Source organism: Heterocephalus glaber, unplaced genomic scaffold (genome assembly GCF_053883595.1).
Source record: "Heterocephalus glaber isolate CG9 unplaced genomic scaffold, H.glaber_assembly_v1.0 deba00000546, whole genome shotgun sequence".
NCBI classification, from domain to species: domain Eukaryota; kingdom Metazoa; phylum Chordata; class Mammalia; order Rodentia; family Bathyergidae; genus Heterocephalus; species Heterocephalus glaber.
Window position 1 is genome coordinate 12,528,701 of NW_028258147.1, and position 1,014,249 is coordinate 13,542,949.

Consider the following 1,014,249-nt stretch of genomic DNA (forward strand, 5'->3'; position numbering starts at 1 on the left):
CCTGGGTGTTTTATCAACAGTATGTGTTTTACCTTTTGTTGATTTTTCTCTAGTAAAAATATGTACTAAGTATACACAATTTTTATGTAAGTATGGATCCAGAATATTTGAAATGGAGCCAATATTCCCCATTGAAAAGTCACGTCTCTGTACAAACCTAAACACTGGATAAGCTCCTCTTGTAAATCATACTGCATAAACAATGAGACTAATTGGTTTTCTTTTATTTATAGTCCTATATAGAGAAACTATCTGTTAAGCATTTATTTGTACCCAGCACTTTGCTATGGATGTAGAGATGCAAAGGAAGTGAATGAATTGTCCCTGTAGTAAAATACTCAATAATTTTATTGAAGATTTAACATTTACATGCATTATTTAAAAAGTTAAAAATGTGATTCTGTTTTCAAGAAAAAATATATCTTACAGATACTAAGTCAATGATTGTCAAATTTTAGTGTACATAAAAATGTACATATATATCTAACTAAACAGGAAAATTCTTCAACCTCATTTTGATCTAATAGAGCAGGGTGTCTGGATTTTTGTGAACACTCTGTTATTCAGATGCAGTGGGCCCAAGGGTGAGTGCATGGAAAGTCAGGGACCAGGGACTTGGGCAAAGGCAGGAATTCCCAGGATCAACTTAGAGAGGGCAGCAGATTTGAGATGAATCTGTAAGAGCAAACTTTAAGGACAAATGGGATTTAAGGAGAGAGGGGGCCTTTATTCTTGGAAGAAGAAAAGGCTTGAAGAAAAGCACAAACTTAAGAGTGACTATAACATAGGTGGCAAGTGGAGAAGAATGTGGAATGGTTCCGTAAAAATTACTTTCCACTCCCCTCCCTTTGCTTGTCCAGCACCTTGGACAATTGAACTACTTTAATATAGATAGAGAAATATTCTCTCTTTCTGTGCTTGAACCTGATTTTCACATAATTTATGTCCATTCATAGTGATCAGTGGCAAACCACAGAGTTTACAACCCCCAGGTTTTCCAAACTAGGTGCCTATGTACAAAGTTCAGACTTGATGATTAGTATTTAGTGTCAAATGAAGTCACTATTGTAGACACATGACATGGTACAAAATATTGCCTTAGGATCCAGAAAGAATTGGATTCATTTTGCTGTTATATTGTTATGCCATTTAGTAACTAGAATATTTTACGTAGCTTTTTTGTACAAAAATGGCAATGTAAATATATGTAACTTATACTGGATTTTGAAGATTAACTGAGTTGGTGAATGTAAACTCCCTAGTACATAGTGGACAATAATAAATAACACTATTTGTCACTTAAAATTATTTGTAAAAACATGTTTTACATGGACTAATCTATGATCATGCAATGGTATGATTTAATCTAGATAAAACATAGAAAATGAAAATATATGAAAAGAGATTCGTTTTTCCATACAAAGAGGAAAATATGACTTTTGTGACTAATTTTTCTTTGACATGGAATTGTATAACATGAGGCAATTTGAAGATTCCTTAAGATATGTTCCTGAGAAGCCAGAAAGCCCCTTAGAGTATTATTCTCTGGTGACTTGTAAAGACATTAATCTCTTATTAATTATTCATGTCTAATATGAATTATTTTATGAGGTCTATTCTCTCTGTACAGTGACGGAGAAAACCAGTGAGGAACAGGAGAATTCCTGAATGTAGAGAAGGAGGAGCCATTTGTAATTATGAACATTCATGTAACATTGACCTTGTTTTAATTCCAGGTCCCAGTAGGAGGGCCCAAGGAGCCTTCAATCAGTGAGAAATGGGCACTAGAAGAGAGAAAAAAAGGCATGGAAAAGAGGTGCTGACAAGTATCAGGTGCTTTTGCTTTAGCCTCAATCTGGTTTAAATGCCACTGTTCCCTGCACATATGTATACTCCCTCATTTTTGTTAAATGTCACACAAATGCCTTTTTATTTTTGGTGTCATCTTACAAAGTAAAATCCTCTAAGATCAGAAAGTGAAGTTCAAAGATCTCACCAGGTGGCTTAGGAAAATCTGAGAACAGAAATGGTTTCTTCAAAAAATAGGGAGAAAAATACATGTGATGAATTGTACAGTGTTAATAGTCTTGGAATTATTTTAGAAACTCTGTTCCTTTAAGGTACTTTAAACACTACTTATTATTGCTCTCTGTTTATTTCAATTATTATTTATGCACCACTTGCCTTTTCTTTCATCTGGAGAAAACTGTGATAAAATGTGCCTTTCCAACTTAGAATTTTTTTTTAATTACAAGCCTGATTTTCCTGAATCACTACATGTAATTTGCCTAGAAATTTATATTTTTTAGAGGAAACAATCTTTCTCATTTACATTAATATAGTGAATGTTGCCAAAAGAAAATTTTTCCTTGTGACAGGAAGAGAAAGCAGAGTTACATTAGAATGGGGTTAGAAATAAGGTCTAAACACTAACAATAGGTTACATAAAAGTAAGATTATTTGTGTCAAGAGAAATTTACTATAAATTATAGTAGGATTGAGAATATATTTTATTTATATTTAGAACTGAGTGCATCGTGGTTACTTAATTGAGATTTATTGGATAATTCATAGATAAAATGGGAGCACACCAGAGAATCCCTAGCCCTAAGAAATTTCAAACTACAACCCTCACATCACTGATAGAAAGGATCCCATCTTCACACAAAGCCTTGTCTCACCCACACCCCCACACACAAGAGACTCTAGTGACTCATTTCTGTGCAGATTCTCTGCTAGCTATATAACAATATCAGCACAATAGTATCAATTCAAGCCTACAAAGGTCTTAAAGGAGAGGGTTGATATAAGACCTTACGCTTACCTTTGGTTTCCTATCAAAATAGGCAATAGGTTGTAAGAGATACATAAAACTTTGCTTTAAACCCATAGAGGAAATTTGTCATTAATTCTATAGAAGGCTACTTCCATACATGATCTGAAAAGACCCAGGAAAATCAACTAGCACTGAAAATTCTTTCTTTTTCTTATGTTCATACACGAAAACCCTAACTACTAAAGTTGCTATTTCAGTTTAGTCACTGATAAGATACTTTCCTGGACCACCCGTGAAGATATGTGCAAGGCACCACCACAGTTGTGGTGATGACTCCAGTACAAAATAAGAAAGAAAAGAACAGTTCTGCTTTTCAAAAACCACACGGGCAAATGGTCTTTGATTTCTAATAAACACTCTTGAGCTTATCTCTCTGTTTTAATTGTGATAGTGAAGCAATAAAAAAATTAGATTTAATTTTAACTAATGTTAGTCTGCATAAGGCAGTGAGTGAAGGCAATGTGCTGGACAAATATTAATCCAGGTTGGTTATTTAACATCTGCCTTACATCGAGGAGAACACCACCAAAGCCGCCTGTTTGAGACCATGAAAATTCTCAGTTGTGTCTTAGTTTATCGCCGGCTTCTCCTCATAGTTGTTAGTTTGTTGGGTTTATTACCACTTCCCCTCATCATCCGCACTAAGGTAGGTGAACTTGGAGGACAGACTGCTGGACTTCTTGATCTGTTTTAATGATCTTTTACAAGTGTTGTTTAATTAATTGCCTGGCTCAGAACTGAATGAATGCTAATTCTTTGTATTTGAAGTCATGGTGGTTATACACTATGTTTGGTCTACTTTCCTCCTTTTTAATGGTTAATGTTGGTCTATTCTTGGGATGACTACATAGAATAATTAAACATAATAGTCAGTTAGTATTGCTTTCTGCCTATATCCTAAATGAAAGGAAAAACAAATGAAGCATGAACCTCAAATCTCATTGTTCGGATTATTAACCTCCAGGAAGCATTATGGGTTAGCGCAGTCCTCTTCCTGGAGAATAGGCAGGTATGTGATACCAGGAGAAAGATCTAAAGGAACAATCAGGAGTCTCAGGGTCCAGAAAAGGCTCATTTACTTGTTAGCTCTGTGACTTGTTGCGGGCTATAGAACTTCCTAGAAATTTAGTTTCTTTGTGGGATAAGAAGACTGTGAAAGCATGAAGTAATTTTCTTAGGTTAATTGGAAAAATCTTATAAATCATTATAACATGTTCTGATTATTTCAGATTTTATTTCACTTTGGTGTACTTATAAACATTTTTCAGTCAGTTTGCTTTTAAAAGTAGTCAGCCTATTAAACCCAGAATAATAAGCTTAATGTATTTTTAATCTCTTGGGGAAAATTATTCAAATCAGCACTTAGTGAACACTTTCTCTTTGCCAGCTACAAGTGTCACCTGGTAGGAGAAAAGCAGACTCTGAACCCAGATACTGTACTCCAGGTCCTAGATTTGCTGCTTACAAGCCATATGACCTGGATAAGTTACATAAACCTCTTGTGCTTCTGTTTTCTCTATGTAAATGGAAATTGTAACAGGCTTGTTATGAGAAGTAACTGAGCAAATACTTACCAAGCACATACTTGGAGCAGTGCCTGGTATCCTGTAAATGGGGTGGTACAAGTCTCCCCAGTGACTGACTTAATATCTGGGGCAGTCACCACCATCCTAAAATGCATAATTCCTTTAGCAGATAAGAACCTAGCTGATGTTCTTCTCTAACAAGTACTACTCAATGTTGTAAAATAGAATCTCATTAATTATAATATTATGAGTACTCCAGCATCCCTCAGAAGTATTTGTCTTTTTGCTGGAAATTCATGTGAAACAACAAAAAGTTCTTTTGTATTCTGCCAAGAGCTCCCTCACCTACCAATCTGGGGAGGTTGGCCCCTGCTTCATGACTTTGGGGTGTCCCCTGCAGGATGACATCTTCCAGCTGCAGCAACCCAGGGTAGAGCCCTTCTTCTGAGCAATGGCAGTGATATGATACTAGCAGCCACGCCATGTGACAAAACCGAGTCACAGACATAGTGATCTTATCTGAATATTTACCCCAAAGTACTTCAAGGTCCTGTTGCTCCATCAAATATACATGATGACCTTTCCTTTCCAATTCTCCAGCTCCCAGAAGTCTCCTATACCTGGTTCTTATCTTGAGAATATTCTAGATTATGTCTCTACATCTGCCGTATTTTAATAATTCTACTCTCGGTATAGGTCCTTATAGCAGAGAAAACAGGAAATTAAACTAGTCAAGGCAAACTTAGATTTTACCATATTATCATCTGTGCTGCTCTTTGATATATAAATACATGACATTATCATTCATACTTTTCAGAGAAGATGAATATAAACTCTTTGAAAAAGGTGACATAAATAAAAAAGCAATGCTTTTAGTGCATGATTCATTAACTAGAGAGAAAATTATTGCTAAGAAATGCACCCAATGACTTTTTTCCAAGATAGTATGACAAAAAATACATTAGGTCTGTTGAAAGCCAGGCTCTTACCATCAAGTTGCATTTATAAATGTGTTCCTCTTTTCCTTCCTTCTAATCAACTCACTTGTGAATACTCAATCAATGTTAATGGGAGGAATTTTCCCTTCTTCAATAATATAATTTCATTTTTTGGACGCTTGAAATGCATATTTAATCATTCAATTAACTGCTAATTATGCTTAAAGAATATTGCTTTAACCCTTGCTTACAATGAAAGCAGGACATTTTTCATAGCAGTGTATCAGCCTTTGGAGGGCTTAATATTTAAACAGAACTTACTTTGACATGGATGCAAATCAATTTACTTTTAATTTTAGGTCCCTCAACTGAAGAATCCTATGCTTGTAAAGATGTATAAACTGGTTAAATAATTAATGCAAAACAAAAAGCTAAGTTTGTCTTTCAAAAGACAATAAATCTTCACAATGTAGAACCAACAACAAAAGTGAATTATTGACTGATATTTTCATTTTGTTGGTTTGTTTTTATATTCTGGTCCTAAATCCTACCTTAATTCTACCTCTAGTAAAAACAGAAGTGTCATCCATAAATAGAAACTCTAAGTATATTCTCAAAATAGTCTTAAAAGGAACGACAAAAGATTGACTTTTCAGAGCACTCTGCCATCTGCTTTCCCAAATCATTTTGTTTAACCTTCATTACAACCAACAAGTCACTACTTATGTGGTGTCATTCCCATTTTACATTTAGAGAAATGATGCTCAGAGACATGTAACTTTAACAAAGGCCCCTTAGCTGCTATAGAAACTGGTTTTGAACTTGAGTTTTGTCACAACTTAGAATGTGTTCTTTAACAGTGGTTTTGTTTTAGGATTTTCTACATTGTATTTGTACATGTTTGCAGTATATGAAGTTTACATTTATCTTAAGAAATACATACATGCATGTAATATAACTTGATTTTTTTCCCCTTCCCCTTCCTTCCCACCTCCCTCCATCCATCTGCCAATGCCCTTTCCTTATTTTCATTATTATTATTATTTTTACCTCATTTTAAGCAGCCATATAATGTTTACATTCATTGTAAGTATTTGATATAGCACATCTTAAAACATTTTATTTCCCTTTCAACTCCCTACATCCCCTCACACTCTGGCTTTTGGATCCCTTTACATTTACAAAAGATCTATCTCCCTATTTCCTTCTATTAATCTTTTATTGGGCTCTTTATTTGTACTTTGCATTATTGTGGCTTGCTAATCATTTATCAGCAAGTCAGACCTCTTCATTATCATATTTCAGAGACAGGTTTCATAGCGGAAGAGGTCAGTGTTACCCATCTCCTCAGTTACCTCAAGCTGTCTTCAGGTCAGGACATTTCAGAGACTCTAGCCACTGTGGATGGTGCTCTGAGATCTATCAGGGGACTAATGAGAAGTGTGTGATTTGCTGGGTGTCCCAGAGTCATAGGTATACAAGTGGTCATGTCAGCTTGTTAGGATTTGCTGCCCCTTGCCATGACAGCTGTGTCTGAACACTCACTTATGAATTATGGCATTGAGTTGATATCTTAATATCCACTAGTTGGAAGAAACCTTGAGACTGTGTTTCATAGTGTTTTCAGGAGAGTAATATTTTAAAACAGTGTCATCCTTGAAATTTACAGGTATAAGTCAAATAGAAGTTCAATTTAATTCTTTTAAATCCATCATCATTATTATTATTATTCAAACTTTGCAAATTAGAAATAGACACCAATATAAATAAATTAGCCAAATCTGGCTGACAGATGTTTCCAACCAATATCTGTTGGAGTCTAGAGTCAGTGATCTTAATTACAACCGAATCTTTATAGCTTCCATGAGGATAAGTATATTCCTAAAACATTGATGAAAATCAGCGTTTGCTAAAGACATTCTGTTTTCTTATTGATTCATGCTGAAGCATTTGATAAATCCCTTTTTTTGTTACCTAAATATAAAAATACTCTTAGTTCTTCCTCAATTAGTACTAAATGATCATTAAGCATATAACATAGTTGCTATTTATTTGGATGGAATAATGACACCATTTTTTTCTCATTTGAAGAGGAAATTCCTTAAATATTCACATTTAAAAACATTAAAACCGGCCTAGGCTACATGCCATAGTTCTAGTGATATCCTCTATGTGTAACTGTGTTCTTTTATGACTACCTCTAGCATTCTGTTACTTTTCACTCTTTTCAGTACATTTTAATACTATTTCCTTACTTATTTTCTTACCTGTTCTTTGTGTTTCTATTCATGAAGTGAAAAGATAAAAAGAATGCCAGGTTTGTTTGAGGAGTAGTAATAGGAAAAAAACATTGAACAATAGGTAATGATGTTAACTGAATGTATTTCTTTCAGGTAGGCCTCACTCCCTGTAGTTTTGCCACTAACTAGGAGTCATTTTTACAATAAGGAGACAAGGAAACAACCACACAGGTACTGAGAAAAGTTTTCTAGTTGATGGACTACTAAACCCAGAGTAGATTTCTATTTCCCAGACATACCCTAGCTTTCTGTAGAAACATAGCGACGGAGACTGGAAGGGAGAGGAGCTTGAGAGAGCTGACACAGAAGTGCAACTGTGCCCTGACAGAGTGCGCGTGCCTGGTGGAGGAGATCTGGCAAAAAGGGCCCGCTCTATTTCTGCAGCTGCTGTGTGCTGTCTGTTTTCCTTCACAGGATAGTCCCTGGAAGCGCCATGACTTTCAAAGTTATACTACAAATTAAAATGAAATAAAAATACATAATGATCAAAGAATATGGTGCTACATCAAAAATACAGATTAGAAAAATATAGTGATTGTGAGGAAATATAAACTTTAGAAATGTAAAAGACATAGTAGAAAGGGAAAGCCAGTAGGTGGAAAAGTCTGTCAAAGAAAATGAAAATGAGTGGGAGAGAATGTAAAAATAACTAAAAGTGAGAGAACAGGCAAGAGAGAAATTCAAAGAAAATATAAACAGCATTTTAAAAGCCAAACCAAATAATGAAATATAATAATAGAAATAATTGTTATTATTATTATTATTATTATTATTTTGGTACCGGGGATCGAACTTGGGTCCTTGTGCTTGCACAGCAGGTGGCGAAACCACTGAGCTAAATCCCTGGCCAATTGTTATTATTTTAATAATTATTATTTTAAATGTTAGTTTTTAAATATTGCAGAAATTTAATGTAAGGAAGAAAATGCTAGAAATACTGAACATTTCAGACACCAAACAGTGTAGAATAGTAGAGGCCAAGAAACAATTTTCAAAAGGGAAAAAAATAAAAATCAGCCAACTAATAATGTAGCAGACAAACAAAACAAGAAAATTCAAATGTGACACATTTTTATGGTACAGATATTTTATAAGAGCTTTCTGAGGCCAGTATTATGCTACGTAAACTTTGTGATATAAACAAAAGTTTAAATTAATATTTCTGCCTTCAAGAAACTTGTAGAATGCATACAATGACAAACATCAATCGTAAAATAAGCTTATATATAAATGCATGCCAAATGATTGAAGAAAATCATTTTTACTATGATATCTAATCAAAAGATGAGTAGACCATAAAATATTTAATAACCTCTGTTCCCCAACCACACAGAGTCCCATTTGCCTAGGACCTGCTTCTTCTTCTATTCTTTATCCTAGAGAAAACTACAACCCTTTAATGCTTTGACAGGCCTGAAAACTACGTGTCATTTCTGATGCTTCAAATATCCATCACCCCCATCACTCAGATGGTGTGTTTCCTCCATCTAAATCCTCCTAGATCTCCCCCGTTGTACCTCATCTACTTCCTTCTCTCTATTCCTTCTGGCCCTGCTTTCCTTGGTGTTTTCTTCATCTTTTATTTTTTTTTCATAGATCATTTTTACACTCCTCTGAAGTCTGCTGCCAGAGTAAAATTTTAAAACGCCAGCCTGCTCTTATTTTGTGTCCCTGGTCAAACTTCTTCAGTGATTCTCTTTTTTCCTACAGAAGGAAAAACACCTAAAGAAACCATGTATACACTGAAGGAAACTCAAGATGTTTTCATTTGTCCTAACAACATTCCACAAAGCCTGCAATTAATATCTATCTCCTACATTCATAATTTTCACTTTAGCAACATTTCACTATTTGCAATTTCTAGCACAAACATTCTTCTGTCCACATGCTATGTCCTCTTTTGTGGGACATCACCCTTCTTGGGAAGGGAGGTTCAGGCTGTGACACAAACTAAGATGTTCTCACTGCATCATGGATACATTGGCCTCCATTGTAGTATGCCTTCCATTGAGGGCTATCTTTTCCTCCCCTTCTAGACTATAAATACCTGAAGTGTATGAAGCATATTGATCAATTTCTGTCTCCTGCAGCACCAAACAATGCCTGCCACATATATAGTCATTAACTCTTCCAAATGGGTGGATATAAGACTTATACTAGATCTTGTAAAAAGGAAAGGATGTAGAAGAAAGAAGGTAATAAGAGGAAAGAACTTTAAATAGATGTAATGGGATGGTCTCTTTCACAAAGCTCATTTTTCCATACATGATAGGATTTTTACTTTGTTTCTTAACAATAATAAGTATGAATGCCACAGAGCCTTGTAATAATTTTAGGAACAGGCAGTGGTATCTGTTTTTCAGCCAAATCAACAAAGTCAGAAAGATTAAGAAATTTACCCCAAGTCACAGGAGTCCATAAAGGGAGAAGAGGATAGAACAGAAAATCTGTTTCTCAAGCCCATAATGACGTTGCTCTTTAACAGGATTTACATCCCAACTTTAGAAGCCATGCTCAGCTTGCCCAAGTCCCTTGCACCTACATTTGGGATCATAAAACACACTGGATTGCGGAGCAACCTTGACCCATGAAGGACAAATATTGAGTCCAAATCATGTGGTCAGTATTTTAAATTGCTGAGATTAGTGGAGACTTATGGAAGCACAACTTAGCCTATCTTGACCTATCTATCACATTCTGCAACGTTTTCCAAGTGTTTCTGGCATGCTACCCATAGCCCATTTTCTCATCTATAAAATAAGCAAGCTTTCCTTTGAAAAGTTCCAAATGTTGTCTATAGATCAGCTGCCCCAGATTTGCCTAAGGTACTCGTGTAGAATCCAAATCTCCAGTCTGGGAGGCACAGGAGGCTGTACCTGACTCCAAAGCTAACTCACAGTCTGCATTTTGATCACACCCTCATGCACAGTCAGATTGGAGAATTAGACAGTCCCTGTGGTTATTTCCAGTTCTACTGTGTGAGTGGGATGTGAAAACCATATACCTCAGGCACTGGCTGGGTGCAGAGGTTGAGTGAAAAAGGGGAATTTTTAAAGTTCCCATGGTAATTGGCATAGTGGGGCCAGAAATTGTATATACCTGCTACACATTTTCTCTGAAAGGTAACAAGAAATGTTAGTTATTTTTCCTAGGCTTTGTATTTGTGCTCCTTCATACTCTCCATCTTCCAAGATGAGGGCATTTCAAAGCACATTAAACTTTGTAATTAATATGGATTGAGAAATCACTACCACAATAGGGATAGTTATATCATAAACCATGCAAAGACCTTTACAGATCCTGTCAGATAATAAAAGTGTTTCTATTGTAGCACACAGATTTAGAATGTCTGATTTTTCTTATTTCTCAATTGCTTTGTGTTCTCTTTAGAAAATCAGTTGCAGTGATTTAGGCCTGTGATTGGTTCTGCTTTTATCACTTTGTGCCATGAGGAGATTGTACCCACATATGAACCAATTCATCAGCCAAATTACTCCCTAATATCAATCAATGTGTCATTACAAAAATGGGGAGACTGTACTTTTGAGAAGAATTTATACTTCAATTTCTTCTGGGCCTATAGTTTAAAAGAAAACCAAGGTGATTTTTAAATATAATCAGCCACATGTCCCAAGATAATTTGACAGGCAGAACTTTGTAAGGAGAGTCATTATTCAAACTGCCCAGTCCTGATAGTGGTTGGCTTCTTCACCTCCTTAGCAAGTTCCTGGTTGGATTTATGTACTTGAGGTTACTAAGACAGATACGACTATGATACAGTTAAGTGGGGCTGGGGGATGGAAAAATGTCAGCTGAGGAGAACTTGCCTCTGCAGATGAGGGCTCTGGAGAACATATAAAAACATTTGCCCATTGAGGTGCGGGCCAGGGTACCTGGTGCCAGGAAAATAGGGAAGAGAAAAAGAAGGAACAAAGGAAAGAAAAAAATTGCTAAGGAATCACATGTATAGGGTGGAGATTGTTTTATATATGGATCAACGTAAAAGACCAAGTGGAAAGAATATAGATGCAAAAATAAGAATCTGTGGTATGAATCTCTCACTCCAAAAAATCATTCTGAGATCAGAACCAGTTCAATACTAGAAACAAAGGGCTGAAGAGTGGTTTTCTTACAGCTGTAAAAGATAAACAGAGGTACACTGACCACTGCCTGTGGTGTTTTATCGGAAGCTGACACTGCCCAGTCTCCCAGCCAGGAAGGATCTCACCTCAGGCCCCCAACCCAGCCAGATGACTGTGTCTGGTGTCCTGGCAGAAAGAGAACCCCAGTTGCCAAAATAAGGACCATTCTCAACTAGGAACTAGGGACTGGCTGGGAACAACTATAAAACTGCCAAACAAGAAAGAATGAGTATAGAAGGAGAAAGCATGAGAATTTAACAACTACCACTCAGGATAAGTCAGAAAATAAAATTTCTAGATAAAACAGGACAATGAGGAAAGACTGAAAAAAATCAACAGAGCTGAAAACACTCTGAAGTGAATGAAAATGACAGGAAAATCAGCAAGTGTGCATAGGAAAGGATCCACAAAAAAAGTAAAACATTAGTTTTCAAAATAGAAGTATAAAGCAAGGACAGGTGAATATAAAAAATAACTAGTTGGATGTTCTAGAAATAAAAGGGTAGTCATGGAAATTAAAAAATCAATAAACAAATGTGTTGTATTTGTGGTTTCAAATGGTTGTAATAAACCAACGTCCCCAGAGGCAACCTTTCTCCTTTTGTTTCAGTTCTCATCACAGATGAGTCTTAGACATCAAGTAATACTCAAGCAGTTTACTGTAGCAGTGTTTATGCATGAACAAGATGAATAGCAGACGAAGGCCAATACTGTGGACTAGGCACAGTGAGACAGGCAGTGGATCAGGTGGATCTCTGTTAGGAGAACGTTCTTGGAGTCTGAGGGATTTATGCCCTTTCTTATACTTTTACTCAGCCTGAGAGACTTACCAAATGCTTCTAGGTCAGTTACCAGAAGTGTTTCTTTCATAAAGAGTGCTTAGGTTATTCTTATAAGGGTGAGTTTGTTTTCATCTGTGCTGGGGTGGCTTTTTCTCCTGAAAATCTGCATGCAGGTTGTTAACATACTACTGATGCTTAACATCAGCCCTGCAAAATGCATGAGTTGAACTTCTCTATAATAATAGACCTTCTTGGTCTGGGATTTGGCTCAGTAGTGCTACCACCTGCCTCACAAGTGCAAGGTCCCAAGTTCAATCCCTGGTGCAAAAAAAATAATAATAGACCTTCTATCTATAATTAATTACTTTTAGTGTCTATTGTATCATACTACATTTGACATCCTAACTGTGATGGGACTAATAATTGAGAGACTACTCGAGCTTGAAAATGTACCCCACTACTAGTCAAATATTCAGAAATAGCTCTTCTTTAGGAGCATAAGGAGTCACACCAAGAAGAATGCCTGGAAGAGAAGCCCTGAGCAACTGAGCATTCAATGTCCTGGGGGCCATGGATGCCAACAAAAGAATAAGTTAAAGGCAAATAGAGGCTTCTTGGATATAGGTAATGATCTGATGAATATTGGTCTGGATTAGTTTAAGGTTATAGACCACCTGTGATAGCTGGTGAACATCATTTACCTATCAACCCCAAGAGGTATTTACCATAGAACAAACTCACTGGAGAAGCCAATAGATTGCTGAGAGGTATGTATTGTCTAACACTGTGGACCCCTACACCCAAGGGGAGCCAATGAAGGTCTCAAGACCCCTGGTTCTCAGTTGTACCTGATAGGATATGTCCTTGGCTATGGCTAGAAGCTAGGCCTCCTGAAGCTGTTGTTGCCTTTCTCTGACATAAGAAACATCCATTGCTCCCAAAATTAGGGTGTCTAGAATGGCCATTACAAGTGTCCCTGCTTCACACTTGTGACACTGAAAGTGTAAACCTGGAAGACTGGTGGGATTTCCAGCCACACTAATGTATATGTCATGGAATCCAAGAAGGAGATAGGTGAAACTGTAGAAAGGGGGAAAGAGGAATTGCTAGAAAAGGACCTCCTTGATCCATTGGAGGTGGTTAGGTTAGAGGTACCCAACCAGCAAGTCTAGTTGCTCTAGTCAGTGTTATGGCATCCAGTAGAAAGGCATATTATAGTGATAGTAAGACAGAAATCAGTGCCATCCTCAGAGTGATCTAGTAGGAACTGGAACTGTGGGATTGGTAGAGAGGATAAAGTAGGTCCAGCGTCCAACTGAACAACTAAGAGAGATAACAACAGGGAGCTCAGCTGGATTTGGGGCAGATGTACCAATGGTGAAAGAAGATTGCTTAACAGTAACCAGGTGCTATGGTTTGGATATGGACTAAGTTTGTTCCTCACGGTGTCATGTGTTGGAAGCTCAGTCTCTAATACTATGGTATTAGATGGTGGTGGAACCTAGCAAGAGGTAATCAGGTCATTAAGAACACCACCCTCTGACAGCCAATGTAGTTCTTGTGAGACCCCAATTAGTTACCTTGAAAGTGGGTTGTTTTACAAATAGCAACACCGGCCCCTCTTTGGCCTGTTGCTTTCTGATCACCATGTGACTCCTCTTATATTCACTCTTTCTCTGTGATGCCATCCACCAAGAAGACCTCACCAGAACTCAAACAAAAAGACCCACCTGAAAGCCCCACTTTCAGCCTCCAAATCTGTGAACTCCGTAAGCCTCTTTCCTTTATACATTATCCAATTCGGGCATTTTGTTACAGCAATATAAAGCAGAGCAATAGAGCACGGCTCTACTATAAGGAAGAAAACAGTGACAGGATGTCAAGAAGACATGCTCAGCATTAAATTATGATTCTAAAAGACAGATTAACAGGCTTAAGGCTATCAAGCAAATTTTAGTAAAAATGGAAAAATGATGATAAGCAACTTTCCATGCAAATCACAAGCCTTATTGAAAACTCCAGAAATTTAAATAGTGATAACACTGCACGAAATGAATTTTTAAAAGGTGGCAGTAAGGGAATGAGAAGGATTGTTTCACATTTTTTGGTGCCTGTGTAAATTAGTACAGCTGAGGCCAGAGGTTCACAAGTTCAAGCCCAGCCTGAGTAACCTAGTAACTTAGTGAGACCCTGTCTCAAAGTAAAACAAAAACAAAAGCAAAAACACTAATAATAAAATAAAAGGGTAGGAATGTAGCTTGTTGGGAAGACCTTGGGCTCAATCCCCAGGACCAAAAAGAAAATTTTGTACAACCACCTTGGATGTAAAATGAGCAGTAATATAGTTCAAGGCACATATCCACTCAGTGATTTTGCCATTATTTTCTACAGTAACACAGAAAATCTCTTTTCTATATTCACATGGAGGTAGGTTATAAAAAAGGATGTTCACAGCCTTATAATATTGAAAATTGGGAAGGGGAAGCAAACAAGTATCAGTAGAAATACAGACAAATTCTAATATATTCATGAATAGGAATACTACATTCACTTAAAATGAATTAAGAACAGTCACACATGTATCAACATTAATACATTTGAAACATAATATATTGAGTGAAAAAACAAGTTATAATATATAAGGGGAACTTATTTAATTTTAAAACTACATCTTGTTTATTAGGATATTAAAGTTTGTGTGTGGCAAAACCACAAAAACATGGATAGAGAGAATGTAAATCACACTCTAGACCAGTGATGGCGAACCTTTTAGAGATGAGCGCCAAAACTACAACCCCAAGCCCACTTATTTATTGCAAAGTACCAACACTGCAATTAAACCTGAATACTGAAGTTTTGTTTTAGAAAATAACTCATACATTAACACTTTTGTCTTTTACAGAAAACAAATAGCTCACGTGCCATGGATTTGCCACCACTGCTGTAGACACTTGTTAATTTGGGGAATGTGCAAAGGGAAAGGACACGAAGAAATGATATTCATCAATATTTCACTAGAAAATTTTATTTTTTAAAAAATTAAGCAAATGTGTCAAAATGTCAACATTTGTTAAATATAAGGAATACAAATATGTTTTTATATTATTTTCTGTCCTAAATATTTCATAATTTTGAAAACTCTTTTAAACCTGTACTGCATTTAATCCTTTAATATCTTGCTTTGGGTATGTTGATATTTTTAATGTGTAGGGTATGCCAATAGTAGCTCCATTATCTGGTTAGTATGAGACCTCCTTCTTGCACTAGGAAGGATTGGTGTGGCTATATATGAGCCAAGGATACACAATGTACAAACCGGCAGACAGGTGGGGCTGAGCTAAACTTCAGGTGAGAGGATCTAATGCAACCTCTCACATTTTTGTCCTACTAATCTGCCTCTGCCTGAGTGAGTGTGGTTTGTTTGTTGAACTACATAATATATAATTTTGGAAGAGGTAGGGGTATAGAGATTTTAGAAGGACAACTTTGAGAAAGTTTTCTGAGCTATTGTTTTTCCTTTTCTTTTCTCCTACTCCTCTTCCTCCTCCTCTTCTTCCTTTTTTGCTTATTTCATGTACAGTATTTTGAGAAAGAATAATAATTTTAAAATGTTTTTGGTAAGGCCTATTTAGTCATAATTCCATTTTCTTTCATCATAAATAAGATAAAAACAGACACTACTTTTGTTTCTTCTATTCAGTTCAAGAATTCATAATATTAAAGTACTTTGCTATCTGTGGCAGAATTTCAAAAAAATACGTACTTGCTATGGTTGCAGAGTTAATTATAAAAAAGATATCAAATGTATCAGGCACTTTCACAAGACTTGAGTGTATTGATAGGGGGAAGAAGATTCAGTCACTCTGTTACTTGACAATTAGACATCATTTATTGCTCTCATCTTTTATCACTGCTTATATGTGGTAAGGTGATGGTGCTGACTGTGTACTTTGAGGTGATAGTGTGTGGCATTTCTGATTTAGTGGTAAGGAAACTATTAATAATGCAGAGGAAGAGAGAAGTAAAAAATATATAGAAGAGATCAATAGGAAAAAAGATGCTGTAGCTTGCAATGTTAGGTCACATTATAAATTTCTAGCGACAAAATGAACCTATGTGGTATGATAAAAGTATAAGTGAATGTTTAAATAAACTATTTTTTACAATGAAAACTACGTTGCCATTGATCCCCTCAAAAAAATACTCCCTTTTTTTCCAACACACATCCCGACATTATTGTTACTTTCTTTTTTTTTTGCTATTGGGAATCGAACTCAGGACCTTGCACTTACCAGGCAGATGAGGCACCACCAAGCTAAATCCCTAGCCCCTATTTTCACTTTCTGAAGCAATTCTAGAAGCCCTATTTTGTAAGTGTCCTTAGGAGGTGTGATCAAAACTACAGTGAATGCTAGTGCCAAGTGACCTCCAACAGAAAGGCAGGCTGGTATAAACATGATGGTGTGTTTTCACCCACTTCAGTCAACAGGTCTGGCATGGAGAGACTTCTGGCTCTTTCCAAAATCAAAATAGTCATGAGAGGTAAATATTTTGAATTGATTTAGGATATCAAGACAGCCACAAAAATGCAACTAAAGACATGAAAGAGGACTTTGAGAACAGTTTCAGAAAGTAGGAATAATGATGAAATAAGCATGTTGGAAGCAAGGGGAAGTACTATGAGGGGCATTAATGGTAATGTGTCTTTACTGTAATATTTTTGTCAATCTAAACATTTATCATATTTTTCAATCATGCCTTGTATTTTATTTTATATTGTATTTATTGGTACATGTTTACTGCCCATAATGATTACATTAATCATGTTGAGTTGGATAGGTATATAACAAATCTTAATTATTTTATTTTCCCTTGCTCTGTCTGCCATATCCCCTTGCTCCATCTGTAGTCCCCTTCCTATCTGCAGAAGTTTCCACCTAAAATCTGGTTCTAGAAATCAAATATCCAGCATCCTTCTTGAGTTGTTGCAAAGTTAGGAACTTCTGGATTTTCTTTTGTATCAGAGGCTACTCACCAAAAATCATTCACCTTCATATTAGTTTTCTGGAATGAATATAAATAAGAGGTGATTGTTTTCCTCTACCTTTTAACTTTTCTTTTTCTTAGTAAAGTTGTTCATAAATCCTTAACTTCAAAGCAATCAACTACTCCATATAATTTGATTTGCTATTCTGAAAAGAAAGTACTTTGAATTACGCCTGGATTAAACTTCTGTTATTGAATGTGTGCATAGTATTGAAAAGAAACAATGCTTTTCTGCCCACAATCTCAAGAGAGAAAAGAATCAAAAGAAGGAGGTATTCCTGTGTTGGATCTATCAGTGGGATGCATGTATAACTTATCAGCTAAAGAACAACACTTTTGATATTGAGAAGGGGCTGCTAATCAGTAAAAATACCTGTCCAACAACTTTAAACCAGCACTTTCCTGAGAAAAATGGGGAAGATGACCACCTTACCCATTAAAGAACACTAACAATCAAAAGAATTCATTGTATCCCAAAATACCCAAAAGGGCTAAAAATACTCTAGAGCAAAAAGAACAAAACTGAAGACTCCTTGAGAAGGAATAAGTTCAAGTGATTTATTGTACAACACGGTAACTACAGTTAACTGTATGTTTTATTTTTGAAAAAATTTAGAACAGTATATGAAAAGTGTTCTCCCCACAAAAATGACAACTGTGATAACTACATGAAGTAATATATATATAAGCTATATTTAGTCATATCACATTTAAGAATTAACATTAAAAAGCCCAATTACAGGGAGCTCATTTTCCTCCTTTTCTAAACATTTGGTATCTTGCACATATGAAAAAGTTGAAATAATAAAGTTGGAATGAAGTCCCACAAATGCTGGGAAGCTAGTTATCAGTTACCCTTATTGTTTAGATGTAAAATGTCTCCCCTCAAAGTCTCATGTGTTCAGATGTGGCCTTTTGGAAGGTGATTGGGTCTGGAAACATAATACTACTTAGTGGATTAATCCATAGATCAGTTCATAGCTGAATGTATTATTAGGTGAGACCTCACTGAAGGACGTGATCACTGGAAGTGTGAGCTGGAACAGTGTATTCTTGAGACCTTGTTTGGAGGTTCTAGCAGGGAAATGCAGCTACTAGTATACCCTTGATTGAAGAAATGGTCTTCCTCTGTGGGGAACTTCTTCTACCAAGCAGGCAGCTTCAGGAGGGATGCACATGGAGCAGTGAGGGAGGAAGGGACATTCACCTAGCCAGCCAGATCAGCTGAATCAACCCTGGCAATCAATGGCATGACTTATATTGCAGCCAGATTGCCCTCACATCCAGAAGGGTGTATTCTTGTCCCCAGCTGCTCCCCCCCCACCACCACCTCTCTCACCTAGCTGCCATGGGTTGAGCAGGTTACCTCTGCTATGCCCTTCCATAATTCTACTTCTGTTTGGAGTCAACTGATGGTAGGCTGTACTTTCTGAAACTGAGCTAAAATAAACCCCTCCTCCTTTAAGTTGTAGATGTATTTTGTTCCAGTGATTGGAAAGTGACTAATCCAGAAAATTGGTACCAAAAGTGAGGTCATTGGTTTGACTATATGTAACCATGTGGTTGAGAAACCTTTGGAACTGGTGTGTAGGAGGACTCTGGAAAAGTTTGGAGATGTTGGGTAAGGAGTACTTATAGTGCTATAAACAGAGCTTGATGGGTAATTGTGGTCATGTTAAAAAAAAAAAAAACTGGAATAGTATTAGGAATGCAGACAATTACAGCCAGAATCATGAAGTTTTAGTTGGGAATGAGGACGCTATTGAAAACTTGACTAGAGAACATGTGTATTCTATTCTGGCAAATAATTTGATTGCATTTTGTCCATGTCATAAGACTTTAAATAAGGCTGAATTTAAAAGTGGTAGACTACTTTATCTTGCAGAGACATTTCCAAGGCAGCTCAGTGTTCAGGTTGTAGGATGGGTACTGTTGGTTGCCTTTACCCAGCTCTACAGTGAGAATCAAAAACAAAAAATAGAGCTGAAAGATGTGAAAATTCTGCAGCTCAGCCAAAGTGGAAGCATTATAAAGCTGGGGATCAGGGACAAAAATGTTGTGGTTTAGATCTAAAATGTCCTCCCAAAAGTCTCATGTGTTCAGATGTGGGCTTTTTGAAGGTGATTGGATCATGAATGCACTATACTCACCAGTGGTTTAATCCATCAATGAGATCATAACTAATGTGATGTTAGGAGGTGATGCCTAATTGAAGGAGTTGGATCACTGGGGACATGACCTGGAAATGTATATTCTTGTCCCCAGCTCCTTCCTCACTCTGCTTCCTGGTTGCCATTGGAGTGAACAGCTTTTCTCTGTCATTCCCTTCCACCATTCATTTCCTGCTTTGGAGACAGCCAACCATGGACTAAATCCTCTGAAACTGTGAACCAAAATAAACATGTTTTCTTTAAGTTGTGGATATTGGGTATTTGTTCCCAGTGACAGAAAAGTGACTATTATGGAGATAATGCAGATATTGTGCTTGAGCCAGTGGCAATTGTAATGCTCTGAACTAATAGAAAAAATATGAACTACACATATATAACCTGGGCAGCTTCATGGACAAGACATGAATTTTAACTATATATTGAAATGTGGACAAGTTTTCCAAAAAGGTTATAAATCCCGGGAATCAGCTTGAGCAGAAAGCTGCTACCCAGAAGCAAGATTTTGCACCCAGCATTAAAGATGAGAGAAAAGGTCTGAATAAGCATGTATCCCTGGGCTTCTCAAATTTTGACCAAGATGAGAAACCCTTGGAAAGCTGGAAAATACTGACCTCAATTCATTGCATTTAGGAAAGGACCTGATAGCCTACATTTCTCATAAGCTCCAGATAGTACTAATATTGCTGGCTTATGGACCACATGGAGGGTAAAGCAAGAAACCCAATGAGCAATAAATGCTGATCCTGGGATGGAAAGCAAAGTTTGAAAGGCAAAATAGGTAGGCAGTATTTTTCTATCAAAGATTTCATTCAAGTGCTAACAAAATCCAAGAAGCCAAGAGAATGAGTGAAGTGGGGTGGCAATAGCATGTAGAACTGGGACATATGTAAGTTCTCTTTGAGTTTGGAAAATTGCTGCCATGGAAGAATATAATCTCACTATTACAAAATCTTTCAGTTTTTTAAAGAAAAGCCAGAAATTTACTTTATATTAAATACGAAATTTACTTGTTTGTAAATTCTGACTCAAATTAAACATTTACATATGCACATATCCACAAATAAGACATTGTAAGTCAAACAAATTGATTTTTCTTGCTAAACTTGCAAATCTTTCACCTAAATAGTCAAATAGGTTCAGTGGGTTCAAAATATGGGCATAATAAGACAGAAACCAGCCCTTAAACAAGGCTTACTGGTTTACTCCTGGATGAACGGTATGAATTAGAATTAAGTAAAACAGTTCACAATAAGGAGCAGAGATCAGAACCCAAAAGTCAAAAAGCTATGTAAAGAAGACTTTGGAAACAGAGAATTGATATGTTGGGAAGTAGTGAGGTAAATCTTATTATAGTTAGAATAAAAGTGACAAATACGAGAGGAAATTTTTAAATTGTTTTTTAAACACAATTGATTGTCACCCACTCTAGACTGTTTCTAGCCAGGGCTAGACTTGTTAAGGTAGAAAAGTAGTCCATGCAAGTTAATAATTCAATCCTTAGAATTTTGCTTTTTATTCTGTCACCAAAAGTGTCCCATCTGAGCAGATTAGATAAAGCTAAAGTAGCTATCTAGCTAAAGAAGACACATGTTGATATAAAATTCCAACCCTTAAGCTCATAAGGTTGTATGTAGTGACCTAGTGCATACCTAGTGCACACTCACCTAGTGCATACATTTTCTTTATTTCTCTGATGTTCTAGTAGACACTTCTAAATTGGTGCTCCATGTAGTTGTCCTGATGGCCAACCCTTTAATCTGCTTTACTCAAGGGAGTGACAAAGTCAAAATGGACTCTTGGGAAGTGATTTGGTTTCAGAACAGCTTTGCCTGGTACAGGAGTTGAGTGGGCTCAGGGAGAGAGTTAGAGGTAAAATTACAGGGGAAGAAGTAGGACCAGCAGACTGGTAGGTCGTAATTAGGGAGCCAGATAGGAAAAGGTTCATGTTTGTCTTTGAAACCCAGGTTCCTCAAAGTATGGTAGAAAACGAGAAATTGTAAGGAAGAAATTATGGGTTATCCATGGGTTCTCATTGCAGGGAAATACACAGCCTTTCTTCTACACTGACATTTTAAATTGAACTAGTATTCACAAATTCTCTCTAGAGCAGTTTAGGAAGACATAGTCAAGGCTCGGCTTCATTTTGCTGTTTTACTGTTTGTCGAGACTATAGAGGCAGACTCTGTAAAAAACTGTCAACATCAAAACAACTTTATTCTTTTTCCTTTAAAAACATAGCACAATAAAGATATGACACAGTCCTGACTTATTAAGGATCTCTTAGAAATCTACCAGAGATGTAGGGATGTTGGGAGAGTAAACACCAAGCACAAAGGACTCAGCCTGAGGTAAGTGAAGCAGACAGCAGAGCTGGAAATTGTATGAGGCTTAAACAAAAGACTTCATTAAACCCAACAGACAGCTTTTGTAAATTTTCAAATACAACTCAGAATTTGCAGAAAGTAAGCAGTGTGGGAGTAAAACAAAGTTATATAATAGATACTAATTTTATCGATCACAGTACATTCCAGGTGATTTTTATATCAAAATTATGTAAGTCACATAAAATAAGTCTTAATTACTTCTTATCAGTGACCTAAAACACAAGCCTACAGCTTTATACTAAACAGAGTAACAGGTTCTATTAAGAATCACCTTCCTATTGAGTCTCCCTGTGTCTCCCCAGTAACTCGGCAGTCTTTCTCAAAAAGCAAAGCAGAAGGTTCGGAACCTCCAGGTTCATGTCACTTAGAAGCTGGCTTTCCCATGGCACTTAATCTATCATTGCCCTTCCTGTGAGATAAAGTACAGCAAAACTTTTCTACCAGGTTGATTTCCCCCTTTTGGTTAGAAAGACAGGAAGGCAGGTCTGCCTGAGTCCCACCCAAGCTAGCACCAAGAAATTGGAAGGTAGGGCCCCTGCCCCAGGATGAAAGGCTGCAACTTGGCTTTTTTTTTTCTTTTTTTGTTTTTCAAGTTCATTAAATATTGTCTTTTGGAATCTCTAAAAGTGACTACTTGCTGGCAACTCAAAGATACAGAGAACTTCAGAGCTTCTTTCTTCCTCAACATGACATGGCTCCATTTAACCAATATAGTTGTGATTTGAACGATAATTTTCCCCATCCTCATTATTTGACCTTGTGTTTTGCCTTTGTTCTCTCTAGGAAGCAGAATGTGCCTACGTACTCTTTGTTGTTGCCATATTTTGGGTGACAGAGGCTTTGCCTCTGTCAGTAACAGCTTTGCTGCCAGCATTAATGTTCCCCATGTTTGGGATCCTGCCTTCTACGCATGTAAGTTCTCACACAAAAGTTATCAAAGTTAGATTCCTTGTTTTGTACTGTGATTTCCATTGAGAAAGTTGGTTTTTAAAGGAGCAGTAATCCTGCTGGTACAACTTCCCCAGAAGCCTGCCAAATTTCCAGTCATTCCTTCCCTCTGGGTTTCTGCATGTGTATCCCCTTCTGGAAAAAACACACAGGCTGTTATTTCTTGAGTAATGTGTTTCTGTGGAGAAATGTGTGTCCCATCTCCTCTTGTTGACATCTGTGACCGATGCCTCTCTCCCAACAAAAGAAACATCTCAATATCCCACATAACACTTTTCTATTCACCAGGCTTTAGTTTCACAGTGTTGGAAAAACAATTTTCATTTTTAATAAAGAAAAAGCTTCCCTGTTTTCTTTTCCAGAAACCTGCCATTTCAAAAGATAGAGCCAAATTAACTTCTGTGTGTACTTCTATTTTGTTCTTGCTGAGAGGAGTTTATTCATGCTGAGAGCTATTTCTTACCTTTATACAATCTAAGGGTACCCATCGGAAGAAAATGGATTCAGTTTCCCATTAAGAGCAAAAAATGGACTGAAACCAGAGTATCTATCTCCATGTAGCCTCCAGCCACCCAGCAAACAATGGCTGCCTGAACAACAAGCTGAAACATTCTCAGGAAAAATGACAACTTCAAGTTGCCAGTCAGGGCAATTTATCACCTTTGGACTTTTCTGCATAGATGCAACAGTGTTCTCTTGAGGTTTACCTATTTTTAACATGGGTGGAGAATTTTCTTAATTAACTCTTGATTACACTTCTTTCTGTGAGAGAAGCTGCTCCCTTCTTTATTGTCATGTCATTCTTCCCAGTTTTGAAACTCAAACCTTTTTGCCTTTCTGACCCCCTCTGCTCCTCTTTCTTGCTGCGTTTACCCTTGTCTCCTAATCTTGTCTCTAAATAACATGGATTTGGAAGAAAGCCTAGCCAGGGCTGTACTTTAGTTTCTGATACCTCCAGGCTGACATTCTATTGACATGGAATTTGTGATAAAGAATCTAAGTTTCCTAAATTCTCCAACACACTGCCTCTTTGTGGTACAGGGGTGCTTAACTGAAACAGCAAATCTGTAGATGACAATAGTGTTTGTATGATTGTTGCTGGAGATACCTGCCCAAGAAGCCTCTATCCCCAGAGGTACCAGCATCTGACTAATTTAATAGCCATAGACTCTTAACATTTGGGGGGCATCCTTTCAGATCAGTCCTCACCCGGGGCAGAATCTTCTCACAGTATCTCCCTAACAGATGCTATCATTGACCGTTTAAGTCCAACAAACCACAAAGAAAATCATGTCATTTTGAATAATTTATTCTTTCAATCAATTTAGCTTTACTGAACCCCATCTGAAATTCAATCACTTTGATCAATTAAAATTGTACCTAGCATGTAAGATTCTTCATTGTTCTTTTTCATGATGCTGTTGCTTGGATTTTAAAAATTAATATGATTTCCTTCTTATGTGTTCCATTTCCAGTCTTTATGATTTCTAGACCTCAATTTTCCATCCTCAACCCACAGACTCAAATCCATTACCTCCAATTCCATCACCAGCAACATCTTTTTTCCCTTTCCAGAACTAGCTAGTTTGTCAAAAATATTTAAGAATTAAGTGAGTTAATGAATGTAGATGCTGATACATTGTATAATCTTGATATATTTGAGCTAATAATATTATCATTTGTTGATAAGCATTCAGAATACTGAGAAGGTAAAAAAAAATTATCATTTTCACTCTAGTGTTTCAGCCAAAGTTTGTCTTGTACTTTATGTGAATTTCTGTACCTAGGGAGCTTAAGTGGACTTCATAGGACTTCAAAGCACTTAGATTAGGACTTTTAGTAGACAAAACTTTTCTTGTTTTTTCATCCTCTTCCCAAATAGGGCAACTAGACTTTAAAGCTCACAAATAGCTTGCCAAAGGTACAGCATATTTTGAAAAAAGCTAGATATTTAGTTCGAAGGTCTAAGCTTAAAATCCAGTATTTATCCTACCTACTTAGATGATTCTTACCATGTCACCTAATAACTTTTATCATCAAAAGGTGAGACTTGATAAAGCCACAAAACTCAAGAATTTTTGTCACAAATTAAATAATATAATGTGAAACATTGATATGAACAATAGTATAGCATTATTATGTGTTTTAATATTCACAATTTCGAGATTAAATCATTATTCTAACCTACTGCAGCATCTCTGAATAACAAACCTGTCATTGAATACTACAATGCATTATAAATACACTCATCTCAATTCAGGGTCCTAAGTACCTCTTTTTTTGGTCACAATAGTTCTAACCTTCCTTTACCTATTAATGAAGCCAAGGCAAAATGCTTATATTTTGCTGAACACATTACTGCACTTGAAGAATAACAACAATTGAAATTTTCCCATGTATGTTGAATTAAACTTGAAACACTAAGCATTTAGAATGTACCCAATTTGATATTTCAAATGATCAATATTATTATTATTCAACATTAATAATAAATGTTAATAACAAATGTTGGTAATCTATATTATTATCAAAAATGTTATTTATAAGTTATATATATGTGAAAATGTTCACACTTGTATATATATAGATCTTACTTTATGTACTTGTTCAGTCATTCAGTAAATATTTAATATGATAGGACCTGCTGCACATTTGGAAAAACATCAATGAATTAAAAAGACACAAAGATGTCCAATCTTCCTAAAGAAACCAAAACATTAAATAGTGAGTTAGAAAGGTGATTGATGCTATGCTATGAAAAAGGTTTAATGGGGATTGGGGAGGGTAGCTGTTGGTCAGGTTAGACCTCTTTGAGATGGTGATACCTGAACAAAGATTTACAGGAGAAGAGGAAGTTATCCATTTGAATATCTGGAAAGTGACATCTGCAGAAAGGGGAACACCCAGTGCAAAGGCCTTATGGCAGGTCCAGATCTGCAGTGTGACTGGAGCAGGGTGATAAATCAACGGTGACAGAAGATAATATCATGAAGGTAATGTAAGGGTGCATGGGCCATGTGGGGCCAAAATAGGCTCTTGCAAAATTTTTAGCTCTTAATGAAGTGGAACCCTTGGGAGAGTTTTGGGCAGAAGAGAGATGCAATTGATCTGACTTTGATTTTAAAAGAATAACTCGAGCTACTATATTGAGAAACTAGGTAGGAAAAAAGATAATTGCAATCCAAGTGAGAGACAGTGAAAATCCAGACCAGAACAGTAAAAAAGATACTGAATGTGTTGTTGATAAATTTTGAAGATAAAACCAATGAGCTTTCCTGACTGATTGGATGTGGCATATGACTGAGAAGATATTTGATGATGCTTCTTAGCCCTTTGATCTGCCAACTGGAAAAATGGAGTTGCCATCAATTAAAATACAAAAAAAATTATGGTCAGGGTAGGTTTATTGTAAGAGGAATGCTAACACCTAGAGTACAGTGCTGGACGAGTTTTAAAAACCTATTGGACAAGTGAAGATATTGACTAAGCAGGTAGATATACCTGATGGATAGTCCAGAGTTCAGGAGAGATGGCTGATCTGGAAATATTAGCTCTTGCAGACATCAGTACATTGATGGTGTTTAAAGCCTTGAGACCTGAAAACACTTGAGGAATGAGTGAAGATAGAGTACAAAGAACAGAGCTCTGGATAACTGCAACATTACTAAGTTAGTGAGAAGAGAAAGTACTAGCCAAGGAGATTAAGACGAGCAGGTTAATAAGGAAGGAGAAAAACTAGAAATGTGTAGGGCCCTGAAATCCATGTGAAGAAAATGTTTTATGGATGAAGCAAGATTGTAATTATTAAATCTGCTGATGAGTCAGTTAATGTAAAAACTAGAAACTTGGTAGTTAGATTTCACAAAACATCTGATGTAAAAACTTTGAAAGTGTTTTTATAATCATATGCATTATAAATTACAAATGACCTTTTCAGAAACTTTATCTCATTTAATTCACAAACTTAATGTAAGGTATACTCAAGTTTTACAACTTCTTATTGATTTGTACAAAGGTTACTCAACCGGTGAATTATATAACTAACCCCAGTGCTCTGATTTCAAAAGTCCATGTGTTTTGATGAAATCTCATTTGGAGACAGTAATATAAATATCTTGATCTTGCAGGTAGATTTCAAGTCTCATTATAAATTTTGTTTGATATATCAATATGTTTAAAAATAGTTATTTTTATCAGTGTCATTTACAACCAACAGCAGCACCTTCTTCCATTACCCCACTAGACAACTAGGCTATCCATTCGTTATTTCCATTGCTGGAACAAAGTATCTACATATCCAACATAAAAAAAAGGTTCATTTTAGTACTATTTCTAAGGTTTCAGTCAATGTTCAGCTGGCTCCAATTCCAAAATGTCATGGCAGAAGATCATAATGAAACATGATGGTCACTTCATGGCACCCAGGAAGTAGAAACAGGTAAAGGCAGAGAGGGAGGAACCTTGAACTAGATGTAATTCTCAAAGTACCACCCCCATGGCCCACCTAGACACACTCACAGATATACTTTACTAATCTAGGCTTCTCTCAGAATTGGGTGTGACAGAGACAATGCTGCTCGGAAAGTCTAGAATACTTATCCTCTGTACCCTTTGTACAAGGTCTAATTCCTCACATAACTTAAACAGATCATAGCAGGAACATCTAAAGACCCCGAATTATTTATTCCTGTATTTAAATAACTTACTAATATAGTAGATTCCTCTTACCTGCAAGGGGTATGTCCCAAGACTCTGGTCCACGCCTAGAGCTGCAGACAGTACTGGGCCTTATTTGAACTATGTTTTTTTCTCCTAGTTGCCCTGTATGTTACTATATAGTTCCACAGTTAATCTGTCCTTCCATGTTTTATGCCCTGGTACCTTTTTTTGAATTAGCACTCCTGTGGTTTGAGGCCACTATTAAGTAAACTAAGGATTACTTGAACACAAGTTCTATGACACTATAGCAGCTGATGTGGTAACTGAGAAAGCTGCTATGTAAGTGGTTAATATGCGGGTGGTGTATACACCATGGATACACTGGACAAAGGGACAGTTCACATCCTAAGCATGAGATTTTATCATGCCACACACAATGGCATGACATAATTAAATTGTTTACAACTATATTTTTCACTTAATATGTTTTGACCACAGTTGATTGTGGGTAACTGAAACCACAGAAAGTGAAACCCTTGATAAACATGGACTACTATAATAGCTTCTTTCTGAGTTGTTTGCAATTTTAAAGTAATTCTACATTTGAACTCATTTAATCTTCATAGTCTTGGTAAAATGAGGTCAGTGGCTTAGTCTACTCAGGCTATTAAAATGAATGTATTAAAATGGGTAATTTGCAAACAACAGAAATACAGTGTTCATAGTTCTTGGAAGTTCAAGATCAAGATACCAGTAGATATGGTGTTCATAAGAGCTCACTTTCTATGGTGTAGATATTACGCTGTTGCTGCATCTTCATGTGGCGAAAGAGGCAAAGGAGCTCCTTTAAGTTTCTTTTATAAGAGAGTGGAGACAGTATTAGGTTTGTGTTAGATTTCAAAGAATGAAGGGGGTTTTTTTTGGCAGCGGGGAGCACCATCATTCAGACCATAGCAGTCAGTGAGTTTTATTTCCATGGTCAAAATTGCAAAAGAAATAAGGTCAGAGGATAACTCAAATATCTATTTATCTTTTAAAAGTCAACTTGAATACTATATCTTGTAAAAAACAAATAAACAAATTACCTAGGAAAAAGCTGCTGCTTATTTCAATCCCACTTTGAAGGAGGTCTCTCTTATATATCTAAGATAATTTATAGGCTTCTTTATTTACTCAGTTTTCCTTGTCTAATAACTTCTAAGCTTCTCTAGTCAAGATCTATTAATTAAAAATCTATTGAATGCATATATGCTGAGCATGTATTAAGTCCATAAATGTAAGGATAAATGAGACACATCCTCCCTTCAAAATTTGATTCAGGACGTTGCCAAATCTGTTATTGCTACTCTGCCACAGACTATTAAAAATAACGTTAGTTTATGGATGGAGAAGTTAAGGCATAGCAGCACTTTCCTGAAGTTACTCAAATCCAGTATCCTGAGTACTCTTTTATTCCTGCCGTGAATAGTACTATTCCTGGATAAGAATATAGAACATATTTTCATTTGTATTCAGACACATCTACATGTTTCTCAACAAAATGGAAAGATAATGTAATCAAAGGTCAAAGGACAGTCTAATTATGACTTTCTCGTGCATCCCCCTCAACATGAATAATTATGGGTTTAATTGTGAATTCAGGTGGCATCTACTTATTTCAAAGATTTTCACCTGCTGTTGATTGGAGTTATCTGTTTAGCAACATCAACAGAAAAATGGAATTTGCACAAGAGGATTGCTCTCAGGATGGTGATGATGGTGGGTGTGAACCCAGCATGGTAAGTACTGTTTATTTCCTGCTTCCAGTTTACATTCTGAAGACCATTTTTGTTCAGAGAAAATAGCCAAATGAGTAATGCTGTCCAGGGAGTCACTTGTACACCAGCATAATTCACGACTTTTTCTTCTTCTGTAAATATGAAAGTGACATCAAGTATACTCAAGCTGTAGGATAAAACAATTTTCCTTTCACTGCATGTCTAATTACAGGGAGAGTAAAATAAATACACACAACTCTCTCACTTTTAATGTACCATTCCACTCAAAGATGAGAGAAGCCTTGAACCTCAACAGACAAAAATGATAGACTTCAGAGTAAATTTCATTCCTATCTTGTTTATTTGGTGATTACATATTCAAAAGTTGTTTGAGAACATCCTTTATCAACAAGGAGGATGCTATGAAATAAAGACAAAGGCATAACTGACAAAATACAAATGTGTGCAAAAAATTTCAAGGTGAACATTTTTCTTTTTAAATTAACTGTTGGAAAGTGAAACAATCAACTAAGAACTTTCATCTGTAGAATGCAAAATCATTCATTTGACTGATTGAAATAAATCCTTTTTTCATTAAATTCATGGAATATTTTGGTTTTATTCCAAATACTATTTAATAGCATGAATGTAAGCTAAAGAAAATTTCCAGTTTCATAATCATTTGCATAATATTTTGCTTTAAAGCCTTAGGTGGTTTTTCCCTTCTCATGTTTCTCTGGAAAATAAAAAAAAATTTATTGACTTCTATTGCATAATTCTAGGGCTTAGTCCCATCAGCACCTATCATTGATAGAAAAAATTATTTTGCTAAATTATACATAATATACATGACTCATCCTTGACAAATTCAGAAAAAAACATTACTTAAAAATTTTTATAATACATGTGTTTAAGGCACTTTACTCTTAAAATGAAACAGTACTCAGTGTCCCTCTGTGTTATAGAAATGTATACTTTCCTTGACCATAAGACCAGTGCCCCAGGGGAGGGAATAACACTGCACAGTAGAGGAGGAGTACTGTTCAGTATGCCACCAAATGGCTTGCCAGCTTTAGGCATTTTCACTAGACAGAAGCTGTATCTGATCCCACTTTTATGTTGTTTTGTTTTGTTTTGTTTTGCAGTATTGGAGATTGAGCCCAGGTCCTTAGCACTGAACTACATCTCCAGACTTTTTAATTTTTATTTATTTCTGAGACAAGTTACTAAAGTGCCCAAGCTGGGCTTTAACTTGTGATCTTCCTGCCTTAACCTCCCAAAATATGGGATTACAGGCATGTGCCACAATGCCCAGCTAATCCCACTCTTTTTAATAGGAAGATTTCACATTTTACAGATACAAGTTAAAATTATTTCTATCATTATTATTATTACTATACTATTGTTGAATCAATACTTGTTGAAATAGATCTCTAAGCATTTTCTTTTACTTTGTTTCACACAAAGGAAATATAAACTATACCTGAATTTGAAACATAGGGTGGAGTTATTCTTGAAAATTTATTTTAATAAAAGAGTTTGAGAATTTTATAAACAGGTCCTGAATGATTTTTTGGGGTCTGCTGCTCCAAAGAAATCATGCTTTTTACCAAGTGTTATTTTGAAAGTTTACAGACGTAGTTTAAAATCCTAAAATCTCATATATGCTATTTTTAAAGACAAAATACTCTACTATTAACAGAAGACAATGTAATAAATAAATACAATTCTTGACAAGAAGGAATGTCAGATTTAAGACAGTATAAATAGTAGAATCTACAGAAAATTTTGAAACTTCATTTTAGCAAGTGATTTTCATCACTTTCTTCACCCACCATATATTGGACCAGAAGAATAAAGGAGTAAAAAGAAGATTTATAAATTTTAATCTCTTCTTGTTCTCATGTCTTCTTGGTACACATCTAATACACAGATATAACCAAAAGGAAATAAAAATTAAGAGACTAAATTTAAAAGTTGTTTGAACCTTCATCTTACCTGTTTCTGAGGCTAGAGAGAATTCAAGTATTAGTGTAGTTTTATAAGCTGTTATACATCACTTTTCAGTTTGATATGCATTCATCCTTTTTCTGTTTTGGGAGAGACAATTCTTATGGTTCCTAGGAGACAGATCCCTTATTAACTCTACTTTTACATGTGTTACTTTGATTTCTACATGGCTATGTTTGTGCTCAGAGTTCACCATCTGGGCTGAACCTTAACCTTCTGTGTTTTGAAAAACTTAATTACCAAGTTACAGACAATATTTTTTACTACTAGATAATACAGAGCTTCCTAAGATAGAGAGTACCAAGTCTGCACTAAAGCCTCTCACATTTCAGGCTGACCTTGGGATTCATGAGCACTACTGCCTTCTTATCTATGTGGCTCAGCAACACCTCTACAGCTGCCATGGTGATGCCCATCGTGGAAGCTGTGTCACAGCAGATCATCAGTGCTGAAGCAGAGGTTGAGGCCAATCAGATGACTTATATCAATGAAGCTGCCAACGTCGGCCTGGATATTGATGGTATCATGTGTTGATATGACCACAGTATGGTCTAGCCCTTTGGACAATTAGGCATAAACTGTTCACATATGAATGATAAGAATTTGAACTTTCTATAGTTCCCAGTATCTACATAAAGGAATTATATTATACAAATGTGTTATCTTAAATTAACTCTTGAATTTATATTTCTGGTAAAAAGAAGAAGAATGTCTTTTCTACCCTCTAGCCAGTCTGATGGAACACTCTTGGGCCTTTATAAGTAGACTTCCAGGTTATTCTTTCTGTCCTAAAGTGACTTTCTTACATAATACTGGTAATCTTTAATTCCTACATTGTATTTGAATATAGCATCAGATTTCCCTATTTAATTCTGGTTGCTCTGATCCAATGAAAAGTGTTGGTGGGGAAGTTAGTACTTATAAAATACTTTGTGAGATGAAAGCTATATCAATACAAGTTGAATTTATTTTTAATTCCTAGAAATAGTTCCATTTCTCATACAAACATACACACAAGCAAAGTGCTAACCTCTTATTTAAATTGTTTTTATTTTATTTAATGTTTTGCAGAAACTTCTATGGGACAAGAAACAAAGGAGAAGAAAGAGAAAACAAAGCCAGTTCCAGGGTAAAGAATACTGACATTTTACTTAAAATTTCTCAAATTACATTTTAATAAAATTATAAACTGGATCAATTTATTTTGCAGGTACAGTAGTAATACAGGGGACATTTCAACCAAGATGGAGATCCAAAAGGTACATTAAGTTTGATTCTTTCTAAATAGTTATATGTGAAATCATATTAGAGCTGTAGTTGGATGCATCTGCATTTTAAGATATATTACTTGCTTTTTGTCTAAAAATGACTTTGCTGGAATAAGTCAAAGTGTAGTCTAATGGTTTGATGAGCCTTCATGAATGAGCTGAACTCTAGATAGGAACCATTTTAGGGTCTAAAAATTATTGTCCTTATTTTCTCCTTTTATTAGATCATGGTGATGGCAGTGAAGCAATGTAGCTTAAGAAATATAATTTTCATCTCTGAATACTTTTTCTTTTTTATCAAAACCTTGCTGACCTAATAGCCTAATTTTCATTAGGAGCATTTTCATTTCTTCCAGGTTATAAACTGAGAGCAACTCCTATCATATAATTATAAGTGATCATGTAACTTTATTGTTTCCACTGTCACTAAAAATTCAATATGAAATTCATGAGTTGCTTCTGTCAAATACAGGCAAAAAGTTGTTGTAGCCATCGAGATATTAAAGGAAGGAAGGGGACTTTTGTAAACTATCCTATATAATTTATTTCCCCAGAATAAATCAATATAAAAATACTATACCAGGTCACACTGGGAGAAATATATCTCAAGACCATTGAAAAATAATCCTGCATAGAAATAGTCCTCCAGTAACCATGACATTAAGGATATGAGAATAGAGCATATGTTCCTTCCTTAGGCTGTCAGGCATTAGCATACAACTCAATAGGCAAAAGAATATTTGTTGTTTACAGAAATCTTTGTAGCAAGAGCAATTTCTATGCAAAAGAAAATAAACACTAAGATAAATACTAAAATAGTTTAAGCCATTAACAACATATACAGTAAGAATTTTAAAAATTTTTTTTATATTTTATGTATGTACACATACATTTGATCTCTTTCAATTATCATTACGGATAAAAGTCATTCTCTTAAAACAATGAAAATCAACAGTAAGGCTGGGGATATTATGGAAAAATACATTAGAAATGAACTTTAAATACTGGTGAAAAATGGCATGCTTATACAGAAAGAATGCACACACACTCAGTACTTTCTTGTGGACATCTTTAGAAAGCTAGTCTTTCGTCACAATGCCTAAATTTTTAGTCAAGCCATTCAGATTGCTTTGATATCCAATTCTGTCTCAGCATAGTGGGAAGGTCTATTGAGGAAAAGACCTACTGTTTATTGGAAGCAGCATAGCATCTAGTAAGGAATGTAGACTTAAAAAATAAAAGAAGTCTGACACAAATACCCAAACAAAGGCATGAACCAAGGCCAACTCTTCCACAATCTAGAGCAATGAATGTGATCGGGGCAGATTGTTAGGAGGGAGTCTGATGTAGACACTGAGTCTGGAAAGAAGATAGTACATATGTGTAAGCAGAGGAGTGCAAACTCCATGAGTATGGGGGCATGTGTATTTTTGCTCTGTTGTAGACCCTAGCACATTCCCCTGTGTGACACAGATTAAGTTTGCAAAGGACATTAAACTTTATCAGTTAATAAATGAGTGAATGCAGAGAGTGAAAACAGCATAGAGAGGACAATTCACTCAAAGATCCAACTCTGTAAAGAGAAGGGCTTCAGGACACATCTTCCTCAGCATAGGTGCTAGTGGTGAGTGAAACGATGGCTAGATTAGGCCAGTTAGGGACAGCTCTTCACAAGAGGCAAAGGAACTCAGAGCCCATTTTGGGGAAATAGAGAGCCTTGAACCTGATGGGCAGCATGGTGAGTTCTGCCTGTGGGAAGCTTAGTGTGGTGACAACATGAAGGGCAAGAGGACCTGGATCTAACTGAGCTTTCTGATTAATCAGACATTGAGGATGAGAGAGAGAGAGAGAGAGAAGCACAGGAGGCAGTTGTACTGCTCTCAACTAGGTAAAGGTAGACTGGGGTACAATGGATTGAGGCAGAAAACACAAAGGGAAGAATAACTTTTCTAAGGAGAAAAGTAAAATAATTTGGGTGCATGTTAGATAGCAAAGATTAACACGTTAGTTTAGGAAAAAGAGATCAAGGCCTTGAGCATTGGTTCTATGGTCTTTCTAGAACACAACACTTAAAAATTTAGCTTTATATAAAGAAAAATGAAGAGATCTTTTTGCTGTAGAAAAATTTTTATGAGATGTCACGAAAGCCTTATTTTGTATGTTGTACACTTAAGATATATTTTGATTTTTAACAATTATATCTTATAGGAATAGATATGTACAGTTTATGTCATGATCTTAATGAACTGCACCTATTCTTTGCTAGTTGGCACTACATAATTTAACAATAACCAATTGCATGAAAGAATCTGTGTCTACCTTATCTGCCTGTATAAAACTGAAAGCAAATTTACATGCATAATGTTAGGTCTTTTTCTTTCTTCTTGAAGTACATAGGTTAAGCTATTAAATTAAAATAAATCCTGAGTAGTTTACCTTTGAATTCGACCTACAGGCCAAAAAATCTAAATATTTCTCCCATTTAAGGAAATGTGGCTTAAAGTAAATTTCAAGAAGAGAAGGAAAATTTAAAGGACTTGGATTTTTTTTGATAATTTACACCATTTTGCCATGTTCCTGCCCTCCAAATTGATTTCTAATGAAAATGACTACTCATCTATTCATTTGCATCACCATTTGTTTAGTACAAAGTTAAGGAATTTTCCTCATTCTAATTAAAATTTTCACTAATACAGTGAAACAGATGATCAATTAGCTTACTTCATTTTTATTACTAAGAAATTATAAAATTTGTTTCCAGAGGAAACATACACACTGTTCCATGTAAAGTTCATTGTGTAATAGGCAGAAAGTTCCCAAGAAATAGAAGAAAATTAAGAATTACTCATAAAATAAATTGTGAATTTATACTAGTAATACTGTTGGTTAAGACATAAACATTTACCCAGATATGGTATGCCTGTAACCCCAGATACTCTGTAGACTAAGGTGAGGTGATTGCAAGGATCAAGCTAGCCTGGTCAACTTAGCAAGACCATTTTTCAAAATATAATTTTATGTTTTTCCCTTTTTTAAATCAGTATGTGTTTGTGGTGCATAATACATACACTCATCGTGGGGAATCGGTACGTATACATACAGTATGTTGATCCTTTTAACTTCTTCCCCTCCCCTCTCTTGTCTTTCTCCATCTCCACATTCCCTTCCCATCTACACTTAGTTTAGTGTAGTTTCCTTTCACTAAAGGAAACTTCAGTTTAGTTTAGTGTCTGTTTCTTTCACTAAAATGTAAGATCTATCGAGGTTGAAATTTTTATCCGTTTACTACATATCTTAAATACCTGAAATGGTGACTATCATGTAATATTTATAAATATTTTGTAAGCAAATACTTTGTTAGTAAATTTTCTCAAATAATTAAGATCAGATTAAAATAATTCATGTAATATATAAATTATGATAAGAAGTGAAGCAAATAGATAAAAGTATAAAATGGTGGGTCAGATTAATTTCAGTTTGAGTGGAAAGATAAAAAAAAATCTTTTGGAGCTAAAATTTATCAGCCCTAAAATTCTTAATAGAACTACAAAGTTCTCATCTAGATGATAAGAATGATCATTTTGCTGCTGCAGCGGCTGCTTTTGCTCGAGTTTATAATCATATGCTGGTGTTGGAGACAGTGGATATTCAGCAGGGCCTCAGATTCCAGGAACTGATGTAGGAGTATTCATATCCAAGAGTCACATTCCTATGCTGCATACCTAAATAAACAGATGCTTTTGTGACTCACCAAGTTTGTCTCTCGTTCTAGGCCATGACCTAAATATTAATGGCTTCCTACCTGTACCTAGAGTAAAAGTGATTTGTAGGTGTGTAGCTCTTCAGTCCTACCCTATTCTCTGAACATAGCTGAAATATTTTTAGAGAAGAAAAAGAACTAGGAGAAAAAAAGAAATGACCCCCAAAAACATTGACAGTACATAGGGGAATTTATTTTGTCAGTGGGGCAGCTGGGAGACCAATTCTGAATCATACAGTTTCCATGATAAGTGAGTTCCAAATGTCCAAAATCAATTTGTAGATTCCAAAGGGGGAATCAAGTTGCTAGTTCTTTCCATCCATTCTCAGTATTGGTATTATTTAAAGAGACACCCCAGAGTCTTTTTTTTCCCCATTAAGTTTATTGGTACATTTTTGGTATAAAGTACAGTTACATTCATCATTGGGATCTTATACCATTACATGAGTATCTTGGTTCTTTTTTTTCCCCCTTCCCCTGCCCTCCCTTCAACCCCTCCACCCTTCCCTACTTGCAAAGATTTTGTTTCCATTTTTCCCTTTTGTAATATTTTTTCTTTTCCCTGTTTTCCTTTCCCCTACCCCTCCCACTTTCCCTGCTCCATTAGATCTTTACTTCCTGTTACACAATATCAATTATACATTTTTAAAATTACAATATCAAGATCTAGGAGACATTACCACAGATTTTACAGAATTTGAAAGGATGTAGAAAGCATATTTCAAAAATCCGATTTGAAATAAATTTGACAACTTCTAAGAAGTAACTTGGAAGACAAATTAATGAAACTAACTCTGGAAGAAATATAAAATTTGAATAGCACCTATTAAAGAAAGTATATTCCTAACTTGAAAACCTACCTATATGACAACAGCAGGCTCATATACATTTTAACTGATAAATTATATCAAACAATTAAAGCAGAAAAAAGAAGGAACACTTCTCCCCTCATTTTAGGAACTCAACATTGTGCTAATCCTAAAACTGGATAAAGATAATAGAAGAAAAAAGTATGAACATAGATAGAAATTTGTTTAACAAAACAAACTATTAGAAGTCAGATCTGGCAGTATGTAGAAAGTGGTTTTGTTATAGGGATGGCAGTGTTGGCTCAGCATTGGAAGATCCACCCCCAAAAGTCATCATTTTAAGAGAGGAAAGGAAAAAGCCATATGATCCTGTCACTAGTTGGAGAAAAAGTATTGGACTAAATTCTACAGCTGTTCATGGTAAAATCTGTCAGGAGGCCATAAGTAGAACAGAACCTTCTCAACAGATTAAAGACATGTACTCCATATTTCCAGTGAGAATGCCTTATATGAATGGAGAAGATACAATGCTTTCTCCTTAAAGTGGGGAACAAGGGCAGATATGCTTACTCTTTATCTGTCCATTAAACTTTGAAACCTAGTCCCCACCAAAATAGTCTGGCAATAAAATGACACAATTAGGATAGGATTGGCAAGGTAGAAGCAAAATCTTTATATGTAGATGAAATGATCATCTACAGAGAAAATATTAAGAAACCTCTAGGAGTCCCTAGAACTTGTATTTCAATTTCGCAGGATTAGAAAACACAAGGTATATATAAAAATTCAGGTCTGTGTATACTTGCTGTAAATGAAGAATTGCATACTGAAATTTAAAAGTTATGTAGGAGTACAAAGGACCTAGAAAAGTTAAAAAAAACAAAAACAAAAACAGTGTTGGAAGACTTTTAGTACCTAATTTTAAGACTTCTTCTAAAGCTACAGTAATCAAGGCAGTGTTGGTGTAAGGAAAGACATGTAGATCATTGGAATAAAACAGAAAATCTAGAAATAGAACCACACATATATGGTCCACTGAGTTTTGAAAGATTATTTAACATTAGCATTTTATAGAATATAAACTCAATCCAAGAGCCAAGGAAAAGATAGTGTTTTCAGAAAATGGCACTAGAACACTTGGTATCCGTATATAAAAAACTAACATCAACCCTTTATTTCCATACATAAAAATAACTTGAAGGGATCTATGAACTTAAATATGAAAGCCTAAAAGTATAAAACTTTAAGAAGAAATTATAAGGGAAAATGTTTATGAATTCAGGGTAGGCAAGAACTACCTAGTATACAAAAGATATGATGTATAAAAGAAAAAAAAATTGATAAATGAGATTCCATCAAAATTTAGAACTTTAAATGACATTATTAAAATGAAAAGTAGTCCTTAAACAGACCATTTTTACAATGCATATAACCTATGGGCAGAATATATAAAGAATTCTTAGAGCTCATTAATAGACAACCCAATTAAAATGTAGACATAAGAAGATGATAAATAGCCAGTACAGCACAAGGAAATGTGTGCAACTCTAGATCAGAAAAATACTAATCAGTACAATAACAAGATTGAATTATACACTCATTAGGGAGATGAAGTTCAAAGTTTTAAAAGCCTTGTCATGACTTTTTCTTTTTGTTGGATTCTCCCCCTTTGGGTTTAATTTGTCACACCCAATGGATTCATTCTGCTGGGCTTCCTGGGGTTGTGATCCTCATTGTCTTTTCCTAGGGTATTGTCTAAAATTTTTTGGAGTGCTGGTTTGGTATTCATGAAGTTCCTGAGGTGCTCTTTATCATGAAAGTATCTTATTTCTCCATCAATTTTGAAAGATAGTTTTGCAGGGTACATCAATCTGGGTTGGAGGCTGTTTTCCTTTAGGGCTTGAAATACATCACTCCAAGCTCTTCTTGCCTTGAGGGTTTGCCTTGAGAAGTCTGCTGTGATTCTGATGGGCTTTCCTTTGTATGTGATTTGTTTCTTTTCTCTAACTGCTTGTAGAATTTTCTTCTTCTGTTGGATTTCTGGAATCCTAACTATTATTTGCCTATGTGTAGATTTTTTTTTGATCAAGGCTATTTGGAATCCTATATGCCTCCCTTATCTGTATGTCAAGTTCTTTTCCCCTGCTTGGGAAGTTTTCTGCCATCACTTCTGTGAACAGGTTTTTTTTATGTCATCTGCACTCTCTCCTGTTTCTTCATTAACTCTAATCAGTCTTATGTTCTTTTTTGCATCGTCTAGCAACTGCTGGATTGATTTCTCGTGTTCCTTTACAATTTTAAAGCAATTTTTCTTTTCCTGGTCACTAATTGCCATCTTTTCTTCTATGTCTGAAATTCTGTCCTCACATTGGTTCATTCTGCTGCGCAGACTTTCAATGGAGTTTTTAATCTCTTTGAAATCTGTTTGCAGCTGTTTTATGGATTCCATTTGTTTCCTGTGTTGGGATTCCATCATGTTCCTCAGATCCTCTATTTTTTTATCTGTGTCCTCTCTAGATTTATTAGTCATGTCTTGCACCATGAGCAAAATCTTTGCTGTTATCTGAGTAATTATTTCTGATTTCGTTTTTCCAGATCCCCTTTTGTTGCCAGTTCAGAGAGTCCAGGTGGTTGAGTATCAGATTGTTCCATCTCATTTCCCTTTGGGGTTGCTGTAGGTGATCCAGAAGTCTATTTCTGGGACTTGTTTACAAGTCTTCTCATTTCCACGGGGGTGGGTGGTGCTTCTGGTGCCCGCGCGGCTCAGCTTCTCTGCCCTAGGAGCTTGGGATGATGGTGGGGGAGCTTCCTTCTGGGTTCTGGGACCGGCTCAGCTTCTCTGCCCTAGGAGCTTGGGATGGTGGCAGGGGAGCTTCCTTCCGGGTGCTGGGAAGGGCTCAGCTTCTCTGCCCTAGGAGCTTGGAATGGCAGCAGGGGAGCTTCCTTCTGGGTTCCCCCCAGAGTCTTATACTAGCTCAATTTCTAAGCCTTCAAGCACCTTTAAATGAAAGAAATTTAAAAATTGGCTCTTAATAAAAAATCTGAGATAATTGTTTTTCAGCCATTAAATATAATTTGTTGTTTCTTAGAAAAGTTCAAGGAAAAATATCCTTGAACAAATTGCATCTTGCTTTTTATTAAGTGTTTAGTTTATGCATGAAAATACTTACTGCCAAAAATAAAATTCTACATGACATTTTTTTCATATTCTCTAAAAATTCAAAAGTACTCTAAGTGCAGTAGTAAATATATTCTTAATATTAGGAAGTAGAAATATTAGTCCTGACAAATAAACAAATAGAAATTCTAGAATATTGCTATTCCAACCCCTAAAATATTGCAATTCTAGCCCCTAGACCAAATATGAAAAAGGTACAGAACTTCACATTGGATTTAGAGTTACTTTGAACAAAAGTTTCTTGTCCTTGATTTCTGTTCCCTTTCCCTAGACTGGGTGAAAATGGAAGCAAAAGGAATTACACTGCTTCTCAGCCATAACTCAGATTTCTCCTTTCACTCATGTACATTCTGTGGTTTATTGAAAATGTTTATAATAGTTGGGTATTAATAGTTGGGCATGTCAATATGACTTCACTTCTGATTTTTTATTTTGCTTGAAGTTCAAGTCCTAGCTCCATGCATGGATATACTTCATTAAGTTTCCACAAAACATTTTGTTATTAAAAAATACTGTATTGAACGTTGAAGATATCTTTTCTCCAACATATCTCTCATTTTATGATTTATACAAATCAGTTGTTCACATTCTATGTTATTAATATATTATCTCACAAATAGCATAGGCTCAGCTACATTAGAAGCATCCATACTTTAATCTAGCTGTTCCATAAACTTCCCATACTATGTAACTTAGTTGACTACTATATTTTGTTTCTTGCAAACCTCAGCAATGTTTTTTCTGTGCATCTTCCAGAGGTATTCCTTAAAACAAGAATACACTTATTTTGGCTTCAAATTGTTTTTCCTATATTTTGACCATGAAATATTTGAGATATATATATATATCTATATATACATATTATATATAGATATATATATACATATATATATGTATATATATATACACACAGATTAAAATGTAATTGAACATTTTGGAGTAATAAAATGAATAAAATGGTATATATTGCATCCTGACTTAAGAAACTGAACGTAACAGTTTCTAGAAATCTCTGTGAGTCTTAATCAGATTCTATTTCCTTCCTCCTAAGATCACTCCTATTCCTTTGCAAAGAAAGCCAGAGCCTAAAATTCTGTGTTGATCATTCTCTTGTTTTCTTTTCAGTTCTACCAACTGGACAGTTAGGGTATGGGTTTAACCATGACAAAAAATACCTAAAACAGCAAAAGCCTCAACAAGATAGAAATAGGCTGGTGTGATTGCTTCACAACCAGAATGACCCTGATTCTGTTTCTAATCTACCACTCTTAGCATTGAAACTTTTGGTTCAAGATGACTGCCTTACATACCCAATTTATACTTCAGCTAATAGGACTAGAGAAGAGGCAGAAGAAATATTGCTCAAAATTCATTTTATAACTCTCTTGACCTTAGGACTATTCAGATTCTCTATTTTTCTTTGAATTAGTTATAAATTTCTAAGAGTTAATGCAAAAAATCTATGGTTATTTATAATATCAACTTTCCTAACTTCTATAATATTTTAGGTCTTTTCATTTCTAATGTTTTTATTTATGTTAAAAAATTTTTTTACTACCTTTACTTTTTTTACCATATATTGTCACTTCAGGACATCTATAAAGTGTAGATGTTGTAGATTAAGAGTGTGAACCTTGTGCAAAATAAACTTAAGTGTTTTACAAAAATTGCAAGATAATATGGTTATAATCTAAAGCAATCTTCCAGATAGGGAGATATTAGCGAAGAGTCTTCCCCCAAGTCTCCCTTCTCCCTTATGACTGCAATGACTAAGTTCAGGATCATATCTAGCTCCACATGGTAACAAAAATAATAGAAGTCACTTCCAGAAGACAGCTCTTCCTAAAAATGAATAATCAGTGTCTTCAAGACATCCAGTTTAATAATTCATACAGTGCAACAATTCCTGTGAAATAACAAAAAATACTTAAAGGGCTTTACTTTAGCCCTCTACTTTTACCACATTCTGTACACTTTTAAACATCTAGAATGATTATATGTTTGCCATAAGAACTGAACTTTCACACTATACATATTGAATAAACTGCACATGTATATTTAACAAAGGGTGTAATGTGAAAAGGTCTCTGTATAGGAATATTCTGGCCTAGAATCCTTCCCTTTTTCATTTATATTAACCCTGGCACAGATGCAGCTACATATAACACTTAGAGGATAATTGAACAATTGTACTTCCTAAATGGTGTTTGTTTGTTTGTTTACTTGTTTTGGTACTAGGGATGGAACCGAGGCCTTCACATTGAGCTAACATACTAGCCTTTTTATTTTTATTATTTTTTTTAAATTTTGAGACAGTATTTTGCTATGTCCTTGAGTTGCCCAGGCTGGTCTCAAACTTCTAATCCTTCTGTTTCAACTAAGTAGTTTTATGAACAGTCTTTCCTTTTAATTTTAACACCGAGTGTACTCCATTTGTTAGTTAACTAACTCTGTTTTGTAATACACTGACAGCCTCTTTAACATCTAGAAAGACCACATGTTGTAAATTAGAACTATACAACTATACACGTAACAAAGTGAAATAAAATGCACAGGCATGAGGTACAATGGTCAATTTTGCTTCACCAGAAACACATTGGTTTAAAGCTCTTCATACTTTCTTTTCTCTCGTCCTCCTTGAACTAGCACAAATATTATAAATAATATGCACTGTTTAGAGGAGTGCTTTGATCATTTCATCTCATAAAGACAGCATTTCATTGTGGTTTATCAAAGGATATTCATAAAATGTGCTACTTCTTACCTTTACTTTTAACATATTTTATGCACTTGTAGACATCTAGAATGACTGGATGTTTCAAATGTGGATGCAAGTTTGTCCACGATAAACATAATCATCTTAAATAAACTACATAATGTACGCATGGTTATTTCTGAAAGTGTTTTCTAAATCAGAGCATTTTGTTCTAGAATTCTTCATTTCTTTCAATTCCTTCTCTCCTATCTATATCTCATAAAATAGAAGCACATGTGTTACTTTTACATTTTCACTTCCAAATGTCCTTTACAGAAGACAGCCTTTCTATGAATTTTAACATAAAGTGTACAAAATGTGTTAGTTTACTAACTCTAATTTTGTCATAAATTGGCAAACTCTTTAATAGCAAGAGACTAGATATTATAAAAGCTGGACTCATTTGTCCAGCATATACACAAAATATACACTACAAAGGTAAATAAAATACATATATCATTAAGAGCAATGGATAAGCTGAAATTTGCTAGCATACACTAACAAAACTCCATGTGCAATTTCGTTACCCCCACCTTCCTCAACCAAATGAATAAGTACAGAAAGCACTGTTCATAAAGATTATTAAATGATTCCATTTCTAAAGTTATTTTACATCAATTTTTAGAAACTTTTAAGAAAAGCATTATTCTACTTCTTCTTTCAAACACTTCCAAGTATCTATAACTACATTTTTCTTCTAAGAATTTGTCTGCTATGTGTGTAGCACTGATAAAATTATACATATAGTAATGGTCATCATCTGAGGTATCTTCTAAATTGTGCCATTTTTGCCTTGAACCAATCCCTCCTCACTTCCTTCTCCCTGCCTTCAGCCTAGGGGACAAGGACAGACATATGCAATACTTGGATGGTTGGTAAATTCATATCCAAAATTCATTTACAGAGGACAAGCTTTTCAATGACTTTTAACGCAAAATGTACAGATGTGTAAATTTTACTGTTTTTGTCATATACTGGCAACCTCTTTAAACTCTACCAAATTTGGGGTTGTTCCCACCCTGCCTCCAAACTACTGAACAAGTACAGGTAGGACTATATTTCTCACAGATGTGGTTTAACAATTCTACTCACAAAAACAATATTTCATATAAACTTTATCAAAAAGATATCTACAAAGGGATATTTTATAATCTCTACATTTAACCTATGTAGGGTATTTCTAAGTATCTAGATTAAGACTAGGTCTTTCTAGTAAGTACTCACTTTGTCCTCTATCTACACTGTAATCTTGAACCAATTCCATGCACATAACCATAGTTAAGACTTCAGAGTGTCTTCAAAATGTGAGTGTCTTGGCTCGGAACCCGTCCCTTCTCCATCAACCCAATGAATCAATGCTCAAATTTTCAGAAGACAAATTTTCCTAGGAATTTTAACAGAAAATGTACAAAATTTGTTAGTTGATCAATTCTACTTTTGTCATACACTGGTGACTCCTTTAACATCTAGGGAACCTAGATGTAAATTAGGACTCATTTGTCCTTGACACACACTACACACACAGGATAGTAAAAGAAAATCCACAGACGCAGGAGCAATGGCTACTCAGGCCTCACTGTGAGTGCACTGGCATTTTCTCCTCTTCTGCAGAAACAATGTGCAAACACAACTTGTGTGACTTGGGGGGCTGGCCATCCTCCAGAACACATCCTGTGAATTTTAACAAAAAGAAACTTACAAAGCACGTTAATTTGCTACTGTATCTCTATATATCTATTTATCTATCATCTATTTATCTTTCTATCTATCTGAGGAATGAAGTGCACACATAAAACAACAGTTATAATATGAAAAATGTCTGCTATGTGTTACTGTTTTGGTGCAGGTCCCTTGTTCTTGGTCCCTGCTCACCACAGGCCTGGCCCGAGTGGCTGGAGGGCCCAGGCCTCACTGAGCTTCTCACCTTGTTCTGTGGAGAAACTTGAACTGTTTTTTCATACTGAGCCCAGGCCTTCACTCTGAGCTACATATCCAGTCCCCTTTATTTTACTGGAGAGACAGTCTTGTCAAATTGCTAAGTTGCCTATACCCATTGTATAGAGAAACCGCATCTTTTTTATCCATTCATCAGTTGATGAGCATTTGGGTTGCTTCCAAAATTTCATTATAAACTGTGCTGCTGTAAGTATTGTGTGTGTATATATTACTGTGGTATGATGTTTCCAATTCTTTCAGGAAGATACCCAGAAGGGGAATAGCTGGGTCAAAAGGGACCTCTAATTCTAGGTTTTGAGGAATCTTTATACTGATTTGTATAGTGGTTGTACCAGTCTACACTCCCACCAACTGTGGAGAAGGGTTCCCATTTCCCTACAGCCCCATCAGCATTTGTTATTGGCTGATTTCTTTATAATAGCTGTTCTTTCTGGAATGAGATGGAATCTCAGCATTGTTCTAATTTTCATCTCTCAAATGACCCATGATGCTGAACATGTTTTCATATATTTATTTGCCATTTGTACTTCTTCATCTGAGAAATATGTATTCATCTCAGATGCCAATTTTTGCACTGGGTCTTTAAATTTGGAGGATCAGATTTTTTTCAATTTTTTATATGTTCTAGATATTAGACTTTTGTCTGAGGAACAGCTGGCTAAAATGTTTTCCAATTCTGTGGTTTGTCTTTTCACTCTAGTGGTGATTTCTTTCACTGTGCAAAAGCTTTTAAATAAGATGAGATCCCAGTTGTTGATTCTTGGTAGTATTTCCAATGCAGTCTGGGTTTTGTTCATGATGTCTTTGCCTACACCTATGTCTTCAAGAGTTCTACCTATTCTATCTTCCAACGGATTTAGTGTTTCTGTTTTAATATTTAGATCTTTGATCCATTTCAATTTTAGTTTAGTGCATGGTGAGAGTCATGGATCTAATTTCAGTTTTCAGTATGTGGAAAAGCAGTTTCCCCAGCACCATTTATTAAAGAGGCTATTTTTCTCCCAGTGAATGTGTTTGGCCCCCTTGTCAAACATAAAGTGACTGAGTGTGTTTGAGGTTGTTTCTGCATTTGCTAATCTGTTCCATTGATCATTAGGTCTGTTTTTTGTCAATACCATGTTGTTTTTATCACAGTAGCTCTGTAATATAATTTCAAGTCAGGGATTGACTACAGTCATTTTTACCACTATAGAAATAATAAGATTTAATAATAGATATCTAGGAAATTTCAAAGGAAGTTTCTAAATATTGAACATTTAGGGTAATACAATTTTGTAAGTGTATTCTAGATTTATTTATATTTTTTTAACACTGCTAAAAAAATTGCTTTAATGAACAGCTGTCATGCCCTGAATGCTAAATTATAAATACCTTTCTGCTCATCCCACTATTGCTATATGTGTTAGTTTATATCCCAATTCACAACAGGTAGTGCATTTATATATTAAGTATAGTGGATGTAAATGCTGTTTCAAAGAGTCTTCTTGGTTATTTCAATTTTACTCCACTGCACTTAGTTGTATGATTTATTACTGATTACATCTTCACTAGCTCTCCATGAAGAGTTCACATCAGGATATTGCTGTTCACTTAAGTAGTAGGTTTATTCTGTGATTTTTACAGAAATTGTTTCCTTGGAGAAATCATTTAAAACCATATACTCATTATGGGAAGGCTCATTTAATTAAAACTAGATAAAATAATCTGTCATTTACTTAGCTGATCACATAGAAACACTATGCAAACAATGTCCAATACCTCTAATGTCCAATACCTCCTCGTATAAGAGTCTCCCTGCCCTGCTTTCCTTATTACATAATGTCATCCACCACCGTATGGGCCATAAAGGCACAAGGCCAATCTATGCTTTATTAGGGTTAATTCATTTCTGTTTTTTAATATAAAAGATACATATCACATCTTCCATTTAGATGGTCAATTAAATAGGTCCATTTACCTCCACTCTATTCTGAATCTCCATTAAAACAGGAGCAAATAGACTTTTAAAGTCATAATCACAATTATATAAATATCAAGAAAAGAGAAGACAAAATCATTGTTGGAAGCTGTAAAGTTAAAGAATGGGTGGAAAATGACTCAGTTATCCATGGACAGTGAATCCTAAATCAGTACTGAGGAAAACCAATAAATAATCTAATTTACATAGCAGCAGTCCTCAAAGTTTTTAAAATGTTGAAAAGTGGGAGTAAGAAAAAAAGTGCTTATGAAGCAGTTAAATCTGGAAATGTCTTCCCAACCCTACATAAACTGCTTCTCCTCCGCTAAGCAGAATTATAATCTTTAGACATTGCCAAATGGGCCACAGGAGCAGCAGACACAGTTCAGGGTTAGATATCACAATGAAAATTGGAATACTGCATGCGAGCTTGGATGCTGTATGTCTAGAACCCTGCCTTCTACCCCAAGGGTCCCAGTAGCCAGAACTATGCTCTTCAGATGTCAACAGGCAGGAGACCAGGCTATTCTTTCTTGGAAATACAATCAGCACATGAAAAACAAGAAAAATGTACTGACCTTAGAGTTATTAAAAAAGAGTCCACGTGATACCGCGAATTTCATGGTCAACAATAAATTCCAAAACACATGGGCAGAGTTTCTAAGCAGCTTTTCACTGACGTAAATATGAGCAGAGAACCAGAAATTCCTGAGAATATGAAGAAAGCCTTGGGCACAAAAGAAAGAGTTCCAAACAAACCAAAAGAAAACATCTGCTTGCAGGAAACAAAGTCTATGCAAGAGGACAGAAACAGGAGCAAAGAAACTATCATTAATATGCTCAGGAGGTAGACAAAGAATTGCATTTATAAAGTACAAACAGTATCCTATAAAAGAAAAATAAGAAAATATAAAATATATAATATAAATAAATGTATAAATATAAATGTAAAATGTAAAAATATAAAATATATTGTAAATACAAAATTTGTTAGACAAAATAAGAAGGAAGAAAATTAACAGAATAATAGTTTCAGGAAAGGAATACAGAAAACAGAAGCAAAGAATACATTTTTTTAAAAAAAAACGTTTCCATAATGGGAAAATATAGCCCTTATCATTGAAGGCTCACTGGATATCGGTACAGTGGATGAAACACATCCACACAGGGCAGGCCTATTTTGGAACTTTTGAGATTTTAGAATACTGAGAATAGTGAGAGGACTGTAAAAGCTTCCAAAATGAGGAGGGGAGCTGATTCCTTAAAAAATGTAAAAAATATGAGTGCCTGAATTCCCTACATCAACATTGGAAACTCAGACGCAATAGAAAACATGCGTTCAAAATTCCAACTAACATTTATTTCCAACCTATAATCAGTAGACAGCTAAAATAGCAGCATAGGGCTCACTTAGGCCTAGTTAGCTCTTTGCAGATCTAAGGCAAACATGGCTAGATTTAGGACAGGAAGAGAGATCCTGGAAAAGACACTGCCCAGACAAAGAAATTGATAGACTATTTGATGTGGTTAAGGTATCCTATCAATTGATTTTTCTGAGAGAAGATTTCAACAATTAGGAAATATTTTGGAGTGATTTAGTGGTATGTACTTAAAAAAAAAAAACAACTAAAGAAATGAGAACAGGAAATATATATATATATATATATATATATATATATATATATATCACGTGCTTCAGTAAGGCTCAAGCATCACACTTAAACACTGTACTCTCTAAGAAACATGGTATTTTCATAATGTCACGATGCTGGAGACACAAAAAGCATGAATATGTTTAGTGAAGGAAGCTGTAAAAAATGTTAACTGCTCATCACCCACTATAAAAGAAATTTAGTAGTAATGTCTGTAACTGAGAAAACAAGACATTGCATTATGGGAACGTTATTAAGGTAAATGCTAATAAATATCCAATAACTTCTAGCAGATTTTAAACTGGCTTTTAGCCAACAAAATGGTTAGTAGGAACTAATATTTTTGGAATTATCCTTTCATAATTATTTAAATTTAAACAGGAACCTTAATATTTTTGTACCACAATCATTCCAGTGAATTATTTTTTATAGTCCTGAGAAGACCTTTCTTTGGTTTTGCCTGTGTACCCAAGGCTGGAGATGTGCAATTTGTCCCGAAGTTACAAACGCTGCCACCAGGTGGCAGGAGTGAGTTATAGCTGACCTGCGGATTTTCAGTTCTGCTTTGTCTGTAATGGTGTCACCAGATTCTGCGTTTGAGTCTGCCCTAGTCAAAATTTGTTCAGGTACTTCGAAGATGTGGAGGGCATACTCACCTCACAAGGTCCTAGATGTCACATGTGTATGGAAGAAACTAATGTATGACAGACAGAATTGGAATTGAATAAAAACACAGAAGTTCACTAATGTGGTAAAAGCGATATGAAATTTAAGTAAATGTAAAGTCTTGCATGTAGTTTCAAAACTTATGTGAGTAGAAGTCTTCCTGAAGGCAAGAAGATACCGGGGGAAGTCACTGACAGGAATTCAGATACATGGATTCTGACCTCAACTCTTTGGTGACCAGCTTTGTTACATTTAAAACTCCTCATGGTTGTAGAAGATTCAAAATTATCTTAAGAAGGTAAAAGATACCCCTAATTCCATGATCAAGAAATGCCCATTGGTAATATTTTGATATATGTATGCCATTTCTGCTTTATTTCTAGGCACATATGTATGAGGATATATTTTTAATTTTACATTATTCTGCATATTTAGTTCCTCAGAAGTTTCTTTGTAAGTTATGACATGAGCATTTTGCTATTCAGATCACAACACTATTTGCACACCCCAGCAAAACAGTTTTCCTGAATACCTCATCCCTGGAAGGCCCCAGCCTCATTTTTCTAAATACTTTGTTCCTAGTTTATTATTTGCTTTCCAATTTTTTTTTTTAAGGCAAGCTCTCTCCATGTAGTTCAGGCTGGCCTTGAACTAAGTACGTAGCCCATGCTGGCCTAGAACTCACAGCTATTCTCCTGCCTCAGCCTCCCACATCCTGGGATTATAGGTGTGCACCACCATGCCTCACTGCCTTGCAATTATTTTGTCTTTCACAAACTCAGGCTAAACACACGCACGCACACACAGAAAGACAACAAATTCCTCCCCTACTTATGGAAATATGTAGTAATTATTTTGTTGTCCTAGCATTTACAAACACATGTGTCACAGGAATAAGGATCTTAGTTTCTACTTCAAAAATCTTTTTCCAGCTCTAGGGATAGGGCCAAATACTTGGTCTTAGGTTGAAACCAAAATACAGGCAGAAGACTCAAGTAGTGGCTCATCTCAGACTTCTCTGAGAGCTGCACTTTTTGTCTCAGTACTTGTACTATCATTTTTAATCTCTAACCTCCACTTCAACCTTATCTTTTCAACTATCCAGGTCCAGCAGTCATACACCTTTGGGAAAGATAACAATAAATACAAATGTATGAGGCTCATGTTGACTCGCTACAGAACAAATTGTGGATCTCCCATTCTAGTTAAGTGAAAACACCTCCACTTAACTTTTAATTAGTATTATGATCTATTTGTGTTACCATTTTCTGGGAAATTTGAATGTACTCTAAACTTTTAATACCTGTCTAAAATATATATTTCATGGCCAGGGATTTAGCTCAGTGGTTCTGGCACCTGCCTCGCAAGCACAAAGTCCCAAGTTCAATCCCTGGTACTAAAAAAATTAAAATAAAAAAATAAAATAAAATATATAACTCATGCACATTTATGTATGGTAACATTAGTGTACATTTTAAAGGTCTTTATATAGAAAAAACCATAATAATTCAATAAAGATACTTATTTTCTGTTTTGATTTTTAAATTTTATATCTGCCAATACTCTTCAATCATAATTTTACAGGTATGCAAATATTCACAGCTATGCTTTTATATGAAATCCATTTTTATTTGTATTTTTGAAAGTTTTAATGTCAATGAGAAATTATATACACATATTTTAAATATCCATCCTTATTAATTTAATAATATCTACATTATGCCTCATTTTCTGGTTTGCATTTGATGTCTTCCCTACAGTAAACTTTTTAATATGTTTAATATGTTGTCACTTTGTATCACTTATAAGAAATTTTAAATTTATTTTGTCATTTTATTTAGATACAAATTTTACAAGTTTTTCATTTTTATCACATAAAAACTACATATCATTTCCATGTAAAAATATAAAATACATAAGACATCTGTAAATTTAATTCTTTTGGGTGAAAAATAGATACCTCTGAGGAGGACCTTTAAGTTAATTAAAAGGTAAAAACTAAATTCTAATCAAAAGCACATGAACCTGTCATGCTAAGTACCATTCCCACAGTCATGATGACTTTTAGGAAGTAGTAATTTTTTCCTTATCATTATTTTACCAATGCCTTGGCACAGTTATGCTGCATGCTTCTCTGAATTGAGCAGAGCAGCACTGCTATTTAATCATCCTCAAGAAAAAGGAGTACTTGTAGAGTGTCTTCAGCCATGTAACCTGATGCAGCCATCATGGAAAACACTATTAAGTTTCCTCAAAAAATTAAAAATAAGGGGCTGGGGACTTAGCTCAGTGGTTTTGCTGCCTGCTGCGCAAGCACAAGGACCCAAGTTCAATCCCTGGTACCAAAAAAAAAAAAAACCTTATGCAAAAAATTAAAAATAAGGCTACCACACAATTCAGCAGTTCCATTTCTGGATATATATGTGAAAGAAATGAAATCAATTTTGTAGAGAAATACCTGCACCTCTGTAGAGAAATACCTGCACCTCTGTGTTCATTGTAGCACTGTTCACAATGGCCAACATACAGAAACAACCTGTCTACTGGTGCACGAGTGGATGAAGAAAATGTGATCTGAGCTACTGTAGTAACCTCTTTATAAGTCCTCTTATAGCAGTTCTTATCTTTCAAACTTGTTCTATACACTGCAGCCTTTCAAAAAGTTCCAAATGCATTTAGAATATATATGGACACAAAAAGATAACACAAGTTAATATATTTCTTAAATACATTTGAATTTCTTTTTAAGGCTGTAGTGTGTAGGACAGGTCTGAAATAAGCAAGGCTTGATACCCAGAGTCCCATAGAGATGTTACTAGAGTAATCCAGGCCCAAGATAATGTTATCTTAGGCCCATGTGATGGCAGTGGAGATAAAGAACCCTGAATAGAAAACCTAAGCAGGTTTTTGTGGATAAAATTCACAGAAATCAGTGAGAAGGGGCAGAGAATATTTTTAAGGAGCACAAGGAATAGAACAGTGGCTGAGAGTGTGGACTGTAAAACATGAATACGAGGTTTCCAAACCCAAGTCTACCAATTTTAGGTTCTGTGACCCTGGGCAATTCGCTTGACTTTTCTGACTCATATCTTCCTAGAAAAACTTGGTATGATAATATTTCCACCTCGTTGTGTTGTAGAAATAAATAAATTAATGCTTATCAGATTTTAATTTAGACAGTATGCTTATGAAATACTAAGGACATTTAAAGTGCTTGTTATTATGGTGATATCATTAGAGAACTAGATTTGACAAAGGAAGTCAAGAGTTTGACTTTGAACATTTTTGTGTTAGAGGTTTATTGAAAACAGTGGATATATGGATCTAGGAGAAGGAATCTAAGCTATAGAAAGGAATTTTACAGTTTGGTATGTCTACAATCACTAAATCTACAAAAATACGAGTTTTTAAGGAGAAATACTGGAGTAAGAAGACACAAGTGCCCAAGATGGAGTTTCAAAGAAAATCCAGTTTTAAGGAAGGATTTAAAAAAAAAAAAAAAAGGAACTGGCAAGGAAGACAGGAGAACAGGAGAACAGTCAGAGATACAGGAAAAAGACCAAAAGAGTGAGATACAACAGAAACCCAAGACTTGCAATGAGAAGAAGTGATTGAGTCTTTTGGGTACTGATGAGAGATTTGCGAAGTTGAACCTGAAAAGTACCTATTATTGGGTGTAGAAATGTGGAGGTTGATAATCATAGGAAGTACCTTTTCGGTAAAATGGTGAGACAGAAGTCAGGCTGAATTAGTTAAGAAAATGGAGTCAGTGAATGTAGACCTGAGTAATTTGACTATGAAAATGGAGGTAAGATAGGACAGTAGTTAATTGAGAATAAAGTTAAGAAAGCCTTTCTGTTTTTTGTAAAGCTACCTTGGAAATGAGTACATGCTGATGACAACCATAATAGTCTATGATGGAAAGTTTCTGAGAGGGCCCCAAAGAATGGAGTCCAAAAACAAGAGATTGAGGAAGAGACTTTGACTCCACTCTGTCTGTGGAGAAGAAGAGTGGCAGATGCAGAGAGGTCTCTACACTTTATGGAGATACCATTGTCTGCTGGCTTCTACTCACTCTGTGAAGCAGGCACCATAGATACCTATGAAGAGTAAGGAGGAGCCATGGAGAAAATTACAATAATTTAGTCAGAGAAACATGGAAGGGAGGAGCAGCAACATAGTGTTTGTGATCATCAAAGTGGGGAAGCCAACTGCTCTGCTGTGCACATGATTTTCACCAACATCAGTTGGCTGTTCAGGAGCACACAGAGTATGGAGACAGCAAATGCCTGGGTGTATCAAAAGCTGTAATCTTAGCAAAAGCTGGATAGGACAATGGAAGTCTCTCACTTAATATTGTGAAATAGATATCGAGAAATCACCACTCAGAGACCTGACATCTGTCCTCTAGACTTGGACTAAAAAAGGTCAAGGGATTAGTATTTGACACTGTCTTGAAAAATTAGAAAGTTAAGTGTCATGGATGAATATCCTGACCCATGGAGTTTCAGTTCTATTTTCATGACAATGGTATTTGTTTCCAATGGAACAGATGTAGGGAACACGTGGGAAGAGTGGCATTTGTCACTGGGTTGACAACTTCTTCCATGAAAGCTCTGTGATAGAATAAGCTAATCATACCATAAAGAGATCAGGTTGACTATCACATACAGAAAACATGAGTGAGTCTAAAGCAAGCAGTTGAAAGAAATCCTTCACCTGCACAGAAGGAGCAACAACCTGATGTTCTTATCTGGTGATAGGAGCCCATAAAAAACCCATAACAGAGTTCACCAAATGACGAGATCTAAATTTAATAACCTCCCACATACCCTATCTTGGGAAACCAACACAACATTCTCACTGCTAGTTTTGACCACAAACACAGCTGTTTTCATAGTACATTTTCTTTCTGAACAGGACCCCATCACAGGGAAAAAGTACCGATCGAAGAAGGACCACATGCTGTGCAAACTTATGTGTCTCTGCATTGCTTACTCTTCCACCATTGGTGGCCTGACCACCATCACTGGCACCTCTACCAACTTGATCTTCAACGAGCACTTCAACACGTAAGTGAGATCACTAGACTTGTGACAACTCGACAGCACTTATAGGAGGAAAGTTATTCTTCCCTGATTCAGAGAGTACAAGGGCAGAGAGGCTCTGCTTGCTTAATTCATCCTTGCTTCCTTCAGCACATCCAGAGGTCTAGAGATTTTTCTTCAGAGTAAAGTTAAAAATGCAGGACCCATTGAATAAATGTGCCTGTTGATTCCACAGGCTGGCTGAGATGAAAACCCTCCTGGCTCACCCCTCTCATCAGAAGGGCAATACAAGTTTCATCACAAATAATTTTATAAATGACAGTTGGCTAGAGTGAAAAGGGATTATTTGCATTGGACAATTTATGTAAAGCTTAGGAACTAGACTTTGAACTTAAATAATGAAGGTAGAGCAGAGGCCCTTATTATAAAAGATTTGGTTTTGGAATTCAAAAAAATTTGAAAGATTGAGCAGTTACAAGAAATGGCAGTAGTAAAGTATTCTACAGACATATGTGACTCTAAATATAAGTTTGAAACTGTGATCCCAATCCATTACAAAAAAAAAAGAGAAATCTGTGGATTCAGCAAACATAGTACTTTGGTTAAAAATGACACAATTTATACTTTGTGAATTTGAACTAGAAAAAGTACATTTTTCTTGCAAGATATGATTTTTCATATCTAAAATAGTCATGGTTTGTAGGATTATTGTGACAAATGCATACATGATTTGAAAATATTTTTCATGATGTAAGAATTATTCAGAGAATTGTTTGAAAGTCTGTGTTTCTTTTGAGAATTTGGATGGATTCTGCAGCCAACATACGTTTCAAGCAATAAGAGGACACATAATTGTTAGTTTTAAGAAGGTGAACAACATTGAGAAAGCCCAGGAAGAGGAGTTAGTCTTTTTCTCTGAAAAATTAAGGTTCAGAAGGAGTAAAACTACATTCTAGGAAGCAGATTCACAGACTCTATGATCTTCCTGAAAAATTTACAAAGTGTTGTGTATGTATGCATCATTTCTTCAGGAAATCCAAGACTTAAAGAATGTCGATCCACAGTTTAAAATGAATGGGAATTTGTATACAAAAAACACAGATATGGAACTTTAGATACAGTGTCACTCCATATCTACTCACTGTTTCAATACATATGCATCTTTCATGTACACTGCAAAAAGCAATCAAGAAGAAACCCTTGAAAGACAGTTTGTCTACAAGTGTAAGTTTTCTGAAACTGTAAGTCTTAAAGTGAATATATTCAGTGTGTAGACTAATCCAAGATAGAAAACATACCTGACCCCTTTCTGAAAGCTAGACTCCTATCCTTGTTCATGAATCCCCCTTTAAAAGAGATTCCATGACTCAGTCTTCTCTACCTAACATTTAAACCAAATTCTTATTGTTTTATTCTTGTTAGAAAGTTGCTAGTTTAAATTATTCTAGTGAAATATCTTGATACAATTGAAGTAATCCATATTGAGTCTGTCTTTGGTCTTTGTGTTCCTGCACAAGGAATCAACCAATTTTTTTCTTTTAATTTTTTTCTTTAGTCTTTGAATGCATTAATCCATTTATAATGACAGATTGAGAGTATCATAGCACTTGAGATAATGAGGCAAAAACTCAGAGAATTAGGAAAAGCCTCAAAGAGTCCCTTTTTGGTAGAAAATTATATATAGAGAAATAATCTTAAGAAAAAAATATAATGTATATTAAACAATGCTTGATAAACTTTTTTCCTAAATGTTGACCTTACAAAATGCAATAGTACCCCAAAAGCAATTTAATTGGAAAAATATTACAGAAATTTAAAAGTATCGAAAAAAGTGACATTCTTTGTTCAGATGTTAGGAGTTGGGGAGATATTGTTCTTTATATACAAATCCACTATAATAATGCTACTTGATATAGCTTGTCATCTTTTTGAGTAATACAAATGATTATTTTGTACAATTTCATTTTTAGATTTCTCCCAGCTCCAAATGAAACCTAAGTGTCAATGACTTCCAACCACTGACATTTAAAGGAAGATGCCATCTTGGAAACATACTATTAGAGGAAGAGACTGGATGACATATTTTGAAATGTTGTCTAACTATCTACCTATCAACTATTTATATATCCATCCATGTATTTATATGTTCTTTTGTTAGATAGATAGTGGACAGTTTTTATAGCTGTTTGTATAAAAGAATGGCTATATATATTTAAATATATATATCTTTTATTATTCTTTTTACACAAAGAAAATAGGAACAACTCCAGAGGTTAAAATTTATTCTATGCAAATAAAAACAGGCTTTCAGTCAAAAAGTCAGTTAAGCAACTGTTCTTAAGGACAATGTGCAATGTGCAATGTGCAATGCACTGTTTTGAATTCTAATGAAGAGTGCAAAAAAAATAAATAAATAAAACCCTATCAGGAAGATTCCATCAAGTTGTCTAAAAAAACATACATATATGAAAATCAATAAATATTTTTAAACTTTTTTACATAAAGTTGAAAGTAATATGGCATTATTGAGCCTTGTCAGAGACTTTATATACATTATAGTGAACGTACATCCTATATAACCTTGCTGAAGAGGTATAGAACTGTGTAATAGTGGTTAAAGGCATAAACTCTGGAGTTAAAATGTCTGATTTCAAATACCAGTTCTTCCATTTACCAGCCAAGAAATTGGATACATTACGTAAGCTCTCTAAACTCATTACCTTTCTGGAAGTATAAGAAAAATAATATGAACTCTATCTTAGAAAGCTATTTTGGGTTTTGCATAAAATAAACAGCATTCAAAATGGTACTAACACAGAACATTTACATGTTCTCAATGAATGTTGGTTATTATTATCATTACAAAAACTGAGAAAAATTGAAAGGTAGTTTAGCAGTTTGAGGATCAAATGAAGGTCAGACTCCAAGAGCTGTTTCTTAAAAAAAATTCATTGCCTTAGAAACATTTGAAAGTGTGTGCTGAAAAAGAAAGTAACTACCTATGCCAACCTTGATCACTAGAGAAAACTTGTTCACGTGTTTTGAAACAATATTATAAGAAGTAAAACCAAATTCATGAAGAAAAGTAGTATAAATAATTCATAAAATCAAAATACTAAAAGACTGCAATAGGTTTTTTAGGAAAAGGTGTGGAGTACTGTGAATATTTTGCAGATTCAAGTATGCAGTAGCAGTATGCAGATGAATTGGCAGTCTAGAGACTGGAAATCAAGTAAGAGTCTATTACCTAAGTTCTGACAAATGATGAAAGGCTGATGGTGAAGAGACAGGTGCTGCACAGTCAGAAGATTGTCAGTAATTAAGAGTAAGGATTTTAGGGTAAGGATGGGTTAGGGCAGCCCTGGGAATGTTTGTCCATATCATGGCTACACAGTGATACCATGAACTTGTGGAGAGGACATGGGAAGATGCAGGTTCACTGGAGAAATTCACAAACTGAAGATGGACATATTGTCATGACCTACTGAGGCCCTATCCATAGGAGATCTTTAGCAAGCCTTTGAAATGCACTAGTTGAGTTAGTTGTTAATTGGGAAAGCAATCTATAAAAGCAAACATTAAATTCTTAAGCATGAAAATGGCCACATGGGGGAAAACGTTAAAAGAATCCAGCCACAGATAGACTCTTAGGAAATATTGGCAGGAAGAAGATGGGAAATGTTAGTCAAGGCAGGAGAATGAAAAGCATGTGATGTTTTGAAAGCCAAAAGAAAAGCACATCTTTAAAATGGATGATGAATCAGGGCACATAAGGGTAGAAGAGAGTCAAGTAGGACAAGAGCTGAGAAAGGTCTTCTGTTCTCCATCCTGTCCTAGAAGAGGCCAGATTTGGTAGAACTTGATCACACTTAACAGGACAAAGGAGGAGTATGTAGCGTGCAGGGCAAAATAATGAGTTCAAGTGATTCTTTCAAGTTTGACAAAGAAAAGAGGAAAAGAACAGGTAGGGTTTGACCAGAGGCAGCGTGTTCTTCTAGAACAAGGGTGAGATATCAGTTTGATTTTGCCTTAGGGAAAGGAAACAGTCAAAAGAGAGCTACATGAAGTTTTGATTAAGAAAAGAGAACATATTGATCAGAATAAAGAGTCAGCAATGAATGGAGAGGAATTCAAAGCAAAGGTAGAAATGTTAGTCTTGAAGAAGAAGGACATAGCCTTTTTGTTGATAGCAAGAGGAAGAAAAGAACAAGGGAAGATAAAAATGTCAAACCATGTCCCAGCACTCTTGTAAGTGGTGATTCTTAGTCTTCCAAGGAGCTTGGAGGTGGAGCCAGTTGGCCCGAGCCCTTCTGTAGCTTCTTCTCTGCCTCTCAGCTCTGCAACCAGAAGTGAGGGTGCTGTATGAGCAAAAGTCTTTCTGCGAGTAACAAGGAATGACTACAGAGGTACTCACATTGTCTTGTCGCATTTTCTTTTTATAAAATATAAACGTGTGTGTGCTGTATATAGATATTTGGGAAATCTGCAAAGCAGGATTTGTGGCTAACCCATTCCCTTATTGTCAGTCTCATGAGCAAATAGTATGCAGTAATATTGACAGATCTGAGCTAATTATCTACCTCATTAATAAATAGGAAATGTCTCTCATTCTTTTTAAGTGACATAAAATTGTGTGTATCTATAGAGTGTCATGTGATGTTTCCTATACATGTATATATTGTTTAATGTTCAGGGTAATCTGTATTTACTCAAAAACTTATTATTTCTTAGTTGTGGAAATATTCAAAGTACTTTCTTTTAGCTTTTTAAAAATATGTGCTAAGTTATTGTTACCTAATCTATGGTCATTCTTAATCTTAGAATGTAGTACCTATGCCATCTAAATTGTACACTCCCGTGATTATTTCACCAGTAGCCTTGTTAAATCCTTGAAATGGGGGTATGATGAAAATATTCTTTGTTCCACCATCTTCCAACACAATCTTAAAGAGTTGCCTTGTTTTTATTGGCTATTGCATTAGGAAACTGCTACTTGCTCAATCCTCGGTATCTTTGTCCATTTCTGCTCACTAATAGAATCTCCTATTCACCAATGTGTCCCCTCCTTTCTTTACACTGTTTTTAGTAAGGGCCACCCTGGAATTAACTGATTCCTTCCTATTCTTGGAAGACCAGCTTCTTCTCTCAACCTCTTTCTGTACTTGTGTGGCTACAATATCAACTGAAACTGCAGTTACGCCTTAGCCACTAGTCCCATCTCCTCTTATCATAACATGTATTAGCACTTCAGAAAACTTGTCTTATCCACATACAGGCACAACTAGCACCATTGATGATAGCAACCTTATGAAGGCTGAATCAATCACTGACTTCTCTGTTAATCTCAGAAAGGGTGAAGTAGGTGACCAATAAATATTGGTTGAGACGAATTTAAGACATACATGAAATTCATGAAGAGCTGGTTGGGAGAATTATCTAAACAACTGAAAAATCTTTTTATTTCACAATGAACAGAAATGTATTATTAGGAAAAATTATTACTTTTGTAGTAGAGAAGTTTTGACACATCAATACCATCTATCAATACAACAGTAGTTAACTGCACACAAATGGTCTACTTATGAAGGATGGAAGATTATTACAAGTAAGATTTCATAGCTTGCAGATTATCACAGTATATTAGTTTATAGATGTCAGTTGTGAAATCATGAGTATAGAAAACAGCTTGGAAGAAAAGACGCATTATAAATGATTAGCACAGTCAGTGTTACCAATTGTATGATAAAACTACAGTAGTCCCCTTATATCTGTAGAGATCTGTTCCAAGACCTCCATGATGCTTACAACCTCAGTGATACTAAACCGTACTGTTACTACTTTCTCCCTGCATATACATGCCTTCAGAAAAGTTTAATTTATAAATTAGGCATATTGAGAAATTAGTAACAGTAAATAATTAAAATAAAACAATACAATAATATAAAAATATTATTGTATTGTTATAATAATATATTATAATAAAAGTTGTATGAATATGGTTCATCTCTGTCTTGAAAGAATCAATATCCATCAACAGATGAATGAATAAAGAAAATCTGGCATTTATACACAAGGGAAGACTACTCTGCCATAAAGCAGGATAAATTTGAGGCATTTGTAGGGAAATGAATGCACTTCAAGACCATAATGTTAACTGAAATAAATCAGACATACACTAGATGTCACATGGTTTCTCTTACATGAGGAACTCAAAATATAAATAAAATGCAAAATAAAGGATAGATAATAGGAAGTAGGGAAATCTTTTTCAAATGGGAAGGAGAATAAGAGACAGAGGGTAGATAGGAAGAAAGAGAAAAAGAATTTTAAAAAGAGAATCAAAGAAAAATGAAAATAGAGTATTTTCAAATAGAAAGGGGATTATGAGTTGGAGGGACCAGGGAGAGATAGGAGTGGATGGGAACAAAAAGAATTAAAATGTGTTATGTACATGTACCAACTCCCCACAACAAACGTAATTATTATGTACTGCACAATGTGCACATTAATAAAATAAAGAAAACTAATATTAATATTTAAGATCATAGTTAATGGCAGGCTGTGGATAAGTGAGGGGCTACTGTTTCATGGGTTACAAACCAAAGACTGGTAAAAGGAAGGTGCTTATATTTGCCATTACTTCAAAACTCATCTGCCTACCATCTCATTTTTACAAATGAAATTGGAGAAGCAGGCCAATGATCTAACAATAACCACCTTCAAACATTATTATGATTACTCTCTTCCTAAATAAGCAATACACATTTCTCAGAAACAATTTCTCTGTCAGATATTATAGAAGGAATGTGTACACAAAGTTTGAACTCAGCTCTTGATTCAGATTTTTAAGCCTGCCTTATATTAGCTTAAATTCTGCAAACCCCAGGTTTGTTATCTGTAAAATGAGGGCAATACTAGAACTTATTACTGTAAGGACTAAAAGGCCCAGTGCACATGTGGCTCTGGCGGAGGCTGGCACATACCTCCTTGTCAACAATATTAGCTGTTGATATTGCTGCTGCTTCTAGTTTTGCTATCACAATTAGAAATCTAAGCCTGGCTCATGAATAACAAGTAGTTAATATTTTTGAACAGAAACCTCAGGAAATATACAAATCCAAAACTGAAAGTGGCTTTGTCTCAGAAATAATCAAAACAGTCATTAATCAAAAGGACTATAATCAGTGTGGACACTAGCTTATTATGATTCCTAATGACCAAAAACAGTTACAGTGTTGTAAATTTCCATGACTACAACTATTCTTGTGAAGACATTTCTGTGTATTCCACTGGTATTAAAGTTATTCATCTTTTTATAGTTGGTCATAAGAATCACAGTGACAGTTTTTTCCTCCTAAAGTGTCAATATTTAAGTACACATGACTTAGGTCAAGACCTGTCTCATATTGTGGTGCAATCATTTCTGTAACTGTTATAAAATGCCCATAGAACCTAAGGATCGTATTCTACCTTATAGATATTTCAATACATATAAACAAATATATATGGAATTTTCTATTTCAGTGGTAGCTGGTGTAAAGGTTGCAGTGGTTTAATAAAAAGAGGTTGTGTTTTAAACTAAAACTCCTCATCCATTTGAAAATCTTGTTTGACCACAAAATCTGTGACCTTGAGCAAGCCATCTAACTTCAGCTTCTTCCTGTGTAAAATGGAAATGTGATGCCCTCCTCACAGGGTCTTCACTAGAATTAAATGGACTTAGGTCATCTGCTCATTCCCACACCTCTCCCTGACTACTAAAACTTAGAGTGGCCTGGACCACCCTGCCAGTCTCTCTTTACATCTAAATCTCCATCTCCTACATTACCATACCCTTTACATGGCTTATGATGCCACATGTGGACTGATGACTATCAGCTTTTTATCACATCCTCTGAATTTTAGTCTCACTTACCTAGTTTCCGGTCCAACATTGCTACTTGGAAAACTAAGAGACACCTCAAGTTGACACACCCACGGAATCATTCTTTTCTTTTTCTTTTTGGTGCCTATTAATAGTATAGAAAATGTGATGCTTTATGCTATCTTGGTATAATCATATAACCTATTTTGATTATTTTCTTCCCTGTTACTCCTCTTTCCCTCTCCCCAAACCCCTCCTCGATCTCTGAAGACCTCCTCCTAGTTTCCACAAGAGGATTCTTGATCTCTCTCCATTCACTCATCTGTCTCTGGATGATCTGTCTTCCTGCAGATTCCACCATTTCAATTTATGGTATTTTAACACCAAGCAAGTTTTTCTTTAACAGAATTGACACATAAAAAATTGTGTATCATTAGAGTATACCAGGTGATGCTTCAATATGTGCTCAAATTAGGTTAAACTTCTGTATCTCTTCACCATTTAATCATTTCTCTGTAGTGAAATATTCAAAATCCTTTTCTAGCTTTCTTTTCAAATACAGAGTGCATTATCATTATCTATATTGACCGTACTGTGCAATGGAACAGCAGGATTTATTTCTCCTATCCAACTGTACCTTAGTCCCATTGATCAGCCTTTCTCCATCTCCCTCCCTCCCCTACTACTTTCTCCAGCCTATGGTAACCACTTTTCTACTGTTAGTTTTTCAGATTCTGTGTATGAGTAAGATCATGTGCTAGTTGTCTTTTTGTGTTGTACTAAAAACACCTCTCCACGTACACCCATTTCTTGCATGTTTAATGAATGTCAAGTAAATTGCTAGGTTTTGTCACAAGTATTTTCTTAGAGGTTGAACAAAGGGGACAAAAATTAAAACATACCCACTCTTGCTTTTGTGGGAGGCAAGAATAATGTGCACAGTTACTGACTCGAGACAAGAACTAAACTTAACTACTGTATTGAATGGTGAGACTATTCCAGGACTTTCTTCTTGGCCAGCAGCACAGGAGAGAAGAACAATGACCTTGACTGTTGGAAAGAATTCCACTTGTCCCTCCTCCCTAAACACTCCTTTGTGCTTTCACACAGACGCTACCCTGATTGTCAATGCCTCAACTTTGGATCGTGGTTTTTGTTTTCCTTCCCGGTTGCTGTTCTTATTCTATTGTTTTCCTGGATATGGCTTCAGTGGCTTTTCCTAGGATTCAAGTAAGTAAATACATTCATGTTTGTAGGATAAATGAAGGTCTCCAAATTCCAGGTTTTTAATTCTTTATCCAGTGCTTTTCTCCTTACACCATGCATGCAGCATTTGAAATTTTGTTTTTCTTGACCACCAGACAGACACACATGAACACAAATTCTTAAGATCAAGCTTGAATCTTAATTAAACAAGGTTGGCTATGGAAGTCAGTGTTTAAAAAGAAACCCATCCAGATGTCATTTGAATTTTAAGCCAATAAGATATAAAGTAGGAAGAGGGGCATAAGGAACTCACTATGATGAGCACACAGTCCACTGTGTGAAAGCGGAGTTTTTACAAGTTTGACCCTTTTACGTCATATAATGTTGGGATTTTCTTGGGTTATCAAGGTACTCTCATGCATGACATGCAAGTTTTCCTACTTTGTTCTAGCACCAAATTGATACCACCTTCATAATAAAAGATAAAATAAAGATCTGAGATTTTCTCTGTGGAAAGACTACTGGATTAGGTATCAAGACACCAAGAATATGATTGGGGCTTCTCACTGGCCAGATGAATGATCTTTGCAAGTCCTGACCTATTGTTACATATAGTGTCTTCATTGTAAAACAATAGAATTTACCCAAAAGATCACTATAATCACTTCCAACCCCAATTCCAGCACACCTGGATCCAAGTTGAACATATAGAAGCCAAAGTAAGAAACACAGGTCAATTAAGTGCTACTAATTCCAACAAAATGTCCAACGTGTTTTCAAAGGAGATTTCAAAGTATTACTCTGCCTAGGATTGAAGGTGGTGGTTCAGAAGCACCAATGAGTTATGAGGTTTAGGTAACAAACCAGTAGTGAATATTATAAAGAGCTCCACAGCAAAATCTAAAATGCTCTTTGCATTTTTCAGTTCATTTAATAATACTCCAATCAGTACACTTGATAATACTCCAAAAGAGAGTCGAAATAGCTATGTAGCAAATATTGAGGATTTTTCTTGAAAAATAAAATAATTCAAATTCATTTTTATACAGTTATATTTAAATAATTTCAAGGACCCATGAATAAAACAGCATATTATTCACCAAGCCAAGCTGAAGTCAGCGCTTTGTGTTTCTTTTGAAAAGCAAAACAGTATGGTCATGTGTGGGTCCCTGCCTGTTCTACATTTTCCAAGTTTTAGTAGCATAAAGACTGACCCTGTCCCCTCTTGATTCTCCTACCTGATTATTCTCCAGAACTGTCCAATTGTGTTGGTAGAGGAAAAATGGTGCTGATGATTAAAAAAATAATTCTATACAGATTGTGGGATCAGCGTGTGGCAGTTCTCCTGCTGGAGCAAATGTGTGGGATGTCACTGCCTTCGGCAGGTGGGCATTAGTGGGGAGAGGCCAACTGCATAACAAGTACCCCTCCCAGGAAATCTGAGCCTTTGGGGGCCTGTTCAGTGACACAGGTAGAAATGCCAGCTATGGGGAGTAGAATCCCGTCAGTGGAGAAGTATTCAGCCTCAGGCTCACAGTTGTTTCTGTTCTTTGTTGCTACATGTAACAACTTTATATAAAACATGTGCAATGACTGTTATTACTTTAAAACTGTCTACCACTTAGGAGAAATTAAGACGATAAAGGAAAGATGCATTAAAATATGTTCCATAGGAGGGAAAAATACTGTGAAGAGCATACATTATGCAAAGTGCATAAATCATGATCAGTGACATATTTCAACAGTTCCCTTGCTGTCCACTGATGGTTAGACACTGAACAGCTTCATGCTCCAGCTAATTTTTCAGTGTCCATTTCAGTCTGCCAGGGTGTTCACCTCCAGAGGTTTTAGATCGACAACTAGAAATTATCAGCCACTCCCCTGGCAGGGTACCATCCATTCTGATTAGTGTGTTGGCCATTAACACTGCTAGCTTGCCCATTATAAATGACCCCAACATACTTCAGAAGAGAAGCTCATCTATCAGTGCCACAGAACTTATTTAAATGGAGAGGCTGATGCATTGTCATATGCTTTGTCAGTTCCTTTGTAAAGGCATTAACCTTCCTTTGTAGCAATGTCAGTTTGTCTTTGACTTAACTGTTTACATACTGATCATATTGGGTGGAAGGAGAGTCTTATCTTTTTCTTTAGCAATACTTTTCTATAGATGGTTCTCAAGGTGGCCCATAGGTTAGATTCTTTTTTCTTTTAAAGAGTAACTGGTATTTATTGAGAGAAAGATAGCTTCTAAGAGAGATAGGAAGGGTCCAGTGGTGGGCCCAGTTTAGTTTCTTATAATAGTAGTATTTATGTTTTGTCAGGGGACAAAATTTTGAGACTGGAAAAATTACTAGTTAGGAATTCAATTGAGATTGCAAAATGTAATTATGGTCTCACTGATCATAAATTGAATAGTATCTAGTTATTTGTTGAGATACATGCATGAGGGTAATTATGAATGTATATGATAGATGGCTTAAGAAGTAAGGAAATATACTCCTTCAAATGAAATACACCCTAACAAGGTTTCATAGCCAAGTTATAGGGGTAAATCAAAACAAAGAAACAAACAAACAAAAATAAAAAAGAATAATCAAACCACAAAGTGTTTCTTTCTGAGATACCTACCATCTCACTATTCCACTCTTCCTTCTTACTCTCTTCTATACATGCATGTTTATCCCTGCAGTTTTACAAGACAAAATGTCCCTGGTTTCTATGTCTACACATAATGTAAACTGAACCACTCTGAATATTTCAAAAGATAATCTCTAAGAATCTAGCCATTTCTCCATTTTTTCCTGTCTCTGGAGGGTTTTTCTTTTTAATCTACATCTAGAGAAGCAACACACACACACACACACACACACACACACACACACACACAATTATTCAAGGTTTTAAAAACCCTGGACTTCAGAAGAGAAATATTAGTCACAGTGAAAAGAGTCATGAGAACAAGCAGCTAAAAGCTATAAAGAGAGGCACTTACTATTGGAAATAAACTAGAAGATATCGGGTGCTATTAGGACATAGGGTTAAAGAAACTTAGAGGAAAACATCATTTAATAAAGTTGGTTTTAAAGAATGGACCTTGTTTGGATTCTGACCAATATCAATATATGTGAATTCCCTGCCCCAGTGTATAATTTAAGCTAACTATCTTTGTGAAATGTAATGAATCTGATAGGAACTATCTTGTAAATTTGCCAAAGGCACTACTGAGTTGGTGAATTAACTATTTACTGTGCATACTAGTGTTAAGAGACAACAGGCCAAAGAAAACATCTATGATATTGTTACTGTCTTTTCCTCAGTTCATCTAACTACTGTGATAATACTTATATATGTGCAACAATTAGCAGCCAACATGCATAATAAATTTATTTTTAAATAATATGATAAAGTATGTAATAAAGTGTTAAATAGAGACAAGTGGTACATAGCAAATGCCAGTGGTACAAAAAGTATTTGGAAACAAACAGTAGATGTCATGGAAAATATACAACAATTAAGCACTGAAAAGTGAACAAAGCAGGCAAAGCAGAAGAGAAGTTAGAGAACATTCAAAGAAGGAAGGAGAAGTAAAAGCAGAATGCAGAGATATTTGGTTATTAGCAGGGAGATTCATATTTTATGAAGTTTTTATAAAATATCTTTCATCAAAGGGAGTAGTGATGGAATGTCCTTTGCTTAACAGACATAATTTTTTTTCAGTTTTAAGGAGATGTTCAAATGTGGCAAAAGCAAAACAGCTAGAGAAAAAGCTTGTGCTGCAGTGATTATGCAAGAATACCAAAAACTTGGGCCAATGAGGTAAAGTATGCATGTGTGTGGTGTGTGTGTACTCACATACACATACATCACACGCACACACACACTCAACCACTCCACAGATACTATATGTGCTTTAAGTAGTTGCTTAAAAGCCTATAAGCACATAACTGTCTTCAAGATATTTGTAACACTTAATTAGGGCTCTAAATTTGCTAAGCTTCGTGAATATAATTCAACTTGACAAGATATCTACTACTACCTAATTAAATTTGCCAGGTAGAATGTCAATACACTGTGAACCCCCCAGAAAGAAAGAAAGGCTTCCCAACTGCACTGATGTTCTCAAATTATTGACACATCCAGTACTTTTTTTTTCTTTTTGGCCTTTTCAATTTTTATTTTATTTTATTTTTTAAACTTTTATTTATTAAGTTATTTGGTACATGTTAGGCATGCATTATGATCACATTCATCATTGGGAATTTATACCTGTACATGATATATCTTGTTTTTTCTTTTTTTCCTATTCCCCTTCTCTCCTTTCCACCCACTCACCTCTCCTATTTATAAAAGTTCTGTTTCTGTTTTTTTCTTCTTTTCTCATATTTTTTTCTTTCCCTTCTTTCCTTTCCCAACCCCCTCCCTACTTCTCCTTTCCCTTTTAACTTTTTCTTCCTATTTCACATTATCTATTATACATTATACTGCAAAGCTGCTGTGATAAAAACAGCGTGGTACTGGCAAATAAACAGACCCAAGGATTAGTGGAACAGATCAGAAGATGCGGAAACAACTCCAGACACACTCAGCCATCACATTTTTGACAAAGGACTCAAACACCCTTACTGGAGGAAAGATAGCCTCTTTAATAAATGGTGCTGGAAAAGCTGGGCTTCAACTTGCCAAAGATTAAAACTAGAACTATATCTCTCACCATGAACTTAACTAACATCAAAATGAACTTAACTAAAATCAAAGTTCTAAATATTAAAACAAACACTAACCCTCCTAGAAAATAGGTTGGGTGGAACTCTTGAACACATTGGCATAGGAAAAAAATGCTATGGACATATCCAGTTCTTACAGTGTCTGGTACTCTACTAAGATTACTAGACAATAGCTCAGAGAGTTTCTACAAATATCCTGATAGAAAATGAATGACAGCATAGGAATTTCTCCACAGGTATCAAGAAACCATGACTTTGGTCCTCTTCATTATAATGGCCCTGCTATGGTTCAGCCGAGATCCAGGATTTGTTCCTGGTTGGTCAGAACTTTTTAGACAGTAAGTATTACGTGATATGCTTGTCCAACCTTCTTGTTTTATACTCTGCTTCTCTCCTTTGCTGTTCTGCAACTTTGAAAGTTCATAAAAAGATTTTCTTCTTTCTTATATAAATGTTTATTATGTGAAATAAATGCCACTCAACATTTCTTAATAGTCAGACAAATTCACATTCTGTGCTTTTTACCAATTTAAGGTTTAGTTTGTACTTCTATGGAGGACTATTTATTGGGCAAAATATCTTGTCTTTTGGAACATTTTTGTGCTAATTCACTACAAATTCTACCTAGGCTCCTTTTCATACATAAAGAATTCCTGAATAAGTAATAAGACCGATTTTTAAAACTAATGCTAGAAACCAGTCAGAACTAATTATATCTCTCAAGGTCTTTATACCAACAGTCATTGCTGAGTCATGTGAAGTGAGGGGGAAGATTGTAGCAAAATTTCCTAAATTAGAAGCCATCCTACACATCAATACAAGTAATTTGGTTTTGAAATTTGTGTTCCCAATCTATCTTTCACCAAAATACTCTAATTCCTAAATTCAGCAGATTTATGGCTTGGACTTGCTGTCTTACACTCTCCAGTAAAAATTCACACAGTCTGAGGGCAGAAACAAAATTGTTTGAGTCAGATGTATTCTAGCTATGTGGAATAAGGAAACTCCTCCCTTTCTGAATCAGAGCCTTCTGGTTTTGCAGGCCTTGACAGTATTTTTCAAATGTGCAAACTTGAATCCAAATTTCTAAGTCAAGCAATGCAAGGTGGTAGCAAGTTTTAGAAGATCAGCTTCAGCTTTAAAATCATTTTTGTGTCCCTTTGGATTAAAACTTTTCATTTTGAGATGTCTAACCCTCCAAAAATCATCTAATTCAAGGCAAGTTATTGTTTAATAGTTGATTAGCCTTTTGTGGTTTCATAATAGGATCTAGAGTAACATAAAAAAGTAATTCTCACTTTAAAAATCGAAATCCTACCATCCTAGGTAAGGAAAATCTTTCTCTAAACACTAGTGTGTAAGAGCTAAATGAAATCAGACAATAGCTAATCAAATCAGACAAAAATCCCAAAAGGAAATTTAACGTAATCGATTTCAAAGTTTTATTCCTCATGGGAAGATTATGTAATTCAGGAGCTGTTTTGTTTGTGGGAAACCAGTGTATTTGCTATGGGCAAGTGCTTTTGTCACCTAGCAATCTGAGAGGAAACAGTAGCAAAAGGAACAAAGATTTGACGATGGGACTTGAAGATAGAAATCTAATGACAAATCAAAAGCAAATAACATTTGTTTAAGCTTAATATTTTATAAAACTGAGACCACCTAATTGATAAAGAACTAAGAGATGGAGAGAGGGGAGGGAAAGGGGTTAGAAAAAGAATCAACATGTTGTGTACATGTACCAACTCATAACGACAAATGTAATCATATGTACTAAAAACATGTACCAATAGAACTAATACATTTTAAAGTGTTTTGAAAATATCCAATATTTATACCTTAATTTTATTTAATATATATACAGTCTATAGAACACATTTGTTGTGTAGAAGTTTTAGGCATTCAAAATTTCTAAAGTTAGCCTGATATATTAAGATTAATAGTTACCACCTGTTTTCATCCCATCTGTTTGAACCTGGACTGAATTCAATATGCCTTTTTGTATTAAAAAAATCCAGTTATATAATGCCTGGCCTAATTTGGCAAAAATTCAACCAAAAACTATAACTAAAATAAAGAATGAGGAAACAATACACTGATAAGTATTTTTCGAGTTTACAGAATAAAATATGCCACGATTGGGTTTTACTCAACAAAGAAAAAAATAATTCTCTATTTAGGAAAGTAGGCTTCTTTAAAAATTTGTGAAACTGAGAAATACAATGAATTTTCTTGATTAGTTAGGTTTTCCAGATAAATTATGCGTTGAGCACCTTCTGTAGCATATAAACTTTACTGAGTTTCAAAATAGAAAAATAATCCTTATGGAGTATGTATTTCTTCTCAGGTGATGAAAAATATACTTAGTTAATATTGCAGGCTTCTAAAACTGTAATCTTATTATTTATGCCTATTTTATTTATATCTTGTCTCCAGTTGCTTCTTAACTGTTGAAGCTTCTGGAAACCTACCTTACTTTTTGGAATGGCCCGGTGACTCTAAGACCCCATCTGTCCCTGAATCACTCTTAATTTGTACAGTGATAATTTATAAACATCTCATAACACATTCCATTAATTAATATTGGATTGTGTTTCATAGAGTACAAACCATTAAATGGGTTAATTTCATTTGTATAATATGCCTAGGACCTATAACTGCAGAAGCAGGTGTTAAATCTTAGAAAATAAATCAGTTATTTTTTGCAACTTATGAAACAGTTTGAGAAGACTCTAGCAACATAAGGCCTTCCCACAATTCAATAAAATGCTATAAATCAATTATATGGGGCTTTATCTGGTATAGCAATTGTTTCAAACTCAGTTCTTTCCAATAGAATTAAAGAAATAATTCAAAGAAGAAACTGATTAATATATCTGCCAGCTTACCTAAAAGAAAAATTTGCCTTCATGGCCTACTAAGTTAATGTCTCTACATGTATATTGAAAATAAGGAGAAATACATGAAAATAATGGGAATATGATCTGAGATGATCAATTCTAGTAAGTTATGTCATTTACTGGAAATCTATGTATTTTAGAGCAGATTATCCATAATTAATAACTTTTACCTCTATTACTAAAGTACACATAGTACAAGTGGAATCAATCCATTTAATGCTATGTACTCTATGAAATTAATTAAATGTTATTAGCATAATCAATGAATGTTTTTGCTTATGTAAGTTCTTAATGCCATTTTTTAATGTACATCTTTTTTTCAGGTACTCTGGTTTTGTAACAGATTCAACTGTTGCCTTAATTATAGGACTCCTTTTCTTCCTGATCCCAGCAAAGACGCTGACTAAAACTACATCTACAGGGGAAATTGGTTGAGTATCACTTATAGCTGATCAAATTTGACAGAAAAGCAAAAAACATGAAATGTCATCACTTTCCGTTAGCATTTAGAAGGAATAGCTTTGCTGACACAACCCTTTGCTTAGTAGGCCATATTTGTACACTGTACCCATTATTCATTCAGCACCTGTCCTCCACCCATAGGAGGAGTCATCTGGCTTTGCCGAAGGGAGGAGATTTCCTTATGCATTATAGATAGGAACCTACTACAAGTGTTACTATTTGACCTATGATAAACCCACTCCCACTGCCATAAGTAGAATTAATCTTACTGAAAAACCAAAACAAGAACTTGAAAAATCACTATTTCCTGATGAGGCCTTGTAGTGTATGCTAAGGATATACAAATGGTGATGTGAATTTCATGAGAAAGAGCATTTACAGCCTCAGAGTAGTCTTGGAAGAAAAGCAAATCAGTCCCACGTAGTCATAACCTACGGTCATGATAGAAAAATGGTGTTCAGTGGGAATATTCATTGTATTTACAATTTGTGGACAAAGAAGCATGCATACTTGCATGAGCATACACCTCCCACGTACACATGTTCTTAATCATAGGCTCCATTCATGTATATGTTTACAGTAGCCCAGCATGTTGTCAGTAGTCAGATTCCTAATTGCCAATGTGGGACAAAAGATTTATAGTAGTTTGGAAATAGACTAGTAAGAACAGAGCTGTGAAACTGTTTAAAAGCTGTGATGTGTATAGGACTCGTGCAGTTGGGTTAGCTCACCTTGCTCGAGTCACCGTCCATCAGTGACTAATATCTCAGATTTTCAAGGCATGATACGTATGAACAGCATAATATAAAAATAAATGTCTTTTATTCTTGAGATTGCAAGGTCTCATTGTGTGTTAAAGAAATATTGCAATATTTAGCACTGATTTTTATGAGACCCTGAAAACTAAACATTGCATCAAAACCCTTTGTGGGAACCAATGATTGGCTTCAGCTTCCCAGATTCCTACATCTGAATCTCTGCCTCAGAAAGAGTCTTAGTCCTATCCACCTTCCTACCCTCTGTCTTTAATGCTTTCCTCCCTGATAAACTTGTTCATATTGTGTTTAAAAATGACAAATGTGACATAACATGTTAAATTTTCAGTAGGAGGTACATTTCAGAAATATTTGTGCTTTGACAGGATATATAGTCTTAATCCAATTAAGAAACATTGTAGTAAAATTTTAATCATTTGCAAAGGTAGTTTTGAGAGTATTTGAGGGGAGTTGATTTGGGAGAAGGAGGTAGAAAGGAGGATTATTAATATATTATAATCTCTCTAAGTAGATGTTATAAATGTTAGATGGGAATAATGTGCTCATAAATGCATTTACTTGTCAACAAATCAATGGAAAGATCAGAACCCAAATATCTAGAGACATCTTTATAATAATTGCTTCATGAGCATTATTATTCTCAAAAATGATATTTTAATCTTTTAATCTGAACTTTTGAATTACCTTTAACTAGAATCCTGATAGATCTGTTATTCCCTTTATGATTTAAAAATAATAAAATATTCAAATAAATATTAATAAATAATAATTAAAATCATGCACTGATGCTACTGGAATCAATGTCATATTACAAACACTACTTAATAAAGGAATATGAAGTTCAGTGCACTGTGTTACTCAAGTAAGTGCAATGGAATTAATGAATGAATCGCATTATAAATGATGCTATAACTTACGTAAAATAAATTTCAAAATATCCAAACTATTTTCCAAGTCATAATTATTTTCTTTTTTATAATATAATGTTCCACTTAGGCTAAGTGGAAATTACTCAAAGTCCAGATCAAATCTCCTCTTTAGAAACAATGTAGGAATCTTGCAAACTTTCTGTGAGGTAACTTGTGATCCTAATTTTTTAAAATTAACATGTCATACTGTAATGTTTTAAGCAATGTTTAACTGTAGGACTTTTGTTTCACAGTTACTTTTGATTACTCTCCACTGATTACTTGGAAAGAATTCCAGTCATTCATGCCCTGGGATATAGCTATTCTTGTTGGCGGAGGGTTTGCTCTGGCAGATGGCTGTGAGGTAATACTCTGTGTGTAGGTTATTTAACAGTTAACTAGACGGTTAAAAAGAAAAACACAGAGACATTCAGTCTTCTGGCATATTCCAATTTATTCTATTAAATAATGCAGATTTCAATAGCTATGCTGTGAACATACTACATAGATGAGGTGAATTTAGAGTTCAAGAAGTTTTCCAAGTGGCAAGCAACAAGCATAATTTTTTATGGTGTTTAAAGGTATCAAAAGAAATAATGTGAAGGAGATTAAAATTGTTAGTCCACTAAATAGTGTTAGAAGACTAACATAGTAGGAAAAATTTTACATAAAAATAATATGTAAAGTAACTCCTCATGAAACATATTTCTTGTTTGTTTGTTTGTTTATACCTTTACCTTAGTTCATGATGAATTTGAGTGGCATTTGAATTTCAATATATTGTGGTCCTATTGTTTTCAGAAGAGGATGAGAAATAATATTAGCATTAAATGTACTTAATAAGTTCTTGTTGAATGAAGTCTGGGGAGAATTTCATACAACCATGTCTGATACCATGTCCATTCTTAAGAAGATATTAAAAAAACAGCATGAAGAATGCAGTTGGCTATTTTTTGATCTTTACATCCAGTTGATACAATACAGCAGTCTGGGGAAGCCCTTGTCCCTTATAATTGGCCTCCTCACTGTGTAGTGGTTGGAAGAAAAGTACCTGAAAGAATTCCATAAACATCCTATACTTTTAGGCTAGTTAAAAACCAGCTGCTTCTTGATTTCATACACTCTTATGAAGCACTCAAAGATTATGACTGTTCCATCTCCTTACTCATTCATCAAGTTGAAGAGAATGGTGAGAGAAGTGTTATGTCAAATCCTTTGCAAGGGGTTAAGTTTTTATACTTTTCAATATAAATATCTTCTCTCCTCTTCTTGGTAACCTATTGGGAGACTTCACTTCTAAGTTTATTGCCAATTTTCTGCATAGCATTTAGATACTGAGCTTTCAGCAAGAGGATTTTGTAATAGCTGAAAGTCTTGGAAATTGACTCAATTCTGAGTGCCTTTTACAAAATTGTTTTAGGTATGGATTTTGCTTGCCTCATTACCTGCCCATAGAAATACATGACATTTATACTTTCCTTTCCTACTACTGTACTTCAGCAGTAATAAGATGTGAATTAGACTAAATAACTTCCATTTGTGTGTCTACTAGTTTGTACTGTAAGGAAGTCAGAACCAAAATATCTGGCATTGATAGGAATTTTGTTCATTTCTCCTCCTGCAGAATGAGTAGACTGGACCCTAGACACTCAAAATGCCTTTGAAAACATCCACCAGACCCTAGAGCAGCAAAATCTGAGTAAATTAAAAGATGTGAACCAATCTGATGTACTAGATTCTCTCAGTGGAACAATTAGGTACACCATTGATGTAGGTCTAGTTTGTCAAAAAAATTCTATTATTCAGAATCAGATATCTTGAAGAATACTCACAGTAACCCTACTCCTAAGTGGTCAGCATTAAATCATGAACTTCAAAAACTATGGCTCTAGGCAAATGTGCCCACAGAAAATGTTTTTACAAAAGATTTTGAAACAGTTTATTTTTAAAACTTTTGCTTTTATTTTAATTAGCCTGACAAATTGTCCAGAATCAGATAACACTTCTAGTTGAGAACAGTAAGATAGCAGTACCTATAGTATTTACCTCATTGCGACTGCCTCTATCTTAAAAAGTCCTTGCCTTGCTTTAACATGGTAGAGCTTTTGCAAGCTGGTAGTCACATTTATATTCTTGTCAGTGAGTAACTGTTCCTCTTCTCTTTTCTCACATTCCTCGAAATTTTTGTCCTGAAGTAAACATGGAAGATTAAACATTTTTCTTATATCTCCACTAAATTGCAAGAACTAAAAAGTGTCAGTCTGCAAATTTAAAAACACAAAACTGTATGATAGGGTCAATAACAAGAAGATGTTGAAAAATTTTGAAGTGGAAGGAGGATATTTGAGAGGTAACTGACTTTGTACAGAAATAATGAGTGAAGAAAGAAGTAGGCTGGCAGATGGACAAGCCAATGAGAAACAAGGCGATTTATCTACAAGATCCTGGTATTGGAGGCAGCAGATTGTGCTGAAAGCAGGTGGGAAAGCCAGAGCTAAATAATGGAGAGTGGTTTAAAAAGTGCAGGTGTACTGTGGGCCCCCCAGAAGCTTTCCCCACCCCACAGTAGACTCTTTTCCCGGGTTTAAAAAAAGGTGAAGTTTACCAATGAGATCCTGGCTCATGGCTCAGTCCCATATAATGAAATCTACACTTCAACAACATTTGCTTAGCACAAAGAGCTTCCAATCATCATTTTGTTGTCTCTTTAATACTCAAGAATCCCCAGAAAGTTGGAGAAGATACTAATACAAAAAAGAGAGACAAAAAATAAACACAAAAACAAAAGAGGGCAGAAAAAAAGTGAGGAAAACACACGAAGACACATGAGTCAAGAGAAAACTTTAAAAAATTGTCATTGATGCCTTAAATTGATATTAAAAATATTAAGGACATAAAACTAAAATAGACTGGAATAGCACAAAAATGACATGGTGAATTTATATATATTTATATATATATATATATATATATATATATATATGCAGAAAATATATATATATATGCAGAAAATCAGAAAGAGCCCCTGAAGATTAGAATATAACAGAAGTTTTAAAACATTCAGCAGCAGTCTCAAATGATAAAGCTTGAACATAAGCCAGAAATAGTACAAAAATTTAAAAAAGGTAAAACAAAGTTTACTTTAAAATTTACAATTCAATTTAAAATAAGAAAACTAGCACATGGATCAAAAACATATAACACTTAACTAGGAGAAGTTTCTGGCCGTGAAGAAAAAATTAGAAAGGAAGGACATTTCAAAAAAAACACAAAATTTTAAAAGATCCCTCAGAAATGAAGATGTTGAGATTTTATTCTGAGAGAACTGCTCAGGGCCCAGACCCTAACCACTTCAGGTAGAATTTTGGAAACTTGGGGATAGAAATAGAGTCTGGGCCTCCTAAGAGAGAGCTATGATGAAGTGTACTCTAATCAGACATAGAACCCATTCTGGTTTTGTTTTATTTTTGTTTTTGTTTTGTAATACTGGAGATAAAAGCCAGGGGCTTAGCACTGAGCAATATCCCCAGACTGTTTTGTTTTTTTACATTTGAGGCAGAGTTTACCAAGTTGCATAGGCTGAGCTCGAACTTGCAATCCTCCTGCCTTGACTTCTCAGAGTGCTAAGATCATAGGCATACATCACCACTCCTGGTTAAAGCCATTTTTAAAGGACTGTTTATGTATTTCAGGATGAATTTGTGTAATTAAATAGGAGGGTTTTGCCATGTAAAAGTAATAGCCAAATAAACAAAAAAGACAAACAAACAAGCAAACAAAAGACCAAAACAAACAAAAAATGTAAGTCAAGACCACAAATAGCACAAACACATCTGGCACCCATTTCTGTGATGCTTGGGCCAATATTTGAACTGAGAGTGATTAAAGCTTTTCTAATGTCAGGGCTAGGGATTTAGCTGAGTGGTTCTGCCGCCTGCCTCACAAGCACAAGGACCCGAGTTTGATCTCCAGTACCAAAAAAAAAAAAAAAAAATCTAATGTTGACCCTAGTTTATCACAAGCATAAAGATTCACGAACACAGTCACTCATTGAAATAGTCTCACAAAAGGTAAAATTTCCCTTGCATTATAGAAAAAAAGCAAAAAACAAACAAACAAACAAAAATCCTGCTAATCTGAGTACAGCCAATTTTCTTGGACTATATACAATGAAGCAAATGTCATTATATGATCAGGCATGAGAAGCTCTGCTGGACGCCATAGGAGATGGATCAATGACTTAAAACCACTGAGTGACAATTACTTCAAATTCAGAATCCTACAAATGCTAAAGGGTTGAAGTTGAGAAAATAAAAAGTTTTCAGGCATACAAAGACTCAAATAACTAGGGGCCGGGGATTTGGCTCAGTGGTTTCACCACCTGCTGCACAAGCGCAAGGACCCGAGTTCGATCCCCGGTACCAAAAAAAAAAAAGACTCAAATAACTTACCTTCCATGTGACAATTTTCAGAAAGTTATAAAAAGATGGATTCCACACAACACAGTAAGTAAGAAAGGATTTCCATAAAGGGGAACTCATAACAAAGAAGGGCTCCAGAACAACAATTGAGTAGATTTAAAAAACATCTAGACCACATGAAGCAGGAGAAGAGAATATTCCAGAATAGACATCTCCATGAGGGAACATTAAAAAAAAAGAGATACCTGGTATGTTTGTCTATTCATGGGGAGTTTTCCAGTTTTATTTGAGCAAATGATGAATTGGTAAAAGACACTTAGAAAACTAAGCAAGCAAAAGAATGAGGCAGTTATTTCTTGGGGAAAAATAGCAAAGAAAGTTAATATAATTGTAGAATGTTAAGTGGTTCAGCTATGAGCAATATTTCTGTAACCACAGTGATAACCATTAAATACTGATTTAATCAAAATTGTCAATATATGACTGTAGAGTCGTATGTGTGGTGTGGGAAATATATGTAGGGTGGGTGGTGTAAGTAAACTAAATTCTCGTGTAACATGAAAGTCAGCAAATAATGTCTAAATTTGAAAAATTAGGAAAAATGCATGATTTTAATATTATTTCGAAAGATTGGTGTACCCAAACATAGCTATAATAGTTGATAAGAGTTTAAAGTTTTTGCTTCTGGAGATCAGAATTTAGGAGTAGGGAGAGGTGAACTACAAGGGCTGCTTTTGTCTTAAAGCCTGTAGTACTTCAGGGCTTATTATAATGTTCACAAATATTAATGATATAAAATTAAAGTTTAGTTGGGAAAAAGTGGAAAGAAATTTCAAACTTTTTACAGCATGCTAATAACATTGAAATAAGACTGATAGCTCATCTACATCAAAGCCACCTATTATATATATATATATATATATATATATATATATATATGAGAAACTGAGCTCTTAGAATAAAGAATGCTTATTCATTTAAATTGTGTTGGATTAAAATGAATTATTAATGAATAAAAAATACTTTAAATTTGTTTTTTAGGTGTCAGGACTATCTACATGGATAGGAAATAAATTGTCTCCCCTAGGTTCATTACCATTATGGCTAATAATTCTGATATCTTCTGTGATTGTCACATCTTTGACAGAGGTAGCCAGCAATCCAGCTACTGTTACCATACTTCTCCCAATATTATCTCCATTGGTGAGTATTTCATTCACAAATTCAGGTTCTCTTCATCCAAACAATAGTGTTCATTGGTCTTTGGGCTGCTAGTTCTCATACTGTGGTGCAGAATCTTTTATGGCTTAAATGGGCCTTCTATAAGAAATAAAAAGCAGCCTTTATTTGTTTTAAAGCATTTTAGGTAAATTTGACTAAAGAGAACTGTTTTCTATGTTCTTAAGTAAATGATTTACCTTCTCTCTAATCATGTTTTTTACTTTTTTTCATTTGTAAATATAGGACAGAGTCATGCTAAATCCATTCCAGCTCTAAGACTTTGGATTCAGCATTTCCTGACAAATTTAGATTTCTAACACACTTCTTTCTCCAGAACATTGTTCTAAATTTGTGAGCAGTGATTCATGGAAGTGTATGCAGATGAATGACAAGCTAGGCTTACCCTTGAACTTTAAACATCTTAGACCCAATTTTCTATGCCTAGAGAAGAATTTTTTAAAAACTAAGAGAGTAGCTTTGCTAGGAGAGAAGAAGCAAGACTATCTTCTTTTTTTTTTTTTTTTTTTTTTTGGTATCAGGAATCGAACTCAGGTCCTTCTGCTTGCAAGGCAGGTGGCAGAACCACTGAGCTAAATCCCCAACCTGAGCAAGACTTATCTTCTCTTCTCCACATTTAGTTACCAATTACAAGTAACAACTTTAGGCATGATGTTTTTCTTATCAGGATGGAATTATTTGATAAAAGCAAGCCCTTTTGTATTAAGAAAGTTTGTCTTATAAAAAACAGAAAAAGAGGAAGAGCAACTATCTTTCTGCAGTTATTCTACTTCCAGCTCATAGGCTATATGTTGAGGCTTTGAGCTACTCCTGGAAAATGTAGGGTGTTATTAACAAACAATTATTAGCAAAATATCTTTTTTCTCTTTCTTTATTTTTTTAAGATGGAATAGCAAGAAAATGATGTGATTAATTAAGAATACTAATATATCTTCTGTAATTGTTCCTAAGACAGTGTTAAATTGCATTTGTCATAGAAGCAATGAGGTTGGTGGTGTAAGTAGAAGCACTAGAGCCAGAGGGACCTAGAACCTTACCTGAGCTCTCCTGCTTGCCAGCTGTGTGCTTGGATAAGTTCCTTTAGCCTCTCTGGGCTTGTGTCTTCATCTATTTTTCTGAATTATCTCATGAGCCATCTCATGAGATTGTAGAACTCTAAAATATATATCATTAGTTATATTATTTTTTATATTATATATAAATGTTTGTATACATAAACACTTAGCGCTGCACCTGGCATGACAAACAATAAATGGTTGCTGTCCTTAGTTTCTGGAATAACTGAAACCTTATTTTGTAGATGAACTGAACTATAATGTTTAAATACCCAACAATACCCATGTAAACAAGAATAAGAGGAAGAAACCTTTCTAAACAATACTCTTCAAGTTATAACTTCATTTGTGTGCACAGTTTTATATAATTAGGTTTCAATCTACTTCAGGAAGTTTTTTTTAATTTCAGTATCTGGTGCCTACCTTCAAGATTTTATTTCCACTTCTTTTTCTTTTATAATAGGCTGAAGCCATTCATGTGAACCCTCTTCAAATTCTGCTGCCTTCTACTCTGTGTACCTCATTTGCATTTCTTCTCCCAGTAGCAAATCCACCCAATGCTATTGTTTTTTCATATGGTCATCTGAAAGTTATTGACATGGTGAGTTAGCTAAAAGACTATTATCAGAGACAATACACATTGTGTGTGTATGTGTGTGTGTTGTCTTGAATAGGTTCAACTTTTACACACTGATGTTCCTTGGGAAAGTATGTCCTGAATTCTGTTTTTGTAGTTATGTGCATGAATGGTCATAGAACTGGTTTTTAAGGGTGATACCAAGAAGTGAACATGATATTAGAATTTATAGTCACAAGGGCTGGGGATTTACCTCAGTGGTGCCGCTGCCTGCCTTGCAAGTGCAAAGTACCAAGTTCGATCCCTGGTACAAAAAAAAAAAAGAATTTATAGTCACAAATACGGAGATATCAAGTGCATTAGTAATGGCCTAGAAAAAGAAAAGTAAAAAATTGTTCAGCACAAAAGCTTAAATTTTTCATGTCAAGATCAGGATCCAACCGGATGTAGGCAAAAGGAAGAAACACTGATAACGAAATCCAGCAATTAAACAGCACTATGATTTGCTATCACAAATATTTTATGCAACGACATTTGCTTTGAACAAGAAATTAGGCTCAGTGCCTGACTGATGAAAAGGCACCTTTCTTGTTCTGATTCTAATATGGCACCTAAAAGCACAAGCCAGTAATAATGGAAAATTTAAGTGATAAAACATGCACATTTTCCCCAAATTTAAATTAGTGGTTGTTAGGAACTAATTTGAGAATACTCTAGTCTTAACCCAGTCTTCACCGACTTCCAAAGTAATTCAAATAAGAATATATCCAAAGTAAATTTGATGAGCTTGCTATGAAAATGTAGATCCAAGGCAAGTGCCAGCTTCCTCCCTTCCATTCAGATTGCCATCCATGAATCCCAACAACAACAACAAAAATCTGGAAATATTTCTACTGAGAAATCACATATTGTCTTTTCATTAAATAAATAAAATTTACTAATACTCATTTTGTTAAATAAAATGTATATATGCTATGATTATATATATATATATATATGTGTGTGTGTGTGTTAAAATGGATGAAAATACAATTCTGGAATAAATAAGTGGCCTGCATGGACAGGGAAGAAGGTGTCTATAATAATCATTGTTAAGTGTACCCCCTTTTACTTTTCAATTCTGTGCTTTAATTCAGGGAATTCACAAGCAGCCAAACATTGTCAGTAAAGGGCCAGACAGTTAATAGTTGAGGCTCCATGGGCCACAGTCTCTGTCACAAATACATGCTCAACCCTGTTATTGCACCATGAATGCAGCCAAAGACAATATTCAAATATACATGCATAGTTGTGGTCTAACAGCACTGTACGAGCAAAGAGATAAAGAGCAGAAGTTTGAACATCTCTATTTTAATGGACAGAAAGCAATTTTGAAATTGTTTAATGGGCACCAGCTAGAAAAATGGGAACACCTAGAGTTGAAGTGGCATTATAAAATTTTAGTAAGAGAATATTTCAGGGTGAATTAGTAATAAAGTTAAGTGAATATGAAGGATACAGTTATCATATGGTGTCCTGAAATTTATACATTGAAATATAAAAGCGTAAAACTTGAATTCTGACTTAATATACAAGAACAGATATTTATGAGGATTTTCTCTAATCAGAATGACTTAGGTATATTCTTAAGAAAAACTGTTCCAAGAGTGTCTAAGGAAGTGATATTTAATTGGGGATAGATTTTCTTTGGTAATTATGAGACAGAAACTCATTGCTTCATGAAATAACACAACAATGTAAACTAGTCATTTAGGATGTAGGCGACTATGTCATATCTTTCTGCAACCATATTTTATTTTTTCTATGGGTTTTCCTTTGGGGAGACTGACATTTATGCTCTTTCCTATTCAAGGTTAAAGCTGGACTTGGAGTTAATATTCTCGGTGTTGCTGTGGTGATGCTTGGCATGTTTACCTGGATTTCATCCATGTTTGACCTTCAAACTTACCCATCTTGGGCTCCTACAATTAGTAATGTGACCCTACCATGACAAGTACAGAATTTCTTACTGTCTCTTGATGACTTTGAGGGAACCATTAAGAATTCATTGGAATGTATGACTGAGTATAACTAATGACAAATTAAATCAGTCATAGTATAGCTGCTGAGATTCCAATGAACATCCAAAACCTGCTGTTATAACTTGGAGTCCATATTTCTATCGGGCCATGACTGCAGAGTATCTATGTGCCTTCATCAAGAAGCCTAGTTTTGAGATTTTGCTTATGGAGTGTCTGTATCTTGCTTCCTCATAAGAATAATTTATAATTTGACCTTCAAAGAGGTTAGACCATTGGCTTTACCTTAGAACTAGAGTTTAGTGTAACATTTCAAACATTAATTTATTAGTTCAGAAACTTACCATGAAATTAAAAACAGGAAACAGAATAGACACGTTAATTAGCTATGTGGAAAAATCATTTGTATAGTGTTGTTCAAAGAATTTTCTGAAAAACAAAGCCATGGTCATCTGGTGGTGCAGAAAAAAGTTTAATGAAATGTTCATTTCCTCACTTAAGTAAAATTCAACAGGATTACTCTTAATACACAAAGCATAAAATTGAATTGAATTAATACATAATTCTAAATTTATAATTGAACCATTGAATCACAGAAAACTCATAGGTTATGATGAATTTCTACTTGATCCAACTGGTAGATTAGTGTTCCATACTTTTCTTGTACCTGCACTGAGAAATGTATTTTCAGTAGCTATGAACAAGGCTTGATATGATTTGTGCAGTATAATTAGAACAGCTAAACATGAAACTGTTCATAAACTTACACATATGTACAACTTTATCTTATTTTAGAAATGTAGAATTTCATCTGTAAAAAGCAGACATAGAAATGTAAATGAATTATCAGTATGTACATAAAAATAAAAGTCTTCTGAGTCCTTATATCAAAATTGAAATGCAATATCAGTGGAAACATAAATAATAATAATAAATTAAAATTTTATATATTTACAAAGGAGAAAAATCATTGCTCATTTAAGCAAACCATAAAAAAGGAAAAAGAACTGAACATTAAACCAAAAAAAATAGATATGGAAAATGACAATGTTTGTTGGCATTCCACAATTAGAATAGAGTGAATAAAATGACAATTAAAAACAAAAGATGGAGATGTTAGATCACAGACTTCACATGTTCAAAACACAACAGAAGACAAGGTTAAAAAAAAAGTTATTTTTAATCTTCACACGTATCTTTCTATATGTTACAAATCTGGTGTTTTTTGCAAATAATATTATTTACAAAATTATTATTGGAACTAATTAAATAAATATTTCATAATTATAAATTATTTAAAATATTATATTTTAAAATTTATATGAGGAATTGTCATGTTCATTCGTTATGTACTAGTCATATAAAAATTAATCATTTTCAAAGAAAGGTTGGACATTTAAAGCTTACAATATAATACTGCTGCTTTGTGAAAACTAAGTTCATCCTATGCTCTTGTTCCTTTTCCCATTTTATGTTACACATTTATTTATGATCCATAATATTGATTATATCTCTCCTCTTCTATTCATTCAATATATCTCTGCTGAATTGGATTATATTCAGGTATATTTTCATTGTAAAAAAAACTAAAACGACTTTTCAAATTATAATGAATAAATTTGGGTTTCCAGAAAATAATGTAAACATTTCAGCTTCAATAATTTTAATGAATTATTTCCAACTGCTGCAAAACGGAGTAAAGGAAAAGTAACTTGTGGTGAAAATTTGTTTAATTGAGCCATACAGTTCTCTTGCTGCATCTTTATGCTTGGTAGATATATCAAACGTGACTTTTTAATTTCACATATGTCTCATTTATATGCCAGTTCTTTGGCTCTTTTAGTTTGAGGGTTTCATGATGTTTTTCAAAGTTTCTAAAAAACAACCTTAAACATATGATCAAACACATCTTGATCCTCCCACTCCATGGTAGATAGCGTTTTTGTTATTATCTTAAACATTACTTACAGGCTAACTAGAAATCTTTGTCACTTTCAATTCTAATATCTTACTTAAGAACGGATCTTTTCTTGTCTAGATAATAGTAGCAATTTCACTAACTGCCTATTTACTGTCTGCTCATGCAAGCACGTGGAAGGGTCCGCTGCCACATGTGTATCCTTTGCTCTCCCAGCTGCTGCTATGCATGTCTGTCCCTTCAGAATTCATACGTCCTTTCTCTCAAATGTGTGTTCTCCTTTTACCTAGTATTCAAGTATTTTTTCTCTCTTTCTTAGTCTGGGAAGCAGGGAAATAGATTTTTAGCCAATGCCACTAATTAACATTATTAGAGAAAATTGACAAAACAATAACTATCATGACACACTGATTGTAGCTTGACATGTGTACTATATATTAATATTAGATATATTTGTAAACTGCTGCCAGAGCTAAATATTTGATAAGAGCCTTTGTTATTTTAAAATTAATTTTATTGTTACATTTTAGGTATACAATACAATGACATTCATCGATGGAAATTTGCATCTTTACATAATTTCTCTTGGCTCTTATATTTTCCCCATTCCCCTGCCCTTACTTCAACCCCTCCACCTCTCCCTATTTACAAAGAATTTGTTTCCATTTTTTAATTTTCTCATATTAATTCCATTCCCTTCTTTCCTGTCCCCTACACCTCCCACTTCCCTTTCCCCTTACCTTCCTATTTACATTATCTATTGTACCTTTTAGTCCTTATCTACACTTTCAGTTTCTCATACTAGGGAAACTATTTGGTATTTACACATGTGTGTCCTATTTATTTCACTTAAGAGGATGGCCTCAATGTCCATCCATTTAGCTATAAATATCTCTAATTTCTCATTTTTTATGGCTGAATAGTACTCCATTAAAAATAAAACAATTTCTTTATACAATCTCCAGTTGATGGGTAATTGGGCTGCTTCCAAGTTTTAGCTATTACGAATTGTGCTGGGTGTGCATATACCATTGTGGTATGATTCTTTTAATTCTTTGGGAAAGATACCCAGCAGTGGAATAGCTGGATCAAATGGACTTCCAGTCCTAGTTCTTTGAGAAACCTCCATACTGATTTCCACAGTGGTTGCACCAGTCTACACTCCCACCAGCAGTGGAACAGGGTTCCTCTTTCCCCACAGCTCCACCAGCATTGTTATAGGTTGATTTCATGATAGCAGCCATTCTCTCTGGGGTGAGTCGGAATCTCAGCATTGTTTTCATTTGGGTCTCTCGAAGGACCAGTGGTGTTGAACATTTTTTCATATGTTTATTGGCTATTTCTACTTCTTTGTCTGAGAAATGTCTGTTCATTTCAGATGCCTATTTTTGGATTGGGTCTTTAAATTTGGGAGATCTGATTTTTTTAAGTTCTTTATAGATTCTAGATAGTAGACCATTGTGTGAGGAGAAGCAGGTGAAAACATTTTCCCACATTGCAGGATGTCTCTTCACACTATTGATGATTTCTCTTGTGTGCAGAAGCTTTTTAATAAGAAGAGATCCTCCTTGTTGATTGTTTGTGCTTGTTCATGGGCAACTGAGGTTTTGTTCCTAAAATCTTTTCCTACACCAATCAATTTCTTCAAGCGTTCTACCTAACCTCTGTTCCAGCTGGTTCAGCATTTCTGTTTTAATATTTAGATATTTAATCCATTTTGATTTTAGTTTAGTGCATGGTGAGAGATAAAGGTCTAGTTTTAATCTTTGGCAAGTTGAAAACCAATTTTTTAAGCACCATTTATTAAAGTGTCTATCTTTCCTCCAGTGAGGGTGTTTGGCTCCTTTGTCAAAGATGAGATGGCTGAGTATGTCTGGAGTTGTTTCTGCATCTTGTAATCTCTTCCGCTGATCCTCAGGTCTGTTTCTTTGACGGTAGCATGCTGTTTTTTTTTATCACAGTAGCTTTGTAGTATAGTTTCAAGTTGGGGGTTGTGATACCCCCTGCCATGTCTCTGTTACCTAGAATTGCTTTTGTTATTCTGTGTCTCTTCTTGTTCTAAATGAATTTTTTGGATTGTTTCTCTAGTTCTCTGAAATATAGTGTTGGAATTTCAATCGGCATTGCATTGAATTTATATACCAGTTTTGGAAGTATGGCCATTTCGCTATGTTGATCCTTCCTAACCAGGAGCAGGGGATGTCTTTCCATTTTCTGATATCATCTTCAATCTCTCTTTTCAGAGTGCTATAGTTTTCAGAGAAGAGGTCTTTGATTTCTTTCGTTAGTTTGATTCTTAGGTATATCAGTGTTTTGGGTGCTATTGTGAAAGGAATTGTTTGCTCTATTTCTCTCTCAGTGAGTCTGTTGTTCATGTAGAGGAAAGCTATTGATTTTTGTGTGTTGACCTTGTATTCAGCTACTTGACTGAATTTGGTTATTAAGTCTAGAAGACTTTTGGTGGAGTTCTTGGGGTCTTCTATAAAGAGTATCATGTCCTTTGCAAAAAATGACAATTTGACTTCATTTCCTGTCTTAATCCTTTTATTTCTTTCTCTTGTCTAATTGCTGTGGCTAATGTTTCCAAAGGTATATTGAACAGGAGTGGTGATGGTGGACATCCTTGTCTTGTTCCTGATTTTAGTGTGAAGAATTTCAGTTTTTGACCATTTAGTATGATATTGGCTGTTAGTTTTTCATAGATGGCTTTTATCAGATTGAAGTAGAGACCATCTATTCCAATTTTTTGTAGAGTTTTTATCATAAATTCATGTTACAATTTGTCAAATGCTTTTTCTGCATCTATTGAGATGATCATATGGTTTTTGTTCCTGCTCTATTGATACACTGTATAACATTTATTGATTTGCATATGTTGGACCATCCCTGCATCCCTGTAATGAATTCCACTTGGTCAGGATGTATGAGGTTCTTGATGATCTTCTGCATTCTATTTGCCAGTCCCTTGTTAAGGATTTTTGCATCTATGTTCATTAGTGAGATTGATCTATAATTCTCTTTTTCAGTTGGGTCTTTCTCTGCTTTGGCGATCAAGCTGATGCTTGCTTCCAGGAATGAATTCGGGAGTACTGCTTCCTTTTCCATTTCATTGAAGAGTTTAAACAGTAATGGCAGTAGTTCCTCTCTAAATGTCTTGTAGAATTCAGCAGTGAAGCCATCAGGACCTGGACTTTTCTTAGTTGGTAAGTTTTTAATTATGTTATCAATTTCATTGATTGATATTGGGTTGTTTAGAATTTTTAGGTCTTCTTCATTCAACTTTGGTAATTCATACATATCTGGGATTCTGTCCATTTCTTCTTATTTCCATCTTAATGACATATAAGTTCTCAAAATATGTATTGATGATCCTGTGGATTTCTGCTAGGTCTGTTGTAATTTCACCCTTTTCATTCCTAATTGCATGGATTGGGCCTTTTCTTTCCTTTTTCTGATAAGGTTGGCTAAGGGTTTGTCAATTTTGTTCATTCTTTCAAAGAACAAACTGGTGGCTTGATTAATTTTTTTGTATTGTTCTCTTAGTCTCCATTGCATTGATTTCTGCCCTGATCTTTATAATTTCCTCCCTTTTATGAGCTTTGGGTTTGTCCTGCTGTTCTTTTTCTAGAAGCTTGAGGTTCAGCATCAACTTGTTTAATTGGGCTCACTCTGTTTTCCTAATATGAGTACTCACTGCTATGAATTTCCCTCGTAAGATTGCTTTCATTGTGTCCCATAGATTCAGATACGTTTTATTGTTATTGTTATTTAATTGTAGGAAACATCTGATTTCTTGTTTAATTTCCTCTATGACCCATTGGTTATTCAGAAGTGTGTTGTTCAATATCCACGTGTTTATGGAATTTTTGTGATTTCTTTTGCTATTGATCTCCAATTTTATTACACTACGGTCTGATAATATACAAGGGATAATTTCAATTCCTTTGAATGTAAACATGTTCTATGAGCAAATTTGTGGTCTATTTTGGAGAACGACCAGTGTTCAGCTGAAAGGAATGTGTATTGTGATTTTATTGGGTGGAACACTCTGTAAACATCTGTTAAATTCACTTGTTCAAGAGTTTGAGTCCTAGTATTTTGTTGCTTATTTTTTGTCTAGTTGATCTATCTATTTGTAGCAGTGGTGTATTGAGGTCCCCCACTACTATTGTATTCGTGCGTATTTGATTTTTCATGTCTGTTAGTATTTGTTTTATATAGTTGGGTGCACTCGTGTTTGGTGCATATATATTTATGATTGTCATCTCTTCCTGTTGGATTGTTCCCTTTGCAAGGATGTAGTGTCCTTTTTTGTCTCTCTTTATTTTTAGTACTGGGGATCAAACTCAGGGCCTTGCACTTTCGAGGCAGGTGGCAGGACCACTGAGCTAAATCCCCAGCCTACAATTCTTTGTCTCTCTTAATCAGTGTTGGTTTAAAATCCATTTGACCTGCAAAAAGAATAGCTATTCCTGATTTTTTTCGGGTTCCTGTTGCATGGAGTATTGTTTTCCACCCTTTAACTTTCAGTCTATGTGTTTCTTTTTTAATTGTGTTTCCTGTATACAACATATTGTTATATCTTGCTTCTTGACCCATTCTGCCAGTCTATTTTTTTTTTTGATTGGTGAATTGAGACCATTAACATTGATGGTTATAAGTGATACGTATTGACTTATTATTGTCATGACTTTTTCTTTTTGTTTGATTCTCTTCCTTTGCATTTAATTTATTGTTGTGCCCAATGGATTCATTCTGTTGGACTTCCCAGGGTAGTGATCCTCATTGTATTTTCCAAGGATTTTGTCTAAAATTTTTTGGAGTGCTGGTTTGGTATTCATGAAGCTCCTAAGGTGCTCTTTGTCATGAAAGTACCTTATTTCTCCATCCATTTTGAAAGATAGTTTTGCAGGGTACATCAATCTGGGTTGGAGGCTGTTTTCCTTTAGGGCTTGAAATACATCACTCCAAACTCTTCTTGCCTTGAGGGTTTGCATTGAGAAGTCTGCTGTGACTTTGATGGGGTTTCCTTTGTATGTGATTTGTTTCTTTTCTCTAACTGCTTGTAGAACTTTGTTCTTTTGTTGGGTTTCTGGAATCTTAACTATTATATGCCTATGCATATATTTTTTTTAATCAAGGCTAGATGGAGTCCTATATGCCTACTTTATCTGTATGTCAAGTTCTTTTCCCCTGCTTGGGAGGTTTTCTGCCATCACTTCTGTGAAAAGTTTTTTTATGTCATCTGCACTCTCTCCAGTTTCTTCATTGATTCCAATCAGTCTTATGTTATTCTTCTTTGCATTTTCTAGCAGCTGCTGGATTGATTTCTAATGGTCCCTTATAATTTTAAAGCAATTTTTCTTTTCCTGGTCACTAATTACAGTCTTATCTTCTACATCTGAAATTCTGTCCTCACATTGGTTCATTCTGCTGCCTAAACTTTCAGTGGAGTTTTTAATTTCCTGGAAATCTGTTTGCATCTGTTTTATGGATTCCATTTGTTTCCTATGTTGGGATTCCATCATGTCCCTCAGGTCCTCTCTTTTTTCATCTGTGTCTTCTCTAGATTGATTAATCACATCTTACACTATGGGCACAACTTCTGGTGGTTTGTGAGAAATTATTTGATTTCATTTTTTCCAGATCCTCTTTTGTTGCCAGTTCAAGGAGTCCAGGTGGTTGTGTATCAGATTGTTCCATCTTTTTTCCCTTTGGGGTTGCTTTAGGTGATCTTGAAGTCTGTTTTTGAGACTTGCTTATGTGTCTTCTCATTTCAGCAGAAGGGAGGGAAGCATGTGTCCTGCTGGTGCCTGCCCGGCTCACCTCCACAGTGCTGGGGGTGGCTCTGCTCCTTGGCACTTTAGGCAGTTGTATGGCTAAGAGCCTTTGTGATTACACTTCTTTTACAAAGTTGTATTGGTTTCTTCAATGGATAGCTATTATCTTTTCTTGAATGTACAGATTTTACAAAATTGAATGTCTTGTTTTTCTTATTTGTAGTAGGGGTTGGTTGTGCTACCAGTGAGAGAGTAAAACCAAACAAACTTGGTTAGTTTTATTACTCTAACATAATCTGAAAAAGAAAATAGTTAAAATTATTACTCCAGAGTAGTATTAGTCATATTATTGCCAAATGAGGCTTTTTAGTTCAGTAAATATTTGCTGGAGAAGTCCTGGAAATGCAAATATCAAAATCATATGTCCCCTTTGCACAAGCTGGCCAGGCTAGTCCAGGAATAAACAATAAAATTGGTATGTAACTGAGGCAGAAATTAAAAAGTTATTTTCAAATATGAGAGCCTTCAATTGTTTAAAAGGGCTTTCATCACTGATAGTATAGTGGTGCAAACACCAGAGAAAAAAATATTCTTGAGCCTAATAATAAAAAATATATATGTAGTATAACAAACACCACTGTATCAGCAAGAAAATAATGGAAGTATAAAAAAGAATCTTGACATTTAAATGAGAATTAAAGTTGATAACTTCCAGTTCCCATAGATCTTGAACTTCTGTCTTAATAAAAACAGAAGAAACAAAGAATAAGAGACAAAGCTGGGAACCAATCATGTTAGGAATAGAATGGAGGAGTGGAGCTATGAGCTCAAAGAACTATATTCTCAGTGAAAGTGTGAGCTAGGAAGAAAATTACCCTAGAGTGGGAAATCATCAGAGAAACTTTTGTGTTATGGCCAGTGTAGTCATGAAAGGAGTCAAAATCTCCCTTGACAATTTATAACCACTCAAATTTAAATACTAGAATTAATACCAGTGTACAAAGGAAAAACTTAATCAGAAACTTTGTTTTAAAACCATTCTGAGTATGTATGATTCTCAAGCACCTAGAAAAACCAAGAATATCTCCTTCAAAATGGCACTCAAAAATCACTAACATTAAAGTTCATAAGATATTTTAATCAAAACTCACAAATTCCAAAACACAAAGTATAATGTACAAGAGCCAACATAAACAAAAGAAACAATCCCAAGTACAACAGATATAACTATCAAGTACAGACTATAATATGATTAAGTATAATGTTTCAAAATTTAGAGAAAGTGTTGGATACATAGTAAGTGCGGCAAGCAGGATGCTTAAATGTCCACTTAAGATTTATTTGTTGCATTTGTTCAGAGGGTCATGTAGGTATTGCTCTAAGGGATGTACATTACAGATGTAATTAAATGGCTAATCAGCTGAACTTAAAATAAGAAAACTGTGCTGTATTATCCAGATGAAACCATAAACCCCTAAAAACAGATGAGGGAGGCAGAAGGGCAGAGAGATGAAGGAAGATAGGAAGTCAGAAAGGGAAGAACTCAACTCATCATAGCTGGCCTTGAAGGTGAAAGACATCTCAAGGCAAGGAGTGTAGGAAGCCCTGAGAAGCTAAAAGTCATCACTCACTGAAACTCAGCAAAGAAACAGGACATTCAGTCCTGCAGCTGAGTGAAACTCAATTTTACCAACCACCTGCATAAGCCTAAGAGCAAGTTCTCCTTTCAGTAAGGAATGCAGCCTTGAAGATGCAGTGATTTTAGTTCTGTCAGCCTTGTTTTGGAATTGGAATCTAAACAGTCTTAGGATAATGATAAAACATTGTTTTTAGCCACTAAATTTGGGGTAATGTGCTAAAGTATCAATAGAAAACAAAACAGTAAGCAACAAGAAACTGAAAAGTGAGCAGAAAGATCTGAAAATGTATGAACTAGAAATTTTAGAAATAATAAAATAATAAAATAAATAGTATACTATATAAAATAGTACAATAAAATATAAAACTTAATAGATTAAATAGCACACTACACAAACCAGAAAATCAAAAGTGTGAACGTGAAGACAAGTTCCAAAAAAACTGAGTAGAATATAGCATAAGGAGAGCGAAAAAAATGGAACTCATATAGGGAGGTTAAGAAAATCCAAGTTAGAATAACAAATGTAGCATATGCTTAATCAGAATTCCAGGAGTAAATAATAAAAAAGAATAAGGGAGAAAAAGTCATTAAAATACAATGGCTAAAACATTTTTTAAATATATAAAAGAACCAATTATGATGTTCAGGAAGCAGGATAAATCAAAAGCAGGATTAGAAAATTAAAATATGAAATCCACATTTGCTTGCATGATAGTGAATCACAGAACATGAAAGAAGATATCTGAGTAAAAAGAAAGTGGAAAACATGCAAGAAACTATAATTGGAGTGAAGCAGCATCAGTTTAGAAAAGAGATGAGTATCTTCAAGTACTGAAACAAAGAACTGTCAAATCAGAATTATATAACCAGAGAGTATCTTTTAAGAATGAAAGGAAGAATGAAGATTTCATACCAACAAAATCTCAGTTCACCACCAAAATCTCACCCTTCTGAAAGACACAACAAACAAAGAAGTAAAATAAAACATAATTTAAGAAGAAAGACATGTGATAGAAGGAGAAAGGGTGAGGAAACAAATTGGTAAACATCTAGGTTGAAAAAGCCAGAATACTGGTGAATTGTACTGTATAAATTCAAAAGACACTTGAAAGTATTGTTTGTTTGCTTTTTCAGAAGATGGGCAGAAAAATACTTAATTGCAAAAGTTGTTAATTTACATGGTAACATTTTTGAACAGCAAAAGTGTTCCTTAAAAGAAATATTGAGTTTAATCCTCATACTGCATTAAGAAATATAACTAAAAATTAATGAGCCATGTATACATTGTAAATAAGTTTTAAAAATAACAATAAAGTATGTCAAAGAAATAAAGAAATTATTAAGGTGCATAGACTATAAAATAGAAAAGATACATCAAAAAAGATCAAGAATGTCACAGATTTATTGTTGAAAAGAATAATAAAATACTGGGAACCCCTGAAACATTACCAGAAACCTCTGCAGTAGGCTCCAGTCTCCTTCTCAGTGTACAACGTAGGCCTGTTGGGGGGGAAAATCCTAAAAGACAGAACTAAGAGAGACAGAAAACAGGGTGCAATGATGGCCAGTGCTACTTTAGCAAAAGGTGCTGGTCCATCCACACCACTCATTTTTATTAGTAAATCAATTGGAATAAAGCCAAGCTATGTGCAATGGCAGAACTATGTGTGAGGACGTGCAGTCATGCAGTTTCTATGGAAATTAATGTAAGCAAGCCTCATAAAGGACAAAAGAAAGCATTCTTGAATTAGAAACAGAATAGACAAAATATATGGTTGCAATTAGAAAAATGTCCTTCTAGTAAGAAGGTTTATTTGTAGGAACAGAATCTGGGTGTGAGTTACTCTGACCTCTGCATGTAGGTTTCAGCTGTACTCACTTCTATAAACAAACCGATTGTGGGGTTAACTCTTCACAGCCTACACTGGTTACAGCCTGCTTTGGGCATAATCAATATTGCAGTCCCCTGCAATAAAACTGAAAAACTCCTAGCAAGATCAATAAAGATAAGTTAGAAGAAAAGCAGAAATGAACATTGAAAATGAGAAATTGGCACATGTAAGAGAAACATATAAAAAAGATGCTATGAAAATATGGATAATTTCATTCTAATAAAAGAAAAAATAGGGCCAGGGATTTAGCTCAGTGATTCCACCACCTGTCTTGCAAGCACAAGATCCCAAGTTCAATCCCTGGTACCCAAAAGAAATACATAGGTGAAATAGACTGATTCCTAAAATACAACTTCCTGAACTTACTCAAGTATAGATGACAAGTGTTTTTGTTGTTGTTGTTATTCCAGGGACCAAACTCAGGACCTTGTGCTTGCAGGCAGGTGCAGCACACCAAGCTACATCCCTAGCCCTAAACAAATGGTCTTCTAAACATTAAAAAAATGTATAGAAGTGCTTAAAATTCTTTCTTCCAAACACTAAAAATTTCAAATAAGTATTTAAAATTCTTCTCACAAAGAAAATACTAAATTCAGACAACTGTACCAGCAAATTACTAAATCTTTTGAAACAGAATCTTAATTATATATAAACCGTTTCAGAAAATAAAAAAAATACTCCCTAATTAATTTGATGAGGCTAGTATAACATTGTTATCAAAACCAGATAGTACTGGTACAAAATAGAAAATATGGACAAAATTTTACTCAAAAATATATATATTTTTTAAATCTTTAAAACAGTAATTAATAAACTAACTGAAGAATGCAGCATATTTGGGTTTCTGGAGTTAATTCCAGTTTTAGTCTGATATTGTTGTATCTCAAATTTTACATATTATTAAATTAATCTAAAGTTTAATATAAAAATGAGTTAATGAGATTCATCACATTAACATGGTCAAGAAGAAAACTATACAATTGTCTCAATATTGACAAAAATTATTCAACTAATTTCAAAATCCATTTGTGATTAAAATTAATTCAATATATCAATAATTTAAGGAAATATCCATTAATAGTATTAACAAAAAAAAGAATATCAACAAAAAACATACAATAAACAACAAATTTAATAGTGTACTTACCAGTGGAATATCCAGTATCTAGTCTGGCATAAAGTAAGATTAGTATTTAGAATTTGTATTGAAGTTAAAGTTTTCTTTTTTTGATGAAAAGTAAAATAAAAATACTTGCCATCACCACATCCATAAATCAAACACCCTACATTATGGAATTAAGCAGAAAAGTAAATAAAGGCATAAGAATTGGAATGGAAACAAAATACTCTCATTATTAAATGTAATATGATTTTCTATGAGAAAATTAAAATTATTAATTTAACAAAGTTTCTGTATGCAAAGTCAACATGCATTTTTCTAAAAATAGTAGAAAATGAACTTTTAAAAAATCTGTCATATTTAAGAATAAATCTAACAAAATATCAACAAAAACTGTTATAATCATAGACAAGGAGACTCAATATTATAAAAATGTCAATTGCTTCTAAATTTATCTCCCAAAGCAACTTCAATCAAATTCCTAACTGATTTGGAAGGCAGATGTGTATATGAAAAGTTGATTTTAAAAATATTTATGAAAAGGAAGCCCTGGAGGGGCCAGGGATTTAATTCAGTGGTTCCGGCACCTGCCGCACAAGCACAAGGTCCCGAGTTTGATCCCCGGTACCAAAAAAATGAAAAAAAAAAAAGCCTGGAATAGCCCCAAAACTGCTGAAAAACAACTCTAAACTATTTTCTGTCTTTTTCTCTGGCCTAAAGATATAACACCTTGCATGTCCAATCATGAATCATAGTCTCCATTTAAAGTGGAATTTCTAATAAAATTTTTGTCATAAACTTTCCAATAGGCAGTACGTATTCTAACATCCTTTTAGATGACACATTCTCTGCTTCTATCTCTAGACATTTAGTTCATGTCCTTTGTCCACATTCTGTTGGAAAGTGGAAATAAAAATAAAGAATTATATGACTAGGTGTGGTTTTTTTCCCAGTTTGTCTTTATTTTTATACCACATAAAAATGGAGTAAGTCAAGAATAATTTTTGAAGTTCTGTTTTTCTTCTTTTTATCCAGTTACAAATTGAGGTGGTAACATTTCCTTCTGCAGCTCTATTTCCACACCCAAAATTACTAGAGGAGAGAGAAAAACTGAATGTGAGCAAAGGTGAAGCTAGCCTTATATTCAGTCTTAGCAGCAATTGCTCAAAAATCTGTGCATTTTTACTCAGCAAACTTGCCATCTGAACCATGATACTGATGAATTTGATCAACATAGAACCACAAATTCTTCTTTCAACCTGTCCAGGTATATACAACCAGACTTGCCAGGCTTTTTATTCAAAACATTAGGGTAACTTCAAAAAAATCCATGAAATCCAAAACAATGATCATGAAACAAAGCCCTTGGGTTATTTTCAGAGTCTCTGATAATAAGAAAGTTTCACATCTTTATAAAACTACTCCTCATTTTTTGAATGTTAATATGTGTTATGCTTCAGATTTAGGATGTCCCCCAAAAGTTTCAAGTGTTTAGATGTGAGGTTTTGAAAGGCGATTGGGTTTGGGGGCATTACACTCAACAGTAGGAGTAGCCATTCATGAGTTCAGAGCTAAATGTGCTGGTGGGAAGTGTGGCCTGGTTGGAAAAAGTGTACTACTGGGAATGTATCTTTGGAGGGTACACCTCCCTCCCCGACTCTCCTCTTCCCTCCTTGCTTTCTGGCTTCCATGAATTGAGCAGCTTTCCTCCATCATGCCCTTCTCTCATGATGTATCTGCCTTGGAACCAGCCAACCATGGACTGAGTTCCTAGAAGCTGTGAGCCAAGTTAAGCCTCTCTTCCTTTAAGTTGTGGGTATCAGTTTTCTGGCAGAGCAGTAGAATTAATACAACATATTATTAAATTAATAGCCCGCTTTCATATTTAGAGCAGAGACTATCTTTTTGTAATTGTTTTAATAGTGTTCATTATCACATAAATGGATTTAATGTAGCCCAAATGAAAAAAAGGCAGAATTTAGAATCATAGGACATAGATTCAACCTGCAATTTTACCATTTATTAACAGTGAAACCTTGTATTAGTCAGATAACCTCTCTGAGCCTTATTTATCTCATTTGTAATGTTGAATAATATGATTATATGTTCCCTGTACAATATGCCTCCCATCTCTCCTACCACAAAAAGGAAAAGACATTTTTAGAAGATCATGTTATTGTGTATTAAAACTAAAGTGTACAGTGTAATTTTACAGATGTATGTGTGCAAAAATAAAATTATCTTCTTGTTTTTCTATATCTTCAAATAATTTAACTCATGCTACAGTTTTCTTGTAAGCAGAACACTTATCTAAACAAATTTAGGTCAATTAAGCCATTTCAATGTTTAAACTGTGATTTCAGAATTTAACTTAATCAACTTAGTTTTTCATTTTCACATCCTCCCACTTGTTTCCTTATTCAAGTTTTAATCTAATTTCTGTGCACTTTACATTCAAAGTTCTCACTAGACTGGGAGGCATCTTGTTTGTGATTAGCAGTTGTTCATGATGGCTTCCAGGGGATGCCCATTTCCACTGGATCCTCCAAAATGTTTATTCCATTCACTTCAGATTCCTAGACCAACTCATGCTCCCTGGTGTATGCAACTCATGCCATCCCTGAATTCCACATCTTTATTACTACCACAGCTTTTCAGATCTACTACTTCAAGGCTTTAGTCGGACTTGGGACACTCAGCACCATTCTGAGGTCTGAACTCTGTTAGTAGGAAAGTGCACCTTGGGCTCACCTATTTGTAGATACAAATTAGCCTACACTACTACAGGCCTCTATGTTAAGTGCAAAAGGGAGGGAGATGGGGGTCTTGCATTTTAAACGCCAAAGAGTCAGCATATTAGTTACTTCATGGCAAAACAGTGGATGTAACCCATAGCCACAGAACAGAGTGAATCAGTTTAGTAAAATAAAGACCAAAATCACTGTTTTTCTAATGCAGTACTTATAAGCACAGAAACAGAATGCTGCCTGACAGGACTGAAGCCTTGATTCACCACTCACCACCCAGGTGCTCCCAGATGTATGATTTGATCTCTGTATGGTATAGTTTTCCTCATCCTAAAATGAACTATTATACAATAAAACCATTACTCTAGTTTCACAAAAATTAAATGAATCAGTAGACATAAAAACTGGGTATGGTGGCACACACTTGTAATCCTAGCACTTGAGAGAGTGAAGCAGAAGGATCACCATGAGTTCAAGGCCAGCCTGGGCTGCATAGTGACTTCAAGGCCAGCCTAAACTGTACAGTGAGAACTTGTCTCAAAACAAGACAAAAAAAATAGACATAGAAATCATAGAGCAATGACTAACCATAGTAAAACTGAAAATAAGATAGTGTTCTTGATACTGTCAAATTATTGTTGCTCCTAAGCACATCATACAGAAATAATTACCCATATACAATCACTAAGCTTGATAAAACTTCTTCAAAGGACTTTTAATTAGAATCTCGTTAAAACCCAACAGAAGTATACTTTCAGTCAAAAAGTTACTCATAGTTTGTGGTCTCTAAGCAGAAATTTCCAAAGAACTGTTCAGTTTTTATCCAAGTAATCCTTAGTTGAGAGAGAACACTGCAGATAAGAGTGAATGTGGTGTATAAAAAAGTGAATTTTCATTTACAGAATTCAGCACACAGAGAAAATACAGAAAAATTTAGATTCTGTTCGCAATACTAAAAATAAAGTCTATTGGTATACTGAAACAATGTGACATGTTGGTGTAGAATGACTTTTTATTCAATTAAATGATCTTTATCATTAGTTTTCACTTCATGAATTTTTAGAGAGTTCAAACTCTTCATGGTGTTTCTGGTCCCTGCATCATGGTCATCGATGAATCCAAGTCAACAAGTCTATGACAGGGGCACTGAGTCAGTCATTGTGCCTTTGTGCTTATTGCTCTATAAATAAATCTGTATTGAAGATTGCCAAAGAATCAGAAATGTCGTGAGCCTTCTTCTCTGTTCAAACAATGATGTGCTCTTGATTCCATATGTAATAATCAGCATTTTCCTCATTTTTCTGGTATTTGTAACTGATACAAAAACTTTTAGATATTAGTATCTTGCTGCCAAAGTGAGCACAAACTTTTACATATTAATGGTGTGCCATGTGATGTTTGATACACATATATATTGCATAATGTTTAAATCAGGTTGAATTCATTTATCCCTTTAAATAATTATTTTTCTTTATGATGATCTTTGAAAACCCTTTCTTCCAACTTTTCGTAACACACATACAAGGTTGTAATCTAGTTATCATACTGTGTGATACTGCATTAGCGCTTCTTGCTTCTACCTAACTGTAACTTAGTACCCATGGATCAGTTGCCATCCCACTTCCATTGTCTCTGGCCTCTGACAACCATTCTACTGTCAACTTCTATGGGATCAGCTTTGTTTTGTTTTGCTTTGCACCCCACATATAAATGAGATCACATGGTACATATCTTTTTTTGTCTGAATTATTTCTCTTAAAACAACGATCTCCAGTTCCATCAATGTTGTTGAAAATTACAGAATTTCATTCCTTTTGGTGATTGAATAAGATTCTATTGTATATGTATACCATATATTTTTTATTCATTCGTCAGCTGATGAACATGTACGTATGTTCCATTTCTTGGTTATTGTGACTATTGTTACAATGAATGTGGGAATATAGATGTCTCATCAACATATTAATTCAATTTATCTGGATACATACCCCATGGGATTACCCCATAGTGACAGTAATTGTATTTGCAACTTTTCAAACTCTCCATACTCATTTTTATGATGACTACACTAATTTCCCAACACTGTGCAAGTGTTCCCCTTTTCCATATTCTCACAAAACTTGTTCTCATTAGTCTTTTTTATGTTAGCCATTCTAACTGGGATACAGTAATATCTCATTGTGGTTTTGGTCTGCATTTCCTGATGATTAGTGATATTGAGCATTCTTTCATGTCCTTCTTGGCTATTTTTATGTCTTCTTTTGAGAAATGTCTATTTAGATCTACTGTACATTTTTATTCAGATGATTTGGATTTTTACTATTTAGTTACGGAGGTCCTTTATGTTCTTGTCAGATGTATGCATTTATTGTGCACTCTGTTCTTGCTGTGTAGAAGCTTTTTAGTTTTATGTAATCCTTTTTTTCTACTTTTGCTTCAATTTCCTCTGCTCTGGAGTCTTGTCCAAAAAAGCCTTTCCCATTCCAATGTCCTCAAAATTTACCTTGTTTTCTTCCAGAATTGCCTACATGTATGTATTACATTTATGTCTTTAATCCATTTTCAGTTGATCTTTCTATCTAGTAAGTGATAAGGGGTCTAATTTCATTTTTCTGCATGTGAATATCCCTTTCTTGAAAAGACTGCTCTTTCTCCAAGGTGTATTCTGAAGCAGCTTTCCTGAAAGTCAGTTTGTTGTAGATATCTAAGTTTACTTCCAAGCTCTCTATTCTGTTCCATTGGTCTACATGTCTGTTCTTATGCCAATACTAAGCTATTCTGATTATTACAGCTCTGTAGTATGTTTCAAAGGTAAGTTGCATAATGCCTAGTGTTTTGTGGTTCTATATATATTTGTGGCCTTTTGTGGTTGTATATATATTTTAGAATTTTTTACTTCTGTTAAGAATGCCAATGGAATTTTGATAGAGATTGCACTGTATCTCTAAGTTGTTTTGTATAGAATAGACACTTTACAAATATCAATTCTTTTAATCCATCAATGGGGAACGTATTTTTACCTTTTTGTGTCTTCTTCAATTTATTTCATCAATGTCTTACAATTTTAAATGTAGAGATCTTTCACTTCTTTGGTTAAATGTATTTCTAGGTATTTTATTTGATATTGTAGTTACTTCTAATGGAATTGTTTTCTTGATTTCTATTTAAGATAAGTCACAATCAGTGTACAGCAATACTACTGATTTTTTTATGTTGATTTCATATCCTGCAACTTAGTTAAATTCATTAGTTCAAATAGTTTTTCTTGTTGAGTTTTTTATATAAAAGTGTGTCATCTGCAAACTTCTTCCTTTCCAATTTAGATGCCTTTTATTTCATTCACTTGCCTAATTGCTCTTGCTTAAATTTTCAGCACTGTGCAGAATAAAAGTCATGAAAGTGGGTATCATTATCTTGTTCCATATCTTAGAAATCTTTCCAGTTTTCCTCTTTCAATATGTTACCTGTTCCTTACTGTAAATGATCTTTATTTTGTTGAGTTATAGTTCTTGTATGCCTAAATTGTTCAACATTTTTATCATGAAGGGATGTTAAATTTTATTAAATGCCTTTTCTGCATCAATTAATACAACACATGGATTTTTGTCCTTAATTCTACTGATATGATATGTCATATTTATTGACTTGTATATATTGAATTATTCTCTCATCCCAGGATGACTCCCACTTGATTATGGTGCATAATGTTTTTAATGCAGTGTGCTAGGATCAAGGATATTAGCCTTAGTTTTGTGTGTGTGTGTGTGTGTGTGTGTGTCCTTACATGGGTTTGGTATCAAGGTAATGCTGGTCTCATAGAAAGTGTTCGAGAGAATACCATCCTTTTCTATTTTGTGGAACAATGTAAGGAGAATTGGTATTAGTTCTTATTTAAATGATTGGTACAATTTAGCAAAATGCAATCTTCTCCTGAGCTTTTCTTTGATGAGAGGCTTATTATTACTGATTCATTCTCATTAAAAATTATCAGTCTGCTCCAGTGTTCTATGTCTTTATGATGCAGACTTGGTAAGATGTATGTGTCTAGAGCTTTGCTCATTTCTTTTAGTTTATCAAATTTACTAGCATGTAGTTGTCCACATTTCTAATGATCTTTCTGTATTTCTGTTGTGTCAGTTTTAATGTTTCCCTTTTCAGGTATGACATTGTCTTTTCCCTCTATCTAGCTCTGTCTCTCTCTGCCTCGCTGTCTCTCTCAGTCTAGCTAAGGGATTGTCTAGTTTATCTTTTAGAAGAATCAGCTGTTTGTTTTATTTACAGTAGACCATTGAGTTACAACTGGCCTGACATATGAACAACTTGAGTCATGACCAGAATTTTAGTTTTAACTTCTGAACAAAGTCTTGAGTTATGACCCAAATGCCAGTCACTTGTGCTTCCAGATGATCTCAGATACAGATTTAACCCTTAAAAAGTTCTGGAAGAGCTGGGGATTTAGTTCAGTCAGTTGTATCTTGCCTGCCTCGTAAGTGCAAGGTCCTGAGTTCAATCCCTGGTACCAAAAAAAAAAAAAAAAAAATAGGTCCAAAAAGTTCTGGTAGGAACATTATAACATCCTTTCCTGTGTAGGGTTAATTGAGAAATCCTGGGCCAGTGTCTCTCTAAGGACACTGAGATCTGCCTGGAAGAAAGTGTGGCCTAAAAGTTTATAGGAGAGAGACTTTGAAGGCAGTTGACCAACTTCAGTTACAACCACCCCTCAGGAACAAATTGAGTTCATAAGTCAAGGGTCTACTGCATTTTTGCATTGATATTTTCTTCTATTACATTTATTTCTGCTCTAATTTTTACTATTTCGATTCTTCCACTAATTTCAATTTTTTTTCATCTTTTTCTATATATTTATGATGCAGTGACAGGTTGATTCCCTGAGATCTTTCTACCTTTATGATGTGGCATTGCTCATCATAAATTGTCTTCTTAGTACTGCTTTTATTTTATCCCATAGGTTTTGGTATTATTATTGCATTTTCATTTTCACTTTTTAAGACTTTTTAATTTTTTTGAGATTTCTTCCTTGATAAATTGATTGTACAAAATGTAACTTGTTTAATTTCCATATATTTGGATAACTTTCAAAGTCTTCCTTGTTGTTGATTTTTAGTTATTGGATTGTGGTCAGAAAAGATATTCAATATTATTTCAGTTTTTTTCTAATTTGTTCAGACTTGTTTTGTGACCTATCATGTGATCTGTCTTGGAGAAAGTTTCATGTGCCATTGAGGAAAATGTCTTCAACAGGTGTTGGATACAAGTGTTAGGTCCATTTGATCTAAGGTGCATTTAACAAAGATATTTGTTGATTTTCTGTCTGAATCATATGTCCACTGCTGAAATTGGAGTGCTGAAGTTCCAAACTGTTATTATGTTACAGTATCACTCTCCCTTTATCCCTATTAATACTGTATCGATTTCGGTGCTCCAATATTGGATGTTATTTTCTCTTGCAGAATTGATCTCTTTATCACTACAAAATGACCTACTTTCTTTTTATTGTTTCTGGTTTAAATTTTACTCTACACCATACTGGTATGGCTACTCCTGCTTTCTTTCCCTTGCATTTATCATTGTGTGCAATATCTCACTCCATTCTTACACTTTTCTTTATTTGTGTCCTTGGCAGTAAAGTGAGTTTTTTGTAAACAACATATAGTTGAGTGTTGTTTTTATTTTTTTATTTTTTTTCCCATTCCTAGCCCTCCCTTCATGCCCTCCACCCTTTCCTATTTACAAAGACTTTATTTCCATTTTTTCCACTTCTCAGCATTTTTCCTTTCCCTTCTTTCCTTTCCCCTGCCCCTCCCATTACCCCTACCCCTTTGGACCTTTTCTTCCTATTTTACATTATCGATTATTCATTCTAATCATTGGTATATTTTAGACATACAATATAATGACATTCATCATTGGAAATTTGCACCTTTACATAGTCTCTCTTGGTTCTTATTCTTAACCCTTGCCCAGCCCTCCCTTCAACCCCTCCAGTCCTCCCTATTTGCAAAGATTTTGTTCCTAGTTTTCCATTTTCTCATACTAATCCCATTCCCTTCTATCCTGTCCCCTAGCCCTCCCACTTCCTTCCCCCTTTGCCCTTTTTCTTCCTGTTTCACATTACCTATTATACATTTAGTCCTTATTTACCCTTTCAGTTTCTCACACCAGAGAAACTATTCAGTATTTACACATGTGTGTCCAATTTATTTCACTTAAGAGTATCGCCTCACTGTGCATCCACTTAGCTAAAAATGTCTCTAATTTCTCATTTTTTATGGCTGAGTAGTACTCCATTTTATTGAAAAAACACATTTTCTTTATCCAGTCTCCAGTTGATGGGCATTTGGGCTGTTTCCAAGTTTCAGCTATTACAAACTGTGCTCCTATGAACATGGGCACACATATATCACTGTGGTATGATTCTTTTAATTCTTTGGGGAAGATCTTGAGCAGTGGAATAGCAGGGTCAAATGGGACTTCCAGTCCTAGTTCTTTGAGGTATCTCCATACTGATTTCCACAGTGGTTGCACCAGTCTACACTCCCACCAGCAGTGGAGCAGGGTTCCTCTTTCCCCACAACCCCACCAGCATTTGTTATTAGTTGATTTCATGATAGCAGCCATTCTTTCTGGAGTGAAGTGGAATCTCAGCGTTGATTTCATTTGCATCTCTCAAATGACCAGTGATGTTGAACATTTTTTCATGTATTTATTTGCTATTTCTACTTCTTTGTCTGAGAAATGTCTGTTCATTTCAGATGCCCATTTTTGGATTGGGTCTTTAAATTTGGGAGGTCTGATCTTTTTAAGTTCTTTATAGATTCGAGATAGTAGACCTTTGACTGAGGAAGAGCAGATGAAGATTTTTTCCCACATTGTGGGTTGTCTCTTCACACTGCTGGTGGTTTCTCTTGCTGTGCAAAAGCCTTTTAATAAGAAGAGATCCCACTTGTTGATTGTTTGTGCTAGTTTACGGGCAACTGAGATTTTGTTCATAAAATCTTTTCCTACACCGATGTCTTCAAGGGTTCTACCTAACCTCTATTCCAACTGGTTCAGTGTCTCTATTTTAATATTTAGATATTTAATCCATTTTGATTTTAGTTTAGTGCATGGTGAGAGATACAGGTCTAGTTTTAATCTTTGGCAAGTCGAAAACCAATTTTTTAAGCACCATTTATTAAAGTGTCTATCTTTCCTCCAGTGAGGGTGTTTGGCTGCTTTGTCGAAGATGAGATGGCTGAGTGTGTCTGGCGTTGTTTCTGCATCTTCTAATCTGTTCCACTGGTCCTCAAGTCTGTTTCTTTGCCAGTACCATGCTGTTTTTATCACAGTAGCTTTGTAGTATAGTTGCAGGTTGAGGATTGTGATACTCCCTACCATATCTCTGTTAGCTAGAATTGCTTTTGCTATTCTGGGTCTCTTCTTGTTCCAAATGAATTTTTGGATTGTATTCTCAAGGTCCATGAAGTATGCTGCTGGGATCTCAGTTAGAATTGCATTAAATCTATATAGTAGTTTTGGAAGTATGGCCATTTTCACTATATTGATCCTTCCTACCCAGGAGCAGGGGATGTCTGTCCATTTTCTGCTATCATCTTCAATCTCTCTTTTCAGAGTGCCATAGTTTTCAGAGAAGAGGTCTTTGATTTCTTTTGTTAGGATGATTCCTAGGCATTGCAGGTTTTTGGATGCTATTGTGAAAGGAATTATTTGCCCTATTTCTCTCTCAGTGAGTCTGTCATTGGTGTAGAGGAAAGCTATTGATTTTTGTGTGTTGACCTGGTAACCAGCTACTTGACTGAATTTGGTTATTAAGTCTAGAAGACTTTTGGTGGAGTTCTTGGGGTCTTCTATATAGAGTATCATGTCATCTGCAAATAATGACAATTTGACTTCTTCATTTCCTATCTTTATTCCTTTTATTTCTTTCTCTTGTCTAATTGCCATGGCTAATGTTTCCAGAAATATATTGAACAAGAGTGGTGATAGTGGACATCCTTGTCTTGTTCCTGATTTTAGTGTGAAGAATTTCAGTTTTTGACCATTTAGTATGATATTGGCTGTTGGTTTTTCATAGATGGCTTCTATCAGTTTGAGGTAGAAACCATCTATTCCAATTTTATTGTAGGGTTTTTATCATTAATGCATGTTGGATTTTGTCAAATGCTTTTTCTGTGTCTATGGAGATAATCATATGGTTTTTGTCCTTGGCTCTATTGATATAGTGTATTACATTGATTGATTTGCACATATTGAACCATCCTTGCATCCCTGGGATGAATCCCACTTGATCAGGGTGTATTATCTTCTTGATGATCTTCTACATTCTGTTTGCCATTATCTTATCAAGCATTTTTGCATCTATGTTCATTAGTGAGATTGGCCTATAGTTCTCTTTTTCAGTTGGGTCTTTCTCTGCTTTGGGTATCAAGGTGATGCTTGCTTCCAGGAATGAATTTGGGAGTATTGCTTCCCTTTCCATTTCATTGAAGAGTTTAAACAGTAGTGGCAGCAGTTCCTCTCTAAATGTCTTGTAGAATTCGGCAATGAAGCCATCAGGGCCCAGGCTTTCCTTAGTTTAAAAGTTTTCAATTACATTTTCTATTTCATTGGTTGATATTGGGTTGTTCAGAGTTTTTAGGTCTTCTTTGTTCAACTTTGGTAATTCATATGTATCTAGGAATCTGTCCATTTCTTCTGTGTTGTCCATCTTATTGGTGTATAGGTTCTGGAAGTAGGTATTGATGATCCTCTGGATTTCTGCTGGGTCTGTTGTGATTTCACCCTTTTCATTCCTAATTGCATGGATTTGGGCCTTTTCTTTCCTTTTTCTGACAAGGTTGCCTAAAGGTTTGTCAATTTTGTTGATTCTTTTGAAGAACCAACTCTTGGCTTCATTGATTTTTTGTATTGCTCTCTTAGTCTCCATTGCATTGATTTCTCCTCTGATCTTTATAATTTCCTCCCTTGTATGAGCTTTGGGGTTGTCCTGCTCTTCTTTTTCTAGAAGCTTGAGGTTCAGCATCAGTTGTTTAATTGGGCTCATTCTGTTTTCCTAATATGTGTATTCACTGCTATGAATTTCCTTCGTAAGACTGCTTTCATTGTGTCCCATAGATTCCGATATGTTGTATTGTCATTGTAATTTAATTGAAGGAACTGTCTGATTTCTTCTTTAATTTCCTCTGTGACCCATTGGTTATTCAGAAGTGTGTTGTTCAATTTCCACATGTTTATGAAATTTTTTGAGTTTCTTTTGCTATGGGTCTCCAATTTCATCACACTATGGTCTGATAATATACAGGGGATAACTTCAGTTCCTTTGCACTTACTTAAACATGTTCTATGTGTGAGATTGTGGTCTATTTTGGAGAATGACCCACGTGCAGCTGAGAAGAATGTGTATTCTGATTTTGTGGGGTGGAAGACTCTGTAAACATCTGTTAAGTTCATTTGTTCAAGAGTTTGATTGAGTTCTAGTATTTCATTACTTATTTTTAGTCTAGTTGATCTACCTATTTGTGACAGTGGGGTGTTGAGGTCCCCCACTTTATTGTATTAGTGCATATATGACTTTTCATGCCCTTTAGTATTTGTTTTATATAGTTGGGTGCACTAGTGTTTGGTGCATAGATATTTATGATTGTCATCTCTTCCTCTTGGATTCTTCCCTTTACAAGGATGTAGTGTCCCTCTTTGTCTCTCTTAATCAGTGTTGGTTTGAAATCTACTTGATCTGCCAAGAGGATAGCTACTCCTGCTTTTTTGGGGGTTCCTGTCGCATGCAGTATTGCTTTCCACCCTTTAACTTTCAGTCTATGAGTTTCCTTTTGAATTAAGTGTGTTTCTTGTATGCAGCATATTGTTGGATTTTGCTTCTTGACCCATTCTGCCAGTCTATTTCTTTTGATTGGTGAATTGAGACCATTAACATTGATGGTTATAACTGAAACATATTGACTTGTCATTGCCATGACTTTTTCTTTTTGTTGGGTTCTCCCCCTTTACATTTAATTTCTTGTCATGCCAGATGGGTTCATTCTGCTTTGCTTCCTGGGGTTGTGATCCTCAATGTCTGTTCCTAGGATATTGGGCAAAATTCTTTGAAGTGCTGGTTTGGTATTCATGAAGTTCCTAAGGTGCTCTTTGTCATGAAAGTATCTTATTTCTCCATCCATTTTGAAAGATAGTTTTGCAGAGTACATCAATCTGGGTTGGAGGCTGTTTTGTTTTAGGGCTTGGAATATGTCACTCCAAGCTCTTCTTGCCTTGATGGTTTGTGTTGAGAAGTCTGCTGTGATTCTGATGGGCTTTCCTTTGTATGTGATTTGTTTCTTTTCTCTGACTGCTTGGAGAACTTTGTTCTTCTGTTGTGTTTCTGGAATCTTAACAATTATATGGCTATGTGTAGATTTTTTTTTTGATCAAGGCTATTTGGAGTCCTATATGCCTCACTTATCTGTATGTCAAGCTCCTTTCCCCTGCTTGGGAAATTTTCTGCCATTATTTCTGTGAAGAGATTTTTTATGTCATCTGCACTCTCTCCTGTTTCTTTATTGACTCCAATCAGTCTTATGTTATTCTTCTTTGCATCATCTAACAGCTGCTGGACTGATTTCTCATGTTCCCTTATAATTTTGAAGCAGTTTTTCTTTTCCTGGTCACTAATTGCAATCTTATCTTCTATATCTGAAATTCTGTTCTCACTTTGGCTCTTTTTGCTGTGTAGACTTTCAATGGAGTTTTTCATGTCCTGGAAATCTATTTGCATCTGTTTTATGGATTCCATTTGTTTCTTATGTTGGGATTCCATCATGTTCCTGAGCTCCTCTCTAGATTTATTAATCATGTCTTGCACTAGGGGCACAATTTCTCCTGTTATCTGAGAAATTATTTCTGATTTCATTTTTTCCAGATCCCCTTTTGTTGCCAGTTCAGTGGGTCCAGGTTGTTGAGTATCAGAGTGTTCTATCTCATTTCCCTTTGGGGTTGCTGTAGGTGATCTGGAAGTCTGGTTTTGAGACTTATTTACGTGTTTTCTCATTTTGACTGGGGCAGGGGGCTGTTAGCACCTGCATGGATTACCTCCTCTGAGCTGGGTGAGGTGGGACAGGGGCCAGGAGCACCGGTAGGGATGGTGACCCAAAAGCCCTTTCCTGTGGGCTGGGAGCAGCCGGAGGGATGGTGGCCAGGAAACCTCTTCCTCTGGACCAGGAGCAGCTGGATGGTGGCTCAGAAGCCCCTCCCTCTGGGCCGGGAGTGGTGGGAGGGATGGTGACCTGGAAGCCCCTTCCTCTGGACCAGGAGCAGCAGGACAGAAGGTAGCCCAAAAGCCCTTTCCTCTGGGCTGGGAGCAGCAGGAGGGATGGTGACCAGGAAGTCCCTTCCTCTGGACCAGGAGCAGTAGGACAATGGCTCAGAAGCCCCTACCCCTGGGCTGGGAACAGCAGGATTCAGTACCTTGGTCTGGTGGTCTGGTGTCCTCTATGTCTTTGTAGTGTGGAACCAAGTGGCTGCCTGTCTGCAGCAGGGTGATTCAGTGTCTTCTGCGTTACTCAGGACCTCGGTAGGGCGTGCACAGACCTTCCTGTGTGCAGGGGGTTAATTCGGGGTATTCCACTTGACTGGGGACCTCGGTAGGGCGTGGGCAGACCTGTCTGTCTGCAGCGGGCCGATTCAGCATGTTCTGTTGGACTCAGGACCTCGACAGGGCATGTACAGACCTGCCTGTCTGCAGCGGGCTGATTCCGTGTGTTCTCTGTTTTTATTTTTTAATCCACAGAGTGACTTGATGTTTTGTAATTGGAGAATTTAATTCATTTACATTTATGGTAGTTATTGATAGGTAAGGACTTTCTCCAGCCATTATGTCACTTGTCCTCTAGTTTTATTGTAGTTTCTTTCTTTCTTCTTCTCTTATAGTCTTCTTCAGTGGAAAGTGAATTGCTCCAGTAGTGTGTTTTGATTTCTTACTTATTATTCTTTGTCTCTTATAGATTTTTGCTTTATGGGCACCATGAAGCTTACAAAACACTTATAGTAGACACTTATAAGTTATTTTAAATGATATCAATTTAATATCATCATAAAGATAAGAATTAACCAAATAACAAAAGAATGAGAGAAAATACATTTGTGTGAAAATGCTCCAGCTGGATTCAATTCCTCTCACATTTTGAACGTTTATATCCTCTTGTACATTTTTCTATATTGCCTGCTAATTAACATATTAATAAAGTTATTTTAAATTATTTTGTATTTTGGTCTGCATATTAAAGATAGGAATAACTTAACACATGCCTATAATACTAGAGAATTCTGAATTGGTGTGCATACTCTTAACAACAAGTTTTGTAGTTTTGTGTGTTTTCTTCTTATTCATTCATCTCACTTTTTAGCATTTCTTATAGATTGGGTCTGATGGAGACAAATTCTGTCAGCTTTTGTTTGTTTTGGGAAAGTATTTCTTCTTCACTTCTAACAGATAGTTTTGCTAGGTTCAGTATACTTGTTTAACATTTTCTTATTTTTGGTTCTATGAAAATATGCCACTCTTTCCTAGTCTGAATTGAACCAGGCTGAGAAGTCAGCTATTGGGTGAATTGAGGCATCCCTATGTGTTGTTTATTTTCTTTTGCAGCCTTGGAATCTTCCTTTTTTCTTTCACTTGTGAGAGTTTTATTATAAGATATCTTGGGGTAGATTTAGTTGAATTAAACTTTAGTGACTTTTGACCTTCTAATACACAAATACTTGTATTCTTCTCTAGGTTTTAGAAATTTTCTGTTATTACTATTTTAAATAAGCTTTCTACCCCTTTGACAGTCTCAAGTCTTCTTGAGCTTTAATAACCCAAATATTTGCTCTTTTATGTCCCAAACTTCATAAATGTTCTTTATTTCTCTTTATTCTTTTTTTTTTGTTTTTCACCTCTAAATGTGTACTTTCAAATGGCTATCTTTGAGCCAATTAATTTTTTCTGCCATTTAACCTATCCTGATATTGACATTTCTGTTGCATTTTTAGTTTTATTAAATGTATTTTTCAGCTCAAGACTGGTTTTTTTATTGCTTCCTTCTGTTTAATAAGTTTCCCTCTTAGAGCACTGAAACATGTCTTTTTCTTCAAGTACATTGAGTTTCCTTAAAACAAATGATTTAAATTCTCTGACAGTTCTCTCAGAGTGATTACTGCCTGATCAGTTTCTGGCACTTTGTTTTGAGCATTATGTAAGGTCATGGTATCCTGAAAGCTCTTGGTGCTTATTGATTTGGTCATTGAAAGATCAGGTGTTTATTCAAGTCTTCTTAAACTAATATTTTGTACCTGTTTTCCCAAAAATTCTAAGCAAGCTTCCTACTTTCTGTATTTATAGTCACTTCACTATTGCAACCTTACGTGGCATCCAGGTTCAGATTTTCCAAGTGTCTGCTACTGTGGAGTTGTCACTATTTCAGATCTAGAGGAAAATCCATGCCCAGATTTTCTCAAATACTTTATTGTTCAAAAAGAAACTGTATAGTAAGTAGGGAGATATTCTGCGCCCACAGTCCTCTACTTGGAGACAGGTTAGACCTAGATGCCTTGTTCCCAGGTACTGGTCTGTGACCAGGCAGTGCAGAATTCTTCCTGGCTCAGAGTAGAGTCACTATGGATCCAGCCCAGACTCCTATGTCATTAATTTAGCCACCAAAGCCTCCAAGCTATGTTACACCCTGAACCCACACTTCACCAAGACCAGCAAAACACTGAGTTAGGAAAAAGGTCATCACTACTATAGGCTGCCTATCCCTGAGGTAGATTCATGGCACAAGATTTCTATGACCAGCCACAGATGATAATAATTGTAATAGAAGTCCAAATGACTGGGGCTGCATGTCTTTCTCTGACATTGGAAGTATTCTAGATGCTCCATCAATAGACACATCTGAAGATGAGGTCATTACGATCTTCCCAGGGTTAGGTTTCATCAGCACAGCACTAAGTTCCAAAGCAACATCTTATATTTACTGCTCTTTTCCACCCTTAGTAAATGGAGTCTGGAAACATGGTGTTTCCCAAGTTTGAAATAGGATGGGTAAAAGTAGACACTTGGCTACCTAACCTGACTGGTATTAAGCTAGATTGAGCCTGAGTCTCATAGTCACAGGGACCTGCATGGTTTCAAGGGTACATTGAAGCCCATACTGCAGCTACCAATGATGCAGTCTGAAATGCAAATGTGTCTCATTGTGGCACAGGTCTGTGCCTGGCACTGTGGTGATTCTAGCTTATGAGTACTGGCCTGGTGATACCTGTGCTGCCTGAGGCTCATTGGTGTAGACAGACCCTTGAATCCAAGATTGATGCTAAGCTGAATCACTACGGAATCTCACAGCTTCCCAGGATTTCACAGCCTCAGATAGAGAGTAGGTATTCCCCAGCCCCATTCCAAGCCTGGAACTGGTGTAGCTAAAATTTGAATCTGTCCCACAGGCACACAGATCTTCCCCTTATTCTAGAGCTAGAGTTTGTAGGGCCTTCTGTCTCTACTGGTGCTTGATCTTATTGTGTCAGGCCTGGCAATCAGGTCTGACAACAAGCCCCATGCTAGCTTTCACACCTTCTTTCCCAGCAGTTCAGTCTTGCTTTCTATTCTGCCACCCAATGTTGGAAGAGGATGTGGTGGCAGGCTCTTTGATACCTGGCTTAATAGTTCCAGCAATTCAATCTACATGTAGTAGACTAACAGTAGGGGTCTTGGGTTTTTTCCTAGTACTTGGTTTCACTGTAGTAAGCCTGGTGCTGAGTCCCAGACTTAATTTTTTCTCCATTCCCTAAGTAGGGCATGCATCTCTCTTTACTGAACTGCTAGAAGCTGGAGAAAGGGTGATACAGCCAACTTTTCTCTCCTGGCTCCCTCATCAGGTTTTTGTGATTTTAGTTTGTTTACTTTGTTATACTAAAAAGAGGCACAATGTTTTCTCACTTGTTTTTCTTAGCCCTTGAGCTGTAGCTTAGTGCATGAATAGCTATTTAACTTGGTATGTCTGAAAGAGAGATGGCGGGAGGGTCTTAGTTGTCCATCACCTTGTTCTGTGTGTGCATTATTTTTCTTGCTTACTCTAACTGCTTTATTCTACCCTTTTTTAAAATTGAGCTCATCTTTTTCTTTACTGACACATGGTCTTTATCTTTAGAGCTGTAAATATGTTGAAATTTTTGGAATATTTAAATGCTGTGTTTATCAGTTTCTAAGAATAACTATTTCTTGTGTTTTTGTTTTTTGTTGTTGTTGTTGCAGTACCAGGGACCGAACTCAGGACCTTGTGCTTGCAAGGCAGGCACAGTGCCAGTGAGCTAAAGCCCCACCCCAGAATAACAACTTCTTACAACGCTCCTATACAAGCATATTACAGGGACATGTAACCAAAATAATTTATAGTCTTGGTCACGTTCTCCCCATTACTGAAATAACCTTTTATGTACTTTACCCTCCATTAATTTTGAGGATTTGTACTCTGGCAATTGAGAAAAGGAACTATTTTCAGCCTTTTGTGAGGCTTAGATTTGCTGCACAGGATAATTTTGTGTGGTTCTTTCTCAACTCTCAAGTTGTTCCCTGACAGATACATGTTGGTCAGTATTCAGCAGAATGTAGGATAGGAGGAGAGTAGGACTCCTTGGATCTGTCTCTACATGTCTCTTCTCTCTTGTTCTCCATCCTGAAAACTTAACTTCATCTTCTTCTGACTTCCAGCCCCAGGGTAAACACCATATCTACCTCACTGCCCTTTTTATGAACTGCTACCTAAAAACTGCCTCCATGCTGTAAAGTAGAACAATTATACAACTCACTTCCTGTGCAGAGATCTCTGTCCTCTCACCCGGCACTGTCCTGAAGTTCAAAATGTGTCCTGTTTTCTGGAGGTTTTAGGTGGAAAGGTATATCCTGTTCCTGGGCTGCATCTTGCTAAATGTTGAAGCATCTAGAAAAGTTTAATTTAATTATGATTCTTTTTATTTTTCTTGGTAAGCATGGAATCCAAACAAATTAATTTAATGGAGTGATTGTGAAATCTCCAAGAGAGTAACTTCTTGATGAGAAGCTTCATGGTGAAACTGCAATGTAAAGAGGGCTACTTCATGAGTATAATTTGATATTTGTTCAGTTTTATATTATTTACTACCTCTGCAGTAATCAGGAGGAAATAATATAAAGGTTTTAAATAATCCAAATGTAAAACTGAGAATCAGATATGCATTTCTAGTTTAAAACACACTTCTATGGGATGGGGATTTACCTCAGTGGTGACACCACCTGCCTCACAAGCACAAGGTCCTGAGTTCAACACCCTGACCACCAAAAAAAAAAAAAAAAACCACTTCTACAAGATAGAGTGTGTCTAGATGATCAAACCAAAATCCTGAAGGAACCCGTTTCCATTTTCTCATCAACTGCAATACTATTATAAATACCTAATATTTATGTCCAGGTTATTTTATTTGTTAGATGTTTTCAGATTTATGGAGGTATAATTGGTACACAAAAATTTTCTTATAGTGTATAAAATTTGATGAATTTAGACATATATATAATATATATACATATATATATATATTCTGGTGTTACCATCACCACAATCTAAGTAATAAACATATCCATCACCTCCACAAAAGTTTCCTTGTGGTTCCTGTGGTCTGTTGTTGTTGTCCTCATTGTTTGAATTTTTCCTCCATCTCAATGGAAAAGTAATTATTTGTAGTCAGGGCTGGGGGAAGTGAGAGTGATAGGTCCTGCCTTTCACTTGGATAGTTTTTTCAGGGATGTCTTCATATTCTTTCAAGTGAAACTGAGCCATTGGTCATCTTATACTTTGAACAGGGCCAATATATATTATCACACCTAGGTCTTAAAATACTGTTAAGGTTGTAACTATGATCAGGATTATATGTGAGATTTCATATGTCCAATAATTTATACTTTGGATTAAAGCCACTTTCCTAGATCATATATTTCTGAAGACTAGTTTACTTACATTTACTTTCCCCATTTTCCTTAAAGCCAGAACTATAACAATTACAAAGAACATTAGTCTTCCCATGGAGACAAAAGTTTGATTGACCACTGTGTATAATCCAGTTCCTATGTCTATTATCTTTTTCATAACATGTATGACTAACACATGGAAGCAGACAATATTATAAACCTTTCCATAAAAACTTTTTTGGCATTCCCAGTGGTGAAATTCTTTTTAAAATATGACATTGGTCAAACACTTCACAAAACATAAAGCAAGTCTCAAGAAAGAATATTTTTAACTAGTAATCTTACTGAAAATATTGTCTCCTGGAAAAACCTATATGAAATGCAGAGATTTTTACTACACATTCAAGTGCTAGTTACTCCAATGCACTATTGCATCTTATACAGTATTCTCAAAATCTGTTCTCTGAACATCAAAGATCCTTAAACAGTTAACCACATGGTTCTATATAGTTGATAAAAGCTCTTCCAGTTAAGTTGTAAGTAGACTTTAAATTGTAGATTTTTGAGTGCTAAGACAGAGCCAGAAATAAATATTCTACCCAACTTTAAGGCTATGTAATTAATCAAGACAGCATGGTTTGGGTGAAAGCATGGACACATATGTAAATGATACAGAATAGAGAACCTAGAAATAATCCCATATAAATATGCATAAATGATTTCCCACAAAGGACAAAAACAATTCAATGTAGATGCCCATGGCACTGGTCTGCTAAGCCCACCTGAGAGAAAGATCCCAGTCCACCAGGACCCCTGCTCCATTCAACCACCGCCATACACACCTGCCAGTGGGGACCATCCAGAAAGTGAGGACCTCTCGTCACTGGCCATGCCCACACCCCCACCTCTGGCCTCCTGACTGTACCTATAGTTTCACACTACAAAGACACAGGGGACACCAGAACCACCATACTTGGTAAGTTGGAGGGATCATCACCTCCCATCAGAACCTGGACTATCTTCAAGGGAAGGGCTGCTGGAACCTGCAGTACAACCCTGCAGAGTTCAACCCTACAGGAGGACAGGGAGCTCAACTTGGCACTTGACGTCAGAAATCTGCCTGAATCCCACAGGTCTGCAACTGGCTTTCTAAGACTCACTGACTTCTATCTGCACACTGCTGCCCACATTGTCTATTGTTACAGCAAAGACAAACTGTGAAGGAGGCACTTCATTTTCATTTTTATTTTTTGTTATTTTCAAAATTATTATTATTGGATTTTTTTGCTCTTCTCTTTAATTTCTTTCCTACTCTTTTCAAATTTTTATTTTTCTCTTCTTTTTTCTTTCTTTTCTCTTTCTTTTCTCTCTCTCTCTCTCTCTCTCTCACTCACTCTCTTGCTGTCCCACATTGTTCTTCATCTCCCTTTTTGTTCCTGTTAGGGCCCTAATTTGGGTTGCTTCTTTATTTTTCTCTTATTCTCTTTTTCCTTCTCTTGCCTGTATCTTCTGGCCTCACAGCTAACCTTCCCGTGTCCTTCTACTTATCTATCCCTTCCTCCCCAACTCCTTCTAACTCCCCATCCCAAAGGGTAAAGTTGCTATATTGAAGAGTTTATACACTAAAAACATATATTGGGTTGGTCCTTGATTTTGATTTAATTCACACAGTTAAACGTGATAGATTAATAACTTTCATAAATTGTCATGTCCTAAAATGTAATTGATGCTGTGGTGTAGCTGATTGTATCACTTGGGCTAAGGTGTTGTGATTGATCTAATCAGTATAATTGGTATAATGAAAATGAGACCATGAGACCGCCTCAGAGTCATTAGAGACTTAAAACCTAAAGGCCAGCTATATCTGGAAGACACCTCTGAGAAGTAATCATTCCATAAGGGTTCTAAATAGAAGCAACAAAGACACTTACAATAAGCAATTTCGAAGTATCAACTCAGGAATTAAACCAAAGACACTACCAAGAACAAAAATGAGAAGACATTTAAGCAAGGCACAAACTCAGGGTAAATTCTGGGGGAAACGAGGTGGAAAAGTCTGATAATCAACCACCTGGAGACCCTGAACTGATAGCACAGGAAGTAACAAAACAGATGAATGAGGCCCTAGAAAAATTCAAAACAAAAGTAATTTCCCAGATAACTACAGAGATGGTAAGCACAGTGAAAGACATGATTAGAGGCTCTAGAACAGAAACAGATAAAAAATAGATGCGCTCAGAACCATGCTGGAAGCCATGAATGCCCAGCATAAGAAAGAAATGGAAACCATGAAACAGATTCAAACAGATATTCAGGAGATTAAAAACACCATTGAAAGTGTTCACAGCAGATTGAGTGAATGTGAAGATAGAATATCAGATATAGAAGACAGGACTGTGGTTAGTGACCATGAAAACAGAGATTTCTTCAAAATAGTAAGAGACCATGAGAAATCAATCCAGCAGCTGCTAGATGATGCAAAGAAGAATAACATAAGACTGATAGGAGTCCACGAAGGACAGGAGAAAGTACAAATGACATTAAAAATTGATCAAAGAAGTAATAGTAGAAAACTTCCCAGACAGAGGTAGAGAATTGGACATACAAGTAAGTGGGGCATATAGAACTCCAACTAGCCATGATCAAAAAAAAAAAATCTATACCTAGACATGTAATAGTCAAGATCTCAGAAACCCAGTAGAAGAACAAAATCTTACAAGCAGTTAGAGAAAAGAAACAAATCACCTACAATGGAAACCCCATCAGAATCACAGCAGACTTCTCAACACAAATCCTCAAATCAAGGAGAGCCTGAACTATTGCAAGCCCTAAAAGAAAATAACTTCCAACCTAGACTGCTGTATCCTGCAAAATTATCTTTCAAAATCGATGGGGAAAATGGATACTTCCACGATAAAGAACACCTGAAAAATTTCATGAACACCAAACCAGCACTCCAAACAATTCTAAACAATATCCTAGAAAAAGGCAATGAAGGTCACAACTTCATGAGGCTCAACAGAGGGAAGCTAACAGGCAATGTAAGAAACTAAGGGAAAGTGGGAAAAATTAGAAATAAAAGCGACAATAACAGTAAAGCATCATGATAAAGACGAGTCAATATCTATCAATTATAACCATCAATGTTAATGGCCTCAATTCACCAATCAAAAGAAATAAACTGGCAGAATGGATTAAGGAGCAAAATCCAACAATATGCTGTATACAAGAAACACACCTAACTCAAAAAGAAATTCATAGACTGAAAGTAAAAGGATGGAAAACAGTTTTCCACACAACAGGTACCCAGAAAAAAAGCAAGGGTAGCAATCTTATTTGCAGACAAAGTAGATTTCAAACCAAAACTAATTAAGAGAGACAAAGATGGTCACTACATCCTCATGAAGGGAAAAATCCAAGAGGAATAGTTGACAATCATAAATATATATGCACCAAATATGAATCCCCCTAACTATACAAAACAAATATTAATGGCGATAAGAAACCAAATAAGCACTAATACAATTGTAGTGGGGGACCTCAATACCCCACTATAACAAAGAGATAGACCATCTAGACAAAATTTAACAACGAAATTCTAAAACTGAACCAAGATATTGAACAAATGAACATAATAGATGTTTACAGAGTGTTCCACCCACAAAATCAGTATACACATTCTTTTTGACTGCACATGGGTTATCTCTCCAAAATAGACCACATACTAGCTCATAGGACATGTGTAAGTAAGTGTAAAAAACTGAAGTTACCCCCTGTATATTATCAGACCATAGTGCAATAAAATTGGAGATCAATGACATAAGAAACTGCAAAACCCCCACAAACACACAGAAACTGAATAATGCCCTCTTGAACAAGCAATGGGTCACAGAGGAAATTAAAGAAGAAATCAGACAGTTTCTACAAGTAAATGATAATACCAGTACAACATACAGGAATCTATGGGACACAATGAAAGCAGTTCTATGCCGCAAATTCATAGTAGTGCCCATATTAGGAATACAAAGAGAACTTAAATAAATAACTTAATGCAGAACCTCAAGCTCCTAGAAAAAGAAGAACATAACAAACCCAAAGCTCATACAAGAGAGGAAATTATAAAGATCAGAGCAGAAATCAATGCAAAAAAAATCAATGAATCAAAGAGTTGGTTTTTCGAAAGAATAAGTAAAATCAATAAACCTTTAGCCAACCTTATCAAAACAAGGAAAAAAAAGGCTCAAATCCATGCAATTAAGAACAAAAAAGGTGAAGTCACAACAGACGCAGCAGAAATCCATAGAATCATCAATACCTACTTTTGAGAACCTGTATTCTAATAAAGTGGAAAACACAGAAGAAATGGGCAGATTCCTAGATATATATGAATTGCCAAAGTTAAATGATAAGATACAGAAATTCTAAACACCCCAATTACAATGAGTGAAATTGAAAATGTAATAAAAAAATATGTAATAAAAAATGTAATAAAAAATTTACCACCAAAGAAAAGCCCAGGTCCTGATGGCTTCACTGCTGAATTCTATAAGACATTTAAAGAAGAACTATCACTGTTACTCTTTATACTCATCAAGGAAATTGAAAGGGAAGCAAGGCTTCTAAATTCATTCCTGGAAGCAAGTGTTACTTTGATCCCCAAAACAGAGAAAGACCCAACTGAAAAAGAGAACTACAGGCCAATCTCCCTAATGAACATAGATGCAAAAATCCTCAACAAGACACTGGCAAACAGAATACAGAGGGTCATCAAGAAGATCATACACCCTGACCAAGTCGGATTTATCCCAGGGGTGCAAGGATGGTTCAACATCTGTAAATCAATAAATGTAATACACTATATTAACAGACTCAAGGACAAAAACCATATGATCATCTCAATAGATGCAGAAAAGGCATTTGACAAAATCCAACACACATTCATAATAAAAAAAAAAAGCCCTACAGAAAATTGGAATAGAAGGTCTTTATCTCAACCTGATTAAGGCTATCTATGAAAAACCAACAGCCAACAGCACACTAAACGGTCAAAAACTGAAAACTTTCACACTAAAATCAGGAACAAGACAAGGATGCCACTATCACCATTCCTGTTCAATATAGTTCTGGAAACATTAGCTACAGCAATTAGAAAAGAGAAAGAAACAAAGGGAATAAAGATAGGAAAGGAAGAAGTTAAACTGTCATTATTTGCTGATGATATGATACTTTACATAGAAGACCCAAAAGACTTCTAGACTTAATTGACTGATTTAGTAGAGTAGCTGGATACAAGGTCAAAACTGAAAAAACAATAGCCTTCTTATACACAAATAACAGACTCATGGAGAGAGAAATTAGGGAAACAATTCCTTTTACAATAGCATCCAAAAAAAATGAAATATCTCGGAATCAATCTAACAAAGGTGGCAAAAGACCTCTACACTGAAAACTACAGTACTCTGAAAAAGGAGATCAAGGAGGATATAAGAAAATGGAAAGACATCCCTTGTTCCTGGGTAGGAAGAACCAATATAGTGAAAATGGCCATATTTCCCAAACTACTACATAGATTTAATGGAATGCCAATTGAAATTTCAACAATATACTTCACAGAACTTGAGAGAACAATCCAAAAATTCATCTGGAACCAGAAGAGACCTAGAATAGCAAACACAACTCTAGGCAACAGAGACATGGCTGGGGGTATCACAATCCCCAACTTGAAACTATACTACAAAGCTACTGTGATTAAAAAAAAAAAAAAAAAAACCAGCATGGTACTGGCAAAGGAATAGACCTGAGGATCAGTGGAATAGATTAGAAGATGCAGAAACAACTCCAGACATAGTGAGCCACCTCATCTTTGACACAGGAGCCAACCACCCTCATTGGAGGAAAGAGCCTATTTAATAAATGATGTTGGAGAAAAAAGAAAAGAAGAAAAAAAATAAATGGTGTTGGAAAAACTGGATTTCAACCTGCCAAAGATTAAAACTAGACCCATACCTATTACCATGCACTAAACTAAGATTGTAGTAGATTAAAGATCTAACTATTAAGACAGAAACACTAAACTTGCAGGAAGATAAGTTAGGTAGAACTCTTGAAGACATTGGCATAGGAAAAGACTTTATGAACAAAACCTCGGTAGCATGGGAACTAGCACAAAAAATCAACAACTGGGATCTCATCTTATTAAAAAGCTTCTGCACTGCAAGAGAAACCACCAACAGAGCTAACAGACAACTTACAATGTGGGGGAAAAAGTTTTAGCAGCTGTACCTTACCCAAAGACTACTATCTAGAATAAAGAACTGAAAAAAATCAGACCCCCCAAATTCAAAGACCCAATCCAAAAAATGGGCATCTGAAATGAACAGATATTTCTCAGGCAAAGAAGTAAAAGCAGCAAATAAACATATGAAAAAATGTTCAACATCACTGGTCATTTGAGAGATGTTGATTAAAACAGCACTGAGATTACACCTCACCCCAGAAAGAATGGCTGCTGTCAAGACATCAACCAATAACAAATACTGACGGGGGTGTGGGAAGAAAGGAACCCTTCTCCATTGTTGGTGGGAGTGCAGACTGGTGCAACCACTGTGGAAATCAGTATGGAGATACCTCAGAGAACTAGGGCTAGGGGTCCCATTTGACCCAGCTATTCTCTTGCTGAGGATCTTCCCAAAGAATTAAAAGAATCATACAACAGCAATATATGTGAACCCATGTTTATAGCGGCAAAGTTTGTAATAGCTAAAGCTTGGAAACAGCCCAAGTGCCTATCAACTGGAAACTGGCTAAAGAAGATGTGGTTCTTTTATAAAATGGAGTACTACTCAGCCATAAAGAATGAGAAACTAGAGACATTTATAGCTCAATTGATGCATATTGAGGCCATACTCTTAAGTGAAATAAATAGGACACACGTGTAAATACTGAATAGTTTCTCTAGTGTGAGAAACTGAAAGTGTAAATAAGGATTAAAATGATTAAAACTAACATTTGATAATTTGAAATAGGAAGAAAAGTTCCAAAGGGGTAGGGATGGTGGGAGAGGAAGGGGAAAGGAAAGAAGGGAAAGGAAAAATTATGAGAAAAGAAAAAAATGGAAATGAAGTCTATGTAAATAGGGAAGGGTGGAGGGGGTGAAGGGCACACAGGTAATGGGGAAAAATTAAGAACCAAGATACATCATGTATAGGTACAAGCACCCAGTGATAAATGTAAAGGTATTGTATACCTAAAATGTACCAATAAAAGAATTTAAGGAAAAAGAAACAATTCAATGTAGTACAGATGTTTTTTTCAATAAATAATGCTGGATCAAGTGGACTTCTATAGGCAAAAAATGTAATAAAAGAACTTCAATTTACATCTCACATTTTATATAGAAATAATTCAAAATGTAATATAGACTTAAAGGTAAAATATAAAGTTGCACAACTTTTAGAAAATATTTAGAATAAAATTATCAATATCTAGGCATATTTAGCATTAGCAGAGTTCTTAGACTTGATACAAAGAGTACAGTCCCTGAAAGAAAAAATATTAAATTGGAATTTATCAAAATGTAAAAAGTTTCTTCTAATTAAGCTCTAATTAAGAGAATAAAAAGACAAACTGCAGGATGAGATAAAATATTTTCAAACCACATATTTATAAAAACTATTATCCAAAATATATAAAGAAAAAAATTTTTAAAAATATATAAAGAACTCTTAAATTTCAGAAAACAAACAATCCATATAAAAATGGGCAAAAGAGGTAAAGAAACATTTCACAGTAGAAGAAATAGATATCACATAACTCCTTGGAAAGATATTCAGCCTCAAAACCACTAAATTTACTAATTAAAACCACAATGAGATATTACTACATACTTGTTAGAATGATTAAAGTAAACAATATTGAAAGTAAACAATATTGAGAATGCTAAGTCTTGCTCCAGATGAGGATAAAAGTAATCAGTTAGTGCTGGTGGAAAAAGAAAAATTACAGTCATCCTGGAAAATATATTTGCAGTTTCTTAAGTATATGTTTATGGTACGTCATTGTGTTCATCTTGGTGAATCAGTACACAGACATACTGCATCTTGAATATTTTATTTTTCCTCCTCTACTCCCTGCCCTGCACATCCATACTCCTTTCCTGACTACCCTTTCCATCTCCACAGTCTGCCTCACTGTTTTCTATCATCTCTCTTTTATTTTTCTTTAAATTATTCATATTTGAGGTTCTTTGTGTAAGAGAAGCCATGCAATACTTAGCCTTCTGCATCTGATTTACTTCATTTAGAATTATGGTCTCAAGATTCATATATTTTCTTGTAAATGACTCAAATTTATCCTTCTATGTGACTGAATACAGAAACACTGAATCTACTGGAAGATATCTGTAGACTCTTCAAAGTGAAACCATCATTTGGTCTAATAATTAAAATCTTAAGAAATTAAAATTTCTTTTTATGCAAAAACCTATATGAATGTTTACTGAAGCTTATCAATAAAATTCAAAAATTTGAAATAATCTGGAATCTAAAAATATGTCAATAGCTATTCAAATTGTGGTATATGCATACCATGGAATAAGGTTCAGCATTTAAAAATAATGAAATATTAATACACATTTAAAAAAACTTCAATGAGACTCAAGAAAATTACAGTGAGTGAAAAAAAATGCATTCTCTCAAGTTTACATACTGTGTGATTCTAGCTATAGAAGATAAAAAGCAACTAGTGGTTGTCAGGAGGTGAGAATGAGATCCAGTGGCCAAAGACTAGAAACAGAGAATCTGTGGTGGCAGAACTGTCAATATCCTGTTTGTAATATTGTGTTAGATAGTTCTGCAAGATGTTACCCAGGGGAAAGTTGGTGAAAGATACAGATCTCCCTGTAGTATTTATTACAACTTCATGTGAATTTGAAATTATCCTGAACACTTAACTTAAAAATATTTTTTAATGTCAAGATAAGATACAGAAAGATAAATCATACCTAATTGCAAGTGCTTAAAATGTTATTTCCAAAAATGCATGGAGCAACAGGATGCCTAGTCTCCCCTTTAAAATCTCTTGAACTCTAAGTCTGAAAATAGCAATTGAAAAAAACTTAAAGGGAGTTGCAGAAGGTATTAAGGTTTGCAGAAATGTTCCTAGATGATCACTCTTAATTTTACTTATCTAACTGATAACCACAAATATCCCACTGTCTTTGCTTCTCACTGAGTAATGTTCTTTCAAGATCTTATTCTGGCTACACACACTGGCCAGGCATATTCTGAGACTCTCTCCAGGGTCAATGTTGTCTTGTAATATTGACTTAGCAGAAGTTTTATGAGAGTAGCTATGAATATGAATTCCTTATGTTACTCTAAAGCCTTGCACTACAAATTGCAAATTACAACAAAAAGATATGGTGATAGAGCCAGGAAGTATGTGAAAGGTGAAGGGTTATTGGTGAATGTACTCTTGGAGGTACAGTACAGAGACTCTTCGGGTACATTTGAAACCTTCGTGAATTGAAATGACAAATACGGCACTCTGGATATGCAGAAGTGCCTCGTTTTTGAGCCTCATTTTCCTCTTCTTTTATTCTGCATAATCCATCTGATTTTCATTCCTACTATCTGAATGGCTGATAGAGTGCCTTTTAAAATGCTCCGAGTGTCAGTATGAATTGAAAGATATATCATACCATAATCACATGTTCTCGAAGAATTTTCTTGTTGTTCATTTTTATTAGAATCTGATTAAGTGCCTCCTAAGAGACAAAGTGGCAGTATCTGAATTATCAAAGTAGGTATTTTCAGTATTGCTTATAAGTCTTCTCCATGAAGAAATGTCAGTTTGTGAATTAGGAGATTTTCCAAAAATTATTTCTTGATATTTTCTAATTCCTCTTTTCATTCTCTTAGGGAAAAAATTGATGATTTAATAGTGCTCTTGTTCGTTCAATTATTGTTCTGAATTTCTGCAAGAGAATGTGCAACAATTCTCAAGAGAGTTGGAAGATCAGCTGTTCTTCCTCATTCAGAGAATGGAATTAGTCATGGGCTAATTCAAGTCACCATGCAAAGAATTACTTAAAAATAAGACTTTAATATGTTCTAGTTCTTCACGAAAATGCCCCTCTGTAAAAAATGCTCCTATAATTCTAAGGAAAAATAAATTAGCAATGATCTTCTGGAGATGATTTACTCCACATTTTTACTTTGTGGATAAATGTGAATGCATTATGATCTTTGATTATGAAAAGCTCATTGATCAATTGACTGTAAAGAAAGTGTTAACAAGTTACGTTTAATGTTTCAGTGGGGTTACAAAAGCCTGCTGAAGGGAAGGACGAGGAAGAGAGATTTCTTAAAAGGATGTAGTAGGATGACTTTTGTACAGTGTTAGCTAATATTCTGTTATATCTAGGGTATTTTTCAGAGGTCTTTTGTCTAATTTAATGTTAGAAAAGTGAAAAAAAATACAATTCTGAGAGCCTGGTTCTTGGGTGAGAAATACCAAAACTTAGATTTTCTCGGTAAATTAACTTTGTCCCAGTTATTTAACTCTTAAAGCCTCAGTTACTATTGAAATAATAGTACATATCTTATGATTATTAATTTATTCCTAATGCATATATTCAATTTTTAAGAAGTACTTTAATATAATACTAGTTCTTATGTTGTTTATAAGATATGTTCTTGTTCACATGAGTCACTGCTTTGATGCAAGAGGATTAAAAAGCTTTTTGAATCTTCTTGATAATTTTCTTTTTCAATTTTTTAATGTTTAACAAAGGTTATATGCATTCAAGATTTACAACATTATTATTAATGTACAAATGCATTGTGTAATGATTATCACATCAAATTAATAAACACATTTATCAGCACCCATGCCTAATTGGCCCCCAAAATTATTCAACTTACAAATAAAAGTTTTTATCCTCTGACACATCTCCTTCATTTCTTCTGTCCTCAGTTCCTGGTAACCACTGTGTTAATGACTAATTTTTTGAGTTCAACTGTTTTGGATTCAGCATGTAAGTGAGACAACACATGTCTTTCTGGGTTTATATTATTTCCCTTAGCCTTGTGTCCTCCAGGTTCATACATGTTGCAAAGGGCAACATGTGGCTAAATAATATTGGTCCATCAATGGACAGATTGTTTTCCATCTTGGATATTGCGAATCATGCAGCAATGAAGATGGAGTTGCAGATATCCCTTCTCAAGATACCAATTTCATTTCCTTTGGATATATACACAGAAAAGTAATTTCTAAAACAGATGGTAATTCTCTTTTTAATTTTTTAAAGAACCTCCATACTTTTTTCCAAAATTGCTGTACCAATTTACAGTCCCATCAACAGAGTACAAGAGTTCCTTATTCTCTCATACTCTCCTCAACATTTGATTTCTCTTGTCTTTTTTTTACTAGCTCAACAGGTATGAAATAATATCTTACCATGGTTTAAATTTGCATTTCTCTGATCTTTAATGATATTGAGCATGTTTTTAAAAAATTGTTGTATGCTTTCTTTGAAAAAATTTCTGTCCATTTTAATCAGTTTTTTCATATTTTTGCTATTGAGTTGTGCAACTTCCTTATATAATTTGAATGTTAACTACTGAAACTACTTAACAGGTGTTTGGATACATATTAATATATTAAATGATAAAAATTACATTATTATTTCAATAGATGTAAAAAAGCATTTGATAAAATTCAATATCTGTTTATGATTTTTTAAAAACTTCCAAAAAATTAGGTCCAGAGTGATCATATGTCAATATAATAAAGTTTATGCATTACAAATCCGTGATTAATATCATACTCAATGGCAAAACCTAAAAGCTTATTAGGATGAGAACAAAGACAAGGATGCCCACTTTTGCCACTTGTATACAATGGTACTAGAAATCATAATCAGATCAATTACTCAAGAGAAATAAATAAAGGCATCCAAGTTGGAAAACAAGTTAAATTGTTCCTGTTTGCAGATGACATGATCTTGTATTTTTAAAAAACTCTAAAGACTTCACCAAAACTGATAAAACTACTGAGCAAATTGAGGAAAGTTTCAGAATACAAAATCAATACACAAAAACTAGTATTGTTTCTATAAACCATCAAGGAATTATCTGAAAAAGAAATTTTTAATGAATCCATTTATAGTAAGATCAAGAATAAAATGCTTACAAATAAATTTATTCAAGGAAGTAAAAGATTTCTACACTGAAAATTAGAAAATATTCATTAAAGAAATTGAAAAAGACACAAATAAATGGACAGATACCCTACATATATTGGAGGAACTAATACTATTAAAATGTCCATATACCCAAATTAATCTATGAGTTTTATACAATTGCAATCAAAATTTTATTTCTGTGAAACTAAAAATAGTTTTAAAATTTATATGGAACCACGGGTAGAGAAAACAATTTTGAAAAAGAACAAACTTGAAGGCATTACACTCCTGACTTCAAACAAACTACAAAGCTATAGTAACCAAAGTACGATGCTATATAGACTGGTGGAACAGAAGAGCCCAAAGGTGAATTTACGTGTATGTGGTCAACTAATCATTGACAGAGATGGCAAGAATAGTAGGGGAAAGTTTTCTTCTATAAATTGTGTTGGGGAAACTATATACCCATATGAAATTGGCCCCTCTATTATACTATATACAAAGAATATATACTTGAAATAGATTAAAGACAACCAAAAGTATAAAACTCCCAGAAGAAAACACTGGGTCCTTGTCATTGGTCTTGGAATAGAATATGAAGACAAAAGGACAGGCAACAAAAGTAAAAATAGACAAGTGGTTCTACATCAAACTAAAACCCTTCTGCACAGCAAAGGAAACAATGAACAAGTTTAAAGTCAAAATATAGAAAAGGAGAAAATAATTCTCTTCTCTTTTAAAAATAATGCTTTCTTTCAATTTATACATTTTAAACTTTTAACCTGGACCTCTTTCCAAGAAATTTTTCAATTGTACCGTAGATATTATGATCAAACAATATTTCTTAAAGAAAAAGTGTAGAAAAATACATACAGGAAAATCAGTTGATGCTACATGTAGTACTTTACATTAAAAAGCCTCTTTGGTGATGTAGAAGACTATATTTTTAATTACATTATTATAATAGTTAAGTTTCTAATCTGTTCTTTTAATTATCTGTAATAAAATTCCTAGAATAATGGCAAATCATCACTTAAACAAAGCAAGGCTTGTAAAGACCTAGAATAGAGGTAGGTTGAAGTGAACTGAGGGCCACAGATAGAGAACAAAATGTAGAACAAATATGATAATTCTCATCCAGGGTGTCTCGGGTCTGATGGTTTGACCCTACATATTATATGTAGAGAATGAACTCTATAGTATTCTAAATATGCGTCATAAATATAAGTTCTTTTGATATTTTAAATTGTGACATACTTGAAATATATAAAAATACAGAAAATTAATAGTGTGCATCCACCATCTTATGTACCCACAACACAGATTTAAAAATAATTTGTAATCACTATTCTGAATTTTATATATATTATTCCCATTCATCTATACATTTTCTTTTTCTTTTTTTTGGTACCAGGAATTGAACTTGGAACCTTGCCCTTGCAAGGCAGGTGCCAGAACCACTGAGCTAAATCTCCAGCCCCATCTGTACATTTTCTACATTTTTATGTATGTACAAGTAATTTACAGCTTTACTTTCTGTGTTGTAAGACTTTATATAACTCATTATTTTGTGGAAATTTTTTCATAGTTTATTATTCTTATTAACCATGTTAACATATGGCTAAACAAATACTAATTGACTTTGTTCATTTTAATTTTTCTATAGTATTAGATTTTATTTTAAAAGACCACTGGGCATGGTAGTGCACATAGGTATTCCCAGCACTCAAGAGGCTGAGGCAAGATTGTCATCCCAAATTCGAGGTGAATCTGGGATACATGGTGAGTTCAAAGCCTGCCTAAACTACATAGTGAAACCTTATCTCAAAAAACAAAGCAAAACAACATAACAACAACAAAAAACAGTTCTCCTAATAAAGGATAATTAGACATCTTTCCACTTTTCCTAGTAGCATCCTTGTGCAAGATTCCTTATGCATGTATATGTAAGTTTTTCTAAAGAAGATTAAGGAGATCAAAATTGCTAAGTTCTACTTAAAAGATGGATGCTTCCACTTTCTCAAAATATATGAAGTTGCTTTCAGGAGAATTTACATCCATTTCTACTCCTGACAGCAATGTATAATCATTTCCATTTGCTTATATCTTTCACAACACCTGCTAGATATTTTAACTCTTGGCATTCTCAAAATATTTACCTTGGTAAAGCTTTAACATTTTCCTGATTGGTCTTGAGCTGAACATTTTCCATATATTTATTAGCCATTAGAGTTTAATATTCTTTGAATTTTTTGTATTTATTTTCTTAATTTTTTACTATTTCTTTTCATTGCTATGGCATCCATCTGATTGGAAAATTGTTTTGTATTTTCCATATTTCCATAGTAGATTTTCTTTGAACCAAGTGTTTACCTTAATATAGCAAAACGTACAGCCTTTCCTTTAGTATTTATGTTTTTGCCCCTTTTCCCTTACAAAAATAATCTATACAACTTATTTAAGAACTGCTTCTTACCCTCCCACTTATTTCACATTATCTATTCTACATTTTAGTCCTTATTTACACTTTCAGTTTCTCATACCAGAGAAACTATTTGGTATTTATTCATGTGTGAAGGAAAGAAGGAAATGGAATTAATACGAGAAAATGGAAAAATGGAAACAAAATCTTTGTAAATAGGGAGGAATGGAGGGGTTGAAGGGAGGGCAGGGGAAGGGGGAAAAATACGAACCAAGAGAGATTATGTAAAGGTGCAAATTTCCAATGATGAATGTCATTATATTGTATCCCTAAAATGTACCAATGATTAGAATGAATAATCGATAATGCAAAATAGGAAGAAAAGGTCCAAAGGGGTAGGGGTAGTGGGAGGGGCAGAGGAAAGGAAAGAAGGGAAAGGAAAAATGATGAGAAATGGAAAAAATGGAAATAAAGTCTTTGTAAATAGGGAAGGGTGGAGGGGGTGAAGGGAGGGCTAGGAATGGGGAAAAAATAAGAACCAAGATGCATCATATAAAGGTACAAGTTCCCAATGAGAAATGTAAATGTGTTGCATACCTAAAATGTACCAATAAAAGAATTTTTAAAAAAAAGAAAAGAAAAAGAGAACTGCTTCTTGCCTCCAGCGTCATACAGCTTTTTCGGGCCTGGTTAGCAGTTTTTATGTATAAAGTTAGGCGTAATTTTTATTTTTTTGTCTATGTCCAGTTTCATTAAGGGTTTACCAGTATTATGCAGGTTGAGTATATTTCCTTCCCTTTTAACTTGAAAAAACCCACAAAATTTGTTACATGCCTATCCAGCTGCTTCTTTGATGTTAAAATACTATATGTTTCTTTATAAATCAATTCATTTTAAAATTTTTGTTTGAATAGCTTTTCACTCTAATTTTCAAATTTGGAGAATAAATGTTTTAATATGATCCTTGCTATATTAACTAGCTCTTATGTTTTTATCACTGTTTCATCTCTCTTTTTCTTTCTTTTTACAAATCGATCATAAACTAGTTCACAGACCAAACCTTAACAAATTAGCACCAATCAATGTTAGGCAATGTCTCCTGACTTCAAAACAATAAAAATAGCTATTAAAGGCAAAAAATATTTCAAAACAGCCCCATATGTTTGTAGATTTTACAAACATTTGAAATACATCTTAATGTCATGTGAACTATACATGTTGTATATGTAACATATATTGGATATGTTGCTTACCAGTAATAGCAACTGTGCTCATAGCACTTAATTGGTCTGTGGTTGTATTCAATATTCCTTTTTATTTTTTACTGTATTATTTCAAATTAATTTTGTTTCTAATAAGATGATAGAGTATTATTTTGATAGGTCCTATGTTTATTTTTCTTGACCAACATTCTCAGAAGAACAAATACTTCTCAACCAAAGCTACACTTTCTGTGGGATTCCATATAAAATTCAACTGATTCTCTATACTCAGAACATGTCTCCCTTCATTCGTTTCAACATGTCTAAAAACTGTCATACCATCTGTTCTTGCTGTGAGATGGCATGTGACATTGATTTTTATTACCCACATTTCTATTTCTATCCAGATTACTTGTTCCTTTTCTGACTCTGAAAAGGGGTACTTGAAGAGCATTTGGTGGACATATAGAATGGAAAGTGTGAAGTTTTGTAATTGGTGTAAGTATCACAGAATAATATATCCATCTTATAATTAGGTGGACTTTCTGCAGATATTTCCCCCTCACTGTTCAAAAATAGTAATATTTAGACTGAAAACATTGTACCTATACTTTCTTCATTTCATTAATCACAAGATGTTGGATTCAAAGCTGCTACACTGGGACCTAGCCTTACTAAAAACAGTAGCTCACACTTACCGGATGCTTGTTGTGTGACAGGCTTAGTTCTAGGGGATTTATGTGTTGGGTTCAGGCCAGTAAACCCTGATTAGAGAGACGAATGAAGACACAAGAGACTCAGAATATCTTTGTAGGGGTGTCAGAGGACTTCTACCGGAATGGAGTCCTAAACTGATTAAACTCTCAGTTTTACTGAAAAACAACCAAAGTTGTTGTGTTTTGCTGAACATGGGTGTAAATTTTGGGTTAGAAAGGCATGGCAACAATTATGCCAAATTGTTAACTTTATCAAATTGTTTCCAGGATGTTCCTCCTTGTTTTGTCAGCAAGGCTTGTCTCTGTCTGAGATTGGCAGAACAGCTCGCCTTCAAAATGTTCCAACTCCTCAGGGTCAGCAGGTTTCTGTGCCCTGAGTTAACTGGAACAAGTGTTAACCCACTGGGTGTCACAAAAACTCCACATTTATGGAGTTTGGATCCAAATATTCTGCTTCAAAGTAATTGTAAATAGGAAGTTAACCTTCTCTCTGCAGTGAAATGCACTTGATATTTGTCTTACTCACTTGTTTAAGGTGGAAAAAATTAATTTAGTTCAGATATGATATTAGCAAGCTTAGTAATAAACAGGTTTTCATCATTTTCCTGTAACTCTCATGGTTAAGATTAAGTTAAGATTACCACAACACATTAGATTAGCATAATTTCAGTTATTATGTGCATAGCTATGGGAAAATATGCAGTCAGTCATATATAATTTATTATTTGACCTTTAATATACTCTTCCTATTGTGTAATATTTCAAATAATTGTTGTAATTTCTTGTATTATTTTCCTTCTCCATTCACTTGACGCTGTTTAGAAAGGCTGTATGCACTGCTTTTGCATGTTTGTTTAATGTTTTTTTTTTACTAATATTTAAATAGATGAGAGAAAAGTGCATCCATACTCATACATTCTATGGAGACAGGATCTGGCTATATTATGTTTTTCTTCAATTTAAATATTAGTAGCTATGGACTTGAACTTCATTTTCTAGCTCCATAATAAATCTATAGATCAAAAAGCCAAGAGATTTAAGTTTTAATTCACTTTTGATTTGAATTATTTAAGCTTTCCCTTACTCTTCTCCACTCTGAGCAGTCACCTTTCTAATTACTACATAGATAAGTGTATGGGTTCAGCCAGGATCTGCTCTATTTTCCTCTATGAAAGTATGGTGAAAAGGGCAGAACTTCTACCAACTGTAACTGAAGGAAAGGATTAAATCAAGCAAAAAAAGGTACACATTTTTAATATGCACTGAAATCTCTTACTGCAGAGATTCTGACTTCTTTTACACATGCTCACTTTGAAAAACTAGCTTACAGGCAGATTTTTGGATATCATTTTCTCCCACCCTTCAGTTTAAATCAAGATTTTCCAAGAGTGGCACAGTGTCATTTTCATCCAGATAATTCTTCTCTGTGAGGATTCTGTCCTGTGAATTGTAGGACATTAAGCAGCATCCCTGATATCTACTCACTAAATGCCAGTCTTAACTCCCTGCAATTGTGAAAACAACAAACAAATCCAGAGACATTGCCAAATGTCTCTTTGGAAGCAAAAGTCCTCTCTAGTTGAAAACCATTACTATTATAGATAATACTATTCTAATATATAAAAAACTTCAGAAAGCAAAAGTACCCTATAACAAAATATTTTCAAATTTTATATTTAAAAATAAATGAAATATTTTTAAAATTTAATCAGATTTGCTAAAAATTCAATAATTCACAACATAAAAAATAATGTTTATATGACCAAAAATATTATGTTATGGCCATGATAATACAGAGCTAGGCATTCTTGTAGGCATTTTTGTATTATAGTGACCGATACGAACTATTTATTTTTTCATTAGCAATTTGGAAGTCATTATTTTGCTCTAGATACTGCACAGAGCTGGAAATGCAGAAATGAAAAAACAAAAGTATGTTCAGGTAAAGTGTTGTATGATAGACAAATAGCTTTCCTGAAGTTATAGCTTTCATAATCTTAAGGAATATAGACATAGTGGGAATAAAAGTGTAATTCTAAATTTTGTCATTATTTCATTTTTTGCCAAATTACTACATGCATTTGTAGTATAAAACAACAATTTTTACTAATTTTAGTTGGTAAATTACTGTGGTACATTATCAAAAATCACTTAGGAAACCCAGTTTTGCATTTTCTATTTTTAGTCAAACAAAAATAATATAAATTTTTCCAGTTAAATTTTAGAGATCTGTCCTTGTGACTATTTAATGATTTGAGGAAAAGTTTTGGTGATTAGAATTGAAACCAATCTTCATACATGCTAGGCAAGTGCTTTACTACTGAACTATACCCCCAACCCAATAATTTAAAATTGGTTTGCCATTTTCATTTTTGCCATTTTTTCACACATAGTTTTTCAACTTGTTTTTTTCTTAACGTTTCATTCATTCATAATGAATATAGCAGTTTCTCTGTAAGAATTTGCCATAGGCATTTACATTTCTTCAACTGCCTTACTGTACTTTGTGCTGCTATAATAGAATACCAGAGACTGGGTAATTTACAATGAGTAGATTTATTGGATTGGCTCATGGTTCAGGAGACTGGGAAGTCCAAGATCTATATCCTGGTGTCTGGTGAGGGGCTTCTTACTTGTCATCCCAGGGGAGCAGGTGAGATGGCAAAAGAGAAAGTGAAAAGGAGGCTGAACTTCCCTTCTATAGGAAACCCACTCTTGAAAAGATGAGTCCACTTAAGTGATAACAACATTAATGCATTCATGAAGGCAGAGCCCTCCTGTTTACCTGACATTAGCCTAAACCTCCCAGCACTGTTCATCAGAGCTTAAATTGCCAATGCATACTGTTTTGGATACACATTCAAGACCATAGCTCCCACTAATGTCCATTGAGATAACTCCCAATGTTTCCTTGATGCAAATGATATTATAATGAAAAGTCTTACCCATGATTTTTTGTGCATTCTTGAGAGAGTTTCTGAACAATAGATATTTAATGCTATTTTATATTTATCTTTCTTACCTATTTCCAAGTATCTCATGAAATCCAATATCCACTTCCATCAAAATCATTGATAATTTCCATTAGAGTTGATCTTTTACTAGAATTTTTTTTTTTTTTGTACCGGGGATCAAACCTGGGACCTTGCACTTGCAAGGCAGGTGGTGGAACCACTGAGCTAAATCCCCGGCTAGAGTTGATCTTTTTAATTTTCTCATAATCTTGGTTAATCTGATGGAGGGTGTATTAGTTACTTTTCTCTTTTTGCTGAGACAAAATACCTAACATCCAACGTTAGAGGGAAAAGGGTTTATTTGGCTTACGGTTCATAGAGGCTTCAGTCCATATTTAGCTGACTCCAAGGCAGGATGGGAGAGGGGCAACAGTGCATGGTGGTGGAAGATAGCAAAAGCAACAAGAGACCTTAACAGTGTCTTTCTTCCCCTTTCATGCCATCCAGACTACCAGGATTGGGGGGGGAGGGTGCCAAACCAATCACTCATGTGTAGTGGTTTAGTAATCATACACCCTTAATCTCACCATCACACATTCCAGATTCGGCCACCTCTGAAAAAGAAAGCTCCACTTCATCCTCCTAGGGCTTTGGGGGCCATCAAAACACAAGACATAACAGAGGCCTAATTTGTGTTTCACAGTTTAAGTGATATTTCTCTACCTACAGATACCCTGAACTGCAGAATTTTCTGTCTACACAATTCTAAGCCTATCTATGCACAATCTGCTTCCCCTGAGTGCAGACCATGTACTAATGGGCACATTTCCAAGTACAAGGATTAGCCAAGTGAAGCCTGTTTGAGGATGTATGCATAAAAGGACTTGGATATATAGACTATGGCTCTGGAATCCACACATCTGTGTGCATGAGAATATTGGGAATGAAAAGATAACCAGCTAAATCCTATGAGGGGAGCTTGGGGTTTAGCTTTCCTGTACCACCTCACACAGACCCCCATTTGCATGGCTGCCCCAGATCTCACAGCTGTTAATACTGTCTTGTACTCATGTTTCTACACTCTTTATTATGCTTCAATAGCCTGTTTTTATTCCTGTACAAATATTACACTGCCTTAATTAGTGTTAATAAAACACCTAATCAAAAGGATGAGTCCTTTCTTAATTTTGTTCAGGATTATCTTATATATTCTTGTTCTTTTTTCTTATAAAATTTTTAATTAGCTCATCAAGTTCCAAAAAGAAATACTGCCTTTAATCTATCACTTAAAAATTACTTCATTCTCTTTTTAATTTAAAAAATTTCCTTTGGCCTAATCTATGGATTTTCTTTCTCGTATACAAATTCCCTTACATAGGTTCTGCCTTGACATCTAAACCAGTGGCTCTAGACTGAGGGTGATTTTCCCCTCCAGGGGACATTTGGTTATGTCTGGAGATACTTTTATTTTCACAGCTGAGAGAGGGGTGCCACTGGAATGCAGTGGATCAAGACCAGGGATGCTGGTAAACATCCTACCATGCACAAGATAATCCACAGCAAAGAGTTGTCTGGCCTTAAATGCCAATAATGGTGAAGCTGAGAAATCCTGTTCCAGATGGCACACAGCATCCACGATGACTCAAGTGTACATAGGAGTATACCTGTCTTTGTGCACAGGTGCGGGTATATCATAATTGGTACCACTCAGTACTCTTTATCTGAGATTTTTTTTTTTTTTTTAGATAGGGTCTCTCTTTGTAGTGCATGCTGGCCTTGAACTCACTACGTAATCCAGGATGGCCTGGACCTCCCAGTGATCCTCCTGCCTCAGCCACACAACTGCTGAGATTTCAGGTATGAGCCATCACGCCATGCCATGATTATCTGAGATTCTTAAAGCAACTTGTTAATATTACCTTATTTTAATCCTGGCTCAATTCTCTACAAGTAGGTGAGAACATAATTGCCTTTGTTTTGTTAATTCAGAGACAGAGAAAGGTTAAGTGCTTTACCTGTGTTCTTTACAAAAGAAAAACTTGAAATACATCATGAAGTTTTCTGCTACAAACATTATGCGACAGTTGAGCCTCTTCCTTTCTTTTGCTTATAAAAAGTAGGTGACATTTTCTCAGGCGTAAGTGTGATTCCCCTTTTTTAATATGCTACTGAATCCCAGACTCCTAATTCTGAGTGTAGAAAAAAATCTTATTTTAATAGAAATCTTAAAATTTCACCTGGGTAGGTAAACATATTTTCCTTCTTGAAATAAAAAGATTGTAGTGATTTAGTGAATGAGAATCCCCTGAAAAACTAAATTTGCAAAAGAATTTACTAATTAAGACAAAACACCATTAAGTCCCAGACACAGTTCATTCTTGGACTTAATGTAGCAAAGCAAATTATTTTTGCAGTAATTCTGAAAAGATTATTACTAAGATCATTGATTTTTTTAAGGAATCATAAATATAGATGTAGTTAGAATACTTTGTGAGAGACCTCATTACAAGGGGAAGTCCATCTTCTTTTCTCTCAGAACTAACAGAGTTCAACTTTAGTATATAAAAAAATGTTTATTGATTATGTGTCAACAATATGTAGAAAGATGGATTGATGGACACAAACCTTTACCTAAGTGGGATTATATTCAATATTGAGAAGCCAGTTTCATTCAGTTTTGTTCAGACCTTTCGCTTTATACACATTTTTGTTTGTATTTTTAAATCATATAGGTGTCACAACTGTATTGGGATGAATACTATATACCCCATTGTCTTCTCCCAGTTAAATATATGGGAAATTCCTTTCCCCCTTGGATATATAACTCCTGGGAGTAGAGAGCCAGGCCCTCACGACTAATCTGCCAGAGAAATTGAGCAGAACTGATATATGTCATCTCAAGGCTTAGGCAGTGAAAACACCCTGCACCATTCTCCAGTCATTCTTTTTCCTTCTTGTAAAAAGCCCTATAATCTCCTGTTGTGATATCAGTTCCTCCTCTAACCAGGATCCTTGAGGGTCTCCGATATGCCCCACTTTGGACATGTAATGTGTTACTTAAATAAATCTTTATTGTATTAAACTACTGGAACTCACAGTTAATGTTTTACCACAACATAACTTAATTTACCTGAATAAAATATATGGAATTGCTTCTTTTCTGACATTACATAAATTCTGCAAGAAAAGTTGCTTGCAGCTATATCCTTAGGAAACATAGTTGTCTTCTCTAAAAGGATAAGTAGGGTACAAAATTAATATAAATGTTCTAATATTAACACTACCACTATTGTATACTTTGAATTCAAATTTATTTTGTCAGTTTGTGTGTACAGAAGTCATCCAAGTTACTTAAATTCCCTGTGCTACAATTTCCTTACCACAGTAAGGTTATAAAAATTAGAAGAATGACTAGTTTTAGAATATGGCAAGGTTTTCAGAAAAAGTACTTGAATACCAGCACACATTTTATCTGATTGCCCTTCCAGATTATAAACAAATCAATCAGTAGTGGTTATATAATTTTATGTCCATGAATGCATTATAAGGTGATATAAATTGGCATTATATCCCCAACCCAGTTCTTTCTTCTACTTCTTCTAGAAATTATGAAATACAGAGATAACACAGGATTTCTCTTGTTGGGTGAGCTAGTCTTCTCACTTACATGGAAAGGGATTTACTTCTCCAAGAATAAAGTAGGGAAAAAAATCTTTAAATCTTAAACTTTGCCACAGCAAAAAGAATTGGGTCCCTGTCATTCCCCTCTTCCAAATCTCAGAGTGATAAGGGATTTACTTACTGTCTAGGTAGAAATCATACATCAAAAAATTACACCTGGTGATGTTGAACACCTTAAAACTCCATTTTCATCAGTTTCATTGATCCAAAAATGCATTTATAACTATGTAATTCACATGTGTCTAGCACTTAATAATTACTCAGAATTACTTATTAAATAAATATAAGAATTGATGGGTGTGTAATAGCTATAAAACTAGACCAAAATAATGTTGGTGAAAATATTTTCAAATGAATAAATTCTATAGAGATATGAAATATTATCAATAAAGAGTATGGCTTGAAAGCATAATAATTTTAATGTTTTTTGATGTGTGTCTATAAACTGTGTGAGTTTACCACATAGAATAATTCTTATGGACCCATAAGCATTTAATAGACTACTCAGAAAATAGGAAAATCCCTTGCTAAACAAGTGAAGGGACCTTTCTATTCCCTGCCCTAACCTGTCCCTGGAGAAGTTTGTTCCCAACGTGCCTGAACTTCCTGATAGGTAGGGATTCTGTACTAGGAAAGTAAAGGTTGACCTTTTAAAAAATCGTGAATCTAAAGGTGCTTAAGAGAGAACAAATAAAAAGGGTACCTTTATACTTCAGCCTATATATTCATCCCTCAGAGGAAGGTGGCTGCCAGGAAAATATCCATTCCTCTCCTGTGCTCCTGGGGAAGATCTTCAACCAAAACAATGAACATATGTGAAAGACTTTTGACCCTGAAGTGGTGTAGATTGAATTTAATCTGTAATATAATTTAGGGCCTTGATACCATTGAACACTCCAAAAGTTGAAACAACTACTTTAAACCTGGTCACCAAATACTTCACAAACAGTTACAGAATCTGACCTCTTTAAGCTATGCAAAAGATCAGCTTACTTCTGATCCTTACTTCTGGTCTTCTGGATTTACTATTAGCTTAGAGAAAATATTTTATTTTTTCTTAGATATCTGCTAGAGATTGTGTCTAGATGTGCCCCTCAAAGTCTCATGTGGTCATGGGCTTTTACAGAGTTGGCTTGATCTAGAGTGTGTAATGCTGGAATTGTTTCATGATGCAATGCTAGACTCAATAGCACTAGTATAAAGGTGGGAGTGCTACTCACTCTGAGTAGTGTGTGAATACGAATACGATAAAAGGGGCAGAATGATGCTGTTAAGGTCCCTTGTTGCTTTTCCTGTCTTTTCCCCTAATAAATCATTGCCCCCTGCCACCTTGCCTTGGAGCCAGCCAATTATGGACTGAAACCTCTACGAACTGTAAGCTAAATAAACCTTTCCTCTTTTAACTTTGAAAATAGGGTATTTTACCTCAGCAACAAGAGAAAAGTAACTAACACAGTATCAGAGCTCAGTTTTGGAATAAACCAGTGTCCCATCTCTCACTGTCCTGATCCAAGCTCCAACTTCAGAGTCTCCTTCATTCTTCCAAGAATTCTGAAAAGATTTCATAACCAAAGCTGAATTTAATATTACTGAGAACTTGAGAGGCATAAGGCAGTTTACTGATACCTATCAAATTGATCTTCTGCTATTAAATTGTGCTATTACCATTTCTAAGAGAGAGGGGCAGTCCAAGCAGATAATGATTGATAATTAAAACCTTGCCACTTTCTCGTTATTTTATATTATTCCAAAACCTACTCCACCTTTCTCCACACCCCATCCCTGCCAGCCCCCACTAATACAACCAAAGTCTTACATTGTATTTAATGATGTCCTACTGGGGATGGTTTATAAGACAAAAGGCAATTTTCAAAAAGTCTCAAGAAAAAAAAACTTTGATTAATGATGTATTTAACATTTTCATATCTTTTTAATTTAGTTTTTATCAAAACATTTAAGGAGCTCAGTTCTAAAAGACAGGCACCAGACACTTCATAATGGACAGGCTCCAAATAGGTACAATATTTTCTCATTCTAATAACATTCCCAAAATAACACTCAGTAAAGTCACTACATTAAGTAAGAAACACTTAAGGTAAAGGTAAGAGGTTCCTTTCCTAGTGCTTTTTCCTTCTCCTCCTCTGTTCTTTCCCCTTCCCCTTCCCCTTCTCCCTTCTCCCTTCTCTCTCTCCCTCTCTCTCTCCCTCTCTGTCCTTATCTCTCACCTCAAAAATCAGTAGCCTACATTTCTCTCCAGAGAGTAGTGGCCTTGAAAGAAAACCAACCATAAGTCATTATTAACACCAAAATTGTCAAACTATTTATAATAAAATAGCTGCACAAATTATGGAATGTAATTCATAGTTTTATTCTGTTAATTTTGTTAACATTGAATACATGAACAAAGCAGCAGAGATCTATCACTACCTCTGAATAAATATTCCCTCACCCAGCCCAATTCTATCCACTACCAAAAACCTTCTACTCATCCAAATTCTAGGAGGTCCTATAGAATCATAGCACATACAAAGTCACATCATAGGCTTCCATGTTCACCACAGACATTCATATTTAAGTGTCTGTCTCTGCAGGGTTGTTGGGAGAACTCTCTTCCCATCTATCACATGGTTCCTTAGTGCACACATGGGCATAGGTGAATGAGGACCAAAGCCAGGTAGAACATTCTAGTCTCTTCTCCTTCTTATAAGGACACTACAGTACCCCATCTCAAAGCCTCCACCATCCTGACCCCATTTCAACCCAACATTCTCTCCTAGTAAAATCCTAGTAGAATCTCACTATGGGTTAGAGTTTCAACATATAATTTAGTGGAGGGACATAAACACACACTCCGTGAGCATTATAGATTAAATTTTTCTACCAGCCAAAGTTAAACAGGTAGGAAAGAATTCTTTCAGTGCTATTGCAATGGGCAAGAGAGATCAGAAGTGAGTTTGAGTTCAACTTCATGGAAACACAAGGTGGTAGGGTTTTATGCACTGGGAGAGCTGCTGGAGGAGTACTGGATGATGTTAGGGAGGAGGGAAAGTGACAGAAGGGATGGACCCTAGGGCCATTCTTAGCTTGTAAAAGTGGTAAAATGTTTTTAAAAATGTACATCTTAAGGGGCTGAGAAATAATTAACACATTTTTCTAATGTAAATGCCCTAAGGAAATGGCCATAAAGAACCTGCAGCTAGGAAAAAGGCTGCCTAATGTTAGAGAACCTCAGGGGACTGGTAAAGCTGTTTTGGTCAGGGGTCTGTTATAATTATTGCTGAACAAGAGCATTCCAGAATATAGCTTGCAGTAAAACAAATTTTGGTGGCAAATGGATTTATTCTATCTCCACACAGGAAGACTCACCAACAGAAGAGCTCAATGGGAGGTCTTCCCTGGTAGGCGGACCTCCACCCAGGCAAGCACTGAAGACTGTATGATGTCGATGTGGTCCTCTTGGCCTAAATGAGTGTTATGCTAAGGGCACAAATACCATTTTCAAATGAAATCAAGTCAGCATATGGCTTCCTGGGCACTTATGTATCCTCAGACATAGAGGAAGCATTGTTGGAAACTTGTTTTTGTCAAAACACACTGATGGAGCTCTTAGTTTGCTCTCCATTTCTGCACATCACAGAATATATTTTCTTTAGTTTTATTCCCAATCAAATCCTCCTCCCACTTGCAGCCTTGCTTCTTTGTTTCTTTGTTTCTTTTTCTTTTTTTTCTTTTTTTTAAGCCGAGAAGCTTATTTAACATTTTCTTTTAAAACATAGTTTAAGCTGTGTTTCTTTAGGTAGCAGAAGCCAGAAGCCAGAATCCATCACATAAATTAAATTTACTACATTTTGAACTGGCCTTCAAGCTGGCTAATAGAAACTGAGATGAATTGTTCTGAATGGAAATGACCTTTCACCCCTGTAATTGTACACCTGTCCTAACAAATAAAAGAACTGGTACTTGAAAAGCAGTTTTCTGTGGGTAAATTCCACTGTCTAATTCTACACCTATTTAGCATTGTATAAACAAAGAATAAATTAGAAAGATGCTCATTTTCCAATAGTGCAATCCTCATTTCCTAACAATCATCCTCCAAGCCTCAACTGGGATTCCCCACCCATACCTGTACAAATCGCTCCACTTAACATCTTGGTTCCTACTGCTAGGCATCAAAAGTTACCCAACCTTGAGGCTAAAATGTTGCTTTCATTGGCACTTTTCTATGGATTACTCAGTGCCAACCACCCACACAATGGCTTTTTTTCTTAGAGGTATAGTTTGTTAGAATTCCCATGTGTTTACTTAAGAGGAAATTCTATTCCTTAAATGTTTGTTGGCCTGCTCAGTTGAGCTCATGGGCACAGATTTCAATTTTCTAAAATCTCTAATTGTCCACATTCTCCCTTAATTCAAATTTTAACATTTATATAATAATTATCATCATGGCCATCTAATCAGAAATAAACATGTCAGTTTTACCTCTACAGGGCATATGTTTGGGGGCTGTTTGGTTTCCACCTGCAAGGTACAGGATTTTTCTATTTGTTTGCTTCTCACTGAACAATATTTTCCTCTCAAATTGTTGTCTTCATTTCTTTTGTCTATTGCTTGGTAAGTTTAAGAAGGCGTGTTCCTTTTATTTTGAGAACACAAAGCAGATATTTTCTAAATTTTCTCTCTGCTTCCTGCACATAAGTTCTCTTTTTCCTGGGAACACCTTTTGTCTGAATAATAAGGGTAATGTTGTGCTTGCCCTTATTTCCTTTGGGGTCTCTCAACAGGGTTTTTCTTCGATTACTTTCCCATGTCTTGTCCAATGTTAGCTTTCTGCTTGATATTACAAACACTCAAACTTTCTGTTTGGTAAAACCAAGCTTGAGCCTTTGGTTGAATATTCATGTTGAATTGACTATTTAGTGTTAAATGTGTCTAACCAGGGTCCAAATGGTGTCTGCTCCTCAGCAAGGGTGGGTGACTTCACATAAGACCCCGGTTAGCCTATACATCCCACACAATTTATTTGATGTTTCTGCCACATGGATGATACCTCTTCCAAGTTTTTAAGACCATTATACATTTTAATATAATTTTTTATCCCCTTGATCTTTTCAGTGTAAAGCTGAGAACATTTCTTTTTTAAAAACTTTTCTTATTTCTCCTATCCAAGTTTACATTTTAGTCTTAAAACTTTTTCCTTTCTAAAATAGAATTTAAAAGGCCACAAAACACCTTCATTGATCCATGAAAATAAGTAAATTATCATATATATCCTAGAGCAATTCAGATTCTAATACTATTTAGGTATTTTTGTTATAGATTGCTTTTTAACTTTATATACCTTCTTGAAACAATTTGTAAAATTTTTAGTAATTCAGCAGAAGATTTGAAGAGTCCTTTATAGACACGTGCAATGCTAGAAATAGATATATCCAAGACATGCTGTGGAGATGAAAACAAAGAATATTTCCACAAAAATTATTCATACATGTTTAGCCTAGTAAAAATATGGATTTGTCACCTTTGCCAGCAACAGCAAGACCTGCAACAGTGATTTCCTGAATACATCAGTTTGACTAACTCTTTGCCCTAAAAAAATCTTTTCATTTTGCCAAATGTCAGTATGAACCTTTAAGCCCCCGTCATTTACACTAGATTTCTTGGAGGAACCTCATTTTTATGACCCATCACACCATCCACAACCTTCTCAAGCTCCCTTGACCTTTGGACACCCTAACATGCAAACTCCCAACTGCATCTAAGAGTGGCAAAAGAAAAACTCAAAAAAAACCCCAAATATATAGAGGCCCAGAATTTAGCTCAGTGGTTTCACTGCCCGCCTAGCAAGCAAGGTCCTGAGTTCGATATCTGGTACCAAAATAAATAAATAAATAAATAGATAAATAAATAAAATAATGCTGTTAACTTTTTTTAAAGTGGAAATCTGTAAGATTGAAGAAAAGACTTTCACAGAACATTGGGAAGGAAAGACAACTCTGCAAATCAAATAGTTATGTACACAGGACAATTACTTCCTGGAGGGGAATAATCATATACATAGTATAAACTGTTCCGTTTCAATGCACAGCTTGGTGCATAGCGGGTACTCTAATGAATGAATAAATAACTTCGATATTTGATGTAATAGTTCACATTAAACCTATAGAATCCAACTCAATAAAATGTTGTATTTGAAAGAGTTCTTAAAGACTACAAGTGAAATGTTCTTCTCTTAATTTAATGTCTGCCAAATGGAAGTAAAAATGTTCAGGGTGAAAAATAACTCCACTTCAAAGGGTATATTACTCCACTTCAAGAGGTATATTAATACTCCACTTCAAGAGGTATATTAATAAGTTTCTACTGTACACATCTGAGTTGCCAAAACATTTTTTTAATGTTCTTCGTTACACATTCAAAATAACCAGCTAAATAAACAACCCAAGTCGTATTCCCTTTCACTGCTGTGGATCATGAGGGAGAAACTGATATAGTCCAGACTGATAATCTGAAAACCCCAAGTGTCTGACAATGAGTTCTGAATAGTTTATTGATAATTATGATGATAAATATTTTCTGATACCCACTATGTTCCTGATTCCTCTCCTGAAATATATAATTAAAACAAATTCAAATGAAATAAGAGAAAACAAAATTAGAGTAGTACTGGTGATTTTTTAAAAGATACAAGTAAAAAGTATATGAGCATACATTCCAAAATGCACCGAAAGTTTCAGATTTGGAAGCATTTTGAATTTCAGTTTTTTAACTAGGGATGATCAATCAGTAAAGTCCAGAAAAATATTGCAAAATCCCCAAACCTCTAAAATTTGAAACATCTTTGGCCCACACATTTCTGCTAAGTGCTACTCACCTATATTATGTTCTATAAACTTTGAGATATTTGGCTTCTGCAATTTCTTAAACTCCTTAATCTCTTATTCATTTCTTTCTCTCTAGAGACTTCTTTCAGTTTGTCAAAAAGGTTAAAGTCATTGCTACCACAGACGTTTTTTCACAATTATCTTGTCCTAAAAATGTCAGTAGTGGGGCTCTTTTTATTCATATTTCGGCAAAAATGTCTACAATATCTGGCCTACCCTGCCCAAGTTGACTTCAGGCATTCTCAATTACATTGCCCAGTTTTAATTATTTTAGTGATCATAGCAATTATTATTACCTGGAATTGGTTTATTTTGTTACATATTTATTTTGCATCTTTACAAACTTGAATAAGCATACCATGAATGGAAGAACTTTATCTGGTTTTTATTCCTAGCACTTAATACAGCATCAGACTTATTACCAGAGTTCAGTAAATATCTGTAATGATAAATAAATAAATGTTCTTCTCTTACTTTAAAAAGTTACTTATACTGCATTTATATATTATATAATACAATATCAAGATAGCAAAGTATATATTTATTATCATGCAAATCCACAACACATATATTTATATTGTGCATGAGTGTTTATGTGTGTGTTTAAAACCAACATGGAAATAAATCTAGCTTGAGACTAGAACACTGGTAACTATCAAAAAATTCACAGAGCAACATTAGAATTGAATTATCTGTCCCTGCTGTCCTACAGGACTTGTCTCCTTCCAATAGAGAAGAGTGGAATATTTACAATTTTTAAAATCCTCATACTGCACTCTGTCATCAAGTGTCTATCTTTACTTAAACTTAATCAGATTACAGGTGGGTTGAGGGATAATCCCATTACTAGATTCTGAATATTTGGAGATTTATTTCTTAACATCTCAACCATACAATGTTTCAGAGGACTCTTGTTAAAGCTCTAGCAACAATCTTGCTTAGAAAACATCTTGCTACTGAGAAATCAAGTTTGAAGGCATGATCTGAATGCCTTAATCCTTGGGGCTGCTGACTCAAGGTAAGAATCTACCACTCCCTGCACACCTTGAACTTGCTAATTAGAGATCAAGCTTCAAGTGTCTGACTTGTGCCTGTCTTACCTCTGGGTCTTCAAGTGTATCCTAAAGCTTTGGTCAAGATGTCTCTGTTTATTCTAAGTTACTCTTGTTTTATTTTTAGGCTACATGAGTAGCTTCATCCAACACCAAGAATTCAGGGGTTCTGGGAAATGTCTATGTTTTGTAGGAATGCCTGGTTATCTTTGAGATTTGCAATAGTTTGATGCAGATATTTGTTTCATTAAAGCACATTTAAAAGTACCTGGCTGATTAGGCCCCAAATCAATGCCCTCTAACTCCAAATACGTAGGTGGGGCATATGCTGACCTTTCTCTATACAAGCAGGTATTATTTTAACATGTGAATTTAGCAACTATAGAGCTTGTTTTATTTTTTTTTAATTAATGGGCTTTATTTCATAAAAATCGAGGAGGGCATAAATATCTCCTAATGCTGGACCTTGCCAAATATCCCATTAACCTAAGTGTCTGCTTCATCCCAAGGGTCTGCAAACTCTGCTACAATTCACTCATTTTGTAACCACGAAACAATGTTTTCCTCCCTCACCCTTAACACAATGACACTTGTGAAATTCCTCTAGGCAAGCAGTTTATAGCAGCGTTACTGAAACCTACTTGATCTTGACAGCTGAGCCTCCATGGGACCTGGTCTCAACTACTGTTAAGGCAGCAATCTAATTATGAGTGTCATAGACCTTGACTCCCTTTCCAGAAAGAACTCTAATTCTTAAATGCATTGGATGTCTGAGAAGGTAAGATAAAAACTCACTTCCACCCTACAAGTTTGAAGAATAATTTCTTATACTCTTTCCTTCTAGATATCTCAGAATATGTATTGCCCAACCCTAATTCCCTAAATCTGTTGGATAGAAAAAAATTAATAAAAATATAGACTAGAAAATTTAAAAAGTGCCTTTTACATGGGAGAAATGAAAATATCATCAGCCAAGATCTAGGAAGTGCCAAATTCCATTTCTTGATATCTGATAGTCTAGGTCAACTTCAAATTGACTCTCAGGAATTGCCTTAGAATCTACAGTGGAGCGCTAGCCTTTAACCAAAGGATGACATTCTTCATAAGGCTACTGCATTTCAAAAGAGATTCAAGCATACATTTGTAAAGAAAGAGAGTTAAGATAATCCAAATAACAAAGATGAGATTGACATTGAAGGTCTATGAAGAGGTTTTGATGATTATTCGATGGAGTAAACCATTAAGGATAATTTTAAATTGAGTTTTTAACTTTTAAAAAGTGTGACAATGTTCTACTGATTACAGGAGGGCTGATTTCCTTGCCTATCCTCTAATAGATCAATTCCAGGTGTTACATTTTCACAGCAGTTGTAGTTCCTATTTCAGACTAATTTATAATCCTTTTATGCTAAGATAATTGCCTTCCATCCATTTAAAGCCACAAATCTTGCATTCTGGAAAATGTCTCACAAGAGGGCAGCAACACAATTAGAATCACAGGTACACAACTCAGATTGTAAAATTCATTTTAGCATCGTTACAATAAAGCTAGACTTATTGGGCTGGGGACTTAGCTCAGTGGCACCGCACCTGCCTTGCAAGGCAATGTCCTGAGTTCGATCCCGATACCAAAAAAAAAAAAATTACATTTCTTGGGGACTCAAAATGATGTATCAGAAATCACACAGACACTTCAGAAAAGTGTTGAGGTACTTCTCTTTCTTCCTAAATGTCTACTCTTGGATGCACCTGGTCAAAAATTGTCTGGTGTCAGAAAAATATACAAATACTTCTGCAATCTGTTTAGATATTTTTCTTTGTGCTTAAATGTCTAGTCTTAAGATACACTTGATCAAAAATTGGACTAGGTTTTTCAAAACCAAACAAAATAAAAGCAGCCTCCTTGGAATTACTTGTCTTGAATGGTTAAAAAAAAAAAGTTTAGATTTTGGCCATCCTGAGTCAGCTGTCAAGGCCCTTCTTGCTTGTTTCTTACCATATGGAGAAACCCAATTGCTTCTTTTGGCTTCAGCCACAATGAATGGGAGACATTTTCTCCTCACTCAACTGGGTTTTATAACAGCATATTTATAAAGAAAGCAATTTCTCTTATTTGTCTTTCACTTTGTCACAATTAATAACTTCAAAGAATTTGATGAGTGGCTCAATAAATCAAAATGTACAAAATTCAATTCAACAATTTCATAGTTGGCATACACTGCACCTAAGTTAATGATGAAAGTCTCTTCCCAACTTGGGCTTCTCAGGCTCCATGTGGGCAATGGGGTATCTGGTTCTGTTCTGGTTCTCAGAGAAGCAGTGTATCCCAGTGGTCATAAGGGCAGGCTCTGATGCTCCCAACTGCATGCTTGCTGGCAGGTTATTTAGTCCCTCAGTGCCTCATTTCAGTGTGACAGATGATAATAAGCTGGAAGTACTGGAACCAGGGTGGTTGTTTCACTGTCTGTGAAGCTATCCTGTGATTCCATCCTTCCAGATGTCTGTAAGATTAAGGCTCATCACTGAATTTGCCATCACTGAATTGCACATTTCTTCCTTGTAGTTTAAAGATTCTAAGACACCATTGTTCATTTAAAAAAAAAATCTGGGGCACTCTCAATCTCTAGGTTTTTTTTTTTTAATTGTACAGAGCCATGTTAGTTTTATCCAAAACCATTCCAAGATAAATTAATTAAATGTAAATGAACTACACTCAAAATAATCCTGTTTCATAATGTGATTATTTTTTAAATTTAAGAATAAATACAGTGTAGATGTCTCTTAGAAAGCTAAGAAGTCATTTTCCCTCAGTTCCAACAGTTTTGAGTTTTGCTCTTTGAGGAGTCCTAGGCAAACTGAAAGAGCAAGTTACAAGTTTTTCATTTTAAGTTTACTTATTAGTTAAAAGGAGCTAATGTGACTTTCTTATTTCCTGGTTTTAAAATAAGTTATCCCTTTCTTATATGGAGACCTGGTAAAGAAAAACAAAAACCAAAATAGGTAGAAGCCAACTCACCTACTTCTCTCTCCACAGCATACATTTTTACTGTCTTGCACAATGTCTTTTATGTTCCAGATTATTTTTAGCCAAAGGTTTTTTCATGTGATGTATAATTCAAGATAGGCTTATAAAATATTTCCACCCTTAGATGCATATGTATAGACTTGTAAAAATATTAGTTTCCACAAATGATATTTAAATGGCCATTTTTCAACAATCAAATATAAGGCTATGATTTATAGACATTATTGAAATGTCAAAATGTGAAGCACTCTCTGTACATTCTGTAGTCTGTATTGGCTGATTTGGAGAAAAATGCATTTCTGATATGTTCTCTTTGATTTACACATTTTCCAAAGTTATTTGAAATAAGACTTGTTCCAACTACCTGTATCAGTGAAATTATCTCAGAAATTAGTTTAAATAAGATATCAGATGCTCATTTAGAATGGGCCTTTGCAATAGTAATGTCTGCTTAATGTGACTTTGAAATCAATCTAGTCAAGTGGTGTCATCTCCAGCCATATGTCAGAGTAATCTGGGAAGAGTTATTCGCTGTTTTAATATTAATGGAGGAAAAGTCTAGAAATTTTAACTTTATTGAGCTGTAGTGGGGCTTCTAAAAAGAGTGAGGTTTACCCCACTGATTCTCTCTACAAAGGGAAATTGTAATCAGGGGAATCTGTAAGACAAAGGAAGTTCATTTGGATATTGGCTTATACATTTTTTTATTTCATTAAGGATTTAAGGCTAATAAATGGTGCAAAAGTCTCTTATCTCCCTTCATATGTTTGCAATTCTTAAATATTTTTTGAATATTAGGTCTATACAAATTCATTCAGGATTATTATTTTTGAGCAAGTATATGGAGGAGACAAAGAAATTAAGAATCAGTGATTTCGCTTTTGATGGGAAGCTCACAAACAAGCTTCTGTATGTGGAGATATGTGTGAACTCTTTAGACAGTCAGCTCAGGATTTTGTCCAGGAGAGTAAGGGCAGAAAACTCTGTGCTTCTGATTCCAAAGTTCAGTCTGACGAGATCATATATGATCCTCTGCTGTTGGAGAAAATATATATATAATCTTGCAAAGGAAGAGTTCTTGACCATACCTGTGAATGTTGAAAGCCCAAGGAAAATACTGAAATCCATACTCCTGTTACCCAAAAAATTCAAGTTCAGTAGCATTTTGTTCATCAAAATGACACATTTCTGGAAACCTCCTCCTCACCAGCGTATAATAGATGTTCTGCAAATGTTTTGGGAATTGATTAGAAAAATGGCATTAACAAAATGCGTGAGCCACAAACAAAAACTCACAGATTTAAGACGATAAGGAATTTTTCAAATTTAATGAGCCCGATTATCTGTGTACCTAGATTACATAAAAAAGCATTTTAGAAAGACTAAAAGGGCTGTTGTGCTAAAAGCTGATGTTGAGAAAAAGCATCTGATAAAACATGCAGAGGTAGGAGAGATAAGGTCTCATTTTCCTCATAGTAAACCTGCAACAACTGACATTTATCATCAGGACCTGGCTGCATAAGAGAAGTTTACATTTTATTCAAAATAATGTACCTGAGATACATGAAAATGTCTAATGTACATTAAAAAGATAAGTTTAGATAACTAAATGTTTTACGAAATGAATTCTAGGTCTCAATTATTAAAAAATATTAATTTTGAGAAACAACTCATTTCCTGATAAAGCTAAAGAAATGAAATGAGTAATAGACCCCCTTTTTTATGAAATTAAATCTCATGTTCCTAAAGCAGACATACACTCTCCCTGTTCCCACTGAAACCGATACTTAATTGCCACTCTCCTTCCTGCTACAGCTCTAGCAATGGATTGCACACTAGTCAGTGTTAGCGAGTGACTCCTGGGGCTTCTGAAGCTTGCATGCTGACTCTGTAATTAAAAGCCTGTGCGAGGAAGCAACTGTCAGCTCAAGCCTTACCTCCTACAGTCAGGTGTCTGTCAACTCAAGGATTTATTTTTTTAATATGAGAAAATGTCAGTTGCCGTCTAAAATAAAGTTTTTGATGATTCAAGCAAACATTGAACTCCTGATGGTCAAATAAGAAAAATACAGCTTTGCTCCAAAAGGATTTTACCCAGGAACTCAGAATACATCATTAAAGTTACATTTGCCATTTTGAAGATGAAGGAATAGACACGCATATACATGCATAAATATAAGAAGGTATACATGTTCTAGGTTTAAAATTCTTTACCAGAAGAATCTAAAAAAGCTCAAGATTTTCTTATCACTACATCTATTCTCATAAGAATGAAAATAATTTTAGTAGGAAAATACCAGGAAGTTTATTTGCAAAGATGATATTTATTCATTGTAAATTTTAACACTTGATCAAATAATAGAAGGCCTATCCTGATTTCATGCTAAAGTAGCAGGGTAATATTTTTAGATTCAGAAAAAAATGCTAGCATAATATGAATATATATATATATTTACTACACAAATAAATATATATATATATATGGAAGATTGTATTCATTTGCTGAATTCACTAAAGTAAGATTGAGCACTCCTTATCTACATTATTTAGAAACACTCAGCCTATGTTATTGGTTGGGGCAGAGTAATGGTAATAGCCCATATCATTTCTTGTCCCACCTATCAGTTTAAACTTCAGCTTTTAAAGATTCCTATGAAGCTTTCTGGGGTCCCACGAGTTCCCATTATGTTCTTAAACAGTTTCTATTCTGCAAGATATTATTGGTGCTCCACTATAACATTTCCATTCCTTGGGGTCTTCCCTGGAAAGGACCACCAGGACCATGGGACACAGCATTTGCCCAGGGCTGTGGCTGCACCATTGCACATTGCACATGTCCTTCCTGAAAATGAGTCATCTTTCTTTCTTGCCCATCCATTGATCCCACAGGAAACTTGGCTGGAGATATACACCACACCATCTCCTCCACTTCTTCCTGTTCTCCTCTGTCTTATTTAAGTCATTCTGGCACTTATTCCTTCTTTCATAGTAAAAAGGCTACATACGACACCAGTCATGCAAATCAATCCCTTTCAAGGTGTACGCCAAAAGGGCTCATCTGAACCTTGTCAGAAGGAAAGGAAGCCCCTACACATTCATTCCTTCAATAAACACTTACAGAGACCTTCCAAAACTTCTACTGCATCACCAAAAATAGCTCTCCTGGATGAAGGGTAATGACAAGAAATTTAGAAAGATAAGCACACTAAGGTAAAAGGAACATTAAGATCGTTTCTCTCCCTAAACTAGATGAGCAGCAGGAGGGTGTGCATGTGTGATTATGTTCCATACCTGCTTTTATGAATGGCCTCTAGATGACTTTCATTCCAAACCTTAACAGCAACAACCACATCTTTACTTCATAGTGTTATGGATATATCTAGAGACCTATTTAAGGAGTACACTCAAAAAATCAAGTTAATAACTAATTACTCTCTACAATCACTCAGTTGCTAAAGAAGATAGCGCATGCTAAGTTTTTATTTGCAAGCACTAAAGTAAATTACTACATTTTGATTCTACACAGCTAGAGGTAGGAATTACTAAAGGTGCCAAACCCCATTACTAATTTCTTTCTTGCAAAATCAATGTGTTTTGGGCTTGCTGCCATAATTTAAAAACTTTTAGGTATTTTGACACATTAAAAAACCATACTCCCTCACCTAAAGATACTTATCAAGTAGTTTTAGTTTTTTGGGGGGAGGGATATATATATATCTCCAAATTAGTTGAACTGACAAAATTATGGAAACTTGGACTTTTAAAAATGTGCATCCTGCTTATACAAGAGCATACGTTCTGTGCTATAACAGTTCAAACATCAATTTTTTAGGCTTATTCTTTTGCCATAAAAATTGTATGTAGCTTCTCACCTAACATGGAATTGCTAGATTTAGCAAATATCCTTCTAAATACATTATTTCTCACTTAGCATGGAATTACTGGATTTAAGGGAGGTATATTTTAAATTTTGATAGATATTGAAAATTGTTCTTTAGTAATAAATTTATTTAATGACAAACAATTTATGAGAATAGCAAATACATGGAAAGTGTATTTCTCTTGAAATAATGAACCTTCTTATCTTGGGGTATAGAAAAATTCTTGTCTTAAGGAGAAGTGGCATTTAAGATATAACAGATTCATTGGAAATTATACAAATTCATGTGGGGAACAGGAAAAGTTCAATAGACAGATAGATGTCTCTATGACTCACTAAATTCTTGTTACTTTTACACTGATTCCAGAGTCATCATAGTTCTTGGGAGAGACTGAAGTCTTTAAAATACTGCCAAATGATTTTACAAAGTAATGCTTGGGGCGTTCAACAAACATTAAATACCATGTGAGAACTAGACATCTGCTTTCTCAAGGAAAAGCCAAGTGGTTTAAAGACTTACTAATTATTATACTATGAGGCTATATCTATAAGGAAGGAAGCAGATAAAAATTATTCAAGAACTGTTGGAAGTGTTACATTTTGTATCAAAAATTAGACACTGCCCATATGTACAATTGTCAGGGGACTAATTTGGAGAACATATTTTTGGGTTGTTGCTTTTATCTAGTGCTCTTACACAGAGTCAATTTGGAAATTTTCTGTTAGTAAGAAGTATAAATATGGACTAATAATTTTTTATTTTCCCAAGTGCTTTGTTTTTAAGTAAACAAACAATACTTTACAAATATTCATTGAGAATGCATCATGAGTCAAATATTACTGTGATATGTAGTGGGATTCAGTAATAAATGATGCACAGCCCCTGACTTTCAGTGGTCTGCAGCCTGCTACACAAATAGAAATCAGCTGTGAGTGCTAGAATTGTTCACAGGGTCAATGGATACATAAAAGGTAGAAAGCAATTCTTTCTCAGGAGAAGGAAAGACTGCATATCAGAGATAGCCCAATGAATCAAGATGAAGAAATGAGTTGATGCTGAACATGTACAATGCAGATGAGATGACACAAGGAAGTGAAGGCCAGAGGATGAAAAAAGTTCAACACATTTCATGAAAAAAAATTAGAGCAGCTAGAATGATAGATGATAGATGATAGATAGATAGATAGATAATGTTTTAGAAAAGAAAAAGTATACATGCAGACATATGTACATGTGTATACATATATATGAATGCCTATATTATACATGAATCATGTGAAATATACACATATGTGTATAGTCTGGATATTTGTGTCCCCTCAAAATGCATATGTTGAAACATAATCATTAATGTGGTAATATTTGCCCTTTAGGAATTAATTCTGTCCTGACAGCAGATTACTCATGAATGGAATTAGTTTCTTTACGAGAGAGTCTCCAGAGAAATTCCTTGTCTCTTCTGTGAAGATGCAGCTGGAAGGAACTATTTACGAAGCAGGGAGCCCTCACCAGGTACCACATCTGTTGGCACCTTCATCTTAGGCCTTCTAGCCTCAACTGTGAGCAATAATTTTCTGTTGTTTAAAAGCAAACTGGCTGTGGTATAATGGCTCAAACAGATTAAGATATGCACAGTCGTGCAATACAACAGTGGGGATACTTTCTGAGAAATGCCTTGCTCAGAGAATTAGTCAATGAGTGACCATCACAGAGAGTACTTACAGAAACTAAAGTGGCTATGATGTTATTAGGTAATATACTCTTGTAGGATGGCTATTGTATATGTATTCTTTCATTAACTAAAACATATTCATGTGGTGGATGAGTTCATATCCAAAATCCTGGTTTGGGGAGGGTGATGGAAGGAGCAGTAAAGGAATGCAGTTTGAGTTAAAGTTGGAAGGAAAGGTGATGACCAAGTCCTGAAAGAGCTTTGTATGGACCATTGAAATATTTTCACTTGGTATCTTCCAAGTTAAAGTTTTCTAAACAATGCACTGTGTCCAAATGTTATGCTAAATCTGTTAGAGGTATATATTCTACAAACGACTCATCTCTCTGGTGGATGAAGAGGCTATAAGACTTTCAGATTGGTCATTCTGGACAATGAGTCTCCTCCATTTACCCCAACACAAACATAATTTTCAACATGTGACGTGACAAGGGAGAAAGTAGAGATAAACTCCCTTAAGATAATAAGGAGCTTTCACATAAATCATATAGTTCTATATTGAATTTTATGTGGTTTTCAAGGGTCACTAAGAACTAAAAATTCTGTAAAGGCCTGCACAAAAGATAATGAATCTTCCAAGACCATGTACAAAGTTAAGAATTATTAACAAGAATGTAGGATCAATACCTCCAAAAAAGTTAAGAATTAATAACAAGAATGTAGGATCAATACCTCCAAAAAAGTTAAGAATTAATAACAAGAATGTAGGATCAATACCTCCAAAGAGGTAAAGGTTTAACACCCACATTTTTGCTGCCTTGACTAAGGGAACAATGATGCCTTTTGCTGAGGTTGTAAGAATAAAGGTAAGAGAGAACTATTGAGAGGATGCGCAGAATTTTAGAGTTCCTGCATGTGAAATGTCAGTGAGACATATATGACACATATAAGATGCCAATATAAATGGCAAATATTATTGGATATATGCAAACTTTAAATTAAAGTGTAGATATTATAGTTATCCTGGTCCAGTTAGGAACTACTCTGACAGTGTATATCAAATATGTGAAAAGTGAGTTAAATATTATAAGGGTTTTCTTTTCCATGTGACATGACAGATCTGAAGTTGGATATTTCAGAGCTTGAGACACCAGCTCCAGGATGTAACCAACAATCTGGGCACCTGTCTTAGTCACTTTCTCATCGTGGAACAAAATACCTAACATCCATAACTTAAAGGAAGAGAGGTTTATCATAGCTCACATTTTCAGTCTGTGGTCTGCTGGCTTCAAGGCAGAAGGCATGGCACAAAGGCCTGGGCAGATGTCAGCTGTTTGTGCATGACAATCAGAAAGCAGATGGGGAAGGGAGGACCTAAGGAAGGAAATAAACTTTTGCAGGTCACACACTCCAGTGACCAGCCTCCTCTAACCAAGCCCCACCTTCTAACAACACATTCAGCTATGAAGCCATCAGTGAATGAATCCACTGATGAGTATAGTGTGCCCATGACTAAATTGGCTTCCAAAACTTTAGATCTAAACCACAATAGCACCTTAGGCCTTTCCACTCTACTATTGTTTATGGTGTTTTCTAATTTTAAGGTTACCACAAGTCCATAAGATGGCTGTTGTAGTTCTAGGCGAAATATCCACATCACACAAAGAAATAAAGAGGAAGTGGGCAGGACAAAGCTCATATGCTAGTTGAGTTTGGTACTTTCTTTAATAAGATTCTCCAGAGATCCTACCCAATGACTTTTTATCTGTTCCTCACTGGCATAATCTACAAAAGAGCCTAGAAATGTCATATTTTTTGTTAAGAACATTGCTACTTGACTAAATCAAAGTCCTGTTAGAAAGTGAAGAGGGGAACTAGTTGTCCCTACTCGTTGTCCCTAGTCCTCAACCTACATAGATTATAAAATGGAAAAATCATTTTAAGACTTATTTTGAGGATATACTACTCCATAATTATGTAAAATTTGCACTTTTGAAAGCACTCTTTCTACATTATCTTATCTTCACAACAACCCAATTGTATCAGTAGAAGAAACAATAGCAAAACCAAAGAAATATGCAGTGAAAGTAAAACTAGAAGCCAAGTTTTGTAAGATCAAGGCTTTTGTCTTAGTAATAAGGAACAAGGCTGATTTTTAACTGAATTGACAGGATATTTTAATATCCTAGCTTCTAACCTGATTTCTCCACTTTTCAGAAAGTAGAAGAAATTGCACCAGTTTATCTTCATGTTGATAGCAAAAAAATCTGAATATATATAACTGAATGTGTATATTAGATGATCCATCCTGCTAAGACTGGGAAAAAAGAAGTGTTTTGCTTTAAAGGACAGTAAGAACTTGTTACACTTTGGCCATGGAAATTGTCAATAACCCTTATCTCCAGGACATTGAAACTTGTCTGTAGAACTGAGTTGGACTCTCTTAAGTGGCACAGAAATCTACAGGAGGATAAAAGGAGAATCTGCAAAAGGAGAAGAGCAGGAGACTAGAGAAAGATGTCCTCTAGGAAGCTGAACCTGTCTGAAGAGAAGGGCAACCCAATGTAAAAACTCAAGCTTACCAACCCAGGGGTAAACTTTTGAACTAACTCCTTGTAAATTTGTTTTCTTTCTCAATTATCATAATAAACCCAAATTCATTGCTAGATATTATGATCAGGAATAAATTTATCAACCAAAATAAAATCACATACTTTTTTTGAAAAAATACCTTCCAAATATGATTTAAGTCATAAAATTTGGACCAGTGGTTATCCCTGCTTATTAATGCCTACTTTTATAGTTCTGCATACCATAAGAAAATGCAAGTATTGATATAACCAAATGCACACAAGCATAAAAAGTGTTTTACAAGTACAAATTTCACTCAAAAGAGGAACAAGAACAAACTTGGAATGTTTCATCACCTTACAGGCCCCAAGACCTGAGCTCTATTTGGTTTGTCAAATATTGGCAATATTAACCTTCAGGTCTATGATTACAGCCACATTGCTATGTTACCTCTGAGATTAGAGGTCCTTCCCAGATGACAATTGGTTTAAATATCTTGTTGTATCTGGAAGAAATCTTCAAGCAAATTAAGAGTTGAAATCATAACAGCATAAGGATTCACAACATGAGAAACTAAACTTGGACATTTCCTACTCTTGGTTAGATTAGAGCAACAGTATTTTCTCCAAAAATTTTCAGAAGCTTGCCAGTCTATGGAAGAAAAGAGAGCATTAAGAGAAATGGAATAGAGAGGTATTGCTTAAAAGCCTTTTGATTTTAGGAAGAAAATGACTCCTTATGGATACAGTCTCTTTCCTAGTGATCCTCTTGCTTTCCTTCTTTCTGTTTTGCTGGTAAGTAAATTATCTTGGTTTATACTCTGACATTCTCACTGCCAAATGTTAGTGCAATGACAAAATTTGCTAAATATTGCACTTCATTACCAAAAACCTTTTATATTCTTTGCCTAAGTGATTACCCATTATATAAAAGCAATTTATCACGTTCATGATTATTATATAAACATATCAACTTTTGACATTCCTGCTTTTAAAACATCATTCCTACCAATCACTCTATTACTTTCAACATTTCTCCCTTTGTGACTCATATATTTCCTTTTCAATTACCATTCTATTTACCTTTTAAATTAATACATAGTGAAAATGTAAGTGTTATGACAATGTTATGAAAATAATCCCACATAAAACCTTCAAGAATTTTATTTTCCATTAACCTCCCTCATAAGAGTTGTTTTCATTTCTTATGAAAGGCAAATTTATCAACCAAGAATCACAGCAGTTTAAGAAATAAGTCGTTCCATGTACTTGTGTATGTTCCCTCAGCTGAGAGATAACATGACCCAGACTTTCCTGAGCTGAAAGCATCTCAGTGGTCAATAGAGTGGGTCACTTTCTGTGATTTTCTAGTTTTTAATAATGATGATTGCATTTTCTAGGTGGCAAACTTTTTTCATATATATAATATATATGTAATATATGTATGCAATATGTAATATATATTATATATATATATGCAGGACTTAGGTCATCCTTTTTGGATTTACCTATTCTTTCTGCCTTCTATTTTCTTCTCCTGCTTTCAACAGCCAGGAAATATAGAATGTATCTTTTACTTTCATTCTCAAACTTTCACACAAAGAGAAAAATGCCTGTAGTTACTGAAAGGCAATTTTTCGTTCAACCACTGGGGAAATTGAAAGTTTGACCTTTCCAAGAGACATATTGAGAGACAGCTTTAAGTGTGATAAAATTTATGTCAAATTAAGTGATCCCCCCCACCCTATAATTGCTCATCAAGTAAGTTAGTGCAGTTAGAATTACTCTGAGCTGGCCCATTTTGTGCAATTTGCAAATACTCCTTGCCTTGTCCCTATGAACTATACCTTGGTTTCAGCCTCATCATTTCTTTCTATCATTTTTCAACTTTTACCATTTTCCAATCAAATTATGCATCAGACATCAGTAACCTTGAATACCAATTTCAAGCACTATAAGTTGAAATGAATAGACTCATAGCAATGTTCCCTCTACCTGAACAGAGAATCTTCATTTCTATACTGAGAAGAAATCTGTGTCCTTTTCTGGGTTTAGGTATGACTGACAATTTAACCTGCAGTTAATCTCATTATAAATTGTAAAATAAGAATGAATAAACCTTTTACAGTGAATATGAGAATAGAGGCACTTCCTGTGAAATGATCAATAAAAGGAGTTATAATAAGAATACTAAGAATAAAAATCAATTATCTAGAACTTTAAATGATGTAAAATGTTTCACAAGCATATGCTGTTCTTCACATATGCTTTTCTATTTTGACATCACAAAGAATTCAAGAATGAGACAGTAATAAATTTTACAGTTGAGGAAACTTAAGTGACTTAACCAATTCATACACTTGGGAGGAATCAATGGACTCTGCTCTCCAAACTGTCATTTAAAAAATAAAATAAAAAACTTGTTAACTGTGTCTACCTCTATTGATAAAATACTATTGTTATGACGACTGAAAAACTTAAAATTAGCAAAGTCTTATACCACTCTCTACAAAGATCTTTTCTTCAATATACAGCCAGAGGGTGCTCTGCATTTCTCTTAGATACCAGTATCAGGTACCATGCTATCTTATATACACAGCCTGACCCACCATTTGTTTGGATTGGAATAGCTTCTGTGGAATCAATAATTTCCCCTCTTTTGTCTCAAACTACCTGTACATTCACCCTTCTGTATATGGCACCCAGCCTGATACTTGGTTATACTCCCCAGATCCCAACTTGCTGATGATTTTAAAACAGGTTTCTCTGATTGGACATTTAAAGTTTCAGTATTATCCATCAAGGGCTAAGGCAACTGAAACTCAGTGGGATTCAGACCAAAAAGTCATTGCACAGAACCCCTAGAGGGCTTCCAATAAACAATTTCCTATTATTGTCATTGTTCTAATGATTCTTCCTTCTTAAACCTGCATAAATGAAATGGAGAAAAGTCCCTAGAATGTTAATGACCACTGAAAGAATGCTTTCAGTTGATTCTGTAGTTAAAGTACATTTGTCATGATATGATGTGCCTATTTCTTGCGCCTAAACCCTGAAAAATGTCAGAGCTACCACAAAAGCAATTCTTGCTCACTGAGGAAAAACCACCCCAAACATCATTACAAATTTAGCACCCCACAAGTCTATATTATAGGTGAACTGAGATCATGCAGCCTCTACATCCAGGAAGAATAACTTCTAAGAGGATTGTTGCAACTTGACAGCCAATCTGTAAAATGACTTAAAATGTCTTGGATGTCCCACCATGACTAAAACTGGTCCATGTGGCCTACTGGGAAGGACAGTATTATGTGTTTACAGTGTATTTCTCAGGTCTTTGGAACAAAGAAGTGTTGAATACACAAACATGTATTTAATTCATATAATATATTGATTATCCCTCGCAAACTTTCTGTTGAGTTGAGCACTGACCACTTTTTGTAATAAAACTACTGGGGAAATACAAAGATTTGATACAGAAAATTTCTTTTGTGTATGTATAATTTCATGGTTTTATTTTTAAATAGTGTGTTTTTAGAAATATAGTAAATCTAAAAACTAAAACATAGCAACAATATAATCAACAACAATATTAATATAATTTTAAAAATTAATTAAGTAGCTACACGGGAAAAATAAATTCGCTAAATATCTCATTAGTAGAAAGCTTGAATAATTAGCCATCATATAAAAATTAAATCAATAAGAAGCCTAAGATGTTTCTGAGAAATAGGGAGATTTGAAAAGTATTTCTGATGGTTGCAATTAAAATGCTATAGTGTATACATCCTTGATTTATGATCCTAGAAGCCGTGATTAATCATCCAAGAAGTTATATGCATACAAATGTAGACCTCTTGGAGGCAGCATTCTATCAGGCCATGATTGACAAAGACCTGAATGCCTACCTGTTGGAATTATAGAGACAGTTGATGAAGGATCAAAGATTCAATGCCTGTTGGGAGAGACAAAAAGGCAGAGAAGGGTAATCACCTTGCAGCCATGGATTGGGCCATTGAGTTGGAAGACCAGCTTATTTGGGGCCCTCCAGACACTGTTTACTTTTGAATAGGGGCAAGGTCAAGGTGCCCATCTGACAGGGACCAACGAGGACCAGATGCCTCATGTGAAACTAGCAATTCACTGGTCCTAGACCAATGTTCAATGGGTTCTAGCTCTAGCAGGCATGGGGACTGAGTGCACCCTGTCCTTTAGGAACCCAGAGATATTCTAGGGACCCGCTTTGTACATAGATGTCTATGGGGGTCACTGCACCAAGTAATAGCAATCTGCATAAGTTTGGAGATAGTTCACCTGCCACCTAAGGAATATAAGGTGTGTGTGTCTCCAAAATTGGAGTACATCTTATGAGTTGAAATACTCAATGGACTATGGCTCCAAACCACCACAGGGAATTCTGCTTGTGAGTGAGGGCTGTGAAGCATCTCCCTTTGACATTGCCAGTGTCCAGAAAGGTTATGGCTGTGAAGCAGTACCATCAGCTGGGAAGACATGATGAAATCAGCACGATTATCCAGGAACTAGAGAAGATAGGAATCATCTGGCCACTGCATAGTCCTTATTATTTGCCTGTGTGGATGATTAAAAAAACATTATGGCTCCTAGAGGATGATGATGGAGTCCCAAGAGCCAAATAAGGTCATTCCCCTGCTGCATGCCACTGTGGCAGAGGTGACAGATTGCCTTAGTCAGGGGCTGGGTACTTTTCATTTTGTAGCAGATTTGGCTACTGCTTTTTTTCTATTGACATAGCTCTCACCAGCCAGAACTATGAGATAGCTGTTAATGGAATTTCGAGGTGCTCCCACAGGTGATATCTGTATAGCCCCACGTTGTGTCATGGTTTAGTGGCATTGGATTTGGCAGTACCTAAAGCCACTGCCTGTGCAAATGTACCATAATATTGATGATGCTCTGCCTACTTGTGACTCTCTCACAGACCTTGAGGTGGCTATACCAGTGCTCAATAAAAAAGAAACAGTTATCTTCAGTGTATGCTGCTCTAATAGCCTCTAAAAGCATTAACAAGATGTCTTCTGTGGTCATCAAGACCTCCTACCCAATTGTGGGATGCGTCTGAGACTGGACCACTAACACAGGAGCAGTACTTCCCAGATTCCTACATTGCTAAACCAGGAGACATACCTGCAGCAGCACACTACTCTGTCCAACAGCTCCCTGTGGACAGAGCTACAGGTGGTCCTGGGACCGATGACATATGTTTCACTGGTGCCCCAAGATTCCCCACCCTTGAAGGGGAAAGGGCCAGAGACAAGCTGCTACCAGAGAGCAGGTTGTTTATTAGTGGCTTGTTGCTATAGCTTGTATTGTTGTATATTATGGGTATAATATTCCATACTTCTTGCCAAGAGAACCACGTGCAAGTTTCACAGGTAGATTGTACATCAAAAATCCCTAATTGGGGTGGAGTGTGTGGCCAGGGTACCCAAGAGGGCTGAAGTCGGACTTTTGCCTAGGCCTTCTGCTTGCTAGTGCATCAGCATATGTTATGTAGCCCACACACACACAGTGAACATGTAAACAGTCTGTTATATAACTTTTGGGCAACTTGCCAGCTTTGTGTGATGTTGTTTACAAGGGTGTGGGATTTTTTTACCATCTCCCCCCATGCCACTGAATAATAAAGGCTTGTCAGACATTCTCACAACTTTACATTTTTATTTCAGGCTGCCCAAATCTCAAGTGAACCTTCTGGCCTTGACTGATAGCAAAAGAGTATGGACCATTACACAGGAGGTAGGGTTTTGGACAGATACAGTAATAGCTTTTAATGTGCAGCAGCATCTAGGGCACTCAGCCAATGATACTCCCTGTAGTAGGATATCTGCAGGTCATGTTTATGGGTTCCATGATGCCCAACACACAGCAAACATCTGTGGAAACCATGATGCAACTGCTTTACAGGAACACATGGCCTAGCCACAAGAGAGAAATGATAGGCAGTCACAAAGACCAATCAGATATCTATTTCCTCATTTGATACTGTGAGGGGCAGATTCAATGGCAGGTTATTTTCTCCTTTGTCCTCTTGACATGGGACTCTAAGCAGTAAGTGAACATAATTTACAAAAAAGGTGAGGATTTCAAAGGAGTTCAGCAAAATTACCTTGTCCCATTTTTAAATGTGTTACAACTTACCACTCCTCAGAAATGTGCACATATTTTGATATAGCTCCCTCAATTAACATATTTCTCAATTGCTAACTTTTTTAAAAAGGAAGGAAAAAAGCTACTAATTATGTGGTAAATATCAAAAATCTTTTAAGGTCTTTAAAAGGAAATTTTTCCAAGGATCTTCAAGAATACTCCCCAATCTCATAACCCATATTCCTCTATATTGCCCAAGACATCATCTGTAGAAATAGGAATGCCAGTTCTAAAACCCAACTCCATTCCACCATTTAAAAACTATGGGTAAAATTTGCCTATAACAGTTTATTTGCCAGTAGAATGGGGATACTAGTGATATTTCCCTGCTATAGGTGGACTAGAAAGTAAAATAATAAAGGTAACTCTAGCTAAGTAGTTGGTATATGCTTAACTCTCAATATATCAAGATGCATAAATATAACTTAGTTAAAAATGGGTTAAAAACAATTATTTCCCTGTTGAGATGAAGTATATGTAGTGACTGATGGCATAGATATTGGAAAATGTATACACTTTGCAATGCTAGAAATTAGAATCTGAATGACATTTCAGCCCCCTGAAGCTTACTGACATATAGCAAATTGATTAAATTATCTGGTACTTTCCTCTTCTATTAAATAAGAACAATGATAATACCTATATCACACGGTTATTTCAAGAGTTAAATGAGATAGTAAATGCCTACTCTGTGCCTAGCACATAGCAAGCACTCGATAAACATTAGTTATCAACAGTTTTTCTTTCTCATATAGGATATCTTCCTGGCTGAAGCAGGGGCGTCTCTTTCTAACATAAATACTGGCCAGTTATTTTCCACAGAGTTGTCTGCACTCTTCTGTAACATACATTGTTTCTTCAGCCTCTTTCCTTGTTATTCATGATTCATGTGCCCAGTAGTCACCAGTCAATGGACTTTTTACAAGTGGCTTCATTTCTTCTTAGCATTTGTTTCTAATCTACTTAATGTTTGATCACCAGAGATTCAAGTTTAACCCAATCATATATTCTTAAAAGAACAAATATTTTGTGAATGAGAGTCCAAGAGATTTTTCTTATCCAAATAAATGAGCATAAGTATCACACTTCTGTGAAGTGCATTTCACCACATGGGGCCTCTTTTTTTGCTTCCTAAATGCAGCCTGTCCCCATTGGAGAGCTGAGTCTCAGCTGGATCACATTTGCTAACTATAGGATCTACACCTATTTGGAAGAAATGGAAACAAGTTTTCTTTAGTAACCTTTTATCCCATCTCTTTTCAGTGTAATATAGACCAAATGGTCTATGAGTATCCATACATTTTATTCCTAGTAATCATTTCACATATCTTGTCATGTGTCTTTAGTAACTTTAATTTTTCATATTCCACACCGGCAGAAGGATGAAAAGTTTTACTCATCCTACTGCTTCCTCTGTTCCTAGAGGAAAACTTGTCTGACTAGCAAGTATTGGCATACGAGCCTGCCTTTAGTTGTGGCAAACATTCAATATCTCTCTGCTTATTTGGCTTTGAGGAGGTTTGTGAAGTATATGACTGGGTATTTTCAGCACTTCATTTTCCTTCTTGTCTGAGTGGCATTTAATACTAGACAAAAACTGATCAGATGTTTAGAATTATCCTTGGCGTATTGTGTTTCCATGGTTACAGGTCTGAGTTGTTCATCTTCTTAATTCAGCCTCGATGACTTACCCTGACTCTGTGACCTCTGCTTATTAAATCTTGATTACTATGTTCCATCTGTGTTGTCCTCTTCCTTACACACTGCAATCACTTCTAAAGGAGGCATTCTTTCTACATTGTGATTGAAGCTTCTGAACAAAACATCACTTTTCCAATATTTCTCACCTCTCATGATAAAGCCCACCCTAAAATAATTGGGCCTTTTTCCACCCATACTTTGAGGAAAGCCGCATTTTTAAACCCCTTTAATCAATGTTTTTCCTTTATCATTCTCTCCAGTGTATGATTAATCATCCACTTTTCTACCTTTCCATGTAGCAAAATTATGTTTTCTTTGGTTTTGTTTTATTACCAGGACAATGAATGGATAAATATAACAAAGCAATGAGGTAATTCTGTCAAATAAATAAAATATTATAGCACTAATTAATAGAAAATATTTTCAAAATTAAAACTACAACTTAACTCACTTGGAGTGTCTGTTGCCTTTTGTGAATAAATTTTGGAAAATCTTAGACAAATATATGAGTAAAAAATTGAAGTAAATTATCAAAAGAAGGTAATTGTGTCAGATAACACTAGGCAGAGCTGCATATAGCAATAGCAACAATAATAATCAAGAAAACAAATCTTAAGTAAAACAGTTTACTTTTCTTATAAAAAATAATGTAAATGTATGGAAAGGATGGCATCCACCGTCATCATGATTTTTGTAATTCACTGCACTCAAATTCTTAGTAGGCTGATTCATGATCCAGTGTGGTTGCTAGAATTTGAGCTTTCATATCCACATTCCAGGGAATGAGAGAAAGAGAGAACTCCTTGAAAGTCCATTTATTACATGTGCTTGCATCATTAGACAGAAAAAAAACTATATTGTCACATGTAGTTACAAAGAAATCTGGAAAATGGGGTCTCTTAAATGAGTTAAAAGGTGACCAATTAAAAGCCAAATTGTGTTACTACAGAAAAGAGAGAATATTGAGTGCTGCTAGCAAATTTTTAAATTAAAAAAAAATGAAATAAATTCCAAAAAAAATAAATAATGAAATGAATAATGAATACTACAGACATATAATATACCACCAGAAAACTATTTTAAATGTTTTCTACTTCAAACATATTCTATTTCAAATATCTCTTTGTATTAAGGGATATTCACAAGTTAAACCTTAGGCTCTTCCCTCCTCTTTTCTCTCGCAATATCACCTGTATTTTCTGTGGTCAATGTGATAACAAGATAATTGACATCTACTATGAGTTTAGTAAGTACAAAGCCATGAGTTAGTTATTTGAATTCATCTTTTAAAAACCTTCAAGGTAACCTTTTGAATAGTTGGATTCCCATATTACAGAAAACTCATTTATTGAGGTAAGCAATTCGCTATGGCTCAGATGTGACTTGTCTTACAAGTTTCATCTATAGAAACCTTGTTCCTAACTGTGGCAACATGAGAGCTGCCAGGCCTATACGAGGTAGAGCCTGGTGGGAGTTGGCTGGATCAGGGGAGCACTGCCCTCTAGAAGGGAAAGTAGTTTTCCTGGGATCCTGAGTTAGTTCTCACAAGCTGTCATGAAAGAGCCCCTCCACATCCTCTGGTTTCCTGGCTTGCCGTGCAATTGCTTACTCTTGAATGTGTTCCTTGCACGGTGATGCCATCGGCCATGTGACATTCCTATGAGAGGCTCCCATCACAGCCAGCGCCATGTTGTCTGAACTTCTCACCTCCACAAGTGTGAGCTAAGTCAACCTGTTTATAAGTTTCTCAGCCTTAGCTATGTCATATAGTAACACAAAGTGGACTCATAATACCTTTTTCAAATTAATTTTATTGATACATTTTGGGTGTACAATATAATGACATTCATTATTGGAAATCTGTACCTTTACGTAAAAAATCTTGGTTCTTATTTTTTCCCCATTTCCTTGCCCTCCCTTCAACCTCTCCACCCCTCCCTATTCACAAATACTTTATTTTCATTTTCTCGTATTAATTCCATTCCCTTCTTTCCTTTCTCCTACCCCCCTTCCCCTTTGGACCTTTTCTTCCTATTTCACATTATTTTTTATGCCTTTTGATCCTTATTTACACTTTCAGTTCTCACACCAGAGAAACTATGTCTGTCCTATTTATTTCACTTAAGAGTATCATCTCAATGTGCATCCATTTAGCTATAAATATCTCTAATTTCTTGTTCTAACAAAATGCGTTTTTTTATAAAATGGAGTACTCATGGAGGACTAATAAATATCTTGACCAAAGTCATAGAACTATTAAGTGGTGATGCCAGGATTCTAAGTCAATCTGATAAGGTATCTTTGGGGCCCATATAACACAGCATTCTTCACTTACTATATATTCATCACTTGTCTTTCATGCTACTTGTAGATATAATATTTAAGCACCTTACCATATGACTTTTATACCCAAATACATATTTTCTACTCATTTATCTAACCAACACTACATATATAATCTAGCCTTCCTATTTAGGAGCAATCTAGAGCTTGTGTATTCTTGGTTTTCTCTTTTCCCATACTGCCTAATGTATAAAGTAGATGATCCCTGAATACTTAGGGGAAGAGTAAAAAGAAGACTAGGAGAAGGTAATTGGTGTTATGCTGTAGAAGCAAAAGGTGGAGGAAGAAATAGTTTACATAGTATGAGTAGAAATAATAAGTATAAACAGTGGATGAGTTTTTGCTCCTGAGTCTTGCATTAAAAGCTTAGAGGTGGAAAAAATGTCATAAGAATTAATAGTTTTGTGTAATTTTGTCTCTGATTCTTTGGTTTTGTTTGTACCATCTGGAAATATGAGAGTATGTGAGAGTTTAAAAACCCTACAAAAATAGAGAGATAACGTTCATAGGGAAGAATACGAAATGTAAAAGTAATTCCAAAGGAAGTGGAGCAGGATAAGAAAAGAAGGCAAATGAAGAACAGAGCTTCAGCCAAGAAGACAAAATTCAATTTTCCTTAATTGCATGGAAAGACAGATATAGGAATAATTAATTTCCTTTATATAGTTCTGGGTAGGCAGTATTGTTAGTTAAGAAACTGAGAGTAGGAGAAGAAATATGAATGGAAGGAAAAAAGTTGGTGTCCATCTAAGTGACCCATGACCATGAGCTACGTATGAGAAATTAGGCACAGAAAAGCCATCAAAGATACTGCAGGGATGTGGCAAGTTGGAATGATAGGCAGAGTAACATTGAAGAAGCTAATTAAGAAGTCCCAAAGGGAAAAAGAGGTTACCAATATGAAAAGGAAGAAAGGAAATGAAGAAAGATGAAAAAGGTTAATGGGAGCAAGGTCAAAGTATCTGGAGGAGGAGACCCAAGTGAGTGGGGGAGTTGGGAAGCAAGTGGACTTCTCCTGTGATAAACATTCTTTAGTCATGTTCTTGCATTCCAAGGTAACTTGAACAAATGTACTATTTTAGCACATGCCAACAGAAAATGGAAAGAAGAACATCCTGTGTGAATTTAATCTTTGAAGATATTAAAAGCAACAGCATATTGTTTATTATCATATTTCATAATCAGAGAGTCATTGTACCTAACTGACATTTTTCTGAAATACTCCTATTTTCCTCACCACCATTACATGTTACTTTTGTGATACTTTGTACAAACTTAACTCTGGTTAAAGTAAATCTTGAACTATTGCTCCAAGAAAGAATGAATTAGTATATAGTGGAGACAGGAAGCCCAGCTGCCAGCAGTGGTGACTTTCTTTTTTTTTTTCTTTTTTTGTATATCCTTTTATTGGTACATTTTAGGTGTATAATATAATGACATTCATCATTGGAAATTTGCACCTTTCATACTCTCTTGGTTCTTATTTTTCCCCCTTCCCCTGCCCTCTTCAATGCCTCCATCCCTCCCTATTTACAAAGACTTTGCTTTTTTTCATTTTCTCATATTAATTCCATTCCCTTCTTTCCTTTCCCCTACCCCTCCCACTTCCACTTCCCTTTTGCATCTTTTCTTCCTATTTCACATTATCTATTATACATTTTGGTCCTTATTTACACTTTCAGTTTCTCACACCAGAGAAACTATTCAGTATTTAAGCGTGTGTCTTATTTATTTTACTTAGGAATATCACCTCAATGTGCATCCATTTAGCAAAAAGTGTCTCTAATTTCTTGTTTTTTATGGATGAGTAGTACTCCATTTTATTAAAAAAACACATATTCTTGATCCAGTCTCCAGGTGATGGGCATTTGGGCTGCTTCCAAGTTTTAGCTATCACAAAATGTGCTGCTATGAACATGGGTGCACATATATCACTGTGGTATGATTCTTTTAATTCTTGGGGCAAGATAGCCAGCAGGGGAATAGTTGGGTCAAATGGGACTTCCAGTCCTAGTTCTTTGAGGTATTGCCATACTGATTTCCACAGTGGTTGCACCAATCTACACTCCCATCAGCAATGGAGCAGTGTTACTCTTTCCCCATAGCCTGGCCAGCATTTGTTATTGGTTGATTTGATAGCAGCCATTCTTTCTAGAGTGAGGTGGAATCTCAGCATTGCTTTCATTGGCATCTCTCGAATGACAAGGGATGTTGAACACTTTTTCATATGTTTATTTGCCATTTCTACTTCTTTGTGTGAGAAATGTCTGTTCATTTCAGATGCCCATATTTGGATTGGGTCTTTGAATTTTGGAAGTCTGATTTTTTTAAGTTCTTTATAGATTCAAGATAGTAGACCTTTGTCTAAGGGACTGCTGGTGAAAATTTTTTCCCATACTGTGGGTTGCCTCTTCACACTGCTGGTGTTCTCTTGCTGTGCAGAAGCTATTTAGTAAGAAGAGATCTCACTTGTTGATTGTTTGTGCTAGTTCACGGGCAACTGAGGTTTTGTTCATAAAGCCTCTTCCTACCCCAATGTCTCCAAGAGTTCTACTTAACCTCTGTTCCAGCTGGTTCAGCATTCCTGTTTTAATATTTAGATCTTTAATCCACTTAGATTTTAGTTTAGTGCATGGTGAGAGATAATAGGTCAAGTTTTAGTCTTTGGCAAGTTGAAACCCAATTTTTGCAGCAACATTTATTAAAGAGGCTATCTTTCCTCCAGTGAGGGTGTTTGGGTCCTTTGTCAAAGATGAGGTGGCTGAGTGTGTCTGGAGTTGTTTCTGCCTCTTCTAATCTGTTCCACTGGTCCTTGGGTCTGTTTCTTTTCCAGTACCATGCTGTTTTTATCACAGTAGCTTTGTAGCATAGTTTTCAGTTGGGGGTTGTGATATCCCCTGCCATGTCTCTGTTACCTAGAATTGCTTTTGCTATTCTGGGTCTCTTCTTGTTTCAAATGAATTTTTGGATTATTTTCTCAAGGTCCATGAAGTATGCTGCTGGGATTTCAATTGGAATTGCATTGAATCTATATAGCAATTTTGGAAGCATGGCCATTTTCACTATGCTGATCCTTCCTAACCAGAAACAAGGGATGTCTTTCCATTTTCAGATATCCTCTTCAATTTCTTTTTTCAAAGTGCTATAGTTTTCAGAGAAGAGGTCTTTGATTTCTTTTGTTAGGTTGATTCCTAGGTATTTCAGTTTTTTGGATGCGATTGTTAAAGGAACTATTTGCCCCTATTTCTCTCTCAGTGAGTCTGTTGTTACTGTAGAGGAAACCTATTGATTTTGGTGTGTTGACCTTGTATCCAGCTACTTTACTGAATTTGGTTATTAAGTGTAGAGGACTTTTGGTGGAGTTCTTGGGGTCTTTGATATAGACCATCATGTCATCTGCAAATAATGACAATTTGACTTCTTCATTTCCTATCTTTATTCCTTTTATTTCTTTCTCTTGTCTAATAGCTGTGGCTAATTTTTCCAAAACTATATTGAACAAAAGTCTTGTCTTCTTCCTGATTTTAGTGTGAAGGATTTCAGTTTTTGACCATTTAGTATGATATTGGCTGTTGGTTTTTCATAGATGGCTTTTATCAGATTGAAGTAGAGACCATCTATTCCAATTTTTTGTGGGGTTTTTATCATAAATGCATGTTGGATTTTGTCAAATGCTTTTCCTGCACATCTATTGAGATGATCATATGGTTTTTGTCTTTGTCTCTATTGATATAGTGTATTACATTGTTTGCTTTGCATATGTTGAACCATCCCTGAATCCCTGGGATGAATCTCACTTCATCAGGGTGTATGATTTTTTTAATGAGCTTCTGCATTCTATTTCCCAGTATCTTCTTTTTTTTTTTTTGGTACCTGGTATCGAACTCGGGACCTTGCACTTGCTGGGCAGGCGGCAGAACCACTAAGCTAAATCCCAGGCCCCTAGTTGCCACTATCTTATTAAGGATTTTTGCATCTATGTTTATTAGTGAGATTGGCCTATAGTTCTCTTTTTTGGTTGGGTCTTTCTCTGCTTTGGGGATCAAGGTGATGCCTGCATCCAGGAATGAATTTGGGAGTATTGCTTCCCTTTCAATTTCATTGAAGAGTTTAAACAGTAGTGGAAGTAGTTCCTCTCTAAGTGTCTTACAGAGTTCTGCAGTGAAGCCATAAGGCCCTGGGCTTTTCTTGGTTGGTAAATTCTTAATTATGTTTTCAATTTCATTGAATGATATTGGGTTGTTCAGAATTTTTAGGTCTTCTTCATTCAACTTTGCTAATTCATACAGGTCTAGGAATCAGTCCATTTCTTCTGTGTTTTCCATCTAATTGGCAAATAGTTTCTGGAAGTAGGTATTGATGATCCTCTGAATTTCTGCTGGGTCTGTTGTAATTTCACCCTTTTCATTCCTAATTGCATGGATTTGGGCCTTTACTTTCCTTTTTCTGATAAGGTTGGCTAAGGGTTTGTCAATTATTTTTATTCTTTGAAAGAACCAACCCTTGGCTTCATTGATTTTTTTTTGTATTATTCTCTTAGTCTCCATTGAATTGATTTCTGCCCTGATCTTTATAACTTCCTCCTTTCTATGGGCTTTGGAGTTATCTTGCTCTTCTTTTTCTAGAAGCTTGAGGTTCAGCATCAGGTTGTTTAATTGGGCTCACTCCATTTTCCTAATATGAGTACTCACTGCTATGACTTTCCCTCGTAAGACTGCTTTCATTGTTTACCATACATTCTGATATGTTGTATTGTCACTGTCATTTAATTGAAGGAAATATCTGATTTCTTCTTTAGTTTCCTCTGTGACCCATTGGTTATTGAGAAGTGTGTTGTTCAATTTCCATGTGTTTATGAAGTTTTTGCGGTTTCTTTTGCTACTGATCTCCAATTTCATTGCACTATGGTCTGATAATATACAAGGGATAACTTCAATTCCTTTGCACTTAAATATGTTCTATGACCAAGTATGTGATCTATTTTGGAGTAAGACCTGTGTGCAGCTGAAAAGAAGGTGTATTCTGATTTTGTGGGGTGAAATACTCTGCAAACATCTGTTACGTTCATTTGTTCAAGAGTTTGATTTAATTCTGGTATATCATTGCTTGTTTTTTGTCTAGTTGATCTATCTATATGTGACAATGGGGTTTGAGGTCCCCTACTTTATTGTATTAGTGCTTATATGATTTTTCATGTCCATTAGTATTTGTTTTATATAGTTGGGTGCACTAGTGTTTGGTGCATAGATATTCATGATTGTCATCTCTTCCTCTTGGATTGTTCCCTTTACAAAGATACAGTGTACTTCTTTGTCTTTCTTAATCAATGTGTGTTTGAAATCCACTTCGTCTGCAAAGAGGATAGCTACTCCTGATTTTTGGGGGGTTCCTATCACATGGCGTATTGTTTTCCACCCTTTATCTTTAAGTCTATGAATTTCTTTTTGAATTAAGTGTGTTTCTTGTATGCAGCATATTGTTGGATCTTGCTTCTTGACCCATTCTGACAGTCTACTTCATTTTATTGGTGAGTTGAGACCATTACCATTGATGGTTATAACTGATACATATTGAGTTATCATTGTCATGACTTTTTCTTTTTTTTTTTTTTTTTGGTACAGGGGATCGAACTCAGGTCCTTCTGACTTTTTCTTTTTGTTTGATTCTCCCCCTTTGCTTTAAATTTCTTGTCGTGCCAGATGGATCCATTCTGCTGGTCTTCCTGGGCTTGTGATCCTCATTGTCTTTTCCAAGGATTTTGTCTAAAATTTTTTGGAGTGCTGTTCTGGTATTCATGAAGTTCCTAAGGTGCTCTTTGTCATGAAAGTATCTTATTTCTCCATCCATTTTGAAAGATAGTTTTGCAGGGTACGTCAATCTGGGTTGGAGGTTGTTTTCCTTTAGGGCTTGAAATGCATCACTCTAAACTCTTCTTGCCTTGAGTGTTTGCATTGAGAAGTCTGCTGTGATTCTGATGGGCTTTCCTTTGTATGTGATTTGTTTCTTTTCTCTAACTGCTTGTAGAACTTTTTTCTTCTGTTGGGTTTCTGGAATATTAACTATTACATGCCTATGTGTAGATTTTTTTTGATCAAGGCTAGTTGGAATCCTATATGCTTTGCTTATCTGTATGTCAAGTTCTTTTCCCCTGCTTGGGAAGTTTTCTGCCATCACTTCTGTGAACAGTTTTTTTATGTTATCTGCACTCTCTTCTGTTTCTTCATTGACTCCAATCAGTCTTGTATTATTCTTCTTTGCATTGTCTAGCAGCTGCTGAATTTATTTCTCATGATCTCTTACAATGTTAAAGCAGTTTTTCTTTTCCTGGTCATTAATTGCAATCTTATCTTCTATGTCTGAAATTCTCTCTCCACATTGGCTCATTCTGCTGCATAGACTTTAAATGGATTTTTTAATCTCCTAGAAATCTGTTTGCATCTGTTTTATGAATTCCATTTGTTTCCTATGTTGGGATTCCATCATGTTCCTCAGCTCCTCTATTTTTTTATCTATGTCCTCCCCTAGATTTATTAATCATGGTTTGCACAATGGGCATGGTCTCTGCTGTTATGTGAGAAATTATTTCTGATTTCATTTTTTCCAGATCCTCTTTCTTTGCTAGTTCAGGGAGTCCAGGTGGTTGTGTATCAGTTTGTTCCATCTCATTTTCCTTTGGGTTTGCTGTAGGTGATCTGGAAGTCTGGTTCTGAGGCTTGTTTACATGTCTTCTCATTTTGACAGGGACAGGGTGCTACTAGCCCCCACGCAGCTCACCTCCTCTGTGCTGGGAGCTGCTGCAGCATGCCTACCTAGAAGCCTCCTCCATGCTGGAAGCCATGGCAATCCTACCTGGAAACTTCCTCTGGGCTGGGAGCCTTGGCATGCTGACCCAGAAGCCTCCTCCATGCTGAGAGCTGTGGCCTGCCTACTCAGAAGCCTCCTCTGGGCTGGGAGTTGTGGTATGCTGACCTGGAAGCCTCCTCCATGCTGGGAGCTGTGGCACGCCTACCTCTGGTGACTTTCTGCTGTGTTAATGCAGATGCTGTGTTTTTCCAGGAAGAGATGCCTATGTTTTCAGTAGTATTCCATATTCATGGTGAATCAATTGCCAAAAAAGATGGACTTTTAATCATCTAACTATAGTGTCTTATCTGGTCCCCTGTGCATTAATAAGCAAATATTTTCAAAACCTTTAGAGTAGCATTTAAAAAACTTATGATACTATAACCAAACTTCAGTAAAATATTCAATGAAACATTCACTAAGCTCTTCTTTTGATCCAGATACTTTTGTGGGCACTTGGTATATCAGAGAACACACACCAAAAAATTCCTCCTGATACTTGTATTCTATTGCAGACAGTACACACTAAACAGAGTTTAGTATATGTTTTATGAAATGGTAATATGTATCATAAACAAAAGAGAAGGAAGGAAAGATAGGTCAAGTGAGGTGGACATGAAGAGAGAGAAAATGCAATCTTAAGGTAAAATAAAACCTCCTTTTGAAGGTTATATTTGAGCAAAGATCAGGAATTTGAGATAATAAACTAGTTATTTGATGGAAAGTGTTAAGTAGGACTGGGAATATCAAATGAAAAGAGTCTTGGAGGCCCTGAGGTTCAACTTGCTTGGTCAAAGTCAATGATGGGTTAGGGGAATAAACATTTTATAGGACCTTGTAGTATATGAGAAAATGAGAAACCATGAAGCTTATGTGGAGAAGAATGACATGATTGGAGTACATTTTAAAAGGATTACAGTGGACCCCCCAAATTTCTGGGGGTTACATTCCTAGAACACCTGCAAATTGTGAAAAAACACAGATATGGTCAGAAAAAATGCCTATAAATGCTTATTTTCATAGTTTAAACCCTAAATATGCTTTGTCTTCTGTAGTTATGTAATTTAATTTAATAATAATATTATATTAATAAAGCCTTAGAAGGTGCAAGGCATTTTGGCAGCATCTTAGGAATCTTAGAGTTTTAAGAAGAACAACACCAAGAACACTCGAGATAGACACACATGATGCCTGTTATGATGTGGGAATGCTGGTGCACCTGCCAGAGATGGGTTACAAGACAGCAGCCAATTGGCAGCAAGGAGAACTGAATAACACTCTTAGATTGGTTACTTGCAAACTTCCTGCCAAAAATAATATTGTGGAGGATATTACGGTTTCCCCAAAATTGTGGGGGTTTCTGTGAACAATTATTAGGTTCTAAGAAAAATTCTACAAATAACTGAGGCCTCAAACTGAACTGACTTCACAAGGCTATACTCTACTCTATACAGCATTTAGAACGCAGCAGATGGGCAAGAATGAAATCAGAGATTCAGTAGAAAGGCTACTGAAATTCTCTTGAGATTACAAATGATGAGAGCTTGCTCCAGGGTACTAAGAAGTAAGAAATGATAAATGTGAAGTATATTTTGATTATTCATATTTGTTAATGGATAAAGTGGGTATGAAAGAAAGAAGGAGACCATAGTTATGCTAATACTTGGGCAAAAGCAACTAAAAAGTTTGAGTTTCCACTTGCAGAAATAGAGATGATTGAAAGAAAAGAAAGACTTGCTTTTCTGTTGATAGAAAAATATGCTATAAAGTCTGGTAGGCTCAAAGATAATAAAGTGGAAAGTAAGAAACAAATTATCGGGTAATTTTTCTAGATGGCTTGAGTTAGCTAGAGTAATAAGCAGTTGAAAAAAGTTTATCCTACTCTGTATCAATATCTGAATATGTTGTTGGATGGAATATTCTGTATTTGTCTTTTCATAGCCTGGAAAATTTGCTGTTGTTAAGGTGTTAATACTACCCAAGATGATCTACAGATTCAATGCGATTTTTATCAATATACTAATTGTTTTTGCAGAAAAGAACACCATTCTAAAGTTCTTAAGAAGTCTCAAGGATCTAAATGATCAAAAAAATTTGAAAAAGAACAAAACTAAACAATAAAACAACCTGATTTCAAAACTTCATACAAGCTACATTAATCAAAACAGCGTGGTGCTAGCATAAAGGTAGACATATAATCCAAAGGAAGAGAATAGAGCCTAGAATCAAACCCTCTCATATACAGTTAAATGGCTTTTGACAAAAGTGCCAAGACTATTCAATGGGGAAAGGGCAATATTTTCAACAAACAGTGCTGGATAAACTGGAATTTCATGTGCAAAAGAATTAAGTTGGCCCTTATTATATATTATGAATTAACTAAAAGTAGATCAGAACACTAACTATAAGTCTTAAAACTATAAAATTCATAAAGAAAACATAAGGCATTGGACTTTATAATTTTTAAAAATATACTTCAAAAGACAGTATTAATAGTTAACAGGCAGCCCACAGAATGGGAGAAAATACCTGCAAATCTTATATCTGATAAGGTATTAATATCCAGAATATAGACAGAACTTGTAACTCACAACAAAATAAATACAAAACCCAAGTGATGAACAGGTAAAGGACTTAGTCCTTTCTACAGTGTGCACAGGGAAAACAAGCACATGAAACTAATCATTAGGGAAATCCAAATCAAAACTGAAATGAGATATCACCACGCACCCATTAGTATAGCAACTACCAAGATACGTACATACATCCACAAATGTTGACAAAGATGTGGAGAAATTGACACTGTTGTCCACTAGTGGTAGGAATTTAAAAATGATAGGGCCATTGTGGAAAATAATACGGCAATTCTTCAAAACTCTTAAAATGGGTTACCATATGATTGAGCAATTCCACTCCTGCATATCTACTCAAAAGAATTGAAAGGAGGGTTACAAAGAAATATTTGTACTCCCATGTTTACAGCAGCATTACTCATAATAGCTAAAATTTAGAAGTAAACTATGTTCACTCACTAATAATTGATAAACAATATATATATACATTTTGTATACATAAACACATGCACAAAGACACATGCAGAAGATAATATTATTTAGCCTTTAAAAAGGAAGTAAATTCTCATGTGCTCTGAAGCATGAGTAAACTGAGAAAATGATAATAAGTGAAATAAGCCAGTTACAAAATCAAATACTACTAAATTCCCTACAATTTTGGTGTAATTCCACTTACATGAGATACTTAGAGTACTCAAAATTATAGAGATAGAAAATGAAATCATGACATGCCAGTGTAAGGGGGTTGAGTATAAATTTTCAATTGTACAAGCTGAAAGAGCTATGGAGATGGGAATGGCTACACATTATCAATGTACTTAATACCACTGAACCATACCCTTAAAAATGAAGAAGGCAAATTCTACTTTGTGTGTATTTTGCCACAATAATTTGTTGACGTAAACCCAATGCTAAAGGATATTCTTTTCTTATCGGTTTAACTGACTTACCTAAGTAAGCAAAATTAAATGATTTTAAAATAAAACATCTGCCGCAGCATAAAACACATATGCACTTCTCTTTTTCCTGAATATTATCTTACTAACCTAAACATCTTTAACTTCCTCCTGATTATTATTTCTCTCTTTTTCAAGACAAGGAAAACCCTAAAATATTCTGTTAAAATTCCATTAGTTTGAAATCCTCACCCTTCATGTTCATTTTCTCTGTTTTGCTTCCTTTTTTCCTCACCCTTCCTTGGGTTGTGGATCACTGTAAAGGAAGGTACGATGGGTCAGGCAAGAACCTGAAGACCTTGGTCTGGATGTTAATTCTTCAGAAATCCTGTGTATACTAACATGGAAATAAAGATTTCATTTCTGAAAACCACTAAAGGACCAGTTAATTCATCTCAGTCATGGTTCCTTATTCCTCATTGTGTGAGAGAGAGGTTTGTTCAGTTTACTGAGAGCCAAAGCAGAGAACCTGATGAATCATACACAAAACAATAGATTACATCATAGAAAATTGCAAAGGGATATTGAAACTGGTATATTTTAATATAATGTGACTCATCACATATAGATGATATTTTAATTAATTGAAGTTTTATTGTACCCAATATTTTTCTCGAGAAAGAGATAAAATGAAGATATTAAAGATTATTAAAGATTGCAAATATACATGACAACAAGAAATGAAGATACTAAACAAAGATTTCAAATATACATATACATGACAGCAAAAAAGGATATGAAATAAACATTTTCTTTGTTTGATTTTATTGTTGTTGCTATTATTATATTTTATGTATACAGAGTAAAAAAGCTTTTTGTTTCTTCCAAACAAGTCAGATAGATAAGAGATAATCATGTTTGGGTTGGTCAGGGAATGGTTCTTCATCGAATGTATAAAACACTAAATATGTGCTCTTTTCTTAAATCTGAGTTGGGTTGCTAAAGTAGGCAACCACTTCTACACAAATAGCCTAGAAAAGGATACTATAGAGAACACCAAGACCTGTATGGCTAGATTTGCATGCAAAATAAGAAATACCTAAATCTATCACATGAATATATCCCAGGGGGAAAACCAAGAAGATATTTTTCTCAAGATGGGAAAAAAACTGAAATTTATGTGAACTATTAATGTAATTTTTTTTCAGTCCTGAGATCAAACACAAGACCTCATGCATGCTAAGTGCTTTACCATTGAGCTCATCCCCAGACCAATATTTTCAAATAATATTTTTTTAATATTTAACAAATCTACAAAATTCAAGGGAATACATGAATTCTATCCTTCTCTTATGTCCATTCTACTCAAGACTAAAAAGAAGAGCATTACATGCCTAAAAATATTTAAAAAGAAACTCATTTGTTACAAATAAACCTTGTTTAGTACAAAAGTTGTTAGTATGGCAACAAATAAAAGTTTTCTAGAATAATGAAACTGAGTGATAATTAGAAGAAAGTATTTCCTTTACTCTTCCTTAGATTAATGTAAGACCTAAGATAATGATTAATCAAATATCGTGTCTTTAGTGACAATGCTGTCCCTAAGAATTTAATTTATGAAGTAATTTTCCATCTCCCCTCAAAAAATGATTTGGCAACTTCAAATATATTTTTTAAATTTCTTATTCCTATTATGCTAACATGTGTGCTCATTTTAGATGTTTAATCACTTTTAGGAGTGTTAACCTGCAACTAGGATTCTCTACATATTCCCTCCACCCACACTGTATAAATTTAGCCTTACTTCATCTTGATATTCAGGGCCAGTTACCTTGGCCATGAAACGATGTCTCAGCTGTTGATTCTGAACTCAAGGAAAAGAGTACCTTGGTAGTAGCTGCATATTTTAATTCAGTGGGACCCTAACAGATCCTCTTGCAAGAACATGCTCCCACTGGGACCAAGACCTTAACTCTAAAGAACCAAGAGTTACATGTATATGAAGCATAAAATCCTCTGAAGGTTGTTCATAGTAATGTTGAATGAGATTATTTCTGCTTCAGTGATTGGCTTCCAGATCCATATAGTCTCCCTATTTGTGCAACAGTGTCTTACATAAATCTCTAACTTAATCTATATAATATATTTCAGAGAATGATATCCTATCCCTTCGAATTCCTTCTGCCTCTGAGCTGATACTGTAGCAATGAAGTCTACTGTTTCTAGAACGGGATCAAAAGATCCCATGGTCATGGATCTATTTTTGCACAACCATTTTCCCTGTCACTTGGTAAAATGCTGGGTCATGCAGGCTTGTATACATGTGGATAAGGCATGCTATTGTTCTTGAAAAGAAGTCTTCTGTCATTCTTGTCCTTCTATCCCTGGACCTTTATCCTCTGGCTATTTTTAAATCCACAAGTTACCACTCAGTGATGCTGCAGAGATGTTGCAAAGCTGAGTAGTAAGTGCTGGTCTATACAGGAAACAACCTCAGAAGCAGACACTCAGATACCCTCCAATCCTGTTTTAGTGTCTCAGTCAGGGCCCTAACTTTACCTTAACAGACCTGCATAAGTTAGACATGTGTATAGCTCAGGGTCTCTGAAACACTACTATCAAATATTCTTTTCACTGCTCGGTTGTATCTTCTCCTTACTCCTGCATTCTATGAGATATGGCTTATACTGCAGGCTAGGGAAGGTGCCTCTACCTCCTACACTTAGTCTTTGACTACCTGTCAATGGCTCTCAGTTTTATATTTCCCCGTAGGGCCTAGGGCATCAGTACAACTCAGTAGGGACAGCCAAAACCACTGTCTTACTAAATATTTTTCCCTTTGTATTTTTCAAATTACTGAATTATTGCAATGGTAAGGACAGTTACCTTAGATGGTTGACCAGGTAACATCTTGAGATGTTAAAATATTTAGGAAACAGACCACCATATCCCTGTCAAGAGATATTTATATACCAATCAACACTCAGATTGAGGTCCTCTTTGCCTACTGTAGGATATGAGTAAACCAGTTTCCAAACTCCATCTTATCATTTGTTTTTTCAGACCACTTCTGACACCATGTGTGTTAGTGCACATTTCCAAAATGTAGACATTCTAACAGTATTAGATATGTAAAAGACTTATTGGGGAAATGCATGAAAATGAAACAAAAAGTAGAAAAAAAACAGGAAGGCAGAGACAGGATCCAGACTAAGGCACAGATCTGTACTCTAGGAAAGAGAGGGAGGCAAAGGAACTAAGTAGGAAGATTCTGACTATAGCACAGTTCTAAGAAAATTTGGTGAGGCTGCTAAGAATCTTGTAGAGTCAAACCCACACAGTTGAGGAATCCCCTTTGTGGAATGGAAAGGCACTGCTTCCCCTCATTTTATCCTCTGTGCATAGTCCTTAGGTGTCAGCATCCCATAAGAAGCATGGCTCTTGGTGTCTGTGTGATAGTGAATCTAAAAGAGCAGAAGCTGGGGTGTTGTTAGTCAATGCTATTTCCCACAGCAGGAAATCTGACCAGCACAGTTTCCTAGGCACAGTTGCCACAGCTCTGTTGCTGACAAGTTCATATAAATGCTGCCCTGCAGAGCTCTGCAAGTCACAACCTGCAGACCTGTGTGATTTTTTTTTCTTAAATTATTTTACTGGTACATTTTAGGTATACAACACATTTACATTTCTCATTGGGAACTTGTACCTTTACATGATGCATCTTGGTTCTTATTTTTTCCCCATTCCTAGCCCACCCTTCCCTATTGACAAAGACTTTATTTCCATTTTTTCCATTTCTCATCATTTTTCCTTTCCCTTCTTTCCCCTGCCCCTTCCACTGCCCCTACCCCTTTGGACCTTTTCTTCCTATTTTGCATTATTGATTATTCATTCTAATCATTGGTACATTTTAGGGATACAATATAATGACATTCATTAGTGGAAATTTGCACCTTTACATAATCTCTCTTGGCTCTTATTTTTCACCCTTGCCCAGCCCTCCCTTCAACCCCTCCATTCCTCCATATTTACAAAGATTTTGGTCCTATTTTTCCATTTTCTCATATTAATTCCATTCCCTTCTTTCCTTTCCCCTACCCCTCCCACTTCCTTCCCCTTTGCCCCTTTTCTTCCTATTTCACATTACCTATTATACATTTTAGTCCTTATTTACACTTTCAGTTTCTCACACCAGAGAAACTATTCAGTATTTACACATGTGTGTCCAATTTATTTCACTTAAGAGTATTGCCTCAATGTGCATCCACTTAGCTATAAATGTCTCTAATTTCTCATTTTTTATGTCTGAGTAGTACTTTAATTTATTTAAAAAACTACATTTTCTTTATCCAGTCTCCAGTTGATGGGCATTTGGGCTGTTTCCAAGTTTTAGCTATCACAAACTGTGCTGCTATGAACATGGGCACACATATATCACTGTGGTATGATTCTTTTAATTCTTTGGGGAAGATCCCCAGCAGGGGAATAGCAGGGTCAAATGGGACTTCCAGTCCTAGTTCTTTGAGGTATCTCCATACTGATTTCCACAGTGGCCGCAACAGTCCACACTCCCACCAGCAGTGGAGCAGGGCCCCTCCCTCCCCACAGCCCCAGCAGCATTTGTTATTGGTTGATTCCATGATAGCAGCCACTCTCCCCAGAATGAGGTGAAACCCCAGCGATGACCTCACCAGCATCTCCTGAATGACCAGTGATGCCAAACACCCCTTCATGTATTCATTTGTTATTTTTACTTCTTTGTCTGATAAATGTCGTTTATTTCAGATGTCCATTCTTGGATTGGGTCTTCAAATTTGGGAGGTCTGATCCTTTTAAACTCTTCATAGATTCGAGATAGCAGACCCTTGTCCGAGGAAAAGCAGGTGAAGATGTTTTCCCACATTGTCGGCCGTCTCCCCACACTGCCTGTGGCCTCTCCGGCTGTGCAGAAGCTTTTCAACAAGAAGAGATCCCACCTGTTGACTGTCCGTGCTAGTTCATGGGCAACTGAGGTCCTGTTCATAAAATCCTTTCCTACACCGATGTCTTCAAGAGTTCCACCCAACCTCCATTCCAACTGGTCCAGAGTTTCCATTCCAATATTTAGATCTTCAATCCATTTCGACCTTAGTTCAGTGCATGGCGAGAGATACAGGTCCAGTCTCAATCCTTGGCAAGCTGAAGCCCAACCCTTCCAGCACCATTCATTAAAGAGGCTATCTTTCCTCCAGTGAGGGTGCCCGGCTCCTCCATCGAAGATGAGATGGCTGAGTGTGTCCGGCGCCGCCTCCGCATCCTCCAATCCGTTCCACTGGTCCTCAGGTCTGTCTCTTTGCCAGCGCCATGCCGTCTCCATCACAGTAGCTTTGCAGTATAGCCACAGGCTGGGGACCATAATACCCCCTGCCATGTCTCTGCCACCCAGAATTGCCCCTGCTATTCTGGGTCTCTTCCTGCTCCGAATGAATCTTTGGATTGTTTCCTCAAGGTCCATGAAGTATGCCGCTGGGATCTAAACTGGAAATGCATTGAATCTATGTAGCAGTTTTGGAAGTATGGCCATTTTCACTATATTAATCCTTTCTACTCAGGAGCACGGGACATCTGTCCATTTTCTGATATCATCTTCAATCTTTCTTTTCAGAGTGCTATAGTTTTCAGAAAAGAGGTCTTTGATTTCTTTTGTTAGGTTGATTCCTAGGTATTTCAGGTTTTTGGATGCTATTGTGAAAGGAATTCTTAGCCCTATTTCTCTCTCAGTGAGTCTGTCGTCCGTGCAGAGGAGAGCTATTGATTTTTGTGTGTTGACCCTGCAACCAGCCACTAGACCGAATTTGGTTATTAAGTCTAGAAGACTTTTGGATGAGTTCTTGGGGTCTTCTGTATACAGTATCATGTCATCTGCAAATAATGACAATTTGACTTCTTCATTTCCTATCTTTATTTCTTTTATTTCTTTCTCTTATCTAATTGCCGTGGCTAATGTTTCCAGAACTATATTAAACAAGAGTGGTGATAGTGGACATCCTTGTCTTGTTCCTGATTTCAGTGTGAAGGATTTCAGTTTTTGACCATTTAGTATGATGTTGGCTCTTGGTTTTTCATAGATGGCTTCTATCAGTTTGAGGTAGAGACCATCTATTCCAATTTTTTGTAGGGTTTTATCATAAATGCAGGTTGGATTTTGTCAAATGCTTTTTCTGTGTCTATGGAGATAATCATATGGTTTTTGTCCTTGGCTCTATTGATATAGTGTATTACATTGATTGATTTGCATATATTGAACCATCCCTGCATCCCTGGGATGAATCCTACTTGATCAGGGTGTATAATCTTCTTGATGATCTTCTGCATTCTATTTGCCAGAATCTTAGTAAGGATTTTTGCATATATGTTCACTAGTGAACATAGTATATTCATGTAGTTCTCCTTTTCAGTTGGGTTTTTCTCTGCTTTGGGGATCAAGGTGATGCTTGGTTCCAGGAATGAATTTGGGAGTATTGCTTCCCTTTCAATTTTATTGAAGAGTTTAAACAGTAGTGGCAGCAGTTCCTCTCTAAATGTCTTGTAGAATTCAGCAGTGAAGCCATCAGGGCCCGGGCTTTTCTTAGTTGATAAGTTTTTAATTTCATTTTTAATTTCATTGGTTGATATTGGGTTGTTTAGAATTTTTAGGTCTTCTTCATTCAACTTTGGTAATTCATATGTATCTAGGAATCTGTCCATTTCTTCTGTGTTGTCCATCTTATTGGCATATAGGTTCTGGAAGTAGGTATTCATGATCCTCTGGGTTTCTGCTGGGTCTGTTGTGATTTCAACCTTTTCATTGCTAATTGTATGGATTTGGGCCTTTTCTTTCCTTTTTCTGATAAGATTGGCTAAGGGTTTGTCAATTTTGTTGATTCTTTCAAAGAACCAACTCTTGGCTTCATTGATTTTTTGTATCGTTCTCTTAGTCTCCATTGCATTGATTTCTCCTCTGATCTTTAAAATTTCCTCCCTTGTATGAGTTTGGGTTTGTCCTGCTCTTCTTTTTCTAGAAGCTTGAGGTTCAGCATCAGTTGTTTAATTGGATTTGTTCTGTTTTGCTAATGTGCGTATTCACTGCTATGAATTTCCCTTGTAAGACTGCTTTCATTGTGTCCCATAGATTCCGATATGTTGTACTGTCATTGTCATTTAATTGAAGGAACTGTCTGATTTCTTCTTTAATTTCCTCTGTGACCCATTGGTTATTCAGAAGTGTGTTGTTCAATTTCCAAGTGTTTGTGAAATTTTCCCAGTTTCTTTTGCTGTGGATCTCCAATTTCATCGCACTATAGTCTGAATATACAAGGGATAACTTCAATTCCTTTGCACTTACTTAAACATGTTCTATGTGTGAGTATGTGGTCTATTTTGGAAAATGACCCATGTGCAGCTGAGAAGAATGTGTATTCTGATTTTGTGGGGTGGAAGACTCTGTAAATATCTCAAGTTCATTTGTTCAAGAGTTTGATTGAGTTCTAGTATTTCATTACTTATTTTTTGTCTAGTTGATCTATCTGTGACAGTGGGGTATTGAGGTCCCCTACTACAATTGTATTAGTGCATATATAACTTTTCATGTCCAATAGTATTTATTTAATATAGTTGGGTGCACTAGTGTTTGGTGCATAGATATTTATGATTTTCATCTCTTCCTCTTGGGTTGTTCCTTTTACAAGGATGTAGCATCCTTCTTTATCTCTTTTAATCAGTGGTGGTTTGAAATCTATTGGATCTGCAAAGAGGATAGCTACTCCTGCTTTTTTTTGGGTTTCCGTTGCATGGAGTATTGTTTTCCACCCTTTAACTTTCAGTCTATGAGCTTCATTTTGAATTAAGTGTGTTTCTTGTATGCAGCATATTGTTGGATTTTGCATCTTCACCCCTTCTGCCAGTCTATTTATTTTGATTGGTGAATTGAGACCATTAACATTGATGGTTATAACTGAAATGTATTGACTTGTCATTGTCATGACTTTTTCTTTTTGTTGGGTTCTCCCCCTTTCCATTTAATTTCTTGTCATGCCAGATGGGTTCATTCTGCTTTGCTTCCTGGGGTTGTGATCCTCAATGTCTGTTCCTAGGATATTGTATAAAATTTTTTGGAGTGCTGGTTTGGTATTCACAAAGTTCCTAAGGTGCTCTTTGTCAGGAAAGTATCTTATTTCTCCATCCATTTTGAAAGATAGTTTTGCAGGGTACATCAATCTGGGTTGGAGGCTGTTTTTTTTTAGGGCTTGGAATATGTCACTCCAAGCTCTTATTGCCTTGATGGTTTGTGTTGAAAAGTCTACTGTGATTCTGATGGGCTTTCCTTTGTATGTGATTTGTTTCTTTTCTCTGACTGCTTGGAGAACTTTGTTCTTTTGTTGAGTGTCTAGAATCTTACCAATTATATGCCTATGTATAGATTTTTTTTTTGATCAAGGCTATTTGGAGTCCTATATGCCTCATTTATCTGTATGACAAGTTCTTTTCCCCTGCTTGGGATGATTTCTGCCATTACTTCTGTGAAGAGATTTTTTATGTCATCTGCACTCTCTCCTGTTTCTTCATTGACTCCAATCAGTCTTATGTTATTCTTCTTTGCATCATCTAGCAGCTGCTGCATTGATTTCTCATGTTCCCTTATAATTTTGAAGCAATTTTTCTTTTCCTGGTCATTAATTGTAATCTTATCTTCTACATCTGAAATTCTGTCCTCACATTGGCTCATTCTGCTGTGTAGACTTTCAGTGGAGTTTTTCATGTCCTGGAAATCTATTTGCATCTGTTTTATGGATTCCATTTGTTTCCTATGTTGGGATTCCATCATGTCCCTCAGTTCCTCTCTAGATTTATTAATCATGTCTTGCTCTAGGAGCACAATTTCTTCTGTTATCTGAGAAATTATTTCTGATTTCATTTTTTCCAGATCCCCTTTTGTTGCCAGTTCAGTGGGTCCAGGTTGTTGAGTATCAGAGTGTTCCATCTCATTTCTCTTTGCATGATCTGGAAGTCTGGTTTTGAGACTTATTTATGTGTTTTCTCATTTCGACTGGGGGAGCAGAGGGGTGCTGTTGGCACCCACACAGCTCACCTCCTCTGAGCTGGTAGAGGTGGGACAGGGGCTGGGAGCAGTGGTAGAGATGGTGGCCTGGAAGCCCCTTCCTCTGCGCTGGGAGTTGAGGGAGGGATGGTGACCAGGAAGCCCTTTCCTCTGGACAAGGAGCAGTGGGACAGAGGCTCAGATGCCCCTACCTCTGGGCCAGGAGTGGTCGGATGGATGGCAGCCCAGAAGCCCCTTCCTCTGGGCTGGGAGTGGCAGGACTGAAGGCGGCCCAAAAGCCCTTTCCTCTGGGCCAGGAATAGCGGGATGGATGGTGGCCCAAAAGCCCTGTCCTCTGGGCTGGGAGTGGCTGGAGGGATGGTGGCTGGGAAGCCCCTTCCTCTGGACCAGGAGCAGTGGGATGGTGGCTCAGAAGGCCCTACCTTTGGGCCGGGAGTGGCAGGGTGTAAATAACATTCTTGATCAGCAGGTAGTATGAAGCAATCCAACAAATACATTTATTCCATTTTCTTCTGCTCCTTCTTCTTTGATATCACTGTTAAATTTTAATTGTTTGGGGCTGGGGATTTAGCCAGTGGTTCCATCATCTGCCTTGCAAGCACAAGGACCCAAGTTCAATCCCCAATACCAAAAAGAAAAAAAACAATTTAATTGTTTGTTTCTCCAAGATCTATTTCTTCTTGTTTCATCAATAATCACAAATGGACTTCAGACAGCCAAAGTCTATTGCCTTCTGTTTCAGCCAAGCCTTGACCTTGGATAAATAAACTTCAATATGAAGTTTACAGAGGAACTTTCTTAGCTTTTATGAAGCAAAAGGAAACAAGATTTCATTTTTAAAAATCATTAGTTTGAGAGTCAGAGGTCCTAAACATTATGTGTCTTTCTTCTTGAAGATAAATTTAAATTATCTTAACATCTCTGTCTCTGCAACTCATTTGACTAAATCTGTTTCTTAATATCTGTGTTTTCAATGAATTACATACTGAGTTATAGAATAACCTGGGGGAGCTTATGAAAAATTCCAATTCCTGGGCCCACAAGCCAAGCATTCTGATAAAGTAGGTGAGTGAGGACAAGGCCTTGTAATTCTGTGAAGTAGTCCAGCAGATTCATATGGAGGGATGCTGACACTCCACTGATCCCTTCCAGCTCTGACCATCCATGAACAGTTTTTACTTTCCTGGGGCAGCATTTGAAGGGAGCTAGTCTCCATTAATTTTCATAAGAAGATGATAAATTACATTCATAGGAAGAAGCTTATTGGTCTAGAAACTGGTGGCCATAAATATTGCTGTGTGACAGAAAAAAAATTCATGGCATCTCAAAGAAGGAAAAGCACCAAGTGTCCCATTGTTGCCAGTTTTCTCCGCATTTAAGTCTTTTAAAGTGGGTCTCTCAAGCTTGAAGGAGGCTGCCTGTCTGTCTAGGGGTTGGCACTGATCAGACCTGTGTGATTTAAATATAAGGGCACCTCTCTTCACAACACAATACTTCCATCCTCGGCTCATTCTCAACTAATGGGAACTTACCTTCTACTTTACTGAGAAGATTGGCACAAAAGAAAAGAACTTTCACATGCCATTACCATGTGTATACCTCTTTTCTTCAGTACTACGTGAAAACATTCATATAAAAAGGTCAACTCCTCTATTTGACTAGATCCCTCTTTCTCTTACCTACTCAAGGTCAAAATAAATCTCTCCCAACAAGCTGAATCAGCCTGCTGCAGACAGGCAGGTCTGGGCATGCCCTACCGAGGTCCTGAGTCATGCAGAAGACACCGAATTACCCTGCTGCAGACAGGCAGCCACCTGATTCCACACTACAAAGACGCAGAGGACACCAGGCCACCAGACCAAGGTACTGAGTCCCACTGTTCCCAGCCCAGAGGTAGGGGCTTCTGAGCCGTCATCCAACTGTTCCTGGTCCAGAGGAAGGGGCTTCCCGGTCACCATCCCTCCCGCTGCTCCCAGCCCACAGGAGAGGGCTTTTGGGTCAGCATCCCTACCACTGCTCCCAGTCCCTGTCCCACCTCACCAGCTCAGAGGAAGTAACCCGTGTAGGTGCTACCTGCCCCCCACCCCAGTTGAAATGAGAAAACATGTAAATAAGTCTCAAAACCAGACTTCCAGATCACCTACAGCAACCACAAAGGGAAATGAGATGGAACACTCTGATACTCAACCACCTAGACCCACTGAACTGGCAACAAAAAGGGATCTGGAAAACATGAAATCAGAAATAATTTCTCAGATAACAGGAGAAATTGTGCCCCTAGTGCAAGACATGATTAATAAATCTAGAGAGGAGATCAGGAACATGATGGAATTCCAACATAAGAAACAAATGGAATCCATAAAACAGATGCAAATAGATTTCCAGGACATGAAAAACTCCATTGAAAGTCTACACAGCAGAATGAGCCAATGTGAGGACAGAATTTCAGATATAGAAGATAAGATTACAATTAGTGACCAGGAAAAGAAAAATTGCTTCAAAATTATAAAGTAACATGAGAAATCAGTCCAGCAGCTGCTAGATGATGCAAAGAAGAGTAACATAAGAGTGATTGGAGTCAATGAAGAAACAGGAGAGAGTGCAGATGACATAAAAAATCTCTTCACAGAAATAATGGCAGAAAACTTCCCAAGCAGGGGAAAGGAGCTTGACATACAGATAAGTGAGGCAAATAGGACTCCAAATAGCCTTGATCAAAAAAAATCTATACATAGGCATATAATTGTTAAGATTCCAGAAACACAACAGAAGAACAAAGTTCTCCAAGCAGTCAGAGAAAAGAAACAAATCACATACAAAGGAAAGCCCATCAGAATCACAGCAGACTTCTCAACACAAACCATCAAGGCAAGAAGAGCTTGGAGTGACATATTCCAAGCCCTAAAAGAAAACAGCCTCCAACCCAGATTGATGTACCCTGCAAAACTATCTTTCAAAATGGATGGAGAAATAAGATACGTTCCTGACAAAGAGCACCTTAGGAACTTTGTGAATACCAAACCAGCACTCCAAAGAATTTTACACAATATCCTAGGAACAGGCATTGAGGATCACAACCCCAGGAAGCAAAGCAGAATGAACCCATCTGGCATGACAAGAAATTAAATGGAAAGGGGGAGAACCCAACAAAAAGAAAAAGTCATGACAATGACAAGTCAATACATTTCAGTTATAACCATCAATGTTAATGGTCTCAATTCACCAATCAAAATAAATAGACTGGCAGAAGGGGTGAAGATGCAAAACCCAACAATATGTTGCATACAAGAAACACACTTAATTCAAAAGGAAACTCATAGACTGAAAGTTAAAGGGTGGAAAACAAATCTGCATGTGACAGGAACCCGAAAAAAAGGACGAGTAGCTATCCTCTTTGCAGATCAAGTAGATTTCAAGCCAACATTGATTAAGGGAGACAAAGAAGGACACTACATCCTTGTAAAGGGAAGAATCCAACAGGAAGAGATGACAATCATAAATATCTATGCACCAAACACTAGTGCACCCAACTATATAAAACAAATACTAACGGGCATGAAAAGTCATATATGCACTAATACAATTGTAGTGGGGACCTCACCACCCCACTGTCACAAATAGATAGATCAACTAGACTAAAAATAAGTAATGAAATACTAGAACTCAATCGAACTCTTGAACAAATGAACTTAACAGATGTTTACAGAGTCTTCCACCCCACAAAATCAGAATACACATTCTTCTCAGCTGCACATGGGTCATTCTCCAAAACAGGCCACATACTCACACATAGAACATGTTTAAGTAAGTGCAAAGGAATTGAAGGTATCCCCTGTATATTATCACACCATAGTGCGATAAAATTGGAAATCCATACCAAAAGAAACAAAAAATTTCATAAACATGTGGAAATTGAACAACACACTTCTGAATAACCAATGGGTCACAGAGGAAATTAAAGAAGAAATCAGACAGTTCCTTCAATTAAATGACAATGACAGTACAACATATCGGAATCTATGGGACACAATGAAAGCAGTCTTACAAGGGAAATTCATAGCAGTGAATATGCATATTAGGAAAACAGAATGAGCCCAATTAAACAACTGATGCTGAACCTCAAGCTTCTAGAAAAAGAAGAGCAGGACAACCCCAAAGCTCATACAAGGGAGGAAATTTTAAAGATCAGAGGAGAAATCAATGCAATGGAGACTAAGAGAATGATACAAAAAATCAATGAAGCCAAGAGTTGGTTCTTCAAAAGAATCAACAAAATTGACAAACCTTTAGCCAACCTTATCAGAAAAAGGAAAGAAAAGGCCCAAATCCATGCAATTAGGAATGAAAAGGGTGAAATGACAACAGACCCAGCAGAAATCCAGAGGTTCATGAATACCTACTTCCAGAACCTATACGCCAATAAGATGGACAACACAGAAGAAATGGACAGATTCCTAGATACATATGAATTACCAAAGTTGAACGAAGAAGACCTAAAAATTCTGAACAACCCAATATCAACCAATGAAATTGAAAATGTAATTAAAAACTTATCAACTAAGAAAAGTCTGGGCCCTGATGGCTTCACTGCTGAATTCTACAAGACATTTAGAGAGAAACTGCTGCCACTGCTGTTTAAACTCTTCAACAAAATTGAAAGGAAAGCAATACTCCCAAATTCATTCCTGGAACCAAGCATCACCTTGACCCCAAAGCAGAGAAAGACCCACCTGAAAAAGAGAACTATAGGCCAATCTCACTAATGAACATAGATGTAAAAATCCTTAACAAGATACTGGCAAATAGAATGCAGAAGATCATCAAGAAGATCATACACCCTGATCAAGTAGGATTCATCCCAGGGATGCAGGGATGGTTCAATATATGCAAATCAATCAATGTAATACACTATATCAATAGAGCCAAGGACAAAAACCATATGATTATCTACATAGATGCAGAAAAACCATTTGACAAGATCCAACATGCATTTATGATAAAAACCCTACAAAAAATTGGAATAGATGGTCTCTACCTCAAACTGATAGGAGCCATCTATGAAAAACCAACAGCCAATATCATACTAAATGGTCAAAAACTGAAATCCTTCACACTAAAATCAGGAACAAGACAAGGATGTCCACTATCACCACTCTTGTTCAATATAGTTCTGGAAACATTAGCCATGGCAATTAGACAAGAGAAAGAAATAAAAGGAATAAAGATAGGAAATGAAGAAGTCAAATTGTCATTATTTGCAGATGACATGATACTCTATATAGAAGACCCCAAGAACTCCACCAAAAGTCTCCTAGACTTAATAACCAAATTCAGTCAAGTAGTTGGTTACAAGGTCAACACACAAAAATCAATAGCTTTCCTCTACACCAATGACAGACTCACTGAGAGAGAAATAGGGCAAATCATTCCTTTCACAATAGCATCCAAAAAACTGAAATACCTAGGAATCATCCTAAAGAAAGAAATCAAAGACCTCTTCTCTGAAAAGAGAGATTGAAGATGATACCAGAAAATGGACAGACATCCCCTGCTCCTGGGTAGGAAGGATTAATATAGTGGAAATGGCCATACTTCCAAAACTGCTATATAGATTCAATGCAATTCCAATTGAGATCCCAGCAGCATACTTCATAGACCTCAAGAAAACAATCCAAAAATTCATTTGGGACAAGAAGAGACCTAGAATAGCAAAAGCAATTCTACGTAACAGAGACATGGCAGGGGGGTATCACAATCCCAAACCTGCAACTCTACTACAAAGCTACTGTGATAAAAACAGCATGGTACTGGCAAAGAAACAGGCTTGAGGACCAGTGCAACAGATTAGAAGATGCATAAACAATGCCAGATACACTCAGCCATCTCATCTTCGATAGAGGAGCCAAACACCCTCACTGGAGGAAAGATAGCCTCTGTAATAAATGGTGCTGGAAAAATTGCGCTTCAATTTGCCAATGATTAAAACTAGACCTATATCTCTCACCATGCTCTAAACTAAAATCAAAATAATTAAAGATCTAAATAGTAAAATAGAAGCTCTGAACCAGTTGGAACAGAGGTTAGGTAGAACCCTTGAAGACATCGGTGTAGGAAAAGATTTTATGAACAAAACCTCAGTTGCCCATGAACTGGCACAAACAATCAACAAGTGGGATCTCTTCTTATTAAAAGGCTTCTGCACAGCAAGAGAAACTACCAGCAGTGTGAAGAGAAAACCCACAATGTGGGAAAAAATCTTCACCTGCTCTTCCTCAGACAAAGGTCTACTATCTCGAATCTATAAAGAACTTAAAAAGATCAGACCTCCCAAATTTAAAGACCCAATCCGAAAATGGGCATCTGAAATGAACAGACATTTCTCACACAAAGAAGTAGAAATAGCAAATAAATACATGAAAAAATGTTCAACATCACTGGTCATTCGAGAGATGCAAATGAAAACAATGCTGAGATTCCACTTCACTCCAGAAAGAATGGCTGCTATCATGAAATCAACCAATAACAAATGCTGGCGGAGCTGTGGGGAAAGAGGAACCCTGCTCCACTGCTGGTGGGAGTGTAGACTGGGCAACAACTGTGGAAATCAGTATGGAGATACCTCAAAGAACTAGGACTGGAAGTTCCATTTGACCCCACTATTCCACTGCTGGGGATCTTCTCCAAAGAATTAAAAGAATCATACCACAGTGATATATGTGCCCCCATGTTTATGGCAGCACAGTTTGTGATAGCTAAAACTTGGAAACAGCCCAAATGTCCACCAACTGGAGACTGGATAAAAAAAAATGTGGTATTTTTATAAAATGGAGTACTACTCAGCCATAAAAAATGAGAAATTAGAGACATTTATAGCTAAGTGGATGCACATTGAGGTGATACTCTTAAGAGAAATAAATAGGACACACATGTGTAAATACTGAATAGTTTCTCTGGTGTGAGAAACTGAAAGTGTAAATAAAGACTAAATGTATAATAGCTAATGTGAAATAGGAAGAAAAGGGGCAAAGGGAAAGGAAGTGGGAGGGCTAGGGGAAAGGACAGAAGGGAATGGGATTAATATGAGAAAATGGAAAAATAGGAACAAAATCTTTGTAAATAGGGAGGAATGGAGGGGTTGAAGGGAGGGCTGGGCAAGGGTGAAAAATAAGAACCAAGAGAGACTATGTAAAGGTGCAAATTTCCACTAAGAATGTCATTATATTGTATCCCTAAAATGTACCAATGATTAGAATGAATAATGGATAATGTAAAATAGGAAGAAAAGGTCCAAAAGGGTAGGGGTAGTGGGAAGGGCAGGGGAAAGGAAAGAAGGGAAAGGAAAAATGCTGAGAAGTGGAAAAAATGGAAATAAAGTCTTTGTAAATAGGGAAGGGTGGAGGGCGTGAAGGGAGGGCTATGAATGGGGACAAAATAAGAACCAAGATGCATTATGTAAAGGTACAATCCCCAATGAGAAATGTAATTGTGTTGTATACCTACAATGTACCAATAAAAGAATTTAATACAAAAAAAAATAAGTCTCTCCCCCTATATCATCATTTCTCTCTGCACATACTAGATCTGGATCATTCCTAACGTATGCAATTATGCTGTGGTTTATCTTTAAGAATGCTACATCACATAATATTGATATATGTCAACCCGCTTTATACCAGTACAATTCATAATAACTAAATCTTGGAAACTGGTTATATATTCATGAACCAATGAATAGATGAAGAAAATGTGGTACTTATACACAAGGGAGCACAAGTCTGCCATAGAGAAGGATCAAATGAAGTCATTTGTAGGAAAATCAATGTTAAGTGAAATCAGACACATTAAGTTCAAATATCGCATGGTTCCTCTTATATGAGAAACTCAACATATAAATAATGAGCAAAACAAAAGAAAGACAACAGGAAATAGGTAAATCTATTCCTCTGTTGATGGACATGTACTCTGCTTCTCTGACTTAATATACACAAACTCCTTTTTCTCATAGCAAGAAAGACAGCCTGTTTCAGAACTGATGCTTATGGAGGAAATTCTCTCATTGGTGACTTAAACTATACCTTGCTAGCTTGCTTCATTTCGTTAGTCTATAAAATTGGAATAATAATAAGTTACAAGTTCCTCTTTGTTTCCAGGAAGGTTGCTTTCATGGATACTTTGGTTAAACTTTGAAGTTAGACTTTTATAAAAAGAAATTCTTTAAAATCATGTCTTCTATTCATATTTTATAATTTTCTCACTATTGTTTTCAAAGAAATAATTATATAAGAATGTTATAAACCTTTTTACAGGCTTTTGTCAAATACACATTCACTTTTCAAAGCACTGGAGTGTTGCTTTTACTTCCTTTACACCATATAATGGATGAGGTGACTTGATTTAAAAACAGTGGGTCAAACTGGAAACTTACATGATAATTTCTAGCTTTAGAAATTTTGAAAAAAAAAAGAAGTGACCAACATTTGTCAGGTATTATTTGATGAGTCACAGTTTACACCTGTAGGACTTGCCCCATTGACAGATACCCTTTTTTCCTTTTGTGAAATTATTATTTCCCCTGTTCTTTCTGTGTTTGGATATTAAGTTTAAGGAGTGCAAGTTGGTTCTAGCAAGACAATGGCATAACATCCTTACCCTTGAAAAATGATTACTTCCTGGCTCCAGTATTTCCAGGAACACAGTTCCAGCAGAGCCTTCTTTTCCTCTGCAAAGAAGATTGAGGCAGCCTGTGAACAACTCTGAGTGCTGAAAGAGGACAAACTCAGAGGCCTGGAAACTCTTGTACTCTTTCCATTCCTCATTTTTTGTTCCTTTTCTTTTTTTTCATCTCCATGACTTTCCTTCTTGCTATTTTCATTCTCTCCATTTTTTCTCCATGAAAATCCTTCCCATACTACAGAGATATCCACAAATCATCCATTACCTGATGAATCATGGGCCTAATAGGTGAGAAAGATACAAAGAATAACCAAGTGGAAGTTGTTCACAACTCTTTAGTAGCCAGGTTACCTCTCATTTCCTGTTGCCACATAATGTTAAATAAGCATTTGTCACAAAACTTTTCTCTAAGCAAATTGATCACCAAAAACGTCATATTTCCTCAAAATAAGGACAAGGGCATTTTTACAGAGAGGCATCACTTATTTCTCTTGGGCCAAGTTTGCACCTTCCATTGGAGTGAGATATATGGATTTGTAAAGTTGGAGCATCCTGCGGAAGGTCATGACACGTCCTGAATGTCAAACCACTAGGAGGAGCTGGACATCACCTATCAATACCAATGGTTCTCTAACTTTATCAAACATCAAAATTACCAATAAGGCTAATTAAAAATCAAAGTGTTATGTTCCATTCTCAAACTATCTGATGCAGTAGGTCTGAGAAAGGGCCCAAAATTTCACATTTCTAACCATTTTCCAGCTAATTCCTATGCTGTTAATCCATGAGAATCACTGCTTTAGATACTACCAGATAGGGTAGGGTTATTGTTGTGCCCTAATTTCTCCCAGCTTCATGGACTTATATTAGGTCCTAGCAAAGAAAATACAATAAATAAAACATTCCGAAGCTATGCAGTATGTGTTTGGCCCTCGTAACCCTCATGCTGGATATAGCAGCAGAAGGAGAGGAGTCAGCCTCTGCCACACTCCCACAGACCACAAGCTCTGCACCTTGGTCAGAGGATCCAGGGCATCCAGAACAATGTATTGCCAGGTAACAATGGTGAAAGCAGTCAGATTCTAGTGTTTTTGATGGTGAATGCAGTGTTTAACTCCTTTTGACTAGGATTATATGTAAGGCCTCTGGGTAAATTCATTTTAGTATTAAATTCTAGTTCTTATATTGTCTATAATTTGTAATTTGCCAGTTGACTGGGTACATGCTTCCAGGGTTTCAATAATGTGTACATTTAATAAGATGCAGACTAAATAAATTACTACTCTGATTCCTAAAGAATGAGATAAAAACCAAAGAAAAAATTACTTCCTTCAGGCTACACAGGTCTGTGGCAGAATTAGAAATAGGAGAGAGAATGTGTTCTAGCACCATCCTTGTACTATCTTACATTTTATTTACTATCACTTATTTTACCAAAAGGCAGATTCTTTGGGTGCCATTATCACATAAAAAGATCATTTCTGATTGGTACTGAATGCTAGTAAGGCATGAAATAAAATGTTTGACTAATTGGGAAACATCTGGACACCCCCCCCCACCTTGAGATTGATTTAACAAGGGCCAAAGGCACAAAATGTCATGGAAGAACTGTGAAGCACTTCCAATTTTCAGAAAGGGGATTTATGAAAAGAAAAGCAGATAAACAATATGTACTGTTCATTCTGGGGTGAAGGTGAAAAAGCTTTTCCCACAGTCTTGAAGGATGGATGTAATCTTCTCCCACAGAACGAAATACATGCCAGGAAAAAGTTAGTCTGAGTCACAGACTGGAAAAAGGCCTCACCTACTATGTGTAGAAGCAAGAGTAGATTTAAGTTACCTCTAAACTTACCTCTCTCTGGACTTACATATCAGGTAGCTAAAGGAGATATATAGAGTGTCAGTTTTCACAGTATCTTCAGAGGGCAAGTCTTTATTTAGAACCCCAGAGCCCGTTGTTCATATATTGTGTGGGTTCTACTGCTGTAAATAATAAAATACACATGGAGTGGTAAATGACTTGAAATGATTGAAAAAGATGGGCATTAAACATTTCACTTGCGGTCATTGAAAACTTGCAGCTTTTCCAGTATAATAAATATAAGAAGTTTGAGTGATGCCAGAAGAACTTGATGCGTTGTCACAAAATTAGAAACTAAGAAAGATTACCCCAAGTGAAGGGACTCAGGAACAACCCTATATTTAAAGAGAGACACCTTCATAGTGTGGAGGAACACAAAATATTTCATGTGGAAATGGATACTCCTGTAATTCTTACAACTGCAAAAGTTTAATAAAATTATGAACTTCACATTACCCCAAAGCTTATTTGCAAGGTAAAAAAGATATATGTGGCCATTTTGTTATTCTTACTACACCTGCCAGGTATGGGTTTTCTCCAAAATAACTTCAAGGCCTGAATCTTAAACTGAACTACCCTTTAGAATCAGGTGGGGTGATTGTTAAATCCTGATACACAGCTGCACCCCATCAACCAGAATGCTAGCAATGAAACCCAGGCTTTGGTTATTGTTTTCAAAGTTCCCCAGGTGCCTCCAAAGTTCAGCGTCAATGGTTACAGGCTTTTCAGGTGACACTTGATTGGTAATGACAGTTCTGAAATAGCGTGCCTATCTCTTTTTGTAGTCTTAGTCTCTTCTACCTATTGATATTGTCCCTGTGCAAAAAATCATTCATTTTGTAGTTACTTAATATAGGTACCTATAAATTACAAATCAAGTTATCTAGAGTTACTTGATTCTCATAGTTGGTATTTATTTTGTTTTCCTGTTGCTGCTCTAACAGATTACTGTCAACTTAATGGCTTAAAAACAACATAAATTTATTATCTGTCAGCTCTATAGTCCCTCTTGCCACCCAAGTCAACATAGTCCCAGGTTTGGGGAATTAAGATGTGACCCTTTTGAGGGACTATTATTTCACTTACAGCACTGTAAGTATGCTAACAATGAGCTGTGGGCATGGCCTGAGCATTATGGAATTCAGACAGTATTCTCTTGCTGCCCATCTTTCCAGTCCCGTTGTTTGTCTTCACTAGTTGGTCGTGTGCATTGCACCTGTTGCAGGCTCAGATGGGCAGAGAACCCCCACAGTCCCAGGCCTGACTCTCCCAATGACTCAGAAAGTTGTGGAAGAATCAGATAGAGATCGAAAGCATAGAAGCAAAGCTGTACTTTTATTCAGCAAGCATGCAAAAGTACACCTCCCTTCTCTCAGCAAGACAGGCAGGGGTGCCCAAAATGGAGCCACTTTGAAGAGGGGCTCCAGGGGTTGATTTTATAGTGTCCCAGGGACCCTGTCTCTGGTCTGAGGGCACCCCTACTTGGTTGGCTAATTGGTTGATATGGCTCATTACTAGGGAAGGGTCGTTGGGGCTTTCACACCTTAGGGTCAAGTTTCTTTTTTCTTCTTGATCTTAGCAAACCAAGCTTTGCAGGGTACAGCACAGAGAGGAAGTGTGACCGCAGGCTGTCAGCTTTTCACAGATGGTTAAGCCTGTTCTGCCAGCTATCTAAAAACTCCTTGGGGGGGGCAGTTGGGGGAGGATATCCCTCATCTTTCCTTGCCTATGGGTCTCTATCCCTCCCTACGCAGCAGTGCAGGTCATGGGAACCCTTCTTCCCTCAATGTCTCATATGACTTACAAGGACTTATAATCACCATTTGCCTCCTTCCATTTTGATCCATTTGTTCAAATAAAATGTCCTAACACAAGGTTTTCCTAAAATATAGCTATCATTTTAGGCACATATATAATAGTGCATTTGCCAATTTAAGATTTTGGCATGACATAAGCATATAATCACATATGGTAACAGTGTTTATTGCTCTATCATATTAGAATACTGGCTATATGACTTTTCCAGGCCCTTCCACTTATAAAATAGTAGAACACATAATTCTATTCCCCTATTCTCACCATTCACTCAACAGATATTTTCTAATTACCTTCAGTGTGATACAGTGTTCTGTTGCTGAATCAGAGGACCTACAAATATGCATTTTATGTAACACATAATGAAACTCGAAACTTCAAAATAAACCGAATTGTTAGTGTCCCTAATGAAAGCCATTGTTCTCATCACTGGTTGAACTTAAACAAATATCTAAACTTTTATATATGTAAAGTAATAAGGCTAAATTTACCTGGGTGAAGAATTAAACTAGCTAAATAATGTGTGTGTGTGTTGTATTTTGTTTTGTTTCTTGCTAACCCCAAGGAACATTTTGCCTTTGTATATATAAAAACAATAATGGATTTAAATATGAGGAAAATCCCAAAGAGCAGTCATTCAAAGTATACCTGTCAGTTACTAATGTCAATACAGAATCTGAGAGCCAGGGACTATGTAACATTAGGAATCCAAAGACAATTGAGGAAATGGATGGATTTCCAAGCCTAAGGTTTTTTTTAGACCTTCTTCATTTATGAACCAACTTCTTTCCTAGGAATCTCATTCCTATCTACAAGAACATAACTTTTTCAGGAAGAGAACCCCCTCAATTCTGCCCTTCCTCTTGTGTTCTTTGCTCCTGAAAAAAAACTGAAATGATGTGTCCACTCATCTTATGGCTTATAAATATGAAAATGTTTATTACTCCAGATGATCACATACTTCCCGACCAAGTTCCCAGAATTTTCAGATTTGGGGAAAACAATTAGAAGGACATTTCTACTTCACAAATTCCATGCAGTCTTTAGTTGTTTCTGGAATCTTTCTCACACATCCTATGTTCCTCTTGATACTAGATAGTCAGTGTTCATCTGGATTCCTTATCTTTAAACAGAAAAAAAAATGTAGGGAATATAGACTTCCTCTTAGGCCTCTGGCTTGGTCTGAAGCCCCTTTTGTCAGAGGCATGGGCCACTTACTCCCTTGCCCTTGACTTCACTTGAGAATTCAGTCATGGGGCTGCGATGTTATGTCACTTTTAGTTCCCTGAGTCTGAACTAATGCTTCTCTTTCTAATTCTTTTCCTCTTTCTCATGTTTCTATTTTCTTTTTCCTCTTTTTCCTTCCCTATAGTAAGAACTGGACTTCGGTGAGTGGGAGAAATAAAGCTTAAAATCTATATTTGCAGAGTTTTGCTGGAAATTATTCTCCCTATGATTTGCTTGAACTAGCACTAATCTTTAATGTTTTTACACAATAACAATTTGTAGAGGTATTTTTAACTCTAAAACATGTTGATACATGTGTAGAAGAGAGCTCGTCTACCTGTTGTCAGGGTTTAGCCTATTTGTTATCAAATACCAGTAAGAATACCATGAGGTATTCACCTTTGGAGGCCATACAGGGAGACATTAATTGCTGTGAGACCACAGGTCACTAGACTTGCTCCTCCCATTTTGCTTCATTTCTGCCAATGCTTCTGATGCTTTTCAGTAGTGTGTCCTGTCACAACTTAGAATTTATCCTTCCCTGATCAATCAGTGGGTCATTCATTTCTAGAAGAGAAATGTGGCTCCTCTATGTGAAGCTCCATGGGCTTTAAAAACAGGCATGTAATTAGGAAGTACTTTAATACCAATGTTCTGATAAAGTCCCATAGACTTCTGGGTAAAAGAGGAGGCTTCATGCTATTGGTTGTTTGGTAAATTAGTACAGCCATTTTGGAAACAGTATGGCAGTTTCTCAAAAAATTAAAAATAACAGCTACTACCACGTGATCAAGCAATCCCACTGCTGGGAAATTAACATCTGTGTGTCAAAGGAATCTCTACATTCCCTTTTTCATTGTAGCAGTATTCACAATTGCCAAGATATGGAAATAACCAATGTGTCCATTAACTGATGAAAGGGGGTATGGAATAAATACACCATGAAATACTGTTCAGTTTTTAGAAAGAGGGCATTGTTTTATACTACACAACATAGATAAACCAAGAGGCCATTATGCTAAGTGAAATAAGCCAGGTATGTAGAAACAAATACCACATGGTCTCACTTATTTGTGGAATCTAATAAAAGTTGAACTCACAGAAGTAGAGAGAAGATTGGCGGTAACTAGGGGCTAAGGGGAAGTGAAGGCATTGATCAAAGGGTACCAAGTTCTGTTTAAATAGAAGATATAGGTTCTGGCAAGGTATTACTCGGCATGATGACCATAGTGGATAATAAATTAGTATGTATTTCAAAATAGCTAAAAGTATTGCATTTAAAAAATTCTCACCACAAAGAAACATAAGTATCCAACGTGATGAAGTTGTTAATATGTTAATTAATCTGACTTGCGCATTCCACACTATATTCTTGTATTGAAACAATGCACTGTATTCCATAAATATATACAATTATTATTGTGTCAATTATATTTAAGCAAAATTTGGGAAAAATCATGTATACTAAGTACATCCAACTTTAACATGTTCTAATAATCTCCTATAATGTTTCTAAGTCTACAATAATGACTCAGCAAGTCTGGCAGTTTCCTGCTACTTTGGAAACATTCAGGCATGGGGCAGCTTGACTTCCATTCCTCCCTACTATATTTTTCAGAGATCAGAAGTACTGAAGATAAAATTTTGGTTATTCTAGGATAAGGATTTAATTGAAGATTATGTGTTTGCCCTAGTAAGGAAACCTAAAAATGTAGTCAATCATCCCTTGAGTTTTGAGATCCAGGTAAAGCTTGAGAAAAATCCAATTCTAGATCTTTTTCCTCTCATGGAAACCAGAGTCCTTTCCTTTAAACACTAGTGAGAAATTGAGATGTCCTCACATTTACAATAGTCAGCATCTTTTCTGAAGATTCATTAGGGTCAACAGAAGGCACATAATGAAATAAATCACAGTTCCATCTCTTTCTGGCAAAACTTACTCCGGCCTCTCCACCCAAAATCCACGCAGTACCCTTTCTCAGATACCTTTTCTCTATGTACAGCTGTGTGAAGGGATGCCCTGTTCCTTGTTATGGCCACTTTGCTTGCCGGAAGAAACCACACCACACTGATCTGTTTTTCCTCTAAACCAATTAAACTGCTGGTGAATTCTGGAATTGTAGTAAGAAATACTCCTCAGTGGGAGAAAAAAATATTATCTGATCTCTCTCTCTCTCTCTCTCTCTCTCTCTCTCTCTCTCACACACACACACACACCAAGTTTTCTAGTGGATTATACTATCGTGTACGTTCTGCTCACAAAACTGTATCTCAGAGGGAATTCAGTCCTGTGCTGTTATTAAATATTCTACAATGTGAGGCTCTGTGTTTTTTATTTGCATTTCCCCTGATTTCCCTCTCCTCAAAGTCATCAAATGCTGCAGCAGTTCCCATCATCATGCCATAGTATAGAATAACATGCAAAACAGGATGAAAAGAAGAAAGAATTTCTCTTTGTGAATCTCTCTGATATTATCAGAGAGGGATATTTTTAACAAAAGATCTCAGCAGCCTTTTCCTTTGTTCCCAGTTCCCTGAATTGATTCCTATCTCCAAATTGAATGTGGAAGAGAGCCATTTAATGAAGAGCCTGGCATTTAAAACTTTTCTTGTGAGAGGCAAATTCTGTAGTAAAGTCATTTTGATAGGGCAAACAAATGCCTGTTTTATGCCATTGTGTGACTATACCACTTTTATCTATTCTCTAACTGAAGTCCATTTACGTGGTTTCCAGTTCTTTGGTATTATGATCACTTCTGAAATAACCAGGCTTGCCAATTTCCCCTTTCTTATAGATATGTAAGATTTTCTCTGCAATACACAATATATACATAGAATTAATAGCTTGATGTTAAGGTCTATAAATTTTAAAGAAGACCAAATTATTTTTTCAACATGACTGTATTAATTTACATTCCTTCCAGCAGTGCATAAAGCCTTCTATTTTTCCCATTTCTTGTCTAGATTTGATATTGTCCTCTTTTTACAATGTGAAGGATGAAAAAGGTTTCCTCAGTATTGTCTGTGTTTTAAAATTACTAGTGAGATTAAATACTGCTTTGTGAAATTATTAGTTAATATCATTTACCCTTTAATTTATTGCCTTTCTTAATTTTCCTGTTTTCAATATTTTATGAAATAGATATATGTATATGTATGTATACATACATATACACACATATAATATATATCACCAAAAAAGACTAGTATCTCAAATTATGTGTGTATAAAGTTTTCTTAGTAAAAGTAAAATCCATAATTAGACAAATAACTCCTATCAGATTTTCAAATAAGAAAAATTAGTGTGGCACCCCCAGGGGAAAGTAAATAAAGTAGTAGAAGAGACTAAGAATATGCTCAGGGACACCAGAAATGAGGAAGAGACTACTCCTCTAACAGTGAAGATAGTAACGTCCAAGAGGAGAGACTGATATTTCTGTTCCCAAGCAACCTTTGGGTTGGGAAATAAACATGGGGCCTTCACACCTGTCTGGTGCCTGGGAAGGAGAAAGAGAAATGGTGCAATGACAAAGTGAATATAGCACTCAGCCTGGACAGCCCACCCTCCCACCCTTTTGTCTGGCAAGAAAGCCTGGGTTCACCGTAGTTTTAAGTGTGCTCAGCATAAAGTAGCAGGGCTTCAGTCATCTTCCCAATGCCTGACCAGCCATCACTGGCTAATGGGTAACCATTTCCAGGCTGACAAGAGCAAAGGCTAGGGGTAGAAGCTGAAGAAGAGCAGAAAAGGGCAAGCCAGAATTGGGGTCACTTTGGGGGGAGTCTGCAGAGATGGCTCTGGAGGATTCAAAGGGACACACAATAGAAGAGATGTGCTTGAATTCCTAGCCTCAGAGAACACCCAGTCCCAGGCTCTAGGCTGATTTGTGCATCCCACATTCAAACTTCCTAAAAGAGTATCTGGGTTATTTAATGGCCACTGCCTTCCTGTATGTTGGAGTGGTGCCAGTTCATCTCTCCAGCTGTAGCCCAGCCTATGGGGAGCTGTTTGAGACAGACACTCATTCCTGGTCGAAGTGATGGCTAGCATCCAGTCCTGAGTTCACAGTCATTCCAAGTTTCCTCTGAATGAGACAGTCTTTGTAGTGTACACGGAACAGGAGGCAGACATTTATGCTATCACTGCATATTTTACTAAACAATATTTTATATTTCATTCCTTCTTATGTCTCGATAAATCTCAACCAATTAGTCTTTTGATCACAGACTACTATTTCATTGTCTCTTTTTTTTATTTTCTGTTTCTTGAATTTTATTAAGAATGCAAAGTAGATGCTTTCTAATTTTAATTCTGTTTCCGAGTGGAATTTTTAAAGCTATTGTTTTCTTTGCGCCATGGATTCAGAGGTTTTTTCAGTTTTATTTTTAAGAATTCTAATCTTCCTGTTAGATTGCCCCTATTTTTACCTCTTTGAATGATTAAATGTCCACACAGGATTGGAATTTATCATACATATGGTCGATATTTTTTACTTTGTCTCCCTCACCAGGTAATAATTACTAGAATTTACCTCTCATTTCTGAATCCACTAATTAGATATTTACTATTTGGAATAGTTGTCCTGAACCAAAGAAAAAGGTTCTTCTGTTCCTTCTCTAAACTGCCTGTATAGCTATGAAACAATGGCTACTGTTTAGAAGTAAAGTGTTTTACTAGTACTAAGAGGGCTCTCTTTCAATTCACCTGTGAGAAATGATAAAAGCAACCAAGCCATGAAAGGAGAGGAAAAAAACCAGTGATGCTGATAGAACAAAAACAATTTCCAAAAATATATAGAGCATATGCTCAAGGCATTTAAATTGGCAAAAAAATAGTATCTACGGACAGTTTGTCTTCAAGGAAGAGTGTTCAGTGATTTCTTTGGAGTTTGATTTCTCTAAATTGCAGAATTCAGTGGATGATTATTAGTGGGTTGTGTTGGATAAGGATACTTGTCTTAGATTCCAGCCCTTTTTTGTGTGGAATCTCAGAGGAAAGACTATTATCATTTTCATTTACCTTCACACTTCGGTCATAGCATCCACTAGCAGCTGCTGAGAAAGCTGGTTACACAGGGCTTTCTGAGGTTAGCATTCAGAAGTTTGGAAACATGCCCAGAACATGAACAGAAAGCGAAGGATTTGTCTTTACTGTGGCTCTAATTTTAGGTTAAATAAGAAAATATTATTTAAAGAAGATGGGGAAATAAACTAAGAGTACCTCAGACAGATAAAAAGGAAATACCCACCATGGTTATGACAGAAGTATGCCTTTATGAAAATAATCAAATTATCTTAGGAGTGAAAATCCACATTCAAAAAATATTTTTCTTCTTCCAGATGTAGCAACAAACCATCAAGCAAAGCATAACCAAATCCTATAGACAGGAAAATGAGAGTAAAAATTGAGCTGGAGAACATTTGCATCCAGAGGGATGAGCTTTCATTTACCAGACAGTGGTGGGAACAGAAACCTGTTTCCTACCTACAGATTGGTACAGAGCTTCTGATTCTTGTCCAGAAACATACTTTGGAATAGAAGCATGGTACTCAATCAACTCACTGTCTTTTTTATCATCATCTATGTGTTTGAGTCCTTGACAATAATTGCACAGAGCAGCTTTACTCTTGCAATTCTGGGCAGAGAGTGGGTGCTGGTCAAAAGATTGTCACCTGCAGAAATGATTCTCATCTGCCTGGGCATCTGTCGTTTCTGTCAACAGTGGTCATCAGTACTGTCCAATTTTTGCTTCTATTTTAAACTTAATTGTGTGCTATGGAACACAGAAATCATCTGGGAATTCACTAATGTCCTTACATTCTTGTTCGCCAGCTTGCTTGCTGTCTTCTACTGCGTCAAGGTCTCTTGCATCACCCATCCCATCTTCTTCTGGCTGAGGTGGAGAATTTTGAGGTTAGTTCCCTGGTTATTACTGAGTGCTGTGGTGATTTCTTGTGTGGCAGTTATCCCTTCAGCTATTAGGACTCACATCCAGTTAGAATTGACCATCATGGAGCATTCACCTACAAACAGCACTTTGATTGAGAAACTTAAAATGTTTGAGCAGAATTTTTCCAAGGCTCATAAAATAGTTGTGTTGACTATTCCCTTTCTCCTGTTCCTGGTTTCCACCATCATCCTGATGGCCTGTCTGATCCAGCACTGGAAGCAAATGCAACAGCATAACACTAGCCTCTCTAACTCCAGCCTGAAAGCTCACTCCAGTGCCCTGAGGTCTCTTGCTATCTTCTTTATCTTGTTCACTGCTTACTTTCTAATGATAGTACTCACCTTTGCAGACATGAAATCTAAGAAAGGACATTGGTGCTGGGCCTGGGAGGTCATCATCTATGCAATAGTGTCTATTCATTCCACTTCACTGACACTGAGCAGCCCTACACTGAAAAAGGCTCTAAAAATAAAGTTCTGGGGCCGAGAGTCTGCCTGAGGCACAAGTTACAACAAGACTCCTGGGAAAATAGAAGTTTGCACTGGTATAAATTAACACTAATAACCAGCATCGCTATGTAACAATGAAACATCATTAATGTGAGCCTTATTCCCTTTCATCCCCTCTGCTATCTATCTCTAAATGTTTAACCTGGTCTGTACTATGTTCCATTTATTTCTTTCCCTTCCACAAGCCCCGGGTTGGTCCTGGCTTTCTCTCTGTCTCCTTATTCTCCTTAGTGTTTACCAACTCTGGAATCTCACTTCCAATACATTCTGTACTTAACCGTCAAAATCATGGTGTCATGATTTTCACCCATTATTTTATCCTTGTCATGACTACTAATTATTTTATACTGTAATATGAATTCCTTTCCCACAAGAATTTATTGCCCATGTACTGAATACTCCCTGTGCTCACCCCTTAATTCACTTTTCCAGTTTTAGTCTTGCCATTGAGGTAGCATTCTCTCACACGCTTTCACATTTCTGGAACTTTATCCAATGACACAAATCCTGTATTTGTTTCTCTTCCAAATACTGTGACTTCATTTTTTAAAACTCAACTAAAATTTGTACTCTTCATTAATTTAATCTGCCAAGACATTATATTCTTCCTCCAAATCACAGACCATTTACCCAAGTTAGACTCATATTTAATAACTCTCCAAATATTTATGATTTGATTGTCAATAACATAATTTATAGTGGCTTGATAATTGACTATTTTACTATAGTTAGAGTAAAATTTCTAGAAAGATTCACTTTCCCATATTGAAACATAACTGCGGATTTTTGCCATACATAAAAAAGAGCTTCCCAATATCTGAATGACATTGGTTTAAATTTTCTATACTTTTTAATTTTGTGCTCTATGACTGTCCAAAGTCCTTCCCAAATGAATAAAAATATGAGAACTATGCAGTAATCAATTTTAAAATCACCAATAAAACATTACCATTTTTTAATGAATGCTTTCCATCTCCCCAGTCCAGCAGGTTCTTTCACACCTTTGCAATGTCTGGTCTCACCTTTTCCCCATAGCTTCTCTCCTTATTTCTTTCCCTTTCACCACCCTCACCTACTAGCAAGCAAATATCTTGATAAGGATCAATTTCCAGGTATTTCAGTCTCAGCTTCTATATACCTACCCCAGGCACTTATCAAGGTTATTTTTTTTTCTGAAGATAATTATCTCTTACAACATTCTGGTGCCAAAGGTGGAGAATGTAATTTTTCCACCTTTTATACATATTGAGTATGTCTGATAAAATGAACTTCTGGTTCTCCTGCTAGAGGACTGAAACATCTCCTCAAAGCAAACCACCATACAGAAAAAAAGATGCAGAAAAGTCAAGTTTGGTTGTGAAGAAAGTCTTGGTCCTTGCAAAGGGATGGATATTCTGATTTGACCTCAGTTTGATCACTCTTGATTTGTTTCCACATTCAACTCACAAAGGTTTTGCCAAAGACTGTGTGCCATCTGGCACATCTCTGCAGCAATCTACTATTGTATAGAAAGGAGCATGAGCTGTACAATCACACCTTACAGCAGCACTCTACAGTGTGACATCTCCTGAACTGCAGCAGCTGGACTGCAGTATAATGTGGCTTGGAAACTGATAGATGCTTTCATGTTTGGGAAGCGGAGTCCTAAGTGACCCTGAGCAAAAAGAATGGGAGACAAAGGTACATGTTGATATCATTTGACCTGACCAGGGACTCCTAGGAAAGAGAATGGTGGGGAAGTGCGTTGCATGGGTTTGGGATCCTGCTGGAAAAGTTTGGGCAAAAGCCAGTGAAATATGCATTGTTGCTACTTGTCATTAGTATCTATATCCAGAAGGGGTCTTGCAGTTTCTGAAGCCTCAGATAGTTGGGGAAAACAGGGACCATTATTTTCATATGTATGTAAATAGAGAACAGGAAAAAATAGAACCCCCTTTCCCCCGATATCACACACAGTGCATAGATACAATTCAGAAGCTGTTAAATATTTTTAATATTTTCATTGTCTTCTTTATAATAAAGTGCAATAGAAAACTTATGTATGATATGCATGAGGTGAGGGTGTTAGAAGCAGTTGAAAGGATCCAGAAATTAGAAAAAATTAAAGAAAGAAGCAGAAATAATTACCCTACATATTTGTGTCATCTACTAGTTCACAAAGCGATTTTACATACAATATCTCATTTTAAACAGAAACGCCTGGTCAAGATTGCCCAATCCAGACTAGATGGAAAACAAACTTAAGAAAGAAAGATTATTTACTGAAATTCACACCACTAAAAAGGAGAGAAAACCACATGGGATAAGTTTAAAGGAAGCAAAGAGTTTTAATTTGTAAAGATACAGGTGATAAAAAGGAGATTATTAAGAAAAAATGTCAGAGAGGTTGTAACTAAGAAGAAAGGGAATTCTTTTGATAGCTTCTGTTTGCTGATAAAAAAGTAAAACACCAAAGGGCTAATAGACCTGTTTTGTCCAAGTTATAGAGACACTACCCTATATAATACCCATTATGCCCAGCATAAAATATGTTGCCTGATAACTCACATCAGAGAGCAGAGAGATAGCAGTGAATTTAAGAGGAGCCCTATGAGTGTGGAGTCTATACACTGTATACACACACACACACACACACACACACACACATGCACGCATACCATGTATAACTCCAAATCATTGGCAACTGGAAAGTAGACCCTTAACCCTTTATATAACACTCCATGATCTTAAAACCTGTCTTGTGATGGAGGAGATGCACAGGCAACAATGGTAAATTCCTAGTGGCACCTGGCATGGGGGTCTGTTTCTAATCAGACACCACAGATTTGATTCACTGGGTGATACTCTCTTCCTCACCCCCACTCCTACAATGCAAAATACATGGGTTCAAAACTTCAGTTGCATCTTTTTGCCTCTTTCTGAGCCTGGTATTCAAGGTGTCAAGGCCTGACTCTGATCCATCTGCCCAGCTTTAAGTCCCCAAAATCTCCTATATAAATGACTGTTTGCATCAGATATATCTCTTCATTGTTTCCTGAATATCCATTCATACTCTAGTTACTCTTTAGGTCATATAAATCTTTCACCTTTTACTAAACATCCATGTATAGAATATTTAAATTTGCATAGGATATATCAATGCATAGGATAAGTGCTCCTCACATCTGCTGATGCCATTTCCTTTTATTTTTTCTGTATTCTCTCTTTAACCATATGCCTAAATTCCCTGCACCCTTCATGACTTGGTACCAACTCAGCTACTTGCACAAATCCCAAACACATCACTGACTTTTGCTCCTCCAGGTAACGTTTTTCTTCTAACATCAACTGCCTCAATTGCTTTCTCAACACCAAATTTAAGTTTTCTCATTATTAAATTTCTGCATCTCTTGCCTCTGCCTTTATAATATAGTTTTCTACACACAAGGATTCATTTACTATTGTTAGATGACAATGAGATAATGAGTAACATAACGGTATTCTGGCATTTGTAAATACAAAGCATCTTATTCATTCAGTAAATATTTACTGCCAGCCTACTGTATACTGCTGGAAATACAAAGATTATCTGGCAGCTTGATCGATGTGTGTTCCTCCTGGGAAGTGAGAGTTTTGCATGTGGGCTATTTTACCATCGTAGGTCCTGTTAGATCAGCCATGATCTAACTGATCAGTTCCAAGAATCCCGGGTAGAAAAAATAGCTATGGATGTTATACAGTGGGTTAAGAGCTGAGAGGTGTTTAGCAGTTAAGTGCTTTTCCCTTACAAAAGAATAAAGTGCAGATAACTTCCGGATTCTGGAAAACAAGAAACAGCCAATGTTTAGACTCCTTCTCTAACAAAGGTACTAATGACCAAATTACAACAGCACCAAACATGATGTTGGCCTTTTTCTTTTAATTTCTCCTGCCCCTTCAACTTAATGATCTTATAACACTAAAAAGAAAATGAGATGTGGTACGACATTGAAAGAATTGACCTCTACTTTCTTCCTTGCTGCTCCCAAACCTCTATATCAGCTCAGATAGAAGAAAGAAGCTTTTAACTGAATGTGAGATTTATGTTTTGATTTAGACTCTAAAACCTGAAAATGAGAACATTCTCGAAAATCTATGGGACCTAAAATGCCATTAAGGGTTGGGAAAGGGTGATCTTGGGAATTTGTTTAAAGACAGTGAGTCCAAGCTATTTAATCAATTTTTACCAGAGTCATAGGAGGCAGTAAGATATGAAAACCCTTTTCATTTTCTCTGATATTGTTTTTCCATAGTGTATATTTCTTTCTATTTATAAAAGTATCCCAAGATAATTTTGTTTCTCAAAGGATCTAAACCAAAGGCCAAAGCAAAGGCCTCCCTTGGTGATGATCTTAGTTTCTCTGACACCATGGCCATCATGACTACCTCCAGCTGAATTCAGACAAAGCAACATGAAATTTGGCTGCTTGATCATAAAACCAGTCCATGCCTAGAGGAGAACCCTTGACATAGGATTCCATTCTGGTGCTTATGTTTATATGGAAGCAATAGCATTTTTCCTCATTTTTCTTATATTCTTATTATAAATGATGGCAAATTCTTTTCAAAATTGGTCTTGTTGTTATAAAGAAGACAAAGAAAGAGTAAAAGAGGAAGGAAAAAAATGGGCCAAGGTTAATGCTATGGATAGCATTGGAGAAATAAAACATTCACAACATAACTATAATTATAAACTGATTTTTAAAAATTGTTCAGACCTATTTTTGTTCCAGAAATGCATATTTGGGGAGAGAATTTTGGGAATGTTTTCTTGTGAAGTCTAGAAGAGCATGTACTTACAATCAGTGTGACTTGGAATAATGCCAAATTGCTTTTTAGCAGGAGGGCTAAATACATCTTATTTGGCCCTTCTACGCAGAGCTTCTAATTTACCATCCATTTGCCATGTCTCAAATTTCCAAGGCAACATTTCTTCAAGACACTTTATTCTATTTGAACAAAACTTACAAAATTGACCCTAAATGTGAATTGGCTTCTTGCTAGTTTTGATTGCAAGAATACAGTTGGATAAACTTAATTTCAAGGTCAAGTCTCCCCAAATTATTTTTAGAGTAAAATTTATACAAATGACAGGTTGTATTGGTTGGCTAAAATAAATTCCTTCTCACGAATTAAGTTTTTTCTTTAAATTTCAATCTCTGAATTGAGTTCTAATAAATAAATTAATAAAATTCAATGTTAAAAATATGCTAGATGTAAGTAATTGAGACAGCCAAAATGAAGTCAAATGCGAATAAGTTGCTTGTATTTGCAGAGGAACATAGACCTTCAAATTTATGTTTAAAATTAGAGGAAAGATAAATTTCACAAGCTTTCATTCTTAAAGCCTAAAGATAGACTGTGTAGGTAGCTATTTCTTGAGGATATTGGCAGATCAGTGTAGTCAGTACTTGAGGGTTTGAATGAGGCTCATTCCAACAACTTGGAAATAAAATTGTCTTCTGAGGCATAAATCAAGAAATCAACTTCTCTCCCTACTAAGGCCCTAACTAGAACAATCTTAAGAATTACCAGAAAATAAGTGGCTTGTTGGGAACAATGCTACATAATTCTAGGGAAAAATCATTTGAGTAGGCCTAGTTCTCCAGCCTACAGCCCAGCTAGGACATTCCAGACATAATTGCATTTTGGCCTCTGCTCACAACTGAGACCTCAGTGATCCCCAGATGCTGTAATCTCCAGGACAAGACCACACCTGCGGGAGACACCAGAGAGGAACCAAATCTTCATCTGCATAATTCCTCATTGTTCTTAGATTTCCACTGCCCCCCAGCCTTTTGTTACACCTTATTTATCCCAATGTGAAGTACTGAACTGTATATTTCACTTGTTACTTTTGTTTCCCCATGTACTGAATAAAAGGTGCTGCAAGCTAGGGGGTGTTTGTCTTTGCTGCCCAGAGCAGCACTGATCAGACCCAAAGCTCAGCTTCTCCTCAGTCTCATTTGTCTACCTTTCCTGTAATTTGCCGTGTGCTGCCGTGTCTCCCAGGAGACCAGGACTCACTGCAGAGGTTCTGGTAACGTCCCCTTCCCCTGTCCCCTACATTTGGCGTGCAACGTGGATGTGAATCGGATCCAGGGGTGAACTTGCCTGTGAGACAAACTTGGAGTAAGAGAGACAGCACACGGATCTCCCAAGACGATTTCCGGACTAGGATGAGGGACACCGGTGGTAAGTGTGTCCAGCTGGGGGTAATTTTCTATCTTTGCTGAGTTACAACTATGGGTCAGTCTCCGTCAACAGAACAGTGTAACTTTGCCAAATTACTTAAGTCGCTGTTAAAGCAAGCTATGTACCCAGTACCTAAGGATGCTGTGATAGATTTGTTAAAAGACATACAAACGTACGTCCCATCTTTTCCCCAGGAAGGGACAACTAACTTAATAGCATGGGAACATGTAGGTACTGTTCTCCGTGAGGCCCAGCGTAGGGGTGATCGTCTCTCCCCCCAACGCTCCCCACTTGGGCCTTAGTCCACTCTGCTCTCAAATTCTCTCAGTCAGTTCAGGAGACCTCAGCTACCCCTCCCCCCACCAACCCTTCTGTCCAGGTTTCCCCTTGTTTGGCTTCTTCTCTGGTTTGCTTTCATCTCACTGCGGCTTCTGCTCCACTGCCACAGCATGCTGAGGAAGACCCTAACTCTCTAGCCCCTCAGCCATCTCGCAGAGGTCTAGCTGCCCCTCTTGTGAAGCCCTCTTCTGGGGCCACTCCCTGTCGCCATACCCTACAAAAGGCTGTGACATCAAGCAAGGCAGTGGGAGACCCTTTGTGCTTTCCTGTCTCAGTTTTGCCTGATCCTGACAACTCAGAGGTGGACATGTATGTTCATGCCTCATTTGATTTTAACATCCTAAAGGACCTCAGGCAGAGTGTGCTAACTAATGGTGTCCAAAGCCCCTATACAGTGGGTTTGTTGGACAATGTACTTCAGACTTATTCTCTGGTTCCTCATGATGTTTTTCACCTTGCAAAAACGTGCCTATCCCCAGCTCAGTATCTCCACTTTGAGGTGGAACTTCTTTCTTTAATCAGGGAACAGGCTCATAAAAATGCTCAGGGAGATGCTCAGTCGAGAGAAGTTACTATCGACATGTTATCGGGCACAGGTGACTTTTCGGATTTAAGCAGGCAGGCCTGTTGCCCAGCGTTGCTCTTCCACCAGCTAGAGGACCTCCTGTGGAGGGCTTGGGCTTCTGTGCCAGTTGAGGGTGCACCAACAAAATCTTTTACTCAAATCATGCAAGGGCCAGTGGAGACTTACACAGAATTTGTAGCAAGATTACAACAAACCGTTAGGAGACAGATTTCTAATTCCCAGGCAGCAGACATCCTGATCTTACAGCTAGCCTATGAAAATGCTAATATGGATTGCAAACAGGCAATAAATCCTGTTCGCTCCTCTAAAGATCTCGGAGCATATATTAAGGCATGCCAGAATATTGGGTCTCCTTTATACAATTCAGCTCTGATGGCTCAAGCCATCTCCCAACATTTACGTGGTACATACAGTGATTTAAAATGTTTTAATTGTGGAAAAATGGGGCATCTCAGAAAAAACTGCAAAATAAAAGTGGCTTTACAAGCTGACCCAGAGCCACTGAGTCAGGCATCCAGAGAAAATAAGTTACCGCCTGGCCTTTGCCCTTGATGCCGAAAAGGCACTCACTGGGCTAAAGATTGCCACTCCAAATATGATAGGGATGGTGCACTGCTGCCGGGAAATGGAAATCAAGCCCTTCCCCGGGCTCGGGAAACAATAGGGGATCAGGGCCAGGGGGCCCCAGTCCCCCTGAGTCAGTGGTACCCAGTTCAGACCCGTGCACAAGTACAAAATCAGACAGCATGGGTGTCCGGAGGGTCATTTCTTCCCTCGTCAGGGGAACACTGGGGAGCTCAGGAATAGATCTTTCTGCTGCTCAGAGAGTTCACCTGCTGGGAGGTGAGACTCTGGTATCTGTCCCCACAGGAATTCAAGGACCCCCACTCCCCGGAACCATTGGCTTGATACTTGGAAAATTCTCTCTAACTTTGAAAGGCATTACTGTTATTCCAGCTATTGTTGATTCTGATTGTACCTCGGAATTGTGTGTTCCTGTTAGCTCCACAGGACTTTGGGTAATAGAACAAGGAGATTATATTGCACAATTGTTGCTCTTGCCTAAACCACAATTAAATAATGTTAGCCTTAAAAATTCCCAAGAGGATCCTCAGCCAGAAATTCGATAAGAGATTTATTTCACCCAAGAGATTTCCAAAAACCGCCCCATGTGCAAAATTAAATTGAATGGCAAATTCTTTACAGGATTGATAGACACAGGCGCGGATGTGTCCATGATTGGCACATGTTTTTGGCCATCATCTTGGGGGAAAAAACCAACTAAAACATCTCTGGTAGGCCTTGGCACCCCCCAACAAGTTTTACAAAGCTCCATTCCTCTGCCTTATGAAGGACCTGATGGTCAATTGGGATATATTTGTCCTTACAAAGCTCCCATACCTGTAAACTTATGGGGCAGGGATTTGTTGGAACAATGGAGAGTTGTAGTGACTACTTTGGCCCCTGAAACTTCACTGGGCCAACAGATGATGTCTAAAATGGGATATGAACCAGGAAAAGGATTAGGCAAGCAACTTCAGGGAACAACACAGCCTATAGAACAGAAACAAAAAAATAATCGCTTTGGAATTGGATATGATCAAAATTTTTATTTGGGGCTATTGAAGAAGTTTCTCCATTCAAGGCAACCTTGCCTTTACAATGGAAATCAAATGATCCCATTTGGGTTAATCAATGGCCCCTACCACAGGAGAAACTAACCATTCTACAACAACTCATATTAGAGCAAGTTAACAAGGGGCATTTAGAACCATCTGTGAGCCCTTGGAACACACCTATCTTTGTTATTCCTAAAAGGTCAGGCAAATGGCATTTGCTTCAGGACTTATGTGCAGTTAATGCAAGCCTCATTCCAATGGGGACACTGCAACCTGGCTTACCAAACCCAGTGGCAATCCCCCAGAGTGGCCGCTTATAATTATAGATTTAAAAGTCTGCTTCTTTAACGTTCCTTTGTGGCCAAGTGACCGACCTTGATTTGCCTTTTCGGTACCTAGCACGAATTTTAAAGAACCATGAAGCACTTTCAGTGGACTGTGTTGCCTCAAGGAATGGCTAACAGCCCCACATTGTGTCAGCTTTTTGTAGCACAGGCTCTTCAAGCTACTCGTAAATTATTCCCTACTGTATATTTAACACATTATATGGATGACATACTAATCTCTGCAAATACACAACAGCTACTTTTACAGGCCTTTGCTCTTGCAGAGAAGGATTTAGTGCATTTTGGATTGTGCATAGCACCTGAAAAAGTTCAACTATCTGAGCCTTATATTTACCTGGGTACCTTGTTATCAGAACGATCGGTTAAGCCACAAAAGATACAATTTAGGACAGACAAATTAAAAACATTAAATGATTTTCAAAAATTATTAGGTGATATTAATTGGATTAGGCCTAAGATAGGGATAGCAAATTGTCAATTGCAGAATTTGTAGAAAATATTACGGGGAGATTCTGACCTTAATTCCCCTCGAAAATTAACTCTGGAGGCACAAAAGGAGTTACAATTAATAGAACAAAGCATACATAACCATCAGGTTTTTTGTATCAACTCTAATTATCCAGTTTATTTGTTTATGCTTAACACCCCCCACTCACCTACAGGCTTAATAGGGCAATGGTATGAGAAACGGGTCTTTCCCATGGAATGGTTGTTTTTATCTAACCAGTTAGTGAAATCTCTACAATTATATTATGTCAAAAAATTCCTCCTGCCTTAATAACTTGGGGGAGTGGTTTCGCTTGTGTCCTAACAGATAATGAGAAAAGCTTGTGGTTGCCCTCCCGGAATGTGAGACCATGGGTCACGCTGGTGGAACCGCAAACATCTCACAGAATGAGTGATAGCACCCTGGCTAAAAGCGATGAGCCAGCTGCACCTCAGGGACCCACCTCACCAGCGACAACCAACAAATCCATGGCAGGGTCCAGGACTGAGATGATGCCCCCAGAGGAATAATAATTATAGATTTATGGTAAAAAAATTTATAAAGGTGGGGGACAACTTCAAAATGCTCTTTTTATATTTACAGGTATAAAAGCGCTTTCATTCCTTCTGATTCTAATCTCAAGAGATCTCTGTTAATTGACTATTCCAAAGTTTCTGACCAGTCATACAATTATAAATCTAATAATCATAAAAAGGATATTATAATTCAATTTGGCCAAATATATTTGAGTGCACTTTAATTTTATAAATTGTCTTATATGTTTGTCTGTTGTCTGTGTTTGCAGAGTTGAGCTCAATTTTTTTTTCTCTTTGTTCACCTTTGGAAACAAAAATTTTTTTAAAAAGATATTCACCTATTATTAAATTGGCTTACAGATAAATGTTATTAAATTAAAGTCATGCCTTCCTTCCCAGGTTGCTAATTGATCAAAGTGCCACCGAGATTTATTTTATAAAAGTAATGTGTATTGTCATCTACATGGAATAATCAAATTTCAATAATCAGTTGTAAAATAAGAAGATATATATATTCATATTATTTGTTTGTCAAAGTAAATAGAGACGATGGGTTCTCCCTTTGGTGAATAAAGAAGTGGCCACCCAGAAAATAATCATTCTGGTCTTAATTCACTAAAGGGACCCCTTAGTAATTTTCATAATCTTATGGGAAACACACCACAACAAATATTGTCTCAATGTTATTATAAATTGATTACATTATCATTGAAGTTTAAATTCTAAATATGTTATAAATTGATTACATTGGTTATCATTGATGTTTAAACACTCAATATGTTATTGTGATATGTCTACATTGGTCATCTTCAAAAGATTAATTTCTGTGGTATAAACAAAAGACTGTTATTGGAAAGATGCTTTTGGTACCAAACTACATTGAAGAACATAATGTTTTATATAACTATAATATTTATTACCGCTCCTTTTCTGGTGTACAAAATGTATTCATTCCTTCTAATTGTATGGGTCTTCTAACATTGTTTATGGTAATAACCTTTTGATTCAGATATTTGCCCTTCTCTTATGCTCCAGCCACCTATGATAATAGGCACACTTACATGCTGATTTATTTTCCTTAGATGACATCCTATAAAAAGATAGCTACTCAGGGATCCAACCACAACAGCAACTATCATTGGCAATAATAACAGTTTAACTATATTTTTATTCCAAAATGCTTATATCCAGATAAAATTATAACAGTTGAGTTCACTACTCCTCTTACAATGCTAATGTTATTGATCTTCTCTTCTGGATGTTCAACAACCAAAGTTTAGAGACCAAAACTAAAGAGGTATCTGTGCTAAAAAGGCAGCCAATATTTTGGCCCTGGCCCTCCAAGGTCAACTACAACAGTAAGATCCAGGACATGAGGGAACCATCTCCAAGATCCTGCATTTTTGATGAGTCACCCAACCTCCTGAGCAGGGAGGTTGCTGAACACCAAAATAGTAAAGATCCAACAAAAAGTGTGCCAAAGGAATGTCACCTGGAGGAAAAAATCTCCCATGCTTTCACAGGAAGCAACATGGTCAAGCAAGGCCATGACATATCCTGATGGCTGACACTGACAGAGGAGCTAAGAGGCTCTATGCATGGTTCCAAGACAGTGCCTGTGGAGACTTAATTGACCTTGTTAGATAGCAAGAGATTGACTTTATTTAATATAGATCTCACTGTAATTTGGTCTTAAACATCCAGTAGAAAAGTATAACTATATAAGACAATAGCTATTTGAGTTCAGCAAAAGTTTTAAGATTTTTTTAGCCAACATTGTTTAAAAAAATAAATTTATTATTTGATTTTTCATCCTTTTACAGCCCCAATTAATAGAAATTATGCTTATAGACAGCTAAGCCAGTCAAACACACTATAGATCTTCACAATATATAGGGTCAAGCTATTGTTGGGTGTGCTCACTTTTCCTAAAAACACCTTCACATAAAACAAAAAGAAAAGAGATATGTTGGGAGCAATGCTACATAATTCTAGGGAAAAATCATTTGAGTAGGCCTAGTTCTCCGGCCTACAGCCCAGCTAGGACATTCCAGACATAATTGCATTTTGGCCTCTGCTCACAACTGAGACCTCAGTGATCCCCAGATGCTGTAATCTCCAGGACAAGACCACACCTGCGGGAGACACCAGAGAGGAACCAAATCTTCATCTGCATAATTCCTCATTGTTCTTAGATTTCCACTGCCCCCCAGCCTTTTGTTACACCTTATTTATCCCAATGTGAAGTACTGAACTGTATATTTCACTTGTTACTTTTGTTTCCCCATGTACTGAATAAAAGGTGCTGCAAGCTAGGGGGTGTTTGTCTTTGCTGCCCAGAGCAGCACTGATCAGACCCAAAGCTCAGCTTCTCCTCAGTCTCATTTGTCTACCTTTCCTGTAATTTGCTGTGTGCTGCCGTGGCCTGCAGGAGACCAGGACTCACTGCAGAGGTTCTGGTAATGTCCCCTTCCCCTGTTCCCTACAGTGGCTATAAGATTCTGTAATAGAATTTCAGGATTTAGGTCAAGGCAGAATCCAAACTATAACATATTACATAGACAAGAAGTAAAACAAGTCTCAAATAAAACACTTCCACAAATAGCAATAAAAAGGTAACAAGTTAGAACTTTATTATTTCATCCAGTTTTTCCTAGGGTGGAGGAATGTTTGGTCAAGCTTTCTTGTCCTGTTGACAAGTCTTCCAAGCTGTTACCTGAGGAAATTGGCATCAGGTTACATAAATTTCTTCAGTTTTTACTTTATGCTAATTCACTTATTCGATTATCATTTGGCTTTTTATGTTGTGATTGGCTATGTTCATCCCCCTAGAAGGAATCAGTGATAAATTCCTATGTCCTGAAATATGGGTACAAGTAAATCCTGGATGTATAACATAACAGATACATAAAGATGGCAGAGCAAGACTTTTTGGGCCCAAGATATTGGAACTAATCACTGGAACCCCACAAAGACTGCTCTAACACCTTTGCTGTAACCCATGAAAAACAAAAGCCACACCACACAGCTGTAGTTTATGCTGCTACCATTACCATGTTTTGGATCCATGGTGTGTGAGGTCCATTTCTGCCACCTTCACATGCAGGCTGTTTTCTTGACTGAGGTTTGAGATCACATAGCTCAAATTTAGGCAGAAACTTGCTCAAACTCTAATTGTATAATGAATCAATGGGTGTTCTCATCTCAGTCTCATATTTTCAGCTTCAGTTTTCTAGCCTCTACTGAAGCCTCTCAGGAAGGGTACAGAGTGAGACAAGGGACACCCTATCTGACATTCTTACACAAATGCATACAATCAGCAATTCCCAAACTCTAGAGTACCTCACAAATCTATCACCATTATTCAATAATACAAAGTAGTTATCAAAGAACTGTTTTTATACTTAAAAATAAATCATGAAAGTTTCCAAACTATTAAAACCCCTCAGACAATCCAAAAGAAACAAGGATAATTAAACACAGTTACCTTGGCATTTGTCAAAATCCAGGGTTCTGACCTCTGGTAATTTGAGGGCTGATAATATAGTTATGTAAAGTAGCTGTAAGACGTTGATAAGCTTCACAGGACAGGCTGTAATACCATCATCCTTGCACTCTATATCAGTGGGAGAAATGCTTAAATGTAACAGAAGAAGAAAAGAGGACTAGCTGTAGTAGATGGTCTTCATTTCCCTCACTGATCCACTTTACACAGTTCACAGATGCCTTCTTTTGGGAACAAAATGCTGGCAGGAAGAGCCAAAACTGGGAAATTATTCTTAGCCCACAATACTGCAGTTTGCAGCTAATGGCTAGATGATACAGAGGTATATTAAACACCAGCCTCTTCAGGCCAGACTAACTCTACAGTGCAATTTATGCTCAGCAGAACCCTTGAGCTCTGGCTGAAACTGTTCTCCAGCTGATACCACATTCCAGTCTAGCTTTTTTCCTTTCTGCCATATCCAGCGTCGTTCACTTATTTTCCCCAGAAGACATCCCCTCCATCTAGTAATTGAACAAGAATTTGATCATTTGTTTCATAAAGTATGAACTAATAAACTAGTTAATTTCAATCTTGTAATAGGAAACAAACAGAAACAAATGTGCATTGGTATGCCCCTGTCAAGGAAGGGGAGCATAATTCTTCACCTCTTCATTGTGGCAGTGCTTAGCGACTTTTCTCCATGGTACAGAATATGCAAGGTGGGGGGGAAATAATTTTACAATGCAGAGTCCTGGCAAATATTACCCAGGTAAGGAGGTCTCTGTCCCCTTAGCATAATGTGGGAAGGATGACATCTTTCTGTCATCTTTCTCCCAAACACACAGTCTAACTGCAAGCAAAACATCAGACAAAATCAAATTGAAGGACATTCTACAAAATATCTGACCAGTACCTCAAAAGTGTCCAGTGTATGGGAAACTGTGAAAAACCATTAGAGACAAGAAAAAGCTAAAATATGTTGACTAAATGAAATGTAATGCTTTGGGCAGAATCCTAGACCAGAAAAAGGATCTTAAGGAAAATTTAATAAAATCTAAATAAAAGTCTGTAATTATTTAAGAGTAGCATATCAATGTGGAATCCTTGGCTGTGACAAATGTTGTATACGTATTTTATGTGAAGAAAAATAGACACTAGTATTTTTGTATTATTTTTGCAACTCTTCTGTAAATCCAAAACTGTTCTAAAAATCAAACCCTTTTTTTAAATCCCCTAATACTTCCAATATATGGAGAATTTTCTTTGTCTCTAGAGGGTAACTTTATTTACTTCTATGTCACAATTTTTGGTTGAATGACAGGTACCTTATGTAGAATAATAGAGGCTGAGGTAAACATTTTTGTGCCTGAGGACAGGAGGACCATTTCTTCTGTCAGGAGGACCATTTCTTCTGTCTTAAGTACAGGGACTGACATCTCTTCCTCTTTTGCTCTACAATAGGTGATCAATTGCACAGAACTCTTCTCTTCTTAGAGGAGTTGGTTCTCTTCTGAATTTCATACTTTTCAGTTGCTCTGGGTTCTCAGTTCTCTGATAAGTTCAAGAAAAATGCTGACTTTGTTCATTTATCCTGCTCTTTCTCATGGAGAGATAGGAGCACATCCTTTTCAGCTTTCTACATCCTAGGAGTAAGCAGCACTCCAAGTGTTTTTTTTTTTCCTCCTTTTCCCCTTAATTCTGTATGTACAACTATCTAATGTGCATGTAAAAGAAAGGAAAACAGAGAAAACTGGTTATAATAATATATTTTAAAACAAAATTTTGAAAGCTTGAAAACACAGTATCTTAATGTTGGAGAAACATTAAACACAATGTTGGAGAAATAACTATAATGTTGGAGAAATCTGCATGCTCTATTCTGAAAAATAAATTTAACTATATTCCCTCCAGGGTAGACCACTTCTAATTAAAAATAATTGTGCCTGGCTGGGGATTTAGCTCAGTGGTTTTGCTGCCTACTGTGCAAGTGCAAGGACCTGAGTTTGATCCCTGGTAACAAATAATAATAATAATAATAATAATAATAATAACAACAACAATAATAATTAAGCCCTCTCATATTCCCACCAATGAAGAAATAACCTTTTCATAGGGTTTGTTTTTTACTGAAATGCTGAAAACATAAAAATAATTTTTCATTAGACAATTAAAAATTATACTATATCATTAAGAATACTTTCAAATAATATATCCCTTTTCAGATTCTGGTTAAAAACATCATACAGAATCATCTTCCTCTCCAGTTTGAAAATATTCTATCTACTTCAACATCCACTGGAGAGATATGCTTTTGTTATATATGAGCCTACTGAGGGAAGTTATTATATTTATTATACTTAAAAGTCTTTATAAAATTTATAAGTTCTCAGATGTTGTATATTAATATGGCAGTCACAAGGACTGAATTGCATAAAATGGGTGGAGTGTGAGTGTTAAGACTGAATCTGTTTTGCAAGGAGAAGGTTAAGAGATGGAGTATGGAAAACAGGCCTGGCTCCACTGAGAATTCAGGGCATCAAACATGGAAAGGACCCATCAGCCAGAGAACTGAAGTAATAGTGTGGATCTAAATCAAACATCTCTATTTTCTTACCAAAGGCAGAAATTTATGTGAAGAAGAAATAAGGAGCATCAATGACAGGATACCTGAAGAACACACCCACCTTGTTTTTCTGTAATTTTTAAATACCAGAGGGAAAAAACCTGCCATTGACTAATAAAATCTAATCTTGTAAATGCATTCCCTAAACTTTCCTTATCACAAGAATAATTTTAATTTTATTAAAAATACGGACTCCTGGGATCCATACTAGATTAACAAATTGGAATATCCAGGAGAAGTTCCTCAAAATGTGTATTTTCTTTTGGTTTTGTTTGTTTTTGTTTTGCTTTTGCAGTGCTGGGGATCAAATCCAGCACCTTGTTCCCTATGAGCCATACTCCTTTTCCAGAATGTGCACTTTTCAGCAAAGCCTATCATATTTTCTTAGCCAGAATTGTCTGAGGGAAATCTTGCCCTAAACAGCATTTTTTGATTACTAATCATTTCTGATTATCAAAGAACAATAATCCTGATGCTTAACACTAAGGCAATAAATATTGAGAGCTGCTCATTAAACCACAACAGCCTTTCAGGAGGCATAAGCAGAAGAAACTCTATTCTGAATTCACCTGATAGTAAGTAAATTGTATTGAGAAGCTGATAGCAAGCTAAGTATTTTATTTATTTTTCTACAACAATTTCCTTTAGAAAATTATTCAAAGATGAGAGTTATCTTTTAAAACAAATTATTCTAATGCATGTAAAATTATAGGAGCAGGAACAAATAAAAATGTATTCATAAGTGTATGACTGATAGATAGTAGAATCATTGCCCTAAACCACTTGAGATATACCTAACACCAAATCAGGTTTGAGATCCTCCTTGTGAAATTTCCAGGGCTACACTTCAGTGGAAATATATTTTTTTTCAGTAAAAGGGAGAGTTTTTAATGGGAAGAACTTTGTACTTTGCAGAGAAAAACAGAAGTACTGTGATTTGCTTTTAATTTGAAAGAAAAGGAAAAAATATGGCTCTTTGAATTTTCTTACAAAGTTCCTCTTGAGCTTTTGTTGATGGTTTTCAGGTAGTGCTTCTCAGTGTGTAACTCAAGAAAATCTGAGTCAGAATCACCATCCTCTTGGATGGAAACTAGGGGGAAGTGTCTGTTGTATCCTTAAAGTTTTTGTTTTGTTTCTATACATGTCTGAATAAAAATGCCAAAGTTTTTCAAAAAAAAATTTAAAATATAGTCAAGTCATTCTTTACAGAAACATTTACCACTTAAAGAGCTGATGCTCTTATGTGAAATTTTACATTACTACCACTAATGCAACGAAAGAGAAAATACCCACATGGATTGATCTCCATAGAAGAAATAGAAAATATATTTGTTCTACTAGCTCTGCAAACTCTATCCAAATCTTTAAGAATGTAAATGTGGGAGGCAGGTCTGCAGACCTGGTCTCAAGTTGTCAGTCGTACTGAAAACAATGAGTCAGCCTGGGCCCCAGCAGCAATCCACTGGAACCCCCCGCTCCTTTGGCCTCTTCTCTGTACAGCCACCTGGCTCCACACTACAAAGACACAGACGACACCAGACCACCAGACCACTCTACTGGAGCTAATCAAGTTCTCAGCATTTAAAGAATTCCTGCCCAGAAGTAGGGGCTTCTGAGCCACCGTCCCACTGCTCTTGGTCCAGAGGAAGGGGCTTTTGGGATGCCAAGCATCCCACTGCTCCTGGCCCAGAGGAAGTGGCTTTAGGGCCACCATCCCTACCACCGCTCCTGGCCCCTGGCCCACCTCTCCCAGCTCAGAGGAGGTGATCCGTGCAGGCACCAACAGCCCCCCCAACAATCAAAATGAGAAAACACATAAATAAGTCTCAAAACCAGACTTCCAGATCACCTACAGCAACCACAAAGGGAAATGAGATGGAACACTCTGATACTCAACCACCTGGACCCACTGAACTAGCAACAAAAGGGGATCTGGAAAAAAATGAAATCAGAAATAATTTCTCAGCTAACAGGAGAAATTGTGCTCCTAGTGCAAGACATGATAAATAAATCTAGAGAGGAACTCAGGAATATGACGGAATCCCAACATAGGAAACAAATGGAATCCATTAAATAGATGCAAATGGATTTCCAGGACATGAAAAACTCCATTGAAAGTCTACACAGCAGAATGAGCCAAGGTGAGGACAGAATTTCAGATATAGAAGATAAGATTACAAATAATGACCAAGAAAAGAAAAATTGCTTCAAAATTATAAGGCAACACAAGAAATCAATCCAGCAGCTGCTAGATGATGCAAAGAAGAATAAGATAAGACTGATCAGAGTCATTGAAGAAACAGGAGAGAATGCAGATGACATAAAAAATTCTTTGCAGAAGTAATGGTACAAAACTTCCCAAGCAGGGGAAAAGAACTTGACATACAGATAAGTGAGCCATATAGGACTCCAAATAGCCTTGATCAAAAAAAATCTACACATAGGCATATAATTGTTAAGATTCCAGAAACACAACAGAAGAACAAAGTTCTCCACGCAGTCAGAGAAAAGAAACAAATCACATACAAAGGAAACTCCATCAGAATCACAGCAGACTTCTCAACACAAACCATCAAGGCAAGAAGAGCTTGGAGTGACATATTCCAAACCCTAAAAGAAAATAGCCTCCAACCCAGATTGATGTACCCTGCAAAACTATCTTTAAAAATGGATGGAGAAATAAGATACTTTCCTGACAAAGAGCACCTTAGGAACTTCGTGAATACCAAACCAGCACTCCAAAAAATTTTACACAATATCCTAGGAACAGACATTGAGGATCACAACCCCAGGAAGCAAAGCAGAATGAACCCATCTGGCATGACAAGAAATTAAATGGAAAGGGGGGAGAACCCAACAAAAAGAAAAAGTCATGGCAATGACAAGTCAATATGTTTCACTTATAACCATCAATGTTAATGGTCTCAATTCACCAATCAAAAGAAATAGACTGGCAGAATGGGTCAAGAAGCAAGATCCAACAATATGCTGCATACAAGAAACACACTTAATTCAAAAGGAAACTCATAGACTGAAAGTTAAAGGGTGGAAAACAATACTCCATGTGACAGGAACCCGATAAAAAGCAGGAGTAGCTATCCTCTTTGCAGATCAAGTAGATTTCAAACCAAAACTGATTAAGAGAGATGAAGAAGGACACTACATCCTTGTAAAGGGAACAATCCAAGAGGAAGAGATGACAAACATACATATCTGTGCACCCAACTATATAAAACAAATACTAATGGACATGAAAAGTCATATATGCACAAATACAATTGTAGTGGGGGACCTCAACACCCCACTGTCACAAATAGATAGATCAACTAGACAAAAAATAAGTAATGAAATACTAGAACTCAATCGAACTCTTCAACAAATGAACTTAACAGATGTTTACAGAGTCTTCCACCCCACAAAATCAGAATACACATTCTTCTCAGCTGCACGTGGGTCATTCTCCAAAATAGACCACATACTCACACATAGAACGTGTTTAAGTAAGTGCAAAGGAACTGAAGTTATCCCCTGTATATTATCAGATCATAGTGCGATGAAATTGGAGATCCATAACAAAAGAAACTCGAAAAATTTCATAAACACGTAGAAATTGAACAACACACTTCTGAATAACCAATGGGTCACAGAGGAAATTAAATAAGAAATCAGACAGTTCCTTCAATTAAATGACAATGATAATACAACATATCAGAATCTATGGGACACAATGAAAACAGTCTTATGAGGGAAATTCATAGCAATGAATACGCATATTAGGAAAACAGAACCAGCCCAATTAAACAACCTGATGCTGAACCTCAAGCTTCTAGAAAAAGAAGAGCAGGACAACCTCAAAGCTCAGACAAGGGAGGAAATTATAAAGATCAGGGCAGAAATCAATGCAATGGAGACTAAGAGAAGGATACAAAAAATTAATGAAGCCATGAGTTGGTTCTTTGAAAGAATCAACAAAATTGACAAACCCTTAGCCAACCTTATCAGAAAAAGGGAGAAAAAGGCCCAAATCCATGCAATTAGGAATGAAAAGGGTGAAATTACAACAGATCCAGTAGAAATCCAGAGGATCATAATGACCTACTTCCAGAACCTATACACCAATAAGATGGACAACACAGAAGAAATGGACAGATTCCTAGATACATATGAATTACCAAAGTTGAATGAAGAAGAACTAAAAATTCTAAACAACCCAATATCAACCAATGAAATTGAAAACATAATTAAAAACTTATCAGCTAAGAAAAGCCCAGGCCCTGATGGCTTCATTGCTGAATTCTAAAAGACATTTAGAGAGGAACTACTGCCACTACTGTTTAAACTCTTCAATGAAATTGAAAGGGAAGCAATACTCTCAAATTCATTCCTGGAACCAAGCATCACCTGGATCCCCAAAACAGAGAAAGACCCAATTGAAAAAGAGAACTCTAAGCCAATCTCACTAATGAACATAGATGCAAAAGTCCTTAATAAGATACTGGCAAATAGAATGCAGAAAATCATCAAGAAGATCATACACCCTGATCAAGTGGGATTCATCCCAGAGATGCAGGGATGGCCCAACATACACAAATCAATCAATGTAATAAATACACTATATCAATAGAGCCAAGGACAAAAACCATACAATTTTCTCCATAGATGCAGAAAAAGCATTTGACAAAATCCAACACACATTCATGATAAAAACCTACCAAAAATTAGAATAGATGGTCTCTACCTCAAACTGATAGAAGCCATCTATGAAAAACTAACAGCCAATATCATACTAAATGGTCAAAAACTGAAATCTTTCACACTAAAATCAGGAACAAGACAAGGATGTCCACTATCACCACTCTTCTTCAATATAGTTCTGGAAACATTAGCCACAGCAATTAGACAAGAGAAAGAAATAAAAGAAATAAAGAGGAAATGAAGAAGTCAAATTGTCATTATATGCAGATGACATGATACTCTATGTAGAAGACCCCAAGAACTCCACCAAAAGTCTTCTACACTTAATAACCAAATTCAGTTAAGTAGCTGGTTACAAGTTCAACACACAAAAATCAGTAGCTTTCCTCTACATGAATGACAGACTCACTGAGACAGAAATAGAGCAAACAATTCCTTTCACAATAGCATCCAAAAAACTGAAATACCTAGGAATCAACCTAACAAAAGAAATCAAAGAACTATTCTCTGAAAACTATAGCACTCTGAAAAGAGAGATTGAAGATGATAGCAGAAAATGGACAGACATCCCCTCCTCCTGGGTAGCAAGGATTAATATAGTGAAAATGGCCATGCTTCCAAAACTGCTATATAGATTTAATGCAATTCCAATTGAGATCCTAGCAGCATACTTCATAGACCTTGAGAAAACAATCCAAAAATTCATTTGGAACAAGAAGAGACCTAGAATAGCAAAAGCAATTCTAGGTAACAGAGATGATGGCAGGAGGTATCACAATCCACAACCTGCAACTATACTACAAAGTTACTGTGATAAAAACAGCATGGTACTGGCAAGGAAACAGACCTGAGTACCAGGGCAACAGATTAGAAGATGCAGAAACAACACCAGACACACTCAGCCATCTCGTCTTTGACAAAGGTGCCAAACACCCTCGCTGGAGGAAAGATAGCCTCTTTAATAAATGGTGCTGGAAAATTGGGCTTCAACTTGCCAAAGATTAAAACTAGACCTATATCTCTCACCATGCACTAACGTATAATCAAAATGGATTAAAGATCTAAATATCAAAATAGAAACTCTGAACCAGTTGGAACAGAGGTTAGGTAGAACCCTTGAAGACATCAGTGTAGGAAAAGATTTTATGAACAAAACCTCAGTTCCCCGTGAACTAGCATAAACAATCAACAAGTGGGATCTCTTCTTATTAAAAGGCTTTTGCACAGCAAGAGAAACCACCAGCAGTGTGAAGAGACAACCCACAATGTGGGAGAAAAATCTTCACCTGCTTTTCCTCAGACAAAGGTCTACTATCTTGAATCTATAAAGAACTTAAAAAGATCAGACCTCCCAAATTTAAAGACTCAATTGAAAAATGGGCATCTGAAATGAACAGACATTTCTCAGACAAGGAAGTAGAAATAGCAAATAAATACATGAAAAACTGTTCGACATCACTGGTCATTCGAGAGATGCAAATGAAAACTCTGCTGAGATTACACCTCACCCCAGAAAGAATGGCTGCTATCATGAAATCAACCAATTACAAATGCTAGCGGGGCCGTGGGGAAAGAGGAGCCCTGCTCCACTGCTGGTGGGATTGTAGACTGGTGCAACCACTGTGGAAATCAGTATGGAGATACCTCAAAGAACTAGGACTGGAAATCCCATTTGACCCCACTATTCTCCTGCTGGGGATCTTCTCCAAAGAATTAAAAGAATCATACCACAGTGATATATGTGCACCCATGTTCATAGTAGCACAGTTTGTGATAGTTAAAACTTGGAAACAGCCCAAATGCCCATCAACTGGAGACTGGATAAAGAAAATGTGGTTTTTTAATAAAATGGAGTACTACTCAGCCGTAAAAAATGAGAAATTGGAGACATTTATAGCTAAATGGATGCACATTGAGGTGATACTCTTAAGTGAAACAAATAGGACACACATGTATAAATACTGAATAGTTTCTCTGGTGTGAGAAACTGAAAGTGTAAATGGGGACTAAAATGTATGGTCGATAATGTGAAATAGGAAGAAAGGGGGCAAAGGGGAAGGAGGTGGGAGGGGTAGGGGAAAGGAAAGAAGGGAATGGAATTAATATGAGAAAATGGAAAAATAGAAACAAAATCTTTGTAAATAGGGAGGAATGGAGGGGTTGAAGGGAAGGCTGGGCTAGGTTGGAAGATGGGAACCAAGAGAAATTATATAAAGGTGCAAATTTCCAATGATGAATGTCATTATATTTTATACCTAAAATGTACCAATGATTAGGATGAGTATTGATAATGCAAAATAGGAAGAAAATTTCCAAAGGGGTAGGGTCAGTGGGAGGGGCAGGGGAAAGGAAAGAAGGAAAAGGAAATGTGATGAGAAATGGAAAAAATGGAAATAAAGTCTTTGTGATTAGGGAAGGGTGGAGGGGGTGAAGGGAGGGCTATGAATGGGGAAAAAATAAGAACCAAGATGCATCACGTAAGGGTACGAGCTCCCAATGAGAAATGTAATTGTGTTGTATACCTAAAATGTACCAATTTAAGAAAAATGTACCAATTTAAGAAAAAATTTTAAAAAAGGGCCCAGGGGTTTAGCTCAGTGGTTTCACTGCCTGCTGTGCAAGCTCAAGGACCCTAGTTTGATCCCCCTGTACCAAAAAAAGAAAGAAAGAAAGAAAGAAAGAAAGAAAGAAAGAAAGAAAGAAAGAAAGAAAGAAAGAAAGAAAAGAATGTAAATGAGGGTATAGAAGGTAGGAAAAAATCATGTTATTATTTTTTTAATTTTATTTTTAATATTATTTTCAGGTGATATTACTGTAATTCTGAATGTTAACTAAAAATTATCATACATGATATGAGAATATCAGTGCCTGTGTGAAAAATATACAGATAAATGCCTTTTTTACAAATTTGCAATTTAACCTGCATAGAATAAGAACAATAAAGTTTAATATTTCTAGGAATAACTTTGACAAGAAATGTGCAATGTTAAGTGTGAGTAATCTATAAATGCTATAGAAACCCACAAATGACATGAATGAAGATAGTCATTTTTAATCTTGGACAAAATGATGCATACAATTCTCCTTGAATCATTAAGTGTAGTTCTTTTTCATCTTTAAAAAATTTTCAACATAGTTCAAACTATAGAAATGTTTTCTTAAATTAATATGGAAAAATAATAAACAAAAGTCAGTTTTAAAAAAATTTGGGGGGACTGTGAGAGAAGTAACAAGAAGACATAGTCCTCCAGGTAAGAATGCTTACTCTTGGCTGGCAGTGTAGCTCTGCTCTAGTGTGCTTGCCTAGCATGTGCAGAGCCCTAGGTTCGATCCTCAGCACTGCAAAAACAAAACAAAACCTAGTATAAAGCTTTCCTAATAAAAAGATGTGGTATTGATACATGAATATAAGAAATGATCTCCAAGATCATTTAAATAAAAAATCTACCTGAATGGATGCTTAGAATATATTGCCATGTGTTTAAAAATAAATTAAATCTTTATGATTCTATCTTTGATTATGCAGAAACTACCTCTAGAATATAGCATAGGATGATTCTGGCAAGGAAATAAAAGCTTAGGGAATTGCTGTGAAAGTGAGATGATATTTTTCACTATATATTTGTTTCTTTAAATTTTGTGTTATGACTGCACATTGGTTATTTTAAAACAAATTATAAAAAGTAAAATTATAAATTAAATTACAAAAAGTAAAATTATAATTATGTTCATTTTAGAAAACTAAAAATTTGAGATGTTAAAAATTAAAACCAAAATTAATTGTAATTCATCACCCAAAATATTTTCATTTGTTTCTCTTTATTCTTTTAATTATGTGTGTGTTAGTTACTAAAGAACCGTTTACTGTATATGAGTGTGCCCAAAAAGCAGGAGGGGAAAGATATTGAGAACGTGTATCCCTGTATAATAAACAGACAAGAAAGAGGGAAGATGAGAGGAGGGAAGAAAAGGTGTTCTGGTTGTGACCCAAGTTGAAATGTGAAGGCTTGGCATTCATGAGGCTTCAGAGTTGCTCTGGAATCCAGGATAACAAGATGAGGAATGATGAGGAGATGAGGAATTTATAAAAATTGTTGTTACCTATTGGACCAATTACAGACCCAAATAAGAGAGGGAAGAATTAGAGTTGCTTTTTGATTAGTTTTGAGAAGCCATTATTCTTTTTTTCCTTTTTTTAGTACATGTTTGCAGTTCATGAAGTTTATAATTGTTGTGAAGAGTGGTTACATGTACATACCATAGCTTGTTTCTTGTTTTTAACTCCTTCCCCTTCCCTCCCTCTCCCTCCCTCCTCCTCCAATTCTCCTATTCCATTTTTCATTCTTGTTAATATTATTAATCTTAGTTCCTGTTATGGCATATGTTTATATTTATTGAGGTTATTAGGTTCCTGTACATGGCATATCTTTATTTTATTTATTTCCCCTTCCCTTCCTTCTCATACCTTGCCCTTGTTCCCTTGGACCACTTCTCTATTGCAAGAGATCCATCTCTTTGTCCCCTTCTATCCCTCCTTTATAATTCTCTTTGTACTTTGCCTCACTCAAATGAAAGATATCATATGGTATTTAAGCTTTTATGTCTGGTTTATTTCACTCAATATTATATTTTCCAGGTGCATCCATTTTTCTACAAATATATCAAATTTGTCATTCTTTAGAGCCTAGTAGTATTCCATTATATTTAGATACCACATTTTCTTTATCCAATTGTCTGTTGATGGGCATACAGGCTGCTTCCAGGATTTAGCTATTATTAATTGTGCCACAATAAATATTAGTATGCTATACTGTAGTATAATGACTTTAGCTGTTTGGAGAAGAAACCTAGAAAGGGGTGGCTGGGTCATATGGAATTTCTGATATTAATTCTTTGAGAAATCTCCATACTGATTTCCATAATGGTTGTACTAGTTTACATTCCCATCAACAATGTGTGAGAGTTCCTTTTTCACCACAGCCATGCCAGCATTTTTTATTGTTTGATTTCTTAATGATTGTCATTTTTTCCAGAGTAAGAGGAAATCTTAGCATTGTTTTAATTTGCGTTTCTCTAACAGCCAGATAGGTTGAACATTTTTCATGTATTTATTGACCATTTGTATTTATTTCTCTTGTGAAGTGTCTGTTCATTTCTCTTGACCATTTCTTGACTGAGTCTTTAATTTTAGGTAGTTTAATTTTTTTTGAGTTCTTTGTATATTCTGGATATTAGTCTTCTGTCCAAGAAGTAGCTGGTAAAATATTTTTCCATTCTGTAGGTTGTTTCTTCATTCTACTAATTGATTATTTTGCTAAGAAGCTTTTAGTCTGATATAATATAACCCACTTGTTGGTTCTTTGTGCTATTTCTCCTGCAATTGAGATTCTGTTTAGAAAATCCTTTCTTATACCCATGTCTTCAAGTGTTTTACCTATTTTACCTTTCAGTAAGTTTAATGTTTTTGTTTTAGTGTTTAGGTCTTTGATCCTTTTGATTTTAATTTAGTATATGGTGAGATGAGCAAGCTACAAAATCATAAATTGGCTTTTCATGTTAAAAGTCTGAGTCTGCCTATTGGCCCACAATGACTTGGCTGAAGAGCCCACAGTTGGTGTGTGGGAATAGAAGTCCCCACACCACTGGTTACAGCAGAGGTCTCAGTGATCCATGATGCTGTGACATCTTGGATGACAAGACAATGATACAGCTAAGGGCAGCATGACTCATACAGAAAACTCCTATTGAGGCAAAAATTAATTCATGGGAAGAAGTAAATTTCCCTTTAATCTCTGAGCTGTTCCTGCTAGAATGTCTCGTTCCCTTGTTGCTAGGACCCTGCTCGCATCAGTACTTTTCACTCCACTGTTCCCTGCACCACCCCTTACCCTTTCTAAAAGCTATATGTTCAATAAATAGTGTCAAGCTCCAGGAGACAGTGTCTTAGCCTGGTAAGAGCTTTGATGGTGTCCCCCATTTATGTATTAGATTTTATCTTGTCTTATTTTAAATTCTGCCACCGTACCTTGGTCAGGTGATTGGGAGTTTGTGCAGCGTCTATTAGTGAGAAATAAAGGTTTATCGTCTGCAAAGAGATAACCAGTTTTCCCAGCACCACTTGTTGAATGGGCTGTCTTTCCTTCAACATCTGCTTTTGGCCCCTTTGTCAAAGATCAAATAGTTGAATGTGACTGAGGAAGTTTCTGTATCCACAATTCTGTTCCATTGATCCATGTATCTATTTTTGTTCCTGTACCATGCTATTTTTATCACTATTACTTTGTAGTATAGCTTGGAGTCAGGTATTGTTATGTCTCTTGTTTTGCTCTTGTTGCCCAAAATTGCTTTTGCTCTTCAGGGTCTCTAATGGTTCCATATGAATTTTCGTACTGTTTTCTCCACATCTATAAAGTATGTTGTTGGTATTTTAATTGGGACTGCATCTGTTTTGGGAGTATGGCCATTGTGACAATATTGGTTCTGCCTATCCAGGACCAGGGGACATCTTTACATTTTCTGATGTCCTCTTCAGTCTCCTTTTTCACAATACCATAGCTTTCTTTATAGAGGTTTTCACTTCCTTGGTTAGGTTAATTCCTAGGTATTTCATTTTTCTTGAAACTACTGTGAATGGTATTGTTTTCATAGTTCCTTCTCAGCTCATTCATTCTTGGTTTACACAAATGCTAATAATTTCGTGTGTTGATCTTCTATCCTGCTACATTGCTGAATCTGCTTATTAATTCCAAATATGTTTTGGTGGAGTTCTTTGGATCTTCTATGTAGAGTATCATGTCATCTGCAAATAATGATAATTTGAGCTTTTCCTTCCCTATATGTATCCCTTTTATGTCTTTCTCTTGGTGAGGCCATTATTGTTTAAAACTGAACTTCCTATGAAGACTAAGCTATGTGGAACTCTGCAATTCTCTGTTATTTAAGAAGTTGTGTATGCATGTGTGTGTGTGTGTGTGTGTTTGTGTTTCCACACAGGAATCTCTTAGTAAACATATATATCTTTTAAATATTTTAAATAATGCCTTAAAAGTATTTATGGCTTCACCCTTCCCAAAATTAAACATAATTTTACAAAATTATATGGAGATGAAAGCTTGGCAACCAGGCAAATATCCTTTCTCAGAGAAATACATGGAATTCCCCATCATACTCAGCAAAGTCAAGTGATGCTTTTGTTCCTCATATGAAGAAAATCTTTTTTGGGAGGTGCTACCAACACACATTCAAAATGCTCTTCACCTACTCTAGTCAGCAAACCACAGCCCTGCTCACCGCTCTGGTTTCTTAGACATTTACACAACTACACATCCAATAACTGTCCTTTGAGATTCAGAATAGTAGTGGAGGGAGGGGACAAAAAATGCATTTCAGGAATGTTAAAAATTCATCTCCTCTGCACTTCTTTCTCCTTTGCATTCTTCCTCACATTGTCAGGATAACTAATTATGTGTACATGTTTGTAGTACATAATGATTACATTCATTGTGGGCAGTTGGTACTTGTATCTAACACATCTTAATTCTTTTTACATCCCCTTCCTATTTTTCCCCTTTCCGTTTGTTAAAAATTTATCTCCCTATTTCCTATTACCTATCTTTTATTTTCCTCTTTATTTGTCGTTTGGGTTTATCCCTCTTTATAGCAAAGTAGTACTCCATTTTCTAGAAATACCACATTTTCTTGATCTATTCATCTGTTGATGGACATATAGGCCACTTCTAAGATTTAGCTATTATGAGTTGTGCTGCTATAAACATTGGTATGCATGTATCACTGTAATATGATGTCTAACTCTTTGGGGAAGATACCTAGAAAGGGAATAGCTGGGTGAAATGGAAATTCTACCTTTCTACTCTATCCATTCTCAACACACCACTCAATCTCTCAGAGAAGGCTAGGTGCAAGTTACCAAGTCTTAACTCTTGTACCTCTTGGTATTTTGGGTTTCTATGAAAATGTTAGGAAGAGCTAGTGAGAAATTGTTCAACCATTTTATTTTTTGCTGCCTTTTACAGCTAGAGAGAACGTACTTTTAGAATGCATTTTGCTAGAGGGATAAACAAAACTGTACTTTTATGCACAATATGTTTATGTTACATACCTTTAAAAAGCTTCATTACTCATTCTAATTACAATTTTAGTAAGAACACTCACTTAGAAACTATTTATAATTAAGTGCTTATTTTACTTTTAGTTTATTTAGAAAATGACTATGACTTTTGGTGTTCTGCTAACTAATTATAATATTCCCCATTAAAATTTCCACTGGTACCCTTTTGGCCTAATGTTTTACCTTATGATTTGAATGTTGTTAAGTGGAAAAAGAATGAAAGTATTTTTATGTTTTTGTGGGGTTTTTTCGTACCGGGAATTGAACTTGGGTTCTTGCGCTTGCACAAGTATTTTTATGTTTTAAAAACATTTATACCAAATACAAAGTTTTAGAGTCCTGAATGCTTTTTATTTGTCCTAATATTGTAAACTCTTTCTAATGCCATGAAAAAAATTAAAGATGATTATTTTTGATAATTACTATTACACTAAATGGGTTTTAGGACATACTCCACAGACAGATTGTATGGGTGAGGAAATAGGCTTTACTGAAGAAAGGAGAAATGTACACAGGCTGTGGGTTAGCAAGTAGAGAAAAGAAACACGGTGCCTGGTTCTCCATCAACCTCCAGAGGCTTCTGTTCAAGCCTGTATCTAGAGTGGGTTTGCATTCCTGTGGAGCCCACCCCACCCTGAAGTTCTTTCTCTAGAACAACTAGGAGAAAGCAGCTCTGTTAGTATAAGCATGAACAAGCTGTTTGCCAGGCATTCACAGGCACTGTCTGAGAATAATACTAGTCAGGCACTTTGAGACCTAAAGATCATGGGAAATTGCAGTTCTGGCTGAGAGTAAAAAGAACCTCCACCCAGTGCTGGGAGAACATGTGTTTGGTGCAGCCCCTCCATCTGGAAGATAGGAAATATCAGATACTAGCTGTTTGGTTGCCTAAACAACCCAGAGTGACTTTCTCAGGCTGTGTTCAATGATCCTGTTAATTATATTATAAAATAATAATAATGCAAAGCGTGTAACTACCATATGTTATTTAACCATTTCTCTGATTATTGAGGTTTTTTTCATTTTTGTAAAAAACTCATCTTGTGGAAGATGGACAGAATTAAGTTGCCATTCACCTAATTAAACAAACTTTTCTTTCCACCTATTAATTCTTCCTTGAGTTTGTTCTTCTGGATTACCTATTCCAAAGGAAGTCAGAGGGTTAATGATTTTCTACTGTGGAGATCAACAGAAATTCAAGTATCTATAATTCTCTATATCCCTTCTCAGAACCCTAGCATCAGCTTCATTTTCATTTCATGCTGAAAAAGCATCATGTCCAAGAAACCTAACTTGCTGTTGAAAGGCAAATTGTTTTCTACCAAAATCATTCCTAGACACCAAAGGTGCTGGAGCAGTGTATATTGTTTTCCTATTTGCTCTTCCTATGCACCGGCACAAATATACACACTCACGCTGGTAAACACTGCAATCCTCACCTTTTGCACAACACCCCTAAACATTGTTAACTGGACTTTGCCTGGTTACCAAACATCTGCAGAGAGAAAGTTTGACTGATGATAGCAGAGAAATTGGAAGAGAATGGGAAAATTGTTGTTTTGAGATAGCAAAGACTGAAGTAAACACATGAGAAAGGGAGGTGTATATTAATTTTGACCTTCATGATCTCGGAAGAATTTGAAGACAATGTAAATGTGTTAATAAAATTTAAGAGTTAAGGAGCTCTTTGAGTCGTCTACATCAAAGCCTTAATTAGCAGATTAAAACAAAATCTATAGCAGAGAGTAAGACTTCTTTCCAGAAGTTAGCTGTGAAACTAGAATAGGAAACATACGTGTTGGTTTTCACTTGAAATGCTACTTTTCCTATACATACAGCTTTTGTAGAGTTTCTTAACCCTAATTCATATCAGACAAGATGTATTTTCAGGATTCCTCTTCCAGGAACATTATCATAGTGGCAACCCATTCACTTCTACTCAGGGTTACAGGAAATTTGTTATGTTCTAATTGCACAAGGAACAGAGCTATGTTCAACTTATGTTAATTAATCTAAACTTGTTGGATGAATTTAAGGGAAATAAATAAAATAGTGAAGAGTATCAAATATTCCATTGTATCTTACAGAGAAATTCACTAGAATTTCTAGTGACCCAAGTTTTTCATTCCTAAAAAAAAAAGCAGTATTCCCTTGTTTCTTACTCGTGTTCCAATATGATGTTGACTCAGGTCATCTCTAAATTTAATGCTTTTGATTTTATCAATAATAGACTCTTTTCTCTTTCCATGTGTCTGAGTGTCTAATATCAAATCCCTTAGGAAACTGCAGTCAATATTCAATATGGAGAAGACCATACAAGACAGAGCACTTGTGTGTGGCCATTTCAGTGACCACCAATTAACCCACACCCTTGATTTCTTTGATGCTCATCCCCGCTTCAAAGAGCTGAGGCCAAGATGGTAGTATAAAGCACAGCATCATAAAATCTAAATATTATTTACTAGTAAGTATTAACTATGGTTCCCAGAAGGCTCATTTTAATGACAAGTGCTTCATATATCCTAGACTGAGCAGAAACAAACTTGGAAAAAAACATACATAATGAGTTAATGTCTAGTATATATGTGTGGTATGCATACAGCAGAAAGTTCTGGTTGAAATTGAATGTACCTAGTATATCACTACTTCTTTCTGAAAACACATTAAAATGATGAAAAAGAAAATGGGCTACAGGGAAGGAGCATACACTCATACAAAGAGAAAGAGAGAGGAGCCAGGAAAAAAAGGTTTTGAAAGCTAGAAAGTAGACATTTGGTACCTGATTCTGCATCACTGGAAAGCTAGATCCTAATTGGAGATAAAGCCAAGAAGTGAACCCATTGATATCACAAGAGATTTTGCTAAAGTGTGCTTAAACAATGTAGTTCACAGTTCTGCTTTTGTGGAATCTGCAGGGTGCTTGAGGTGGAGGTGCTGGCAGAGCTGCAATGGTGTACCATCCTGAAAACTGCCTCTTGTTGGGGCCAGCATAGACAGTCGCAGCAGCTGAACTTACATCTTCCGGGCAGGAAAGCAGTAATGCTTTCCTGGAGAATTTGACCATTAAGCACTTCTGAAACAAATGGCCTAGCCAGATCTCCCTGCAGTGAATCCCATATTTGACAAGCCCCAAACTGTGCACAGAGCTCCCAATCAACCTTCTAGTGCTGTATGCTTTATGCTATTGAACAGTGCCTCCAGATTTTTGAACCAAGCTTCTAACAGGAATAGAAAAGAAACAAGAACAGAAGACATAGTAACTTGGAAGAAAAAAAATTCAGAAGAATTTTGTGGTAGAAATTCCCTTAATAAATCAGAGGTGTTCTGGTAAGCATGTTTTTGCCATCAAAAGTTAGTACATTTCTCCAGAGCTGACTAATGCAGCACTTTGACCAATGGTGAAGTGGGAGTGTGATTAGGCCACCTGGTTGCTTCAGCTTTTGCCCTCCTAGAAACCAGGACCTCCTAGTCAGCTGTCAGAATCATAAACAATTACAAACTGAATTGTCAAACGACTAAGTTTGACATGTGTTCAATTTAACCTTGCATGAAAATCATGACACTATCTTTTTTTAAAACTACACTTTAGCATCAGCCAAATCATCATCTTTCTCAAGTCAAGCAATCATGTCTAAAACTAAAAAATTTTGAAAATGGAGAACAAAGATGTTGCTTACAATTTTAAGGGTTAAAATCAGAAGGATCTATTAAAATTTGTAAGTAACATTTTTCCTAACAAACTTTGCCAAATTCTTGCTCTCTTAAAGTATTGTACATATATAAACCAGATAAAAACTACAACCACATTTTAAGATATAAAAGCCAAAGAGAAAAGAATAAGAAGAAAATGCACCAAAATGTTTATCATGTTATTATTGTCCGAATGATAGAATGCAAATGATTTTACTTTTTCTTGTTATGCATTTCTCTACTTTCTAAATGTGCAACAATGAATATGTATTGATTATATAATAAAAAAGAAAGCAAAAAACTTTGAAAGATAGAGAAGAAAAGAAAAGCTTTTTTGAGCAGGTTTAATTTATAAATTTTTCTATGCTTTGTATCTCCTTCCATTCATCTTTAGTTCTTTGAATGTTTTTATTTATTTTGCTCTCAAACATAATGATACAGTACAATCAGCCCTTCTATAACAGTTCAATTCATTCTAGGCTTTTCCTTCTTTGTAAACAAAAGGTTTCTCTAAAAAATAAAATCCCCATCTTATTTCAGTTTTATTTGATTTCTAAAACTTCTATGTTTCTCCAAACTTCTTACCTCTACTTTGTCTTAATTTTTACATTTACCTGGCGATGTCTACTTGATCTAGCCTCCCCCTCAACCAAGAGATAGAAATAATATGCTCAACGTTCGCCATTTGAATAGTGGGTTAATAGTAATGCAAGATATTTGTGTGGGATTGAAATCCATTTTCCCAGGCTGTTTTCTCAACATACTTTGCTAATGTCAACTATAGGAGTGACAGAACTTTGATTCCTCCCTGGTTAAGAGGAGATGTGACATCAAATGTCATTGTTCATCCTGTAAGACCCCAGCTCAGGCCCTCTACTCCATTACCCAGGTTACAAGTTGATCTGCATGAAACTATAATCTCCAGCAAACTAAGGGTCCTGAACAACCAATCATTTCAGGAGAAAAACCATATGAAAAGTGAAAAAGTTTTGTAGAGTGTTAATTCTTTCATTCTTAGAAGAAAGGCTAATTTCACAAATAAACACTTGCAAAGACAAAGAAAGCAAGAAGAAAAGAGAAGATAAAGATTTGCTTTTCACTAAAATATAAATATTTTATGTATGAAAGCTGAGATCGGGTTCTGCTCTGCTGTTTGGATGTCCTTCTCCAGATAGAATTTGCTTTTTCAATTTGTACCTAGAATATTATTAATACAATAGCACATCCTGAAATTGCCTCCATACATCCCTCAAATGTCATGTTTCACCTCTTCAAAATTTGCTTCAGTTACATATGTCATGATTAATATTTCAAACATGTGCTTTACAAATTATTTTCTATATTTATATTCTTAGTAGAAGAAAATTCTTCCTAGTTTTCTTTCTCCATCTGTAAAAGGGAACAGTGTGGACAGGAGGGAGAAAATAATTATAAGCTAAGGCCAGGGTAGGAGTAAAGCATTCATTCCTATTTGAAACTAGATTTCAGTCAATTGTTCAGCTAAACAGCTCTAAGAGCATGAAAAGGTCCTTGTATGTATAAGGAACACAGCTTCTATTTAAATACAGTATAGGTCTTGATGTGTGAACCCTGGAAGTGATACAATCTCTCCTTTGGAAAACAACACCTCCTTTCTTTGTGCTGAGGGACTTGAGATCTCTATTGTATCAAAGAAAATCATCCAAGGGAAGAAAAGGGAAAGTATGAAAGGAAAGGGAAGAAAATGGAGAAGGAATGGGGACAGGGGAAGGAGGAGAGAGGGAGGGAAGGAGGAAGGGAGGGAGGGAGGGAGAAGGAAACAAGGGAAGGAGGGAAAGAAGAGGAAAGCAGGCAGGCAATTAATTTAAACTGAAACTCTGAACCACAAGGAAAATCTGAGAAATACTGACATATTTAGAAAAGCACTTTTAACTTACAATTCAGAGGGGGAATAGAAATATTAGATATCTAATTGCATCAAAAAAGTATGTTCTATCTTATAAAGCTATAAGCCTTAACTATCTATAGTTTAGACTTGTTTTAAAGGCTCAAAAGAGAATAAAAAGATTGAAAAGAAAACTAAGTTTATGTGCTACTACCTCATCTGTGCATACAGTCTCTGTGCAGGGCACAGGAGGGACCAACGTATGAGACTTGGACGCTACATACTTGGATTTAGAGAGCTTTTGGAGGAAGAATATCTGACTTGGGGGTTTTCTCCCATTATGATATTTTTAAAATTTATTTTGTTATAGTGCCTTAAAATTTTTCAGTTTTATAAAATAAAGAAAAAGTGATAGAGCCTGGGGATAAAGCCCAGTGACATAGCACTTGCCTGGTGTGCATGATGCCCTGAGTTTGATCCCCAGAATGGCAGAAAAAGAAAGAAAGAAAGAAAGAAAGAAAGAAAGAAAGAAAGAAAGAAAGAAAGAATTTTTTAAAGGTGAATAGGTGAATGTGATGGAGACAAAAAATATGAAAAGAAAATCTACAAAGACCAGGGGTGAGATAACATCATCATTACCAACATCTATTTTGATTTCTTCTATCCAAGGCTCTTGGATCTCACTTAAAACCCAAACATTGTCTATTTCCTATGAATCTATTACAATTTTTCCTTCTCTTCCTTCCAACTTTCCTTATTTACCCCTTCACTCATATTCATTTCACTTCTTTTCTTTTTTCTCCAGTTTCTATGTGTCTTTTCTGAATGGCAAAATATATACAGAGCATAGAACAAAATGGAGGAATTATTTTTAAATAAGATGGAAAAAGTTCACATAAACATAGCAAAACATCTGAGGTTTTATTCTGCTCCTACTTTCGTTTACAAAGACAGGACCAAAAAGAAGAAGATGGAGGAAGAAGAGGAGAGAAGGAGTTGGACAAAAATGAAATAAGGAGGAAAAGAGGAAGAAATGAAGGGAGAATGGGAGAAGGAAGAGAATGTCTACAAATAACAACCAGAGACCTTTGTGGGCAATCCAACCCCAAACTGAGGCATGAAGGAGTGGCCAAGCCAAAATGTGTGAAACCCACAGAGAAGCATTAGAGAGACTGACCACACTATTTCAAGTCAGAAAGGCAGGAAATACAAAACAAATGGGAATATAAAATAAATGGGAAAATGTGCAAATTGGATCATTAAAATATGTATTCAATTACTTTTAGTAGTGAAAGCACAAACATAAGAATCTTTATAAAGGGTTTTTTTCTCACAATATTATCAATGAGCATACTAGTTAGGAAGCAAAATCATAGCTAAGGGCACTGTTTTAGAAAAATGTTCTTAACATTTAAAGTTATTATACCATATATAAATTCTTAAATACTGCTCATCATGATTTTTAATAATTCAGTTCAATATGTAGCTGCTAGTTCAGATAAATGATTTTTTGCATAATTATTTATTTAATGATGAAAGACTTCATTAATTATAAAACTTGGATGTGGACTAAGACATTCAAGTTGGTTTCTTTTCATATATCTTTAGAGTGGATGTTAAAATCCTCTAAATTTAAGCAAATATGAAATTTGCAACCTATTGAAATATTAAAAACAGAGCATTGTAATACTGCCATTTATTTCCACTTAACATATGGCCTTATTTTTTTAATTTAAGGATTATATGCCCACAGATTATGATTGTAATATGTCCAATTGTCTTGTCGATTTTCTAAAGAAACTTTTTTAGAGAAGTAGGAATATGTTCGGGTATATTTTAGGATACACAGTAGTCTATCAGTACACTTAATTTATACTTGTAGTATAACTGTTATAGGGTAAACTAATTCAATGGTTTACAACAAATAAATCTCCTAAAAATATATTCTTTACTTGTCAAAATTACTGAACCTCTCTTTTTCAACACTCTGTATTAAGCACTAAAGTGAATCAAATATAATGAAAGAAAAACAAAAATACAAATAATTACAAAACCACACTCATGCTTATGCTTGAATAGTGTTGTAATGGGAGAATAGGTGTGTGATAGATAAAAATAATAATAGAAAAATCCCTCTGGAGAAGCAAAAATAATGCAATGGGTTCCATGGACAAGGAAAAAAGTTTCAAGAAGAAAAACAAGGGCAAAGGTCCATAACTGAGTCTGTTCTCAATTACAAAGTTTCTTTGCTGTATCAAGTTTACTTGTGTTCCCCTGTGACTTCAATCCATAACCCACTGATATTTCACCTCTCTCTGGGATCACAAACACTAACACTATTCCCTGTTTTAAAAGAACGCCTTTAATAATGGTTGAGTCTCAACTCTTCTGTAAGTACAGATCTTATGTTCCTTCTTAAATTATAATTTTAAGTGTTTCTTAACTGTCAAAATTTTCAAACACTTACCTAAAGTGTTTTCCTCTTAATCAGTTCCAGACTGATCATACTAGTCTAAGGGGATAATTAAAAGGTTTCTGTAAATATGGCAATACAAAACTGGATTGGAGGGTCTCATGTTGTCAAGTGCAAATTAAATGAACAAAAATTGTTAACTGGTATGTCTATAAAAACCAAAGAGAAAAATAGAAAATTCTGGGGCTTTTGTATATCACTATGAACTCTGAAGAACTATTACTGAACAACAAAAAAAAAAGGAACTGACAAAATTCCCAAAATTTTCACTAATACTAGTGATGTAGAAAGAAACTTATATGGTAACTAGGCAGGAGAAGAAAAAAATCCTTGAGAATAGAAGCCAGTAGGATGATTTCCAGCTCTCAGAAGCTCAGCAGAGGCAGGAAATGTTAAAAATTGCCATTGTCTAGGGCTTCATTATAAAATTTTTGCTTAAATTCTTTTATTGGTACATTTTAGGTATACAATATGTTTACATTTATCATTAGGTACTTGTACCTGTACAAGATGTATCTTGGTTCTTATTTTTTCCGTATTCCCTGTCCTCCCTTCACCACCTCTACCCTTCCCTATTTACAAAGACTTTGTTCCCATTTTTTCCTTTTCTCATAATTTTTTCCCCTTCCCCTCCCACTTCCCTTACCCATTTGGACCGTTCCTTCCTATTTCAAATTATCAAGTGTTTCTTTTAATCCTTATTTACACTTTCAGTTTCTCACACCAGAGAAACTATTTGGAATTTACATGTGTGCCCTATTTTTTGCATTTAAGACAATGGCCTCATTATGCATTCATTTAGCTATAAGTCTCTCTAGTTTTTCCTTCTTTATGGCTGAGTAGTAATCCATTTCATTAAAAAAACCACATCTTCTTTATCCAGTTTCCAGTTCATGGGCACTTGGGCTATTTCCAAGCTTTAGCTGTTACAAACTGTGCCACTATAAACATAGGTGCACATATATCACTGTGGTATGATTCTTTTAATTCTTTTGAGAAGATACCCAGCAGGGGAATAGCTGGGTCAAATGAGACCTCTAGCCCTAGTTCTTTGAGGTATCTCCATACTGATTTCCACAGTGGTTGCACCAGTCTGCACTCCCACCAACAACGGAAAAGGGTTCCTTTCTCCCCACACCCCTGCCAGCATTTGTTGTTGGTTGAGTTCTTGATAGCAGCCATTCGTTCTGGGGTGAGGTGAAATCTCAGTGTTGTTTTCATCTGCATCTCTCGAATGACCAGTGATGTTGAACATTTTTTCATATGTTTATTTGCTGTTTTTACTTCTTTGAGAAATGTCTCTTCATTTCAGATGCCCATATTTGAATTGGGTATTTAAATTTCGGGGGTCTGACTTTTTAAGTTCTTTATATATTCTAGATAATAGTCCTTTGTCTGAGACACAGCTGCTAAAAATTTTTTCCCACATTTGTAGGTTGTCTCTTAGCTCTGTTGGTGGTTTCTCTTGTAATGCAGAAGCTTTTTAATGAGATCCCAGTTGTTCATTCTTTGTGCTAGTTCCCGTGCTACCAAGGTTTTGTTCATAAAGTCTTTTCCTATGCCAATGTCTTCAAGTTCTATCTAACTTATCTTCCAGCAAGTTTAGTGTTTCTGTCTTAATATTTATATCTTTAATCCACTTCAATCTTAGTTTAGTGCATGGTGATAGATATGGATCTAGTTTTAATCTTTGGCTGTTTGAAATCAAGTTTTTCCAACACCATTTATTAAAGAGGCTATCTTTCTTCCAGTGAGGGTGGTTGGCTCCTTTGTCAAAGATGAAGTGGCTGAGTATGACTGGAGGTCTTTCTGAATCTTCTAATTTATTCCACTGATCCTCAGGTCTGTTTTTTTGCTGATACCATGCTGTTTTTATCACAGTAGCTTTGTAGTATAGTTTCAAGTTGGGTGTTGTGATACCCCCTGCCATGTCTCTGTTGCCTAGAATTGCTTTTGCTATTCTAGGTCTCTTCTGGTTCCAAATAATTTTTGGATTATTTTCTTTAGTATTGTGAAATATATTGTTGGAATTTCAATCGGCATTGCATTAAATCTATATAGCAGTTTTGGAAGTATAGCAATTTTCACTATTTTGGTTCTTCCTACCCAGGAACAAGGGATGTCTTTCCATTTTCTTATATCCTCTTTGATCTCTTTTTTCAGAGTCCTGCAGTTTTCTTTGTAGAAATCTTTTGCTTCCTTTATTAGATTGATTCCTAGATATTTCATTTACTTGGATGCTATTGTAAAAGGAATTGTTTCCCTAATTTCTCTCTCAGTGAGTCTGCTATTTGTGTACAAGAAGGTTATTGTTTTTTGAGTGTTGACCTTGTATCCAGCTACTCTACTTAGTCTATCAATTAAGTCTAGAAGTCTTTTGGCAGAGTATTTTGTGTCCTCCATGTAAAGTATCATATCATCAGCAAATAATGGCAGTTTAACTTCTTCTTTTCCTATCTTCATTCCTTTTATTTCTTTCTCTTGCCTAATTGCTGTGGCTAATGTTTCCAGGACTATATTGAACAGGAGTGGTGATAGTGGGCATCCTTGTCTTGTCCCTGATTTTAGTGTGAAAGTTTTCAGTTTTTGACCATTTAGTATGATGTTGGCTGTTGGTTTTTCATAGCTAGCCTTAATCAAGTTGAGATAAAGACTTTCTATTCCAATTTTTATAGGGTTTTTATCATGAATGTGTGTTGGATTTTGTCAAATGCTTTTCCTGCATCTATTGAGATGATTGTATGATTTTTGTCCTTAGCTCTGTTAATATAGTGTATTGCATTTATTGATCTACAAATGTTGAATCATCCTTGCATCCCTGGGACAAATCTGAGTTGGTCAGGATGTATGATCTTCTTGATGACCCTCTGTATTCTGTTTGCCAGTATCTTGTTGAGGATTTTTGCATCTATGTTCATTAGGGAGATTGGTCTATAGTTCTCTTTTTGGCTTGGATCTTTCCCTGGATTTGGAATCAAAGTAACATTTGATTCCAGGGATGAATTTGGAAGAGTTGTTTCCCTTTCAATTTCATTGATGAGTTTAAAGAGTAATAGCAATAGTTCTTCTCTAAATATCTTGTAGAATTCAACTGTGAAGCCATGTCTTTGTTGGTAAATTTTTAATTATGTTTTCAATTTCACTCATTGTAATTGGGGTGTTTAGAATTTTTATATCTTCTTCATTTAACTTTGGCAATTTGTATGTATCTGGGAATCTATCCTTCTCTTCTGTGTTTTCCATTTTCTTAGAGTACAGATTCTCAAAGTAGGTATTGATGATCCTCTGGATTTCAGCTGGGTCTGTTGTGACTTCACCTTTTTAGTTCTTAATTGCATGGATTTGAGCCCCTTTTTTTCCTTTTTTTGATAAGGCTGGCAAAAAGTTTTTCTATTTTATTTATTCTTTGGAAGAACCAACTCTTTGATTCACTGATTTTTGTATCATTCTCTTAGTTTCCATTGCATTGATTTCTGCTCTGATCTGTATAATTTCCTCCCTTGTATGAGCTTTGGGTTTGTCATGCTTTTCTTCTTCTAGAAGCTGGCAGTTCACCATTAGGTTGTTTATTTGAAGTCTCTCTGTTTTCCTAATATGGGAACTCACTGCTATGAATTTCCCTCATAGAACTGCTTTCATTGTGTCCCATAGATTCCTGTATGTTGTACTGGCATTATCATTTACTTGTATAAACTGTCTAATTTCTTCTTTAATTTCCTCTATGACCCATTCGTTGTTCAGGAGAGGGTTAGTCAATTTCCATGTGTTTGTTGGGGTTTTGCAGTTTCTTGTGCTACTGATCTCCAATTTTACTGCACTATGGTCTGATAATATACAGGGGGGTAACTTCAATTCTTTTACATTTACTTAAACATGTCCTATGAGCTAGTATGTGGTCTATTTTGGAGAATGACCCATGTGTAGCCACAAAGAATGTGTATTTTGATTTTGTGGTGTGGAATACTCTGTAAACATCTATTAAGTCCATTTGTTCAATAGCTTGGTTCAGTTCTAGAATTTTGTTGTTGATTTTTTGTCTAGATGATCTGTCTCTTTGTGATAGTGGGGTATTGAGGTCCCCCACTACAATTGTTTTTGTGCTTATTTGGTTTTTCATCTCCATTAATTTTTGTTTTGCATAGTTGGGGGCATTCATATTTCATGCATATATACTTATGATTGTCATCTCTTCCTCTTGGATTGTTCCCTTCACAAGGATGTAATGACCATCTTTGTCTCTCTTAATTAGTTTTGATTTGAAATCCACTTTGTCAGCAAATAAGATTGCTACCCCTGCTTTTTTCTGGTTTTCTGTCACATGGAGAACTGTTTTCCATCCTTTTACTTTCAGTCTATGAATTTCTTTTTGAGTTAGGTACATTTCTTGTATACAGCATACTGTTGGATTTTACTTCTTAATCCACTCTGCCAGTCTATTTCTTTTGATTGGTGAATTGAGGACATTAACATTAATGGCTATAATTGATAGATATTGACTCGTCCTTATCATGATGTTTTACTGTTGTTGGCTCATTCATTTTTTGTTTTTCCCCCTTTCCCTTTAGTTTCTTGCCTTTCCAGGTGACTTCGCTCTGTTGGGACTCATGGAATTGTGATCTTCACTGTCTTTTTCTAGGATGTTGTTTAGAATTGTTTGGAATGCTGGTTTGGTGTTCATGAAATTTCTCAGGCGTTCTTTGTTGTGCAGGTATCTAATTTCCCCATTGATTTTGAAAGATAATTTTGCAGGCCACAACAGTCTAGGTTGGAAGTTATTTTCTTTTAGGGCTTGCAATTATTCGCTCCAGGCTCGCCTTAATTTTAGTGTTTGTGTTGAGAAGTCTGCGTGATTCTGATGGGCTTTCACTGTATGTAATTTGTTTCTTTTCTCTAACTGCTTGTAGGATTTTGTTCTTCTTTTGGGCTTCTGGGATCTTGACTACTATATGTTTAGGTGTAGTCTTGTTTTGTTTTGTTTTTTCACCATGGCTAGTTGGAGTTCTATATGCCTCACTTATCTGTATGTTCAATTTTCTACCTCTGTCTGGGATGTTTTTTACTATTACTTCTGTGAACAGTTTTTAATATCATTTGTACTTTCTCCTGTCTTTTCGTGGACTCCTATCAGTCTTATGTTATTCTTCTTTGCATCATCTAGCAGCTGCTGGATTGATTTCTTGTGGTCCCTTACTATTTTTAAGAAGTCTCTGTTTTCATGGTCATTATCTGCAATCCTGTCTTCTATATCTGATATTCTATCTTTACATTTGCTCAATCTGCTGTGAATGCTTTGAATGGAGCTTTTTTTTTTTTTTTTTTGTACTGGGGATTGAACTCAGGACCTTGCACTTGCCAGGCAGGCGGCGGCACCACTGAGCTAAATTCCCGGCCCTTGAATGGAGCTTTTAATCTCCTGGATATCTGTTTGAATCTGTTGCATGGATTCCATTTCTTTCCTATGTTGGGCAATCATGGTTGCCATTTCTTTGTTATGCTGGGCATTCATGGCTTCTAGCATGATTCTGCGCTCATCTATTGTTTTTATCTGTTTCTGTTCTAGAGCTTCTAATCCTGTCTTTCACTCTGCTCACCATCCTTGTAGTTATTTGGGAAATTATTTCTGTTTTGAATTTTTCTAGAGCCTCGTTCATCTGTTTTGCTACTTCTCGTATTAATCAGTTTAGAGTATCCAGGTGGTTGATTTTCAGACTTTTCCACCTCGTTTCCCCCAGAATTTGCCTTTGGTGGGGTGGAAGTCTGGGTTTGTCGCTTGCTTAAATGCCTTCTCATTTTCTTTTTGGTTCTGTCCTTGGTTTAATTCCTGGGTTGATACTTTGAAATTGCTTATTGTAAGTATATTTGTTGCTTGCATTTAGAACCCTTATGGAATGATTACTTCTCAGAAGTGTCTTCCAGATATAGCTGGTCTTTAGGTTTTGAGTCTCTATTGAGTCTGAGGCTCTTATTTTCATTATACCAGGAAGGACAACTGATTAGATCAATCACAACACCTTAGCCCAAGTGATATAATCAGCAACACCATAGCATCAAGCACAGCTTAGAAAGTGATATTTTTTCCAGTGGTTTCACCACCTGCTGTGCAAGTGCAAGGATCCGAGTTCAATCCCCAGTACCAAAAAAAAAAAAAAAAGAAAGAAAGAAAGTGATAATTTTTGGTAGTTATTAACCTATTACCTTTAACTGTCTGAATTAAATCAAAATCGAGGACCAGCCCAACATATGTTTATAGTGAATAAACTCTTCAATATAGCAACTTTACCCTTCGTTATGGGGAGTTAGAAGGAGTTGGGGAAGGAGGGATAGATAAGTAGAACAATAGGGAAAGGTTAGCAGTGAGGCCAGAGGACACAGGAAGATCACACAAACTGTTGAAGAAACTGTTGAAGACAAGAGGAAAAGATAGATTGAAATAACAAAGACATGAGCAGAACACTCTAACAACAATAGGGAGGCTAGAAACTGTATTTACTTTCCTTTAAAACTAATAACAATCAAGAGAAGGAAAAAGAGAAGAAAAGAAAAATAAAGAAGAAATCCAAATTAGGGCCAGAACAGGAACAAAAAGGGTGCTGAAGATCAATGTGGGACACTGAGAGAGAGAGAGAGAGAGAGAGAGAGAGAGAGAGAGAGAGAGAGAGAGAGAGAGAGAGAAAAGAAAAAGAAGAAAAAAGAAAAATTTGAAAAGAGTGAAAAAAATTAAAAATTAAAAATAACAAAAGATCATAATTTTGAAAATATCAAATAAAAAATAAAAATGAATGGCTTCTTTTTGGGTATGTCTCTGCTGTCACAATAGACAATGTGGGCAGCAGTATGCAGATGTAAGTCAATGAGTCTCAGCAAGCCAGCAGCAGACCCATGAGATTCAGGCAGAGTTCTGGGTGCAAGTCCCAAGGGGGCTCCCTGATCTCCTGCAGGGTTGAACTCTGCCAGGTTCTACTGCAGGTTCCAGCTGCCCTTCCCCTGAAGATAATCCAGGTTCTGATGGGAGATGACCATCCCCCAACTTACTATGTACGGTGGGTGGTCTGGTATGCCTTTATTGCAGAGATTCTCTTCACTTTTCCAGCGGACTTCAGTCTTCATCAAGGAGGCTGAGAGAGTCCCTCTTTCTGTTGTTCACTTCTGCTCTATCTTGTGGAGCTCAGGACAATGGCCTTCATGATCCCCTGTGCCTCTGTAGCGTGGAACCAGGTAGCAGCAGAGCCAGGAGGCCGGGGGGGGGGGCTGCATGTGCTGGTGGGTGGGGTGTGGGGACAGAGTGGGGCTCCCTGTGGCCGAGATCCTCCATACAGAAACTTTTGAGACACACACGCACATACAGACACACACACATTATCCCTTCTTCAAACCCTTCAACCACTTCATTATAAATTACAGGAACAATCTAAAGCCTGAAATCATTGCTGCTTAAAAACGTCAACATACCTTAGATAAGATTATTGATTCTACAAAGAAGAGAATGGAACATTAACAAATATTAAACAAGAACTTGGAATTCAAGTCCTATGGAGAAGACAGCTGATGCTCCATTCTCACACATACTTCAAACTTCAGAAAGGATGATAAAACCTGATCATCAGTTTTCAAAGCTAAACCAGCTTTAGATAAAATATTAAGCCTGTCTTATGCCTTCTGTCTAGATGTCCCCCAAAACCTTATATGCTCATAGGTGGCCCTTTCCCAAACTGGCTGGATCCAGTGAATATAATACTGAGATTAAGAGTGTGGTACTAAATTAGCCTCTGATTGGAATTAGCATTTTTCTGGGTGTTGATGATGGAAGCTTCACTCAACAGTCAATAGGCTTGTAGCCTGGATGGGATAAAGGGACAGAAAAAAGGCAAGCTTGCTGCTGCCGCCTGCTCTTTTCTGCCTTCTGTGATTCCCCCCTGCCTTGGAGACAGCTGACTATGGACTGAAACTTCTACAAACTGTGAGCTAAAGTAAACCTTTCTTCCTTTAACTTGTGAGTATCAGGTATTTTATCTCAGCAATGAGAAAAACAACTAAGACAGGCTGCCATAAAGAATTGAACCACTTTAAACTAAGTCTTACATTAAGACTGTCTGATAAAACACCCCTCATTAAACATGAACAGGCAATTTGTGGTTTTCAGTGACTAAATTAGCTGCTTCATGGAGTTGAAAATGGCTTCACTCACATGTCTGACACATTGGCACAGACATCTTGAAAACAGGCTTTGCTAGAACAGTTGACTGGAGGTTCCACATACATACATTCTAGCTGACAGGCCCTGGCTAGCTATACTACTTAAATGGAAACTTTATTCATCAGGTTTTATTGTTGTTGTTTTGTCACTAAGACAAAATACCCAATACTCACAACTTAAAGGAGAGATTTCATTTGATTCATGATTTTGGTTTCAGAGATTTCCATCCATGTTTAGCTGACTCCAAGGCAGAAACATCATGGCAGAAGAGTGTGGCAGACCAAAGCTATTTACTTCATGGTATCTAGGAAGAAGAGCATGGGAATAGTGCCAGAGAAGAGATATACTCTCTAAAGACACACCCTCTAGTGAACCACCTCTAACTGGGCCCCACTTTGTAACAGCACACTCAGCTATCAAGATCAGTGGATTAATCCACTGATGAATATAACACCCCCATGATCCAATCAACTTTAATCTAGTCAAGTTGACAATTAAGAATAAATAGTACAAGTCCATCCCTTCTCAATTTGGCATTTAATCACATCTCCTTAAACCATATTTAACCCCCAAATGAACACAAAAACAAGATAATAATACTACCTACTATGATGTAACTATCCTGTGTAGAATCAAAAATGTACTATCCCTTCTCCAAAGTCTCAACAGTTGTAGCATTACTCTAAAGTTCAAGTCAAAGACTTCTTTGAGACTCATGTCAGTCTCTTAGCTGTGAACCCCTATAAATTCAAAAAACAAGTTACGTATCCTAATATAAAATGACACAGGATAAATATTCCCATTCCAAAAGGGAGGCATAGGGAGTTAGAAAAGAATAGGATCAAAGCAAAACTAAATCCCAGTAGGACAAATATTAAGTCTTATAACTTTAGGTCCAGCATCTAGGGCATATAGTGGTAAGATGTGATTCCAGTGGGCTTGGGTGACCCTCATCCTGATGGCCTTGTTGGTTGTAGCCTACATGACCTCTCTCTTGAGATCACTCCACTTGCTGCATGAGCTTGCCTTAATCCCTGTTCCTGGGATATTTGAATTCCTGGGTCCCCAGTGCACCTTTAGCTTCATTCCCACAGCTTTATGCATCTTCCTCTCACAGAAATATTGCCTGGTCTTCCAAGCCATTCTTTGAAATCTTAGTGGAAATCTCCATGACACCACAACTCCTATATTCTGTGTGCAAATAAAACCACCATCACATGAACAACACCAAGGTCTGCTGTCAAGGGGAACATTAGCCAGATCCCCTAGGTCCCTAGCTAGAGCAGACTCTTGAGTCCCTTGACAGCTGAGCAGAGTGAAATGAATCCCAGAGAACTAATTCCCTATGCAATCCTTCTCAAGCATGGAATTCAAGGGCTCTCTTCTAAAATAAAAGGTTTATACTTTTACACCTTTTTAAAAATTAATTTTATTGGTACATTTTAGGTATACAGTATAATGACATTCATCATTGGAAATTTGTAACTTTATATAATCTCTCTTGGTTTTATTTTTTTCCCCATTCCCCTGCCCTCCCTTCAACCCCTCAACCCCTCCCTGTTTACAAAGACTTTGTTTCCACTTTTTCCTTTTCTCATATTAATTCCATTCCCTTCTTTCCTTTCCCCTACCCCTCCCACTTCCCCTTCCCTCTTTGCCCCTTTTCTTTCTATTTCACGTTATCTATTATACCTTTTAGTCCTTATGTACACTTTCAGTTTCTCATAACAGAGAAACTATTCAGTATTTACACATGTGTGTCCTGTTTATTTCACTTCAGAGTATTCCTTCAATGTGCTTTTACAATTTTGAGGTTGCAATAGATGAGGTCCTACAAATTCCTGAGATGTTCTCAAGGCATCTTCCTTCTTGTCCTTGTTGAAAGTTTCTTTTTAATGCCACTGATCTCTTCAGCAACTATATCTCTTTAGGCCTCAGCTTTACATGTCGTTCTTTTCAGGTCAAAATTTAAGTTTTTAAAAAATCTTTCTTTCTTTTGCCTCTAATTCACTTTGTGGATCTGACTAAAAGCAGAAAGCAGTACCCATGCCATCACATGAATGTGGGTTCCCTTGAAATTTCTAGCACCAGATAAATTAGTCTGACACCCTTAAACTCAGGCTCCAGCAAAATCTCAGGACATGGACAACATGTGGACAAATTCTTTGCTAGAATGTAACATGATGGCCTCTAGTTCAATACCTGAAAGAATCCTCATTTCCAACTGAAAGTTCATGAGGCTGACATTTACTCTCTACGTTCCTATCAGCATTCTGGTCTCCTGAACCCTAACCAAAATCATCCACCAAGTTCTCCTTACAGCATTCTAGAGCATCTGTAGCTCACATCTCTAAACCTTTCCAAACTCCTTCTGAACCAAATGATCAGGCATAGTCACAGCAACAATTCCTGATTCTCTGGTACCAATTTTCTGTATTGGTCAATTATTCCATTGCTGGGACAAAATACCCAACTATCTCAACTTAAAGGAAGATATATTTAATTTGATCATGGTTTCAGAGATTTCAGTCCACAGTTGGCTGGCTCCAAGGCAGAAACCTTATGGTGCAAGGGTATGGCAGATCAAAATTGATTAGTTTATGGTGGCCAGGAAGCAGAGCAGGGGAACAGTGCCAACAAAGAGCTACACTTTCCAAAGTCATGTCTCAGTGACTCAGCTCCAACTGGGCTCACCCCTTAATAGCATATTCAGTTATAAACATAAGTGAATTAGTCTACTGATGAGTATATCACCTCCATTGATCCAATGACATTTTCAGAAATCTCTTATCCAATCAAGTTGGCAATTTAGATTAACTGGCACTTAGAGACTTAGAATTTCATAGGGAGTATTCCAAAACACCAAGGGAATCTTCCAGGATTTTTATGACATAAACTTAGACGTCCTCTCTGCTACCATGTGTTAGTCAAGCCACTCAAAGTGCTGACCCAAATCAAGGGGAAAACCTGTACTTCTCAATGGAAAAATATCTAAGAATTTGAGATCATTTTTAATCTACCATAGATATTGATTTGCCTATGGTCAGGAAGTAATTCCATGAACTTTATACTTTATAATTATCCTGGCATACTTCAGAATAGACCTGCTTCTAATGACCTATAAATATGAATGAACTGGACCATGAATTAGAGAACTTAGTTTAGACTCCTGATTTAATGATTATGTAAGTCAATAACATTAAACAAATATTTTAAATTTTCTAATTCTCAATATCTGTCATGTGTAAATAGATGTTAGAATCTTTTATTAAAAGATATTTGTGGTTTTTTAGCCTTGAAATTTTAAGCTGGAGAGAAGATATTAATCTTAAAGCAGGTCATGGAAAGGACAGGACTCTCCTTCCTGCTTGCTATGTTTAGCAGGAAGGTATTTGCACATTGCACAGGCTCCATGTAGATTAGTTAGGTAGATTCATGCTTTTGATCATCTCCAGTTCTGTTTCAGCTTTTAAAAGATCATCTCTCTTCTGACAGATTTCATCAAATCAAATTGCATTAGTTTTGGAACAACTCCAAAATATCAGCAAATTTAACAAAATATTAGTTTATTTGCTGATCACATGAAACCTAATCAGTGAAAGACAAGGGAGGATTTGCTCCACAAAGTCATTCAGGGGAAATAGGTTATTTACATTCCATAGCTCCACCATCTTCTAGAAAATTACAGTTATCAACTAAATTCTTCCAATCCACTTGGCTGACAGAGGAAGAGAGAAAAGCTGATCACTCAGTAGGCACTCATGAACTAGTGAGAGAGAGAAGTAGATAACTCTCTTCTGTATTCCAATGGTGAGAGTTCAGTTACATAGCAATAAGTAAGGTAGTGATAAGTTCTATCTATGAAGCAGGTACAAAAGGAAATAGATTATTGTAAATATACACCTGTCTGGCATATAGTCTAATCTTTGAAGCAGGGAAGTATCATGTTTTCCAAATCCAGGTGAATTTTAGAATGACGACAGGGAAGAGAATATTTTGAGTTTCCTATACAGGGCATGTATAATATCAAATGCTAAACTGAAAACTTGAACAAATGAAACTCACTTATATGGTAAGCACTATGGAAAACAGAACTTTTCTGAATGTGATACTTTCAATTGCAATTATAAGTATTCAAAAGATGTACTAAAGATATTAAAACACTTAAAACATGCTCAAGTTCCTGCTAATGATAAATCTATACCAATAAAACTATGAACCATTTCCTTATACCCAGTGTGTAAGAGAAGCCCTATTGGAAAGCGGCTATAAGATCTGCCCACAACAGGTTCTTTTTTCATAGACAGCACTCTTATGCCTCTACTTTTGTAGGCAACACATTTACACATCATTTCAGCAGAAGTACATCATTGTGTTCTCAGTTTCTAAACAAAAATTAATCAAAGGCTTAGGAAATGCACTGTAATCAGAAACCATTCAAATTAAACAAATCTGTATTTGCTTGTAAAATGATCCATTCTCTTTTCATCTTGTACTTTAATAATGCTTATTATTTTCAGGTCCAAGGTTAAATGTTCATTCAAGCTTAACCAGTTTGCTCCTGACACTCATTTCAGCCTCATACCACAATTACGTGATTTTACTTTGAGGATCACAAGTTTGTTAGTGAAGTTACTTTTTAAATTATTTAATGTCTAGTTCAAAAGCAAAAATTCAAGAAAAATTTAACAAATAACAAACCTGGTTCCTACTGAAGTAATTTGCTATCTTCTTATGTACTTTCAGAGTGATTCGTCCTCTACCCTAATCCCAACACTCCTTCTGATCATTACTATCTCTTATTTATAGAAAAAAAATCAAGGAGCAGCACTGTCTGAAATGCATAGTGGGAATTCCTGATTTATTGTAGGTTTTGTTCAGCATTAAATAAAATTTAATTACATGGAGATAAAGATTATTTTCTTTAAATTGTTTGTCAATTGATTACATCAAAAAAGAAAATCTCAACTTCTTGCTAGTATGTGTTAAATGCACCTCTAAATCAAACTGATCACTTCAAAGAAGTAGAGGTAAGGTTTCGGGTTCAAGGGTTTTGACGAGTAATGAAATTTTGCTATGATTTAATGTTTTGTGTGTTTTCAGTGCATTAAGTTTTGTAAGTTCTATCTGCTCTGTCCAAGACACATTAGTTTGTATTTAAATGTTTTAAAAAGTTTTGTAAAGTCAATTTAAAAAATATTGAATTAAAAAATTGAAAGTAGATATGGATATAGCAAGTATTGTAAAGGTAGAAAACTGAAGAGCTTTTGGAAACAGTATATGAAGAATTCATGCACCTTAGACACATTCACATCTGTGGTTATTTTCACCATAACTAACACACAGAAAAATGACAATACCATCAGAAGCCATTTTCTAACTATTGAATCTATTATTTGTATTGCTCTATAACATTCCATGCTTAAGAAAAGTCATTTACATGTATAAAGCCAGATTTACTTATAATATAGACTCAGCTATTATTAGTTGTACACAAATTTTAAAATGGCTCAAGCATGCTTAGTAGCTTTCCATTAGTTTAACAACTGCATGAGATAAAGAATAAAAACAAATATAAAAAGAAAGAATAATACTAGACAAATACCTCAGATAAATCAATATATAAAGAGGAATGTTTTATTCTGGATCACAATTTTGGAGGTTCCGTGGCTAGTTGGCTCCATTACTCATGGTCCTGTGGGAAAGCAGCACATTGTGGTGGGGAGTGCATGATGGAACAAAACTATCACCTCATAAGTATAATCACTTCGGTAATATTGATTAAATGGGGATCCAATGGGGAAACAAGTCACATAGCAAATGTACAAGTAATGAGCAAGTATTTTTGGTGGTAAGAGGTGGGTCAGGGATCTTTGTTGGAAGATCTTGGTCCCCTACCCAGGTGACTGATACCTATTTAGAATATCAATCATTGCTCTTCATCCTACATGGGGGTGGTAGTTTCTCTTCTTTTACAATGCTGGCTTTCAGCAAATGTGTCTTGATTGTCCTCCATGTTGGCTCCTCCTCATGTGCTAGCCCTGTCTAACTGCTTACAAGATGTCTAATTAACTTACCTATCGACAATATTCCCCTATCTGAAGAAGTACCCCTAACTGCTGTGAGAGGGTAAACAGTGAAGACCATTCTGGCTACTTCAAGCTGAAGAGGGTCACAGTTGTTATCAGCAGTCAGAGTTATTCTACCGAGGGTCTATCTAAAGTCCCTCAATAGGCACCAGGCTTTATTTCTTAAATATCCTAACTGACACTGAAACCTAGAAAAGTATTCTTATATTTTTAGCTCTGCTTAACCACCAGCAGGTCACAGAATGTAAATGTAAGACTCCCAAAGAAGAGGTTGATGCTGACAAATGAAAATGAGGTTAAATGGAGTCATTATAAAAATCCCTCTGGCAAAAGTTCAGAAAAACAGAAGTTAAACCTAGATGCTTCTGTTACCTAGCTCATCCAATTTAAGTTTACTCAATAATCAAGAAAGCTCATCCTGAGATTTCAGAGCAACTGCTCAAGATTTGAGGAGTGGCAGGAGGTTTTATTAGCATTTGCCAATGCTGCCACATTTTGTAGGCGGCCCTCAAAGCCATACAACCTGTATTATAAGAAGTCCTAGGAGCTGGGGATTTAGCTCAGTGGTTCTGCTGCCTGCCTTGCAAGCACAAGGTCCCAAGTTCAATCCCCAGTACCCAAAAAAAAAAAAAAAAATTCAAGAAGTCCTGGAATCTGTCCTAGTTTTAAGACAAATCATATTCATCAAGATGCTATCAATTAGAAAATAACTTCAGAACTCTCAATATCCTGGAAATGACTGTGACCTGTGATAAGCAGAAAGCTGAATGGGATCCCTTTCAGAAGTTAACATACATCTGATTCCAACATAGAAATGGAAATAGAGTGAAAACAATGATTAACAAAATAGAGTAACATAATTCCTATTACTCAAATAGCATTAAAATATAATAATTCACTTTTATTTCAGGAAAGAAAAAGTTTTATTTAAACATACATGACCTAGCATCATTTTTTAAGCTCATAGAATATTTTTTAAATGTGAAGAATTATTTTTATGTGTACTTAAAAACTAATGCTGGACATGAGGAGATCAGCTTAATTATTAGCTATAGCATTAAACAGAATTTCAGAACAAGCAAAGCCTCTTTCCCCGCTTCCAAGCTAGTTTTTCTGCAAACTCATTTCTTGTTGGTCTCATTTCCCAAGCTTCTCATTCAAGCACCTTATCTCCTTATCTTTTACCTATCCTTTCATCTCTTTCCTGTGTCTCAGCCTCTGACCCATTCTAATCTTATATTCAGAGAAAGATCTTAACAAATAAAGGCAATATTACATTTTATATTCCTCTTTGGAGAGAAAGGACTTATTACGAATAGGGTAACTGAATATTAGTTTTTGCTTTCATTCCACCTCTCTAGCATCAATAGTTACCTTATTTCTGTGTGTGTGTGAAATAATTTACTTCTCATCCATTCCATGTGATTTTGGTTGATGTGCAGTAAGATCGCTTTTTTTCATACGGACTCAAATGTTTATGGAAGGTCAAGTTTTTAATGAAAGTAAATAGTAGAAACACCATAGGGTTCATTTCTTGTTTCTAAGTATAGTTGCTTCTTGATTTACAATGGAATTACAACCTGGTAAGCCCAACCTATCAAACATCAAGTTTACCCTAGCCTGCTTTAAATATCTCAAAACACTAACATTAGCATACAATTGGCCACAATAATCCAACACAAAGCCTACTTCATATTAATGTATTGAATATGTCATGTAATTTGTTTGATATTGCACTGAAAGTAAAAACAGCAGTATGGGTATGTCTTTGAACCACGGTAAAGTTGTGGATCATTTGTACACTTAAAAAAAATGGAAAAACAAAAACTAGAGAAAGGAAAATTTAAACTCCCATTATTATGTCCAATACCTAAGCAATTGAAAATTTTAAAAAACCCAAAGTTCATACCTGCAGGTGGCTAAATTATACTGTGCATAGAATTCACAGACACAGACTCTTTAAAGTTACAGTTAGTAAATTTCTGAAAAGTGCAAACTATTCTCATTGCAATGAGAGCATTTGGGTAAGTTTCAGAGAAGTCAGAATCTTCAAATTTTACTGTCTTCTTTGCCACAGAAGGTGTCCATTCTTACTGGCTGAGGAGAGTATACTCCTCTTACCTGAAGAAACTGTAATAACCTTTTCCAAGAGTTGCCTTTCAGGAAACTCTTAATTTCCCATTCTCCAATCTTCCTCTTTTCATTATTCTTGGCCTATAAGTATATTAAGATCCAGGATGTTAAGCAGAAAATGTGACTTGGGAGATTGAACACAAACTAATCCCAAGATTTTGCCAATACACACTAACTAAAACTTAAGGATTTTACTGTAATGCATTCTAAGGATTTGAATCTGTTAGAAAGGTAATTCAAGGATGATGTATTGATATGGTGGAATTAACCAAAAATTCTTTATTTAATATATTGACTAAGGTAGGCTGAAGTGGATTGGTGGGTTTGATTGCTTGACTAAAATTTGGAACTAAAATGGTTCCAGCTAACTGAAATTGAGATGAAATAATTGCATTGGTATTCTATAGAGAAAGCTATCAAATAAGTAGGGAAATTTGTATATTGTCATGACTTTACTATATATGACCTCTTTACCATCTTCTAATATGTCCCCAAGGAGGTCCAGAGGACACTTCCTTTATAAAGGTTTTGAGAAGTACACTAGTGAGGGAGTTACCAACATCTTTGAAGGCCTCTATAATATCCATTCTCTGGCCAGGAGTAGCAGTAGGAAAAGCTACTACTATAAGTTATCTGAATTCACTGAAGGATAATGCAAACAACTACACTATGAGCAATGTTGCAGGTCTTAATTTCCAGAGTCAAAGTTGGTAGTTGTCATATTGAGAAACAGATAAGTTTGAACCTTAGTGATCATTGTTACTGGCTTATTGATTATGCTGACCCATATATGGGCAGCCTACAAAAGTTATATTTTACTTGATTAATCATAACTTCTGCCAGTATAATGAGAACAAATCCAACTTAAATTAGTAGAGAGAAATAGTCCCTCAAATTTCCAAACTTAATCCAATTTACAGACGAAAAGCACCTGAACAACAGGAGGACTGAGGTTCCTTGGGGAGGAATCTTCCTACATTACCAAAATTTATCTTACCATACATCTTCCCATCCTTCCTTGGAAGCAATATTTACCAAGGAAAAGGAAACATCCAGGCTTTGAGGAAATTATTAAATCCTGGATCTAAACTAAATCTATTTTAAGGAAAAATTCCCACCTATTGTCCACTGGTCAAGGCAAAGACCTGTGAAAACTAGGTAAGAGTATGTTGGTTCATATCTGTCTGACCATGACTCCAGAAGGTCCTCTATGAATTCTATAGTAATTTTTCCAGTCCAGAAAGCAGATTTGAAATAGACACATTAACAACTGGCAAAATCCCCACAGTAGTTCCCAGATCCATAAAACCAGGGCTATTAGAGCAAGAAAGAGACCATTTAGAAGCCTCTAGAAGTGGGAACAGGCTGAATTATGATAAATTTAATCACATGGTAACTCCCAACTTTAGAGACAATTCTAGACATGATTTCTTGACTAGAACAAATCAACATAATAGTTGGTGCCTAGTCTGTAGCTGTTCAGTGATGATTTTTCCCTTTTTATTTTCTAGGAAAGACCATCAAGAACAGTTCACTTTCTACTCTTCTTCTGTCAGTCATTGTATAATTTAGATCATAAGGATCTCCTAAAGGCCTATGTGTAAAAGGCTGTGTCCACAGTGTGACTATAGGGAATTAGTAAAACCCTTACGAGATGGGATCTTGTTGAAGTTTTCAGGTCACTGGGGGCATGTCCTTGAAAGAGATAACAAAATCCAATCCTGTTCCTCTTCCTTTTATTTCCCTATAGTCATAAGGTGAGTGTTTGCTACATCATGTTCTCCAGCCATATGGTCCTCTCATTCTACAGAGGCATAAAAGCAATGGATGCACCTAATCATGGAACAGAATCTCCAAAACTGTTTGCCAAAATAAACCTTCTCTCTTCTGGTTTAATATCTAATAAATTAAATTCAAAATCTAATAAAGTAGTTTTACAGTAGTTTTCATAAAGTAGTTTCTATAGTAACAGAAAGCTGACTAACATGGCCATGGTTAGTTTTCAAGCATTTTGATAACTTCTCCATTCATGGAACATGGAACTCGTCTTGTTACAATGACTTCACACTGCACCTTCCTGATGAGATGCAAGTAGAAATAGAAAACTTGATATAAAACAAATGAGGGGCAGGGGATTTAGCCTAGTGGTTCCGCTGCCTACCCCACAAGCACAAGAACCTGAGTTCCATTCCTGTACCAAAAAAAAAACCTACTTGCTGAAACACATGAAAGGCTGCAAGTTTTGAGTGCACCCAAAGCAAAACAAAGCTCTGAGGAAGCTTCAGGTTTCTGGGCAAGGTTTTCTGCCACTAGGTTCATGTGATCTAGCATGTACATATACATATACTACCATGTACACATACCAGAATATACACCAGTGTTTGAAATATCTGTGTCAGACAAATGACTCTTAGATCATCTCTTACAAGTAAAATACAACACAGATAATTCAGATGTTAAGGCAATGGTATTCTGTCCTTTAAAATGACTACTATTCCTTTGAAGGCAGCTATGGCTTACCAATGAAGACAAATAGATACTAAATGCTTGACTATTGACTCATACAGTATTTTCTGAGCTGCCCATGATGAACTGGGAGTTGTCTGATCCTCAAGCTGTAAAGTCGGTTAGCAAAGCAATACCCCCTCATCAGGAAAAAGCACTGTAGATGATATCAGGATTGACTAGGTCCTCAGGCACAAATACAAGTAAATGGCTTAGATTCCTACAGCTCCTACTAGAGATACATCTCAACCTACACTAATCATCTTATGACAAATTCACTATAACTAGTTGAATGAAGAAGCAAACATTCAAATGGCTCTGGACAATATTCTGGTACTACCTAAAAGTAAAGATCTACAGTACTACATCCCTGTATCAGGTTTGGCCATAAAGGACAATGGTGAAAGAAATCCATGCAATAGGCAGACTTTAAAACAGTGCTCCAGATTTCTCATTTTGTCTAAAAAATAAAAATTCCAATATATGAATCTACACTGATTCTAGATTGTTATGATTCTGACAAGGTTATGTTAAAAGTTTGGTTGCCAGCTCTTGGGCTTTTTGGAAGTGATTGGATCATGAAGGTTTTAACCTCAAGTCTCCTCATGAGATCATAATTTGATGGCATTATTGGGAGGTGATGGAAAAAGGAGGTTGGGCCTGTTTGTAGGGAGTGGATCTTTGGAGAATGACTCTAGGAACTATATCTAGTCCCCACCCCTTTCTCTCTGACTCTCTTCCTGTTTTCTTTGTCTCTTGGCTGCCAAGAGGTGAGCAAGTTCCTCTGTCATGCCCTTCTGTCATGATGTTTTTGCCTCCCCATAGGGCTAAAAGCAATGGGTCCAGATGACCATAAACTAAAACTTTTGAAACTATAAGCCAAAATAAGACTTCCCCCATTAAAGTTGTTTTTATCAGGTATTTAATCACATGGATGGGAAGCTGACTAACACAGAAAATAGGTATCAAAAAGTGGGGTCGTTGCTGTGACTGTACTTGTCCTAGTGGTTCAGAAGCTTTTGGAAGTGTTTTGGAGGAAGAATTTGAAAAACTCTGGAGAAGCAAGCTAGAGAAAGCTTAGAAAATTTTAAACTGAATTTAATGGGTGATTCTGGTGTGAGCACAGAAGGCCAGAATGCTGAAAGGAATGTAAAGACTGTGTTCATAAAGGCAAATGGAAATGAGGAGTCTATTGGGAATTGGGCTGGGGGCTACACATGTTAAATTCTTGTGAATAGCTTTTCTACATTTTGTCTATGTCCATTTTTCAGCAGGTAGAGTTGAAATATGATGGACTAGTTTGTCTGATGGAGGAAATTTCAAGGCAGTGTGGCCAGAAGAGAAACATGCTCAAGTCCCTGCCAAAAAAAGGGTAGTTGCTGAAGAGATTATCTCAGATGAAAAGAAGCCAAATACTTTGCACCAGGATAATAGGAAACAGCATCTCAGAAATTGGCCAGACTCCACCCAGCAGACTTTTAAGTGTGAACTCATTGGAAAGACTTTACTTTAAGGAAAGAGCTCCTTGCTCACTCAGGACCACCTAGTAAAGTATTTTTGGAGGTCAGCCACCCAGGCACTTAGAGAACACTGCAGTTATGGTCCATGTTAGCTCATCTACTGCTCAAGTAGTGACAGATCATGGAAGTGTCTATGTGATGCTGGTTTTGAAGCCATGCAGAAAGCAAAAGTTACTGTGTGGTAGAAGTTTCCCCCTGATGCTTCAACAGAAAACCTGGAAAGCCTGGCAGTTTGTGGTAGGGTCATATTTTCTCTCAGCAACCCCTGAAAAGGTGATGCATGAAGCTGTGAGAGTAAAGCCAAAACCACAATGGAGACCCCAAGAAGTTAGAGATGCTAGGAATATGGAACATCTGATAAGAAAATCACAGGCAGCGAGCAGAACCAATCAAAGAGATGTCATGTGGGCTGCAACTAACAAAGGGGTAGCCCAAGCCTCTTGGAACCCTATCACACCACCACATGGATGCTGAATATGGAGCTACAGGATTTAACGTTTGTCCTGCTGGGTTTTGGTTTTGCTTTTTCTCATCCATCCTTTCTATACTCATTCCTCCCTTTTCCAATGGGAATCTTTTATTCTGTGCCATTTAATGTTGGAAGGATGTAACCTATTTCTGATTTTTACAGAGACTCACAGCTAAGAATTTTCCTTGAGTCTCAGAGGAAACTTTGAACTTGGACTTTTAAGCAATGTTGGAAATGTTAAAACTTCAGAGACTTGAGATAGACTGCATACATTTGGCATTATGAAATGGAAATGAACTTTTGGGGGCCAGGTACAAAATGTTATGGTTTAGACATGGTGTCACCCAAACATTTTATTGAAGTCTTGGTTGTCAGCTGCTGGGCTTTAGGGAAGTGGCTGAATCATCAAGACCTTAACTTCATCATGTGCATTAATCCACTGCTGAGATTATAATTTAATGGCATCATAGGAAGTAATGGAAACAAGATGTGGAGCCTACTTGAAGGAAATGGATCATGGGGATGTGACCTTGGTAATTCTATCTGGTCTTTGCTGTCTTTATCTCTGCTTCTGTTCCTGCTTTCTCTACTTCATGGCTGCTATGAGGTGAGCAGCTTTCTTCTGCCATACACTGAATCATAATATTTCTGCATGGCACAAATGTAAAAGCAGTAGAGGTAGCTAACAATGAACTGAACTCTCTGAAATCATAAATCAAAATAAACTTTTCCTCTTTTTAAATAATTTTTAGGTATTTATTCACAGTAATAGAAAGCTAACTAATACAATGGACAATGATAATATTCTGAGTGTATGTCAAAAAGAAGGAACATAATTCAAAACTTTGTGACAAGAGAGACTAGGCATGACATATATAGCTTCTCTGAAAGGGCAAAGTATTTAAGCACATTTATATTATATATAAATGTTCACTAATCAGCAACTTCATCAGAAGAGAAAATAAGTAATCAAATGGATCAGATAACTCATTCTGTAAATAACAATCAGTCTCTATCCACAGCCACTCCATCCTTAGCAGCGAGTTTACATACAGAGTGAGGTAGCAGCAAGATAGCAGATTTTGTTCCAAACTAGTGTCATGAAGTTCACTACTTCTGAGTGCCTAGACTGCCAATAGCAGAAATCAATACTCATGCATACAAAAGGAAGTATTTTGTTCTCACTGGAATAGATAGTTATTCTGTATATGCATTTGCCTTCCTTGCTTGTAATACATTGAACAAAACCACCATCTTTAGATTTACAGAAAACCTATTAATCTTTAGGTTATGCCACATAGCACTATTATTCACCAAGGGACTCATTTCAGAACAAACCTCAACAATGAACTGATGCTAATGGAATTCACTGAGCTGGCCTGATACTATGGTATAAAGGTTTTTGAAGATTCAATTACAGCGCCACGTAGGTAAAAACACATTGTAGTGGTGGCTAATATTCTCCTGTATGTGATGTATGCTTTTAATCAGCAATTTATACATAGTTGTGATTTTCTAGTTGCAATGATTCCCTGGGCCAGGAGTCACTGAGTGAAAATGAGAGAGGTTCTTTCCACTGATACCCCTAATGGCCATGTTAAAAAAAGTTTTGCAATTCATCATTACAACTTTGGACTCTGTCAGTTCAATGATCTTAGTTTCTAAGAGCTGAATGCTTTCACAAGAGGACACAATTTTTCAATTAATTTGGAAACTGTGAGTGCCACTTGGCCATTTTGGACTATTTATAAAACTAAACCAACAGACAAAAGAAAAAAACAAGTTATAGGACCAACAAGGAGCTGCCAAGGAGAATTTGAGTTTTTATCCTATAAAAGAACAAGTAAGTGTGCAGATCTTTTGGAGTTAGGCCAGTTTTAATTATCCAGGAAGCAGATGCCAATGCAGAGTAGAAGTACAAAATGATAAATGAAGGTATTTTGTTATGGATTGTATATAATGTCCCCCCAAAGCTTCATGTGGTCTCAGGTAGGGCTTTTCAAAGGTGATTGGATTTAGGGTGTATGATATTAGGATTAAGGATGTGATTCTAGGATTAATGAAGGGCCCCACTGGGTGTGGGTGGCATCACCCAAAAGGCAAGTGTCCTGGAAAGGATAAAAGGAAGAAGCAGGCTGTTGCTCTTGCTGCTGCTTCTGCTGTTGCCATTGCTTGCTGCTTTCTGCCTTCTGCCTGCCATGCTTTGCCCTGGACTGTTTTTCCTCCTCGATGCCCCTCTGCCATGCCACCCTGCCTTGGAGCCAGCTGGCTATGGACTGAAACTTCTACAAATTGTGAGCCAAAATAAACCTTTCTTTCTTTAGCTGTGGGTGTTGGGTATTTTGTCTCATTAATGAGGAAAGTAACTAAGGCAGTATTGCTTAATAAAAATCAGATAGAAGAAGCAAAAATGGATTATAAATTACATTACACTAAATATTATAAATTCTTTTCACTATTAGCTATCATCCTGACAGGTCTTCCTATCTTATTTGGTAGTGTGACCCAAACCCTTATTCCTAAGTGGTTTGAACAAATAGTCATTTTCAGGCATGAATTGCTCCACTTGTCCATTCGTGATACAATTAGTCAAGAGGCACCCAAATGAATAGCCTGAGTCCCACAATTAATCTGACCTTTCCATATTGTTTAACTGCAGCTCTTGCTTCCTCCTTACCATTACTAAAACTATCCCTGTGAGGATGTTGACTACTCTTCTCTTCTACTTGTTCAGAGACACAAGAAATCCAAACTGTTCAGGTAATATCCAAGGATACACTTCAATGAGACCTTTGTTGCCTTTCCTATAAAAAATATCCTGTAGGGACCCAGAACTCTGATCTTGTAGAGCCCCGAGTTGTGGAGACAAGAGATACAAAGTACTCCAGCCTTCACTATGAGTGGTAGTAAGTGCAGCAAATTCCATTTCCATCCCTTGGCCTCAAGACCTGTGTATATATGTCACTGGACACCTATGAAACAATAGGACCTATGTCTAAAAACTTTACATGTCAGGTTCTTAATCTTCATAGAACTTATCTCTTACTCTCTGTAAAGTGTATGTCTTATTTAAGGCTTGAAATATACAAGCCTCTTAATGCTCAGCCTGTTCAACCAGCATGATGCCATCAATGTCAGAAATCAATGTGCTGTTCCGGAGGATACTATATGGTAAATATATCTCCCTGGGAGTGGTAGGAAAGCATTGTCACTGCTAATCACATGGTCTCCACTGACACTTTGAGAGGGGTAACTAATATCAAAGAGCCGTGCAAAGTCATTACTGTCCATTAGGCCTCCTCTGACACCATTCCAGCAGCGTAACAAAAGGATGATTATTTACTGCTGGATGGGGTAGAATCTATGCTACCAATATGGCCTCCCTTGGCACTATGGGTCAGAAGCTTCAATCCTCCCAGAAAGTGCTTGCTCCCTACTTGGCCTTCTCTGATGCTATCCCGAAGAGATGTCAGAACATCTTGCTACAAACTGTAGAAGTTGAAAGTGTAGGACTTCCAGCCTAGACTTCTGTGGGTGGGGATGAAAAGGCACCACATTTTTTTCTATAGGGTTTATAGAATTTGTCTAACAGTTTTCTATCTGTTAGGATACCCCTTTCTTGCCCTTTGGCTAGAGAAAGGAGTCTTTGATTGGGCTGTTTTGTGTGTACCTGTTGGCATATTCATGGTGCTAACTTCTTTAACTTTTGGATGTGTGAGGCAAATATTAATCCCAGAAAATTCATCACCATGTCCCAAGATCCCCATACAGCCAATCATCTCTCCATCTTTTAGAGTCTTCTTTTGTTTGCTTTTTACATAATTTCTAGGATTCTGTAAGCTCCATTCAGCTAGAAGAAAAGTATGTCTTTCTAGGGGAGGAAGTCCAATTTGTTTCCTTTTGAAATATAAATCTGACCATTGCACTCTATGTACTAATCACTCCAAAGACCTTCTGTGATATCAAAAGCCCAAAGTCTTGCCAATGGACAAGACCTATATGAATGTGCAACCTACTTCTTTGCCTAACATTTTGTTCCATAATCAACATCTAGTACTAAGCAGAAGCCTTGTACCAAATGGATAATGAATTAAATTAGTGAATTAAGTTATCTTTAGTATTGAAATTAATCATTCAAGCACCTATATATCTGTACTTGTTAATCTTTATTGTCAATAAGACTGGATTAAAAGACTCCTGAAGAGGCGATCAGTTTGGGAGGGCACTATCTCATCAATGGGTAAACCCATTGATGAGCTCATAGTAGAATGGGCATTTAGGAGGTGGAGCTAAGGTGGTGGAAGTGTTTCATAAAAGTATGACCTTGGGGACTATATATGATCCCTAAGCCCTTCCTCTTTGCTCTTCTGCTCAGTTTTCTAGACCCTTAAATAAAGCAGCTTTCCTCTGCCATGCCTTCCACCATGATGTTTTTGCCTTGAAACCAGCTGACCCTGTAACTGTGGGCTAAAATAAACCACTCCTCCTTTAAGTTGCAGATATTTTGTTCCATCTGACCGATATCATGTCCATATCGACAAGCCCTTTATCTCCCTCTTTGAGCTTCTATTTCCCTGAATTATCCAAAAATCTGAGACATTCCAAAGAGGCTATTGGAGCTAGCATTCTAAAAATCCCCCCAAGAGATTTATTTCCCTAATTCCAGGAATTGTGAGCATAGTGAAAAATCATACCCATGAATGTGTCCCACTGCATGTCACAGGGGAATTTTCAGGTGTAGTTAAGGCTATCAATTAATTGACCTTAGGTTAATACTGGAAGTATATATTTCTTTCAGATCATTCAGATAAAAGTCTCACCCTAGCCAACATCTTGATTTTATGCTTTTAAGATCCTAATCAGAAAGTCCAATCATGCCATATCCAGACATCTGCCATATTGAACTGTGAGGCAATAAACGAGTATTGCTCTGGGCCTCTGCATTTATGGGAACTTCTTAAACAGAAGCAGAAACTAATAGAGGATCCATTCTTCCAAACAATGCCAGACAGAGAAATTACAGGAAGGACAAATTGTTTATTTCCTCTATATATGATGTTGATTTTCTCCTGCCATTGCTTCTGTTAAGTTGTTGTAATGCTATTGCTTTAAGAACAATCCCTATTGTTTGGCTAACACATCCTTGCCCACCAGTGTGATGACACGTATACTTTGTTTAGCTCCAAGTTACCATTCTTTTTTTTTTGGTACCAGGGATTGAACTTGGGTCCTTGCTCTTTCGAGGCAGGCAGCAGAAACACTGAGCTAAATCCCTGGCCCTCCAAGTTACTATTCTTAAGGGAAACCTGGGCTCAAAAGCTTATAGTTAAAAAGTGAAAGTGATAGCTAAAGATTACACTTCCTCATTGGGTCAGTCATTGTTTTCAAAGCATATCATTATACCTTAAGTGGGCTTTATCTAAGAGTGCATTTTGTTGTAGCCACTAGCATACAGCCTTCCCCTAGTGCAGCCCTCCTCAAAAACACTGACCAATAATAAAAAACCATTGGTCACACAAAGTGCAGAATGTTTTTATTTGCCATAATACATAAACATTATTTAATAAGAATGGCAAGTGTTGATTTGGGTCTCTCCAAAATTTATTGGAAGTTTAAGTAGAATAAGTTCTCAGAATGAGACAATGTCTTACAAAGGTAATTGAGTTAAACTTAAATCCATAGTTTGTGCTGTAATGCAGAAACTGGTATCTTCATCAAAGGGAATATTTGGACCCAGAGATAAGTATAAAGTGAAGATGATATGAAGAAATATAGGGGGAAGATAGCTATCTCTAAGACATGAAGAGAGACCTAAATGATCCTTCCTTATATGGCTCAGAAAAAAAGAGAAGGAAAAACCAACCTACCTGACACTTTAATTTTTGACTTACAGTCTCTACAACCCTGCAGCAATAAATGTTTGTTTTTTAAACCACCTAGTCTGTGGTACTTTGTTAAGGCAGTCCTCACAAACTAAAACAGCAACTCTTTGCTTTCCATAGATCACACCATTTCCTTATATCTTATAACAAGCAATTGTACCTATTTATGTCACCTGCCTAGACCACTGAAGGGAATTTAACTTGTAGGCCACAGCAATGAATTTGGATCAGTAGTATAGATTCGCCCTTTCCCCAGTGACTATCCATGACAGTGTTATCAATTAATTCTGGTTTGCTGAAGACTTTCTGTGTTGGCACTGAATATTCTGCACCCTGGAAACCCTTCAGTCCCAGGCAAACCCAGATGTCTGGTCTCTCTATGTCCTTTCCTGCCCAGAAACCTCTATTGGAATATATCAGTCAATCAAAGCACTTCCAATAACATTGAACACACAAAGTCTAGGGTTGATATCTTGATTGTCTTGCTTCCAGGTGACACATTGACTCCTAATCATAATTTCTCACCTCCTCTCACATGGCCTACTCTCTGAAATCAGAGATCTTAGGAAACGACAATTATTTTAAGTCATTATTGTCACTTTCCCTCCAGAACAATGAGTTACTACTTAACGTTATGTCAATATGACCAACACAGGTTCCTTAAATTATTCTTTCTAGGACAAGTAAAAGCTGCTCCACGCAACTTACAATCTTCACCTAAACAGAGATGTACCTGGCATAATTTTTGTTTTATTTTGGTTTGTTTTGTAAACTGATACTTTTAACTTATACATAAAATCATATATGTATATATGGAATTGATATTTCAATACATTTGTGTAGATAGACATTCTATAAATTTCAATCAGGATAACTTTATCATGTCCTTGTCTTAGTTACTTTTCTTGATGCTGAGACAAAATACCGACACTTACAAGTTAAGGGAGGAAAGGTTTATTTAGCTCACAGATTATAGAGATTTCAGTACACAGTCAGCTGACTTCAAGGCAGGGTAGCATGGCAGAGAAGCCTGGCAAGGGAGAAACAGTCCATGATGTGGCAGGGCAAACAGAAGACAGCCAGCAGCGAAGTAGCAAAACAGCAGCAGCAAGCAAGCAAGTCTGCCTTTATATTTCCTCCAGGCTACTTGCCCTTTGAGAGGTGCACCCACATTCAGGGGCACTCTTAATCTCAGCATGACACATCCTAGATTCAGCCAGCTCTGAAAACCCCCACCTATGAGTGCATGAGACTTTGTGGGGCCATCTAGATACATGCCATAACAGACCTTAAAAATAAATTGAATCTTTCCGCCCTCAAAAAAATGTTTAAAGTTCTACTGCCTTCCCCACTGTTGGAAGAACTTCTTGACAGCAGAGACATGTTGTGTTCATCTTTTTATCTGAACTATTCAAACCAATTGCTATCAAATGTTAATAAATTTTTATTGAATGAGACCAAGTATGTATAATTGAGGTACACACAAGGAATGTGAAAATTATGGACAAATGAATGGATTAAACTAAACTAGCAGGATATGTTGTAGAAGGCTGAAAACAGTCTAGAAGTTATAGAATTGTAGAAAAAGCAAGCGGCATGGGAAGCATGGAAAATAAAAGTTAGTGTTCTGCTTTTTCGACTGAATTTGGAGTGGAAAATTAATTTTTACTGGAGGACATAAATGGAAATTTCATAAAGAGAGGTCAGAGTGATGCAATGCTTTAGGATGTATCTGAATACAAGATATGAGGAGCTCTGACAAACAATTAGTATCCCAAGGAAATAAGTAAGTCCTCCAGATATGATCATAACCACCTCAAAAGGAGTCAATGGAGGAAACAGCAAAAAAGAAACTTTAAGAGTGCATAAATTGATAGATGGAGAAAAACAAGAATAATATGACTGTGCCAAAGTGGACAGGTCTACAACATTGTCAAAGAAGGATAGAATATAAATAGCTGTGTATTTATATATTTTTCTTTCTTTCTTTCTTTCTTTTTTTGGTACCAGGGATCGAACTCGGGTGCTTGGTTTGTAAGGCAAGTGGCGGAACCACTGAGCTAAATCCCTGGCCCCAATATTTGGTCACCTTTTAATATGAATGATCTCAGTAAAATGGAAATAATGGAAACAACAGTAAAGAACACTTGAAAAAAAGTAGAAAAAGACAGACGAGACTGGTATTCTGTTTGGTAGAGATGAAACAGAGAAAGGAAAAGAACGCTTGCTTGACAGGATACACCTCTGCATGTTTGAATACAGCAGTAATATGGGTAGAAGTAATATGGGAAAAATAGAAAAATGAGACAGAGCCAGAAACGCAGGCATGGGGACAGGGCAGCTAAGGGCTGGCCTATGGGTGAGGAATAGGTGTCTGTGGAGAACTACTGGTTTGTGATTATGATGTTAGGAAAGAGAGGACAGTGGAAACACATTAGATGCCACAACCAGGGAATGTTTCCCCATTACGCTACCATATAGTACCTGGGAGGGAATCATAGATATTAGGAACAGATCTTCAAAACTGAAGTTAGTGGTAAGAGAAAAGGAATAAAGAGAAAGCTAACAATTGCAGAAAAATAGAGTGCTTCACCTTGATTTGCCTGTGAGTAATTGTATTCCAAACGTGCAGTACTGCACTTGAACATTTCACGCATTTTGGATTAGTGAAGATTTAACTATAATATAATTTAAATGTGAAGATCAATCTTAGGTTTGGAAGCAATAGAAAAATTTAAGAAATGCTATTTTCTCTTTCTTATTGAGGACTAAAAATTTAAATAAAGTTTTAGGCACATCCAAGTAAAGTTAGGGCCAGGAATTTAGCTCAGTGGCACCGCTCCTGCCTTGCAAGTGCAAGGTCCTGAATTTGATCCCAGGTACCCAAAAATCACCCAGGTGAAGTGAAACATATGTCTCTTAAAATTTTTCCTTCCACTTTATTATTCTTGCTTGCAATTCAAATGTTCAATATACCCTTAACATACTTTGAGTTTATTTATTTATTTACTAGCTTACTTACTTTTTTACTTATTTGAGGTACTGGAGAATGAACCCAGAGCCTTCACACTGAGATATAACCTCAGCCCTCTAAAAACATTTAATTTGGAAATGGGATCTTGTTAAGTCACTTAGTTACCCAGGCTGGACTGGCTGGCAATAAAGGATCTTGCTTTGAGAAATCTGTTTTAGAGAAAATTTTTTAATTAGTGGGTTTTTTTCACTCTGCTTTCATTGTCCAGAGTCACATGTAACTATTTAGAGCTTTGCCATAAAATCTTGCACTAAGGTTTTTAAGATTTGTTTCTATATAGGAAAAGGATATCCACAGAATGCAAATGGAAATAGAGATAAATGAGAGTTTTCGATGTTATGTATCATGTTAAAATAAGAAAAAAATCCTATGAGAGATGATACAACACTAAGCAGCTGTAATTCACTATTATCATCACTTGTATGCTGCTAGATGCTATTAGAATAAAGACACTGAAGACTTGACTCATTTGGACTTGGAAACCTGATGAGATTGTAGCCAATGTCAGATGGTAACAGGGAAAATAAAAGTAAAGCACCACTAAATGATACAGAAAATGAGGATTCATATTGAGAAGGACCACAGCATAATCCTTAACTAACCAATGAGAAATTAAGTTCAATTAATTTTGTCTAAGGTTTCATTGTGTACTCTGAGATTTTAGAAAGCTTCTCAGTTCTTCACCTTCCCTATCTATAAAGTAAGGATAATATATTTTACAGAACTATTTCAGAGTTATGGAGTTAATACAGATAAAGGGCTTAAGACAGTACCTGATACCCAGTAAATTCTAAATAGTTTTTAGCTCTTTTTCATTAACCATGGGAGGTCTATGGTACTCTAACACAGATCGGTTTAATTAATAAAACCTTCCCCATGTGTAAGATAAATTCCTTCTCTTCTTCAATTTAAACTTGCATGTTGTTACTCTCTCATTCATGGCAATAGAAGATAGTAGAACACTACTTTCTGCATGATGACTCTTCACATTCTGAATGATTTCATATAATTGGAAACATTTGTGGATGTAGAGCTCTTCAGGGAAAAGTGTGTCCCAATCTAATTTCACAAAGTAATGTCAGGAAAGAAATAATCGATATTACTCCAAAGTTACTCCAAACCAAAGCACTTTAGAAAAAGTCTTTTAATCCATGTTTAGCCAGCAAGTCATGTCATAGAGAGAATCAAGGGTGTCCAGAAGATATGCAAGAAATGGTGTCTTACATCTATACTTCTCACTACATATAGAGGAATACCTAATCTATTAAATCAGAATCATTTAGAGTTTATTTCTACAAAAAAAAAGGAAAGTGTTAGCCTAGGATACTTTTTACTTTTTCTCTGCTTGCCCACATTTTCCAAAATGTCTCATATAATTTAAAATAAATGCAATAAGCTCAGATATTATATTAGGCTGATCATAGCTGCAGGATTTTTGGTAAGCAACTAACAATTACAGAAGGGATAATTAAATAATTTTCATATTTCACCAGCTAAAAACTTTGGTTTTTTATCCACGCCTGAAAGTGATACCTATTCAGCTTTATCAATTAAAAAAAACAGAACTATGTTTCATAAGTAAAACATATTTGGAGCTTTACCAAAGCCAATAGTTCAAAATTTTATACCTAAGTAAAGTACTAAGAAAGTATTAAAAACAACATAAACATCAATGGTTTAAAAATGCTTCATAGTGCTTGCCTTTGATAAATCTGCTTCAAAGATACCATCTTTCTTTAATTAAAACATATTCTTAAAATTCTGGTACTGTACTCATATTAGGAAAACAGAGTGGGCTCAAATAAACAACTTTAAGCTTCTAGAAAAAGAAGTACAAGACAAACTCAAACCTCATACAAGGGAGGGAATTATAAAGATCAGAGCAGAAATCAATGCAATAGAGACCAAGAGAAGGATACAAAAAATGAATGACGTAAAGAGTTGGTTCTTTGAAAGAATAAACAAAAGTGACAAATTCTTAGCCAATCTTATCAAAAAAAGAAAAGGCCCAAATCCATGCAATCAGGAATGAAAAAGGGTGAAATTACAACAGACCCAGCAGAAATCCAGAGGATCATCAATACCTACTTTGAGAACCTACATACCAATAAAATGGAAAACACAGAAGAAATAGACAGAATTCTAGATACATATGAATTACCAAAGTAGAATGAAGAGGACCTAAAAACTCTAAACAACTCAATATCAATGAAATTGAAAATGTAATTAAAAATTTACCAACAAAGAAAAGCCCTGGTCCTGATGGCTTCACTGCTGAACTCTACAAGACATTTAGAGAAGATCTATGAACACTACTATTTAAACTCTTCCATGAAATTGAAAGGGAAGCAATACTCTCAAATAAATTCCTGGAAACAAGCATCACCTTGATCCCCAAACCAGAGAAAGACCTAACCAAAAAAGAGAATTATAGGCCAATCTCTCTAATGAATGTAGATGCAAAAATCCTCAATAAGATATTGGCAAATAGAATGCAGAAGATCATCAAGAAGATCATACACCCTAACCAAGTGGGATTCATCTCAGGGATGCAGGGATGTTTCAACATATGCAAATCAATAAATGTAATACACTATATTAACAGAGCTAAGGACAAAAACCATATGATCATCTCAATAGATGCAGAAAAAGCATTCGACAAAATCCAACACCCATTCATGATAAAAACCCTACAGAAAATTGAAACACATAGTCTTTATCTCAACCTGATAAAAGTCATCTATGAAAAACCAAGAGCCAACATCATACTAAATGGTCAAAAACTGAAATCCTTCATGCTAAAATCAGAAACAAGACAAGGATGTCCACTATCATCACTCCTGGAAACATTAGTTCTGGAAACATTAGCCACAACAATTAGACAAGAGTAAGAAATAAAAGGAATAAAGATAGGAAATGAAGTTAAATTGTCATTATTTGTAGATGAGATGATACTTTATATAGAAGACCCCAAAAACTCTGCCAAAAGACTTCTATACTTCATAACCAGATTCAGTAGAGTAGCTGGATACAAGGTCAAAATGCAAAAATCAATAGCCTTCTTGTACATGTACAATAGACTCATTGGGAGAGAAATTGGGGAAACAATTCCTTTCATAATAGCATCCCCCAAAATGAAATATCTAGTAATCACTCTAATGAAAGAAGTAAAAGACCTCTACTCTGGAAAATAAAGCACTCTGAAAAAAGAGATTGGAGAGGTTATCGGAAAATAGAAAGACATCCCTTGCTCCTGGGTAGGAAGAACCAATATAGTGAAAATGGCCATACTTCCAAAACTGCTATATAGATTCAATGCAATCCAATTGAAATTCCAACAGCATACTTCACAGAACTTGAGAAAACAATGCAAAAATTCATTTGGAACAAGAAGAGACCTAGAATAGCAAAAGCAATTCTAGGCAGCAAAGACAAGTTAGGGGGTATCACAATCCCCAACTTGAAACTATACTACAAAGCTACTGTGATTAAAAAAACAGCATGGTACTGGCAAAGAAACAGACCTGAGGATCAGTGGAGGAGATTACAAGATGCAGAAACAACTCCAGATACACTCAGCCATCTCATCTTCGATAGAGGAGCCAAACACCCTCACTGGAGGAAAGATAGCCTCTTTAATAAATGGTGCTGGAAAAACTGGATTTCAACTTGCCAAAGATTAAAATTAGGCCCCTATTTTTCACCATGCACTAAACTAAAATCAAAATAGATCAAAGATCTAAATATTAAAACAGAAACACTAAACTGTCTGGGAGAGAGGTTAGGTAGAACTCTTAAGGACATTGGTGTAGGAAAAGATTTCATGAAATAAACCTCATTTGCACGTGAACTAGCACAAAAAAACAACAGCTGGATCTCACCTTATTAAAAAGCTTCTGCACAGCAAGAGAAACCACCAACAGGGGAAAGAGACAACCCACAAAGTGGGAAAAATTTTCACCAGCTGTTCCTCTGAAAAAGGTTTACTATCTAGAATATATAAAGAACTTAAAAAAAAAAAATCAGACCTCCCAAATTTAAAGACCCAATCCGAAAATGGGCATCTGAAACAAACAGGCATTTGTCACACAAAGAAGTAGAAATATCCAATAAACATATGAAAAAATGTTGAACATCACGGTCATTCGAGAGATGCAAATGAAAACAAGGCTGAGATTCCACCTCACTCCAGAAAGAATGGCTGCTATCATGAAATCAACCAATAACAAATGCTGGCAGGGCTGTGGGGAAAGAGGAACCCTTCTCCGCTGTTGGTGGGAGTATAGACTGGTCCAACCAGTGTGGAAATCAGTGTGGAGATACCTCAAAACATTAGGATTAGAGGCCCCATTTGACACAGCTATTCCCGTGGTGCATCATACCACAGCAATATATGCACACCTATGTTTATAGCAGCACAGTTTGTAATAACTAAATCTTGGAAACAATCCAAATGCCCATCAACTGGTGACTGGATAAAGATATATATATATATAGATAGATAGATAGATATAGATATATAGATGTATAGATAGATAGAGATATAGTTATAGATATAGATATATATAGATATAGATATATGTAGATATAGATATATTACTCAGCTATAAAGAATTAAAAACTAGAGAAGAGACATTTATAGCTAAATAGATGCACACTGAGGCCATACTCTTAAGTGAAATAAATAGGACACACATCTGTAAATATTGAATAGTTTCTCTGGTGTAAGAAACTGAAAGTGTAAATGAGGACCAAAATGTCCAATAGATAATATGAAATAGGAAGAAAAGCTCCAAAGGGGGAGGGGAAGGGGAAGGGGGAAGGGGAAGGGGAAAAGGAAATGGGAGAGGTAGGGGAAAGAAAAGAAGGGAAAGGAAAAAACATGAGAAAAGGAAAAACTGGAAACAAAGTCTTTGTAAATAGGGAGGGGTGAAGGGGTTGAAGGGAGACCAGGGGAATGGGGAAAAAAGTAAGAACCAAGATACATCATGTAAAGGTATAAATTTCCAATGATGAATGTCATCATATTATATACCTAAAATGTACCAATAAACTTAATGAATAAAAATTCTAGTACTGTAGTTTTTTATATCATTAGAAAATTTAAATAAATATTTTTAAATTTTGAGATATGTCAATTTTTCCTTTCATTTTGACCAAGATAGAAAGGGCTTTCATTCCTGATGGTACGTTAAACAACTGAACCCATTCTTAAGTAAGACAGATTCCTGTCTACGTGAGAAGTGTACTTTGGTCCCTACATTTTACAGCCAGCTTTTCCACTGAACCATTGCCTTCTCCAGAAATGCCCAAACTTATTTTCATTCTCATTCGGTCCTGATGTTGTTTTATTAGAATATTTCAATCCCTGTGAGAACTAAGTAAGAGCTTTTGAAAATACAAAGCCAGAATTATTTATTTCAAGTAGTAACAAAATATACTTTGCATCTTAAACATTATGATGTGTGATTCTTTTGTTGTTTTCCACAAGACAGAATTGGATGATATACAACAAAAAAGAATCAGAATGTTTCAGGATGATATTTTCCTAAGAAACCTTGAACATTTTTCAGAGGATTTTTTCCTACTGTCTTGGCCATATATCCTTGCGAAATGGGTAAAGAATTTTATATTAATTGAGATATGCAGTGTGAAGACAAAAATTAGAATCCAAAGATGAGGAACTATTTTAATTACATCATTTCAATAATCTTCCAGTTATTGCGCAGACTTAAAGTGTTTCCCCTTAATCTTGAATTCCTTTAAATATAAGCTTATTTTCATACTTATATTTAAATATAAGCTTATTTTATATTTATGTTCTATAGGATTTTACTTTGGTTTTACTCATGGTTGTCTACAACACCCACATTTAAAATTGGCCAGGTTTTCACTGTATTTTTATCTCCTTGTGAGATGCCTGATGAAATTTGAACTGTGGAGAATATATATATGCCCCAAATTTTTCTTATTTGCATAAACGTTCTACACCTTAAATATTTAGTCTCTAGAAATTTCTCATTAAGTTTAAATGGGATATATTGAACAAATAATATCTGAAGCATTATCACTAACATATCTTGTAATCAACTTAGTTAATATGCATAGTTTATTGACTCTTAAGTAGATAAGATTCATTTTTTTCTCTGCATGCCCCATTTTTGACATAAAATTTATTTATTTAGTCTTTATCAAGTTAATTCTCATAAACACAGATTAACAGCCAGACTAACAAGCCAAAAACTTGTAAAGCACACAGGACAATTATACTAAATCAAGGTACACTTTTAGATACATTGGCCATGTTGGATTGCAATAACTTTTCTCTTTTTTTTCCTATTATCTTTCATTTGCACTTTATTTATGTTAAGTTTTTCATATAAGAGAAATAATGTGATATTTAAGCTTATGTGTTTGATATACTTAGCTTTTAAGTGGATAAGATTTACAACTAATTCAATTTCCCTGTTTATGGATGTATTATTTTTGAGGGCTACTTATTTAAAAAAGTTATATTTTAGCTTTTGGCCAGAGTTACAGCACAGAGGTTAAGTAGGATTCTTAACAAGGTCATGAACACTTATATCAGTTGATAAAACTGTTTCAAAACAAAATACAAGATTGTAATGAGAAGCCAATGAGCTTAAACTTCTATGTTAATTACAAAGTCAATATAATAGAGACAACTTAAAAAATTGATAGGTTCATGGATCAAACACTACCTTTAAAATGTAAATTGAATGTCTCCTCTTTGACTATTAGGAATTCCTCGGGAAAAGAACAACTCTATAGAAATGGGGAAACCAAAAAAGAAAAAATATGGCAAACAAATTTTTAAAATTTTTGACTAAGTATTTAAAACTAAAATATACATTAAAGTAATAATATAATGCCAGGGCTATTTATTTCCAAATTTTCATATGTTCAAATTTGATTTTAAAAAATTGTGTTGAAATCAACTAACAAACAAAAACTAGTAACTCCTTACATTGATGGAGAGACTCTTAGGATGGTCTATCTAGTGATCTAGCAATGTGTACACAAAATATGTAGCAATTAAAAACTATAGAAATATACATTTATATACTTAGAAATTCCTCTCAAAAATATTTTCTGAGGAATTGTACAAAAATTTAGTAGTGATATTAATGGCTAAAGACAGCCAATAATTTAGGATTGGTTGAATAATTGTTTCATAAATGACTGAGTAGTCTTTTAAAGATTATATTCTTAAAACATGTTGATTGACATGTAATGCTATTCAGAATATTTTCTAAGGGGAAAACACAATTTGGTAAAGAATTTTAATATGCACATTTAAGTATAAATTAACATAATTTGAGGGATATATACCAGTATGATGGGAGTTTGTGTTATATGTCTCTCTTTTTTTATTTTACTTTGGCTCATCTACATTCATGATTTTGTGCAGTGAACATGTAGGTAGCAGTTTGTTAAAGTAATCCAATAATTATTATATACAAATAGGGTATGCCTCAATTGTAGCCTTCAAAAATATCTTCTTAAGCTTTGATCTCTTTTAATGAAGGAAAATTAGGAAATGTATTAGAATTTCATTGAGACATAGAGTCAGTAAAAATTCTTCATCTCTTACAACTGTCCATCACCCCAGTGGTAGAGCCACTGCTGTATTTATAATGGCTAAAGCAGGTGGATTAGATGCAGACATTTGTGCAAACAAAGCACTCAGGGTCTCTTTCCCCTCAGGCACTAGAATGCTGATGGACTGGTGAACATCATTTGAACTAAAAATGAGTCCCCAGCTAGAGGTGTTATGATAGCAAGGTAGAAAATTGTTTAACTGAGAAAGACAGAGGGAAGGTGAGAAAGAATAAGAAAATGAGAGAGCACATAGTCCCAAAGAGACATTAGTTACAGATGTTTTACAAAAATAATAAAACTAGATTATAATCCCTATCTCAAGATTCCAGGAGAAATTTATAAGTCCTTATGATGCTTCATCATGATATGCTACTTGCCTTGATTAAAAACACCTAGCAGATAAGTAACATACACTTCTGGGTATGTCTATGGGATGATTCCAGGATGATTGGCACACAAGCCAGAAAACTGAGGGGAGAAGACCCACTCTGATAGTGAGTAGCACCATTCAATAGGCTTGTAGCTGGATGGAATGAAAGGGAAAGACATTAGGAAATTGGTCTTCATATGAAAGCTCCATTCTACTTGATTGGTGGGTCTTTTGCTACTGGGAGTGCTCAGCGATATCAGATTCCAGTTTCTTCAGCCTTTCAGTGGAGGCTCAGACCAGGGACTCTTCAAAGAATTTCCAGGCTCTTAGTTGCAGAGTTATTCTGTACCTTGATCCCTCCTCTAGCTTCTTGGACTGAGTAGCTACTGGATCCTCTGGCTCTCCAGCATGCAGATGGCCATTGTGAACTTTCCTGCCTCTGATCCTGTAAGCTTCCCTAATAAGATTGCTTGAAAAGTGGAAGGAAGGGAGGGAGGGAGGGAGGGAGGGAGGGAGAGAGGAACTGTTTCTCTAGAGAACCTTAAACCAATAGATTTTGATTTGGTACCAGGACCATGGTGGTCCTAGAGAAACAGAATTGTGTGGATGAATTTCTCTACTCAGTTTAGTGATTCCTGGAGTTGGCTGTCTAATTTGATGAGACCTAAAGTTGCCATAGTTATACCTTCTGCTAATGAAGAGAACACTGATAGCTCATGGTGTGAACTGTTTAAAGAAATGTGCAACATAAATCCACTTGATACTCCTAACTTAACACTGGTGTGATATATTGAATTTGGTGACTCTATACATGATACTTGGAACATTTTCAGAAGACAAAGAAATAGGTTGGCTGGCTGCTCTTAATATCTTCAGACAAAGTAATAAAGGAAAAGAATGATCTCAAAGATTCACTTTTCCAGCCCCAGACATACACAAATATCCTAAACATCCTTCTAAGTGTGTCCTGAAGGAGAATCTTCTCTCCTTGTTGTCATAGGACTGATGTTGCCAAAAACTAAACACAAGCCCTCATATAACAATTGGCTGAATCACAATGAAAGTTTAACTCTCATTATTGAAGGGCATCTGTAGTTGAAATGAGGGCATTGATCAGAAAAGAATTAGATCCTTTAAATTGGGATGAAAATGTTTGGAAGGAATCTGATGAGTCTTGGGATATAGAACTCCTAAATTCTGACAGTGGGTCTCTCCACTTCTACCTGAAGGAACTAACCCTGGATTGCCTATGAAAGCAGTAATGGAAACTTAAACCTGATGAATATAATGGGATCCTGGAGTGGCAGAGTCCGAATGGCAGTGGTCCAAGTGGCCAAGATAAGGTGGGTATATTTACCTTAATTGACAACAGAGACAAAGCAATGATTGGAATGGCCTGGCTCATGCAGACCTGTGGAGTTGGTTAACTGATCATGGTGTTCCCAGAAGTGAAATAGGTAGAGAGCCTGCTAAATTTTTACTAGATCTATATTAGCAGAAAAAATTCAGGGCAAATGAACAAAAAATCTGTCTCAAATTATGGCAAAGAATCTCAACCCTTCAACCAACTTCCAGACTTGACCCAGTATACAGAACTAGAACATCTTGAATGAAGAAAAGACCAAGACCCTTTGAGGAAGGACCCTGGTACATTTTCAAATGTTCTATTAATATTTCTCCCATTCTTCCCCAAAGGGACATATGGCCTTTTACCTGAGTAACCATATATTGGGGAAAATGAAATAATCAGACATTTTGAGGATAGTAAACACAGGTTCTAGACTAATACTGATTCCAGGAGACCTAAAACTTCATTGTGGTCCTCTAATGGGATTAGGGGCCTACAGAGGTCAGTTGAGCAGAATTCAAGGTCCAACTCATAATGGGTCCAGTGGGTCCCCAAATCTATCCTGTGGTCATTTCTTCAATTTCAGGATGCACAATAGGGATAAATGTATTTAATTCTTGGAAGAATGTCCAAATTGGTTCCCTAACTTGTGAAGTAAGAGCTACTAAGATTGGAAGGCCAAATGGAACCCATTAAAACAATATCGCATCCTGGGAGGGGTTGCAGAGATCAGTGCCACCACCAAGGACTTGGAAGATGCACGGATGATGTTCCAACCTCACCTCCATTTAACACTCCTACTTAGCCTGTGCAGAAGATGGATGAATCTTAGAGAATGACAGTGGATTAATATAAGCTTAACCAAGTGGTAACTCCAGTGTAGTGGATGTACCAGTTTCCTTGCTTGAGCAGATTAATATATCTCCTGATACATAGTGACAGTTATTGATTCAGAATATACCTTTTTCTTTATTTCTATCAAATAAGGCTCACAAGAAGCAGTTTGTTTGCACCTGGCAAGGGCAGCAATAAATGTTTATTGTCCTACTTCATGAGTGTAACAACTCTCCACCCATGTGTCACAACTCAATTCACAGGGATCTTGATCATCTTTCTTTTCCATTGGGAAGCCCAGTAACCCATTAGATTTGTGACATTATGCTGATTGGACCAAATGAGCCGAGGAAGTGATGACTCTGGACTTGTTAGTAAAGCATTTGTGTGTCAGAGGATGGGAAATAAATCTAATTAAAATTCAAGGTCTGGCAGGGTGTGGTGGTGCACACCTGTAATCCTAGCACTTGGGAGCCTGAGGCAGAAGGATCACTTTGAGTTCAAGGCCAGCCTAGGCTACATAGTGAGTTCAAGGCCAGTTTCATAGTAATATCCTATCTCAAAAAGCAAAACAAACAAACAAAAATTCAAGGTCCCTCTACCTCAATAAAACTTGTAGGAGTTCAGTGGTATGGTAACATGCAAAGATATCCCATCTGTGGTGAAAAATAAGTTGTTTCTGGCCACCTCTACAACCAAGAAAGAGGTATAATGCCTAGTAGGTCTATTTGGATTTTGGAGGCAACACATTTCTCACTATGGTGTGTTACTTGAGCCCATTTACCAAGTGCCTTGGAAAGTTGCCAGTTTTGAGTGGGATCCAAAACAAGAGAAGGCTCTGAAACAGATCCATGCTGCTTTACCACTTGGCCCGTATGCTCCAGCAGATTCAGTGGTACTTGCAACATCAGTGGTAGGTAGGGATGTTGGCTGGATCCACTAGCAGGCCCTTATAAATGAATCATACCAGCGGTCCTTAATATTTTAGAGAAAGACTCTGCCATCTTCTAAAGATAACTACTCTGCCTTTGAGAAACAGGTCCCAGTTTGATGGGCCTCAGTAGAAACTAAAAGCTTGAATCATGGGACATCAAATTACTATGTGAAATGAACTGCCCATCATGAACTGGGTATTACCTGACCTAGTGAGTTATAAAATCAGACATGCACAGCAAAAATCTATCATTAAATAGAAATAGATATAGATATATCTTTGCATGTCTCCATACCACTGAACTACAAATTGTATTGAGGTAGAAGGACCTTGAATTTTAATTGGAATTATTTCCCAATCTCTGACGCACAAATGTTTTTCTAAGAAGTCCAGAGTCATTGCTACCTCTGGCTCATTTGGAGAATGTATATATATATATTTATACAGGCCCCAAAGTCACAATTAAGTTACATGAAAAAGTGACACAAATGGCCATAGTTTGTATTATTATATTACTATATTACTTTATGTCTCCCACATGCAACTGTAGCCTCATGAATGTGACATAAAAGTGGATTGTGGACTTGATTGCCTTGGGAGCCACCCAGAGGATTATTGAAGCACGTTTCTAGATGTGTCTGGATAGATTATGATGGTATGTCCTTGGGGGTCTATATCTACCTTTGAGGTCCCTCACTCCTTCCCCTCTAGCACTGTTTCCCTGCTCTGCTTCCTGGTCACCATGAACTAAACCACTTTGCTATGCCACACCCTTCCACCATGATGGTCTTACCTTGGAGCCAGCTGATCATGGACTGGATCCTCTGAAACTGTGAACTAAATACATTTCTTCTTTAATTTGTAGGTGCTGGAATATTTTTTCCAACAATGGGAAAGTTGACTAATATAGAGAATTGGTACCATAAAAGTAGGAGAATTGCTGTGACTGTACCTGACCATGTGGTTCAGAAGCCTTTGGGCCAGGTTTATGGGAGGGTTTTGGAAAGTTTTGGAGATGTGGGCTAGAGAAATTATAGAATGCTATAAGCAAAATCTAATTGGTGATTATGATCAAAGCTCAGAAAACCAAAATGCTGATAGGAACATAAGTAATAAAGACCAGTTTCAGGAAGTTTCAGTTGTAAACAAGGACTCCATTGACAATTGAACTAGAAGTCATATGTGTTACACTCTGGAAAAAGAAAAGCAAGTCTATTTATATCCTAAAACTTTGTGAGAGACTGAGATTTAAAGCAATAGACCAATTGTTCTGATATAGGAACAACCCAAATTCAGTTTGTGGCATGGAGAAAGAGCAAAAATTTTACAAAACTTAAATTTTGGCTGAAAATGAACTATGTGCGAAGTTGGAGCCAAAGAAGGTATGGTTGCTGTGGTTTAAAAAGAAAACCCAGAATTCTGTACAGGGACAAAAAGAAAAATGCCTTGAAGGCATCTCAGGAATCAGCAAAATGACACCTCCTCTCAAAGCCTCAAAGGTAAAAGTATAAACTTTTCATGTGAAAAGGATACCCTGGCCTCCTTCTAAAGAAAGGCCTCAGCAATCCAGGCATTCAGAGGCCACTGCTCAAGAGGACAGGGCTGCTGCTCAAACTGGCAGCAGATATTGGCATCATCTATGTAATACTAGTGTTCCAGCATACAGGGTGTAAGCATTGTTGGGCCAGGGAGGGTTCTGTCCATGTTTTAAAAGAAGATCTGGGAGGACAGACAAGGATATCCTTAGAGGACAATGTGTGAACTTGTGGGAATTAAGCCAAAGGTACAGTAGATACCCTAGAAAGTCAGAGATAACAAGAATTTGAAATGTTTACAGAGGAAAGCTGTGGGCCATGACCAAAGCCAACCCAAGAGAGAGGCCATGGGGGCTGCAGCCAGCAAGGTCATGGAAACTCCTGTCTCACCACCATATCCCCACATACCAGATATATGGGTACAGGACTTAGGGTTGGCTTTTCTAGACTTCAGTCTTGATTTGGTGCTATATTTTTCTGTCCCCCCGATTCCTCTCTTTTAGGATGGGAATATTGTGACTGATCCAGAATCCTAAGAGGAAATTGAACTACTACTCCACAGAGATAATAAAGAGTACATTTGAAGTACAGAAGATCCCTTAGGGTGTCTCTACTATTACCATGTCCTATTATTAAGGTCAATGGGGAAACTACAATGACTCAACCAAGGCAGAATGACAAATGGCCCACACACTTCAGAAATGAAGGTATGGATCATCCTGACAGGTGAAAACCCAAGACCCTCTGAGGTGCTTGCTGAAGCCCAAGGGAATACAGAATGGGTAGTAGAAAAAGGTATTATAAATACCAGCTATGACAATGTGCCTAGTTACAGAAATAGAGATTATAATTGCAATGATTATTTCTTTCCTGTTTTGTTAATATGCTTATTCATATACACTCGTATATAAAGCAGATATCTCTGGTTTCTTTCTTTGTATTCTTACACTATGTAATACAATTTCAATTAATAACAGTACTTGTTAAATCTACATTATAATATTTAAGTTATGAAATGTCAGGAGAAGAGTCAGCATCACCCAGAGAAAAACTTTATCTCCTATTCTGAGAGGGAGTTATCGTGTTTCTCATTGTACCCAAGATAGTAGTTAGGTAGAATTATGAACTTGCTATTATCTTTATTCAGAGATTAAGAATGGTTTAAGGAGATGTGTCTGGTTATCAAGTTGACATGAGGTAGATTGCAACCATTAATCATGATATGTTGACTGCATTAAAACACCTAGATTAGAAATGCACACTTCTGGGTGTGTCTGTGGGGTGTTTCCAGAGATGACTGACAAACTGACCAGCCAGCTGGCAGGAAGACCCACCTTGATTGTGAGGGCCACCATGGAATGAAAGGCACAGGATAAAGCTGACCTGCATTTGAAAGCTACCTGATGCCTGTGGCTATCATACTCTGGTTTGTTTGTTTGTTTGTTTGGGGTTTTTTTCTTTTTTTAGACTTTCAGTGAGAACTCATACCAGGGACTCTCCAGGGGGGTTCTGTGCCTTCAGTTTCAGACAAGTGCTGCATCCTTGATTCCTCTTATTCTGAGGCTTCCAGATTCTTGGCTTGAGTAGCTACTGGATTCTCTGGCTCTTCAGCATGCAGATGGCCACTGTAGACTTTTCTGCCTTTCATCTTATAAGCCTACCTAGTAAATACACTTTAAACTGTGCCCTCATAAGAGAGGTAATGAAATTATCACAGTAGTGGGTTTGCTATATAAGAAAGTTAGGCCTCTACCCTTCTCCCCTCCCTGACATGATGCTTTCTTCTACATTATGATACAGCAATAAGTACTTCACTAGATGCAGCCCTTGATGTTGGCATTCTCAGCCTTCCAAATTATGAGCCAAATTAATTTTTTTATTATAAATAACCAATCTTAGATACTCTGTTATAGCAGCCTGATACAGATTAAGGTACAATAGTCTTACCATTATGATTAACTGTGTTTCCTTCTTAACCTAGAAAATATCTGTTACATATTTGTGAAGAAAAAGCATAAGTTATGAAATGCTGTATTATTAACAAAGGTAGAATTCATACTAGCTATTTTAACTACAGAATTAAGAAGCCAGGCACGATGTTTTAAACCAGGTATGGTGGCTCATGCCTATAATCCTAGCACTCAGGAGGCTGAGACAAGAGGATTATTGGGAGGCTGAGGCCATCCTGGGCTACATAATGAGTTCAAGGCCAACCTGGTCTACATAGCAAAACTATGACTTAGCCTTACTTCCTCCAAAATAGAAGGAGTTGATTTAATAGGTACAGGAGGATCAAACAAGCCACAAAGGGAACAATAAATTATTACAAAGTTAGCAACTATAGCGAGAGGCTTTCACCACAGGCCTGCAACAAAAAGAGGGTAGTGAAAACTAGAAGCTAGTAGTTGGAGGAGAGATGGCCTGGCTGGTACCACCTCAGAGGAGAGGAATCCAGGAGTTAGGACTCAGATATTTGAAGAGAGAATACAGCCAATAGGCATTGCTCTCTTTCTGAGAAGGCAAATGAGGCTAGTTTTCAGAGTTTGAGGAAAATAACCAGAAGCTAGAACCAGCTGTTACTGTTACCCACTGCCTTGCCAGGGTAAAAACACAAACAAAAACATTGTCCAGGTGATGCTGACAGTTGCTAAAGAAAACCAGGAAAAATCACGTCCAGTTTTCTCTCCCAAGCTTCTAGTATTCTTTTAGAACATTCCAGGGTCAAAGTGCAACAGGGAGGCAATTGGCAAAGCAAAATGTGATTTGTAGAGTCCCAACTGTGTAGTGCGAAGCTGATTACAAAAGTGTAGGTTTGGAACCGAGAGAAAATGGCTTAACAACCCACAAATATGATAGAAGTAAATTTTATTTTACTTAATTCCATGTTTTATGCCAAACACAGCAGTGTAAAAATCATTGCAAAATGAAGGAGTAACACTGTAGAAAAGCCATAGGAACCACTCAATGGATTACTTAGCAAATTCAAGGAAAATTTGTAATTTTGGCAGCCTGTGTTGCACTAAAAAAAAATCTTTCAATTAGTTCTGTTTAGTCTTAGATATAATTAACTTTGTGAATTTAGAAACAATTTTGTGTTTTAGTTGAAAAAAGTGAAAAATTGTTAGCGCATTTTTATTCAAACATAAGAATTTAAATGGTTGCCTGCTACCATCTTCTGTCCCCTGGTTTATATCAATTAGTTTTATTCCTTATCAAATTAAAAAAAAAACACTCAAATGCAGGTCTCCAAGCAATTTTTATTACAATAGCAGTTCCAGCTATTGTAGAAAGCAATAGATCAAAAAGTGACTAAAACTTCTAGCAGAAACCACAAGTGAATTACAGAAACACTATATGCATGTTTATATTTTTTATCTATTTGTTTGTTTGTTTGTTTGTGCAATGCTGGGGATCAAATCCAGGGCTTCATTCATGTTAGGTAAGTGCTATACTACTGAGCCACACTTTCAGCCCCCAAAATTAAACTTTTTAAAACACTGTGGAAGGAATGAAGAACAAACGAGTTAGCATATGAAAAAAGAAATTTTCCTTCTTTGGTAGGCTGTTGCTGACCAGATATTTTCTTCCCTGGAGGAATTTGCCAGGTTTGAGAATAAACTCGTTTGCATAAATAGTTATGATAATACCTATCAGTTACATGGATACTATATTTCTTTTGCAATGTGTTACTGACTCTCTTCCATCAAAAAGTAGACTATTTTCTCATCATCTAAATATAGGCTGGCTTTGTGACTTGTTTTGACAAACAAGCTATGGTAGAACTGAAGTTGGAGAGCATAAGACTCAGAGTCTTTTTTTCTTGAAACAATAACCCAAGACATACATATTGTGATGTCTAACCTAACTTACTAGATGACATTAGGTCAGGTAGAGGAGAATGGAGATGCCCACTCCATCACTAACACCATATACAAACATGTGTCTAAGGCCCTCTTGGATCATCCACTCCCACCTGAGACATCACTACAATGGTAAAAGGACCCCAGGTGAAGCCAGCCAATAAGTGACTCATCTGATTCCAGGGCAAATTGCTGCTCCACAGAATTATAATCAAACAAATGTTTGTCAGCTGCTTTTGAAACCATTAAACTTCATTAGGGTAGTTATATAGCAAGAAATAACTGACATAATTGTTCTAAAACACAGAAGACATCCAATCAGAAACCCAAAGAGAAAAAATTGGAAAGTACAGACTATATCATGCTAGATATACAGAAGACAAACTAGATCTGAGTAATTAGAACTCCAAGAGGAGAGCAGTGATAGAGGTGAAGTAATATTTGAGGACAAAATGGCTGAGAACTTCACAAAGCTGAGAAAGGATATGAGTCTATAATTAAAGATAATTTATAAATTGTATATATGATATTACAAAGAAAACCATACATAGGCACATAATGACTGAACTGTTAAAAATAATCAAAGAAGTGGAAACATAAAACTATGTAAGAAAAATATATTTCTTTCAAAACATCAAGAATCATAGTAGACTTTTCAACTGAATCAAAGGAAGTTAGTAGACAATGGAATGCCATCTTTAAACTGCTAAAACAAAACTTAAAAAATATAATCAATAGAACTTTGAAAGCAGAAAAAAAAAGATATAAAGTTAAAGTTTTAAAAGTTTATTTATTAGTTTTTTGAGACAAGGTCTTGCTTTGTGGTGCAGGCTGGACTGTAACTCACTATGTAGCCCAAGCTGGGCTCAAACTCTCCAGGATCATCCTGCTTTAATCTCCCAAGTGCTGGGGTTACAGGCATGCACCACCATGCCTGTCTCTTGAAAGTTTAACAGCAGATAAACACAGTCTAAACTATTAGTAAAGCCAAAAATGAAATCAAAGGTAAAACTCTAAAGTACAGATAAATAACATAACAGTAATTAAGGTCCCTGTATAAGTGGAGATAGAAAAAAGAAGCTATATAAGAAGATATAATAACCAAGAATTTAGCAACATAGAGAATAGTACTATAGATCCAAGAAGATTTGTTAAGCATCAAGCAGAATAAAATTAAAAGGTGGCTCATATAGACATTACACAAAAAGAAAAAAGAGAAAAGCTGAAAAGCTCCAGAGGGAAAAGACACATTACATTTAAGCCTACAATGAATGGTAAGGCTGACCGTGTGCTTAACAGAATAATAGAAACCAGATGACAATATTTACAGTTTGATGGGACAGGGAAGCTGCCAAATTAAAATTCTATATGCAACAGAAATACTGTCAAAAATGAAAATGAGGAGTCGCGCGAAACACGAAAAGCAGCCCGCTGCAGACAGGCAGGTCTGTGGAAGCTGTACCAAGGTTGCGAGTCACGCGGAACAGGTCTAATCAGCCCATGCCCTGGCAGCAATCCACTGGACACCCCACCCCCCCCACCCCCCCACTCCTCTGGCCTCTTCTCTGTACAGCCACCTGGTTCCACACTACAAAGTCGCAGAGGACACTGGACCACCAGACCACTGTACTGGGTAAGTTGGAGTCATCTTCACCTCCCATCAGGACTGGGACTACCTTCAGGGGAAGGGCAGCTGGAACCTGCAATACAACTCTCCAGAGGTCAACCCTATGGGAGGACAGGGAGCTCAACTTGGGACTTGCAGCCAGAAATCTGCCTGAATCTCACAGGTCTCCGACTAGCTTGCTGAGACTCATTGACTTATATCTGCACACTGCTACCCACGTTGTCTATTGTGACAGCAGAGACATACCCTGAAAGAGGCCCTTCATCTTCATTGTTATTTTTTATTCCCAAAATAAGTATTATTCATTTGTTTTTTTTCTCTTTTCTTTTCTTTTGCTCCTCTTATCTGTAATTTCTTTTCCTACTCGTTGCAAATATTTGTTTTTCTCTCCTTTTTTTCCTTCTCTTTTCTTCTTTCTTTTCTCTTTCCTTTCTTTCTCTCTGACACTCACTCTCTTGCTCTCCCACATTGTTAATCTTCCCTTTTTGTCCCTGTTTTGGTCCTCATTCAGAGTTCTTCCTTATTTTCTTATTACTCTCTTTTTCCTTCTCACTTGTGTCCTCTGGCCACACTGCTAACCTTCCCCTATCCTTCCTCCCATCTGTCCCTCCCTCCTCAACCCCTTCTAACTCCCCATCCCAAAGGGTAAAGTTGTTATATTGAAGAGTTTATTCACTATACGTTGGGTTGTCCCTTGATCTTGATTTAATTCACACAGCTAAAGGTGATAGATTAATAACTACCACAAAATGTCATTTTTGAAGATGTACTTGATGCAGTGGTGTTGCTGATTGTATCACTTGGGCTAAGGTGTTGTTATTGATCTAGTCAATGAACCTTCCTAGTATAAGGAAAATGAGATAGCCTTAGATCATTACAGACTCAAAACTTAAAGACCAGCTATATCTGGAAGACACCTCTGAGAAGCAATCATTCCATAAGGGTTCTAATTACAAGCAATAAAGATACCTACAATAAGCAATTTCAAACTATCAACCCAGGAGTTAAACCAAGGACAGTACCAAAAACAAAAATGAGAAGACATTTAAGCAAGGCACAAATTCAGAATTCCACCCCACCAAGGGTAAATCCTGGGAGAAATGAGATGGAAAAGTCCCACAACCAACCACCTGGATACCCTGAACTGATAGCACAGGAAGTAATGAAACAGATGAATGAGGCTCTAGAAAAGTTTAAAGCAGAAATAATCTTCCAGACATCTACAGAGATGGTGAGCAGAGTGAAAGACATGATTAGAGAATCTAGAACAGAAACAGATAAAAATATATATATATATATGAGCTCAGAAACATGCTGGAAGCCATGAATACCCAGCATAAGAAAGAAATGGAAAACATGAAACAGATTCAAACATATATTCAGGAGATCAAAAACTCCAATGAAAGTACCCACAGCAGATTAAGGGAATCTGAAAATAGAATATCATATATAGAAGACAGGGTCGTGGTTAGAGACTACGAAAATAGAGATTTCTTAAAAATAGTAAGGGATCATAAGAAATCAATCCAACAACTGCTAGACAATGCAAAGAAGAATAACACAAGACTGATAGGAGTCCATGAAAAGACAGGAGAAAGCACAATTGACATAAAAAAAAACTGTTCACAGAAGTAATAGTGGAAAACTTCCCAGACAGAGGTAGAGAATTGGATATACAGATAAGTGAGGCATATAGAACTCCAACTAGCCATGATCAAAAGACATCTACATCTAGACATATAATAGTCAAGATCCCAGGAACCCAACAGAAAAACAAAATCCTACAAGCAGTTAGAAAAAAGAAGAAAATCACCTACAAAGGAAAGCCCATCAGAATCACGGTAGACTTCTCAATAGAAACCCTCAAATCAAGGAGAGCCTGGAATGAAGTATCTCAAGCCCTAAAAGAAAATAACTTCCAACCTAGACTGTCATATCCTGCAAAACTATCTTTCAAAATCGATGGGGAAATTAGATATTTCCACAACAAAGAACACCTGAGAAATTTCATGAACACAAAACCAGCACTACAAGCAATTCTAAATAATATCCTAGAAAAAATCAATGAAGGCCACAATTCCATGAGGCCCAACAGAGGGAAGCCACCAGGCAAGGCAAGACACTAAAGGGAAAGGGGGAAAAAATAAGAAATAAAAGAGCCAACAAAAGTAAAACATCATGACAAGGATAAATCAATATCTATCAATTATAACCATCAATGTTAATGGCCTCAAATCACCAATCAAAAGAAATAGATTGGCAGAATGGATTAAAAAGGAAAATGCAACAATATGCTGTATACAAGAAACACACCAAACTCAAAAAGAAACTCACAGTCTGAATGGAAAAGAATGGAAAACAGCTCTCCATGCCACAGGAACCCAGAAGTAAGTAAGGGTAGCAATCTTATTTGCAGATAAAGTAGATTTCAAACCAAAACTAATTAAGAGAGACAAAGATGGTCACTACATCCTTGTGAAGGGAACAATCCAAGAGGAAGAGATGACAATCCTAAATATATATGCACCAAACACTAGTGTACCCAACTATACAAAACAAATATTAATAGACATGAAAAACCAAATAAACACTAACACAATTGTAGTGGGGTATCTCAATACCCCACTATCACAAATAAACAGATCATCTAGACAAAAAGTTAACAAGAAAATTCTAGAACTGAACCAAGCTACTGAAAAAATGGACTTAATAGACGTTTACAGAGTGTTCCACCCAACAAAATCAGAATACACACTCTTCTCAGCTGCACATGGGTTGTTCTCCAAAATAGAACACATACTCACACATAGAACATGTTTAAGTAAGTGCAAAGGAATTGAAGTTATCCCCTGTATATTATCAGACCATAGTGCAATGAAATTGGAGATCCATAGCAAATAAACTCGAAAAATTTCATAAACATTTGGAAATTGAACAACACACTTCTGAATAATCAATGGGTCATAGAGGAAATTAAAGAAGAAATCAGGCAGTTCCTTCAATTAAATGACAATGACAATACAACATCGGAATCTATGGGACACAATGAAAGCAGTCTAATGAGGGAAATTCATAGCAGTGAATATGCATATTAGGAAAACAGAATGAGCCCAATTAAACAACCTGATGCTGAAACTCAAGCTTCTAGAAAAAGAAGAGCAGGACAACCCCAAAGATCATACAAGGGAGGAAATTATAAAGATAAGAGGAGAAATCAATGCAATGGAGACTAAGAGAAAGATACAAAAAATCAATGAAGCCAAGAGTTGGTTCTTCAAAAGAATCAACAAAATTGACAAACCCTTAGCCAATCTTATCAGAAAAAGGAAAGAAAAGGCCCAAATCCATGCAATTAGGAATGAAAAGGGTGAAATAACAACAGACCCAGCAGAAATCCAGAGGATCATCAATACCTACTTCCAGAACCTATATGCCAATAAGATGGACAACACAGAAGAAATGGACAGATTCCTAGATACATATGAATTACCAAAATTGAGTGAAGAAGACCTAAGAATTCTAAACAACCCAATATCAACCAATGAAATTCAGAAGTTAATTAAAAACTTATCAACTAAGAAAAGCCCGGGCCCTGATGGCTTCACTGCAGAATTCTACAAGACATTTAGAGAGAAACTACTTCCACTACTCTTTAAACTCTTCAATGAAATTGAAAGGGAAGCAATACTCCCGAATTCATTCCTGGAAGCAAGCATCACCTTGATCCCCAAAGCAGAGAAAGACCCAACTGAAAAGGAGAACTATAGGCCAATCTCACTAATGAACATAGATGCAAAACTCCTTAATAAGATACTGGCAAACAAAATGCAGAAGATCATACACACTGATCAAGTGGGATTCATCCCAGAGATGCAAGGATGGTTCGATATATGCAAATCAATCAATGTAATACACTATATCAACAGAGCCAAGGACAAAAACCATATGATTATCTCCATAGATGCAGAAAAAGCATTTGACAAAATTCAACATGCATTTATGATAAACACCCTACAAAAAATTGGAATAGATGGTCTCTACTTCAAACACATAAAAGCCACCTATGAAAAACCAACAGCCAATATCATACTAAATGGTCAAAAACTGAAATCTTTCACACTAAAATCAGGAACAAGACAAGGATGTCCACTATCACCACTCTTGTTCAATATAGTTTTGGAAACATTAGCCATGGCAATTAGACAAGAGAAAGAAATAAAAGAAATAAAGAGGAAATGAAGAAGTCAAATTGTCATTATTTGCAGATGACATGATACTCTATATAGAGGACCCCAAGAACTCCACCAAAAGTCTTCCAGACTTAATAACCAAATTCAGTCAAGTAGCTGGTTACAAGGTCAACACACAAAAATCAATAGCTTTCCTCTACACCAATGACAGACTCACCAAGAGAGAAATAGGGCAAATAATTCCTTTCACAATAGCATCCACAAAACTGAAATACCTAGGAATCAACCTAACAAAAGAAATCAAAGACCTCTTCTCTGAAAACTATAGCACTCTGAAAAGAGAGATTGAAGATGATATCAGAAAATGGACAGACATCCCCTGCTCCTGGGTAGGAAGGATTAATATAGTGAAAATGGCCATACTTCCAAAACTGTTATATAGATTCCATGCAATTCCAATTGAGATCTCAGCAGCATACTTCATAGACCTTGAGAAAACAATCCAACAATTCATTTGGAACAAGAAGAGACCTAGAATAGCAAAAGCAATTCTAAGTAACAGAGACATGGCAGGGGATATCACAATCCCCAACCTGCAGCTACACTACAAAGCTACTGTGATAAAAACAGCATGGTACTGGCAAAGAAACAGACCTGAGGACCAGTGCGACAGATTAGAAGATGCAGAAACAATGCCAGACACACTCAAGCCATCTTATCTTTGATAAAGGTGCCAAACACCCTCACTGGAGGAAAGATAGCCTCTTTAATAAATGTTGTGGCAAAAATTGGGTTTCAACTTGCCAAAGATTAAAATTAGACCTATATCTCTCACCATCCACTAAACTAAAATCAACATGGATTAAAGATCTAAATATTAAAATAGAGACGCTGAACCAGTTGGAATAGAGGTTAGGTAGAACTCTTGAAGACATCGGTGTAGGAAAAGATTTTATGTAACAAAACCTCAGTTGCCCATGAACTAGCACAAACAATCAACAAGTGGGATCTCTTCTTATTAAATAGCTCCTGCACAGCAAGAGAACACCAGCAGTGTGAAGAGACAACCCACAATATGGGAAAAAATTTTCACCAGTGGTCCCTCAGACAAAGGTCTACTATCTTGAATCTATAAAGAACTTAAAAAAATCAGACTTTCAAAATTCAAATACCCAATCCAAACATGGGCATCTGAAATGAACAGACAATTCTCACACAAAGAGGTAGAAATAGCAAATAAACGTATGAAAAAATGTTCAACATCCCTAGTCATTCGAGAGATGCAAATGAAAGCAATGCTGAGATTCAACCTCACTCCAGAAAGAATGGCTGCTATCATGAAATCAACCAATAACAAATGCTGGCCAGGCTATGGGGAAAGAGGAACCCTGCTCCACTGCTGATGGGAGTGTAGATTGGTGCAACCACTGTGGAAATCAGTATGGAGATATCTCAAAGAACTAGGACTGGAAGTCGCATTTGACCCTGCTATTCCACTGCTGGGGATCTTCCCTAAAGAATTAAAAGAATCATACCCCAATGATATATGTGCACCCATGTTCATAGCAGCACAGTTTGTGATAGCTAAAACTTGAAAACACCCCAAATGCCCATCAACTGGAGACTTGATAAAGAAAATGTGGTTTTTTAATAAAATGGAGTACTACTCAACCATAAAAAATGAGAAATTAGAGATATTTATAGCTAAATGGATGCACATTGAGGTGATACTCTTAAGTGAAATAAATAGGTCACACATGTATAAATACTGAATAGTTTCTCTAGTGTGAGAAACTGAAAGTATAAATAAGGGCTAAAATATATAATAGGTAATGTGAAATAGGAAGAAAAGGGGCAAAGGGGAAGGAAGTGGGAGGGCTAGGGGAAAGGATAGAAGGGAATGGGATTAATATGAGAAAATGGAAAAATAGGAACAAAATCTTTGTAAATAGGGAGGAATGGAGGGGTTGAAGGGAGGGCTGGGCAAGGGTGAAAACTAAGAATCAAGAGAGACTACGTAAAGGTGCAAATTTCCAACGATGAATGTCATTATATTGTATACCTAAAATGTACCAATGATTAGAATGAATAATCGATAATGCAAAATAGGAAAAAAATATCCAAAGGGGTAGGGGTAGTGGGAGGGGCAGGGGAAAGGAAAGAAGGGAAAGGAAAAATGCTCAGAAATGGAAAAAATGGAAATAAAGTCTTTGCAAATAGGGAAGGGTGGAGGGGGTGAAGGGAGGGCTAGGTATGGGGAAAAAATAAGAACCAAGATGCATCATGTAAAGGCACAAGTTCCCAATGAGAAATGTAATTGTGTTGTATACCTAAAATGTACCAATAAAAGAATTTAGGAAAAAAATTAAAAGAAATTTTAGAACACAAAAATATAATATCTACCATTAAGAATTCACTGAACTGGATACAACAAATATTTTACATTTCACTTATTATATTTCAGTATTAAGATACCATTGTAAAAGCTATCAGCATCAGAAATAAGAATTCTTCTGGGATTTAAAACTTGAAGGAATATTAGAAACCATTTTAAATTAGTAGATTTCACAAGTAGAAGCAATTAGCAAACTCCTTGGAAAATACAATGTACCAAAATTAAACCCCCAAAATAAATAAGTACTCCTAAATGTACTGTAAAATTGAATCAATTCCTTAAAAAAAAAGTAAACCATATTCCTCAAAAGCATCAGTAATGAAAGATTTAAAATGTCTAAAGAGGATGTAATATCAATCTACACAAACCCATTCAAAGAAAAGAAGTGAGTACTTCTTGTATTATTTTATCCCATCACAGATTTTACAAAAAATAAATACCCACTTACAGTCACACTGGATAATCTGTGGGTAATGTTGCAACAGAAGCATGGTGGGCATGTTTTAGATGTTATCCACAATGAACATCTAATGTATCAACGATAGAGGACTTTCCCCAAAATGATGGAAAGGATCCAAAAGAAGGAACTTACCATAAGGTGGCTCACTGTCAAGGAGAACAACTCTCTGTTGACATTTAACACCTTGCACTCATCCTCATAGGTCACAGGAGCAAGACATGAGCTACAGCTAATCTGAGTCAGCAGAATGTATTATGATCTTCCTGAAATGTGAGGATTTGGGAAGATTGTGAAGAGCTGCTACGGGATCGTTTTTCTCGGTCATTTTTCTATCTACCATAGAGACTGTCTGGAGACAGTTCATCATCACTTCTGAATGAGAAATAAAGTTGTTTTTGAACTTGCAGCTTCAGTGTTTAGCTGCTGGGTATAAAACCCCTGGTTGCTGTCTACAATGTGTTGCTCGGTAATAGGGTATACCACACCTCAAATTTAAGTCATCTGTTCCCTCTTGTCTTAGTGCCAGCCACATCATTTGGATGGAACAGGACCATGGGTAGCTGGCAATTTTGGCTACTCTTCCTTTTTCTTATTTTTTCTTGTCCCTTGTACTTTCTTTTTTTCCCCCGGAAATTCTTCTATTTGTACATTTTAGGTAGACAATACATTTACATTTATCATTGGGTATTTGTACCTGTACATGATGTATCTTGGTTCTTATTTTTTTCCCATTCCCTGGCCTCCTTTTACCACCTCCACCCTTCCCTACTTACAAAGACTTTGTTTCCATTTTTTCCTTTTCTCTAATTTTTCCTTTCCCTTCTTTCCTTTCCATTTCCCCTCCCACGTCCCCTGCTCCTTTGGACCTTTTCTTCCTATTACAAATTATCAATTATTCATTTCAATCCTTATTAACACTCTCAGTTTCTCACAACAGAACAACTATTCAGTATTTATACATGTGTGTCCTATTTATTTCACTTAAGAATATGGCCTCAATATGCATCCATTTAGCTATAAATTTCTCTAGTTTCTAATTCTTTATGGCTGAGTAGTACTCCATTTTATTAAAAAAGCACATCTTGGGCTGGGGATTTAGCTCAGTGGTTCCCGCGCCTGCCTCACAAGCACAAGGTCTCAAGTTCGATCCCCGGTACCCCCCAAAAAGAAAAAAATCACATCTTTAACCAGTTTCCAGTTGATGGGCACTTGGGCTGTTTCCAAGCTTTCCCTATTACAAACTGTGTCACTATAAACATGGATGCACATATATGTCTGTGGTATGATTCTTTTAATTCTTTTGGGATGACACATAGCAAGGGAATAGCTGGGTCAAATGGGACCTCTAGCCCTAGTTCTTTGATGTATCTCCACACTGATTTCCACAGTGGTTGCAGCAGCCTGCACTGCCACCAACAATGAAGAAGGGTTCCTTTCTCCCCACACCCCCCGCCAGCATTTGTTATTGGTTGATTTCTTGATAGCAGACATTCTTTCTGGGGTGAGGTGAAATCTCAGTGTTGTTTTCATCTGCATCTCTCAAATGACCAGTGATGTTGAACATTTTTTCATATGTTTATTTGCTACTTTTACTTCTTTGTCTGGGAAATGTCTGTTCATTTCAGATGCCCATTTTTGAATTGGGTCTTTAAATTTGGGGAGTCTGATTTTTTTCAGTTCTTTATATATTCTAGATAGTAGTCCTTTGTCTGAGACACAGCTGCTAAAAAAATTTTCCCACATTGTAGGTTGTCTCTTGGCTCTGTTGGTGGTTTCTCTTGCAGTGCAGAAGCTTTTTAATAAGATGAGATCCCAGTTGTTGATTCTTTGTGCCAGTTCCCGTGCTAATGAGGTTTTCTTCTTGACATCTTTTCCTACACCAATATCTTCAAGAGTTCTACTTAACCTCTCTTCCAGCCGGTTTAATGTTTCTGTTTTAATATTTAGATCTTTGATCTGTTTGATTTCAGTTAGCATGGTGAAAGATAGGGATCTAATTTTAATCTTTCTCAAGTTGAAACCTAGTTTTTCCAGCGCCATTTATAAAAGAGGCTATCTTTCCACCAGTGAGGGTAGTTGGCTCCTTTGTCAAAGGTGAGGTAGTTGAGTATGTCTGGAGTTGTTTCTGCATCTTCTAATCTATTCCACTGATCCTTGGGTCTGTTTCTTTGCCAGTACCATGCTGTTCCTATCGGGGAAACTTCATAGTATAGTTTCAAGTTGGGGATTGTGATACTTGCTGCCATGTCTCTCTTGCCTAGAATTGCATTTGGTATTCTAGGTCTCTTCTGGTTCCAAATGAATTTTTGGATTGTTTTCTCTAGTTCTGTGAAACATATTTTTGGAATTTCAATTGGCATTGCATTAAATCTATATAGCAGTTTTGGAAGTATGGCCATTTTCACTATATTGGTTCTTCCTACCCAGGAACAAGAGATGTCTTTCCATTTTCTACTGTCCTCTGCCATCTCCTTTTTCAGAGTGCTGTAGTTTTCAGTGTTCAGTTCCTTAGCTTTCTTTGTTAGATTGATTCATAGATATTTCATTTTTTTTAGATGCTATTGTAAAAGGAATTGTTTCCCTAATTTCTCTCTCCGTGAGTCTGTCATTTATGTACAAGAAAGCTATTGTTTTTTGAGTGTTGACCTTGTATCCAGCTACTCTACTGAGTCTGTCAATTAAGTCTAGAAGTCTTTTGACCAAGTTTTTTGAGTCTTCTATGTAAAGTATCATATCATCAGCATATTATTCCTTTTATTTCTTTCTCTTTTCTAATTGCTGTGGCTAATGTTTCCAGAACTATATTGAACAGGAGTGGTGATAGTGGGCATCCTTGTCTTGTTCCTGAATTTAGCATGAAAGTTTTCAGGTTTTGACCGTTTAGTATGATGTTGGCTGTTAGTTTTTCATAGATAGCCTTAATCAGGTTGAGATAAAGACATCCTATTCCAATTTTCTGTAGGGTTTCTATCATGAATGGGTGCTGGATTTTGTCGAATGCTTTTTCTGCATCTATTGAGATGATCATATGGTTTTTGTCCTTGGCTCTGTTAATATACTGTACTACAGTTATTGATTTACATATATGTAGAACCATCCTTGCATCCCTGTCATAAATCCAAGTTGGTCAGGGTGTATGATCTTCTTGATGGCCCTCTGTATTCTGTTTGCCAGTATCTTGTTGAGGATTTTTGAATCTATGTTCATTAGAGAGATTGGCCTGTAGTTTTCATTTGGGGCTGGGTCTTTCCCTGGTTTTGAATTCAAAGTAATACTTGCTTCGAGGAATGAATTTGGAAGGCTTGCTTCCCTTTCAGTTTCACTGATGAGTTTAATGAGTAATGGCAATAGTTCTTTTCTAAATGTCTTGTAGAATTCAGCAGTGAAGTCATCAGGACCTGGGATTTTTTTGGTGGAAAATTTTTAATTTCATTTTCAATTTCACTCATTGTAATTGGGGTGTTTAGAATTTCTGTATCTTTTTCATTTAACTTTGGCAATTTTTATGTGTCTAGAAATCTGTCTATTTCTTCTGCGTTTTCTATTTTATTATAGTTCAGGTTCTCAAAGTAGGTATTGATGATCCTCTGGATTTCTGCTGGGTCTGTTGTGTCTTCACCTTTTACATTCTTAATTGCATGGATTTGAACCTTTTTTTCCTTTTTTTGATATGGTTGGTAAAAGGTTTATTGATTTTGTTTATTCTTTCAAAGAACCAGCTCTTTGATTCATTCATTTTTTTGTAGCGTTCACTTAGTCTCAATTGTAGATTTCTGCTCTGATCTTTATAATTTCCTCCTTTGTATGAGCTTGGGTTTGTCATGCTTTTCTTTTTCTAGGAGTTGGCAGTTCAGCATTAGGTTGTTTATTTACACTATCTCTATTTTCCTAATAAGGCCATTCGCTGCTAAGAATTTCCCTCTTATAACTGCTTTCATTGTGTCCCATGGATTCCTGTATGTTGTACTGGCATTATTATTTACTTCCAGAAACTGTCCAATTTCTTCTTTAATTTCCTCTGTGACCCATTGGTTGTTCAGGAGAGTGTTAGTCAATTTCCATGTGTTTGCTGGGGTTTTGCAGTATCTTATGCTATTGATCTCCAATTTTATTACACTATGATCTGATAATGTACAGAGGGTAACTTCAATTCTTTTACATTTACTTAAACATGTCCTATGAGCTAGTATGTGGTCTATTTTGGAGAATGACTCATGTGTAGCCACAAAGAATGTGTATTCTGATTTTGTGGGGTGGAATGCTCTGTAAATATCTATTAAGTCCATTTGTTCAATAGCTTGGTTCAGTTCTAGAATTTTGTGGTTGATTTTTTGTCTAGATGATCTGTCTCTTTGTGATCGTGGGGTATTGAGGTCCCCCACTACAATTGCTTTTTGTGCTTATTTGGTTTTTCACATCCATTAATATTTGTTTTGTATAGTTGGGGGCATTCGTATTTGGTGCATATATACTTATGATTGTCATCTCTTCCTCTTGGATTGTTCCCTTCACAAGGATGTAGTGACCATCTTTGTCTCTCTTAATTAGTTTTGGTTTGAAATCTACTTTGTCAGCAAATAAGATTGCTACCCCTGCTTTTTTCCAAGTTCCTGTTGCCTGAAGAACTGTTTTCCATCCTTTTACTTTCAGTCTATGAATTTCTTTTTGAGTTAAGTGTGTTTCTTGTATACAGCATATTGTTGGGTTTTGCTTCTTAATCCATTCTGCAGTCTATTTCTTTTGATTGGTGAATTGAGGCCATTAACGTTGATGGTTGTAATTGATAGATATTGACTCATCCTTGTCATGATGTTTTACTGTTGTTAGCTCTTTCATTTTTTATTTTCGTCCCTTTCCTTTTAGTTTCGTGCCTTGCCTGGTGGCTTCCCTCTGTTGGGCCTCATGGAGTTGTGACCTTCATTGCCTTTTTCTAGGATATTGTTAAGAATTGTTTGGAGTGCTGGTTTTGTGTTCATGAAATTTCTCAGGTGTTCTTTGCTGTGCATGTATCTAATTTCCCCATCGATTTTGAAAGATAATTTTGTAGGATACAACAGTCTAGGTTGGAAGTTATTTTCTTTTAGGGCTTGCAATACTTCTCTCCAGGCTCGCCTTAACTTGAGTGTTTGTGTTGAGAAGTCTGACGTGATTCTGATGGGCTTTCATTGTATGTAATTTGTTTCTTTTCTCTAAATGCTTGTAGGATTTTGTTCTTCTGTTGGGTTTCTGGGATCTTGACTATTATATGTCTAGGTGTAGAATTTTTTTTAATAGTGGCTAGTTGGAGTTCTATATGCCTCACTTCTCTGTATGTCCAATTTTCTACCTCTGTCTGGGAAGTTTTCTGCTATTACTTCTGTGAACAGCTTTTAATGTCATTTGTACTTTCTCTTGCTTTTTTGTGGGCTCCTATCAGTCTTATGTTATTCTTCTTTGCATCATCTAGTAGCTGCTGGATTGATTTCTTGTGGTCCCTTACTATTTTGAAGAAATCTCTGTTTTCATGGTCACTAACTGCAATCCTGTCTTCTTTATCTGCTATTCTATCTTCACATTTGCTCAGTGTGCTGTGAATACTTTCAGTGGAGTTTTTAATCTCCTGGATATCTGTTTGAATCTGTTTCATGGATTCCATTTCTTTCTCATGTTGGGCTGTCATGGTTTACATTTCTTTCTTATGCTGGGCATTCATGACTTCCAGCATGGTTCTGAGTTCATCTATTTTTTTTATCTGTTTCTGTTCTAGAGCCTCTAATCATGTTTTTCACTTTGCTCCCCATCTCTCTAGTTATCTGGGAAATTATTTCTGTTTTGAATTTTCCTAGAGCCTCATTCATCTGTTTTGCTCCTTCCTGTGCTATCAGTTCAGGGTGTCCAGGTGGTTATCAGACTTTTCCACCTCGTTTCCCCCAGAATTTGCCTTTGGTGGCGTGGAAGTCTGGGTTTGTACCTTGCTTAAATGTCTTCTCATTTTGTTTTTGGTACTGTCCTTGGTTTAATTCCTGGGTTGATACTTTGAAATTGCTTTTGGAAGTATCTTTGTTGCTTGTATTTAGAACCTTTTTTGAATGACTGCTTCTCAGAGCTGTCTTCCAGATATAGCTGATCTTTAGGTTTTGAGTCTCTATTGAGTCTGAGGCTCTCATTTTCATTGTACCAGGAAGGACAACTGATTAGATCAATCACGACACCTTAGCCCAAGTGATACAATCAGCAACACCATAGCATCAACCACAGCTTAGAAAATGACAATTTTTGGTAGTTCTTAATCTGTCACCTTTAACTGTGTGAATCAATCAAAATTGAGGACCAGCCCAACATATGTTCATTGTGAATAAACTCTTCAATATAGCAACTTTACCCTTCAGGATGGGGAGTTAGACAGAATTGGGGAGGGAGGGATAAATAGGTAGAATAATAGGGAAAGGTTAGCAGTGAGGCCAGAGGACACAGGATGATCATGCATACTCTAAGAAACTATTGAAGACAAGAGGAAAAGACAGAATGAAAGAACAAGGATGAGAACAGAACAACCTAACAGCAATATGGAGGCTAGAAACAGTATTTACTTTCCTTTAAAACTAATGATATTTGAGAGGAGGAAAAAGAGAAAAAAGAAAAATAAAGAAGAAATCTGACTTATAGCCAGAACAGGAACAAAAAGGGAGATGAAGAACAATGTGGGACAGTGAAAGAGTGAGAGTGAGAGAGAGAAAGAAAAGAGAAAGAAAAAAATAAAAAGAAGAAAAAGGAAAAATTTGAAAACAGCAGAAAAAAATTAAAAATAAAAGCAAAAAAATAATAATTTTGAATATAACAAATCAAAAATAAACATGAATGGTCCCCTTTTGGGTATGTCTCTGCTGTCACAATAGACAATGTGGGCAGCAGTGTGCAGATGTAAGTCAATGAGTCTCGGTAAGCCAGTAGCAGACCCGAGAAATTCAAGCAGATTTCTGCGTGCAAGTCCCAAGTTGAGCTCCCTGATCTCCTGCAGGATTGAACTCTGCCAGGTTCTACTGCAGGTTCCAGCTGTCCTTCCCTTGAAGATAGTCCAGGTTCCTATGGGAAGTGATGATCCCTCCAACTTACCAAGTACAGTGGGTGGTCTGATGTGCCTTTATTGCAGAGATTCTCTTCACTTTTCCAGTGGGCTTCAGTTTCATCAGGGAGCCTAAGAGAGGCCCTCTTTCTGTTGTTCACTTCTGCTCTATCTTCTGGAGCTCAGGATAATGGCCTTTATGACCCCCTGTGCCTCTGTAGTGTGGAACACTACAGGTACTGGAACAGCCACGAGGCCAGAGAGGGTAGAGGGAACCTGCAGGCGGCCACATGCTAAACTGTTAGCTGGGGAGTGGGGTGCAGGAGGGAGGGAGCCCCACTCTCTCCATTCTACCAAGGTCCTCACCATCTACTCTTCCTTTTTCTAAGTAATGACCTGTTTAAATATCAAAAGGGCTTATTATAATTATGCCAGACATATTTGTCAGTCCTGAGTTGGTTTTGCCTTGTGTGCTTGACACACCACAGCAGCTAACTCTGTGGATTGAAGGAAGAATGGCAGCACGAGAGTGGGCAGACTGGGAATGAAAACTATCTGTACCAGCCTTCCCTGTTCTTTCCCAACCTAGTTAATCACCTGTTCAATCACATTGCTAGACATACTAGATCAATAATTTGGTGAACAATAATGTGCAATTTTGGTCAGTACCTCAGGATACTTGATATTCTGGGCTCTGGAATGTATGGATCCCTGGGAAAGTATTTTTGCTTTTATAGGAATGCTATTTACATAAACAATGTGAAATATAACATTTGTGCGATAGCAAAGCAGAAGAGGCATTAGTACTTACTTGTTTATTTTTCAATCAGTAGTTTTAAAGCAATGTCTTTTGCTGTTCCAGCCTAGGAACAATTCCAAACCAGCCCTTTTCATTTTCATTGTCAAATTTGCCATCCCTGTCCAATATCACATCTCCCACCACATACTAAAAGTAGCAATACTTTATTTGTCATAAGGTCATAGGTTTTTAAAATGTATTATATTGAAATAATATTGATGTTCCTATCTCTGGAATTTCCTAGGATCTTTTTTCTCCAGTATGCAGGATGAAGCCAACACTTTGCATGTGCTAGGCAAATGCTCTACCACTGAGCTTCATCCTCATTTGCCCCTAATATCTCTTATTGAGGATCGTTACATGATGACACCGTGTTATTCATTTTGCTGCCCCTGAGTAACAGGCTCCCAACAATTGTTTTTGTGTTTCAGTGATAATGACCAAAAAGTCAACTCTTAACCAGAGAATATGGAAAAATATGACAGATAATTTGTTTTCTGATCATGTTAAATTTACTATGCAGGATTTTATAATCTAAACACATAGCAATACATCTTACAATTTCTTCCCTTGCTCTCCTTAGGCTATAATTGATGCATTACTAGATCATTTTGTTTTTCAATGTTGACCTCATGCCCACATTTCATAAAACATTAATGTTGGAGAAAATAAGGGAAAGGCACTGGGGCAGGATGAGGAGGATGTTCCTATCTTCACAAACACTGCCCACCTTTCATCTAGCATGGTTTAAGAGTGACCTCAGAGAGCACAACCCTACCCCATTGATTAGGGACAGAAAGAACATCAAATGAAAGGACCTATTAAAGGTGCAATAAAACAACACTAGAAAGTTTCAAAGGATATAGGTGCAGCCACCTGTGGACCATTACTTGACTACCAAACGTGTGATACCAAACACATGGATGAGTCAGAGGGACTGCCCCAGATCCCATTGTCAGGGACAGAGGAAAAGAGTATGTAAGATAACTACCACCATTCTCTCTGCCCTCAAGTGTAGAAAAGTGGCAGCAGCACCATCAGAGCATAATGAGAGGTGAGAGCTAATACTTGGGCTCAGACAGGAAGTTTAAGAGTAAACATAAAAATGTCAGTAGCCCAAACTTCTATACTTGACCTTTGTGCAAAATGAAGGTCACCTAGAATAAGCATGTCAGCGTTGTTGTTTCAAACCAACCGTCAGGCATATCATAAAAGAAATATTGCATTAGCTAGTAGGAATGATCTGCTCACAATGCTACCTTTCTGTAATCAGGGTGGGACTGTAGGACCATAATGTGAATTTGGAGCTCTGCAGTGCATCTGGTAGATGTAGAGCAGATGGCTGGAGAGCATACTACAAAACAGAGAAACAGGAACCGGCACCTACAAAGTCCCAGGACAGGGTCAGGGCAAACTGCCTGTAAAACACTGCAAGCCCTGGTTAGATACAGCCAACAGAGGAGCACACCTTGGAACTGTGTGACCTCCTAAGATCTGAGTCCTAACTCAGAGCAAGGCTTCTAGGATTTCTCTAGATATAGAGGTAGTGTGCTTCTAATTTTTAGATTCAAATTTGGCAAGTTGAGGGAGCAAAGGCAGCAATTCTAGGTGTTAAAAATGTATGTTTTGGGGAAAAATTAGCAAGTTTAGTAAAAACTCACAGGATTTTTCAAGGAAACCTCTAGGCCCATTAAGAGAGATGGCCGGACTAAATTGCCTTTATCACCTTATGCTTTGATGTCCCCCCAAACCTTCATGCACTCATAGGAGGCGCCCTGGGAAGATGACTGGATCATGGGTGTGTGAAACTGGATTAGTGCACTGATGGGTTTACAGCTGGGTGTCATGTTGGCGGGGGGTGGGGTGGGTGAAGCCTGGTAGAAAGAGTTGGGTCACTATGGGCGTGGACTGGAAAGGTCCTTCCTTCTCCCTGATGTTGCCCTGTTTCTTGCCTACCATGCCATAAACTGTTTCCCCTCTGCCATGTCCATCCACCATGCTGCTCTAGCTTGGAGCCAAAAGAAACCTCTACAAAATGAGAGCTAAAATAAACCTTTTCCCCTTTAATTTTTGGGTGTTGGTATTGTGTCCCTGTAGTGAGAAAGTAACTAGATATCACCCTATACCCTAGTTAATTCGAAAGACATTTCAGGTTTCTAAGAATTAGAACTGGCTCCTAGTATGTAATAAGCTCTCCCAGCAAAGTTCATGTATTTGTTTTTCCCAGTATATGGTTTATTTTAATAAGGGTCATTGATCCTATTGGAGAGACCTGGGGAAACTACCTAAGAGCTCATAATCAGATGAGGGATGAGGCTGGGATTGTGGTGAGGCACATGCCTAGAACATGAAATTTAAGGAGGCACTTATGGGTTTGTGCCAAGTACTTTTCCTTAAATTTTTATTTTAAATGCCTTACATAACTCATCCTAAGCTCAACCTTTTAAGGAAAAATGTTTGATATAGTCTAAACGTGTTCTCCCAAAATGCATATGCTGAAATCCTAAACACCAAGGTGATGGTCTAAAGAGGAAAAGCCTTTGGGAAATTATTAGGTCATAAGGGCTGAGCCCTTCTTAATGAGATTAGTGCCCTTATAAAAGAAACCTCAACCCTTCCACCATGTGAGGACACAGTGAAAAGTCACCATCTATGAACCAGGGAAAGGGTCCTCACCAGATACCTTGCTGGCTCCTTAATCTTGAATGTCCCAACCTTCAGAGCCGTAAGAAACTAATTTCTATTGTTTATAGGTCATACAGTCTATGGTGTTTTGTCATAGCAGCCTGAATGGACTAAGACAATTCTTTTCCTTGATGGCACAGGTTAGATCTCCTTTTGCTAGATTTAGAGTGTTATTTTTGTTGTTATATAGACAAAATAAAATCTTAATGACCTTCCCTTTCCATCTGATTCATTCCTAAAGACCTCATTATCAGTAACCCAATATGTTAAATAATTCTATCTTTATATTGTTGTCTTTGATTAGCAAAATACCAGGTCTCTTTCACATACAGTCTTAAAATATTCATATGAGAGATATTCTGAGGCTTAACTTCAAATGATAACTTTTATTGTCAGATTGTGTCTTTAATTTTTCTGCTATCAATTAAATGAAAAGAAATCCTTATAGAACAGTTACAGAAATTATCTGATTCTCTGACCAGACCTTAAATGTGACTTTGTTATTTAATTTTATTTTTTTCCCTTTCTCCCTCATAGTTAGAAGCACTCTTGTCTTCTCCCCACTTTATAATGATTGATGATCACAAACTCTTTATCTGCAAAGCCTTACCTTCAGTATACACTCTTTCTGTTGACCATGACTAATAACATAAGTAATCTCTCACCAGTGAAGGCCATGAACTAATCTCCTGGTTGCTGGAGCCTCACCATTTTAAAATGCAGCCAACTAAGACAAAACAGTCTTAACTTCATTTCCTTGAAAGCTAACTTCCTGAAATTACTCCTGTTACCAATAACAGTATCAGTCTGAGGACCTAGTCAAAGCAATACAATCTACTCTGATGAGATTAAGTAAAAAAATGAATTTACCAAAGGATAAAAGTAATGCATAGGCTCTCTGGAAAGGGCAAAAACCACACTTATGGAAACAAGGCCTATTCACACTGTGCAGGTGGTTCTAGACTCAGTGCATTTAAACCTCAGGAAGAGGTTCTGGAGGTGACAGCAGTTCCACCCTGTAAAATGATATAGTGCATAGTTCCCCTATACAAAGCCACGTCCTAACATTGTTCACATGGACACTTCTAATTGCAGCATTCAGTCAAAGTCAAAACCTTTGCATAGGAGTCTAAAATGATGAGGTTTGTACCTTTTATCTCAGGAAAACACAACCGATAATAGATAAAATTATCAAAAGTGAGGAAGAGAACTATAAGAAGTTGGACAATCATAACTAATAAACATCCAGGACAGTTTCAGAAACAAGTGATGAAAGAAACAGTTCATCCCAATATTCTGTACTTTTTCTAATTTCAAAAGATATTTCCCTTCTTTTTTGAAGGTATTTTGTCAATGTGTCTATAGATATATCTTATGCACTTCTTGAAAACAGAAAATATATTCTCTTTTGGTCTTCAACAGAACTCTAACTATAATACCTAACCCATAATACATCCTCAAAGCCATGTTGGTAGGAAGAATAATTGGATGTAACTATGTTAAATTCATCGCAGCCATTCTAAAACACAGGGATAATCTTTTCCTTATAATTATGTCATTTCCTATATCTGTAGTTATCCTATTACTATACTCTGCATTTTCTAGAAAATTATTTAAAATTTTACTCACAATAAAGAATCATTAGAGACATCTAAGTAATCAATAATAGACCATTTTAATGTTTTCATATTTTATTCTGTACAATTGAATACTATCTAATTATTAAAACTCTCTCAGTAGGTATTTCTCTTATTTTAACAACCTTGCATTAATCCATCCTTCTTTTAAGAGTTAAATCCCAATTTTTCTTCAGGATAATATGCCTACCGACACTGGACAAAATACTGATGTTGCCCACCTTTTCTTGGCTAATTGGCAAGCATATTAACATATGAGATCTTCTGAGCATGTAATATGAAAGGCAAAATTCTGACGTTGGAATTTATCTCTTTGTATTCTTTTCACTCAATTCATGGAGCAGGATGTTCTTAACTTCTTAAAATTGTTCTTTAGATTTCTTTGAATTTCGTGCTTTTTACTATATTATTTACGTAAATCCTTTTTTGGGGGGAGGATAACTAGAGTCTGTTTCTATTACTTAGAACCAAAAGTGATACAATTAGATTTTAGAACAATAGTTGTTGACCTGGAAAAAAGATTTACAATAAATTATTCTGTGAGAAAGCTAGCTTGCAAAGCCATGGGATATGTTCAACACAAATTAATACAATAATATTTTTATGTAAATGTATATATATATACACAAAATTTTCAGGACAAAAGTGTTATTTTTATTCTCTTTGCTAGCTCTCAATTTTTAAATATTTTACAATCCCCACGTATCTCTTTGTCAATAAGAGACAAATATATTTTGGAAATGAAAACTTTAAAGCAGATCTTCATTTTAAATTTCAATCATTTAATTCAAAAACTAATGAAGAACATTCAGTAAATTAAAAAACCAAGGGAAAGAACAAAGTTGAATTTGTTTTATCCATATAGAACCTGAATCTTCAACATGGAAAAACAAATTGATGACAGCCAGCATACATGATGTTTGTGACTTAGCCAGGCCAGAGGCAAGAGGGGCAGGTGACCAGATCTTTGAAAGATTTCATTCATTCTTGGCTTTGGTCTTGGCTGACCAAACAGGAACACTCCTCATAGTAGTTCCCTGAACTCTATTTCTTAAATTCTTCCCCTCATCCCTTTTCATATGAAATTTTGATATACCCAATTCAAATTGCCTTAACCCTAAAAAAGGGGAGATTTATTAATTCCACTAATAAAAAAGTTCCAAGATAGTGGTAACTCTACTTAATTAATGTCTTCAGGACTCAAAGACATTAAACTATATAAGCTTAATTAAGCCTATATAAGCTATATAAACTCTATATAAGAACTTACATAGCTCTATTCTCCCTATACAAGCTCTATATATAAGCTATATAAGCTTATTAAGCTCCATTTTCCCTATAGAAGCTCTATTTTCTCCCAAAATAAGCTCTATTTATAAAGTCCCTATATAAGCTCTATTTTCCTCTCTATTGGCTTTATTCTCAAAAAAGTCTCTCAGTGATTCTCCAGAAGACATCTCCAAATTGACATCTTTTCTGATGAAGTAGAATACAAAGAATATTTTTGTTTCCAACAATTCAATAATGAAGAAAATGACCAATATAATACAATGGAATGTCAGAAAATCTGGATTCTTCTCTTCACAATATTGAGACAAGATTTCTTATATTCGCAGTATATGTTCACAGTATGTAATGAATACTTCCATTGTGGGTAACTGATACATGTACAAGACACATCTTAAATCTTTTTACATCCCCATGCCCTCCACCTCTCCCCCCTCTCTCCATCTCCTAATAATGCCTCTGAATATCAGTTTCTTCATTTAAAAAATATGGGGAGAGGTGAGAGAGAAAAATTAAGGTGTGTTCTAAAAGTCCCTATCAGTACTAAAATTCTATGCTTTTTGACCTTTTAAGATTCTTGAACAGACAAAACCTCCTTTCACTTTTTCCTTTAGTGACTTATTCTTACTGATTTTGCTTCATGGTTATTATTCAGACATTTAGCATGGGAATAATCTTATTGTCTGTTACTAGATTTTGAGTGAAAAGAAAGCTGTACTATCTGTAGACAAACTTATAAAGAACATTTCAAAAAGAAGCATGGGTATATATTTTGATGGGATTCTTTTTCAGATCTGACTGATAAACACATGATTTGGATGCTTTTGCAGTAAAAAATAATGTGTTAGGAACAAATTATAGCTCATTATGAAAGCATGTTGCACTAATACCAGGTACAGAAATTATGCCATCTGAGTCTAGGAGAATAGTGCCAAGCAAATTATAATTGTCATTTTTCAGTGATCTCTGAATGGGATGCTATGTAATTTTTGGTAAGAAAATAATAACAGCTACCCTTTATCAAATATCTGCTATGTGTCAGCTGTTCTATGTGTTCTCCATACACTCTATTATAAGCCATATTACAGTGTTATATGTAGGGACTCTAAAGTAAAATACACATATGAGAAAATTAGGATCAAAGACATGAATAATTTACCCAAGCTCGCAGATATGATATAATTGTCAGAAAAAGATTTGTTCTCAGGTCTCTTGTACCTTATTAGTCTATTGACTTTGCAACCTTAAAAATGTACCTTATTGTGAGCTCCAAAGAGGGAGGGAATATCTTGCATTTTTACCTGATGTCTGAAAAATTTTCCCTATGAAACATAATTTGCTACATTTGAATCTCTGGCAAATTTATACCAAATGAGTCAAAGTCTACAGTAATGTAGGACTAATATTGAGGAGTTGTGACATTTTATAAATTGTTCTTTGTTATCTGGTGCAGAGTACAAAATCCTGACATAAAAAAGAACAAGTTGGCTCTTATTTCTAAATCCGTAAGTACAGTTGGTAGAGGTCTTGCAGGAACTGTTAACAGAATGTCTTGATATTTGGTTACTAATTTAGGATTTGTTTTGAAATGGCAGTATTAATTTATCTTTGTTTTTCATGTTATTAACAACAAAGGGTCTTATTTGGAGGCAGATGCCCCTGACAGGAGAAGCACAAACAACTTAGCTGCTGAAAGTGTCTTACTGTTAAGAATGGTGATTGTTGATTGTTCCTTATTTTAATCAGTGGACATAGATCAGCAGAGCTGCCTCCTAAGGTAATTTTGGATGAATCAAACCTTAAGGGAATCAAAGAAAGGTTTCCAAAGTGCATGTTAATTTGAGTGTGTCTCATGACGCCTAAGGCAGTAACAGAACCCACAGCAATGAGCATGCTAATAAAGTAGCTAGATGTACATACAGGGAAAGAGAAGCTAAATAGGTCCCTAGACCTAATTCAGCCACAAGATTTCTTTCTATTCTAAAATTTTGCAGCAAAATCATTATACAAGCTCAAGTAAATCTCAAGAGGATGAATAATGACTCACAAACCAATTGGAATGTTTCCGTTTTAGATGTAGTCATTATTTTGGTAATGTCATTGATTGTTTAATCTGCTAGTTTCTTTAACAGCAAAGGGAAATGGCAACCATTTCTGTAATTGCCAATATGCAGCTTTACACAGAAACCAGCTGAACTGGAATGAAGGCTATGCCCAGCTTTCAGTTAATGAGGTTTCTCAATCAATCAGCAATTGTTGTTGAGTTCCTGCTCTAGGGGTATGCTACTACAGGTAAATTCTGCTGTTAGATTTTTTTTTTTTTAATACAGAACTAGAAGGAGTGCCTCTTAGGAACTTAGAAAAGGGGGAAATGACTTTGCCTTAAGAGAAAAACACTGAAATCAGTGCATAAAGCAGCACTAAGCAAATTTGCCTCAAAGAGATTGAATGGCTCCCTTGGCTAATTGTAACCTGATTGAATAAAATAGCAATGTATTTAAAGGAAGAACTTTTAAATGAATGGAGAAGCAAGTTTGCTGGAGGAGGTGGATAGGGAGAGAGTGAAAAGCATAGGTAGGAAGTGAAAATGCAAGCGTCTAGAAAGAAATACAAACAAAGCAAATCTGGTATAGATAAAACACTGGAGTGTTTCCACTCTAAGAGCAAATACAAATTCAAAATAAACTCAGTTCTCCCCATTGAAAATAAGCGAAGAGATATTTCCCCTTTCTTTTCCCTTAAAACATTCCTTTTAGAAAACTTGTAAATTCTTAATCTTCTTTTTGAACTGTATGTAAATCTTTTTAAAAGTTAAATAAGCCTCTTTCCAGCTTAATGACCCAGGAATGTCTTTGTCAAGAAAGTGGAAACGTGTTTTTAAAAGTAAACACTGAGGAACATAGTGCACTCACCTCCCAGTTTCTGTGGGAGGATGGTAGCCTAACTTCAGTGGCAGCTTAATTCCAAGTTACAGAACTGCCTGATGTCATAAATTGTGAGTTTATTTTTCTTTGGGGTGAAGCTAATTAGGTAACACATATAGCCACCCGAGGATAAACTAGGTGCGACAAATAGTATTAAGTCCTCTTACTTGAAAACTAGTTATTCTTCATCTTGAGAACAAGTACTAAGTAGATTGTGTCTACTTGGCTGTAAAGAAGGGAGAGATCTCTTTTTGTCTGCAATCTCTTTGAATTTTCTTTGATGGACATTTCATTGCTGTTCAATGCTTCTTCAATAGTCAAATCGCTTTCTTCCTCTTTGAGTTTTCGGGTGAGATTCCTGGGTTGAGGAGAAGTTTCATTTCTAATAATGTTTTCCCAACACAACTCCCTTTACTCTGACCCATATTTTTTCCAAACTCCTCATTGTAAATGATTTTCTCTAAAAAGGCTGTGTGTCCAATGCATTAAATAGGTTAAAAAAATATTTACACAATTATCCTCATTGTAAAATAATCAGCATTTGATTATAAATATCATTCCCTGTAAGTTTGATACTGTTAGTACTTTTTCAAAGAAGATTTCATTCTTAATATGCTATCAAGTTTCTAAGTTTGTAAGTCTGAGAACCAAACTTTAGTCTCTGATAAATTTCCAAGGTAAACCTTTTCTATGAGGAGTTTTGATAAATGGTTAATAAGCTTTCCCTGGTGATTTCCTGTAGATTAACACAGTTTCATGGAAAATTCTTAACAAACAGGAAGATACTAGACTGAAAAAAATCTAGCTCCACATCAAGAATTGCTAAATGTTGAAACAAATATCTGTTCAGGTGTTGTCCTTAGCTTTGAACTGAAAAGAGCCAAGTATTAGGGGGCTCTCAAATTTCATTCTGTGATATTCTTCTGAAGGTATAAAGAAATAGTATCCTACTAAGAAATAAAGAAAAAAGAAAACCATTTTGTTACAGTGTCTCCTGCCTAACATCTTTCAGTCAGTGACTGGGCAGAAGACAGCACTTTATTTTAACCTCAGCATTAGTGTTCACTGTTCCCTCTGTACAACATTGAAGAGTTCTGTTGTTTTTGTTGCTACTGATGCTGCTGCTGTTGCCCATAATTTGACAATCATGTCATTGGCAGAACATGGTACTCTATCATTTATAGACATTATATTATACATAATTTTGAAAGTTTTACTTCCTAAAAATTATTCTTGGATATCCAGTTTCTTAGATAAAATTGAGAAAGAAACATCAATTTTCTGAAAAGTTTCAAGACATCATTGATTATCTGTAACTGACATTTTAACTCAGTAAAATACTTGGGTTCCTTCACTGAAAGGTCTAACAGAAAAGTTCTCATTTCTATTTACTCTGTCTGTTCATTTTGTTATCTGGCCTCTTAATATGCGACTTATCTTTTTCCAGAGCATTTCATATTTAATATATCAGTTTTTCTGTACACAATATATAACCTAAACCTACTGAAATTATTTCACTTAGCCACATCCAGGCTACTAACCTATGTATTGCTTAATATTCAAAGTCACTGAGACTTATGATCATCTGAAATATTTAATTTAGATTCTCAAGTATCTCACTCTTGTTTTTCAATTATTGTTTGCTTATTAAGAACTCTTTTATGAATTCTTGGCTTTGACATTAGGTTAAATTTTGGTTATGAAACAATTCAGCAATGTACCCTGGATAAAATTTTATTTTTCAAAATTATCATTGAACTCAATATAAACTGAAAACTGAAAGTATTTATGAATGCAGGGCTAGTTTCATTAAAGTCTCAACCCTAGTTTCCATGCCTTATAAGAAAAAAGATAACAGATGAGTGACCTAATAATTTCAAAAGCTTACCACTTCAGTCCCCACATACACAAAATATATAATCATTGTCCATTATAGTCATCAAAAGGAAAAATAAATATATAAAAATTAACAATGTGAAGAATAATTAGTTGTAGAATTTCTTCAAAGGCTTCACATATTTTCAAAAAGGAAATTAGGCAGGTAGAAAAGAGAATGGAAGAGAATAAAAATTTTAAAAAATCAATCCATATTTCCAGATCCAATTTAAACAATACTTACAATGTCAGTGTAGATCTATGTATAAATATGTATCTATATATACTTATGCACAAACACATACATAATTTATTTTCTGAATTCCCCATAGCATTTTGTACATCTCTTATGACTGAGATGCTTATTTGAAGTTTCTTTCCTTAAGTTTTTTTCAAATTTTTACTGATATTTTTTACTTCTTAAAAAATAATGTATTTCATCATTATGTTACACAGAGTTGGTTACTTAATGTAGCCTTTTGTTTCACCATAAAAGGTAAAAAATATCATTAAAAAAATATATATATATATCCCTGATTCCACTTGGAAACAAATCCACCTAATTTTTACCCTTTAATGATAGCATCTTTTAATACTAGCCTTAATCATTTTGTTTTACATTTTCCAATGCTAATCAAGCAAATTATACATGGAGAATGTGGCTATTACAGTCAAAATATGATCTTCACATTATCTCTTCCTAAAATGTCATTTCTTTTAAAGGTTTGATAAAATTTTGTGATTTGAATAAATTATATTTAGCAGTTAACATGTCATTTCATCTCATATTGTTCTAGACTGCTGGAGTACTATACTCAATCAAGATAAGAGAGAAATTTGATATTGAACTGAATTCTGATAAATACTAAAATTCAGTGGCATTCAGGAACAACTGAGGTGCCATAAAACTAAAAGGCCAAATTTTTATTTTATTGTGTACATGGAGCTCAGTTGCAAAGCATTCAAATAACCATGTCTGATTACTTCTTTGCTAGTATTAGAAAAAGTTCACTGAAACAATGTGAATTAATGTGTTGTCTTTCAGAGCCAGGACATATAGTTAGTTATGTTCAATTCTAGGGGATATTGTTCACATGTAAATTTGCCCTGGACTTGGGTATATATCACTGTCATCATCTCTCATATAGCTGTACATATCTTGAAGTAAAGAAGGGTCCCTCCTAAAGTGAACAAAAACACATCAGGCTATAGCAGGACTAGACTCTGTTGCTAGATATTCACGAAAGGTGGTAATACAACAAGCTGGAATTGCTATCTGATTAGAATACTGCTTCAAATAAACCCCCATCCTTTGCCAAAATATGTGGAAATTCAAATGTGATGCTTCTTCAAGAAAACTAGTAACATCAATAAGGATACAATATTCCGAAAGAAAATAATTTAAAATGCTTAGTTTTTGTAATAAAAATATGAATGTACATCAAATGAATTTATTATTATTTTTTATTCTGTCATAGTCTGTAATTCCAGTTTCTTTCAATCAAGGTATAGCCAGCAACTTTGAACGTGATGACAGTTAGTGGAATACAATTAAACAAAATAGAGTAAAGTAAAAAATAAAGTGAAAACAAAAGTACAATGAAAATAATAACAGTATATTAGATATAATGGTTAAGGTACAGTGTCAACTTCACTGTCTTTGTGATCTCTCCAGGGAACTAGTGGAGCACACTTCTGGTTATGTCTGGGTGAGTCACTGAGGTGTGGACTTGGGTCTACTCCAGTTCCCTTGCCCCTTTCTCCCTGCTTTGCTTCCCAGCCAAAAGAAATACAGTGGACCCTTGAGTTACGAACTCAATTAGCCCCCAAGGGCTGGCTGTAACTAAGTCAATACAGCTGAAATTTGGATGTTTACCTGGATACATGCTGAAGATACCAAGAGGCAGATGAATCGTCCATTAACCTAATTAACCCAAGTTGTTCGTATGTCAGGCCAGTCGCAACTTGAAGGTCCACTGTAAGCATCTTCACTCCACCACATGTTTCATCCATGTTATTTTTGCATTGGAGCCAGGCAGGAATCAAATTAAACCTCTTCATCTTTAAGTTGTTTGTGTCAGGACTGAATTACCTGATAACATGAGCCAAATTAAGCCCTTCCTCACTTAAGTTGTGGTTGCCAAGAACTGTCCCTAAGGGTTGAGAAATCTTACTGATACAATTAACCTTACTACAGAGAAAGAAATGGTTGTGATTAAAGATTGTCAAAATTATGGGCTGGGGATTTAGCTCAATGGTTTCGCCACATGCTGCACAAGTGCAAGGACCTGAGTTCGATCCCTGGTACCAAAAAAAAAGAAAGAAAAGATTGTCAAAATTACAGTGAAACAAATAGCATTAACTCAATAGCAGCATGTTAATATACAGCTATGAGAGAAGGTTAAATGTACGCATTAACTTTTGTTTCCTGATTTAGAAATATAGGAAAGATATACTTCATGTGAAGTAATTTATCCCAAACTGAAGGACAGTTATAAATGGAAGAACAGTTATAAATGCTTACAATATACAAAATTATATAGGTATAGAAGAGACCCTGAGTAATAGAAAACCAGTGGAAAACTGTACCATGTTCAAGACCACTGGGAAGCTCAACAACAAAGATGAGAAGAATGAAGACATCAAGAAGTAAGAGGAAACAAAAGAATTGGCCAAAAAATAAGAAGAGTAGCTCCTAAAGGAAGAAATATTGCATGAGTCTGTTAGTTTAGAGTAAGGACACAGCCACCAAAGCCTGATAGCCAGGGTTTATATCATAGTTCTGCTATTCAGTTGGTTATGTGATCTCTGGCAAGATACTATCCTAAGGATCGAAAGTATGTGTATATGTGTGTGTGTATCTTTAATGCATATAAAATTAAATATATAGAATTCATTATATGCACATATAAAATATTAATACATCACACAATATATCAAATATTAATATATTAATATCCATAATGTAATATATTATATTATCAGTAATGTTATATTAATGATATCAATATTAATATATTAAAATATATAATATATTTATTTTGTTTTATATAAAATATTATAATATGTCTTATTTATAAATATTATATATATATATATATATATATATATAACAGTGTGGAGGCAGAATAATGACCTTTCCAAAATGTCTGTATCCTAACTCTTGGAATGTATGCATAGGTTCTGTTATGACAAAAAGTCATTAAGTTAAGGTAGTCAAGGGAAAAGTTTGCTCCCAGATGATCCTAATATATGGAGATTTTCCCAGATCATTACATAAGTAGGCCCAATATAATAAAAAAAAAAGTTCCTAAAATGTGGAAGAAGGAAGCAGAATAGTGAGTGTCAAGTGATGTGATGTGAGAAAGATTCAACAACATATTGCTGACTTTTAAGAAGAAAAATGAAGGTTACAAAAAATGCAACCCCCTAGAGCCTCCAGAAAGGAATGCAGTCCTGTTAACAAGTTGATTTTAGTTCATTGAGACACACTTAGGACTTCTGACCTCCAAAGCCAGAATATAATAAATTTGTGTTGCTTCAAGCCACTAAGTTTGTGATCGTTTATTACAGCAGCAGTAGGAAACTAATACAACCATGTTGCAGTCAGTATGGGGTGGTAAATTGGAATTCTAAAAGGGCAGAGTAGAAGAATCATATATACTAACGTTTCCTTGTTATGAAGAGAGAAGACAGTGGCTAACCAATATAACTTATTTACTTACTACAGAGAACATTTACAGGGGGAAAAATTGCATCAGTTTAACACAGCTAGATGAAAATATTTAAAAGCCAAATTTTGTTTAATATCAATATATATTGGGAAAATTTATATTCATTTTATTTCCAATGTTGGTTTCACTATTAAGAAATCACCAAATGATCATCTTCCAGTTAATTTCTCTAGATCAAGTCTATAATTTAGCTCTATAGCTCAAGTATCAGTCTATCGGGAGTGCTTATTTGGTACACATTGATCCTTTGATATCCTCCGTCTTGCCTGAAAAAATGTTTCCTGAACCTATGAAAATGTTTCATGAAAGCAATAACTAAATTCTAAGGGTTATCCCTTCATACATGATTAGATGGATGGACAAAGTGCACATCATTACTGCAAACTCCAGAGGGAGAGAGAATAAATGTGAAAACCAGAAATAATATTCAGAAGAGTCTGACTTTGAGACTGCAAATTCTGAGATGCAGAGGAAGCAGAAAGGATAATAGACACCTCCTATTATACAATTAACAATATAATTAGTTGTGACTCTTTTCTGTCCCTATACAGTTTAGACAGGAAATCTTTCAGAGTTTTCTGTTGACTAACCTAACATTTTGCCTCCTTGGGAATTTCTTTTTTTCCACTAATTTCCTCAATATGCTGCTGAATATTTACCACAATGAATTGGCAGTTTCATGTTCAGTGTTTGTTTGCCTTCACCATGGGAGCAGCTTCAGGGAAAAGTCAACATTCAAAGAAGGCCTAAGACAGGAAACTGAAGAAACAGAACCCAAATTACTGAATTAAATGAACTCTCTAGCCTCTCAATTTCAGCTACACAAGCTAATAAATGCTTTTACTGTTCTAGCCACTGTGAATTGTATTTTGTGTGTTACTTGGTCTTACAAATCAAAAATCTTCCTATCATTCTTTGATGAGGATGCCATTGATCTGGTGTGGTTGTCTTCATAAAACAGTGTACTTTAGCCAGAGGGATTAACTGTCCTAAAATCTTGAGGGAACTGCAGTTTAATCACAGTCTTATAATGATGGATTCACAAATAGATTAAAGAATTTAAAAACATGTTAGAAGCTATTCTTTTAGAGAAATCTTCTGCTTGTTTGCATTAATTTTCCCTTCATTCCAAATTGTTAAATAAAACTACAGATTATTCCTCATACTTTCTTTTGCTAGCTCAAGTAGACATTGAATGCAGCCAAGAGATGTAGCCACTGACATATGAGCAAGAGATATGGTCACTGATTTCCTTGAGTTTGTCTTGCAGATTAGTGTATGGATAACTTGTATATTCAGAACTACCCTTTATAGAAATCAAGATGGTACAAATTCCCAGTGATGAATGTGATCATAACATATACCTAAAATGTACCAATAAAATTAATGAATAAAAGAAAAGAAATTAAGCTGGTAGGAGAGAAAAAGCAAATGATTCCCACTTAAGAAAGCTTTGCCTAAATTAAGAAAATAAATTAAAATTAAATTAAAATCAATTATACTTATTTGCAATGATACTTGAAAATATTAAATTTATTTGAATTATATTTGAAATTTATATTTAAAAGGAGATGTATACTTTATATCATATTAAATATCCTGCAATCATTACCACATTAATAATACAGAATATTTCAAGTTAATGAAATGTACACTACTGGGAAAATAAATCTTTTTTTTTTCAGGGTTAAATTTTATATCTGTTTATACTGACTAAACCTAGGGTATTTAGCTTTTATTATTTTTCTTTTTTTTTTCTTAAATTCTTTTATTGGTACATTTTAGATATACAACACAATTACATTTCTCATTAGGAACTTGTACCTTTACATGATGCATATTTTTCTTATTTTTTCCCCATTCCTAGCCCTCTGTTCACCCCTTCCACCCTTCCCTATTTACAAAGACTTCATTTCCATTTTTTCCATTTCTCAGCATTTTTCCTTTCCCTTCTTTCCTTTCCCCTGTCCCTCCCACTACCCCTACCCCTTTGGATCTTTTCTTCCTATTTTGCATTATCAATTATTCATTCTAATCATTGGTACATTTTAGGTATACAATATAATGACATTCATCGTTGGAAATTTGCACCTTTACATAATCTCTCTTGGTTCTTATTTTTCACCCTTGCCCAGCCCTCCCTTCAACCCCTCCATTCCTCCCTATTTACAAAGATTTTGTTCCTATTTTTCCATTTTCTCATATTAATTCCATATCCTTCTTTCCTTTCCCCTACCCCTCCCACTTCCTTCCCCTTTGCCCCTTTTCTTCCTATTTCACATTACAGAAAATGTGGGGTTTTTTAATAAAATGGAGTACTACTCAGCCATAAAAAATGAGAAATTGGAGACATTTATAGCTAAGTGGATGCACATTGAGGTGATACTCTTAAGTGAAATAAATAGGACATACATGTATAAATACCAAATAGTTTCTCTGGTGTGAGAAACTGAAAGTGTAAATAAGGACTAAAATAAATCTTTTTTGAAAAGTCACACACAAATTTTTTTACTTTGACTTAGGATCATTTTTCTTTCAAAATGTATTTGATTTATACTACACAAATAATAATCCATTTTTTTCAATTTGAGGGGCTTTTTTCTTTTTTGTCCATTTATTTTAGTGGGTTTTTTCCTTACTATTAGTTGTTACTCTCCAGAAATAAGCTTTAGAGGGAAATGTTAACAAATTTCAGGCTGCAAAAAATATACTCAGTTGCTGTTCCACTGGACCATGGGCTTGTTATTAGTACCAAAGACCTTGCTTCTGATAATCCTTTGGATCTTATCTTGATTCACAAGTACCTAGTCCTATTCTAAAAGTGATTTTCTAAGAAAATAATTCATTGATGAGTTCAGATAGTACCATCTCTGAAAAGGTTGTCCAAATTTTGCAAAGCCATTCAACTCTCGCCTCCTCTGTATTTCCCTACTACTCTTTTCATACTTCCATAATATAGCATTCATCTCATTATCTTTAACTTTTTGTACAACTATCTCCTTCATGAGCCTATGATATCCACAACAGTAGACCCCATTCTTATACAATTTGGACTTCAGCAGGTAGCACAAACCTAACACCGGTGACATCAAAGCAAGTTTCCCATAGCCCTGGTTAAATTAAGGTCTTCTAAAGTATACACCTACTCAATTCCATCTTTTACCTAAAGATTAGGCACAGTGACCTTTCATGTATTGCATATATTTATAATTTATAGTGATTAGGAGACTGCATTCTAGAGTTCAACTATCTGCATGGAAATTCTAACTCTTTTGCTTACTGGGTGAGCCACCCCTTGAAGAAGTTACTTACCATCATTCTACATCTCAATTTCTTAAGCTTTAAAACTGGTCTATGAGTAAGTCCTCCTTTTGGGTGTTTTCTAAGGATGGAGTGGAAAACTTTATGTAAAACTCTTAGAACAGTGCCTGGTACATAATAGGCATTTTCACCTTTATGTAAATGTCAGTATTTCTGAATTTAACTGCAGCTGTTCTTATTATCACTATTTTTCATATTAGCTGCTGAAATATTTTACTGTCAGTGTGCTTAGATATTAAATTTTGAGTAATAAAGAAAATGAAAGTATATTATAGAAAGGAGGACTTTGAATTTACGGTATCTTCAGAAAAATTCCAGGTAATTTTATTGTTGAAGAAGTCATGGCAAGATTCACTGGCTGCTAAGTTTTAAATTTCTGGTCAGTCTTCCACTCATCATTTGAATTCATTGGCGCCTATCTTCAACATGTTAGCATATAGATAATCTTCTCACGCAAACTCTGGAATTCAAATTATTGATAGTGATGGGAAGGAATGATAATAGTGTTTTCTTGTAGATTCAAGGTGCTGCAAACTTCATATTTCCATGCAAGATATATCACTGAGGAAAAGGCTGAACTGTAACCCTAACCCTACTCATTAAAATTATCTACTAAAAAGTACTAATTACTTAGTACCATCCACCTAAATCATTTTTTTCTTCATAATTCCAGTTCTTGAAAATTAGGGGCTTGAGGGACATAAATGCATATAGATGTCCATTAGAGAAAATTTTATTTATAAATATGATAATATTTCCCCAACTATATAGATTCTATTACAATGCCAAAAAATATGTGACTATGTTTGCAGTGATTCTTTAGCATTAGTCCTTTGATATAGATGTTGAAAAAGTTAGCTACAACTGCTAGAGACTGTTCGGACTTTGGTTGGACTACAGAAAAAAATTAGCTTAATTTGGAAGTAGATGCTTAAATTCTATTCTGCATAAATTTCTTAAGTAGGAAAGAAGGAAAAACAAATTTAAGATCAATTTGCAGATTCAAGTGTGCCAATTGTGAGGGAAAGCAACTAGAAACCAGCAAGGGTCTCCTCAGAGATGCTCTAAATTAGGTCTGAATTTCACGAGCTTTTTGTAAGCACTTATGTGTTACCATGACCTTGGGAGTGCTTTCTCTGAATTCTGGAGACTGTGTATGAAATGTTTAATTCATTTTTTAAATACAGTACTTCAGTTGCTTTAATGGAATTACATATACCACTTCTTTATTTTCAAAGTGCAAGTTCTTTCCCAAATTAAAAAGAAAAACAATGAACCTTTTTGTGTAATTAGCAGTGTCAAAAGAACAGATCTTTAGTTCAGTATGTTCAGGGGAGGGGAATAAGGAAGGAGAGAAAGGAGGAAGAGAAAGCACCATGTATCTCTTCACCCACAGAATAGAAGGAGGAGAGGTGTGGTAGGAGTAAGTTTAGTAGAACCACAAAGTAACGAGTAACAAAAAGTTATATTTGCTAATGCTGCTTTCCATCTTCTGTACAATGCTAACTTTTAACCACTAAAGTATATTTTTACAAGAGTTCAGCAATAACTTTTTTCCTATTTTATAATAAATATTATCTGACAATAAAATGTTCTCTCTAATCATTTCATTCATTATATGTCATTTGAAAACTACTTTTTAATAAATCAATTTTATTAGGGTATAATATACAAAAGGCATATAAGCTATATAATGTGTTGATTGTGTCAAATATATGCACCTGTGCAACTACTGCTGCAAATCAAGATGCAAATTATTTTCAAAATCCCAAGATATTCTTTACGGCCCCTGGTAATCCATCTCTTCCTGTGCTCCTAGCTTCAGACAAACACTGACCTATCTTTTGTCATGATAAACTAGTTAACAACTTTTACAATTTTATGTAAATAAACTTATGCATATATACTTTTGTGTCTATCTTCTTCCTTCATCATATGTTTGAGATTCATCCATCTTGCATGTATTATTCTGTCATCCTTTTCATTGCAGAATAGTACTCTGTTTTATGGATTTATTATATTTTTTAAATCCATTTTTCTTTGACAAACATTTGGATAGCTTCTAACATTGAGCTAATGTGAAGAGTGTTCAATTAAACACTCATATATAAGTCAGTATTTGGACAAAGGATTTATTTTCTTTTAGATAAATACTTAGGAATGGAGTTGCTTGGTCACATGATAATTATTTTTATAACTATATAAGAAACTGCCAAATAGTTTTGCAACATGGTTGTACCATTTTACATTCCAATCAACAGAGGACAAATTCCAGTTGCTCCACAGTTCAAAACCTTGATATTGTTAGTCTTTTTATCTGACTTTATTTTATTTTTGGATTTTTGGCATATGTCATTTGTGATCGTTAGTCTTTTTAAAATTTTATGTCAGTAGGCATGAGTACTATCTTATTCTACTTTTAATCTGTATTTTCTCTAATAATTAATAATATTGAACATCTTTTCATATGTACATTTCCCATTTGTTTATCATCTTTTGTGAGGTATCTTTTTCAATAAGTCTTTTGCCTATACCTAAATTGGGATATTTCACACCTTATTAATCAATTCTAATAGTTTATTATATATTTTTGGAATCAGAACCTTTGTCAGATGTATGGATTATTTTCTTGCTTTCTACAGGGTTTTCATTTTCTTAATTTAATAGTATATTTTAAGATAAAAATGTTTTAATCTTGATAATGTACAATGTGTTAATTTTTCTTTTGTTTTATATATTTGCATATTTCTAAGAAATCTTCGCATAACCCCAAATCAAAAAGATATTCTCCCATAGTTTTCCAGAAGTGTCATAAATGTATCTTTTGCCTTAAGCCTATTATCCATTTTATGTTAATTTTTGCATATGATATGAAATGATGATGGTTTGGTAGTTATTTTTATATGGGCATATAGTTCATCCAACACTATTTGTTGAAAAGACTATTTTATGCTGCTTTCCATATTCTGTATAATGTTGATTTTTAATAGTTTCTAAAGTTCTCAAAGTTTATTGTGCAAAATATTCAGTAATATTACTTTGTATTTATTTTGCAATAAATATTATTATCCATACAAAAAAGTAATACCCCATGGGGCATTTATCCTTTGCCCTTGGGAAACCACTTTTTACAAATCAATTTTATTAAGGTATAATTTACCAATAGTGTCATTTAGTGAATATCTTTTAGAAGTAGGGCAGAAGTGAAATCCTGTGATTTTTGCTAGCCTACTTCTTTCTTATTCCTAATTCTATCCAATGAATATTATTGATCAACTAGCTTGTGTCATATTCTGTGTTAGAAAAGGTATGAGTAACTAAATATTTCTTAGAATTTCTCATTTGGGAATGTAGTCTACTCACCACTATAATAAAGGTTTTGAAAAAATATGGACAATTACAGAAGAAGGAAGTTAACTTCCTAGGGAAGTTGAAGACAACTTCATAGAGGTGGTATCAATTGTATTAGAATATCTGTACTATAATTAATTTTTCTTTGCTTTTTTTCAATAAACACATTCATTACAAAAGAGTTAGAAAATATAAATAGACATTTACCTTAATAAGCTGCATTTTTGAGTGCATACCATCTCATCTGGACTAGAAAGTTCAGAGAAGAGATGTGCTTAAGTAAAAACAGGAAACTTGTGTGACTTACCTGTTAGACCTTCTCTATAGATCAGTCATTTTAAGGCTATGGTCACTTGAGGTAGCCTCATCTAAGTACAACCACATTGTCTTGGAGCAAAGAAATTTGCATCCTAGGAGAAATAAAATGGCCACAAAAGGAAACAGGATGAATACTGGAGCCCTGCAGGTGAAGATTGTAAGGTAGAAAGTTACACATTAATAGGTTTAGAAACAGGTGACTAGGGGATACTTAAAAGGAATGAAGACATGAATTTTCTTCCTTTTTTCCCTTCACTTTCTTAATCATTAGCTGTAGATAAAATCCTCACAAGTCTGTGGTTTTAAACTTTAGTTCAACAGAATATAATATCTGAGCATCTAATAAGGTCCAGAGCCTGTACAAAGTCCAGACCATGGAAGAGGGATTGAAAAACCTCAAGTTTTCAAAACAAAATACACAGAAAACATTGGTGTAGAGAGTAAACAGTGACTTAGTATAGGTTGACATAACCCATTTTTCCTGTAGAAGAACAATGACCTTAGAGGAAGAAAAAGATATTCCTTAAAGGACCCATTTAATCATATTAATGTAACCTGAGACCCCATTCAGTACAACTGCCATCTTGGTGCTTGCCCACCTTCATGCTTGGTGTTTTCTCTCTCTCACTCTGAAAATCTATCATTTTGCAATAAACTCTACCTATACTCTATATGACAGCCTATGTGTCATGCCTGAAATCTTTCATCAAAACACAAAGAGTTTAGGTATGTTGCTAGTTCCTCCTGATGGTAGCCCCTGGCTTTCCAGTGACATGGATTCCATCAAATGACCAGAGATATGTAGATATGTAGTGCCTATTTACCTAGCACTCACCAAAGTCTTAAGTACTTGAATTCTCAATGCAACCTTGACCAGGCTTTATACAGAGGGAACCTAAGAAAAGTGATATTAAGACCTCCATGATAGATTACTCTTCATAAATATTTACTCTCCTCCACCTTTGCTTCCCAACTTCACTAATGCTTAGTTTAGTCATGTGACTGGTTTGGGCCTTATGACAAACTGTATTTCCCTATCCCCTTTCTTAGAAGGACTTTTGACTTGGCCATGTAATTTGCTTTGAACTATCATCTACAAATGGTAAAGTACATCTATATAAACTATATAACCTACTGAGTTTTGAAAGGATATATGTACCTGTGAAACTACAACTACAAATCAATGTACAGAATGTCTTCAAAACTCTCAGAATATTCCTAGTGCCCCTTTGAAATTCTTCTCTTCCTTTGCTCCTGGCCCCAGGCAACCATTTCCACATTTGAAAGGAAGTGCTCACATACACTGTCATTTCTAATTTTCATCAAATTGGATATTTCAGAAGACTTTTAAAGACTACTGTTGACCTTTGAAACAAATCTCAATGGGATGTCAGCCAACATGACATAAAACAGAGGTTTAAAATATGCATGCAAGGATGGATTCTCCCCTTCTGAGAAGGACATGTTGTAGGTAACAACAAAGAGGATGAAAGACAGGTGGAGCAGATCTGGAGCCAACCTGTAACTTGGCCCAGAGCCTGGCCTGGATAAGGTCACACACAGGCAAGAGAGAATAATTGTGCTTGTTTAACAAAGTTTTTGGGTGGTTTATTTAGCCACCTAAGTGGCAGATAGGATTTAGACCTTGAAAATGTAGGTATGGATTCCATACACATTGCTACGTATAACAGAGGAAATTATGAGCTATTTTTAGATGTGAGGGTAAGAATAATCAGTTGTCAGATGAAGGAAAGGGCTCTTTTTGTAAGTACATGTTCATAGTACATAATGTTTACATTTATCTTGGGGAGTTGGCACATGTACACAATACATTTTAGTTCTTTTTTCTCGTCACCCCCTATCTCTTCTCTGTCTTCCCACTACCTCTAACTCTTGGTCCCCTTCCCATTTGCAAAAGCTCTATTTTCATCATCATTGTTTTCTTCAATTCATTTTTTTCAATTCACTTTCCCTTCCCTCTGTACCCCTCCCTCATCTCTTCTTCCTCCATCCATTTGAAAAAGATCTCTGTACTTCCTATTTATCAGTCTTCTATTTTGCCCTCACCCTCCATCCCCCCATATATATATGGATCATATCTACAGCTAATGATATATATTCTGTTAAATGTCCAGAGACATGTAGAAACATCAGTGAGGGGTTGTAAAAAACCTCAATTCTCAAAACAAAATACACAGCAAATATTCACCTGGGGAGTGAACAATGACCTAGCAGGTCTTTTCTTCTTTTTATATACACACAAGCACACAGAGAGTGATTTGTTTCTTCATGAATACTTTTGCTTGCAAACAATTTGGTTCACAAACAAAAGTGTTTGGCAAAATTTTGTCTTTCTTTGCAAACTCTGCATCAGTGACAAACACAACTGCAGCCATCTTTCCCACACAAATACAAAAATAAAAACGGCCCACTTTTCCAAAATCATAGAAAAAGTTAAGTTCATCATGAATCAAGGTAGAGTTTCTCATATAAGAGAAAACAGAATATTTGAGCTTGTGTGTCTGACTTATTTCACCTAATACTATATTTTCAAGTTGCATCCATTTGCCTACAAATGTCTTAAATGTATCTTTCTTTATTGCTGAGTAGTACTCCGTTGCGTATAAATACCACATTTTCTTGATCCATTCACCTGTTAATAGACATACAGGCTATTTCCAAGATTTAACTATCATAAATTGTGTTGGTATAAAAGTGGGTATAGGGCCCGGGATTTAGCTCAGTGATTTTGCCGCCTGCTGCACAAGCGCAAGGACCCGAGTTCAATCCCCGGTACAAAAAAAACAGAAGTGGGTATGCGGGTATGCTTGAATCCCTCTAATGACTTTAACTCTTTTGGGAAGATTCCTGGAAGGGGAATAGCTGGGTCAAATGGAATTCCTATTTTTGGTTTTTGGGGAATCTCCGTACTGATTTTCATAGTGGTTGTACTAGTTTACATTCCCACCAATAGTGTAGAATGGTTCCTTTTTTCGCTACATGCTCACCAGCATTTGTTATTATTTAATTCCCTGACGATAGCTATTCTTTCTGGAATAAGACATCTCAATGTAGCTTTGATTTGCATTTTTCTAATGGCCAACGATGTTGAACATTTTCCTGAATTTATTGGCCATTTGTATTTCTTATGTGAAGTGTCTATTCATTTCGGGTTGCCCATTCTGTCTTTTATTTTGGGGTATCTTTGTTTTAATTCTTTATGTAGTTTAGACGTTAGTCTTCTGCCCAAGGAATAGCTGGAAAATTTTTTTTCCCCATTTTTTTTTTTTTTTTGGTACCAGAGATCTAACTCAGGATCTTGCGCTTGAGAGGCAGGCACCGCAACCACTGAGCTAAGTCTCCGACCCCTTTTTCCCCATTTTGTAGTTTGTCTCTTCACTCTGTTGGTTGTTTCCTTTGTTGTGCTTATTTTTTAATTTGATGTGATCCCATGAGTTGATTTTCCATACTATTTCCTATAATCAGGCTTATGTTCAGAAAGTCCCAGGCCTGTAACTTCAAGAGTTTTACCTATTTTGTCTTCCAGCAGGTTTTTTCTGTTTTAACATTTAGATGTTTGATTCACTTTGATTTTATTTAATACATAGCAAGACCCAATCTTCTTCATGTGGATATCCAAATTTTCCCAGCATCATTTATTAAAGAGGCTATCTTTCCTTGAGTGTATGTTTTTGGTCACTTTGTCAAAGATCAAATAGCTAAATGTGGCTGGAGTTGTTTCTGCTTCCTCTATTCTGTTCCATTGATCCACATGCCTGTTTTTGTGATAGTATCATGCTAGTTTTTTCACTGTAGCTTTTTAGTATAACTTCAAATCTGTAAGTGTGATGCCTCCTGTTTCAAATTTGGTACTGAGGATTGCTTTGCTACTCTGGGTCTCTTCAGGTTCCATATGAATTTTATGATTGTTTTCTCTAGATCTTTGAGAAATATTGTTGATATTTTGATTGGGATTACATGAAATCTGTATATCGGTTTTTGGAAGTATAGACATTTTAATTATATTGGTTCTGTCTATCCAAGAACAAGGGATATCTCAATTTCTTGATGACCTGCTCAATTTCCTTTTTCAGAGTGATGTCATTTTCGTTGTAGAGGTCTTTTACTTTCTTGGTTATGTTAATTCCTTTTTCTTGATGCTATTGTGAATGGTATTGTTTTGCTAATTTCTTTCTCAGTGAGTTCATTATTAATGCATAGAAATGTTATTGATTTTTGGGTGTTGGTTTTGTATCCTGCTACTTTATTGAATTTCGCTACTAGTTCTAGGAGTCTTTTGGTGGAATTTTCTGAGTCTTGTAAGTAGAGTCAAAATAATGCAAATAATGTTGCCTGCAAACAGTTATAATTAGACTTTGTCCTTTCTTAATTTTCCTTTGTTCTTTCTTGCCTGATCCTGTGGTTATTTCTAGGACTATGTTGAACAGAAGTGGTGATAGTGAAAATTCTTGTCTTGTACCTGATTTTAGAGGAAAGCTTTCAGTTAGTTTTCCTCCATTTAATATGATGTTGGAGGATGTTGGTTGTTAATGGCTTTTAATAGACTGAGATAAGTTCCTTCTATATCTATTTCCTTACGGGTTTTTTTAAATCATTAATGGATGTTGGATTTTATCAAAGGCATTTTGTGCACCTATTGAGATGATCATGTGATTTTTGTCCTTGCTTCTGTTTATGTGATCAATTACATTTATTGAACTATTACATTTATTGCATAAATTACTAATTATTTATTACTAATTATTAATTTTATAAATTATATTTATTGAACTATCTTTGTATTCTTGGGGTGGAACCTACTCAGTACATGATCTTTTTGATAATTTGTTGCAGTCTGCTTGCCAGTATCTTGTTGAGGATTTTTGCACCTATGTTCATTAGAGAAATTCACCTGTAGTTTGCTCTTTTGGTTGAACCTGTCTGGTTTTGTGATAAAGTTAATACTGGCTTCCAAAAGTGGTTTTGGGAGCACACTTTCCTTCTTGGTTTCATTAAAGAGTTTGAGGAGGATTGGTGGTAGAGGTTCCCTGAAGTTCCCTTGATAATTGGTAGTTTTTATTACTGGTTCAATTTCATTGGTTGTTATTGATTATTCAAGATTTTTAACTCTTCTTGGTTCAGCTTTGGTAATTCATATGTATTTAGGAATCTCTCTATTTCTTTCTTTCTTATTTTTATTTTTTGGTACCAGGGATGGAACTCCAGACCATGCACTTGCAAGGCAGGCTACAGAACCACTGAGCTAAATCCCTGGTCTGTCCATTTCTTTTGAGTTCAATTTTTTGGCATACAGGTTTATGAAGCAGTTGCCAGTAATTTTCTGGATTTCAGTGATGTCTGTTGTGACTTTACCTCTCTCATTTCTAATTGCATTGATTTGTGTCTTTGCTTTCCTTTTTCATAGATTGGCCAAGAGTTTGTCTATTTTATTTATTCTTTGAAAGAACCAACTCTTCAGTTTGTCGATTCTTTGTATTGTTTTGTTGGTCTCAATTTCACTGATTTCTGCTCTGATTTTATAATTGCTTTCTTCCCACAAGCTCTGTAGTTGAATTGTTCTTGTTTTTCTAGGACTTTGAGGTGCATGATTAGGTTATTTATTTGCGCTCATTCTGTTTTTCTGATGTGGGCATTCACATCTAGAAACTTTCCTTGAAGGACTGTTTTCAGTGTGTCCCATAAGTTCTGGTGGTATTATCCTGGCATTACCATTTAATTCTGGGAAGTGTCTTATTTCTTTAGTTTCTCCTGTGATCCACTGATTATTCAAAATGTATTGTTTAGTTTCCATACATTTGCATAGTTTCTGTGATTTCCTTTGCCAATGATTTCTAGTTTCATTGTACTGTGATCTGATAATATGCATGGTAAATTATTAGCTAATATGTGATCTACTTTGCAGAAAGTATCATGTGCAGCCAAAAGGCATGCATATTCTGTTCTTGCTGGGTGGAACATTGTATATATTTTGCCTTATTTGAGAGAGGAGGTTGCAGTTGTTTTGGTCCAGTGCTTGCTTCTTCAGGTATGGGTGGCAGTATTATTTAGGATCCTCAGACAATCCAGACATTGGTATATAGAGAAAATCAATTGACAGCAACAACTGTGTCACCTTGGGTAGTATTAAAGTCAGCGAAAACAGCATCAAATACAAACTGGGTAATAACAAACCCAAAGAACTGCTCATGAACCACATTTAACCAAAATAAAGAGATCTATGATTTTAGTACAGACACTTAGGTAACCGAGATATTGACCTACATTTAATCAGACCATTGATTTATGCTGGATGTGAAGTAAAGTTTTATAACTCAGCAGAAAGTTATAAGGTCTAAAATTAAGTGCCTAAATTTTGGCAAATCATTTTAACCTATTTGCTTTCCTTATAAAACTACTATGAAAATATATAGTCTTCAAAGCTCTTTAGAATTTTTAAGAAAATACAATTTTTTAAAAGGTGCTTTGTTTCTTGCTGTACCGTTAGTACTTAGAACAGTATCTAGTGTGTGGTGTGTAGTAAATGAAATTGAATGAATATTTTTGGAACAGTTTCCTCAGCTCATAAATTGCAAAACCACAAAGTATACTCACAATTAAGAAAGTAGTTAATTTCTGGGAGCCCAAAGATGTGAGTAAGAAAGACTTGGATAAAGATATGGCAGCCAACTCTGTGGTTGTGGAGGACATCACGAAGGATAAGCAGGAGCAAAGGCCTGAAATAGTCGAACAGATTCCCTCTTCAGAAAGCAACTTAGAAAAGGTAACAGGGCCTACTGAGGCCCAGGCTAGTGATGTTGGAGAGCCCAACATAGATACCGGAGAGGCAGCAGCCAAAGAAACTGAATGAAAACAATCCATCGAAGTGGAAGACACCTTTAAGCACCAGCAGAGCAACACAGAAATTCCTCTCACACCTGAGTCTGGTCAAATGATAGCAGAAGGGAAAGATGAAGGAGAAGCAACAAGAGAAAAAGAACCCACCAAATCTCCAGAATCTCCCACCAGCCCAGTCACAAGCGAGACTACATCAACCTTCAAGGAATTCTTCACCCAAGATTGGGCCGGTTGGCGCAAAAAGACCAGTTTCAGGAAGCCAAAGAAGGATGAACTGGAAGCCTCTGAGAAGAAAAAGGAGCAAGAGCCAGCAAAGGCAGACACAGAGGAAAATGAGAAGGCAGAAGATACCCCTGAGCAGCTCACGGCTTCTGAGCAGCCCCAGAAGCCCGTGGAAGGCGGGGATGAGGCCAGATTATCGGCTGACTACGAGAAGGTGGAGTTGCCTTTGGAAGGTCAAGTCAGTGGTGTGCAGGGCTCTTCTGCAGAGAAATGTGCTCCGTTGGCCACGGAAGTATTTGATGAAAAAGTAGAAGCCCACCAAGAAGTTGTTGCCGAAGTCCACATCAGCAGTATGGAGAAGAAAACAGAGGAGCAAGAAGCAGGTGTGGGAGAAACAGTAGAATCCTTGCCACCTGAAAAACTGCTGGAAGCAAGTGCTCAGGAAATTCAGGAAGCTGAACTCGCTGAGGAGCTGGAAAAGACCCCAAAAGCCTGTGACTCTGGAGACCACGCCCGGCCAACAGAGCTGAGTCCTGATGGAAAGGTGTTGCCCAAACAGCCCGAGAGCATCGTGAGTGAGGTGGCCGTGCTGTCATCACAAGAGAGAACCAAGGTGCAGGGAAGCCCTCTGAAAAAACTGTTCTCCAGCACCGGCTTAAAGAAGCTTTCTGGAAAGAAACAGGAGGGGAGACGAGGAGGAGGAGGAGGAGGAGATGAGGACTCAGGGGAAAATAACCAAGGGGCAGCGGAGTCTCCGGATAGTGCTGATGAGAAGGGCGAGAGCTCCGCTTCCTCCCCTGAAGAACCCGAGGAGATCACGTGTCTGGAGAAGGGGATCACTGAGGGCCACCACGAAGGAAGGCGAGGCTGAAGAAGGAGCTACTTCCGATGGAGAGAAAAAGGGAGAAGGTGTTACTCCCTGGGCATCTTTCAAGAAGATAGTGACGCCCAAGAAGCGTGTTCGCAGGCCTTCTGAAAGCGATAAGGAGGACGAGTTGGACAAGCCGGACAGGGTCAAGAGCGCCACCTTGTCTTCCACAGAGAGCGCAGCCTCCGAAATGCAAGAAGAAATCAAAGGTGCTGGGGAAGAGCAAAAGCCCCAAGAGCCAAAGCGCAAGGTGGACACTTTGGTGTCTTGGGAGGTGTTGATTTGTGTGGGGTCATCCAAGAAAAGAGCAAGGAAAGCCTCCTCTTCTGATGAGGAGGGAGGACCAAAAACGATGGGAGGAGACGGCCGCAAAGCAGAGGAGGCTGCCAAAGACAAAGAAACCGGAAACGACTCTGTCCTTGCTGGCACCCAGGAACCTGACCAAGGGCAGGGAAGCTCCTCCCCTGAGCCAGCCGGCAGCCCCTCCGAAGGGGAGGGCGTTTCCACCTGGGAGTCATTTAAAAGATTGGTGACCCCAAGAAAAAAATCCAAGTCAAAACAGAAAGAGAAAAACGAAGAGTCCAGTGGTGTAGAGCATTCAGCTTCAGATGCTGAACCTGGGAAAGAAGAATCTTGGGTTTCAATTAAGAAATTTATCCCTGGATGGAGGAAGAAAAGGTCAGATGGGAAACAAGAACAAGTCACTGCTGGAGACACAGGGCCCGCAGAAATCAATGAAGAGGATTCTGATGTCCCGGCCGTAGTGCCTCTGTCCGAGTATGATGCCGTGGAAAGGGAGAAGATGGAAGCTCAGCAAGCCCCCCGAAGCGAAGCCACCCCTGAGCAACAGGTGGGTGTGGATGTGTCTGAGGAACTCGGCAAGAATCTGGTTCATTGTGCAGCAGTGGCTGTCATCAATGGGGCAAGGGCAGTTACCAGTGTGGAAGAGCGGTCTCCTTCTTGGATATCTGCCTCTGTGACAGAGCCTCTTGAACAAGCACAAGGTGAAGCCACACCATCAACTGAGGAAGGGACTGAAAGAGAAGTCATTGCAGAAGAATTCCTCACAGCCACCCGCACTCTCCCTGAGAGCAGAGGTGCCCCTGATGACACGATCACTAGTGAAGTGGCATTAACTTCTGAGGCAGTGACAGCTGCAGAGACCACGGAGGTGCTCTGTGCTGAAGAAGCCACGGAAGCATCAGCCGCAGAAGAGGCCACAGAGATGGTGTCCGCAATTTCCCAGCTAACCGAGTCCCCAGACACCACGGAGGAAGCCACCCCAGTCCAGGAGGTGGAAAGCGGAGGGCCAGATGCAGAAGAGCAGGAGCGGCAGACTCAGGCTGTCTTACAGGCAGTTGCAGAAAAAGTAAAAGAGAAGTCACAGGTGCCAGACAGCAGTGGGGCCGAAGGTGTGACTCTGATCATACAGAAAGCAGAGCCAAAAGCCCTTCAGAAGGTGGAGGAAGCAGAAGAAGACTCCGATGAACCAGATCTGAAGGAAGAGATGGATGTAGTGTGGAGAGTAAACATACAAGAAACTAAAACCGAACATTTTACGAGTGGGGAGGTTATAGCACAGGCTGCCCCTGAAGGCTTTGAGAAAGTTCCTCAAATCACAGCGAGGGTAGAGTCCAGGGAGCTGGTAACCACGTGCCAATCTGAGCCCTTAGCTGGGGTGCAGCCCCCAGAGCAGTCTGTTCTCCCTGACTCAGCAGATACCCCGACAGACAGCGAGACCAACGGAAGCACCCCCGTGGCAGATACTGACGAGCTAGGTACAATACAGCAAAATGAGGTCACAGAAGGGCAAGGAGACGGTGCAGGTGCATCTGACATTCAGCCACAGGTCACAGAAGTAGAGGCAGCTCCTGCCCAGAAAGAGGGGCCTTCAGCACCGCCAAGTTTTCAATCCCAGGAAGACTATACAGAACAATTAAAACTGGAAGACAGTCTAGAACATAAGGATCAAGAGCCATCAGTGGAAGGCGTACCCATAGTGTCCAAGACTGAGGTGATTTGAGAGGCCTGCCTGCTTGCTGATGGGGAAGCCAAAGACAGACCGTGTGTTGAAGTTGTCACATCTGCACACGTGGCCAGTCAGCAAAAGGCCACTGATGTTCCTCTTCCAGGTGAATTGACTGAAGGGGCAGACTGTCAAAAGGATGGTGGTAACACAGAACTCCAGAGTCCAGGCCGAGAAGAGGGAGAGAGGGTAGCTCAAGTAGAAAAGGAGAAAACTGATGCAAAGGCAGTACAAGACAGTGAAGAAAAAGTTGAGCAAAAATCAGCTGGTCCCAGAGCCGAAGAGCCCAGCCAGCAACTAGTCCAGATGGCTGACGTGTCCGTCACAGACAGGGAAAAGGAGGTAAGCAGTTTAGAAGGAAGCTCTCCTCCTTCAGATCCAGAGGAGGAAGCAGGATGTGTGGAGACTCAAGGTCAGAGCTCTGAGGTACTGTTGCACCTGTGGCAGCGGAGGAGGAGGTGTTAGGAGAAACTGGCAGGATTTCAGAAACAAGTGACGCCGTGGAGCCTGCACATTTAGAACCAGCAGAGAGGTCTCCAGGGAAGGTAGGGGACTGGACTCCTCAGCTGGGAGACGATGCTGTCCCTGTAGGGGCTGAGCCTCAGCTGGAATCAGAGCTAGTCATAGTGTCTGCCACTCCTGAGAAAGACCTGCACTCGGACCTGCAGGGAGAGAACCGTGCATCCCAGAAGCAGAAGGCAAGTCGGCTGTCTGGAAGGCACAGTGAGCCTGGCAGTAGAGGGCGGTCCCAAGGCTGAAAATCAGATCTTGGAACTTGAGACTGAGAGCAGTAAGCTTGTGCAAAACATAATCCAGACAGCTGTGGACCAGTTTTCCCGGCCGGAGGAAACAGCATCTGACATAGAGAAAGAGGCTCCCCAGGTGCCACCCGACAGCCAGGGAGCTGGACGGAAACCTGTGGAAGAAGCCAGTGGACAACAGGTGTCTGTGCAGGATGAAACACAAACTGTCGCCACCCGGGATGAGTCCGAGCTCGCTGCTGTGGCTCCCGAGCTTTCCAAAGATGTGAACGGAGCTTCAGAAGAGACCCCGACAGTTGAGGTTGGAGGCTCCGGTGTGAATGAGCAGCAGTCTAAAGAGGTGGTTGCCCCAGCCCAGGCAGAGAGCGATGAAATGGGCACAAAGCCTGCAGCAACTGATGATGGCTGTGGAGAGACAGGAGGAAGAATGGACAAGTCACCTCTTGAATCCAGAGAAGACAAGAAAGAGGATGCTGCCGAGGACCCAACCCTGGCAGATCCTGCCGCCCCAGGAGGCTTAACCAAAGAGTCCCCAGACACCAACGGACCAAAACTAACAGCAGGAGCTAAGGGAGGAAGGGCATACAGTGAGTCGGAGAAGGACATCAAACCGCAAACAGAAGAGGAGCAGCGGAAAGGAGGGAGAGAGCCGGCAGAATCCTAAGGCACTTTTTAATGTCATTGTATATTTGCAAGACCAGAATGTGAAGACAAGCCACGGAAGAAAATGCTGCTGCTGAGACTTAAACCAATATTTCAGAACTTGAGAACTAGAGAGTGGGCCCCCTACTGATCTCACGTCCAGAGCGCCCCCAACAATCCTGAGGCTTCATCAGGAGCTATAGCCATCTAACACTGCGTTGTTTTTCAAGACCACCTATTACTTTCCCGTGATATCATGATATTTCTGAATTGAAGCCCTAAATTCTTGACCTGGAACTGGAGTTGGCAATACCTAGTTCTACTTCTCAAACTGGAGTATCGTTCTTAATGTATTTATATGTGTTTTGAGTAAAAAAAAAAAAAAAAAAGTAATTTCTATTTTTGACAAAAATCAAGAAAGTCACCTTTCTTATCACAGATTTGTATGTGATATGCAGAAGTTTTTACTTCATTGCCTACATCTACTACACAAAAAACAATACCCAAATTAATTTTCTATAAAACCTAACATTAAGTCTAATGTTAGGATTTTTTTTTTTTTTGTACCGGGAATCAAACTCTGGACCTTGCGCTTGTGTGGCAGGCACCGGAACCACTGAGCTAAATCCCCTGTCTTAGGATGTTTATTGGTCTACAGAGTGTTTTATCAGTTGCAAAGTTATTTGAATTTAATATTTGTTCTGCAGTTAAAAAATAGCTTTACTTATACAATACTGATAGTTCAGAAAACAGCCAAATGAACATCAGAATTGGAAAATTAGGTCACTGTTAGAAAGAAAATGTCCATTTATCATTTTTCCTTTGTTGAGATAAAGTAAGATATAGTTTAATGATATGTCTCATTTTTAAGAATTTACATTTAATTCACTTAGCATTCAGGCCTATTGTAAGATTTTGGGGTTAGCTTAGATGAACAGATTGTTTCTTATGCCAAATCACAGAGAAATTCAAACTAGAAATATTATTTAACTTGTTCTAATTTCTATTATAATGTAAGCTGCCTTTTATATTAAAGCTTTCCTGATGCTATTGTTAAAGGGTTGCTTCCACTGTGAACTTTGTTAAAATATTAAACTGAAGCATCTAAATAGTACTGCATCACCAACAAGAAACCCACTAACAATCTGGAAGCAATAAATTTTACTTAGGTATCCTTCATTGCAATGAGTATCTCATTGGGATAGATATTTTTGTGAGGGTTTTGTATGAAACTGCTTCTGTCTCAACTAAAATCTTTTTAAAGCTCTTTCTAACCATGAACAATTTCTGACTTTCATTGAAATGTGCTAGCAATGTAATTTAATCTATCATTGATATTAGTATGTTAAGAATCATGGGTTAACCATGTATTGAAAGAAAAGAAGATCAATTTTCTAATTAGTTTTGGTATGGATTTTCATCATAATGATTTCTTAATTTTACTTCTTGAATATCTATTGTTTCTATCCAAAGGCTCTACACTTATAATTCAGAGTTGGAAAAATATTTACAATCATAGAAAGAACTGAATAATAGGAATATAAGTATAATTCATGTCCTGGATTCCTCAGTAGGATCCAGGATATTCAAGATAGTTTCATCCTATTCACCAAAGATTACCTAATTGTATGGCCCCCCAGACTCCATAGGAAAGCAAAGCTAACTGGGGAGACTATAGCACAATGGTAAGGACTTCTATCTTTTGAAAGAGAAAAGGAGTGAACTGCTTAAATTTCCATTGTATGAAGAAGCTACAGACTGAAGTGTGATTTTTTATAACAAATGAAAAAAAATTAAAATAATTTCTTATGTTCAAAGTTGCATGAACTAGAAAATGTGGGATAGAATCTTAACATTGCCCTCTCCTTGTTGCCTAATATCCATCTCTTCATCAAGGTATTTCAGTTATATATTCTATAGCCTTTCCAATAATTTCATTTCCTCCATTTCTATTGCTTTCACTTATTCTTGCCTCCTAATCTCTCCAGAATAGCCTGAGTGAACTTTATTATAAAAAATTAAATATATAAATATACTCTGATACTTCACATCCATCAGTGCTCTTAGGATAAAGGCCAAAACCTTGACTATGATCTACAAGGCTCTTCACTATCTAGCTTGGATTCCCTGTGCTCCAGCCACTCTGCCTTTCTTTTAGGAATGGAGAACTAACCAAATTTATGCTTGCCTCAGGGCCTTTAAACTATCCCACATTTTGCATCCTGGAAGTTTAACTTTATCACATTTATTTCAACATATATTATATTTTTATTTGTGTGGTTTTTGAATTAATAGTTGTCTTCTTCCCTAAACTTTGTTTCATGAGGGAAAAATTGTATCTATTTTGTTCATCATTCTATTTGAGAGTACCATGTAGTTATGTGATCAGCACTTGGTGCCTGCTTTGTTTATACTTATGTAAAAATTATTACCCTTCATGACTCCAAATATTTTCTTTCATGAACAATCTTTCCCTTGACACCTCCACTACAAAATCTTTCTATTCCTTTGATAAAAGATTATTCATTTCAAAAATAAAAGACTATAACCAGTTTTCAGACACTCTGCTTATTAAATTCTGACTACACTTAACATTATCCATGAGTAATAGTTAAGTGAAAATGAAATATCATATCTCTTGATTGCATCATACTAAAGTATAAATACCTTGCACAATTAACATATCTTAAATTACCTTTCCCTTACAGAGTAAATAATCTCACTAGGTATAGAAAATTATGGAGCTAATTCCTGCACAGTTCTTCAAGATTTAAAATAAGTGCTTGCATGCAATGTCATTTCTAATTTCCATCAAACTGGATAGTTCAAAGGACTTTTTAAGACTACATTGACATTGGTATAAATTGATAATGCATATAATTCAACTACTTCATTTGTTTCATGTGATATATACAAAGTGGCTATTCTTCAGAAAATTAAATAAGAATTTCATTTTTAAAAAACCTATTCCTGGCAACTAGATCTGGAACAAAGATATTTAGCATTATATGATATGTGAAAATTAAGTATCTTTAAAAATTCTGTTTACACTTACATTGTTAGCTGGGTAGCACATGACTTCCTAAACATAGAACTCTAACTCAGTCTTTTAATTCCATTTGTAGTAAATATATTTTAGCATTCAAGAATCTGACCAAATTAAAGACATAGCACCATCTTATGGATATTTCTATATTTGTAAAAATTGGAAATATAAAAATCTTTTTTTGAGTTTGAGAATGAAAAACTATATCAATAAAAAAAATTAGGTGAGAAGAATCTATTAATGTAGCAAGAAAAACTGATGTGTATATACAGGTGCATATTTGGGTACATATGTGCTTATGATAGCATGGTACATAGAGGCACAATGGGAATTTGTAATTCTTTCTTCTTCATTTCAAAATTTAGAGTTGTAATAAGAAAGAAAATAAATAGCTCTTATTATAATAAAAATTCCTACATTGTAAAGTAAAAAGACATTTGGTCCAGAATGCTGTCTCAGTATAGGACATGAGGACATTGAGCAACACCTTGCAAAGATGCTCTAAACCTAGAGAACTGATGAAAAGCAGACATGTACTTATTAGCCATGAGCCATAGTTCCTAAGCAGTGTTGAGAAATTTAGATATGATTGCTTTAACTATCTGCTGAAACTGTATAATTCCTCCTTTATCTAGCATTTGATTATTTTCATAAATGATTTATGCTCATTTTATTGTTCAGATTTTTAGATAAAAATATTTTAAAGTAAACACTTCCTAATGCCATTTTAACCATTTTAATGTGTAGCATATACCAAATTTAAGGAAGTTATGGAAAAATTGATGAACACAAATCTTCAGTGAATTCTTAAGGCATAATTTCATATGTATGGTTCATATCCTCAATCTTAGATATCAAATATGGACCTGAGCCATTACATGATTTATCCCTTCTATCCAAAACACAGATACAATGGTTTTTAACTTTTTGGAGTCTTATTTTCCATAATAAAAATTTTAAATCCTCTTTTTAGAAAACAGTTCATAGGTATAATTCATTTCATATGCAATTTTAGGAGTTTCTGGGTTCCCTAGAGTTTAAAATTTTCTTTAATATTTATACCTTTTGTTTGTAATTTTGAAAAGTAAAAACAAGGGACTTAATTATAAAGGCATGAGTAGTCTGTGGTGGAGAGAATAAGTAATTTTTGCACATAGATTCATTTTTCTCTCTCATTCATTCTCTCTCTCTCCCTCTCTCTCTGAAACACATACATACACACATCCATTCACCCACTCCTATTGGGGTTTGAGTCATCCCCCACTGGAACTAAATTATATAAAAAGAGCAGCAGGAATAAAATGATTCTTATGGATTTATTTTTATGTTACCTACTTTCAAGTAGCAACATGTTGGCTACAAACCATATAGAAATGTCAGCTTTATAGTCATAGAATAGCACAGGTTTTAGGGCCAGGGATTTAGCTCAGTGGTTCCATTGCTTGCCTAGCAAGCCCAAGGTCCTAAGTTTGATCCCTAGTACTGAAAAAAAAAATACAGGCTTTAATAATGTCTCATTAGGAATCACATTCTATAAAATGTAGATTCAATTCTGTTTCTAAATTTTGTTTCAAATATAAACTTGTTACAGTTTTAGTAAAATTAATTTCTTCTTATATTGTCCACATTAATAGAAAAGTAATGTCAAGTTGAAAAATTCCAACCATGCCATATACATTTTCCTATGTTCTCAGATGTGGGCAGGCACATTTCAGTTCAATAAATTAAAGGAAATTTCAGATTTATAATAATAACACAATATTTACATTCAGATCCAAGCCACTCTATTAGATGATATATGAAAGTTTTCAGGGTACCAAATGTAGAATTACCTTTAGGTAAAAAAATTAGATTTGCTTATTAATATTAGAACAAACTTGTTAGTTTAATACAATGCTTTTATTTTGAAGGGCAGATTATGAAACTATTCATGAAAAGTCAGATATCTAATCACTTAAACTGGGAAAGAAAGCATTTTTAAAAATCTACATTTTTATCCACTGAATATATTTGCTCAAGACAGTGTAATATCTACTTTATCTTTAAATTTGACTGAAAGATTAATATTTGAGATGAATATTTGCTGACTAATACCAATGTATTTGTTGGGCAATAGTAAAATTAAAGCCATAACTTAGAAACTAGGGGTTCTTAAAATGTAGTGCTCAAATCTTGGGGTCAAACCCATTGGGGTATTTACAAAGTTATTTTCATAAGCATGCTAGGCCATTGTTTGTCTTTTTTCCTTGTTTTTACCTCGCACTGATGTTGCAGAAGCTATGGTAGCAAAACTGTCAGGGACTTGTTATTAGTCAAGGTTGTGAACCAAAATATTCCTAGGAATCATGCATTCTTCAGTTGTAGACGGGGAGGGGTGGAGAGTGCGGTTCTTACTTAGCAATGAGTCAGGTTAAGTAATAATCATTATTAATTATGTTAACTTTTTTTTTTTGGTACAGGGGATCAAACTCCGGTCCTTGCACTTGCGCAGCAGGCAGTGAACCACTGAGCTAAATTCCCAGCCCTTAATTATGTTAACGTTTGATCATTAGGTGCAGTTTCAAAAATTGGGTGCATTTAAAATATTCCATGAGGTAACATTTGAAGTATTGCACAAATTACTTCTGATAATGAAGTATGATGGTTGTCTCACAGAGGAGCACGTTTGGAGTTGTAAGCTGTACTAGCTGGTGTTTCATGGAACCCTATGCTTACTTGAGTAAAGAACTGAGAAACAAAATATAATTACTGAGACCTGGATTTTTGGTCGACGACTTTTCAAAGGGGAATAAAGTAAGGTTGTCTTGTGAATGAAAACGACTGACAGTATTATTGCCAGAGATAAAATTCAAGTTCAAAATGAAAATTATAGTTTTGTAAAACTTGTATCTGCCACTCTGAGCTTGATAGTTTTCTTGTACTTAAAGACTCTTCTCATGAAATTGGTGGTTAGTGCAAATGTGATTTTTTGGTATTATATAATAAAATATGTCAACATTTGGAACATCTATATAATTCAGTGAAACAGTGTTTTCCAACTGAGCAGTAAATGACGTGACAAAATCATGTATATATAAAACCTTCATTCAAAGTACAAAATATAGTAAGATTTTTAAATATCTAATAACAGTTTATTGATAATTTCCATTTTACATTGTTGTACTTAACCTCTAAGGGACTACTATATGTTGGTTTTGGAGTAATATTAAAGAAGAATATCCATAATCATATAAAAAGTTATTAAAATACTCCCTGTTAAAACTACATACTCAAGTGAAGTTAGTTTTTTCATTTGCTTGAATCAAAGCACTGCACAGCAAGAGATTAAATGAAGAACCTGTTAAGAATCTATTAAATCAGACAGTAAAAAGATTTTTAGTGTAAAGTGGTGTACTCAATATTTCATCCTGGTATACAGTATCTTTAATAAAAATATGTGATTTATGTTATATAAGAGGTTTTAAAATTTCAGATAGGTATTTCAAAATTTTCTTAGTTTTGTTTCACTAATGTGAGAAACATCAATAAATATAATCTACACAAACAAAAGTTGTTTGGAGTCAATAACTTCCAAGGGTGAAAATAAATCTTGAAAGCAAAAAGTGTGAAGATAATTGCTGTAGACCAGAGTAATACTTTACTAGCTAGCAAAGACATAGCTTTACTTTTCCTACCTAATGTCACTTTTACTATCCTTATCATTTTCTCTGATAAAAACTCGACTTCAGTTTAGTTTTGTTTTCTTGAGCACCATCATTGAAATTGTATTTTTCACAGTAGTAGAACTCTCATCTCCTAAGTGAGACATTGGCTGAATTCCTAGTCAATCAATGTAATTCTCTCTTTACAGCAACCTAGTGTAGTGCTTAATATAAAACAGGCACTCAATACATATTATTGACTGGTAGAAAATGTGTTTAACAATAAGGTCGATAAGTACAAAAACTAAGAAAGCTGGAGGGGAAAAAAGGCTCTGGCTTTTTATTGCTTTATCTATTCATGAACATTATTCCTAGATTTCAACAGTTGCCACAAAAATCTCACATTGTTTGTGGCTCTATCAACATTTAACATACAAACATCCTCTCCAGGTTAAATATCTGCTTCTCTGAAGACCATAATAATCACATATGCAAACGTATCTTGAATTAATGCAGAACTTTCCTCAGGATGCTTTGAATACACAGGTCAAAATGTGCCCCTAAGTTTTCTTCTTCCTTGCACTTCACAATCCAACTTGCTTTTGATTATTTCCATCAAATTTCTCACACTATGGAAAATTAAAGAATAACAGATATAATCGAACACTAATGAATGTCCAATAAGTTACTAGTAGCTGAAGGATCATTGCTTTTTATTCAAAGTCAAGCCTTCTTATAAAAATGATAGAATATCTTTTTATAAAAATTATAGAATATAAAACTATATTTTATTAAATATAAAATATAATTAATAAAATATTATAACATTTATTTGGGAGTTACTTTAGTCTGTTTCAAGGTCAATAATCTATAAATATAAGTTCTGGTTCTTGTAAAAACCCAATAATAAACTCATAGAATCATTTGCAACTACATTTTGTTGTTACACTTCTATGGCTAAAAGTAAACTTAATAGTAAAGCAATGATAAAAACAGTAACATACTTGGCATTGAGAAATATTTACATATCGGATTGTCTTTTAAGTATTTCATTTAGATACTGTAAGCTTCACAGTAACTCTGAGAGTATTTTCACCCATTAGGTATAAAATGTTGGGTCTCAGAACAGTTCCTTTTGAGGACTCAGATTCTAACTGGACAGGAAAAAGATGTTGAGTAAAGACAGAAAAGGAATTTAAATGAAACTTTCAAGAGGATTATTACCTCAGAAGAGATGAATACTCATCTTAATGTTTCAAAAAGTTTTGTTTTTATCTTACTTTTCTAAATGCACACTAATTTGATGAATTGGGATTTGAACTGACCGGTTTCCTAAATATAAAACAGGTCCTTCCTTTAATATGAAAATGATTCCTCTCTGTTGTAAAATATTTTTGCTTACAACTACATAGTCTACTCCCAAAAGATAAAATACTGTCTATTTCCAAAACACATAAGGGATATTTTGAGAATTTTTTTTCTCTAACACCACAGGAACATATATTACTATAATTATTTCCTTTTGTGCTCACATCTGATTCATGTGTATCTTCTCAGGGGCTACATTTTATTGTTTCTATTCTATCAGAATAGTATGTAGCTTATAATGGATGCCCCAAACGCAGGGGCATCTTAATGAAAGAATGACTTTATTTATTACTTTAAAGAGTTAATACTTCCCTTGCAGGTCAAATGCACAAATCAATTCTCAAGTAGAAAATAGCCCAGACATAGGTATTCAGGTCACACACCTGTTTCCTTACACATCACTGCCAAAACACATTTTATATTTTATTACTGAGCATCCACCTTTACTTAGCATTATAGGTGTTTCATTAAAAAGCAGTATAACTTCAATTTGTTTTTAAGGTCACCTTAGCAAAAGTAAAAATGAATCATTGACTAGGCTCATGTATTGTATTTGTTATAAAATGGTACAAACTAATCAGTCTCTTGTTGGCATCATTTAATCAATTGTTCCAGACCTTCAACTAATGTTATAATGACTGAAAAATGGAATATGTAAGGGACACGTTTTGCAAGAACATCAGCATAAGCACAAAATTGAAAACATTAAAATTATTAGAGTACAGTTAATTGCTAACAAATGGGTCTTCATTTCAGTCTTATACAGACCATTCTTTAATTGGAGAAAAATCAAGAAGGGTTCTCCAGAGTCCCACCTTTGGCCTCTCTTCTCACTTTGAACATGTAACTTGTTGTGTGGACCTTATCATTCACACTTGTCACTTCAACTACTACCAATATGTTGATATCCTTATCCAGATTTGAGTAACAGGTTTCCATTCTGTCTAGGATTTTTCTGACATGTTGCATAAGCATCTCAATGATTTGATGCTTCTCTCAAATTGTTCTCTAGAAGTCCATATTCCCTCTACTATTAATCAAGTTACTATATTCTGGGAATCTTATTTTATCATTGACCTTTTCGCTCAGTTCACCATAAGTAGTCCATTTTTCTATTTGTCCATCTCAAGCTTTCCTCCTCCCATTTTCCCTTGTTTTAAATTTGGTTCCTCAGTAATGTCCTCTTGGTATCTTGCCTCCGGTCACTGGTCACACCACCCTTACATTGCTGCAGATAGTCTTTCAACACCTACGGATCATGGAATGTCTTACCTTACCTAAAACTCTTCTGTGTATTCCCATTTCCTGCAGGATATGGCTTAATCCAAAGCACAACACACAAGGCTCCGTCTTTGCCTGTTCTCCAGTCTCCCTTCCTATGTCTTCATATGCATCCTTCCTTGAGGCAGGCGAGTTTACTTGCAGTTTTCTAATATAGCAAACAATTTCCTGTCATTGTAAATGGTGCTACTCCTGTCTACACAGCCCTCAGCACCACAGCTCTGAATCACTCTTCAAGACATGCCGAGAATCCTGGAAGACTTTCCTTACTATTTCCTGAATGAAGTGTTTCTTCACAATATTACCATTTTGTTCCCAGCTATTGATTGAATTGTTGGATTTCAATAGTATCTTCTTTTCTGATAATACTTTTCTCATTTGTCATTCTTTAACGTGTAGCGTTTTAAAGAACTGTACCTTGTTTCTTCTAGGTACAGTAGTTCAGCTTCAATATATGTTAGTTTCTTAAGCAATGTATGTTTAATGAAAATTTTAAGCATTCTCTTTATTGTGTTTTGGATATTTAAACTATTTCTCTTAAACTATGTTCATCTTCATTAAGAAAACACTGCATATGCTATTTAAAAATTTATCACGTTTTCACATGGGGTTTCTATAGCTTGGAGATAGCATTGGTTGGAAAGAAAAGGAAAATAAAGGTACTATATTTAAATTGGACTCATGTCTCTAGGAATTAAATCCTTAGTTATCAGTTCAATAAACATCATATGTTTAGTATACTAATTTGTTATTAATGAATATTGCAGTAGAAAAGGCCACTATTTGAAAGTAGGACCTATGTTGAATTCTTATTCTATTAGTCACTAGTTCCATAACCACAGGTTTCTTATCTGTACAATGGAAATAACAATAAATAACTCAGATAAGATTTATAAAGAGCTTAGTGCAGAATCTGGTACAAAGGGCCATTATAATAATAGTATCACCTGCATTTGAAAATTACTTCGATGACGGTGTTAGGTAAATAATTTCATAGAATTCTGCAAACTATAAAGTGTTGCATAAGCATCAGGTATTAGAATTAATGAATAAAATTGCCACTTATTGTTTTCTTGTCTTTAAATAGACGGGTTTTTGCCATATCTTATTCCTTAGCAGTCGGCTTTCAGCATGCAGCTGGGCTCTTAGGGGAGATCTTTTATTATTATAGGACCAGTTAAGGACTGATAAATAAGCAAGGCTCCCTAGAAATAAATGCCTCCTTGTTTTTCCCCATCTAGGGAGAATGTCAGTAAATGCACAAGGAAAGTCTGTTTTGTATCTAACGGCGGAAGTGGCTTGAGTAAGCTACACCTGCTATTTGGCCGTTGGGTTGTGGAGCTCAGAGCTGGTGACTATTTAATTTCTTTCCGTGTTAATTTCTCTGAGCTCCACCTCCCTGCCAGCCTGGTCCTTGCACATTCTTACCTTGTTGAATGCACCGTTTTTCCTCTCTGTTGGAACTAAGGCCATAAGTAACAGAGGCACAAAAAAACCTGCTAGGTGGTTCTGGCACTGAGAAATCTGCTCAGATGAGGCAGGCTGCAGGTGCTGCTATGTGACGCCCACTGGAGGCCAGAAGCGACAGCGACCGTGTGTTGTCTGCCCCTATCCACCTCGGGCTCCGCCAAAGGCTAACAGTGCTGGCCGGACACCCGGCAGGCGCTCAAATATTTGCTGAATGTTTACATCAGACAACCTGTTTTCAGTCAATGGCATCCCAAGCCAGAAAATAATCAAGCTGTGTCTGAGCTGAATCAGAGTGTCATTTCGCAAACATAAACTATCTCGCTTATGCGTCTGCAGAAATAAAACTGTTTAAAAAGAAAGCCGCTCTTTTTTTCTCCCATGTACGTTCTGGGGACTTTTCTAATTTGGACTTCGACAGAGTGTCAAACAGCAGCGGAGAAAGGCGGGCGACTTTTCAAAGTCTCCTCCGAACAGTCTTTGGAGAGGAACGGCCCAGGTCCCACTTTTCAGCGCTCAGGCTTAATCTTGGGCATTACGTTCCGGTCGGGGCGATGTCCCTCACCTCCAGCTAAGGGACTGCCCTTCTCGTGCCCAACTTCCCTGCAAGCTGTGCAGGAAAAAAGGCTACCGCTGGTGGGGTCACAGCAGTTGGACTGCCGTAGGCGGGCGCCCCCAGCTCAGCCGCTCCCAGCCTTAGCAAACTGCGCGCCCGGGCACCCCGCCGCCCGGACCGGCGCGCGCACGCGCACTCGGCGGCCCCGCGCCCGCTCCTCAACATTCCATTCCACGTGTTGCTTGTTGTAGGCGCCACAGGTTCCCCACCTGCGCCCGGGCGCGCGGCCTCGCCGGGCAGGCTCTGAAGGACTCGGGCCGGGGGCTGGCCGAGCGGTTCCCGAGGCGTGGGGCTCCCCCCAGCGCTAACTCCGCCTATTCTATCCCGGCGCCCCCCCCTCCCCTCCCGCGCTCCTCTCGGCTCCTGCCCGCCCCCTGCGCCCTTGTGGTAGGAAACACTCCCAGCTCCAACTCGACGTGTCCGGAAAGCCCTGGCCACTTTCCCTTTCGCTCTGCGGCCGCTGCCCTCCGGCCGGCGGCGCCCTCAGACCCACGGGAACAGCCGCCGGGGGTGAGGCGCTCGGGGGCTCCCGTGCACCATGCTGGACCCGTCTTCCAGCGAAGAGGAGTCGGACGAGGGGCTGGAAGAGGAGAGCCGCGATGTACTGGTGGCGGCCACCGGCTCCCAGCGAGCGCCTCCGGCCGCGGCTCGGGAAGGGCGGCGGGACGCTCCGGGGCGCTCGGGCGGCAGCAGCAGCGCCGCCAGACCCGGGAGCCCTAGCCCCTCGGGGCTCAGCGAGGGCCGAGACGAGCCTGAGCGGCAGCTGGACAAGGAACAGGAGCGCAGGATCCGCCTGCAGCTCTACGTCTTCGTGGTGCGGTGCATCGCGTACCCCTTCAACGCCAAGCAGCCCACGGACATGGCCCGGAGGCAGCAGAAGGTGAGTGGCGGGACTGGGTGCTTCCTGCAGCCACTTCTCCCCTCGGCTTTCACCCGGGAGAGCTCGCAGGCACCGGCCAGCAGTTCCGCCGTGAAAGGCAGTGCACTGTAATTTTGGTAGTCTTTGGTGGCATGGGAATTTTGGGGGGGCAGCATGATGCTTTGGCCTTGCTGTAGCAGGGACGTCTTCTCCTCCGTCCTGTGCCCACGGGAGCTGTCAGCTTCCCCTTCCCGTAGAGCCAGCCCTGCAGTTGTAGTTTCACCTGCTCAGGCTCAGCTGTGGCCAAATTCGAATGCAACTCTATTAACTTTAATTTCTAACAGCGTGGGCTGCATTCCTGTCCTCCTAAGCCTTGCCTTGTGTTGCTTGGGTTGGGCTGGGTTTGCTGTGGGTCAGTGTGAAACAGAGCTCAAACACTTTTCTTCTGTTAGGTAAATATCTTCACTGGGGCAAAGGGGCAGATATTTTCCTTGGTGAATAAAAAATAAGTTAAATTGTAAGTTTTCTGTTTTGTCGTACAACAGGACATCAAATGTAAACACTGAAGAAGGTGTGCAGCTTTGTGGAGTGGCTGTGGGAAAATAATTCCTGGTCTGGACAGGCCTAAAGAAGCCTACTATTGATGGAAAACAATTATTGCTGCAAGTGCTGCCTTTGGCTCTTTCTCCAAGAGATAAGGAGTTTGTGTCAGATGAATTATCTCCCAACTTTAGTTTTAAAACAAGACCCCAGGGTTAGGATGTTCTGTAGCAGACAAAGGTAATGACTGAAATTGCCCTAGTTGGAGAAACTGTCTAGAAGATCTTTTTAATAGAATGCTGAACCTGCAAGGTTCTGTAGAAATCTGTAACAGTCCTTCTGGTTTGCGCTAACAGGTGGAGACCCAGTGAGGTTGTAGTTTGCTCAAGGCATACCTAGATGCAGGATCATATAGTTCTTTTCTGAAATAGCAACTTCAGCATGTGAGGATCTCTTTCAGAACTTTGGAGATCTTTTGTAGAGACTTTTGAAACATAACTGTGGTTCAAAATAAGTCTCCCTACCCCTTCCTTACACATTCCTACTCTCTCCCTAAACCCTCCTATCCCCACTTGTCCAAATTTTATTTTTGAGATATGATTGACATATAAAGAGCCATAAATGTGTATATATGATACAACTCATTAAGTTTGGGGATGAGTACACATCTGTAATACTATACTTAATATTGTATTATATACTTAAATTTTTCTGAGAGGATAAGTGTTCTTCCCAGTTTTTAAAAATGGTCACAAACTGAGCAGCTATTTTGGATTCATTTAATCTCTTGGAGTGCTTGGGGTTCCCTTACAGCTGAAGGCTAATCACACGGATTCTGTAGGTAATCCAGCCCTCAGGGGAGTTTCACAGAAAGTTAGAGTTGCAAGAAACTAACCTGGCTCCGTGCAGAGACCTCACGTTAGAGGAGGGTTAAGTCAGAGTAGCATTTCCTGGTACCATATCACTTGGCGTGATTAAAGCTACCATTTCTCAGGTCAGGGTTGAATGTTACAACAGTGGTGCCGAACCCATAGCATACGTGCTACGGTGGACTGTTTATCATTGAAAGCTCTAAAAGGTTCACCATCACTGCCTTATGGTGTTTTTGTGAGCCTGATCTTTTACTCCTTGATGAGACCATAAGTCTTTGTCTGTTGCTTGTGTTGTCTGTTCCCAGGCAGTCACCTGTTGTATTTTCTCAGCTCTGTAGGTCAAGCAACTTGGAACTTCAATAGTTGTTCTTAAAGTTTTCAGACCTATTTTGTGGTATAATTCTATACCAAGCATATGAATATCATCCAGTCTTACCTTTCATATCATACTTAACACTTATTTTTAGTATATCAAAGTGTAAAAATAAAGTGTGGTGAAAGAGCTATTTGTATTTGCAGTATTATCTTTGAAGCTGCTTTTGCAAAAAGACATTTACTAATACAGTTGATTTATACTGTGAATACTTGCTGCATTTTGTTAATGGAGACCCTCTTGGTTGTTCAAATAATGCAGCTCTGAGTCCTTTTTAAATGGAATGCCTGTTTCTCCAGATATTATTTGAATTGGCAAGCAGGTGCATTTACAATACTACTGAGCAGACTACTGATGATATAACTTTATCCAGACATTGCTAAAAATAATCCCACACTTTAAAAAAGAAGCAAAACTCTATGTATCATTAAAAATATTTGGAATGCTTATAAATTTTGTTTTTTAAATGCCGAGAGCTTCAAGCACAATGAAACAAACTTTTTTATTAACTATTTTTATTAAAAGGGAGACCATATAATCTTAGTATTTCTTGTTTAAAACTTATGCAGAAGGGCCCTCTATATTTTTCTTTTTAAAATACATGCTGCTTGCTAAAGGGAGCTGGAACATTCTTGGCAGCTAAGTTTCCTCCTAGGACAAAATGAAATGGGAATTTAACTATGTTCATGTGAATTTGATGTGCAAGCCAATAATTAATGCCAAAAACTTACTTTAAATCTTGAATTATACAGTTGGGTTATATAAAAGAAGTAACAGGATAATTGTAAAATCACTAATCCATTGTATATTTTTATTCTGTATCTTCAAATAGTCAGACATTCAGTTAAAAGATTTAATAGCTTAAATTGTTGTCATTGAAATGCATATTCCTGCTTACTCCTCTCAACTTTGAGAATTTAGAGACTTGGAAATTCAGATCTGAAAGGGTCTTTATTTTATAAATGAAGAAAATTAATCACAGAGATAAAGAGTTTTACACTGGAGGCCCGGACTCAGGTTTTTCATCAGTCAAGGCCTTTTCACTGTTGAGGGCTGCTTTTTATGAGTCGGAACTGAGCTGCAGGATTTTTTTTTCACTTAGCTTAAATGGTCCACAAAACTAATAAGAGGTTGTGTCCATGGACACAACAAGCAACAGGTAACTAAAATGTGTATTCTTTTGCTTTTTGCTAGATATTTCTACTCAAGAATAGTCAGCTTATGCTAGTCAGACCCTTTGATTGACTATTAGCATCTGGCTTTACAGAAAATCCAGGAGGTGAATGGGCTAGACACTATGACAGAGCACCTTACTGGTGGTCACAAGTAAACACTTCCAGGCCTGCCTATGATAGGAGCATAAAGTAACAAACAGCCATCACAAAATGATTTCAGTAGTGACTAATGCTTGGGTCTCTGATGGTTATTTACTTTATTACCTTTGCTCCATCACAATACTAAGAACAGTTATGGAGTCTGGGTGACTAGATAAGTGATGGTCAACCTTTTAGAGGTTGCAGTAATAACAATTAGCCCACCATGGGGCACATGCCATAGGTTTGCCACTACTGGTCATTAAAGGTGAGATCAGTGTAGAGACTAGAAAAATAATAACAGGTCAGGCATATAAGATATACATAGTAAAGGCAATTAATGTCAGACTCTGGAAATGTCAGACATTGAAAACCTAGAGGAAAACTAATGAATCCTTGGTGGTTAGAAGGTAGTGTGACTATGAAAAGGATAATGGCTAACAAAAGAGGTTAAGGATATTCTCTCATTGAGGTGCATTTACAGACTGAAAAGGATAATGGCTAACGAAAGAGGTTAAGTCTATTTGCTCATTGAGGTGCATTCACAGACTGCAGATCTAAGTTTATAACAATATTTATGTTGTGAATGACTTATAATGCTGATAGTTTGGGTTAACCAAGATAATGTAGGTTTGTAGTCAATGATTTCTTGGTTTATGATTTGTTTTTAATAAGTCAGATGTTGAAAAGGAGTCAACTATTACTTTTTTTAAACTAGAAATAATGAGGGAGTAAAGATTAAAGTGGTACCTAATAACTTTCCATATGGTTCATATACTCATGTTCTTTGCATTTCTATGTGCACTGCCATTTGTAATTATACTTAATATGCCTTGTTAAATAAACCTTTTTATATAATCAGTTCTACCACTTTCAGGTTTTCCTTGATAATGCTAAGTTTGAGAGAAGTATGCCAATGATGCTCTAAAACTGTAGAAATTTCTTAGGTAAAATTCATTTGTAGGGCACTGTTGTGCAAAAATAGTACTGGGTGAAGTAATATGTACATGGTTTTTGCTTCCAACTTTCATCTGAATGTGATTGTACAGGTTGAGCATCACTAATCTGAAAATCCAAAATCCTAAGCAACCCAAAATCTGAATCTTTTTGAGAGTTGACAAGTAGAAAATTTCACACGATTTCATGTTTAAAATAAAAGCACACTAAAAATATTGTGTAAAATTACCTTCAGCCTATATGTATAAATGAATTTGGAATTTAGACTTAGGTCTTATTCCAAAGATATGAAGACATGAAACAAAACAAAATAAAACCCCCCAAATCCTGAAAGACTCCTGGTCCCAAGCAGTTCACAAAAGGGATATTCAATCTATACAATAAAGTAGCCACTTTAATCTGCCTTTAAAATTTTTTTTTTTTTACCTCTGTTTAAATGTTTCCATTGTTTAGGTGGCCTCCAAGCTCAGCAAAAGAGCCAGCTATATAATAACAATGAGCTATAGATTTGCAGAGGCTGAAGCTGCCCTCCCTTTGGGGTTTAAGACACACCTGTGGCCAGATGCTGTATATTCTCAGCATAGTGCATAACATATTAACAACCTTGTAAATTTTTGTTGGATACAATATGAGTCTCAGATTTAGTTCATGTCTCAAATACTTACTGAAGTATAGGAGGAAGGAAATATAAAGGCAAAGTAAGAAGGTCTACTCTGTGGAAACTAGTGTTCCTAAATATGGATTGAGACCTCTTTTCTAAAGAAAGCCATAAAAATGGAAATACCTGTTGGTACAGAACAGACTTCAAAGAAACCGTCCCAGTGTCACTACCAAACCCCGGAAACAAGCAGCGTTGAAGACCCACAATTTGCCTTGCTTTTTTTGCCTGTAGGTTTCCAGCTGACTCAGTGAGTCTGAAAAAATATTAGGGAGCTAGGATCTTTTATCCTTTGTACTCCTCAGGCTTTGGTACAGTAGAATGCAAATGCAGAAGGGGTAGTTTACATTGTTTGCTGCACTTAATAATAGAGAATATCTTATCCTCTGGGGAGTGAGTTGGAAACCACACATTAAGGAAAAACTTGAGGCTGGTCTTTAAATGGTATCTCAGAGAAAAATGTTTCTTGCTTTAGCTGATTTTCCTACCCCCGCCCCGGGTGTCCTGAGATGACAGCACTTAATTTAAAGGAAAGTATTGTGCTAATGAGAACTAAAATGAATTAAGTGATACTGGTCTTCACTGCTTTTATCAAAAATGAAATCAGCTGTTATTTTGATATGACAACTGCTTATAAGGTGAAATAAAATATTTTACAGTTTTCCCTCTTTGGCTTTGTTTCTAATGGAAATAGCTTCATTTATTTGTACTCTCATAAGACAGTTTATAAGGTCATAGACTTTCAAAACAAAATCGAGAAAGCTTCCTGCCAGGTTATGAAGTATCAGATGTCCAAATGGAAAATGCTACCAGTTATCATTCCTTATAAGGCAAGCCACTTTTGAGTTATTGTGCTACGTTATGTGCATTTCAAACAGACTTTTTTGGTGGGGGGAGATGTGGGATGCTACTCATGATTTTACTGTTTTAGTCCTTAGGCTGGGAAAGACCTAATGATTGTAAATAGTGGGCATTATCAATGGGACTGACAACATTCTCCAGAGTTTGAGGATTTTCTGGCATGAAGCTGTGGAATTGTTGCCCCAAATCTCTGACATTTCATTTATGATCACTGTATTTAGTTACCTGAAGATCTTTTAATGATTTCTTTTAAGAAAAATCTGATTCTTATCATTGGCTGCACATTAGAATCACCTGGAGAGCTTTTAAAAATTCCATTATCCAGGTTATATCCCAGACTAATTACATCAGTCTCTGGGGTTGTAGTCTCAAAGCTTCCCCAGTGATTTCAACATGCAGCCAAGGTTGAGAACCACTGTTCTAAAGAGAAGCTAGTGGAAAACAGCTGGTTTTCACCTAGGCCAGGTGAAAGTCTTGTACAGTATTTGTAATGATGAGTGAGACTTCTGGGTTAGTAAATAAGGAAGGGGCAATCAGAACAGGTTTTTTTTTGGTTTTTTTTTTTTTTTTTTTTTTGGTACCAGGGATTGAACTCGAGTCCTTGCACGTACGCAACAGGGGCGAAACCACTGAGCTAAATCCTCGGCTATCAGAACAGTCTTAAGCAAGGACCAAAAGAGGACACTGAAAGAATATAGAGAGTTCTTGGGAGTCAGTACAGTGGGGAGGCCATTGTGTATTTCTTTAGACTTTATAAGGGTCTTTAATTGGATGATATGTTGGAGGCTATTCAGTTACAGTAGCAGTTATAATTTATTTGTTATAAAACCACAGATACATCACTACATAGCAACAACAGAAAATAAATGTTGAACTCTGAGGGTAAGCATGAGTGTTGCTTTCCAACCTACACTGAACTGGGAAGGGCACTAGAGTAAGATCTTGGTGTTTCAGTAATGCCTAGCTGCAGAGTCAAGTTTCACAAAGGTCTCCCAAGAGCTTTACTGGGCAGGGTTTTGCCTCTTTGTATGCAGTTGTAACGCATGCAGGTTTTTCAAAAAGTCAACTTGAGAAGACCTTCTCAAGTAATTTATCTTATGAAATAAAATCATTAAAACTATTTAAAGGAAGATTTGTCTAAGAGTTTTGATATTTTTCTGCCATCTCCAAGATTCTAACATTCATTAGGGGGGACAGTAAAGGAAAGCCTCTGGGAGCTTCAGGCTTTAGAAAGCGTTGTATTCTTTGCTTCTAGAAATTTTATCACATCGCTTTATGGCCTATTTTCATTTTATAACCTTCAAGTTGGTGATGAATTTTTATAATGGAAATGTTACTGGGCCAAAGGGTCTGAACGATTTAAAGGCTATCTTTACCAATATAATAACTGAGATGATATTTAATTCACTTCTTTCTGATTGGTTGTAAGGATGAATTTATGTGCCTGTGGTCTAATGTCTTTTTTCCATTTTTTGCTATTGAGATTTTGGCTTTGATTATTAATTGACAGTATATTAAGGATAGTATTCCTTTGTGGAGGATGTTTCTGCTTTCCATTTTGCATTTAGGTATAGGTTAGCTGCTCTTTTTCTTAATTTCTTATTTTTCATGTATGCACTTAGATAATTACCCATTTGGAAAAAATTTGAAGTAAGGAATTGAATTTTTCCTACAAACAATTAAGCAGTTGTTGCAGCCTAAATTTTGATTCCACTCTACTTCCATTGCTAAGTTTTATGACTAGATTTATCATATTGTTTCCTTCATTGTTTTGTCAGCTGTTGAGCCCCTACTATGTGGGTTTTATACTGTCCAGTGTTTTGAGGATATAGTAGAGAATAAAACAAACAGAAATCATCTTGTGAGCTGATTTTCAATAATTTGTATATAGTTTTTGTGTGTATATTTCTTTTTTCATCTGTTTTTTGGGTTATCTAAATATGTTAATCCTTTTTTTCTTATTAATAGTACCATGTAATTTTAATTTATAATAGTTATATATTTTAGATTCTGATGTGTTTAATCCCCCTTTTTATGTTGAAAATTCTTTCATCATTTTTCCCTCTTCCCTTTTAAAAACACTGTACTAAATACAGCACATTTGCCGGGCTTCTTTTCTTATACTCATTCACTGTGTGAATACATTTCATTTTGTGAGATCCTGGCTTCTCCATTTGTTAAATGAGGATAATGATCTCATAGAATTCTTATTATGATTAAATGAGATGATATGTGCATAGTGCCCACTACATGTACCTACTCCAATTTAAATTCTGTCATCTTTAGCTGTCAATTAATGAACCTTATTAAGGAAATGTTTTTTATTCTATGTAGTCTTCTAGGAGCACAGTATATCCCTACATTTCATCAAGCCTCTTGTCTAAGGCTTGTTTTGTGATGTTTTATAGTTTTTATTACATAGACCCCTTATAATTAGTGTTATTTTATATATTTCTTATTGTGGCTTACTTTTTCTATAATTATCTATTTGTGGATAAATGGGGTACTCTTTATAACTGGTCATATTGATTATACATGTTGTTGGCACACAGCTTATTGCATAATATTGATCTTTCTGGGTTATCTGGTTAGGTGTTTGAATGATGAGCTGAGAAGAATGACTTTTGTCTGGCCCTATCCAGTATGTGATGGCTTTATCTGGTCCTATACACACCACTGTTTTACATGTCCCTCTAGTCTTTAGGTTGTACTTGTTGCCATTACCCTTTTCTTGATAATAAGCTTTACTAGAAAGTGCTTTTGGTACTCTACCAGTGAATTGGTTAGGATTTTAGGATGGGTATTCTTTATTATTTATGTATTTATCCTTTTGTTTTTATTACATTTATATGATAAAAACATCAGGAGTTGGTGTTGAATGTTATCAGGTTCCCATTTCCATCTATGTATTGAGGTGGTTGACTGCCTCTTTTTGTTTTGCTAATGTGTCAGCTTGCTAGGTTTCCTAATATTAAACCATATCTTTGTATTTAGGGTAATTTCTGCCTGATTATGATTTTTTTATACATCTTTGATTTTGCATTCTCCATGGTCTGAAGAATTTTATGTTGAGATTCATAAGAGAACAGTCTTATTTTCTGTGTTGGACTGTCTTTAGGTTTGACTTTAAAGAATTGCAGGTTTGCCTTTAAAGAATAATGGTGCTAAATGAGAAACATTTTACCTTTATCTGTGTTCTAGAATGGTTATTTTTGTTGTTTTAATGTGTAAAATATTTGATACTTACATTTTTTTAAAAGTCCACTCACTTAATTATTACATCCAGAACTTATTTAAAATTTTTTCTTTAGTCTATTATAATTCTTTCTTATTCCAGATTAAAATATGATAATTGTATGATTTCAGAATATTCATCACTTATAGATTTTCAAGTATGTTAGCATAGTGTTAAACTGATTTTTCACTTATTTTTCAGTATCTTTTATGTTGGTTATAAGTCTTATTTTAGATTTTTTTCTCCCATCATAAAAAATGTTCATTGGATTTGCTAATTTTGTTACAAAAATACCTGTTGAATTTATAAGTTCTACTGTTTTATAAATAGTCAATGATTTCTGACCTTTATTCTTGGTGGTTTTTTTTGTGTGTGTGTGCCGGGGATCGAACTAGGGACCATGCGCTTGCCACACAGGTGGCAGAACCACTGAGCTAAAACCCCACATTCTTGTTTTACTTGTTTATTTTTTTATTGTTTTAAGGAGGCTGAGAGAAGAGGAAACAGAGAGTGATTCTTTCATCTGGCCTGTTGATTAGGATGCTTAGTTTTCTGTTTTGTACTGTGATAATGAAAATATACAAAACTATGAATTTACCAGTAACTACAGCTTGGCATAAGTCACTTTTCTACCCTGTGAAACTTGTTCTTATTTACAATTTAAAGCTTATCTCAGATTTTCTTTTTTCCCTTGACCCAGATAGTTAATTAGAAGAGTAATTTAAAAATTTCAACTGCTGAAGGATTTTTATTTTCTTTAGTAGATTTCTAATTTTATGTTGACAGAGAATGTGGTTTACTGAATTATCTTGGCATTGTAGTATGTAATTAACTTTAAGTCCTCCATCACAAATTAGCATATATTCTGACTTTGGATTCAAAAATTGCTATATATCTAATAAATGGGTTTGGCTTTATTATAGTAATCATTCCTATCTTCATCTGTCATTAATTAATCCTACGTGTTAATTTACCTTACATTTCTGACTCTATTTAACTCATAAATTTTAATGCCAGGCACTTAGTAGTGTACAGTCATAAGTACTGTATATACTTATAGCCTGTAAAAAGTAACTCCCTTTAACCCATTTAATGTGTATATTGGACAAGGATTTTACTTTGTTCAAACTCTGATAAGTATCCCTATTATTTATGCACTCACATTCATATATGTATATACACATTAACACATGAATCTATATGCCTGTGTGTGTGTACAAATGGAGTTCTGGATTACTTTGCATTGAATAAAATTACAAGGTGTGATAAGAAAATACGGTAAATATTACTGTGGTACCATCTAACGGAAAGGCAGGCATCTTCAGTATGAGAAGCAGCATGTCAAATCTTAGTAATGGTGTGTGATAAGTTTCAATTTAGAGAAGGAGTGTTTTACAGTGGGGAAAATCATGGTTATGAACAACATATTTCACTGGACTTATTCAGTTGTGTGATTGTGTTGGTTCAGAGTCCCGCTGTTTGAGAAATGTCATCACAGGAGATGAACTTGGGTCTAAGTGTTTATGATTCTGAGACCAAGGTTCAGAGTTCTCCTGTGAAAACAATGCATCAGTCAAGATCCAAAATCAAGGTGATATCGTGCTTTTTAACCTTGATGGAATTGTCCCAGTGAAGTTTGTATCCACAAACCCTGTGGGGACCTCTGAATATTATTACTTAAGAAACAATGTACATAGAAAATCGCCTAAGAAGTGGTTTCGTTCTTCATGGCAACACTCCATGTCATACATCACTTCTGGTTACAGCAACTTCATTCAAATAAAACCATTACAGTATATCCTCATGCACCTCAAACACTGAATCTGGTGACTTGTGACTTGTGACTTTTTCCCACAGACAAAATAATCATGAAAAATAAACATTTTGAATCAATTCAGGACATCTAGCCAGCAATCATAGCACAACCAAAGACACCCATGAAAGAGGATTTCCATGGGCTGGGGATTTAGCTCAGTGGTGCCACCACCTGCCTTGCAAGCGCAAGGTCCCGAGTTCGATTCCCGGTACCCCCCCAAAAAAGAAAGAGGACTTCCAGAACTGCTTCAGAAGTGGGGAGAATGATGGGATTGTTTGAAGCAAGGAGGAGTATTTTGACAGGGATTAATGGCAATGTGTCTTACTGTAATAACTAAAACAATTAAACATCCACTGTACTTTTCAATTAATGCTTCCCATATTATACAATAATTCTTGCCTGGCCTTTGCTTTAATAAGAGAGAAGCATTTTATTAGTCATCACTGATGTTTAATTTATTGATTTCCACTTTGTTTACTGTTTTCTATCTTATTTGGATTTTATTTTATTCCTTCTGTTATATAGACTTGATCTTTTTTGTTTTCTAATCTGTAGAAATGCGAGTATAGTGTGTGTGTTTTACTTTTTCTGGAGATCATTCTCATGGTGAATTTGACTTACTGAATTGCAGGGGATTTCAGCTCTGTCATCCTGGGGCCAGGGATAGACAGAGTAACACAACACAAATCTTCTCTCCTGATCCATGGTGTGATTACTGTTTTGATTTCAAGGGTAAAACACATTTTAAGAGGCAACATTTCCGATTTTGTTAATAGGTTATAAAGTTAGTGGATGTTTCTTTAGAAATTGGGTTATAGTTTTATCTTTAGTTTATGGTGATGTTGCCTTTATTAAAAACTATGTAGGAAAGAAGGGAAAGGAGTAAATATGAGATAAGGAAAAAATGGAAACAAACTCTTTGTAAATAGGGAAGGGTTGAGTGGTTGAAGGGAGGGCAGGGGAATGGGGAAAAAAAAATAAGAACCAAGATGTGTCATGTAAAGGTACAAATTCCCAATGATGAGTACCATCATATTGTATACCTAAAATGTACCGATAAACTTAATAAAAACATGTACATTTCTGGATCTGCATGAATTATTTAGTTGGAAGGTGGGAAAAAAGTTACTGTTACTGTTACTGTAAAGCCCTCATTCTTACTACTTCAAATTTAGGGAAATATATTCCAAATTTTATTTTAAAAGATGAGCCTTAATGTGGTTCTCCACAAAATAACTTAAAACTAGAAATACTGTGTTAGCTAAAGTGGTTTCAGAAGTGCAGAATATCATCAAAAGAATTCTGAAGTTTAACAAGACAGCTCTCTGTACATGTGTGAAATGCTTGTTTTCTTAATTAGATGGATTGCATGTTTCCCAGAGCAGTAGTAAGTAGGGAAATAAAGCCCATTCTTGTTCTCCCTATTTCAACCAGATCCAATCTATTTTTAGATGTTTTATATAAGGAGGATCTATTTAAAGGTTCCTCTGCAGAAATGAAGTTTCCTGTTAATTTAAATGAAGGCCATTGTACAATGTACCTATGAAGTGACTGAGTCCAAGATGTCCAAATATGAAAAATTAAAATTACGCAATTGAAGTAATAACATAACAATTTCTATAGTTTGATCATGACATCTTAGAATCTGAGACTTTGCACTTGACTCTTTTCCTTTCACTTTTATCTCCTTATACCTATATAAGAGATAAGTGATGTGAGGATATACAGTTTTATTCAAAACACATCTTACTATAAGAAGCTGAAATTAGATAGGGAGGTTGAGTTTGTGGTCCTGTGAGAAATACAGATCAAAAAGTCAGTTGTTTGGAACCAGGGAGAGATTCTGGCGCAAGAATTACATTTGAGAATTGTCACATGGATGGTAGTTGAAGCTTTGCCTTGGACAAAGTGGTCTATGACAATCTAGCAAGGAGATGTTTTTAAAGACTCACCTTAAATAACTGTAGGATTTGAGGCAGGAGAGAAAGGTGAGATGACAAAGGACATGGAGAAGAAATAGATATAAAAGAACGAGGATGGTCTATGTGATAGAAACTAAGAAAAGAACTACTCAACAGGGGAGAAAGCAAGGTAAGATGGGGATTGAAAATCTTAATTGTATTTAGCAATTTGGAGACGACCCAACATTGATGACCCTTGCAATTCATTTTAGGTTTAATTTCATAAAACCTAGTTTTTCATACATTAATATTTGTAAACTGTATATATTTTATGTGCTGAATTCAATTTTCCCTTAGTGTATGAACAGCTTGAGTCTTTACTTGGTAGATTTGCCATCAAATAATTATACTTCAATAGTGTTGCTCTTTCTAGAGATTTTTTTTGAGGGGGAAACTATATAAGTATGCATATATGTACACCTACTACATGTGTATTTGTTGTGCTTTTGTTTTTTAAAAAGAAGCATAGGTTTCAAATGTAGTACAGTTGAGACAAAGGTCATGTATACTGTCAGTAACAAGTCTTTGACAGTATTAGGTACTTAATAAATTTAATTGTTTTCATTTCACTTGTGAATGAATAAAGCAAACTTAAATTTACGCAAATGCCAGAACACTTACATTAAAAAGTGGAATGAAACTGGATTATATTTTAGTTCAGTGCCAAGGATCTGTGTTAGTTACTTTTCTCTCATTGTTGAGACAGAATACCTGACACCAAAAGTTGGAAGGGAAGGGGTTTATTTGGCTTACAGTTTGTAGAGGTTTCAGTCCATGATTGGCGGGCTCCAAGGCAGGAATGGTAAACAGGTATTGCAGAGGAGAAACAACATAGTGCATGCAAGGCAACAAGAGACTTTAACAGTCTCCCTGTCCCTTTTATCTTACTCAGACTACTTGGGTGGGTAGCACACACTCTTACTCCTAGTGCCCTTGAGCCTAGCATAGCATCATGAATCAATTGCAGCTTCACACACTCTAGATACAGCCCATGACCATATGGGGCTTTGAGGGGACATCTAGACCCAAACCATAACAGGATTTCTCCCCTTCTCCATTGTTTCCTCCCTTTCTTTGTTTGGATTTCACATTTTCCATGTTCTGTGTTGTTGGGAACCCTATCTGTGGGGTGGACAGTAGGACTCTGCCACTCCTTGTGCTTTCTAAATTGTTAATCCCCATCCTTAAAATGACCAATATTTGCTTCAGGGAGGTGGCTGTGGAGATTATGTAAAATAATTTGTGAAAATAAATGTTGTGAAAATAATTTGTGCTGGTATGGAGATTTTAAAAGAATTTCCTTTGAAATTTTTTCTGATACTTTACATTCAGAAAAGTTTTGTTTTTAATTTAGTCAACAAATACCGAGGCAGTATTTGAATAGCTGTTCTGTTGCAAGCATTATTTTAGGCACTGGAGTATAGGTGTGGACAAGACAGCCCCTTTGAAGATGAAATTCTGGTAGAAAAGAGGAATAATTAGCAAATACATATGTATACTTCCCTATTAAGGGATAATCAATATGGGAAGTTTTACCATCAGTAGTTAACTTAGCAGGACTTGAATTAAGAAAAGGATGGAGCTACTTCAAGATTGGAGGAGATGGCACTAACCCTCCAGAATGCCCAGATTTGGAATGAGAATGCTTTTTCCTAGGAAAAGTAGCAAAGAGATCCAGAATGGCTACAGTGATGTGTATAAGGGAAAGTAGGAAAAATGAGTCTGGAGGGGTAGACAGTGGCTATATTATGTAAGCACTTTAGGCTATCATAAAATGCTCAGGATATAATTATAACCATGGGAATGTTTTGAACAGGTTCAGGAAATGATCTGATTAAAATCCGAGAAAGGTCTGTCTGTCTGAGTGGGGAACAGATGGTGGTGCAACTTCGTGGAACTTAAGTCCTCCCTGTAGTGGGTGAGAGTGAAAGCAGGAAGAGCAGTTAGGCCTTTGGATAGGGTGGTAGCCTAAGAGGTCATAGAGAATATGGGCAGAGTGTTTACTCAACACTGTTGAGCTAAGTTTGTAAATATATCATGAGTGATAGGGGAAAACTGATATTTTAAGATTATACTGTGGCTATACATATTTAAGCTCTTTTATCAAAATGAATATATTCACATGGATAAAAGTCTGAGCCTTGCAGAATTTACCATAGAAAGCAGTGGTTTGCCACGCTCGTCATTTTAACTCTTAACTATTTATGTTTTTAATTCTTCTAGAAAATACATCAAAAATAGAAATGAGTTACTCATGCTACTTTTCTTCATTCTTTTTAGATGTTAGCCATTACTTCCTGCATAGAAGGTAAAGTAGGGTTTTTGGCTCATGCACACAAGCCTCTGGGTTCCTTTTGTTCTCCTTGGTGTATGGTTCATTACACAACTGGTTTCTATTAGTAGACTTCCAGTATGCCTTCCTCTTCTTGGGCATGTGGCTGTTTGACTAAAGACTGCATTTCTCCATCTTCCCCTCTCCCTCTTTCATTAGTGGTGGAACTAAGGATGATTATCCTTGAGGATGATTATCTTCAGAGTGTGGATAACATAGTCCTGGGAACACAGCCTGGCTTTGTTATTTCTCGCACATGAAAACAGGACCAAATGCCCTGAGATCATGTCTTAATGAGAAGATATAAAGTCAATGTCCTTGTTTTTATAGATTCAGAAGAGAGGTCAGAGACTTCTGAGATTTCTCTGAAGAGAATGGAAAGTGCATCTTGCCAGAATAGGAGCAAGAATGTGACTTACATGTCACTGACTGATGTGGGATTACTAGGACCGCACACTTCTCTCAGCTCTTGTTGCAGCTAGATATAACCAGAAGACTAAGTTTAGGCTAGTGGGGTATGGATGAAAGTGATGTGTGCAAACATATGGGCCATTGCCTGAAAGGGAAGAGCACACTTTCCTTGATCTTTTTTCTCACTGGCCAGAATATCTGTGTCTGTGGCAGGGATTAGAAGAGCCATCTAGACAAGTTGATGGGCTGTGCTTGTTGAGGACAGCAGAGTAGCAAGTTAGTCTGCAAGCCTGAAAGCTTTGAAGAGGAGTGTCACCACTTGTCTCACTTCTGTGTGAGAGAGAGGTGAACCTCTATCATGTTTAAGCTAATTTGTTTAAGTTAACTTATTTAATTTTAGATATTTGTTATGGTAGTTCTCTGTTATCTCCGTATCCTAATAATAGTTGGCTTTGTAATTTAAGTAATACACTGTTTATTACTCGTTTCTTCAGCTATAGACATGATGGTCATACTTTTATGGCTGACATTGTTAAGTACCAACCTGAGTTATTTTACACCTTCCATTTTTGCTGAAATGTTTCCAGCTCTAGGTAAGACATTTGCTGTTCTAGCTTTCCTTGCAGCTACATGTGGCCATACCACATACATTTTGGTAAAGGAGACCATCGTTGTTGGCATTGATCTCCCTCTCCCCCAACTCTAGAGCCGTAACAGTCATGTCTGGAGCCATAGCATAGTAACCATTTTGTTACTGAGAAAAATACTAAGGGAATTTCCAAGGTATGGGCTCAGACATGCATGAATCTGATGCCATTGCCATGAGCACCTGCCTCTAGAATTTTTGCCATTTAAGATCTCACACTTTAAGTTTTTAGTTCTACAGAATGAAAACTACTTAATGGTGTCAAGATTTAACTACTTTTCACTGTAAAACCTTATAGAATGCTTTGGTCACCTTTCTTTTAATTCACTTTTTCTTATAGTTTAAATTTTTTTCAAACTCTCACCTCCTTAAGTTGTTCTAAATTATAAATCAGTAGTTCTCAGTGTGGATAGTAGTACTCCATAGCAGACATTTAAGAAAATTGTGAGGATATTTTTGGTTTTCTTAGTGATTGGAAAGCACAATGAAGATTTGTACTTCCTCCCATGTGATATCTTCATATCCTATTAAGCATTTATTGTATGTATGTAAAAACCTGTATATAGTTATTTGAGCTTAGAGTGCACATCTTTATTTATCAAGTGGAGTATCATTTATATTTTTTTAATATGTAGTAGGTATTTTTAGATAATAGCTCCTGGGTAAATTTAGGGATATTGTACTTTATTTTGTTAGAAACTCTTCAGAACTGCTCACCATCTTATGAAATAATGTCACCAGCAGCAGTGATGCTTGTGATATTTGTTTTCCCAATACAGGATGCTTGTGTCAGCATTCATTTTCAGTTGTCACATTCCCCTTGATTTTATGGGTATATACAAAAACTATTTAGCCCTTATTTCAAAATGTCAAAAATAATAGTGTTGACAACATTTCATAAAATATTGCCTGACTTCCCTAAACCCAGACCTCTTCATTATATAAGTAGGTGTAGATATCTAGTTTATTTTGTCTTCTAGACTAGTTATGTCTCATTGCTTACATTGTGAAATACGTGTTCTTTCAGTTATTTTTACATTACCATTACTGTTTATTCCAGATAGGGTTAGTTATTTATATTTTTGAAAATGTCTTTGTGACATATAACTGCTCTAAATTTCATTTTTGGATAGCAAAAAGGGTTATTTCTGAATTTTTAAAGGGGGCTTATCAGTTAGGATTCATCAGGAAATAGCCGTCACACTTTGTGACAATTCCCATATCACAGAGTTGGGCAGTACTGAGGAAGCCCATGAGGGACAATGAAGCATTCAGGGACTAACTACAGCAGGAAGGGAACCCATAGACCTAAATTAGCAAAGGGAGGGAGCTGTGGCCAGAACTGAGTGGGTGGTGCCATGGTAGGAGAGAGGTTTACTGGTGGAGTTGTGGGCTCCAGTGAAAAATCCAGTCACTGTCAAGCTCTGTGTGGCAGGGAAAAAGCCAAGGGAGTAAAGCTCCTGTCATCTTTCTCCTGTCTTCCTCTGATTCTATGCTGAAAATTCCTCAAAAGAGAAACCCAGAAAAAAAGCCAGCACAAATGCCCAGTGGTCCTTGCTCATTAGCCTCCCAAGGTGCAGAGTGGGGTAGAGAACCTGGGAGAATAGATTTGGAGGGCACAGTGGGTGTATGCAAGACATGGGATGTGTGTCTGAGTAGATTTGAGTCAGTATTCCAAAAGATAGCAGTAATCTCTGTTGTTCTCCCAGGTATGTCCTTCCTGTAGCAGCCTCCTCTCATACTCTATCTGAACTGGTGTTTGGACAGAGGCTGAAAGTTGTCATTCTCTGAAGTTTTTTGGAATTGGAGGTTCATTGTTTTTTGATTCATTCTGTTTGAACCTTTTCACATGTACCTTTGTAAGAAAGGGTATGTGGTAAATTTTCTGCTATCTGCAGGTCTGAAGTCTTTATTTTGGTGGGGAAATTGGCTAGGCCTAGAGCTCTATTGGACTTATTCTCCCCCTGAACTTTGAAGGTATTACTCCGCTGTCTTTTAGCATCAGATGTTGCTAATTAAAAGTTCGAAGTGTGGGTTCATTCATTTTTAAATGACCTATTTCTTCTCTTCTCAAATACTTTTAGTGTTTTTGTTTTTCTCCTTGAGGATTCTAAAATGTTAAAATAATCATTTGAGCTTTTTTTTTTTTTTTTTTTTTTTTTTGGTACCCGGGATCAAACCCAGGACCTTCCACTTGTGAGGCAGGTGGCGGCACCTCTGAGCTAAATCCCCAGCCCATCATTTGAACTTTTAAAAAAATTGGGTGAGGCACTTGGTTACATTCTGGAGAAAGGAAGGAGCATGTCCTTCAATTCTTAGATGGTCTTCTACCTTAGGAGAACTTGGAAGGGGAGGATGGAAAGGAAAGGGTGGAATTTGCTATTCTTTAGGATAAAATAGTTCTTTGAAGTCAGTTTACTGTCTTTATTAGTACACATGCATAAGTCCCAGAATGTTCTGTTTTGATGAATTTTCTAATAACACTCCAAAGGTTGTTTATCATTAGTGATTTCACCTGCCTCTTGCCTTTACTTTAGGTACACAGAGTAATATAGATTACTTGAAAGAATCAAAGAATATTTTAATAGTATATTCACATGTTTAATTAAATATTTCTTATTTATCTCATGTTTTAATTTTCTGTGTGACTTGGAAGTTTATCTTGACTTCTCTGTGTAAGAATAGGGCTATTAACTGGAATAAGTCCCATATATTCCAAGTTGGCTTTAATATGCTGAAATATAAAAGACCTGGCTAGAGAATGGAATTTCATAGGAAACTTCTTGCTCTCTTCAGCAGTATGTTTTTTTCCTAAAGACATTAATCAGATATATTATGCATTAAGAATAAAAATTGGAACACTCTCATCTGATAAATTTTCCAATTCATTTAAATATACGAATCTCATGTTCCATCATTTAGAAACTTTGTAAGAGTCCATAGGGATGTTTTTCTTTCAAGTATTGCTACCATTGAATTAACCAAAATTCAAACTGAAAGTCTTGAGCAGTTTTAGGAGCAAAACAATACGAGAGGAAGAGTAAGGGGAATCAGAAGTATATTCTTCAAAACTACTAAGGTATGTGCAGAGAGAGACCTAAATTCCGTGAGAAGCTTCTGGGCAGAAGTACCCCGTTCTTGTATGTGCAAGGCCCTCAGGCTCTGCTCCCTGACCATCACAGTATGTGACATCTGCAGTACGTAATATCATCTGTGCTTTTCTCCCAAGAGGCAAATGCGTTACAATGAGAACATTTTAGCTTTTTATGAAGCAGCTTCATTTATTCTCATTAAAAACAGATCTCTTCAGCATATTTGCTTAAATACTACATTTTTTACATTTTTCCTCACCAGGGACCTCACTGAGCCGTTAGCATTTTTTTTTTTTGTCATTTCAGAATTACATATTGCTGTCCAGAGACCTCACAACAGAATAGTCTCAATATTGTCATGAAAATATATAGTTTAAAATGTCAGCCATACATAATGTGCCTGAAATATTAATGCTTATCAGTTTCTGCGATGTTGTTCTTTAGAGAATGAAGGTTACAAAGTAAGTGATAAAGCACATTTGGCTTCTAAAAGAAATGAATACGATTAAATGGCACTTTTAAGTCTTAGACGTGTGGGGTCATCTTATTGCTGTTTCTGAGTTTGCTCAGAGACAAGCAGTCTGACCAAGGTGATACAGTTTGCAAATGATGGTGTTTGAATTTGAACTCAGTTTTCTGTGTGTCCAAATTCTTGGGTTTTTGCTTTAGAGATTTCCCAAGGTGTTCTTCTCTTGTCTTGCAAATTAAGGACTATGTTTCTTTTGTAAAAGCTCTGCCTTAAAATTGTTTTATTAGATTACACTTAATGCTGGAGTGTGTGGGCATATTGCAGGACAAATGGTGTTCCCCTAAAGCATCACTCCGTTCAGCTGAATGTTTCTATCAGACAGTGGTTTTATGAAAGGAGTTATTTAGAATTGTTTGGGAAACTTTTTATAGGAAATCTTAAGATGTCAAGACTTTATAACTGAAATTATGACTTCTCATCAACTATAATAGAACCACAAACACTGTGGAGTGTATTGATTTCAGTCATCAGCCCCTGCCTCTTCTCAGGTTCCCACTCTTCTCCCCAGTAACATTGACTTTGGTTCGGGACAGTTATCATCATTGAACAAGTAATTTCATCCAGATGTCTCTTTTACTTCAGTTTTTACTGTCTTTAGTTTCTTTATTCCATAACTCCAAACTTGTTACCTATTTTTGTGAATATAGAAATAACTTAATGCTTGTAGTAAAGTATTTGGAAAATTCTGAAGCAGGAAAATATAGAGGAAAACACTTGCAATCTTCCCAATGATGAGTGCTAAAAAAATTTGCCTTCATCACTGCTGTTTCCATGCCTTTTCCCCCATTGATCATGGTATAAAAACAATTTTATATATTACTTTCTTCCCCTACCCCACTTAGTGTTTGAGGTGGTAGAAAATTAGAAGTTGTAGAACATCTTTATCACGCTGAATATTTTCCTACTCACAAAAGCTCTAATAGTTTTTTAATGGTTGTATATTCTTACCTCATATATACATGTCATAATTTACTTAACATTTGTACTGTTATAACCATCTGCATATGCCTTATGGGTAAGGAGGTGGATTTTACATTTCTGGACTGGGAATAGCAAGTTAAAGATTATGCACATTTTGAGACTTACGTATTGAATCATTTTCTGTAGAACAAGACTGCTGATATATGTAATACTGTGAATAGTTTGTAAGTATACTCATGTGGCTCTAATCATGTCAATTGGGCATTTTATTAAAATTATCTTTAGGGACCGAGGATTTAGCTCAGTAGTTTCGCCACGTGCTGCACAAGTGCAAGGACCTGAGTTTGATCCCCGGTACCAAAAAAAAAAAAAAAAAAAAAGAAAAGAAAAGAAAAAGAAAAAAAAATATATATATATTTAGTCTTTTTCTTTAACTTTTTAATGTAAAGGTTTTTTTGGTAGTACTGAGGATTGAAGCTAGGGACTTTCACAGACTAGGCAAGTATGCTACTACTGTGAGCCACAGCCTCTGGAGTTCTTTCATTATTTATTTACTTATTTTTTAACAAACATGTAGTAGCTACTGTGTTCCATAAAACATTTGTTAGACATCTTTTTGTATTTGATTAACACAAATAATGTCTTGTTTTATCTTGCATTTATTTGTTTTGTATGTAGTTTTAGTTAAAATGTGGGAGAAGTGCCCACTTTTCACATCATTTTTAGCCATGAGTGAGTCTCATTATTGTGAAAGCTCTTGTGAGGCCAGTGGGAGCCCTGACTTCACGGTTGGAGTGTGTGAGAAGCCTGGAAGTAGAGATTCAGGTTTGGGAAGGTTAACAGATTAGTGGCAGAGAGAGGAGTTTGGTGGCAGTCCACAGTGTAGTGAATAAGTGCACCGGTGAAATGCTGAAGGTAAAGATGGACAAGATGGAGAAGAGATATAATGGCCATAGGCGATATTTAAAAAACGGAGAGGCAAGCAGGGACTGAATGAGGAGGATTTATAGATTGTTCTTAAGAGCTTGCTGATGCCACTCTAGGATGGGGATACCATCACCAAGATCTGAAATAGAGGAGAAGCAAAGGATTTGAGTGTACTGGGGGGCTTTGTTGGCTCTGAGCTAAAAGCATATGTCATAGTGGCTTAAATCCATGAGTTTATTTTATAAGAGCACAGGGATTGGGACAGTGGCTCAGTGATGCCATTACATACAATTTCTCCAGTTTTGTGGTCTTCCATCCCCACAGGGGCTTTTGCCTTTCTGTTTGCAGCTGCCTGCAGGTGAGATGTTTGTGTTCCAGCTGAGGAAAGAGCAAGGGCCTGTGGACTCTGTCCTGGAGAGTGCATATTCTGGAAAGGAGGATTTCTCCCCACCTCAACTTCTTTCTACATTTATTGGCAAACCACAGCTGTAAGGAAGGGTAGGATATTAGTAATTTTCTCACCAGTCTCTGTACTGGAAGGAAAAAAAGAGAAGAGACTTGGAGGGAGAGTTAAGCTGCCAACAGCATGCCAACAAAGGCAGTGATGATGAATTTATTTTCGGCCATGTCTATGGAGGAAACTTTTGTGCAATGAAGAAGAGTGCTTAAATTCAGAAGAGGTTGTAGGGCTTGAAAGAAAGATGAAGATTCAGTCCACATTTGCTTCATGTTTAATCTTATATCTAAAGAACTTCGAAATTCCTGTTTCTAAGGTGTTTTTCCTCTTTCCATGGCCTTGTTTGTGCTATAAATTCTGTTTATTAGGTCTTGTGCCAACTTTCTTGTATCAGAACCACAGCCCACACCTCTGTCCACAGGGTCAACACCCCGTCATCTCATCACCCTGGCCTGCTTTGCCGCTGTTTGTTATTAATTGGCCTCAGGATTGTCTTGGGTATGCTGATAGTGTGAATCGAAGGGTCTTTATTCCTTGTTTGGAAATTAAATGCCAGTCTACAGTTTATTAGTTTATATGGCAGTAGCTACATATTTCAATCTTTTTCTCTCACTTTCCTTCCATACCTGAGGAAATGGATCACTCCTGGGACTAAATAAATTAATGTGTGAGTGGTACTTCTCATGCCAGTGGCTATGCCCTTCCCTGCTCACTCTCTGTATTACTGACCTAGTAAGAACTGGCTCTCAGGTGAAATACTGCTAAGGAATACTCCTGCTTATACCAGGGAAATGACCTCTCCCAGAAATTAACAGCCCCTTTTTCTGTAGTCTTTCTTTTTCTCTCATCAGTGCTCCTTTCCCATGCTATCTATAGCACATAGGGATCAAAGTCACATGTAAAAAGCTTTCAGACTCAACACAAACTGCTTTCTCCCCAGGCAGAAAGGCTTTTAAGTAATTTGAAGCCTTTTGTAGTTTATATTTGTATGTGTTATATTCTCACATGTAACAAGTCAGTAAACATTATTGATTTTGGGGGTGTTAGACAAAGATAATGATGTCCCTTTATACTGTGAATTTCAAGGACATGATTCCTTTTTGAATTAAACTAAGTGGTGTCTAACAGCTGTAGTAATATGGTAGTGTTTTCATGTCAGTGAGAGTACCTGTTCCCTGGGGTCACTTCAGCATTCCCTTCATGCCAGCCCTTATGCAGCACAATATAACTTTAAGTGTTTTTCTGTAGAACCTTTTGCTCCCTGCATATACTTGAAACTGAATTGTCTGTCATTGTTTATGCACACTGTTTATCTGGGATGATAATAAGCTTTAGCCTGGAGGATGCTCATGGAAATCTAGCTTGTCCTTGCATGTGTGTGACACGCTTTGTTCTAGCACAGGTAAGCAGCACGATGCCTAGTGTGGCGTTTGGTGATATTCTATAGCAGACATGGTTGGTATTTTCATTTTGACACCTTGGTGCCTCCAGTTTCTATTTACTTCTTTGCTCTTCTGATAGCTCCTGTCTTTTCACTTTTTCATTATCCAATGACCTGAGTAGAGGGCTAAGAAAAGCAAGACCAGCCCTCCTAGGGTGTGGCCCTGATACAGGAGTGGCCCTGGCCTGGAGCTGGTTTGTAGTGACTGATCAAAATTTGTTCTTTGAAGGGAGGCTGGGACTAGAGTTTTCTACCATTCCAGAGAGCGCACAGAGCCTCTGGGGCTGTGCCCTGGGCTCCAGATGAATGTTTGCAGAACCCCGAGACCATTGCTCACAACAGAGTCACCTCTACCTTTTAAGTTGCCCCCACTTTCTCCACATCCCCTTTCTCTTCTTGTCTGTCCTTTTTGTCTCCCATCCCCTCTGTCACAGCCCCATTCTGCTAGGAAGGATTTACTGTGAACAGTGTGGATCATACAAAAAATTTGTAGCTTTTCTGCATAACAATAATGAACTCCCTGAGAACTCAAGAAAGCAATCCCATTCACAATAATAACCTAAAACACTGCCTAGGAATAAACCTAACTAAGCTTGTGAAAGAATTAAAATTACAGGAAATGAAAGAAATCAAAGATATTAGTAGATAGAAACCCCCCCATGTTTATGGATTGAGAGAATTAATAGTTAAAATGGCCATACTGTCAAAGGTGACCTACAGATTAAGTACAATTCAGTGTAATCCCCATTAAAATACCAATGCTACTATTCCATTTTAAAATGTATATTGAAACATGGAAGACCTCAAATAACCAAAGCAGTGCTGAATGAAAACAGCAATGCTGGAGCCATCACAATACCTGATTTCAAATTATACTACAGAGCCCTAGTAATGAAAACTATTGTATTGTCATAAAACAGACATATAGACCAGCAGAATAGAATTGAGAACCCAGAAGCAAATCCATATATAAACAGCTAGTTGATTCTTGACAAAAGTGCAAAAAAAATATGTTGGAGAAAAGGTAGACTCTTACAAATGCTGCCAGGAAAACTGGATATTCACATGTAGAAGACTGAAACTAGACCTTTATCTCTCACGTGTACAAATATGTACTCAAAATGGATCAAAGACCTTAATGTAAGACCTGAAACTTTGAAACTAGTAGAAGAGGACATACGGAAAATACTTAAAGATATTGGCATAACAGCAATTTCCTGAATAGGGAGTCAGGAAACAACTGGAGATAAATATTTAGTGGAAATGAAGTCAGCATACAAAAGAGATACCTGTGTACCCATGTTTATTGTGGCACTTTTCATAATAGCCAAGATATGGATACAGCTGAGGTGCTCATAAACATGTGAATGGATAAAGAAAATTGATATATAAATATTATTTATCCCTAAGGAAGAACAAAATTATGTCACTTACATGAAAATGAATGGAACTGTAGATCATGTTAAATGAAATAAGACACAGATTGACAAGTATTACATGTTTTCTCTCTACATGGAAACAAAAATGAAAATGAAAACAAAAACAAAAAGATGACCAGAAAGTAAAGGAGGGCTATTAGGGAAGGGGAACAGACAGAAGGACAAGGCAGAAGATGATAAAATGTAGATGGAAAGGCAGACATGATCAAAGCATCATATATACACATACGGAAATGTCAAAGTGAAACCCATTGAATTATCTGATTTAAAAAGATGTTAAAAGTGCAGATGAAAAAAGCTGTTTCTGCTGATATTTTGGTTAAGCAGATTATAGTAAGAAAAGAAAAGATGCCCCCAGATATTTTACAGAATGCTCCACCGTTAGCAATTTAATAAACACAAATCAGTTAGGTATGTGCTATGAACAAAAGCAGGTGACTAATGTGCTTATTAAGTTAATCACTGATAGAAAAGCAAATTTGTGAGTTTTCTCTATATAGCTTAATAAGGAGTTTAAGTTTAGCCTCACTTTCTCTCTTAGCTTCCAAATGAAAACTGTAGATGTAAGTTGAAAGATTAGTGATTATTTGTTAAGTTGCCTGGAACTTTGGAAAGCAGGTTTCATGCACATGCATCAGAACTCTAAGTAGACCATAAAAAGCAATTGCAAGGTATTTCAGAAGCATTTTTTTCCTTTGTATGGTCTTCAGAAAGGTAACTTTTGTGTGCAAATCTCCAGACTTCCCTTTTCTACCATCCTTATCTCCTGGGAGTTGCTTGAAGCAGCTGGTTGCTTTCATGTCTGAAACTCTTGGGAGCAAAAGTCAGATCATTGCATTTTACACACAGGTACAAAATATTAATACAGTTTACTAACTTGGTAATTTAACCTGTGGTGGCCTGTGAATAAGAGTGTGAAATAAAATAATGGGAGAAAAATGTGGGCATTAGAGGAGAGGCTGTGTGTGGCCTCTGTTTGTTCCAGCAGTGACCTCTGATGGCTGTGTGAGGAGAGGATGGTCTTCTGGGAGCACTGCCTTAGTGAGTTTTTCTGTTATTCTTGCTGGTTACTGGGCTTGAGGAAGGGCACTGCTTTTTTCAGGGACAATTATAAAACTACAAAACCTTAGTTATAAGCAAAGTGTTGAGCATTCTAATGAGATCAGTATAGAACACTGATGGCAAACCTTTTAGAACTTTCAGTGATAACAAACAGCTGGCTACAGCATGCATGCCATAGGTTCACCACCACTGGTAGAGTCCTGACAGGTTACCATTTAGTAGCTCTTTATTCTGTTCTCACCTGGGCATGATGTTTTATTGGCTTTGTTAAATTGCTTTGAATCCTTTTCAATAATGAGTACTTTACTATCCTTACCATTGTAACCCTCACTACTATTTTGTGCCAGACTCATTTTTTCTTACTGCTTTTCCATATTATGAAACAAAATTTGCTTCAAGGAGATAACAGTCTAAGCAGGTCAGAGCAATAGCTGATGAGGCTATCCTGATTTGCATTGCAACTTATTTTCTATTATTTTGAGCTGATACAGACTTTTGAAAACTCAAAATTAAGGCAGTATAAGGTTCATATCTTTTCCATAGGGCTATTGTTAATGAATTTTTTTTTTACAGGGTCTCACTATGTAGCCCAGGTTGGCTTTGCAATCACAGTGATCCTCCTGGCTCAGCCTCCTGAGTGCTGGGATTACAGGTACACACTTAAAGATTAAATGAACACATATTCTGAATTAAATAGGTATAGCGAAGGTTTAGTATGTTTTAACCATTTTTCATTCAGCACGCAAGTGGAATGAAGAACAATTACTATAAGAAAATGGAAGAAAGATAGAGCTGCACATAGTATTGAAAGAAAGCGATAAAAGACCCTTCAGAGTCGAAAGGAGTTTATCACATGTGGCTTCTGCTAGGAGGCAAATATTGAATTAAGTTATATATGTTGAATTTAGGTCATTGGAGCAATGATTCCTGAACCCTAATGTGCATTAGAGTCACCTGAAAAATCCTATGTCTCCTGGTCCCTCTTGCTGCCAGGCATACTTGCTCGGTAGAGGTGATTTGAACACAGGAACCTGCATTTTAATAAGCACTACAGCTTTGATGACTGCCCACATTAAGACATTTTTTGGTAGAGGTTTGCTGCCAGTTTTGCATAGTGTGGCATACAGCTGTAGGGGTAGGAAGGCAATGGGTGGGTCATCTCAGGCAGAGAGCTTTCATGTCTTTGCCGCGCAATCAGCTTTAGTACTTTTTGTGTTTTGTTTTTTGGAGACTTATCTTTGACTATGCTTAGGCCTATTTCCTTCTAGTTTGTTCTTTTGAAGATATAAACAATTAGTCTGCTTTTTAATAAAATGATTGACTCCTTAATTTGGAGAGATACCAAAATCACAATTCCTTTATTTCAGTGTTCCTGTACTGATTCTGAGTATATATTTTTCATTTATATAGTCTGATTTTAAACACCTTATTCTTGGTTTTGTATTGCTGTGTCTGGCCAATTTTGTATCTAATTAAACTCAGCCAAAAGTTTACTTTTGAGAGTTACGAACATCCATCAAGATTCTCAATGTTTATAAAATATTTACGATGATTTTCTTGGTATTTCAGAGATTTATACTTTTTGCTTTAGGCTTCAATTTAGTATACTGTCTTTCCAACATATGAAGCAGTTTTTCTTACACAGTGTTGTTAAATCAGTTCTATGTCTTTTTTTATTTTTTGAAGTAGAGATGAATAACCTTTGCTTACTAGAGTTGATAGTACCTTTATCACTTAATATCTGAACATCTTCAGTATTTTAATTTTAATTTGGCTAAATGGAATTTGTAAGATGCAACACTTTCTTCTTCGTATCTTGCATTATGATAAATGTTTCAGAAATTTTAACTGTGAAATTCCTGCAGATAAATAGCTAGAACTCATCATGTTCCCTTACTGCTGAATATTTAGAATTGCTCCTGTTTTCTCCTTTGATATTATTTTAGCCATTGGGGGAGGGATCACATGGTGCTGTTTTACAACCATAATATGACTTTATGTTTTCCTGTCTCTTCAGATGCCTTCAATAGTGTATATAATTGTGTATGTGTCTCTCTGTGTTTCTGTGTGTACGTGCATATGTTTGCATGTGTGTAAAACCTTCCTTCTCTTGCCTATAATTCTTTGCAATCTCAGTTCAATAATTAATATCCAGTCCTGTGTTGTAGTCAAAACCCCCAACTACATTTCACATTGAAGATTCTCTCCTGGGCAAGTGAGCCTGCTCCAGGCTGAAGTCAGTAGCAGGAGAGTGATGCAGAGGGCTCTTCTGGGACCCAGCTAGCTGGCCTAGTGTCTGACTCTCATTGGGAAATTTGTTGAAAGGGCTGTGCTAGTCAGGAAAGTGTCAGTGTGGCTTCAGCATATCCTGGGCTTGGAAGAGTTTGAAGTTAACTCCAGAAGGGATGTTTTCTGATTTTCATCACCATTGTTTTAAGACTTCCTCCTGGGAGCATCCAGCTCTGGCTCTATTGCTAACACTGCTTCTCTTCTGGTTGGTTTGATGCTGTACCTTTACCCACTTTGTTTTGAGATCATCCCATGCCAGGCAGGAGGCTGCCCTGTGTGAGGTCACACTTCAGTGCCACATCTATTCCTAGCTCATGTCCACCCTGTCTCAGGAATGCGGGTGGTTCTACATGTCCAGGGGCAGGAGGCTCTCCCTGTCCTTCTGCACCAGTCAGCCAGCTTCACTCTCAGTTCTTCACTTTGAAGGTTCTCTCAGACTTGGATCTGTCTGCAGTGCCTTGTGATGTTCCTGAAGTCCACGGGGGTACAGAGCGGGCTGTTCCTGTGTTCCTCTTAAAACTCCTTTCCTTTAACTGGAGAATGGAAGGTAGTGGCAGAAGAGGAGAAGGTCACTGAATTTTAGTCACTCTCCCCAGTGACATTCTGTCTTGGCTTCTTTAGCTCAACTCATTTTATATCCTCAAATGTATTTGGCTAAGGCCCTCAAAAATGTTTGATTTCTTAAGTAAAAAGAAGTTTGCCACTTTCTTTAAATCTTGCACCGTAATTAGGGAAATAGCACTTATCACATACAGTTTTCCATCCCCATCTTCCTATTTCACTAGCTCAAACAACTGCTGCTGAGGTTTGGCCTGGCTGCTTTCCTCTGAGCCAGAGCCACACCCCAGGCTGTACTCTGGGGTGATTAGTCCAGTGCTGGATTTCAGCTGCCCCTGCTACTTCTGTTGAACACCTTTGTGCAAAACACAACCTGGGCAGTAGTATTTGAAGGCTTAGGCTTTTTTATTTTTGGTCCTTTGATGCTTCAACTAAAGCTGGTATCAAAAGAGTGCTGTTTTAATGTCCTGTTGCATTTCACTGTGGCAGAAGTAGCAAAGTTAAAGCCAGTCAACAGTACCTGAGTGCCCACTACACATTAGGAAATGTGACTTCAGTTGGAATTTTCTGTACCCTGAGGACATGGTAGATACCCAGCTAACTTTTGATTGATTTGGTTTGGTTGAGATTACAGTGTCATGGTGGTGAGTATATATATTTATGTATGTGTAACTTAGAAATAATTTATAATTAATATAGGTAAATAGTAAGAAAGCATGTGACATTTTTGCAAGGGGGTTAATTTTCACTGGGGTGATTCAAAAAAGGTACCAAGAAGGTGGTGGCATTTGAACTAGGTCTCAAGAAAGTAACACGTTAACAGAAATGTTCAAAGGAGGCACATTAAGTAACAGCAAAAGCCAAGACATAGGAGAGTGATGGGTAAGTTGGGAGGACTTTGTGTAATTTGGTGAGATTTGAAGTGCAGTGTGCATTGTTAGGGGAGGTAAATTAAAATTCAAAAGTCAAATGGTGGATGTCCCTAGGTATTGTGGCAAAGAAGTTGGGACTTTATGAAAGTAATACTTGAGTTGTAATATAGCACATATCTAACATTTGTAGAGGTCTGAGATTTAGTCTGATGACCTTTGAGGATAATATGGGATCCATAATGGTCTTACACAACCACCAATTCAAGAACCTGTGAGAAAGATATTATCATCTCAAGTCTTTTGTGTTTATTATCCTGTGTCAAACTTCTAATGATAATTCCTCTTTTCCTCATTCTTGGGATTTGTGGTAGAGAATGTAGGATATTTATTTGGCTTAGATTTTATCAGTGGAAAGCAGTGACTGGGAAGCCTTATTTAAAATATTAAATCTCTTTAAAGTACTTTGACCTTATCCCATTATGAGTTATGAGATGATAAAAAATAGAAAAAATAAAACAAAGCTTAGAATAGAATGATTGTTTTTAACCTCTTTTCATTTTGCTATTGTTGCCTTTAGCTTTATGTCTATCTTCTGAACTTTGCTCAGTCTCTTAAGCCTTAAGTGAATCCTCCCCACCTGCTATTCTTTCAGATATCTGTGTGACCTTTTAAGTCACATCCTGGATTCCCAATCCTTTATCTAATGTGATTTTGAGTAAACTCTTGCATGTATATCAGTGTCCCTGACCTCAAACTGGGTAACTTAGGATACTTTATGAGGGAAATAAAAAAGAAAGTTTTCTGTGTAATGTTAATCAATATTGTTTTCTATGCTTACATGTGAATGCCACTCTTGTAAAATGTTTCCTGTGTATAAATGTGGTAATGCAGGTTATACAGGACATTTTTAATCTCTCCTATAATATTGAGCATGGCTTTGGCTATATGTGCGTTATTGTTGTAGATGTTCTTTAAAAAAGAATCTCTTAGAAATAAAATGATTGAAAATATGTCCTTAGTATGTGTTTGTTAATCAGTGTATCAGTGAGGGTTCACTAGAGGAACAGATTTAATATATATGTAGTAGTTAAAATGGGCTTGCAGTGGTCATCTTCAGAGTCAGGAGTAGAATACAAAAGGGAGATCCAAGGGATCCTGTGTGCTGGAGATCAAAGGATCTAGACAAAAGTCAAAGGCCTGGAGCTCACTGCAGAGTCCCATGCAAGGTTGATCAGGAAGCTCAAAGGTCTGTACTGCAAGGCTAAAGAGTCTGTGCTAATAGCCTGGAGACTGACATCAGAGCTCCTCAGAAAGAGCAGAAATGAGACTTCTTTTTTCCATTTTTATTCTGATCAGACTACAAGCCTATTGGTTGGTACCACCCACACCCAGGGAGGGTCTTCTGTTTTCTGTAAATCCATTCTCCAGGCACACCCAGAACTGTGCTAAACCAATCAGCAAGGCCTTTTTTATTCAAATTGACACCAGTGTTAACTCAGTGGCACCGCCCTGCCTGGAAGGCACAAGGTCCTGAGTTCTGTCCCTGGTACCCTCCTGACTTTCAACATTAATTGAAAACAATCATTAATTAATTACCATTAATTTAAAAATGAATTCTCATATGAATATGAAATCCCTCCCAATCACATTTGAATTGTGTTCTTGCTCCCTTCATTCACTTGTTCTTGCCTTTGTGATACTTAACCTCAACTTGTTCTCAAGCTTCTCCCCCAGGAAAGGACTGTATAAAGAGTTTGAGCTTTGGATTGCATTGGTGTTCGATCCTGTATTCATCTTGGTGCCCCGTTGCCTGGAAACTGGATTTCTGCCTTCCTTCTTCATGAGCACTTCTCTGCTGGGCATCCCATTTTCCTGTGAGACTGAGTGTGTTCATCTTGATTTCTTTGCTTGCCTCTTTGTCAGGCCTCTGCTTGTACAATGCCTTTTATGCTTGGCAGTGGCCTCCTAATGACCCCCCACCTACTTTTTCATCTTGCAGATTCATCTTCCATTTTAGGTCTTCTCTTAGACCAAGGCCCTATTTATCATCTCTTCATTAACACATGCTCTTTTTTCTTGCTTTTGTATTCTTACCAGTGTGGAATTTTGAATTAAGCCTTCCCTAGTCTATCTTGTCAAACTACTCAATTTTATGGTGAAATTATCTCTGTCAAATGTCATAATCTGGTTTGATAACATCATAACTTCTCAAGGAACTGGACTGGTTGCTAAAGAAATAAAACATATATTATTTGCTGTGCATGTAAAAATATTACATTGTAGATCGTAATACCAAAATTATGTCTCCATTTGTTTCCCTCTCCAAAGAGTATCACATTTTTTCATCCAGATGTAATTTTATATATCAGGTCATAGTACAGCTGTATATGTGGCAGATCAACAACTGAAGAATTTAAAGCTCTTATATATTTTCATAGTTTAAGAACACACTGGAAAACCAAGGATGAAACTGAAACTATAAGTCTTTTCTCCTGCTAATCTTTGATTCACAACCATCTCTATGAAGAATATTTTAAAAAATAAAACTTTTGGGGAGATAGCTTTTGGTAATTGATGCTACCATATTAATGAATGCAAATCCATTACTCTGGGTTGGTGGTTAAGTCAAACTTCTTGATTCTTTAGCCTCTCATCTCTTGCAGGTCTCTATAGCTAGATAAGGTATGACTTGATGATCCAGATTTTTTCTTTCTGTGGCTGGGAAACCACTCTATAAGTCACTAGGCTGGTGTAGTTATTTGCAGACTTGCTGTGGCTGGGAAACCACTCTGTAAGTCACTGGGCTGGTGTAGTTATTTGCAGACTTGGGCCCTTGAGATGCAGAGGAATTCTTTGTATCATGAGAATAGAAGGATATAGCTTTCAACTATGAGAATGATTAAAACCTGTATCAACAAACTTAATGTTGTTGAACTAGTGTGAAAAGCTATTTTAAAACATACACATTTAGAATCAGAGTAGTGACCTTAAATCACTTTTATTCAATTCCATTAGGACCGATGCTTCTTTTTGTAAGATGACAAATAACTTATAATACTGGTTTTCTATTTTAAACTCATAGATAATGTAACTACACTTAAATATATACAATGCCCTATCTATAACATATGTAATAATAAGCTTAATAAAGTAAAATATGTCAATATGTATGCGCTTGTTTGCAATTGCCTTGGGAGATAAAATATAAGATGCACGTGTGCATATGTTTTTTTTTTCTTTTTTTTGGTACCAGGGATCAAACTTGGGTCCTTGTCCTTGCGAGGCAACCAGCAGAACCACTGAGCTAAATCACACTTAAATAAATACAATGCCCTATCTATAACATATGTAAAAATAAGCTTAATAAAGTAAAATATGTCAATATGTATGTGCTTGTTTGCAATTGCCTTGGAAGATAAAATATAAGATGCACGTGTGCATATTTTTTTTTTCTTTTTTTTGGTACCAGGGATCAAACTTGGGTCCTTGTCCTTGCGAGGCAGCCAGCAGAACCACTGAGCTAAATCCCCAGCCCATGTGTGCATATTTACATAAGATCACAAAGGATGGGCCAGGGATTTAGCTCAGTGGTTCCACCGCCTGCTTCGCAAGCTGCAAGGTCCCGAGTTTGACCCCCAGTACCAAAAAAAAAATCACAAAGGATACTAATCACCAATGCAGAATCATATGAGTGCATTCTAGTGGTAGTTTCAATACAATGGCCAGTAAACACTTTTCTAAACTGGCAAGTAACTGTTGGTAATTTTTCTTTTAAATCAGTCTTCCCTTGACTTACACAGAATTGTTTCTGAAAAATTGTATATATCTTAAAACATCGAAAATGTATTTATGTAAACTGGAGTTAGTGTTAGACTCAAATTATAAGTGTTTTTCCTTTTGTGTGGATGTCCTGTAGGACATTTGAAACCTAGAACCTATCTAACATTACTATCTCTTGCTCAGTTAATCCCAGGTATGCACCACATTGGGTTAACTATAACTGCAGGATGCCATTCAGCTAGCGAGGGATGTTGCCTTCCCTGAGGCCCTCTACTCTGGTCATTTGGCTAGGAGCACTTACCTGTGGAGGAATTTTCCTGAGGCAGAACAGAGAAGAGACATGCTTTATTCACCATCACTTGTTACTAGTTTTGGTTTTTTAGTGCTAAATCCTTATGATTCTTATGAGAGTATTCCTAAAACTGGATAGCACTGGAGTTCTGTCACTTGGACTTGTCCACTTCTGTAACATAAGCAGGTGTTCTTTAAAATGGTAGTTTTTCTCAAATATAGTGTTTTGTGGTAGAAACTTAAAATTAAACTTTCATCTTTAATATTTGAGCTAAAGTCTAGATAAGCTAGATTATTATTTGCTGCATTGGAAAGGTTCATTTTTAGACCTAAATGAAAATGAACAACTGCACTATATAGACTCTCACAGGTGACCATATGACCTATGTAAGGACATATGGAACTTCATAGTCAAGTTTTACTGTGGGACAGACATGCTACAGTATATAAGTTAAATATTAAATGAAGCCAGAATACTGGAGAATAAACTTCATGTTAATTACTAGCTGGGTCTTAGAGAAGTTTGTTTAAATTCTTCAAAATGTGTTTCTTCAGCTCCTCTCTTGCATTTTCATATTTGAAATCATTTGCTATTTCAATCTTTGGCTTCATTGACTACATTTAAAAACATGTCTTTTTTTTTTTTTTTGCTACCGGAGATTGAACTCAGGACCTTGCGCTTGCAAGGCAGGCGCAGTGCCGCTGAGCTAAATCCCTGACCCAAAAACATAAGTCTTTTATGCTTCTATCACTCTTTAACTTTGAATTTGAGATTCATAGATATACTGTAGTATGTATTTTAGATTAGTGTACTCTCTGATCTACTCTCGCCTGTGACCATTCATAATCTCTCCTTCATCCTGCCCAGTAGGGCACTCAGTGGATAAAGTTGGACTAAGCATGTCCTAGTCACGATTCTTTTAGCTGTGAGTAGTGGAACATACTTGAGGGACCTCAAGAATAAATAGGGATTTATTATAAGGGAATTTTCTCATGGTACTCAAGCGCAGGCTAAATAGCCAAGCCTCATGAGGGGCTTGACTTGGAAACTCTTAGGAACACAGGCAGTTAGACTTCATTTTCTTCTGTGGAATGGCACAGGCTTCCCCTTTTGTTCTCTCTGGTTATTTTTGTATTGGTTCTGAAGGCTCGTATGCTCTGCTTCTGCATGACTATGATTATTATACAGCATGTTATTACTTTGGCTACCAGCACACCACTTAGAATGAATTATCTGAAGTTTCTACAAGAGAAAGAAACTCTCATTGGCTTAGACTGGGTCCAGTGTTTGTGAGAGGGGAGATCAGGGTCACTTGTACTAATGGGTTGTTTTTGGCTGAAACAGGGATGCCCTCAGCCTATTAGTTTAAAATGCTAAGATGCGGTCAGTGTGAGAAATGGGTGGTGGCTTCCTCTGTCTCCTGCTCAAAGGCAGGAATGGAGAACAAGAGAAAGACCTTTTCTTCTGTGGTTCTGAGCCAAGATTTTTTTTTTATAAGAATCACCTTGGGAGCCAAGAAAAACTCCCATCTCAAACCAAGGAAATCAGGGCTCTGGGTGTGTGGCCCAAGTATAGATTTTTTAAATTTTTCTCCATTTCTTCCGATGATTCTAATATGCAGCTTGGGTTGGAGAGCAATACCCAATCCTTTTCTTGTTATTAGCCTGGTTGGTCCACTGGTTGTTGTGTTCTGGTAGATTTTTAGCTAATCTATGTATCTAAACATATGCTGATTTTATGGAAAAAAAAAAAGCTTTCATTTATTTGTTTAATGCTATGTACCTAAGACCTGAAGATTCAAAAGTGCTTGAAGAGGGCCAGGGATTTAGCTCAGTGGTGCCACCACCTGCCTCACAAGCGCAGGTCCTGAGTTTGATCCCTGGTACCAAAAAAACCCTAAATAAATAAAATAAAAAAGTGCTTGAAGAAGGACCTGTCCTGATATAAATAAACATGTACAGATGTTTTCATATATATAGGTGATATAGAGATACACGAAGGAGCCGTTTTTTTGTTTGTTTGTTTTTTTAGGAATGAGTGCCATCAGGATAGGCTTTGTGAAGGAAGTGAAGCTGGGCAATGTCCAATATGTGGATCAAGGTTGAGGAATAAATGGTGGTATGAATACAAAGCCAGGCAGCTAAGTAAAGGCATTAACACAAGGTGGGGATTTATGATGATTCCTAACTTTTTGAGTTGAGTCACGGAATGGATGATGATGTGTTTCTCCAAGACTGGGAATGCAGAAGGAGTAGCATTAATGAGTTTGAGGTGACCTGTGATCCAGGCACCTTTATTGCCCTTGAGGTTCTTGTCTAATTCAGACTGATCCTTTAGAAAGGGTCAGAATTCCGATAGTTTTGAAAGTGGAGATTTTGATCAGGATTCCAAAGAGAGTTATTAAAATCTATTCTTTCTTTCTTTTTTATTTTTTTAAATAGGATCCTATCCAATTAGTTTCAGGAGGCAATGCACTGGATCTGAACCAGCTTATGTGGCAGTTAGATGTCTTTGATACCTTCACTGGGGCTACCAGACATTAAGTACAAGTACATTTCAGTTTTGATCCTACTATGTGTGTCCTGTATCTTTTCACTCCAAAGTTTGGTTGTAGCTTTTTGGGCACTAGGAAGTGGTACCTTAAGGTCAAAATAGTGATGCAGTCCTTATAAGCTTATTTCTATAGCTTTTATCTACTGTGGCTGATATGTGTATAATTAAGTTCTACAGCTTTCCTTGTATCTTCTTCCTTATATTTTGTTCAGGATAAATGTCTTCTATATGTGTATGGTAGGAAGGAAAAATATCTCATGAAAAAAAAAACAAGTACAGACTTCTGTCTAGCCCTGTTTGACAAAACAGGTTATCTATTGTTCACAGAAAGGATTGCTCCTTTAATGAAGCCTTTTGTTTTTCCAAGTTAGATATCCTTAGCTAATTCTGAGCATAACACGATCTCCTAAGTACCTTAATCATATGAGATTAAAGCCCATTTTTCCCATGTGCCTTCTTCCCAGTCAAATACAATAGTTGTGTTTTGATTTCTACCCCTGATTATGTAGTTCTGTTTTTAAAATAGTTCCCTAGTATTGTGGTTACTGAAAGGCTTAGCAGGCTCTCTAGCTTATTTCCTTTAATTGTCTTTGGAACAAAATCCTGATTGTTCTTACCCTGACCATCGCCTGGGCCCTTATTGGATAGTGTAAACAAATGTTTCCTTTTCCTTCTGATTTGCTTCTTCTTCCTTCACACCTAGTCATATTTTTTGGAATAATCATTTTCAGATTTTATATTAAAGTATACCTTTTTAACATAATGAAGTTGCAATTTTAATCCATATTGTTCACATTCTTGTACTTTTAACATATTAAAAATGTGTCCTTTGTTTTTCATATACATATCTATGAGCACTTTCTAAATTTTGCTTTATAGTAATGAGCCTAATTTGTACTATATTGTCATGTAGTTGGTCATTTAGATTATTTTTAATATTTGTTTTTTTGATGTTAAGCACTGAAAGTTTCATTCAGCTTAAAGAGGAGTAGGACTCCTTCACTAGATTTAAGGGCAGAAACTACCAAGAACAAAACTCAAAGTAGAACTTGAAGCAGAGGGAAGGTTACAAGGATGGCTGTGCAGTGGACTTACTCTGCGGCCCAAGCTTTCTTTAATTTACTTTTCTGACCCCACCTCCACCCAGAGGTTGACCTGTGTGGATTCCTACTCTTTATTTTGGTTGGTTTTGGTCCCAGAAAATCTAGGTAGAAGTGAAAGGGAGTGAGGAAAGCGAAGTTAAAGTACTTATTCTCACCCTCTCCTGGTGAGGGCATCTGAAAAATACTTTCCCATAATGCAACTGACTGTGGGGCTATTCTCAAGGTTTCAGTAACTGATCCTGAACTCTTTGTTTCCAGCTTAGAGGGGAAAGAGTCCAGTTACTGCTACCCTGGGCCACCACAAGATTCCACATACACCTTGTAAATCACCCTTTTGAAGATAAACTCTCCATATTACACAATTTTAAATGTCCCCTCTTTTCTTTTTGGGCATGGAGTGTCATGCTGGATATTTTGATTAGAGTGAGATGTTCTGGATACTAGTAAGAATTAGGTTTTTAAGTATACTACTAAATTTGGATTGTTTTGATTTGTGCTGGAGTCAGTTATTTACCTCTCTTAGAATAATTTTGGAAGGAATAACTGAGAATCGAAGTCAGCTTTTCCTTTTCTTTGATAACTGAATGATGTGTAAAGAGTTTCTACCCATTCCCAGCCCCATAATCAGATTCTTGGAACTTTTCATTTTCAGCTTTGTGTTTTCTACTACTCTTGAGGCAGAGCTTCAGGAAAATGAATATCCCTACAGAGACCTAATACTCAAATTTTATTTCTGTCTCTTTTATGATAAATTGACTTTAAAATTTATTTATTGAATCTGTAGTATACATTATGGTATAAGGTGAGATTTAAATTAAAAGCCCTCTGTGGTATATGGTATCTGGTTATTTATTAGCAATTCTTCTCAATCCTTTGGCTTGGTGATATCTAATTTATCCTGTATTAAATATCAAACACTTAGATCTATTCAGGAACTTCCAATTTTTTGTATCAATGTGCTTTTCTAATTTTGTTGTATATTCAGTTTTAGTGACTGTTGTATAATAAATGAATCAAGTAAGACTAAAATGCTTTGTCTCTGCTTATGTTTTTCAGATTAAGCTTTAATTTATCAATGACTTTTTATTAATAGTTTGACTGATATCCCAGAAAATATAGGAATTAACTAAAAGAAGATCGATATACCTTTTTGATAATGGTATATGGATTCTTTCTCCATATGCTTGCTATTTCCTACATTGAGTTATTTCTAGCATTACAGTACTATTAATTATGTTTAGTCATATAAACTCTAGCTCAGTTTTACCATTTTATAAATTTTGTTGGTTTTGCAGGCTTTCTTGTATTAATTTCCATCTAGTTGCTAATATAAAACTGATTTTTATTTTCATGATTTCTTTAGTGAACATTGTTAACAGAGTTCTATAAATATTATCTAAAAAATAATAGTTGTTTATAGTGTTTATAACTCTGATGTCTGTTTTTGTAACACCATAGTAAGAATTTCTTATGCAATATTAATCATGGTCATGGACTTCTTTTTGGAACTGCTGTATTTGAAAAGAAGTACTTTAGTTTTCCTTGATCTATCATGTTTTGGGTCTTTGTTTAGAATGATATACTTTATTATATTTATCATATTTACACAGTTTTTATTTTTAAAATGTTTTAATTCAGAAAAATAATGGAATAATTCTTTTGTGATTTTTTTCAGATAACGTATAGTAACAAAACCCTTTTGTAAGTTGGAGGCTGCACTATTAGGCTTTCTTAGTGTGTGGTATGTGACCCTTGTTGGGTAACTTTTTGATGAGTATTGGTACACTAGTATTAGGCATTCATATTTGCTCTATTGTGAATGGATGCTGTTTACCAGTATCTCTCTTGAGGAGAGACTTGTGCACCCTGAGCCCACTCTCTCTCTGGTTTAGTATACTGTGACACAGAAGAGATGGTGCAAAACCCCAAAAAGACCCTGGCATTGACAGTGGATTTATTCTTATTTTCTTTAAGCACTATCATTCTTTTCAGTACTGTTTTGTAGAATGCTTTGATGGGTGTTATATGCGATGGTACAAGAGTATCTTTTGACTACTTTTATCCAGGGATAAAAAGTAGGAAATTCCATTTAATGCTTGCCTTATTGTTACTTTAAACCTGTGGTGGTGAACGTATGGCATGTATGCTGCAGCTGGCTCTTTGTTATACTGAAAGCTCTAACAGGTCCACCATCACTGCTTTAAACTCTGTTTTGTGGTGGTTGAAGACTCTGTATGGTGATGGTCATAGTATATTACACAAGACTAGAGTGTGGTTCCTGTATACCCATGTATACCTGTGATAAATATGTTTAACTCTCGGCTGACAAGTGTTGAAATCTTTTAAAAAACTAACTAGAAAACCAAGTATAAATAAGTTCAAATATTAATAAATTAGATGTTATTGGTACTTTTATGAACTATTCATTGCTTTTAATTATTTAACTTACAATTGAAAAATAGAATTCTATTCTATATAGAATTCTATTTTTCACTTAGTGAATATTCACTATGTGAATATGTAAGGAATATATAAAGAAGGAAGGGAAAAGGGAAAAGGAAAAAGCAAGAAAGGAAAAGGAAAAAAGACAATATAAGGAAAAATATGGAAATAAAGCTTTTTTAGATAAGGAAGGGAAGAACAGTTGAGGCGAGGAGAATGGGCAAAAAAGAAGAATCAAGATGTATTATGTACAGGTACAAATTCCTTATGGTGAAGTAATCATGTATATCAAAAGCATACCAATAAAATTTAAAAATATAAGGTTCTTTTTACATGCAATATTTACTACTTAAATATGATTTATAGTGAAAGCTACAATTGTTAGAACAGATAAGAAAATGGAGGCACCAAGAAATTATCACTTTTTGTAATTGCATGTAAAACTAAGCATCTAATGTAAGTTTTCAGTTGGTTTCATTTTGATTTCTGCTTTTGCTAAAATATAAAACCAAAGATAATTGCATTCCAACATTGAAAGGAGTCATTTTTCTATAATAATCTACGGCTTATGAAAATGATGTTTTTGTTCTTTTCCTACAAAATTACAACAAAAATTCTTAAATAATCAATTTTTACCTATATGTAGAAAATGCTTCCTGATATTTTCCATGTCATAGAACACTTAAGAGAAATAGTATTTGTGTAGCACCTTCAGGTAAGTGAGAAGGCTGACCTCTCATTTGGGATCAATAGTGCCAGGTGAGGACCTGTTGCGGTAGCCTATGTCTGTCCTTGCTGCTGAGCTCACGACAAAGCTAGCCAACACAATTGATGCAAGTTCATCAACACTGTTGCTGTTAAACACAGAAAACACTGTAGGAATAGCTTCAGTCATTGAATTATGTTCTTCTTTGGATAAAGATGCTGGCCAGGTAATTTTTCACTTTGCTGCAAAACTCCTGAGTGGCTTAGCATTCACTGAACAAAAAAGCTAATGTCCTCCATTATTTGTCTCTCAGGCCTCTGACTTCATGTCATACCTATTGTTGCTTAGCTGCTGCTTTCCCCCTCAGCGGTAACCTCTTACTTTCTCACACATTCCAGGCCTGCCCTTCTTGGTGCTCAGGCTCCTCCCTCTGCCTGGAATGCTTAGGCCCAGAGGGTTGTATGGCTTCACTGCTTTACTTCCTCCAAAGTCTGTCCTACCTGTGACATTCTGCATAACACCAACCATGACCACTGAGAAAATCTGATTTGTTGATTTTTCACTTTGTCTGTATGTTACCAAGTTATCTACTACAGGAACTTGGGTTTGTGCTGGTCTTTTATGGAAAGGGTAAACTGCAGATCTGTACACTGTCTCAGCCTGGCCTTCCTATTGAAACAATTTCTGAGGGTCCTTACCACCAAATCCATGACATTTTCCTACCTCTTTGGGGCTGGCATACTCCCTTGATTCTTGTCTGTCTCTCTGCTAAATTTTGTTTATTTCTGTCTACCCTAAAATATTTTTTTAGAGTTTTGATGGGTTTTTTCTGTTTTATTTTTTAGCTCTTCACATCTCTTCAATTCCTTGAGTAGAATAATTTACCAAGGATTAAACTTTGATTTTTAGTTATTTTTTGTTTAGCTTTTCTACTGTAACTGTCTTAACTGCGCCCATGATGTAAGTCCTAGTCTCTACCCTTTAGCCTGTCTTGGTTTTTATCTTCAAAGGCACTCCTTCATGAACAGATTCAAGTTTACTTTAACCAGTCCTGCGTATAATTTATTCCCTGGTTTCTTGATGTCTTTTTTCCCCCACAAGAGCTGAATCCTTGTTAAAGATCCAGCTCTAACTGGGAGTAGTGACACAATCTGTAATCCCAAGAGAATCACTGAATTTTGAGGCAGCCTGGGCTACAGAGTGAATTCAAGCCCGGCCTGAACTGCATAACAAGACCCTGTCTCAACAAAACAAGAAGCAACAACAAAATCGAGCTCAAATCTATTTCTCATCTGAAATCTTTTTTTTTGGTATTGGGGATCGAACTCAGGACCTTGTGCTTGAGAGGCAAGTGGTGGCACCACTGAGCTAAATCCCTGGCCCTCTCATCTGAAATCTTTCCAGTAACACCCCAATATGATGAAACAAATTTGAATTCTTATTATAATTTTTATAAAGGAATTGCTATCTAAATCAAGGATTTTATTGTTAACATTTAAACTGTGATTTCAAAACCTCTTTTAGCTCTTGAAGTGAATTTTGAAAAGGCACTTTTGTCTTTGAGTACAAGTTGAACTTTGAGGAGTTGAAATATAGTTTTCTCTCTTACCATTTAAGAATCTTTTGTTATTTAATTAACCATTTCTTTTTTCTCAATTTTAGTATTTAAATGTAAAACATGGTACATGTCAATTCCTTAATTATTTCTCACATTGATTCCCTAGAACATTTTAATTTTAGTATGGTGGAAAATAATTTCATTAGTGCTGAAAATAATACAACTAGATAAATATTTTCATTTATTAAAAATAGCAAAGGTTTTCAATGTTATAATGGCCTGTCATGTTGCCATTACAGTTTTATCTGATATGATCAGATAAGAATGATATAGACATAACAGGCTGGAAGAGAATATGAAAATATTAGTAGTTAGTTGTACATTGATGGCAGGTGAGCCTGTCTGTTTATGTCCCTAGATTGTTTCCCATATTTTAAAATAGGAAAGAGTGATCCAAATAGCATGTTGCCATTCTGCATTTAAAAAGGAGGCATGTAGGGGCTGGGGCTCAGTGGCACCATGAGTGCCTCGCAAGCTCAAGGTCCTGAGTTCGATCCCCTGTATGGCAGGGGAAGGAGAGCATGGATTCACAGAATCTGGAGAGGGGGAAAAGGTGAAGAGAAATGCATGTTTTATTATCTTTAAACTGTCTTTTAAAAAAGTCACACATTCTTAGTATCAAAATTACTTTATTTCACAGAAAAGAAGGATTTGGGTATTGCTTATGTGGATTTCATTTTCTTATGCCAGTTTCCATATTGTACCATGATTTCTTGAATGTCATAATTGTTCCAAACAAGCTTTTTTTATTATTTCAGTTTATATTTATATAGCAGCAATTAAAAACATTTCTGGATTGTTGTACATGTTAAGTTTACTTCAGTTGCTTTTAAATGGCAAAATCAGAACAGCAGTATTGTGGTTCCCTCCAACAGATATGCTGGGCGCATCTCTGGTAGCACAGGCAGAGGTCTGTTTATGTTTCACTAGCACTGACTAGACTCAGGGATATATGCCGTCATGTCTCCAAATGACTTCTGGACAGGGATGGCTGCATACAATTAATTTATAGATAAATAGGTTTTGACAGTAAGTATGCTACCAATTTTTTGTGAACAGTTGATATAAACAGAGGGCCACTGACAAGACTAGATTTCTGAATGCTGATGATTCAGGACTCTCATACCTTCCAGAAAAAAAACTTTGTTACTATGCCTGTACATATATATGAATTTTACAGTTTTTGTCTATCTTTGGTTTTTTTTTTTTTGTCTATCTTTGGTTTATTTCTAAAATTCTTTCTTCTGTTTCTAACATTCTATTTTCCTTAAAATTTTGATGTGGAAATCTGTCATTTTTAAGAAGTAACTTGCAGATAGTTTTAAGGGAACTGTATTATATATTTGCATGTCATTTTCCACTATGAGACTAGAATTCCATTAAGGGCAGAATTGATTTTTTTCACCTGTGTTTCTTAACATGCTTGGGACTGGTTATTAAATATTTTGTAATGAGAGTCAAATTAGAGTCAAACTATGTGCATGTGTATAATCATAGAAGAGTATCTTGTAGCATAATTTATGCTATATTCATATTTTCTAACAAGAATATGACCATTCCTATGTTTTTTTTTGACATATCGAATACAGTTTTTCTTTCTAAATTGGTATTTCCATTTTATAGACAGTTTTTTTTATTAGTTTTCAAAGGGAAAGGGTAATATAATTTCTTACAAACCTGTCTTTTTTTTATACTTCCAAATGGAGCTCTAGTAGTAATTACATTGTTTTCCTTCCATATAGTGCCTTCTTATTCACCTTTTCCTCCAGCATTCACAGTGAAAAGGGATCTATGATCTTCTGCAAGATTGCTTTAGTGTAAGAATGATGAGTTTCTTCACAAGTTTGGGCTTTGGTCTCCATTGAGATGGAAGTTAGAAGCAAAGATCATGAGATTGGAATCTATTGGCAGCTATTCTAGGAACTTAATGTAAAACAACCACCCTTTCCCTTACCCTAAGAGGAATTGTTAAAGTACTCCCTTTGTTTGGTATATCTTAGGTCTTTTTGCTTTAAAATTGGTTTTTATTTATATGTGTCTAATTGAAATACACACATAAGTTCTGATGAAAGTCTTTGCAGTTGACACTGTTTTGAAAGACTAGAAATGACATAGGGTTGCATTTCTGCTTTATTAGAAGGAAGAAGAAGAACTCAAATGATAACATCAGTAAGGAAACATCATTTGGTTGCTTGAAGTAAGGATGTAGTATAGTCCTGGCTGACTGTAATGTTATTTAGGGATGTATCATTGAACTTGGTTTCCCTGTTTCAAGAAAAGAAACTAAGTAGTAACAGTCCCAATTGGCCATATGCACAGGAATGAAGACAAAGAGGAAGGTGGCTTTTTAGTAGGTCATTGAGTTTTTCATCAGATAAATTCTGAAAGGAAACAAATCATATTATGTAATTGTACCCACTCCCCAAGATGAATGTAAACATCATTTACTGGAAACATATACTAATAAAAGAAAAATAAAGACAATAAATAGCCTAATAGGGCTCTAAACTATAATTTCTTCATTAAAAAACAGCTTTCTGATGTACTTTTCCTGTTTCCAATTAAATTGTCTCAATTTTTTTTTTAATCAAAGTTCTGTCCATTGAAAATCCTAATTGCTTTCTTTTTTTTTGGTACCAGGGATTGAACTCGGGACCTTGCGCTGGCGAGGCAGGTGGCTGCACCACTGAGCTAAATCCCTGGTCCGTAATTGCTTCCTTTTAATGGTGACATTTTATAGGTGCCTTGTTTTGAATTTCATGATTGTGTGATGGGAATTTACAAATGAATAATATCAGGTGATTTTTTAAAAAATTAAATAAAATGAGATTCTTTTAAAGTTGAAGGAGATAGTAATTGATCTTGGAACTATCTTTAACCCTTTATATTTCCATTCTATAAACTTTTCCTTGTGATCAATCTTTTTGTTTATTTTCTTAATAATCTACTTGAAAACAGCTTAAGTACATCCCAGTGTCGGATGTAGTTTTTACCAGTTTAAAAATGCAAATTATTGAACAATACCTATTAAGCCTATCTTTCTAACACATTGCATGTGGAAGCAATTACATTTCTTCTTAGTTTATTTTGGTACATACTGCTTGCTTATTTTAAAGTTGTTTCAGGATCACTGCACTTCATTGCAGAACTTGTTGAGATCAGTGGGGTTTGCATCTTTGATTTCACTGGTGTCAGAATAAAACGGTTTAATTGATTTCATGCTATTTCTATGAAGTGTTGGTGAAGGAAACGCTATTCATTTGTCCTTTATTTCACTTAGAATAGAAATACCATATTATAGATTTTCCATTTATTCTGCCTTTTTATCTTGCAGTAGATATTCACAAGCTCTGCAGTGTGATGTTTGGTTAAAACTAGAGACCCCACCCGTTTTCTAGGTTTGAATGATGGTTCTACCTCTTGCTAGCTGTGTCACTGTGGATATGCTAGTTAACCTTTTTGTTTCTAAGGTTTTTACGACCTAGGATGGGGATTATGGTCCCTACCTAAACTTTTTAATACAGTGACCACTGCTGTGATGTGTAAACAGTTGTTGTGTAGTATACCTTACTTTAAGAATATTTGTCCCTTGGGCCAGGGATTTAGCTCAGTGGTTCTGGCGCCTGCCTTGCAAGTGCAAGAATCCGAGTTAGATCCCTGGTACCAAAAAAAAAAAAAAGAATATTTGTCCCTCTTGTTTACTTCTTACTGGATGCCACAGTGTTTGGAAAGGTGGCTTTTCTTGTGATATTCTGAGTGATTTGGGCTTAAGTAAATTAGAATTGTTTAATTGATTGATGACTTGATTATTAAGCCATCCCTAAGGCCCCACAGAATAGTGTTGTTATTTAAGACTTTTGAAAACAACTTTTAAAATATATAGGTTTAATGTTTATTTTTGGTTTTGTTATTTTCTTTGAAGATTCCTTTCAAGTTATATGTTTACAATGATTTTAAAATACATTTAATACACAAAAATGATGGAGGCTGATGGGACACAGACTATTTATGTACCTGTTGAACTGTATTCCAAGCTTTTCCTATAAAATTTGCATAATGCCTGTTTCATATATGAAGTGATATGAAAGAAAGATAGCTGATACCAGTTTGTTCTAACATTTATCTTGTTCATTGGGGTAAACAGTTGACTAGTGTATGTGTGGCTTTTCCATGCAAAGGTAGGAATCTTGAAGGCTTGGCCTCATATTGCTCTTCACAAGAATTTTTTTCCATCATAAAATGTTTTTGCAAACAAAATTGGTGTCTTTCCTCTGCTTTAAAATTGTGAAGGGGAGAAAATTTCTGTGGGTTGAAGGAAAGATATAATAACACATTAGAATTCATTAGAGCCACTAATTAAATTTTATACATCCTGAAATGTTATGAGTAGGATTGACGGAGTTGGAGAGCAGAGGAGGGTGCTCAGTGATGACTGAGGGAATCCCTGTGGACTGTTACAGACCCCAAGTGGAGCACACATAGGTAACATGGGGTCCATTCTTGAGAAAGAACAAACTAGCAGTAGCATCATATTTTTGGTGTCTGACTTTAGAATGCTGGTTTAGAGAAGAAGAGACTTTTTAAAATATAACATTGCTTTTTAAATTATTTAAAATATCTGCACACTTTAGGACAGATGGCATAGGAGACCAACAAAAGATAACTATACTGTTTGGGAAGAAGGGGGCAAGGTAGTTTGGGACTGTAGGGGCAAGGTGTGTTATTTCTCCTCATTCAGCATCCACAAGTGTTTTTTATTTTATTTTATTTTATATTTTTTAGTTTTTATTATTTTTTTCACAAGTGTTTTATGCCTCACATCCTAGAATATTTTCAACTACTGAAAGAACAAAAAAATTGCAAACTTTATATCCAGTGTAACTGTTGGGAAAAAAAGGAAATGGCACAGTTGAAGGAAAACAAAGAACTTGTTCCTGACAAACTTTTGCTCAAAGGTTGGCCAAAGTTCTTCAAACAGAAAGGAATGATAAAGGAAATCCCGCAGAATCAATACGTAAGGAGGAGCAAAAAGCTTAAAGAAATATGAGTACATAGGGTAGACTAAATCTTTATGATTTTTTTATAAATTAAATTTAATTATTGAAACAAAAATGGTAACACCATGTAATACTCAAGGTAGTGATATTTAAAAGTGGGAAAGGTAAAGGTAAATCAGAAGAGGACAAGAGATAGGAGGGAAGGAAAGGAAATTTTTAAAAATAAAAGAATCGAAAAAAAGGAAATAGAGCTTTTATAAATGGGGAGAGAAGAACAGTTGGAGGGAAGGGAGGGAAAGGGAACAAAGAAAAAGAATTAAGATGTGTTATGTACATGTACAAATCCCCCATGATGAATGTGACTATTAGATACTGCAAGCATGTACAAATAACAAAAAAATAAAAAACGAAAAAGAAAGTGAAAATTTCCATACTTCACTTGAGGTGGTAAAATGTAGCTATCAGTGACTTTTATGTCATACATTCATATATATTACAGAAAATACAATATTACAAAAATTATACAGATATACTTTCAAACATTGAAGTAACTAAGATGGAATTCCGTAAAGATGTTAAAGTGACTTGAAGCAGGCAGTAAAAGGAAAATAGAGGAATGAGAGCGAGAGGCAAAAGACAAGTAACATGACACACTTGAATATTAACATATTGATACTTATTTTACAAATGAAAGTTCTAAATGCACCAACCAGAATACAGAGAATGGCAGAGTAGGTTTACAAAAAAACACCAATTATAGTTCCGCATAGGAAATAAATTTCAAATCTAATGATCTAGGTACATTCAAAGTAAAAGGTTGAGACATACCACACAAACATTAATCATATATGGTAGGAATAGCTATATCAATATTTGATCATTTAGACAAGAGCAGAGAGTATTATGGGAGACTAACAGCAACATTTTATAGTGATGACAGAGTAAATCTACTATAGAGACACGATGATCCTAATTGTGTATGTACCAAACAACAGTGCCTCAAAATGAAGCAAATATTGATAGAACTGAAAGGAATAACAGACATGCACAATTACAGTTGGGGATATTACCCCTCCCCCCAGCCTTACTCATTGTCAGAACTACTAGCTAGAAAATTAACAGGATTATGAAGATATAAACAACACAAGCTAACCCTGAATATTGAGCTAGCCTTACTGAATAAACTCCAGCTGATTATAAAAAGAAATCTTTTTATATATTGCTGAAAATTCCATTTGTTATATTTTGTTAAGGATATTTGAATTTATGGTCATGAGAGATACTGAGTCATAGGGTATTTTTGTTGTTTTTAATACTGTCTTTGATAGTGCTATCAGGGTAGCTTCATGATATGAATCACTAAGAATCTCCAACTCCCCTTTTTTCCCCTGAAAAAGATTATATAGAACTATGGTTAATTCTTCTTCAAAAGTGTATTAGAATTTTCCAGTGAAACTCTCTTGGCCTGGAGATTTTTTTTTTATGTTTTTAATTACATATTCAATTTCTTAAATAATTAGACTAAGCTATTTCATATTGAATGACATGTAGAGAAGGTTGACATATTTTTAATAAGCTGCCCAATTTGTGACATCAGGTTGTTCATGATATGCCCTCAGATTTTTAATGACTACAGGATTTATAGTGATGGTATAGCTATTTTATTCATGATATTGGTGACTTGTCTTTTCATTTTTATCTCTATCTTTTCCCTAGAGGCTTATCCATAGTACTGTTTTTCCTCAGAAATCCAGCTTTTGTTTCATTGATTTTCCTCAACTCTTTCTCTTTTCTATTTATTATTTCCTTCCTTCTGCTTGATATGCATTTTAGTTCTTTTTTTTTTTTTGGTTCTTAAAGTCAAAGCTTATATTATTTAAGACTATTCTTATGCATTTAGTGCATAAAATTTTCTCTCAGCAATACTTTTATTGTGTCCCATGAATTTTGATATGCACTTTATTAGTTTTTATTCAGTTTAACATTAAAAAAAAAACTTGAGACTTCCTCCTTGGTCTGCTGATTACTTAGAAGTGTATTACTTAGTTTTCAGATATTTGGATATTTTTCTGTTGGATATATTTTCTGTTGTCTTTCTGTTAACTGATTTCTAGTTTGATTCCACTGTGGTCAGAAAATATACTCTCTGTATCAACAATTCTTTATACATTTTGAAGGTGGTTTTGTATGATCTCTCTTGATACAAATTCTGATAATACTCCAAAGGAATATGTATACCACAATTGTTGTGTAGAGTATTCTTATTAGATTCTGTTGGTGGATGGTACTGTTGAGTTTTTCTATATCCTTGCTGATTTTATGTTTTAGGCTAGTAACTGTTGAGAAGGGTGTTAGAGTTTCTGACTATACTTGTGTATTTCTCTTTTCAATTTTATGGATTTTTAATTCATGTATTTTTAGCCCCACTTTTCAGTACCTACATTTTAGGCTGCCTGTCTCCTCTTGGTGAATTGTCTCTTCTATAATTATATCATGTCCTCTGAGACTCTAGTAGTGTTCTTTGCTCACAAGTTGATCTGGTATCAGTGTATTCACTCCTATTTTCCTTTGATTAATATTTTGTACAATGTTAATTTCAACTTTCCTATATTATTATATTTGAGGCGAATTTCTTGTAAACATCATATAATTGGGTAATGATATTTTTTAAGAGTAGGAAAAATTTATTGAGAGAAAGATAGTTTAAGAGAGACAGAAGTAGTACCACAAAGTGGTACTTTTCAAAGGTGTTTTATACAGCAAAGCCATGAGGTGAGGTGGGTACAAAGTGGGACAAAACTCTAAGACCCAATAGAAAATTACAAGGTAGGCATGAGGTGGGACAAAACCATGATCAACCAGTAAGATTACAAGAACAGTCACATAGGTAATATTGATTAAATGAGGATCAAATGGGGAAACAAGTCACATATAAGGAATTCCCAGAAAGGGAATGTACTAGGGAGATTGATGTCTATTTAGAATATCAATCACTGCTAGTCATCTCTAGGGGAAGTAGGTAAGTGTAGTAGCTCTTCTCTTTTTATAATATTAACCAATGAATGTGCCTCAATTATTTTTCTGTGCTGAGGGCCCAGCTTTGTCTAACTGCCTGATAATAATTTCTAACAAATTTATCTATCTTCAACATTCCTCCCTCTGAAGAAGTATCCTTATCTGCAGTTAGGGGAAAAAGGGTGTAGTTTTTTTGTTTGTTTTTTTAATCATCTAACTGCTTTGAGCTGAGAAGGGTCCACATCAGGGAGACTGCAGTTAGGGGCCCTCTCCAAAGAGCTAACTTAATAAGCCCCAGATAGAAGGCATATTGTAGTTTTGCAGTTATGAACTTTTTACAAGGTCTCTACCCATCTCTATCTTTAATTGGCACATTTAACATGTTCATGGCTGGGCCTTAATTTGTGTGTCTTACTGCTGGGCAGCTTGACTTTCCTATAGGGTGGGTTTTTATTTTATTAGTAAAATGACCAATAAAAGTGATTAGATCTGTTTGTACCATCAGTGGTACAAGCCTCCCTATGGGACAAACATGCATGTAGCTCCAGTGGTTGTAGCCCATGGGAATGTGTTAAACCATTTACACTTAATGTGATTATTATATGTTAAGATTTAAGGCACCATTTTACTTTTTGTTTTATTTTTTTCATTTTCATTTCTGTTTTCCTTTTTAACCCTCTTTGAACTACTTAAATATATTTTAGGGTTTTATTATATCTGTAGTGAGTATATATCTTTATAAAATTTTTCAGAGGTTGTGCAAGGTATCACCTAAATGTATATGTTATCAATCTAGTGGTATCACTGTTTGGTTTGACTAAAGTGTAGAAACCTTATCTCACTTTAGATCCTCTTACTTTCTCTGCTCAATTATTGTTTTAATTATCTCCCACATACCTATTTAGAAAAACATGATAGAATTAAATTTTTTGCCTCAAGTATTAAACAATTTAGAAGAGTCAAGAAAAAAATGGAAAACTTCTTACATTTACCTATATTTTAGCACATTGTATTCTTTCTTCCTGATGTTCTGGACTTCTTTTGAAAAATCATCCCTCCCCACTTTTTTTCTTCAAAGACCACTTACTTTAGCTACTTGTTTAGAGTGAATTTGCTAACAAATTGTCTTCTAGTTTTTCTTTATCTGAGAGTGTCTTTATTTTCTGAATATTTTATTGGATATGAAATTGTAGATTGATAGCACTTGACTGACATTTGTCACTTGTAGCCCTCATGATTTCTGATGGAAAAGCCACCATCATTCTAATTGTCATTTTTCTCATCTTTTTTAAAGAGCTTTATTTTTTGTCTTATATTTCAGAAATGTATGGATGTGTTTTGGAAAAGATTTTTTGGGGTTTGTGGTTATCTCTGGTTCTTGATTCTATAGATGTATGTGGGTTGAAAAATTCAGGTAGTTTTCAGCTATTATTTCTTTGAGTACCATTTCAGACCAACCCTATTTTTCCTCTCCTTTTTGACTCCAGTGGCATGAAATTCAGGTTATTTTTGATGGTCTCTCAGCCCCCTAAGGCTGTGTTCATTTTTGAGTTGTTTTTTCTCTGTTCTTCTCATTGAGTATTTTCAGCTATTCTGTTTTCCAGTTCACTGATCTTTTTCTCAGTTCCATTTATTCTGCCAATGAACCCAAATACTGAAATCTTATTTTTGGTTATTGTATACTTCATTCGTGAAATTTTATATATATTCTTTTTCTGAGTCTTTCCATATGTTTGCTAATGCTGTTTTTTAAATATGTGTTTTAGGCATATTCGTAATTGTTCTTTGAAACATTTTTTATGGCTGCTTTAAAACTTTGTCAGATTAAATTGAACACTTTGTCATTTCAGAGTTGGCATCTATTGATTGTTTCTTTTCATTTACTTTGAAATCTTTTCTGATTTTGGTTATGGTGAGTGATTTTCTATTAAAACTTGAATGTTTTTGTATTGTGAGATTATCAGTGTTATTTAAACCTTATGTTTTTACTTTGTTTTGTTGTTGTTTGTTTGGTACTGTTCTGGTACATTTTTCAGTAGAGATGGGGCACTGCCTTAATTGCCGGGAGGGAGGAAATAGAAGTCCAGGTTTCTCTCTCAGCATCAGTTGCATGGGGTGGAGGACTGTAGATAACTTTGGGGTGACAGTACAGTTTCTTCCTGTTGTTCTCTACAGACACTATAGTATTCCTATTGGGAGATAGTGAAAGTCATTACGGTCCACTGGGCCTCTTCTACCATGACCTCACTGGAGGAGAGGAATGCAGTCTTACTGTGTAGGGGCTGAAGCCAAGCTCCTCTTATTGTTTTCTCCACTGGCACAGGAGATGAGAGCCTCATTACCACCCAGTGGGCATGATGGGCCTGGCCTGTTAGTTGGTTTTTCCTTATTTTCCATCCAGGTGGGTGTGTTGAGTATCTTTTTACATTCTCTTCAGAGCAGAATTCCAGGTTCCCAGTTGACCTTTGCTGACATGGGTGTGGATGGGGCCAAATATGAATAAGTTAAGTGGATTGTATCAAATTCAGTAATATTACAGTATAGTTTTATAAAATGTTAACATTGGGGCAAACTCACAGTGTGTACTACAGGAGACTACTCTGTTGACTATGCCAAAAGCAGACTGTAAGCAGTGCAGGCTGTCAAAAGGAATTAACCCTACAATTGGCTTGTTTTAAGAAGTAAGTCTGGCCAAGGCCTATATAACTCTTGAAAGCACTGTGGCTGGTGCATGGGTTAGCATTATCTACCCCTCAGCCCAACGGCCAGAGCCGTGGGGCTCTGATACGAGGTAACGCGACAGCCAAGGTCAGAGTGACTCTTACCCGAATTCCGTTCCTAGAATTGAAACCTTCTTAAGTGAAAAGACAGGCTAATTTTTAACCACAACTTATATATGGTCTGTTTTGTTCTTAATGCAAGAATGCTTTGTCCCTCCTTTGACAAGCTTTGCCTGCATCAGCCAATGTAATTTGTAGCAACCACACATAGCCCCCTCACCCCAATTTAATGAATGATTGTGTAACCAACCATTCACCTGGAGTTCTGGCTGTTTCAGGGTCTTTGCTTGCTCAGCTTTGATCAGCCCAGTTCCCTGTTGCACTTTGATTCGGAGTCTTTCTTCTTGCCTTGCATCAGAACACCCAGGAGATCGGGATCCTCTGCAGGGGTCTCTGATAGTGTACATTTCATAGCTCTTATTTCTTACAACTGATTATGATTCTGTAATTATCCCAAAAATTTCAATTAAAAGTAAGTTACAGAATTTAAAGATAAAGTTTTCTTCAAAAGTCAGAACTATATAATAAGGATTATTCATAGAAATCTTTTTCCATCATATCCCCTCTTACTTTCTCTCTGTATGTAATCATGCAATAGTTTTTGATTTACCCTCCTATTATCATGTTTTTTTGCAATAGATTTTCTATCCATTTAAATTTTGTCCTGTCTCAGTCATGAAAAAGGTATTATTTTGAAATATATTCTGCACCATGCTTTTTAACTTATTAAGTAATTTTCCTTGAGATCTTTCTGTGTAAACATCATGGAGATCTTCCTCATTGCGCTGAATGGGTGAACCTTACTTTATTTGCTCTTACAATTAATAATGTGTTATCTTCATGTTTGGTTATTTCATATTTTTCCCACTGTGGGGGGAAGACCCTCACAGATGGGATTTCTGAATGAACAATAAACATATTTGCTATTTTGCCTTACTTTTTTATTGCAGAGACTTATAACATAACTTTATAACAGGGCTAGACAGCGTTCTCCCTCATCCAATTTTTGCAACTTTTTTCTGGCTATTCTTTTTGTTTTTCCACCTTGAAATTTTTAGTCAACCATTAAAGGACATTAGGAATGCTTTCAATTTTTGGCTATTAGTTATGTCTGTGTTATTTTTCTTCTTGTTTCATTGACCAAAAATGTTGTAATTGAGGAAAGATGATGTCTTAAATCAGTGAGAAAAACATGCATTTTAATAGTTTTGAAACAATATCGTAGCCATATGGGAAAAGACAAAATTAGATTTATTTCTCTCATAATACCCCAGAACAAATTCCAAATTCAGAATAAATTCTAAATATAAAAGATGAAATATTATAAGTACCTAGGAGTAGTGGAAACTTTATATGATTCAACACTAAGAAGCAATGAAAGAGAAACAGTAATATAGAGCAAAAACATAATAAGCAAGGTTAAAATATTCTGACCAGTTTGGGATGACTTCTGTAAGCTATTACAGGTAAAAGGACTAATAAATACTAATGTGTAAAGAGCCCCATAAAACTTAAAAGAAAAAAGATTAATAACAAAATAGAAAATAAGCCAAAAGATGTGGACAGTTCAGATAAATCATAAATATATGAAAATACATTCAATTTTCAATAACATTAAGCTATAATGAAATATCAAGTTGGCAAAAAATCCGGAACTTTATTGTCTTTATCGACAGAGGTTTAAGAAAACAAGTACAGTGGGCCTTCCTATATCTACAGGATTTAACCAACCTTATATCAAAAATATTTGGGAAAAAATTGTATCTGGATTAAACATACACAAATATTTACATTGTCATTATTTCCTGAATAATTCTCTGAATATTTCAGTATGGTAACTATTTTTGTAGTTTTTACATTGTATTAGATATAATAAGTACTCTTTCAAGAATTTAAAGTATGCAGGAGATAGGGGTAGATTATGAGCAACTACTGTATCATTTTATATAGGGGACTTGAGTATCTGAGTATGTGTGGGTGTCCTGAAGCCAGTTACTCAGAGATACTGAGGAACAACTGAACTCTTAAGATATTTTCCATGAGTTTAAATTCACCAGTGGCTCCATAATAAGTTATTTTATGATGCACTGTTTAGGAGCACACACACTGTAACTAGATGGGTCTTAGCTTTTATTAGCCATGTAACTCTTGCACAAGTTTTTATCTATGTTGTGATTTTTATGAGAATTAAATGATACAGGTAAACAGTTAATTACATCATTATCTGACTATTTTTTAATATTTCTTGTCAAATAATGTTTTGGGGATTAGGAAACTTTGTCAGCCATTCAGCTGCAAATCAAAGAGGCAAAATGATATCTTTTGAGTGTGAAAATGGACAATTACAAATCCCTTTTGCACATACAAGTTATTGTGCTTGAGGAAGTCAGAGTGGGAAGTGGGGCTCTCTACTGAGGGCTATGCAGCAGATCTCCAGAGAGCTGTTTTAAAAGCATAGAATGACTTTATATCAATTCCTACTTTGATAGTCACCTGCTGGAGTAGATGATGAGGAAACTGAACAGAACAGATATAAAGTGGGGAAGGGAGACTCTTTCTCAGAGACCAGGCTCAGACCTAACATCTATTAAAGGTCACATATTTTCTTAAGGCTATGGAGTGAATTCTTAGTCAGATTTCTTTTTATGCAAGAAAATATTTCTCTGGTTACAGGTGATCTCCAACCTTAGTTAATTATAAATGCCTGAATATGAGATAAATATGAGATTATCTAGCCCTGCACCCAGCCTCCTGAACTAGAATCTGCATATAAGCAAGAGCTCTAGGAGATTTGTATGCACATTAAAATATATGAAGTACTTTTTAGTCACCACTCCTGTAATAAAGCTCTTAGGGGTGTGAAGAATGAGGTAGGAAAGGGAGCAAGTGAAGGGTTAAATTCCGTACATGCATTCTGTCATGTAAAACTTCAGGAGATAAGTTCTAATATACCCATTTTATAGAAAAGGAAGCAGGAAAAGGAAAACCTTTTTTTCTCCCTTAGAATGACATTGTACAATTAAGAAATTACTATGAGATAACAGTCAGTTCCTTCTCTGATATGACTGAATTATGTGTAGCATATGCCTTGGTATAAAATATTTCCTTTGAAATTTAAATAAAACCTAAACTTTGAGAAAGACTTCTTTTATCCCTATGAACTCAGTTAACTCTTTATCAAACTAATTTAATTAGAACTATCTGAAAATAAATAGGAGATGACTGATCAGTGATTGCTAATTTAGAAGTAATCATTGATGTGATTTTATAATTCTGTGTGAAGTCATATGGGTTTATTTTGTATTAGATTTGTCAGGGCCTAATGGTTCTCTGGTTCTAATGGTTCTATGATTTGGTTTCATATTTTTAATTATTAGGCATGGATCTCTGTTCTTTGGTTTGCACTTGTTATGTCTTTTGAGATGGAAAACAACTTAGAATTCCTCATTTTCACTGACTTCTAAATGGGAGGGTTACTGTTTTGATCTTGTCTTACAGATTGTGGATGAACTTTTTGGGATTTGGCTTTGTAAGATTAGCTGTTCACCATTTTTTCCAGATGTTTGGTAAAAGTATAATCGTGTAAACAGCTTTGCAACTCTTGAGCATTATTTGGAACCTGGAGCACATTCGTGCCAGAAGCCAGTCAGGGAACATTTTGGTTAGCTTAGGAATGTATCTCCAGGGCAAGTTTTCAGATTGACTCTGTTAAGGAATTTGGACTAGAGAAAACAAGCCGTACAGTATGTGTAGAATGATTTTATGATCTGCAGTACTAAAACCATTTTGTTGTCGTTAAGTAGTTACGTTGCAAAGTTTACGCAGAACAAGATTTTCCAAGTGTCCTTTACATGGCCTTTGCCTATAAAACAACTTGCTTAACTTTTTTTCCTTTATGCTTCTAACTTAGGTTTTGAGCTTTGTCCAAAGTGTCTAAAGGAGATTTTTGGTTACACAAAATATATCATATTAAATGGAGGAACTTCAAGGTTGGCATCATAGTTTCTTGATTCATAGTCATATCTTTTATAAAAATAGTGAAATGCTGGTTATTTAAAAAAACCTCATAATGAAAACATAACAGATTCAATTTGATGTGTGTGTGAGAGTATGGGCCAGTGAATTCTTTCGGTACAAGGCCCATAGCAAATGTATTACACTATGTGGACCAGATCATCAGTGGCTCAGCCCCTCAACTCTGCCATTGTAGGCAGAAGCAATACTGGGTGGTACACAATGATGTATACAGCAGTGTTCCAATAAAACTTGGTTTGTGGACTCTGAAATGTTACTTTCATACATTTTGTCATTAAGAATAATATTATTTTCATTTTTTTCAACCATTTAAACATCTGAAGACCTTCTTAGCTTTCAGGATAAAACAGTCTTTGGTACTATTACCACCAAAAATAGACTTAGCTTGATTTTTTAATTTCTTTTTAAAATTGTAAGCAAGATGTCACTTGGGAACCAGAATAACTTGGTGTAGTTAAGGACTCTAAGTCAGATTCTACTTGCAGCTGAGTGGTCTGGGACAAATTATTAAAGTTTTGCTCAGCCTCAGTTTTCTTAGCTGTGAAGTGGGTATAGCATGAGTACTTTTGGCCCTAATGTCCCTATACAAACACTGATGAAGTAATATACTAAACAAAAAGCAGCATAGATAGTAAATATTACCTTTATAACTTCTACTCAGACACCATTTTTTTCCGGCTAACAATCTTATGAGACATACTCATTCCTTCAGCATTAATTTGAGGGAAGATGTCTAAAGAAAGTGGGAAGTTGGTACATAGTTTTAAAGAAACACTATTCAATAAGTTTATTCTAAGGTGAGTGTGATAGTTCATGCTTCTGATTTCAGCAGTTCTTCAGAATTGCAATTTACTCAGTAAATGGTCAGAATGCCTCTTTTCTTTGTAGCCCTATGCTTTTTCAGGTGTTTACTTAAGTCCAACTTGATTATGACAGAATTCGGTTTTAAGAATATTTCTGTGCTTGAGAGGCTCTTAATAAGCAAGGTAATTTACAAGTGACAGTGGTTTTTAATGTTTTTTGTCTGTGGAACAATAAACATTCCATTCATGGTAATAAACAGGCTGGAATGATCAGTTATATAATTTCAGGATAACATTTCAGCAAAAAGATTTAAATGTAATTATTACAAATTAGCATACTTAAGCAATATAATTACTGTAGGTGGTTCATATAATTAAACCTAAAAGTTGAACTTGTATAGAAAATTAAGAGTGTTTGTTCTTTTTTATGATTTCACATTAAGTATGTTTTTTAATTGGGAGTGGGAAGAGAAGAAAAATACAGAAATGCAGGTATTAACTTACATCTTGCAAGGAGGGTCAAAGAGGATTGGGACTGATAAAGACGTAATTAGTTTGTACTTTCTTCTAGAATGCTCATGTTGACTTTAAAACTTCTTCCTGCCTAGAATGCTTTGACATCTGATTTAGTGGTGTAGATCCTTTTATGTAGCTATTCCTGCTGCATTCCATATTGGATATACAGTAATATCAAAAGAATCTGATTCCTTACATTGTGGGATTCAAGGAACAGTTGCCAAGCGTCATAGAGAGAGCCAGCTGGAAATGTCTAATCTGTTTTCCCTATGTATAAACAAATGATAGCATTGATTCTATAAAGCAATCATAGGACACTGTACTTATTTTTAAAATGGTAGAAATAGACATTTTATTCTTAGCATCTAATCTATCATATTATAATACTTGGAAAATAGTGGGGACTTAAATATGTTTTGAATCAATAAATATTATATTCTCAGCACTGTGGGGAGAGTGAAGCTAAATAAGTCATTGGCTCTGTCATAAATTAAAAAACTCTCTACCTCAACCCCCACAAGATTATGAACTGTACCTTAACAAAGAGATTTTCTAAAATACTTTTCTTTTTGATTTTTTGCATTTATCATCTTGTAGATATCACCTTTTAGGATTTTATATTTCAAAGCTTTACAACATACATAGAACTAAATACTTTTTATATATTATCAATTCTTTATCAACATACAGTATATAACTTCATAGATACACTGTTTTCCCATCTTGTGGATGAAAAATTGATTTACCTTAGAAATCACCGACCAAGACGTTTGGACAGTGTTCACTAAGAATCTTTGGTCCGTTGGGACTTTTGTCCACCAAGTTCCATGAAAGCAAACATAGAGCAGACAAATAATAAGTGAAAGCTCAAATTAATTTAGCAATGAGAATGTTGGAATTTTAAATTTGGAAGAAGAAAAAGCAACAGTAGATGGTTTAAGTGATTGGATAAATGAGAAGAGACTACTCAGTTTTGCAAATTGTCTGATCAGTACTCTTGCTGAGCATATGGTGATGTAACAAAATGTCTTAGAAAAAACTGTTTTATCTTCATTATGAAAAGACATTTTTGATTTAGTGAAGATATCACACACATGATGGTTTCTTATCTAGGACATAGGAGAATTCCAACATAATTTTATCTAGTATATATTCAAAATCATTTAATTTTTGAAATTATAGAAAGCAGAATTTAGGGGCTGGGGATTTAGCTCAGTGGTTTTGGCGCCTGCTGCGCAAGCGCAAGGACCCGAGTTCGATCCCTGGTACCAAAAAAAAAAGAAAGCAGAATTTAAAAAACCATAATGAATATGTCTCTTTGTTTTGTTAAAAAATGTTTAGACTTAAGAGCTGTGTTATAGGTATATGGATTTTCAGATGAAAGAATAATGAACTAAACTTTCTGTGGGTAATCTTATTTTTAAAGTAAACCAATGCAAACAGTTTAAATTCCTTTGAAAATAAATGGTATTGTAACATGTAAAAACATGAAAAGTTGTTTTGGAGGTTCTCTCCTGTTGTTTACTAATAGCCACACTTTTGACTCTAGGAAATCATGCTTGATGTGAATCACAGTACCAAGGATAATTTTATGGCAGGTTATTTTGCTGATAAGGAAATGGGGCCAGAAAAGGGATTCAGTAACTTCAAAGGCAGAGGTATGCCATGTATTCGGTAAAGACTTTTGTACTTTGTCCTTAGTTTTCTCATCAGCCAAATAGGGGATAGCAAGCTTTTAGATGTAATTAGCAGCAGAGCTGAATATTATGTAAGTAGCACATAGCTTCTGCACACCATATATTTAGAGAAGGGAGGTTTGTTTACTCATCTTGTCAGAGTTAGAAACAGCTATCATTTATTAGATGATGCTTTTCCCCTCTCATCTTGTGCATTTATCAAAATGTGACACAGTCTGGCATCTTCCTAGTCCCACTTGTTAGGGAGTATAAGAACTTCAAGATAGGACAGACAGAAGAAATAATTTTTTCTTCTTTCTAAATTATTTCAAGAAGTGAAGCAAGATAATACCTTCACAGACCATTTTCCAAAACTATTTCCAAGGCAAAAATTTCTAGATGCAAATACATTTGGGTAAAAGCTACACTAAACAAATTTAACCAGGTTCCTCTACTGTGAGGTATAGAGAAGACCCCAGTGCTTTGATCTCCAAGCATAACATAGCATGCAATGTTTCTCAACTCATTTGAGGTAAAACTCACGCACAAGCATGTATGTGTGTATTCATGTGAGTGTGTGTATGTATGTTTAATACTTATTAACACTTGGCATCTCTGCGTTTTTCTCTAAGTTCTGGCTTAGAGGATGATAAGTGGGAGAACCAAACAAAAGGAAAGAATTTGATGATCTTTAGAGTTGTGTATATATAAGTGACAGGCTTTTCCCCTGTGAAAGTGGCCTTAGGCATTTACATAAAGTTATATATTGCAGGTTTCATATATTCTAAGAATAAGGAGACAGGATGATGCCTATTATTTTCCTAAGGATAGCTTGTTAGTATATATGGGTTGTTATAATTGGACTTTTCTTGGGCCATTATAAAATTGCCAAATTAAACCTTGATGTTTAACATCATTTTTAGCTCCTAGTATGAGGCAGTCCTTTAAATTGATGATTATGAAGTTTTAAAAATATCATATTTTAAAGTTCTTGTTTTATACTAAGTTGTATTGGAGAATATTTTGTCTTAGATTGATGCTTATTTCTAATTTTGAATTTTAAAGCTTGTAAAAATTAAACCATGTGTAGTGTATATTATTCAGTTATATATCCATACTACATATATATACACATGATACATACTGTATGTCTATCTCTCTGTATATATATATATACATAGAGAGAGAGAGAGAGAACATACAGAACATCAAATGAAAAATTCTCCATGAATTATTAATACCAAAGACCCATGTTTTGGTGGTAAGGTGTTACAGAGCATTGCCAAGTAACCCAGAAGTTCTCCAGGGTCTCCTTCTATTAAGAAGGTAAGAAAACATTAGTGCTAAATTTAAATTGGAATTATCACTGTGATAGCCTGAACTTTCATGTTTATACAAATATGCTTATATGTGTAAGTACCATATATACAGCATACATATAAACTATATACATATCTCATATATGTAATTACAGATAAGCCCATATTTCCTAGATCTTTCCTCTTAATAGAGTACCTGTATGTTATGGGCTAATTTGTGCCCCAACCCATGCTCATATTTTGGCGTCCTAATCTCCACCACCTATAATGGCAACCATGTTTGAAAATAAGGTCTTTTACAAAGTGATTAAGTTAAGTAAGGACTTTAGGATAAGATAGGCCCTAATTCAGTTTGACTCTGTCCTTTGAAGAGAAAATGTGGGACTTCCAAGAATGTATGAATACAGAAGGACCATAGTAAGATAATGGCCATTTCCGGAAGAAATTGAACCTGCTGAAATCTTGATCTTTTACTCTGGCATCTGGAACTACTGGATAGCTATCTGTTGTTGGAGCTACCCAGTCTGTAGTATTTTATTATGGCATTCCTAGAAAACTAAGGACCAACAAAGGAACAAACTTCAAAGGGAAGCATCTTCCTAAGGCTGAGATTCAGATGTCATTTCAGAATGTGTGGTTACAGTTTATTGGATATGATATCAGAGAGGTCTGCTGAGTTGACTATACCAAAGCAGGTTGTCATTTGCTGGATAAGTAGAAAACTCTATTCTAGATTACAGATCATATGAGAGTAGCAGGAGAGGATACTTGTTGGGGGTTCGGATGAAGCCAGGCTGGTGTATGGAGTTACAGAAGGCTTTGGGCAATGGAAACAGGCTCATAGACAAGTGGTACAAACCCTGGTGTGTATAGAATTCATGTTGGGAGAGCCATGTTGAAGTATTCATTGGGTCAGAGGCAGCTGAGAGCTCACTGAGGGTCAGTGTTTTGGAGCTTGCAGCTGGGGTGGAATACTACTGTGTGTCCCTTGAATACTGTGCGTGTAGCTAGGTGCCAGGATCAAGAAGTACCACATGCAGATACGTGGAAACCTGGGAAGAATTTTCCTTCTTGCAGCATTCCTCCAGTAATTTTTACTGACAAAACTTAACATACTGTGCTTACTGCAAAGAAGGAATTCTTATTTCAGTGTTCAGCATTCTTATCTAAAAGCAGGAAGTGAAAGATGAGTGGAGCCAAAAGACAATGGATTGATAGCTGTTGAGTATATTCTCTTTTATTCCCATAGATTGACAGAGTCTTTAAAACTTTCCCATCACTTATTTTGGTTTCAAAATCACCCTTCAGGTCTGGGGATTTAGCTCAGTGGTTCTGCTGCCTGCCTCGAAAGCTCAAGGTCCCAAGTTCAATCCCCAGTACCATAAAAAAAAAAAAAAAGTCACCCTTCAATAATCGGCTAAACTAAGAGATTCCTAGGCTTCAATACAATAAAATAATCATATTAGAATAGATGACATAAATGGTAGTTCTGGCCAAAAGAATTTAGCTCTACCCTACAGCACTCATGGTTTGGGCCGGGGATTTAGCTCAGTGGTTCCGGTGCCTGCCTTGCAAGTGCAAGGACCTGAGTTCGATCCCCGGTACCAAAAAAAAAAAAAAAAAGACAAAGCACTCATGGTTTAAATAATCTGTATTAAATTACTATAATACAGTATCTCACGGACAGAACATTAATGGTAAGCTGCAAGAGAAAGGTAAAATCATTAGGGTTGCCATTAATTGATGACAGGGCCCTGGTTGGTCACTTTGTTTTCCTAGACATCTTAAGGTATTTAAGTAATTGTTAAAGTACTATCCATGTTGTAAATTCTTTAACTGTCCTTGATAATGTGAAATTACTAGAGAAGCAATTAATTGAGCAATAAATTCCAGATTCCGGCCTTTATTTCCCACACAATATATTTTGTTAGATATGTTTTCTTTTTGTTTTGTGGATGCAATAGTAGGAAAAATCTGATATGTCAAATTATTTTTTATTGCCAATTCTGAGTGCTTTTGTTTCAGCACAGAAATGAGATTGTCATAAAACCCACTTATTCATTCAAAAGTATTAATCTTCTAAATCTACAGCATTAAGAAAATAGTTATGTAGTGCCACTTCCTGTCACCTTAATTCATAATTTTGTAGTACTTCACAAAATACCTTACAAATAGCTTCCGATAATGTAAGTCTCATCATATTGTGAGTCTGCCACAGAATATCCAATGAACTTGAAATAAATAGGGCTGGTATGTTTTATTTCTTTCAGAAATAATCATACATCAGAAGTTTAGAATACAAAACATCCATGAAAAGCTAGCATTATAGGTCATTGTGCCTCATTGTACTGCCGTAAGTTTTGGCACAATTCTTTTTGTTAGGAGCCTTCTGTGAGTTATAGGGCAAGTATTTCCTGCTTGCTGGTGCATGTGGAATGCTACCACTGTCAGTTCTGGTCTTAAACTAGACTTTTACAAGTCAGAGACCCTCAATCTGACTTCTCCTGGCACATGTTTTCAGTAGAGTTACTTGAATCATAACCAGGAAGGTTAGTTTATGGACAAGTCAGGGTAAAAGAGATACTAATTTTGGAAGGACTGCAATTTAGGTTGTCAGCTTATAAGTATAGAGGTTTTCAATCTTTGGCTACATGGTAAAAATATATAAAGTATTACTTATCTGCATTTAAATTATCTAAAATATGTTTAAAGGAAATAAACAGTAAAACCACATGAGAGTTCATTCAGCATTTTTCAGGGTCTTTTGCTGGGGCTTAGCTGTGGAAATATGCAGCAGATTCACATGTCTTTTTTACTTAAGAAACTTGTAGTTAATAAAAGAGGATAGGACACATTTACAAGTATTATAAAACAGTTAACATATTTGTAAATAGATATAGCAAAGTCTCCCCCTCGAAGAACAGTCATAGCTGATACCCCCTCACAGTCCCCAGAGTTGATTCTTTCACATACAGTTTGAATAAGCTTATTTAGGTTTTAAGTATATGATGTTAGATATAGCAAGTAGATGAGAATGAATTTTTATAGGCAGCATGGTAGAGTGAAAAATTATGCTCGACTTTAAGGCAGGACCTAAGAAATCCCCCCAAAAATGTAAGATGTAAAATTATGGCAATCTAGAGTCATTTATTATGGGGAAACTGAACCTTTATGATGAATTATTTTCTCAGGGCATCTCTCTATTACAGTCTACCATAATAATTGACATACACAATGATAATTAGCAGTTTAAGAATGGTTTAAATATTTTTGCTTTATTCCCTTAATACCACATACTCTGGGTCTACCAAAACCTTAGGCATTTTCTTAAAATGCCATTTAAGAAATATTCTGTAAAGTGGTAAATTAAATGAGCTTTTGTTTTTGAAAATTACCAGCTATTCATTTACACAGGATTTTCAAGAGCAGATGTTTAATTATGTTAACATATTTCTAAAAGACAAAAGATGATAATAATGTGTTTTAAACTCCTGGTTGTAAAACTGCAATTTGGTACTCTTCAGCACTTGTGAATGTTTGAATCATGGTTTACAGATATGCTTTGTTTGACTTTATAAAAAGTCACTTTAAAACAAATCAGTTGGCCCTCTTAGAGAGTTTCTGGTTTTGCCATTGCCCTGACCCTGATGTGGGAAAGGGAAACCATGGGGGTCACATTTAGATTTACCCATAGACTTTCTCAAACAAAGAAGGGCTGAGGTCCCAGCCTATCCTGTGAGGGACCAAAGTGGCAGGAGCAGCACAGTGGCTGGGATAAGTGACCACAAGTGGACTGGCCAAAGTGTAGCTCTCACTTTAAGCAGAAGCTTGGGTGTGAGCCTTGCAATCATTTAAAAAGAGAGGCAAGTGAGAGGTCAAAACTAAAGATCCTAAGTACAGGAATTCTCATTAAATAGTCCCAGTCCCAAGTAAATTTAAATCTAAAATGTATATTAGAAAAACTGGGATTTACATGTATCACTTTGGCTATTTAAAAAAATATTCTGAGAACTATCTGTGAATGAGCTTCCTAATGTATATTTATTTGCATTATGGATAATGGTTTTCTTAGTCTTTAAATTTTTAAGATGAATGAAGTGGGTCTGATTTCTCAAGTTTTTGATTGAAAAGACCCTGGACCTCAGAGACAGGGCCTGTGAAACCATACACTCACCATCTAGTGGTGAAAGGTTACTGTGATTTATAGTGCGTCACAATTTCATACACTATTCTGATAGGAATCACCATAGAAAAATGACAAGCTCTATGTCACTATGGCAGACGTATTTTCTCGACACTAATTGCATAGTAACAACATTATTTCTGTTGCTCTTCCTCGTACAATACCAACATGAGAAGTTATGGAGGTTTTAGTCTTGTTTCTACCTTGAAAGGGAGGAAAAAATGAGTTGTCTTGAATTGTGATTACTCTTTGAAAAAAATATTGGCCTTACATTTTTGTCATTCAATAATTTGTGTGTGTGTGTGGTACTGGGGACTGAACCCAAGGCCAACAAGATAAGGAGTTAAGTGGCTTTCTATAACAGCTTCTAGCCAAATTTCCAGAGTGTGGCTTGTTGAATTCAGTTGTCTGTAGTGGACCCTCAAGTTATGACTAGCCTGACACATAAACAACTTGGTTTAATTAGGTTAATGGAAGATTCATCTGTCTCTTATTGATGGCATGTACTCAGGTAAGCATCCAGATTTCAGCTATATTGACTTAGTTCCAGCCAGTGATCGGGAAAGGAGCCCATTGAGTTTGTAAGTCAAGGGTTCACTGTAGTTTTAATGTTTTTCTCCCCAAGTTTACATACATTGGGACAAACATAATAAGAGGAAGTGAAGAGGCCTATTTCCTTAACACAGGCACGGGGCCATAAAATTAAAACAAACCTAAAAAATTGATTTAAAATATTCATAGTTTTGATTTAAAAAATTCATAGGTTTAGAAAATATAGAAATAAAATCTTAAATATACATTTATAAAAATTACCAAACGTCTATTATCAATATAATTTGATTTGAGATTGTCATTGTGTTGTATATTTTGTTCAAATAAATTTGATTATAAAAGTGGGATTGTGCTCTACATTCTGTTTTATATTCTTTAAAATGTCTTTAATTATTCAACAACATTTTAATGGCTGTATCTCATTCTGTGCATTCATGTACAATTATCAAACCAGCCACATAAACTTTAGACTGTTGATAATAGTGAAAACCTAGACATACGTGTACTTAAATTTTTTTCAGAGCTGCAAGCCCATATGCCAGGTATTACTCCAAGTCCTTGGAGATGATGGGGGGATGGTGATTAAGCTGCTGCACTCATGGTCACATGGAAGCAACCAAAGATGAGCAGGTGGAGGTAGACAGGGTGAGGGATGGACGAGGCCTGTACCTAGGGTGTGTGAGGGCCTGTGTGTGCAGGTTCACTTGAGGTTAGGAAGTCACAAAAGAAGTTTTTTGGCTTTAAGGTCCAGTGAGACCAGCTAACCATCACAGAAGACTTAAAGTGTGGAACATCTGAGGCAGAGGGAACAGAATTCACAGAGACCCTGAGGCAAAAAAAGGGCTCAGGTAGGCCTAGAAGGAGAAAGACCGTTGAGTCTTTTCATCCCTGGTACTGTATTTCTTTTCTCATATTGAAAATAATGCATAGATGTACATTAGTTTTTTAAAACTATGCTTTTTTATTTATAGGTTAATCGAGGGCATGGTTCACATTTTCATAGTATAAATTTCTCCATAATAAAAATACAAAAACTGTCACTCCACTTATTCAGGTTCTTCTTGTTTTGTCCTTTAGCATTCTTTTGGTAAATTTTACACATGTGAAACTTTTTAGACATTTAAAAATTTTCCTATTAGAGGTTTTAAAAACTTTTTATTTATGTATTTGTATGTTGATTTTATATTTAGATCATCAACAGTTTTAATAATTCTAAATTTTTTTTGTCCCTTTTCTAAAGGGAGATTTCGTCTCAACTCCCTATCTTGGAAAAATTGAGTGGACAATCAGGTAGCTTTACCTAAATGTCTTTTGTGAACTCAGGAAACTTTAAACAAACATTCCTTCCATAGGGTATCTCTTGGAACAAGTACCTGATCAAGTTGATTTCGTATAAAACAGAAGGCTCTCCAGATTTCCAGTACATTGCATCTATCATGGTAGGTGATGGTAGCATCAGTGATTTCAGTAAGAAATCCTCATTAAGCAATGTCAGAAAGATTCTCGTACAGTACTAAGCTTCTGAATAATAACCTTGGGTTGGTTTTTCGGTGCCTGAGATTGTACAAGATATCTATCTATGGTATTGCAGCCTGAGGGACTGTAAACAGGTATCTTTGAGGGAGTTTTAGTTGCAGTTTTAATAGCAATTTAACATGATTTCAGCTAATACTGCACACTATAGTTGGCCTATGTAGTCTGTGGTGAAGTCTGTATGTGTATTTGACTGTTCATCGGAGTTGAAAGCATTTTATACTGGTCCAGGGACTAGGTGAGCTGAAGGCCTCAGCAAGCATTAGTGGTTGGGACAAAGGATAATGTATTTGGGGAGGGTCACAGTGTTTCTTTCTCTCCTGTTTCTTACTCTTCATAGTTAGAAAACCTCATTCTGATGCATTAGGTAAGGAAAGAAAAATCCCATTGGTTAGAGCTTTACTGTGGTGTTTAGAGTGCCTTAATATATATTTTAAAATATTACAATGATCAAATTCTGAGTGTGAAGTTCAGAAAAAAACCCAGTGTTTAAAGACAGGGGTTGGAGGCATGGGACAAGGAGTTTTAATCAATAGAAGTTGAAAGGAAAATGACAGCAAACTGGTAATGAAGGAGGGTTGAATATATATATATATATATTTTTTTTTTTTTCAAATTGACACAATCCATGTTTCTTTTAGGAAGACTTTTGGTACATATCATGATATGGCTAAAAGCTTTGCCTTATGTATTTCTTGCATTCAGTGTTTGTTGAACAGCAATCCAATATGAATGTCTTAATTTGTAAAATATATATAGTCTGTGGTGCATCCACTTAGAGTTGAAAAGATCCTATCCCTGGTGTTCTGAACTAGAAGTCACCAGGGTGTAGCGCTAATAGCTGAGCATTTCATCTGCAGAGACCAGATGTGTTGCTGGTAGTCATTTCTTGGTGTGCATTGAGCCATCTATCTTTGCTTGTTCACTCTATTTGTGTTTCACATTGAACATCTTGTAGTTGGTTCAGTGTCTTTGCTTGGCTTTGTAAAGAACATAGGCACTTTGAAAGACCAGCAAATATAATTTACTTGAAATCTGTAATGCCATAGCTCTAAATATTTTGGGACTCTTATGGGTCCTTCTCTAAAGTCTGTTGCATCTTTTAAAAGTTAGCATCTAAGTCTATTCTGATTGCAACAACAAAGTAGCATAAGCCAATTGGATTATAGAGAAGAAAAATTTTATTTCTGACAGCCATAAAGACTGACAAGTCCAGGATTTAACAACCACTTCCTGGTTGATAAACAAATGTGTTTTCATTATAACTTCACATGGCTGAAGGAGATGTGAAGTGAGGGCATATTTTCAAAGGGCATTAACCTCATTCGTGTTAAATTCATCACCTAATCACCTTTTATTTATTTTTATTTATTTATTTATTTTTAAATTTAAATTTGAATTTATGTTCTGAAATAAAAATGCAAATTTAAAAACTTTTACAAAATTGTCACACAAAAACCCACCTTAGGATATCATTACATGCTACATTTACCTAGAAAAAGTTAATAGATCTTATCAAAACAAATAGTTGTCAATTATAAATGTCAGTTCCTTTCTTTGAGCCAAAAGAAAGTTCTTGTGAAACGTTAGGTTGGTCTGAAAGCTGGTGAAGCACATGGGTGCAGTCAGCAGTGCTGAACACATCCATGAACCAAGGAAGCTTGGAGCCCAGCCTCCCTGGCTGGGGCTAAGCTCTGGCCTGTAGTTTCCCCACATGCACCAGAGAAGCTCTGATTGGATGCTTCTAAACTCCAATGTGCTGTGGTCCTTTCATTTCAGGTAACAGTACGAAATGTTACCACTATTTTCCCACTGATTGTAAACTTCAACAGAAAATAGCATGCTTACAATTTATACTACAATGAATATTACAATTTTTGTGACTCTTCAGGAAAGCTTCATTTTAGAAGTTTCTCACTTGGTTTACTTTCTCACATCCCTTGGGAGTTATCTTCTACACACACTGTGTGCACCTAAAGGAATCATCTGGCAATCATCTTTTTCTGAAGTGTCATCTGTAGCTCTGCCTGGTTTGGACAGAGCCACATCTTTGCTCAGGCTCAAACCATCTTCTCTCAAATTACAGCTTGCCCAGCTGGTCCATTTATTGTTTTTTCTTTACATTTCACTATGTTTTATGCAGATGATATTTTAGTATGTTCCTGTAGAATTTCTTCATATCATCCTAGTTAGTAATGGTTTGAAGTTTTTACATAGTAGATCTTCAGATATTTTGCTGGTGTGTAAATTTTACCTGACTTGCATAAGAACAAATGAGAAGAAACATGCTGGTAGATCTTAGCACCTTATAGTTATGACTCTGTCTCTCCACTTATATTTCATGTTAGCCTTAAAAGAATCAACTCAGTTTACTCATACTTTCTCTGAAATATTCTTTCTTTCTCAATAGTAAATATAACTATTTTTATAAGAAATACATTCTCAGAACAAACATCACAAAAATCATGAGCTGTAAGTGATTTTAAAATGCACTTGATTCCTTTTCATACATCAGTTCTAAAATAAAGCTTCAACCTTTGACCATGCCCATGGATCCTCAAGGTCTAAGACACATTAGTCCACATCATCACCTTTAAAGCCTTCACCTCCAAATATGATCAGGTAGGGGTTAGGATTTCATCATATGAACTTTAAGGAGTTAACAACAATTCAGACTATAGCAGGTACTTTAAAGTGGAATGTTTTCTGAGGCATTTTTTTTCCCCTCAAACACATTATGTTTGAGCCTAACGGTGATCTCTTCTGTTCGCCCTCCTCTGTTCGCCATACTGTGTTTCACAATACATTTTGCTTCCTTCAAGGTTTTAAGTTAATTGGCAGACACTACTGAGTTTATCTTTTGAGATTTCTTCATTTTTAGTGTTCAGCACAAGAAGTCAATAGTGGTATGTAGGAATTGGCCTGTTGATTACAGACTGAATTTACCATTTGATTTAGTTCTCTCAAGATATTAGACACTAAATTGTGTTTTCTTTATTCAATGAGTGATTTACAAAGTAATTAGATGTATATAAATCAGATTATTTGTAATGGTCATGTGAATGATATAACTGAGATAAAATACAATTGTTTGTAATTTAACATACTTTTTTGTTTGATTCCTTTCTTTCTTTTTTCTTTTTTGGTACCGGGGATCAAACTCAGGTCCTTCTGCTTGCAAGGCAGGCGGCAGAACCACTGAGCTAAATCCCTCGCCCATTGTTTGATTTCTGATGGTTAGGCCTTTAGTTCTGAACAAATATTTTATAATTAAATTGAATCCATTTTCAATTTAATAGTTTAATCTAAAATTGAAAAACTTCTAAGATAGGCTGCTTTATAAAACTTATTTCATCCTGTGTTACTTTGCTGAAAATAAATACCGATGAAATACATATGGATAGTCTTTCAACCTCAATGTACTTGTTAATGTTATGTTTTGTAGTCTTCCTCCAGATTGTTTCAAAAGCTGTTCTTAAGCTGGCAATTGCTATATTGTTATGCTGGTATACCTTACAGTGTGACTGACTTTCTGATCCTTTGCTCAATTTGGGACAAATTCAAGATTTAGTTCACATTAAGAGTCAAGAAAATGACCCAAGGAAAATTAATGTTTGAAAGAAGAGCCCAGAATAACAAGGTTTAAGAATTTATTCATGTTTGTGTGTGTGTGCGCGCGCGCGCGTGTCTGTGTCTGAAAAGAACTCTATCTCATCCCATCTGTAATTTCCTTAGTGTTTCTTTCTGTAGTTAAAATCTGAGAAAGCTAGATGATATTTTTTCATACTTAAGAGTAAGAATCATTTCTACATAAGACTGATATAAAAATAAGACCTGCAGCCTCTGAACCTCCTCTTTCTTTTGTACTCTTTCTCACCCCATTGGCACAGCCCCATACAACTTAATTTTGGCTGTGGTCAGTATGTTCTGTAGTGCTTAAGAATAGACATTCAGGGCCAGGGATTTAGCTCAGTGGTTTCGCCTCCTGCTGAGCAAGTGCAAGGACCCAAGTTTGATCCCTGGTACCAAAAAAAAAAAAGAAAAGAAAGAAAAAAAGAATCGACATTCAGACAGTGCGATGGAAGGGATCATTGTACCTGTGCATGTGTTGATCAAGCCATCTACTGAATTCAGAATTTTAAAAGGATTACACTTATTCTCTTTGCTTTCTTATTTTGGGTGCTACCATCTCCTTATGTATACACCTGCTTATATTTAATATTCCTAAATCCTTTAGTATTAAGAATTGGTGGCTAGAAAAAATTATGAAAATGTACGCTTGGGAGAGCTCAGCTATGTAGAAGTCTTGGATTTTATGCTTAAGCATCTTCAAGTGGTAGATCAATTAGGCAGAATTAGTCATGCATTGCATTATCTTTTAAGAGCTATCTTGGAACAAGTTTCAGTCTCAGATGATGTTCAGGAGCTTTAATTTGAAGAATGAGGGATATGAGTACTAGATTTAGGAACTAAATAAACAGTTTCATATGGATTAAGTTGGATGTTTTATTCATAAGAGCTAGTTTGATCTTTATAAGCCTTGATATTTTTAAACCCCGTAGTTCTGTGTCTTCATTCATTACTATAAACTCTTCATTTTCAGCAATTAAATTGGCAAGAAGAAGGGTAGTTTGCAGTATATTCCTTTGTTATGGAAACATTAATAAAATCTCATTTGAGGAAATACTCATGTACTCAGAATTTTTTCATTTTTATTTTTAATCTGTATCCTTACCTTTGCAAATTTTGATACATGGTCTTTTTTTATTCACCTTAAAAATACTTTCCCAGTGTGTGATTCCTTATTTTTATATTAACATGTAGAATTTCTTTCCTTTTACACTTTTCTTTTATAATTTGTTTTTCTGAGATGATAGACAAGAGTCATATTTCTTTCTTTTTCTCTGCATTGCTTATTCTTTACATTGCTGAGTCCTGTTCTGATGCATAGAAAACTTGTTCTGTATGGCAGATATTTCCTTAAATATTATTTTTGTTTTCTGATTGGTGTTTTATGGTTTGGTTTTTGTTTTCATCAACATGTTTTAAAGTTTTGTAATGTCAAATCATTAGACCAGTGTTTTCTTTTTCACCTCTGGACCACAAATAACTTTTGAAAGCATTTGCTGAATGTATAGTTTTGCATGTTATATTGATAATTACAGGTTGAATATAGACATTTTTAGCTGTAAATTAATTTCATAAATATTGTGATTATTGTTTTGAGTTGCTGTGGATGGGGAAAGATTTTCATTTATGTCCTCTAGGTTTGGAGATCAAAGATGTTTTGTATTAGGCTGTAATGTTGATATTAAATGGTTGAGTTTTTGTATTCCTTAGCAGATATTTCCTTCAACTCCCTTTTCCTTTTAGTGCTTTCAAAGCAAGATAAAGTGATTGAGGCAATTAAACAGGGGCTCTCACTATTAATTACTGGGCCTGAGCAGTAATGAGCCAATTAGAAGCTAAGCCTTCCTTGAAATGTAGTGGCCTTGGGGAAGATGGGCTGGTACAATGTATGATTACATTTCTGACAGATAAAGGGATTACCCTGAATATGCTACTCTGAGCTGTTCTGTTAGGCATTCTTCCAGTCAGAATGATTCCATTACCATTGCCTCTGAAATCTGACACTTTCAGTCATTGAGGCTTCTTGGGCTGTAGGCATCTTAAACTCTGGGATCAAGACCTTCTTCCTTTATAGTCAGCATCCAACAGAGCCAGTGTTTTCTGAGTGTTGATAGGGAAATAATGAGCTGTTTTAGTGCTGAAGCAGGCTTTTCCTTTATCCTGGTAACTGGTTGATAATTTAAGTCCCCCCAAAAGACAAGTCACTTAAGCCCAATTGAGCACAAAGGACAAAGTAAAGTTCCACCATATGACCTCCAGGAGACCAGTTTTATTGCATAAGGTTTTGCTTGAATCTAAATTTAATCAGGGAAAGGTGATTTCTAGAAGACTCCTTAACAGTCTTATCGTATGTAGCTCAAACAGCTGAAGACCATCAAAGATGGTAGTCCAAAACAACAGGTTTATTGACTTACTGTAATGAAGGACCTTATATACTAGAGCTTATGGCATGTGTTCAACAGTGGGCTGTTTGTATCCTTGAAAACTCTAAAAGGTTCACCATCACTGCACTGGAGGAACCACTCCTGGAGTTTTGCACCAAACAAAAAGAAAATTATTATAGGATTTTTGACAAGAATGGTATTTAGGTGAAACCCAAGTGAAGTAACTTTATTTTATAGGTTCAGAGCAAAGCAAGACTGTGTATAAATGGATCAGCATCACTATTAAGTGGTCCAACATCTTGTTTCTTTAAAAGTACAAAGTTCAGATGACGTGTAGTATCCTGCCAAAAATCCCTTTTCTGAAGCTCTGCACCTGGGCTGTAAATTGAGGCTACTTCTCTGTCAAGAGACTAGATCCTCTAGGCAAGAGTGGAATGTTTCATCTCACTACTATGATTTAACCAGCAATGTTTCTGATGGTCTGTGATTTTAGAGCCTAAGGTGTTTCAGTGCATAAGAGAACGGTAAACACTCAAAGAAGGGGATTACTAGGACACTATTGTAGCAAAATGTCCTGGAGAAAAATGTTTTTTGCATTATCTTTGAAGTTGGCTCTGTGGTGTCTACAGTTCCAGCCAGATGAGTGGCTGGGCAGCATTTTACTTATCTAAGTTAATTTTTACTTTTTTATAGCTGCCCTTGGTCTCCCAGCAGGATATTTATGCCATCTCCTCTTGAGTCCTGTGTTTTGGGGACTCTCCCTTCTCTCTAATTGGACCATGTGAATACTGCCTAAGTATCTTTCCAGCTTTTTATATTGGGTTGGGCCTTGGTTGGGTCTAGTGAGGATGAATGATCAAGTGTTTGAGAACTGCTTTGCTTTACTCCTTAAGTGAGGTGGATTTTTCTGGCTAAGCATTCTGATGGTTGCCTGACCTGTTACTTCCAGATATTCTAGAATGCCTCCCATTTTCTCCCACTGGGGATGTAGTTATGAGAAACACAAAGACATTTGTTAAAGTGAAACTAGTTTCTAGTGGAGCTGGGAAGATGGGATTATAAGCAGACTTGTTTCTACTTTCGTCAGTTTTTGAGTGTGAACTTCTTTAACTCTCTCTTTTCTAAAGGGTGGGTAAAACAGGTTTTAATTCTACTCTTATAGAAAAAAATAACAGGAATCTGGTGATACTTTACTGCTCTTTACACAATTCTTACATAATAGAGTTCTCAAAGTAGTACTTGGACTCAGATCTTAAATACAGAATTCACATTAGTAAAACATTTACATCTCAAAATTGGAAGACAAAATTAGCCACAGATTTGTGCCTTATATATTTATCGCACGAGTGGGTACCACACACTGTTAAATCCATAAATATAAAAATTCTTGATGAAATCTTTCAAGCAGAATTTCCTAAGGTTGACAAATACTAGTTAGAAGAGATTGACAGACATCATTCACTACTCACCCTCTTCCAGTTGAACTTTTTTGCACTTTTCTAATCTATAAAGGTACTGCTTATCTACTTGTCTGTGTCTGTAAATCGTTTTGACTTTGCTTCAGGCATTATCTAAATAGTCTTTTTCTCAGTGTCTTGACTGCTTAATTTTCCCTCTTCTCCCTCGAAATTGGTGTTGGCATTGTAGTTTTCACTATTAGGAGACATACCAGGATCCCTGACCTCTCACCTATCTCCCTAATGTTGAGAATTTACTACTGTGAATATTAGAAGCTTAAAAAAAGTCAAAATCCAAATGATCCCTTCCAAGAATTACAGTTTGAAGATCTGGATGTGATTTATTTCTCCTAGAACCATGTTATCTGAGTCTTCTGCGCCAGAAGGACCTGTGGGCAACTGACTGTTAAGGAAGATCTTGTGGTAGGTGGGGTTTCAGGGAGAGAAATGGTGAAGAGCTTTCTTTAATTGGTCTGAGTCTCCTTGAGAGAAGTGTTGCAATCCCAGAATAAAGAGTGTCAAAGAGGCAGATTCAACATCTATCTGATCTTCAAAGACATGAATATTCTTTAGGCTAGAGATATGCAAGTGTACTGGGTCTCCCTGACCTTCCCCCCAAAAACCCAAGAGGAAGCTGAAGGGATGGATCAGGTTATCTTTGCCCCTGATCCTGAGGGTAAGGGAGCCCCCAAGCAAAAAAGCTTTCTCCTATCTTTGCAGAGTCCCTGCAGATACACTAAAATATCAGAACAACCCAAAGGTTATGAATCTCATTAATAAATTGTCAGCTAAATTTGGAGGTCAAGTGTAATGCTTTTCTGACAAAGCTCTTGTTGAAGGAAAAGCAACTAATGGAAGTTATGATAATGACAGCTTCTTTTCTTAAAACAGGTGAGAATCAGATCATTTAGGCCTCTCTCAAGCTAGATATTTACCTGTGGACCTCAGGTACTGACATAGCCTAGGTCCCTCCTCCAGAGATGCTCATTGAATTAGTCCTAGACATTACAGTAAGTTTAAAAAACAAACAGCTCCCCAGGAGTATCTAATGTGCAGCCAAATTAGAGACTGACTTGAGGCTTGGCTAAGATAACAATCTACATAAGAGGACCTCCAAACAAGGAAAATCAGACAATCAGAACAAATGAGAAGTAGCAGTGTTGGAGGGGACATTTCATTATTTCTTTTAGATATCCAATTACACAATGAGATTAATTTATAGCACCTAAAAATTGTAAGCTTGATTCCCAATTAAACAATATAGTTCATGAGTAAAAAGAAAGGTGGATGGTGTCTGCTGAGACCTGATTTACTGTCCTGGAAGATCAAGTGCAAAATATTCTTTAAGTTACAGAAAAAAAATATGAAGGGTTGATTAAAGGATAGAAATTGTGAAGGGAAAAGAGCCTTGGAGAGCAGATCTGAGAGACATGAAATGAAAATAATTGAAGTTGAACTAGATGAACCAAAGGAACATAAATAGGGAAAGAAGACGACATTCCCAACTGTCTGAACTAAAGAAGGTCTGCATCTGCGTACTGGAAGGGTTTAGCAGGTTTTGGGCACCTCAGACAAAAGACCCATGTCTAGACATACTCTTGTAAAATTCTCAAATTTTCTACCAACATAGATGATCAGGGTTGGGGAGATCAAGTTACTTTAGGAAAAAGAGGGTAGCTTTGGTATTTTAAAAAGTTGACATTTCCTGAACTCTGTGTCTAGCACCCCCTGGGCAACCTAGGATCACTCCTACGGGTCTTGAGAGCAGAGAGCTAATGGGAATGTGAAGCCATTTCTGCCTCTGTGTTGTGAATAACACTCTTGAACATTCACTAGAATTCTCATGTCTTCTCCTTTTGTTCATAAAGCCATGGCAGGCTAATTTGTTAGCTTGCAGTTCATAGTTTTTGTGCTGGAATAAATGTTTTTCTTTAATATCACTCCTGAATAAAAGAGACTATATACCTTGAATGAAGATAATCATTAGAAAAAATTTTTATAATAGAAAAAACATAACCAAATATACAAAGCTAAACTTCTACAAGTAGATTATTTTGTATTTTTTTAAAGTAATAGTTGAGGGATTTCAACATAGTTCTTTTAAAATTGAACAGATTAAGTAAGTGAATAGTACTATCACCCTCAAACACATTATGTGTTGGATAGTTGGCATATAGATATATATACAAACATAATACCACCTTAAAGAGTCATATAGATTACTAAGTGCCCATGAAAAAGTTAAAAATTATTGAATATATATTGTAAACCTCAAAGGCAAATTCAACAAGTAATCAAGAGTAGAAGTGATTGTCTGTATTTGGTTGCCTAAATCTATTTAAACTAGAAATTTGAAACAATAAATATTCTAATCTAACAGAAATTAAACATTTTCCTGAATATTTTTGAGATAAAACAGAGATATCAAATGTGAAATTAAGCCGCAGGATTGTTTTTAAAAAAGTAATATTAAAGAATGCTGTACAGCAAAATATTGTGGTAAATGGATGTGTCATAAATAGTAGAAAATCCATAATATGTGCTTTTGTTAGACAAAATTAACTCAAAACAAATGAGAGAAGAATTCAGGGATAGAAACAAAAGAGGCTTACCTTTTCCTTGGAATGGTTCTGGTTCTTACTGCTAAACATAAGCATGTGTTAACACATCACTCCATTTTATTTTTTAATTTTTAAAAATTAATTTATTTTTTTTTTATCACTCCATTTTTACAAGAGAAAAAATATAACTCTTTACACATCAAAGGAAATAATTTGATTTTTTGTCAGTAAGTTTCCATGGTATATATTTTTGGTATTTGCAGCAAAGACTTCAATACATTTTAGCAAATTAATTTTTGAACTTCAAAATCAATTTTTAATAATTTATACTTATTTTTTGAAATTAATAGTGATTGAAATTTAAAAGGAAATTAGTTACTACTTGTTTTATTTTTAAAATGCTTACAAGATTTTAATTCAGTATTTCTGAACTACGTTGATTTTTCTTATCCCTTATTTTTGAACCCAATTTAATAAAATATTTGACTTATCAAAAGTTTGTGCAAGATAGAAAATTAAACGTACATAAATTTATAAACTGGCTAGTATAAAAACCAATAGGCTTATGGAAAATATGGAAACATCACTGAGCAAAATTATCTTCATTGGTTTAAAATGTGAAAGGTGACTTAAGGAAAGCCTTGGAAGAAAAGTGGAAAGAGAATTTGAAGTACAATTATAGAAGAGTTGTTTGCTTCAAGTAGAAAACATTTAAAGAAGTATTTTGTTTGCCAACCCTTTCTTGATATTACAGCAATGCCTGAAAAATTAATACTTGCTCATTGTATGACATATAAGATATATATAATATATAAAAATATTCCACATGAATTCTGCATTTCTTTTATGAAGGCTTTTCTGAATCTCCTTTCTACATGCTGTTACTACTTTTATGCCAAGGCCATCTCTCCATTCTTCTTTCATAGTGTTTAATACTCAATATTAAAGTTATCTACGTTTATTCTTTTTATTAGCCTAGGTATGGTTTAAATATCTTCATTATCAGCATCTTAGTTCTGATCATTTAATGCAGTAATTAATAGAACTAAGTGAACACTGATCTTCTGAATGATTTATTTTATTAGGATTAATTTATTATAGAAGAGAATTGCTTGCTTTTAAGGAGTATGAACAAATTTAGGCTTTAGGTCAGCTTAGCTTTCAGAAATACTTTACCAGTTTCTATACTTACCACTAATGCCTGAAAGTTTCATATCACTGTTGAATATCTAACATTGAACATAATTTCTGTTCATTTTTACTGTTGATTTTAGTCAATAAAACAATTTTACTTCTTTAATGTGCTTTCTTTTCATTTCTACGACAGTTGGATATTTAATAGTTTATCCTTTAAAATCTAGGTCTAATAAAGTATTAACTTTTTGTTCATTTTATATTGTGCAGTTTTCTTTTCGTTCGTTTGTTTTTTCATTTTCCCTGGGATCACTTTTGATATTCAGAAGTTTTGTGTATTTAAAATCATTGAATCTGTGTCATTCCCTTTGCCTATAAAGGCAAAAGCTCTTCCTTATCAAGAGTTTTATCTTTTTTTATAGCTTTATAAGGTTTAGATATCTTGTTTAGGTGTAAAGGAGTCTATTGTAACTATTGAATTTGCAGCATTTATATGTGGCTTTGGGATGAATTGTCATTTAGTTTCTTATCTAGAAACATGTTAATTTTCCTCCGACTTTTAAGCCAACTTTAAATCACTCAGTAAAGGTGTTTTCTTTGTATAGAATTCTGAGCCTTTTCTATATTTTAGTTTGCAATTGCTTTGACAATGGGTTTTTCTATTAGTTATTTTTACCATCTATGAAACTCTTGATGTTGTGGGTTAAATTTAGCTTGTATCTATTTTTCCATTTTCTCATATTAATCCCATTGGGAATTGTACCTTTACATAAGGCATCTTGGTTCTTATTTTTTCTCCATTCCTAGCCCTCCCTTCACCCCCTCCACCCTTCCCTATTTACAAAGACTTTCCATTTTTTCCATTTCTCATCATTTTTCCTTTCCCTTCTTTCCTTTCCCCTGCCCCTCCCACTACCCCTACCCCTTTGGACCTTTTCTTCCTATTTTGCATTATCGATTATTCATTCTAATCATTGGTACATTTTAGGTATACAATATAATCACATTCATTATTGGAAATTTGCACCTTTACATAATCTCCCTTGGTTCTTATTTTTCACTCTTGCCCAGCCCTCCCTTCAACCCCTCCATTCCTCCCTATTCCCAATGAAAAATGTAATTGTGTTGTATACCTACAATGTACCAATAAAAGAATTTAATAAAGTGAAAAAAAAATTTAGCTTGTATCTGTTGAATTTACTAGATTTCCTTATTTACCATTATTCAATTAATTCTTGTGATCTGGATAGAAAGTATAAAAGTAAACTGGCATTTTTATTTTGTTCTTGGTTTTAATGGGACCCTCATTTCTCACCCATTAAAAATGTTATTTTGAGATTTATCATGTGATAGTATTCCTTAGATTTATTTATTTAATTTTAAAATTCTGGAATGGATATTGAATTTGACAAATACCTTTTTGTCAGACAATTAAGATCTTTTTATGGTTTCCAAATGCTTGACCTATTGAAGTGATGTATTAATCAAATTTATATTATAAACCATTCCCAAATAAATATGAAGTAGTCTTGAAAGATAATTATTTTAATGTACCAAGTTTATTTCTTTTTTTCTCCTTAATATTTACCGTAATCACCGTTTTTTGGCGTTTTCATGGGCTTCTTACACCCTGTATTCTGCCTCTATTCTTCATAGTGGTTTCACCTTGGCACTCTGACTTGATTCCAGTCTTTTCTTTCACTCCTCCATATCAAATGCATCAGCTCAGAACTGGTTCTCTGCTAAACAGATGCTATCTCTTTCTCTACCTATTCTCTCCTGGTTCTCATTATTCTTAACCTGGTTTGCTGGAATGGCTTCCTACGAGATCTTTCTATTTGGCTGTCTTCATCTATCCTCTTCTGTCAGACTGATTTTATTTTCCTGAAACACAAATCTGCTGCTCATGTCAGTTCAAATTTTAAATGTGGTGTCCCCTTGTGAAATTGAAACTCTTTCTCTGAGTGATTTCTGGCTTTGACTGCCTTCAGGTCTCCAGTTTCCCTGTTCCAGCCTTGTGTCACTTACTTTTACAAAAATATGATGTGAGGTCCTCACAGCCTAGAGTGATCTCTGATGCCTTGTTGGCTTGGCTGCTCCTGCAGTTTTCCTCTTCAGCTCATAATCTGCTTCATGTTGTGTGTTTTCAGCTTGGCTGTTTAGAATAATTTGGTGTCTCTCTTTTCTACTCCCATTATATCCTTCACCTTTATATTCTTCTTATTGTGTAACATTTTACTTAATTTTTTTCTTTCTACCCTGTAGACTTCTTTGGAGGAAGGGTTTTGTGTCTTTCTCATCAGATTCCATTGTGCCTCCTAAATAAGAGAATCTCAAGTATTTATTGGGTGCATCAGTGACAGCACAAATAAACAAGTTACCCGTAGCCTACCTTAGAGAAGACCCTGGTCTTTTCCTCTGTCTTCACTGCAACCAGTGTTATTTCTGAAAGATAGATCTATTTTACAACAGTCATAAATTATTTAATGACTTTCAGCAACCATTTGATAAAGTACTTTCAGCAGTGTTTCTCAAGAGTTTAAAAGCCCAACATTGTGGCTGTCATTACTCTACTGCAGGATAGCATCCTATTGAGAGCTTTGAAAATTTCAGGATACCTAGGCCCTGTTCCAGACCAATTAAATCAGTCCCTGGGGCTGAGTCTCAGCATAGGTTTTTTTTTTTTTTTCAGCATAGGTATTTTTAAAAAAACTCCCTTGGTTCTAATGTGCAACATGGTAAAACTTGTCCTGTCCACAGCTTCACAGTTTCCAGCGGTATCCAGTCATTTAGTTTATCTGAAAGTGCCTGAGTCAAGGCTTATGGGGCACTGAGAATTCTTCTTGGCTTTCTGTTGAGACCTATTTCATGGCAGTGAGCTTGGGTCCTCAGGGCCTTTTACCCCAGTTGTCTGTGAACCTCCATGAATGACCTGCCCTTCGCTCCTGCTGTAGCTGCTGGTACAGCTGCTTCCTGCCATGGCCCAGGGGCTGTCTAGGATGGCCCTGTGGGAGACCTCCATACTAAGGCTGCTCAGTATGATGATACTGGGCCATGATCTGTAGACCCCTCTAGACAGTATTTGATTTCTGCACTTGATCTACCTAGGCTATATTGGGTGCTGGTTGAAGAGGGGAGGGTCTTGTCTCTTTTGTTATGCCTGTTAAATGGACATCGAAAAAAACAAAGGTACCCTGTGTACCAATATGTATTGGGTTGGGAGGAGTGGAGCCAATGGCCTCTGTGATCTGCTAATTCTGTGTTCCCTGTAGATTCCCCTCAGAAGTGGTTATTTAGTGGCTGCCTAAGGTGGAGGATGGTTTTATTTCTTTAAGTGAGTTTTAATTTTTTTTTTTAGTTTGGGAGATCTTCTTAGTTCCTTACATTTTTATAAACCTTTTTCTATAACAGTATTATATTCTTTCCCACCTAAGTTATTAAATTGGTTTCATGGTCTGTGTGATTTAGGGTAGTGTGGAGATGGAGTAGGAAGGAAGTGAAAGAAGCCAGTATTTGTGTGGCTGGTTCTGTGTGAGTGAACTTCTTACTAACAGCATTCTATTTCAGCAGGGTACGTATGAAAGGTTTAAGAGTCTTCAGGCAGACCTGAGTTCAGTTCTGCTTCCGTCAGTTATAGCTGGTGTCCTTGGGCAGCTGATCAACATTTTAAGCCTCAGTTTTTCTGTTTGTAAAGCAGAAATTCTAGTTTCTATCTCTTAGGTGCTTGGGTTGATAAGTGAGTTAATATATGTAAAGTGCTTAGAATAATATTTGGCATGTAGAAAGTGCTCAGTAGATGTTAGCTGTAATTATAGTAATGACATTGAAAATAATTTAACCTTCACAGCAGCCATTTGAGATTTCTGTTACCATTCATTTTTAGAAGAAGAAAATGAGTCTCAGAGAAGTCAAGTCACTTGTGCAAAGTTACATACTTGATGTTGGCAGAATCAAATTTATGTGTGCTTTACCCTGAAGCCCATGCATTTTAGGTTATCTCCTGTAGCTGCAAAAAGAGAAGGTATTTAAAGAACTAATAAGTATTTTAGTCTATACTTAGAAAAAATTTAAGATTTACTTTATCAGAGAGACCATTCCAAGAGACCATTTTGGCAAATAGATGAGTAGCACTTTAAGAAAATTATGTATAGAGTAAGCATTGGAGGGGGGCAGGATATGATGGGGTAAAGAATTGGAGCTATGAAGTGATGGGTTTTGAATGAACAAAACAAGTCAAGGAAAACACAGATACTCTGGCTTGGAATATTCAAGGAGACATCAGAATCCTGCTATGGTGAGGGTAGCTCTGCCCTGCTACGAATTTGGAGTGTACAGAAATGTTGTAAAATCTCCATCCAAGGGAGAAGATGAAATTTGGATTTTAATTTTTAGATATGGATTTTAAAACATATATTCTTCAGTGTAGGCAGGAGAGTAAAAACTGTTTCCTTATTCAGTAATCATAAAACTAAACTGAATTATCCTGAGGGTAGTGCTAATAAAAAAAAAGCAGAAAGTCACATTAGTTATAGTTATCTCACTTGGCTACTTGATCTCTGAAATTCTTGCAAGATGTATCTCACATTGATTTTAGACCCAAATTGACAGTGTAATTTGAGTGGCAGCCTTGTGATCTAGAAATAATATACTGAGGGTAGCTGTTACTTCTGGTGGTGGCACTTACCAGCATGTGCTGTCTTTGAGGTTTTCTGTGTTTTCTATCATAAGCTGTGTGCTTTGCAAGAGATTTGTCTTTCTTCATTTGTGTTTTCTTTTTAAAATGTCTTGTGTGCTCTCTTGTGACTTTATATGCATGAGATCTTTGGGCTGTTCTGTACTGCAGTACAAAACATAAAAGGGAAAATATTTGCTAATAAACCTAAACGTATGACTTCCAGAGGAACCGTTATTACTTATATAATTATCTAAAATATGATTTTCTTCACATAGAAGAAGAAATATAAAAATAGCATATGTTTTATTTCTCTACAAAATTGGAAACATTACTTTGTATCCTCCTTAGGAATTTTGTTTTCAGTTTTGTTTTTAATAGAAATCCACTATGTCTGATACAATCTGAAAGATCACTACTGAATGACCCGTGGGTTCAGTAACGTGGCATTTCTAAAAACCTTTTTGGTTCCTGTTTACTTGACCTTATGAGTAAACAGTCATTTTTCTGCTTCGAGTATTTGGTTTTAAAAAATGTCTTAAATCAGTTTTATAACAAGATAATATTTTTTAAATTCCTGTTTTCCCAACAGGATAATATTACTTATATTTGTATATGATTTTTGTATCTGTGCTATGTGAAACTAAATCTGTCTTACCTTCACCTTTACTGTCATAGCATTCTAGGGCAGTATCTAGGACATAAAAATTCTAACCCTGGATTTGGACCTGTCAATATCAACTGTTTTTCTGTGAGTAATATGTATCAGGTGTTTGTCTCACTGAGCCAAGTCAACAATTATAGAAATTTGAAGATGTCTGCTTGAAACTCTGCTTTGCCAGAGGAGAGGTTGGTTTTAATGATCACATTTCCCTTTGTTAATGTGTAATTGACAATTGGCTACAGACTAGGATAAAAGCCATATATAAGACGAGAAACTCATTTAAACCATCTCTGCCATTTTATCTTTGTTAATTTTATAGAAATGTGAACAAAAAGGAATGCTTCAGTGAAATAACAAAGGGAGAGGTACTTGATCAGTAACAGTAAGGAGCCCCAAAATACAAAAGCTTAATCTTTCAATATAGATTACCTGCGTTGTTTTATGAAATATTTTCTTCAAACTTTTCAACTCCGAAGTAAATAATTAGGCTGAAAATCTGAAAATTCTTCAAATCAGTGATAGCTGGTCATATTTTATTAAAGGTACTTGGATTTAGATGATGTGAAATGTCAATAAATGATTACATTTACTAAAATTATTTACTCAGTGTCTAGAGGTGGGTCAAGGGCAATAAGAGAAAGGCACAATGCATGTGCCAGCTGTGCAGAATTAAAGCCTTTGTTGGTCTAACTGCATGCTTTTGAATGCTTCTTTCAACTATTGACTTTTCCTTTTAGAAATAATCTTACAGTAATCCCTTTCCAACTGGGAAGCTTAACCTTCCTGAAAAACACTGTGGTTGGCATAACTAAGGTCTCCAACAAAATAAGGGGTTATAGTAGCATAACATTTCAAAGGATAGACTTTGGAGTCAAATATCTCAGTTTTGAATCCCAGCTCTATGATTTATCTGCTTGGGCAGTTTCCTTAATTTCTGAGTTCAAATTTTCTTGTTAATAAAATGGGGATAATAACATCAAATTGATAGAGTTGTAAGAATTAGACAAGAAAAATGTCTCTTGGTTTAGTGTCTAAAACCTAAGAAGCATTCTGTAAATGAAGATCTCTTAACTAAGGGAAAAATTAAAATAGCATTAAATGTTCATTTAAAAATACATCAAGTAAAATTTCTAAAAGTATCTGTTTCAAAACAATCTACATTTGATTGCACCAAAATCTACTTTGGAAGGTAACTTCCTCCTGAATTTTTTCAATTATTGTGGAATAATGATTTTATTATTAAATATTGTATAATAATGATTGTATTATTATGACATCTTTTATATTTATCTTTTGTTCTCTTTATGCATTAATTCATTTTTATGTCAGTCCTACCTAGTGAATCAATATTTTTATAATCTCTACTTTATAGGTATGAAATGGAGCTTTAGAGAATATAAGAAATAACTGTTACTTTCCCAGTACGTAATGAGTGGTAGATAGAGCTGGGATTTAACATCAGTTCTGCCAACAGAGACTGGATTGTTGCCTGTCACTCCTTATTCTGACAGCTAGGATGTCATGATGTGCTGATGCACATTTTCTAATAGCTCTATGTTCTACAGAGTTTTATTAAAAGCTTTTGAAATAGGCTTTATTTGCTTGAGATTTACCTTTTGCACTGGTGTGCATTCTTACTAGCACTCTTTCTAAGGTGTTAGGAAGATGGCTTTTTAAAACTATGTTGGTGTAAAACAGCGTGTTTTCCTGAGCTGAATCTGTCCGTATAATGAAAGACAAAGAAATAAACATTTGTTCTTCTTTCCCTACCATATGGTCCAATGAATGTAGTCTTTACAATTATTAGGTTTGTTTGTGGGGATTGAACTAAACGGCATATTGGCAGAATGTTTAAAGATGGAAAAATTGTCTTAAATCTGTATAAAATATTCATAAATTACAGATAGGAGATACCTTGTATTGTATCAATGTGATCATGGTTCATATAATTAAAAAAACTTTCTATATACAGTCTATTTACCTTCACAAGAGATAAAAGAACTGAGCCTAGAAATCAAACAGATCTGAGACTTGGCTGCTAGGTCCAGAATCAGCTAACTCTGTGTGACTTTGGGAATGTTACCTATCTGGAGTATGTCTCCTTAACTGTAAAATACAGATAAAAATTACCTGAGGTTTATTTTGATAATGAAATGAGTTTACACTGTAGCTAGCAATAGTATAGATATAGCTGTCAATTATTGGTAGCTGCTACTTCACCTATTATAATTTTTATTGTTACTCAATATGTTCCTGTACATGGAGGACATATCATGTACCTAACAAATAGAGTAAACTTTTAGTTAAAGAATACTCTAGACCAGTGGTTGCAAACCTGTGGAATGCATGCCGCATTGGGCTGTTTGTATCATTGAAAGCTCTAAAAGATCGCCATCACTGCTATGAATGCTTGAACACTTTATTTAGGAATTGTAGTAGCATTAGTGAAGTGGGTGGTATAGGAAGACCTGAAGGGCGGAAGGGGTTGATGCCCAGCTTTTTCAGATGTAGTCTGGGTATTTGTGATTCTTGAGTTCTTGTTTCTGCCATTTCCCAGTGACTAACTGGCCAGTCATTTATCCACACATTCATCAAGTATTTATGTTCTAGATACTGTTCTGGTTTATTGCTGTCCACACTTACCTTTCAGAATGTTTATTTATCATTTTTAGATATAGGTTGAATCAGATTCTCCATGGCCATTTTAATCAGTTGTCATCAAGAAAGATTATATAGAACTACATAGGCTTTCAGACTTGACCCTAAAGATCCGTGAATTAGAGACACTGATACACTAAGTATCTAAGTAATTATATGCTACATATAATTACTAAGTAAGTTATATACTACATATTTCATTGTAATTGTAATGTTAGCCCTGTATTTTGTCTGAAATTAAATACAATCGTGAGTCTTCTAAAAGAGTCGGATATGGGCAAAACATTTTGGAACACCAGAACTCTGTTACATACCCAAACATGTACAGACCTATTGGTATAATCCATCCCAGTATCGGATCAGCCTCTCTGTTTGGATTACATTCTCAGAATACAAGTTATGGGGTGACTCAGTGTTTCAGAAATTCAGCACACTTGGTGAACCGTGGCAGGAATTGAGGTTGTGGTAGGAAGTACAGAAGGAGTAAACTTAGAATTAGATGTGTGCACCATGCATATTTTAGTATATATACATAAGATTGTGTAGATGGGGAAAATAAGCCTTTACAGACGTGAAATAACTTTCTGGAAACTAACTAGTTAATGGTATTCCTGCCTTGAATGCACCCAGTGTGTTTCTTTCTCTGGGCCATGGAGTTTGACTATATCCTATCTAGATTTTTCTTTCCACTGATATTATTTACATTATATATTTTCTCAGTCATATCTCCAGTCTCACATTGCTAAAGATTTTCTTCATCAGCCTACCTTAAAAAGCACTCCATACTCTCCCTAGCTATTCCCTTATCCTGATTTACTCTGCTTTATAACTCTCTACACCATTTTGTGTTGTGTATATGGTGTTGTGTTTGTCTCTTTCTTTAGAATGTAAGCTTCACAAGGGCAGACTATTTGTTCTTTTTATGACTGTATTGTCAGTGCCTAGAAAGAATGCATGGTGCATTGCAGATGCTAAATAAATGCTACTTGAATTAATAAACAGATTCGTTTATTAGAGATTTATGTGCCAATGATTACTCTGTGTTATTGCTGGTTGCCAAGGATACAAATATAAATAGGATATAGTCACTGTATTAAGATTTTATTTTCAAGTGGAAGAAAGACAATTCCAACAGTTGAATGTGTTTTCTTCTGTGCCTGGGCTATGAATAGTGTGATGTGGGAACCCACAGAGGGTCTTCAGTTTTAGGGATCTGAGAAAGAATGTGATGCCCAAGCCCAGTGACAGAGCTTGATGGAAGCAACCATTTGCAGAGTTCAATAGGGAAGTGTACCAGGCAGAGGGACCCACAAATGTTTATGCCTGGAGGAGAGAGGAACCCAAAGCATTGTAGAAATTATAACTATATCCCCGACTGAGGAGATCTTAGAGTTTCTTGGTCAAGAAGGACATACATTATTGTTGTACTGATAAAATAAAATGTGATTAGTACTTAGTTGGCTACACTAAAATTTCACAATGATATATTAAAATACTGCTTTTTCTGCTTTTATAATTTAAAAATATCTAGAAAATATTTCATGTCTACCTTTTATGTCAGTCTTGTCATTAATAGAACCCCTTATTGTGTAGTCACTCAGTATTTCATGTAGTAATACACATTACAGAGCAACTCCTTTATGTCAGGCACAATGAATTAAAGTTGACAAAATATCTTATACTCTAGGGTGGAGCTTACATTTTTGACTATGATGTAGTACTTTTTGAATATGAGTATGTTGGTGTTAAAGATAGTACTATCCTCACATATATCAATTTGCACAGCACTAATCTACTTTTTCCTGTTTCTTCTGATAATTACATGTAGCCCCTGTTTCTAAATAATGTTCATGTATTGCCGGAACTGGATTTGTCACTTTTAGGCATTATCTACTGATTTCCTGTCATTGTGGATAGGGATCTAGCATCTCAGTCCACCATCCCTTTTGCTTGTCTTCTCTTCCCTTCCCTCAGCATTCTCATAGAGTTGTATTATTGTTTTTTCACTCAGACCACTATTCATTATAAGTACTTGCAACTTGGAATTGTTTTGCAGTATTATATTGCAATATTTCTTTTGTTTTTCTTGAAGCTGATGACTTGTTTGTTATCTTAATTTCTCTGTACTTATTGCTTGTTTTGCCATACTGTCCAAAAGCTTCTCTGCATAGCCCTCTAAACCCTACATGAAGTTGGTTGTGTTCATTCATACCCCTTCCCTCCCTGCTCCCGCCCTCCCCCTCCTCTCTCCTTACCTGCCCCCTCACTCTTTCATAGTTCAATCTCTTTAGAGATTGCCATTTACTATTTGGACACCGACCTTCCCTGTAGGTCACCTTTGTGGTCTTCCTGAAATGTCCCTTTGCTCTTATCCTGAGTATTTTCTTTGCCTTTTTTTGGGTGGGAGAAGGGGGGTCATTTTTCCTTTTACCAAGATCTTCCTACCATTCTCTTTCTTGGTCTCTTTCCCGTGTTTGGGTTGAACATGTTCTCTAATAGCTTCATTAGATTCGAAAAGGAAGGTGTAACAGCAGTGTGCCTTTGGTGTCTGCCTCTAACTAATCTACCCTTTGAGTCATGCTGCTCCAGTCTGGACAGGTTATCTTGTGGGGCCTGCATCCTAAGATCTCATCTTCTTGGGAATTAATTCTCTTTCCCTTTCTTCTTGGTTGACATTTCTGTTTTCTGTGACTTTCTCATTCTTGAGAAAGTATCTCATTTGATGAAACACATCCTTCCATAGCTACTTAAGAGATGGTGCATGGGAAATACATGTTTGAAATTCTTTTATTTCCCATTAAGTTTATTGGTACATTTTCAGTATAAAATACAGTTACATTCATCATTGGGATCTTGTACCATTACATGAGTATCTTGGTTCTTATTTTTCCCCCTTCCCTTGCTCTCCCTTCACCCCCTCCACCCTTCCCTATTTGCAAAGACTTTGTTTTCATTTTTTTCCTTTTCTCATGTTTTTTCTATTCCCTTTTTTCCTTTCCCCTACCCCTCCCACTTCCCCTGCACCTTTAGACCTTTTCTTCCTGTTACACAATATCAGTTATACATTTTTAAAATTACAATATCAAGATCTAGGAGACATTACCAAAGATTTTACAGAATTTAAAAGGATATAGAAAGCATATTTCAAAAATTTGTTTTGAAATAAATTTGACAACTTCTAAGAAGTACCCTGGAAGACAAATTAATGAAACTAACACTGGAGGAAATATAAAATTTGAATAGCACCTATTAAAGTATATTCTAGCTTGAAAACCTACCTATATGACAACAGCAGGCTCATATACATTTTAACTGATAAATTATATCAAACAATTAAAGCAGAAAAAAGAAGGAACACTTCTCCCCTCATTTTAGGAACTCAACATTGTGCTAATCCTAAAACTGGATAAAGATAATAGAAGAAAAAAGTATGAACATAGATAGAAATTTGTTTAACAAAACAAATTATTAGAAGTCAGATCTGGCAATATGTAGAAAGTGGTTTTGTTACAGAGATGGCAGTGTTGGTTCAGCATTGGGAGATCCACCCCCAAAAGTCATCATTTAAACAGAGGAAAGGAAAAAACCAAATGATCCTGTCACTAGTTGGAGAAAAAGTATTGGACTAAATTCTACAGCTGTTGATGGTAAAAAGCTATCAGGAGACTAGAAGTAGAACAGAAACTTCTCAACAGATTAAAGACATGAACTCAATACTTCCAGTGAGAACGCCTTATATGAATGGAGAAGATACAATGCTTTCTCCTTAAGGTGGGGAACAAGGGAAGATATGCTTACTCTTTATCTGTCCATTAAACTTTGAAACCTAGTCCCCACCAAAATAGTCTGGCAATAAAATTACACAATTAGGATAGGATTGTCAAGGTAGAAGCAAAATCTTTCTATGTAGATGAAATGATCATCTACAGAGAAAATACTAAGAAATCTCTAGGAGCCCCTAGAACTTGTACTTGAATTTAGCAGGATTAGAAAACACAAGGTATATATAAAAATTCAGGTCTGTGTATACTTGCTATAAATGAAGAATTGTATATTGAAATTTAAAAGTTATGTAGGAGTGCAAAGGACCTAGAACAGTTAAAAAAAAAACAGTATTGAAAGATGTTTAATACCTAATTTTAAGACTTCTTCTAAAGCTACAGTAATCAAGGCAGTGTCGGTGTAAGGAAAGACATATAGATCATTGGAATAAAACAGAGAATCTAGAAATAGAACCACACGTATATGGTCCACTGAGTTCTGAAAGATTATTTAACATTAGCATTTTATAGAATATAAACTCAATTCAAGAGCCGAGGAAGAGATAGTGTTTTCAGCAAACGGCACTCGAACACCTGGTATCTGTATTTAAAAATTAACCTCAACCCTTTATTTCCATACATGAAAATAACTTGAAGGGATCTATGAACCTAAATAAGAAAGCCTAAAAGTATAAAACTAAGAAGAAATTATAAGGGAAAATGTTTATGAATTTAGGGTAGGCAAGAACTACCTAGGATACAAAAGACATGATGTATAAAAGAAAAAAATTGATAAATGAGATTCCATCAAAATTTAAAACTTTAAATGATATCATTAAAGTGAAAAGTAGTACTTAAACAGACCATATTTACAATGCATATAACCTATGAGCAGAATATATAAAGAATTCTTAGAGCTCATTAATAGACAACCCAATTAAAATGTAGACATAAGAAGATGATAAATAGCCAGTACAGCAGAAGGAAAAGTGTGCAACTCTAGAATCAGAAAAATACTAATCAGTACAATAGCAAGATTGAATTATACCCTCATTAGGGAGATGAAGTTCAAAGTTTTAAAAGCCTTGTCATGACTTTTTCTTTTTGTTGGATTCTCCCCCTTTGCATTTATCACACCCAATGGATTCATTCTGCTGGGTTTCCTGGAGTTGTGATCCTCATTGTCTTTTCCTAGGGTATTGCCTAAAAGTTTTTGGAGTTCTGGTTTGGTATTCATGAAGTTCCTGAGGTGCTCTTTATTATGAAAGTATCTTATTTCTCCATCCATTTTGAGAGATAGTTTTGCAGGGTACATCAATCTGGGTTGGAAGCTGTTTTCCTTTAGGGCTTGAAATACATCATTCCAAGCTATTCTTGCCTTGAGGCCTTGTGTTGAGAATTCCACAGTGGTTCTGATGGGCTTTCCTTTGTATGTGATTTGTTTCTTTTCTCTCACTGCTTGTAGAATTTTGTTCTTCTGTTGGATTTCTGGAATCCTATTATATGCTTATGTGTAGATGTTTTTTGATCAAAGCTATTTGGAGTCCTATATGCCTCACTTATCTGTGTGTCAAGCTCTTTTCCCCTGCTTGGGAATTTTCTGCCATTATTTCTGTGAAGAGATTTTTTATGTCATCTGCACTCTCTCCTGTTTCTTCATTGACTCCAATCAGTCTTATGTTATTCTTCTTTGCATCATCTAGCAGCTGCTGGATTGATTTCTCATGTTCCCTTACATTTTTAAAGCAATTTTTCTTTTCCTGATCACTGATTGCAGTCTTTTCTTCTATATGTGAAATTCTATGCTCACATTGGTTCATTCTGCTGTGTAGACTTTCAATGGAGTTTTTAATCTCCTGGAAATCTGTTTGCATCTGTTTTATGGATTCCATTTGTTTCCTATGTTGGGAGTCCATCATGTTCCTCAGATCCTCTGTTTTTTTTATCTGTGTCCTCCCTAGTTTTATTAGTCATGTCTTGCACCATGAGCAAAATCTTTGCTGTTATCTGAGTAATTATTTCTGATTTCGTTTTTCCCAGATCCTCTTTTGTTGCCAGTTCAGAGAGTCCACGTGGTTGAGTATCAGATTGTTCCATCTCGTTTCCCTTTGGGGTTGCTGTAGGTGATCCAGAAGTCTGTTTTTGAGGCTTGTTTACGTGTCTTCTCATTTCCCCGGTTGGGGGGGGGGGTCGTTGCTTCTGGCTCCCGTGTGGCTCAGCTTCTCTGCCCTAGGAGCTTGGCATGGCTGTGGGGGAGCTTCCTTAGGGGTGCTGGGACTGGCTCAGCTTCTCTGCCCTAGGAGCTTGGGATGGTGGCAGGGATCTTCCTTCCGGGTGCTGGGACCGGCTCACCTTCGCCCTAGGAGCTTGGGTTGGTGGCGGGGGGTGAAATTCTTGATTTTGAAAGTGTCTCTTCTCACACACTCAGTTGATAGTTTGACTGGGTAAAGAATTTTAATTGGAAATCAGTTTCCTTCAAGTATTTGAAGGCATTGCTCCGTCATGTTACTTTCTGGTGAAGAGCTTGAAGCTATTCTAATTCCTCATCTTTTTATTACAATCTTGTGCTTTGACTTATCTTTTATCTTTTGTTTTGAGAATGCACCTTCTTAATTTGGAAACTCATGTGTTTCCATTATGGTAGATAAAATTATTGATGCCTTGCTTTTCTGTTGTCTGCTCTCCTGGAATTTTACTGAGCCTGGTGGTGGATCGCCTAGCTAGTTTTCTAACTTGCATGTCTTTTCACTTTTGTTCTTCACAACTTTGTCATTTTTCCCCTCTACTTTAGGGAGATTTCTTGAACTTTATCATCCAGTGTCTTTACTGAGTGCTTCATTTCTTTTGTCATAGTTTTATTTCCAAGATCTATTTTGTGGCTGTTATTTTCTGAATACTGTTTTATAGTTTCATATTCTTTTACTGTCATCCTTTTTCTTTCCCAGATAGTAAAAAGGATGATGTGGTGGTAGTAGTCATTTTTTCTGTCTTTCTGCTAGTCTTGTCTTTTTTCTATATTGCGTTTTTCTGTTTGTGTTCGATTTTAGCTTTTGTATTAGAGGCTTTTCTCACCTCTTAGGTAATCTTAGATTGTCTGTACATTTTTTTAAGGGCAAGAAAATTAAAAAAAATATTTGGAAGCCCTCAGCATACAGATGAGGCTCCTTGATTTGTAATGTGGCTGAATTATTTTTGGAGAAACCTTGATCATCAGCTGAAATTAATTTTCTCACCATTGCTTGATATAATTTTCAGAGAGAAGATTTGGCCTAGCTGCCAGTGTTCCAGAAGAAAGTGGAGGAAGAAACTTGTTTAATATTAATTATGTAAATATTCTCTTTATTTTTGCAGTTTCAGTATTACATTCTACCTTCAGTAATGCCAAAAGGGGCCTCCCAGGTTACAGACTCTGTCTTTCCTGGAGAAGAAATCTTTGGTCTTTTGTCAGAGTATAGGAGCAATTACCCAATGGTGTAGAGTTGGGCAGTAGATACAAGGATATGTGGCCTAGCAGCTTTCAATATTTTGTTGTACTCACTTACCACTCCACACAATTTGGAGCTGTTTGATACTGAGACCTGCTGTGTTTCAAAGATGTTTTAGTAGTGATCAAGGTTGACGATTAACTCTCACCATTACCAGTTTCAGATTTTTCTTTTTTGGGTCTACTACTTCAGTAAATAGTTGTCTGTTTCCCAGTTTTCAAAATTTTATTACTGTTGACCATTTTTTGTTCTTATTCTTGTAGTTTGTCTTAAAAATACCTGTTTCCTTTTAGCAAGATATCATAAAATAAATACAGTTTAATGCCATGTAAACAAATCTAAATAAGGAAACAAATTATTAGTTGAAATGTCTATAATTATATCTCTGTATATATGTACTGTATACAAATATTTACAACTGAAGATTGTTTACAACATATTTGCTTCCATTCTTTTGTTTTTCCTACAACTGATTATGAATTGTTTGACTAAGTACATAGTGATTAAGAATATATTTTATATATATAGCCGATTAAAGATAGTTTTCCTAGTAATTATATATTGTATATGTATTTATATATTTCAGTATATATAATATACATATCAATTCTTTATATTTTGTACATAAAATTATTCATGTGTACATATACTGTATATATGTGTATATATCTCTACCTAAATGCAAAATTATGACTGAATTAGTTTAACAGATATTCTAGGAGCCATAGTTGGATTCTGTTTTATATGCTCACTCAAGAAATTAATTCTATTTAGATTTTGATTCTTTACTAGCCAGCTTTAAAAGATTACCATATAATTTGAATAGAATTAGGTAATGTAATATTAAAATCAAATTATGATGATAAGTGGCTTCTTCAGAAATGGTGACAATTGGATTAATAGAGGTCTGGGCAAGAAGGAGTTCTGCATTTCTGTAGTCTCATTTCTAAGTGCTACTCAGTTATCCATTAAAATCATTAAATTCACTTACAAATCAGTATAATGACTATGTAATTAATGAAATGAAGCTCTTCTTCATGATTTCCCAAAGTTTCAAAAACTTTCTTTTCCTGTAGAACTCCAAATGAATTCTGAGACTTCAGAAGCACTACCTCCTCCATATACCTTTACTATATTTCTAAGGTTATTTTCATGTTGACTTGTACCAGGCTTTTTCTATTTGTACTTCTAAACAGTTAAAAAGAAGTATAACTTTATTAAAATAGTATTTCAATTTCTTTTCTAACCTTTGCATTTCAGTTCACACTCTCTGTTCTGTCTTTGTGTCTTTCTCCTGCTATCTCTTTCATTACTCTTAAGCGTATATGCCTTTTCAATAAAATAACCATTACTTAGGGCCATAATAATTTTATTATATTATTGGATTTTGATTTTCAGGCAGATGCCTAAGCAGAGCATACAGGTGAACAGGAAAAATTCTGCATTGATTTTTGTCAAAATTTCCTAAGAATATAGTCTGTGACTCTCCATTTAGGAGGAAAAATGAGGGTTTTTGTTTTTTTTGTTTTACTCAACTTTCTAGAAGTGTTGCTCTGAAACTATCTAAAGTTTTTTTGGCTAATTATTTTTCCCTTACGGACCTCTACATTTTTCACCCTGAAATGAAAACCTTAGACATTAATTTTAGTTTGTGCTAAGTAAATAAAAAGTCTGTTCAGTACAAATGCACTTATGAAATATGTTAAACTTGGTGCTTTTATTTATTTACCCCTAAATCAGTTGATTAGTTTCAGGAACATAGATGGTTTGCTAGTATCACCTTTTTTTAAAAAAATCCCAATGGCTTTCATTAATTCAGTTCTTCCCACTTCTGAAAAACAGTGCCTTAGCACAGTTCTGAAAACTAGAAAGGGAAAGGTCAGCAAACAGATGCAAATCATTTCTTCCTTGGGGATTAAGAGACCTTTGCCCTATCTCCCTGTGTGTGTCATTTCATATACTATTTTAAGAGAATACAAAGGATTTGCTGTGACAACCGAGGCATAAATACAGAAGCTCATGTAGATTATACCTACAGTAGGTTTTAAATTTTGGTACAGTAGACCTCTGACTTACGAACTCAGTTTGTTTGCGAAGGCTGGTTGTAACTCAAGTTGGTTGTAAGTGAAGACTTTTTCCCATAAGAAATAATGGAAATACCCGTAATGCATTCTGAACCTCCCAAAGGACCCATTAACCATTTCACAATAAAAGAGTTGTATAATGTGCATGACTTAACAGAAACACCAATAATTTTCCTAATGTATTCACCAAAAAGTTATAAAATGTGCCTGATTACGAGAAACAATAATTTCATACTGTACTCACAATTCAAGTTGACATCTTTGGCTTGCAGGAAGGAAGCCAAAATGGAAGCCAGAAATGGAAGGTGATTATTGTTTGGAGGGAGAGTCCCCTTACATAAAGACATCAGGAATCTAGCTCTATGGTGTCCTTTCTCTCTGTGAGGGAGTGTGTAGCCCACTAGGATCTGCTTCTGACTCACTAGGTGTCAACCATTTCAAAGCTAAAACTGGTCTAAAATTGTCTGTTTCTGTCTTTGTTTTAACACTGTTCTGCAGTATGAGATGACATTGTCATTAAGCAAGTGAATACAGCAATTGGCATTTTCCTTCTCTACAAATGTTTGTAGCTCTGTCCATTTTTTTCAGGGTTTCCTTTATTTCAGAAGGAGAACTTTGCTGCACTGATTGTTGGTACTCCTCTTCCTCTTCATAAAGCTCCTCAGCTGCCATTCTCTGTTGCTCAGCCAGAAGTTGCTGAAGTTCCTCTGAAGACAATTCCTCTGAGTGTTCCTCCACCAGTTCCTCAACATCACCCCTACCCGGAAGCCTATGGACTCTGCTGTAGTGACAGTGTCATCAACCACAGGGTCACTTGAAGGCTCAGGCTCCTCTTCGCAGCCTTCAGAGTCTCTCTCTTGTATAATTTTAGGCTACACCTTCTTCCAGGCAGATCTCAGTGTTCTTAGACATTTGTCCAGAATTTCTCAGTTAACCCCACACAGAAAAGACTGGCATTTGCATCATAACTCAAGACTTTGGTCATAAGTTAAAGCTAAAATTCCAGTCATAACCCAATTTGTTTATATGTGAGGCCGGTCATAATTTGAGGGTCCACTGTATTTGGAAAAATATCCCAAAATATTATTTTACACAGTCATTATCCTTTATAGTAAATATGTTTCAAATTAAGATGTGAGATTGCATTTGCTTTGTTTTCCTCTGTAGTTGTTGCCATATATATATGTATATATAAATATGGAATCAATATATATGGATTATCATAGATATAGATTCATATATGGACTCCCATACATATATATATATGAATTCTTAATAAACATTGTACATTTATATATAATGTTTATTCGAGTCTTAATATGAATGATGGCAACAAATTTTTTTCCTTTCACTTGAACTCATAAATTTGGTTTATTTTCAGCCTTACCCTTTCTTGTTCTGTTAGGCACATAACATCAAAAGAAGTAAGAAATTCATTTATTTGAGAACTTGCAAGCAATATGAAAATGAATAAGGCTTGGAAATTTTCAGCAAATAGAACTTAAAATTTTCTGGACATGGAATGGTGATAAAAATGTATGAATATATGAATAACTAAAATTTTTATTTGGAGATAATATCAAATTATAAGGAAATTAATAAAATGGAAGCAACTCAAATTTTCTTGATTCTATTTGCTTTTCATAATAGTATTTAGAAAAATTTAGGTTGTGAAGGGCATTTTATCAAATGATGTTGATTTTTTACACTTAAATTTAACATTTTAGCTAGGAAAAATATAATTGTTTTGGGAAATTACAGCTTTGATTTTATGATTACCTCATACCTCTGTCAATCTTAGGCTTTTTCTTCTCTGAACTGTATGAATATATTCAGGAAGCCATGCAGTCTCCTGGTCTCCTAGATAACCACTTTCTCTTTTAAAAAAATCCCAGTATTTGGGAGGCTGAGGCAGGAGAATTGCTTGGAGTTCTAGGCCAGCCTGGGCTACATAATGAGTTCAAGGGCAACCTAAATTACATAGCAAGACCCTGTGTCAAAAAAAAAAAGAGATTCTGTTATGCAGAAGCACTATTATGTAGTAATAAACACTTATGTTTTTAAAAATTGTTCAGTTAATTTATATTTTCATTTCTACTAATCTGCAAGTACAATATGTATAATTAATTACTAACAGCTGTATGTAGAAGAAACAATTCAACTAGTCACCTGTCAAGAGTTGGTACAGAAGGACTGGTCAATAATTTTTCATTCTCCAGCCAATTTTTTTCAGAACATATGAATCAGGGTTGCCTCAAACTGTAACATAAATTAACACAAAGCATCTTGACCAAGCATCTAGACTTCTGAATTTGGACTAGTGCCAAACTATGTTGTCACATAGGGGCTCAGGGAGTCTAAATTCATTAAAGCACTATTATTCACAATAGGCAAAAAATAGAAACAACCTAAGTATCCATCAACTGATAAATGGATAAACAAAATGCGGTAGATATACACAGATGCAATTCAGATATATAAAAGAAGGAAATCGCGCCATTTGGGACAGCCTAGATGGAAGTAGAAATTGTTGTTAAGCTGGGCACAGAAAGACAAAATACCCCATGATCTCACTTCTATATGCAATCTGGAAAAGTTAATCTCACAAAAGTTGAAAGCAGAACAGTTGTTACCAGGTGGCGGGGTGGGGTTGGTAGGGTAGGGTGAGAAAAAGCTAATCAGTGGATACTGAGTTTTAGTTAGGAGCAAGAAGTTCAGGTGGGCTGTTGCATGGTAGGGTGACTAGACAATGATAATGTACTGTACATATCCAGACGCTAAAAGAAATTTGAAAATGTTTACCATAAAAAAGATAAATGTTGAAAAAATAAATGTTTAACATAAACAATATGCAATGTATGTATATGTATGGAAAAGTGGCATGCTACTCCATTAATATGTATAGTTTTTTATGATTTTATGTATTGGTTAAAATTAAAAATTATTATAGCTCAGAGCACTTTGAAAAATATGCTTAACAGAAGCTAGTTAGCAGTGTCTCCTAATGTCTTTTGGCAGTGTTTCAGAGGCTTCTCTCCTGTATATACACAGAAGAACTATCACTGACATTTACTAGAGCTAAGAGGTGCATTTGGAGTTGTGGAGTGCTAGTGCCTCCTACCCTGCAACTCAAGGTGCAAACTGAGGGGATTGGGATCTGGAGGGAGTTTGAGGAGATAATCCATGGCTTTTTTTGTATATTACTATATGATTATGACATGGAAAAATACTTGAAGATTTAAAAATTCAACTATATATTAAGGATATAACTATTCCTTAAATCCATTATCTTTTTTTCTTTAAGTATAAATTATAGCTCTTCATTATTTTTTATAATTCTTGTTTTAGTGTAAGTTTTTCATAATGATTCTTCATCATGGTGAATTAGTACATGTACATGACACATCTTAATTTTTTCATCCCCTTTTCCTCTTTCTCTTCCCTACCTCCATCTCTAGGTCACTTTCCCTTTTGCAAAAGCTCTCTCTCCCTGTTTCCTATTACCATTCTTTTATTTTGCTCTTTAATTTATTTATATTTTGAGTTTCTCATATAAGACAAACTACATGATACTTAATCTTGTGTGTCTGATTTATTTCACTTAACATGGTCTCAAGGTGCATCTGTTTTACTACAGAGAACTCAAGTTTGTCCTTTATGGCACAGGAGTGCTCCATTGTGTGTAATAAATACCATGTTGATAGATATGTAGGCCACTTCCAAGATTTAGCTATTATGACCCAGCTATTCCCCTTCTGCGTATCTTTCTAAAAGAGTTAAGTCATCATGTTACAGTGATACAAATATTTACATATTTATAGCAGCATAACTCAGATATTCTTCTATACATCTATGATCTTGTCCTTTTTTAACAAATATGGTATTCACATTTCATTCAATAATACAAAAGTATTTAAAGCAAGTTGAATATTCTCATATCAAGAATGCTTCTTTATTGTATTTGCACATTTAGGTGTACTATAATACTGGGATATAACTGATGTCTAAACATCCTGTCTTATTTTCACCTCATTTTACCCAAGCTGAAGTTTTGTTTTGAATCGATAAAGCTTGTCTGAATGTGTTAATATATATTCATGCAGTCTGTAATATTCAAGTAGTTCATTTTGAACCTCCCATGTTAGTTGTTAGTCACTTTTTGAAGCTAGTAACTAACCGATGAATCTGAAAGGCAAAAATAAAGTATTTTCAGTACTATAAATTTTTCTTTTAGGTCATAAACTCCTGATTAAACATAAACTTTTCTGTACAGTTAGTGTGCAGTGGTAGGAAACAACACGTGATGATTCTTCATATGAAAACTAAAAAATTATGAGACAGAAGCAGCTTGTATTTTATTGTGACTATTAATAATTTAATGTGGAATTCAAACATCTACATAGGAAGGCTTCTTTGGAAGAGAGCTTTGTGTTATTTGAATTACAGTGTTTTTAGAATAAGCTCTTGATGTCAAAGCCTTTATGTATTCCTGTCAGGGAAGAACATAAACACAGGCTGTCTTTATACTGTGTCATCTTGATGCTTCCCAGTTTTCTTTTACCACTCTGAATTTTATCCCCAGTAATTGTTTCTGTGCAAAACAGATAATGTTACAAATATTTAAAAGCATTATTTTTCAAGGATTTTAATTTATATTTAAGAATATCATCTAACATCTGGGGACTCATTAATATATAATGTAAATTATTTTAATTTAATAGTCATTTGGGGTAGTATTATCTGTTATTGGATTTCTTTGTTTTTACCGTAAATTTTGAAAACTGATACCTTTTTAATATCTTTTGCTTCATTGGTCTCAAATACAATATAATGTTCATAAATATCACGTAACTGAAAAAAAGTGATTTTGCAGTTTATGTGTGGTATTTTATTTGTAGCTATTCATTTCACGACCTTGAGTTCTTGAGTTCATTCTGATACTGTTAAAGTAGTTCATAAATTGAAAAAACCTTAAACTTCTAATACGAACTGATTAGGGGGTAGTATGATTTGTTTGGAAACTTTGCTGAGCTTGGTGATTTTTATTTGCAAATAAGATTTAGGCTGCAGAAAAAAATTGGAGTATGCAAATTTAAATTTGTGTAATACTCAGTGTTCTCTAATGGCAAAACTTATGTGTTACTATTATCTGAAAACATTCTAGATTAAAAACAAAAAACATTTTAGTATTTAAAAATATGTTAAAAATTAAATCTATTTAGGTATAAAAGTTTGTGAATTCAGAAACTTGATTTAAAAAATATTAAGGTTATCTGTATTCTTAAGAATGTGCTTTAAAAGAAACCATTAAAAATTTTAAAATATAACATTTTTAGACACTGGGGTTTGAGTTTTCATTCAATTCAATAATTTAAATTTAGAAATTCACATCATGTAGGTATTAAACTTATAAGATGAAACATTTGAAAAATGTATCTTCTGAAATGTATATTCTGAAGCCTTCAAATAGCTTTAATAAATTTTAATTAATTTGCATTAATTGTTTTAGAGACAAACATTTTTCTAACATCAGATTTCCTTCAGGAGTCAGACTTTGGTTAACTAATAAAATAAAAAAAAATCATAGGTAGATTAAGAAATACAATTGATAAAATTCATATAATGAGTCAATTTAGGAATACTAATTTAAGAATTTAATAATAGCAATAACACAAAACATAGTAGTAATAGTACTAATGCTTACCAATACTACTTCCTGTATTAATAGGAAAAAAAAAATACAAAGAGCAAAACCAAGTTAATAGCAAAGAAACTAAATAATTTTCATGTGTGTGCAAAAACTTGGTAATAAACAAATTGTGACTAAACTAATCTTACCAGGTGATTCAGCTGAAGGTCAGGGAGCTGAGATTTTGTGTAGGATTGCATAGCTGCTTCTTGAGGGGGCGGGCGGCAGTGAGTGGGGAGTGCTCTGCATCTAGTCTTTTTTTTTCTTTTTTTTGCCACAATAACAGTGACCTAATTAAAATTATGGAGGCAGACATAGACGTTTAAATATGATTTAACTGCGTGAAATTTTGAATAGTTATCTAAAAAGGGTTAAATAATGTCCTTTTGGTGACTTAAGGCACATTGGCTGGGAAGCTGTGTTCTGTGAAATATTGCAATACCCACCCCAGGGGCGGGGAGGGGAGGGAGGGTATATGTGAGTGTCTGCAAGGGTGTCTGTCCAAACACTTGTCTGTCTATGTGTATATAACTGAGTTCGCTTAAAATAAGTCATCTGATTTTTGGCAGCTGTGGCTTTTGGCTAAAGTGTAATATTTTACAAACCAAGATCACAGGAAGAAAAAAAAAACCTCTGCTTTCTTCTATCATAACTGTATTTGAACACTCCTTTCAGATATTTCAGTTTATTTTACAGTGTGTTACAAAATGAGGATAGATTTTTCTCAAAATAGTGTATCACTAAACTATTATATAAAGTTAGACTTCTTATTTGTCTTTCTCATCTGTCAGTATTTGATGTGTACTAGGTCTTCAATAAATACTTGCTGAATTGTTGAATTACTGGGTACTTGAATAAATATTAAGTTATAGCATAGTTCTTATAAATAATAGTTGAGGAAGTAACTGCTTTAAGGTTTTTTGTTTATACACATTTAGAAAAATGTAGGACAATGTAATAGAGAAGTGATGCGTAAGGTTTAAAGTTTAAACAATATTGTATAGATAAGTTTTTATGCTTCATATGCATGTAACATAAAATGCATCTTTTCCTTAGAAAAGTTATCTTTGACTTAATTATAACCTACTAGATTTTAATTAAAATTGTACTTGTAACATAAAAGCATTATCAAGAAATGAATTTATAGGTACCATTTGCCATAAGTATTTTTTTTAACCTCAGTACTATTGAGTGACCCAGCCTGCTGCCAGAACCTCCATGGCTCACTTTCTTGGTTTATTTTCCCTTGGAGGATATAAATTTCAGTTTTCGTAATGAGGCATTCTCATCCATCTCCCCTCTTATTGCTTCCCTTGTTTCCTCAACCTTCTGGCTCCCTTCTCTCCTTTCTCTTTTCTTGTTCATTTGCTCTGCTTAATTGTCAACTAATGGGGAAAAATATTATTTGATGTGCCTTATGTTTTGAAGCAGGTTGGTGGCTTAGTGAACTAATATTATACTGCTATACATTTTAAGGTCCTGATGAGTTTATATATTAACCTACTGCAGGAATTTTTACAAGGAAGAATCCCTAAAAACCATAATCCAACAAGTTTGCCATTGTAGAATCCTAGCCATTATGAGAGGCAGAATTTGGCTAATGTTTAGGAAAATGTGATGAGTCACAAAATTCACCCAAGTTTTTGGATTATGTAGAATTTGCCTAAGTCTGGATATTTTATCTACTTCATGTAATTTCTTATAATACACAAACATTTTTGGTGCTAAATAATATTTGTAATAATGTATTTAATTTGTCTATTGAGGTTATAATTTTTTCACGCCTTAACTTGAAACCAAATTTCAGTGATACTCAGGTACATTTCAGGACATTTATAATACTAAAGATTTCAAATAGCTCTTCAAGAAAGCATGAGAATATATTATTTATTATTTGTTGCAAAATAATTGAGTTATTCTATGATTTAACAACATATATAGGTATCTTCATAGGATAAGTGGGCTTTGCTAGTAGAATTTTCATCAGGAGAATTTAAGAAAATAAGGCTAGAATAATGTCTTCTTAGTATGAAAAAATTCAGATCCAATTTAGCACAAAATATTTAAGTTTTTCTGTTCTATGTATTCACATAGTACTAGATTCTCTTTCAGTTTTTAGCTTCCTGAATTCCTTTTGAGCTTTTTTGGACATCTGTTTTGTGAATTTGAGTTTTCTCCCATGAAGTGGAGCACATCATACTTTTAAATCTAATGGAGGGTGAATAAGGACTTGTCCTCCTTCAAACTGACTTAGCCTTGTGCCAGCCAGTAAGTGGGAGCAGATGGGATAGAGCCAGAGGCATGCCTTCTATCAGTAATCTGGGGTTTAGGGCCAAAATACCTGTGCCATACCCTGAGATACACAGTATTTCACCATTTAGTAGTCTCATTCACATGGGTGGGGTAGAGTATAGACAATCTATTTAGACCAGTGTGGGTGGCAGTATGTGCAAAACCTGGTCACCATCAGTGACACTATGCAGCAATCCTTCTCTGTATCTGTGGTTTCTGTTGTCTTTAGAGAATTGTTTGTGCTGTGCCTGTAGTGAGAGCCTTCTCATATTTAATTGAATTAGTTTCTTATGACATAGCCAGTATTCTGTTTCAGAATGATTTTCTTGTAGGTTTGAGGAAAAGTCACCCCAAAATTGTACTGTCCACCTTCTGCAAGATTCAGGCAAGTTCATGTTGGGTTGGATGTGATATCTAGTTCTCTGGACATTGGCTAAAGGAAGATCAAGTTGCTGCTTTCCACCTTACTATGCTCAGTCTTCTGTGTGATGAAATAGATACATGAGCCTTGGGGACTCCTTAATTCAGTTCTCCATTCCATAGAAATGATAATCCTTTGTAATTATTTCTAATGAGAAATTTGCTTTGTATGTTAGCATTTTTAGGTTACATGTCTTCCAAGAAGACAAAACATTAAGACTTAAAAAGTGCTTTTTTTCTTAAAATATGACTCAAAATTATACAAACTAGAACATCAATCTGCTTATGTTTCTTTTTGTCATTAATAAAAGCCTGATTTAAAAATTGGCTTTAGGGGCCAGGGATTTAGCTCAGTGGTTCTGCTGCCTGCCTCACAAGCACAAAGATCCGAGTTTGATTCCCGGTACCAAAAAACAAACAAATAAACAATAAAAATTGTCTTTAGTGCTTCTGTAATCATGTGTATGTAACCATTTTAGGTTAATTAGAAAACAAATTGAGGAACTACAGCAATGTATTATGGTGTTTAAATCAATCTAGATTGGGTCTATTCATTGATTCTTCTTTAACTTTGATTTAGTTAGGTTGGATTTAATTCTTAAGTCTCAAGACGCCAGTGAATCTGAAACCTGTCAGAGTCCCTTAGGAACTATAAAACTGTATAGCTTTCCAGGATAATATATTCACATTTTTGAAATAGTAGGTATGGTGTAGGTTTTCAGTACTTGAACACTATTTTTATTTATGTTTTACCTTATTTTAAATTTTTTATTAATGCATGTTTTTAGTACATAATGATCACATTCCTTGTGGTGCTTTTGTGCATGTACATGACACATCTTAATTCTTTTTAAAAAATACCCTTCCCTGAGTGTCTTGGTACCTTTCCATTTGAGAAAGTTCTATCTCCTTATTTCCTATTAACTATCTTATATTTTGTTTTTTATTTATACCTTGGATTTCTGATATAAGAGAAACCATGCAATATTAAAGTTTGTGATTGTGATTTATTTTACTTAACATTATTGTATCAAGGTGCATCCATTTTCCTACAGAAGACTCAAGTTTATCCTTCTATAGAAGAGTAGTACTTCATTGGGCATAAACACCATATTTTCTCAATCCATTTATCTGTTGATTGACATACAGCTTGATACAAAAATTTAGTTATTGTGAATTGTGCTACTATAAATATGGGTGTACATGTGTCACTATAATGTGATGCCTTTCTTTCAGTATGATATGTAGCAGGGTAATAGCTGAGTCAAATGCAATTTACAGATTCAGCTTTTTGAGGATCCTTTTTCCCACAGCCTAACCAGCATTGTTATTATTTGATTTCTTGTCTATTGCCATTCTTTTTGGAGTAAGGTGGAGTCTCAGTATTACTTTAATTTTCATTTCTCTAATGGCCATAGAAGATGAACATTTTTTTCATGTATTTATTAGTCATTTGAATTTCTTCTTCTGAGAATTGTTTGTTCATTTCAGTTCCCCATTTTTTGATTGTGTCTTTTATTTTGGGGGTGTCTAATTTTTTGAGTTCTTTATATATTCTAGATACAGTATTGGTCCTCTGTCTAATAAATAGCCAGCAAAAAATTTTCTCATTTTGTAAGTTGTTTCTTCACTCTGCTAGTTGTTTCCTTGGAGAGAGTTCCATGTGATGCTGAGAATGTGTATTCTGTTCTTTAGGAAAAATCTCTGTAAATATTTATTAAGACCATTTGTTTGAAGGTTTGATTCAACTCTGATATTTCTGTTGATATTTTGTCTACTTGATATATTTGTGACATTGGGGTATTGAGGTCCCCCATTACAGTTGTGTTAATGTTTATCTCATTCTATGTGTCCAAGACAGTTTTATGATGTTGGGCATGTTGGTATTTGGTACATGTATGTTTATAATTGTTATTTCTGCCTGTTGAATTGTTCTCTTAATCAATATGTAATTATTGTCTTTTCCTCTTCTGATTTATTTTAGCTTTAGATCCACTTTGTCTGCAATTAGGATAAGTATTCTTGCTTTGTTCCAGGTTCCTCTTGCATGGAATTTTGCTTTCTATCCTTTGATTTTTAATCTGTGAATGTCTTTTTGGAATAAATATTTATCTTGTATACTGCATATTTTTGGGTTTTGTTTTTTGATTCATCCTGCCAGTTTGTGTCTTTTGACTGGAGAATTTAGAAAATGAGAATTATTATTGAAAAGTATTAAGTTACTTCTGTCATTGCATTATCTTTCTGTTACGGATTTCTTTTTTTTCCCCCCCTGCTTAACTGTGCAACTTGACTAGTATTCATTCTATTTGGCTTACTGACATTGTTGGCTTCTTTGTCTTTGCCTAGGAGATGAGATATTTTCTTTTAGGCCTTAAAACACTTCCCTCGAAGCTCTCTTGGCCTTTAAGACAGGTGCTGAGAAGCCTCCTGTATTTCTAATGGGTTTACCTTCACAGATGATTCATTGCTTTTCTCTAATTACTTTTAAGATTCTGTTCTTGTGTTTGACTTCAGGAATTTTGACTGTCTTGTGTTGTAGAGAAGTTCTTTTGTGATTGTGGCTATTCGGGGTTCTATATGCCTCACTTATGTGTATGTTTAATTCTTTTCCTATATTTGGAAAGTGTCTTGCTATTTCTGTAAAGAAATTTTTTATACCCTTTGTTCTGTCTTGATTTTTCACTTGAGTTCATTTTTAATCTCCTTTGTGTCATCTAGCAGCTATTGGATTCATTTTTCATGTTCTTTTATTGTTTTTAAGGTATTTATGAATAATTAGTGTCTTACAGCAGCCCTGTGTTCTAATTCTGACACACTCTCCTAACACTAATAAATTTCTCTTGCCCCTATTTTTAGTATAATTTTTAATCTCATGGCTTTGTATTTGGAACATTTTTTGGATTCTAATTCTTTGCTAAACTGGTTATATGTGTTTTATATTGTTTTTATTTAGTCTGCTAGCTTTTTATTAGCATCTTCTGTAAGCTCCTTGATTGTTTTATTACATCTATGATCTGTTTAATTATATATCTGCTGTGAGCCTACTGAGTGCTTTATTGATCTGTTTTTTAATCGCTTGTGTTATTCTTCAAAATAATTCAGCTGTGTGTCTTTTGCTTTCCTCCTGCATAATACCTCTAGAATCAGCCTTGGTGGAATTGGGAGTTTTGGGAAGCCATTTTGTTACCTTGTCTTCTCATGTTTCTGTTGTTTTTGTTTTGTGCTGGGTCTATGGACAGTTAGAGTGGAAAGACTGTGTTGTTGGATGGAGATCTCTTTAATTAGTGTCTGCTTTTCATTAATACCTCTAGACAAAGTTTACCTCTATTCCAGGGCATGACCACCTCTGTTAACTTGGCAGGGGCAGGGACTGTAGTATAATTGGCCCAGCAACCACTTCCCTGGGAATGGACTATAGCATTGTTAAGGACACAAAGTTAATCTGAATATTGGCCTGCTAGTAATAGTAGCAACAATGCAACCCTGGCAATAGCAATTAAATAACCAGTAATATCATCCAAGACAAATTGGATATTGACATACCATGAAAACCTATAATGTACCACCCTTAAACATCAAAAAGATATCTATAATTGCAGTGTAAATGCAAAAGCATATCAAATAGTGACATACAATCAATATCTACTAAATGTGACAGCTATGCTTCCAGTAACAACAAAAAAGAATTCAATAGTAATAACATATTTAACTATATAAAGATTAATAAATCTTAATGGTTATACTAGTAAAGTTATAGGGGGTTAGGAACAGGAGAATGTATGAAGAAAAATTTGAAAAATTTAACGAGAAATGAGGAAGCAAGAAAAGTGAGAAAAGGGATCTTATTATGGAGAAAAGAGATATTTATGTAAATAGATAAAGGTAACAGAAAAGAACAAGCAGAAAAAGGAAGATTATAGAAAAAAAGAAGAAAATACTATGCAGAGTGAAAAAAAAAGTTAATAGGAACAAATTAAAAGGAAAAAAGAAAAGGGAAAATTCCTAAACTCCAACAAACCAGTGAAGGAAAAAGGCTGGAAAAAAAGAGAGAAAAAGAAAATAAGTCCAAAAACACAAAAAAGGAAAATAATGATCTATATTTTTGAATGAATGATTTCTTTCCAAGTTCTGCAGTTTTGGCATCTAGCAAGTCACTGTTTTCTCCACCTAGCTTTATGTTGTTGTATAGGTTGGAGAGGTGCCTCCCTTCCAGAGGTCCCTCTCATTACCCCAGGTTGTAGCTAGCAACTGTGCAGTGTGCAGTCCACCATGTGACCTTGCTCACACTGGAATTCAACAGGGTAAGGGTTCAGGTACTTGAGGACAACACTCTTAGACCCAGTCATTTCTACTTGAAATACAAGCCTGGTCTGGCTTCTTGCGAGGGAGAGTTAGGCTTGTAGCCTTCCGAGCCTGAACTTCAACTTTGTAGGGATTCTTTGTGTGGCCTGCTGTCAATTCAGGACCATCTCCCTTGGCTATTTCTCACCCAGTCACTGTGGGAGGGTTATACTGGGAACCCTGAAGTGCAGTTGTTTTTCAGTTGTTCTGAGTCCCAGTCTGTAATAATCAACACCTTCTGAAATAGTGATCGATTAAGCACTTTCTGGCAGTGTGGCAGGCACCTTACTAGACTTCTTCTTTTGAAGGTATTACTGTGAGGCAAAACCCTGTGCTGCTTTTGCAGTTCACAACAGGTATGGGCTCCACCTGGGGCCCATGCCACTAGGCTGGTCTGTTGTTTCTCCCTGGAGACACTGGCCCTGGGTGGTTACTGTCCCTCTGAAGAGGGAGCTTCTCCTTCGCCAGAGTCAGGATGAACCTCCAGAACACTTCGTTCCTTTCTCTGTTTTGTGGTCTGTTTGGTCTCTGTAGCTTCTAATTTTCCTGTCAGTTTCTTCCTGATTCCCAGCAATGTACTTCTTTGCCTAGTTGTTATTTTCCAGGTGTCTGGATTCTGGGTCTCAAAGAGGTTGTACTTTGCTGCTGATCACTACTCCCCACACCCAACTCTGTTTTAAAAAAGCTTTTTGGACAATTGTAATTAGCTGGGTTTGGGTTTAGGTTAAGTGATCTAGGTTGCTTTTCTTTGAGGAAGGACTTTGTGAAGTGAGCTTTATGCTTGAACTCCAAATTTGGCTGACAATTTACTGATGAGATTCATAACCTTTGGATTACTCTGATATTTTGACATATTTGCAAGATTCTGGGCCACATCCTGAAAGGCCACCATAACTTCTGGATCTTGTAAGGCTGCAAGAACCTCTGCATGACTAAGAATCTCATGGAGCCCAGGGATTCATGCCATGCCTCCTAACATTCGAGGCAACCCTCCCAGAAAATTACCAGGCATTCCCCTGGGAAAGCCACCTGGAAAAGAGCCATACTGAGCTCCTGACTGTCATCTACCTTCTTCCTCCCTCTGGGCTCCCTCATGCTCTTCTTGAGCCTTCTTAACCCTTTATATTCTTTCTTTAATCTCTCATTCTTTATGGTTTTTGCTCTTTCTCTGATGTTGAGCAGTTTTCTGGGCTGACTTCTATCAGCATTGCACTCACATCCTCATAAAGATTCAGTATCATATCTAAAACAATGTTTTTTGTGCTAATGATGCTGTAAGGAGGAAAACGAAGAGGAGTTTTCTGCTTAAAAATATAGTTATTGGATATTTCTAGCTACATTAAAAATAAAATATGGTTTCAAACTGAAAAAAAGTAATCATATGTTCCTTTTTGTGGCATCTCATTATTTGTCTGGTTTTAGTATTACACAGAATGTTGAGTTTGGCTGTGGAAATTTCCTTTCAGCTTCCTTTTCACACAGCACTGAAGATAAGGAATTAGAGGTGACTGGAACAATGAGACTTTAAGTCCTAAGAGAAAAAGGAAACTGGGCAGAGAAAAATCAAGACAGTTCAAAGAAAAAAACGAAGTTGTCAGATACATAGAGTAAGGGTCAGAAAGCACAAAGCAAATACAAATATAGGGCACCCAGTTATAATAGCATTTTAGATAAATAATGAGGGTTTTTAATATATATCCCAAATTTGCATACTTCTGCTCAAAATTTATTTCATGTAATGATAAAATATATATAAACTAAAAATTATTGCTTACCTGACTTTAAATTCTTCTGGGAATCCTATGTTTATTTTGACAACCCTAGCAGATGTGAAAGGAGGGCATAACGTATTGCTTAGACTCAGTTGTATAGCATAGAAGAGCCATTCTATTAAACTAACCATAGAAGTATGCTTTAAAAAAATACCTTGTGGTTTGTTTTTTGTGTCCTTGTAAATTAGTTGATGCTCACTCTGTAGCTGACAAAATAAACTATTTGCTTGTCCCTCTTACTGAGAAAATTGTTACATATCCTTCTTTTTCTTTTACCATAATTGATGAACAAATTGATAAAAATTTACCTTTACTTATAAACATTATTCTATATATAAATTCAGAATTGCTTTTAAAGTAAGAAAATAAAATGCAAATATTTATGTTTCCCAAGTCAGGTGTTCTTTTAATTTTTAGTCTTGAAGATGATTTTTATCTTTCTAATCTTCATTAATCTTTGAGTTTGCAGTGAAGTCTTAGGAGTAACAAAGCATGTTTGCCAGCTAAATTTTGTAAAGTTAAAGGAAGAAATATATATAAAATGATGTCCATTTTAATGAAATAATGTGATACTTGCAATTTATGTTCTTAAATTTGTAGATATGAATTCATTAGTTAACATAATTTAATTTTTAAAAGTAAATTATTTTCAAAGTTGTTGCAGTTGAATTTTCTGTTTTGTGTACCAACCAGAATTTCATTATTTGTTAGAGAAATATTTAGTTAGGTGTTTGAAAATGGTAGTCTTGGTTTGCAGTTTTCCATGTCTTTCCTTCTTATAGGACAGGCCAGGACAGAGCGGTAGTGTTAGTTATTGGCTCAGTAGCTGTTCTTTAGTCTTCTTTAAGCCTTTTGACTTCCTCTTCTCCCTTCCCTTTGCAGATAGTCATTTCTCATCCATCATACACTGGGTCAGCATGTTTGAGCTTTTAGATAGGCACACAGTTATCAGCTGCCAGTCTTTCCGAATACTTTGTGATGAACAAAACATCACTGTTTCTTTCAAATACAGCTTCAGCATAGGAAACTTTGCCATGAAATAGCAGATGGTACTGAGGCACAGAGTTCTTCCTGCCCGAGAACAACATCATCTGCAAAAGAGAATTACTCATGCTGTAGCTCAACAAAGAAATCCTTTGCTATTTCTTCAGACCTCACTATGTCTGGCCATGAATGTATTATTTGGACAACAAGCAAGCTATCTTGGAATCCTCTTCTAAGATTGTGTCTGCTCCCTCCTCCTTACTCATATACTGCAAGAATCTTTGCTCCATGGTTATGACAAGTTACTGCTCAGGAAAATAATAGTGAATTGGTGAATTTTTTTCTACTATAGAGGAATTTCCAACCACAAACACTGTATTTAATGTGGCAGTGTAAAGATGACAGGTCACTGTTTAGAAATTTGCACTTGAGTCAGGAGAAAGCCACATAAACAAATGGTAGATGTATGTCTGAGGGGCACAGTGGCACAGAAGATAAGATTACTTAATCTGGAAAGCATCAGGAGAGAGAGTTCTTGGAGTTTTCATCTAAGTTAGGTTCTGAAGGGTGGAAGGGAATTCTAGGTAGAGACAACAGTTTGTGCAAAAGCCCAGTGGTATGAACCAGCATGATAGAAGTGTATTTTGAAGGTAAATGGGTAAAAGAGGGCATTTACTCACCTCTCAATCCTGACTTAATCATTTGTTGAGCTTTGCTAGGCTCTGGTGGTCCAGTATACTTATCTCCATGTACACAGTATGACTTCATGAGGTTAGGACAAGACCCCAAGTCTAGCAGATAAAAACATGTTGGATATATCAATCTGGCTCTGCTCCCAAATTTTGTGAACAGGACCAATATCATATTTGGGTATTAGGTTCTTCATTTGAAAGCAAAGACTCTATCTCACAGGAAGCTGATGACATTGGCATAATCCATATAAAGAGGTGCTTAATAAGGTAGTAAATGAGCTACATGTGCTAACTATTACTTATAGTTGCTATATTATTCATAGATTAAGGGTCGTCAAGGGAAAATAATATTTTTTTTAGTCCCCTCATTAACTATGTGGACATAGTCCACTAGAATTACTTGTAGAAAAGCAGTAGCTAGAATCTTTGTCTGGTGACAAATCATGATAGACCTTTGATATTTTGCAAGATCATAAGGTGGGACAGGATGTGTTGGTCTCCCGTTCCCTGCTTTATTCCATAGTTAACCTTCAAGGTTTGTTTGCAGTGCCTCTTGATTTTTCTCTGTCCTAGATGAGTGGCTGGGCAGGTAATGTATGTGTCTTAATTGTAATGTGAACTTCTCAGAATAGCTCAGGAGGTTTCTATTCTCTTTTAATTATTCCTCCAAAGTCGTCTCTGATTTGTGAGTTGTAGCAGAGACTGCTCAGGCTGCTATTCATGATAACTGGTTTGAATTTGCTTTTGATGTGCTTATATTATTGATGGGGTTAACAAAATGCTATTTTCATGGTTCCTTTTATTCTGAGTTGTGAGTGAAGCCTGTGCTGTCAATGAACAAGAAGGTCCTAAAGCAGATATTTGGAAGATAATGACTAATAGCCCTTCCAAGTTTTGTCTCTTAGGTACTTCTCACAGCATTCAGCGATACAAGAAAATTCTGTTGAATAACTCCATGGCACTTAACTTGATCTTCTTTTTAAAGATCCAGCTTAATGTAGGCATAGAGTAAATGATTTCTACCAATAGAATAGGAGGGATGTGGTGATAGAGCCCTAACTGTGGACTTGGATTGCGGAAACCTAGGTTAGGCTCTTAGTTACATGATCTCTCTGGTTTAATACCTTAACCTCGCAGTCTGTCTTCCAGTCCATAACATTGGGAAGGTTTGGTGGATAATAACACCCACTTCACTTTCTCACAATGAAAATCACTAGGCAAATACAGTTGTCCCTCTGTGACCCTGTGGGATTGACTCCAGGACCTCTTGTGTGTACCAAATCCACAGATGCTCAAGCTCCTAAAATATAATAGCTTAATATTTGCATATAAGCTACACATATCCTTTGGCCTACTTTAATTTATGTCTAGATTACTTATAATACTTAATACAATGTAAATGCTTAATAGTTGTTATATTGTATTGCTTAGAATAATCACAAAGAAAAGTCTGTCCATATTCACTACAGACACAATTTATTTTTCTGAGTATTTTCTGTTTGCACTTGGTTGACTGTGGGTGGGGAACCCACCGATAGGGAGGGCTGACTGTGCAAGGATTGCACATGGCTCTTGTTTACCGTCTCTCCCAATATACCACAGAACTTTGTTCCATATTTAAGTGCAGTGGAACCTGCAACCGTGAATGAGGCCTTACTGCTTTCCATGGTGAGGTATAGCCCTGTTCTTCTGTGACGTCCAGGCACATATGAATACCACAAACATGCCTATACCCGTGCTTTACAACTGAAATCTTATGCAAGTATCTGTGTAATCTAAAATTTTCCAGTAGCCCTATTTAAACACATAAAAAGAAACTGATGAAAATTATCTTAATGGATTATTCCACATATCCAAAACATAATGATATAAAATATTTAGCAGTATGTTTTGTTTTTGTTGTAGTGAGAATTTGAAACACAGATTATATTTTAAACTTGAACATTTGTCTTGGACTAGCCACATTTGAATGCTAAATAACCATTGTAGCTACTGACTACTATGTTAGAGAGCACAGTTCTGGATCCATCTCTTGATTTTTGTTCTTTGACAGCCATCTTAAGATTTGTTTTTGTCTATCTCTTTTGCAATTGTGTAAGTAAAATAACCATGTATTTCTAAAAGGAATTATAAAACATGTAATATGTATAAAAGCACTTTTATTCTAGCATCATGTTTAATACAGTGACCTCCATTGGCTGTGTATGATTATAATCATTGTATATATAAAGAATTTGAGACACTGAGATTAAAGGATCTGCTTGAGGAGGAGGGCATAAAAAAAGAATTAAGGTGTGTTATATACATGAACCAACTCCCCATGATGAATATAATTGTTATGTACTGCAAATATGTACTAATAAAAGAAAACTGTGATCACATAGCAAAAAAACCCAACAACCCCCCCCCCAAAACAAAAAACAAGATGTACAACCTGTAAGGGTGGGGGTCCTGGATAGTAACAGAAGTAGAATACTCACAGAGACCCTTTATTACTCCACTGCCACTTTACTAATTAATGAAATTGGCTATCTTTGATAGGCTGTTTTCTGATCCGTTGTGGATCAGATAATCTCATTTTGTAATTGCATAATACACTGTTTTTGTGAGGTGGTCAAAAATAGAGGGTATTAGAAAGTATATCCATCCTAGTAGAAATGGTTTTGTAACAGCTAACAAATGTTCCTTAGTTCATTTATGAATTCTTTTTTAAAAATCCAGAATATTCCAAGTGCTAAGCATTATTTCAGTGCAGGGTTAAAACAGCAAGCTAAAACTAAGTTCTTATACTAAAGCAGCTTTCATTCTAGTGGAGGGGCTTAAATAGTACATGCATATTTTAATTATGACTCACATCAGATAGGAATAGTAGATCTTGTGTTCTCACCACATATACACACCCCAGTACCTGAAGTGATGGATATGTTAATTAGGTTAATTTTGATGATCATGTCACAGTATATACACCTTTGTTAAAACATCACACTATTTTCTGATATATGCACAACTTTTGTCAGTTATGGTTCAATAAAAACAAAAAGGAAGGCAAATGAGATGTGTGGAATGTGCTACAATATGACAAGGAAACTCCCAGAAGTCACGTATTTGTCATTTGTGGCTGTAGAATTCATCAGCCCGTCACAAAAACAGTTCTGTAACATTATATATAGGTTGTTGAGGTTCAAATTCAACTGGGAGGCCAGTGAAAATGTGGATAAAAGTCATTCACTTAACAGCTGGGACCCATTTGTCCATAATGCAGTGGGATTTTGCTGTTCTGTAGTGTTACCAGTTTAAATATGAAGTATCCCACAAGACTCATGTATTGAGGGCTTGATACCCAAGGAAACAATATTCAGAGGTGGTACATAAAGAGGAATTTGTTCACAAGGGCACTAACTTCATGAATGGATTAATCTATTGATGTGTTCCTGGCTTAAGGGGCTTATTCGGGAGATAGGGCCTAATTAAATGAGGCATGTCTTGAGGGTGTGACTTTGTCCCTGGCCCATTCCTCTCTGGGTCTGTTCTCCTCTCTCTGCTAGCTGGCTGACATGAAATAAGCAACTTTACTCTGCCATGCCATTTCTGTGGTGGAGCCAGCTAACCATGGGCTGAAACCTCTGAAACAGTGGGAAAAAATAAACCTTTTCTCTTTTAAATTGTGTGTATCGGGTATTTTGTCTCAGAGATAGGAAGATGACAAATATACTCATCACTTAATTATATGTTTTATTATAAAATATGTTAAAACAGTATTGCACATTTGAGGCTTTTAAAATCTTCCTTACAATATTGTGGGGTAATAGGATTCAGTCTGCCAAAATAATGTTATTTTCAGTCTACCTCCAGCGCTTAGATGCAGGTGTTTATCCCCTCATTCAGATAGGTTCATTGAGTAAGGAATTTCCATGTGAAAAAACATATGGAAGGAATTTTTTTTGGAATAAATTAAAATAAACTTTACCAGCAGATACTATGCTGGCAGAGTACTATGGCATTTTCCCTCTGGTTGGGTACCTCATTGGGCTTTTTTGTGATTAAGATTTAGTACTATATTACTATTTATTAAATATGAATAATAAAGCCCAAATAAAAGTGTGTACATGTAGAGGTTATTTCTCACCTTACGGGAGAGATAGGTGGTCTAGATTGGCATTGTTGTTAGTGCTCCTCCAAAGTTCATAGTCTCAAGCTCTTTGCATCTCGCTGCTGCAGTGTCTTCATGATCAAGGTGACAGCTCCAGCCAATGCATCAAATTCCAGCCATCAGGAGAGGAAAGTGAGAGCCAGAAAATGTTCATTTCAGCGCCCTCCTATGTTTCCTGGAAGTTATGAATGTTTGCTCTTATTTTATCAGCCTTAACCTAGCCACTAGATTTTTTGGTCAAATAAATCATGGTATTTATAGCTTAAATGAGTATATTTACTGTCCCAAATACAGGATGAGTATGCTATCTAAAATGTTTGAGACCAGAAATGTTTCAGATTTCAGGGTTTAAAAAAAATATTGACATAGACTTTATAGGTTGAGCACCTCCAATCTGAATATTTGAAGCTCCCAGTTCTCCAAAATCTGAAAGATTTTGAGCTTGAGATTTTCAGGTTAAAGATCCTCACCCTGTGTCTGTACTTATGGAAGAGGTCAGGAAAGGATGTTTGCCCTGTAGCTTCCCACAGGATATATAATGTAGGAGAGATGGCTGGAGCCTCTCAGTAAGGGTTCTGTTATACAGTCTGGGGAGCTCTGTTGTTTCAGAAACATGTAAGGTGCTGCTGATTTTGCCCGAGTAATTGAGGTGGATGTTTCTGACTTGACGGAGTGTTGATAGGAGGAGAAAAAGAAAATAACATCTACCCTTTAGTCTTTCCCTGGTAATATCTTTTACTATATGTAATTAGCATTCATTAAAGTTATGCCTTTGAGCATTTGAAAAAGCATTTATGCCTAGAGGAATGCGTCTTACCTCATTGAAAAATCTTTCTGCTTTTCTCTGAGGAATGTAAGGAAAATGTACACCTGTTTTCCAGTCCTGGAGATACTCACCCACTAGTCACCTACTGCTTTGCTGTGGAGTCTGACTGGGACAACCGTGCAGCCCCTACCATGAGTGTTAAGCCTCATGAAGGAGACTGCAGGTCAGCGCAGGCTCTGTACAATGGGAGTTGCTGGGTTCCTGAGTAGCATATTGGCTGGTTTCCTTCCTGCTGTCATAAAAATCCCGGCATTCATTTTCAGTTGATATATTATTTAGAATGAAAAGACTAGAATCTAATTTGAATGTGAAAAAAACCTACAAACACCTCTGAACTCTGGAATTCAAGTGTTTTTCCAGTGGCATTTATTGTTATGGATAAGTTATCAATGCCATCCTATATTCATAAAATTTAGTTTTTACTGTTAGTATTTGAAGCATTCTTATTATAAGACTGATCTCTTGGGCTGGGGATTTAGCTTAGTGCTTCTGCCGCCTGCCTCTCAAGCACAAGGTCCTGAATTTGATCTTCGGTACCAAAAAAAAAAGACTGATCTCTTTGTTTGCTGTAATTGCAAGAATATGTGTATTCTAATTAAATTTCTAATGTTTAATTTTATATAAAATTATTTTTCAATTACCATTAGTTTCTACTTACCAGTTTTTATTTATATTAGAAAAATACTTTATGTATTCATTGGTAAGTATAGTAGTCTGAAGATAAATTTGTTGGCAAAATTAGCTGAAAAATAATAAAATTAATTGCCCCAAAGAATGTTAATTGATAAAGTATATCAAACTAAAAAGTATATGTCATGGCAGGAATCAGGATTATTTCCTTAATCATGAACTGATAAATATTTTCATATTGACTTGGATGAAGACTCTGGGTAATACATTACTACATTAGTGAATATTACAAAGTGAAAAGGGCTATGTGGATATGAGTTAAAGGACTTAGAATTAAAAACTCTTAAGCAACTAGAACAGTGGGCCGAATAAATTTAGGAAGATAAAACATGGCTTAATGAAGAACATGGAAGAACGTTGTAGAAGTTTTTGTTGGTTATAAACAGATGTGATTCAGTTGATGTGACTGCCAAGAAGAGTTAATTGGTTTTTAGGTTGAATTAATAGATATAGAGTGTTTAAAATGTGGGAAGTGATTCTCCCACTTGTTTGTGTTGGCCACAGAAGATGAGGAAAATTATGATCACTCCACTTTTACATTTTAGGGTACATTGCTGTTTGAGTTTTATTTGCTTAATCCTATTGATACCAACGTACTTTCAAGTAGTTTTATTTAACATGCTTATTTTATAGAGAGTGCCCAGGCCAGAGAGGGGAACTAGAAAATTTATCCTAGAAAAAAGAAGACTCATAAGTAAGCCAGTACTTGTGTTGAAATCCTTGAACTGCTATGTTGGATGATATGTTAAAGAAAGAAACTAACATTTAGTCTGTTTTGTCTTAGTACAGAACTAGGGATAAATAATACTATGATGCTGTAGGGAAGCACATTTCAATTTTTATAATGTCCCAAGTTAGAATAGGTTTCATTGAGGTAATAAGGGTGTGTGTGTGTGCATGTGTGTGTGTGTGTCTGTATGTTTTACTAGGCTTAAAAGGAGAAATAGACTCAGATAACTTGCTATACATTTTGTAAAGATTAATGCACTGATTAGAATGTTGAACAGGATGATTACCATGGTTCTTTTATGGCTCTTCATCTAAATTTCTTTGAAATCCTCATGGTTGAAATTTTACAAAAGGGGAATACAGTCAAGTTCAATTCTACCTGAAAGAAGAATTGAAAAGTCAATTGATCTGTTGTTCAGTTCCTATTCGGGATAGATTTGAACTATTTGTGATGGATAAAAATTGTTTTAAGTTTAAAAATGTGCTGTTTATAGCTTATTTTAATAAGCTATAATATAGATTAACAAGTTGTTATTGTAGGTTACTTTAAATCTAAATTAAAATTTGATTAGTTACTCTGATTTAAACTCACAGTGAATAAAGTGATATAGATTGAAAAACCGTTTACTCTTATATCCATCCTTTTCCCAAAGCCATCCTTCTTCCATAGTTTCTGTCTGCATATGGATGCAAACTCATATACATGTTTCCATTTTACCCATTTTATATATGTGTGATACCTTCTTTTACATGGTGTTCTCTAAATCACTTTCTTCTCCAAGGTATTTTGATAGTATTTTTATATCAGTGCATAGAGAACTTTTATATTCTTCTAATGAAACTAATAACATAGTATTGTTTGGATATTTAATTAGTCTTCTATTTATAAGTATTTAAGTTCCATTTTTTGCTACGAAAGTCTGTGATGAAGTAGATAACTTTATACATGTTATTTTGCATGTGTACAGGTATGTCTGTAGGATCGGTACCCAAGTGGAATTGCTGTTAACACACATATATGCATTTACTTCCCAGTTACCCATTATTTTTCTTGTACTAGTTTTATGTGCTTCTAATTATTAAAAATGGCCTCTGAGGTAGTTTTAGTTTGCATTTTGTTAGAATGAAGTTAGGCATGTTTTCTTGGCTTAAGAGTCACTGCTCTTAAAAAAAAAATCAGAACTACACGAGATTCCATCTCACCCCAGTTAGAATGGCTATTATCAAGAAAGCAAAAAATAATGTTGGCAAGGATGTGAGGAAAAAGGAACTATGATACCGTATACTGTTGGTGGTAATATATATTATAAACCACTATAGAAAACAGTACAGAGATTCTTCAAAAAAACAAAAAAATAAAACTACATATCATCCAGCCATATAGCTTCTAGGTTTATAACCCAAGGAATCAGTCAGTCTGTAGTAGCTATGCCTGCATACTTGGGTACCTATGTTACATGTTTATTGTGGCATTAGTCACAATAGCCAAGTTATGGAATCAGCCTAGATGGCCATAAGTGGATGAATGAACAAGGAACATATAGTATATATACACAGTGGAGTCTTTTTCAGCCACATGTAAGAACAAAATCACGTTGTTTGTAGGTAAATGGATGGAACTGGAGATCATCATGTTAAGTGGGATAAGACAAACTTAGAAAGACCAGTATGGCATATTTTCCCTCATATGTGAAATCTAGAGGGGAAAACAAGATGACATGATAGTAGAAAGGAAACTATTAGGGAAGGGAAAGGGGTCCAGTGGGACACTGGGTGGGTGAATATGATCGAAGCACTTTATATGCATGTATGGAAAAGCCATAATGACACACATTATTTTGTAAAATTAATGTATGAATAACTATAGTAAAATAACTATTGTTATAAACATCTTAAAAAGGAAAGAAAAATATCGTTTTCCTGAACATACCTCTTCTCATTTTCCTATTCGTTTATTGGTCAGGTTCTTAGCAATTTCTAGAAGCTCTCTATGTGGTTGAAGATTAGTTCTTTGGGATATGAACTACAAGTATTTTTTCTAATTAGTCTTTTTTATTTTGCTTATGCTATTTTTTTGCCATACAAAGTTTATTTTTAATATAATAGAGTTTATTTTAATAGAGTTTATTTTGTAAAAGTAGTTTGGGGTTTATAAGAATATTGACCTTGGTAGAGGGTAGAGATTTCCCATATAACTGTTTACTCTTACACATGCATAGCCTACAACATTGTCCATTACCCCACCAGAGTGACATGTTTGTTTAAATGGATATCCCTATATTAACATATCATTATCACCCAGAGTCCATTGTTTACATGAGGTTTCACTCTTCCTGCTGTACATTTGTTAGATTTACAAAAATTTATAATGGCATGTATCTATAATCATAGTGTCACTTGAATAGTTTCACTTCCCTAAGAATTCTTTGTACTCTGCCAATTCTTCCCTCCTTCCCTTTCCACAGGTGAGCCTTTTACAGCCTCTAAAGCTTTGATTTTTCCAGAATGTCATACAATATGTAGTATACAGTATGTAATCTTTCCAAATTGGCTACTTATACTCCATAATATGCTTTTAATCTCCCCCACCCATGCCTTTGCAGGGCATGGTACCTTATTTTTTTTCTCGGTGCTAAATATTTTATTGTCTGAATGTACCATGCTTTGTTTATAGATTCTCTTACTGAAGGACATCATAAAGCTGCTGCAGACATCCATAAACATCCATATTCATGTTTGGAAATAATTTTTCAGTTCTATTGGATAAATATCACTAAGTGTAATTTCTGTATTATATGATAAGACTGAGTTTAGCTGTGAAAGTTAACACCAACAATTCTGTAAAGTAGGGAAGCTGCTTATTTCAATTCATTTGATATGATGTTAACTATAGGGTTTTGTACATGTTCATTACCAAGTTGAAGATATCTATTCCTAGCTTACTGGAAGTTTTATCATAAATGAATGTTAGACTTTGTCAAATGCTTTTTCTATATCTACTGATATGACTGTAATTTTTATTTTTAACTAAATGATGTGATGGATTACATTAATTGAATTTTTAGTTTTGAACCAGCCTTGCACACCTGAGATAAATCTTACTTTGTTTTGGTGTTTGATTCATTATATACATTGTTAGGTTTCATTTTTTAATATTTTCTTGAGTTTTGTATCTATATTCATGAGAAATACTGATTTGCAGCTTTCTTGTGATGGACTTTTAGATTTTAATGTTAAGAAATTTTCTCATGTTTTCTTTCCCTTATGGTTCCGTCTTTATACCTTAAAAGTATTAAACCCTTTAATCCATGACATTGTGAGTTACGGTGTAATTTAATTTTTTTGTGTGTGGACAGCTATTTGGTGATTCTAATACTATTCTTTTAGTATGATGATCATTCACTACTGTTTTGAGATGTTATGCAGTATTTTGTACTACATTTCTGATTATCTGAGTCTATTTCTTGGGTCTGCTCCATTGACGTATCTGTTGGTATATAGTTTGTTTTCATAATGCAAATAGCTTTTAGGAAACTGATTTCTGTCAACTATCCTTAGTGTTGTATTTTAAGTTCATTATCTGTTTTCTCTTTCAATCTGGTATATGCAGAAATATAGATTACTTCTCTACACTAATAAAGCATCCATTTATTGACTGTGTATAATAGTAATATTTAATGCCATTTCATGTCTTAAATGTAATTACAGTATCTTTTATTTGTAAAAGATGAAGCATGATACTTACCTAGATGCCTCTGTTATGGTTTGTGAACTAAAGCAACTGTGTGAGAGTTTCTGAGATTACTCTAATTCCCTTTCTTTGATCCATATCCGTAAAATTTCCACACCATAATTACCAAAAAGTAATCGTTATAAAAGTTGAAAAAACTGGTATACTAGAAATTACAAAGATAATGTTTTAGAGGAATTTAAAAAATGCCTTCGATGAAGAAAAGACAATGAAAAAATACACAGGTTCTGGTTTGAAATAAATGATCATCAAGATCTCCTCGGGTTCATTGTAATTTTCACATACATTTCTATTTCCATTATTTTACCTGGATGCTTAGTTTATAAAGTGTAATGCCCTTCACATGGATTCACCTGGGTTGAGAACCAAAGTGCTCTCAGCTGCCTCACTGTCAGCAATTGTTGCCTCAGTTCCATCTGTCCCTTTTGTGAACTATCTTTAGAGAGCTAAAGTCATGGGTTTCATTTGCCTTGCTAGTACCATCCCTACAAAGGTCCCTGCTTTCATTTTCTTTGCATTATAGAGATGGAAATTGTAGTATACTTGGGATGTCCCTGCATTTCAGCTTGGTTTAGCTTCCCCTGAAATGGGGAGAACCTTAGGAAAGAAGTGGAATGAATAGTCTTCTCTCTTCTTTACTCGAGCCAAAGATTGCCTTTTTTAACACCTGGCTGCAATAGGACATTTCTTTAACAGTCCATTACAAATACCTTATTTGTTAGACTCTGTTCTCAATACTGCAAAAAATAAAAAATCCTAAATAAAACTCATTTTCAGAAAGAGCTTGTCTCCTTATAGTTAAATGGCATTTTATAAGCCTTTGAAGATATTTAAACATTTCACATCAGCCTTCTTATTGAAGCCAAACCATACCAGTTTTGTTTAGTTTCTCTAATCCTTTAATCATTTTATCCTCAGCATGTTCCAATGTTTCATATCTCTCTGTAGATTCCAGACCTGGACTGAGTTCTTTAATGAAATCTGATCATGATCAAATAAAATAGAAGGATCCCACCTTTGTTGTTCATTATCTATTTTAAGATGTTATTTCAAAAATTAAATCATTCCCTCTAACCATCAATATAATGCTTCTACATGATCTGATATGCTTCTAGTGACTGTATTTGTCCCCATAGTCAAGATGAACTTGAGGGACATGAGCCTGTGCAGCTGCAGCGACCAGTACTTAGAAGGGCCCCGTATTTGTTTAATGGCCCGTCCCTGCTGTCTTGAAATTCGTAATTAATAAGAGATTCCTTGCTTTCTTTTTACATTGTATTCTACAAACTAAGTAGCTGACCCTGCCTGTAGTTGATGACTAGAAAACTTGGTTAATAAGTCATAGCCTATTTCTAATCTACCATCAGTAATAATTATGGGAGCTAAACCTAGGGAAAGGAAATCTGGGTATAATTTTGCATTCTGCTCTCTGGTTCACAAGTCCTGTCCCAATCTGCTGCATGTACTCATGGCTCACCTCTTGCCTCTCTGTTTTAACTTTGGATTTATCTCCTTACATTTCTCTTTATTTCACCGCCAAACATTACTCTTCATTTCTTCTCAAACATAGATGTATTTTCATTTGTGGATTCCAAACTTTTGGTAACCAATAGTTGTTTTTTCCTGAAGATTCTTTTTCCGGGTACTTTCTGACCTTTATGGCCTTCTTTCTTATTTTTGTCCAAGGTGTTATTTACTCATTTGCAACAGTTCTTACCCTCTCAGCTTTCTTTGTCGCAAGATATCTGAGAATTTTGTACAGTAGTTAACTTCTCACCCAAAGTTTAGATTTTCCTGTCTCTGCAAAGAGAGTGTGATGCTTATCACAGGAATTCTCTCTCGGGTAGAAATTTGGACTCCATCTCCATAGCAGGATTCTGAGGTTCCTGGGGAGATAACTTAAAATATTTTTAAGTTAAGCCATAAGTATATGTAGTAGGATAATTTAGCTTTCTTTACCATAAAGCTAACTGTAGATGTCAAATCATATATATATATAATATATATATAATATATACGTTGACATATACATATAACTTTTATCTAATACATATCAAATATAACATCTAATATATATAAAATATAACTTTTAGTAATCTCTGTATTTCAGGCATCATTCATTTATCAGCTTATTTCATGTTTTCCTTGCAGCTTAACAAGCAACAGTTGCAGTTACTGAAAGAACGGTTCCAGGCCTTCCTCAATGGGGAAACCCAAATTGTAGCTGATGAAGCATTTTGCAATGCAGTTCGGAGTTACTATGAGGTAAGTTTAAAGAACTTCGTTTTCAGCATGTGGATACTTTTTTGTTTTTTGGAAGTGGAAGGTTTTTAATTTATTTTTTTATTAATTATATTGGTACATGTAAGGTATAAATATAATGACATTCATCATTGGAAATTTGAACCTTTACATAATCCATCTTGGTTCTTATTTTTTCCTCATTCCCCTGCCCTCCCTTCAACCCTCCACCCCTCCCTATCTACAAAGACTTTGTTTCCATTTTTTCTTTTTCTCATATTAATTCCATATGTGGATACTTTTAAAAATATTTTTAAATGACTTTCCCATTTAAAAAACTTCATGATATTACAGAAAGTCTGTGAGTTTGCAACCTTCTTCAAAGCATTATCAATTTCTAATTCCACAGCCTGGTTTTGAGAGATAAACAGAATTGGAAATTTTTCTCATCTTTTGAGAAGAAGTAAACAGTTTAGAAAAATCTTCTGGCAGTTATTGATATAGCTGAATATGGCTATCTTTAGGTCCACATGTTTAAATTATCCTTTTTAATCAGGATTTCAATAGTAAATTGCTATTTTATGCCATTTTGTTCCCTGAGCTTTATAATAATTATGGCCAGTAATAATTTCAAGAGGATAAATTGGATTTTCTTTTCTTAATGAAGGAATAATACTACCAATACCATCTTGCTGTTTCTTCTGATTTTAGCATATGACTCATGGGAAACTCTATGGATTTCCTATTAGCATAAGTTTTTACATATGATTATTAACTGCTTCAGTGAGTTGCCAATAGATATTAAGTTTATTGTTCCATTTTTTTCCTAAGCATTTCAGGGTCATTTGGGGAATGGGTTGCTTCTATTGTCCAAATAGTTGAGACTTTTTAGCTGAAGAAACACAACATACAAATTATATATTAAACTAGTAAAAAAAGAAAATGTGGAGTCACGATGGTCTGAACTTTTTTGAGGCAAGGGATATTTTTATAGAAAAAATAAAGTAACTGGATGTACAGATATTTGATTGGATTTGGAATTCATGAAAGGTATGCATCAGAGGTTATATAATGCAACTCTACAGAAGTTTATATTACCTCGAGTCTCTGCCTGTTGAATTAGATAAAAATATGGAAATCTTGCTTTCCAAGTATTCATATGATGTAAATATAGTGGCAAGAGTGGGTATATTGTGTAACTGGATCTTGATTCAGAATATCTTAACAAGTACAGGACCTTACCCTTCATTTTGTAACATTCAAGCCTGACTTGCATGATGAAATCTTGCTTTGGATATTAAAACATGAAATAAAAATAAGATCTTCTATTTGCATTGTGTGATGAAACAAATGAAAAGTAAAATGTCTCAAGATAATGTGCTCAGGAAAGCACAGTTTTTAAATATAAAAAGATACATGTTTAAAAAATAAAACAGCTCAAGGGAAACTTAAATTGAGCAAAGAAGTGGAGTTCACTGTATTACCTTTGTAAATTTTTGTAAATATAAAATCATTCCAAAATAAGTATTTTTAAAAAACTACAATATAATGTGGACATACTTTAGTAAAAGGCACAGTTAAGCTATTTTATTACAGATATTATAAAAAGAGAGTGAGTACTCTTATTGTATTCTCCCTGAGGATTTGTGCTCTTTTCTGGGGATACTGAGACTTGGATAAGTATAAGTTTAGCAGGTATTCAGTATATCACATGTAGGTTACTTGAAGAAACTGGAGATATTTCCTCCAGAGACAGATTTGGTTTGTGTTGTATGTACTCCCAAAAGTAAAACTACAACTAAGATGGAAACAGAAAATGAGGAAGGTTTCCTCTCTGTTTCATAAATGATATTTCTTAAGTGGTTTTATGAATAGCTGTTTCATTTTGATCATCGTTCTGTTAGATCAGATGAACTGTTAGACAGTTCAGGGTTATCTGCCCTTTCTTGGGACTAGAAGTATGCTCAATAATAAAGTGTTTTCCTCATATACAGGGGGTCTTGGGTTTGAACCCCTGGGTGGGGGAGGCATCTGTCTGTTCTTATGTTGGTGGTTCCCTTAGATACTTGGTCTATGTTACCTCTCTTTAACACTTAGGATCTTAGAATAAAACTCAACATATGTTTCATTTCCTTCACAATTTTTGACTGAAAACATTTTTTCATGGCACATTATTTAAGGTAAATAATTTCAAAGAGATCATGCTATAATTAGATTTTTCAGGATTTTGTACGTAATATTCCCTTACGTATATGTGATTATACCTTCTGTACCTGCATATTAGATTTAATATGCATTCACATCAGTGCTTTTCCATTTTCATGTTACATAAAAGTATTTACTTCTGTATGATTAATTTCTATTACAACTTTTAATGTCTTAAACACTATAAAGTAATGAAAATAATAAATCTGTTTTTTAAAAATTTATCAATATATTTCATTATAAAGCTTGCATAATTAGAAAAATGGCCTGAACCATCTAAACCATTTAACTAGGTGGATAAAATGGTAGTTAAGGACAAGAACAGGAAAGAAACAAGAAAAAAAGACGATTGGCATGTGTAACTTCTTAGTAGAAGTCAGTCGTCATAACGGATAATTTTATGGTACCTAATTGTTGATACTTTGTGCTGTATTTTCATTTTTTGTAGAATTTTTTCTTCAAGCATTTAACTGAATAGAAGAAGATATAAAATGGACATTAATTCTACAAGCGTTCAGTATTTTTTGGCCATATCATTTTTGTTTTTGTTTTTGTTAATCGGGGGAACATCATCTGCTTCTGCAAGTGGGCAAACATAGGTTTAGAGCAATTTGTTACTGTCCAAGCTGTTCTTCCCCTCAGATTGCTACTTTATTTCATGGGATGCAGGTGGACTTCATCTAAATGCACCAAATGACAGTGTGATTGATAACAGATACAGGGAAATATAGATGGCCTTTCTCAAGATTTCCAAAAGATAGTGTGTAATTGCTTACCAAAAGCTTTCAGCAAAAGAAAAACTTTTAAGCTCTGTTACTGTAAAATAATGGATATTAGAACTTTTTATTTTTTCATTTTGTGTTTGTTGGTGGGGAGCTTGGCTTTGTTTACAGCTTTGAAAACAGGATGTATAGTTTTCCTATTCTGTTTGCTTATCTTCTCTTATTGTTCCAAAGCATGGATGAGAATTACAGAACTATTTAACCTTTTTAAAATTATCAAAGAATTATTAAAATAAATCTTATAACCATAATTGCCATCACTGCTCTTAGCTGTTCAGGTTTCTTGCTTGTGTAATGAGACAAATGAGAATTACTTCCATAAGTTAAAAATATTTTCAGTATTTTCTTCGCTTACTATGAATCTCATAAATCATTGTTTCAATCTCAAAAAATGTAGCTCTAATTTTCGCCCTTTTGTTGAATATTTTTATGCAAAATATAGTCACTGTCTGCAAATTAGAGAAGTTTTCTGTTTGGGTATTATATTAAGGTATTACTTCTTAATTGAAGTAATATGTGTTTATGTTAAAAGTAAGACATTTTTTAAAATTTATTTTACTGGTACATTTTAGATATACATAATAATATCATTCATTATAGGGAATTTGTACCTGTACATGATGTGTCTTGCTTCTTTTTTTTGCATTCCCCTCCCCTCCCTTCAACGCCCTCCCCTCCTTATCTGCAAAAGCCTTGTTTCCATTTTTTCCCTTCCATTCTTTTTTTCCTTGTCCCCTCCTTCCTTTTTCCCTCCCCCTTCCCTCATTTCCCTTCTCATTTGAACATTTTCTTCCCATTTCCCAATATCTGTTATATATTTTAGTTCTTATTTACATTTTTGGTAAGAAATATTAAAAAGTGGAAAAGTGTATATAATTCTACAACAACTTTTAAAAAAGTCTATCAATTATAAAAAGATATGAGGGCTGGGGATTTAGCTCAGTGATGCCACTGCCTGCCTCGCAAATGCAAGGTCCCAAGTTCAATCCCTGGTACCAAAAAATAAAAATAAATAATAAAAAAATAAAAAGAAATGAAATGACTATTTTCTCTATAATGCCAGTGTCTACAGATAACTTCTTTTGATAGTTTAGTATTTCTGTTATATATGTTTGAAATTGAAATCCCTTCAAGTTTTTATATAGTATTATATCATGAGCATTCTCTAACGTGAAATGTTCTCCACACATATCATTTTAAGTAAACAAATAATAGATTATTAGGTTGTTATTTCTAAGCATTTGATTTTCTTTTTGTTAAACACTTAAGTTTTCTGCATTTTGGCTATTAAAAATGTTGAAAGGATCATTCATATTCTTCAATTTATGGCTGTCTCACAAATTTCCACAAGTGGGATAACTGGGTAATGGGTGATGAGCATTGTTTCAGTTCTTTTTGCAGATTATAAATTGCCCTCAAGAAAAGCAGTTACAATATATGCTGTCCTAACATTATAAAATGGTGCTTTTTTTGGTAAAATTGATATTATCAAGAAAATACATGACAAGTATTTGGGTTTACTCAATTTTATTTTCCTACTTGAGAAGCTCCACGTTAGTCTTATTTCTTTCTTTATAAAGCACTTGTGCATGTCCTTTGTCTATTTTTGCATTTGAACATTCATCCTGTAAGTATTTATTTACAGGTATTATTTACACACTAAACTATAACCCTCTGTTAGGCTGTAGTTACTTTCAATTTTTTTTTTGCCTTTTGCATTCATTTTTTTGTAAGTTTCCTTACCTCTGACATTTATTTATTTCTTGTTTCAGTCAAAATGAAAGGGGTTCACATTGCAGGCAGAGACTATGCTCCATTTGATTTCTTTGGGATTCTTTTTTTCTTGCTCATAAATCACTGGTGACAGTGATTTGCATCATATTTTCCCCTCCCCTCCTTATTCTAGCCACCACCTCTCTTGGATTAGTAGATCTGTGACTCAGTTTCACTCCAGAATCCTGCTGTGTTATCTGTTTCGTCATCTGCAGAAGAGGGAAGATTATCTCTAAAGCTTTCTCCAATTGCACATATCTCTGAGGGTTAAAATGTATTTCAGTGTACTTTCTCTTTTTCCTAGTCTGGAATGCTCTTCCATCTCCAGAGTGTTAAAAAAGAGACAGAGAGAGGGGAGGAGGAAGAGAAGAGGGAGGGAGTGAGGAAGGAGAGAGAAGGAGAAAGAAAGGGAAAGGGAGAGGGGGCAGGGGAGAGGGGAGAGAACAGCTACATACTATGGCTTCAATAAAAATCTCCAGCTTATGATTTTTGAGTCTTTATACATGTTCTTCTTGGTTCAGAATACTGAAGAACTTGACCTCAGTCAACTTCTCATGGAAATTACAGTTATTTGCTGTGCCTTCCTACTACCAGCAATCAGTTTATATTTTTCTTCTTATGTATCCATCCTCTTTCCCTGACACTGTATGCCCCAACCCAGTATTTATTTAAAAATTAAGTGAATTACTTAATGTTTGGCTTGTGAAAACTGAGAACCTTTTAAGGCATTTTTTGATTTGTTTATATAGTACCTTTCTTTAGAGCATATAATGTATTTCTTAGTCTTAAGTGTGCACACTAGAGAGAAAAGGGCTGATGAAGATTAGCATTTAAATATTTTGATGAAAATTTCTTGTTATTCTTTTACTCTGAAATGGAAAGATTTACTTTTCATATTCAAGGGGATGTTTGACTTGTCAAAAATCTCTTTTTAAACTTTGAAATAATGTCATGGAAGAGCCCTGCTTTTTTTGTAGTGAATTGATGATCGCTAAATAAACCAAGATTGGCAGCCTGTGACAGAAGTGGATAAAAGATGTCAATACATTCATAGATGAAATCCAGTAACCAGTAATGAGAAGTGAGATTTTTAATTTGCACTGAGCTCTGCAGATCACATTGTATTTATTATTTTTGGTCTTAGCTGTGTTGGTTCATATCATATTTTCTTGTATTCTAAAAGTGGCATTTGAAATTAACATTCTGTAAGAATCTAGATTCCTATTTCTATTTAAGGTAACTGAATTGATGTTGCTTGTCAATATGCTGTGTAGAATCACCTACATTCTTGATGACATCTACTTTGTTATGAAGACTAGGTAATGTGCATATTATAGAATTTTGTTGTTTGATGATAGTTAAGGAAATCACTTTTTGAGCATTTTTCTCCAGTTTCTTTGGCATTTTTAGAAAAATCTAAAGTATTGAAGTTTTCATGCCCACCTTGCAGATTTGTGGCAGAGGACAGGAGGTGATACCCATGGATAGGTCTGAGATACTTTTATACTATGCCATAGTCTTCCTGTAATTTGGGGGTCAACGTTTCAGGAATAGATTATACTACCTACTTATAATCTTTTTAAGAGAGTGTAGCTGAGTGGCTCTCAGCCTCTCAGTTCTATAACTAAACTCAGTGTTCCCAAAGCCATATCCTTCTTGATGGAAAATAACAAGTTGGTCTTTGAAGGGCTTCCAAGTAGTGGTACTGGCATATCTTTCTGATAAGGGAATCCATTTGTTCACAGTTTCCATCCACGATCACTCACTCCTTCATTAATTAGGGAAATACTCTTTAACTTTAAATGTTTTTCCTTTACAATTTGTTTAGTTTTCACTTATTTTCCTTATCTTCTATTTTAAGGTTAAAGAACAGTTCTTTGAACTTCTAAACTTAGTGATCTACCTCATTAGGCAAACACTATCTTTATGGGAAGATTTTTGTCTCAGAAACTTCTTCCTAGTTTTAGAACAAATATTTTCCTTTAGTACTCTAGTCACTGTTCCACTTTTAGGTGGTTTCAGGGACAAATAATCTCATTTCCCTGACTTTATGATCCCAAAATTTTGATGAAGTTTTGTGCTTTGTGCTCACATTCAAGTAAGTTGAATGCATTTCCTTTGCTCATCTACTGTCACATTCACTCAATAGTCCTTTTTTATCCTTAATTTCCTATTTTAAAATGCTTTTGTTTATTTGGTTTCACAGGTGAGATCATGAGAGATAACATATGTAACTTTGTCAGCACAAGGGTAACAATGAATACTGGTCGCACCTTGGTATGGTATAGGTAAAGCTTTTCCTTACTCAGAAAAATTGAGAGAATAAGCTCTTGGAAGGTATAAACATTAAAGTAGCAAAATATGTAAGACTTTATAGCTAAAAAAAGTCATTCATCATCTGTTTTCTAGTACATTATTAGATTAGCTTATAAAATTTAATTTTATATTGATTGCATTAAAATACTTAACTGCAAGGCCTGTTTTCATCTACCACAACAGAAAACACATTAAAAACATAATTTCATTGAATAATTGATAATGCAAAATAGGAAGAAAAGGTCCAAAGGGGTAGGGGTAGTGGGAGGGGCAGGGGAAAGGAAGGAAAGGAAAGGAAAAATGATGAGAAATGGAAAAATGGAAACAAAGTTTTTGTAAATAGGGAAAGGTGGAGGGGGTGAAGGGAGGGTTATGAATGGGGGAAAAATAAGAACCAAGAATACATCATGTAAAGGTACAAGTTCCCAATGAGAAATGTAAATGTTATATATCTAAAATGTACCAATAAAAGAATTTAAGTAATTAAAAAAACATAATTTCATATATATATATATATATATATATATATGTATGTATTTGGGGGGGGTACCTGGGATCAAACTCGGGTCCTTGCGCTTGCGCAGCAGGCGGCGAAACCACTGAGCTAAATCCCCTGCCATATATATATATATATTAATACCATCAAAGTTGTCCACCTGGACATTGAAAATTTGCCCCATTGTTTTGATAAATAGAAATGTGCTTCCCAGAAAAGGATTTTCTTTTACCCATACCTGACACCCTGCATTTTCCATCTGAACTTGTTCTGAGTCTCTCCGGATATCCATGAAGGTCACACCATCCGTGATCCTTACCTCAAGATTCCTTTCTGATCATCTCTTGACAGCCCTTGGGTAAATATGCCCTGTAGCATACTCAATCACTTTAATGCCACCTCTGTCACCGCCTGTACAAAGGACTGTTGGCCATGGTCACCTCTAACTGCACCCTTCCCTTGGTTTTAACGTCTCTACCCATCCTTGCTCCAGTGCCAACTTCTCAGGTCTTTGAGGTTGCCATGCACCCACACACGCACTGGCTTCTAGGTATTCATAATTTCCTGCTGCCACAGAGGGACAAATTCCTCCACCTTAGTTCAGCCAAGCAAAGACTAACATTTCTTGGAAAGAAACTCTGCTGAAAAATTTAAGGGAAAACAAATAACAACAAAAAGACTCCAGAAAGTTAAACTCCTTTAATTAATGAAGGAAGCACAATGGAAGTGTTGCATGGTGGAGATTTTACATGGAGCGTAAAAATACTCACTTTTGTTGTTGAAGGTTTCTGTAGGATGGTGAATCTTTTTTTCTTAAGATCATGGGAGGAGCATTCTTTTGCAAATGAATCTACATTTGTTATGGCAGTTTTATTTAGAGTAATGAACTGGAGGATAAGACTTCATTTCTTGAATAAGGACACTGATTTGAAAGAATTATCAAACTATTTAGCAGATGCTCACTATTTTTATGGACAAGGGGATAAATAAAATATTTTATGTATTTGCACCATAAAACAGGTATCCATTTTATTGGAGGTGTTGTGCAGGTGGCCTCCAGAGTACATAGGTTCCACCTTGCTCTGCATTACAATAAGAATTCACACAATCCCACTGTTCCCAGGCAAGGTGTGAGCAGGGCCTATTGGAAGGGGCTTCAAGGAAAAAACACATAGTTTCAGAGAGAAACTGGGGTTTTCATTTTGGCCTGAATACAGGAGTCTGTGAACTCAGGGAAAACATTAGATTTTCATTTTCACACACCTTTAATGGAAAATTAGCTTTCACTTACATTAGAAATGTAGACAACAAACCACACTAGTATTATTAGCCACTGTGTCTGTATCACCAATCGAAATAGATACATTTTTAAAAAATTAATTTTATTGGTACGTTTTAGGTATACACTATAATGACATTCATCATTGCAGATTTGCACCTTTACATAATCCATCTTGGTTCTTATTTTTTTCCTCATTCTCCTGCCCTCCCTTCAACCCCTCCATTCCTCCCTATCTACAGAGACTTTATTTCAATTTTTTTCTCATATTAATTCCATTCCCTTCTTTCCTTTCGCCTACCCCTCCTACTTACCCTTCCACTTTGCACCTTTTCTTCCCATTTCACATTATCTATTATACCTTTTAGTCCTTATTTACACTTTCAGTTTCTCACACTAGACAAACTATTCAGTATTTACATGTGTGTCCTATTTTACTTAAGAGGATTGCCTCAATGTGCATCCATTTAGCTATAAATATCTCTAATTTCTCATTTTTTATGGCTGAATAATACTCTATTTCATTGAAAAAACCACATTTTTTTAATCCGGTCTCCAGTTGATGGGGAGTTGGGCTGCTTCCAAGTTTTAGCCATCACAAATTGTGCTGCTATGAACATGGGTGCACATATATCACTGTGATATGATTGTTTCAGTTCTTTGGGGAAGATATCCAACAGGGGAATAGCTGGGTCAAATGGGACATCCAGTCCTAGTTCTTTGAGGTATCTCCATACTGATTTCCACAGTGGTTGGACCAGTCTACGTAGACTCCCACCATCAGTGGAGCAGTGTTTTTCTTTTGCTACAGCCCCTCCATCATTTATTATTGGTTGATTACATGATAGCAGCCATTCTTTCTGGGGTGACATGGAATCTCAGTGTTGTTTTCATTTGCATCTCTCGACTGAACAGTGATGTTGAACATTTTTTCATATGTTTATTTGCTATTTCTACTTCTTTATCTGATAAATGTCTGTTCATTTCAGATGCCCATTTTCGGATTGGGTCTTTAAATTTGAGAGGTCTGAATTTTTTAAGTTCTTTATATATTCTAGACTGTAGAGCTTTGTCTGAGGGACAGCAGGTGAAGATTTTTTCCAACATTGTGGGTTGTCTATTCACACTGTTGGAGGTTAATCTTACTGTGCAGAAGCTTTTTAATAAGAGATCTCACTTGTTGATTGTTTGTGCTAGTTCACAGGCAAATGAAGATTTGTTCATAAAATCTTTTTCTGCACCAATGTCTTCAAGAGATCTAACTAACCTCTCTTCCAGCCGGTTTAGTGTTTCTGTTTTAATATTTAGATCTTTAATCCATTTCGATTTTAGTTTAGTGCATTGTGAGAGATACAGGTCTAGTTTTAATCTTTGTCAAATTGAAACCCAGTTTTTCCAGCACCATTTATTGAAGAGGCTATCTTTCCTCCAGCAAGGGTGTTTGGCTCCTTTGTTGAAGATGGGGTGGCTGACTGTGTCTGGTGCTGTTTCTGTATCTTCTAATCTGTTCCACTGGTCCTCAGGTCTGTTTCTTTGCCAGTGCCATGCTGTTTTTATCACAGTAGCTTTGTAGTATAGTTTTTTCAAGTTGGGGATTGTGATACCCCCTATCATGTCTCTGTTACCTAGAACTGCTTTTGCTATTCTGGGTCTCTTCTTGTTCCCAATGAACTTTGGATTGTTTTCTCAAGGTCCATGAAGTATGCTGCTGGAATTTCAATTGAGATTGCATTAAATCCATATAGAAGTTTTGGAAGCATGGCCATTTTCACTATATTGATTCTTCCTACCCAGGAGCAGGGGATGCCTTTCCATTTTCTGATATCATCTTCAATCTCTCTTTTCAGAGAAGGGGTCTTTGAATTCTTTTGTTAGGTTGCTTCCTAGGTATTTCAGTTTTTTGAATGCTATTGTGAAAGGAATTGCTTGATTTATTTCTCTCTCAGTGAGTCTGTTGTTCATGAAGAGGAACGCTGTTGGTTTTTGTGGTTGATCTTGTATCCAGCTACTTTACTGAATTTGGTTATTAAGTCTAGAAGACTTTTGGTGGTGTTCTTGGGGTCTTCTATATAGTTTGTCATGTCATCTGCAAATAATGATGATTTGGCTTCTTCATTTCCTATCTTTATTCCTTTTATTTCTTTCTCTTGTCTAATTGCTGTGGCTACTCTTTCCAAAACTATATTGAACAGGAGTGGTGATAGTGGACATCCTTGTCTTGTTCCTGATTTTAGTGTGAAGGATTTCAGTTTTTGACCATTTAGTATGATGTTGGCTGTTGGTTTTTCATAGATGGCTTTTATGAGACTGAGGTAGAGACTGTGTTTACCAATTTTTTGTAGGGTTTTTATCATAAATGCATGTTAGATTCTGTTGAATGCTTTTTCTACATCTATTGAGATGATCATATGGTTTTTGTCCTTGCTTCTATTAATATAGTGTATTACATTGATTGATTTGCATATGTTGAACCATCCCTGCATCCCTGGGATGAATCCCACTTGGTCAGGGTGTATGATCTTCTTGATGATCTTCTGCATTCTATTTGCCAGTCTCTTGTTGAGGATTTTTGCATCTATGTTCATCAGTGAAATTGGCCTACAGTTCTCTTTTTTGGTTGGGTCTTTCTCTGCTTTGGGCATCAAGGTGATGCTTGCTTCCAAGAATGAATTTGTGGGTATTGCTTCCTTTTCAATTTCATTGAAGAGTTTAAACAGTAGTGACAGTAGTTCCTCTCTAAATGTCTTGTAGAATTCAGCAGTGAAGCTATCAGGACCCAGGTTTTCTTAGTTGGTAAGTTTTTAATTATATTTTCGATTTCATTGCTTGATATTGGGTTGTTTAGAATTTTTAGGTCTTCTTCGTTCAACTTTGGTAATTCATATGTATCTAGGAATCTATCCATTTCCTCTGTGTTTTCCATCTTATTGGCATATAGTTTCTCCAAGTAAGTATTGATGATCCTCTGGATTTCTGCTGGGTCTGTTGTAATTTCATCCTTTTCATTCCTAATTGCATGGATTTGTGCCTTTTCTTTCCTTTTTCTGATAAGGTTGGCTAAGGGTTTGTCAATTTTGTTGATTTTTTCAAAGAACCAACTCTTGTCTACACTGATTGTTTTGTATTATTCTCTTAGTCGCCATTGCATTGATTTCTGCTCTGATCTTTATAATTTCCTCCCTTGTATGACCTTTGGGATTGTCCTGCTCTTCTTTTTCTAGGAGCTTGAGGTTCAGCATCAGTTTGTATAATTGGGCTTGCTCTGTTTTCCTAATATGCATATTCACTGCTATGAATTTCCCTCATAAGACTGCTTTCATTGTGTCCCATAGATTCCGATATGTTGTACTGGCATTATCATTGTAGGAACTGTCTGATTTCTTAATTTCCTTTGTGACCCATTGGTTATTCAGAAGAGTGTTGTTCAGTTTATATGTGTTTATGAAATTTTTGTGGTTTCTTTTGCTATTGATCTCAAATTTCATCACACTATGGTCTGATAATATACAGGGGTTAACTCCAATTCCTTTGTACTTAAACATGTTCTGTGAGTGAGTATGTTGTCTCTTTTGGAGAATGACTGTGTGCAGCTGAAAAGAATTATGTATTCTGATTTTGTGGGGTGGAACACTCTGTAAATATCTGTTAAATTCATTTGTTGAATAGTTTGATTGAGTTCTAGTGTTTCATTGCTTATTTTTTGTCTAGTTGATATATGTATTTGTGACAGAAGGGTATTGAGGTTCCCCACTAGTATTGTATTAGTACTTAAATGATTTTTCATGTCCATTAGTATTTGTTTTATATAGTTGGTCACACTAGTGTTTGATGCATATATATATTTGTGATTGTCATCTCTTCCTGTTGTATTGTTCCCTTTACAAGGATGATGCTTTTTTGTCTCAGTCAGTGTTAGGTTGAAATCCACTTGATCTGCCAAGAGGCTAGCTACTCCTCCTTTTTTCGGGTTCCTGTCACATGGAGTATTGTTTTCCACTCTTTAACTTTCAGTCTGTATCTTTTTTGAATTAAGTGTGTTTCTTGTATGCAGCATATTGTTGGATCTTGCTTCTTGACCCATTCTGCCAGTCTATTTCTGAGTGAAACTGTTAACATTGATGGTTATAACTGATACAGATAATATTGACTTATCATCGTCTTGACTTTTTCTTTTTGTTGAATTCTCCCCCTTTGCATTTAAGTTCTTGTCATGCCTGATGGATTCACTCTGCTGATCTTCCCAGGGTTGTGATACTCATTGTCTTTTCCTAGGATATTATCTAAAAAATTTTTGGAGTGCTGGTTTGGTATTCATGAAGTTCCTAAGGTGCTCTTTGTCATGACAGTATCTTATTTCTCCATCAGTTTTGGAAGATAATTTTGCAGGGTGCATCAACCTGGATTGGAGGCTGTTTTCCTTTAGGGCTTGGAATACGTCACTCCAAGCTCTTCTTGACTTGAGGCTTTGCGTTGAGAAGTCTGCTGTGATTTTTTTTTTTTTTTGTACCGGGGATCAAACTCGGGTCCTTGTGCTTGTGAGGCAGGTGGCAGAACCACTGAGCTAAATCCCCAGCCTTAGTCTGCTGTGATTTTGATGGGCTTTCCTTTTTATGTGATTTGTTTCTTTTCTCTAACTGCTTGTACAATTTGGTTCTTCTGTTGGGTTTCTGGAGTCTTAACTATTACATGCCTGTGTGTAGATTTTTTTTCATCAAGGCTAGTTGCAGTCCTATATGCCTCACTTACCTGTATGTCAAGTCCTTTTCCACTGCTTGGGAAGTTTTGTGCCATCACTTCTGTGAACAGTTTTTTTATGTCATCTGAGCTCTCTCCTTTTCCTTCATTGACTCCAATCAGTCCTATGTTATTCTTTGCATCATCTAGAAGCTGCTAGATTGATTTCTTGTGGTCTCTTACAATTTTAAAGCAGTTTTTCTTTTCCTGGTCACTAATTGCAATCTTATCTTCTATATCTGAAATTTTGTCCTCACATTGGCTCATTCTGGTTTGTAAACTTTCAGTGGAGTTTTTAGTCTCCTAGAAATGTGTTTGCATCTGTTTTATGGATTCCATTTGTTTCTTATTTTGGAATTCCATCATGTTTCTCAGCTCCATTTTTGTATCTGTGTCCTCTCTAGATTTATTAATCATGTATTTCACTATGGACACAATTTCTGCTGTTATCTGAGAAATTATTTCTGATTTCATTTTTTCCAGATCCTCTTTTGTTGCCAGTTCAGAGAGTCCAGGTGGTTGAGTATGAGATTGTTCCATCTCTTTTCCCTTTTGGGTTGCTTTAGGTGATCTGGAAGTCCTGTTTTGAGACTTGTTTACGTGTCTTCTCATTTCAATTTCGGGTTGGGGGTAGGGATGTGTGTTGCTGGCGCTCACTTGACTCACCTTCTCGGCACTTGGGGCGGTGGTATGGCAGCCTGGAAGGCTCCTCCTGGGCACTAGGGGCAGCTCTGCTCCTCTGCGCTGGGGGCGGTGGTGGGGATGGTTGAGGATTAAATTAATTAGTGAATTTAAATTGCTGAGCAGAATGCCTGAGGTAAATATGTATGAGCCGCTATTTTTATTACTTGCAGTTTTGCTTTTTCACAAGCATTTATCATGGCTTTTCACAATTCCGGACTTAATTTATATTGTCGTGTGTGTTGCCTTCTCTTAACTATAGCAGTTTGAGAACAGGACATCATGGTTTATATAGTATTGATCATGTAGTGGATGCTAAAGTAGATTATCAATTTGTTTCAGTGAAGTAATTCATCTAATTAAATAAGCATTTATTCAACTGCTAGTTAGGTACTACCTCATGCTCTCAAAATATAAAGGTAAATAATATGAAATCATAGTTGGCTGGGTAAATCAGAAGTATAGGCAATTAGTTATTTAAAATGCCTGGCACCCTTTGCTAACATAAAGTGGGGGTACTAGCTGAGCCCAGATCTCTCTCTTAATGTTTTTCTTTCTGTGTTGAGCAAACTTAGAGGAGCCGAATGTGTTACCTACCTCAAAGTGAATATATTATCTACATAGAAATTGACATTATAGGAACTTCTCATGAAACTGTGGGAATTAAGATTAATCATGGTGGCATACTTAGCACAAACCTGGCATGTATGATGTGTCACATAACTTCTAGGATGAGCATAGGAAAGTGCTAACATTTGACCATGTCAGTAATAGTGCTTGAAATGGCAATGATAATTTATGTGGGCTTTTAGTTTTTTAAATTACAACAAATATTTGCAGAGAAGTAATTTTTCTCTCCTGAGTGGCCTTTATGCTACAGATTTTGATGAAGCAGTATGTGATGATTTTTTACTTTTATGATTTTTTTCAGTCACCTTGGAATGTATTTTATCCTGTACTGCTGAGATTTTAGCTTCCTGAGTTCACTGTTTAAAAATTTCTAGGTTACATAGAGGAATTTAGTTCCCATCCTAGCTGATCTACTTTTCTTATAAAATTGTATGCACATCTGATAGTGTAGCTTTGACAGAAGGTGTTAAAACAGTGATGATTATGCATGGATGTGAAAGACCCTTCAAGAGGAACGATATACTTAACCTTTGCTTATGTGTTTCGGTAAGGAAAACAACCCCCACACATACCCAGTATGCCTCTGTTTTTTAAATTGGCTTAATTGGATGCTCTAGTACACTCACAGGTGGTAGCCCTGGTGTGAACCTGACCCCCTACTTCTTTGAACAGAAGGATAGAAAAGCAAGTGGATGATTTAAGCAAGCTCATAGCATAGGAAGGGCTGTGTGGAGGTTTCCAGCTCGCTTTTCTCATACAGAGCTCCCTACTGCAGGCTAAGTGGCCCCCTCTCTTTCCCATACTTTTTCCCCCTCTTGCCTTCATTTTTTTCTTTATCTTCTCCTTTCTACTCTTTGCAGAGCTGTCTGTATCAGTGCAGAACCCTAGGTAGTAATAGGTAGGTCTAGATACCTCTTTCCACACCTAAAGATGCTGCCTTGCCCTTACCTATAAAGCAAATATTCAAAAAGGGCCAAGTCCCTACAGTACAGATGAGATTACACTTTAGCTTTTCCTTTACTTCTTCAAAATTGTGTACACTTTGTAATAGCATAGGAAAGTTTTGTTATTGAAGCATTAAGTGCCAAATTATTACCTTAAATGTAGCAGGTCCTACAAAAGCTATTGTGTTAGTCTGTTTTCCCTTACTATGATGAAATACCCGAGGCTGGTAATTTGTAAAGAAATTTATTTATCTCAGAGTTCTGGAGGTTCAAGGTTATAGTAATAGTGTTGGCTCTAGGGAGGACCCCATGACAGATGGCATCATGGCAAGAACAGATATGAGAGGCTGAGATCACATTCCATGACAGTAAGCCAGTGCCTACAGAGGAGCCTAGCTTGCTTTTCTAACCATAGCCCTCTCCTAGGACCTAACTTACTGGCCCATGAGCAGTACCTTAATTCCTTACAAAGTCAGACCCCTTCTGACATCCCACTAGGTTCCACCCCTCAAAGATCCACCACCTCCCAACATTGCCACATGTGGTACCAAGGTTCCAGTAATGGAACCCTTAGGGGAAATATTCAAACAATCTCCAAACCATACCAGAAGGTCTGGAGGAGAAAGAAGGATAAAGTCTACCATGACCATCGATTTTGGACAGATTCTCTATCTGTTTGAGAAACAGCTTTATTTGTTGTTTTTATACATTTCCATGCCAAACTAGCTGATGGTCAGGAGTCTGAGCCTCTTTTCCTTAAAATATGGTCAGTGGTCAGGGCTTCTGCTTCTCTGCTTTACAACATTTGGTTCTTTAAGTATTGTGTTGTAGTGCTTAGATTATAAAAGACTTACCTGTTTGGCCCTGTTTGATCAGTTCTCCGCCAACTTTAATACCCTCCTTTCACAAAACATCCTTATACAGACCTGACTTTTTAAAAAAAGCCTGAGGTTACCTAACTATACCATTTGCTTTTTATTGTTCTAGTCCCTATTTAGAAGACTGTAACCCTTATCTACCTGTCCACTTAGTCTGAATCTACTGATCACATCCTCTAGGCAACTAACCTGTCTTCTTCCCTCCTCTCTTTCTACACCCACCTTCTCTTTCCACTCTGCCTCTCTCTTTCCCCCTTTCCCATCACCTGCTTACCTTCTGCCTTCCCACTTCTGGTTTCCTTTTCCCATGATTTTTCTATGTTAAAAAACTTTCTGATGGGGGGAATATATTGGAAAATGCCAACATGAAATCGGATTATGGTATAATGGTTGACTTTGTATAATGATAGTTACTTATGTATATTACACATATAAAGTTTTTACCTTAGGAAACTGTGTTTTCTTGAGTGAAGAATGTGGGATAGATTGCTATTGTGCTAAGGTAATTAAGTAGCATTTGGGTATTTTCTGCCCAGTAATTTTACTACATCAGGAAAATTACTATGCCTGCTCCAAGGTACATTTGTAAATTTAAGGCCCATTAGCTAGAAGATGGAAGAGATGAAAAGATTTCAGTTGTAAGATATTATACAAGAAGACTTTCTACATTATTGCTTGCTCTCTGTTTCTTAAAGAGACTATATTTTTACTGTTTACTTGGGGTATGAAAATTAGTTTGTACCTTTTCAGTGCCCAGATAACTTCCAGATAGAAAAATCTAAGCAATATCATGTCAGTCTCCCTTGGGGAAAAAGGTCTTGCCAGTTTTTAAAATGCCAGTGTATCTTATGTTTGTAAAAAAATTTATGTAGTATTATCCATTTAATGTTCTTGTTTATTAAAACTTTTTAAATCTTGATGATTATAGTCTATTTTGTGTCTGTTTATACCCTCAATTTACACATTTTTGAAATTATCAGACTACTCAGGCATTGCTATTAAATATCTGTAATCTTTACTTGCTAGGTAGGACTAAACTGAGAAGAGGAGATAACTCCTTAATTGGGTTCTGACAAGGCTGTTTGAGAAAATAACTCAAGATGGTAAAGAGCAGTGGCTGATGTCAAAGTCATTGAAAATAAGCTGTGGAATCAGTCATATCCTAAATTCACAAGTATGAATGTTCAGATAAATATATTTTGAAGTCTTATGCATCCTACAAAGAGTCTCTGTTTAGCCATTTCGTTTATAATAAAGTTCCTTAAGTGACAATTTGAGGTGGCTATTAAAAATCATATATAATATATAAATGCTACAGAGATTGTCAGCTTTGGAAATTTTAGTGTGTGTTCCAGAACGATTAGAGACAGTTCATAGTACAAATGGAGACCAAACCCTGTTTTATTTGTTTGTAAGTTCAAGCAGAGAGCTTTCCAAGGCTTTTTCAGCCTTTGCTGGCTGTTGATAGTCTCTAGGTTCCATGGCTTGTGGCCGAAATTTTAGAGCTTCATCTACACACTGAGGGGACACCTGGGATGCAGGAAACCAAAATTGCAGCTAGGAAAAGATTCTTCCTCAGAGACTACACTAGGAACCACTGTTTCCAACACCTTGACTTTGGGTTTCTGGCCTCCAGAACTGTAAGAGATTAAATTCCTCTTGTTTCATACACACAGTCTATGGTAATTTGTTATAGCACTGCTAGGAAGTGAATCTGTATCCAGCATGTTAAGATCCATTAATGTTTTGTGATAAGTGCATGAGTGTTTAATTATTGATGTTTTCACTTTTTAATATTGCCTTTAAAAATATTTAAAAGCAAACCCCCACTAATTTCACTGTCTTCTACAATTACTTTTTATATGAACCTTATAAATAATGTGGATGTGTGCAAAATTGGCAAAATGAATAGTGCTTCACAATTTACACATAGAATCATAGCTAGTGCTTGTTGGAAAGCCCCTGTAGCATATTTATTTCCTGTAGTGAGTTAAGAGTTTTGAATACTTTTTTTTAATTAAATTCTTTTATTGGCACATTGTAGGTATACAACACAATTACATTTCTCATTGGGAATTGTACCTTTACATAATGCATCTTGGTTCTTATTTTGTCCCCATTCCTAGCCCTCTCTTCACCCCCTCCACCCTTCCCTATTTACAAAGACTTTATTTCCATTTTTTCCACTTCTCAGCATTTTTCCTTTCCCTTCTTTCCTTTCCCCTGCCCTTCCCACTACCCCTACACCTTTGGACCTTTTCTTCCTATTTTACATTATCGATTATTCATTCTAATCATTGGTACATTTCAGGTATACAATATAATGACATTCATCATTGGAAATTTGCACCTTTACATAGTCTCTCTTGGTTCTTATTTTTCAGCCTTGCCCAGCCCTTCCTTGAACCCCTGCATTCGTCCCTATTTACCAAGATTTTGTTCCTATTTTTCCATTTTCTCATATTAATCCCATTCCCTTCTATCCTTTCCCCTAGCCCTCCCACTTCCTTCCCCTTTGCCCCTTTTCTTCCTATTTCACATGACCTATTATACATTTAGTCCTTATTTACACTTTCAGTTTCTCACACCAGAGAAACTATTTGGTATTTACACATGTGTGTCCTATTTATTTCACTTAAGAGTATCACCTCAATGTGCATACACTTAGCTATAAATGTCTCTAATTTCTCATTTTTTGTGGCTGAGTAGTACTCCATTTTATAAAAATAGCACTTTTTCTTTATCCAGTCTCCAGTTGATGGGCATTTGGGCTGTTTCCAACTTTTAGCTATTACAAACTGTGCTGCTGTGAACACGGGTGCACATACATCACTGTGGTATGATTCTTTTAATTCTTTGGGGAAGATCCCCAGCAGTGGTATAGCAGGGTCAAATGAGACTTCCAGTCCTAGTTCTTTGAGGTAACTCCATACTGATTTCCACAGTGGTTGCACCAGTCTACACTCCCACCAGCAGTGGAGCAGGACTCCTCTTTCCCCACAGCCCCACCAGAATTTGTTATTAGTTGATTTCATGATAGCAGCCATTCTTTCTGGAGTGAGGTGGAATCTCAGCGTTGTTTTCATTTGCATCTCTTGGATGACCAGTGATGTTGAACATTTTTTCAAGTATTTATTTGCTATTTCTACTCCTTTGAGAAATGTCTATTCATTTCAGATGCCCATTTTCGGATTGGGTCTTTAAATTTGGGAGGTCTGATCTTTCTAAATTCTTTATAGATTCAAGATAGTAGACCTTTGTCTGAGGAAGAGCAGGTGAAGATTTTGTCCCACATTGTGGGTTGTCTCTTCACTCTGTTGGTGGTTTCTCTTGCTGAGCAGAAGCCTTTTAATAAGAAGAGATCCCACTTGTTCATTGTTTATGCTAGTTCACGGGCAATTGAGGTGTTGTTCATAAAATCTTTTCCTACACTGATGTCTTCAAGGGTTCTACCTAACCTCTGTTCCAACTGGTTCACAGTTTCTATTTTAATATTTAGATCTTTAATCCATTTTGGTTTTAGTTTAGTGCATGGTGAGAGCTATAGGTCTAGTTTTAATCTTTGACAAGTTGAAGCCCCATTTTTCCAGCACCATTTATTAAAGAGGCTATCTTTCCTCCAGTGAGGGTGTTTGGCTCCTTTGTCGAAGATGAGATGGCTGAGTGTGCCTGGCATTGTTTCTCCATCTTCTAATCTGTTGCACTGGTCCTCAGGTCTGTTTCTTTGCCAGTACCATGCTGTTTTTATCACAGTAGCTTTGTAGTGTAGTTGCAGGTTGGGGATTGTGATACCCCCTACCATGTCTCTGTTACGTAGAATTGCTTTTGCTATTCTAGGTCTCTTCTTGTTCCAAATGAATTTTTGGATTGTTTTCTCAAGGTCTATGAAGTATGCTGCTGGAATCTCAATTGGAATTGCATTAAATCTATATAGCAGTTTTGGAAGTATGGCCATTTTCACTATATCAATCCTTCCTACCCAGGAGCAGGGGATGTCTGTCCATTTTCTGATATCATCTTCAATCTCGCTTTTCAGAGTGCCATAGATTTCAGAGAAGAGGTCTTTGATTTCTTTTGTTAGGTTGATTCGTAGGTATTTCAGTTTTTTGGATGCTATTGTGAAAGGAATTCTTAGCCCTATTTCTCTCTCAGTGAGTCTGTAATTGGTGTAGAGGAAAGCTATTGATTTTGGTGTGTTGATCTTGTAACCAGCTACTTGACTGAATTTGATTATTAAGTCTAGAAGACTTTTGGTGGAGTTCTTGGGGTCTTCTATATAGAGTATCATGTCATCTGCAAATAATGACAATTTGACTTCTTCATTTCCTCTCTTTATTCCTTTTATTTCTTTCTCTTGTCTAATTGCCATGGCTAATGTTTCCAGAGCTATAATGAACAAGAGTTGTGATAGTGGACATCCTTGTCTTGTTCCTGATTTTAGTGTGAAGGATTTCAGTTTTTGACCATGTAGTATGATATTGGCTGTTGGTTTTTCATAGGTGGCTTTTATCTGTTTGAAGTAGAGACCATCTATTCCAATTTTTTGTAGGGTGTTTATCATAAATGCATGTTGGATTTTGTCAAATGCTTTTTCTGTGTCTATGGAGGCAATCATATGGTTTTTGTCCTTGGCTCTGTTGATATAGTGTATTACATTGATTGATTTGCGTATGTTGAACCATCCCTGCATCCCTGGGATGAATCCCCCTTGATCAGGGTGTATGATCTTCTTGATGATCTTCTGCATTCTGTTTGCCATTATCTTATTAAGGATTTTTGCATCTATGTTCATTAGTGAGATTGGCCTTTAGTTCTCCTTTTCACTTGGGTCTTTCTCTGCTTTGGGGATCAAGGTGATGCTTGCTTCCAGGAATGAATTTGGGAGTATTGCTTCCCTTTCAATTTCAGTGAAGAGTTTAAACAGTAGTGGCAGCAGTTCCTCACTAAATGTCTTGTAGAATTCAGCAGTGAAGCCATGAGGGTCCGGGCTTTTCTTAGTTGATATGTTTTTAATTATGTTCTGAATTTCATTGGTTGATATTGGGTTGTTCAGAATTTTTAGGTCTTCTTCGTTCAACTTTGGTAATTCATATGTATCTAGGAATCTGTCCATTTCTTCTGTGTTGTCCATCTTATTGGCGTATAGGTTCTGGAAGTGGGTATTGATGATCCTCTGGATTTCTGCTGTGTCTGTTGTGATTTCAACCTTTTCATTCCTAATTGCATGGATTTGGGCCTTTTCCTTCCTTTTTCTGACAAAGTTGGCTAAGGGTTTATCAATTTTATTGATTCATTTGAAGAACCAACTCTTGGCTTCATTGATTTTTTTGTATCATTCTCTTAGTCTCCATTGCATTGATTTCTCCTCTGATCTTTATAATTTCCTCCCTTGTGTGAGCTCTGTGGTTGTCCTGTTCTTCTTTTTCTAGAAGCTTGAGGCTCAGCATCAGGTTGTTTAATTGGGGTCGTTCTGTTTTCCTAATATGCATATTCACTGCTATGAATTTCCCTCATAAGACTGCTTTCATTGTGTCCCATAGATTCTGATATGTTGTATTGTCATTGTCATTTACTTGAAGGAACTGTCTGATTTCTTCTTTAATTTCCTCTGTGACCCATTGGTTATTCAGAAGTGTGTTGTTCAATTTCCACGTGTTTGTGAAATTTTTCGAGTTTTTTTGTTATGGATCTCCAATTTCATCGCACTATGATGTGATAATATACAGGGGATAACTTCAGTTCCTTTGCACTTACTTAAACATGTTCTATGTGCGAGTATGTGGTCTATTTTGGAGAATGACCCCTGTGCAGCTGAGAAGAATGTGTATTCTGATTTTGTGGGGTGGAAGACTCTGTAAACATCTGTTAAGTTCATTTGTTCAAGAGTTCGATTGAGTTCTAGTATTTCATTATTTATTTTTTGTCTATTTGATCTATCTCTTTGTGACAGTGGGGTGTTGAGGTCCCCCACTACAATTGTTTTAGTGCATATATGACTTTTCATGTCCGTTAATATTTGTTTTATATAGTTGGGTGCACTAGTGTTTGGTGCATAGATATTTATGATTGTCATCTCTTCCTGTTGGATTCTTCCCTTTACAAGGATGCAGTGTCCTTCTTCATCTCTCTTAATCAGTTTTGGTTTGAAATCTACTTGATCTGCCAAGAGGATAGCTACTCCTGCTTTTTTTCAGGTTCCTGTTGCATGGAGGATTGTTTTCCACCTTTTAACTTTCAGTCTATGAGTTTCCTTTTGAATGAAGTGTGTTTCTTGTATGCAACATATTGTTGGATTTTGCTCCTTGACCCATTCTGCCAGTCTTATTTTTTTTGATTGGTGAATTGAGACCATTAACTTTGATGTTTATAACTGAAACGTATTGACTTGTCATTGCCATGACTTTTTCTTTTTGTTGGGTTCTCCCCCTTTCCATTTAATTTCTTGTCATGCCAGATGGGTTCATTCTGCTTTGCTTCCTGGGGTTGTGATCCTCAATGTCTGTTCCTAGGCTATTGTGTAAAATTCTTTGGAGTGCTGGTGTGGTATTCATGAAGTTCTTAAGGTGCTCTTTGTCATGAAAGTATCTTATTTCTCCATCCATTTTGAAAGATAGTTTTGCAGGGTACATCAATCTGGTTGGAGGCTGTTTTCTTTTAGGGCTTGGAATATGTCACTCCAAGCTCTTCTTGCCTTGATGGTTTGTGTTGAGAAGTCTGCTGTGATTCTGATGGGGTTTCCTCTGTATGTGATTTGCTTCTTTTCTCTAACTGCTTATAGAACTTTGTTCTTCTGTTGAGTTTCTAGAATCTTAACAATTATATACCTATGTGTAGATTTTTTTTGATCAAGGCTATTTGGATTCCTATATGCCTCACTTATCTGTATGTCAAGCTCTTTTCCCTGCTTGGGAATTTTTCTGCCATTATTTCTGTGAAGAGATTTTTTATGTCATCTCCACTCCCTCCTGTTTCTTCATTGACTCCAATCAGTCTTATGTTATTCTTCTTTGCATTATCTAGCAGCTGCTGGATTGATTTCTCATGTTCCCTTATAATTTTGAAGCAATTTTTCTTTTCCTGGCCACTAATCGTAATCTTCTATATCTGAAATTCTGTCCTCGCATTGGCTCATTCTGCTGTGTAGACTTTCAATGGAGTTTTTCATGTCCTGGAAATCTATTTGCATCTGTTTTATGGATTCCGTTTGTTTCCTATGTTGGGATTCCATCATATTCCTGAGCTCCTCTCTATATTTATTAATCATGTCTTGCACTAGGAGCACAATTTCTCCTGTTGTCTGAGAAATTATTTCTGATTTCATTTTTTCCAGATCCCCTTTTGTTGCCAGTTCAGTGGGTCCAGGTGGTTGAGTATTAGAGTGTTCCATCTCATTTCCCTTTGAGGTTGCTGTAGGTGATCTGAGAGTCTCGTTTTGAGACTTATTTACGTATTTTCTCATTTTGACTGGTAGGGGGTGGTGCTGTTGGTGCCTGCGAGACTCATCTCTGAGCTGGGAGAGGTGGGACAGGGGCTGGGAGCAGTGGAAGGGATGGTGGCCCAAAAGCCCTTTCCTGTGGGCTGGGAGCAGTGAGAGGGATGGTGGCCAGGAAGCCCCTTCCTCTGGACCAGGAGCCGTGGGATGGTGGCTCAGAAGCCCCTACCTCTGGGCCGGGAACGGTGGGAGGGATGGTGGCCTGGAAACCCCTTCCTCTGGGCCAGTAGCGGTGGGACAGAAGGTGGCCCAAGAGCCCTTTCCTCTGGGCTGGTAGCAGCTGGAGGGATGGTGGTCGGGAAGCCCCTTCCTCTGGACCAGGAGCAGTGGGATGGTGGCTCAGAAGCCCCTACCTCTGGGCCCGGAGCAGCGGGACTCAGTACCATGGTCTGGTGGTCTGGTGTCCTCTGCATCTTTGTAGTGTGGAACCAGGTGGCTGTACAGAGGAACGGGGGCTGGGGGGTCCAGTAGATTGTTGCGGCTGATTCGGCGTCTTCCATGTGACCTTGAATACTTTTTAAAAGTGGGGGATTGACTGAGCATTAAAAATGTTGTTTTTGGCCAGTATCCAATATGCAAAATAATTATACATCTAGACTTAGTTATAAAAAACAAAGGTAACTGGGCTATGAGACATGTATATGAATATTAGGGTTAAATACTGGTTCATCTATATATATAGTTATAAAATTTTTTGTTCCTATATTTTTCATATAAGATTATAATGTTATCGACATGACTGCAGTATTGTGAATTTTAAAGTAGATAATACGCACAATGCTAAACACCAAGTAGTTAATAAAAACACAAATTGAAATATATATTGTTGTTATTGACAGCTTTGGCTTTGGTTACTATTATGTAATTAAACATAAGAGTGCTATACTTGAAATGTTAGCTAGTACAGTTTGTTGTAATGTTGTAGTAATCACCTCAGAAAAAAGATAATAAACAGACTTCTTCCTGTGTGTGGCAGTTGATTTTGTTCTGGCCTGTTCTCTATTCCTTGCCCCTCATAACCTATCTCATGTATGTGTCTTTCTGTTGAGATGTAAAGATGAAAAATCAAATTTTATGTAATTCAGTCCCTGTAGTTTGCCATGTATTCCTTCTATAATATTTTTACTTGTGACCCTATTTCTTGTTTGATTTTATTAAATGATTGATAAGAGTATTAAAGAAGTTTGCTAAAGAATTTAAAATGCACCTATAAATAAGGTCAGATATAGAAAATCAAGCTAAACACTTTTTTCAAGCTAAAAACCTATGACAATAGAAATAATTCACCAGTCCTAAAAAGGATAGAAATGAGTACTATATCCACTTTACCTGCTTTTATGTAGAACACTTATGTGTGTTTTTAAATTAAACAGCACTTTCTCTGTTTCCCTCCTACAGAATGTCTGTCATTATACCTTTCTCAGTTAAACAGACACCAATGAGAAGAGCATTAATTTAGTTCTGGGTCTTTCCTAGAAGTAGTTTTTCTTTTCTTTCTCTGTAATGTGGATTATATACACTTTTGCTTTCTCACAGGACAACCTTCCTTTCTCCTTAAATCCCAAATTAGGCTTTAAGTCATTGGTGACATGAATGTTCTTCTTATAATTTGCCATGGATTAGTAATATAACAATTAATTGGTGAAACAAGGCTCTTTGTCAAAATATTTGAAGAATATTATTCCAGGACATCTTACCAAAAGCTTTGTTTTTTGTTTTGCTTTTTTGCTTTTAGTGGGAGGTGTGTGGGTGTGAGGGAACAAAAAAAGATGTTTTGTTTGAAGTTGGCCTAGACCTTCATAATAAATGAGCTTTATTTTCATGTACCCTTTACAAAAACTGAAATCAATACTTTTTCCCCAATGGGCAGTTAAATATTAGCTGTTTAGCTAGGAAGTTAGCAGGCATTTATGTAAAGAGATCACTACCTTCCACAGTGAATGCTGTATGTACAAAAGTGATATCAATACTTTATATCAACACAGAAACTTCTTTAAAGTTGTAAGACTTATAAAGTCCCTTAAACACCTTGGCATCTTTAAAATAAATAACTGAATAGTAAATACTATGATGTCCAGATCATGATGGATGACATGGATGGTGGTGAACTTGTCAGTGTGTAGGAACAGCAGTGTTCTAAGTACCTTTAATACTGTTCGTTATTTCATTTATTATCCATACAGCCCTAAAAATTTGGTACTGGCAGTTATATGTAACCTGCCCAACGTTACAGAGCTACTGTAGATACAGAATTTAAACCCAAGCAGTCTAGTTTAAGAATAAATTAAACTTGTGAAATTTAAGCTTTTTAAGCAATGACAGATAATCTTACTTAGGTTCCTTTTCAGAATGAATGCATATAAGATTATATACAATAGACCAACTTCTAGAGACCAAGAGAGTTATATAAAAATAATTTAAGGCAAGCTTTTAAATAAGGCAAGTGAAATGTGGGCTCAATAGTAAATAAGATTTTCAATAAATTCCTTGTAATTATATAATAGGAGAATATGAATATCAAAATTTTTATTACAGTGTAAAACTGAAAGAAAATTCATTCAAACTACAAAATACCTTTAATACCATAATACTATTAGGTCTACAAAGTCTTTGGCAAGTTGTTTGATGGTATCCAAATCCTAGCACATTTTGTCATGTAAATTTTGGAATGTTCTCTGAGAAATTTAACAATTTTTCTTCTTGCTAAAACAACTATGCAAAATTGTACGAAGCAAAGATTTGTCTTTAAATATAAATTTTGAAAGCTACATCCGGTCTTAGTCAAGGAAGCTTTGACTGTGAACAAATGCTCTAGTTTCAGTTGCCTGAAATACACTAGGGAAAGGGCTCCCTTCAAGTCAAAACTGTGTGGTGAATAAACTGTCCCATCTGGGGGTGGTTTATATCTTTCTGAATCCTATGATCTGAAAGTTTGTTTCCCCTTTGGGATATTGAAATTCTAACCCCTGAGATGATGAATTAACAAGTGGAGCCTCTAGGAGGTGATTATGTCCTGGAGCAGAGCCCATATGAATGGATTAGTGCCTCAGAGATACACTTTACCCTTCCACCACATGAAGCCAGAGCAAGAGGGCACCATCTCTGTGCCACAAGTGGGTCCTTACCAGACACCAAATCTGCCTTCATTTGGACTTCCCATACTCTGTGAAACTGTGTGAAATCATTTTCTGTTGTTTAAAAACCACCTAGTTTAATATATTGTGTTACAGCAGTCTGAACAGACTAACGCAGTGTGCTTTTTTGGTAGTTAGTGTATTTATCACATCAGAATATCTGTCTCTTGAATAAAATTCAATCTCGATTTCATCTTGGAATCATTGGGTACAGTGAATGAAAGATTCATGAGGACAAGAGATTTTTGTTTTTGTTTTTGTTTTTGTTTTTGGTACCAGGGATCGAACTCGGGACCTTGTGCTTGCGAGGCAGGCGCCGGAACCACTGAGCTAAATCCCCAGCCTGAGATTGTTTTTGTTTTAATCCTTGCTCTAGCCTCAGCACCTAGAATTGTACACATATTGAACATATTAGGGTCTTGATAATAAGTTAAATGAATGAGTGAAGCAATTAATATTGTAGCTATTGAATGGATGCTTCTTATATTGTACTGGAGATGATATGAAAAACAGGAGCACATAGCAAGTCATTAGTCATGCCAGAGAAGCACCTTTGTTATATCCAATAACTAAATTATGTTATATGAATCACTATATGAGGCTCCATAGGAATACAAAGGAACATAGCAAAATCCTACCTTCAAAAATCTTATAATTTGAGAGAAGCACAATGTTTGTAAGAGGGGAAAAATAAACTTGTTTTAATATCTATAGAAAAAGATCACAAGGAAATATGCAAATAATTTGCTAAGGAATAGCAAAATGAAGAAATGCTTATTTCTTAGATGATACATGAATATTTTTATTTAAAAATGCATATGTTATACTATTTTAATGTAAAATATTTTAAAAATACAAAACTTATATTGTGATGGTTCATAGTATAAAGAGTTTAGTTTGGACTGGATTAACTAGGGAAGCTTTGTGTAAATTGCAGAATTTGACTGTATCTTGGAGTGTGAATAGAAGACACTCTGGGTTGGAGTCCCTTTGTTATGGTTAGAAAATTTGTTTTAAGTATTACTGCTGATATGATGTTAGAACTTTCTTTGAAGTTGTGAGGTCTACATAATCTGATAGAGTTTTCTCCTAATAATGACTATGTAGGTTTATTGACTGATATATAGATATAGGTCTATATAGATATCAGTATCTATAGGTCTATTTCTGTATATTTTCAGATGAATATAGATTACTTCATATAGAAAATAATTAAATAGCATTTTAACCCAGTAAAGGTTGCTTTTCTTATATATTAGAATTATTGTGGTTATATTTCATTCTGTATTTAATACAGATTTCTGAAAAGAGATGTGAATAGAATTTATTCTTGACTGTTAGAGAGAGAATGTAAGGCAGATGGCCTCTGATCCTATGATATTAAATAAGCCTTTTTCTGGACAACTGTTGTCATTGTAATTCTCTACTGAGGGAAGACTTGTCAAATCGTTACCTGTACTTTAAAAAAAAAAATCATGGTTGTACCAGAAAAAAATTGGAAAAGCTAGTGATATATCTTAATATTTTGAAAAGTAGGTGCTTAAAAAGTCAAACATTTGTCAGGGACCTCAAGCAGGTTTTACTTTGGTAGTATAGGGACGGAAGGAAAAAAACAGGACTTTGAAAAATAAGACAAGAGTACACCACCCAAGATATTTGAGTTCAAATGAAAACATAGACAGACAAACATCTACCAATATATAAAGCAAAATAGGCATAAAAACAAGGTGTCATTCATGTGTAAATACCAAATAGTTTCTCTAGTGTGAGAAACTGAAAGTGTAAATAAGGACTAAAAGGTATAATAGATAAAGTGAAATAGGAAGAAAAGGGGCAAAGGGGAGGGGGAAGTGGGAGGGGTAGGGGAAAGGAAAGAAGGGAATGGAATTAATATGAGAAAATGAAAAAAGGAAACAAGGTCTTTGTAAATAGGGAGGGATGGAGGGGTTGAAGGGAGGTCAGGGGAATGGGGAAAAAAATAAGAACCAAGAGAGATTTTGTAAAGGTGCAAATTTCCAATGATGAATATCATTATATTGTACACCTAAAATGTACCAATAAAAGGATTAAAAAAACACACAAGGTGTCATAGGAGCAGGTTGTTTTGACAAGAGAGACTGAGAAAGATGGGGCATGAAGGATGAGAAGACTTTTGTTAGGTGCAAAATGGACAAAAAAAAAAAAAAAAGCATTGCAGGATTATGAAGGGAGGAAAGCACCAGCCAAGCTACCAGTGTGCTTGGTGATTTGGAAGTAGATGTAAAATATGTTATCTGATGCTCTCATGGCTCCTAGAGACAGGCACTACTTCCCTATCCTGCAGATGAGAAACTGAGGAAGAAGATATCTCACCTCACACATAGCATACATAGCAGAGAGTGCTTTCCTCAGACTCTGTCACACAGCCTGGTGCTTCAATACACTGTTTCTGCTAGTGTGATGAGTCTAGACTTTCTTCTTCCCTAGTGCTTCCCAGGAGGAATTAAATTGCCTAATAAACGAGAACATTTTGTGACCTGTGAATTGGGAAAATGTAACAGATCTAAATGGGAAAATCTCCTTAATCACCTCTGCTCTGCTATTTCTGACTTTGAAGAGCTCATACCGAGTTCATTGGACTCATGAGACTTGTCTTAGGAAGCAAAGCTTATGCAAATCTTCAGTGAATGGTGACTTACAGAGGTCTAGAATCTGCATTAAGTTTCTAGAATCTGTTTCTAAGTTTCAGAACAATTTAAAAATGGCCGAACCTCCAAAGCAGCCTTCACACCCATTTGTTCCTTACCCTCCAATATCATTAAGAAGAGCTGAATAACCTGTTAATAGAATGAGACTTGTTTGGTGGTAATCCATTGGATTCCGTTTGGGTACATTTTTTTCCTTTTTTGAGTATTTTCTCAAGTCTCTACCCTCTCCAACAAAAATCCAATCTAAATGGTTGTTATCAAGATAGATTTTGATCTAGGTTCAAACAAGATACCAATTCTTAATTATTCTTCTTGTGTTTACTTAGGGTTATTCAATTCTTTCTCTTCCCTTAACACAAAGACTACAATGTGAACTTTCCCCCATTAACTCCTGAAGGCAATAATGAATGTCTAGTCCCTCTGATTAGTATCTTGTCATCTACTTGGTAAAGTAAGAGGGAAAAATATTGTTTTCAATTGTTATTTGTTTTGTTTTCTGATCTCACTGTGTTGTCCAGGCTGGCCTTGTACCAACTGTGTACCTTAAGGCTGGTCTCAAACTCATGATTCTCCTGTTTCAGCTTCCAAAGTGCTGAAATTATAGGCATGTGCCATCATGCCTAACATGTTGTTTAAAATTAATGTTTAAGTTACAGACACCTTGACTTCAGTTCAGAAAGAAGAAAAGGGTATAATTTATATTTGACTTATGCTCACTAAAACTTGAAGGGATTTGTCCAGCGGTGCATGACTTTGCACAACACAATCCAAAGACAATGCTCTTTATAGAATGTACCTGAGTAGCTATGACAACTTATGTAATGTGTCACCAAAGGAGCATAACAGACTCAGAAAGCCTTGCCAGAATTCTTTACTCTTCCCCCACTTCCACTGCTCTGCTTTGTGTAATCCTGTTTGCTGTATTCCCAGTGAAACTTCAATGGAATTAAGCTTCATAGATGTAAAAAGAGGTATATAGAGAAGCACAAACTTCTACTCAGGGCCCTTGAGACTAACAGGAGTCATTTGCTGAACCACCAGGATTGTTAAAAGCTACTTTTTGCTCCTATCTTCATGGGGGGGGGGGGCGGGTACCGGGGATCGTACTCAGGACCTTGCGCTTGCGAGGCAGGTGGCGGAACCACTGAGCTAAATCCCCGGCCCCTAACTCTTATCTTCGTTTTAAGTGTGGTCTGTCCCAGGACCCCACAGTTTCCTGGTTCATTTTAACTATTCTATATTCTTACTCAAATGATCACCTTCATGAAGAAAAACTAAATAGATGGATTTATTGTATGTGGAATATTACAGGTTAGAAAGTAATGATATTACTAATTTAACTCAGCATTCCTTGAGATCCTGTGATGTGCTAGATACTGCATTAGAATCTAGGTACTGACATGATGAGAATAAGATTAATCCCAGCCTTCAAAAATTAATAAAATAGATAAATTTATAGAGGAACCCATTTCAACTGCTGTTCCTGTATAATAAAAAACCCTAGGTGTTAGTGGCTATTTAAAAGAGTAAGCACCCATATTTCTCAGGAATCACTGGTTAGATTGGATTATTCTTCAGGTCTTGAACAGAACTACAGTACTCATGAGTCTGATTTCTTCAGGGTTGTTGTGCAACTGTGCTTATCTTTGGCTCTCATACAGATTGTCTCATTATAGATTGCCCCAGAAAGCTTCAGGTAGAACAGCTGGGCTTTTCTCTAGGGAGATGCTCATCCCCTGTCTGGCCATCTTTTTCACATCTCAGTAGAGGGTTCCAGGAAAGAAGAAAAGCTCAAGGCCTCCTGTGGTTGGTGGCACAGTCTTGGAGCTGGCAGACTTTCAGTTCTGCTAAAGTCTTTTTGCCAGCTTGTCACTAGCCTATGCAGATTCAAGGGGCCTGGAAATAAAGACCCTCATGGGAGGACGTTCTAAATTACTTTGCAAGGGGCTATCAAAGAGAGGGAAGTACTGGGCGCCATTTTACAGAGCATACAACAGAGACAAACAGATTTAAGTTTTGCAGAAGGAGAAAAGGCCCATGTAAGTTACTTCATGCTGATTCTTGTAGAAGGAGCACAAGAAATTCTAATCGGTTTGAATTGGAGAACCATAAGTTTCAGGTCTGATACTAATAGAAAATGAGGCTGTATTGAAGGAAAGAGGAGTGGAGTGGCTTATTTGTTATTCCTGGAACCTTGGGCTTATTCTTTGTTTAAAGGGAGCCATCTAAAGTTTTAAGCAAACAGGAATACCATTGTGAGTTTTGCTACTTTTTAGGAAGCATAGCGAATTTAAATTGTACTGAAGTGGGGAGGTTATATAAGGTGCTATTGCAAAATTCTAGACTATGAAAATGATTATGAAGATCACAACGAAGTAGTGAAAAGTATTACCCAAGTGTTGTAAACCTGGCCATCATAATCATTCAAACAAGCCTTTTGAGCCAGGCACTGTTAGGTATTTAAGAAACATCAGTATTTCTGTTCTTAAATGTAAGAGAGGTCTCTTGGAGCTTGGGAACCATTATTCAAATTCATCTTTCTCAATTATCCTACCTTTGAGCATTGTGGTAAATAGATAGAAATAGTAATACTGTATTGTGTAGCTAAGAAATCTCGGTTGGTATTTTGGTGGTTTACAGTGTACTGTGTCTGTTTTGACTGGGGTTTTTCTTCTAATGCACTTAATTATCAGAGCCTTTATAATATTGTTATCATATTGGTTAACTTAAATAATGTATTAAGTCAGTTTTCTCTTCTCTGAGACACAATACTTGGCACCCACAACTTAATAGAAGGAGAGGTTTAATTTGGCTCACATATTTGAAGAATTCAGTCCATGGTTTCCTGGCTCTAAGGCAGGAACATCATGGTGGAAGGGCATGGTGCAACAAAGCTGCTCAGTTCATGGTGGCTGCCCAGAAGCAGAGCAGGGGAACAGTGTCAGAGAGGAATGGGCAAAGAACCATTTATAGTATCCAATTCACACCTCCATAACTCACCCAGACACACTCGGGAGCATGCTTTTTAGTCTGCTAGGCCTTTCTTAGTCCAAGCTGACATGAGGATGCTGAATAAATTTTGTGATTTTCTCTCTGGAGAATGCCCTCCCCTGAAACTTACTGCCATTCTTTCCTCCTATCTTGGGGAACTGAACTTCCTTTTTCTAAATTTTAAGATCATCCTCCCTTGCACCTGATAGCAATGCCCAAATCTAGGTAGGAGAATTATTCAAGAACCTTCTCCTTGAAATCTCTGGATCCAGTTACCAAAGAAACCTGGCTGGCTCTGGTCCCACTTTGAAATGGTCTTTCAGGGCACCTGTCCTCCATTTCAGCTTTCTGCTAGTGAGCGCCACACCTGGAGGCTTCCTGAAACCATACTCCAAGCACTAGCCTTACCTTTGTAGTCCTCCTTTTGCCTGCATGTTGCTTGCTATTGACCCTCTCAGGATCTTAAGCTCAGTTGAGAGCTTTCAATGTCATGTGCCCTGTCTGTAGTTTCTCCCTTCTACACATAACATTATCTTCTTTCATACACATATGGTTGAAATCTGCTTTTAAAACTCAAATTCATGTATAGTTGTTATAAGATTAAAAGAGTTCTTCCCATGCTCCCTTATTCTTACAGTTTTATGCAGCTTTTTCAGGCATCTATACCTGGCCTGTTTCAGTGTGAGTATAAATGTAATTCAGAAGCTCATTCATTAAATTTTTAATTTACTTTGTTCTCTCTTTAGCATATTCAGAATTAAATTTCCTAGATTCAGAAAGTTTAAGAAGCAAAATGTACCTTAAAATATTTTTCTCTTATTGAATATATGTCAGAGCATATGTGGAGTAGTGATTAACTTATAGGAGAAATTCAGGAGTAAAAACTAACTATATTAATGTTCATGAGGATTTACCAATTTTTAAACAAAATATAATAAAATTTGAAAGTAAAATTTTACTATAAAAATAAAGCTTTCTGCTTTCAGAAAATATCTATTATTGACATTATTTGCTTTTTTGTTTCTTTCAGTAAACTACTTTGAATCACTTCACTGTTCTGTTGCCCTTAAATCCCATTATGATGCATTTAATTCCTAACAGAAAACCTATATAGTTATCACTTTTGAGCTTAAATGCAATATGTGTGTTTTGTGGGTTGCTAGAGATTTTTCAGAATGTTATAGCCCAGATACTGTGACTTTGGTAAATTGATGAAGCTCCTTCAGTTTTTCCTACCATTTAGAGATGATATCTAAGTGCACCAAGACCTTATTTAGTTATTTATTTCTTTATCAGAGTGGGGGTTTCTGGAAATACAAGCATTTTTACTAGTAGAAGTCAAAAAGAAGATAGAGATCATTGAAATTTTTTTCCTTACTTCACAGATAGTTAAAATGTTCTTGAGATTTTAAAAACAATCTGAAAATTACATACTATATACGTGTGTACTCTGAGTTTGTGTGTAACTCTTTTTCTCCTACCTAGGTAATTCTGTCCTTGAGAACAGGACTATGTTGTGCCTGATCCCTTAATATAGACTCTTACCCATGTCAGCATCTTGTGTATAGCACATATAACATGTGTGTTGTGTTTAATCATTAAGTATTCTTTTGATTATATCCCAGAAGTTCAGAGCTTGTATTTGTCATTTCATTTGCCTACTAATTTTCCAGTTCATATCTTTTTCCCTTGGTTGTAAGGCATTGATACTGTCACCTTTCCTTTGGTTGTGTGTTTAGTCAGAAAAAGTCTCCTCCCCAACATGGAAAACCATGATTAACTATAGTCATTGTACCCTGATTTCCAGAATCCCATTAAACATGGATTTGTGAAGTAATTCTAGCTAAAGACATGAAGGGAAGTGTGATAAGTTTCCAGAAAAATTTTCCTTCTTACCTCCTTTTTTCCTCACTTAATAATTCTGACCTTAAAGACTCTTGGACTTAGTTCTGATAAGACAGATGTAATTAGTAATCACATCCACTGGACTAATAGGTTGCCTCAATAGATCTCTGTTTCTATTCCAGGAAAACTTGGGAAATTTGGTCATGTTAAGGATGTCATTTTTGACAGATGTATTGATGATTATCAAAGTTTTGCACATGAGCAAACAGAGTCTTTCTTTTCATATCCTCAGAGCTTGCCACATGGCTGGTACACATGGATAGACATCCTGTACATCGTAGATAATCTTCTGAAAGAATGTTGTCAGTTTGTTGACTGTGTCACAGACTCCAGGTGAGGATTTAAAATAAAAGCTAAAAAACAGTTTGAAAGATATTTAAGTCACTTTCCAGGCTGAGAACCCTATAATGTGTTTCTCTTGTCCTAAGGACAACATGATCTAGAGGCCTCAGTCTAACATTTAGGATCCTGAATACTGTGATTAATCTTTGCCTTTCCTCCCTCATCATCTGTCCTCTCTTTGCTAAGCTCATTTTTTCAGATCCTTTGACTTGCCATGTTCCTTCTTATCAAAGATTCTTGGAGCTATTTCCTCTGTCTGAAATCTCCATTCTTTGTTTTGTAGTTGATTTATCTTGTGAGTCTTAGACTAGATAATACTTTCTTAGAGAGGTAGCTCCTGATTCCTCAAGCTAAGTTTATACCCCTTTCCATTTATTCTGCCTTTTGACATTCTGCGCTTTCTGTTCAGGGCCTCACACAATTTTGAGTGAAATGTGTGTTGATTTGTTTCAAATCTGCCCTCATATCATAAACTCCATAAGAGGTAGGATCATATCTTTTTTCTGTTCCAATATAAGCTCCACACTTAGTATTTGTAGCACATAGTAGTTCTCAGCAAGTACTTCAGTGAATAAAATTGCTTTTGCTTAAAGGTCCGACTTAAGAGTTTAAATATCTTTTTTTTGGTACAAGGTATTGAACTCAGGATTTTGCACTTGCCAGGCAGATGCTGAACCACTGAGCTACAGCCCCAGACTTATGAGTTTGTACTCCATTTTCACCATGTTGAATTTTTAGCCCTGGTGAGGCTACAAAGCTTATTTAATGTTGGAAGGGAGTGGGAATGATTTGTTCCCATTTCCTCCAGAATGACAGATTAGTCGATAAGAAACCATACGTTATACCTGGCACCTGGCCTGGTATAGCACTAATACACAAATTATTTCTGTCTTTGCTTAAGATGGGAAAAAATAGTGTAAAATGGTTAGGTGCTTTTTCAATTCATTCATATGTAAGAAAACTCGAGGGTTTTAAAAAAATGCTTACCTATTTGTTGCTTTAGAGTTCACATTTATGTATATGTATCTTGACTGGTTGCTTAACAGCTTATTGGTGAATAGGATTTCATTATGCAGTGCATTACTATAAACTCCTTGATTGGTTTAAGTACCTCTGATGTCACAATTTCTTCATTAAGAAGTCATAATTTTCTTGAATGTATTACAGTAACAATTCTTGCTCTCTTGTTTCATAATAAGAAAGATAATATACCAAAGACAGAAATGCCAGGAGGGCCAGAATATCTTTGATCACATGGACCTTTTCCATTTATGTGCTTTAGCAATCTCCTGCCAATAATTGAAGCTATCTAGCTTCTTTACTTTCTTTTACAACTGATGCCCTTTTGGTTTACACCTCTATCCATTTCTAGGCAGATGGAATGATGAACACATTTAAACTTAATACTTCAACTCCTTGTTCTGTTTCATCTTGGCTCTTGAGGCTTAGCGTCTTCCTGGTACTCAGCCTTCCTGACTCCAAAGGAAAAGCAATATGGACAGCTCATCTGAACATAACATTCCAGGCGGGAAATCGGATTATATCAGAATTAGGAGAAAGCGGAGTGTTCGGGAATCATTCTCCTTTGCAAAGAGTATCTGGTGCCGTGGTACTTCCTGAAGGTTGGAATCAGGATGCTTGTAATCCATTGACCAATTTCAGCAGACCTGAAGGAGCAGACTCTTGGCTGGCCCTCATTGAACGAGGAGGTTGTACTTTTACACATAAAATCAATGTGGCAACAGAGAAGGGAGCAAGTGGGGTGATCATTTATAACTATCCAGGTACTGGCAACAAAGTATTTCCTATGTCTCACCGGAGAACAGAAAATATAGTGGCAGTGATGATAGGCAACTTAAAAGGGATGGAACTATGGCACTTGATTCAGAAAGGAGTTTATGTGACCATCATCATTGAAGTTGGGAGAATCCACATGCCCTGGGTGAGCCAGTATGTTATGTTTTTCTTTACCTTCCTATCAGCCACAGTTGCTTACATCTTGTACTGTGCCTGGAGATCCAGCATGCCCAATTCTTTCACCAGGAGACGAAGACAGGTAAAGGCTGATGTGAAAAAAGCTATTGGTCAGCTTCAGCTTCGAGTGCTCAAAGAAGGGGATAAAGAGCTAGATCCAGATGAGGACAATTGTGTTGTTTGTTTTGACACATACAAACCACAAGATGTAGTACGTATTTTAACTTGCAAACATTTTTTCCATAAGACATGCATTGACCCCTGGCTTTTAGCCCATAGGACATGCCCCATGTGCAAGTGTGAAATTCTGAAAACTTAATCACAGAGAACCTTCTGAAGATGTAGCCAAACCTTTCTAAAGACTGAGATTAGATGAATTCTCTTATGGACAGAAAGTGTCATATAAGTTTCTCTACCCAAGAACTAAAGAAGATGAATTTCTGCTTTGTAAAAATAAAACTCCATTTCATTCCCAGATATTTGGACTGTTGTCTTTCTAATAAATTCTAATTGTTTGTGTTTTTGCCCTTCTTCAAATAAGGACATTAGTATGTTATAAACAATATCTTTATCGCCAAAGTACTGATTATGATATCATTTCAGTGGGGAATAATTTCTACTATTTTAAAGTTTTCTTTTGAAAATATTAATTTTTGTGCATTGTTTCCGTATTTTGCTTAATTTTTGGTCTTTTATAACATGTCTCTGCTCATTAAACTTCATTGCAATTAATTCACCTTGGTCAGTTAATTATTTTTAATATCCAGAAAGTCTGGTGTTCAAAGCTATTGACTGAGTGGATAATATGTTCTAAATAATAATTCTTTTATATGATATTTTGCTTAAGTAATTAAAACTTTTAAATTACTGTGGACCTCAGTTCAAGGAGCAATGCAAAAATTACCTCTGTTTGCCAAAACTCTTTAAATCCTAACATGAATCAGTTATGGTAGCAGATTTTCCTTCTAATAGTGTCCCTGATGGATGCTTTTTCCTTTCTTCTCCAAATGCCAATGAATATTTCTCAGCTTGGGATTTGTATAAGAAGCAAAGCTGAATTTTCCACAGTTGCCTTTCCATATTGTATTTTTTGTCATATTTTGCCTCTCTTTTCTAGTTGATAAATAAACACCTATATAACATTGAGAAGCTGAATGATTTGGGTTTTGTTTTGACGAAAATCACTCTTTCTGGTCAATATGCTAAGCCTTTGATGTCAGATTTAGATGTTGCTGTGCGAGGCTACACAGTATGTACTATGCCTTTTTTTTTTAAGTGACATATAGAAATGAAATAAAATCAGTGGCCTTAACAGAAAATTAACCATTGTAAGCTAAAGGATTCATATCAATATTCTTTCCTATTTGTGCCACATTGTTGGCTGTAGAGCTTTTGTTTTTTTCACCTTTTTTGCTTAAAGTGGCCATGTTGTTGGGTCACATTTCATAAAATTACTGGCTGTCTTATCCTGGTGAAGCCCAGCTAAAACTGCCTTCTAGCACAGAGGGCAGGGACATTTGTGTTCGAGGTAAAAGTTTTTGGTTTTTGTTTCAGACCTGCTGACAAAAAAACATTGAGATCTGTTACCAAGAAACTGTGTGGTAGCAGCTGTGGCTGACCATATTAATTTACAAACCATTCTTTAGCTTAACGCCACGTCATACATTGACATGAGGGTAGCAAAAATCTAAGGAGAACTGACAGTGTATGTTGGGCCTTCCATTAGGAATGTGGAGTTTGGCCAAAATTTTTGTTAAAATCAGTTTATGGCCCTTAACCATTGCTGCAGTCAGTGGTCAACTTTAAGTGTGAAACTTGGAATTTTTCTTTTTGAAATCAATGGCTCCATTTTTAAAAATGAATTTTACTCAACTAATACTACTATATTTAGTTTTTCCCCCTACACTCTGTCTCTCTGTCTCCTCTTTCCTCAAAATGTGATTACATTATATTGGTAACAGATGGCAGGGTCTGGACCAGAATGAGCTTCCCTTAGATATTAGTCTTTTTGTTTTCACTTGTGTCATCTGTACATATAGTGAGCAAAAGTGTAAGAAAGTGAAACAGAAGTAGATTGAGTAGGATACTCTTATTTAAAAAATCAAAACAGGACAAAACCAAACACTTCTAAGAAAGCTTGTATTAAACAAATATAGTACAATAGTTTACATGATAAAGAATTAACACTGTGATCACATGTGATGTAAAACTAGTATTACCACATTCATCACTTTTACCTCACTCTTGATCAAAATACTAGTTTTTAATTATCATTCATTTCTTTAAAAAATACTTGTCATTTGTTGGAATTTTCTATTTTTACTTTATAAAGAAAATAAGTTTATTTAACTCAAACTTTTTTTGCTTAAATTCTTTTATTGGTACATGTTAGCTATGCAATACATTTACATTTATATCTTCCCAAAAGAATTAAAAGAATCATACCACAGCGATATATGTGTACCCATGTTTATAGCGCTACAGGTCCTAATAGCTAAAGCTTAGAAACAGGCCAAGTGCCCATCAACTGGAAACTGGATATGGAATTATTTTCTTGTGAAGAACAATTACAATTCTACAGTATTCTTGTATATGCTTTCAGAGTTTTAAAGTATATACATTACATACATTTTATATTTTTTAGTAGCCATATTATGTAGTTCAGTGATCCAATCCATCTTTTAATAGCACAGAAACTACCTATAATAACATTGGAAACATTTAAGCCAATAAATTTACAGCTTAATCTAAGCTCTTATCTAATTGGCTGCTTGCTCTTTTATGTCACAATTACACCATGCAATAGTAAGTGGTATCTAAAGTTATAATGGGGAGACTGGAAATTTCTTTCAGTGTAAAGTTTCTCTCAAATAAAACATCTGACACGCAAGACATCTTTGAGAATTTCTTACAAAAGCATGCTGGAAGACAGTAGATCTTGTTTTCTTCCAAGAAGGACCTCCCATGGTCCTTTTTCCTTCTTGTTTTAAATTGATTGTCAACAGATGCAGAAGCCACATCTTTTGTTGGGGTAGTTCGTAAATTATTAAGCGAAGAGAGAGATGAAACTCCTTAAGATTGGCACTGGACAAAACACCTCATCTTCCTGGCTTATGAAATTCAGTTTTCTTTGGCTTTTTAGTCTGAACTGTTGCAAAGCCAGTGCAGTTTGGACTGCTTATATGAACATATCGTTTCCTGTTGGGAATCAAGTGTTGTCAGTATTGGAGGAAACTGGAGTATTTGGAAGAAGCTCCACTTTGAAGAGGGTAACAGGAGTTCTAGTGCCTCCAGATGGAAAAACTAAAAATGCTTGTAATCCCAATACCAATTTCAGCAGATCAAAGAACTTAGAGACATGGCTTGCGCTTATCGAACGAGGTGGTTGTAACTTCACACAGAAAATTAAGGTGGCAACTGAGAAGGGAGCCCATGGAGTGATCATCTATAACCTTCCAGGAAGTGGCAGTCAGGTTTTTCCTATATCTCATCAGCCATTTGAAGACACTCTTGTAGTTATGATTAGCAACTTAAAAGGAATGGAAATTTTGCATTTAATTCAGAAGGGAGTTCCTGTTACAGTCACAATTGAGGCGGGGAGAAAATATGTCATCTGGATGAATCACTACTTTGTCTCTTTCATGATTGTCACAACTGCTACGTTAACATATTTTGTCTTTTATCATATTCATAGACTTTGGGTAGCAAGGAGTCAGAACAGGAGATGGCAGCAGTTGGCCACAGACCTTAAAAAAGCTTTTGGCCACCTCCAAGTTCGGGTATTAAAGGAGGGAGATGAAGAATTAAATCCAAGTGGAGGTAGCTGCGTAGTTTGCTTTGAACCCTATAAGCTTAATGATACAGTTCGCATTCTGACTTGTAAACATGTTTTCCACAAGAATTGTATTGACCCTTGGATTCTAGCCCATGGCACTTGCCCCATATGCAAATATGACATTCTTAAACCTTTGGGGATTCAAGTCGACAATGAAGATGGAATAGAATCTTTAGAAGTTCTAATGGCGAATGAATTACCTGAAACCCTATCTCCTAGGCAAGAGGAGATAAATAATGAAGTTCCCTCTGCAAGACTGTCAGATGTGGAAGAACACCTTCTCTAAATAGTAACAGCAAGCCCAATTCAATAGGGGAAACCGTTTATCCTTCACCTTGACAGCTTGACCTTTGAGGAAGTAGATTAAACCTGTTTGTCAAATCAGGTCATAATAACTGACAAGCAGTTTGTTTGAAGCGTAGTCTATGTGTCCTTTTCTGTTACTGTGGTAATTTTCTGCATTCTTTGTTAAGGGTCAAAGTCAGAAAAAAAGGTCTAATGGGATTTTTTGGCTTAATTTTTGACATGTGCTAAACATAACTTTTTGCCAATGTATATTGCTCCTGTGAATATACATGAGGTTATTTCTGTGTACACATGCATGTTAAAGGCAAGAACACTTTTTTTCCTAAATATTTTTGTATATATACAGTATTGGGCTTTAATAAGAAAATATATTTGCATGTTCCTTCTAATATAGAAACTCTTAATTAACTCTAAAAACATAGTTTATTTTATGTGCTAAAAAGAGTAAAATTTATATTTTCACAATGTTTGTAGTACATTATATTAATTTTGATGCCATTATGCATTTTTCCCATTCTTGGCATGAAAATTTTGCTGTACAGAATTTTATCACTTATTCTTGATCAAGAATTCTCTTCATTTAATACATTTTATGTGATCTGTGTCTGCACAGTGAAAGCAGTTTTTAAGATGAAATATTAACTCTTTGTACGGCAAATATTTCAGTGCCCAAATATTTCAGATATTACTTATAATATCTATGTGATCATAATACATAGATTTAAATGATATAGAATTTCTGTGATATTTAGTCATGGCCTCATACATTTATTTCCCATGTTTTCCAACCCATTCCAAATTAATTTTTGGCCGTTCAAGAAAGTGTTTACAGTTCAGAATTTTTCATTATAGTTTAGCTTTACTAGCGTACCAGTTTAGCATAATGTTAATGAGAAACTTTGAAGTCTACTAGGCTAACACTAGTGATTGAATTTTTCTGTTGTCCTTGAGAGAAACCTAGTGAAGAGGGATTTTGTTAATTGCTCCAAGCTGCCTATCCAAGAATTCAGAGACAGGTAGAAAGGCAGGTGGTGGCTGCAACTGCAGCACCAAGGAAACTGTTCAGAAGTGGGACACTCACCAGAGGCCAGCTAGTGTAACGTCATGACAGCATATGAGCAGATGACCAGGTTGGAGTGATATCTTGCTTGGTACCCATAGGCTTTTTTATGCAGTGCTGGAGAGGTTAGACTGTTAGCTACAAGAGCTGGTTTTTGGGGCTACTGGGAGATGTAGAAGAACACTGCTTTGAGTGCCATTTTGTGTTCACTCAGACAGTAAGAGAAAGCATACTTGGAGCCATCTCTGGGAGAGCCAGCTCTGAGACTGGCCACTGTTGGAGTGCAGGAGGCTGACAGCTGAGAGGATGGCTTCAGGGATTTCCAGGTCGCCTAAGAGGATCACCAGAGCTTTAAAAATGAGTGTGTTCAATGGTGATGACAATCCTTGAATTCTTAAGTTCTTAGGTCATTGCAGCTCTTAGCAAATTCTAATGGGGTCTTTATTCCACGTTAGACTTAGTACTTGAGGAATTTGTCTTCAGTCTTAGTGTGAGTGTGCCATTATATTCTCTTTTCACTCTTTCTCTGTTCTCTTGTTGGTCTTTCCTTTCTTTTCTTTCCCTCCTTTTCCTTTCTTTTGTCCGTCATTGTCAAGTTGGACTCAACTCCATGTATAAGAAATGAGCACATCTTCACTTTTATAAAAGATATGTTTTCTTAAATACAATGTTTAACACAGTGTGCTTGTCTTTTTTTTTTTTTGAGAATTTTCAATGATTGTTCTTTAAAGGTTTTCAGGATCTGTTTTTGAAGTGGGTTGCAGGAGGCTCAAGTCCGTAAACTCAGGAACTTTTCTTGCTGAGTGCCTTGCATATACCAGAGAGTGGACTATGTACATTACATAGTTGTTTCTCATATGTCAGAACAAAACAGTAGTTTTAATCCTCTTCTGTAGAATGTTGTAAACAGATCAATACACCACTTTTATTCTGGGTTTAATAACCACGACCTGGAAATAGCAGTGCTATGTCAAATATTAGGTATCCACTCTGGTAGATTTTTACCTATCCTGTGGGTTGTTCCATTTTCTCTTCTACCTAGTGATGCAAATATATTTTGCCATAATGTCATGATAGTGATGTGAATTATTTTGCCCTTAATACTAGTATCATAATGGGTTTCCTTTGCATTTGGCTTTTTTATTTTTTGCATTCTCTGATTATTGAAGTTTTATTCCTTACCTCCTGATCAAGTAGAAGGTTGATATTCTTTATAAAAATCAAGTTTACTTTTTCCATCATTACTGGAATAAACTAGGTTTCATATTTTACTAAAATGAAAATATTCTAGAGTTCTTTACCTGGAATTGAGTGATACTGTAAGTAGATGAAATTACTCTGTCTATTGAGATGGCAATAGACACAATACAATGATGCCTTTTGCTGTAGAATTGTTATAATGTAATTGTCCTATAGATAAATGTTGGGTGGTAGTGTGGCCTTGCACTCTGTGTCTGGTCCCTGTCCCCCTCCTCTCTGGCACTGTTCCCTCTGCTTTTGGGTTACTCTAAACTAAGTATCTTTGCTCTGCCACACCTTTCCACAATGAGGTTTCTGCCTTCGAAACATCTGAGCATAGACCAAATCCCCTTAAAACATTAGCCAAATTAAACTCCCACCCCCCCCCCAAAAGAAAGATACCAAAAAGAAAAGGAAAGAAAAGAAAAAAAATGTCTCCATTAAGTTGTGGGTATCATGTATTGTGTCCCCAGCAATGGGAAAGCTAATAGTCTTGGTCAACTATTATTTGAAGTAATAAGAGCCCTGCAAAGGATTTAGTGAAACAGATCCGGGCTCTGGATCTGATGGAGTTAAGCTTAGTGTGTGCTTAAAGTGGTCTCTCCTCCTCCAGATTTACTGGTTTCTGAAACAGCAGGCAGGAATTAATTAGGTGAAAAGAATCAGGGTTTGGGGAATCATTGATGCCAGGGGGGAAGTCTTCATATGTTGATTCTACTAAGGGGTCATTTTAATGACAATTTCATCCTCTCATTCCATTGTTTACCATAAGCAACTGTTGTATTGTAAAAATTTATCGCTTTCTTTGGTTTAGCAGTTACAGAATTGCATTTTCATTTCATGTTTAGCTCTTAGTGATGAAAATAGCATTTTAGTTATTACATTTACCAGCACAAGAATATCTTAAAATATAGGTCTGGTTTTCAAGAACTTCTGGAGGGAGAAAAGTAAGGGACATTAGAGAATAAGCAGCTGGTCTGCTCTTCCTCACAAGTGTCAGTTATTCCCCAACAACCTGTCCCCCCAAACTTCCCCTTCTTGTGGTGACACTGCTATCCATAATTATGGTTTCTTCCCTTGGCATGGTTCCATGGTACTGTGTCTGTTGATTTTAGGTGCTGCCATGAATATTCTTCATCATTGTTGATGACTAAGTCACCCTGATTTCAAAATGTCTCTACTCTTGTGAGTTTCATCTCCAATTCAGCAACACACCATTGTTGCCACACATTAGATTCTGTCAGCTTTGAAAACCTGCCAGCTTAGAGCATCTTTTTCAGAATTCCCTCTCTGAATTCACTGGACCTCTCATCTCTGCCACTACAGCCAAGAACGAGCCTGAATGGTGGAGGTGAGATTACCTCTCATTTCAAGCATAGTTTCCTACCCCTTCTCATTTTCCAGCTTCAGCTCAGAACCAATTGTTCATTATTTTAGTGCTACTGAATTCTTTGCCTTCATGACTTTCTGCCTTATCATTTGCTTGCTGTTAACCATCCCTGCTGTCTACTTCCAATACTTATATTCCAGAGCAGCCACTTAATACTCAAGTTGTAGTGGCTGCTTATTATCAGATATCAAGCAGATCTTTGCTTCTGTTTAAAAATCTAATATTAATCTTTTACCTCTTTTATATATTCCCTGTAAAACAGTACTTCTAAGCCTTGGGTGTGCATCACAATCACATGGAGAATATCTACAAACCTTAGTGCCCAGGCTGCACTCAAGGCCCAGCCATGAATATTTACAGAGTTGTCCAGATGATCCCATTGCACATATGAGATTGAGAACCACTGCCAGAGGGCTCTTGCAAAAGAGCCTTTATACCACTAATCAAGTCCACAGTTTCATCCTGTTCCTTTCATTGTGTTCACTTTACTGCAAATATTTATATATTTATGTAGAAATTGCAGTATCTAGTTGGAAAGAGCTAGATTTCATGGAAAGGGATCGATGAAAGGCTCCTGGGGGTAAGAACGGATGAATTTTAGCTGAAGAAGTAAGAAATATTGAAGGAAATAACATTTGAAATGGACCTAGTGTCAGGTTGGGAAGAAGGTAATTCTGGTGGAGGTTAACAGTCTCAGCATTTTTTGTAAGGGAGTTTTGAGTTTTCTGTGAAATTTTGGTTGAGGAACTGGTAAAGGAAACACAAGAGACTTGGAATAAGGCAGTAGCAGTTAAATTGGGTAGCTCACATCGAAGATATTATGTTCCTTGATTACTTTATTTGCCTGTATGAATTTTCTACTTCACGTTTCAATGTCCAAGGTTACACTCACTTCAAAACTTTTTTATATCCATAACTTTTGCCTTCCTTTTGTCTCCAGTTTTGCAAAATACCATGAATTTAGAAGAGATAGGTTTGGGTCAGGAGGAATTGAGGAAGAATGAAGAGTAGGGATGATCCTTAAATTTCAAGCTTAGGCTGATTAGAATGACACCACTCAGGGAGATAGAAAGTAACAATTAGGTGAAGCAAGTTTGAGGTTAAGAATTCCAATTTTGAATATACCAAATTTGAGGAAATGATAGAACTTCCAGGAAATGTTCAATAAACAATTGAAAATGCAGGTCTCTATTTTTTTTTTTTTTGGTACCGGGGATCAAACTCAGGACCTTGCACTTGCGAGGCAGGCTCGGTGCCACTGAGCTAAATCCCCAGCCCCAGGACTATATTAATTTAATGAGATAAATGTAAAACTTTAGCAAAAGATTGTGACTTATTAAAAACATTCACCCACCCCTTCCATTTTTACTAGTGTTGCTTATACTATTGTATACACTGTTTCTATTTCAGGCCTTCTAAACCCATAGTGTTCATGTTTACAATGCCATATAACATTTTTTTCTCTCAAGAACACTTGGCAACCAATGTGAAACTAGTGATTGGGGATGGTGGGGTGGTAGTCACAATAACAGTTATAGTATTCCAGAGTACAGTTGATTTAATTATGTACTTAAGAGGTAGAAACTCATTTAATCATAACTAACTATAAGATAGACATACTAGTAGCTTCATTATTTAATCAAGAAACTAAGACCCATAGAGGCTGAGTAACTTGCCCAATATATGGCAAAACGTATACTTGAATTTACTGTTGTTCCTTAACTTGGTGTCTTAACCACTTATCTTAGTTATTTCCTCAAGGCTGGGACAAAATACCCAACACCAACAACTTCAAGAAGAATAGCTTTATTTTGGCTCACACTGTCAGTCCATGGTCAGCTAGCTTTAAGGCCAAACAGCGGCAGAAGTACGTTGCAGAAGAAAAGGTGCTCAATCTGTGGCTTCCAGGAAGGAGAAAGAAAAGAAAGTGAGGGAGGGAAATATACCCTTCCAAATCATGCCCGTCTCTTCTGCCCAGGCTCTGCCCCCTAGCAGCACATTCAGCACAGCAGCACCATGAGCCCGTTATTTTTCAAAAGCCCCATGTCTGGGCACATGAGACTTTTGTAGGATATTCTACATATAAACCACAAAACTGTACTGCAGTTACCATGACATACTACTTTTTAAATAAAAGTGAAAACATTAGGATAAGTCCAGTTTTCAGTACTTAAAAATGGGCCAAAGTAGGAAGATCCCAGCTAAATTTATTGGAAGTGCTGGTAAGAGCATAGTTGGAATGAGACCTTCTGAGGTCTCAGCGTAATTAGGAAAAATAAAAGAATGTGGGGATGTGAGGGGGAAAGTGTGTGCAGGCTGTATCAGATAGAATGAAAAATAAAAACTAAGTCCCTGGTACAGTACTCACTGGGGAGTTAGCAGCTCTCATGTGAAAGTGGTTATTTACCCAGAGGAGTTTTGATTTAGGCTGCCTTTTCCCTGAAGTTTGTAAGCGGTGTAAAGTAATTTTTGTAATTCTCTTACTAAGCAATTACTGATGAAAGGTACGTGTGCTTTTAACTTCAGATGACCTGCACTTACTTCTATCCCCAGGAACAAAGCAGCTCAAACAGTGACCCTCAGACCAGTAGCATCAAGAATACCTGGCAAATTCTCCTAGGGTCCACTGCAGAGTAGCAATTGGAAACTCTGGGGACCCCACGGTCATTTTCCACAACTCCTGCTGCTGATTCTGTTCATGCTCAAGTTTAAGAATCTGGTTTACATCAGAGGATCAGCTCATTTTTTTTTAATTAAATTCTTTTATTGCTACATTGTAGGTATACAACACAATTACATTTCTCATTGGGAATTGTACCTTTACATAAGGCATCTTGGTTCTTATTTTTTCTCCACTCCTAGCCCTCCCTTCACCCCCTCCAACCTTCCCTATTTACAAAGACTTTATTTCCATTTTTTCCACTTCTCAGCATTTTTCCTTTCCCTTCTTTCCTTTCCCCTGCCCTTCCCACTACCCCTACCCCTTTGGACCTTTTCTTCCTATTTTGCATTATCGATTATTCATTCTAATCATTGGTACATTTTGGGGATACAATATAATGACATTCATCATTGGAAATTTGCACCTTTACATAATCTCTCTTGGTTCTTATTTTTCACCCTTGCCCAGCCCTCCCTTCAACCCCTCCAGTCCTCCCTATTTATGAAGATTTTGTTCCTATTTTTCCATTTTCTCATATTAATCCCATTCCCTTCTATCTTTTCCCCTAGCCCTCCCACTTCCTTCCCCTTTGCCCCTTTTCTTCCTATTTCACATTACCTATTATACATTTTAGTCCTTATTTACACTTTCAGTTCCTCACACCAGAGAAACTATTCGGTATTTATTCATGTGTGACCTATTTATTTCACTTAAGAGTATCACCTCAATGTGCATCCACTTAGCTATAAATATCTCTAATTTCTCATTTTTTATGGCTGAGTAGTGCTCCATTTTATAAAAAAAACCACATTTTCTTTATCCAGTCTCCAGTTGATGGGCATTTGGGCTGTTTCCAAGTTTTAGCTATCACAAACTGTGCTGCCATAAACATGGGCGCACATATATCACTGTGGTATGATTCTTTTAATTCTTTGGGGAAGATCCCCAGCAGTGGAATAGCGGGGTCAAATGAGACTTTCAGTCCGAGTTCTTTGAGGTATCTCCATACAGATTTCCACAGTGGTTGCATCAGTCTACACTCCCACCAGCAGTGGAGCAGGGTTCCTCTTTCCCCACAACCCCACCAACATTTGTTATTGGCTGATTTCATGATAGCAGCCATTCTTTCTGGAGTGAAGTGGAATCTCAGCATTGTTTTCATTTGCATCTCTCGAATGACCAGTGATGCTGAACATTTTTTCATGTATTTATTTGCTATTTCTACTCCTTTGAGAAATGTCTGTTCATTTCAGATGCCCTTTTTCGGATTGGGTCTTTAAATTTAGGAGGTCTGATTTTTTTAAGTTCTTTATAGATTCGAGATAGTAGACCTTTGTCTGAGGAAGAGCAGGTGAAGAATTTTTCCCACACTGTGGGTTGTCTCTTCACATTGCTGGTGGTTTCTCTTGCTGTGCAGAAGCCTTTTAATAAGAAGAGATCCCACTTGTTGATTGTTTATGTTAGTTCATGAGCAACTGAGCTTTTGTTCATAAAATCTTTTCCTACACCGATGTCTTCCAGAGGTCTACCTAACCTCTGTTCCAACTGGTTCAGAGTTTCTATTTTAATATTTAGATCTTTAATCCATTTTGATTTAAGTTTAGTGCATGGTGAGAGATATAGGTCTAGTTTTAATCTTTGGCAAGTTGAAGCCCCATTTTTCCAGCACCATTTATTAAAGAGGCTATCTTTCCTCCAGTGAGGGTGTTTGGCTCCTTTGTCGAAGATGAGATGGCTGAGTGTGTCTGGTGTTGTTTCTCCATCTTCTAATCTGTTGCACTGGTCCTCAGGTCTGTTTCTTTGCCAGTACCATGATGTTTTTATCACAGTAGCTTTGTAGTAGAGTTGCAAGTTGGGGATTGTGATACCTCCTGCCATGTCTCTGTTACTTAGAATTGCTTTGCTATTCTGGGGTTCTTCTTGTTCCAAGTGAATTTTTGGATTGTTTTCTCAAGGTCCATGAAGTATGCTGCTGGGATATTAATTGGAATTGCATTAAATCTATATAGCAGTTTTGGAAGTGTGGCTATTTTCACTATACTGATCCTTCCTACCCAGGAGCAGGGGATGTCTGTCCATTTTCTGATATCATCTTCAATCTCGCTTTTCAGAGTGCCATAGTTTTCAGAGAAGAGGTCTTTGATTTCTTTTGTTAGGTTGATTCGTAGGTATTTCAGTTTTTTGGATGCTATTGTGAAAGGAATTCTTAGCCCTATTTCTCTCTCAGTGAGTCTGTAATTGGTGTAGAGGAAAGCTATTGATTTTGGTGTGTTGATCTTGTAACCAGCTACTTGACTGAATTTGGTTATTAAGTCTAGAAGACTTTTGGTGGAGTTCTTGGGGTCTTCTATATAGAGTATCATGTCATCTGCAAATAATGACAATTTGACTTCTTCATTTCCTCTCTTTATTCCTTTTATTTCTTTCTCTTGTCTAATTGCCATGGCTAATGTTTCCAGAACTATAATGAACAAGAGTTGTGATAGTGGACATCCTTGTCTTGTTCCTGATTTTAGTGTGAAGGATTTCAGTTTTTGACCATTTAGTATGATATTGGCTGTTGGTTTTTCATAGATGGCTTCTATCAGTTTGAGGTAGAGACCATCTATTCCAATTTTTTGTAGGGTTTTACCATAAATGTATGTTGGATTTTGTCGAATGCTTTTTCTGCATCTATGGAGATAATCATATGGTTTTTGTCCTTGGCTCTATTGATATAGTGTATTACCTTGATTGATTTGCGTATGTTGAACCATCCTTGCATCCCTGGGGTGAATCCCACTTGATCAGGATGTATGATCTTCTTGATGATCTTCTGCATTCTGTTTGCCATCATCTTATTAAGGATTTTTGCATCTATGTTCATTAGTGAGATTGGCCTTTAGTTCTCCTTTTCACTTGGGTCTTTCTCTGCTTTGGGGATCAAGGTGATGCTTGCTTCCAGGAATGAATTTGGGAGTATTGCTTCCCTTTCAATTTCATTGAAGAGTTTAAGCAGTAGTGGCAGCAGTTCCTCACTAAATGTCTTGTAGAATTCAGCAGTGAAGCCATCAGGGCCCAGGCTTTTCTTAGTTGATAAGTTTTTAATTAACTTCTCAATTTCATTGGTTGATATTGGGTTGTTCAGAATTTTTAGGTCTTCTTCATTCAACTTTGGTAATTCATATGTATCTAGGAATCTGTCCATTTCTTCTGTGTTGTCCATCTTATTGGCGTATAGGTTCTGGAAGTAGGTATTGATGATCTTCTGGATTTCTGCTGAGTCTGTTGTGATTTCACCCTTTTCATTCCTAATTGCATGGATTTGGGCCTTTTCTTTCCTTTTTCTGATAGGGTTGGCTAAGGATTTGTCAATTTTATTGATTCTTTTGAAGAACCAACTCTTGGCTTCTTTGATTTTTTGTATCATTCTCTTAGTCTCCATTGCATTGATTTCTCCTCTGATCTTTATAATTTCCTCCCTTCTGTGAGTGCTGCGGTTGTCCTGCTCTTCTTTTTCTAGAAGCTTGAGGTTCAGCATCAGGTTGTTTAATTGGGGTCATTCTGTTTTCCTAATGTGCATATTCACTGCCATGAATTTCTGTCATAAGACTGCTTTCATTGTGTCTCATAGATTCTGATATGTTGTACTGTCATTGTCATTTACTTGAAGGAACTGTCTGATTTCTTCTTTAATTTCCTCTGTGACCCATTGGTTATTCAGAAGTGTGTTGTTCCATTTCCACGTGTTTATGAAATTTTTCGAGTTTCTTTTGCTATGGATCTCCAATTTCATCACACTATGATGTGATAATATACAGGGGATAACTTCAATTCCTTTGCACTTACTTAAACGTGTTCTATGTGTGAGTATGTGGTCTATTGTGGAGAAGGACCCATGTGCAGCTGAGAAGAATGTGTATTCTGATTTTGTGGGGTGGAAGACTCTGTAAACATCTGTTAAGTTCATTTGTTCAAGAGTTTGATTGAGTTCTAGTATTTCATTACTTATTTTTTGTCTATTTGATCTATCTCTTTGTGACAGTGGGGTGTTGAGGTCCCCCACTACAATTGTTTTAGTGCATATATGACTTTTCATGTCCATTAGTATTTGTTTTATATAGTTGGATGCGCTAGTGTTTGGTGCCTAGATATGTATGTTTGTCATCTCTTCCTGTTGGATTCTTCCCTTTACAAGGATGTAGTGTCCTTCATCTCTCTTAATCAGTTTTGGTTTGAAATCTACTTGATCTGCAAAGAGGATAGCTACTCCTGTTTTTATCGGGTTTCTCTTGCATGAAGTATTGTTTTCCACCCTTTAACTTTCAGTCTGTGAGTTTCCTTTTGAATTTAGTGTGTTTCTTGTATGCAGCATATTGTTGGATCTTGCTTCTTGACCCATTCTGCCAGTCTATTTCTTTTGATTGGTGAATTGAGACCATTAACATTGATGGTTATAACTGAAACATATTGACTTGTCATTGCCATGACTTTTTCTTTTTGTTGGGTTCTCCCCCTTTCCATTTAATTTCTTGTCATGCCAGATGGGTTCATTCTGCTTTGCTTCCTGGGGTTGTGATCCTCAATGTCTGTTCCTAAGATATTGTGTAAAATTCTGTGGAGTGCTGGTTTGGTATTCACGAAGTTCCTACAGTGCTCTTTGTCATGAAAGTATCTTATTTCTCCATCCATTTTGAAAGATAGTTTTGCAGGGTACATCAATCTTGGTTGGAGGCTGTTTTCTTTTAGGGCTTGGAATATGTCACTCCAAGCTCTTCTTGCCTTGATGGTTTGTGTTGAGAAGTCTGCTGTGATTCTGGTGGGGTTTCCTCTGTATGTGATTTGCTTCTTTTCTCTAACTGCTTGTAGAACTTTGTTCTTCTGTTGAGTTTCTGGAATCTTAACAGTTATATACCTATGTATAGATTTTTTTTGATCAAGGCTATTTGGATTCCTATATGCCTCACTTATCTGTATGTCAAGCTCTTTTCCCCTGCTTGGGAATTTTTCTGCCATTATTTCTGTGAAGAGATTTTTTTATGTCATCTCCACTCCCTCCTTGTTCTTCATTGAATCCAGTCTTATGTTATTCTTCTTTGCATTGTCTAGCAGCTGCCACATTGATTTCTCATGTCTCCTTATAATTTTGAAGCAATTTTTCTTTTCCTGGTCACTAATTGCAATCTTATCTTCTATATCTGAAATTCTGCCCTCACATTGGCTCATTCTGCTGTGTAGAATTTCGATGGAGTTTTTCATGTCCTGGAAATCTATTTGCATCTGTTTTATGTATTCCGTTTGTTTCCTGTGTTGGGATTCCATCATGTTCCTGAGCTCCTCTCTATATTTATTAATCATGTCTTGTACTAGGGGCACAACTTCTCCTGTTATCTGAGAAATTATTTCTGATTTCATTTTTTCCAGATCCCCTTTTGTTGCCAGTTCAGTCGGTCCAGGTGTTTTGAGTATCAGAGTGTTTCTTCTCATTTCCCTTTGGGGTTGCTGTAGGTGATCTGGAAGTCTGGTTTTGAGACTTATTTACATGTTTTCTCATTTTCACTGGAGCGGGGCTCTTGGCGCCTGCACGGATTACCTCTTCTGAGCTGGGAGAGCTGGGACAGGGGCCAGAAGCCATGGTAGGGATTGTGGCCCAAAAGCCCTTCCTTTGGACTGGGAGCAGCGGGAGGGATGGTGGCTGGGAAGCCCCTTCCTCTGGACCAGGAGCAGTGGGATGGTGGCTCAGAAGCCCCTACCTCTGGGCCATTAGCAGCAGGACTCAGCACCGTGGTCTGGTGGTCTGGTGTCCTCTGCATCTTTGTAGTGTGGAACCAGGTGGCTGTACAGAGGAGCGGACTAGGGGGTTCAGTGTATTGTTGCTGGGGTATGGGCTGATTGGGTGTGTTCCGTGTGACTTGGGATCTCGGTAGGGCATGGGGAGACCTGCTTGTCTGCAGCAGGCTGGTTAGGCCTGTTATGCGTGACTCGTGACCTCGGTATGGTGTGCACAGACCTGTCTGTCTGCAGTGGGCCAGTGGGCTTGTTCGGTGTGTTCCGCGTGACCGGATCAGCTCATTTTTAGTTAGGAGGCACCACACAGTTGCAGTCATGGATAATAGTATTATAGGCAGCTAAGTTTGATAGACAGCAATATATAGTCAGAAAGGAACTGGGCTCTCAAGGAAGTCAGCAGAAAAATAAAGACAGACTTGTGGCTGGAGGGGCATCTGAAAAAGACCAGATGACAAAATAGAGTCATAATGGCCATACTTGCATACTTCTCTAAGATATAGGTAGAACTTCGGACTATACTATAATTAATACCACCTAGACCCATCCCTTCCCAAAATGTTCCTGTTTTAAAATTCTTAAGTGAAGGTTAATGATGTCAGCCATATACCCTTGCTACAATGTACCCCACTTCCCTGTTGGGTCAATATTAGCTAAGTAGCTATACTTGTAATCTTATTGGTTGATTATAGTTTGACCTACCTTGTACCGATTTTGTAACTTTGCTGTATAAATTAGCCCTGACAAAGGGCCTCAGTGGCAACCCCACTTGGGACCCTGCTTGTCTCTCAGGAGCTATCAGTCTTTCCTGTTCTTAACTTCCATTGTCCTTTGGAATTCATCAATTCCAGGGGACACAAACTCAGCACATCTGACATCTAACAGGTTGGAAGCTGTATTTCTCCTATATCAGTATTATGTTATCACCTGTATCAGTATTATGAATCTTTAGCACTATGAAAGTAGTAGTTGCTACAATACAGTTAAGTTGTTATGAGACATATTTAGGCATATTTCAAGAGTACAATTTATGCATGTAAATGCTTCTTTCCTCTCTCAGTTCCAGTACCTCTATGTTGGGTTAGGATGGTGTGCTCTTGAAGATTTGGGATTCTAAATTCTCCTCTCTCTCTCCTGCTGCCTTCTCCATCACAAATTCCTAACTGGTACATAAATTAAGACTCACAAATACTGGAAGAAGGCTGAGGCAAATTCTATACAGATAAAGTGAAAATAAATGGAAAAGGAGCTATGGGGTCCATAAATGAGCCAGCTGAAGGTGTATGGTGTCTTTTACTGCATTAATAAGAACATTATTTTGCTAAGTAGAATTAATAACTACCTTCTTCTTCTTGATTGTGAGATCTTACACAAATGGTAGTAATTGATTTATTGAATCAATACTAATAGCTCTTAAAATACGGTGTTAAACCATACATAATTTTTGCCTTCATAAAGATTCCATTTTAGTGGGAAGAAAAAATAACTGAAATGTGTTATATTAGATAATTATAAGTGCTATGGAGGAAAATGAAACAGAAAATAGAATAGAAGACAGAGTTGCAGTTTTAAATAGAGGAGATTTACTATGAATATAAATAATTAAACAAAAAACTGGAAGAAATACATGATATCTTATACAGACTAATTGAAGCCCTGCTAAGAACAGCCTTCATGTAATCTGAAGAATGGCTGAGACGTATTTAACCTAGAAGGCAGAGGATAGTATTTAGCTGCCATCTGACAGCTGAAAAATGACCTTGGGGAAAATATAGATTTTCTTCATTGTTACTATACTCAGGTTAGAACTAGATGAGAGAAGGACAGATACAGGAGAGTGGTGACTTCTAGAAATGGAACTTTTCCCTTGTCTTGCCCATAGACAGGCTATTCAGAAAGCAGTCTCTCTTCCTTAAAGGAGCTTTGTAATTGGATGTTATTTCAGTAGTGCTGGTGATGAGGGAATTCAAGCATTGTAAGGGTGATTGGATTTATACCTTTGAGATCCCTCACGGGCCTGAAAGTCAGATTCTGGGATTTAAAAAAAGAAAAAAAACAAAACAAACCAATAACCTTGTTATTCCATGCATAGTTGCCATCTGCTGGAAAAATAACTAACTACAAGATATAAACTATAAAATCCATTCCACAAATGTTGAAAGTTATGCCAGGGAAATTTAGTCAAAAGTTTTGTATTCATTTTTTTTTCACCTAACAAAATATTTGCTTTTAAGATTGATTTATAGGGATTTAGCTCAGTGGCACTGCGCCTGCCTCACAAGCACAAGATCCTGAGTTTGATTCCTAATACCACACACAAAAAATTGATTTACTTTCCAGAAGTTGTCTCTTTTCATTTTAATTTTGGATCTTCATTTCTCAGACATAGATCCTTGGGTTAGCAAGAGTAAATAACTTGCCATCCCCAGGATTCATACTTTACAAATTTAGGACTTGAGAGAGAAGTATCTCATTCTCTAGTGTCCTCCTAGTATTGTGGAAAATGTGATTTAGTTTTAGAAATATTCATTCTTCCAGCTTCTCTATCAACAGTGCTACATCACCCATCTTCTCAAAAGTTTCTTAAGACATTGAATCTGCAGTGAAGGACCAGTATTTATTGATTTCCAATGCATCTTGGAATATATTATAAAATACAATATCTTATACTGAAAAAATGCAACAAAAATGAATTGATGGCGGAATGGACAGATGTGTAAAAAAGTAGGGTAAGATGTTGATTATAGAATCACAGTTATTAGTATATTTGTGTTGAATACAAAGTTTAAAAAATTTTTGTATGTTTGAACTTTTCCATAATAAAGCTTTGGTGTAAAATGATTCTTTTGATTGCCATGGTATTATCACATGGGTTCAAAAGTTCCTAAAAGTTGATCTTCCTGTCATTTTTGATAGCTCGGTGACAGAGAACAAGTACTGGAGCAAGGTAACAACATTTTGAGTAGCACTGATTTAAAAATGTATTTCATTTTACAGTCAGCCCTTCCTCTGTGCATTCTGCATTCCTGGACTGAAATAACTATGGAAGAAAAATATTTGGAAAAACTTACATTTGTACCGACTATGTGCAGACAGGTTTTCTTGTCAGTGTTACCTAAAAATATGGTGTATCAACTATTTACATATCATTTGGATTGTGTTAGGCATTATATCTCTAGATATTTTTGGTTTTAAAACTTTTTTTTTCATACCGGGGACTGAACTCAGGACCTGTGCTTGCGAGGCAGGCGCAGTGCCATTGAGCTAAATCCCCCACCCTATCTAGATATTTTTAAAAGCATGCAGTAGAATGTGCATAGGTTACATGCAAATACTGTACCATACTACTTTATATAGGAGATTTGAGCATCTACAAATTTTGGTATTGCAGAGGATCCTAGAACCAGCCTCTGATGAATAATAAGGGATCTTGTATTACCTAGTACTACAATAATGATGATGACGATGACAATGATGAACCTGACTATGATGGTGTTGAAAAAAGTGATATCACCTCTGTTCCACCAATGAGGAAACTCTCCCACAGTCGTGGTTCATAGTCTCTTAGCTTGTGCCACACCATGAACTCTCATGTCTTCTCAGTCCCTGCAGGTTTCTGGTACATTGTTTCTAGTTTATTAGAAGGCAGTGGCATAGAAGCAGTAGTGAGGATAAGGTGAATGCACTTAAAATTGTAATAGGGCCTGGCTTCAAGATAGAGAAGATACCTATTTTATTTGTTGCATTTAATAAAGATAGATCATTTTAAGTATTTATTAAACAGTATGAAGTGCTACAAATAATACACTAGAGATTTTAAAAATCAATTTTCTATACCATTAGAATGAGAAAACAATAACTTTCCTTCACAGAAGAGGCAGAAGAAAATATTCAGCCTAGGAACTTTGACTTTCCATTCATACCATGAAATACTGGATGGAGTAAGGGAAGAATGAAGAGTGGCTCGAGAAAGGTGGAATCTTCTACCTGTGTCTGATGCACAGGTATTTACCATGTCCTTGGCCCCTTTTTCTTTTTCAGGGTCTCTGTGTTACACATTGTCAGATATATTGGAATCCCGGGTCGTACCTAGCTATCTTACTTCCTTGCTTGTAGTGAATGCCTTAGCAAATCCTTCTGTTGCAGTCTCTGTGGTTATGGAGTTAAGGAGAATTTGTTGTTGGGTTAGGGAAATTCAAGCTATTCGGTGAGTTGCAAAATACCTATAAAGGAAGACTAAAGGATCTGCTATTAACTGGTATTAATAGGAAAAAGCTTTAGAACAACTTCATAATATTTAGAAGATAATGAAAATACTATAATTTCTCTTTAAAAAATATACATTTCAAGTCACATTGATGTTCATTTGGATGTGGACTCATCCCAGTGCCTACAAAAGAATTTGAGAGTTTGGCAGTTTGGGGCTTAACACTTGCTCTGTGGGCTTCAGATTTGATATAAGGGATTTAGATTAGTTCTAAGGAAGGTCTTTTGAGATAGCTGTTTCCTAGGTTACCGATAAATATCTAGATGTATCCCTTACCTAAATTTATTTTTTTTAAATAAGAGATTACTTGCTGTCAATTTTAAGTGTGATTTTTTTTCTCAATGTGATAAGAAATGGGCATGATTAAAGTAATGATTTCCAAAACCTTTGGAATTCACAGATTAGTAAAAAAAGGCCACTTAAAGCCTTTTTATATATTTTGCTTTTTGTTCTACACAAAAATGATCATTTCTACAATCAGATCCCAGAATTTTCTATTGATAATTTTATATAACAAAGAAGAGACTTGTTGTACCTACAGTTTCAAATGTTAGAATATTAAGTAAATTTAGTTTTATTAAAATATACTTTGTAAAACTGGGTGTGGTGGCACATGCCTGTAATCCCAGCACTGAGGAAGCTGGATCGCTGAGAGTTCAAGGCCAACATGGACTACATAGTGAGTTCAGGATTAGCCTAGATTACATAGTGAGACCCTGTCTCAAAAAACCAATAAAAACCCCCTATATATTTATATTATATATATACACACATGCATACATACATACTTCGTAGTTCTTATATTTTTTTCACCTTGAATCCATGATAACTTTATTCCACACTGATCAAAACATCAGCCTTGGATTCAATAACTTTAGAAAGTCTATTATCACTACAAGGATCCAACAATTACCTTGGGCATTTGAATCTAATGGTACCAGACACTACAGAGGCTTCATGTTACAGCTTTCTTGAGGTTCACAATTGAAGCAGGAGACAGATACAGTGCTGATGTGTGACACAAGGACCATGTGTTTAATACCTTCAGAGAGTACAGGGAATGCCGAGGTGGCTCAAATAAGGGAATAATATCAAGCTATGGGGATGCTTCACAGAGGAGGTAGACAATATCAGGTACAAATTCTTCTCCTGATCCTCACCAATCTGTCTACTTCTTGCTTTCCTCAGCTCAGTTTAATGAGCCATAAATCAATAAATCTCCAAATTGGTTGCATAGTGGTAAAGCGGGGACCTCTAGAGCAAGACTGAGCTTAAATCCTGACTCCTTCATGCTGCGGTTATGTGACATTAGTCATGTGTCTTGTCTTCCTTATGGTTTTGTCTTTACCTTTAACATAGATACTAGCACCTGCTTTATGTGGTTATGAGGATAAATGCACCCTCCTTCACACCAATCTTATATTGGTCCCTCACTCCAGGCTCAGCACCATTCTTAAGGCTCAGACTGGCTGTGTTCCTTCCACTCACTGTTCCATGATCTCTCCCTCTTTCTATAGCTTTCTATAGAAAAGGTTTTTGTGTATTAGAAAATGAAAAAATCATGATTTCTAATGAGACTAAATTCACCATTGTTACAAAGCTTCATGAATAACAGCTGACATAGTTTTAAAATTTTGTATCCTTAATTCTCTAAGGACAGTGTAGATTATGAGAATCATGAGACAATATTTTATTTGGCATCATTAAGGAGAAGAATGTGTCTCTTATAAGTGGGATGCTTGTACTTTCTCAATGTTTTCCTGGCTGAACACATGCTGGCAGCCTTCCCAGAAGCCATCTCAAAGATAGCCACAATGATTTGGCAAGCAGATAATGTTTTTCTCGTCATTATAAAATCTTTTGAATCAAAGAAGCAATGCATGGTTCAGATCAACAGCAATGTGTGAACAGTAAGTGCTTCTGTGGAAATGAATATTTGAAATTTTATTTGGACAGCTGAGCAGACTTGGCCTTTACAGATAGAGTTTCTTGTTAGAGGCATCAGATTTCAATTTTATTATTCATTCACTATGACTTCAGAACAGTGATGGTGAACCTTTTAGAGCTTTCAGTGATAACAAAGCCCACTGCAGCACATGTACCACAGATTCGCTACCACTGCTTTAGGATATCCAGTGATCTCTTTATAGTGTATAAACTGAGCAAGTAAATGGGAAGAGTGGTAGTTGGTGTCAGAGAGAAGCCCATGTATGAGTTAAAATTCAATAAATTGTAACATATGGAATATGATTACAGTTTCCTGGAGTTCGGTTCTTAACACCCCCCCCCCCCACTGAATTGGTTCTATGTCCAGTGGCCTTTTCTCAAGAAGGTCATTGTTTCATAATCCCACAGGTGTTGGCTAGCACCCAGCAAGACCTTTGGGTAGCAGAGATGTATCTGTTATATAAGTATGTTGAATCTGTAAAAGGATGTTACTTTTGGAGACCAAAAGTCATGATTAAGTCCCTGTTCTCCCCAAAAAATCTGTGACTTTGGGTCAGTCATTTATTTCCTTAATTTCTTTAATCTGTGAAAAAAGCAATATTCTGTAAATCATGGGATAATCCTGTAGATTAAAGGAGGTAATGTCTTAAGAGCTCTAGAGAGACAGATTATTTGCCCATAAGTGGGTTTGTTAATGTACTTGGTTCCCATGGCAGCTTCTGCACCAACATGGCCCCCACCAGGTCTACCAGATGAAATTTCACAGAGCATCCTAGGGTTAGAGGAGAAAGCTGGTGTGAAGAGAAAGACTAGGGACCTAGGGCTACGCTGCACATATATCCACACTTGCCTACCTGTAACTCCATAACTTTTGTTGTGAAATGGTACAGGATTAAGATACTTGAGAGACTAAACCCATCATTGTTACATAGTCTCATAACTGATAATCTCCTGAGGTAAACCAATAAATACCCATTTTGATTTTGTAATAGTGAAGAGACCTCAAGAGCAAGACTATCATTTTGGCAGAACAGCACAAATTACGTAAATTATTAGATCTATTACAGTAACATAAATTTTATTTTCTTCACAAAATGCCTCTCACCCCCTTCCTTTGTGATATCACTCATTGTGCTTCCTTTCCTTGGGATGTCTTTCTGTTTACAGTTCAAATGAGCAAGGTCCATTTGGTCTTAAGACTTCTTTCCTCTAAGCATATTATAGAAAACTGATAATAATTACTGGGTCATTAATTATATAAGTTGTACAAGTAGATGGATGGATTTCACAGCTTTAAAATCTGTTCTAGGTTTTTGCCTCCGTATTCACTGCTCTGCTAAATAGTCTTCTAATATGTCACTTCCACGTTTCTCTATTGCTTCTGTCATGAGAGTGAATTCTTATACCTATTCCTCACTGTTTCATCCAATGATTGTTTCTCACTATACCTCACAGTGAACTCTGCCCTGAAGGCAGTTGATCAGTCTCTTCTCCTCACAAAACTAGGCTCCCCCTTACCTGAAACATCATTTATGATCATTTTTTTTCTTTCTGCAATATTGTTTTCTCATCAATTGGCCTGGCAGCATCCATGTTTTATACTTCTTTCCTTTATAAGCATAGAGTGGTCAATTGGTAAACCTTACATATTAATTGTTGAAATTATGAAAGGTCATGAATAGAAGACTTAAATCATTGCTTTCTCTGCCCATCCCACTCATTGACTGCTCATTTTCCCATTCCAGGGAAATTTTGTAAGTGCTTGCTATGTGTTTGGCTTGGTGCTTGGGTGCTACATATAGTGTGATGAATGAAGCAGTCTGTGGATTTATGGAATTTACTGTTTAGTAAGTGAAACAGTTATAAATCAGCAATTTTAGTTAATTTATTGCATGTAAAACGTACTTTAAAGGAAAAAGTAAAGGTTCTGTGGTAGTGTACACTACAAAATCTGGCTAACCCAGAGGGAGTGGGGAAGAAATCTTTGAGGAGGATCAACTGGTTGGGGATCTGTATTGGGCCCTGGATTCATTAGCAAACAAAACAAAGTCTGTTTTTTTGGTGATTTTCTCTCAGTTTCAGGAGAAAGGCAATGAATACCTGTCAGCTGCTAAAAAGAAAACCAGAGGAACGTAAGATGGTAAAGATGATAATTATATGATGATGAAATGGACATGAAGTTTTTGAAGGACCAGTGGAACTGGAACACAAAAATCAAGCAAGAGAGATAGTTTGGGACATTTAAATGTGGGCTTCAGATACCTTGTGGATTATTTTGATGGAAAACTTGAGCTTTGAAAGGACTAAATTTCAATATATTATATATATATATAATTATTATATATATATGTGTGTGTGTACATATATGTGAGGAGGGCTGACTGGTTGGGGATGTATATAATACGAATATTATATTTATATATATATATTATATATAAATAGATTTGATGCCAGTGAAGAGAATAAGGTGGGGAAAGTGATAGTGGGAATTGAGTAACTGCTAGAAAACGTTCTCAGCCAGTATAGTCTTTTGCCCTAATTCACTAGTCAGGAAGAACTGTGGGAAGATGAAGAAGTGTGGAAGAATTTGTGAAAAATTTAGGGGGTAGAATCAGCAGGGGATAGTGACAAGGCATATGCTGGAGAAAATAACATGGAGGAAACTGAGGAGAAAAGAATAGATGTCAAGTCTGTCAGGGGTGGAAATTGTATCTGACATTAACTGAGCCAGGTGGGAAGCAGAGTAAATATTGGAAAACATTGTTAACTCTGAGACTCATTAAATTTCATGTGCCACTGGGACCTGGGAGGATAGATGCTGGTTGATATTGGAGATCCAAGTATGGAGCTTGTGTGAGATAAAGATGTAGTGAATGGTGGATCACACTTTCTGGTAGTGGTGTGAGTATTTGCAAAGCAGAGAGCTCCAGATATAGCTGGTAGTTGACAGCATGACATCCTAGAGAGGTTGTTCATTCTTGCTTTCAGATCCAAAAACTCATTTTGACTTTCCAGATAGTACCACTTCCTGTTTTTCTTCAGTTACTCAATACTTCTCCATCTCCTGGTTTCTGTCTTACCGTCATCCCTATCTTGGGACCTATGGATACATGCCTATCTAATCTTTTTTGGCATTGGAGATTTTAGTGTCTTTGGGTAGTCATTACCGTCTCAAAAATTTTTATTGAATCCTTACTAAGGGACAGACTCTGTATTAGGCACTGGATTTATTAGTAAACAAACCAAAGTCTCTTTTGGTGCTTATCTTCTATTTTAGGGAGACAGTAAATACATGTCAAGTGGTACAATGTATTAAAAAGAAAAATAGCAAGATAGAAGCATAAGGATGATGGATGAAGTGAGAAAATAAAGCCTTCTATCCTAGGGGATGACTGTACTGAGACTGTACTGAAGTAAATCTTGTGTATATATGCGTGTATTATCTATTGCTTTGTAATAGATTTAGCAGCTCAAAAATTAGTATCATTTTAGTTTCTCAGGATTGTGACTCTGGGAGCAGTTCATCTGAGTGTTTCTGCTTAGGGTCTCTCATGAGATTACAATCAAGCTGTCAGCTGAAACTATAGCCATCTCAGGTCCATTTGTGACCGAAGACTTAGCTTTCCAACTCACTGACATGGTTCAGGGAAGACCACAGTTCATTGAAGCTTGTTACACTACAGCCTCAGTTCCTTGCCCTGTGGCAGCTTGTTTCCCACAGGGCAAGTAATAAGGGACAGAGAGGAAGTGAAAGTGCCATAATCTGTTATAATGTAATCTCTGAAGTGACATACAGTTACTTTTTTCCTAGGTCTTATGTGTCTTAAAGTACTTCTTTTTACTGACTTTGCTCCCTCATTGCTTGAATGTGATTTTTCCAAGTTTTACTACCTTCATTCACATTTTCTTTTTTCATTCAAGCTCCTTAAAAGAATAGCTTATATTTATTAACTGTCGCACCTTGTCTTTCCTTCTCCTTATTGAAGCTGGCTCTCGCTCCACCACTCCTATAAATTTCTGCCAAAGATGCCCTAGTGATGATAGTGCTAATCAAATCTAATGGTCTTGGGTATAGTTTTGTAGGGGAATCAAGAATGCAAAAACAAATTCATTTGTGTCCCTGCTTCTAAATTATGGTTTGATTATTTAATGCAATACAGTTCTCTTTAGGCAGAAGATGTTGGAAAATTAAAGTGCCTGCCAACTTAGAGTAATAATGAAAGATTTTCTGAAGTCAGTCTTAAGATACTTATGTTATACTTTGAAAACGTGTTGCTGGTCTTGCTTTATACACATTACTAAATTTGTAAAACTTGATTGTTTTAACCAGATAATTTCCTGTAGAAACAATGTTGCATGGAACACTTCAGTATTATTGTATCAATCAGGAGACAAATCACACAATAATTAAACAGGGTAAGTTTATAATATAAACAAAAAGGGCTGACTACTACGGATAAAAGCAACTCTAAAGAATATTAAAATAAAAAAATAGAACAGCATGCAAGAATGAAATCTGAAAGAAGGCCCTGCTCTTAACCAGCCCACCCCAGGGGTGGGATCCCGACCTCATTAAAGGTATGTCTTATAGTGAGGCAGAGAAAATTCACTGAAGTGCCACACTGGTGGGACTTGAGAATCTACATTCTGAGATTCTGGAGAGGGATCATCTTAGGGAATGCAGAATGTCCTGGGGAGTGGTACACTTGGATTCTGCCCTCAGGAATCTGGCTGTGCATGGATCACTGCCACTACCTGCAGGTGAGATGAGAACCAGGAGCCCCTCTCCCTCTAATGGGCTTCGTCTGGCACTCTGTACTGAATTGTTTAAAATTGCACTGACCGGCAAAGGCAAGGGGATGAAAGGGTGCATTTGGAGCTGAAAAACAGCAGACTGACAATTGACACAGTTTACCCCTTGGCTTCTGAGCTTTGCTATTAAGTTGGTGTTCTAAAATATGACTTGATTATCTGTCTCCTTCTGTCTGTTTCATTAGCATCTCTTTCTGTGGTTGTCATTTTCTTTTCTTAATTTCTTACCTCATATTAATGGACAATTAGAAGTATAACACAGGTGCAGTATATTGTTCATGGTATCTCTTCTTGCTACTAGGAGGAGAGTGTGAGAAGTTTGGGGAAAGTGTGATGAAATCAGTGATGAGGGCAAATGTACCCTAACCTCTGAGCTGTGGATCAGTTTGGTTTAGCAATTAATTATGATGGCTATTGACTTGTAACCTAAATATACCTGGCCTTCATATCCTCACTCAAATGTTAGTAGAAACTCTGTGTTAACCAGGTAGCCAGAACTGTCGAGTACAAGTAGGGAAATTGGTTCACGTCTCTGATTACTTTTTCAACTCTTTATTTTTTTTCTGTTTTATAAACAGATTTATTTCTCACAGGCTAGTAAGTTCAAGATCAAAATGCAGGCAGATTTGGTGCCTGGTGAGAGCCAAATTCCTAACTTATAGACAGCTGTCTTTCTGCTGTCTGCTCACATTGTTGAGGCACTGAAGGGGCTTTTGGGTTTCCTTTACAAGGGCACTACTCAGATGCGTGAAGACGCCATGCTAAGGGATCCAGATGCCCATTACCTTCAGATGACAGCATGCAGATCAAAAATCACATCATCTTGCAGGTTCCTCAGCACTACATACACTCTCTTGACATTTCATCATTTGAGAGTGATTTGGAGCTTCCATTTTGGCATGAATGACTATATATTAGAAAACATTTTTAATTATTATAGAATATTTTGTATTACTGGACAGGTGCAAGCCAAGTGGTGTATATATTCTTGCCTAATTAATAATGGATTTTGTTTTATCTTGTTTTTCAGGTTTTTCTAAAGAGTGACCGGGTGGCCAGAATGGTACAGAGTGGAGGATGTTCTGCCAATGACTTCAGGGAAGTGTTTAAGAAAAACATAGAGAAACGTGTACGCAGTTTGCCAGAAATAGATGGCTTGAGCAAAGAAACAGTGCTGAGCTCATGGATAGCCAAATATGATGCCATTTACAGGGGGGAAGAGGACTTGTGCAAACAACCAAACAGAATGACCCTAAGTGCTGTGTCTGAACTTATTCTGAGCAAGGAACAACTCTATGAAATGTTTCAGCAGATTCTCAGTATTAAAAAACTAGAACACCAGCTCCTCTATAATGCATGTCAGGTAAGAACTCTGGTATTTTGCATCCCTGTCTGACTCATAGAATGAGCATGAAGTGTTTACAAGCTGTGAAGATGTACTTTCTATAATCACTTTCTATGAAAAGTTGAGTGAAATTGAATTTTAATAAATAGAGGTACTTGAAAGAGATATTTGATAGAGAAGAATATCTGTGTCTTTATCCAGGAAATGATTTTTCCCATGTGCCCTATTTTGGCATATGAGATTTTTGCCAATTCAGTATATAAGGGGCATGACCTGAAGAGTAAAATAATAGTCATCTGTTACCTGAAGAGCCTTGGATGGTAATAAGTAGATTCTCTTCAGTGCAAAATAATTTTTCATAAAGATGTGCTGCTAGTCCTGAGTTTTATGGAAGTAATTGAAATTTTAAATTTTTCTTCAACTATGTCAGATTAAAATACTGATGATGATTATTAAAGCTATGTAATTTAAAGAGACAATAGGCTTAAAAATGTATTTCTGGTTAAGCTGTTCTCATCCATATGAAAAATCAAATAAAATCTCATGTTCCATGTTTTTCGTTTTTCAACATATGGTTTGTCTAATAATGTATTCCTTCTGTATTTTCAGGTTAGCCTGTTTTGAAGTCTAAATTATTTAATTCCACCTTAATATACAACTTAAATCAACAAAATATTGGCATTTTAAAATTCATTTGTTCATTAAAAGCTACCCTTTATAATATTCATGTTTATTTTTAACCTTTTTTGCAAATGTATTTCTCTTAATTTCTGAATTCCATCCATAGCCTTTATTTTGCATTACTGATTTGTGGTCAATTTCAGATGAATAAATTAACAGTTGATTAATGGCAAAGCAGTGTACAATCTTAACCCTGTGAACAATTCATATATTCACCATAATTGTTTCAGATCATGGTTTGATAATAGTGGAGGATGACTGTAAAACTAAAATATTTGACTTTAAAAGGTAAATACAGCAAAAAAAAAAAAAAAAAGATAAATACAGCTAGGGCTTTGCATTCTTTAATGGAAGTAGTTCCTTACTTGTATATTTTAATATTAACTGAACATAGCTTCATAGTACGATTCAGATTCAGACATTCAGTAGATATTTATAATTTATTCAAGCAAAACCTTCACTTATGTACTAGAGAAACCAAGCTGAGCAAAATAAGATATTTGTTCTCCGTGTTCCGAATTATAATAGAGCAGCTAGACCTCTAAGTGAATTAATACTTGTGCATTAGAATTCACACTGAATGTTATAGGGTGATAAAAAATATACTCCTGTGTACCCATGGGTTTATGTTTATTAACTCCGAATGGTTTTAAATTAATATTTTGCCAGATTTTTAAATCAGACCAGTCACTAAGTCTGGACCCATTATCTGTCTTCTGTGACTTGCAAAATGCAGTATTTCTAATTCAAATCAACAGCTATAATAGTGGATTTCTTTATTTTTTCTTGTAGTTTTATCAGTATTTGCCTTATTTATTTTGATACTGTCTTAGGAAAATAAATGTTTATTAGGATTGTGCTGTTTTCTTGTAGAATTGACTTCTTTATCACAATATATTCTTTATACCTGATAAACTCCCTTTCTCTAAAATGTACTTTATTTAAACTAATATAGCTATGGCAGCTTTCTCTTGATTAGGGTTAGCATGATGTATACTTTCTCCATTAGTTTAATTAGTTTTTTTTTTTTTCAGTACTGGGGATTGGGCTGGGGCCTCACTCATGCTAGGCAAGCAGTTTACCACTGAGCTACATGCCAGCCCCTTTTAAATTTTGAGCCAATGTCTCAGTAAGTTGCCTAGTCTGGCCTTTAACTTAGCAATCTTCCCTCCTCCATCCCTGAATTACTACAGGCATGGGCCGTCATACTTAGATTTCCATCTATTTACTTTTAAACTGTGTTTTTATTTTTAAAGTGAGTTTCTTGTAGACAGCACATAATTGGGTCTTGAGGGTTTTGTGTTTCCCTCAGCTGTGTTAGTTTTTGGCTTTTAATTACTATTTTTATTATTTGACTTTTTTGTAGACAAAGTCTAGATATGTATTTCAGGCTGGCTTGTGACTCACTAGTCCAGGATAGCCTCATCTTGAGGTGATCTTTCTGCCTTAGTCTCCTCAGTGTTGGATTATAGGCATGTACTACCATGCCCAGCAATGGCTGAGTTTACACCATTCATATGTAAAGTGATTACTTATATAATTGGAGTAAGTTGTTACAGTCTTTGTAACTATTGTCTGATAATTACAACAGCTGTGTCACATCTGAACTGGTTCAGATCCTTGCTTTTTCTCTCCATGCTGTGTTTCTTTTTCAAATTTTTATCATTCCTTTTAATTATTTTAATTGAAAGCCAGATAGGTCATTTCATATAATAGGAGTTGAAGTAACAGTGATTTAGTATGAGGATTTATGTTGATCTAAGTAGTAGTTGGGTTGTAGCTAGTAATTTCTTGTAGGAATAGCTATGAGAAGCTTCAGACTTGTCCAGTACCCTTGTATTCACCTATCCCCTTGACTTAGGGCTTCTGTAGAGAATGATTATATCTTGCAGCTCTTTTAGCTTGAACCATAGTGGGCTGGTGATTTAGTTCAGAGGCACCACTCCTGCCTTGAAAGCACAAGGTCCTGAGTTTGATTCCCAGAACCAAAAGAACTCAGAAGCTTGAACCACAGTTATACTGGAAGTATGTGCTGTTGTGGCAAGGTGTTGAAGAGGAAGGAGTATTCAATAATCTGATTAAATATTAGTCTTTAGTCTTTTAGTGGATCTATGTGTGAGAGAACCTTTACAAGTATATCTGTCTCTTTTTCATGGGTATCTTTCCCTCTTACCCCCATGTCCTTTAATTCCCTTTTCTGGCCGTATCATTACCAGGTGTTTTCTTGAAGTTCCGTACACCCAGATGCCCGTGTCTCTGTGTGTGTGTGTGTGTGTGTGTGTGTATGTGTGTGTGTGTCTGTGTCTGTGTCTGTGTCTGTGTGTGTTGTTTTTCCAGTAGACTAGATTGGAAGTAAGATGTCAATGTTTCCCTCTGGCAAAGTATTTCCCTTTCATTAGAGAGAAGCATCTGGGAGATTTAAGAAAAACTTTGATTTCCTTCTTCCTACCTGGCCTCATGGGTCACCTTCTTGGATCCACAGGGTGAGAGCTTGGTGGGCATGCTTGAAGGAAAGCTCAGTGTAGTATAATCTATACTGCCCCTTTATAATTGTCCCTAGAAGTTTCTTGGTCTTTTTACTCAGCTTGTAGTGACTTGTCAAAATTACTGAGTAAACAAGTTTTCCTGCCATGTATGGCATCCAGTGACTACTGCACCAAATAAGGCATCTTTTTAAATTTGTCTTTCTAGATTTTGAATTAGTAGTTTGTGCTGCACCATCAGGTCTCTGATAAGTCCAAGAAAAGTCATTGATTTTGGATTTGTCTAGCTTTTGTTTGTAAAAATGGGAATGATGGCTTCTGAACTCCTTCATTGTCTGAGCTAAGACTAAAACTTTCATCCATTCTGTGATTTGAAAGTAGAGCTTGAAAGTTATTGTTTCGAATGATCTTAAAACAAAAAGTAATCCTATAAATAAGTGGAGTGCTTTCCTATGGAATTGGAATAGTTTTTTTTTATTATGAAAATAAGTTAAGAAAACAAGTAGAATTCCTTCTTTCACTAGAGATATTTAAGTGTGTGTATATATTATTATATTTAAGTGTGTGTATATATTATTATATTTGTTAACCCTTGACAAAGGTTGAAAAGAAAGGGTTAAGGAAAGGCAGTAGAAATCACAGAAAATCCCTTAAAAAAATCTTTTAAGAAAATCCCTTAAAAAAAATAATAACCTAAGAAGGGAGTAGAGCAGGGCCTGGGAGTAGAGAGATCTAAAGCTGCCAAAGCTGCTGGAGCCTAGCGCCAGTTTTGTCTGATTCGTTCCAACTTCCCTGAATGTCAGGAAAAGCTTTGAGACTCCTGCTAACTAGAACAGTCCTGCCTTTGTATTTGTTTGCCCTTGCCTGGTCCCTCGTTCTTTTTAAAAATATATTTATATTCATGACTATTAATTTCATAAAATTCTGGGTTTCAATGTGGCATTTTCATATATGCATATACTGATCAGGAGTATGTGCTGTGGTACAGCATATACTGAGCAGGAGTGATCCCTGCCACTACATTAAACAAAAAGGGGAAAAAAATGGGATGGTCCCTTGTTTTTGGTAGTAGTAATCCCTTGGGAAATCTCAAAGATGTGGTTCTTGCTTTGGGAAGCTCAGGAGAAAGAGCAACTCTGGGGAGATGTGCAGGACTTCAGCAGCCAGGAAGCCCCTTGGAGCCTCAGGAAAGAAAGGACAAAAGTGAGAATGGAACCTTGCCAGGGCTGCACATGACTCAATGAGAGTGTCCTGTGGTTATATTCCTGTCCCAGAGCTATAGCATTAACATCGGGAACAGAAAATTAGGAAGCTACCTTGTGAAAAAGCATACTTGTTTACATTGTGCCTGGTCAGAACCAGTAACTAATTAATTAACAAAATTAAGGTGAGAAGGAAACTCCTAAAACACTAAGTTTGAAGATAGCACTACCACAATGAAGATATGGAAATCAGGGACACTGAAAAGAAAAATAGTTATTTACCATTATCAGAAAAACCTACAAATGATTTTAAAAAAGAATAAGTATAATCTAACCATGTCATGAATTGTGCTATGAAAACTGTCATATTTTGCAGTTGTTGGTTTAAGAATAGTTGTGTCTTCATTGCTGTACATCCTCAAACAATATTAAGGGAAAATACTTAGAAAAGAAGCTTAAAAGGCACAATTAAAAACAAACAGCACAGAAATGCAAGAGTCTGAAATTATTAGCCATGATTTAGTTGGATAGAAAATTACAAGTGCAGTAAATAAGAAGCAAGATTACTCTGTCAATGGAAAGTCAACTTTCAGAATAATATTAAGAAAATTAATGGATTTCAAATAACATTCTTTTAGAGGAATAATGTTAGATTATGTTAAGGTTTTACATTTTATAGTCTTAAATAAGCTCATAAATAATCATTTCACATATTTTAATGAAAATGGTGTTGCTAATTGGTACCAGTCAGCTGCTTTTCCTTACACAGAAATTAATGTTTATTAAAGATTATTTAAAAATATGACATAAGGTAGTACAGTATGTTCAAATTAGTCAATCCATTATCCATAAACATGCAGGGAATATAAAGCAAATAAATGCTGCATGCATTGTGTTATAATATAGGAGCATGCAGACAGGTAAGATTTAGATATTTCTTTGGTTTATTGAAAAAGTTAATATTGTCATAAGTGCCACAGTAGTGTGGTAAATGCCTGGCACTACCATTTTGAGGTTGTATAGGGCAATATAATCTTTGTCATGAAGAAATTTACCAAAATGAGAATTTTGCTCATTTGCTAAGGTGTTCTCAGCAGAGGTGTTCTCAGAGACCAGCATATCTAGCGTATGGAGCAGCATTGCTTTTTGGGAACTGAAGGTCTGGTATTACTGGAGTAAGAGTGAGCAAGTTTGAGAGGAAAATCACAGAGGTATTTAAGACTCATAAGCAGTAGAAAGAGTACAATCCAAAATGACCCGAGATTAAATAGGGGAGTTCATAAAGCCACATCGTTCTGTAATTCTCCTTTTTCTTCTGTTTAGATTTTAAGAGGATTAAGTAACTCAATTTTACAGCTATCTAGATCCTGATCTTTTCTGCCAGAAGCAACCTTCATCAATGTTTTATAATCTTTTTCTATTAAATGAAGAAAGTGACTCATCTAGATATATCCAAAAGTCAAACCAAAGTTAATTGAAATCTTCCTCTCTTAACACCCCCACCTCAATTTCCTTACGTACCAAAAATTGCATAAAGAACTAAGCAGTAACATAGAACTGTTTGGATATTTGTAAGGGATATGTAGTAGTATTTGTGAATGGTTAATATGTGTTCAGTTTTATAATTCCATTTCCCTAGAAGTTTCAGCTTTGGGCATTAGGGTTTAGAGAGAAGTTGGAATTTTACCTTTGGGCTGTAGGTTTAAAGAAATCCATAAATAGGCAAGTACTGTGTTTCTTAGCCCTTTCCCTGTGAAAAATTTCCACTGGAAATCTAGAAGCCATAAGACAGTAACATAATAAACACCTCCATTCACAATCTGTAAAGGAAAGACAGAGAGGAAGAAATGTGAAGTCCCCAAGGACATTGGGATCTTCACTCACCGTTTTCTTCTTTTTTTTAATTTAATAGCATGTGATTGATAGTGTTTCATTTAATCCAAAGTAATTTTCTTTTTCAGCAGAAATAAAATCATATTCTACGGAGATTTATATTTGTTAACTTTCAGGATGACTTTGAAAACAAAAATAAATATGGAAATGGTACTAGATAGGGATATATTTTTCATGTATACATAATTTCAAATCTCAAAATTCTTGAGGAAATATTCAAATAAATATTATAAAATGACTGTGGTTTTTGTTTAGTGATACATCCAGGAAGAAACTTAAAACCGTAAGAAGTATTACATTTTAGGGCCAGGAATTTAGCTCAGTGGTTCCAGCACCTGCCTTGAAAGCGCAAGGTCCTGAGTTTGATCCCCGGTACCAAAAAAAAAAAAAAAAAAAAAGAATTTTACTACATTTTATAAATTCCAATTTGTGAAATTCTCAATTTGTTAATTAGAATGACAGTAGTATTTATATATATTTTACTTATATAAATGTATCATTATATAAATTGGATGAATTTGATTCAGTTAAATGAATTTGAGTCTCTGGTTAGTAATACTGAGAAAATTTCCTATCTAAAAATTAGATTTTTGAAGTTGTCAGTGTAATGTTAATATAATCCTAATAAATAAAATTATAAGCTTTATTATTGTTGCTCCATTTAACTCTGCATTATTTTCTTTCTTACCTGTGGCCTCTGTATGGAAGCACTACATTACAGTATTCCTGAATAATATTTCTGCTAAAATGGTTTGTAAAATGTGTTTTTTCTTTCTCTGATATCTCATTAGATACAAATATAGGTTCCTTTGGATACTCCTTGTATTTACTTTTGTATTTTTCTTCTTTATCCAGATCTAGCCTATGGAAATTAGAAGGTTATTCCAGTTTTCCATTTTTTAAAGTAAGAAAACACATGTCTACAGAAAGTTTAGTCATCCCTGTAGTAGTAATACTAGGGAAGAAGTACTTTTGCTAGTCCCCTGATGGCCTTTTGTCAACAATGAATGAATTCAAAAGGATGATATTATTTACTGTTTCAGGTATAATTAGCAGTTTTATCTTTATTTTTCATGGTTGCTCACTATAAAAATATCCCATTAAAATTAAAATTACACATATGTATATGTGTGTGTGTGTGTGTGTGTGTATATATATATATATATATATATATGTTTATTTATTTATTTATTCATTCATTCGAAGTCTGATCCTCTTCTCAAGGCATTTGCCTGTGGTTGTCAGACAGCTATTTAACCAACATTCAGTTGGTCAGTATGCTACTAGAGGCATGTATAGATGCTGCAAAACATCACAGACACATGGATAACACTGTCTTAATGTTATATAGAATAGTTTGCTTGGATTTACTTAGAATTTCTCAACCCAGAATGCACTCTAGGAGAAATTAAGGGGCTTTACACTGGATGCCTGGGCTTTACCTCAGTGTAAGTGAAACAGTCTGTACCATGAGCGGGGGCCAGTATCTGTTGTTTAAAATCTTCCCAGGTAAAGCCGATGCACAGTGCGGGCTGAAGACCTCTGTGTTGATGTTTCATTTGGGGTTTTTGACGCATGGTCATGTTTAACTATAAGGGAAGCTGAGGAGAGTCCAGCTGTGTGCCTGGGGATGAGAGGTAATTCAGCAGTGTGGAACACTCATCTCTCTATTAGAGCTTTAATTAATTTAAGGGTTTTAAAAATCAGCAATTTTTGAGTTTTGCAAAATGAATGGATATTTAACTGGTAGGAAAATAATATTGACAAAGGACAGTGAATGGTTTAGAATCTGGTAGGGGGATATGCTGTGTGCTGCTAGAGTAGCAGGGGATGAGGCTAAAGAGATAGGAAAGGATTTCAATATTAAGGTCTTTATATGAGATGAGAGAGCTTGGAGAGGGACCACTGTTTGGGCAACAGCAAAGAATGGCAGAACACACTGGGGTTCTAAAATGATTCTTCTCTGTGTTCTGAGGAAAGATTGTAGATGGCCATACCCTGCTCTACCCCACCCATAGTCATGGGCTAGTGTGATGCTTTCATTATTTTTGTACTGGGAATTGAACTCAGGGCCTCAAGCGTGCTAGGCAAGTGCTACACTGCTGAGCTGCATCCCCAGCTATGCTTTCATGTTTTTAAGGGAAAAAAAACAAAACAGGATCTATATACTAATCTTCCAAGTAATCTTTCTTAGCTTGGCACTGCCCTGCTTTAGATCATTTGATTAATAGACTTGTTTTTACCTCTTACTGCCTATAAAGTTCTTGGGTTGCTGGTCTTCACCTAGGAATTTGTTTTCACATTCTCTTGGTTCTGTGCCCTGGGCTATGCTTAGGAATTTTACTGTGCTCCTGCAGTTCAGAACTTTGACCCAGATCAAAATACTGGACCACCTGTTTTCACAGAAAAGGATAAAATGGAAGTCCAAGAATTCTTTCAAAAGCTGAGGAGTGTCAGTGTTTATCTGATGGATGCTTTGTATTAACCATGGCATAATTGGGCAACTCCAGGTATTCTTTTCTTTTTGGTACCGGGGATTGAACTCGGGACTTTGCGCTTGCAAGGCAGGCACTGGAACCACTGAGCTAAATCCCTGGGCCCAGATATTCTTTTAATACAGTGCCCACTCTGATCAGAGTCTGTTTCAGGTTACCCACTTCTCATGAAGAAACACATTTCTAGTGGAATTCTGGGGATCAAGAGAGTTCTTTTATGCAACTGAAATTGAAACATTAGATGTCCTTGTTGAGATAATCGTGGTTGGATATACAGTGTATGTAATTTTAATGAGAGGTAAAGGGTTGGAAGTATAGATTTGGGAATCATTTAGATCTTTAGTATCTTAGGCTTTATTGTAAATCTTTGCTTTTGGCCAGAAAATAAAATGAAATGTTTTCATTTGCTGTAATCATCCTAGGTAGAACAGAGCAAACTGATCTTACTTATATAATGGGTGACTGGGATTAATTCTAGCTATTTGTTATAAACTGATAAAAGGCCTCTATATTGTTAAACCTTTTTAATACTGCCATTTTTGTGCAGATGTCTTCATGGCTCTGATATGAAGATCTTCAGAGGCTTACATCTTGGTCTGTAAATCATCACTAGAGGTTTTTAACCATTGTACAGTTGTTTCTTGAGTCATTGGTTCCAGGATTCCCTTTAGATACCAAGATCTGAGGACATCCAAGTCTCGCAGTATTTGCATAAAACCAATGTGCATCCTCCCATATACTTTGAATCATCTTCAGATTATTTATAATACATAATACAATATAAATGCTATGTAAATTTAGATGTTTAAATGTGATTTAAATAACATTTAATAAAAATTTTAGAGAGGAAGGGGCTTCCGAGCTGCTGTTCCACCGCTCCCACCCCAGAGGTAGGGGCTTAAAGGTGGCCTTTCCACCACTCCCAGCCTAGAGGAAGGGGCTTCCCGGCTGCCATTCCATGGCTCCCAGCCCAGAGGTAGGGGTTTCTGGGCTGCTGTTCCACTGCTCCCAGCCCAGAGGGAGGGGATTCTGGGCCACCATTCCACTGCTCCCAGCTCAGAGGAGGTGGGCCATGTGGGCACCAACAGCACCCTCCCACCCTCATCTAAATGAGAAGACATGTAAACAAGTCTCAAAACCAAACTTCCAGATCACCTACAGCAACCCCAAAGGGAAATGAGATGGAATACTCTGATACTCAACCACCTGGACTCCCTAAACTGGCAACAAAAGAGGATCTGGAAAAAATGGAATCAGAAATAAATTCTCAAATAACAGCAGAGATTGTACCCATAGTACAAGACATGATTAATCTAGAGAGGAGCAGAGGAACATGATGGAATGCCAACATAGGAAATAAATGGAATCCATAAAAGACATGCAAACAGATTTTCAGGAGATCAAAAACTCCATTTAAAGTCTACACAGGAGAATGAGCCAATGTGAGGATAGAATTTCAGATATAGAAGATAAGATTGCAATTAATGACCTGGAAAATAAAACATGCTTCAAAATTGTAAGGGACAATGAGAAATCAATCCAGCAGTTGCTAGAGGATGCAAAGAAGAATAACATAAGACTGGAGTCAGCAAAGAAACAAGAGAGAGTGCAGATGACATAAAAAAACTGTTCACAGGAGTCATGGTAGAAAAGTTCCCAAGTAGGGGAAAAGAACTTGACATACAGATAAGTGAGGCATATAGGACTCCAAATAGCCCTTGATCAAAAAAAAAAATGTACACATAGGCATATAATTGTTAAGATTCCAGAAACCCAACAGAAGAACAAAGTTCTACAAACAGTTAAAGAAAAGAAACAAATCACATACAAAGAAAAGCCCATCAGAATCAGAGCAGACTTCTCAGCGCAAACCCTCAAGGCATGAAGAGCTTGGTGTGACGTATTCCAAGCCCTCCAGAAAAACAGACCCCAACCCAGATTGAGGTACCCTGCAAAAATATCTTTCAAAATTGATGGAGAAATAAGGTACTTTTATGACAAAGAGCAACTTAGGAACTTTGTGAATACCAAACAAGCACTCAAAAAAGTTTAGACAATATCCTAGGAACAGACAATGAGAATCACAACCCCAGGAAGCACAGCAAAATGAACCCATCTGGCATGACAAGAAATTAAATGTAAAGGGGGAGAATTAAAACCAAAAAGTCATGACAATGATAAGTCAATACGTATCAGTTATAGCCATCAATTTTAATGGTGGCAATTCACCAGTCAAAAGAAATAGACTGGCAGAATGGGTCAAGAAGCAAACCCCAACAATATGCTGCATGTAAGAAACACACTTAATTAAAAATGAAACTCATAGACTGAGAGTTAAAGAATAGAAAACAATACTCCATGCAACAGGAACCTGAAAAAAAGCAGGAGTAGCTACCCTCTAGGCAGATCAAGTAAATTTCAAACCAACACTGATTAAGAGAGACAAAGAAGGACACTACATCCTTGTAAAGGGAACAGTGCAACAGGAAGAGATGACAAGCATAAATATCTATGCACCAAACACTAGTGTGCCCAACTATATAAAACAAGTATGAACGGACATGAAAAGTCATATATGCACTAATACAATTGTAGTGGGGTACTTCAATACCCCACTGTCACAAGCAGACAGATCAGCTAGACAAAAAATAAATAATGAAATAGTAAACCCAATCAAAATTTTGAACAAATGAACTTAACAAATGTTTGCAGAATGTTCCGCCCCACAAAATCAGAATACACATTCTTTTCAGCTACACACAGGTTCTCCACACACTCACAGAACATATTTAAGTAAGTGCAAAGGAATTGAAGTTATCCCCTGTATATTATCAGATCATAGTGTGATGAAATTGAAGATCCATAGCAAAAGAAACTGCAAAAATTTCCTAAACACATGGAAGTTGAACAACACACTTCTGAATAACCAGTGGGTCACAAAGGAAATTAAGAAATCAGACAGTTCCTTCAATTAAATGCAAAGACAGTACCACATATCAGTATCTATAGGATACAAGGAAAGCAGTCTTACAAGGAAAATTTGTAGCAGTGAGTACACATATTAGGAAACTGGAGCGAGCCCAATTAAACAACCTGATGCTGAACCTCAAGCTTCTAGAAAAAGAAGAGTAGGACAAACCCAAAGCTCATAGAAGGGAGGAAATTATAAAGAGCAGAGCAGAAATCAATTCAATGGAGGCTAAGAGAATGATAACAAAAAATTAATAAAGCCAAGAGTTGATTCTTCGAAAGAATCAACAAAATTGACAAACCCTTAGCCAACCTTATCAGAAAAAGGAAAGAAAAGGCCCAAATCCATGCAATTAGGAATGAAAAGGGTGAAATCACAACAGACCCAGCAGCAATCCAGAGGATCATCAATACCTACTTCCAGAACCTGTACGCCAATGAGATGGACAACACAGAAGAAATGGACAGATTCCTACATACATATGAATTACCAAAGTTGAACGAAGAAGACCTAAAAATTCTAAACAACCCAATATCAACCAATGAAATTGAAAATGTAATTAAAAACTTATCAACAAAGAAAAGCCTGGGCCCTGATGGCTTCAATGCTGAATTCTACAGGACATTTAGTGAGGAACTGCTGCCACTAATGTTTAAACTCTTCAATGAAATTGAAAGGGAAGCAATACTCCCAAATTCATTCCTGGAAGCAAGCATCACCTTGATCCCCAAAGCAGAGAAAGACCCACCTGAAAAAGAGAACTATAGGCCAATCTCACTAATGAACATAGATGCAAAAATCCTTAATAAGATACTGGCAGATAGAATGCAGAAGATCATCACAAAGACCAAACACTCTGAGCAAGTGGGATTCACCCCAGGGATGCAGGGATGGTTCAACATACACAAATCAATCAATGTAATACACTCTATCAATAGAGCCAAGGACAAACACCATACGTTTATCTCCATAGATGCAGACAAAGCATTTGACAAAATCCAACATGCATTTATGGTAAAAACCCTACAAAAAATTGGAATAGATGGTCTCTACCTCAAACTGTTAGAAGCCATCTATGAAAAACCAACAGCCAATATCATACTAAATGGTCAAAAACTGAAATCCTTCACACTAAAATCATGATCAAGACAAGGATGTCCACTATCACCGCTCTTGTTCAATATAGTTTTGGAAACATTAGCCACAGCAATTAGACAAGAGAAATAAAAGGAATAAAGATAGGAAATGAAGAAGTCAAATTGTCATTATTTGCAGATGACATGATACTGTATATAGAAGACCCCAAGAACTCCACCAAAAGTCTTCTAGACTTAATAACCAAATTCAGTCAAGTAGCTGGTTACAAGGTCAGCACACAAAAATCAGTAGCTTTCCTTGACACTAACAACAGAGTCACTGAGAGAGAAATAGGACAAATAATTCCTTTCACAATAGCATCCACAAAACTGAAATACCTAGGAATCCACCTAACAAAAGAAATCAAAGACCTCTTCTATGAAAACTATAGCAGTCTGAAAAGAGAAATTGAAGATGATATCAGAAAATGAAAAGACATCCTCTGCTTCTGGGTAGGAAGGATCAGTATAGTAAAAATGGCCATACTTCCAAAACTGCCATATTGATTCAATGCAAATCCACTTGACATCCCAACAGCACACTTCATAGACCTTGAGAAAACAATCCAAAAATTAATTTGGAACAAGAAGAGACCCAGAATAGCAAAAGCAATTCTAGGTAACAGAGACATGGCAGGGGGTATCACAATCCCCAACTTGAAAAACTATACTACAAAGCTACTGTGATCAAAAACAGTATGGTACTGGCAAAGACCTGAGGACCAGTGCAACAGATTAGAAGATGCAGAAACAACTCCAAACACACTCAGCCACCTCATCTTCAGTAAAGAAGGAAAACACCCTCACTGGAGGAAAGATAGCCTCTTTAATAAATGGTGCTGGAAAAATTGGGTTTCAACTTGCCAAAGACTAAAACTAGACCTGTATCACTCGCCATGCACTAAAGTAAAATCGAAATGGATTAAAGATCTAAATATTAAAATAGAAATGCTGAACCGGCTGGAACAGAGCTTAGGTAGAACTCTTGAAGGCATTGGGGTGGAAAATTTTTTATGAACAAAACCTCAGTTGCCTGTGAACTAGCACAAGCAGTCAACAAGTGGGATCTCTTCTCTTTAAAAAGCTTCTGCACAGCAAGAGAAACCATCAGCAGTGTGAAGAGACAACCCACAATGTTGGAAAAAATCTTCATCTGCTGTTCCTCAGACAAAGGCCTACTATCTCAAATCTATAAAGAACTTAAAAAGATAAGACCTCCCAAATTTAAAGAACTGATCTGAAAATGGGCATCTGAAATGAATAGACGTTTCTCAGACAAAGAAGTAGAAATAGCAAATAAACATATGAAAAAATGTTCAACATCACTGGTCATTCAAGAGATGCAAATGAAAACAACGCTAAGATTCCACCTCACTCCAGATAGAATGGGTGCTATCATGAAATTAACCAATAACGAATGCTGGTGGAGCTGTGGGGAAAGAGGAACCCTGCTCCACTGCTGGTGGGAGTGTAGACTGGTGCAAGCACTGTGGAAATCAGTATGGCGATACCTCAAAGAACTAGGACTGGAAGTCCCATTTGACCCAGCTATTCCCCTGCTGGGTATGTTTCCCAAAGAATCAAAAGTATCATACCACAGTGATATATGTGGACCCATGTTCATAGCAGCACAATTTGTAATAGTGAAAAGTTGGAAACAGCCCAAATGCCCATCAGCTGGAGACTGGATAAAGAAAATGTATTTTTAAAAAATAAAATGGAGTACTACTCAGCCATAAAAAATGAGAAATTAGAGACATTTATATCTAAGTGGATGCACATTGAGGTGATACTCTTAAGTGAAATAAATAGGACACACATGTGCAAATTCCAAATAGGTTCTGTAGTGTGAGAAACTGAAAGTGTACATAAGGACTAAAAGGTATAATAATGTGAAATAGGAAGAAAAGGTTCAAAGGGGAAGGGGAAGTGGGAGGGGTAGTGGAAAGTAAAGAACGGAATGGAATTAATATGAGAAAATGGAAAAATGGAAACAAAGTCTTTCTAAATAGGGAGGGGTTAAGGGGTTGAAGGGAGGGCAGGGGAACAGGGAAAAATAAGAACCAAGAGAGATTATGTAAAGGTGCAAATTTCCAATGACGAATGTCATTATATTGTCTACCTAAAATGTACCAATGATTAAAATGAATAATTGATAATGCAAAATATGAAGAAAAGGTCTAAAGAGGTAGGGGAATTGGGAGGGGTAGGGGAAAGGTAAGAAGGGAAAGGAAAAATTAGGAGAAATGGAAAAAATGGAAATAAAGTCTTTGTAAATAGGGAAGGGCAGAGGGGGTTAAGGGAGGGCTGGGAATGGGGAAAAAATAAGAGCCAAGATGCATCATGTAAAGGTACAAGTTCCCAGTGAGAAATGTAAATGTATACCTAAAATGTACCAATAAAAGAATTTAAGAAAAAAAAATTAAAAATAATTAAAAATTAAAAATACTAAAAAATTTAAAAAGTAAATAGAGACATACATTAGTCTGGTGATAAGAACTAAATACACATATTCATAAACACAGCTCTTTTCTGTTTTCAATCCATGTTTATTGAATATGCAGATGGGTGCAAAATTTGTGGTTGGAGAGAACTGACAGAACACATGGCCTAGTATAAGAACAATAGGATTTTTAAAACATAGATAGTTTTGCTACCCTGTTTAGTTTGAAAAATTAGATGCTATTGGGATTTTAATGCCACTTTAGATTCACTGAAAACTGCTTCAGTAATAAAACAAATTTATGAGGCTTAATTTGAACATTGCTGTTCCCCTCCTCTTTTCAGATAGATAGCTGCTCATTCCATTCTGTTACTTGATCCCATGGTAAACTGATGGGTATGAAACCCCTCAAATTCAGTACTCTTGGATTTCTTTCTTTTTTCTCATCAGAAAACTTGGTTCTCGTTTCCTTCTTATGGCTTCCTAACTCAAGTACCTGACATGGCTGCTTGCTCTATAATATTGTATTATCTGCAGTCCTTATCTGTCTGCCACAACCTTGCCACAGCTGTAGACTTCATTACCCTGACTTTAGGCAGGAAATACATCCCTTCTGTATCCTCCTTCCAATTCTACATGCATTTGCTGTAAGCCTCATCTTTGAAACACTGTCCTGGTCATGTCTTGACCCTACTTTGAAGAGAGAGGGGAAAATGGGTCTCTTGGTCAACAGAGTGAAATTCATACCACTTGACTAAACTTTCAGTAGCTGTGTCATTCAGTTTGGTCTGGTTTTCTAATGCTCTTTGCCATGTAGCAATTCTTTACCTATCCTGTGTGATAGGTGAACTGAATCACTCCCTGTTCTTTATCCACATACTGTATTTTCATTTTTATTTCATCTTTTTCTCTTCACTTAGAATTCCTACCCTTCTGTTCTTCAAGACCCAAGAGAAACTCCACTGACTCTACAAAGCCTTCTCTTTTCCTGCTTTTACATATTTTTCTTAAATATTGGGAGAGAGTAAAATTCATGAGGCATTACAATTCTTCATCATAACCCAAAGGCCTGTCATTCTCTGCTGTGTGTTATAGATACATATGCTTCTTTAACTGCATTTTAGCAGCTTGAACCTAGGATAAATATTTTGTTAGTATTTGTCCCATTAATTTTACAGTAATATTCAATGTGTTTCCTTTTTTCGACATTTCTATGTAGTAAATGACAAATTAATGAAGGTTGGTTGTGATGAATAGCTATAGAGGGAGGGATTACCTTGAACCCTGAAATCAAATTGCAAGATGCACCCACTGGGTCTACCAGTTTTCAACTAGATGACTATAGGAAACTTGCTTAAAACAATCCATGCTACTGACTTTTCATAACTAAGTAGGACCATGGTAAGACCTATTCCATATTTCATAGGTTTGCTTTGAAGCTTAAGTAGGATCATGTTGATAAAATTAGCACCGTACCTGATACATAGTAAGTGCTGGATACATTTAGCTCTTATTAGTCATGATAGAGCTAGAGTTCTAATCTGTTCTGGAAAGAGTCTGGGAGAGTGAAATTATCTGTTATTTTATTTAATGATAAAATTTCTTAATCTCACTGTTTTTTCACTATTAATGTGAATGTAGATTCAATTATTTAGGTAAGTATAGTTAGTAAATAGTTGCTATGTAGTGTGTTAATGTAGATAAATAGATGGAGATATGTGTATGTATATACCTAGAATATATGTGCATATACTATATGCTATAGAAGTCCCATGATTTTTATGTTTGAGGTTAAATTTCTTATGTTCTTTCCTTTGAAAATTTTGATCCATTTTAAAATATAGTTTAGTTCAGTTTGCATAGGGTAGTTTTATATCTAATTATCTCATTCATCTTTTTCCTGTTTTTAAGTATTCAAAAGAACATGTGGTTTGGAAATGAATTTTTAAGACTCTTTGAACTGTTCTACAAGAATCTGGCTGAACTGCTATTTCTGAGTCAGATTTTTATGCATAATTTAGAAGGTAGATATAGGAAATTTCTTTAAAAGTTGCATCTAGCAGACAGAATAGTACCTGATTTTTTCATATAGAACATTAGTCTGGAAATGTATACTCTCAAGAGTATGGAAGTAACTTCATTTCAAAATGTTCTTTTTGTTGTATGACATTACAAAAAGAACATTAGTTACCTTGTAGTTGTTCAGTAATTCTCAATGAGCTATAAAAAGGGAGGAATAGCTTTTTGTTTTTATTCTTAAAAGAGATTGCCTCATGGAAAAAGAGTCAACATTGAGGAAATTTTAGGGTTCAAGAGCCTTCCAAATACAGATGGAATTATTCTTTGAACTAAAATTGAATCTAGTTATTGTAATCTCATTGGAGATGGAATTGTTTCATTCCTGTTATTAAGGTAAAGTAAAGGTAAGGTAAAAAATTCACATACTGGCATTTGAGGAAGATGTCATAAATACTTGAGAAGTTTAACAGTAAGACAACTGTAAGTTATTATTTTTTATTTTATTTTTATTAATACGTGTTTGCAGTGCATAATGATTGCATTCATCATGGGGTGTTGGTACAGGTACATAACACATCTTACTTCTTTTTATGTCCTTTTCCCCTCCACTTCTTCTCCCCTCCCTCCTTGCATCTCTTGGTCCCCTGACAACTGTGAATTATATGTTGTCAGTTCCTGCTTTGTTGGTAAACAGTTTCCTCAGAAGGTATGAAGATTGCTTTGGACAATGAAAGTAGGATATTAGAGCATCCCTGGCAGGAGAAATGCAAGCAAAATATATGATTTGGAAAATTGATAGACAATGAGGAACTCAGTTTGTGTAGATTATGTAGTTATTTAAGATTTTAGAAAAGCTGATTGTGTAAAATGTGGGAGGCCTCAATACAAATCTAAGATTTGACTCCATCATTCTGTTATTCATAGTCATTTTTTTCATTTATGTGCTCTCTCTACCCTGAACCCTTCTCTCTTCCACCTCTCTCTACCCTCAGCCTTCACTTCCATCTCTGAGATTATAGTCTGATGTATGGTCTGATATAGTCTGATTATAGTCTGATATAGTAACCATATTGAGGAGTGGGTAGTGAAGAAGATCAAGTCCATTTTAGTTTGTGGTCACTGTAAGCTGCCTGAGAAGAAAAGCCTTCCTTCCTTTGGAAGTGCAGAGCTGAAACTCAAATGATCTGAGGCTGGGTGCTGACTTACAACTCTGCACTGAGGAACCGCCGCAGACACTGTGAAGTCACAGTCAGGGACCAGGCTCAGATAACTGTGGGCTGAGAGAGTGTAGGACTCACATAGAAAGCAGGGACAATCAGTCAGGTAGGCAGGGTAGGGCTCATCTTTATAATAAATAATTTGTAATTTGAGTAAGGGTGGAGAATAAATAGAATTATTGATGAGATAAATTAATTTGGTAAACATAAAGCTTTTTATCAGTGTTTTGAAGCCCTATTACAAAATCTATGTGTATTTGGCAATGACAAGCATTGAGTTGCTAGAAAACTATATGATTAAATAGTAAAATAGTAGGTAAAGTGTTCTTTGGGATCAGCGTTAGGTTTATCCCAATTATTTCTGATGATATATTATGTGTATAATGCTACATTTATAGATAATATTAATAAAATGAACCAATTATGATTTAGCCTTGGGAAAAATATCAAATATGCATAGCAGTATACATTCTGTTTAGATATTTTTATACTAAAGCATAAGGATAAATATTACAATAAAATAATATAATTTATTAAAATATGTCATAATTAGAGTAGGAATTCAGAAAAAAACTTTCTGTGGGAGGAAAAGGCACAATTGGTTAGGGTTGGCATATACAAAAACATCATTATGAAAAAAGCAGCTCTTATTCCCCCTTTTTACTGATAACAATATAACAATATCTTGGTTCTAGAAATATATTAATCATGGTGGTCACTGATAGTAAGCAGTGCTGTGAAAGACAGAAGTGTTCAGTTTTGAGCGACTGTAGTATGGATGGGTTTTCTTGTTCTGTTGATTGAGACTTAACAAGTAGTTCATGAAAGAAGTTGTTGGGCTCAGTGTTAGAGTAGAACAAATATCTTTTTAGTCTGGATTTCTGCCCTGCTTAGATTTTTTAAAAGTATAAGCATGAATTGCCAATTCCACTTGATGTAAATGAAACTTTTTATACTATATATATATATATATATATATATATATATATAACTTATTGTATGAATCCAGGTTCAGAAACGTGTGGTAGGCCAGTTCCAGATAGTTTATTTCACCTGTAAACTGTATCACTTTTACTGATAATTGTAATTTTCAAATGTATAATATGTTTATAGATGTGCCCTGCATTTAGTCTGCCTTGTTCCTATTTTGATTTTTGTTGTGTCTTCTGCCTGCTTGCCAAAAGCTAGGATGCTTCAGGCCCATGTACAGTTGAAAGCAGAGGCATCCTTGAGCTTTAAAGCATTGAACAAACTGGAAAATGCAACATGCCACATACTGAAGTGAAAAAGTCTGTGTTTTTTTAAAATAAAATTTTTCAAAAAAGTTGAAAAAAAAGATCATTTTTGCATTAAGAAATGAAAATGAATTCTGGTGTTTGATATGTAATCTGTTGAATGAAACTTAGGAAAGTTATTTTTATACTGTAATTCAGATTTTCTTAACTGTAAGTAAGATCCCATATGGGATCTTTGTCCTCCTTAGGACTTCAGCTAAGAGAAGTTTGCTGATCATCAAGAACAACTTCATTCCCAGAGCTGCTTCCATGGAATGGGAGAGAAATTAGGCAAGGAGAGCCTTCTGATTCACAAGTCCAGAGTCTACTTCTTTTTACTATTCCCACGTTTGCAAATCTGTCTTGATACCACTGGCAAAGAAGAATATTTTTTAATTGCTGAATACTTGGTCAGTTGTTTTCTTATGGTGATTGCATTCTATTTTACATATCACTTACACTGTTGTTTATAATATAAAGTGTGTACTCCTGATGGGCTAGAACTTTTGGAGCTGCTGAAAAGCAGGGCTGGCTTACATTAAGTGGGTAAAAATGTAAATAAATTTAATAAAGTGATTATATGCCCATTAGATCACCGTGGTTCATGGTTAGGAGCATATGTACTGATGTTCCCTTACAAGTAATTTAGCAAGCATATCGTAATGCTGCATAGGACTGAGATGGCCACTTTTTTCGTGGGTTTTGCCCCAAAAGCCTTACCTCTAGAAGAATGAAAGAATAGATATTTCTATATTCAGAAGATTTTTCCAGAGTTATGCTTCTTTTCTTCTTTTGAATTAACCACCCTTTGAAGATCATGAAATCGAACAGTTCTCTAAGGGGAAAAATTCATATCTGTACAAAATCTCACTTTTTAATTTTTTTTTTTTTGGTACTGGGAATCGAACTTGGGTCCTTGGGCTTGCATAGCAGGCGGCGAAACCACTGAGCTCAATGCCCGGCCCTATCTTACATTTTTTAGCAGGACCACGGTTGCCTAAAGGCTTGAGTTCAGAATTGCTTAGTCTAGAAAATACTGAATGTGAAAACACTAATCTCTGCATAATGAACAGAAGAAAAATAACAGTACATTTTCTGTACTACATTTCGTCAAGTCAGTGAAATATTTGATAGTTAAAGCGCTAAAATACTCCGTGTAATAGAAACTAGAGGTGATACAGAGACTGAAGATGCTTTGGGCATCTGTTAAGTCAGGGTTGAATGTTGCTCTTTAAGAGACCTGTGAAATGCTCTGTGCTAGGAAAAGACATCTGTGAGGTAAGTAATCTATTATCACATAAAATGTTGAAATTAAAACCTAAACGAGAAAGAGCTTACAACATGAAGTTCTCTCATGGAAAGAGGACTTGCCTTTAACCCCTGCCAAAAAACGAGAGTCCACATATCCTGTTGTGCATGTCCTATGCCCAACACCAGCGTTAGGGTCTGGTGTGTCAGCATCTTAAATTCGAATGCCTCAGTTCTGTAATTGATCCATTCAGGTCAGGCCTTTAGTTCTTCCTTCTTTCTATCCCACTCCCCTGTATTAATTTTTGTTTCATGTGTGTGTGCTAAATGTGTGTGAAATCACTTATTTAAGTTCCACAGAGGATTCAGAAAAGAAATGGAATTATTTTCACCTTAGTAATATACACCCATATTGGCAAAATGAGATGTGCTTCATGTGGCTAGAGAAACACTCTATCTAAAAAGAGACCTGATCAGGCATTCACAGTACCTCATCATGTGGTTCTACATTTCTCTTTCCACAATTGTAGATGTATTGGATTTGAATTGTGAACAGAGAGGTCAAAGGGGATACCTAGGTATGGGGCTTGAGCAACTAGGCAGAGGAGGTGCCATTTATGAATGGTATCACTCATGAGTGGTTTGGGGGGGCTAAAACTTTAGATTCTTTTAAGGCTTGTAAAGTTCAATGTGCCATTTCCTGTCAGTGGAATGGGCATGTAGGGATTTGGAAATGTAAGTCTGGAGCTCCAGGCAGAGGTTGGAGCTAGGGATCTACTTTGACAGTGGTCAGCAAGTTGTTGCTAGTTATGACCATGAGCATTGAGGAGAGCACAGAGCTAGTTACCCTTCAGATAGAGAGGAGGTCAGAGACCATGCCTGGAGCTCTCCGAGGCTTACAGATGTTGCCCTCTTCTGGGAGCACATCTCTAGTTTCACAACAGAAATTAAAATTCTGTTTGCCTTAGTAGCATTTATTTTTAATCATTCTGTAAAATGAGGTTAATCATTATTAAACCTAACCAACTGGAATGGAGGTAGGTAGATGTGTTTCTGAAAGGGGACCATGAGGTATCATTGCAATGTCAGGATCTCTCGGTGTCTTGATTGTAGTGGTGGACTCACAGACATGTATATCTGGGTAATGAATCATCCAGGACATAATACTGAGGAAATCTGAGTAAGATGAGTGATTTTTGTCAAAGTCACTGTCTGGTTGTGATATAACAGTTTAAGCTGTTACCACTGAGGAAACTGGAAAGTGTGTGCCAGAGCGTGTGTGTGTGTGTGTGCGTGTGTGTGTGTGTGTGTGTGTGTGTGTGTAGCAGGGAGGGAAACTACAAATCTTTTAGGTACAGGTAATCTTTGTATTATTTTTCTGTGGAAAAATATACTTCAGCATTTACTGACCAGAAGATATGGAATGTTACATTTACTGCATTTTGGAGTATTATTTTAGTTAGAATGTTCTGATTCATCATTTTGTTCTAAGAAGATTGTAATGAGAGATTTAAGTGACCTAGAATAGACACTTTTCACACTTTCTTTTTCTTTATAATTACACAAGTTTTAAAGTTTTCTTTATTTTGGTTTCAGCCACGGGGAAAGTAACTTTCTATTTGATTTTGAATCATATTAATTAGTTACAATTAACAGTTCATAAGTCTTTTGGAATGACAGATACTCCTTTATAAGGATTTACTTTTTAAAAAGTTAATGTTTAATTTCTTTTAAAATTAATTTTATTTTTAAAAAGTAACTTAGAAACATTTTAGAAAGGTAGCAACAGACTTTTTTTTCTTTATAAGAACAAGAAATACTCTGAAACCAAGAATAGAATTCCTTGTGTCCCTCTGACTTACAGTTTGTGGAAAGTGGAAACAGTGGTCTTTCCTTTCCAAAGCTTAGATCTAATCATGTCACTACCTTCACAAAAATTCTCAGTAAAGTCCTCTCCCATGGGAACTAACTCTAAGATCCCTGAAGGGGGGTTTGAAGAGGGATCTGTGATGCTGCCTGGCCTCTCTCTCCAGGGTCCCCTCCTTTCCCATCTTTCCTTGTACCCCACTTTTCAAACCACCATGTATGGCCAGTCTAACCTCCAGGATTTTATGGGCCTATTCTTCTATCTTCCCCCTTTTTTAACTCTTCATGTAAATTCTCATCCTGCCCTTTTGTCAAACTGGTGATTTCCTTCCAGTCATCTCTTTGAGGCCTCAGCCCCTCCAAGCTGGTTTTTAAATGCAGCATAGTCAGTGTGTGTTCTTCAGCAGAGGGCTGAGTTACTCTCCTGGGTGTTTAATGCTGTGCTCAATACTAATAGACTATTTCCATGCACCTTTACCAAAATCTGGTTTTGATGGGTAGGAGTAGGAAAGGGAAAAAAATTAAAGTCAAAAGAAATTTAACAATTTGACTCATTTTTTAAAAAAACTAATAAAGGAAGATGAGGTATATGGGATGGGAGAAAAGGAATTGTGAGGAAAGTTAAAGGAAATTATAGAAAAAGTTAAGGATTACAGTATTTCACTGAAGAAATGAAAATAATTTTCCATGTAAATGGGGAATTTCTAAGAAATGATAATAGCATGCTTTACTTTTACTCAAACTTAGAAGAAGAGAATGCACTTCTAGTGTGGTGCCCATATGTAAAAGAGTGGAGTCAGTCCTTGGCAGTGTGAGTCTATTGGTACTAGAATGAAGAGTTTATGAAGACTGAAATAGTAGAAAATTATATCATTCAATTCAAATAGTACTTTAATAGTTTAGCACCAATACAAACTTACTGTGAAAACGAAGGAATGGTTTTAAAGGTGCTCATAAAGGTGTAAAACATTACTCATTATCTCACTAAAAATACACAATGGGAATTTGAAAGATTGAAAAAAAAAGTTATCTATCTGAAACTATTCAAGATTGACCTCCTGGAGAGAGACGAATGGACTGAATAAACTTAATGATGACTTGTAATCCCAAGGAAGCAAGGACTTCCTGGTTTAGAGTTCTTGTGAACAAACTGGGCAAAGAATTATTATAATTACATTTCTTAGTAAACCAAGCAACTGAATCTGAGAGATTTATTAACATTTTTGTGAAAAAAAGCTAATGAAATAGTAATTTAATAGGACTACCAATGTAATTGAAATGTTTTCCGCATTCCTTTTTCAATAAATACCAGAGAAAATTTAGTAATGTTTTTGAGTCATTTAATCTTTATGTCATGACATTAGATAGTAACATATATACAAAGATATAATTATATAATTTTTGTTTTATTTTTAAGCTGGATAATGCAGATGAACAAGCAGCCCAGATCAGAAGGGAACTTGATGGCCGGCTACAATTGGCAGAGAAAATGGCAAAGGTAAATTATTTACATTAACATACTGTAAAGCATGTTTTATAACAGTTAAGATACCCAACATAATTCATCATTTTTTTCTCTACATGTACACCTCTTAATACCAAATACCTGAATGCATATTTTCTAAGTGAAACATACTCTCCATTTTGGATATCTGTCTTACATGTGTGAAATGTTTATATATTTATATTTGAGCAAAGTCTTGCTCTACATACGAGGCTGGCTTTGAACTCACTATGTAGCCCAGGCTAGCCTAAAATTCTTGATCTTTCTACCTCAGCTTCCTCAGTGCTAGAATTACTGGCATGTGCCACCATGATTCATTGATAATCTTTATGAATTTTTCTTAAAGCAATGCCTGAATTTCTCTTAACTACTATGGTAGAACTGGGATAGTTTTAATGTTGCACTGAGTAAAATATAATCAGGGAGAAAATCCCCATGTCAAATCATATGTTATATTCCAAAATATTCATCACAGTACTTGGTAATAATAGTACCAACTAATATTTGCATGATTAAATGTATGAAAAATGTAATTTGCAGTATCTAGTATAAAATGACAGGTAAAATATGTTCTATATAATCTAGCTATATTATTTGTGTAATCATTGTTTCTTAGAACAGAAATAGATTTCAAACAAAATTTATGAGTTTCTATTTAATAGTAATATTTTTAAGGAAAATGGACTTTAATCATCTAAACCCTCCTTTAGTGTGAATTGAGGGATTAATTTACTTCAGTGATACTGAGAGAGGTGACCACCCCTCCATATGGAATTGGGCAACTGTGAGTTAACTGTGTTATTAGGCAGTTATGGGTTAACTGAGTTATTTGGCAACTATTGGTTAATTAGGTAACTATGCTCTTTGTAGAATGTACCAGAGTAGCCATGACAGCTTCTGTAATCTGTCACCAAAGGAGCTCTGTCAACAAAAGAGCATAATGGACCCAGAAAGTCCTACCAGAATTCTTTGCTCTCCCCATCCCCTCTGCTTTGCTTACTCTATTACCAGGGAAACTCCAATAGAGTTAAGCTTTGTAGATGTAAAAAGAGGTATATAAGGAAGCACAAACTTCTATTCAGGGCTCTCGAGACTGATAGGAGTCTCTCGCTGAGCCACCAGCATCATTAAAAGCCACTTTTTGCTCCTATGTCCATGTTAAAGAGTTGTCTGTCCGGGGACCTCACTGTTTCCTACTTCAATACAAAATTTTAAACTTTTCCTAGTAGAAGTTCAGTTATATTGCCATGGATTGCTAGGATCATAAAACTTTTCCTTCTCTTCTGCTAAGCAAAACTCTGACTATTTAGAAGATAGGCTTCTCTCTCCCTTTTATACTGTATACATACACGACAGTGCACAAATGTTTTGCTTACAGCTTCCAGATTACAGTTCAGTGAATATATGTGTTTATATTTACCTACCTAACTAAGACAGTGGGCTTTTCCACTCCTTGAGGGGATACTTTATACCAGTTTTTACAATTAAATTTTTGTGTTTCTGTAAAGAAAATAGTTATTTATAAATGTATGACATGCTTTATCTAAATTAAGTAAAGTGTTTAAAATAAAAAGTAGTAGAAAAGATAAAGAAATAAAAAGTAATAGAAAAGATAAAGAAATAAAAAGAGTGAAAATTGGAGAGAAATTGAGCAATAAGGATGACACTAGATTCTGAGAAACAAGTCAGGGATAGAGGAGAAGAACATGAAGATAAGATAAGATATAGGAGATGGAATTAGTAGCTAAAGGATTACATTCAAACACAAAAAGCAGGTGGAACTACTTGCCTCATGCCTGTCCTCTGACTATTTAGAGAGGTATTGAATCATTCTAGATCATTCTTATGTGGAATTCATAGGGTAGAAATCAAGTAACTATTAGAAGCTTTAGAGAGAAACTTGCTTTACCTGAAACACTAGCCTGTACTGAACCAGGCTAGAAGAGTGTTTGGTTTTCCTAAAGGCTTGAGACTGAGAGAGAATCCAGAGAGATGTGACAGAAAGCATGGGGAGAGACACTGACCTATGCTCAGGCTTTGTATGTTCCTTCTTTTTATGTAGATTATATCTGAGATTGGTGCATAATTGTAAGTTAAATTTACTCTTCCAAGGGCCTGGCTGAACACGTGATGCTTTAGAAAACAGTTTAAGTAATATTCTGGATGGCTACCAGACCAAAGGGAAAGTGACACACTTAAGGAGGAAAGTGCTGGTTTTCCTAAGACCTGATCTAGATCAGAAGAAAGGATCAGTGATGAACACCTAAAGGTGTCTCTTTGGGGGGCTTCAGTGGTTTCATTGGAGTTGTTGATAAAGTGGGAGAGGTGGGGAGAAAGAAGTGAAGCAGATGTTGTTGGAAGGGGAAAAAATAATTTTAAAAACAAGATGCCTTTCAGTGAAAATATTGACATAGCAGATAGTTTATTTGTTCTTCACTTTAGCTTCACCAAATTGAAGTCATTTTAATAAGATACTTACAAGGCTAAATTACAGTTATTCACCTTATTGTAGTATATTCCTACAGTAATCCTATGAACCCAGAGGGACAGATGATGTTAAGTTTATAGATAAGGAGATTGAGGTTTAGGAAAGATCATGTACTTCATTAAGATTACATGACTATAATCAGTGACCAACATAGGCTTCAAACTCTGGCCCTGACTCCAGAATCTAGGTTCACTCTACCTCCTACTGCCTCTTCAGACTGATAAATCCAGAAGTGTGGTTTATTAATAGTTAACATTTTGATAATCAATAACACACCTTTCCACATATCACAAAAGAACACATTATAAGAACAGTCAAAGCTCAGGCAGAAATCTCTTTCAGGAATAGTGGTGGTGCACACCTGTTATCCCAGCACTCTGAGGGTGAGGCAGGAGGGTTGCATATATGGCAGCCTACCCTGGGCAATTTAGTAACTTAGCTAAACCCTGTCTCAAAATGAAAAGAGTGGGGAGTATAACTCAGTGCAAAGGCCCTGGGTACAGTTACCAGTACTCTGCCCCTCAAAAAAGATAGGGATATTGAATTTAGGATGTTAGCCAAGGGATAATTAGAAAGAAATGGGAAAAACACTAAGAGAGCTGGAAAGACCTATGGCTACAACCATGATTACTACTTCCTGTATATAAAGTAGGCAAGTTATTTAATGTTTTTCAGTCTCATCTTTTTTCTTTTCATAAATTAGTTGAACATTGTTTATTGAGCATCTGCTACTTTAGGCAGGCACTAAGTGTAATTGTATTGGGATAAAACAAGACAAAAATATTCCTGCCATGCTTGCCTAGAATTTACATTTTATTTGCAAGAGCCCCATGATAAGCAATAAACATGTCATCCGTGACATTAAATTATGAAAGGTGATCATTGTTATTCAGAAAATAGATCAGTAGGATCAGGAGTGTAGGAAGAAGAGGATAAGTAATCAGAATTTTTATCCAGAGGAAATAGGGACATCTTTTTCAAATGGATGAGGGAACAAGAGAAGGAAGGATGAAAAAGGAAAGGGGATAAAAAAAGTAATCGAAGGGGAAAAATGATAAAAGTAGAGCTTTTGTAAATGAAAAGGGTTGGGAGGAGCTGGGAGGGGGAAGAGAAAAGGAGGGAGTGAGAAACCAAAAAAAAAAAAAAGGTGTAAAAAGAAAGAATTAAGATGTATTTGTCCATGTACCAACTCTCCACAGTAGTGGTAATCATTATGTGCTGTAAGCATACATTAATAAAAAAAGAAAAGAAAAAACTTTTCTCCAACTGATCAGAGTAGGCCAGTTCTTGGAAACACTATCTTTCTGTTTATGCAAGCCAAAAAAACTTAGCATCATATTTGACTTCTTTCTTTTTCTCATCCTTCATGCGAAACTTATATGGAAATTCTTTTGCATCTATTTTTACATATTTCCAGAATGTGACAACTGTTAGCATCCTTTAGCTTCTACTGTGCTCCATTCAGTCATCATCTCCCACCTGAATCATTGCTCTGTCCTTTTAGCCCAGCTTCCACAGCTGCCCCAGTATCACAGCAGCCAGCGATTTTTGCATAAAACCTTGGGATAGGACTCATGTCACTAAGAGTAAAATTAAGTTTCTACAAAGACTTACAAAGTCCCGTGGGATTGTTTTATTGCCAAAATGACCAAAGTGAGCCCTCCTCCTTGCTCAATCCACTTCAGCTATGGTAGCCTCCTCCCTCAACTCTTCCTACTACCAGGTCTTTGCCCCAAGTATTCCTCCTACTAGCAGCAGTCTTCCACTGATATTGGCATGGCTTGTTCCCCTTATTAGTCAGGTTCTCTAGACAAACAGAACCAATAAGAGATTAGGTAGATGGGCAGACAGAATTTGTAGAAAGTGAGATGTGATAAAATAGATACATGTATGTATATCTTATACACACATATATACATACACATTTAGAAAGATATTTAGATTAAGTGATTTCAAAGAATTGGCTCATGGAGGCTATAGAAACCATCAAATCCAAAATTCATAGAAGAAGCTTGCAGGTTGGAAACTCAGGTAAGAATTGATATTGCCGTTTTCAATTGGAAATCTGCAGGGCAAGCCAGCAGGAGGGAAATGTAGGCAGGGTTTCTATTATTGGAGTCTTGAGACAGAGTCTCTGCTACTTCAGGAAACCTTGGTCTTTGCGTTTAAAGCCATGATCAGCTGATTGAATGAGGCTCACTTACATGTTGGAGTGCAATCTAATTTACCCAGATTTAACTGATCGTAAATATTAGTCACATCAAAAATATCTTAAGAGCAACACTTAAATTGGTGTCTGCCCAGAGAACTAGGCACAGTAGTAGCAAAATTGACATACCAAGTCATACTGCTTCATCTTCTTTTCTGCTCAAAAGTCATGTGTTCATTGAAAACTTCCCTGGCCCTCTATTTTGAATAGCAGTCCCTTGTCACTGTGGCTTTTTCTCCATAGCATTTACCACTTTTTACAACATGAAAGGAATTCTTATTTATTATACCTGTCTTACAGTAAAATGTAGGCTCCGTGACAGCAGATTGTTGTCCATTATGTTCATGGTTACTTTCCAAGGGCCTGGAGCAGAACCCAGAGCAGACACTGGCTATTTTTTGAGTAATTGAATCATTGCCTGTTGATATATTGTCCTTAAACTCAGGGTAAGGCAGAATTTCCTAATTATTTATAGAATTCCCTAATTATTTGTAGAATTCTTGCCCTTTTCTCCCACTTCAGAGCATGTTCAAATTCAAAGGGAGAAAGGATATCAATATAGTAAGAATAACTGTAAATCTTCTCAGATTTCTAACAAAAATGTAAACATTTCTTTATTTCTGTTGTGATTGGGACCAACTCTAAAATCAGTAATTCATTTGATGCCATTACCCTGAGTTTTGAACTTAAAGTCAATATAGATCAAGAGCCCTTACCAAAATGCTTGGAACCAGTTTTTCCAATTTTGTGTTTTTCAGAGTTTAGAATATTTGCATCTGTATAATAATAGTTCATGGGGATGGGACCCAATTGCAACCATCACTCATGTATCCTTCATGTACATTTTAAACATTTAGTCTATAATTTTATCTAGCACTTTAGTACACCTGTGTTTTGAGCATGACTCCTCCCGTGAGACTAGGTGTGAAATTTTCCACCGTGGTATCATGTTGGTACTCAAAAAGTTTGGATTTGTAGCATTTCAGATTTCAAATTAGGGTTGTTCAACCAGTATTGGCACAGAAAACCAAGTAGAGATCCAATTGCAGAAACTGTCCAGTGATCTGAACCTCAGAAATCATCTAATGCAGTGGTGGCAGACTTATATTAAGAGCACTTACAAAAAAGTGACTAAATTAAAATAATGGGTACATTTTTATGAAGGAAATAATGTTTTAATGTATACTATGTTTTAAAGCCATTAGTGTTCTCTGCCATTAGTGGGCAGAGAAGTGAATAAGAATATTGAAACCATGCTTTATGGGAGCAATTCGCAGTTAAATAAACAGAAAGTAAGGCTGTTTGTAATTCCATTCTAATTTAAAAGATCGAATATCATATATATATTGGTCTGATGACAGTTTTGTTGTTTGCATGAAAGATGCAGCATAGCAGGGCTAGGTAAAGGTGATGAATACTACTAATAAACCTTAAGGCTTTTAAAGAGAGTTGTGACAGTTTTTTAGAAGAAAAGGTAAAATTCCAGTAGAATCTATTCCCTGAAAAGCTTGAAAATACGAGTCAAATAATCAGTGTTGGTGATGCTTGCCAGTCACCTCGTTGACAGATGATAGTGAATGAAATATTTTTAGCTAAAGCTAAATACAAATAGATTTCTAAAGCTATACTCCTGCTGTGTTGTCTATAAAATAATACCTTTGAAAAGTTGAAAAAAATTAGTGCTTTCAGAACTTTCAAATATGTGATATGTTTGCTTTTTGATTTATTAAGATATAATTATTAAAAACAAAATTATGATTTTCATACAGATATAAAGTAAACACACAATAAAGATTTTATTCAGTATGTAATTAGTGAACAAACCAGCTAAATGTTAAAACCAATCCAAAGAGCATTTTAAAAAGTAGGTGTTTGGGGGCATTTTTAAGATTTATGGGTTAGACACAAAATTGGTTCATTTCTAAGACAGTTTAAACTGTAACTATCAGGTTATTTTACTCTCCAGACAAACATTATTTGCATTTTTTCCAGACAAAGTCTTACAAGGTAACATGTAGCTCCACTGTTTGGAACTGCTAATCAGTAAGAAGCAGTAAGTTGAACTCAGTGCATTTCCCCTAGTGATCATTGGTCAGCCTTTGCCCCATGTGATATCGAAAGGACAAGCACTCTCATCCTTATTTTTTTCCCAGTTTTGGATGCTTTTCCAGACAGCTTCGGAAGTTGATCCCAAAATATAAAACTATGTTTTTATGGCTTTTTTTCTTCTGTGCATGTATTGAAAAATCATTCCAAAGCAACTTTATTTTTTCAAAGGAAACCAAGATATTCTGTAGATAAATAGCTATGTGTTTTTCTTGAGAATTCAAACTTACTATTTTGTGATGTTGCTTCTAACTATAGAGGAGTATTAAAAGGATACTTAAGAATCTTCTTTAGGAAAGCTCATTATTAATTTATATATTCTTTCCAAAAATATGCAGTTTTAATATTGATTATATGCAGATGGTTTTTAAAAGAAATATGTGAAGGTCATGTTGGGAGTGCGGGAGAAAAACAGGTGGCTTGAGACCCTGGGACTGATTCACAAGGCAGTGCCAGATGCTCCATCCCATCCCAGGCACAGCATTATAGATGTCCCAGTTGTGCCAGGATGTGAATATCTTAGGTTAGGTTTGAATGATGCCAAGGGAAGCAAACTTTAAGTCAGTGATTTTCTGGAGCTTTAGGCCACCACTTGAAAGAAGGCCGTTGTCAGGTCTCATCCCCAGCCAGCTCTGTCCAGAGGGCAGCATGGTATCCTGGGATTGATGTAAAGGTGTCACCTCTGCTTTGAAGAGAGAAGAGCTAAGTAAGTGTCAGGTTGGCAAAGATTAAACTAAGACCAAGAGTCTGAGGGAAAACTGCTCTGATGTTCCATTTAGGGGAATATAAATTGGTATGATTTTCTCTAAGAGTAGTTTGGCAGTATCTAAATACCAATATTTGGAATGTCTTTTTAATTGAGTGAAAGATTCACAAGTCTGATTGCAGAGATAAAAGCATTGAATGGCAATGTTCATGCACTTCAGTAAGGAAATAGAATCTTCCAAATTAGTATTCTTATCTTTTTTACTTGACAGATTTTTATCATAAAATTACCTTTTGCACTAAACTTAAATTTTTATAAACCTTTAGTAAAAATAATTACTGAATTATGACCATAAGGAATCTTGGCACATTTGTGCGATGTGAAAATTAATTCTAGAAATATGTCCATGATATTGTTCAATAATAATGATATTTTTATTGAATGTTTAAGTATAAAATGCCTGTCCTCCCAGTGCACACCTGTGGTAAGAAGTATTGTTAAAATGTTTGTTTTCTAACTAGCATAACTATATAGTCTGAATATTTTCTTATAGACCAGTTACTCCAAGCATTTCAAAGATAATAGTGGTTAATTAAAACAAAAACAGAATATGCCTGTTTGTTATTTTTTTCTTTTTGCAGATCTTATCAAAAACAAAGTTAATGTGAAATATATATATATATTTTTTAAGAAATCAAAATTTCCTAAGCATGAGGTTTTAAAACCTAGAAATGAGAGTAGATAAATTATGAGTGTCATAACTTCTAAGAAAGTGCATTATATCCATCATATTATCTTTGATGATAAAATCGAAATATGGCTTGTTTAACATTGTCATTTTAAATGCTGTTTTTAGGAAAGAAGATTCCCCAAATTTATAGCCAAAGAAATGGAGAATATGTATATCGAAGAGTTGAGGTCTTCTGTGAATTTGCTAATGGCCAATTTGGAAAGTCTTCCAGTTTCAAAAGGTGGTCCAGAATTTAAATTACAAAAATTAAAACGTTCACAGAATTCTGCATTTTTGGACCTAGGAGATGAGAATGAGATTCAGCTATCCAAGTCAGACGTGGTACTGTCATTCACTTTGGAGGTAAGTGGCTTCATCCTGTGCTGGCCTCTGGCAGCAAAAATGAGACTTCACAGTAATTTCTGCTGACCTTTGGGGTAACATGTAGAATTTAAAGCAGGATAATATATTTTGAAGATGTCAAATTATTGTTCATTTGCTAGACAAATGGTTGTGTATACAAATGAATGCAGATTGTCTTTTGAACATAAAAGCAGTTTTAGGATAAAAGAATAAAATAATAAAAAATTTGAAACACATATTTATGCCAGCTAAACTAGGGTAAGTTCATTAATAAAGTAACCATCAAAACATAGTTGGATGGAAATGGAATTTTAAAATATTACTGAGTTTTCTCTAATTTGGGAACTCCTTTCTCGATTTTTTCTTACCTCATTTCTAAATTATTTCAGCTGTGGGGCCATCTTTCTAGAATTAAATCAAGTAAATCTCTGTAATGCACAATGTTAGATATGGTAGATGACAAGAAGTAGAGAATTCTTTCCAGGAGTTCCAGTTTCATGATAGGCATAGTCAATATTACAGAAACCAAGAACAAATGCCATGCACTTAAAATTATCAAATCATCAGTTTCCTCCCTTTTATACAAATGCATGGAAACAAAAGCCACTGATAATTCTCCTTAGTGCAGCTACTTGTTGGATGTGTATCATAATTAGATTTCTCCTTAGTCTATGTGTGGAAGTAATCTAGGTACATATCCACAGGTTTACACATCCCCAAGACACACACATGCAGAGAAGCATCTTTAATATCTAGGAGAAAGAATTTATATGAAGTATAAGATATGTAAAAGATTATGTCAAAGTAAACAGAAATATCCGGTCTCACTCAACTTAAACATCAACATTTTTCTTTCCACAATTTCTGTTCTGTAAATAAATACTAGCAATGTCAAGCTTAAATTTATAGCTCTCTCTCATCTTTTTCTGCTTGTGGCTCCTTCCTCATATTGTTATACTTTCTGTCTTCCTCTCTCTTCCCCTCTCTTCCTCTCCCCCACCCCTTGTTGATTCTATTTTAGGATTAAAAGTTATTACTGAGTTGCTTAGTTGTTGGTAGATAAAGCAGATGTCTGCTTTTGTTCTCTTGACTCCATTCAACTTCAAGCCTGAGGATATGAGCGCCGCCTTTCATTTTCTTAACTTCCAGCCTAATGATCTTTTAGTAGATTAATAGATTAAAATTAGTGTCAGAGTAGAACTACGTGGCTTTAACTCAAGACTTTCATTCTGGATTTACCTAATGGCTTTGCCAAATTGTGTTGCTACTGGGTTTCTTAGTCTCAGCGTCATCACATAAAGGTTTTTAATTTTTTACATGTGGAATTTCCTAGTTATTACCTGCTGCTTCTCTTTTGTGACTGATATAAAAGATGCTAACACTTTTGAAATATTTTGTACCAAAAAAATCAATCATTCACTTACACTGTGAATTATTCTAACAAGAATTTAGCATTTAAATTGATGAAAAAATATAATAAATTATAGAGCATATAATTTTTACTATGCATAAACCTTCCATTATATATGTAAAGATTTGGAAAACATTTTCTCTTTTTTATTATTCAAAAGTCTTCATCAATTATAACTTCCAGGAAATTGTTTTCTCTTATAAAAATGAAACTAGGCCAATAAGTTAATGTTTAAGTGAATCTGTGACTTGTTATTTTGTGTTTTATTCCTGAATGTTAAGGAGGACTGCTCAGTTAACAGTGTAATGGTGTTAGAAAAATATAAGCTAGAACTTACTTTTGCCTGGTCTGACAAACTTGCATATTTATAAAGCTGTCTGTACAGCCCCCTATTGCTGTGTTTAAGGAAGGTATTTTGCTTATTATGAGCTTCATATGAATCTGTTGTTCTTGGACGCTCATGGTATTTTATGTAGAAGTTATGTGTACAGCCACAGAGTGAAATCATATTCAGTGATGACTATCTAGCGTGTAGCTGCAGGACTCCTGAGAGAGAAAACTGCTACTCTTGGAGCCACTGGGCCTGTGACATCAGCCAAGCCTTCCTTTTAGAACCAGGATTTCAGCTAAGAAAGCTGAACAATGAGCAGTTAATCCAGTATAAAGCTCTAACCTTTCATTAGTTAGACTTAAAACTGGTCAAGTAGATGATGTGTTCACTAAGAACTGAATCCTAAGTCTAAGGAATAAAAGTGCAGATTTGAAAAACATTGTGCAAACGTCACCTTCTTTTAAACTGCTGCCAAACCCCTTCTCGCACCACACCTTGTTCACTTACTGAGCTCAATCTTTGGTACAGCACTTACTGTCTAACCCAGAGTTCAGTTATTTATTATGTTTGTTGTTATCTGGCTTTCTCTACTAGAATGTAAGCTGCAGAAAAGTAAATTTTCCCTCTTTTTTTTTTTTTTGATTAACTGAGGTATGGAAAGCACCTAACTGAGGCTTGGCACATAGTTCCCTCAACAAATATTTATTAAAGACTCTGATGATATCAAAAAGCAGTTAGGGCCGGGGATTTAGCTCAGTGGTTCTGGCGCCTGCCTCGCAAGCACAAGGTCCCGAGTTCGATCCCTGGTACCAAAAAAAAAAAAACAACAAAAAAACCCCAAAAAAACCAGTTAGACATACAGGATTATATTTAAGCCTTCCCATTCATGAAATGTTTAGGAGAAATCATGAAGCAAAACATAAACGACTTTCAAAACTCTAAGTCATACAATGATATGTTAAAGATAATATTCAATTAAAACGAGAAGAGCCGGGGATTTAGCTCAGTGGTTTCGCCACCTGCTGCGCCCGAGTTCAATCCCCAGTACCAAAAAAAAAAAAAAACCCGAGAAGAAACATGTATTTACCTAGAAAGTTATGAGTCTGTATGCTGTATGGAGTGTATGTGGCATGAATATAGTTGGATTGTCACATTGAGTTTTTTTTATTAACAGTAGACTACCAGGTCCTTTGACTTCTGTATCTATTTCCAAGTCTATATTCTGTTTCCAATTTCATTGCACTACCCAGAAGCATTTTCTCCGAAACCCCACGTTTGTTTCGTGTAACTGTGGGGTCCGTGTATTTCTCAGAGTGGGTTATCTAATGCGTAGATAACCTCCCTCCTTCTTTTTGGTACCAGGGACCAAACTCGGGACCTTGTGCAGCCTCCCTTCTTTTTGATTCTAAGACATCTCTGCCTGTATTGTCTCTATTACATCAGCCACAGACATTGAGAAGATGTATCTATCATAGATTCATTTTATTTTATGTGATTCAGTTTTCAAGTTTTGCTGTGAATTAGTTGAAGCAATTTCTTAAAATTAGGTCAGCTGATGGTCTGTGGAATTCTTTGATGTCTTTTCACTAATGATTGAAACTAGCTATGCTTATTTTTGCCCCTCTTGGGAATCAGATCTGTAAATTTGTGTTATTTATATGTTTCGAGTCATCGCAGAAGTTACATTTTTTTGAAAATGGCAGTTCTGCAGGATAAAACCTTCCTCGTACAGATGGGAGTATTGTTTTGAGGAGCAGAATGCTGTTTGTTGTATGTTTTAAGAGGTTCTGTTTACAGTAGCTTCTGGTAGAAGTGACAGAAATAATGTCAAACAGATGTTTCCTTTCTTCTCTTCTGCTCTTTGGCTATTAAATATGCTGCAGAAGAAGAAGCACTGTGTTAGCAGTTATCTGAAACATGAACCAATGCTTTTAAGATTTGTAGACCTACCTTATGGTACACAATTCTGTTGTTTTACATGTATTAAGTGATGATCAAAAACTTTTATTATTGGTTGAAAAAATTATTAGAGTCAGATGATAAGTCCAAATGAAGCTGGCTTTCAATTGGTACTATTTTTTACTTGTTTCTGGTTTTACTAAAAGTAACCAATTTCAATATTACTGAAAAGAAACTGTAGTCATTAAAATTACCTAACAAATTTTATTTTCCTTCCTTAATTAAGCAGTAGTGCTTCATTCCAATTTCCCTAGCCCTAGAGCAGCTTCTCTTAGTCTATTTTGACTCAAGGTTTGTATGTGTGTGTGCAGGGTGGGTGTCATTTAATAGAACTGAGTCCAGGGCCTTCCATCAGAGCTATGGGCTACATCTTGGCTCCTCCCACCCCGAGTTTTTTTTCTTTTTTTTATTCTAAGACTAGGTCCCACTGAGTTAGCCAGGGTTGGATCAAACCTGTGACTTCGCTACCTCAGCTTCCCAGGGTATGGGAATTACAAGCATGCACCATGATGCTGACTCAAGTCCCTGAGTGTGTCAGTATGAGTTTCACTGTGACTAAACAACAGCCCAGTTGAGGAAGGAGACATGTTCTGAGTTTGAGTTTTTGCATATTAGCGATCGGCTTCCATAGATTTGTTAAAAACAAATCTTTGGGTTTACAGACATACTTCTCTTTGTACTAGAGTTGAAATGGAAGCAGTTTAAGGGGATTTGTTCCTTTCAGACCTTTTGGATCAAGAGTCCTATCACAATTCCATGTAAAATCTGACTCTAATATGGTAGATTTGCCTACTCTGAATATTTCACATAAATAGAATCATAAGGTCTTATGACTGGCTTCTTTCGTTTAGCATGTTTACATCTTGTAGCAGATATCAAGATTTCATTTTTATAACTGGATGACATTCATATATATATTCCACACACCAGGCAATCAATAATGAAGCTAATTTACATATTAAAGTGCCTTCAAATGTATAAGATTTAGAAAATTTCATAAGGCAAATTCTTATATAAAATTACAGAAAACATATATTATGTATAAATTCAGTGAGACTATTGTTATAGTATTTTAGGATTGATAGCCTTTTAAACAAATATGGAAAACATGCTTGAAAAAATACGTATTCCTTCTTTCCTCCAGGAGTTATAGATAAGGCACTATAAATTTTTCTGCCCTTTTTCAGTGTCTAGTATTAAATTAGCACATGCATTTAATGGATCAAAACATTATTTTTTCCTTAGCAAATTAGTATTAAAAATATTCAGTGGCGAATTACAGTTTTCATTATATTTTTATATTAAGGTATATAGTGGCTGTAGAGAAAATTCTTTTATAAATAGTAACAGTCATAAAATCAGTGAATATAGAAAATATCTGATATCACATTTTGGTATCAGTGCACTGGTATGATAGTGACCATGCCTATGATAGTAAATACTATCATCTCTCCATAGAACTCACTGTGTGCTTGCATTGTATGAATTTTTATCTGTGATTCTGCTTTATTTCATGTAGACTTGCTTTAATTTTTAAGATCTGAGGTTCACTTAATTTCACAACTTATATTCAGAGACTTTAACCTTCCTTTCATTGAGTCGCTATCAGAAAATATGTCTTCAGAGCCCAGACTTCCCCAAAGAAGTTCTTTACTGTAGCTTCTATAAATAGAGATAGATTATAAAAACATAAAATGCTAGTGATGTTACCATATAAATGTATCAATGAGTCTTCCTCATTAAATTCGTGCTGATATTTCTCTGTATGCTAAATGCTATCTACTTGATGTATTATTTTAAAATCATTTTATCTGCAGATTGTCATAATGGAAGTGCAAGGTTTGAAGTCAGTCGCTCCCAATCGAATTGTTTACTGCACAATGGAAGTGGAAGGCGGAGAGAAACTGCAGACTGACCAAGCTGAAGCCTCAAGGCCACAGTAAGCTACTTGAAATAATACTTGACTTTTTTAAAAAGGAATATGCTTCATTTACTTGCAGGATTTCATGGTATTACATTCTGAAACTCTTATTTGGCCAGCTTTATCTAAACTATGTTTAGAATCACTATGCTCTCTTCTGAATAATGAGTTAGAATTAGAACTATGACAGAATCCTTGTATAGTACCAACAGAAAAGCCAGCACCCAGTTATGAAGCTGTTAGTAAAATGTTTGTGAGTCATTTATAATGAACACATGTGTTAACATGTGTTATTTAAAAGGTAACGTGAGATCCTGTTTCAGTGACTGGAGTTGTACTCTAGTAGCTTTCCCATTTCTATGCCACAGTTTTGTAGTGATGGACCGGTGGGTCCCTCAGTTCTGCACAATAATAGTTCAGTGCATAGATTAAGTCAGAGAACCAATTAATAACTGCCATCCAGTAATCGGAGATGATCAAGTTGTTCGTTGCTGACAGCTTATTATTTCAAATCCTGGGAATGAGTTTAATTAAATTTGAAAGATGTTCTTTTTAACTGATTTGAATGTGGTAAATGTCACAACCTCTGATAGAAATAATCTGTCTGGCCTAAGGATTTTAAATGCAAATTGTCTGCCCCTCATGTGTACCCTGCTCCTAGAAAACTGTTTTTTCCTTCTATTTTATCTTTATTTAAAATGTCTTACATTTTCAGATTTATGATTTTGCCCTCTCAGGGCATCATACATAGCCTGTGCTTCAGGAAACCTCTGTTGACATCTGGCTAGCACTGGTTAGACACTGAAGATAAACAATGAACAAGAAACTTGCATTTTTTTAGAGCAGACACTGTAACAGGATACAGAGGCTTGTGTGTAACAGGAGAGATGTCCACAGGATATTGTGATGTTGAGAAGAACCAAGTTAAAACTTCTTAACCCTGCCTCACAAACTCCTTCAGGTCTGACCCTCACAGGTCTGTCTTGCTTTTCCCTCTGCCTGCATTCTCCTTCCTTTTTTCTTTGAGTTGTTGGAGGCTTGCCTTTGAGAATCACAAACACCACTTCCTCAGAACAAACCTTTCATTTATCCCTAATTTGCTTGCTGTCCATGTAGATTTGCCTACTCGGGATATTTCACGTAAATAGAATCATAAGGTCTTATGACTGGCTTCTTTCATTTAGCACATTTACATCTCGTAGCAGGTATCAAGACTTCATTTTTATAACTGGATAACACTAAATATGTTCTTTGCACACTATTTGAAAACCAGATGGGCATTGGTACATGAATTATCTATTTCAATTTTATTTTATTGACTTACATATCTATCCTCCTGCTAATATCACACTGTCTTCTTTACTATTAATTTTTAGTACGTTTTAAAGTCCAGAGTACAAACCCTGCAATTAAGTCCTCTTCACAGATAGTTTTGGGTCTTCTGAATTTCTGTGTAAATTTTAGGATCAGCTTATCAGTCTTTTGATCAGTGGATGTGGGTGTCTGTCCATGTATTGAGATCTTTAATTTTGTTCAACACTCTTTTATAGTTTTCAAAGTATGAATTTTGTACTTCTTTTATTACATGCGTTCCTACTATATTTTTTTCCTTTTTGGTGCTAGAGTAATTGAAGCTATTTTCTTAATTTGGTTTTTGGATCATTCATTCCAAGTATATAGAAATACAGTTGATTTTTGTGCAGTGATCTTGCATAATGCAGCCTTGGTGAACTTTTTTATTCTAAGGTTTTAGTGGATTTCTCAGGCTTTTCCTGTATATAAGAGAATATCATTCAAATGTAGAAGTAGTTTTATTTCTTCCTGGCCAAGCTGGATGCTTATTTTGTTTTCTTGCCTAACTGACCTCTAATGTGATATTGAATAGAAATTGTAAGAAATGACATCATTGTGGTGTTCCTGATCATAGGAAACAAATGTATAGTCTTTTCAAAATTAATTAGGATGCTAGCTGAGGGCTTATCATAAAAGCCCTTATCAGGCTTACAAGCTTATTAAATGCTTATTGTAGGCTTACAGGGTTATTAAATGCTTTTAATCTACTGATAGATTTTTGTCAAATGTTTTTTCTGCATCTATTAAAATGATCATAATTTTTTTTTATTCTATCCATATGGCCTATAATGTGATCTTTTCAGGTTTTAAGCCAACCTTATATCCCTCATGCAATTCCTACTTGGTCATAAAATGTCATTATTTCTAGTTGTTACTAAATTTGATTTTCTATTATTTGTTGAAGATTTTTGCCTCTGTATTCATAGGAGATATTATTCTTTGATATCGTTTTATGATATCGCTATCTTATATTTTGTATCAGGATATAGTGGCCTTGTAGAATGAGTTTGGATATGGTCTCTCCCCTTCTGTTCTTTGGAAGAATATGGAGAACTTTTAGTAGTTTTACTTTCAGTCATGGAGTTCATTAGTCAATCTGTGTGCTTGAATTCTTTTGTAATTTTCTGATTTCTGATTGGATTGCACTCCTTGTTACACATTGTCCTTATTGTCTTTCTTCTTCAATCTATTGCAGTATTTTATGACTTTTAGGAACTTAATTCTTATAGCTTGTCTAATTTATTGTCATAGAATTTTATACTATTTATTTATAATTTTATTACTGTATGGTTGGTAGTAATGGTAATGTCCTCACTTTCATTTTTAATTCTAGTTTGAATTTTTCTTTTTTTTTTTTTTTTGCGGAACCAGGCATTGAACTCAGGACCTTGTGCTTGGCAGGTAGGCGCGGCGGCACCACTGAGCTATATCTCTGACCAGGATTGCTTTTTTTCTTTTTTTGGTACCGGGGATTGAACTCGGGTCCTTGCGCTTGCGCAGCAGGCGGCGAAACCACTGAGCTAAATCCTCGGCCCTACTTTTTTTTTTTTTTTTAATAAAATACATTAGGGATTTTATTGAAACCAAAACATTTACAAAGCCATTCATATGCCAGTGCACCCAACCTCAGTGAACTCTCTTCTGACAGCCACAGCCAGTCTCCATGAGCCTTCCATGCTCATTGCTAGCTTGCTGGGATCTGTTGCCAGGGTGTGCATAGTTGGTAATATATTACAGCTCTGTTCTCCTATGCCAGCCTATGCCCCAGCCTTTAAAATCATCTTTAGCTAATTTTACAAGCTGGAAAATAGCTTGATAGGTTACTAGTTTAGGACTGCAAGCTGGAAGCTTTATTTAATAGTCACTTACAAAACCATTTAGGCAGACATTGGATATTAAGTCTTCAGTGTGATGAGGCACACAGAGCCACTTGATCAAGGCTGCTTCGTAAAATTCAGGAGAATTGGAGTTCACAATATTTGGGCTGAAGGGGTTTCATCAGTTACACACAAGACAGGATCCAAACTGCTGTGGGATGGTTGGGAGTCCAGTGTGTTTTCTTTGGCAAGAAAGGGATTGCTCATTTTTAATTGACCTTTTAAAAAATTGATTTCATTGACTAGTTTTTTCTATTTCCTTTTTATTAATTTTCACTTCATATTATTTACTTCCTTCTATACCTTTAGGTTTAGTTTGCTTTATTTATGCATTTTATTGGTGTCTCTGGTGGAAAGTTTGACTTCTAATTGGCATTCCTCTTTCTTAATATATGCAATTATAGCTATAAATTGACCTCAATGTACTGCTTTAGATGCATCAATATATATTGCTGTAGTTTACTTTCATTTTCGTTAAGGTGTCTTTAATTACTAAAGTATATTATTTGCATAGTAAATAATTCAATGGAAAAAAGCATTTTAGCTGCAGAAAATACAAGCCCCAGGTCCCACTGTGCCATCCTCACAGTGAGGGAATTGAGTTTTTCTCCTCCATGATGCACTGAAAACACACCAGTGTACCTCCACATACTGGTAGGGAAGCTCCTTTACGACACTTAATTAGTTTCTTTAGTCTACTCTATTAATCTATGAGATTTTGATAAATTACAACTGCCCTAAAAACCTCAATGCATGTTTCATTCTACAGAATCTTTTTAACCTATTTTAGTTAAATATGATATATATGTATATATATGTATGTGTATGTATGATATATAAACCATAAAATTCACCCTTTATGAGTTAAATGTTGCAAAAAATTTTTCACTCATGCAGCTGTCTTCACAATTCAGTTTGAAAATGTATTTTGAAAAAATTTGTCGTACCCATTTGCATTCTATTCCTGCTCCCACTCAAGTTCCAGGAAAGCACTCACGCTCTGAGCAGTATAATTTTGCTTTTACTAGATCTTTCATAAAAATGGAATCTTGCAATATTTACTCTTTGTTTCTGACTTTTTTATTGTTGTTTAGTATAATTTCTGCAAACTCTTACATTTAATTGATACTTCAGTATTTGGTCAATGGAATGAATTGGCTTTTATCTTCCTAGTGATTTTTTTAACACTAACTTTTTTCACAAACACAACTGATAAAAATTTTTATAGAGTGTTGCTTATCACATTTCTAAAACACAATGTACTCATAAAATCTGATAATAGGGAACGTGTAAGCAAACAATTAAAAGGATTTAAACTACTTGAATATCAGAAAATATACAGGAACTACTATTTTTGGTTATTCTTTTCACAGAGAAATTTGAATAAAATAGCTCAGTATTTTTCCGTGAACACTGAATTAACTTTTAAAGTGAATTAAAATATTTGTATTGATGATTATTTCTGAGGAGCAGATTATTTTAAAAATGTATCTCCTTACTGCTGATCAACAGCAGCTTTTCTGTAGTGCAGCTACTTTCATCCCTAACTCATCTGGCACAACAGGAAAGAGATTCTTGTTCTCCATCATCATTGTGAATTATGGCTCAGACACGTTTTCTCAATTTTATTGCTTCAACAGTTTGTGCTTTGTTGGAGAGCAATTCATCCTTCTGTCTGATGCTAATTAAAGTGCCATATTTAGTCAGTATTTCCAATAAACTTAATCACAATTTCTAGCCTTTGCCTATTTCATTCCTGTAGTTTGGATTTCCTGCCAGCAATTAGGTCGGAACAGCATGGGCGGTTGATGAATAACTTAGAATATAGGACTTGGGGTCCAATAAACTGGTGTTGATAGACAAGTTTGATTTGTGAGGAGTGGTGGTGAGACAGTTTAATTTGGGAAAGTTTTGTTTTAATTTTATTTTTTAATATAGTGAAAGGAATGTGGAAAAATTATATTTTCCACATACAAAATAAACTCTGCTATTGATGAGTCTTTAAGTCATTGTTTTATAGTCTGTCCAACCAAAGAAAGTTTTATTTTCTATGAATGAAATATAGAATTGCTGCTATGCTTTTATAGCATTTTAACATTTCCAGCAATTTCATTCATTTTGGACTTAGTGATACCACCTGAAAGGAAATGGAAAGATAGTAAAAATGCAAGCCAGGTGTAGGAGTTATTTGTAGTAGTCACAAATTCCTTGATATGTACTGATTTTTAAGGCCCATTGCCTCAAGAGGTGAGCATCCTTTGAGTGCCTAAAAGTGCAGAGGAGTTAATACAATTCCTGTTGGAGATTCTAGATGGATCTTGGTGCCAGAGAAACAAAAGCAAGAAAATTGATTACTAAAAGCAAAGAGAGAAGAACATATAGATGAGATCTGAGTTGTTAAAAATTTAATCATACAGAACAATACTACAATAACAAAAATGCAGTCATAAAACAGTGAATTAAATATTAGTTTCATTAAAGAACAATCACCAATAAGCAACACTACACTTAAGCCACACCTTCTGTCTCTTCTTTGTCCCATAGAGCTGTTTTAGTAGCTTTATAGGGTCTCTGTTCCCTACCTACCTAAAAATTAATAAGACAAATAGGCAAGAAAGAATAAAATCAGAAGAGTTGCATCATTACAGAAATATGTTTATGGACAGAATATTCTTCTGCCTCATGAAAGTGATGGGAAACATATTCTGCAATTCTCATTTCTGGAAACTTTAAATCTTTCATCAGAATTGTAATAATCTGTTAAACTATTGAAAAAATACTGCAGCTACAAATGGAAAATTGTCAGAATGACAAAGTATTCGGACAAGCATTGGAGAGAGATTAAATATAAACCACATATAAGCCAAAAGAAGCTAACTCTTTTTCTTAAAAGGATTCTAGCTTTCATTTTAATTTATTAATATCAGAATTATTTTCAGGTATAATTCATTATTCAGCTGTTTTATAGACAGTAGATTAAGCATGCTAACTTTTTATATGATACATTAAAAAGTGTGCCTATTTGTAATCACCCAAAAAGAAATCACTCAAACTACATGCATATTTTTCTCTTCTTGTTTTCATTTTTAAAATCACGCAGATCATTTTTTGTTACTAAATTCGCTAGAAATAACAATTCTCTAAGATTAATACTTATGGTTCAGAACAAAAGGAAGCCTGAAGAGACAAACATTGGCCAAATACAGACGTAAAATTCATTGAGAATTTATAAATAAAGGAAGCTAATCTGGGAGTCCTTGCAATTTAAGACATCTAAAGTGATTAGGAAAAACAAGATGGATTAAGATTCCAGATGCTAGCTAAAGAGCACTCCTGAGCTCCAGTGAGAAAGAGAAATGAGAAATTTTTGAAGAAAATATGATTATTGACATTTTGTGATGGATTTACTGCTTGCAAATAACTTTCCATTACAGTTTGTGACTTTGTTTTTAGAGCAACCTCTTGTAGTTATTGTTGCCTTGTTTGATATTTGTGACCAATTACTGAATGAATTATTAATTTATCAGGGCATAAATAAACTCAATTTTTTTTCTTGTACTATAAACTCTAGGGTTTCCCTTCTGTAATCTTTAAACTCTACTTTTTGGTATTAAAAATATTTTTAAACTTCAGACCAGTTTACATAAAAACTGACACATTTTCAAAAATTTCTCTTTCCTTCCAACCCATCCAAAAGCCTGTAGTGGGGAAAGAGTGCTATAGTGTGTTCTTTTCACTCTTCTTGTTTTGTCTGCTCATCTCCTGCTACAACTTTTTATTAGGGTTGCAGTTGGGAAGAGAAGAAGAGGGAAAATGTCTTTGTATGTTGTTGTGGTTTAAATCTAGATGCTGCCCCTGTAGCCTTATGTGCTCATAGGTGTGGCTTTGAGGAGGTGATCGTGGAGGGATTATTCTACTGATGAGCTTATAGCTGAGTGTGATGCTGGGAGGTAATGCCTGGTGGGAAGAGGTAAATCACTGTGGACGTGGCCTGGAAGAGTATATATAGCCCTCCTGCTCCCTTGATCCTTCTCTGCTTCCTGCCTGCCATGCCATGAACTGTTTCTCTTCTGGCATGTCCCTCTGTCATGTAGCCTTGCCTTGGAAGCAGCCAGCTATGGACAGAAACCTCCACAAACTGTGAAACAAAGTAAACCTTTCCTCCTTTACATTGTGGGTATCAGGTTTTTTCTTCCAGCAACAAGGAAGTAACTTAGGCATGTATAAATGCTCATTGCATTTTCCTCTGGTTAGCAAATGCCCTCTATCTTGGCAAATGTCTACATATAATTTTTCTCTGGTGGAGATCTTAAGAGAAGCGCCACACACACTATGAAGGACTTCTGACATTATAGCATCCCTCACAGGATGAAGCATCCTATGGATGCCTTCTTTTGTAAACTGCTAGTTTAATAATATAACATATGTATCATTTTCCTACTTGAATTTCATTTCCTTAGCATATGACCCCTATAAGTTGGAAATTCCCTGAAGATAAGGTCTTCAGGATATTGGGTAGAAGTCTTCAGGAGGACAAGATATTATATATACTGTATTTTGATTCCCCCTATCACTCTCTACACTAATAGGGCTCAGTAGCTGCTCACTAATCAAATTAAAGTGCTTTTTCTATTATTTAGGGTATAAAAATAGCCTCTGACTTCTTTTTTCCACCCCATAGTGCCTGTTTTTCTAGAAATCCCATGGGAAACACATGAGATGTGAAACCACCTTGATAAACAGCACTTTTTGAGAAATGCATAGACACAAGGATAGTTTCAATACATTGACATGTGACTCCTCTGGTTCTGTAATTACTCCTTCTTAAAGCTCTTCTGTCTAGGAAAGAGCCTGCTATAAGCAAGTTCTCCTTCTCAGCTTCCCTTTCACAGTTGCCCTTCTCCCTCTTTATGAAAGAAAGGTGCACCTCTCACCAGACATACTCTTACTGTGGTGTTTCTTGTCCCAGAATGGAAATACCTTGAGAATATGATGCAAAAAGAAAATATCATTGTAAATTTTGAGACAGTAATTGATTGATGGTGAAATAAATCCTTTTGTGTGTTAGATGGTTTCTGCTTTGCTTTGAGCAAAGCTTATGAAGGGTTTATTCAAGTCTTCTAAATGACTGAAAAACAGTTTATATTTTTGAAAAATTTTGTATTAGTACTTACATGTGGTATACAGACCTTTTTTATATTATGAGCAGAGAAATAACAATTTTCATAAACATATATATTTGATATAGATTATTACAGTGTAATCAGTAAACCATGACCATTCATTAAAATATATTATGACAGAAGGTCGCAAGTTGTGCGGAACACGCCGAATCAGCCCGCTGCAGACAGGCAGGTCTGCAGATGCCGTACCAAGGTCACGAGTAGTGCGGAACACACCAAATCAGCCTGCTGCAGATAGGCAGGTCTGCGGACATCTTACCAAGGTTGCGAGTGGCCCTGGCAGCAATCCACTGGACACCCTCCCCACAACCTGCTCCTCTGGCCTCTTCTCTGTACAGCCACCTGGTTCCACACTACAAAGACGCAGAGGACACCGGACCACCAGATCTCTGTACTGGGTAAGTTGGAGTCATCTTCACCTCCCATCAGGACTGGGACTACCTTCAGGGGAAGGGCAGCTGGAACCTGCCATACAACTCTGCAGAGTTCAATCCTACAGGAGGACAGGGAGCTCAACTTGGGACTTGCAGCCAGAAATCTGCCTGAATCTCATGGGTCTGTGACTAGCTTGCTGAGACTCATTGACATATCTGCACACTGCTACCCACGTTGTCTATTGTGACAGCAGAGACATACCCTGAAAGAGGCCCTTCATCTTCATTGTTATTTTTTATTCCCAAAATAAGTATTATTCATTTGTTTTTTTTCTCTTTTCTTTTGCTCCTCTTATCTGTAATTTATTTTCCTAGTCTTTGCAAATATTTGTTTTTCTCTCCTTTTTTTTTCTTCCCGTTTCTTCTTTCTTTTCTCTTTCCTTTCTTTCTCTCTTACACTCACTTTCTTGCTCTCCCACATTGTTCGTCTTCCCTTTTAGTCCCTGTTTTGGTCCTCATTTGGAGTTCTTCTGTATTTTCCTATCATTCTCTTTTTCCTTCTCACTGTGTCCTCTGGCCACACTGCTAACCTTCTCCTACCCTTCCTCCCATCTGTCTGTCCCTCCCCAACCCCTTCTAACTCCTCATCCCAAAGGGTAAAGTTGTTATATTGAAGAGTTTATTCACTATATGTTGGGTTGTTTGTCGATCTTGATTTAATTTACACAGCTAAAGGTGATAGATTAATAACTACCACAAAATGTCATTTTTGAAGATGTACTTGATGCAGTGGTGTTGCTGATTGTATCACTTGGGCTAAGGTGTTGTTATTGATCTAGTCAATGAACCTTCCTAGTATAAGGAAAATGAGATAGCCTTAGAGTCATTAGAGACTCAAATCTTAAAGACCAGCTATATCTGGAAGACACCTCTGAGAAGCAATCATTCCATAAGGGTTCTAATTACAAGCAACAAAGAAACCTACAATAAGCAATTTCAAACTATCAACCCAGGAATTAAACCAAAGACAGTACCAAAAACAAAAATGAGAAGACATTTAAGCAAGGCACAAACTCAGGCTTCCACCCCACCAAGGGTAAATCCTGGGAGAAATGAGATGGAAAAGTCCCATAATCAACCACCTGGATACCCTGAACTGATAGCACAGGAAATAACAAAATAGATGAATGAGGCTCTAGAAAAATTCAAAACAGAAATAATCTCCCAGACATCTACAGAGATGGTGAGCAGAGTGAAAGACATGATTAGAGGATCTAGAAGAGAAACAGATAAAAAAAATAGATGAGCTCAGAAACATGCTGGAAGCCATGAATACCCAACATAAGAAAGAAATGGAAACCATGATCACCCAACATAAGAAAGAAATGGAATCCACGAAACAGATTCAAACAGATATTCAGGAGATCAAAAACTCCATTGAAAGTATCCACAGCAGATTAAGGGAATCTGAAGATAGAATATCAGATATAGAAGACAGGATTGCAGTTAGAGACCATGAAAATAGAGATTTCTTAAAAATAGTAAGGGACCATGAGAAATCAATCCAACAACTGCTAGACGATGCAAAGAAGAATAACGTAAGACTGATAGGAGTCCATGAAAAAACAGGAGAAAGTACAATTGACATAAAACAACTGTTCACAGAAGTAGTAGTGGAAAACTTCCCAGACAGAGGTAGAGAATTGGTCATACAGATAAGTGAGGCATATAGAATTCCAACTAGCCATGTTCAAAATATCTACATCTAGACATATAATAGTCAGTATCCCAGAAACCCAACAGAAAAACAAAATCCTACAAGCAGTTAGAGAAAAGAAACAAATCACCTACAAAGGAAAGCCCATCAGAATCACAGCAGACTTCTCAAGACAAACCCTCAAACCAAGGAGAGCTTGGAGTGAAGTATTTCAAGCCCTAAAAGAAAATAACTTCCAACCCAGACTGTTGTATCCTGCAAAATTATCTTTCAAAATTGATGGGGAAATTAGATACTTCCATGACAAAGAACACCTGAGAAATTTCATGAACACCAAACCAGCACTCCAAGCAATTCTAAACAATATCCTAGAAAAAAGCAATGAAGGGCACAACTCCATGAGGCCCAACAGAGGAAAGCCACCAGGCAAGGTAAGACACTAAAAGCAAAGAGGGAAAAAATAAAAGAGCCAACAAAAGTAAAACATGACAAGGATAAATCAATATCTATCAATTATAACCCTCAATGTTAATGGCCTCAATTCACCAATCAAAAGAAATAGATTGGCAGAATGGATTAAAAAGGAAAATGCAACAATATGCTGTATACAAGAAACACACCTATCTCAAAAAGAAACTCATAGACTGAAAGTAAAAGGATGGAGAACAGTTCTGTATGCCACAGGAACCCAGAAGAAAGCAGGGGTAGCAATCTTATTTGCAGACAAAGTAGATTTCAAACCAAAACTAATTAAGAGAGACAAAGATGGTCACTACATCCTTGTGAAGGGAACAATCCAAGAGGAAGAGATGACAATCCTAAATATATATGTACCAAATACAAATGCCCCCATTAGACATGAAAAACCAAATAAGCACTAACACAATTGTAGTGGGGGACCTCAATACCCCACTATCACAAATAGACAGATCATCTAGACAAAAAGTGAACAAGGAAATTCTAGAACTGAACCAAGCTACTGAACAAATGGACTTAATAGATGTTTACAGAGTGTTCTACCCCACAAAATTGGAATACACATTCTTTTCGGCTGCACATGGGTCATTCTCTAGAATAGACCACATGCCAGCTCATAGGACATGTCTAAGTAAATGTAAAAGAATTGAAGTTAACCCCTGTATATTATCAGACCATAGTGCAATAAAATTGGAGATCAATAACATAAGAAACCGCAAAACCCCAACAAACACATGGAAACTGAATAACACCCTCTTGAACAACCAATGGGTCACAGAAGTAATTAAAAAAGAAATTAAACAGTTTCTACAAGTAAATAAAAATGCCAGTACAACATACAGGAATCTATGGGACACAAGGAAAGCAGTTCTACATGGGAAATTCATAGCAGTGAATGCCCATATTAGGAAAACAGAGAAACACAGATAAATAACCTAATGCAGAACCTCAAGCTCCTAGAAGAAGAAGAGCATAACGAATCCAAAGCTCGTACAAGAGAGGAAATTATAAAGATCAGGGCAGAAATCAATGCAATGGAGACTAAGAGAACAATACAAAAAAATCAATGAATCAAAGAGTTGGTTTTTTGAAAGAACAAATATAATCGATAAACCTTTAGCCAGCCTTATCAAAAAAAGGAAAGAAAAGGCACAAATACATGCAATTAAGAATGAAAAAGGTGAAGTCACAACAGATCCAACAGAAATCCAGAGGATCATCAATACCTACTTTGAGATCCTCTACTCCAATAAAATGGAAAACACAGAAGAAATGGGCAGATTCCTAGATACATATGAATTGCCAAAGTTAAATGAAGAAGATATAGAAATTCCAAACACCCCAATTACAATGAGTGAAATTGAAAGTGTAATAAAATATTTACCAACAAAGAAAAGCCCAGGTCCGGATGGCTTCACTGCTGAATTTTACAAGACATTTAAAGAAGAACTAATGCCATTGCTCTTTAAACTCATCAAGGAAATTGAAAGGGAAGCAATACTTCCAAATTCGTTCCTAGAAGCAAGTATTACTTTGATTCCAAAACCAGGGAAAGACCCAACCCAAAAAGAGAACTACAGGCCAATCTCCCTAATGAACATAGATGCAAAAATCCTCAACAAGATACTGGAAACAGAATACAAAGGGTCATCAAGATCATATACCCTGACCAAGTTGGATTTATCCCAGGGATGCAAGGATGGTTCAACATTCGTAAATCAATAAATGTAATACACTATATTAACAGAGTCAAGGACAAAAACCATATGATCATCTCAATAGATGCAGAAAAAGCATTCGACAACATCTAGCACCCATTTATGATAAAAACTCTACAGAAAATTGGAATAGAAAGTCTTTATCTTAACTTGATTAAGGCTATCTATGAAAAACCAATAGCCAGCATCATACTAAATGGTCAAAAATTGAAAACTTTCATGCTAAAATCAGGAACAAGACAGGGATGCCCACTATCACCACTCCTGTTCAATATAGTTCTGGAAACAGCCACAGCAGTAAGAAAAGGAAAAGAAACAAAAGGAATAAAGATAGGAAAAGAAGAAGTTAAACTGTCATTATTTGCTGATGATATGATACTTTACATAGAAGACCCAAAAACTCCACCAGAAGAAGACTTCTAGACTTAATTGACAGACTCAGCAGAGTACCTGGATGCAAGGTCAACACTCAAAAAAAAAGTAGCCTTCTTATACACAAATAACAGAGTCACTGAGAGAGAAATTAGGGAAACAATTCCTTTTACAGTAGCATCCCCAAAAAATGAAATATCTAGGAATCAGCCTAACAAAGGAAGCAAAATACCTCTATACTGAAAACTACAGCACTCTGAAAAAGGAGATGACGGAGGATAGTAGAAAATGGAAAGACATCCCTTGTACCTGGGTAGGAAGAACCAATATAGTGGAAATGGCCATACTCCAACACTACTATATAGATTCAAAGCAATGCCGATTGAAATTCCAGTAATATACTTCACAGAACTAGAGAAACCAATCCAAAAATTCACTTGGAACCAGAAGAGACCTAGAATAGCAAAAGCAATTCTAGACAATGGAGACATGGCTGGGGTATCACAATCCCCAATTTGAAACTATGCTCCAAAGCTACTGTGATAAAAACAGCATGGTACTGGCAAAGAAACAGACCTGAGGATCAGTGAAATAGATTAGAAGATGCAGAAACAACTTCAGACATACTCAGCCACCTCATCTTTGACAAAGGAGCCAACCACCGTCATTGGAGGAAAGATAACCTTTTTCATAAATGGTGTTGGAAAAACTGGATTTCAACCTGCCACAGATTAAAACTTAAACCCATACCTATTATCATGCACTAAAGTAAGATCGAAGTGGATTAAAGATCTAAATATTAAGACAGAAACATTAAACTTGGTGGAAGATAAGTTAGGTAGAAATCTTGAAGACATTGGCATAGGAAAAGACTTCATGAACAAAACCTCAGTAGCACAGGAACTAGCAGACAGAATCAACGACTGGGATCTCATCTTATTAAAAAGCTTCTGCACTGCAAGAGAAACCTCCAACAGAGATAAGAGACAACCTACAATGTGAGAAAAAAGATTTAGCAGCTGTACCTTAGACAGAGGGTTACTATCTAGAATATATAAAGAACTCAAAAATATCAGACCCCTCAAATTCAAAGACCCAATTCAAAAATGGGCATCTGAAATGAACAGACATTTCTCACACAAAGAAGTAAAAGCAGCAAATAAACATATGAAAAAATGTTCAACATCACTGGTCATTCGAGAGATGCAGATGAAAACAACACTGAGATTCCATCTCACCCCAGAAAGAATGGTTGCTATCATGAAATCAACCAATAACAAATGCTGGCGGTTGTGTGGGGAGAAAGGAACATTTCTCCAGTGTTGGTGGGAGTGCAGACTGGTACAGCCACTATGGAAATCAGTATGGAGATACCTCAAAGAACTAGGGCTAGAGGTCCCATTAGACCCAGCTATTCCCCTGCTGGGTATCTTCCCCCCCAAAATTAAAAGAATCATACCACACAGCGATATATGTGATCCCATGTTTATAGTGGCACAGTTTGTAATAGCAGAAGCTTGGAACCAGCCCAAGTGCCCATCAAGTGGAAACTGGATAAAGAAGATGTAGGGCTTTTTATAAAATGGAGTACTACTCAGCCATAAAGAATGGAAAACTAGAGTCATTTATAGCTAAATGGATACATATTGAGGCCATACTCTTAAGTGAAATAAATAGGACACACATATGTCAATACCAAATAGTTTCTCTATTGTGAGAAACTGAAAGTGTAAATAAGGATTGAAATGATTAAAACGAATAATTGATAATTTGAAATAGGAGAAGTCCAAAGGGGTAGGGGTGGTCAGAGGGGAAGGGGAAAGGAAAGAAGGGAAAGGAAAAATTATGAGAAAAGCAAAAAAATGGAAACGAAGTCTTTGTAAATAGGGAAGGGGTGGAAGGGGTGAAGGACGCACAGGTAATGGGGAGAAAAATAAGAACCAAGATACATCATGTACAGGTACAAGCACCCAATGATAAATGTTAACGTACTGTACACCTAAAATGTATCAATGAAAGAATTTAAGGAAAAAAAAAATAAAGGATACTGGGAAAACTGGGTGTCTGCATGCTGATATATCGCCATGTTCTGAACAAAAATCATTATGCACCAGACATGTAAATGTTAAAACAAATGATCTGCTGGAAGATAAAATAGGTAAAATTCTTAGAAACATAGACACAGGCAAGGATTTTCCGAACAGAGCATCAGTTGCACAAGAAATAATACGCAGAGTCAACAAATAGGATCATACCAAATTAAAAAGCTTCTGCATGCCAAAAGAAACCACCGAGAGAGTGAAAAGAGAACCTGCCGAATGAGAAAAAGAATTTTCCCCAGCTATTCCTTACAGAGGACTAACATCTAGAATATATAAAGAATTCAAAATACTCCCCAAAATAAATGAACCAATAAAAACAAATGGGCAAGTGAAATGAATAGACACTTCTTGGAAGTACTGATGGCCAATAAATACATGAAAAAAATATTCAACATCACCAGCTTTTAGAGAAATTCAAATTAAAACAACACTGAAATGCCGTCTTACTCCGGAAAGAATGGCTATCATCAAGAAATCAAATAATAACCAATGCTGGGGAGGTTGTGAGAAAGGAACCCTTCTTCATTATTGATGGGAATAAAACTAGTATAACAACTATGGAGATCACGATGGAGATTTCTCAAAAAACTAAAAATAGAAATTCTACTTGACCCACCTATTCTCCTTCTAGGAATCTTCTTGAAGGAGTTAAAGTCATCATATTACAGCAATACATACATACCCAGCACAGTTTGTAATAGCTAAATCTTGGAGTACCCTATATGTACATCAAAAGATGAATGGATAAAGAAAAGGTACCTATACACAGTTCAGTAGAACTGTGCCATAATGAAAGATAAACTTGAGGCTTTTATAGGTAAATTCATGCACCTTGAGATCATAATATTGATTGAAATATATCAGACACAGAAGTTTAAATATTGCACGGTTTCTATTATATGAGAAAACTAAATTATAAATAAAGAGCAAAAAAAAGATAAAAGGAAGTAGGAGATGGGAATGAGATGAAAGAAGGGAAGAAAGGAAGGGGAAAACGATTTTGAAAAGATAATTGAAGAAAAAAATGGAACTAGAAGCTGGACATGTTGGTGCATGCCTGTAATCTCAGCCATCATGTGGCTGAGGCAGGAGAATTGCTGCGAGTTTGGGGCCAGACTGAATTACAGAGCTAGACTGTCTCAAAAAGAAACAAAATAGGAAATACTTTTTTTCAAATGAAGAGAGGATCAAGAATTGGAGGGTACAAAAAGGGATGGAAGGGAAAAGCAACATAAAGAATTAAGATGTGCTATATATAGGTACAAATGTCCCACAATAAGTATCATTATTTACTATAAGCATGTACTAATAAAAATATGTAATTATAAAACATTTCAAAATTTGAAAGTATTAATATCAGACTAATTATAGATAGTTATCAGGACACATGGATTTGAGGAAAATAATGAAACATACTAGAAAATAAATCCCATCCTTTTCACAGATTAGCTGTGTTATCATGGCTAGTTCTTAAATCTCATTGAGTTTGATTCCTTACTAGTAAAATGGAAACACTATTACCTACCGCATGGTTATTTTGTTGATTGAGGTAATATGTGTAGGAATATTCAACCACATTGTTCTGCACTTCTCCCTATATGCTCTTTTAACATTTGTTTAGTGTCCTCACATATATTTCTATATTTGTGTGTTCATTTTTCTACTTTAGGCATTCTATTTTTAAATCCGGACAGTTTCTAGGGGGAGACTCATTTAGGTGAAGGATTGAGTGCTTTCAACTACATGAAATAATATTATTTTATAAAGGGAAATAAGAATTTTGTCCCTAGCATCCTAAGATTTTTTTTATGTGAACACTTTTACTGTCATATAATATTTATTTGGTAAACAATTTTTCAAAGGTCTGAATTACTTTCAATCAAACAGAGGTGGTTTTCAGCATGAATAATGTCCTAATGTTAGTTATGAAGGAAAACATTCTTGTCATATATTTACTATTGACATTCATTTTGTTTCTCAGTTGATGTCATAGAAGATTTATATTTGCTTCGCTAAAATGCACCTGTCAAAAGATCTCTAGCTCTGTGCATCAGAGCACCCTACAGTTGTTAGTGGTAACTTTGCAGCCATGTCTTCTGTGTTGGCACCGTGTTAATACATTATGCACAGGACGCTCAGCCATTTCCTTTGGAGTTGAAAGGCAGATGAGGCCTCACACTGGGGTTTGTAGAACCACAGAGGAAAGGATGATACTAAATCAAATGCAGCCTTATATCGGGATTCTTTTAGATATTGGGAAATCTGAAAGAGTTTATGAAAGTATCTTGGAACCTATTATTAATCCATTATCTGCAGCTATAGTGAAATGACTGAGTCTGGGAAATCTATATAGAAAAGAGGTTTATTTATTCAGTTTGGGGACCTGAATATGCAAATAGTATGAAGCTTGTTCTAGTAAACCTTTACCCCAGCCTTACCCCCACTGTATCCCATCATGGGTACACAACATCATAGTGGGAGCATGTGCAAGAAGGAGAAGTCACATGGTAAGACATGAAACCAGAGAAGCTGGGTAAGTTCCAGGCTTGCTCCTTTATAATGACCCCCGCTCCTAAAAACTGACCATGTGTTAGGAGAACTACATCAGTTCCTGCAGCAGGCAATCAATGACCTAATGTCATTCAGTAGGCTCCACCCTTAAGGATTCCACCACACTTTGCAACACTTTTACAGTAAGGACCAACCTCTAAACACAGGAAACAAGCATGTAAATCTTTGAGAAACAAACAGCAACCAAAACATTACAAAACTCTTTACAGGCCATCAGTGGTAAGAAGAGAATACAGGAAGCTGTTTTTCTAAATCAGTGTATTCAGTGGGCCTTGGTAAGTTTGAGATCTAAGCAGAGTGGGAGCCCAAAATGCCATCCTTTCTCAGGCCTCTGTACTCATACACATGGTGTATGCCCTGGCTTTTCTCTGCATGTGAACTCTGATTAATGCCTTAAGACCAAATCGACTTTGTAAAGAAATTTTGTACTTTGTTGATCTCAGAACGCTTTTTTATTAGCACTTTTACTATAGTATAATATAATGTATTACATTCAGTGTTTGTATTCATTCTAGAAAAATGTTTATTTTTAAAATATCTGTAGTATATGCTTCCTCATATAAAATGTGTTTATTTTTAAAGATCTATAGTATGTATTTGTATACATATTATGTAATTTTTTCAGTTGAGTAATTGTATGAAAGTTGGTTGAAGTGGCCATAATAAGATACTGACATTCTTTGCAAGTGAAATTTATTTTAAATATATGCTACACATTTCTTATTCATTCAAATGGGATAATTCTCATTTTAAAAAACTGGATACTGTTTTTTCCTTCAGTTTGGTAAGGATTCTGATTTATGTACTATAGAATTATTTGATATATACATAAGTTGTAATTCATATATATGCAGAAACTTTTAGTTCAAACCATCTAAATGACACTTTTCTCTTACTAAGGGATTTTTATTACTATGTCCACAGTAGTAAATATATTTCCTGTATTTCATTTATATCATTGAGTTATTTAGTAAGGTTAGTGACCAGTTTATTATTTTTAGTACTTTTTTAAAAATTGCGAGCCTTCTTGCTTAGAAGGGAGTCTTAGATATTGTCACCTTATCAGGTAACTTTTGCAGAGTAAGACTCATTGTTCATGATTTCTCCTTTCTTGTGAAAGTTGAAGAAAAAATGTTTACATATAGGAAACCTTTTACCTAAAAGATTTAACAATATTTTCCTTAAATTTTGATTTGTTTTAAGGAAAGAATATGTTTATGTAAACTTAAGCGTATTTTTTTTGTACTTACATATCTTCCAAATTAAAACAGTAGGCTGTAGAAACATTGCAGCAAAGATATTGGCATGACATTAAGGAATTGGAAAAGCAAACCTCTTTTTCATGTTTTCTTCTCAGAAAGAACTTCATTAACTCAAGACTGCCAAACAAACCACAGAGATGTTAAGTGTGGTGAAAGAAATAAAAATTATTAATCAATTCTTAGACAAGTAATACTTTTGTATTACTGGCTCAGATTTTCTTATTATATAAAATGCAAAATGGATTTAGTTCGCAAAGATTAGAAGTCTTTTGGCTCATAAAATAGCAAAATTTTACCTGAAGCAAGCCTCTAAAATTCTCACTGTGTTCTAATGTTTAATTTTCCTCTTTTTGCTATAATATAGCTTTGCTGGCAGATGGCAACATTTGGATGATACTGAATTTGGCAAATTCTCATAAAAATCTTCAAAAATTTTAATAATTTCAAGTGGAAAATTTTTTTTAGATCTTATGTAGTTCTGCCAAAATGTTGGAGATGAAGTCTTCTGTTTTTTTTATTCTTATGCCCTGTGCTATTTCGATTTTAAATAGGGTAGATGTCTAGAAAAATAATGTGAAAAATATTTATTCGTTATGACTATAAGTTTATGGATATCAAAATGTGACATGTCATCTACTACATTTAAAAATTGTGCTCCAGGGCCGGGGATTTAGCTCAGTGGTTTCACCGCCTGCTGCTCAAGCACAAGGACCAGAGTTGGATCCCTGGTACCAAAAAAAAAAAAAAAAATGTGCTCCAAAAGTAGCATCCTGTGTCTTTATTAAAATAAGGTCATTAACTAAAGGTCAATATCTCCACGAACGTTAACAACATTACCTGTAAGTTCCCTCTGATAACTCAGAATGATTCTGTCCAGCTGTTTTGAGGTGGGCAGTGCTTTGAGTCACCTCAGTTTTACATTCTGTCACTGCAGATACTGAATTCTAGGCGAAGCCCACTGAATCACCCTCTGGACAGAGGCTCTTCAGGTCTTTATCAAATGACACCTTTGGTTAAGAAATAGGACCAAAACAGTCAGAAGTTATTCCAAGTTTAGCTCTGAACAAACACATGTCATAGCAAAGTTTCACTGGACATTACTGTTTATTTGAGCTCCCTGCTAAGCACATATGCTGCTAATACTGAGACTAGAATTAATTTATAATCTAGTTTAGATGAAGGGTCCTGATTTCTGCTGCTACAAACTCATTAAAATTGCAGAAGTAAGATTATTTCTGGCAAGCTGGGAGCAAGTTTGTGGAGTTCACATGATTAGTCACTTTTTTTGTGAGACTTACTAACAGATGGACTTGTTTCCCCCATAATCAGGCAGATTGGTGATTACATTAAAATTTTATCATTAATATTTTCTTGGGCATATCTGTGAATGTTTCATAGCTCAGATTTTCAGAAGTCTCCAACCTAGCCAGTGACCTTTGCTGTTTCCTCTCAGTTGGTGGGATCTTTAGAAAGAGAAAGCTTGATAATACCAAGCTGAGCTTAGCACTGTTGCTTTATTGTTTTTTATCATTAATTAAGTTTATTGGAAGAGTTTAGATATAAATAATGATCACATTCATTGTGTGGAATTTGTACCTGTACATGATATAACTTGAGTTTTATTTTTTCCCATTCCCTGCCCCTCCTACCTTGCTTCCACTTATTTATAAGAGCTTTGTTTCCATTTTATCCTTTTATTTCCTCATTTTTTCATTTTCCCTTCCTTCCTTTCCCTCTCCTTCCTCCCTTGTACCCCTTCTGATTTGAGCATTTTCTTCCATTTCAAAATATCTATTATATATTTCGGTCCTCATTTAAACTTCCAGTTTCTTACACCAGAGAAACAATGCAGTATTTACACGTGTCCGATTTATTTCACCTAAGAGTATATCCTCTAGGTACATTCATTTAGCTATTAATGTCTCATTTATCTTTTATGGCTGAATAGTACTCCATTGTATTAAAAAAAAACTACATCTTTATCCATTCATCAGTTGATAGGCATTTGGGTTGTTTCCAAGATTTAGCTATTACAAACTGTGCTGCTATGAACATGGGTGTGCATATAGCACTGTGGTATGCTTTTTTCAGGAAGATACCGAGAAGCTGAGTCAAATAGAACCTGTAGTCCTAGTTTTTTTTGAAGAATCTCCGCACTGATTTTCACAGTGGTTCCACCAGTCTGCACTCCCACCAACAGTGTAGAAGGGTTCCTTTTTTCCTCACAGCCCCGCCAGCATTTGATATTGGTTGATTTCTTCACAATAGTCATTCTTTCTGAAGTGAGATGGAATCTCAGTGTTGTTTTAATTTGCATCTCTCAAATGACTAGTGATGTTGAACATTTTTTCATATATTTATTTGCTGTTTCTACTTCTTCATCTGAGAAGTATTGTATTCATCTCAGATGCTCATTTTTGCATTGGGTCTTTAAATTTCAGGGGGGTTGAATTTTTTCAGTTTTTTTATATTCTAGATATTAGTCTTTTGTCTGAGGAACGGCTGGCAAAAATTGTTTCCCACTCTGTGGGTTGTCTTTTCACTCTGTTGGTGGTTGGTTTCTTTTGCTGTGCAAAAGCTTTTTAATAAAATGAGATCGCAGTTGTTGATTCTTTGTAATATTTTCCATGTGTTGGGGGTTTTGTTCACAAAGTCTTTGCCTCCACCTATGTCTTCAAGAGTTCTACCTATTCTGTCTTCCAGAAGATTTAGTGTTTCTGTTTTAATATTTAGATCTTTGATCCACTTTGATTTTAGTTTAGTGCATGGTGAAGAGACATGGGTCTAGTTTTAGCCTGCAGAATATGGAAAGCCAGTTTTTCCAGCACCATTTATTAAAGGGACTGCCTTTCTTCCAGTGAAAGTATTTGGCCCCTTTGTCGAAAATAAGGTGACTAAGTGTGTTTGGGGTTGTTTCTGCATCTTCTATTCTGCTGCATTGATCCTTGGGTCTATTTTTCTGTTAGTACCATGCTGTTTTATCACAGTAGCTCTGTAGTATGATTTTTAGTCACAGATTGTTTTGCTCCCTGCCTTACTTTTGTTGTCCAGAATTGATTTTGCTATTGTAGGTCTCTTTTGGTTCCAAATGAATTTCAGGAATGTTTTCTCTAGTTCTGTGAGGTATACTATTGGTATTTTGATTGGGATTGCGTTAAATCTGTGTAAGAATTTTGGGAGTATGGCCATTTTGACTATGCTAGTTCTTCTTAGCCATGAGCAAGGGATGTCTTTCCATTTTCTGATAGCCTCTTTGATCTCCTTTTTCAGAGTAGTTTTCAGTATAAAGATCTTTTACTTCCTTTGTTAGGTTGATTCCTAAGTATTTCATTTTTTTCAGTGGTATTGTGAAAGGTGTGATTTCCCTAATTTCTGTCTCACTAAGTTTGTTATTTGTGTACAGGAATGCTATTGATTTTTGAGTGTTGACTTTGTATTTTGCTATGCTACTGAATTTGGTTTTTAAATCTAGAACTCTCTTGGTGGAGTTTTGGGGACCATCTATGTAGAGTATCATGTCATCTGCAAACAAAGATAGTTCTTCCTTTTCTATCTTTATTCCTTGTCTTTCTCTTGTCTAATTCCTCTGGCTTATGTTTCTAGAACTATATTGAAGAGGAGTGGTGACAGTGGACATCCTTGTCTTATTCCTGATTTTGGAGTAAAAGCTTTCAGTTTTTGTCCATTTAATATAATGTTGGCTGTTGGTTTGTCATAGATGGCTTTTATCCGGTTGAGATAAAGATCATCTATTCCAATTTTCTGTAGTGTTTTTATCCTGAATGGGTGTTGGACTTTGTCAGGTGCTTTTTCTGCATCTATTGAGATGTTCATATGATTTTTGTCCTTGGCTGTGTTAATATGGTGAATTACATTTATTGATTTGCATGTGTTAGACCATCCTTCCATCACTGGTATGAATCCTACTTGGTCATGGTGCAGAATTTTCTCGCTGATTTGCTGCATTATGTTTGCCAGTGTCTTATTGAGGATTTTTGCATCTATGTTCATTAGAAAGATTGGCCTGAAGTTCTCTTTTTGGTTTGACCCTTCTGAGGTTTTGGTATCAGGGTAATACCTTGCTTCTAGGAATGACTTTGGGAGAGTTGCTTCCCTTTCAATTCCATATGCCCCCCCCCCCGCCAAAAAAAAACTGACAGAAAAAAAGAAAATGAAACAAACTAATAACCGAAGAGAAAAACAGGAAAAAAATTCTTTTGGTGCCCACAGTTCTGTGGTAGTGTTCAGGCCAGAGCCCAAATCTGTGCTAGGTAACCCTGCCATGACTGCAGTAATAATAGTGTGAATGCGGGGTTGATCTTGGCCTCCAGATGTGGGGGCTGGGGCCAGTTTTAGCCAGCAGCTTTTTGGATGACCCACCTACCTCTCCTCACCCTGTTTGTCTGTGCATTGCTGTCCCAGTTGCTGTGGCACCCTCAGACAGAGACAACCCGAGGCTTCTCTCAGCCTAGTGTACAGTTGGCACCTGACGGACCTTGCACAGTCTCTGCTTTTCCACACTGCTTGCTCTACTCTCGAGCTGCCCTCCTTGTCCTGCTGCTGAAGCCCAAGGCTGATCATGCTGCTTGTTGCAAGTCAGAAGAAGTGCTAACTTCTGGCCAAAGGGTGCTTGTGCAGCTGGTCACAGGGCAGGGGAGTGGTAATTTCCCACTCCTTGTCCCTACTACCCAAGGATGCTTGGGCCACTGGTCCCAGCCATGTCCATTGTCCAAGTTCTTCTCTCAGACCAGTCATAGGACAGGAAGGGTCTTCTTGTTCCACTCACAATCCTCAGCACTGCTGCCAGTCACTAACCTTTTTGTCACTAGAGGTACCAGCTAGCTTCTATGCTTTTAGTTGATTTTCTCTGAGTAGCTCCAGTGTGCTTCCTCCTCTGTTCAGCCATGTTGAATTGATCTCGTCTCTGTTGCTTTGACTTCGTAGGGATGCTCTTCCTGTTTATAAAGAGGCCAGTTCCTTTACTTAGCTACTATATGTGTTGCTTTGTTTTTTGGTTTTGTATTTTCTTTCTGCATCACATGTCTTCTGAAAGCCTGGACAAAAAGTGTCCATCCAATGCATAATTACCCTTTTTAAAAAGAAATCTAAAGATATGGTAATCAAAAAGCACATGAATGAAACAGCTCAGTTTTCATAACACCATTTTTGTACATTAAGATATATTACAAGGATGATAATCTGATCTAGAAATATTTATCCACATGGCATGGATGAAGAGTAATTTTCCAGTAATACATAATCATTCTCTCTTAGATAGATACAACATAATTCTGATTTATTTTACTGTACAATGAATATTATATATAATATTGTGCATTTCCAGACTGGGGATTTAGCTCAGTGGTTTCGCTGCCTGCCTTGCAAGCACAAGGTCTCAAGTTTAATCCGCAGTATCAAAAAAAAAAATATTGTGCATTTCTGAAAGAAATTTTCAGAAAGAACCAATACCTGTGAAAGAATACAAAGAAATAGCTTTCAGAGTGGGAAAGAAAGTTATTAATAAGAGAGATTTTATAGTCAACACAATCTACTTTTTAGTAGACAGATTTATATTTGATAAGCCTTCTGTCTGGATATTTTTACTTTGATATCTCATAGGCACTTCAAATTCAATACATTCAGAGTAGAAACATTCTTTGTATCTTTAAATGCACTCTTTTCCAGTGATAGTATTTCTTAATGTGTTTATTAGAGAAATGCAAATTAAACCAACATTGAGTTTCCAGAAAGAGTGGCCATCATCAAGAAATCAGATAGTAACAACTGCTCAAAGGGTGCAGGGGAAAAAAGGAACCCTTCTACATTGTTGCTAGGAATGTAAACTAGTACACCTAGAAAACTAAAACTACAAATTCCATTTGATGTAGGTATTCGCCTTCTAGTTATCTTTCTGAAAGAGTTAAAGACATCATTATGACAGTGATACATGCATACTCATGTTTATAGCAACACAATACATAATAGCTAAATCTTGGAAGCAGCCTTTGTGTCCACCAAAGGATAGATGGATAGAGAAAATATGGAATTTATATGCAGTGGAATACTACCCTGCCATAAAGATAAATTGAGTCATTTGTAGGAACATAGATGCAACTTGAGAACATAATGGCAAGTGAAATAGATTGGATATACAAGCTTAAATATTGCATGGTTTCTCTTTTATGATAAACTTGAATTATGAATAAAGAGCAAAATACTGTAAAAGATAATAGGAAGTAGGGAGATTGATCTTTCTCAGATGAGAAGGGGATTGAGGTGGAGTTTGGGAAAGTAGACAAAAATAGGAAGATGTGTTCTGTACATATGCTAACTCTACTGTAAACATTAAATACTGCAAACATGTATTAATAAAAAAAATTTTAAATATACTCCTTTAGTGTTTACCATCCTATAATGTGGTGTTTCTACCTACAGAAGTACCATAGCATAAAAAACCCTGGACATTTATAATTTCCTCCTTTTTCTGATCACCACATTTAAAGCCCACTAATTCTGTCTCTTTAATATCCAACAAATTTATCTATCTGTTGCAGCAATATAGTTGCCAAGGATCTTGGTTTGGGCCACGCTAGGCTCATTTTATTAGCCTTTACTTGAACTCTTTGCCTTCATGCTTGCTTCCATTTTAATTTCTAATACAGATCTGATTATATTATTTCTTTTCTTAATAGCAACTTCCCTTTGCCTTCAGGATGAAGCCAGGCCTGAAAGCTCAGCATGACTAGATTTTCTCCAACCTCTGTACTTCTTGTATCTTTCTAGCTTAGATTCTTACCCTCTGGGTTTTCAACCAAGAGAGATGGTGTGTTTTGATAGCAGTAGTTTTCAGTATGGTACTGTCCCCTGAATCACAGCCTACTTAGCGTTTCTGGCCTCTGGCCCCCACACACTTTTAAATGCCCTCAGCAGCAGAAGTTTCCATCCCTAGGAAGAATCACCTTCTGTCTTTGAATGTGGCCTGCCTTCCTTTAATTCTGGACCTAACCATGTACCCTTTACTTTTTTTGAAGCCTCAATTTAGATGGTCTTCTCTGTAAACTTTTTATTGAGCCTGTGATCTTTCACCCCCTGGCTTCTATAATATCTTGTACACTTTCAATCCCTGGAACTCACTGTGTGTTCTGTTTCTCTCTCAGTACCCCTCTATCTCCTGCTTTCCCTCTCCCTCTGCCCTGTCTCCTCTCACATTAAAATTGTGATCACCTTAAAGATAGAAGCATGATCTTTTTCAGCATTAAGTCCCCAGTATCTATGTCATCAATTCACCTCCATTTGATAAACCATTTGGTAACCAGTACATGACAACATCTATTATTGAAGTAGCAGAGTAATCCATCTACAGGGAGGCTATTTATTTAAAAAATTAAATGTGCACATAAAACTGTAGGTATGCTCTGACTAGCTGTCTATTATTTGTGCATGAGACAGTTAAACATGAGTCCAAATGGATTTAGTACCATCTAGGAGTTAACTGCCATCCTGATTTCCATCCATTACACAATCCAATACATTCTGCAAAGTGACAATGTACAGATTCCTTTCTGTGGGCCAATTTTTCCTTCACAAGCTACAAATAATAAAATATCAACATCCTGTCTTACACAGTTAGCATTTTTGCAGCAATAAAAATGGGGAATATTATCAAAATCACCTTTACAACTGACATGGAGTTTCTTGGGGAAAAAATATTCCTTAAATGTGAGTTGGAATTCTAATATTCCTAAAGCTATTATAATATTCTAATTTTAAAAGTATGGAATGTGTTTTTTAAAAATGACATCTTTGTAATAACGGTAAAGTTTTTATTTAACCAAATACACAGCTATGCTTATTTTTATTTAAAAAATCACCCACGTTGCTTGCCTCTAACTTTCACGTGTGTAAATAAAGACTAACAAACCAGTAGCTAAAAATGCATTCATACAGGCTAAGAAAAATGGAGTTGCAATTCTGAATATCCAATCAGGCCATTAAAGTCCATTTTTTGTTAACATTTTTCTGTGGTTAGGAGACCTAGGTAATGTTTCTTTAGAATAATGATTCATCTACATGTTTTTCTTTAAAAAAAGAGTTTTAAAACATACCAAGTCCTCTTCTGCCACAACTTCTGTAAACTTCCCTTGAAAAAATACCAATATATTTTACCCAATTAAATTAGAGTGCAAATCCGCAGTGAAATTTTCTGATTCATCCAGTTATAACCCTGTAATATGATCATATTATATTTTCTGGCCTCTGGCCCACACACACTTTTAAATGCCCGCAGCATTTAAAAGAAGGTTCCATCCTAGGAAGAGGCACCTTTCATCCTGAATGTGGTTGCCTGCCTTTAATTCTGGACCTAACCATGTATCCTTTACATTTTTAAAGCAAATATAAATATATTATTTAATTGATTAACTTAATGTTTGTGAGATATTGATATAGAAATTGGAGTAAACAATTTTCAAACTCTTAAGTAGCATTTGCTTTTACAGTATATATCAGTAGGCTTCACCTCAGTATGTAGTTTATTTCAGAGAAGAATTTTTAGTGAATAAAAAACTATCAGATTCATCTCAGAGAAGCATTGTGCCATAAGCAGACACATGACGCTCAATTCTTATGTGAAATATTTTCTAACAATTCTTTACTGAAAAAAAGCATAAACACAATGATGGCAGGGTAGGAAAAATACACCCTAAAAGACATGCAGAGGACACCGGACCTCCAGACCACAGTACTGGAGCTAATCAACTTCTCAGCATTTAAAGAATTCCTGCCCAGAAGTAGGGGATTCTGAGCTGCCGTCCCACTGCTCCTGGTCCAGAGGAAGAGGGTTCCCGGCCGCCAAATGTCCCGCTGCTCCCGGCCCAGAGGAAGGGGCTTTCAGGCCACCATCCCTACTGCCGCTCCCGGCCCCTGGCTCACCTCTCCCAGCTCAGAGGAGGTGAGCCGTGCAGATGCCAACAGCACCCCTCCTGCCCGCCCCCAGTCGAAATGAGAAGACACATAAGTCTCAAAACCAGACTTCCAGATCAAGTACAGCAACCCCAAAGGGAAATGAGATGGAACACTCTGATACTCAACCCCCTGGACCCACTGAACTGGCAACAAAAGAGGATCTGGAAAAAATGAAATCAGAAATAATTTCTCAGATAACAGGAGAAATTGTGCTCCTAGTGGAATACATGATTAATAAATATAGAGAGGAGCTGAGGAACATGATGGAATCTCAACACAGGAAACAAATGGAATCCATAAAACAGATACAAATAGATTTCCAGGACATGAGAAACTCCATTGAAAGTCTACACAGCAGAATGAGCCAATGAGAGGACAGAATTTCAGATATAGAAGTTGAGATTACAAATAATGACCAGGAAAAGAAAAATTGTTTCAAAATTATAAGGGAACACGAGAAATCAATCCAGCAGCTGCTAGATGATGCAAAGAAGAATAACATAAGACTGATTGGAGTCAACGAAGAAATAGGAGAGAGTGCAGATGACATAAAAAAAACTCTTTGCAGAAGTAATGGCAGAAAACTTCCCAAGCAGGGGAAAAGAACTTGACATACAGATAAATGAGGCATATAGGACTCTAAATAGCCTTGATCAAAAAAAATCTACACATAGGTATATAATTGTTAAGATTCCAGAAACTCAACAGAAGAACAAAGTTCTACAAGCAGTTAGAGAAAAGAAACAAATCACATACAAAGGAAAGCCCATCAGAATCACAGCAGACTTCTCAGCACAAACCATTAAGGCAAGAAGAGCTTGGAGTGACATATTCCAAGCCCTAAAAGAAAACAGCCTCCAACCCAGATTGATGTACCCTGCAAAACTATCTTTCAAAATGGATGAGAAATAAGATACTTTCCTGACAAAGAGCACCTTAGGAACTTCGTGAATACCAAACCAGCACTCCACAGAATTTTACACAATATCCTAGGAATAGACATTGAGGATCACAACCCCAGGAAGCAAAGCAGAATGAACCCATCTGGCATGACAAGAAATTAAATGGAAAGGGGGAGAACCCAACAAAAAGAAAAAGTCATGGCAATGACAAGTCAATATGTTTCAGTTATAACCATCAATGTTAATGGTCTCATTTCACCAATCAAAAGAAATAGACTGGCAGAATGGGTCAAGAAGCAAAATCCAACAATATGCTGCATAAAAGAAACACACTTAATTCAAAAGAAAACTCATAGACTGAAAGATAAAGGGCGGAAAACAATACTCCATGTGACAGGAACCTGAAAAAAAGCAGGAGTAGCTATCCTCTTTGCAGATCAAGTAGATTTCAAATCAACATTGATTAAGAGAGGTGAGGAAGGACAGTACATCCTTGTAAAGGGAAGAATCCAACAGGAAGAGATGACAATCATAAATATCTATGCACCAAACACTAGTGCACCCAACTATATAAAACAAATACTAATGGATATGAAAAGTCATATATGCACTGATACAATTGTAGTGGGGGACCTCAACACCCCACTGTCACAAATAGATCAACTAGACTAAAAATAAGTAATGAAATACTAGAACTCAATCGAACTCTTGAACAAATGAACTTAACAGATGTTTACAGAGTCTTCCACCCCACAAAATCAGGATACACATTCTTCTCAGCTGCACATGGGTCCTTCTCCAAAAGAGACCACATACTCACCCACAGAACATGTTTAAGTAAGTGCAAAGGAATTGAAGTTATCCCCTGTATATTATCAGACCATAGTGTGATGAAATTGGAGATCCATAGCAAAAGAAACTCAAAAAATTTCATAAACACGTGAAAATTGAACAACACACTTCTGAATAACCAATGGGTCACAGAAGAAATTAAAGAAGAAATCAGACAGTTCCTTCAAGTAAATGACAATGACAGTACAACATATCGGAATCTATGGGACACAATGAAAGCAGTCTTATGAGGAAAATTCATAGCAGTGAATATGCATATTAGGAAAACAGAACGAGCCCACTTAAACAACCTGATGCTGAACCTCAAGCTTCTAGAAAAAAAAGAGCAGGACAACCCCAAATCTCATACAAGGGAGGAAATTATAAAGATCAGAGGAGAAATCAATGCAGTGGAGACTAAGAGAAAGATACAAAAAAATCAATGAAGCCAAGAGTTGGTTCTTCAAAAGAATCAACAAAGTTGACAAACCTTTAGCCAACCTTATCAGAAAAAGAAAAGAAAAGGCCCAAATCCATGCAATTAGGAATGAAAAGGGTGAAATTACAACAGACCCAGCAGAAATCCAGAGGATTACCAATACCTACTTCCAGAACCTATACGCCAATAAGATGGACAACACAGAAGAAATGGACAGATTCCTAGATACATATGAATTACCAAAGTTGAACGAAGAAGACCTAAAAATTCTAAACAACCCAATATCAACCAGTGAAATTGAAAATGTAATTAAAAATTTAATAACTAAGAAAAGCGCAGGCCCTCATGTCTTCACTGCTGAATTCTACAAGACATTTAGAGAGGAACTACTGCCACTACTGTTTAAACTCTTCAATGAAATTGAAAGGGAAACAATACCCCCAAATTCATTCCTGGAAGCAAGCATCACCTTGATCCCCAAAGCAGAGAAAGACCCAACCGAAAAGGAGAACTGTAGGCCAATCTCACTAATGAACATAGATGCAAAAATCCTTAATAAGACACTGGCAGATAGAATGCAGAAGATCATCAAGAAGATAACACACCCTGATCAAGTGGGATTCATCCCAGGGATGCAGGGATTGTTCAAAATACACAAATCAATCAATGTAATACACTATATCAATAGAGCCAAGGACAAACACCATATGATTATCTCCATAGACACAGAAAAAGCATTTGACAGAATCCAACATGCATTTATGATAAAAACCCTACAAAAAATTGGAATAGATGGTCTCTACCTCAAACTGATAGAAGCCATCTATGAAAAACCAACAGCCAATATCATACTAAATGGTCAAAAACTGAAATCCTTCACACTAAAATCAGGAACAAGACAAGGATGTCCACTATCGCCACTCTTGTTCAATATAGTTTTGGAAACACTAGCCATGGCAATTAGGCAACAGAAAGAAATAAAAGAAATAAAGATAGGAAATGAAGAAGTCAAATTGTCATCATTTGCAGATGACATGATACTCTATATAGAAAACCCCAAGAACTCAACCAAAAGTCTTCTAGTCTTAATAGCCAAATTCAGTCAAGTAGCTGGTTACAAGGTCAACACACAAAAATCAATAGCTTTCCTATACATGAATGACTGACTCACTGAGAGAGAAATAGGGCAAACAAGTCCTTTCACAATAGCATCCACAAAGCTGAAATACCTAGGAATCAACCTAATGAAAGAAATCAAAGACCTCTTCCCCGAAAACTATAGCACTCTGAAAAGAGAGATTGAAGATGATATCAGAAAATGGACAGACATCTCCTTCTCCTGGGTAGGAATGATTAATATAGTGAAAATGGCCGTACTTCCAAACCTGCTATATAGATTCCATGCAATTCCAGTTGAGATCCCAGCAGCATACTTCATGGAGCTTGAGAAAATAATCCAAAAATTCATTTGGAACAAGAAGAGACCCAGAATAGCAAAAGCAATTCTAGGTAACAGAGACATGGCAGGGGGTATCACAAGCTCCAACCTGCAACTCTACTACAAAGCTACTGTGATAAAAAACAGTATGGTACTGGCAAAGAAACAGACCTGAGGACCAGTGGAACAGATTAGAAGATGCACAAACAATGCCAGACACACTCAGCCATCTTATCTTTGATAAAGGAGCCAAACACCCTCACTGGAGGAAAGATAGCCTCTTTAATATATGGTGCTGGAAAATTTGGGGTTCAACTTGCCAAAGATTAAAACTAGACCTATATCTCTCACCATGCACTAAACTAAAATCGAAATGAATTAAAGATCTAAATATTAAAATAGAAACTCTGAACCAGGTGGAACAGAGGTTAGGTAGAACTCTTGAAGACATCGGTGTAGGAAAAGATTTTATGAACAAAACCTCAAGTTTCCCGTGAACTAGCACAAACAGTCAGTAAGTGGGATCTCTTCTTATTAAAAAGCTTCTGCACTGCAAGAGAAACCACCAGCAGTGTGAAGAGACAACCCACAGTGTGGGAAAAAAATCTTCACCTGCTTTTCCTCAAACAGAGGTCTACTATCTCGACTCTATAAAGAACTTAAAAAGATCAGACCTCCCAAATTTAAAGACCCAATTGGAAAATGGGCATCTGAAATGAACAGACACATCTCAGTCAAGGAAGTAGGAATAGCAAATAAATACATGAAAAATTGTTCAACATCACTGGTCATTCAAGAGATGCAAATGAAAACAACACTGAGATTCCACCTCACTCCAGAAAGAATGGCTGCTATCATGAAATCAACCAATAACAAATGCTGGTGGGGCTGTGGGGAAAGAGGAACCCTGCTCCACTGCTGGTGGGAGTGTAGACTGGTGCAAGCACTGTGGAAATCAATATGGAGACACCTCAGAGAACTAGGACTGGAAGTCCCATTTGACCCCATTATTCCACTGCTGGGGATCTTCCCCAAAGAATTAAAAGACTCATACCACAGTGATATATGTGCACCCAGGCTCATAGCACCACAGTTTGTGGTAACTAAAAGTTGGAAACAGCCCAAATGCCCATCAACTGGAGATTGGATAAAGAAAATGTGCTTTTTTTAATAAAATGAAGTACTACTCAGCCATAAAAAATGAGAAATTAGAGACATTTATAGCTAAGTGGATGCACATTGAGGTGATACTCTTCAGTGAAATAAATAGGACACACATGTATAAATACTGAATAGTTTCCCTGGTGTGAGAAACTGAAAGTGTAAATAAGGACTAAATGTTTAATAGGTAATGTGAAATAGGAAGAAAAGGGTTAAAGGGGAAGGAAGCGGGAGGGGTAGGCGAAAGCAAACAAGGGTATGGAATTAATATGAGTAAATGGAAAAATAGGAACAAAATCTTTGTAAATAGGCGGGAATGGAGGGGTTGAAGGGAGGGCTGGGCAAGGGTGAAAAATAAGAACCAAGAGTGATTATGTAAAGGTGCAAATTTCCAACGATGAATGTCATTATATTGTATACCTAAAATGTACCAATGATTAGAATGAATAATCGATAATGCAAAATAGGAAAAAAATATCCAAAGGGGTAGGGGTAGTGGGAGGGGCAGGGGAAAGGAAAGAAGGAAAAGGGAAAAATGATGATAAATGGAAAAAATGGAAATTAAGTCTTTGTAAATAAGGAAGGATAGAGGGGGTGAAGGGAGAGCTAGGAATTGGGAAAAAATAAGAACCAAGATGCATCGTGTAAAGGTACAAGTTTCCAATGAGAAATTTAATTATGTTGTGTACCTAAAATGTACCAATAAAAGAATTTTTTTTTAATTTTCCTAAAGAAAACTTTCCCTTTATAGTTAACTGAAACAGAGATTGGATCAGAAATGAACGATTTCAGATATACACATTTAAATATTGTATGTACATATGATATTCATCCATATGTAGCAGTCCTGATATTTAGATATTCCCTTAAGTCATACTGTATTCATGAAGCAGCAATAAACATGCCAAAATCACTGATACTGTTTTAGTATTTATAATGTCATGTTCTAAAATATAGAATAGTTTTCAGAGTCCAGTTGTTAATATTGTTTAATAGCTTTCCCTCTCTTGTGTCGGTTGCGTTATCTACAGAGAACTCTTTTAAAGTATGAAATATCTTTCATGGTTTTGTGTTTATCAGTGGCAGTCATATCTGTATATCCAATTTGTGTAATTGTCCAACAGTAATTTAATGAGAATAGGTCCTGACCTCACACAGTTCCCTTACTGTGTTTAACACAGTAAAATATGTCAAGAAAACTTGAGCATCCACCTGCTGTGGCCCTCTTCATAGTCCATTAAGCATCGATTAGAATAAAATATTTGCTATCATTCATTCAGTGATTTATTCATTGAACAAGTAATTATTGATTCCTACACAGTGTCAAGCACGCTGGGTTCTGTAGTTGAAATGATAACTAAAGTCAGTGGTGATTATGATAAAGAGTGCTTGGTAATCTAAAATGAGCCATTAACAACTAAATACCAGGAGCACACAATTACAAAATCAGTAACTGCTTCGAAGCCAAAAATATGATTCCATACAAACATATAACAAAATAACATATTTGGGGCATCATGTAATGGAGCAGGTAGAAATGGTTATGGAAGACTTTCTGAGAACATAACTCTGGAGCTGTGAACAGAAAGACAAGGAGTGGTTAATGAGGCACTGGCAGGGCTGATTGATTAGTTACAGTGAGCATTACTAATGAATAGATCAAGCAGGTATAAATGTCCTGTGGCAGGAACCTTCTAGGTGAGAATGCTTGAAGGTTAGATAAGGCTGGATAATATAGATATATCCAGCCTTGAGAATTATGGCATGGATATTACTCTTGATTCTGCCCTGGTTTTCTGATAGTCTCTTCATTCACCTTTCCCCATAATAACAACCTCAGTGCAAATAAGAGGGTTTGGTTTAATTTATAGACATGATCTTTATAAGAATTTCTCAAAGCTGCAAAATGTTTTTAGAGGAAAGAAAAGAACTGCTTCGTGGTGAGGAAGAACCATTCGCAATTATATTTCATGGGAAAAACAATAGTTCTTTGCCTTTTCTCATTACAGCAGGCTGGTTATTTGTTCAGGATTGGTTATTCCAGTTTGCAGCTGGATAAAGAACCTCATAGATTTTCTAATTTTGCTTTTCAAGTTACCTTAGCCCTCTTTTCATGTATGTCTTTTCCTGGTTTGTTGTTTTCTGGTCATATTATCCTAAGCTGACTTTCTTGGGTTGTGCCTGTCTGTATAGTCTGCCTGTTCCCTCCTGCACTGTATGCTCTCTGGTACACCACCACATCTCTTTGATTTGGACTTTTGTTTGACTCTGGTCATTCTAGTAGGCACAAATCTGTACCCATTCTTTAGATTTTATTATTGTCTCCACCTTGTTAAAATAAGGCTTTTTTAGTAAGCATGGTAGCCTAAATGCAAAGTGAATAAAGAAAAAAAAGTACATGTACCAACAAAACAGGCAAAGTGAACTGAATCTTTAATCTTAAAACAGCTAAATGTGTCTCTAGACTTCTCACTGACATATTGACACAGGGATACCTTAGTCTGTTTGAGCTGCCATAACAAAATACCCTAGACCAAATAGCTTATAAACAACAGACATTGCTTTACCATTCCAGAGGCTGGAAGTTCTACAATTAGGGCAGTGGCACTTTTGTATTCAGACTCTGTGGGGTCTCAATTCCTGGCTCATCTACAACACCTTCTCACTATATTTATACATGGTAGAAGTGTCTCTCTGGAGTTGCTTTTATAAGGACAATAATGTCATTTGGTGGTCCCCACCTTCATGACCTAATCAGTTCCCAGATACCCTAATGCTACCTTACCTTTGGGTAAGGGAGTGGAAACATTTAGATCATAGTAGCTGTGATCAGGTGAACTGCAAAAAAAAAAAATTGTAGATGAGTTGATAGGTGTTTTACCTTTCCACTTCATTTGTTTTTTATAAGTAATTATGTGAGGTAGGACTTGTTAGTGTTCCTGTTGTGTAGATAAGAAACTAGGTCCTTAAAAAGTGTAAGTGGCATACCTAAGTAAACTGAGATTTTGAGCAAGAGGAACAGCATTCAAACCCATTTCTCTTAGATTACAGAGTATATATTCTTCCTGTGCATCACTGTATTCTCTCTTGAACATATGAGTCTATATTTATATCCACATCATAATGGTAGAGGCAGTTGGAATATAGCTATACCTGATAAGAGGAATCATAAACACACAAATGCTATGCGGCAGACTTCTGCCTTCAGATGAAGGCCACTGTCATCTGGTTCAGTGCTACCATACTGATTTACATGCTGTACCTGTCTCTTTTACCTTAAGCCTGAGTTTTTGGAAGCCAGTATATATTTTGCTTCTAAATATCATTCCAGAATTTTCCCAAAAGAGGACAAGAATTACAGAAAGCAGTTATTCAAATGTTCTTTCAAGTATTAGGCAAATGTTGGAGAAATACAGATCATATGAGTGATTTCCATCGCTTTAAAATCTTAATGGAACTCCCACTTATCTTTTGCTTGTCATGAAATTTTTCCAAAGAAAAATCAACTTAAATGTTCTTAAGCCTTAGAAGCATATCTGTGTAGCATGTGTCTTCCAAGGTATCTCAAAATTTTAGTTGTTACTGTCATGAGAAATCTACAACAAGTGAGGATTTCCTTTCCCAAATAATGGGTCCTTAGGTGTCACAACAAATTCCTTGAGAGCCTGCTGGCATCATATCACCTCTATGTAATGCACCTCTGAACTGGTTTCTCCACTGGGTACCCTTTGATGCTGATTTTGAGCTCCTACCACATACCTAAAGTCTGCTTGCCTCTGTGCTTTGTACTCTCTTCTTAGCCCCCATAGAAATAGGCTTAGGCAACTTGTCCCTCTCTGGCATCCAAGATATATGCAGAAAAACTTTTCCCTATTGCTTCCATACTACATCTGTGAAGTTGAAAACTGTTTCAAATATAGAAACTATCATTTGGAGAGAAAAATGATAGTTGTTTTATCTTCAGGGAGATCCCAAGAGGACCATTCCCAGGGGAAAGCAGTAAACCTATATAGATGATTCAGCCTCGTGTTCTCCTTTTAAAATCTTCCATATTGCTGCTCAAAGACAAGACTGAGAATCTTTTTATCCATGAAGCAGCTGAAGCAGCTGAGGAGCCTTTGCTTTTCTGTATAAGTCATTGAGACTAGACTGTACCAACATTATAGCATTTGGCAATCTCAAGAGCTTTAAATTGAGGAAATATAAAGCAAAACATTTTCACACTGTCCACTGACTGGCCCCAAAGAACATTAGCTCTCCTTAAAATTCCATCAAAAGAGACATTAATTGTTGGAGGATACCTGGCAAAGCAAGTACTAATAACTGATGGAGAGTACAACTTACTAATACTAATATGCTGCACTGCTTACTTAGTGATAATTATAATCAGCACTCAAAAGATAATTATATCTTTTAAGTTTTATAGTACTTTTTAATCTTTAAAGGATAACATATTAATTCTATTACATTTGAAGAGATTTTTTTTCTCCAGTTCATGTAATACAGCCAGCTTTCATTTTGGTGTCAAAAAAAAGGAATAACCAAGTTGATATAGTCAAATAAGTTTAAAGTTGAAGGTATAGGCACAGTATGAACATAGCATTAGTAAATTTTTGTAGAAGACCAAATATTAATATATGCAGCATAGTTGTTCTTAGTTCTACTTACATTTTATTAAGCTTCATTCTGGGGAATCCTGTGTGCATAACAAACTATGCTTTAAGATTAATTTACTTTGTATATTATTATTTCACTTTAAAATCTTGATTTCATTGTATAAAAAGTAGTGCTTTTTAGTACAGCCTTAACCATGCAAAATTGTAATGCAAGATGTGACAATTTTATTTTTCATTAGATACTTCAAGCTAATGCTTTTTGACTATCCTTCTATTAGGAAGAAAGGAAAATTCTTGTGAGAGGTTATGTCTTCTGTCGTCTTCTGAAGACTTACTTTTTGCTATGCTTGCTGGACTTTCTCGGAAGAAAATGATACACATTTGATATACTTTACCTACTCTAGATATGGAGATTTAATGGTATGAATTCTTCATAAAAGAGATTCAGATGTTAGAGGACAGTTTTACACTTCTACTCTTGAGGCTTTGGCAATCTTTAGTGCAGCCAAATGGGAGCTCTCTGGTTGAAAGGAAAAGGAAATATCTAAGTGACAATAAGTAAGAGGATGAAGGTGAATCCTCTTAGGAGTTTTTTCTTATTTTAAAGTTATCATTACCGACCCTGAACCATCCCCCCAATTTTTCTGCCTTCACAGAGTATGAGATGTCATACACATCCCAGAATTTCCTCTCTCCCTGCTATGTCTAAAGAAGAATATAAATGCATTGTCTTTCCATAACAACAGAAGGTTTTAGTCAGTGTACTTGATAGATCTTCCTAAAAGCCTAGAATGATAAAACGTAGACTTTCTCTGAAGAATATTTTCTAGTTCTTCTGTTAAAGTTGACATCATGTCATTTTATAGTGTTAATTATTTTAAAGGAATATTTTGAATATTACATGTAAATCTCCATTAAAATTAAAAATAATTCTCAGCTTATAATCTCCTTCCCTGTTCCAGAATGGTTTTGTATTACTTCTGCATGCTTTTTTTCCTCCTTTCTCCCTGCTCCTCTTCTGCCCTTCTTCCCACTTTCTCACTGTTTGGCGCTTTTTTTTTATCCTTTGCTGTGTTTTACTGTAGTTGTTCTCTCTTTCTCTTTGTAGTTTCTGATTTTACCTGGATTTTAGTGTCAAGTTTTATGGAACTGATTAAAAATTTGATGTTCAAATTTCTTTTTTTTTCAGGTAGGTATTTTCATAGACAGTAGAGCTAAAGTAATACTAATACCATGGATACTAATACAAACACTTAACATTCTGGATACTTTTGTATGAAAGGTTGCTGTGCTCTTTCCAGTATTACCATGAAGCATTTTCATTTCTGCCTCAAGAGTATTAGGAGGACAGTATTATTCAGTTACGGTTAAGTGCTGCCCAGAGTCCTTTTGCTTATTAGAGTTGGTACCTAAGCCCAGAAACTGTTGCCAACTCCCACACTATTTAACTTTATCTACTACCCTTGTAGTCTACTATAGAAAAGACTTCAAATACTGCATTTGATGTTTTCTTTCCTTTTTTTTCTTCAATTAATCGACCTTTTTTTTCAGTTTCATGTGAAACTGTTCAAAACAATATTGTGATGGTTATATCTTTAATCTCATTCAGGTGGCTATCTTTGATGTACAGATGTACATAATAATTCTTTTCATTTTACTGATAAAATAGAGGGGTATTGCTTTGATGTCTCAAATAACAATGTGATTTGAAGGACAAATGTCTTATGGCCTCCAAAGGGATGTCATAATTTCACTCATGGCCACAGCTATATTACTTTGGGTATATTACAAACCTCAATGTGGCTCAATTTAGGTATTTCAAATTGAAATTTCAAACACAGTACTTTTACAGTATGTGAACAACAGAAATAATAAGTATGGCAGTTTGTGTAAATACTGTTGACCATCCAGTTTAAATGGATTTGTTTACATGTACAGAAATTTTGTTTTAAAATGTACTCAATATAAGAAGTTTAAAACATATTCTGATTATTGCAGTTTATTTATTTATTTTATTTTTATTTTTATATTTTGTTTTTTTGAGGCAGGGTCTCAGTATGTAATTCAGGCTGGCCTTGAATTCACTGGGTAGCCCAAGGTGGCCTTGAACTTACAGTGCATAAAAGAATACAGCATAGAATAGTTTGAATATCCCACTTATTTTAAATGAATAAATGTACATTTAGGTACACATGCACTTTATTCAGAAGTGTACAGAGACTTGTGTAGGTCTGGGCTTGTAGTGTACAAATCCTTATTGTGACATGTGACTCGGCACCCTTCCTACACTCATTTTTTGTTTTGTTTTGTTTTGTTTTCATTGCTGCTACTACCATTTCTATGTTAATCACTCTTAAATCTCTATCTTCATTTACAAAGGCCCATTAGAATCAGAAACTTGAATTTACAAAATAAATTCCTTCATATCTTACAGATTGGATCATGGTAAATATTATATCACCAGCCATCCATGGTTCCATGAAAACTTAATCTTTGGCTTATATATAGATCAGTATTACATAATCTTTGAATGCTTAGTTCTGAGAAATAACATAGAAATGATGGACATTTTAAATATCAAAATTTGTTTAGAATTTTCCATGAAACTATCTTGATTGCTTTTATTAATCAAGAATGCTGTATCTGAAAGCATTTGTACTGTGCTTAACATTGTTTTCAAAATGCCTTCAGAGTTTTATTATTTCTATTTATGTGACTGATAATCACACCAGTAGTTCTTTTATTAAACCTAATTCCCAATTTTAAGAGATTATTACATTATTCAGTTAAGAAAAAAAGGTGGCCCTGTTTATTTGTATTAGGGAGGTATTGAATCTTGTTTATAATCTCTGTGAGTCCTAATAATGTACATATTTTACATTTACACATTTGCACTGGCTTCTTAATTTAAGAAAAGGCATTACTTTTCTCACCTCCAGTAGGAGCAGAATGATGACTAATATAAAGATAGCAGGTATAGGCAAAGGATCCAGGTTTCTTTATGTAGGTCAAGGGTACCTGGGACTGGGGATTTAGCTCAGTGGTTCTGCCACATACCTCGCAATCACAAGGTCCCGAGTTCGATCCCCAGTACCAAAAAAAAAAAAAAGGATACTTGAATAACAATAGCTGCACAGAGCATGGACACAGGTGCACATACACAACTGCAGATTTTATTGCTTCTCACCAAATATGAGCCACTGAATTCAAATTCAGTTTTCTCAGCAAGTCTCTCACAAGCCTGCAGAAAATAACCTACTTGAAGTCCAGTGCACAAAACTTTTGGTAAGATTTTCTGTCCCCCAAGAGAATATGTACATCAGTACTACCCAATATCAGGTGTTAAGTGTTTGAGTCACAAACCAAAACTTTTATTTAGGCAGATATTTTTGATCAGTATTATATCATTTTAATCCTAAAGTGCCTAAATTATAAAAATAATTTATCTATAGTTGAATTGTTTAAAAACCACCAATATAAAAAATATTTATGGTTATTTATAATTTTTAAAGACTCATTTGCATGTCTGTAATTGGATCTTTTTATATGTTGTGGTATAAAATTAGTAATGCATTTGGAGTTACATGTCATTATTGATCATTTTAATAACTCTAATAGATTTATGGTAATTTGGTGAAGAAGACATCATCTTGAAAAGGACTCATTAGGTTGAAAATAAAATTTTAAAAACTTAAGAATTTAACTATAACTTTTATATGTACAAACAATAATCAGGTAATATAAAGGAACTAGACCCCTTATGGCCCCCAAATACAAAATTCTATGAAATCATTTAACAAGAATGTATAGAACAGTGAATATGAAAGAAGTTTAAGACTTCACCAAGAAATATTACAGCCAATTTTCAAGAGAGATTTTCCTTTTTGCTGGAAGAAATATAAGTTGAAACTGTCTGTTTCCTTTATGTTCTAAGAGAAATCACATCTTCTAAAATTACAGTAAATAAAACAATATAACATAGTTCATAGACCTGTAAGTCATAAAGTTCAAAACCCACCCCAAGTTTATATAATTTTATAAATACATTTGACTTTTTAACCCAATGACATTAGAACAAGTGAAAAATGAGGTGAAACTGCCATCTTATACCATGATTAAATTTCATATAGCTTGAAAATTTAAATTAAAATTTCAAAAGAAATATGGGTTAATATTCATATAGTCTCTGGTTAAAGAATAAATATTTTAAATGGGATGTCAAAATCAAACTAAACCAGATAGAATTGGCTACATATTTAACTGTGTATTTTAAAAATTCATAAATAAAAGGAAATAATGGATAAATTTTGAAGCTTCCCTCTTGTTACCTTTGCTGCCTTGTGTGTACCATGTTGTTGCTGCTCTGCTATGCCTGTTTTTCATCTTTCTCTTGGAGGGCTGATTATGGACTGAAACCCCTATGAACTGTAAGCCAAATAAACCCCTTCCCCTTTAACTTTGGGTGTCTGGTATTTTGTCTCAGCAATGAGACAAAAGTAACTAACACAAATTTGGTACCAGAAAGGTGGGGTCGTTGCTGTGACATTACCTGGCCATGTGGCTCAAAAGCCTTTGGAACTCGCTTGTGGAAAAGGGAAGAGTTAGGAGAGATCCGAAGATGTTGGCTACAGAATCAGAACTGGAGTGCTTTAGACTGTTTTGTATGGGAGATTCTGGTCAGAGCTCAGAAGACCAGAAGGCTGGTAGAGACCAGGCTCCGGAGGTTTCTTCTGGGAAGGACTGCATTGGCTGCTGGACTCCAGAAGATGTTTGTTATGACTTGGCAGAAAGTTTGTCTGAATTTTGCTCATGTTCAGAGACTGCTGGAAGATTCAGAGCTACCAGCTGAAGAAGCAGGGCTACAATGCCTTAGGCTGTTCTGAGAGGGAGATTCTGGTCGGAGATCAGAAGACCAGAAAGCTTATAAAGACCAGGTTGGTAAGGTTTCTGCTAGAAAGGACTGCATTAGCTGTTGGACTCCGGATGATGTGTTTTATAGCTTGGCAGAAAGTTTGTCTGGATTTTGTTCATGTCCAGAGACTTTGCCTGAGACTGAGATTAAGGGTGGTGAACTAATTAATCTTGCAGAAGAAATTTCAAGGCAGTTGAATATTGAGGCAGTGGCATGGCTACTGTTGGGGACTTTTAGCCAGATCTATGTGGAGAATCAAGAGCAAAGAGACCAGCAGAATAATTTAAAACATTTTGAGTTGGGCCAGAAAGGAAGCTCCAGTAAAGCTACGGACTGCAAAGCAGATGTTGATTACTGAGAAGGAACAGGAAAATAGAAAAGGTGGTTTCAGAGCATCACAGGAAGCAGTAGGACTCCACACTTTGCAGCCTCAGATTAATAAAGGTGAAGGAATTTGCTTTGAGAAATAAGCCCCAGAAAACCAGGTTCCAAAATGGCAACAGCCACACCATGTTCCAGAATGGTGGCTGCCTAGGGAAGCTGTTCCAAAATGGCGGCAGCCTGGAGAATTTGTTCCTGGGATTGGGTTCAGAGTGCTCAACAATCCAGGCACTCAACCCCTACAACCAAGAGAGAAGGAAGACTGGCCACTCCACTCCAGCTGGTGGCAGACCTTGGCATCATCCATGTGGTGCTGGTTTTAGGTACATGCAGAATGCAAGAGTTGTGGGGTTAGGAAGGTTTCCACCCAGATTTCAGAAGAAGGCCCAGGAAGCCAGGCAATATGCCCCTGATAGGGCAATGTGTGAAGCTGAAGGTGCACTGGAGACCCCAGAAGTTTGGAGAAGCCAGGAGCATGGACTGCCTGAGGAAAGCTGCAAGGAGGGAGCAGAGTCAGCCCAATAGATTGCTGGGGATGCTGGAAATAGAACTGTGGGATTTAATGTTTGGCCTACTGGATTTTGGGCTTACTTTGGTCCCTTTCCATTGTATCCTCCTGTTTGTTCCTTTTGGAATGGTAATGTCTATCTTGTGCCATTGAATGTTGGAAGAGTTTGACTTTCTTTTCATTTGCACAGGTGCTTGCAGCTTAGAGTTTGCCTTAAATCTTAGAGGTGACTTTGGACTTAAACTTTTCAGCAATACTGAAACTGTTAGGACTTTGGCAACTTTTAGAGATGGACTAAATGCCTTTCATGTATAGGAATGTGCATGAGGCTTTGAGGGGCCAGGGGCAGAATGTTATGGTTTGGGTCTAGATGTCCCCTCAAAGCCTCATGTGATCATAGAATTGATTGAGAGTATGTGAAGCTGGAATTGATTGATGGTACAATGCTAGAGTCAAGGGCACTAGGATTAAGGGTGTGAGTACTACCTGCCCTAAGTAGTCTGAATAAAATAAAAGGGGCAGGGAGACACCAGTAATTCCCTCTTGTTACCTTTGCTGCCTCGTGTGTACCATGTTGTTTCTGCTCTGCCATACCTGTTTTTCATCCTTGCCTTGGAGTTGGCTGATTATGGACTGAAACCTCTGTGAACTGTAAGCCAAATAAACCCCTTCTCCTTGAAAAAAAAATGTTTTTGAAGTTTTATGTACCTTATTGAATTATGTGGTATTGCTCATAGATCAGGAACATAGGTTGAACGTACTCTTACTTAGCTGCTCTAATCAAGTATGTGTACTTTCTTCATAATATGGATTTTGCATTAATACATTCATGACGTAGCCATAAATTGTATGTCTTGCCGACAGGCAACTTGAACCATCAGTGATTCATGCATCACTGTCCCATTGGACAGCTTTTTAAATTAATTTTATTAGTACAAGACCCATGAAAGCGACTAGATCTGTCTGTACCACCAGTGGTACAAGCCGACCGATGACTGAGACATGTATGTCCCACCAGTAATTCAAGCCAGCGGGAATGTGTTAAGGGATTTGAACAGTTTATATATACTGTTTTACTGTTTTTGATTTTCGGTATATTTTAAAACACAGATGTTATTAGTTTTTGAGAATCTTCCAAGTCACAGTTGTAATCCAGTTCCATAGCTACCAGGAGACCATGGAAGGTATATAGCTGCTAAGAGTGCAGGGGAGGAAAGAGAGATATATGTTACAGAATATAATAGTAGAATTATTTGTTAGGTATAATTCATTAGAATATAAATTCCAAGGGGATAGATTGCTGACATTCTGTCTGCCATATACAGGTACTTGATAATTTTTAATATGAGCCAGTGGTATATTTTGTGCTTTTATCCCCTTTTTTGCTGTACTGATACTATATTTCTGTTTATACTGTCCTCAGTACTTAAAATTATTTGAATAGGAAAAATTTCTAGAAATAGTCTTACTGGATGAAAAGACAAGAACATGTATTTTGGCTCCTGATAGAAATTTTCAAGGGTTCATTTAATAGCAAATATGTAATAAATGTCAGTTATTTCAGTGGTATATGAACTATACTGTGTTTTGATAGCTGGGAAGTCCTGCTGCCCTGGTAAAGTTTCTTTCTAGATATTTTATTCATTTGAAAATTTACGCTGCAAGTCTGAATCCTGATAAATAATCCATTTACACAAGTACAGAAAGGCAGTACATTTTTATTCAAGCAAATTGACAGCAAAGGTATTGTGTTCTTTTTTTACTTAATACTGGAAAAATAGGGAGATAATGACTGGTATTAATTACTAAACCTGTCTAAACATGCCAGTTAAGTACAAAACAAGGAAATATCTAGGTGAATATTGAAGATAGGCCTATGATCTCCTGTCCTTCTTTGCCTTTTTTTTGGGGGGGGGACTCAGGTTTTTAATTTATTTTAGAATTTATAAGTATTTTCTAACTGTATCTTTTTAATATTTTAATTTTTAACAGGGGAAATTATCAAAGTGGTACCAATGTTTATCCTGGAATACGGGGATGTATAAGAATGATTAAATGCTGCCATATTTATCTTTATACATCCCTTTAAATTACATTGTTGACTGTCAATAAAACCGTTGTCTCCTGGCTTGTTACAGTAGGGATCTGCTGGTATCCTTGCAGCTCAGCTTCTCCCTGGCTGAAAGTTCCTTCCTAATTTCACAGAAACTGGCCATTAGCATTCCTTAGGTATATTCTTAGAGATAACCTACAGGTCCCTATAATAATAGTCTACAGATTGTCTACCAGGCCCTGCCTTAATTGACATACTGGTTTTGGAAATGGATATCTCAGACTTCTTTCCAGGTTCTAGATTTTCAATACCTTTCTTATATTGTAACAAACTCTTTTTTCTAGTATGTGATTGCTTGTACTGAAATACACTGATTAGGTACCTTGCCTAACTTCTATGTCTGCTACTTATCACTAACGTAGTGTTCTTTCTCCAATTTTAAACAAGCCTAATGGTTGAAAAGTAATCATGGTCTTGAGATTGTAAACTTCCTTTCCCAACATATTTATTTGTATTTATATGTACAGTCATGTGTTGCATAACAAATGGGAATGCATTCTATGAAATCCATAGTTAGGTAATTTCAGTGTTGTGTGAACATAATAGATTGCACTTACAGAAACGAAGATGATATGGTCTGTACATACCTTTGTGAGGAAACTATCACATGTAGTCAATTATTGATCAAAATGTTATGCACTCCATATCTTCATATACACACAAATATGTATATCCTCTACCATATAAATGATGTTATATAATGTATCATTGATATGTAGCATACATATACTCTTTGTATCATATATACAATGTACCTATGATATATATGATACATATACAGATATATGTATCCTAATTTATTTATATGTATATTTCTAATAAAGAATGTTTTTTAAACCAGTTAAAGGCTATGTACCAAAAATCTAGAGCAGTGATGACACTTAAAGTGACAAAAATATTCCCTTTAAGCAAAAATTCAACAGAAATATCAATATAAAATTCAGGACCTTGGCTACTTCAGCATAGCAGGCATTGGGCAAGAAAGGAACGTGTGACCAAGTCATGACACAGAGGGGCTCTCTTCTCAGGGTCTGGAGCATTCTTCATAGGAACTCAAGTAGTAGGAATGTTTGTTTTCTTGTATTGCTAATCTTTAATGGCATCTTATTTTATTAACACTTTTTATGTATGTTGTCATTCAGAATAAAATATTTTAATGAGTAAATAGATAGATTAGGGGATAGTTTCGAAGATGCTTGTTTGTTAAGGATTAATGGTAAAAGACGATTTTCTAGAAGTTATGGAATCACAAGTGAGCAGATTTCTTGTGTGTATATATTGTTGTCTTATTCTGTTTAACAAATAATTAGTACACATTTCCCTTTGTGTAGAATGACAAGAGGACAAAAAGATTCCTTATTACCTAATAAGGTCCATCAATAGTTTTCTCTTTGGAAAATGGTATACTAGAGTATGTTGGGAAGTTCCAAAGAGCATAGAAAGCGGTGTAAAAGTTTCCAAATTTTAAAATTAAAGAAAAAAATTCATCAATATAATACATTAAAATTTTTTATAAAAGTTTGGAATTCTGTGGAAGTTGCATACATGACAAACAGAAATATTTGATTCCAGTTATAGCAAAATGTCTCAAGGGTACCCTTGCAAATTCAACCATGACTCTGCTCCACAGTTGCTACCTGAATAGTCTGACTGTGTTCAAGGCTTAAGTGGCTACACATTAAATGGAGAATTTTGCTCTGGTCCCTCATTTTGATTCTGAGTCTATTTTTATTTTTATTCCTATTTTACATATGCTTTTCCTCAGACCACTGAAATTCTATGAAATGGCAAGAAGAAAAAAAACCTTTGCTAACACCTTTCTAGAAGTCTGAAATAGAAATTAAACTGCTTTTCCATCCTAATTGAAACTCTCTTTTCCGTCTGGCGTATGATTTGAGTTTCAAAAGCACAAACTCTATATAGATACTAATTTTTTTAACCATTGAAATGAACTTTTCTACTGTACAGATATTACAATATTATAAATGTATAGTAGAAGACAAAGACATAATCTCAATGACTCATTTTTTATTGTACTTGGTTTCCTCAGTTGCCTGGATTTCATAGACTTTCTGAATAAGATTTATAAAATAAAATATAGACCGCTCCATAAAAAGTTATAAAGTATTTTCTTTAAAAGAACATAAAACAACTGGCATGTATTATTTGGTGTTTTATGTTTTAATGTGAATTTTATTTTGTTAAATCTCTTATTTTTTGCTCAGTGGCATGTTCTTCATGCTGTGCTGAGTCTCATTGCCTGTGATCTCTCAGCGTTATAAGAAATATTGATAAGATTTTTTCATATCAAGTATGTGCCAGTTGAGTTTGTCAATAAGCTAAAATGAATTGGTGTGTGATAAAGACAAGATGCTATTAATTAAAAGATAAGCCAAGAAAGCATGTTATTTTGTTATGCTGATTTGAAAAGCCAGATGTCGACAGACTTATTTCATTCCTAAGAGAATGTATTGGGAAGTGAACTGCAAACCACTCATATTTTTATGATGCATCTTTCTTCCTGACAGGAGCTATAAAAAGTCATATAATGCAATAGACCTGAGATAATGACCCCCACTTAAAAAAAATAAAAATAGATGTTTTGTGAAGAAGACTTTTGCAAAGGAGGTGGAGTAAAGTCCTAGTAAAGGCTAGTTTTCTGAGAAACCATCTCTTACATAAACACATCCTTAGCAATTTTCCCAAATGTCTAGAACAATTATGTTTTAATTTATATCTGATTTAGGAAAATAATCGCTACATCTATAGTGCTTTACCTTAACCTAAATTTTTATCGCACTCTATGTTTCATAGTCAAACATGTTAATTTTTTGAACAGCTGAATAACGATAACAAGCTATAAGCCATATTGTTACTTTCCTCGCCATCTGTTGGAAACAAAAGCAAAGATAAAAATCTCATTGAGTCACAAAAGATTAGTTTTGCTTAAGGTGCCTTTTATGAAGACACATCTATCTGGGAAAAATTAATGCTGTGCTTTTGCTAAAAATCTGTTTTACTTCATTACAGATGGGGAACTCAAGGAGATTTCACCACCACCCACCCTCGGCCTGTGGTCAAAGTAAAGCTCTTCACAGAAAGCACAGGGGTGCTGGCCCTGGAAGACAAGGAGCTGGGAAGGGTGAGTTTGGGCAGCCTGTGCATCTCAGAGAGCACAGTGTTGATTTTTTTTGATTCAGATCTAGTAAGGTGGTGCAGTAAGCAATATGTGAACTTTCCACTCACAAATCACATAAAATTATTTATTTATAATTTCCCATGATCCCACTTTACAACTCCAGTATATTAAGTGAAACTAACATAGAAAGGATCTTGGTAGAATTTGGGTGTGTAAAGGTTACATAAAGCTCCTCCTCACCATCTCAATCATTCTTACACGTGTGCTTCTCTGAACACTAAATGTGAATAGTGCCAGGCATCTTGGGCTTCCTGGTGAAAGACAATTGTCATTCAACACATTTCTCCCCATAGGTTAGAAGGATCATCTTCATACCTGAAGTTACGTGTTCTTTATGTTCATTGGAGTTAGCCTAATTAGACAGTACCTCTCAAGGGATTTTTTTTCTTGTTCATCTCTTCTGTTTTCCTGTGAGAAGGTCTTCCTCACATACCTATTAATATTGAATTATTTTTTCCTAGTGTTGGCTCATAATGTAGAATATGATGTATGATCAAAAATTACAATTATATTTAAATTTTAATAAAGATACATTGCCATTATTCACTCTCAAAATACTTTTCCTCTCTTTGAACATACCTGTCTCATTGTTCTTGCCACTTTCCAAAGCAGTTCCGGAAGTTCTCTTTCATGTCTTTGGTTGAGCTGTCGTGGCTGCCTTGGTATCCTGAACTGGTTCAAAACCATAATCTTTCATGGTCATTTTGACATTGTTAAAATCCAGAAGTCACATGGTTCTGGACACAGTTTGTATGGTAGATGAGGACACATCATAACTTTGTTATGAGCCTGGCTTTTTATTGGATGGCACTCAGCACCAGCATTCACTGTATTTTTCGTCAAACCTCATCGGCAGGAAAAACATGCCTTTTGGTAGATTAGTGATCCAATCAGTGCCTCTCTGTGTGGAAGGTTTTCTGCTGTCTTATTTCTGAAAAATTGTAGTGTTCCAAGAAATAGGGTATAAAGCTGTTTTTTGCAGTGTGAATCAGTCTTACCCAGATCTGAGAGCTGTATTCATAGATGGGTTACAGAGAATAACCCCTTTAAATAGCTTTAAAAATTCTGGAAATAATGTATTGCTTTCACAGTGCTAGACATTGAAGGATAATGAAGGAAACATTCTGGCTATTGAAAGGGTTTTTTTCCTTAAAGTTAAGATTTCTATTCATTTCAATTCCTCTTCTCTTTTTTAACCTCTTATATATGTATAATTTTTTTTCCTAGAGATTTTGTAAATTTGCACTCAAATTCCAGATTTTCTCTTTTGTTTCCTTGGTATATGTGTTTCTTAATATGTAAGAGTTATGGTGTGCAGTTTATCTATGTGCTTTTGTATTCATACACTTGTTACCCATTCAGTTAAAGTGTATGTGTAGCATATTGTGACAGAAGAGTCTTGGAAACTTCATATGGTCTTTATGAATTTATGAATCAAGGTTTTTCATTTAAACAATCACTATATTAATTTTGCCTTATTTTCCTGTTATAACTTTTTCAATATCTGAGAAGCCATTTTAAATCTCATGCTATAAGTAATTCTTGAAATTGTTTTAATTTATTTTCTCAGCTGGCAAAATATAAAGCAAAATTGGATACATGAGTGGTATGTTTTCTGCACAACTGCATCTCTTAAGAAAGGTCTTATGCTCCCTTGCATCCTCTCTATCTCCTCCAGAGTTTTCCAGCCTTAGGAGTATTGATATTTGGGCAAAGTGCTTCTTTGTTATGGAGTGTTGTCCTGTTTATGATATTACTGGCAACCCTGACCTCTAGTCATTAGATTATCATAATTTCCTTGGGTCCCATCTCCCAGTCAAGATAATAGAAACTGTCTCTAGACACTGCCAGATGTTTCCTGGAGGAGAGGGTCACATACAAAATCACCCCTGTTTGAGAATCACTGATTTATACTAATGACTTCAGATAAATTCTAATATTATAATATCATTTATGCTTGGTTGAAATGTATGTAAGATCTATCTTAGCAACTTTTCTGTAAATAGTAAATTATTCAAAAGTATAAAGCTTAGTTATGAAAAGACTTATTTAAAATGATTTTAAATATTTGTTATTGGTAATAGTACTGATATGTTATTTCTGGGACTATTTTGTATATATTATGGGACAGAGGCTAAGTAAATTTATATATATATAGTACCACCACCATCAGACTCAAGGCCAGTATTTTTTTTGTCATCCTTTTTTGTCCATAGAATATATCCCTAATATTCTGTGCTATTCAGAAGTGTCCCAGTGCAATAGAAGATAATTTTTTTCTTTTCATCCTAATAGTGAAAACCATGAAGAAATTGCAGTTGTCATTAGGGAGACGTTGTCAACAAATCTATGAGATGATAGTACTCCCCTGAACAAGTAACTAAAAGCCTTATGTGAGCATATCTGCCAGACTTCAGAGGATGCACTCTATTTACATCTTATTAAGTGGCTGTATGATCTGGGATTGTGTACTCTGTAAATCTCAGACCCCTTGTCTGTAAACTGAGTGATGTGAATCAAAATGAAATGAATGCTCTCTGTTATCATTTCTAGTTTGAATTCTGTGTCATTTTGTTATTTGGCTGGTTCCTATTAATGCTTACTCTTCAGACATCCTCCCAGTTACTCTTTCTTGTGGATAGTAGTAATATTGTTTGTAGGTATGTAAGAATCAGACTAACTAAGACCACTCAGCAAGTGCAAAAGTGAGGATTTAAACTCGGGTTTTATGACCCCAGAGTCTGTTCCCTACCTGTTAATGATTGGCTACACCTGAGAGGATGAAGATATTTGAAAGTGATTTAAAGATTATGCTAGGAAACAAGTTCATGACTTAAGGTAGGAATCAAATAGTATTTAAAGTAGTCACTTTAATACTAACAATTTATACATAATATATCCTTTGTTATTTTTATGACTATACAATGACTTGAATCCTGTTAGGAAATCTTCTGGCTGCCTGTTTACTTTTGTGAATGAATTTTATAGTTTTGGTAGTTATTTAACTTACTGAGTGACATTCTTGATTACAACATATATTTTGGAGGTTTACCACAATCATTTGTCAATTTTGGAAATGTTACCAGGAAGAAAAACATTCTTTCTCGTAGTCATGAGAAGAGAGCTGCCTAAGGAAGATCCTGAAAAAGACTAACATTCTGGGGCCCAAGTTTAACTGGTTTGGAGTGGGCCCAGAGAGGAATATTTGAGCTGTTAACAGGCATTCTTGTGTGCATTTGTGTTGAGAGCTCTGCACAAATAATCCCATCGATCCTAATGTGTAGCCAGGGCTAGATCCTAATGACTAAGAGGGATAAGAAATAAAAATCGATGTTAGCATGTAGTGTGGTGAAGTGAGGGCTTAAAAACGTTGGGCAGTTGAAGGTTATGTTCTTTGGCAAGTGCCTCATGTGCAGATTTGTTTTGTAGATGGGAGATGCAAATACCTATTTATGGAAGTGGAGGTGGCATATGGAGATTTTTCATCTGAATTGACGGCCAACGTGCTACTAGGTGCTGAGGACATACCTGGAGGCAGACAGGGATTTTTGTGAGGAAACAATTATGAGTATTCCTAGTAGCTAAAAGAGCTGACTAGTCAAGCACCCAAACATACACAGTTTATCATAAAATGATTTTGTCCTGGAAAACTTAAATAGCAACTATTACCTCACATTGCTATTTGAAATCCAATAATTCTGTGGGACATCTATTAGCAGGCAGTGCAATTTCTATTAAGTCTTTCAGAATGAATTATTCTATGCTATACCTGTGGGTAATTATTTTACTTGCTGAATGATGTTCTTTGGTACAAAATTAAATGTTTGGAGGGTTTACCAAAATAATTTTTAGTTTTAAAAGTTGTTACAAAGCCGTTCTTTCTGCCAGGTGTTAGAAAAAATGTTATTCATAAACTCTGAGTTCATAGCTTTGGTGTCAGATCATCACTATATACAGGAGGATGCTGACTTGTCTACTTCCATGGAAACAGGAAAGCATACAAATCTATTTTCCTATTTAGTGTGAAAGAGTCAGAACATCTTGTTTCTAACTTGATTAAATAATATTCATAGTACCAAAAATGCTAAAAGTTTGCTCATCTCTTTGGTATGTGTTTTGAGAGTCATGATATTCTTGAAATGACTGTTTTCATTTTATGTATCTCTCATTTTTCTCTTTGTTTCAGAATCCTATATTTCTGTGTAATATTTTTTAAAATGGGTGTGTTCATACCTAATATGTTAAAGTGGCATTTATTATTCTTGTTTTATCAATGTGGATACTATGTAGAAATAGGTGGTAGTTAATTTCAAGTGTATTTTAAATATTAAGATAAATCAGCTTTGCTGAACTGATTATTCCATTGAAATGAGCTATTATCTTTCAAGAAGTTTGTTACCTCTTAATGTAGCAAGTAAAAATTAGCTTGTGCATTTCCTTTTTGTCAGACTGCTGCTTCTGTTTGCTTTATTAAGCGTCAGAGAACTCTCTGATGTATTATCAGATAATGCAAAATTTTGTTTCTGAAATTTGACAAGAGAGAAGCTGATATATTCATATAGCTGTATCCTTGGGAGAACAACCCTGTCTTAGGATCTCTAATTTACTGGTCAGTCTAATTCTCCTGTTTTTGTCCCTCTTATTTTCTCAGATATTTATTGTTGTTGTTTTCTTTGTAACTTACTAATTTACATTAAAATGTTAAGGAGTTACACTTTTTAAATCAAATATAGCATGTTTAGCTAGATATTCTATTCATATAGCTGGACCATAAAATTTTAAACACGTCCCTAACTTATCTATAGCTATTGTAGAACTTGTAATTTTAACATATAAAGTGATAGATCACAAATAGACTTAAAAGGGTTTATTGAATATTTAGTCTAATTTTTTTTGCAAATTAGTATACAGTTAAATTCATAAAAATAGCTTTAAGTCTTTGATTAACTCAAACAAACAACCCCTATTTTTAAAAAGTGTAGAAAGAATTTCCAACATTTTATATCTGCATACAAATGGGAAAAGCATTAGAGAATCTGTAGTAAAATCATAATCATAGTATTCTTTTTTATTTTAAAGCAAAATTTAATGTCCAATTTTATTGAAATAGCTCTAGACACCTGCTGCTTTACCTATTGAATTCATACTATTTGCTGCAATATAAAATGGATATTCTGTTACATTTTATGTAAGTCTTAATTCTTCTCCTCAGACGCAGGAGACTTTTGTGTTCTAGAAAAATGATACAACTTTTCTGAAACTGAAAAATCACAGAGAAGATCTCATTCTTAAAGTTTTTCATGCAGCAATTGCTCACAAGAATTTCTAGTCAAATCTCAGTAGCCATCTGGTGACAAAAAAGATGACCACAGACAGGTGAAGGACCAGAAATAATTCATATGTGGAACAAATTCTTTCTAAATATTTTTTCCTAGGAGTAGCTATGTCTGGCTCACAAAAATTGTGCTCTGAGATGTTACAGGCGATGACTTGTTCTGACTTTGAAGGAAAGGAGAGCCAATGACAGCCATCTTTCACTTGTTCACCAGCAAGGTTACTGCTATTCTCTGAGAAGTTAGCAGGGATGCTCAAGGCAGAGGCACTGGAAAATATTTCCTACCTTCTCAACACTGAAAGGGGCCGAGCAAGATATAAATAGCCATCCTCCTTGGGTGGTTCCCTGTAGGTGATTAATGTAGCAGAAGCTGACATTTCACTATTTCCTTGGAATAATAGAGGACTTCCTCTGTCCCAGATGGAACAAATGTTAGGTGTATACACTGCACTAATTCCTTATTTCTAATATAATGTTATTGTATTGTTGTTCTAATTTGCACTTTCCTAAAATTTAGATAATGATGTGGAACATCTTTTTATGTGCATACCTGCCATCTGTACCTATTTTTTGATGAATCTGTTCCAGTATTTTCCTCAGTTTTTAATTGAATTGCTTATTTTCTTATTTTTGAGTTTTCAAAGATCATAATTCAGTGTTTATACCTCCTTTGCCAGATTATATCATATAAATATTTTTCTCCCAGTCTTGGCTTGTCTTTTCATCATCTTCCCAGTGCATTTGAAAGAGCAGAAATTTATAATTTTGATAAAGTTCAGTTTATTGATTTTTCCTTTCATGGCTCTTGCTCTTGGTACTGTATCTAAGAAATCTTTTCCAAACTCAGAGTAGGAATTCTCCTGTTTACTTACAAATTTTTTGTATCAGATTTTATACTTAGGTTCTCTAATTTTTGTTTATTTTTGTGTGTAGAATTACATATCGATCAAAGCTCGTAAGTTTTGCATATTAATAAATTATTCTAGCACAGTTTGTTGAAAAGACTTTTTACAGTAAATTTCATTACCTTGTGTGTTGAAAAATCAAAACTGTCTCATCTATCTGTGATTCTTGAACACTTTATTCTGACGCATTGATCTATTTTCCTGTCTTGATGCCAATATCATACTGCCGGGATTACTTTAGTTTTATCTAAGTCTTGAAATCAGATAATGAGAGTGCCTCCCTTTTCCTGTCTCTCTCTTCTTTCCTTCTTTCCCTTCTTCCCTCCCTGCCTGTATTTGACATCCTTGCCTTGGTCTAATGAATTTTAGAATATGAGATCATGTATTTCTAAAAAAAGAAAGGGGACAGTAATGATTTTGATTTTGATTGAATTGAATCTGTAGTTCAGTTTGGAGTGTGATGGCAAATCTTGTCCACTTGATTGGCTTAAGAGTTTGGTAACGCGTAGTTCTGGGTATTTCTGGTTGGGCCATGGGGCATGAACTTCAGAGTTGTATCTGTCTCCGGCCCCTTTGTCTTCGCTATTCTTCCCCATGCTCTGCTTCCCCTTATGCAGTGAGACACTTTGCTCCACCCTGAACTTGTGTCATGATATTTCTGCCGTGGAGCCCGCTGACCATAGACGAAACCTCTGAAACCTTGAACTAAATTAAACCTCTCCTCTTTTGAGTTTGAGGTGTTAAGTATTCAGTCCTAGTAATATAAAACTGGCCAATACAGGGATAAATAGACATTTTAGCAAAATCGAGTCTTCTCAATGAACACAGTATAGCTCTTCACTTATTTAGGTCTTATTTAATTTTTCATATATATGTCTTATCAGGGTTTTTAGTGTACATGGCTTGCTTTTCTCTTAGCATATTTATCGTTGATTATTCTGTATTTTTTAAAATCTTTTAAACATTTTAATGCCTGAAACTCTTAGATTCTTAGAGTTTATTTTTATCTTGCCTTATTATTGTTTTGAACAAAATCAAAATTGATTTAGGAAAGAAAAATATGATATTGAGTACAAGGATAGTAATATTTTGCATATATGCATAAAAATAAGGTTAAAATTTGTAGCTTCTAGAGCCACCAAAACAAATGGCAGCCAGAGTAGTCACTGGGTTTCTTCTTGGGGAAATTAAAAGCTAAGGGGGAATAGTAGGTAGTTGGAAGTTATTTACTTCTAAAGATATTGATGGGACTGAATTAGCTGCAAAATCTGCTTCCTAAGTAAATGAAACAAATTTTGTATTCAGCTGAATTTTTAAGGAAATCTAGTAAATGGATTATTTTAATTTTTATATATCAATGTGATATTTTATCTATAACTACTTAGGAAACAATTGTTGCTTCCAGCCATTTTTGTTTATTAGTTACTGGAATTTGGAGTTAAAAAGATGCTGTTCTTATTTATCCAGTTTCATCATTTTCCAGATAAAGAAATGATGACACAGAGAGGGAAAATAAATTCTTTATGTTTATAGTGGCACTAAGTGTATTATCATCCCTCAGAGGAAGAGGCCTAGGACATATCATCCATTTTGGCAGTTGCATCTTTCTAGCAGTTTGTGACTCACAGATACCTATCCAGTGAATGTTAGAAGGATGGATGAACAAGTGAATGAATTTCCTAAAGTTTGTCTAATTCATTTTCATTTCTCCTATGCTCAGTTGTGGTAGAAAAGAATTGCTTTTTGCTTGAATGCCTAAAATCCCTATCAAGTTATAATGTAAAGCAGTGATTGTGGAGTGATGCTTAATTTGGATCCTAGTAATAGAGTGTAGTATGTTTCATCTGTATCCTACTTATAATAAAAGCAGGTTGGAACATCCTCAGGTTTCTTCTTCCTTTGGTTATTGCATTAATTAAAAAAAAAAAACTCTGCATCTTGAAATTATCCAAAGCCACTTTTTTAAGGAAAATCTCACTCATTTTATCCATTGATCTGTCGGGGGACAAGGCTCATTCTGTATCTTAGCTATTATGAATGCTGCAATGACTATGAGTCTGTAGATGTCTCTTGAACATACTAATTTCCTTCCCTTTGTGTATATACCTGGAAATGGGATTGCTGAATCACATGTAGTTCTGCTTTAACTTTTTGAGGAGCTGCTACATTGTTTTCCTTAATGGTTTACTAACTGCCTTCCTACCAACAAAGCACAGGAGTTCTTTCTCCAAAATCTTGCCAACATTTATCTTTTGTCTTTCTGATAATAGGCATTTTAACAGGTGTGACATGACAGAGATTGTGGTTTTAAATTGGATTTCTGTGATAATTAATGATGTTGAACATTTTTTTCATATGTAAAATGGAATGTTATTCATCCTTAAAAGACAAGGAAATCTTGTTATATTCAGCAACATTAATGAACCTGGACATTACTCTAAGTGAAATAAGCCATAAAAAACCTGAAAAATGGGCTGGGGATTTAGCTCAGTGGCACCGCACCTGGCTCTCAAGCACAAGGTCATGAGTTTGATCCCTGGTACCAAAAAAACAAAACAAAACAAAACAAAAAACCTGAAAAAGTCAAACTCACAGAAATACTGAATAGAATGATTACCAATGACTTGGGCTTGTAGGGAGTATGGAATAGGGAGAGATTGGTCAGAGGTTACAAAATTTCAGTTGGGATGAGTAAGTTCCAGAGATCTATTGACTAGCATGATGATTATTATTAATAAAAATTTATATTTGCAAAAATTTATTGTCTTTAAAAATTTTACTAAGATATGTCATAACAGATCATAGAGTCCTGACTTATGTGTAAAGTTTAATCATTTTTTTAATAAATGCAGATACTCAAGCATTACTGTAGCAAGTAGAAAGATACCTCAGTTCTACAGTGTTTTTCTCACCCCACATGTTCTTTCATGTGATTCTCCCTATATTAAATGTCCCAAAAAGGCATCTGGAAAGATAGAAATTAAATTAATGGTTATCTGGAGCTGGGAGTGGGAGAGGGTGATGACTAGAGAGGGTGTTAAGCAGGTTGCTACTGGATTAGAGCCACTGTGTCCACACATAGGCCTCTGACAGGAGATGCACCTTGTTCTACTTTTTTACTTAAATTTCCACCATTTTTTTTCTCCTTTCCCTCTTTTTTTTTTTTTTTTTTTGGTACCTGGGATCAAACTTGCGCCCTTGCGGGTTACACAGCAGGCGGCGAAACTGCTGAGCTAAATCCCCAGCCCACAAACTGTTCTTGGAGTTAACTCTAAAGAGAACTTGTCTCTCCTCTTTTTTTTTCTTCCAGTGCCGGAGATCAAACTCAGGACCTTGTGCTTGCGAGGCAGGCACGACAGCACCAATGAGCTAAGTCCCCGGACCCCTTTCCCTCTTTTTTTGAGACAGCTTCACTTGCAGCTGAGACTGACCTCCATCCTACATTTCTTCTAATACACTTGTATTTTTTTTGAAGACACCGTTCCTGTTACTAGTTAGTTTTTTTTTAATTCATTGATTTTATTCATACATTTTAGGTATACCATATGCTGACATTTATTATTGGGAATTTGTACCTTTACATAATCTCTCTTGGTTCTTATTTTTTCCCCATTCCCCTGCCCTCCCTTCAACCCCTCCATCCCTCCCTATTTGCAAAGACTTTATTCCCATTTTTTCCTTTTCTCATATTAATTCCATTCCCTTCTTTCCTTTCCCCTACCCCTCCCACTTCCCCTTCCCCTTCCCCTTTGCCCCTTTTCTTCCTATTTCATGTTATCTGTTATACCTTTTAGTCCTTATTTACACTTTCAGTTTCTCACACCAGAGAAACAATTCAGTATTTACACGTGTGTCCTATTTATTTTGCTTAGAGTATGGCCTCAATGTGCATCCATTTAGCTATAAATGTCTCTAATTTTTCATTTTTTATGGCTGAGTAGTACTCCATTTTATTTTCAAAAAACACATTTTCTTTATCCAGTATACAGTTGATGGGCAATTGGGCTGCTTCCAAGTTTTAGCTATTACAAATTGTGGTGCTCTGAACATGGGTGCACATATAACACTGTGGTATGATTCTTTTAATTCTTTCGGGAAGATACCCAGCAGGGGAATAGCTGGGTCAAATGAGACTTCCAGTCCTAGTTCTTTGAGGTATCTCCATACTGATTTCCACAGTGGCTGCACCAGTCTACACTCCCACCAGCAGTGGAGCAGGGTTCCTCTTTCCCCACAGCCCCGCCAGCATTTGTTATTGGTTGATTTCATGAGAGCAGCCATTCTTTCTGGGGTGAGGTAGAATCTCAGCATTGTTTTCATTTGCATCTCTCAAAGGACCAGTGATATTGAACATTTTTTCATATATTTATTTGCTATTTCTACTTCTTTGTCTGACAAATGTCTGTTCATTTCAGATGCCCATTTTCAGATCTGTTCTTTAAATTTAGGAGGTCTGATCTTTTAAAGTTTTTTATAGATTCGAGATAGTAGGCCTTTGTCTGAGGAACAGCAGGTGAAGATTTTTTCCCACATTGTGGGTTGTCTCTTCACACTGCTGATGGTTTCTCTTGCTGTGCAGAAGCTTTTTAATAAGAAGAGATCCCACTTGTTGATTGTTTGTGCTAGTTCATGAGCAACTGAGGTTTTGTTCATAAAATCTTTTCCTACACCAATGTCTTCAAGAGTTCTACCCAACCTCTCTTCCAGCCAGTTCAATGTTTCTGTTTTAATATTTAGATCTTTAATCCTTTTCAATTTTAGTTTAGTGCATGGTGAGAGATATAGGTCTAGTTTTAATCTTTGGCAAGTTGAAACCCAGTTTTTCCAGCACCATTTATTAAAGAGGCTATCTTTCCTCCAGTGAGGGTGTTTGGCTCCTTTGTCGAAGATGAGCTGGCCGACTGTGTCTGGCATTGTTTCTGCATCTTCTATTCTTTTCCCCTGGTCCTCAGATCTGGTTTTTTTTTGCCAGTACCATGATGTTTTTATCACAGTAGCTTTGTAGTATAGTTTCAAGATGGGGGTTGCGATACCCCCTACCATGTCTCTCTTGCCTAGAATTGCTTTTGCTATTCTAGGTCTCTTCTTGTTCCAAACGAATTTATGGATTGTTTACTCAAGGTCCTTGAAGTATGCTTCTGGGATTTCAATTGGGATTGCATTTGGAAGTATGGCCATTTTCACTATGTTGATTTTTCCTATCCAGGAGCAAGGAATGTCTTTCCATTTTCTGATATCGTTTTCAGTCTCTCTTTTCAGAGTGCTATAGTTTTCAGAGAAGAGGTCTTTGATTTCTTTTGTTACGTTGATTCCCAGGTATTTCAGTTTTTTGGATGCTGATGTGCAAGGAATTGTTTGCCCTATTTCTCTCTCAGTGAGTCTGTTGTTCATGTAGAGGAAAGCTATTGATTTTTGTGTGCAGACGTGTATCCAGCTACTCTACTAAATTTGGTTATTAAGCCTAGAAGACTTTTGGTGGCATTCTTGGAGTCTTCTATGTAGAGTATCATGTCATGTGCAAATAATGACAGTATGACTTCTTCATTTCCTATCTTTATTCCTTTTACCTCCTCTTCTCTCTTAAGATAATTTGTGAGTACAGATGGCCCAGCTTGATAATGTGGAACAGTCTCCTTAATCCTGCCTGATGTCTTAACTTCTCTTTGCCATTTAAGGTAACAGATTTACATGTGCTGGGAATTAGGACAAGAGTAACTTTGGGAGGGCAGTATTCTACCTATACATTACAGAAATGGAAGGATGAAACTTCTATAAATTTTTAAATAATGATAAATAAATGGCATGTAAATTCTTGAATTTATTATTGTCATTTTGTGTTATCAAATTTTGCCACTACTTTATTTGGTAAACCTCTTTTTAGTTTCAATAAAGCATCCATATTAGAAATTTATTTTTATTTTTAATTTTTTAAAGCATCCATCTATCCATTTATCTTTCCAAAGAACCAGGATTTGTTTTGAGTCTGTTCAACAGGGTATAAGGAGAATAAGGGTTAAGAATCTAGAAAACAATCCTAACATTCATATGCAACCAGAACAGACTGAGAATAGCAAAACCAGTCCTGGGTAACAACAGCAAAGTGGAGGGCATCACAATCTTGGATAAGAAGTAATATTACAAAGCACCAATTATAAAACAGCATAGTAGTGGGACAAAAACAGACGTGTAGATCAGTGGAACAGAATAGGGGATGTAGAAACAACCCAACACTTTCAGATACTTGAGATTTGAAAAAGGAGCCAAAAACATACAGTGGAGGAAAAATAGTGTCTTTAATAAATGGTGTTGGGAAAACTGGTTTTCCATATTCAGAAGATTGGATGTAGACCCGTATTTCTCATCATGTACTAAACTAAAATCAGATTATCAAATAACTAAATGTTAAACATTCAACATGCTGGAAGATAAAATAGGCTTAACTCTTGAGGTCACAGGAGTAGGCAGGAACTTTCTGAACAGAATCCCAGTTGTACAAGAAATAGTACCAAGAATCTACAAATGGGATCGTATCAAATTAAAAAGCTTCTTCATAGCAAAACAAACAACAGAATGAAAAGGCAAGCACAGAATGGGTAAAATTTATGCGAGCTTTTTCTCAGGCAAGACTAATATCCAGGATACATAAACAACTCAAAAAATTTTGACCCCCTCCAAAAATAAAAGAGAACTAATGTCTAGAATACATATACAACTCACTCCTCCAAATAAAAGACCCAATAAAAAAATGGACAAGTGAAATAGACTTTTCTTAGAAGAAGTAAAATGACCAATAAACACATGAAGAAATGCTCAACACCATCAGCCATTAGAGAAATGCAAATGAAAATAGCACTGAGATTCCATGTCACTCCAGAAGGATGCCCATCATCAAAAACTGAAACATCAGGAGGAGGATTCCGGGTTGGTGTGCCACAGCTCCCAGCCAAGAGGAGGCCTCTGGGTCAGCGTGCCATGGCTCCTGGCCAGGAAGAGGATTCTGGGTAGGCGTGCCATGACTCCCAGCTTAGAGGAGGCTTCTCAGTGGGTGTGCCATGGCTCCCACCATAGAGAAGGCCTCTGGGTAGGTGTGCTGCAGCTCTAGTCCAGAAGAGACTTCCAAGTAGGTGTGCTGTGGCTCCCAGCCCAGAGGAGACTTCCAGGTGGGCATGCTGCAGCTCCCAGGATCCCCCCACCCCACTGTCAAAGTGAGAAGACAGGTAAACAAGCCTCAAAACCAGATTTCCAGATCACCTACAGCAACCCCAAAGGGAAACGAGATGGGACACTCTGATACTCAACCACCTGGACTCCCTGAACTAGCAACGAAAGAGGATCTGGAAAAAATGAAGTAAGAAATAATTTCTCACATAACAGCAAAGATTTTGCCCATAGTGCAAGACATGATTAATAAATCTAGAGAGGATACAGATTTAAAAAAATACAGGAGCTGAGCAACATGAAGGAATGACAACATAGGAAAAAATTGAATCCATAAAATAGATGCAAACAGATTTCCAGGAGATTAAAAACTCCATTGAAAGTCTATGCATCAATGTGCCAGTGTGAAGACAGAATTTCAGATATAGAAGATAAGATTGCAATTAGTGACCAGGAAAAGAAAAAATTCTTTAAAGTTGTAAGGGACCACAAGAAATCAATCCAGCAGCTGCTAGATGATGCAAAGAAAAATAACGTAAGACTGATTGGAGTCAATGAAGAAACAGGTCAGAGTACAGATGACATTAAAAAAAGTGTTCTCAGAAGTGATGGGAGAAAACTTCCCAAGCAGGGGAAAAGAACTTGACATATAGATAAGTGAGGCATATAGGACTCCAACTAGCCTTGATCAAAAAACATCTACACATAGGCATATAAGATTCCAGAAAGCCAACAGAAGAACAAAATTCTACAAGTAGTTAGAGAAAAGAAACAAATCACATACAAAGGAAAGCCCATCAGAATCAAAGCAGACTTCTCAACACAAACCATCAAAGCAAGAAGAGCTTGGAGTGACATATTCTAAGCCCTAAAAGAAAACAGCCTCCAACCCAGATTGATGTACCCTGCAAAACTATCTTTCAAAATTGATGATGAAATCAGATATTTTCATGACAAAGAGCACCTTAGGAATTTCATGAATACTAAACCAGTACTCCAAAAAATTTTAGACAAAATCCTAGGAAAAGACAACAAGGATCACAACCCCTGGAAGCCCAGCAGAATAAATGCACTGGGCACAACAAGAAATTAAAAGCAAAGGGGAGGATCTAACAAAAAGAAAAAGTCATGACAATGATAACTCAATACATATCAGTTATAACCATTAATGCTAATGGTCTCAATTCACCAATCAAAAGAAATAGACTGGCAGAATGGGTCAAGAAGCTAGATCCAACAATATGCTGCATACAAGAAACACAATTCAAAAAGAAACTCATAGACTGAAAGGCAAAAGGTGGAAAACAATACTCCATGTGACAGGAACCCCAAAAAAAGCAGGGGTAGCTCTCTTCTTTGCAGACCAAGTGGATTTCAAGCCCACACAGATTAAGAGAGACAAAGAAGGATGCTATATCCTTGTACAGGGAACAATCCAAGAGGAAGAGATGACAATCATAATTATCTCTGCACCAAACACTAGTGCGCCCAACTATATAAAACAAATACTAATGGACATGAAAAACCATATAAGCACTAATATAATTGTAGTGGGGGACCTCAACACCCCACTGTCACAAATAGATCAACTAGACTAAAAATAAGTAATGAAATACTAGAACTCAATCGAACTCTTGAACAAATGAACTTAACAGATGTTTACAGAGTCTTCCACCCCACAAAATCAGAATACACATTCTTTTCAGCTGCACACTGGCCATTCTCCAAAATAGACCACATACTAGATCATAGAATATATTTAGGTAAGTGCAAAGGAATTGAAGTCATCCCCTGTATATTATCAGACCATAGTGTGATGAAATTGGAGGTCAACAGTAAAAGAAACTGCCAATACTTCATAAACACGTGGAAATTGAACAACACACTTCTGAATAACCAATGGATCACACAGGAAATTAAAGAAATCAGACAGTTCTTCAAATAAATGACAATGACAATACAACATATCAGAATCTATGGGACACAATGAAAGCAGTCTTACGAGGGAAATTCATAGCCGTGAATACTCATATTAGGAAAACAAAGGGAGCCCAATTAAACAACCTGATGCTGAACCTCAAGCTTCTAGAAAGAGAAGAGCAGGACAAACCCAAACTTCATAAAAGGGAGGAAATTATAAAGATCAGGGCAGAAATCAATGCAATGGAGACTAAGAAAACAATATAAAAAAACAATGAAGCCAAGAGTTGGTTCTTTGAAAGAATAAACAAAATTGACAAACCCTTAGCCAACCTTATCAGAAAAAAGAAAGAAAAGGCCCAAATCCATGCAATTAGGAAAGAAAAGGGTGAAATTATAACAGATCCAGCAGAAATCCAGAGAATCATCAATACCTCCTTCAAGAACCTATTCACCAATAAGATGGACAGCACAGAAGAAATGGACAGATTCCTAGATACATATGAATTACCCAAGTTGAACGAAGAAGACCTAAAAATTCTGAACAACCCAATATCAACCAATGAAATTGAAAATGTAATTAAAAACTTACCAACCAAGTGAAGCACGGGTCCTGATGGCTTCACCGGTGAATTCTACAAGACATTTAGAGAAAAACTACTGCTACTACTGTTTAAACTCTTCAACGAAATTGAAAGGGAAGCAATACTCTCAAATTCATTCCTGGAAGCAAGCATCACCTTGATCCCCAGAGCAGAGAAAGACCCACCTGAAAAAGAGAACTATAGGCCAATCTCACTAATGAACATAGATGCAAAAATCCTTAATAAGATACTGGCAAACAGAATGCAGAAGATCATCAAGAAGACCATACATCCTGATCAAGTGGGATTCATCTCAGGGATGCAGGGATGGTTCAACATATGCAAATCAATCAATGTAATACACTATATCAATAGAGCCAAGGACAAAAACCATATGATCATCTCAACAGATGCAGAAAAAGCATTTGACAAAATCCAACATGCATTTATGATAAAAACCCTACAAAAGATTCCAGTAGGTGGTCTCTTTCTCAATCTGATAAAAGCCATCTATGAAAAACCAACAGCCAGTGTCATACTAAATGGTCAAAAACTGAAATCCTTCACACTAAAATCAGGAACAAGACAAGGATGTCCACTGTCACCACTCCCGTTCAATATAGTTTTGGAAACATTAGCCACAGCCATGAGACAAGGGAAAGACATAAAGGAATAACGATAGGAAATGAAGTCAAATTGTCATTATTTGCAGATGACATGATACTGTACATAGAAGACCCCAAGAACTCAACCAAAAGTCTTCTAGACTTAATATCCAAATTCAGTAAAGTAACTGGATACAAGATCAACCACAAAAATCAATAGTTTTCCTCTACATGAACAACAGAGTCACTGAGAGAGAAATAGGGCAAACAATTCCTTTCACAATAGCATCCAAAAAACTGAAATGCCTAGGAATCAACCTAATGAAAGAAATCAAAGACCTCTTCTCGGAAAACTGTAGCACTTTGAAAAAAGATATTGAAGGGGATATCTGAAAATGGAAAGACATCCCTTGCTCCTGGGGAGGAAGGATCAACATAGTGAAAATGGCCATACTTCCAAAATTGCTATATAGATTCAGTGCAGTCCCAATTGAAATCCCAGCAGCATACTTCATGGACCTTGAGAAAACCATCCAAAAATTTGTTTGGAACAAGAAGAGACCTAAAATAGCAAAAGCAATTTTAGGTAACAGAGACATGGCAGGGGGTATCACAACCCCCTTTTTGAAACTCTTCTGCAAAGCTACCATGATAAAAACAGGGTGATACTGGCAAAGAAACAGACCTAAAGACCAGTGGAACAGATTAGAAGATGCAGAAACAACTCCAGACACAGTCAGCCACCTCATCTTTGACAAAGGAGCCAAACACCCTCACTGGAGGAAAGATAGCCTCTTTAATAAATGCTGCTGGAGAAATTGGGTTTCAACTTGCCAAAGACTAAAACTAGACCTATATCTCTCACCATGCACTAAACTAAAATCAAAATGGATTGAAGATCTAAATATAAAAACAGAAACACTAAACTGGCTGGAACAGAGGTTAGGTGGAACTCTTGAAGACATTGGGGTAGGAAAAAACTTTATAAACAAAACCTCAGTTGCCTGTGAACTAGCACAAATAATCAACAAGTGGGATCTCTTTTTACTAAAAAGCTTCTGGACAGCAAGAGAAACCACCAGCAGTGTGAAGAGACAACCCACAATGTGGGAAAAAATTTTTACCAGCGGTCTTTCAGACAAAGGTCTACTATCTCGAATGTATAAAGAACTTAAAAAGATCAGACCTCCCAAATTTAAAGAACAGATCCGAAAATGGGCATCTGAAACAAACAGGCATTTGTCACACAAAGAAGTAGAAATAGCAAATAAACGTATGAAAAAAATGTTAACATCACTGGTCATATGAGAGATGGAAATGAAAACATCAGTGAGATTCCACCTCACCCCAGAAAGAATGGCTGCTCTCATGAAATCAACCAATAACAAATGCTGGCAGGGCTGTGGGGGAAAGAGGAACCCTGTTCCACTGCTGGTGGGAGTGTAGACTGGTGCAACCACTGTGGAAATCAATATGGAGATACCTTAAAGAACTAGGACTGGAAGTCCCATTTGACCCAGCTAGTCCCCTGCTGGGTATCTTCCCCAAATAATTAAAAGAATCATACCACAGTCATATATGTGCACCCATACTCATAGCACCACAATTTGTAATAGCCAAAACTTGGAAACAGCCAAATGCCCATCAACTGGAGACTGCATCAAGAAAATGTGGTGTTTTTATAAAGTGCAGTACTACTCAGCCATCAAAAATGAGAAATTAGAGACATTTATTGCTAAATGGATGCACATTGAGGCAATACTCTTGAGTGAAATAAATAGGACACACAAGTGTAAATACTGAATAGTTTCTCTGGTGTGAGAAACTGAAAGTGTAAATAAGGATTAAAAGGTATAATAGATAATGTGAAATAGGAAGAAAAGGGGCAAAGGGGAGGGGGAAGTAGGAGGGGTAGGGGAAAGGAAAGAAGGGAATGGAATTAATATGAGAAAATTAAAAAATGAAAACAAAGTCTTTATAAATAGGGAGGGCACTGGAATGGGGAAAATATAAGAACCAAGAGAGTATGTAAAGGTGCATATCTCCAATGATGAATGTAACTGTATTGTATACCTAAAATGTACCAGTAAACTTCGTGGAAAAAAAAAAAAAACCCAAGTAACAATAAATGCTAGTGATGCTGCTGCTGAGAATGTAAACTAGTACTATCACTATGGAAATCAGGATGGATATTCCACAAAAAGCTAAAATTAGAAATTCCACTTGACCTAGCTATACCCCTTCTAGGAATCTTCCCAAAGGAGTTAAAGTCATCATGTTTCAGTGATATGTGCATACCTATGTCTATAGCAGCATAATTTATAATTAAATCTTGGAAGTGGCCTATATATCCATCAACAGATAAATGTACAAAGAAAATGTGCTATTTACACACAATTGGGTGCTACTCTGCCGTAAGGAAAAATAAACTTGAGTCATTTATAGGAAAGTGGATGCGCCTTAAGATCATAATGTTAAATGAAATAAACCAGACATAGAAGTTTAAATATACCGTGGTTCTCTTATATAAAAAACCTAAATTCTAAATATGAAGCAAAGTAAAATATAGATAATAGGAAGTAGAGGAGATAGATTTTTCTCAAATTCAAAGAGGATCAAGAAATGGAGTGTGTAGGGAAAGGGGATGAAAAAAGGAATTGGGATGTGTTATGTATATGTACCAACTCTACACAAGGAATGTAAACATTGTGTACTGCCAACATGTATGTATTCATGTACTATTGAAAACAAAGAATCTCTTAGATATTTAAAATAATTGAACTCAAACTTTGTACTCTTTGATCAATATCTTTTCTTTCTACCCCTCTTCCTTTTTCTCCAGACTCTAGTAACCACTTCTCTACTCTTTATTTACATGAGATGGACTATTTTAGATTCCATATGTAAGTTAGATCTTGTGGTATATGTCTTCCTGTTCCTAGTTTATTTCACTTAAAATGATGTTTAAGTGTTTAATCCATGCTGCTCCAAATAATAGAACTTCATTTTCAAGGCTATATAGTATTCCATTGTTTACTCTGTAAATACACATTATTATTTGTCAATTTAAAATAAAATTTTAAAAGGAAACAAAAATGTTTGTAATGTGAAGAGATAGGTATATTAGCTTTACTGCACTAGTTACTATATATGTCAGTACATCACACTGTATACCTTAGATATATACAATTTCAGTCATATGGGGAAAAGTGGCTGAAAGATACTGGCTAACTTAGCCTGTGTGTCACAGATGAATTTCCTTTTTGACCACAGTGTTCCTAGCCCTGATGAAGCATTCTCTGCTACATGCATGCCATGTGCCCCTCATACAATGGTTCATTGTTAAGTAGACATGTCAGAAAAAAATTGGGGAAAAGTTTATACATCTTAATTTTTTTTTCTTGCCTCATCCTCAACCTCCTGTCTTATAAATCACAAGGCACTTAATCTCTGTCTTTTAACAAGCTAATGGAAAGGAAACCCCTGTAAGTAAGACAATATTTTCTTTTTGTTGTTTTTTTGTTTCATTTTTCTTTCAAAAGGTATTTTCTATGAAAAAACAAATATATTGTAGAGGAAAGTGGATATGTATTTCTCTGTTAGGCCAAGTACTCATTTGGTAAGGGGTTGGGAGTTTAATCATTTGCATATTGTAAATCCCACAGTTCTTTCCATGGTTGAATATAAAAGGAAGTGGATTTAGCCTGTGGACAATAAGGTTGACAGAAGACTTAATGTTAATCTTTCAGAACACAGAAGAGAATTGTGTTAGAGTAAGCAGGTGTTCTTTGTTTCAACTAAGTATGATAGGAAGCAGTGATATTAAATCAAAAGGGAAAGAATTTAAGCAAGCTCAAGTGTATGAAAATACTAGAAAATGTTACTAAGGGGGGATGTAGATTTCTCTTAGAAAATCATCCAAATCATCTGCTCATGCTATTGGAGCTCCAATATTGGAGAAAATGTGTGCTAGTTATTTGCATCTCTAAATATTTATGAAATGAAGGAAGTTCAGAGAGTTCTTTGACAATATGTACAGTTTCAAGGTCCTTAGCACTCAAAGCACATTCTTGAAAGGTTGACAAAGAATGGTCATCATGAGGCTTTATTAGCTACAAGTCTCTGTCAGTAGAATAAGAAAGATAAATGTCAACTGAACCCAAAAGTCAAAGTTTCTCATAGAATCAGGTTCTCCTTAACTGCAGAGATGTTTTGTTGCCTCGGTCATTTGCTTGAAACACCCTTTGTCTCGAGGACATGTTTGTCAGCAGAAAAGATCCTTAATCAAAAACTGAAACATGACTTCAGCTAGTAACATTTTTAGTCCCTTCTTTTTCTGTTTCAAAGATGCATTTTAAGACCAATTCATCTTGTAGTTGGGTATGAAAACACTTGACCACACAATGAGTCACATGACTTCTCTCTAGGATGTATACAGCTGGAGAGAGGGGGTTACTTACTCAAGAGTATAAAAATTACATTCTTTCCTTCCCTGGTTTAACAGCATCTTTTGATTCTTTTTTATTTATAGGATAGCATACACAAACTCAGGAAAAGCCTTGTTTTCCAGTGTATTCTTAGTCTACTTTTCTGGTCCCGTAGGCATCCGTTTTCCTCTTCAGCCTACCAGCAAGCTGTGCTCTCACCTTGCCTGCCTGTGCACTTAGTGAATTATCTAACTGAAGTAATATTGCTTCCCTAACTTGCCTGATCTTGACTTCACTTAACCTTTGAGTTTTCCTCAATCCATCAAATAGTGTCACCTTTAAACTGTCCTAGTTGTGCCTTAAACTTTGTCGTGAAATCACCAGTGAGCTCTCTCTCTTTTTCAACCAATCACAAGCCTTTCAGGCCCTACCATGCCTGACCTCTTGCTTGTTATTTAGTGCTGATGGCCACTCGCCAAAACACTCTCCCCTTGAGTGTGATACATCATGTGCATCTGGCTTTCCTTCTACCTTCTTGGCTTCCGGATTCAATTATGGAGTCCTCTTCTTTGTTTTACCTCTTAAAATTTGGTATCTCACTCTATAGCTTATGAGGATGTGAAAAGAGGATTAGCATGGCTGAAAATACAGTCAGAATTTGTGTTTTTAAAGGTCTTTTTGTAGTAAGCCAGGGAAACTGAGGGTAGGTACAAGGATCAAGGAAGAGCTGCACACAAAGCTTGGGAAGGACCCAAGAACCTAGGGAAGTAGAGACAATGTCTTCATTACAGTTGTATGCCTTTTTCTGAGGTCCATTGTTAATGTGGTCGATTCTAGTAGCCTTCATGTCTTTCTCTCCTCCTCCCTGTGTCTGCCTTGTAAGCCTTGTATTCTTTAAGACTTCCAAAGGAAACAGTGATCTCCCTAGGAAGGTATTACAGAAAAAGGCAGTAAATTATTTATCTTACCCTGCTGCTTTTCTTGCTTTCCAACCTTAATACTTTTGTTTTGTTTTTGTTTTTCAAGTTTTTGCTGGTTAAGATTTGAGAAATAGCCTCAAATTCATGGGTTCTATAGTTCTACTGATAGACACAATTGCAGAGATATACACACAAATGCAAATGGCTTAATTTTAATCAAGATATCCAAATAGAAGAGAAACAGTTGCAAGGTACCAGCGCATAAATGTACATTTAATTGTTTTAGAAGTATGTTTTAAGAGGAAGATCCTTCTGGACCCCACATTACTCTAAACATACCTCTAATTATATTTTCATTTCTTTTCTTTTTAGTTCTTCATGTTTACTGAATTTGACAGAATTTTAAACAAAGCCTAAAAAACACTTTTGTGTTTTTAAACCAAATCTTAGCAAAGACTGCATGGAATGTTGACATTTTATTATGAATAAGATACATTAGCTTTATATTTAAGATAAATCATAAAAATTTTTGTGTCATGCTAAGTGAAAAGACATTTTCAAGTGTCAGTGACAAAAATAAACTAGAAGCAGAAATGTATAAAGGTTAAGTGAAATAAATAGCAAAGAACAAAATGTTTTGCTAAATAATATAAGAAGTTAACTTTTTATAGAGCTGTGGTTTAATTTTGATATAAACCGAGGATACAGATGGATCTGGTTAACTTTTGTATCTGTTAAATCTTTTAATTATTCTGACCATCAATCTTAGGCAGACTTCTTTGTACATGAACTAAGTTCTGTTAACGTGAAATTGCTTATCATGAAAATAAATTCTATAGCACTTATTTACTCATGAAAAACTTATAAAGCAAAACATTGTCTTAATACTCTAGTTAAGAGACTAGTAAATGCTATAGCAAGCAATTGACAACATTTTAGTAGTTCAAAACAGTGCCAACTCATAGAATAGTTTAGAATAGGCATTTGAGACAAGAGGGTGGGTGCCTTCCTTCCATATGGTAATTCAGGGCTCTGGTTTCTCCTATTACTTCTTTTGGCATTGATATGCTCTGCATTCAACTTATAGAAGAGTAAGAGGAATATGGAAGGTGTATCTTACTCATCTTAAAAGTCTTTCTCCAAAGTGATACCTATTACTTGTCTCACACATGTCTGTTCTTGATAGCAGAGAAGCAGGAATTAGACCTTAGCTGATCAGCTGCTTAGTAGCAACAGTTCTGTACTTGTGAATGCCTGAGTCCTGTTGGGCAGTTAGATGATCTGCCATAGTTCACCCCTCTCTATACCAAATACGTTTGTTACCTTTCCTCTTATACATAGAATACATTCACCTCTACTGGGGAACAGAAACAACCCAAACCCCCTTTCCATCCTTTCATCTAGTCCAATACAGATATCACATTTAGAGGCTTTTGGTAGCCTGGCAAACTATAAGCTGAAATTCATGCTCCCTGACTACTTTACCCTTGTTTCCCATCTTGCCCTATCACACACCCAATGTGCAGCTGTGGAGCAGGCACAGGAGAGCTAGAATTAAGTTTTAAATTTGAAAAATGGGAAATCCACAGTAATAATTATGCAATACAATAATGAAATCCTGACAGGCAGGCACAGTGAAGACACGCTCCTTCCCTGGAAGTATTCAAGACCTCTTTATTAAACCTATGTGTGCATCTGTAAAGAGCTCCTTTGTCTTGAATTCCCCATGGGCCTTTGAGCTCTGCACACTGGGAGCTTCTTTCTTGTCCATTATCATTTATAGCTAAATCACATACAGGAGTCTGAACACTTTCTTTTTGTGCATTCTGGAGCCTGAAGACTATTTACAGATCTTTTTTAAAGACCGAGTTTGAGGTATTTAAGTTTGCTGGTTCAGTTCTCTTAGAAACAGATTTCCTATTTGTGGGCTTCTGCTTGTTAGGTGCACCAGTGTTCACACCTTTACGGTCATTCTGTCCAGAAAAAACAAACCTTGCCAGGCCTTTCAAATGGAAGTAACTTGTCTTAGTCACTTTTGCCTTGCTGGGACAAAACACCTGACACCTTCTAAAGGAGGAGAGGTTTATTTTGGTTTCCATTTTGTAGAGGTTTCAGTGCATAGTCAGCTGCTCCAAGGCAGGGAGCCATGGCAGAGGAGAAACAGCTCATGGCATAGCAGGCAGGAAGCACAGAAGGATCAAGGGAGGAGGAGGGCTATATACCCTTCCAGGCCACACCCACAATGACCCACCTGTTCCCACCAGACTTCACCTACCAACATCACAGCCAGCTATAAACCCATGAGTGGACTAATCCAGTATCACACACCCATGACCCAGCCACCTCCAAAAAGTCCCACCTATGAGCACATGAGGCTTTGTGTGGAATCTGGATTTAAGCCATAACAGAATTTACACAAGGATTTAGCTATACATTACATAGAAGAGAGAAGCCAAACAGATAATGGTAAGTAAATCCCAAAATTAATAAAAACAGAAACCTGCTGCATATCCTCAAAATAGAGGGATGATAGGAAAGAGTGATATGTTATCAGAGCTAATAGTTCCAAGACGAAAAGACCATGAGCTCCCTGAAGGGCTTGAGCCATTCATATTCTTTCATCATGTGTATCCCACATAGTATGTACTCAAATATTTGTGTAGTTGAAGAATAATAAATTCTCCCACTGACTTTAGTCAAAATACCTGTCAGAAAAAGAATATGCATCAGAGATGATGGTATTCTGTAGGTTGTCTCTATACTCTGTTGCTTATTTTCATTTCTGTGCAGAAGTTTTTAAATTTGATATCCCATTTGTTGATTCTTTTTTTTTTTTTGCAGAACCAGGGATCGAACTCAGGACCTTGTGCTTGCCAGGCAGGCGCTGGCCCCACTGAGCTAAACCTCTGACTGCCATTTGTTGATTCTTGATGTTATTTCTTGTGCAGTTGGGATTCTCTTCAGAAAGTCCTTGCCTGCCCCTATGACTTCAAGAATTTTACCTATATTCTTTTCTAGTGGGTTGTTTCTGTTTTAATATTTAGATCTTTGATCTGTTTTGTTTTAGATTAGTACATGGGAAATCTATGAGTCTTCTGCAGCTTTAGTCTTCTGCATGTGAATGGCCAGTTTTTCCAGCACTATTTGCTAAAGAAGCTATCTTTCTCCCAATGTGTGTTTTTGGTTTCCTTTTCAATGATCATGGGGCCGAATGGGTCTGGAACTGTTTTTGCATCCCTTTTTCTGTTCCATTCATCCAAATGTCCATTTCTGTACATGATATCACTGTAGAGAGTCCTCAAAAAATTAAAAATAGAAATTCCATTTGACCGAGCTATTACCCTTCTAAGTATCTTCCTGAAAGACTTAGATATCATATTATAGCAATACATGCATACTAATGTTTATAGCAACAAAATTAATAGTAGACAAATAATGGAACCAGCCTTTGTGTCCATCAATAGGTGAATGGTAGAAAAGAGTCTATACACAGTGGAATACTACTCTGCTATAAAGAAAGATGAATTTGAACCATTTGTAGGAGGATGCATGCACCTTAAAAACATGTTACATAAAATAAATCAGACATGCAGACTTAAATACCATATGCTATCTCTCATATGAGAAATATAAAGTATATGTAAAACACAAAATAAAAGATAACAGCAGACAAGGAGCTAGGTCTCCTACAAATGGGAAGGGGACCAGGAGATAAAGGAATGAGAGTGAGTGAAGGGGAAAGGCATGTAAAAAGAAAGCATTAAAATGTGACATGTAGGGGTGGGCGCGCCGCCGCTCAGGGGCAGGAGGGCGGTTGTCGGTGCCCGCACTGCCCGACGTCTGTCACATAGATTACGCAGTCGTTCCCCGCGGGCAGCCGGAGCCCTCAGGCAGCTGCGCCCTCACCAGCATGGCAGCGGGCCCAGGATGGTGCCCGCGACTGCAGCCGTCCGAGCCCAGTTGCGCGTGCCGGAGGCCCCGGAACCTTGTACCCCCAGCCCCGGGTCCCGGTGGGAATGTTCAAAAATGAGTACCAGGGTGATGCATTTCTTGAAATCTTTAGTGCTCAGGAAAAATCCTCGAGCAAAATGGAAGATCCTTGGCAGTACGTCTGTGAATTGGAGTTTGATAAAGAAGTTAAAAGTTTTGTGTTTGTTTTGGAAGGTAGCCATACAAACAAAATTCAAGTACCAAAGGAGAATAAGCAAATCCTTGGGCTGATCCAGAGGTTTCTTATACTTCAGATTTACATACCCCTGGGACAAGACTTCTCTACTGAATTGCTAATTACTGATTTAGGCAACATCAAAAGAAGACTTTATTTATTAACGATCCATAAGGAACTGTCCTCAACCCCTCTTCTGCAAAAATCCCACTCTTCATGATCAAACGCAAAATTTGGTGCAATCTGTGCATTGCCTTGGCAGCGTTCACCAGTGAAGTATTCAAGGGGGCAGTTTTCCAGTCATTGGATGGCATCATTGTCTCGGCTAACTGCAAACTATGGAAGATTTTCACCTTAAAATCCAAGCCTCAAGACACTGCTGATAAAGATGATGAACACACAGACGTTATCCCATGAAGCTGCCAACTAACAACAGATGTTCCACACGTCACACAGCTGCTGAACGTGACTAAACTTCACCAAACTGAGATAAAATTTGGAGGACATCCACTAAGATCACCAGAGTTGGCTGGGCATGGTGAAGCATACCTGTAATCCCAGCACTTGGGAGGCTAAGGCAGGAGGATTGGGGGTTCAAGGCCAGACTACATAGAGACCCTGTCTCAAAAAAATAAAAGAAAATTATTTTTCTGATATCTGTGCTCTGCTTCCACAGATTCTGATAAAAGGGCATAACATTGGGTTACAACAACCCATCCCATACTTTTCTACTAAAAATGTGTACTTTAGCATAATAGTAGCTGGCTGTGTGTCTCAGTAACTGTGCCTGGGGGATACAGGAAACAATCTTAGTGTTTACACACTTGGTGCAGTGAACGGCAAGGTGTGTGCACATGTGCAAAAGTGTCAAACTAGGACTTTTAACCACCTAATCCTCCATCTAACAAGTCTTGTGTATGCTTACCTGAGCACCACAGGGGGTAAAATACACCAACACCACTCTTCTGTTATGAAAACATGTATTTTATCATAATGGAATGTGGGTGTGATTCATAGTAGCTGCACCTAGGGAAAGTAAAAACCCATCTGTGCATTCACCCACTTGGCAGACAAACAGTAAGGTGTGTAGTGGAGCTCTAAAGCAGTAACAGGTGAGTTTTATCCATGAAATGCTAAATTTCTGAGCTTTTAAGATTTACTTTAGAAAAAGTTATCTTTTTATTTTTGTGGTAGAAGTAGCCCGATTGAGTACAGTGGCACAGGAAAAACCAGATTTGCAGATTTTGGAGGTCAAAAGTCAATCATCAGATTATTCATGCATGGATGATGAAGATGAAAATGACTTTGACATTGGCCATGTGAGCCAAAGTCCCTGTGACAGTGAAATGGAACAGCACTGTGTTTCGAGTGACATTATAGTTGCTGCAACAACATCTACTGTATCAATCAACTGATATAGACACAGGAAATGTAGATCTCCTTGATTCAGAAGACAAAACAGCAATGTGAGTGCATTTTTGACTATTTGAAATGTTGCAGAATGGTCATGCAACCAACTGGAACAATTCAGTATTAATACTGGGCCCCAAAATAGAGTGAAGATCTGGCGGGGGTGAAACCTATTGGGCAGAATGCCAGCACTGCCATTCAGTGTTGGAAATTGTAACAAAATGCTACAAGATATTGTGAAGTACACAAAGTCTGAAATGCAGGTAAAATGTTCTGTATGCACCAGTAGTCATATTGAAAATTGTATTTATTATGACACCTCACTAGCTGAACTGAAAACATTCATAGGTCTGCTGTAATTACCAGGGGTTTCTCATAGTAATCACAGTAATGTAAAAGACTTATGGAAAAGTGATGAGTCAGAATATGGCATTTATACCCTTGTAGATCCAAAGACATTATGCTTTCAATTTAGAAATTTATCCTGGAATTCAGCCACTGGGTTCTTATTCATAAAATAGTAAACCAAATGATGTTGTGAACAGCCTTGGTGCTCCCATCTCCCAAACTAATCAGAATGTGACATTCAACAATCGGTTTATCAGTTTCCAGTTGATGTTACATTTGCTAACAGAGCACAAATTGACCAGTGTAGGAATTGTACACGGGAACAAGGCAGAAATTTCAAATGAAATGTTGCAGTTTCAAAACAGAATTATATAGTACAGTCTTTGGATTTCAGAAAGATTTATTTTGGCCTTGTATATGGCAAAGAAAAACAAACTGGTATTGTTGATGTCAGTATTGCACCATGATGGAAATATTGAGAGGGAAATTTCAACAAATTGGAAGCCTAAGATGGAAACTTTCTACAACAAAACCAAAGACAGAGTAGATGTAGATGTTGTTGATAAGTTATGCAGCAGCTATAATGTCACTTGAAACACAAAGCATTGGCCAATGGTTGTGTTTTACTAGATCCTAAACGTGTGTGGCATAAATAGCTTGATTGTCTACAAAGAAAATAACAACTGCAAAATACCATGGAGAAATTTTCTTGGAGGATTGGGATTGGAACTCATAGAAGATCGTTTATGGCAGAGGAAAAACAAAGTGTTTCTGCCTGGGGAATTAGGCAAAAAAATTGTGGAGCACACTGGTGAGCTGATAGGTGAACAGGCAGGTGCAGCATCCCAAAGACCTACTACGAGAATAGGAAAACCAAAAAGATGTCAACTGTACCCTACAAGAAAGGACAGGAAAACAAGACATATGTGCTATCAATATAAGCAATACTTGTGAATAGATCATGCAGTTTTCATGTGTGAAGACTGCCATGGCTGTGACAGTTGAAGCAAAGGTCATTTCTGTGGTAGACTTTTGTTTGTATTTACATTGTAGTTCACATAGGTTTTTATTTCTGATGTTAACTTTTAATTTTGTAAGCAAGTACACATCTGATCTGAAAATGTTGATGTCTATTCTAAGCACCCAGTACATATTTGATATTTTATTTATTGATCTCTCGTTTTCCTGGTAAGTTCGTGTTGTACAATACAGTAGGAAGTTCCTGATAAAACAGGAAGAGAAGAGAGGTGACAAGAATGGCCTGCCACGTAGGAAATGAAAGATAAGCACATGTGCTGTCAGTGGAAGCAATATGTGTGTATGAAACATGCTGTTTTCATGTGTAAAGACTGCCTTAGATGTGATAATTGAAGTAAAGATTTTTTTCTTGTAGACTGCTATTGGTATTTTCATTGTAGTTCATATAGGAATTTATATGGGGTTTTTTTTGACTTTGTAAACCAAAAACCAGTTGATGTTGAAAGTTTTGATGCTTTTTTATGAATACTCAATAAATATTAAAAATTCCAAAAAAACAGATGTGACATGTACTAGACACCCACAGTGAAAGTAATCATTAAGCATCACAAACATGTACTAATGAATAATTATATAAAAGGAAATGATGGTATTCAGAATTGGGATGATCCTTAATGTGTAGGTCAGCTGTAACTAGTTAGTTGGGACCTTTAGTAATCTATTGTATTTAGAGAAAGAGAAATTTTCAAATATTTATATATTCTATTGTAAAACTTTTAGAATTGGAACATTACCAATTTTTATATAAATATGGAAGGATTCAAAAGGGATAAAGTCTGCAGGTGGCTCATGACAAAATAATTTTGAAAAAAGATGGGTAAGGAAAAAGAGGAAAAGCTTTTCAGATTAGCTGGGAATATTGTAGCTGTAGAGAATGTATAGCTATCTTAGTCTTTGACTTTTATTTTTGCTTGAGTGGGGTCACTTTATAAGTTGGTAATGACCTTTTGTCTACTGGTCTGAGCCCAAAGCTATCAACCTTTTTTTCCCCTTTACTGTCACTTAAGAAAGAATCCATCCAGTATTCCACTGGATCTTTTAGCAGTCAAAAAGAATTAATTCTAAAGTATGATCATAATTTTGAGAACATTACAAATGCCATTTAGTCTGTTGTTTGATGGCCTTCATGTGCCTGAGTCTATAGATATGCTGGACTCAACAAAGTGATATATTTGAGAAATATCTAAAAGTAGTAGATATATTTAACACTTGCAAGTTGAGAATAGTTTGAAAAGCTTTTGTGGCTATGTTGCCTTTCCTAGAAAAAAAGAGAATTGCTTAAACTCTTCAGTGAATACTTGCACTACATAGAAACAGATATTTGGAGGGGGCAGGACACAACAAATTCAGTTGTCATGTATGCTTTAAAAATATTTCAGCATAAAAAATATTTCAGCATGCGTGAGCAGCATTACAACACTTCCATTCATAAATAAACTTCATTTAGTTTTCCTGTTGCTTTAAGGTAAGAATAGTTAAAATTAAGATCTGCTGTACTTTGCATCTTTGTTTTGTCTTTCAGGCTACAGGGCTCCCATTAAAAAAAATTTAAAGTTTGAATATACAAGTAGGCTGTGTTTAAATGTGGTCAAGACTGAACAAGGGGAGAGGGCATTGGTTTGTCTATGTGGCACCTAACTTGTAAAGAGCAGATTTTTCTTTCCTGGATTGGGTTAATGAAGTGAAGTGTTAAAATAATCACTTGATTACTTGGCACCTGTATTTAAAACAATTACTTTCAGTCACTGTAATGTCCTCTATGTAGTTTTGAAAACATGTAGTTAGGAAAAAAAAAATCTTTCTTTGGTATTGTTCTAGAGCAGAAAATGTGCTGTGATCATTCTTTTCCAACTCTAATTGAGTTTATTTTCTTTAAAACTATTTTTCACTGAAAATATTAAAATATGAGGCAAATGTGTGAACAGCTTCAATAATTGGTGTGGCTTTTTAAAGCATATTATCTGTAATTTCGAAGGATATTTCTTTCCGAACTTCTTGGCTTTGAAAAGTTCAGAATAGTCCTGGGTTTGTACTGCATCTTTTAAATATGTTTCAACTATCAATTCAAATCTCTTTTGTTCTGCTGTTAATTCATTATGAAGTAACGCAGGAAGAAAACTAATTATGTCATAATGTGAATACACATACTTGTCAAAAACAAATAAATCAATATTGAAAACCCATCTGCTGTAGTGGGAGGGAGTCAAATGGTTTATTAGATACACTTGGGCATTGACAGCCTCTTTTCTAATAGGAAAATATATAGAAAAGATTTCAGTTCCAATTCATGGACACTGTATTATGCACTTAAGTACATTTTCTCTTTTTCTTTTTATCCTTTACAGGTGATATTATATCCAACTTCTAATAGCTCTAAGTCAGCTGAATTACACCGAATGATGGTTCCAAAAAATAGTCAGGACTCTGACTTAAAAATCAAACTGGCAGTGCGTATGGATAAACCACCACATATGAAGCATAGTGGGTGAGTGTGTTTGAGAACATTTCTCCTTTGAATTACTGGATTTTGTTCCAGCATATCTCTTTTGTCATTTTAGTGGGAGAACAAGTATATCAGGCTTTCACATACAAGTTGTTATGTGCTGATGTATATAGGTTTATTATTTTTAAAGTATGTGAACTTCTTTATAGATAAATACTTGGGTTTTTCATAAATACAACTGTGTGCCTGCATGTTGACAGGTTTTGGTACTTCTTTGTATTATTAGTATGTACCAGTTGTGCTGACAACACTAATGTATGAAGAAACCTCTAAGAAATACTCTTCACAATACAGATATAGTACTAGTTGAAACAAGCCTGCCAATCAAGTCCCAGAAATAGCTCAACATTCACAGAATACGTAAAAACTAAAAGGTAGTTCCAATTAAACCTAACAGGTTGCTTGGGTTTTGACAGAGGAATATGACTGTTTACCCCAAGTGTGAGTGAAAACTAAACGGTGGAGAGGGCTGCTGCTGCTGCAGGATGAGCAGGAAGGGCCGGGACCATCCCTCAGGGATCGCCAAGGTCTGAGGCCACCCTCTTGGCCAGGGTTCTTTTACTCTTCTATCTTGGATGGAAACAGATCTGAACTCCTGAATAAAATGAGCTCCTAAAACCCCAGATCTTTCTTATATTAATGCATTAGAATTTACCACAGCCAAATCCCTGCAAAGAATGAGTATTAGAATTAGGAAAGAATGGGAGCATTTGTTTAACTATACAGAAGAGTTATTGTTGAAATGTCTCACCTGAGTTAAGCAATACACTTTGCAGTAAAAATGTTTATTCCTGTAAAGAAGAGTCTGCTGCTTTGGGAGCCAAATCACAAATGTTACAGTAGATGTCACTGATGGCCCAAAAGATAAGGAGGTTTGTTTGGATAAACATTAAAGAAAACAAAGTTAGGCTTTGACAGGGGCAATCAACATGTATATACTGCAGTTGATATGAGAATACAGTATTGGTATATTGGGATCATACTCTACTGTTCCCTTGGTTTGAGTCAACAGAACACGGTGTCAGAGCAGGTCTCACCAAAGAGAAAAATACCTCAGATAGTAGGCTCTTAGGAAAGAAACTGTACTTTGTATAGTCTACATTAAGGCATTTTTAATGTATTAATGCAAAGTAAAGTCTGACTCACCTCATAATGCACATGACATTCCTGGGATTTAATCTTTATAATTCTTTCATTCAGCCATCTACCTGTTCACCATGTAGTTCTGCAAAGACTTGTACCGAGCAAACACGTTCTTGGTTCCAACCAAGAGGTATCATCACAAGCCTGTAGAAGTATTCAGAACTTAAAGGATAGATGCAGCAGGTGGACAATGAGGAGGAAAGGCGTTCCAGCTTCATGACACAGCATATACAAAGGCAGAAGGCACAAGGCAGAAGTCCTGGGAGGGCTTTCATCTAATGATGATAAGCTCAGCAGAGTAGGTGTGGAGTGCTCTGAGACTAGAGAGACTGTGAGTTCTCTAAAGTGCTTAGAGATTAGTAGAATTTTGAGTTAGGCATAAGTGAACACAGTATGTTCCAAGAACTACGCTTATTTCTTTACTCAATTTTACTCAGTCTGTGTTTTTTTGGATGAATAGCCCAATAAGAAATAGGGCTCTGTCATAATGCCAAGGTGCCTCTTAATCTATCTATGGCAAACTCAATGAAATTCTCCTGAGGTCTTCAAATTGTCTCAGAAATGAAGATTGGACAAGCAGTAAAGCTGAGTATTGATAGTGAAGCCTTAGGTCTCAGGGGAAGAAATTCTGCTATAATCTAGTAGTTTCTGAATTCAGAATGCAGGTGGTCCATGCAGTCTCTTTACAAGGCTTGATTGGGGAGGAGGGGTATCAATCCTTCATGCTAAAGGAGAATTTCTTTTTATTGCATTTCTTCAAGTAAGTTAGGACCCCTGTCATGACTCTGCAGTTCACTTCTATCCAAGACTACAGATGAAGAAACACTAAAGAGAATATATCAGAGTCTCTCACTTTATTCTCTAAAGTTCAAGATTTCTGCAGTGGATTCAGAACAGGAATGTTGTATATGGCAACCACATATCACATGTCATCTCCCATTCCTGAAAGACACTAACAGGCATTTTTCAGGCATTCAGATGTCTCTACAGTTTATGGCATGCAGAGTGAAAAACTGTAGAAATAAAAATAACTGTGATACTGTTTTGCTAAGTTACATGTTCTATAGCAAACATAAATTAAGAAAATCATATTCCATAATAGCAGTAAATAAATAAAACCTGTCTTATGCTCACACTAGAAGGAATGATTTACCAGAATGAAGTTTTCACTGTTGCTGTTATCACTGGTGAAGGCTCTGGGCCAGGGCCATCAGAGGTGCTTTACCACAGCATCTGTTGGTCTTTTCAGTGCCTGTGTGGGAATCATGTTAATTATTTTGAATATTACTCCCATATTTAGCTGCGTATGGGAAACCTGATTTCACCCACAGCATAACTATATTCATCTTTTTCTAAGGTATTTTGTACATAGATTTTACTGCACTTAAATTACACTAGAGAAAGAAAGTCAACTAATCTTTTCTTCTCAGTACTCTAACATATAGCAAAGCAATGATATAACAGAAATAATAAATTTATAGCATTTTCCTTTGAGGCTGGATTGTTTTCTGTCAGTAATTCATTCTATAATGAATAATTAACAGATAATTAATAATTGAAATGAGACAAGTCAAATTTAAAGGAAAGATGAATTCATCTTTAAAGTATGACAAACACCTCATAGATAAAATTGTTCAGTGGATTAAACAATAAATTGGAAGGTTGCTGGTTTTTATCTTTGGAACATATCAGACTTGAAAATACTCTGGGACTTAAGTAGTATAAACCTATTCTCTTTTTCAATAATATAGGTAACAAATATATCTTTAACATGTATTATTTTATTTATGATTTATATATAGCCCCTGCATAGCCCCATTTTAATATTTTCATCAATACAGTGGACCCTCAAGTTACAACCAGCCTGACATATGAACAACTTGGGTAAAGTAGGTTAATGAAAGATTTATCTGCCTCTTGTTATCTATAGCATGTACTCAGATCTTAGCTGTATTGACTTATAACTAACTTGAATTACAACCAGCTCTTCAGGAACCAGTTGAGTTCATAAGTCAAGAGTGCACTGTATTATCTATATTTTTGTATGTGTTCCTAACTAAGCTTTAAGTTTCTTAGGCCTGTTGAATCCTCAGTGATTTCCAGTGTATAGCCAAGTGTAAATATTAATATGAATAATGATAATAATACGTTCCTCAGTGTTTTAAAGACAAAGTTCATAGCTGTGATAGTAAGCTTCACTTATAAGTTGAAACTTAAGTCTCGAAACATAATTTACAGGGAATAGTGTATAATTTTAATGTAAAAAAACTTTTTAATTTAAATGATTTTTGGTTTTCAACTATTGTCTTTTAAAAAACACCTGTTTTTTGAAGGAGAAAGTAAAATATATTTTATCTGAAGCTTATGTTTCTAATAACTAATCAGTCCATGACTTGTAGATATAGTTATTTTTAAGTAGAGCTAACTACATGCAAATCAAAATAGACATTAATTTTGATGAATTAAGCCTAATGATTATTCCATTGGGCATTACCACAAACATGTACTTAGCAAAACATTGGATTCATTCATTCTTCTGGAGTATTTCATAAAAACAAATTATAGAAACTAACTCTTACATAAATTTGTTAAATGAATTTCCAGCTCTATTTGAAAGACTGGGTGATTCACATCTGCCTTTTAAATATATTTCCTGCTTTTGTGCATAGCTGGGTGATATACGTGTTCTTGAACATTTGGGCTGTACTTTAGCATAACCTAGTGGCTAAGTAGCAGTATTAATTTGAAACGCAGAAATGCATTTCATTTTATTACATGAAGTTATTATCCTAACTCAAAGGTTATTTTCTCAGTGAAAAGAAAAGTAGAATAAAATGGAACTCAATAAATAAATGACTATTTTGACAATTAAAACTATAAAAAAGAAAGAGTTCAGTTGTTACATGTAGAAGCATTGTAACCACAATCTAGCAGAAGCCTCCATTCAACTGATTTTATAGTACAAAGTGAATAAAATGTTATGAATATATAACTAAGGAAGAGTTGTAACACAGGTTAGATTTGGTAAAGTAAAATATTAGCAAAACCATTGACATATACATCTTGCATTTCTCTGTGTTAGTCATACTTAGCTCTTTTTACACTTATTTAGTGAAAGGATGAATTGAAATACTTTGAAATGGTGGCAAATAAATGTCTCCAATATAATTTATGCCAGAAGGGCAGGAAGGGCATAGGGAAAATCACTTGCTGCAGAGGAGAGAGAACAGCTCAGCTTCTGGAAGGAAGAACAGGTTGAGGGCTAGGCAGCCTTGACGGTGTGTGAACCCAGGCAGGGCCACGCAGGCCGTGGCGCCATACCTACACAGACTTCACACATCAACGTTCAGACCTCACACTTGCTCCCGAAGTAAAATTGCTGCATTCTAGTAAAGTTGCATTCTTTTTTGACTAAGATTTATGATACTCAATTAATTTAAGGACAGTCTGATGACCAAAGAGAGGAAAATCTTAATTATATCTAAGTGGAATTTGCTTGGATAGTCCAGCTCTCCAAAATGGACAACTCTGTGATTTCTCATTTAAAACCTACCTTTTAGAAAGTGTTTCCTACATGCCCTGGTGTAAAATAATCATATTTGACAGCTGACTTTCACCTGACCCTATTATAAGCCTGTTTGCCTTCCCAGATTAAATGTGCCTCTGTCTGGCTTATCCGAATTTCACAGAAATCCTGCTAATAAACTTGCCAAAAAATCTGGCCAAGTGTGTGCTAGGTTTTTAAGCAGTGACACATTCTTTTTCCAAATACAGCTTATAGAAGAGAAGTCTGTCTGGGGTCTCTATCAATAATTAACATCTTCGTCGTTGTTGGAGTAAAATGATTAAATAAAAAGCCACTTTGTCTTTCTGAATGCCTGAATCTTCATGATGCTTTCTCTGTGCCAAATCATTAAGAATTATATTTGCTAGTAATTAATAACAAATTATGGTAATAATGGTAAAAACCTTCTCAAAAGTAGTTTTTACTAATCATTAAAACAAATGTATAACTTGTTATATACTTCTCTGGTTTCTCCTGTAATAAATTTGTGTTTAACTTTAAGCTCAAACTTCATCTTTTCATTCAGCATCCTTTTCAAATTCTCTTCCAGGGAAGGAACACTTTGACATGCTATATTTTCTTTTATTTGTCATGAATCAAATCTCTCCCTTCCTCTCTCCTTCCCTCTTCCTCTCTCTCTCTCTCTTTCCTTTTCTCCTCTCTCTCCCTCCCTCCCCCTTCTCCCTGTCCCTCCGCCTCCTCTTTGCCTCCCATTCCTTGACCCTTCTCCTCCTACCTTCTTTCTTCCTTGTCTTCTCCCTCTCTTTTAAAAGCATACTTCAGTATCATACCTGAGCCCCTTAAAGACTGTTTGAGGCCAGATAATTAAACATAGAATATAATCTCTTTTTTCTTCATCAAAAAAAGACTAAGCAAATACACTCATAGTTTATCTTTATTAGTTTGGGACACTTTATTAAGGGAAAAATATTTAGGAATAGTATTTATTACAATTTTATAACAGTTAATGTACTGAATTATAACGGAATAGTTTTATTTTCTAAATTGAGGCCTTACTATGAAAAGTTGATACTGCATAGACATAGTAGTCCTTTTTTATTCTTTTGCACCTATTTAGAATTTGGAAAATATGAAGACTGAATGAATAAAGCAAAACTTCCAAACACTGGGTGGTAAAGAAAGACTTTGAACTTAGTTTTAAATATATTTTGTTCATCCTCTGATGTATGTGGCTGGATGGCAATAACGGTGATGTAGAATAAGCACCAGCTTAGGAGCCAAGATTCTTTGTTTTAGTATCAATTCTGTCACTAACTTTGATATGTCAGCATGTATTTTTTGTCCTCAGTTTCATCAGTTACAGGTGTAGCAGACTAGAAAATATGAAAGGCTCCTTAGGCCCCAGAACTTTATGATTTAGTAAATCCTTTCCTCTCCTACATCTTCGGGTGCACAGTCTACTCATTCCATGTCTGTGCCACATGGAGAAGGTACAGGGTTTGGAGGGAACAGAAGTAGTCAAAGTGAGGGCACCTCAGAGAGATTTGAGAGATTAGGGAATTTATTTGAATCCTCACAAAGTGGGGAAAGGATACATGAAGACTGATTAGGCTAAGAAAGGCTTCTATTGTATAAGATTAATTTGAAAAATATGTACTACAGAGTTGTATATACTCTGATAATGATTATTAAAAACAGGTGCATATAAAATTCAGAAAGGAGACACACTAAACAGTGAGATGAGACTGGGTGAATTTTTTTCTCTTTTCCATGTTTTCTGTGATATGGATATAATTTTTAAAAATGAATAAATGTAGTTGTCAAAAAGGTTTTATTTCAATTAAAAGTAGTTAAATTTGCTTACTAAGAATCTGATTATTAAGGAAATTCATAGGAGAGTGTTCCTTAATATAAACCCTGAAAGACTTCTCTACTTAATATTTAATGGGATGTTGAGGTGGAGAAACATGAATTCTGAAACCAAACTGCCTGGGTTCAAATCTTGGCCCCATCTCTTAGTAGCTATGGGGTCTTGGGAAAACTATGAAACTTCTCCGTGCCTCAGTTTTCTCAAAAGAAAAATTGAAAATATTGTAGAACCTACCTGGTAGAGGTGTTTGGAGGACCAACACCTTATTATGCATAATGTGCTTAGGAGAGTGGCTGGCAAGCTCACAGTGTTACTGTATGTTGTAGCTATACCACACATCTTTAGGTTCTTTCTAGCCCTGACATCTATTTCTTTTCTTTTAAATGCCTGCCTTCATTCATTCATTCATTTAAATTGACAATTAAAAGTCATACATATCTATCATGTATATGTTGTTTTGAATATGCAGCATATACATGTGTATATATGTATATATATATACACACATGGAATGACTTATCAAGTTAGTTTACATATACATTACTTCACATACTGTTTTTTTGTGGTAACAACACTTAAAATGTACTCTCAGCAGTTTTCAAGAATACAGTGCATTGTTATTAACTAGAACTACCATGTTTTTTGTGAAATCTATTTCTTTTAGTTCTTTATTTTAAACCTAAAATTAGATAGATCTTTAAAAACTGAGATGGAAACATTCATACACTTAGGCAAGATGGAAATAGATAAATGATTTTTAAAGACAAATTACATCTTGATAAATAAGAAACAGGATTTACAGTGTTTTAAGTATAGAGATTTTAAATTGGAGACTGGTTCAAATTCGAATCCAGTAATTTATTTATGAACTTGGTCAAGTTATTTAGCTTCTCTTAGCCTGTCTTTTCTCTATCATAAGATTGGGTTGTCCTGAGCATGAAATAAGATACTCGTATAGCATGTGACTCAGTAGCTGTTTATATAGTAACTATTCAATTAACTAGTAACAGTCATTATTAAATTGATAATTATTCTTTATAATTTTTATTTAAATTAAATTTATTTTGACTGGTGCACAAAAAGCACAAAAAATTGTACTTATTATTGGGCACCATACAATATTTCAGTACATGTAGACATTGTACAATGTTCAAATCAGTCTAAACATATCTCCTCATATTTACCTTATATTTATCTTTTTCATAAAGATATGACAAAATATTCAGTAATGCTAACATTCTAGTTTTAACACATCATTAGACTTTGTTCAGAAAATAATATTTAAATGCAGGTGAGAAAATAGAAATGAACAGATCATTAATTACTCTTTCATCATATAAAATTATATCCTCTGTTGGAGCCCTTTGCTTAATTGTTAGACTTTAACAATTTTATTTAACAGCTATTAGGATTGTAGGTGAGATAATTTGTTACCTCTTTGTAGATTTATTTTTCTAACTTTATTTTGGCTTCTCTCTGTCCAAGGGAGAATAAGGGACATATTACATACAAGCTTTGAAAGATGCCTGACTAACTGACTTGAATGTTCTACCTGATCAGTAAGGTCTGGTTCTAAAGATGAATATCTGAAATTTATTTAATATTTAATAAGATAGACCTTTTCCTTTTATTTCAATCTGATGCAGTCTCACTCACTTTTTAAAATTGCATATGTTTTCAGTGCATGTTTTAAATAGTGATGCTTTTAATGTGCTTTAGTGCAATTTCTAGTTCAACTTTTTTTTGCTTAAATCATTAAATTGTAACTTGATTTGTGTAGCTTTAATCACTCTGTCAGGTCTTATAGGTTATGGTACTAAAATTTTTCTACTTTCATAACGTGCTATTGATCTCACTAGCTTTTACATACTAAATATGTTAGTTTTACTATCATCTCAGTTTTATTTTTGTCTCAGGTGCTTTTTTTGTAGTCTAGATTTTGGTTTTATATATACTTTATTTAAGGAGGCATAGATAAGCCTGAACAGCTTACTCAGTACTTAACGTCTGAAAGACTTGTCTTTTATGGTTGCCATGGCACCCAAGATGTTCATGTAATTGAATAATTAGTCTAATTACATATGTTAACATTTTATGAAAATAAGTGCTGGTAAAGATTAGCGTTGTTGAAACATGAAATCCTGTGATGTTGCTGCCTCTGCTACTACGGCATGCTTCTACCCTCGCTTCAGTCTGCTCTTTACCTCAAGCCATCTTCACAGACAGCCATCTTGCCCCTCCCTACACAGGGCGCTTCTCTCCCTGAAGCCAGCTCTCTCTGCTTGTAACTGGCTTCATCATCTTTTTAAATTGTCACCATTGCCCATGTTATAATCATTGACTAATATTTATTGTTACCTCTCCAACCAGAATGTTATCTTCCTACCATGATTTGCTATTGACTAATCCCCAGAATAAATGTGATTCCCATAGGGGAGGAACCTTGTCTTATAGCCGTTTTTAAACTCAATTTTTAGAACATTGCCTAGCACTGAATATAGAAGCCAAATAAATACCTGTAAATGAATGAATGTTTTCTAAAGAATGCTATACAGAAATTACACTTATAATTCCTTTTCATTTAAACCTCAAATTACAGTGCTAATTGGTTCTACTATAATATAAATTTGTTGAAGTGTTTCAAAATACTATTGGGCCAGAAGAAATTTCTTAGTTTGTTTATTTTAATATGCCTATAAATCTAAAGACTCACTTATAAAATGTGTTGTTTTTCAGGCTTTAAATTTTAAATTCATTGAGCTATATTCCCAGCCCCTAAATTTCTAATAATATCTATTATCAGTCAACATTTGTATGTAGACTATTCCTGTGATATATTTTTCGAACATAGGAATTTTTAGCATCATTTCTTCTAGGTAAGAGTATACTCCAAGATTAATATCTTTAATTTTGTAAGAGTAATGTATTATATAACTAATACTTATCAAATATTTAAGGCAAAAATATAAACACTATATTTGACCTTTATTCTCATTATCAGCATCAGTAAAAATTATTTGCTTTTTTTATGCTATAGTAACCCTCAGTTCATAAAATTTTTATATTTCAAATTTTTTCTGTCAGTTTTATTTAGTTAACATTTTCACTGCACTTAAATAGACTCAAAAATACTTTATGAAAGTATTTTCCTCCACAGCAGCCAAAAGGTTGAGGAGAGATAAGGAAGAAACCAGCTTTGAAATCACCAGTGTGAGACTGGAGTCCAGGACCCACAGCAGAGAAGGAGGAAGGAGGGTGCAGCAGGAGTGGGCTGACTGTTGCCAGAACATGCAGCGATGACAACCAGTGGGAGCATGGCAGGGCAAACAGCAGGAATAGTGTTGGAGGCTGGAGATTACATAAACTAGAAAGACAGAAGCATGGAAGTCACAGCAAAAGATTTGACCAACATGCATGGGAGCACATCTGGGTTCTGACTAAGGGAAGAATAAAATACTTTGGAGGAATATGGCAGAGTTCCAAAGGGAAGAAAATGGATATTGGTAGAAAGTTGTAAGCCTTAGAATAATGTCTGAAAATACATAAAATATTACAAAGAATCCTTTTTTGAAGTCACAACTTCCCTATTTATGTATATAATTCTAGCATTATTTCCATTAATAACAGTATACAGTCAAAAGTCATAAGAAGTATTTTCTATCCCTCTCTAGATGAACATAACTAGAGTTGACTTGAATGGAGCATTGGTAATAGAAGATAACTTCATGGCCACAGCTCCCTATGTAGGTAGTATTTGAAATGCCTGAATACTATTCTAAGTGAACAGTAATGAAAAAGATAGTGAAATTAATTTGTTTCAGCTGGATGAATGTGTGTTCTGATTGTAAAAGTAAATATCACCATAACTTAGTGTGAATTAATACTACTCTTGGGCCCAGGGATTTAGCTCAGTGGTTCCACCACCTGCCTTGCAAGCACAAGGTTCTGAGTTTGATCCCTGGTACCAAAAAAAAAAAAAAAAAAAAAAAATACTACTCTTGATGAAATGAACAGAGAAAGCAAAAGACTTACATATAAGTATTAAAATTTCTACTCATTCATTCTAAGATTATTTATAAACTTAAAGATAGCAAAAAAATTAATCAAACCAAAGAGGAATTGCACACTTCAGTCTCACGATTTTTAAAAAAGAATCAGTTGTTACTTGTGGAAAAACAAATGTATTTTTAGCGCCATTGCTTTTTTTATATAACACTTCTGAAAAAATTCATTTCTTCTGACAGTGGAATAGAAGCATTTGGCAGTAGTCCAAATAGCAGAAAAAATTGAATATCAGCTCCTTCCACTTTATGAAACTGGTGGTCTGACCCTTTGTTCCAGCTTTAGAGTGATCTTTAATTTTCTACTTTATCTTTAATTTTCCACTTCTCTTCATCCATTAGTTTACCTTTCTGTATTATTCTCCAAAATGAAATCCTTTTTTCTTCTGCCAGTACTAATTCATTCTCTTTTATAGTAATGAAAGCCAGTTTCAGTTATTTTTCTACTGATTTTCCTGCATTCACTTGTTTTTTCAAGCCACTCAGAAATTTAGGAATGCTGTTTATATCTCTACCAAAAATATTTGTAGTTATTCCCAATTGCCTATGGGATTAGATGCAGATTTTTAAAAGTATCATTCAGATTCTTCAAAACTCTGGCTTTCTAACCTTTCTTTTTCTAGTCTTCCTAACCTTTTCTCCCTTTATGTCCAGCACAGACCCACATCATCTAAACTGACCACTTCATATACCTTTAAAATGCCTTTACTAAGTCAGTTTATTTCCTCTACTCTTATTTAACCCATCATTACCTGCCTCATACTAGGTTACATGTTTTATCACATTAGCATAAATGTGCCAAGAAAAGTACATTTTTTTCTCTACAATTAATCTAATCTTTCCTTGTGAACAGACTCTTCAGCTAATTGCAAGATATTGCTCGGTCAGTTTACCCAAGTAGCATCTCTGACCTGAGACCACTCCCATTTCACCACTTTGTTGCAGTATGGTGAACAAGGTAGACTTTGAATCATGAAGTTGTGGCAGAACCCTAGGCATTTTCCTTGACCCCACCAGCCAGCCTTCCCTGTCTCTCTCTTACTTTCCTACAGCACCAGGAGCATGGGTGTTTCACAGCATCTGTTCTGGCTTCCTAGACTTTCCTTATGTAAAATTTTTGATAGTCAACCATATCTGCCCATGCTACATCAGAGAAGATAAGTGAATTTTCATAGTTCATTCTCTTTACAAACGATAGACCAATTATATAAATGGGCTCCCTAAATCTGTCCCTCTTGCACTATGCCTATAGTATAGCCCTCCAACCTGGGGGTTCACCATATGAACTGTTTTTTGGGGTTTTTTATTTTGTTTTAACTGTCCCAATGAATCCTGAAATTTTATTTGGGAGAATATCAGATATTGGCCTTTTGCTTTACAGCTTATGATGATAATCACAAAATATTCATTTTGACATAAAAGTCAAAATAAAAATAATCACATAATACATATTGCAGATCTTTTTTTGTACATAAGCAAAGCACTACTAAAAGCATGCTTATGGCCCACAATTAGTGAATGTGGTAATTTTCTGTTTAAAACTGCAGCAACTCAAGTCCTCCCAGAGTCAATGAAGAAAGATACCAAGAAATACATTTAGGGCTATTACCATGTCTGGCTGTAAATCTGTATTTTTCATCTTTCCCCTCCCCTCATATATATGTATATACTCTATTGCCTTTATATTTCTGGTGGTTTATTATAATTAATATACTAAATAGTTATCTGCATTTATTTTGTTTCTAAAAATATATAAAATGGAAAGAACTCCTGCAGCTTTTAGCAGTCACTGTCCTGGCATCGAAAGCTTGACCAGGAAATGTAAAGCAGCAAGACTGAATAGTGATTGTTGTGTCTTTTTGATACAGCTGACGGCCTTCATTTGGAACTCAAAAACACTGTGGAAAATAGCATAACCATGCAATTTAAAAAACTAATGGAATAAAAAATAACATTTATGAGCTGAATGTTAATATAGACTAATACAGACAATTTAAGGTAGAATTAAGGAACACAGTGTCGTTATATACATATAAATTAAGACCCAATTTCTCAAAGGCAGTGTACAACACTAACTGCCCATCTGCCCACACCCTTTTCAGGTCTAAAATCAAGTTTTTGCTTTTTTGAACAGTTTTGGCTTGTAGGTCAGCATCAAACTTGGCACAAGCATAGGCCTCTTCCTCCCATCCTCATTTCCTTCACTGTGAGGATATATATGTGCTATATGACTAGAAAAGTAGAACGGAATCAGCCTAGCTTTCCTGGCCAAAGTCTCAGATGTTCAGGCCACACTAGAAAAGTGAAGAGAATCTCTACGATAAAGGCACACCAGACCACTGTAGTTGGTAAGTTGGAGGGATCACCACCTCCCATCGGAACCTGGACTATCTTCAGGGGAAGAGCAACTGGAACCTCCACTAGAAACTCACAGAATTCAACCCTGCAGGAGGTCAGGGAGATCAACATGGGCCTTGCAGACAGAAATCACCCTGAATCTCAGGGGTCTGCTGCTGGCCTACTGAGACTAATTGACTTAGATCTACACACTGCTGCCCACTTTGTCTATTGTGATAGCAGAGACATACCCTGAAGGAGGCCCTTCATTTTATTTTTATTTTCAAAATTATTTTTTCCTTATTTTTAATTTTTAATTTTTTCTACTCTTTTCAAATTTTTCTTTTCTCATTCTTTTTCTTTTTTTTTCTTTTCTTTCCCTCTCTCACTCTCTTGCCCTCCCACATTGTTCTTCATTTCCCTTTTTGTTCTTGTTCCGGCCTTAATTTGAATTTCTTCTTTTTCTTTTCTTTTTCCTTTTCTCAATTGTCATTAGTTTCAAATGAAAGTGAATACAGTTTCTAGCTTCCCTATTGCCGATAGGTTGTTCTGTTCTTGTCTTTGTTCTTTCATTCTGTCTTTTCCTCTTATCCTTAAGTTTCCTATAGTTTGCATGATCTTCCTGGGTCCTCTAGCCTGTCTTCTAACTTTTCCCTGTCCTTCTACCTATCTATCCCTCCCTCCCAAACTCCTTCTAAGCCCCCATCCCAAAGGGTAAAGTTGCTATATTGAAGAGTTTACTCACTTATAAATATATTTTGGGCTGGTCCTCGATTTTGATTTAATTCAAACAGTTAAAGGTGATAGATTAGTAACTACCACAAATTGTCATTTTCTAAGCTATGCTTGATGCTATTGTTGTTGCTGATTTTTATCGCTTGGGCTAAGGTGTGATTGATCTAATCAGTTGTCTTTCCTGGTACAATGAAAATGAGATAGCCTCAGAGTCATTAGAGACTCAAAACTTAAAGACCAGCTGTATCTGGAAGACACCTCTGAGAAAGAGTCATTCCATAAGGGTTCTAAATACAAGGGATATTTACAGTAAGCAATTTCAAAGCATCAACCCAGGAATTAAACCAAGGATAGTACCAGCAACAAAAATAGAAATGAGAAGACATTTAAGCGTGGCACAAACCCAGACTTCCAGATCACCAAAGGCAAATTCTGGAGAAAACAAGGTGGAAAAGTCTGATAATCAACCACCTGGACATGCTGAACTGTTAGCACAGGAAGTAACAAAACAGATGAATGAGCCTCAAGAAAAATTCAAAACAGAAATAATTTCCCAGATAATTACAGAGATGGTGAACAGAATGAAAGACATGATTAGAGCAGGTCAGTGTGCCACTGCTCCCAGCACAGAGGAGGAGGCTTCCGAGCTAACATACCAGGCAGGCATCAGCAGCACCCGCCCCCATTGAAATGAGAAGACATGTAAACACGCCTCAAAACCAGACTTACAGATCACGCACAGCAACCTCAAAGGGAAACGAGATGGACACTCTGATACTCAGCCACCTGGACTCCCTGAACTAGCAACGAAAGAGGAACTAGAAAAAATGAAATCAGAAATAATTTCTCAAATAACAGCAGAGATTGTGCCCATAGTACAAGACATGATTAATAAATCTGGAGAGGAGCTGAGGAACATGATGGAATCCCAACATAGGAAATAAATGGAAACCATGAAACAGATGCAAACAGATTTCCAGGAGATTAAAACTCCATTGAAAGTCTACACAGCAGAATGAGCCAATGTGAGGACAGAATATCAGATGTAGAAGATAAGATTGCAATTAGTGACGAGGAAAAGAAAAATTGCTTTAAAATTGTAAGGGACCACGAGAAATCAATCCATCAGCTGCTAGACAATGCAAAGAAGAATAACATAAGACTGATTGGAGTCAATGAAGAAACAGGACAGAGTGCAGACAACATAAAAACAAAACTGTTCACAGAAGTGATGGATGGCAGAAAACTTCCCAAGCAGGGGAAAAGAACCTGACATACAGATAAGTGAGGCATATAGGATTCCAACTAGCCTTGATCAAAAAAAATCTACACATAGGCATATACTAGTTAAGATTCCAGAAACCCAACAGAAGAACAAAGTTCTACAAGCAGTTAGCGAAAAAAACAAATCACATACAAAGGAAAACCCTTCAGAATCACAGCAGACTTCTCAGCGCAAACCCTCAAGGCAAGAAGAGCTTGGAGTGACATATTCCAACACCTAAAGAAAAACAGCCTCCAACCCAGATTGCTATACCCTGCAAAACTATCTTTCAAAATGGATGGAGAAATAAGATGCTTTCATGACAAAGAGCACCTTAGGAACGTCATGAATACCAAACCAGCACTCCAAAAGATTTTAGACCATATCCTAGGAAAAGACAACGGGGATCATAACCCCAGGAAGGCCAGCCAAATGAATCCATTAGGCACAACAAGCAATTAAATGCAAAGGGGGAGAATCCAACGAAAAGAAAAAGTCATGGCAGTGATAACACAGTACATATCAGTTATAACCATCAATGTTAATGGTCTCAATTCACCAATCAAAAGAAATAGGCAGAATGGGTCAAGAAGCAAGATCCAACAATATACTGCATACAAGAAACACACTTAATTAAAAAAGACACTCATAGACTGAAAGTTAAAAGGTGGAAAACAATCCTCCATGCAACAGGAACCTGAAGAAAAGCAGGAGTAGCTATCCTCTTTGCAGATCGAGTGGATTTCAAACCAACACTGATTAAGAGAAACAAAAAAAGACACTATATCCTTGTAAAGGGAACAATCCGAGAGGAAGAGATGACAATCATAAATATCTATGCACCAAACACTAGTGCACCCAGGTATGTAAAACAAATACTAACAGACATGAAAAATCATATAAGCACTAATACAGTAGTAGTGGGGAACATCAATACCCCACTGTCACAAATGGATAGATCAACTAGACAAAAAACAAGCAACAAAATACTAGAACTCAATCAAACTCTTGAACAAATGAACTTAACAGATGTTTACAGAGTTTTCCACCCCACAAAATCAGAATACACATTGTTTTCAGGTGCACACGGATTGTTCTCCAAAATAAACTGCATACTCACTCATAGATCATATTTAACTATGTGCAAAGGAATTGAAGTTATCCCCTGTATGTTATCAGACCATAGTGTGATGAAATTGGAGATCAATAGCAAAAGAAACCACAAAAATTTCATAAACATATGGAAATTGAACAACTCACTTCTAAATAACGAATGGGTCACAGAAGAAATTAAAGAAGAAATCAGACAGTTCCTTCAATTAAATGCCAATGCCAATGCCAATACAGCATATTAAAATCTATGGGACCCAATGAAAAGAGTCTTATGAGGGAAATTCATGGCAGTGAATACTCATATTAGGAAAACAGAGCGAGCCCAATTAAACAACCTGATGCTGAACCTCAAGCTTCTAGAAGAAGAAGAGCAGGACAAACCCAAAGCTCATACAAGAGAGGAAATTATAAAGATCAGAGGAGAAATCAATGCAATGGAGACTTAAGAGAATGATACAAAAAATCAGTGAAGCCAAGAGTTGGTTCTTCAAAAGAATCAACAAAATTTACACACCCTTAGCCAACCTTATCAGATAAAGGAAAGAGAAGGCCCAAATCCATGCAATTAGGAATGAAAAGGGTGAGATTACAACAGACTCAACAGCAACCCAGAGGATCATCAATACCTACTTCAAGAACCTATATGCCAGTAAGGTGGAAAACACAGAAGAAATGGACAGATTCCTTGATACATATGAATATGAATTACCAAAGTTGAATGAAGAAGACCTAAAAATTCTAGACAACCCAAGATATATCAATGAAATTGAAAATGTAATTAAAAACTTACCAACTAAAAATTGCCCGGGTCCTGAGGGCTTCACTGCTGAATTCTACAAGACATTTACAGAGGAACTGCTGCCACTAATGTTTAAGCTTTTCAATGAAATTCAAAGAGAAACAGTACTCCCAAATTCATTCCTGGAATCAAGCGTCACCTTGATCCCCAAAGCAAAGAAAGACCCATCCAAAAAAGAGAACTATAGGCCGATCTCACTAATTAACAAAGATACAAAAATTCTTAATAAGATGCTGGCAAATAGAATGCAGAAGATCATCAGGAAGATCACACACCCTGACCAAGTGGGATTCATCCCAGGGATGCAGGGATGGTTCAATATACGCAAATCAATCAGTGTAATACACTATATCAATAGAACCAAGGACAAAAACTATATGATTATCTCCATAGATGCAGAAAAAGATTCGACAAAATCCAACATGCATTTACAATGAAATCCCTACAAAAAATTGGAACAGATGGTCTCTACCTCAATCTGATAAAAGCCATCTATGAAAAACCATCAGCCAATATCATACTAAATGGTCAAAAACTGAAATCCTTCACACTAAAATCAGGAACAAGACAAGGATGTCCACTATCACCACTCCTGCTCAATATAGTTTTGGAAACATTAGCCGTGGCAATTAGACAAGAGAATGAAATAAAAGGAATAAAGATAGGAAATGAAGTCACATTGTGATTATTTGCAGATGACATGATACTCTATATAGAAGACCCCAAGAACTCCACCAAAAGTCTTCTAGACTTAATAACCAAATTCAGTAAAGTAGCTGGATACAAGGTCAACACACCAAAATTGATAGCTTTCCTCTACATGAATGACAGACTCACTGAGAGAGAAATAAGGCAAATAATTCCTTTCACAATAGCATCCAAATAACTGAAATACCTAGGAATCAACCTAACGAAAGAGATCAAAGACCTCTTCTCTGAAAACTATAGCACTCTGAAAAGAGAAATTGAAGATGATATCAGAAAATGGGAAGACATCCCCTGCTCCTGGGTAGGAAGGATCAGTATAGTGAAAATGGCCATACTTCCAAAACTGCTACATATATTCAATGCAATTCCAATTGAGATCCCAGCAGCATACTTCATGGACCTTGAGAAAACAATCAAAAACTTCATTTGGAACAAGAAGAGACCCAGAATATCAAAAGCAATTCTAGGTAACAGAGAAATGGCAGGAGTATTACAACCCTCAAGTTGAAAGTATACTACAAAGCTACTGTGATACAAACAGCATGGTACTGGCAAAGAAACAGACCTGAAGACCAGTGAAACAGAATAGAAGGTGCAGAAACAACTCCAGACACCCTCCGCCACCTCATCTTTTTTTTTTTTTTTTTGTACTGGGGATCGAACTCGGGTACTTGCACTTGCGCAGCAGGCGGCGAAACCACTGAGCTAAATCTCTGGCCCATTAGCCACCTCATCTTTGACAAAGGAGCCAAACACCCTCATTGGAGGAAAGATATCCTCTTTAATAAATGGTGTTGGAAAAATTGGGTTTCAACTTGCCAAAGATTAAAACTAGACCTATATCTCTCACCGTGCACTAAACTAAAATCGAAATGGATTAATGATCTAAATATTAAAACAAATGCTGAACCACTTGGAACAGAGGTTTGGTAGAACTTTTGAAGACATTGGCATAGGAAAAAATTTTATGAACAAAACTTCAGTTACCTGTGAACTAACACAAACAGTCAACAAGTAGGATCTCTTCTTACTAAAAAGCCTCTGCCCAGGAAGAGAAGCCACCAACAGAGTGAAGAGACAACCAACAGTGTGGGAAAAAATTTTCACCTGCTGTTCCTCAGACAAAGGCCTACTATCTCGAATCTATAAAGAACTTAAAAAAACCAGACATCCCAAATTTAAAGACCCAATCCAAAAATGGGCATCTGAAATGAACAGACATTTCTCAGACAAAGAATTAGAAATAGCAAATAAACATATGAAAAAAATGTTCAATATCACTGGTCATTTGAGAGATGCAAATGAAAATAATGCTGAGATTCTACCTCATCCCAGAAAGAATGGCTGCTATCATGAAATCAACCAATAACAAATGCTGGTGGGGCTGTGGGGAAAGAGGAACCCTTCTCCACTGCTGGTGGGAGTGTAGACTGGTGCAACCACTGTGAAAATCAGTATAGAGCTACCTCAAAGAACTAGGACTGGAAGTTCCATTTGAACCAGTTACCCCCCTGCTGGGTATCTTCCTAAAAGAATTAAAAGAATCATACCACAGTGATATATGTGCACCCATGTTCATAGCAGCACGATTTGTAATAGCTAAAACTTGGAAACTGGAAACTCGATAAAGAAAATGTGGGGTGTTTTAAATGGAGTACTACTCAGCCATAAAAAATGAAAAATTGGAGACATTTAGAGCTCAGTGGATGCACATTGAGGTGATACTCCTAAGTGAAATAAATAGCATACACATAAGTAAATTCCAAATAGTTTCTCTAGTGTGACAAACAAAGTGTAAATAAGGACTAAAAGTTATAATAGATAACGTGAAATAGGAAGAAAAGGGGCAAAGGGGAAGGGGAAGTGGGAAGGATAGGGGGAAAAAAGGGAATGGAATTAATATGAGAAAATGAAAAAATGGAAACAGAGTCTTTGTAGACGGAGAGGGATGGAGGGCTTGAAGGAGGGCAGGGGAATGAGGGAAAAATAAGAACCAAGAGAGATTATGTAAAGGTGCAAATTTCCAATGATGAATGACATTATATTGCATACCTAAAATGTACCTGGAATTTTTGTTGTATTTTCTAAAAAACTTTTCCTACTACAAAGCCACACAAACTTTTCCCTATGGTTTTCTCTAATACTTCATAGTCTTTTATATATCTTAACATATCATATCTATATTAATATACATGCTTTCTTCTAATGTTTCACAATTCTCTTCATATGTCTTACCAGAAAGTATATAGAAGTTATAAATATTACTGAAGATATTTAACTTCAATTTCTGATTATCTTTTGATAATATATACAAATATAATCTATTTTGGTATAGTGATTTTGTATCTTGAAAACTGCTAAACTAACTTACTGTTTCTAATAGATTATTGCATATTCAACTGAATTTTCTTCATAGATTGTTAGGCCCTCTGCAAACAAAGACTGTTTTACTTCTTCCCAGTCTTTCTGAGTTTTTTCTTGCTAACACCTTAAGTACAATTAATGTTGAATAAAAGTGCTGTGGATAGAGTTCTTTGTTTTTCCTAAGCTTATGAAAAAATCATTCTCCATTAAATGTGATATTAGTATTAAAAATAAATTCAGTAAGAATGTTAAAACTATAGAGTATAAAATTCTAAGCTAGCATTGTCTATTAGGTATACATGCAAACATATTTAATTTATAATTTCTAAAAGCTTTTTTAAAAAGTTACTAGGTAAAATCAGTTTTATAAAAATTTTTTAACTTAACCAGTATATCCAGAATGTTATTTCCATATATAATCAATAAAAAATTAAGGTATTTAAAAAAAAACAAAGACATGATTAGAGACTCTAGAATAGAAACAGTTAAAAAAATAAATGAGTTCAGGACCATGATGGAAGCCATGAAGGCCCACCACAGGAAAGAAATGGAAACCATGAATGCCCAACATAGGAAAGAAATGGAATCCATGAAACAGATTCAAATAGATACCTAGGAGATTAAAAACTATTGAAAGTGTACACAGCAGACTGAGCCAATCTGAAAACAGAATACCAGATATAGAAGACAAGATGGCGGTCAGTGACCATGAAAAAAGAGATCTCTTAAACATAGTAAAGGAACATGAGAAATCAATCCAACAGCTCCTAGATGATGCAAAGAAGAATAATGTAGGACTAATAGGAGTCCATGAAAAAGCAGGAGAAAGTACAAATGACATAAAAAACTTTTCACAGAATGACCGAAAATTTCCCAAACAGAGCCAGAGAATTTGACATACAGATAAATGAGGCATATGGGAATCCAACTAGCCATAATCAAAAAAAAATCTGCACCTAGACATATAATAATCAAGATCCCAGAAACCCAGCAGAAGAAAAAAATACCACAAAACATTCAGGCCAGATATTTAGCTCAGTGGTTCTGCCGCCTGCCTCATAAGAGCAACGTCCTAAGTTTGATCCCCGATAACAAAACAAAACAAAAAAAGTCTCAGATGTTCAGGTGAGCTCAGAAAAAATAAGCAGAGACAGCTTGTCAATTTGCAGATTACCACAGACCAAGGGTGGGGCTTGCCTAACCTAACTGCTCATAAGAAATACAAATTATATTTTTTAAGTCACTGATTTTTAAAGTGGTACAGCATACAGAAAAGACTGATATCATACACCTGCCTTGCTACAAAGTCCTATTCACTTTTACCACTCATTTGTCAGATGCACGTAACTGGATTAATCATAATTCTTGACCTATTGCATATATCACATTGACTTATATGTTAAATATATAGATATAAATGTAGATACAGATACAGCTATAGATATAACCTGTCCTGTATAATCTTTCTGTAAACATACGCTATTTGTTCATTTCATCAAAATACTTCTGAGTGATTCTCAGTTTTTTGTTTTTTCAGACAGCATGATGAACATTCTTATACACGTCACCAGGCACATGTATGCATAGTTTCTCTTGAGAGTGTACCTAGGAATAGAGTTGCTGAGTTGATAAAATAAATGTGCATATTTATCTATACAAGATAATCCTAAAGATTTTCAAAATTATCAGTAGTCATATGGATATACAATTCCTCCAACAATATATATTCCCTTCAGTAAGATCCTTTTGTTCTTTCTTTATTTTTGTCATATATTTCCTTCTTAGGATACTTTAATTTTCATACGTTTATGTCATATAAATAGGGGAGAAGGTTTCTTTCCTCATCCATTGCTACGTTCATGGCTAATACCTCCAAGAGAAGACATGTCAACAACAGAAAAGCAAACAAATTTATTTAATGAACAGTGGTAAATACATGGTTCTCAAAATAACTACCATGTATTTATCACTGTTTATTAAGTTAAATAAGGGGCCTTTGTAAGAAAGGTAAAAAAGGCTCACCTCATCTTATGAAATGTGAAAAGCTCCAGAAAGAAAGCTGATCAAAGCTGAGTGATCAGATAGGTTCCTGGCATGATGTAGAGAGGATCAAGGCAGGAGAACTCCCTAAATAAAGTGAGTTAGATTGAGCCTCCTCAGATGCATAAAACACCAAAGCAAATCAGACAACTACTGTAAAGCAAGAGAGTAATGTTGTTATTGAAAATACTGCTAAGAGTGTGAATAACATTATGCCCCAAAATATCTCTTTTTCCATCAGACACAATTATGGCCTTTTATTCAGAAAGACAAGTTGGCACATGTCTAACTTTTGCCTTGATGTTAAGCAAGATAATTATGAACATCTTATAAAACCTTCCTATACCTTCCAAATTTACACTTATAGACAACAAATCCTAAGTTGTTCCCTTAAAAGTTTAACCATTAGATTAAATAGCTTGAGAGAAGGGGATGTTAGATGTTTTTGAAATGAAATACATGAATGGTTGACTAAATGTGTGATACATAATTAAAGCTTACTAAAGGACAGTGTAATACCATAACTGTGTAGCTTATTTGCAGTGCCTTCAGCCAGCAGCCAGTGTGTGTGCCTAGTTCCAACCCTACCTCGAGGTGGTGTTGGAGCAAGCACTTAACCCCCCTGGACCTCACATTTTCATCTGTAAAATGAAATACAATAATCACCTATTTAAAAGGTTGCTATGGGGGTTAAATGAGTTAATGTTGCTAAAGTGCCTAAAACATTTTCTAGCATTTAATTAACAGTACGCTTTAGCCATTAGCAACTTAAAATAGTTAATTTAAATTATGCTTTACATTTAAGATACTATATTTTATTTTATGATATATATTTAATGTAACTTCAAGATGTTTTCTCAGTGCAATAGTAATATATTTATTTTAAAATCTAGAATTATCAGACACCTAAAAAAAAACAGTCACTTCATAATATAACACTTTTGTTTGGTTTGGTACTGGGGATTGAACTGAGGACTTTGCACTTGTGAGGCAGGTACGATGCCACTGAGCTAAATCTCCAGCCCAACATTTTTTAAAATATACATTAGGCATATGAATTAAAAGTACTTCTTTTTTCCTCCATCCCCACCTATAGTTTCAATAGTTTTGTCCATATATCATTATTTTCTGCATTTATCTTTATATATTTACAGTAATTTTAGTTAAGTCATGTTTCCAGCACTGGTATTTTCTGCCAGCATTGAGGATTCCCTATTTATTGTTCTGAACATTAAAGTTATATCATGAATAAATGGGTTAAAAATTATTTCCTAATTAAAATTATCCCTACACCTTCCATTTCTGCAAAATCAATTGGTTGTAATAAGCCATATAATATGAAAAATTGAACTTTGCAATACAGAGCACAAATTGCACTAGTGATTGATAGATAATATAAGTCAAATGAAAAATTATTAGGCAAGAAGGCGAAAGTGTTCATCCTGCAACCAAATATTCAGTGAATGAATTATAGCTATGATCTTGCCTTTAATGTTTCCCATGGTAATTGTCAGGAAGAGGTATAGAGAATCGTGGGACCTTAATAATATTCTTTGCCATTTTAATTGCTGAGAGAAGCAAGAGAATCTTAATTGCCAGGAGACACATTACTAATTAAAGTGTCCTTCTACATTCATTCTGAAATAATTAGTTTGAATATTTGTAAGAGCTATGATATAAATTTAGTTTCAAATTCATGAACGTACCCACAACAGACTTTGTTAAACTGATTCATGGTTAAGAAAGGTTAACAATCATAAAATTTTAAATGTTTCTTTAATTTGGTACAATTTAATTTTTTATTAGATTATTGAACTTGAAAGAATGGAGTTCATAGTATTTTAAAACTTTTTAGAAGTACTATAATACCAAGTTAAATTCCTAAATTGCTTTCAGACTTCTGGAGGGATTTTGTTTTGTTTTTTGTTTTCATTATTTTGTTTCAACATTTATGATAACTTGGGGAAATCTATATAAATAATGATGTAAACATATGCTTATAGTATAATATATGAATCATAAATTCTGTTACTACTGTGTAGCAGCATCTGCAAATGTAGTCAGTATTCAGTAGACTTAAAATTCTAAATTAAATTTCAAACATTAAAAGCATAGTTGAAAGGAATTTAAACAATAAACTGATAAAACAGTACCAAACTCAAGTAACAAGTGTGACAAGAAACATTTGGACACATGGTTAAATCATCAAGTCATCATCAAGGGAAGTTTCCTCAAGATTAAGGACGTAGTAGGAAAAGTGAAAATGAGAACATGAAAAAGGAGAACTTTTTCCTACCCTTGGTTATTACATAAAAGTAAAGTCATGCCTCAAATTTGGCTCAACAATTTTAAGATTTACATATGAAAGCTGCAAAATTACTCAAATTTTTCTTCCTTATAACTTGAACACAATTATGTTTGTTATAAAAACTATGGAGGGATCTGTCCTGATTGTCTTGGCTTGTCTCTTTAGAATTTGAGACACAGAAAATTGAATGCTCCTTTTCCTTATTTCAGAGCACACCATTAACAGCCTCTCCTTTGTTTTACTTTTTAACCATTCCATTCTTGTTCTTGTCTTTTATTCTGCTTCTGTCCATATAGGTAACCACTCTGTAGTGGATGATACATATTTGAATGTCATTTATAGGTAAAATATGTACGATTTTGTGTGCATGTATATTTTAAATTTAGACATATTGTACTATAGGTATTCAGTTTTATAATTTTTCCTTAAGTGTTAAATATTTCAGACCTGTGTGCATTGTTTATACACACTCCTACATATAGATACCTCAGAGGATGGTGCTAATAGTCAGGGGTTTTGGTTTTGTTTTGTTTTGTTTTGTTTGAGATAGGGTCTTGCCATGTAGTTCAGGCTGGCCTTGAAGTCATTGTGTAACCCAGGCAGGCCTCAAAATTTTGGCGATCTCCTGCCTCAGCCCCCTGAGTGCTAGGATTACAGGAATGCTCCACCATGCCTGGCTGTCCAGGGTTTTCTGTAAGGTCTTTTTATCCTTCTTTCAAGTATGATTGAGTAAATGAAAGTAAGATTTCCTGTAGAATTTTTGCAAAAGGCCCAAGAAATATAAGTTACTTCCACTGATACTAAGCTCAGTGTCAACCCACAACTCTTATCATTAGGCTTTCATATAACATCTTTAATTTGCCATGAAATGCTTGCAGAGTTGCACGTGCTTATACAAGAAATTGTTTTTATCAGTAATGGTGATATGTTCCTCACTTAAAGGAACATGCAGTAAGTATCAATAGGATAATTCTGCCATTATACCTGTTGTATGAAAGTAATGTGAACATACTGTACAGCTTCTTTATAAGGCGTTTTCAATATAAAATATACATTCGTTACCTGCTAGAAAATTACTCTTTTAGATTACTGTACTTGTTTATTTTATACTACTAATCAGCAAACTGAAATATTGCATGACTTCTTATATTTGTCACATCAAAGCAGAATAATTACTTGAAACACATTTCTCATATCTAGAATTTAAAGTGTATTTTTCTAGTTCTTGTAACTCAATGTGATAGGTTCTAAGATATCATGTAACAGATTACTAAAGGATGAAAAAGTTAAGAAATTTACCCAAATTCATATAGCTAGAAAATGACCATCATTTGAGCCTAAGTTTGCCTGATTTCACAATTTGTTCTCTAAACCATAAAGCAGTACTAATGTGCAATATTTTTTCTTCTCCATTAATCACACTAGGAATTCACAATAGTCAAATGATGCCAAAGGCCAGACAAGCCAAATACACATGTGAAGTGATTAGGTATAAATTCATGACTAGAATAGTTAAAATGATGGGATTGAATGGAACATGCCCTTCAAAAAGAATTCTAAAATAGATTTTTTTGGAATCCTCTAGTTTCAAAGCACCTCTGCAGCCAAATTTGTCCCATAAGGTCATCAAATCATCATTTTGCATCTCTTGGTCTACAGAAACAGTTTCTTCTCATTCTTTCTTCTTAATAACTTTTGAGACTCTGTATTAGTTGTCACGTACTGAAAAATAGCACTTATTTATGGAGTAAGGGACCACATAGTCTGAAATTGATTTCATTAAAATAGAATGAAAGGAATTAAAATGTAATGTACTTTTTTAAAAACTTCATTTTGTTCTTTTAAAAATAAGTCCCCTTTGATGTACACTGCTATTATTCTGCCATCTAATCAGATATCTTTCTGTTGTGTCTTCTGTGATTATCTGATATTGAGATTTTTGAGGCATGACCCTGTTAGTTATTTAGTAACTAATTTGTAAACCTCAAATATTAAGGTCTTGATTTAGGACAGAGTAATTTGGCATCAGTCTGACTTTTATGTCTCATTTGGGAACCAGTCTCTAACATGGTGAATATATTAATTCAGAAAGACATCTTAGGTTTGTGACTTTGAATTGTATAAAATGCAAATCTGCATAATGTCTTTAGGCCAGTAAATACACATGATCCCCCTCTATTTGGTTACTTCACAAAATATCATTTAGATACTATGATAAGCAAACATCACTGAATTAAGGTTGGCATGCTTTAAAAGCTTAGAATGTTTTTATGATAAAACTATTTCAAGGAGTTGACTTGTTACAAAAACAAATGGTTTTGATTGTTTAAATATAAGATTAGGAAACAAAATTCCTCTCATTTAGCTTGAGAATTTAAATCAAAATCAAAATCATCCTTTTAAAAGAATTTTAGTACAGTAAATAGAATTTAGATCAGCAAATGTTCAAACTCCTAAATCAGTAGCAAATTAGGTAACACCCAGGTCTGAAGATGTGAATATTATATAATAAGGATAATAAAGAAGTTGGATGTGATGTGCCTCGGGTGCATGTTAGTAGCTAATTCCGATATGAATGCATTGTAATCATTTGTCAGCTGAAATGCATGTGTTCAGCTAAATGGAAATCTTGGACATTCTCTCATACACCCCATTATTTGTAATTGAACACCTGATTTCTATCATGCAACAGATTAACATCTGCACTGGATTTGTCTTTTATGCATATGGACACACTGATTAGAATTTTGCAGATAGGCAGATACTTGAAAATAAAAAGACAACATTGTGAAACACTTCCAGCCATAATTTTTGATTACATATTGAGAATCGTTTAATTATCTTACTCCATTTAATTAGCCCTTCTATTTAGGTCAATTGCTTTTTTTATTAACATGACATGTTAGCAATTTGTTAATTGGCATAAAATAACATGAGACTTCTAGGTATTTCATATAGAAATACATGTGCACAGCAAGCCAAGGCAAACATAAAAAAGTGTGTTTCTGCTTTTGATTTTCTGTCCTTCTATTATGCAGAATGAGCTGATATGAGTGATTACAAAAACTTGAGCCTTTGGGTACATGTTTAAAATTTAAAAGGCCTTAATAAAATTAAAAGACTAATAAAAAATAAATGGGTATATAAGAACTAATTGGTAGGGGTCAGATAGAGACTAGATATATACATAAAGGTAAAAATATTATTTTTAAGAAAAATATTTATTCAATACCAAGCCTCTTTCCTAGTGTTTTATGTTATAAATTTTTAAAAATATCAATATATACCTAGAAAGAAAATTTTCTTTTATTCCAGAAAGATCTTTCTAGGATTTTGGCACAAATAAATAACTACCAAGATCCTACTCTAAGGAAGGTGGGTGTGCAGTTGAAGCTGATTTAGCCACCTTATGACATATTCAATTGCTGCATATGAATCATTTTCTTTTTTGAGTCCTAAATGAATTACTGAAGTATCATCACAACTCTGAGGATCTATACGATGGAGAATTATTGGGGAACACAGAATAACACTGATTTCCCTTCTCTTCTTTAGAGTTCTTTTTTTTTTTTTTTTTTTTTTTTTTTTTGGTACCAGGGGCCGAACTCGGGACCTTGTGCTTGCAAGTTAGGCGACGGAACCACTAAGCTAAATCCCCGGCCTTATAGTCTGTTTTAAATAGGATTTGTGGTTACTTCAGATCAGTGTAGAATTTAAAAGCTGAAAGAAATTTGGGATAACCCAGCCCAGTGATGGGTTTGATAAATAAAACTCTAAGCACACAAGTGGTATAATCCTTTCTGAAAATGTTTGTGGATACAGAGGGGTATTTAATTATTTGATCTTCACTGAGTATGTACTGGGCGAGGTCCGAGGTTGAGAATTCTAACAAATACAAAGATAAATTCACGTAACCTCATTTCTTTGAGAATTGTTTTCCTCTCTTGATGGTAACGTTTTCATCCACTTGGGGGCACTATCATCAAATTTAAGAAGAAAAAAGTAAAATGTTATTTTGTTTGATTTGTTTCAGTTAGAAAAAACTTTCATTATACTATCTGAAATTTTAATAATATACTTTTAGATAAATTAACTTTTAAATATATTAATAGGATGAGGGGGTTGTTGAAGTTTCAGAATAAGTATAGATTAAAACTGGTTCTCAGAGTGTGATCCCCAGACCAGGAAATTCACCATGACCCACAAACTGCCTAGACAGGCAGATTCTCAGGCCTAACCCCTACATCAGACACTCTAGGAGTGGGGCTCAGGAATCTACATTCTCACAAGCTCCCTATGGAATATCTTGTTGCTTACTAACATTTGAGAACCCATAAATTAGAGTAAGTAAATTCGGAAATATTTTTCTTATTTTCAACTGTTGAAAAATTATTAGGTTAGCAATTAGCTTAGAAAAAATGTTTGCAATATTTTGAAATTTTTCCAATAGGAAAGTTTTCTACATTAAAAATAGAGTCTGAAGACTTAAAAACTAAGTTGTTTGCTTATGATTATACAACTGGATTCATATGAGTTAGAACAATTACTTTATTAATCATTTTTATCCCTTACCTCCTCCTCAAAAATATAATCAGGTAAAGTTTGAAGTAAATAATTTGTTATACATTATGTCGATAAATCAGCCAGTTCTTAAATCTTAATTCCTTGTAATGATACAGACTCAACCTAGATTTCAAGATAATGCTGCTAACATTAGATCTTAATATCTCTGTAGTTTGTCTTGGGTAATTTAATCCTTTGGATAATCTTTTCAAGCAATTAGGAAAGCAGTCATTACCTCCATTTATCATTGGAAAAAAAGATTCAACTGAGGCCAGATTTAGATTTTTTTTTAATCTCTAAATATAGTATATATTAGTATAGGAACTATAGTGCTTCTCTTTTAATACATAATTTTGAGACTATTCCTGAGAGTTAAGTGAATTCTAGAAAAGAATACCATTGCCCTTAGACAGAAATGCCAAACGTGTAGTTTTAATCAGGCAAAAAGAGCCTTGTACTGTGCCTAGACTGTGAAGTTGGAACTAGAATTCTGAACTCCCCACCCCACCCCAAGATTCTCAAACTCTTTTTAACAGTATGAAGTATCTCAAACATTACTTCCTCCTCCTCTTGTTTCTCTTGCATTGTAAAGCCTTGATTTTCTTTGAGAAGCTGTAATATAGAACTTCTGAAAGGCTTTGTGCTGAGGTAGAGAGAACCTAAGAAACTGTTGGTTAAACTTGCCACCATTCTGACTGAGCTGCTTGCTGTGGTATGTGGCATACTCTACTCAAGATGGCTGACCCTAGAAGCTACTTCATGAGGCTTCTCTACTAATTTAGTCTTTTCTTCCAGATAAAGCGCCTATGTTAACATCCTCCACCAGGGAAGGACCTTACATTTAGCATAGGATAAACCTTACACCAGTATACAAGGAACAGTCTTATTTCTCTTATTCTAAGATCAAGACTACCATTTCCATATAAGCAAAAAGCTCTCCTTCTTGTAAAAAGCTTACAAGAAGGTAAATGTTAAGATCTGTATAATAGCTAAAGGTTATCCCATCATATTTAACTATAATGCTAAAGGGAACCTTGTGACAAAGTCAGGAAATACACTCATTGAAACCTGCTAAGACATAACGGCAGTCCTAAATATATATGTTGTAATATAAATGTCAGAAGTTGGTTATAAAATGTATGTTTATTGTTTGGAGCAATAAATTTTGTGAACCTTACAAGACTGTTGTAAGATAAAATATGAAAAATACAAACCACAGTGCTTGAAATTTAATAAGTCCAGTTTTTTTTAAAGGTAACTTGTTAAAATAAAATTTAAAATAAAAAGGTAACATATGAAAAAAGATCACAAAATGCATTGGCAATGGTTATTTTAACACTATCAGTACATGATATATATCATGACAGAATAGAATATAGTCTTTGCTTTTACCCATTGTGTTTTTACTTCATTACAAAGTAAAGCTTAATTTACATGAATGGTGGTGAAATATGATTAAAAAGTACAATTGAAATTTTTTTGTTTCTAAGCTTAATGTTGAAAATTTTCTTAAAATGTACAAGAATTCCAAATTACTTCTAAAATTAGAACTCATTCATGTATATTATTTTCATTTGATTATTATGGATAATTTACTCACCTTTATTCATCTGTCTGAAAAATCTATCCGTAAGAGCTACCATGGTAATTTACCTTTACTTTTCCTAATAACTTCTACCTTATGGTGATGTTAATGATGAGAATGTCTTCTGCTCTAAAACTGCATGCTGTAAATATTAAATGAATCAGTTATCATTGATTGGAGCACTAACTCCACGATACAACTTCTCATATCTGAAGTAAATTTGTTTTGTTTTGTAATTTTTGTTTTTTTCCTTCAAGTGTAGAGAAAGGAAGAAAAAAAGTGAGAAACCTTGATGAGTGGAAGATTAGTTTCTGGCCAGTTGCAATTATAGTGCAATGTGTTAACTTTCTAATAATTCATGAGTAACATTGAAAAGCAGATATAAATAAATCAACAACTGAATCAGGATGTTTCCTAGGGAAACATCCATTCTTAATGGAAATGAAAAGATCTCAAATTGCTTTCAATTCTTTGCTATTTAGGTTGTCCTACCATAAATATAGGAAGGATAAAAATATTTAGAGGTCATTATCTTCCAAGGAGTTCTTTTCCCACTCTTTGTTTTTATTAAGAAGAAGCTGACTGTCAGATTGTCTTTAATTCATTACTTTTCTGTTTAAAAAAAATCTTGATTGACAAATTCATCTAATATAGTTTAAGTCTATCTAAGTAGAGGAAGGATTTTGCTCATTTTTATTTTAAAATTATGACCTAGAATTTTTAATTGGATGCTTTCCTTATCTGTTTTCTTCCAAAAATATTTTGGTTATTGCTGATATAGTTTCATTTTTCTTGGGGATTAACCCCAGGTTCCGGAGCATGCTTATCACACAATCTACCAATGAGCTAAGTGTCTGGTTCCTCAGCTATGTATTTCTACCTCTTTATACTCTTGATAACCTATAAATATATAACTATGAAATGATTCCATCAAGATAAAAGTAGTTGTTTTAACTAATGCACTGGTGTTTGGGCAGAAGGTACTGATTTATTATACTGATTCAATTTAAAGGAAGTAAAGGGACATTTTGTTTCTAAGTTGCATTTTAGAGGAAACACTTCCAAGTATCTTTGAAAGTGGTGGTGGTATTCCTTTGACAAAGTAGTAATACATGTTTGTCCAGTAGGTGGTGCAAGCATTCCCCTATAATTGAAAATGCCTACTACATAAAGTGAAGAACTTGGTAATAAAGGTGGCACTATTTAAGTAGAATTAAATATTCTTGAAGACATTTTCTTTTTAAAAAACATTAGAAGAAGGTGAAGTGATAGTTCTGGACATATCAAGCCTGTCAAGACATGTTATCAAATTAGTATTTAAAAACTTTAATGTATAGTTATATATGAATAAGGACAGATATCACAAGGTCAGTTTCAGCCAAAAGTATCTGGGATTTGAAATTCTGAATATGTTATGTAAATGTCAAAGGTTTTTTTTTTCCTATTGACTATCTGGATTTCATTTTTCATCTCATCCTGTATTCATAGGCAAAAAAAAATACCATGTATACAGATTTGTAGGTAAATTATTTTTAAAATAGTTATCTTAAGCTTTAAGTTGAAGGAGAAAACAAACCTAGTCCAGTGACTTTAACCTTATCAGACATAGATTCCTTATTACTATTGGCTTTGTTTTGTTATTCATTTGCCTGTAAATATGTATGAGAGAGAAACAGAGCCTCAAATTATATTTTTTGTAGTAGTGTAACATTTTTTAGCTAGTTAGTAAATAACAGCAGCTTACTTAGAACCTAAGGAATTCTGTATCTTGAAAACACTGTATATGTCTTCTATAGAAATATGAGTATAACAATCAAGAGATTGTTATAATTTATGTGACCTCATAGACACCTCATTTTAGTGAAAAAAGTATACTTATTTTCCCCACTATTTCAAAGGTTTTTTTAGTTGAAAAACTAAACTGTCATACCCTCAAGGTTTTTAAGTCTTTCCAAAAAGTTTGGTTGAAATATTTTGCTGTGTGTTCTATTATTACTACTGCTAATAGTTTAATTTACATTACACTTTATACTTTGAAAGACATTTTTATATGTCTAATTCTGTTAAATATTTTAATGACACTGTTTATACTCAAGGCAAATATTGCTAGTTCTGTTTTACAGATGAGAAAAGTTAAATTCATATCCAGTACATAACAGTTTAAAGGAATGTTAAACCTAAAAGAATTGTGTTCTTTTTCTGTCTTTCTCTGTCTCCATGGGCCAAAATATAAAACTCCGGGGTACTCTTCTCTCTTCATCACCCACTTCCTTTTTTTTACCCTAATTGCTTAACTTCAGAGAAGAATCGGGCATAAATAGACTAGCCTTTGCACCTTTTATGTCCTGTATACTTTATTTTCCTCTTGAAGATTATTTGTCCAGCAGGAGTACTGGAGATCTGCTTTTCCCTGTCCATGTCTGTCTGGGCCAGGATCTTGCATGGGTAGACCTGTTTTGTCCAGCACTCTGTATGACTGGGCAGTGGAAAGTAGGTCTAGTAATAAAACTGAACCTCTTAAAGAAACCCTATTTCTTACAAAAACAAACCACACAGTTATTACCTACATCAGTATTAAAGATGATGTTTTATCCTCTGTCAACATTTCTGTCTTTAATCAGTTTGTTCAGAACTCAAGCAATGAAATGAAATACCAAATTATTATTCCCTTCAGTAATTCCAAAAATGGATTCTAACAATGTTTGTCAAAGCATACTATGTTATTTTAGATCATATTAATGAGAGTTTGAATTCTGGATCATTTTGAGATCTTTAGAGATGTATTCTATTCCATTTTGACAGGAAGGCCCTTGTGATACTGTGAGATGGGACTGTTTTCATCAGATGTTCCGAAATCTTAGGTGCCCCTTATCGTATGTGAGTGTGAGATGCCTGGAGTTCTTCCTACAATTCTGTGCAAGATTTCACAGCAGCTGCTTCATCTTCCTTTATGCTTTATCTTCTGTATCATGTTAAATTTTAGGACAACATTCTTCTGCTCAAATTATTTGAATACTCTTGAAACAAATAAATATAAAAACACCAGTACTACAGGAAATCTAGGGGCTACCCCAAACTTTTTTCTTTTGATGTATATCATACAAATTTTTGCTAAAGATTTACTTCCTTTATGACATCTTTATTGGAGTTGCCCCTAAGAACAAAATTAGAGTAACCAGTTACTGTTCCAAAAATGTTTATGGAGTATCTGCCTTATCAGGGCACCATATTGGGCACTGAGGGTAGAGTGGAGAGTCTGCTAATGTGACTCTTGCCCTCATGGAGTGTGCTATCTTGTGTTAGAAATAAACAAATAATCCTCAGGCTGTAGTTATCGGAGAAATGCCCACATATCACAAGTACATAAGATAAAGGAATATGACTTTCTTAGGATACAAGGTCTGATAAAAAAATACATTGTACTTTTAAATTTTAAAAATCTATTACAGTAAAAGACATATTTCCTTTAAATTCCCTGAAAATGATCAAAATACCCCCACACACACTTTCAACACATTTATCCCATCCTTTAGGCCCTGAATCAATTCAGAATGTTTTTAGCAGTTTCTGTCAAATAAAAACATTACAGTGTGTCTTCATCTACCTTATTCATTAGATGTGGCACTGCGCAAAGATAAAATGACCATGAAAGTTAAATGTTTGCGATTAATTCAGGACATGGAGGCAGCTAGGACAACACAACTAAAGACACACAAGAGGACTTTCAGAACTGCTTCACAAAGTGGCAAGAACAGGATAAGTGTGGTCAAAGAAAGAAGTATATTGATTGAGATTAATGACAATGTATCTTTTACTGTTTTTTAAAATTTAAACATTTACAGTATTTTTGCAACAACACTTTGGGTCAGAGATGGTTGTACTAAAGAAAATGATAACTGCGCTAAAGGGAAAAAAAATGGAAAATTTGACTCAAGAGTAAGATCAGTTTAAAATAAGTATTGGAAATGAGTGAAACCTTATGTCAGACCTGCCTGACTTAAGGATAAGGCAAACAAAATACAAACAATTGGAGAAGCAGGAAGAACCCAGAGAGTATTTATTTTTTATTTTATGAAAAAATAAAACATTTTTCATAACCAGATAAGAGAATAACAGTAGTTATTACACTGTGTATCATAATCTTCAAAGTAGTTACTCAATTCAATATATAGACCAAAAAGATTCTTACAAAAAAGAAGAGATAATAACACAAATTTTTCGAGGAACTGAGATAAACTTTTAGTATAAAGGGAACAAATTAACATACATACTGAAATATTTTTAAAACAATGGGATATATAATTTGGGGAAGTATTTGAACTCCTACCGACTTCCTAGTTATCTATTCTGTTCTTTATTTGTGTGTGTGTGTGTGTGTGTGTATAATATAGTGTTTCTCATATAAGAGAAACCATGCAATATTTGAGCATGCATGTCTTATTTCATTTAATATTATGTTCTCAAATTATATCCATTTACCTATGAATGACTCATGTTTATCTTTTTTATGGCAGCGCAGTACTCTGAATACCAGAGTATTTTTGCAAAGGAATTAATTAATTAATGTGAAAGTAAGCCAAGCAAAGTATCCTAAGATCTCAGTACAGGTGATATTTTTAGATAATGAACAATCACAGAAATGTCTACAACCAACTGACATGTCCAGAATGCAAGAGAAAAATGTTAGAGAGAGATTAACAAGAACAAAAGCAAAGCTGGCTGCTTAGCCTGGGTTAGTGGGCTGCTTATCAAAACAACTACTGAAGCACAGGCAGGGGACAAGAGCTGACACTGAAGCCCAAGAATGATGCAACCAGAGCTGCACTAACTGCAAGGCTATCTCACTGCTCAGTCCCCTGAGTCTTGGACCGAACCTGCAGTCCTCCACTATAGTTAAGATTGGTCACAAAGCATGAAATTTAAGTTCAAGGGACATAATTCAGGTAAAACAAAACTGTTGGGAAGGGAAATCTGTTAAAAGTGCTGAATGTCAGGAGGAGTTCAAACACTTTGAGTGAGTCACATAAAGATGTTACTCGAAGGATGGACACAATCTGTTTCCTAAACCCCAGCCCTCTCCATACATCTCCTTATTAACTAAGACCAGAGAGCAACACTGAAGGACAAACTTAGGGATCAGACTTAATCCTTGGGATCAAACTTAATTCTTGGCATTTATGATCAATTTTTAAAGAAAACTCTCTTTTCAAAATAAATCATTGTAGACTCCTTACAATATTACATTAGTAAAATAAGATAGTTTAATTATGACTAGGATATTAGTTAATTCCAAATAGACTGTAAAAACTCAGTTTTATAATTTTTATTGCTTACAGAATCATTAGCAGTAATCTAGTCCAGCTAATTCCCCAAAGCATGTGTTAGACAGTATGACTCTTACAGGTTGTTCTACAAAAATGATTCTGTATTTTGGAGACACTACATGTACATTGTCCCCCACCTTCCCTTCTTCCTGGTGTTTCATGGAACATGTATGCTACAGGCTCTTAGAAGTCTTCACACATAAAACCTGTCTAACTGTATTTAACTCAGTATTCTTCAATTTATTTGCCCACCAAACGCATTCTATTTCTTCATAATGCCTTCTTGTATCCAGATGTTCTAAAACACACACTAGGGAAAACACTGAATCCCAAACCGTCTCAATAATTTTCTTTTTGAGAATATATATAGCTTTATTTTTAAAGATAGGCACTTCATGTACTCATTTCACTCAGAGTATTCAATATGAAGAAGGCAGACTGGATATCTTTTATAGAAAGGAAACACTTAAAATGTTTGTGCTAATTTAAGATTACATGTATTATGTAGAATGTTCACAATGTTTGATCATTTTGCTTTACTTTGAGAATATCAGCCCAAAAAAGAGAAGATACATTCAATAGTAAATAGTATTTACTTTGACATAAGTATACTTTGCTAAAACTTTTGTTATCCTGCTTAAAAAAATTGCATTTCCAGGGAGAGGAAGGCATAATGAATTATCTCACAAAAACATCTAGGATGGCATGAGTGGCTCATTTTTTTAATTGTCAGGTACCTGGGAGCCTTTATGCTAAGTGCTGCACGATAACTTCTCTTTGAAATGTGTTAAGCTGGATCCTTCAGGACGTTCACGTTTTCAGACTCTGTCCTTATCTTCCTTTGGAACGGGGACACAGACCTGACTCTGCAAGGTTGCCTGATTGGGGTGTAGGAGACTGCTCAGTATATTCTTGGCATAGTTCCCCTCTTTTACCCACTTCTTAGACATTTTATAATCAGTTTAGAAAGGTCATTAATTTTCTATAACTTTTAACTAAGGAGTGAGGTTCCTGCAGATGAAGAAAAAGACATAAAAATGTTTAAATTGAGGAAAAATATAAACCCAGGCTTTTTCAAAATATGCCTTCTGTAGCAGAATGTATCAAGGGAATGCATAAATTACCTTCATTTACCATTCTGCACCTTATGTATATCTCAAAACATGTTTCAGACCATAAATATATACAATTTTAAAAAATCATAACATTCATGTAATTTTTATTTTTTTTGGTACCGGGGATCGAACTCCTCAGGTCTTTCCGTTTGCGGGGCAAGCAGCGGAACCACTGAGCTAAATCCTCGGCCCTACATTCATGTAATTTTATAAAAATCAGTATTAGATCATGAAGCATTAAAATATGTATTAAAATATTTCTGCTAATTGAGATATAAAAATGGCAGTGAAAATTATCAAAGACAAATACTAGGATACTTTTATAAAAAAAAGGATGTCTCCATACAATTTGATTTAGTTGCATTGTTTAGTTTTCATGTTTAAAAGTACTAGAACTACTTTCCCAGTTGTGTTCATAACACAACTTGTCTAATTTTTTGGGTTTCAATTGTGTGAACTGACCTTTATATTAGAACATACTCTTTAAGAACATCAGTAATACTTCTTGGTTCCTGATCTGAGGGTGGTAAACAGTTTTATAGTTATCCTAGCACATTGCCTCTACTCATCTTCTAGATTGTTCTTTTGGAAGCCAATTTTTAAGATAGTTTTTTGGTGGTATCAGCTGAGATTTACTGGCATTTAAATAGCAGAAAGTGGAACTTCTCAGGAAAAGAAGAGTGATAGTTTTTACATTCCCAGTTCTATAAAATGAGATACCTTATCTAAGTGAAAAATTCCTGTTTCATTCAAGTTTGCTATGATAAGTCTCCCATTTATAGGGCATAGAAATTTAACTCCTTGCCCAATAGTAGGAGTGTAGGGTTTTTCTTCCTTCCCAGTTTCTCTCAAACTGTCAGGAAATTTTGTCTGGCGAAGATCTTTTCCTTGTGTTTCCACCTCTCATACTCTTTCTCATAAGGATTCAGGAACTAGAAAGACCAGCTGCAAAGTATTTACTTCTAGGTTTCATAATGCCCAGATGACAGTGTTGTCTTGAATCAGATTCTCTTCTCATCCTTTGCTGAAAACAAAACCAAACACAAATACTTAATCTCGTGGAGTTAAATAAAAGGAAGAATGTAGTGAAAGGAAGATTCCTTTTCCACAAGCAGCAGAGGACTTTCAGGAATGACTGAAAGTGCCTGAGGGCATTTGGTCCCTCTTGGTTTTCACATCAAATGCAATGGTGCCCACAGATAGCCTGTATTGTTGTCAGTTAAATGGGATCATGAGTGTCTGAAAGGTGTTTGAGAATGAACCGAAAATCATTTTCACAAGTGGATGATTACTTCTGCCACATGTTAACCGAACTCTATCAGAATGGCCCAGCTTTTTGAGCCTCCATTAATTGCTCTTTCAACCTTGACTGAGGTTTCTCTTTAAGAAAGCCCTTTCCAGGACTTAACTACTCTATATATTGATTTTTTTTCTTTTTGTATTTTTCCTTGAAAAATGAAGCGTTGTAGAAGAAAAGGCTTTATCATTCACCATGTAGATTGATTGTTCCATGTCTTTGAATAAAAAGCTACACTCATAAATGATCTGCCAAAAGTAATCGTCAAATTTTTGCAAGCACTAGATAACTCCCATCTTCTGTATACAGTTGTTTTTCAAATATTCATTAGTGATGATGTTTCATGAAGTAAAACCATGTGCTTTCACAGCATGGGCTCAGTGCAAATAAACTTTCACACTCTCCTTTCTATTAGAAGTATGTGCTGCCACTCTAATTGAAACTAGGCTACAACATTTACTAATATGTTTGGAGAATTTGTGTGTGTTGAAGTATTCTTTGGACAATTTTCAAGTTATAAAGGTTTTTTAAAGTGCTTTTAAATTGTTTGATTAAATGAGTTCATTTCTTGTTACTATTTTCTATTTCAAACATAGCATAGTTAAGAGAATTATTACTTTTGTCTTTACTATTACCAGTATTTAAAATGGTATTATACAAAAAAGGTGTTATGTAAAAACGAACTTCTAAAATACTTCTTTATGCATGGCAGTCATAATGTGATGAAATGTAAAGAACCTATTTGAAATTTATCAAAAATAAGCCTAATAGTTAAGATGAGTTTTTCTTGACTGAGGTTTACTTTTAGCAAGCTTCATTTTACTTAATAAATCTGTTGTTGAGAGCCATTTTATTGCCACTGGAATATATGTTGTTAATTCCCACCACATATTTAAAGAAGTATTTATTCCTTCTGTCATAGAGCATTCTATGGGATTTCATAAAGTCTCGTGAGGTCCACAAATGAAAACTTTTAGAAGTAACTGGATTTACCTTTCAAGTGACTTATTAACAGATGATTGTGAAACATTACAGCAGAAAGGTTGCATGGTTTTTAATGAGATACTCTATAATTATTGAGATAGATAAAAAATATATTTACCTTGTTGGTAGTAACATTTTGACTTGAAACTTAACTGTTTCCTTTTTGAAAAAAATCAAATGAGCAAATACCAAAATTCCTTTATTTCCTCTTCTTTTAAAATTCCCCTAACAGCGTATTTTAAATATACAATCAAAAATTTTAAAGTTCAGTTTCTTATATTGCTGGTATTTGAGGATGTAATATGACCTTTTTCTAGTTAGAAATACCAGAACAAAATAAAGAGAGAAGAAAGAGAAAAAAGAAAGAAGGAAGAAAGATAAATAAAATAGGCAAATGAAACACTGAGATACATCTAGTTGATTTTGTGCCTTATTTCCTAGCAATGATTCATATATTGCTTTGGAACAAATAACCCTTAGAAGAGGCATTATTACTTTAAGATTATTGTTGTGTTTATACTGACTTATGAAACCAAATGCTTCAAGGCTTTACTCTTACGTGTTAAATCCGAGCATTGTGTCAGTGCTGCTAATTTCGTTGTTGCCTAATCCCATGTAAGAAGAGAAGATTTTAAAGTTAAGCAGGCAATTTTGTGTACAAAGGGAGCAACTTCTTAATACTTCAGTTGGATGTATTGATGAAAGCAAACATTTTTAAAAGTATCTGAGCAGTTGTTTTTAAATAACCCATAATACTCTAGTTTCTTGAGTGGTGTTGACACCCTGGGAGTTTTTTCACTGCAAAAATGTTATATTTAGTGTAAATTTGCATTGAAAATACATGCTTGTGAAAGACATGCAATAGAATGTTTTTTATCCTCTTGAGTAATTCTTGGATCAAATTTAACTTTACTTAGGAACTTTCCTTTTTTCTTAGAACTATATTCTAACATAATATTGAAGAATGGAGCAGTGACCAAGAAAACTCGTGATATTTGTGTCTTTTTCTCTCCGACTTAGTCCAAAAAATTTTTAAATGATGAGGAAAGAGAAATGTTTTGTTTCAAACCAAAATCTGTAGGTTGAGGCAAATGAGTAATGATGAGAGCCCCAACCCACCTCAAAAACCTGCTGTCTTATTTGAGATAAGGTATTTTAAAAATTCACTATCCTTTAAAGAATGCTTCTTTCATATTGTGTCATAAAGTTATTTTATTGAATAATGTTATGCATTGTCAAATAAAACCTACTTAAAGGATGTGTTCTCAGTTTGATGGGTATTTGGAAGGTCTGATTTACTTATAAATGAAAACTAACTTGTTTATTTGAGGTAATCATGCAACTTATAGAAAGCAAGTATAGTAATGGCTCAGCAAGTCACACAATGTTCAGGAAGAGTATAGCTGCAGAGAGAACTACAAGTGAGTGTTTCATACCCTACCCAAAGTTCTGTCCCTCCAGGGTAACAACACATGTCTTGGGTGATTGTCTTCCTTTATTTGGTAGAATCCTATTTCATAAATAATTAAAAGACCAATTGTCTAGAACTCAGGTGACAAGAAACTATAATTAAAATTTTCTGGGTTATTGTTTTGAAACAGTTTTTTGTGAAATAACATGTAACTGGCTATCAGGGATCTGTTTAATGCTATTGCCACTATATCCCAAATAGTTATTTAGTTCTATCAGCTCCATTTTTTATAACAGTATGTAGTTTATTGCAGTTGTCATGAACTGTTATAGAATCTTTTCAAAGTTATTAAAGATCAAATTGTATCATATGATTATTTGAAGTAAAGTCAATTCATTGTATACACATTCTCTAAAACTTGGTTATTGATATGGATACAGTCTCATTTATATAACTAACTTATTTTTTCAGTAAAGATACTTATGTTGTTGTGTAAGTGTAAGGGATAATACATATGTCTAGCAAAACATAATACTGGACTAAATATAACTTTTGTATATTTTTCTGAAAATTCAAGACCCTTTTGAGCCTTAGATATCATAAAAATAAGCACTAAACAAACAACCAAAAATAAAACAATAGTGATTCAGTAGCAATACTAGCCATAAAAATGATTTAGGAGAGAATTCACTTGATTTTTACAGATTTTTTTTTAAATGAGTTATCTAAGAGTTACCAAATATTTAAATTAGTTTGGCTCCTTTTTCCTCACTCTTGCCCCCAGTCCTTCCCTAGCAATATGAAAACTCAACTGCAGAGAATTCAGAGTGCTCTAAATATCATTACATGAGAATGGCTTTAAAAATCTATAAATCTATTTAACCAGGACAGCTTATGGGAATTCTTCACTGTACACACGATGAAGACAAAGGCTCTTGTCTTTGGTCTTTATATTTAGTTTAGCCATACCAGAATTATTGATAGAATCATATTAACCACATCTCCAAAACATTGAGTGATACTAAATTTTTCTGACTACAAAAGTTGTCTCCTCATATACTGCTAGACGCAGTGCAAAGTTATACAGCCACTTTATAAAACAATTTGGCAGTTTCTTACAAAGTTTAATGTGTATTTTTAGTATGACCCAAAAGTCCCACTCTTAGATACTTCTCCAGGAGAAGTGAAAACATATGGCAACACAAAGAGTTTTACACACATGTATACCAGCTTTATTTTTCATATTCAAAAATGTGGCAACATAATCCACTTACTTGGGGGGCTGAGACAGGAGGATCTCCACGAGTTCAAGGCCAGCCTAGGCTGCATAGTGAGTCCAAGACCAGTCTGAACTACATTGCAAAACCCTGTCTCAGAAAGAAATGACAAAAATGTGGCAGTAATTCAGATACCTACCAGTTGGTGAATGGATAAAAACATTGAGATAAATTTACACAATGACATATACTGCTTAGCAATAAAAAGAAATGGGCTCCTGATACACAAAACAACAAAGATGAATCTCAGAAGTGTTCTACTAAAGAATTCAGACACAAAAGGTTGTGTGTTATATAATTTCAGTTTTATATATTCTAAAAAATATAATAGTATAAACTCATAAGTCAGTGGTTTCCAGAACTGGAGATGTGAGGAGAGAATTAAACATAAAAAGCATGAGGGAGTTTGGGGCAGATGGAAACATTCTGTAAGTTGATTGCAGTCATAGTTTCAGGACTATTTAAACACTCATCAAACGGTACCCCTAAAACAGGTGAATCTTACTTTATTTTCCTGTAACAATAAACCTTACTAAACACAGAAGGAAAAAAATACGGTCATTTTAGAAATTGTAGAACTGTAAAAAGACATAAAAATATGAAATTCATCTCTAATCTCTCTGTCCAAATATTAACTACAAGATTAACATTTGGTTGCACTTTTTATTCATACAGCATAAGCACATCTAAGTACTTTTTAACTTAATACAATTTCCACATTTCATTAGCAATTCTTTTTTACCATCATTTTTAATGGCAACCTAATCATTTCTAAGTATTGATCTTTAGATTGTTTTTGAGTTTTTATACTTAAACAATATTGGTGAACTTTTTTTCATTCTTTCCTTTTTAAAATATATAATTTTAATTTCAAAAATCTAATTTTACACCAGTGAAAATGCAACTACACAATGATGCATTATATCTAATTCCAAAACTCCTTATAGCAAAAAAACAGATTTATGGAAGTGAAATTATGGAAATTATGGAAGTGTACAGATTTAGTACAGGAAAATCAGTACAGTTACATTTTCTAATGTATTCATGTCTATTTTTTGCATTAGAATTTTGTCCAACTAATGAAAACTTTAAGAAGACAGATGTTTATATTTTTCTGAATATTATTTATAACATTTCTTTGTAGGTAATCTTGTTGAATGTTATTTATGTTTCCATATGTGAAGAATCAGTAAAATTCTTTTTGTGTGCATGTAGTTGACACCAATTACATTTCATTTATTTTTTTAGTTTTTAGTTTTTATTTGTACCTGTTTGCAGTACATAATGATTACATTCCTTGTGTGGAGTTGGTACATTAACACATTTCAGTTCTTTTTTCATCACCTTTTTCTTTCCTGCTCACTCCCTCCATTTCTTGACCCCCTTCCCATTTGAAGTAGATCTATCTCCCTGCTTTCTGTTACCTAGCTTTTATTTTGCTCTTTAGTTATATTTTGGGTTTCTCATGTATGATAAACATGTAATATTTAATCTTTTGTGTCTGATTTATTTCACTTAGCACTATGGTCTCAAAGTGTATAATACCAGAAAGTTTCTGGATATAATTGGTCAATTGTCATTGCTGTCTATGGTCAACAGAATTTTTCTTATAATGCAACAGACCAAAATACTTCAAGGCTCAACATTCAAATGTTTACTTGGGTTCCAGTCCCAATTTCTCTCTTATTTTATTTCTTATAACATCTTCCACTAATGGCAATATAACATTCTCAAATACACAGGTGTGCATCTATCCCTTCCTCTGCTTTTTGTCTTCAGAGAAACCATACACTTTTACTCCACATTTGTTAATCTACCATTTTGAATGATGTTGGAGCTGACTGGCATTCTTCATGGTGGACCTTTGCCATCTACAAGATTCACACTAACTTGCTTGTAGTATTGATACTTTGCATATCACTATTCACATTCATTGGCTATGACCCTGAAGCCCAGCAATCTGCTCAATGAAGCACTTTGAAAAGCTGAGAAGTACACTGTGGTCACAGGCAAAGGTTGTTGTGAATGGCCTCTGTGGCTCCCAGGGAGCTATTAGGTACATATATTGCTAGTTCTCTTTTATAAAGGGGCAGCTGTCATGTCCACAGTATCTAGCTCCTGAGGTCATTGCTGTTAACCCTGTAATAGAAGCTTGGATGTGTGCAATTCAGGAAAGGGAAGTTATATATGAAAGACAGAAAGAGAGCAGCTGAACACCTATCACTAGGACCACAGAGGAGAAATTAGAGGCTAGAGCAAAGGTGTGCAAAGGGTTTTAAGGGGACCTTGAGAAGAAAGAGTGAGCAGGTGAGAACAAGAGCAGTAGACATCTCTGCAGTTATTAAGTGAATTAACGTATTCACAAGCACAGATGATGTTCGGAAGGCCATCATGAGAGCCAGATAGAGAGAATCTCCCCAAATGCTTCAGCTAGCTGATGTGTCTGAAAGAAAACACGGAATTGAATTGGACCATTTGGGTGATTCTTCCAATACAAGAGCATGATTGTTTTATTTTGAATTTAAGTAACTGTATGCTTTACCTAATTATGAAAATTTACAAAATTCAGGGAATAAAGGACACTTAAATCTTCTGTAATTGCACTGCTCAAAGATCCTATTACTATTTTGAAATATTCATTTTATAGGTATTTCCTCACAAATTTAAAACCGTTAAGTATGGGAATAGTATTGATTCTTGTTCTTTTTCACATAATAGTATATGATGAGATCTTCCCTGTTACTAATTTTATCAAAAACATGATTTCAGTGACAGTATAGGATTTCTTTCTGTGGATATGCCAATATTCGGTAATAATTCCCTTATTGTTGGACATTTAAGTAATTACCAGTTTTCAATAATGTAAATATGTACCATATAGAATACAACTTTAGGTATATTTCCATTATCTTAATTCCAGAATGAAAAGATAGGATCGTTTCTACATGTTATGCTATCCTCCTGTCACACTGCCACTAGTAGTAAATAAGAGTGTCCATTCATTTCACTACACCTTACCCAATATCCTATATTACTCTTTTTTTTGGTACAGGGAATTGAACTCAGGTCCTTGCGCTTGTGCAGCAGGCGGCAAAACCACTAAGCTAAATCCCTGGCCCCTATATTACTCTTTTTTAAGAGAGCAAAAGGTAATTTGTTTTGTTTTACAACAGAGACAGAAACTATAAAATTCAAGCTAAAATCTCAGCTATAAAAAAATGTGAGAAATTGGCGAAACTATGGCCATGTATTATTTGTTTTTCTTTTAAGAAAAAACATGTTAATGTATGAGTTGTTTTTTCTAAACTAAAACCTCATTATTCAGATTTAATTGCAGTTTTGGCACTCTGCAATAAATAAATGAGTTTTGGTTGCAATTTGGGTACTCGCCTCTAAAACGTTCACCATCATTGGTCTAGATACTTTGAGTCACTAAATAAACTGTTAGCCAGGATGCTCTTTTTTATCATTTATGATTATATGTAAATTAAGTTAGTTTAAGTAAACTCAGCATTGTTAAACTTCCACTCCAAAAAAGAAAAAAGAGTTGTGATAAAATGTCGAAAAAATATTTATTTTAAAAATTAGACTGTTGTTTCCACTTTTGTAGAAGACATGTATATGATTTTAAAAGCTTACTCCACATCAAACTCACCCTTAATTAGTTTTTAATTTCTTTTACATCCCTGGATATAGCATATCTTCTATACATTCATTAAGTACAGAAATTCAGTTCTCAAATAATTGGTCACATTAGTCATTTCCTTTCAGATTACGTTGATGCAAAGTTAAAAGGTGTGGTTGAAATATTTGCACTATTGTCTGAGTTCTGTAATTTTTAAAAAATGTACAATGAGATGCTTCCTAAAATCAGGTAAATCCCAAAATGATGGATCTAGCAGGAACCTGGGAAATGAGAAAATCCTATCCTGCCATTTGATAGGTGAGGAAGTAAAGACTGGGATTGGTACAGGCACATCTTGGGGTCACCCAGCTGGACAGTGACCCTTCACCTGCATTCTTGACTCTGCAGCCAGCTCCTTCTTGAGCCACACTACTCATCTTTAGTCACCCAAGAGCTACAGTGCTGAATCCCACATCCTCAGTTCATAGCCTTTGTTTCCCCAAAGAAGTGTGTGTAAGAATAAAATTCCAACTGGTTCTCTGATTATGCTTTCTAACTCCTACTTCGTTCAGTTTGTGGTAAGGAGTGACAAATTGATAAGTCACATAAATCAATTCCCTTTCAAGAACCTGGAATAAGCTCAGCCATTTTGTAACACAGAAGCTGCATGTTGTCTCAGATCCCAAATGAACTAAACTTTGCCTTTAGCAGGCTGGTCTCAAACCTCAATACCTATGGAAGAAATGTGATTATAGAGACCATAGCATTACTCATGTAACCTTTTCCTTATTTATTTTTCTTACTAGATATCTGTATGCAGTTGGACAGAAGGTTTGGAAAAGATGGAAAAAACGTTACTTTGTTCTCGTTCAGGTTGGTCATTTTCCTGTTAACATAATCACTCTAACACACTAGTTCTCACATTTTCATTTATGTGGGTTATATCTACTGATATTCACTATATTAGAAATTAAAACAAAAATTTTAACAATTATTTCTTTTAAAATAAAAGTAATAAATCTGAGCTGGGGATTTAGCTCAGCAGCATAGCACCTGCCTAGCAAGCACGAGGTACAGAGTTCAGTCCCCCATACCAAAAAAAAATACCCCTAATAAATCCACTATATGCTAACACAAATAACATTTTTACATCAAATGACTGTTTCCCAAACTAAGCAATTTAGTGAATTGAGTGACATTGTGTTTTAGACGTCTTTATCGTCTAGTCAAATACAGTGTAGCTGTATTCTCGGATCAGGCTGCATGTACAACTTGTTGCAGTAGCAGATGAAAGATGGTCTCTGGAGAGTTCTACTGTACACTCAGAAGAAAATAAGATGTGAAAAAGGCAAAAACATCTGAATACTGTTACAAAAAATGTTTTGATCCCACAGGTAACCCTGAAAAGATCTTGAAGATCTGTAGGATTCCAAGGCCATCTCTTCAAAACAGTTATATTACCCTGCTATTCTGTAGATAAACAATAGACATTTATCACTCATTTTCATCAAGTAGGCTACATATATTATTTATCCACATAAATATATCTTTAAATCAGTTTCACTGCTATGTTTATTGGTAATTGGAGTCTGAATATAAATTTTTGGAATATGCAAGTTGGCTGACTTTATTTTAAATCATGGGTAAGCTTTGTTCATAAAATACACTCATTAAGTTAAATTTACATTAAAGCATAATTTTCTAAGTAAAAGTCATTGCATTCCATGACATATTCAAGCTATCTCATTCTTGGCAGAAATATATAAAGAGAATTGCTCTTAGAATTCTTAACACAAAACAATCTGTAAAATCTCATTGATTCCTACCACACATTAAGCAAGCTTAAGTGGGTTAGGTCAGAATGACATGGTGAAATTCCAAGGAAGGAAAATTATTTGCTATCTTCCACAGAGAGAACCCTCCATCAATCAGTAGATAAAAATTACTTTATTGATGTCCCATGATAGCACGGTATCTTCATAAAAAGTATAAAAATTCAGTCAAAAGTAGTTTTATCTACATGACAGCCAGCTAGCCTATTTTATCCCCAGGCTGAATTATAACATTTTCTTATATGGTTAGAACTAATATTTAATAAATGACACACACACACGCACACACGCACAGTGTCAACCACTTGCTGTAAAGCTCAAGGATTTAGTCTAACTAAAGCTTCCCGTTCAGAGTTCTGAGTCATCTACTCTCCAAAAGCCATATCCATGAGACCATCTATAGTTTCCAGGTTTTGATTCTTTACATTGGCACAAGAATTAAAGGGCATTTATGAAGTAGTTTGAATGTAGATCTTTCTGGATATTTTATTTCTAAAGTACAGATAGCTTACCTACATCTAAACTGACAAGTTTATCATAACAGTTTGGCTTTGGCACGATTTTTTCAAACATTATACTTTTTTTCAGAGAAGTAGAAGCTGGTTTTCTGTGTTTTTTTGGTTACATTTCATACATTTATATAGAATTTCACTTCTATATTTTCAATAGATGGTGTTACTGGCATAAACTAGTTTGAGAGCAAACCAGGCTGACTCTTAGCAAGCATGAAGTTTAATTGATAGAGATCTGTATGAAAGAATGTGAAACTATGACCCAGTAATGACAAATGTTCAGTGGGTCATTTGCACTAATCATTATGTTATAAAGAATAAATAAAGCTCATGTGTCACTATGGAGACCTGGTTAAATGACAATAGGCTGAAAGAGTTTTTGAGGATGTAGTTCAGTGCCAGAATGCTTCCTAGTTAAATGCAAGGCCCTGAGTTCAAAGCCCAGCACCACAAAAATAAACACAGGACTTTCTAATGTACTGATTAATTCAACATGAAAAATAGATTTTGTAGGCCTGCTTTGAGAGGTCAAATGATCATTTCACGGTTTTGACCAGAAAAGGTTGAAAGTGATCCTGTACTTCATATTTTCTAGCATACAATCACAAGAATCAACAGTTATGGAACATGTATACTTTATCACCTCGTAGAGTTTAGAAATTAAAGAGGGAATTTAATTACCTTAGGATCATTGATTTATATGTCTTTGGAGAAGATTAATTGTGAGGCTACAGGCCTTCTAATATCTAAAATATGTCTTTTACATTTTAAAAGGCAAAATTCAATTTAAATCAAAGTAGGTGGGAAACATATGATTCATATTTGAAATTCAGGAAAAATATTACCAGACTAATGAATTTGGATTTATTCTACCTGTAGTAATGTGTTAAACTTTGAAATCCTATTTAAGCACAATATATTTATACTCATGTATGTACATATTTACACAAACACTCATGCAGAGAATCCCATGCCTAAGTGTATTGAAATATACATACCAGTACTCTTGACAACTTTTTGAAGTACTAAACACAATTGAATCTTCAATTCTAAATGTAATGGGAAGAAAAATTGAATGCACTCCCTTCAAAATCAAGATAGATATGTATGGAGATTCAAAGAGAATGACCCATTGGGAAGAGCTGGGTAGTTTTTATTAGTATTTTTAAAGACAGCTCTCATTCCATCCACACTCAGCTTGTATGTCCATACCTGCAGGCTGCATTATTGAAAGGTGAAGTAGTCATTTTTCGTAAGGAGGACAGAATACTCCTGCTGTGTCTGCTGCCGCCATCAGCAGAATGGTGCTCTGGTGATAATGTGAATCTCATCACCACTTGTGAGTGTATTATATGAGTGATGTAGCTAGAGACCCAGCCATCAGCCCAAGAATTTGTACTCATAAAAATTGATTGAGAGTCAGGTTTGGCCAGCTGCAAAGTCATTGTTCAAAGTGAACACTCGAGCCACTGAGGTGCAGACTTTTCAAGACTCAATAAACGTTAAAATTGAAGGCAAAAATATCAATTTAAATTAGAGTCCAAAAAATAAAAAAAATAAATTGTAAATATTGGGTGTTTGTTTAACTTCTTAGTAGATTAGTTTTGGTTCCTGTTTAGATTCTGACCCTAACGTATTTACAGTGATAGAGTCTCATGTTTGCTAATAGGCTTTATTTTTTTTTTTAATGAAGATAGATTTTCGTTTAAGTCAAATTGAAAATAACAGTGAAGGATGTTCTTCAAATATCACCAAAGACAAACTTACATATGTTTCTTATTTGTTCTTTTCTTATCTTTTCCAGTGTTTTAGTATTAGACTAGGACATTATCATTAGTGTAAATTACTTACAATACTATAGTATATTGTAGTTCACTAAAAAATTTTTAATAGCTTTCAAACTCTATTTATGATTTGACCAAATGTAATTATTTATTCTATATTCTGCTAATGCCTATCAAATAACTATGTCACAGATATTGCATATTTTGTGGAAAATGTAAAGGTTCATGAAATACTTACATTTTATCATAATCATTGCTATATTTAATCTATTAAGCAATTGCATATTTCAAGCATTTATGTAAAACCTTTTTAATGTGTTATCTTCTCAGAATAAGCTATGTGGGTAGGTATTATCAGCCCCATTATATAGAAAAGAAAACTGGTGCACAGAAGGATATAATTTATTCAGGGTCAGTTTAGCATACAGTAGAATCAAGCAAATCCAGTTCTATTAGATTATAAGACTCTTAATTCCTCTGTCATACAGCTGTGATTAAATTAATACACCCAACAACAGTTCATCGAAAGACAAACAGATACATGAGAAATCACTGTGGATCATTAATCTCATGAGGAAAAAAATGGTGTTACTACATTAGACAAAAGGGCCAGGGGGTGGTGGCATAAAGAGCCCTGTGCTCATAAAGGCCACTTACTGTGTGACATCACTGGAAACTGAAGTAGACATCTATGTTGTTTTGGCCCTGTATCAAGTGTTCACTGCTTGTTGTCGATGTGTCAGAATCATGACTTGAAGTTGCTGCAAACAACAGCAGGCTATCAAGACATAATGTTAATTACATATCAGCTGATTTGGCACAGAATGTAAACAGCCATGCCACTGAGTGATCAGTACATGCTGCAGACATATGAGAAGCAGTTTTAATAAGATGCCATCAAGATCTGCTTTAAACATAAAGAAGAAACTATCTCAGCCTATTGATTTCTGAAAGATTCCGCATGCCTGGGGGTCCACAGTGGCAGAATCCACTTCTGTATTTAGGAATGCCACTAGGAAGTACAGAATATGAAGTTCAGTTTTATGGCCAGGTTTAGTCTAGGACACCAGCTGATGTTTGCTTGTGGAGATAAGGGAATGTGAAGTAAAGAAATGCACTTCTGTCAGATCAAAATGTCATAGAATAGTGGCTCTCTAGCTGTATGTTTTATAACCAACAGGCACAGTGTAGGATAAAACCAAACCACACAGCTCTTATGGCAGAAAATTAAAGGCCCCGATCAACACTCTTCCAGTCACTGCCACATCATTCCTATCTGATTCTCAAAACTAGCCAAGTTGAGTGTTATGTCATATGTCTGTAATTCCAGCACTCAGAGGCTGAGGCAGGAGACTTGCAAGTTCAAGCCCAGCAAGGGAAATTTAGCAAGTGACATGGCCCTGTCTCAGAAAATTTTTTTAAAAGGCTAAGGATGTAGCTCAGCGTGAAGGCCTTGAGTTTAATCCCCCCTCCCCACAAAACAACTAAAAAGTAACTAGCCAAGGAACCACTTCTAATAGTGTTTCCTGGTCTCTTCTCATTCTCTGTCTCTCTGTCTATGTCTCTCTGTCTCTCTCTCTCAAGAATATATATATATATATATATATATATATATATATATGTTTGTATGTATATATATATGTTTGTGTGTGTGTATATATATATATACCTCTCTGTCTCTATATCTCCCTCTTTGTCTCTGTTTCTCTCTCTTTGTATCTCATACACTCATGAACACACACATTGCCAACCCTAATGGAATCACTCCATATTTATTTTTCTGTGAATTTCTTTGTTCCCCTTTAAAAATATTTCACAGAGAAATAGCCATGTCAACAAGTAAAACATCTACATTATCATTTTAAGTGAATGGTTGGATTCTAAGGTATAAATTAGCATAAGGTATGTTTTTAGCATAAGGTAGCATGTTTTTCAACAATGCTACCATTAATTTATGTACAGCTCTTGTATATTGACCATTGTATATACGTGAAAGTATTCCTGTACAAATGATATTGCAAGATATTATCACATTATCACATCACCAATGTGATAAGATTTTAAATCTTTAGATTTCTCAGTGTTTAAATAGTCACTAAAAGTTTGGCTGTGTATTTTGTTTTGTTTTGGTTTGGTTTTTTTAAAATTTTACTTTATTGGTATATTTTAAGTATACAGTATAATGACATTCATCATTGGGAATTTGCACCTTTACATAATCTTTCTTGGTTCTTATTTTTCCCCCTTCCCCTGCCCTCCCTTCAACCCCTCCATCCCTCTCTATCTACAAAGACTTTGTTTCCATTTTTTCTTTTTCTCATATTAATTCCATTCCCTTCTTTCCTTTCCTCAACCCTCCCTCGTCCCCTTCCCCTTTGCCCCTTTTCTTCCTATTTCACATTATCTATTTTACCTTTTATCCCTTATTTACACTCTGTTTCTCACATTAGAGAAACTATTCGGTATTTACACACGTGTCCTATTTATTTCACTTAAGAGTGTCACCACAATGTGCATCCATTTAGCTTTATAGCTAAATCAGAGACATTTGTATGTCTCTAATTTTCCATTGTTTATGGATGAGTAGTACTCCATTTTATTTTTTTTTTAAAACCCACATTTTCTTTATCCAGTCTCCAGTTGATGAGCATTTGGGGTGTTTCCAAGTTTTAACTATTACAAACTCTGCTGCTTATGAACATGGGTGCACATATATCACTGTGGCATGATTCTTTTAATTTTGGGGGGAAGATAGCCAGCAGGGGAATAGCTGGGTCAAATGGGACTTCCAATCCTAGTTCTCAGAAGTGTCTCCATACTGATTTCCACAGTGGTTGCACCAGTCTACACTCCCACCAACAGTGGAGGAGGGTTCCTCTTTCCCCACAGCCCCTCCAACATTTATTATTGGTTGATTTCATAATGGCCATTCTTTCTGGGATGAGGTGGAATCTCAGCATTGTTTTTATTTGCATCTCTCAAATGACCAGTGGTATTGAACATTTTTTCATATGTTTATTTGCTATTTCTACTTCTTTGTCTGAGAAATGTCTGTTCATTTCAGGTGCCCATTTTTGGATTGGGTCTTCAAATTTGGAAGTTGTGATTTTTTTAAGTTCCTTATAGATTCTAGGTAGTAGACCTTTGTCTGAGGAACACCAGGTGAAAATTTTTCCCACATTGTGGGTTGTCTCTTCACACATTGTGGGCTGGTGGTTTCTCTTGCTGTGCAGAAGCTTTTTAGTAACATGAGATACCACTTGTTGATTGAGTTAGTTCACAGGCAACTGAGGTTTTGTTCATAAAATCTTTTCCAATACCAATGTCTTTCAAGAGTTCTACCTAACCTCTGTTCCAGCCAGTTTAGTGTTTCTGTTTTTATATTTAGATCTTTAATCCATTTTGATTTTAGTTTAGTGCATGGTGAGAGATACAGGTCTAGTTTTAATCTTTGGCAAGTTGAAGCCCAATTTTTCCAGCACCATTTATTAAAGAGGCTGTCTTTCCTCCAGTGAGGATGTTTGGCTCCTTTGTCAAAGATGAGGTGGCCGAGTGTGCCTGGAGTTGTTTCTGCATCTTCTAATCTGTTCCTCTTGTCCTCAGACCTGTTTCTTTGCCAGTACCATGTTGCTTTTATCACAGTAGCTTTGTAGTATACTTTCAACTTGGGAGTTGTAATACCCCCTGCCATATCTCTGTTGTCTAGAATTGCTTTTGCTATTCTGGGTCTCTTCTTGTTCCAAATGAATTTTTGGATTGTTTTCTCAAGGTCCATGAAGTATGCTGCTGGGATTTCAGTTGGTATTGCATTGAATCTATATAGCAGTTTTGGAAGTATGGCCATTTTCACTATGTTGATCCTTCCAACTCAGGAGCAGAGGATATCTTTCTTTTATTGATATCATCTTCAATCTCTCTTTTCAGAGTGCCATATTTTTCAGAGAAAAGGTCTTTGATTTCTTTTGTTAGGTTGATTCCTAGGTATTTCAGTTTTTTGGATGCGATTGTTAAAGGAACTATTTGCCCCTATTTCTCTCTCAATGAGTCTGTTGTTCATGTACAAAAAAGCTATTAATTTTTGTGTGTTGATCTTATATCCAGTTACTTTACTGAATTTGGTTAAGTCTAAAAATAGACTTTCAGTGGAGTTCTTAGGGTCTTCTATATAGAATATCATGTCATCTGCAAATAATGACAATTTGACTTCTTCGTTTCCTATCTTTATTCCTTTTATTTCTTTCTCTTGTCTAAGTGCCATAGCTAATGTTTCCAAAAATATACTGAACAGGAGTGGTGATAGTGGACATCCTTGTCTTGTTCCTGATTTTAGTGTGAAAGATTTCAGTTTTTGACCATTTACTATGATATTGGCTGATGGTTTTTTCATAGATGGCTTTTATCAGATTTAGGTAGAGACCATCTGTTCCAATTTTTTTGTAGGGTTTTTTTTATCATAAATGCATGTTGGATTTTGTCAAATGCTTTTCTGCATCTATTGAGATGATCATATGGTTTTTATCCTTGGCTCTATTGATATAGTGTATTACATTGATTGATTTGCATATGTTGAACCAGCCCTGCATCCCTGGGATGAATCCCACTTGATCAGGGTGTGTGATCTTCTTGATGATCTTCTGCATTCTATTTGCCAGTATCTTATTAAGGATTTTTGCATCTATGTTCATTAGTGTGATTGGCCTGTAGCTCTCCTTTTCGGTTGGGTCTTTCTCTGCTTTGGGGATCAAGGTGATGCTCGCTTCCAGGAATGAATTTGGGGGTATTGCTTCCCTTTCAGTTTCACTGAAGCATTTAAACAGTAGTGGCAGTAGTTCCTCTCTACATGTCTGGTAGAATTCAATGTTGAAGTCTCAGGACCCGGCCTTTTCATAGTTAGTAAGTTTTTAATTATGTTTTCAATTTCATTGATATTGAGTTGTTTAGAATTTCTAGGTCTTATTTGTTCAAATTTGGTAATTCATACGTATCTAGGAACCTATCCATTTCTTCTGTGTTTTCCATCTTATTGGCGTATAGGTTCTCAAAGTAGGTATTGATGATCCTCTGAGTTTCTGCTGGGTCGATTGTAATTTCATCCTTTTCATTCCTAATTGCATAGATTCACACCTTTTCTTTCCTTATTCTGATAAGGTTGGCTAAGGGTTTGTCAATTTTGTTGATTCTTTCCAAGAACCAACTCTTGGCTTCATTGATTTTTTTGGTATCATTCTCTTAGTCTCCATTGCATTGACTACTGCTCTGATCTTTATAAGTTCCTCCCTTGTATGAGCTTTGGGTTTGTCTTGCTTTTCTTTTTCTAGGAGAATGAGGTTCAGCATCAGGTTGTTTAAATGGGCTCACTCTGTTTTCCTAATATGAGTATTCACGGCTATGAATTTCCCTCGTAAGACTGTTTTCATTGTGTCCCGTAGATTCTGGTATGTTGTATTGTCATTGTCATTTAATTGAAGGAACTGTCTGATTTCTTCTTTAATTTCCTCTGTGACCCATTGGTTGTTCAGAAGTGTGTTGTTCAATTTCCATGTGTTTATAAAACTTTTGTGGTTTCTTTTGCTATGGATCTCCAGTTTCATCGCAGTGTGGTCTGATAATATACAAGGGATAACTTCAGTTACTTTCCACTTAATTAAATATGCTCTGTGATTGAGTATGTGGTCCATTTTGGAGAACAACCTGTGTGTAGCTGAAAAGAATGTGTATTTTGTTTTTGTGGGGTGGAACACTCTGTAAACATCTGTTAAGTTCATTTGTTCAAGAGTTTGATTGAGTTCTAGTATTTCGTTGCTTGTTTTTTGTCTAGTTGATCTATCTATTTGTGACAGTTGGATATTGAGATCCCCTACTACTATTGTATTCTTATGTGATTTTTTATGTCCGTTAGTATTTGTTTTATATAGTTGGGCACATTAGTGTTTGATGCATAGATATTTATGTTTGTCATCTCTTCCTGTTGGATTGTTCCCTTTACAAGGATGTAGTGTCTTTCTTTGTTTCTCTTAATCAATGTTGACTTGAAATCTACTTGATCTGCAAAGAGGATAGCTACTCCTGGTTTTTTTCAGGTTCCTGTTGCATGGAGGATTGTTTTCCACCCTTTAACATTCAGTCTGTGAGTTTCCCTTTGAATTAAATGTGTTCTTGTATGCAGCATATTGTTGGGTCTTGCTTCTTGACCCATTCTGCCAGTCTATTTCTTTTGATTGGTGAACTGAGACCATTAACATTGATGGTTATAACTGATTTGTATTGACTTGTCATTGTCATGACTTTTTCTTTTTGTTGGATTCTCACCTTTGCATTTAGTTTCTTGTTGTGCCTAATGGATTCATTCAGCTGGCCTTCCTGAGGTTATGATCCTCATTGTCTTTTCCTAGGATATTGTCTAAAATCTTTTGGAGTGCTGGTTTGGTATTCATGAAGTTCCTGAGGTGCTCTTTGTCATGAAAGTATCTTATTTCTCCATCCATTTTGAAAGATAGTTTTGCAGGGTATATCAGTCTGGTTGGAGGCTGTTTTCCTTTACGGCTTGGAATATGTCACACCAAGCTCTTGCCTTGAGGTTTTGTGTTGAGAAGTCTGCTGTGATTCTGATGGGCTTCCCTTTGTATGTGATTTGTTTCTTTTCTCTAACTGCTTGTAGAACTTTGTTCTTCTGTTGCGTTTCTGGAATCTTATCTATTATATGCCTGTGTGTAGATTTTTTTTTATCAAGGCTATTTGGAGTCCTATATGCCTCACTTATCTGTATGTGAAGTTCTTTTCCCCTGCTTGGGAAGTTTTCTGCCATCACTTCTGTGAACAGTTTTTTTATGTCATCTGCACTCTGTCCTGTTTCTTCATTGACTCCAATCAGTCTTATGTTATTCTTCTTTGCATTGTCTAGCAGCTGCTGGATTGATTTCTCGTGGTCCCTTACAATTTTAAAGCAATTTTTCTTTTCCTGGTCACTAATTGCAGTCTTAGCTTGTACATCTAATATTCTGTCCTCACATTGGCTCATTCTGCTGCGTAAACTTTCAATGGAGTTTTTAATCTCCTGGAAATCTGTTTGTATCTGTTTAATGGATTCCATTTGTTTCCTATGTTGGGATTCCATCATGTTCCTCAGCCCCTCTCCAGATTTATTAATCATGTCTTGCACTATGGGCACAATCTCTGCTGTTACCTGAGAAATTATTTCTCATTTCATTTTTTCCAGAGCCCCTTTTTTGCCAGTTCAGGGAGTCCAGGTGGTTGAGTATCAAAGAGTTCCATCTCATTTCCCTTTGGGGTTACTGTAGGTGATCTGGTAGTTTGTTCTTGATGCTAGTTTACGTGTCTTCTCATTTCTTTGGGGGTGGAGTGCTGCTGGCACTGGCATGGCTCACCTCCTCTGTGCTGAGAGGAGTTGTACATCAGCTCAGAAGCCTCCACGTCTGTGCTGGGAGCAGTGACAGGTCAACCAGGAAGCCTCCTCCTCTGCACTTCACTGTGTATTTTTATTTAAATTACTTTTCTGGAGTTAACAATTGTTTAAATTGCATGTGATTTTTTCCTTAAGAATGCACATCTTCAATGGAAACAAAAATTGAAAAATTTTTTGGTTGTAGAATTTATTTGGAACAAAATGTCAGAGGAAACTAATTTTTATTTTAGGTTCATTTTTAAGATAACTTTTGCTTTGCATTAATTTCACTTCCATAGCAAAAAGAAGGTGGTGGTTATGATAATGGACATACTGTTTTGTATATCTTGCTTTAGGACATTGACAGTGAATTTATTTTTCAAATTTGCCCTAAAACATTTTAAAATGAGTATTTTTGTACCTCAAAAGCTAAAATTATAAAAGACAGACAACATGGAGTGAAGATGGGACAGATATATTAAAGTGAATCTTACATGGATTGGGCAGTGATCCCAATATGAAAATTCCTCTCTTTTACATATTCCCTATGTTTTCCTAAAATAAATGTTTTAATAATTAAAACATTTATTAATTTAATAATTTTCAAGTTTATATTCTATGGCATATGCTACATGAAAGAGCAGAGAACCTCTGAATGACAATTCTACACTGTTGTAAAGTCTGAATTAAATTCCTTTGTGCTTACTGTTTGTTGAAATTATGTCTTTATTTTAAAATATGTATACATGTGTATTATGTATATGTGTGCATTCATATGCATATACATTTTATACAGTCTTCAACACATGTGCCTGTGATATGGTAGAGATTCAAAAAATATTAGTTAAATAAATGAACATCTCACTTTTAGTTTAGATTCCTTCTCAGAACTCTATATAGATAGTTATATTTGAGCATATTTAAGCCACAATCTAAATGTAATCTTTGATTGCTTTCTTTACCTGCATTCTGTCAGAAAATACTGTTGAGTTGTCAAAACAGTGTGTCATTTACAATTGTTTCTCTCTATCTTTTGTGCTAGGATGAAGCCATCATCCTCACATAGAATACTGCAGTAGTATCCTTGGTGATTTTTCTGCCTCTAATTCTACCCTTCTGCTTCTAATCTGTTTTTTACTTTGCTGTAATAATCTGAGGCATAACTCACACTATGACAAGTCACTGTATAAATCTTTCCACTGATTTCTCATTGTACTTAGAACAACCTAGAGCCATGACCCAGAGAAGATACTGCATATTCTGGCCCCAACCTTCCATCATGACCAAACAGCCCCCAGATTAATTGCAGTGCCAAAGTAGTAGCTTAGCATCTTCAGGTCAGCAGCCTGCCTCTGCTCAAATGCATACACAGTGTAGGTTTTGTGTAACTGTGTGAAAATGCTTTTGGCTTAAGTTGCCTAACTTCCACCCAGACTGTTTGACTACTCCTAATCCTCTATAGAAATTTATGCTGCTTTGTTTTCTATACTCATGGTTGGCTCATTCTATCTACCCATGTAGGTATCTCTTCAAATGTTATCTTTTCAAATGTGCCTTTTGTTCTGACCCAATTTAAACTACTGTCCAGCTCATTTCTTATTACATTATGCTCTTGTATAAGTTTCAGAACATTTAATTTCCTATTCAAATTCTATTTATACATTGTTTTATCTCGTTATGCTTTCTAGAATATATGTTCCATGAAAATAAGAACCTTATCTTTCTTTTAGTTTACTTAAACATTGTCTTGTCCCTGAGTAGACATTGACTTATATGTGAAAGGACTGTATGCAAATCTCCTGTAGCATCATTATGAAAGACTACTCTTCTTTAATTCATACAATGTTACTAAATATTTTTTAAGCTATGGGGTGAAGAGAATTAATAAAATATATAGATATATTAAATTAAGCTCTGAGATTTTTTTAAAAGAACTCTAGCAGTACATTTGGCCTCTGCCACAAATATTTCAAGCTAAGGATTTTTAAAGCTTTAATCTTTCCTGATATTAGATGGTGGCAGTTGCTAAGCTGCCAGCTGTTACCATGATCCCTGCAGTAATAATGCAGCATATAAATGTGAACGGCTGCGGTCTCTAAAATCCTTGTTTGAACTTACATGTGTGGATGTGGACAGGTGTTGAACAGACTGGCAATTGAGGACAAAATGGGAGGTTTCCTATACCAGGTGCAGACACCTTGTGAGACCACAGCAACTAAGTGAACATGCCCTATCAAAAGTAGTGATACTGAAATCTGATTTAAGGCTTTCCTCAGAGTACAGTCTGTTTATACTCCCCAATTCTCAACAAATCCATTCTTATGGAGTTATTATGTGTGGATTGGGTCAAAGATATTGAGTTTTTATCATTGATGCACTTCTATAGAGATTTTCAGTTTCAATATAGTAAATTAACCTTCGTTCACTAATACACAAGGAAGCTTGAAAGAGAACAAGATACCAGATCAGAGTAAGTTAGCCCACTAGTTTCTGTGCAATTCCATGGCTTGTGGTAAGGAGCAGAGTAGAGGCTACAAGACTGCCTCTAACTGGGAGCACAAGGAGCAGGTCCTGTGACTAATCTTTCAGCAGCTGATACTGATTGTATTCTCACTAGAACTCTCTGGGTCTCCCATGGACTGGATGACCTGGTCCAGCAATGAGGAACTACAAGATGTTAACATTATTCAAAACAATTCACCCACATTTCCACTGTGCATTCATTATAGACTTGACCTTGGGAATGTGATCTAGCATAACCATCCAAAAACAATGAGTAAAGGTAAGGGTCTTGGGAGTATTAAGGAAATCAAAAGAAGTATGAAATGTGTCATCATTTTATGTAAATGGAATCAAGAAGCAGTGAGTCAAAAGGATAGTATTAATGTTAAGTTGCTTCGGGTGCCAGTGTATTCCAAAAGCCAAATTGCACTTTTTAGAGTTCTTTCATGGGTCAGATTTCTTAATTGTCAGTGACAGCTTTGTTTGTCGTTGGTATTTCATTACTCTTCCATCTGTACTCTATGTTATATCTCTAAGCCCAATTATCTTTGACAGACTCTAGGTCTGTTGAGTAATTTGTGAGATATTAAGATAAAATATTAAGTACAAACTAAAATAATGAAAGTTTTTAAATGTATTGTCATTGAAATGGCTATTCTTATAAAAATTGGGTGATTCCTCTAAAGCTAGACTTATTTGTTTTTATTTTTTCTTAAAATGCTCTTCAAATTGGAACTTGAAATTTTATATATCAATATGTTAAAAATAATGATATTATTTAAAGCTAGTTAGAAATACAGTACTTAACACAAAGCATAAAACAACAACTGCACATGTAAAGAAAAGGCACCATTAATGTAAGCATTTTATATTGCCTATTTTTGACAGCTTATTTTTAAGTGTGAATCTTAAATGGCAACTAAATTTTTGACATTTTAGGTGAGCTATTCATATAAAGTTCAGAATTTTTAACACATGGCAACATTAACAATAATTGATATAAAGAACTTTAGAGAATCATTACTTTGTTTTTAAGAGAATTACTTTTTAAATTCATATTTCAATATACATCTAAGATAAGTTTTTATAAATAGAGTGTCCAAAACTATATGTAGATGCATCGCCACCTGTTGTCTTCCCAGTTGCTTTTCATTTACATTTTTGTCCTATTTTATATAGTCACTCAACAAACACTTTCAGCAACACAGTCACTAGGTTCTTAGTTTTTCAGTAAAGTACTAGACACCTCCATGTGAGTGGGAAGAGAACCAGGCAATGCAAGGAGACATGGAGAGCCAGTAGCCCTGAGCTTATTCATAGCATGATAAACAGTGCATCTCTCTCTGTACTCTGCTTTTACTGCAAAATAATTCACCACGCAAAATTATTTTCAACTTCTCTTTGTTTGTAATTAATTTCTCTCCTCCATTCTCAATCTGTGAAATTGTCATTTTCTGACTTGGGCATTGCTGTTACATCAAGGCCCAGATCCATAGTCAGTATTTGTTAAGTGAAAAAAATGCATGAATGTCAGAATGAATGGAAGATGTACCCATAAGAACAGAGGAAGATAGAAAAGAAAATACATTTAAAATTATGGTCAGTAGTTTAACATTTTTTTAGTAAAGTAATAGACTACTAATTCTCTAAGAGACATGAAGTAAAGATCAAATATGTCTTTGTAAAAGACAGGATAAAAACAGTCATTTTAATGTTTAACTTGTTGTTAGTCTGACTCTAAAATAATTTTGTGTAACTACAGTTCTTTCTATGGGAGGCGGAGGCAGGAGAATTGCATCTTCAGGCCCAGCCTGGACAATTTATCAACCTAGGAAGATCCTATCTTAAAAAGAAGTGATGGGGTTATAACTCAATATGAGGAGCCTGAGTTTAATCCCCAGTACTTACAAAAAAAGTTTAACTGCAATGGATGTACTTTCTAAATTACATAGTTTATGAATTTGCATAATATAATCTAAATATTCTTATGATTTTATAACATAATCTATAACCATTACGTTTTAACTTTTTATTTTATTTATTTTGACTTTTTGTGCTTAAACTCTTGTTTTCATTGCTCTTTCCTCCCAAAATTTTATTTTTATGAAATAATTGTTATTCTATAAGATCTTCTTGATGGTACTATATATATCTTTGTATATATATATACATTTTATATATATCTTTTTGAAAAATACCTACATAAACTAGAATGTTTTTTAATCCTGTAACCAAAGCTTTAGGGGCTAAAATATTATATTGAAGTTTAACTGCAGTTACTAGGGACACACAACAGATAAAAACACAAGAGTCAGATACATTTAAAACAACAACTATGATACCGAAAAAAGATAAACTTTATTGAAGATACCTTCCTTACTAAGCTGAGTATGGCTTACCTTTTCAATTTATTTGTGAATGAATATTATTTATTCTAGACTAAGAAAGTATTCCACATTCTTTTTGTCATTTTTAAGAGATATAAACATGGAAAAATTAGCATCCCTAAATAAATAGAGACAGAATTTTTAACACAAGTTCTTTTTCTCAGAGTGTTTAAACATCCTGAATTAGATGCTTCGAACACAAAAGTGATACATTATAAAATTTAAGAATTTTTAAATAATTTCTTGGTTTATAGCTAAATTATATCCAAAACTTTAGTGAAATTCACCTGACTTTCCAAATAATTTTTTCTCTGAGCATAAAGGACTGTATACTACAATAAGAGATATTCCTGTCTGAGCCTCAAGAGCATAAATGCTTGTGAGAAAGTGAAAACTGAGCTAGAAACTATTCATTTCCCCTTGTTCTCCAGCTTGAGATTGGAGAAATAAATTCTAACAACACCGTAATAGCAGACACAGGGGATGGATGGGGACTTCTTACTTTTAGTTAATACTAGATCTTTGAAGATCACTATCTGGTGATTAAGAGACTTCCCAAAAGAAAAGGCAAAAAAATTTAAAGGCAGGATAACTATTAATTTGATACCTAGTAAAATTCAAAAGAAAATGTTTTCTTAAAAATCCAGGTATTATAATTTTTAATGATTAAAGATATATTTAATTACCATAAAACAAATAGTAATTTTAAAAGCCTAATCAAAATTTTATTTATGACAGTATTCATAATTAGCCTGAAATGCTTTCTATAGTAATTTCTCCCAAGTTTCTGGAATTTTTTTTAGACTTTTTAGATGTACAGCAGTTTACATGTCTGAAGTTACTTGAAGGTGCCACTTTGAAGAAAGCTTATAACTGGGCACTGTACTATCCCAAATCCTCTACAATTCCTCTTGGATATTTTTGCCATAGTTATAAAAGGATAGTTGATCAAATAGCATCACCATTCTTTGCTGTGGGACAAGTTATCAACTTAAGTGGAGTTTATTGGCAGCATCAAATGTTTCAGCTTTTAAAAATAAAAATAGAGTACAAGTTAACATGTTTAGTTCTAGAAAATTTGTGCAATATGTTCATAACGATGGCTGTGGTTGCCACAAAATGCCTCGTTTAACTTTAAATACTATTCGTGTGTCATACATGCAGATGGAGGGGGTGGAACTGTACACTGAAGTGGGAGCTTTAACTGTAGTATTTGGCAGAGTTGTCTTCTACCTGCCAATTCAAAAGTTCAACCTGTTTTCATATAGAATCTATATACTAAAAAGTTTCAGTCTGTTAAACAGCCTTACTCTGATCCAGCCACTTCAGATATGCTTGTGCAGCAGTGGCTCTGTGTAAATGCTATGCACTGAGGATACACACACACACACACACACACACGCACACGGTGCGCAATGTGCATGGACAATGCCTCATACCATTTGTTACTGTGTTTGTTAACAACCCTTTATCTCTTATTGTTATAAACTCCACTGAAAACTGATTAAAGTGTCAATTTATAAATGGTAATTCCTTAAACCATTTATCAATTACCCTTTTTCTTTCTTGGAAGTCTTTGATTATAGATTCAGTGCTATCTTAAATAATGACTTTGACAGAAATAAAGAGGTAATTTTGTTATTTAGGAACACATTGCTTTTAAGTTTCAGAATGAGAATCATAAAATAATATGATATACTGAAATGCCCAAGGGAATTTGTGTTCTAGACTCAAGATGATCAGTTCCATCTTAGGGATCTTGGAGAGTGAAATGCCTCATCCAGGAATGCTGAAGTAAAGATCATAGTCTCGAGTATCTAAATATCTCCCTTCTCAGTACCAGCAGGCTTTAGAGAATAATCTTTTCACTCATTCTCTTTTCAGTGAAGCCTAGCTCTCTGTTCAACTGTTCCTTATTTAAGGAGACTTAAGTCCTCTAGATGTCACATTTTCTAGTTTTCAAATGCATTCTCTTCAAATTCTCGCTACATAGTCAAAATATATAATTTCTAGCCAATATAACAATGATCATTCATTGAATTAGTTAAGTGTTGCTGATAAAGACCTTATAGAATCTTGACGGTAGTATCAGAAAGTAAACATAATGTTGAGAAATCCAACCCCATGCATACTCTCATTTAGTATGCCCTTTTATATATGTCAGATTTAGAATGAAACTATGAATTTTATTTATCATTTCAATTCCTAACTACTTATTTTTTTCTGACTAGTTTTCAGTTCATAATACCTGCCAGTATTTTGGCTTTTTATCTTCTAAGTTGTAAAATATATCAAAACAGCACACTACTTACATAAATGATATTTTTGAAAAGGTAAGAATGCTTGTAATGTGAATAATCACTCCCTAATTAATTGTTTCCAGGTTATTGTTTGGTTATTTGTTTAATTTGTTTAATTTCAATCGAAGTATTTCCATTGCTTTCTTATGATTGTGGTCTTATCACAGCTAACTGTGTGACCTGAAAGAGTAAACCCTATTCCTCAATGGCTGTTACACTCATGTCAATCACACAGTGGGCAGGCAGCACATACTGTTTGGATAAGGGAATGACTTTGGCCTGTGTTTCTTGTTTCCTGGGTATTTACATGGATTATTGATGTTTGAAATCAAACATCATTTGCTATTAAATTTGGAAGAGAATGCATTTAGGAATCTAAATTGAGTTGAGCTGTCAGATTATTAGTGTTTTTTAAACAAGATAAGTATGTGGTCTACACTTTCAAAAGTAATGCATTTTAAAATATAGTAGACTGGAATTAGCCCGCTGCAGACAGGCAGGTCTGCCCATGCCCTACCAAGGTCCCCAGTAGTGCAGAATATGCCAAATCATCCCGCTGCACACAGGAAGGTCTGTGCACACACTACCGAGGTCCTGAGTCACGCGGAAGACACCGAATCACCCCGCTGCAGACAAGCAGCCACCTGGTTCCACACTACAAAGACGCAGAGGACACCAGACCACCAGACCAAGGTACTGAGTCCCGCTATTCCTGGCCCAGAGGTAGGGGCTTCTGAGCCGTCGTCCCACTGCTCCTGGTCCAGAGGAAGGGACTTCCCAGTCACCATCCCTCCCACTGCTCCAAGCCCAGAGGAAAGGGCTTTTGGGCCACCTTCTGTCCCACTGCTCCTGGCCCAGAAGAAGGGGCTTCCAGGCCACCATCCCTCCCACTGCTCCCGGCCCAGAGGGAAGGGCTTCTGAGCTGCCATCCCACTGCTCCTGGTCCAGAGGAAGGGGCTTCCAGGCCACCATCCCTACCGCTGCTCCCAGGCTACAGGAAAGGGCTTTTGGATCACCATCCCTACAGCTGCTCCTGGCCCCTATCCTACCTCACCCAGCTCAGAGGAGGTAATCCGTGCAGGCGCTAACAGCCCCCCTCCCCAGTCGAAATGAGAAAACACGTAAATAAGTCTCAAAACCAGACTTCCACATCACCTGCGGCAACCCCAAAGGGAAATGAGATGGAACACTCTGATACTCAACCACCTGGACCCACTGAACTGGCAACAAAAGGGGATCTGGAAAAAATGAAATCAGAAATAATTTCTCAGATAACAGGAGAAATTGAGCTCCTTGTGCAAGACATGATTAATAAATCTAGGGAGGAGCTGAGGAAAATGATGGAATCCCAACATAGGAAACAAATGGAATCCATAAAACAGATACAAATAGATTTCCAGGACATGAAAAACTCCACTGAAAGTCTACACAGCAGAATGAGCCAATGTGAGGACAGAATTTCAGATATAGAAGATAAGATTGCAATTAATGACCAGGAAAAGAAAAATTGCTTCAAAATTACAAGGGAACATGAGAAATCAATCCAGCAGCTGCTAGATGATGCAAAGAAGAATAACATAAGACTGATTGGAGTCAATGAAGAAACAGGAGAGAGTGCAGATGACATAAAAAATCTCTTAACAGAAATAATGGCAGAAGATTTCCCAAGCAGGGGAGGAGAGCTTGACATACAGATGAGTGAGGCATATAGAACTCCAAATAGCCTTGATCAAAAAAAATCTACACATAAGCATATAATAGTTAGGATTCCAGAAATCCAACAAAAGAACAAAATTCTACAAGCAGTTAGAGAAAAGAAACAAATTACATACAAAGGAAAGCCCATCAGAATCACAGCAGACTTCTCAACACAAACCATCAAGGCAAGAAGAGCTTGGAGTGACATATTCCAAGCCCTAAAAGAAAACAGCCTCCAACCCAGATTGATGTACCCTGCAAAACTATCTTACAAAATGGATGGAGAAATAGGATACTTTCATGACAAAGAGCATCTTTGGAATTTCGTGAATACCAAACCAGCACTCCAAAGAATTTTACACAATATCCTAGGAACAGACATTGAGGATCTGAACCCCAGGAAGCAAAGCAGAATGAACCCATCTGGCATGACAAGAAATTAAATGCAAGGGGGGAGAGCCCAACAGAAAGAAAAAGTCATGGCAATGACAAGTCAATACATTTCAGTTATAACCATCAATGTTAATGGTCTCAATTCACCAATCAAAGAAACAGACTGGCAGAATGGGTCAAGAAGCAAAATCCAACAATGTGCTGCATACAAGAAACACACTTAATTCAAAAGGAAAGTCATAGACTGAAAGCTAAAGGGTGGAAAAAAATACTCCATGTGACAGGAACCCGAAAAAAAGTAGGAGTAGCTATCCTCTTTGCAGATCAAGTAGATTTCAAAGCAACACTGATTAAGAGAGATGAGGAAGGACACTACATCCTTGTAAAGGGAAGAATCCAACAGGAAGAGATGACAATCATAAATATCTATGCACCAAACACTAATGTGTCCAACTATATAAAACAAATACTACTGGACAAGAAAAGTCATGTATGCACTGATACAATTGTAGTGGGGGACCTCAACACCCCACTGTCACAAATAGATAGATCAACTAGACAAAAAATAAGTAATGAAATACTAGAACTAAATCGAACTCTTGAACAAATGAACTTAACAGATGTTTAAAGAGTCTTCCACCCCACAAAATCAGAATACACATTCTTCTCAGCTTCACATGGGTCCTTCTCCAAAATAGACCACATACTCACCCATAGAACATGTTTAAGTAAGTGCAAAGGAGTTGAAGTTATCCCCTGTATATTATCAGACCATAGTGTGATGAAATTGGAGATCCATAGCAAAAGAAACTCAAAAAATTTCATAAACACGTGGAAATTGAACAACACACTTCTGAATAACCAATGGGTCACAGAGGAAATTAAAGAAGAAATCAAACAGTTCCTTCAATTAAATGACAATGACAGTATAACATATCGGAATCTATGGGACACAATGAAAGCAGTCTTACGAGGGAAATTCATAGCAGTGAATACGCATATTAGGAAAACAGAACAAGCCCACTTAACCTGATGCTGAACCTCAAGCTTCTAGAAAAAGAAGAGCAAGACAACCCCAAAGCTCATACAAAGGAGGAAATTGTAAAGAGGAGAAATCAATGCAATGGAGACTAAGAGAACAATACAAAACATCAATGAAGCCAAGAGTTGGTTCTTCGAAAGAATCAACAAAATTGACAAACCTTTACTCAACCTTATCAGAAAAAGGAAAGAAAAGGCCCAAATCCATGCAATTAGGAATGAAAAGGGTGAAATTACAACAGACCCAGCAGAAATCCAGAGGATCATCAATACCTACTTCCAGAACCTATACGCCAATAAGATGGACAACACAGAAGAAATGGACAGATTCCTAGACACATATGAATTACCAAAGTTGAACGAAGAAGACCTAAAATTTCTGAACAACCCAATATCAACCAATAAAATTGAAAATATAATTAAAAACTTATCAACTAAGAAAAGCCTGGGCCCTGATGGCTTCACTGCTGAATTCTACAAGACATTTAGAGAGGAACTGCTGCCACTACTGTTTAAACTCTTCAATGAAATTGAAAGGGAAACAATACTCCCAAATTCATTCCTGGAAGCAAGCATCACCTTGATCCCCAAAGCAGAGAAAGACCCAACTGAAAAAGAGAACTATAGGCCAATCTCACTAATGAACATAGATGCAAAAGTCCTTAATAAGATAATGGCAAACAGAATGCAGAAGATCATCAAGAAGATAACACACCCTGATCAAGTGGGATTCATCCCAGGGATGCAGGGATGGTTCAATATATGCAAATCAATCAATGTAATACAATATATCAATAGAGCCAAGGACAAAAACCATATGATTGTCTCCATAGATGCAGAAAAAGCATTTGACAAAATCCAACATGCATTTATGATAAAACCCTACAAAAAATTGGAATAGATGGTCTCTACCTCAAACTGATAGAAGCCATCTATGAAAAACCAACAGCCAATAGCATACTAAATGGTCAAAAACTGAAATCCTTCACACTAAAATCAGGAACAAGACAAGGATGTCCACTATCACCACTCTTCTTCAATATAGTTCTGGAAACATTACCCACGGCAATTAGACAAGAGAAAGAAATAAAAGGAATAGATAGGTAATGAAGAAGTCAAATTATCATTATTTGCAGATGACATGATACTGTATATAGAAGACCCCAGGAACTCCACCAAAAGTCTTCTAGACTTAATAACCAAATTCAGTCAAGTAGCTGGTTACAAGGTTAACACACAAAAATCAATAGCTTTCCTCTTCACCAATGACAGACTCACTGAGAGAGAAATAGGGCAAATAATTCCTTTCACAATAGCATCCAAAAAACTGAAATACCTAGGAATCATCCTAAGAAAAGAAATCAAAGACCTCTTCTCTGAAAACTATGGCACTCTGAAAAGAGAGATTGAAGATGATATCAGAAAATAGACAGACATCCCCTGCTCCTGGATAGGAAGGATTAATATAGTGAAAATGGCTATACTTCCAAAACTGCTCTATAGATTTAATGCAATTCCAATTGAGATCACAGCAGCATACTTCATAGACCTTGAGAAAACAATCCAAAAGTTCATTAGGAACAAGAAGAGACCCAGAATAGCAAAGGCAATTCTAGGTAACAGAGACATAGCTGGGGGTATCACAATCCCCAACCTACAACTATACTACAAAGCTACTGTGATAAAAACAGCATGGTACTGGCAAAGAAACAGACTTGAGGACCAGTGGAACAGATTAGAAGATGCAGAAACAATGCCAGACACATTCAGCCATCTCATCTTTGACAAAGGAGCCAAACACCCTCACGGGAGGAAAGATAGCCTCTTTAATAAATGGTGCTGGAAAAATTGGGCTTCAACTTGCCAAAGATTAAAACTAGACCTATGTCTCTCACCATGCACTAAACTAAAATCAAAATGGATTAAAGATCTAAATATTAAAATAGAAACTCTGAACCAGTTGGAACGGAGGTTAGGTAGAACCCTTGATGACATCAGTGTAGGAAAAGATTTTATGAACAAAACCTCAGTTGCCCATGAACTAGCACAAACAATCAACAAGTGGGATCTCTTCTTAAAAGGCTTCTGCACAGCAAGAGAAACCACCAGCAGTGTGAAGAGACCACCCACAATGTGGGAAAAAATCTTCACCTGCTCTTCCTCAGACAAAGGTCTACTATCTCGAATGTCTAAAGAACTTAAAAAGATCAGACCTCCCAAATTTAAAGACCCAATCCAAAAATGGGCATCTGAAATGCACAGACACTTCTCAGACAAAGAAGTAGAAATAGCAAATAAATACATGAGAAAATGTTCAACATCACTGGTCATTTGAGAGATGCAAATGAAAACAATGCTGAGATTCCACTTCACTCCAGAAAGAATGGCTGCTATCATGAAATCAACCAATAACAAATGCTGGTGGGGCTGTGGGGAAAGAGGAACCCTGCTCCACTGCTGGTGGGAGTGTAGACTGGTGCAAGCACTGTGGAAATCAGTATGGCGATACCTCAAAGAACTAGGACTGGAAGTCCCATTTGACCCCGCTATTCCACTGCTGGGGATCTTCCCCAAAGAATTAAAAGAATCATACCACAGTGATATATGTGCACTCATGTTCATAGCAGCACAGTTTGTGATAGCTAAAACTTGGAAACAGCCCAAATGCCCATCAGCTGGAGACTGGATAAAGAAAATGTGTTTTTTTAATAAAATGGAGTACTGCTCAGCCATAAAAAATGAGAAATTAGAGACATCTATAGCTACGTGGATGCACATTGAGGTGATACTCTTAAGTGAAATAAATAGGACACACATGAATAAATACTGAATAGTTTCTCTGGTGTGAGAAACTGAAAGTGTAAATAAGGACTATATGTATAATAGGTAATGTGAAATAGGAAGAAAAGGGGCAAAGTGGAAGGAAGTGGGAGGGCTAGAGGAAAGAATAGAAGGGAATGGGATTAATATGAGAAAATGGAAAAATAGGGACACAGTCTTTGTAAATGGGGAGGACTGGAGGGGTTGAAGGGAGGGCTGGGCAAGGGTGAAAAATAAGAACCAAGAGAGACTATGTAAAGGTGCAAATTTCCAATGATGAATGTCATTATATTGTATACCTAAAATGTACCAATGATTAGAGCGAATAATTGAAAATGTAAAATAGGAAGAAAAGGTCCAAAGGGGTAGGGGTAGTGGGAGGGACAGGGGAAAGGAAAGAAGGGAAAGGAAAAAATGCTGAGAAATGTAAAAAATGGAAATAAAGTCTTTGTAAATAGGGAAGGGTGGAGGGCGTGAAGGGAGGGCTAGTAATGGGGAAAAAATAAGAACGAAGATGAATTATGTAAAGGTACAATTCCCAATGAGAAATGTAGTTGTGTTGTATACCTACAATGTACCAATAAAAGAATTTAATATAAAAATTTAAAAAAGTATATAGTAGAATGTTTATAGAATTCAAATAAGTTTCATGCTAAAATCAAGAGGCATGGACTATGTACCACATACTAGGTGTCTAAGACATTTTCTTGTTGCGGGGACAAAATACCTGACACCCACATCTTAAAGAAGGGGTTCATGATTACAGTTCATGCTCAGCTGGCTCTAAGACAAATATCATGGTACAAAGGTTTGGAGGAGGAATTATGGTTATGTCTTCAAAACCAGGAAGCAGAGGAAGAAGGGAAGAGCTTAAGTGGGATACACACCCTTCTAGCTCATCCCCTAATGACCTACCTCCTCCAACAAGGCCTCACCCTGCAACAGCACACTCAGCTACTGAACTCATTAGTGGGTAAATTCACTGATAAATGTACCACCCCATGATTCAATCACCTTCCCAAAGATCCACTTCTGAGGACATGAGAATTTGGGGATAGGGCATTCTACATCTAATCCATAATACCGGGGAAGCCAATTTTGTGCATATTATGAAGAGATTGCATCCAAAACAAGGAAAAAAAAGAAGCAAGGTAATGCAGTTACAAAAATAGTGGGTACAAATTGATAAAGATCTTGGGAAAAAAGGGTAGGAGTTTATTAGACTGAGAAATAGAATGTGGCATTTTGAAGTTGAAGGTAATGTTTTTCTGCATGGGAGTTCAAGTTAACTGAATTAAAGTGGGTGACTCATGAAGAATAATATATCTGGGGTACCTTACACAGTGGTAGCTGTATATTCTCAATAGCAATTGCTGGAAATGTTTTAAAGCTCTGTGGAAAAGTTAGACTTTCCTGTGCTCTTCATCTGTGTCCCAGCAGATGCCAGATTATCCCAGCAGATGCCAGATTATCCCTGTGGTAACATGCCCAGGGACTCTTCTTAGGTTTTTAAGAGTCTCCCAAATGGGAGAACCATATATGAAGTTTATGAATGATACACTTGATATATTTTCTAGTTTGTTAGTGATTGATTATGAAAGTATTGCTTTTTAGAAGTCCTGTAATGTCTAATAATTAATAATTTATTCATAAGACAGATTTAACATTGTGTTTTATATATCAACCCCAACATTACAAATTTCTATTTTGGGGCCCGGGATTTAGCTCAGTGGTTTCGCCGCCTGCTGCTCAAATTTCTTTTTCTTTCAGGAATGTAGAGGAAGTGACATATATAATCTCTCTCATACATACTTAAGTTAGATCTATTGCTCAGAAACTCCGTAAAGCAAAATTAAAATCAAAGAATTAGTGAAGAGTTTGGTAATATGATATAGTATTAAGTTAATTATAAGAATTTTTTGCCCAGTATCTGAAAATGCTGGTTAGGATGCCATATACATCTTTGTTAAATACTTACCTGAACTGCAAGATAAAAGAACATCTCAGGGACCAAAAACAATCAGAATGACTAAGCTTTGGAGTTGGCATCAGCTGTAATGATACTGGAGCATGAGATTAGTGAATGTAGTTGTTGATAAGTGCTTGGGATTTTATTACTGACTCAGAGAAAGAAAACATACCCTCAGGTATGCTTAAAGTAAGAATTTGGAACAGAAATCTCATAAAGAACTGAAAAGAGCTAGATTTCAGTGAAAGGGTAGACAGAAAAAAGACCTTCCCTCAGGCTAGTAAAAAAAAAAAAAAGAAAAAGAAAAATTATCCCTGACAACTCTATTAGTTTGTACTCAAAAAGTGTTGAAGTTTTAGTTTATTTTATCAAATATAGGGGAAATACCTAAGATAAATTAACATGAGAAACCTTTCTTGATAACTCTGGGGCATCTGACATTTAAAAAATTGAAAATGGATAACTTCCTAACATTTTAGGATATCCACAGATAAAGACAGGCCTTTTAGGATATTCACACATAAAGATGGATCAAATATTAGCTTATAATCCAAAATTACAAAACCAAGGTGATTATTTTTACCAAGAATTTTAGTTATAAAGTTAGTGCATGCATAGAATACAAAATAATTGTATTTACGGTAATAAAATATTTAGATAGGTTCAAAACTATAAAAGAATAGCAAAAGAACATAACTATGAAATTAACAAATCTCAAAAGGGACCATATGGAACTCATAAAACTTAACAAACACATTCACTAAAATTAAAACTTAGGTTAAGCTGTAGATTAGACACATCTGAAGACAAAATTAGTGATGTACTTAATGACAGAATACTATTGATAATTGAATAAATTACTTAGAACTCAGAAATGAAAGATAAATATAAAATATAGACAGTTTAAAAGATGTTGAGGAAAATACAAGCTTTGGGCTATTTCTCATAGAATTTGAAAAACGAAAGAAAAATGTGACAGAGGCAACATTTGAAAACATAATCCAGAATTCTAAAATTTACATAGCCAGGAATTATATAATAAAAGAAATACAAGGAATGCTAACCAGGATAAACATGTGACTCTTACAAATTTCAAAATGAGGCTACAAGATAACAGATTAAGGGAACAGTTAAGAGCAACTACTGAGAAAGGCAATTAACTAAAAGGGAACCTTCATCAGATATTTTGACATAGATACATACATAAGGCTTCTGACAATGGAAAAATATCTCACAGTGTTGGTAGGATTGGTAGGCTCAAATACTGTGTAAGCAACTAAACTACAATTCATAAATAAGGACAAACTGAAAGTATGTTTTTAAATAAGAAAAATGATTCACGGCTTTTACTAAAGGAAGAAAAATTTAATTCAGAATGATAGACTGATTCAAGAAGCAGGGGTAGGCAAAAGAGTAAACAGAACAGTAAAGACTATATAAGTTTACATATGTTGATAATGAATACTACATATTATTAAATGTTAAGATAGTGAATATTAAATAAGGGCAAACTAATATGATGAAGCCAGGGAGTGATTGATAGGTGTAGAGTGCTAAGATTCTCCTGTACAAAGCAACATTTGAAAGAATTTCATGAAGAATTCATAGATGAACAATCTTAGTGGGATGTTACAAAACTGATACATCAGAAGAAATATTAGCAAAACATAAAATATTTGACTATACATTTGACAAATGCAGAAGGTATTTTGTTTGCACATAATAATTATACATGTTTGTGGAATTGCAATGTGGTATTTTAATACATATATATACATTGTGTGCTGATTGAATCAGAGTAACTGGCTTATCTCTCACCTTAAATATTTGTGATGAGAACATTCAAAATCTTCTATTTTGAAGTATACTTTATTGTTTTCTCCCCACCGTGAAGTAGAGTACTACAGCTTACTTCTCCTATTTAGTTGTAGCATTGTACAACTGACCAACCTCTCCCCACATCTAGCCTCCTCCACAGCCTCTGGACATGACTGTTACTCTCAACTTCTGTAAGATCAACTGTTTTTAGCTTCCATATGTCAATGAGATCATGCAGTATTTGACTTACTATGACTGTCTTATTTCACTCAATGTCCTTGGAGTTCATCTATATTGCTGCAAGTGACAGGATTCAGTTATTTTTTATGGCTAAATATAATTTCACTGCATATAGATACCACATTTTATTTATTTATCCACCAGTGAACTCAGTTTGTTTCCATATCTTGGCTCTTTTGAATTCTGCAATAAACATGGGCTTGCAAGTATATTTTGACACACTAATTTCATTTCATTGGCTATGTACTCACTAGTGATATTGCTGCATGATGTGCTAGTTCCATTTTAATATTTTAGGAGCCTCCATATGTTTTTCCATAATGGCTACACTAATTTACATTCCACAAATGTATAAGTGTTCCACTTCACATTTTCTCTAACACTTATCTTTTTTTTTAAATAGCCATTCCAATGGCGGTAAGATAGTATTTTATGTGATTTTGAATTTCATTTCCCTGATGACTAGTGATGTTGTGCTTTTTTTATTATTATTATTTATTTACCTGTTAGTCATTCCTAAGTCTCTTGAGGAACAAACAGTCATACCTTTACCCATTTTTAAATTAGATTATTTGGGGATTTTCGCTATTGAATTGTTTGACTTTCTTATATAATTTAGATACTAGCATCTTACTAGATATGTAATTTGTAAATATACTCTCTCATTCTGTACATTGTCTCTTCACTGTTGCTTGATTCATTTGTAACAAATAGGATCCTATTTGTCTGTTTTCACTTTAATTGCCTGTTCTTGCCTATTCCAATGTCCTGATACATTTCCTCTATGTTTTCTTATACTGTAGTAGTTTCATAGTATTGAGTTGTACTTTTTTAAGTAATCCATTTTGAGTTATTTTTAAGTAATCCAGGTATATGGTGAGACATAGAACATAATCTCATTCTTCTCCTTGTAGATATTCAGTTTCCCAGCACCATTTATTGAAAAATATTTCCATAGTGTGTGTTACTGACACCTTTGTCAAAAATAAGTTGGTTGTATACACATGAATTTATTTCTAGGTTTCTGTTCTCTTTCATTGACCAGTCCATCTGCTTTTATACAAGTAACATGCTGTTTTGGTTACTATAACTTTGTAGTATATTTTGAAGTCAGATAATGTGATGCCTCCAACTTTGTTCTTTATGTTCCAGATTTAATTGGTTATTCTGGATCTTTTGGAAATCCGTATAAATTTTATGATGTTCTATCTTTGAAGAATATCACTGATATTTTGACTGAATTTGTTGATAACTGCATAATATGAATAAGAATACTAATTCAGTCCATGAAAATGTGTTGTCTTCCTATTTATTTATGTCTTCACTTTCATCAATATTGTGTAGGTTTTGTGTTGAGATCTTTCATCTTTTCAGTTAAATTTCTCATTAGATGAGTGGGTGGATGGGTAGTTCTTTTTAATCTACTAAGTCAGTATTGGTGTGTAGAAATTGTAGGTTTTGTGTGTTGATTTTGAATCCTATAGGTTACTGACTTCATTTATTAGTTTAAATTTTGATAAGGTCTTTAGGGATTTCTATACATAAGATCAAAGGTTTATTTCACTCAGTTTGTGGAAGTTTAAGTTCATAGTTGGCTGCCTTCCAGACAGGGTGGCATGGCAGAGGGGCATCACAGAGTATGAACAGTTCATGGTGGGCAGAAGGCAGTAAAATAGCAAAGTAGCAAAGAAGGAGCAGCCAAACAGCTTTCTTTCTGTTCCTTTGCATCCATCCAGGCTACTTCCATTTGAGTGATGCCAAACACACCCAGGGTGGACCTTTTCCAGTTATCCACACCCAGAACTATGCCAAACAATCAGTGGACTAATTTAGTAATCATACACCCCTAATCCCAGCATCATACACTTAATCATAGCATTACACACCCTAGTTCCAGCCATATCTGAAAAGCCCCACCTTATGACTACATGAGGTTTTCTGTGCTTAATATTATTTCTATTTTTCAGCATGAAAACATCTTTTTTTATTAAAAAGTAGTTTTTTTAGAAAAAACTCAAAAGAATACTGAAAAATAATTAAAAATAATCTTTAATTGTACCAGCCAATTAACATTATAAATATTTTAATATGTAATCTACCATTCATCTATATGCATAATGTTTACCCATAAAAGCACTCTGTATGTTTTTAATTTGATCTTTTTATGTTATAATCTTTGAAATAAGTCCTAGTTAGGAAAATCTCTCACATCTCTTTCAGTGTGGCTCATTGTACCATACTGTACAGTTGTGCCATAATATATTTTAATAAAGCCACTTATTTATCCAGTTTTTCTTATGTGCAACCTTGCAGTGAACACATTGCACATACATTTTTTTAAATGTCCTATTAACCACTTGTATTTTTATTTTTACTTTTATTTTTTGGTACTGGGAATCGAACTTGGGACCTTGCACTTACAAGGCAGGTGGCAAAACCACTGAGCTAAATTCCTGGCCAGTTGCACATACATCTTTAAGTACTTGTCCATCTGTTTCCTTGGGCTGTGCTCAGAGAAGGGGATTTTCTGAATTAAAGGAATACAAAATAAATAGTGAAGCTTTTGCTACTGTATCCATCAGATTTGCTCCAGATAGGGCAGCAAGCTGGAAACTTAAGCAGGACTTGATGCTACTATCTTGAGAAAAATTTTCTTTATTTCTAGGAAACCTCAGTGTTTGTTTTGAGGTCCTTAAACTGATAATGTGAAATTCACACTCTTATCCAGGATAATCTGTTTTACTTTAATGTGAACTGATTGTAGATATTAACCATATCTACAAAATACTTCCACAACGACACCCATATTAGTGTTTGACTAAATAGCTGGGTACTATAGCCCAACCATACTGACACAGAAAGTATAACTGTCACAGTAACTTTTCCCAAAGATCTTCCAGAAAGTCCACGCCCATTTTCATTCTCAAGTCCCTGAGAATATGCATTTCTCTGTCTGTGTTATCACCTGTTTTTTTGCCACTCTCATAAGTATTTTTAATGGTAGGTTGTAGTCTTGCTAATTTTTAGGTTCTAAATCCAAATTCTGGTATGCAGTTCAGCAGGCCCTAACAGTATTTTTCACAAAAATCTGTCTTTTACTTTGTAAAGGATCAAAGTCAGCTCATTCCTTCTCAGAACAGAAGATATGTTTCTTTATTTTAAAAGCAACAATATTGATTCACACAACCTATGCATGTAAATATCTCAAGCCTTTTTTCCTGGCCTACATATGCAGAGTGAATGTGAAAATAGAAAATAAAATAAACGGGAAAGCAATCATCATTAGTTGATTTTTTCCTACTCTGTATTCTGGATTTTCCTTGTGGATTTACGGTCCTTTATATTCTGATAGAAATTCATTACTGAATATATTTGCATATATGTTTTCTTAGACTGCTCTTTGCCCTTTCTGCTCTCCTCGTGATGGCCTTTAATGACGAAAATGTCTTAATTTTAATGTAAACCTTTTTTTCCTTCTTGAATTTTTTTTGGGGTTGTCTTAGATTAATCACGGTCTATTAAAAGATGTTTTGATGTTTCCTTAATTTCATGTTATGTGTAAGAATGAAAAAGGGAAATAATTTGCAATAATAAAACTTATATGAAATCCAATATTGTAGTATATTTTGCTATTTAAGTGTTTATTAATCCACAAGGCACTCTTTTCTCCTGCTGGGAATAGCACCTCCCCCTTTGTATTTTAGGCAAACCACCTATTTTAGTGCCCAACATTCTTTGCCTCATGTGTGGCCTCTTCACCCAAGCTGAGGTGATGGTACTTTCTCCACTTGGCCCATATTTGGCCCAAATGCAGCCTGATGACCCAAGGTGGACCAATCAGAGAGGTGGCTTCAAAGTTGTTGGCAGCTATGGTTCTAGCCAGTGAGACTTAAACACAAGGAAATGAAAACATTCAAGGAAAGAATAGAGGAGAGTAGATCTTAGCAGTGATTTCACTTGATGCTTAAAACTTACTGCACTCTGACACTTCCTGTGGATCTGGTTATGTGGGCAATAAATTCCCAACTTGTACTGAGATGTTTTACTTTAGTTAAAACTCACATAATAAGGAAACTTTAAAATGTGGTTCCATTACTATGTAAGCATGGGAATATGCCTAACATGTCTCACATGTAGAGATTCACAGACTCTGTATTAGCATATCAAAGACCATAAGAAAGCTGGAAGTATAAGTTTATAGTACTTATTTTATTTAACCTAATGATTCTAAACTTATTTTCAACATGAATAGTTCTTCTATAATACCTCATAGAAGCTTGGCCAGGGCATTATTGACTTTGGAAACGCTGAATCCTAAGCATATGGTAGACCAACTGCAAGCTGACAAATGAAAAGTACTTTAATCTCCAAATTAGGTTTTTCAGAATTCTAAAACTATTAATCTGTATGAAAACATATGCTACTTTGTTGGGAAAAAGACTTGATAAAGAAATAGCTAAATATTGAATTTGGTCAGTTTAATGTGACCAAACTATAAATTTTTTCTTTTCTTGAGCAGGTCAGTCAGTACACTTTTGCTATGTGCAGTTATAGAGAAAAAAAGTCTGAACCACAAGAATTAATGCAGCTTGAAGGATACACTGTGGATTATACAGACCCCCACCCAGGTAATTCTAAAGTAAACCACTTTTCCTGCCATTCCTGAATACGTGAAATTCTCACAAATATCCTGTGTCCGTTCTACATTTCAAACCCCAGTTGGTGAGTAAGGTGCCTGGAGAAAATTTTGAGATTAAAATTATATCTTTTGAGGTCTGTTATATTCAGCCATAATTGATCACCTCTGCTATTTTAGTACAAGGATGAACTATGTAAAGATTACTTGATAGAGTAATTGTATGAAAAGCATCAGCACTGTATACAGAAACTTCTTCACCAGAAAGCAAAAATTACAATGAAAACAGGGAATGAAATGACAAATGTATGTTACATTCTACTAATTTTCTCTCAAAGGACACATTCTTATATTTTTCTCCTGCCTTTTTTTCAACATAGGTTGAGCATCCCTTGCTCAAAAATCTCAATTTTCCAAATCTGGAATATCTTTGAATGACAAAATAATTCCAGTAGTGAAAAGTTCTACAGCATTCCTCCTGTGACACAGGGCATCAAAATGCAGAGGCACTAAAAAGATTACATAAAATTACCTTCAAATTATGCCTATAAGAAACATAAATGCAATTTGTAATTAGACTTGGGCCCTATTCCTAAAATAACTCATGTATATATAAACATTCCAAGATCCAAAAGAACCCAAATTCCAAAATACTCTAATCCCAAGCATTTCAGATAAGGGGTCCTCAGCCTATACTGTGCATAATACTAGATACCTGGTATTTAAAACTAATGAACAAATTATTATTTTTATATTAATGTCATTCATATAACAATGTTGAGAGACAGAGATTAACAGTATTAATAAACAGATTAAGAAATTAATGCATATATGGATTAAAAAATAGAAATCTCTAACCATACTCAATAATTGATCATTTAGAAATACAAAATACCTTCTCTGTGATAGTTTTGTGAAAATTAAACACCATACAATATGAATATCATTCTTGCTTTAGCTGTATTTTTTCCTATTAAATTCATCATATGTATTTCTCTCACATATAAAATGGTAAATATTCCAAACAAAGCACTTCTTTTTCTGGCATGAAATATCAGATTATACTATATATTTCTGTGGGGTATGTTTGTATGTCTTACACAATGCTTCTGTACTGTTTCCCATAGAATGTTTCCCTAAATTTTAAAATTTAGGGAAAAATTTAAAATTTAAAATTTTGACAGTGATACGGAAGCTTAAATCTATTTTATTGTTTTTAGTGAATGAGACTAAAATCTGCTGATTATTTAATAATGTCTTTCTTCCTCCACAGGCCTTCAGGGTGGTCAGATGTTTTTTAATGCTGTCAAAGAAGGAGATACGGTAATGTTTGCCAGTGATGATGAACAAGACAGAATATTATGGGTTCAAGCCATGTATAGGGCCACAGGTCAATCATATAAACCAATTCCTGCAATCCAAACCCAGAAGCTGAATCCTAAAGGAGGAACTCTCCATGCTGATGCTCAGCTTTGTAAGTTTTGTTAAAAAATAATTAATCAATTAATAACCTTAATAAGATAAAATTGAGACATACCTGTTCAGTATTACACTTTACACCATTAATTCCTAATTAAATAAAAATAGTTCGTATTAATCATAGAATCAGTTATCTAATTTTTCATATAAATCTGGAGTGTGTTTTTCACTCATAAGTATTTCTAGGACTCTCAAAAGCATTTAGGAAATATTTCCAAGACTTCTCAAAGGAAATTATGTATAGTTTATTGTAATTTATACCTTGATATCCTATAAAAAAGTGAAAAGCATTGCATAATCAAGTTTACATTGATAATATTCCAGAATCTCAAATAATGAAGTCACTTTCTAGAATTGTTTTTCGTAATGTACAGTGTTTTCTTTAGCTATAAAAGACAACTTTCTGTTTCCAGATATCTTAATATCTTGTCATCTTCTGTATGCTAATTTAAATCATTAAGACCCATATTTTTTGTTCTACTTGTGATGAATAAATAGCAAGTTATGTAATGTAGAAAGTTTCAAGTGTAGTTTTAATAACCAATAATCAAATGTTTTAACTTGCTCTCCTCCTTTAGAAAACTACTCTGGCTTTTCTGTTATAAATCAGTTTGTCTTTATGTTTAAGCTCAAACTGTGGCATTTTATTGTCAGGATTCTTCTCCAGGATAGTAACATTTTGACATGCATTATTTTCTTCTTTTACTTTTCATGCATCAAATCACTACCCTCTTCCCTTTGTAGACACCCTTCAGCATCACACCTGAGCATCTCAGAGGCACATTAGACCAAATAATTAAATGTGGAATAGCTTTTTCTGTATTTCCTTTGAGAGACCACAGACCGTATTTGTAGGCTATCTTAATTTTATTTGAGGCACATTTTTCAAATTAAAGACTATTTAGGTATATTAAATGTTAAATATTTTAAATTGGTTGTAAAAATTATTGCTGTGTTAAAATTAGTATCATTGTCATCTTAAAAGATAAAATTAAAGGAGTGTATTATGGTCTATATTCTCATTTCTACCTTCCCCTTGCTGTCTTGGCCTTACACATGGAGTATGGGACAGTAGATAAGAATTTCCATTAGAACTATGATATGCAGTAGGGTAACTTTTTATTTGTGAATATCATGAATTTCTATTTCTAATGTTGCTAGAAAACTTAATCTCCTTAGTGCCGAGTAACTCAGTGATGGGTTTACGCTCAGCCAGTGCAGGACTCTTCCCCTTTTTTTCTGTTTCATCCAGAGCAAATTAATTTCCAGAGGGATGACATAAAACTGTGATATCATTGAGTGTAATACCCAGTTCAAAACTAGTCTCATTCCAAAATGGCCTAGACAGTGCTGGCAAAGCTATGCCACGCATGCCACAGGGGGCTGTTTGTTATCATTGAAAGTTCTATGAGGTTCGCCATCACTGGCCTAGGGCATAAGGTTTCACTTGTGTGCTGATATGCACTACCCATGGACCTGCCAAGACATCTGATAACAAGAGCCATGTAGTCTGTGTCCTTCTTGCCTCAACTCCAGACACCTTTGAATTCCTTCTATCATGATTAGTGGATTCTTGGCTGCAGTGGTGCATAGTAACTTGTTGAGTATTATTAAGTATTCTTCAGCAGTGCACAAGAGTGCAGAAAACCTTAGAAGGCTCACTCAGGCATTCAGTCTCAGCACTAACCTGTGAAATGCTTCTTGATTATTCAAAGTGCCATGTTAGATGTCTCCCTGGACTATGCATGCTTGGGGTGTGAAGGTGCATTACTCCTTTACACTCCCTCAGAACTTGCTTTTTCCTCTATATATTTTTTTCAATTGTACACCTCTACCCAACCTAAACTCTAGTCAGATCTCTTTCTCAAACCATTTCCCTCCTGGTTGCAGGCCTGTACTTTTTTCCTTCTAGTTTTGATTTTTGTTGTTTGGTTTTGTTTTGGGTACTGGGGATAAATCTGCCAGTGCCCTACCATTAGCCTACACTCTCAGCCCTTTTTTATTATTATTATTTTGGAGGGGGAGGGTCTCCCTAAATTGCCCAGGCAAGACTTGAACTTGTAATCTTCCTGCCTCAGTCTCCCTCAGTGCTGGGATTACAGATGAGTATCACCATCTGGTTTTCATTCTTGATATACAAAACTGAGTATTTACAACTTCATTTTTTTTCCATCTCCATAGACCAGTCTCTTCCTCTGGCCCAATAAGCTACAATTTTACAACACTTAATGTGAACTTCATCTTCTTGCAAATTTGTGTTTGGTATGTGGGCATTCGTTGCTACATAAATGATATTGTATTATCTTACTTTGTTTTACCTTTATTATTTGGCTCTGTGTTTTAAAATTCCATCCATTATTTTTGTGCATGCACTGAATCTTATCCTGATTGTAACATACTAAATAATAATGATGTTTGTCTGCCTCAGTGGACCTCGTATATTATACTTTTAATTTTTTACCTACTCAGTTTCCCAAAGACAGAAACTTAGTATGCTTCCAGATCCTTACTGAAGTAATATTTAGTTGCTCAAACTACCAGGTGTGTTTGAAAAATATGGTGAATGTTTAATTTTCTAAATGTATTACAATAAAAAGTACAGTCCCATAAAATTCAATCAAAAACTCCCTCTTGCTTCACAAACACTTATTCCATCATTCTTGCCACCTTCTGAAGCAGTTCTAGAAGTCCTCTTTTGTGAGTGTCTTTAATTGTGCTGCTGTGGCTACCATGATGTCCTGAGTTAATTCAAAACATTTACCTTTTGTGGTCATTTTGATTTTGAGGTAGGACCTGAAGTTGCATAGTGCTAGATCTGGTGAATAAGGTGGATGCAGGCATATGGTAATATTTTAATAGGGCTGCCTTTGCATTGGATGTCACTTGACAGCTGCATTCACTGTATTTTTAATCACATCTCTTAAGGACACCCACAAAATGGGACTTCTACAACTGCTTTAGAAAGTGGCAAGAATGATATGATAAATGTGTTTGAAGCAAGGTTGAGGAGGATTAATAGTAGTGTTTTTATTATAATTAATTTAAATATTCATTTATTTTGATCACCTCCTATAAAATATGAAATATTCTTAATATACTCAGAACTTCTCAGTATTTAATATTTTAACTTTTTCCATATAGAGCTCTTTTTTATTCTAATAGAGTATAAAGATTTCATATTTCTCCTTCCTTATATCATATCATTGTATTTTCTGGTTGACTGCTACCCATATAGAGAAATTTTCCTTTCATGTACTTATTTGCTATCCATTTATTTTCTTTGGTCAGATATCTTTTCAGATATTTTGCCTATTTGTAATTGGGTTATTTTCTTAATGAGTTTTGAGAGACTGTATATATTCTGGATATAAGATGCTTATCAAATAACTCATGGGCTAGGCCAGGAATCAAAGAGAAGAAGTTAATTTTGATAAAGTCAATTACTGAAATAGATGTGCCTTTGGTGTTATATCTGAGAATATTTGCCTAACCCAAGACCATGCCTCCTATACTTTCTTGTAGAGATTTTATATTTTAGCTTTCATACTTTACATCTATTTCAACTCGATTTTTATATTTAGAGAGAGGTGTACATCATGGATGTCAAATGCATATCCAGTTATTCAAGTACAAAGAGTTGAAAATACTATTTTCCACTTAATTCCCCTTGCACATTTGTCAAAAATCAAATCACTACAAATTTATTTCTGGATTGTCCTTTTTTCCCCTTTGACCAATTTGTCTATCTTGATAATATTAATTCACTGTCTTAATTATTGTCATTTGTGCAGCTTTTAATCAGGAATATAAGCCCTCCAATTTGCTTCCTGTTTTTCAAAGACAATTTATTCTATGTCCTTTGCATTTCCTTTTTGTATAGATAATTTGTTTTTGGGAGGCTTTTCCTTAACCTTTTTTATAGTGCAATTCTTATGATTCATTTTTTCAGCTTTTCCATATATGAAAAAGTATTTTACCTCCATATTTTGGAATGTTTTTATTTTAATGTATTATAAGTAGATATTAATAAAAATATAAAAACTGTTCTATGAAGACGTAATTTTTCATAGCAAATATTATCATGATCTTAAAAGAATATATTTTCATTTGCTAATCTGTCTCTCAGTCATTTACCTCTATTTTGAAACGTACTTTTCCTTCTGTGCTTTAAAAATTTTGCTCCTAGCCCGTGTTTTGTTTCTCCAATGGTAGATATGTTGCCACTTCAGTTAGTTCCTCTGTACATGTCTTTTTTTTTTTATTAAATTCTTTTATTGGTACATTGTAGGTATACAACACAACTACATTTCTCATTGGGAATTGTACCTTTACATAATGCATCTTGGTTCTTATTTTTTCTCCATTCCTAGCCCTCCCTTCACTCTCTCCTCCCTTCCCTATTTACAAAGACTTTATTTCCATTTTTTACGTTTCTCATCATTTTTCCTTTCCCTTCTATCCTTTCCCCTAGCCCTCCCACTTCCTTCCACTTTGCCCCTTTTCTTCCTATTTCACATTACCTATTATGCATTTAGTCCTTATTTACACTTTCAGTTTCTCACACCAGAGAAACTATTCAGTATTTATTCATGTGTGTCCTATTTATTTCATTTAAGAGTATTGCCTCAATGTGCATCCACTTAGCTACAAATGTCTCTAATTTCTCATTTTTTATGGCTGAGTAGTACTCCATTTTATTAAAAAAACCACATTTTCTTTATCCAGTCTCCAGTTGATGGGCATTTGGGCTGTTTCCAAGTTTTAGCTATCACAAACTGTGCTGCTATGAACATGGGTGCACATCTATCACTGTGGTATGATTCTTTTAATTCTTTGGGGAAGATCCCCAGCACTGGAATAGCGGGGTCAAATGGGACTTCCAGTCCTAGTTCTTTGAGGTATCTCCATACTGATTTCCACAATGGTTGCACCAGTCTACACTCCCACCAGCAGTGGAGCAGGGTTCCTCTTTCCCCACAGCCCCATCAGCATTTGTTATTGGTTGATTTCATGATAGCAGCCATTCTTTCTGGAGTGAAGTGGAATCTCAGCATTGTTTTCATTTGCATCTCTCGAATGACCAGTGATATTGAACATATTTTCATGTATTTATTTGCTCTTTCTACTTCTTTGTCTGAGAAATGTCTGTTCATTTCAGATGCCCATTTTTGGATTGGGTCTTTAAATTTGGGAGGTCTGATCTTTTTAAGTTCTTTAGACATACGAGATAGTAGACCTTTGTCTGAGGAAGAGCAGGTGAAGATTTTTTCCCACATTGTGGGTTGTCTCTTCACACTGCTGGTGGTTTCTCTTGCTGTGCAGAAGCCTTTTAATAAGAAGAGATCCCACTTGTTGATTGCTTGTGCTAGTTAACTGGCAACTGAGGTTTTGTTCATAAAATCTTTTCCTACACCGATGTCTTCAAGGGTTCTACCTCACCTCTGTTCCAACTGGTTCAGAGTTTCTATTTTAATATTTAGATCTTTAATCCATTTTGATTTTAGTTTAGTGCATGGTGAGAGACATAGGTCTAGTTTTAATCTTTGGCAAGTTGAAGCCCAATTTTTCCAGCACCATTTATTAAAGAGGCTATCTTTCCTCCAGTGAGGGTATTTGGCTCCTTTAGCAAAGATGAGGTGGTTGAGTGTGTCTGGTGTTCTTTGTGCATCTTCTAATCTGTTGCACTGGTCCTCAGGTCTGTTTCTTTGCCAGTACCATGCTGTTTTTATCACAGTAGCTTTGTAGTATAGTTGCAGGTTGGAGATTGTGATACCCCCTGCCATGTCTCTGTTACCTAGAATTGCTTTTGCTATTCTGGATCTCTTCTTATTCCAAATGAATTTTTGGATTGTTTTCTCAAGGTCCATGAAGTATGCTGCTGGGATATTAATTGGAATTGCATTAAATCTATATAACAGTTTTAGAAGTATGGCCATTTTCACTGTATTAATCCTTCCTACCCAGGAGCAGGGGATGTCTGTCCATTTTCTGATATCATCTTCAATCTCTCTTTTCAGAGTGCCATAGTTTTCAGAGAAGAGGTCTTTGATTTCTTTCGTTAGGATGATTCCTAGGTATTTCAGGTTTTTGGATGCTATTGTGAAAGGAATTATTTGCCCTATTTCTCTCTCAGTGAGTCTGTCATTGGTGAAGAGGAAAGCTATTGATTTTTGTGTGTTAACCTTGTAACCAGCTACTTGACTGAATTTGGTTATTAAGTCTAGAAGACTTTTGGTGGAGTTCTTGGGGTCTTCTATATACAGTATCATGTCATCTGCAAATAATGATAATTTGACTTTTTCATTACCTATCTTTATTCCTTTTATTTCTTTCTCTTGTCTAATTGCCGTGGCTAATGTTTCCAGAACTATATTGAAGAAGAGTGGTGATAGTGGACATCCTTGTCTTGTTCCTGATTTTAGTGTGAAGGATTTCAGTTTTTGACCATTTAGTATGCTATTGGCTGTTGGTTTTTCATAGATGGCTTCTACCAGTTTGAGGTAGAGACCATCTATTCCAATTTTTTGTAGGGTTTTTATCATAAATGCATGTTGGATTTTGTCAAATGCTTTTTCTGCATCTATGGAGACAATCATATGGTTTTTGTCCTTGGCTCTATTGATATATTGTATTACATTGATTGATTTGCATATGTTGAACCATCCCTGCATCCCTGGGATGAATCCCACTTGATCAGGGTGTGTTATCTTCTTGATGATCTTCTGCATTCAGTTTGCCATTATCTTATTAAGGATTTTTGCATGTATGTTCATTAGTGAGATTGGCCTATAGTTCTCTTTTTCAGTTGGGTCTTTCTCTGCTTTGGGGATCAAGGTGATGCTTGCTTCCAGGAATGAATTTGGGAGTATTGCTTCCCTTTCCATTTCATTGAAGAGTTTAAACAGTAGTGGCAGCAGTTCCTCTCTAAATGTCTTGTAGAATTCAGCAGTGAAGCCATCAGGGCCCAGGCTTTTCTTAGTTGATAAGTTTTTAATTACATTTTCAATTTCATTGGTTGATATTGGGTTGTTCAGAGTTTTTAGGTCTTCTTCATTCAACTTTGGTAATTCATATGTGTCTAGGAATCCATCCACTTCTTCTGTGTTGTCCATCTTATTGGCATATAGGTTCTGGAAGTAGGTATTGATGATCCTCTGGATTTCTGCTGGGTCTGTTGTGATTTCACCCTTTTCATTCCTAATTGCGTGGATTTGGCCCTTTTCTTTCCTTTTTCTGACCAGGTTGGCTAAGGGTTTATCAATTTTGTTGATTCTTTCGAAGAACCAACTCTTGGCTTCATTGATTTTTTGTATTGTTCTCTTAGTCTCCATTGCATTGATTTCTCCTCTGATCTTTATAATTTCTTCCTTTGTATGAGCTTTGGGATTGTCCTGCTCTTCTTTTTCTAGAAGCTTGAGGTTCAGCATCAGGTTGTTTAATTGGGCTCATTCTGTTTTCCTAATATGCGTATTCACTGCTATGAATTTCCCTCGTGCGGCTGCTTTCATTGTGTCCCATAGATTCCGATATGTTATACTGTCATTGTCATTTAATTGAAGGAACTGTCTGATTTCTTCTTTAATTTCCTCTGTGACCCATTGGTTATTCAGAAGTGTGTTGTTCAATTTCCATGTGTTTATGAAATTTTTTCAGTTTCTTTTGCTATGGATCTCCAATTTCATTGCACTATGGTCTGATTATGTACAGGGGATAACTTCAATTCCTTTGCACTTACTTAAACATGTTCTATGTGTGAGTATGTGGTCTATTTTGGAGAATGACCCATGTGAAGCTGAGAAGAATGTGTATTCTGATTTTGTGGGGTGGAAGACTCTTTAAACATCTGTTAAGTTCATTTGTTCAAGAGTTCGATTGAGTTCTAGTATTTCATTACTTATTTTTTGTCTAGTTGATCTATCTATTTGTGACAGTGGGGTGTTGAGGTCCCCCACTACAATTGTATTAGTGCATATATGACTTTTCTTGTCCAGTAGTATTTGTTTTATATAGTTGGGCACATTAGTGTTTGGTGCATAGATATTTATGATTGTCATCTCTTCCTGTTGGATTCTTCCCTTTACAAGGATGTAGTGTCCTTCCTCATCTCTCTTAATCGGTGTTGCTTTGAAATCTACTTGATCTGCCAAGAGGATAGCTACTCGTGCTTTTTTTCGGGTTCCTGTCACATGGAGTATTGTTTTCCACCCTTTAACTTTCAGTCTATGAGTTTCCTTTTGAATGAAGTGTGTTTCTTGTATGCAGCATATTGTTGGATTTTGCTTCTTGACCCATTCTGCCAGTCTATTTCTTTTGATTGGTGAGTTGAGACCATTAACGTTGATGGTTATAACTGAAATGTATTGACTTATCATTGCCATGACTTTTTCTTTTTGTTGGGTTCTTCCCCCTTACAATTAATTTGTAATGGGTTCATTACAGATGGGTTCATTCTGCTTTGCTTCCTGGGGTTTTGATCCTCAATGTCTGTTCCTAGGATATTGTGTAAAATTTTTTTGGAGTGCTGGTTTGGTATTCATGAAGTTCCTAAGGTACTCTTTGTCATGAAAGTATCTTATTTCTCCATCCATTTTCAAAGATAGTTTTGCAGGGTACATCAATCTGGGTTGGAGGCTGTTTTCTTTTAGGGCTTGGAATATGTCACTCCAAGCTCTTCTTACCTTGATGGTTTGTGTTGAGAAGTCTGCTTTGATTCTGATGGGCTTTCTTTTGTATGTGATTTGTTTCTTTTCTCTAACTGCTTGTAGAACTTTGTTCTTCTGTTGTGTTTCTGGAATCTTAACAATTATATGCCTATGTGTCAATTTTTTTTGATCTAGGCTAGTTGGAGTCCTATATGCCTCACTATCTGTATGTCAACTTCTTTTCCCCTGCTTGGGAAGTTTTCTGCCATTACTTCTGTGAAGAGTTTTTTTATGTCATCTGCACTCTTTCCTGTTTCTTCATTGACTCCAATCAGTCTTATGTTATTCTTCTTTGCATCATCTAGCAGCTGCTGGATTGATTTCTCATGTTCCCTTGTAATTTTGAAGCAGTTTTTCTTTTCCTGGTCATTAATTGCAATCTTATCTTCTATATCTGAAATTCTGTCCTCACATTGGCTCATTCTTCTGTGTAGACTTTCAATGGAGTTTTTCATCTCCTGGAAATCTATTTGTATTTGTTTTATGGATTCCATTTGTTTCCTATGTTGGGATTCCATCATTTTCCTCAGCTCCTCCCTAGATTTATTAATCATGTCTTGCACAAGGAGCTCAATTTCTCCTGTTATCTGAGAAATTATTTCTGATTTCATTTTTTCCAGATCCCCTTTTGTTGCCAGTTCAGTGGGTCCAGGTGGTTGAGTATCAGAGTGTTCCATCTCATTTCCCTTTGGGGTTGCCGCAGGTGATGTGGAAGTCTGGTTTTGAGACTTATTTATGTGTTTTCTCATTTCGACTGGGGGGGCACTGGGTTGCTGTTGGCATCCACGCGGCTCACCTCCTCTGAGCTGGGAGAGGTGGGCCAGGGGCCGGGAGCGGTGGTAGGAATGGTGGTCCAGAAGCCCCTTCCTTTGGGCCAGGAGTGGCAGGACAGAAGGCGGCCCAAAAGCCCTTTCTACTGGGCCAGGAGATGTAATAAATTTCTGACAAAATCCTTCAATTTGATATCAGCTTATTATTGTCAAGGCATGATACTGGACATAGTTATTCTAACAAAAAAGCTGAGTGGTTTTCAGTTTTCAACAGTAGCTGTCTCATTCCAGATTGTTAGTGAAGTTTTTAATTGCAAATTATCTCTCTGATATAGGGAGGGGAGAGGAGGGAAGGGAAAAGAGGGGCAGGGAAGGAAAGAGAAGGGAAGCGGGATGGAAGGGGGGAGCGGGAGAATGTCTAACTCATCAGAATGAGGAAACTGACACTGACCTATATCAGAGGCATACCTGTGAATTGCTAAGGTTCATTTCTTAATTTTTGAAATATTCCTTTTCTCTTTTCTTGATCATCTCTTAAAGCAACTTTTAGTGTGATCAGTAGAATTGAGAAAATAACAAAATTACAACAGTTATACTAAATACATTTATGTATGCCCCTAACCTATTTTAATGTGTTCTCTCATTTTTATGCTGACCTATAGCTGGTAAAGGTAAGTAGTTTTCATGGCTTTTTTGCTTAAACATATTACAATTTTGCTTAAAGATTATGATGATCTAGTTTACAGTGTCAATATCCTACCTCCTAGATAAACCTAGAAAACATGTCTTTACCACTTATAAAACAAAAATGTCTATTGAACACAACAGAAAATCAGATGCAACCTAATATATACCATTCATGCAGGCACAGGGTTAGTAGTTATGAAGGAGTTGTAATAACATGCGAAAAAAAGGTCAATATATGCTAAGTGGAAAATGCTTAATTGTATATGTAGGATTATTTTCACTATGTGAAAAAAAATTATTTGAAAAATAAAAGGCCAACAGATGTGGTAACTCACTAACACTGTGGGAAGCTAAAGCAGGAAGATCTCAATTTTAAGCCCCTGGAAAATTTATCTAGCAACTTAGCATTTTTTGCTTTGTTTAAATTTTTTGTCTCAAAAAGGAAAGTGGGAGCATGGGCAGGGCTTGTGAATGTGTATAGCTCAGTGAAAAGGCCCTAAGTTCAATCTCCAGTGCTACAAAAGCAAACAAAAAGATAGGTAAATTTACACTAAAACATTCAATTGATGGGTTTAATTGCATAGACTAGCTATAATTTATTTCCTCTAATTGCTAAATTTTCTTTGAAGCAAATGTATACCTTGTTTTTAAACCTAATATGTTTGTTTGTTTGTTTTGAGACAAGGTCTCACTTTGTAGTGCAGGCTGGCCTTGAACTCACTATATAGCCCAGGCTGGCCTGGAACTCACAGAGATCCTCTTGCCTCACCCTCCCCAGTGCTGGGATTGCAGGCATGTGCCATCATGCCCAGCCTTGAAACCCAGTTCTTTGGGGGTTTGGTTTGGTTTGGTTTGGTTTGGTTTTGCAGTGCTAGAGATTGGACTGAAAGCCTTGTGCAAGCTAAGCACTCTACCACTAAGCCACACCTCCACTCTTCCTCCCCCTAAAAACTAGCTTTTAAAGCCAAGTATGCTGAATCTAGGATAGTCAGAACAAAGTTATAAATGTATGTCATCTAACTTATGAAAATACAACCTGATCTTTCTTAAGATATGAATAATAATATACAGACTTCTCAGATAAGGGAACCTATTCTACTTCCCTTTTTCCTTGATATGTAGAAATTCCAAGGAAATCAGGTGGGGGGGATTACACTGCTAAACAAGTTTTCTTCTTCACGTGTTGTGCTCTGCTTTTGCCAGGCTGCAAGCATTTTTTCCATCGTCTTAGTTACATATATGATGTAATACAATTGTGTATGTTGCATAGTACAATGTAACACAGTTCACGGCCAATGATAAATTAATATCAAAAACAAACTAGAAAAACTAGTACATACTTTATTTTAAATTCTTAAAGTTTAAACTTATGCTTAAATTTATGAACTTACTCCCCTGATTGATCTAATATGTTAAAGATCACACTTCATAGGAGAAACATTAGTCTTACTTTACATTGAACATATTGTTTCTGATAAATGTTCAATTTTGGTTTACTTTGCTAATTTCTAATTCTAGACCTCAGTGTTTTGATTAAAATGTTCATCTTCTGAAAATATTATGTGATATTATTTACTGCAGAAAGCAAGATACATGAATTCACATACCAGATTTTAACCAACTTAAAAAGAAGCTAAGACATTGTTTGATTCAATAATTGATACATGAACAAAGTCCTAAATAATGTATCTTTCAATGCTTACTTTGTCATCTTTAGCAGAAAACTTGCATACATAAAACAAGAATATATTAACCAGACTGACCTATGTAAAATTTTAAACCATGAAACTCTTCCTATTAAAGGGTATAGGAGTGATGTGAAAACATAAATAGTGCTTCCTTTTCTGCCCCACTTTTAACTTCCTAAAACTTTTTAAGCTCAGTGAGAGTATAAGTTTTAAAAAGTACCTGATGAGCTATGATAACAGTAAACTCAATTACTGGCAAAGCCCTAAGCACAGAACAATAAATTATATTGTAGTTCAAAAGGTTTATTTACTGTGTAGTTCACTCAGTGTTCTGCAGAGGAGACCCACTCTTGTTAGGTTCATCTTCCTCGCCATTTTTTACACTGGAGTTCAAATTCTGGGCACCTCAGTGATCTCAGAATGCTGTGAAAGTCCTCCTTTTTCCCTCTAGTACACAACTTCCTTTTTTTTTTACTTTCAATGTCCAAATTATCTCATATTACCAGGAGCACCACAAATGCTACATAATTAGCATTTGTTGCAAAGAAAGAAATAATTCAGTTAAATATTTTTCCATCTCACTTTCTGAACTCTGACTTGGTTACCTCTCCTAGGACTTAGATTCCTGAGCATGCAGGTCTGGTTGAGGTCTGTACCCACCAAACAGCTTCTCCTACCACAGTGGAGCCAACCAGCTTGCTCATAGTCCTCATGCATTGTTTTCTATGCTAGCTTTTTTCATCTCAGTGTTAACTGTTTAAATTGATAATGTCAACCTACTTATTCTTTCCCCTTGACTTCCCACTGCTATTATCCTAATGAAAAATTTAAATTTGCAGGTTCTACTTGAGTAAAGCCTCTATAACTTCGTAAATTTCTAACAAATAGAAATCTTTCTCAATTTGGGTTTTATTCTATCCACTGTTAACACACCTGGTGACTGTACCACCTAAAGACACTGGAGCATATATTTCCAGCTGTTACCATAGAAACTCCACCCGCATCCTCAGTTACCATGTCCAACATCTGTAGTTAGTCCATAGGTTAATCATCACAATTTATGTCAGTACTGCAGTACACTGTGTAAGCTCATTTCTTGTTGGCTTGTTTTTATAATTTTCTTAGATTGTTTCAGAAGACAAAGTGAACTGATATTTGTCATTATCAGAGAACATTTGAATAGCACCAGGATAAATTTTCCATTTAAACAATAGTCACCATAATATAGTGTTGTAATAAGTATTGATGGAAGATAATCTGATATAACCCAGTTTTACAGCCCTAGATTTAGTTATGCTAATGATTGAAAGTGTGTTTTCCATCTGACTCAGATGATGTCTCTGTGTCTTTTAAGAGTAAATGTAAATATGTTATGTCAAGAAAAAAGTTGTATGAAAATATGCTTCTGTAAGAATAAGACACTAGATAAATAGACAATATTTTAGTGCTACATGATTTCCTGTTTTACTTTAGTTCATGAGAGAACTTTAAAAGTAAAAGATGAGGACAAAATTGGGAAGATGCAGATCAAAGAATGCAAAGTAACAGTTATACAACATGAGCAAGTCTAGAGATCTAATGAACAACATGGGAACTAGAGATAGAAAAATTACAATACATTAGTTAATTTTATTAAATAGATTTCAACTGCTCATATCACAAAAATGTGATGTGATCTGTTAATGTGGTTCACTTAAGTAACCATTTTAGTCTTTTTATTTATCTCATAAGATCATATTGCAAACCTCAAATATACAAAATGAACTTTATTTTTTATCCATTTCTCCCCTCCTGGCTTCCATGCTAGTTTTTTCATGCATTGTATTTTTCAGTAATGAACACCAGTGTATATTGCTATTATTTTTGCTTAAAACAAGGTCCAACAAACTATATCTAGTACTCATGTTTGGAAAATGAAATTTTATTGCAACATAGCCAAAAATAAGTAAACAAATAAATAAAAGATTTTCACACAGACAAATCAGAAATTTTGTTTTTGGATTTATTTTTAGTCATGAGTGAATGAACCTGATGGCATACAGACACGTGGTTAAAATATCTTGACATCAAATGTTTTGAATTGCGCTTGTCTGACTCAAAGAGAAAAAGATTACTTGGTCTTTGCACCTATGTTTTGAAAATGAGATAATCCCTAAGAACATATTTCAATTTCATAAAATTATTGCCCTGGAGGGATTGCAGCTTATCTTTTGTTGTTGTTGTTAATTTAGTGGCTTTGTTTGCCTGTCTTGTGCCCTAAATTACTATCATAAATATCACTTCTATCACCAATCTAATTGCTGGAAAAGTAATTTTTGATTTATGTATATCTTTTGTCACTTTAGTAAATACATGGTTTGGAGTTGCATTTCATGAAATTGCTCTGTAAATTCAAAAACAATGATTTTAATTATAGAAATGAACTGTAGAATCATTTTTTCAGAAACTTGTATGCCTTAAAGACTATTTGCCCATTGTTTTAAAAAGAAAAAATTACTTCTACACATCTTCAAAGTAGAATAATTATGGATATTTTTCTCTAAAATTTATTACATATCCTTTTTTCAACAGATAAGCCATAATGGACATTATTTTTAACTGCTTGTTATGACCTTTTTATAAAATAGTGAATAAAATTCAGCAGATGCTTTATGATTATTTCATAAAAATGATACTAAAAGAATTTTATACTGATTTTTAGTTTACTTAGAAATGAAGCTTCTGTGATAAATTCAAATACAAAATAATCTTCCATTTTTATCATATATATGTTTTGCATTTTTCAGTACTTGGCCTCTTACTCATTTGATACCATTTCATATTATATATAAAACTTCATATTTAAAGATTATCAGAGAAAAAATACAGGAGAAGTTGGATTATCTCATGTCTCAGTTCAGGAAAAGCAGTTTAGTTTTATATTCTGTCAGTTAATGTCAATTTATCACACATAATATATTTAATCAGTCAAGGAAATACATATTAAATATAAAGGAATATATATGTTACTTTCTTCATGGACCATAATCTCATACCATATAACATCAATAAAGTGTCATTTGTTGCTCCTTTGCTTCATTCACCTTTTCATATCTGTCACTGATGTGAGATTATACATTCGTTTTTGTATCTGTTTTCTTAAAATGTGATTCTGAAGACCTTCAGCTTGAATTACATAGTTCTGCCATCCACAAATATGGCTGAAAGTTGAACTTGACATGGATCAATATGATCTGGGCTAAATATCTAAATGTGACTGATTATGTTAGCATCATGTCCACAGATCAATATTGGGTTTTATTATGAGCCTAACTCTATAATTGGGTTTAATCAATAAACTTTTGTCTCTTTTCCTTTACAATTTTAGAACTGTACCATGTAGGTTTTAGAAACTACACTTAGCTTACATTTAGGACTCCGCTTTCCTTATGGTGACCAGACAGAGATCTGTCTATGAATTTTAAGGAACAATGGAGCTTCAGCAGTGCCATTGTGAGAAGAGTCCACTTTCATCTTCATAACTGATTGCTTGCCCGATATGTACTGTGTTTCTAACAGAGCTAATGTAGTAACACCCAGCACTCCTTTGGGGTAGTGTGTGGCTTTTTCTCTATATGCTTAGTAATGACATTGAAGACTTTGACAAAACATACCATTAATGAAAGCAATCATAAAAGCTTGCCTTTTGATAAACCTGCAGGGTCTACAGACGTTGAAAGATGCAATCTGTAAAGGACAATAAATTTGGTCCTTTGATTGAAGTGGCATTTGAGACGTTGCGCTTTGTCTGCAAATTTGCACAAACATGATGCTCCCTTTTTCATGTCTCTCAAACTTGAAGCTTGAGAGTGTTCACTGCCATTTCTACATTAAGTTTGGTCCCATTAAAAGCTCCATACAAAAAGAAGACTGGAAGTGATCCAGCAGAAGCTTGTGTGTTCATTTCTGCCCTAGTTTGCCTTTTGGAAAGCCAGCTTCTGGCCATTGTTCCTGTTATCTTTATGTGAATAGACCTGAGTTCTTTTCCAGTCACTTTCTCCAGTAAATATATATTTAAAATACATCAACTTTTTTAAAATTGAAAAATTAGCTTATTCCTCTGACAGATATTAGAATTAGCTCTGAATGAATATAGAATTTCTTCATTCTAAATGACTTTTTGTTGTTTTTATTCAAAAATTTGCAATCTTTAATAATATGCTGAATTATTTGCATCATATTTTATGGGGTAAATGATAGTCCTCTATTATCAAGCGGCATGAATTTTGTGTTCTCCAAAAGTCATATTTGTTTATTGCTAAACCAGAAAAACACATGTGCTATATACATGCTTTTCTAAATTTGCAGATGCAGATCGTTTTCAGAAACATGGTATGGATGAGTTTATTTCTGCTAATCCTTGCAAGCTTGACCACGCCTTCCTTTTTAGACTACTCCAGAGACAGACTTTGGATCACAGACTGAATGATTCTTATTCTTGTTTGGTGAGTATAAATCTATCTATCCAGTCAACTATAGGTTAGAATAAAAGATTTTAGAAAGTGAGAAATACTTGTTATCAAGTAGCATTTTATTCCTGACTCATTTAATAACTGTAGTTGGAGTAAAGGATAAAGGATTCCAATCGATTGCTTCCCAATTTGAAAATTATACACTTGGAGACCACTGCTGTGCCACTCAATAGACAGGAGAATAGACTTAAATAGACACTGAATTGTGTTTTATCAGTTCCTCCAGAGAGGGCTGAGTGAAAACAGAAGGCCTTAAATAAAGATTTTTAAAAACTTCTGTTACAGGGTTTACTAACACCTGCACAGATATTCACCAGATGTTGATATCTTGCATTTTCTTTTGCATCTTGGGAGGAGAACTTAAGTCACAGGGGGAAAAGACAGTGGGATGAACAATATGATGTATAACAGAGGAAAGTTTCACCAAGCCTGTCAAAGAGAACAGAATTCCTTTAAAAAAAGAAAAAGAAGAAGAGGAAAGGGAAATAAATAGGTAAACTGCTATCCAGTATGTGTTGAAAGAGTAGCCAAAATTTGGGATAAAATTGATAAGTTTTTGGAAGCTTGACATCTCACAATGTGGGGACTGAACCCTATAGATAAGAATGATATGTGTCCTGCCAAATATTTATACTGGAAATAGTAGTTCTTCTGGAATTGTTCTGGCCGAAATATGTCTATTTCTATTAATACTTCAGTCTCAGATACTGAACATAATAACTTCAGACAGTAAGTTATATTCTCTTTAAAGTGATGTTTTAGACAGCATATGTTCCAAACTAGTTGGAAAGACTTCAGTAGGTGGGAAGAAATTAAACAATTTACTGCTATAATCATATTGATGCTTCATTAGTTCATTTATAGATTGTTTATTAAGTAGCTGTTATTCTGCATGAATTGTATAGTTTAAACCTGATCCAACTTACATGTTGCAATTATATGGAGATTAAAACGATTTGTCACAGAGCTCTGTGATGTCTTTCTGGGGATGAGCACACATAGAGTGAACATCAGTAAGGACCAGATTCCTCTTGGATTCTACTCCAAGGGCTGAGTTACTGGATTGCCACATGTTGTTTTGATTTTGTTGATGGCTATGAGGAGAATGCTATAGTGTGTCTTCCACTACATCCACAGGGCCAGAATGTGATGTGATTAGAAAGAGTATTTGGAAGCAGGATAACCCTGATATAAATCAGCTACCAAATGATTTGTACTGGAGTCAGATAATTCACCTAGTATCTCTCAACTTTAGCTCATTTATCTGTAACATGGAAAGCATAACGACTACATGTTTGATATATAATATCGTTAATATTTAGACCCAATTGTTTCTGTGTATATTATAAATACATATATAGGTTCTTTTATATATTAAAGGTAGAGTATGTGTAGCATGTATAGTACAGTACCTTTACCATCACTATGATAAGTATTCTGGTGGTCCTTTTCCCCTTCTTCCACCATTTATGTTGCCTCCTCATCTTTCTCCTTTTATCCTTCTTTCCCTTCTTATTGATGATTACCTTGCTTCTTTTTAAAAATCTCCCTCTCCTTTCTTTTTTCTTTATTAGTTTAAGCTAGTCTACATACATGAATCTAATTCAAGATATTTTATAAGCCATTCTACCTAACCCTGCTCTGGTATGAGCCAGGCAGGCCCCTGCTGCTTCAGTTGGCATGCATATATACATTCAAACATCTTCTTTCAGGAGGGTCAGAGACTATTACTATAATATATAATCATAGAAAATCACAGTGATAAAAATACCCAAATATACCTGTATGCCACTGCTACTCTTACTGAAATTTTCTCTCAGTTCACTGTATAAAATGCTTTTGGTAAATAGACAGTTTCAGTGATAGTGTATGCTTTCCCATCTTCTTAATTGATTCATACAGCAACTGAGGTTTTTCAAATATCATTCTTTGAGACTGACAGGTGTAGCTCCTGTGAATAAATTTGGTGAATTTTGAATGATAGTAGAGAGAAAAAACAAGATGCCCATTCCTTGCTGGGGCAGGGAGGAGAGAATAGTATTAGAGTGCCAGTGTCTCAAACCATTTCTGAAATTGATGACACTAAATCTTCTGAAAATAACATGAACCATATCACTAACAAAATCAATGTAAAAAGACACTTTTAAGGGCCAGGGATTTAGCTCAGTGGTTTCGCCGCCTGCTGTGCAAGCGCAAGGACCCAAGTTCTATCCCTGGTTCCAAAAAAAAAAAAAAAAAAAAAAGACACTTGTAAGCTGCTTTTTACATTGGCTAAAAGTATCTACAGAAAAGCAGAAACACAAATCTTAGTATAGAAAGAGAAAAACATGTCTCTCTCTCCCTCTCTCTGTTTTTTTTTTTTTTTTCTTTTGCAGGGATGGTTTAGCCCTGGCCAAGTCTTTGTGTTAGATGAGTACTGTGCCCGTTACGGTGTGAGAGGCTGTCACAGACATCTCTGCTACCTTACAGAACTGATGGAACATTCAGAAAACGGTGCTGTCATTGACCCAACCCTGCTCCATTACAGCTTTGCATTCTGTGCCTCTCATGTGCACGGCAACAGGTATTTTGCCTTGCAAATTCAGAGTGAAATGTATAAGGTTGACTCTGGAAAAGAGAGAAAAATGTGCTTTGCTATTATCACCTAGTAACAGATTTAAAATAGCAAACACTTCTTATAAGAAGAAACACAAAGGAAAAATGTACATCAATATACTGTTGATTTAGGTGGGCTGCACTTTGTTTCTTTTTGCTGGCAAAACCACTTGAAAGACAGAAAGAAAAAAATGTCTAGGAGAGTAGGATTTGCCTTTTAGTTCTTATATGCTACCAGTTCTGGGATCCGTACTGTTTTAAGTGTCCAGATTGATTTCTATTATAATGCTTATGTGTGTTTGGGAAGAATTTGTTGATTAAGTATTGCATAGCACAGGATTCTTGCTTTTCTTTTGTGGAATAAACTTTCATTGATCAGACAAGTTAAATTATGGGTTTATTCTGAGTCTCCTCCCAGCTCTTTCCTCCACTTACACACTTAGAACGTGTGTATAGGTAAATATTTGTTCCGGTCCCTGTTGCTGCCACTTCTCAGTCCATAATATAAAAAACTGGATGGTTAAGGTAGGAGGACCATAAGTAAATTCAAACCCAGATTGGGCAACTTAGAGATTTAGCGAGACCTTGTCTAAAATTTAAAAAGGGCTGCAGACATACATCAATGTGAAATCCCTGGGTTCAATCCCCAGTACTACACAAGAGAAAAAAGATTGATCCTAGTCTTAGAATCCATTCGGGCTTTTACTTCATTATGGATACCAGGCTTGCTTTGAAATTAGGAAATATTACTAATTGTAGTTTTTTCTCAATATCCCAAACTAAATGCTCTACCCTAGGGTTCAAGGACAGTGAGGATGTTTAATCTTTGACAGCCAGTGTCAGGAGGTGTTTTACTTTTGGCTCTGCTTTAATTCCTCCTAACTAATGGATATCTGAAATACAAAGGAATAGAAAAATTGCAGTGAAACACACAAAACCACAGCAGATTACTTAATCAAAGTATTTTAGTCACTGATACAGAAAGAATTAAAGTTTAAACATTAAGTGGAAAATTCAGCTAATGGGCCCCCCAAAATATGTATGTTTGAGCCACATTCTAATGGAAAGTTACTGAGGCACCCATGAACTGTCTCCACTGCATAAGAGGCAGACTGATTTGAATCATAGGTTGCTATAGTTACCTTTATTCTATAAAACTTGTTTTCTTTAAAATGATAAGATGTAATTTAAGGTATATTTATATGTTTGTGCATATTTTATACTTAATATTACACATTAACTCTGTTTTCTAGAAAGTTAAAACATGCACATAGCCCTGTATTTAGAGTAGAAATTTGAGTCTATTTCTAATTCCACATTAACTGCAGGTAGCTTAAGAAGAAGAGAAGTGCTGATTTTAAGGAAATTTGGACCTCAGTTTAGGTTAGAAATTATGCAAAATGAGCTAAGAGTTATGATGTTTCCTGTAATAGTTACAGAGAAGATAATATTCAACAGTGTCATGCTGCCACAATGAAAAGATAAAGAGGCAAGAAATGTCTACTAGAATCCTGGCTCTGAAATTTGCAAACTTTTGGGCTGATCACTAAACCTTTTCAAAAATCAGAGTTCCCATATGTAAAGAGGAAAAATAGAAATGTATAATTTCTATTATACATAATTAGGTAGGATAATTATAAAAACTGCACCAGTATTGATTACTGTTATTATCCTAATAATACTTCCCTTTGTCATGCAGCCCACAAGGACATAAATTGTGAGGATAGAAAAAAATGTGAAAAATAAGTAGCAGAGCTGTACTAACACATGCTATGCAGAAATGTCTCAATGTGTGTGTAGTTATATTCTTAATTTCTTTGCTAATAGAATATTCAGGTCTTAGCAACTTCCCTTCTGAAAGTGTGCTTCTCTTGTCCAAGTCTGCAGCTTCGATGTTGATACAGACTTTTGTTAAAAATTCTGTCAATGTCAAGTCTTTCTACAGTGTTTACCTTCATCTTTTTTTATGATCATTTTTACATCTGTCAAGACATACATTCAGAGAGTCGTTTTGCTCATTACCTGAACCACCTCTGTCAAAAATTCAAAAGAAAAAAAAATTGCCTTTTGTTACTGACTGAAGTGAAGGACAGCAGTGCTGTCAGGATTTGAATGTTTTCAGCAAGTGCATCCTATTACAGTGGTGAGCTCTCTAGGTGTGTGTGTTCTGTGTGGTACATCTCTGAATAGCACTCTGAGTGTTTCAGAAATAAAAGAACAGAGTTAAAGAGAAGAGGCCTGGCTGGTCCCAAGACTGAGGAAGAGAGTTAAAAAGAAAGGAAGAAAGAAAAAATGAGTCAAGGACAGAAACCGACACACTCCTGCAGGATGGTAGCCACACATACCCATGAATAGCACAGCCACTCACTTGGTGATGGTGCCACAAGGACTGACAGGAAGGAGAAAAGAGACTTTCTGAGACAATGCATGATAGGGCAAAGTTCTAGGTTGATATTTGTGCTTATACATCTTGGTTTTGTAAGTCAGGCTGAGGACAGAAACTAAAGCAGCATCACAAAATGGCTTTTGTGTCCCAGTTTAATAATGTGAGACATGCAGTATATTCACCGACTCATCTACCATTTAGTAGGGCCCTTTTAGAGCTGCTACATGCCTTACAAAGGCCACCTCAGGTGTGTTGGCTTTCAAGTGTAAGGGGCAAAAGTACAACATTACTGTAGTAAGTATAAAATAATCCCTATTTTCCATGGATTCTAGATCATATGACAGTGGTGGGCAACCTTTATGGGCATCAATCAAATCATCATATTTTGATATTCCTCCTTCATGGATGATTATATTTCCCCTTGACTTATCTATTCAGAAATTATACCTCAACTTCCTGCCTCTAATTTTAGAGACATTTTAATAGCATCGTAGGTACTCCATCAAATAGAATCATCAGAAATTTTCACTACTCCTTCATTCTGGTCTTGGTTGTATGACTTAATTAAATTAAGTATAAGTGCCACATGAATTGTTAATGTGGGGGCTTAAATGTGGGGCAGACAGCATAAGCAAAGTTACTCTGATGTAATTTAGGTGATCCAGCAGATTTTATCCTATATGCTACATGCACAGAAGCAGGAGGATGGTATTGATGAGTGTCTTAAATATGCCAAAAGGATCTTTTCTATTCTTTGAGAAAGCATAGAGCAATCTCAAACCTGCCTTAATCCAAATTTCTGAGCAACAATGTCTATACCTTCCCAACCTCAAGCTCAATATAAATAATAATGTGTTCTATAACAACAGAAAACAAAAGCAGAGATAAAGTAGGAGAAAGAGGAAACGTGGTATGTTGGAAATTCCAGTAAACTATCTGTTTTTGTCATGGCTCTTGTATCTATGAGGTATTTGACTTTGAACAATTGGTTCTAGTCTTACACTGCCTCAGTTTCCAATCTATTCAGTGTGATAACCTAAATGCTACCTATCTCCCTTTGTTCCTACATAGGTCAAATAATTAAGTAAATATTTGTTAATGATAAACTATTATTTAAATATCAAATGGTGGTATTTTATATACAGAGTACAGGTTCAGTACCCCTTATATAAAGTACTTGAGGGTAGGTTTCAGAGTTTTTCAGATTTTTGGAATGTTTGCTGGTTGGACATCCCTAATCCTGGCTGAATCATGACCCAGATTTCAGAGTATTTGAGGTTTTGTTTTATTTGTTTGATTGATTGATTTTTGGACATGGTGTTACTAATTAGCCCATGCTGGCCTCGAATTCTTCCTGCCTTAGCCTCCCTAATGTCAAGATTCCAGGCATATGCCACCATACCCAAGTCAGATTGCAGAATAGTTTGGATTTCAGATTTTTGGATTAGAGGTACTCAACCTGTATTAGTTACTTAAGTTTCTGGTGATCATTGTTTAAAAGACTAGCAGTACTCAAGCAAATTTTCAGAGTGTCACAGCCCTAGCTGCATACCATCACAGATGAGTTTTGAGCAGTGCTGATTTCCTGAAATGTCTCCGCCCACTTCACCTGTGTTGCTGGGAAACCTTGTAGGCCCTAATGGAATAACTAGTTCACAGCCAAAACCAACCTGAATCCCATCATCATGCCAAGTAAGTAGATACACAGCAATTTGGGGAATAGTTACTAAGGCCACCAAATCAATCTCTTTGATTTCCATTCATGCCAAGCTACTTGGGTTTTTCTGAAACACTGAATTAAAAAGCCTTCTGATGATAAACCCCAGAGGAAGAAACAACAGCAAGTTTTTCAGTACATGGTAGACATTCCAGGTTACCAAGGAACAGATTTGAGAGCTAGACCTCTTATCGAGGTTCACAATATGCATTTTAGCCTTTTTTTTTCTTCCTTATTTAACTTCTCTCTCCAGCAGGAGAAAATCAAACTTCTACCCTCTACTATTCATCATCCATTTACTGTGGGAGTTCAACCCACAATTCTGGCAGTTTCAGAATTTGCCAACTGGAGTTCAGCCCCTTTTTTTCCTTAGTCATTATCTTCCCACTTTCAGTCAAAACTTTTCTGAAGTTCAACAGGGCAAAAAATTTTCTCTTATCTTCTTTAATGAACTTGTATTGTACTTTTGTCGCAGTATGAATTCCATTTTAGAATCCCTCAAAACCTGGTTAATATAGTGTTGATTTGTTTTGCTTTTCTTTATCAGACTCACATTAGGTAAAATTCACTCTTTGTGCTGAATAGTTCTTACAGTTCTATGGGTTATGCTAAATGTGTAGGCATCTGTCCACCACACTATGGTCACCCAAATGCACTACAAATTTCATCACCCAAAAAGCTCCCCGTGCACCATTTTGTAATACATTGTTAAATTAGTCTTCAGTTATTCCTTCTGTCTTTAGTTATTTTCCCTCCTTTCTTAGTTGTTTAACTCAGTTCTGATCAGCTTTTCTGCTTTTTTAAGTATAAGCACTGAAGACCATACATTTTTCCGTAAATACCACTTTTACTGCAGATACAAGTTTTACATACAGTATTTGATTAAAATGTCTTTGGAGGACTGGAGTGTAGTGGCACATGCCTGTACTCCTAGCATTTTAGGAGGCTGAAGAAGAAGGATTGCAAGTTCAAGTCCTGCCTAAGCAACTTAATGAGGCCCTATCTTAAAATAAAATGAAAAGGCTGGGAGGTATCTCAGTGCAAAAGGCACTGGGTTCAATCTTACTGCCTCAAAAAAAATGTTTTTCTTCTAAGAAATTTTAACTATTATAATTTCTTTTTACCATAATTATTTATACATTCATATTTAAGTTTTTAAGAATGTGAAGTTTTTTAGGTTATTTTCTTTAAATGAATTTTTAACCTTTTTTTTTTAATGTTCTGAGAATGTGACCTATATCATGCCATGTCTTCCCAACTTGAGATTTTCTTTATGGCCAAGTTGTGTCAAATATTATAAATGTTTCCAATATTGTAGATGCTTCATGTTGCTTAGAAAAATGTGTATTCTTTACCTTGATCTTAAAATCTAATAAACCCTTACTAATTGTTTTCCTATGTGATCTGTGGATTGTGACCAAAGTGAGTGGAGACATGGCACCACTGTGGTAGTTTCTCCCTTCTGTCTCTCTCAATTTTTGCTTTAGATACTTTAAGACTGTTTTATTAGGTACATTTCAAGCTTTAAATTGTTTCCAGGGTGAATGGTTATTATCATTTGTTTTTGTCATTATTACTTTTTTATTAGGCAACTAGCATTTTTATTTTGTAATAAATAATCTGTGGGAATTCTCCATTGAGAATATCCTCTTTCAAAGAAAACTTGCTCTTGGTTTTCCTGAGTGTTCGGGTATGTTACTGGAGCTACTTTATCTTCTTATATTGGAGTTTCATTGTTTGCACAAGTATGTGCTAGCTTTATGTGATCAGGCTTATGATACATTTTTTCAGGAAATATTTTTGTTCATAGTCTATAGAGGTGGAACCAATAGATTTTCTTGTTGGCTCCTTTTTGTAAGAATATCGATTCTTTTTACCCCATTCTTTTACTGACAATACAGCCAATTCATGTGTCCCACTTTTATGCAGACATCTCAGACTCAGCAGCCCTTGCAGATTAGATGTGTGGTGCAGTCATCTGTCCTGTTAAACACAATCCTTCTTGGTGTTAATATTTGTACCCATGACAGCCCTGGTGTTCACATTCACTCTTACTCAAGGTTTAGCTTCTCGTTCATTTTTCTTGCTCTTGCAATTAAGAGGATTATTTTGTTTCCTCAGAATGGCAAAACTATGTTTACCATGTTTGTTGTAGTTTATGTAGTTTATGTAGTTTAGGTATTTGTAGTGAAGAGTGATTCTTGGAATATAAAGTCAGTTACCTGTACTGGAAACAGAAGCCACATGAAGGAATTTGCATTTTTTTTTTTTTTTTTTTTGATACCGGGGATCAAACTCAGGACCTTGCACTTGCAAAGCAGGCAGCGGAATCACTGAGCTAAATCCTCGGCCCCTCAGAATTTGCATTTTGAAAATACATCATTTGGACATATTTATGGGGACTCCTGGAGCCTTCTCCATACTGTTCTCCACCTAATTAACTGCTTCTCATTTGTCATAGCTCAGCTAACATATCATTCCCAGAATTGAATCCTGATACTCTGCCCTTCTTAAATTTAATTGTATGCTTGTTGTCTTGCTTTTTATTGTTGTTGTTGTTGTTGAGATTTGGGGGGGGGTTATTTTTGGTTTTTGTTTGTTTTTTGCTCTTCTGTAATAAAATCTCTATCAGGATGAGAAACATTTGTATTGTGTTTACTTTGTAACTGGTGACCTGGCCAGGTGTTCCATAAATATTTGTTGAGTAAGAAAATGAGTGACATTTGGACCATCCCATCAAATTGTATAGGTAATATCTCGTGACATTTCTTATGGAGAGCTTATAATTAAATTTTTTAATCTATTTTTTTGAAAGAGGATTTCACTATGTAGTTCAAGCTAGCCTGGAACTCACTGTGTAGCCCAGGCTGGCCTCAAGCTCATGGCAATCTTCCTGCCTTAGCCTCCCAAGTGCTGCGATTACAGGCATGAGCCACCACTCCGGCTCAATATTTTTTTAATTTATCAAATACATTTATTTTTGGGAAACAAAAGATGGAGGAGGGAGAGGAGGGAAAAGAGATGGAAAAACAGAATTGAAGAAGACTACATGGTTTTTAAAAAATATACTATTAGGTATGGAGAAGGTAGTAGTATCTACACTAGAGAGCCCTCTACACCAAACTTAATTCTTTTTATTTTAAATTCTGCTCGGTATTTCAATTCCCTTGAATTCTACAGTTATGGATACCAATGGTTTTAGTTTGGATTAGTCCAAGACAGTATGTTTGTTCCCAGGAAAGGCTAGCTGTCAAACACCTTTTAGTTCATGGCCCAAAACAGAATCACATTATTAATTTCACTGTAGACATTTTCACTCTTTTTTAAAATCTCCAGTCAAATTAGAATGTGATACAAAATCCAGACAAGAAGATAGTTATTTTAAAAAGAGGGGATAGGTCTATGATTTCAAAATTGCACCTTATCAAATACTTTCTCATAAAAAATATATTTCTTCCATCTCAATAAACAAATAGGAGTAGAATCAGTTTCTTTTACTGAATGTTTAAAACTTCAGAGGAAGTCACAGGGCCCTGATTATCAAATATATGACCATCCAAGTGATAGATGATTTTGATTGAAACAATGGGAGATATTAGAGGTTAGAAAACAAAAAAGAAGGCATTATTGTTTTCTCCCTCGTCATCTTCCATCATTTTTTACTCTCGTGCTGTGACTTCCTCTCCTTTCCATTCTGTTCACAAATGGATATTGGTGGGAAATACACGAAGTGCAAAGTGACTTTTACCTACTGTGCTGCAGGCAGAATTGACAATTCAGAAATGTCACCCCCCAGGTGTCTCTCCCCTTCTCACTCTCTAGAGGAAGCTAAGATGTCATACATTCCTCAGAGGAGAGGGCAGGTGAAAAGGAGCCTGTAAGAAACTTAAAAGCACTGTGAACTTTAGCATTTGCCTACTCATTGCTTGCAAAATAATCTTTTGCAACAAATCATCAAACTTCCAAGACAAACTTACCTGATGTGTTGGAGGAAGAGATAGAGGAATTGGAAAGAAATGTCATCAATTTAACCAGACTGTTCTATACAACATTAGTCCCTGGTGTATTTATTCAACCCACAAAACATTATTATTTTTACTTTTATTATCTCAGGAGAAAAATTATCTTGAGATTTAAAGCATTTTGCTAAACCAAAATGACAACCAAAATCTCAAGATTTTCTGCCATATGTAATATGTTCTCTTGCCTTGTAAAGTGAATGCAGGATTACTGTGAAAATGTTATGTTGTTCTGCATTTAAAAACAGCACAGAGCCAGGTGCATATTTAGAATTGAATTCTGTAATTGATAATTGCTATGTTTATTTTAATAATGAAAGTAGACAAGAAAAATGTTGACAACACAGGAAATATTTGGATTTGTTGGCAAGAATTATTCTGGAAGGAACTATTACCTGTTGACTTGATTATAGCAAAGTTGTCATTCAATCCCAGTTGCTTAGAATAAAACGCCATTTCACACACCTAATATTCATTATTTCCTCTACTACCTATACAGCATTAAAATAAGGGTATGTGAATAAAGACAAGTCAAAATTGTTAAATGTTGTATTTGACCTGTCAGATTTTTATGTAGGTTCATATTGAACTCACTAAAATGATGATGATTCACTATATGTAACATTCTTTATCTTAATGAAATTGGACACAAATGAGCATCCACTACTTACCTTTTTTTTTGTCACCTGAACCCCTGGCTCCATTCTGTCAGGTAGACAGTGTGTCCCAGTAATGTTTAATGTGACGGGACAAATTACTCTGTCTCTGTGGATATGATCTCATTCGACAGTTGAATCAAATAAAAAAATTCACTTGAATCTAACCATGTGGCATCTGCCAGAGAGCTAAACTAAAGGATCAGGTCAGTCATCAAAATGAAGATAAATTTTTTGCTCTTTGCATGTTTAGTGAAATAGCCTCCTGTAACTTTGTGGTATGGGTGTTTATTGATGTTGGGTGGTATAAGTAGCATAGATTTTGTCTGAATGCCCAAATTCTCAGAGTAATGACTTACAAAGAATTCTCCGATAAGCATTGTGGTCCTTGTCATTGTTTATTCATAAGTCACAGTCTGGATTTTTTGCTACCGTTTGTGCAAGGGAACTGGTTGTGAAGTAATATGTAAAAAATCCGTTACTAAATTAATATAGAACATTAGAATTGGCTCATGGTTCACTAACAGAATATATATTTTATTTTTATTTTCTCCTTCCTAAAAATATGTGAAAGACCAGTATCTTGTCATTAATTTTTTCATCGTTACCATTAAAAATGCATTGTGATGGAATGTCATTTATGTGTCATTCTGAATATGAAATTAAGTAATTGATATTTCCCTATTTAGAAACAAAATATAATTATAATAAATGTTTTCAGAGCACAAATCTCAGCAGCATGTGTGTTGCTGAAATAAATTATTTACTGTATACTCGGAAAATAACTTTGTACTTAACTGATGCTTTGATATGAATAAAGGGTCATTTGTCAGTACTATTCACTTATAACTTTTAAAATTAATTGATTTCATCCTAACTGACTAGTTAAAAACCATCAAATATATATGTATATATTTCTGTATATGTGTACAAAAGAATAGTGTAAACATCAAATAAAAATCTTGTTAGCAAAGTTATTTTAAGCATTCATTTTTCTTTTAATAATCTTTGTTTCTACCTATTTTATATATGAACATTAAAATTAGTACATTGGAATGATAAGTGCATGCCTTTGGGAGTTAAAATACAAATTTAAAAAGTAAGCTAATAGGGAAATGCCTGTTGTTGTTAGGTGCAAAAGTTTCTTTTTGTTGTTGAAATACACGAAAAAGGTTTGAAATGAATATAAGATTAATGTGTTCCTTCTATATGTTTACAGATGTAAATAATTAATATTTTAGACAATTGCAGTACATCCGGCACCTTAAGTTGATACAGAATTCTAAGTCCCTGCTACTGGATATATTTTATATTTTCAATTCATATATTAGGAAGATTTTCTTTTCAGTTTCCATATCTATTTGTTAATCATAATGAAAATTTGAATTGATTCCTTAAGGATATTTAGTTAAACATAAAAACTTTGAGAAGAAACAAAGCTAGTCTTTATTCTCTATATATGTTTTTAATTCTTATATGCTTAAATATTTAAGAAACAGAAACAATAGAGGAGTAAACTTCTACATATGTCTAAAATTTCTGTATGTCTTACAACAACTGAAATTAAATCTCTAATATATTAATTTTTATTTGGAAGATATTTTAGCTTACATCTGGCCTATTTTTATGGAATATTTCAATTCAAGGGATATTCCTTTAATTGGTCAAATGTTTGATACCACTATAAAACACTTTTCACTGCCATTCTCAAGGACTAGTTATTGTTTTCTGTAGATCTGGAAAATATTTATTGTCATCCTTTACCTTGAAGGCTGTCTAAAAGAGAATAACTTCATTCCGTTCATTCTAGGTCAAAATATGAAGAAAATGGCTGCAAATACTTCCAATAAATTTCTACTATAAATACAACTAATATGAACACTGTGGAGCTATATGCCTTTTCCTTGATTATTTAGATGGGAGATGGGGTGCCTATATAAAACATATGTTACTCTATCAATATAAATTACTGATTCTCTCTTTCTCCCCCCAGGCCTGATGGAATTGGAACTGTTTCGGTGGAAGAAAAAGAGAGGTTTGAGGAGATAAAAGAGAGATTGTCTTCCCTTTTAGAAAATCAGATAAGCCATTTCAGGTGTATTTTTTATTCATCATTGCAGTTTGTCTGTTTGTTTGTTTGTTTGTTTGTTTGTTTGTTTGTTTATCTTACTCAATCCTTCATTTCCCTACAGATTTCTTTATCACATCTTCCTGCCACTATGGAAAAATTATTAACACCCCATCACCTACAGAGTGTGACCCACATTCATCAGTCTGTGGTCTGCTTGCAGCCTGTGTTTCAGTATCCACTGCTTTTTCGAATTAGCCATTCCCCTTGTGATATCCATTCTACTACATCTCTTGCTTGCCTTTTGTATTTTTGTATTTCTCCATCCGGCTCTGATAACTATGCTTCTCCTCTCTGTATCTTCATGCATGGAGTTTCACAGCCCACCATTACAATGGAGCCCTTCTCAGTTATTCTGGAAAATAATGTTCTGAAGTCTTTTATCAGTTATTGTCTGTACTCTCCAGTTGTCACTTAAAACATAGTTATAACATCCACTGCTCAAGTCATTAGTTATCTTTTTATTTATATTCTATGAGAAAACAAACCACACCTAGGACAGTTCCTTGCTCAAAAAATTATCAATAATAAGAAACATTTGCAGAGTAAATATCTTGATAGTATTTTCCCTTGCTTTTAGTTAATTCAAAATAATTTAATAGTTAAAAACACAAATATGCCAATACATTTTCCTTTTCTATCATTCTATAAATGTCTTATAAAATGCTGCCGTGCCAATGTAGTATGTCTTAGAGCATGCCCACTATTCTACTTGTGTAATTTGGAGAAATTCCATGTGGACTCATTGAAAAAGTATTTAGGTAAACCTACCTTCTCCAAAGTGAAATGCCCATTTGAATGTAGTATGTATGGGCATTTCAAGATTCTGTGTCCATATCTATAATATAAAAATCTTGGGCTTTCTGATTTCAAAATGGTGCTGAAGGAATTCTCAACACACACAAAAGAGCACACACTCTGCATCTATTCCCTTACAATAGAGATTTTCTACTGAAGCTGGAACCACCACCTTAGACTAGTAAGTGAATGAAGGAAGATTTTTGTTGTCACAATAACCAGTAGTTGAGCTAAACAGGTAATGCTAGGTTTAGACATGCAATGCTAGAGTTCAGATTTAACTCTTTGTCTAATTTTTGAGGTTATAAACAAGTCATAAAGAAGGTTTTTGTATTTGTAGATATCTGTTTCTGCATTTCTCATTGAAAGTATTGTCCCTTGGGTTGTATAAATGTGCTTTCAATGTATTTTTGGTGTCTTTCAATGAAAGTCAATGGAATTTTTCCTTTTTTACTTCTCATTGTTGGGACAGAGCTCGTCATTCAGTTGAATATAAGTAACCATCTGCATCTCCGTGATTATTGTACCAAAGGCTTTAATTACAACTAACAATAGTCCTTCTGCAAGATAGCTTAAATAGTAAATAAATTTATATCCCCATTTGCTTCCTGGCCTCAGCAGGCAGGCTTTCAGATACACTGATTTACTGTCTACCTTCCTGGGATGGCTTCATCCCCAGATTGACAGCAGAAAGACTACAGAATTCATTGGCCTCACAGCCATCCATGCCAGTGTTCAAAGGAATTAACTGTCTCTGTGATTCTCTTAAGATCATGAAAAGTTTCTTTAGAATATCCTAGCAAATTTCTTTCATATTTCATTTGTTCTAATAGATCAAATGCCCAATTCCAACCCAAAATCTGAAGCCAGAAGAAGCCCTTGGTCTAGATGCCTCAGTCCTGAGATTTGGGTGGAATCACTGTGACTGAGTTAGACTAACAGAGCTGTCCCACCAGGGCAGTTCAGGCTTCCCCTCCCCACCTGGAAATGACATAGTAATGGGCAGGGAACAATAGTTGTACACATAATTTATTATATTAGTTTCTTTTCTCTTGCAGTTTTCTCTATATCTCTTATATGTATATCTTCTTTGGATAAAAGTTGTACTCATTTCCCTTCTATTTGGTGTACTGAGTAGAAATTAATCAGTCTAAACATTTTGGACTTATGTTCCTTTTGGATATTCATAAGGTTTTCATAAATTTTACCAATTTTATCTTTCCTGCAACTATGGAAGTCTAGATAAGATTTTTTAAAGTATTGAAATAGAAGAAATTTCAGATAACTATATAGACACATTTTTAAAAAATAAAGTGTTTAAAAATCTGTCCATTAGGTCTATTGTAAGAATTCTACAGATTGTCTTCCTTATCCAGTTATATTAAAATTTAGAGAGGAAATGAACTGCTTATGAACTCATAATAAGGAAACAGTCTATGATAAAGAACTCATATTAGAATTTATTTCTTTAGGCCCAACTCTATCTAGAAATAAATTTCAAAAGCAGATAAAATAGTAAGGCAAAATAAATATAGCTGAAGTACTTGTGGTTAACAATGATAGATTGAGATGTGAAAAAAACATATTGAACACATATAGCATCTTGCTCATCCTGTAGAACCTAACACCATAGAACAATACTTCTCAAAAAGACATGAATCTATAAAGACAAGAGTGAGAGAGGAAAAAATGACAAAGAAAATTTGAAAAAATATTTTGGAAGTCAAGTGAATGAATGGTATCTAGCCATTCAGGAAAACAATTTAAAAATTATAAACTACCCCAGAGGTAAATCAGAGAAGCAATTGAACTTACATCAAACTTTACATCATATAGTCACCAAAATGTTTAGTAATTGCCAGTATGGAGCTTCCTTAGAAAGTAAGAGTGACAAAGGATTTGTTGTAAATATGCACAAGAAACAGATAGTTCCCCAGGTGTCTTTTCCTATACTGGCAGAAGATTGCAAATTTTACCCTCTGCAGGCACCTAGACTGGGATAAAAGAGAGGAGGAAGTACATATCAAGAACATCTGAAAGAAGAAGCAGAGATAGGTAAACATTTGTTCTTCAATTTGAGACTTAGAAACCTTGGCCAGCTCACATATTTGATTCTCAAAATGCTGCAGGCAGTCAGGCTTGTACTTGGCAGCCATAATCCAAGAGTCTAAGACTAGCCCAAAACACCTAAAAACTGCAGAAAACAAAGACTTCCTCTTCATATAATCCCAGCAAATTCCCTTTCTGTACAGACCATCTTCTATACCTATGTGCATATTACCTCCAATCACATTTTTAATACTACATTTTAAAAAATTATATAACTTGATCATTAGACATTTGATAAAAGTATTTAATACGGAAGACAGAGGCTAATACTGGGAAATAATGAGGTGAGGGGCCAACTTGGAATAAACAAAAATTATATGGGGAGAAGAAAATCAGAGGACAATCTAGTATTAGTCTTGGAGAAGTTTGTAAAGGAAGAACATATGTAAAACAAAAAATTAAAAAGAGCAACCAGCTCTTATTGGAGCAGGTCAGAAAACTCAAATAGATCAAATGGACAAAACATGGTAACATGTTGAGAAGAGATTTACCCACCTGGAAGAGTTTGGAGTTGTATAGTTACATTGAGTAAGTTGTATTAGAGTTTGGAATTAGATTAAATATGTAAAAGGGAGAGATTAAAAACAAAATTGAGACTTAGTGATTAAAATATTAAGCAGGCTGCCAAGCATGGTGGTGCATACCTGTAATCCCAGCGCTGAGGAGGCTGAGGCAGGATCATTGCTGTGAGTTTGAGGCCAGCCTGACCTACATAGCAAGACCCTGTCTCAAAAAAATGAATATATATAAATATATATATACATAATATATATTTATATGGTGGGTATGCAAGCGAGCTCAGGTCATAGAAAGTAATTGTAAGTACTGTATCTCCATTGTCTAGGCCATTTACATAATTAATGTAATATAGAAATTTTGCTCCAACACATAATTATGCAAACTATATCTGAAGGGACAAGAATTATATTTACAGGGGGAAAAGTGGTCAATAAGATTTCTAATGTCCAAGGTAAAGAAAAGGGGAATTGTATTTACCACAACAGTTGAAACACTGGACAAAAATATGTTTTCAGGACATTAAATATAAGATAGTGAATAACAGGGATCACTAAGAGATAGAAACAAATGAAGCAAGCCCTTCATTGCCCAGTTCACTCTCCATGCCATGGCCCAGGAAGGACACTGGGATAACCCCAGACTTCCTGACCGGAGGAGAGAGCTGGGAGTCCAAGGAGGCCAGGAAGAGTCTTCAGGTCTAATTTCTACATAGAAACAAGAGAGAAGAAAGTACAAGTGTGGGAAAAGGGTTCCCTGGAGTCTCCAGCTAAATATCAATCCTAAATTGTACGTGAATAAACTGAAGCCTGGCAAAGAACCACACAAAAGAATTATAGGAAAACCCCCCACACTAACACAGGGCCAGGATAATTCCATTTTCCACTACTCAGAGTAGAAAACCTTCTAATTAACAGGCATCATCATTGGATAGGTACTTGTGGGTTTATGCCCAGCAGTATGAAAAAATAAACACTGGCATGGTCTCTCCTGATTAGGATTAAAATCAAGATTCAAATAGGTAAAACTGTTTCCAAGTGGTTTATCTGCATTCTTGAACATAGGTTAAGTGTATTTAAAAGAATACAAAAATATTCAGCCATCAGTGAAGCAGAACTTACTATCTCTAGAATACAAAATATGACAAAATAAAATACAGTAAATGTTTCAATTTTTTAAACATTATATTACAGTAAAAGACACATTTTCATTAATCCCTGTCAAAACACTACCCTTCACTTCTAACACTTATCCCATTGCTACTGCCACTTTCTGAGGCAGTTCTGGAAGTTCTCTTTCATGGGTGTCTTTGGTTGTGCTGTCATGACTGCCATGATATCCTGATTGATTCAAAATATTTACTCTTCATAGTCATTTTTATTTTGGGGGAGAGCCAGAAGTTTCACAGTACCAGGTCTCACAAGTAAGGTGTATGAGGGGATATGAGGGGACACCGTAATGTTTTTATTTGACAGAAATTGCCATAAACAGTTTGAATCTATTCTGAACATCATGGAATTAAAAGATAGTCACGAGGGCTGAGGATTTAGCTCAGTGGTGCTGCTGCTTGTCCCACAAGTGCAAAGTCCCAAGTTCGATCCCTGGTACCAAAAAGAAAAAGAAAAAGAAAAAAAAGACAATTATGAAGGAGAACTTACAAAATTGCTTCAGAAAGTGGCAAGAATGATGGAATATGTGTTTAAAGCTATAGGAAGTATTTTGAGGGATTAATGGTAATGTTTCTTTCACTGTAGTATTTTTTAAAATTTTTCATTAAACATCTTGTATTTTAATCACACCTTGTGCAGTCAAAATATCCTGGCACACAGTAAAATATGATCAGTGAAGAGGATAAAATATTCAGGCATACAGTAAAATATGACCAGTGAAGATGACAAAAAGCCATCTGAGAAATGATGCAGGTTGAAGAAAATAGTCCTTCTTTAAAAAAAAAAAACATATTGGGAGGATTATTATCACTGTGTGTTAATATGTTTGAAAACACAGTTAAAAGCACATATGGAAAACCTACAGCTAAAATCATACTTAATAAAAGACTAAATGTTTTCCACTTAAAATCAAAAAATAAGAATATCTGTTCTCATAACTTCTGTTCAAAATAATACTAGACATTCTAGCTAATACTTTGAGTCAGAAAAAATGGAATAATGAAATAAGTATGTCTAGTAATGAAAAGAAGCAAAAGTATTATTATTCTCATAGTACATGATCATCCATGAAGAAACTTATATGGAATGTAAAAAAGAAATTTTCTAATATCTGAGTTTAGAAAAGTTTCATGATCCTAAATATATATAAATTTATTTCTCTGTCAGCAGTCAGAATATGAAATTAAAAATAGTCTTTACAATAGTAACAAGATTATACAGTATCTGGGGATCAATCTCATGAAATATATATAAAACCTGTACAATGCAAAGTACAAAATATTGCTGAGAAAAATTAAATGTGGCTCCTAGGGCAGAGAAGCTCAGCTGGTACGTGCACCTGGAAGGAAGCTCTCCACCTCCATCCCAGGCTCCTAGGGCAGAGAAGGTGAGCCAGTCCCAGCACCTGGAAGGAAGCTCCCCGCCTCCATCCCAGGCTCCTAGGGCAGAGAAGCTCAGCCAGTCCCAGCACCCAGAAGGAAGTTCCCCCACTGCCATCCCAGGCTCCTAGGGCAGAGAAGGTGAGTCGGTCCCAGCACCCAGAAAGAAGCTCCCCCACAGCCATCCCAAGCTCCTAGGGAAGAGAAGCTGAGCCAGTCCCAGAACCCAGATGGAAGCTCCCCCACTGCCATCCCAAGCTCCTAGGGCAGAGAAGGTGAGTCACATGGCTCCAGAAGCATCCCCTCCCGTCGAATTGAGGCACATAAACAAGTCTCAAAAACAGGCTTCTGGATCACCTACAACAACCCCAAAGGGAAACGAGATGGAACAATCTGATACTCAACCACCTGGACTCTCTGAACTGGCAACAAAAGAGGATCTGGGAAAAATGAAACCAGAAATAATTACTCAGATAACAGCAAAAATTGTGCTCATGGTACAAGACATGATTAATAAATCTAGAGAGGACACAGATAAAAAAAATAGAGGATCTGAGGAACATGATGGAATCCCAACATAGGAAACAAATGGAATCCATAAACCAGATGCAAACAGATTTCCAAGAGATTAAAAACTCCATCGAAAGTCTGCACAGCAGAATGAACCAATGTGAGGATAGAATTTCACATATAGAAGATAAGATTGCAATTAGTGAGGAGGAAAAGAAAAATTGCTTTAAAATTGTAAGGGAACATGAGAAATCAATCCAGCAGCTGCTAGACGATGCAAAGAAGAATAACATAAGACTGATTGGAGTCAATGAAGAAACAGGAGAGAGTGCAGATGACGTAAAAAAACTGTTCACAGAAGTGATGGCAGAAAACTTCCCAAGGAGGGGAAAAGAACTTGACATACAGATAAGTGAGGCATATAGGACTCCATATAGCCTTGATTAAAAAAAATCTACACATAGGCAAATAATAGTTAGGATTCCAGAAGTCCAACAACAAAACAAAATTCTACAAGCAGTGAGAGAAAAGAAACAAATCACATACAAAGGAAAGCCCATCAGAATCACAGCAGACTTCTCAAGGCAAGAAGAGCTTGGAGTGATGTATTTCAAACCCCAAAGGAAAACAGCCTCCAAACCAGATTGATGTACCCTGCAAAACTATCTTTCAAAATTGATGGAAAAATAAGATACTTTCATGATAAAGAGCACTTCGGGAACTTCATGAATACCAAACTGCACTCCAAAAAATTTTAGACAATACCCTAGGAAAAGACAATGAGGATCACAACCCCAGGAAACCCAGCAGAATGAATCCATTGGGCATGACAAATTAAACCCAAAGGGGGAGAATCCAACAAAAAGAAAAAGTCATGACAAGGCTTTTAAAACTTTGAACTTCATCTCCCTAATGAGTGTATAATTCAATCTTGCTATTTTACTAATTAGTATTTTTCTGATTCTAGAGTTGCACACCTTTCCTTGCACTGTACTGGCTATTTATCATCTTCTTATGTCTCCTTTTTAATTGGGTTGTCTATTAATGAGCTGTAAGAGTTCTTTATATATTCTGGTCATAGGTTATATGCATTGTAAATATGGTCTGTTTAAGGGCTACTTTTCATTTTAACAATGTCATTTAAAGTTCTAAATTTTGATGGAATCTCATTTATCAATGTTTTACTTTTATACATCATGTTTTTTGTATCCTAGGTAGTTCTTGCCTACCCTAAATTTATAAACATTTTCCCTTATAATTTCTTCTTAAAGTTTTATACTTTTAGGCTTTCTCATTTAGGTTCATAGATCCCTTCAGGTTATTTTCATGTATGGAAAAAAAGGGTTGAGGTTAATTTTTTATATACGGATACCAGGTGTTCTAGTGCCATTTGCTAAAAACACTATCTCTTCCTTGGCTCTTGAATTGAGTTTATATTCTATAAAATGCTAATGTTAAATAATGTTTCAAAGCTCAGTGGACCATATATATGTGGTTCTATTTCTAGATTCTCTGTTTTATTCCAAAGATCTATATGTCTTTCCTTACACCAACATTGCCATGATTACTGTAGCTTTAGAAGAAGTCTTAAAATTAGGTACTAAGTGTCATCCAACACTGTTTTTGGGGTTTTTTTTTCTTTTTTTAACTTTTCTAGGTCCTTTGTACTCCTACATAACTTTTAAATTTCAATATCCAATTCTTCATTTATAGCAAGGATACACAGACCTGAATTTTTTATATATACCTTGTGTTTTCTAATCCTGCTAAATTCAAGTACAAGCTCTAGGGGCTCCTAGAGATTTCCTAGTATTTTCTCTGTATATGATCATTTCATCTACATATAAAGATTTTGCTTCTACCTTGACAATCCTATTCTAATTGTGTCATTTTATTACCAGACTATTTTGGTTGGGCCTAGGTTTCAAAGTTTAATGGACAGATAAAGAGTAAGCATATCTGCCCTTGTTCCCCACCTTAAGGAGAAAGCATTGTATCTTCTCCATTTATATAAGCCATTCTCGCTGGAAGTATGGAGTACCTGTCTTTAATCTGTTGAGAAGTTTCTGTTCTACTTCTAGTCTCCTGATAGCTTTTACCATGAACAGCTGTAGAATTTAGTCCAATACTTTTTCTCCAACTAGTGACAAGATCATATGGCTTTTTCCTTTCCTCTGTTAAAATGATGACTTTTGGGGGTGGATCTTCCAATGCTGAACCAACACTGCCATCCCTATAACAAAACCACTTTCTACATCCTGCCAGATCTGACTTCCAGTAGTTCGTTTTGTTAAACAAATTTCTATCTATGTTCGTACTTTTTTCTTCTATTATCTTTATCCAGTTTTAGGATTAGCACAATGTTGAGTTCCTAAAATGAGGGGAGAAGTGTTCCTTCTTTTTTCTGCTTTAATTATTTGATATAATTTATCAGTTAAAATGTATATGAGCCTGCTGTTGTCATATAGGTAGGTTTTCAAGCTAGGAATATACTTTCTTTAATAGGTGCTATTCAAATTTTATATTTCCCCCAGAGTTAGTTTCATTAATTTGTCTTCCAAAGTACTTCTTGGAAGTTGTCAAATTTATTTCAAATCAGATTTTTGTAATATGCTTTCTACATCCTTTAAAATTCTGTAAAATCTGTGGTAATATCTCCTAGATCTTAATATTGTAATTTTAAAAATGTATAACTGATATTGTGTAACAGGAAGAAAGGGTCTAAAGGTGCAGGGGAATTGGGAGGGGTAGGGGAAGGGAAAAATGGGAAAGGAAAAAAATATGAAAAGAGGAAAAAAAATGGAAACAAGGTCTTTGCAAATAGGGAAGGGTGGAGGGGGCGAAGGGTGGGCAAGGGAAGGTTAAAAGAATAAGAACCAAGATACTCATGTAAAGGTACAAGATCCCAATGATGAATGTAACTGTATTTTATACCAAAAATGTACCAATAAACTTAATGAGGAAAAAAGATTAAAACAAATGTAAATAAGACACTTGTTAGTATACAAGAGTCAAAAGACTCAATACACTTAAGATGTCAGTTCTCCCTGAATTAACCCATCAATCCAGTGCTATTGCAATCAGTCCTAAGTAGGATTTTGAAGAACTTAAACTGATTCTAAATTTACATGTAAATGCAGTTATTTAGGATAACTTTTTAAAAGGACAGGACTGAAGAAAAGGTACAAAGAGGAAGGGGAAGGGGAAGTGGGGGAGTAGGGAAAAGAAAAACATATATGAGAAAAGGGAAAAACAGAAACAAAGTCTTTATAAATAGGGAGGGGCGGGAGGGTCGAAGGGAGGGCAAGGGAAAAATTAAGAACCAAGATACATCATGTACAGGTACAAATTCCCAATGATGAATGTCATCGTATTGTATACCTAAAATACACCAATAAACTTAATTTTTAGAAAGGAATTTTGATACTACCCGATTCCAAGATGGATAAACTATTGTAATTGATAAAGAGACCCGTACTTATGTAATGATCTATTTGTCACCGGGGTTTCCAAAGCTGAAATAAGGAACCTAACTCACCTTACCCTTAGAATAGGTTTGCACACTTGCTGATTCCCATCATAGCAAAAGAATTTTCAGGACTAGTCAGTGAGAGGTTAAGGAAGGTTTTTACAAGGCAGAAATTTAAACGCACGCATTCAAAGGAATAGAGTACAGGCAGTCAAGAGGGTCGCCTTGTTTCCTGGAACGAGAGACATTTACACTTCCCTTGAGGGGGTGTAAATCCCAGGAAAAGGTGGCCTAAACCCCAGGATACTAGCCATTTTATAAGTATTGGCATACTTTTTTTTTAATGTGGATCATTTAAGCATTCTCTGAATTCTTTCAAACTATTCCTTTATCTTAGGATCAGATTCTTGTTCTTTAATTTTTAATTAAACTAATTTATGGGCTCTCAGTATTCCCGAGGGATTTTGGATGTGATGGGTCTGGAAGGAAAGGGGATGCTGATGTGCTTGAGTGACTTTCACTGCATAACAGAAGTTAGAGTCTTCTTAAAAGTAAAATATTTTTAGTTATGATTCCCTTGTCTCTTTTATCCCTTTGATTTTTTGTATCCTACCTCATTCCTTCCCCAGCCCCAGACTTTGATCCTATTGATTTGCAATGAATATACAAAAGCAACTTGCAAAGTGTATGTTTTATTTTTTTAAATAGTACTGGAACTAATGGGCATTAAAATACAAACTATTCTCAGTTTAAACTTAACACGTGACAGAAAAAAAGTTAGCTCAAAATAGTGGACCTAGAGAATGTAGGAGAAAGTCTCTGTGTCTTGGACTAAGCAAAGATACTTAAAATGCCAAAATTGTAATATATAAATGGAAAAATTATTACCTTGGACTTCATCAAAGTAAGATCTTTTGCCTGTCTAAAGATATCATCAAAGTAAAAGTCACAGAATAGGAAATATTTACACAATACATAACCCACATAAGGGGTTGTTTTTATTTATACTATATATAAAACTGTTAAAACTTAATTGTGAAAAATGAATCAACCCAATTAAAAACGTTTAATAAATATTTTACCAAATATACATGATGGCAAAAAGAATATGAAACATTATTCAACATTGTTACACAGTAGTGGAATGTAATTTAAAACTACAATTAGGTAACACCACATACCTAGTAGTATAGGTAAAATTCACACACACACACACACACACACACACACATGCATAAAACTCTGAACATAAGTATTCTCATGTATGTAGATAAATGTACTCTTAATCACTATTAAAAGGAATACAGCAGGGCCAGAGATTTAACTCAGTGGTTCCGCCACCTGCCTCACAAGCTCAAGAAAAAAATAAGAACCAAGATATATCATGTACAGGTACAAATTCCCAATGATGAATGTCATCATATTGTATACCTAAAATATACCAATAAACTTAATTTTTAAAAATGAATTTTGATACTACCCGATTCCAAGATGGATAAACTATAGTAATTGATAAAGAGACCCATACATATGTAATGATCTATTTGTCACCGGGGTTTCCAAAGCTGAAATAAGGAACCTAACTCACCTTACCCCTAGAATAGGTTTGTACATTTGCTGATTCCTATCATAGCAAAAGAATTTTCAGCTCAAGGACCCGAGTTCGATCCCTGGTACCAAAAAAAAAAAAAAAAAGAAAACAGCAATACAACCCACTTTGAAAGCTAATTTAGGAGGTTTAAAATTTTTTAAATTTAAAATTTTTAATCCTATCATAGGATCTAGCTGTTTCACTCCTAGGAATTTAGCCAAGAGGAGTGAAAGCCTATGTCTACACAGACTTTTATAAGAATATTCATATCAGGATTACTCATAACTGCCAACATATAAAAATAAGCCAAATGACTTATCAACAAAGAATAAATGATGTATTTCATACGGTGGAATACCACTCAGCAATATAAAGTTACCAGATGTTGAAACATACAACGGCATGGGTAAATAGCATAATAACTATGCCAGGAAAGATATCAGGCCCAAGAAAGTATATATAATATATTTCCCCTTACATGAAATTCTAAACATACTTACCAATCTAAATGACAGAAAATCAATCAGAGGTTGCCTAGTATAGGGAGGAGATATTTCGGAGGTCATAAATTACCTTTTGTGTATGATGTTTTCATAAGGGATGTGTGCATGTAAAAATTTAATGAACTGGGTACAGTCATATGCACCTGCCATCACAGGCAACTGAGGAGGCTGAGGCAGGAGGAACACAAATTTTAGCCACCCTGGACAATTTAGCAATACCTTGTCTGAAAAAATCTAAAGAAGACTGGGAGTGTAGCTCAGGGATAAAGTGCTTGTCTGGGTTCAACCCCTAGTATTGCTAGGAAAAAATTAATGAAATTGCATATTTTTAAAATGTGCAATTCATTATCTATACACTTCTAAACAAAGTTATCTTTAAAAATATATGCGGGCCTAGGATTGTAGCTCAGCAGTAAAGTACTTATGCAGTGTTGTATAGGCCCTGAGTTGAATCCCCAGTACTACAAACAAAATAAAAATAAAGACTAAAGACTTCTCTCCCATAGTGAAAAATAAGCAGGATAATATCTAAAACTGAAAAATCAAGTGAAAATATTGGTGAGCAATTTATTGATATGAAATTTAAATGTCAAAATAATCAGCTAAAAGTTGACTTTTCTAAAAAATACAGATTACTTGATAAGGAATAGAATGAATATAAAAAACTTCCATTTTTCATTAAAAAGCTTTTTAGAAGTTTCTTCTTTAGAGTATATGCAGGTATAAGTTTGATAAAAATAAATGTTGTATTTAAAAATACATAAGGAAAAGAAAGGACCTAATCATAGGACAGGTCTATAGGGGCTCATTTATCTGTGAAAGTAATTTACCAAAGTGACAATGAGATTGACTTTTAATTTATTCAGATTAAGTATTAAGTGTGGTTGAATTTTATTTGATAATTGAGTGTTTTCCTCTTTGCCTTGCTGTTACAGAGCTGATAGAGTAGTAAAATCCCAAAATATTTATCCTGAAAAGCAGAACAAAACAATTCCCTTCTTTTATAACTTGTTTTGTAAAGATTAATTAAGCTTCTGTGTAGTTATTTTCTGTACTTTATTGATTCAGGATTACTTGTACTCTGTAAATGTGTTGAATTATTTACACATCATGGGCAGCTAATGCTAATCCAGAACATACCCAGTGGGACCTCAGAGCCCTGAAATGCTAAATGTAATCTGGGGATCAGTAACATTCCATTCATAAAATGTGTCACCCACAGGTTAATGGAAATAAACAATAGGAAAAACAATTGATGGATTATGCAAATACACTGAAAAGATTAAGCAGGGGAGGGAACTACAAGAACCCAATTTGTGTTTTATTTAAAGGTGGATTAAGTGTTATAGTATACAGAATGATTAAAGCTATTTTGTTAATTTGCTAATGCTCTAAAATGTACCACTAGACAAAGACAATTCTATTAAAACAAATTAGTTGTGGCCTTTGGAGATGGACAAATAATAGGTTAAGTAAGGAAATAATAAGGTTAAATAAGGAAAGTTTTTAACAGGAATTAAAATGATAAATACAATATTTTAAAGAAAAACTTGGGTGATTAAATTTATGTAGCACTCATTTGCATTTATCTGTGATTAGTGAAACTAATGAAACTAAAACCCAATTCTGAGATAAATTCAATTTCTGCTTTGTTTTAAAAAGAAAGAAGAGGGGAAAAAAACATTTTTTTCTTTGAAATTTGGTCTCATAAAATAAATTAAACTTAAAACATATCAAGTACTTTTTACAGGAAACCTATTCAAATGGCCAGGTGTCTGCAAAAGTATGTCCACTAAATCCCTGAATAATGGAAAAAGACACAGAGATGAATAAACTTCTATCCAGGTCATTACTCCGCAGGTTTCTAAATCAGAGCAAGGCAGCAGCCTAAGGACAGCACAGCTGCCTGTAGACTTGATCCCGGGGAGGGAGCTGCAGGCCTGGAAGAGAGTGCCTTGCTGCACCAGGTTCAACACAGCAAGGACTCCATCCAGCAAGGACTTCTCTATCCAGCACTCTCCATGTAGAAAAGGCCATAAGGGAGGACTGTAAAGAGCACCACACTTGTTACCATTGTGTGGCAACTAACTTTAGAAGGAGCCTAGTTACTCCCCCAGCCTCCTCTGCCCTTGTTTTCAGAACATCCCCATTACCTATCCTCGAGTGGGTATGTAGTTAAAATATATGTGACCAAAAATAATTAGGACAAGTAACTGCAAACAAACTAGAATTCATGTGTATGGGGAGGCAGCAATGTTAGACACCTTGGTAGCCAGGCATGTACAGCAAAGCGGAGAGCTGGCACTTTTTGGGTCCAAGGAGCTATGTGTGTATCATATGTTGCATCTCAGTCCCATGTAAATATAAAAAATGGGAGACCACATTTCATTTTCTTGTGCAGTTTGAATAGCCACAAACCTTAAATAAATAATTAGGTAATGCTTATTATCTCTTTACATATGATCCTTAAGATTCTTTTTTGAGCCTGGGATTTAGCTTAGTGGTTTCACGGCCTGCTGCGCAAGCGCAAGGACCAGAGTTTGATCCCCAATACTAAAAAGAAAAAACAAGATTCTTTTTTGACTGTATTATTGTATTACATGCATCATCAAAACATTAGCAGCTCTTTTTCATCCCCATTGATGCCTTTATTGTTTAAAGCTTTGAAATCATAGGGGAAGGTGAACTTTGGCAGATAAAAATAACCGTGGATGTGCTGATGCTGTTTTAACCTCTTTTCATGGTGCTTCACCAATGCCAAGTAACATAAGTGGTAATCATTTAGCTCTTGGCTTTTAAATATTTGATGTTTTTTGTGCCTTCTTTTGTTTTTAAAGATACTGTTTTCCCTTTGGACGACCTGAAGGTGCTCTAAAAGCTACACTTTCATTACTTGAAAGGGTATGTATGAGCATTACTTTATAAGTATTCTATGTTCTCAGTTGCTAGACTTTTTAGTTACTGAACTAGGCAGACAGTCTCATTCCTCATGAGTCTGAACTCTGCTGAGTCCATTGCATTTCACAAATTTCTCATCTTTCCTTACTATATTCATTTTTTCCCTTTATGGTTTCTTCCTCCCTGAAGCCCCTCTATTGCCATGTTACCTTGATACTATGGCTTTTTTAAAAATACTACCCATTTTGCTTCTCTTTTTTTCTCTCATCAAATGATCTTTTTTATCTCTACTTTATTTGTACTTCTGCTTGTCACAATCCTCATACCCATAGGAGTTTAGCATTTAATATGCGCAGGCATATCATTCCATTCATTCAAAATTCATCTCATAATTTATTTGTATCACTCAAGTGTGTATATTACTTACCTTAAGTGAATTCACAAATTATACAAATGTATTTCAACCACTAAATTAATAACAAAGTAAAGTCTATGCTAAAAAAATATTTTTAAGTGAAAGTATATACTTGTTTTTTGTGACAGTTGAGGCTTGAAAGAAAAATATCTTTTTCATCTGTCTATAATTCTATTCATATGCTGGCTGGATGCTATTGGTTATGAAATGTGGTTTACTCCTGTCAACATCAAAATTGTTTTAAATCTAGGTATCCTTTATATAACTTATGATTCAGTTATCCTCATCCTGTTTTATTGACTTGTTCTTGTCTATTTTTCTGGAAATTAACTGTAGAGATTACCATGTTTATTCATATTTGTATTAAAAACATAAAGGAAAAACACTGTTGAGACATCACAGATTCATTTTAATGACTTAAGAACTTGGAGATGAGGGTTAGAGCTGGTAATTAAAATGAAATCTTCAGATTATAGATAGATTTCATGTATATATCCCTACCTTATCTGTGATTAATGTGCATTGTTTGACAGAAATATTATTGTAACAATTATTTTGTGTTAGAATTTTCATATTAAAAGCTGCACAAAACCCAGGCTTTTCAAAGTGTTCCTTTCCTTCTGTTTAAAGTATCATGAATAAAATAACATCCTCAAACATTGCTCTACTTTTTGGAAGTGCAGCCCACCATGGGTAACAAGTGCAGCTTCTCTGTTCCTGTTTCCATGGCAGAGCCTCCCTCCTCCTCTCAGCAGGGGAGAGCTAGTAATAGCAGAGATGCCCTTGTGCCCTGCATTGACAGGTGGCAGGATGAACGGTGACCTTTATTCCAGTTATAGTCACTAATCACATCTCTTGCTGAACTGAGAGATGTTAAGGGACATTTCTTCATTTTTTATATTGCCTTACTTAGTGACAACTTAGAAAATAAAATCTATATGTGAATTGTTAATACCTATGACACTTTGGAAGACCATGAGAGGAGTTATGAAGCACAGGTTGGTATCTACTTTTTGTGCATTTGCCAGCCATTTATATGTACTTTGCTGGGAGAGGGGATTCAGTCCTCCCCTCCCTGTTTCAAATTAAGTGCAAGTCTCTTAGATAATATGAAATATTACTGTTGAAAACCTGTGACAGTGAACCTTTTGGAGACCTAGTGCTAAACTGTAACCTAAAACCCACTTGCTTATTGCAAAGTCCCAACACTGCGATTAAACCTGAATACTGTGGTTTTAGTTTGGAAAAAAACAACTCAAATATTAACATCTTTTTGTCTTAAAAGAAAAATACAGTAACATGCATGCCATAGGTTTGCCCCCACTGCCCTGGACTGACCTTTGTGGGAGACGTACATATTCTAATTTCCGATAGCTGTTTCTGATCTTCAAAGTTTATCACCATGGGAAGCCTAATAGTAAAGCTCGTAATTCTGCATATGGAACAAAATTAATCTCAATATTAAATTTTACCAGTAAGTACAATAGTAGTACATGTTTAAGGCTTATACATTTTGCTATGCACAAAAAGATATTTTTCTGGCTACAAAGAGTCTAATGTGCATCTCTAATGTGCCTTATATATCAAATAATATGAAGAATAATTGAATTTGATAGGAAAGAATTTTTTAAATAAGATTGCTGATTTCAAAAAAAGGAAATCTTCCTTAACAAAATTCAGAAATGTCAAAGATCCTACTGTTTGGAAAAATTAGACATTGTAAAATCTTTAGGAATGTGTCTGACTGAAAAGACAATGAAATAATAAAGGATTAATGTTCTCCTTTCTTTCACTATTTCTTCTCCAATAAAAGTGTATAGAATAGTTACAGTACTTCCAAAAGTATTATCTTTTTTTGTATTAATATTTTGCCATACACTTGATCATTTGAACATAAATAAAACAAGAAAAACGACATTTGGAAAAACAGACTTTGACTAATAGTATAAACAAAGGTTATTGTGAAAAGCTTTATCACTAAGAAAAGTTTCAAAGCACCATTATAAAAGTGTTTAAAATTACATGACATTTTAAATTTTGGATATAATTTTATTTGTCCTTTTCCAATAATAAAAATTTGTAAGGACCAATCCAAAAACACATTTTAGGAATGCAAGAGAGAATAATCAGGTGTGTTTTTCAAAACTGCAGAAATTGTCCATGTATTTTAGCATTTGGTAATCCATAAGCAGTCATTTCCATAAGACAAAGAAGTTTCCTTCCCCCCTTTTTATAGTTTGTCATGGTATGTTCAGCAGGTCACAGTCATTATTGTTTAATTAGTGATAGCAAAGCTCTTGATTTTTGTTACATCATTCTTAATGGAATTTTTCTTGTTGTTTTCAAATGTATATTGCTCAAAAGATCTAGGCCTTTAAAATTAGGGATGTGCAAAACAAACTTTATTTATTATTTATCCCAGGAACTGTAATTCTGATCGGAAACAGCTGTCTAATGGTGTCATGGGTCCCATGAGGAAAAGTGACAGTTGCACTGAGTGGTGGCCTTGCCAATGGGAAGTTTAGATGTGCATAAACGGGGCTTAGACGGGAGGAACCAAGATTGGAGGATTAGATTCCCAGTTGTGAAGTGCCGGCTCATTACTTCCCCCCAAGTTACTGAGAACCCCTTCCCCCTTTCTAGGAATAGTCGGTTAGGACCATGTATGTACTTTGTTTTTCAGTATTTGTTTTATGTAACATTTCTCTCTCTATCTCTCTTTCTCCCTCTCTCTCCCCCCCCTTTTTCTTTCTCTCTCTCTCTTTCTCAACTCTCTCTTCCCATCTTTCCTCTCTTGGTAGGTTTTAATGAAAGATATTGCCACTCCCATACCAGCAGAAGAAGTGAAGAAAGTGGTCAGAAAATGTCTCGAAAAAGCTGCCTTGATCAATTACACTAGACTCACAGAATATGCCAAAATAGAAGGTCAGTGCAGTGAACAATTGCCGAAGTGGCAGTGAGAGCCAACAATGCCTATTAACTGAATTTTCTATGAGAAGTCTTACCCTTTCCTGAACAATCCTGTACCATGGCAAAGGGAAATGTCTCATTAAAATCTCAGCTGGTGAACTGAAGAGCTTTTTCCTATTCATTGCTTTAATATGCCTCCTGGGACTCTGCTTGAATGAAAGACCCAGGATTCGTGCTTAAGTTGTTCTTTGTTCTTATTTTGAGTTTTCAAGAAACCAAAAGGTGTTTTCATTGGTTGTATTTTTTGACATTACTGTAAGTATGTCTAACATTTAAACTATGGCTTGTGGATTCTTTTCTCATCAGTATCAGTATAGTATTGTATAATTTTATTTTCTGTTCTGCAGTGTAATTCAGAGAAGGAAGAAACTTGATGATAATAAGGACTAAAGTTTGAGTAGAACTTCCTGCACCTTTTAATTGTTTGCAATATATTGATGCGTTTGAAAGATTAGATCTCCAGAGAGGATTGTACACTTTTCTCTTCTTCGGGTTTTATTCATTAAGGAGACTCGTATTTAAAATGCTTAAAGATAAGTAGATTATAATTTGTGGCAAAATCACAAAGTCAGCTATTGTTTATCAATACTTTGATTTAAAACAGAAAAAGCATCAAATTATTTACTCAGATTATGGTAAAACTGGTGTATGTAATATATATAGCATTATTAGAGAGTAGGAAAGTTTACTGTTAATGTTAAATTCTTACACCTGAATATAAAAAAGTCATTCATTAGAAAAAATTCAGTAAGTTTTAATATAAAATTGTACATAATGAATTGTAAATTTATGAATTATTTGATGTTAGGATAATTTTATCAAGATTCAGCCAATGCAAAAGACTGGCTATAATTGGTTGTACTATCATTCCTTTTTTTCTTTCCAAATCTGGTCAAGTACTCTAACAAGCATGTGATAACCAACCTCCTGAGTGATTAACAAAAAAGCCATCTCATCTCTATAGCAACCAATATTATATCACGAGAGTAACAACATGAAACCTCCTTAGTTACCAGTTTAACATCATTAATTATGATATCATGTCGTGTTAAAGCAAGAGCAATGAACATTAGATCATTTGAGGAAAGTGGAAGATAAACACATTGGTTTTCACTTTTGAATACTCATTCAAATAATTTTCATGTTTGGGAGTATTGAGTGTTCTGAACACAAATTGAAAAACAGATATAAAAATAGACTTTAAGCCTTTCAAATTTGTCAAAGAGAAAAAGGGTTTTGGATACCTTCAGTAGACACAATATTATCCCACATAAATGTTATGAACCATATTCAAAAAGCTGTAAGTTCCTTTTGTTCTTAACTGTCTCCTAATATTTTTTGCCATTACCTTATATAAGAATACAAAAAAGATGATGCAGTACATTTTTCTATGTATCTTTGTATTTCATAGTCATAGTGACCATTTAAAATGGATAAAGAAAAAATTTTAGTTGTACATATAAAAACAAGTCTGTGTTAGGAAAAAGACTATAGCAGGACCAATTGTCAAGTGAACAGGGATAATGCCTACCTTTTCCCTTCTTGAAATTACCCTTTACTTATCTCAGATCTGCTATGAGAATATTGTAGGAAATATCTTAACAATCCACTCAAATACGGCAACCACATTGGCTCCTTTCAAAAAACCAAAATGCTTGCTCATTAGCTGGAAAAATTATGATTTTTCATTATCTACTTTCCCCCTCCTTTTTTCATCTTTATAAAAAGTGTTTTGATTTTATGTTCAGGATCAGAGAAAAAAGCAAATAAAATTTAAGTTAGAAGTAGGAAAGTAGTCTACTTTTCTTTGCATGATTGGCTTTCTGCGTTATGTGAGCAACACGAGTAGACTGCTTTTCTCCTAAATTCTCTTTTCTTATGTTTTAGGCCCAGCAGAAAAGGAAACAGGTAATTAATGTTTCTGCATGCATGTGCTATTTTTTTTCTAACCTCGTGGTGTGATTATTTTTAACCACTTTATTGGAGTCTTACTGACATACAAAAGGCTGTACATATTTATACAGCTGCATAGTTTAGAGATAAAGTATACACCTGTAAAACCATCACCAAAATCTGGGCTACAAACCTGACACTTCTAGAAGTTTCTTCCTACCTTCTTTATTGGTATTATTTTGTGATTAAAAACATTTAACTATGGCATCTACCTTCTTAGCAATTTTTAAGTGTACAAAACAATCTTAACTATAGATACTCTAGTATACAATATATCTGTGAGACTTTTTCATCTACATAACTGAAACTTTGTACCCCGTGATTAATACTTGCCCATTTTCCCTCTCCCTAGCCCTTGGAAATCATCATTCAACTCTCAGTCTATGAATTTGATTATTTTAGATTCCTTGTGTAAGTGCTGTCATGTAGCATTTGTCCTGCATTGGTCTTACTTTGCTAAGCATAATATTCTCCAGGTCCATTCATGTCCCAAATGGCAAAATTTCCTTCTTTTCTAAGACTGGATAATATTCCATTGTATGTATATGTCACATTTTCCTTATTCATTTATCCGTCTATGGACATTTGGGTTGCATTCATGTCATAATTGTAAGTAATGATGAAGTGAGCGCAAGAATATAGATATCTCTTCGAGATCCTTATTTGTATTCCTTTGGATATATACCAGAACAAATCCTAAATCCTAAAATCCTATGGTAGCTCCAGATCTGATGGTAGTATTCCATTTTCCATAGTGGCTGCTCCAAATTATATTCCCATCAACAGTTCATAAAAGGTTCCCTTTTCTTTACAGCCTCACCAACACTTGGTGTGTTTGGAGGCTTTGTTTATATTTTGATAATAGTCAACCTAACAGGTGTGAGGTAATATTTCATGGTATTTTTTATTTGTATTTCCCCGAAGATTAGTGATATTGAGCATTTTTCATATACCTTTTGTTCATTTGTATGTCCTCTTTTGAGAAATGTTAATTCACTTTCTTTGCCCATTTAAATTGTTTTTTTTCTCCTATTGTATGAGTTTGGTATATATTTCAGATGTTAATCCTTTGTCAGCTACATAGTTTGCAGATATTTTCTCCATTCTGTGGATTGCCTTTTCATTTTATTTTTATATTTATTTGCTATTGGCAATGTGATATTTTGGTACTGAAGAATAGCTCTCTCCTTTTCAAAACACCTATTGGGTCATTTCAGAATACTGACAGTGCTAGGACTTTTTCTGAACTGTTGCTAATGCTTTGTAGGGAAAGTATTGACTTTTATATCTGTAAAAGTTTGGCAATATTTTATATTCAAAGCAAACACTATGTTAATGTTATCATTGTACTTTAAGCATGGATATTAACCTTATTTGGAAGTGGTTGCCAATATTTGAAGGGCTTTTAGAGCTACAAGATTATCTTCCTCATCACTCTAGAAAAATAATATGAGAATAAAAAGCCTAAATGCTATTCAGATAAAGTAAGCAGTTCTTAACTTTGAAGGTTGTTACTCATAGGATTGAGCAGAGGCTATGAAATTCTTTTCTCAGGAAATCCCTAGGAAATAGGTTTGCTCTGAGTCTGTAAAATTTTAAAGGTTTAATTGTTTTTTTCTTTTACCCCTTATTACAATTGTAATTAACTTCATGTCCCATTTTCTGTTCATCCTATCCTCCTCCCCTTTAGCCTCTTTCAGGTAGAGACCTTATTGCCTTTTATTCCTATTTATTCTATCACCCAGCTGTGCCTGCTACCACAGAGCAGTCTCTCAGAACTTTGGAAAGAGGCAAAAGGCTAGTTAGTTCCATGAGAAACAATGGAGCAAGAAGCAAGTAATGAACATTTCTAGTCCTAGCTTCCTTTGGTGATTCACATGCAAAATTATAGACAAATTTGCCTGGATTGTTTTTTATCATAAATCATCCACTGAGTGTTCACTTTCTTTCTTTTTTTGGCAATACTTTTTTCTATTATTCCCCAGTATTTGACCCCAGACAGTGACAGAAACAAAACACTCAGAAAGAGAAAGAAGATACCTTACAATGATTGCTAAATACACTTTAGGAAGCAAATCATTAGAAAAATAATGAGACTCTTATCAACTGTGCTTATAACAGCATATTGCAACAACCACAGACCCACACTTTTGTTTGTTTGTTTGTTTGTTTATTACCGGGGATCGAACTCAGGTCTTTGCGCTTGCGAGGCAGGAGACAGAACCACTGAGCTAAATCCCCAGCCCCAGACCCACACTTTTAACAAAACTTTTCCAAAATCTTTTATGACATTTTATTCCCCAGAACACTACTGCTGTGTAAATAGTTTTCGTCCTAGTTTATAAACAAGAAGTCCAGGAGTGGCTGTGACTTGCCTACTTCCATAGAATAAGTAAGTCAGCCAACTAGAACTGGACTTCAGTGTCCTGGCCCCTAGCCTGTGGGGCTACACTCTCTTCCCTGTGAAATAGGAAGGGGTTACACTGTGGCTTCCCAAAGCATGTGTGGAGGTGCACTGTGGAGTTTCCCCATTTGGTTAAATGGAGGAGGGAAGAGGAAAATGTGCTTCCCCATAAATCTGGCTCCTACTATTTGGAAGTCTCTCCTGCATTTCTATTTAACATACATACCACTGCTCTTTTATGCAGGTCAGCAACTCTAGGAAGAATTTTTTAATGAAAATTAGGTACTTATATAAAAAAGAGAAAAGGATTAATCTTTGATTAAGTGTACTGAAGAGAAAACTGATCTCAACTGAAGAATATTCTAAAGTAACAGGTTAAGAAATACAGTTATATTCCTTTAGTTGAATTTAGAAGCAGATTAACCAAACAGTAGAGTGCTTTTAAAAGTAGGTAAAGTAAATAGGGAAGGGTGGAGGGGGTGAAGGACACACAGGTAATGGGGAAAAAATAAGAATCAAGATACATCATGTACAGGTACAAACACCCAAGAATAAATGCAAACATATACCTAAAATATACCAATAAAAGAACTTAGGAATAAAAAAATAGTAATCAAAAAAATAAAAGTGGGTAAAAATGAGAATATAAAGTCACCTCTAAGAGCTCAAATGCTTGATCGTTCTTCCAAACAGTAGTGTCTTGAACATATATACTATTTAGTAAAGAGCAAATTTCTGCCTGTGTGTCCCAGAGGCTTACTATTTACACTGATGTATTAGTTCCTTGAACAATTTTATAAAGTACATATTTTGCAGAAGAGGTAACTCAGGCTTTAGGAAAACATCACTACCTTGTACAAAGTTGTGCTGTTGTCATTGAAATTCAAAAGATGTGGGATTTGTACCTGTGTCTCTCAGATCAGAGAGCCTCCTTCCTACTGTCCACCGACGGCTGCACCTCCAAGACTGTCTGACTCAAAGTATTGGCATTTTGTTATGAACAATTCAGCCACCTCACAAAAACCAAGGGTGAATATTTGTAGAACTACTTTTCCCAAAAATAATGAGTTATTTAATAATAAGAGCAAACAATACCTGTGGCAGACACTATTCTGAACACTTTCTATATATCAGCTCAGTTACTCTTTACAACCCACTTCAAATACATGTTATCATTATTCCTTTTTTTTCCCAGAAACCTGAGCAAGACAGATTATGTAACTTGTTTACAGTCCATAGCTAGTAAGCAAGAGATTAGGACTCACTATTAGTCTATCTTATCTTCTGTCTTTCTCATTCTTAAGCTGGTATAGTTAAATTTGCACTTAGTTAAAAATCATTTTCTTTTTTGCCATAGATCTCATGATGGCAAGTGTTGAAAGGGATTATGATTTGCATACTCCCTCCCAACCCAAACTACTCAATATGGTTCATTCATCCTACATATCATCCTAGAAATGTCTGCTCCCAGAGGACAGGGGATTTTCTATTTTAAGAATTGCTATAAACACAGTGTGGAGAAAAGTACCTGGAACATATTTGGTATTAGATAAATATTTATTGAGTATGCATCTGAGTTTATGGCATAGACCTTACCAGGCTACTTTCAGCAGAATAGCCATAAACTGGCAATCTGGTTTGCAAAAGGTCCTTGGAACCAATCTCTGAGTAATTAAAACATAGGACTGAAGCTAACCTCTTAAAAATGACAAGACTGGGAATATGAACCAGAGTTTCATGCCCTTATTATAGAATGGAAAACCAAAAGCAGTGAGGCACTAACTCGGTTCAAAGAAGCCAAAGTTCACAGATAACTGTTACATTAACAGTGCTACATAATGTAAACTGTTTTCATTGTTTTATAATCCAGTGTGCTGCTCAGTTTGCTTCTATCTTTGAGAATTTTCTTGATTCTCTGTTATCAGAATAAAGAGATTTTAAATTTTGGTAATAGATTAAATAAAACAAATGACCCCTTTCTAAATATCTTCTTTCCTTCTTGAGAATTATTTGCATGTTTCATGAGAACTAATAGTTCATTTTGACAATTTGGAACTTATAGAAAATAATCTTTTTTAATACATTCAGGAGTTATAAAATATACTTTGGTTGAATTTGCTTTTTTTATACCAATTAAATCCTTGATTTACACTTTTGCAAAATCAACTTTGGCGTAATTTTATCACTAACTATACTAGTTATGTAGTAGTAAGATTCTTCTTATGATCCAGAATTCAAAATGACTTGGAAACCTCAATTTCCTATTCATGATTTCTTTTTAAATTACATGCTTTGCTGATGCAAATTAGATATTATTTTTAAAGAAAAATCAATATGGTCATTAGTTCAAAGACTTCCTTACAGATCAGAACAGCAATAATACATCTAATAGCAGCCCCTGCTTTCTGCTGGACACTATGTATTATATTGTAACTTATGATTTAAAAACAAGAAAGTGCCCCTTACAACTGGCCTTGACGTGGGATCTTTTTCGTAGATTTGGTACCCAGGTTTCTTTTGAATCTAAAATGTGGAGGTGCCCTGAATGAAAAGTAGTGTGAACCAAATAGGTGATGTCTTTGTGAAGTGAGGATCTTTCTCAGCCCAGTTCCCAGTTCTAACCCCCACACGCTCATTTTCAGAGTCTCAGTCGAATGGGACACAAAGGCTTTCCCACAGGGCATGGTAGTTACTTTGAGAAAAGAAGTTGCATGTGGCAGTTCTTACGTCATTAGGATGTGTGTGCCATCTGGGTGGCATTTTAATTGAGCACTACTTTGTCAGATGATAATAATAAATAATAAATAAAATCTGTTGCACTCAAGAATTTGTGTATCTAGAAGCTGGTGTATTTACAAAACAGCACAGTTGAGAAACATGTTTGTTAACAGTGAGCAATTTCTTACTAAGATTTCTAGGGCAATATAGTAGTTTTCTCTTATACATGTGTTACAGATTTGCTTATAAATTTGGTTTATATTTTTTTTGGATATTATATGTCACTGTGAACTGCATTTTCTAAAATTTGAATAACAAACCATAAACTTTGACAACACTTTCCAGAAATAATTTGTTCAATAAAGGAAATTGAATCCTCACCCAAAAGAAACCAACAGGTAATTAAAGCATTTCTATCTGGCTTTTTGGAGAACCGTAAAATTTAGTTTTAAATCACCTGCTGATTAGCGGCAGATAAGTAGATATAGCTTTTGACTCTAAAACAATTATCACTGTATTTTTCTTTGGAATATTTGAGAAAATTGTAAGTGTGTTAGAGATTTTAGTGTGTAAAGCAATATGTGTCTGCATTGTAAAAGTTCACTGCATGTGTTACACTGATTAGCACTTGTGATCATTTGAATAGAAGACCAAATTGACATTAATTTTTGTACTATATGTAAAAAGCTAGGGGTATTTTTTAATGTGGTCAATTGAATCATTAAATTGCCTTAGAAGATAAATTTTTCTAGTAACTTTAATTTACTTTGATTTCATAATGTAGTAGGATACAGTTTAAGTGTTAATTTTAAGCCATTTTAATCAATATATTCTCTTAATATATTGAATTAGTCATCTTTATCACTGCCCTTTGGCCACATGATTGGCCTTTTCTATTTAATGCGCCTACAAAAAAGTATCAAGAACATATTCCTTTTTAAATATCATGTAAGTAAATTCACTTTGGCCTTTTCCACATCTGACCTGAAATGAGTGAGGACTCCTATGTTCATTTGCCTCACCTATTCACTAATCAAGCGAGGGACTAATCCTACACTATGTAGTTTGTGTTCACACTAATTAGCTCATCACAGTGTTAACAGATTAATTCCTGTGCATGAAAAGGTATTTAGGGGCATAATAAGCAGGAGCTGAAGAGATTATTGACTAAAAGGGACAAATGAGGACACTGTTTGCTCATGTCATGTCTGATGAGTCTGTCAAGCTCAGTGTGTCCCTTTCATTTTTTAAATACAAAGGAAATTCTGTGTTGTGCAGTGGTGCAGCCAGTTGCTCTTACAAAGTTAGGTAACCCACCATGTGAAAAGTTGGATGAGGACAGAAGACCCACCCTTATACATTGGAGGCAGCAGGCCAGCAAGTCTTGCAACACTCTCAGGACCTCTGCTTTTGCTGTTACCCACAGCTTTAGTGACCAAAGGAAGGAGTGACAGTTCTGTCAACCTCAGGAAAACCCAGAGACACTTGAGGACACTTGCCTCTCTGTCCTTGGAAACAGGTTCTGAGCTGCATTCCTTTAACAAACATCCTTTTGGCTTTATCTAAGTTTAATTCTAAGAAAAGGATACTATGTTTCATTCCACTTAAAATGCTGATGACACTTCTTACCACCCTCTGCTTTTTGCTCTCCACCTATTACATTGGAATGAATCCTGCCAGCACTGACCAGACTGTCATGGCTCTGCAGAGGTGCTCTGTGACTGCAACAAAGGACACATTTCCTTCATCTAGAGACTCTGTCTGTGAGTCATTCAACCTGTCCTTTTCTTCCAACTGGATTTCTCAGTTGTGTAGCTTGTAGGTTGTAATAGATAAGGCAAATCTCAGTCAGTGTTGGTCACAGCTAATCCTATATATAAAAATTGAAACATGCTTTGTTCTTGAACAGTGTTCCCTTTCAGGTCAGGCTATCATAAAGACTTTTTTTAATCTTTGTTAAAATTTTATTTTTAAAAAATTAATTTTATCCGTACATTTTAGATATATATAATGATCACATTCATCATAGGGAATTTGTACCTGTACATGATACATCTTGCTTAACCCTTTCCTTCCCCTCCCTTCAACCCCTCTTCCCCTCCTTATTTACAAAAGCTTTGTTTACATTTTTTCCTTCTATTCTCTTTTTTCCTTTTCCTTCTCTTCCTTCCCCTTCCTCCACTCCCTATTTCTCCTTACCATTTGAACATTTTCTTCCTATTACACACTACCTATTATGCATTTTAGTCCTTATTTACACTTTTGTTTTCTCACACCAGAGAAACCATGTGATATTTGAACATGTGTCAAATTTATTTCACTTAAGAATATGGTCTCCAGCTGGGGATTTAGCTCAGTGGTACTGCTGCCTGCCTTGCAAGCACAAGGTCCTGAGTTCAATCCCAGGTACAAAAAAATATATACATGGTCTCAAGGTACATCCATTTACCTAAAAATGTCTCAAGTTTATCCTTATTTATGGCAGTGTAGTATTATATTGTATACAAAAAAATCTTCTTTATCCATTTGTTGGTTGATGGGCATTTGGGCTGTTTCCAAGATTTACGTATTATGAACTATGCTGCTATAAACATGAGTGTGCATATATTGCTGTGGTATGATGCTTTTAATTCTTTTGAGAAGACACCAAGAAGGGGAATAGCTGGATCAAATGGAACCTCTAGTCCTAGTTTTTTGGGTTTTTTGTTTTTTGGTTTTTGTTATTGGGGATCGAACTTGGGACTTTGCACTTGCGAGGCAATAGTCCTAGTTCTTTGAGGAATCTCCACACTGATTTCCACAGTGGTTGCACCAGTCTACACTCCCACCAACAATGGAATGGGTTCCTTTTTCCCAAAGCCCCTCCAGCATTTGTTATTGGTTGATTTCTTGATAATAGCCATTCTTTCTGGAGTGAGATGGAATCTCGTTGTTTTAATTTGTATCTCTCAAATGACCAGTGATATTGAACATTTTTCATATATGTATTTTCCATTTCTGCTTCTTCATCTGAGAAGTGTGTATTCATTTCAGATGCCCATTTTTTTGTTGGGTCTTTAAATTTTGAGGGGTTGATTTTTTTCAGTTTTTATATATTCTAGGTATCAGTCTTTTGTCTGAGGAAGAGCTGGCAAAAATGCAGAAATTTTGTCCCACTCTGTGGGTTGTCCCTTCACTCTGTTGGTGGTTGGTTTCTTTTGCTGTGCAAAAGCTTTTTAATAAGATGAGATCCCAGTTGTTGATTCTTTATGACATTTCCTATGCAATTGGGATTTTGTTCATGAAGTCTTTGCCTGTACCAATGTTTTCAAGAGTTCTGCCTGTTCTATCTTCCAGCAGATATAGTGTTTCAGTTTTAATATTTAGATCTTTGATTCACTTTGATTTTAGTTTAGTGCATGGTGAGAGTTATCAGTCCAGTTTTAGTCTTTGGCATGTGGAAAGCCAGTTTTTCCAGCACCATTTATTAAAGAGGCTATCTTGAAGGGGTTTAGCCCCTTTCTCAAAGATAAGGTCGCTGAATGTGTTTCAAGTTGCTCCTACATCTTCTAGTCTGTTCGATTTGTTCTCAGGTCTGTTTTGTTTTGTTTTGGTTTTTGCCAGTACAGTGCTGTTTTTATCATGGTAGCTTTGTAATATAATTTCAAGTCAGGGATTCTGCCCAAAATTGCTTTTGCTATTCTAGGTGTCTTCTCATTCCAAATGAATTTTAGGATTGTTTTCTCTAATTCTATGAAGTATGCTGTTGGTATTTTGATCAGGATTGCATTAAATCTGTATAACAATTTTGAAAGTATGGCCATTTTCACTATATTGGTTCTTCCTAACAAAAACAGGTATCTTTCCATTGTCTAATATCCTCTTTGATCTCCTTTTTCAGAGTACTGTAGTTTTCAGTGTAAAGGTCTTTTAATTCTTTCATTAGGTTGGTTCCTACATTTTCTTATTTTTTTGGAAGCTACTGTGAAAGGTGTGATTTCCCTAATTTCTCTCTCAATGAGTTTGTTATTTGAGTACATGAATGCTATTGATTTTTGAGTGTTGATTTTGTACACAGCTGACTGAATTTGCTTATTAAATCTAGAAGTCTTTTAGTGGAGATTTTTGGGTCCCGTATCATGTCATCTGCAAATAATGCTAATTTAACTTCTTCTTTCCTAGCCTTATTCCTTTTCTTTTTTTCTCATCTCTAATGGCTCTGGCTAATGTTTCCAGAACTATACTGAATAGGAAGTGTGCTAGTGGATATCCTTTTTTTATTCCTGTTTTTAAAGTTAAAGCCTTCAGTTTTGACCATTTAATATGATGTTGACTGTTAGTTTTTCATAGATGTCTTTTATCAGATTGAGATGACCATTTATTTCACTTTTCTGTATAGTTTTTATCCTGAATGGGTGTTGGACTTTGTCACATGCTTTTTCTGCATTTATTGAAATGATCATGTGGTTCTTGTCCTTGGTTCTGATAATATTGTGTATTACATTTATTAAATTGCATATGTTGAACTATCCCTGCATCCCTGGGATAAATCATACTTGGTCATGGTGTATAATCTTGATGATTTGCTGCATTCTGTTTGCTGGTATTCTATTGAGGACTTTGGCATCTATGTTCATTAGGGAGATTGGCCTATAGCTTTCTTTTTTGGTTGGATCTTTTTCTAGTTTTGATATCAGAGTACTGCTTCCTTCCAGAAATAAGTTCAAGAGTATTGCTTCTCCTTCACTTTCATTAAGGAGTTTGAGGAATAGTGGCATTAGATCTTCCCTAAATTTCTTATAGAATTCAACAGTGAATCCTTCAGGGCCTGGGCCTTTCTTTGTTGACAGGTTTTTAATTAAATCTTCAACTACATTGACTGATATTGGGTTATTTAGAATTTTTATATCTTCTTGATTCAGCTTTAATAATTCATATGTATCTAGGAATCTGTCCATTACTTCTGTGTTTTCCATCTTATTAGAATACAGGTTCTCAAAGTAGGTATTAATGATCTTCTGGATTTCTGCAAGATCTGTTATGATTTTACTCTTTTCATTAATAATTGTATAGATTTGAGTCTTTTCTTTCCTATTTTTGATAAGGTTGGCCAAGGGTTTATCAGTTTTATTTAATCTTTTAAAAACTCAATTCATTGGTTCTTTTTATTTTCTTAGTCTCAATTACACAAATTTCTGCTCTAATCTTTATGATTTCCTCCCTTGTGCAAGCTTTGGGTGTGACTTACTCTTTTTCCTAGAAGCGTGAGGTTCAACTATAGGTTATTTATTTTAGCTCATTCTGTTTTTCTGATCTGGGAATTTACAGTTATAAATTTCCCTCATAGGATTGCTTTCATTGCATCCCATAAGTTCCAATATGTTGTATTGGCATTAACATTTAATTGTAGAAACTGTTTGATTTCTTCTTTAATTTAATCTGTGACCAACTGGTGGTTCAGGAGGGTGTTATTTAATTTTTATGTGTTTATGAAGTTTTGTGGTTTCTTTTACCATTAATTTCCAATTTCACTGTGCTATGGTCTGATAATATGTGTGGGATAATTTCAATCCCTTTGCATTTACTCAAGCATGTTCTATGAGCTAGTTTGTAGTCTACTTTGGAGAAAGAACATCTTGTGTGCAGTTTCAAAGAATGTGTTTTCTGTTGTGGGGTGAAACATTCTGTATATATTGACTAAGTCCATTTGTTCAAAAATTTGGTTCACTTTCAATATTTCTTTGTTGATTTTTTTGTCTAGCTTATCTGTTTGTGACAGTAGGGTATTGAGGTCTCCCATTACAATTGTATTAATATTTATTTAATTTTTCATGTCTGTTAATATTTGTTTTATGTAGTTGGATGTGCTGGTATTTGGTGCAAATATATTTATGATTGTTATCTCTTCATCTTAGATTGTTTCCTTAATAAGTATGCAATGACTTTCTGTGTCTCTCTTGATCTTGTCTTGAAATCCACTTTGTCTACAAATAGAATAGCTATCCCTGATGTTTTCTCGGTTCCTGTCGCATGGAGTATTGTTTTCCATCCTTTAACTTTCAGTCCATGAATTTCTTTTTCAGTTAAATGTGCTTCTTGTATACAACATATTTTTGGATTTTGTTTCTTAATCCATTCTTCCAGACTGTTTCATTGCCAGTATTTTCATTGGTGAATTGAGACCATTAACATTGATGGTTATAGCTGTTATATATTGACTTATCATTGTCATGTTATTTTCCTTTCTGTTTAATTACTTGCTTTGCCTGGTGGATTCATTCTGTTGTGGTTCATGAAGTTGTAGTCCCATTATCTCTTTCTAGGTGTCCTTCAGAACATTTGGGAATGCTAGTTTGGTGATCATGAATTTCTTCAGGTGTTCGTTCTCATGGAAATATCTTGTTTCTCCACCAATTTTGAAAGATAGTTTTATGGGGTACATCAATCTGGGTTGAAGGTTATTTTCTTTTAGAGCTTGAAATACTTCAAGCTCTTCTTGACTAAAGGGTTTGTGTTGAGAAGTCTACTGTAATTCTGATGGGCTTTCCTTTATAAGTGATTTGTTTCTTTTCCTTAATAGCTTTTAATATTCTGTTCTTGTTTTGAATTTCTGGAATCCTGACTATTGCATACCTAGGGGTAAATTTTTTTTATTTTTTTGACCATGGCTAATTGGAGTTCAGTATGCCTCATCTATCTATATGTCCAATTTTTTTTTCCATGCTTGGAAAGTTTTCTGCCATTACTTCTGTGAACAGGTTTTTTAATATTATTTGTCCTATCTCCTGCTTTTTCATTGACTCCAATTAATTTTATGCTATTCTTCTTTGCATCATCTAGCAGCTGTTGGATTCATTTTTCATGGTTCTTTGCTATTTTTAAGAAGTCTTTCTTTTCCTTATTGCTAACTTTATTCCTGTCTTCTAAATCTGATATTCTGTCCTCACATTGTTTTATTCTGCTTCATATCCTTTCAATAGAATTTTTAATCTCCTGGATATCTTATTGAATCTGTTTCATGGATTCCATTTCTTTCCTATGTTGGGCATTCATGGTTTCCATTATCTTCCTAAGCTCCTCTATTTTTTCATCTATGTCTTCTCTAGATTCACTAATCATGCCCTTCAGTATGGTCATCATCTCTGAAGTTATCTGAGAAATTATTTCTGATTTGATATTTTTCTAAAGCCTCATTTATTTGCTTTGTTACTTCCACTATTACCACTTCCTTGAGTTCAGATGTGTGGCTTTTAAATTGTTCCACCTCATTTCCCCTGGGTTTGCTTTTGGTGAGCTGGAACTCTGAGATTGCATCTTGCTTCCATATCTTCTCATATTCTATTTTTTTAGTTTAAATCGTGCATTGATGTTTGTATATTATTTATGATCTGTGTCTTTATTGCTAGTATCAAGAGTCATTAGGAAATGACTACTTCTCAGAAATGTCTTCCAATTGTAGCTGGCTTTTGGATTTTGAGTCTGTTGCAAGATCCTACCTCTTCAAGGGATAAGAAATTGCTGCCTATTTGGCCTAGCCCCTGGTTCTTTGGCATTGGCCTATAGTATTGTTTATGACCCTCAGGAAATATCAGTTTTGGCACAGAAGGAAGAACAACTGATTAGAACAATTATGTCACCTTGGCTACAGTACTACAATCGGTAATAACAATAGCATCAAATACACCCTAGAAAATGACAAACTGTGATAACTATTAGTTTGCCACCTTAACCATAAGAGCAGGATTTGCAGTTATATAACCACATCTAAAACAACCCAGAGAATTGTGTACAGTAAATATCCACTCAATATGACAATTTTACTCTTGAGAGAAAATGGACAAGGGCTTAGGAAAAAAAATAGAAAAATAGTAGAAGAGAAAGGGATTAGAAGCAAGATGGAAGGTCAGAGGAAAATTATGCAAGCTTTGGGAACTGGTGAAGACAAGAGGAAAAAGGAGGAAGAAATAAACAACAACAGAACAAAACAAAATATGTTCACATGCATATGAAAACCAGAACAACAAGAAAAAGAGAAAAATAAGAAAGCAAAAAAAGGAAGAAAAGGAGAAAAAAAAAATGTCCACCTCAGGCTTGTCTCTGCTATTCACTGGTTGACAGAGGGTGCAGACAGAGCTCTGATTCATGTTGATTGATCCTAGCAAGTTAGCAGTAGAATTATGGTGGTGGTGGATAGTCCCAGCAAACCTAGGCCATTAGTTCCACTGTAGTTCAGGTTCTTTCTGGCTTCTGACTCTGAGGCTGGGACTTGAGTTTTCCAGCCTGCAAGACTCAGAGTGACTTGCTGGCTTGCACTCAGCTCCCTGACCTCCTGCTGGCTTGAACTTGGTTGCACCTCACCCTGACACTTGGAGCCCCTAGATGGAGCCAACCCGCAGGTGCTCTGAGTTCTGACTTCATTGGCTCCTTTCCAAAATGGCTACTGGCCAGTTGCCCTCTCCTGGGGGGACGTCTGAAACTGAATAACTCACCAGCCACTGCAGTCCAAAGTGTCCAGTGATCCATTCCACTGATGCCTTCCTCTGTGGAGGCCTCCATGCGATGGTCCCTTTCTTTCCTCTCCCCATGTGGTCTAATTCAGATCCTTGCTAGGTCTTAGGGACCTACTTCCCTCCTCTTTCTCTTCCTCATGTTGCTATATTCCAGCATCTGGACTCCAAATATTGGAGAGGCTGTCTCTTTGCTGCTTTCCATTCAGCCATCTTCCCTGAACTGTTATCATGAGAACTTGATCAAGTTTAAATGACATATTATTATATCTAAGGACAGTCACCTCCTGCCAAACATGTAAGTACAATAAACTTCAGCTTTCTTGATGTCTCCCTATAAACATATGTACAGCTACACCTACCCATACCTTCTATTCTTCAGAATCAGAGGATGAGATATCTTCTTCAAAGTCAGCTCACTCTACTATGATACTAATCTCAATTCCACTTGCTAGTTTCTTGATAGATTCACTCCCATATGCATCTCTTCTTCTTGGCTTATACCTCTGTCTCTTTCTAGATTTTTCCCTTCCATCTATAACTATTATATCACTAAAAATGCTTTTCATAGGCTCTACATCTCCTCCCAGCTGCAATCCACAAAGCAGTGTATACTTTCACCTTTATTTCACCCATCTTCATTTCTCATTTCACAGAAGTGTGGCTTCCAATCTTCTTAAGATGCCTGATAGGGAAATTATACTACCCTAGAGTATGCCATAGTAAGGGGAAAAGTGAGGGGGAGGAAAGCTTTTATGTCATATTCTTGACTCTCCCTTGCATTGGTTTAGGACAATCTATGCCTTGCCTCTTGCCATCAGAATTGGTAGCCAGAGGCCTGGACACCAGTGTTTGGGAGTAATATTAAGATAGGATCTCACCTCTGCTGTAGCAAGATGTTGATGAAAGTAAGTATAGGTTGAGTGAGTCACCTTCTAATTCTCTGCCATTCAGATCACCAAGCTCAATTAGTTACTACAACCCAAGGTGACTGTTAGCCAGGTGCTGCTGCTTTGAATAGAATAGATTAAGAGTGAATTCTTATCCATAGGAGTTGCCTAATAAATTAGTAATAATAATGAATAATTAGTATTTGCTCCCAAATTGCCTAAGACTACCTATGCTGAAGCTTTAAACTACTCTCACTTTAAACTACCTACAAGGGACATGGCCAAGGGCTGACCTATCATCCCATTCTCAGTGACTCTCAATGACCTGACATCTCATACCACAATATCTAGAATCCTGAGGAATGCAGCCTCTCTAAAAGACAGTAAATGAAATTTACTGACAAAGACAAGTATTAAAATTGAACATAAAATCTCAAGGGGACAGAGGAAGATACTAGATTTTTTATATAAGAACAAGAAATTGTGAAATTATTGGGTATGAAAATAAGATAGTTGTAAAGAAGATAATATACAGTGTGAGCATAGCTGAAGAATTTGTTAGAGACCTGAGGAATCAGAATAAGGGCAGTAGTAAAGGAGAATACGGCAAACAATATAAAAGGAAATCTAAGTGCTATGCAGAGAAATAAAGTAAGATAGACTGCCAGTAGGCAAAGAAAAGATGTCTAAATAAATGAATAAAATATGAAAGAGGAAAATACTATAGAGACACAAGACACATGGAAAATATTGGAAGGATATCATGACCAAATTTTAAATTTAGAAGTCTAATTGAAGTCAATATATTTATTGAAAAACTATATATTAGTTAAAAATCACCACAACAAAACACAAATGGACCAGTAAATTTTAAAGAAATTAAAATAATTGCAAGATTTCCCCCTCTCAAAATCCCTAAGCCAAGATGGTTTTGAAGGCAAATTCAGCGAAACTTTAAAGAAACAAATAATTCCTCTTTAAAATGCATTCCATAAAATGGGAAATTAATGGAAGCTGCCTAGTTCATTTCATGAAGCAAATATCTTAATTTCCAAACTTGATAAAGACGGTAGGACAAAAGCAGTTATGAGCCCATTTAATTATTAACCCCCTTCCTGCATCTCTTAGACCTGTTATCCTATATATGTATTACAAAATTTTTCCAAAATGATACAGCTGTTTTTTAATGAAATGCACTGTTTTGCCTTTTTTCATATTTTTAATGGCTACTTTAATAGAAGACAGCTGAATTCTTATATCTGTTTCTGGAGTCCATTGCTTTATATTGTTTTGGTTGGAATATATGAAAAAATCTAGACTCACACTGATATGAAACTGGAAAAATGATGAGAATTAAATAAGTTTTTTTTTTAGATAATTGTAGATTTTCTTCTGTGATACTACACCAAATCCCAACAAATGGTAATTTCTTAGCAGTTAATTGTATTGGGATGTCTGAAAACATCAATCAACTTTTCATACTATTACATAAGTTCCTTTGGTTTATCATGAACTTTGATGAATGTTTCACTGTGATTTTTTTTTAACTTTATGTGTTAATGATTGGGAAAAAATTGGTTCACCAAATTATGATCTTCCTAATGTTGACAAGTGTTACATAATATTTTTAACTACCCTTTTTAATATCCACCCATTCTCATCAGAAATTTCTTAAACTATTCAGAGGCTGTCAAGGTTAGGGTATATACAAACTTTCTAAAACACTGGTTTTCCTTGAAAACTCCAGCATCATTGGCAAAAAAATAAAATATTATCTATTGTTTCTTTTAAGGTGACATGTTTGTATCATTCCTCAGAAAATATCTGCCAAATATCCAAGTCTGAATAAACATAATCTGTCAGTCTTTCCAACTAAAACTGCTTCACATTGGGGGGAGAGGGATATCACAGTCATTCTGCCCTCAATTCATTTACACAGGTAACTTTTCCTTGAAATAATCATCATACTTCAATATGTAAAAATGCCTTATGCAAACTTCTTATTGTCATATGTAATATTTTCAAATGTGTTCTCAAGAGCAGAGATTTATGAGACAGGAGCATAGAAAGTTCAAGACCAGTCTGGACAACTTAGTGAGACCTTGTCTCAAAATAAGAATTTAAAAAGAACCAGGGTTATAGCTCATAGTAGAGTGCCGTTGGGTTCAATCCCCAGTGCCACAAAAGAAAGGAAAAAAGATAATAAAATTGATATTTTTTGCACTTTCATCAAAAGCAATCTAATGTTAGCTTTTTTCCTTTTCTTAAATGGTGGTAAAGAATATGACAATTATAATTTACCATCAGAGGCTTGATTCACACCAAGGAAAGAGAAATGCTTACCATTGTTTTTCTGACATTAGTGTAAATGTTAATAGAATTTGAAACCCAAACAAAGTATGTTATTGTGAAAGTAATACTAATACATTATAGACCACTGAAATATCTTAGGGATTCCCAGCCACTGGTCTATGGACTGTACTCTAAGAACCTCTGCATTATAACATCTATCAACTAACTAGAAAGTAAATATAAAACTTTCACAGTAACTAGGGTAAGGCATCCAGAAATTAACTTTGCCAATTCCATAGACCTCTATGAAGGAAAATTTGAAGCTCCGGGGTCATAGGAAGTAATCTGAATAGATAAAGACATCTCACACCTTAGAGGATGGCTTCATACTGTAAGATATAAACACACACACTCCAATTAATCCATTGCAATGTTCACAACTAATTTACCTTAAAATTTAAATGTAGGAAGAACAGGTACTTAATAACTAAGTTAATCTAAAATAATGTGTTAGAGACTTGTCTTACCAGATATTAAGACAAGTTACTAAAACATCTCTGAAGCCCATGACCAGATAGGATAGGAATGTAGAACCTACCCCTGTGTGTATGGAAGCCTGGTCTGCTTCAGCTGTAGTAAAAGTGGGACACTCATCAGTGAGGAAAGGGAAGGCTGCTTAGGAGGTGATATTTGAAAGGTGGGCTTCAATGGGTAAAAATAAAATGGATTCCTCTCTGATAGAATCTTGATCTCCAGAGAGATTGAAGATCTCAGTATAATGAAGAAAATACCTGCCACTTTAAGTTTAGCATTTTTCTTTTTTAAGTATCCTCAACTACTATTATTTTTGTCTTTTCACTTCTTAGATGATTTTCCAGATTTGTCTTATATCTGAGTTGAAACAAATTGCCCTAACTCTCTTACAAAAAATAGCATGTTCCACTTCTGGTTATTTTCTGCCTAGAAATGACTGATATGTAGATAATGCATTAAGAATACACAATTGAGTACTTCGCACATTTCCCAGAATCTGAAATAACGGTATTCTTGCAAACATCTCCCTATGGTGAACAGTTAGTTGCCTTCTGTAAATATCTGTGTGAGAGTACAAGCCCCTCCTGAGAAAAACAGGACTTTCTGAAACGTCTCCTTCAGTGTGCTCCTTACCAGGAGGCCTTCTCTCTGCCGTGATCTGTGACACTGAAGGCTCTCGATAAACTCTTTCCCCTTGGCTCTAAAGCTGCATGGAAATCTCATCACAAGTGTTCAACACCTGCTTCCTGAAAGGTCTCAGAGAGGATGTCAGTTTGCCCAGCTCGCTTGACAGCGTGTAATATATTTGTTTCTCTTCGTTGTTGTTGTTGTTTTTACTTTTACATGGCATGTGATCTACAGATAAATGCAGTCTGGAAATAACAAGCTTCCTTACTTTCACAAGCAATTTTGTAGGACTTGTCATTCTCTAGGGCCAGAGCTTGAAAGCAACTGATTGGTGACCCCCTGATTTATTTACTAACATGTGTCAACAGGTAAACCAAGTGACATATAGCAGTGTGGCTCCTGCAGCACCTTGTTAATCTGAGTAGTTTAGATGCATTAAAAAGTCTTTTCCAATTGTACAAGATCAGAGTAATGCAAGCTGACAGGTTTTTACCTCTTAACAGAATTTTTAGGTGCTGAAAGCCTGCACAGATGAAATTGTTTTGAAAATTAAGAAGGGTTCATTGCTTGTAGGCCAGAGCTAACTGTCCATATAGTTTGAAAGACTAAATTAAAACATTAAAACATATAATTGAAGCTGTCTGATACAGAAATAAATAGATATAATTTCATTTTTGTTTTTTTTGGGGGGGGTAGTGGGGATCGAACTCGGGTCCTTGCACTTGCGCAGCAGGCAGTGAAACCACTGAGCTAAATCCCCGGCCCCAGTAGATATAATTTCAAAGAGGAAACCTCTAAAATACTCTGCAAAGCATCAAGGCATACACATATTCACAGTGGTTCACAGACCCAGTATGCTAATGCTATAGAAATATTCTAGGTGGCACTAAGCCCAACCCTATTCCCTGCACCTTGTCTTTACACTTGCCCAACTAGGACCTTCTCCAAATTTTAACATCAAATACATTATCACTACTAACGTGTGACTTGACTGCCCTAGAAGACCTTGATCACATATTAAAAGAAACAAATATAGACATTAAGACCTTTTAACCAGTTTCTTAACCAAGGCTGCAAATCTTTTCAAATGATATTATTTTCTCTAGAAAAATCCACTTCTTCTACTTACCTTCTAGCTGACAAGCCCTGTAGCCTCTGTTACCTTTTGACTTGTCCACTCCTGGACGGGACATCATCACCCCTGCTGCCTCACTGGCCTGGCCTTGCCTGTGTTCCTCCCTGTTCACTGGAAAGTGCTCTCCTTGAGTGTAAGAAAATGAGTTAAAGAGGATAAGGTGGGACAGGAGGATATGAGTGAGGCAGTGCAATGGAGTTCCTTTATGTATGAATAGAATAAGAATATAGACAGGAAGTTTTAGATAAATGCAGCTAGAAGTAAGAGAACATAAGTATGAAATGAAAGATGCTCTGGACCTCAATTATATAACGATTTAATACCAGCTTGGCTGTCACTAAGATTATTCTTCCAGTCTGCAGTTTCTGAATCAAATTCTATTTAGGAGAAATGGATACAATGTATAAATGAAGATCAACACAACCAGAAGGGATCATTCATCATTTTCAGTACACACATACATACATATATGTATGATTGAACTTGAGACCAGTCATTAGAAAAAAATATTTTACAATTAGCTGTCAAAATTACAAGGGAAAAATTCTATAGATTGACGTTAAAATCCTATACCTAGTTCCATCTGGAGCTAATCAGAGCAAACTATACAGCATAGAAAACTTTCTTCTCCTTCAAGCCTGTAGGCTTTGCACCTGACAGTACTGTGGAGATATATTCTCTCTAAGAGACTTTAGATTTTCTGTTTTGCAATCTTGTGCCAGGATCTCAATAAAAGGACAATATAAATGAAACTCAAATCTGTGTTTCTCACTTCTTATAAATCACATAACTATAAAAATCTGTTGGAAATGATAATATTAATTTCTATATGTGTGGATACTAGTTATCTTTTCTATATACTTTCATCACTATCATTCCTAAATTTAAGATTTTAAGAGGGAAAATATACTTCAGATTCTTCCCAAAGAAAGTCTAACACAGTCACTGACTTTTACCTCACATGTCTAACATTCTGTGGCCCATCACCCATGACCCACCACTTACTGTTGACTGTAGACTCATTTTAGATCTAGTGCAGCTGCCAAAGGCCTGTGCTTCTGTGGCCTTTGTTCCTTTGTTCTACAGTTGGCCATTGACTTAAAAGTTAATTTATTGATGTGAAAGATAATCCAAGTGAAGTAGTTAATGTGACTACAACCACAATTATTCCAAAGTACTATATCATTAGCATGGCTAATTCCAAGGAGTTATTAACTGAAACTGTTGCTTTAAATGACAGGGTCATTAAATGAGTTGGTCCCAAAGAGAGCTGTTGGAAGTAGGAAGCCAAAGACCTATTGTTTTCAAACAACTGTGGTATTAGAAGATATCATGGATTTTAAACCACTGTTGGGAGGCTATACCTTATTACATTAATTATTTTCATTCGTACATAGGATTGCCCAAATATAAATAACCACCTGAGGTAACCCTACAGAAATGTAAAACCTGTTCAAATTCTGCAAAAGTCACATTTTATCTAAAATGAGCCTTATATAAAGATGTAGCTTGATTTCAGATAAAGGGGAAATGAAGTTTACTAGGTCATATTTGTTTTCACTTTGTTTTTATAAGTACTAGTCAGTCTCAAAGTGCCTTCCTTAGGCCAGCATCAGGAGCATCACCTGGCAGCTTATTAGAAATGCCAATTCTTGGACCTTGCCTCAGAGGATGGAACCAAAATTCTGGAGACAACACCAAGCAAATTTGTGTTTTAGCAAGCCATCCAGGTGGTTCTGCTGCATGCTGAGGTTGAGATCAGCAAATCTATAATGAAGATAGCACCATTCATTGATGAAGCACTGAATCTCCCAGCACTCATAGACCATAATATCATTTAGGCTGCAGTGTGTCTGTGATTCCTCATTTCCTTTCCCATAAGTTGCCAGTGCCAGGTCTTGGAGATGTTGTAGCATGTCTTACAGATATTATTGCAAGTATATGCCAAGTTGAGTTTTAGGAACCAATTCTCCCCCAGTTTTTTAAGGCAGTCTTCTTAGCAAGTTATACACTAAACCCTCTAGGGTTTAGTCGAGAGAGATCCCTCAGAATCATCTAAATAATCTCAAGTTCCAAAGATGTTGCAGATGGGTGATGGGGGAGGGGTGGTTTGTTTAAATGAGAAGAAAGTATCTGATTTCCCATCCCTCATGGGATGATTAATGGCCCGTGAGAATTGCAATCTGGACAAGATTGAGGCTGGCTGCTCTAGGCTATGGCACCATGTCACTTCCGCAGATTGCTCTATCTGGAGCTGAAGGGTAGGCCTGAAAACCTCAATACAAATACAGACTTCCCAGCTAAGTCATTATTCTGAACTATGCAAAGAAGAACAGTGACACCAGACAAGAGTTAAGATTCAAATTAGAACAAACTAGGGAGCCAGGAGAAAATCCCTGAGCCAACAGTAAGGCCTAAAGGAGTTTATAGTTAATGAATGTACAAGAGGCATCTTACATAGAGGAGTTAGCTAGGATAGATACTGGTATCTCTAGTTGGAAGAAATTGTTTATGTACCCATAGCACTGTGTGTGTGTGTGTTCCTGCCTTATATTTCAGAGGGAGGGGCTCACCATCTGCCAATGAGAGGAAAAGGGAAATGATGGGATCCATCCACCATTTCTTCGTCTGGGCCTGAGGCTTTGCTCATATCCCTTCCACATAGAAGCTGACAGTCCCTGGCACTGAAAGACCTTGGGGATGACAGGTAGAAGAAATCAAATCCCATATCCTTGGTCCAACTTTCTGTTCCTGTTCTTTTTGTCCTCTCAGTGAAGCCTCATTTCTCAGGGCTTAGCACTTCAGGTAAATTCTTCCCATTTCCCAACATCCCTACACCTTCCAGACTGTAATCTCACCTACACCTCCACTCACTAGTGATTGCATTCCTATGTCCTCTCCTCTTTCCACAATTTCTCCCACATTCCAGATGTTATCCTGGAGTTCCTCTGAAACTAGTCTCGTGTTTCTCACCTCAGGTGTCTCTTATTGGGTATTTTGGTTTGGCTTGGTTTGGTTTGGTTTGGTTTGGTTTGGTTTGGTTTGGTAAATGGTGAGATTGATGATGTGTGCCTGTTCTTCAGACTCCTGAAAGTCTCTGACATTAGGTATACAGCCGAAGACATCTCCATGACCAGTGTGATATAAAAAGACCAGCTCAGACTCCATGTGGGCTTCTAGCTCCCAGGTGTTTGTTTTATGTGTTTCTCAGCCATTCCTGATTGGAGAGAGAGTATATCCCAATAAAGCCCTACAGAGGAAGGACAAATGGCATTGCTCTCAGCCTCTTCAGACACCTCCTCCTAAGGCATCCTTTGAATGAGATGCATGGGTTTACTTCAAGATTTAGTTTAATGCTGTCTCTCTTGTATCTTTTCCCTATATTAATTAGAAATCTAAATCTTTGACATTTTTGGACTTTTAGCAGCCAAACATTATCTCACTGCCATTGTTTTTGCAGTTGGGTTTCACAGGATCATCCAGCTAACAGATATACATAAATTCTTTGAAGTCAGAAATATTGCCTTCTTAATCATTGTGTCTCATAATTTGCTACTATACTACCTTACATGTAATCAATATTTACTGATCAAATTCAAGGCCACAAAATGTGGACAGTTGAAAAAACAAGAAATCTGAGTCCATATGCAGAAAGTATTTTATTATATTCCCTAGCAGTTCATCATGTTCTAAATGCAAGAAAGGGACGAAAACAGTACAGTATTTGGGATGGGACTATTGCCATAGACATTTAGTCATCATCGTGAGCACTGCTGTTGTTTAGCTCCAAGTACAGGTGCAATCAATCTGTAAAAATCAAGGTCACTAGGTGTGTCTGTGTATGTGTGTAAGTAATGAAGACATTTAAAATCTTCTGTCTAATCAAAGTTAATTTGTAAGAATTACCCAGATTTGCTAATCTGCAAGCTTTGGGCTATTTGCCCTTTTTTAATGTTAAAACATATTCAGAAAGGAAGCTTTGTTACTTAAATACATCAACTATATTATATATTTTATATATAGCTCAAAACAATTCCTCTTCACAGTATAGCCCAGCAAGGCAAAAGGTTGGATACCCATATGAATCAAAATGTATTCTTTGAATATATTCAATTGTTACTTCTCAAAATTTTTCAAAGTTACAGTCAAAAGCATTAACAAATGTCAACATATCATATGTGGAGAAAAAGGAGTCACTGATCTTGCTGGTATTATTCCCATGAACCTTTGCAGCCTTGACCATGAGCATCCCTGTGCACCTTTCACTAGGGACCTTGACAGGAAATGGCAGCCAGAGAGGCAGCCAACCAGAATGTGCCAGGAGTCTGCACCCTTTATGAAGCCACAGAACAAAATTAAATCCTACTGAATCAAAGCACTCAGTCTGTCTTACAGTTTCCCACTTCCCTACCCTTTCCTCAGTGGGATCTCTTCTTAAATGTAAGGAGGTGTAATTAAAAGGAAATGCTTTAGGGAGCCAAGGAGCATTATCATAGGAAGTTAAAAATGTTCCAGAAAGAAGAAGGAACATAGCCAAAAGCAGTGCATTGAAATTCATCAAGAAACCTTGCTGCTTTGGGCATATTTGTTTTAAATGTCACTATTTGAAATGTATTACAACAATTCGCAACTTGGTGTGAAGCTTGAAGAATATAGAGAACATCTGTAATGCTGTGGAAGCGTTACAAAGAGAGTGAAAGAAAACATCTTAAGGAGGAATTCTCAAATATTCACAGTGTTCATGTTTTTAATGGAACTGTTGATAACCTTGTTATCTAATAGAATTCTGACTATAGAGTGCATTAAACTTCTTGGCTGTAGTCAAATGGGTGAAAGCCAGGGGTGGAATATATCATGTACTTGATAAAAAATGTTCTTTATTTAAAGTATTAGAGTAGCCATTATGTTCAAGTACAAAGTTTTGATCCTCTCAGTAAACTTAGTCTGGGAAGAATAAAATGTTTTACACTGTGTTTAAGTTTCGCCCTGGACACGAGGTACTCTCACAGTTTTCAATTAAGATAATATCAAATATAAATGCTGGTTTTGACACATTTACACATAAACAAAAATAAGTTTTTAGTTGGTTTCTGTGATTTTTTCCATTAATACATACTTGTGGCTAAGGTTGTGTGTGTGTGTGTGTGTGTAAGAGAGAGAACTTCAGACAATTGAACAAAAAATTATAGTCATTGAGAGTGAGATTTTAATCCTAACAGCAGGACACTACATGACTTTATGCACATTGTTCAACCTTTCTGAGACTCTAGAAATATGGGAGATTGGTTGTGAGGATTCAGTAAAGAATGTACAGAAGTATGCAGGAAAAATAAGTTCCTCATCTGTGATTTTAAAAAATATTTTTAACTTTTTGCATTTTCCTTTTCTTCTAAACACATTGTGTACACACACAATACACACACACACATTAAAATAATACAATTCAGTAGATAAAACCCAAAATTTATAGGCAGCATGGATTCTCTAAGCTAGAACAAACCTCAGAGGTTATGTGGTTCACATATTCTTAACATTTGTTTATGGATTACTTTCATTCTTCCTTCATGGTGTCCTCTCCTTCTTCTCCATTCCCACTGTCATTCTCCCATAGTTCACTGTGTTAGGAATGGGACCCTCAGGATCCATGTCACAAAACCTCCAAATACATTCCCTAAAAGTAAATTTATTCTGAGGCCCTGCTAAGACACGTAGTTACCTATCAACAGAGGCATCCAGTCTACATATGGGCATACTGAAAGCCTACTTTGATCAACCATCTTTTCCCAGTACATTCTTGCTCTAATCAGGTAAGCATAATACATAAATATTAGGAATGAAGTTCAAGTCTTACTTTCATCACCATTTAGTTGATGTATTTTATCTCTTTGAGCAAATATTCTTATCTGTAGGTTATCCAAATTTTAAAGAGAAATTACTTAAAGCTGTTAAGAAAATTAGCATGATAACACTTAAGTATCTTGTTGTACCTGACACATAAATGGCTCTCAAGGAACTATGACAAATAACATCATCATCATCATCATCCATCATAGTCCTGTAAAATGCACCTCATTTTTCCTACAATTCCTCTTTTCTAAAGATACTTCCTCTTCATACCCAGTCAATTGTTCCTTTATCACTATGCTTATCTTTCCCCTGATGGTGCCCTAAGCCCAAATGTATTCATCAGTCTTTCCTCCCATGTCCTGCCTTACTGGTATCCAACTTTTCTTTGGATTCCAACTTTTCTTAAGGATTTCGTAAGCTCTAAACAATTAGAGCTGCCCCCAAATGGAATAAGCTGTTGTGTTATGTCAAGAGTCTCCTTGACTTTACTCTTTTTGAGGATGTTGAAATGTTCTTGAAATAGATGGAGGATTTGATAGACGATGCGTAAGAATCCTTTCAGTTTTGGTTCTGGGTTTTGAATTTGTGATCAGGAACATGTCTTAAACTACTGTTAATTTTTAAAAAATTGATCTGGCAGTCAAAGGAAATAGGGTTTATTTGGTAAGCAAAGAATTGGAATTTCTAGTACACTGAAATGGGGCAGACCTGCATAGTATCTTGGAAGCCAGCCATAATGCAAGTTTCTTGTAGGGGATTTTCATATGGACAGAAATCCTAAATTGCAAACCCATTCTGATTGGCTATTTAGGGTGCTTTCAGATAAGAGAAGGCCAATGCATACTGACTTTAATTGTTTCTCTAAGTCTAATGGAACATTCTGTTAGCAGGTGCACGTGCGATGCTCTGCAGCCTCCTGACTCTGCCTTAGAAAGCCTAAGCCTTGTTAACTTCCGTTTCTTTCACACTTCCTCCTACTTCCCACAGCTAAGAGCATTGGAGGAAAACTTGTGTGTGGTATTTGACAGGATGACTCCTAAAGAATCACAGTACTCTTTAGTCTCTGTCATAGACAAGCAGTGGCCCTCCATCTCACAGGGGAGTTTAGCAGGTTTGGGAGTCCAGGGATGTTAACCCCATGTGCATCACACTCTAACCTACAATGAGCTATAAAAGATTTTTAGTGAATAAACATTGATGTGAGAAGTATTTCACTGTATCATTACACACACTTTGAAAATAAGTTGAGACAAAAAGAATCTTCCAAATTTAAGACCAAGGTTTTAGAGAAAAGTTGAAGGAAAGGAAATATTGCAGAAAAAAATGATTCCTAAGGTCCACAGAAGCTGCTCTTTTTCTGATTTTGTTTTTATTTCCCTTGCTTACAACCTCCTTAATAAAATAGAGTCCATGAATCTAAGGTAGAGTTGCTGTGGTTTGGTTTCAGTATGGGTTCAGTGTCTTCCCCATAGGTTCCTGTGCAGGACACTTGGTCTTCATGGTGGTGGCATTGAGGTGGTAGAACCTTTAAAATGGGAGGCTTGGGGGAGGTGATTGGACGATGTGGGCACTGCCCTCGGAATAGATTAATGCTGATCTGTCAGACCTAGTCCTTGGAGTTAGTCCTTTAAAGAGGGGTTGGTACAAAGCAAAGCAATCCTATGCACTTGGTCCCTTCCACATGGCTGTTTCCCTGCCCACTTCTCCACCAAGCTGTAATAAATGGAGGTAGGGGGGCATTGCTACAAGCCAAAAAGATGGAGCTACCCGATCATAGATATTTAGCCTCCAAATTGTGAGCTAAATAAATTTCATTACTTTATAAAGTACCTTGTGTACCTTTGTTAAAGCAACGCAAAATAGACTAAGACAAAGGTTTATCTGTAAAATCTAAATGAAAGCTGTTCCTATTCAGTCTGAAAACAGGGCCAATCATTATACAGAGCCAATCTAACTTCTGCATTTACTGTATCTTAGAGTCAACTAGTTCGCTTCTCTTTTGCTGAATTAATGGGGAGCTGCACTTAATCTTATTATGGCCTGTTTTTTTACACCAATTTGGCTTAATGCTGAAAGAACTTTCAGCTTCAAAGAGTGCTGCTGCTATTCCCCATCCCTCTACCCCCACAGCTGCAAGGTGGGGTGGGATGGTGGCAGGGAAGTAGAGAAGGAAATCAGTTAATTGCAGGCTGTCAGATTTGTTTTAGGTGACTTTGTACTTCTTGAATTTAAGATCAACATGAACTATGGATGTTCAAGCTGGGAATTCAAATAGCAACAACAAAAAAAAGCCTGGGTTTTGCTAATGCCGGGAATGACTCATTTGGTGAGAATGGCATTGTATTGATAATACAATACAGAAAGAAGGAAAAGACTGTGGTATCTGCTTTCTTTGTGTTTTTGACCTTGAGGAGAAATATAACTTGTTTGATGCAGAAGTTGAGCATCTAATGTGCTGTTGCACCTGTTAGTTCTTATGTACTAAATGGCAAAGCACTTGCAGATCCCTGTGATTGCTTTGTGGGTGAAATATTTTCTGCAATCTGGTGAGCTGGGTTTTTAACAAATAATATATTCAATTGTGTTTTTTGCATCCTTTCTCTTTCAAAAGTATGCTTTCATTCTGTTTCAATACCTTGGTATTATCATTTCATCTTAGAATATGTTTGGCTTTGTATTTTCAAGGTAACATTATAATTTTTTTTAAATATAGAGACCATGAACCTGGCAACTCCTGCCAGGAAGCTGGAAGAGGTTCTTCATCTAGCAGAGCTCTGCATAGAAGTCTTACAGCAGAATGAAGAGCATCACGCAGAGGTGATCACTTGTTTTTAACAATGGTGTAAAGCTCTACTTAAAGCTCTGTCATAATGGAAGAAACACTGAAGAAGTAGCCTGAGCATAGTCTTGATACACATCTGGCTGTTCACATGTAGAAAGCTGCAACTGTATGTGAATTTCTTGATAATGAACTCCTATATATCATAAAGAATTATGTTATGGGAGAAATTATGAGATTAATCCCAGGATTCATAATGAATACAAAGCAAAGCTGGAACACAAACCCGTCTTGTGATTCCAAATTGCTTGTTTTTACTCCTGCACTATAATCACCTTAGGTTTAGAAATGTAAGTTAATCAACACTAGAATAGAAATTTTTTATAAGCTTCAAGATGAAATGGAATAGAAAAATTCATAATTGTATATCCCTAATAACTCCACCCTCCTACGAACAAACTTAAGTTTTCACTAACCTGGTATTGTTTATCATTTATAAAATTTCAGTTACACATTAACATTTACTAATGATCTATACTATTTGTTCACCAGGCAAATCGCTTATTCTAAGATGTAACATTTTCACACCTAATAGTTGTGATTTTATTTACAAAAACAAAATACTTCCTGACTTTGAATTGAGTGGGGGAAAGTGTGGAATTACATAAACACAGTAAACTTCAGTGCTCTGAGAGGGCCTTTATTCTTGAGGATGCACATGAAATGCACAAGAAGAGAAAAGACAAACATATGCATTGATAGAATATTAAAATATAATGAAGCTTAGTTCTCTGAAATACAAAAATCTACATGATCTATATTTCAACCAAATTCTTGGAAAAGAGTATTCATGAAATCTTTCTACAGGTAACTAAGTTTTATTGTTTCTGGTTATAAATATGATCATTCAAAACATCTGCTTTTAGCTCACACTATGGAATCTAGGTTTTAGCTTGCATCTGTCATGTGTGAACTTGTTATGGATATTTTATTTTAAACTGAAGAAACAGCTGCTTCAATAATTTGAAATGAATTCCCAGGAGGATCTTTTCTAGGCTCGTACCACTGCTATGTTACAATGAAAATGATCATATGATAAAATATACATGTTTTGTCTTTGTTTCTGTTAAAAGACATTATCATAAGATTAATGAGTCTTTCTAAATTAAAAAATGCTTTATTTTACAATTGCAGTATGTATTTTAGCTAATCAGGTATATCTAATATTTCTATCCAATTTGAAGAAATTAAAAATTAAACATTTAATATAATCCATCCAATCATATAGTTGCTAAAATATAATGTATCAATACAAATATTTATTTTATAATCCACAAAAAATAATTGACTTTATTGAAATAGATAATCATAACACATAAATATTCTTCTATGTGCTAAATGTAAAACTATTGTGATGACTTCTTTTTAAAATGCTTTGTAACACTATGGCATTTTTCTATTCCACGATGCTTCCAAATTCTTGGAAATCCTCAGGGAAGAGAGGTGAGTAAAATTGTTTCCAATATTTTCCTGGCATGGGATAACTCTTTATGTGAATTTAAGAGACAGCCCATTCTGATAATAGTAATTCTAAAGCCAACTTAATCCATTTTGTGGAATTATAGACTGCTTTTCTTTGAGTGGGCTAATTTTTGTTGCACCGTGTGGGTGAATGTCTATTAAAAACTGTGTACATAGTAACTGCCAACTATCTAAATCAAACAAAACCAAAGAGCCTTTGGTGTTTTGCTTTTGTCCCCCCCCCCCCGCCGCCCCCGCTTTAAATCAGGTCTAACTTTTACTCTGAGCAATACTGGAGAGTGAATTGGTCTGACTCCAAAGTCATTTCCAGAGTGAATTGGTGGGCTGCACTCTACACTGAGATCTATTTTGCTGGATGTTCAAGCTAGAGTTTCTTGACTCCCTGAAAGAGCACCTAGCTCAGCTCCCTGGAGGAGGTTAATGTGTCTGCCTCAGAGAGACCCTCAAGTGGTTTGTGTGTCAGCCCCTTTCTTTTCATTCTACTTCTCTCCACAGTGGTGGTTTACTTTACAGGGCTGAGAGGTTGTTTCCATCCTTCAACAATTTTCAGTTAAGCAGGTTTCATGTCCTTCAGATCTTTGACAGTAACTTACTTACCAGGCAGTCTTGCCTTCTCTCTGAAGGCCTCTCAACCTCTGCTTACAGGCTTTTCTTTAGAATTCCTGTGTTTTCTCCTCAGATGATTTAAGCTCCTTCCCAGAATATCTTTAAAGCTGTCTCCACACTTCAGTGACTAACACATCTGACCAGAAATTTCAGGCAAACTGTTCTGAGAATTCCTCATCCAAAAGCCACTCACTTTGACAAAGCTGGGAAGTCCTAGCACCTACTGGGAAAGCTTTTGGTTTTCCCAGAAGACTCCTTCTGCACAGCATTTTTCTGATGAGAAAGCAGTCCCAGAAAGGTTGAGCAATTTGTCAAAGGTGCCCAGCTAGTTTGTAACTAGATGAAAACTCAGACCAGACTCCCAGCAAACATTTTCTAATTCAGTCATTGCTGTCTTCCTGTTTAAGTATACTGGTTGGAGTTTCACTTAACATAACGATTTCCAGTTCTATCTGTGTTGTTACAAATGGTAGGATTTCATGATTTCTTATAGCTGATTAACATTCTGTTGTGTATATGCACCCATCTTTTTTTATTAAGCAGTTGATGAGCACTTAGGTTGTTTCCGTTTCTTGGCTGTTGTGAATAGTACTGCAACAAATATGGGAGAGTACGTGTCCTTTCTACCTACTGATTTTCTTTTCTTCGGATGTATAACCAGAAGTGAGATTGCTGAATCATATAGTAGTTCTATTTGTAACTTTTTGCAGAGCTTTCATACAATTTTCTATAATGATCATACTAATTTACCTTACTACCAACAGTCTGCAAAGGTTCCCTGTTCTCCATGTCCTCACCAGCAGGTTATCATTTGTATCATTTGTACTCTTGGTAATGGCCATTCCAAGTGAAATGGAGTGATAGCTCAGTCTGGTTTGGATTTGTATCCCCCTAATCATTAACACTATTGCACATTTGTTCATATACTGTGTTCATTTGCATGTCTTCCTTTCAGAAGCATCTGCGTAGGTCTGTTTCCCATTTTGTAAGCAGATTTTTTATTACTAAGTGAATACTTTATACATTCTGGGTATCATCCCCTTGTTAAGTGTGTAGTTTGCAAATATTTTCTCCCATTCTGTGCATTGTCTCTACATCCTGTTGATCACTGCTTCTGCTACACAGAAGTGTTTTAGTTTGATGTAATGCCATTTGTTTATTTTGATCTTACTTTGGGGGTTTTAGCCAAAAGAAATCATTACCCATTCCAATGTATTTTTCCTATATTTTCTTCTAAGAATGTCATATTTTCAGCTCTTACATTTAATCCTTTAATCCACTTTGAGTTGATTTTTGTAACTGATGAGAGAAAGGGGTCTAGTTTCATTCTCCTGAATGTGAATATTCTAGCAACTTTTTTCCAAAAAACTATTGTCCTTTCTCCAATGTGTGCTTTTAGACTTTTGTCAAAGATCAGTTGGCTGTAGAAGTCTGAGTTTGCTTCTAGGCACTCTTTTTTGTTCCATTGATCTATGTCTTTTTAAATACCAATTCCATGCTGTTTTAATTACTATAGCTTTATAGTATATTTTAAAGTCAAGTAATATAATGCCTTCTTCTGTGTTCTTTTTGCTCACAATTGCTTTAACTATTCTGGGATTTTTTGCATAAATTCTTTTATTGGAACATTTTAGGTATACAACATGTTTACATTTATCATTGGGTTCTTGTATATTCTGAGATTTTTTGTGGTTCCATATGAATTCGATTTTTTTTAGTTTTCTTAAGAAAGTCATTAATACTTTGATAATCATTGCATTAATTCCATAGGTGGATATTCTGACAATATTAAGTATTCCAATCCATGAACATGGATGTCTTCCATTTCTATATGCTCTCTTCAATGTCTATTATCAGTGTTTTATAGTTTTTAATTGCAGAGATCTTTAACCTCTTTGATTAAATTTCTTCCTAGAATGAGGGGTGATGGCACATCCCTGCAATCCTAGCTACTCAAAAGGCTGAGGCAGGAGGATGAGGAGGCTCAAGGCCAGCCTGCACAATTTAGCAGTACTCTGTCTCAAAAGAAAAACGTGCTGAGGATGTACCCTGGCCCCTGGATTCACTCTCCAGTGAGAGAGAGAGACAGACAAACAGAGACAGACAAAAAGAGAGACAGAGATTATTCCTATATACTTAATTTTTAAATATGTTAAAATAATAATACATTACAATGACATGAAGCTCTTTTGTTTATTTCAATATTTATGTGTGAACCTGATAAGCAAGGCAGTAATCAAAATTGTAAATCAGAAGAATTATAAAAATCTTGTATTAGTTTGATGCTACTTCAGGTATTGCCCTGAATGTTCTAGTCCATTCTACTTGCCCCTTCAAAGAGCTTAAATATTCCTAGAATATGGCCTTCCCATACACTCTGAGCTGTGTGTGAGTGTGTGTACACGTAAGTGGCAGGGGCAGGGAAACTAGACATTGGATTTTCACCAAAACTTTAGGATCACCTACAAATTACAGGATCACAGACTAATGTCATCTTGGGAGGGAAAAAGAATATCAAATATATTCCAAAGTCAGGTTCACTGCTTTTGATCACTTGAGCAGATAACCTCCTTTTTCTGTTTTAAATTATAAATTTTATTATATTTTGAGAATAAAAATAATCAAATGCCATAAAGGTATAAGATCCCAATGATGAATGTAACTGTGTTGTATACCTAAAATATACCAATAAACTTAATGGAAAAAAAATAATCAAATGCCTCAGACATCAGAGAAATTAGGAAATATTTTAAAAATCAGATCATAATAGATGTTTCTGGCAATAAAAAAAATCAAAGGACATTAACAACTTTCTGACCTGCAAAGCGTAGATGGTTGACTGGTTGGCAGATGGATGGATGATGGACAGCCAGTGTCCCTTTTGTAGTTATTTAAGAAGAGACTGTATGTATATGTAAGACTTGACCTCTAGACCCTAGCTGAGCTAGATTCAAATCACTGCTCTCTCACCTACCAACTCTATGACCCGAGCAAGGGACTTAATCTCTGTTTGCTAGAATAAAATAAGGGCAATTACTCCATCTACCAGAAAGGATTGTTTGGTGAATTACATTTTTATAAAATTTGTAGAACAGTACTTGGTTCATCAAAGTCAAGGCCTTCACACTGAGCTATATGCCCTCCTTTTGCAGGGTGAGGGGTGAGACAAATTCTAAGTTGCTGAGCATGAGATGGAATTTGATCCTCATACCTCATCCTCGCATTATTGTGATTGCAGGTGTGCGCCACCACATCAGTTTGGACATTGTTTTTAAATCACACAAACTCACATTATAAAAACTATGTGAATTTTAACATCTTTTTGTAATTTCCAATAACCATATTTACATTTTATAGCAGTAAATTTTTAACTGACTTGATTTTTCACATGGGCAAATATTGCTGTTGTCAACTTGCAGATAAAGGAAGGGGAATCCACACACAGGGAAATGATGTGTCTCTGATTACTTCAGTCCCACCACTAAATTCAGAAGCTCTACTTTGCTTTCAGGTTCAGGGTTTATTCTTACTTGCCACTGCTTTGAGTTGTATTTAGTAAGGAGACCAAGCCTTCAAAGTATTATCAGCCTATCACATCCTTTTATTTCCCTCTTAAGCACCTTACACATTGCCTTCTGTCTCTGCCATCTCTTTATACTAATTAGTAGCTCAGCATTAGAGCCAAGATAGTGTTAGCCCACATAATCATGACTTTTGATTGCTGCCCCACTGACAGATGTTTTTCCTAGAAGGGTTTTCTCTTGCCTGGTGGAGCCCCTGATGCTGCTGAACCTTTGCCACCTGCCATGAAGTGGTACTGTGGGGGGAAAATTACGTAGCCTCTCTTCTTGTCTCCAACCCAGGGTGGGGCAACTGCCACCAGTGGAATAGTAAGAAAGAGAAATGCCCTTGTGTCTTCACAGTAACTGCAACTCTCACTTTGAATTTTTAAAGACAATGGTTGCTTAAAGCTTTCTCCGGTCATTATTAGAATAGCAGGGACTCATCACGGATTGGCTTACATTCATCAGGAATAACACCAGGAGTACAATTTGAGGTATAAATATATACTTCTGAAAGATATGATGAGATTGTCTAGGTGATGACCAAATCTTAAAGCTGTTTTTTTAAAGTTATATTCCATTATATTTTATTCTCCACCCTGACGCATCCAAGTTACTTTAAAACAAGCTTTGAGATATTTTCTCAAAGCCTTGAAATCATCTTGACCTAACATGACTGTTATTTCCTAAATTTTAACCTTCTGCAAAGGTATTGGCTGTTAACTAGAAGAGAGATTTTGAAAATGTCTCTCTTTGCAGTACTGCTTTCTTACTAGGATTTCTATACTGCTAATCTCGGGTTCTACTTTGGTTCATCACCACTGTACCTCTAAAGGGCAAGAACAATAGGTGTAGGGAAATCGTGTATCCATTCTGTTTTTTATTGTTAGGCTATTTTTCATATACCTATTCTAATAGCTATTTAACCTAAAAAATCAAAGATAATATTTGCAAAGGACAGTATGCTCAATTTACATAGAACAGAGCATTCCCAATAAGTTTTCAAATCCACATATTTATCACAACATTGAGCCAGACATTAAAATGTCCCTAACTCTTGTCTATTATTTATTCATTCTTTTTTTTTGGTACCGGGCATTGAACTTGGATCCTTGCACTTGCGCAGCAGGCAGCAAAACCACTGAGCTAAATCCCCAGCCCTATTTATTCAAAATACATTTTTCTCCTTAAGTCAACTTTCTTCTTCGCCATATTGGAGATTGAAGCGAGGGCTTTCTCACTGAGCTGTATCCTTAATTCTTATTTCTTTTGAAACAGGATCTTTCTAAGTCTCTACATTGCTCAGACTTATCTCAAACTTTTGATGCTCCTGCCTCAGTTTCTCATGGTGCTGAGATTACAGGCATGGTGATGCCTGGCTCCTTATGTCAACTTTTTCTCCTATTGATCAACTGCTAGTTATGTGGCAATTTTTATATTAATATTTTATTGTAATATCTATTAAGGCCACAACCACAATACATTTTGATAAAATAGTGTAAACATTTTATAATTTGCTTTTTTGTGTTGATTTATCTTTCAGTTACGATATAGTTTACAGTTGAATAAATTAAATAAAATTTGAAAATAAAAGTGGACTTCTCCAACTTTATTTTTTTTAATATTTTTGATGAATAATTTTAATTGGGAGAATAACAAAAATATCTGTATCACAGAAGTCTGTATTTTTTATAGTTACTTGGTTAAAAGATCATGATACTGCCTAAAACTCAGTAGAAGCATAGAAGAAGACCTGCAAGACAGTTCACTAAAAATGGTCCTTAAAACCCTCCTACATTTGTATGGGAATGTAAACTAGTAAAACCACCATGAAAATCTGTATGGAGATTCTGCAAAAAACTAACAATAGAATTCCATTTGACCTAGCCATACCTCTCCTGGGTATATTCCCAAAAGAGTTAAAGATATTTTACAGTAGTGATACATGTATACCCATGTTCATAGCTGCATAATTTACATTAATTAAGCTCTGAAGCATCTTAGATCTCCATCAGAAGACAAATGGGCAAAAAAATATGGTATATATGTACAGTGGAACACTACTTAGCCATAAAGAATAAAATAATGTGATTTATAGAAAATCACATTTTAAGTAAAATAAGTCAGCATGAAAATTAGATATCACATGGTTTTGCTTGTTTGAAAAACCTAAATCATAAATAAATATGAGTAAAATAGAGATTCTAGAAAATAAAAAGGCAGACTTTTTAGAGATATGGATGGTAATCAGGGAAGGAAAGAGAGAATTAAGGACAGGGTAAAAGGATGAAAAATGATCAAGATATGATATATACATGCATCAATTCCCCAAAAGAAACATAATCATTAGGTATTACAAATATACACTAATAATAAAAAAGGGAAAATGGTACTTATATGCGTGAAGAGTTGTTTAAATTTATTTATAATTAGAGAAATTATACAAAGTACAAAGTGAAATTGTACAAAGTAAAACAAAACTAAAACCAAAGAAGTCCCCATTGCTTTCAAGAACTCTAAAAGCTAAGTATTATCCTCTCCTACCAAAAAGCAGAAATATTTTTAAAGTGATTACATGTATTAGCTAAAAGGCAACAAAGTGCCTAGCTAAGTAGAAAGTGATGACTAGAACACACAGAAATTACCCATACAGTGTTTACAGTCTAACTTAAGAGGCAGACATTAAAAGTCATATATGTAATCTAATAAGTAGTGCTAGGTACTGTGAAATAAAAACACTAGATATCTGAGTGTCTATCAAGGAGGATCTAATCTGTATTCAAGTGTCAGTAAATCCTCTTTATGAAGTTATATTTTAGACCCACAGCAAGGAGATGATACAAAGCTTTGTGTGTCATGTTTCAAGTTTTACTGTAAATTGAGACGCTTAAAAAAAGAATTTAAAAAGGCGTTAGTGTGATCCTGTTTGTGATTTAACATTATAAAATTACCATCCACTGCTATATGAAGAATGGACAGGGACAAACATTTTTCCTAGAGAGGAATTTGCAATGTGTAAAGACTCTTAAAATATCTTTTAATCCACTAATTCTTAGTTTTTCCTAAGGAAATTGTCAGTATTATATTCACAGGATTTTTATATAAAAATACTTAGTGCACTATGGATGCAAATTGGAGATAGCCATTTCAGTAGGAGAATAACAGTATATCTTTAATGTAGAATAGTATACTGTCGTTAAAAGTAAAATCAGAGGAAATTACTGTGGACTATAATGTCAAATGTGTTGTTCTCTTCACATGAAAAAAAGAAATATTACATAAACATAAATACACCAAACACATTCATGGTAGTTATATTAAAAATATGATATGTTTAAAAATTTTGTTTTCTATTATAAATCTCCTAATGTTGTAAATTAAACATTAATTTTTATAGAACAATGTATGACTTTGTATATTTTATTTCTAGTTTAGATTTCATAATTTATAGATAAATACCAAATTATTGAAATATACATTCTATGCTTTTCTTGTCACAAAATATTAGATTTTGTTGCACTTGTTTGTGAAATTAAGATATGTTGCAAAGTGTTCTCAAGTCTCACCATATCTGTGTACATTTCTAACAAGCAACCTATTTCTGCTTTCTTTCTTTATGCTCTTATAGGCATTTGCCTGGTGGCCTGATTTATTGGCTGAGCATGCAGAGAAATTTTGGGCTTTATTCACAGTAGATATGGATACTGCACTGGAGGCTCAACCACAAGACTCCTGGGATAGTTTTCCTCTTTTCCAACTGCTTAATAATTTCCTCAGAAATGACTGTGAGCACTTGTATTTTCTCTCATATGTGAAATGGGGAGGCGGGAGAACGCCATTTGTGTAAATGTGTATGTACCCTAGCCCTGCCCCTGCAAGAGCAGTGTTGGCTGATGTCAGTGTCTGCTTAGCCTTTGCAGCTATATCATGCCAAGGTCTGGGTGAGACCAGTGACAGCCCCACATTCCTTCACTGAGTTCTGAAGTTCCTCTTGTTCCTACCCTCTGGCCTCCACTGAGGACTGATAACACAGGCACCCTTCTCATTGCACCATGTAAATCAGAAAATCTACCCAAGTCAGCACTTCTGAAGTACTTAAGAATGCTTGCATCTCAGAGACCTCAGAAATCTGTCATTATTCTACAAATCATTCTATGTGAGAGCTCCTAGTACCATGCATTGTGCTGATACTCTTGGCCCGAGAGTGGATTTATCTCTTCAGATGATAGTATTTTGTTGCTAAGTGGTATGACCTGCCCATTCAACATTGAGAATTTAAAGAGAATGTAAAGGTCCTCTATGGAGACTTTTTTCTCAATGCAGCGATGACTTTTATAGGTACTCTAGTAGACTGTCTAACAGCAGTGCATCATTGACCAAGTTAAACTGCCTCCTCCTAACCTCTGTTCTAACTTGTTCTCCTTGATCAGTGAGACAGTCATCTTCTGTCCTGAATTTTCTTCTTCAGTGCATTATTCCCAGGTCATTTAAATCTTCCTCACATGATAGGATTTTATGTCCATTACCACTCTCATCACCTACCTGAACAGACCTCACTCCACTTCTCAGTGTGGCCCTGGAGTGTGGTGCTAAGAACCCAGTGCTCACCTTGTGACCTGAATCACCCAGACCCTAGTGAGAAGGACTGTTCTTCTGCCCTATCTTCCTGAACCTTGGGGGGTGCCTTCCCTCCCCAAGGATGACACTGTTGATATGTTTAAAACTTTCTAAGTGTTAAAACTACACATCTTTTTGTTACTCTCTTCCCAAAAGGCCATTACTAAATTTTCCTACTTTTAAACTTAAATCTTATGTTTTTTACAGTTGTCTTTCCTTTTTAAAAATGTTACTGTGTTGGTTTTGCTCCTCACTATAGTTTAATGTTTATCTTTCTTCAGTTGTTGCCTTTGAGTCTGCTAAAAATTGCTGAGGGTTAAGGGGAAATTTACATAGAGAAGAAATTTTGTGTACCATTGTACTCCTTGTGGGCATCCTAGATTTAGAACATTAAGCAGGTTAAGAACCTCTGTCCTGGGAAGAGATGTCATGTATAGAAATTAATAATGTTAGCTTTGGTGCCAAACAGATTTGCATTTCTCTGCCACTTACTGTTTGATCTCTGACAACAGTTTAACCTCTAAGCTTTATGTTCTGTACCTATAAAAGAAAGAAAATAGCACCAACAATATCATTGGTTATGATTAAATAAAATAATAATAGATGCTACATAAAATTATAGATGCTATCAGTTTTCAGTCTAAATTTTTTCTTTAATCCTTTAGTCATCTTTTCTTCTATTCAATTTCATTGTATTCCCAAAATAGGCCATTATAAAGTCAAAGAACTGACAATTCCTCCTTTGGATTCAATCACAGTGCCTCCTGTCAGAAGTTGCTAGTGCCCACATTTAATTATCCATATAAAGTTTATTCATTCTGCATATTAGCCTTAGCCAGTTTTGAAGGTCCAATTTGGTTCCCACTTGCCACCTAGCAGACTTTGGATGACCTCTTCATTTCTCGGTCTCTTATTATCACTCACATTCTGCTAACTACAAGTCTGATTTTTAATCTTATCTGAAGGCACATATAATAATAAACCTGCCAAAAATTAATACATGCATTAATTTCCTAAATAAGGATAATGAAGTGTAGGATTTTTTTTCTAACACTGCTTTCCTTATTTGAATGAAAATTTGTGAATAAATTATGTTTAGATTTACATTGGAGTTTATTAAAAAGTTATTTAATAATGTTAACAGTCAAGCAATTAGTACAGTTGATAAATTATTTAACTTATTCAAAATATTTAAATTTGTTTTATAGCAAAAACAAAACATTTTATAGATTTCTTAGAAATGTTCTTGGGAAACCACTACTACAACTCTAATGTTTTAAAATCTTTTTATATTTACTCTTGAGAAGAGTTCTTTTTTTTATTACTTAAATTATTTTATTGGTACATTTAGGTATACAACACATTTACATTTCTCATTGGGAACTTGTACCTTTACATGATGCATCTTAGTTCTTATTTTTTCCCCATTCCTAGCCCTCCCTTCACCCCCTCCACCCTTCCCTATTTACAAAGACTTTGTTTCCATTTTTTCCATTTCTCATCATTTTTCCTTCCCCTTCTTTCCTTTCCCCTGTTCCTCCCACTAATCCTACCCCTTTGGACCTTTTCTTCCTATTTTGCATTATCAATGATTCATTCTAATCATTGGTACATTAGTTCTTGTATTACAAGTTTAAATTTTTGTCTTATCACTACAAGAACCACAAAATTTTAATTTTCAGGTAGATTTGCAAGTATTTAATTCACAAAAATTTCATATTCTTCTGTCTTATATCATTTCTATAACATGACTACTACTAAATATGTATTGTTTTATGCTACTTGTTGTTCAGTACTCATTCTGATTCGAGAAGCATTTACTACTGACCTCTTTTGAGCACTGTGAATTTTGAGAGTAAGTATAGATCTTAGCTTATATTTTTCAGTGATTAGCAGATTTTAGAAAACATCAATTATTTCTGAGAAAAACAGCTCCTTTATGTAGTGAGGTAAATAGAAAAGTTCCCCAGTGCCATAATTTCCTTTTAGTATGAGGAGTGTGGTGTGATCTGGGGAATTGAAATAGAATGCAGTAACTTTCACCACGAACTCATAAGTTCCTTCCTAAAGCCAAGACCAATGAGTAGTATCTCAGTGGTTGGTAAAACATAATTTTCTAGCTATCATCCTTGATGATAATAATGAATATTATTAATAATTATATTTGTCTCATTACATTCATTGCTCAGATGGAGACTTAGTGAATTCAGTTCAATTGTTTAATGTCCACTCAAGCTGCCCCCAAATTATCCTCTTAGAAATCTATGGGAAAACATTGAGCATCTATCCTGTTAGCCCTCTTTGAAAAAAGAAAATAGCCTTGGCACTGCAGTTTTTGCCATATTGACCCAATTAGAGTTACAGATCAAATCCCAATTAATTGTAGCTTCAAATAGCTCAGGGTACTAGAAACAGAGAGCTCTGAATAGCCACGCTTGGGAAGGGAGATAATTTGCTGAATAATACTGTTTACTAACAATTCTCTATGTGTATGTGTGTGTTATAAAAGGTGTGCTACTATTTCTGTATAGATCTTAAATTATTGTGATTTATTACTAAGAAACAATTCATAGTAAAATTACTAATTATTACTAATAAATAACTAGTCTCACTTTTCTTTTCTAAAATGTAAAATTGCTAAGACCTCTCAAACAAATGGAAATATTAGAATCTAGACATTCTCTGCAGCTTGAGAACTTTACAACAGAGGAATTATTTTTCATGAAAAAATTCAGATGTTCCAATAAGTTATTTGCCTTTTTTATTATAATCTTTATGCTTTGATATTTTTAACTAGGTGTTTATATTCAGGCATGTGGAGGGGATTTTAAACAAGCTTCTTCATTTTCCTGCTGAGAAAACTAACTCCCTAAAAGGCGGGGAGCCTGGGCAGGAGCTTGCCCACAGGGAATCTGGAAAGGAGGTAGATTGGAGCTTGATCATTTGGTTTTTTGTTTAGTTTCATTCCACAGTAACAAAAGAAGGTTTGGGGGATATTTTTAAAATACTCTTTTTGAGAGATCAGATATTCCTTGAACTTTTATTGTGATCTAAGAAAGTATAGGGCATTGTATTATGGGCAGGGCAGAGGAAGAGAGTTGGGTAGAGGGTATAGAAAGGATCAATTATAGGTATGTATTACCTTAGCATATATGTTAGGCAATGTTTGTGACAAGATTTCTAGGAGCTGAACTAATTAGCAGGGAAACAGACTTAAGAACTCAAATTCAGTTTCTATTTTAAGGAGAAGTAAACCACATCATGTCTGAGGCATGTGTCTTGCCTTACAGTTAGCAGGATTGTAGCTCCAAGAACCGTTGGAGATGAAATGCATTTTCCTCCAGGAAAGAGGACCAGGTGCACCACACTTTCATCACTGTCCCCAATTCTCCTTCCTCACAGCTCACACACTGATTCCCAGTGAAAGACTGATGACACAAAGAAGCTCAGGCTCCCTCATTGCTGGTCAAAAAAGACCGAGCTCCTGCTTGTCTTTTACCGTGCCGCCATCTACCCCAGCCATTGCCCCCAAATAAAGGGACCACTAGCTGGGCAATCAATTTAAATAGTATCTGAGGAAACACTTTTGAAAGAGGGATGCACTGAAAATGAGGGGAAATAAACGTTTTTATAATGAAGTAATTACCAAGATAGGTAAATGATACTAAATGACTATAACACTAGTACGAATAGATTCTAGCCCTGCATGCTATTTTCCACAATTGTCCCATGTAGAATAGATATGGCAAGTGACCACTTCTGACAAATGAAAGCCATCTGCAAATGGTACAGATCATTTCTTTCAGCACTACTGAAAGGCAAACCCTTGGAGGTAGTCACCTTTGAATCTGTGGATATGCTAGCGAGTGGCAAATGACCATTCTATTGGGAACCGATTCCCAAGTGAAAAATACCATGGTGCTTCTTCTTTAATTAACAGCCTTTTCACATTGCTAGCACATTAAAGCCATCCTGAAGAACACTCATGCTTATATAATCAATGTCACAGCGTCTCTGCCTAAACGAATAATAAATGTTCAGGCTCTGCACTAAGTGAAAACCTGTTCTCCAAGACTTTCACCTTCATAAAGATGGGCTCATAAAAATCGAAAAAGGAAAAATTGGAATGTGGTCTCATGAGGATAAAAAGGCTAGTGTTAATAATTAACAAGGAGAGTGAAGTGGAGTCAAATTAGCCATAATAGAGCCCAGAGTGACTGGCAAAGTCACCTCTCATTATCAAAAAACTCATTAAGAAATGAAGAGGTGGAAATCCTGCTGGGTTATTCTCACACTTAGGCTGTATCAGCGATTATTTTTCAGATTTCTTTCAAATGAAGAATTGTTAGGTCACTATATTGTATATTAGGTTAATCTTCAAGCTTTGAAATATGAAGGGCTGACACCTGTGTGTTATTCCACCTCAAGTGCTTAAATTAACTGTGAATCTGAAATTCATGAATTGGTGTTTATAGATATATCTGTCCATATATATACTGAGAATAATGCAGAAAGGGTACATAACTTCTTGATTATCCTGACGCTATGTTCCAGCATAGTTTTATAGGCTGTTACATCTACATATGATGGAATGACCACCAAAATGTGAAAATGTATTGAACTCTAATCCTCAGAGTTGATGGAATTCAAAAGTGTCTGTCAATTTTTTTTACTGATTAGGATAATAAAAAAAATATAAAAGGAGGGAGGAGCACTCGGGAGCCTGAGGCTGGAGGATCGCTGTGAATTTGAGGCCAACCTGGGCTACATAGTGAGTTCAGCCCCAGCCTGAACTGCATAGTGAGACTCTGTCTCATAAATAAATAAATACATACATACATACATACATACATACATACATAAATTTTTTAAAGCAGGGAGGAACTACTTTCTTTTTTTACTTGAATTCCATAGTACATCCCTAGTTTCCTTACTACATATTGACACTGTTTTTTAAATCTGAGTTTTATATTGTTTAAAGTCTAATAGCTTCAAGGCAATAACTGCTCTGAAATGTCTGTGTCTTTCTCAGTGGATTTGTAGAAATATCTGACTTCTACAAACCTCAGATGTCAAGAACCTCACACTTGAGAACAGTTGATGATGTTGCAGCTGTACTCAGTTTCCATTAATAGGAGCAGGCATCACAGGCCATAACCCCAAAGATTAAAAGGCTCTGTGTAAAATAGAGTAAAATAAAAGACTTTTACATTTGGTCTTAATATTAAGCAATCTTACAAAAGTCAGCATCAGAACTGCTGTACTATGAGACTTCTTGTCTTTGTCCTCTTTTTTAAAATTTGTATTGACTTTTGCTGAATTAATCCCACAAGAAACAGGTGCTGAACACCTATAATTTCCAAATTCCAGGCACCTTGAAGATAACATAGGTGAATAAGAAATGATTCCTTTTGCTTGAAATGTATAAAATCTAGTGGAAGAGATGAATGCACAATAAACTATAATACAGTATATTGTAGAACTAAGGTGTTAAGTCAGTTTCATGTACTGACTTGTGAAATTTTTCATTATAGTTTTGTGGCATTTTTGGATTTGTTGCCCGAAAGGTAATTAGTATTATAATATCTGTGCTCTCTCATTCCTTGTCACTTTCTGTCTCTTGATATATATATGCATACACGTGTGCATGTGAATCTGTGTATCTTTAACAAAGCCCCCGGGGGGGAAAAGGAAAGTTGGGCATGGATTTAGGAGTTTACTATGATAGTTAAGGTATAAAATGGCATTAATAAACTACATAAATTACTTATCAAATTTTTAATGAAAAGGAAAATAAAATCCACTCTCTAGTCTACTTAAACTTAATGGGTTGCCTTTAGGAGGTAGATTTTATTGACATTTATGCAGTGAACAGACATTTAGCGAGTGCCTATTTAATGTGGCAGATTCTTGGCTGGGTATTATTCCTAGATCTCAGGGGGTTTTAATTGAGTTTGTATGTATTTTTTTTATATAATGCCTTTTGTGGCTATGCTTCTCCTGACAATTCCCCTGAAGTTCATACTCATATTTCCTGTGAAGTTACAGCCATTACATGCATTTGTCAACTTGTACAGCAGCCTATTAATTTTATATCTTTATCATTGTGCTTATCTTGATTGGGGTTGATACCATTTATATCCCTTGAATAGTTATTTTGGGGCAGTCTGTTGATTTTAGTGTGGTTGGTGTTTGTTGTGTTTTAGTGGTCATGAATTACTCCTTCCTTCTAAAGTACCTAAACAGAATTTTAGTGGGTAAGATAATTTCTATTAGTAATGCAGGAGTACTAACTAATTGGAAAGGGGTGCACCAACATAAAGCCAGATTTTGAGTTGAACAGTTAGGAGCATATTTTTACTCTAAAAACAACAAATGAATTTTTTTTTTTTTTTGGTATCAGGGATCGAACTCAGGTCCTTGTGCTTGTGCAGCAGGTGGCAAAACCACTGAGGTAAATCCCCAGCCCAACAAATGAATTCTTTTATTTCCTTACTCACTTTGCCTAGTGATTGTTGTCTCAGTGAGTGTTACTAATTGGATCATAGCTTAATTTCTCTGTCAAAATCTCTATTAAAAGCCTATGACAGCTACTGTTGTAAGACTTTTGAGTATGTAAATAATCAACTCTGATTTACTATTGAGAATGATCAAAATAATTAGGGCTGTCTGTATCTCTGTAAAAAGTTTAGCTTTTATTTAAGTCTTTTGCTTTCTTCTTGTCATTTCTAATTGTACCATAGGGTTGATGTCACTGGTGCTTCATTATTTTCTGACAAGGTGATATTGGCAAACATGTAATTTGGAGGGGGAGACAGTTATTTTGATGAGCAAAGTAGGTGCTGATCCTCTACTGATGTTGTTGTAACCACTCTTTGAGACTCAAGAGCAGTCCTTTTGCTCTCACACCTCAGGTGCAGCGTCAGAAACGTTCATGGATGAGGCCACATTGAGAACTTGCCTCTTCCAGTGAATTGTTAAAAAGGGTATCTTGTGGAAGCTCAACTTAGACAGGTGACAGCCCCAAATCATAACCTATCCTTGCAAGACCAGATGGAGAAGATGGAAGCACTCATTCTAATGCCTTAGGCTACATATTTAGAGGGGATTTTGTCAGTGTCTGATAGGAGTAGGATACAAACTGGCATATGGGCAACTAAGAAAAAGAGCATACATTTACATAAACAAGTAAAATGCGGTATGTATTCCTGCAGTGCTGCTTTTTGATATCAAATATCTTCTTTCTTTTCCCTCTTTCTGTGTATTTCCCTTCATTTTTTCTCTCTCTCCCCTCTTCCCATCTTTTCTCTGTCCATTTCTCTCTTCCTCCCTCCTTCCTCTTCCTCACTCAATTACTAAGGAAATAATGCTGTCAGTTTTCCAAAACTTTCAACTATGGGTTCATGCATTGACTTCTAGAGTAAAGGCCAGTTAGGAATTAAGTGCATGAGTCAAGACAGGAGATAAAAGAGGTAGGCTAGTGTAAAGCCAGTAGCGTGAATGAAGACATAGTATAACAGTGTGATATAATGGATACAAAATAACACAAGTCTTGATTACTAGATGAATGTGGGAAGTGAGAGAAAGGCATGTGGTACCAGCTTCCTTGTTTTTTGTGTAGTAATGAAGTAGAAAAATATCTAATTTTTTACCCTGAGAATGCAAATAACAAGAAAAGAACTTGATATTTTTAAAACAAGACAGTAAATCCAGTACTTATCAAAGATGTGAAAAAAGCTCTTCTAGGAAATACATTTGAGTTAATTGCTAATTAATCATGGAATCATTATAACATTTAATAACACTGAGTGCAATTCTCCGTATACGTTTCTATATTTTAACAAACTAAGGAGGACTTCACTGCCAACACACCTAATTTCTAAATGTATAAGAAAGTACTTTTGAACTGGTAAGGTGTATTGCTCATTTGTAAAAATCTATTACAGGTATATAAACATGTATTTTGGTCTTAGTTGTAGTTAAAAATAATGACAATGGTAAGCAGTAACTATCAAGATGGAAAGCCTCAGGTTCTTAAAATTTTTATTAATGGGCCAATATAAATGAAGGCTTTGGCATATAGTCTTGCTGTGTGGCAATATGAGACTTTCCCTCTTTCAGTGAGGATTACAATATTAATGCATTTAATATTTTCAAAATGTTAATTTATTTTTCCAGTCATTAAATATAATAGTCCTATTCAATATAAAATTTTCATTTTGTAACTGAGGGGTTTTTTTTCAAAATTCTAATTCAGCATTCCTAGATCTTAGAGATATTCATGTTCTGATGTTAGGTTGGAGGATGGCTGAATGGATGAATAGACAGCCAATAAACAGTTTATAATAATCTAAATAGAGGAGAGATGCTCTTACAGTCTACTAAGATTAACATGGGGGTTCGGTATCAAATCTTGGTTCTACTTCCTAATGACTAAATGGACTTAGGCAAGTATCCTAAATTCTCTGTGCCTCTGTTTTCTTATTGATAAAAAAATTTTAAAGCCACAGTTCCTTGTACACTTTTTTGATGAGTAAATGAGAGAATGCACAATATAACTTAGTTGAGGTTTTAGCACTCCAAAAATGCTGAGGAAGAGGAAGAAGAGGGAGAAGTCTTACTTAATCAGATTTCAGTATATTTTTTAATTTGCCTACCACAATGATTTAGATATTTTGTGGGAAAATATTGCATCCTTAAACTTTTGCATCCTTATTTAGGTGACATTTAGTAAAAGTAACTGAATTACATGGTCAGTAGTACCCTCTAGCTCTACGATGAAATCTCCAGGAATAAATAAGCTCATTTAGTATGATCATGAAAACATCAAGATAACATTAGTCTTCTAAGCAAGACACTTATTATTAAATATGTTTATTCCTACTTCAATGGGAAAGCTTTTAGCATGTAGATAAGTCAGAAAAGATTTTTTTAAACACAAAGAAAGACTGAACCATGTCAGAGACAGAAAAAATAAATCAGTGTTGCATATCTGTCTGAATTTAGAATCACTTTCTATAGCACTACAACATATCTATTGTTGTCCAGCCTCTAGAAAATTTCAGAATCACAGAAATATACTGATAACATTTACATGTACATTCTGTGGGGGTAAATGTCATATATTTTGCCCAAGTTTTAAAATAGTTAGCTTTTGGTATATTTTTTTCTCTGAAGAAAATAACATGAGAAACTGTCATAGTTGGGATTTCTATCAGGTAGGGAGTAGTGCTGTTGCTAGCAACTGTCAGCATGTACATGTATTCAGTTCCATAAAAGTGAAAGAGACTTTTTGCTGAGAGCCTTTTCCCCAATTCTGTCTCTGCTACCCGAGTCAAAGCCAGCATCACCTGTACCTACTCTGTCATGGTAAGGAACTGATCTTTAACCTTCTGTGCTGTACTGTTGATCACCTATCCCATTTCCCACACAGGAGCCAGACAGATTATCACATCTCTCCTCTACTTAATATTAAAAATAATAAGTCTTTCCATTGCACCCAGTAAAACCCATCCCCTTCACCATACCTACGATCTGTACACTTCCATGAACTACTCTTCCCATCCCTTACTCTACTCTTCACCTTTTTAAAAGGATATTAACTTACTCCTCTGGCTTTCTCCTCTTTCTGAAAGGACAGCAACTTATTCCTCTTCTGAAGTTTGTGCTAGCTGTCCCCTTAATGGGAAATTGTCCCTCCAAATCTTCCATGAGAAGTTCTTTTGTTATTTAGATTTAACTAAGATGCTATCCTGCAATAAAACCTTTCTGCACCATGGAATATATTTTTGAATGAACATTTTCATTTCAAAGGGTTGTAACAAAATGTTATAATTAGGTATGTGTCATTTGAGGAATATTTACAATCAATAACAGTATCGACCAAAAAATTACAAATTCTTAATTCAGTATTATTTAGTGTTAGTATTTTCCTGTAGATCATCTATTCTTTCTAAGTGTTAGGCACATACTGACCAGTGTTTTGTGAAATTACATCCTGTACCTGAAAAGCATCTATCTCCTGAATGAAGTAGGTACACATTGTCCAAAAGTCTTCTCCCAGCAGCATAAAATCTTAGACTTCCACATTTGCTTTAAGTGGGATGTTCCAAAGTGCAACTCGTTAAAGACTGATAGAAAACTGAAAAAAAATTCAAGTGATACACTGTTTTTAAAGACCATGTGCTGGGGTGGAGGTGTGGCTAGGGTTAGACTACTAATTTAGCATTTGAGATGCCCTGGATTCAATCCCCAGCATCAGCAGAAGCAATACAGAAGTGTAAACTGGGTGACCAGAAAGAGAGTCCACAAATAACTAAAAAGTACATGAATCAAAATAGATATTCCCAAGGCCAGAGTCACGATTCTAGTGAATTAAGCAAATATAAGGTCTTAGAAGCAATCAAGCTTATGTCTTAAAATTGAGCAGGTTGGGGCTGGGGATTTAGCTCAGTGGTTTTGCCGCCTGCTTCACAAGCACAAGGACCCAAGTTCGATCCCCAGTACCAAAAAAAAAAAAAAAAAAAAAAAAATTGAACAGGCTTAGCACTTCTGAGATACACAGCCAGCCAGCACAGAGATTCTTTCTCCTTAATTACTGCATTCACATGTGCCAGGACCTTCAAGGGGACCAGCAGGTCCGTAGAATTTCCAAAAACAGGTCAGATGCCTATGTGCTGAACCTCTTAGGAGAAACATTCCACCTGCCAGGAACATTTTATAGAGATGTAATCTATTTTTTATTTCGACACCCATATATTAGAAGAAAGCTAGTTATACTTTCTGGTCCATTTTCCATGGTATGACATTCAATATGGAGAGCAAAATCCTTTATTGTTTGTATTTTATCAGCTCTCCTGTATCGGATTCAGGAAATTTTTTTCATCCATATTTTCCAAATGGTTGGTATTTTCCCTCTGACAAACACTCTTTCTTCTTGGCTATTTCAGCACTTTTGTGTAATGGAAAATTTCACAAACACTTGCAAGAGATCTTTGTGCCCTTGGTTGTCCGCTACGTGGATCTCATGGAGTCCTCCATCGCCCAGTCAGTTCACAGAGGTTTTGAGCAAGAAACATGGCAGCCTGTCAAGTAGGTATCTTACCTAGTGTTCACAGAGTATCTGCTTCTCAATCCTGACCTTATGACTTTACACATGGCCATCTGTAGTTATTGCTTATGGTGGTCCCTTCCCACGTTGTTTGTTTCTTTACAGGAATATCGCCAACAGTCTTCCCAATGTAGCTCTTCCAAAAGTTCCAAGTCTGCCTCTTAATCTTCCACAGATTCCTAACTTTTCTACTCCTTCATGGATGGCTTCTTTATATGAGTCCACGTGTGTATTCCTCACTTATTTCCTGGTGGTATGTTAGCTAGTGCATGGCCTGGGCTGTGTTCTGTGCAGATGTGTTTAGATTGCATGGCATTTATCACTGTTGGTTGAGGAGCACTCTTTTTTGCTTTGTGTGTTTGAGTTTTTGAAGCTATTAAGCTAAGCTTAGCATATTGATGATAAATGATACAGAACTAAAAGAGAAAAACATACTGGTTTATGTAATGCATATGTAATCTGTCGTGCAAGGGTCATTGTGTGACCCAAGATGTCTGCCTGAGTGATATAATTAGTTTGCCTTATATAGACAATCAGTGCATAAACACATTTCAAGGATGCTTACTGCCCATATAACTTATCTTGTGCATCTAGAAAATGATTATAAAAACCATTTTGAGACTATAATCTTTTTCTATTTTTATCTTACTCTCAGTAGTAAAGAAATAGTATTATAACTTTCAGGGAAGGGGTTTCCTTTATTTCCCAGCACTAGGACACTCTTGTTTTGTTCCTTTCAAATCTCAGTTGGTGTACATTGTTCCTTTACTGCAGATTCAGTAACTCAGTCATTAAAGTGAAAATTTGGGGGGCTTGAAATTGATCAGTCCTGAATTTAGATCTTAGCTTATTAATCATTCATCTTCTTTAGCCTCACTTTCCTGAACTCTCAAATGGTTGACACCTAATTTAAAGATACCTTTGTGGGGGTTAAAAAAACTATAAAAGTATCTGTCACATCCTGTGCTTTCAATAAATGACTACGACTATTGGCATATCCAAAAAGCCCAAGAAATGATAATTATTACTACTCTACATCATCATCATCGATGTAACTGTCATCTGTCATCATCATCATCATTTATAAGTAGTTTTAAAACTATGAGCCTTGTAGCAATCAAATGAACAAGTAATAACCCCAGTTTACAGATATAAAAATGCAAACAGTAACATCCTTGCCCAAGATCTCAAGTGTAGTCAGCTAGAAAGAATAAATATTAGAAGAAAAATAGCTTCCATCTATTGAGAATTTGCTATGATCTTTATCTCATTTAATTCTTATAATAACTTTGGGAAGTAAGTGTCATTATCTCCATTTTATAGTTACAGTTCAGTTGCAAAGAAATTAAGAAACAAAACTTGCCCAATATCTTACAGCAAGTAAGTGACAGAGGCAAAACCTGAACCCAGCCTTCCTTGCCTACAAAGCTTTCACTGCTGTTCGATTTATTCTGTCTCCAGAGAGCAGACTGCTTAAAAACATACTAGCTTTGCCTCTATCCCACCACCAACTGTCAGATCTCTACCCAGTTTGGTATACATACAATCAGGTAAACAAGGAGGAAATGACCAAGAAAGAGAACAATAACATGCAAAGAAGAATAGCCATATTTCCCCAAGTTAAACATCATCATCGTACATATAATAAGTACTAGGCTGTTATGTTACTTGTGAATGTTTTCTCTTATAGGCAAATGCTCAGGAACATTATAGTATGTAGAGGGGTATATGTATGTGCACAGAAATTACCTACAAAGTATAATGAAAGTTTCTAGGTCTGTGCTTTGTCGTACTTCATTATAGTGTTATATAATTTGACTCATCTTCCTCATTCTTTATCTATTTAACACTTTATTTTAACCAAGGACACTATTGTGAGCATTATGTTGAAAAATTTAATTTCTCTTACTGTTATTTTATTAGCTTGATATTTATGTAAACAATTGAAACACTTATTATTGAGGATCACATCTAAAAATATGAATTTTAAGACAGGCATTATGACAAATTGGAGCTTTATAAATAAAGTGATTATACTTTCATCCTTTTAAGTAAATTACAAAATGTATATGTTTTACATATTGATCTCCATTATCTTTACCTACCAAAGTTATTCAATATTAGGTTCCTTGTCATGGTACCCAGAATTATCCCTAGGTGTTATATTATTGCAATTTACTTTTTGATGTTTTAGTATAAAATATTAAATGGCAAAAAAATTTCCATTTTTCATAAGAGTTAAAGGTACAACCCCTGATTAAATAAAAGGAATTGCATAAAAGTAACCATACTGGAGATATAGCTCAGTGTTAGAGCAAGCCTAGCATATGCCAGCCCCTGGGCTCGACCCCCAGCATCAAAAAATAAATATATAAAAGTGACCATGGATTTGAAGATACAACCTACTAATTCATGGCTCATGTTAACAACTAGTCCAGAAAAGAAAGGAGGGAGGGAAGGAGGGAGACAGGGAGGACAGAAGGGTATTTCTATATATCCCTCTCATTCAGTATGTAAAATCTTCATTTCTAATGTTTTAGCTTTAGAAATGCCAGTAAGGTAAATTTCATGCTGGCATATTTAGGAAATGATCTTAGAGTCTATTATTCACATGTGAATTCTTTAATCTGTTAATAATACCTTTACAAATTGGTCACTGATTAGGAATAATTTAAAATGAAAAAGCTCTGAATAAATTGCAGGTTATATATGCCAACTCTAGAGAAAACCTATTTACATTTTTTCATATATCTATTTAATTATAACAAACACTTATCTTAATTACATTGCCAGTTAAGCACATTTATTGTCTAGAATTGTACCATAGTATCAAATAGAAGAAAAATAATGTTCATATTCCCTGGAAAGATTTAGTTGTTGCATATTTTGAGAAAGTCAGTTTTAACAGAATTGTTCCTTTGCTATGCAACAAGATTTTGTTCTGATGGTCATTTTTCTTGTCGCTGTGTTGTTAAAGACTATGCATTTTTAAAGTTGTATTTTTTAGGTAAAAAATTATGAGAAAAAGATTTGCTTCTTCACTAGTTATATCCAATTCAAACAAAGGTCCACTAATCTACCAAACTGCACACTGTACAATGGACATACAGGCAATTTTGCCTAGCCATCCTTTTTTCTCTTATTTTTATTTACGTAAGGCAAAAGGAAAGTTAAAGATGATGTTTTCTTTCACATATTTTTCACAGTATTGTCAGCATGGTATTGCCAGCTTCTTTTTCTGCTTTTTTTTTTTTAATGGTACATTTGGAGTGTATTAAGGTGAGGAAACATGAAATGAGTGAAGTTCATTGAGTACTACTCACTGTTTGTCTGTGATTGGTCCCTTGATAACTTGACCCTGAGGACCTCTTGGCTAGACCAGGTGAACATGAGGAAACCCTGGCTGAATGGGAGAAAGAAAGCAACATGGCTTGGTTATAGAGCTGGGATGCTGAGGCCAGGGTGGAGGGCAGAAATAAAACTTTTAATTAGCTAGAGCAAAAGGTGATTTTTCTAAAGCTGGCTAATTAAGATATATTAAGCTAAACAGTATAGTTATTTAAATAGTTTCATTTTTATAAAAGTTTTCCTCTATGCCCTCATAAGAAATGCATTTGTTTTATTTCTTTGTATTTGGCAAAGTAAAAATATAAATTTTAGATTAGTATTTGGGAAGCAGTTGTTAGAAATCTGAGGACACATGAATCAGCAAGTTTTTTGTTTTGTGTTGATTTGCTTTTGCTTTGTTGTCTTTTACAGTTAAGTCTCACTGTGTTTTAATGTAGGAATATTTTACTTTCAAAACATGTTTCCCTATCAGACTATGTACTTGCATTATGGAAAGTAGTAGCATTATCCTTTGCCCAAATATTATATGAACTCTTCTATAAATTACTTTCATACCTGGTATGAAAATACAGTCCCCTAGTAGTTCACCATAGTAGTGAATACACTGCAAATCCTGACCCCACACTTGGACATAAGGACTTGAAATGCATGATTTTACCCCAACTTCAGAGCACCCTGAATGCTAGTTTTCTGTGAGAACATACCTTGTATTAAGTTAGGTTTTAATTATGAGCTAGAAAAGGCACAAAGCATTTCCGAATAAAAACAAGGTTTGTTTCCCTAACTGGCCTGTCATTTTATTTCTAGTACCTGTTTTACATTTACCTGTAACTGAGACAGACCTTTAAGGGCCCTGTATGCTACACACCTGTAGAGAAACAAGTCATCATGAAAACAGAGGGACATATGCATGAATAAAAGAACAAAGCTACTTAGTTTCTGTCATATGAATTTTCTGTATAAAATCTCCTTTTTGGAATTTCTAAGGGAGAATATTTCTGTATTTGTCTCTATCTTAGAGATTGGTGAAAAACATTTAAAATGTTTTTTATAGATTAATTTTCCTTGGTATCCTTATCCATTTTATGCCTTTTCATGAAATGTTACTGTTCTACTTATTCCTGATTTTTCTCCTTGCTGTGTCTTATAAGGAAGTGGAAAGAGTGCTGAAAAATGTAGCTCAGTAGTAGAGTGTTTACCTAGCATAGATGAGGCCCTGGTTTGATCCCTGTATCTCAAAAATAATAGTAAAAATTAAAAAGTGGAAAGGAAGAATTAGAATATTGAACAGAGCAAATGTTATATCATTAGAGATTTTATGTGGTATTCTTTTCACTGATGGCAACAGTTACAGAAAGGAAAAAAAATAATGTAGTAGTGTAGCTAACAGTGGAAGGTCATTATGTTCTTCATTTTTCCTTTCTCTTCTAGCAATGGCTCAGCAACATCAGAAGATCTTTTTTGGAAACTTGATGCACTTCAAATGTTTGTCTTTGATCTTCACTGGCCAGAACAAGAATTTGCCCATCACTTAGAACAAAGACTTAAACTAATGGCCAGTGACATGATAGAGGCCTGTGTCAAAAGGTAGATGTGAATTTTCAAGTTACTGCTTAATATACAACACCCAAAATACCACTTTTTACCAAGTACCTATCATATAATTGTCACAGGAAATGATTCCATATGTGCTACTATTCCAAAATGTAACAGGCATCAGGTTCTCTGACTAAATTCTGGGGATCTATGTAATTTATAAAATTGACTTGATACTATTTTTTTTTCAGATCTCCCAATCATTGCCCTACTCAGTAGCACCCATACCATATTAATCATTTCTATTGTATTTATTATCTCCTTGGGAATATTGCACTCTAAATTCCCAAGATAGTATCTCCTGAGACATATGGAAAAGATCTGTTGAGTTCTTTATGCCTTATGTACTCTGTCTGTGTGCTGTGAAATAACATAGCAAACTCAAAATATCATTGGCACCATCAGTTGTTCTGAGATTACTTAATATTTTCTGGTACTCTTCACCCACATCAGATGAGTTACAAGTATCTATTTGCATTCTTTAGCACTTAACCAGAAATAAATTATGAGGCCTTGAATTCTTCCAACTGTCCTTTCATTTTCTTAATATCTTTTACAAAGCCAACATTTTATCCTAACTGATCAAGCATTGATTTTCCTATTGCCTTTGTTTATAATATGTTCAAGAACAAATGTGGGGCAGCATATTAGAATAACAGTCAAATGCTATCTGGAACAACTGCATATTCCTAAATTCTTTAAACTAAGAAAAATCCTGTTTTCAGAACAATGTTCATTGGCCCCCTAGAGCAAGGCTATAAGTTAGATTGTTTAGTGTTTTACAGAAAACATCTATAATTCTAATGTCTCATATCTGTGGGAAATCTTTGGATACTTTGGCAAAACTTATTCCAAATTGCCTGTTGTGAAGTTTCTTTTAAAAACTTACCTATAACCTCAAGTGTTTAAAACCTCAAATGACCTAAAAGAATTACATATTGTCTGTTATATGCAGATCATTATATTTCACAGCTTTTCAGATTTAATATTTTTAATTTGATAACCTTTTATTCTGCTTTAATGCAGAGAAGTGTGTGGTTTTTTTCTATTTGGAAATAAATTTAAGCAATTAAGTGAAGCTGTGGGATTTTTTTCCAGGAATTATGATACAGAAGATATAACAAAAAACTCCATTTGAATAGTGATATTTTCTGAATCCCAATGTAAAGCTAGTACCCAAAATACTACTTGGTAAAAAAAAATTTAAATGTTTGTTCTTATATAAGATAGCGCATTCTGACTTTTTATTTGAGACACCTGTAAAGAAGAATCTCTCACCCCCCCAGCTGCCAAGCTCTGCCACCTTGCTTGCTCCTCATTTGCATGTTTTAAATTAGCATATTGTAGTGTTGATTTCTCTTATAAAATAGGTGGGGCATATGTCAGAATTTCTTACTCTAAATTCATGTTTTATCAACTAGAACAAGAACTGCATTTGAACTTAAACTGCAAAAGGCAAACAAAACAACTGACTTGCGCATTCCAGCTTCTGTGTGCACAATGTTTAATGTATTAGTTGATGCCAAAAAACAAAGCACCAAGCTCTGTGCCCTAGATGGAGGACAGGAGGTAAGTGGAATGTGTGCCATGTAGACATGCAACAGAGAGAGCCCTAGCAGGGGAAAATCCTTGGCTCATGTCAGCTTCTCTTTCTTCATATAAATGCTGCCCAAAATTTTACAAGTGGCCACTGGATTTCAGATACACCTTTTAGGTGTTGCATATTTTCATAAACATTCTTTTTATAACCAAATGAGAGCGCTAAAGAACTACTTACTTTGTTTATACAAATTTAGAATATCCAAAGTTTGCATCCATAAAAGTAAGCCACAAAAAATAGCGCATGAAATACTTTATGTAAAAGTTTTATTTTTTAAAGATCAAGTAGATACATACTTAAAAACTAGGCCTCATTCTTATCAATAAATATTTCATTATTTCAGTTTGATTTATATGTTGGGTTTTTAATTCAGAAATACAAATGTCAACTTATCCCATCATTTATTTTTGTTGAGAGTGGTAACTGGGTGGAAGTTCATTTTGAATTATCTGTTTAAGTTGATATTTTGTTGCCTTTTTTCCATTGTAATTACTTTTTTACTTTTTCATCATTTCTTTATTCTTCCCTTATGTATCCTTCATCCTCATTTCCCCCCATGGCATGATCCAGTTGGGTAGTCAGTGGGTAAGTTTTGTTTTTTTTTTAAGTTCATATTTCATTTGAATTATTACTTTTAGAAATATGTGTTAAAAATTTTACTTTCATATTTTCAAGTTAAAATAACATTCCATTTTTTGGTTTTTAGATTATGTGTGTGTGTTGTGTGTGTGTGTGTAGTGTGTGTTTGTGTGTGTGTGAGAGAGAGACAGCTTACTGTAACAGCAATAGCCCAAAGACACATTAAGATACATAAAAATACTTGATGTCTTAAAAATAATATCAAGGATAGTTTCTTCACTGTTGGACTGGAAAATCTATAAACTTCTTTTAGTTTTTAAAGATAATATTTTTTCATTGGTGCATGTTTGCTGCACATGAAGTTTGCATTCATCTTGGGAAGTGGGTACATGCACATAACACATCTTAATTCTTTTTTATTCCCCTTTCCCTTCCTACTGGCATCCCTTCCTCCATCTCTAAATAAATCTGCTGTTCCCATTTCATTCTTCTTATTATTTTTGGTTGATGTTTATGACATTTAATGCTCTCATCCACTGTGGGTATTTGATACAAGTACCTGACACATCTTATATCTTTTTACTTCCCAGTCCCCTCTTCCCCACAGTCCCCTGGACTCCTTCCAATTTGCAAGAGATCTGTCTTCCTATTTCCTTCTATCACTTGTTTGTTTTGCTCTTTATTTGTACTTTGCCTTACTCAAATGAGAGATACCATATGGTATTTAAGCTTATGTTTATTTCACTTAACATTATATTTTCCTTTGTATCCATTTTCCTACAAATGTCTCGTTTATCCTTCTTGATACCTGAGTGGTATTTCATTATGTATAGGTAGCACATTTTCTTTATCCATTCATCTGCTGGTGGATATATAGCCTGCTTCCAGGATTTAGCTATTATGAATTGTGCTGCTATAAACCTTGGCATGAATATATCACTGTAACATAATATATTTAGCTGTTTGGGAAAGATACCTAGAAGGGGAATATCAGGGTCAAACGGAATCTCTAATTTTAGGATCACTGAGAAATTTTCATACTGGTTTCTGTAAAGGTTGTATTAGTTTACATTCCCACTTACAACAAAGAACCTTCCTAGAAGATGAGATGGTTGAAAACCAAATGAATTTTCTTTTTTAAAAAAATGAAAATTTAAATAAATTTAGGAGCAGAGTTACTGTTAACATTTTCAAGCATTTAGAGTATATAGTTCTACTACAGCAGAAGAATATAAAGTTTGGAGAATACATATCATTTCAGGATGACCCCTAAGTACTTGTGCATCAGGAGGCCATACCCAAAGTCACTTCATACAAAATAAGTTGGATTTTAGTGAGGTTGAAGTTCTCTAGTAACCTGGATGTAAACATCGTCAGAGGCAGGGAAAAACAGGCCTGTGTAATGAGACTTTTGCCCTCACACACACAAGGTCTTCCCAAAGAACCACCCAGCACCTCTGAAATACAAACTCTTTGTGCGTAGAGGACTGACCAGATTACACTCTTCTGGTGTTGTTAAGATCTTTTCCATGTTCTATTAGCAGGTTAACTCTTACAAATCTCACAGCTTAACACATGGCAGTCAAACACAGAGCTACCCTTACAAAGCCAGAAATTCTCATCCAAACACAAGGGCTTAGCCAAGTGAGAAAGTAGTTAAAAAGAACTACTGTTGTGACTTTCATGCTTATTTAAGCTAGATACAGAGATTAGCTATTGGGCCATAATGTGTGTGTATACACTTGTATTTCATGCTCTGAGCAATTCGGGAGGAAAATATATTTCTAATACTGTAGCATATAGCCTTATACACACATACACAAATACACATGCACACACATACACACACACCTTAACTGACATATAAATGTTATAGAATGTTCAGTAATTATCATTCTCTGATCACTTACAACATGATTTATTATCTCTAATTATCTGGATGAGTAGGCAGCTGGTTTAGATACCAGTGACTCCTAATCACCTCTTTATGATTTTCAATACTCAGATGTAAGCCTTTGATTATCTGCCTGAGAATATTGTCTCTTCATAAGCCCATTCTTTTCACAAGGAGATTGTAATGTCATCTTGCCTGTTCCCATTAATTCTGCATTTATCTGTTTGTTCATATTTTAATATACACTGCAGTACCTGACACTAATAGGCGCTTAGTAAATATTTGTAGAGTGAATGAACAGACTGACTTGTAACTGCTTTAAAAATCCTCCCCATAAGAAACAACACACTATAGTTCTTAAAAAGCAGGCACACACAAATTCCAAATACTGCCCGATGTTCAAATGATTCATTACATTAATAGGATTTGAAGAATAATGTGCGACTGTTCATTATGCCTACACCTGTATCTTCTCACCAGAGACAATTAGTTCCCTAAAACTTTCACACAATTAACATAGTTCAAAATGTGCACATGTAAAACCCATTAGCAACTTTGAAAAGTGGTAAACAAGAATCTCAGGACAAAAAAAGGATTGTGTACTTCGCTTTTTCTCTCCAATACATATGCCCACACGATTTCACAAGCTTTCCCTCTATAAATGTGGGAAATCTATATTTGGAATTGATGAATATAGGTACGTGCATTCTAAGCATAGTTGAACAAGTGGACACAATTCTATAGAATGCAACAAAGTTCTTGAAAAAAACTAAATCATTAGACAATTCAGAAGCGTGTAAAAATATAGTACACAGTTAAACCTAGCAGAAGTTATTTCAAAGCTATAAGGAAATTACCTCTCTGAACTCTCTAGTAAATTTGTTATTTTTGCTGAGATAAAACCCTTCCCTACTCCTTACCACACTGAAGCTCCTTTTGTGCTCCTAAATTACAATTCTGCTTTCTTACATGCCAAATGATGTTGCAAACATGGTTTAGTGGAGTGATTAGTGAGTGAATGATCTGCTCATGTGACAGCTGTGTATAATGAGTCAGCAATCTCAGACCAGTTCCTCAGGGATAGATGTTGAGATCACAAAACCAGAACACTGTTTGGGATCCTTGTTATTCATTGCTGCGAAGAAGCAGGTGACTGCATTGGCTGGAGGCATTTATCTGCCCTCAGAGCCAATTCATCCAGCAGTCCCAGAGGTTGAAGATGAGGATAAGAACAAATTAATGGGCAACTCCAGCAATGAATGAACCACACTTCTGCAGGAGTTTTTCTCAAAGAAAAATGCTGCCATTTTCAAAACAAACTCAGTGCCTTTAAAAGGTATCTCAAGAGAAGGATCAAAATCTTTTAAGAAAGCTTGGTTACACTGGCATTTATTCTCCCATTTCTAGTAATAAGAGATAAAATGATGATATCCACTTGAGTATAGGGATCCCTGGACTTTATAAAGTAAGTGTTCCTGCATGGTTATCTTCATGTAAGTTCAGAGTCATTTGCTAAAGAGCCAAGGCATAAAGAATTTACTTTTAAGGGTAGGTATATGAAGAATTAGCTTAAGAGTGAGTTGGAATCTACCAAAACTATGCTAGATAATTGAAATATTTTGATAAGAATCTTATAGATTTTTATTGTTGAGAACAAAAACTTTACAAATTTGTATCATTAATGCTATTTGTTCATCTAAGTGGAGTAAAATCTGTCAGTTTCAGCTTAGGCAATGCAAGTGTCTTTGCAAATAAATTCTGTTTTTATTTATTTGTGATCTCTTTTGGGGGCATTTGTATTTAACTTTGAAAACTATCCAGATCTCTTGATGAACAATGTTCTAGCTAACTATTTTAACTATATGTAACATACATGGATTATTGTCTTTGCACAATATTGTATATAATAAATATAATGTATATTATATATATAAACATATTGTGCAAAAATATGAATAGGTAAATATATATATAAATAGCTGTTCTCAGGCCATCTCCAGACCCATGCTCCTAGACCACCTCTTCCAGATCTGATGAGGTCAGATCTCATCAGATAAATTTGCATTACCTGTCCTCAGATTATAAAAACCTAACAAACTTTATATTATTTGGGTTTACCCCTCTGCTCATACATTTACAATATATACTTCTCTGTTCTTCCCTTTTTAACTTTGAATTTATTTTTGTTCATTTGTTCTCATTTTTCTCTCCTCTTTCCATTTCCCCTTCTCCTTCTTCCTCTCCCTCTTCTTCTCTGTTTATGGCTAGATGAGATGTTAAAGAAAATAACAACCAAAAGGTGTGTCTTACAAGTGGATTCCTTGGCTGCTACAGTTCATTGATTTTTCCATTTTTCAATAAAATGAATTTAAATGGCCTCTTTGGTGCCTTTTCACTTGATTCTTTTAAGAATTGCTAGAACTAATTCAACCTAAAAATTTAACATGTAGAAGCTCTATTATTTTATATCTAATAGATTTCTAATGATATTTTATTACTATTATGTTAAAAATGAAATATATGACATGAAGCTAAGCTTTGAGGCTAAGACATATGTAAGAACCCCTTTGGAGGTCTGGATTATGTTATGGAGGACTTTCCATGTTAGAAGAAAATGGGGAGCTTGAATTTCCTGTATCCCTCTCCTGTTCTACCCCACTGAGGGGCCTGGGCTGGTATTTCATTTCCTTTTGCTACACAGACCCAGATCTGGAGCCAGAGCTGAGGAGAATTGCTAATTTGCATAAGCCCCTCAGCTACTCAGTCAGCTGTGCTACTTTCTAAGGAAGCTGAGGGGCCCTTTTGCAAGTGCACCTGTGGGGGGGCTTGCCCTGCCAATCAGTCTAGGCACTGGAATTGTTCAGTTGGTCTAAAATATGCCCGTGTGATGGTGTGTGCCTGACTCAGAAAGTGATTGATACAGAGTGGATCAGAACCTTAACCACCAGCCGGCTTGTTCAAGCTCATTTGCTTCTACCTTGGTTTTCATTACACTCTTCCTTTTTCCTTGCCTTTGAGCTATTCCAAAAGCAAAAGTATCAGTACTACTACAAATCATTTACCCCAAGCTTCTGTTCCATTTCTCCTCTAAGGAGCCACAAATTTGGGAATCACCAGCTTTACCTGATGTGCCTAGAAAGTTCTACTTTTATATACACGTAGTTCATTTCAGACCACTGTCATGACACATACACACTCACATTCAGGAAAAGAAAATAATTCAAAAGTTTCAAAATTATGCTTCCTTCCTTTGTTATTTATGCAGGTAGATGATGGCCACTTAAAACTGTCAAAGCCCTTGAGGGGGCGGGGATCATTACTGAGTATTCCAAAGCAAGCCTTAGTTAATGTTTTGTTCTGTGTGGAAACTTTGAGACATGTTTTCAGAAGAAAAAAAATAGCTTTCAAAAACTTACATCTTAGGAAACTATTCAACCAGCAGCTGTTAAGTTGGTCTAATATTTATACTGACCTGAGTACTTTTACTCTATGCATTATGTTAGCTGTTCCAAGAAGCCTTGAACCATCAATATAGGGTTAGTCTTTACAAGTCACATTTTCTGTGAAGTGGCTATTGGGGACAATCTGCTGTCAGATAAATGCTTCTAAAGGAAGAATTACTGTTTAAATGGATGTGCCTTCGCATGCCGTGGAAGCCCAACTCCTGTTAATTTAAGAATGGAACCCTCTAGTATTCTCTAAAGAAAGAAAAAAAAAAGTCTTTCAGGTTTACTTTAAATACATCTTTTTTGTATTTATTTAAAAGCGTCTCTTTCATGAGGCTGCTGTAATAAAACTATGGGGAGTGAGTGCCGTTTTATTTTACCTTTTTTGGCCTATTAATTTGTTACCATCTATTCACCTTTGTTGACGAAATTTTAATTTTGCCCTTGCTTGAGCATATTGTAAGAATTGTATAAACTGCTGCTACATAGGCTAACAAAAAGGTTCTTTTAGAGAGAACAATTGGGAGCTCATTTTATTTCTAAAGCACATTTAAAATAATTTATGAATGAGAGTTGTCAGACATGAAATGCTGTATTAATTAAATCTTTTTCGAGCCTTTTTGCTTCTCCAGCTAAACCAACCTTTAGAAAAATACATGGCCACCTTAATTACAGAGGAGAAGACAAAAAGTATCCTTCACATTCCTGAGCCTGAATAAGGATAAGAACTCAATTCATCTAAATAATAACCCCATTAGCTGCTTAACTCAACAGTGCACATGGGAAAATTTTCAAACCACAATGTAAAAAGTGTTGATTGGGTAGATCATTTTCAAGGTTTTGTTCTTTTAATGTTCAAAATGATCATTTAAAGTAAATCTGATATGTCATAACTAGTAGCTTTAGAGCATTTATGACTTATGACAAAAGCTTTGTGTCCGTATCCACTAATTCAGTTTTGTCCTTTAAAATCTAGCAACAGTACCATTCAAAAATAGATGATTTGATTGACAACACTGTAAAAGAAATCATTTCACTGCTAGTTTCAAAGGTAATGTATTATTTATTGACCTTTTAAATCAAAAAATAATTTTCAACAGAATTTTGAGAAAGATCACTTGTGTTCCTTGATTTCTGAGAAATTGTCATTTAAAAAACAAATGCAAAGAAGTTCTAATTTTTAGAAAAGCTGTAAGCAAAAAAATGACTGAACATTGTATGGATAACTTGACATTTTTGTTGATAATGAAGTTTGGCTTTTCTTGCAAGCGTTGTTCTTTCAAAAATAATTCTTCCAGTAATATGTTACTATGTCACATTCTTGATCTCTTACTACTTGTTTTAATTCTGGAGCTGATACTAGTATTCCTCTGCCTTGAGTTTACTCATTTGTTGTGGTAACAATCCTAGGACTCTAGATATGGAGTCAGAGACAGACAAAGTTGGCAGGATGGTATCTGAGTTTCTCTGCTCCAAAGATTTCCTATTTTATGTTTGAAATATCTTTGATGAAAGCTGTGGCCTTTAATTATGTAAGTAGAGATGAAGCATAAATGGGTGTGCTATTTGGCAATTAGATGGCTTAGAATCCCACTAAGTGACACCAGACTGTCATGAATGGTGTTTGACATGAGTTAAGTCAGGAAAAGCTATTAAAAAGATCAGCACTATCCCACAGTAATTTCTGTGATAAAAATATTTATTCTGTAATCGATAATGTAAAATAGGAAGAAAAGGTCCAAAGAGGTAGGGGTAGTGGGAGGGGCAGGGGAAAGGAAAGAAGGGAAAGGAAAAATGATGAGACATGGGAAAAATGGAAATAAAGTCTTTGTAAATAGGGAAGGGTGGAGGGCGTGAAGGGAGGGCTAAGAATGGGGAAAAAATAAGAACCAAGATGCATTATGTAAAGGTACAATTCCCAATGAGAAATGTAATTGTGTTGTATACCTACAATGTACCAATAAAAGAATTTAATACAAAAAAATATATATTTATTCTGCATAGTCCAACAAAGTAGCTACTAGCTTATGTGACTATGAAGCACATGAAATGTGACTAGTGCAACTGAGAAACTGAATTCTAATTTAACTTTAATTAAAGTAACATTGTGTATTTATTGGTTAATATTTGAAAATGAAGCCTAAATTATAGTTTTATTTATGGATTATTTTTCCTGTTGTCAAATAGTACTTATTAATTATCTTTATTCTTTGGTTGAAAAGCATAAGTTAATTTGATAAGTTGAATGAAACAAGCATCCATAAGGGATAAAAATGGTGTTTTTTAATTGGTTCAAAATGAATCTCTATAATTATATTTTAAGCCACTTCATTGAGATATGATCTACAAAAATGTGCATATTTTAATATATATAACTTGATAAGTTTGGAAATAAGTATATACTCAGTGAAAGCATCACTACATTCAGTGCCACAAAATTATGCATTTAATTTCTTATTTTGGTGACAAGAGGATAGCAAAACATAATATAAGTTTTACCTTCTTAGCAAATAATATTGTTAACTGTAAGCACTGTGCCATACAGAAGATCTCTAGAACTAACTGAAACATCACACTTCAACAAATACCACTCCATTTCCTCATCCCCATAGACCAGTGGTGGCAAACCTACGGCACATGTGCCACAACGGGCTGGTTGTATCATTGAAAGCTCTAAAAGGTTCACCATCACTGCCATAGATGCTGGCAACTACTATTCTATGCTCTGCTTCTATTAGTTTCACTTTTTTAAACACCTCATGTAATTGGTATTTGTACTACTTTTCCTGTGTCTAACTAATTTACTGAATACTATATACTCCAGATTCATTTGTGTTGTCCCAAATAGCAGGATTTCCTTCTTTTTTCAGGTTGAAGAATAATCCATAAGATATGTACATATTTTCATTATCCATTTAAGTTGCTTCCAAGTCCTGGCAATTGAAGATGTTTCACTGAACATAGGAATATAGATATCTCTGAGTTTCTGATTTGTTTCTTTGAACGTATATTGAATAGTTGGATTGTATTTGTTAATATTTTGAGATTGTTCCACACCATTTTCCATAACAGCTACACTGTTTACATTCCCATCAAAAATGTGCAAGTGTTTTTTCTCTACATCCTCACCAACACTTGTTATCTTTTCATGCTTTTTGTTTGTGTTTTATTTTAACTAGGAACTGAACCCAGGTCCTTGTGCAAGCATATACTGCACACTGAGCACTCTGATTTGATTTTTTATCCATTTTGCCATTCTCTTTATTGTGATTGATAAATTTAATTCATTTGCACTTAATGTAATTCCTGATAAGTGAAGATTCCCTTATATATTCTAATACTTTAACATTGCCACTTTGTTCAATGTTTTCAGTCTGTTTTTAGTTCTTTTATTCTTCTCTTCCTCTCTGTCTTCCTTGTGATTTAATGACTCATTGTGGTAATATATTTGTCTTAGTTATTTTTCTCTTGTTGCTGAAACAAAATACCCAATACCCAAAGTTAAAAGGGCTCCAAGGCAGAGTGGCACATGGCAGAGGAGAAACAGTTCATGGCACCCACACAGTACCAAAAGCAACAAAGGGGCCTTGACAGCATCTTTCTGCCCCTTTTATCTTATTCAGGCTACTTAGGAGAGGCAGCACTCACACCCTTAATCCTAGTGCCCTCGGGCCTAGCCCCACCTTGAATCAATCACACACTCTAGATTCAGCCACTTCTGAAGAAGCATGAGGATTGGGGTGTATGGGGGGGGGGAATCTAAACACAAGCCATAACAATATTTGATTATTTTTTCTGCTTTTTTTAATACAATAAGTTTTTCTTTTGTTTACAACTCATCTAAAACTTCTTATAGCAAGCTATTTTAAGTTAGTAACAACTCCCACCGTATAAAAAAGTATACACTTTTATTACATACACATATATATCCACTTGTTACTTATATCAGAATATAATTTTTTATCTTGTGTATTCATTATTTTGTATTCAGACCTTGGGCAAGTTACTGAACCAGGCTCTCTGTGGCTCAGTTTCCTCCCCTATAAAATAAGAATATTTATTAGTATATAGTATTACTTATTAGTGTGGGCTAGTATTTATTAGTATTAATGAATATTAATGTAGATAGGGACTTGGAACAGTGGCCCACATAATGTAAGTACTATTTAAGCAGTATTTGAGGCTATTGTGATTGCCACTCTTTTTTTTAATTTTTAATATTCATTGAATTTTATAATAAACATTTTCAGCATCAAATATTTTTTACAAAAATCTAAAATAAAAGAAATTCTTATGTGAACTAAAATGAAAATTAAAAAGTAAAACTCTACAACCAAAATTTTTGCTTCAATTATGATACCTAGATAGTCTTCACACATGAAAACAACATGTTCCATACATAAGTATCACTTACAGTGATAGCACATGTGTTTTGTTTTCCTGTCTTTTTTTGTAGGACATACTTGACATCTTGGTGGTATTGCTGTTTTGTTAGGAGGTTCTTATTATATAATGTGTATTTAACAGGAAAATCAAACATCAATAAAGTATTAAATTTTAATATATTGAGTGTTTATAATATATATAAGTTTTTGTAAAGGAAAACATTAGTGACTACTTTTACATCTATGGCTCAAAGCATGGAATGGATAATAATGGTATTTACTAATTCAGGTGCCTAGAAGAAAAAGAGATTGAGGTCAAGGTCATTATATCATTGTTGACATGACTTATATGTTGAGACTGAGATACCTTTAGATATCTGAGGGAAGAGATGTCAGAGGATACATTTGGATACTTGGATCTTGAGTTCAGGAGAGATATGGGCTTAAAATACTGATATCATTATAAAATTTCAACAATTGAAAATAATTCTTTGTCTGTAGCTGCTATTCTGAGATTGAGGTACTATAACTGGAGCCCTCAGAGAAGAAATAGAAAGCTGCCTGAAAGAAAGAGGTAAAACAGTTGTTTCCAATCTAAAAGGAATTTGATCATTTTACCAAGAAAAATTGGAAAGACAGTAAATCTTGTCAAGGAAAGGATACAAGAAACATCAAATTTATTGTAACCTTATTAATTAATTAAAATTAATTAAGTTGGCTAACTGCCAGAGTGCTGCCCCCTTGTTTGCAAATGTGAAAATAGTGACTCAAGGTCACGAGGTAGATAGAGAGCAACACCGCCAGAAGTTGACCCTGGTGGTCCCCAAACTTGTAACCTGTCCATAGCACCATATGGAATTCAACAAGACCAGAGAGGGAAAGAGTGGTTGCTTCATCCTCCAATCATGACTTCATTATATCCAAGTTGTATGGACCAGTCTGTGTGTCCCTTGTGTGATGTATACATACTTGGGTATACATGCTATAGGCCCAGTTTGGGGATGTATGTTGGGCAGCTGTAAGTCAGGTAGATGAGAGTGGAATTCATTGTAGGTAGTGATAAAGGTGCCATACAAAAACTGGATGCCTGAGAGTAGTTATTGGTCAGAGCAAATAATCAACAAAGGCAAGAAAGAGAAATGACAACTCTAATAACACATTCCTATAACTGAGGTTCTGTCGTTTCTGGCTGCAAATTAAAAAAATCACGATAATGCTCAACTTCCTATATCCTTGCTTGTTTGCTAAAAAGAACTTAGAAAAAAAGACATAATTTCTCACTGAGTGTACAGATACAGATGCATAGGTATATACACATATTCTTTTTGATAATTTAGAATCTTTTTCCCTGAATTTCTCTTAAGAATAGCATAGAGAACAAATCTTATGTGACTGCCTAGAGGATGTAATGAAACTATCTTGCCAACTCAGCCTGATGAAATTAATTTCATTAAATTTACTTGTTTGGATCAAGGCCATATATTCAGAAGGCACCTGTTCCTTTCCAAGGTATGTACTTAAAAGGAGTGATACACAGTATTAGGAGCAACAGTGGAAAGGTTATAGAAGATAAGATAGGTCGCTCTGAATGGGGGAGAAAAGAGAAAAGGAACAGTGAGAGAAGACAGTGAATTCACCAACATCTGGATGAGCTGTCTTAGAGACTCTGCAGAAAAAGATGTGAATAAACACAGGCCATCAGGCGCTGTCCATCCTTTGTGTAGATGTGCTTGGTCTGTAAAGACCTCTTAGAGTCAGTTGAAACAAAGCTTCAAAGAGAAAGTGGATTCACACCTGGACAAAGGATGAGAAGGAGACCATTGCATTATATCATAAAAATTAGCATACTGATTCAGGAAAGAAAATCTTTTTTTCATATCCTGTGATATTCTGGTTGAATGTGGAATTTTAATAATGCTGGTTAGTCTTCATCTTAACAACAACCAAAAAAAATCTGCTATTAAACATCCCTAGTCCTCCTCCTTGCCAAAAAATACCTATTTTTTTATGATCAGTCTTCTGGATGATTGTCTTTTCTGTGAAAGATTTTATAACTGGCACTGCAAATCCTGAAGATATACCTTGTTTACCCCATGAAGTGTCTTGGCTAAAAAAGCAATAACTCTGTATTTTGAAACCATCAGTCTATAGCTGGACTCCTCATCACTTCTTAAAAGTTTTGGTTCTGTCATGTATGTCAATTTTATATATTGTTAAATAATTCATATTTCATCTTAAAATGCAATAGGAAATGTAAACCAATGTTCCTTGTGGCACTCTTTGTGTTTCATTCTCCCAGTCATTCCAGAGTGCTTTCATCTTCATTTTCTTTAGAGTATGTATGGAGAGGCAAAGGTGGTAATTACCCAAACAGACTGGAGGTGTTAAATATTATCCAAACAAACCTAGTACATGCATCCACACAAAAAAGCAGGGAAACAAAGAGATTACAGTGTTTCATTCCAACCCAACACCCTCAGGAGATCAGACACCACAAGGCAAACCCATAAGTATTTATATACTCCCTGAGCTGTACAGAGAAAGTTCACAGGAAGCAGCTGAAAATGCAGAAATGACATCCAGAATTTAATTGGATTTCTTTGGACTTTTGCTCTTCCCTGCAGTTAAAAGTCAAATGGAAAATATGTCATTATTAATCTTGATGTTAATGGAGTTTGCTTTTGGAGGTAGCTCTTCCACCACCTGGGCCTAACTCTTATAAAGAAAACCTTCCTGTAGGAACTGTGTGGCTCGTCTGGTTGGTCCCAGAGGTGCAGTGACTGTTCACAGCATGTAAGCACTTAGAGTCCCTGCTGGATTGGGCTCCCCAGGGACCACTGCAGAGTAGAACCCAAAGAGAAGTTTCTGCTGTTGTTGAAATGGAGGCAAAGGACGCTGTGGTTTGTTGTAACAGACCACAGGCCACACATACAACTTAATTGGGTATAACCCAATGATGGTTTATACTCTAAAGAGAGAACAAGTCAAACAGGCTGCCTGACGCTTCCATGGAGAAACTTCTGCCCTAAAGTCTCTGCCAATAGGCTTCCTAAGTACCATTTTATCTGTTCCTCCTCTGCTCTCTTGAAGACCAGCTCCTGTGCCACTTCATAAATGAAACTTAGCCAAATTCTCCAGCATCCTTCTTTCCCTCCTCCAGTTTCACTTACATTCTCTGCCTATAACGCTTGTGTCTGCTTTCTGACATGCTCTGTTGTATTCGTGTCTGTCTCTCCCTCTACTTTGTATATTCTTGAAGGGGAAAATCTGATTATTTCATATTTCTGATCTAAGGTGTCCAATAATAATAACAAAATGACATTTATTGAGCACTTATATGCTGTACACATGTGTATCAGCACATTTAATGTTCTGCAATCCTGTAGCATGATAGTGAATAATAACATGGACTCTGGAGCAAGACACCTGTGTTCAAAGGCTTTGTCCTCTGCAGTGCACCAACAGGCAGGATTCTAATGGTCTACTGACAGCCTCAACTTTATTCTATCTTCACAAATATCTCCATAAATTTCACTGAATAGATCCATTAGCTAAGTACCAAGTTCATTTTTGGTTTTGTCACTAGGCAGTCCTAATTAACTCGTGACTTAGCATATTTAGTTTCTTAGACAAATAATGAATAGTGATTTAACTAATCATAACAACAGCATTAATTCTTTGTATTTCTTTAATATCATGACTTTTCACATAAATCATCACTACTGTTCTTCACACCATTCTTGCACTGTGAACAGGATATATTCATTTGCCCCATTTTGCTGATAAGTATAATGGACGAAGAGAAACAAAAGGACTTGACGTTATCTTCGAGCCAGACGGGGACAGAACTATAACTTGACCACATACATTGTCTTCTAAATCTGAACACAGGACTCTTGCTTCTATCTTGCCTTCTCTCTGCACCATACACGTGTGTACACATAGACCCAATAGAAGGCACCAAGAACTAGGTGCTTTGCTTGAGCCTTCAGTGCTTCGGGTTGTCTGGTAACCATAGCAATCATCGCTCTCCTTGTGGCAAATGAGATCACCCAGTACACACTTACTCTGTAGAGTTGAGTTAAAACAGACAAGGCATTTTCCACAGAGGGCCATTAAGTTTGGAATTCCCTTTCCCTGCCCAGACAGAGCCCTTGAGTATTGGTCTTCTGGGTGTTTGCAAACCACATCAAGTTGAGTTAGGCAGTTGTGATTGGTAAGAAGTCCTAACAGGCAAGAAAAAAGTGCTAAATTGACTTTTAGTTGTGAACAATTTATAATTTTGTGTTTTTGCTGTTTAGATCCCGTAGGATGACACTTTAGCCAAACATAATTCTTTAAAAATAAAACTTTAGTGAGCAGTTTGCCTGATTTTATTTCTGTATTCTTACATCATGTCATAATGATGTGATGAAGAAACTAATAGGGAAGATTTTGCTTCTGCTGCATAAACTATTTTGCAGTAATTGATCAGCCATAGCGAAAAGACCGTCTTCTGCGCCCTCACAGTGAGTTCTGTGGTCACCAGAGACCAATAAGCTGTGTCCCTGGAACGATTATCACTTTGCTGAAGAAGCTGCTATGTGAACAAAAACCAGCCTGCGTTAATTTCCCTTTTCATATTTAAAAAACCTTGTCAGTATTTTCCCGTTGGGAATATATAATTTGTCAATAGTGCATATTATTTTAGTGCTATAGAGGAAATATGTAGGGCAGTGTATTATTAGTTTCTCTTATCCATTGATCTTCATGCCAGATGTTAATGTTTCTGCTCAATAAAGAAAATTTTTTCATATTTTTGTTATTTAGACTTTTTAATAAAAACTTTCTACATTTCTACTTTTTCATATTTTTATTACACTATACTTTTGAACTTTATAGAAATGAAACTTATAGAAATGCAAAACACTTGAGAGTAATTTGAATTTTACATATTCTCCCTGTGCCCCAACACACACATTTGATTGATAGAAGAACTGAGGTCTGAGATGTACAGTAGTCAAATTGAACCCACATAATGCTTGGTGATGGAATCAGGATACATATGCTAAGTCCACTGTGCTTTCCACTCTATGCAGCAGTGCATGTATCTATTTGAGCTTCCAAACTGCTGTGTAAGCTTCTGAAAGGAGGGATGGTCCTTAAATAATCTCAATTAGATGTGCTTGATAAATGCTTATTAGTAAACATCAGAGTTTGCTCAGTGCTGTAAGAGCGCTTTATGCCTCCCTTTATTTCTTTTTTTTTTAATTCAACCACCTGTGTATAGAAAAAGCTGAGAGATGGTCAAATAATATTTGGTAGAAAGGAATCTGAGCTAAGCTTGACCATCATTGGTTTTTAGCTTCTGTATGGAAGTTGAAAGCTATTTTAAGGAATTATCTCATGAACCTAAGCTTATTTTTAATGGTTTAAATGATCTCACATTAGGATGACTAGACTACTGCTTTTTTTTTTAATTTGTGTATTATTTCCACAATGGGAAGGGGCCTTGGACTTTATGTTCAGAATGAAAGAGTAAACATTACAAATTCTGCTGACCTCAGCTGTTAGCTTATTCACTGTGGGTTTTTATGCCAATGGAAAAGTTGGATCAGGCATTGCTTGTGCTGCTATTAGATTATATGCAGAGAAACATTTTAAATACTCACCATAAACTATATTGTAGTTTGTTTCAGTGTTGGAAGGGGTATTGTCCAAGCTGTCAAGGTATGATGAAGGCTCATTCTTTTCATCCATTCTGTCATTCACTGTAAGTATTTGAATAAATTCTCTTTTACTGTCTCTTAACTGTTATCATAGTAGGTACATAGCAGTTAAAAATATAATTCTCAGTTATCTATTTCTTTCCTATTTAAGGTGAAAGCAGCGGCAAAATATGTTGATGTTCCTGTAAGTAATTTTTATCTGCTTTTTCAAACTATATGTAATTCTCATACTCTCTCCCCATACCCTCTCTCTCTCTCATTTTAAATAATTACAATTCACCACAGGTTTATTTCAAATCTTTAAACCATACCATTCCCTTAGGGAGGAGTTTATTTTTCTTAAACAAGCACTAACCCAAATGACAAAGGTTAGAGCCATGATTTTAGTGCACTGTTTCCCTTGTCACTCAGGAGCCAGGAAAGAGGTTAATTCATCATGAGAACATGAAACCAGAGTTGCAGAGAAAGTTATAGCACTTTTAAAAATGGTGTAGAAAATGCTTCAAACTCTAGGAAAAGATCCTTCCTCTCCTCTCCCTTCAAATGAAAGCTATAACAGGTTTCTTAGAAGAATTAAAATAAAGCCAGGCATGGTGATGAACACCTATAATCCCAGCATTCTGGAGGCTGAAACAGGAAGGATCTCCACAAGTTCAAGACCAGCCTTTGCTATGTAGTGAATTCCAGGCCAGTGTGCACTACAAAGTGAGATCCTGTCTCCAACAAAAGAATTAAAATAACAATGAAGATGAACTAATTAAATCAAAGATCTCATTTTCTACATATCAAAATTTTACAAAACAATGTCTCTTATTTTAACACTTTGGTTTTTCCTCATAATTCTTGAAAAATAACTCAAGATCTGTAAATTTGTTCAAAATTAAGATACCGTGAGTGAAAGTCATGAAACTTAGCTATGAATGAAAAATTTCATATGATAAATATAAGCAAGAAGTTAGTACAGCACTTTTAAGCTGATCATCATATCAAATTAGCCTTTGCTTTAAATTATGCTGTCCCATATACATTTATATATGATCAAGGCCTAAGGGACTCTGTTTAATTATATATTTTGGCATATGTATATATTACTAACCAGAACACTGAAAAAAGCCTTAAAGTTTAAAGCTAAATGAAATTTAAATCATCTCTTCATACATAAGGAACATTGCATATCTAGATCATCATTCTGAATGTTGGAATTTGAGTCCTGGCAAGCCTTGGGTGTCACTTGTAGACAGATATTATTTTTAAAATTCATACTTGCATTTTGTCCCTGGTGGTATTTCCACTGTAGTCATTAATGGACATTTTAAATTAAGAGCCCCTGGACATCACTGCCTTTCCATGGAATGTCTTTGCAAGAGGGTTTTTTTTTTTTTTAACATTACCACCAAGAAGCTTTGCATGCTCCTTGTCTTGTACCTAGAGTCAGAAAATCAGTACTGGCAATAGACAGAATTAAACACACAGACTCCTGCAGAGCTGCAGCACAAAAGAGAGAAAATGAGAATTAGAGGTAAGATTCAATATATGATGCGATGTCCTAAAAAGGAAAAGATAGGGCTGGGGATGATTTAGCTCAGTGGTGTGGTGCCTCCTTTGCAAGCTCCAGGTCCTGAGTTTGATCCCCAGGACCAAAAGGAAAAAAAAAAGGAAAGACAAGTAGCAATGTATATGTCTGAACTTCACTGGACTTTTAACATACATTTTATAGTTTTGGTTTATTCTGAATTACAAACAGAATGGAATGCCATAACTACTCATGTTCTTAGGGCTTCTCAAGTTCTTAATTTGACCCTGTGGTAGATCCATTATACCCCATACAATTTCAAAACTGAAAGAGATAGGAAGTGCTTCATTCATTCTCTACCATGCTGAAAGACACTCCTCTAATATCCCTAACAATGTTTCATTTGAGTTCCATTTAATTATTTCAGAACGTAAATTCCAGATACGACTTTGCCATGGCAGAATACTAAAGGATATTTCTTCCTCAAATCTGTCTGTGACACTTCTGTTATTGATGTCTGTGACTATGAACTTTAAAATGTTGGGGTCCTCTTGGCTGTTGCTACTGTTTATCCTCAAATCCTAGCAAGTATGCCTTGCTGATGTAGTCCCTCAAGGAAAAACTCATGAGAAAAAAGGATATGAGCTCACTTTTCTTAAAAATTAACTCAAGGATTACAGACCCACATGTAAAATGAAAAATTATAAAATTTGTAGAGGAAATTATAAGAGAAAATATACATGGCCTTGGATTTATTGATGAGTTTTTTGATACAATACTAAAAACATTATCTATGAAAGAAAAAAATGATTTTGATCTAAAATTGATAAGTGAACTGCACTGTTAAGAGACTGAAAAGACAAGTGACAAGCTATCTGCAAAATACATATTTGATAAAGGACTTGTATCTGAAATGTCCATAGACCTCTCAATACTTAATAATAATGCAACAACCCAATTTTTAAAATGGGCTAAAGATCTGAATAGATGACTGCGAAAAAGAAGACAAACAGAGATCAAGTAAGTACATGAAAAGATGCTCAATGTCATTAATCATAGGGCAAGTACAAATTGAAACAAGAAGATACCATGCTGCCACCATTACAATGGCAGAAGTCCAAAGAAGCTGACAACAGCAAAATGTTAAGGATACAGAGCAACTGAAACGCTCATTCATCGCTAGTAGGAAAGCAAAAAAGTACAACCACTTTTTAAGACTATTTTGCAGCTTTCTGTAAAGCTAAACTTTGTCTTACCATACAATCCACCAGTTATGATCTAGGTATTTTATCCAGTGAATTTGAAAATATATGTTCATACCAAAACCTCTGTGCACATGTTCCGAGAAGTTTTATACATCACCAAAACTAGAAGGAAACAAAAATGTGCTCCATTAAATGGATAAACAGGCATTATTATATCTATCTAATGCTATGTTATTCAGCAAAACAAGAGAGAAAAGAAATGAACTCTCAGGACACTAAAGACATGGATGAATGTGTAGTGCTAAAAACAAAAAGCAGTTTGAAAAGGCTACATACTGTATGATTCCGTTTATATTGTTTAAAAGACAAAGCTGTAAAGATGAAAAGTGGATTTGTGGTTGCCACCTTTCAAGATCAGGGAGAGTGACAAAATAACCAATGCAAATATAGGCAATAATGTCACTGAAGATAGTTGGGAGGGGTGCTGACCTAAGGACCTTTGGAAGTGCATGATATTTCTAAGACTGGAGGAAAAGGAATTATAAATAAACATTGAAATCTAGTTGATAATGTTTTTTCTTACAAGTTAGCACTTCAGAAGCATTGTTTATTTATCCTGGAATTAAACCATTAAATAAATGAATGGTGGTTGGAGGGGCCATGTTCTCATTGTTGGAGTAAGAGACAAGCAAAAGGAGAGGGCTACAATGATCTTATAATGAATTAGCAGTGACAACATCAATCTGAACTTGTCTTTTGCTTAATATAGTTGGCCCGTGGTCCGGCAGTAGTGCTGCCTCCTGCCTTGCAAGGGCAAGGTCCTGAGTTCAATCCCTGGTACCAAAATATATATTTAGGCTATTTCCATGTAACAGTATTTTTTAAAATATACACAAATAGCTATGTGTGAATTAGTATATTCACATACATTCCCGTGCTCTGTGAGCTAAGAAAGCACTGAAGCAATGGCATCCCCATAGCAACAAGGACATACAGCACCCAGAGACTGGTCTCTAATTTCTAGTAAAATGAACCAGGGCTCCTTGGAAAAATGGCTCTTGCTACAAAATATACCAAATACTCGTGGAGCATCTTGTACTTACAGAAAGTAAAGAAGTGTTTACATATGCCACTGTGGTGGAATGAACATATTATATTAGAGGGACATCGAAGCCTGAAAGAATTCTCCATGGCCTAACCTAAAACAACTTGAGCAACTATATAAAGTAGTATTGAATTATAACCTGAAGAATAAAATAAATATTCATTAGCCATACTAATATAAATAAGTGATTGAATATATAAATAGAGGAAAATGGCAAATCTCCATTACAGAAAAACTCTGAATAATTTATATAGACATTTCATCAAGAGTGAAACAAAACTTCTCATTAGGTATGTGTAAGCTGCACATAGCAACTTCTCCCAAAGAGCTCTGTATGAAAAGGGGAGTGGAGGGCTGGGGATTTAGCTCAGTGATTCTGCCGCCTGCCTCATAAAGTGAAGGACCTGAGTTCAATACCCTGGTATTAAAAAAAAAAAAAAAGGGGTGGGGGTGGAGAGAAACACTGGAGAAATCTGACAAACACTTCTCAAGTCAGTGGGTCAAGGTCAAAATCAACAGATAAACCATGTTGATATTTACTCTTGATCTAACACAATGAAAATTATACTCTACCTGTAATCTTCTTCTAGAAAGCCTGTAAGTCTAGTCTAATCATGAAAAAAAAAATTAGACACATCTCAGTAGAGGATATGCTAAAAAATATCTGGTAGAATATCTCAAAACTCTAAAGGTCATCCAAAACCAGGAGAATCTGAGAAACTGGCACAGTCAAGAGGAGCCCATGGAGACATAATACTAAATGTAATGTTTCTAGTTGAGACCATGGAACAAGAAAAGGATGTTAGATATATGCTAAGAAAATCTGAATAAAGTGTGGACTTCCTTTAGTAATAATGTGTGTGTGTGTGTGTGTGTGTATATATATATATATATTATGTTTAATAAATGTACCATATTATTAAAAGGTGATAGTAAAAGGGAAAATTGGATATGGGGGTGACTATAATATTTTTATGATTTTTCTATAAATCTAAGATGATTCTAAAATTAAAATTTTACTTTTGAAAATAGTATTGTTCGGGCATGGTGGCACAAGACTGTATTTTGGGAGACCAGTGCAGGAGAATCACAAGTTCAAGGTCAGCCTCAGCTACCATACCAAGACCCTGTCTCTTAAAACAAACTACCACTGGCCTAGGACCTAATAATAGCTGAATTTCCATTCCTTTTATGTAATTCCATGGATTAAGTGTCTGACCTTGGGCACTATTTCACTTAGGTAATCTCAGTTTAGTCATTTATAAATTGGGCCAATTAGTTATACAGCAGTATTAGTTCTTCTAACTATGACAGTCTCACTGTGTGACTTCTTGGTGTCTATTCAGGTCCATCCAAAAGACAATAGAACGCAAAAATGTTCTTTATAAGATAATAAGAAGATAAAGACCTAGAAGTAATTCTGTGGGAAAGAAGATAATACCTTTTCATGATACTGTCACTTAGAAATTATTTTAAAAGCATATAAATACATTGATTTTATAAAGTAAAAATTACCTATGAAATTAAATGGTATTCCTAATATGTAAAAAAGGAGAAATTGATGTCCTGAAATATACTCAGATATTATTATTATAGCAATTATATATATAATTATAGAAAACATGTAAGTATTAGTAACAGAAAATGACTCAAATCAAATAATTTAGAGCATTTTGTAAACATAATCTTATGTTTCTGTGTAACAATATTTAGTTTTCATGAAACTTTCTTTGTTAAAAAAAATACACGACAGAAAAAAGCTTCAGCATATTCCTGAACACAAATAAATTCTGGTATCTCGTGTTTCTTGGCAAAAGAGCTGGTAGAGTCCTCCATTCTGTCATTCTGAACAGGTGATGAGCTGCTCCTTTCAGGGTAGTTTGGTAGATTCAGTCATGATTCAATAACGATACTCTGAAGAGTTCTGTCGGAGTTACACAGGCCGTGAATCCATTACAGGGGATCAGAATATTCATCACAGTGAAGACCTTAGACAAATTTTTAGAAATTTTTAGTACTGTTTAGCCATAAAGAAGGATAAATGGAAGTCATTTGTAGGAAAATTGATGAACCTTGAGTCCATAATGCTAAGTGAAATAAATCAAACACAAAATGTTTAATATTGCATGATTTCTCTTAAATCAGAAAAATCAAAGTATAAATAATTTACTCAACAAAATAAGAGAGAGATGATAGGAAATGAAATACAAATTTTCTGAAGATAGAGACTCTGGGAATGGGGGAGACAGAAGGAAGAGGATGGAAAGGGGAAGTAAAAGGACCAAGATGTGAGGAGCTTTCTAGGCCACCAAACTACCTCCCCCAGCACCAAGGAGCAGAGCCACCACCAGCACTGAGGAGGTGAGCCATGTGGGTGCCAGCAGCACACACGCAATACCCCCTCCTTGAAATAAGACACATAAACAACTCTCAAAACCAGACTTCCAAATTGCATAAGGCAACCCCAAAGGGAAATGAGATAGAACAATCTGATACTCAACCACCTGGACTCCCCAAAATGGGAACAAAAGAGGATCTGGAAAAAATGAAATCACAAATACTTTCTCAGATAACAGCAGAGATTGTGCCCATAGTACAAGACATGATTAATAAATCTAGAGAGGACACAGATAAAAAAAAATAGAGGAGCTGAGAAACATGATGGAATCCCAACATAGGAAAAGAATGGAATCCATAAAACACATGCAAACAGATTTCCAGGAGATTAAAAACTTCATTGAAAGGTTATGCAGCAGAATGAGACAGTGTGAGGACAGAATTTCAGATACAGAAGATAAGATTGCAATTAGTGACCAGGAAAAGAAAAATTTCTTTAAAATAGTAAGGGACCATGAGAAATCAATCCAGCAGCTACTAGAAAATGCAAAGAAAAATAATATAAGATGGATCAGAGTCAATGAAGAAATAGAGAATGCAGACAACACAAGAAAACTTCAGAGAAGTGATGGCAGAAAACTTCCCAAGCAGGGAAAAAGAACTTGACATACAGATAAGTGAGACATATAGGACTCCAACTAGCCTTCATCAAAAAAAAATCTCCACATAGGCATATAATAGTTAAGATTCCAGAAACCCAACAGAAGAACACAATTCTACAAGCAGTTACAGAAAAACAAATCACATACAAAGGAAAGCCCATCAGAATCACAGCAGATTTCTCAATGCAAACCCTCAAGGCAAGAAGGGCTTGGAGTAACATATTTCAAGCACTAAAGGAAAACAGCCTCCAACTCAGATTGATGTACCCTGCAAAACTATCTTTCAAAATTGATGGAGAAATAAGATACTTTCATGACAAAGAGGACCTTAGGAAGTTCATGAATACCAAACCAGCACTCCAAAAAATTTTAGACAATATGCTAGGAAATGACAACAAGAATAACAACCCCAGGAAGCACAGCAGAATGAATCCATCTGGCACGACAAGAAATTAAATCAAAGGAGAGAATCCAATGAAAAGAAAAACTCATGACAATGATAAGTCAATACATATCACTTATAACCATCAATGTTAATGGTCTCAATTCACTAATCAAAAGAAATAGACTGGCAGAATGGGTCAAGAAACAAGATCCAACAATATGTTGCACACAAGAAACACACAATTCAAAAAGACACTCACAGACTGAAAATTAAAGGGTGGAAAACAATCCTCCATGCAAAAGGAACCTGAAATAAAGCAGGAGTAGCTATCCTCTGCAGATCAAGTGGATTTTAAACCAACACTAATTGAGAGACAAAGAAGGATACTACATCCTTGTAAAGGGAACAATCTAAGAGGAAGAGATAATAATCATAAATATCTATAAACCAAACACTAGTGAGCCCAGCTACATAAAACAAATACTAACAGACATGAAAAATTATATAACCACTAATACAATAGTAGTGGGGGACCTCAATACCCCACTGTCATAAATGGATAGATCAACTAGACAAAAGATAATGAAATACTAGAACTCAATCAAACTCTTGAACAAATGAACTTAACAAATGTGTACAGAGTGTTCCACCCCACAAAATCAGAATACACATTCTTTTCAGGTGCCCATGGGTCTTTCTCCAAAATAGACCACATACTCTTTCACAGAACATGTTAAAGTAGGTGCAAAGGAATAGAAGTTATCCCCTGTATGTTATCAGACCATAGTGTGATGAAATTGGAGATCGATAGCAAAAGAAACCACAAGAATTTCATAAACAGATGGAAATTGAACAACACACTTCTGAATAACCAATGGGTCCCAGAGGAAATTGAAGAAAGCAGACAATTCCTAGAGTTAAATGACAATGACAATACAACATATCGGAATCTATGAAAATAGACACAATGAAAGCAGTCTTACAAGGGAAATTCATAGGAGTGAATACACATATTAGGAAAACAGTGCGAGCCCAATTAAACAACTTGATGCTGAACCTCAAGCTTCTAGAAAAAGAGTGGAACAAACTCAAAGCTCATACAAGGCGGGGGGGAAATTATAAAGATCAGAGCAGAAATCAATGCAATGAAGACTAAAAGAATGATACAAAAAAATCAGTGAAGCCAAGAGTTGGTTCTTCAAAAAGATAAACAAAATTTACACACCCTTAGCCAACCTTATCACAATAAAGGAAAGAAAAGGCCCAAATCCATCCAATTAGGAATGAGAAGGATAAAATTACCACGGACCCAGCAGAAATCCAGAGGATCATCAATACCTACTTTGAGAACCTATATGCCAATAAGATGGAAGACACAGAAGAAATGGACAGATTCCTAGATACGTATGAATTACCAAAGGTGAACAAAGACATAAAAATTCAGGGCCGGGGATTTAGCTCAGTGGTTTCTCAGTGGTTGCACCTGCTGCACAACTGCATAGACCCAAGTTCGATCCCCAGTACCAAAAAACAAAAATTCTAAACAACACAATATCAATCAATGAAATTGAAAACATAATTAAAAACTTACCAACTAAGAAAAGCCCGGGTCCTGATGGCTTCACTGCCGAATTCTACAAGACATTTAGGGAGGAACTACTGCCACTACTGTTTAAACTCTTCATTGAAATTGAAAGGGAAGCAATGCTCCCAAATTCATTCCTGGAAGCAAGCATCACCTTGATCCCAAAAGCAGAGAAAGACCCAACCAAAAAAGAGAACTATAGGCCAATCTCACTATTGAACATAGATGCAAAAATCCTTAATAAGATACTGGCAAATAGAATGCAGAAGATCACCAAGAAGATCATACACCCTGAGCAAGTGGGTTTCATCCCAGGGATGCAGGGATGGTTCAACATACACAAATCAATCAAGGTAATGCACTATATCAATAGAGCCAAGGACAAAAATCATATGATCATCTCAATAGATGCAGACAAAGCATTTGACAAAATCCAACACGCATTTATGATAAAAACCCTACAAAAAATTGGAATTGACAATCTCTACCTCAATCTGATAAAAGCCATCTATGAAAAACCAAGAGCCAATATCATACTAAATATACTACAATATCGTATAAAAAAACTGAAATCCTTCCCACTAAAATCAGGAACAAGACAAGGAGGTCACAATTCCTGTTCAATATAGTTTTGGAAACATTAGCCACAACAATGAGGCAAGGGAAAGAAAAGGAATAAAGATAGGAAATGAAGAAGTCAAATTGTCATTATTTGCAGATGACATGATACTCTATATAGAAGACTCCAAGAACTCCACCAAAAGTCTTCTAGACTTAATAACAAAATTCAGTAAAGTAGCTCAATACAAGGTTAACACAAAAATCAATAGCTTTCCTCTACACAAACAACAGACTCACTGAGAGAGAAATAGGGCAGACAATTCCTTTCACAATAGCATCCAAAAAACTGAAATACCTAGGAATCAAACTTAACAAAAGAAATCAAAGACCTCTTCTCTGAAAACTCTAGCACTCTGAAAAGAGAGATTGAAGACGATATCAGAAAGTGGAAAGACATCCCTTGCTCCTGGGTAGGAAGAATCTACATAGTGAAAATGGCCATACTTCCAAAACTGCTATCTAGATTCAATGTAGTCCCAATTGAAATTCCAGCAGCATACTTTGTAGGCCTTGAGAAAACAAACTAAAAATTCATTAGGAACAAGAAGAGACCTAGAATAACAAAAGCAATTCTAGGCAACAGAGACATGGCAGGGGGTATCACAAGCCCCAAGTTGAAACTGTACTACAAAGCTACTGTGATAAAAACAGCATGGTACTGGCAAAAAAACAGACCAAGGACCAGTGGAACAGATTAGAAGATGCAGAAACAACTCCAGACACACTCAGCCACCTCATCTTTGACAAAGGATCCAAACACCCTCACTGGAGAAAAGATAGCCTCTTTAATAAATGGTGCTAGAAATACTGGGTTTCAACTTGCCAAAGATTAAAATTAGACCCATATCTCTCACCATGCACTAAACTAAAATCAAAATGGATTAAAGATCTAAACATTAAAATAGAAATGCTGAATTGGCTGGAACAGAGGTTAGGTAGAACTCTTAAAGACATTGTTGTAGGAAAAGATTTTATGAACAAAACCTCAGTTGCCTGTGAACTAGCACAAACAATCAACAAGTGGGATCTCTTCTTATTAAAAAGCTCCTGCACAGCAAGAGAAACCACCAACAGTGTGAAGAGACAACCCACAATGTGGAAAAAAATTTTCCCCTGCTGTTCCTCAGACAAAGGTCTACTATCTAGAATATATAAAGAACTTTAAAAAATCACACCTCCCAAATATAAAGACCCAATCCGAAAATGGACATCTGAAATGAACAGACATTTCTCAGACAAAGCAATAGAAATAGCAAATAAACATATGAAAAAATGTTCAATATCACTGGTCATTTGAGAGATGCTAATGAAAATGCTGAGATTCCACCTCACCCCAGAAAGAATGGCAGCTATCATGAAATTAACCAATAACGAATGCTGGCTGGGCTGTGGGGAAAGAGGAACCCTGCTCCACTCTTGGTGGGAATGTATACTGGTGAAACCACTGTGGAAATCAGTATGGAGATACCTCAAAGACCTACAACTGGAAGTCCCATTTGACCCAGCTGTTCCCCTGCTGGGTATCTTCCCCAAAGAATTAAAAGAACCATACCACAGTGATATACATGCACCCATGTTCATAGCAGCACAGTTTGTAATAGCTGAAACTTGGAAGCAGCCCAAATCCCCATCAACTGGAGACTGGATAAAGAAAATGTGGTTTTATAAAAAATAAAATGGAGCACTACTCAGACATTAAAAAAATGAGAAATTAGAGACATTTATAGCTAAATGAATGCACATTGAGGCAATTCTCTTAAGTGAAATAAATTGCACACACATGTAAAACCAAATAGTTTCTCTGGTGTGAGAAATTGAAAGTGTAAATAAGGACTAAAAGGTGTAGTAGAGTATGTGAAATAGGAAAAAAGGGGCAAAAGGAAAGGGGAAGTGGGAGGGGTAAGGGAAAGTAAAGAAGGGAATGGAATTAATATGAGAAAATGAAAACCAAATCTTTGTAAGTGGGGAGGGATGGAGGTGTTCATGGTAGGACAGGGGAATGGGGAAAAAAGAAGAACCAAGAGAAATCATGTAAAGGTGCAAATTTCCAGTGACGAATGTATATGGATATTCATTTAGATATATTGTATATCTAAAATGTACCAATAAAATTAATTTTTTAAAAAAATTCCAAGATGTGTTATGTGAAGGTCCCAATTCCCAGTAATAAATGTATTCATTTCGTTTTGCAAATGTGAGCTAATAAATTTTTTTAAAAACAATAAGCATGGGCTGGGGATTTAGCTCAGTGGTTCTGCTGCCTGCCTTGCAAGCACAAGGTCCTGAGTTCGATCCCCAGTACCAAAAAAATAGAAAAACTACCTAAATAAGGGCCAGAGATTTAGCTCAGTGGTACTGTGCCTGTCTTGCAAGCGCAGTGTCCTGAGTTCGATCCCCAGTACCGAAAAAATAAAAATAAAAAGCACAAGATCTGGACTGAATGAATCTGTAGCAACAGTAATTTAGAGGGGAACCTCAGCCTGACAGGTATAGCCATTATGTTAAATACAGGACCAGAATGAAAATGTTCACATGGCTTTACAGACAGGTACATTAGACCAAAACCAAAAATTCAGTAGGGCTCAAGTATTATACTGTAACAGAAAACAAAAAATTGCTTACATAGGAGATTGGTAGGATTACCTGAAAGCAATATATATTTAAAATTTTGTGAAAAAAACATGTGTAACAATAATGTGGGGTAGTTGCTTTTTTAAAAAATCAGGTAGGATGGATCTGTGGAGGCTGCACAGGAAGGTTTACAAACAAGCTGAAGAACCAGACTGCTTGTGTTTGAATCTTTGCTCCATCGCTTTGTTTATTATCAGTGTGACCTTGCACACCAATTCCTTTATCTTCTGAATGGAGACATCATTGTACCTCTTACAGGCTTACTGTGATTAATCACATTTCATGGTTCCTAAAGTAGAATTAGTGCTCAGTAAATACATTTACCATGCATTATTGTTGGTTATAATAAAATCTAGTGTCTAGATTTCAGATTTTTTATCATATCTGTGTTATAGTGGATACATCACATAATTCTTTTTAAAACAATACATCTTTTTATTTCCTCCTGCAGAAAGCAGCCAGGATAATTAAGGTCTCATCATAGAACATTGGTCCCTTATCTGGAAATAATGACTCAAAGAAAAAAGAAACTCTGTTAGAATAACTAGAAGAAAGCCCAAGAGACAAGATAGCCAAGTTTAATATCAATGTTCTTTAATCTTCATTAGTAATTCTTTCAGATATTCTCTCCTTTATGATACTTGCCAAGAATTTCTAGTCTTTCCATTCCTTATTGCAAGATTCCCCTGTGTGGCTTGAACATAACTTTATGCTACAAAGACTTAGTATGAAATCTAGGATCCAAGTTCAAGTCCTTCCTTTGCCCTCAACTAGCTACCTGACCCATGGACTTCCATTTTCTCAACTGTGAAGTAAGGATAACAATATAATCACTGCATGGTCTCCCTCACATAAAGCACAATGGAAATAAATGGAATTGTTTCTTCTATTCAAAGTGATACCCCCTGCTACCATGCATTTTTCTGCACATTCCAGCCCAATTTCAGAATGCAACAAGCTTCCAAAATAAAGATACTACTGTTCACAGTAAAAAATATTACATTTCATTTGCACCCTCCCCATCTTAGAGTAGTAAGCACTTTGCACTTATCAGTGTTGACTTTTAGAAGTATAACTGGTCAGTTCAATGACACTGGTGTTTCTCTCCTCCCTCCTTTGCTTAACTGCTCCTGATACTGTTTATTTTTTAGATAAGGTCACCTGTCTACTCGTTGGTTTACGTCATAATGAGAGCTCTGCAGAACTTGGGGAATGGAGCTCCTGCCCACTGGGACATAGTCACCTGGTGAGAGAGATGTACACACCAGGACCAGATTTAGAATCATATCATGAAAGGAACAGGCAAGGATGGGGAATTGTGTATTATGCTTGTAATGAGAGTTTACTTGTCTACCTTTATCCCCAGTATTTGCCCATCTAGCTCTTCTTTCTCACCAAAAGTCAGTTCACAGCTTACCTCTGCTCATTGGCATACTAGCATTCAGACCTCCCTTAATTTAAAACATAAAAGGTTCCAAATCGGGCTGAGTAAATCAATCACGGTCCTCCTTCTAAATATTAAAATCTAAAAATGAAATAATATTCACATCATTTTAATTTATTCAAATCCTCACATAGTTGAGGGGAAAGTTAATGAACAGTATTGAAACTGACAGATTTAATGACTTTGTCATCACTGAGATCATTACAGGTATGGTGTGAAGCTTATATGATATTAGGTCGTTCCTTTGGTGCTGCCATATCAGCATTGAGTCCTCAAATTGAGATGTTAGTAATCCTTATTATAGATCAGAAATAGCAAGAAAGATGTTAGCTGATCATAGCATTATAAGCCCTTAAATCTCAATGAAGAAATGACCTGCCTCCTTTCCTTAAGTATTTCAGGCTAATGTCTTAAACTACCATTGAGTATTCCTCTTTATTTTGGTAACAGGGATCAAACTCAAGACCTTGCACTTGCAAGGCAAGTGCAGTGCCACTGAGCTAAATCCCTGGCCCCCGGTATTCCTTTTACTATATAAAATAACCTTCTCTTTGGAAAGATTTTCCCCATTGATACAGAAGTGTCTGAACCTGTAAATGCTTATACCAATTGTTTCTAGACTATGCAGAGGAAATGGTATAAAGCATTCATTTGAATATAAATTTATAGGAGCATTAATTATACCAGATTTTGTTATTACTCTCATAGCATTACAGAAGGATTTCTCTTAAAGACTGCTCAGGGAACAGAAGACCCCAAATCTAGGGCAAGAACTCTGGAGTAATGTGATGCTCTGTCTTTCAAATGAAGGGCGAATGAAATGTACATACCTAATGCACACATGTTATACCCTCCAAAGATGTTTTCAAACGGGTATGCCATCATCTTTAATTGAGAATTTCCTGCTTCTCAATTTGGAGTCAAAAACAAATATATAGTAGTGTTAATTAATAGAATTTTTTCTTTTCTTTTTTTTTGGTACTGGGGATCGAACTCGGGACCTTGCGTTTGTGAGGCAGGCGGCGGAACTACTGAGCTAAATCCCCAGCCCCTAGAATTTTGAATACTGTTCAGTTCAACAAAGAAAAAGGTGATTTGTGGCCACTGCGTTTTAGGAATAATAGTTTGGAATTTTTTTTAATGAGAATTTCTTTCCTTCACTGCTTTAAAAAATTACAAAATTTACTAGAAAATCTTGAAAATTCCCTATTTTTCTAAATATCATCATTTAAATTTCCTCCCCTCCACCCTTTTTATGAACTGTTTCTCTTCCCATCAGACTTAAGTGTTGGGATGAATCTAATTTGAAGGCTTCAGCTCTGTGTAGTTTCTTTTGGCTTTCTGCATGAATACAATATACCAATTCTCCCTGGTAGAAAATTTGATAAATATATTTGGATTTTTACAATGTAATCATCATTGGTATATGTAAAACTTTCTGTTTTTTAAGTTTTTGAGAACATTGACTTATTTTAACTTTTTACAACATTTTTATTCAAATACAAAAATACAAAATTGATGTATAAATGCCAAAGTAATAAAAGATATATTAAACAGTGAAAACAGTTTTTTTCAATATCTGAGATAATGTATTTGTAGACTTATATCCTGTGTCCCCCAATGATCAGTGATAAACTAGTACTGAATCTTAACTGAGATGAACTATGGAGTGTTCCCATAACCATTTCAAGTTTAGAAGATGTGATCTTGTGATATCTTACTAGACGTACTTTTTAAAATGGTAATGAATGACCCGATGCATGTATTTCATTTGTGAAGCATTTAGATCATCAGGAATGAGGATATCACAGATTCGCTCTTGATTGTTTCTTAAAGGCAAGTTTTTCCACGTTATGAGAAGTGCACTTTAAAATTAAGTCAATTATGCTGTAGCTTCTTGTTAATCTTTGAGACTAGAATAGTATATTTAAAAATTTGTCTCCTTGTTAAACAGACACCGTGACAGTGTTTGTGTAGTGTATTGTTAACCTCCATTGGAAGGTTAAGCGGATTCTTCTGTATCTAAATCTGTTGCTGTGAAAAATGACTGCAGCACTGCACCCACCTACCCCTGAATGGGGAAAGCGAAGACTTGCACCTGTGGGATTAGGTGTAGCAGCAGGAAGTAAGAGCGTTTGCAGCATATAATTAACAAGGAATTTTTTTCTCTCTCTTTAAGCAGCATGTTCATCTTGCTAGGTTAACTAGTAATTAACGCTTGAAAAAAAAATTGCTGGAGTCTGCACCCTTACTTAAACTCATTCACTCATGACGTATTCGATTACTTATCCATCCAGTGTCAGAGGAACTCACCTTTACATACTTCGTTTCCTTCCATAGTGATTGATTTCTTTATGCTCAGGGGGGAATTTTTTAGATTTTTGTGTCTTTTTACTATAACTTTGAGAGCCAAAATCTGTTCTTTTCTGGTCAGATTTAAAGTAATTTAGGAACTCCTCTTTTGATCTGAAGATGATTACGTTAATAAACAAGATGGAAAAGTGCTTAGTGACCTGAAGATCTAAGAGGTTTAAATAAGAGTATAAAAAAAAAATTTATTCTCCCTAAATGGTATTTAATATATGAGAGTGCTAGCCATGTGATTTTTAATTGTTATTTTCTCATATTCATTAAGGAAGGTATAATTTAATTACCAATTTTGAAAAGATTTCTAAATATAACTCTCTAGGATAAAATATTCTTGATAAAATGTCATCCAAATCCAATATTGAGGTTCAACATGCCGCCCCTTTTGTAACAGGACTTGTAGCTATATATTTTAATTCCACAGTGTAATCACATGCATTGTTTACACTTCAAAACATGCCCCAAAACTTAGTACTGTGCCTAGTTTGATTTTTTTCTTCAGTATACTTCCTTTCCTGATAAGAAACATTTAGTGGTGGAATTATATGCAGTGATTTTCAAAGTGTGTAAATTTGACTGCCATAAAACAAGAGTCCTAGTACAAAGGAGCACTGAACCAGTGCTAATGTCTTCTATCCAAACACATTTGTACTGTACGTAGAAACTGTTTAAAAGGAAAATTACATCTTTTTCAGCAATTTATCAGAGATAATTACCCTTCATAAACCAAATGAAGGATAAAGTGTTTTAAAGAACTATAATTCTAATTGGTAAATGTCACCAGCTGTTGCAGTTACTCTTACTTGTGTATATTCTTTTAATGATTATAGTCTCATGCCACAAGCTACATGAAAATATATTCACTAGGTGTGAAATTCCCATATGTCACAGTTTCAAGAATAGGTAAACAGCTCAAAGATAAAGGAAGAAATAATGCTAATGAGGAATGTAAGAATTCTAGGTTTTGTTTTCCAGGCAAATAGATCTTAATTTGCTAAAGGAGAAGAATATGCAATTTCAAAAAGAAAAAGAAAGAATTTGTTGGAACAAAATTTTAAATGAGCTTTATTTCACATCCTCAACCAGAGACTTTTGTATCCTTAGAAAGTTATAATATATGTATACTCAGCCAGAAAAAATGAGAAATTAGAGATATTTATAGCTAAATGGATGCACATTGAGGTGATACTCTTAAGTGAAATAAATAGGACACACATGTATAAATACCGAATAGTTTCTCTGGTGTGAGAAACTAAGTGTAAGGACTAAAATGTATAATAAGTAATGTGAAATAGGAAGAAAAGGGGCAAAGGGGAAGGAAGTGGGAGGGGTAGGGGAAAGGAAAGAAGGGAATGGAATTAATATGGAAAATGGAAAAATAGGAACAAAATCTTTGTAAATAGGAATGGAGAGGTTGAAGGGAGGGCTAGGCAAGGGTGAAAAATAAGAACCAAGAGAGACTATGTAAAGGTGGAAATTTCCAATGATGAATGTCATTATATTGTACACCTAAAATGTACCAGTGATTAGAATGAATAATCGATAATGTGAAATAGGAAGAAAAGGTCCAAAGGGGTAGGGGTAGTGGGAGGGGCAGGGGAAAGAAAAAAAAATTCCCAACTTATACATTTCAGTATTTTGTCCTCTGAGTCAGCCAGCAGGAAATAAAATTTAGCTTTCTTTTAGGATTAAATTATAAAGTATTTGTTGGAGTTTAGTGATAAAAGATAAAATTCTTCCTGGAAAATGTTTCACATCTGATATCTTGAAATTGATCAAGGAAATAGAAAAAATTATCCTTTTGTCTATGGCAAGTGTATAAAGTTATTATTCCTTACTCTTCCTGGCCAGAATTTCCTTTCCACTGAGTCTGATGGGTTAAGTGACTGAGTGGATTAAATTTCCAGGCATAGTTTTCCTTTGAAAAGCAGAAATAAGACTGAAGTTGGGTGGCGAGAAATATTAAGGCAAGCCTCTGGGTTGTCTGTTCTTCCACTCCCAGTATAGCTATACCCAGTGCCTTGGTATTATATGTATCATATCATCTTGTTTCCAGGTACCTGCCTGAAACTCAGACACTGAGATAACTTGCTCTTAATTATAGAAAACTGTTCTCATGTTTTCATCCTGTGGCAGTATATTTTCTCATTTTCAGTGTTTTGACAAAGTTTGAGAGGCATAAAGAGAGATATTTATCTTATGGGTTAGTTACCCTCCTCAAATATCAGTACCAGTAATTTGTACAATTTAACCTGCCTCTTCATTTGAAAATTTGATGTATAACTCTCCCAACCCCCCAAAGAAATGCCACATTTTCCTCGCTATAGTTACTTAGACTTTCAAATGCTGGTTATAAGAATTTTGTAGAAAAATAGTGAAGGAGTGAATTTGTTAAGTTGCTTCCTTCAGGTTTGCTGTATATGTTATGTATGGATATTTTTGAAGGAGAGACCAGTATGGACATTTATATGTATAGGTATTTCAAATTTTAATTTTTTATATAGTGTTATGGTATAAAGATTCTTGAATTTATATGGTATATAAATTTAGGCTGAATATAAGAACAGTAAGAATGATACTTACCACACAGAAATAATTTTCTAACAGAAAAGCAAACAAACATCTATAAATAGCATAAGTATGATAGCTTATTGCCTATACTACATATTGGTTAACAGATGCCAATTTTATTATGATATGTAAAATATTTTCTCTCCCCCCTCCAAAAAAACGTGGCAAAGACTTTCTGTTCTTTAAGAAGATGTTACCACTATGCTAGCATCACTTAGATGTATAGCTTGAGTTGTTTTTCCAGAAGTAGTAATAGTTAAATGATCTATGTTCTTTTCCATCTGATTTTCTTATAATATTTACTTTTGTAGATGAGTTCTTACCGAGGGTTACAAGTGCATCGTATGGACATGAAATGATGCAAGGCTATCCTACTTGGACATCAGCTCCACTATTTTGTTCTAATATACTCTAATCAAATAATGCAAAGTATGAATTAAACCTAGATGTAGATATTTTCATTAGCTAGTAATGCTTTGTGAAATTCAAAACAAAACTAATCATAAGTTGCAAGAGAAAACTCTTTAATAGCCGTTTAGGATTTTATCCCTTCCTAGTACTGATTTTCTAGCCTACAGCAAAGAAAAACAATGTTAACTCTTACACCTCCTCTAACATTAGAAGATATCAAATGTTAGATAACTTTAGAAAGTTAAGTAATTCACCTCTTCATCTCTACATAGAAGACTAGTTCATTGGTATTCTTATTGAATGTCTGAAATAAATCCTTGGGATAGTATTGATAAATAATAAGTAAAAGCAGTGAATAATATACAACATGGTTTATGTTTCACTTCATAATATATTAAATCTTTTTTATCCCACCCTTCCCAGCATGGGAATCGAGCCCAAGAGTGCTGTATCACTGAGCTAAGCTATATCCCCAGCCCTTTTTTTTTTGGAGGTACCGGGAATCAAACTCAGGACCTTGTGCTCTTGAGGAAGGCCTGGCACCACTGAGCTAAATCCCCAGCTCCTCAGCCCTTTTTTAATTTTTACTTTGAGACAAAATCTTGCTATGCTGCCCAGACTGGTGAACTTATTCCCCTGAATATCATAGTAGTCAAAAGAAGCAGTCCAAAGAAAACAAATATTTCAATAGTACATATTGATAAACCAGTGAAAGATGATGAAAAAATGAATTGTACTTATAGTTAGGAAATAATTTCATGTGAGAAGTTTTTGAAAAAAAATCTCTCATTTATACTGTATGGCATATTGACCTTTCACATAGCCCTTTTATAAAGGTATCTATAGGGCCGGGGATTGAGCTCAGTGGCACTGTGCCTGCCTTGCAAGCGCAAGATCCTGAGTTCAATCTCTGGCACCAAAAAAATAATGAAAAAACAAAAATAAAAAATAAAAAAAAGATCTGCAGTCTTACAACTATATATTTCTCATCTTTTGAATAATAAATATGACCTCAAAGAGTGACCATCAATCATAAACTGTTTAATTATGGAATTTATTGAAGGTTCTTATTTTTATTTAGTCTACATCATATTTTACTAGAGCAATTTTCAAAATTACTTTCCAGGAAACAATTAAATAATAAATTCCTAATGAAACCTAATATTACTTTATTCCTTATGCTTTTCCCTTACAACAGAAACCAGGAATGGATCTGGCAGACACCTATATTATGTTTGTGCGGCAAAACCAGGACATTCTTCGAGAAAAGGTCAATGAAGAAATGTATATAGAAAAGTTGTTTGATGTAAGTAGTTACACTGGAAAGGTTTGCTGGTGTTAAAGATGTACTGCAAAGAGAAAAGTTGCATTTTGATGTTATGTTTGCAGAGCAGACTCTTCTTGATCCTTTTCCTTCTATGCAACAAATATGTGAATAATTTTTATATTTCCTTGACTGCTGATAGAAGCCTTAATTAGCTTCCTTTTCTACATGAAAACTGTCACTTTTACAAGGAGAGTCTCAACAACCTTTGGAGGTTAGTTTTAACAAGCACAATGGTAATCAGTTTACCATTGTATACAGCTTCATTTCATTTGCCTTTGCAGAATTCCATAAACAGAACATGTGGTAATGAATTTGTTTCCTACTGTAGAAGTTTTTTGAGTCAATATATTCTTCAGTTAAAGAAACACACTGCAGGAAAGCCAAGTATCTGCCACTGCACTGTTATTGAACATTTTCATCTCTATTTAAGGTACTGATATGTGTTAAAAAATATATACTACAGTCTTCCCTTAGGCATGACAAAGAGACCTAGGGGATTATGGTTTTAGATACCATGATTATCAAGTTTTGTTTATTGAGTATCTATAGAAGTAACTAAGAGAGCAGTCAATTTAAATAGCAATGTCGTCATTCACTTGCAATTATTAACAGTCATTTCAAGGGAAATGCCACTCTGCTTGAGACAAAACTTTGCATAACTAACCACAATGCTGATTCTAAAATATAGTATTTGCTTTGAAGTGTATTTATTTATGTACATCTTCTATGCATTTTAGGAATGCTTTTCTGGCACTTTCATTTAATTATGCAAGTTACTGCAAATGTTTTCATAACAGCAATTCACGGGCTTTCTGGTGACACTTCAGCTGTGGCAGTTACAGAAGGTCTTCTGCGTCATCATCCCCACCATGATCTGTCCTGTCAGTGTTCGCTGTTTGTCAGATTGGGTGGTCAAAATGAATCTTATCTTTCTGACTTTATGTTTCCAGCCTCTACCCAGGCCATTTTACAATAAAAGTATCATCTGTTTTAATAAGCTAAGTGTTAATATGTGTGAAAAGAATGATTTCCTAAAAGCTTTGATGCCCTGCAGGGGTAGAAAAATTATCATCCATCCAGCTGGCTCTTTTACAAAATACTGAAACCATATTAGCAACTTCTCCTTCCATTTGTTTTTGCTCTGTAAGCATATGTTTCATTTCCAAATTCTCTTTTACTTTTTTGCTTATGTGGTGTTTTTCAAAAATGTTGAACAGAAACGGAAGTTGAGTTGATGCTATTTCTATTATGTTTCTTCCTAGTATAGCTAAAGCACATATTCTATGGTGAAAATAAGCTAGAGCAGTCCTGGAAATAGACCCTTGGAGATAGATTTGTTGGGAATAGGGAGTGGGAGGCAGGATGTTTTCTTAACATCTTCATTTCTTTGTCTGGAGGACCTATTAGTGACCTACAAAGTTTAACCATTCTTGTCATCAGTTCATAACAAATGTAGAATTTTTCACCGCAGTTAAACTCCTCTTCCTTTGTGAATTTTTTTTGTAAGAACATGTATGCAGCAACAATAACAAATGGAGCTAACTAAATTGCTTCCAAGGAGGCCAGCATTCAAATAATGCACTAGTTTAATGTCCTGGTTATTTATACTTCTCTTTTGATACCTAAGCATATGGCATGACTGTCAGTTTGCTTCCAAACTATTGTGTTTTAGTCCTGAAGGTTTTGTCATTTTGCATATCCCCAGTAGAGCACTGGACTTGTTATTTGTAAAATAATTGTAATGTCCTTAAACATTCTAATACTTTAAGTTGCACATTTCTGTTACTTTAATTAAAATAAAAATAGACCCTAATTTCATTGATATGTCATCAAGAATAATATGTATGAGGAGATACAAAGAGCCCCTAATTAGCCAAGACTGAATTTGCTTCAATTACAGTTAGTAAATGAGAGGTTATCAAGTATGTGTTGAAAGGTAAAGTAGAATGTGTATCTTAAGCAACAGATCATTACTGAGAGACATTATATAATTATTGGAAATCCACTTGGCTGGAGCTTAAAATAATATTGTTAGGTGTCAAGAAACAGTTGAAAATAATGACCCTAAATATGCTGTTAGCAACCTTAGCCTATTACAGATAAAAGATTGAACAGAACAATTTCACTCAACATCATGACAAACTTTGTTATTCCAATTAGAGAACTTCCTATATAAGTAAGTAAATTGATCCTCCTGAGTTCAGATGCAGCAGAAAACATGCACACACACACACACACACACACCTTATTATTTATCAACTCAGGTAAGGGACCAGCAGTTTCTGGACATCCAATATGAAGGCTTAACTCTTAGAGAATGTCATACTATTTACTTGGATGAAATTCACTTACCAGATCTAACACTATTTTGATATAAAATAATTAGCCTACAAGACATTTATTCTGGAGTGGAGAGGGAAGGGGAAAGGGATGGGGAAAAAAAGAGAATTGAATAAAAAATGGAAATATAGAGCTTTTGCAAATGGAAAGGAGAACAAGGGTTGGAGGGAAAAAGGGATGAAAAAAGAATTAAGATGTGTTAGGTATATGTGCAAACTCCCCACAATAAATGTATTCATTAGATACCATAAGTATATACCAAAAAAAAAAAGGAGAAGAAAGAAAAGACATTGATCCTGGCCTAAACCCTTTAAAAAAGAACTCATGTGTTCTAAACAATCTTCTTTCTAAAAGAGGCTATTGGTAAGTCTGTGGAACTTTCCCTAACTGCTTATGATGTCCATAGCTCTAAAATTTTTGATCAGATATGACCAAAAGCAAAAAAAAGACAGTTGCCCTAGATTTGTGTCTAGCACTTTGAGACACCTTGGAACGTCAACAGTAACATTCTCCTTGTGTAACCTACACAGCCAGACACCATGAAATCTGTGGCAGGAGTATTCTATACTGTTCTTGTTCTGGCCTCCATAGATGAGCTATTTTGCTTCTTAACCTCAGAGCACTTTAGAGGGAAATGATGAAAATCTGTATACTCTTAAAGCCACAAATAGGATAAATTAAATTTTTCTGTCAAATTCTGAAATGGTAAAGTTAAAAGTTATAATAGAACACATGTAAAGGAATTCACTTTTACCCTATAACTAGTTGAACTTATGAAAGGCTTTCTGCACAAAACAGAAATAATTTCAAATACTATAAATAAATGATGACAGGTTCATGCTGTTAACCAAAATAACTGAGTTGAAGATATGTCTCTAATCTTCCACTCTATCATCAGGTTTTTTTGTTTTTTGTTGTTCTTGTTTTGGTTCCGGGGATTGAACTCAGGACCTTGTGCTTGCAAGGCAGACGCCAGAACCACTGAGCTAAATTCCCGGCCCTCCACATTATCAAAATAGTATTAGCTGTTGTCACTGCTATTCCCTGGCACCTCCATATGCCAAAAACATGTGCTAGGTGCTTTACCTATATCATTTCCAAACTTCTGGTCATCATCCGTATTTTATCCTATTTTTAAATTAAAGAAACTTCCACTGAGAAATGATAAGTGACTTATTAAATGTCAAGCTTTGAAACTGACTCTCTTCAAAGTCCACTTATCAAAGTTCATGCTGTCTCAACCATACTTCAGAGTTACAAAATTTGAAATGATAAGATAGTCCTTTGGGAATACCACAGGACTGAATCCAGAAACCTCAGTTCCAACCACAGTATTGCCATTGGTTGTCTGGATAACTTTCAAAAGTTATGTCATTTGTTCCAGACACAGGTTAGTTACCGCAGCATACATAAGTAAAAATACTGGAGGGGCCGGGGATTTAGCTCAGTGGTTTCGTCGCCTGCTGCGCAACCACAAGGACCCGAGTTCAATCGCCGGTACCAAAAAAAAAAAAAAAAAAACTGGAAAATTCAAACGGTTTCTGAACCCTTCCAGGTTTTAACCAGTGATTCTTTTCATATCAGTTTTTAGCAGAAGTGACACAAATTAAGTCATTTGCATAAAGAGTCCTGTGACTCAAGGTAGCAATTCTTAAGTTCTTTTGTGATAGCCAAGTGGAAGCAAGGTGTCCCAGCTAAGAAGTAATAGCAAGTGCAGTAAATAAGTAGAAAAGAGTCTATATAAAACAATAGTTGTTCCACATGACATTTTGTGTATCTTATACCACTGTCTTGAAATGCAAATTTAGAACAGTAGTTAGAACTCATATATTTTATATTCATGCCTCACTTCTCCACGTGATCGGGATAGTAAAACAGAAGTTATCTCTGCCTCTGAAGTGGTTATTGAAACATAATACTAAGTTTATAACCTTCATGTTACATTTACTTTTCAATTAATAATAGTTCCCTGTCTGAGTAAGAGAAATCTAAAGGTAGTTCTCCTATAGTAGGAAAAATCAGGGATAAACCGGGACGGGCATCTGATTTGTGAGCAATTTCTCATACACCAGAGTCCTTTTTGAACATAAAAACCATTGCCACAAGTCTTTTTAAATTTATTGTCAAATGAAAACCATCTTCAAGTTGTCTAATGTTAATATAGAAGTATAACGAAGATTTTTTAATTCTTCATTTCCATTTTTAATGTTGCCTGTGGAGTTTGTTCCCAGGCACAGTGGATGCTCACTCACCTGGGTTTCAGGTCAGATGGTACCAGCCACAGGTATACAAGTGTCAGGAAAGATGTTGGGGCCATTCCTGGAGAGCTGTGCTGCTCTGGGCTAGAAAGTGGTGTTGTGTTAGAAGCCAAAACTGACATCTGCCCAAGATTACCCTCTGTCATCATTTCCTGAGGTCCAGGAGCAGTACAGTGTGGCTATTTGGGGTCTGGCTAAAACACATCTTATTTTCTGAGATAAATACTGTAGTAACCTTGCCTAACTCGCCAACCCTTTGTCCGTGTATTGGGCATTGCCCATCTTGAGTCCCTTTGAAACAATCACATTGTAGATTTCATGTTGCTGAAGACACACCAGGGTGCAGTATCTAATTGGTAAATCATGCAGATTAACCATTCTCTTGCGTTATAAACTGATTAAATATTTAATCATTGAGGAGTTTCATCTCAATGAAATTTTCTTTAAATATTGCTATGATGACTTGTAAAATTAAAAGTAATTCTTTAAATGCTAGCTAATCAGTTATATTCCTCCAGTGTTTCATAAAGTATTAATTTCTAAGGACTTTCTATGAAAAGAATTCTTACCTCCTACTCAAAAGTAGACATTTTAAGCAAATTGACCTAAACTATATAAATGGGTTCATTTATGCTATGGTAAAAAAAATGAAAATATTGCAAGTGAATATGCTTCTAAAAGTAAAACTAATTTTGCCCTTATGTGCCCGTTTGTCTCTGGACTGCCAAATATGAAATGAATAAGGCTTTTTCATGTAAGTTTATTTTATCTTTGGTAACATTAGCATTACTCTTACTTACAGACTCAGTGTATTACTTTGTTGTTTTCCCACAAATAGTCAAAATCATCAAAACATGAATGGGCATGACAATTAGGTAAAACATTCCACAATACTATTGGTCATATGTATTTAGAAGTGACCATGTTCTTTTTCACTCATATTCTTTGGGTGAGGTTTTATGCCTATGTAATTGACCTCTTTATTAGCAATAAAGGCTAGAACCCATTGAGATGGAAGACTGTCTTTGCCCTCTTTCTTTTCTTATAATTCTCTGACAGATATACTCTCTCAGGTGAATGTCAATTTAAAAATGGCAATTTTCTTTTCAATTGATCTTCCTCTTTCAAATTATTATACAGCTTTGTTTGTAGACTAAATTAATATAGATTACCATTACAGAGTATGTTTTGGTTTGGGTTTTTGTTTCTATATAAAAAGTATACAAATATAATACATTAACTTTTGGTCCCTTATGCCCAACCATGATTTTTCTGTCAACATTCAAAAGTAAATACTAATATTACCCATGTGTCATAATTATTTTCCTTTTCTATCAGTAGAAAGGACTAAATAATAAGTTCAATGATATATTTGAGGCTTCCTGGGATAATTTATTTCTAAATATTGTTATATTGTTATATTTTCTGCCCTGATACCTAATTATGTAGTTCAGTACTGTAAAAGTAGATTTAAAAGCTTGAATAATCCATTTGTTATATATCTTCTAGAAATAGCATCTATTTACCTCATATCTCACATATTTTAGCACCAGAGTTAGCTGCTTTAACACACTGCTTTCCAGATGTTGCAGTGTTGTTGTTGTTGTTTCTAATTGTATATATTCCTGCTTTGTTTTACCTATGTATTTATACTCCTACTGAAGTTGGCTGATCTCTTTTAAGATACTCATAATCAAACCTGTTCTCTATGTTTTCTTGTCTGCCTCAGGAAATGCTATACAGAACTTGCTCCTTATGGTTTTTTTTACCCCCCTCAAAGTTTGTTTCTCTTTAAAACCTCTCAAATTACAGAATGAATGCTCTCTGGTTCATTTGAGTTAATAATCTTCATTTTAATGTTATTATTTGTAAGTGTAAGAATTTATAAAAGGATCTACTTTTGATGTATGGTATATGCCAAAATAGCTTTGGCAAGTCCAGACGCTGTTCAGAGAGGCCAAAGGCCCTTATTTGAATCTAAGCTGTTGTTGAATTAAAACCTAAGAAACTTGAGATAAGCGTGCCTAATTGCCTAAAAGAAACTCAACAAGAAAATGTATTGTAGCTTGTTGATCTTATTTCTTTGATAATTCAAAAGAATCTTTAAGAAATATGTGGACTTCTTACTTAGATTCTTGAAATGTGATCGTGGAACGCAATTGTCATTTGGCACATTCCCAGAAATACACATCTTTGCATGAGGCACCTGGACATATGTGGCAGGTCTGGTAGAATCAGCTAATTAACAACACAGGCTTAAACAGGCACCTCATCTGGCAGTGCAGTTAGTTGCCTGATGGTGCTCAGCAGGATTTGGTAGTGCTTTTTATTTTTCTATCCTAATGGTCTGCTGCCCACCTAATTTTGCCTTATTGTCAGTCACTACTTACCGCAGCTTGGGGCCCTCCCAGGAGGCTAAATTATTATCAAAGGATTAGGGAGATGTAGCCTTGCAGCTCTGACATTTCTGATTACTTGTCTATGCCAGAACACTAATTAGCTGTGACTAATTAAGAAAAATGTTCCTGCCATAGAAAAGCATTTAAAAGAACTGAGAAGTAGAAAAGCAATTCAAAAGCTGAGCAGTGCTCAGATTTGCTGATGCTCTTTGGATTTCCACCAGAGCCTCAACTCACCTTTAATTGTACTCACAATTTTTAAAAATTCCACATGCAAACTGATTGGAAATTTTTGCTTGAATAAGAAAAAAATATTGATCACCTAAGCTCTCTTAGCAATGGTAAAATTGTTGTCGATGAATAGAAGATGACAGAATTTTATATTCATTGAGAAATTTTTCTGAACATCAATTGCAGAAAGATGCATTTGCATTCATCCACACAAGCCAAAGACTTAATAAGTTCTAAAGAAATTAGAACATGATCACTAACACATTTCTACATGTTAGATTATAAGCAACATGTTGAACATTTCCAAAATTTCACCTTAAGATGGTCTGGAAATTCTGACTCTGCCACGTAGATCCTGGCTTTACCCCGGTGACTTTGCATGCCTGCACTTCAGCTGGCCACGAGTGACTTATTAATGAGAATGCCTAGACCTCCCCTGAGACCAGCATGTCTAGAAGTTGACCAGTACATTGTTTTCATAGAGCAGACAGCTACTACTCTCCTTTCCTTCAGTCCTAATTTCATAAGCTGGTAACACATATGGCTTTAAGGCCATTGCCTACAGTGGCTTTTTGTACTCCCCCTCTGTGAGCCACCTCCTTTTTGAGCCCGCTCTACAGCCCCTTCTGCAGGGTCAGCACTATTCACACATGGGCACAGCAGTGGCAGCTAGGTTGCCACTATTGGCTAAATCCAACTAAAAGACATCTGTGGAAGGAAGAAGCTTTTGTGGCTAAACCATCATTCAGTGGGTTTATTGAATGCATTGATAGGAAATTATATAAAATGACCATTTTAAAGAACATAAACACCTAAAGAGACCTATTATAGTTCCTAATCTTAGCCCAACTCCAGAAGAGAACCATCCAAATTTCACTATCTTAATGTGAACAAAATATTTGGTTTGAAAAAAGGAAATTTCTTACCCCCACCTCATCTAAATTCTTTATACTTCATTTTAAACCCATTTCCCCCTTTTCTCTCACTGGAGAACAAAAAACAGGCAGCCAGCATCCTCTAGCAAATAATCCTTCCTATATATGAAGACAGTTATAAAGGCACCTGTCATACTTGTCTACTCCAGGATAAATAATCCCTATTTGTTTAACTTCTCTTCACAGGCCCTATTTCTAGCCCTTTAATCATCTTTGTGGCTGCCCTTTGAAACTTGTCAAAGTGCTCTCAGTCATGCTGAGGATGTAGAGTCAGGAACAGGAATCAGTATTTGAATGTGGCTGAACAAGATTCCTTCAAGTCATTTCTTTTTATGCATTCTAATACATAGATTTCTAATACTTTTGCTTTGCTCTTCTCCATAATTTTGATCCTATATAGTCGACATATTTTTATTGGCTTTCTTATTAGCCCTACTCATACATGTTTACTGATGGAGAATATCCATTCAAAAGATGTTTTGCGTGTAAAAAGTCTAGAAAACAAGTATTTCACCACTCAGTTACCACATGTAAGGAATGGTGGTGAATGTTAGGATTCGGGTGTTAGGGACTGACTTTGTCCCAAATAGTTTGATACATGTGTCACAGTGACACCATGGGATTCTAATTAGAACAGAGAGAACTCCTTTTATTATTATTACTTATCCAACTAGTATTTATTAAAGATTTCTAAAGATAGCTCACTGTGCTAGCAGCTGGAACCACAATATTAAACAAGGTAGATCAAGTTCCTGCCCTGAGGAGCTTACATTCTGATGCCCAAATGGCTCTTCTTGAGAAATGGTTAACTGCCACTTAATTTTTCATTTTTTACCTACAGAATAGATACAGATATTTTTTTCAAATGAAAATACTACAAATAATTAAAATCATATATCCTTTCAAATAAATGATCATCCTTATTCTGTTTCAAGTGATTGGAAATTTGCCAATAATTTAGTATCAACATGATTTGTACCTAGTTCCAGTACTTGTAACATCAAATACCCTGACCTCAAGGTCAAACCACATTTTCCCGATGTCTCTGCCCTGGGTTTGTTGTTGTTGTTGTTGTTGTTGTTGCTGTTGTTGTTGTTGTTGTTGTTATTGTCGTCATCATTGTTATCATCATCATTTGGTTTGAGTTTAAGTTTGGGTTTGGGTTTGGAGTAGGTTTTGAGGTTTGGGTTTGGGTTTGAGTTTGGGTTTGGGTTTGAGGGTGTTGGGGGGGGGTTGATTGAGAAAGGGTTTCATTATGTAGTTAAGGCTCCACTTGAGCTCACTTTGCAGCCCAGGCTGGCCTCAAACTCAGTCTTACCTGGCTGTCCTGGGTCCTTTGCCCAAAAATTAGGATACTCCCTCAAAGAGAATGAATATTCCCACGGCAACTATATTTTTGTACCTTTCTATAAAAACACCTCACAAATCAAACAAGTAGAGAAGGTACCCAGGACGTGTCACTAAGTGACAAAAAATATGCATGCAACATAGCCAGCCATGTCCCCAAATATGCCCCCAGCTGAGAGCCATCAGGAGTGGATCTCACGATACCCACTGGACTATACGCAGGAGCAGGCCATGCCCTGCTTAGGTGACAGCCTCTTGAGGGCTGCCCAGCATTGGGCACAGCAGCACCTGAACCTGGAGTGTCACATATCTTGGTGTGCAAGAGTATGTGGGCCCTCAGAGGTAGATCAGGAAAGGTTTTAATTTGTAGTACTTCTCTTTTTCACTCATCACCTAAAATGAATTAGACTGTCACATTTTAAGCTCCACTTTAGTCCTGTGTTATTTCTGTAGCCAATGGAATTGTTTCTTTTCTAATAATTTCTACAGTTACACCATCTATAAATTATGTTTCTATTAATGAAATGTGATTCCAGTCAATAATGAATTTAGCTCCAGTAAACATCTTTCTTTTTCCTTATGAAAAGCTGCCCTGCCATTACTTTTATATTTTATTTATAGCATATATATAATAGGCTAGGAGTTCTGTAGATGTTTAAAATATAAATAAAATACATATAAAATATAAAATGTTTTTATATATATCATTTATATTTACAAATAATTAGAAACATTTAATCCTTCAACAAATACATAATACATGCTGTGTGCTGGACATTTTGCTAAGGACTGGAGACACCAGTAAAGGTAGAGGTCAGTTAATGCCTTGCACATACTCACATCAGATTAAGACAGACATAATACATTATGCCATAACCTTACAGACACCTGGATAAAGTGCTAGAAGCAGAAAATATGGGAGCACTTAATTCTCCCTGGTAAGAAATAGTACTGGTTTCATAGCAGAGATAATGGATGACCTGAGTCTGAAGGGCTAACATGAATCTGGCCAGGAATGACATTAAAAATAGAAGTCCAGACTGAAGAAATGGCAGGCTGAGAATCCACAAATATAGAGAAGCTTAATATGTGGCAGAGATGTGGCTTATTCAGTTTACTGTAAATGATTCCTGCAGCAGTGCACCATGACTTAGAGACAGAGAGGCAGTTGTCTATTCCAAGGCCTGTGGCACTCTCAGAAAGAAGTTTTTAAATGTTTCCCATTTTTATAAGAAAACTGAAGTGGAAAGACATGCTAACAGCTCATTTAGTGGCCTAGGTTTTATCTTGAAACTTAAATTGTACAATTTAATATGAGCTGCATGGGTTCACTGTCGCATTAGAACATAGGTTGTTGATTTAAAACAGTGTTAAACAAAATCTTACAGTATTCAGAACAAGTGATTTAGCTAGATGAAAAGGTCATAGTCCCCAAATGAATCATTCTTAAAAGATGTGCCTTCTCCAAGCTGGTGTGGGCACCATTGAAACTAGATTGGCCCCTGAATCAGCCAAACCATTAGTTAATCATTTCACTCAAAAACATTAGCCAGGCCAGCATGCATTCTGTCATTGGTAACAGAATAGGGATGGGAAGGGTGGAACAAGTGATTATCTGAAATTTTCAGTTTATAGCCATTAATCTTTTTAGCACCAGGAAAAGAACTGCCAAATAAACTTATAGACAGTCCCTTAGACTGCCAAATAAACTTATAGACAGACCACAGCTCATGCAGCTTCAATTTATGAAACTTGTCTTGCTATATCATATAATCTTCTATCCAACTGAAGGGAATCTAATTCACCTGGAATTATCCCAGTTATTATAGTCATGAACTTTCAAAAGGAGAAAGAATGAAACTACCAAGATAAAGAAATTTGTTCAGTAGTCAACAAGCATTTATGGGGTATCTATATATGCCAAGACTTCCATGTTGGTGCTTTTTACATTTTCTGTTCCTTAATAAGTATTTTAATGCTTATGAATGCAGAACTTCCTGGTGGAGTTAAAAAATGAAAATCACCCTGAGTATGACTTTATTAAATGAAGAAGAAAAACAAAGACATGGATTAAATGCTTCTCTCTTCTGTGTTAAAAAAAATAATTAAGACCACATAGTGTATGCATGAACCAAGGATCTCTTCTCCACATTGTATTATTTCACTACAGTGAAAATAAATTGTTTTCTAGGGTTTTCAAGCATTAGGAGATATGGCACTTTAAACAAACCTTTAAAAGAGCATATATAGGGCCAGGGATTTAGCTCAGTGGTTTCGCCACCTGCTGCGCAAGCGCAAGGACCCGAGTTCGATCCCCTGTACCAAAAAAAAAAGAACAACATATATATAAGGGAGATACGGCATGCAGCCATTTGATTATCTAACATGGAGTGTGAGTCTTCAAAGAATTTATTTATATTACACATTATATTATGGGAGTTACAGATGTGTTTGTTCTTTGGGAATGTGAGTTGCTTCAACCTGGAAGAAGATTTAATTAGCTTCTTTGAAATAAAAGACATCTCCTGAATTTGTAGACAATCCTGTGCCATAATTCAGGAACCTCCAAGAATGGTAATTGTTTTTCTTAGTTTTCTTCTATGAGCATCAAATTACTTTTAAGAATCAGAGATTTTATTGACAGATCATAAATCCAGACTATTTCCTAGAGGAAAATAGAATTGCATAGTAGTTACAGAAACTGACTCTGGAGAGAAATCTTTACCCTGAAATCTTTACCTTTACTTAATATATTTGTTGTACAAACTTAAATAAGCAAATTACTCTAAACTCATTTTTCTCCCTATGTAAGCTTAGCTTCCGGGTAAGTAAAATGGAACTAATAATATCTAGTTCAAGATTATTGTAAGAGTTAAAGAAAATTTTAACATTCACTTGAACTTCCCATGGAAAATAAAAACTCAGATGCTTTTATAATCAGAATTTATAAGAATAATAAGCCAAGCAAGGTGGCACACACCTGCAATCCCAGTACTCTGGAAATCTTAGGCAAGTTTGAACCCAGCCTGGGAAACTTACTGACTTAGCAAAACACTATCTAAAAAAATAAGAGTTGGGCCAGGGATTTAGCTCAGTAGTTTTGCCTGCTGCACAAGTGCAAGGACCAGAGTTCAATCCCTGGTACCAAAAAAAATAAAATAAAATAAGAGTTGGGGATGTAGCTTAGTGTGAAGACCCTAAATCAACCTAGATGAAAAAGCTAGTACTGAAAAACCAGAAGGAGGAGGAAGAGGAAGAAGAAGGAGGTAATAAAAATAACACAGTTCTTTATAAATCTTATTCAGTCCTTATTACACTTTGGTTTTTTTTTCTAATATTACTGTATTTCATTAAGAGGCCAAAATGAGTAAATTAAAAACAAAAGAACACTCAGTAGAAAGTTCTGAAACTCGAGACTTCGATTTTTTTTTTCATTCTAGAAAAATTAAGCTATAGTGAAGAAGCATATAAAAACCAAAAGAATGACAATTTTGTTTTTCTCTTCGGTTCAATTTTACAAGAATCACAAGTTCATCATGCTTTTTCTCTAACAGTCAAATCTAAACTCACAATATTTCTATTGTGCATAGGAATCTTATGTTAAAGCTAGATCCATACAGTGCCCTCCCTCTGATAGGTAAGAAAACGGAGACATGCACAGATCAACTGACAGGTTCAGTCGAGCAAAGAGTATCAGAAGAAAGGCTAGGACTGCCTGCCCCCACGCCCCCAGCTGTGCCTTCACCAGTCAGTTCACCTGCCAGTCCTCAGCTGCTATGTCCGCAGATCTTTGCCCTCTTACCCCCGGGAACGTCTCTGGGCCTAGCTGAGAATGTTTGTAGAGGTCAGTTGGGTTGAATACTTCCTGAATGTTTAGCTGTAAATAGCCCGCTTTCAGTTTTCCTTAATACCTCTCTTTATCCAATTATAAGTCAACAAAAATCTCATACTTAAAACTTTCAAAATGCTTCTGCTTTTGGAGAGTGTTGTGATCAGACAGCATCAGAGGGATGCCTCAAATGAGAGAGGGGACCGATGGCCTTATATCACTTACGGTTAATATACAGTTCACATTTGAGTGTTTAGAAATGGAGAGTGAGTGAAAGAGAGCCACAAGTCACTGAAATTAAATAGATGTACTGTTGACAAAAGCAGCACTCAATGAATAATGAAGCAGTTATACTTTTTAATGTACAATACTCGTAAAACTATAGGGCATCAGTGTTGCCAGATTTTTGTTGGTTTCTAAAGCCACTAAATGATCCTAAGGATGGCTTATATTTCTCAGCCATCAAAGCCTTTAGTATTTTTTAAATTTTGTTTGTTCTTTTATTCAACTTTACACTTAAAAAGTATATACTTCCTAAGATGAAATTTTCTAGGTGTTATCTGATTTCAGTACAGTGCTTCAACTCATAAAACAGCTTCTCTTGAAATAAGTGAAGAAATACATATATATTGTGAAAATTTAGCCATAACAAATCTTAATACACTAAAAATTGTTGGCTCTTTTCTTTCTTTTTTTCTTTCTTCCCTTCTTTCTTTCTTTATTTCTTTTGTTTACCTATTGAGACAAGCATAGCTGGAGAAGAATAAAAATATGTCAACCAGTTGTGCCAATTCATAATCAATAAAAAGCTAAACACTTAAGCAGAAAATATATCGCAGATTTGTGCCCTACCTAAGCATCTGTTTTTACCTTGCCATCATCATCAGAAGCCACATTCTGACAGAAATCATTTGCTTGAAGCAGCCATGATATATAAACCCTATGGGGTCGTGTGATTCAGATTTAGGAATATCAACCACAGAGGGTCTAAAGGCATTGTGCATTAGTATGTATTGAGACCTCATTCCAGGTGGCAAGCAGCTGGACTTTTGAAAAATAAAACTCCCAAAATAAATGTGAAGTGTTTGTTCCTAGGTGATAAGTGTTATATTTAATGGAATCATACTTAAAATGTTGTAAATTAGGCCGGAAAAGGGAGTTGTGCATATTTAATATATTTGTTTTGTATTTCCACCAGTCAACAGAGTAATGAAATTCCTTAACTACTTCTCTTTAACTTGCATGAAGAAAGCACGGTATGTTGCTAAATCTCTTTTCAGCAGCTCTGCGGAGAAACAACTTTAATCCTTGTTAGAAAATTGCCGAGTCTGGGACTGACAAAGAGCTCATGCTTGTTCTATTGTTAGTGCTCCCCAGCCCCAAGAGCAGAGCCCTTTACAGCTGCGTGGAGCCCGCCTGGCTCAGCTGCACTATTTAGGAAAGGAGGTTTGTCAATTTCTATTGACAATGGAGAGAGTTTTTCAGGGCCTGTAGCAGTGCTGACACAGTTGGGGATCAATGCCAGCCATTCAGACTGCACCCTCTTTCATTTCTTTGGTTTGTTAATTCAAGACTAAAGGTCCACTGAGGGGGTTCAGGGTGTTTAAGAAAGCTGATGAACTGCAAGCGTTTATAGCCCTGGTGTGGCAATTTCCATAGTCAGTGGCAGCTCCTGGCACTGAGGGAGCTGTGTCCTTGTTGACCCTCTTGTTATTAAAAATGCACAAGTGCTGCGCTTCTCAATATTTCAACACTCTTTCATTGTCAATACCACCTTCTGAGCCCTTCAGCTTGTTGCTTGCTCTAAAGATCTTCTTAGATTGGGTTTGAAAACTTCACCTTAAACACTAGATTAGACTGATGTTCTGTTTTCCGTGCTCCTGTTGATTTGTTGAACCTTCCCAGGGCTGGAAAGCAAGTAGCAGCTTGATGGGGAGACAGGCTGCTAATATGATTTACCAGTCTACAGTCATGCACAATAAGTGTGAATAAATACAAGGGTCTCACAGAGTCAACCCTAGCCTTTCCTTTTCTTTTATTTTTGCTTTAAAAGAGATATCTCAAGAAAATGAAGTGAGTAATGCATGCCCTTACAGGAGTTGAATGAACCACAAAAAGGAAAAAAAAAGCCATATTTTTTTGTTAAAGTGGTAGGCTGCTGTCATGGATTGATGTAGAAAAAATTGTAAAATATACAGTTACTGCTTTATTCCTGTGCAGACCAAAGCACAGAATAAAATGGTACTGCCATGCCCTTGGCTGCAGGGCAGGCTGGCGCGCCCCTTCCTTGTCATCCCCTGAAGGGAAAAGCAAATAGTCGGCCAAGTTATTTTATAAAATTAACTTTTCCAAAATGGAAAGGCATTTCCTAACATTCACACTTTACATTCACCTTTTTCAGGTTTTTTTTTTTCTTGTTTTATTTTTGAGGGTTGGTTTGGTGTGGTTTGGTTTGACAGGAGATATGAAGTTAACCCAAATTTTGACTCTTTTTCTCAAGTTGAAAATATGGGACCACTGTACTTTCAACTCCATAACAAAGGAGACATTACTTCAGCACTGGAACTAGGAAGATGCTAGAGGTTTCTGTGTGTGATTTTGTTGGGTGGGGGTAGGGAATGTTCATTCTGTATGAGAAAGCAGCAATGTAGCGGGTTTTGATGTTCGTCTACTCTTAGTGCCAGCGTAGGCTAAGCTCCGAGCTCAGCTACTGTTCTCCCTTAATCATCTGTGCAATTTAGCTGCAATGCTTCTGCAAAATACCTTGACCTAGGAACCAAAAAATGTACATTCACATCTGATAGGATAATGTTTCTTAGAGACTTTTCTTTGTAGAGTAATTTGCCTTCAAAGTAAGATGATGGCAAAATAGCTTTAAGTTTTTCACTTAATAATAGCTCTCTTTTTGTTTTTATATTTACCTTTAGAAAAATTTATTCCCAGATTCCTTTTCTCTCAAATTATTATATTGGCACTGTGTAGAAGTTATATTAATAGTTCCTGTGTTACTTTAAATATCCTTTCAGTTAACGATAAGTATCATTTATATGTAATAGAAACTGAAGTTAAATAGCTTTGTTTTGTTAGGATTTTTTAAAGACATAAATGTATGGAATAATTTTATGAAAGTATTTTCATTTTCCTCAAATTATACAACTTACCCATGTATATAATAATTGCATAGTCTAACAGATTAACTAATATGCTAGACTGTACAATATATATTTTCTGTTCTTTAACAGAAAAAAAATTCATTATCCCTTAATTTATTAATCCCTTATAATTTTCAAAAATCACATCCATTTTGACATTTTAACTTTCAGATTATCTGGAGAGTGATACAGGGTGAAAAGCTTAATTCAGTATGTTTAATTCAATATTGCCAGTCACTGCCTGTGTTAACTTGTAGTAAAATTGAACTCAGAAAGTTGAGGCTATAAATAATTTGAAATAAATAAGTATGTAATTTAAATAACATCAGAAATTAAAGTTAATATATATAAAAGATTTGGGATTTAACATTTTAGCAGAGGTATTGAATTCACTAGGGCTTTATTTTTTAAGAATTTGGGAGTGTAGGTACTTCATTTTATAAAATTTATTTGTGATTTTTGATATGTCCTGAAAAATTAAAAGTACCATTAGGAAGGAGCGAAACTAGGTGCATGAATAACATATGTTTTCAAAATCACAGTCTAACCCATAATTTAAAAAGTTGACATTTTCAATAATCCCTTTGATTGATAATACTTAGAATTCAGTTATTTTAATTTGTCACATTTTAAGCATGTAAGTTCAGTATACTAACAAATTAATAGAAATGAATGATGAAATATGAAGCTCATTTTAAATTTTTTCTTAAAATATCACTTCTTATACTACATTGTTTTTGAACAATGTTAATAAATACAAGTCCAGATAAATTTCACACTTATATCACTTAAGATTCCTCTTAGAAATTAGATTTACTGTTTTGCTGTAGGGAGAAAAATATTAAGGCTATCTTTCTGTGTTTATATACCTGAAAATATGGTTGTTGGTACTGCTGTTGTGTTTGTATATACAAATGAGACACAAAATCTCTTTCAAAAATTCTTTTGTCATTTCCTATGTGATGAATGAATGCTGGTATTTCTCTATTATCTATATGGTACCATTCTTTTTACAATGTTACATAAACCTAGCTCTGTCACATAATCACTGAATCCCTTAAAATGTCAATTAAGGCTAGATTATCTTTCTTTGAAAATAGGAAACAACATTTCTTGTTTTTCTTTCTCTTATACATTATATAGGAGCAAAAAATTATATTAGAGAAGAATTTCAGTATTTTTCCCACAGTTGTAATAAACAGAAAAAAAGTATAAATCCTCCAAAAACGCTTGCGAAGTGAAACTGATCTTTGTCTTTCATACTCTAGTTGACTGACACTGTTTCAAGATTTTTACACATGACATCTTGATAGTGTTCCTGTGATCTCAGTAAGTCTTGATTTTAGATGGCTTTAAAACATCTTGGCAAATTCTTAACTGATAGTCAATAAAGGTATAACAAAGTATTACTGTTTAATAAGTTGTAGATGTTTCTGCCGTCAGTCCTTCAAAATATTATTTCTAGGTATTGACTGTTGTGTCATAATACATCGATATCTGATTTTTTACATAACATCTCAGCCAATAAGAACTTTTGCTTTCAAAATAATGTACCTGTTTTATTTTCCTGCTGCTTAGCCATCTATTTGGTCCCATAATGTATGTTTAGTACCCATTGTTACCCAAAAATTACAAAGCAGTCTACTGGGCTGCAAAGTGCAGAAACACTGTTTCTCATGAATACGTTACAGCTGAAAGGCTATAATGTTAATTCATGTAAAGAACTGCCTAGGTCAACTTAGCAGATTTTCTAGTAAAACATACAATTCTGTTAACAGGAAATTATAGCATTATTGACTTTAAGTGCTTATCTGTGGTCATTTCAGAGGGTTTCATTACCTCTCATTACCGAATCTGCTAAATAAATACTGCAGAGGTTTTCTTTTTTGTTCTCCTCCTCTCTGCCCCCATCCTTCTTTGCAGCAATGGTACAGCAATTCCATGAAAGTCATTTGCGTGTGGTTGGCTGATAGATTAGATCTCCAGCTTCATATTTATCAACTGAAGACTCTCATCAAGATTGTAAAGGTAAACAAAATGTGTTTAGATGTGAATTTCCCATCAAGCTATAAAGAATAATGGCAAGATGTTATCACACACACAAAATGGGAAATACAACTGAGTGAATGTAAACACTTAAACAGCATAACTTAATACTTTAATAAGTAATCTTCAGATTATTGAATATATATTTATTTGCATTAATAAATAAAAGAATATTTGTTAGTAAGCAGTCACATTTTAAGGCAGTGTACATAGATCCTAGCACATTTACCTGAATGTAGTGGGTCCACAATAATTGTGCCTTCAAGAAAAAAGTGTTTTCTCATAATATACTTATTTTGTATTTACTAGGATCATGTATTATTCTGAGGGCTCTTGAACTGTACTTGCCAATAGAATAAGAGGAATCTCAGTTATTTTTATTATATCTTGGTATGAATGTAGCACATTGTCACTGCCTGAATTCTGCTGGAACTATTTCCTTTCTCATATGTAAAAGATGACCAGTTTGAATGCTAGAGACGATCTAAAACTACTAACAAAGATGTCGTGTAAGTTCACCAGGACATTTTGACTTTGCTTTTCAAGGGAAAAGGTAATAACCTACACGTTGTATTTACTGAATAAGAGCTTTAAAATAATATATTTATTCAACATAATTTTTATAAATTCTAGTCGAAGCAAAAAATGTATCCCAAGGTAAACGCTTAAGAAAAAATCTACCTCATGGATGAAAACATAACCCTAAGCTGCTGAGAGTCAACTGTTTCTTTAAACAGAAGCCTTTGACTTTCATATCTCTGCCCATACACATATACATGAGTATGTGTATAGACACAACCTGTACAGTGGTCCTCAAAGTGTCATTCCTGTCCTAGCATTATTAGCATCACTTTAGAACCCGTAAGAACGCCAAGCTCTTGTGTTCTAATACAGACCTATGGAATCAAACCAAGGATCAGACCCAACAATCACTATTTTAACAGGGCATTCAGAATATTCTAATACACACCAAAGAGAACCACTGTTACATCATTAAAAGTTTTTTTAATGCACTTTACATTTTTCCATTATTCTCTTGGTTCCTACAGTCTAATACAAATTGTTTTGTGCTATAGATACACAGGTTATCACATATTAGAAAGAACCACAAACAGGAAAGTTCTGTTTCAAAGTCAGAAACAAATCTACTGGACTGTAGAACCAGACTATAATGTAATATTACAATAATAGTAATTGTGGCTAGTCACAAGTAGCAAGTAAAATTATTGCCACAAAAAAAAAAATTCTATCTATACAATGCATTCAACAGACAAAATATCTATGATCCAGAATGCTTCTTTACCAAACATCACGTTTCACAAAGAAAGCGAAATCACACTATGATACCTTCTATTTGACTTGGTTCTCTTTTGTTTCTTCCTGGTTTCTATTCATGTGACTTGGAGAAGTTTCAAGTAAAGTTTGCTTTTCATCAAAGAGAACTGGGCCAATGTGTTTACCTTCCAAATATACCTAGAAGGCTGCAGTCCATACTGGACTGTGATCCATTCTGGGATTAGCTGATTATCCTTAGCATCAGTGATATTTCCAACTTAATGTCTACTCTCTTCAGGATGTCAGAAGTTACATATTCAGCCAGTTGATGTTAGCAGATAAATTAAGTTCTTTTATTTTGCTTGTTTATTTTGTTTTTAGAATTAAAATCTCCATTTTTTTATTTGCCCACCTTTTCTCAAAATTATTCCCTTTCTCATTTTCACACATCCTTGTAGTTAAAAGTCGAGCACCAGTGAAATTATTTTCAGGTTTAATAAAGTATAATTGACAAAAATATATTCAAAGTGTAGAATGTAACCATAATTAATAATATATTGTATACATACATTTGCTAAGAAACTAGAGCTTAAGTATTTATGCCAGTGAATACTTTAACATAAAACAACAATTTTATATTGAGTGTGGAAATAGTCCCAGCACTCTGGAGCCCAAGGCAGGAGGATTGCAAGTTCAATCCCCAGCCTGGGCAACTTGGCAGCTTAGTGAGACTCTGTCTCAATACAATACATACATACATACATACATACATACATACGTGCATACTGGGGATGTAACTCTGTGTGAAGGCTCTGGATTTTATCCCTAGTAATAATAGTAATATTATTATTATTCTGAATTATACAGTAACATTTCATTATACTCTAGTCCAGTTTATCTTTTTTTTATTGTTTTTTGAGACAGGGTCTCACTTTGCAGTGCAAGCTGGACTTGAACTCACTCTGTAGCCCAGGCTGTCCTCAAATTCACACCAATCTTCCTGCCTCAGCCTCCCCCATGCTAGATTACAGTCATGTGCCACTGTGCCCAGCTAATCCAATTTATCTTATTTCATAAATATGGTTTTTTTTATAAGCATTCGCCAGGCTCAGCCAGTGCTTTAGAACCTTTACAAGGGATAAAGCTCTCTTTAATAATTAAAAAATCATTCTTTTCACAATGAAAATCATGGTGAATTGGTAATTTAATATTCTAATTTTTCCCTACTTTGACTGTAAATAAACTTTACCAATTTCGTATGTATATCCATCATTCTTCAGAATCCATGTGGTTTTTTTCATAATGATCTTTTCCCAGTGAATATTTAGGAAACTATTAAACACTTGGGAGGCTGAGCCTGGAAGATGGAAAGTTCAAGGCCAGCCTGGGCTACAACAGTGAGACCCTGTCTCACAAAACCCCTCTCCTAAGAGCAAAGTCATTCAAAAACAACAGATACAGAACTGTAAAGGACTTGGCCAGCATGTTGCAGCAGTGGTGTATTCCACCCAGAGCTAAGCTCCTGCACCTAGCATTCTAGTCCTTACTGCTTACAGCCTTTGCCATTCTTTTGTGCTGTGGCGACCCATGGGGCATCAAACTTGTTGACAGTCAACTTTCCTGTCAAGATGCTTACACACTAATTGGTTCATTTAGGTTGCTTACTAAGAAAAAATAAAGACCAGTAAGATTTCCATTTAAAAAATCAAGGTCTCTCAAATTATCTGTGAGATTTTAACATCAGATTGATTTATTATTAATCCCCCAAAATCAGAGTGGCTGTTGCATTTATGTTCTCACTGGTGTCCATAAGGCATTTAAAAAGCAGTTAACATAAATCAGCTGCCTTTTTTGCTAGGAAAAAAGAAGAGAAGTGAGCAGCACCCTGGAGCAGGTACTTGTCTTAAATAGGAGTCAACCAAGCCATTGTGGCAGCCAGGGAGGATATTCAAGTGTTGATAATATTTTGTGAATTTGAGACAGAGTGAGTTGGCCATTGGTTGCTAATAGAATAAAGACCTTGTTTTAATTGTATATAAATTAGCCTTTGGTATTGCAAATCTACAATTAAGACCTGTCCTGGCCAACTTAGTCTAAAGGAAGTCATTCCAATAAATCAAGAAAATCAAATATATGTCAATGAAAAAATAATACTTTATATCATCTGACAGTGAATGTTTTGTGTTCTTGATATACAGTATTTTTAATCTAACTACAAGGCAATAATAGGCTTGAATACAAATTTCTGTGGTAATAATGCCATTCATACTAGTTACTAGACTCTCTAGACAAAATTTGCCTCTCAGAATTACTACACTAGTTCTAATGTGAGTTATCTTGACTTTTGGCATAAGACAATATCACTTTAGTCATGATTTGTGACTCAGAGCAAGCTTACGTGTTTATCATCATAAGCTTATTCAATTTAGAGACCATAAAGCTGGTAAATCGAATATATCTTAAACTATTAAAACTTAAGTGAAAATAGATTTGATCATTTGAGAAAAAGAAATTCTCAATCTGAATCATGCTTGCTGTTAAGATACTGACTTCAGATACAATGCTCAGAACATTACTTAACATTCAATTCATTTTTGAACATCAATAGGCTTTTCAAATATGAATTTTATTTATATCAAATTTTTATCTAAATAACATACATAATCCTCCACCCTTACCATTTACATATTGCTTATAAATTTCAACATCATGTTAAGTGGAAGAGGACAGGATGATAAAATTTGGAAACCACAATTCTCCCACTGCCTTATAATGGTCCGTTTTTCCCAAAGGCCTTAGTAAATGATAGGTGTGTTAAATGAGGGGATCAACAGGAGGCACATTCCAGCTCATGTGAATAAGTACCTTCAGTTCAGGTGTTTGAATTTTGTTCTGGTATTTTCTGTAGTGCTAGAAGTATTAGGAATACAGTCACTGTGTACAGTGAAAATAAGCATGTCTTATAGAGTTAGGATATTGAGATATGAAGTGTAATAGTCCTCCTTATTTGACTTTTTTCATCTATTAAGTGCAAATAATGGCAAAAAAAAAAAAAAAAAAAAAGACCTCCATGGGGCTGGGGTTTTAGCTCAGTGGTGCCACACTTGCCTCGCAAGCGCAAGCTCCTGAGTTTGATCCCCTGTACCAAATCACTTAGAATGGACTAATGGCAAATTAATATGTACCGATTCTTTGGGCCAATCCATTAAAGTCTGTTTGGCTGCTTAATATTCTTAGTATAACAGAGGACAGTAGGAGCATTGTAAAAGATGTTCAGCATTAAAAATGGTCTTCAGGGACAGAATATGGTAGCACAGGTCTGCAGTTCAGGCTACTCAGGAGGCTAATGCAGGACTATCACTTGAGTCCAGGAGTTCGAGGCCAGCCTGGTCAACATAACAAGACAACATCTCAGAAAGAATTTCAATAAAGCCCTTCAAAGTGCTTCTACAGAACAGGTTAACTCCATTTGTTCCTTGCTTTTCCACTTAACTAACTTTGGATTTTTATCTCCAACTTTAAAAATTGAGAATAATACCTGTAATAATATACCAGTCTTCCTTAGTCATGGAAAATATGTTAAGATAATCTCTTTAAAAAGTGAACATAAGGGAAGCCTTACAACTTACTTTTTTTTTTTTTTTTGGTACTGGGGATCGAATGCGGGACCTTGCGCTTGTGAGACAGGTGGCGGAACCACTGAGCTAAATCCTCGGCCCTTACAACTTATATATTTTAAGTGTGACAGAAGAAGTTTTTTAAATCACTGTAAAAAGAATTATAATTACAGCGTATAAATTTTATTATTTTATAAAAATGCAAATGTTGTTTCATTATCCTATCTGTGGAAGCTTTATGTAAGAATTTGGCCCTTCCTGTTCTAAGGGGATTTGAAAGAATAAAGTAAAATTTCTGCAAGCATTTAGATATACAAAATTACTGGGTATCGAACTCGGGTCCTTCCGCTTGCGAGGCAGGCAGCAGAACCACTGTGCTAAATCTCCGGACCAAGACATACAAAATTTTTATCCCATGTACATGTAAATACATTTAAGAATTCACAAATTCTTAGAGTGTGAACTTCTTTTACTGACAATACGATTAACTCTCTCCCTAAATACACCTGCCCTCCAAAACAATCCATTTTACAAAATGAAGTGTGTTTTACAGTATTAATTTAAATACTTCTCAGTTGAAATACTAAGAATTTCTTCTTATTAAAACTAAATATGCACATGCAGATCATCTTATCTTTCTTACAGATTATTCATACAGTAAATTCTGTGCAGTTCAACTCTTAAAGTTTTGAGGAAGGGAACAAATTTGTCACCTAATAGTCACAACATTTGGATCTACTCATAGTGATTATAGTCTGAGTACTGCTATTCAATGTACATTCCAGAAATATATCACCAAGGTGACTGATGTGGGCAGCCACATTCTGAATCCACTAGTGGATAATTCAAGATGATTTCCTAAATGCCAACTGAGTAAACTGAGGGAGATTAATGGCAATGTGTCTTTCACTGTAAATAAAATTTTTAATGTAAACATTCACTGTATATTTTGATCACACCTCATATCTATCATGTAATCTAACTTATCTAAGCAAATTCTCTCTTCCTCCAGAAAACTTACAGGGACTTTCGACTGCAGGGGGTATTGGAAGGAACACTGAACAGTAAGACCTATGATACTCTGCACAGTCGCCTCACAGTGGAAGAGGCCACTGCCTCTGTTTCTGAAGGAGGAGGGCTTCAGGGCATTACTATGAAAGACAGTGATGAAGAAGAGGAGGCCTGATGACATGTAGTGCTGGAGAAGAAAGGAAGACATTGACACTGTTTTTTGTACCTTGTCCTTGTAATTATATTTATTGTCTGAACCAAATAAAAATGCTTGTATTTCTTTAAGAAGGAAACTTGAAGTTAGAGCTAAAAGGGAAAATGCCAAGTATTTTTTGGAACATCATTCTCTTTTGTGTAGCTTGACCTAGAATGAGCTTTGACACTGTTTGTGATTGGAACGTGAATTTTTTTCTTTTTAAAGCAAATTTTACCTTTTTTTTCTGTAATCACATCAAAGCAATGTCCTGTGTGTAAAGTGAAACATGTGTTTTCCATAATACAATACCATGATAAGCCACTTCTGATCACTGCAGCAACTCTACTGCACTTTTGTTAAAATGTTGTGTACCTTACAGTTTATAATTTATGTGCCAGGTTGGTTTTCTAGTTATTTTGCCAGTGTTGTGATGTGTATAAAAACTTTAATGGTCTTTATTACCTTGAATTGGTCGGCAGGTATAATCCTGGGCTTAAAGGACTACCAAACCCAAATATAGACTAGATTATCCAATGGGCTTGTGTCTTGTTCCATTCTGAACATTTAAGTGTAAGAAATTCCAAGGTGTGCTTCCATCAACATACCGTATTCCTACTTCTAAGTATAAGAGCTTGCTGGCAATAAAAATCCATTTGGTCCTAACAACCTGTATTTATTAGACTTATATAGATTAAATGCAGTAGAAGATGTTTGCAGTACTTCAAACATTTGTGTTTGGCTCTTTTTGTTTTTAATCAAATAAAAGGTCTTAACTCTATTTTGTACCTCATAGGCAGAAAGATCTGTTTGAAAAACTTACCATGACAGAAAACATTCATAAGAGAAAATACCATATATTCAAATGGTATATATGATTAGCTAATGTTAGCATTTAATGTTAGCTAATAATTAGTATTATTAACAATGCTAATACAGTAATGTTTAAGAGTTGGCATCATTAGTAGTAATTACCTAAAAGTATTTTCTTGCTAAGATTTTGAAAGATAACAGTATTATGCTTTGTAATTCGTGAATTTTTTTGTAATTTTTCCTAAGATATACTGGCATATTATACTACTACACCAATTTATAAGTGATATTTTTGAGCCAGGGACTCACTATGTTCCCCAGATTGGCCTCAAACTCCTGGGAGTAGGTAAGACTACAGAGGCATGCCACCATACCTCGCTACATTTGTAAGTAATTTTTAAATGAAGGCAGTTAATACAAGATAGTGTAATCCACAGTTTTATATAGGAATACTTTGGGCTCAACTGTTAGGTCCTGGGATAACAAGATAAACATGAAAGAAAGCAGTTTCCTTCCCTTTCCTGGTTAGACGAACTCTACAAAGTCAGTGTTTTTGAAAGGCAGTTTTGGGGTTCCCTCCCTGTCTTCTCCATTGCCACACCCAGTACCCTGCAGGTGCCCAGCCAGTCTACCCTAAACTCAGATTTGTGTGGCCCAGACTGGGTACCTAATCAGTATTTATAACATCGTAGGAGAACAAATTTGGAGACCCAATGTGTTTTATTTCTAAAGATTTAGAACATGACTTTTCATACATGTGCAGATACCTCTCCAAGGTTTCTCCCCACAGGTCAAATTGGTCTATACTTAAAAATTACCCACCCTTCCTTCTGTTTCTTTCCTTTTTTTTTCTTTGTGTGTGTGTGCACGCACAGACATGTACACACACTCTGAAGATTGAACCCAGGACCTCACTCCTACTAAGAATACACTCTACTGCTGAGTGGCCCCCGGTCTCCCTTCTTTTCCTTTAAACAAAATGCCCATTTCCTTAACAGGGCTTATCTCAGTGTAACTGATCTGTGTTGGGCTAAAGTGTGAGAAGCTGACAACCACCCAACTTTACTGGAACTGTTTAAAAACATTCAAAAGGACTCCAAAATTTGTTGTGATAGGATTCAAACACAATGAAGGGATGCGGGGGGTGTAGGGGAAAGTATCTGGGGTCCAGACGTCCTTGCTACTGGTGCATTTGTCCACCTACCTGCTGGCCTCTTGGAAGTTCTGTCCAGATTTAGGTGTCCTTCCCTCCTACCTTCCACACCTAGGAGATTTTTAAAAGATGCCTACCCTGCCTCGAACCCCCATCCATACACACCAAGAGCAATAGCAATCAGGGCATATCATAGAGCTGCTCTCAATTTTTAGGACTACCTGTACTGACCTATGAGCCAAAAAATGAAAATAAATTTTTATAAAGTAGCAGAGTGAAAAGTGGCTTGGGGGAGGGGTTGCCCAGAAATTCTCTTCAGCCTGCCTGCAAATTGCTTAAAATGGCCCTAATAATGGTTCCCTGGGCAGGCGAGTGTAAGGAGGACAAACGCCCAGGCATTTGTCTATTAAAGGAAGCCAGGTTTTATATGGCATTATCCTTTAAAATACAATACTTAAGTTTAAAAAAAGTTTAGTTGAAAACCTAACAAGCAAGTCTTGCAGAATTTTTTATGTGAAAGTATTTTTTTAATTCAAAAGAACACTAACTAGTTTTGGGAAAAGGCAAAAAAATACCTTCTTTGGACAGCTGAGTGAGGAGTAAGTGCACGGGTCTGTTAACCCATCCAGAAGGAAAGTTTCTGCAAACACTTGTTGCAGGAAGATAACAAGAACGCCTTTTCCTGGAAAGAAAAGGCAGTGCCCAGCAGCGAGCTCAGGGTAAAACCTTGCTACAGCTGTGGGTCGTCCTTGCATTTTACGTGTTTTTCCACGTGAATTCCGTTTAGCCCGTGCTCATTGTCCCTGGTTCAGGAGAAGGGAATTCCTCCTACTTCTGCCGGGATTTCTGTGCAGAGCGTCTTGGGGCTCCCACCCCGCCCCCAGGGCTACGGCCTGGCCTGGGACCGCCCTCCTCTGCTCCGGGCGGCAGGCAGGGCAGGAGCCTAGGGCTTCCTCTTCGAGGAGGCTTTCGAGTGGCAGAGAGGGCACAAGTGGCCGCTGCTCAGAAGCCCTTTTCCACTGAGTTTCCGTTTGCCTCCCACGTGGGGGACGCCGGAGGGCGAAGCCTTGCGGGGACCTTGGCGGGGACAGCGGCCATGGCCTGCCGAGCACCTGAAGTTGCCGGGACCCGAGCCCCAGGGCGCGCGGCGGGGGCCTTCGAACCCTACCCGAGGGACCCTAGAGGGAGATCTGAGCAAAAGTCTTGGTCGCTTTTATTCCGTATTTCCAAAAAAAAAAAAAATGGAAATTTCCCGGTCTGGGTCCCTAAAGGGAAGTAAGGGATCGATGTTCCTGAGACAGTCACGCACCGCCGGTAGCTGAGCGCCCTCGGGACAGAAACCTCAAATCCTTGGCTCGCTGCCCCGTTTTGTGCAGAATTTGGAAGCCAGAAATGGGGGATCCTCTGGGCTCACCCTGTCTTTACCAGAGTCCCCACCGCGTGTTTAGAGGACGAGCTGGCAAGCGAGTCTCCTTTCCCCCTCTTGTCCTGCGCTCGGGAACCCTGGAGAAGGAAGCCCGTGGCTGTGGGTACTTCGCTGCAGAGGAGATGAGTCCACAGGCTGGAGAGGCAGGGAAGTAAGTGGCCAAGAGGGACTGGGAGCAGTGACACCCACCAAACACGTGGCTGGGACAAAGTGCCCCTTTGTAGGGAGCTGGGAATGAAGCTTTCCCCTGGCTGTCCCACTGACTCGAGGAGGAATGTGAAGTGCAGAGCTGCCTAAAGCTTCCTTCCCTGTGACATGGACTAAGATACTTGAGGTACTAGAGATGTATGGGCTGAGTGCAAAGCTCCAAGCCTGAGTTCCAGAAGTCACAAGAGACAAACCAGCACCAACAGACTGTCCATGTACAGTATGTGACTGTTTTCTGGTAGATGTAGGTTCTGGAGTGTGAGTGTGTACCACCCAGTGAAGAGGAGATGAGGCAAGAATTTGGTCTGTTCCTAAATGAAGAAAACCCTTGATTTAAAAGACTACCCAACCAGAAATGTTTACACCTGACATCAGCTTGGCCACTAAAAGAATTCTTTTGTTCTTTTCTTCCTTTTCATTTTTCTTTAATACCAAGGATTGAACCCAAGGCCTTCCCACTGAGCTACATTTTCATCCCTTTTTCATTTTTTAGTTTGACAATGTCTTGTTAAGTTGCCCAGGCTGGGCTTGAACTTACAATTCTCCTGCCTCAGCCTCCTAGAGTGCTCATCAAAAGCCCACCAGGTGAACCCTGGCCTTAGAATTAGAAAAGTCCAGGTTTGAATACCAAGAGCTATATTTCTCCTATGTATCTGAGCCCTGTGTCCTTAGACAAGTTACTTAACCTACCTTTAAAATGGACATTTAATAGGGAAGGTTGCTGTAAGGATTAGAGACACATAATGAGTTACAGCCATTAATAACTCTGTCTTAATGTGGTGACAGATTCAAAGAAACTCCATGGGAGGCCTGCTTGGGCCAACACAAACCACTGGTCTCATCACACATTCTTCCCAGGGCTGGTACAGGTCTTTTGGATCACTCTCAGCTCTGCAAATCTCCAGCCCAGCCCTGGAGGGTCTGTGCATGGTTAGAATTCTTTAATTTCCGGGGTTATTTAGCTGGCCAGGCTGGTGGGAGGAGAGGAGGAGAGAGGGGCAGGCCAACTAGCCTGCTGAAAGTACTGGCATTGCTAATAGGGAAGGGATGCAGCAAGAGGGTATACTGAGTCCTCTTGGAAATGGTGGAGGTCAGGGACACTGAAAGTGGTCGAGGATGATACAGGAGGGGCCAGACTACACTTGAAGAATCCCAAACCTCAGCCTGTGGCCAGCGCATTGAGTTCAAGGAAATTTCAAGGACGAAATGGTGTTCATTTTCCAAGGTGTTAAGGGCCCTACAATGACATCTTGCCACCCAGAATAGGAATTCAACACAAGGAAGCACTTGCAAACTGCAAAGTTGAGGAGAGAAGCCTTCAACTGCCTGATGTTTCCCAGCATGGTTCCATCCACAGCAGCCAAGCGCAAAATAGACTGCAGGTGCTTAGGGTGGACCATCATCTAGCCCTGCCTACCTGGCAGCACTTCTCAAGTGCCCTGAACACTAGAATAGCAAAGGGGCCCAGTGAGGGACAGAGAGCACCCCCTCCTGTCACCATCCAGCCTGTCAGTGGCATGGGGGTTGTGGGCCCTGGCAATGCTGAGGCAAGACTCTTAGTGGCCTTGAGGAAGGTAGAACTGAACTGGAGAGAGGAAGATATCCTGCATTTGGCTGGAAGAGGAGCTACATTTTTAACCTGAGGGCTGCATTCCACCCAGTCACTCCAGAGTAGCTGACCTGCAGCTTCTGAATCCCAGACTGAAGGACTCTGATATTAGGAATGTTTCAGTCTCTTTGTAATTTGCAACTTCACAGAGAGAGTTGCTGTATTTGTGTGTCTATTTGTGAGCAACAGAAAAAAGAAATCAACAAATAAGCATTTTACACCTGTCCTCAATCTCCATCTACATTATCTTCCCCCAGGATCAGTGATTCTCACTCTTCAGTGAAAAGTTGATTTCAAATTAAAAGTTGATTTCAAAACCCATCAGCAGCAGCTACTCTTCTGTAGCCTGGCCTATGTTTGTTTACAGAGCCCTACACACACATAGCACCAGTCTGTCCCTACACCAGAATTAAAAGCTGTATGTCAAACTAGTGCATGCTCTTCTCTCGATCAACTCTGGTTTGCCCTTTAGCACTAACTCCCTCTCCTTGCCTGCCCTACAGTAACATCTCTCTTGGGTATGACTGAAAGCAGGAAAACTTGATTAAATGCTGAAGTTCATTCCTTAGGGCATTTCCTTAACATACCAAGCAAGCAAAATGAATTTTATCTTTGAAAGAGATTTCTGTAGGGAAGTTGAAGTTTCACTCGAGAGTGTCACATATGAAGAGGTCAGAGCCCCAGCAAGACCGGATCTCCACAAGTGGAAAGAGAAACACAGAAAGGCGAGATGAGGGTGCAAATCGTGGGAGGGTGAAGTTTTTATTAGGTTCTCCAGGCTACATGGCTTGGTAATCATTTTTTAAACACACTTTAAAGTTACTGTATTGAAGAAGCTCATTCGTTATTCATTCAAATGCTATAATTTTTTGGCCCTGGGATTTAGCTCAGTGGTTCCAGCGCCTGCCTCACAAGCGCAAGGTCCCGAGTTCGATCCCCAGCACACACACAAAAAAAAAAGCTATAATTTTTTGTTACATTATGTGATTATTAGGTATGAATTTTCATAAAATTAAAAGTGTATATGAAAGTCAATTAAATTTAGAAATGTATAACTACTTCTTAAGAAACAAAATCTGCTTTCACCAGAGATTGTTTGTTTTTGAAAAGCTTTTGTGAAGATTAATTCCTGAATCTGCAGGAAAAAAAAAAAAGGTATTCCTGAGGAATATAGGACTCCGACTAGACGCACAAAAGTAGGCACCCAAGTACAAGGAAAGTCCTTGATGTTGTGAAAATATAATTTAGCAAATGTGATTCCTATGGGTACTTTAACATTTCCATGTACTTAACCTAAAATCTCCCATTGAGCAGAGGGGATTTTTAAAATGTAGTTGTCCTGCCTGGTATGTAGCTCAGTGGCACAGCTCCTGCCTGGCAAGCGTGAGGTCTAGAGTTTCATTCTCTGTACCAAATAGATAAATTAATTAAAATGCAGTTGTCTAAAAACTTTGGAAAAGTTTATAGATAGCCTTTTAACAAGGTGAGAGCTTTTTGTATGTAGTTTTATTTTAAAATCTCTTTTCAATCCTAACATCTCTCAGGAATGAAGGAGGCTTTGACTGAAAAACAATTGAAAGCTAAGAACAACCACAGCACCCATTCCCCAAGGAGGAGTCCATTGTTTGAGCTTCCCTGACTAGGGAACCCAGGATAGGAGGCCTTGGCCTGGAAATTGGCATCATTTATTCCAGCACCCAAATAAATTGGTCCTGGGATGACTTATGAAGACGTTTCTTAAAAAGAAGGAAAAGATTTTCTGGGTTTCAACAGATAATTGAAGAATTCAACTTTAAAAGGATGGGAATGGGAGGGAAAAGACGGGCTGTATCTTATCCTTCAGCAGCAGTTGAGGTCAGGGATGTGAGGGCCCCTACTGTGTACATTTGAGAAAGAAGGCATTTTCTCCTCTGGAACTCCTACTTGGAAAGTTTTTAACTGAAACCTCTAGAAATTAACTTAAAATAATAAACTGCAAACTATGGAGGGATTAGATTGTTAGGGAATATGGCCAATTTTGCACAGGGATTTTTCAGGGGAGGACAACAGTAAAATGTAGATGGCAGAAAAGGGTGAATGAAAAACTCCGGTTTCTGATTTCCAATGGCCTGGACTCCAGCACCTAAACAAAAAGAGAGGAAGGGCCTCTGCTGGGGCAGTGTCCTTGAGCTTTCCAGTGACGTGGACACCAGACTCACTTGTGAAAGGCACAGTGCAGGAGCCTCTTGGCCAAAATACCGAGACTCTGGGCTCTCACAATCTCTGCCCCCACCTTTCCTTTCTCCACCTTTTTCACAGGGACTCAAGAAAATGTAGCAAGTGGGACTCCACAATTTGATCTGATGGCATCTAAATCAAAGGCAGAAGGGGAAAAAAAGTCTTATTTGAAAGGTATTGACAGCAATCATGTGTGTTTTGTACCAGCCTGGTTTGCTTTCCCACCCTATGTTTGAGTTAGCAAGTGGAGCCCTGTTGACAACATGATCTCTTTCAGTAGATGTTGAGGCCTTCGCTTATTTAGGGAAATAATAAATTGGAATTTTCTATTAATATTAAAGGGTTAGGGTTAGGGTTAGGGTTAGGGTTAGGGTTAGGCTCTGCCAAATAAAAGGGGAATACTTTGGAAAGTGAGGGACCCCAATTATAACCATGCCTGCTGCCTTTGGTACACAGCATATGTTCTAAATTTATTAAAACCTTTTGCCATTACTCAGAAATCTAAATCAGCATCATTAAAGCCAATTTCTTTTTCTCTTTTCTCTCTCTTTCCCTCTCCTTTGAACAGTGGTGTGAAAGTTCAGATGTTCTCCGTTGTGAGCAAAAAGCTCTGAAAATCAGCTAATGTGCCAACACCGGGAACATATCCAGGCCCATGGTGTGAAAATGGAATATGGGCTGTTGAATTATTATTTTTGTCTTTTAGGTTTACATCTACGCCCTTGTATTATGTAAATTTCTGAGAAGCTGTGAATCACAGGGTTAGGTAGAGAAGGCAACCCCCCCTCGCCCGCCTTCACAAATAACCCCATTCAAGATTTGAATGATTCACAGCCCTGTTCATTTCTTCCTCCAGCCTGGACAAAACTTCTCTTTCCCACCCTCCACCGAGGGAGCCTGCAGGGGCAGAGGCGACTGGCCGGCCCGGGGCGAGGCCTAGGGCCAGTTCGTGACGTCAGCGGCCGGACCTGGGAGGTCATCACGGGCCGCGGGCCACTGCTCCAGTGTCGCCTGCATCAGGGCCAACGCCGCCGCGCGCTTAGTGCTTCGAAGTGTTTCCAGTCCTCTCTTCCTCTGTGAGATTAAAGTGAAGACAGCGTTAGTGAAATTTAAAAATTTAACTGAACTTGAATAAAGAGCTATCCGTGGCAAGACAACATAAAAAATAACTTCCAAATTAAACCAAACTAAGAAGACAATACGTTAACTTAGTATTTGAAACATTAGAAAGGTTCCTTAATGCCAGACCAAGTTCTTTTCTTGGGGTTTAAAAAAGTGGATGCTAAACTCTCGAAGCGCAGGCAACTGGAGAACAGGATCCTGCCTGGGAGAGGACTAGAGGAAGGAAGGGGGAAGAACAAAAGGGTGAAAAGGATGTCCACCCTCCCCAGGAAAGGGGTCAGGTGCAGCCGGAGCTGGCCGCGGGGTCCACCCACACACTGCCATCTCCCCTGTTGTGGAGGAGGCGCAGGGCCAGAGCAAGAGAACTCAGGAATCAGAATGGAAGGGCTTCGTTCGAGGCCAAGATAGAAAGGTAGAAGGAAAAGGACTTCAACAGCAGAATTTAGTTAGGGGATTCTCATCCTTTCCCTGGGACCCTGGGAGGTACCAACTGCTTCTAAGCACAGGCCTGAGGGTTTGGAAGAGAATTCACGGGGGCCGAGGCGGACACACACACACCACATGGCAACGCCCAGGAAAGATTTTTTGGAGGATATACTGTACTCAGAAGTGCCACCTCGCCTTTGAAATTACTTTTAAGAATATGACAGGCAAAACTAATATTATTATTGTTGTTATTTGCTCTCCTTCCAAGGCGTGCCACACCTTCCGGCCTGTTTTCTTTCACTTGACCTCTAGATTAAATGGCCCTTCAGTTACACCCCAGTCGTCCAAGCAGGGCTATTAGCGATCATTCTGCTCAAAAACTTCACAAATACGAGCGCTCCGCCATCTGTGACTGGGTCTCTCTAACCGATCCGATGGCCCCTCCCGGTACTTCGGGGCTTCCTCCTCCTTCTCCCCTCCTGGGGGCCCGGAGCCGCCCGGGGACCCGGGGGGCTAGCGAGGAGGAGGAAGCAGTGTGACCGCGCCCCAGAAGGGACAGTAAGGATGGCGAGGGCATTGACAGTCCAGAGGCCGAGATCTCTGGGACCGACCGGCGGCGGCGTCGCGCTGCCCAACCTCGGGGACTCGGCACCCGGGAGGCCGCGCCAGGGCTGCAGAGCGCAGCCGGGCGCGCAGCGCAGCAGGCGGGCGGGGAGGGCGCGCTGGTCACCACCCGCGCTGGGCCCAGGTCCTCGGTCCCCTCCAAGCCCCTCGAGCCACCGCCCCCAGCCCCTCTAAAGCAGTTGTGCCAAACTCGGTCACCTGGAGCTTTGCCAACGTCCTTTTAACTGTTTGGGACTCGGGAGCAAGAACGGAGCCCGGGAGAGTTTTCAGCTTTTCTGTTTCACTTTGGGCTTTCGTTAAATGACTCCTCTGCTCTGGCAAACGAATTGTGCACGAGGTGAGGCGCCTCTGCTGCTACGCCAGCGTCGGGACCCCTGTTCCCGGGGGTTAGGCAGAGCTATAGGCGCGGGGGCCACGCTACCATGAAGGCGGAGGTGGCCGAGGGCAGCGGGTGCGCGCGGGGCGCTCTCGAGCCCGCGCGGGTCGGCAGGAGTTCAGAAGGTAATAATTCATAAATTACTGTTAGAGATTTTTGGCTCAAGGGTTTTGATTTACCTCTATTGCCTGTCTATTTCTATGAGCTCATTCTTTGCTCCGTGTTATTTGAATTTCTATTATCGACCTTATTTCATGGAATCGCTTAAGGGAAAAGGTTTGAAAATAACATTAAAACTACTTTAAATGTCTTAGGTACCCTCAAGGAAAGAGTCGCTCTATGTGTTGAGGATTTTTTTTATTGTGACCACAAAATGACTTTAAAATTGTCTGGGGACTGCAGCAAAACGCTAATCAGCCAACCGCACTAACCAGTTCTTCCTATCATTGCCGGCACATTATCAAAGCTGCACAAAATAGCACGTTTGTGGTGTCTTCGAATGGTTCTCCTTTCAAATTTCAATAACACCGTTGTAAGTTATAAGCAAAACTTTCACTGTCTTTTTATTGCTTGACTGCTAAGTGGCTCTCAGGAAGAGATAGGGGAAAGTGAATTTCTTGTTTATAAACTTCTTTTCCCATCCAGTCCGGCCCTGACTTGTAGTCTCGAAGTCCGGAGGGACAAAACTCACAGGCCTGTGGGAGAAAAATCCCAGCGTTAGTTGTAGGGGCCGAAACCAACCAGCCTCAGTGATTGCTGCCTGTCGTGCCGGCTGCCTCCTTAATAGCTCACACATCGGGTGGGGCTCTTTACTTTCTTCTATAAATTGACTGAACATGTAAATGCTGTTTTGGGAGGACGAATTTCCCTGGATTTAAACGAAAACCTTATATAAAAGAAATAGTAACAACAAAGTTCGAGAGACAAACAGCGGACCACCCTCCTCCCATTTCTCCTCCCCCAAAGAGAGGAGGGCTCAAAGGCTTCCCATTCTCCTAACCTGTGATGCTAACCTTCACGGACTACGCACGATTAGCAAGAATTCTTTAGTTGCTATCAAACTAACTAAAAGCACACAAGGAGCCTTAAATTTGAACTTGCTGCCCCTATGTTTGTTTATACGCTGCAAAGTTCCTTCTCACTGTGTATTTATTAACTGGTCTAAGATACTCAGAAAGACATTCCTTGAACCATGCAAAATCTTTCCTATTGGTATCTTATTCTATTTCCCATTACCCTCTCCATCACACACCGGAATTAAAACAAAACAAAACAAAAAAGAGAGACAAAGACGGCAGAGGAGTTTAGGAAAGATTTCCCTGTTCAAGAGGTAAATTATGAAGCCTTTGGTGCTATTTATTAATCAGAAAAAAAGTGTAGATGTGTTTGAAAGATTGGGGGTGGTCAGAATAAGAACAATAATGCCTCCTTCTCTCTTCTTTAGCTCACAGCAGCCAGCAAGAAGCAAAGAGAATGCAGGCTAGCTTTTGGTGAAGGGGTGGGGGTTAGGAATGCCTGGCTGGCCTGAAAACCCTAAAAACAAGGCCAGGGTCAAATCAATACACTCAGCAGAAGGTTGGGTATTTTACAATTCTTTTTTATTTTTAAAAAATTCAACAGTGTGTTTTGTCTTATTGAGGAAAAAAATAAAGATGATGGATTACCTGGTAACATAAGGCTGTACTATATTAGTTTTTATTTCAAATTGCAGTAATGTTGGCCAGAAATTACATTTTCTTAGGGACTTAAGTAAAAATCCTGAGAAAATCATGCAAGTTTTTGAGTAATAGCAAGAATATAGTTTAAGAATCACTGAAGTAAAAGTTTGGCTATCTAGAAGAAGATAACTCTGAATCATTTTGTAGAAGTAGGACTTTTTAGTTATTTTTTTTCAGGTAATCTAACCCAGGTTTGTTTTCTGGTCTTTTTTTTTTTTTTTTTTTTTTAATCAAGAACAGCTCTGGCACCATCAGGATAAATGAAATACTTAAAATTCTGGACTTCCACGAAGACTTAATGTGGATTGGTGGGGCAAAGAAATACTGCCTTTCGGTGTTTGGGAAGGGGAGGAACACTTAATCATTACTTCTGAACAAAAAAGAGAGGATTATTGGCATCTCCAAGAAAATACAAAGAATCTATAACACAGTTTCCATTTTGCCTTTTAACAAAACAAGTAAGAGTCCCTCTTGTTCTTTGGTAAATTAAACAATTTTAAGTGCTGGAGCATTTTAGAAGCTTCTGAATTTGCCAAGTATACACTACGTTTACTACTTTTTCATATATTTGGAAATAAAACAAATTATTATTTAGAGTTGACAATAAGAAATCCCTCCTAAATATATTTTGTATTTTAAGACAATCCTTACTTTATAGAGATATTTTTAAAAGTTAACAGGTTTTGTTTAGGTTTTGAGTGGAAAATATGAACAAATGTTGTGATATCAAGACCTGGATTTGTAAAGAACCTCTTCAGTCTTTAGGATTAGTAAGATCAGGGCCATTTTAAGAGAAGGGCATAATTGATGCTTTTCCACATTTGTATGACCCAAATGACACTTTCAAACACTTGCCAAAGAGGCAAATCCCAAAAAGACCAATGAAAGCAAACTGTTAGATTAACTATACAAAACATGTATACCTCTTAACCAAAATTTTTCCTTTTTAATCTAGTGTACACTGAAAGAGAAATTTATCGACATCAAATGTAGGCTCTTTTGCCGCTTAGGAGGAGGAGAGGGAGGGGGAAAGGGAAGAGGGAGGGACACACAGAGACGTAAAACAAACTGGTGGCTTCAGTGGAGAAGGCAGGTAAGTCTTCAGAGCCCGGGGAGTTGTACAAGTCAGCTGGGCACTCCATGCTTTCCAGAGCTGGGGTGTCTCCTGCTTCTTTGCTTTTTTCTTTAAAGCTGGCCCCGTGACGGAGGAGTGCAGCAGGAGGGGGATTTTTCGCTATTGGGAAGCCGCAGGTAGGAAAGGGAACCTGATCCGCCCCAAAAGGCAGCAATTAAAGTCTTAACTGCGACCCATCTGTCGTGAGACAGGGACCCCCCCCACCCCCAGTCCCCCCAGCGCCGCCCTTCCTCTGGCAAAGCCCGTCCTGCGCCCTTTGTCTGAGCATGGGAACGAAGGACACAGATTCTGGGGCCCTAAGAGCAAAAGGAAGGAAATGTTCCAGGTTGAGGGAACCCCAGCCCTTGAACTCCAGTAAGAGGGCTACGAAGTGCCTCCCAGGTCGTGTGTCGCCTCTTTCCCCGCTCTGCCCAGGTGTCCGGCGTTCGCTTCCTTTTGCTGCTTGATCATTGCTGTATCTGTTTTCCCACCCGGAAACCACCTAGCGACCAGAAGTAAGGCACTTCCAGGCCTGGCTCAGGCCGGTCGCTTTGAGCCAGACCTTCCCCCCACCTCTAGCCTCTGGGTCACCCCCAACTTCAAACAGGACTCAATCCCCTCCCCTTTGCCTTCAGCTTCCCCAACAGCCGCCAGCTGCCCTACCTGGCTGGGCACCGGGAGCATTCCCAGCGTTCCTCTTCTTTCCTCCCCTCTAGGCTCCTCGACAGGGCTCTAAAGCCAGCTTGGGGCTGAGGAGTCTGGGTTCCTGGCCTGGCATGTGGTGGGGATAGAGGATAGAAGGACTACAATGAGGTCAGTTTCCTCCGTTTGAGGTCAGGCCTCGCATCTTTGGGTAAGAGGTCAGGGACATACCATCCTATGGGTTTCTAGTTTGCCTTCACCCCCACTGCTGACCCTTTCCAGGGCTCTAACGCCAGGACAACACACCAGGCGTGGCCAGATACCCGTCACTGGTTCCACACTTACCCACTCGGGTTTACTCACCAGGTAGATGGCAGATTGGAATGCTCAGAAGGCCACTTTTGCAGACAGCCGGGCCTGCAGCGCCGTTCTCCCAGCTCCGAGCTCTCCCTTGGCCTCCGGGCGACAGCTCTTGGCTGCAGCGTCTTCCAACATCCTGCAGCCTCTCGTGCGCACCCGGCCCCAAGGCTCAGCTCCACGCGATCTCAGGCTCGCAGCCGGCAGCACCAGAGAAGGTGCTCGCGGCTGCTCTCCGTGCTCGGGCCTGAAAAGCGGGAACCCGCACAATTGGAAACTCTGCCAATTGGCGCCTTCCCGGGAACACTCCGAACGCTGGAACTCACCGCCCCAGGAGTTTGAGCCTGGGCGCCACACCCGGAGGGTGCCTGGGGGAGTGGGGGGGAGACGTGTCTGGGGCTTGGTCTCCAAGCGCTCTCTGGGAGGCGCGAGTGTAGCTGTGGCCACCACTTCGGCGCCGGCAGTCCGCCTTTCTCGCCGGGCTGCTGCGCCCAGACATCCGGCTGCCACCTGCACTGATTCTAGGAGGCACGCAGACATTGGCAGCTGAGGTGGGGATCAATAAATTCTACTATTTCCCTTTCCCTCTCGACATTCAGTACTGAAAATGTTCTGTTCGGAGGAAGCTCTAGCTGAACGCAGGCAGACATACTTTTTCCGCGCTCTCAATGGAAATCCATGGAAGCGCGCACTCGCGTGTGTTTGTGTGTATCCCGGGAGGGGTCCGATTCGAATCAAGGTTTCTTGTGGTGTCATACCCGCTTACTCCTTGAAACTCTACAACTTTGTGGGTGAGAGTGCGTCTTTCCCAGGCCTATTTGCCATGGGCATCGCCTTTACAAAACTACAAACACATAACGAGCCTCCCAAGGCCTTAAATTCTCAGGGGCGTTTTGGGAGGCCAGTTACCTGCTGGCGTCTTCCAAATGGTCCAGACTCGGTTCCGGCCGTAGAGACACCCAGAAGCCGAGACCCTAAAGTCCCCGGCCCTGGAGGAAGAAAGAGGGCTGCAGAGGAGGCAGCACGGCCCGATCCCAGCCCAGTGGAACCTAGCAAGCAAACCTCGGATTTCGCTGCCAGAGGCTTCCTGGCCAAGGCTTTCTGAAGCCTGGCGTTTGATAAATATAGCCTGGCATTTGCCCCTGAATTAGACTCTGTTTCCTTATTTAGCCCTTGCACAATGATTTTAGATGATGTCACTTAGAGCTAAACGAGAAAATTGATCTCAGATTTGCCTAGCCTCTAAAGCCTGGTTAAGCAGATTGAGAATTAAAAAGACAGAGGAAGCAAGGGGGAGGGGTGGCTGGAGGGTAGCAAAGTGTGAGCCGGGGAGAGAGAGCGTGAAGGGCGGGCGCCGCGCGCTGAGGAGAGCGCCCCCGCCTCTTCTGGGCGGGGGAACTTCGCGCGCCAATGAAAAGTAGTCACTGACTGCAGAGGAAAAAAAAGTTTTCCTGTTGACTGTTGGAAGCGAATTGAGCAATTATCTAGTTTACCTTCTCCTCTTGGAAGTTAACGATTGGCGAGATCTTGGCTGCGTTATTGACACAACACTTTCTATTGATAGAAATAAGTAGTGATTGTCCCGGAGTCATTGGTGCGCCAAGAACTCTGCGATGGGCTGGCAGGAGTCCATTGGGCTGGGCAGGCAGGTTCGGCTGGTGATGCTGGGGAGGAGGCGGAGGAGGCTGCTGGTGGTGACGGTGCCCGTCCTCCTCTCGGCAGGTCTGTGACAAGCGGAGAACAAGGCGACGACCGAGGAGCCCAGCCCTGGCTGACAGACGCTGGCGACTCAGACATGGACAGTAGCTGCCACAACGCGCCCACCAAAATGTTAGCGACTGCTCCAGCCCGGGGCAACGTGATGAGCACACCCAAACCCTTGGCCTTCTCCATCGAGCGAATCATGGCGCGCACCCCTGAGCCCAAGGCCCTGCCAGTCCCCCACTTCCTGCAGGGAGCCATGCCCAAAGGGGATCCCAAGCATTCTCTGCATCTCAACTCGACGATCCCCTGCATGATTCCCTTCGTGCCTGTGGCCTACGACACAAGCTCCAAGGCAGGAGTGACGGGCTCGGAGCCACGGAAGACAAGTCTCGAGGCTCCGGCGGCACCCGCGATGGCGCCCTCGGCGCCCGCGTTCAGCTGCAGCGACCTGCTTAACTGCGCACTGAGTCTCAAGGGCGACCTGGCCCGCGAAGCTCTGCCCCTGCAGCAGTACAAACTGGTAAGGCCGCGTGTGGTCAACCACTCTTCCTTCCACGCCATGGGCGCCTTGTGCTACCTGAACCGAGGTGACGGCCCGTGCCATCCGGCTGCCGGAGTGAACATTCACCCGGTGGCCTCCTACTTTCTCAGTTCCCCTTTGCACCCGCAGCCAAAAACGTATTTAGCCGAAAGGAATAAACTGGTGGTCCCGGCGGTGGAAAAGTACCCAGCGGGAGTAGCTTTCAAAGACCTGTCCCAAGCTCAGCTGCAGCATTACATGAAAGAGAGTGCCCAGCTTCTGTCGGAAAAAATTGCATTCAAAACCTCGGAATTCAGCCGAGGATCTCCTAATGCCAAACCCAAAGTTTTCACTTGTGAAGTGTGCGGAAAGGCAAGTACTACGCAGAAGGGAGTTCTCTCCCTTCCCTCTTTTTCCTCCCCGCCTTCCTTTTCTTCTTTTCCTTCCTTCCTTCCCTGTTTCTTCCTTTCCTTCCTTCCCTTTCTTCTTGCTATTTGTTAGTAATTATCTGCATATATGTATTATGCTTTCTAGCCTCTCTCTGCCCAGTTTGATTTCAAATTGCTCGTTTGGCTAATCTGTTCTACGTGTGTTTAATTTTTAAGGTCTTTAACGCACACTATAACTTAACCCGTCACATGCCGGTGCACACAGGAGCCAGACCTTTCGTTTGCAAAGTGTGTGGAAAAGGCTTCCGACAAGCCAGTACCCTGTGCAGGCACAAGATCATTCACACGCAGGTGTGTACCTCGTCTCAGTTTACACTGTATACTTCTAAAATGTTTGTGGAGGAAAGTGGCCAATAAAGTTATTCGTTAGTGTAAGATTTGTTTAAAAGTGTGAGCTGGATGGGGGTAGTGGCATGTATTCTTTGCCTTTGTTCTGTGCAAAAGCTTTTAGAGCATTACTGTATTTTGGTTGCAGGGCCCCACGCAATAACAAAGTACTTTAATTTTTTTTTGCTTTTCTTCCATCTTTCTTAGGAAAAACCTCACAAATGCAACCAGTGTGGTAAAGCATTTAATAGAAGTTCCACTTTAAACACGCATACCCGAATACACGCAGGCTACAAACCATTTGTGTGCGAATTCTGTGGCAAAGGATTTCATCAAAAAGGTATCTAACCCAGGAGATGTTGTCTCTCAAGTTGGTCTTAGGCAAAGCCATACTTAAATCTTTTAGGAATATTTTAGAAAATGATTTTTAAAGTACTAGTGACTCGGGGCATAGGTTGCCATTCTAACCCCCTTCCCTCAAGTCTGATTAGTGTTGGAGAAAGGCATAAGGGATATTTCTTTTTAGCTGCCTGATCTTGTTGTAGATAAGTGGATTAATGAATGTTATTAAAAGGTAGTAGAAACTTTTTCACTGTTGATGTTTTAAAATACACTTTGGGAAGCAAATGCCCTGCACTGCCAGTTAGAACTGCCCCTGCTCTTCAGCTCTTCTCTTTAACATCCATGCATCCACTAGCTCCTTTTCAAGCTATTTTAAAAACCATATCCCTTGTCTGTTTCAGGGAATTACAAAAACCACAAGTTGACCCACAGCGGGGAGAAGCAGTTCAAGTGCAATATCTGCAACAAGGCTTTCCACCAGGTTTACAACCTCACTTTCCACATGCACACCCACAATGATAAGAAGCCTTTCACCTGCCCCACCTGTGGCAAGGGCTTCTGCAGGAACTTTGACCTCAAGAAACACGTCCGTAAGCTGCATGACAGCAGCCTGGGGCTGGCCCGAACGCCCGCGGGGGAACCAGGCAGCGACCCGCCACCCCCGTTACAGCAGCAGCCTCCCGCGACTCTGCCGCCTCTGCAGGCTCCGCTGCCGCCTGCTGGGCCTCTGCAGCCCGGGCTCCACCAGTGATCTCCGCCAAGGCTCCTCCCAACCCCAGTCAGGAACCCTGCGGCAAAGGCAGCGCAGATGGGAGCTGGACCTCCTAGTCCAAGCTCCTCTGCAGAATCCAGGGGATGATGGGCCCCGCACTTTAGGGTGGACCGGAAGCCTCTGCATTCCTCGACCTTTCGCCTCTTGCATGCATCTGCTAAATGGTTTTGTGTATTATATTCTAAATAGGCACTAACAATTATGAGAAATTTGGGAGGGTTTGTTCTATGATATTTTTAATTTGGAAAGACTTTTCATCTAGGGATGATGGTGTTTCATCTTGGGATGATGGGAGAGATGGTGTTTATTTTGTTTTTAAAACAAATTTCTGCTGTATTTATTGAGATCTGTATTATTCTCCTTGGGAATGCTGCATCATTTTAATTTTATTATTGTATATATTTCCATTGTGTTGATTCTGCCATCTCAAGATGCCTGCTGATTGTCATTTCCTCTTCCCTTGCCATAACAGCGTGTGTATGTTCTATATACACACATATAGATGTGTGTACCTGTAAAGGTGCACTCCACAAATCTGAGCACACACATAATGCATATATACACATATTAGATAAGAGTGGTTCATTATTAATGAATTTGAATTTCAATTTTGATTCTTGCACGTGAAAGTTGATTCATTGACTTTTGGAAATAAATACTTGGAACATGCTTATTTAATCAACAAACTGTAGGGCCTGTTTGTATTATTCAGTTAAAGATCCCTGAATCTGACCCTCTCTTCTGTCTTGCTTTTTAAAAAGGTGAACTTTGGGTTAATAATACCTAGTATTTTGATCTGAAAGTGCAAATAATCTCTCCAAAGGGTTAGAGCTTTGGGTAAGGTTATGAAATTTGGTTAAGTTCACAGAGAGAAGATGTGTATTTTTCTAACAGAAACATAACTTTGCCATGGATCTTTGGATGTATTTATAGTGCACAGTAAAGTGAGAACAATGTATCTAGGAGCTGTGTGTTACATGGATTTCCACGAGAACATTTCAACAACATGTAGAAAGATATCTGTTGTTTGCATCATGAAGGCACATAATGACAATTCCACACAGCTGGCAGAGCAAGCCTCCGTGTCTTTATATGTGTATATATGTTTATAGACGAATATACTTCCTTTCAAGGAAGAAACATGGATGAAAACCAAACTCTGGCGGGTGCCAGGTCCTTGAAACGCTTCAAGTGTTAATCAGCAGCTCCACTGTGAGCTCGGGCTCTGGTGTTTTCTAACTGCAAGTCTCTCCTGTTTTCTTGCCAAAACAGTGAAACAACTGCTAAAGACTTTAATTAAGAGGGGTAATTAGTTCAGACTTATCAAAGCCGGGTTGTTATACTATTAGCTGCTCAGTAGAAGCTGCCAGACAAACTCACAGCCCAGCACAGTAGTCCTGCTGCAGCGGGGCCACATCCTAGGAAAGAGGCTCGGGGGAGCAGGGCGCAGGGGTCCCGCCTAGCCCCGTAGACCCTACCCGCCGGGGTCCAGGCTGCCAGTTTCTGGGGAGATCTGGGCCCCTCCCTTGACCCTGCGCTGCTGCCTGGGCTGTGGGCCGCGAGAATCCACGGCGGAGCCACGTACTCTCTTCCCGTACCCGGAGCAGCACTGTCTTGCTACCCTCGGGACCATCAGACAGTGGGGAGCAGCGGGCCAAGGGGTGGGGGAGTTTACATCTGCAGTCGCGACTCACTTTTGTGCGTCCTACTGCGCGCGAGGGGAGGTGTTGCAGCCCGGTGAAAGGCCTGATGAAGGCGCGGGAAGAGAGGCTGCCGCACTGGGAAACCGCGGCAATTTCCCTGCGAACCCGAACTCACATTTCAGGGCTAGGGGCTTGGCGGCTCTGGGCACCAAAAGTGGCCTTAGAGACGAGAAGGTGGAAAAGGAGTCCTCGGAGTGAACGTGGGCCAGAGTGGGCCAGGCCCACGGGATACTCGAGCAGGGTTTGCCGGGTCTCCTTTAAGGTTGGGAAGTGGGAAGAGAGGTTTGGGACCCCGGACTTCGGGCGGGCTCGGCTTGAACTCGCACGGACCTGCAGAACAGCGAGGTCTTCACACCGCGTGTGAAAGTCGGGTCCAGATGACCCCAGCGCTCCTCCCAGCGAGTCCACCCCTCGGGCACTGGGACACGTCCCAGCCCAGCTGCTACAGCGAATCTAAGCCTTTCCCTTTCCTGACCTTTTCACCTCCCCACGCACACACTTTGTCCTTTGCCGAGGCCAAATCCATTGTATTTGACTTCGGAAAGCGAGGGGCATTTTGAGAATTCCATACTTGGAAAGAACTTGAATCTGTGCGAACTGCAAAAGTACCAACTCTGAATATGCAGTGGAGTTGATAATCTTGTCGCAGGTCCTAACCACCTCTCCTCACCGCTGCCAGTACTCCAGAAGGAGTTTCAGGAAATGACTGGGAGGCGGTGGATAACCACCTTTTCAAGGTAGTTTAGGTGGATCTTGAAAGCCTTTTTTTCTCTTTGAATAAGTAGAATGGGATCAGGGGTCATAATAACTTGCAGTTTATACATTTAAATTAAAGGGTAGAAAGTGGCTTTTGCTTCTTGAACTTACTTTCAGTAAGTATTTGAACTTACTCTCAGAACCCAGGATGTAATACTTTTAGACACTCAAGGCGACAGGATTGTGCTGGGGGAAAACAAATTGAACATTGTTGGGGAAAATTACTAAACCATAAAATCCGTCCAGTTGGGGAGTATTTATGTGAGGTATTTCCACCCAATTGGTGCCAGTGTACTTTGACATATTGAAAAAAAACATTTTTTTGAAAAAATATTTAAAATGGGAGAATAGAACTGGTTTGTGGCAATACCGAAAGAAAGGAAAGAAAGGAGAGAGATAGGGAAAAAGAAAATTAGAGAAGGAAAACATCTTAAACCACATAGTAGATGGGCTACTGTGATATGGAAGGACTTCAAGGTCTGCTTTGGGACGTGCACCAGTTCCAGTGAAGCAGAAGGAAAGGACTGTCTCAGGTTCGCAAGTCTGAGCAGCCTGGAATGTTGGTGGAGTAGAAGGGCCAAAAGGATATTCTCTAAAACTAAATACTCAAGAAAACCACTTGTCAGGAGATGAATTATCAATGAACTTTGATTAGAGACAATGCTCTCAGAGCTTACTAAACATCAAGGAGAATCTCCTTGAAGAGGGTAGTAGTTTAGGGCATAGAGATTAAGTTTGGGGGTGTGTGACAAGGTGAGACCCTTAGCTGGAAGACTTTACAATTCTACTGGCTCCAACAAATACTGAGAGGCGACTTTCCCCTTAACTCTCTAACCTTTGTATGTGTGTATATCTGTATGAGTGCATGACTGTGGGTGGGTTTGCATAGACTTGTATGCTTATTTATAAAATAGTTACCCTGTAAAGATGAGCAGCAGTTGGCTTTGGCCCAGGCCATCTTCTTTTCTTTTGAAAAGAAGTGAGGATAGGAGGCCAGTGTCTGAGTTAGCTACTGAGGGAACTGATTTATCTTCAAGTCCTTTTGGAATTAACTTTTGGTACAGGGAAAGATGGCTTTCATGGCCATGGGGACCAATTCTAGAAACTCAGTGACCCACTGGAGACTTTGTTTCATTCAGTTTTTGGAAATAAGAACATTATAGAACAGAATTAACAAATGCAAGTAGTTAATTCCTACCTATTTTAATGGAGAGACCAAGTCCTGATGTCTAATAATCTCTTCCCAAAAGTAATAATTTGTTTAGACTTCCAAAGTTTTAGTATAAAAGTAAGTTATTATGCAAGATTAGAACTAAGTTGTCAAATTTTAGTAGTAAATGAAAGCATTGGTTAGTAGCCTCATGAAAGTGTTTACCTGTTAGTGAGGTCTGAAACTTAGTGAGTTTTGTATGGAACTTCATTCCTTTCCATATGTGGAAGAAATTCATCTGGAACGTGCAATGCAGATGAATCTGTTCATCCTATTTAATAGATTTCCCCCTTATATTAGTAGCATATCAGTAGCAGTTACTAATGTGAAAAATCATAATTTTGTTTGAACACATGACAATTTAAAAAACTGACTAAGATGTAATTGTAATGGTTATGTTTTATCTTTTAAAAGTACCTAGCTGGGTGTGGTGGCACATGCCTATAATTCCAGCACTCAGGAGACTGAGGCAGGAGGATTGCTGCAAGTTCCAGGCCAGCCTGGGCTGCGTAATGAGTTCAAAGCCAGCCTGAACCGCATAGCGAGACCCTGTCTCAAAAAAAAAAGAATAAGATAAAATGTACCTAAACTATACAATTACAAAATATAAATGATCTCAAAAATTGGGGTAGAAACAAGAATATTTGATCATTTTATAAATCCTTGTATTGGAGAAATCTTTTTTATTAAAGTTTACTTTAAGGGATCATGACTTACTTTATTACCAAACACTGTGGATTTAAAAGAGCTTGAAATTTAAAACAAACTAAATCCCAGTGAGTAAAAATATATAGTTGTTAGCTATTGAGAGAACAAGTAATTTTGAACCCAGTGAAACACTGCCTTTTGCAATGTTTTGCTGAAGCCATATTACTCTCACACAAGTAGTATGTTTCTATTATGTCAATTAAAAACAAAAATAACCATATTTATAAGTGGAAGATGGCTTGTTTTAAACCTCATTGCTTCTAAAAATTAATGCCTGTATCCCTTCCATCTCCAAGGCAAAGTAAAAACAAATAACAATATACTAACCAACACACTAGTCATTTGTGTACTCTTGGTATTAAAGCAATTACTAGTTTAAACCAACCCAAGTTATCTCACTCATACAATAGAAAAGAGGGAGGCTGGTATCTCGATGCCCTTGGTAGAAAAATATCCTTCTGTTATATTTTCCTGCACTTGTTATATATTGCATGTATTGTGTATTTCATGTATTACAATGTGTTACTCATAATGAACTTTGAGGAAAAGTCAAAATTCACCATACAGTAGAATAGGAACAAAATTATCACAAATAACCATGTGCCTTTTCTGTTTAAATTGAAATGGGACTGGTGTCAAATAAAGCCATGTTGCTATTGGTCTTAGTGAGATTAAGTTACTAAGTAAAGGTAGAAAGACATTCTGCCAATACAAGTCCTTAGAATTAATATATTGCTGTCAAACACATGTCTTTCGTGGGTATAAAAGGGTGGGAATGGAGAGGGAAACATCAAATATCACTTACTGACCAGCGCTGAAAATCTATCACAAAATGAAGAGCAGATCTCCAACTTGATTTCATTCTGTTTTACTTGATAGGGATGGTATAGAGTTTTTGTGGTGTACAATCTTGGAAGTTCAGACTAGTGCATGGCCCCCAGAGTAACAAGTAAGGGGGCATCTTTTGATAACTCATAATAAAATGCAATCCATCAATTAAACGTGAATCAAATCCAGTTTGTGTGTCTGAGCTTGAGCTGACATAATAAAACATAGTAGACTGGGTGGATTAAATACTTGAAAATTCTTTTCTTCCAGTTCTAGAGGCTGAAAGTCCCTAATCAAGTTGGTAGCATGACCTTCTGCTTGGCAGAGGACTATCTTTTTGCTGTGCACTCATGGAGATGTCTTCTTTGTGTCAGGTGGGGGCACAGTTGTAAGTGGAAGAGAGAGCAAGTTCTCTGGTGCCTGTTCTCATAAGGCCACTAATCCCAGCAGACCAGGGCTATATCCTCATGACCTCACCTCATCCTACATACTGTCCCAAAGGCTTTATCTCCAACTGCTGTTATGTTCATTGTTAGCACTTCAACGTATGAATTATAGGCAGCACACTCAGTCCATAGCAATGGGTGAAACATTCCAAAAGTGTACTTTCTTTACACAAAGCTTTAAGTAAAGAGAGGGATTTCCATTTTTAAAAATTTCAGCAGAAGGGAGGAGAGGGAGAAGGGGGTTAGAGATAAAATCTACTAGTTTAAGGGGTTGGGATTTAGCGCAGCGGCACTGAGCCTGCCTTGCAAGCACAAGCTCCTGAGTTCGATTCCCAGTACAAAAAAAAAATCTATTAGTTAAAAACTTAGTTAAAAAACAAAATCAATTGCTATGTTTGAGTCTTATTTCAGCTCCAGTTCTACTAGTAAAATGTAAAAATAAAAGTCACAGATAAATTTGAACACTGATAGAGTGCTTAATAAAATTAAGAAATTATGTTTACCTTTTTATCTGTGAAAAAAATTATTATGGTTTTCTTAAATCTTTTAGACCTATATATTTAACTATTTAAGAATGAAAGATAAGGGGCTGGGGATTTAGCTCAGTGGTTTCGCCACCTGCTTCGCAAGTGCAAGGGCCTGAGTTCGATCCCCAGTACCAAAAAAAAAAGAAAAGATATCTGGGATTTTCTCAAAAATATATAGGTGAAGGAAAGTGGGTAAAGGTATAGTTCAAATAAGATTAACTATGAGTTGGTAATTCTTGAAGTTGGATGATGTTAAGTGTAATTATAGTATACATACAGAATCCTTTTTGTGTGTGTGATCTACATAAGATGTTCATTTCTCTTTCATTTTTATTTTCTCTTCTCTTTTGGTGTTTAAAATTTTTTATTAGTACATGTTTGCAGTACATATAATTACATTTATTGTGAGATGTTGGTATATGAATATAACACATCTTGTTTCCTTTTACTTCTTCTATCTATGAAATACTTTTCAGTTTGACATTTCACATAACAGAAAGTATCTTGAAAAATCTCTTACAGCAAGTTACCTTGTCCCAAAATATTTTTCCTTTTGAGACAGAGTCTCACTCTGTAGTTTAGGCTGGCCTTAAATTCACTGTGTAGTTCAGGCTGGCCTCAAACTTGTGGTAATCCTCCTGTCTCAGAATCCCAAGAGCTGGGATTAACATTTTTTCCTTCTAGGGTAATAATCCTACCTTGAAGAATTAATCACATTTTAAAATATCCTTTTAAATCTGATTCCAGGATTGATACCATTACAATATACACCTTTAAACATCTGTAGCAATGTTTAAAAATTAAGATAAAATAATTTATATAGAAGGATTTGAAGGGGAGAGGGAAATGGGCTTTTTGATGGTTTTCAATTGTCATCAGGTGATAATCTAAAGGGAGAGAACCAATGGATCTGTTACTTTCCTTAGAAGAAGAGACAGTTAAAAATAAGTGACAAAAAATTTATGTTGACTAGGCTAGTCTAGGTAGTGAGGAAGAAACATATAGGTGGGGTTCATTGAAAGGCAGTCTGTACCTGAGGGAAACTCCGAGTCTAAGCCTGGGATGGGCATCAGGCCTTTCAGAAAATCAGAACTAAAGCTCAGTAGTCATTGATTCATTAATTCAAAACAAAAGATGCTATCTTAGTTGCTGGGTATGTTGGTCCATCAGTTTTCCATTGTTGTGACAAAATACCTGAGATAAACAACTTATACAAAGGAAACGTTCATTTTGGCTCCTGTTTTGAAGGTTAGGAACTAATGGTGGCTATCTCCATTGCTTCTGGGCACTTCCCCTGTGACCTAACTTCTCTTAAGTAGACACTACCTCCTAAAGGTTGTAAAGGCTCTGCCACTTCCATATAGTGCAATTCTGGGGACTAAGCCTTCACCATGTGACCTTTGGGGACATTTGAGATCCAAAACCCAACAGTATGCGATAAACAGCAAGATTCAGGGCTGGGCTTGTAACTCAGTGGTTGAGCATTTGCCTGTCATGTGGGAGGCCCTGGGTCTGATCCCCGAAACTGCACAAATGCAAACTAAAAAACAAAATCTATATTGCTTTTAACATTGCTGTAATTCACATTCCAGCAGGGAAGACAAAAATCAAGCAGTCTCTATAAGTGATCTATAAGTATGAACAGAGTGGTAAGTATTTATATAATAAAAGTATCTTCAGATGATGCTTTTTTCCTTTATTCACTTAGAACAGTGGTTTTCAATAAAGGGTGAGTTCCACCTCCTCCTACTGGGACATTTTACAAAGACTAGAAACGTTTGGTTGCTATACTGTGAAAAGATGTAATTGTTATTTACTGAAAAAAGACTAAAGATATTCCTAAGATTCCTAAAATGCATAGGACAGTCCCCTATAATGAAGATTATTTGGCTGAAGATGTCATTATGGCCAAGACTGAAACACCTTGATTTAGAAATTCTGGTTCCTAAGACAGATTCTGAGAGGCTCAATTTGGCCTCTTCATCTGGGTACTAATTTATGGCCCACTTAACTGTGGGTAGAGTATCAATTTAGGTTTCTATTGATCTATCTTAAAATTGACAAAATTTTTCTTCTGTGGTCTCATATGCTATCGAATTCATCTGGTGAAATTTTTATTTCAGATGAAATTTAGCTCCAGAATTTTCTTTTTTTTTTTTTCAGAATTTTCATTTTAAAAATAATTTCCTGTGTAGAGTTCCAATCTGTTGATTATGTCCTGTATTTTCCTTTGAGCTATTGAAGTTTTTGTTCATGTGTATGTGTGTGTGTGTTCACAGTACTGGAGATCTAACTCAGGGGTGTTATACCACTGAGCTGAATCCCTAGCCTCTCCCCAACCTAAGTTTTCAATTTTGAGATAGGGTCTTCCTAAGTTGCTGAGATTAACCCCCAATTTATGACCTTCTTGTAATTTGTATCTCATGAGCTTGAGTTACAGACATGCACCACTATTTCCAGCTATTAAGGATCTTTATAAGAGCTCTTTAGAAAGCCTGCTAATTTCAAAATCTTTATCATCTTAGGGTCTGTTTCTATTACCTATTTGTTACCAAATTGTTGCCTCATTTTCTTTCTTCTTTCCATATCTATTAATATTTTTAGTTTACTAGATATTATAGATCCCAGATTATTGAGAATCTATCTTTTTTTTTTTTTTTTTTTTGTACCAGGGATCAAACTCAGGACCTTATGCTTGCGAGGCAGGCTGCAGAACCACTGAGCTAAATCCCTAGCCTGAGAATCTAGATTTTGTTTGTTTGTTTGTTTGGTACCAATGATTGAACTCAGGTCCTTTTGTGAGGCAGGTGGTACACCACTGAGTTAAATTCCTGGCCTAAGAATCTAGATTTTTATAATGATAGACCTATAGTCTGTTATTCAATGCTATTCAGACAGTTGCTTTATTTATTTTGCCTAGTTTTTAATTTTTTTTACAGTGGGACTGTATGTCTAATACTACTCTGTTATTGTAGGAACTGGAAGTTTAGAAAATTTCTTACAAATTGCTTGCTGCAAATAATAGGAATGTAAAAACCATTGTGTGGACTGTTTTCCTCAGGAAGGGTCTGTGTCAGATCACACCACTGGATGGCTATGAACTCTTTACCTGTGAAAAAGGTAAACAACTTTTCATTTTAATGTGTTTTAAATCTTCATTTTCTAAGAACACTTAACTCTTCATTTTTAACCTTGTTTATCTTATTTGACAATTACTCAATGTGTGAAGAAGTAGTTCCATATAGCAGGTGCTTAAGCATAGTTGAACTTTCACCAGATCATCAGCATGACTCTTGATGAGAGAGGATGACACCACCCAGCTTTGGGAAGGAAAGAGTTTAGAAACATTTAATGATAATATAGCACTGTGTGCAATTTTATATTTTTTAAACTTTTATGTATAAAATCTCATCGGTACTCTTAAGTGAAATAAATAGGACACGCATGTGTAAATACCGAATAGTTTCTCTAGTGTGAGAAACTGAAAGTGTAAATAAGGATTAAAATAATTAAAACGAATAATTGATAATTTGAAATAGGAAGAAAAGGTCTAAAGGGGTAGGGGAAGTTGGAGGGGAAGGGGAAAGGAAAGAAGGGAAGGGGAAAGGAAAGAAGGGAAAGGAAAAATTATGAGAAAAGAAAAAAAATGGAAATGAAGTCTATATAAATAGGGAAGGGTGGAGGGGGTGAAGGGCACACAGGTAATGGGGAAAAAATAAGAACCAAGATACACCATATACAGGTACAAGCACCCAATGATAAATGTAAACATATTGTATACCTGAAATGTACCAATAAAAGAATTTAAGGGAAAAAAATCTCATTGGATCTTCTACAGAAGTTATGAATTAGGAAGACCAAGTTTAGCAGCACCATTTTGCAGGTGAGGATTTTGAGGACTTCAGAAAGAGGCTCACACAAAATCACATAGCAAAAGGCAGAACCAAAAACAACAACAGCAGCGGCATCAGCAGCAGCAGCACCACCACCAACAACGAAAGCACACCATGGTTCTATTTTTCTGACTTTAAGCCCAGGTCACTTCAACCTATCCTAAGAAAAGTATTGGGATCAGCAGTGAGAATGAATGTCATGGAAAACTAAAGGAGGAGGACTTATTAGAGCCAGAACTAGACCCAGACTAGGAAATACTCAACTTTATAGTAACCATTAATCAATGGGGGATATTCCCATAGTTGGGGATAAAACTATACTTTTAAAACCCTAAATTTAATTAAATATGAAAAGGAACATTTAGAAAGTAAAAAAGTGCTTCTATATTAGCATAATTAGGAAAGTTATGAGGTATCACTGCTAATTATAGACAATAGAATCATATGTGATTTGGTTGGTTGGATATTTTTTACTTTTCAGATAATTTAACATGTTCATTTGTATATTGTTATTTCCAAACCCTGTATCTATGGTTTCATTTTCCATACTGTCATTTGCTTATGGTCAACTATGGTCCAAAAATACTAAATTGAAATAAGTAGTTCATAAGTTTTAAATTGCACACAATTTTAAATAGCATGATAAATTCTTCCCCACCCTACTCTGTTCTACTTGGGACATGAATCATCATTTTGTCCAGAGTATCCATGCTGTATATACTATGTACCCATTAGTCACTTAGAAGCTAAGTTATCCATACTGCAGTGCTTGTGTTAAAGACTTACTAGTGGCCCCAAATGGCAAGATTATTACTTCAAAGGAGGCACCAGAGTATAAAACATAGAAGGACAGATTAACTCCAGTGCTACATAGCAATGCTTCAAGGTATACAAGATAAGGCATGGTGTACAGGGTTTGGTACTATACACAGCTTCATTAATCTACTGCGGTCTTGGAACATGAAGGGGAGGGAATACCTTAATTAATCTATTTAATGTCATATATAAACCACAGAAAAATAGTAGGTAAAACTAAGTAGACCCAAGTTGGGTGTGGTTTAGCATGCCTGTAATCCCAGTACTCTGGGAGGCCAAGAATCACGAGTTCGAGTCCAAACTGGTAAACTTAGTGATCTAACAAGATCCTTTCTCAAAATAAAAAATAATAAAAGGGCTGGGGATATGGATCAGTGTGGAGGCCCACGGTTCAAAAACAAGTAGGCTAGAAATCAGGACTACTTAGATAATTCATGGTGCATATGTGCTATTCAATTAACATACACATATTGCTATTCAATTAAACACAAACATTTTATAAATGAGTTTAAAATATAAGAAATCAAATTTCAAGTAGGTAATACATTTTTTCAAACTTCACCCTAGAACACATAGGACTCTGAGCTAAGAACTTGAAAGAAAAATTTGGAAAATACTATGAATGCGAAATCAATTCATCATCAAAACTTTATTGTGAACCTACTATGAGACTGATCTTGTACCAAATGCTGTGACAATGGTGATGAAACAAAGCACATTGTACATCCTCCGATTGGTCTTAGTTATAATATGTGTCATTATAAATACCTAGTAACTAATTTTAAGTACAAAAAGTATTATAAAATATGATTCACAGCTTCTGAAAAGAGAATCAATGAAATCTCAGATTAGGTAGACATATCAAAAAGTTTTTCTAATGAAATGGTCTTGTTTGTTTTGTTTTTCATTTATAGGTCTTGAACCCTGGACCTTCTGCTTGCTAGTTAAGCACTCTGCCACTGAACTACATACCCATCTCTTTTTAATATTTTCTAATTTTTTATACAAGGTCTTGCTAAGTTGCCCAGACTCTCCTTAAACTTGCAATCCTCCTGCCTCAGCCTTCTGAGTAGCTAGCATTACAGATGTGTGCCACTGTACCTGGGGGATGAAGTGATTTTAATGAGAGTATTTGCATCTTCATTGTTTTTGTTTTTGTTTTTGTTTTTTGGCACCAGGGATCGAACTTGGGACCTTGCAGTTGCAAGGCAGGTGGCAGCACCACTTGGCTAAATCCCTGTCCCTCTTCATTGTCATTTTTAATAAGAAATCTTATCCTAAGGGAGAGAGGAAAATACAATTCTAGAATAAAAAAGATTCTCAGTTTATGTTGAGTGTTTAGGTTGGCCTTTCAAATCCATAGAAAGATCAGAATGCTGTATGGTGACTCTGTCAAAACTCCTAAAAGAATGATTGAGTATATCCTTAGATTTTGGAGCAGAGCTGTGTCTTCTTATTCAAATAATCATGCTCTGTTTTGGAGGGGGGGGATCTCTTCCTTTGTGCTGAGGTCTGACAGAGATTGAGGTCCTAACAATCGCCCATCAAATAACTAACAGTTACCTAAATGTCCCAATATGAACTTGATACTTCTCATCCAACAAGCTGCAGAATTGAATGTTGCACAGCACAGTTACATTATCAAAGCAAAAGTGGTAAGTTTAAATTAGTCCTAGAAGCTTAAGCTGTACACAATGGCATATGTCCTAAGCGTTCACACCACCTACTTATTAATCCATATTTATGGCCTTTTGTAGGTATTTTTTATAACAATTGAGGAAAGGAAAAATGAGACCAATTCAAAGATCATTCTTCATGATATTCTGATTTAGTGATAGTTCTTGGAGTCTGTGACTCCAGTCAACCAACCCAGCTCCTTCTTTCTTGCTTGAAGTTCTCAAGAATAGCAATAGATTGTGCTGGGAAATGCAACATTCTGAGATAAGGAGGAAGTGGCCAGAACAGCCTAGCTTTGTTACTGTTCCTCCTAGGTAAGGATGTCATACCGGTCTTTAGCCCAGTGACTCAAGTAACTTCTAGGGCATAAGCCCCAGGGCAGACTGCTCTCTGAGGTCTTTCAGTGTGTAGCAGAGGTGTACCCTCTATGGGCAGCTTTCCTGAGCCTTGATGACTGGCTTGCCACAAATTCTAGGCATTACTGCCCCTTGCTGCCTGAGAGTAAAAAAGTTTCTTCACCCAACTTGTGTTTGTGTTCTGCCTCATTAGACCCACACCAAGTAGAAATTGCAGCTCAAAGTGCACTGTCCTGGAGTGGTAACCAGTGCACAATGAACCTCCTTTGTACTGACATGAGTCAGAAGCAAACTCCTGAAGCATTATAATCCCAAATGGGGGGAAACTTCAAAGACGGCAGGTAAAAATTCTTGAACTTTTGGTACCAGGGATCAAACTCAGGACCTTGTGTTTGTGAGGCAGGCAGTGGCACCACTGAGCTAAATCCCTGGCCCCTAGAACTTTTGAATAATATATCGAATTGCCTACTTGAATGAGTAATGACAGGAAGTATGCATATATGATTATTTTTAAATGGTAGCTAATTATATGCCTATATATGGCTAATATCTAAGAAGAAAACAATTGAAAAATTTGAAAACAAATAAACAGATCTTTCTGAATAGACCCAGCACATGAGGATATTTACGTTCCACATCCATGTTTATGTTCCATCTGAGTCATCAGTTGGTCTCAACTGTGATGAAATCTGACTACTGGGCAGACAATGACCTGTTCTAGGGATGTCATTAATTTTTTCTCCCTATCAATCCCAGTACTGGCCCAATGAGTTGATAAACAAAGTGCCCCTAAAGGCAGTGGTAAAAGACACATATGTGCTCAGGGAATTTACATTTTGCTAAGACTGATCTGGATTTCAAGGCTGAATAACCTTCCCACCAATACTAGTGTTCAATGTCGAGGCTCTAATATATGTAGTACTGTGGAAACAGGCAGCCAGTAGGCAGTACATGGATTAGACTCTTTACTCAGAGGGTCACATGTTGTTTGGTAGAATAGACATATATTCTGTATATAAATTTGTCTTTCCTATTTACACTACTTTTGCCAGCATTTCTGTTCATGAATTGTAAATTCCTCATTTACCATCATACCATATGACTTCTTTTGGCTAGAACATTCATTTTATGCCAATAAAATGCAACCAGTGGGCTCACATCCATTAGTTTCAATGGTCTCCTATAACTATTATGTGGAAGAAATAGACTCAAGAATGGTGTACTTATTGATTGAATTACATGCTAGATGAGAGACAACACTGTTCACAAGTAATATAGCTGTCCTACAAGATACCCTATGTACCTTAACCCAACAACCAGTACTCAATGCTACTTCTCCATGCTTCAGTCCATGTAGGAAATAAAGAGTTTTGAGTGACTCCTTTCATTATTAAATTTCAGTTGCAAAGCTTGCTTCTTATTCCTGCCATGGATTGTATAGTTGAGAGTATTTAGTTTCCAAAGCAGCAAACCTGTTGCCAGGGGACACAGTCATGGTTTCTTTAAAATAGAAGTACAAATTCTCCCTTAGCAGTTTAGGGCTTATAAAGTTATTGAATAAATAGGCAAAGACTTATTTGTACTGGCTAGGATAGCTAACTTTTTCCTATTAAGGATAAATAGGTAGCTATAAGCAGTGGTAATACTAATACATGGAATGCTAAGACCAATATATGTAGAAGATCCTGAGGAATTTCTAATATTTTTATGCTCATTGATGTACTCTAATGAAGAATTACAGCAAATATAAGTGATAGGATCAATATTCCTCTTGAGGAATAGATTGTTTCATGCTAACAGGTAAGACTGACTAACTGAGGTACTTGCTGAAAATAAAAAGGACAATGGAATCCATAAATAAAAGGAAGATTTAAAGATACCAGCTATGACCACATGATCATTTATAAAAATTAAGACTATAACAGCTACACTTTATCTTTCTCATTTTATTATATACATATTTCTATATTTTAAACAGTTCTATTATTTATTCTTTTTTTTTTTTTGGTACCAGGGATCGAACTGGGGACCTTGCGCTTGTGAGACAGGCAGCAGAACCACTGAACTAATTCCCTGGCCCTCTATTATTTATTCTTTTCACATACTCTTTTATATCAGCTATGCTGGTGTTGGTTAAATTTGTAATTGTACCGGAAAGTGAAAGTGACTGAACTAGAGGACATAAATGTAGGGAGTGATAGAATTTTGGTAATCAAATTTTTGAGGAGAAGATAAAATATTAGTGTATATAAGCAATAGTTGTCTGATGTTGGGCAAGAGAATATGGCAGTTGGCTGCATTTTATGTATGGTAAGAGACTGTGTATGGATGCTTGCTGGTAGATGAGGTAGACTCTGCTGGATGTTGCCAATAAGTACTTGGCATCTTTTTCTACTCTCTTTCTCATTGTAGTGTAGTAGATGAAAGCTAAAGACCTTTTCCGAGACTCACTTGCCATTAGAGTACCCATGTGATTTAGGTTCACCAAAGAGGTGTATTTCAGTGAGGTCTGGAAGACTGAGAGTAGGAAGCATTCTTCATACAGTGACTGTGGCTTACAGGCAGATTTTTAGCTATGAGTCTTTGTATCTGCTTGATTCCATGCTCACTGTCTGTCACTGTCAAGGTGAATGTGTGGGGGGTATAAAGTCGGCAGCAACTCTAGCAGTTTTCTGACTTCCATAATTGGCTGTAGTACTAACTTAAGTCCATTACTGCCCCTTGACTTCTCCTTTGCCAGCTCCTACAAGAGTTTGAAATGTATCCTTCTGCTGTAATCTTGTTTACTAGAAATATCGAAAATGTTTTTTTTTTTCATCCTTTTGTTGAATACAAAGGAATAGTGTAGTTGGGACACACACACACACACACACACACACACACACACACACAGAAAAGAGATCCCAGGAACTGTGCCTTGGATATAAAGAAACTTGATTTATATAAGAACTGGCACTGCAGCACACTAGTGAGGAGAAGACCTTTCAATAATTGTGCTGGGCCGAGCTGGGGATTTAGCTCAGAGGTGCTGCCCCCTGCCCCAAGTGCAAGGTCCTGAGCTCCATCCCGGGTACCACCCCCCCTCCAAATATATATATTGTTGGGTCAGGGAGTTAGCATGTAGAAAAAAAAATTGAATCCTTACCTCACATCACATACAAGAATTATATATGAGTCAAAGACTTACATATGAAAGGTAACATTATTAAAAGAGTTAATACATGTTTTTATTTTTTTAAGGCTTTGGAAAAAGAGTTTAAATATAAAGCAAAATTTGATAAATTCTACCACATTAAAATGAAGATCTTGGCCTGGGGCTTTAGCTCAGGGGCATAGCACAAGCCTGGTAAGAGCACGGTCCTGAGTTCAATTCCTGGTACTAAAAACAAACAAACAAACAAAAAATTAAGATCTTATGCTCAAAGAACAAAAATACGATAGACTGGAAAGAAGTATTTAAAACACCTGTAAGTGCTAAATTTTTTTGATTGTTGTTGGTTTTTGTTTGTTTTTGGAAAGGAGGTCTCACTCACTATGCTGTTCAGGCTGGCCTTGGATTTTAAGGTGATCCTCCTGCTTCAGCCTCTCAAGTGCTGGGATTGTAGGTGTGTTCCACCACACCTACCTAAGGCTAAAATGTTAAGCATACATTGTTATGTTTAGATCTAAAGTGTCCCCCCAGGTCTCTTGTATTCACAAGTGGGTTTTGGGGAAGGTGATTGGATCATGGGGGTGCTATACTCATCAGCGGATTAATCCGCTGATGAGTTCATGGCTAAATGTTCTGTTTGGAGATGAAGCCTGGTTGGAGGTGAGTTACTGGCTGTAACTTGGAAAGGTATTATCTTGATCTTGGTTTCTTTCTTCTCTCTTAGCTACCTAGAAGTCATGGGTTAAGGAGCCATTTTACACCGTGCACTTCCACCATGCTGTTTCTGCCTTGAAGTCAGAAGAACATGGTGAGACAAAGTAAGCATAAAGAAAAAGCAATGCAAAACTCTAAATATAGGAATTTTTAAAAAAATGACAAAACTAATAGAAAAATGGCAAAAATCTTTTTTTTTCCATTAAGTTTATTGGTACATTTTAGGTATAAAATAGTTACATTCATCATTCGGATCTTGTACCATTACATGAGTATCTTGGTTCTTTTTATTTTCCCCATTCCCCTGCCCTCCCTTCACTCCTTCCACCCTTCCCTATTTGCAAAGACTTTGTTTCCATTTTTTTCCTTTTCTCATATTTTTTCTTTTCCCTTTTTTCCTTTCTCCTATCCCTCCCACTTCCCCTGCTCCTATAGACCTTTCTTCCTATTACATAATACCAATTATACATTTTTAAAATTACAGTATCAAGATCTAGGAGACATTATCACAGATTTTACAGAATTTAAAAGGATATAGAGAGCATATTACAAAAATTTTTTTTGAAATAAATTTGACAACTTCTAAGAAGTACCTCGGAAGACAAATTAATGAAACTAACTCTGGAGGAAATATAAAATTTGAATAGCAATTATTAAAGAAAGTATATTTCTAGCTTGAAAACCTACCTATATGACAACAGCAGGCTCATGTACATTTTAAAAATATATATATTTTTTGTACATTTTAGGTATAAAATACATTTACATATATCATTGGGTGTTTGTACCAGAACATGATGCATCTTAGTTTTTATTTTCATATACATTTTAACTGATAAATTATATCAAACAATTAAAGCAGAAAAAAGAAGGAATGCTTCTCCCCTCATTTTAGGAACTCAACATTGTGCTAATCCTAAAACTGGATAAAGATAATAGAAGAAAAAAGTATGAACATAGATAGAAATTTGTTTAACAAAACAAACTATTAGAAGTCAGATCTGGCAGTATGTAGAAAGTGGCTTTGTTATAGGGATGGCAGTGTTGGTTCAGCATTGGAAGATCCACCCCCAAAAGACAGCATTTTAACAGAGGAAAGGAAAAAGCCATATGATCCTGTCACTAGTTGGAGAAAAAGTACTGGACTAAATTCTACAGCTGTTGATGGTAAAAGCTATCAGGAGACTAGAAATAGAACAGAACCTTCTCAACAGATTAAAGACAAGTACTCCATACTTCCAGTGAGAATGCCTTATATGAATGTAGAAGATACAATGCTTTCTCCTTAAGGTGGGGAACAAGGGCAGATATGCTTACTCTTTATCTGTCCATTAAACTTTGAAACCTAGGCCCAACCAAAACAGTCTGGCAATAAAATGACACAATTAGAATAGGATTGTCAAGGTAGAAGCAAAATCTTTATATGTAGATGAAATGATCATATACAGAGAAAATACTAGGAAATCTCTAGGAGCCCCTAGAGCTTGTACTTGAATTTAGCAGGATTAGAAAACACAAGGTATATATAAAAATTCAGGTCTGTGTATCCTTGCTATAAATGAAGAATTGGATATTGAAATTTAAAAGTTATGTAGGAGTACAAAGGACCTAGAAAAGTTAAAAAAAGAAAAAAAACCACCAAAAAACAGTGTTGGACGACATTTAGTACCTAATTTTAAGACTTCTTCTAAAGCTACAGTAATCATGGCAATGTTGGTGTAAGGAAAGACATATAGATCTTTGGAATAAAACAGAGAATCTAGAAATAGAACCACATATATATGGTCCACTGAGCTTTGAAACATTTAACATTAGCATTTTATAGAATATAAACTCAATTCAAGAGCCAAGGAAGAGACAGTGTTTTTAGCAAATGGCACTAGAACACCTGGTATCCGTATATAAAAAATTAACCTCAACCCTTTTTTTCCATACATGAAAATAACTTGAAGGGATCTATGAACCTAAATGAGAAAGCCTAAAAGTATAAAACTTTAAGAAGAAATTATAAGGGAAAATGTTTATGAATTTAGGGTAGGCAAGAACTACCTAGGATACAAAAAACATGATGTATAAAAGTAAAAAATTGATAAGTGAGATTCCATCAAAATTTAGAACTTTAAATGACATCATTAAAATGAAAAGTAGTCCTTAAACAGACCATATTTCCAATGCATATAACCTATGACCAGAATATATAAAGAACTCTTACAGCTCATTAATAGACAACCCAATTAAAAAGTAGACATAAGAAGATGATAAATAGCCAGTATAGCACAAGGAAAGGTGTGCAACTCTAGAATCAGAAAAATACTAATCAGTACAATAGCAAGATTGAATTATACCCTCATTAGGGAGATGAAGTTAAAAGTTTTCAAAGCCTTGTCATGACTTTTTCTTTTTGTTGGATTCTCCCCCTTTGGGTTTAATTTGTCAAGCCCAATGGATTCATTCTGCTGGGTTTCCTGGGGTTGTGATCTTCATTGTCTTTTCCTAGGGTATTGTCTAAAATTTTTTGGAGTGCTGGTTTGGTATTCATGACGTTCCCAAAGTGCTCTTTACCATGAAAGCATCTTATTTCTCCATCAATTTTGAAAGATAGTTTTGCAGGGTACATCAATCTGGTTTGGAGGCTGTTTTCCTTTAGGGCTTGAAATACATCACTCCAAGCTCTTTTTGCCTTGAGGGTTTGCCTTGAGAAGTCTGCTGTGATTCTGATGGGCTTTACTTTGTAGGTGATTTGTTTCTTTTCTCTCACTGCTTGTAGAATTTTGTTTTGCTGTTGGATTTCTGGAATCCTAACTATTATTTGCCTATGTGTAGATTTTTTTGATCAAGGCTATCTGGAGTCCTATATGCCTCACTTATCTGTATGTCAAGTTCTTTTCCCCTCCTTGGGAAGTTTTCTGCCATCACTTCTGTGAACAGTTTTTTTATGTCATCTGCACTCTCTCCTGTTTCTTCATCGACTCCAATCAGTCTTATGTTATTCTTCTTTGCATCGTCTAGCAGCTTCTGGATTGATTTCTCATGTTCCCTTACAATTTTAAAGCAATTTTTCTCTTCCTCCTCACTATTTGCAATCTTATCTTCTATATGTGAAATTCTATCCACACATTGGTTCATTCTGCTGTGCAGACTTTCGATGGAGTTTTTAATCTCCTGGAAATCTGTTTGCATCTGGTTTATGGATTCCATTTGTTTCCTATGTTGGGATTCCGTCATGTTCCTCAGATCCTCTATTTTTTTTTTATCTGTGTCCTCTCTAGATTTATTAATCATGTCTTGCACAATGAGCACAATCTTTGTTGTTATCTGAGTAATTATTTCTGATTTCATTTTTCCCAGATCCTCTTTTGTTGCCAGTTCAGAGAGTCCACGTGGTTGAGTATCAGAGTGTTCCATCTCATTTCCCTGTGGGGTTGCTGTAGGGGATCTGGAAGTCAGTTTTTGAGGCTTGTTTATGTGTCTTCTCATTTCCATGGCGGGGCGGGGGGTGCTTCTGGCGCCCATGTGGCTCACCTTCTCTGCCCTAGGAGCATGGGACGGCTGTAGGGGAGCTTCCTTCTGAGTGCTGGGACCGGCTCAGGTTTTCTTGGCCAAAATCTTAAAAATGAATTACAGAGGGGAAAAAACATAATTAACCTTTGCAGTTCTCAAAATGCTAATGACGAAGAGAGACCCATTTTATACTGAACCAAATGGAAAAGTTAAAGTTCTTATAATAGCAAAGTGGTTAAGTATGTAGATTATCTTCAGCACTATAACCTCCTGATTGGGAAGCCATCTATTTTTGTCACTTTTAAAACACTTTGGCATTATCTTTTTTCTGTACACATTCCCTCTCATCCAGAATTTCCTACATTAGCTATATATCTAAAAGAGCTTTTGGGACATAGGTTTATATATATATATATATGGCTTCATAATAGCATAATAGCATAGTCATGATCATGAAAGCCTAGAAACAACCTGAATATCTATTTTCTGGAAAATAAAAAATAAATTAGAGTGTACTTATACAATGTACTAGAAATATCTAAAGTGTTTTTCTCTTCTTTGCATTAAATACAGGGCAATGAAGAGAAATAAGATACTGCCACATGCAAAAAAAATGAGTAAAACTAAGAAACATAATTTGCATAAAATGTAGGTTCCATTAATTAAAAAATTTAAAACTTATATGGTAAAACTATCAATAAAACCAAGAAATAAAGAACAAAGAATTTTAAGTAAAGTACAGTATTTGATTTCTGCCAAGAACTTTAATAAGCAACTGTACCATCAATCAACTCTGTGTTCAATGGGCTGGATATGGCAGGGATTGTGAAGCATTGGGGTGAAAGAGCATGGGTCCCTAATAACCACGTGAATATAGGCCACCAGCTTCATAAGAATCTGGACTGAAATATGAGCTTATTTTGTTGGGGCTATTATAGATTTTTGAATCATGTGTATAAGCTTGGGCTTACCTACTTTAATAGGGAAATTGCTACTGACATAGGAGTTAGGTGTTGTGACAAAACTTTAAATGTATGCCATTGATTTAGATGGTGTGTGGTAAGAAAACAGACATCATAAGCCATAGAGTTGAAAATATAGATTTTCATACACAGTGACAAAATGAATGGTAGAACCATCATTGCAATTTGCTTGTGGAAAGGAAATAGGTTTCCTACAGATGCAGAGGTTGTATATGTTTCCTTTTACCTGATGTTCTGAGAAGATATCAGAAAAAGTTCTTCCTGTTCCTTATCTTTTGAGAAGGAATTTCCACCTTACCAATTTCAGATAACACATAGAGACAAGGGCTGGGAAGAACTTTCCAGGCAGAAGTACTGAGGACAACAGAAAAGTGCAGCCACTTCTCAGGTTTATCTTTTGGGGCTTTTCTTCTCTATCTTGATCTAGATTCTCACTTTCTTGAGTTTTCTAATGCAATCAAAAAGACTTAAAAGAGTTTTCTCCAATTTTTCTAATTGGATTAGTGGAAGAATTTTTCTATATCAAGTTTGTCCACAATTGGTTGAAGAAAAACTGTTCCTCCTTTTTGCATAAGCTTCCCAGGCAATTCTAATATACAGCTACAACTGAACATTTCTGTTCTATACTTCTAAGTCCTTAGATCATAGATAATGGGAAGGCTCTGGACTCGATGTCTCTAGCTTTCTCATTTTACCTAAAAGGATTTTGTTGTTAATGAAGAATTCCCTCTCTCCTCTAACCTATCTCAAAATATTATTGTCTGTAACTGAATAAGCAGCTATCCTTTGGTTTAACCCAGGTCCTTGTCTTTTATTACAAATGCAATGTTTATGTACATAAAATATATTATTACTTATTCTTATAAGTAAGTTATAAAAAATTCACTGAAAAAGCTAATGGGTATTATGACTTATGTTTGAATAAATGTAAGAAAATTGCAAATGTGAAATTAAAATATTTAAATAAATTATAGAAGTTTATATGACATATTTCATGGTATAAATGAATATGTGACATAATAATTTGGTTGTAAAGATTAAATGGCTTAATTGATGCCATAATTTCCTATCAAAATAAGCATGTGTGTGATATACAATGTTGCTTGCCTGTCGTTAGTAATATTCTTATTCTTCTAGGCTGTAGAAGGCCTAATTTGGCTCAGGTGATCAATCATATTCCAACTCGTCACTTAGATACATTTTGTTTGACTTATATCATCATGTTTCATTTTCCTTGCCAGAGGTTTGCTGAGGATGGGCAATGGTGTGTTTATAAATGCTTAGCCACTGGGTTTCACAAATCACAACAAAACAAAACAAAAATTCTGGAATGCCATGATTTGCAGCATTCAGCAATATCCCCGGTGTTAATAACCTCACTGTGGCCAATCAAAGCCACCAATGTGACATCAACTGGCCAACGAAATTCCTGGAAATTTAACAACTGGCTCTTGTCAGTCAGTGTGAGCCAGCCCCTGGGCTTCACTGAGGTTGGACACCTGTCTGGGTCCCTGCCAATGAGAAATGAGGTTTCATGACTTACAAAAAGAGACTCAGAAAAATTAGCCAATCCTTCTCCTTCTCTCTGTGTGTGTGTGTGTGTGTGTGTGTGTGTGTGTGTGTGTGTGTGTGTTACTGGGGATCAGACTCAGGACCTTGAGCTTACGAGGCAGGCACAATGCCACTGAGCTAAATCTCTGGCCCTTCTGTGTATTTTTGAAAGCAAATTGAAGGAATTTTTGTGTAACACATACACTTGGTACCTACATTCTACAATTATTATTTTACTATATTTGATGTATCATGCATCTATCCATCTGTTAATCCAACAACCCATCTTATTTCACAATGTATTTCCTGTAAAGAAATTTTATTAGTATATGTTTGCAATACATAGTAATTATATTCATCTTGGGGAAATGGTATGTATACATATTGTATCTTCATAGTGCATTTCAGTGAATTTCAATCATCTATACATTTCTTAATAGATACTTCACATGTATAATATCAACTAGAGTTCATTACCTGTTTATAGCTTTTTTCTTTTGAAATAAAATTTGTAAATGAAATGTAAAAATCCTAAGTGACAGTGCATATACTCAAACCATCAACAGCTAACAGAACTTTGCCATCACCATAAAAAGTTCCTCATTTTCCTTCTAAATTAATCCTGTATTCTCACCTAGGAGGCAACAACTTTTTTGTTTCTTTTCCTAACAGATTTAATTTGGCCCTTCATAGAAACTTTACATAAATAGAATCATACAATAATGTACTCTTTTTGTATAAGAGTCCTTTATGGATATGGCTTTTGAGATTCATCCACATTGTTGTGTTGGTGTGTGTATCAGTAATTACTTTGTAGGCTACATAATAGCATTGTATAAAGATCCTGCAGTTTGTTTATGCTTTTGTCTGTGGATAGACATGCTGGGAATTTTTTCCAATTTTGGCTACTGAAACTAAAGCTACTGTAAGCATGTACACAAACTTCTTTGTGAGCACATCTTTATTTCTTTTTAGTAACCACCAGAAAAGTGGGATTATCAGATCCTAAGAAAGATATATATTTAATTTATAAGAAAGCGTTTTCCAAAGTGGTTGTAACCTTGTGCATACCATCAGAAATATCCATCAGCCCCAGTTCTGCTTTTGGCCAATGTTTGATGCTAGTAATCATTTTGATTTTAGTCACTGTGATGTGTGTATAGTAATATACCATTTCTTTGATTAAAAATGTTGAGTACTTTTTCATATAATCATTGGTTATTCATATATCCACAAAAAGAATGTAAACATTATGTACTGCAAACATGTACCAAAAAAAGAACAAACAAAAAAAGGAAGAGGATCAAGACATTGTTGGAGATAAAAGGGAGAGAAGGGAAAGGGATGAAAAATGAATTAAGATGTATTATATGTATATGTACTGATGCCTCACAAGGAATGTAAACATTATGTACTGCAAACATGTATTGATAAATAAAAAATGAAGTGTTTGTGCAAATATTTAACCTATTTTGGGGCTGTTATTTATATCAAGTTATAAAAATTATTCATGTATCTTAGATAAATAAATCCAGTGTTTTATCAGGAATAAGTTTTGCTAATATTTGCTCCTATTCTTTTCTTAAAGGTGACTTTTAATAAGTGTTTTCTAGTACTGGTGAAGTACAGTTTATGAATCTTCTCTTTTATCAATCCTCTCCAAGAATCCTGAGATTTTCTCCTGTTTTAAATGTATTAAGATATTTTTTCCTACTTTTCTATGAATGTATTATCTTTTAACTTTATGTTTAGGTCTATGACCCACCTTGATTTAACTGTGGAGCATGAAATGAAGGAGGAGTTGAGACTTATTTTTTTCCCATATGCATATACAGCCTTTTCAGCACCATCTGTTGAAAGACCTTTCTTTTCTTTTTCTTTTTCTTTTTCTTTTTTTCATTGGACTTCTTTGGTGCCTTTGTGGAGAATCAAATAACCATGTAATTGTTGGGTCTATTTCTGGGCTTCATGTGTTGTTCTGCTGATATATTTGTCTATCTTTATTCTAATAGTATACAGTCTTGATTACAGTACCTTTGTAGTAAACTTTTACTATTACTTTTGTTCTTTTTCTTTCTTTCTTTTCTTTTTTATCTTGTGGTACTGGGGATTGAACTCAGGAGTTGAGCACCCAAAGCAGAGAGCTTTGCTACCCCACAGCTGGGAGTGGAAGCCAGATAGTGAGCCATGATTCAGATGCCACATACTGTACCGTTATTAGCAGGATTCAATTGATTTTTTTGAATGAATATCCTTCTGTATGTGCTAAGAACAATTTCCAGAGGCTTTAATGATTTAAATATCTATTTATACACACAACATGTATCATTTTAATATTTAACTTACGTATATATATATATATATAACTTTTACCAGTTAAATTGTTATTCTACTTGAGGGGTAGGGCCTCTGATCCCCTTAAAGTCCTAAAACTGTGTTTATGATCTTGTTGAGAGATCCCCCCCTCCCCTCTGCCCCAGGTTCAAGGTAAAGTAATTATACCTAAATCTTTTACTTCATTCTGGGTCCTTTGCTTCACACTGAAGTATTCTTAGCTTCTTAAACATGAGGAAAAACATGGTAGCACCCAAGTTCTTTCTCTCCTCAGGGCTTTTGCTGTACTGTGTGTTTTGATTGGAACAGTCAGGAACTCCTCCCTGCAAGAACCTTCAATCCTCACCTCCTTAAGTTCTGTTTTTTGAATCTCAGATTAAATATCACTTCCTTGGGAAATGAAGTTTTTCCTGCCTTACTAAGACTACATCAGCTACTCCTTTATGGTTTCATAGTTTCTTATGATTTCCCATCATGCTCACTTATCACAAATTATCATAAATTCTGTGGTTGTTGAACTGCCCTCCCTTCTCCCTACTACACTGTGACCTGCTGATGACAGGATAATGTCTATTTTAATATCTAACACTGGGCATGCAAAAAAACAATCTGTGGCATGAATGAACTAATGAATGAACAAATATATTCTATGTGGCATGCATGTCCACATGAACACATGCTGTTTTTAAAAAAAGTTTCCATTTATACTCTGTACCATATGACTGTGTATAAATTTACCTGCTTCCTACCCAGTTTCAAGTATCATCTTCACAAAGGTGATAACTAATATTAAAAAGTATTTTAATGTACTTGTCTTTGTTTGGTAATGAATTTGAATAGTTTTTATATGTTCATTGGCCATTTATAGATTCTGCTCATCTGTGTATTGTTTATTAATGTTCTTTGTCCATTTTGCTGCTGCTGGCCTCTTGCTGCTCTTTCCTAAGTATCTAAAGAGCCACCTGTGCCAGAAGGTGGGACTCTTGTTTGTGACCTCCCTTTCTAGTCAGCTAGGATGTACCACAGTCACTTACCTAGTCTCCTTCAGGACTGATGCTCTCCTGGATTAATGAGGGGTTAGGTCAGGGTCTGTGCACATTCTTCTGTCTCAAGGTTTTGCTGTTATTGTCTGCTCTTGCTCCATTTGCCTGCCTCTACTTGGCTTCCTGCAAATTTCAATTCAATTGTATATTTGCATAACTTTGGAGTTTGCTATTCTTTTGATTTCTGTTGGCATCTCTGGATTTTGCTTCTTTCCTTTCTCTAAGCTGGCCTCTCGTGATTTCAGTCTTTCTACAAGTTCTGTCATCCTTTGCCTAGGTTGACTACCACCCAGGACCCCCTTTGTCAAGAGTATTAGGAGTCATCGAGACACATTTAGCTTTAAGTCTGGAGCAGAGGAAGCAACAATACTCTATGTCATCATGGTGGAGTGATACAATGAGCTGGTCAAAAGGACAGGTCACAAAATAGAAAAAACTAGAAGTATAGCAAAGAGTAATATTCTATCTAGCATTATTCTTGTCATTATTCTATGCTAATTTATGTCAATCAATATCAGTTCAATTAAAATGGCCTCCCATAGGCTAGGGGACAGAATTTAGTCAAATGAATATGGAGGAAACTTTGAGATTGCTTTCAGCTTCCAGGGACTCTTTCAATCTCTCATTTGTTCTCCCAATGTAAGCATTTTGAATTGTTCGTTGTGGTTGGAACCATGATCAGAATTGGTCCTGTTTTGGGGTTAACTAACATTGATTCCCCTTAACTAGTCTTTTTACAATTGTCAATGATCTCAAATCCTCTTTTTTTTAAACCCTCTTTTAGTGCACATCATACTTATTGATGAGGCTCAAATGTGCTTAGTTCTCACTTACCAGTGATCTCTTTTATGCCTTCAGCAATATTTCTTCCAAATTTATTACCAACAGAGATCAGATTGCTGAAGAATGCCAGGAAAGTTTATCACAATATCACAGCATATTAATCTGCAACTTCCTGTATCTTTGGAGAAAAACTGGGCAAGAGTGATATTCTCAATTCCTTTATTTGACATGTTCATGGTGAATAGATAGTATTATGGTAAAAACCAAAGGAAATAAAGATTAGGACAAAATATGAGTTTTATCTTTATGGAAATCACAGGTTAATGTTTATTAGAAAAAAAATTATGCAGATTGTGATCCATTCTGTGATACAAGAACAATGCAAATCTATGCTCACTCACTCAATCATTCTTTGTTTCAATAAATACTACTGAGTACCTTCCAGAGGTTGTAGTTACTATTGTGAATAAATAAGAGAAAAGTTTTGTCCATAACTAAGGGTAATGGAGAGGTTGTTTTGCATTTACAGAAACTAGGGAAACTTTCATTGAAGTGATGTATTTCAGAGAGTCATTATAGAACAGGGCTGTCTTTATCCATGTAGTAATGAGAAACATTTCAGATAAAAGGTGTAAAGTAATTATGGAAATTAGGCCAGGAATGTTCACAAAAAGGCCAACAGGTTTTCATTTGGTTATGAGTTTAGAGAATAGAAGAGAAGAAATGAGAGGGAAACCCATGGCCAAATTATGAAAAGACTTAGTGTTGATCAATCTATCCTCCCTCCCTCCCACCCTCCATTATTTCTGCTTTCATTTTTTTCCTTTCTTCTCTCCTTCCTTCCTCATACCCATGCATTTATTCTGCAATAAACAATATGATATAAATCTTCCACCAATGAAACTGAGATTATAAAGTGGCAAAAAAATCACATCTGTGATGCAATAAGCAGAGAATGTTTTTGAATACGTAGCTTGAATTGTGTTTAGCTGGCAATGGCTAAGTTTTCAAGGCAATAGATTTTCTGCCTTTACTCCTTTGGGCCATGACTTCTTTGGAGATGGATGCTCTTTACTTCTGAAAGTGAAGACTCAGACTCACAACCCATGCAATCTCCATTCCAGCCTCTCAAGAGCAACAAAGTTGTTTCTCCCCATATTTTAATTCATAACACTAAATAATAGAAACATTCTGCTTTGGAGGGGCTCCAGGCTAAGGAAATCACAGTGGTAGACACGCTTTATTGTCACTAGGCAGCCTGCAGGAGATCTCAGACTCAAAACCAATTTTGCTGTGCTCTTACCTCCCAATCCCTTGTTGCACTCAAAAGGCAATTTTCCTTGGTCAGTTGGTTCATATGTCAAGCCACTCACATCACTCCTAAAAGTCCATGTTTACGCTCCTAAACCCATTTCTCTGAGAATTCATCAGCCTTCTTTGCATCCAGGATATTGCCATTCTCACCTCCACTCCATTAGGTAGTGCATTTTATCAGCCACTCATTTCTCAGTATTTTTAGCACCTAATCCCCATCTATTTCAACTGCATCCTCACCTCAAAACTCATTTTTGAATCAATCCATACACTTGCCTGTTCTCTTTCCACTGTTAAGGAAGCCACAAAATTGGGTGGGTTGATGCCTTTCCTTATGCCTTGTTTCCATCCTCAGCTGAGAAGTTCCACCTCCTGGGAGACCAAGTGTCTGTGTAAATTATTTGGAATTCTGCCTGAGTGTTGTCTTTTTCCTCCTTCTTTTCATAATTCGATCATTTATTTATAACAGCACGGACTCATGGATGTTTATATTGTACTTTAGAGTATAATTCAACGATATTCTATTTTACTGAAATTGCTCCAGCATTGGCCATTGGGTGTTCTTCAGTTAGCACCTGTGCCCCCTCCCCTTGTTGAAACTTTTATTTATTCATTTTTATTAGTACATGTTTGTAGTATATAATGTTTACTTTCATTTTAGAGAGTAGGTACATGTATTTAACATATCTTAGTTCTTTTTCTCCTGTTCTCCTTTCCATCACTCTTCCTCTGTTTCTAGATCCTTTTCACATTTGCAAAAGATCTATCTCCCTGTTACCTGCTGTCTATATTTTATATTGGTTTTTAAATTATTTATATTTTGTGCCCCTTTCATATACGTTCATAATAACATGTTTCTGTTCACGTGGGTGTGCATGCTTGTCAAAGTTTGCGTGCTTCCTTACATAGCGCCACCAGAGCTGTTCCAGGTTCATTCTGTATGTTTTCTTCCCTGGTTTTAGATTCAATTATTGATTTTCAAGGAATCCTCTCACTGTTCCTTTCACTGGAGGATGTTAATAGAAGTCAAGCTTGTGTTCTTTGCTGCTGTCCTATCACTGTTTCTAGCTCTCTAATGTAGCAGAACAAAGATGTGTGTGTGCACATACTAACTGATACGTACTCACATAAGTATAAATATTTCCCTATGTGTCTTTATTAAGTTAAACTTTAGTTCTTACTGATATCTTGAACTTGAATCCAGAATAACATGAATCATACCAGCACTTCTCTCTTTTATTCTGTAATATCTCAATACAACAGTGAGAAACAAGGCTTCATTTATTTGTTCATGTTTAATGATTTCTGAGTTAATAACTTGTATACCGGTGGTACAATGATTTGTCAGCTAGAGCAGAGTAGTTGTGAACAGTTCCCTTTGGCTTTTGTCTTATTTCAGTGTTACTTAGGTGAGTACTTTAGCCTCATCCCATTCACTGAGGTAGCTTTATATGTTTGTCATAGTTAGATTCTCCTGTCCTGGTATGTCTACCTTACTGGGATCTCAAGATCTCCTAAGAGATTTATGGAAAACTCTACACATTAAGGTTTTCTCTTTGTGGTGTGTAATCCCATGGGTTTTGAGAAATACATGGTATAATGTATCCACCATTATAGTATCACTCAGAATCATTTCATCATCCTCAAATCTCTCAGGGCTCACTAATTCAGCTCTCCAATTAATGGACATAAATTATGTCTTCATAAATTAAGTTTTCTTAATTTCTTTTACCAATGTTTTATATTTTCTGCATATAGATTCTATTTTATGTTATATTTAAAAGTGAGTAGTTTGGTGGCATTATAAATGGTAATTAAAAAAAATTTTAGGTTACAATTGTTGGATGTTAGTATATTAAACCAGCAATTTTCTGTTTCTGTATGGACCTTGTATCTTTTCACCATGCTACAGTAGCTTATTAATCCTAGATGTATCTTAGTTCTAGTAGATTCTTTAGTCTTTTCTCAGCAGATGAACATGCCATTTGTGACTAAGGGCAGTTTTATTTCTTCTTTTCCAATCCATCTTTTTATTTCTTTACTCATCTTATTGCACAAGACAGGGCACTAGTACAATGTTTAGTAGGAATGGTGATAGTGAATATCTTCACCTTGTTCCTTAAAGGAAAAACATTCAATCTCTCACCATTAAGTTTAATGTTACTTGTAATAGGGTTTTTTTGTGGATATTTTATATCAAGCTGAAGAAATTCTTTGTTCCTACTTTGTGAGGTTTTTTTCATGAATTGGTGTTGAATACTGTCAAATGCTTTTTCTGCATCAATAGAAATAATCATATGATTTTTCTTTCCAGCCTATTAATATAGTGGATTATATTACCCGAATTTTGACTATCAAATCAGCCTTGGATACTTAGAATAAATTTCACTTGAGTGTGGTATCTAACCCATTTTATATTTTGTTGGATCACAATGCACTGTTAAATGATTTGGGGATATAGATATAAATAAAAATCATCTAGGGCTGGGCATATAACTCAGTTGTTACCAGGTATTGTGGTGCTGGAGTTTCCTTCTAGAGGTGGTTTCTAGGTTCTTTCTGTCCTGAGCAAAGAATTGGGCAACACAAGTACAAACAGTAACAAGTTTTTTGGAACCGGGGATTGAACTCGGGTCATTGCGCTCGCACATCAGGCGGTAAATCCCCGGCCCCTGTAACAAGTTTTTTACGTTTATCAAAGGTAGGAAAAGAAATAGGCTCTGCAGAGCTAGTTTGGGCCAAGAAAAAGTAGGGGAAAAAAGTACTCTGTGCAGCATGGGAGTGGAGTACTGTGAAAGAAGCCGGTAGCAAAAGGTTCAAAGGCGACTTTCTTTTTGTCTCTCACTCCTCAGGCTGGCGTCAGGTTGAGGCCAGCCTATGGAAAACCTGTGGGAGTTCGCATAAGAAGTCCATGTGCAGGGCTTTGGGAACTGTTCTGTCCATGCATCCTGGGATTTTGTAATTAGCGAGTCATGCCTACTTTCCCAGGCTGCTTTGCCACACCCTAATCTCCTGCCTCATTGTGGTACAATGCTTGCCTAGCACCCAGGAGGCCTTGAGTTCTGTCTCCAGTACTTCAAACCAAACCAAAAGAAAAGAAAACAAAAACAAAACATTAAAGGATCTTATAGTTAGTTAGAAGAAAATTTAAAAAGACACACTTAATACAAATCAGAGCCTAAGGGCAGGGGATTTAGCTCAGTGGTTCCAGTGCCTGCCTTGCAAGCGCAAGGGCCTGAGTTTGATCCTGGTACCAAAAAAAGAAAGTACAAATCAGAGCCTAGTGAGTGTTCCAAATGAAGACAAAATCCTATAGTTTTTTAAATGGAGAGAAAGAGTACACTTAGTTTGGAGGAGTTAGGTGACACAGGAAAACTTGGCTAATGCAAAAATCAGAATTTGAGACTTGGAAGCAAACTTAGGATAATCTAATTCAAGCTCTTCTCTTACGAATGAGGTAGCACATAGTCTAGTGCTCTGTAAATAAAGAGCTGAGATTTGATCTTGGATATGCCACCCTCGCTGGTGAGCTTTACTCTGCCTCACACAGTCACCCACTTCAATAGGTAATATGTCAGTTTTACTTGACTTATAATTTGCTTGTTTAGAAAATGAGCATGTCTTTTTCATTGAATTTCCTCATTCCTTCAATAGAAAGAAAATGAGCACAAGGTGGGTATAGAGCTGCCTAATCTGCAATTGAGTAACTCCATCGAGTTCTTGTGCCTCAGCCTCACAAAGCCAAACAAAGAAAACCTAATCCCCATCTGCTACAATCTGCAGCCACTCTGCTCCTCCCCAGGGACTTGATTCCTGGTTGGTAAAGCCAGCACTATATGTTTTCTGCACAGACTTGCCTTTCACATGTGAATTAACTCTTTTTTTCTAGAATTGGGCCAATTTTTTTTTTCCCCCACAGAACTTAAGTTGAAGTTCCCCTGTATTTGTTCTTGGCAACTTCAAGAAATAAAAATTCACTTTGCCCTCCGGACATTTTAAATAAAGAATTTGCAGTGGCTTGTTCCTAGAAAGGTACAGATTTTAAGGCTGTTTAAAATGAAAACAGCATGTGTCCTGGTTGCTCTATATTATTGCCCATAATTGGTTTCTTTATATCACAGTTCTGTGCATTAGCAAGTGGATATTTTTATTGATCTCATATAGAGAATTAATTTTTTGGAAATAAGAATTTTAATAGTGAAGATGATAACAATGACAGTGACTAATATTCACACTTACTCCTATAATATTTTTGGTAATTTGTATAGATAATTTCATGTAATTGTCTCAACCATGGTATGGATTAGGGATTATTTGTATTGTCCTCATTTTAGAGAGAAGCAACATTGCTGTAGACAAGGTGAGTAACTTGTCCAAGGTGGCAGAGTCAGTCTCTTTGCTGCAGTTTGTCAGATCCGAGTCCTTCAGTTCTCACTGCAGTGCTCTCATGGTTCATCGCTCCTTTCTGGCCACACTTGGTTACCCTAAGCCCTGCAATAACACCCACCCCTGCCCCCACGCTCACCCCAGTAGCTCTGTTCTTTCCAATTTTCCCAACATTCAACTACCTCTGCCATCTGCCTCCTCTTCTACAACCTCTTCCTTTCACCAAAGAAATTGTTTCATTTTTTTCCTCTCCATAAAATCACACCTGTACCCAAGCAGCTCACTTCAGCAGCAATGCCCACTCCCACCTCTTCATCAACAGTCCACATTCTGGCTGGGTCATCTCAAAAGAAAAACTTCCAAGGATGGAGAGAAGATAGGCAGTGGGTAGCTGAGCCCAAGGTGAAATAAAATAATGTTTTCTTTTATTGATTTACCACTGTTTGTCTTTTAATTTCTGGAGAGCCTCTATTGCATGCAAAATGTTAATAGGAGTTGAAGGTCTCTTATTCATACAGTTCCAATCTATTCTGCAAATAAAAAGCAGTGAAAATGATTCATACATGAATAATACCCCCAAACCTTTGCTTATTGAAATGGATCAGAGATAATTGCCAGGTTGGAGAATTTGCATCCACACAATTTTCTAGTCTCATAAACATAATTTTCTTTAGAATGGATAGAAAATATTTGCTCTTTTAAAAGCTGTTGTGAGTGGTGGAACTGTCTTCCTTCTGCATCTGGAGAAATGTGGCTGTACCATCCACTGCTCTGAATCTCCCCCTGAATCTCCAGGATTGTGGTCCTTGGCTCTTGGGTTTAAACTTCAACCTGCATTCAACTTTGAGTGGAGATCTGAGTGTTCTGTTAGTCATTACCTCCACTAAGAAGAAGTCAGTGTAATCTTAATGCTTTGGCTGCTTTTAATTTCTTCCTGAAAGATTACTTCACATTCACATGCAAGTTGGGAGGATAAGCGGAATCTGTCATATCTCAGTGAATTTTTCAATCCATTAAAGTTTAGTATTTGGCTGAAAGTCATGGGAAATTTTAATCAGAGATGCTGTAAGAAGGAGGTGGTGATGAATGGTTTTGCCTGTGATACCTCAGAACCATCTGGAATACACATGAGATTCATTTTCTGCCATTGTCTCTCTAAAGCATCAGGCTGTTGTTTCAGGTGTGTGAAGTGCCTGCATGGCCTAGGTTTAAGGCTTGCTTTTCATTATGCCCAACAGCTTGGTCCTTTATTCTCTGAGGGTTATGTTTTCAATACCACAGGAGCTTTCTTTATGCCCATCCAAATGAATCCTTACAAACAGCTCAACTGGTGTAAGGCCTCAGGTGGGCTTAAGGGACCCGTAAGAACATGGTTTATGATTTATGAGCAGCAGGAGTATTGAAATGTGGCATTATGTTAATGGCATTTCATATTTCTCTGTTCTGGTTTTCCAGGAAAATCAAGCACTACTCCTCCTGTGGTTGAAACAAGTGATTCCCAGGTTCTTATAAACTGTGTTGGAAAAAGAAGAGGTGAGGCGTGTGGCATGTACTGAATAAAGAAAATGCAGTTTTTTACAAAATAGAGGAAATGAAGAAAAAAGTTGAAAAATTTAAGGAGTAGACAAAGGAAAAAATTTACGATGTATATGGGTGAATTTCCAGAAATGTATGAAAGTTTTGTGTTGCTCAAGAGTTAACACTTTATCTAAAATGCCAAAAACAAGCAACAAAAATGTGTGAACAGGGGTACATAGAAAAATACAGGCGAATTTTAGGAGTATAATTTGAAGGGAAGAAGTCTTTATAGATTACATCCTGCTTGATACCTTTGGGTAATCCATTTTTATTATAAAACACAAAATACAAAATGTATTGTCCTCATTTTAGAGAGAAGCAACATTGCTGTAGACAAGGTGAGTAACTTGTCCAAGGTGGCAGAGTCAGTCTCTTTGCTGCAGTTTGTCAGATCCGAGTCCTTCAGTTCTCACTGCAGTGCTCTCATGGTTCATCGCTCCTTTCTGGCCACACTTGGTTACCCTAAGCCCTGCAATAACACCCACCCCTGCCCCCACACTCACCCCAGTAGCTCTGTTCTTTCCAATTTTCCCAACATTCAGCTACCTCTGCCATCTGCCTCCTCTTCTACAACCTCTTCCTTTCACCAAAGAAATTGTTTCACTTTTTTCCTCTCCATAAAATCACACCTGTACCCAAGCAGCTCACTTCAGCAGCAATGCCCACTCCCACCTCTTCATCAACAGTCCACATTCTGGCTGGGTCATCTCAAAAGAAAAACTTCCAAGGATGGAGAGAAGAGGCACTCTTTTTATGAACTTAAAAACAACCCAAACAAAAGTATATACATACAGCTATAATAAAACTATATCAAAAAGAAAGTAAGGCAACAATGAATACATACAAGTTTCAGGATGGGAAACAGGAGAATAAGATGAGCAAGGATTACATATGGCTGTACATTATTACCCTGGCTTTTGTTTTCTGTTGGGCACTGGTTTCACAATTTTTAATTAAATCATTAAAACTGACAAGCATACAATGAATAAAAGAGCATTTTCTGTAAAAATGATGAAAGCCTGTTCTGAATTTGGGATTACGAATTATGCACTCTGTGCACTTGAGATCTAGTAAAAGTCTAGCACAGAAAAGGAGTGCATGGAGGCACATTTGCCTTTTGAGTAACAGCTTCCAATGAAGACTGTCCCTATATTGTGTCTTTCCCTCTCAGTATTGGATGTTAATTGCCCTTGTTGCCTTTATAAAGACAGATATATGTCTATATTCATATATATATTTATATTTATATATTTCTCTAGAGAAGTCTCAGTGCCAATAACAAGCATTAGCCATTTGGAAACTACCTTCTCTCTGCTGCAGAAAAAGTAATTTGCTCTCACATGTTCCAGACAAAAGTGCCCTCTGCTTTCAAGTAGTGGAGAAGCAGTTCCTCTGAGAACATCACCATGTCTATGCTAGAAATCAAGATGGATGCCTGCACTCTGAGAAACAGAATAAAAACACAAATAGCAAAATGAATAACTTGCGTTTCTAAGATGGACTAATATCACTCCTTGCCTTACCACAAATTTTCTTTCTAAAGTGCAGAACTCTTAATTCTGACACATCGTGTGATGATTTTTATTAATTGTTTTGGGTTGCGTTTTTTTGGGAATAAACCAAAAGGGAGTAGATCTCCATCCATGTAGGTTATTGGGCTGTATTCAGGAATGAGCAGAGGGAGCGGTCAAACTGGGATGCAGTTTGCTGCAGAGAACTCAGGCCATCTCAAAGTGAGGAAGCAAGATGTTCCTTCAGAGTCTCGAATTGAATCTCTTGGAGAAGATTCTCTTGTCACCATTTTCTTTCAGGCACCTCCTCTCCCATCTGAGTGAGGATGTAGTGCGACCTTCTGAGTGAGGATATGGTGCCTCACATCCTGAGCCAACCCATCTGTGAATTGAGCTTGTCCTTTTACCACCTCTGTCCTGTGGGCATAAGGTAGTATCTGTTATAGGTGTGAGCTGAAGGAGGGACAATTTTGCAGTATTGGTGGGTATCAAAGGGGTCTGGGTCATCTAATTTTGAGCTTACTGATCCCCCTTCTTTGCTCAGGACTGAAAGCAGGTGTACCATTTCTATCTCACTACAGATAATTGGATAGTTCTTTTTTCTGCAGATGTTATGGCCTTACTCCAGAATTCTAGATTTATTTTTGGGGTTTTTTTTTTTTTTTGCTTTTGTGTTTTTATGGTATCAGGAACTGTACTTAGGACCTTGCCAGGCAGGTGTGGTGCTGTTGAGCTACATCCCCGGCCCCAGAATTCTGGATTTCTAGTGGTATGATTCTTTCACTGAATTTACCATAAAGTCCACACAGTATCCATTCTCACTCAGCACAGTTTCCATTAGTACCATAAGATCTGCTAAGTTATATGGCCTGTGTGTCCTGGTTGCTTATACTACAGCCTAAGCTGGCCGCAGACCCCTTTCTTTCTCTGGATCTCTCTCAAAGCTGCCAGCCTTCTGCATCACTCAGTAGATGGGTTGAAGCAATGTTTGCAAGTGTGAACTATGCTGTCCTAGAGCTGATACCTGATAATTCTGGCATACCCCAGCCCATTGAGGGGGAACTTTTACTTATGTCATGGACTTCTGAGTCTTTATTAGGTTTATCTCAAACCCTCTGGAACATATTTTTTTTTTTGATGCTTCTGACATACGAGCTAATTTTGCTCATTTAATCTAATTGCAAGGGCCGGGGATTTAGCTCAGTGGTTCTGCCCCCTGCCCCCCAAGCGCAAGGACCCGAGTTCCATCCCTGGTACCAAAATAAATAAATAAATAAATAAAAAATCATTTGATCTAATTGTCATGTCACTGGCATATTAGACCAGTTTCCAGACCATTGCTATGGCTTAGGTCTGGAAAATCCCCCAAAGGCTCCTGTGTCAAGGCTTGGGCCTCAGCTAATGGTGCTTTTGGGAGGTGATGGTACTTTTAAGAGGTGAGACCTACTGGGAAGGTCTCACATCACTGGGGCCCTGCCCTGGAAGGGATTCACAAGATCTCAGTGTCTTCTTTTCTCTCTTTCACTTCCTGGCCATCAAGTGAGTGATTTTCCTCCTCCATCTACTCCTTGCCATGACACTAGCCGAAAAAGCAACAGGGGCAACCAGGGACTGAAATCTCAAAAACTATGAGCCAAAATAAACCTTTCCTCTGTATAAATTAAGTATCCCATGAGCTTCAGACATTTCTAGCTAAATGGATGCACCTTGAGACCATATTCTTAAGTGAAATAAATCGGACATGTGTAAATAGCGGATTGTTTTTCTGGTGTGAGAAATTGAATGTGGAAATAAGGACTGAAATGTATAATGGATGTTGGGAAATGGGAAGAAAGTGTTCAAGTGGGAAGAGGAACAAGGGAGCAGGGAGGGAGAAAGGAAGGAAGGAAGGGGCGAGAAAAAAAGTGAAAATAGAAGGAAAAAATGGAAACAAAGCTTCTGTACATAGGGAGGGGAGGGGACTTGAGGGGGGAATGGAATAAAATAAAATAAAATTTATTAAAGGAAATAAAGGCCTGACACATAAAAAAAATCCCAGGCATTTGGCATAATGACAAATAGCTGCCTAACACAGTACATCATGCTGAATATCTAGATGGTCTAGGCCTTTTGGTGCTATGGCAAATAGTTACTACAGCCTTGGGGGAAGATCATGGATGTGTACTACTGCCTATCTCAGAAGGATGTGAATGGATTCTGGTCTTTCCTGAGAAGGATAGAAAAGAATGTTTTGTTGACTTGTTCATCTATGCTTAGGACAATACAACATTGCCTTAATTACTATAGCTCTAAAATCATTACATCTAGCAGTATAAGTCTTATAGTTTTTCTTTTTCATTATTTCTTTGGATATTCTTAGTTCTTTGCACTTTCATAAAAATTTTAGGATCTGCTTTTAAATTTGTATAAAAGGAGAATTTTTACTGGAATTATACTTAACTGAAAGATCAGTTTGGAAAGACTAGAAATATTTACAATATTGATTCTTCTAATTCTTTTTTTTTTAAATTTTTGAGACAGGGTCTCGTTGTATAGTCTGGGATGGCCTTGAACTTGAGGTGATCATCCTGCCTCAGCCTCCTGAATGCTGATTCTTTTAATTCTTTAGAGGATAAATATTTCCTTTCCTTTAGGTTTTTAAAAATCTTTTTCACAATTGCTTTCTAATTTTCAGTGTAGATGTTTTACATGCTCTTTGTTAAATTTATTCCTAATTATAAGATACTTTTGATGGTATTTAAAAAAGCTAATTCTAAATTGTTTTGAAATATGATTTTTGCATGTTGACCACTGTAATAAACACACTAGTTTTATTGTACAACTGAAATGTTTTTCTCTATATGCATGTTGTTTGAAATTGTTTCTTTTCAATACATACTTTTCTTTCTTTTGCTTTATTACATTGGCTACAACTTACATTACAATGTTAAATGGAAGGTGTGAAGGCAAACATGTTCGCATTTTTCCTATATTAATTCAACAAGCTTTCAGTGTTTACCATTATGTATAACACTAGTTATAGATTTGTCATGGATGTTCTTTCTCAGAGGATGTTTCTTTTGGTTTCTAGTTTCCTAAGAGTTTTTATTGTGAGTTGTCAAACAGTTGTTCTTCATTCATTAAGATGATCATATGATTTTTTTCTTTTGTGCTGTTAAAATAATATGGATTGCATTGACTTATATACAAATGTTAAGTCAATCTCAATTTTTGGATCAAGTTCCACTTGATCATGCTGTATTATCTTTTATAACTACTGATAAGTTGGATTTGCTGATATTTTGTTAAAATTATTTGTGTTTGTACTTCTACAGTATACTATTCTGTAGCATTTACTTTTTGTGGTGTCTTTTCAGTTTTAACCTCACAAATTGATTTGGGAAAAAGTTTCCTCTTCTATATTTGAAATAGTTTGTATATTAGATATATGTCAGAGTTGTCCCGAGAAATAAGAGCAATAGGATAGCTATTTATCTTTGTGTAGATAGAGATAACATACATACTAGTCACATTCTTTTTTTGTTTTTGCTTTTGTTCTTTTTTTTTGGCACCAGAGATTGAACTTGGGACCTTGTGCTTGCCAGGCAGGCAGCAGAATCACTGAGCTAAATCCCTGGCACTAGTCACATTCTTGTCACTGAGGTAAAATACCTGACATCAGCACCTTAAAGGAGGAGAGATTTATTTTGGCTCATGGTTTCAGAGGATTCAATCCATGCATGGCTTGCTGGCTCCAAGGCAGAAGTGGCATGAGAAGGGCATAATGGAAAGCCATGGCCAAGGAAAGCTACTTTCCTCATGGTAACCAGGAAACAGAGAGAGAAGGGAGGACACATGGACAAGAAAACACCCTTCTAGGTCATGCCCCCAGTGACTCACGTTTTCTGACCAGGTCCCACTTCTGAACACATCAGACTTTTGAGGAGCAATTTAGATCTAAACCTTAACCATATATAAGAAGAGATTTATTGGAGGGAATTAGCTACCAATAATTATGTAGGCTTAGAATTCCCATGTCTACTATCTGCAAGCCAGAGAACCAGGAAAGCCAGAAGTGTAATTCATTTTGACAGTGTTGGTTCTGCCTATGGATGTTTCCATTTTCTGATGCTTTCTTTCAGCTGATTTTTCAGAGTAATGTAGTTTTCATTATAGAGGTCTCTCACTTCATTGGTTAGGTTATTTAGTAAATAGTAAATTTTTCTTGATGTTGTGAACAGTACGGTTTTCCTAATTTCTTTCTCAGTAGGTTCATTATTGATGTACAGGAATGCTACTGATTTTTGTGTGTTGATTTTGCATCCTGCTACATTGTTGAATTTATTAATTCTAGGAGTCTTTTTGTTTAGGTCTTCTATCATGTCATCTGCCAATAACGATAATTTGACTTCTCCCTTTTCTGTATATATCCCTTTCATTACTTTCTCTTGCCTGATTTCTCTGGCTAATGAATCTAGTACTGTAGTACTATAGTACTAGATAGTTTGAATTGTTCCCTTAACTAATCTGTAGTGACCTTCTTTGCCTCTTTTGATTGGTTTTAGCTTGAAATTTACTTTGTATGAAGATATAATTTTTACCCCTGCTTGCTTTCAGGGTTCTGGTGCATAAAATATTGTTTTCCATTCTTTGATTTTTCAGCCTATGATTATTTTTTTTTTGTATTAGATGAGTTGGGTTCTGTTTTTTGATCCAGTCTGCCAATCCTTTTTCTTTCTTTTTTTTTTTGGTACGGGGGATTGAACTCGAGACCTTGTGCTTGTGAGGCAGGTGGCGGAACCACTGAGCTAAATCCCCAGCCCCAGTCTGCCAATCTTTTGTCTTTTAATTGGGGAATTGAGGTCATTTATATTGAAGGTTATTAGTGAGAGGTATTGACTTATTTCTGGTATTGTATTCTTTTCTCCTGTGGTTGACTCTTCTGTTTTCTCCTTTTTGTTTAACTATTTGCCTTACTTGATGTATTCATTGCATCTGACTTTTTGGCTTTGTTGTCATCATTATTTCTGTCTAGGATATTCTTGAGTAGTTTTTACAGTGCTGACTTGGTTTTTGTGCATCTCTTACAGTGTTCTTTGTCATTGAACATCCATATTTTGAAAAATATTATTCTGGGTTGGAAGTTGTTTAATTTAGGGCTTGAAACACTTCAAATTCTCCTGGATTTCAAATTTGTGTTGAAAAATCCACTGTACTCACAATGGATTTACCTTTGTAAGTTTTTTTTTTTTTTTTGGCTTTTCTTTAGAGCTTTTAAGATTCTGGCTTTTTGTTGGATATCTAGGATTCTGATTATGGTGTGTTGTGAGGAGTTTCTTTTTTTTCATTGTAGTTATTTGGTGTCCTGTAAGCCTTGTTGACCTGTATGTTGAATGCTTAGAAAGCTTTCTGTAAACAAATTTTTTATTCCATGTGTGGTCTCTTCTAATTTTTCTCTAACTCCATTAATTAGTAGCTGTTACATGAATTTTTCTTGCTCTCTTATCTTTTTTAAGGTTTCTCTGAGTAAATCATTGTGTGTTTCCATTTTGGCCTCAATTTTTGGAAATCCTATCGTGAAATCCACCATTTCTGCTGCTTGTGAATTTCATAAAATTCTTTACCTTCAGGATTTCTCTTTAGCGCCCTTTTGTGGAGTCTATTTCTTCAGTAAATTTGTCATTAATATTTTCAAACATTTTGATCAGCTTTTGCAACTTTATATTTGTTTCTCTCATAATTACATTGGTCCGATTTTTTATGATAGTTTCACTATTTGGGGAGATATGTCCTCTTTGAACTCACTGAGTTTCTTTTTCATTAATGATTTAATACAGCTCAGCTGTCTGATGTTTGCTTTCTTCTCCATGTTGCCCCTTGGGTCTGCCTTGGGAGAGTTGGGGGTCTTTGAAGGCCTTTTTTGGCCCTTGTTTTAGCATATATAAGTGTGTGTGTGTGTGTGTGCACGTGTGTGCACACGCGCTGATGGCTGTGGTCAAGTAGAATGAAGAATAATTGTCTTTAGCTAGGTTTTGTTTTCCAATGATATGTTCTTGACTTTATTTCTCCAGATGTATTTTTTTCCACTGCAACCTATTCAGTTCTATTGAATTGGACCCTGTCACTGCGTTGTAAGGAGAGAATTTCTACTGTTATAACAGTATCCACAGATTTAAACATACATCAGTCCTAAACATTAAAACTTGCTTTGAGAATTCCACCTTTTATTGATAGCCCTTAAGACTCTCTTATACTGCTGTTTGTGGTTCATCTGAGATGTGCTGGGTGGGAGGAAGAGAAGAAGAAAGGAGAAGAAAGAAAGGGGATATGTCTATGGGAAATGGGAGAGGTAAGAGCAATGTCAATAGGTAAAAAAAATGGACAGGAGTCAGACTCTGCTGGAAATATTATTATAGCTGGGGTACAGAGCCAGTGTTGAGGTTTGAGGGAGTAATTGTATAGGCAGGAAAACGTGTGCAGATGGGTGGAGTGTATTTAGAGATTGAGGGAGCCTGGGAGATTGTCAGAACCTGTCAATATATATATATATATGTTTTCTTTTTTGGTACTGGGGATCAAACTTGGGACCTTGTGCTTGCGAGGCAGGAGCTGGAACCACTGAGCTAAATCCCCGGCCCTACCTGTCAATATATTTGTAGGTAGTTTTGTTGGATTCTCTAAGCCAAACTTTGTTAAGGCTTAACCTGACATGCCCTTGAATGGTACTGTTTCAGTTATAGCGTCAGTTAATTTTTATTATCTAATGGACTTAGACAGACCACTGTTATATTTATACAGTTGGGTTGGTGGACAAAAGAAGGGGGAAGGGAAGGAGGCGAGATAATGAGGAAAAGAGAACAAAGAATAGGGAAGGAAGAAACTAAAAAAAATGGGAGTAAGAAACACTACAAGAGGGAGCAGATCAAAGGGAAAACTTGAAAATCAAAGTGTAATAACCAAACAATAGCAAGAAAGAAGAACCAGAAGAAAAGAAAAAAAATGAAAACAGAAAAATGGCAGAAAAACAACCAAGATGACCTAAATCCAACAAAGAAGCAAGGACACAGTAACTACAACAAACAAAATAACAATAAGAAGCAAAACCTTAACACATATGTTAGAGCATTAACGCAGAGCTTCCACACAACTCACTTTATACTGACCTCACCATCTGATTTGGGGGCTGTTGCTCCCTCTGAACATATGTCCCATTTGCAAGCTGTGCTCTAGGGGTGACCCCCATGCAGACATCCATGGATCTGATTACCTTAATCAATTTGCAGTGTGGGGGTAGATATCACAGATGACTCCATGTATTCCCTCCAGAGGCTTTCCTTGCCTAACATGAGACCAAAAAGCCACTGGCTCAGGTATCAGTACAGGGTGTGGGCAGAACCTCATGCCATCTCAGGCCTGTCCAGTTTTTGGAGAAATAGTAGGAGAGCACCCTCTCTGTTCGGGCTCCACTGAGTTACTTTTGCCTGAATGACACTGACTCTCCTCTTGAGGATCTCCACCGTTGATCTTTGCTCTATTTGTCAGCTATCCAATTCTCCCTGCCCTCTGAAACCTCTAACTAAGAGGATTTCCATAGAGCACTGAGTAGTCCAGGTATAGCACTCCAACTGAATGTGGGGGGAATGGGTGATATATATATATAAAATTCATTCTCCACCTCCATGTTGAATATAGCTTTTTCTGTCCCCCAGAGCCCTGCTACCCACCAGCACTGTTGTAGTACTTTTTCTAAGATGGGGGTGTGTCCTGCCCATCACTGGCACTGGAACACTATTATTTATCTGCTGAAGGTACAACTCTGGTTACTGGAACAATAAGACAAGGGTACATCCTGCTGGTCACCAGCATTATTTAGTTTTTAGTAGGCAGGTATGTGGGTGGGTGGCAATTTGTTCTGTCCTGTTCTGCTTTCTGCTTCTCTGTATCCCAGGGTTGGTTATGTCTCCCCTCCTAGTGGGTAACTGTGAGTTTATTCAACCAGCCAGACCATCACTGAAGGGCCAACTCCCTTCTTCAATCTCATCCTATCATAAAATTGTTTGTATGCTAGGTCTGCAGTAGAAGGTTGGCGTACCATTATGGCTTGTGTCTAGATGTCTTCCCAAAGCCTCATGCAGTCATAGGTGGGGCTTTTTCAGAGGTGGCTGAATCTAAAGTATGTGATTGATTCATGGTGCAATGCTAGAATTAAGGGTGCTAGGAATAAAGATGAGTGATTACTAAATGAGTGCACTAATTGGCACTGCCCTAATCTCAGTAGCCTGGATACAATATAAGGTACAGAAAGAGGCTTGTCTTGTGTCTTGCTTGCTTTGCTACCTTCTGCCCACCATGAATTGTTTTTTCTCTGCAACACCTCACTGTCATGCTACCTTGCCTTGGAGCCAGCCAACTATGGACTGAACCTCTACAAACTGTGAGCCAAATAAACCATTCTCCCTTTAACTTTGGGTGTCAGATATTTTTGTCTCAGCAATGAGAAAAGTAACTAAAAACAGTTATTGTGATCCTGGATTGGTCCAGTTTCTCTTAATACACCCTCTAAACACTGGATTTCTGGATTTTCTTTTCATTTATACTCCTATACCTGACTATCTTGCAGCCCCAATTCAGGGTAGCTGCTTTTCTTCAGCTCCAATTTGGTGATACTCATTCTTGCTGTCATGGCCTAGACAGCCATCTTCTGTCTCTCTGTACTTCTATTCAATAGAACCTTCCTTCAGCCTGAGAACCTTTTTTTACTATTTTTTTCTTGATCAGATCTTCTACAAAGAGTAGTATCTCAATTTTATCATTTTTGAAGGACATTTTTGCTGAATATGGGAATCTAAATTGGCATTTTTTTCTTATAGCATTTTAAGGTGTTTTTTCCAGTAACTTTGGCCTTTCAGTTTGTATAATTTATTAACTTGTCTTCAAATTTACTTTTTTCTCTGTAGTATCCAGTCTGCTTTTAAGCCCATTGATTTAATTCTTAATTCTGATTTTTTATGTCTATAAATTTTTCAATAGTTTTCAAAAAATAAGCATGCATATAAGATGGTTATAAGTGTGATAGAGAAATCAAAGCAAGAAGGGGGAGAGGACTTTCTGGATTATAGCTGATGGTGGTTGTAATTTTAACTAAACAGGAGACAGTTAATGTCATGGAAGTTAATGACATGGAAGACAGTTAATGACATGGAAGATTCTCTGAGGGAGAGCATTATGGAGTGTGAAGTCACCATGAAGAAAATACTTCTGAATATCTCCCTTAAAAATCTAAACAGCAAATTGGGACCACTCCAGGATGCTCATCCCCATGTTTTTTCCATTATGTGACACTTACAAGGACTCATAAGGGATTCACTGAAGCACTGTATCAAGCAATGTGGTGTAGCTGTGAACTGTTGGCAAACAGGAGTGGCAAACAAATTAGCCTAACAAGTCCTTATTGATTACCTACTGCTCAGAGAAGATCACTAGTCCCCCAGGGACCAGAGGAATACACGCTGGATTTCCTGCCTCCAAGAAGCTGACAACTTGGGTTGGGGCTGGGAGAAAGCACAAACAAGGAAAGCAGATGTGTTGAAGATGCCATCTGAACAGAGCTGACACAGAAATATAACTAAGGATGCTCTTAGGATGGCGTCTTTTGCCAAAATCCAAATGACATTCTTCACAGGCTTGCTGAGTGAAAGGGAAGTCTGCTCACTCTCCTTCTTTTCAGCCTTGTTCCCACACACAGATTATCATACTGTCAACAGCATAATCTAATAAAGACAGCAATATATTGTCTTTTGTTAGCTGGCTGAAACCCAGAGACTGTGCTGCTGAATACAGAAGGGCAGACAGATGGAAGTTTCATGCTGTCTTGTAATTGCAAAGTAGTCTTACATTTGAGAGTACTTCACAGAACAGCATCTATTACCTGTGGATAAGTTGGGATGGTACATTTAAAATATGGATTGGACCTACTGGTGAAATTTAATTGTTACCAATTAGATCTAGCAGGAGAACTCAGATCAGGCACTGTGACTTACCTAATTGGATTGTAAAAATAAAGCTGTAATTATATTTGAGAGAAGTGAGGCTGTTACTATATTGAGGAGAGCGAGTACTTCTTTTGGATATTAGTTTTTAAGGTGCCTGAAAATAGTGCTCGGAAACCACACATTATATTGCCTTCTGCATTGCTTACCACTGTGCCAGAAGGAAGGAAAAGACAGGTCAAAAGGCATTAAAAATTATTTCCAGCTGAAAAGGAAAAATTCAGAAAGCCTAAGTTATCTATATCTTGCTAAAAATGAGGCTGTTTATTTAATTAAACAGTCCATTAAGGAAATATTGAACCTATCAGCTATTTATCCTTATATTGTCATAAATATTTAAAATTAAATGGTCTGATATTTGTCTTTGATATTTTAAAAAGATTCAGACTCAATTTAAAAAAATATATTGTTTTGACTTCATACTTTTCCTCTCACTTTCAAAGAAAATGTGTATTTACAACACTTCAAGCTTTCATTGTACAAACATTTCATCTTTCATCATGTTTCCTCTTTAGCAAGAATTATCCAAAGCAAAATAATAATAGCTAAATTCAGGGCTTCAACTTCTCATTTTGTGTTTATTTTTCAAAAATCATAAAATGAATCACAGGGAGTCTCTCATTTAAAAATGTGACTTACACATATAAGATTTTATATCCACGTACATAATTTTTGTGTACATTTGATTTTCCCCCATGTCACACATTTCTCAATTGTGAGACCTTTGTGATGAATTAAGATTTCCTATTACTAAAGTGTTAAGTGTCTGTTTTTTTATAGTTTAAGTTAACTACTTAGTATTTAAATTTCTTGTAAATACCTAGAACTGTCAAGTAAAGTTTGGTATAGCAGTTTTGGGTTTTTATTGGAAACTTTATTGAGTGGTCTTAAGGTAGTCTACAATAGATGTCTGTAAAGTAGCTCCTGACTGAATTTAGATCCGGTGAGATTCACAGTGAACTTGTCTGTGCCTTATGGAATCTGGCACCACCAAAAGATTAGTTTATTCTAATTTTGTGTGACTTAGAATTTGTAAGTAATCAGAAAGGCCAGATCTACCACTTCTAAAGTTGTCTTAATAAACCATGGTGAATTGGGAAAAATTGGAACAAAAGACTCTTCTGGCCTCTCCCTTTGAGTCATTTTCTCTGCTGAGGGAGTAGAGGAAGGGAGCCACCAAGCCACACACTGGATAGAAGTAGAATCAGGCTGTGTCCTATTTAACAAATTATAGCCAACAAAGTTTAGCTGTGACATGTCACCAGTGATGAATGTAACATGAATTGGAAGAAATGTGGAGACTGGTGGTGATATGGGATCTGGAAACGGGTTTGGCGAAGGCACCAACATGAGCAGCTAAAGTGACTGCCTAGCAACTTCTCTGGCTTCTGCCCACTGACTGAACTGGGAGGTTGGGCATAGATAAGGTCTATGGCATCAGAGCCAAAACAGAATTTTCACATTTTTTCTTCGTTTTCCTTGTTTTTGTAAAGCTTGGAGGAAAAAGTGGTAGATTTTAAGTTGCTCCCCAAAAGTACACACTTAACCTGAGGGCTTCAAAGACCCAGCCTGCCATTGGCTGGAAGGAATGGAAGCAGCTGAGGAAGAGGCTAGAGAAGGCTGAGCTTTGTAACCAGGACCCATAGGAAGGACATTCAGGAGAGGGGACATCAGCAGCATGGGGAGTTTTGTTTTTGACATCAGTAACTTAGTTAATGCTATTTGCATTTGCTCTTGAGGAAACAATAGCATATTTGATGGCTGTTGTAGAAGAGCACTGGCACAATAAGTCACCAGAGAAGAATTTTCTCCAGCAGTAGGACAGAAATATTGATATGGCAGCGGGAGGGAGCTGAACATGCTTTTCACCACTAATTTTCTCATAGAATGTGGCTTTAGCAGGATCATGACATGGTCTAGTTCAATAAATGAGCCTTTGGAAACTATCTTTACTTTCATTATTTATATCATGTAACAGGGGAGTTTTTCCATCTGGAAGACTGACAGGGAACAATCATGAACATAATGTGAGTGTCCCTCTCATATATTGTACTCTCAGTAATGCCTTGGTTAAGACTTCATGTGTATGTGGTAGGTCAGGAGAAAGGGAAATAAAAAGTGGGTAAGAGTTATGGAAAACATTAGAGTCCTGGGATGGAAAAGAAAGTGTAAACAAAAAATAATGTCTGCTAATGTTTACTGAACACCTATTACTTGCTAGGAACTGTTCTAAATGTTTTACACATTTCATCTTTATAGCAGCACTGCAGTGTAAAATACAGTACAACATACAGGCACACAGAAGTTAAGCAATTTTCCATAGTCACATAGGTAGAAAGTGGCAGAGTCAGACTTTAAGCCAGGAAATCTAGTTCCACAATCCAATTTCCTAGTCACTACTCCACACACCTATGACTCAGCAAGGTACAAATGGAAGTGAAAGGGATAAGGCAGTGAATTTATTGTAGGAGCAGAACAATGGGAGATGTGTCAGAAAAGAGCCCAGAGACTGTGATATGAACCCATCTCTCAGAGGTATTAAATAATGGATTCTTGCCTATCAGACAAGTTGCACTAGAGGGTTCCTAGGTTCCTTCTGAGTCCAGGATTCGGTGACCCTAAAGAAGAATGCGGTATAAAGTGAACAGGTGACAGGGGTGAGAAGTAGGCATTGGAAGTATCAGGCAAGTGTCCATCAGGAATGAGTGAATAATAGAATTTATATTCATAGAAGGTACATTTCTGCTTCTGCACAAATCTTTTTTTCCACAGCCCCTGGTGAGGGGTTAAGAGAGCCTGTTGCAAGGGTACCTTCAGAGGGAGCTCATTGTGTTGTCCTTTTCCTTTGCAGAGCCATGGTTATTGAGATCCTCCTTGATTTTAACAGTGCCTGGTCTTTCTGAAACTTTCACCTGCTGATTTTGGCTCTATCTTTTAGGCTCATTCGAAACAAGTTGAATTCATTTTCTACACCTTGGATTTTCAAACTTTCTGTTCTGTTTTTATTGGTGATATCTTGACAGCTTCTTCAGTTTTTTTCACCATCTGAAATGATGTAAGGTCTTTCATCATCTGCTAATTTTCTTCCAAGTAGAGAGAAAATATAGGCACATTGCTTGGGAAGGTGGTACCTGAATTGAATGTAGCACCTTATGTGTGGTTTGGCCAGCGTGGGATAGTGAGATGATCATTGTTTTCCATTTGGACTTACTAGGAAAGCCAGAGAGCTGATTATTTCTTGGGCAGCCTCTTCACAGAGTGCCCTCAAAGTGAGCTTGTGGTCAGTGGAGAGCCCTTGAATCATTTTTACGCATGTATTTGTCATTGATACTTAAACTTCTTTTAAACACAGTGTAAGCCATTAAATCTTTGTGTGATATATTTCATCATTTAGGTTTCGTCTATTGCTGTTTTGGATATTGGTTCTGTTACACATAAATAATCAGCCTGCCAAGGGATTTTGTAGTCAAAGTGTGGTCAACTTGAAATCAATGCCTTAATCCATGTTATTAAAGCAATTAGTGAAAAGGCAGGCCAGAACCTAGTTGTATGACTCCAGGAACTTTTTATCAGAAATAGTTTTCTTTTTTTCTTTTGGAAGATAAAACCCTCTACAAGTCAGGACAAACAATTGTCCTGAATTTTAGTGAAAAAGAATCCTGCCTGAGGTCTGGAATGGCCCAACTATGGCTTTTCCATATTATCTTTGCATTTGTCTATGGGTCTTAGTCTGGGATGAATCACTGAATGGCGTGTGGACTTGTAGGTCTTGGGTGAGGTCTGGTTAACAGCATGTTCTTTTGGGCCTCTGGATTAATAATCTCAATTTGCCAAATTGGTGGAGCCTGGGCCACCACTTTTCTTGCCTCTTTGTTAGTTCTGCAAAGGAGATTTGGAGGGCAGCCTCACAGGCTGATCTCTTTCAAGTGCACTCTCCTCTCTGCTGTCCAGAGCTCCCAGCACTGTAAGGCCCCTGAGGATACTAAGTTTCCTTAAAAGCATTTTTAGGTTCAGATGCCCTTAAGCATTGGTATAGTTTTGTTTTGTTTTGTTTTAAGGTTCTCCCTATGTAGTTCAGGCTGGCCCTGAACTCATGGTAATTCTCTTGATTTAGCCTTTGGAGTTCTGGGATTATAGGCATGCCACGGACCCAGCTAAGCATTCATACTTTTGATGGCAGTTGCCCAGAATTTCCCTGCCGACTTTGCCTGTGGGTGTCTGTCTAATCACATTCCTCTTTAGGTGTCTATTAGGGGGCCACCCCCAGCATTAGTGACAGAGTACTTACTCTTTGACGTCCAGCCTCTTCTCTCTCTGGCCTCATGGCTGAGGGAGTGGGCAAAGAGGAAACTTGGTTGGGCTTTGGTGGTGCAAAGCTCAGCCCCACACTTTTCTTTCCAAATACTCTCAGAGTTTGTACTCCCTGAATAGGGACCATTTGCTTTTCACCCCTGCTCTGAAATATATCACACTCATCACCTCTTGTCTGAATTCCAGTGTTCAGTGAGGTTCAAGCTCTTTCCTGTAGGAAACAAGCAAATAAGAGTCATGTACAAACTTCTTTTCAGAACTTCATGCATCCCAAGATAGCTATAGAACTATTGATTTTAGTACCAGGGATTGATCCTGGAGAGCACTGGGCTATGTCTCCAGCCCTTTTTATTTTTATTTTTTTGTTTATTTTAGGACAGGGTTTTGCAAAGTTGCCTGTGCTAGCCTTGAACTTTGAATCCTTCTCCCTCAGCCTCCTGAGTAAGTGGAGTAAAAGGTGTGCACTACCATGCCAAGGCTATACCTTTCTTTTTTACCTGGTATCTAAACCCATATGCTACTTTTTAGGATTCTTCCCATAAGCTCTGAGTTTTCATGGATCATGTCTTTTTTATTTCCATCCCTATACCATGTCGTCTTTTTTTCACACATAGTTTTAATAAAATAAGGCAAACTCTTTCATTGCTATCTATAAGTAATAATTTCATCCCAACAAGAATTAGTTTACTAAGGGTGCTGCAACAATACCACAAACACAGTGCCTTCCTAAATACAAACTTATTGCCTTGTATTTCTAGATGCCCACTTTAAAAGTGTTGGCAGGGCTCATTCACTCTAAGGTCTGTGAGGGAGACTCTATTGCCTGCCTATTCTCTTGCTTCTGGTGGTTTGCTGGCAATATTTAATGTTCCTTGACTTACAGAGACATCACCCCATCTGCACATTCATCTTTACACATTATCCCTGTATGCATCGCTCCCTAAGTTTCTTTGTTTTATAAGGATGCCAATCATATTGAATTAAAGTCTTTCCTCACTCTAATGTGACTTCATCTTAATTACAACTACAATGATCCTGTTTCCAAATAGTGTCTTGTTGTGGTGTACTAAGCATTAGCAGAGGAATTTAGGGGGTGCATAATTCTACAACTAACATGTGCTGAACACGTGACATGCTGCTCAGGTCTTCTTTCAATGCTGCACATAGTGCTGGAAGAGATTCTCCAGGAGTCAAACCACTTTGAGACTGCCTCAGCTGAAGAAAATTGTCTTGCTCCAGATTTGTGCTTGTTCTAGGGTTGTACCCTAGAACTAGTGAGTATGATTTCCACACCCCATTATTCCAGCTTGGAACAATTCAGAAGGGTCATCCTAGCTCCAAAGCTCCCCATGTGGTCATATGAGTCCTTTATTGGGATGGTATCATAGCTCAGCATCTTTCTTAGTGAGATCTTGCTTCTATCTTCTTGGTGTTGATCCTATAAGCACTCTCTAATAAACCTCCTACAGGCTAATCACTCTCAGAATCAGCTTCCAATTGGTAATACAAAGTAACATTTATCATAAACCCTGAGATTTCAAACCATCTTGCTCATGAGCCATTATGTGAGCAAACTACAAAGCTAGCTCAGGACACAAATGCTTTCTGCCATCACCTTCTTGACTATTTTCTCCTGCAAATTGTCCACTATATTGGTCTGCTACCTTGCTGTCTGGGTTCTTCTTTATGGACTTCACAGAATTTGGCTGTATTGTAAAGGTATATGGATAGTGGACTAAAGACACTATTTGAAAAGAAGAAAGGTAGACTTCTGGAGTGTTGATGATAATGACTAAAAAATGCCAGTTTGTTAAAAACTGATTAGCTGCCTCAGGAAAAAAAAAAGCCACCGGTGACATGAAACTATCGTTTTCCCTTTGAATTACCATTAACAAATACATGTTAGGCTGACCTCCAACACAGATGAAAAACTAAGATTTACACATGAGAGGTTGAAAGGGTCATTAAAAAAGACTATCAAGGTAATCAGACTCAGGTTCAGAAGCTAGGACTGCCACTTTCAGGCCTTAGGACCTTGGGCATTTTCCTTAATTTTTCTAACCTTTCATTTCCTCTTGAGAGAATTGTAGGTCTATTATATGGATTAAAAAAAATATATATAATATATATGACCTAATAGTGTTGGCTCCTGATAGTAAATTGTATTTATATAATAATATAATGCTATGTATTTTACCTGGAAGTACAATGATAAATTAATTCAAGCAGCTCCTATGTGTATTTAAAATGTACTACAAAGTATGAGTGTAACAATGTATAGATTATTCTGCAAACATGGCTTATTGTAGATCATACTTTTAAGCTGAAGCCATACCTGTCCTGGCACTGTTAGAAATATGCTGAAGGACTGAAGTATTTTTGTTTTTTGTAGTGTTTCAAATACCATCTTCACATCCAATTTTCTGAATTGTCATTTCAACTGTTTGTAGTGAAAGAAGAAAACCAACACTTGAAAAAAAAGTATTATATAAAACATATTTCCAAGAAATGTGAATTTATTTAAAAATTCTGTTAGCACTCCATTTGCTGGCAAAAAAAATTATTTCATGTAAGTAGCTGTCTCAGGAAAGAAAACTTCTCCATTAAGTGCTAAAGATTTTGCACAGTGCAGATTATTGAAAAATGGTTTTTGAGAGAATACCTAAAAGCACCAGTGACACAGCTTATTTTACTGCTTCTGCATTCAGAGTTAGAATAAAGCTTTTGAAAACATTGTCAATGTGCTGACATTATTATTAGAGGACCTTAACCTTATTATAAAACTGTTGAACAATACTTGTTTGTTCCTCTCAGAATCAAGGAGTAAAGATTGTTGCAGTTCAAGGTTTTCAGGTGCTTTTTTCTTTTTTGAACTAAAAATGATGTTGGTAGAGACAAAGAGTAGAGTGATAAAAGCAGATGGTACCTGTAGAGATAAGTTCCCTTGTTATCATTAATAGTGATAAGAGTCTCTAGCCATGGATGATTTTTTGTACACATTATTTTTAAGCAAAGCACTTGCATAAAGTTGCTTTTTTCCTTTTGGAATTCATGTACTCTTCTTGAAGCTATAAAATAGCATGTTATATAAACTTACAATGGACACTTCAATAGTGTCTCATGATTTCTGAAGTGAGGTGCTCTGAGATGTCATCAAGGGCATTGTTATGCCTGAAGGATTGTTACATCTCTGATTGTGACTTGGACTCCCAGCCATTACATTTTTGAGAAAATAACATTGAGATCCACTCTCTATTTTTTTGTTCTTTTAAGAATATTTATTAATGCATAAAGAAGATAAAAATGGTATTATTATACCATTCAGTTAGGTATTTTATTGAAAAATTTACTACATTCACATAGTTAGAAAGTTACCATAGGGTCAAGATGTGATAGCATTTGTAATTAATATATCCTTAATTATGAGTGATTTACTGGGATTCATTTTATTGTTATGCGTCAAATGTACATACTTTTTAAAGCATGCTTCTAATATTACATGAGAACAATCTATTAATGCCCTCACATCAAATAATAAGATAAAAAAATGGAAATAAAAAGCAAAAACCTCTTCTCATTCCTAGATACTCTTAATAATAACTACTATTTCGATAATTTCTAAGCATATAATTCCTTAAAACTATTCTATTAAGGGCCAGGGATGTAGCTCAGTGGTGCTGCCTCCTGCCTTGCAAGCGTAAGGTCCCAAGTTTGATCTCTGATACCAAAAACCCCCCCCCAAAACAGAAAAACAAAACTATTCTATTAAAATAAAAATACATATTTTTTTCCCTTAATTGTAAAGACATAGTCACCAAAATCTAGAGCTAGAAAACCTGTTTTGGAGTCCTGTTTCCTTAGAAGACCAATTTGATAAACTCAGGTAAGTTTTTATTTTTACTAGTGCATGTTTGCAGTACATAATTATTACATTCCTTATGGGAAGGTGGTACATGTACATAACACATCATAATTCTTTTTCCCTTCCTTCCCTCTCTCCACATCTTGGTTCCTTTCCCTTTTGCAAAAGATTTATCTCCTTATTTCTTATTATCTATCTTTTTTTTTTGCTTAAATTCTTTTATTGGTACATTTTGGGTATACAATATGTTTACATTTATCATTGGGTGCTTGTACCTGCACATGATGTATCTTGGTTCTTATTTTTTCCCCATTCCCAGCCCTCCCTTCACCCCCTCCACCCTTCCCCATTTACAAAGACTTTGTTTCCACTTTTTCCTTTTCTAATAATTTTTCCTTTCCCTTCTTTCCTTTCCCCTTCCCCTCCCACTTACCCTACCCCTTTGGACCTTTTTTCCTATTCCAAATTATCAATTATTCATTTTAATCATTTTAACCTTTATTTACACTTTCAGTTTCTCACACTAGAGAAACTATTCGGTATTTACACGTTTGTCCTATTTATTTCACTTAAGAGTATGGCCTCAATATGCATCCATTTAGCTATAAATGTCTCTAGTTTCTCATTCTTTATGGCTGAGTAGTACTCCATTTTATATTAAAAAAACAACATCTTTATCCAGTTTCCAGTTGATAGGCACTTGGGCTGTTTCTAAGCTTTAACTATTACAAACTGTGCTGCTATAAACATGGGTACACATGTATCGCTGTGGTATGATTCTTTTTAATTCTTTTGGGAAGATAGCCAGCAGGGGAATAGCTGGGTCAAATGGGACCTCTAGTCCTAGTTCTTGAGGTATCTTCATGCTGATTTCCACAGTGGTTGTACCAGTCTGCACTCCCACCAACAATGGAGAGGGGTTTCTTTCTCCCCACACCCTCACCAGCATTTGTTATTGGTTGATTTCTTGATACCAGTCATTCTTTCTGTGATGAGGTGGAATCTCAGTGTTGTTTTCATCTGCATCTCTCCAATGACCAGATGATGTTGAACATTTTTTCATATGTTTATTTGCTGCTTTTACTTCTTTGTCTGAGAAATGTGTATTCATTTCAGATGCCCATTTTTGAATTGGGTCTTTAAATTTGGGGGGGTCTGATTTTTTTCAGTTCTTTACATATTCTAGATTCCTATTATCTATCTTTTATTTTCATCTTTATTTATATTTTGGGTTTCTCCTATAAGAGAAACCATGTGATATTGAAGGTTGTGTGTCTGATTTATTTCACTTAACATTATGGTGTCTCTCAGCTAAGTTTTTACACTTCTCTGTACTTAAGTTCCTTCTTCGTAAATGGGACTAATAAGCCTCAGAAAGTTGTTTTTAAGAATAAACGTCATTTACATAAATCATACTCCTCCTGGCATATGGGACTCAGTAAATGTGAACTATAAGAAAAAGAGACATTTCAACTTCTGCTTTATTTTATTTTATTTTATTTTTTGGTACTGGGGATCAAACTCTTGCTTGCAAGGCAGGTGGTGGTACCACTGAGCTAAATCCCTGGCCTCAATGTCTATTTTACTTTAGTTTTGTGCAACTGTCATTATGTAGTATCATTTTTAAGCTTTTTTCTGAGCCCTATTGTTTTGCATATCTCTTACATAGATTATATAATTTAAAAAATTTACTCAATATTATTATTATTATTTTTTTCTCTCAGTACCGGGGATCAAACTCAGGACCTTACACTTGCGAGGCAGGTGTGGCGTCACTGAGCTAAATCCCCTGCGGAATTTTTTCTTTTCTTTTTCTTTTTTTCTTCACTTTATTAAATTCTTTTATTGGTACATTGTAGGTATACAATACAATTACATTTCTCATTGGGAATTGTACCTTTACATAATCCATCTTGGTTCTTATGTTTTCCCCATTCCTAGCCCTCCCTTCACCCCTTCCACCCTTCCCTATTACAAAGACTTTATTTCCATTTTTTCCATTTCTCAGCATTTTTCCTTTCCCTTCTTTCCTTTCCCCTGCCCCTCCCACTACCCCTACCCCTTTGGACCTTTTCTTCCTCGGTAGGGCATGCGCCGAATTTTTTCTTTTAACAGATGAATTTATAGCATTTATACTTATTGATATAAGATATAGGGTTTCATTTCTTTCTTTTTGTGTGAAGTTGTTAATTATTTCTCAATTGTCTTTCTTTTGTTGCATGGATTTTTTTGATGTCTTCATGTTTTTCTTTTTATAATTTGGATAGCTTTGGTTTGTTCTGAAATTTATACTGAATGTTATAATTTTTTTTTTTTTATACTGGGGATCGAACTCAGGTCTTTGTGCTTGCACAGCAGGTGGCAAAACCACTGAGCTAAATCTCCGGGCCTGTTATAACTTTATATATTGTCCTCAGTCTTTCAACTTCGAACTTAGGAAGTTTAAACAGAATCACTCTTTGTATAAAAATATAAGAAAATGATCAAATTTGTACTTTCTTATAGCTTTTCCCTTATCTTCTAATTTCCAAATGTTAGCTACCTTCTTATTTTCAATCTCTTTTGATAGTTCCTTGATCAAATCTTGATTTAGCAGAATAGTAATATTTTTACCAAGTAAAATGGTGAAATTATAGCATTTACCCCTATTCCCATTTCCCTTCTCAAAAATTTGCTTGATATATTATTTTTAATACTTCCAAAGGTTAAAGACTTCATTTGATATAATCATATTTATCATAGTTGTTCATCTTAGTGATAGGTATGAGTAGATTTAGTGCTCATAGCATATACTTGATGCCACAATTTATTTAGAATTGTGGGTTTTAACTTTGTCTTTTTTCTTAAGCCCTGATTCATGGCTTGCAGTCAATGTTTTACTTGTTTCATATGTGATTGAGAAGAGTTTGAATTCTTTATTTTTTAAGTGGAAGGTTCTATGTATGTGTAACCTGATTTGTTGTTAAAATTATTTTTCCAGGGGCTCAGTGGTGCTGCTGCCTGCCTTGCAAGTGCAGGGTCCTGAGTTCAATCCCTGGTACCAAAAAGAAATTTTTTTTTTCTGTCTGCTGATTTTTTAGTAATAGAGCTGGGTTAAATCCCTCTTCTCTGATAATGACTTTTTCATTACTTACCACAGTTTTAATTCATTTTTCTTTATTTTGTAGCAATTTTACTAGGCCTATAAAAAGTTAAAAATTTAAATAACCTTGATTAATTGAATTTTCATTTTTATTTTTTTCAACAGAATCACTATTAAAGGTGGTTTTTAAATTTTGTTTTAAAGTTTGATGTTGAAATATCTAGCTCAACCATCTTTTGCTTGATTTTTTTGACTACTATAGTACTGGGCTTTTTAACAGTTTGTATCACTTAACTTCATGTTTTATATGTGTCTTATTTACTTTTTCTTTTTGAGCTTATTATGTATTTGTGTTTTCTCATCATGTATTTGTTCTTTAATAATGTGGAAGCTATACACCTTATATCTCTTTTATCTGTGCTTATTCTTGAAAATTTCACCATTTATTTTGAACAAATTCCTAATCCCCATTCCAAACAAAGATTTTAGCACAGCTCAATTCCAATTAATATTTCTGTAACTTTATTTAAGATTATAATTTTTTCCACCTTTTATTCTGGGTGTGATTTTCTTCTTTCTGAAGTAATTCTTTAGGAATTTCCTTAATGGAGATGTATGACTAGGTGTTCATTTTGTGTGTGTGTGTGTGTGTGTGTGTTTTAATCTTCCACAGAGACAACCCTAGCCTAGGCATATTTTAAAGAAAATTTTGTTTTTTAATAGCTCTATGATTCTAGATTGTTAATTATCTTCTGCAAATTCTGGACATATTATTCTATTGTTCTCTGGCATTCATTGTTGCTTTTGGATCATTCATTATTTCTTTTTCCTGAATCTAAAAAAATATGAAGCTTTAAATTAACAAATACTCATTTTAATCTTCTTGTTTTTCAATTTCAGGTTTCTAGGCCTGTATTTCTATATATTCCGCTTTAGTTTTTGTTTTTTGTATTTTTGGTACCGGTGATCAACCTCAGGACCTTGTGTTTGTGAGGCAGGCCCTGGAACCACTGAGCTAAATCCCTGACCCTATTCTGCTTTAGTTTTAAAAATTTAATTGTATTGATATACTTTTGATATGCATAATGATCACATTTATTATAGGGAATTTGTACCTGTACATAACATATCTTTTTTTTTTTTTTGGTACCGGGAATTGAACTCTGGACCTTGTGCTTGTGAGGCAGGCACCAGAACCACTGAGCTAAATCCCCTGCCCTAAAATTTCACTCATTTGCAGCTCCACTTTCTTCAACCATTCAATATTTGGATCCACATCCCCTATTTCTTTCTTTTTCTTTCTTTTTTGGTACCAGGGATCAAACTCGGGACCTTGAGCTTGAGAGAGAGGCAGTGGCATCACTGAGCTAAACCCCAGGCCCAATATATCTTGATTCTTCTTTTATTCCCCATTCTCCTCCCCTCCCTTCAACCTTTCTTCCCCTCCTTATTTACAAAAGCTTTGTTTCAATTTTTTCCCTTCTCCTTTTTTTCCTTTTCCCTTCCTTTCCTCTCCCAGTTGTTGATTCTTTGTAATATTTCTTGTGCTACTCGGATTTTGTTCATAAAGCCTTTGCCTACACCTAGGTCTTCATGAGTTTTACCTATTTTATCTTCCAGCACAGTGTTTCTGTTTTAATATTTAGATCTTTGATACATTTCCATTTTAGTTTCATGAATGGTGAAAGACATGGGTCTAGGTTTAATCCTCAGCATGTAGAAAGCCAGTTTTACCAGAACCATTTATTAAAGAGGCTATCTTTCTTCTAGGAAAGGTATCTGTCTCCTTTGTTAAAGATATGGTGACTGAGTGTATTCACATCTTCTAATCAGTTCCATTCATCCTCAGGTCTGTTTTTTAAAATTTTTATTTTTCCAGTACCATGTTGTTTTTATCACAGTAGCTTTGTAATATAATTTCTTTAAATTTATTGGTACATTTTAGGTATACAATACAGTTACATTCATCGTTGGGATCGTGTACCTTTACATGATGTATCTTGGTTCTTATTTTTTCCTCATTCCCCTGTCCTTCCTTCACCCCCTGCACCCTTCCCTATTTGCAGACTTTGTTTCCTTTTTTTTCTTTTCTCATATTTTTTATTTTCCCTTCTTTTCTTTCCCCTCCCCCTCCCACTTCCCCTACTCCTTTAGACCTTTTCTTCCTATTTCACAATATCAATTATATATTTTGATCCGTATTTACTGCTCTCTCTTGCCTTTATTAAGTTTCAAAATATATTGCTTCTCAGCCTTCTGGTAAGTTTCAAAATATGAGATTTGGATCTTTTATTAAATGTGGAAAATTTGAGTTATCATTTCTTCCAATTTTTGTTTCTCATTATTCTCTCTGTGTCTCCTTCATAGACTCCAATTAGATCATATTATTTGAACTTTCTTGCCTCTTAAATTTCCTGTCATATTTTTCATATACCTCCCTGGTTGTGTTGCATTCTGGTAATTTTTTCAGATTTTTTTTTGACTTTTTATTTTTCTTTCAAATATATTTGGCATGTTGTTAACCCATCCACAGAGATATTATTGCTTTTATTATTAGTTGTATGTGTCTGTTAATGTTCTACTTCATGGCTTCAATGATGAATTTCCAAGGGTTCATTATAATTTTAAGAGAAAATAAGATTAAATGGGCCATTCTTGTGCAACTAGCTCTTCTGTGTTGTGAGTCCAGGGTTCTGACTAAGCCAATTCTGTGTACCTAATTTCCAATATTTTCAGACATCTTAGGTAGGTTTTTTCCCCCCTGCATTTAAGATATCTATTTTCATTTTTTATTTAAAATATTTCTCATCTTGTCATTTTGTATGTGGATCTGAAGACAAAACACTTAATGGTCTGAATCTGTTGTTTGATTTTTAATGCTGTTTGTTATTTTAGTGTAGCTTGTAATTAAAAGGAAAAGACATTGGTAATTTAGACCTCATTGAAATTAAGAATTTTCCTTTATCAAAAAAGCATGAGGAGGGGCCAGGGATTTAGCTCAATGACGCTGGGCCTGCCTCCCTAAGTTTGATCCCCAGTACAAAAAAAAAAAGCATTAGGAAAGTTAAAGATTTTGAGGAAAAGAAAATGTTTATATGCATCCATATATTTGATAAAAACATATTCAGTTTATTAAAAAATTACAAATCAATAAAAAATGACAAACTAGTAGATAGTTGAGTGAACTTAGAACTTCTGTTTCATAAAACAAGATAGCCAAATGTCTAATAAGCAATAATAAGACATTCAACTTCATTCTAATGCAGAGAAATTTAAATTTAAGTTAAAATTCAATTAGATACCATTACACACCCACCACAATGGCTAAAATAAAACTAACTGGCAATATCAAGTATGAGCAGGCATGTGGAATTCCCATACACAGCTGCTGGGAGTGTCAGCTGGTTCAACCTCATTGCAAAACAATTTATCCACATCAACTGAAACTAAACCTGTGCCTCCCCTATAACTCCTAATGTCTACTCCCCACAAAAATGTATAAAATATGCACTAGAAAACATGTACAGAGAATCTTCGTGCTAACATCCCATATTATTATGGTGTTAGGAATCTTCATAGCAGCACTACCCAGTAATTGTTCAAAGAATACATCATTTAGAATGGCAAAATGAATTGTGTTGTATTCATATGACAGAGCCAAGACATGTGAGACACATGTCATGGGTCAACCTCAAGACTCAGTGTTGCAGGACAAAAAGGCAGACATAAGAATCCATACTGAATATTCTATTTATGTAAAGCTAAAAATGGACACAACTAATGTATGTTGTTAAAAATCACAAGTTTGATTACCTTTGAAAAAGGAGGTAGTGACTAAGAGAATGAACAACAAAGTGAGTTTAGGCACACTAGTAACATTTCATTCCTTGATTTGGCTACATGAGTTTATTTATGTTTAATAATTTATTAAATTACTAAGCTATACTTTTTTAGTTTCAGATTTTTTACTTGTACAGATTTATCATACATATTGATCACATTCATAATAGAGAATTTGTGCCTGTACATAATATATCTTAATTCTTTTTTTCGCCATTCCTTTCCCTCCTTCAACTCTTCTTCCCTTTCCCATTTACAAAAGCTTTGTTTCCATTTTTTCCCTTCCATTCTCTTAAAGCAGAAAGTAAGCTATACTTTTTGACTATATGTAGATACACTTCACTATGATGCTTATTGAAATAGGACCTCTCAAACTAGGAGTGGTGGGGGCAGGCCTGTAGTCCCAGTACTCAGGAGGCTGAGGCAAGAGGATGGCCACAAATTCAAGTTCTGGGCTACATAGTGACATAGTGAACTCTGTCTCCAAAAACCAAAACCAAAACCAAAGCCAAAACCCAAACAAAACCAAAACAAAAAAAACTTACCTTCTTGATGCTAGAGTTTTAAGTTTACACATTTAAAACTTGTTTTCAATTTGTAATTGGCCTTTGTTATATTCCATCCAACATTAACACTTTGCTAGGTAGTGTACTAAATATGTTGTGTTCATTGTCTTGTTCAGTCTTCACAATAATTCTGTAAGTTAAAAATAAGGTCCATTTTAGTATGTGTGCTGCTGAAGTGAGCACGAAAATATAAGTTCCATTTTGTATGTGAAGAATTAAGCTTAAAGAAACTAAATTAATTTTCCAAGATCATGCAACTAGTGATATAGCTATGATATCCTGTTTTAACAGTTCTTAAAGCTCCAAATTAATTTTTAAAATTGAAAACAGTTTCCAGAGTAGAGTCTTGGTACATGGGAAGGAACAGAATGCTGAAAACAAATTACAATTTGGCTGGCATGGAGTCACAGATAAGTCCCTTTGCCTGGGCGTTTGTACTTACTAGCTGTAATGTAAGTTACCTCTGACAAGCAGAGGGGTGGTATTTTCTCCTGGAGTTTTTGAGCTCTGTCAGTGAGGAAAAAATCATAGACAACTACCAGTAATATTAAATATTTTACTTAAATATGTTCAGTTGAATTGTTTTCTAAGTAAAATGGTTGGGAAATGAATTTTACTCCATCTGCATGATTTGTTGATTGGAGCATACATCCAGTTATTCATCAATACTTGCAAGTGTTCATCTTTTGATGCTGTGTACCGAGAGGCAAACTGCCTAACACTCTAAAAGGATTCTCTTTCTGCTATGAAACATATTGTCTGACATTACATTAAGTAGCTTAAAAATACTGTATCTATTGATGCATGGTTATGGTTAAAGTATTTTAGAATCAATGAAAGAAATTAATAAACAGAAAAGCAAGTCTTAGGAGAGATCTCATGGTTTGCTAGTTAAGAAAAAATAAATTAGCATTCTCAGCAGGGGGAAAGCAATAGATTGTGTGAGATTCTTTTGACAAAGATGAACTTCACTCTCAATGTTAATTTAATTTGCGTTCACTTCTAGAGATATCATTTATCCCCTAACTATGCATATACCTTGGATCATATTTATGCATCTATATAAACTTTTAATAAAATATGCTCCTTTCTGTGGAGTACCATTTCAGAATCAGTTAATATGGGAAACAACTCAAGGAAATTTTGACGAGAATTTAGTATAACCCCTTCACATACCATCCTAGGAACGATTTCATCAGTGTTATGATCAAAGTTTGAGAACAAGCAATCTGTGGTTGTATTTTGTCCTCTCCTTGTGTTGCTTAATGATGTCCTGGGCTTCTCTTTGATTCACAAAATGCATGCTGTTCTCAATACATTGGCTCCATTTTCAGCAGTCATGAATTTTTTGGGGGGGCTCAGATAACTTAAAAAGAAGGCTAAAGCTAATTTGCCTTGCAGAATCTGAGCAGTATTACTGATGTTAGCATGAATAAAGTTATGGGGAAAAACATTCTTAGCTTATCTCCCAAATGGATGTGCTGAGCAAATAATTCAATCAGAAAATGAACACCATTGTGTGAACTTAGCGTGACTTTCTACCTCTATCTGGCACCTGCCATTGCTGGGAGATCTTCTCTCTTGCTCTCTTTACATTGTGAGCTCCATGTTGCTTTCTGCCTAAGTGAAAGAAAAGTCTGGACTTTGTTAGACATTTAAGACATTTCAGTCTCTTCTTTCATGTAAATTGTGTCCCCTGTCATTAATTTATTTTGGGCAAGTGACTACTGGTTTAATTGCTGTAAATATTTTTCCTCCCTTTAATCACCATCATCATTTAGAACAGCTTTTATTATCATCAAATGTACTGAAATGATGCTATTGTGATGAGTTATTGACCTTATCTTTATAAAATGTTCTAATAAATAACAGTGAACTCATTTATTGTGTTTTATAGGTTAAAGTGGGCAGGAATGCAAAAGCAAGTCCAGAATTAAGTGACTATCAGTCCTCAGGCTGTTTCAGCCTTGTTTCAGTCCTCTGGCTGTTTGAGCATGAGTCCAATCACTCAGAATCAGTTCATATCTCCCCCTGACCTTTTTTTTTTTCTTTCACTACTGAAGTCTAACCCAGAGCCTCATGTGTGCTAGGCAAGCACTCTACCACTGAGCTACCGTGTCACTTACAGTCAGAAAAGTTCTGATTAAGAGATGCCATTCAGTATTACTGGCTGCCAGTCCAAGGCAGCTTAATAATAATGGGGTGAAAATAACTTGAGGGATAGATCTGGATCTGAGCAATTCAGATTAGATTAAACAGTATTTTTTTTGGTGGGGTTAACAGTTTTCGTAAATCAGATTTAAAAAATCTCTACCAAGAGGTAGGACAATTAATAATAGAGTTAAAACATTGCAACATTTTCCTTTTATTGTGAGCGAGGCACTTTCCCCCATGTCTGCTCTTGTTACTGGCCGAAGGTCCACACAAAAGGGTCCTCTAATTCATCATGGAATTCACTATTTTAGTTAGAATTGCCCAATGTTTCTGAAAGAAGCTTTAAAATTTCCACTTCACAATTAACTAGAATGTATTGTTCCATGGCTCCTTAGTATTACATTTTGTGCATTTGGGTTTTTTTGCATCTCCCTCATGAAGTTTCAAATAGAAATGTAAATTCGAGTTCCAATTTTTACTTGGTGGTAAAACAAACTGGACTAGAGAATCAACTGACTTACATGAAAAAGTTTAAACTTCCTGAAATTTTCTTTAGTCCATCTTTACCCACGGCTCATCATCTTCATTTAATCATGACAGTAAGGACTTGATTCTAAAAACAAAGCTTCTAGAAAACCTGATATCTTGATGATAATGAGAGCAGTCTGTGACACTTAGTACTTGCGTTTTTATCCTTTATCTAGTTTTCTGTTTTAGTCACACTCATGTGGTTTCATTGGTCACTCCAGTTGCTGGTTCATTCATGGTTTTTTTCCCGCCAGGACAGAAAATTGTCTTTAGTAGAAAATGCTGTTAAGTAGCAGTGGGCTTTAAGGTCCCTGCTGCCATTTGAGTAAATAATATATTTTTTTAAATCAAAAGATTGTGTAATTTAAAGGTCACATTATAACAACTCATTTTAGTCTTTAATATGACCAGCCATCTGAGATGGAACTAGCAGGGAGATCTGGATAAAAACTGTCCATGATTCTGATTCTCATCTGTTCTCCTTGGCAACACTTCCTGAGAACAGTGGGAACAAAATTCCAAGACTAAATAGCCAATAGCATAATCTACTTTCCAGCATGCTGAGAACCAGTGAGTGAAGAAAATTAAAGTTCTGATGGTTTGCCATGAAAGACCTAATAAGTTATTTTCTAGTACAAAACTGAAGTTGAAAATAGTTGTCATGACATTTAAAAATATACTTCTATCAGGGTAAGACCTAGGATAAAAATCCAGAATTATAATAGTATTGACCCTGACACAATGCAATTAAACACAACAATTTAATACTGATTTAAACAAATTTATATTGAGTAGTTACTATTTGCAGGTACTAGGTGGAATACTTTTCAGGAATTAGCTCATTCAATTATCACAACAGCCCAACTGCAATAGGTATTATGAGTTTCATTTTACAGATGAGAAACCCAGGCTAATAGAGGTTGGGTCTGTGTAGGATAGGAGCCCAGTTTTGCTGACTTCAGAGCCTGGCTCTTGATAATGCTGTGTGATGAAAATATGGTTTACAGATATCTACATATTTATCACTTCCCACAACTAAATGCAAAGTGTTCTTGATTGTTCTGTATATACACACACATTTATTTTTAACCTTTTATTTTAAAACAAATATAGTTACATAGAAAGTTGATCCCCTAGAGTACATACTGTCTATTCCTCAGCCAGCCCACCAACAGTGCCAAACTGTAGTACACCATCAAAACCAGGAACCCGACATTAGCATATTCCATATAGTTTGATTTTACTAGTTTCACAGTCACTCTTAGTGTGCCATAAGTTGTGACGGGTTTGTAATGCCTTCCAAGAAATAGAAGCTGGTCAAATATTATCCGGTCAAATCGTTCAGTCTTCTTTTATAGTCTGATTTCACGAATTGCTTACAGGGACTTTCTCCACCCTCAAATTATTAAACAGCTTTTAATATTTTCCCTTAGTATCTTATCTCTTTCTTTCTTTCTTTTTTTTTTTTGGTACCGGGGATTGAACTCGGGTCCTTGCGCTTGCGCAGCAGGCGGCGAAACCACTGAGCTAAATCCCCGGCCCCAATATCTTATTTCTTTTAGAATTTATTTTTGTGTATAGTGTGAGGCAGAATAAAATTCAGTTTTATCATCCAAATGTAGAGTCAGCCGTGACACTGTTCCTTGAATAGTCAGTCAGTCCTTGCGTACTAGATAGAATGCTGCTTTAGTCATACACATTCATCTATTTGTCTAATCTCTACTTTGTTCTATTTTTCCATTTTGCACCAAGACTGTGTAACTTATATGTAATTTTCAAAAGTATATAAATGCTGCATTTTTCACATGGAAGTAACACTGTTATGAGGCTGTGGAGCACAGATGGCTTCTCTTTCTCTAAGTTCATGCTTTGGTGTAGGACCTGAGCCTGAGAGCTCTGAAGACCAGGTGGGGATCATAAATACGTAATAGGTCAGTGGAAAATCCATATAGACTGTTTTATATTCTTAAGAGTGAATGGATGTCTCTCCAAAATCATTCCCATTGAACTTTTTAAAACATGACTTTCTGTGCAAACTTCTTTCTGGCCTCTAAATGTCTTCCTTTGGTCTAGTGGAGAGAATTCCATATGAGAATCCAAACCTTCCTCAAGCTTCATTATGTATTAACTGTGAGGCCTTGAACAAATTACTTCATCTTTCTGTACTTGTATCTTTATTCTGAAAAAGAAATAATACCCACTGAGTTGGACTGTCCTATTAAATAATACACACAAAATGCTATGTGCAGTGTCTTCTATATGATTTTCACTCATCGAATGTTAGTGAATTTTAAGCAATGATTTGTTAGGGAAGAGGAATCTATCTTTTTATCTAGATAAAGGTTTCTTTTAACACATGAAGTCTAGAACATTTTGTCCCAAATGAATTTTGTCCACATGAAGTCCAGAACATTTGTAAGTACAAATTTATTTATGAACTTTTATGTGTAGCATTCTTTGGAGTACTATTAGGGAATTTAAAAATTATCAAGTGTAGTTCTTATTGTTGATAAGTTTGGAATCTTATTAAGAACAGCCATTATAGAATAGAAGATATACTTGTATTTCTTACCCTTTGAGGATGTGACCTCCCCCTTTCAAATCATATGTTGGGTGGGAGTTTACCCAGAAACAGGTTTTGGATACATCCTTTTCCTAGTTTTTGTGACTACTTCAAATCTGAGCATGGGACTCAAATCAACAAAATGAATTCTGAGACTTTTGCTCTAGCTATTGGAAAGAAAATCTTTCTGTAAATTGTTATGGTAGTGAAATTTAACTGTAAAGCTACCCATGAGTCATCTTATTAAAAAAATTAAAACAAATGCTTCAGAAAGAAACAAACAGAATATAGCAGACTTGAGAGACGGAGGGAGAAACAATGCCATCATTGGAGCCCATAAATCCAGCTGTCTGTGTTCCTAGTAACTTCCTAGTTACTTTTTTGATTTAAGTTAGTTTGCGCTATGTTTCAGTGATTTTCAACTAAGAGCCATGACCAATATTAGTAATACAATACATGTGAGGAAGATTACAAATCAACATAAACAATCTATCCACCAGAAACCTGGGAATCCAGTTACCTTTCTATGCCAAACGATTCCAAATCTGGATCACATAAACTAGGGAGGGCTTTTAGAGAAGATAATGGACAATAATACAATTTTTGAAAGATTCTTAGAGACTGATGTTCCAGTGACACTCAAAGATAATGAATGGAACTCCAAGGTTTAATAATGCAGGGAATATTCTACTTACAAGTGTACTGTGTTACGTACCCTATAGTTTCAGTTTATTTCTTAATTACTTCCAGTATATTTCCTTGGGGGAATGTACAAAAGTGAAATTGAACAAGACATGGAATGAGAGAATTAATTTTGGTGCAAGGCTTACGATTGAGTAGGGAAGTTTTACAGCACGGCAAGAAGAGTCTTGGGTGGGGGTGGCCTGTAGTGGGGTTTCTCTTGATCTCTGAGAATCCCTGCATGCTTTCCTCACTCTGAACTGAAAGTCTCTGTATCAGGTCCACTTTTTCACTTTTCTTTGAGACATTTTTGAGACATGATATCAAACATATATAATTGTATTTAAAATGGACATTAGAATTCAATAACTGAATTTTTTTTGTCTCTAAGGCCCATTAATGAAACTTCTCTGCCCTGAGCTAAGGTACCAAAGTGGCAAGTTATGATCAAGGCATAGTAGAAGAGGTGATACAGTCTGAACCATAAATAGGCTTCTGGCTCTGGAGCAACACAAAAGAACATTAGGAATTGGCCACAACCCTATGCTGACCTTGGAGTTTACTAGGAACTCTGTGTTCTGTCCTATAAAAGAGGGCAGTACTAGATTCGCTTCACACCGATATATTCTGTTGTTACAGGTCTGTTTGGGAAGTGGATGGAGTGAGCTAAGAAGGTTGCTTTCAGTGACAATATTTGAGAGAAGAATAAGAAGAGAAAATTCAACTTCAGAGAAATGAACTGCTGCTCTTAAAGCAAGTTCCACGTAATGCAAAGAAATTCACACAGTTCTTTTCTTCCTTATCACTACAAATAATATAATGTAAACATCAATAGTATCTGAGTTCTTTATCTGGCTCAAATAAACACGTTTCTGTTCCTAGCAGTTTTCCATTCTTCTTGAATTACAAATTACACATTAATAGCTGTGAACACTGTTTGTGCTTAATCACATTGTTGGTCTCTATAATCTCCAAATATCCAGGTAAAATGTAAGCTATTCAGTCCATGAATTATTATAAAATCCAAATGTCCACATATTTGGAGGAGCTAACTTGTGTTTACAGCAATGGCAGAAAGCTTAGATGGCAGGGTGAGGATTCTTCCCTTCATTCTTGTTCAGAAATCCTGAGTCATACAGAAGCTATTTAGTTTCCCTATTCAGATAGTTTTGAACAGAAACCATATTTATAGATGCATAATTTATATACCCATCAACTGCAGCCTAGGAAAATCAGTGCTGCTTTTGCAGTCACGTGGGTTTACCTTTGCATAAGTCAAATCTATAAATTTGTAAAATATGTTAAGTATGTAAATCTTTTGGGTTACTCTCATGTTTGAGACTTATTTATCTCATCAGCAAGATGAAGATGATCTCTGCTACAGCCAGGGAACATGTGGATCATGTCAAAGCACTGTGATTTCCATGTAGAACCTAAGGAAAACAGGAATGAGGAGATTTTTCTAACTAGAAGTAATCAAGTACACATATAGAACCTTGACAAGAAGCCACCTCAACTTTTGTCCTTATGTTCTATGGCCTGGTGATTTTGTTTCTAGGATTTTATCTATAGATATATAATAATATGCATGCAGAAATGCTTATGAAATTATGTTAATTAAAGTATTATTATTTAAAATGCTAGGAAACACCTCAAAAATATATATGTATAATATTAGTAAAATAAATTATGGCAAAATCATTCAATGAACCACTGAGCTGCAGAGAATAAAAAAAAAATGAGGTAAGTCTGTACATAATGATGCATAAAATGTCCAAAGGTGTAATGTTAAGACAGGAAAGTAATTTGCTGAAGAATATTATTTGTGATCCAAATTATATAAACAGCTTATCTGCATAAAACTGTTAGCAGTAGTTATTTTTTTCTAGGGAGGTTATGGAGCATCAGTGTGAAGAGACGGTGATGTAGAGAAGATGATCCAATAAAGCGGGTGGTTATCATGAGCCTTAGATTCTACACCTCAAATACACGTAAGTGGAAAATGGTTGCATTCATTTTTTCATCCATGCATTGTGAGTTTCTTATGCATTTGAACAGTTTTATTATGAATTAATTGAATTTCAAGTTTAAATATTTGTCGATGTTATTACACACAATCCACATCGAGTGCTTTTCAATTGTAATGTTCATTCATAATTTATTTCTTCAGTTACAAACATATGATTCAAGATGTTGGATTTTAGCATTGACTTGGGAATGTGTGTTTTACTGGATTAAAATATTTGGTTCTTGGCTACTATAATTTAAAAATGTATTTCTAGCCTTGAGTGGAAAAATAAAAAGGTAAAATTTGGTGCCATCCTGTGGCAAACTTGTAAATTGCAGCATAAGCACAATTGTGAGGGAATTTCAAATTGAAACTAACTACAATTCACAGAGATAACAATACTGCAATTATAAAAGAAAAATAGTACAAATTGCAATTATGTTTAACTGGAACATACGATAATACAACAGAACAAAAACATGGAATTGAGAGAATTGTGGTGTGTTCTAGAGATCTTTGTTTATAAAATGGCAATGTTACTTGTCAATATATTGTCAAAGGCTAGAAAAAATTTCTTTAAAAAAGATCTAAATGCCAAACACATACAGCGCTTTGACAAATATTAAAGTAGACAATATTTTAATATTATATTATGTTAATCAGCACCTTTATTTATATTTGAAAAACAATTTTTAATCTTCAGTTCAATTTAGAAAACCTTGCAAAAGTCTAAAATTTGAAAACCATTCAGAAGTAGAATATGGGAAAGTTCTCCCTAGTTCCCAAAATTAAGAGTGAAAATCTCCACTGAAAAAAAAGCTACTGGTTTGCTCAAAGGTGAATTTCATTGAAATACTAGGTAATTTTTTTTCTTGTAGATAAACAATCATATGAATGTTTTGAACAAAAACTGTATATTCCTTTAGCAAAACTAGGTGGTCAGGACTTGAATTAGAGTATGGGTTTGGCTGTTGAAAGAAGCAGCAAAATCCTAACTGTAGTGTGAACACAGTAGAGATATAGCTCTCTTTCGTATTAAAGCCAATTCAAGTCTGTGGAGGTGTAGCCTCACCATTGTCCAGGACCCATGCTCCTCCTCTTGTGGCTGGGTGGCCTTGAATCATCAGTGTCTATCTCATGGTCCGTGATGGCTGCCCAGTTCCTCTTCATAAACACAGCTTTCTCTACACTTATCCACCTTCCATGCCACACAAGGCAAATGGGTAGCGGTGGGTGCTCAGAACTGGTTGTTAGGCTTCACACATTATTCTGCCCCACATTTGCACCTCTTTTCTGTGAAAAGTTCTGCTGTCAATGGAATATCTGGTACAAAAACAATACTAATATATTCCTCTATCAAGGAAACACATATGTATATATTAAACAATCAGTATTAGAATAAACTAGTTAATATTAATGCTACTATTAAGAAGGAAACTAAACCAGTGCAATTGGTCCCATTAGACCAGTGGCTCTAAGGCAGTAGTTCTCAACATTGGTAGTATGTCATTTACTGTCTCAAGGAAGTTTAAAAGTACTGGTACCTGGATCCAGCAACCCAAGGGTCTGATTGAATTTGTGGTTTGGTCATTAACATGTTTCACTCTAGATGATTGTAACTAAATGCAGCAAGATTGAGAATCATTGTCTTAGACACACAGACATTGGAATCCCCCAAGGAACTTCTAAAGCAAACCTATACTCTTTCCACCCATTTCCCCTTTCATTAAGCTACAATTAATCTTGAGCCATGTGGAGGCATCTGCATATTTTTAAAAAATTTCCCCAAGTGATTTTAATTATAGTTGAGAGTGAGAATCACTGCTGCCTCTGAAAAGATTTCTCTCATAATTTTGGGGGGTCATTCTATATATTGACTCTTTTACAGTACTTGAATGTAAATAGCTATTCTGTTGGAGTAAATGGTAATTCTTTATATAAGAAAACAAAAACTATATTGAAATTTAGTCTTCCTCATAAGAGCACCTTATTAAAATCTCAAATTTTCCCCAAGTTTATCTGGAATGTTAAGTAGTATCAAAAATAAAATTTTCATTTTACACATTGTGTTTATATGTACAATTTCCTAATATTTTCAATTGTTAGGTATCTTTAAACAACTTGATTACCTTTAAATGATGAAAATTTGACTTTGTCATTTGAAGATCTCAGAGTTAATTTTATTTTCAGAAAAACTCCTCACAAGCCTTTGACATTCCCTATACTTAGGATGTTCTGGGTTAAACTGGAAATTACATGATTTTCTAAGGAATTGTTTTTTAACCATTCACATTTCTTCTTTACCCCGTCTTCTGTAGAAGATAACACACATACAGTGTCATTTGACTGCTACAAAGCTAGTGAACTGAGAACTTCAGATGTCTGACCCAATCAAGAGTTTAGCCATGAGGTTATTATCTCCTGTCCTCTTTGTATTCACTAATGGAATTTACTTATAAGGTTGTGCTTCCTAATCATACAAGCAAGTTGACTCAGGGAATACATGGAACATTTTCAATTTTAGAACTTTGAATCACTGGCCTACCTGTCAGCGTCCCCTTTACCTCTAGGTCTAGCTCCATGGGATAACTTCATCTAGTGAAGTGTGGGCTGACAAACTGTATAAGGCTGGGTCTCTGCAGACTGAAGGAGTTCACAGGGACGTGCTCACAAGTGATCTATATTTGAGATGACTCCAAATGAATGAAAAAAAAGAATTGCTAAATACCTTTAGAAAATACCATCCTGCTGGTCAACCTCCACAGACCTGTGAGGGAGGACAACTATGTAGCTCTTTATGTTTTATTAGAAGAAAGGGTTTTCCTTTCCACTCACAAAGAGGGAAAGAGATCCTTCCAGCTTCTCCCTTTCCCTTTGCTTTTTTCTCCACATGCAAGGATACTCATTTATCTGGCCAGCGAATTTTGGAGAAAAAGTTGAATATACTTGGCTCTACCCTCGTGTGCCTCTCCTTTTCAGACCTGATTGTCCACAATGAGGTGGTGTCCTGGTCCCCTCTCCACAGTGTTATCTATTGAGACAGACTCTGTCCTTAAATGTAGGTTTACCAAGCTCAAGGGCATATCAGTGATTTTTACTACAATTTTCTACTCCATTCACATTCTTGCCCTCCTAGATAAATAATTCATTGCTTCTACTCTCTCATCAAGCTGCCAACCCCTGAAACTTTGCTTCTGTCTTTGCTCAGACAATAGAAGTAATCAGTGACGAATTCTATAGGCCACCACTCCCTAATACTATGACACATCTATACCCAAATCCACACAACTTCCTTCCTTCTGTTTAAAGATGAACAGCCCGTGTTCCAAACTAAGGCCAGTCTTTCCCGTATGCCCTGAATCTCATCTCTTTCCTTCTCGTTCTGGGCATTGTTCTATCAATTTCCCCTCTGTCTCTAATCACCATCATTATTATTTTTAATTGATTGATTTGATCATTCATATAGCCATGTCAATGTGCCCTAATGTTCTCATTTGTAAAAGAAAAGGCTCCCTTTACCTCACATCTCTCACAAACTTCTATGATTTCTTTGCTCCTCTTGAGAGCAACATTTCTCAGAAAACTGGACATCAGAGGTGTTATGTCTTGTATTTAGATGTCCCCCCAAAGCCTCACAGGGTCATGGTCATGCGTAGGGAGTTTCAAAACTCTCTGGATTAGGGTGTGTGAATGTGGCTTAAAGGTGTGATACTGAGATTAAGGGTGTGAATAATGGAAGCACCACCTTGGGTGTGGGTGGCACCCATCAATAGCCTGTATGAGATATAAAGGCAAAAAGGGAAGTCAGGCTTGCTGGTGCTGCTTGCTGTTCCCTGCCTCCAAAAAAGCCAATATGTTAGCAAATTCTGTTGGCTGCATATTTAAAATGTATTGTATCAGAATTCAATTGTCAAAGCAGAACTACTATGATATCTAACAGTATCTAAAATGATTTGTTGTAGGGATTTGACCTTACAGAACAGTTGTGGGAACTGGTTAAGCAGTTTCCATAAGTTTGTTGTCATTACATCTGATATTGGATCATGAAATCCATAGTCCTGGTAGTTAGGAAAAGAAGTGTACATATGTTTCTACACAGAAATCTATCATCTATCTCTCTATCAATCATCTATCAATCTACAGATAAATATATACATATACATCTGGCACCCTCGTCTTTTACAAGAATCTTTTCTGAACAACTCTAATTGAAATCTACATGGAAAGGAATTTACAGGAAATGTAGTTCCGCCTACTCAAGATGACAAACTATCAGAGTTCAATCTTAATGATCTGAGCCCCTGACTCATATTGGCTCCCTGACTCATACAGTGAAGATTACTAGGGTAGAAAAGAGCAGGTAGAAGCCACTACATATCCCCAGTTGACTCCCTTCTAACCACATATATTGTTGACACATGGCCTATATGATCATTATCTCTCACCTGGACCCTAGTAATACTTGACTGCTTACTTCAACCTTGATTTTCTATAGCCAAGGTGGTCTTCCTTAAAAGGTAAATCAATTCATGTCATTTATCTGCTCTAAATATTCCAATGACTGCTAATTGAAAGTAGTGCTTCTCTTACCTTGTACATTAATTAGTCTATTGCTACCTCCCTAAAGCTCCATGAATGCAGTGACTTTGATTTCTTTGTTGAATCCTTAGGATCTAGCACAATATCTGGCCCACAGCTGATACTGAATAAATGTCTATTGAGAGGATAAATGTCTCTGTGGGAGAGGTAAACTACTGTCAATCACTGCCAGTGGATAAATTTAATATAGGGGCAAAGCATTAGGAAGTATATTGAGGCTGAATACTTAAGCCACATCCTCCATTCTACCTTTTATAAATAATAAAATTCATGCTTTGATTTCTGTCAGGTTTCTGTAAATAGGGAAGAGGATTATTTATTGGATCCCTAAGGCTACAAGAACAAGTTCTAGACTGATGAAATAAATATTTCATTTTTAATTTTTTTTTTGGTACTGGGGATCAAACTCAGGTCCTTGTGCTTGCACAGCAGATGGCGAAACCACTGAGATAAATCCCCAGCCCCTCATTTTAAATTTTTTAAAAATTAAAATCAAATTTAACTGGTAGATCAATCATAAAGCTGTAGATATTTTTGGGGTGCCACATGATGTTTAGAAACACATACATATTGTGTAACAATTAAATGAAGTAAAATATCCATTTCTTCAAATATTTAACACTTCTTTATGATGAAAACATTCAAATCTTTCTTCTATCTTTTGAAAATATGTCATATGTTAATATCATCTCTGGCAAACCTACTGTGCAATAGCATACCAGAACTTTCTGCTGCTTTCTAAACTATAAATTAGTACCCACTGATCAATCTTTCTCTACTTCTTTCTCTCATATTCTTTCTTTCTTTCTTTCTTTCTTTCTTTCTTTCTTTCTTTCTTTCTTTCTTTCTTTCTTTCGGAACCAGGGGATCAAACTCAGGACCTTGTACTTGCAAGGCAGGCAGCTTAACCACTGAGCTAAATCCCTGGCTCTTCTCATCTTCTTTCTTTAGCCTCTGGCAACCACTACACTACTCTTATCTTCTATGAGTTCAGTGTTTTTTAGATTCCTCACTTGAGTGAGATTATGTAATACTTGTCTTTCTGTACCTAGCTAATTTCATTTTAACAATGATCTCTAGTTCCATCCATGCTAGCATAAATCACATAATTTCATTTTTTTCATGGCTGAATAGTATTTTCTTTAATGTAAAATGTTTTCTTTATCTGTTCATCTATTGATGAAGACTTAATTGTTTCCATTTCTTGGCTGTTGTGAACAGTGCTGCAATGAACATGGAATGTAAATGTCCCTCTGATGTGTTGATTTCATTTCCTTTGGATATTGCATTGGTGAGCTTTTCATTGTTGGAATACAACACCCAACACCGCATTTGGCTCATGGTTTCTAATGAGTTTAGTCCATGGGTTGCTGGCTTCAAGACAGAAAGGGTATGATGGAATGGCATAGGGGAAGAAAGCTGCTCAATAATGGCAGCAAGGAAAGAGGGAATAAAGGGAAGAGCCAGGGACAAGAATGCACTCTTCCAGATCCCTCTGCCAGTGATTCACCTCCTCAGACTTTCATCAACAGCTCATTCAGCTATGAACTCATCAGTGGTGAGTTCAGTGGATTAATCCACTGATGATAGTATAGCACTCTAATGATTCAATCATTGTCCCCAAATCGGATCGTTAGACACATGAGACCTCCTGATGACATTTTATATCTAAATGATAACAGATATATACCTAGTAGTAGGATGACTGGATCATATGGTAGTTCTGTTTTTAATTTTTTTTCCTTAAATTCTTTTATTGGTACATTTTAGGTATACAGTACATTTACATTTATCATTGGATGCTTGTACCTGTACATGATGTATCTTGGTGGTTTTTTTCCCCCATTATCTGTGCGCCCTTCACCCCCTCCACCCGTCCGTAATTACAAAGATTTCGTTTCCATTTTTTTTCTCTTCTCATAATTTTTCCCTTCCCTTCTTTGCTTTCTCCTTCCCCTCCCACCACCCCTACCCCTTTGCACCTTTTCCTATTTCAAAGTATCAGTTATTCATTATTAATTATTTACACTTTCAATTTCTCACATTAGAGAAATTATTTGGTATTTACACATGTGTGACCTATTTATTTCACTTAAGTATGGCCTCAATATGAATCCATTTAGCTATAAATGTCTCTAGTTTCTTGTTCTTTATGACTGAGTAGCAGTCCATTTTATAAAAAAAACACTTTCTTTATCCAGTTTCCAGTTGATAGGCACTTGGGCTGTTTCCAAGCTTTAGCTATTATAAACGGTGCCACTATAAACATGGGTGCACATATATTGCTGTGGTATGATTCTTTTAATTCTTTGGGGAAGACAGCCAGCAGGGGAAGAGCTGGGTCAAATGGGACCTCTAGCCCTAGTTCTTTGAGGTATCACCATACTGATTTCCACAGTGGTTGCACCAGTCTGCACTCCCACCAACAGTGGAGAAGTGTTCCTTTCTCCCCACAACTCCGCCAGCATTTGTTATTGGTTAATTTGTTGATAGCAGCCATTCTTTCTGGGGTGAGGAGGAATCTCAGTGTTGTTTTCACCTGGATCTCTCGAATGACCAGTTGATGTTGAACATTTTTTCATATATTTATTTGCTGCTTTTATTTCTTTGTCTGAGAAATGTCTGTTCATTTCAGATGCCCATTTTTGAATTGGGTCTTTAAATTTGGGGGTGTTATTTTTTTCAATTCTTTATATATTCTAGATAGTAGTCCTTTGTCTAAGGCACAGCTGCTAAAATTTTTTTCCCACGTTGTAGGTTGTCTCTTAGCTGTTGGTGGTTTCTCTTGCAGTGCAGAAGCTTTTTAATAAGATGAGATCCCTGTTGTTGATTCTTTCTACTAGTTCCTGTGCTGCTGAGGTTTTGTTCATAAAGTCTTTTCCTATGCCAATGTCTTCAAGAGTTCTACCTAACTTATCTTCCAGCAAGTTTAGTGTTTCTGTCTTAATATTTAGATCTTTAATCCACTTAGATCTCAGTTTAGTGCATGGTGATAGGTATGGGTCTAGTTTTAATCTTTGGCAGGTTGAAATCCAGTTTTTCCAACACCATTTATTAAATAGGCTATCTTTCCTCCAATGATGGTGGTTGGCTCCTTTGTCAAAGATGAGGTGGCTGAGTATGTCTGAAGTTGTTTCTGAATCTTCTAATCTATTCCATTGATCCTCAGGTCTGTTTCTTGGCCAGTACCATTCTGTTTTTATCACAGTAGCTTTGTAGGATAGTTTCAAGTTGGGGATTGTGATATCCCCAGCCATGTCTCTGTTGCCTAGAATTGCTTTTGCTATTCTAGGTCTCTTCTGGTTCCAAATGAATTTTTGGATTGTTTTCTCTAGTTCTGTGAAGTATATTGTTGGAATTTCAATAGGCATTGCTTTGAATCTATGTAGTAGCTTTGGAAGTAGGGCCATTTTCACTATATTGGTTCTTCCTATCCAGGAGCAAGGGATGTCATTCCATTTTCTTATATCCTCTTCTATCTCTTTTTTTCAGAGTGCTGTAGTTTCCTGTGTAGAGGTCTTTTGCTTCCTTTGTTAGATTGCTTCCTAGATATTTCATTTTTTTGGATGCTATTGAAAAAGGACTTGTTTCACCAATTTCTCTCTCAGTGAGTCTGCAATTTGTGGATAAGAAGGCTATTGTTTTTTGAGTGTTGACCTTGTATTCAGCTACTCTACTGAATCTATCAATTAAGTCTAGAAGTCTTTTGGCTGAGTTTTTTGGGTCTTCTATGTAAAGTATCATATCATCAGCAAAGAATGACGGTTTAATTTCTTCCTTTCCTATCTTTCTTTTATTTCTTTCTTTTTTCTAAATGCTGTGGCTAATGTTTCCAGAACTATATTAAAGAAGAGTGGTGATAGTGGCATCCTTGTCTTGTTCCTGGTTTTCACGTGAAAGTTTTCAGTTTTTGACTGTTTAGTATGATGTTGGCTGTTGGTTTTTCATAGATAGCCTTAATCAGGTTGAGATAAAGACCTTCTATGCCAATTTTCTGTAGGGTTTTTATCATAAATGGGTGCTGGATTTTGTCAAATGCCTTTTCTGCATCTATTGAGATGATCATATGGTTTTTGCCCTTGACTCTGTTAATATAGTATATTATATTTATTGATTTATGAATGTTGAACCATCCTTGCATCCCTGGGATAAATCCAACTTGGTCAGGGTGTATGATCTTCTTGATGACCTTCTATATTCTGTTTGCCAGTATCTTGTTGAGGATTTTTGCATTGGTGTTCATTAGGGAGATTGGCCTGTAGTTCTCTTTTTGGGTTGGGTCCTTCCCTGGTTTTGGAATCAAAGTAACACTTGCTTCCAGGAATGAATTTGGAAGCCTTGCTTCCCTTTCAATTTCCTTGATGAGTTTAAAGAGTAATGACATCAGTTCTTCTTTAAATGTCTTGTAGAATTCAGCCCTGAATTCCATCAGGACCTGGGGTTTTCTCTGGTGGTAAATTTTTTGTTACATTTTCGATTTCACTCATTGTAATTGGAGTGTTTGGAATTTCTATATCTTCTTCATTTAATTTTGGCAATTCGTTATGTAACTAGGAATCTGCCCATTTCTTCTGTGTTTTCCATTTTATTAGAGTACAGGTTCTCAAAGTAGGTATTGATGATCCTCTGGATTTCTGCTGGGTCTGTTGTGACTTCACCTTTTTTGTTCTTAATTGCATGGCTTCGAGCCTTTTCTTTCTTTTTTCTGATAGGGTTGGCTAAAGGTTTATCAATTTTATTTATTCTTTCAAAAAACCAACTCTTTGGTTCATTGATTTTTTTGTATTGTTCTCTTAGACTCCTTTGCATTGATTTCTGCTCTGATCTTTATAATTTCCTCTCTTGTAAGAGCTTTGGGTTTGTTATGCTCTTCTTTTTCTAGAAGCTTGAGGTTCTGCATTATATTGTTAATTTGAGTTCTCTCTGTTTTCCTAATATGGGCATTCACTGCTATGAATTCCCCTTGTAGAACTGTATTCATTGTGTCCCACAGATTCCTGTATGTTTTATTGGCATTATTATTTAGTTGTAGAAACTGTCCAATTTCTTCTTTAATTTCCTCTGTGACCTATTGGTTGTTCAGGAGGATGTTATTCAATTTCCATGTGTTTGTGAGAGTTTTGCGGTTTCTTACGTTATTGATCTCCAATTGTATTGCACTATGGTCTGATAATATACAGGGGTTAACTTCAATTCTTTTACATTTACTTAGACATCTCCTATGAGATAGCATGTGGTCTATTTTGGAAAATGACCCGTGTGCAGCCAAAAAAAATGTGTATTCTGATTTTGTGGGGTGGAACATTTTGTAAATATCTATTAAGTCCATTTGTTCAATAGCTTGGTTCAGTTCTAGAATTCTGTTGTTAATTTTTTGTCTAGATGATCTATCTATTTGTGATAGTGGGGTATTGAGGTCCCCCACTGCAATTGTATTAGTGCTTATTTGATATTTCATGTCCATTAATATTTGTTTTGTATACTTGGAGGCATTCGTATTTGGTGCATATGTATTTAGGATTGTCATCTCTTCCTTTTGGATTTTTCCCTTCACAAAGATGTAGTGACCATCTTTGTCTCTCTTAATTAGTTTTGGTTTGAAATCTACTTTATCTGCAAATAAGATTGCTACCCCTGCTTTTTTCTGGGTTCCTGTGGCGTGGAGAAATGTTTTCTATCCTTTTACTTTCATTCTATGAATTTCTTTTCAAGTTAGGTGTGTTTCTTGTATACAGAATATTGTTGGATTTTGCTTCTTAATCTATTCTGTCAGTCTCTTTCTTTTGATTGGTGAATTGAGGCCATTAACATTGATAGTTATAATTGATAGATATTGACTCATCCTTATCATGATGTTTTACTGTTATGGGCTCTTTTATTTCTTATTTTTTTCTTCCTTTCCCTTTAGTTTCTTACCTTGCCTGGTGGCATCCCTCTATTGGGCCTCATGGAGTTGTGACCTTCATTGTCTTTTTCTAGGATATTGCTTAGAATTGTTTGGAGTGCTGGTTTGGTGTTCATGAAATTTCTCAAGTGTTCTTTGGTGGAAGTATCTAATTTCTCCATCGATTTTGAAAGATAATTTTGCAGGATACAACAGTCTAGGTTGGAAGTTATTTTCTTTTAGGGCTTGAAATACTTCACTCCAGGCTCTCCTTAATTTGAGGGTTTGTGTTGAGAAGTTTGCTGTGATTCTGATGGGCTTTCCTTTGTAGGTGATTTGCTTATTTTTTCTGACTGCCTGTGGGATTTTGTTCTTCTGTTGGGTTTCTGGGATCTTGACTATTATATGTCTAGGGGTAGATTTTTTTTGATCATGGCTAGTTGGAGTTCTATATGCCTCACTCATCTGTATGTCCATTTCTCCACCTCTGTCTGGGAAGTTTTCTACTGTTTCTTCTGTGAACAGTTGTTTTATGTCAATTGTACTTTCTCCTGTTTTTTCATGGACTCCTATCAGTTTTATGTTATTCTTCTTTGCATCATCTAGCAGCTGCTGGATTGATTTCTCATGGTCCCTTACTATTTTTAAGAAATCTCTGTTTTCATGGTCCTTAACTGCAATCCTGTCTTCTATATCTGATATTCTATATTCAGATTCCCTTAATCTGCTCTACATGCTTTCAGTGGAGTTTTTAATCTCCTGAATATCTGTTTGAATCTGTTTTATGGATTCCATTTCTTTGGCAATCATGGTTTCTATTTCTTTCTTATGCTGGGCCTTCATGTCTTCTAACATGTTTCTGAGCTCATCTATTTTTTTATTTGCTTCTGTTCTAGATCCTTTAATCATGTCTTTCACTCTGCTCACCATCTCTCTAGTTATCTGGGTGATTATTTCTGCTTTGAATTTTTGTAGAGCCTCATTCATCTGTGTTGTTCCTTTCTGTGCTATCAGTTTAGGGTGTCCAGGTGTTTTATTATCAGACTTTGCTACCTCATTTCCTCCAGAATTTACCTTTGATGGGGTGGAAGTCTGAGTTTGTGCTTTGCTTAAATGTCTTCTCATTTTTGGTTTTGGTACTCTCCTTGGATTAATTCCTGGGTTGATACTTCAAAATTGCTTATTGTAAGCATCTTTGTTGCTTGTAATCAGAACCTTTATGGAATGATTGCTTCTCAGAGGTGTCTTCCAGATATAGCTGTCTTTACATTTTGAGTCTCTAATGACTCTGAGGCTATCTCATTTTCATTATACCAGGAAGAGCAACTGATTAGATCAATCACAACACCTTAGCCCAAGTGATACAATCGCAACACCATAGCATCAAGTACCTCTTAGAAAATGACAATTTGTGGTAGTTATTAATCTATCACCTTTAACTGTGTGAATTAAAACAAAATCAAGGACCAACCTAACCTATGTTTATAGTGGATAAACTCTTCAATACAGCAACTTTACCATTTGGGATGGGGAGTTAAAAAGAGTTGGGGAGGGAGGAATAGGTAGGCAGAAGGATAGGGGAATGTTAGCAGTGAGGCCAGAGGGCCCAGGCAAGAGAAGGAAAGAGAAGAAAAGACAAATAAAGAAGAAATAAAAATTAGGGCCAGGACAGGAACACAAAGGGGATTTGAAGAACAATGTGGGACAGCAAGGGAATGAGGCAGAGAGGAGAGAGGGAGAGAGAGAGAGAGAGAAAGAGAGAGAGAGAGAGAGAGAGAGAGAGAGAGAGAGAGAGAGAGAGAGAGAGAGAGAGAGAGAGAGAGAGAGAGAGAGAGAGAAAAGAGAAAGAGAAAGAGAAAAATAAAAATTTTAAAAGAGTAAAAAACAAAAAGAGCAAAAAAAAATTAGTGGTAATTTTGAAAATAACAAATAAAAGATACAAATGAATGGCCTCCTTCAGGGTATGTCTCTGCTGTCACAATAGACCATGTGGGAAGCAGTGTACAATTATAAGTCAATGAGTCTCAGTAAGCTAGTCACAGACCCATGAGATTCAGGCAGATTTCTGGCTGCAAGTCCCAAGTTGAGCTCCCTGTTCTCCTGCAGGGTTGCACTCTGCAAGGTTCTATTTCCAGCTTCCTTTCCCCTGAAGGTAGTCCAGGTTCTGATGGGAGGTGATGATCCCTCCAACTTACTAAGGATGGTGGTCTGGTGTGCCTTTGTTGCAGAGATTCTCTTCACTTTTCCAGTGGGCTTGTTTTCATCAGGGAGCCTGAGAGAGGCCCTCTCTCTGTAGTGTGGAACCGAGAAGCTGCACAGCCAAGAGGCCGGGAGTGGGGGGCGGTGTCGGGGGGTCTGTTGTTGCAGGCACCGCATGGCCAAGCTGGAGGCTGGTGGGCATGCCTGGGGGGTCCTCACCATGTCCTGGTTGCAAGTGGGCGAAGAGAGCTGGACACAGCTGCAACCGCTCTGCCTGCACCTGTTTTTAATTTTTTGATGAACTTCCGTACTGATTTCCAAAATAACTGTACTAATTTACATTTCCATCATCAGTTGCATAAGTGTCCCACCTCCATAGCCTCACCAGCATTTATCTTTAGTCTCTTTGGTAATAGCCAGTCTTACTGGAGCTAAGCAATAGCCTATTGTGGGTTTGATTTGTATTTCCTTAATGATTATTGATGTTGGCTTTTTACATAATTTTGTTGGCTAATTTTCTGTTTTATTTTGAGAAATGTCTATTTAGTCTCTACTGCCCATTTAAAAAATTGGGTTATATGTCTGTTTGTTTTTTTGTCATTGAATTGTTTCTTAGTGTCCATGTTGAGGGAGCTGTTTTTTCAGGTCTTATACTGAGCTCACTACAGCTCTGATTTAGAGGTCACTTTGCACTGGCCTGTGTTCTGCATGGGAGTCCAGTCAAGACTTTACAAAAAGGATGAAAGTTTTAACAGTAAGTGTTTTAAACTCTCAAAATGGCCAAAACTCAATTTTCAGTGCCAGACCTTATATTCCTTAGGGTGGTTAGGTATACTCCCTTAATTTATACTCCCTTCCTTAATTTTAATTCATTACAAAGTATTTTTTTTTTATTCTTTTTTTTCTCCCATTAAATTTATGGGTACATTTTAGGTATACAATACAGTTACATTCATCATTGGGATCTTGTACCATTACATGAGTATCTTGGTTCTTATTTTTTTCCCCTTCCCTTGCCCTCCCTTCACCCCCTCCACCCTTCCCTATTTGCAAAGACCTTGTTTCCATTTTTTTCCTCTTCTCATATTTTTTCCTTTCCCTTTTTTCCCTTCCCCTACCCCTCCCAATTCCCCTGCTCTTTTAGACCTTTTCTTCCTGTTACACAATATCAGTTATACATTTTTTAAATTACAATATTAAGATCTAGGAGACATTACCACAGATTTTACAGAATGTAAAAGGATACAGAAAGCAGAGTACAAAAATCTTTTTTGAAATAAATTTGACAACTTCTAAGAAGTAACTTAGAAGACAAATTAATGAAACTAACTCTGGAGGAAATATAAAATTTGAATAGCACCTATTAAAGAAAGTATATTCCTAGCTTGAAAACCTACCTACATGACAACAGCAGGCTCATAAACATTTTAACTGATAAATTATATCAAACAATTAAAGCAGAAAAAAGAAGGAACATTTCTTCTCTCATTTTAGGAAACCAACATTGTGCTAATCCTAAAACTGGATAAAGATAATAGAAAAAAAAAAGTATGAACATAGATAGAAATTTGTTTAACAAAACAAACTATTAGAAGTCAGATCTAGCAGGATGTAGAAAGTGGTTTTGTTATAGGGATGGCAATGTTGGTTCAGCATTGGAAGATCCACCCACAAAAGTCATCATTTTAACAGAGGAAAGGAGAAAGCCATATGATCCTGTCACTGACTAGTCGGAGAAAAAGTATTGGACTAAATTCTATAGCTGTTCATGGTAAAAGCTATCAGGAGACTAGGAGTAGAACAGAACCTTCTCAACAGATCAAAGACATGTACTCCATACTTCCAACAAAAACTCCTTCTATGAATGGGGACGATACAATGCTTTCTCCCTAAAGTGGGGAACAAGAGCATATATGCCTACTCTTCATCTGTCCATTAGACTTTGAAACATAAGTCTAAACCAAAATAGTCTGGCAATAAAATGACACAACTAGGATAGGATTGGCACGGCAGAAGCAAAATCTTTCTATGTAGATGAAATGATCATCTACAGAGAAAATACTAAGAAATCTCTAGGAGCCCCTAGAACTTGTACTTGAATTTAGCAGGATTAGAAAACACAAGGTATATATAAAAATTCAGGTCTGTGTATACTTGCTATAAATGAAGAACTGAATATTGAAATTTCAAAGTTATGTAGGAGTACAAAGGACCCAGAAAAGCCAACAACAAAAACAAAAACAGTGTTGGAAGATGTTTAGCACCCAATTTTAAGACTTCTTCTAAAGTTACAGTAATCAAGGCAGTGTTGGTGTAAGGAAAGACATATAGATCATTGGAATAAAACAGAGAATCTAGAAATAGAACCACACATACATGGTCCACTGAGTTTTGAAACATTATTTAACATTAGCATTTTATAGAATATAAACTCAATTCAAGAGCCGAGGAAGAGATAGTGTCTTCAGCAAGCGGCACTAGAACGCCTGGTATCCGTATATAAAAAATTAACTTCAACCCTTTTTTTCCATACATGAAAATAACTTGAAGGGATCTATGAACCTAAATGAGAAAGCCTAAAAGTATAAAACTTTAAGAAGAAATTATAAGGGAAAATGTTTGTGAATTTAGGGTAGGCATGAACTACCTAGGATACAAAAACCACGATGTATAAAAGAAAAAAAATTGATGAGATTCCATCAAAATTTAGAACTTTAAATGACATCCTTAAAATGAAAAGTAGTCCTTAAACAGACCATATTTACAATGCATAAAACCTATGAGCAGAATATATAAAGAATTCTTAGAGCTCATTAATAGACAACCCAATTAAAAAGTAGACGTAAGAAGATGATAAATAGCCAGTATAGCACAAGGGATGGTGTGCAACTCTAGAATCAGAAAAATACTATTCAGTACAATAATAAGATTGAATTATACACTCATTAGGGAGATGAAATCAAAAGTTTTCAAAGCCTTGTCATGACTTTTTCTTTTTGTTGGATTCTCCCCCTTTGGGTTTAATTTGTCACACCCAATGGATTCATTCTGCTGGGTTTCCTGGGGTTGGGATCCTCATTGTCTTTTCCTGGGGTATTGACTAAAATTTTTTGGAGTGCCAGTTTGGTATCCATGAAGTTTCTGAGGTGCTCTTTATCATGAAAGTATCTTATTTCTCCATCAATTTTGAAAGATAGTTTTGCAGGGTACATCAATCTGGGTTGGAGGCTGTTTTCCTTTAGGGCTTGAAATACATCACCCTAAGCTCTTCTTGCCTTGAGGGTTTGCCTTGAGAAGTCTTCTGTGATTCTGATGGGCTTTCCTTTGTATGTGATTTGTTTCTTTTCTCTCACTGCTTGTAGAATTTTATTCTTCTGTTGGATTTCTGGAATCCTAACTATTATATGCCTATGTGTAGATTTTTTTTGATTAAGGTTAGCTGGAGTCCTATATGCCTCACTTATCTTCATGTCAAGTTCTTTTCCCCTCCTTGGGAAGTTTTCTGCCATCACTTCTGTGAAGAGTTTTTTTATGTCATCTGCACTCTCTCCTGTTTCTTCATTGACTCCAATCAGTCTTATGTTATTCTTCTTTGCATCGTCTAGCAGCTGCTGGATTGATTTCTCATGTTCCCTTACAATTTTAAAGCAATTTTTCTTTTCCTCCTCACTAATTGCAATCTTATCTTCTATATGTGAAATTCTATCCTCACATTGGTCCATTCTGCTGTGCAGACTTTTGATGGAGTTTTTAATCTCCTGGAAATCTGTTTGCATCTGTTTTATGGATTCCATTTGTTTCCTATGTTGGGATTCCATCATGTTCCTCAGATCCTCTATTTTTTTATCTGTGTCCTCTCTAGATTTATTAATCATGTCTTGCACCATGAGCAAAATCTTTGCTGTTATCTGAGTAATTATTTCTGATTTCATTTTTCCCAGATCCTCTTTTGTTGCCAGTTCAGAGAGTCCAGGTGGTTGAGTATCAGATTGTTCCATCTCATTTCTCTTTGGGGTTGCTGTAGGTGATCTGGAAGTCTGTTTTTGAGGCTTGTTTATGTGTCTTCTCATTTCCACGGGATGTGGGGGGGTTGCTTCTGGCACTCACGCAGCTCACCTTCTGTGCCCTAGGAGCTTGGGATGGCAGCAGGGGAGCTTCCTTCTGGGTGCTGGGACCACCTGAACTTCACTGCCCTAGGAGCCTGGGATTGAGGTGGGGAGCTTCCTTCTGGGTGCTGGAACCCACTGAGCTTCTCTGCCCTAGGAGCCTGGGATGGAGGCTGGGAGCTTCCTTCTGGGTGCTGGGACTGGCTCACCTTCTTGGCCCTAGGATCCTGGGATGGCAGCAGGGGAGCTTCCTTCTGGGTGCTGGGACCAGCTGAGCTTCACTGCCCTACAAAGTATTTTCCTTCTGTTTCACACAGCATAAGAAGTGTTGTCCCAAGGTATGCTGGGCATAAGGAAGGTGATCGGTTAGGAAAGAAAAAAAGTACAGAAGTAGCAGTTCTTTGAATTCAGCCAGTAGAACATTTACTATATCTAAAATATACTTTTTCCTGTTATGCACATTTTTTTCATTAAGTTTATTGGTACATTTTAGGTATATAATAGATTTACATTCATCATTGGGATCTTGTACCTTTATATGATGTATCTTTGTTCTTATTTTTTCCCCATTCCCCTGCCCTTCCTTCACCCCTCTGCCCTTCCCTATTTACAAAGACCTTGTTTCCGTTTTTTCCTTTTCTCATATTTTTTATTTTCCCTTCTTTCCTTTCCCCTCCCCCTCCCACTTCCCCTACTCCTCTAGACCTGTTTTCCTTTTTCACATTATCAATTATATATTTTGATCCTTATTTATACTTTCAGTTTTTCACACCAGAGAAATTATTTGGTATTTACACATGTGTGTCCTATTTATTTCACTTAAGAATACGGCCTCAATGTGCATCCATTTAACTATAAATGTCTCTAGTTTCTCGTTCTTTTTGGCTGAGTAGTACTCCATTTTATAAAAAAACAAACAAACACATCTTCTTTATCCAGTCTCCAGTTGATGGGCAATTGGGGTGTTTCCAAGTTTTAGCTATTACAAACTGTATGCACATATTTTTTGGCTTTCGCATTACTTTGACAATTATGATCAGAGAGACAGGAAGAATGGAAGCTTTAAAATGAAATTACATGTATTATTTGTATCAGAATCTAATAAATCTCCAACAAAGTCACTTATTACTTGCACTGTTTCAAAAGCACCTGCATATTTTAATTGCCAATAAGCTATACAACTGAAAAAAGATCATTTAATCTAATCAACATTCCTTTATGAGAGAATCAATCGATGATGTTGCTAAGAAATGGAATAGAAAAACTGTTCACCTTGTAGCCATTATTGCATATTCAGAACTGAGACTCTTGGTACAGTTGCCATTGAGGGATTTTTCTCTCAAAATGTGAAAATCAAGGTAACAGTTTATTGTCAGACTTTTGTTGCTATGGAAGTATTCATTATCTTGGAACATCTAATGCACAAGAAACAAAATTAGTGGAGGCATAAATGGAATATGAACTTGTGACCCTCGACATTGCAGCTAGAGCAAGTCTCCTCCCTTACGTTTCTCAGTATATTGTTCAAAACTGATCTGTGAGAAAATACATGGCATTTGGAGGGGGTGTCGGTCAGCAATGTCTGCTTGAGCTAAATGAGGATTAGACTGCCTGTTAATGCTTATGCAGGGTTTTAGTCCAGGGAGTGAGGGGCCAGAGGATAGTAAAAGGTGAAAAGTTTAAATATTTGGTGTGGCAGTGTGACTATGAATAGAGCCTCATCTTCATGTCTCTATGAACTTGAAGTTAATGATTTAAGTTCCAGTTTTCATCATTTCTAGGTTCTTGAAATGGATCTAAGCAACAAATGACATATCACAAAGATTACGTGAAAGCCTAGCCACTCTCAACTCTGCAACTATCTCTGAAATAATTCAGACATCATACCATTAAGCCCTTATAAAGAACTATGTCTTTCTTATCATCTTATTTCTTTCCTGAATACTGGCTCTCAATATGAATCTTACCAGAAATCTAGGTCACTGAAAGTAGGAGAGCAATTATCAGGGACTAGGAAAGGTTCTGGGGAGGGTGAAAGAGGTAAAAGAAGGATGTATGGACATGAACAGTGCATGATGTATGTAGGTCACAGAGAATCTCATTAATTCATACAGTTAATATGAGATAATAATTATAACCAAAAATAAAAAGTAGATCAAGCCAAAACAACTAAAAAGACAAATTAAGGTCTCATTTCCTGATTATGAGAAGCCATTTTGGTCTTTCTGTGTATCTCTCTTTTGAGAAAAAATGTGAAATTCAACTTCTAATTAGTGCAGCTCCATAGCAAGTGTGTAGGCAAGCAGAGTCTCCCAGGTTTCCCTGTGAAGACGCTGTCTACAGGCTGTCCTGTGACAACTGTAAAGAAGTTGTATGTGCATAGCAGACACACTATTCTTACTCATTTTGTTTGCAGTATGGTACTTAAAATGCGAAGTTTTAGCAAGACACTTTAAGCATATCTAGGATGAAATGGAAAAAATTATCTTACCAAAAAACAGTGGTTTTAATATTGTGATGGCTTAGGAAAGAGCAGTTATTGGAGATTATATGGGGGAATAGAATAAAGTGCTGACATTGCCCATACTTCATTTTCTGTCTCTTTCTTTCTTTCTTTCTTTCTTTCTTTCTTTCTTTCTTTCTTTCTTTCTTTCTTTCTTTCTTCCTTCCTTTCTTCCTTCCTTCCTTCCTTCCTTCCTTCCTTCCTTCCTTCCTTCCCTCCTTTCTTTCTTTCTTTTTTTGTACAGAGGATTGAACTCGGGACCTTGCACTTTCAGAGGCAGGCGGCAGCAACATTAAGCTAAATCCCTGGCCCACCAAACCTCATTTTCAAAGCACCATAGTTTCTGGTAACTTGTCCTCCAGCCTAATGTCCTTAACTGACACTTAGAAGTATTAACTGCACCAGAAGTTTTAAGTTACATTGCCTATACCGCAAAGCTGTTATATTAGAGTTCTTAAAGTTATAGTTGACAGAAAACCCAACCTAAGTTGGCTA

The 1,014,249-nt window shown here is 36.0% G+C and overlaps 7 protein-coding genes, 1 long non-coding RNA gene and 2 pseudogenes across 38 annotated transcripts; 8 read left to right on the plus strand and 2 right to left on the minus strand.

Moving 5' to 3' along the window:
- Positions 1 to 3,357: 3,357 nt before the first annotated feature.
- Slc13a1 (solute carrier family 13 member 1) lies at positions 3,358 to 84,339 on the plus strand. Of its 4 annotated transcripts, XM_087204581.1 has the most exons (17): positions 3,358 to 3,482; positions 22,909 to 23,037; positions 29,374 to 29,510; positions 31,832 to 32,019; positions 32,571 to 32,628; positions 32,710 to 32,758; positions 35,809 to 35,853; positions 50,606 to 50,704; positions 54,421 to 54,572; positions 63,523 to 63,642; positions 67,339 to 67,437; positions 68,582 to 68,683; positions 71,569 to 71,675; positions 73,646 to 73,755; positions 78,854 to 79,015; positions 80,570 to 80,707; positions 82,536 to 84,339. In XM_087204581.1, exons 1-17 carry the CDS (start codon positions 3,384 to 3,386, stop codon positions 82,671 to 82,673), a joined length of 1,932 nt encoding a protein of 643 aa, XP_087060707.1. In that variant the 5' UTR covers positions 3,358 to 3,383; the 3' UTR covers positions 82,674 to 84,339. The 4 variants fall into 4 exon arrangements, with proteins under 4 accessions (XP_087060707.1, XP_087060709.1, XP_087060708.1 ...); XM_087204583.1 differs by lacking the exon at positions 50,606 to 50,704; XM_087204582.1 differs by lacking the exon at positions 35,809 to 35,853.
- Positions 84,340 to 205,767: 121,428 nt separating this feature from the next.
- Tas2r16 (taste 2 receptor member 16) lies at positions 205,768 to 206,673 on the plus strand. The gene has a single exon (XM_004856474.1). It carries the CDS (start codon positions 205,768 to 205,770, stop codon positions 206,671 to 206,673), a length of 906 nt encoding a protein of 301 aa, XP_004856531.1.
- Positions 206,674 to 330,562: 123,889 nt separating this feature from the next.
- LOC101725456 (A-kinase anchor protein 12 pseudogene) lies at positions 330,563 to 339,511 on the plus strand (annotated as a pseudogene).
- Positions 339,512 to 345,270: 5,759 nt separating this feature from the next.
- LOC147829624 (uncharacterized) lies at positions 345,271 to 350,710 on the minus strand. The gene is made up of 2 exons (XR_015448636.1): positions 349,885 to 350,710; positions 345,271 to 346,436 (listed from the first exon to the last, which is right to left on the minus strand). It is a non-coding gene; the product is annotated as an uncharacterized LOC147829624 (long non-coding RNA).
- A 2-nt stretch (positions 350,711 to 350,712) lies between these two features.
- On the plus strand, positions 350,713 to 907,882 carry Cadps2 (calcium dependent secretion activator 2). Of its 26 annotated transcripts, none has more exons than XR_015448631.1 (31): positions 350,830 to 351,419; positions 475,844 to 475,957; positions 541,491 to 541,823; positions 566,151 to 566,231; positions 574,603 to 574,839; positions 580,358 to 580,479; positions 589,213 to 589,272; positions 628,763 to 628,874; positions 660,092 to 660,231; positions 706,505 to 706,571; positions 738,916 to 739,024; positions 740,306 to 740,506; positions 756,706 to 756,842; positions 759,245 to 759,432; positions 770,236 to 770,337; positions 785,252 to 785,315; positions 788,529 to 788,652; positions 790,585 to 790,605; positions 818,297 to 818,400; positions 827,702 to 827,858; positions 839,640 to 839,781; positions 839,906 to 840,025; positions 844,580 to 844,735; positions 846,166 to 846,313; positions 846,915 to 846,929; positions 853,240 to 853,314; positions 862,317 to 862,400; positions 862,508 to 862,540; positions 875,552 to 875,702; positions 882,392 to 882,499; positions 900,935 to 901,038. XR_015448631.1 is itself a non-coding variant. In XM_087204426.1 (31 exons), exons 1-31 carry the CDS (start codon positions 351,078 to 351,080, stop codon positions 907,133 to 907,135), a joined length of 3,975 nt encoding a protein of 1,324 aa, XP_087060552.1. In that variant the 5' UTR covers positions 350,830 to 351,077; the 3' UTR covers positions 907,136 to 907,882. The 26 variants fall into 26 exon arrangements, 22 of the variants coding, with proteins under 22 accessions (XP_087060555.1, XP_087060570.1, XP_087060572.1 ...); XM_087204426.1 differs by lacking the exon at positions 875,552 to 875,702 and adding an exon at positions 906,962 to 907,882 and having other exon boundaries at positions 900,935 to 901,039; XM_087204429.1 differs by lacking the exons at positions 589,213 to 589,272; positions 875,552 to 875,702 and adding an exon at positions 906,962 to 907,882 and having other exon boundaries at positions 350,713 to 351,419; positions 900,935 to 901,039.
- Positions 506,541 to 513,785, plus strand: Rnf148 (ring finger protein 148). Of its 2 annotated transcripts, XM_021237641.2 has the most exons (3): positions 506,850 to 506,935; positions 511,093 to 511,193; positions 512,575 to 513,784. In XM_021237641.2, exon 3 carries the CDS (start codon positions 512,584 to 512,586, stop codon positions 513,493 to 513,495), a length of 912 nt encoding a protein of 303 aa, XP_021093300.1. In that variant the 5' UTR covers positions 506,850 to 506,935; positions 511,093 to 511,193; positions 512,575 to 512,583; the 3' UTR covers positions 513,496 to 513,784. The 2 variants fall into 2 exon arrangements, with proteins under 2 accessions (XP_012931950.1, XP_021093300.1); XM_013076496.3 differs by lacking the exon at positions 511,093 to 511,193 and having other exon boundaries at positions 506,541 to 506,935; positions 512,575 to 513,785.
- Rnf133 (ring finger protein 133) lies at positions 515,620 to 517,428 on the plus strand. The gene is given in 2 exon segments (XM_004921135.4): positions 515,620 to 517,286; positions 517,289 to 517,428. Coding segments are annotated over 2 exon segments (1,110 nt in total). The 5' UTR covers positions 515,620 to 516,238; the 3' UTR covers positions 517,351 to 517,428.
- On the plus strand, positions 628,881 to 660,085 carry LOC147829625 (protein CFAP20DC pseudogene; annotated as a pseudogene). Its single transcript, XR_015448635.1, has one exon. The product of XR_015448635.1 is annotated as a protein CFAP20DC pseudogene (transcript).
- A 12,345-nt stretch (positions 907,883 to 920,227) lies between the features above and the next one.
- On the minus strand, positions 920,228 to 921,544 carry LOC147829626 (uncharacterized). The gene is made up of 2 exons (XM_087204503.1): positions 920,964 to 921,544; positions 920,228 to 920,729 (listed from the first exon to the last, which is right to left on the minus strand). The coding sequence occupies exon 1, from the start codon at positions 921,495 to 921,497 to the stop codon at positions 920,988 to 920,990; it is 510 nt and encodes a 169-aa protein (XP_087060629.1). The 5' UTR covers positions 921,498 to 921,544; the 3' UTR covers positions 920,228 to 920,729; positions 920,964 to 920,987.
- Positions 921,545 to 922,544: 1,000 nt separating this feature from the next.
- On the plus strand, positions 922,545 to 925,768 carry Fezf1 (FEZ family zinc finger 1). The gene is made up of 4 exons (XM_004856475.4): positions 922,545 to 923,553; positions 923,787 to 923,921; positions 924,165 to 924,297; positions 924,701 to 925,768. Exons 1-4 carry the CDS (start codon positions 922,753 to 922,755, stop codon positions 925,048 to 925,050), a joined length of 1,419 nt encoding a protein of 472 aa, XP_004856532.1. The 5' UTR covers positions 922,545 to 922,752; the 3' UTR covers positions 925,051 to 925,768.
- The last annotated feature ends 88,481 nt before the right edge of the window (positions 925,769 to 1,014,249 follow it).

Coding starts and splice junctions, on each gene's coding strand:
- Slc13a1 (XM_087204581.1), top strand. CDS start 3,384: ATGAAAATTCTCAGTTGTGTCTTAGTTTATCGCCGGCTTCTCCTCATA. Junction 29,511..31,831: donor GTGGGTGTGAACCCAGCATG/GTAAGTACTGTT, acceptor CTCACATTTCAG/GCTGACCTTGGGATTCATGA. Junction 71,676..73,645: donor TACATCTACAGGGGAAATTG/GTTGAGTATCAC, acceptor TTTGTTTCACAG/TTACTTTTGATTACTCTCCA.
- Tas2r16 (XM_004856474.1), top strand. CDS start 205,768: ATGGTACTCAATCAACTCACTGTCTTTTTTATCATCATCTATGTGTTT.
- Cadps2 (XM_087204426.1), top strand. CDS start 351,078: ATGCTGGACCCGTCTTCCAGCGAAGAGGAGTCGGACGAGGGGCTGGAA. Junction 706,572..738,915: donor GTTACTTTGTTCTCGTTCAG/GTTGGTCATTTT, acceptor TTTCTTGAGCAG/GTCAGTCAGTACACTTTTGC. Junction 901,040..906,961: donor CTCTCATCAAGATTGTAAAG/GTAAACAAAATG, acceptor CTCTTCCTCCAG/AAAACTTACAGGGACTTTCG.
- Rnf148 (XM_013076496.3), top strand. CDS start 512,584: ATGATGAACACATTTAAACTTAATACTTCAACTCCTTGTTCTGTTTCA.
- LOC147829626 (XM_087204503.1), bottom strand. CDS start 921,497: ATGTCTGCGTGCCTCCTAGAATCAGTGCAGGTGGCAGCCGGATGTCTG.
- Fezf1 (XM_004856475.4), top strand. CDS start 922,753: ATGGACAGTAGCTGCCACAACGCGCCCACCAAAATGTTAGCGACTGCT. Junction 923,922..924,164: donor ACAAGATCATTCACACGCAG/GTGTGTACCTCG, acceptor CATCTTTCTTAG/GAAAAACCTCACAAATGCAA. Junction 924,298..924,700: donor CAAAGGATTTCATCAAAAAG/GTATCTAACCCA, acceptor TGTCTGTTTCAG/GGAATTACAAAAACCACAAG.